This window comes from Symphalangus syndactylus, chromosome 19, assembly GCF_028878055.3.
Source record: "Symphalangus syndactylus isolate Jambi chromosome 19, NHGRI_mSymSyn1-v2.1_pri, whole genome shotgun sequence".
Taxonomy (NCBI): domain Eukaryota; kingdom Metazoa; phylum Chordata; class Mammalia; order Primates; family Hylobatidae; genus Symphalangus; species Symphalangus syndactylus.
In genome coordinates, this window is record NC_072434.2 from 13,668,446 (window position 1) to 14,809,331 (window position 1,140,886).

Sequence of the window (1,140,886 nt, forward strand, 5' to 3'; positions counted from 1 at the left end):
GCTGGTTCTTGACAGATATATTGAAGTTGTTCTGGAAAAAAAGGAAGAAAGAAGCTTCTATAGCAGGGGAAATAAAATTTGCAAAGGCTAGAATGTTCAAGAGGAGGGGACCAGCTGTGCCTGGCTGGAGGAAAGGGAGAGTTGGGGAGGGTGCAGCAGGGTCAGGCTAGAAAGATGGAGCAAAGTTGTAGAAGGTCTTGTGAGACCCTAAAGAGTTTGTCTTGTAGAAATTGGCACTGAAGAGTTGTTGCGGGTTTATAAGAGCATATCCTGGGATAGGAGACAGAGACCAGGCTTTGATTACCTGTAGCATGCAGGCAATTTCTCTGGGATCCTCTCACCCTACCTTATTCCTCCAGTTAAATACCCAGTCGGTAGCTCCGAAAACTGTCCGTGCTGTTGGAGTGCTGAGCCTGAGGTGAGCATGTCCACCACACGCGGTCTTGCTGGGAGTGCTGCTGAACATCTGAATTCACCTCTAAATGCAGAAGGAAGAAAGATCTCCAGCCAGGCTGTTTGACCTCCACTTAGCAGAGCTCAGTTTCTGAAGAGTCTGTATTCCAGAGACTTCAAGGCAGAGACAGCATCCCTGTGGTTGATACCAAGAGCTCGATATGGGTGATTCTACCAACCAGTGTCCCTGGGGAGAAACAAGATAAAAGCAGACATGAGCAAAAACTCACAGGTCTATGGAGTGAGAAAAGTTTCAGATCCCTCACTGTTCTATTTCTCTTTCATCTCCTTTGTATGTTGGGGCATTTCCTGAGGGCTGGCTTTCTGTTTTACGTTAATGATGAGCTATTTTCCAGTTACCCCTTTGAGATTTTAGTGCTGTTATTAACTTGTCAACAGGTTTCCCCTCTATTTTAATTACTCTTGCTCAGCAGCATATGGTGGGACATGGGCCCAACTGATATTTAAATTGTGTTTCCCATTGAGGAGTGGCTGTTTCATCTTTTCTGGTGACTTCTGAGTGAAAGTCACATTGTCGGCATGGCATCTATGTGAGCCCAATACTCTCACTCATCATATACAGAAAACCCACCTTCTGGGGGAGGGAGCTCCTTTTCTTTGTGGCTTCTGGGAGTGTTTGAAGGATTTGTGAAATGTCTGATGCCAAAGCAGGACTGTACTTATGGAGTGAGGAATCCAGGCCCAGACCTTAGTGGAACTTCTCCTTTCTCTCCTCTTAGGAGCTACCCCCCTTGGAAATATGTAAAATGGAGATGATGTTTACTAGATTAGCCCTCTCTTATTGTCCTCAAACTTCAGAGTCCCAGGTGTTCCATGGAGACCCAGGGGCTAGTAGCCCAGCTGAGGCCTCCACTGGACCAAGGCCTCTTCTGACCTTTCCTTGATCATAGGAGACAAGGGAAGTCTGCTCTCTAGAATAATCCTACTGGGAAAGCCACTTACACCTTAGTTAATGGTCACCCATTCAGGCTAATTTTTCCCATTTGAACACAAGTTTTTAGGATGCAATGCTTTAACCTAAAGAGTGGCTTTATGGTAGAGAAGAGCCCATCAGGGCAGATGGCCTTTGGAAGGCTTGTTTTGCATTTCCTGCGTAGGCAGCTGCCTCTGTCTCTGCTGTGTCTGCCTGGTTAGCTTTTTTTTTTTTTTCCTGGTTTTCCTGAGAATTATCAGGAAATTACCTGGGTAGTGGGGAATGATACATATCCCAAGATTGTATGACAAATATGGTTAAAGACAGGAGTGGTTCCTCACTTCCTGAATCCCTTTAGTCAGGACCTTGGAATTAGTATCCGGTTATACAGGGCCTGGTGCTGTCACCTCTTGTTTTGTGTAAGTTATGCTGACTCCCCATCTAAGTCATAAGTTGCTTGAGGTCAGGGACCTGTACTTACGTTTTGTGCATATAATGTTATAATGATAGATAATCTGTGTCCACAGTCATATATTCTTTATTTTTATAGTTATTTTTTAAAATTTAATAGTTTTAAAACGTTATGAAGGTTTTACAGATGAGGAGAAAGAAAGGTTGAAATGCATTGGCTGGCATCCCATAGCTAGTAAGTGACAGAACTGGGATTTGAACCTTTGAATCGGGCTTTGAGTCAGGCTTAACAAGTCGTACCATACAGCATAAGCACCAGGTCTCTTGATTTCCAGTCTTGGCCTCTAGGCTACATGATTACTAAAGTGAGTCCATACCACAAGTTCTTGCTCCTGAACTTGGTAGCTTCATCTGTTTTCTCGTCATTCCTAATGGTGGTGAGGTGGCAGAGGAGAGCATGTGAGGAGAGCTGGCATCTGTGGCTGAGGCTCTGTGTGCAGGAGTCTAGGCTTGCAGTCTGCTGGCTTCAATTTACCTCCCTTAATTGATTTTCATTTTATTTTGATCAAATATATACATGCACACAGTAGCAATCTTTTTCAAAAGGAGTCCCTCATTTGAACCACAAGATCACAGAATGTGTTTTGATTGACATTTTTCCGCATTCTCCCAAGGATGGTGGAAAACTGGTGTCCTTCTAGATATGAGGGAGATTAATTCATTATATATAATGGATACCTTAGGACAATGGTGCTCAAAGTGTGGTGCTTGGAGCCCCAAATGTCTCTAAGACTCTTTTAGGACATCTGTGAGGTCAAACCATTTTTCATACTAATGCTAACACATTTTTCCTTTTCACTGTGTTGACATTTGCACTGATTGTTTATAAATTGTGTTGTGTAAAACTGCTGGCACCTTAGCACGAATCAAGCAATGCACCAAATTGTTCCTGATCATTATATTTTTCATGGCCATATATTTGCTATGAATAAAAAAGCATTGGTTTTCCTTACGAATTCCTTCATTAGGTTCTAAAAAATATTTTATGTGACAAAATAAGAAATATTCATAAAGCACTTCTACTGTATACCACACTACCATTAATGTCCTGAGGAAAAGCAGCTGTGTGATTGTTTGAGTTGTGGGCTGAACTGACAGCCTTTTCCATTGAGCACCATTTTTACTTCAAAGAGTGACTAATAGACAAACTATCATTATTCAGACTTCAGTTTTTGGCAGATATTTTCTAAAAATGGATGAAATGGACAAGTCAGTTCAAGGAAAACAACTGATAATAAAATGAGCTTTCAAATGAAAATTAGAATTTTGGAAAATTTTATCTGCTGCTGTGAGCTTGAAAACTCCCCCATCCTTAAAATATTTTTTTCTGATTAGATGATATTAATGTCTGTGATTTTTTGACATTGTATAATCAAAGGTGTCAATGTTTGGAAGACCTGCAATATGAACTAATATTTTCCAAGTAACCAGTGCATGCTGTTACAAAATCATGCATGGATAAAAGAACCAAAGTACAAGATAGACCAGTATATTTTAGTATAACAGAGTACATAAAGTTCATCGATATGACTTCAGATTCCACATCACAAGTAACCTTTGAAGAAGTATTATTTATTGCCTTTTTTGTGTGGAATCAAAGAATAGCCACAATTATTGGAAAAGACTATTGAAATTCTTCTCATGTTGTGTGGCTGGATTTTCTTCATTTACTTTACCAATAACATATCTGAAAAGATTGAGTAAAGGAGATGTGAAGATAAGTTCAGAAGATGGTTGGCTAGAAGCGCATAGCGCTCATCCTGCTCACAAAGACAGCTAGAACAGTGAAGAAATAATACTATTTTAATAAAAATAACTGAGGGAGAGCCCCAGAGTGTGTCCAAGGGGTAACAGAAACCCTGGAGAGCACAGAAACTCAGGATAGTCACATAGAGAATGAAAGGAAATACCAGGCCTCCACCACCCCATCCCCAACCGGATCAGCTGGGAATCAGGAGAAACTTCTCCCTAAGGCACCGAGATAATGAAGAGGATCCTAGCAACTGCATCAACACTTTCACACCTATAGGCCTCAACATTCTGGTTCACCTGCAGTCCTCAGGGGCACTACACCCATTGGAGGGATCTGTCTGGATTCCATATAGCTGTGCCTCAAAGAGAAGGAGCCAACACTATGCCCCATCTCTTATGATTTGCTACACCTTCTTGGGATTGGAACTATGGCTGGAGTGTGTCTTGCCCTTGGGGTGAGTAGCCCCTTAATTCCTGAGGCTAAGCCACTAACAAACCACTCCAGCCCAGTGGCCCAGCATCCCCAAGCCATGCTGTGAGCAAAGCTGTGACTTCCTTGTGGAGCCAAGCAGAGATGAAGCTGCCCCACCTATCCCTGCCCTCATCCTCTCAGGCCATAGGTGAAGCAGCACCCAGCCTCCAGGAAAAACAGTACCTTGGCCACTCAGAGCAATCATGCCTCCCTGTTGCCTAAGTTGAAGTAGCATACTGCGTCCCAAGAAACAGTACCTTGGCTTTCCAGAGTGGTCATGTACTCAAGCTGAAGTAGCACCCTGCGTCCCCCAGAAATGGTGCCTGGGCTTCCCAGAATAGTCGTGCCCTCACAGACATGAACTGAAGCAGCATATTATCTTCTGGGGAATCAGTACCCTGGCCAAGCTGTGCAGCTGTGCATCCCAGGGCTGAGCTGATGTGGTACCTCACATCCCAGGGAAACAGAGCAGTGATTGAGTTGACACGCCTCACCTTACAAGCCAAACAACTCTAACACCCTGCTTCCCTGGAGCTGGACTAGCCTCCTTGAGGCGAAGCTGCTAAGATACTGCACTCTCTGGGGAGTGCAGTCATCACTGTGCTGTTTCCTTTCCCTGTCATCCTCATCCCAGTGCTCTAATAGTAGCTGAGCTTCACCATCCTGGGGTACTTGTTGCTGCTGCACCTGGCCTCACAGAGTCTAGGATACTGCTGAAACCCACCACCACAGAGTCTAGAATTACCACTACACAGTACCGCATCTTTTGGGACCTGAGTTGCTACTGTGACCTATTAGCTCAAGTTCCTGAATTGCAGCTATACCCTGCTCCCTGGGCCCAAAGCTCCAGAGCACTCCTGCTTCCGGTATTGTACCCTACCCCTCCTGGGGGAGAATCACAGTTACAATCTGGATCTCTGGGTCTGAGCTGCTAGAAGGTGCCTCAGAATCACAGATCCTGGCTTTGTGGGCAACTTACATCCCTGCATTGGAACAAGTACCCCCGGATGGTGCACTGGAAAACCCAGATGCCACAATAGGTTCATGAGACCCTCAGACTAGGACCCCAGTCCCACAGCCACTCTGAAAACCTGCACCTGGAACCCAATGCTGCTGCAGCTGCTGGTAGAACCAGGTCAGACCTGACACTAAAAATGATCCCCTTGGCTAAGTCTTCCCATTGTGGGAAAAATGACAATAAGACAATAAGAGGACTCCAAAAGCCCTTGACACCAAGGATATTAATAACCTACACAATTGCTATGACTGCCATAAACTTCTACAGCCTGAGGCATCCACAATTATTGCTTATGTTGAATGTAGCCGAAGAAGCTGCACAAAGACTACACCACTGAACCTATGCAAAAACAGTCACCACATCTCTTTCAACCAGCACTGTAACATTTAACTGCAGGTGCAAGTCTTTCTCTATAAAAGTGACACTAGAAAGTTTGGAAGAGACAATTGTTCCACCACATGTGCAGATATCAATGCAGAGACAAAAGAAACACAAAAAAGTAAAGAACTGTTATACCACCAAAGGCACATAATAACTCTCTAGTAACAGATCCCAAGGAAAAGAAAATCAGTGAATTGCCAGAAAAAGAACTGAAAATAACCATCATAAGGAACAATGAGATACAAGAAAATACAGATAGACGATGCAATTAAATCAGGAAAAAATTCACAATATGAATGAGAAATTCAACAGAGATAGAAATAATAATAATAAATAGAAACAAATAGAATCCTGAAGCTGAAGAATTCAGTGAATGAAATGAAGAGTACAATAGAGAGTTTCAGTAGCAGGCTTGATCGAGCAGGAGAAAAAATTCTGAACTCAAATATAGGTCATTTGAAGTCACACACTCAAAGAAAGAAAAAGAAAGAAAGAAAATGAATGAAGAAAACTTACAAGACTTGTGGAACACTATTAATTGGACAAATATTTGTATTATGGATATTCTAGAAAAAGAAGAGAAGAAAAATGTAGAAAACCTAGTTAATAAAATAATAGCTGAAAACTTTCCAAGTCTGGGGAGAAATATGGACATCCAGATCCAGGAAGCTCAAAAGTCTCCAAATAGATTCAACCCAAAAAGGGCCTCCATAAGACACATTATATTCAAATTGTCAGAAGTAAAAAACAGAAATAACCGTAAAACTGCAAGAGAAAAGCATCAAATCACATATAGGGGAATCTCCATTACACTAACGACAGATTTCTCTGAAGAAACCTTACAGGTCAGTAGAGAATAGGATTATATATTCAAAGGGCTGAAATAAAAAATTGCCAGCCAAGAATACAAAGCCTAGCAAAGCTATCCTTCAGAAATGAGGAAGAAATAAAGACTTTCTCAAACAAGCAAAAAATGAAGAAATTCATCACTACTAGACAGTATTAGAAGAAATGTTCAATCAAGGTAGTCCTATATCTGGAAACAAAAAGATGATAATCACTATCATGAAAACATATAAAATCATGAACTCATTGATAGAGTAGATACACAATGGAGAATAAGAAATATGACCCAACTATATGCTGCCTTAAATAAACTCACTTCACCTGTAGACACATATAGACTGAAAGTGAAGAGATGGAAAAAGATATTTCATGCAGATGGAAATCAGAAGTGAGCAGGAATAGCTGCTATACTTACATTACATAAAATAGACATTAAGTCAAAAACTAAAAAGATACAAAGAAAGTAATTATATAATAATAAAAGAGCGAATTCAGCAAGAGTATATAACAGTTGTAAATATATATACACCTTAAGACGGGAACACTCAGATATATAAACCAAATATGATTAGACCTAAATGGAGAAATAGACTCCAATTTAGTTTGGGGACTTCAATACTCCACCCACAGCAATGGAAAGATCATGTACACAGAAAATCAACAAAGAAACATTGAATTTAAACTGAACCTTAGATCAAATGGACCAAATAGACATTTTCAGAACTTTTAATCCAACAGCTACAGAATACTCATATTTTTTCATCAGCACAGGGAATATTCTCTGGGATAGAGTACATGTTAGGCCACAAAACAAGCCTCAAAAGAGGTAAAATAATTGAAATTATATCAAATATCTTTTCTGATCACATGGAATAAAACTAAAAGTTAATACCAAGAACAACTTTGGAACCATATAAATAAACGAAAATTAAACAATATGCTCCTAAATGACAAATGGATCAATTAATAAATTAAGAAGGAAATTAAATAATTTCTTGAAACAAATGAAATAGATACACACTATACCAAAACTTATAGGATACAGCAAAAGTAGTCTTAAAAAGAAAATTTAATTGGCTCTATTATAAAAGTAGACAGATTGCAAATAAACAACCTAGTAAGGCATTTCAAGGTCCTAGACAACCAAGAAAAACCAAAATTCAAAATTAAAGGAGGAAGGAAATAATAAAGATAGGAGCAGAAATCAACAATGTAGAGTCTAAAAAATTTTAAAAGATCAAAGAAACAGTTGCTTTTTTGAAAAGATAAACAAAATCGACAAACCATTGATAGATTAACCAAGAAAAAAAAAGATGAAAGATCCAAAGAATAAAGTCAAAAACTAAAAAGGAGACATTACAATTAACGTTGCACAAATACAAAGAATCATAGACTATTATGAACAACTAATTGCCAATTAATTAGAAAACCTAGCAGAAATCGGCCGGGCACAGTGGCTCACGCCTGTAATCCCAGAACTTTGGGAGGCCGAGGCAGGCAGATCACGAGGTCAGGGGATCAAGACCATCCTGGCTAACACAGTGAAACCCTATCTCTACTGAAAAAAATTCAAAAAATCAGCCAGTCGTGGTGGCAGGCGCCTGTGTAGTCCTAGCTACTCCGGAGCTGAGGCAGGAGAATGGTGTGAACCCAGGAGGTGCGGCTTGCAGTGAGCTGAGATCATGCCACTGCACTCCAGCTCCAGCCTGGGCAACAAAGCGAGACTCCATCTTAAAAAAAAAAAAAAAAAAAAAAAAAACCTAGCAGAAATTGCTAAATTCATGGACAATGTATCTTGCAACCTACCAAGATAGAACCAAGAAGAAGTAGAAAATCTGAACAGACAAATTATGAGTAAAGAGATTAAATCTGTAATAAAATGTTGTCCATCAAAGAAAAGCCTAGGATCTAATCACTTCATTGCACAATTCTAGTGAACATTTAAGGAAGAACCAACACCAATTCTCCTCAAATTCTTCCAGAAAATTTCAGGGGAGAGAATTCTTCCAAATTCATTCTATGTAGCCTACATTACCCTGATTCCAAATCCCTGATGAGCATAGAGGCAAAAATCCTCAACAAAATAATAGCAAATTCAGCAGCCCATAAAATGATCATTCACCATGATCAAGCGGGAATTATCCAAGGATGCAAAGATGGTTTAACATATGCATATTAATAAATGTGATACATCACATTAACAAAATGATAGACAAGAATTGTATAGATGCAGAAACATCGTATGATAAAATTCACCATCCCCTCATGATAAAAAACTTTCAATAAGTTAGTATACAAGGAACATACCTCAACACAATAAAGCCTATCTATAACAAACCCACAGCCAACACTACAATGAATGGGGAAAAGTTGAAAGCTTTTCCTCTAAGATTTGGAACAAGACAAAGATGTTGACTTCCAATACTTTTATTCAAGATAGTACTGGAAATCCTAGCCAGACCAATTAGGCAAGAGAAAGAAATAAGCAGCATACAAATTGGAAAAGAGAAAGTCAAATTGTCCATTTGCAGAAAATATGGTGTCATATATAGAAAATCCAAAAGTTTCACCAGAAATCTCTTAGAAGTGATAAACAAATTTAGTGAAGTTGCAGGATACAAAATAAACTGCCATCGTTTAGTCTGACTCCTCCAAATTGCATGTTGAAATTTGATCCCCAGTGTTGGAGATGAGGCCTCCTGGGAGGTATTTGGGTATGAGGGGAATCCCTCATGAATGGTTTGGTGCTGTCCTTGTGGTAATGAGTTCTCACTCTACTAGTTTCCATGAAAGCTGGTTGTTAAAAAAAGCCTGGCACCTGCTCCCTGCTCTCTTGCCTCCTCTGTCGTCATGTGATCTCTACACATCTGCTCTCCTTCCCCTTTCACCATGAATGGAAGCAGCTTGAGGCCCTCACAGGATGCAGATGCCAGTGCCATGCTTCTCGTACAGCCTGTAGATTCATAATCCAAAGAAACTTCTTTTCTTTATAAATAACTTATCTTCAGGTATTTGTTTATAGCAACACAAGATGGACTAAGACATCACCATACAAAAATCAGTAGCATTTCTATACCCCTCAACAATGAAGTAGCAGAAAAAGAAATCAAGAAAGCGATCTCATTTACAATATCTACAAAAAATATAACTAGGAATAAATTTAACCAAGGAGGTAAAATATCTCTACAAGAAAAACTATAAAGCAGTTCTGGAAGAAATTTAAGAAAACACACAAAAAAGGAACGATTTCCATGTTCTTATCGATTTCCATGTTTCTTATCCCAGTTAGAATGGCTCTTATCATCAAAAAGACAAAAAAAAGTACAGGTGAAGATGCAGAGAAAAGGGAACGCTCATACACTATTGGTGGAAATGTAAATTAGTACAGCTATTATGGACAACAGTATGTAGTTTCCTCAAAAAAACTACAAATAGAACTATCTTATGATCCAGCAGCCCCACTGGTGCATAAATATCCTAAGAAAAGGGAATCAGTATGTCAAAAAGATACCTGCACCCCCATGTTTATTGCAGCACTATTCATAACAGCCAAGATGTAGAATCAACCTAAGTGTTCATTATCAATGGGAGAAAGAAGAAAAGGTGTAGTATATATACATAATAGATTATTATCAACCATAAAAAAAGAATGAGATCCTGTCATTTGTGGCAACATAGATGAGCCTGGAGGACAGTATGTTAAATGAAATAAGCCAGACACAGAAACACAAATATTGCATGTTCTGACTGATATATAAGTGTTAAATAAAATTGATTTAATGGAGGTATGGTGGATACCAGAGATTGGAAAGGGTAGAGTGGAGAGGGAGATGAAAAAAGTTGGTTAATGGGTACAAAATATAATTAGATAAAAGGAATAAAAATTAAATGAAATAAGCCAGACACAGAAACACAAATATTGCATGTTCTGACTGATATATGAGCGTTAAATAAAATTGATTTAATGGAGGTCTGTGCTATGCTTCTGACGCAGAGTGGGGCAGTGGGGGAGAGCTTGAGTAAAGTCACGTGGACTAAGTTTGACTCTTGTTCTGCTTTTTAGTACCTGTATGTGTCTTTTCACCTCTCTAAGCCTCAGTTTCATCACCTATGAAATGGAGTTAATGATACTATCCGTCTTCTCCACAGAATTGATGGAAGGATTATATGAGCCAATGTATTTAGCATAGCACCCAGTGAATAATAAGTGCCCTTAAATGGTGACTATTTTGATTGCAAATGACAGAATCAGAAGTTAATGCCAAGTCCAGATCTGCCTCTAATTAGCCATTTGGGTTTGGGCAAAACATTTAACTTCTTGATGTCTTAATTTCCTTATTTATAACATGAGGGGTTTTGGCGAGTTGGTATTTTCCAAAGTAAAATCCACAGTGCTATTTGCATCAAAATCAAAACCATTTGCTTAGTAAAATAATACAAATTCCCAGGTCCACCCCAGCCTCACAAAGTCAGAATCTCTTAAATGGAACTCAGGAATCTATGTTTCAATCAAGTCCTCATATTATTCCTGTGCACACTGCCTGCTCTGCCATTGTATAAATCTATCTAATGGATTTAAGTACCAGTTAGATTAGGAACTTGCCACCAGGGCCTGAGGGATCCTGGGACAAGAGGTTAAATAGCATGTATAATCTTATTCTGTATGAATTTTCCATCAGGTAGGTAAGATTTAAGACGTTCTTCTTTAGACCACACCAGGATATCTAGATCTGAGGAATTAGTGTACTTCTTCCTTATGCCCACAGGAGGTCAGTGAAACACTAGTCCTAACCTTTTTAAAATTTCAGAACAAAAGAATTTTGAACAGTGCCAAACTAGAAGTAGAATGTTTGTGTATTGCAAAAGATAAGCTTTATTTACTAACAGACTTCCCAGGTGAGTGTTTGAGTTTTTATGCAGACAAAAATCTAGAGGTGCCTTGCTTTTTACAGAGGAAGGTACATTAGCTTCCGGGTTCATAAACTTTAAGTCCATCAATAGGTTTGCTAAAATAATTGTCCTTGGAGCTCTGGGAGTCATTTTAGGGCAGAAAAAATTCTCTGCTTTGAATTTCTCTAGGGCGCCTCGTTAGAAGAGGTCAAAATGTCGGAAATGTGTTGGTTCAGATGTCTACTCGACGGACCTGGAGCAAGCTAGAGTTGGGCTAATAGAGGCTCAGAGAGGCTAGACCACCTGACTGGAGATATATAGTAGTGGAATGGAGATCAGACCCAGATCTACCACCTCATCATCAAGGGCCTTCTTAATAAGATAGAATTAATGTCATAGAGTATTCCAGCCAATGTTCTCTTAGCCAATTTATACCATTCTGTTTATCTTTTATTGAGCTTCTCTCTGGAGCTCAGCAGCTGGTCTTTTCCTTAACTCAGTTTTATTTTATTTTATTTTCTTCGCTTAGAACTGCAGTAACCAGGTGAGAGTAGAAGTAGGATAATTGTAATGGGCACAGGTGTCTGCATCTCCTGCCCAAGCCTTTGTGACTGCCTTGACATAAGCCCTTTAGAGCTGGCCGCATTGACTGCTCACTCAGGTGACCCTCTGAAGCTGCAGGGCTCTGAAGTGTTTTCTACCTCTCATCTGCATGCAGATGGCTTAATGACTGATATATTAAAAGCCAAGAAAGTGCTGGGTCTTAGATCTAGCAAGTGTTAGACACTTGACACAAAGAGAAAGATCATCTTGGTCAACATGAACTAATTAATTAATTAGCTTAGTGGCCAGACAGTGCATGAGAAACTCGTACATGTCAGGCATGTTCCTGGGCTCTAGATTTCAAAGACGAGCAAGGTATGGGCTCTACCATGAAGGAAATTGATCACAAGCTGAGAAGGTGAAAAATAAAATCAATGACCCTAATATACTCTGAAAGTGCTATGATGGGCATATGCCTGGAAGGACATGGAAACTTAAACAGGAGGCCTTCTCCCACCTGGTGGGGATAAGCTGGTAAATGACATTTTTCGTGCATCCTTGGGAATATTTCATATAAAATTTGTGGCAGGTGTGGCGTAAAAGACAAGGAGATATAAAAAAGTATCTCTGTAGACAGGGCCTTGGACTCATTACTTACAGGGTTCCCTATAGGGCTGAGGAATATGGCAGGCCAACCCCACTGGACAAGAAGGTAAATCCTCCAGTTCAGTGTGAAGGGCTCATCCCCTTAGGATTGCTGGATAGGGCAAGCCTTCCAGACTGCAGAAAGGGATCTAATCCTCATGTCACGTACCGTTGCCATTCCAACGGCCCTTGGTCAGCATAGAGGTTCTGAGTGAATCCTCAGTGCAAGTTCCCCTGAATCCACTGACAGGCCCATCTAGCCAGGTTGCAGGGGGACCATGGGCTCTTCTGGTCTAGATTGATCTGTATTGGCTTAGGTCACTTCTGTAAACATGTTCTGGGTGCCGACAATATATTTCACCATGCAAAACTTGCTTCTTCCACTTTACTCTTTTACTGTCTCTCATTGGCTGGCCAATTCATCCTCGTTTATTCAGGGTTGTCCCAGTATTAAACCTGAAAGTCTTGTGTCCCAGGAACCCCCTCAGTGCAAGGCAATCTGGGACGGTTGGGCATTCTACAGTCCCTCTCTCCCTCCACACTTCTTTATATACATTTGTTTCCCTTTCTTTTCTTTTTGCCTGCAAGCTCAGGCTTTGCAGTTATTATAAGGGCAATGTTGCACCCCTGCAGTGGGTCTGTTTTGCAGTGCCTGCGCACATCATATTCCCTTCTGGGGAATTCTGGGGAATATCCCTCTGTTACTCCAAATATCCCTTCTCTGTAGTGGATACCTCCTCCTTCTGGCTGAAGATTTGACTAGGATTGGATTCTGTTTGGCAAATCATGACTAGGGTTGAGCTGGATCTTAATCTGCACTCTTTCTCATTCTTTCTTTCTCTCTCTCTCTCTCTTTTCCTCTCTTTATCTGCATTTATGTGGCTCCACAGCCAGGGAATGGTTGGATTGCTTTGCCTCCCCTCTATGGAAATGCCCCAACTGGACAAAGAGTGACAGGCTGGCTCAGAGGCACCCAGCTGTCTTTGTCTACGTCCATGCCCAACTGATCTGCTGAGTAGCAGGGATGATCTCTCTAGCAAAACCTACTACTGCTTGTGCCATAGCAAATAAATTGACTTCCTAGGGCTGTCATAACAAAGTACCACCAACTGGGTTGCTTAAAACAACAGAAATGTATTTTCTCACAGTTCTGGAGGCTTTAAGTCCAAAATCAGAGTGTCAGTGTGGCCCTGCTTCCTCTGAGACTCTGGATAGACATTTCCCTTCTCTCTTCCTGGCTTCTAGTGGTGGCCAGTGATCTTTGGTGTTACAGCAGCAGCACGCCAATCTCTACCTCTGTCACCAAATGGCATTCTCCCTGTGGGTCTCTGAGACTCTTGTCTTTTAAGGATACCAATCATAATGAATTAAGGGCCCATCTTACTCTGGGATGACCTCATTTTAACTAATTACATCCACAATGACCCTAGTTTAAAAAAAATGTCATATTCTGAGGTGCTATGAGTCAGAGCTTCAACATATCTTATTAGGGGGTATAATTCAGCCTATAATAGCCAGCAAGTGGAAAAGGATGGATAGGGGCCACTTTCTTTAAAAGGTGGCTGTGTATGCAGCAGTTGCTGAGGCTTCATGTAGCCTTCCTTCAGATCACTTAATTGGCCTTTGGGGAAGCTTTCATTCTGTTCTTGTCTTTTCGTTTGTTTGTTTGTCTTCTTGCATCTGGTCCTGTCTTGTTCCCTTTTTCCATTCCCCAAATCTTTTCAAGCCACTGCTCCTAGGTCCCACTATACCTTCCTCTAGGGAAGCTCTTTGCTTCCATAGCTCCAGGACTTACTGCACACTTCATCTCGGCTTGAACCACTTCCTCTGAGTCATTTTTACTCTCAACCCTGGGAATCTACAGAAGGGCTGGGGATGGTGATGACAGGGACAAGCAGACTCCACATAAAGTATTGCCAAATAATGAAGATTTAACCTATCTAGAAATCTGTGTATTCACTTGATCAGTTATTCATATTGTGGATTTCCTGTGTAATATCATTTAGGAAAGGGATTCTGCTCTTTAAAAGGTATGGAAATTATAGCTCTAAGACACACAGTGAGAGGAGGCCTGTGACCATAGAGCTGAAAGTCTGATTTGCATGACAACCTGGAGACTTACTGTAGAACTGGATAAGCATTTAGTGTTAGCACTGGCTTGAGGTCTCAGAAGTCACCCCCTTCAGTTGTTTTCACACTTTCAAAGTGTAGGGAAGAAAGACTTTTCCTTTATCCTTTAGGTTCAATATCTAGGTCTATGAAGTGAACTGATAACAGGCATATTAACAGAAGAATAGGTATACAAATGTATTAATGTTTAATGTTAGATGCATAGGGGCATCCTGAGGGGAAAAGCAAATACCCCCAGAAGTGGTGATATTTAAAAAGCTGTATATCATCTTAATAGGGGAGGGTGAGAGGGATGTAGGCCACCTGAGGGAGAATAAGTCATTTTTAGAAAAGATGAATGGGCTCTTAAAAGAATAAATAGGATATGATAATTTGTGACAAAGTTTGTCTGGGTTTAGTGTCAACTTCTACAGATGCTCTTTGGCTTAAGATGGGGTTACATCCTGATAAATGCATCATAAGTTGAAAATGCGTTTAGTTTGCCTAACCTACTGAAGCTACTGAACCTCATAGCTTAGCCTAGCCTGCATTACATGCGCTGAGCTTACATTAGCCTACAGTTGGGTCAAATCATCTAATACAAAGCCTGTTTTATAATAAAGTGTTGAATATCTCATGTAATTTGTTAAATACCATACTGAAAGTGAAAACACAGAATGGTTGTATGGGTACTCAAAATACTACTGAATGCCTATATCACCTTTCATCACCCTAAAGTCAAGAAATCATAAATCAAACCATCCTAAGTCAAGGATTGTCTGTAGCCTCCTCTCCTGTGATAAGAGTCAACCTTCCCTGGTTGATGAAACTCCCAGCAAAGGGATTTATGCCAGTTGAATTCTTTTAGAAGGATCTGTCTTCAGGCAGATAAGGAGACTTCAGTGAAAGCCTCTCCCTGCATCTGCTATTTTTCAAGTGTTTTTAGCTCAAAATAATCAAAATACTAAAGCGACATAATTTGGGGTGGCATGTCCTGCACCCCTTCAACATCATATTTTGGGGTGGCATATTCTGATCTCTGACATAAAGATGTGCAATCTCACTCCACATTCCCCTCCACCCCCTTAAAGCTAAGCAGTTACCCAACATGGAAAATGAGTACAACTTGGCAGATGTTCTAATGGCCAGGCCCAGAGTCCTGCCTCTTTCCTTTTTTTTTTTTTTTTTTTTTTTTTTTTTGCCATTGCTGAAGTTCTTGAAGGAACTCTACATTTGAAAATCTCCAAGTGCTGGTCCAACCTGTAAGTTTTAGATGAAAATAAGGCCCAGAGGGGAGCAGAGATTTGCCCAAGGCCTCACAGTGATTATTGGCAGAGCCCCAAGTGGCAGAGAGCTTTCCCATGATGAGCCCAGAGCTTGGGCCTCCAGCCAAGAGCAGCACAGGCCTCCTCTTGCTTTAACATCCATCATTCCTATCCCTTGGCCAGCAATTTTATCCTCTTGCTCCTCCACCCACTCCGCTCTTACTCATCCTTCCATGTTAAGCCCAAGCATTGCCTCCTTTGTGGAGTCTTATTAAACTGCTTACGCCAACTTAACTCCTTCCTTGTTCCCACAGCCCCTTTTGTCATCCATGTCAGAGCAGTTCTCATGTTCTACTGTGTGGACTTGTCTCTGGGCCAGTCGCTGCCACTTCTTATTACTGTATAACTTACTTCATTCCAAAAAGATTTCAGACAGATGTTTTTCTTGTTATTCCGAGGGTTCAACAGTGTAACTCCTGCACCTAGCACAGTGTCAGCACCTAATAGGTGCTTATTTTTAGAACAAAAGAATGTGTGCAGTTTGGTAGAAGAAGCTGGGTAGAAATCAGCTTATATTCAAAGCCAATGTGCCCCAAATTTTAATGCACATTAAAGCATCTGGGAATTGTGTTAAAATTTGGATTCTGATTCAGGAGGTGTAGGTTAGGGCCTGTGATTCTGCATTAAACAAGTATCCAGTGGATACAGATGCTGTTGGTACTCAGACCACATTTTTGAGAAACATAAGAGAGAAGATTACAATGTGCCCTGTTAGCCATACTGATAAGAGACAGGAGAGCAGGGATAGGGTGGGGATCATTTTAAAGGGTTCAGGTCATATCCAGAAGGCATGCAGACAGCTGGGATTCAGAATGAGCCATAGAGATATGCCCCTAGCTGGTGATTTCTGTCTGCCTGAAATGGACTTTCAGCTTTGTTTATTTGGTAAACAAAGTCTCTCACCATTCAGCACACTGAGGCCTTCAGAAGGGAAGATAGACTGAGAATCTCTTGGCAATAATTCGATTCTTATGGGGAGAGGTGTAATGTTCCATCATAAAGATGATAAAATTCAGACTCTCACATACAAGGCTTGTCCAGGGTTATTCAAACCACAGGGAATTGATGAAAAGAAAATGGCAATTAGATTTTCATCACATCTATGTAACACCTTCCCTATCCTAACCTCCTTAGTACCTCACTGCAATCGCTTGCTTTAATTATCTTCCAGGAAGATTGGGACCTTGTCTGGGTTGTTTGTTAAAAAACCCTTAGCACCTAGCATGGTGTCTTGCATCTAGAAGGAACTCTAGGGATATTTCTTAAATAAATAAATACAGAATTTGACCATTGCAGGGTTTCCATTTGTACACTCCATCAAGATTTTGTGGTTGTGTTCGGTCTATTACAATATGTCACTAATGAGGTCAAGACTGTAGCTATGGGTCACCTGAATGAGTGGCACAGCTCTGCCCTGTCCCCCACCCATACTTGTCAACATGCTTCACAGCATTGAAGAAAATAGGACCTTCAGAGATTTAGAAGATTGGGTGAGAATACGGCTATGTGTGCTGGGAATGGCACTTGGCAATGGCATCTTCATCCATGAAGATGATGACTCATGTTGTAGGCATCTTGCTTTATCAGCTCTTATCAGTGGTGCCCCAGGTCGATTTCATTCCCTATTATCTTTCAACTGTATACCCATCTGTAGAACACAAAGTCTTACCCACAGGAGGAGTTAAGGAGGGGAAGCAGGGCCTATTTTCAATTCAAAGGAGAGAACTGGACTTTCTTTTTGTATTTGTTCTGCCCTTATACTTCCTTTGGTTGTTTTCTTGTGCCTGATATGTGTTCCTCAGAAGACATTCAAAATTACTTCATAGAAAGGTCTTATTTCACATAAGAGCCAATCAAACTGCAATGGAGGCTTCCTGTGTGCCCAGGAAGAGGAAATGGAATGATGAGCATCTAGCTAGGCTCTGTCAAAATCAGGAATTTTTTCTCAGCCCCACACCATTTCTAGATTATTTCATCTATTCATTAAATAAGAGCTAACTTATTGGGCATTAATATGTGTGAGGCACTGTGCTAATCACCCACATACACTAATTTATCAATCCCTTACAAAACTCTTATAAGGCAGGCAGTGTTTTTATCTCCATTTCACACAGATAAGGAAAATGAGACAACGGGAGATGAATTGAGTGAATTGAATGGCCCCAGGTTGCACAGTTAGAAATTGGCAGAGTCAGGCTAGAATTCAGGTCTATTTGATTCCTAAAGCACTGTACAACACTGTGTTAATTGACTTCTGGCTTCCACCTGATAGGACCAATTCTTTTGCAACCTTCTTCTTGGAAGTTACTCACTTTCTTTGTTTCTCTTTCCATGTACCCTTCCTTCAGCTCCAGCCTGGAGATCAGGTTGAAATTCTCTAGGCATTCATTCCTTCTTTCAACCATTGTTGTTCAACATTGTTCCTTTGCCAGGCTATGACACCCACAGCTTTTTGTCACCTACTGACCTGCTGGCCATGGTCATCTCTCATTGAAGTATTCAGCTTCTGGCTTATGGTCTTCCTCTGCAAACCATTTCTTATCATTGCCTGGGCAACCTCAATGTCCATGTGGATAATATGCTTAATTCCATAGCCTCAAAGTCTCTGCTTGCCACACAGAAGTTCATTCCAGCCCCTCTCAATGGAGACATCTGGATCCTGCTATCACCAGGGACTGTTTTGTCTCTCCATTCTACCTCCTCATCAGTCTCATCATGGACCTTGTAGAACACTGACCTTCTCCACCTTTCTAGGCCTTTGCTCCCTCCTGGTCTCATTCCTCTTCCTATATAACCCATAATCCATAGACAACCATTTCACGAGGCACCAAAGGAGTAAAGTTGGATAGTGTCACAGGTAGAAAGGAATCAGGAAATGGAAGTTAGATGCTGGGAAGAAGAAGTCTTTTCATCATATCACTGAGGAGCAGTTCTGCTCTGGGACCAGAAGGGAGATGTGGGAGTTGTTAGGCTCCTACTTGAAGTAATCCTTCTCTGTCTAGGTAAAGTTGTGCCAGGAAGGGTATCTGGGAATCCTAGCCCTGGGTCTGGTCCAGGTGGTCAAGTTGTTCTCAAGGTATGATCTTGTAGACCACCTTATTAGAATGATCTGGGGTGTCATTGCTAAAGGGTAGATTTTCATTTCCCATCCCAAGCCTCCTGAGTCAGAGTCTTTGGGGTTGGGCCTAGGAATCTGAATTTTAAGCAAAATTCATTGTGATTATTATCTACTTTAGGGTTTAAGGATCATTGATTTAGTCTGGCTAGACTGATAGCTCTCAGGAGGAGCTAAAAATCTCTGTCACATCCCACTAATACCCCTGAGATTCACTCCAAGTTGGACAGAATTCAGACTTGCCAATCAGTTGTGATTTTTCTTTGAAGCCCCTTACAACTAGTTCCACTCCTTTCCCTGAAGCGCCTAGAGTGGGACAAGCATTCTTGGCTCAGGAACAAACAGAAATTCCACCCCAAATCCCCATCTTCTTCCCTTTTACCTCGTCCCCACATTGAGAAAAACTTTCAGTACCTCTCTCTCTGTGCTGGGAAGGGGCTGGGGGGAGGGCATCAGTGTGATCAGGAAAGAGATTAATCTACCAGGGTAGGCATTGAGAGACAAAAATCCAGTCTTTTATAACTTTTTAAAACCTGCCTCAGGGAGAGGACAGTGAACCAGGACTCCATGTACTGGTAGGAGCTTGATAGTTCCTTATCCATGTTGAGATAAATCAGATCAATTAAGTTCTCCTCAGAACACAGCATTTCTTTTTCTGCATGGTGCTTTCCAAACAGCGACTCTGCCTCCAGGGTCCCCACAGCCTCCTCCCAGTGCAGTAAAGCAGGTGCATTGCTACCTGTCTCTGGGACAGGTGGTTTCTATCGTTTGGAACACCACAGGGTTTGAACTCATAAGACTTGATTCAAATCCAAGTTTTACTCTTTACCTGCTACGTGGCCTTCCATAAGTCACCAAACCCTTTTCTCTATTTCCTGATCTCCAGAAAGAAAAGGATCCTAGTCCTCCTTACCCTCTCACAGGGCTTTTGAGGACAAATGATTCTTGTTTTGAAAAGGGTGGAGCTGTGAACTGTTAGGAGCAGGAGTCAACCTGAGCAATACCTGGAAGCCTCCTCCACCAGGAGCTCCACCTGCAGCTGGGCTTCCAGCAATCCACAAATATTGGTGAGCACTAGAATGGTGCCATGCTTGCAAATTCACATTCCCTGGCCCTACTGGGCAATCAGCAGTGCTCCATGTAGTTCTAAAGCAGATGGTCCAGTGGTCCAGGTATCGTATCTAAGCAACCCTTTGAGGAGATGAAGAGGGTTGGATGCTCCATGAGACAGAAGGAGAACTTTGTTTTCCGTGGCCCACCAAGGACTTGAGCTATAGACCGAACTTACAGCTGCCAGTTTCCATCAAGAGATGGGAAGCTACTTAGTCAACTTCCTGCTGGTTTTCAAACACACTAAAGTTTGAGTGGTCAGGCAGGCTTTTAGGGCTACTGGATTTTGGACTCCTGGTTCAATTCGTGATCTACGTTTCTCTTCCTCTGTCCTCGCCTCATCAATACATCACAACCTGGGTCTCCTTACCTCAGGTTCATGAACTAGGAATAACCCGTCAGGCCAACTGCTTCTGTGTGTCAGGGCTGACTGAAGTTCAGTGGGTTCCCATTTCTTCATGTGCTTATTTTTAAAGGACCGTTGTTTTCTTTGCCTGAAGGAAAGCTTACTGGTAAGTATTTCAGGAGCCAGGGAAGGGGCTTAGATAACACCGTAGAGCTGGCTCACTTGGCTATTTGAGAGAATTTATCAGAAACTATTAACCAGGAAAACAGTGACATCTTATCACTCTCACCCAAGCCGTATGGGCCAGTAGCTCTTTTTAAATCATAAAGATGATGTCAGTTTGCCACTTAAAACCTTCCAATGATTTCTTATTCCACTTGGAATAAAATCTCAACTCCTTACTCTGGCCCTTGTCTATTGCTGGGGACTGACCTGACACTCCTCCATCTCCTCACACTGCCCCTCTGCCTGTTTCCTAGATAGAAGCCGGCCACCATCACTTCTACCTTGGGTCCTTTGCAGGGGCCGTTCCTTCTGCTTACATTCTCCTTTACTCCCCTTTTGTCTGAACTGGCTTTTTCTTGCCATTAGATATCTCGTGAAATGCCACTTCCTCATAGTGGCCTTCCCTGACTATTCAATCTAATGTTGCCCCTCTCTATCACATGACCCTGTTTTCATTCTCTGCAGAGTACTCATCACTCTCACACATTTCTCATTTATTACTTTATTTCTGTCTCTTTTCCTTAGAACAGAAGACAGAGATCTCATGTTCACCTCTATAATCCCTGCTTCTAGCACTGTGCCTGACACATAACAGCCTCTCAGAAAATACTTGTTGACTCTGAATAAATTGCCTTTGGAGACAGAGACTAATTGCAGGCCCAAGCCTTAGTAGCTGGGTGATCTGAGCCTCAGTTCCTTCTTTGTTAAATGGAGCTAATAACACTAGGCTTGCAGGGGTGTATTTAATAGAAAAGAATACGTAACAGTGTCTTGAACATGGGAGTTACTCACTAAATAAGTACATACATACATTTTTCTTCTTCTTTTTTTTTTCTCTCCTCTGGCCCTGGCTCTGCCACTTGTGAGCCCTGAGGCCTTGGAGAGTCATTTTTGTTCTCTAGGCTTTATGAGGGGAAGGGACTGTCTGATCATCACAGACGGTGCAGGCTGAGTTTGTTATTTTACAAGGTGGAAGGAAACCAGGCCTCTTTTTCTCCAGCTGCGTGGCCAAAAGGGCTTCCCTAAGCTAGATCAGATATGCTCCGCCCCTGCCTCAGTGGGTATGGTGGGGAACTCCGAAAGGAAGCTAGTGAAGGGGATCACCCTTTGAATACTAAGCAGGATCTTAATTTCTCCTTGAACTGGCAAGCTTTATATTATGGGCCTGCTGTTGGCAGATAGTAGGGAAACCTTGATGGCGGCTGAGTTAAATATGGCCGGGATTTACAATGGAATAAAAGGTGCCAGATTAATAGGGTTTCTTTTCTCTGAACTGTAAATTGGAAGACCTGGTGCCTGATCGGCTACTAAATCTTTAGTCCCATGGGCTTCTAGATAGAGAGCTTTGGGAGCACCAGGCTGGCAGCCGAAGGTTGATGCAAATAATGATTTCACCAGGGGATTTGCTCTGCAAGGGGGCGCTGGTTTGAAGGGCAAAGGGACCCACCATATGTGCGTCGTGACAACAACATCTGAGCTGGCCTCTCAACACTGCTAAGGGGACAGGTCAGCGTTTCCTCACATCATCTCAGGATATGGCCTGGGCAGAGGGCAGCAGATGACAGGCAGGTCTATTTAAGCATCCTCTGGTAGCACTTCCTCCCCTCTCTCCTCTCCCTCCACTTCCTAGATGCATGCTGCTGAGAGATGGAAAATGACCCCTGGCCTGTGACTGCTTAGGGCCACTCCTGCAAGCCCTTAGGGACATTTTCTTTGGTAAAATACCCTCCAGCCTTTTAAGGAGCAGGGTCTTGGCACATTGCAATGATTGAGTTATCACTGGCTTGAAGTCGGGTAGGATGGGGCAGAAAACAGGAGGGAGGCTAGTCTGATTGTTTCTCAAGGCTCTCTCTAGCACTGCTTCCTATGAATTCTGGAAACTAGATTGAGGGCAGGGAAACCGTTTCATTTAATTGTCACAGTAAACTTCGAGGTAGGTAGGACTGGGACTGATTTCATTCTGGGAATGAAGAAACCAAGGTTTAACAAGATTGGATGACTTGCTCACAGTTGGACAGCAACAGCTGAAAAAAAAACAAATTTTCTAGACAACTCAGGCCCCGATGCTTTCTCTCTGGATGCCTTCGATCTCAAGTAGCCATTGTCTATAGAGAGGAGTAAGGGAGCGGTGGGGAGGATGTGAACATGGTGATGATGGTATTTTTTCCTGCTGCTTCCAGCCTTTTTTATGGGCAGGAGACATGCCTGTGGACCATGAGGGTTGGCATGACAGGAGCAGCATAATCTCAGAGCAGCTCTTTAGGAGAGGTTGCTAACCCTTTCAGTGCCCTTATGGGACTTAGAAAAGAAGCTTGTTTGGAATAAATGTAGTCCTGTGGCAGGCCTGGATTTTAGCCTCAACTTACCGTTTTTAGCTAGTACTCTTGCAGAGAATAATGTGCACATCCAGCTGCTCTCCTGATGAGAATTCAAATCTCAGCTTCAAAAGAAGAATCTCCATTGCAAAGGCGTTTCATGTACCTCTCTATTCTTCCCTCTCTTACCTTAAGCTAAGAACACTCAGACAGTTTACCAGCTGCCTATCTGGGGCTTCCAGTAGAACTCCACCAGGCCATTTAATCTAGGAAACCAGAACAAAATGGCAGAGGTTGGGGAAAATGCCCTGAAGTTGACAGTCAAGTGAGGGCCACCCAGGTGCCACCTCTGCTGGTGTCTTCTACCATTCTTCCTGGTGGCTTCTACTGTCTCCCTGACCAGTCTTGGAGTGCTCCCAGCCCTTCTCTGAGCCAGCATCATTAAGCCACTTTGGCTGGAGCCTCCATGGACATGCAGCCGAATATTTATGTCCAATCTATTTTTTTTTTAATGTCAACAATTCAACTTACTTTTTGCCTTTTTCTTTGCTGCATTAGGAGAAGTCAATTTCTCTTATAGACAGGGAGGTGACCTTCCTTAGAATGAAATACATTTTCCCTGCTAGCCATTGTACTTTTGAAGACCAAGCCATCCTTCCCCTAAAGCAAACCTCCTTATTGTGTGTGTGTGTGTGTGTGTCTGTGTGTTTGCCTGTGTATACACACTAATTATTTAGGATAGCATTAAAATTACACTTAAAAGTTTAATGAAAGAAAAGAATAAAACAAAAATTTGGAGTGGGAGGGCAATGTGGATATGTTCTGGAATTGAAGAGAGACTGGAAAAGAAGGAAAAAGGAGGGTTATCTGGAATCAGTATTTCTGCTAAGCCTGAGTAGTTGGAGTGGAACAGCCACCTGGAGTGCCAGCCAACTGGGCAGAGAGGACCACTGGAGGGGTACCATTTGGGTTTCTAGGAAGTGGGCTGGATCAGGGCAATTGCCAGGGGACAATGTGCCTGACATTCCCCACTCATACAAGGGGGAGTACCATATCATGTGCCCCTAATGTCCTGTCCTCATCAGCCAAAAGTCCAGCGGCTTCCCCAGGTTGTAACTCTTTTCTTTACCACCACCTGCATCTCCTGTGAGGATGTCTGTCTGCAGAGGTCCCAGGTCAGCTACAATGGTGAAAAGGAATCCTGATCACACAGCAGGAATAGGGGAAGAGCTGCTACACCAGTTTGCCAGGGTTAAGCTGAGCAAATGCAGGTCCAGGGAGTTAAACATGGGAGCCTTGATTTCTCAAATAGATGACCTCCTCAAAATTGATAGAATTATTTGTTGGTGAGGTCAAATCCAATTGTAAAGGCATAAAGGGAGCTTATAGTTTTGAAGAACTCAACTGCAGATTATTTTATGAAATAACTTTTTGGTCATAAGCTGAGTTGGCCCTCATTATTTAACTTAAGTAAAACACTGTACAAATCCAAACCTTTTGGAAAGTGGATTTTCCTCAACCTAACTGGAAATCCAGACACTTGTAATCTCCTCCCATAGAGGAGAAGCAATAGGCCCCCTTGGACCTGGAGGAGAGAAGCGTGTCCCAGGGATCTTCTCATCTTTTCTCCTCTACCCATATTCAAGCTGGAATGCATTTGTGAGGTTTGCTAGGGCCAGACTTCTCAGAAGTAAGACCCACTGGTTGCTGTAGTTAGAAAGAATGTCAGAAGTCATCTGATCTACCCTGTCATCTGTAGTAGTAGTAACCTGCTCTTGAGGAATGGCCACTTTAGGAAAAGGACCACTGGGCCTCATTTGACTTTGGTTCCCCAGCACCTAGAACATCATTTGACAAGTGATGGGTGCTCAATTAATGCTGACTGAATGACTGACTGACCGATTGACTAAGTGAATGAATATTTCTTGGCAACTACTTGAACACCTTTGGGGACAGGTAGCTTAACTATCTTAGAGAGCAATATATTCTTCCTAGAGATCTCTGATTATTAGGAACTTGTTTAAATTGAATCAAAGGCTGACTTCCTGGCAGATTTTCTCTGTGTATTGGTTTTGTTCTCTGAAGGCAGCAAAGAAGTCAATCTCTTCATTCTCTCACCATAGCTTTGCTGTCCTATTCCACCTGGTACTCTTTCTTCAGCAACCAGTCACCTTTTGCTTTTCTCATATCCATTGAGTGTTAAACCCATGGATGCCTTTCCACAGCAGTGCTCTGTGATTTAGGTCTCTCATTTCCTTTTGGCTCTGATGAATGAACATGTCTTAGGCACCATTCTTTCTCAGCCAGCTGCAATTACAGAAAACTAGCTAAAAGGAGAAACTATCACTAGTGGTGATGTCTATTTTCTTCCTTACATTTTCTTGTTATAACAGAATATGTTTGCAAAGAGAATGCATTATTTTAATAAGGAGGAAAACTATAAAGCTATTTCAATTGTGGAAAAAACCATACTGAGAATCTGGTTTATTACAGAGTGTTGATAAACACTCTATTATGGGCCTAGGGAAACTTTATCAAATATCTGCTAAGTACCAGGCACTGAACTGGATAATACAGAGATGAGCAAAAATAACCCTTTCCTTCAGTTGGCTCTCAGTATACTTGCTCACTTATGCCCTATGTAAAGAAAATGCCCGGGTTGCTATGAGAGCATGGAGGAGGGGCACTGAAGGTCAACTAAGAGAGAAGCAAAGAACTTATATAAATAGGTGTTCAACAGGTAACAAGGAAGAGAGAACTAAACGTGAAGACTCACTGGTATGTAGTATGTGAAAGACGGCAGCCCTTTCGAGGAACATGCCCAGGTTTGATGGGTCTTGAGGTAGGGTGTGAAGCAGAGAGGAGCAGGAGCTAAAAGGAAAGAGGGGATGAGAGCAGGGAGGGCTTGCTGCTAGAAGTTTAGACTTCATTCTGTATGCATGCACACGGGGATGGGAGGGCAGGCTGTAGGCATTTAAACCAGGAGAACTAATAACTGTCTAGACCTTTGGTTTTTTTTTTGTTTTTCTTTTTGAGACAGAGTCTTGCTCTATCACCCAGACTGGAGTGTAGTGGCGTGATCTCAGCTCACTGCAACCTCCGCTTCCCAGGTTCAAGCGATTCTCCTGTCTTAGCCTCCTGAGTAGCTGGGATTAGAGGCATGCACCATCATGCCCAGCTAATTTTTGTATTTTTAGTAGAGACAGGGTTTCACATGTTGGCCAAGCTGGTCTGGAGCTCCTGACCTCAGGTGACCCACCCACCTCAGCCTCCCAAAGTGCTGGGATCACAGGAATGAGCCACCGCACCCAGCCCAGACCTTTAATTTTTTAGTGGTAAAATGTCTGATAACATGGTGGTTAATAGGAAAGATTTTCTGGGTTGGGGATGGATAAGATGGATATTCTTTCATCCTTCAAATAGTGCTGTGCAGGTAACTACTAAGCCCTGTTCATTCTCCTGCTGTGCCATAGGAAATAGGTAAAATAATTGAAATAATTACCAGGGCTTAAGAACGTGTATTCTAGAACCACTTTTTCTAAATTTAAATCTCTGCTTCACTACCTATTAACTGTGTGATCTTGGCTTCTCTGCATCTCAATTTCCTCATTGGTAAATATGCCTACCTCACTGAGTTGTTCGGAAGAATAAATGAATTAGCATATGGATAGCTCTTTGAGCCACGCTTGGCTGTTAAAAAGTTAATATGGGGTTGTTATTACTGTTAGCACCAGTGAATTTATACAGGTCTGCAGCAACCTCAATTCTTGCATCTTCAGAAGGAAGAATTCAACCTAGAGGCATGAGGCAGAGGGAGAGACCAAGGCAAGTTTTAGAGCAGGAGTGAAAGTTTATTAAGAAGTTTTAGAGCAGGAGTGAAAGGAAGTAAAAAGTACACTCGGAAGAGGGCCAAGTGGACAACTTGAGAGATCAACTGTGTGGTTTGACTTTTGACTTGGGGTTTTGTATGTTGGCATGCTTCTGGGGGGATTGCATCCCTTCTCCCCTGATTCTTCCCTTGGGGTAGGCTGTCTGCATGCGCAATGGCCTGCCAGCACTTGGGAGGGGCTGCATGGGTAGTTTGTTTACTGAAGTTGTGTGCACGCTCACTTGAGTGTTTTTCCCTTGCCAGTCAAATGTTCCTGGAAAAATGTCATATGCCAGTTAAACTCCACCATTTTGCCTCTTACTGTGCATGCTTGAGCCCACTCACCCAACTCTTGAGATCTTATCAGGCAGCTGCTGATCACTAGTGTCAGGTGTTTTCTATTTATTGGGAGACTGCCTTTCCCTTGTGCTGGCTGTGACCACTTATTATTTTAGAGAGACAGTTAACAACCACTTGACCATCACCTGATGGTCGGCTGACCTTCCTGGTGGCAGGGAGCACCCTCTTCTGCCCTGCTCATGTCTGCCTAACTACCTACTGTAACATTACAAGGCATGTCTTATCTTCTCATCATTATTCTATCTATGAGGGGAGAAGAAGAGCCTAATGGGATGTGGAGTTAGAAGCAGCATGCCACCATTACTAATTGATTGTGTGACTTGGGCAATTTAACTTCCAAGAGACCTAGTTTTCCTGCTGAATTCCTACTTCACAGGGTCTTGTGGAGATCAAATGAGATAATGGATGCAAAAACACTTTATAAATTGTAAATTGATGAATACTAGCCACTATGTTAATATTCCCTCACTAGTTCTCTCATAAACAGGGCAGGAATGGATCTCCCTATTGCACAGAGAAACTGAGGGCCAAAGGGGTTCAGTAATTTACTGCAATTCTCCTATGAGTTTGGGTTGGGTCTCACCTAGGATGCTGCCTCTGTGCTCAGCAATTTCCCCACATTATCTGGGCCAAGTATGCTCTGTCTGCTATATCCAGACCCAGCATCCATACAAATAAAAGCAAAATCCTGGGCTGGCCTCCTCTTGCCACTTTACTGGATTCTAACTGCCTCTTATTTCAGCAATATAAATAATTAAACCAGGAACTTGATTTTAATAGGCCTTAGGTCAGGCTTAGCATTCTGCATCCTTGGTCAATTTCCCCAGGATTTCTTAGCTAATCTGGGAGAGAGGAAACTGTCCTGGAGTGGTTCATTTGCATCAAAACCACTATAATTTGTAAGTAAATGGCATTGCTTTTAAATGCAAAGGAGCATACTTGAGCAGACAGTCTTTGATTCTTCAAATACTGCAATTCCTAATGTTCTGGAAATAATCTTTCCATCTCTCCAATTACACTCCTCCCAGGAGAAGTCCCCTTAACCCTTCTTCAAAATATAGCCATTAAAGTTTTTTCTAATCAAGGGCAACTCTCCTTGCCTGTAGGGGGACTTATTTGAGGAACAATTCTCAACTCAGGCAGACACACGGAGATGCTACCAAGTGCAAAGCATTGAGCAACAAAGAGGTGTAAGATACTGTCCCAGCCATTAGGAAGTTTAAATCTCCAAAGGGAGATAATGGTGCAACACATGTAAGAGAAAGCAGAATGTGGTATTTTAAGAGTGCTGCAAAGTTTTTCATGACTTAGGGTCTGAACCTGCTTAGGGGATTAGGATAGACAAGGACAGAAGACGGTTACTCGGTGGGACCTCAAAGGCTGATATGATGTCTCCACCAAGACAGCTCTCCACTGTCTCCCACCTTTTACTCACCTCACAATGTCAGTCCAGCTGCTCTCCTCAATGCTTGGTCATCTACCATTTGAAAGTTAAAACATCATTGCCTCCAGGAGTCCACTGGAAAGGGGACTTTGCCATCTAAAGTGAATTAGTGTATCCAATTTACTAGCTCCCTCTTTTCCAGCCTTTGTTCCATACCCTCCATGCTTATTTCTTCCATACTTTGAGCAGTTCTCTGAATGCTAAGGATAGATGGTTCAATGGGAGTCAGAATTAGAAATGGATAGAATCCAGGCTCTGGCCCTGGCCAGTGATGTAACCTTGGGAAGTTTGTTAAATCCTCCAACTTCACACTCCTCTTCTGTAAAATGACAGTGATATGGTCTGAATGTTTGAGTCCCCCAACCCCATTCGTAGGTCGAAAATCTAACCCCTAAGGCAATGGTATTAGGAAGTGAGATCTTTGAGAAGTGATTAGGTCATGAGGGTGGAGACCTCATGAATGGGATTAATACCTTTATAAAAAAGGCTTGAGAGAGACCCCTTATTCCCTTTACCATGTGAGGACAGTGAGAAGGCACCATCTATAATCTATTTCCCGAAAATAGGTTCTCACTGGACACAAAATCTGCCTCGATCTTGGACTTCTCAGCCTCCAGAACTGTGAGAAATATATTTCCATTGTTTATAAGCCACTTGTCAGGCCTCTGAGCTCAAGCTAAGCCATCATAAACCCTGTGACCTGCATGTATACATCCAGATGGCCTGGAGCAACTGAAGAACCACAAAAGAAGTGGAACGGCCAGTTCCTGACTTAACTGATGACATTCCACCTTTGTGATTTGTTCCTGCCCCACCCTAACTAATCAATCAACCTTGTGACATTCCTCCCCTGGACAACGAATCTCATGATCACCCCACCCTGCACCTAGTGACCCCCGCCCCTGCCCACAAGAGATAACCACCTTTAACTGTAATTTTCCAGTGCCTACCCAAATCTTATAAAACTGCCCCACCCCATCAGCCTTTGCAGACTGCTTTTTCGGACTCAGTCCATCTGCACCCAGGTGATTAAAAAGCTTTATTGCTCACACAAAGCCTTTTTGGTTGTCTCTTCACACAGATGCGTGTAACACCATGCATTTGGTGGTATTTTGTTATAGCAGCTTGAAAGACTAAGACAGAAAATTGGTATTGAGAAGTAGGGGTGCTATACTAACAAATACCTAAAATGTGGAAGCAGGTTTGGAACTAGGTAAGTGGGTAGAGCCTGGAAGAGTTTTGAAGTGCATGATTTAGGAAAGCCTACAGTTGCTGTGAATTGGCTAGTGAGGGTGATTCTGGTGAGGGCTCAGGAGAGGAGGAGAGCTATAAAGAAAGCCTCAGTATTCTTACAGGATAGCTTACAGGTTATGAACAGAATGCTAGTAGAAATATGGACAGTAAAGGCCATTTGGATGAGGTCTCAGATGGAAATGAGGAATGTGTTATTGGAAACTGAAGGAAAGGTGACCTGTTATACACACTGGCAAAGAACAACTTGGCTGAATTTTGTCCATCTCCTAGTGTTTTGTGGAAGGTAGAATTTGTAAAGAATGAAATTGGATATTTAGCTGAAGCTATTTTTTTAATTTTTATTTTTGGGATAGGATCTTACTCTGTTGCCCAGGCTGGAGTGCTTTGGTATGATAGCTCACTGCAGTCTCCACGCCTGGGCTCAAGTGATCCTCCTGCCTCAGCCCTCTGAGTAGCTAGGATTACAGGTGTGTGCCACCACGTGTGGCTAATTTTTTTTTAATTTTTTTTGTAGAGACAAGGGTCTCACTTAGCTGAAGCTATTTTTAAGCAGTCTTGAAGGTATGGCCTAGTTTCTCTTGATTGCTTATAGTAAATGTGAGGGGAAAAAAAGGAATGATTTAAAGACTAATCAAAATGACAGCAGAACTTAAAAATCTGAAAAATTCACAGCCTATCTATATTGGAAAAAATGAGAAAGCCTGTTTGAGAAAGAAAATGAAAGATGTGGCCAAAACGGATAAGAAAATTAGTATGAATCAGCCATCTAAATAGAGGCCAGGACTTATTGTCTAAGATAATAGAAGAATGATTCTAAAGGTATCTTGGAGATCATCAGGGCTGTCCCTCCCATCACAGTCCCAGAGTGCAGGCGCCTGCAGAGCAGAATGATTTTAAAGGAAAGGAGAGCACACCTCCTGCTTAGTGCTGCCTCATCATGGGCTCTGCTCTTCACACTCCATTTCTATGCTCCTCAACTGCCCCAAGTGTGGCTCCAGGGGGCCTGGTATGGTTTGTGCTGCACCCTGCAAAGGTGTAGGGGCTTGACTGCCTCCACCCAGATTCCAAAAGGTGCCCCAAAAGCTGAAGGACCCAGGCAAAGAGCTGCTGTGGAGGTAGGGCTACTGCAAAGAACTAGGGCAATGCCCAGCAAATTCATTAAGGTGGATCATGACCCCAGGCTGGTAAAGACATCAGCACTTCATTCTGGCCTAGGAAAGCTGCAGGCACATTATTCCAACCCTTGAGGGGTGCAGTGTGGGTTGCATGCCGCAAAGCCACGGGATCAGGGCTGCTCAAATCCAAAGGGGAAAGACAGCCACCCCAGTAGGTCCAGAAGGCATACCTCCACTCTAGTGGTTTCAGAGGGCAGACCAGCAACTCAACAAAGATTGTTTTAGGGCTGTAAGACTGAATGTTCTTGGCCTTGTTGGATTTTGGACTTGCTTGAGATGTGTCACTTCTTTCTACTTTCCTATTTCTCCCTTGTATAATGGGAATGACTGTCCTATGCCCATTCCACAATTATATATTGTGGGTACAAAACTAGTTTGATTTCACAGGCTTACAGCTAGAGGGGGTGGGGAATTTGCTCAGAATAAATCATACCTTAAGTCTCACCCATATCTCATCTCATCTAAATATCATATTGAGATGACATTTAGATGGGACTTTGGAATTCAGACTCTTGAGTTGATGCTGGAATGAGTTAAGACTTTGGGGGCTATTCGGATGGAAGAAATGTATTTTGCATGCAAGAAGGAAATGAATTTGGGGGGTAAATCAGAATGTCAGAATGTTTGTAGTAAGTGTTTATAATTTTATGTTGCCCCAGCATCTATTTTAAAATACGTTTAACTTTCTTATATTAGAAGCAGGGTTCAGTCATCCTTGACACAGTTCCTAGTACTATATCCCACCCAAATGGCTCCAGCTGGTGGCCAGAGATAAAACTTAGAGGCATCTTTCCTGCCTAACAGGCTGGGCTCAACATTTTCCTGCCATTTCCTTTAAACTGACCATTTAAACAATTTGCCCAAGAACTTAATGTGATCACCTCTCAGTCACAGTGTGGCCTCCTGGAACTAGAGCCCACTTATGTTCAACTGACCCATTAAAACTCCCCTCGGGCAACCTGTTTGGCTAACACCCTGTACCCAATAAAAACACTGGCCCGTGGGTCCCTTCTCTCTCCCTCTGCCTGCATTCCCTGGTATGTGGCCTCCAGGCATGCCATCGAAACACCCAGGGTCTGTAAGTACTAAAAAGTCTTAAACTTTCACATTGTTTTGTGTCATTGGAGTTGCACCTGCGATCAGACTCCTGATGGTGAGGCCTGCCTTGAGAAGATTCATGCAGGTGGATCTCCTCCTGGTGTTATTGGCATCTCTGATGACTGCTGGAAACAACAGCTAAGTTAATGTAGAAGCTCAAAGTAGCTCATTCAAAACAGCCTCTCCTCCCAAATTTATATGTTGAAATCCTAACCCCCAAGATGATAGTATTAAGAGGTGAAGCATTTGAGGAGATGAATAGGACAGGGGGAAGAGCCCTCATGAAAGAGATTTGATTAAAGAGACCTGAGAGAGACCCCTCACTCCATCCAACATGTGAGGATTCAGTAAGAAGATGCTACATGTGAACCAGAAAATGGACCCTCACAAGACACCAGATCTGCCAGTGCCTTTATCTGGACTTCCCAGCCCCCAGAACTGTGAGAGATTTTTGTTGTTTGTAAGACACCTAGTCTATGCTATTTTGTTACAGCCATCCAAACAGACTAAGATAGACAGTAGTAATGACTATCACACTGAGGAAAAGGGGAGGTGTGGTTTGTGTATATAAAGCAATTATATAAAAACTTTTGTATAATTTATATAAAGCAATTTGGATACAACTTGTATTTTCTCTTTTGACTATAAGTCATCAGTTGTATTGGATGTATTAGCTCATGTAGCAGACCAGAATACCCTGCTCCCAAATATGCCACTCTGGCATATGAATTATTTTGAGCTAGAGGCAATTGAGATAAAGCAGATAGAGGATGAGTTTGCTGCTCTCTCCCTATCTGCCTGAAAGTGGAACATAAATTCTTCTTGTGAAGGTATTCCACCCACCCTACTTTTTGTATCAGTTAGGGGAAGACAACATTATCACCAGAGATGAGATGACACTGAAAATAATTTACATAAACAAACCTCGCTAAGTAACCATTATCTATCATTGAGTGTCGCCCATATATTTACTTTCCCACAGTTTACCATCCCTAAAAAGCACAGAAATGCCTTTCCTTTGTCTTATCACTTCTCTACAAATTGATCATTCATTGTCTGAATGGCATAAAAGCCTCCAAGCCTAACTGCTTCTTTGGAGGCTTTTCTCTTCTTTATGAAGCTCTCTTGTGCCATATAAAACTTTCAATTTTAAATAAGCATGTATGTTTTTCTCCTGTTAAATTGCCTTTGTCAGTTTATTTTGCAAGACCAGCCACTAAATATAAGAGGGTAAGGGGATTTTTTTTTCCTTCCCTACATTCATTTATTGGCTTTGTGGAAAGATTTTTTTCCAGTACTCAGTACTTAGTAGATGATAAATAAGTGCCTACTGACTGGATGAATGCTCCTTTCATCCTTATACATTTGTCCTCATTTGGAGCATTGGCACCTTAATCCTTCTCTTCCCTCCAAAATAATCTGGTTAACTACTACAGTTATTTTAAAAGTAGCCCTGAACCCCACTCCCAGCTTAGATAGCTTCAGTTATGGAACAGGGAAAGGATGGGGAGAAAGATGAGATGACTTAGTTTTCCAGAATATTTAAAAATAACCACTGCCTCTCCCTGGAAAAGGTTGTACCTCCCTGCTCCACTGATGGCAGGTTTTACCATGTGACTTGCTTTGCCTAACAGGGTCCTATGCCATTTCCAAGAAGGGGCTGTAAGAGCTACTGTGTGGATCGCCACTCTCTTTGTCTGTTTAGGGCACTATAATGAAAATACCTTATGAACAACTGTTATTCCTCACAGTTTTGGAGGTTAGGAAGTCCAAGATCAAGGTGCTAGCAGATTTGGTGTCTGGTGAGGGCTTATTTCTCTTAGTAACTTCTTGCTGCATCTTCACATGGTAGAAGGGGTGGGGCAGCTCTCTAGGGCTCCTTTTATAAGGACACTAATCCCATTCATGAGGGAGCACTTCACCAAAGTCCCCCATCTTCTAATACCATCCCACTGGGAGTTGGGATTTCAACACATGAATTTGGTGGGGGACACACACATTCAGGTCATAGCAACCAGGCTACCTTTTTCCTCAGTTACCCACCACCAGTCATGCTCTTCCACTTGCCTGGATCCTGGAGAGAAAGCCTGGTGCTATGGTTTGGATGAAGTTTGTCTCCACCAAAACTCTGTTGAAGTTTAATTGCCAGTGCCAATGCATTGGGACATGGGGCCCAGTGGGAGGTGTTTGGGCCATGGGGTGGATCCTTCATGAAAAGATTCATACCATCTCACAGGGGTGTGTTCTTGCTCTCTCAGGAATAGATTAACTCCTGAGAATGTAAGTTGTTATAAATCCAGGATGCCCTTTGCATTTGGCCCCTTCACACCTCTCTCTTACCCCTTTGTCCTTTCAGCTAGTTACATTGCAGCAGGAAAAATTCTTGCCAGGAGCCAGTTCCATTCCCATGAACTTCCCAGCCTGCAGAACTGTGAGCTAGATAAGCCTCTTTTCTTTATAAATTACCCACTCTCAGGTATTCTGTTACAGAAACACAAAATGGACTAAGACACATGGGCAGAGCCCTAGCTGACCCACAATGCACATGTATGACTGAGAAATAGACCTTTAATGTTGTTAGTTCCTGAGACTTTGGGGTCGTTTGTCACTTCAGCTTATCCCAACTGGTACAACATATCTGTGGCTCTTCTTCCTCTGAATTGCTGATCAGCCTTCTTCTTCCACCCTGATGTTTACGTTAACTTCATGTCTTGCATTTTCCAAATCTGTATCTCAAGCCACAGTCCTCACCTTGAGGATAGCCTGCTGGCACCACAAACACAGCATATGTAGAACCAAAGTACTATATTCCTCTCCCAAAACCTGTGTCTTTTACCACTGTTTCTTTCTAATCCACACACCCAGCTAGAGGACTCTGAGACATCACGGAGGCCATTCCCAAACCCATTCTCCCACTAGGAGATGAACTTATCACTTCTACTCCTGAAACGTCTCCATTCTGTTTCTCCTTTGAAGGTTCCTAACCACTAATCTGGCTTTCCTTTTGTCATCTCAGTGCCTGCAAGAACTCTTGAGCTGGTCTCCCTGCCTTTTGTGTCTTTCCTAAGATTGACATGCTCTGGGGTGAGAATGTGAATGGAGATCCTAATGCTAAATGTCTAAATATTTAAAACTCATAAATCAAGCTAAAGAAACTTGCATTTTTGCCTTCTGATTTAAGAAATATACCTTCATAATGACCTGGAAGCTCAGATTCAAATTTAAAGTGTTTAGACTCCTCAGAGTTATATGGTGAAATCTTGTAGCATGGAAGTACCGACTCCTGGACCCTGGCCCATTGTCCACACCCCCTTATTTGCATCCCAACTCCATCCCATAATAGAAGAGGATGTGTAGACAGCTGTGAGAGTTTTGGGCTTGCACATGTGAGATTCATCCACACCTCCTATAAGCAGCCAAGCTTTGGCCACCCCTAGACCTAGGGTGAAAATGTCAATAGCACAGTCTACTCTTAGGGTGAAGAACCAGGAAAGGTAATGATTTGTGCCACGGAAGCAGACCTGGAGTCACATGTGCAGGGAATTTCAAGATCCTGAGTGAACTGAGCTCACTTAGAGGGAAGGACACAGGCATGGATGATCATGTTTTCTTGGCTGATGTACTTTTACCCTGTGAATAGAAACAGAACAGGAGATAGGCCAGAGAGGGTCTTTCTAAAGTGGAGGGTCCAGGGAAGGGGGCTTTTTTCCTGGATCTACAGCAATTACTTAATCCATAATCATGAGCAACACTTATTGAGCACATTGGATTGCCAAGCATCGTTCTAAATTCTTTGCCAGTAAAGAAACTCAGGCACATCTCTTAATTTGCCCAAGTCACACAGTTCATAGAAGGCAAAGCTAAGGATTAAAGCCAGACAATTTGGGCTGAGTGAGGTGGCTCACGCCTGTAATCCCAGCACTTTGGGAGGCTAAGGCAGGTGGATCACCTGAAGTCAGGAGTTCGAGACCAGCCTGGCCAACATGGTGAAACCTCATCTCTACTAAAAATACAAAAATTACCTAAGCATGGTGGCACGTACCTGTAATCCCAGCTACTCGAGAGGCTGAGGTGGGAGAATCTCTTGAACCCGGGAGGCGGAGGATGCAGTGAGCTGAGATCATGCCATTGCACTCTGGCCTGGGTGACAGAGCAAGACTCTGTCTCAAAAAAAAAAAAAAAAAGCTAGACAATTTGATTCCAGAACTGCTACACATATCACGCTACACTGTCCCTAGAATTACCTTTTTTTTTTTTTTGAAATGGTGTCTCGCTCTGTTGCCCAGGCTGGAGTGCAGTGGTGTGATCTCAGCTAACTGCAAGCTCTGCCTCCCAGGTTCACCCTATTCTCCTGCCTCAGCCTCCCGAGTAGCTGGTACTACAGGCGCCCGCCACTACGCCTGGCTAATTTTTTGTATTTTTAGTAGAGACAGGGTTTCACCGTGTTAGCCAGGATGGTCTCTATCTCCTGATCTCGTGATCTGCCCGCCTCGACCTCCCAAAGTGCTGGGATTACAGGTGTGAACCACCACACTTGGCCTAGAATCACCTTCTAAATCACAGATCTAATTGAGCCCATCTCCTATTCACCAAAATGCAGTGTTACCCAGTGAGAGTAGTATAGTGGAAAGAAAACAGGATTTGGAGCCAGAACATTTTGGTTTCAATGCAAGCTCTACCATCTGCTATCTCTGTCTCTTAATCAAGGAACTTTGCCTTTTTATAAAATTGGGAGAATAACAATTTGTCGGCTGGGCGCGGTGGCTCACGCTTGTAGTTCCAGCACTTTGGGAGGCCGAGGCGAGGCGGATCACAAGGTCAGGAGATCGAGACCACAGTGAAACCCCGTCTCTACTAAAAATACAAAAAAATTAGCCGGGCGTGGTGGCGGGCGCCTGTAGTCCCAGCTACTCGGAGAGGCTGAGGCAGGAGAATGGCGTGAACCCGGGAGGCGGAGCTTGCAGTGAGCCGAGATTGTGCCACTGCACTCCAGCCTGGGTGACAGAGCGAGACTCCGTCTCAAAAAAAAAAAAAAAAAAAAAAACAAAACAATTTGTCCCCCACTGGGGACCAAGTGAGTAGTGAATGTGAAAAGCTATAAAGCTCTGTTATTATTAAGCCTGTTATTATTAAGATCATATTCCAGTTACTGTATACTGGATACACAATAAATTACTCTAAAATGTATTGTTATCAAAGAATCATTTACTATGCTCCTGAAGTCCATGGGTCAGGAATTTCAACAGGGCATTTCCTCTGCTCCACCATATCTGGGGTCTCAGGTGGAAGACATGAGGGCTGGAAGCTGGAGTCATGTGAATACTTCCCATTCCACATGCATGGTTGTTGATATTGGCTGTTGGCTGAGACCTTAGCTAGTGCTGAGGGTTAAGACACCCACATGGGGCTTCTGCATGTGGCCTGGGCTTTTTTACATCATAGTGGTTGGGAGATTGAGATAAAGAGAGAGAAAGAGAGTGAGATTGGGGGGATATATGCTTCTTATGACCTAGCCTCAAAGTCCTGGAATATCACTTCTGCTATTCTGTTGGTCTGATCAGTTACAGTCTGCCCAGATTCAGGGAGAAGAGAATGAATTCCATCTCTTAATGGGGAGTGGCAAAGTTCTAGAAGAGCCTGTGAGACTTGAAAATATTACTGTGGCCAATTTTGGAAAATATGATTAGCCACAGGTGATCATAAGCTTAATCATCATCTATATGTAGACTAAATCCTGATGCCCTTACACAGCACCTAAGGCAATCTGCAATCTGGCTTCCTCTTTCCCATTCTCTTACTTTAATATTCCATGCCCATCTTGCTGAGTGATTGTGTCTCAACAGTATAAGGAACTTGCATGTTGACCTTTTGGGTACACATACCGCTACTTCTACTTGGAATACTCCCTTTCCCCACTCACAGTGACTGTGGATATTCTACTCATCCCTTTGGTGACCTCTTTCCTGTTCTCAATTCACAGCACTCTAGGCTAAGTAGAGTTAACCCAGGGATAGACATGATTTCAAATATTTAGCTCCACTGTCAGTTTAGAAACTAGAAGTATCATAACTGCAGTTCTTACCTAAGTGTCTATAGATGGTCAGTTGTGTTGTGATTGTCTCTTTTCACTAAACAGTGAGCTATGGAGTAGCAGAATATGCCACCCCAAAAGATGCCACCTACTCAAAAAGATTATTTTGAACTAAAGACAATTGAGAAGAAGACAATCAAGAAAAACACTTTGCTCTCTCCCTATTTGCCTAAAATCAGGACATGAATTTGTAAAGGTGTTCTTTCTCCTCTCTCTACTAAAAAGGATGAAAGTTAATCATTGGAAACAACTTGAGACCCTATCATCCTGGAGATGGCACCAGAAGAATCTACATAGCAAACTTTACTAACCAGCCCTTATTTTCTGTTATTTATATGTTTTCCTTGCTACAATTTGCCATCCTAGAAAGTCAAAGTCCCTTTTCTTTGTCTTGTCATTTCCTTAAATTTTTATTTTTCTTTTATTAAGATGTTACGTAAGTTCAAATTCTAACCATCACTTTTAGTTAATCATTTTTGGCTACTCCCATGTGTATGCATCAAACAAATGCTAATACATTTGTTTGTTTTTTAGGAAACCAGAATATACCACCTTAAAATATGCCTCTTTGGCATAAGGATTATTTTGAGCTGATTATTCTGAGAAGCTGCAGACACAGGAGAAGTCTTGGAAACAGAGTAGAAGTTGCCCTTTTGTAAGGGAAATGTAAATCTATTAAGGAAATATCCATTTGTAAGGGTGTCTCCTTCTCTGTACCAGGAATAGAAGAATGACTCTAAATCATGAAAGCCTCTTGCTAATGGAGAAGGCACAGATTTAAATCTGCATAATGAACTTAACACTTGCCCATGCTTTTTCTCATCATTATAATAATTATCATCATAATATGCCCTCCCCATACACTTCTTGCTTTGTTTCAGCAAATGATGGTATTTAAGCCTGAATTCCAGGATAGCTGTTTGAGATTTGCTTATTTCTCTGGATATCTCCTGTATGTACATGAACTATACATGTTTTTAAACTTCTGTTTGTTTTTCTCCTGTTAATCTGTCTTTTGTTACAGGAGTCTCTTCCAATTAAGAGTTATGAAGAGTAGAGAGAACATTATTTTTCCTCTCATACATTTTTCTCTTGCTAATCTGTCTTTAGTTGGTTCCATTTACGGGCCACAGCTGGAGAACCTGAGATGGGTAGAGGGAAAAGGTTTTTTCCTTCTCTACAGAGCTTTCTGGGTTTATTTCTCCCTATCACACCCTGCCTCCACTCTTACCCCTTCTCCTTTCTACTTCCAGCTGGGTGCGGTGCCTAACAGATACTCACTAACATTTGTTTGTTCAAGCATCTCTGTCCTCATTAATTCACCTAGGATTTTCTCTTACTGAACAGATTTTCTAGGGAATGGATAGAGCCAAAATTGAATTTGGCAGTTTCAAATTCAATTTTTCAGATGTTTAAGCATTCTTTTTTCTGCTTATTAGAAGCCTTTATCTATACATGGTTACTGAATTGCCTCAGTTTGCTGTCTTTTTTAAAAAATCTCTCTTATTTAAGCAGCTGGTTGTTTAAAGGTACTCTCCAAATACACTGGTTCCTGTTATTTTATAATAATGTGACATTATAGTTTCTGCAAGTTTTGAATAATCACAGATTCTTGTAATATCTAGAGTTGTGTAATTTAAATGCTTTTGGAAGCCACTGGTTTATTTGTGAAATACTTATGTTCTTTTGCATGTGTGTAACTCCCCAGTGGAAAGGTTCTTCTTACCTGTGGCACAGAAAAGCCAGTACCCTGAGACAGTGGTGTTGCAGTAAAGAAAGTGTTTTCTTATTGCAAAGTAGCCAACTGGAAAGGATGAGAGATATTTCTCAACTCTGCCTCCCTGAGAGCTCAGAGACTAGGATTTTTAAGGATAATTTGGCAGGTAGGGGGCTCGGGAATATGTGCTGCTGAGCGATTGGGGATGAAATTATCATGTTTCTAGGTAGAGGTCATAGAACCATTGAGTCAGTTCCTTGGTATAAGTCATGGGTTGGGGTGATGTCAGTTGGTCATCAGAGTGCAAACATCTGAAAAATATCTCAAAGATCAATCTTAGGCTTTACATTAGTGATGTTATCTATAGAAGCAAGTAGGGAAGTTTCAGATCTCATGATCTCTTGCTACATGACTCCTGAGCAGTAAGGAATTATAAGAAAGCAAGCTAGGGGTCAGGCACAGTGGCTCACACTTGTAATCAAATGCTTTGGGAGGCCGAGGTGGGCAGATCATTTTAGGTCGGGAGTTCAAAACCAGCCTGGCCAACATGGTGAAAGCCCGTCTCTACTAAAAATAAAAAAATTAGCTAGGCATGGTGGTGGACATCTGTAATCCCAGCTACTTGGGAGACTGAGGCAGGAGAATCATTGAGCCCAGGAGGTGGAGGTTGCAGTGAGCAGAGATTGTGCTACTGCTGCACTCCAGCCTGGGAAACAGAGCGAGACTCCATCTCAAAAAAAAAAAAAAAAAAGAAAACAAGCTAGGGACAATGGCTGGTTATTGTTTAACTATGCCTACAGCTTAGCAGAATTCAGGTCCCTGCTTTAATCCTAACCTTGTGGCCTTTCATTAATCTTACAAAGGCAGTTTCAGTCCCCAGAAGTGGTCAGTTTTAGGAAAGACTATTATCATCCTTGCTTCAAAGTTAAACTCTAAACTAAAGCAATCCTCCTACCTCAGCCTCCTAGGTAGCTGGGACTACAGGCACGCATTACCATGCCTGGCTAATTTTTGTATTTTTTTGTAGAGATGGAGTTTTGCCATGTTTCCCAGGCTGGTTTTGAACTCCTAGCCTTAAGCAATCTGCCTGAGTTGGCTTCCCAAGGTTTTGGAACTACAGACGTGAGCCACCACACAGGCCTATCTTTCTTAATTCCTTAACTCCCTTTCCTCTCCTAGCTTCTATCATTCCTTTTCAACCCATATCTCTATGGTATAGAGAAGAAAGTTGTTAAAGACCAGAACTGAAAGTGTTAAATTGTCAAAGTACTTGGTGATTACTGGATGGGAGTCCTAGCATGTCAAAATAGGAGAGGCCATTAGAACAACCAAGTCCACTTCCCTCAATTTAATGGATAGTGTTTTAGTCTGGGAAACTATAATAAAAACTATAAACTGGGTGGCTTATAAACAACAGAAATTTATTTCTCACATTTCTGGAGGCTGGAAGTCCAAGATGAAGATGCCAGCATGCTCAGTGTTTGGTGGGGGCCTGCTTTCTGGTTCACGGATGGCACCTTTTTGCTGTGTTGTCACACGGTAGAAAGAAAGGGCTAGCTGTCTAGCGCTCTGAGGTTTCTTTTATAAAGGCACTATTTCCAGTCATGAGGGCTCCACCTTCATGCTCTAATCACTTCCCAAAGGCCCCATCTCATGTCCTAATACCATCACCTTGGAGGTTACATTTCAACACATAAACTTCGAGGGGACACAGACATTGAAACCAAAGCAGATGAGGAAACCGAGACTCGGAGGATTTACTCTGGAGGCGCTTCACAAGTTCCTCTCGGATATAATGTGAATGACAGAAAGAAGGACCAAAAAAGCCAAAACCAAAAACAAAAGCCCCAAACCCAAACCCAAAAATAAAAACAACAAAGGTTCTTGATCTGAAGAGGATCTTCACCGTCAAAGGGGAAAGGTGACAGTGAATACAATGGGGTCTTCAGGCCCCTTACAGCCAAGCAGGACCTTAGCCTGTTCCCTCAGAGCAAGGGGAAATGAATTACTGAGAACCTGGGGTTTAACATGCTATTCTTACTAATAAGCTCTCTTAGCTACAACCCCAAAAATGCCACTAGATGTCGAGAGAAGATTCATAACGACACTTCAGTGTGCAAGGGCTCTCATTTTGAAACTGCAGCCATAGCACATTATCCACGTTATACTGAGCTCATATTTAATTCTGACAAAGGACAAATACGAGGTGGTGAGAACTTGATGTTTTCTCCTCTGTCACTGGAGAGAAGACGTGTTGGGCCATATTGTTTTTGACACAGCACCTCAATTAGGTCTTAAAGAATAGGTAGCACATGCTCAATGAAATAGGAGATGCTACCTGATCTGGGGAGAATTTAACCTCAAAACAGCTTGGTTTGAGGTTTAAGTTTGATGTTCACCCACCAGGGACCCACCAGTCACAATAATTACATTTCTGTCTTCTCATAATATGATTTATTTAGATGTTGCTTTATGAATTAATTCCCTCTAATTGCTGCTCCTCTCACTGTAAATCAAGGTTTCTTGCTTTCTGTAGTACGACGAACATGATCCTACAGTGCAGTAATTAGTCCAGTTAGGAAGCAAGGCAGATGTGGAAAACCAATTAGTTTCAGGAATATGTCTGTGTGTATGTATCCCAAGCACTGTTCAATTGAAATTTAATAGCAACTTAATAAAACATTGTTTTATTCATAAACTATCTCTTCCTTCCAAGCTCCCATTTGTTTGTTTATCTGTTCATTTCTAGAGGAGCCAGTGCCAACGTGCTTCATGCTTGGCGAATCTCTTTCCATGCAGAGATTATTGTTATTTTCTCCCTGTGGTGAAAGTGAAGGGATCCATATTTGCTGACGGAGGCAAAGACTAGTGGTTTGGGAAAAGGGTGAGTTTTTGGCCTCTTCCCCCTCTTTCTCTTAAATATAACCATCACTTGATTCAGGGACGTAAACCAGAAGACAACAACAACGCATTTTGTGCACACACACACAAACACACACTCATACACACATACACATACAGATATATATATACACATATGTATACATATACACATATATGAAGATGCACACATATATGTAGACACACATACACATAATCCCTGTCATGACCCTTGGAGGCAACCCTGGGCTCAAGCTCACCTTGTGTCTATCAATCTCACTGAGGCTTCTGCTGCCTGAGTCTGGGTCTGACTCAAGGGACATCCCATTTCCTGAGGTTTATTCAATTGGGAAATGGGAACAAAATGAATTATTAACCCTACGGTTCCAAAAGATAATAACTTATTTCTCAAAGTTCTGAAGTATTAACTCACAAAACACCAAAAAAAACAAAAGGGTTTAACAATACAAACTGATTGTGCTCCAATTTGAGGGAAAGGACTGGATGTGACAGCACCCTGTTATGTGTGCAAACCATTTAACCCAGTGTAAAAAGAGGAAGAGGCTGATCCCAGCCCTTGATCTAGTTTAGAGTCTGAGGTTGAAGCAGTGTTCATAGTGAGTTAAAACTGATATTTCTCTATTTGGTGAAGGACAAGAGGACATGGGGAACCCCATCGGTGTGTGGGCAGACAACTGGCTGACTCTCGTTGATACCCCAGCCCAGTTCTCTCTGCAAAGTGGAAGGCAGGAAGGAGTCCCTTTCCCTTTGCTGGAACAAAGCAAGTGTGGACAACATACAATCTCAGACAGAAAGAGACCTTTAGAGAGTGCAAAGTTCATTCTCTTTCATAGAAGAATCAGAAGCCCTGAGAAGAGAAATGGCTTCCTTCCCCAAGGTGGCAGAGCTAAAATTAGCTCAAGAGTCTCTTGACATGCCATGCCATGTTCTGCACAGCATTCTGCTGCCTCTCTTTGGGGAACAAATCTCTAGTTCCAGAACATCTACATACAAGAGTTATTAAAAAAATCTATCACCAAACAATCACAGTTACTGAAAATCCCTATTCACTGCTCAGTCTGATAGGTAAATTACCCAACTTCGATTTATGCAACTCATTATCATTGCACAGTTGCTGCAGTGATAAGCTCCATTTGTCTCCTTGATCATTACGTGGTTGGTTTTCTCTGTCCTGAAAGCAAGACCTTAATAATAACCACCAAGGGTAACACAATTAGCAAGATGTGGCATTAACGTGTGCAGTTGGCCCTTTGTGTGTGCATGTGGGCATGCTTGTGTATGTGTTGGGGAGGTGAGGATGTTGAGAATGTTCAACGCAATAGGTAACTAAGCCTATCTTTTGGGAAGAACAACTGCTTTCCCTCCTGACCCAGGAGAGGGATGGGATATTTGAAAGTTCTGTTTACATCCTCAGGCGATTCAATCAGAGAACACTTGGATACAAGCTGGAGCATGTGGGGCAAAGGAAGAGGGAATAATGTCAGTGTGGAAAGAAAGAGAAAGGATTGTGATAAATCTGTGGCAGATTTCAGAAGATGGTTGTCTGGTGACCTGGGGGATAAGGTCATTCATCCCAGCTCACAGAAAGTCATTATTGCTCTTCTGATTGTATCTCTCCCTTGGGGGACATGTGACAGTGTTCAGGCTACAAACGCCCACGACTCTGGAGTGGACGATTCACCAGCCTCAGCTGATTGAGGGGGTTAAAGTGGAAGCGGGAGGAGCAGAAATGCTCTCCTTGCCTTTCCTAGGCTTTCACTGGAAGAGGCACTGTTTTGTGGGGGTGGAGGTGGTTAAAAAGGCAATTATCAATCAAACCAATGTAATTTTTTAAAAGTCTGCTGCAATATCTGAAAATTCAATACAATTCGATTTGACAAATACTTATTAAAGGATACCCAACAGTTAAAAATAAGTGTATACTACACTGGAGCGTATGGGTTATTTAAAGGATTCCTGTCCTCAGAGGAGTTGACAGTCTATACAGGCATAAGTCAGTGGTCCAAGTGTCTGTGAGACAAAGTAATATATGATGAGTGATATAGGAAGCATCCAAGTATGGTGAGGCAGAGAGAATGGTTGAGGCAATTAGGAAGCTTCTTGGGGAACGAATGTGTGAGCTGTATCCTGAAAAACGGGTGGGTTTTGGATAAGCAGAGAAGGGCATTGCAGGCAGGAGGAACAGCACAGAAGTCAAGCGGTGGTGGGAGAGCACAGATGACTTTAGGGAGTAGCAACTCTCCAGGTCATCTAGAACCACAATAGCAGTAAGCTGTGAATGTGGTTTTGTATGGAACATGGGGACCAAGGAACCTGCCCTGAGTTTAGTGGGCCCTGGGCAATGACAGAATCTTCAACCATATTCTTGGGACTTTTTCTAACACAGAAACCGTTTCAGTGATTGATTCCATCTGCTCTGCTAAAATGGTTGTTTCAGAAAATGAAATGCATCAACCCATTGCAAATGACATATTTAATTCTATGCCCCTCGCAGCTCTTGTTAGATGAGTTTTCAAGCACACACCCCTTGCAGCCTTATCTACTATGGTAATATTGAGTTATTCATGAGTCCAAAGACTCGTAAACTATTGCTGTGAGGTGAGCGTTTGCAATAACAGAGCAGCATAATTTTTCTCTGTTACCAATAGGGGAGGGGAGGATAATAAAAATAAGAATTATTTAAGTTTCTTTCAGGGACCCCAAGGAGAATAAAGAGGCCACACTTTCTCTCATGTCTGTTACTTGGAGAGAAATGGGAGCCAGGACAAAGACTCAAAGACTTCACGGCTCTCCCCAGGGCTCCCATTGATTGTGTGGAAGAGCTGCCTTTGGAGCATCTGCTTTCCCAAGCAATCAATGCAACAACACGAGTGAGAAATGAGTAACAGCAACTGCTTAGCATCCATTCTTTCTTGTAATTAATATCACGTGGCTGCACAGACAGCCAGGAGCTGTCTGGTGAGAAATGCTCATTCAGGGAAACCAAGCAACAAACAAACAGACACGAAAACATGTTTCGCACAATTCTTGGAAAATGCAAAAGGGAAGGGGCTTACCTCAAAGCTGTCTGTAACTGAATTATCACTGGAGATTTATGTTTGGTGTTTTTTTTCTTTTCCTCTGACAAATCAGCTCATATATTTTCTTGCAACTGAGACAAGCACTGTTTTAATTGTTCCATTAAAAGAGGTGTTGAAATGTTACTAATTGTCAAATGCAATTAAGTGTAGCAACATGTCACAGGTAAATTAACGAGAAGCCAGGTGCTTGGAGGGTGGTGCTTAGCATTCAAGGGGATGGGAATAATTGTTAGCCTTCCTCGAGGTGACTCCTGCTTGCCTAACCATGGAGCAGTATGCACTGAACTGGCCCCTGATCACAGGTGTTTCTGACTCATCAGTGGCCATTTGCTGTGAGTCGTTTTTAGCTGCTCTGTCTCTCAAAGCTTGATGGTGATGCTGTGAGCAGGGTATTGGTAATTTTAAAAGGAAAAGACAATTGTTTTTCTTGAAAAACCCAGAAAAAGGGAACAGTATTTGCAAAGAATCCAGAGGCTCACATCTGGAACTCTCTACCCATCACCCTTCACATGCCATGACAGAGATAGAGGGCAACCATAGTGCCTGATTGTCCCATGAAGACATGTTGTGAAACCAGATGTCTCCCAAGATAAAAGCCAAAGATGAGCTGGAAAACACAGAGAGCTACAGAGAGCTGCACCCATAAGGTTAGAAGTGCCTTATGGACATGGTGCTGTTGTCTCAGTAGATTAGTTAGGTTTCACATTCCTTCATTTGATTTCCTATTTATTCATTTATTCTTTCCACATGCTATGTGCAGTGGATCACACAGAAGTATAAAACATAACCTTATGCCCTCTGCTTTCATTTTCAACTACAGTCATGCACCACATAATGATATCTCAGTCATTGACAAACCACATATGCAACATTGGTCCCATAAGATTATAAGGGAGCTGAAAAATTCCCGTTGCCTAGTGACATAGCTTTCATAACATCATGGCTCAACACATAACTTTTTCCAAGTTTAGATATGTTTAAATACACAAATACTTACCATTGTGTTACAGTTGTCTGCAGTATTCAGTACAGTAACATGCAGTACAGGTTTGTAGCCTGGGAGTAATAGGCCACACCATATAGCTTAGGTGTGTAGTAGGCTCTACCATCTAGGTTTGTAGATGTATGCTCTATGGTGTTTGCACAATGACAAAATCGCCTAAAGATGCATTTCTCAGAATATGTTCCTGTTGTTAAGTGACACATTGAATGCATCTTATCTAGATTAAGCACACACATTTTCAACTAGCTTGTAAGCTATTGACAGTAGGTACTGGGCCCTATTGTTTGAACCTGAAACACCTAACACAGTGCCTGGCACGTATTAAGAACTCAGTAAGTATTTAATGAATAAATAAAAATAGAAGAGCAAGGCAGGAAAGGAAATTTCTTTGTGGGAAGAGGGTACGCTAAGTTAGGTAGAAATGCCAAAATTTCCGTGGCAGGTGGTGCAAGAAGGAATTGAGTTCAAGGAGGTAAAGAGTTAAATGATAGTTACCAGAGAACGAGAAGGGTGTGTGTGTGTGTGTGTGTGTGGTGTTGGGGAGGGAGTGTGTAGGGATGAAGAGGGGTTGGTTAATGGGTACAAACATTAGCTGGATAGAAGGAATAAGTTCTAGTGTTCCATAGCATAGTGGACTATCATTAATGATGTATTGTGTATTTCAAAATAGCTAGAAGAGATTTGAAATGTCTCCAACACAAATAAATGATAAATGTTCAAGGTAATCCTAAATACTAAATCAGGATACCCTAAATAGCCTGATTTGATCATTACGCATTATATGCATGTATCAAAATATCACATCTACCACATGAATATGTACAAATATTATGTATCAGGAAGGAAGGAAGGAAGGAAGGGGAAAGGAAAGGAATTAGTTCAGTGAGAGAATCACAACATAGATACCTGGAATTCTTGGGCAAGGCTGTATTATCTGTAACAGAGATTTACATACCATTTGAAAAACAGCTCATAAAGTGTTAATGCTCCCCATAGGGCTGGAATGCTTGATCATCAGACATTAAGTTAGCATGCATTTGGGATTGGCCATCATGAGCTAAGTTTGTTCAGAGCCACCAAGTCATAAGGTCAGGAGGGCCTGGCTCTCTGAGGGCCTGGCTTTCTCATGATGGAAGTGATATATCTAGAATTGTACACAGACAGGACCAAAAGGCACAAGCAAGCTGCACTATCAGGTGGCCCAGGTCTCATGACCTCTGCCACAGTTATACCAGAACTTTTTCCCCAGCTCACATATGTGGCTACACATGGTATTCCTTATGACCTGTTGATGAAAGAAGAAAAAAACCTGATTGTGATTCATGGATGGGTTGGCTTAGTTGTGGGTATGTTTGGTAGCTGAACTATAGCTCCACTCAGGGTGAGATTGAAATGGGAGAAAATCTTCACAGTGGAAAGAGCTAAGGAAGCCCACCTAGTCATCCATTTTGTGTGTAAAAACAAGTGTTCCAAGGCTAGAATATATATGGACTCATGAATTACAGGGAGTGGGTAGGCTGGCTAAGTAGGAGTTTGGATATAACAAGATTGGGGCTGGGCGCAATGGCTCACGCCTCTAATCCCAGCACTTTGGGAGGCCGAGGTGGGAGGATCACCTGAGGTCAGGAGTTCCAGACCAGACTGGACAACATGGTGAAACCCCGTCCATACTAAAAATACAAAAATTAGCTGGGCATGGTGGCGGCGCCTGTAATCCCAGTGACTCAGGAAGCTGAGACAGGAGAATCGCTTGAACCCAGGAGGCGGAGTTTGCAGTGAGCTGAGATTGTGCCACTGCACTCCAGCCTGGGTGACAGAGCAAGACTCTGTCTCAAAAAAAAAAAAAAAGATTAGAAGATTGGGACAAGGAGGTATGGACTCGGGGCATGAAGATAGACATATGGAAGCAGGCCTAAAGTGTGAAGATTTTTATATCACAATTTTTATGCCTATTGGAGCACATTCTACCACAGAACAGATATTACGGAACCAAGTATGCTGAAAGGATCTATTATTGGCCACTCCTGTGTTGGCAAAATGGACCAATGAATATGAATTATGCTGGCAGGGTTGGAGGCTGCCCATGGGCACAGCAGCATGAACACCCAAGGCTGATTTATCTACTGTCACTGTCTAATGACCAACCTGCTAGCAACAGAGAACAACAGATTCAACACCATCCTTCAAGGAGAACAACTGGCCACTTGGTGGCAAGTTGACTATATTGGATCTCTTCTACCTTGGAAGAGGCAGCACTTTATTTATTTATTTTTCCTTCAACTTTTATTTTAAGTTCTGGGTTACGTGTGCAGGACGTGCAGGTTCGTTACACAGGTAAATGTGTGCCATGGTGGTTTGCTGCACAGATCATCCCATCACTTAGGTATTAAGTCCAGCATTCATTAGCTATTCTTCCTGATGCTCTCTTACTCCCCACCCACCTCTGACAGACCCCAGTGTGTGTTGTTCCCCACCATGTGTCCCTGTGTTCTCATCATTCAGCTCCCCCTTATAAGTGAGAACATGCAGTGTTTGGTTTTCTGTTCCTGTGTTAGTCTGCCAAGCAAGGATAATGGCTTCCAACTCCATCCATGTCCCTGCAAAGGACATGATCTCGGTCCCTTTTATGACTGCATAGTATTCCATAATGTATATGTACAGCACTTTCTTTAGTTCTATCATTGGTGGGCATTTAGGTTGATTCCATGTCTTTGCTGTTGTGAATAGGGGGCAGCACTTTATTTTGACATGAATATACGCATATTCCAGATATGGATTTGCCTGTCATGCCAACAGCATCACAGCCAGCAGCACTACTGGAGCCTTGTAGAGTATCTAATCCATTGGCATATGATTTCACATAACATGGCATCGGTGCATGGGACATACTTTACTGCCAAAGAGTTGAGCTAGTGAGCACTTGACGGGGAATCCGCTGATCATATCACGTACGACACCACCTAAAAACGCTGGCCTGATAGAGTAATGCAATAACCTACTCAAGGCACAAAGTAGTGGCATCTCAGGGGATGTGGCGCTATCTTTCAGGAAACAGCATATATCTTAAATAAAAAATTTTATACAGTGCTATGCACCTAATACGTAGGATTCATAAGTATGGAAACCAAATGGTAGAAACCAGAGCCCCACTCCTAGTGAGCCGCTTGGGGAACATGGGCTTCTCATCCCCAGAACTCAAGGCACTGCATATATAAAAGTTCCACCTTCTTTTCTTTTCTTTTCTTTTCTTTCTTTTTTTTTTTTTTTTGAGACGGAGTCTCACTGTTTTACCAGGCTGGAGTGCAGTGGTGCAATCTTGGCTCACTGCAACCTCCGCCTCCCAGGTTCAACCAATTCTCCTGCCTCAGCCTCCCGAATAGCTGGGACTACAGGCACATGCCACCATGCTGAGCTAGTTTTGTATTTTTAGTAGAGACAGGGTTTCACCATGTTGGCCGGGATAGTCTCAATATCCTGACCTCGTGATCTGCTGGCCTTGGCCTCCCAAAGTGCTGGGATTACAGACAGGCAGGAGCCATCGTGCCAGGCCTCCATTTTCTAAAGGAAAAAATACTGCTGCCAAGGGACACAGCAGGAGTCCGGCTGAATTATAAACTATTACTGCTTTGGCACTTCAGACTCATTGTGCCCAGGAACCAGCAGGCAAGAAGAGGAGTCACTAGTTGGCTAGAGTGATTTACTATGGTCAGCAGGAAGAGGTAGGGCTGCTAGGAGCAGAGAGAACTAGGTTTGGTACTCAGATGATCCACTTGGGCATCTTTTGAGACTCTCTTGACCAATTTTAGAAGGATGTGCAGCAACCTTGGCCGGAGGAGGGCATGGTAACCAGGAGTTCAGATCCTTTTAGGGTCTAGCTCATGCCACCAATAGGATAGCAAAAGCAGCAGGGGTACTAGCTGAGAGTAAGGGGATCTATAATGGATAACAGAGGATGGTGAGAATGTCAGTTGTAGCTCCAAAGCCAATTGCCATGGTCGGGACTGCAGGTCATCCCACTGACCTTCATCTTCCAAGTTCCCTCCCCAACCAGGGGTTTACAAGAATGCTGGATGAACTGCTCCTAGGACTTTGGTGAAGAAGTGGATCCAAATGGTGTAAAAGGTGCACTGTGCCATGTGCTGTGATATGTTGCTCAGATCCCCTTTTGGGAATGAAGAATTAATTACCCTAGCTGCAGTGGTGGGTGCTGCTGGCAGATGACCCTCAGTTGTCAGTACTTTTGGGGGGGATTGTCTCAACCTGAGAAAACAGCCTCAGTTGAGGTCATGCATTCTTCCAGAGGCCACCCACATGCAATGACTTATCATCATGGGATATAACCGCTCAGCCCATTCACCCCCAATGCAGGATAACTCTGAAGGGACATTTGAGCTCCGGAACTTTCTGTGAATCTGCTGAAGCCGTGATTAGATCCGCATCATATCTCAACTTCTCCCTCTCCCTAAACCTGTTTTCTTCCTCTCTTCTATATGTTTTTAATCATGAGAAATCTTTAAATGACATCTCTGTCTCATATTCTGCTTGCTGGGAAACTCTACTGCAAATACCTATCTTGCAAACTCCACCACTATTATTACCATCATTGGGTTGCCCTTCTCTCCACAGTCCACATTCCTTGCTGCCTAGAACAGTCAATAGCAAATAATTTCCTTCCATGTTATAATTATGATCTAGTTTACCCTGTGGTTTCAGGCCTTGCTCAAAGGACCATCACCAAGGAAGCTTCCTTGACTGATCTTTTTCCATTCTGATCCAACTTTAAAATGTGGGTCCCACATCCCCGTCCTCTGGTGTCCTGTACCCTCTGGCATTGTGTTTGTTGCATTACAGTGCAGTGACTGTTTATGAGTCTGAATTTCTTCCTCCACAGTGAACTCCTAAATGCTGAAGACACGACCATACCATTTTCCTTTTTCCAGCCCTGGTACCTAACACCATGCCTGACTCATTGTGGCCTCTCAATCCGTGTTTGTTGCAGAATGAAATGCATTTGGATTTTACTGCTGGGAAAACAAGGACAGGCAGTCTGAACAGAGTTGTCATCATTGTCTAATTAGTCTTGGGTGTGTACCTGCTTATTCAATTTAAGAGAAAGCTCCTGACATTGCAGAGAAGGTGCTTTTTCATTTGCTAGTAATTTTTCTATCTTCCTATAGAGCATGGTGCTCTCTTTTTCTCTTCTTTTCTCAGTAGGACCTGAGTAAACACTAATAGACTCACTGTAACAGGAGTGTAGAACAGAGCCTGGGTTGGCCCCAGGCAAAGTTGCAAAACAGCATTTATCTTCAGTTCTTTACCATTTCTTTTCTATGTTCTTTCCCCACTTCCAGCAATCCATTATCTCTGCTATTTCATTCTCCTCAGAAAGCTTAGTTCTAGGAAAAGGACTGATTTAGTCATTTATCGCTTGGTGTGACATTAAGTCAGTATGCTGTCTCTTCCTGGAGTACTTGCACTTTTGCCTCACTTTTGATTCAAGAACAAAAGTCTCCATAAAAAGTCTAAAGGGCTCCCTACCTTCCCTTCAGAGTATGTGTTTTTGTTTTAAATTGCATTTTTGAAACATAGTGCCATTATTTGACTCATATTTTCTTCCTCCTTGTGTTGTATCCTCAAGGAGGGTAGGGACCTGTTTCTGTTTTGTTTTTGGCATTGTATCTCAGCACTCAGTATAGTGCTTTGTATACCATGAGTAATTTATAAATAATGACAAATGCACATTTATAAATAATTGTATTCATATAAGTAAATTTATAAATAATGGTTGAATAGTTGGGCAGGTGTTTTAGAAGTAGGCAGAGAAGCTCTGCCCCAGAGATTCCCACTGAGCTTACATCATCTGGCTCTCACCTCCTGTTTGCTCCGGGGCTATGCCCCTCACTGTTTCTTTTGTGAGCCTTCCACATTACCAGAAGCAATGGGTGGGAAGAGTAGAAAAGGCTGAAGCATGAGGAAAATTGTCAGTTCTGAAGCCCCGGAAAGAAGCCCCTGATCGGTGTCCAGGAGGGTGAAGATACTAAAGCATGGCAACTATGGGGTGCTTTACTTGGGAAGGACCCTAGACGTCTTCCAGCTCAAGGGACTGGGACATGCAGAAGTTAGGGGACTTAAACAGGGCCAGTGTGTTCATTTGCTAGAGCTGCCATGACAAATTGCCACAGACTGGGTGACTTAAACAACAGAAATCGATTTTCTCATAGTCCTGGAAGCTACAGGTCTAAGATCAAGGTATTGTCAGGGTTAATAACCTCTGAGGTCTCTCTCTGTGACTTTAAACAACTGTCTTCACATGGGTTCCTCTGTGCGTATCTGAGTCCTAATCTTTTTTCTTTTTCTTTCTTTTTTGTTTTAGAGATGGGGTCTTGCTCTATTGCCCAGGCTGAAGGGCAGTGGCACAATCTCTGCTCATTGCAACCTCTGCCTCTTGGACTCAAGCAATTCTCTTGCTTCAGCCTCCTGAGTAATTGGGATTACAGGCACACACCATCACACCTGGCTAATTTGTGTATTTTTAGTAGAGATGGGGTTTCTCCATGTTGGCCAGGCTGGTCTCAAACTCCTGACCTCAAGTGATCTGCCTGCCTTGGCATCCCAAAGTGCTGGGGTTACAGGCACGAGCCACAAATCTTTTATTCTTATGACACCAGTCACAGTGGATTAGAACCCAGTCATATGACCCAATTTAAGCTTAATTACCTCTTTAAAGGCCCTATCTCCAAACACAGTCACATCAACATATGCGAGGTAGGACATCAACATATGATTTTTGGGGGAAGAGAATTCAGCCCATTATAGGCACCAGGCAAACAGAGGCAGTATAGTCCAAGGGTTAAATGTACTATGTGTAGAGACAGACTAGATTTGGAACTCTGACACTGCCACTTCAAATCACGTGGGCCAATTTTTCAACCTCTTGATACCTTAGTTTCCTCTTCTGTTAAATGAAAATAAAAATAATTATGGCAACGGCCCTGTTAAGTGAGATGATGTATGCAAAGTACAGTGTGTGGATATTGCCAGTACTTAATAACTGCCAGTAGTAGTAGCTATTGAGTTTGTGTTGTTACCGTTGTTATTATTAGTTTCCTTTCCTTTTCTTTTTCTTTTTTTTTTTTTTTTTTTTGAGACAGAGTCTTGCTCTGTCGTAGGCTGGAATGCAGTGGCACAATCTCGGCTCACTGCAATCTCTGACTCCCAGGTTCAGGTGATTCTCCTGCCTCAGCCTCCCAAGTAGCTGGGACTACAGGCACACACTACCATGACTGGGTAATTTTTATATTTTTAGTAGATGTGGAATTTTGCCATGTTGGTCAGGCTGGCTTGAACTCCTGGACTCAAGTGATCCACCAGCCTCAGCCTTCCAAAGTGCTGGGATTACAGGCATGAGCCACTGCTCCCTGACTATTAGTTTCCTTTTCTGTAAAATAGGGCTAATTGAAGTGCCCACCTAGTTCTTAGAGTTGTGAGGATTGCATGAGATAATGCATAGTGAAGAGCTTATATATCCCCTGGCACAGGGCAAGACCTCAAAAAATATTAGTTGTGGTCATTGTCTTCATGAGACAAGAACCAGTTTTCCAAAATCCTGTAGCTCCCTTTCATGCTACTAAACAAGATCTGAAATAGCAAAATTGTCTGTGTATTTCATAAGATGCAAATTTTCTTATTTGATTAGTTTTCAAAAGAAAAGCCACCTATTTCATGCAGGTACTCTTATATCAATTATTAAAACCTGAAATGAAGCAACACAGGAGCACACACAACTTATAGCTAAAATTTTTTTTAGCCATAGGAAGGTGGGATCCGCGTTCTGAATTACATGGTAGAAAAATGTTCCGGTTCAATGTGGGTGATTAACTGTTTGATATCTTGTCAGGCTTTGACAGTTCTCCCTCTGTTTTACACCTCTTACTATGTCTCATGTAATTAAGAAATGGTACTGAGTTCTTGTCATCCACCATTAAGGAGTAGTCACAGATAGTTTCATAACATCTGCTTTTTGCAACCTTCTAATTATCCATAAAAATCTGGCAGAGAAACCTGACAGTTTATCCAGAACACAGAACATGAATGCAAAATAAGATCTTTGCTTCTACATACAGAGTGATGGTATAAAACAGATACTATCTAACCTCTTATTTTGCATGCAGCTATGTTGCCTGTTTAAATCAGTTAGGTGCATGTCTTCTCAGTAAAGACTCAATTTTAAAAAGCATTTTTTCACAAATTGAATGTGGGTCAGGAATACACTAATGATGCTGTGTCAGAATCTGTTGTCCATTGCTGCCTCATTACTCTCCTTAGAATCCATTCAAAAACAATTACTCCCCTCCCCTTATCTGCAAGCTTTGAGCTACCCATGCCCTGATAGGAAGAACTGAGGAACTCTTGACTGGTCCAGATGCTTGCCTCTAGCAAGGTCAACTCTCAGCCTCCTCTTGCTTGTTTCTGGTAGTGGGTACATGTCTTGTCCACCAACCTGCCTGGCTTTCTGATTCATTACCTGACCTTGATTCTGGGAAACACACTTTCTGAACTCTTACACTGTGTGTCTTTAGTCTGTTGAAACACTGTGTTATTTTGACTTTTGGCCATAGCATGTCTTCTTTCTACCTACACCTTCAAAATCCATTTGGACCCATAAATAACTTTTGTTTTCTGCCCTTTGGTTTTAAATCCACAGATGCATATCTGAACATTTTCTTTTTCTTTTCTTTCTTCCTTTCTTTCTTTTTTCTTTTTTTTTTTTTTTGAGACAGTCTCACTCTGTCGCCCAGGCTGGAGTGCAATGGTGTGATCTCAGCTCACTGTAACCTTTGCCTCCCCGATTCAAGTGGTTCTCCCACCTCAGCCCCCCGAGTAGCTGGGACTACAGGCATGCACCACCATGCCCAGGTAATTTTTGTATTTTTAGTAGAGACAGGTTTTGCCATGTTGACCAGGCTGATCTTGAACTCCTGACCTCAGGTGATCTGCCTGCCTTGGCCTCCCAAAGTGCTGGGATTACAGGCATGCGTCACTGTGCTCAGCCTGAACATTTTATTTTAGACCTCTACTTTGTTAAGATCTAGTCCTTCTGTGTCTTGTAATTTCCTTATGGCTATGACCTCACAGCCTTGCTTCAACCCTCCTTGTCCTGCTGTCTTTTCTTTTCTCTGTTTAGTAGGGGGAAAATAATCCTTCCTCTACCCTTTTAGGTTCAGTGGCTGGGCCCCACAAGTCAAACTAATAAATAGCAGATTAACAGAAGAAGAAAGCGGATTTAATTGAGTAGGCATGCACAGAAGTTCATAAAGAAATGTGAAAGAAGGAGATTAGAATTCGGAACTTATATACTATCTTAACAAAGGGTGATAAAGTGTGGAGAAAAAAGTAGACAAGGGAAAAGGAGCTTGGGCTCCTGTGGTGGGGGTAAGTTGTGGGAAGATGTTTAGAAAAATGTATGGTAATTAAGAGTTGTGTAATCAGGTCTGATAAGTCATCTCAGATAATAAGTGTTGCCTCTAGAACAGTTATCTTTCTGGTACAACACAGGGAGGCACCGTTACATCTGGAAATTTATGTTACCTTTACAAACGAAAAATTTATGTTGTTCTTAGGCAGTTAATGGGAGGGAAAAATAACTTTTCCTTTGTCTGCTTCTTCTCACTTGCCTTCAAGTCAAAATAATTCTCTTGCCAAGTTGGTATATTTGAGATGGCATGTTCTGATCCTCTTCAGTATCCTACTACAATTGAGATACATAAAAATAATTATTTTCACATTTATCGTTTATGAAGTACTTTTTGTACGTGAAATGACTTTGAAAGGTGAAAGGTAGGGACTTTGTTTTGCCTTGTAACATTTTACAAACTGAAGCACAGATTTACTGTTTTGCTGAAGGCCACAGACACTGGATTTGAACCTAGATCTATCTTGCTTCAGCTTAAGTTCTTCCCACCCAGTCACTGACTTTCTGATCCAACATCACTGCTTGGCATGTTCATTTATTGATGGAGTTCGTTTCTCCAGTAAACATTGGAAAAGAAAAGTAGCTAAGCATTATAAATAGCCTTTAAAAACATATTTATATTCAGTATTTAATTTTTAAATTTTTTCAGCTCTACAGATTCCATTCCCAAAATAAAAAGATAAAAAAAAAGAATGGAAGCACTGAGTTTCAGAGTGATGATAAATCCACATGGTAAAGTTAATGAGAGAGGAGTAGCTTCTCAGCACAGTAATAAAGTGGCTTGTTAGAAACAACACTAAACTAAGAGGCAGAAGAACTGGGTCAGTTTAAGGCCTGGCCCAGAATCTTGACTTTAGGTAAATTACTTAACTCCTTTCTTCTTAAATCCTGAAAGTTGCCCACTAAGTTTAGGTCTGGATTTTCTGGCGGCCAAAGTGTACTCATGGTTACTTGCTCCAGGTTGGTGGTCACTTGTCAAACTACTTGAAGTTGCTTTATCTTAGTTTCTGGGTCACAAACATTTCATTTCTCAGTAACCTACCTCACATATTAGGTGTTGGGGGCACTTTTAATATTCTAAACCACTGGTGTTTCCTGAATAGCGATCACCCAGGTCATTTTCACATTCAGAAAAGGCCCCATCTTCTTCATCATTTGTCAGAGCCTCTGCTGCTGTGACAAGCCAAGCACACCCTCCTGCGGCCTTCTCTGGGCCTCTCCTGTCTCCCCAGATTGGCTAAGACATCAATGACTTGAAAGAGAAGCCAAAGGAAAAGGAGAGACACCAAGGTGAGACATGAGTCTGGGCCTCCTGCTAAACTGAGAGGAATAGTATAGGAGAACGGAGTTTTGAATCTTGAGCCCCCTAAGCCTTTGCTATTCACAGTGTGATCCAGGAACCACAGTAACATCACTTGGGAGCTGGTGATAAGTGCTGAATCTAAGGCCCTATCCCACATGTGCTGAATCAGAATCTGCATTTTTACAAGATTCTCAGGTAAATTGTATGCGTATTAAAGTTAAAAAAAGCATCATGGATTCACGAATCCATAGCAACTTTCAAAATTAGCTCTGAATGGCAAGAAATGTTGAATAGAGCCCCCGTGGAGAGGGATACGAAAGTTGCTGCCATTGCTGGGAAGGGCTTGACTCAGGAAGGAGGGAGCCTGGATCTAATTTCAGTAGACAAATTGACTCAGCTAAAAGCTAGGCATTCAGGAGGGCAAAGTGGAGTGATGTGGGCTTCTGAGGTGAGGCCATTAACAGTTGGATTATAATGCAATGTGCCATAATGGCGTAGTAATGAAATGTAATTGATATAGTTCTGTTATTAAAAGGGACACTTTCTTTGTTCAAGGCTTTCTTCCTTCTTAGAAGGCAGATGGTCACAGGGTAATGTAATGAGACAAAAGGAACTCATTCCGTAAAATGTCCTAGTTTCTCCTTTGGCCTGCTTTTTGTCTATTTTCAGGTGAGAATCTCCCTCATGTTGGCAACTTTGCCAGGTGAGTGTTCTCCAGCCAAGAACTTCATACTTTAAAATTAGCTGGATACTTAAAAGAGGGAGTGGTAATATGAAGCCAGGTGTCCAAGGGGTCCAGGTGACATAACGGTCCCCAGTCTCATCTCTCAAAGGTCTTGGGGAGTGACCTCCAGTCTGGGGATGACACTCCTGGTGTCAGAGCTGCCTCAACTTCGGAAATTTCTTTGATGGAACCCACAGGTTCATCAAGAAGCTGCTTCTCCGTTGCTAAGCTCAGTGCCCACGCCACAGCAACATGACTGTACCCTCCTCCCTGATCACTGGTTTGCTATTTCTTGCTTGATTTCTATTGATTGTTCTACTTTCTTGTGTGCTCAAAATTATTTTTTTGGCCGGGCACAGTGGCTAACACCTGTAATCCCAGCACTTTGGGAGGCCAAGGCAGGCAGATCACCTGAGATCAGGAGTCTGAGACCAGCCTGGCCAACACGGCCAAACCCCGTCTCTACTAAAAATACAAAAATTAGCCGGGCATGATGGTGTATGCCTGTAGTCCCAGCTACTTGGGAGGCTGAGGCAGGAGAATCACTTGAACCCAGGAGGTGGAGGTTGCCGTGAACCGAGATCATGCCACTGCGCTCCAGCCTGGGTGACAGGGTGAGACTCCATCTCGAAAAAGAAAACAAAAAACAAAAACAAAACAAACAAACACAAAAACCAACTTTTTTTTTCTTTATTAGTGCTTCACCAGCTTCTTTCTCACCAGTACTTTTCACCTGCCTTCAGAAAAATAAAGTAAAAATTTGAAATGGCACTAACCCTGGAAAAATTGTTGTATCTTTCTTATTGATCTCATGACAATTTTAAAAAAGGAAACTCTCAAGGCTTCTACAGTGCGATACATATACTAAATGTAAAGGTAAACAAAGCAATGAAAACTCTCCTAAAAGGAAGGTGATGGGAGGAGGAGATAATTGTGATAAAAGTTAAGGTTGAACTGAAGGTGTGACTAAATTGCACAGTAAGTTTAATGCTGGATTTCTGGCAGCCAAAGGTGTGCCTATGCTTACTTATTCCAGCTGAGTGGGCACTAGACAAGCTTCTCAAATATACTTTTACTTGATACTGAGATTACCATCATCAATAATATTTTTGAGTGCATGAAATTTACTAGGCCTAGGCACTTGCTAACACCTTTGCATGCATTATCTTATTTAATTCTCATGCTATCATTAAGAGATAGGATAGAGTAGTAGCTTCAAGTGTGAACTCCAGAGTCAGGCAGCCCAGGTTGGATCTTAGCTCTGCCACTCGCAGTCTATGTGACCTTGGGCTGGTCCCTTACCCTCTCTCCTCCATAAAACAGAAATATCAGTCATACCTTAAAATGGCTGGAGACATTAAATGATTTAATATACACAAGGCAGGCAGTGTCTGGCTCTTAGTAAGTACTTGCCATTATTATCGTTATTTCTATTTGACAGATAAGGAAATTGGGTCTTAGAGAGGTTAAGTGGCTGGCCCAAAGTCCCACAGCCATATCAAATTGGCACCAGATCTAATCTGACCCCCTCTTAACCACTTCACATGCTGACTCAGAAGCCTTGGGCTGCTCTTGGCAACCTCTTGGGTGCAAATAAGAAATTCCTCAGTATTCGCCTTGAGGAGTCAATGTTCCATTATCTTTGGTGAGAGTTTCTCATCTACGGATTATCTTCAGGGAACTTCTTCCAGCTGTTTGGCTTGGTGAGTCCACTGGGATAGTATCTATTTTCAATGTGACTTTAAGTAAAGTTTAAATAATGTGGGAGTTGCATTAAACATTATAGTGTGTATTTGTTTATCTATGGATTCTATTTGTTTATATTTATTCTGAGCCACCCATCTCTTCCCAAACATAATTGAAAAGAGCAGAAATTTAAGTCAATTGCTACTACATTTAAAGTCCACTTCAATATCACATCCCCTAGAAAGATGCCTTCCTTGTTGTTTCCCATGATCTCAGAATACACAGGTCTCCCTAGACCTGGGTAGTGACGTTGAGGTCCAATGTGGCTGTAATTCCCCCACTGCCCACCAGGTGTCCCACCGGTCCCTGCTATCTGACAGGCAGCAGGAAAAATGGCCATCTTCACCCCTCCAAAGGGGACGGAGGATTTGAAGGCGGATGGTGGAGAGATTGTGGGGAGGAGGGAGGGAGGCTATGACGAGACTCCCAGATGCTGCTTCTTGTCTCCAGACAAAGAGAATTTTTCAAATTATTTTTCTTTGATGTGTAGGTGTCTCTCCAGAAAGCCCAGCCAGTTCCCTGCAATTTAGGAAGCTTTTATTTCCACTAATGAACTGGTGTCTGGCCAGGGCTTTTCATCTCTGAGCTTGAGGTTGGGGCTGCCATCTGCCTCCTGTTCCTTTTGCCTGAGAGACCCTGACAGCCTCCCTTCCCTCCTCAGCCTCTCCTTTTTCTTCTAGGGGCTGAGTGAAAAAGAGACACGAAAGAGACTGCCCCTTCTGCCTTGTAAGTTTCCTCAAATATCCCCTGAATCAAAGGAGTACCAGCGTGTGACTGTGGCACTAACTAGCCCTCTTGCCCACGTTAACCTTATTTGTCCAGATTACTAGTGTTACTATGGTAGAAATATTTCCTCTCTGCTCTTAGGTAAGACTGTCATTTGCTTCTCTTGCAGTGGGGAGTAAGGGAATTTGGATCCACTGACAAAAATTTAGTAAGTGGGGCATTTTAAATTTCAAAGTAAATCTGTCTTCCTTTGCAGGTCGTTGGCTCCTTGCCTGTCATAGTACTTGCCTTTTTTTCTTCCCTCTTTTCTTTCGGAGGATCACATACAAGTTGGGGAGGCTGCTCCAAAGCCACATGGTCTCTCAGATATTGCCAGCTGTACTGGACTCTCTCGAGTCCCTTGTCCATCACCACAGGTCACCCCAGCAGAACCTGGGCGTCTACCATAGACCTGAGGTGTCCAAATTGGGGCAGTGCTCCAAGCGGTCTGCAAACTGGCGCCCTGATTATAGGTTATTCTGTGATTGAAGTTTCACCCAGAGATCGGCTAAGAATGTGAATGGGATGTCTGCATTTAGCATCAGGTTTGGGAGCTTTAATGTGGGCTATTTCCTCCCGAAGGGCCTTGATAACAAAGACCACAGCACAGTCCTGTGGGAGTTTCTAGCTTCTGTAGCCACTGCCTCATTATATGCATGGCTTTTAATATTCGGAGAGCCTTTGCCAATACACATTTTCTTGTGTATTGGGAAACTGGAGCCCGGATGCGATGTATTATTGATAGGATTGTAATTTACTCTTCTTGGGTTGTATCTACAGTGTATACCATTAGCACAAAATATTAAATTACCAGTGGTTGTATATATTTGTCTGTCCAGGTTTGGCTCAATGATATTTGCCTTTTGCCTCAATAAAAGATCGTGAATAATGGAAGCAGGGTAATATTATTTTGTTGTTGTTGTTGTTGCAAGGGCATTTTGATGAAACCATTTTCTCTGTGTTGTGTTTTGGCGAGCCATACTTTGCAATGAAGACATGAGACATAAAAGAGTGGGGGTTGGACACAGAAGATGGATGAGCAGCTCGCTCCAGCTCTGGGCACACACTGGCTTCCCTGGCAAGCTGCTCTGGGCCAGGCTTGGGGCTTTCTTTTTCTGCAAGAGAGAATAAGCAATCTGTGCTGCATTGGTGGGAGGAAGTGGGCAGTTCAGACCTTGGTGCCAGAAATACCAAGCCCTGTGCCTCTCTTGTGAAGATAGCATTTGCATGGGACTGTGGGTGTGGGGGAACCCAACAGCCCGTCAGGTAGAACCTTTTGTAGTCACAGCATTGTGCCCTGGCTAGTGTTTGACAGTCTACCCTCTGGTCACCATTGTTGGCCATTTTGGTTCCTGCCTGCACCTGGGCCAGGTGGCACATAAATACACAAGCACTTATCTCCTTTAAAAAGATTCCAGGTCATAGGGCTCAAACCAAGCTGCAAATAAAAATGCCACATCGTGTCTGCGGTATGCTTTTTGTTCTGATCTCAGGGCTTGTTTCAGAACCTTGAATGGGAGGTGTTTGCTGGTTAACTAGGAGTTTGCTGGGCAAACAGTACCCCACAATTGGATTGGCTACGTAATTTTTATGAGTAAACATGTTTTTAAAAAATGCCTGTGGCTTAGCTTCTTCATCCTTTTGTTGCTTGTGGGTCTTGGAATGAAGGGGTGGGGGTGACAGAAACTAGGTTTTAAATCTGTATTAACTTGACACAGAAACATATTTTGGAGAAAGGTTTATTCCTTTTAGTTCCTGCTGGCAATCTGGGACCCTCAGGGGTCAAAAACCAGGGAAGGGTTGGGGGAAGGTGAAGAGACCTATCCCCCTCAGAGGTCACTGGCTGGGGGGCAGGGCTTGGCCATTCAAGTGATAGGTATCCATCTGCAAAGCTGGAATCTCCTTTAGAGTGAGCTCCGAAGAAAAACACCACTCAGCCAAGGAGAACTGTTGTATTTTGCTGCCTGGGGAACATTCTGGAGGTGAAAACCGGTTTTTCTGAAGACTTGTCAGGGCCAGGCTTTGTTCAGAGTCTGCCAATTTAGCCAGACTGGCTCCTTAAAGGAGACCCCTTTACCTGAGGCAAGGGCCAATTATAAAAAAGGCTTGTGGATGGCATTCCCTTCATAACTGGGTTGCACTTCCTTAAGACTTAGGAACTTTCTCTTGTTCCACACCTTCTCCTTCCTTAAAGGAGAAACTTGGAGTAACACACACACACATGCACACCCAGTCACACTGAATTGTAAAGAGAATGAAATCAGTACTAAATCTATCAAAGCATATCATAGACCCTGACAGCTGAGAGGTATTATTTGCTTTTTTCCTCCCAGATTTCTACCAAGCCTGGTGTTTTAAGCATATGTCTTGGGGAGAAGAGACCCATAGAAAGGCAGTTACAATTGGTGAATGATTAATGTTGGATCTGACATTTTTATGTGTCAAATATGTTTAACTGCATTAACCTTTGCAGAATTTACACCCATACTATGAGATATATTTTGTATAGCATCGGAAATATCTGCAATCTGCCTTCACTTAAATCTTATTTACATTTACTTTATTACAATATAAATGGGTTTAAAAAATCTTTAATAGAGTATTTTTACCCCATTCTGCAGGTTCTGCTTGCTCTGTGGGGAGTCTAAGGGCAGCAGGGTTTCTTGCTGATTGCAAATAGTGTCCCAGCCACCTGCCTGGGGACCCTAAAGGGAGAGGAAGCCAGTGTCAATTCTTCAAGTTCATGTCTCAGTTTTAGCCTAAAGGGGAGGTGGCTTAGAAGGCCGGGAGTTGGCATCCGACGGTATAAAACATAGAGGCAGAGAGGCTTTTCAGTAGACAAGCAACTTTTAATTTTTACAAGTTACAGAAAACGCAAATTTTCATAGCATCAATTTCAGAAAAGAAAGATTAAGTGGTTCCCATCTGTGGTGCTTTTTCCAATCTGCCCATCACCAGTCCCTCTGAAGAAGCACGCACACTCCAGATGTCTCCTTCATTGATCACATTCTCTCTGGCTGTCTCTATTCCTAAGTCAGAGTTACTCTTGCTGCTGCTGCTGCTTCTGCGGCGGTGGCGGTGGCGGCGGTGGCTGTGGCTGCCAAGGCCTCATCGTCGTCAGCTCCATGCCTCCTGAACTTCACTCCACTGAAATCTGGTTGGGTATGAGACAGACTCCGGTGGAATGAAGGACAAGAGAAGCACATGGATTGTCTGAGGATCTTTTTCTCAGAGGGTGGGGACGCATGTCAACCCCAGCCTGTGGACTCTGCATTACCTGGCCAAAGGCCTTTAGCATCCCAGAATCACACACTTGGGAGATGTTGAGGACCTGAGTACTCCTACCCCTCCCAAAGGATCACATCCTCCAAGGAGGCTGCAGAGAGCTAGTTCAACATGTCCTGGCACCTGCTGCACAGATAGACAGTGCTGAGTTGGGGAGATGAGTCTGTGGGGCCAGGGACTCTTGACTGTTTCTCATTTTCAAAGCAGCCACCCAGATAAGTCCATGTGGAACCACCTCCAGCATCCTAGTTGGGATGCTGGTCACCCTCTCCCTTTGTCTAGGTCCCACTGTGTGTGCCATAACTGAGCTCAGTGTGGTTGGTCCTTTCTAGAGGAAACAGAGAAAAAGCAGGTGTTCTGCAATTGCTTTAGAAAAATCCAGCTACTCTGAGCTTGCTTACCAAGGCCATGGGATGCAGGGGCATGGGCATTCCTCTCTACAAGGCACTGTCCAAAGAGCACGAAGAGCACTTTGCAGCCCCGTTTGCCAATGTGAAATCCAGAAGAGATAGGTGAGGAGCTCAGGAAAAACCACAACTCCCGGCTGGAGCCAGGCCCATTCATGGGGGTGGGTGGACAGAGGAGGGGAAGACTGCTTGTTCTCACTCCTACAGACTTATCTAGGAAGGACAGCCTCCAATGGCCCCACATCCTCCCCCAGATGTGCCTGGAAAATGATTCAACTATTTCTTTGTTAGGCATGAGGATGGAGGATTTAGGGAGGAAGAAAGAAAGCTAACCTGGCTTTCATAGACTGAGTCAAATAGGAAGGACGCAAAGTATCTAAGAGTTTTCTGCCCTCTCTTAAAAGAAATGCCCATCAACCCTTTGCGTGCAGTTGCTGCTCTGGCCTCTTCCTTGTTGTGTTCAGACATGCCCATGGCTCAGTGCAAGCCCCATAAAAGGCTGTTCTCAGCACCAACATGCAGGCTGGATAGGTTGGGGCAGATGCACCTTGTTGTTTGAAATACTTTCTTCCTGGGGCTTGTTCTGACCCGAAGCAGGGAGGCAGTTTCTCGTATGTGGCTCCTCCCCACGCATCTAGCCTTCTGGGCATTGGGTCTCTCTGAAAAAGGCCCTTAAGCAAGGGCTTGAGGTTTCTGGCTAGTGCTGAGAAGGAGTCATACTCTCCTTGGTCTGAATGTAAAGACTCTTTGCCAGGGTGAACACGGGGCTTGTTGGGAGGCAGAGATCTGGGTAGTGAGGGGAAGAAGACTGGTTCATCCTCTCCCGCTCTGCCTTCTTGAAAAACACTCACAGTTCTCAATAATGAGGAAAATGCACCCTGCTTGTGAATTATCTGGACCAGATACTCCTCCTGCATTGCCTTTGACCCGTTCCCGGTCAAAGGGAAGAAAGAGGCCGGTCTGTTGGCTGTAATAAATAAATGATAGCCTGGGATGGTAGGAGGAAATGACGCCAGGAAGGCAAGATTCTTTGCTTTCTCTTTAGATTTCTGCTTAACTCCAAGAGCAAAAGGGGCAGTCAATTCTTCTCCCTCCAGACCCCCAGCACCCCGTTCTTCCCCTCCCAACATGTACAGTCCACTAGATTATTAAAGTCCTCACTCTGGAGTGTGCAGAGAGCCTCACCCTCATGTGGGGTCCGTACCCTCCAAGATGTGTACTTGAGAGATGACAGTGTCTGCAAAAAGCAAATGGGAGGTGGCATTAATGTCAGAGAGCCCCAAAAAGGTGAGTTCTTCCCTTATCACTCTCCCCTTGCGTTACAGACCTGTAGCTGCTACAGGCAGAGACAAAAAACCGTGAGTCACAACCTGTATCAGGAGAGTTGACCTGCTCTGGACTCCGTGTTCAAGATTTTTCTGCCCACTATGCCTTTGCCAACTGAATCCCCCAGTGGCCTTCACCATGGTTACATGGGTCTATAGCCAAGCACATGCACGATCAGAGAACAAACCATGCATGGGCTCGCTACAGGGTAAGTTCATCCAGTGACCACTCTCTTCCCCCAGCTGCCCTCAGGATTACGTCTCAAGTGTCTTCCTAACACTAAAACCAACTTGAACATGAGACTCAAAGAATGAAACGAGGTCCTAAATTTTCCAGTACAGCTGCACCCTGCACCTCAGGACTGAAAAACCAGCCAAATCTCTGTTCTTCTAGTTGAGTAAATCTCCACAAAACCAGACAGAGCTACAATCTTGGTGCTTAAACTGCTCAGCACCCACCTTATCACACCAATTCCTATTATCAGCAGGATTTACTGCCTGGGATCCCTGGAAATCCCTGAGAAAACACAAAAGTGGCTGAGGATTGGTTTAAAATGCAGTAGGTTCAGCTATTTTAGCCTTGGAAGAAGTTGATAATTGACTTGCAGTGAATATGACATTTTCCAGTGTCCTCTTCCTGCCCAGTGAGCCCCCTGATCTAGCCACTCATCTTTGTTTTTCTAAAGCTCCCCAAATCCACAGATTTCAGACTCACCTTTAAGTACGAGTACCTGTGACTTGAGATATCAGGACCTAGCTTTGAGTTTGCTTCAAAATAAGAATTTTTTTTTTGTCATAAGATAATGCAGAACAAAGAGATGGCTAGAGCCACATGGATGAGAAGAAGAAAATAAATCTCAAATCTTGGATGTTTCTTTTGCCCCTAAGGCTTGAGGACAGGGAACAAAAAAATGAGAAACACTTACCATATATAAAGCACCCAGTTCAGCAGGCCTGTGTAGAACAGAAATGACTCCTGAAGAAAGGTGGGGGCCGGTCCTGAATAGTTGATTTCTCTCTTTAATGAAAAAGAACATGAGGCCGGATGCGGTGGCTCACGCCTGTAATCCCAAGACTTTGGGAAGCCGAGGCAGGTGGATTGCTTAAGCTGAGGAGTTCAAGACCAGTCTGGGCAACATGGTGAAACCCCGCTTCTACAAAAAAATACAAAAAATTAGTCAGGCGTGGTGGTGTGCGCCTATAGTCCCAGCTACTTGAGGGGCTGAGGCAGGAGAATCGCTTGAACCCGGGAGGTTGAGGCTGCAGGGAGCCCAAGATTGCACTACTGCACTCCTCCTACCTGGGCGACAAAATGAGACCCTTTCAGAAAAAAAAATGAAAGCAGAGGAAATTGGAATTGAAGGAGAGGGAGTAAAAGTAGCTGGAAAGGAGAGAGTTTGGAGTATGGTTGAGAATTGAGCTGAATTTTTAGAATAGAGATTAGTAACACAATAAAAGAGAAACTGGTTTTTCCAAGTCAAGGGTGAGCAAGAGGGACTCAGCCCATTTCAAGGAGGTGGTACTAGTTTCACTCTTTATTTATGCACCTCTCAGCAAAGCTTCAGGTTGCCTGCTCAGCTCAACCAATGGAGAAAGGGCCTGGCAGCTGGTCCCACCTCTCAGAACCCACACCCGTGGGGGGCCGTGAATGGAGAGGTCTTTCTGCAGGCTACCCGTACTTTCTCATTGTTCTGTGAACACCAGAAAAGGGAAGTGAGGTCTTTGTCATCCCAGAGTTGGAAAGACACTGCGGGTTACCTGAGCCTTGCACCTGAAGCCTTTGGCCTCCCAGAGACCTAATCGGGGAGAGGGGAATGCTAAGATTTTATCTTGTCCCAAGGAGGCTGTGTGTGTGTGTGCGTGTGTGTGTGTGTGTGTGTGTGTGTGCGCGCGCGTTTGAGCTTTTAGCCTGACCTGACTTGCTGTCTCTACACAATGCACTTCGGGAATCCAGCAGAGATAGGCCAGTCCATCTAGGCAGCGCTGTAGAAAGAGGCCGGAGGGTCACAGTCTAGGCCCAGCCAGAGGCTTATCCTGGCATTTAGTACAGAGTAAGTCTGCTGCTCCCCTTGTGAGAAGCAAGTGTTTCTTTTATAATCCGAAAGGCTTTGTGACCTGCTTCTCTTTCATGTCTGGGGGTGGGGAAAAGACCACACTGTGAGGGGAAATTAAGGAAAGAGAAGGCAAGCTCATTAGTAACTTTAAAGAGGGCGGTCTATAAACTTGATTATTTTACCCCACCCCCCTTCCATGCGCAACTCGGGCTCCGCCTCCTGCCCCTCCCCTATCTCTCCACCCACCTTGCAGGCTTCCCCCTCCCTCGTTTCCCCTTCCAAATGCACACCTGGAGGGCAAGGGAAGTTGAAGTCTCCTCACATGTGCTACATTTCACCCAGGATCCTGGCCTGCTTTCCATTTGTTCTCCAGGTAAATCTCCTAGTGTGCAGCGAAAGCAGATTCCTCTATTTTCCAGCGGAAGGAGGGGAACTGAAGAATCCAATCTATAGGACCTCTTAGTGCAGTCCTGTCCCACAGCCCTTCATGGAACTGAATCATGCCTGCTCAAAATCTCCCTAGAAATCAGCTAATCTAAACTTCTTACCGCATAGCCTGGGGAACAGAGGTTTTGAAAGGTGAATTTCTGTCTTGAGTTCACACAGCCAGTGCAGAGTCAAGATCCTAATCTACCTGGATCTCCTAAACCCCATTTAAAAGCCCTTTACAACAAACCCTATACGTTGCTTTCCCCGGTTCTGGCGGACCTGACACTTGTCTGAACTATTCTGGATTCTTCCTGGGAGAAGAAAAGCCTCCACTGGTGAAGGAGAAAAACCAATACAGACCAATAGGAGGAGGGCAGGGAGATCTTCCACGTGATAGCTTCCTTAAGCACCGAACTCCTCCCTTAAACCGTGGAGCTCATGGCTTCCCTGCTGACTGGACCCAGTTTGCCTACACTGAGCCTCAGCTCTCCCATTTCCCAAAAAAGTAATGCAGGCAGAGAAGCGAATTGTTCCTGGCCACAGTGATACACCCACACTGTGTGCTGAAGACTCTGGGCTCCCTTCTGACCTTTCCCCACTCCCTCTCTCTCTCTTCCTTCCAGCATAGCATTCATTCATTCACTCACTCACTCACTCACTCACTCACTCACTCACTCTCCCCCTCACGCATCATTCCATGAGCATCGACTCTGTGCCAGGTGAGTGAGAGGTTGCGTTTACCCTCTAGGAGCTCCCTGCCTAGATGGACATCTGCAAGAAGAGGCATAAACATAGGCCAATGCGGAAAAACATGATGAATATCCCCCACAAAGGGAACTGCCGCATTTGTCTGTGAGATTCAGAGAAGGCTCTACAGAGAGAGTGACGTATTGGAACTGAATCTGAAAAAAATGATGGCGGGCTGAGTGTGATGAAGACCCGCGTAAATTCAAGCCTTGAGGAAGGAGCGCTCACACGTTCAGAGCAGCCTAGGGTGCAGGGGACTGGAGAGCGCCGCCATCTTGTGACGGGCCTGTGGATTTCATTCACAGGTCAGGAAGCCCCGGAAGTCTCGAGACAGGGAATGAATGGACCAGAACTGTTTTTCAGAAGCCAGCTAGGACTGGAGGCAGAGCAACTGACTGCTGAGGAATATGACTGGCCCCAAAATATAGGGGAGAGGAGGGTAAGGAGGAGTGCCTAGGGCAGACGATATCAATAGTCCTGTTGGTCATATTCTGTCCCCTCCAGGGCTCATCTTTGACCTCTAAATTTGTTCAGAAAAACGGGGTAAACCTATAGATTTATTGATTCTATATCCATCCAATACAGTAAAGAAAGACGACCTGCCCAAAATTATTATTATATTCTTTTTCTTCCCTTCAACTTCAGTCACCACAGCCCAGAAAGATGCTCTGTGGACTGACTGGACACTGGTTGGTGTGGAAAGTCTAGAGGGTGGGGGAAGCATATCGGGGTGGCTCTGCTGAAGTTTCTTCTCCCAGCCCCTCAGCCTGGCTCTTTGTTCCAGAGTCAGCTTGTGAGGCAAAAGCCTTGATGTCCCCCTTCCCCTAGGTTTCTAGTTCCATGTCTCTGAGAGGCATTCCCCAGAGTCATCCAGGGTGGTGCTGTGCTTGCCTGAGTGTGTCTGGGGTACAGGAGATGGGGAGTGGAGCAGGGTAGTGTGGTTGGAAGGGGAGGATACAGGGCTTCCATCTCCACTGAAGAGTAGCCATGGTAACCGTGGTTTACTCACTTTGGTTGATCTTGGGTCTCACCTTTTGTTTTCATGCACTGTATGCCCCCTTGATCCTCATTTCTCCTCCCCCTCAACTACCGCAGCCAGAGTTCCTCTACTGTTAGAAGTTCTTGGTCCTCACATGCATTTCTGGGTCCTGAAAAGACTCTGCCATTCTCTCTGCTCAAATTTCCAGCCCCATATCTAACTGCAACGTCTTCAGTTTTTGAAGAAAAATGTAAAAGACCTGAAATTCTCCAAAGTGTTTTAACATGTGGTTAGCATTAGAATTAGGTATGGGTCTCCCTGACTAAATTCTGGTTATAAGCTCATCTAACTTTGCAGCTTCCCCTCCATGCCTAGCGCTGTGCCTGATGTCTTCGATAAAGGTCTGTTGAATCAACCACGGTTATTTCTATAGTGGAGGAACACCAAAAGATAAGCTACCTAGGTTCCACTGCACAACATTTGGAGTAGGCTGGACTCTTGGGGGTGAAACAGTAAGGACAGTGTGATGCAGGGAAGCAGTGTGTTCCCAGGAAGCTGCTGCGGACATCAGGGTCCATGACCATAATGGGGATGGCCCTTGGGGTGCCTGTAGACTGGAGTTTCATCACCAGCCTTCTCCTGATCCAGGTTTACAGCTTTGTTCCATGTATTGAGGAGCTGGGAGGACCTCTCTCTGAGACATTTCTTGGTTAGGATCCAGAACTGGGAAGTATGCATGCTGCTCTTTCAGCCACTGGTCAGGGTCTACGCAAATGTAGAGTGGGGGAAGATGTGGTTTGACAGCAGTATAAATAGAAAAAAAAAATGGCCGGGCGAGGTGGTTCACGCCTGTAATCCCAGCACTTTGGGAAGTCGAGGTGGGTGGATCACGAGGTCAGGAGTTCAACACCAGTCTGGCCAAGATAGTGAAACCCTGTCTCTACTTAAAATACAAAAAATTAGCCGGGTGTGGTGGTGGGTGCCTGTAATCCCAGCTATTCAGGAGGCTGAGGCAGAGAATTGCTTGAACCCGGGAGGCGGAGGTTGCAGTGAGCTGAGATTGCACCACTGTACTCCAGCCTGGGTGACAGAGCAAGCCACCACTTCAAAAAAGAAAGAAAAAAACCTTAGGATGTGAGCCGATGGTAGGTTTCGTGGGATTCAGTGGTGTGATATGGCTACCAAAAGGGCACATTCTTTCTTTGGTTGCATCATTAGAAATATGAAACAGAAAATAAAGGAGATGGGAGATAATAGTTTTACTCTACTCTGCACTGATCATATTATACCTGGTTATTACATTCATTTGTGGGCTCCACATTTTAAGAGGGGTCAATACAAACCTGAAGGAGAAAAAAAAAAGTGAGCACAGAGGACACAGGCAGGCAACAACAACAGCAGAAACTGTGGTGACTCTGGAGTCAATACAGTCTGCAAGAGGAAAAATCTCTACCCAAGGAGTAAGTGGAAGGATGAGGCAGCTTATCACCTCCTACCCCCAGACCATACACACGCCCAGGTAGTGCAGAACACCAATCTGAACAAGTGGGGCCAAAGGCCTAAACCCAAGTTCATAAAGCAAACCCAGGCCCCTTCCTCCCACCTTGAATGCACCTCTGCTTCCACTTCATTGCATTTCTTCCGTTGATTCCCTCAGTGTAAGTGTTGTCCAGCCAGAAGTTGAGTTTGGTGTGACCATCATTAGCCAGGTCTCTGCAGATTGGCTGTTTCCTGAAGCCACACCCCGACCCTGCACGTAACATGTGTGATCTATGCATACCTCTATAGCACATCGTATTGTAGTTACTGAGTTTTTGTTTTTCTCTTTCCCTAGACTGTAAGCTTCTTAAAAGAAAAGAAAGCCCGATATTCCTAGTACCTAGCATGTAATAGGTGCTCAAAAACCATTTGTTGGCTGGGTGAAGATGAAGACAGGCCTGACTGGGAGGTATGAGCCTCTGTTGCTGAGGAGACTTGAGGTCTGGGTTTAATACTCTTCCCCTTCACTCTCCTGGTTCCTCTAGACGCCAGTGTGGATCAGTACCTATCCCAGATCTTCAGGAGCTATCCCTTGATGTTTATTTGCTCTAGGGGATCTGATAGATCTGACAGCTCACTGCCTACTGCTGTATTTCTGGGGTGGGGCTGGAGGCCCCTCATTTTCATTTTCTGAGATGGGCTTATTCTCTGGAGAGTGTAGAGAGAGTGACACAAGTTGAAGCCTGCCTTTTACATTCCCCTCCCTCTGGCCCCTTCCACCCCCGCCCCTCCCCCTCACCGAGGCCTAACCTAGTCCTTCAAGTGAGGAAAAAACCCCAGGGCCTACCTTTCTCCTCCCCTTGCTGAAGATAGAAAAGAGAGCCCAGGGGACATTGTAGCACTTGAAAGCAGTCATTTTGTCTTTAGCTCTGCCATTCTGGCCATTCCTTGCATTTATCAGCGCCTACAAAGCACCACAACAATTTCTCCAACTTACCTGCAAGCCTTCTGGGATCAGGGGACTTCTGTCTTCACTGAGAATGCTTGTTTGGGTTCTAATTTTTCTAAATTAACATCCGAGTACCATCTTCGGAAAGCGGAGGGGTTGGTTGGGGGAGAATTCTTAATAGAAGAAGCTTTGATAAGTTGAAACAGTTCATGTTATTAAACACCCAAGAGGGAGATCCAGAAGCACTGAACTGGGGGTAGTTTGCACCTTCAGTCCTTAACTCGTGGCTGTCATGATTTGGGGAATTAGATTAGGAAAATTTGGAAAATTACAGCCTTTGGCAACTGCAGAAGAGAGACAGGTAGCATTTGTTAATTTGCATCTTCACCGAATATTTATTGAGTGCTTATTATGTGCCAGGTATTCTACCAGGTGCTGGAGACAATAGAAAACTAAGTCCCTGCCCCTGAACACAAAGACTTTCCAGATTTTCCAGTGGGTGTGGGGAGGGAGGCAGCTAGGTGACAGGTGCTGCAATAGGAAGGGGCAAGTGCAATAGTCATCCCCCCTGCCCCATGAGAGGCTCTGCAGGAGCCCATAGGGAGGAGCCCTATAGATCAGGACAGCTTCATGGAGGAGGTGACACCTAGTTGAACTATAAAATGTTAGAGGAAATGTGCCAACTGGAGAAAGGAAGGGACTTCTTTGGGATAGTAGGGCTGAGCTGGAATGAGCAGGGTCGACTTCTTCCTAAGTAAAAGTTTTAAAAAATGCAAGCTCCACTCTGGGTCATTGGGCAAATACTGATTTACCACCTGGAGGGCCTGGAGTGAAGGATGGAAAGGGGATTGAAGGAGGCCACACTGCCTCTGAGGAAAAAATCTAAGCCAAACTCTTCATCATCTTTGCATGATGGATCCATGCAGGTAATCACGTTTGGCAATCTCTGTTGGCTGCTTCACTGAGTTTTTTTGTATGTTTCATGAGATACCAGTTAGAGTTTGCTAAATAAAGAGGGAAGATTGGCAGGAGAGGGGCAAGTTTTAAAGGGGAAAAAATGACCACTGAGCTGGTAGAGGCAGGTAGACTCTGAGGCCACCAGGCTGCTTAGCTCAGCACCAGGGAAAGCTGGTGTGTGTGTGTGTGTGTGTGTGTGTGTGTGTTTGCGCATGCACACGTGTGTGCACGCAGCTAGTTTCAAGTTAATTACAATGCCAGAGTATTTCAACCTGGCTTGTCTAATAGTCACACAAGGGAGATTATGTGGGCAAAATTGATGAGGCAGGAAGAAGGGGAGGGTTGGATAGTTGCAAAACTTTTATATGAAAGGTTCCTAACAAACAGTTGGTGAGCTGCTGGAGGGGAAACAAACCAAGTTTGGGCCTCTCTTCTCATACCTGAAACCCTTAGACAAAGCAATTCGAAACCTAGATCTTCAGTTGGAGAATCGTTTTGGGGCTCAGAGTGCAGGTCTCTGCTCTCAGAACATGCTGACAGGTGCCAGCTCATCCATTCTGCTGGAGTCCTGGAGAAGCGAGCTTTGGTGCTGAGTTCAGCAGTTCTGAGCAATACAGCAATAAAGCAGTCACAGAGCCCTGTCGCTGCAGCAGAATGGGATAATCCTACAATTTAATAAGTAGGAACATGCAGCAGGACTTAGGCAAATTGTTTGTAGGTGATGAGATTGCCATCTCCACCTGGGCTGGGAGAGAAACGTGAGGAGTTTGGGATTTGAGAGCTGGGAAAGAAGAGGACCCAGTTTCAGCCTTCATTCTGAGATTTGCATTTGGAGGGATAGGAGGACTTTTGGCCTAAATCTATTTATTGTCATTTGAAACTTAGAATGGGAGGAGCTAGGGAAGAGATTCTCATCGCTTTTACTGAACTGGAATGAAAAGGGTGTTGGGCAGTGGAACTCTTCTGGGGTTGGAGGTGATGGGGGAGAGAGCAGACTTAGAGACAATAGGATTAGGTTTGAGTCCAGACTCCATTAATTGCTAATTATGCAATTTAGTCATCATATGTACTCCAATGCTCTGCTTCCTCCTCTGTCAAAGGGCCATAATTGCAACGCCTGATAACACATGACAGCATCCCCCAAAAGCTATGAAGAGCTTCACAGTCATCATGAGTGTTTATCACAACTGAGATTCCAAAATGGTAAAATGCAGAATTGTAATGCAGGAGCTGCTGGGTGTTCTTGGTTTCCGGGTTCAGTGTTGGGTGCTGAGGACCTGGCTGGCATTCCCCCGATTTTCCTCAACCCAATCCGGATGCTGACTGCAGCTAACTAATACCTGTTTGTGAGAGTCAGTTGTTAAAATTCCAGGAAACAGCTTGTCACCTGGTTGCTGAACATGTTGGTAGCTTGAAATCAGCCATGGTGAGAAAGCTTATACTACGCTACAAAACCAGAGTGTTCCTGAGAGCCAGTTGTTAGGCATTCACCAGCACACCTGACCCACCTTTCCCCCTCCATTGGTTCTCCCTGTTGTGTGAAATGTCCAGGCTTCCCCAGGGCCAGCTTTCCAGCCACTTTGCTCCTCAATAATACAGCATCCTGGGGCAGGGGTTGCTGAGGCACCGGCATGTCTCTGATTCTGGTCCCACAGCCACAACTCCAGTCTCACAGGGCTGCCTTCTGTTCCTCAGAGATGCCATTTAGTGTTTTGTCAATCTATGTTTTGCTCATACTTTTGCCTCCATCCAGAACATTCTTCTGAAATGCTACCTAATAGTAAGCCCCCTGGCCCCCCTTCCTGGTCTCTGCTCACATGGCTCCATGCAGGCCTCCCTGCCCTGGCGCTGCTTTGTGTGGCAGAAAGGTGGGTGCCGCTGTTTCCCTGGCTAGGCTGTGCCTGCCTTCAGAGGTGGGCTGGAGTCCACTAACCATCTCAGCGCTTCTCCTACTATTATTAGGCCAGCACTTTTCTCATATTTTGCTCCTGTAATCCTCACGGCACAGACTTTTTCAAATGAGCAAACAGAGGTTAAATAACTTGTATGAGGTAACATAACCAGTAAGTATTCGAGTCTCCATTTGAAAAAAGAGGTTTTTTGGATTCCCCAGGCTAGGGATTTTACCCCTCCCCTCCCCATTCCATTTTCAGACTCAGCCATTTCTCTCTTTCGTATAGAACCTAGCAAAACAGGCTGCACCACGGCATGGATTTAATACTGCTTAGTGAATTAACTAAAACTTCCCTTCTTTTCAGTCACGTATTTTGTAACAAAAATGAAATGGGGATTAGAGAGGAATTAGAGCATGATATTACTTCTGCAAAATCAACCCTGTTCTCAGTGAAAGCCTGAGAATTTTTAACCTCAGTAGGCACAATGCTAGGTGTTCTCTTCTGAGTGAAAGCTTGAGTTTTTGCAAAGGCAATTGAAAAGGTTTCAGCAGAAGAATAGACATGCCCTTCGACTTTCAGCAAAAAAATATTATTTAACAAAAATTTCAGTTATAACGTTGGACACATCAAGCCTTTTAAGCTTTAGTAGGCTCTTCTGCTTCTTATTCCTATTATAACCAACAGAAACAATTTACCATCTCCCTCAAATTTGAGGGCCATAGGTCCATGTGAGAATGGAAAAATGGATAAGTAAATAGGCTCTTTCGCAATGAATGAGAGATATTTGTGATAGTTTTTCTTGTAATTTCTGATTTAAAGCTTAAAAAATCTAGACGCCCACTTCCCACTCACACTCAAGAAAAAAATATTAAAAGTAGGAAATAGTAAGAATGTAGGAATGATAATTTCCTATTTCTCAACAGACCTAGTGCTTAATCCTGTTTGGACTTGGAAATACGAGCCCACTCATTTTCTGGCCAGGTTTAAACAAAATAAGAGACATCTCCCTACTCCTGTCTTCTTTAAATCCGTAAGTGAACCAACGCCACTAAGCAGTGAAGGAGCTTTCAGTGTGTTGTCCTCTGATCGAAAATCAAGAGCCACGTGTGTCTTCTTTCCCATGAAGGTTCCGCCAGGACAACAGTTGGTGAAATTACAGGGGTACCTTTGGCCAATGTTTGAAGAACTGGGGTGTTCCTCTTCTTTCCCAGCTAAGCTCTGATGTGTGCAGACTCCCTGTAATTATGGTATAATTGGATTTAACTATAGGGGTAGAACTAGTTTTCAACCAAGTCCCCTCAAATAATTTGTTGCTTATTAGAAAAAAAGAGAACTTCTGTTGGCTTTAGTGGAGTGTATGTATGCCCCACCCCACCTCACTCCAGAAGAGAGAAGAGAATTGCTGGTGTGAGCTCTAGCAATTTAGTGGGGTTGGTTTAATCACAGTGCCCTAGCTCTGAATATTTCAGAAAGTTCATTTTCTCTAAAAAGGAAATCCAGAGAGAAGGTGGTACAGAGTCCCAAAGTGAAATGTCTCGGTCTCTCTCATTCCTGTGGTTGGGAGATTATTCTAAGTGTCCAGAGTTTGCAAACTGTGTGCTTGAATCTGGGCATGGGCTTATACTATTTGGCCTGCATGATGTTTAGAGTTTTTGTGACTTAGGTGCCACAGATATGAACTAGGAGATTTCACATAAAAATCTGGATTTCAGCCTCCCTTCAAAAACAAAAAAGGAAAAAAAATCTGGCCATCCAGGGCCTGACTTCCTTCATTACTACACTTGCTGGACTTGAATCTCTGTGATACTTTAGAGGGGGCAACTAATTCACAATTTACTTTCCAGTGCTCATCACTTGTTTACTGAAACTTCTTGACTCTGCTGGCATTTGAATTTGTATCTTTGTCTCTCTCTCTCTCTCAATCCCCACCCTGCCCCCGCTCCACCTCTCAGCCATATGAACTCATTTTTTATTGAAGGCAGGGTGATGTAGCACAAAAAGTTAGTCCTTTTGTGTTGAAGAAACATATTTAAATCCTGGCTCCATTGTCCACCAGCTGTGTGACTTTGGATGAGCAACTTAACATTTTGGATCACTGTCTCCACATCTGGGGCTTACATGATACCATGACATAGGCTGGTGTGAGCCCTGGCATGGTCTGTGGCACATAGTGAATGTCCATTAACAGTTAGTTTCCCATGCTCTTATTCTGCCTTAAATGGAAGCAGACAAATGTCATTAATATCAGTCAGTGTTGTAGACCCCTTACATGGAAAGGCACCTGGGGAGTTTGTTTTATCTACTTTTCTACCTTCAATTTAACTCTCCCACATAGGAGAAATGCAGAGATGTGAATTGACTTGCTCAAGGTCACTCAGTGAATAACAAATAAACCCAGGTGTCCTGGGCTTTCATCCCAGTGCTCATCTCACTCACAACAGCCTGCCAGATCCACGCAGACTGTTCCCAGCAGAGTTGAAGATGGAGTGAGCGTGGGATTTCTGTTGCTTAGGGCTTGACAAAAACGCTGCAGACAATGAGTGGTTTGAATGTCTGAAAAGAAGCATCAGGGAGTGACCTGAATTAATCACACAATTGTTCCAAGATATATCTAAGATGTTAAAAAGCTCTGCCTTGCCATTTCACTCTTTAATGAGGCAGTTTGGACAGGCTTCCCTTCAATATGCCTTGCCTTCCTTTTTGAGGTGACTATACAATATAAGTGTGCCATCTGGGTCAGGGCCATCATCATCTCTGGCTGATGCATTAAAATAAAATGAAATAAAATGAAACAGCTGGTCAAGGCTAATTTCCTTCCTACCACCAAGATCCTTTATAGGCAATGTGGTCATCAGTTGCATGTCTTCACTTGCAAATGTTTCAAGGGATGTGATGAAGTGGAGGCCAGCCAGGGTATTGGACAATAATTCCATCTTCTCATAAGGTGATTCAAACTTCCTGTGGCCTGGGAATTAGGAGACCTGGATTCTAGTCCATGCCTACTACCAAGGATCTGCGTGACCCTGGACAAGTCACTTCACTTCTGTGGATCTTGGTTTCCTTGTTTGTCAAGTGGTGGGGCTGGAGAAGACAGACTCTAAAGCTCCTGTCAGCTCTAACAGTCTCAGATGATTCTGAATGTAGAACTTTAGCTCCTCAAGTGGTTGTAGATAGACTTTGGGAAGGACCCAAGTCAGGTTGCTGAAGGACAGAGGAAAATATATAATCTTGAGGTGGGTCAGGTAGAAGCCAGGGTCAGGGAACAGGCCCCATAACATGTTGTCCACAACCCTTGGGAATTTTAATGACCTTGAAGAATGCCAGGCTGCTAAGTTGATTTGACTTAGAACAGTGTAGGGTCAAATGATGGTTCCAGGGAGGTGAGTGATGGGGTGGTGAGGCAGGAAGTAGAGAGTTTGGCAATTCCATTCTTAGGTTTTAGGCTGAGCAGAGCATCCTTGGGTGGTGGGTTTCACTCAGACTTACCTACCTCAGAGATATAGATGTGGGAAGATTGTGAGTCAGAGATGAAAGTTCAACAAGACTCATTTTTGCTCTTTACTTGGGGTCAAACTAGAGATAGGAATGTGAAGAAGAGATGTGGTGATGGATTTCTCCTTCATAATTGACTGAGTGGTTTCCAACTAAGCATTTATCCTCTCTGAATCTCTGAGGTTGGTGTCTTTCCTGGGGCTGATCTTATTCTATTCTCTGGGTATATTCAAGTTTTTGGATGAAGAAGCTTTAGCCAGAACCAGAAAATGAATAGATATTGATTTTTTGACATTTAGTCTTGACCTTGGCTCATGACCACCATGAAGTGGAGCTCAGTGCTGCTCCTGTTGCTAATATCCTAGCAGGATACTTGGAGTTGCCTGATAGCTCAGGAAATTAGAAGGGCCCTGTGGAAATGCAGAGACAGTTTGGAATTGGGCTGGGCTGGAGTGGATCAGTCATGGTTCTGCCAGGATAGTCTGATCCCCAGCCAGTCATGCTCTCACTTGACTCTTGAAGACTGAATTCACGTTGCACCCTCTAGATGCTAATGACAGCACACTGGTTCCTCCTACCATGTGCACAGCCATCCCTGGCTTATTTCTTTCCTTCTTTCTCTACCCATCCTCTGTGCTGCCGTGTGCCCTTCTTCATGTTTTCTTCCCCAGATGTCTCAGTCAAAGGTGGTCTTTTTTTGCTATGACCTGTGCCTGTTACATTTGAAGCCTTCGGTTTAGCTTTTAATTATATGCTGTTTTGCAGTGTCCACTAATTGTTTCACATATATTAGTAACCTTTTCACAGTCTATCCAGATTGTAGAGTCCTTGGGTCAGGGGACCATGTCTTCTGTTTTCCTTAAATTGCTCTTGGCCCAATCTTGCTGGCCTCACAATCAGAGTGCCTGATCTTTCATGGTCACAGGCTTTGTACTAGATATCCCCTTCACTGGGATTTTCCCCTGCCTCCACACACTTCCCCCAGCTCCTGCTTTGCTCCTGCTAGTGACAAACCCTCCTGTACAGCTGGGGCCCTGCAGCTGCCCCAGCATGCCGGCTGCAAATCAGCTTGAAGTAAACTGTCTGGAAGTGCCCTGATGAGTCAATTGGGCCCCTCCTTGGAGACAAGGAATTCTGAGGTCTTGCAAGCACACACCTGCCCTCTGTGGAATAATTCCACAGCTGGACCCAGTCCTGCCTCTGGGAACATGTCTTACTTTTGCCTTGCTTCAGTAAGCTTATTCCCTCCTCCACTGGCTGCCCTGACTTGTCAAGTGGGGATGGCAGGGCAGTTGTGAAGAGCCAGCCCTTGGTAGGGAGAGGCAGGACATCCGCCTGCTAAGGACTGAGGTGTTGCTGGATTCTGGTGGGTTTACTTTAGTAAGCTTAAGGGAAAGAGGAGAAACCACGGAATCATGACATTTGAAATTTTCCCCCACAGAGAGCTAGAGTAGAGTGGGGAAAAGGGCCCAGAATTCTGACTTGGCTTGGCCACCAATTGGCTGTGTCACCTCATGTGACTCACCTGCCTTCTCTTATTCTTAAGCTCCTCTTCTGGAAAGTGAGGCTGTTATATTAAAGTGGTAGCTTTCAAACTTATAAAAATAAAGGAAGCCATTAATCAAATGAAATTTTATAAGGAATTCCATTTTCTAGAAAGAGAAAACAGCCATTCTGCTTAAAGCAAAGGTGCAGGCGGACCCTTGGTTTCCTCCTTGTCTTTCAAATGATCTCCTGAAATACCTTATCAGAACTTCCCAGGAAAACGCAGTGTGAAAAGCACTGAGAAAGATGATCTCTCTGGTCTTTTCTAGCTTTGACAGTCTCCACCTTCTTGCTACTCAAAGTGTGGTCCTAAGCCAGCAGCAAGCATTTGGGAGCTTGTTAGGAATGCATCCTATCAGACCCTACCTAAGACCTACTAAATCAGAATCAGCCTTTTCACAGTTCATCCAAGTTTGAGAAGTACTGGTCTGTACAGTTCTGTGATCCAGAGAACTAAGTGACAAGAAGACCACGGGAGCATCGTGCCTTTCATCGTAGAATGTGGGCATGGTCAGTTGGCATAGGAAGTGTGGACCACATCTCTTTCTTGCCTTGGTGCACCAGTTGTATCCCTGATGGGGAACCAGTCATGGCAAACAGGTTGGATTGTTCTTGGGCTTAGCCAGAGAGGGAGAAAGAGGGGGAAATCACCTGACCCTGCAGAATGCATGTTAGTAAATGCTGGTGACACAGCATGTGAAAGGGGGATTTGTGTTTCCAGCAGGGAAATGCTCACTACAGATGCCTTATTAGCATGACTCTACTAGGCATTTGTGCTTCTTAATGTATGTCTCCTCCCTCATCTCACAGGATCCCTATTCTCTCTTCAGCACCTGGGGTATGACAGCTGGCTTGGACTTAAAAACCTATATTTTGGTCCTAGCTCTGGAGGTTTCTAACATTGCTCCCTTGGGTTTCTCCACCTCTGCGGGCCTCAGTTTTTCTATGTGTAACACAGCATGGTAAACCCCACAGAGTGGTGGTGAGGATGAATTGAAATATATGGAAGCTCTTTGTAAACTGTAAAGTGATAAAAACTCAAGGATACTTTTATATCAATTCTAATCTGTAAAAAGATCCAGAGTTTAGCTTTAGCTGGGCTTACTAACAGTGCTAACCCCAAGACCTCAAATGCCCCTGTGAGGCTAACAGCTGGTTTCTTGTGTTAGCCTAAGCTTGTCCCCCGGGGTCTGGATTCCTTCAAGGTTGGTGGCCCAGTGGTGGTTCTTAAAGATCCCTCATCAGAACTTGATTATTGTGGGAAATTAGAAGGAAAGGGGAAAAGAAAAGAAGAACATTTTTGCTGCTGTTTTGTCTCTGTACTTAGAAAATGCTAGCAGCCCCTTCCTAGTTTGACTTTTCTATTTGGCCAGAAGTTGGAATGAAATGGGTCTTGAGTCAACTGTGAAGATGAGCTTGCTATTTTTCTCTTTCATTAGTTAATGTTCTAAGTGGCCATTTCTGGGAAAACTCTTTCTGGTAATCTGAAAGCATGTTTGTGCTGTTGGTGGAGATGTTTCGGGAAAATGTGTTCATTTCTGATGCTTTTCTATTGATAGAAGAATTTGAATGTCATTGAAGAATAAGACCTTTAGGGTTCTGATTTCTCATTTCTTCTGTCCTTTTTGAAAACCTGAAATATTCCTCAGCCAAGAACAAATAAATTTTAGCCCCAAAGAGTGGGCTTGATTTGCCATCTAAATGTCTGGGATTGAAGTAGGTTCATATACTTGACAGGCGGCCTCAGCCCCACCCTGTTTGGTTGCACACTGTAACACCCCACCCTTTTTCCTTCTCTTTGCTCAGCCCAGCCCCTGCTATTTTATTCTACCTCCCTTGTTAATAACCTTTTTAAAGAAAGTACCTGCAGAGGATCTAAGCCTTTAGAAAAAAATGTTCCCTTGAGGAACTCAGTGCTGGACTCAGGGAGAAGCACTTTGCTTATGGTGATGCTGCCACATGGACTCTCCATGTGGACTGAGACAGATCTAAAAAGCGTTAGGAAGGCCAGGCGCAGTGGCTCATGCCTGTAATCCCAGCACTTTGGGAGGCTGAGGTGGGGGGATCACTTCAGGTCAGGAGTTTGAGACCAGCCTGGCCAACATGGCGAAACCCTGTCTCTACCAAAAACACAAAAATTAGCCAGGCATGGTAGCTGCTGCCTGTAATCCTGGCTACTTGGGAGGCTGAGGCTGGAGAATCGCTTGAACCTGGGAGGCAGAGGTTGCAGTGAGCTGAGATCACGCCATTGCACTCCAGCCTGGTCAACAAGAGCGGAGCTCCGTCTCAAAAAAAAAAAAAAAGTGTTAGGAAGATATGAATGCTGTTGGAGTAGAACAGGTCAACTTCCCTTGAAAAATAATTTTTAGAAGCATTGAATCTGCTGCTAAATTTCACCCTGTGAAGTCATCGTGGGAAAGGTTTGGCGATGCTGTTCGGGTAAGTCTAGGGAGCTTTTCTTTTTAAGCCTTCTTTACCATGTGCTGGGCAAAGGTCCCTCTTTGAAAGGTCATTCCATCGTTGGCCAGGCCTGGCAGGGTGGAAAGGGTGGCTCTGTGCAACTGGATCTGCACAGGGCTCCACCTGCCTGCTACTGGAAGATACTGGCTCTCTGGGCCAAGCAAAGCTGCCTTTGGTAAATTAACGAGATTTTCCCACTAATTCAGGGTCTTTCTTAGGAATCCATACTAGTGATCAATTCCAAGCACTGTGGGATTTTCATCTGCATCTTGTTCTCCCTTTAGGGGCAGGAAAGATACACATAACTTCGCCAACCCTTCCTTCCTTTCCCATTAACAAACTGCCTGAATTCAGTTCTTCCCAAATTCATATCTTTAGCTCAGATCCTTGTCCTAAGCACAAGATCCATTTATCCAGCTTCCTAGTCCACATCTCCACTTGGATATTTCAAGTGGAGTTCAACCTCAACCTGCCTAAAATGGAATTCATTATATTTCCTCCCAAACTTGCTGTCTCACACCCTCCTGTGTTCATTTCCTCTGCAAATGACATCATCTTTTACTCAGTGGATCAAACCAGAAATTTGGGAGTCAACCCTGGTTTTTCTCTTCCTCCTTACCCTCCATGTTGCTATTTGCCACCCAAATTTGTCAGTTCTACCACCTTAACATGCCTTGAATCTAACCATTTCTGCCCATTCCCATTACTGCTACCTTGGTGTAAACCATGGATATCAATCACCTGGATTAGAATCAAAGACTTTTACTGGTTTCCCTTCTCTTCCTCCAAGTTTCAAGTATAAAAAGTGACACAATAGATGCTGAATAAATGTTTGCTAAATTAAGAAATGAAGAAAGGAAGGAAAGAAGAATGAAGCTGTTAGCAACTCTATTGCCTCCTGAAAGGGTCAGAAAAGACAGAGGAGAGAGATGAGAAACTCTTCAGATATTCAGACTTCTGGAGGAGATGTTTCACAACATCCTTTTGTTGCAGGATGCACTGCCAGGAACTTCATTATCTAACCTGGATCCCAGCAGCTACAGTAGGAACCTGTATTTGTTGGCTCTGTCCTGAAGGAAGAGTAGCTAGTCCCATTTCTTCTGTAAATGGCAAAAGAAGCTATGAAAATTACACAGGCTTTATCCAAAGCCTGGTCCCAACCCAGACTGGAGACCTGGATCCGTTTGCTGGGAAGCAGCTGCCCCAGGGCTGGCTCTCTATGCCAGATAATTAGCAGAAAAACAAAAATGAATTTGAGGTTTGGGCTGAACTTCCAATTGCTTCAAGTAGTTACATAGATTTCAGTTTCTCACATACTCTGCTCCTTCACTTTCTTTCGGTGTAGCCCCCAAATCCTTTGCCGTTTTTTTTTTCTTTTTTTCCAAAGACCAGTGAGAAAGGAAATAAATAGCAATATGAGAGGCCACGCATCTTAAAGCCCCACCCATTGCAGTTTGAATTCTTTCCCTTTTTGTCTCCTCACCAGAGCATGACATAACATGTTTTGCTGATGCTAGATCCTAGAACTGTTGGAAAGGGAAAAGAAGCCTGACAGAACTCATTGTTGTAAAATTATTCCTTCCCCATTTCTCACTCTCCTACCAAGAAAAAAAATAAAGAGGCATCTTCAGTTTCACAACCCTTTTCTGTCTGTCTGGACTTGCTCAGAAAGCCTTGAAAGGGGCCAGATATTTTTGGTGGGAGGTAGGGGGTGGCCTTCTGCTCTGCTAAGAAAACATTTTCTGAGCATGTTGTCTGTAAAGACCCCTGTATTGCATTTGAGTAGTCATGCCCATTTCTGCTGAGGGGAAGCAAGCCAGTCATCATTCTGGCTCTCCTTGGGTGGTGGCAGTGTTGGTGGTGCCAGTGGCAGTTGTGGTGGGGGTGATGGAAGGGGCTGGTGTGTGTGCTACTAGAGTGGATACAGGGAGATGTTGCAAAGGGGAAGGATAAAAAATAAGCCTCCTTGGAAGGCACAATGTTGATGGACTAAATTATTTGCTCTGAGAGAAGGCAAATACACAGTTCTGAGCAGAAAGATAATTCTCTTGGATTTGGGGAAATTCTTTTGATCTGCAGAAGAATTTCAAGTTACGATAGAGAATAAGAAACTGGTTAGGCTTTCACTTTTTTAAAACAAAGGAAAAATACATAGATTTAGCAGCTTGCTTTTCTTTATTGTGATGCTGTAATAAGAATTTGTCAACATTTTAAAATTCATCTAGGCTCTTCGTTAGATTGACTTAAATGATTAATTGCGTACCAGTTTTTCTTAATGTCTAGATTTCTAATTAGTTACTCCTGCTAATTTTGAAAAATTGGATTAAAATGTTGCATGTCTGCTGTAATTGAACAGACCACCTCTATTTCATCCAGAAAATGACTTCCCATAATGTAATACGTTATTGACTAAAACTTAACATAAAGTTATTAATGATTGAAAACTTCAAAGCATCTGTCTGCAAACAAGGATAGATCCAGAAATTCAGAGCTGAAAGGGACATTAGAGATCATACCAGTGGGTCTCAGCGAGGGACATTTGGATATGTATACGTTTGTTTGGGATTTTCACAGTGACAATGACCAACGGGCACAATTGCATTTAATGTCCCAAAATCATGGATGCTAAACAATCTACGGAATGTGATATAGTTCCACACAGCAGAGAACTTCCCTGTCCAAAGTGCCAGTATTGCCTCAGTTAGGAAGATTGAATTCAGTTTTTCATTTGAGATATGAGGATACTGAGCCCTGATATTCCCTGGGTCAATAAAGTGGCAATGAGTGGGGCTGATGTCCATGTCTATTTGTTACAGGAAAGAGGTCCCGATGCAGACCCCAAAAGAGGGTTCTTGGATCTTGTGCAAGAAAGAATTCAGAGCCAGTCCATAGAGTACAGTGAAACAAGTTTATTAGGACAGTAAAGGAATAAAAGAATGGCTACTCTATAGACAGAGCAGCCCCAAGGGCTGCTGGTTGCCCATCTTTATGGTTATTTCTTGATTATACGCTAAACAAGGGGTGGATTATTCATGCCTCCCTCTTTTAGACCATATAGGGTAACTTCCTGATGTTGCCATGGCATTTGTAAATTGTCATGGCACTGGTGGGAGTGTAGCAGTGAGGACAACAGAGGTCACCCTCATGGCCATCTTAGTTTTGGTGGATTTTAGCTGGCTTCTTTACTGCAACCTGTTTTATCAGCAAGGTCTTTATGACCTGTATCTTGTGTGGACCTCCTGTCTCATCCTATGACTCAGAATGCCTTAACCATCTAGGAATGCAGCCCAGTAGGTCTCAGCCTTATTTTGTCCAGCTCTTATTCAAGATGGAGTTGCTCTGATTCACATACCTCTGACATATCTTTGATGTGATTCAGTTTCTTTGGTTCCCTTACGCCAATGTTAACAGTAGTAGCACAACTAGAGTAAAGAGACCTTCTCCATTATATAGTGGAAGAAGCAACCAAAACCTGGTGTCAGTTTTGGTGCCTAGGGATCTGTCATCTTCTTCTTTTCTACTGTGGATCACAAATCTTCTCTCAACCGAAAAATGGCTTAAATGTACAAGGAAAACAATGAAAATGATCAAGAATGGATGGGCCAACTCTTTGAGGAAATTGTCAAGTTAACAAATAAATGAGAGAAGATGAAAGCCCAGTGGGAGTTGAAGTTCAATCTCTTTCAAGAATAGGGAAGCCAGGCATGGTGGCTTACTCCTGTAATCCCAGCACTTTGGGAGGTGAGGTGGGCAGATCACCTGAGGTCAGGAGTTCAAGACCAGCCTGGCCAACATGATGAAACCCTGTCTCTACTAAAAATACAAAAATTAGCCAGGCGTTGTGGCACATGCCTGTAATCCCAGCTACTTGGGAGGCTGAAGCAGGAGAATTGCTTGAGCCCAGGAGGTGGAGGTTGCAGTGAGCTGAGACTGGGCCACTACACTCCAGCCTGGGTGACAGAGTGAGACTCCATCTTAAAAAAAAAAAAAAAGAAAAAAAAGAGAATAAGAAGAAGAATAGGGAAGTCAAATTACAGAGGTTAGAATCTATAAGTTAAGGGTGGGTGGGGAGATATTAATATGTAGTCATTTTGAATCAGATCACAGTCTTCATATCCTGGTGGCTGGATCTCACATAATAAAGACATTTGTAAATGAAATCTCAAAACTCTTGTTTTCCACATCACAAAGAATGAAAAATTTCCCAGAATACTAGAAATAGAAAAATATTTTTCTAATTTTCAAAAAGAGGGAAAAAGGAGTTTTGGAAGCCACCTCTTACAAAACTTGGCCTTGGATCTGATAGAATTCTTCAACAGTACATTAAACTCATGTTAATCTACTGCACTAATGCTCAAAAAAATCAACTGCACAATGACAGAGAATCATGTTAGGTTGGCGAAGGGCTTGGAAAATATGTTACATGAGGAATGATTGAAAGACTAAAAGAACTTGTCATATCTGGGCTAAAGAAGAGATGACTAAAATGTCAAGGTTGTCTTCCAATATTTGAGGTTTCCTGTAAGGAAAATGGAGAAGGTTTGCCTTGCAAGAAGTTAAGGTAGTAGAATGAAGACCAACTGGCAGAAGTTACAAGGAGGCAAATTTTAATTGAGTATAAGGAAAAACTAACTAGCAGTCAAGAAGAAATGGGCTTACATGCATGTTTATAGCAGCATTATTCACAATAGCCAAAAGGTCATAGCAACCCAACCATCCATCCACAAATGGGTGGATGAGCAAAATGTGTTACATACATGCAATGAAATATTTTTAGGCCTTCAAAAGGAAGGAAATTCTGACACATACTACAGTGCAGATGAACCTTGAAAATATTATGCTAAGTAAAATAAGCCAGTCACAAAAGGACAAATATCATAATGATTCCACTTACATGAGTGCTGGAGTAGTCAAATTCATAGAGACAGAAAGGAGAATGGTGGTTGCCAGGGACTTGGGGAGAGGACAGTGGGAAGCTGTTATTTAATGGGTATGGAGTTTCAGGTTGGGAAGATGAAAAGCTCTAGAGATGGACGGTAGCACAGTAATGTGAATGAACTTACTGCCACTGAACTGTACACTTTAAAAATGGCTAAAATGGTAAATTTTATATATATTTTACCACAGTTGAAAAACAAATTAGGGGCTTCATTGCCTATGGAATAAACCTAAACAAAGAAGAAGGAATGGGCTTATGTGCGAGGTATTGAGTTTCCTGTAACTGTAAGTATCAAAATCGGGACCAGACAGTCTCAGGGTGACATGCTCTAGGGAATACTTCAGGGTAAGAAGAAATCCCAATGATTTCAGAACGTCTGTTACTCTCATGAAAACAGAGGCTCACTCTGTGCCTCAGATTGAGTAAGGCTGCATCCTTTCTTGATATGTATTAACATATGCAAGAGTATATTCATATATAATATATCATACAAAAGACCATGTTATATAACAAATATGCATTTTACTATGTACAATTTAATAAATATTTTAAAAATGGATCTCCTTCTAGTCCCCATGCAGGTTTAATACTGAGAATTTACCAATATCTTAGAAGTCCCCAACCCTGTCAGATGCCCTTACCCTATCACTTCTGTTCCCTCCTCTTTGAGATGAGATGACCGCTCTTCAGACTTTTGTGATGACCTGTTTTTTCTTTTCTTTTCTTTTTTTTTTTTTTTACAAAATAGCTTTACTACCTATTATGCATCCCTGAACAGCATAGTATAGTTTTGTCTGTTTTCAATGTCATGTATCTCATATGGTATGTTTTCATTTGTGACTTTCTTCTGTAGCTCATTATGCTTATAAGATTCATCCATGTTGATACATGCATGCAGCTGTAATTAATTTATTTTCAATAGATCATTTGTCAAAAGTTTGTAATAGATGCTGCTGCTAGGAACATTCATATGCATGACTTCTGGTGCTCATGCATCAGGTTGGGAATTCTGGATTGTATGATATACACATCTCTGAATTTCTGAGATAGTGCCAAACTATTTTCCTAATGATTCTATCAATTTTCATTTTTTCCAGCAGTGTAGGAGAGTTCTTATTGCTCTGCCTGTTGTCAGATTCGGACTGCACTCTTCACCTAAGAATTAGAGAAAGTGGTTAGGTTGGTAGCCTGGCTCAAATAGCTCATCATAAAGTGGGAAAATGGACTTGAGCTGCACCAAGAAAAATTTAGGTTCCAAATCAATGTAGGTGCTTCTATTGCGTTAGGTGGCTTGTCAGAGACAGGCTTCCCATTATATCCTAAGCACATGAAGGGCATGAAGTGCCACGTGTCCTTTGGTGAACTGCCCCCAACCTCGCTTTTTCCCTCAGCCTTAGGTTTACAGTGCCTGCTCACCAAACACTGACTACATTGTGTCATCAGTGCAGTGGTTTTGCGAACATTTCAAACAAGAAAAAGAATGAAAGTGAGACATCATTTCCTGAATTATGTTAATTTGGTGAGGCTTAGTGAGTGGAATTAAAATGAACATCCCTTGAGAGGATGTTACGGACCACACATAGAGATCTAGGCTCTGGAGTTGACAATCTGAACTGGAATTCCAGCCAGGCCACTTTTCAGCTATTTCACTGTAAGCAAGTTGTTTGATCTGTCTAACTTTACTTGTCTGACTTGTAAAACGGGCAGAGTAATGGGACCTACTGTGAGTGTGTTTGCTGGGGAGAGGGAATTTTGAAGGTGAGATAATTCATGTAAAGTGCTAAGCTCAGTCCTTGGTGTTTAGTGTTCAAAAAATATTTGACATATTATTAGAATCTCTGTCCCTGAAGAAATACTTTTACAATGGCTTCCAGGATAACATAAGCATGGATTTGCCTAAGGAGATGGGGCAGGACTTGATTTCTTCAGAATTTTGTTCCCGTCATCATTCCCTTCCACACACATGCCTTTGGTAATTTTCAGCAGCAAACATTTAGAATAAGCTCTGGTTTTACCCTTCATCAAACCAGAAGTGACAGCAAAAACAGACATTTTTTTCAGAAAAGAAATTAATCTCCTAAACAGGGTGATTCCACCCTTTTCTTTAAATACTTCTAAACTCAGGAGGGGGGAGCAGAGCACACATTATCCATCAGAATGAGGCATCAGCTAGCACTGCTGAGTTTCATTGACTTTAAGACTGCCCTCTGAGCTGTAGGTTTTTTTTTTCTTCTTTCCCAGAGCACAGTTAGAAGGGATATTTTTCTTTAAATGGCCCCATTTCATTTGCATTTTTAAGCTTTCACTGCAGAGAGTAGAAGCAGTTGTAAATGGTTCCAAGAAGGTAGCTGTGGCTGCTTGCCTGAAGCTTCTGAAATTGAGTGTCAGCTTCCCTCAGAGCAGAAAGATATTACTTCATATTTGTGCATGTGGTTTGCTGCTCTGCTCTTGGTTTGATGGTCTCATTTAGCCACAGGCATTCTCCAGCAATGATTCGTTTTCCCCAATAAAATTAAATATCACCTTTCTCCCCCCCTCCACTACCACTCCACCCTCTTTTTTTTTAATAAGACATTTTCTTGTTTATACTGAAGCGAGACAAGGTAAGAAAGTATGAGTTTTCCAATTCCTTTTATTGCTCCTTTTTGACAAGAGGAGAACAGCAAAAAGGCAAAAGAGGAAGAAAATCTACAATTGGAAATCTGAATGGAAAGCCATATCCAGATCACAGACCTCTTTGAGTTTGTTTAAGATTGTATAGCAAGCTCCTGAGAGGGGAAGGGTATAGAGAGCCTATGGGATGTTTCACTATGTTGTAGAATGAGGGGACTCACTGATCAGCATTATCGCCCTGTTGATTCTTGAGTTCACACCCTTTACCCCAATTAGGGGCTCAGGTCTGCAGTGAAAACCACAGGTGCACCATGTCCACAGGGTCTTGAAATCTCCCAAAGGACTGCAGGAGGAGCCTGGGCTGATTCCAGGGAGGGGTGGGCAGGAAGCTGTTTGTAAGATGAACAAAGACAGTCCCTGATGGGTGGGTAATTATTGTCAGAAGGTGGAAGTCAGGTTGCCTTGACTGATAGTGCTCCTGAACAAAACAAGCTGAAACTTTTATATGCTTTCAGAAATGTGGTTTTAGTATATAGGCAGCCTTCACCCTACTGATGAGCTGGGTGCTGGAGTTTACAAGTTGGGTTTTTAGAACCTGGAACACAATTTACTTCAAAATAGTCCTTTAATAGGGTGATCAGCTTTCTCAGCCTGCACACAACAGTCCATTTAATACATACTAGTTTGTTGGAAATGTATTGCTAAGAGTTTTAGAGTGATGGAGATGGAATCTATGTGGTGAGGGAGGAGAAGGTAGAGAGTTTCTACTCCTTTCTCCTGTATCTTGAGCCAAATTAGGGGGAAATTTTGAAATAGACATAGCATGTTTTTGGCATCTTCCCTTTCTGCTCCTCTCTCCCTTGGTTGTCAGGGAATTGTGTAGCCCCCAAGGCGACTAAATTCATTGTTGTAAGAATGCCATAAAAAGGGCTCTTGCTTGGGATAACCAGTGTCGAATCTGACTGAGATTTCTATATTGATCTTCTGTGACTCTCGGACAGAGCAGAGGAAGAGGATTCGAAATTTAGCCTGACTCACTTCCCAGTGACCTGGTATTAGGGTGATTCTTAGGTATGCCTGAGCTGTCCTGGAAAGGTCTCTGTGCCAAGGCAATTTGGGTGCCCAGAGTCCAGGTCAGTGACTCCAACTCAACCATGAGGTTGCTCCCGAGAGTAATTAGCTTGACATTTTTGAGACTTCTCATTGGACGCTTACATCTGAAATATGTTTCCCCAGGCGATTTCTGATCCTGTGCCATCACCCTGTGTTTCCCCTTGCCTGGCCCAGCTCCTACCAACGGTTTTATGTCTGTCCTTTGGAATGTCCATGGTGAATAAACTCATTCGTAGCCTCAGACTCTTCCTTGACCACTTTGCTCCCTCTACCTTTTCATCTGAACCTGCCTGTCCCTCGAGTGTTCTGTGCTCTCTGTAGCCTTCTCAAGGGGAGACTGCTAATTCTGCTGCATCTCAGCATCAGCGGCTGGTGTTGGCACCATCCCTGCTCCCCACCTTCACTCCCCAAATGATTCACGTGAAAGTCTTGGCCCCTTTTAGGCTCAAGCTCGCTGGCATTCCCAGTGCTCTCCAAAGTATCTCCAGTGAACTGTGACAAGGGCAGGTCTGCCTCTTAAATGAGTGACACAAGCCCGAGGGGGGTCAGTGGTGAGCTGGAGACCCCAGGATGCTCAAAAAGGGCACAGTTGCTCCGCAGTTCACAGTGGAAGGAGATAAGCCCTGTGTTCCCAGATTTTTTTTTTTTTTTTTTTTTTTTTTGAGATGGATTCTTGCTCTGTCGCCCAGGCTGGAATGCAATGGTGCGATCTCGGCTCACTGCAACCTGTGCCTCCCAGGTTCAAGTGATTCTCCTGCCTCAGCTTCCCGAGTAGCTGGGATTACAGGCATGCGTCATCATGCCTGGCTAATTTTTTGTATTTTTAGTAGAGATGGAGTTTCTCCATGTTGGTCAGGCTGGTCTCAAACTCCCAACCTTAGGTGATCCTCCTGCCTTGGCCTCCCAAAGTGCTGGGATTACAGGCATGAGCCACTGTGCCTGGCCTTTTCCCAGATCTTTATAGTTTCTAAGAGCAGCCTTTCAAAGAATCTAGATTTTTATATGAAGTTTCTTGATTTTTAAAAAATGGTAGGTAGTAAACCATCACAAAAAAAATAAGCAAAAAACACCATGATAGCCAAATGAAACCTGGCTATTGGGTCTGAGTTAGTCCACAGGCCTCTGATTAGTGATTTCCACTCTGCACTTCCTTTTCCTCATCTAACACTCTCTTAGTCATTCTCCCCATTCACTAATGACACCAGCATGTGTTACACAGTCTTTCCTTCCATCTGAACCCTGCTGTCATCCTGGGCTTCTTCTGGGCTCATGAGGATGCCCAGCAACACTCGGCCCCCCATTCCTGCATCCTCCCTTCTCAACACGTCCACCCCACCTGGACCTTGTCATTCCCTAGCTCACCTCCCACAACCTTCTATCTTTCTACTGCTTGTACTCAATCATTGACATTATTTCTATTTTAAAACTAGGGACTCCCAGACAACTGATATCTCTCTCTCTCTTTTCAGTCATACCCTCTCATATCATACCCTCTCAGCTTCATTTTACTTCAACCTCTGTCTTGCTAATATTGTTGCCCGGTTGGCTTTCTTTTATACTTGGATGGCAAAACCTCAACACTGGAGCTAACAAACTATTAGCCTTCTCTGCCAGTGTTGCTGCATGTCATAGAGAAACCCATACTATCTGTAGACTCATTGTACTACCATCTGCCATTTCCCAGACCCCACTGCTCCCTGCCACTCTCCTGTAATCATTCTGGGCTTCCTTAGTCACCTCTTTCTCTAGTTCTCTAGACTAGATTTTCAATGCCTTCTTCACTCTTCTCCCCTCCTCAAATATTTGGCCTTCACAAGTTAAGCACTTGATGTTGCTTCCTGCTTCACAGAAAGTGTAGAACCCAGAGATGGAAACATCCCACCTCTTAACTCAGTGCCATCAAACCTACACCTTACCTACATCTGCCACCATGCCTCTTTTCTTCACTTCTGATTTTATGGAAGAGGAGCCTCTCTCTGTCTGAGCTTATCCCCTTTCTTGTCCTCTGGAGTTTTTCTCTCCTACCTCCTTAGCAGCCTGGCTTGATCACTTTTCCCCTTCTCTTCCCTGTCCCTTCACCCTGTCCCTCTCTCTTTTTCCCTCTCTCTATCAGGACCTAAACATATTTAAGCCTTCCATCTTGTATATTCAATTCCTTGCTGGCCCCATGGTACTTTTCAGTCACCGCTTTCTCTTTAAAAAGGCATCTGTATCTGTCACTCAGCTTCTTTACTTCCCATTCTGTATTCTACCCACTGCAAGCTGGCTTCTGCCCTTATTGTTCTGCTGAAACTGCTCTCAGCAAGGTTGTAGATGACTACTTTATTGCTGAATCCAAAGGCAACTTTTAAGTCATTATGTTCCTCGACCTCTCTGCAGTGGCTGTCACTGTTGGTCCTTTCCTGCATATTGAAAAACTCTTTTCCTGGGTTTCCATGACCACGTGCAGCAGCTGGATTTCCCCACCTCTTCAGACTCCTTCGTGGGCTTCTCTTTCTCTGCTCACTTTTAAATACTAGTGTTGGTTCTGTCCTACTGGTCTTATTTGTCCATGCTCAGGCCTTGTTCGTGTGCACCCCTGAGGTTATCTCAGTATTCTATAACTTGTGTGGGGAGACTGAGATAGACCAGGAGGGGTAGGATGCAGATTTTATGATGGGGAACAGTGGAAATGAGATTGGCCAGGCATAATGGTACCAGATGATGAAGAGACTGAGGAGTCAGCAAGGGAGAGTTTAATTTGCTGAAGTTGACAACAGGGGGACAAGCCTTGGGTCTAGTTTGTTAGTATCTAAGATGCTGAAGCCTTCCCTCCTTTTGTATAATGAAGCATTTGTCTGGCCTTTGTCCTGCGTTCCTGGGATGGAACTTCTAAACAAACCCTCTAACTTTCCCAGGTGATAAGACTTTCTGTTATTCATAGTGAGCCCTTGGGACCATGCCTGAGTTTATGTTAGTGAGGTGACTCACAGTGAGCCCCTACATAATTTCAGGATGGGGGCTGGTCATGCTGTAAAGGCCAACCGTGTGATTAGAGAGTTGGTGCTTTGAGCCATGTGATATTGGTCCAACCTCCGGGAGGGATTGGGAGATGGAGATCAACCACTTGGCCAATGATTCAATCAGTGATGCCTACATCATGAAACCCCAGTGAAAACGCTGGACTCCAAAGTGCAAATGATTGGTGAACACATCAGTGTGATGGGAGGGTGAACCAACCCGAGTCCATGGGGGGAAGGCATGGAAGCTCCACATTCTGGACCCTCCCAGACCTTGCCCTGGGTATTTTTTTCCACTTGACTGGCTCTGATTTGTACCTTTTATGGTAAAACTTTTATCCTAAGCATAGCACTTTACTGAGTTCTGTGAGTCATTCTAGTGAATTATTGAATTTGAGGGGGCTGTGGAAACCCCCAAAGTTGCAGCCAGAAGTGTAGGTGGTCTGAAGACCCCTGAACTTGTGGCTGGTGACTGAAGTGAGGCAGTCTTTTGGAGGCTGTGCCTTTCATCTGTGAAGTCTGCACTGACTCTGGGTGATTAGTGTCAGAATCACATTGCAGTACTGTGCCTCCCCAGGGGAAAGCATGTGGACTCAGTCAGGGAGCAAGTGCCGTAGACGAGACCTGATTATAGAAGGTAGAAAACCGAGAGTCACAGGAGATTGGAGACATAGCTGATTGTATTACTTAGAAATAGTTTTTCTTGGTTTTTGGGTAGCATGGCAGCAAGGAGTTTTTGTTTGTTTAAGGCAGAAATAGTGCTCACTTTATGTCTGGTCATACTTTCCTTTCACAGTTTTTGTGCTTCTGGGTTCTTGAGTTTGTCCCTTGAAAATTCTAGAACACACACACATATATATATAGGAACATATAGGAATGCAGGAAATCCCTATATTTCTAGGCTAAAAAATATGACTTTTTCCTTTGTCCCTTAGAAAAGGCAGAGAGCAGCCCTTGGGGATAATAATGACGCCATTTCTGCTGTGGTTGCTTGTAGTTAAAATTGTGTCAGCCATTTTGACCCCTGATGAGATTTATGGTGGCTTAGATCTCTGTTGGAGAAATGAGTTTCAGGCAGCAGACAGGAGGGAAAAGGTCTCAGGCTTAGAGCATATTATTTTAGTGAAATGGGGAGAAAATTCACTTTTGCTTTTTTTTCTTCTTTTTTATTTTTTTAGCTGTAGAATCTGATCCCATTCTAGTATCCTTGTCTGCTCCTAATGTCACTGAGCTCCCTCACAGGGGACATTGGGTGGTTCCACATTTAACACTAGGAGCTCCCGTGAAGTGCTGACCTCCGACTACGTGACAGGTTTCCTAGCCAGCCCCTTCCAGACCCTTGCTTTGTTCCTCCTTCCAACCTTCTCAGATCAAAAGTATCTCTGTTTCACAGATGAGGAAACTGCAGCTTAGACAAACTGAGTCACATTGTCAGTGGCGCCTGCTTAGAATGCCACAGTGATCAGAGCCGAGGCCTGCTCAACTCCCGACAGAGTGCCTCTTAGGGATGGGGTAAGCGTTACATCTGGTGCTGGAGAAAAATAATGAGAAAGACCCTGTTCTTATCCCTCCAAAAATCTTACAGTGAAATCAGAGGGACTGACCTTTATCTTCTGATCAAGGTGCAAGTTTGGAGGAAGCATCAGTAGAATGAAGACTGTAATTAAATACATGGCCTGTTGCTAAGTCAGGCTAAAAAGATCGCCAGAGAGGGTCCCCAGCAACATCTTAGTTTAGAAACAGCTTGCCTCTATCCCTTGAACCTTTTGATCTTTGTATTGCAGCACCTAGCATGATGCTTTCCACATAGTGTGTATTCAATAAATCTTTCTAGAATAAGAGAGTGGATGCCTAAAAGCCTAGCTTTTGCATATTTGAATCCAAGCAAGCCATTTCTTGTCTCTGAGAGCAATACGTACCCATGCGCAGAAGGGCAATTCTCAAGGAAATTTTGTTCTGGAAGGATTCGGCTCCCAAAATTTATTACTTAGTGTTTAGCTCCTCTTTTACAAAATACTTAAAGTTTTTCAAAGTCCAAATCGGCTGTTCATTTGTGTAACTAAGTGACACATCATTTTTTGTTTCAACCTCCTGAAAAACAGTAGTCAAGTAGGCGGGGCTTGCTTGAAAAAGGAATATGTGGACTCAGAGATGACATGCTTTTGTTATGTAAGAATTTGTAAGATTTACCATGGTTTCTGGTAAATGCTGGCACATGTTTGTTTGGCCCCAGGCTCTGTAAAAGCACTAAGCTGCTTCCTGTCTGATGTTGCCATCCTTCTTTTTTTGGCAAGGGAGCAAGACATAGTCAAGTCCTGCAGGTCTGGGGCAGGGCGGAGGCAGGTGAGTGCAGGGGAGGGTACAAGCACCCCACTCTCTTCATCCCATTTCCTTAGGTCATATCTGCACTTAGAAACTCTTTGAAAGCATGTTGAAGTCTCTTGATTGCATGGTGAGTCAAAACTCTGAGGGTAGACCCTTGTGGGCATTCTCCTCTCTTTTCATTGCCAGCCCCACACCCGAGATCACAGGACGGAGCTCAGATACGGGGTGCTGAATTATTGCCACTGAATAACTGCAATGTCTGCCACATGTGCCAGACACTCCATAGGGCAAGTTTGTCACTATAAACTTATTTAACCTCTGCTGGAACACTGTGAGGGAAGTATTGTTATCCCCACGTTATAGACAGCAAAACTGAGACTCAGGGAAGTTGAGTGACAATGTCCAGCTGGTAAGCATCTGGACTGCATAATCATCCCAGTTTCCTGACTTTCTGTTAGGGACTCATTCCACAACTGAGAATGTGACCTGTTTGGGCTGGGGCAAAACAGCGGGACACTGACTGGAAGGGAAAAACAGTGGGACACTGACTCGGAGAGTGTCCCGCAAAACAGCAGGACACTCTCCTTGGAATGGACCCATGAGGCATGAGGGGATGCATTGGTGCAAAGGTTTAAGGGTTTAGAGGTCTCTAGATCGGCTCTGGAGGTGAGGAAAAGCCTGAGCTGACTCTGTGGTGCAAAGAAGTGGCAGCCAGGCCTGCTGGGTGCCGAGATTGCCTCATTCCATTCTGGGAGACTAAGTAGAGAAGCCTGGAGGCTTCTTCCCTTCCATTTGGAGTTTGGAGAAAACTCAGAGTAAACAGGCACATAAAACCTACCTGAACTTGTCATTATAAGCCCATAAAAGGTTAAGAAACAGTTGAAGGATGGGGAAGAGAGAAATCAAGGGACTCTTGGTGTAGTCAGCTTGTTTACCCCTGGCTCCTTATTTATCAGTGTCGTGTCTTCCATTTGTCAGGCTATAACGATAGTAGCTTTTATGAGTAAGCAATTTTTTAATGAACTTGTTCCAAATGTGTATTCCATTCTTGGAACTCTCTGTGCTCTGAAGCAGCTTTATAATTATTGCGTTTGGTGGAATAGCCAGGCTCTATCTGGCTTTTATGTAAGCAATTTCTCTTGGTTTGCCTCTTCCTCTTTCAGCTTCAAATGAGTCAGATGAAGGGGTGGAAATATACAATAATAATAGCTTTTTAAAAGAGTGCTTATTATATGTTAGGCATTGTCCTAGATGTTATGCATTTGTCTTTTTATTTTATCCTGACATTCCCCAGGACTGATGTACTTTACAGCCCCCATTTTACAGATGAGGAAACTGTGGCTCAGAGAAGTTGAATAGTGTCTAAAGTTCCTCAGTTAGTGAGTGGCGGGGAGAGGATCTGAACACAGGTCTGTCTGGCCACACAGCCTGTACTCTGATCCCTCTGCTGTATAGAGAGGACTGGAAGGGCTGTTCGTGCCAATGTATTCCAGGTCAAACTGGGAGTGGGAAGAGGAGCTCAGGACACTCATTAGTGGTGTGGAGTCATTTGCCATGTTGGCCCATGCAAGAGATGCTGTAATTAAATGCTGATGGCTCAGTAATTATAGATAATTTTCTGCTCTTTTGCTTTCATAAAGAGAAATAGAAAAGTTTAGAGAGGTCCCTAAACTTGTTGCTGCTCACAATAATGCTACCTCCTGTCTCAGCCAGTGACTGTACCATTTATCCCAAAGCTCAAAATTTTTTCATATGGTAAATTGGTCTCGTCTTTGCGACATGGACTGTTACCATCCTATTCAAAACCCTGATTCCTTCCCAACTGGATTGAGGCTGCTTATGAGTCTCTGCTTCCAGGACTGTCCCCTTTCTCTCCATCCTGCATGCTGTTCATAAGTACACAGGGCCAACATGCCCTTCTATCAGACCCATCTGCTACTGGAGCAATGCAGGCCACAGTGTGGCTGAGACCAGCTCTGGAGTCAGTTGCAAGCTCAGATTTCCACTTCTGTACTTGCTCACTGTATGACTTTGGGCCAGTTATGTAACCTCTTTGAGCCGCAGTTTCTGCATCAGTAAAATGGGAATAATAATTAGAAGAATGTCTATTAGATAGGTTATTGTGAGGGTTAAATAAAATGGTGCATGTAAAAATGATTGGCTCAATAAATTCTAGCCATTGTTACTCTCTCAGCTCCTACCTGAACTCTTCAGTTAAGAATTGGGAGCCAGTATCAACTGGCTCCTAGTACCTCACCTAATTGTAACTGATGTTCAGGGTGTACCAACAGTTAGGCTGTCTTGAGGACTCTGTCTCTTCATGCATTGTCATTTGCAATGTCTTCTTGTGGAGTAATCGTGTAAATTAGCAAAGTTTGTTTTGGAGAAGGCTCCTCTCTCTCCCATTCCTCGTTCATTTTCCTTGGTGCACTGGCTCTCTTTTTGCACTGGTTGCCCTTCTGCTGACCCCTGGCCCCTCAAAGTTCCCCAAGGAACACCCAGGCGCCCAGGCCCTTACCTCTTAATTAAGACAGAGCCAGGTCCTATACAGAGATGGGGATGTTTGCTTGGTTTTGACCCAGGAGTGGGTTTGTTTTTCTCTAATTAGTTGGAAAATCAAACTTGATCTATGAAGAAGGCAGATTTACAACTTGAGTGAGTACCTCTCTGCCTGAGCTTTGTTGTAATAAAAGGTAAAATCACTCCTGTGGGGGATTGGGTGGGCATCGAGCTGGTTTCTAATGGCTGTGTTCCCTCTCATTTTCAGGTGCTAGTGAAACCATCCAGAATGATCAAATAGTCCCTCCTAGTGAATAAGTTTGGGGAGCTTGAGAGGAAGACGATTGAAGTGTTTGCTTTTTCTTTCTTTTCACTGAGACATGATGATATTTCTATCTACATGGAAACTTGAACTATTTTGGCTAATTTTCAATGAAAGGTCACGTAGATGACATATCCTCAGGACAGATGGCTGCCAATGTGGCCTCCATCCCACCCATGGAGAAAGACTATTTCTCTCCACTTTGTTTTCCAGCTTTCCTTTTGCTGCTGTTGATATACTTTTGTTCTGTTTTGCTGCACCATTCCCTCTGCTTCCCTTCTGCTCTCTGTCTCTTGCTACCTATTTATATATTTTCCTGTGTCTTTTCCTCACTCTTTCTTCCTCTCTTTCTCTTCCCTCCACATCCTCTTTGCCACTGCATCTCTTTCTCTGCCTTATTTGCCTCCCTTTCCCTCGGGATCTTATTTTTGGCACTCCTCTACTTCCTTCTCTCCCTCTGATTCTGGTTCATAATATCTTGAAAGAGCGTTTGATAACATTTGCCTGATCCTGACTGACACTGGGTGAGTGATTCTCCTCGGGCTGCGTTTGCTGTGGTCTGTGTGTGATTGATGAAAGCTGCTCAATTTGCTCTTCAAAGCTCTGTTTATGGAGAGCTTGGATGCATCTCCTGGGGATTTTACTTTTTTTTTTTTCCCCTCCAGAAACAAGTCCAAATTATAGGATAAAACTGGAACACTTCCCATTTGTTCATCATCTTCACAGACCCCTTAAGGCTTGCAATAGAAGGACCAGATTGTACATGTCTACCTTTTAAAAAACTGTTCTTCTTCCTAGAGTCATCGTGTCAGAGATTTTAACCCACAAAAGAAATTATTTGGGTGACCTTTAATTTCAATATGACCACTTTCAGCCCTAAAGAAGACATTTAGATTTGGACTCTGGGTACTAAAATGGAAGAAAATTGCTAATGCTATTAATACTAGAATCTGAGTACCTGTGGTATCCTGGCTACTCAGTACGAGTTCATCATAAAGTGAAAGAAGTAAAATCAAAAGAATTGTCTGTATTTTCTGTTTCTGGAAAGAACAGTGGTTCAAGTTTTTCTTCCAGTATTAACTATACTGGATCCCACATGAGAAGATGAGACATATTTTTCACCTGGCTCAGGTTTCCTGTAGAGCTGTTCCTATTTTTCAACCCAAGAGAGGTCTTATGCACCTGCACTAGATGCTTTACACATTCAACTGCTTGAAAGAGGGACGGACTAAGTAGTCTGCAGAAGTTCTTTCTAGTTCTTAGATTCTCTGATTCTGAGAATCTAATGCTTTAGGTATGATAAATATATTGCAATGGAAGGATTACCGAGTTTCATGCTATAATTCCTGAATTTAAATGCAGATTTGGGCAATTATGATTTAAATGATCTTCAGTAAAGTTTTACAAATAGTTTCAGGTTTTGTTCAATAGCTTTACTGAGGGATAATTTACATATCAAAAAATTCAGTCATTGTAAGGGTATAGTTCAATGATTTTTAGTAAACTTATAGTTGTGCAACTATCACCATAATCCAGTGTTATAACATTTTTCACAAAACTTTTGACCTATTTTTTTCTTCATCTTAAAATTAAACTTATGTGGTGAATTGATTGCAAAAATGGCCGTAATTCTTCAACCTATTGTGGCATGAGCTGGTTGCTCCTTCCGTTGAGAGGTGGAATTGATTTCCCCAGCCCTTGAATCTGGGACTGGCCTTGTGAAGACTTGCTTTAGCCAAAAAAGTGTGGTCCAAGTGACGGTGTGCCAGTTCTAAGCCTTGCATCAAAAGGTCTTGCATGTTTCCATTTGCTCTTTGAAACCCTGCTCTCTTCACCATGAGTGTAAGTATAGCCTGCTGGAAAATTAAAAAAAATCATGTGAGGAGAGGCCCCAATCATTCCAGCTGCTCTATGTTAGGCCATCTTAGATCAACTTCCCCTACCTGCCCTCCGGCTGACCGCAGATGCATGAACACCCCTCATGAAGATTGGCTGAGCCCAATGCAGATCAGCAGAATTGGCCAGCCGACATGTAGACCCACAAGAAAAAATAGAAGGTTATTGTTTTAATCTACTAAACTTTTAAGTGGTTTATAAAATGTCATTATTGAGGCAATCAATAACTGATATAGGATGGCCATAGGGATCAACTTTTTTTAAGCCATGAAAACATCTAACATTCTGCCTACATCACATAGTATGCCCTCACTACATTTAAAAAACATTCACTTTAATAAACATGTATAGAGGCCTTCATATATGAAAAGAACTGTGGAGTTGTGAGGGAAGTGGAATTGAAACAGAAATGATATAAATCCTTAAAGAGTCAATTCCAGTGGGAAAAAATAGATACTTACACAGAGAGCTATAATATAGGACAATCTGTCCATCTATTACAATATTTATGTTGAAGTGGTCCCTCCATTGTCTGCAAATAACCATGTTCTTCTTTTCTTGGTATTTCAGTTTGTTCCAAAATGTGTTCAAGGAATATGGTTTATTGAAAAACTCCCCAAACAGCACATTGACAGAAATTAAGTTTCATTAGTATGTCCAAGTACAGTGTTTGCATTTGTAGGAAATAGTCTTTATGGCAGCTTGGCCATGTGAAATGTTTTATGAGCCAGGGAAACAGAAAAGCAGACATGAATTTAGAGCCAGGATTGGGAGGAGAATAAAAAGAGGAGAAAGAGAGGTGGGTGGGAAAGTCTTAATTTCTAAAACAAGCAGAAATTTTAATTTCAAGAATGCCTAAAGAATAGAACATTGCCTTAGCAGCTTGTTTGTGCTCAGCTCCAAAATACTCTAGAGGTTTAGGTGGCTGGGATTGGGCTGTGGAAGAGGAAGAAAGAGTGAGGGTTTTGGCAAACAGGACCTCAGGCAGCAGAAGTCTTGTGGTTGGTTGATCTCAAGCAGGTTCTCTGAATTCCTTCATCCTGTCCAGTAAGCAGCCCATCTGGGGAGTCTGAGAGCACAATACAGAGCCCCGGTTTGGAAGCCAGGGGCCCTATTTCTAGTCCTAGCTCTGACATTAAAGAACTACTGCTGTGTGACCATGGACAGGTCACTTTTCCTTTCTGAAGGCTGATCTAGGTGATTTCTAAGGTCTCTTCTGATTCAAATAGTCTGTAAGTTCAGGTCCAATTCACCCACCAAGTTAGAGGAGGCAAATAGAATCAGAGTGAACCAAAATAGACGAGAAGGCCTCTGACAACACACGTGGACCTGTAAAAAATGGAGCTGTTCAGAAAACCAAGACACAGGTTAATGGGTAAGCCCCGCAGATGCAGACCCACCCTCCACTTCTCCACTGAATGTATGGAGTCTGACCATGCCTGTCCCAAGGACTCCAGAGGTCCTGGATGCTCCCTACCTGTGACCTGCCCACTGGGCCTATCGAATGCATCCTCCCTCTCCTCCTAGAACGAGGATGTTAAAGGCTTTTCTTAAAATGAACTTGAGTTCTAATGAGTGGCTGTTTAAACAAAGTCAAATATTCTTAGAGGTATGGTGGGAAGGGTAGGGGTGAGAAGGTGGGTCTTTTTTCCAAGCTGTGGAAATAACAGAAAGACAAAGAGTAAATAAAGAGAGCTCTCTGCAGCAAGGAACTCCCTGAAGCTAAATGTAAACCAGCACTCCCAGGCTGACTAGGGTCTCTTTTAAGATGACAATTGTGGTTGATCTCAGGGCAGTTTTTGGGATACCTTTTGGGGAGACACAATCTTTGTCATCACCTAAAAAAACCCCTGGGAGGTGGTGAGGGAACAAGCAAGAAGTGGCAGAAGCCCCTGCCAGGGTCTGAGTCACCAGGAGGTGAGCCCCCCTCCCCTGCTGGGAGGAATGAATTCTTGACTGCAAGTCTTCAAGTCCTGTCCACCAGCATTTCTCCAAGGAGCCTATGTGAAATAGACAGATGTCCCACTATGAAGCTGTTTGGCTTCCAACCACTGGAAGGGCCTCTGAAGAGGAGGAGTCTCCTGTCCACTGTTGATTAGGGTAGCAGTCAAAAGAGGCTGTGTGCGTCCCCAGTGACCACCGCAAGACTGTGCTGCCAGAGGCCAGGCCCAGGGATTCTTCGTGAAATGTGTTTACACGAGGTTCTGTTTTCACCTCAAAAAAGCAAACAGTACAGATGCTCCTCAACTTATGACAGGGTACGTTGAAAATATTATAGTTTGAAAATGCATGTAATATACCTCACCTGCCGAACATCATCTCTTAGCCTAATGTATCTTAAATATACTTGAACAATGTTCGTGCAACAAACAAGGACATAGCCTGCAGTTGGGCAAAATCATCCAACACAAAGCCCATTTTATAATAAAGTGTTGAGTATCTCGTGTAATTTATTGAATACTGAACTGAAAGTGAAGAACAGCATGGTAGGCGGATATTTGAAGTATGGTTTCTACTAAACACATGTTGCTTACATGTCATTATAAAGTCAAAAAATTGTATGTCAAACCATTGTAAGTTGTGGACCGTCTGTATAAATAGCACTGTTCAGAGAATTGTTTGTCTTCCATAGTGGCACGGTCTGGTCTGTGCATTCCTCTCTCTCCTTTTTCTGACACAGATCACTCTCCAACACCCCCAGTCCCCATCATTGGATCAAGGAAGCCCTGCAAGTCACTACAGTTTGCACCTACTTAGGAGCATAAAACATAAACATAATTTTTTTTTTTTTGGCTCACAGATTTCATGGGCTAGGCATTTGAACAGGGCATGGCAGGGGCTGCTTACCTCTTCTCCACAACATCTGAGCCTCAACTAGGAAGACTCAAAGGCTGTGGGGAATTCAAGGCTGTGGGAGAGTGGGATCATGAAAGGTTGATTAATTCACAAGTCAGTCAGGTGATGCTGGCTCTGGGGTGGGACTCAGCTGTGACCTTCAGCACTCTTACACGTGGCTGCTCCAGACACCTGAGATTCCTTTCATTGTGGTTGTGGTTTCAGGGCGGTTGAATTTCTTACACTGTGGCTTGGGGTTCAGAGCTCCAAGTGCAAATGTTCCAGAGAACAAGATGGAGGCTGCGAGGTCTTTTACCATTTGGCTTTGGAAGTCATGGAACATCAATTCTGCCACATTGTTTTGATTACAGTAAGTCAGAAGCTTGCTCAGATACAAGGGGAAATGATGTAGGCCTTCCCTCTCTCTCTGTCTCCCTCTCTCTCTCTCTTTTTTTTTTTTTTTTGAGACCAAGTCTCACTCTGTTGCCCAGGCTGGAGTGCAATGGTGTGATCTCAGCTCATTGCAACTTCCACCTCCTGGGTTCAAGTGATTCTTCTGCCTCAGTGTCCTGAGTAGATGGGATTACAGGCATGTTCCACCACGCCTGGCTAATTTTTCGTATTTTTAATAGAGATGGGGTTTCACCACCTTGGCCAGGCTGGTCTTGAACCTCTGACCTCATGATCCACCCACCTCAGCCTCCCAAAGTGCTGGGATTACAGGCATGAGCCACCGCGCCCAGCTGGGCTTCCTTCTCTCTAAGAGGATTGTCAAATAATTTGCAGACATGTGGTTTTTTTATTTAAATTTTTTTTTTTTTTTTTTTTTTTGAGACGGAGTCTCACTCTGTCGCCCAGGCTGGAGTGCAGTGGCGCAATCTCGGCTCACTGCAAGCTCCGCCTCCCGGGTTTAATATAGTTTAGTTTTTAGGAAAGTTGTAGATTCACAGCTAAATTGAATGGAAAGTATAGAGATTTCCCCTCTACTCCCTGCCTTCGCACATGCATGGCCTCCGCATTATCAACATCCCCCACAGAGGGGCCCATTTGTTACAAATGATAAACCTACACTGACACATCCTTATCACTCAAAGTTCAGAGTTTACACTGGGGTTAATTCTTGGTATTGTACAGTCTATGGGTTTAGACAAAAGTATAATGACAGGTATCTACCATTATAGTATCATAAAAGTAGTTCACTGCCCTAAAAGCCCTCTGTGTTCTGAATATTTATATTTTAAAACCCTCACAGTAGCCCACGTTGCCTAACCCAAACTAGGCCCCACCATCACTCCCTGTTCATTTCCCTGTAAGCAGCTCCCTCTCCTCCACCTCTCAGATCCTAGGAAACTTTGGAGATGAGCATGGGGAAGTTGCTAAAGTGCTTCTTGGTTATTTGGCCAAGGTTGAGTTTAAAAGTAGCGGGTCTTCTGGGGGAAGTCCTCCTTTTCTTTGCTCTTCCGGGTCGTCTGGGGGAAGTCCTCCTTTTCTTTGCACTTCCCCCATCCTTGCCTCTCCACCCCACACTACCACTTGTGATTGCACCCACGCTCTGCTTTGCTTGACTCTTCGGTGGGTTCCCTGGAGTGGTTTCCTATCACCTTGTGTGTCCTTGCAGAATAAATTAAATGCTAAGGATCTGCACACAGGCTCAACACAGATCTCTTCCTTGGTAATACCTCCATGCCAAGCTCTTGACTCACCATGCTTAACTGAAATGGTTTCTCCTTCATGGTGTGACTTGGGGAGAAAGGCTGTCAAATATGTTCTAGAAACATCAGCCTGCCGTGCCTAGGATGGCACCTGGCAGTAGGAACTTGCTTTCTTAATGATTGCTGAATAAATTAACCCTGGGTTAGATGTGCTCTGGATGACTCATGGGCTCTGATTCAACCTGATTCACCAGAGGATTTAGGGTCATTTGACCATGGAGAGCCCTGCATATCTCCAGAGGGAAATGAGCAGTGTGTGTGTGTTAAGGTGGTGGTGGGGGAGTGTGGATGTGTGGTTTTGGGATAGGGGATGGGTGTGGATGGTCCTGTGGTGTGATACGGTGGGTCAGGGCCAGCAGTAGTACTTGCAAACATGCTTATTTCCTGGGCTTCTGGTAATGTGCCTCTGCTTCCACATCTCCAGAATTTGGAAACTTTACCGGACACGGTGAAGAAACCCTTCAAGGGTCAGGCCACTTGTTGAGTTTCCAGGAGGCTCAGATCAGTGCTGCTTCCTTTTTTCCTCCCCAAGGTGTCTGCATAAATCACCAGAAATTATCTGGATAAGCTGACCTCACTTGAAGAGACCTACCTATAAAAGAGAAGGTCTAGGTTTTTAGGGTCAGTGGGAGAAATCATCAGAGTAACCACATTATTAATATTCTGGCTAGAGATGCTGGATTCCCAGGAAAACTTATAGAAATGATTCGCTCATGTGTTTCTCATTTACGAAAAGAGAGAAAAAGAGAAAGGAAGAAAGGAAGGAAGAAAGGAGAAAAAAAAAGGAAAAAAGAAGGAAGGGAAAAAAAGCACTTCCAGGCTTCCTTGCAGCAAGGGACACTGGTTGGGACAATACATCCATGGAGAAAAGGGTCTGCACACTGACAGCAAGAGTCTTCATTGCTCTGAGCTTGCTGCTTTTGTGTTTTTTTCTTCATTTCCTGTGCAAATTCATAGCCCTAGGTGAATTGACTCTCTGTGCCTATGTGTCAGCACTGTGGAAGGCCTTTACATGTCACCTCTTCATATGAACAATATCTCTAAGAGACATGGATTGTTATTTCCAATTAATAGATGAGAAAACTGAGGCTCAGAGAAGTGAATTAAATTGCCCAGAACACACAGCTAATAAGTGGATGAACCAGATTGTTTATTCATACAATAAACATAACAAGGCTATGTAGTAAGCTATGGAGAGGAAAAAAGATGAATAACATGAGTTAGTTCTACAGAAAGTTTACAGCCTAGGTGAGAAAGATGGGTAAATATATAACAATACTGTAAAGTGCACAGGTAGAGCTACGCAGAAGGCCTTGGGGGGAAGTATCAAGACAGGCATCTAATGCAAATGGGGAGGTCAGTGGAGACTTCCTGGAGGAGGTGATGTTTGAGCTGAGTGTTAAGGACAAGTAGCAATTAGCTCAGTGAAGAGAAGCTGTGGACTGGGAGAGGACATTCCAGAAACATTAGGCACATGTTTTTGGAATGGAATGTGATAGGCACCAAGCCTACACATACCAAGAAGATATAGTCCTTTAACTGTCTTCTTTTAGCAAAGAAAATGGTAATTGGCAATACTCACTAAAAAGATAATTAAATAATATTTTAAATGGTAAGGCATGGAATGAAAATATGGCAAGGTATGTGGAACCATAAGCAGTTCTATGTTTTCCTATGGCTAGTCTTACTGGGGTTTATCCGAATTGAAAATGTAAAAGCTCTTCCTACTGTGCTCCTTCTCCTCAACAAACTGATTTTGGAGGGCTTAGCACATGTAGTATTTTATGCAGACCTTGGGTTCCCATTTCTCATTCTTTAAAAGTCTCTTATGGAATTAGCAGAGCCTGGAGAGTTTTACTGGAACTAACTTCTATATTGTAACTTAGGAGAGGCTCAGCCTTCAGAGTTCCCCCTGGGGTTAAAGGGGATCAGGAGGTAGCTGTCCCAAAGGCCCTTGGCTACCTGAGAGAAAGTCAATCTCTTTCACAAGGCTTCATGGCTGCCTAACAGCGTTTTGGAAAAAGTAGGCCAGAGATCACCAGGAAACAATGGCGCCTGGGTTCGCTGCCACAAGCAAGGGGTGATGAGTCAGAATGAAGCAACAGTTACACACACCAACAGGTCTAGTTGGCAACAGGTAAAGATATTACCTCAGTGAAAGTCCAGAGCTGAAAACGGGTAAGGTCTAACTGTGTCAGAGATCTGCTATGCTCCTTTTTTTAATGGCTATGATAGCAGTGGGTGTGGGGAGTGGGGGGTCGGGCGGTATACAATGCATGCATTTAAGTTTCCAGCCACTAAGTAAACAGATCATGTTCCTAAAGGATACTCTTTACATGGGCCGTACTGTTTTGAATTCCTTCCTTTAATAAGTCTTCTGATGGGGTCACTTGGAGAGGACTGGAAGATGGAGAATCTTGGGGTCTGTCAGGAGATAGCTTATCCCACAACCCAGGCCTAATGCAAACGGGTGAAGTTTCTGCCCTGCTGGGAAGGAGAACTGTGACCAGATTAAGGGGGCCCTGAAAAGAAATTCCTTCTTGTATTGGACCTGGAATCATAAAACTAGGAAGTGAAAGTGACTTTAGTCATTTTACAGGTCAGGAAACTGATTAGATGGGGAAGTGATTTGCCCAAGGTGGGAAGTAAATTCAACATAGAACCAGGATAAAACCCATCTCTTGACTCCAAACCCAGTGCCTTGGCCTGCTTTCCTTGTTGCTGTTCTGCCCATTGTCACAAAGTTTAAAATACTATTTATTTAATTATATTTTTAATGAGTATTGACAATTACTTTTTTTTTTTTAACTAAAATAAAACAGTTAAAGGACTATATCTTATTGGTATTTGTAGGCTTGATGCCTATCACATTGTCTAATGCAGAATTGATACTAAAAATGTCCGTATAATATTTCTACCCTTGAATCTGCACATAGAGACCCCATTGGGAGCTGAGCCTTGGTGGATCATTTTGATTTAGGTGGGACCTTATGTCTAACAAATCTTTCTGTCCATTATCTTGCCCAGCCCCTATTCAAATATAGCTATATTTTCAGGGTTATTTTTGCATTCATAATTCTTGACAAAATCCTCCCATCTAATCTTTGCTTGATTTCTTTGTTTTAGGAGATTATTTCGCATGTCTAATAGAGCAACAAGTCATGCCCTGTGGCTCCAGGCCTGGTATTCCATAGCATACCAAAATCAGCCACAAACCTTTGCCTCCAACCTCACCCATGTCAAGGGCAGAGATGAGGCTGCCCCCTAGGGAGGTGGAATTTATAACCAAATGATCATGCTCTTTCTGGGTTCCTGCAGGGTTCCCCAGAGAGGTAGCATTCTTGGGTTATGGGGTACAGAGAACTCTGAGATTAATTTTCAGTGATGCAAAACCAGTGTAGAACTATGAAAAAATTGCTCCCTGAGGGTTACTGGAATATTGGTAAAATATTACTTCTTGGTGAAGGAGCACAGGGAACTTCACCCAAAATATGGCTCCCTGGTATAATGGGTATTTTAAATTAAAGGTCCTTTGAGATCAACAGATGCTGGAGGAGACTTTTCCCCTATCTACGTAAAGACCAGATGGACCCATCAAGGAGAACAATTGTTTTTCCCTCTCTACCCGCTTCTGTCTCTCAATCCTTTACTTCTACCATGGAGAAGGATGAAGCTGTTCTCTGAAATTCCCTTATCTGCCTAAAGTCTATACCTACCAAAGACGAAAACAATTACTTCTGATCCCTTCTCTGAATTTTCATTAACTGAACTCATATCGCAGGAAGAAAAACTGAAGTCTGTCAACAAACATGGGCAGACTTTTATCACAAACTACTCTCTGCCCTGTGGGCCCAACAGACTTTCTCCTAGGCCATTGTATATTCTTCACAGCCATTGAATTGCCCTGGAAATTATTTTCTAATGTCCCTAAAGTCATACACAATGCCCGCTCTCCCTTTTCCTCAAGAAGTAGGTATACAAGCATCTGTATCCCATTGGGATATTGGGAAATCACCCTGTGATTATCGCATGAATGTGAACAAATATCTATGCCTTTTCTCTTATTAATCTGCCTTTCATGAGTTGATTTTTCAGTGAAACTTCCAATGGTGAAGGGAAAACTACATAGCTATTTAATTTATTCACCTAGGATAGAAAAGGCAATCCTAGCAGATGATTTAGGTCAGTGGTATCCAATCCTTTTAGTCAGGAGAGCACATTTTAATCTGAAAACATGTATAGTCCTGTAGATAAAAATACATTTAGGAATGCATTGGTAGAGCAAATGCTTAATAGCAGACAGAGACTACTACCTTTAAAAGAATTTGAGTTCTATTAATCAAATAACCTTATCTATATAATATTCCAAATCTGAGTTATTGCTTTCACTCTGTGTTTCTGCAGCTCTCTCTGCCTGTTTTTACCACTGGACAGGAAGCTCCATGAAGGCAGAGTCAGTTTGACTTATTCCCTGTCTATTATATGCTCAGCACCTACCACAGTTTCTGGCACAAACCAGTACTGGATTTGTAGAATGAATGAATAAAACCATTAGAAGCATTAGAATATATGTGTGTGAATCATGCTATTTGGTCAACCTATAAGCACTGATTCATGCAAATATGGTGCTCCTATGGGATCTCAGGGTCCACAGATTAGAAACCATGCATTTAGATTTATGTCTTTGTGCCCAATATTTTGTTCCATTTTCCTCATAGGGAGCTTACAAGTCAGTAGATCACAAACACTGGTCTCTGGATTTAGAGGCAAACAATGACTAAAGGCAGGAGCTTGAACCAGGCGATCTCCCAAGGTTCTTTCCAAAATGGACAGTCCATGAGGCCAGAGTGCCTACCTTAAAGAAGGCTGAACCTTCCTGACACCCACGGGGACAGGGATGTTGATGACAGGTTCTCTCAAGAGCCAGCTTCTAACATTTGTAGGAGCAATAAGTAAGCTAATATCTGGCAGCCTCTAGGCAGTCTAGTTGCTATTTCAACTCCAAATGGGCCTGCAAAGGTACTTTGCCTGTTTCCTCTGTCAACACATATTTGTGCAGAGTGTTGATAACTGAAGTGACACACAGTAAATACTCTTTGTCTTGTAAGACATTTGCTGGCAGTGGAGATGAGGAGGGAAAGGTAGGAGTTGAAAGAAAGAATGCTTAGATTAAACCGTGTGCATGTATATGTGCCTCTCGGTGTGTGTTCACATTTAAATGCTGACCTCTCTCTTCCCTCTTCACACAACAGCTCCTTCTCTTGATTCTCCCGCGCTCTAATTTCTGCACTCTTCAAACAAAGATAGAATGGCATTCCAGGTGTGAACAAATCAGGGAGGTTTCCTGTTTAAGATTCAGAAATTCATAGCCTTGAGGAAGTGAGTAAAAGAGAGGAGAGAGAAAGAGGGATGAAAACCAGAATCTCCGCCACCTGCTATTTAGTGATTAGCTTCCAGATAAGGAAGGCAAAGAGATGCATTCCAGGAGCTCAGGACTTGTCCAGACAGAACTCAGAGCAGAGGATGACTTGGAGAAAGGTGAAGCCAGAAATTACAGGAGGAGGCTGGGCTACTGAAAGTACCATCTATCAATTTTCTCTCCAAGCTCCTTCATTTCATGGAGCTCTTAAAAATGTCAGTTCCTCACTTCGCCCTCTTATTGATCCTACCTCACCTGGTTTGGTTTATGTAAAAGATTCTTGTAAAGACTGGCTCTTCCACTAGCCGTGTAACCCTGGACAAACCACTTACCTTCTTAGATACAGGCCTAGTGGCTGCTATCTCATGGGTTAAAATAGCTTTATCCAAACCCCTATGAAAAGAAGCCAACGACAACAACACACACACAGACAAAAAAATGCCATAATTCTGGGCAGAAGCCCCGATGTGAGTTTGCAGGTGAGTAGCCTCTGCTCTAGTTCTTACTTGCATATACGCCAGGCCGTTTGACTCACCCACAATGAAAAGCAAGTGCTTATTCATTCACTTATAGAGGAGCAGGCTGCTCAATTGTGGTGTTTTCTCTTCTCAGTAGAATGGAGCGAAAATAATTTCTGCACAGCCTATCCTTCTGTTAAATGCGCTATCGGAAAGGAGTCCCTATCCAGACCCCAAGAGAGGGTTCTTGGATTTCGCGCAAGAAAGAATTTAGGGCAAGTCCGTGGTGCGAAGTGAAAGTAAGTTTATTAAGAAAGTAAAGGAATATAAGAATGGCTACTCCGTAAACAGAGCAGCCGTGAGGGCTATTGTTTGCCCGTTTTTATGGTTATTTCTTGATGATATGCTAAACAAGGGGTGGATTATTAATGTCTCCCCTTTTTAGACCCTGCAGGGTAACTTCTTGACATTGCCATGGCATTTGTGAACTGTCATGGCGCTGGTGGGAGTGCAGCACTGAGCATGACCCGAGATCACTCTCACGGCCGGATTGGTTTTGGTGGTTTTTGGCCGGCTCCTTTACTGCAACCTGCAACCTGTTTTATCAGCAAGGTCTTGACGACCTGTACCTTGTGCCGACCTCCTATCTCATCCTGTGACTTAGAATGCCTTAACGGGTCTGAGAATGCAGCCCAGCAGGTTTCAGCCTTATTTTACCCAGCTCCTGTTCAAGATGGTGTTGCTCTGGTTCACACACCTCTGACACTTCTGCATGTGGCACCTGTGGCTGCAAACATGACCCCAGATTCTGAGCAGAGGGCAGGAGGCTGTGTACTTTTCAGGGTTGTATGGCCTCTTCCCTCATTAGCCTTTCTTGCTCTCTTTGTTCTTATGACTGAGAATGTCTTGTCCTTGACAACCACAATGTGTTCAATTTTTTTCAACAGGATAAGGTCAGCACATTGCCTTCTAGCCTCTAGAGCAGGTAAAAGCCATCAAGCCTTGACAGATACAAGATCAAATTACTAATTCACTCTGATTATCATTTTGCATTGTCTCCTATAAAAAAATCAATGTGGAGCCATGAACAATTATGCTAGGGTAGAAAATAAATACCCTGCTGATTAAAAACTGTAAGTCACTAGCTTTGAAATTTCTCCAAAAATAGAGCCCCAGATGTCATGTAAACTGCAATCAAAATGGGCTGTAAAACTCAAACTGTAGACATTGCCTTGTGAAGCGTTCACAGATGCAGCAGCAGAAGAAATTCTTGCAGCTTAGAAAAGCAAGACTTCTGCTTTTTTTTCTTTCTGTCTCTTTGTTTTTGAGGGGGATGGTAGACAGGATGAACACCAAACTGTTCATTTCAATATGTAATTTGCCTCAAAGAATTCTGACTTAATATATTTTCTCACCAACCTAAATCCAATTCAAAAAAACATTTATTGAAACCCGAACAATCTACTTTTGGTTGACAAGTGCTAATAGGTGCAATGTTACCCCTGTCAACTTATAAGATCACCTACTGAGCTTGGAGTCAAACAGGAAAAAGGAAATTAAACTGGAGTTTGAATTTGTATCTTCTAAATTCTCAGTCATAGCTGAATGTGTATAGTGCTTAATGAGAAACAAATTGCATTGCTGGCTTTTCGTTATTTAAAAAAGAAAAACAACTGAAATTAAAGCTGGAACATGTTCACATCTTAATCTTGGATCTACCTCTAATGCAGATGAGACATATCTGTATGAAAAAACAAATGAGGCTGGGCTCGGTGGCTCAGGCCTATAATCCCGGCACTTCAGGAGACTGAGGCGGGTGAATTACTTGAGGTCAGGAGTTTGAGACCAGTCTGACCAACGTGGAGAAACCCCGCCTCTACTAAAAATACAAAATTAGCTAGGCATGGTTGAATCTCAGCTACTCAGGCGGCTGAGGCAGGAGAATCGTTTGAACCTGGGAGTCAGAGGTTGCAGTGAGCTGAGATTGTGCCATTGCACTCCAGCCTGGGCAACAAGAAAGAAACTCCGTCTCAAAAAAAAAAAAAAAAGAAAAAGAAAAAGAAAAAACAAATGACATCAGAGAATCTTTTTCAACAGCTCCTTGCTAGTTCTTGGATTAACCATGTATTTCCAGTGAAAAATAACAAATAAAATTGGTTTTTGACCCTGTTTTATTTTTCTCCAGAGACCAGCCCTGGCTCTCTTGAGTTCCACAGATAGGTGGATTTCCCTGAGAAACTTAACAACACCATGTCATTTTTAGTTTAAGAGCTTTTGTCGGGAGTACCTAATAGGTAGCAGGCAATAGCAGAGTGCGAGTGAGTGTATATGGGTGTGTACGCTCCCTTATGTGTACGTGTGTATTATCAAAGATGATATACCACTACGGGATCAAAATTCCACACCACCTTTTGGATAAATCAGACAATGTAGTCAAATGGTTAGTCCAACATTATCTCCTTTTCACTGTTGCTTTGTAGTTAACTAGGAGAATGTGGCCATTAATTGTTAACATTCTAGACCTCATTGGCCAGCAGAGTTCATATCAAAGATCATCTCCTTCCTTCCTCTCTGTGCAGACAACTTCTGCTATACCTGTAAGGCACAACCAAAGTTCAATTGCTTTTCAGTTCACTCATTCATTCTCATATACAGTAAGAAATAATGAAGTAGCAACCCTGTACCAGGCAGTCCTCTAGGAGCCAGAGATACTACAGAGAATAAGACAGAGAGGCTCCTAACCTCATGGGGCTTACATTCTGGTGGGAGAAGACAACCAGTAAACAAAATAATCGGAAATAGGTCTTACATCTTAGGTCTCAATAATTATCATGGAGATTGAAAAATCAAAGAGACATGATAATCAGTGGATGTGTATATGTGGGGAGCTCTTTGGGTGGATGTTAGAGAAGCACTCTCAGAGAAGGTGATGTGTGAAGACAGCCAGGCAGTAAGGGTGGGGTGACATGCACACTGTTGCACCCAGAAAAAACAGTAAAGAGCTAGCAGCTCTCAAGGACAAGTTTTGCTTACTCAAGTGAGCTGGTCCCACACTACATTCCTACAGAGGAGATTTTCTTTTCTTGACTCATTTGTAAACCAAGTGGGAAGTTGCACTCTGAAAGGGAGGAATGTGAGGATCTGGGGCACTTTATTAAGGAAAACTGAAGGGTTGCTCTTAGATATGAGGAATTTGCTGGAGAAGTTGAAAAACTTAAGGGCTCTGGTCCCATCTTTGCCAACAGCAGGTTATGTACCATTGGGAAGTCCCTTCTCCTCTCTGACTTCAGTTTCCTCTTGAAGTGAGGATGTTGGATATCTAATTCTCTTCCAGTGCAAAAAATCTCTGAGCTTTCTAAAAACAGAAGCTAGAGCTGCATATTCCTGCTTGAGAAATACTGTTCACATGGACTCACTCACCAGGATGTTCAAAACCATACTGTGCATAAAAACAGCATATGCACTGGAGTGACACTTGATCAACTCCTCCTAGAGTCCAAAGGAGCCATGTTCAGACACTTGATCTCTTTTAACCTCCTCAATTTGGTCTGTTTTATGACCAAACTGGTAGGGAGCCCTTTCAACAGGCAACCAATGGAGATAGTTTCATGGATAGGCCAGATCTCCCAGTGCACACCAAAATGAGGCATCTTGTCTATATGCAACTATGTGAGAAGCGGCAGGTCTGATGGCAGAGATAGATCAGACAGGGGTTCCAGGGTCTCAACCTTCAATAGTGGAAGATCCCTCCTAACAAAAGTCTTTGGTTAAAGACAGCCGTTTACTACGATCCCCTGGCTTCCTGGCATGAAAGCAGCTTTCTTTGAATCCTGCTATAATGGGCAGATAATCTCACAGCTATTTCTCCTCTGTTGGGTCTGCTGCATGATGCTCTGTCAGTACAGGGAGACACTCCAAAGCTCAGAAAAGGTATAGGATGTAGGGCTGTCATTTGTATATATATATTTTGAGCATCTTTGCTAGGTGGAAGAAGGATCTAGAGAGACACAGAGTGAATCAGAAATAGTCCTTGACCTCAAAGACAAACCCCCAGCCTAGATTCATACACAGATACCTACCATTAACACAAGTCAGAGAGAGAGGAGGAGTGGATGCAATGACAAGGGCGATGGTGGTGAATGAATTGACATTTGGAATTGGTCCTCAGGGATGATTGGGACTTCACAGGTCAGAGGCAGAGGATGAACATTCCTGCTAAGGGAACAGAATGAGTAAAAGCCAGGCACAGCATAGAGCTTCCAGGAAGAACATCAGTTTATACAGACTCCAAGAGGAGGGATCCTCAGAGCTTTAAATCTAAACTCCAAGCACATGACACAAAGGAAGCCAGAGTCCTTTGACATGCAGCTACTTTTGTCCCTAGAGTTTCCAGATCTTTTTCCAGGAGAAGCATAGCACCCTCCTCCCCTTCACATCCCCAACCACACATACAAGGAACCTACAAGGAGGGCAGGGCTGAGGCTTTCGGTCACCAAACTTGCATCATTTGTTATCAGGGAAATATATATATATATTTGAGATGGAGTCTCACTCTGTAGCCCAGGCTGGAGTGCAGTGGCACGATCTCAGCTCACTTGTAACCTCTGCCTCCCAGGTTCAGGCGATTCTCCCACCTCAGCCCCCTGAGTAGCTGGGATTTTAGGCATGCACCACTACGCTTGGCTAATTTTTGTATTTTTAGTGGAGATGGGGTTTCAGCATGTTGGCCAGGCTGGTCTCGAACTCCTGGCCTCAAGTGATCTGCCCGCCTCAGACTTCCAAAGTGCTGAGACTACAGGCATGAGCCACTGCACCTGGCAAGCGAAATATTTTAAAATTGTATCAATTTTGGAGTTCTGATCATTTGTTTCAGAGTTGGAAATCAACTTTAGTCTCAGGATTCCTTATTGTTCCTCCGCTGCAATTTCTTTTCTGTTCTTTTTTCCTTTTTGGAGACAGGGTCTCACTCTGTCACCGAAGCTGGAATGCAGTGGTGCTATCATAGCTCATTGTCATCTCGAACTCCTGGGCTCAAGTGATCCTCCCTCCCCATCCTCCCAGGTAGCTGGGATTACAGGCACGTGACACCATGTCCAGCTAGTTTTAAAATTTTTTTTGTAGAGACCGGATCTCACTCTGTTACTTAGGCTGGTCTTGAACTCCTGGCCTCAAGTGATTCTCCCACCTGGGCCTCCTAAGGTGCTGGGATTACAGGCTTGTGCCATGGGGACTGGCCGTTTGCTCTAATTTCTAAATGCCATTTCAACCTTTCTTTCCTCTATCCAGCCATGCTTCTTCATCACAGACACAAGTATTTGGAAACTTCCTTTTTCCTCTCTCATTTTTGTCCCTGGGGCTTCTACAAAGACTGTCAGAGGTCTCACCACTCTTTATCATCCAGATGTCTCCGAGAAACAAAACCACACACTTCCCAACAGCCATCCTGATCTGATCATTTTCACATCAGGAAGGAAGGCTTTGTCCCAACTGAATTCTACCTTGTCATTCCCATCAATATTTTTTTTTCATCTTAGCTCTGTGCCAACCAATTGTTCATATTTACTCTCAATATGTATTTGATGATCACACGGAATTTCACTGCTTAGTTATGTTCTGGTCTACTTAATTTGTCATCTCTATATTCCTTCTCTTGACAGTGGCAGTGTTGCCGGGTAAACAAAGTTCTCTTTTGTTATCACACTTGTGGCCAAATAGTAACAATAATGGTCATAAGAAATAAGTTGTATCAGGTAAGGTGGTTTTTTTTTTGTTTGTTTTTGTTCTTGTTTTTTTTTGAGACAGGGTCTCATTCTGGAGTGCAGTAACATGATCATAGCTCACTGTAGTCTCAAACTCCTAGGCTCAATGATACCCCCACCTCAACCTCCTGAGTAGCTAGGACTACAGGCATGTGCCACCAAACCCAACTATTATTATTATTATAATAATTATATATATAATAATTATATTATAAATATATAGAGAAGGGTCTCTCTCTGCTGCCCAGGCTGACCTCGAACTCCTGGCCTTAAGCTACCCTCCTGTCTTGGCCTCCCAAAGTGCTGGAATTACAGCCATAAGCCATGGTGCCCAGCCTCTTATAGGGCTTTAATAGAGGACCATCACTTCCTTAATACTCAAGCCAACCTGTGAAGCAAATTATCCCATTTTTCAAATGAGAAAACTGAGGCTTAGAGAGATTAAGTGACTTGTTTAAGGTCACTCTAGTAGTAACACATAGACAGGGCTCAAACTCTGGACTACTAGATAGAGTTGGTGGATATGAAGTATGCTTTGAATTCTGTGCTGGTCCCCCTGTGCTTCCCAGAGATGCTCTAAACTGGAGTCTCAAACACCAGTGGATTTTAGAATTACCTAGGGTCCTTTTTAAAATGCAGAATCTTCCTACCCCATACCCAGGACAATCTGATTTTGATGTGATAAGGCCCTAAAGTTTGCATCATTTACCCAGACCCCTGATTTTATTAATGCCGGAGCTTGTGTTGACAAATTGCCAAGCAAAATGGAAAAGCCTAAAAATGCCTTATTTGTATTTACTGTTCATTGTATATAACTGTGAGTTCATTCAGGGAAAGATAGTTTGTATTCTGCTTTAGTTCTTATAAAATATCACTATAATCTTATTTTAAATGGCTGCGTTTCTGGAAGAGACCATTTTATCCCAAAGAGAATTTCATTTCTGATCATTTCAGATAGATCTTTTATTTTAATTCTCCCTTCCCTTCTTTTAATATGACATCATAATCCTCTTCACATCTAGCTTTTGTGTTTTACTGGTGGTTTTTTTTTTATGGAATATTGCCAGGCTTAGCATTAATGATGGAGATTTCATAATTATATTCTAAATGAGAGTAAAATTCAAATAGGGATCCAAATGGAAAATACGTCTATAAGTATATGAAAATACCTCGTTTTTTAAGCAGTTTTTTTTTTCTTTTTTCAGAAGGAAATGCTGGTTTAGGTAGGTATGTTAGGGGGTGCATTTTACTGTTATACATACCATCTTAAGAAATATTCAGATAAATCCTGCTTGACAGAACTCCAAAGAGGTCAGAGCACTGGATAAAAAATGAGACCAGCTTTGATTTCCTTATGTAAATGTTTTCTCTAGATGTATTTATTATGCCAAATGTAATGGTTCTAATAACCACTCCAGACCCATCTAATTCAATTTAATTCCCTATGATCAAAAAATGCAAAACAACTATTTGAAGGACGGAGATTAGCTCTTTTTCTACTACTAAAGGAAATGAGAAAGGTATTAAAGAGATGGAATCTCAGACAGAGCTTCAATATTGATCTCATCTCCCTTAAGTTTGATCTTATGTAAAGTAAGTATACAGAGTGAGGTTTGGTGTAAAATTTGCTTTTGTAAGGCCTAAAGAAACTGGAACAAGCCATCCGTATTCATCCCCTCTTTAGCAAGCATATTCCTTCCTACCACTTTCAAATGTTTGGATCAATGTAAAGATTTAAGATCGATTTTCTTCCAGATTTCAGATCATTGCCTCATAGCCACATTATCTCACAAGCTGTGGTTTGCATTCTTGCACATTGAGCTGTCATATTTCACATAAATACCTTCTTTACATGGGACAAAATATAAACTGTCTCTTTCTACTTAACCCTGTCTTGAAAAAACAAAAGAAGCTGAGTTTTGGAAAATGAATTTCAAGCCCAGTCCGCTGGAAAATGTCCTTTGGTCATCTATACACCTGCACTTACTGATACTCTCTTTTCTTCCCCTGTCTGGCCCTTAAACCACATTGTGTCCCTTTATGGGACACTTTTCATCCACTCCTTTCACTTGTTGGCTCCGTCTTTGGTGAGCTGATATAGGAGCTTGTGTATTTCCATTTCCTTTGGGAGCAGCATTCTTTAAGCAGAGCAGGAAATTCAGTGTCAGTTAATGAATACTCTTGGTGTGCAGAAACTCTGCTGAGCTCTGGGGGCACAGAGAAGAATGAAATGGGTTCTCCCTCTCTTTAAAATGATTGCCTTTAGTTAGAGGCAATGGGCCTAACAATAACAATAGCTCCCGTGCATTGAGCATTTGTTTCGTGCCACCTTCCCAAACGCAATTAATTTTCATCTTCACAATAGTCCTGTGATTTAGATGCCGTTATTCCCATTTTTCAGATGAGGAAATTTGGGCTCCCAGTTGCCCCGGCCCTCAGTGGGTATGTGTCAAAGCCAACATTTGAATCCTGGTCTGTCTAACATCAACACCTCTTCGCTATATGCTATGCTGGTTGAAAATATAAATAATAGTCTATGACTGAGGCACAGAAAAGATCAACAGAAAAAGAAATTCATCTCCTGGGTCAGAAGGATTAAAGTAGAAGCTGGAAGGCTTTACCCATTCCGGTGTGGCAGTGCCTCCTCTTTTAATGACCTCTCCTTGCAGGCAAAATTCTCCGGAAGAATGCTGTTGACATCCTTCAATGCATCATAAATAATGTCCCAGGTGCTCAACTACCAGACTCAGTCACACTCCTCTGGAAGCTTTGCAAAAGTCTTTGAACTTAACCCCCTCTCAGCCAATGTTTCTTCTCATTCCTTGCTCCCCACTATGAGCAGAGTATCATTTGCTCATATTTCATAGTTGCTTTGTAAGTGCTCTTAAATATTTTTTTTTTGTCTTTTTGTTTTTTCATTTTTTTTTTTTTTTTTGAGACGGAGTCTCTCTCTGTTGCCCAGGCTGGAGTTCAGTGACATGATCTCGGCTCACTGCAACCTCTGCCTCCCAGGTTCAAGTGATTCTCCTACCTCAGCCTCCCGAGTAGCTGGGATTACAGGCACCTGCCACCCTGCCTGGCTAAATTTTGTATTTTTAGAAAAGATGGGGTTTCACCATGTTGGCCGGGCTGGTCTCAAATCCCTGACCTCAAGTAATCCGCCCGCTTCACCCTCCCAAAGTGCTGGGATTACAGGCGTGAGCCACTGTGCCCAGCCAAATATTTCTAAAGCAATGATTAGTTCAAATGAGTGCCACCTGCACAGGTTCAGGATCTGCTGCTTCTGGGTTGTTACTGTCTAACAGTTCTGTGAAGCTTTTGTTTGCTTTTTTGTTTTTTGGTGGGAAAGAAAGGTCACCTAAACTTTAGGTTCCTTTAAGACTGGGCTGTGTTTTATTTGTTTCTGTATCCTTGGCCCCTAGGTCAATAGGGCCCAGAACATGTGTTCATAAAGGTTTGATGGACTAAACCAAATGTGGAGCCAATTGTCCTAAGCTCTGTGACAGGGAAATATAGACCCTCAAATCAATTTAGTCAGCAAAGACTGAAGTGTGGGGATCAATTAAGGTAAGTATAGATATAACTATAACAAAATGCAGAACAAGGTAAAACATCATAACAGGGTACCAAATGCCAGGGAAGTTCAGAGGTTGGAGAAATCTTATTCAGTGATCTGGAAGGGGGTATCAGAGGGCTTTAGGTACCGATCAAACTGATAACAAGATCACAGCTATTATAACTTGGTACCTTGGTACCAGTTTATTGTTTTCAATAGTCACAGTGGGAAGTGCGGCATAGAGAAACTTTTTACTTTATACTTTCCAAGTTTGACTGCATTTTTTAAACAATAAAATTCACTCCTTTTGCAACTAAAACAAAAAGGAAAGGACTTCATGGTGAAGGTGGCTTATGACTGGGTTTCAAAAACTCTGTGGATAGGCTAAGGGGGGGGGAGGATTATTTCAGACTGAGGACCCGGCACAACGGAAAGCACAGAGACAGGCAAGCCTTGAAAAGGTTCAGGGAGCTGGAACCAGAAAGGTGGGCTGGAGTGCTGGATGTGGGCAGGGGCAGCAGCAGGGAAGGCCAAGAGGGAAAGTCAGGCCATGTTGTGTGGGTAAGGATGCTGTCACTGAACTCATTTGGATGGGAGACCCTCTGGGTCTTCTGAGCTGAGCAAGGCACAATCATGGCTGGGCTTGAGAGGAGTCCCCCTGGACACTGCTCAGATTTGGATATGCACTGATGTTGTCCTTCTTCCTTCCTGAGCCTGATGGCTTGTAGCTCCTAAATGCCAAGGACTGATTCTACTCCATGTACCAGCCCATCCAGTGCTACAATCCAAAGGAGTGACTCATGCTGGGTTTTCCAAGAAATACGACGGGAGGAGAAGGGAGATGATAGGCACGTTCATAGCACTCCTCAAATCACCTGTAGGGGTTCCCCTCTCTTGCTGGTCATGGAAATGCAAGGTGGACGTTGAAATTCCCTCGGTTTCAAGTGTCATTCTTTGCTTCAGGAAAATAAAGGTTTCTTAAATATTTGTATTCCTGCCTTCCTCTCCCATTCCTCTCTCTTCCATTTAAATATGTCTGAAATATAAACACATATACACTTACATATTCAGCATGCCCACTTACTCATGCTACGCCCTCCTCTGCTACCCTGCTTCTGTTGGGAGCAATAAGGGCAAAAACTCAATTAATTCCTATGAAATTTCCATCTACTGCTTTAGTCAATAACAGACTTTTCATATGTTAGAGCTCTCAATCAGCCACCTCCTGTGGCTTTAATCATTTTCTAACATTTCAGTTTGCTATCCAGTCTGAATGCCCAACTCCACCTCCCCTTGCTTTGGTTTTTATTATTATTATTTTAACTCTGAAAGGAAAATTCATGACCTATGCCTGGAGCCTAACCTCTTTGTTGATGCCCTTTTACATTTCACAGTATTTCTTTGAGTAATCTGTTTGTTTTGTCCACTAAAAGCTTTTTTGATCGAAGAAAATCTGATAGCAACAGAAGGTCCCCAAGTGGGTATGATTCTATTTCTGGATAAGACTCTGAAGATCTTTGTGATAGTTGATCTCATGTGTCAACTGGCTAGGCCATGGGACCCAGATATTTGGTCAAACATGTCTGCACATTGCTGTGAAGATTTTTTTTAAGATGAGATTAACATTAAAATCAATAGACTTTGAGTAAAGCAGATTGCCCTCTGTAATGTGGGTGGGCCTCATTCAATCAGCTGAAAACCTTCAGAAAAAGACAAACTTCCTCCATGGAAGAGAGAACTATCTAGGCAGTGGCAGGGTGCCTTCTACTCAAACTGCAACACGAACTGTCCCCTGAATCTCCAGCCTGCTCTTCTACCTTGCAGATTTGGGATTTGCCAGCCTCCTAATTATATGAGGCAATTCCTTAAAATCAGTATTTTTTTTTTCTCTCTCTCTGTATATACATATATACACACACACACGTATACACATACACACACGTAAGTGTATATATAAACATATATACACACACAACCTATTGATTCTGTCTCTCTGGAGAACCATGACTAATTGACTAATACAATCTTCATGTCTATATTCTGTTACTCCAGAAAGATTGCAGTTTCTTATTTGATTCAGAAAATGCTTATTAGATATCCACTAAGCCATTAAAACAGCTCTACCTTAAATTGACAGTATCCCTTCCACTTCCTCCATTTCCTGATTGAAAACCTAAATACACGCGGACCCTAGTATCATCTAACTCTCACCTTGTTTCACATCTTTTTCTTTTGCCATCTGCAGAAGAAAGCACAGCTTGGCAGCCACCTCTGATAGATCAGACTTTCACAGCTCTGAGGACCCCTGCCTTCTAGTCAAAACCCTGATGGCTTCTTCAAATCTCTGTCCCATTGGTCCTGTTTAGCAAGGCTTTGCACATCTTCATTTATCTCCTTTGAGCACTCTCCAAGTTCACTATTTGACTTTATTGGGATCTTCACTTTGATCTCAGTGATAAATCTGATGGTATTACACTGTGTCCCTGGGATGAAGTCAAGTGTTGGGTATTGCCAAGACTTCTCATGGAAATGTATTCCTGGGTGTGGGGGGAACATCAACCTTAACTATAGCAGTCATTACCATTTACTGAGTGCTACCTACATGCTAGACCCTGAAATAGATGATTTACACCCATTATCTCATTTTGTCTTGTAGATTAGACAGGACAGACTAATTATCCCCCCAATACTCACACATATGTTTTAAGAAGAAATGGAAACATGGAACCTCTGAGTCTTAGCTGGGCCCATGGCCACTGGGAGTACAAGCTAAATCTACCAGCCCCCTACTCCCTTGCATAGAGGTATGGCCATGTGACTAAGTTCTGGCCAGTAGAACATAAGAGGAAGAGTTAAATAGAACTTCTGAGAAGTATTCTTAGAGGGGGATGATGCATGCTCTGCCTTCCTGCTGGTGGGAGTTTGGACAAAATGTCTAGAGCTTGCTGCCATTTTGAGCACACATTGGAGAAAGATAAAATAGCCAGATAAAAGGAACCTAGATCCCTGATGACTTGTTCAGTCCCCATACTAGTCCAGAACTCCTTGCATCCAGATTATTTTTATCCTGTTTAACGTTTTAAGTCACTATGGGTTTTAGGGTTTCTATTACTCATAGCTGAATCTAATACTAATTGACCATTCCCATTTAAAAGAGGAAGAAAGCAAGGCTCAAAGAGGTTAAGTTACTTCCTTCACATTATGTCAGTAAAAAGTTGTAAGTGGTAGAGCCTGGTTCTCTCTGATTCCAAAGCCAAGGGTATGGCCGCTTCCTTCTATACCATACTTCCTGCTAGTGAGAGCCACCCTCTAAAGTGAACTTGTTGTCTTCTTTCCTTGTTTGACGACTCTTCTAAGCAAGTATAGTTTGGCTGAGTTGTTACTTCCTGGAAAAAGGTTTTGAGGCCCTTTCACTGTCTCGAAAGATGTCCCAACCAATGGGACATCTGTGACCATTCAGGGACCTGGATACACTTATTCCCTAGCCACCCAATGCCAATACGTTTGCTAAGTAGCTCCTTCTTAAACTGCAGAGTAGAGTGGGTGTCTTGCACACCTTGTCAGACCACTAAGCCTGCCTGTCCAAACAAACGTACGCTGCTGTGACTGTATTCCTCTGGCGTGTTGGTACATATGCTTCTCCCACTGGCACTTGGGGCCCCAGCATGTCTGAGAAATTGAATGGCAGCAAGTTTTTCTGCCAAGACCAAAGCAAATATCCCTGGGGAAAAAAAAAAAAAAACAAAAAAACCAAGAGCCTCATTGCAAAGCGTCCTGGCTTCTGTGTGGATCTTCCACTAGGGAATTCCAAAAACTTTCTTCAGATGCAGAGACCCTAAAGGTCCTTCAAATGCTGAACATCAGTCTGTGCCACAGTCAAAATTACAATCCCAGCAGAAAAATGTGCCTGCTTTTCACTTGTGTTGAATTACAGGGGTCCCATACACTGGCTTTGATCTAGTTTACTATGTGATCTTGAAGAGAGACATCATGCTGTGTTGAAAGAGCACAGGGTTGAGATTCTGAAAGCCTGGCTACTGGCTACTACACTGACACTGTGTAGTTCAGTCCCGGGCAAGTCACTTAACCTCTCTGAGCCTCTCAGCTGTGAGTATTCATTCATTCACCCTGCCCCCACCCCCATCCATTCATCCATCTATCCATCCAATTCAATATTTATTAAAGGTGCATTTTTTCAGGAGTGGGGCACACAAAAATGAACAAGATATGGCTTCCCCACTGAAAGAGTTCCCCTTCTACCTGATAGGTGGTACCAAATGCAAAATTGTTAATAGATGTGATGGTACTTGAGAAAGCAGAAGCTTGTACATACAGTCAAAGAGTTATTTTTAAGTCACAACTTTGGAAACCTCAATTTCTGCTTCCCTTAGGTGGGACCTCCTAATTGTGCACCAGGGAGTCAATAGAGAAATAGGCATAGAATTCATGAACTGGCTACAGAGGTCCCTAGCAATTTCTGCATCATAGGTGGGGCATTTAATAGTGAATGTGACCCATCCTAGGAAAGCTGTGTACTGAGAAGCACCTTGAAACTCTCTGTCTTCAGAGACCCTACCCAAGCTCAGTATTTAATGGGAGCCACAGGCCACAGAATCCTTATCCTTATGATTGGAAGATGCCTTGGTCAGCCATGAAAGAAATTTCAGTATTTTATTGAAAGCATTTTGCAGTGGGAAATCCTTTCTCTCTCTCTCTCTCTTTTTTTTTTTTTTTTTTTTGCCAGTGCCAGCATAATTTAACTATGATTTAATAGCTTCTTTCATTTACTTATTAAATTATGCCTCTCCATCACCTTCCCTTTGGGTTTTCCTGCCTTTTGGTCCTACAACCTCCCATTATTTATTAATGCTCCATAATACATGATCGAGGTAGGCAGAAAGCAGTCATTTCACAGTGATTTAGGAGATTCCTGGCAGTGAAACAACAGGAACAGGAACATAAGCTCTGAGAGTCTCCCCTGTACTTGCCTTTTTGGAACAGAGTCAGGTAGTTCTTAGCCATATGAGTCCTCCCCTCCCCTTCCCATCCCACCCTCCTGGCCATTTTCCTGCCCTGAGCAAATTCAAAATACTTGGCTCAAAATGACTGGTGAGTCACAGCTCATGTTTTTTTCCAAGTTCCAACTGCTAGGATGAGTCTACTCCTCAAAGTTGTGCTTAATCTAAAGAGACACCAAGAGGTAATTTGGCTTTCCCTCCCAGGCAGGAGCCTTGTGTGAGATTAGATTTCAGATATTTAATAGTTTGAATCTTGAGGGAATCAGTTGCTGAAAGGAAGCCTGAAACAAACTAGGGAGATATTCCTTGCTGTCCTTTTCTTGGGAGAGCTTGGCGTGTTTTGACTCATGGAATGACTTTTATAGGGATGGAGTTAGGATGAGTAGTTCTAGAGTACAGATGGGAAAATAGACATGTTTTGTGACTTACTAAAAAGTATAGATTGGGCCACATCTGCAACTTCATCACAGTTCTGTTTCTCCTAGGCATCAGTGAGGGGCACATTCATTTGCTGCCCCATCTAGGTTTCCTTAACCTTATCCCTTCACTTGTGCTTTGGACTAGACTAGCACCTATTCAGTGACTCAGTGGATGAAGTAGGGAGGCTCTACAGATGTCGGGGCAGAGGGACACCTGGAGAAGTGCAGTGACCAACCCAATATTGTACAGTTGAAAAGTGGCAGAGCCAGAATTAGAGCTAAGCTTCCTTTTTGACTGTAAACTTTTACTGAGTAGGTCATTATTTTTATATATTTAAAGATATTTTTTATATATTTAAAGATATATTTTATATATTTTTATATCTTTTAAAGATAATGTATATTCAAGCCCTTAGCAGAGTGTCTGGCATTTAATGCATGCTTGCCTTCCTTTTACTACAGAACCACCAAAACCGATACAGTGCTTAATAGGAAGGGTAGTGGTGTATATGGCCAGATCCCTGGAATGATACTTGGACCTCATCCTGGTTATCCCCTTACTCATAGGGGAAACTTGGATGGGCTGCTTTGCTTCTCTGAGTCTCAGTCTTCTTATCTGTAAAATCAGAAGATTGAGTTAGATGGCCTCTGAGATATTTTCTTCCTGTAACTTTGTTCCTGAGACTGCTTTAGTCGAGGTTGGGAGTAACTTAGAGCACAGGGCAGGACTCTAGAGTCTGGGGAATGAGTTGCCCAAGTGGAGTAAGGGAGTCATGACAAAGACAAAGTGCTTGGTGGTCTATGATTGTTATATTGAGTGATGGCCAAATCAAACAGGAGAGTTTCTTATGCTTCTTGGGCAGTATAGCCTCTTACTCCTAGACAGCATCTGGCAGATACAGCATCGTGTCCCCACTGGTTCCCTTTCCAGCTTTTGGAGGAGCATGACTGCGCTAAAGGCTGGGCATGCTTGTCATTCCTCCTTCATCCCTGACTACACTCACCTGCTTCATCCCTTCAGATGGTAGCAAGGGCTTTGGAGCCTACGCATTGCCCCCTGGAGACATGTCCTGATGTTCCCTAGGGGCCTGGGCAGCCATTCTCCATCTGGTCATCTAGGCTTAAAGTCCAAGCACAGGAGAGAAAATCCGAGACAAAGCAACAGCTGGAATAGAGAGTCTGGTCTCTCTGTTTCTCTATGACATTACTTCCTACCCCCAGCTGTGCCTTGCAGAGGGTAGCAAATGGAGTAAGTCAGTCCAGAGGCTGGAGCTTTGGGTATCTCTTGTTCACCCACAGTGCTATCTTCTGCAGCAAGCCTGACTTTGTGATGACCTTTGCAATTTCTCCATCTGCATTTCTGCAGTGCCCTGGGTTTGCAATGACATGCTCCATTCCTCCAGAAGTTTTCATTCCTGTGGCACCAAGGCTGGGGAACATCAGAGGGCCAGGCTGTTCTGTAACTAATGTAAATGTGTAATCTGCCTAAGCCTTGACTAATGCATTCCTTGCATTATTAAACACAGATTAAATATATATGGATATTTAAATGTAATGTGTTATTTTCCTAAATCTAGCAATGCTCGATGTTCTTTTGACTTATGCCTTTTCATTGCTCATTATTATCTCAGGGATCATGAATTACAGGCAGAAAGGAGCCGGAGCTTCCTCAGCACCAGACTTTGCTATCCCATTACATTTGCCCAAGAGATGCAGCAGTAGTTCTCCCGCCCGGAAAATTACTGCTGGGGTTCTTCACAGGGGAATGTATTTTTTTTCCCTTCCTAGACAGAGCTTATTTCTCACCAATGATTCAAAGGCTAAGCCAGCCAGAGCCTGGCAGACTTTTCAGTTTGTTTCTATTCTACATGAAGGCTTACGTCTGCGGCAAGTTACTGAATAAGAAATTCAGACAGAGTCTGTGCCTTCTTGCTGGTGGTACATTCACCCACTCTCCATCAGCTGTACAGACAGTCACTTGTCCTCTACAGGTGCTTGGAGAGCCCCAGTGAATTCTGACTGATTTCCTTTTCAATCGTGCAGTTAATTGGCAACATTTCTGCCCAATACCCCAGCCCAATGGCAGGGAAACCAAAACTATCCGTGACAATGGTATGTTTGAAGCAAAGACAATCTAAAGCACTTCACATTTGCATGCCTCAGTTTCCCTTTCTCTAAGAGGCAGAGTGGAGGATTGATTCTGATTCTCTCCAAAGTTTTTGTATGCTTTCCCATGGTTCTTTGTGCTTCTGAGGAACCAGAAGGGGCAATACGGTCAGATACCGTTCACTTAGCATCATTTGCCCTGCTACCATTAAAATACGTTCCTCCTTGAGTCTTGGTTAAAGATTTTTCATCCATGTCAATCAGTCAATTGATCAGGAGGTGCTGCCTTTGTATCCTGTCTTTATGTGTATCAATATACTAGAATTTAAGCCACTGGTGTTCAGGAGCCAGCTCATACCACCTAGGAAGAGCTGACTATACACATATCTTCCCATCTCCTCTCTCAGTGATATCTTCTTGGTATCTAAAAATCAACCATTGTGGGAATATTTACACCATGGAAATTGGCCAAAGCTAGAAAGCAGAACTTTTTTCGCTTGAAAAACTGATCATTAAAATTCACCAGCACATCACTGCCATAAGCTCCCTGCAGGCACTGATCAGTTCCTATAGCTCTCTTTCTGTATTATGAAACACATATTGGGGTGTATGAAAAGCTTTTGTAGATGAATACAGAAGACACGTCAAGTCACAGATCTCTCCCAGTTCAACTGTAAATAAGTTATAATCTCCATTAAGTGCCACAGTCTTTCAAACTTACCTCTTTTCTATAATATTATACTTTTTTTTTTTTTTTTTTTTTTTTTTTTTTTTGGTGAGACGGAGTGTCGCTCTGTCACCAGGCTGGAGTGAAGTAGTGTGATCTCTGCTCACTGCAACCTCCGACTCCCTGGTTCAAGCGATTCTCCTGCCTCAGCCTCCTGGATGGCTGGGATTACAGGCACATGCCACTAGCCTGGCCAAATTTTGTATTTTTGGTAGAGATGGGGTTTCACCATGTTGGCCAGGATGGTCTCCATCTCCTGACCTGTGATACACCTCGACCTCCCAAAGTGCTGGGATTACAGTCATGAGCCACCGTGCCTGGCCTATAGCATTATACTCTTGATGTTATTTTTTTCATACTGTGGGGACATGCTTGACCTTACCATCATCCATCCCTCCGTGAGTAGATTCTCCCTCTCTAGGTATGTTCATCAGAACTTGCTGAATTAGGAATCAAAGGAGTTAAGACAGGAAACTCGTTTTCCATCTTCCCCTGGACCCAGGACAATTATTGATAATCTCCTTCTTCCAACAGGAGAGCAAGGTGACCTAAGGCTTGTACGGGAGGGAAGAAAGGAGCAGATGTTGGGATTTTGGATGAGGAAGAGCAATGCTTGGCTGGACTGACTCGAGCAGGCAGCCCGCTTGTCAGCTGGACTCATGAAAACTCCCCAAAAGGAAGGGAAACAACCACGTTCAATGGTCACAATGCACAACATTTACTGTGTCTGTCGTACAATCAGCAGCATGTGGAATCTCATATATCTTAGGCCTCCTGACTTGGACATTACTCATAATAGCTTGATTTTGGTTGTCTTCTGTAAATGCCTAGTATGGAGCTTGAAGTATTATAGGCCTTCAATAAGCACTTACTGAATTAGTGAATAGTTTTATTTGCCATCTACCGGTCTCAGGGTTTGGAAAATATGTGCAGGTTGTGGTTGGAGAGTGGGGAAGGTGTCGAGGGGGCTTGTTCTTTTCCTGAACCCTGCTTTATTCTTTACGCTGTAGTCAAAGTGGTTATCAGGCCCCTCAAAGGAAAGGAGGTAATTCTTAAGATGTGAAGGTGCAGGCACAGAAGAAAAATTAAGGAAGGAGGGCCACCAGGCCTTTGTGTACTACCAGTTCTCACTTTAAGGAGCCTTTCAACAAAATGTCTCTGCAGCTCAGGTAAGCAGGGAGTTAAGGTCTGAGGAGAGTGGAATTTTCCTTGTGGTCGTACAGACTTGTTTTAACCACAGGAATGAACACAAGATTCAACTTGTCCCCTCAGCTATTGTCTGGAACTCCTTTCCCTCCAGCCATCGGCAGCTGAGGTTTTAATGTGACATTTTTCTAAGTATTAGGATTGCTCTCTGGCCTTCTCTTCATAGCTTTTTTGCTTCCCTCCTCCCAGGCTCTCACCTCCCTATCCTTCAAATGCTTTCCAATAAGCAAGTGCTCTCCTCCTGTCTCCCAGGCAGGGGAAGACATACGGGTTTATTTATTCTTTTAAAAAATATGTGTCTCCTCTCCTTCCTGAACCTTCATCCTGCAACTCCTCCTTGAAACCACAAAGTATTACCCTTATCCATTCCCAAATCCCAAAGCCCGGTGCAAAGATATCTGAAGGACGTTAAGCTAACTTCATACACTGTTGAAGCCATCCTAGCAAGGGTTTCAACAGCCTTATCAACACAACCAAAAATATGGGCATATTTTCTCTCAATTAGTCATTGGGCCCAAGCATAAAAGACCTTTTGAGCCTTAGTCAGAGGTCTTACTTTGTGAATTTTTGCTTTAGATTTTCTAGTATCTGTGTGGTTTTCTCTAAGGTCTCTAACCAATCCCAGCCCATCTTCATCCATTTATCTTTAATGTAGAGGAGCTCAGAAAAAGTTACCCCCAAATTGATTGACAAATTGGGGTGGGAGGAGGTGATGGATTATTTTACGGATCCTCTCCCTTGATTGTCTTGATGTTCCCGCTGCATCTTTGTCACGTTGCTGCCTGGTTTCTGAGTTCTCTCTGTGTCCGAGGATAACAAATGGCGGTAGAAAGTCAGCATGCCTTGGAAACTCAAGCAACCCGAAGGCTCAGTGCTCACTTCTCCCTGCCAATATTGCAATGGAAAAGCCTTCCTGCAGACAATTTTTAAAATTTTCTTTTAAAGCAGCATTAGAGAGATTGAAACAGATTTCTTTCCAAGGCGTTACCCTTTGATGAGGTACAAAAAAGGTTAAACAAAAAGCCAAACTTTGGTTTCAAATGTAAGACACCTTTATTCTAATTATAATCATAATGATCTAATGTGTTTGGGATTTAATTATTTGGAATTAGAATAAAAAAAGACATCCTGTAATTACTATTCAACTTATCTTGAGGCATAAATCTAATAATTAAACACTTTCAGATTGTATTCAGTGAGTAATTAAAACAGAAAAAAAAATACTGTGGATTCCTTTCCACCTCGGTAAGGAAGTTTCTAAAATTATCAGTGGATTTCAGTGGAAATATCTAGAAATTATTGTGTATAAAATATAATTATTAACAAAATTATAATTTCAGTTATTTACAGTCTTTTCCCTTGGCAGTCAGGATGTTTGAGCAGGTGAGAATTGACAGAGTTAGGAGTTGGATCTGAATGAAAAATATTTCCTTCCTGAAAGATAGCTCCCTGAACTCAAGTTTAATTTTCATTGTCAGCAAGGAAAGAGAAGTAGGTACTGTGCAATTTTTATGAGAACTGAGTTCTGTTCTCTGATCAGTTTTTGGCAAAAAATAGCAGCCCATATGCTTTCCCCTTTTGGAAGTGGAACATGGGAGTGAGGTTTGGCAGGAGCAGATGCTGTAGCATTCAAGGGAAAGGTCTTGGGAGACAGCGCGCTACAGGGAATTTAGCTTTGTTCGCGGGACTAGGCCCCAAATGTTAACAAACCTGATTCATCAGCTTCGGGTGGGGAAGGGGAGGAGCTGGCCGGTGTGGGGACAGTGTATGCTCAAGTGGCATATTCTCTTGGAGCTGAGGTGTACCCCTGCTGCTTCTTCCTCACCCCCATAGGGAACAGAAGTCAGAGGATTGGCATTGTTAGGCAGGCAGATCAGAAAGAGGAAAGGAATGAGGGCTTGGGCCAGTCTCATTCATCAGCTGCATGACTTATCTAACCGAGTTTGAGTGGGCCAAGTTGTTTCTCCCCAGGTATGCAAACCCCTTTGACATTCTATCACCATTAAGCCCCGCTGTAAAATGCCGCTTCCCTGGCGATAAGCAGTCCATTCAATTAAAAAAACACCACAGATGAATGCTACCTGAGAAGTCAGATTCACAGACAGAAATTTAGACTAGGTCCATGGTGAGGAGGGAGTTATCAATGGAGGTGGGAGAGTGCCTATCAATAACAGCAATAATAGTAATAGCAAAAGCTCCTAGGCACTTTACTCATACCTTCCTCATTTAACCTTTATACTGATCCTGTGAGTGTTATCTCTGTTCTGAAGAAGAGGTAGCGAAGACCCAGGAGGTTGAGCACTTAGTCCAAAGGCACAAGTGCTGTTAAGGCAGAGGCCAGATTTGCTACTCACCACTGCAGTACATAGCAGGATTCTCATATAGGGTATTTCTGGGATCACACGTAGGGCTTTAAAAAATAAAGATTTTGGCCAGGTACAGTGGCTCATGCCTGTAATCCCAATACTTTGGGAGGGCGAGGTGGGTGGATCACCCGAGGAGTTCAAGACCAGCCTGACCACATGGTGAAACCCCGTCTTTACTAAACATGCACACACAAACACACACACACACAAAATTAGCCAGGCATGGTGTTGGGCGCCTGTAATCCCAGCTACTTGGGAGGCTGAGGCAGGAGAATCGCTTGAACCCAGGAGGGGGAGGTTGCAATGAGCTGAGATCACACCACTGCACTCCAGCCTAGGCAACAGAGCCAGACTCTGTCTCAAAATAATTAAATAAATAAATACAAACAAAGATTTTGCATCTTATCCCAAAGATACTGGGGACTTATTAAAGGCAGTGCGACAAAGAAGTTAGAATTTGATTTTTGGAGCCACACAACCTGGATTGGTTTATTACCTGTTAAACCTTAACTAATCATTAAACCTCCCTGAATCTGAATTCTCATCTGTGGAATGGGTATAATTAATGCACTGGCATCATGTGGTTATGGGAAAGAGATAATATACATAAAATAATTTGGGTGATGCCTGGCACCCAGTACATGCTCAATAAATTCAAACTATGAATAATTACTTTATGTTAGTATTGTGTTATACCTTGAAGAATAATGGTAATGTAAATAAGTAAAGTGAATCTCATAGAATGAAGGAAAAATAGCAGATGAAGGAAAAATATCACAAGCAGATAGGGATGTGATATTGCGTTATCCTGGTCTTGCTTCCCTTTCTTGCTCCCTAAACTGTAGAAATTACTTAAGATTCTGTCACTGGTCTTCTTTTATATTTTGGATGTCTCATCCATCCACATAATTCCCACTGACTAATTTATGTGAATAAACTCCAAAGTTTTATCTTGTGAGCCAACCATTTTCCTAACCTCTACTGCTTCTAATTCCCACTGGATTGTTTCTTCTCCTGGGATCTCCATCCCAGCATGTCAAACAGTGGTTCTCTAAGGGTTTATTTATTTTTCTTTAATGCCCCCACCATACCACCATACTCCAAGTTCTCTTTAATATCTCCATCCATTTCCTCACATCCAGTCAAGTTGTAATTTGGGTAATTTGTTGTAATTTTATTGGCTCCAGAATTAAGTCTGGTTTTGTTTTGTTTTGTTTCGTTTTTTCAATATGGATGATTGTATTTCCTTCTTATCTGGTTAGTGAATACCTCTAAACTTTATTCAATCACTAAGTTGATCTTTCTCAAAATAATTCTAATGATAGCAGTTTATGCTTAGAGATCTTTAGTTTCTGAAGCTTTAAAATTTAAAAACAAAATTCTATTTTGTTAACAGTTCTGCTGAAACCTATTTCCTTTTCTCTGGACACAGTCTGATTTTTCCTTCTTTACTTTTGGCTTACAGAGTTCCCTCAATCAATCCTGTCCTTCCCACAAGCTTTACCTGGTAGACTTTGCCCCTTAAGAGGCTTAACGCTCCCGCTTCCATTAACTTTTCCTGATCACTCCAGCTTGACAAGACCTCTTTTTTCTCTGTACTGCTGAAGCATTTTGTGTCTCTTTTCTGATAGTGTTACTGTTTTGTGCTATGGTTTTAACCAGTTACTATAAGCACATGGAAGCCAGAGACCTTCTCTTACTCATCTCATCCATTATCTCAATTAATTCACAAAGCAACACCCTTCTGTAAGGTAGTGTCTTTTCATCTTCTAGATGTAGAAGCTGAAGCTCAAAGCTGTTAAGTCAATATCCCCCAAATTCTAATTGTACCAAGGATTAGGTGGAATAATCAGTTTAAACCGAAGTTCATTTGGTTCCAAAGCCACTAAACAATACTGGTATAAGTGGGCTTGAGAGGAGGAAGATGAAGAGATGGAAAGGTTGGAGGAATGTTGAGTAAGGCTTTAAGTTAGAGGCAGATGTTGGGTTGGAGCTTGAAAATTATGATCTCATGGAGTGGGTGCATAGGAAGGCATGCTGGGCAGAGGGAACGGCATAAACAAAGGTGTGGAAGCAGGCCTTCGATAACTACCTGTTGGGAAAATGAACTAAAAAGCAGGTCCACTCTCCTACTTAATGAGGGATGTCCTTGGTAATGGGGCTTTGTCCCCAGTGGATTCTTTACTCCCACATTTGCAGACCTAGGCGGGGAGGAAGTTAATTCTGTATGCAATTCTTCTATTCAATGGAAAGTTCTGGGACTCAGACTTTCAGGAAAATAGAAGTACTTTCATTTCTAAATCTAGGTTTTTGCAGTGCAGCAAAACCTGTTTGGTAAGCAGGGTCCCCTCCATGCCAGCCTGGCTTTCCTTCAGCAGCCCAGACTCAGCAGAAAACACATGCTGAATGAGTCCACAGCTACCCCTCCAGGTGGGACAAGAACAAAGAAATGTCTCCCCCCGAGCAGTGGGCAGTAGTCCACAGGTCATTTGCAGTTACTTCTTTAAGTTCTACTTTCCTAAACCCTTCACCTCCCTGATCCCTATTGGCCTTAGCCTAGAGCGGCACAGCCAGAGCCAAGAACTCCATGGGCCTGGACCTCATCTCATAGAATCTCTGCCCACACCTCAGTGATCCAAAGAGCTGGGGAAATAAACGACATGGAATATTTAAATAAACTGTTCCACCATGAAAAGCACAAGCTGGGTCATATTTATCACAATTGAATAGAAAGAGGTGGTAGGTCCTTTCTGTCTGAAGGTTCCTTACTCTGTTTAAAAAGCACAATGAATTAGGACCTCGTTCATAACCCCAATTAAAGACACCGCTGCTAAGGCTTTGCACATAACCACACGATATACTTGTTATTTAGAACCTGTTGTCAACCTCACAGGGAGTTGCATCTTCATGTTTCAAGTGGCTGCTTTCATGGAATCCTTGTAGCAAATGGACCAACATATATTTTGGGCAAAACAATCAAGATGGATGACTAACCCCAGCAGAGATTACAATATTAGAGTGAGTGAGGCTCATGATACCGTGATGCCATGATACTAAGCACGAAACTCAAGGCAGACACTTTAAATAAAAAGATTGACAGACTTAACTAAAAGAAAAATAGAAACCCTGTGCAATAAAAACTAAATAAAAAATTTAAAAATGCCAAAGTGAGAAAATTGTTTGCAGAAAGTATGACGGAGGGTTAACATACAGATTTATTAAAAATGAAGAAAAATATAAGCACTTTAATATAGAGAGGACATAAAGTGGTAAGTAACAAAAGAACTATAAGTAGAAAATAAATATATGAGAAATGCCCAACCTTACTGTCTATCAAAGAAATACAAATTAAAACAAAGATGGAATTTCAATTATCTATCAGTTTGGTAAAGTACTGAACGTCTGATTCTGTCCAGGGTTTTGAGCTCCTGGGGTAGTAGTCCCCAGCTCTGAAGAAGAGTCTGTGAATTGGCTCAAGCTTTCTGCAGGGAACTTTGGCCATTGATATTGAAAGCCTTAAAAGGAGCCACAGCTACTGGCACAGCAAGTACGTTTCTGGAAACTCACTTTCAGAAAATATCAGACAAATGTCCAAATATGCATAAGCAGGGTTGTTGATAACAGCATTATTTGAGTGTACAGGAAACTGTAAACCTACATGTTCAAAAATTATAGTACAATATCATAGTAGAACATTGTACAGTCATTAAAATGCTGATATATAGGGTTATATCTATTGATGTGGAAGGATGAACATATATTATGAAGTGAGAATATTTAGTCGGGTTTTCTTTTTTAACAAACAAAGTGGAGCTATTTTGAAGGTGGTTATTTTCTGTAGTCTGTAATTTTAAACTTTTCACTAATTTTTCTATAGTGAACATGGATTATTTGTTTTAAAAAACAAATGACATATGTAGTAGGCAGACTAACGGCCCCTTCTCCAAAGTGTCCTCACCTTAATTCCTAAAACCTGTGAATATGTGAGGTGGTATGGCAAAAGGAGCTTTGAAAATGTAGTTAAGTTAAAGAGCCTGAGATGGAGAGATGATTCTGGTTTATCTGGGTGGGCCCAGTGTAATCACAGTGGTCCTTATAAGAAGGAGTTAGAAGGGTCAGAGTCATAGAGATTTACACTGCTAGATGTTACACTGCTAATTTTGAAGATGGAGGGAGAGGCCATCAGCCTAGGAATGCAGGGAGCTTTAAGCAGCTAAAAATAGCTAAGAAGCAAATTCTCCCCTAGAGCCTCCAGAATGCAACACAGCCCTGCCGACACCTTGATTTTAGCCCAGTGAGATATCTTCTTCTTTTTTTAAAATACTTTATGTTCTAGGGTACATGGGCAGAATGTGCAGGTTTGTTACATAGGTATAAAAATGCCATGGTGGTTTCCTGCACCCATCAACCCATCATCTACATTACATATTTCTCCTAATGCTATCCCTCCCCTAGCCCCCGACACCTGGGCAGGCGTGGGTGTGTGATGTTCCCCTCCCTGTGTCTGTGTGTTCTTATTGTTCAACAACCACTTATGAGTGAGAACATGCGGTGTTTGGTTTTCTGTTCTTGTGTTAGTTTGCTGAGAATGATGGTTTCCAGCTTCATCTATGTCCCTGCAAAGGACATGAACTCATCCTTTTTATGGCTGTATTGCATTCCATGGTAAAAAGGGAATCCTCCCTAACTCATTTTATGAGGCCAGCATCATCCTCATACCAAAACCTGGCAAAGACACAACAAAAAAAGAAAATTTTAGGCCAATATCCCTGAGGAACATAGACGTGAAAATCCTCAATAAAATACTGGCAAACCAAATCCAGCAGCACATCAAAAACTTATCCACCACGATCAAGTTGGCTTCATCCCTGGGATACAAGGCTGGCTCAACATACACAAATCAATAAATGTAATCCATCACATAAACAGAGCCAATGACAAAAACCACATGATTATATCAATAGATGCAGAAAAGGCCTTCGAGAAAATTCAACAGCCTTTCATGCTAAAAACTCTCAATAAATTAGGTATTGATGGGATGTATCTCAAAGTAATAAGAGCTATTTATGACAAACCCACAGCCAATATCATACTGAATAGGCAAAAACTGGAAGCATTCCCTTAACCGGTACAAGACAAGGATGCCCTCTCTCACCACTCCCAGTGAGACCTCTGACCTAAGAACTGTAAGGGAATAAATTTGTATGAGTAAATTTGTGGCAATTTATTACAGCAGCAGTAGAAAATGAGCACGTTTCTCAGGCCTGTAAAATCACTGCCCTCTATCGGGCTCTGGTGGGTGGAGGAGGAGTAGGACATGGAAGAGCTTTTGGTTTAGGGACAATCTTTCTTAGGCCATAGTTAAAGTTGGGGAATGTACATAATCAGCAGTAGACTAAGAGATCCTCCTTATGAAGAATCACTACTCCTTAAAGTTGGCTTCAAGAATATTTTTAGTTGTTTAATTGTTTCCTTCTCTTTAAACGTGGGAATGCTAGGGATCTGTGCTTACTTTGTGCATTCCTATATCCCTAGCACTTAGCACCAAGCCCAGGAGCTACTCAGCCCACAGTCACTTGCTTTTGAATAGAAGGATCAAATTCCAAGAGCTACAATCTACTCTCTGAAGCTGACCTTCCACCTGATGCAGAAACTCGGGCTAAGTTTCTAATTTTCTTCTCTTCCTTTTGTGCAGATGGTGTAGAGTTTAAAGCAATTGTGTTCTTTCCTTCACACTCAGATGGTTTTTCCTTCTAGATTTCAGATGCCTAGAATTGAGGTTTCAGCACTTGGACACCCACTCACCCACATTTAAAATCACAAAGAACTATGGCTCTGAAGTGATAGTTTAATACTTGGTCTGTGGAGATAATACACACAAGTCTCCGTAGGATCCTGTTTTCAAAAATTTCAAGAGTGCCATTGGCTGGTGTCTACAAAGAAGAGTTGCAGGATCTCAGAGCAGAACTGAGCCCTGACTCAAGTGTAAGAAAGAGGTTGTCCATTGTCTTCTAGGCTCAAGCGTCCCTAGAGTCCTTCGACTACCTCCTTTCACAAAAGTCTGGGATCCTTGGAGGCATTTCGAGAGGATAGAGTGGGGCTGGTTGTTTCAGTGTCTCTCCAAATAATGTTGTCAGTTCCCTGTGGAATCCGCCAAGGCCCAAGGCCGTGTGGGGCTCCCAGTGATGTCAGAAAGGAGTCAAATGCCTACTCCCAAACACAGCATCACTCACTCATCTTGGTTTAAATCTTAAAGGGATAGGAGAAGAAAGAACTTTCTTGCAGATGTGCTTCTTTACCACTGAAAGGAAGCAGCCTTCCTCAGAAAGTGACAACTTCCTTGTTGAAGAAGTAGAACTGAGGCAGGGTCTGAAAGAGGCTTGGGAAGAAGACTCTGGCTCTGGAGGGAGCTGGATTCTGTTCTCTCCCAACTCTGAATCACATGACCCCATAATCCTTAGATATAAGCTGGGTCAAGCAGGCTTGCAGTAAACTGTGATCACAAATAGTTAATGGGGGAAATGGTCTCGGCCAGTGCAGTTGAAGATAAAATTAAAGAGCTTGAAGAACACATAATGGGAGGGAGGAAAAGAAAGACTAGTTGGTAGAGTAAAACCCTGCCCTAAATCTACAGAAATCTTAAATCCACGAAGGTGCAGGATTATAAAACCCATCCATAAGTAGCAAGGTGATCAACATAGATTTCCTTCAGCTGTGTGAGAGAGCAGGCGGCTAGCTACGCCCGCTGTAGCTTCTTCCAGCATGAATTTGCGGGTTCTTTTTCTTCTCCAGTTTATCCTCATTTAAATGAAGCTGGTTATGTTTGCACCTCCTGGTTTTGCCTCTGTGCTCCTACACCAAGGAGTTGCCCGTCCCTGCTAAGCAGAGGCACAATCCAGGCGGGAGAAGCAGGGGATTAACATTTGCATGTTGTGTCTCTTTTCCAAGAGCTGTGCAAGGGGTTTCAGCATTTATGGTCTGATGTAATTAAAAGTCATTCTCCACACCCTCTTCTCTTCATCCCCAGGAGGGATTCAGGGAAGGAAGGGCATGAAACTTGTCATTGGCTCCTTGTCTGTCAGCAGCTCACAGAGCTGTGGGAGGTCAGGGGCCTTTTCTGGGAATTGCATTAGGCAGCACACCTGACCAGGAGTTTCTTGTTTTTGTTATTTTAAAATAAAATCTTGGGGCCGGGCACGGTGGCTCACACCTGTAATCCCAGCACTTTCAGAGGGTGAGGCAGGCAGATCACTTGAGGTCAGGAGTTGGAGAACAGCCTGATCAACATGGCGAAACCCCATCTTTACTAAAAATACAAAAGTTAGCCGGGTGTGGTGGTGGTGCATGCCTGTAATCCCAGCTACTCAGGAAGCTGAAGCAGGAGAATCGCTTGAATCTGGGAGGCGGAGCTTGGAGTGAGCCGAGACTGTGCCACTGCACTCCAGCCTGGGCGACAGAGCGAGACTCCATCTCAAAAAAATAAAAATAAAATAAAATAAAAAACAAAATCTTGGTACTAAGGTGTGATAGATCCTGGCCACAGTTTGCCTGTGACTCTTCTACATAAATTCAGCAGCCCAAGGCTGCTACTTTACATGGACATAACTAAAGACTAGTGCTTGTGGTGGACTGATCCCCAGAGGCAACCAGACGCAAATATCTCCAATGTTTTCTCTTCTATGGCCTTCCTCTGCTTTCCTGTCTACCTACTGTAGCGGCCAGTAAAGGCACCAAGCTTAGGGCCGAGGAGCTTTTCGAATATTTTTCTTAGGAAAATATTAAAAAGCCCTCCTCCCCACAACAACAACAACAAAAACCCCTCACATTGGATCCATAATTCAAAAAGAAAACCAATGTTTAACTACTGTCTACAAAACATGCCAACTAACTCAAAAGCAACTCAACTCTTAGCTACATGTACATTTATTTAGTGTGGGATGTGGGTGCATTTTAGTGTCTTTGAAGTAATGCAGGATGCGACCTCTAAAATAAGCTTGCCTGAGGCCCAGGAAAGCTTTGCAACGTTCTTCTATGTGGCTTCTGGGAAGGCTCCAGCCCCTACAGAAGTAGCTAGGCCTTCAGCGGTTTCTCCTGCACCTGCTTCTGAACACTAGGTGGCAGCACGGAACTTCCTAAGCCTTCTCCAGAGGCTGAGTACAAACCTGAGCAATTCCACCTTAAGAAGGGCCATGCACAGAACCATGCAAAAAGTGCACTAATTCTTGGACGTGGCTAATCGCTATAATTCACCCGATTGCAGATACAAGTGACAGCTGCAATAGGGGTGATGTTCTCTCATTCGCTGTGTCACCGGGATGCTATTTGGAATCTTCCCGAGATTAGAAAAAGGATTACAATTGCCCCCAGGGCCTTGTCGTGTAATTTTTATCAGTCTTGATCTGTGAGTTCCCCTAGGCAGCGCGTGTGCCTGTATGTGTGTGTGTGTGTGCGCTCGTGCGCGCGTGCTCACACGTGTGTGAATAGGTCCTTGGTGAGATATGACGCTCTTGTGGACCACACAGAAGTTGTTTCAGAGGATGAATTTCCAGATTCATCCTCAACTCCAAGACTCTTGCCTTCTCACTTGTTCATTCCTTCAGATTCAGTGCTGCAGCGCCAGCTTCATAGCCATACAATTTGTGCAGTTGTACATTGCCTGGTGTTCAGCAGGTCCCTATCTTCGATTTCATATTCTGCTGTCACTGTCTTGAAATTCTTAATACTTCTTGAACAAGGAGTCCTTCATATTTACTTTGTACCGAGCTCTATATATGTTATATAGCTGGTTCTACCGTGGAAAATTATGGCCAGAGGTAAATTTCTCTCTAAGATGTGACTCTGTTCTTTCTCAGCATCATCTCAATGACGGGCTTGTCTTAGATTTGGGAATGGGAAAAACGTGGGCTTTTGGTCAGACGTACTTGGATGCAGGTTGGGAGCCTGCTACTTACTGCCTATGTGACCTAGAGCACATTTGTTAACCTCTGCAAGACCGCCTCATCCTTTAGAAGAATACAATCATCCTTTCCTCATAAGATGTGGTGAGTACAAAGTGCTAGGATCCATGCAAAATGCCTAGCAATAGTAGGTATTCAACAAACATTCCTTTATTTGCCCCCATCTCTCCTGGAAATCAGTGTCAATTCTTTCTACATTATCTCCCCTGTCCAGAGTACCCAGCCTTAGTTGGAGTTAAAGCTTAGTTTTATTTACAGTGAAGCAGGTTTAGGGCAAATGTTCAGTCTCTAACCCATCTCGCTGTGAGTTGAAAGCAGTTTCTTATTCTATTCAGGCCTCTGTGTTGAGCGAGATGCATGACCAAACTGTGGTTATGGTTTCTGCACCACGGGAAAAACTGGCTTTACAGAGCCACCTACTGTTTGGGGAACCTCTAAAGAGAGCTTCTGATTGAAATGCCATCTTCAAGGAATTTCCCTTGTACTAATTAGCTTAATATGTTGCACTTGTATAATGTGTTTTTCTCCTAGGATCTGTGGATACTTGGCAAACAGCCATTAATCATGTCCTCTTACCTTGATGTCAGATGACTGCAGTTGACACATTCATCTCCCTGCCTGGAGGGCCCTGGGTCCGAGGCTTGCCTCTGCTCACCATTTTTGTGTGGTCTTGAACAACTTTCCTGGACCTCAGTTACTTCATGTGTAAATTGAGGTTAATAAATTATATTTGGAAATTGATTCTATGACTAAATCCTATGAAGATGAGATAGTCTCCAAATAGAACACTCTTTATAAGGTAGAAATAATTCCGCAGTGCAGAGGATGACAATATTACATTTTGACAGTGAAGTTCAGGTTTAAATTCCAGTGCTATATTGAACATTATGCTTTTGTAGGCATTGAAATTTCCTCTTTTGAGGACTGGGATTGGATATCCAAGAGGCAAGTGGAAAATTCCTTTGACCACTAAGATGTTAATTGGCTTTAAGATAATGTTCTGCAAACAGTGCATTTGCCCAACACTAACAAAAAATGAGTACACACCGGAGGCTTGATGAATTCTCACTGGGCCTTTTCAGGACATCCTTAGGTCCAAGTGACTCTGTGTCATCCCACCTATCTATTGATGAAGGTCAGGCAAACTAGGGTCACCACTTGTGACTTGAAGCATCGCCCTGTCTTCTCATCTTGACAGTAAGCTCCTTGAGGAAAAGTCGGGGGTAAAGTAGGTATTTGCCGTTACATACTGAACAGAGTCTCTGCACCAGTAGGCCCTCAACAATGACTGCGGTGTGAAAGGGGATGGCTGAGTTAGTCCACCACTGCCGACTTCAAAGGTTCTCCAAAAAGCTCAGCAGCTATGTAAGAAGAAAACCGTCCGGTAGTGCCTCTGTGGCCTGAGCTAAAGTCTCCCATTCAAGAACAGCTTTCCTGTACCAGGCTGATGCTGACTTAGCCTTTAATCTGCAAGGTTCTTCCTTGATAAATGCAGTTACTGTTGGTGATTTGGTTAGTCTTATGAAGGATTTTTGGTAACTGGTGTGGGAAAGTTTATCAAAATCATACCCCACATCTTTCAAAAAGGCCAAAGTGCTATTATCCTATTAAAAATCCGAAGGCCTTTCAATATGAGATTTGAGAGAATAAGGCTGTAGTTATGAAGTAGCTGGAGCTTCTCGCTATTAAACTGCAGATACGATCTCAGATTGCTTCATCATTTAATTCATTATGCTAAGTGTATCTATATGAATTTCTACTGATATATTCTTGTATGTCTTTATGCTTTTTAACATTTTTGAGCCTATCCCTTTCTACCAGCTTGCACAGTTCTTCCCATAGACATCAGACAGGAGTGAAACTGACATTATATGTTACTGATCATTAAAGATTGATACTATCTCTCATTTAATGAAAGGAGATAGCTATTTACAACATTGATTAAAAGATTAATTTAGTGTATATTGTGTAAGCTATAGGAAGAATGGGGAATAGACCTTAAGCCATCTGTCCCTGACTAATCATTCTGTTATGATAATTAAGGCCGCAGTGTTTTTTTTTTTTTTTTTAACTTGGCCCCTGGAAGGGAAGCAAAGCCTGGAATCTCTTGGAGTTAAATGGCCTCTGAAGCAAAAGGTCAATTTCTTTTAGCCCCAAATCATGAACCCCCTTTGGTATAACACTCACTCCTCATCCTAATTGTCTTTCTTCCTGGCAGGAGGCAGCTGACCTTGACCTGATCCACGGTGCTTTAACTCTGGTAGAGATGGGGCTGACTATGCCATTGAAACCTTTTGCTGGGGAGGGGGAGTCATAAGGAATCTTTATTTTGGGCTGAGGTTTTTCTGAAAACTATGAAGCTAATATCCCTAAAGACAGCTTGACTTCACTCCCAAGCTTTGAATAATCTATTTCTGTTGTCAAAAAAGGAGCCACAGTAAGTCATTTAGTCCATTCCTCTGTCTCTGTGCTGTATTTTGTATAAAAAGTTCCAGAAAGGTGGAGTAATAACAATCCCCATGCTTGATAGCACTTTAGTGTTTACCAAGCATTTTACATACATCATTTCATTTATTGCTTTCCACAAATACTTCAAATTAGTTATTACTATCTCCATTTTACAAAGCAAATTGAAGGTCAGAGAGGTTGCAGCATGCTGAAAGTCAGGCTGCTTGAAAGAGCCAGTGCCTGGGCATGGACCTTATCTAACTTCCTTTCTACAACATGGCTGCACCAGACTATCTGGTGGATTTAGGCTTTTTCCAGGCAAAAAATTTCCACCACTTCCTTTTAGGTCCCCTGCTCCTCAGAGATGCCTAATATCAATTTCTTCTTCTGTACCTAAACCCATAACTTTTGTTCTCTTACCTAATGCAAATAGATTTCCAATCTTTAAATAATAATCTTAGACCTGCCTAAAGTTTAGAGGAGCTGTTTTCCTAGTCCTATCTTCTCAGCACTGACTACTTCAAGCTGCTTTAGCTTTTTCTTCTCCTGCTTTGTAGTCAATCAATTCTGCTACTGGACAAGTCATTTAACTGGCATATATTTTGTCACCTGCAACAGGAAGATGATGCCACCTCTCTTACAGGATTATGACGAGAAAATTAGAAAATGTATGTAAAGTGCACATATGAAATTCACAATAAACCAATATGCTGTACTTACATTTTTTTCCCCATTCCTACCTTTCCTTTACCTTCCTCTCTGGTGTTTTTATTGTCCTTGAAGATACCCAGAGAGAGGACGCACTCCCCATTTAAGTGTGTAAATTGATAGCCTGGCACTTTTCTAGGAAAGGGACTCTATTTGGACAAACTTCCCCAAACAAATCATGGAGAGAATCCTAGAAGTACTTGAGGGGCTCCTCAGAGGTTAGCAGTCTCTCTGCTGACTCAGTGCCTTGTATTCTTGTATCATCCACATGCACCAATTATGGGCCTAAAACAAAGCCAGGAGGCGCCACCTAACAGCATTTGATTTATTAGTTTTATTAAACACAGATGCCTTTAATGTGGAGTTGTTTGTAGCTTGTGCTGGATTTCCAGCTACTTTATCGCATCTATTGGCCAATGTATGAATTATCTTCAAAGGACACGGCTTTTGCTTTTTATCACACTTTCTCTCCAACTACCAAGGAAGAGGTCACTTGGGAGACACATCCTTTCATGGCAAGAAAGTAGCCTCGTAGATCAAACGTCGGTTTGTTCTGGAATGGCAAAGCAGCCAGGCCAGGCCTAGAGGAGGGGCTGGCATCACTCAGAAATGCTCATCAATCACTCACCAAATGGGACCCATGGATAAAGGCTTTGTTGGGAGATGAGTCTCAGGAATCAATTTAGTGGAGGGAGGGAGTGTGGTGCAGTAGGAGGTGCATCTGCTCTGGGGCCAGACCAGGTTTCAATTCTTGTATTTGCAGCATACTAGTTTTGTGTTTTTAAGGCAAATTATTGAAACTCTCTGAGCCTCAGAAACTATCTGTAAACTGGGGTTCATACTGGCTTCCTGCTAGCATCCTTATAAGCACCGATGAGATCATCAACCAGTATGCATTCCTTTCCCCTTCCCTTGATAATTACAGCCTCAGCTGAGGGTCTAATGTTGAGGGCAGGGGTGAGTGAAAGGGATGTTTGTGGGAGGCCCAGGAGTCTTTGCTTCATTGCAGTTTGATGATTGTATTGTGCCTACTCCTTAAAAAGATAAAAAGCCTTTCCTGCAACTTGTATTAATACTCAACACATATTTCATTCTTCCATTTTCCCCTATTATGTTCTAAGTTGCATGAAAACAGTGCCCTGTTTTTATTCATCTTTGACTTTCTTGCAACACCTGCCATACAGGGCAGGTGGTCAGAAAATGTTTTTGAGATAAAGTCAAATGGACTCTTTTTTCCACCTCTGTGATTACGGTATTTTGTTTAGTTTCTGTCTGGCCCAGCAGACTTAGGAGGAAGGTTCTAAGCGTGTTGGCTGCTGCTATTAGCTTTTGAATTCTAAGCAATAGCTTTGTATTGTGAGGGGGAAAAGTCAAAAACCACTGAATGGTGACTAAAGAGACCAAGGGTCCCGCCTCATGTGAGCAGGCATGAGTCCTGGCTTCGCATGAACTGGGGAAGGCTATGTAAGCTCTCTGAACTTCAATTCCTCACCCGTAAAATGGGGATGATAATAATGGTATCTACTTTACAGGCTTGTGGTGCAGATTAAATGAGTTGCTATCTTTACAACCTTAGAATAATGCTTGGCCATAGTGAATGCTTTTTGTGTTTGTTTATGTCACGACTACTATTATTTCTATCTAGTTGCGTGATGGGTAGAGCAAGGTGAGCAGGGCGAAACTCTGCCAGCCATACTATTCTGTGGGCTTTGATGAGCTCAATGGAATAAAAAGGTACAAGAAAGACAAGAAAAGGCAGAACTTGTGTTTGAGTGGCCTGAACCTCAGTCAATCTTCTCTGATGCTGGGCTCTGAACCAGGGTGGAGGTGAGTTCATGATGGATTTGGGGTATCCAAGGGAGAGAATGCAGTAATGGATTCTTAGTTTCTATTTCTGATTGGGCCAGTAAAGCCCCTTCCTCATCCCTCTTTTCCACTTATCACTAGAGGCAGAAACTAAAAGCCGTGGCTTCAGGCTGCTAAGAGCCTAAAACAAAACAAAACAAAACAGAACAACAACAACAAAATAAGATGAGTTGGACAAGCTTGATGACAACATTTGTCCAGGTGGTTGCTTTTTCTTTGGGTTGGATGCTGAACCAAGTAGAATGAGTCCTGTGATCCTCTTAGCAGATAGCTCTTCTGGCTTACAGAAAGCTAATCACGTAAACACTGGGAAGAATTCCAACTCCCCAAAACTGGAAATAAAATTTAAAGATGAGGGTCAAGGTGGGAGCTCCTATCTCAGGAATTTTTAACTCAGAGAGTTAAAAATCTGGAGGCTGAGGCTTAAACTTGTGGCAAGAATTGTTCAGGTTTTGTTATTATTCCAAATAGTTTTTACCTTCGGGGAAAATGGGGCTGCAATAGAAGTGTGAGCTTAGCTGTCATTTTTGGCCTTTAGCACACTCTGTCATCAAATACTTACTACTTTGGTAAATATGACTCGGTGGTATTGGGTGGTGGGGGCAGGTGGGGTTCACAAAGCTTCTTGCTTCGAGCAGCAACTGTCTTCGGGATGGATAAACCCTCAAAGGAATAGCAAAATTTGATACCTACCATAGAGCTATGGAATGCAGCCCCAGGAGAAACACCTACCATAGAGAGCAGCACTTATAACTTTTGTGGGGTGGGCTAAGAGGGTGGGGATAGAAATAAAGTAATTTATTGCTGGCAAAGGAATGTTTTTCCATCAAAAGTAGGATTTATTGTCTGTATAATGTGTGACATATCCAGATTGGAAGAGTCGTATTTTGTTGAAGATGGTTTTGCCTGGTAAATCCACTTAGGACACCAAAATTATTTAAAATATTAAAATAAACATTTTGTCTTCTTTACAATGAATACATGCTATTATAGAAAATTCATGCATGAAAACATAAAGAAAAATTAAAGCTTTTCATCATCTGACCATCCAAGATAACCAATTAGCATTTTGTTACAATTTTAGATGTTTTCTATAATTTTTAAACATGGTTCAAAATGACACATTAACATTTTAATTCTGACTTTTAACTATGAAGCATAAGCATCTTCATGTTGCTAGAAATGTTCATAAAATGATGGTGATGACATTATAATATTCTATTTATTTCTGTGCTTGAATTTACTAAACTATAATAATGCTGGTAAACATTTCATGTCACTTCCTATGTGCCAGATATTGTTCTAAGTGTTTGACATACATTAACTCATTTGATTCCCAAAACCACGCTGTAAGGCTTGTACTGTTAATATTCCCCATATTACAGAGAAATAAATTGAGAGGTTAAGTTATTGCCAGAGGTTACTTGACTGTTGAGTGGATGCGGTCAAGATTTGAGCAAAGGTAGATAGTGCTCTATGGACGATTCATAGCCCCTCTATGCTGTTCAGCCACTGTACTACTGTGGACCCTCAGATTATGGCTAATTTTTTAAGTGAATAAAACTTTTATGAAGGATGTGTTCTCTTTCCCTTACAAGTGACAACTCGGGGCACTAGGCCCAGATTGGCCCTTGGGGTTGGGTGTAGAGATGACAGGGCTGCTGAGCCTGGGAGATAATTTGGGGAACAAATCTCAACACGAAACTCCAACTATGATGGCAGAGTCTGAATTAGGACCTTTATTTTCTGATTCTTTCCTAGCCTGTTTCTTTCAATGAAGAAAGGCAATGTAATCTTTTGAAAGTTCAATGTCTAGAATGAGCTTTTGTGGGCAAAAACTGTGGCTTATTAATTACGGAGTATTTTCTCTCTATTTCCATGTTTATAATCTTACTTAGCAAATATTGAGGTTTTTAAACAGCTTTTTAAGTATTGGGAAGGGATTTCGCATCCTTCTCTTTGCCTTGGACCATGGCAGTAAGACGATTTATCTGACTGGGAGACTGGATGACAGGCAGGGGCACAAGGATGGTTTGACCCCTTGCAGGCCTTCTCAGCCCTCTGTCCCTGCCCTTCTGCAAGAATGTCTAGTTGTCCATCTGTCTCTTGGGCCTTGAGATCTTTAGCTCAGGAAGACATGAGGCAGTCAGCTCTTCAATCCCCACTTCCCCCAACTGAGCCCTATGGATTGATTATGAAAGAAAGCTGTAAGGACCTTTATTTTGACCACAAGTCTAAGATTTTCCAATCTTGTTTCACCAACAAATAAATTTATATTTGGATTTCCTTATACTTCTAGGGCCTATTTCTCAACTGGTTTAGAATCCATAGAGAGAGGCATATGATTAAAAGTCCTTTTTAAACTCGGCCTTGATCTTTATGCATTAGAGACAAAAAGTGTTAGGTTGGTGCAAAAGTAGTAGTTGTGGGTTTTGCCGTTAAAAGTAATTACTTTTGCACCAACCTAATGTTAATGGGAGAGTCACAGTTCCCCTTTACCCCAAACCCCAAACACTTAAGAGAATACAGTCTTGGCATGCTCAGCTTCTCCCACCTCTCATTCTCTAGGAAGGTTTCTACCTTGTGAGATATATTACTGAATCACTCTGAGGCCCAACTCTTGGACTTCTGTGATGCAGAATTCTGGCAGTGAGTGGTGAGAGACTGAAAGGAGAAGCAAGGATAGAGGGGTTGCATAAAAAATGACAGATTTACTCATGGGAGGAATGAAAGAATAGAGACAGAAGAATAGAAGAAGAAGGAGAAAAGTCAAGAGCTCACCCAGACAACCAGAATGTCTTCTTGAGGAAAGGATTCAGATCAGCTAGGGCATGTGGGAGAGAGTTAGAATCAGAGGAATGGAGAAAGAGAATTTTAAATTTTTACTGGGGGCTGTGCATTGGGTTCCTTTGACATTTTTATTGAAAGAGACTCTGATAAACATTAAAATTCTCGAAAAACCTAAAGAGATTGGGTTTCTTTGAACGTGAATCTAGTTGAAGAGTGGGCCATTTACTGGGTAACATACATCTCCCCAAATGTTAAATCTAACTTGATAGATGTGATCAAATGGGAAATGGAAGAAATGCCCCAAAGTATCATGAACCCTGGGATGGGTAGCTGTGGATATATTCAAGCCCTGGGGTCGGTCCCACTTTGAACCTATGCTGTTTTATCCTAAAACTGGGCACCTGGGGAGACACCCTCAATGTCTCCCTGGTATCCATTTGTATGAGATACTGAGGATATGTTGGGAGAGATTATGTCCTAGAGAAAGAAGATCTAGGAGTACAAGCTTGGTCTGGGACAATACCTCAATGAGAAAGAAAGGGAAAATTCTGATACTTGTTCTTCAGGGTCCGGATTCTACAATAAATTCAATACAGAATACAGAATACAGAAGGGGTGTAAGAGAAAGCTCTGCTTCACTGGTTGTCACCAGCACCAGGCAACGTCAGAGAGTCCTGGAGCACTGCAACCAGCTTTGGCAGAGAGATGGTGCGAGATCTGAGGCCCCTTCCTAGGGATCTGCACCTCGGTCTCAGGTGTCTGTGGCCTCAGCAGCTGTCAGAGAGGAGCTCAGAGAATCAACAGACACCACCTGCAGTTAGAGAGATGTTTGTAATCACACGAGGACAGAGGCACAAAAACTGTTCTGTGACTGCCATAGAACAGGCTAATGGAGAGTGAGCAACACAGCTTACTGTTTGTTTGTTTTTGAGATCTCACTCGGTTGCCCAGGCTGGAGTGCAGTGGCATGATCTTGGCTCACTACAACCTCCACCTCCCAGGTTCAAGCGATTCTCATGCCTCAGCCTCCTGAGTAGCTGGGATTACAGGCGCAAGCCACCACGCCCGGCTAATTTTTGTATTTTTGTAGAGATGGGGTTTCACCATGTAGGCCAGGCTGGTCTCAAACTCCTGACCTCAAGTGATCCGCCTATCTCGGCCTCTGAAAGTGCTGGGATTACAGGCATGAGCCACCGCTCCTGGCCTCACAGCTTACTTTTATTTTTGTTTTTCCTCTGCACACAGGTCAGATAAACCTTATATTATCTCTCTGGGATGAAGGAGGGAGAAACTTTCAAATAGGTGTCAGCTGTACAGCAAAAAGTTTTGAAGAAGTTTGGCAGGAACCCCAGTCAGCAGTTCCATCTGAGTTCCTGACATCAGGTTGGCAATATTTGGATTCTAGACCTAGGCAGATGGACCATTTACCACATGTCTGTTTTTCCTGGCTCTTGTTTTCCAACAGCACTTGCAAACTTGGATCAGGCTATTAATGGATCTGACTCCTAGGCACTCGGCACTTTACACAGATAGGCATCCTTACACATGCGGTTTCTGGTTATTGTAAGGACATGGAGGAGTAGAGGAATGAGGTCCTTCTTCTCTAGTCAAGTATGGTACCCTCTGCACACCTAAAGCAGGCTTGGCTTTGCATTGGTGCTACTGGCATAGATCTTCACAAGACTCTCAATGCTGTGTGGACACTTGGCAGCGCATTCTGTGGCAGTGTGGGATGGCAGAAAATAATCAGAGATCTGAGCCCTCACCTTAAGAAGCTGGATTTCAAAGTGGGAAATCCAGTGGGGGAGGGGAGGGTGGTCACTGAAAGATTTTGAGTTCATCTCCAAAACCACAAGGCAACAAATTTAAATACAGATGGTACACACTGGCCGTTAGGCAGACCACACTGGGCAGAAGTGCACTTTGTTCCAAAGAGTTAGCAGCATGGTTTAGAAGAGAAACAAAGACACACATGTACAAGTTAAATCTCCATGAGAACTTCCAGAACAGACAGCACTGACAGCAGGCTCCATGGCTCTCTTTGTTTGTCTTGTGCTGGTATTGGGTCCTAGATTGTTGAGGCCAAATCTGGCTTCACAAGGCCATGCTCTTGTCAGACCATGTGCAGAAGCAATATGTCCCCATTTGGGTTGGGCAATTATGGACGCTATGCTCATATGTCCCTAGGCAAGTACCCAGCTGTCCTAAGCTATCATTTCCATATAAGGAACAACACAAAGTTGAATAAAAATGCAAATCTAGCTGATTTACTGGATTCTTGATGTTACTGCTGGCAACAAGTGCCTGGTGGCCACATTGTTCAGGAGGCAGGGCTCAGCTCTCTCTAGTGTATGCTATTGGAACTTGCTGGAAATCAGTTTATTTGTGCTGTGGTCTTGAGATTCCGTTTTCCTCCGAGGCTCAGATCAGAAGCGGGGTATTAAACTTCATCCCAACTCTTTGCTCACACAGAATAGTTACAAGATATCTATGCTTTTAAACCAGGAATATCAGATCATGGGATAAAGGAGGATTGTGAGAATTTCTTAGCTTAGACTACCTGAAATGTCTGGTGAAGTTTCACATTCTAAAATAGAGAGGAGTTGACACTTCACTTAGGTTCGGTGGAAATGTAGCCTTCTGGGTTTCTGGAAAAAAAGTCTCAGGATCTTACAAGCAGACTTTATATCAACATTTGGAGTTGTGAGAATGAATCAGACAAACACGGACCAAACGTTCCTAGAAAAGCAGAGGGACTGAAAATGCAACTGCAAAGTGTTTTGGCAGTTTGGGATTTTGGAATAATATGAGCACTCTCCCGCCCCAAACACCACCACATAATCGACTGTCTGTATTCGGCTAGTATTTGTTTGTCTCAGAGACAAGTGATTTTGAAGCCTATTATGACACACATTTCCCTTGAAATGCTTCCTTTCCTTTTTTGTTTTCTTAAATTTGTGAAGGGTGTATCAGATGCAGAGTTCAGTCCATTTGCAGGGTGATTCTGGTTTTATATCTTTTCAGACACCTGCCTCCAGATCAGAGCTCCCAAGAAAGGGGCCCATGCTGTAATACACACAAAGCCTCATTTCCTGGCTTTGGTACCTGGGCCCCAGAAGCGAAGGAATCAGGAAATTCAAGAGAGGCTGCCTTCTTAAATCAGATATCCATTCCAAGCTTTCCTGCTCAGATGGGTGGGTTATTGATTTTTCCCCTTGCCAGAAGATGACTTGTAATCTGGGAACCAGAGGAAACTGTATTTACTTTAATATCTGCACTTAATGCAATTTTGAGTCCGAGCCTGATGGGCTTATTGTCTCCTTTATTCTAAGAGGGCCAGTGTCAGGCCAATCTAATGTTGGGTGGAAGTGATCAAGCTGCTCCATTAGCTGGATAAATTGCACAAAGACAGCCTCATTTTAAGTCTCCCAGAGCAGGAGGGAAGACTCGAGAAGGTCTGTGAGGGATGATGTCTGGTTGTATAGAGAACAGACTCTCAGTGGAATCTTGAGGGTTGGGCGTATGCTGCCTTCTTCTACCTCTGCAATGGGACAGTGTCGACTAAATTAGGTTGCCCAGTGGTCTGATGATGCAGCTATCACAGCTAGCATTCCTGAGTCCTGTGGCTGGGCGAAAGGTGGTGGTGGGGGGAGGGCCATAGCAATTTATCTGAGTTTCCTGTTTTATTTTTCTCTCACTTTCTTTTCCACCTTCTCTACTTTTCCGTTAGGAAACTGAGGGCACCGTCTCCAACTTTCTCGGCTCCTTTGCTGTCTCCACCTGCCTTTTTGGACCTGTATAGATTTCTCTTTTCCAGTTGGAAATCACACATTATTGCTATCTACACATTGTCACCAAAACCAATTTGTGCAAACTAACAGGCTTATCATCAGTGCCGCTGAAATGAGATTAAAACTGCTTCCAATGAAACAGATAAAAACCAGATGAATGAAGCCCGCTAATAAGACATTAAAGATAACGACAAGAATGATTAACTAGCATGATGTATTGAGCAGTTATGAGGCTTTGGATGGCCAGGATCAGTAAACTAATAAAAATAATCTACCTTTAATTCCTTTTAGTCGGTGAGATATAATCACATCAACATTATGACTTTTTGGTTATTTGTCTGTGAGAGCAATATCACACCTTTCCACCAAATTATTCAAAGCTTACTAGTGAGAAGAAAACAGAGAGAGAAAGAAAGAGAGAGAGAGAGAGAGACTGAGAGAGATTGCCTTGGGAGGGGGAAGCTCTTCTCATTTCAGCTCTTTAAAAATAAAAAGGAATGCGGGTACCCTGCTTGCATTTATACACTGATTATGCAGACAGTCTCTCATTTACGTTTCATCTCTGAGAGTGGCCTATTCATAGCCAGACTGTTTTGCATTACACAATCAGTCAGTTATCACATGATCAAGTCACATCAAGACAATCTGAAAATTACATTTCTACTGGGCAATATCTCGAGGTTGGCCGGGGCCACCACCACCCTGGAGGCTGGCTCTTCTCGCAGTTGTGGGGATCCCTTCTGGCCATCCTTCAGCTGGGTTGAGGAAGGAGCATGAAAGAAAGCTTCACTTATCATTCACTTAGGATTTCTCAGACCTTACTGTGTGACACGGCCAGGCCTATGCTCCAGGAATACAGGCAAATAGAAACTTGGTTCGGCCCTTGAGGAGTCTACTGTAGTGGTGCAGGGGAAAGTAAGGGAGAAAGGGGAAGACAAGTAAACAAAGGTGATAACAAGTAAGCAAATCCATGTGACAAATGACTCTGTTAATACACGGCACCATGGGTGCCTAGAAGAGGGAGTAACTCTCTGGAGAAGCCACAGAGGGCTTTCCAAAAGAGGAATCCTGGCCGGGCGCGGTGGCTCGCGCCAGTAATCCCAGCACTTTGGGAGGCCGAGGTGGGAGGATCACCCGAGGTCAGGAGTTCGAGACCAGCCTCAACATGGAGAAACCCCATCTCTACTAAAAATACAAAATTAGCCGGGCGTGGTGGTGCATGCCTGTAATCCCAGCTACTCGGGAGGCTGAGGTAGGAGAATTGCTTGAACCTGGGAGACGGAGGTTGCGGTGAGCCGAGATCGCGCCATTGCACTCCAGCCTGGGCAACAAGAGCGAAACTCCGTCTCCAAAAAAAAAAAAAAAACAAAAAAAGAGGAATCCTTTGAAGTAGGTATGAAAGGAAGAGTGGGGTTTTGCTAGAGAGAGAGAGAAAAAGGATAGGGCAGAGATGAAGTATGTGAACAAACAGCCATGAAAAGGACAACTGTGTTGTGGGAAGAAACACTTGGCTGGGAACAGCAGCCTGGGAGGCCCTGGCAAAGGAGTCTGGGGACAGTCAGGAAGGACCCTGCATTTCATGCAGAGGTTTTCACGTTTTATCCTAAAAGCTGAGCTGATCCATTAATACTTTGTGAGGATAGCTACAGGATCAAACCTGTGCTTTGAAAATAGAACTTTGGTGAAGCTGTGGAGAACGGATTAAAGGCAGAAGAGAATCGTATCTGAGAAAACCTGCCAGAGCCATGACGTAGTGAAAAAAACACAGACAGGACCAAGACAGGTCTGCGTGGGTACCTGAACTCAACTGCTAACTAGCCTTGCAGTCTTGAGTAAAATCATCTCCTTAACTGCAGTTTTTCCATCTGTAAATCCAGGATAGTAATACCTACTTCCTGAGGTTACTGGAAAGACTAAAAATAATATAAAACAAGGCCCAGGTGTCTACCATATAAGCACATCACACACAGTAATGATAATTCTCAATTAAGCACTGTGGTGGAAGAGTAGGAAGGGATGGAATCGGGGTCGGTGGTAGCAGGGTGTGTATGTTTGTGTATGCATGTGTGCATCACTGTTAGGAATATTAGTGAATAAAATAATACAAAATTATTATGTTGTGTTGAGAACAAAAGGGAATCTGGAATAACAAAATACATGTTCAGTTATCTGAGCCATTGATGTACTTTGTTGAAGAAAATTGCATGAGTTAGACATGTTTGCAACATGGGAGAGAGTCAGCAAGTTATAAATAACACCCACTTCACCTATCTCACAGGGCAGCTGCAGGGACTCAAAACTGATTGTGAGATTTCTTGATTGCTGAGAATGTCAGCTCCATGAGGATGACAACATGTTTACTATTATATCCCTCATGCCCAGAACTCATGAAAATAAGTATTTATTGAATGAATGAGTGGAAAAACGGTGGAAAGTTTAATTCAACTGTGAGCCAATAGGGTCAAAAATACAGTTTCAGTCTTTCTCTCCATTCCCCTCACCAACTACGATTTTTACTCATGACTTTCAAAACATAACAAAAATTATCGAATCCCTCTAAATATTGCTGGCCTCTATATGCCATGTGTATAGAATGGGGTACTTAGTATATAGTGGTGAATGAATAATACAGACATGGTCTTGCCTTGAGCTTACGGTGAACATGGGCAATTGAGTCTCATGAAGGCTTTCAAACGTGTGTCTTTCCCTCTCTTCCCTGCACATCATTATCATTCCAGGTGAGATCTGAATAAAGAATAGATGTGCAAAGACCCTGGGTAGAAGGCTGTGTGATGGGATGAAGGAGGATGCATCCTGGGGTCGCATACATTTGGGTTTGCCATCTCACTCCATTGCTTACTATATGGGAGACTTCAAGCCAGCTACTCAGCCTCTGTAAGCTGAAATTTCCTCATCTTAAAAATGATTCTTTTCAGTAGAAATTAGTAAAATTAGGTATGCAAATCATTCGATGCATAATAGGCTTTTAATATTATTTTTTCTAGTAGATTTCCTTGTAGACAAGACTCATAGCTAAGGAAAGACAATTGTGTTTGAAAGAACTTAAAGCTTTGCTATCCACAGATTGCTCCTCCTGTCTCTACAGTATGTTAGAAAAGACAATGAACTTATTCAAAGAGTAGAAAATCTACTTTCATATCCTCTACTACCTCTTGAAAATGTTTATCGTTTCTGGTGGTTTATTAATATTGCAATCAAGTCCACATTCAGAAGGGTACATATTTTCAGATAAGGCAGCCCTCTTAAAAATTGACAAATAGGATATGCTCCAATAAAGAGAAACATCTAAAAACAGTATGTCTAAAATCAGTTCTCTGCTTAATAAAACAATCCCGCTGTTTAAGATACCAAATAAAAGGACTTGGAAATGCTAATTCCATAATTTTTACACTGACTGTTAAGTTTTATAAACATGTTCAAAAAGCCATTATTTCTGTATGTAATAGAAATTTTAAATGTATCCTTTTTGGTATTGATTTAAAGTTCCCAATCAAGACTTTCTCCCAGCTTGAGCCAGTCCCACACCTGCCATCTGTCCTGTGCCTTTGCCCTCTGTAGAGAAGGCAGATTCTCATAAATGTGTAATATGCTGATGAATTCCAATTTTTATAACCAATATGTTTGATTGAGAGAACACATTGAGAGATACTTAACATATCTATATTCTATGAATGACTTTATTTAAAAATACATTTATTTTTGCAAAAATCTGCATGGTTACAGAATATACATTTTATAAAGTGGGCACTTACTCCTGCAGTGAAGGCCTAGTGTGTCCATAAAATTACATTTGCTAATGTGATGCCTCTATTGAGAAACTGCTCCCCCTCTAGTTTCCAAGATCTACTGTTTGGAAAAAGAGTTGAGGCTGATTTTTCTGGTGCACTATACTGATCTAAGAGTGGAAGTTGCAGTTGTAGGACAGGTCTAAATCGCATTCTTTCTTTAGTTTCTTTCCAGCTTGGAGTTTATATGTTTCCGCGAGTTAATGTTCTAAAATCTAGGATGAGGCTCCAGCTAGCGTCTGTTCCATTTTCTGGGAAGTCCCTAAATCACGACTGTTTCAGGACAATACAGCCACTAGGGGCAGGAGCTCTGAGATAGAGGCTCTCCTTGTTACATTGAGAGAGAAATTGTCTACCACTTTGTCCGTGAGAAACAAGACTTGCCCATGAGGTAAGTGTAAAGTTGGTAGAGTGGAAGGGAGTACTAAAATAATATAGACGATATAACTTTCAAAATATGCATTTATAAACTTACGAATGGGTTTATGATATGGGAGAATATATGAATTAGTTCTATTCAACAATTACTTCCAAAAAAGGTGAATGTTTTAAAAAAATACAAGGAACAAGTACCATATACTTAAAGTAAGATAAAATATCTTTATGTTGGTTCTGTGAACACAGAAAATAACATAGGTCAGTCATTATTTTTGGTATATCTTTACATACATGAATGAGTGCAAATTTCATTTATTGATTGTGTCAATCTCTAATACTATAAGTATTTTTCTAAAGAAGACTTTTTAATATGGTTTATTATTCAAATTTTTTAAAAAAAAAGTTGACTGCAATCTCCCTCAAAGCTACATTTTATGGTTAATAAATTTAGAGTTGTTGATAACTTCAACTGACTTTTCTTTATAGACAGTACTATTTCTAATTGAGAAAATTCCTCAGGTATTGGGGTAAGTGGTAAACTCAGAGAGTGTCTGCTGATTGGAAGATATTCTTGAAACCATTTAAAAGTATTTAAATATATAAATATTTTATATTAAATGTTTTCACATGTACTATCTTTTTGCATCCATTTCTTCAAAAAATAATTTTACAAAACAAAACTTGTCAACAAATTATCTGCACATTTGAAGGCTACCTCAACATAGTTCTATTCCAGTACAGAATATAAGATTATCCAATAGTAAAAAAGGAAGCCCCATCACAAGATTCTTCCCAGAGGTCAACATATTCCAAAGTGTAATTATAGAATTTCAAAATTAAATGTTTTATGCCTTTCATCTCCTATCACCTAGTTTGTTCAGTTCTTCCTTTGCTTTTGTGGGGTTAAATTTCATCATTTTTCTGGTGTCAACTTTTTCTTTCAATAGTTACAATTTGCTATCCATTTCAAAAGTTGAAATTATTTGGTGTTCCTTTAAATTTTTTTTAATGAAAGCAGTTTTATTTTATTTTATTTTTTAATTTTTATTTTAGGTGTAGGGGTACATATGCAGATTTGTTATATAGGTAAACTCATGTCATAGGGGTTTGTCGTACAGATTATTTCATCACCCAGGTACTAAGCCTAGTACTCAATAGTTATTTTTTCTTCTCCTCTCCCTCTTTCCTCCCCCCACCCACAAGTAGGCCCCAGTGTCTGTTTTTCCCTTCTTTGTGTTCATGAGTTCTCATCATTTAGCTCCCACTTAGAAGTGAGAACATGCAGTATTTGGTTTTCCATTCCTGCATTAGTTTGCTAACGATAATGACCTCTAGCTCCATCCATGTTCCCATAAAAGACATGATCTTCTTCTTTTATATGGCTGCATAGAATTCCATGGTGTATATGTACCACATTTTCTTTATCCAGTCTGTCATTGACAGGCATTTAGGTTGATTTGCCTTTGCTGTTGTGAATAGTATTGGGATGAACATACTGGTGCATGTGTCAAACATTTTGAATAAAAAATTGCAACTTCTTTCAAACAAAATTCAACCTCAATTTGGAGGACTGTTTTACAAAAAGTTTCAATACCACTGTAAGATACTTAGGTTGATCTACAAATTAATTCTTTAAAAATGAAAACATTTTACAAATCTGATGATCAGTGTCTTAGTCTGTTGGAGCTGCCATAAAAAATATACCGTAGACTGGGTGGCTTATAAACTATGGAAATTTATTTCTCACAGTTCTGGAGGCTGAGAAGTCCTAAATCGAAGTGCCAGCAGATTTGGTGTCTGGTGGAGGGCTGTATCCTGGTTCCTAGATGAATGGCCACTTTTTTGCTATGTCCTCACATGGCAGAAGAGGTGAAGGATCTGTCTCTCTGGAGTCCCTTATAAAGAAACTAATCCGATTTATAAGGGTTCTACTATCACAGCCTAATCACCCTCCAAAAGTCCCGCCTTCTAATACCATCACTTTGGGGTTCGAATTTCTATATATAGTTTTTAGTGGGACATAAACATTCAGAATGTCCTTTGTAGTAAAAAGAGAAAACATGCACTGCCATACTGAAACGTAAAAAAAATTAAACACGAATGTTGTCACAAAGATTTATAATTTAGCTGCTTTAAATACTGCTTCTATTTTGATATCTAAGCATGTTGGGACACACTTTATGAATAATAGGTTACTACAACCAATCTTAACTAGAGTTCTGCTCCAGAGGTTTCTTAATTTTATTAGAACATTGATCCAAATGAAAAGTCATGCTTCTCAGAGTTGATTATGAAACTTCTGCAGCTGTATATACTTGTTAAATTGACATCTTTCGAAATAGTCTTCTTAAAATAATCACTAACTTTTGAATTAAATGCTAATGCATCTTCAGAATACGTGTGCCTTCTGGTAGATTTCAGGTAGACGGTAAATGCGCACCAATAATTTGTGCAATTTGCATCTTCAGCATCAACTTTTTTAAGACATGAAAATTCAATATTTAATATTTCTTTAAATGTTACACTTTTTGAGATTATTTCTTTGAAAGGGACAAAATAAAACAAAGCATTACTAAACAGTAAAGTACATACATAATTGTAGATTTAGATCATACATACTATAAATACCACACCCCTGAAAAAAAGTGTTCAGACGATTCTCTCTGTGGTCTATGTTATGACAGTAAGGTCTATATTGCCTGTACATAGTTTACATATTCCAAAAGTATGATTTCTGACAATTCCTACCATCCTACTGAGTGGTGGCTTGATGACTTCCTGCAACTCACAGGCTGTGGCTTTGGGCAATGTCCTGGTCACAGCACAGCTAGCTGCTGATACACCAAGTGGCCAGAAGGGGCAGCAACAGTGAATACTTCTCCCATTGCTGCCTGAGATCAGGGGAGTTAGCGGTCCCTCGCCACCTATTACAAGCCTCCTTTTTTTTATCAGGGAGTGCATGCTGTCCTTGAAAAGAAGGTGTTGGCACCATGTGTCTTGAAAGGGAAAGGAAAAAGAAGTTGAGCTACCACTTATCATCTGTCAGATTAAACCATGTGTTAATCAGAACACTGTCCACTACGTACTATTAGACAAGACCCTCGCAGAAGCTAGACGTACAAAGTGGGAATTACCAAACTCATCTTACTATATTTTCAGGCTTTGCTAAAAAATGAAAATTATAGGATGAATGTTAAGCTGTGCTGGATCTGGGATAATAGATATAAACTAGGAGTATTCAAAGCAAAGTAGGATGCATGGTCACTCTAATAATAGAGATTATTTTCAATTATGGAAGTTTAATAATTACTTAGTGTTGGTGATTAAATACAGAGTTAGAAATCTAAAGATGTATTTTATCTACCCAAATATATTAGCAGAAAAGTGCAAATATTAGACTAGCCATTGTTCTCAGTTTTTTATTGTGCTGAAGATACAGAGTTGAACACTAAAAAAGAGAGCAAAGCAAAGGTTGCTAGCATACAGCACAGTCTCCCAGTGTCTATTCAGTCGCTGTAGCTCCAGCCCTATTCACCTGGTTGTCCTTCAGCACTGGGTTACTTTTGAGCTGAGTTGCTTCTTGTCCTGGCTATGCTTGTGTTTTCTTAAATACCCATGCGACAATGTTCTCACACTTTGCAGTAAATATTTGATATTTCTTCGGTGTCTGCTTGATTATGTGCTATGGGTCTTACCCATTACTCTCCTGCAGTTGATCTTCTGTCTTGCTTCACTTATGCCAAAACTCCTTCTGATGTGCATCATCATAACATCGTGTATACCCATTGTAGCAGTATCTATTTTTATCCATTGATAAAACTTGCTGATATATAGTGAGAAGAACCTGTAATTTAGGCTGAATTGATTAGATCAACCTCAACTCTCATTCCCCTGCCTCCGTAGTCCCATCTGAAGAAAATTTATGTCATGGGCAGGGAACTTACACATATCCAGAGGGAATTTATCCCTTCTCAGATGTCTACTTAGCCTGAAGAGGTAAGGAAAATAGGAGAGGTAAAGCTGGTATTATGATAGGTATCCTAATAAAGACTTTCCTTATTCCTGCTAATTTATCTCAGAATGTGAACACTAAGTTGGCATGCTGTATTATTATAGGTGGCAGCAGTTTTAGGGGAGATCTCCACAGCCTTATCTTTTATTAGTGCTTATACCAAGGTCCTATAGAAGTGAATATGTAAATCATTCATTATAACTCTCGACTTTTTTTTCTGAGTCACACTAAATTTGTATACAACTGAGGGTAAGCAATATATTGTCCTAATTCTGTCACTTCATTCATTCCATTTATTCATCATTCAGCATTCAAGATATATCAATTGTCTACCTAGCCCTTGGCATTCACTCTTTATGCCAGTGCAGTAGACATAAATGTAAATAAAACACAACTCCTGACTTCAGGGAATTTAGATTGGTGATAGATACAAGGAGGAACCCAACACTTTTACAGTGTGCCCATTGCTAAAACCATAGAACATATAAAGAACCAATGGAAGAAAATGCCTAGACCTGTGGGGGAAGATTCCATGAGTTTCTCAAAGAGTGGGTGAGTGCCTGAGTTGAGAATTTTGCCACAGTTGGTGGATTGGGAGTGGTAGATGGGAGGGCATTCCGAGCACAGTCAATATTCATGTGTGAAGTTTTTTGTATGGGCAGGTGGGAGCCACTTCTGAGGCTCTAGCATACTATTTCCCCTATTTGGAACACTCAATCCCACCCCACCCCATGCCTTAATGTGGTTGATTCTATTTTATTTCTCAGATTACTTCCCCCAGTAGTCCTTCCATGACATACAAAGTCTGGTTTCTCTTCTTTTCTTTTTTTTTTAATGTGCTCTCTTAGTGTCCTGAACTTCTAACAGTGTGCAAATAAATTCAAATTTCACATGGTAATTTTACCCATAAATTCTAAATTCCTTGAGGATGGGACTAGAAGACCGTTTTTGTTCACGGTTCTTGCCTTGCTACCTGGCATAGCCTGTGGTAAATAATAAACTTTCAGTATTTATTACAAAAAAAGAATGAATAAATGAATGTATGAAGTCAGTCCCTGTAAATTGAAAGATAATTTCCCCCCAAAGCTGACCAACATCCTTTTAGAATGCTATCAGCCACTGCTTTTTATTTTTCTTAGCCCTCCTTTCTCATAAAACTTGGTGATATTCTCCAAAGGACATTTACCAGTATTTTTCTAATTTTGCAGAGGCTGGCAAATGGAGACTTTCCCCCTCATTGGCCATCATCAAAACGATAGTTGGAAAGTATATAAAACAATGAATACCTGGTGGCAAATATATGGGAGTGGGCAGGTTCATCAGCTGAGAGGTTACAGCACATCAGATAGGATGAATGGCAGCACGTTCACAGAGGTAACAGTGGGGGAAGCGGTCCAGGCTTAAGCATTTGCTGGGTGAGGCTGCAGTGCAGGTAGGATTGGCATGCTGATTAAAACCTGGACGCACTTGCAGCTTGGTGTTGGTAAGGAGGGCAGAAGGGGAAAGAGTAATTGCAAAGAGGTGGGTTAATCTATGATTCATCTGTGGAAGGCTTTGCTGGTTGCATCCACCCTCTCCTGTCCTGTCCTGTTCACAGAATGACCAGCAAACTCCCTAGGAAAACATCTAGATGTTCTTCTCTAAAGATGAATTTCCTGGAGTAACCAAGGCTTCTTAATTGGGAGTGGTGACCCAGAGTAGTCTTTCTTTTCCTGGTCCACGTGGAGCTTGTGGTCTGCGGCTGCTGACTCTCCCATTCTGATTCCAAGTAACCTAGAGTGAAACTGCTAGTGGATAAGACCACCCTTGTACAAAGATGTCAGCTCTCCCGCCAAGAAAGAGGGCTGCTGGGGGTATTAGGCCTACAAGCCCACAGTAGTTGAACTCAATCCATCTACTCAGAATAATCAACCTACATCTCAATTCTTTAATATACATAAACAAGGATCTCCAGAACAAAGGAAACAACAGCATGAATGAGAGTGGCCGAAATCACTGGGAACAAGTATTCAAGATAAAATTGGCTTCAAAACTGCAAAATAAAAATAATTTTAAAAAAGAATGGCCAAAATAACAAAGAATAGCCAATCTTAGACAAAAGTGCCACTCCTGTAATCTCAGCACTTCGGGAGGCCGAGGTGGGCAGACTGCTTAAGGCCCGGAGTTTGAGACCTGCTCGGGCAAAACTCTTTCTTTAACACAAATACAAAAATTACCCAGGCATGGTGGTGTGTGCCTGTGGTTCCAGCTACTTGGGAGGCTGAGGCATGAGAATTGCTTGAACCAGGGAAGCAGAGGTTGCAGTGAGCTGAGATGGCATCACTGCACTCCTGTGCTCTAGCTTGGGTGGTCGAGAGAGACTCTGTCTCAAAAAAAGAAAAAAAAAAAAGAAAAAGATGCAATCACTTATGAACAAAAGAGATAAGTATACTCTAGGCAAGGAACAATCAGAGAACATGACTGAGTTCACAAAAATAAAAAATATATATAATTACTACAGCAAAGACTGCTAATGGTCATCAATTGAACACAAAATTTGTGTTCCTCCTTCCCAAGTATATAGTTATTATGGGGAAGGAGTTGTTAACCAGGAACTACATTTTACAGTGCACCCTACTCCTCCCTATTGCATCTAGTGGGACCAAATGACTATTTTCACCAGTTGGAATGTGAGCAGAAGAGACATGTGACATTTGCTTGTCAAGGCTGTTGAGAATAAGATTTTCGTCATCTTCCTCCCTCTTCTGGCTGAATGCAAGGGGATGTGAGGCCTTGGAGGATGGCAGAGTCAGAAGTCAGATTTGGAAAGAGTCCAAATCTCTGATTCTTCTGATTTACCTGCCTGCTAAACAGGGGACCCTGTGTTCAAACAGTTATGCTAGCATGAAGTTAGTGATTATTATGATAAGACACTGAAATTTGGGGGTTTATTTATTACAGCAGCAGATAGCGTTGCCCTAACTAATGTAAGCATTAATATTTAATTTTTTAAAAATTAGTAGAATGATAGGAAGATGAGTTGAAGAAATTTTCTAGAATCTAGAACAATTAGGGAGATAAACAGAAAACTAGAGAATGTATAGATGACATAAGGAATTGATCTGGAAGCTCCAAACGCTAAAACAGATTTCAGAAAGAGACAGTACAGAAAATTGAGGACAGAAAACTATCAAAGATGTACTAGAAAAAATTCTCCAGGGCTAAAGATTCAATTTTCAGATTGAAAGGGATCAATGAGGTCTGAATAGGGTAAAACAATGATAAATCCCAATTTAGAAAGTCAAAACTGCAGAAGATTAAGGTTAAAAAGAAGATCCTAAAAGTCAGTGCAAGAAAAAACAAGTTATACGTAAGTGAAAAGAATAAAGCTGGCTTTAAATTTCTCAGCAGTATCACTGGATGCCAACAGGCAATGGATAAATGACTTCAATATTTTGAGGAAGAACATTTGTAACCTAGATTTTCAATTTAGACCTAGCCAACTGTTAATCAATTGTGAGAGTAAAACAGGAATATTTGTAGACATTCAAGAACTTAGAAAATTTGCTCCATGTATCCTTCCTAAGTTATCTACTCCAGCAAACTGAAAGAGCAAACTCAAGGAAGAGGCTGATGTGGGATCCAAGAAACAATGTGCGGTGTGAACTAAGAGAATCACAGTGATTCTAAAGATCTGAACCCTGGTCTTCTTACTGGGTGAGTGTATCAATGTCCCTACTGTTGAAATTAATTCAGTCAGAATTTTCTGTCTTACATTTCTCAAAGTATTCAGTTCTATACAGAGGATTTCTTTAAAAATTATAAATCGTTGTACTAGGTTAGATCTGAGCCTCTTCCTACTTCCTTCACTCCTACCTCCTGCGCTGTTTCCTACCTCAGGGGGGCTAGTTTCCAGCCCATTTGGGCCACTCTTTCTGGGATTTGGGGCCAGTTTTTTTTTAACTTTGTCTTATTTGTAAGCCTTAATTTGGTGGCCCTGTTTCCTGGGCTCAAATATCAGTCCCAAAGTACTTAACATGTCTCCCATGAAGCTTAGGAATCTTCATGCAAAATGTCCCAGTGGTCTAAGCCATTTTCCGAGCTTCCTGATGTAGGTATACAGGTTAGGCTTCTAAACTGACCCCCGCTCTGTTTTTTCCAGAACTTGCAAAACACTGGTGCCTCAGTGCTCCAGCAGCATAAAAATGGATCTGTAGATAATGCTTCCCTCCATTCTCTTCACTTGAAAAGTCATATAATGCAGTAGTATATTAAGAGCTCTGAGAACCCTGGCAGAAAACAAACAAACCTAATTAACACTGTTTAACCCAGCATCTCCTAAACATAATTGACCGGAGAACCTCCTCTTCCCCCTTTTATTTTTCTATTGTAGGGGAGAAGTAATATATTTACCTTACCCATTTAGGTTCATGGCTGAGACCGCTATAATAAAAGGCAGATTAACAAGAGAAAAGCATACAAATATATTTAAGTTTTACCTAACATGAGAGCCTTCGGAAATGAAGACCTAAAGGAACAGAAAAGATTGCATTTTTATGCACAGTGGTGCAGAAGTATGATTGGAGGACGAAGGAATATTACTAATGGTAATAATTTGGGGGAAACTTAGCAAGTCCCGTTTGTTCAGATTCTTTTAAAAAAAAAAAAATCCAAATGAGACAGGGTATTGCTTTGTCACCCAGGCTGGTGTGCAGTGGCTCAAACATGGCTCAATGCAGCCTTGACCTCCTGGGCTCAAGAGATCCTTCTGCCTCAGCCTCCCAAATAGCTGTAATCACAGGCATGTGCCACCATGCCTGGTTAGCTTTTTAATTTTTTTGTAAAGATGGAGTCCTTTTTTTTTATTTTTTATTTTTTATTATACTTTAGGGTTTTAGGGTACATGTGCACAATGTGCAGGTTTGTTACATATGTATCCATGTGCCATGTTGATTTCCTGCACCCATTAACTTGTCATTTAGCATTAGGTGTATCTCCTAATGCTGTCCCTCCCCCCTCCCCCCACCCCACAACAGTCCCCGGAGTGTGATGTTCCCCTTCCTGTGTCCATGAGTTCTCATTGTTCAATTCCCACCTATGAGTGAGAACATGCGGTGTTTGGTTTTTTGTCCTTGCGATAGTTTACTGAGAATGATGTTTTCCAGTTTCATTCATGTCCCTACAAAGGACACGAACTCATCATTTTTTATGGCTGCATAGTATTCCATGGTGTATATGTGCCACATTTTCTTAATCCAGTCTATCGTTGTTGGACATTTGGGTTGGTTCCAACTCTTTGCTATTGTGAATAGTGCTGCAATAAACATACGTGTGCATGTGTCTTTATAGCAGCATGATTTATAGTCCTTCGGATATATACCCAGTAATGGGATGGCTGGGTCAAATGGTATTTCTAGTTCGAGATCCCTGAGGAATCGCCACACTGACTTCCACAATGGTTGAACTAGTTTACAGTCCCACCAACAGTGTAAAAGTGTTCCTATTTCTCCACATCCTCTCCAGCACCTGTTGTTTCCTGATTTTTTAATGATGGCCATTCTAACTGGTGTGAGATGGTATCTCACTGTGGTTTTGATTTGCATTTCTCTGATGGCCAGTGATGATGAGCATTTCTTCATGTGTTTTCTGGCTGCATAAATGTCTTCTTTTGAGAAGTGTCTGTTCATGTCCTCTGCCCACTTTTTGATGGGGTTGTTTGTTTTTTTCTTGTAAATTTGTTTGAGTTCGTTGTAGATTCTGGATATTAGCCCTTTGTCAGATGAGTAGGTTGCAAAAATTTTCTCCCATTGTGTAGGTTGCCTGTTCATTCTGATGATAGTTTCTTTTGCTGTGCAGAAGCTCTTTAGATTAATTAGATCCCATTTGTCAATTTTGGCTTTTGTTGCCATTGCTTTTGGTGTTTTAGACATGAAGTCCTTGCCCACGCCTATGTCCTGAATGGTATTGCCTAGGTTTTCTTGTAGGATTTTAATGGTTTTAGGTCTAACATATAAGTCTTTAATCCATCTTGAATTAATTTTTGTATAAGATGGAGTCTTGCCATGTTGCCTAGGCTGATCTTAAACTCCTGAGCTCATGTCATTCTCCCACCTTGGCCTCCCAAAGTACTGAGGTTACAGGTTTGAGCCACTGCACGTGCCCTTGTTCATGTTTTTCTCTGTGTCCCTGTGTCTTCATTCCTTTTCTCGGGGTACAGGGAGGACTTCTCTGGAATGAGGGTCTTATGCCCTACCCTAGAGAAAAGTCAGAGAATTATTTTATGGCCCACTTCAGGGGAGAATGTCAAAGGTCATAGAGACCTTCCTGCTTCTGCTGTTTTCTTAAATGCCAAGGTGCCATGTTTTGGAGTAGCATGTTCTGAACTGCATGACTATAACATCCTTTAATATTCTAAGAAATTAGGTTTTCTTAGAATACATTTTCACAAATGTTATTCTAGCAACAAAACCCATCTACAGAGTGGCATGTGTGCTCATTGCATGTTTTATCTGTGGCATAATTTTAGATTGCAAGCCCTCACCTATATTGGTTAATTCTGCTTCACATGGAAGAGACAGCCATTGGGCCAGCCCAGAACCAAGATCCCTGTCCCCAAGATCCACTGCTTCTGCTGTGGTCAGGCAAAGAGAAGGGTAAAAATCTACTCTGTGAACTCAGAGGGGTCTGGGTCTGGGTATTTTGAACACTGTATGTGAAGAGGTGTAAAGATGATATAAAATTATGTCAAACCACTGGAAACAAATAGAGTGAAATTACATAATGTGCCAAGGGAGCAAGAACAAATGGGGTGGCCAGAACCATATGTATGCAGCAGCTTAGTAAATATTTTTGATGGTGACATGATGATGATTAAACATAGAGTAGCTCAGATACATAGGATCCCAAGAGGGTAGGGTGGGACTCTGACACTGAGATCACCGACTGTGAGCTTGCTCTTGTTGTGGAATTAGCTCTTGCTCCCTGCCTTTTGGCAGCTCTTGCAGCAGCCGTGCTTCCTCTCCCTGTGGTCGCAGAAGGAACAGGAGGGCAATGTGCAGAACATCTGCTTAATGGAAGAAATGGGACACTCTGATTTTGCCCATTATTTTGAAGATGAATTTTAAAAGGGAAGTTAAATTAATTAAATGCAATCAGACTTGCTACTTTCCTTACAGATCAGGTATTTACTTTTGTAAGTCACTGGGCCCTGAATATTTACAGCCTGCCTTTTCTATTCATGTGTTCATGAAAGGCAGTGTGCGTGGTGGTTCGAAGTGATTGTGGAGTCAGAGACTTGTGTTTGCATCCAGCTCTGCCAGCTACTTGCCGTAATTGAACTAGTAATTGAATAGCCGAGTCCCTTTTTTAAGCCTCAGTGTACTTGGTTATAAAATGGAGTTAACATCCTCCTCATAGTACTAATATGAGGATTACATTAAAATACTGCATATAAAGTATTTAGTACACTTCCAGACACATAGTCAGTACTCAATACATAGTAGCTTTCGTTAATAGTTCATATGCTATCTCCCTACTAAACTGTCCCTTGAGGGCGTAGGCTCCATGTGCTTAATCTTTGTAACCTAAGGCATGGAGCCTTGAACACAGTATACAGCAATGAATTATTAATTGGTAACCTAAGATTATGCCACCATAGCTTAAGGGAAAATATGGGCAATTATCCATTTAACCTGGAAAATTCGGCCTCCCAAATGAAATTTTGTTATGGTTTAATTTGGTTATGCTCTAATTAACATCTAAATAATGGCCACATCTGTTATTCCTGAAGACTGGTATTGGCATGTTTGCTCCCTATTGCATACAAACAGATCCGTATATTTGCTTCATAATCTAGAATCTGCTTTCCCATCCTTTGCCTACATGTCTTGCGGGGTGCAGATGAGAATCAAGTCTTCCTCAAGTGGGCAGAGTGTTTCAGGTTGACCGCCATATTTACTGAAGTGCTGGACCACTTGCTCCTCACCTCTCTGTCAATGCTGTGCTGGCTGGAATGCAGCAATGACAAGCTCAAAAGTCAGTTCATCACCCGGACAGTCGCATGCATTCACAAAACAGACAACACATAGGAAAACACATCTAGATGACAGACCGCATTTTTCACTGCCCAGCTGGACTTCTGCATGTCACATAAAGGGGGCCTTGGGGACTTGCAAAATGACAATCTATGCTGTTGCTAATATGCCCAGCCCACCTGGGAGTGGCAGGGGAGGCGAGTGGCAAGAATCAAGCCTTCTTGGGAGTGCCATGGGTTCTTCTGCCTGCCAATCGCAACGGCGATGTGGCAGGAGCCACCCCCACCCAGCAAGGCTTAATGGCCGCATGCTGACTTAAAAACATAGTCCCAGGGAAGGCATTAACATTCTGAGCTCAGCTGTGTCATCTCGGTTGCCATAGCAATGCTGAGAAATATATTTTGTGTCCAATGGTTATTTCTCCACACTAATGAAATGGACATTTTTCTTCAGTGAATTGAATGAAAACTAATTGAGTAGTAATCAGCACAGACTCTGAAGTTCAGGGGAATGTAGTCTGACTAGTCTGACTAGCGCTTTGTGGAAATGCAGAAACCATTAACTATCTTCAAATGAGATGTTTTTAAATTAGTGGAATCTTAGCAACCTATTGCAGGCTGGCATGTGTTATCACACCAAAAATTTGTCATTTGTTTAGTGCTGGGATGGGAAATTTATTTTCAATTAATTCAAGTGCTGATAACTTTCTATGGTTCATTGTGTCCTCTCCTCCAATAAATAGCCCAAACTGATTGATGTGTGCTTCTAGATGGACTTTTAAATATATATATATATATATATATATATATATATATATATATATATACACACACACATGCACACACACACATATATATAATATATATAATTTATAATTTGGATTCTCAGATGTTTTCAGAAAAGAGTGTTTTTTGCTGAGACCAACTGTTCCTGAAGCTCATTGAGCAATGGAGATGAAAAAGTGATTTTTAAAAACTATATCTTATTGCTTAATCTGTTCAATGTCAAATATCACTGTGATGGAAGAAACTACACAGAGATGGCTGGAAGCCATATGGAGTCATCATTTTTGTCCTTGGATATATCTACAAATTCATCTTTGATTAATCTTACAGTTCTTTTTGCTTTCATTTGGATCATGAGTATAAACAAAAATACAAGTACAAACTATTTCCCTAAGTATTAACACTCCCCTTCTGAGAACATAATATTGAGTACTGTTATAAGTAGATCTTCATCTCCTTTGAATATGAGCCTAATTCACAGCAAAGAGACATTTGGTTACATGCAAATATGAGTGAGTTCCTTCACTACACTGGGATAGACTGGAAAGTTTCCCCTGAATCTTTAAGACAGCTGGCTTGTCAGGTGTGGTTCAATAGTGGGTTGGGGGTGGCTAAATGAGTTCCTAATTTCAGATGTCCTGTTTCTCTTGTTTAAGGAGTCCGCTGAGATGCGTCTGAGCTCTCTTTGCCCCCTGACTCTGTTGTGTCACCAGGCCTTGGGAAAGTAAGAGTGTCCATTCTTCTTCCCCTGTGCTCTCCAGCATGGGGCTGGATCTACAGGGTGCAGGTTCCTGAGCCTGGCATGAGCAGCCTCAGTAAGACTGTGTGTGATCTTAGGGGCAAGAGCACAACCAGGTTAAGGCAGGTGGGGTTTGAGAAAACCACACCCTAAAATTTGGCAAATGAATAAACAGATGAATCATTTTCCTAGGACTCAGAGTCTAAAGCTTCCAACCAGCACTAAATTCACATTAAAAATTTATTGTGCCATAATTTTTAAGTACAGCCAGACCTGATGGCGTATGTTGGCATTTCCTTGAGGTGAGATAAAGCTGTGTGGAGTCAGTCTCTCAGCTGATTGGCAGGACAAGGTGGAGAGGAGGAAGCCAACAGGGAGAGGGAGCAGGCACTCCTCTTCTCCGCAGACACCTTCCTTTTTTACAGCCTTTGGGTCTCAATGTGGGAGAAGACACAGTCTTCTGTTGCCATGGCAACATAAGTGCATCACAGTGGGATTAAGGGGTTGAAAGGCAAGAAACACCAAGCTTGGAGGAGTTGGGGCAATTGAGAGAGGATGGACTTTTGCTAGAAATAAACACAATAAGGTGGCAGGGCAATAGAAGAGAGTGGATTTATGGTTTATGACATTCCTAAAATATCTTTATTTAATAATGAAAACTTCATTATCCGGGCCCGGGTTGAAGTGTTGCTGTGGGCCCTCTGAGGATCCCAGCAAAGATCTTTCATCTTGACAGAAGTTCTAAATTACAACATTAGTGTTCTAACCGAGAGGCTGTTATTGCCTATTTGGTCTGTCCAGGGAAATGAGACACACATTGCTGGAGAGTGGGTTATTGAAATCTAGTAGCTTGGAATATTAAAAATGGGGGCTGGGTTGGGGGGAGGTCTCTTTCCCCATGAGCTAGGGATAAATTAAGTGATAAACCTGGGATGTTTACTAAAGTTTCATTATTTTTCAAGATAAAAAACCCCTAATTCATCTTTATTATGGCCAAAGCCATTATTATGTTTCACACCATTAAGAAACAAACGTAAGGAGATCCCTAAAGCTAATTTTCAGACCAACTATATGAACCTATTATGCCTTTATTTTCATCCCAGGTATCTCTGACTCCTTCTCGGTTATGCAGCCTGACCTCCAAAAAAAAAGTATTTGGTCTTCAGATTTTTCAAAGACAATTAGGTCTAACTGGCTCCCGGTGTTTGACTAATGATCAGAACAGATAGCTCTCCAGATCACAGTTCAATTTCTACTCCTTCTGGCAGGGCAAGAAAATGGCCTACCTGTGCTGGTGGAATCAGAAGAGGGCCAAGTGAGCAGAGGGCTTTGCAGTCTTTTCTTCCCTTTGCTCTCTCAATTCTTCCTCCTTATTTTCCCACCTCCCACTAATGCAAACACATCCATTTTCATTTTCTGTTGACTGTCTCTAAGGCCAATCTCACAAAAAGGAAGGCAGTTGCCTAAGTGGTTTAATAACAACAATTAAAAAGTAGGTTTAATATGTGCTAGACACTTTGTTAAATGCTTTCACTGAATTATCTCGTTTAAGCTTTACACCCATTTTATGAGGTCGGTACTACTATTAACCCCACTTTCAGTTGAGGAAGCTGGAGTCAAAGAGATTAAGCAACTGGACCAAGACAACACAGTTAATACATTGCAGCACTGGGTATTGAACTCAAGCCTTTTCATTCAAAAGCCCAGACACACGGCTCTTAATCCCTGTACTATATTGTCTCCCATATATTGTAGTGCTAAAAGTTTCCTCCTGCCCAATTACCCTGTATCCCCACCCTAATCTCAATATCAGCCATTCCTCTGCCTTAAGAAGGAGGTTGGTGGCCCCTGGTAAAATGGAAATGTATTCCCTGGGGATAGAGTAGCAAGTTTGCTGCCTAACATTGGTCAATGATGACACATCACCTGTTGAGTATGGCTAGTATTGCACAACAGTTTAGTTCTGCTAGAAATACCAAATGAGATAGCGTTTAAAATGCCATTTTAAGTTATGGTACCACATATCCTTACATGTAAGTTATCATTATAACTATCTGGAATGATTTTTACCAGTCAATATGTAACTATAGATAACTTTATTAATTAGCAGATAGCAGAGTCCTAAGTGATTACAAAATGGGTCAGTTCAGTGTTCCTGCAGAAAGAGATCATGAAAAGCCCTCAGTCCGGGGTACAGCTTGGGAGAGCAGGCCAGAGAGAAGGACCTCGGAAGACATCCTGGCAAGCAGAGAAATGGGCACCAGAAGTGTGTGTGTGTGTGTGTGTGTGTGTGTGCGTGTGCGCGCCTGCACATGTGTACTCCTGCACAGGATAGGCATAGACTGTGGACGGGAAGGGGATAGAGGGTAAGGAGAAGAAAGGTGGTGGCCTCTGACAGCAGAAAAAGGCAACACTGAGAACAAAACTTTCCTTCTTTATTTAAGGGAGGCCCTAGATATCTGAGCTAGTGGTTTCCAAAACTGGCCAAGGTTCAGAAGGAAGACTTAAGAATCTTCCCGTGTGCTACTCAAGACTGATTTAGTAGATCAAGGTTAGGCCATACACTTGCTACTCTATCCCCAGGGAATGCGTTTCCATTTTACAAGGGGTCTCCAATGCATGGGTAGAACCTAGGCATTTATACGTTTAAAACAGCTTTCTAGGCAACATCCACTGAGTGCTCAGCCCTTGGGCCCATGTAGACACTCTGACTGCACTACTCTTCTATTCCATACACCTTGCTTCCTTCTTCCCTATCAAAGTGCCCCTGCTTAACTCCTACACATCCCACAGCTCTCAGAGCAAACATCCCCTTCCAAAGATGCCTTTCTTGACCTTGTCTAGGTCAAGCTCCTTCATTATGCACTCTAGAGAGACAAGTTCTTTTCCCTTTGAGCACTTGTCTCAATTTATAATTACATAGTTAGAGAGTGAAAATCCATTAATATGAAACAGGGATAATATTTGTTTCCTGAAACTCCAATCTCTTTCCAGCACCTAGAAAAAATCAGAATATGGTTGGTGATTAATAATGTACATAATTTTTATCCTTTGTCTTAACCTGGGTTTTCTGGACATCAGGCTTTCACCATGCCAGTTCTTTGCTCTCTTTTCAAACTATATCAAGTTAAAAAGCCTCTACCCATCAGCCCAAACTCTCCTTCATCAGACCCACACTCCCTATTCAACTTGATTTCGAAGAATTTCCTCCTTAATTAGCTGGCTTCTTTATTGTCCCATGGAGTAAGCTTTTGCTTACTCCAAACTCTATGTCCTTTTTAAATTTAGTTTTTATTTTTTGAGATGGAGTCTTGCTCTGTTGCCCAGGCTGCAGCAGTGGCGCGATCTCGGTTCACTGCCACCTCTGCCTCCCAGGTTCAAGCGATTCTCCTGCCTCAGCCTTCTGAGTAGCTGGAACTATAGGTGCCTGCCACCATGCCCAAATAATTTTTGTATTTTTAGAAGAGACGGGTTTTTGCTCTGTTGGCCAGGCTGGTCTTGAATTTCTGACCTCAAGTGATCTGCCTGCTTCGGCCTCCCAGAGTGCTGGGATTACACGCGTGAGCCACCATGCTCAGCTTCCACGTCCTTTTCATGTGCCATTTTCCTTCCTTAGAATGCAACAGACTTTTTCCTTACCACCTATATAAATCCTTTACATTCTTCAAGATCCAACTCAAGTTCGAAGAGCATCATAAACCCTTCTGTTTTGGGTTGAATTGTGTCCCCCCAAGAGATGTTGAAGTCCTGACCCCCAATACCTATGAACGTGACTATATTTGGAAATAGGGTCTTTGCAGATGATCAAGTTAAGATAAGATCCTTAGGGCAGATGAGCTGAGCTGGCCCAACATTCCCGGTTCCAGACTAGTGCTATTTGTAACAGGCATGCTGGGTTTTAGTCAGCCAAGTGGTACTTGAATTTTAACCCTGAAATTTTCTTGGTTCTAATTCCTGAAAAGATCTTAAGGAAGATTAATAAGCTCCTGGCAGGCTTTCTAAGACCTGACTTCTTAGAGCTGGAGACCTCATAAGTCTACCAAGAGCTTTTGCATCAGGAGACATGGCCAAGGAATATGTCTATATCTGCGGATTGTCTCTTTTCTTAATAGCCATATCAGTAGAGTCAACCAAGAGAGTTGGAAAGTGAAGCAAAGAAAAGCCAATAATATATCTATCTACATATCTTTACATTTCTAAATTATTATTTTAATTAATTAATTTTGAGATAAAGTCTCTCTCTGTCACTCAGGCTGTAGAGCAGTGGCACAATCATAGCTCACTGCAGCCTCCAACTCCTGGGCTCAAGAGATCTTCCTGCCTCAGCCTCCTGAGTAGCTGGGGCTACAGGCATGCACCACCATGCCAGGCTAATTAAAAAAAAAAAAAAACAAACAACAACAACAACAAAAAAACATTTTTAGGGATGGGGTCTTGCTATGTTGCCAAGTCTGGTCTTGAACTCCTGGGCTCAAGTGATCCCCCTGCCTCAGCCTCCGGAGTAGCTGGGATTACAGGTGTGACCCACTGCACCCATCTTCTATAATATATTTTAAGAGTGCATTCTGAAAGTAGTCTTAACTACTCACATACCAGGGACTAGGCTTGTCATGAGAATATACAAGTGATTAGTCAGGGCCTTGCAGCTACTGTTATTTTGCTAACATCTTCCCAGGGCTGGCTCACACGACTGCTTCCTTCTGGTGACAATGTCTGACCTAGTAGCAGGCCTAAAGAACCGGACAAACTGGACCACTATCGCTATTTAATAAGGCCTAAGTGAAATGTATGTTAAGGTCACTCCTAGACCAGCAGTCTCTACAGAGCAGGAGCTGCCTTGGCTCCTTTCAGTTCAGCTCAGGCCCTCCTGTGCACTTCATGTGTGTCTCTCCAATTTGCCACAAGAAAAATTTCTCCTTTTCTTTTTTTTTCAGTTATGTCTCCTGAGTTCTAGTTCTCCGTCCTGAAGACCATGTAATGTGAGTTACAAGCTGTCTACAGAGGTAAGCATTTGACTCTGGCCAGCTCAAGATATTCAGCAAGATGTGATTGTCCAGTCTTGAGGCTGTTTGCTGGGAGAAGCACTACATAGGCTATTGCCAGTGCCAAGGAGAACAATCCTAACAAGACTGACAGCCCTGCCCAAATGACACGGCATTGAAAATGACACCTGACTGAATGAAGCTGACGCTGAGGTAGGTAATGAGCTTCAGAGAGAAGGGAGGGACCAGCCACAGAGGAGGCATGATGCAAACTGCTGGGGTCCTCAGAAATGTATGAGTGACTCCTTCTTGCCCCAAATCTCAAAACCATTTTGATAAAATAAAATATACCAGATTCTTTCCATGACATTGAACCAATAATTTTTTTTTTCTGAGGAATCATGAAAAAGAAGAGAGTAGAAGTGATAGGAAGGGTTTTTCAGGGTTTGGAGAATGACTTATGCTTGAGTTACGATTTTCCAACTACTAGTTAATATCCTGCCTTTGGCACTGTCTTTCCCCAGGAAGAGATACAAATAGAGGTGGGGGGGAACAAGGCTATGAGACCTGAGAGGAGGTCTTCCCCGAGGCCGAAATTGGGAGGATAGTCTTGAGCTAACCCCACCCTCTAGGAGTCTCAGGTTTCCCATAGGTCATTTATTTGCCCGGGTGGGTGCCTTAATTTCTTTCTAGGCTAGGAAGTAGAAGGTTGATTGAGATCTGGAATCTCCACTGTTTCCTGAGCATAAGAACTCTCAATCACTAAGGATGGGTTCCCTGAGCATTTATAATGCTATGCAATGTTGTACATCTTTGCAATCCACCAAGCCCCATGATACCCTGGGCTATATTCTTATTGTTCTCTTTTTGAGGATGAGGGAACCATGTCTTATAAAGTGGAGAAATTGGGATGAGTCATTTTGAGTGACAGGAATAGTAGAGAGACATCTGTTGTTTTCATGGATCCTAGCATAAATGACATTATAAAGCTAAGCATCATCTCCTAAATTCTTTCTGAGTTAAATCTGGGATAACATAAGGGTATACTGAAAAGATGAATTTCTAAGAACAAGTCTGATAACATAGGTTGGCTTTGGAGTTGAATTCTTATCTGTTTTCAAATGGGATACAAATGTGTCAAGCTGTTAATACAGACTGCTGGGATCTGAACACATAGCAGGTGTCCCCCCAAAATTTACACATTGAAACCTAACCCCCAAAGCGATGGTATTAAGAAGTGGGGTCTTTAGGAAGTTTTTGAGTGGTATCATGAGGATGGACTCCTCATGAATGGGATTAGTACCCTCATAAAAGAGGCCTAAGGAAGTTTCCTCAGCCTTTCTGACATGCAAGGACACAGCTAGAAAGTGCCATCAATGAAGAATGGGCCCTAGCCAGACACTGAATCTGCTGGAGCCTTGGTTTTGGACTTTTCAGGCCCCAGAAATGTTAGCAATAAATGTCTGTTGTTTACAAATTACTCACTCTAAGGTATTTTATTATAGCAGCCTGAATGAACTAAGACACTCACCTATCAAGTTTTCCCTGATGGTTGAGTAAAACGAGTGTATGAAAATCAGGGATGATGTACTTGCACAACCCTGGGAGTGAGAACCTCCTTAAATTTTACACCCTCGACACCCCTCCTGCCCAGCCTTGTTGAAAATACCCAGCATGAGGTTTGGTGCATAGTTGATAATAAGTAATTAGATTCCTACCTTCTTTCTTCAATCTCAATTGATTAAATTGATGAGGCTTACTTACACCTTCTCCGTTCTGTACCTTCCCAGACTCTTCAACGTTCCCATTCTACTTCTCTAGATCTCAAAGTCTAATGCACAAACAGGGTCCTAGATAGCACGAGTTCACACAAGGATGGACAGAGTGAGACTTTTGGTCTTTCGGAAGAGCCCAGGGAATTGCAAAGTTTAAGATGAACTCTAAAATGCCATCCATCTTGTTTTTCTGGCAGGATGAGTAGCCAGGCGGCAGATTTTAATTGTGGTCTAAGGGGCAAATGCAGTTTTAAAGAAAACTTTAAGAGTACGATTACATGCTTAAGAACCTTAAGTTGAGAGTACAATTAGAGGTTCTTCAGATGAATACAAAATACAATTTAGGTTCTTAAGAAGCCTTGGGTTAAGGGAGATAGTAATTTTAAGTGTTTCTTCTGGGGTTCCATTTAAAATGAGCTCCCACTCTAAGGTCTCTCAGGAAAGCTAGACTGCTAGAGTTTAAATTTGAGCTTGCCACTCACTATGTGACCTTGAACATGTTGCGTGACCTTTCTATGTCTCAGTTTTCTCATCCATAAGATGGGGGATAATATGGTATCTATTTCACAGAGAATGTAAATAATACAAATAAAATACTAGCAAAGTATACATAGTAAGCTCTCAGTAAATGTTATTAAGTGACAGTATCATTATTTCAGTGACCACAGAGAAGAGGAAGTTCTATAACTCTGCTCTAGAAAGTCTGTTGTACAACAATCTATTGCTTTATGCACACTTGTTATGGGTAACAAGGTGATTTTGTTTCAGAAGAGAATGCAACACATCAGAACTTTAAACAGCATATTCTCTACTACATTTAAATTATGACTCATTTCTCTAATTTAATTTACACCCTTTATTTAGAAACACACCTTCTGTGTACAGCAGCACACACCTGCAACATATACTAACAGCATCCACTGCAGAAACAGGTTGAGAGACAGGAAGAAGCTGAAAGAAGCTAACATTGATAAAGTTCCAACCGTGTGCTAAGGACTTTACTTACATTATGTTGTTAATTCTTTTAAACAGCCATTTAAAAGTCTATTCTTGTGTCCATTTTATAGATGAAGACATCAAAACTAAAAGCACTCAAATTTTCCAAGGTCAAAAAGCTGGTAGGTGGCAGAGCTGTGATTTGCATCAGCTTCTGTCCATGCTCATTTTATTAGATCACAAAACTCTTGGGTAGAAAGAACTTTAATTTCTTTGCCTAATCCTTTCTTGTCTTCCCCTGTGACTCTGCACCCACTAACCAATTCCAGTCTCCATGAACCGTCATCCAATGACCCTCCATGCTTCTCAAAGTAGAAGAATGAGCTTTGTCAGCTCAGGAACTCATTCTTTTGGGGTGTGGGAGAACAGCATGATGAACAATAGAAAGCAGGGACACAGGGCTGTGGTGCTGTTTAATTAAATTAGCTTGAGATAATGGTATATCCTGAAATGGGAACATATCCATTAATGCTGTTATTATTATCAAGGACACGAATGGCCCACTGAGGATTGATGAGAGAATAAACTGTCCATATGCTACGAACCATAAGGGAACAATTGATAGGAAAAACCTCAGCGAGAAACTTTGGATGGGACTGATAATGCATCCTCCAGCATAAAACACATACACACACAGTAAAGGGGATGTGTGCTTGGCATCTGGTAAATCAGTGAACTGTGAAGGCACTGAGGCAATAAAGTGAGCAGGTTTCACATTAATATTATAATATGATATGTTTATAGGATGGGGACATTCAAAAGTGATTCCAGCAGCAATGTATAGGAACTGTTTTAACTGAGTTCATGTTCTGCAACAGAAGTGCAGACTTCATCAGTCACGCAAAGAAAGGAGTCATGAGAAGGGAAGGTTTTGGATTTGTTTTCCCCTGTAAGTGGCCTTTGAATTTTATTGGATGTAACCTACATAATGCATTGTTTATCCATATACTATTTAGCCAGGAGGGGTGTTTAGGAAGACACAAGCCTTGTCTACCTTATACCCAAAGGATGATAAAATAAAATATGCATATCTTGATGCCTTCCTGAAGCCATAAGCTTGTTCTAGTTCACTAGGGATCCATCTCTTCCTGTATGATCTATGGTGTTATGGACAGAGGGTAGCGGAATGCAGCCAATTATAACCATGGAGCAAATCCTGGGAAGAAGAGATGTAATCCAGGCTCAAGGAATGATTTGCTGCTGAGAGGGGTTCTGTTAGCCCCGGAAAGGGTTAGAGGGAAAAGGTTCACAGCAGAAGAGTGCAGATATGTGCCTGAGAATGTCAGGAAGGGCTGCCAAGGGTGAAACAAAGGGAAATTTCCCACCTGGAAAATGTTCCTCCTGACAGCAATCTGTTCCAAGTAAAATCAAATGGTTTGCAAAAATGTGTCGGGAATCACAAATGTTTTGTGTGCTTGGGATGTGAAATTGTTCAATGATCAGGCCTTATGCATAGCCTTTGGATAGCTTATGGGTATTGATATTTGGATCTTCATAGAGCCCACCGGGTTTGTTCTCAGGCCCACACATCAAAACTGAGATATTCTCTCTGAACCTGTTCAAATAAATGAAGCAGGGCCCTCCCACCAATAGCTATTACCCTCTGCTGTCAAGCTCTGACATATCTTGGAAAGTAATCCAGCACCAGACTTCTCTGTTAGTCTCCTGCAGTGACCTCAATAACTAGGTTGAGGGCTGGGGAACTGCCCTGGGTTAGGGGTAGGGGTGGGAGTCAGATGGTGTAGTTCATATTTACTCTACTTCTTATCCACGGGCACGGAGGGGATTTCTTCGCACATTCCAACATGAAGGGAATATTTCTGGTCCTTCTTCCTTTCATTTGTACCTTCTTGCTAAAAGAGGAGTGATTAATCTGATTGATGAGAGTGATGTCCTTCTCCCCTTTCCTTCCACTTCTCTCTTTCCATTTATCCTGACTTCCCTTGAGTGGAACATATTCCCTCTGCCTTGATTCCCAGGAAGTCAACACATACAGCCCTGGGTGTCCCTTGTCATGGAAGCTCACAGTATCCAGTTGGTCTGCAAAGACCTTCCCAGGTGGTGGGAGACCTCACTGAGTCAGACATATCCCTTCTCCACGTCTTCACTCTCTCCCTTTCTAATGGCTTCTCACCCCCAGTTTACTTACATCCTCAATCTGATTGAATCACAAAACAATTCTCCTTGCCTTTTACATTCCCTTCCTTGTTATCTAATTGTTCTCTTCTCTTCACATTGACACTCCTAGAAAATTAAACTTTCTCAAATGCTCTCTCGAATGCCCTCATTTCCCAGCCTCAGCTCAGAAAAGGCCTCTGTGTCCACTGCAGGCAAACTGCTTTTTCAAGGCCATAAATGACCTCTTATTTCTAATCCCATGGAAATCTTACTTCTACCCTTGGCTGAATTTGAACGTGTTGATCACATCTTCCTCCTCCTTCTATAAATTCTGTTCTCCTTCAGTGTCTCTGACATAGGGCTCTTCTGTTCTTCATATTTCTCTAGACGCTTCCTCTTGGCCTCCTTTAATGGACTCTTCTTTCCCACTCATCTCTTCCATGTTTGCTTTCCTCAGGTTTCTGCATCAGCCCTTTCCTTATGCAGGTCTCTCATGAATCCACTATGTATTACTTAAATGCTAATGACATCCCATCATTGTCACCTTCTTGCTGTAGGACTTCATGTCCAGGCCACTGTGGCAGCCTTCTATCTCTCTGTATTTACTCTGTTCCTTCTAATTCCCTTTGGCCCTGTAGCCAGAGACATGGCTCCAAAACATAACCTTGGTTACATTGGTCTAATATTTAAATTTATCCAATAGTTCCCCTTGTTTTTAAGTAATGTCCCTGTTTGCTGTCTAGACCATGCCACCACTAACTGGGTGGTTGTGTGTTCAGATGCCAGCCAGTTTTGGGGTACCTACTCTGTGCCAGGTCCCATACTGAGTTCTGGGAATACAATAATGACTTAGATAGAATCAATCTTCTGCTCACAGAGCTTATTTGTAGTTAGAGATGGTTAAACCAGTAATTACAGTAAAGTGTGATAAGTTCTAAGATCAAAGAAGTACAAGTTACCATGTGATGAGATCACAGAGCCTCTTCACCTGGAGTGCAAAAGTAGAGAAGGCTTCCCCGGCAACCATGTTTAAGCTAGAAAAAAAATTATTTTACAAAATTGCCTATCATCCTTGCAACGGGCAATGCTCCCTTTTGCTCTTTTTTCATACACCCCTTTTCTGTTACTTTCTGTCCTCCAGCGGTGAGGAAAGCTTAGAAGTTCCTGAAAAGACCATGCACATCTTTAGTCTTTCTCAAAGTTAGCTGGTACCCATCCTTTAAAGCTCTTTCATTGAGTGGTTTACAAAGGGCAGTGAGCTTGCTGGTTAGTGCTGCAGTAGAGCAATTCAGGATTCAGTTCAATTGTGCCCCTGAGTTGTGCATCCTTGGGAAAGTTATTTAACTTTACTGAGCCTCCTTTTTTAACTTGTAAAATAGGGATAACAGCGGTACTTCCCATTGGGATTCGAAGGGACCCAGTAAATGGCAGCCCTCTTTCCTATCCAAGTTTTGAACAAATTGAAAAACACAACAAAATAATAAAGCAGTTGAGAAACTGAACATCCCTTTCATTAGTGATTAAGCTGGTACTAAAGAGTATGGCTACTGTATTTTATTGATACTAAAATGTACTTTCCCTTCACATTTAACATCTTTTCACTGAGGGTGCATTTTACAATCAATTGGCATGTTACGGTTGCTGCTGGCCAAGTGGCAGTCGTGACATAGTTGTTAGTGCCTGCACACACATGAACTTGGGTTATTCTTGGTGGCAAACCAGGCCACTGCATCTCTTGATGTTTCCATCAATAAACTACTAAGAACCATTTAGGGAAGAATAAGTAAAAAAGTCCTGGTTGTTGTCTAAAACCTTCCTTTGCTGTCTTCTAAGAGACAGAATGCTAACAGAATGGATGTCTTCTGCTTGGAAGAAAATTCCAGAATAATAAGAAACCAAGGCTGTATCTTGATGGCAAGGAGGAAATATATATATATTTTTGTAAATCATGTAGCTACATAACTCTGAGTCAAAATGTGATTCAAAACAGACTCTAAATGTGAATTTTAAAGGTATGTTTTAGCCAATTTATTTTCCTTTTTATGTACACAAAAGAGTGACATGTCATAAACATGTAATTTTGAAAGAAATAATCTTATTCAATAAGCATTAAAAAATTCAAAGTGATAGAATGGAATGTATTGCTTCATGGTCAGTGTTTTTCTTTTTATGTGATACATAAAATCATGATGCCACTTTCACTGATGGTACCTTCCATGAGGTGAAATAGCATGTATCTGCAGGCAAGCAGGCTTCAAATGCAGAGCCATAGGACTAAGCAGACCTCTCCATGAGGGGTGAGAGCTGGTTGCTTTGCAGCCTGTAGAGGCAGAGCGCAGTTATGCTTCCTGTGGGAAGCTTGTTCCTAAGAAAAGGGGAAAGGAAGGAGTTGGAGTTGGATTTCCACATGTGCAGTTCATGTGTAACCCAACTCACAAATTGGATTAAGTCACTCCTCCCTGAGAAGAGATGGAGAGAGTTCAGGAATGTTACCCATGTGGAGTTCCCTCGACATGGAAGGACACATCAATAGAGTAGCTATCTCACAGGTTTGGCGTGACAGCAAAATTAAGTGGGTAATGTAAAATGTCACTCAGTTGTCTTTTAGCATTCAGTGTTGCTGATGAGCAGTTTGACATTTGACATCAGTCTGATTCTTCTTTGATCAATGGCCTATTTTATTTTGCTTCCTCACCCTTGTGGGAAGACTTCATCTTTGCTTTAGTCTTAGTATTCTGAAATTTCAAAAAGATCTGTCTAGGGGTGGGTCTTTCTTTTTCTTTTATTTTAAGTTCAAGGGTACATGTGAAGGTTGGTTACATAGGTAAACTTGTACCACGGGGTTTTGTTGTGCAGATTATTTTGTTGCCCAGGTGTTAAGCCCAGTACCCATTAGTTATTTTTCCTGATCCTCTCCCTCCTCCCAATCTCCACCCACCGAAAGGTCCCAGTGTGTGTTGTTCCCTTGTATGTGTCCACGTGTTCTCATCATTTAGCTACCACTTATAAGTGAGAACATGTGGTGTTTGGTTTTCTGTTCCTGTGTTAATTTATTAAGGATAATGGCCTCCAGCTCCATCCATGCCCTGCAAAGTATATGTTCTCTTTCTTTTTATGGTTGCATGGTATTTCATAGTGTATATGTATCAGATTTTCTTTATCCAGTCTATCACTGATAGGCATTTATGTTGACTCCATGTCTTTGCTATTGTGAATAGTGCTGCAATGAACATACCTGTGCAGGTGTCTTTCATTTATACTAATTAGAATTTTGTTGGCACTTACATTTTGAATCTAATGTCTACGTTCAATTCTGGGAAATTGTCTCTTGTTATTTTTTTGATAGTCCCCTCTTCTCTGTTTCTCTGCTCTAAATTTCTGGAACTGCTCTTAGTCAATGCTGGATCTCCCGGATTGAATGGCTATGTTTCTTATTTTTTCCAGCTCTTTTTAATTTTTTATTTATACATTTTTTGAGACTGTCCAACCCTTTAATTTCTAACTTCTCAATCCTTTTTTTATAGCATCTTGTTCTTGTTTTGTGGATGCAATATTTTTCTGAATCTCTCTGGAGACTTCTGCGCAGGCCAGAGAAAGTCAAAATGTGAAGCAAAATGGGTTTAGTGCTGGTATGGTGGACGACAAATTCTGTTGAAGTGGTCTTGAATGCTTCCCCTAGTGATGTGATGGTTTCTAGTATCATTGCCTGCTGGGGCAACACATCTTGTGATGGCAACTTAAAAAGTTTACTGCTTTCTGTTGCTTCTCCTCTTCAGAGAAATCTAGGTTAAGAAGTCCCACAGGCTGGGCGTGTTGGCTCATGCCTCTAATCCCAGCACTTTGGGATGCCAAGGTGTGAGGATCACTTGAGGCCAGGAGTTCAAGATTGGCCTGGAAACCACAGCAAGACTCCATCTCTACAGAAAATTTAAAAAGTAGCCAGACGTAGTGATATATGCCTGTAGTCCTAGCTACTTGGGAAACCGAGGTGAGAGGATCTATTTAACCCAGGAGTTTGAGGCAACAGTGAGCTATGATTATGCCACTACACTCCAATCTGGGTGACAGAGCAAAATCCTATCTCAAAAAAAAAAAAAAGAAAGAAAGAAAGAAAGAAAGAAAGAAAAGAAGTTCCATAGACTTCTTGGCACTCTGTGCTTCACAGTATCGGAGCACATATTTACTGAGTACCTACACTATGCTTGAGTCTCTACTTTCTCCCTTGCTTTGATCTAGCAACTGGATCATAGCATGCGTTCAGTAAATGCTTGTTGAATGAATGATTTCACTTAAATACATTTCAATAATTACTCATTAAATACCTCCCAATATATTTCCAGCAGAATACAAAGCATTTTGTATTGTTTAAAACAAAAACAACAATATCAACAACAAAATAGTGCAAGTCACACCCAATGCCATTGTGGAATTTAGAGTTTAGTAGAGTAATTAAATTAACAAATAAAATTCCAAAGTGATACAAGACAGTATTTAGGTATTCAGAAAAGCGTTAGAATGCAGTTTCCAGGCTGGGCGCAATGGCTCATGCCTGTAATCCCAGCACTTTGGGAGGCCGAGGAGGGCTTATTGCCTGAGGTCAGGAGTTTGAGACCAGTCTGGCCAACATGGTGAAACCCCATCTCTACTAAAAACACACAAAAAATTAGCCAAGCATAGTGGCATGCACCTGTAATCCCAGGGCTCGGGAGGCTGAGGCAGGGGAATTGCTTGAACCAGGGAGGTGGAAGTTGCAGTGAGCCGAGATTGTGCCACTGCACTCTAGCAAGTCACTAGATGTCACAGTACTGGAGGACAGGTGACAGAGAAGAAGGCATCTTTGAAGGGATCATTCACATCAGGGGCCCCAGTGGCAGGTCTGCATAGACATGGCAACATGCAGATCTGAGCTTTACCCCCTTGTCATTTACATTATTCATGCCACGTGGTGCTATCTACATCACCTCTTTTCCTTCTAGCCTTCAGAGAAGAGGAGGCAAGTTTCAGGACATTAAGTATGCTTTGCCACTTCCTGCTCAGATCCAATTCTAAAATGAGTGGTTATCATCTGCCCAGCAGTCTTTTGACCTGTGGCAGCGGCGGCTTTGTAGGAATCTGGCCATTCTTTTTTTTTCTCTCCTGCTCTCTGTTCATTTCCCAGGCTGCACATAAGCCCATTGATTGCCGTCCTTTGACTTGTATTCCTATGAAGCCTTGTTATTTTTCCTTCCTTGTGTTCTTTTTCTGCATAATGGCTGGTGGCAGTCACTTGGACAGGGCTCAAACCATTGCTAGTTCTCCTTGTGCATAGATTTCTTATATTATTCCTACCAAAGCTATTAAATGTTGCTGTTGACATTTTCTTTTTGGCCACATGACAATAACAATATCCAGATCTCTAGCCAAACACCTGCTCAGGAAATATGTTACTGAGGAACTTGAAGCCTTCATTCTTATCCCACACCCCTGGGCAATATTGTCTTCTTCCACAGCATGGCTTTGTAGTTTACACCTCTTTGCCTGGCACTCACAGCCTTCCGTGGTCTGATCCATGCCTGCTTTGCCATGGTGTTTGTTCCCTATGAGTCTTCTCACTTTTGAACACTGATGTCTGAAGTTGCAGGACTAGGAAGAGGCTGGGTCAGGATCAGAACCCAGCTCTCTGATTTCTAGAATGAAAGTTCCTGTTTACCAGACAGCCTGCGTTTAGTCTTCCTCTTCAGCCAATGGGGCTATTTCTTCCTGATGACATCCTCTAGCATTGACAATGACTCTCAAGTGACATTTACTCAAGTAGTGCTGTGTATTCTTGCTTAACTTTGTCTAGGGTTGATACTCAGCTGGTATCGTCCTACATGGTTGTATAGGTTGTTAAAATATCAAAATAATTCTTTGGTGGTTAGTAAATATCTGTTACTCTAAATTCCTAATTAAACTGTCCAACCATCATCCAGGCTGTCCTGGCACCTTCTCTGGCACCTCTCTAGTTCTTCTTGTGATCTAACTATTAAGGGTTAACACCTGGTGCTGTAAGGCATCTCCGTTACCCAGCTCTCATCCTATGGCTGGTGTTTCTTCTTACCAGCTGATGCCTATGTCATAGGGGTTTCTTAGAACTTTTGAACATCAGTCATGATGTTGTGTCTGTGTCATCTAAATGCTTGCAGGGCTCATCAGTCTGTTTGGCAAATGAGATGGCACTAATATGGATACCCAGCTTGGGGGCCTGTACCTGCAACGTTACTGGATGCCAGGAATCTCTGCTCAAAGGTCTCTTGTGCCGGTAGAAATTGGAGTCACTTCCTATGCCACTGCCCTCACTTTCTGCCTAGCCATAGCTCCATAAGTCTCTCCACGGCTGCCATGATTGGAGCATTTCCCACTTGCCATCTTCCTCCTTTCTCCAGTCAGCCCAGTGCTAACTACCTGTGCTTCTGTATCAAGCCACAATCGTGTCATTCTTCTTGGGATGCAGCCTATAAAGTGGATGCATTCCACTCTCTGACCACTAATGTTTCCTCTGAGAGCTGCATGCTTTGTTATTCTACTTGGGTTGGCACCATTCACTCACACTACAGCTCTACCCACTGCTGCTCCCCCTGAGCTGCTAACTGATAGTCCTTCTTCTACCAGGTCTCCGGTTGTCACCTCACTTTCTGGAAGGTGAATAACTACTTTTTCTCTGTGTAGTACTTCTTTAGAGGGTCTCCAGAGCAGTGTTGCTTGGGCCTCTAAAATTAAAGATTTGTTAATGCTCATAGACAAGCTTTTGTTTTCTTGGAATAAACGTGTGCTTGCAGGAGGCTGCATTCAGTCGCTCCCTGCTGTAGTGGAACCAGTTCTCTTCCCCACTCCCTGTGCTATGCTGCTAAGCCCACCTCATCATGCCAGGCAGGTTCTTTGTTCTCTCAGAGTAGACTGCTTTCCAGAAGTGGATCTCACACACCTCCATTGTAGTTTGGCCTTCATCAGGATCTTTCTCAAACTTATCCCAGTTTTTCAGAAAACCCTATTTGTCTCTGAATTCCCCATACTGAGAATTGAGGTATTTTTCTGTAGGGAGGTCCCCATTCCCACAGGAATCAGTCAGTGGAAATGAGCTCTGGGGAAAGGGAAGTCACCAGCCCCGACTAAGTCATTCAGCCGGCATTCCCTCTTAGCGCTGTCATACCTCACTGAACTTTCTTGGGGGATGAAAAGTGTCTTTTTTTTCCTTTATATTCTCCCATGTCCTCTAGCATAGGTCTAGGCACTTTGTACAAATTTAATATAACTTTGTGGAATGAATGCATAAATTGATTCATTTCTCTGCTAGGCATTGTTGCTGGAGCTTACATTAGAGGTTTCTTATTTGGCTGTGTGTCATGAGGCTTCAGGGATCTCATGAGTTTTTTTTTGAGACACAGTTTTACGCTGTCGCCCAGGCTGGAGTGCAGTGGCGCAATCTCAGCTCACTGCAACTTCTGCCTCCCCAGCTCAAGCTATTCTCGTGCCTCAGCCTCCTGAGTAGCTGGGATTACAGGTGCACACCACCACACTAATTTTTATATTATTCATAGAAACAGCGTTTCGCCATGTTGGCCAGGCTGGTCTTGAACTCCTGACCTCAAGGGATCCACCCATTTCAGCTTTCCAAAGTGCTGAGATTACAGGCATAGGCCACCACACCTGACCGAGCTTTTTGAAATTATAAATAAAGATTCTGTATATGTGAGATTTTTTTGAAAGGGAGAGTCTATAGGTTCCCTCTTCCCTTGTCCCCACAGATTTTCAAATAAGTCTATGCCCCTCTACCTTTAAGCATGTCTTAAAGGTGGATCTTGAGCATCTTGAAGGACCTTCTTGCTCAGAGGAGGCTTTGTGGTACTTAGTGTCTCTGTATCTAATTGAGTCTGGGCCGGTAGAACATGAAAGTGGGTGACTAGGTAGGAATTTTCTAATGGATGTTTATCCTTTAAGAGTTCTCCAGGGTTGCTCAGTCATAGAAGAAAGGACTGAGAATGCTTTGCCTACACGCTGATCTGATCTAGCACCTTTCTATCTTTGCCCAAGCTTTTTGATGTAGAATCTTCCTGGTGACTGCTCTCCTTTGTCCCTTTGGCAATCCACTGTCTCCTGTCTCTTTCCTGGTCTATCTGTGTCGTTGTGATCAGTGTCTCCATGTGTTTTTCAAATGGGCTGTTTGTGCTTGCTGTTTACATAGATTTTTATAGATTTTTAGGTCATCTACTTTTGGCAACCGATGGAAGGCTCTGTAAGTACGTGCCTGAGTCCTTGCCTTCAGAATTATGCCCAGAGGGGCACTGAGCAAATAAGGTGAGCCATGTTAATGACACCTTGGGTTGAAGACACATTTGAGATTACTCTTTTGCTGTCTTGAAATCCTAAAATCAGGCTACCCTGAATCCATTATGCTTTTCCTAAACTAGAATATTGTAGAAGTTAAATATTCCAAGTGGAAATGGGGATGGAGTCTTGAATTGTGAAGCATTTTATCAAACTGATGTGATTATAGTGTTTTTTACATGAGACATATCCTCTCCAACAAGTGAAATATCATGACCTGGCATTACCCTACCCTTTCAAAATAGCAGGCAGAGAGTTTAGAGCAACTAAAAACAGTGTAAGTGCCCCAAGCACTTCAGGAGCTGAAATAATCACAACTTTCCTCTTGCAACAATGCCTACTGGTTAGACATTCACAAGACTTTTCACTGTCTTTGTACTTCACTGTTTGTGGGAGGGGTAGATGAAAAGAAAAAAAGAAAGGGGAGAGGCAGGAATATAGCCCAAGATCTCAGGAGGAGGGAGCCTTTAGCTGGAGCCTCCCTCTTTTTCTTCCAAGAGGATGATATCAGGATAGTAAATTACCAACCCTGGGGAATCAGCTTGTCCCTTTAAGGCTATTAAAGGGACCAAGCTGAGCTGGATTCCTAAATGAGCTTTGAGGATTACTCTGCCAGGTGGAAGGTGACTGCCCATGGGGGGAAAGAGAAATTGGCTCCCAGTATACCATTTTTGAGCTGTCCAACGGTAATCCTCACACTGATTTAAGCAGGAGGCATTTGAGATAGTAATGGACAATTGCCTCTCGCTTTTTTCTGATAACAGCAGGTGCTCGCAGCAGCTGCAGCTTATCCTAGGTATGGAGAATGTGAAAGGTGGGAGCCTTGGACAGGACATGAGTATAGAGGGGAGATGTGGATTGGCACCTGGAAGGATGCGGGACAGATTTGGAAATAGCAGGTATCATCTCAGTCCCCAAAGGGAGCTGCCTCTCAGACTGAGTTTTGGGAAGAAAGATCAGGACTGCTCTTGTTCAGCAGAGGGACTATAGCTTCAGGGGCAGATGTCATTCTTCAAAGGCAGGAGCTAATTTTCTTGCTGGATTAAGGAAAAGATTCATGAGGTCAATGGTGTGGGCCGTGCAACCCACTCAGTGGCTGTCCTGGAAACATCAATCAAGTCCAGGCGTCCAATCTTGACCACTGGCAAATATCTATTTTAGGTTGACCCCATCCTCACTTGCTGGAGGGAGGAGATGTTATTCAATGTGGCAGGGAACTTATTAAACTACTAGATGGCAATATTTTAAAGTTAACTTTAAAAAAAGTGTCCTTGGCATATGAGCTCTGAGAGGATATTGGGATCGTTTTTTGACAGGTGAAAAGTCCTAACACAGGCCTTTGGGTAGAAGGATGAGTTAGAGGCCTTGTGGGCTTTCACCTGGACGATTGTAATATCCATAATGGTGGTCTCATTCTCTGAAGTCTCCCCACATCAGTCTGCCACCATCCACACTGTTTTCAGTGTGTAATTTCTAAAAAGGCATTAAAACAAAACAAAACAAAACAAAACAAAACAAAACAAAACAAAACATAAAAACCCTTTGCTTAAAAACCTCCAGAGACTCCTGGTTTCTATCATTGATACAGTGTTGGTTCCCCAGCATGCCTATTACCGTATTCATCATCTGATTTCAACATGCTTTTCCAGCCTCATCTCCCATTACTTTTTGCCCCGAATGTCTGCTCCAGCCCCTAGGAACCACATGTTTCCCTGTGGATGTGCTCTCTCTTTTCTACCTGAGCTTGTTGCTGGTCCCTCTCACTGAAATCTGTCTCCTCCACCATGCTCTGGCAGGGGGATGCCCAACAACCAGTTCCAATGTCACCTCACTTAAAAGCCTCCTCTGGTAGCTGCCTCTCTGCACACTTCCCAATTAAGGCAGATTTTACAGTTTCCTCTGCTGTAAAAATTACAAATAATTTTTAGTAAATTTCTGCTAGAACACTTGCCCCTGCTGTACAAATTATATTATAATGTTTTGTTAATATGCCTACCTTCTCCAATGGAACTGGGAGACTATTCTTACTCACTTTTTTCTTCAGTTTCAGCATCTATTACAATACCTAGGAGAGGTGCTCAGTACATACTGGAAGAGAAAATGAATGAAGGCTTGAATGAATGTAGAAAAGAATACAGCACAGAAACAGAGGTCACCAACGTATAGATAGGAAAGGCATATAGAAGGTTATGTGCTCCCCCGCCCCCAGCCGCTCTCCCCCTTCCAACTTACTGTAGGCAATTTGCACCTAAACTGTCCTTTATTTTTCTGTTCCATCGTGTCTTGTTGCCCTCAATTGCTGTAGTCTGATGTTGACCCTGCATGACAAGCAGATCAACTCCTAATCTGCCAGAGCCCTAGTTTTTCTGGGACATTTGCAAGCTCCTGACAGAACCCGAGGAGAGGAAAACTGTCAGCCCTCACTTGTCAGTTCTTGGAGCAGCCAGTCCAAGGCTTAATTTGCACCTTGAAATCCCCTGGGGCCACCATGGCGCTGATTGCTGGTTTAGTTCCCTTCAATAGTTTATCTTAGGGGATAAGTAGGATAGAAGGATGGAGGATGAGGACTATCACCACTTTATTGTGGCATCTCCAAAAAGCTGGGATGGAGCAGGGGTGTGGGGAGAGGGGTGTAGACAGGGAAATAGAAAATGAGGAATGAATAGACTGGTTTTAAGTTTCACACCAAATTAGAGTACTAATGGGGAAATTGAGTTGGGAAACATTAAAAAAACACAAAGATGACTCAGTGTAAACAGCACTGTCTAAAAAGCAGCAGAAGATCCACACAGGGAGAAGCTGCACTTGAGTGATAATAAAGGAGGCAGCTAAAGCAAAGAGATCTCCCCGTCTGCACTAGGTTTCTATCACTTAATCAAAACTGACTCCAGCCACTGCAGCTGCAAAAAAATGTTCCCAACCTTCCATTAATTTCCATACAATAACTCTCTAATGGGGGAGCTGTTCGGGGGAGGAGCGCAATCAATCTGGCCTAATGACACACTGGAGACCTGGGGAAAATGCAAACTTGGAGCAATTTCATGGCAGGTGCAACCTTGGAAAGCATTACCATTTTTCTAAGTTAATTTGTTCCCTTGATATGTTTGAAATCCATATTTGTACTTTAAAGGTCTAAAATGCAAGATGATTAAAAAATATAACCGGATTTTTGTAAACCTTTCAGCAATAGCGGGTGATATATTGGCTGCCTCCCTCCTTCCTCTCCTCTGTGAGCAGGGATCACTTTGCCTTCTTTTATCCTTTGCTGTCATCTGAGGTGGCTGTAGATTCCCTGTTTTGTTTACTATTTTTAGGTTTTCCCTTGGCTCCCGCCTTCTGGAATGCTTTTGCACTCTGGGCAGAGCCAATCTAGGAAATGGCAGCCAGACCTCTGGGTGGGATTTAGACCCTAAAGGAGGAGGAGCAAAGAAATCTCATTACCGGATTGGTTGTGGGCGGAGAGACTGCAATGTCTTCTTCTTGTCTTGGGCTCGTCCTCCGTGCCTAACTTCTCTTCCCAGACAGGTGAAGAAAGGTCCAAGGAAACAAAAACAAAATCTGGCACTTGGCCCTCATTCAAGAAATCGAGAATTCAAGAAATCAAATCCCTTGATTTCTCCGTTTCACTGGCTCTTCCCTGGCCTTGCAGCCTGAAGCTGGCCTCTGGAAGTCATCTAGGCAGAAGCCTAGATGTTCTTGGCAAATCCTTTTCCTCTTAGAACTTGTCCTAGGAAGTAAAAGTATACTCTCTGCCCCACTGAAATACACACACATTCTCTCTCTCTCTCTTTTTCTCTCTCTCCCCTTCAAACATCTACTTGGAATAAAATGATCATGTGCAGATTTCTGCTCCCTGGTTTGCCATCTTGCCAAAGGTCTTACAGACTTGCACTGTTTATGGAACATGCAGGTAACTTCCCTGCCTCTCCTCTACTTTAATCTAGGGAACTTTACGTTGAAAGAACCCTTCCTAGACTCTTGCGGATTATTCTTCCCATGCTTCAAGTGGCTTTTCCCATTCTGAGAGCAAGGCATTTTGGGAGCCCTGGGTATATCTCTCATTGGTAGGGCATTCAAACAACCAGAACCTCATAAGTTCTTCCAGCCTTTGAAATAAGGTATATTTCATTCCATTTAGCCTTAAGGTTTATAAATTAATCCAAAAACTCTCTGAGAAATGCATTTGCCATCATAATTGAGAATCTGATGATAACTTACTCAAGAATCCAGCTCTAAGGCTCATTGATGGTGCTTAGAGTTCAAGGGTTTCATGCTGCTTAACTCTGTTAAGTGCTCTGGGATGAATTGCCACTGGAGAGAAACACAGATCTTTTAGGGCCAGAAGTTAGCAGACAGTCTTTTTTTCTGAACTATCATTAATTAGCTCTTTGGGAGCTTTAATTCCTTGCTCAGAAAGAGGGAATTAACATTCATCCCATACTTAGGAAATATTCTCTTTACTGTCTTGCACTGATGCTATCCCAGCACCTTAGTGTAGTAGCTGTGAGAATGCCCCATGCAAACCTCTGACTCTGGGTGGGGGGCATAGTTAACCAAGAGTCCCAGCTGCTGGGCTCTGAGCTGCATTACTGTGTTTATGCCAAGGCCACACCTCCCGGAGGTGGCTCCCAGACAGTGACTGAGGTTGGCAGGGATACTAAGGCAAACCAAACTCTAGGAAATGCCAGATTCTTTAGATTTCATCTTGATAATTGCCCTATGGCCCTGCTGCACTGTCCTGAGTCTTCATGGTGATCTAAGACAATCCTACCCCATCTTTCTTCCTGTCTTTTTTCTTTGGAAGTCTCAGACTTGCATGGTAGTCTGATGGCTCTTCGAGTCTCCCCAGCTCCCTTCTTATTTTCTCTTACGGGTATATTCGCTATAAAAGTATTTCACCATATTTAATCTCAGCTTGGTGTCTGTTTATCAAAGAACTTGGACTAACACGCATAGTCACAGGCACCGGAGAGACTATGTCTCCTGGAAAATGAGAATTCAATTGGTTATATTCCACTAGGCTTCAGGAGTTCAGATAGCATTATTTATTTTGCATTTAAAGGTAAGGACGGCAGTATAAAATAATGCCCAAAAAACCTGTTGAACTCTTAGATTTTTCTCTTGGTTTTGGAACCTTCCATCTGTGCAGAATTCATTTTATTCTAGAAATGTGTTACCTTTCTACTCCTCACCATGTGATCTGTGTATGGCACTCTAGGTAACAGGAGCTGACATTTATTGTTAAACCTGCTTCTTGAATCACTCTGAGGGAGACCATAAATGTCTCTGATGTGATTCCATATAGAGACTTAAAATGGCAATGTTATCTATATGTGCAATTATGATTCGTCTATTTCTCTCAAAAGATTACAAGTGCTGGAAAGAGGCTGCAACCTTTTTTTTTTTTTTGGTGAAGTGGGGTGAACAGTGGATTTATACAAGCACTGTTGGGTTATGAAAACATTATCTTGGATCAGCTTCTGGGAGTAACTTTATTTATCAGGAACTCTTCTCTAGATCAAGAGTTGAAATAACCTGGACAGATTACAGTAGCTATAGTAGGTCTTCCATCTGGGGCAGTTGGGTATACACAAGCTCTAATGCTATCATTTAATCTTTTTGCAAACCACACATAGCAAAATTTTGATTCATATCCTACTGGAGACACTCAATAATTACTTCTAGCGCCTCAGTCTCTCTTTTAATATTCTGTCATTTATTACCACTTGCATGAAACAGGAGACGCGTAGATGTAGCTGTGGGTTCCAATTTTTGTGTTTTTCTTTTCTCCCTTTCCCTGAAAAAAAAAAAAAGACAGGTTTTGTTGGAATGAGTAGTATTTTATTTTATAGCAGAAGCCAGTATTTAATCAGAATATTTAGTCAGAGAAGTTTTATCCGTTTATGACATCTTCTATCTTCTGGACAAAATGCTTCTAACATAGCTTACTTTTTTATGAGATGGACAAATTTAAAAACAATTTTTCTTTTTTATTATAGAAGTATTCCATGTTTGAGTTCTGCATTCTAAAGTATTAACCGAAAACAACATTGTTGGCTCATTCCAAGTGAAAAACATGGTAACTGCTGTTCCCTAAATTTATTTATCTAGAGGACAAGTCTGAGATCCCATGCACTTATTTGTTCTTTCTTTCACAAATATTTGTTTAAATTTTATTCAAGAAATGTTTATTGAGTTCCTGCCATATGCTAAGTGCTAGGGGTACTTGAATTAACGAAATGGACAAAATTTCTAGCCTCACTAAGCTTATCCCTAGTGGAAGACTCAACAATGAGCAAACAAATATTTTATGGGTAAAACCAACAATATTTCTGATGAATTAACTACGGGGATGTTAGACAAAAAGAAGAGCCAAGGATGAATGCAGTGAACTTAGCTTGAGCTAAATCTACAAAACAGGAGACCATGGAGGAGAAGCAGGTTTGGTGGCAGGCAGACTGGGACTGGGTCAAGAACCCTGTTTTAGACCCTTAAGTGTGAGATGCCTGTGAGATGTCCTGGTGGAGATTTCACGGAGGAAGTTGGATGTATAAGTTAAGTTTATGGTGTAGACTGAAACTGAGAATGTGGGTTTGGGATAGTACTTATAGCTTTGGGGCTAGATGAGAATTTCAGGAGTATGTTGGTAGGGAAGATAAGCATTATAAAAACTAAACTCAGGGGCTCTCTAAATTCAAGAATCAGGCAGAGGAAACATATATTATAGGAGGCATGTACCATGTGCCGGGCATTAAGCTAAGGGCTGAAGATACGAAGAAGAGAAGGCATTAACTAAACTCATTGAGGACAGGGAATGTGTTTTATTCTCTTCAGATTCCCAGACCCTAGCACATTACTAGCCACATAAAACTTTAACAACAACAAAAACATTGAAAGGAGGGACTACAGAGTCTAGTGATAAACCAGAAATTATAATTAATCCAATTCTGTGCATATGAAATCCTATTAGAAAAAAATAAAGCTCATATTCCAGTGATAGAGGCAAAGAAGGCATTACAACACAGCATGAGTGTTTATCAAATATAATTTTGTCCAAAATGTTTTGGGAGTGTAAGGTAGGGACAGCTATGTCTGCCCTGGGTTATCGCCAGAGGAAGTGATGCTTCAGAGGAGAGAATTCTCACCAGGCACACAAAGCTGAGGGAGGGCATTTGTCAGATTATTGAAGTCCAACAATTTTGCTGCACAATTTGATGTCACTGGTTCCTGGGTGGAGTGAACTTCTCCACTATCAACTCTCTGTATTTTCCAACTTTGACTTTATAATTAATCCATTTTCCATGACAAATATGTTTGTCTCTTTAAGAAACTGATTTAAACAAATAAACATCTATTTAATGCCTACCTTACATATTATATTCCTATCTGCCTTCAAGAAGCTTTCAAGTAATAGAGTGAGAAACAGATGTTAAACAAATAAACATCTATTTAATGCCTACCTTACATATTATATTCCTATCTGCCTTCAAGAAGCTTTCAAGTAATGGAGTGAGAAACAGATGTTAGCAGTCAACTACAAGGCAGGCCAAGATAACGTCCTAAACAGAAGTGCGAAGAGGTGTTGTAGGCATGCATCAGAAAGAAGAAATGCTTTTGGCCAAGGATCAAGGAAGGCTACAGAGAGGAAATAACAATGAGCTTATTCATGGGACTATATAAGATAAGGGAGTGGAGTATATTTCAGGTAAAGGAAACAGTATGAGCAGGCATAAATATAAGAAAATGTTCAGTGTGGGAGAAGCAGTGAAATGTGATGTCAATGATTGGGGGGATGTTCCAGGAGACTGGCTAAAATGTTGTTTGCAGAAAAATCAGGAAGGGCTTAGGATACCATGCTGAAGAATTTGGACTTTACTTTGTAGGCAATGGGGATGCTTTTCTGCAAAGGGAAGAGAACTTTTGGGCAACTCCTAAAATATCAGATCAATGGGAGACAACCCTGAGTAAGGTTGAAATGTTTCTCATGACTAAAAAGTAGAGTGAGAATATTATAGCCTACTTCTACTGGGAAGGGTTTGTATAAACCATAATCATATCTTTTAAAGTCCCATTGAGCCTTGCTTCTAGTCCATTAGTTTGGGAATGTTAGGCTGACATTTTTATTCATGTAACCCCATAGTACTCTCAGATATTCCTATATCCAAGAGAGATAAGTAAACCCTTAACCTGACCATAGAACTTCTGAATATATATGGTTAGTTGATGACACATTTCTCTCTCCAGTTACCCAAGGTCTGTGAAACAATCATAAAGGAACAAAAGAACAAAGTCATTGGGGGACTATAACAACAATGAACACATGTAAGTTACATGTTTGTTCACCTATGTTCCCTTAGAATCTGGCAGATTGTAGGTAAACAATTTTTGAATGATTACAAACTCAATTAAAAGAATCAGATAGACTCTTTTGCAAGATGAAGAGCTGTTGAAGGAGTGATAATAGAACATGGCAGATAGGAGTTGGTTACAACCTATGAACTCGAAGAGGAGGTATTATTGATACTGGGAAAGATTAAACTTTTTCTTTCTGTCTTGTTGCCTCCCTAGGGCTAGAGTGTGTAATCCTGTTGCTGTCGTTAATTCTGTTGCAGTTCACTCTTATCCAATTCTGTATACTTCTCAGATCCAGAAACAGGCATGTTATGTCCTTGTGCATCTGCTCTGCCCAGTTAGATGCTGTCATCCCTACCCAAGAAGAATGCATTAGATCTAGTAAAAGCTTCATGTTCAGTCTCAGTTGCAAAGAGTGGAGCATTTCAAAGTAGGGGTCATGAAGCCTGCTCCATGGGCTTTACTGATTGTCTGCAGGAAACCGCTCTCACCTTAACTTCTGTGACCTTGAATCAAAAGACATTTTTGCTGGTCACACAGAACAACGTTTTCTCTAATATTCCTCAAATTTCCCTACCAAATCTTAAAAGTATGATTCTCCTCTGAGAGTTAAAATAGCAAAACCTGTATATGATGCATGTGATTCTTCATTTTTTAGAAGAAACCAGGAAGACATTTTGTAAATGGCAGCTCAGTGATATGGGGCTAGTAATGGAAGGGAGGCTTTGGAAGGGCTGGCCTTGAATGTGATTAACTTAACAGTAAAACCTGATGAAATCAATCAGTTCCTTTCTGAAGAGACCACAGCATGGTGCTGAAGAGCATGATCTCAGGAATACAGATCTGGATTTAAATCCCTGCCTCGGGTGACTTTGTGAACCACGTATCCTCTATGGAAATCAGTTTCTTCATCATTGAAATGGAGATAACTGGTATGTCATTAGAGTTGTGTGCTGATTAATGAGGTAATGTCTGCAGTGGTTAGTATAGTATGTGGCACATTTAACAAGTAGGTCTTCATGAAGCTGAAAAAAGGACAAAATTTGTCATTGTTCATCTCACGCACCCAGAGGACACAGAGTCTGAGTGGGAAGGAAATGAGCGTTCAGGTCCCTGGGGAGTTGAACTCATGTGAGACAGGTGTAGTACATCAGGATTTCCTGCGGCCTCTAGGAGCCACCCTTCAAGGCCACCCACTTCCCACTATGCTCATCAAAGCAACGCTGTGGTGAGGAATTTTGCTTCCAAGTTTTCTGCTGCCTGGGAGAGCTCTAAGTATTGTATTCCAGTATTCTGTTCACTTAGCAAACAGTATTCCCATTCCAAATACATGAATTGCAGTTTGATCTACATTTTAGATTCTCATTTGTTTCATTTACATGAGTCACTATCTAATCTTGATCTTGACTAGGATGAACTCAATAAGTGATAGCTGCTGTGTGGAGTCATAAGTTTTTCCACACTGCCTCCATTTCATGCCTCTCCTTTCCCTTTCCAGGGGTGATCTCCTGTGTCCAAATGACACTGGTTTCTCTCTGTAGATTCTCCCACCACCATTGACCTTGCTCCACTCTGTGGCTACTCGGACCCTCTCTGGTGCCTGAGACCCTGCTCCATACCATGCCTACCATCAATTCCGGGGAAGCAGCTGTTTTCAGGGCTTCACTGGCTACGCAGGAAATAGTGGTTCAGAGACACACTGAGCCCAGATATGTCTGCTGTCTGATTTTACCAGAGTACACACATATTTGGCTGATGCTTCCATATCTTCTTGCCTCAAAGGGCTAATTTCTTCTGGAGCTGAGGTAGTTTTCCTCATTCAGGGGAGGAGATGTAATTCCTGCCTCTGCCCCTTTAAAGGGTCTCTCTCTGAGACTCAGATCCTGCTCCTTAGCTCTAGCAAATTTTCCCCCAAATTTCCATTTTATTTTCTTATGTGAATAAATATGATTCTGTCAGAGGGTCTGATCTTAACTGTAGGAAACAAGAAATCCCACAGCTTGTTGGGATCCCTCAGGGTGTTGGCTATTATCCCCTGTCTCTAGCCAGTTCATTCTTTTAGACCTATTACAACTAATTGTGACTACTAGAATTTTCTTTTTTAATACGTTCATCTCAAAGGAAGTCAGCTTCTTCCATTATCATTCCCCACCTCTCACCTCACCCAGTCTTCTGTTACAAGAACCCAAAATTTTTATTCTTACTGAGTTACTGTCTGGCTAGTCATCGGGGTAGGTAAATATTTGATTTACTTCTGGATTCTTCCAGTTTTCTGCTGCTTTTGAGGTATTACATGCAATAAGATTTATTTATTTTAGGGACAAATTTTGGTGAAGTTTTGTAATCATATACAATTGTATAAACCACCACTACAATCAAGACAAGACAAGTTTTCACTCTAAACAATTTCTTGTCTTCACTGCTCTTTAGAGATGACTAAATCCTTGAAGCACCATTTACCTCAGACTTAAAGATTCTTTATAGTGAAACACTTTAGGGGAAATTTTATTTAAAAGCTTTAATCTGGGTGATATGTTCAAAGTTTTGACTTTGGGGGACTTCCAGGTCTGATGTTCCAGTTGTATCTGAGATTTTTCTCTCAGCTAAAGGCCACATTTGCCATCTACATCTGCTATTGATGTAGAATATGTTCACAGATGGCAGGTATCTTGGGCAAAGACTAATACACTGGCCTCATACCCTCTCCATACTTGCCACCTGCCATTTTAACAATTCTTGGTCAGTCTTACAACCCATCCAGCAGTGGCCAGCCTTTCCTCAGCTAATGAACTGAATGAAGTGTCACAATCAGATCTTAGCAGCTTTAGAAAACTGTGTTGTCCAAAAGGCGTTGCATTCTTTTCTGTTCTTTATAGAATCTCTTCCATTCCATTGAGCATTCCAGGTCTTCATCTAGTAAACAGAAGCGCTCTTTGTTTTTTCCATGCTTCTTTTATTGCACATCATTATCTGTCCACTATGATCACGTGTGACCTTAGTAATTATGGCTCATGGAATCTCCATTTCTATCCATCCATCCATCCATCTATCCATCTACCCATCCACCCATCCACTCTTTAGTCAACAAGCATCCAATATGTAGGAATATGTGATTTACATATGCCAGGCATGAGATAGCATTGAACTTTACAATATTATCTAATTGGATTCTTACGAAAACACTGATTTTACATTTGGAAAAACTAGATGGCTTACCTAAGGAAACTGATGACAATAAATGATAGTGCCCTAACTCAAAAATCTGATTCTGTCTGATTGCCAAGAGTATTCTTTGTCCTGAGTTCTGAGTTGGTTGGGTTGTGTTGTTGTGTTGTGTGTGTGTGTGTGTGTGTGTGTGTTACCTCAGTGGAGAGACTGAGTAGGGATTTGGCTCTGTGAGTCTGAAGTTCATTTGAAAGGTCTGGAACAAAGATAGAAATTCAAGAATTATTGACACATGGATGGTTTTGGAAGCCATGCACATAAATGGGATTGCCAGTTGAGAGTGGAGAGACAAGATCAGAAGAGGTGATCCAACTAGAATCACAGCCCAGATTCTGGTTGAAACATTCTTCACTACCTTAATCTCCACGTTTGCTTGTCTCTGTCAGCTGTTCTTCATGTTACTACAGAAAAGCATATTCACAGCATTGTCTCTTGGTATCCTTCTGTTGCTCTGAGAGACACATGTTAAAAGTGGAAACTGCTTCCACTCACTAAAGTAAAGGAAGAAGATGCTTCTTGAGTACCCATCCTCTATATACCCTGGACATGCCTAGGTCTCAAGTCTGACTTACAAACCCCATAGCTATCCACTCAGTCACTGGGAGTCTGTTGTATGCATTGTCCTTCTCCCAATAACCTATCTCCATTGTGCAAGGAAACTTTTCCTAACCTAAGAAAGCCTTCTTCTCCTCCCTGACTTAACCTAGACAAAATTGGAATTTATCATGGAGTTCAGCTATTATGGGAAGCTCTACACCAAAATGTATGCGTGAATGAAATGCATTCATAAGTCTAGTTTACAACTGCAACATCAGACCTGGAAGTCTCCCAAAGATTTTTAGATTCTAGTTTTATTTATAATCTAGCCAGAAACTTGCTTATCTGTTCTTTCTTACAAAATCCATCCCCAAACCCATGCTTGGTCTTTCTCAACACTGTTTCCTAAGCCCACCACAATTCTATTTCAGGAATTTTGGGATTATTCTATGACCCTCTGGTGGGAGGCCTAGATTTATTCTTTTTTGATTTGGGGTTAATGAGAAGTTTCTAGTTAAAGACCATTTTCACTTTTGTGGATCACACCTCATAGTCCTGTGGCCCACTAAGTAGGCTGTTCATCCCAGCCACACAAACCACATATATCACATATATCAGAGATGGCTGAATGTTTTTCTACCATAATGAGGACCAAGGCCGGGTAGATGCCCAGTCCTAGGGACTATACTGTATACATAATGTTCATCCCAGGAGAGAACTCGGTAAAACAGAGAAGAAGACATAGGTTTGTATGTCTTTAGAAAGTCTTGGGTTAGGCCGGGCACAGTGTCTCACGCCTGTAATCTCAGCACTTTGGGAGGCCGAAGTGGGTGGATCACGAGGTCAGGAGTTCAAGACCAGCCTGGCCAAGATGGTGAAACCCCGTATCTACTAAAAAGAAAAAAATTAGCTGGGGCTGAAGCAGAGAATTGCTTGAACCCAGGAGATGGAAGTTGCAGTGAGCTGAGATCGGGCCACTGCGCTCCAGCCTGGCGACAGTGAGACTCTATCAAAAAAAAGAAAGAAAGAAAGAAAGAAAGAAAGAAAGAAAGCCAGCCTTGGGTTAGATATTTAGGAGAACTTTTTTTGGCCCTGGGGATGAGTGAAACTTTTTAACATGAGAGGACTGCAGCAGTCCTTCTTGTTATTTTTATTTTTAAAAGAAAACAAATCACTCCCCAAAGATAGTTTAAATGCCATCCTGCCTGGAGGAAGGGCAATGGGCTAAATAACTTCTCAAGGTCTTTCTTAACCCAAGGACTTTTATAGCCAGTCATTCAGAAAATGTGTTCCCTGAGTAAAAATCAGCCTAACTGCACTTTTCCAAGTGAAAATTCAAATACCCTGTTTCTGATAGTTGTCCAAGTTTCAATGATATATTGCTATCCTGCATTATGAACCACAACACCTTTTCTCAGATGTCAAAATCTTCTCTTACCAATACAAGCAAATATCTATTTCCCTCAGACATCTGGCTGATTCCCAGGCAAATCTGAGTGAGTCGACAGCTCAGTACTAATTATCTGCCTGGTTTGTGCTGTCTCGTGAGCACCTGGGAGACATAACTGAGACTTTGTTCATCCTGGCTCAGGAGGGAACAATAGGTATTGGTGATTTAAGGGCTCTATATTTGGGATTGAGAGAACTGAATTTTTGGGTTGGCTCAGCCCCCAACTAACTGTGGCACAAATTTCTGTGCCTCTTTGGACCTCAAGGCATAGAGGTTAGGAATGCAGATGCTGGACCAACATGGGTCTACAACTTATTAACTGAATGACAAGCTACTTAAGCCCTTTAAACTCTGTTTACAGTTTAGCCTTCTGTAAAATTCTGATAATAACACCTACTCTAAGAAGAAGCATGGTGAAGATTGAATGGGAGAATTTATGTTATCTTGTGTATTTGATCACTTGGTACAATAGTAGGTGCTCACTACCTGTTAGATGTTGTCATTTGCTTAGATTTTATTTGTAGAATTGAGGTTGGCTAACGATAAAAGATTCCTTTCCACTATGAGAGTCAGTGAGTCAAACACTATTTTTTCTGTAGTGATATCTACTTCCTCTCTTTCCTTGGTCTCCATTTTCATGGGGTCCCCACAATTTCCTACAACCACAAAGCCAATTTGTATGCTGCCTGCTATGCCAAATTTCCTCTTTCCCACAGCACGGGGCTCCTCCCTTGCTACTCACTCCTCCACATGGTGGTCCTGTGTTTGATGAAGGATCCTGTCAGGTCTACAAGTGAACATCCTCCTCCTCCCTGGCCATTAATTCTGTCAAGCACTGAGCAATGTTGTTGCCAAGGCTTCCTCTCCTGTGAGCAATCTGCGAGACTGCCTGACATTTATAATTTCCGGAGCTGTTCTTCCCCCGAAACAAAGTCATCTCCCAACTTTTACATTATAGATCATCCTGGAGCTTTATTTTCACCATCACTGAGCTGGAAAGGGGATGAAGATATCCCATATTTTTCTCCTCCTCAAAACCAGGCATCTTGAATAAAAACCCTTTTGATTCTCATCTTTTTCATTTGCTCTCCTAATGCTCAAATGAAAACGAGACTTTGCCTTTTGATTTTCACTCCTTTGTCAATTTTCCAGTGGCTGCCAACCCAAGAGCAGCATGGACAGGCTTCAGCAGCATCTCATGGGTGAGAATGTGAGGTTGGCAGCTCCATCACCAGGCACCAGGGGCTGCCTGGGTGTTCTATCAGTGCCAGTTTTGCTAATGCCCCAGGACTAGTTTGACTGAATAGCTTTTAGAATAGTAAGGTCTGTGTGACAGCCTGGGAACAAAACTATTCTTAATAGCATGTGTGTGGGGGGTGAGGGACATACATGTGGAAGGCAAGAAGTTCAGAAGCTTGGTTTGAATTTCTAACTCATCTCGGGCTTCCCTGGGCTTTCAGGATAATTTAGCCCTCCAATCACTGTAAGAATGTAAATGTCCTAATTTATGGAACGGTGCTGATAATTTATTGTGTTGACCTTATCAAGGGCATTTGCCATTTGAATGAAGACCACATGAAAAGTGTGTTTAACCTCCAATGTTCTGCTCTAATAATGGAATTTCAGGCAGCCTCTTAGCTGATTGAGGGAAATGTATTTGCTCTGGAGTGTCTCCCTGGTATTTCTCAAATCTCAAATCACACATGTAAGGTAGCCATGTAAGTCTAAGTATATTCCAGGCTGATTTTACATACACACACATGCCTTGGATGGGGTTCTCTTCCTTGCCTGCTGCTGCTTGATGTGTCTGGACTGACACCTCAGTGACCCAGACTGACAAGAGCTTGTTGTTCTATTACTGAATTGTTATTAAGTTTTGTTTTTCCATCTCTTTGAATTTTCGAGATATTGGTTTTTATTCTACTCTGCTCTTCACTGAAGGGAAGGAGAAATTTATTTGGCAGGTGAAGTTCATAGTTTTAAAATTAAACTGACTTTATCCTTTTGTCTTTCTCATTCTGAACCCTCTATTTCCATATATTTCCAATATCTCTATATCTTACTTTACTTTATCTCTTTCATTTCCCCTCTCCTTTCTTCCCTTTCTCTCCTCTTTTTCTCTCTGTCACACACACACGTGTGTGCACACACACAGATACTTCCTTAGTTGTATCACTCTGGTTTTCATACACATAATTCCTTTTTCCCTGCTTTATAAGCTCTGATTCTCAAGTGATGTCATTAGGTGAGCTATTTGATGACCATTACTCAGTGGAGGCTAGAAAGGGCATTCCTGGATCCTGATATTCTTCCGGTTTCCTTTCCTTTGCTTAGACATACAAGGTCCTTTGTGGTTGGCAGTTTCAGTTAAGGGTTTATTGACTCCTACCTTGAGACATACTCTGATGAGAGTAATACTTGTATGCTTGACATAGAAAACTCTGGCTAACCTTATTAAATTACCTAGCTTGGCAATGCTAAAAGGTAGAAGTGTCACAGATTTTGTGGGGCCTGAAGGTAATACAAGACAAATAATATAAAATTACAAATAAAAATTATATTTAGAGCCTTAAAAGGGAGCCATGCAGGTGAAAGGCCCTGAAGATTTAGGTTCACTAATTTAATGATAAATTTAATTCTTTTAGAGTAGGGTCCTCATTGCAAGACCCTGAAATGTTTTGCCTTTCCTAAAGCATTGTTTGTTTTGTCGTAGTTTTTAAAGATGCCCTCAATCTTCTCTGTCACATATTCATTTACACTTAAAACTAAGATACAACTGCCATTTGGCTTCTGAGCCTGTTGTTCAAGCCACCCTCTAGTTGCCACCTGTAACTTCCTATCAAATTTGTTCCTGATGTGTTATTTTGGTTCCAGCCTCTGGCCCCTCGGGTCTTGACCTTCCCTTCTATTTATCCCGAAGTCCTGTCATTTCCAATTCTTCCCTTTCTAGACTGATTAAACCTCCCTATATTTCCTGTAGATCCAGGGAGAGATTCCCTGTTGTATTCTCAGCCTCAAGGAACCCAAATTCCCTCGAAATTCCATTACCTGGGGGCAGTTTTTAGGAAACGACAAAAATATCTTTTAGAATAGTAAAGTCTGTGAGGCAGGTTGGACCCAGTTGTCTGGTTAGAAATTGGAGAAAAGGCTTTGGACAGTTACACAGATTTATTTCCGTCCATAGTGAGTCCAGGTCAATCCCTCAACTGGGCTTTGTCTGTCTCTTCGGTCATGCATCAGCTCCTTCCATCCTAATAGAGAACAATAACCAAACTTTGCAATCTTACATCACACAAGGGAAAAGCATCTCCTGTTATACTATAGCAATATCAGCTTTATACCCAGGGGGGTCTGGAAGCACAGATGCAGGGAACTCAGCCCATCCTAAGGATACACGATGGTTTCTGTGAGGAAGTTACAGAAGACCATGAAGGTCAAGTCAACCAATTTGAACTTTATCTTCAGGAAAATGGAATTCACTGAAAGACGTGAAGCTCCACTGAAGGGTTTTCCTTCCAAACATCTCCTGCTAACAGTTTACAGAATATGGCTTGGAGGAAACCCTACTGGAGCCAGGGAAGATAGTTGGTCAGCCACTATAATCCATCTGAGAGACCAGGACAGGGCTGGCAGGGAGAGAGCAGGGGCAAAGGAGACAGAGAAGAGGTGAAAGCTTCAAAAAATACTTAAAAAAAAAGTGACTAGAACTGAGTAAGTTGGAGCTTGAATTTAAATTTCAGTAATTGGCAGGACTGTACAAGGACCAAATCTTTTCTGACTGTCTCATGTCTACTTCATTCCTTTCCTATCTAGGATAGATATAGAAGATGATGTGTTTCATCTTTTGTAAGGTGAGCTGTGTTCATTTGATAAGTTGTATTACCCAATATAGCCCATGGTAGGTCGGGGTGAGTGAAGGAATCTCCCTTTAGCGGGATCTCAAATCTTAATTAGCTACAGACTTGGGTCCAGCTGCCATCGCTAGTGGGGGATCCGCAGCTGTCTTCTGTGCCCTGTTGTTGTGTCTGTGCTTGCTATCTCTCTCAGGCTACTGACTGTAGAGGGTGGCCTTGTCTTTCCCTGGTGTTTATGATGGGTGAGACAGGGCTTTTGTGGCTGTGAAGCACTGTAATTCACAGAGCTCAGAGCTTCCACTGGGTGAAGCTCAGATATATAAAGCATGGCCTGCAAACCAAGGCCTCCCGGATTCTAATCAGACAGGGCTGATTCCTCTCCTTCCAGTGGCTTTTATGACCCATGCTTGCCTGAGATGACGAAGTTCTTCGTTGTCCAGCAAAAAGTAAAAATCCGTAAGAGTCAATTCAATTTCACAGGTCATAAAGTTATATGTTCACTTCTTGCACTTCTTCTACTTGTTTATTATGGCGGAAAACTTCTGAGTTCACCATCTATATTTTGTCAGTGGATAAAAATTGTTTTATTCTATATGTTTCTCCTGCATCCTGCCACCCTCTGTCCTCACCCTGGCCTTGCTTGTATTTCATTCTATTCCTTACCTAAGAGATCCTTAAATCAAAACTCACCACTTCCTGGCAGATAATACCAATCTGCCTGTTGCTGAGAAATGGAAATACATTCCCTCTAGGTGACAGAATTTTTGGTGGCATGAAGGCCAGAGGAGGTGAGCAAAAGAAGGGGCAGAGACTCCCTTTTCTGAGCAGCAGACTCCCTTTTTAGAGTAACTGTATAGTTTTTCTTTTCCCCTTGGCCCCCAAAGGTTTACATACACAGATACAGTTTTCTCATCCTGAGTGTGGTAGAAATTTAGTTCCTCTGTTTATTTGTTCCCTTATTTCCATTAAACCTGGTATGGAGGCATGTTTCACAGTGTTAGCCTCACACAAAACAAAACAGCATGGTATTGGTTAAAAAAAAATAGACACACAGACCAATGGAACAAATCAGAGAACCCAGAAACAAAGCTGTATATCTACAACCAACCAGTCTTTGACAAAGTCAACAAAAATAAGCTATGGGCAAAGGACAACCTATTTAATAAATGATGCTGGAAAAACTAGCTAGCCATATGCAGAAGAATGAAACTGGACTTCTACCTCTCACCATGTAAAAAATTAGCTCAAGATTACATTTGTAATGTAATCTTTAAATGTAAGTTTTACATTTAAAGATGTAAATGTAAGACTTCAATCTGTAAAAAATATTAGAACAAAACCTAGGAAATACTCTTCTGGCCTAGGCAAAAATTTATAACTAAGACCTCAAAAGCAAATGCAACAAAAACAAAAATGTACAACTGGGACCTAATTAAAGTAAAGGACTTCTGCAGGGCAAAATAAATTATCAATAGAGTAAATGGACAACCTACAGAATGGAAGACAATATTTGCAAACTATGCATTCCACAAAGGAATAATATTCAGAATCTATAAGGAACTTAAATCAACAAGAAAAAAAATCAAATAACTCCATTAAAAAGTGGGCAAAGGACACTAACAGATAATTCTCAAAAGAAGACATACAAATGGCCAAGAAGCATATGAAAAAATGCTCAATATCACTAATCATCAGAGAAATGCAAATTAAAACCACAATGAGTTAGCATCTCACACCAGTCAAAATGGCTCTTATTAAAAAGTAAAAAATAACAGATGTTGTCAAGAGTGGGGAGAAAGGGAATGCTTATACACTGTTGGTGGGAACGTAATTTAGTTCAGCCCCTGTGAAAAGCAGTTTAGAAATTCCTCAAAGAACTAAACAAAAAACTACCATTCCACCCAGCAATCCTATTATTGGATATCTACCCAAAGGAAAAGAAATCATTTGTACCAAAAAGGCACCTGCACTCATATGTTTATCACAGCACGATTCACAAAGGCAAGGACATAGAATCAACCTAGGTGCCCATCAATGGTGGATTGGATAAAGCAAATGTGGTACATATACAGCATGGAATACTATGCAACCATAAAAAACAATGAAATCATGTCCTTTGCAGCAACATGGATGGAGCTGGGGGCCATTATCCTAAGTGAATTAATGCAGAAACAAAAAATCAAATACCACATATTCTCACTTGTAAGTAGGAGCTAAACAATGGGTACATACAGACATAAAGATGTAAACAATAGATTCTTCTGGGGACTCCAAAAGGGAGGAGGATGAGAGGAGGGAAAAACAATTGAAACATAACTTATTTGGTATTATGTTCACTCTTTCGGTGACGGGATCAATAGAAGCCCAAATCCTAGCATTATATACTATATCCATGTAACAATACTGCACATGTAGTTTCTGAATCTAAAGTAAAAAGAATGTTTCCTCTAGAGTTATAAGACTCTTCAATGGTTTCTGTCTTAGAAGTCTAAATGCTGATACCAATAGTTGAACGACAGTACAAGAAATGGTTATTATAGGTCATTATCTCTTATGGACATGGATGCAAAATTTCTAAACAAAATATTAGCAAATAACATCCTGTAATGGATTAAAAAGATGATATGTGATGACCAGATCTTGTGTTAGATCTCTTTAATACAAGATTAATTTAACCTTGGACCATCAAAGCTGGGCGTGGTGGCTCACGCCTGTAATCTCAGCACTTTGGGAGGCCGAGGTGGGTGGATCACAAGGTCAGGAGTTCGAGACCAGCCTGAGCAACATGGTGAAACCCCGTCTCTACTAAAAATACAAAAAATTAGCTGGGCGTGGGGGCAGGCGCCTGTAATCCCAGCTACTCAGGGGGCTGAGGAAGGAGAATCGCTTCAACCTGGGAGGTGGAGGTTGCAGTGAGCCAAGACCGTGCCACTGCACTCCAGCCTGGGCAACAGAGCGAAACTCTGTCTCAAAAAAGAAAATTAGACCATCAATTACTATAATTCAATGCATTAATACATTAAGAAAAAAATCAAAATCATATAGTTATTCGAATAGATGTAGATGAGTGTTTTATGAATTCTACACATTTATATGATTTTCAAAAAACTAGAAAATTAGAAAAAGAATAATTTATTTAACAGTTAAGTGAAAGCCACAAGAAACCTCAAATTAACTGTTAATTAATGGCAAAAAAAATTGACATGTCAAGAGTGTTTATTCTTACCACTTGTATTGAACATTGCACTGAAAGTCCTAGCTAGTACCAAAAGGCAAGAAAACATAATAAAAAGTAGAAGAATTTGAAAAGAGGAAACAAAAGTGTGATTTTTCACAATTATATTATTGTATATGTAAAAAACCTGCAATGATCTAATGTGTTTGAATAAAGAAGAGAGTTAAGCAAGGATGTTGGATATAAAATCAACATACAAACATTAATTGCATTTCTATACCCAGCAAAAAACACTAAGAAAATGTAATTTAATAAAATACATCAATTGTTCTGGCTTCTAGTAACAGTAGAATAACTTGGCTGCATTAGTCTTTCATTAGATAACAATTACAAATATGGGAAAATATTCTTAGAATTATCTAAGTTTCTAGAGAAACAAGAGTATTACCAAATACAGGAAGAAACTAATGAGGAATCAATGGTGTAAAAATTAACTGTGAAGGATATATTTTAGTTTGTGGCACTCTCCAATGCAACAAATCCTAATGTGCAGAAAGCCACAGTCGTATTGGCTTAATGTGTTAAGGAACAGAAATTGAGACTGGTAAAAAAGGTAGAAAATTAGGTGAGAAATCCTAGAAGATAGAGATCCACAGAGGAATGAACCCTAAAATCTGCACATAAAATCCACCCAACTCTTTGGCCGACCATTAACTCTCTTTGCATAGGGAAAATCCCAGAAGGAAGTGTGACAAATAAGAAAAAAGAAAACAACACACAGACATTGCAGGAGAGAAAAAATTTGGAGTTTCAAGTCCAGCATATTTAACAAAAATAATTCTTCAGGGAAAAATAACAAAATTCAGACTCTATACATAATTTTTTATAATGTCCAGTATCAATCAATTATCAATACACATGTGCAAGAAATAGAAAAATGTGACCAATAACAACGATTAAAATAACTCAAAAGACCCCAACTCCAAGATCATGCAGATGTTGCAATTAGAAGACAGAGACTTTAAAGCAGATATTATGAATATGTTTCAGAACTTAGAGGAAGATATATTCATAATGAGCAGATGGGGAATATAATTAGAGAAATAAAACCTATAAAAGAGAGCAAAATGAAAATTTTAGAGCTGAAAAATACTATAACTAAAATGAAAAAGTCACTAAATGGGTTTAATAGCAGATTGAAGGTGGTAGAGGAAAGTCAATAAACATAAAACTGGAATGTTAGAAATTACACGAGCTGAGAAATGGAGAGGAAAATATTGAATAAAAAGAAACAAAGTTTTAGAAACCCATGTAACAATATTAAGCAGTCTAATATATGTGTAATTGGAGACCCAAAAGAAGAGACAATGAATGGGGCAGAAAAAAATGTTTGAAGACATATTGGTTGAAAACTACCAGAACAAAATAGATAATTCAAAATAAACCCACAATGATACAGTCAACTGATTTTTCAAAAAGACACTGAAGTAATTCAATAGAAAAAAGTTTTTCGGCCCTGCACAGTGGCTCATACCTATAATCCCAGCACTTTAGGAGGTCAAGGCAGGTGGATCACTTGAGGTCAGGAGTTCGAGACCAGCCTGGCCAACATGGTGAAACCCCATTTCTACTACAAATACAAAAATTACCTGGGCATGGTGGCATGTGCCTCCACATGCCTGTAATCCCAGCTACTCAGGAGGCTGAGGCGGAAGAATTGATTGAACCCAGGAGGCGGAGGTTGCAGTGAGCCGAGATCATACCACTGCACTCCAGTCTGGGTGACAAAGCGAGACTCCACCTTAACCAAAAAAAAAAAAAAAAAGTATTTTCAACTATTGTGCTCAGTCAACTGAATATCTCCGTGGGGAAAAAAATGAACTCCGAACCCTTACCTCACCATACAAAACAAATAACAAATAGATGTAAATTTAAAAGCTAAAATGTAAAGATTTTTGAAAAAAATAGGAAGATATTTTCTGAATTTAAACAATTTCTAGCCAGGCACGGTGGCTCACGCTTGTAATCCCAGCACTTTGGGAGGCTGAGGCAGATGGATCATGAGGTCAGGAGTTTGAGACCAGCCTGGCCAACACAGTGAATCCCCATCTCTATTAAAAATTTCAAAAATCAGCTAGGCGTGGTTGTGCATGCCTGTAATCCCAGCTACTCAGGAGGCTGAGGCAGGAGAATCGCTTGAACCCTGGAGGTGGAGGTTGCAGTGAGCTGAGATCGCACCACTGCACTCCAGCCTGGGCAACAGAGCTACACTTCATCTCAAAAAAAAAAAAAAAAAATTCTTAAATATTGAAAACAACGATTACAAAAGGAAGTAACTAATAAATCAGATATCAAAATTAAAAACATTTGCTCATCGAATTAACTGTTACATAAATAAAAAGGAAAGAGACAGACTGGGGAGATGTATTATCTCATGCATAGAAAAACCACCCAGTGAAACCAGATTAAAATTAAGAAGTTTGATTTTTCAAAGGGAAATAAAAATTTGTTAAGGATACAACATACAGATTGAGTGAAAGTTCTGTTACACATATAATTGTCAAATAATTAGTATACAAAATCTGTTTAAAAAATGTATCAAGAACTACCCAAACATCCATAAAAATGAATAAACTACAAGAAGATAAAGATAAAGAACAAGAAATGAAGAAAACCATAAAACAAAACATTCAACCTCATTAGTGGGTAAATGCTAATTGAAACCATAAGGAAATAGTTCATATTCAATAGATTGGCAAAAACTTAAAAGTTTGACTACTTCAAGTTTGGCAAGGATGTGACTTCAATCAGAACTCTTATACACAGTATGTAAAAACAAAAATTGGTGCCAATTTTTTTTAACTTAGAATTATCCAGTTTACTTAAGAATACATATAACTTTTGACCTAGCAATTCTATTCCGTGATATACACCTAGAGAAACTCTAGTCCATATCACAAGGAGACATACATAGGAATGTTAATCCTAGCACTCTTTGTGATAAAAAAAAAAAATACTAGAAACAATCCAAATGTCCATCAACAATAGAATAGATAATATATTGCTGAATAAATGGGATACTATATACCAGTAGAAATAAATGAACTATAGCAATATACAGCAACATAGATGAATCTCAGGAATATGAAACTGAACAAACAAACAAAAAAGCAATGCAAAGAAATACATAGTGTAATTCCACTTACATAAAGTTAAAAAACATGCAAGACTAAATAATATACTGTTTAGAAATAAGAATGTATGCCATAAAACAATAAAGAAAAACAGAAGATTGATAAACAGAAAAAACAGGTTCTAAGAGAATAGGGAAGTAGATGAGAGTGGTGATGGGCACACAGAGGAATTCCATGATGGGTAATGGGAATATTCTGTCTTTCAGACTGGCACATGAGTAGGTGGATGTACAAAAGTATACAGAAGTATATGTATATATTCATTTATATTCATTCAGTAGTGAATAAATATGAAAATACATCTCTCTCTCTGTAATGTTTATTGACCTCATGGTGTTCACCACAATTTTGGAAGTGGGAAATATGCCGTCTGAATCCCAGCTCATAGACCAGTTTATGCTTCACTCTTGTTCTCATCTTTGAGTCCTATCTCCTTTTCACAGCCTCCACTCTCCCTTAGCAACATAAAAACAAATCCTATGACCCGTATTTGGGCATGATCAGGAAAAATGATAGGAAAGTACTTACAAATTAACCTTTTCTCTCCATGCGTTTGTTTTGTGGCACGTTTATTTTTGAGGCTCTCATTAGTGGTTTAGTGGATCCTTTCTAGAAACTGGCCAGCCAGCACTTGACCACTCACATTAGGGTGAAGGCTTTCGACTTCTTGGCCCCAGGGTGTACTCCTTAGCACCATAAGGGTCTTCTTTAGCATACAGCCTCAATAGACAAGGTCTACATAGTAAATAGGGCAGTGAGAAAGAATAATTTATATTATTAGGAATGTCCTAAGGGAATGTAGGTTATCCTACAAAGGAAATGTAGGTTATCACTGAAGATCCCTGTTTCATAGATAAGGAAATACAGGGATTAGAAGATATAAAGGTGTTGTCCTGGAAAATGAGTGGGCGGGGAATGTATGTTAAGAGGTACTGACAGCAGATATCTGCTTCTTAAAGAGGGTCAGTATGTACCATCCAATTTTGTCTTCCTAATCATGCCCTCTCCCAGACCCCCCACTGTACGTTTAAACAGGAGAGTCCTCTCTGTCTTCTCTGCACTGGGAGCAGCTCTCCTGCCACAGCCCCTGACCCCCTAAAAATGTATGCCTGTTCCAAGTTCATCTCCACTCCCTCCTTGGTCAAGAGTACCTCACAGCTGCTGAGCCATCCACTATCTGCAGTGGTGTTGAAATGACCGGAGATAATGGCAGATGAGAGTCTCAGCAGCTTGGCAGTCTCACGTCCCCTTACCCCACTTGTCCCTAGCTGCAGCTTCCAAACCAGTGCCGTTTCAAGGGACAAAGACATGGCAGCCAAGTTCATTGGGGCTGGTGCTACCACAGTTGGAGTGGCTGGCTCTGGGGCTGGAATTGGGACTGTGTTTGGGAGCTTCATTATTGGTTATGCCAGGAACGCTTCTCTGAAGCAACAGCTCTTCTCCTATGCCATTCTGGGCTTTGTCCTCTGGGAGGCCTTGGGGCTCTTTTGCCTGATGGTGGCCTGTCTCATCCTTTTCGCCATGTGAAGGAGCTGTCTCCACCTCCCATAGTTCTTTCTTTCATGTCTGGTGGGCGCTGTGTGTTCCTTTTCCTATACCTCCCCAGGCAGCCTGGGGAACATGGTTGGCTCAGGGTTTGACGGAGAAAAGACAAATAAATACTGTATTAATAAGAAAAAAAAAAAAGGAAACAGGAGAATGAGACCAGCATGCACCCCTGCTTGGGTAGTCAACGATATACTGGTACAGATAGTGGTAAAAAGAAAACAGCAGTGGTGCCAGGGGAGTAGTAGAAAGTGGTAGAAATTATTACCAAGAGTGAGAAGGGGATTGTTCACTCACTAATTTTCTTTGGACTTGTAAATCTAGGAGTATGATATTCAAATGAAAAGGAACAGAACAAATATAGCCAAGGAAGAATTAAATCCCAAGAAAGGGATGGAGCATATCAGAGAGAACCTTGATGCCCAAAAGGGTCAAGGTCCCCAGATTCAGTCAGTCACTGGAGTTCTGAAAGGACTTGTGTTGCTGCTTACAAAGCTATTTTCCTGCATCAAGGACCAAAAATATCAACAGCCCATGCCCAATAAGTTGGAGAACTGCTTTACTAGAAGTTCACTCGAAAATATTAGGTGTTTTTAGTTGACTGCAAGCTGAAAACAAATCAGGTATAAGAAGAAGCACTGGAATGACTCATAATCTTACACTGTACTGATGTAAGACAAAGAAAGTTGAGTCCCACTCTGTTTATTTTTGGCATTTTAAGAGAAACATTAATAAGCTTTAGTGTGCTAAAGGAGAAAAAACAGATTGCTGGGAGTACTGCAGACAATGCCACAAGAGGAATAAAAGTGCTGGCTGTGTTTATAACCATGGAAAAAGATAAGCCTTAGCCACAAGGAAGGAGCCCCATAGCTGTCTTCCAGCGTTTCAAGCATTGCAAAGTACAAGAGTGATAAGACTTATTCTGCATAGCTTCAGAGGGCAGAACCAAGAACAATGCTTAGAAGTTAAAGGGGAGAAAATTCCATTCAACATAAGAAATCTGACAATCTTAGATTTACATAATGTTGTATAATCCACAAATACACTCATGTGCATCATCTCACTTTAGGAAGAACTCCCGAACAATTGATGATAGTGTGAGCTGCCGGGCATGTTTAAGCATAGACTAATGAATCCACTAGACTAGACGAACTTAAAGATTGTGTCCAACTCAGGCTGTGAATCAACCTAGAGGTGCTTCCAAGTCAGCTTCTAAACTGAGAGGAAACAGGGAACAAACACGATAACACCTGCATCAATTCATCCTTGTGTGTCTCCGTTTATACTTTTGAAAGAAGAAAAAAGTGAAAGGACAAGTTTGTCTTTACCACATGGGGAACTGGTTGAGTTAGACATCTCATCCTTTAAGATATTCAAGGGGATATTGGCTGCCTGTCTTCCTGGGGAATTCTGCACTGGGTAAGAAGATGGACCACGTGCCCTGAGGTTTCTTCTAACACCAAGATTATGGGGAAAGCTGTATTTTATACTTGGCTCTACTACTTTCTACACTGACTTTGAGAAAGACTTTTTCACTCTCTGGTCCTCAATTATCTTTCCTATTACAGGAGGGTATTGGACTCTGTGACCTTTAAGATTTTTAGAGAACTCACATTCTAAAATTATAAGATTTTATAAAGAATATGTGGAAGCTTCATTCTTCCACATTCTCTAAGAAAAATTGATCCTGAGTTCTGGTCCTAGTGAGATTATGGTGGCAGTGTAGTTTCTTAATCTTTTCAAAACTCCTCCAGAAAACCAAACAGAAAATTAGAAATAGTGTAAAAATATGCATAGATTATATATTTTTAAACACTAGGTGATAGGAAACAGCTCTAAACCCTAGAGTACTGCTGTGGTCAAAACCATATGTAGAAATGGCACCTAAAGGCAATCCGCTGTGGAGTGGTGGCAGCAATTGAGCAGGGTAGAAACACTGGGGTTCAGATGGTGCGAGGTGGTGGAAACAGGAAAAGAGGAGAGTGGTGGGCTCAATGCAAAACATTGACAAGCCCTATAAGCTATAGAACCCAAGATCACCCACGAAGAGTCACCCTTAAAAGAAGGCCTAATCTGGAATAAAAATCTGTGTGCACAAGCCTGAGAATAACTGTGAAACTGCTATTCTGATATGCTCAGAGTTGCAAGTGAAAGCAGGAGCCTGCACACAGCATCACAAGAGACCTGAGAGTGAGGCAGTAGAGCAAACCCTGGATGACCGCCAAAATATCCAATAATGTCCCTTTCCAGAGGGGAAAACCGCCAGAAGCAGACACGTTGAGCCAGGCAGTAACTCTGGACAGTTGAGATGGTAAGTGGTGTGGGGAGAAGGTTGTGGGCACAAAGGAATCAGATCCCGGGAAGTCATGCAACAAAAAAATAACTTGTCTAAAGGGAAGAGCTCTGGGAAACACAGGACTGAAGGCAGGAAACCTTCTTGGCCAGGCGTAGGCCTGAGAGATGGAGGGGATGATGTATTTTGAGTCCTTCTTAATAACAAGGAAAGATGAAGCTGAGAGAGTGACCCTAGTTCATCCTCTGGCCCCCACTGACCAAGAACTGTCCCTTAATAGTCTAGGAAAAGCCACTTCATTTAAACAGGGGACACACAGAAAAAAAATAGTCTAAATAATTCAAAGTTATTATTTAAAAAAAGGTAATAACGAAATAAATAACACCAGAAAAAGTGGACACAAAGCAGATGAAAACTGTAACACTCTGTTTTGGAAAAACACCCAAATCAAATTCTTTCTTTGCCCTCACACCACAGCAATGAACACAAAAGAAGACTTCTACGGCCAAATTCTTTTGGGGGGGGTTCCCCACTGACGAACAGTGGACACCAACTAATTCAATTCTAATTCACCTCAAATTCACCTCTCATTCAATTCCCACTCTAGCTACCTGAAGATAGCATCAGATCCCACAGGCTGAGGGCTCAGAGCCCAAGACTGCCCCCGCCAGCACACCCTTGTGGCAGACACTCCTTGCTGCAAATCTGAACTTCTGACCTACTGGCTTCAAGTTGGGGTTCCCACGACCCCCTCTGGGTTCGATTAATTTGCTGAAGCAGTTCAGGGAAACACTTAAGTTTACCAGTGTATTATAAAGTATATTACAAGTATATCACTAAAGATCCCTGTTTCATAGATAAGGAAATACCGGGTGTTTTTCCTGTTTCATAGAGAAGGAAATACAGATGAAGAGACCCATAAGGCAAAGCACGGGGGAAGGGGTGTGGAGCTTCCACGTCCTCCCCTGACACAGCACCCTCCAGGAACCTCCACGTGTCAGCTGTCGGGAAGCTCTCTCAGCCCTGTCCTTTTGGGTTTTTATGGTGGCTTCATAACATAAGCATGATGGACAGCTATGTAGACATGTGATTGGGCAAAAAGTGCATGATCTAAACTCAGAAGGCCTGTCTGCTCAGATTTTTTTTTTTTTTTTTTTTTTTTTGGCCTCTCTGTGCAGCATCCCTTCCTCTAGGGTGTGGGGCAGGACCCGCTCTGAATGAGAGTCTTTTAACCCATAATCAGGATAGAGTCCTGCCTTGGGCAGGTGAGAGGAGGACAGGAGGTTAAAGAGAGAGATTCTGTTTCTTGAGGCCTGTTTCAGAGACATGAAGCACCCAGATTATAAAAAAACTGTAACCAGAGTTACGGAGTCATGATCCAGGAATGGGGGATGAAAACCTATATACGTATGTTTATATATAAAGTATATAAAATCATAATATCACACATGCAGTAGCAAAGTGAGAGAAAATAAATTAAAAAATCAATAGACACTTTGAAAGAATAGTATAAACCAGAAATAGAAGAAATAGTTAAATAGCCAATGGCTATGAATTGAGAACTTACAGAACTCAGGAAAGTTATTTTAAAAAATACACTAATAAATAAAGACTAATAAGTAGCAATACATGGGAAAAAGATACTATGGAAAAATACAGTGAGAAAAATCAAAAGTAAAAAAGGAAAAATGAAGGAAATCAAACAGAAATAAAGGAAAAGATAAAAATGATTTGAGAGAAAATGAAAGATGAGAAAGCAAGTAAATATAAAGAAATAATGAAAAAAAGGAGCATCCAACAAAACAGTCCCTAAGGAAAGAAAATGAGTATTAAAATTATAAATCAGGAACAGTTTGCTGAAATAGACATTTTAAGATTTACATATTTATTTTAATTGGAGGAATCAACCCATAACAGTTATCACCAACGAAATCCTAATAAAATAACTGAACGTTAAAAGTTAGAAAAAACAAAAACAAAAACAAAAACCTCTTTGGGAATTCAGACAAAGAGACCAAGTCATTTTAAGAGATAGAAAATCAGATTTGAATTAGACCTCTCAGATCATGGCTGTAATCCCAGCGCTTTGGGAGGCTGAAGTGGGAGGACCACTTGAGCCCAGGAGTTCAAGGCTGTAGTGAGCTATGATTGTGCCACTCCTTCATCCTGGGTGACACAGTGAGACTCTGTCTCAAAAACAAACACACATAAAAATCAGAATTAACAACAGCAACAATTTCTGTTAAAAAAATAAGAGAAGGACTGGGTGTGGTGGCTCATGCCTGTAATCCCAGCATTTTGGGAGGCTGAGGCAGGTGGATCACGAGGTCAGGAGATCGAGACCATCCTGGCTAACATGGTGAAACCCCGTCTCTACTAAAAATACAAAAAAAAAATAGCTGGGTGTGGTGGTGGGCGCCTGTAGTCCCAGCTACTCGGGAGGCTGAGGCAGGAGAATGGCAGGAACCTGGGAGGTGGTCGAGCCACTGCACTCCATCCTGGGCAACAGAGCGAGACTCCATCTCAAAAAACAAAACAAAACAACAACAACAACAACAAGAGAAATATTTTAAATGATTTCATGAAAAGAAGATGAGAATCAAAGGTTGTATGAGTTAACAGGAAAAAGTCCAGCATTGTGAACTGCAAGATCTCATGGAATGTTACTCTCATGAGCTGTTCCTGAGAAATTTGCTGGAGAATGAGCTCCAGACAAGCAATAAGTAATTCTAGAAAATTCAGTACAAGTTTTCAGAGATAAGTGTGAATGTATTTAAATGTAGAATAACAACTTGAAATTGGAGATAAGAATTTAAAAAGGGTACTGTTGATGTGTGCTTTGACAGTGTCATATAGTACAAATTAACAAAAATAGGACAAGATAGGGGTGAGTAAATGGAAAGAAGAATAATCTTACAGATTGCCTGATATGTGCTAGGTGGGAGCAAGAGGATATTGCTTGAGGCTGACAGTGGAAGTAGTTGAAGCTTGAGCTGTCTTAAAATTTCTCATTAAGTTAATACTAGAGACAATGCGGATAGTGGGAAGAGAGAAGAAGGGAGAAAAAATGATTATTGGTTGAGATTTTATAGAAGAAATTAGAGTATTAAATAATGATAACCACTAGAATATAAAAAAAAACTTTCTAAATTTCAAAAGAAAAAATGATTATAAAGCAAATCACAAGTAAAGCACTTTGCATGCATATTGTATATGTCTGTGATCATAAAAAGTCATAGACATATGTAAATACGTAAATATTTATGGATACAATTGGCATTTTGTTAGGTCATAAACAACAGGCTATTAGCACTTGCACATGATTCAACAAAGAAATAACATATAAAACAATATGTCAGAACTGAGAAAAAATATTGATTATATCAATAAATGTAAATGGACTTTACTTACCTATAAAAGGAAAAAAAAGTTGATCTTAACAAAGCAAAATGTAACTCCATGGTGTTATATAAAACATACCAAGGAAAAAAAGTGAATCAGAAAGGCTGAGAGGAAAAATATAGATCAAGATATGTCAGTCAAGCAAAATAAAAAGAAGGCAGAGGACATGATCTGAATATCAGAAAAATATAGATTTCATGCCAACAAACAATGAAAGACATGAAGGCCATTTAATGAAACTAAAGAATACAATATACAGTAAAGATGTAATAGTCACTAATATCTTTACAACTTTTACAAACAGAAAATATAGAATATGAAAGACCGAATGGACAGACACAAGTAACAAAAGATTTTTATAACATTTTTTCAAGACAGTGAGATTAAAAAATATTAAGAATATAGAAGGCCTAAAAAAAGGTAGTTCAGATAGCTATATATTGAACTCTGAATCCCGATAGTAAAGAATATACTTTTTTTCCTAGTGCTTTTGGTTATTTGTAGACATTTACCATACATTAAAACTCAAAGAAGAACCTCAGTTAATTGTAGAAAATAGACATAATAATCCAGCTCTTTTCCCTCCAAAATTACAGTTAAACCAGAAATAATCAACAAGTTATCAAAGCTCTTTCTTAAAGACTCGAGCTAAATGGAAAATACAAAGTAAAATTGTAGAATTTCTAGAAATGTATGTAATAATGGAGATATTATATGTTTGAAAAAATCAAGAACTAGTGAAAAAGACTACTATAAACAATGATAGAATTTGGTAAAATTGAATACAAAATCACCTGATAGAAATTAATAACCTCATTAAATATGAACAATAACTAGTTGGAGGTTTTAATGGAGGAGATAAATCTATTTACAATAACAACAAAAAATACTTATGCATAAAATTAACCAAATGTGCAAAACTTATAGAAAGCATTTATAAATTTGTTAAAGATATAAAGTAGATATAAACAAACTGAAAGCTATGCCATCAAAAAAGATGAGAAGGAAGGATAGATATACTAAGTACAGCAAAATCTTGACACTTGGTGAATATGGGTGAACAGTATAGCAAAATTTATTATGTTATCCTTTTTGTGTTTTTGAATTTCGAACATTTTACAATAAACTAATTTAAAATAGTTAATCTCAGTATTACAAATAAAAGTATTTAGGTTCTAGCTCTGTGATATTAAAGCCCACCTAGATATTTAAATAAGTTAATTAAAATGGTATGATTAAATTTCTATGGTCAGACTTAGTTAAGGTAAATCTCTTTGAAATTTCTACTTATTAAAAAATTAATTGTACGTGAATATTTTGGACACTTTAAAGTGATAAATATTTTTCTCTACTCTCTACAACTCTGGCTATGGATCCAAATGAGGAGTCATATTTCTCATTCCCTCAGCTTCTAAGGACTAGATAGGGCAAACTGTGAGGCAGAAAGATAATTATGCAGACTGCTAGAGTTATTGCTGGAAGTGCTTCAAGTTCTCAGCCTGGAAGTTGCCTTCACAGACCATCGTACCCATACTCTGACTTCTAGATGGGGTAATGCGGAAGCCAGGTAAGTGTCTTTAGCCTTTTGTCTTTTCTCCAAAGTGTTACCACTGAGAAAGTAAACCTGCTCAAATAATCTTCAAAGACAAATTTGCACCACATTCCATGCTTAACCTCACTGAAAATTTCAGATAAACAATTTTACTTTTTCTAAGAGTTAATGCTTGCTATTCTTGAAATAATAAGTACTAATGCTTTTATAATCACCTTCAACAAACCAAACCAAAACAAAACAACTGAAAACATGACATGAACTGACTTCTTCATTCCTGCTGTTCCTACTGGACAAAGCTCAGCCTCCTCACCCTGGCATCCTAGCCACACTATCCCCAACCTCCAGGGTATGGTTCCAATATTTTTTTCATTGATATTGTTTAACATAGCTTGGTTGGTTTCCTTTAATCCAAACAAACAACAACAGAAATTGTAAAACCTAATATTTGCTTAATGTTATTTAGTTCACAGAATATAAGTTTTTCAATATATTTCTCATTTAACTCCAACAAAAGCCTTAAGAGCTAGGCATTATCTACCCTCGTTTTTAGAATGGGCAAAGTGGTGCTGGAGGAGTTAGAGCTTTGCTCAACATAATAAAGCTAATAAAATTATGATGAAGCCAATTTTTAAAAATTTTAAATGCTGTGTTTATCCCACAAAAATATGTTACCACTAAATTATACACTCATTCCCATCCTTTCAAACATTCTGAATTGCACCTGGTTTAATGGCACACGGCCAGTGGTTTAATAAATCACACCTACATAATGAAGCTCCAATAAAAACTGTGGATACAGAAGATCTGCTGAGCTTCCTTGATTGGTAATAGTCTGTATTGTCACCCACTGATGTATTGTAAGTGTGATACATCCTGGTCTAATTTTGCTACTGGATTCCTTTCTTCAGGAATCCCATCTTCTTACCCATCCAAGTCTCTCCAAATTCTGTCTGTCCTTCAAGATGTGGTTATGAAATTCTTCTTGATCCCTGGAGGCTTATGTGCTATCTTTCTCTCCTCTGAACCAGCAGAGGGCTTTCTGTGTGTGTTTGGACACTTATTACATTCTGCCTTGAGTTATGTTATTCTATGCACACTTGTCTTACTGGTAAGAGTCTATGTCTTACTCATCTTTCTATACCTTCCAAGTTGCACATTACAAGTTGGCACGTAGTAGGTATTATACTTAAATGTTTCAGGAACTACATGGAATTTTGTTTGTTATGATTGAAAGACTTGCTTTCTCTCTAAAAGAGAGTTCTTTCCTTATAATAGGAACTCATATAGTAAGTAGAAACCACTTTTGTAATAAGTAGACAGATTCATGTGAAGTATGAAAGTGAAATAATATTGCTAATAGTAATAATCAGTGACATAATAATAATGGTAATCTTATAACATTGACTCATGAGGTTATTCCCTTTCAGATTATAATAATTCATATCTTTATAATTTATTTTCCCAATATGCCTGTAAGCCAGTTATCAGTATAGTGTTATGAATGGAAACTTAAGAATCAGAACTTTGGACTCACAGTTGTGGTTGAGTGACAGCTCCTCCAATTACTTGAACAAGTTATTTAACCTCCTGAAATCTCTATCACCTCTCCACTCTTTACAAAATAGAGATCATAAAATGACAAAATTTGCAAGTTTGTGGTGAAGAATAAATGAGATTAAGTAGGCAAAGTGCTCAGCACAGCATCTGGTGCATAGTAAGCACTTGTTAAATGGTATCAGTAATTATTGCTGTAAGTGAAAAGAATAAGATGTAAAACCCAAGATGATTAAGTAACCTGCGTGAGAAGATATAATAAACTCTAACTAGAACTTGAGTTTTTGCTTCCTGGATGACTTCATAATCTCCCACCCAATCTCATTCTTCTGTCCCTGTAAGGATTTGGCTGGGTTTTGTCCCTAGTTTTGGGGAGGTAGCCTCCAAACCCTTGGAATTTCCTAAGTAATAAGAGTGTCTTTGCTATTAATGGTAGGTCATGATAGGTTTTGCTTATGAGGTGACTCAGGATAGGGCTCTAGGTAGTTTATGTTAAGGAAAAGACTCGGGATGGAGGCTGGTCATGACAGAAAGACCAACCATGAGATTGTAGAGGCTTTCAGCTACCTTGATATTGAACCAGTCTTTAGGGAGGAAAAGACTAGAGATTGAGTCACATAGTCAATGGTTTAATCATTTATGCCTGAATACTGAAGCCCCAGTAAAAACCATGAACACCGAGCTCAGCTGTGTATAATACTCTGTATTATCACTTATCAGGAGGGTGATGCACCCTGAATGCATGGGAGAGGTCAAAGGAAGTTTCACATTTGAGATCCTCTCTGACTTTGCTGTACGTGTCACTCCTTTTGGCTGATTCTGATTGATTTGTATTCTTTTCCTGTAACTATAATCATAAGTAGAGTGCTTTTCTGAGTGCTGTAAGTTGTTCTGGCAAATTATGAAACCGGAAGAGATAGTGATAACCCCTGAATTTATAGCCAGTTGGTCAGAAGGGAGGAAGGCCTGGGGAGTCCAGAATTTGCAACTGGTATCTGAAGTGAGAACAGTTTTGTGGAGGGCTTTGCCCACAACCTGTGAAGTTTTGTCTGGCTCTGGATAGTCGATGCCAGAAGTCCCCTTCACCAAAAAACCTCAACAGAAAGATCAGATCCACTTTGTACTCTCAGAGTCAAAAGTGAGATTTGTTTAAAACCTATAACATCTTATTTCTTGTGGTTTGGATGCAGGTGTTGAAATGTGATCACATTGGCTCTATACATCTTATTGTTTAGGTAACATTCATATTGAAGTAAAAAGGATGCGACAATGATCCTGTGCAAAACGATTTCTATTTGGCACTAACCTATTACGTACTCTTTCCTTTCCAAAAATCCTTCTCCAATCTTCAAATTAATTCATCTGCTCAGTGAGAGGAGGAAACCAAGCAGAGTCCTCTGCCATGAGGGATACAAGGGGGAGGTTCACGAGGACAGCTGGAGTGCATATGCTGTGGCTCTCGACACCCTGCTGGGGAGTTCCTCTCTCGCCAACAGTATGGAAATCATAATTAGCACCCTGTAGCGACTCAGGGCTTCAAACCCACCCAAATCTATTTGCAGCGTTCACAACTTACTGAGAACAGCATCTCTCGCATTTAGGTAGCTGCCTCCCGTCTGCTGTCTGCTCTGTTGGCCCTAATGTATTTAGATAGATTCTTCTTCCGTGAGGCAGAGCCCAAGTTCATTAGAATCATGCGTTCTGCTTCAAAACCTCCCTTAATCTCCCTAGGTGCTCTTTGGGCTTTTCCAGTTGTATTCACTAACCTTGGACGTGGGTATTTAGGAATAATGCTAATGTTCTTACATTGCTTTGCAGTTTCCTCTCCTGGATTATTCCGGCAGGCAAAAGAAAGAAATACCAATTAAGCCCCAAGAGCCATTTTGCAAATGCTCTTTCCCTTAAACCAGGGAATGTCTAACTGTGAACCCAAATGGAAAAGATGCAGGATGGTGCTGTGATGTGTTATGCATGTTGACTCTTTTCTTTCAGGGGGATCTAATCTTTTGGAGTGGGCATTAGGTAATGCTTTCAATGTAGTACTCAGGGCCAAAAAAAAAAAAAAAAAAAAGAGAGACACTTATACATTTTCGATAATAACATGTTGGTGTTTTAAAATACTCATCTTAAAAGGGTATTTGTTATTCATTATGTACAGTGCATTTCAGAGTTCTGCTCTCCATTAACCCCTTCTTTGAGCAGACAGCAGATAGTTTGAAAACATTTCTGTTCACTAAGCCAGCCTCAGATTGAATTTTGAAACCTGCTTGGATATTGGGGTGACTTGTGTGCTATAGTAGAGCAGTGGTACATAGTAACATTGGCAGCCTCCAGAAGGGGAACTAAAAGGCTTGGAGACAGGAATAAAAGGTAGATATTTTGTGATCAGTCTTGTGTTTTGTATCATGTGAATATATTGCCAATTCAAAACACACACAAGAAGTATATAATTTTTAAGCTGAGCCTGGTGACATACGCCTGTAATCCCAGCTACTTGGGAGGTTGAGGTGGGACAATCACTTGATTTCAGGAGCTTGAGGCTGCAGTGTCCTATGACCCTGTCTGTGAATAGCCACTGCACTTTAGCTGGGGCAATATAGTGAGACACCATATCTGAGAATTAATGAATGTATAAATAAATAAGACCATTTTAAAAACCTAGAGAAAATATTTTTTAAAAGGTAAGAAAAATGGTGCATCTGATGTGGAAATAATATATTAGTTCCCCTTAAAAATTAAACATATAATTACCATATTAAAAAAACTTATCATATAATCCAGCAATTTCATTACTGGGTATATATGCAAAAGATTTGAAGATAGAGACTCAAACAGATACTCGTATACACCCATGTTCACAGCAGCTTTATTTAAAATAGCCAAAAAGTGAAAGCAACCCAAGTATTCACCAGTAGATAAACAGGAAAACAAAATGTGATGTGTGCATACAATGGAATATTATGCAGCCTTAAAAAGGAAGGAAATTCTGACATATGCTACAGCATGGATGAACCTGGAAGACATTATGCTAAGTGAAAAAAGCATCACAAAAGGACAAATATTGTGATTCCACTTATTTGCAAAACCTAGATTAGTCTGATTTATAGAGATGAAAAGTAGATTGCTGGTTGCCAGGGCTGTGGAGAGGGGGTAATGGGGAATTGGTGTTGAATGGGTACAGAGTTTCAGCTTGGGTAGATGAAAAAAATTCTGGGTATAGATGGTAGTAATAGTTGCAGAACAATGTGAAGGTACTTAATGCCACAGAATTGGACACTTAAAAATGGCTAAAATAATAAATGTTTTTATTTTACCACAATGAAAAAGAAGAAAAAAGTAAGAAAATGTGTGGTCATCCTTATTGATTGCCATACCCACGTTCCCTATTTCTAGCGAATCTGACAGGCAACCTCTGTGGGTCTGTCACTCTTTTCTTCCCGGGACTTCAGCAAGTGCCTTTCATGCCAAGTGGTAATAAGTGCTCTGGTTGAGATTAAAGTTGGGGTGAGGTGATTGCTGGATGGAGGTGTTAGTGGAGGGAGTGGTAATTAGGAATATTATAAGTAGATTGCAAAGAAATTATGCATTTTGGATGTTTGAAGAGTCATCTTGCTGCAGAATGGTCATATGGACTTCATCCCCTGGTGCATTCAGTCCCAAATTCTATGAACTTTGCCTCTTAGCCCAAGTGAATATTCCACCAACTTTCCTATTGCTATAAAAATATAAGGTGACAGCAGTCACTACAGAGCTAAGAGACCACATGTATTATGCCATATGGTCCCTTTTGCAGCCTCCCTACTTGAGAGTGCTGAAGAGGCAGTGCATTCTGACACCAGTTCTCTGATACCAACTGTGTGTCCTACAATTCTGTTCAATCTTGACACCAGCTTCCCAAGTTAACACCATATCCCACAAGTTAAAGGGCAAGGTCCCCAACAAGACCCCAACAAGACTGCCCTTTCCTCAGATGCTAGTTTCAACTGGAGTCCCAGGCTACCCACATTTCTTCCCAGTCAACTACAAATTTGGGGTTTCTCTTATGAGAAACCCCAATTATTCGTCCTGAGGTTGAGTAATTTGCTAGAATGCCTCACAGACCTCAAAAGGCATGATGCTTACAATTCCTGTCTTATTATAAAGGATATAAATAAACAGCCAGGTAAAGAGATACATAAAGCAAGACCTAGAAGGGTCCAAGGACAGGAGCTTCTGTCCCCATGGAGTCAGGGTACATCACCCACTCACTTGATGATCTGTTGATCAGTTTTTATCTGGGGTTTCATTAAGCAGGCATAATTGATTGCATCATTATTTGTGTGATTAAACTCAATATCCAATCTCTCTTCTCTCTCTGGTATTTGGGGATAGGCCCATAAGTTCCACTCTCCAAATCATGTGCTTGGTCTTTCTGGAGTGGCCAGCCCCTCCCTTGGAACGAAGGCCCCCACCATGAGTCATCTTGTTAACATAAACTCAAATATGATCCAAAAGACTCCTTGTGAATAACAAGACACTCCTATCACTTAGGAAATTCCAAGGGTTTTTGAAGTTCTGTGCTAGGAACTGGGGGACAAAGATTAGACGGATTCTTTATTGTATCACATGTAGAAATAACTCTATCTTGATTTCTGCAGTTAATGCCTACCTAACAATCATATAGTTGGCTATATTGTATCAAGAATAGTGAAGAAACCAGTTTTCCCGGCTCTCAGCAAAGAAATGTCAAGAAAGCATGGCTGCTGTTGGTTTAAGATCTATACGGTAGAAATACCATTTGACCCAGCCATCCCATTACTGGGTATATACCCAAAGGATTATAAATCATGCTGCTATAAAGACACATGCACACGTATGTTTATTGTGGCACTATTCACAATAGCAAAGACTTGGAACCAACCCAAATGTCCATCAATGATAGACTGGATTAAGAAAATGTGGCACATATACACCATGGAATACTATGCAGCCATAAAAAATGATGAGTTCATGTCCTTTGTAGGGACATGGATGAAGCTGGAAACCATCATTCTGAGCAAACTATTGCAAGGACAGAAAACCAAACACCGCATGTTCTCATTCATAGGTGGGAATCGAACAATGAGAACACTTGGACACAGGAAGGTGAACATCACACACCAGGGCCTGTCGTGGGATTGGGGGAGGGAGGAGGGATAGCCTTAGGAGATATACCTAATGTAAATGACGAGTTAATGGGTGCAGCACACCAACATGGCACATGTATACATAGGTAACAAACCTGCACATTGCACACATGTACCTTAGAACTTAAAGTATAATTAAAAAAAGAGTACATATATGAAGATATTGCTGAAAAAACAAAACAAAACAAAACAAAACAAAACAAAACAACAACAACAACAAAGATCTATAAGGTAAGATGTGAGGTAAGTCTATCCTTGACTCCCCAGCTAATGACCAGCCAGGGGATATGGATAAGAAGCCGCTCGATTCAGCCCTTTGAGCCAGTGTTTCTGCTGGTGAGCTCTCGGATCACCTTCCCTCTGATAACTCTTTAAGCATCAAGTAGCTGTTTAAAGCAACGTTTTCTTCTGTTCTTTTCCCTTTTTCTTGGTCAGTGGATTAGCCAAGATTGATTTTTCTGCATGGCTGGGGAAGGCCTAAGGTTAAAAGATAAAAAGGTAGATTCCTTTTAAATGTAATTTAGATTTTTTTTTCCCTGGCATTAGTTCTGATATCAACCACAGAATCACGTCAATGTTCCAGAAACACCTGGACCCTAGCTACAGCTGCTGGGGTAGGGCAAACCTACACTTCCAGCATAGCACAGCCGGCGTGGTCTAGGCAGATTTGCCATCAGGTGTCATTCTCTCTCTCTGTTTCTCTCCATCTCCCCCTCCAGCCCCCAGCTCTTTCTGCCACTCTACCAATTTTTTTCTCTCTTCTTTTCTTTCTCCGATTCTGCTTGCAAAATGCAGCTAGAGGACACACATGTTTATTCTACTCCATTGTTCTTTCAAGCCAGTGTGTATTTATCTTTTGCAAACTAAAGAGCTCAAGGGAGAACTGTTTCTGCGTCTACCAGGTGACAAAAAGAGCCAATCGATTGAGTCAGAAAGCCTGTCAATTCAGCGGAACATCTTTGGCATGAGTGGTGTGTGGACAAAACAGGATTCAATTTTCCACTTTTTGCCAGGTTTCTCTTTGGCAGTGAGTAGACCCCATCCAAATGCTATGCCAGGTGCAATAAATAACCCTCTTTATTTCTAGGTGGCTATCTTTCCACTTCCCCTTAAAGTGGATGCCAGTAAGCCTCTGTATGTTAAGTGTAAATGAGTGGTTTTATAAATGATGTCTCCTAAGGACTGGAGACTCCCTGGAGCTTGAGGCAGAGAGTACGGGACAATGGTAGGAGGTGATGTGATGTGACACAGCCAGAGAATTGGAGAAGTTGGGGATGGAGAGAAACTGTTATTCAATGGATGAGGCTAAGCAGGGAAAGAATATTTGAAAAAATAAGAGTGAGAACTTGAGGCATGGCCACTGAAAGCTGGATAATGCTTAAGATGGGAGAATTTGGCCAGGTTCCCACACTGTGCATAGCCCAGTGGCTTAAAAGGTCTTAAGCATTTGTGGCCTCAGGAAACGGCAGTGTGACATCACGACACTGAGTTTACGTGGGATATGGGGGCAAGAGATGGGGGTCTGTGCCCTGCTCTGCCATTCCTCTTCTTCCTTCTTTCCTCCCTTTCGTCTTTCTTCATTTAATTATTGCTAAGACTGTAAGGGACTCTTGAGTAATATTTACATGTGTCTAGCCACATTCAGTGTTAAATTCAAAGAGTTGGCTTCAATCCAGCCAGCCCGTGAAAAAAGCTTCTAAATGCCAGGATACGATTTCAAAAAGCTAGCAGGCTGGTAATTCCCCATCCAGAACCCTCCACCACCATTAAGTCAATAGATGGAGGTGGGGAGAGAGTTTGGACAATCTATCCAACCAAAATGAAGCTACAACAATAAGACAAAATGGAAGCCATTATATGAGTAATAATAGAGACAGACACTCACAGACAAACTGGCCATAAATGCGAGAAGGAAGAACCGGAGAACTGAGAATGAAGGAAAATCTGGATTAGTCAGGATTTTCCTGATTACAAGGGGTAGAAACCTATCTTGACCAAGCTTAAGTGAAAGGGAAGTTTATTGGTTGATCTCATTAAAAAGCCCAGGATTACACTAACTGCAGGCACACTGGAGCCTCCAATGCCACCTGGTGTTCCAATGCCACCTGGAATGATACATCTCTGCTCTTCTCTGTACTAGCTTCAGTTTCAGCACACTTTTGCTCGTGGTGGCAAGAGAGACCCCAGCATTTCCAGACTCAAACTCCGTCTCACTAGTACCAGGAAAAGTTCCGGGTGGGCTCCCATTGGATCAATTTGAGCCATGTTCCTTCTCTGAACTAATTACTGTGGCCAGGGGAATAGGATGTCTTTATGGATCATGCCTTAGCCAGTTGTTCACCCCTGGAGCCTGGAGTGGGGCCAACCACACCCAAAGTACATGGTGTGAGAGTGAGCAAGAAATGATTCTGCCAGGAAAATCAGGAGTCTTCTTTACAGAAGAGCAAAGATGCTGGCAGGCAAAAACAACAGATGTCCTAGATGCCAAAAAGAAGCCAAAGTCATAAAACTGAACCAAGTACAATTATGTACCAGTTTCTGGAATCCACCAGGAAAGGGTCAGATCTATATGAGGACTCAAAGTGTAAATGACAATTGCCCAGACGGCATTCTATATAAGGGTCTCTTTTTTGATAAATGTTTCAGGCCCTCCCTGGCCTGCTCCTTAATGCTTTAGAAAGAAACCTACTCTTTCTAGGCCTGACCCCAGAAACTCTAGTGCAGAAAGGAATCCCTTTATAGAATGCAAGAGTGTCCTCCTGTCTTTCACTTTTTCATTCTCACAAGGTCTGGTGTTAAATCTTCACCCAGGCTAGACGCCTCCCCACCACATACGTCTGTTTCTCTATTGATGCTACAGAGTAATCAGAAAGGGTCATTGGTATGGCTGTCCTGGTGAACATATCCATTGAAACAGATGCGTAGCAGATACCTGGGGCAGGAGTGGGAGTTGAGCAATGTGACCCCAGCATAACTAGCATGAAGAAAAACCAAGGTAGAAGAGAAGAAGTGAGGGGGTAGCTGCTTAACGGGTTATATTTACCAAAATGTTTAAAAGGAAGGAGGAGGAAGCATACTTATTAGAAGAGCTATCTCCATTTAAACAGCTCACAAAATTAGCCATCTCACCCATATGCCAAACGCTGACAAACAAAACACAACAGTCCTAGCACACACACAAAAAAAGAGCAGAGCTGCAGGCTCAGGCTCTGAGAGGGCTCATTATCAAAGCTTTGTCTCCATCCTGTTGATATCAATCCTGGCAGGGCACCGTGGCTACTGCCAGTGGAGAGGAAAAAATTACCCAAGCTGACGCCTCCAAATAATTGATAATTTGCCTAAATGAACAAATCAAGTAAGATTTAATTGTTGGCAGGGACTGCCATCCAGGAACAGCAAAGTATATAATTGCTTAAGCATTACATATGGCTTTCCACGCATCCCCCCTCCATCCCCCTTTCTTTTTATAAACCAAACATAATTGTTTAATGACATTGATGGGGAATAGACTTGTGACATTAAAAATGACACTTATGACAGAACTGTCAGTTGATGACAGCTCACTGACAGCGCCAGTGAGAAATTAATCATTTTAGATGCTTTATGGTTTGCTCATTTAATGTCACAAATAAGATCTTGCTATCTAACCACATACAATCTCTCCCCAACAACAAACTCTGCTCCCTCTCCAGGGACAGTTTGGTTATTATCCTGCCTCTGGTATGGGGGCTGGCTGAGTGGGGCCTGGGGTAAGTTTTCAGGAATAGTTGGTGGTGGGTTACCTGCAGGGAGGGGCTAGAAATTCCCTGGGGAAATTTGCATCTGAGCGGAGTCCACATTTAGTTCTCTCACTTGCCACTTGTTTAAGGAAGGTTTCAAGGGAAAGAGCTAAACTGTTGGGACTGATTCTAATAAAGACAGAAAGCTGAGGAAGTAGAGAGGCTATTTTTAGCTGGTTAATGGGGAGTAAATGGGGCCACCCTGTGATATGCTAAGATATGCCTTGTGCTCATTGCTGCCTGGTACTCCCACACTCTCTGCTGGGCAGACATCTGTTAATTGCTTTCTGTTGGACTTCACTTTGACATTTGGAGAAATGGAAGGAGACTGCCTAACTATTTTTTCCCTAAACGATGTCTCTGTGGAGCTTGGGAGCAAGGGAGGAAGGAAGTGAGGTGAGTTGGAAGCTTGCTCTCTGCTAAAACCTTCAATACAGTGTGCCTAAGGCACTTTGGCCTGGATTTTATTGAAAACCCCTGTGTGGGCTCCAGACAATCCGTCACTGAAGTTTTTTCTTCCATGCTGCATTGGCCTGTGGTCTATTTAACCGGAACACATGCTTATCTCTCTACCCACCTTTCCATACATTTTACTAATCTTGTAAATAGATTCTAAAAAAATTATAAAATAAACTTTCCAATTTATAACAAAAAATGTTCTTCATCTCGTTGTGCATGCATCAGTGCTTTCTTGATGAGGCAGCTCCTGTCACCAAGCAGCAGAAGGCTAAAAATCAAGCTTCCTAGGGTGAAGGTGGTAGTTTCACTGGTGCATAATCTTACCCTGCCTTTTCTTTCATTTAGGCACCTAGGTTGCATTTGTATTTGCATTTAGGTAGGTTTAGCTACGTGGTGTAGTGCAATTAATGGCCACTAGGTGGCAACAAAGGACCTCTTGGCCTGATTATTGGCTGTAGGCAGTGACTGATACAGGTGAAATGGGCCTGCCTTCTGCTATAACAGTACCAGTGAAAACTTATTTGATGCTAACCACCTGGCAGGCACCATCATAAGTGCTTGCTTCTTGTACATTAACACATCGATCTGCAACAATCCTGTGAGTATTACAGAGATTAAGGAACTCATTCACATACCTAGCAATTGGCAGAGCTGAAATTTAGTCTTGGCTCTGACTAATGTCAAAGGCTGTGTTCTTAGACTGCACTTTACTACACCCTTAAAAAATACCCTTCCAGTTTGGGGAAGAAGTTGAATAGCCAAAACAAATGCCTCACCATCACTGAGCTCTGAAGCCTCCTTCACATAAAATAAGAAAAAAAGGACCCAGAAAGAGCAAACTTATCAAGGTACACAGACTCTCAGAGTTGGACAATTCTTGACCCTATAGCCTAGGCTCCCACCCAGTAGAGGGGTCTCCCTGGCACAGGGAGGGAGAAGATCACGTGGTCTCACCAGACGACTTCTGGGACCTGGTTGCCAAATGAAGGTGGCATGAGTTTCTTCTCTGTCTGCTCATGGTGACTTTTCTTTCTAAGAAGAGGAATTCAGAGAGAGGAGACCAAAAAAAAAAAAAAAAAAATCCGAACAAACAAATTCATAGCCCCTATCCTTCAAAGTAGTTCTAGGGAACAATATGGATATGATGGTTAATTTCATGTGTCCACTTGACTGGACTGTGGGGTGTCTAGACACCTGGTCACATATTATTATGAGTGTGTCTGTGAAGGTGTTTCTGAAAGAGATTAACATTTGAATCGGTAGACTGAGTGAAGCAGATTGTCCTCACTAATGTGTGCAAGCCCCATCTGATCTGTTGAAAGCTTGAGTAGAACAAAAAGGCTGACCCTGCCTAGAGTAAGACAGAATTCCTCCTGCCTGCCTGACTGCCCTTGAGCTGGGACATCATTTGTTTCCTGATGTTGGATTCAAACTAATGCATTGGCTATTCCTGGGTCTTGAGGCTGCTGGCATTTGGGTTGGGACTTCACCATTGGCTCTCCTGAGGCAGCTTGCCACTCCAGATCTTGGGACTTAGCCTCCATAGGTGCATGAGCTAATTTCTTATTTTATTTATATGTAATATATATTATACATATGAATATAAAATATATATTATACATATGAATATATAATATATTATACATATGAATATATAATATATTATACATATGGATATATAATATATATAATATATGATATATTATATATATTATACATATGAATATATAATATATATGAATATATGATACATATGAATATATAATATATATGAATATATGATATATAATATACATATGAATATATTATATATGAATATATAATATACATATGAATATATTATATATGAATATATAATATATTATACATATATTATATATAAAATAACAATTAGCTATTTATCATAATAGATAAAACTATAATGCATATTACATATTATATATAATATAATACGTATTTTACACACATGCACATACATATTCTATTGGTCTATTTCTCTGAAGAACACAGACTAATATAAAATGTCAACCAAAAAATCTAAATTATAAAAGAATGCAAGCTGCCTCCTTATTATATGTGGTGCGTGGTTAAGCAGGAGGGACTCTGTTGTCAGACCACCTGGGCTTTAGTGCTGGCTCTGCTCCCTCCTGTTTGTCCTAGGAAGCCTCAGTGACCTCTTTATAAAGGGGATAATCATAAATGAGATGATGCAGATACAATTCTTTGCACAGTGCTTGGCAATTAGTAAGTGTCTGTTGCTTTCCTTAGGTATTTGTTATTTCTTTCAATCAGTTACCAAGCAATCTTGGCAAAATAACTTAACTCTACTTTTTTCACAAAGGAAAAAACCTAGAGGGGAAAATAGGCATAACTCTCCTCTTTTTTCTTCTTGGAAGGGATGCATGAGGTCAAAATGGATTAAAAAAGGGCCAGGCATGGTGGCTCATGCCTGTAATCCCAGCGCTTTGGGAGGCTGAGGCAAGAGGATCATTGCAAGGCTCATGACCACTGCAAAGACTCATCATTTAGTCAGTAACTGCTTCCATAGGAGAGGAGAGAGGCCTTCCTGGAGAGCCCAGCCAGTGCAAACAGCAGTCATTTCTCCGTCACAGCTCTCAGCTTATTCAAACAGGAAAGTGCAGTGGAATGCAGATTGCCAGGGAAAAGCATTCTTTTTATTTTATTTTATTTTTTTTTTGAGAAGGAGTCTCGCTCTTTCACCCAGGCTGGAGTGCAGTGGCGCGATCTCGGCTCACTGCAGGCTCCGCCCCCCGGGGTTCACGCCATTCTCCTGCCTCAGCCTCCCGCGTAGCTGGGACTACAGGCGCCCGCCACAGCGCCCGGCTAATTTTTTGTATTTTTAGTAGAGACGGGGTTTCACCGTGTTAGCCAGGATGGTCTCGATCTCCTGACCTCGTGATCCGCCCGCCTCGGCCTCCCAAAGTGTTGGGATTACAGGCGTGAGCCGCCGCGCCTGGCCAAGCATTCTTACAATATAATGCACATAGCTTTGTGGGCCTCCCTTAGTTTTAAAAATTATTTCTTAAGAAAGAAAGAGGCCTCCCTGGTGTAGATATAAAATTCTTTTAGGTCGGGCACAGTGGCTCACGCCTGTAATCCCAGCACTTTCGGAGGCTGAGGCAGGCAGATCACTTGTGGTCAGGAGTTCAAGACCAGCCTGGCTAACATGGCAAAACTCTGTCTCTACTAAAAATACAAAAATTAGCCAGGTGCAGTGGCGCGCGCCTGAAATCCCAGCTACTCGGGAGGGTGAGGCAGGAGAATCACTTGAACCTGGGAGCCGGAGGTTGCAGTGAGCCAAGATTGTGCCACTGCATTCCAGCCTGGGCGACGGAGCAAGACCTTGTCTCTAAATAAATAAATAAATAAATAAATAAAATTATTTTAGTGGCACCTCTTTACCTAGTAAGTAGCATCTGATGGAGGAGACTCAAATGCCAGTGCTGAACTTCTGAGCAAGCGGGTTCTCCTCCTTCAGTTCTTGACTCTTGTCTTTCCCTCTCCACACTGACCTCACTCACATTGCTGGGGAGTTTGTACACTCTCGTGGCTTCAGCTAATCCCTCTCAGAAGGAAACTAGAAGACCTTCCCCTGCATGCAACTCAACAACTGGACATTTCCACCCAGATGTCCAACTATGGCCTAGAACTCTACATTCTGAGGTACCACTCCCTGTTCCTCCGGGCTCCTGGGCTAGACGGTTTGAGCTGATCTTGACCGCACCCCTCCCCTTCATCAGTTCCTGCCATGGTTTGCTCCCAGCTGTCCTTCAGGTTTACTCTTCTCTCTGCATCCCCACAGCTCAGGTGTTTCATGCTGCATGTCCAGGTGCCTTCGACAGCCTTCGGGAGGCTCCCTGTTTCTCACCTACCTTTTGTCAAATCAATTTTTTAAAATACTCCTTGCGCCTTAACATTCCCTTGCTCCAGACCCCACAGATACTTCCCACTGCCTGCTCCCCAGGTATAAGCTTCTCAGCCTGGATTCTGTATTGTGTTCCTTTTCAGTCTATTCAACCATTACGCTATTTTCCAGCTTCAGCCAGCAGGCCCCTGCCTGCCCTCCAGCTCCGTGATGTTCCTCCATCCCCCTTTGCACGTGCATTCAGCAGGTGCGTAATGAAAGCTGGAGGACTCTGTGCGTGTTCTCTACTTTCCCCTCTCCTTGCTGGCATCTACCACCCCGCATAGCCCTCCAAATCACTCCCACTTTATCTGCATTCTGATCCCATTTCTTCTTTGTAATTTAAATTTTAATTACACAAGTGATATAATGTTCTCTGAAAATAAACTTTATAGAGAAGACTAAAGTCCCCTTTATCAGTTCCTCCAATCTTCCTCGTTCCCCCTTGCCCAGGTAGTATGGCTAAGTGCTTGAGAAGTATACTTCCAGGTATGGGTTTTTTTTTTTTTACATTTTCATATATATTTATATATGTTCATTAAGTATATGTAGAATTTATGTTGTATGTGCCAATTAAAAAATATCAATGGCATCATATATTTACATTTTGTAAACTTGTTGGACATCTATCCATGTTAGCCTACTTGGAGGAGCCTCACACTAGTTATCTCACGTGGACGGTCTGTAGTATGAATAACCACTTATTTAACCATTACCTCTTTTATGGGCATTAGGTTATTCCAGTGTCTAGGTGTGCAAACTCTGCTTCATGAAACAATCCAGGAATCCTTCTTTTTGTCTGTGTGTGGATTGCGTTTGTTGATTCTGTTTTCTTCTCAGGATCATATAGTAAGGTTAGAACTAAGCCAATATTTATTGAACAATTCTTATGTAGCAGGCACTGAGGCATTTTTACAACCTTGAGTTAGAGAGATTCATTTCCCATTCTGTAGATGAGAAAACTGAGGCTTCAAGAGACAAAGTGAGTCAGGTTTTGCAAACACATTAAAGTGGTTGCTCCTAACAGTCACTTGTGCTGGGTTCTTCCCCAGAACTCCCCACTGTGAGTCTCATGACAGTGGAAACCACATGCCATACCTCTTTTTATCCTCTAATATGTCCTGGCTACACAATAAATCTCAATAAAACTTGATTGATTATTTGGGAGACAAATTAGCACTATTGTATTAACTAGCAGGATATTTTATTTAGGTATTTTAGCAACAATAAGAAAACACTAGCATCACGAGTAGCTGGTTAAAATATTATTAGAAGTTAATTCATATTTTAGCAGATAATTCCTAATTAATTTGCTGTAGTTATCTTGTTAAATGTCAATTAAATCTCTCCACATCCCTTACAGGTTTCTGCTATTCATAAAATGTAATTACGCAGCTATTGCTCATGTATTCTTTATTGCTTATACAATCTACCAGTTAAATACAAGTCAAAAAGATTTATCTTCCGGGTTCTTAATAACATCACTAAATGTTCTAATTAATAATCAATAACCTATTTGCATAATTAATTAAAGAAAGAATCCTAATGAGATGGTGCCTTATAGCTAGCCACACTGAGCCTGGAACTTTTATCTCCTATAGCAATCCTAGCTCAGAGTGGAAGAGTTTATTTGAACAACTCGTTCCTTTCGGGCACAGAGAAGTGCTGGGCTTAGCACTAGTAATGGGAACTCAGATGATTCTGCTGGGAAATCCTTATGTACATTGTTTCTTAACAATGTGTAATATAAGTATCTCCATGGAATGTAACCTATTTGTTGGATATGAATTTTCACTAATACAGGTTCAAGTGAACAAAAATAAGTTTCTTCATCTTCTTAAAAGCCAATTATCTGAACCTAAGCCCTCATTCCACCTGATGCAGAAACTTAATCTAGTCACTTTTGAGTAAATTTACTCCTATGTAGTATCTTCTCAGGAAAATGGGGTTAGGATTCAGTTACATTATAGATTTGAAAAAATTCTCCCTTTCGGTTTGTTCCCTCCCCCGCCTCCTCAGCACAGAGTTTGAGCTGGAGAGGAGGTGGTTTTGCAATGGTCCCCCACCATGGTGTCATCTGGACAGGAGCTGCCCATTTCCCAGGGTCCAGCTGTCTTGATCCTGATCTGTTGTCCTCTGCGATGTAACATGGATGTTTGGTCTTTGAAGGATCCCCTTTCAAACTGCCCCACCACAAGGTGTTCAGTCATCCCAATCCTTTAGGAGCCGCATTCTCTGAAGTATTTGTGGTTTTGCTGTAGCTCCACCATCCAGGCTCACAGGGTTACTCTTCATTTTCCTTGTTTGGACTCTCAGGTTCCTGTGCATCCACCAGCCCTTCCTCATCCTTCTTGCGAGCTTGAAGGTCACGTGGTTCTGAGTCTTTCTGTGACCCCGGAAAGACGAAAGGGGCACTCAGGGGTCCTCACTGCCCCAGCATAGACTTGCAATCTTTCTGCTTTGTTGTTCACATGCCCAAAGGCACCAAGGTCCCTAGAAGGAATGTTAAAGACTGAATCTCTCTGCATCTCTCTCTCTCTATGCTGAAGACATAGGTCTCTCTCTGACCCCAGAAAAACAGTGATTCTTGTTGTACTCCCTTCTTTCAAATTATCTGGGTGTAGTGGGGGCAAGACACAAAGAGGAATCCACATCTCTGCTTCCTGGATTCCCCTCTGACTCTTTCCTCTCTCTTTTACGTATGGAGAAAACAGTTGGGGCAGAGATGTTTCTACTTAGATGAATTCCTTTTCTTATATTTTCTGTCTTACACCAGAAATCTCAACACTTTATTTCAGAAGCTGACAATGTGACATCTTTGTTCTCTAGCTCTGGGGTTGAAGGTGGCCCCTTGTCAACAGCTGGAGCAAGGATGGACACAGGGAGGTTAAAAAAAAATTGTGGCTGGGCACAGTGGCTCACGCTTGTAATCCTAACACTTGGAGAAGCTGAGGCAAAAGGATTGTTTGAGCCCAGGAGTTCGAGACCAGCCTGGGCAACGTAGGGAGACCCTGTCTTTACACACATACACACACACACACACACACACGCCAGGCCTGATGTCACACACCTGTGGTCCCAGCTACTCAGGAGGCTGAGGTGGGAGGATCGCTTGATCCCAGGAGGTAAAGGTTGCAGTGAGCCATGATCACACCACTGCACTCCAGCCTGGGCAACAGAGTGAAATCCTGTCTCAAAAAAAAAAAAAACTGTGTGCCAGGTAACATCTCAAAGTGTTACTCTATCACACCATTATCATGTCAGAACCAAGGCTGCTGATGCTGAAATATCTGAAGCCATCCAGTGTTCATTTCAAAGAGGACCAACCCAAATCAATGACACAGAGGCAGAGAGGCAAGCCTGGAACCTGAGGGTTGCACAAAGTGGGATTCATCCAGCTGTGGAGTCAGTTTTTCTTGCCTAAATTCAAGAGGATGGATGAGTTGACCCCTCAAAGAGACTTTCCGTTTCCAGCAAGTTTCTCTTAAAGCAGAGAAAAACTGCTTTTCTGATTTATTCTTTTTTATTCCAACTCTTCTGGTTTTACTTAAAATATAAGTCTATATGCTTGGGGCTGAGAGCTGCACATTCTTACGCATTTTCAAAGAGCAAAAAATAAGAAAATAAAAAAAGGAAAAGGATTTAAAATAAAATTCCATCATTGTTCATTGAACAACAAATTGCAACTAGTGAAAAGAAATAATATTTTGATTTGGAAGAAGAAAACTGCTGAGCACATCCTGAGACTCTTAATGGGGTTGCTTCTGTTCAGACACCAGTGGCAGAACAGCCACACATCAGATCAACCAGACATATTATCACCCCCTGTAAAGGCGATTGCTTGTCATCTTTTATGAAGCATCTGCCCCTTTTGGTTGTCAACAATGAGGAGCCTTACCCCTTCTTTCCTGCTTATTCTTCCTCCTGGATCTTATCACGTGGGAACTGCTTCTCCACAACGACCCTTCTCATAGACAAGAGCTGCTGCCTCTGTCCAGGATAACAGAAATAAGATGAAACAGGATGAGTCTATTTCACAAAGCTCAGAAAGGATTGCCAATCAGCTCAGCACCAGCACACTGGATAGCATCACGGGAAGCTCCCCTGAAGATCATCTTGTCCATCTTCTGTCTTGTGCAAGATTCTCTTCTAGAGATCCCTCCCTCACCTCAAAAGTCTCCAGGGAAGGACACTCCTCAGCTTCCTGCTATTGGCCATGACAATGTCTTATATTTGGAATGCTTTATATCTAATTGAAATCTTTTCTGCCATATTTTACTTTCCTTCTTCCTCACAAAGCTCGCCCCCATAAAACAATTACAAAATAGGTAAAGGTTGGTTTTAGTGCCTTCTCTTCTCTCCCCACCCCCACCCTTTAATACATCCTCTGCTCTTTCCGTTTTCCAAGGCTTTCTGTGTCTTAGTTGTCATAAAGGAAAGTAGATGGGTACGTTTGTGTTTTTGTTGTTTGTTTGTTTGTTTGTTTGTTTTGACATTGGTCCTTTGCAAGATAAGCCCTGCAAGAAGCGAGCAATGCTTAATACAAAATGCTGAATTATTAATGATGACATTTCAGGAAACTCTAAAACGGAGATTGGGGTTAGGGTGAACTTTGCCCACATCCTTCAAGTAATGTAACGTATGTAAGATTAACCATGAATATTGAATCAAGGCAGCCAGCCTAAACTTTGGGAGACCCGTGTCCAGCTGCTCTTAATAGCTGTGCCACTTTCATTATTTATTAAACCTCTTGGAGCCTCATTGGGAGTAAAATGGGAGTAACTGGCAAAATGGGAGTAATTGGCCTACTTCACAGGCTGTTGTGAGGATTACAAGAGATGATGTAGATAATGCACATTCCACAATGCCTACCAGGTATATTGTCCTTAATACAAACTGGCTGTCATTACTATTATTATTGTTGTTATCCACGGTTACTTTTTATGAATGCAATGCAAAGATTTTCAGCCAAGCCAGTGGAATACTAAAAAGTTTGAATGGGGAGCAGTTGCTCTTTCTGCTGATATACTTGATAAATATTACTATATGACTAACAAATATCTTTCTCTCTCGCCAGGATAATATAGGCAGGTAGTGAAGAAAGAGAGGCACAGAAGAGGCTCCCTGGAGCACAGTAGGAGTGGGTAGGCAGTGAGTAGGAGTGAGGATGGCTGTCCTTGTCCTCTGTCTGCCCTAAACATTTCTGTGGTTCCCATTAAACAGTGTGAATGTCAACAAGGGCTGGGATTTGGGTTGGACTTATTCATGCTTCACATCTCCATATTTTATATTTCCCAGGACTGACCCATATGCAGCCTCTTTCATTCGGAGATAGAGGTCTGCTTAGCATACAACCCAGTAGATAGACAAATCGTGATCTGGTGAAACCTAGAAGAATTATGAACTGTAGCAAAAACAGCCAACGAAGGCATAGCTAAGGCATATTTTCCTTTCCCCTTGATATCAGTGGAAATGTGCATCTTCAGGCATCACAGAAATAATCACCCACTCTGTATATTTTCCCCTTTTTATGGTTTTTATTGGTATAGCAACATTATTCAAGCTAGGCTCTTCCATCTCCCAAGCCAATTTCTTTTGCATCTGTGTTTATATTGATGCTATTCAAACAATGATCTTCCACTTCCCCTGTCAGTTTCCATCGTGCATTTCACATATTATGAACTTATTTAAACAAAAATAATCCTCTCAGGGTACATTTCTTTCCCATCTGTTTCTCCCCTGCCCTATACTACCAATTCTCATTTCAAAACAACATTGTAATATCATTTATTGTTATTTTCTCTTGTTTTTAAGCTTCTTCTGTAGCATTCAGAGTGGAGGGGTGGGGGAGAAATATACAGCATTAATGATTTATAGTCAAGAAGGTATTTCTTACTCAAAATGTTTCTAAAAGGATTTCTATCAATTTTAAGAGCAATGAGATCTCAGCAATTATGACATTCTATATTTGTAGGGTGCTTTACAGTTAGATTTTCATGTACTTTCACTAAGTGTCATTTTAGGGAGTTTGGAAAAAGAAAATAAAAAGGAAAAATACAGCTTGTTATCTACATCATTCTAAATATACAGATTTTTGGCAACCTATAATACACTATGTTGAAGTCAAAATAAAATATAAAGGTGGATCTCTAAACTTAACATTGTATTTTTAGAATCACAGAATAGTGATTCGAGACATACCTAGAGACTGGGTGGTCTTTGGTGTGTCTGAAAAGCAAAGAGAAGGTAGAGGGGGTTATTAGAAAGGGAAATGTTATTTATTGTTTTGAAGGAAAGTTTCTTGGCACTGGTAGAGTTTTAGGAGATGGTAAGCTCTGATTGGTGGGTGATGGTGGTAGGTAAAATCTAGTCTTAAGAGTTGTGGCAGGCTGTTTCAGCAGCTATTGGATCTAACTGGTTTTAGAGTTACAGCAGGCAGTTTCGGCAGCTAGGCTTGCAAAACTAAATTCTTTGCACAGTGTTATGTGCCCCAAGTGCTTTCCCACCCTGGCTTCTTGACTCTGATCTAGTTGGGTATGACAAGAGTGACCCAATTCGTATAATCACCCTTCAAACTGGACATGCAACATTCGCCTGTCTCCAATATTCCTGGTATTGTGGAGACACAGCTATTTGCCTACTAGAATCCATGTGAGGTGGTGGGGGTTTGCTTGGAATTGTTCTTAATTTGGAAATGATCTAAACAGACAGAGGTAAGTCTGTCCCTGAATATGAATACATGTTTAGCTTAATGATATTTCTTTATAGTTCCCATTTGTTTAGAGATTGCATTCTGTTTCCTAGGCTCAGAAAGACTTGTTATAAATACTCTAATCCTTTCTAAATCAGGTGTCTGTGCACCTATTTCCATATAGATATCTTAGGAGCATGAGCGATAATTTATTCTCATAATCTGCCTACAAAAGAAGGTTCCTCCTTCGTTTGCCAGCCTTGCCCAGATGAAAGGGCCAGAGCCTTCTGCATGCTTCTGAGGCCAGCTGTGGCAAATCAGCTGAGATTTTTGAAGAGAAATAAGCCTTTTTATTCTTTGAAGAAATATCTGTAGAACCCACACTCTGATAGACAACTTCCAGAGGTCACTTAATTCTGCATGGAGTTTCTAACTCAACATTTATAAGTGGGTCACGTTTCTTCCTTTGGAAAGGCAGATTTGACAAGTTAATATTATCTCACAGAACACATATTCTTCAAATGAGAGGTGCTTTAGTGATTCAGAGTTCTTTCTCAAGGGTTCATGGGCTAGGCTGGAATCTCTCACATGCAGGAAGAACATTGATGAGGCATCCATCCTGTCTGACCTCAATCTTTCCTGAGGACTTGAAGCCCAATATTCCTGAGTTGGACTTTAAAACCTGCCCCAGGTTGGAGATTCTTGCTCCACTTCCTGCAGGCTAAAGAAGCAAGATTCTTCTAATTGTTTTTCATCTGTGATGGTTTTATAAGTGAGGAAGAGCTTATAAGTCTCTTTTACAGTTCATTACAACTGAGAAACCTTATTTAGTCAAAGAAAATTGTCCTTTGGGGAATGATTAGAATTCGCAAGGAGTAAAATCTTTTGGGGGTGGAAAATGCTCTCTGCATGGTACAGAAAACAAAAACCAAATCCCCAAATCTATTCCTCAATACAATTTCTCATTAAGTAAATGAAATGGCCTTTTCCTTTTCTCAGCTCAACCCTATGAGTTTTAATTGATTTAGTTTCTGCTCTCCTGTCCTTGTTTTCTATTTTTCTCCAGTGGATCACTTCTGGTTTCAGTACCATAAAAGAATAGACTTTCTAAAAGTTGGAAGATCCAAAGTTAAAATATATAGCCTTGAATCATAGTTATTGAAAGTTCCTGTGCCATGTCTTAGATGGGTTAGGTCAAGCAAGTCAGACTCAAAAGGGGATTGAACTCTTCTTACCAGCAGAAGTTAGCATCCTGTTGTCTATAAATAGGTCATCCCCATTTATGATGATCAGAAATCGTCATAAGCATGACCTTTGTAGTCATCACTGACATAATCTTTGTTTCCAAAATCTTTTTCTACTCCTGTAGTTCATCCTGGCCTCTTCTGGCTTGAAACAATCTCTTTCAGGAACTTTGAAGTCCATAATCTTGACTTCTTTACCAAGGCAGCCCATGTTGCTTCTTTTTCTGGTCTTGATTACATTCAAATTCCACTGTCCCAACTAAATGCTATCATATAGGTAAAAGTAAAGGTATTTCTAACATTAAGAGGCTCAGAGTTGTAGCCCTGATGTGATGTGCTCAATCACAGGAATAGTAGCAGGGAATGAAGGGATTTTGTAGAGTTTCTCAATACTTCATGGAAAGTTAGAATATCTGCCTGAAGTCTCCACGTGAGGTCTAAGAAATTTTTCTGGTCATTTGGACATGTGCTAAATGATAATTTGAAGCATGTTTGAAAGATATAGTTCTGTGTTTAGGCAGTTTCGACAGTCATTTTATTATAAATACCCTCTTGGTTTATGTCACTCTCCCTAAACTAAGTTTGAGGTGCAAAATCCTGGTTTTGGAATCTGAAAGCTTGCTTTCCAATGCTCTCTCTTGTGCTAACCAATTGTGTGATCTTTGGTAAGTCACACAGTGGCTCTGGGACAATTTCACATTTGGAAAATATGGAAATAGGGCTGGGTAACCAAGAAGGGAGTTAAAGAGCTAGACAAGCACAGTGTTTTACACTGATTGTCCCAGGATAAGTTTACAGACCTTATTGGGCTTCAGTATCATCAGGAGGTTTTAGTAAATGAAGGATTTCTGTGCTCACCCCAACAAGTCCTATTCAGTAGTGTTTGGGGGTTGGTGGGGGAGAAGCAGTCCAGCTGCTTATTTAATCAGTGTGTTAGGTAATTTTGATGCTCAGGGTCCTCACACTGTATCTGGAGAAACTTACCCAGTGAGGTATAATTCAGAGTCCCAGAGAACCTCTCCTCTCCATCCCATCACTAGCACTAGAAGGGTCCTTGAGGGTACAAAGGGAAGACTTCCCATTGGGCTTAAAACCCAAATGTCTGAGATAAAAGCAATTACACTAATGAATAATTAACCAGCATGGGTCCTTTCCAGATCAGGTTTTGAAAAGGCCAATCCAAACCAGCTGTGGCCAGTCAATACTGGCCTAAACTAGTTGGGCCATCACAGCCTAAATTTGAACTGATTGCAATCAGCTGAAACTACTCCAAATTGATCGGGACCATCCATGACTAGTCAGAACCAGCATAGACTGATTGCAGCTGGTCAAAATCAGTTGAAACCAGTTAGGTTCGGCCATAGCCAATGTAAACCAGCTGTGACCCATTACAATTGGTCAAAACAAATTGTAACAGGCAGTAATGCATCAGAACCAGCATAAATCTGTTGTGCCCAGTTCAAACCACTCTAAACTGGTCATGCCTTTTAATAACCATTAGAAACTGGTGTTGTGGGCCACTTAATACTGGCCTAAACCAGCTGCAGCCAGTCAGAACTGGTCTAAACCATTTGTGGCTAGTTATAACCAGTCAAAATGGTAAAAGCCTGCCATGACCAATCAGAACCAGTTTAAACTGGTTGTAACAAGTCACAGTTGAGCCTAGCCGAAACCAGCATCAATATTTTGCAGCTGGTCAAAATTGGTTGAAAGCAGTTGTGGCCAGTTAAAATTGGTTAGAATCATCAATGACTGATTGAAACCCACAAAAACTGGTTGTGGATGGTCTAGGCAGGGTTTAAACCAGTCACAGCCAATCATAGCTGGTTCAGGCAAATTATGGCAGGTCAAAATCAGCCAAAACCAATTGCAGCTGATCAGAGGCAGCCTAAACTGGTTGAAACTAGTCTAAACTGGTCAGAATCAGCCATGACCAGTCAGAAAAGGCATAAACCAATTGCAGTTGGTCAAAATGAGTAATGAGCCAAAACTGAGGCTGGGCACAGGTGTTCTAAAACAGTTGTGGCCAATTAAAATAAGTTGTGTCCAGCTACTTAAATTGTCTGCAGCTTAAATTGTCTGCAGCCAGTCAGAACTGGTTTGAACTCCTTGTGGCCTATTGAAATCAGTCAAAACTGGTTGTAAAAAACCACAACCAGTGAGAAACAGAAACAAACTGTGGCCACTGAAAATTGGCCTAAACCAGTTATACCCTATTAAAACCAGTCTAAACCAGTTGTGGCTGGTCATAATAGGTCCAAACTGGTTTGGGACAGTCAAAACTGGTCTAAACCATTTGTAACAGACCAAGACCAGTCAGAAATGGCCAAAATTAACTGTGGCTGGTATAAACCAGCCTAAACCAGTTGTTCCATGTTCAATCTGTCTAAACATGTCATGGTTGGTCATAACCAATCCAAACTAATTGTGGCCAGAAGAAACCAGCCTAAACAGATTGTAGCCAGTTATAGTCAGTCTAAATCATTTGTGGCCAGTTAAAACTTATCTAAATCAGTTGGAAATAGCCTAGACTAGAAAGAACTGCTATAAACAGGCTGGGGCCAGTCACAGCTGGTTGAAGCCAATCTCGGCCAGTTTAGACTAGCTTTTAGCTAGTTTCTCCTGGTTTTGACTTATTATGTCTGGCTTCAACTGGTTATGATGGGCAGTGTCCAGGGGTAAACAGCAGTGTCCAGAGCTGACTGCTCATGACTGTTCATAGAACAGTAGCAGCACATGATGAACAGCAAATCATAGATTATTGGAGGTCCTTAAATTAAAAATAAACTTCTGTGAATTGTGGTTTTGATTTGCCTATGCCTTGTGAGTAATGATGCTGAACATATTTTCATGTGCTTCTTGGATATTTATAAATTGTTTTCGTAGAACTGGCTACTCAAGTCCTTGCTCTATGTTTAAAGCAGCTGAAACTGGCTTTGTTGTTTCTTCCCTGTGCAGAAGCTTTTTTGCTTGATGTGATTCAAATTTGCTTTTGTTGCCTGTGTTTTTGAGGTCTTACTCCAGAAATCTGTGTCCAGAACAATATTCTGGAGTGTTTCTCCAATGTTTTATTCTAGTAGTTGCATAGTTTTAGGTCTTGAATTTACATCCTTAATCCATTTTGATTTGTTTATATGGCAAGAAATAGGAGTCTAGTTTCATTCTTCTGCATAAGCATATCCAGTTTTCCCAGTACTATTCATCAAAGAGACTAATCTTTTCCCAATGTATGTTATTGATGCCTTTGTTGAAAATGAGTTAACGGTATAATTGTGAATTTATTTCTGGGTTCTCTATGGTTTTTTTTTATCTTTTTTTAGATGCCCATGCATGTTTCATTAATAAAAACCAACAGTGCCAAGTTAAACAAGTCAAACAATTAAAGTCTCTTTATGTTCCATAAAATATTACAGAAAAGTTTGTTTCAATAAAAAGACTCCTTTTAGAACAGGCAGCTAATAGCAACCATGCAGTTAATGGATTTTGTGAATAAATTTTAAATGACTACTGCCTGTCCTTAAATTCCTTTTTCTTTTTATAAAAAAAGAACTATTAAAAACGACAAATTTTGAGTTAAAAATTGTTAAAACATTCCCTATATTTAATTTCAATTTTATAATAGATTACAGGAAGATGCTTATGAAACAAATACAACATTTGTTTCAGTACATGTCTTTAAATGATAGACTTGTAAGTATGTAAACAACTATATAATAAAAGGTTTCCAAACGCTGCCTGTAAGAAATCAGGCAAATTTTACCATAAGCAATAAACCATTCCAAGCCTTCCAGACAGTCTCCACAGCCGCACCAGCATGGCAATAAGCTTTAACCAAACCAAACAAAAACAAACAAAAGCACTTTGCAATTTGTTGCTGCAAAATAGGGAGAGAAAAGAGTGTATAAACTTGATGGACTCACAACAGTCAATATAATTTGAGGGAGAATAAAGTCAGTAAGGTTGATAGTGTTTATTGTTTTGAAAGTCGAATTCTGCTGTTTGCTTGGGGCTCTTGGACACGGTACCACTGAACAAATGGACAACTCCACAGAGTCTCGCTATCAGCCAGCGTGGGTGCTGTCCAAACTCACGACAAATAAACGGCATTCGGTGCTCACCATCCACAACAGGAGGGCGTTTTATTTTCATGTAGGTGGATGAAATACAATTTCTTCAGCAAACTCAGCAAAAACTGTTAAGGGGCAAAAATTAAGTCTGTACTTAAAGAAAAACAGAAAATGAAAACACAAAATCCTAAAAAGTAAATAAACGCTCGGCATCAGCACACTGGTATCAAAACATACATCCACAGCACATCCTACTCCCATCTCCCAATCCTTGCTTATCGGAGGTGCATATCTAAATTCAATGGCTTACCAATATCTTCTTAGGAATAGGCCAAAAGGAAACAGAAAACCCACATTAAAAAAAAAATTTATTTTCCCTAAACGTTTTCCTGAAGCTGAATGTGAAGTGGAGAGGACGTCATTCGTCCTTGTTGTTCTTGTTGAAATCGTCGTCCTCATCATCCTTCCCGACGTAGGATACCGGGGTCTCCACCCCGGAGCCATTGTACTGAGGTTGGAGCTTGTGGCCAGTATCTCATCCGCCCTGTTGGTCGGGTCACTGGCAGAGAGCTTCTTGCCATCAGACATGGAACGTGCCGTCGTGATGAACACGCCTCCAACAGTTCCCTGAGTCATTTCTGTCACGTACGGCTCCAGGGCCTTTGGGACCAGACTTCCGGCCATTTTAAGGTCTTCGGCAGAGCAGCTGCCGGACTCCAGCCCACAAGCCATGCTCATCCGCTTCAGCACTTCTATGTCAGTAGATTTCAGATGTGTTGTCAAAATTAAACAGATACTCGACTTTGTCGTTGGAGATGCTGCAGTCGATGACGGTCTTCTTGCTGGTGTTAACGATGATGAAGGGCAGGTGGATGAGTGAGCTGGGCCTCGTTGGCCGGCTGCCCTGCTGCTCCGCGTGCTGGTTTCTCTCTTCACCAGGTTCTTGAAGGCAATTTGCTGTCGAATAAGTTCCTGAAATTGAAATTTTCTGTTTTATTCTGTCAAGTCTCCTCTGTCTTTCCACCTCTAAGTTCTGACATTCCTGAGCCGAGTTGGTGGGCAGACCAACTCACTCCATCTCCGTCTTCTCCTTGGAGATGTTCATGGACATCAGCACGTTTAAGGCATCGTAGACGCGCCGTCGATGTTCCTCTGATCATAAGCTGACTCGCTTGGTAAGATGTGGTTGTCCGCAGCACTGAACTCCGCGACCAGCTCGTCCGCCACTTCGTGGTATGAAGTGGTCCCTTTCCACTGCACCTTGTCTCAGACCTTCCTGGAGAAATGCCACAGGCCTTGCCTTTCTTCTCTCCTTTCCTGTTGAGCTTCCCGGCAGACCAAGGTGAGGAGTCGGAAGGCTGGTTCCGAGAGGCAAAGTGAGTGCTGGCGGTCTGTGGGCTTCCTACCGCGAGGGTGTTTGACGCTGCTGGTCTCCGAGGCGTACCGGTTACCACTTGCTGGACAATGTTGACATTGGGCTGTCCAAAGATTTTCGCAAGAGCTGCTTCCCCAGCGGGTTGACGATGGAGGGGTGAACGGCCACGAGGGACACCAGCGCCTTTTCCGGGACTAAGGTTCTGGTCTATGAAGACCTTGAGTCCTCCGTTGGCTTCAATTAGACCGGCAACAACTTTTGCCATGTTACCAGATCTGGGAAATCAATGCTATAAATGATCACCCTCCCACAGAAGAAAAATGATTTTTCTGGGAGCAGCCCCTGGGTCACGGAGCAACGTGCAGACTCGTGGGACCACCCCAGACCCTGGCGGCGCCAGCCCAGCTGACCGGTAAGTCTGACAAGTGGGCTTCCGGGGTCCGCGCCGCGCGCCTGTCACTAGGCCTCCGGCCGCCTCTGCGAGCCTCCTGCGCGCGCTGGAACCAGGTACCCGCAGGCCGGGCGGCCTGCCTCTCCTACCCCACCCTCCGCGCTCCGGCCAACCCTGGCCCCGACCTCGGCCCCCCGTCCGGTGCGGGGCACGGGCTCTGCTGTCAGCCGGGAGGGCCCAGCCCGGGACCCCCGCCCCGCAGTCACCTAAGAAGCCCCCACCGGCGCCGAGCGCACGGGGTCCAGGAGGACGCAGGTCTGGGCTGCGCGGCGCCTACACGCAGCAGGGGCGCGGGATGGGGTGTCCGGGGGTCCAGCCCCGCGCCCCGTGCTCCCGTCCGCTCCCTTGGGCCCCACCCACGGCATCCCCTACCCGCCGCACCTGGCTGCCCGGCCCGGTCGCGCGGGCGGGGCTCAGGGCGGCGCGGGGAGGCGCAGGCAGGGGCTGGGCCGAGCCCAGAGGTCCCGGCGGTCCAGGCCGTGGAGGGGTCCGTCTGGACTGAGTGGCGCCGGGACCTCTATGTTTATTTTTTTATGCCACTTCCATGCTGTGTTGGCTACTGTAACTTAATAGTACATTTTGAAGTCTGGTAGTGTGATTCCTCCAACTTTGTTCTTTTTACTTAAGAATGCTTTGGCTATTATGGATCTTTTGTGGCTCCGTATTAGTTTTAGGTTTATTGTTTCTATTTCTGTGAGGAATATTACTGATATTTTGATAGGGATTGCACTGAATCTGTAGAACACTTTGAGTAATATGAACATTTAACAATATTGATTCTTCCCATATGTAAACATGGAGTATCCTTCCCCTTTTTTGTGTGTGTCCCCTTCAATTTCTTTCATTGGTGTATTATAGTTTTCATTCTAGAGATTTTTTACCTCTTTGGTTGATTCCTACTTCTTTTTCGTAGCTATTGTACACTAGGGCACTTTCTTGGTTTTCTTTTTCAGAGTGTTCACTGTTGGCATATAGGAAAGCTATTGATTTTTGTATGTCGATTTTTTATCTTGCAGTTTTACTGAATTTGTTTATCTGTTATGAGAGTTTTTGATGGAGTCTTTAGGTTTGTCCATATATAAAATAATACAATCTTCAATCAAGAATAATTTGACTTTATTATTTCCAGTTTATATGCCCTTTATGTCTTTTTCTTATCCAACTGCTCTGGCTAGGATTTACATACTATGTTGAAAAAAAGTAGAGAAAGTGGACATTCTTGGCTTCTTCCAGTATCTCAGGTTTTCCCAGTTCGGTATGATACTAAACTAATTGCACCTGGTAAGAGAAGTTCTAACGTGGTTGTGGCCAGTTGAAACAGGACTGATTTGGTTGGAACTGGCCATAATCAGTCTGAACTGGTGTAAACCAAGTATAGGCAGACAAAGCTGGACAAAACTGGTTGAGGCCAGCCATAGCCAGTCTAAAGTGGCTGTGGCAGTCATAACTAGTCTAAATCAGTTGTGACCAGGTATAATTGGTCTAAGCCTATCAGAACCAGCCATAACCTGGCAGAACTGGTATGAACTAGTTGAGGCTGGCCCAAACCAGCCAAAACCAATTACAGATGGTCAGAACCAGTCTAAACTGGTTGTAGCCTGTCATAGCTATGCAAAACCAGTTTTGGCCAGTTGAAAACTGGCTTAAACTTACTGCAACTGGTCATGTTCAGTCTAAAGGGCATTCAAATAAAAAATAAGAAAGTCAAATCATCTTTGAAGATGATGTGATCTTCTATATGGGAAAACCTTAAGACTTCATCAGAAAACTCTCATAACAGATAAACAGTTAAGTAAAGTTGCAGGATACAAAATCAACATACAAAATCAATAGCCTTCTTATAGGCCAACAGTGAACAACCTGAAAAAGAAACCCAGAAAGTGTGCTAAATGTACAATAGCTACAAAAAAAATAGGAAAAACAACTGAAGAAGTGAAAGATCTCTGGAATGAAAACTATAAAACACCAATGAATGAAATTGAAGAGGACACACACACAAAAGGAAAAGATGTTCCATATTTGTAGATTGGAAGGATTGAGAGGACACCAAGAATGGGGACATGGTGGAGGAACAAACAAGACAGCCCAAAGGCAAACTTTGCTGGCTGTGCATTTTTGCTACAAGCTGTCTTCAGAGATGTAGACAAGGAGTTGGCAAGAGTTGAGGGAATATAGAAAGAAATTGGTGAGAATGACAGATATAATTCATCTGGAAAATAAATGCCTGGGGTATTTTCTGAAAGGCATGCAGGTGAGAAATATGTGACTAAGAGATGGCTTGTTCCAGCAAGTACCCTGTGGTGTCTGGCTGTGCCCTGAAGTCGTAAGCAGAGTTATTTGATCATGTGACATCTGTGGGGTGATGGTAACTGTTAGCTTTAAGGAGACAGAGAATCTGTGCTGGGACAGGTGTGTTTGTGCATGGAGGGCAGATGAGGATTGAGAGAGAGGAGTCGTGTATAATAAGGCCTAAAGGAGAGAGAATGCAGCTAAACAACTCAATAACTCTGTCCTAGTTTCAGCTCCATCAGTACAAGGGCAAAGCATCGAAATTAGCCTCCAATACAGTTTATTTGTTGCTATCTAAATTCCAATTTTTTTTTTTTTTGTCAAGTTGGTCCATTTGCATGCAAGGTTGCAAGCTCTAATCTACTCTGATAATGACTTGGGTAAGCAGGTTGAAAATGTCTTACTCCTCCCTAGAGGCTCACAATATAGAAAGGAAGGAGAGTAAAGCAACCTTTTCATAATTAAACGAGGAAGAAAATTACATCACGTTTTTATACTTTTCTTTTTTTTTTCACCTCTCACAACTTTGGATGCTGAACTAGGGTTGGCAGGAACATGGACTGGAGAAGATAGGTGACATGTTTCTTGGAATTCAAACTTCTCTTTATCACGAAGCCTTAGTAATGCTGCCCAGCCAATTTCTGCATTAAACAAACACAGATTGAAGGAGAGGAACATGATTTAATCTCCCCATGGCCAACTTCCATTAATAACCTAGATTTTCCTGAACCTAAATCTTTTATACAGCCAATTCATCTTCTTTTTTTAAAATGGATTCTTCTCTAAGATTTATTCTCAAAGATACTTAATTCTTTCAACTAACTGATGAGATCGTGAGGTAGTGACATGGCTGAAATTTTATATTCTCCTTGTGAGAATTGAACACCACATCTTTCAATTTCAATCCATTTCATTTAGTTCTGTTCTCTGCTGTCCCATTTTCCCTCTTGTTTCATTCTGGAAATCTCCAGAGTCAGATCTTGAACTTAATACCCACTTTGAATGCCTCGATCAAGACTGCATTTTGATAGTCTAGGTTAAAACTCTACAAGTGCTTAATTCCTTTAACCATCCCATTATCAACCTCTTCCCCCAACCCTTTCAGACACTAAACATAGAATAAATGGGATGCATTTACTTAAAAGGCCGAGAGCTTTGTGAATGGCTAGCCAGCATTGGGGCATCACCAGAAGGAATTAATAGAAAGGAAAGGCAGCTCAAGGGAAAATTTTAAATAGGTGAAATTTATTTAAATTCACTTAATCTCTCTTTTCCTTAACACCTTTCTTTCTTCATACGGCTCCTTAATTAACTTCCCCCTTTCTCTTTTCTAGCCCCACAGAGTTCTCGTGCTACTTTCTGGCTATCCTAGACTATATATATATCTGCCTTGTATAGCACCACCATGGATGCCTGACCCCTCCTTCTCATCCAGATATAGTCACAAACCTTGCTCTCTAGTGTCCTAAGTAAACACTAGTTAACTGGTAAGCTCAACTGTACTGGAGAATAAAGGGTTAATACGGTGTTTTCTCCTGCGGATTTTGAATTTCAAAAGGAGACTTCAGAAGTGATTTAGCCCAAAGGAATGCATATCTTTTGGTGGAATTCTAGGCACCTTGGTAGAAAATTTTTGAGTTGAGTGGCCCTATTGCTCAGATGCCACCAAGTCTGTCATTTTCTATGTTGTCTCTAATTAAATTCAGTTCTGCCTCTGGGACTGTAATGGAGAAATTTTAGATAGGTAGGCTTTCTAAGTGAATTACTGACTTTATTCATTTATGCAAGCCACACCATTTGTTCATTTAATAGAGATTTACTGAGCATCTACTATATTGCAAGTTGTCAGAGGTGCCTTGGATATACCTGATGAATAAGACAGTATGGCAGGTAGTAAAATCTGAACAACCAGAGTTCACTTCCTGGCTTCCTCTAGGGAAGGAATATTTGCCAAACCTGTCGCATTCATCAAAAAAAAAAAAAAAAAAAAAAAAAAAAAGGATGAAGAAGATATATCACACACTTGAACTTAATCCATGCAGCTCACTTACTGTGGCTCAAGAAGAAAGGGTTTGGAAAAACAAGATAAATACTTCAGTCAGGGCACGCTGGCTGCTGAAGCATATTTAAAAATCAAATTACCATTTTAATGGTATGCATCGTTTCCATATCAAATGATAACATTATTGGCAAAGACTAGAAGGTGACATAATTTTGAGTGCTTAAACTGTCCCAACAATAGATGAAGCTATCTTAAAAGGACTACAAAGCCACTCCACCATCTGGCACCCTCTCTCACCATCCTGGTGGGATTGGGGAAAAAGAGCGCTTCCAAGTGGTGAAATGAAATGAAATTGGCTTGCCCTGAGGATGCACGTTGAGGAGGGCCTGTTCGGCCATCTGACATTCTTCTTATTGTAACTGCATAAAGGGATGGCTTCACAAGCAACAGTCTTATAAACAAACTATTTTTTATTATTACAAGTAGACAGGTTTACTACAGGTTTATTGCAGAAAGCATAGCAGAACACAAAGCAAAAAAATAGAAGTCATTTATAAAACCTGGAAACAGCTAATATTGATATTTCAGTGTATATCCTTCCAGTCTTTAAAATTCCCTGTGTGCATTCGTGTGTGTGTTTATGTGTGTATGTGTGTGTTTTCAAAGCAAAAATGAAATCAAACTGTATTATTTTCCATTTAACTCAGGCTGACTTCATGAGCATGTGGCCTGTGCTTGGTTTAATGCTCTGCTGTTGCCATCATGAAATACTTAATTTTATCTTTGAACCTGTGCGTTGTTAGTGAAGTCCAATGGGAGTGGAGGAGATGCATGCAATATGGGTGGCTCATATTCTTGATGCCTCATTTGCATATAGTGTTCACAGTGCTCCATGAGCACAGAATTCCGATGGGTCCACAACGCAAGGGACTTTGTGAGACTGAAAGCAAGCATGAGGTAAGCATGTTATATTTATAAGTGAATGCTCACTATCCTGAGGGACTGTGCTTTCCACTTGAACCAGAGCTTGCTTCTAATGCAGAGAGAAGACAATGGTGTTTTAAGAAACATGAAGGACCAAGAAAATTTATCATATCCTTTCTTACACAGGTTACCTCCCTGTACTAGCCAAGCACTTGAAATGATGACATAGAAGGAAAAATAAGGCAACCTGTAATTCCTTTCCTCTCAGTTCTTCCTTACTCTTCAGTAAGTCAAAGGTAGAGAGTGCTGGTAGACTGTGGGTACATCAAGAAGTGAAATAAAAACAGTTGAGTTTACTTTGTGAACTCATTTCCATGTTCTGGCAAGAGAGAAATACATATGTATATGAGAACTTCAAAGTAGAAATTGTATAATTTTGGTGATTCTAAAAAACAAATAGTTTTATTTACATTTTAAACTTGCACCACACAATAGAAAGATGAATGGTACAATTCATGCTAATAAATTAAATTTTTAAATTTTACTTACTTAACATTAAATAGCAAATTAAGAATTTTATGTCAAGTCAAATGAGAGACCACAGAAGAAAGGAAAGATACTTTTTTCTGTTTAGGGACCCCTCATTTCCATTTTCCACTGGGCCCTGTGAACTATATAGCCAGCCTTGACTGAATGATAAATATTGTGATCATTTTTTTCAAATCATTAAATATGACTTATTTTTATTTTTTATTATATGTTTTAATAGACTTTATTTTTAGAGAAATTTTAGGTTTACAGCAAAATTGAATGCAAGATACAGACAGTTCCAATGTATGTCTTGTCCTCACACACACACAGCCTCCCCCCTTATTAATATCCCCCGACTAGAGTGGTAAATTTGCTATAATTGGTAAACCTACATTGACACATCATTGCCACTCAATGTCCACAGTTTACGTCAGAGTTCACTGTTGGTGCTGTACATTCTATGGGTTTGAATGAATGTATAATGACACATATCCGCCATTATAGTATCTTACAGAATAGTTTAACTGCCCTAAAAATCTTCTGTGCTGCATAAACATGATTTTAAAAGATTATTACTAACATCTGCATAGTAAATGGCTTCAACTGATGAATTTATTTAACTTATTTTCTATAACTTTTTGGACATTTAGAAGATTTACAATGTGTTTCAATTGGTTGGTTATTATGGTATGAGGAAAATACCTGTATATAAATCTTTATATACATCTATGGCTGTTTCCTTAAGGAAATTCCAATAAGTAGAATTGCTAAGTCAAATGATATGTACATTTATAAGCATTTTGAGATATAGTGACACAGTTCTCCTGGGAAAGTTGGTCACAATGTCCAATTTCTACCTTAATACAGCAACCACATTCAGTACTTCATCTATTCCCTTTTTGTATCCATGCATTCAGTCTTTGGTGTTTTTTCACCCATTTATTCTTTCATCAACAATCCCTACTCTGTGTCAGGTGCTGTATCAGGAAGGTCCTGGGCCAAATGATGAAGACTTGACTTTATGGAACTGACAGTAGAGTGGAAAAGGTCAGACTGAAACAACCCCACAAATACCTGTGTATTTACAAATTGCAATGAGTTCTGTGAAGGGAAAGGCTGGAATGGTTGAGCTGGCATTGAGCTGGCATCTTCACTTGGTTGGAGTGTCAGGACATGTTCCCCTGAAGAGGTCACAGCTAGGTGAAACTTGAAGGAAAAGTTGAAGTTAAGGTGGTAAAGGAACGGAGAAGGAGAATGAAAGCGTGACAGACAGACGACCAGCCTGAGCAAAGGCCTGTGGCAGGAGGGGTGAAATCATGGAAGCAAAAGTCCAGTGTGGTTGGAGCACAGAGGGGAGAGGGGAAAGTTGAGAGAGACAAAGCTGGAGGCATGGATTAGGCCAGAGGTCCACAAACTGTGGTCACCAGGTTAGATCCAGCCTGCTGTCTATTTTTATAAATAAAGTCTCATTGGAAAACAGGCATGCTCATTTATTTCTGTATTGTCTATGGCTGCTTTTGAGTTACAATGGCAGAGGTGAGTAGTTCCAACAGAGGCTGCCTGACCCCAAAAGCCTGCAATATTTACTGTTACGCCCTTTACGGAAAAAGTTTGCCTGCTGCTAGACAAGACCATGCGAGGTCTTAACGTCTGTAGAGAGGTTCCATTCTTTACCCTGGAACAGTGGGAAGTGATTAAAAGGTTGAAAGGTATAGGTAGCATGATATTTGTATTTTGGAATGGATTGCAAGGTGCAGAGGGAAACGCAGGGAGACCAGTGAAGACTGTCACAGTATTCCAGGCGGGAGCCAATGGACCCTTGCAAGAGGGTAGTGGCTTTAGAGACGGAAATTGAAAGACATTTGAGAAACGAAACTAAGAGGATATAACATGATGGGCAAGGGAGAGAGTTATCAAAAACTACCCCTAGGTTTCTGTTTAGTACAATTGCATGAACCATGGTGCTCTTCACAGAAATAGGGAAGACTGGAAAAGGACCAATTGAGAGTGCCCAGGGAGATATTAATGAGTTCAGTGTGAGGTACCTTTGAGATAGCCAAGAGGATTTTGAACAGGCAATTGGATAAAGGTTTCTGTAGCTCAGAAAAGTAGTGAATACTCCCCATTGTAATTTGGCCAAAAACATACTTAGTATCTCATTATATATTTTCTACTGGGTTTATATTTGCCACTGACTTTTCAATGCAAAGAACATTTATTTAGTGTCTATGATGTGCTAAGCACTTGTGAGTTACTGCAAGAGAATACAAATACAAATAAAATAGTCTTTCTATTCTCAAGATTACACAATCTACAATATAAAGCAGTCACTAATGAATGGTACTAGAGTTGAGCCCAAAAATGCTACGGGAGCAAATAGCAAAAAGCAAAAATGAAACCAAAATGATATGGGAAGTGCAATTAATTCTGTCAGGGGTGAGAAATCCACAAAGAAGGTGGTATTGGTGAAAGGATAAGTGGGGTTTTAGATGGTAAAGAGGGGGTGAAGTCAATGCATGCAGGGGCAAAGGGAATGGGGTTTCAGATGGTAAAGAGGGGTGAGGTCAATGTATACAGGGGTAAAAGGAATAGCATGAGCTGGGGAGTGGAGCTGGGAAAGGTTATCAGTTACTGGTGGGCAGTTCTTCTGAAATAAAAGAAATTTGTGGTTTTTCTATTCTTACTAAACCCAGGAGTCCCCACCTGAGCTTAGAACAATATTTGGCACCCTAATTCTGCTTTGGTTGACTCTAATCTTCATTTCCGGTTAGCATATGGTGCTTTGCCACCCATATTGTAGTTATGAGATCTTATCTAACTGGTTCCTTACTCCCATAGTGAAATAATTAATTGCTTTATCCTTTGCACTCTCATATTGCTTTATCTTTTATGCTGAAATTGCTCTTGTCACACACTGTTGGGGTTAAATATAGATGCATTTCTCTATCTACCAGGACATGAACTTATTAAGGGTTGCTGTTCTGTCTTCTACATCTTTGGACCCTCAGTGCCTAGAACAGTGCAAAGTAACAGTGACAACGATGGCGGACATCTGCTGAATCAAATTAAGTGGGAGCCAGAAACTTCTGGCTCCAGTGCTGGTGTTTGAGTGATCTAATGAAAAGTCCTGGGCTACATGCTGGTGAGGACTGGGAGAAAGAGAAGAAATTGAATTTGAATAATTGAATTTTAAGAAGCAGGCATATGCTTCTGCTGTAACCTCCCCACACCAGACAGCATAGCCCAGATGCAAGTCAAAATGCATTATGTATTTAATGTGTCTCATGGGGTTGGCATCTGAGATAATAGGAAGAGAAGGCAGGGATTATAATCAAAGTAGCAACATCTAAAGACATTTAGCTGGTGGTGAAAGATCAGGGCATATCTTTGGATATTTAGCCAATCTTGTGCTGGAGAAGAGTGGAAATGATTGAGGGATGTGTGTGTGTTGGGGGTGTGTGTTTGTGTGTGGGTGTAGATAATTTAGAGACAGAAGAAATGAAGTGGAAAAATCAGGATCTCTGGGGCAGGTGTTTCTTGGAGTTTTGGGAGTTGGATGTCAATTCTGATTGTTGGTACTGATGTATGGGGCTTGAATTTGAGAATAATAAAACTATTTTGCACCCAGGAAACAATGTGCTGTTTCTCACTTTCTCCTGAAGTTAGGGCAAGAGAAAATGAGATTTTGTGGAACCAATAAGAAATTAAGTTATGAGGAAGAGGGAAGATATCTAACACCGGCCATATGCCAAACACTTTGTCTTCTTAAATACATCTCCAACACAGTTATAAGTGAGGTATCAGTATCTATGTTTTGAGTGAGAGAAAATGGAGGACCAGAGAGGTTGAATAACATCCTTAATATCACAAAGCTGAAAAGAGGCAGTGTTGGGGTTCAGACTCACATTTGATTAATTACAGAGCCCCTGATTTCATCACCACCCTCTCTTATCTTCCTAGATTCTGAAATCTGAAAAGTGACCGTGAAGCTTTTATGTGATACCCTCCTACACAGACATGTGAGGGGTGGCAATATAGATGTTGTCATGATAGGGACTCATTGTTATTGAGGGGCAGGCAGATAGATAGCCTTGATGAGCTCTGGGTGCCTCATTTAGATCTACAGTATCCTTATGAGTAAGCCCTAAATTCCCTTGTGATGCTTTTGTACTAGGAAAGTTGTGATTTTCATCTAAAGGTCTTAGAACTGCCTTCTAGATTCCAAACAGAGAGACAGAAAAGAGAGGATAAAAGGAAGTTGAGAATTCCCAGGACCCTAAAGGCTGACAAAACTCTGGTTATTGTACATTACAAACTATCTTCATGATCATTTAATGCAGTGCTTTCACCTTACAGATAAAGACGCTAAAGCCAGGGACTGACTCCAGAAAATTTATTTCAAAATGTCAAATACACCCTTGTGGTCTTGCTACAACCCCTTTCAGCACATCTTCACCTCCCTGGACATTTCCGCTCCCCAAAAGCACATGACCCTTATCACTTTTTATAGAGCCTTTCCCCCAGAGAGTTCCCAAATTCAAGACTTGGTAAGGTCTGAACATATTACCCTTATTGGATTTTCTATATTTAAGAAATCTAAATGTCCCTCATTTAAAAAAATATATATTCTCATAAAAATTTTATAACATAAAATTAATATAGGAAGAATATCATTTTATATTCTTCCATCCAGACACAACCATTCTTAATATTTTAGTAACAGTTTTCTTCCAGTCTTTTTTGCTTTTCAAATGTATCCTTGTTTCCATGTTGCATTAGGAAGCAATTTGAATAGGAGAGTTCAAAACTAATTTTCAGGCATGTGGGACCCATGTTTGGCTCTGTGAATGCACACACACACACACATACACACACTATATATATATATTCAGAATTGTCACTATGTGTGTGTGTGTGTGTGTATATATATAGTGTGTGTATATATATATGTGTGTGTGTATATCTATATCTATCTATCTATCTCTATCTATCTATCTATCTATCTATCTATCTATCTATCTATCTATATATAGTGGCCCCAGAGTGGTGTATGTTGGCACCAATGTTAGTGGGCCCAGGCAGGCCAATATATATATATATATACACACACACACGTATGTGTATATATATGTGTATGTGTGTATATATATAGAGAGAGAGAGTGTGTGTGTATGTGTGTGTATGTATGTGAGTATGTGTGTGTGTGTAGGGGTAGAAAAGGCTGGAAAGTTGGGTTTGGGGGGATGGTAGGACACCCAACCTAGCATCTTTGAAATCCATGGCATGGGTGGCTGCCATAACTCTCTCAGTCCTGGGGCTGAGTGCGTTCCTTGGCAAAGGGGTGCCCAGCAGCCCCAAACACTTAGCATAATTCATGTCCTTTGGGTGTCACTCAAATGGGGACCACAACGTGATCAAATGGTGGCTGGATAACCATGATATCTGCTCCTGCCATCTCTGCTCATGAAAAACTACTCGGAAAAGAAGAAGCAAGGAACAGAATTAAAAAAAAAATCACCCAAGAGGAGTCAGACTTCTTCGGGAACTCATCAATGCCATCTTGTCACTGGTCAAAGGCAGAGCAATTGAGAGATCCGGAGCTGAGTTATCTGTTTTCTCAGTCCAGAAAGAAGAAAACTGGCTCCGTCAGGGCCAGCCGAAAGAACATGCTTCCAGGATCACACAGAGCGCCTCAGCATTTCTCGCTGTCTCCACTGTGTTTTTCCGTTGACAATTCTGAAGCCTTGCCACAGCAACCAGCTGTCTCTGTCAACCCCAGCGTTTTCCTGTCTCTCACGCTTTCCCTCGCTTTCCATCACACAAAAGAGCTCTGTTAACTAGAAGCCTTTGCAGTGTGGCTGTTGAGGTCGTGGTGGTTAGAGCCCCTGTTGCACAAAGCTGCCGGTGGCTGTCTGGGGCTCCAGACATTTTTAAGATCAAAATCAGGAGGAAAAAATATCAAACCACTTTTTGAAGCTGCTGCTCCAGCGTTCTTTGGAGTGCCCAGTCTCCTCCCTACGCACAGCCCCAGGCACTGTCTGACCCAGCCTTTTATGCACTTATACTCCAGAACATTTCCAAATATACACACCCACTTTAACAAAAAGTCATCTGAGCCAGTGTTCCCTTGGCAGAAGGAGGCTCTGTTTATGCTCTAAGTCCTCTTGCTTCCAGGAGACGAAGATGGGAGGGACGTGAAACCCCCAGTTGGGTGGGCAACAGCCTTATGCTTGTTAGTCCTCTCACATCCCCACCAGGTGGAATGGCTTTCTCTGAGTAAAATGGCTCCCTCTGGATAGAATGGCTCCCTCTGGGTAGAACAATTCCCCTTGACTAGAAGGGTTCCCCTTAGGTAGAATAGTTTCCTACCCCCACCCCCAACGCCCCCCACATCCCCCTGCCGAGGTAGAATGGCTGCCCCCCGGGTAGAATGGCTCCCCCCGGGTAGAATGGCTCCCCCCGGGTAGAATGGTTCCCCCTGGGTAGAATGGCTCCCTGGGTAGAATGGTTCCACCTGGGTAGAACGGCTTCCTCTGGGTAGGACAGTTCTCCTTGGGTAGAATGGCTTCCCCTGGGTAAAATGGCTCCCTCTGGCTGAGCTTCTCCTGCCTCAGGACTCCTATAGCCATAGACTGCAAGGAGGAGCCCAAAACCTCTAGGCAACAAGCGGGTAACAATTCTACTGCCTCTACTCACTGGTTGGTGTGACCTTGGACACATCTTAACATTTTTGACCTTTGGTCAGTTTTCTCACCTATAAATTGAGACTAATAATACTTCTCTACTGGATTTATGAGAATTAAGGTAGCAACATATGCTTAAAGCCTAATACAGTGAGCACATGGTCAATTTGTGGATACAATAGCTGGTATTACTATATCTAAGTTATTACTATGTCTTTCCATATCTGGATCTCCCTCCTAGTTAGGGATTCCACATGACTCATCCAACTTTTTACGTAAGGGAATCTATGTACTTAGACACATAAAGAATAGAAACATCCAATAAGGTAAAAATCTGAGCTCTAGGAGTTGCCCTGCCCCACGAGCCAGACACAATACTGCTACTGGGCACAGAAGAAGATGACCCGAGGCTTAGGGCCCTTAGAAGGACTTCATGCCTCCAAAGATTCTTCCTCAGTCTGACTGGCTGATGCCAGAACTCCCACCACAACAGATTCTTTTCTATGATCTCTGTTAAAGAAATAATTCCCCAGAGGGCTTACACATTATCAGACATTTGTCCTTGCTTGTGACTGGGAAGGATGTTGACAGAAAAAAAAAAAAAAAGAAATCTGTGGCTGTTTAAAAGTCAAGGAGTCACGGAGTCATAGTCAGACCTGGGAAGAACTTTCTCTGAGATCATCCTATGCTTTTTTGTTTGTTTTTGTTTTTGTTTTGACAAGGAATAATCTGAAACCCAGAGGCTTTTAAAATTGCTGCAAAGGTGCTGTGCAGTGTGGGAAAAGACACATGAAGCAGAAATCTGGGAGTCTGGAAGACCAAACTTACTGAATTTTAGAGATGCGCCTCCAGGCCATCCATATCCATGTTCTCTCCCCCAGTTTTAGAATGAGTTTTTAGAACAGCTTTAACTCTGTGGAATTGTGAAAAAATTCAAATGTCAACAGTATAAGTGGAGTTTATACTGTATATAGTAAAATGAAATTTAAACCTTATGTTAGGAATGTTCTCAGGTAATTTTAACATAGGTAAGTTTTGATTCCTCAGCTTACTAATGGAGTTCCAGGGCAGAGTGTGTTTCTTTCATATCCAGGCCCCTTGTCCACACCTGGCTGCCCCGGTGTGTCTGGCATGGAACACAGCCAGAGGTGGCCTTGGCTGCAAGTTGTTTGTCAGATTGACAGCCTTTTCTGCTAAATGCTCGCTCCCTCTCATGCATGCTGGCACCAAAAATGCCAGAAAATGAAAATTGCAATAAGTAAAGGACACTTGCCTGTCTGCTTCAGTATCAGATTAGAGTTCTCCAGCACACTCTCCTTTTCTTTACTCTTCCTTCCCCATGGAAAGGGGAAATTGGAGGAAATTTTCTGCGGGAAATTGGAGAGTAAACTGATTAGGTCAGACTAAATGGGAAAGTTTTCTAAATGGTCTTTTGAAGTCAGCTTTCTGCCTGTCCACATTCCCTAACTGCCCCACCTCTAACACATAGAGGAACGAGGCACAGGTACTTGGAAAATTCACTAGGAACTGGCTAAAGGAATTATCAAGAAAGAGAAGTCATGAATTCACCAGTATATATTGAGCACTTGCCATGTGCCTGGAGCTCTGCTAGTTATCAGGTGAGGTGCAAATATGGCTGTTCTGTAGTGTACAGTGATGGTGAGATGGGAGTTAGAGATTTAAAAAGAAGATTATTTGAATATTTGGTCACTTTATGGTGTTCTGTATGTCATCAAGGCTTTGCTCATTCTTTTTAATTCTTTTTTAAAATTTTTGTCTGACTGTGTCCAATGTTAGTTTCAGGGCCTGTGAGGGCCAAGGGGCTCTCTCATGGCTAGGACTGCAGGAGTTCACAGTGGGAATATGGACTACTGAGTGTATCACTTACTCTTTCCCCTTATTAAGGAGTCTCTCTTGGCTCCAAGGCAAACTGGCTGACCAGGTTGCCACACTTCCTTCTCCTTCCTTGCTTTAGGTATTTCCTGTCACTTTTCTGTTGAATTCAGTGTTCTCTTAGATGATCTATTTGACATGTGATTACCTGCTCTATTTTGATTCTTCTTAGTGGAGAAGGCAAGTATGAAATGTCTCTAGTCAGCCATCTTGAAGACCCAGACCCCTAAGCAATCCTCAACAAAATACTAGCAGACAAAATGCAACAGCATATTAAAAAGATGTGATCAAGTAGATTTATACCAAGGAGGCAAGGATGACTTAAAACACACAAATCAATAAACATGATGTGTCACATCAATGGAATGAAGGACAAATACCATATGACCATCTCAATAAGTGTAGAAAAAGTACTTTAGAAAATTCAATATTCTTTCATGATAAAAACTATCAACAAACCATGCATAAAAGGAACATATTTCAAAATAATGAAGGGTGTATATGACAGACCCACAGCTAACATCATACTGAGTTGGGAAAAGCTGAAAGCTTTTCCTTTAAAAACTGGAACAAGACAAGGGTGCCCAAATTCATCACTCCTATTCAATATAATACTGGAGGTCCTAGCCAGAGCAATTAGACAAGTGAAAGAAATAAAAGGCATCAAAATTGGAAAAGAGGAAGTTGAATTTTCACTCTTTGCGGATGGCATAATCTTATATTAGGAAAACCAAAATACTCTACAAAAAATTTCTATAGCTGATAAGCAAACTCAGTAAAGTTGCAGGGTAAAAAGTCAACAAACGAAAATCAGTAGTGTTTCTACATACCAATAAAAGAATAGCTGAAAAAGAAATCAAGAAGGCAATCCCATTTATAATAGCAACAAAAATAAAAAATACCTAGGAATACATTTAACCAAGGAGGTAAAAGATCTTTACAAGAAAAACTACAAAGCACTGATGAAAGAAAATGAAGCAAGCATAAATAAATGGAAAGACATCCCATGCTTATGGATTCGAAGAATTGGTATCATCAAAATGATCATATTGCCCAAAGCAATGTACAGACTGAACGCAATCTCTATCAAATACCAATGGCATTTTTTCACAGAAATATAAAAAGGAATCCTAAAATTCTTGTGGAATCAAAAAAGAGCCTCAATAGCCAAAACAATATGAGCAAAAAGAACAAGTCACACTACCTGTAGCCTTGCAAAATATACTGCAAGGCTCTAGTAACCAAAATAGCTTGGTATTTTTATAAAAATTGACACATAGACCAGTGGAACTGAATAGAGCACCCAGAAGATAAATCCATATATTCATGAACGACTTATTTTCAACAAGCCTCCAAGAAGAAACACTGAAAAACGGACATTCTGTTTAATAAATGACAGTAGGAAAATTGGATATCCATGAGCAGAGGAATGAAATTGGACCCCATCTTTCACTGTATATAAAAATATACTCAAGATAGGTGAAAGACTTAAACGCAAGACCCAAAACTATAAAACTACTAGAAGAAATCATAGGTAAAACACTTCAAGACATTGGTCTAGGCAAAGATTTTATGTCAAAACCTCAAAAACACAAACAACTGAAGCAAACGTAGACAAATGGGACTATATCAAACTCAAAAACTTCTACACAGCAAGGAAACAATCAACAGAATGAAGAGAAAACCTGCTGAATGGAAGAAAATATTTGCAAACTATTCCTCCAACAAGGAACTAATATTGAGCATACATAAGGAACTCAAACAACTCAATCAACAGTGAAAAAAAAAGATCCTCCTACAAAGTGGGCAAAGAACATAAATAGACAACAGGTACCTGAAACAAATCCTCAACATCACTATGCAACAGGGAAATTCAAATCAAAACCACGATGTGATATCATCCTACCCCAAATAGAATGGCTATCATTAAAAAGACAGAAAAGTACCAGATGCTGGCGAGGATGTGCAAAAAAGAGAACTCTTATACATTTTTGTTGTTAATATGAATTAGTTCAATCACTGTGGAAAACAGTATGGAGATGCCTCAAAAAACTAAAAACAGAACTACCATATTACTCAGTAATCCTATTAGTGGAGAGCCATCCAAAGGAAAAGAAATCAATATATCAAAGGGATATATGTACTTGCATGTTTATTGCAGCACTATTCACAATAGCAAGGACATGGAATCAATCTAAGTGTCCATCGGTGGACAAATGGATAAGAAAAATGAAGCATATATACATAATAAAATGCTATTCACCCAGAAAGAGAATGGAATCATGTCATTTGCAGCAACATGGATAGAACTAGAGGTCACTATGTTAAGTAAAATAACCCAGGCACAAAAACTCAAATTGTACATGTTCTCACTCATATGTAGGAGCTAAAAAGCTTGATCACATGGAGAGAGAGAATAGAATGGTAGATACAAGAGGCTGAGAAGGTTGTGAAGATAGGATGAAGAAACAAAGAAGGTTGGTGATTGGGTACAAACTTACAGTGAGATAGAAGAAAAAAAGTTTCAATATTAAACAGTCGATTAGGGTGACTATAGTTAGCAACAACCTATTATGTATTTCAAAGTAGCTAGAACACAATCATTACACATTCTATGCATGTAAAAAACACATATGCCCCCAAAATATGTAAAATATATTAATAAAAGGAAAGACTATATTAAAAGATAAAAAAGTAAAAAGGAGATGAAAAGAGAAAGTAAAATAGCCCCTGGCTTTGGAGAACTTTTACAGCACTAGGGGTGACATTTGAGTAGCCACGTGAGAGATCAATACAAGCAAACCAATGGAAGACAGTGTTGCAGCCAAGCAGGAATGAGCCCCACACAGGCATAGTCAGAGGGCTTCTTATAACAAGTGGAACTGGACTGCACAGCATGGACATTCGTTGAGAGCCTCTTCAGATCAATGAAATCATGGATAGAATTAAGATGGTTGAAGAAAGAGGGAATGAGGGCAAATGTTGGGATGCCTGGATAGAGAGTCTTCTGCCTAAGGTCAGAATCATCCTGGGCCCTGATGGACAGTAATGAGGGATCTGGCATCCTAGATTAGAGGGATCAGCTACAATGCAGTTAGAGAGGAAACTCAAGGGGGCTGAGTGTAAAGTTGCTTGAATTCCAGGTGGGGTAATTTAGACTTGACATGTTAGATAAGGGTGAAATGTGCCTGATTATTCAATAATTATTTATTACATGCTTACTTGGTGCCAGGACTGTTCTGTCCATTGGGATGAAAAAGATTAAGAATGTCAGTGAGCCAGATGGGAGGGTGTACCTCAGAGTGAGGGGCGTTTTATCTAAACGGCAGGCTGGGGAACCTCGAGGGATGTTTCTGAGGGTGAGGATCTGGACCTACCTGGTGACTACAGGAATAAAGAGGAAGAAGAAAAAATAAGAGATTATTTTTCTTCCAAAGAATGAATCAGCAGGTCTTAGTGGTAGACTGCTAAACTTGTTAAAGACCAGGAAGGAGGAATCATGTGAAATATGTCCTTCTCTTTCTCATTTCCCTGAGCTAAGTAGCAATAACAACAACAACAACAGCAACAACAACAACAAACAGCTAAAAGGTAGAGGTTCCAAGCCACTGAACCTGTTATTTTATGCTATGATAACTCCCTGTACAGCAGTATCACCCCACTGCATGACCCTGGGAAGCAGAGAGAAGAACTTGCAGGTGTTCACTTAGTGGTACCCACTGGAACCTGAGAAACCATTTAGAGGCTTGTCATCCCCTGCCCTCACGAAAGCATGTGCTGCTGCAGCCCTGCTTTTGTTTTCTAGAAAAAACAGAGGAAGAGAATGGACAAGAATCCAAGATTAGGTTGTTCTTCATTCATTCAACCAATGTTTATTAAGGGTCAGCTTTGCACAAAGCATCAGCAACTGTATGTACCTAAGAGCTAACGATCAAAGTTTCTAGGTGCTGCAAGATTCTGAAGACATTTGCAAATGCCTTGTGCTGTAGCCATATTTGTATCCCTAGTGCTTGATCCATAGGAACATTTGATCTGGGCTTGATAAATGAACACACAGGTGAAGGAAGAAACAAATGAAGGGCGGCACCTATGAAGGTTGGAGGACTCAGGGACGACTCCTGGATGAGATGAGCTGTAATGAGGACACAAAGGGTAAGCAAAAGTTAGATGGACAGGATAAAAATTCTACAGGTACAATAGAGCCACAGAAACAGAGAGGTCAGGATACATTTAGCCTTTGTAGGGGATAGGCAAAGTTGTCTAATGAATTGTTGCCTGAATTCCTTATGTATACTCTTATTCAGCAAACATGGTCTATGTCTTATCTGGTCTTCCTTACAAGCCCCCATATCCCCTGAGTGGTGACAAAGCCACTAAAGTTTAATCTACCATGGTTTAAAACATGGTTCATTCTGTTAATGTCAACATTCCCTGAAGGTAATGTCCCGAATTTGGGGATGGCACTCAGTCTCTCCTGTGGTTTCCTCTTCTTTTCTGAGATAATGCCTGGGTGTGTGGCAGGGTGGGAGTGAGGGACTCACTTGGCTCTAGCATGGGACAGTGAAGAAGTGTCGATGTTGTCTTTGGATTCTCTGTTGACCTCCAGTGATGAAGCCAGTAGCTAGTGTCACCCCCTGGGTTTGATCAAGGGCAGTAGTCCTTTCTAGCTGACTTTCCTGGCCTGCCTGGGAGACCCCTCTGTTTCTGTCTCTGCCACAGCTTCCATCTTCCCACCTAACCTCTGCTCTGAGTCCCCTTCCCTGGTCATAGTGTGCCCCATGGCAGGCCTTTTGACAGGCAGCTCAGCAGCCTTTCCTGTCTCACTGTTGAGGCTGCAGGTGGGGTGCTATGGGGACATCTGGGTCCCATCTCTGTCACTGAAACTCAAGGAGACCCACCTAAGCTAATCCCTGAAGTGTGTTTACGCTTCACCATGCTGCAATACCAAGTCAGCGTTGCTGTGGCTCTAACCCAGGGGCGGCCTGTGAAACACCTCCTTGGACCAGAGCTCCCTTGTGGTAAGAGAGAGAAACCGGAGGGCTAATGCACATGTACCCCTTTGAGCCAAACCCGACTTCCTTCTTAACTCTGTTCCTCTCTCTGTGCCTTCTTTTTGCCCATCACCCCCAAATGCCCTGCAAAATAACTTCCTTCTTCAGTACAGCAGTGACTCTCACAGCTTAGCTGTTATAGCCCACTGGGTTCCTTTCTCCAGACTCTGAGAAAATTCCATGAACAGAGATATTTAGGCTTAATTCTTGCTAGACTTAAAAAGGACATCTTGAAATTCAGAAAATCACATCTCAAGACAACATCACTTGTTTAGATGCAAATTCAATTATTCTTTCTACCAACAATAGCTGACTTTTAACTCTTTCTTACTTCTGTTAAAAATAAAAAAATCTCATTGTCCCCCAGGGCAAAGGGGCTCCTGGAAAAAATTTTTAAAAAGAAAAAAAGAGAACAGCACATTGAAACACATGACAGATGTTTCACAAGCTTCTATCTTCAAAAGAGCTCTGCATTATTCTGCAGAAGATGAAACCAAGGCACAGAACAGTAAAGAGACTTGCTCAAGGCCACACAGTTCATAGGCCCAGCTTTTCACTTCTAGGTGTCTTGCACCTTCCATAACATCATAGTATATCTAAAGTGAAGACCACAATTGGGAGCTCAGGACAATAGGACCAGATAGGAAGAGCAGGGCTAGAAAATAGGCAGAGAAGTTAAGAATGAATAAGGCAGGAATGGAAGGCTATGGATGATTGATAGGGAAAGGGTTGGGGGTCAGGATAGAATCAGTGTTTAAGGGTAATTCCCCAGAGATCAGCTGCAGGAGGTTTCTTTTCCTTACCCCCTGGGGGAAGGAAGCTGCTTGTTGCAGAACGTCTCAGGGGGAGTGTTTCCGGAGATCTCTCCTCCTGGGCTCCTTCTCTGTGAATCCCCTGCTGATGCGTAGCACAGGCAAACCTGCAGAGTGGGTCTGAAGCCGCCCAGTCCCTTCCTTACTCAGGGCAGGGTGGAGTGGAGCAGTGGAAGGACCCTCTGTCCTGCTCAGGGACCTCGGCTGCTCCTCACCTTTCACAGTGATAACCCATTCTCCCTGGCGCCTTGGCACAGCAGAGGAGGCAAGCACTATATAAATGCTAAACAGATGAGGCCGTGCTCGTCCCAGGAATAAATAGACCATCCGCTCCTGTTGTCAATTCTGTACCTTTCATGAACACAGACACATTTCCCAAGAAGGGGAAAATATTGGTGTCACTTCTCTATTTATTTTTGTGATTTTATCTCAATCATAGCAGCGGAATGTTGTGTTCTATTTTTTGTTGGGTTTTTTTTTTGGGGGTGTTATTTATTTATTTATTTATTTTCAGAAGGACTTTATGGTTTGTTATTTTAATTTCCTGAATTCACATTCAGAAAATGGGATGTTTTCTTCTGATTGCCCTTCCAAAATAACAACAACAATAACCATCACTTGTATATGCCCTCACAGGCATTATCTCATAAAAATTCATTAGACCTGGACTCAGATGAAATGGATTCCTGTCTCAATTTCACCGTCTACTTGCTGTGTGACCTTGAATACATGACTTGGCCTCTCTGAGTCCTAGTTGATTCATTTGTATAATGAGCATCGTGAGAGACCTGTTTTTCCTAGCACAAATGCTTGTGTGAGGAGTAAATAGGATAATTTATATGAAAACTTGAGATAGGTATTGATTTTTAGATGAGAAATTTGAGGCACAGAGAAGCTAAGTGGCTTACTCCAAGTGCTATGGCTTATAAGCAGCCTAGGCTACATATAAACACAGGTCTTCTGATAACAAGTGATTTCTCCATGAACCTGCAGCTTTGAGTGATGACTGAGACTTGGAGATGGACATGGAAGCCAATATTACAAAATAGAATCACAGTTAGCATTTATTAACACTACATGTCGGCCACTCTTCTAAGAATTTTTCTGAATGAATTCATCTAGTCCTTACAATAACCCTATAAAGCTATCTCATGTTCATTTTACAGAGATTAAGTCATTTCCCCAAGATCACAGGACCAGTAAGTGGAGTTATCTAATTTGCACACAGACTGACTGCAGGACCTGTGTCGTTAACCACTACCTTATCCTGCTTCTCTCAGATCACTCCTGTTCCATGCTACTGCAGGTCAGAGCAGATCATTTTCCAAATCAGCTCCAGGGGAGGCTGGGACTCACCTGGCCTCTAGGAACCTTTAAAAGAAGGAAGAGACTGGGGTGCAGGAGTATTGGGTCATTTCCTTCTGGAAACTCACTTCAAGGTCTGTCCTGCGGCTTAACTCTCCAGGTCTGTGATTCTCACACTTGCCCACATCAGAATCCCTTGGAGGGCTTGTTACAAGGCAGATGACTGGGCTCCATCCCTGGAGCTTCCATTATTTCAACCTGGGGTGGGACCTGAGAGTGTGCATTTCTAACAAATTCTTAGGTGACGTGGATGCTGCTACTCAGGGACGGCATTCTGGCAAACGGTACCCAAAATGACAAACCATGGGACGACATCTGGGTCCCAGGTTCAGCCATCTCTGAACTGCCCTGATCCGAATAAGAAAGAACTTGATCTGGACCCTAGAAAAGCCGAAAGCCCACTCGGGAGGTCTCTGTGAAAATGTTTAGCGCTCAAAAGAGCTGGGGGTGCCCTCCCCGGGCCAGAGCTCCTCCGCAAGGGCGCTCACTGGGGCTGGCCGTGAACTGCGGGCTGAGGGCAGTGGGCTCTGTATTATGGATGGATGAGCTCCGAAGCCCCCGCTGCAGATAAAGTAAACACACAGCCGCTGCAGCCGCGGGAAAGCCCCGGACCAAGCCACCCAGCCCTCCCAGACAGAACCTTTCCTTCAGCTGTTGTTGTTTTCCTCTGCTGCTGCCTTCTCATCGCCTTGTACTGACAATAGTCGTAAATAACCGCAGTGCTGTAGAGAAATCATTTTAACAGGAAAGAGTCAAATAAATACATTAGACCTGACAGCTTAACTACGCGGAGTCCATTTGTATGTGGTGGCCGGCAGCTTCCCGAGGCTGGCGGAGAACGCAGAAGCCACAAGAGGGAGCGCCGAGCTCGCTGTGAGCCAGGCCGACGGCGGGCGGCCTACTGAGCCACCCCAAGCCCTGGAGTCGAGGCTTCCGCCTACGCTGAAACAAAGCTTTCAGGCTCCGACTTGCGTGGAAAAATAATGCCAACTCCTGCCTCCATTCCCCACGCCTCGAAAGAATAATGATTTGGGGTTTAACTTGGCTGGGGGTTCAGGGTTACAGCTGAGGTTGAAGTGGTAGGACCTGTCTCCTGGCCCTGTGTCCCACTCCAGGGGTGGCAGAGTCACCAGTCACAGCAGAAGCACCAGATGCTCATGTGTGTGCCACCCACATGTTCCTTTCCTGGCCCTGGTTTTCAGCAATGGTAGTTTCTGCCTAGCTCAGCTGATCTGGCCTATCGTGGAGCTTCTAAGCCCGATTTTCTGATTCCCAGGAGTATTTATCTGCCTTTTTTCCTCCCTGTGGCTGACAGCCAAGGTATCCTGATTCTCAGGCTGCTCACTCTTTCAGGAAGTGCTGAGGCTAGGTCACCAGGAAGGGCATGATAGACGCAGGGTACCAACTGCCTCTGGGCAAGCAAGCATCCATGGAGTGGATCCACAGAGTCTCGTGGGCTGGCTGTGCTAGGCCTGCAGCCCTCTGCTTTCTCCTTGTCAGGGCTCAGCAGCCTGTGAACTAGAGGGCTTCTTTTGTGACTGAACTGCACACCAGAGAGTGGGAGAGGAACTCTCGGTGCAGAGTTGCCTATCTTGGGTTCAAACCTACTGGCACCCAATTAGCTGGAGGTCAGGGATGGGGAGGGCAGTGGGAGATGCGGTCTTTGCATCCTCTGAGTTCTTCTCACAGAGTTGGGTCTTCAGAAGGGGCAGAGAAACATAACCAAATGCTCTGCTACTAGTTGGTGGAGGTTTGATTTGTCTTTGCCGTCTTGCTAGGTCCCAGACTTCAAACTCCTTGTCAGCATGGACTGGATCTTAGTTGCTATTAAAAACCTAGAACCTAGCCGAGTACTCACTACGTGGCAGTCTTTTTGTCAGTGCTTGATTATAGGGGACACATTTTAGAAATACTTACTAGTTGTCTTTGAGTCTGTGGTCATGAGGTGAATATTTCATATTCTCTAAAGGAAGTGTAGATATGACAGTTCAGATACAAAGAAACACTTGCTGACAATAAAATTATTAGATGCTATAATAAATTCCAAAATAGGATTGTTGTCTGTTTCTTGGGGACAGATTGGATCAGACCATGTCATTGTCTCCTTGAAGCCGGTAATATTTCCCTGTGGCTTTGAATGGAGCTCGTGGTGGAGGGGGCTCCTACGGAACTGTCTGCTCAGCCCTATCTTTTTTTTTTTTTTAATTTGAGGATTTGACCATCTGTCTATCCGTAGGCTGCAGAATAGTAGCTGCATGAAGACATCCCTCCCCCAGTGCCCAGTTTTCTTATATTGGTTGAGGACTTGGCATAGGACCCATGCTGGTTTGAACATTGTAATGCCCCATGTCCTTAGCAGATTGTTCCATAGATACCTGACATAACCTAAGTTGATCTAAATTCTTCCGTGGGAATTTTGGCACTGAAATGGGTAAAAAGAAGTCATTTTCTCTTTGCATTCCTTGAATGTAAGACTGAAAGCCAGGTTGTGTTTGCAGCCATGTTTCTCATTTTGTGGACAAGAAAAGTAAATGAGAAAGCGTTTAAACAACACACATACATATCATGCAGAGAAAAAGACAGGCAGAGAGAGAGAGAGAGGAGCAGAAATTTGTGATACCTAGATGACAGGATTACTGACAATATGCAAGTCTCTGCTTCCAGCTGTTTCTTTTTTTTTTGAGATGGAGTCCCGCTCTGTTGCCCAGGCTGGAGTGCAGTGGTGCTACCTCTGCTCACTACAAGCTCTGCCTCCCGGGTTCACGCCATTCTCCTGCCTCAGCCTCCCGAGTAGCTGGGACTACAGGCACCCGCCACCACGCCCAACTAATTTTTATTTATTTATTTATTTTGTATTTTTAGTAGAGATGGGGTTTCACCGTGTTAGCCAGGATGGTCTCGATCTCCTGACCTTGTGATCCACCCTCCTCGGCCTCCCAAAGTGCTGGGATTACAAGCGTGAGCCACCACGCCCGGCCTGCTTCCAGTTGTTTCTGAAGCCTAACTGTATCCTTCTTCTTGAGTCCTCTGAGACATCTTAGCACTTCTGTAATAATTTTTCTTAACAACGAAAACAACTCTCCCTGTCCCAAACCTGAGCTCCAGCCTGGGTATCGTTACTTGCAATTAAAAGGACTTGGCTAACTGTAGCATATAAAGGAATTGACAGTAAGACCCCAACCAACTTTTACAACTCTTATTTTCAATATTCTTCAACAGAATTTATCATCACTCAAAACAGGGTGAGCAATTTTCTGCTTTTGTACTACGTGCATGTCTTTTCTGCTCAGAATTCTACAGAATTTCTTTATCTCCTTCAGCCTTTTATAAGATGTCCCCTGTCCTCTGAAGCTGCCCCAGACACTCAGAACAGATGCATTTGTTCCCTTAGCACTTTGCTCAGTCCTCATAGAACATGTTCTTCTGTACTGGGATGGCAGAATTGTCTTCAGCACACGATTAGGATCTTGTCAAGAGTGGGAGCCATGCTCTTGTCATCCTTGCTTCTATAATGCCTGACACATTCTAAACACAGAGGAGAGTTTGTGCAATGAGTATGATGAGGCTTATGTCCAAAAGCAGGGAAAGGTCCTTGTGGCCAGTAATTCCCAAAGGGTGGGATGGTGATGTGGAGGTAGGGAGGGAGGACCTATCACAGAAACAAAGTGAACACAGCCTAGTCAATATCTGCATCTGTTTTCCTTCTTTTTTAGCCCCATTTAACTTGTATTCCTTTGTTCAACACACACACACACACACACACACTTCTCGCCACTTCCCTCTTGTGGCCCTAGCCCCGACCCAGTATTTAGGAGTGGCTCACACCTCAGTGTCTTCTAAGATATTACACTCAGAGGCTTCGCCAAGCTCTGGTCGCCAGAGGGAACCCTTCAAACTCAAAGGCAAAAGAGAAAATTTAAAAAAAAGGCAGGGAGAGAGAGGAAAGAGGAGGTGAGACAGAAGTAATATCCAATTTCAACATTTCGTACTTTGCCATTTAAACTTCCAGAGGCAACAACGATACAATTTGTGTGTTTTGTATCATGCCTGCTTCCTTGTGGGAGTTTCATAAATTGATGATAACACAGCACATTTCTTTTAAGTCCTTATACATTCAGTCTTTATTGCTTTATAAAGTCTGCTTTAGGCACAGATGAAATGAAACTGGTGAGATTTTGCTCTGTCCATTCTGCAAGTTCCATCACAGAATTTGCACTGCTATGCAACTTGCATTCTGAAATAGCAAGTCATGTTACCAAAGGTACCTAAGGCCAGCACTGAGAGGCCTGGGACAGTGGGTGACCCAGGGAGACTGAACAGGGTCATCTCAGTGGCTGGTTGGAGAGGAAGGGACTTGATTAAAGATCAGTCTAAGGGAACAGCCGTGGCTTTCTGTAGTCTCCACATGCAATGAAGATTTTTGGAAAATTATGCAAAATTCATTTCCCTCCAGCCCTATAATAAAATACATGCAACGTGTAAATAGCAGAGTTTCTAATGTGGAAGTCCTGACACTCACCTGCTCTATTTAATTATTGGAATACAATGTGGTTTTTTTCCACAGCTGAATAGCTGCACTAATAGGAATATTACATTGATGGACAAACTCACTCTCCAAGCCAATACATTTTTTGCTTTTATGCTGATTTTATGAAATACAAATGTGTGTCAATTGTAGTTCAAAACAGAAAACAATGAGCTCTGCAGTGTATCACTATCTGCCTATGCAGAGTCGGCCTCTTAAATTCAGCCTGGGAGAAAAGCCTTCACAATTGTTAATAAAAGGAATCAGACCTTTTCAGACAGAGTTATAAAACTGTGAGACAGATGAAAATAATCTCAGACAAGTGGATTTTCAATTCTCTTACCCTCAATCCCCCCAAATCCGCCCCCCCTGCCACCATGCCACACACACACTCACGTATACAGGATTCATTCCCTTCTTGAATGAATTAATTTATTCCAGAGTGCAAGGGTGACTTAACTCATGCTGGCTATATGCAAATGACAAGATGTAGCTGGTTCTTGTTTGTGAAGAAAGAACAAACCAGACCTCCATGATGTGGCATTACTAGGCCAAATGAGGAGATGCTGTACCCATGGTGCCCAGCCCAAAAGCTTTGGCCTTTCAGCTGCTGACCTCCCCATGGTGGTCCCAGAGACACTGAGCTGAAGTGATGCCTATCACTAGTTGAGTACCTTAAAATACTGCCATTGGTTCCAAGACCTTCTGTAGCAACTGTTTCCATATAAAGTGGATGCAAATGGATCAGCAGGACATTGTGTATGCATTGTTCATCAGTATAATGAAGTTGCGTTATGGCTGGGCTTGGTGTGTATGTACATTCACTTGTCAAATAAGATCCTGCATGCAAAAGAGCTTTACCAACCCTACAGTGCTTTGTAAACTATAAAACGCCATAGACACATGGGTTTGCTATTATCAGAGTTGTGATTATGAATCCCTGAAGGGCAGACATTACAGCAGGCAGACCTGGGGTGCTCTCAGATGGAGCAAGTTGGGCTTGCAATCAGAAATGAGCTTGAGATTTACTGACTTTATTATAGGGAATAAATGCTTGGAGACAGAGGGGGACCGTTTATGACTGTCGTTAATATCTTACTTGGAAAATGCACATCGTGTTGCCTGCCACCTAGTGGCAGGAGAATAAATTTGCAATTCCCTTAAGTGCCTGAGAAAGGACTTACAGATTACTTACAGATCATTTCTGAGAAGGGCTGGCATTGGGAATGAGGAGCTGCAGGTGGAAGCCCACGGTGCAGTGAGTGAGTGAGAGTGACTGTCATTGCTGCCTCTGCCAGCCCAGGGGCCTGACCTCAGGCCCCACCACAATTTTTTTTTTGTGGAAATGAAGTCTTGCTCTGTCGCCCAGGCCGGAGTGCAGTGATGTGATCTCGGCTCACTGCAACCTCCATCTCCCGGGTTCAAGTGATTCTCCTACCTCAGCCTCCTGAGTAGCTGGGATTATAGGTGCATGCCACCACGCCCAGCAAATTTTTGTATTTTTAGTGGAGACAGGGTTTCACCATGTTGGTCAGGCTGGTCTCGAACTCCTGACCTCGTGATCCGCCCACCTCGGCCTCCCAAAGTACTGGGATTACAGGCTTGAGCCACTGTGCCTGGCCAGGCCCCACCACAGTTTTAACTGGCATCTCCACTGTATACATCTTGAAAGCCCTGTGGGCCGTTTAGACATTAAGTAAGAATAACAACAGAAATGATCTGGATGATGATTATAATATTAAGAAACATAAACAGTTATAATCATAATACCAGATTGCTTCCCTGTTCCTTTTTGGGCTCTGATGAGTAAACAGACAAAGGACTGAAGAGGGAGAAGGAGGATGTCCAGGAGGTTGCAAACAGAATATAAAATCCTCCCCTCCCTTAACCCCTCACTCCGGGAGGTTGTGCTGAATGATAATCATACCTTTGGGGCACCTATAGCTTTTGAAGGCAGGGGACCCACCTTCAGTGGTCTCAGTCCATCTGGACAAATATTTCACTTTAGGATGTCCTGTACTGCCGGTCTGGCACTGCCTTCTCTCCTGTATGGTAGGCTCAGCACCTGCAGCACATCTGAGCTTCCCAGGAAGAGTTGGGCAACCACTAATAAGAAATAAATATTTGGTCTTTGTCTCCTGTTCCTGGCAGAGAGCTTCTAAAACCCCTCAGTGATAGGGATAATAGGCACATCTTTTGTAATTCATAACAAGCCTCTTTCAACTATTCCTGAGTTTATGCTAACGAAATGATTATTTGTGGGCACCTAGATAGCTTCAGGATGGGGTGGGTTTCCAGAGGAACCAAGCATGTGATTAGAGATTTGGTTTTCAGCCCCATCCCTCAACCTCTAGGAGTGGAGAGGGGATGGAGATTGAGCTCAATCACCAATAGCCAATAATTTAATCAAGCATACCTACCTCTTGGAACTTCTATGAAAGACCTAAATAATAATATTCTGAGAGCTTTCGAGTTGGTGAATACATCCACATACTGGGAGGGTGATGTGCCCCAACTCCTTGGAGGCAGAGAAACTCTTGTGCTCAGGACCCTCTGGACTTCACCCTATGTATCTCTTTATTTGGCTTTTCATTTGTATCCTTTATTCCTTTATAATAAAGCAGTCAATGTAAGTAAATATTTCCCTCACTTTGTGAGCCATTCCAGCAAATTATCAAACTCTGGGTAGTTACTGTCTGACTTGAGTTGGATTGAAGGGCAACCAGTTGATGTCCAGATGGTTAGAGAATTGGATTGTGTCAGAAAAAAACAAAAAAACAAAACCTCACAAATTTAGTGTCAGAAGCGTAAGTAACAGCAGTTCACCATTGAAAGGCAAAAACAATAACTGCAGATCTACCATTTATTTAAATTTTAAAAAATCTTTTTGACTTGGTAATTTAAGGACAGTCAGCCCTCCATATCCGCAAGTTCTGCATCCACGGATTCAACCAATCTTGGATCAAAAATATTCGTTTTAAACCCAATAAAATGATAATACAACAATTAAAAATAATACAAATTTAAAAATACAGTGTAACAGCTATTTACATAGCATTTATATTGCATTAAGTATTATGAGTAAGCTAGAAGTGATTTAAAGAATATGGGAGGTTGTGTGCAGATGCACCATTTTATTGGTTAGTTTATTTAAAGACAGGGTCTCACTCTGTTGCCCAGGCTGGAGTGCAGTGGTGTGATCATAGCTCACTGCAGCCTCAAACTCCTGGGCTCAAGCGATCCTCCCACCTCAGCCTTCTGAGTACCTAGGACCACAGGTGTGTGCCACCACACCTGGCTAATTTTTAAGTTTTTGGTTGAGACTGGAGTCTTGCTATGTTGCCCAGGCTAGTCTCGAACTCCTGGAATCAAGTGATTCCCCCTCCCTCCACCTCCCAGAGTGCTAAGATTACAGGCATGAGCTACTGCACCTGTCTTACTGTGCTATTTTATACCAGGGACTTGAGTGCAGAATCAGAATGTTGAAGTCACTGATAAGAGCTAGCATTTATTGAATATTTACTATGTACTGGGCCCTCTACATCCTATCTCAGGTAACTTTCATAATGGTCATATGAGGTAATGGCAGTTACTACTCCCATTTTACAGATGGAGAAATGGAGGATTCAAGAAGTTAACAAGTTTGGTGAAGGTCACATAGCAAGTGATGGAAACAAAATCCAAATACAACTTGCACACACCTCACTCTTTGCACCTTATGGACTTCATTTTGCTTGTACGCAATACCAGATATCGGAATCTTGGTGTAGAAAAGAGCTTTTAAACTAGCCTAATTCAATTGCTCATCTCAAGACAGAAATTTTCTAAGGCAGTGGTTCCCAGACTCTGGCCCTTTGTAACTGGTTGCATTAAAATCCATTAAAAAACAAACAAAATCAAGCCAAACCAAAGCAAACCAACTAACCAGTCAAACAACAGCAACAGCAACAACAACAACAACAACAACAACAAAGCAAGTTTGTGAGACACCTGCCCCTTCCCCTCCTGCCGTGACATTGTGATGCAGTGACTTTCCACTCAGGCCTGCAGATTCATACTAAAAAGCTTCCCCAGTGATTCCCAAGCCCAGCCAGGTGGGGAGCCTGTGCTCCGCAGCGCCTCTATAGCACTACAGAGGGGGCGAAGTAATACAAGGCTGGGGCAAGCAAGAGAGGGAGGAGTTGGGCTTGAATTATCTAGCAGTACGAAGGAGGAAAGATAAAAGAGAGCACAAGGTTAGGTTGTACAAGAGGCTGCCTTCAGAGACTGTCAGGTCCTTTTTTTTTTTTTAAAGGGAGTGTGAAACAGTAACATTCTTTTTTTGTTTGTTTGTTTTTTGAAATGAAACATCAAGCAGAGATACACAAGGAGCTAGTGCCTTGCTTCTCTCCCACATACTGCCTAAGCAAATAAGGCTCATTGTTTAGGCCAAAGTTTAGTAAAGCCTTAACTGATCTGATTTTTGTGCGTCCATTTTTAATTGGTGGTGGAGAGCAGTGCAGCGGCATCGGCTTGCTGTAGTGCCCTTTACTCACTTGCTAATCTCATGGGCACAGTGAACTACTGCTGCTTCTCGGTGGCTAGGTGGAGTGATAAAGCCATACAGGCAGCTTCGGGAAATGCCCATGTGGGGTAGGGCTCTCTGAGATATGAATGGGAAATCACATGCTTACTATCCTAGAAATGCGCTACCGGGAATGGGATGTCTTACAGCTGAGGGATCACTAATACAGCGTTGAAGAGGGAAAGCTTTGCCTTTGCTTTATTAATTAATGTGCATGAGCAAGGGGGAATTACAGGATAATGATTCCCCAATAACCCAATGAGGTCCAGATACTTATGTACACTTCTTCATAGGGGAAGGGGAGATGGAGGTTGTAAAAGTACATCATTTTCATGGGAAAGGAATGACCCAAAGAACAAAGGCCTAGGACAGAGTTCCTCTGTGCTGTGGGGGAGATGGCAGGAAGGTGAGGGGTGGAACTTCACTGTGAACAAAAGTTTTGTTGTTATGCAGATAAAGCCTCCCAAGTAATCTCTTAGAACTGCCCTCAGAAGAATAGACAAAAAATCTGCCTGGGCATGGCGATGACTCCTAGTGTCTTCTCTTCTCTAGGGATTAATATTTCCTGGTTATTTGATGAGATTCCTGTGAAGGGGGTCTTAAGACAATTGCATTTCTCCAGAGAAAATCCCTCCTGGTGCTTCAGGAAAGAAAGAGGATCAGAGACACAGGAGAGCAGGAAAGGATCAGAGAGAGATCTTGGTTCTAAGGATTATTTCTGAGGCCTTTCCATTGTTTAAAATTCAAAGCACTTGGCATGCCAAAGCACTGTATTTTGGGGCATCATTTTCTTGCCCTAACACTAACTGCCATGAAATGCAGTCCTCATATCATACCTCTTTGTGGTTGGTAAATGATGCTGGCTCCCTGCTTGGCCTCTAGAAAGAGGTGAACTTTTGATTACTTGAGGACTTCAGTGTCTGTATGTAGCTAGTGTCTTTGCTTCCTATTAAAGTGAAAACACTTATCTGTCCAAATGAAGCCACCCTAGACTATTCTAAAAGCAAATGTCCTTTAGCTATTTTGTGTCTGATGTTTGTCTTCCTGTGAATTCTCTCTTATCTGAGGACTTTGTGGATTTCTTAAAAATCAATATAAGAGGCTGAAAGTTAGCACATTACCCATAAGAGCTACATTAATAAGAGAAAGAGAAAGAAAGAAGTAAATGGAAAACAGTCCATCAGTTAGTGAAAATCTATGTGCCTTGCCCTGTGTTAGGTATTATGAGAATACAAAAAATAAAGACAGGCTCAACTTTCATGAAACTTACAGGTATTTGAGAATGCAATTCAGCAAGGAGGCTAAAAACATCAAGTGTAACCCAAAGGATCTGGGTTTAAATCTTGGCTCTGCCACTTAATGCATGACTAGTTACTTATACACTCAGAACTTCATTTATCTTATCTACAAACTGAAGATAAGAGAGACATCTTATTCATGAGAGTAAGGTGAACTTATATTGGATTTATTAGTACATCCAACACGACAACTCAAGTAAAAAATAGAGCAAAATGGTTATGTGTGGACTCTTAATTTAATGTGTGAAAATGAAAATTTGTGCATATAATAAATTATGACAAAAAGTAAAAAGTAACAATAATCTGATAGGCTATTCTTAGTTCACATCACAAAAGCTTGTTTCCCAAGTATGTAAAGTGTTCTTACAACTTAATAATAAAGTCGTAAGTTAAGTCATAATTTATATGAAGAGAGAATTCACATACACACATAAAAGAAATACAAATGACTCCCTTGAACATAGAAAAAGATACCCAGTTATATTCATAATAAGATATATCTAAGTGAAAACTAAATTGATGTTTGTTTTAAATGTTTGTTCGAAAGTTTGAAGACTGTATGACTAAGAGTGTGGTAAACAGCTCTATCATAAGTGATGGTAAGTGATTTGGCAAAAATATATCAAAATTATAAACATATGTCTTTGACTCTGCAATTCTAGGAATTTATTCTACAGCTGTAGTCACAGAAATGATACATCTATATGGCAACATTGTTCATAATCAAAAGATTGTTAACGATCTGAATTTCCTCTAGTGGATGACTTTTTAAGTAAACTGTAGTGCATCTGGAAAGTGTAATATAATATATTCATAAGTATTTTCTAAGATCTTATTAAAGATCTTAGAACTTTTTCTCTAAGATATCTTAAGTAGAAAACATTAAGGGGTGTGTGTGTGTGTGTGTGTGTGTGTGTGTGTATGTGTGTATGTATTGTAAGGGCAGAAAAAGGGTGAAAACTCAAAGAAAGGCCAGATAGTTGATGCTTAAATATCATCTTCACTGGGGAGATGTAAAGGGGGAAGCTGTAAATTAATGGGCCCAAAGATCAGGCAATGGTTCGTCAACAATTGAAGGACAAACAATTGTTTGTGGACAAGTTACAGGAAGGTGAAAGACAGAACAAATACTGTCTTATTATGCAGATACAATCTCCCAGGTAATCTCCCAGAGCTTCTTTCAGAAGAATAGATGGAAAAGTCTACTTGTGCGTAATGACAACTCCCAGTCTCCTCTCTTAATCTTTCCTGTTTCCTTGAGGAAATTCCTAGAGGGAGGGTTTTAAGATAATTGTATTTCTTTTGGAAAGAAGTTTTCCTATTCAGATAAGAAAATTCCAAAGAAAGTCTCTTGTGGTACCTCAGAAAAGAAGAGGATCAGAGAGAGGAGTCAGGGGGTCAGAAATAGAGTTTGTGGCTGCTGCTTTAAGCCAGCATGTCAAAGCAACATATTTTAGGGCATTGTTTTCTGAGCCCCAACGATACTATATATACACATATGTATATATCATGTATGTTTTGCCATATGTTATATTTTGTGTGAAAATAGAAAAAAATTGCTTGTTTTTGCATAGAATATCTCAAATGTACTTAAGAAACTGGTAACATTGGTTGTCTTCAAGGAGAGTTGTGGGATGGTTAGCAGAAAGGGTTGGGAAAAAACAGTCATTGTATACTTTTGGGATTTTGTGAGAGTTAAGTTTCTAAAGTCAAATGACACAATGGTCAATGCATATTGTATTTTCCTTTTGGAAAGATTTTTATGAGTGTCATAGCATATGTACTCATTAATTTGGGGATAAATATGTATGGAGTGCTACTCTGTGCCAGACATTATTCTGTAATAGCTTATGCATGTATGACACTTTTGTTACAGACCAAAAGAAACCAGAGGGTTCTTATGGCCTGTTGCACAGAAGAAGCCAATACACTGAGACTGCAGGTGTTGCAGTAGGGAAAGAGTTTAATATTTGTGGGGCACAGAGTGAGGAAGATGAGAAATATTTCTCAAATCCACCTTCCTGAGAACTCAGAGGCTAGGTTTTTAAGGATAATTTGGTGAGCAGGGGGCTAGGGAATGGGTGCTGCTGATTGACTGGGTATGAACTCATAGGAATGTCGAAACTGTCTTCATGTGCTGAATCAGTTTCTGGCTGGGAGGTCACAGGACCAATTAAGTCAGTTCCTTGGTATGAGTGGGTCCAGATGGTGTCAGTTGGACCACTAGAATGCAAAAGTCTAAAAAGTATCTCAAAGATCGTGTTGAGTTTTACAACAGTGATGTTATCTATAGGAGCAAATGGGGACGTTACAAATCTTGTGACCTTCAGCAACGTGACTCCTGAGCAGTAAGCAATTATCAAAAAGCAAGCTAGGGAACAATGGCTGGTTATTGTTTAATTATGCCTATGTCTTAGCAGAATTCAGACCCCTGTTATAATCCTAAATTTGTGGCCTTTTACAAAGTCTTACAAAGGCAGATTTGGTCCCTTGAGGGACTCAGTTTTGCAAAGTGCCTATTATTCTTATTTCAAAATTAAACTATAGGCCAAGTGTGGTGGCTCACATCTATAATCCCAGCACTTTTGGAGGCTGAGATGGGAGGATAGCTTGAGGTCAGGAGTTCAAGACCAGCCAGAGCAATACAGTGAGACCCTGTCTCTATGAAAAATTTAAAAATTAGCTGGAAGTGGAAGCACATGCCTGTAGTCCCAGCTACTCAGGAGGCTGAGGAAGGAGAATAGCGTGAATCAGGGAGGCAGAGCTTGCAGTGAGCCGAGATCCCACCACTGCACTCCAGCCTGGGTGACAGAGCTCAAAATAATAAAAAAGTAAATGAGGAACAGATAAGCAAGAAAATAGTAACAACAATCTCCCAAGCAAGCCAGAGTCACAAGTTGTTTTGGCTCCTTATAGAAACTAAAAGATAACTTCTTAGCATATGTTCTTGAGTTGTTTTACAGAAACTCCCACCAGCTGGAAAATGCCCACTGCTATCACATAGACCTTAGATAAGGGGGAATTGAAAACTAAATTCTGACTGTGGTTCTTGTTTTAAATTTCTTCCTTAAGGGCCTGGAGAGAGTCATACCTCTCTCCAGTCATACATGTACCACTGTTTTCTGAAATGCAAGTCAATGTTATACTTGATACCATCTTAAGAACTAAAGGATTCACTTTCAAAATAATAGGTTCCATTAAACAACAAATGTAACTATTAAGGAAAGAGTACAATCTTTGCATCTAAAACTAGTGCTTTGTCTTATTTTGTGTGTATGTGTTGGGGTGGGGAGCAGAAATATAGGCAAGTGTTTATAGAATGTTAAATTCATTCACTGTTAAAAGGATACACATAGACACTGTGCCCAGGGATCTTTAGGTTGTAGAGATAGTGACATTTTAAAGACATTTTTCTTAAATTTTGCCTTAGAGTAAAATCTCTTCACAGCCCTTTGCTTCTCAACAAAAAGGTGAACTTTAGGCTTTTCTTACTGCATTTAAATCAACTTTTTGACTGAAATGATGATTTTTCTCAACTGTATTTCGTGATTTTTCATGTTTGTATTGACCAACTCAAGCAACTGTTTTGGATTCACGTGAATACAGGGTCAAAATGCTGATGCAGCTGAAGAACTGTAGAAATTAATTCTGAAAATGGTGGCAAAAAGAGTAAGAGTCTAAGCCGGAATTCGTGCTTGGTAGGCTAAAACTGATCAATTTCCTGGTCCCTAATTAAAACAAGCCACCAAACACAACAGCAGCAGAAAATCCAGGGCTTTTTCTGGTGATGAATGCAACCAGCCTGCAAATTTCTTCTTGCTGGGAACAGAGATTTCATGTGCACAGCAGTTAAACAGAAAGCGTACAAAGCAATTTATGTTTGGTAATATGTATCTACTCACTGCTCAGACCCTGCCCCTACCTACCTTCATCCCAAGCCTAGGCCCCCAGTGAAATTAAACCAATGAAACTAAAGAGGAAGTTTTCTTCTTTCACATGTGCATCTTTGAAGGAGCTCATTCCTGCCTATTGAAAGCGTAAACAAATATGGCAGGATATCTAATCTTTTATATTACTTGAGTTGTGAAAATCTGTGTATGAACCATCTGCTTTTAAATTGAATCCTAGCATTCCATCAATTAGCACTAAAATTTCAGACGTAATGTAGGTTAACTCCTGATTGATCTTCAATTAACACTAGTTCTTAACCATTTGCTTTATTTTAAATTCATTTTTCCCCTCCCAGATAGACAGGGAAGTTGCAGAATGACTTTCTTGCTTTTGAAATGCTGATAGTTCTTTAGGATGAAAGAATTCACATTCTTCCCACCCTCCCTTTATACTTGAGTTAGTGAAAACTCAGGTAATGCAAAATCAGTATTATTTTGTATTCCAAAAGCACATCAAGGAAATTGCTAGGAAGACCTCATCATATGCATTTGTGCTTTTCTTTTTCTTTTTTTTTTTTTTTTTGCGACAGAGTCTCACTCTTTCGCCCAGGCCGGACTGCGGTGGTGCCATCTCTGCTCACTGCAAGCTCCGCCTCCCGGGTTCACGCCATTCTCCTGCCTCAGCCTCCCGAGTAGCTGGGACTACAGGCACCCGCCACAGCGCCCGGCTAATTTTTTGTATTTTTAGTAGAGATGGGGTTTCACTGTGTTAGCCAAGATGGTCTTGATCTCCTGACCTCGTTATCCACCTGCCTCGGCCTCCCAAAGTGCTGGGATTACAGGCGTGAGCCACAGCGCCCGGCCGCATTTGTGCTTTTCTTAATTAGAATTTCGAATTGGGAGTTTTTTTTACAAAATAAGTAAAAAATTGCTCCAAGAATTCCAAATATGGCCTCACATTAAGCCTCATAAAATTTATGGAATTTGGAGATTATTTGGCTCCTTTGCTAAGGCGTAAACACTCAGGGTTAAAAGAGGTCTCAGAGTTCCATCCCATACCCACCAAAGGCAGGCATGCCCACCAGAGTATCCCTGCCAGATGGTCAGGGAACTTTTCCTCCTTGCCATCATTGGACAAAAGAACAGAGCCTACCTCGATGAGGTTCTGACAATGAAATTCTGGCAGCCGAGTAATGCTCACCAATTGACATAATGCAGATACTTCCTTTGAAGTCTAGAATGATATATAATATTGATAATTTCTATATCGTATATAATAATACCTAATTGTGATAAATTATTCTGCTCTCCTTTTCTAATTTTGATTTATAAAATATTTATTATATCTTTAAACATGTAATTTTACCACATAAAAGGCTGTTTTTTCTTCAGAAAAAATATAACTGGTTTTATAATGGTTTTCATTACTGAAATAGATTCACTTGACAATCATTTCTTGTATGGTCAGTTTACTGGAAGCTTTTTGTATCATTAAACAAGGGATAGTTTTTAAATGAAAAATACACAACTTTTCCTCCTTATTATCTTCTTTTTAAAAATTATTATATGCATCACTGCTTTTTTTTATTAGCATGCTGTTTTGAAAGTAGAACCACAGGGTCAATGTACTAGTTAGACCAAGTAATGCTTGCTGATATAATGAACAGACTCAAAATCTTAGTGGCTTAATACAATAAAAGTTTATTTCTCACTCATGTCACAGACCAAAGTCCATGTTTTTCCCTGGATGGTGTCCCATATTATAGCCCACTGTCTTCCAGGAACTTGAAATCTTTTTCATTCAGCTAGCACATGAGGAAAAAAAAAAAAAAAGGAGGATGAAGTGTGGGAGTTTTTATGAGCCTAAACAAATTCATTGTTTCTTTATATATGGATTTTTACACATGGATTAGAATTCAATTACTGGTCATAGCTAACTGCAAGGCTGGCTGGGATGTACAGTCTAGACATAGGCTTAGGGGGAAAAAACAGGGCTGTGAGCCTCAACTTGGCTCTGCCGTAGTTGTTGTTAGTATCTATTTAGCCTCTGCGCCCTGGAGACCTATCTGTCCAGAATAGTTTCTAAAATTGCTATTGTATGTGTGCTGTTGAACTTCACTGGAAAATGAACGAAGAGGAATGCAAGACTTTTAAGGGACCCGAATTCCTGGGTATACACACGGATACACAGGATACCCAGGGCTTCCCTCTGCCATGACCCCTGAGGGCGCTCTCTATGAACCAAGGAGTCCAGAAAGGAAAATCGCTGGAGGTGAGGCTTTGAGTAGCGCTAAGCCTTGTTCCCTTTCTCACAAAGAACTGCACAAGACCGTTGACGACACTAGAGGGCGCAGCAGGCGCCGTGCAGGAGATCACCCCGTCCAAGCATGGTGACAGCAGCAGTTAGCAGTGTTGTGAGTGGCGCCAAAGACCGTAGGTTCCTGGCAAGCTTGCCATTCCTGGCGAGACCAGCCTCCCTGAAAAGAGGGATTAAAAGCCTTCTTAAAAGAAGACTTGAAGACCCATAAACTTGGGCTGGCGTCCTTACTCAACCTCACCCATACAGAGTGAAAAATGTGGCCAAAGAAATTGGGCCTCTCAGTAAGGGGTTGCCTTAATTGAGTAGATTTCTAATAGCATTTTACGGGCAGAATCTATTTTGGCATCTTGGCTACCCTGCTAAACTACAGAGACACATTCTTTCCTGTTTGTTAGTTTTCCATCCCAGCATACATAAGGGGCTGTACATATTTGCATACCAGCTGATACTCTCTGAAATTAGATGTGATTCATAGGCTAGTTTTCCTCTCCTCAAGTCAACTTTCTAACCCATGGACTTACTACCTATTTTGTCCTACCATTTGGTGGGTAGATGTATTACGATGTCCTATCTTCTGGGCTAAAGATGGGGTGGTGCTTATTTTTGTTTATTTTTTATTTGCAACTTTATTGTTTTATTGTGGCAAGATAGACATATCTGTCATTGTAACCACTTGTAAGTGTACAATTCACTGGCATTAAATACATTCAGAATGCTGTGTAACCATCAGTACTATCTATGCAGATGAGTGATTCTTGCACAATTCTTACAACATGGAGCTAGCAAGTTAGTTACAGTGAAGTCATTTCCATGTTTACTATGGAGCTGTGCATGAGTTGCCAGTTATGGTAAATGTCACTGTGACCTGTGCTATGGAGACCCTATGGAAAACCTGCTTCCCCAGGACCAGAGAATCTTAGCATCTGGTCTCTACTACTCCACTACCCCGCTGAGCAATTTCAACCATTAGCAAACCGAGTGAGAATAATACACTCACTTTTGATTACTGATATATAACCTGTGGATGATCTTATATTTTAATTTCTTGGATAAATTCTAGTCATTATCAAGAATATTCTAGGCTATGAAAACTTTACCCAACTTTCCCTGCAACCCAGTCAGCATTCTCTCACTGGGGCTATAAATTAGTAAAATAGACCCAGAAGGAAAACATTCTGCCAAATAAGATATAATACTGCATTCCTTCACTTATTTGGATGTGTATTGATAAGGGTTCTCAGGGAAGTTTGTTTTTGGTGAAACTTAGGCCTTGAAATTACTTTTTCCAATTTCCAAATTCTACTCTAAGTTAAAGCTTGTAGATTTTAACTTATAACAACAACAACAACAATAATACTAGACAACATTTAATGAGTTTTTACTATATGCCAAGCACTATTCTAATCTCATTTAATCATCATAATAACATTTTTATCTATCTATCTATCTATCTATCATCTATCTATCATCTATCTCTATCTATCTATCTATCATCTATCTATCTATCTATCTATCTATCTATCTATCTATCTATCTATCTATCATCTATCTATATTTTTGAGACAGAGTCTTGCTCTGCTGTCCAGGCTGGAATGCAGTGGCGCAATCTTGACTCACTGCAACCTCCACCTCCCAGGTTCAAGTGATTCTCATGCCTCAGCCTTCCAAGTAGGGGGGATTACAGGCACCTGCCACCACGCCTGGCTAATTTTTTTAAGTAGAGATGGGGTTTCACCATGTTGGCTAGGCTGGTCTCAAACTCCTGACCTCAAGTGAGCCACCCACCTCAGCTTCCCAAAGTGCTGGGATTACAGGCATGAGCCGCCACACCTGGCCTCTTTTCAGTATTTTAAGTGAAAAAACTAAGGCACAAAATGATTCATTCAACTGTATGAAAGAGTTGTATTTGAATTTAGGTGCAAATGTTATGTTAGATTTGGAAAGATGTGACTGGTTTTAGGGATGTAATTTGAAAGAAGCAGTGCATTCTCGGCATGATGTCCAGCATTTGAATACCTAGCCACACCTCCTAAGGGCCATGCTTACTTCCAAGTGGCCACCTCTCTCTGGGGGATCCTAGCACACTTGTCCATGCTAAAACCAGCCACAGGATTGATGACCCTTCTGACCAAAATAAGACTTGGCACTGTTTCATAAAACACATGCTGCTAGGACGATGTCTGTTCATCTGTATTCTTGCATGGTCCTCACATTGTTTAGCACTATGAGAGCTATCACTCTGGACCAGGGATGCTGCCCTTTCCTCCCTTTGGGTGCTGGCAGATTAGGGGTGGCGTGGAGGCTTACTCTTGTTTTACTGATGTCTGGTGAATCTATGTAAGCCTCCTGTGAAATGGCTTATTTGGTGAAAGGAAAATCTCTGCCCATAGTTCTTCCCTTAATGTTTAGGTAAGAGCCTTTAACAGGACCAAAGCAAAGCATTGCTTACTCAATAAGCCAAACTCAATGAAATGTAGCCAAGAATAAGGAAGCAAGTACAAGAGACCCTCAATATGAAAAGAGATGTTCTTAACTGAATTCAACAGGTAGGAAGGAGAGATTAACTGAGCAAAACACCAAGCCCTACAGAGAAGGCCCTGGAGTCTCAAGAATGTGTATGGCCCCTTTTCCTTGGCATGGGCAGTTGAGCATTGGCTCTGCTTGCTTCTGTAGGATGACAAGATGAAGGAGGCAAGAAGAGAGATATGGCTACTGTATTAAAACCATGTTGGCTTTACATGTTCATGTAGCAAAACCAGTGCCTTTAACACTGTTTAACACGGTCTAATTGTCCTTCAGATCCTCTGCTTTAGAGGTCAATATTAGAGAAACCTGTAGTACTTGCTCTTCCTTCAACAAATTACTCAATTATGAGAACTAAAAATAAAATTTTAAGCCCCCCAGCCAACTGAATGGACCCCCTCTTGGCCAAGGGGACCTCAGAGAAACCTTGGAAGCTGAGTTCCTGGCCATGACAGGATGGGGGATCTGACATGCCTTGTCATACCTCCTCCCTCGCTAACTGCCATTAGGCTTTCTTCCCAAAGGGTTCAACAGAAACCAGCTCTTTCAAAAGACTCCACCCCTGATATCCACCAGTCACCCGACACTGCCCCTGTCTTTTGTGGTTTCAATACAACTAACCAGCACTCCTTCCTGACAAGAGACTACTGACCATGGAGTGCTTCTGGCAAGTCTGTGGAGGATGTGCAGTGAGGGTTTTCTTGTCCTCTGCTTCATCTTTGGATATTACAGGCCCAAAATTCCACCGTTGGATCTTGCTTGCCACCGTTTTTTTGAACATGGGATCCATGAATGAGCATGAAGTTCATGCATATTTCTCCTTTCATAAATATTCATGACTTCTCCTATAACTTATATAATATTAAGCAGAATGGCTTTATATATACTTATATATATTTATATAATATATATTTGTATACATATAATATATATACACACACACATATCTATAAATAAAATATATAAAACCATTCTGCTTTATATATTATAAATTTGTATTCCATTTACACTTCCCTCAAAGTGTCTGTTTCTGGCTTCTGTCCAAAGGCTATGCTTTCCAGCTTATCAGATTGGCCACCCTGCAGACTAACCATTTATGAGAAATGAAGCTCTCCTTCCTAAATTTATGAACCCATCATTCTTCAGTTGACAGTTATAAGACTAAATCTGTTTCTCTTTTGTCACCCATGAATGGAGACCTCCACCTTCCCCTTTTTTTGTCTGGTCAATACATTTTTTCCTCTTACAGGTGAGTATCTGTATGTTCAGTTCTCAGTTTGACTTGAAACACTTTCCCCAATTCCTTTTTTCCCAAGAGTTAGCCAAAAGTTGAGTAAGAAACGAATTCACTGGAGATTAGTCTTGCAATTTGCAGGAAGTTGGGTTAAGAACTCCAGATTTAAATATTTCCTAATGAGTGGCTTTAAAGTAAATAATTACCTCTGACAGAGTGTCTGTTACCCGGAGGACATCACGAGCAAATCAGATGGGGTTGCTCCTGGGTGCCTTGGGAAGGATTTGGCCTTTCCAACGAAAGTGCCTGCCTTTGATCTCTAATATATAATAGGAATGTGAGATAGAGAAGGCTGAGGGGTAATTCATCTCCCACTGTGTCTATCACAGTGCCTTAACCACACTGGACACTTAATTTATGAATTTTTGAGTGAGCTGATGAAAGCTTGCCTGCAGGTGTGGGAATAGAAGAAAAAGAAAATTACCTAGGAGGAGTGGAATACAGAAAGGGTGGTTTTTCTATTTTAAGACACTGAAATGCTTGAGATGGGCCTGGGTTAGTGCATTTTGATTTCTGGGGAGATGAAACACCCTGTGCTGGACAAGAGAGGAGGGACCCCAGGAAAGCACAGTTAACCTCTGAGTCTGTAAAGGACGTTGCAAGAATGTGTAGAGGTAAGAAGTGCAGAAGTTGTGTCTTCCTCAAATCCCATTAGTGGAGAATGAGAGCATTTTCAGAGCCATATTTTTTAAAAAGTGAATGGCAAGGAACAGGATTTTTCTTTCCCTCCCCCGAGGGGGCTGAGTGAGAGGCCCTAAGCCAGCACATCCAGAATAATGGTGCAAGAGCAATTATGAGACCTTTCACTAAGGACTGATTTGTCTGCAGAAAGGGGGAAATCGTCAGGCATCCATTGTGAGAAGACTCGCCTCTTCTTAACAATGGCTCTGATGAAACTGCTAGAAGGTTCTTATCAGAAAAAAAAGCCTCCCAGCAGCAGGAGAAGGGAAGAGGGAGGAGAAATAATAGGCTACAAAACCCCAAATCATCCTCAAGGCTCAGCGCAGGGGAGGCAGTGAGGGGGGAGACATGTTTCCTGAATGCCAAGTGATGTTGGCTGGTCAGTCAAAATGAGCCTCTAAAGAGACATATTAAAAGAGAGGAGAGAGAGAGGGCCAGCTCTCCTCAGGCAGCTTTTAGCAGGGAGTGCTAGACTGGCTGGAATTCTAAGTTTCTCAGGCTCAAGTAAATAGCTAGAGGTCACAAAAACTTATCCTCTGGCCTCCACCTGGGGATTTTCTAGACCCAGGTCACAGAGTGACCCCTTTAGCTGGATTCTGGGAGGAAAAATGAAATTCACAGCCAGCAGAGTCTTGATAGGATTCTAGGCCCATTTTTGCAGATCACAGCTTCAGAAACAATGAGTGCAATAGAAGGGAGAAGAGGAAATTAATTTTGCACCTACTAAATTTAGATACTTCACTGCTTTGGACTCATTTAATTTTTATCATTTCCCAAGATGTGAGTATCATTTACCACATGATTAATAGACTCTGATGAAAATGCCAATCATATTGCCCCGTGTTCAAAATGTCTCATTGGCTCTTTCAAATTGAGTTAATCTCCATCCCCAACATTTAGAGCATCCACACTATGGCCACAACCCACCCCTGCTGCTTTTTCTCCCACTACTTAAATACATGTATGTCTTGCTTTAGTGCAATTGAAGTTCCCTCCTTGATGTTCTCCAAACAAGACTTCATTTCTCCATCTCCATCCTTGGTTAATGTTATTCCCTCCACCTGACAGATTGTCTTGACATACCCTCTTGCTCTGCTCCCTCCACTTGTTGAAATTCCACCCATCTTTTAAAGTCATGTGAATTCTCCTTAGTGAAGTCTTATTTTTTAAATTTATTTTTCATTTCAATAGGTTTTCAGAGAACAGGTTGGTACTTGGTTACATGAATAAGTTCTTTAGGGGTGATATCTGAGATTTTGGTGCACCCATCACCCAAGCAGTGTACACTATATTCGATGTGTAATCTTTTATCCCTCACCCCCCTTCCACCCTTGCCCCTAAGTCATCACCAAATTCCATTGTATCATTCTTATGCCTTTGTGTCCTCATAGCTTAGCTCCCACTTATGAGTAAGATCATACCGTGTTTGATTTTCCATTCCTGAGTTACTTCACTTAGAATAATAGTCTCCAATTCCATTCAGGTTGCTGCAAATGCCATTATTTTGCTCCTTTTTGTGGCTGAGTAGTATTCCATAGTATAGCTATAGATATAGATATTGATATAGGTATCACATTTTCTTTATCCACTTGTTGAGGGATGGGCATTTGGGCTGGTTCAATATTTTTGTAATTGCAAATTGTGCTGCTTTGGACTCATTTAATTTTTATCACTTCCCAAGGTGTGAGTATCATTTACTATGTGATTAATGAACTCTGATAAAAACTCCACTCATATTGCCCCCTGTTCAAAATGTCTCATTGGCTCTTTCAAATTGAGTTAATCTCCATCCCCAGCATTTAAAGCATCCACAATATGGCCACAACCCACCCCTGCTTCTTTTCCTCTGGGTAGATACCTAATAGCAGGATTGCTGGATCAAATGGTAGATACACTTTTAGTTCTCTAAGGAATCTCCACACTGTTTTCTATAGTGCTTGTACTAGTTTACATTCCCACCAACAGTGTAAAAGTGTTCCCTTTTTACCACATCCACACCAACTGTATTAGTCCATTTTCATGCTGCTAAAAGGAACTGCCCAAGACTGGATAATTTAAAAAGGAAAGAGGTATAATTGACTCACATTTGCACAGGGCTCAGGAAACTTACAATCTTGGCAGAAGGGGAAGCAAACATGTCCTTCACAAGGAAGCAAGGAGGAGAAGTGCAGAGCGAAGCAGGGAAAAGCACCTTATAAAACCATCAGATCTTGTAAGAACTCACTCACTATCACAAGATCAGCATGAGGGCACCACCCCCATGATCCAGTCACCTCTCACAAGGTTCCTACCCCAACACATGGGGAATACAATTTGGATTACAATTCAAGATAAGATTTGGGTGGGGACACGTGAGCCAGACTATATCATTCTGCTCCTGGCCCTTCCAAAATCTCATCTTTCTAACATTTCAAAACACAATTACGCCTTCCCAACAGTTCCCCAGTCTTAACTCATTTCAGCATTAACCCAAAAGTCCAAGTCTATAGTCTTATCTGAGACAAGGCAAGTCCCTTCTGCCTATGAGCCTGTAAAATCAAAGGCAAGTTAGTTACTTCCTAGATACAATGGAGGTACAGGCATTGGGTAAATACAGCTGTTCCAGATGGGAGAAAGTGCCAAAACAAAGGGGCTACAGGCCTCACGCAAGTCCAAAATCCAGCAAGGCAATCATTAAATCTTAAAGCTCCAAAATAATCTCCTTTGTTTCCATGTCTCATATCCAGGGCATGCCGATACAAGGGGTGGGTTCCCACGGCCTTGGGCAGCTCCACTCCTGTGGTTTTGCAGAATATAGCCCCCTCTGGCTGCTTTCATGGCTGGTATTGAGTGTCTACAGCTTTTCCAGGCACACGATGCAAAATGTTGGTGGATCTACCATTCTGGTTTCTGGAGGATGGTGGCTCTCTTCTCACATTTCCACTAGACAGTGCCCCAGTGGGGACTCTGTGTTGCAGCTTGGACCCCACATTTCACTTCTGCACTGTTGTTCTCCATGAGGGCTGCACCCATGCCGCAGACTTCTGTCTGGACATCCAGGCATTTCCATACATCCCCTGAAATCTAGGCAGAAGTTCCCAAATCTCAATTCTTATCTTCTGCATACCTGCAGGACTGACACCACATGGAAGCTGTCAAGACTTGGGGCTTGCACCCTCTGAAACAATGGCCTGAGCTGTACCTTGGCCCCTTTTAGCCAAGCCTGGAGCAGCTGGAATGCAGGGCAACAAGTCCCAAGGCTGCACACAGCAGGGGGGCCCTGGACCCTGCCCAGGAAACCATTTTTTCTCTGCTAGGTCTCTGGGCCTGTGATGGGAAGAGCTGCCATGAAGGTCTCTGACATGCCCTCAAGACATTTTCCACATTGTCTTGGCAGTTAGCATTTAGCTCTTCATTACTTATGCAAATTTCTGCAGCTAGTTTGAATTTCTCCCCAGAAAATGGACTTTTCTTTTCTTTTGCATTGTCAGGCTGCAAACTTTCCAAACTTTTATGCTCTGTCACCTCTTGAATGCTTTGCTGCTTAGAAATTTATTCTGCCACATACCCTAAGTCGTCTCTCTCAAGTCCGAAGTTCCACAGATCTCTAGGACAGGGGCAAAAAGCCACCACTGTCTTTGGTAAAGCATAGCAAGAGTCATCTTTATTCCACTTCCCAACAAGTTCCTTATCTGCATCTGAGACCACCTCAGCCTGGGCTTCATTGTCCATATCCCTATAAGCATTTTGGTCAAAGCCATTCAGTAAGTCTCTAGGAAGTTCCAAAGTTTCCCACATTTTCCTGTCTTCTTCAGAGCCCTCCAAACAGTTCCAACCTCTTCCTTTGGAACTTACCCAGTTCCAAAGTTGCTTCCACATTTTTGGGTATCCTTATAGCAGTGCCCTGCCCCTTCAGTACCAATTTACTGTATTGTTCCATTGTTACACTGCTATAAGGAACTTCCCACGACCAGGTAATTTATAAAGGAAAGAGGTTTAATTGACTCACAGTTCCACAGGGTTGGGGATGCCTCAGGAAACTGACAATCATGGCAGAAGGGGAAGCAAACACATCCTTCTTCACAAGGTGGCAGGAAGGAGAAGTGTAGAGTGAAGAGGGGAAAAGACCCTTATAAAATCATCAGATCTTGTGAGAAATCACTTACTCTCATGAGAACAGCATGGGGAGACCACCTCCATGATCCAATCACCTCCCACAAGGTCTCTCCCCAACATGTGGTGATTACAATTCAGACTACAATTCAAAATGAGATTTGGGTGGGGATACAGAGCCAAACTGTATCACCAACATCTATTAGTTTCTTTATTATGGCTATTCTTGCAGGAGTGAGGTGGTATCACATTGTGGTTTTGATTTGCATTGCCCTGATCATTAGGGATGTTGAACATTTTTCCATATGATTGTTGGCCATTAGTATATCTTCTTTTGACAATTGTCTACTCATGTCCTTGGCCCACTTTTTGATAGGGTTGTTTGTTTTTTTCTTGCTGATTTGTCTGAGTTCTTTGTAGATTCTGGATATTAGTCCTTTGTGGAATGTATAGATTGTGAAGATTTTTCTCCCACTCTGTGGGTTGTCTGTTAATTCCACTGATTATTTCTTTTGCTGTGCAGGTTTTTAGTTTAATTAATTTCCATCTATTTATCTTTGTTTTTGTTGCAATTGCTTTTGGGTTCTTGGCCATGAAGGCTTTGCCTAACCCAATGTTTAGTAGGGTTTTTCTGATGTTATCTTCTAGAGTTCTTATGGTTTCAGTCTTAGATTTAAGTCTTTGATCCACCTTGAGTTGATTTTTGTATAAGGTGAGAGATGAGGATCCAGTTTCATTCTTCTATATGTGGCTTGCCAATTATCCCAGCAGCATTTGTTGAATAGGGTGTCCTTTCCCCACTTTATGTTTTTGCTTGCTTTCTCAAATATCAGTTGGTTGTAAGTATTTGGCTTTATTTCTGGATTCTCTATTCTGTTCCATTGGTCTATGTGCCTATTTTTATACCAGTATCATGCCGTTTTGGTGACTGTGGCCTTATATATAGTGTGGTTTAAAGTCAGGTACTGTCATGCCTCCATATTTGTTGTTTTTGTTTAGTCTGGTTTTAACTATGCAGGCTCTTTTTTGGTTCTACATGAATTTTATAATTGTTTTCTTTAGTTCTATCAGGAATGATGTGGTATTTTGAGGGAAATTACATTAAGTTTGTATATTCCTTTTGGTAGTATGGTCATTTTCACAGTATTGATTCTACCCATTTTTGAGCATGGGATGTGCTTCCAGTTGTTTGCATTGTCTATGATTTCTTTCAGCAGTGTTTTGTAGTTTTTCTTGTAGAGATCTTTCACCTGGTTGGTTAGGTATATTCTGAAATTTTAAAATTTTTATTGCAGCTATTGTAAAAGGGGTTGAGTTTTTTATTTGATTCTCAGCTTGGTTGCTGTTGGTATATAGCAGAGCTATTGATTTGTGTACATTAATTTTGTATCCTGAAACTTTACTGAATTTATTTACCAATTCTACGAGCTTTTTGGATGAGTCTTTTGGGTTTTCAAGGTATATGATCCTGTCATCAGCAAACAGTGACAGTCTGACTTCCTCTTTACCAAGTTGGATGCCCTTGATTTCTTTCTCTTGTCTGATTGCTCTGGCTAGGACTTCCAGTAGTATGTTGAATAGATGTGGTGAAAGTCTGCATTTTTGTCTTGTTCCAGTTCTCAGAGGGGATGATTTCAACTTTTTCTCATTCAGTATAATATTGGCTATGGGTTTGTCATAGATGGATTTTATTACCTTAAGGTATATCCCTTCTATGTTGATTTCCCTGAGGGTTTTAATCATTAAGGGATGCTGGATTTTGTCACATGTTTTTTCTGCATCTATTCAGATGATTATGTGATTTTTGTTCTTAATTCTGTTTATGTGGTGTATCACATTTATTCACTTGCGGATGTTAAACCATCCCTGCTCTCTGGTATAAAACCCACTTGATCATGGTGTATTATCTTTTTGATATGCTGTTGGATTTGTTTAGCTAGTATTTTATTGAGGATTTTTTGCATCTATGTTCATCAGGGATATTGGTCTGTAGTTTTCTTTTTTTATGTCTTTCCCTGGCTTTGGTATTAGGTGGTACTGGCTTCATAGAATAATTTCGGGAGGATTCTCTCTTTCTCTTTCTTGTGGAATAGTGTCAATAGGATTGGTACCAATTCTTCAAACATCTGATAGAATTCAGCTGTGACTCCATCTGGTCCTGGACTTTTTTTTATTAGCAACTTTTTTATTACCATTTAATCTTGCTTCTTATTGGTCTATTCAGAGATTCTATATCTTTGTGGTTTAATCTAGGAGGGTTGTATATTTCTGGGAATTTATCTATCTCCTCTAGGTTTTCTAGTTTATGAATGTAAAGTTTTTCATAGTAGCCTTGAATAATCTTTCATATATCTGTGGTATCAGTAGTAATATCTCCCATTTCACTTCTAATTGAACTTATTTGGATCTTCTCTCTTCCTTTCTTGGTTAATGTCACTAACAGTCCATCAATTTTATTTATCTTTTCAAAGAAGCGGTTTTTTTGTTTCATTTTTCTTTTGTATCATATTTTTTTGTTTCAATTTCATTTAATTCTGCTCTGATCTTTGCTATTTCTTTTCTTCTGCTGGGCCTTCGTTTGGATGTTCTGGTTTCTTCAGTTCTATGAGGTATTACCTTAGATTGTTTATTTGTGCTCTTTCAGACTTTTTGATGTAGGCATTTAATGTTATGAACTTTCCTCTTAGCACCACTTTTGCCAAATCCCAAAGGTTTTGATAGGTTGTGTCACTATTATCATTCGGTTCAAAATTTTTTTAAATTTCCATATTGATTTCATTGTTGACCCACCAATCATTCAGGAGCAGGTTATTTAATTTCCATTTATTTGGATGGTTTTGAGGAATCCTATTGGCATTGATTTCCAATTTTATTCCATTGTGGACTGAGAAAATACTTCATATAATTTCAGTTTTCTTAAATTTACAGAGACTTGTTTTGTGGTCTATCATGTGATCTATCTTAGAGAATGTTCCATGTGCTGATGAATAGAATGTATATTCTGCAGTTGTTGGGTAGAATGTTCTGTAAGTATCAGTTAAGTCCATTTGTTGTAGGGTATAGTTTAACTCCATTGTTTCTTTGTTGAGTTTCTGTCTTGATGACCTGTCTAGTGCTGTCAGTGGAGTATTAAAGTCACCCATGATTATTGTGTTGCTATCTATCTCATTTCTTAGGTCTAGCCTACTAGTAATTGCTTTATACGTTTGGGAGCTCCAGTGTTAGGTACATATATATTTAGGAATGTGATAGTCTCCTATTGGACTAGTCCTTTTATCATCATATAATATCCCTCTTTGTCTTTTTTAACTGTTGTTGACTTAAAATTTGTTTTGTCTGATATAAGAATAGCTACTCCTGCTCACCTTGGTGTCCATTTGCATTTAATATCTTTTTCTACTCACTTACCTTAAGTTTATGTGAGTCCTTATGTGTTAGGTGAGTCTCCTGAAGACAACAGAAACTTGGTTGGTGAATTCTTATTTATTCTGCCAATCTGTATCTTTTAAGTGGCACATTTAGGCCATTTATATTCAATGTTAGTATTGAAATATGAGCTACTATTCTATTCATCATGCCATTTGTTGCCTAAATACCCTTTTTAAAATTGTGTTATTGTTTTATAGGTCCTGTGAGATTTATGCTTTAAGGAGGTTCTATTTTGGTGTATTTTGAGGATTTGTTTCAAGACCTAGAGCTCCTTTTAGCAGTTCATATAGTGCTAGCTTGGTAGTGGTGAATTCTCTAAGCATTTGTTTTTCTGGGAAAAAATGTATCTTTTCTTTGTTTATGAAGCTTAGTTTCACTGGATACACAGTTCTTAGCTGATATTTGTTTTGCTTAAGGAGGCTAAAATGAAGACCCCAATCTCTTCTAGCTTGTAGGTATTCTCCTGAGAAATCTGCTGATACTCTTATAGGTTTTCCTTTATATGTTACCCGATGGTTTTGCCTCTTAGCTCTTAAGATTCTTTTCTTCCTCTTGACTTTAGATAACTTAATGACTATGTGCCTAGGCAATGATGTTTTTGCAATGAATTTCCCAGTTGTTCTTTCAGCTTCTTGTATTTGGATATCTAGATCTCTAGCAAGGCCAGGGAACTTTTCCTTGATTATTCCCTCAAATATATTTTCCAAACTTTTAGATTTCTCTTCTTCCTCAGAAACACCAACTTTTCTTAGGTTTGGATGCTTAACATAGTCCTAAACTACTTGGACCCTTTGTTCATTTTTTAAAATTCTTTTTTCTTTGTCTTTGATGGATTAGTTTAATTTGAAAGCCTGGTCTTTGAGGTCTCAAGTTCTTTCTTCTGCTGTTCGATTCTATTGCTGAGACTTTCCAGTGCATTTTGCATTTTTCTAAGTCTGTCTTTGATTTCTAGAAGTGTGTTTATTTTTTATTTATGTTATCTATTTCTCTGAAGATTTTTCCTTTCATATCCTATATCATGTTTTCAATTTCTTTAAGTTGGACTGCATCTTTCTCTGGTGCCTCCTTGATTAGCTTAATAATCGACCTTCTGAATTCTTTTTCTGCCAATTCTGAGATTTCATCTTGGTTTGGATCCATTGCTGGTGAGCTGGTGTAATTTTGGGGGGTATTAAATAAACTTATTTTGCCATATTACCAGAATTGTTTTGCTGGTTCCTTCTCATTTGGGTAGACTATGTCAGAGGTAAGATCTGGGACTCAAGGGCAGTTCAGATTCTTTTGTCTGTGGGGTGCTTCCTTGATGTCCTGTTCCTAGGGGGACTTCCCTAGGAACGGTGCTTCCTGAGATCCTAACTGTAGTGATTGTTTTTGCTCTTCTGGGTCTAGCCACCCAGGAGAGCTACCAGGCTCTGGGCTGGTACCAGGGAGTGTCTGCAAAGAGTCCTATGATACGAACTGTCTTCAGGTCTTTCAGCTGTGGATGCCAGCACCTGCTCTGGTGGAGGTAGCAGGTGAGTGAAGTGGACCTTTTGAGTGTCCTTGGCTGTATTTTTGTTTAGTGTGCTGGTTTTGTGTTGGTTGGCCTCCAACCAGGAGGTGGCACTTTCAAGAGTGCATTAGCTGTGGTACTATAGGGAGGAAGGAATCTTGGCTAGGGTCACCTAGTTAAGTATTTAGGTTTCTCAGGCAGTGGGCAGGGCCACAGGCTCCCAAGAGATTATGTCCTTTTTCTTTGGCAACCAGGGTGGGTAGAGAAAGACCAGAAGGTGGGGAAAGGGATAGGTGTGTCTGAGCTAAGCCTTTCCTCGGGCGGGGCTTGATGTGGCTGCTGTGGGGGTTGGGGGTGCAGTTCCCAGGCCAATGGAGTTATGTTCCCAGGGGGATTATGGCTGCCTCTGTTGAGTCACACAGGTCGCCAGGGAAGTGGGGGAAAGCTGGCAGTCACAGGCCTCACCCCTCTCCCACACAGCCCGCAGTCCTAAAGGCCGATCTCACCCCAATCCTGCCATGCAACAGCACAGAGTCTATTTCAAGACAGCCAGTGACCAGGGCTGAGAACTTGCCCCAGACCACCAGCCTCCCCACTGAGAAAGCAAGCAGACTAACAGTTTTTTGGAATCTCAGGGAGCCTGCAGCGGCAATCCAGTTCCTTCAAAGGGTCTGTGGATTCTCTCAGTTTTCCTGGTATGTTCCTGTGGTATTTCTTGGAGCAAAAGCTCACAGTGTGAGCCTCCACATGCTGCTCTGTCTGGCTGAATAGAAGCTGAAAGCTACTTCTGCCTCCTGTCTGCCATTTTAATCCTCCTTCATGAAATCTTAATCAAAGTGGAAGTACCTTTTTCTTCCCTGGAACTCTTAAAATACCTTTCTTCTCTCTTGTGCAGCTTCTCTTATTGCACCTTATATATACAGGCATACCCTGGAGATACTGCAGGTTCAGTTCTAGACCACCACAATAAAGGGAGTCACACAGATTTTTTGTTTTCCCAGTGCATATAAAGTTATGTTTACACTATAATGAAACATATTAAGTATGCCGTAGCATTATGTTTAAAATAAATAATGTTCATACCTTAATTTTAAAATAAATTATTGCTTAAAAATGTTAATAATCATTTCAGCCTTCAGCCATTTGTAATCTCTGTTGGTGGAGGGTTTTGCCTATATGTTGATGGCTGCTGACTGATCAGGGTGGTGGTTGCTGAAGGTTGACGTGGCTGTGGCAATTTCTTAAAATAAGACAACAATGAAGTTTGTTGCATCAGTGAACTCTTCCTTTCACTAAAACTTTCTCTGTAGCATGAGATACTGTTTTATAGCATTTTACCTACAGTAGAACTTCTTTCAAATTTGGAGTTAATACTCTCAAACCCTGCCACTGCTTTATCAACTTAGTTTATATAATATTCTAAATCCTTTGTCATCATTTTAACAATGTTAACAGTGTCATCAGGAGCAGATTCCATTTCAAGAAACCACTTTCTTTGCTCATCTATAAGAAACAATTCCTCATCCATTCACATTTTATCATGAGATTGCACTAATCTGGGCACCTTTTCAGGCCCCACTTCAAGTTCTAGTTCTCTTGTTACTTCTTTCATATCTGCAGTTGCTTTCTCCATTAAAGTCTCGAACTCCTCAAAGCCATTCACGAGGGTTGGAATCAACTCTCGCAAACTCCTGTTAATGTTAATATTTTGGCCTCCTCTCATGAATCATGAATGTTATTAAAAGCATCTAGAATGGGTAATACTTTCCAGAAGATTTTCAATTCGCTTTGCCCAGATCCATCAGAAGAATCACTATTTATAGCAGCTATAGCCTTACAAAATGTATTTGTTACATGGTAAAAGTTGGAAGTTGAAATTACCCCTTAATCCATAGGCTGCAGAATGGATGTTGTGTTAGCAGATACAAAAACAACATTAATTTCTATGTATGTCGCTATCAGAGCTCTTGTGTGAACAGATGTATTGTCAATGAGTAGTAATATTTTGAAAGAAATAGTTTTTTCTAAGCAGTAGTTCTCAACGGTGGGCTTAAAATATTCAGTAAATCATGCTGTAAACAGATGTCTTGTTGTCCACGCTTTGTTGTTACGTTTATAAAGCATAGGCAGAGTAGATTTAACATATTGTTTAGGAGCCCTGGGATTTTCAGAATGGCAAATCAGCACTAGCTTCAACTTAAAGTTACCAGCTGCATTAGCCTTGAACAAGAGAGGCAGACTGTCCTTTCAAGCTTTGCAGCCAGGCACTGACTTTTCTTCTCTAGCTGCGATAGTCCTAAATGGCATCTTCTCCCAATATAAGGTGGTTTTATCTATATTATCTATATTGTTTAGAGTAACCACTTTCGTCAATTATTTTAGTTAGGTCTTCTGGATAACTTGCTGCTTCTTCTCCATCAGCACTTGCTGCTTCACCTTGTACTTTTAGATTATGGAGATGGCTTCATTCCTTAAACTTCATGAACCAATCTCTGCTAGCTTCAAACTTTTCTTCTTACCTTCCTCACCTCTCTCAGCCTTCATAGAATTGAAGACAGCTGGGACCTTGCCCTGGATTAGGCTTTGGCATAAGGGAATGTTGTGGCTGGCTTGATCTTCTATCCAGACCATTAAAACTTTCTTTACATCAGCAACAAGGCTGTCTCTTTCTTCTTCATGTGTTCATTGCAGTGGCACTTTTTTTTTTTTTTTGGAAAGAAAATTGGATTTCTGATGGACATCAGAAATGGTTTTACTGTTTCCTTTTGAATACACAGGAGCAGTGAGATTTGCCAGCACTCAGGGCTCCAAAGGTCTTGGGCCAGCTCTGGATGGAGGGAGAGCCCCACATGCCCAGAGCAAGGCCCCCCATTAAGGGGCTGCAGCCACCTCCAGGGGCTCCTCCCTCCACCCACCTGCTACCAAATGCCAGAGGGAGCCTCTTCACCCTCCCTCCCTGCCCACCATCCCCTCAACCATCAGCCTGGCATTCAAAGCCTTTCCAAGTCCCACCTCACTTTTCCCATTCCCAAAGGTGCCCAGGCTCTGGACAGGCCCTGCTCGTATCCCTGATGGTGGCACATTCTCTGGAGGACCCTCCCGTTCTCGGGTAGGGGCAGTGCCCCACCTAGGTAGCTGTCCCATGTGGGATCCTGTAGGATCTCTAAAACCCAGCTCTGGCTCCAACTTTCTGTCTGCCCTGGAGGTTTCTCAGCCTCCTGAGAGCTCTCCTGGGCCCTGGTCTGGGCAGAACCTGGGCCTAAACAAACAAGAGCCAGGGCAGCCAGGGTCTCTGTGTGGCTGGGCCCAGGGCTTGCCCTCAGAGCTCACCTGTCCAACAGGAGAGGAGTGTGCCTCCACCTTCCCTACTGCCCGCTCCTTTTTCAGGGTCTCAGGGCCTCTAGCCCTGTGGTGGGGTGGGGGGTGCTGGGTGCCCCAGGTGGAGCTGAAGTCATGGGGCTGTTGAGGAGTTGGTGTCCACCTGGAGTCTGTCCAGTGAATTTAGATCAACAGGTGTGCAGTCTGTTCTTCCAGGCTGAGCCACCTCCCAACAGCCCAAACAACTCCAGGGGCCTTTTGAGGGAGGGGCGGGCAGGCCCAGTGGGTGGTCAGCCCAAGGTGAACCCACCCACCATGGCCAGGTTTCCTCAGGTTGAGCCTTTAGTGGGGGAAACCTGGGAGTCCTCAACCTTCCTGGCAGATGGGGCCATTGACAAGAGGAGGTGGGTGGGGTCTCCACAGACTCTGCCCTGTGGTGTCACACAGCTGGCAGCCAATGGGAAGCAACCAGCCAGGAAGCCCCAGAGCTACCCTTGCTGGGTACCCTTGCTGGGAAACCTGGGCCATCCCAGTTTGTGCGAAGTGTCCGGAGGCAGTTAGGACCCCATGTTCAGTCCAAGGCGGTCCACTGAGCCCCGTGTGACTCTGACCGGGCTGGGGGTGTCCACGTCCTCTCTGAAACTCAGTTCCTGTAAAATGGCCCATTGGCCAGATCGGCCGCCGGGCTGCTCACAGGTGCACGGGCTGCACGTAACCCCATGGGAAGAAGCCAACGCGCCCGCAGGACCGGCCCCGCCACCAGTGGGGGGTCTGGGCGCTCCAGGACCTCAATGATTTCGCCACGGCGGAAGCTGAGCTGCGAGGGGTCCTGCCTGGGCTGAGAAGTCAAACTGGGCCTGGGCAAAGCAGGCCCCAGGTGACTTGAGCAAGGGCTCCTCGTCGCGCAGGAAGATCTGCTGCTTCTTGGCGATGGTGGTGGTGCGGTAGAAGTCGACCAGCTCGTTGAGGGAGTTGAACTTCTCCTCCCACAGGAAGTACTTCCCCGAGGCCTCGCGCAGCACCTTGAAGTGCTGCACCTGGTCTCCACAGCTAGGGGAAAGGACCCGGGGCGACCTCAGATGGTGGCCGTCCCAGCCTGGCATGGTCCCAGGGGCTCCTGTCTCACTACCACCTGGAACCAGCCTGTCTCAGGGTGGGACCTGGAGTCAGATAAGGTGCAAGTGGGAGAGGCCCCAGTGACCCAGCTCCACATGGGGTCTGGGGAGTCCCATGTGGCAGTGGAACATGGGGTTAAGGGTGTGGGCTCTGAACCGGGCCACTTTCTCACTGTGTGACCTCATGCAAGTCTCTCAACTTCTCTGAACCTCAGTTTCCTCATAATGATAACATCTCCATTATGGATAAGTGCCCAGCGACTGGCATGTTAGCAACGTGAAATGGCTGCCTCCGAGTGTGTCGTGATCAGAGAGCATCTCCTTCACATCTCTTTGCCGTTCCCCTCAGCTTGGACCTTCTCCCTGCTCCCCTGCTCCTCCCAGTCCCCACAGTCCCTTGGAGAGCAAGTCCTAGATTCCTCCTGACTCAGAACAAAGCCTACTGCTATGAGAGGAGCTCAGACCTGTTGGATATCTCACGTCCTCCCCCTCCCATGAACCTTCTGTGGCTTCTGCCTTGGCCTCAGGGTAAACTCTTAACACCTCAGACTCAAGATCTGGCTCTGCAGTGTCACTTTTAATTCCCCTCAAGAACTTTTCCTTTGCATTCACAATTGGGATAACTGTTTGGCAAAAGAGCCCCAGCTTTCAGCCTATCTTAGCTTTTGACATGGCTTCCTCACTAAACTTAATCATTTCTAGCTTTCAATTTAACATAAAAAATGTGAGACTTGTTTTCACTTCAATACTTAGAGACCATTGTAGATTTATTAATTGGCCTAATTTTAATATTATTGTTTCAGGGATTGGGGGGCTCAAGAAGAGAGAAGGAGGGAGATGGGAGAATGATCAGGTGGCAGAGTAGTCAGAACACCCAACATTTATTGATTAAATTTACCATCTTACATGGGCACAGTTCATGGTTCCCCAAAGGAAGAATGACAATAGTAACATCAAGGATTGCTGATCACAGATCACTGTAACAGATATAATAAAAATGAAAAAATTTTAAATATTTTGTGAATTACCAAAATGTGACACAGAGACACAAAGTGAGCATATGCTATTGGAAAAATGGCACCAATAGACCATGGCACCAATAGACTTGCTCAATGCAGAGTTGCCACAACCCTTCAATTTGTAAAAAAAAAAAAATGCAGTATCTACGAAGTACAATAAATGAAACACAATAAAACAAGGCATGCCTGTTGTCATTTATGATCTTATCTAATTCTCTCTAATGAAACACATGTTCCTCAAAGGCAGGGACTATGTGCTGCTTATTTTTCTTTTTTAATCTTCCAGTGACTGTCATAGTAGGTAATCATTACACAGTAGGTGAATTGGATTTTCATTAGCATCTGGATTTCTAATTTTGTAGGAGCATGATCTTTCTTTTGCCAATTTTGAGTTGATTTGAAAAACAAATGTATGCGAAACATCTGGATCCATAACAGCAACATTCGAGTACAAATGGAAGGTCACATGGGAAGAGCAGCCCCTGACCAGAATGCTGGCCAGGGACAGACTGTTTAAATGGACTTGGATTCTGGCTCCTTTGACTTCTTTTCCTTTCCTCTGAAGAGGGGTGAGCTAGAGTACTGTGAGATGTGACTTATTGAACATTACCCTGTGCCTAGCACCTCATTAGCTATTTTACATCATTAGCTTGTTTAATCTTTGTAATCTTTTCATTTAATCTTTGAAGGATACATTATTCCCATTGCATAGTAAACAAAGACATAGCAAAGTCAAATAACTTGTTTAAAATCATATAGTGAACAAAGATTTTGACTCAGATACTGGCTCCAAACTCATGTGCTTGCCCGTTCTACTATGTTGACTCCCAGACTCAAGCTAGAGAATTCTCTCAGCAAGGAATAGCCAAGGAAAACATGCAAGATGCAGCACTGTGCTAAAGATGGAATTTTTTAAAGTCTCTTAAGAATAGAATAGATGGATAGCAAGATGTAGCAATGGGTATTATGTCTGTTGATTCTCACAGCATTTGAGGCAATTTTGATTATCACCAGATCTGGAAGCCACTGCTCTGGTAGACAGAGTGTGAATATGGTAGTTGGAAAACTATGGTTCAAAGCCCATCTCAGCTACTGACCAGTTAAGTGAAGTTTAAGCTAGTTATGCAAATTTTGTCAACTCAGTATTCTCATCTGTAGAATGGAGAACATAATTCCCTCTGGGGTGTTTATTTTAAGAATAGAAAGTAGGAATTAAATGTGATGAAGTGACCATAAAAGAGGAAAAATTTATACCATGATGTTTGAGACACAAGCAATTAGAGCACCCTTTAAACATATTTTTAAGATATCTTCTGTTTTATTTCCTAAAAGTAACCAACTCCAGATGATAAAAGATGTTATTTTAATGCATGTCTAGGGCTGGGCATGGTGGCTCATACCTATAATCCTAGCCCTTTGGGAGGCTGAAGTGGGAGAATTGCTTGAGTTCAGGAGTTTGAGACCAGCCTGGGCAACATATTGAGACCTCATCTCTACAAATAATTGAAAAAATTAGCCAGGCACGGTGGCACACACCTATAGTCCCAGCTTCTCGAGGGGCTGAGCTAGGAGGATTGTTTGGGCCCAGAAGATTGAGACTGCAATGAGCCATGATCATGCCATTGCACTCCAGCCTGGGCAACAGAGTGAGACCCTGGCTTAAATAAATAATAATAATAATAGTAATTCATGTCTATCTTTGTGGAAGAAGCTTTCCTGACCCAACCCTAGGCTTAGTGACTGCCCTTTCCTGGTGTTTCTGGAGCACCCTATGCACACATTCGTCTTTGTTCTGCCTCACCCTATAGTAATAGTATATAAAAGTTTCGTCAAGATGGCCCTGAGGCAGAGCAGGAGGGGTGGCAGTATTCCATTTTTAAAAATAGCAAAGATAAGGCCAGGAGTGGTTGGTTGTTCATGCCTGTAATCCCAGGACTTTGGGAGGCCCGGGCAGGCAGATCACCTGAGGCCAGGAGTTCAGGACCAGCCTGGCCAACATGGTGAAACCCTATCTCTATTCTTGTAAGAATACTCCATCTCTGTTCTTGTAAGAATACAAAAATTAGCTGGGCGTGGTGGTATGCACCTGTAATCTCAGCTACTTGGGAGGCTGAGACAGAAGAATCATTTGAACTCAGGAGGCGGAGGTTGCAGTGAGCCAAGATTGTGCCACTGCACTGTAGCCTGGGCAACAGAGTGAGATTGTGTCTCAAAAAAAAAAAAAAAAAGTAGCAAAAATACTTAATAATTTGCTTGAGACCATGATGTGATTAGTTAGTGGCAGAACTCAGGATCAGATATCAGAGCTAATGCAGCTACACCAGGGAACAGCAACTTAGAAACTTGTCCTGTCCCAAGGAAGAGGTAACAGTCCAGAGGTAGATGAGACTGGGTTTTCTTCTCTTCTCTCTAATGTCCTTTGATTTCTTTACCCTGGTTACATGTTAATGGCTTGGCAGAAACTTCAGAATTGAACTTGTGAGAGACATCACTGTTATTAACCTCTAGGCCATTACAGTAGCTGTCAAAGGTTTTCAAGCCAACATGCAACCTGACCCTTTCTAAATGACTTAGAAGTGACATTTTAATGAGAAAAGAAAGCAGAAGAGGTGGTTTTTTCTAAACAGGAAATTTTTATGGAGAAACTGACACTGAATTTTACTGTCTATCCATAGAGTATGTGTGAGCCCAAGGCTGTTAGCTTCTGTTTGTTACTTCTGCTCCCCTAGTCCCTCATCCACTGGAGCCTCTCCTGAGAAGTCACTTAGAGGCATGCTAAGGAATTATTCCCCTAGCAAGACTTTGCTCATGAGTGCATTTGGGGTAACTAAATTACCAGCTCCAGTCAATCCCCCTTTTCTTTTTTATCTCTGGGCCTGGTCAAAGGAAATCTGTGGGGCACAAATACTAAGCTTTTTAAAAAAGATGTAATTCGCCGGGCGCGGTGGCTCACGCTTGTAATCCCAGCACTTTGGGAGGCTGAGGCGGGCGGATCATGAGGTCAGGAGATCGAGACCACGGTGAAACCCCGTCTCTACTAAAAATACAAAAAAATGAGCCGGGCGTGGTGGCGGGCGCCTGTACTCCCAGCTACTCGGAGAGGCTGAGGCAGGAGAATGGCGTGAACCCGGGAGGCGGAGCTTGCAGCGAGCTGAGATCGCACCACTGCACTCCAGCCTGAGTGAGAGAACAAGACTCCGTCTCAGAAAAAAAAAAAAAAAAAAAAAGATGTAATTCACGTATCGCAAAATTCACTCCTTTAAAGTGTACAATTTAGTAGGCTTTAGTGTACTAACACAGTTGTGGAACCATCACCACTATCTAATTCCAGAACATTTTCCTAACTCCTGAAAGAAACCCATATCCTTTAGCAATCACTCCCCATTTCCTTCTTTCTCAGCCCCTGGCAATCACTAAGCTACTTTCTTTTTCTGCGTATTTGCCTATTTTGAACATTTCCTTAAAATGTATTAAAATGCATAACCTTTGTATCTAGCTTCTTTCACTTACCATAATGTTTTCAAAGTTCAGAAGTTAGAGGAACAGTCTGTAAGACCACTCTTTCTTCTGATACTAATTGCAAGTTTGGGGATTCCCAAGACCATCAAGATAAAACCCCACAAAACTCACTGCAAGCTATTATGCTCATGATTATGGTTTATTACAGCTAAAGGATACAGATTAGAATCAGCCAGAGGAAGGGGTGCATAGAACAGAGTTCAAAAAAGTACCAAAAGCAAAACTGCCAGTTGTTCTTTCCTCATGAGTCATGGACAACATTGGCAAGAATGCTTCATATTCTTGCCAATGCCATTACTTTCCTGGTATCAATATGTGACAGTACCCATGGAATATTGCCAACTAGGGAAGTGCACCAGAGCCTTGGTGTCCAGCTCTTTATTGAAGCTTGATCACGTAAACCTGGCTGGCTGCTCACACAGCTGACTTCAGTCTTCAGACTTTCTGGAAGTCAACTGATACCACATGCCCCAAAGCCCTCACCCTAAATTAGATTGTTAGTATCTGGCTGGCCCAAGGATCCCAGGCAAACAAAGATATTTTATCAGGCAGGACTTTCCAGGTGCCTGGAGATTACCTCCCAGGAGTCAAGGGCAGATGTCAGACCATCCTTTGAGTGAAGTTAAATGGTTTACTACATAAAAGTTCATTCATGTTATATCCTGTATCAGTATTTCTTTCCCTTTTGTGGCTGATTAATATTTCATTGTAGGGATTTACCACATTTTGTTTATCCATTTGTCAGTTGATGAACATTTGGGTTGTTTCAACTTTTTGGCTATGATGAATAATGCTACTGTGAACATTTGTGTACAAGTTTATCTGTAGACATATGTTTTCAATTCTTTTGGATAAATGCTGGATCATATGGTAACTCTTTGTTTAAGGAAGTACCAAACTGTTTCCAAAGTGGTTGTACCATTCTACATTTTCACTAGTAATGTATGAGTGTTTCAGTTCTTCATATTCTTGCCAATGCTGGTTGCTTTAAAAAATTATTATTATTGGCCGGGTGCGGTGGCTCACACCTGTAATCCCAGCACTTTAGGAGGGCAAGACGGGCAGATCATGAGGTCAGGAGATCGAGACCATCCTGGCTAACATGGTGAAAAGCTGTCTCTACTAAAAATACAAAAAATTAGCTGGGCGTGGTGGTGGGCGCCTGTAGTCCCAGCTACTTGGGAGGCTGAGGCAGGAGAATGGCATGAACCCGGAAGGTGGAGCTTGCAGTGAGCTGAGATCATGCCACTGTACTCCAGCCTGGGTGACAGAGCGAGACTCTGTCTCAAAAAAAAAAAAGTATAATTATTATTATTATTATAGCCATCCTAGTGGGAGTGACGTGGTATCTCATTGTAGTTTTGATTTTATTTCCCTAATGAATAGTGATGTTGAACAAAGTTTTACTGCTTATTGTCCATCTGTGCATTTTTGGAGAAATGTCTGTTCAGATACTTTCCCCATTTGAAAATTGGGTCATTTATTTTTTATTGTTGAGTTGTAAGAGTTTGTTATACAGTCTGCAAAGAAGTCCCTTATAAGATATATGATTTGTAAATATTTTCTCTCATTCTATGGGTTGTCTTTTCACATTTTAATAGTGTACTTTAAAATGCAAAAGTTTTAAATTTTGATGAAGTTGAATTTGTCCGTTTTTGTTGTTGTCGTTGTTGCTCGTTTTTCGGTGTCATATTGAAGAAATGCTTTCTTAATCCAAAGTCGTAAAGGTTAATGTTTATGTTTTCCTCTAAGAGTTTCAGAATTTTGACTTTTACATTTAGATGTTTGCTCCAATTTAGTTTTGTATATGGTGTGAGGTAGGGGTCCTACTTTATTCTTTTGCATACAGATAAACATTTGTGTCAGCACCATTTGTTGAAAAGATGGCTCTTTTTCCATTGAATTGCCTTGGCACTCTTGTAAAATAATATTAGTTTACTATAAATTTGAGGTTTTATTTCAAAACTCTCAATTTTATTTCATTGATCTACATGTCTTTCCTTATGTCAGTATCACATTGTCCTAATGATTATAGCTCTCTTTTGTTCTATAATTCTTTTTTTAAATAGTTTTGAAATTAGGGAGTATGAGACCTCAAACTTTGTTTTGTTTTCAAAATTGCTTTGCTTATTCTAGATCTCTTGCAAATTATAGAATTCATTTGTCAATTTCTGCAAAAAAGCCAGCTGGAATTATGGTAGAGATTGCATTAAATCTGTAGATCAGTTAGGGGAATGTTGCCATGTTAACAATACTAGGTCTTTAGTATGTGAACATGGCCTATTTTTCCATTTATTTTGGTCTTCTTTTATTTCTTTTGATTATGTTTTGTAGTTTTTAGTTTATAAATCTTGCACTTCTTCTGTTAATTTATTTGTATTCTCTTCTTTTTGATGTTTTTGTAAATAAAATTGTTTTCCTAATTTTATAGGCAGATTGTTCACTGTGAGTGTGTAGACTATACAATTGACTTTGTGTGTATATCTTGTGTCCTGTAACCTTGCTGTGGTTGTTTATAAGTACTAATAATTTGAGTGTGTTCATGTGTGTGTGTGCATGCATATATATTTCTTAATAGTTTCCACATATAAGAGATAGTTTTATTTTTTTTCAGTCTGGATAACTTTTATTCCTTTTTATTGCCTACTTTCCCTGGCTAGACTCTTCAGTACAGTATTGAATAGAGGTAGCAAGAGTAGACATCCTTGTCATCTTTCCAATATTAGAAGGAAAGCATTCAGTCTTTATTAAGTATAATATTACTTGTGAGTTTTCCTTAGATGACCATCATGAGGTTGAGGAAATACCCCTCTACTCTTAGTTTGCTGTTTGTTTTTATTTCATAAAAGATTGTTGGATTTTGTCAAATATTTTCTCTGCATTGATTATAGTAATCATGTGGTTTTAAATTTTTTATTAATATAGCATATTGCATGGATTGATTTTTATATGTTGAGCTAACTTGGCATTTTTGGGATTTTTCCCATTTGGTCATGGTGTATACTTCCTGAGATACTTGTGAGGTCTTCTGAAATCATAGGCTCCAAGCTCAGTTGGACCAGAAACTCTCCTCAGGACCGCTGAAACTGTCAGTTTTACCGTGCTGTTAAGTATGACAATGGTCTGACTTTACTGCCAGATTGTGTTCAAATTAAAATACCTCCAGCTGAGCTCCTTGAACACAGTTACTATGTACTTTCATCTCTGGGCCCAAATACTGAGTGCAGTATGGCACAAAGTTGACATGCCACCAATGATTTCCAATGAGTTAATTTATACATACATGAATGAGTTTCAAAATAAATTTCACCTCTTTGGAGGGCATCTTCTGTAGTTCTGAGCTGTGGGAAGTTGTGAGGTGTGGTTCTGAAGAAGAAAATGTACTACATGTACAAGTTCTTCACTAAGCATTAATGATAAAATTCTACCTTATGATCATTCGGATTGATTTGAGAGGTAAAAAAAAGCAACTGAATTCAGAAGTTAGCCTTTTTTTGTTTTTAGGATTCTTCATTTTATGGCCATTTTGTATATATCTGATTATGGGATAAAATTTAACCACTATTCTTCCTTTACATAGCTTTTGGTATATTCTCTCAGCTCTGTGTTTGTGAAAATGATGCCAACCTTGACCACATTTCTCCTCAATGACTTGCACTACCCATGGAACACATAAGTGTAATGAGTATTTGTCAAATAAATAAATATACTATAAATACAGGTGAATCAAAACTGAATGGTAAAAAAAAAAAAAAATTGAATCAGTACAGCAGGCTCTTCCTTAGAGGATCTTAATAGTCTGCTACATTTTATGTTTAAGTCAATGACATCTCCTATTTTCATTTCTTCCAGGAAATTATTTAGAAATGATCTCATCTTCCCTTTCTTTCATTCCAAGTTCTGCCCTCACCCTATAGATTCTTTCTCTTTGATGTATAGACCAGGTATCAGTGGCATAGGCATCACCTCAGAGCAGAATCTCAGGCTCCTCCACAGACCTAGTAAATCAAAATCTGTATTTTAGCAAGATTCCCAGGTGATTCTCATGTATAGTAATGTTTGAGAAAAGATGATCTAACATGTTGCCATATGCTTGCTCTACATGCTTGTTTCACTATCAAATAAATCTTGGTATCTATAGGTACAGTTTAATTTGAGATAGCAGAAATCATAGTAGAAAGTTTCATCTCCTATTTAAAAAAATTAAATAAGCAAATAATTATGGAAAACCTATTGGATGGGGGGTAGGTGTTTCTTTATGTGCTGCAAAGAAATGTGTCAACATAGTTGCTCCTTCTAAAAATGTGTTAGGCTGTTTTCACATTGCTATAAAGAAATACCTGTGACTGGGTAATTTATAAGAAAAGGAGTTTAGTTAGCACATGGCTCTGTAGGCTGTACAGGAAGCATGGTGCCAGAATCTGCTTCTGGGGAGGCCTCAGGAAACTTACAATCATGGTGGAAGGTGGAAACAGGAGCAGGTGTTTCATAGCAGAAGCAGGTGCAAAAGAAGGTAGTGGAGGGAGGTGTTACACACTTAAACAATCAGATCTCATGTGTACTCATTCACTAGTGCAAGGACAGCACCAAGCCATGAGGAATCCACCCCCATGACCAAAACACTTTCTATCAGGCTCCACCTCAAACACTGGGGATTATAATTCAACATGAGATTTAGCAGGGACATATATTCAAACTTTATATAAAAAATACCTCAACAGTGGCCCACAAGGGCCCAAAATTCTGTTACAATCATTCTTTTGGATTCTCATTCATTTGTTACATCAGGTGAGACAATGAGATAAACTGCTGTTACATGAATTAGTTTACCATAATTAAGAAAAATTGACATTAAATAGAAGAAAGTCCAATTTTGATGGGGGAAGAAGCAGTAAAAACGTCCTAGAGGGCAGAGACAGCAAAAATGGTGGGGTTGGTTATAGGAACCTGTGGGAACAGTGCAAGGAACTGGGTGTATTAGTTATAGTTCTTCAGAGAAACAGAACCAATAGGATCAACAGAAATGTTTGCGAGAGGATTTATTATGGAAATTGGCTCACACAAATATGGAGGCTGAGAAGTCCCGCCATATGCTATCTGCAAGCTGGAGAACAAAGGAAGCTGATAGCATTGCTCAGTCCAAGTTCAAAGGCCCAAGAACTTGGGGAGCCAATGGTGCGAGTCTTAGAGTCCAAAGGCCAAAGAACCTGGATGTCCAAGAGTAAGAGAAGATGAGTGTCCCCAGCTCCAGAAGACAGGAAAATTCATCTTTCCTCTGACCTTATTGTTTCCTCTGACCTTATCCAGACACTGAACCAATTGTTTGGTGCCTGCCCACACTGGGTGAGGGTTGATCCTCCTTACTCAGGCCACTGATCCTAGTGTCTCTTTTCTGTAAACGCCCTCATAGACATACCCAGAAAGAACGCTTTACCAACTATCTGGGTATCTTTTAATCCTGTCAAGTTGACAGCTAAAATTAACCATCACACTGGGGTTGCTAGAGCAAGAAGGAGCGCTCTGCAGGAGGTGAGAAAAAATCCAGGATATACCCTGCGTATATCACAGTGCTATATCTGTCTAGTCTTGCCTACTGAAAACAATGCAATTATGGCTTTCTAACTCAGGCTTGATTTTTCCTTATTGAGAGCCACCCCAAGGATTCTTGTTATGGAACACTGGCAACAATGCAATAAGACATCCTTTCTTATCCAATTCCTTTGGAGAGAGAGAGATTGATGGAAAACAATGCAAGCATCTTCCTGGCACAGATGGACAAGGCATTTTGCTTGGGGCAGCCGAGGCTTAGCACATTGAAGACAGTTCCAAGAACCACATCAGAAATGTTTAGGGAATGAAAGACTTGGCCGGGAAATAGCAATAGGAGCTAAATATGGACTGGCTGACTAATCATCTCTGAAAGGGGAACCAAGCAATGTGGTGACGATCTTATGGGCAAAATGCTGTGGAGAATTTGCCTGGGCTGTAAGGGACAACATGAAGCAAATGTAAGGTGAAGGACCATCCAGGAAGAATACCTCACATCAATGGATTTGCAGGGGACTGACTCCCTCTTTCTTCTTCCCTTTCCCTAGATGTTATACATTCCTCATTTTTGCTGTGTATGCACTTCTAGCATAAGGCATCCAAGGAGACAACTTGAAAATTGCCTAAAGAAAGACCACATGGTGTGTGCTAACTTAAGCAGATGATGTGAATAGCAACACCTAGGCCTCCTTCAACTTTATGCACTTGATAGACAAATCCCATTTGGAGATCTTTTTCATAAAATTTTGGGGTCTGTAGGGAATAGACATGCCTTTTTCCTCATTTTGCTTTTGCTTGCCAAGGTAAGAACAGTAAAAAAAAAATATATGAGTCTTCAGTTTGATTTTTCAAGTCCGTGAAACAGTTCAGTGGGTTAAAGAGGCTTCAGTGACTCTTTTAGCTAGATAAGAAATTATTATCATGATGATACTTTTACGTTAATTGTTTTTCATATTTTTTAATGGATTTGAGTTGACAAGGGATAATGTATTTAAAAAAGAAAACACAAACTTTATTTGTGATTGTTTTAGTTTAGGCTGTTATGACAAAGTACCACAGACTATGTCAACTTTCAATAATGAGATTCAGAAAATATGATTAAGTGTAGAGTTTATTTGACCCCAAAACTTGAGGATGGCCACCCAGAAACATAGATTCAAGTTGCTGTGAATATACACTCTGATTGGCAGCAGTTACAAGTGGATTTTCAAGGAAAAAAGAAGAGGCAGTTCCTCCACTATTTACTAATAATTTACATAGAAATAACCTAAGCTATTGATTGGCTCTGCATTGTACTGTATATCACAGATTCCAGGAACATGAAGATAATGGGAGAGGCAGCCAGTCGGGGGCAAAGATGCTGTTAAACAGTCAGCCCTGGGCATGGATGTGCCCCCTCCTACTGAAGTCCTATATTCATGTCTTTCTGGGCCTGGTAAGTTTTGCATACTTCACAGGGCCCAGACTGCCTTATTTTTTTTTTTTTTCTTAACTGGGTGGCTTACAAACAACAGAAATTCATGTATTACAGTTCTGCAAGCTAGAAGTCCAAGATCAGGCTGCTAGCATGGTCAGGTTCTGGTGAAGGCTGTCTTTCAGGTTGCAGACTACCACTTTCTTGCTGTGTCCTCACGTGGCTGAAAGAAAGCAAGCTAGCTCTCTGGCCTCTTCTTATAATTTCATTTATGAGGACTTCACCCTCATGACCTAATCACCTCCCAAAGGCCCCACCTCCAAATATCGTCACACTGGAGATTAGATTTTAACATATCAGGCAGTTTGGGGTGGCTCATATCTGTAATCCTAGCACTTAGGGAAGCCAATTCAGGAGCATCACTTGAGTCCAGGAGTTCAAGGCTGCAGTGAACAATGATCGTGCCACTGCACTCCAACCTGGCGAGCAGAGTGAGACCCTGTCACTAAAAAAAATTTTTTTTAAGATTTTAGGCCAGGCACAGTGGCTCATGCCTGTAATTTCAGCACTGTGGGAGGCCGAGGCAGGTGGATCACGAGGTCAGGAGTTTGAGACCAGCCTGACCAACATGGTGAAACCCCATCTCTACTAAACATACAAAAATTAGCCAGGCATGGTGGTGTGTGCCTGTAATTCCCAGCTACCCAGGAGGCTGAGACAGAAGAATCGCTTGAACCTGGGAGGTGGAGGTTGTAGTGAGCCAAGATCGTGCCATTGCACTCCAGCCTGGGCGACAGAGCCAGACTTTATCTCAAAAAAAAAAAAAAAAAAAAAAAGATTTTAATGTATGAAATTTGAGGGGACATAAACATTCAGTACACACGAGTGATCCCACACACAGATTCTCTGAGACATTTTGGGGACCACTTGTAGAATACTGTGACCTTAACAGTTCCATTGCCTGAGCTGTGGCAAGTCAGTACACTGACACCAAGGGTTGTAGCAGAGAGAGTTTCAACACCATAGGGCAGCAAAATGAAGAGATGGTAGGAAACCTCAAATCCTCCTCCCCAGAGAGTTTGGGGCTAGGGATTTTAAGGGGTTTGCAATGGGTTGAGGTGCGGGGATTGTTGATTGATGAAAGAATGTAGGGTGCAGTCACGGGACAGGGAAGTGATGAAACTGTATTTTATACCGATTTGATTTTTCTGTGGAGGTCTTTAAACTGGTTGGTGTCAGCTGCTTCACTGGAATTCCAAGTCTGATAAACATCTTAAGCATTTTTAAACAAGTCTTTCATTCCAGCATCAGTGGTCTTATCTTTAAGGATGATAGAGTAGATAGTTAGGCAAACAAGAGCCGGGCAAGAGCAGAGCAATTCACCAGAAATGTCAGGCGACCATCAAGTGATGGTCAGGCAGTTGTTAAATTGTTTCTCTAAAATAATAATTGGTTGTAGCTGGTGTCAAGGAAAGGCAGTCTCCCAATAGACAGAAAACACCTGAAGCTGGTGATCAGCAGCATCCCAGTACAATCTCAGGAGTTGGGTGAATGGGCTGAAGCATGTGCAGTAAGAGGCAAAATGGCAGAGTTTAACCAGTATAGGACCTTCCCCTAGGAAGACTCGACCGATAAAGGAAAAACGCCTCAAGTGAGCATGTGCACAACTTCAGTAAATACACTGCATGTGGCCCCTCCCAAGTGCTGGCAGCCACTGTGCATGTGGACAGCCCACCCCAAGGAAAAATTAAGGAAGAAGAAATGCAAACCCCAGAACCATGCCCAGGGCAAGGGTCAGACGGCACCCTTGGATTTCTCAAGTGGCCTACTTGGCCCTCTTCCAAGTGCACTTTACTTCCTTTTGTTTTTGCTCTAATATTTTTTAATAAACTTTCACTTCTGCTCAAAAACTTGCCTTGGTCTCTGACTCTGCATTATGCCCCTCAGCCGAATTCTTTCCCCTCGAGAAGTCAAGAATTGAGTTGCTGCAGACCCAGATGGATTCTCCACTGCTAACGGGAACAATGGGGATGTAAATCAATTCTTAAACTAAAGCCTTATGATTTTAGCATCAGAAAGCCCATCTATACAATGGGAAGGTAAATTGTCAGTATCTAGTGTTACATGATTTTCAGTTATAAGGAAGTAGGCCAGAGTGCAGTTTGATTGATGTTTAATGATAATTATATTTTTTTCCGGAAGCTGGCATGTAATTCTCGTTAACTCTGTGAGCAGAGTTTCAATACTGCCCTGGCCAGTGGGCAAAGATGATTCCCAGATCTGTTGCAAATATCCAGAAATTAACTTTTGCTTTACACAGTTTTTTTATTTAAGTTTCATATAACTGGTTCTGAGTAACAGTGCTGTCTTCATTTATTTGGCTTTTACAAAGCAAGGCTATGACAATTAGGCTTGTGACTTAGGCTTTACTGGATGGGGAACAACTGTCTTAGATTTTTAGCTCTGGGGCAAAAGAGAGTTTAGGGCCCAAGGGAAAACCTTTGGCCTCTGAAGTTTTGCCGAGAATCTAGTGACAAAAGGCAGATTAATGGGAGAAAAGATATACAAATTTATTAACATGCACAGGAATCTCACAAAATATAAGATCTCAATGAAATGACCAGATGGTTGATGCTTTTATACCACCTTGAAGTTACAAAAAGAATGGGGGCTTGGAGTAGGGCCAAAAACATGTTATGGTTGGTAAATCAGTTGATACTGGCAAGACAGTTCATCAGAGGGAGAAGAGGGGGCCTGGCTAGCAAAGAGGGCCTTGTTATACAGGTGAAAACCTCTAACAGGTAGCAATCTCTACAGGTAGCAATCCTCTAAGAGAATAGATGGTAAATGTTTCTTTCAGACCTTTAAAGGTGTCAGACTTTTATTTAATCTTGCCTAGATCTGGACAAGGAAGGGTCTCTGAAGAAGCCTGGCTGAATCAATGTGGATTCACTCTGCCGATGCAAATCTCCCCCGAAAAGACAGCTTTTCAGTTATTCTTGTATTTCCAGCCCTTCTGAATAGCCATCTTAAAATATATCAAAGAAGTATATTTTGGGGTGAAATATTTTGGTTTCCTTCAAAAGAATGGGAAGTGAGATCCAAAATGAAGTAGAGAAAAACATAGAGCTAGGAGCAGAACGGAGCCATAAACCTTCCTGGCAGTGGCCCTGAAGCTGGAGGACTGCTGGGCTTTCGAAAGGGAAGGGGAAACTTGTGTTGGTTATTTATGGGGAGCACCCCTGGAGCCTGGTCCTGAAGAAACAGCCTCATCCCATTACTCCCTGGAAGTGGTTGTAAACATTTACGGATCCTGAGCACTTTGAGCGCACGCGGGCAGGGTTTTCAGAAGCAGATTGTTCACTTGCCAGCACACCGCAGGTCACTCATAAACACTGTCTCCTTGGAAAACGTGCTGACTTCTATTTCATATCCCTCCTACCTCCCTTTGACTTTAGGAACTAGAGTTTCAACGATTGCCAACCCCTCCTTCCAGGGGTGATACATATCAAAAGGTCAGAGGGCTGCCCTGGTGTGATAGGCTTTTCCAAAAGCTGCTCCCCTTTGAAGAAAAGGGTCTCCATCTTGTGTGCAGGGAAGTATTCCTGGCCCTGTGAAAGTGAACTCATTCATCACGAGGTAACCAAACTCCTGTGGAGTAGAAAATACGAAGCTGAATGACACGCATCCAGCCACAGATGTACTAATTCAATTTCATGCCCCTACATCAGCTGCTCCTCTCCACTTAAAAGGAACATTTGCATCCATCTGTCATCATCTCTCCCTTTCATTTTAAAATCTCTTTGCTCTCTTTTCTTTCCCTTCACTCCTCCCCCCTCCACCACAACTTGATGAAATAATGGGGCACATTTAAAATCCAAACTCAGGCAATTCAAATTCTGAACCAATGTGATTTTGTTCCATTCTAAGTCAACCTCGAAGGGTGTCTAGGGAGTAGAAATCAAGGGGCCAAACAAAAAAGCAAGTGAAGGAGAGAAGATTTTGAATGCAAATCAACCTCCTCAACCCATTTGAAACAACCTGCTGTGAACTGGGCTAGAAGGTATGGACCATTAGCACCTTGTTAGGCTGTCAGAGCCTGAGCAGCTGCACAGGGCGATAATGGGGAGGAAATGGCTGAGACCTTTCTGAGCCCAGCCCCAGCTCTTTGGCATTCTACCCTCCTCATTTCTGGGACCTGACGGGCAGGGTCAGTAAAACAGTTGCTCAAGAGAAAAAGCAAGTAAAAGAGAACAACTTAATTAAATTTGCTAATTTTTTTTAAAGCATCTTTCTAGTAAAAAGGAAGACAGAGGTTAATTTAAGTTTTCCATGGTGGGGGGGGCAATTGATTTTTTTTTTACATTTTGTTGGGGATCCCTTTGTGCTTGCTCTCTCTTGCTTTATTCTATATTAGTTTGAGGTTTAGTAAAAACATTACAGGGATGTTGAAGACTGCATGGTAAAATCTTAGTGATTAAGTCTTAATCCCCGTGAGGCAAATCCTCAAATTAAAAAAAACTCTGGTTAACACGCCTATCTGTAGACATCCATTTGCAAATGTGTTTAAGAATGCAATACTTACTTGCTTAGGATTAGGAGAGGAAAAGCTTACTAGAACATGCTGGATCCCCTTCTTTCTCCAATGCTTTGGTCGAGAGCCCAGTCAGTGACATTGTCTGTAACACCACGATATGTAGATTGCAGAGAGCTCACAGCTTTGGCTGATGGCAATATTTACTTCTTGATATTAAAGACATTAGATATTCCACTATTAGGCAATTGAAGTATTTTTTCTTTCTATCATAAAAATGCACAATTTAAAGGCCAGGTGCCGTGGCTCACACCTGTAATCCCAGCACTTTGGGAGGCTGAGGTGGGCGGATCACAAGGTCAGGAGTTCGAGACCAGCCTGGCCAACATGGTGAAACCCCCATCTCACTAAAAATACAAAAACATTAGCATGGATTACAGGCATGGTGGTGCATGCATGTAATCCCAGCTACTCGAGAGACTGAGGCAGGAGAATTGCTTGAACCCGGGAGGCAGAGGTTGCAGTGAGCCGAGATCCCACCACTGCCCTCCAGCCTGGGTGACAGAGTGAGACTCCATCTCAAAAAAAAGAAAAAAAAAAAAAAAAAGCACGATTTAGTATTAAATAAGCCAGAAAAGACTTGCTGACTTTAATGACCCATTAGAGACGGTCATGGAGGGAAAAATAAAAAAGTCTGTTACCAAGTTTTTGAGAAGAGATTCAACTGTGCTGGTAGTGCCTTTAAGGTCAGGCTTAATGAGCTTGGACCAACTTAGGGTCAATGACCTTACAAACAGGATTTGTGCACAGAGGAAAAACAATAACAACAACAATAACCACAGGAATTAGTGTGGACTTTGGGAAAAGGCAGTTGCTAGAGAACCCGCGGTTTCCCAAATGACTGACATTTTCAAGTGAAAGTTCTTTGAAAATACATTTAATTGATTGTATTGTCAGAGAAATTTTAAGTGATTTTGTTTGGAGTAAGAGGATAGATTTCATGACCTCTTAAGGTCACCAGAATGTTTCCGTGCTGTCTTGTATGTTTAAGTACCAGTAAGAGATAGATAATCCAAGGGTGTTTATTTTGGTTTTCATTTCAGCCTGGAAGCAGAGATGAGAGTTTACAATACTAGGACAATTCTTTTGTCTGTCCAGATTTTTTTCACAAAGAATAATAAATAACCATATTATACTTAATTTTGTAAAAGTGCAAAGTAAGTGCAAAATTTTGCAAGTTTTAAAATAGCGCAACATAAGTGCTAAACGCTAATAGTCTTGCTTTCATTCCTCAGGGAGATTTCTCCCCCTTTTTTTCTATAGGGTGGATCCCTGAACGCTAACTGACATCCTGGTTTTCTTAAGGGATATGGAAATTTCCCTGGGACAGCTGTGCTCTGCTGGCTAAGGAGCCCACAAGGTTAATGAACACCCACAAAGACTGAGGAAGATAGACAGCATTCTTCACTGGATGATTAGCATGCCAGCATTCTTTCCTCTGTGGTAATGATGGTCAAGAAGGTGCCTGGTGATAGAGGCGAGAAAGAAGGGTTGCTGCTTCTTCTGCCTCAAACACTTATTAAAATTCATTTCCATTCAAATAGCCATCCTCTGATTTTCATCATCAAATAAGCACACACTGTACATACTTAAAAGGCAGGTGACCTGTGCGGAGTTCATGTCTTTTTGAAGCAAAAGCCTGTTCTCTTAATCAGTGTCCATGCTTATCTCTGTATGTAAATTTCTCCCCTCTCCTCTTACCCACTCCACTTTCCTGCTACCCCAGTTCTGGGATCTTTGATGGGCAGCCTAGATGCCTATTATAATGATAATTCATTTGGAATGAAATGGAATCTCCTCTTCCAGTCTAGCTCATTATAAAGGTGAAGCCCTTGAGAGGGCAGGCTGGGAATGAACAGGTTTACAGAGTTCTATTTTTCTCTAAAGGGCAAAGGCAGGATGGGAGTGGTTTCCTTAGTTCTCCGGGCTTTGGGTTTACTCTCCTTTTGGAACTGGCCTCCATTCCCATGCTTGGTGATTGTCTTCTGGCTCCTGGGGACCACCATCAGCTGGAAGGCATTTCAGCTTAGGCAGTTCTACACCGAACAGCTGCTGGGAACAGCTGGGCCTGCTCTACTGTTGTCAGTGAGAAACCAAGTGGCAAATGTGAGTGTATTGGGCTTCTTTAATGGGTTTTTGTGCTCCGATAATTCAGAACAACACGAAGATATTGTCCTCACTTGTGGTGTACCAGGTAGACCCCAGTAAGGCTTATCTTAATTTTTTTAAACATAAGAGACATAAAAAATGTCTTTGAGGACTTTGAAAATCCCAGAAGACATGATCAAGAAGCATATCAATAATGTAAATGTATAAGCGGTGAGAGTTCTTTTCTGTTTTTGAGACAGATTCTTGCTCTGTTGCCAGGCTGGAGTGCAGTGGCACAATCTCGGCTCACTGCAACCTCTGCCTCCCAGGTTCAAGTGATTCCCCTGCCTCAGCCGCCGGAGTAGCTGGGACTACAGGTGTGCACCACCATGCCAGGCTAATTTTTTTTTTTTTGTATTTTAGTAGAGATGGAGTTTCACCATGTTGGCCATCGATCTCCTGACCTCATGATCCACCCTCCTCGGCCTCCCAAAGTGCTGGGATTACAGGTGTGAGCCACCGCACCTGGCCAAGAGTTCCATTAAACTCATCGCATGATTGCATTTTCTAGCATGATTTACATTTGTAAATTATCTCAGTGTACTTAAAGAGCAGTCAGGGCAGGTTAACAAATAGCTTTTAAAAAATTTCTTTTTGTTTTGCTCTTACTTGCCTTTAATAATAATAATTTTAGAAAACCCTTTCAGGTCTAAAATAACCTAATTCAGTCTCGTGGGGGTTGAAAAATCATCACTACATCTGCAAAGAGTCCTTATGGAGAGTGTGAGAGGATAAATTAATTTTGCAAAGCATATGCTTAAACGAAATATAAAATAAGTGAGACTTGGGGTAAAGCAAATAAAACATTTCTTGCTTAGGGTCTGATTCTTGTGATTTCTCTCTTATGTTGAAGCATATTGTGTCTCCTAATTTTAGAAATGATTACTCATAGGAAGTTCATTCTGACGAAGCAGTTTCCCTGTTTTTCAACAAAAAAAATGGACAACTTCAGAAAGTTTGTCTCATCTCGTCTCGTCTGTCTGGAGGAAAGAGATGCCCCCAGGATTTTGCCACAGTTGCTATGAACTCATTTTTAACTCTCAGGAGCCCACATAATAATTTAGACCCCAAATGACCTGACAATATCTGATTCCTTATTGCTCTGGTTACGTTGTTTTTTTTTTTTTTTTTTTTTTTATGTAGGGTATGGCATTCATTCCCACTGAACAATAAGAATAAAGTTGCACAGATGTAGAATTATTAGAGTGGTTGTTTCCGTTTCATCAATATCAAGGTTGGCAAACATTCCCCTTTCTTATCTGTAACAGAAACCAGCCAAGGCAATGTGAAGGATTCCAAGAGAGGCAATATGGATGAAACCATGTATTAGATTTATAAGAGCTGAAGGAAAGTGGTAAAGCTGTCCATCTTCTATACTTCATTGAGAACAGGACCGATGACTCCGACTATCAGGACAGTATCTCCAAGACAGAATTGAAATCCTAAAGTAAGCGGAGAATAAGTACATACATTTTAGGAGAAGAGGGATCAAAGGCAGAAGGAAGAAATGCACGTAAGCCTCCAAATACACTGAATACAAATCTGTCTGCAACAGTTATGCAGCTACATAACTTTATAAATAAAGACTTCATTTCAGAAGGCTTTAAAGATTTTTTCCTTAGTCCTTTCCTCTATTGGAAATCACGGCTCTAAAAGCCAGTGATAGCAGGCAAAATTAGTATTTGGGTCATGTGAGATGCATATGTATATGTGAATAAATAAAACTAAGGGTGATGTAAAGAACAAATAATACCATTTCATTGAGAAATGGCACAAAGCAGCTACCCTCTTTTGTCATGATGAAATTATCGGCATCAGTCAAATTGGCTGAATAAAATCTTTTCTGTGTTTAAAAATATTCTGAGCACATACGAGTTTTGAAAGTAGGTAAATCTAAAAACATTTGCTTTAGAACTTTAAAACTTTGATAATTCAAGATTCTAACATGTTCCTCTAAGGATTTCATGGGTTTTATTTCTTTTAGTTTAGACATCAATTTCAAAATCCCTTTTTTGACCTGCATTTCATCAAACAGAGCTGATTTCAGATCCCACTTTGCTATATTACAAGCTATGTGAAGTTTTGTGTATCTTTTATTTAGCTCAATTTTTTTTCAGTTATAAAATGGAATAATAATCGTCCATAGTGCAAAAATAAAATGATAATGAAGTTAAAGGAGTCAGATCAGTGCTTAATAATGAATGTTGGCTATTATTATTATTATTATTTAGAAAAGGGGGTGATGGAGGGCAGAGGCTGCAGTGAGCCAAGGTTGTGCCATTGCACTCCAGCCTGGGTGACAGAGCAAGACTTCATCTAAGAAAAAAAACAAAAGTGGGTGACAGAGCCCTGGCCCATTCTGGAAGACAGCTATCATAAAGCAAGAAGAGGGCTGTGGGCAAGGAATTCTCTGGGATATCTGGTCAGCACAGAGAGTTGAAGCTAAAATTTTAATTCCATTAAAAATGCATTTACTGAGCACCTACTAGGTTCAAGTTGCACACTTCTTTTTTTTTCTTTGAGATGGAGTTTTGCTCTTGTTGCCCAGGCTGGGGTGGAATGGCACGATGTCGGCTCACCGCAACCTCCGCCTCCGGGGTTCAAGCGATTCTCCTGTCTCAGCCTCCCTAGCAGCTGGGATTACAGGCATGTGCCACCGTGCCCGGCTAATTTTGTATTTTTAGTAGAGCCAGGGTTTCTCCATATTGGTCAGGCTGGTCTCAAACTCCTGACCTCAGGTGATCTGCCTGCCTCAGCCTCCCAAAGTGCTGGGATTACAGGCGTGAGCCACCATGCCCGGTCTCAGGTTGCACACTTACTACTCTCCTGTAGACTGTATTCAAGTAATGGAAATAAAATACCTACATAACTTTCTTTGCTCCAAGTCAGAATAATGTAAGTGCCACAAGGAAGGCCACACAAGCACTATGGGAATTTAAAGGAGAGACATGCCGTTGCTGGGTTTCAGAAAATGATACCCTAACATGAAGACTCCAGCAGTCTCTCTCTTACCTTCTCCTGACCTCTTGTCTCTCATGCATTATTCTCCCCTGAGGCTAGCCACAGAAACTAGAATTCCTCTTCCTCAAGGCAGTTCATATGGTTCTATGAAACCAGGACCCCTTTTCCCTAAAGAAAGCCATAAAGCTTAAAAATATTACTCTAACTTTCCCCCACCTTTCTGTGGAACAGCTAGCTGTAAAAAAAATTACCCTCATTCCAGAGGAATCCTACTCCATCCCTAGGGGGAAGAAATGCTGCAGCAGGGAGATCAAGAAGAATCTAAACAGACAGGCCTTGCTGAGGTTTCCCCGCTCAGTCTGTTACTACTAGAGCTTACCCTTTTTATCTCATCACATTTCTACATGGTTGTTCCAGCTTCGTCAAACCTAAGCATATAATCAGATAACTTCAACTGTATCTTCGAGTCTTCATTCTGAAGACTCCCATGTCATATAAAACTGTTATTGAACACATCTGTTATGCTTTTCTCTTGTTAACCTGTCTTTGTTATAGGGGTGTCAGCCGTGACCCTCGAAGGAAAGGGATCCCCCTCTTTCTGACCCTATACCACCTTCAGCAGGGATGAAGGCAGTTAGAGAAAACTTAGTTAAAAAGTAAGTGAAGATGCTTTATTTAAGGATTAATATAACTTTAAAAGGCAGAAGTCAGAAATGTTCATTTATTTAAGAAATATGTATTGAGTATTTGCCAGATACTCATTTATGTAGTAGAGATTCAGCAGTGAGCAAAGCAAATGAATTGCTTTACTTGCTGGAATCAGGAACATTTGAATAAATGTTCTTTGATTTTTAGAAAAAAATCTAAACTTTATGATAAAAAGTAAGAGTGATCTATTAATAAATATCTTAAAGTCACAATGCCTCACTTACCTCTGTCCAACAAGCATAAAATTGTAATCCATTCCTCAAAATTGGAAAATTAGAGACAAAATTTTATAGATACACATAAAGTGATAAAATCTTAAAAAGTGTACTCTTCATTCTGTTTCCTTGACTCATCTTCATATTCATTAAGTTTTTCTATTTGACATAAAGATAATAATTTTCTCTATATATTTATATCTTTCTCTCCATCTCTTGATATAAATTTCCTCAAGAACAGTGTATCCAAGCTAATTTCTTTCATAAATAACAGTCTACATTTTATCTTCTAACATGTCCGCTTGGCACATGTCAGATTCTGCCCTTTTATTTCTACTTTGAGTTTACAGCATGGCACTCCTGAACATTCTCTTCACAGTTCTCAGAACAGTTTATGTGAAGGAAATGCATACAGTTATAAAATAGGGCCCAGTGATGCTGGTGGGTGCTCTATCAATCTCCCTGAAGGAACAAGGAAGAAACCTAATGTTCATGGATCCTGTCACTCTGCCCCTAAAACGCAAAATTATTGAATTAAGGAAAACATAATTATTAGCAAATATGGTGACACAGTGATTTTTAATAGTACTGTATTTTGTTTACTAGAGAGGCACATTTGTCCTTGGTCAGCCTGAAGGCATCAAGTGTCCTAGGCAATATCCATCTTCATTGAGTTTTGAAATCCCAGCGGTATGAACAAACCAGATGGTCCCCCAAAATGAAAATGAATGCATATAACTGTCATTCAAAACTCAATAGTCCATGTTGCCATATGAGATGAGGAGTTTGCTGCTTGTGCAAGAGGGGTAGTAGTGTGTTTCTCTCCATGGTCCTGAAAAGCTTGCCTTGACTTCAGATGTGGGAAAGCCATTACTGAAGACAGTAGTAAATATTAGAAAAGCACATTTAAAAGTAGATTTCTGACTTAGCACTGTTTCTCAGAGACACATGTGCTTCAATTATAACTATTTTTTCGCAGTACTGATTTACTAATAGTCTTTTTAAAAACAATCAGTCTCCCTTTCTCTCTCTCTCTCTCTCTCTTTCTCAACCTTGGGTCATAGGAAGAAAATATCAGGGTTTGTAGGGAAGAAAGGAGCATGTATTTATTAAAGGCAGATGGTTGAACTGAAACTAGAGTTTGTCGCTTCCCATTATAAAATTATATTTCAAAGGTTTTACAACTCAACCATAAAAAAATTATACTGTTGGATAAAACTTAGGAAAGAAATGACTCTTTGCAGGCTAACTAATTAAGGGAAAGTTCTGTAACCTACAAGTTATACTCATGGAAAATAAAGCAGTACTGAACTGTAAGTGCCTAAGAATCTACCACCCATTGTGTGAATTATAATTTGAAAATCGATAACTAAGTAGTGTATTTAAGACTTCTACCCCCAGAGTTGTACAACGCTAACCAATTAGGTTTTGTATTCAGGGAAAAACATTGATAGTACTGCCAAGAAATGGCTGAGATGTTGAAGTTCATGAGCCAGCTGTTACGCATCTGTTCTACTTTTTACCAATATCATTATGAGGAAGAGGTTTAGTGAGTTGGCAAGAAAATCTAATGCCTGATGCTTTTGAAATCATTAAATAAGATGACATTACTTAATCTTACATCAGGGCCACCTGAGCCCTTTCAGAATAGATACAGGAATTTCTCTAAATAATGACATTTAAAAGTAGGGAGTAGGGCATATTCAGATTCAAGACATCTAATCTTTTACCATAAAGTGATTCATGTATCTCTAGCTTAACAGAAAAATAGGGAAATAAGAACTCTGAACTCTTTTTCCTGGAGTAGTAAAAAAAAATAAAGCCTAGAATTCTAATGTGAAACATGTTTGAAACTTGCATTTCAGATATCAATAACCATGAATATATTTGTCCTAAAAATTACTGGTATTTAATTGTATGGTAAATTCTTTCAGCTGTGACCATTCAGATAAAAGAAAGCAACATAGAAATGATGACTATATGAGAGTGCTTCAGTAATTCTTGTGAATGAGTTAATTTATTTAATGTTATACCTTGAGCCACTGCACTGCAGCCTGGGTGACAGAGCGAGACCCTATCTAAAACAGACAAAGTTATACATTGAGCACTTTGAACAATGAATGGCACATAGCAAGCCCTTCTACTACAAATGTGTTTTGTTGTTGCTGATGTTGTTTACTTTATTGTTGTCATTATAAGAGATGGGGTGAAAAGCTTATCTTCTAGGTAAGGAAACCAATTTATCAGTTAAATACAAGCACCAGTGGTGCTTGGATGATCCTTTTCCTTTTTCTTCCTTCTCTTCATATCCATCCCATTATCTTACCTCAGTATGTGGTTTCTTGTCCTGATAATCTTGGGTTAAATTACTATAGGTGAAATAAAAGCTAATTGTGAAAAGGCACAAAGATCTCCTTGGATGATCTAATAGTGATGAAAATGTTTTTGATGCAAATAATAAAAATATATTAAAAGGATAGTCAGGCTTTTATTCTAGAATCCAAAGGATAAAATAACAGCCTCAGTTTACTCATATAAAAATGGAAACCATAAGGGCTGGGCGCAGTGGCTCAAGCCTGTAATCCAAGCACTTTGGGAGGCCTAGGAGGGTGGATCACGAGGTCAGGAGATCGAGACCATCCTGGCTAGCACAGTGAAACCCCGTCTCTACTAAAAATACAAAAAATTAGCCGGGTGTGGTGGCACATGCCTGTAGTCCTAGCTAGTCAGGAGGCTGAGGCAGGAGAATGGCATGAACCCGGGAGGTGGAGCTTGCAGTGAGCTGAGATCGCACCACTGGACTCCAGCCTGGGCGACAGAGTGAGACTCTGTCTCAAAAAAAAAAAAAAAACAAAAAAAAAGAATACCCCATCTCTATTCTTGCAAGAATACAAAATAATAATAATTAATAATAAAAATAAAAAAAGAGACCATGAGACATCTCATAGAATATAAGGAAGATTAAGTTAAATATTTTCAAAGTAATTAGGGCAATGCTTGGCACGGGTGTCTAGGTGTTTTAAAAAAAATTACTTACTTTGAACTTTGGTTCTCATTGGAGTTCCTGTTTTTCTCAGTTGAACCAGAGTGGGCATGGAGATCTTAGAGAGTCTTAAATTGTTCCAGAAGCAGAGAGTAAAGCACTGCTTCAGAAAATTCTGAGGTGATAAAATTAACTCAGTGTTCAAGATCCAGGGAGCTCTCATGCCAGGTGACAGAGTGAAACTCTGTCTCAAAAAAAAAAAAAAGAAATCATCTTATATTCTTCTGAACATTCTCCAGAACTTGCTTGTGGAGAGAAGAGGATGCAAATCCTATTTATTTTAGTGTTTCAAAAATTCACTTGTATTGCTAAGTTGTTTGAATAGTCAACTGTTGAATCTTTGGCTACCCTTGTATGTAGAGTAAGAAGATAATTGCTCTGATCCCAGGGTGAACCATCTGCTAGTACAAATTGCTCTGCTATCTGCTTCATTGAGACACTTGTGTTCGTTATATTATGTTGAAATGTTCATGAAACGTGGTTTATACTAAGCTGTGTTCCTGGAAAATTTGATTCTATAAATGGGCAGAACACTCTTCATTGCAAAGACTCTTTTCTCTCCTTAGATTTCTAAACTGCTTTGCTGATTTGATCTGGGGCCCTGGAGTGCCAACATCCTGTGATAGTAGCTGATTGTTGATGCCTGGGAGGATACAGCAGTGACGATCCAAATTTACAAGGCTCAACATGGTTTTCAAAACCTCCTTTTAAAAAGGATGTTCCTGAGTTCTGGAATCTGAACAAAATATGTCTGGTTATTACATAATTCTAATGGTCCTTGTGGATGCTACTATTAGAGTTCAGTTAGTGTCTCATCTATCAGTGTAATATTTGTATTGTAACACTAATCGTGGCAAAGTATGATTTGATAAATGCTCATTCTCAAATCTTTTATTTTAGTGTGTTCATGTCAGATTAATGACCATGATGACTTGAGATAGAATTTTTTGATTTGTTGCTTTCTTTGTGTCTTCCAATATCACACATATTTGCAAAGATATCTGTGGCACAAGGGGAGAAAATAATAACTTAACTAGAGGATAGGAGTAAGGCCTTCTATTAACAAGACACTGTTGACATTTCTGGGTAGATTTCAGAATTCTCCAGGCACGCCTGGTAGAAATTTTAGAAATAAAAGCCAGGAAAGAAAGGCAGAAAGACTTTGTTGGGACATTAGCAATTTCTTCCTGCCACAATATTTCTTTATTCACTGTAAGTAAATCTAATGCTAATTTATTTATCTGTCTATCCTTTGAATTACAATTTAAAATGTCATAAAACAGGCCGGGCGCAGTGGCTCACGCTTGTAATCCCAGCACTTTGGGAGGCCGAGGCGGGCGGATCACGAGGTCAGGAGATCGAGACCACGGTGAAACCCCGTCTCTACTAAAAATACAAAAAATTAGCCGGGCGTGGTGGCAGGTGCCTGTAGTCCAAGCTACTCGGAGAGGCTGAGGCAGGAGAATGGCGGGAACCCGGGAGGCGGAGCTTGCAGTGAGCCGAGATCGCGCCACTGCACTCCAGCCTGGGTGACAGAGCAAGACTCCATCTCAAAAAAAAAAAAAAAAAAGTCATAAAACAAAGATTCAGATAAGATGGCTGATTTGCTCAGATTGAACATCACATTGATTTTCACCATCTGAGGCCCATTGACATAGTATGGATATTACAGAACCTGGAATCACCAAGATGGGGTTCTCCCACTGTTGTCTTCATGATCCATGATCATTTGTACACAGTAAATATGTATTTGAGTACAATGACTTTACAAATGGTACATGCAGATTCTGTATACAAGGCTGAGAGTGAGTAGACCCAATTTCAAACAAAAGGTTATCTATGTGCCCAATGAGAGTTTTCTATCATTCTCTAGGAGGCTAGACTAGGCAGAATGCAACTTAAGCCCCTGTGTGGTAAGGTGAGTTTTTGAATTCCTCCTTTATTTTCTCACTTGTTTTGGACAGCCAGGAACCAAAACAGAGCGATTTATTTGAAACCTCTCTCCTCTCTCTCTTCTTCATCTTTCATCAATTGGATTCCCTTTTTATTATCATTATTTATGTTTTGTATAACTAGAAAAATAATTTGTCATGGATTACATCTTATTTGCAAGAGGCTCTAGTAAGATGGCAACAAGGCATGCACAATATATCATAATTTAGCAGCTTCTCTTGTAACTACACTAAACTAATGGTGGAAAAAAATACATATAAACAACTCCGACGACAGATTTCGAATGATCTAGTAACTTTGATTTATATTTGGTATTTGATGGAACTGTATTAGCAGTTAAAGCCAATGGCTAAATGATTCCCAGCACAAAATGAGCCAGAAGTACAAAAGAAGCTTCACAATGCACAATAGAGAGCTCTGAGCCTCCCAGCTTAAATTTTCTAATTGCAGTGTAAATTGTAGGACTGCTTGTCACTTTTAACTAACAATTCTACCCAGTAGGGTCTAGCTAGGTAATTCATCCATTACTCCTTTATGAAACAGTAAACACCAGCTAAATTCCATTGGCTTTTCTGAATAAAATTGCCTCATCTCTCATATCCACTGCAGAGGAGGAGTGAATCAACCTCTGACGACAGTAAGTCCCACTCAACAAACAACATGTGAAACCTGGAATTTGTTAAAAATGCTTTCCATATTTGTTAATAGCATTGGGTGCCAGTCATCTTGAGATGATCTCAACCTTCCCAAGTTCTCTTGGTGGAAGGACTCTCACATTCTTCTATTTCCCCTCCTTACCCTATATTTTCTCTCATCCCCAAATAACTATTTTCTCTTCACTTGTTTCCTCTATGGCTTTCCCTGTCACAGAGAAGAAATGAATGAAAGCTTTGGAAGTCAAAATCTAGCACTCCAATTGCCAACATTAGCAGGAAGAGAAGAATGTTTCAAATACCAAAAAGAATCTCAAATCTAACCAAGCAAAATATGCAATTATGTAGGAAGATGCTGGCTCGTCAGCCACTGATATAGACTGATTTCTACCACTTCATTAATTTGACTTTCTTACTCTGGGCAATTTGATCATACCCATACAGCATATTTCTTAGCCAGAAATAGATTTGATTGTTCTAGGCCAGGTGGGAAAGCCAACAGATTTGCATAAATGCTTCACAGGGCACCTGTATTATAGCAGGGATGTGGGAAGTTTTATTCTAGAGTTTGGAAGTAGACTGCTGAATTCTCTTCCTTTAACCTAATCATGTCATTCATGTGTGGAGCATAGTCAATCTTTACATGTACCTATTGGTCTTTATTGTTCAATTTTTTTTTTTTTTTTTTTTGAGATGGAGTCTTGCTCTGTCACCCAGGCTGGAGCGCAGTGGCGTGATCTCGGCTCACTGCAACTTCCACCCACCAGATTCAAGTGATTCTCATGCCTTATCTTCTTGAGTAGTTGAGATTACAGGTGCATACCGTCACACCTGGCTAATTTTCGTATTTTTAGTAGGACGGGGTTTTGCCATGTTGGCCATGCTGGTCTGAAACTCCTGAACTCAAGTGATCCACCTGACTCAGCCTCCCAAAGTGTTGGGATTGCAGGCGTGAGCCACTGCAAAAAGCTTATTGCTCTATTTTGAATCAAAGGATACAATCTCTAATACTATCTTTCATTTAAAAAGAATTTTTGTAATCATCTTTTATTCACTTAGTAAATATTATCAAATATTTACTGAGCTTCTACTTTTGCTAAGCATTATAATGGGAATTAGAGATGTAAAAATGAACACTGCTTGGTCACTGTCTTTGCAGAACTCAAGGCCTGATGGGAAAGATAGACATGTAGATAGACTATTAGAATCACAATAATTACAATAATATGTACAAACAATAGACATAAGAACCAAGCAGTCTAGGAGCATTAAAGAGAGAGCAACTAACTGGGAGAGTTTGAAAGGGTTACAAGAACAAGTGTTACTTGAACATATTTCTAAAAGAGGCCTAGGAATTTGCAACTTTTAGTAGGGAGTTTCTGTGGTGGTGAGGGTCTGTGTGACCACTACTCAATCAGGGAAATTTTATTGCTCGATAATAGTGTTATCAGCATTGTGCTAGGTAAATTCATTATGCTAACACAACTGCGTTATTTACCACCTGATCTTCTAGCCAGATATCTCCTCCAGCATGGAAAAGCAGGCATAGAGTTGTGGGCAGGGAAGAGAAAGCTTTGAGGTTCATTACCTAAAGGTCATTTGGAGAACAAGATAAATGTGACGCTGCTCCTCTTTGGGAGTGCATCTACTAAGGTGCCAAAATGCTGCCATTTAAGAAGACACAAGTAGAGTTTTACTCTTTAATTTCTCTGCTCATTAAGCCTTCACTTCTGAGGTGTGAAAATGACTTCAGGCTGGTAATAAACTGCTGGAGAAGTCATTATTTTAAAAACGATCTTGCTCCCAAAGGGGATGAAGTGGTACAAAGCACAATTGCTCCAAGATCAGCTCCTCTGTAGGACAATGATTGTTCAAATGTTTCAGTTATCATAAGAATAAAAAAGGGCTGTCTGTTACAGCAAGAAAAGATGAAGCACGAAGTACCCAGACCCACTCAATAATCACATAGGTCTATTTTTTTGGAGAGAGGAGATGTTATATTTCAATGGGGGAAAATTATAGTACACTGTATTGTTAGCCTGTGTATTATAATGCAAAGAAAACGGAAGAGGTACAGAAATGATCAAAGAAGACAGAAGTGATTTTCAGGGAGTTTTGTGATGCTAAAGAAGAGACCTGGAATAAGTTGGAATAACAATCATGTCATTAATAATAATAACAAAGTCCTCCTGAAGCAGTAAATGGTACTTAACATTACTCTTGTGAGAACTTAGTCCTGTGTAGACAGAACCTCTTCAGTTTTGCTCATTTTGCCTCCAAATTATCTATGGGGAAGAAAAGCTTCTCTTGACCAATAGTTTCCTAAGGCAGTGAGTCCCAGGCCTTGAACACGTTAACTCTCTGTATTTTCTGTCCCTCTCTCCTTTCCTTTCTTTTTCCTTTCCTTTTCTTTCTTCCTTTTTTTTTCTTCCAGTTGTTTGGATTAAGGCAACTGATTCTGAGAAATTTTTGAGCATGCTGTAGAACTTAGCAAGACAATCAGAGAGCCCCTGTGTTGTTGCCTAAATGGAGATGGTGGGAGGTATAGAGTGAAAACTGATTGATTGGATGTGGAAAAAATGTTATTGTAAGGATTCTGCTTTTCATCCACCATTTTTAAAGCCTTTGAGCAATCAGCCCCCTCTGCTTTTACCAACTAAGGGGCATGATTAAAGGGAAATTGAAGTTGCTGTTTGATGATGCAGGAATATCATTTCTCTTCAGGAGGCAATCTTTTCTCTGAGGGCAGGAATTCACTCAGTTACCACACCTCTGACACAGAGCCAATGGGCTTCTGAGGGGGAGAAGGCTTTTCTCCTAAGGTTGCTAAATATTTTCCTCCACAACAATTTGGTCATCATGTCCTCAGTGAAGAATCACTTTACCTCCCAAGACCTATTCTCAGGTTTCCTTCAACCACAAGGTATATTGAGTTTTTTGAACATATAGCAGATGTTTCTCAAGGCATAAAATGAGTAATTGCTCTTTGAGTATCTGCTCAGGGATTCTGTGGTCCATGAAACAATGACAAATAGTATTTTGTAGCTCATATCTTCTAAGACTCTTTATATTATATGGACAATTTCTGGGTGATAAGTTGTTCTTCAGCCCTTTGATAGTCAATACAGTCCCACCTGGAAACTAGTAAGGAGACTGAACATCGTGGATCTAAACACAAAGCCTCCTGCACAGTGAAGAAAACAATCAACAGAGTGAAAAGGCAATCTAAGAAATGGGAGAAAAGATTTGCAAACTATGTATCTAAAAAGGGGTTAACATCCAAAATATATAAAGAACTTCTACATCTCAATAGCAAACAAACAAAAAAAATTTAGGCCAGGCATGGTGGCTCATGCCTGTAATCCCAGCACTTTGGGAGGCGGAGGTGGGCGGATCACAAGGTCAGGAGACCAAGACCATCCTGCCCAACATGGTGAAACCCCATCTCTACTAAAATACAAGAAATTAGCTGGCCGTGGTAGTGCATGCATGTAGTGCCAGCTACTCTGGAGGCTGAGGCAGGGGAATCACTTGAACCCGGAAGACAGAGATTGCAGTGAGCCAAGATCACGCCACTGCACTCCAGCCTGGCAACAGAGCAAGACTCTGTCTCAAAAAAAAAAAAAAAATTTAATGGGCAAAGGACTTGAGTATATATTCCTCCAAAGAAGACATCCAAATGGTCAACAGGTATATAAAAAGATACTCAGTATCATTAATCATCAGAAAAATACAAATCAAAATCACAATGAGATATCATCTCGTGTTAGGATCGCTATTAATAAAAAACAAAAATAAACAGAATAACACGTGTTGGCAAGCATGTGAAAAAATTGGAACCCTTGTACATTGTTGGTAAGAATGTAAAATGGTGCAACCTTTATGAAAAACAGCATTAAGTTTCCTCAAAAAATTAAAAATATAACTATAATATCCAATAATCCTACTTCTGGGTATTTATCTCAACTAATTGAAATCAGGATCTTAAAGAGATATTGGCATTCCCATGTTCACTGCAGCATTATTCACAATAGCCAAAACGTGGAAGCAACCTAAATGTCCATCAACACATGAATGGATAAAGAAAATGTAATATACACATACACTAGAATATTACTCAGCCATAAAAATAAAGAAATCTTTTGATATGTAGCAACATGAATGAATTTTGAGGACAATATGGTAAGTGAAATAAACTAGTCACAGAAGAACAAATACTTCATGATTCTGCTTATATGAGATATTTAAAGTTGTTAAACTCATAGAAACAAAGTAGAATGGTGGCTCATAGGGGTAGAGAAAGAGGGCAATGGGGAGCTGCTGTGCAGCATGTATAAAGTTTCAGTTATGCAACATGAAAATAGTCTACAAATCTGTTATACACGGCATTGTGCTTGTAGTTGACAATAACGTACTGTACACATAAAAAAGTGTTAAGAAGGTAGATCTCCTGAGTGTGTGTGTGTGTTTACTACAATTAAAAAATGCATTAAAAATAGAACACAAAGAAGAAGGAAGAAAACATGGTGACTTTAAGTAGATTGAGATAGAGTGTTCCCATATTTTTTAGCCCATATTGATAAGTAAGTCTTTTCTATTGCCTAGGATGTTTGGCTAATAGAAACTGTATAGCTTGATGGAGGAGCTCCAAGAGCTGGTATTATCCCGATTCCAATCCCTACCAAACCAACACTTCCCCTTCTACTTCCACCTCTACCACCATCACCACCTCTACTACTATCACCTCCACCTTCACCAATGCCACCTCCACCTCCATTGCCTTCACCTCCCACCTGCACCACATCCACCAACACCACTTCTACCTCCACATCCAACTCCACCACCACCACCTTCACTTCTACTACCACCACCTCCACCACCACTGCTATATTACTACTTCCATCTCTATCTCCACAAGCACAACTACTTTATTAAGATCAGTAAATGAGCAGGCAATGAAATTTGCCATTACTACCTCCATCCCAATCTCCACAAGCACAACTACTTTATTAATTTAAGGCCATTATATGAGTAGGCAATGATTTATTCCAATGAGGCATTTATGAGTCTGCCTACCCTCTAGTACCTTTTATGTTGTGTACCTCATCTGATCATTTATTTTTAATTTAAAATTAGTGCTTAATTTATAAAAGAATGTGACTTTCATCTTGTTTAAGATTCAGAAAATAGTGTATAAGCTGTAAAAATTCTCTCCCATACCTGCCCTCTAATCACCTTCAACACCCCAATCTTCCTCACTGAAAGCAACTTAAGACCGTCTCCTCAGTCTTCTTATATATTTTTAAATTAAATTTCAGCTCTTACTTATATTAACGATTTCCTTCTATGTTATTTGGGTTTATTTTGGCGGTTTTTTTTTTTTTTTTTAGACGGAGTCTTTTTCTGTCCCCAGGCTGGAGTGCAGTGGCATGATCTCAGCTTCACTGCAACCTCCGACTCCCATGTTCAAGCGATTCTCCTGCCTCAGCCTCCCGAGTAGCTGGGATTACAGGCATGCACCACCATGCCCAGCTAATTTGTGTATTCTTAGTAGAGACGGGGTTTCACCATGTTGGCCAGGATGGTCTCGATCTCCTGACCTCATGATCCACCCTCCTCGGCCTCCCAAAGTGCTGGGATTACAGGTGTGAGCCACAGCACGCAGCAAGTTTTATTTTTGTTATTGATTTTTAGATTAATTACATTGTTGTCAGAGAACATATTGTATAAAGTTTATTTCTTTAAGACTAATTAATATTTTTTATGTTCCAGTAAACAATTATTTTTTAAATGTTCTATATATTCTGTAGCTATTGGTTAGAGTCTTGTACATGTATCTATAACCTTAATTTTGTTAATTTTGTTGTTCAAATGTTCTATTTCTTTACTATTTTTTTCCTGTTTTATTGATTTCTTGTTATTGTAAAGTTTTGCTTTATATATTTGAAGGCCATGTTATTAGGTGCATGTAAATGTGAAATTGTTATTTTTTCCTGCTTAAGTTTAGCTTTTATTAAATTATTCCTCCTTATCTCAATTCTTTTATCTAAAAGTCCATTTTCACAGATATCTAACATAGCTACATGAGCTTTCTTTTGTTCAAAGTTCCTAATAATTTTTAAAAACTACTCTGTATTTTTAAGATTTAGATGTTTCTTTTAAATAATGTATAGCACTATACTTTTTGAAAATAGTCTTTTATTAAAATATTCTGTCCACTTATACCTAATATAATTACTGGAACATTTGGGTTTAAATCCAGCATCTTATTTTCTTCTTTGTGCTTTGTGTTGGCTCTAGCTATTCTGTGTTCACTTTTTTCCTTTCTTGCTAAGTTTTAGATTGATAAACTTTGATCATTGCATTTTTTTTCTACAAGTTTAGATGTTAAAAACATAGTTTCTATTTTTTTAGTAGGGACCTTAGAATTTACAACATACATATTAGTTAAGTCTAAAATTAATTAAGGACAGGCACCATGGCTCACGCCTGTAATCCCAACATTTTGGGAGGCTGAGGCAGGTGGATCATGTGAGGCCAGGAGTTCGTGACCAGCCTGGCAAACATGGTGAAACCCCATCTCTACTAAAAATACAAAATTAGCTAGGCATGGTGGCGCGTGCCTGTAATCCCAGCTACTTGGGAGGCTGAGGCAGGAGAATTGCTTGAATCTAGGAGGCGGAGGTTGCAGTGAGCTGAGATTGTGCCATTGCACTCCAGCCTGGGCAACAAGAGCAAAACTCCGTCACAAAATAAATAAATAAATATAAAAATTAGTATGTTGCTGTCAAGTATTTTAATACTGTCGTAAAACACTCCACTAGACAATATTTTTACTGTTTTATGTTTTATACATCATTTTCAAGTGTATTTATCCACATATTTACCAGTTTATTTTTCTTCCTTTTTACATCTCAGATTTCTTTTGTTTTGTTTTGTTTTTTGGAGACAGAGTCTCACTTTGTGGCCCAGACTGGAGTGCAGTGGCACTATCTCAGCTCACTGCACCCTCTGCCTCTCAGGTTCAAGCAATTCTCCTGCCTCAGCCTCCCAAGCAGCTGGGATTACAGGCGCGTGCCACCCGCGACACCCGGCTAATTTTTGTATTTTTAGTAGAGATGGGGTTTCTCCATGCTGGCCAGGCTGGTTTTGAACTCCTGACTTCAGGTGATCCACCTGCCTTGGCCTCCCAAAGTGCTGGGATTACAGGCATGAGTCACTGCGCCTGGCCACATCTCAGATTTCTATATAGTATCCCTTTTTATATCTTCCCTACGTGCTATGTGGGATCATTTTCCTTTAGGGAGTTTGCAATTTATATTTTCTGGAACATGTATTTATTTTTCTCTCATTCTTAGAAGATATTTTTGCTAGGTGGAGAATTTTAGGCTGGTAGTTACTTAATATGGCACATGGAAGAATTCATTCCACAGATTTCTACCTTTCATTGTTGCTGTTGAGAATTTTACTTCTTGGTCTTACTGTCAACTTCTTTGAAGGCATGTTGTGAAAGATTACCATTTTTCTTTTTAAAGTTGCCATTTTCTCTTTTTAAAAGTTTTATCATAAAAACTTTTAATAGATATGAAAGTAGGAAGGTCATATAATAAACTATGTACTATCAGCCATGTACCATGAGCCGAACATCCGTCTTTGATAATTACTAACTCATGTCAGTCATGTTTCATCTACAGCCTTACCACAGATTCCTCTGCTTTTTATCTTGCAATTTATTTGTTGAAGAAATGAGTGTTTGTCCTACGAAGTTGTGAACATTCTGGATCTTGCTGGTTTGGTTGTTTATATAGTTTACTATGTACATTTAATATATCTCTTTTGTATTTCTTGGAAATTGGTCTGACTGCTTTTAATATTTTCTCTTTTACTGTGGCTTTCTGCAGTTTCACAATTATATGTGCCATATAGCTTTTTAAAAATGTATCTTGCAAAGAATTTGTAGGGCATTTTAATTATGTGGATTGGTGTTTTCCTCAATTCTAGATGATTCTCAAATATTTTAGTTTTAAAAAACTTTTTTTTAGTGGCTGCCCTTGAGTTTGCAGTATATACTTACAATTATTTCAAGTCCTCTTTCAAATATTATTATACTACTTCACAAGTAGTGCAAGTACTATATAACAGAGTACTCCCAATTCTTCTCTCTCATCCTTTCTAACATTGCTGTCATTCATTTCACTAATCTATCTATAAGCTATAGTCACCGAAAACATTGTTGCTATTATTATTTTGAACAAACTATTCTCTTTTAATAAATTAAAAATAAGAATAAAATATTTCATTTTACCTTTATTTCTTCTCTAACGTTCTTTATGTAAATCCAAATTTTTGACCTATATCATTTTATCATTTTCCTTCTGTCTGTAGAATTTATTGTAACATTTCTTGCAGTTAAGTCTGCTGGTGACAAATTCCCTTAATTTCTGTTTGTATTAGAAAATATTTATTCCGACTGGGCACAGTGCCTCATGCCTGTAACCCCAGCACTTTGGGAGGCTGAGGCAGGTGGATCACCTGAGGTCGGGAGTCCGAGACCAACCCAGCCAATATGGTGAAAACCTGTCTCCACTAAAAATACAAAATTAGCTGGGTGTGGTGGTGTGCGCCTGTAATCCCAGCTACTCCAGAGGCTGAGGCAGGGGAATCGCTTGAACCTGGGAGGCAGAGGTTGCAGTAAGCCGAGATCATGCGACTGCACTCCAGCCTGGGCGACAGAGCAAGACTGTCTCAAAAAATGAGAGGAGAGGAAAGGAGGGGAGAGGAGAGGAGGGGAGGGGAGGGAAAGGGAGGGGAGGGGAGGGGAACGGAGGGGAGGGGAGGGGAGGAGAGAGGAGGGGATTTATTCTCCCATATTGAAGAAAAAATTTGCTCTATTCAGGATTCTATGTTGGTGTTGGTTTTTTTCTTTCAATGCTTTAAATAGTCTAAATATTTCTCTCCATTTTCTTTTTGCTTACATGGTTTCCAACAAGCCTCTTCTATAGATAAGGTTGTTTTTTCCCTCATCCTTCCCCTATGGATTCTTTCAAGATTTTTATCTGTCCTTGACTTTCTATAGTTTGAATATGATATGCCTAGGTATAATGAATATGATATGCCTAGGTATAATGAATATGATATGCCTAGGTATATCATGTTTGGTGTGCTCTAAACTTCCTGGATCAGTGGTTTGTTGTCTATTATAAATTTTGGGAAATTCTTATTTATTATTATCTAAAATATTTATTCTGTTTCTTTTCTTTCTGGAACTCACATACTATATGTATTTATATTTTTTGTAATTGTTCTACAGTTCTTGGATGCTTTGTGATTTTTATTTTATTTTATTTTTTTTTTGCATTTCAGTTTTGATGTTTCTATTGAAATTTCTTCAAGCCAGCTGATTCTTTCCTCCACTCTGTCCTATTGATGAGCTTTTTGAAGGCATTCTTGTTTCTGCTACAATGTTTTTTATTTCTAGCATTTCCTTTGATTCTATCTTGGAGTTCTCATCTCTCTGCTTGCATTATTTATCTGTTCTTGCAAATTGTTCCCTTTTTTCATTACAGTCCTTAGCATTTTAATATTTATTTTAAATCCCCCTTCTAATAATTTCAACATCTCTGCCATATCTAGTCTGGTTCTGATATTTGCTCTGTTTCTTCAATGTTTGGGGTTTTTTGTGGGTTTTTTTTTTTTTGTCTTTTAGTGTGACTTGTAATATTTTATTGAAAGCCAAATATGAGCCTTTAGCGAGACGGGCATAAGACAAGGTGGTCACAGGAGGATAGAAAATTCTAAGCAGCAGTTTCACATGAGTAGCAAAAGGAAACTTAAAACAGCTGCATGAGATAGGACCTGATAAGACTGAAAACGAGGATGTGGACCAAGCTGGCTAAGACTGACTGGACTCAACATGGTGCTGGATTTGACCTAGGTTTCACCTAGGACCTAATTATATGCCATTAACATACTAAATCATATACCCACCAGCGCCAAGACAGTTCCAGGAGCATCCATATTTGGATGTTAAAATGGGTAACATCACAGTTCCGAGAAATCTTCACCTCTTTCCGGGAATCTTCAGGATGTTTCACACCTTGGTTAAAGAAGCCCATAAAGTTATAAACCCCAAACCCCACTGGGAGTGACTCTTTCATGAGTATGCCCACATTCTCTTTTCTTGAATGTGTCCTTTTCGCTTCGCAGTAAGTCTCTGTACTTTCACTCTTTTCCAACTCATCCTTAAATTCCTTCTCACAACAGTGTCAAGAGCCTGGACACCGGCCAGGCCAACGTCCCATCTGCATTCGGGGACCTCCCCCAGCCCACCAGTATCACTAGGTAGAAAGAAACTGAGGTAAGGAGGCCTTTAGTAAGGTTTTACGTTTATCTTGCTAAGGCTTAGGCTGTGTTTATTGTTTGTTGTAACTGTCGATGTCAGAGTCTAAAATTTACTTCAGTATCCTTGTTTTTTGTCTCCCCTCTGATCTTTTGGTTTCTCTATAGAGACTTATTAAATAAGGTCTGAGACATGCAGTTCTTTCAGTTGTATTTTCCCATTATTACACTGGAGCCCCAGTGAAGTGGTGGTAAAAGGTTGGGGGAGTGGAGGCCAGTGTTCTACAGCCCTGAGATCAGGTTTCAGTCTCTTAGTGGGCCTGTGCCCCTGGGCTGTGCCCTTATCAAGTGCTTCTCAGTTTTGTTTTGCCTTGTTTGTTTCCCCTCTTAGGTGAGACAGGAGGGCCAGAGGGGACTGGCTTTGGGTATTTCCCTTCTTCAGGTCGGTTAGACTCTGATGAAAATCCAACAGGTTAGGTAGGCTCTGGTAAAATACTGTCTCTTGCAGGCGGGCCTTGTTAAGAAGAGCAGAACGCTCTGACATCCTTCAAAATGGCGACTTTTTCCATCCCCGAGAAACAGAAGGGAATTTTTCTCTGATGTCCACTGTGAGAACCTGGTAGAGTTTTACCTCCTAGTGGTAAAACTCACAAAATTGTGGGTGCATAGACCTAAAACTGAGCCCCCTTGGAGTTTTAAATTCTCAAACATGTTCATCCTGAGCCTCCAGCAATTCATTAGTTATACTTTTAGGTTTTCTTATTCCAGTACTGGTTCCTGGGGAGGTGTTCATTCTTGGGCGTTTGCTCCAGTATATTGTGATTTCTTGTATCTGCCTTTCTGTCTCTCCAATTCCAGGGGCATCAGTTTGCACTGTGGTCCCCATTCTCTGATGGATCTAAGAAGAGTTGTTGATTTTTAGTTTGTTCACCTTTTATCTTGTGAGAACAAAAACGACAACTTCCAGGCATCTTATATACCAGATTTGAAACCATTTTCCTCAAATGCTGTCATTTTAAAAAGCAGATATTTTATTTCCTTCAAATAGTAAGTAGCTTTAAGTTTTAATTTCTAATTGCTTCAGCATCTGAAGTCTTTGGGGATCAGTTTCTAGTCTCTGTTCCTTGTTATTGATACAGAACGCCTGGGCCCCTGGCTGAACCCAACCCTTAAGCCTGGAACTGCAGCCCTAAGTGAAAACAGCTGACCCCATTTTTCTGCCCAAATGTTGCCTTTTTGGCCCGCCCCGCCCCTATCCTGTGCCCATAAAAATACTTCAGCTGGCAGAGTAACACAAGCGGCTGAGAGGCTGGGATACAAGTGGTTGAGTAGCAAGCAGAGAAGCAGAAACTGAGTGTCGGAGACCACAGATAGACACAGCTAACTTCATACGGTGCAGCTTTGGGGAAAGATCACCTTCTTCCCACACCATCCCTTTTCCAATTCTCCATCCCGCTGAAAACCGCTTTTATTACCCAATAAAATCCTCTGCACACATTACCCTTCAACCCATTCATGGGACCTCATTCTTCCCAGATGCGAGACAAGAACTCAGGTGCTGAGAGGGCAGGGGCTCGGCTGCTGCTGCGAGGCCCACACAGAGCCTGTTCCCCCAAGAGAGAAGTGACCCCCGGTTCCAGTATTCACTCCCTCCAGTTCCCACACTCACTTGCTTGTGTAGCAGGACAAGCCGCAGACAAAACTCCTCAGACACTGAGTTAAAGAAGGAAGGGCTTTATTCGGCCGGGATGTTCAGCAAGACTCATGTCTCCAACAACTGAGCTCCCCGAGTGAGCAACTCCTGTCCCTTTTAATGGCTCACAACTCTAAGGGGATCCACGTGAGAGGGTCGTGATCGATTGAGCAAGCAGTGGGTACATGACTGGGGGCTACATGCAAGGGTAATCAGAACGAAACAGAACAGGACAGGGATTTTTACAATGCTTTTCCATACAATGTCTGGAATCTATAGATAACGTAACCAGTTAGGTCAGGGGTGGATCTTTAACTAGGCTCAGGGCAGCACCAGGCTGTCTACCTGTGGATTTCATTTCTGCCTTTTAGTTTTTACTTCTTCTTTCTTTGGAGGCAGAAATTGGGCATAAGACAATATGAGGGGTGGTCTCCTCTCTTGCTTGCATGCTCCGTCTCTCAAGAAGTGGCCAGTGGCAGGCTGAGTGAAATGAGCCATTCTAGTTCTCTTCCCCGAAGGGGGTCAAGGTCAAGGGAACATTCCCGTCTCATCATTTCTATTGGTTGTCATTTCTTTTCTTTCCTTTCTTTCTTTTTTTTTTTTTTTTTGAGACAGGATCTTCCTCTGTCATCAGGCTGGAATGCAGTGGTATGACATTGCACTGCAACCTCTGCCTCCCAGGCTAAAGTGATGCTCCCAGCTAGTCCCAAGTAGCTGGGACTACAGGCACACACCACCATGCTCCACTAATTAAAAATTTTTTTTGTAGAGATAAGGTCTCACTATGTTGCCCAGGCTGGTCTTGAGCTCCTGGGCTCAAACAATCATCCCATCTTGGCCTCCCAAAGTGCTGTAATTATAAACATTAGCTACCATGTCTGGCCTTAGTTCTCATTTTTGGTAACTTGTTTCTTTCTGTAATCAAAAATCTTTCTGTGCCCCCCGTGGCCCTTAAAAATTATTTGTGTATATTCTCAAAGGCCTATGTCAACAAAAAAGAGTCAAACTCTGTAAAATATGTAAAGAGGTTTATTATGAGCCAGTCATGAGTGATCAAGGTGCAAGGCATAGTTTTAAGAGGTTCTGAGAACATGTACCCAAGGTGGATGGGTTGCAGCTTGGTTTTATACTTTTAAGGGAGACATAAGACATCAATCAATACATGTGAGGTATACATTGGTTTGGTCTGGGAGGGTGGGACACTTGAAGTAGGTGATTCTAGGTCACAGGTGGGTTCAAAAATTTTCTGATTCACAATTGGTTGAAAGAATTAAGTTATTATCTAAAGGCCTGGAGTCAATAAAAAGGAGTGTCTGGGTTAAGATAAGGGATTGCAGAGACCAAGGTTTTTATTATGTAGATGAAGTCTCATAGGTGGCTGCTCTTAGAGGCAATAGATGGCAAATGTTTCCTATTCTGATCTTCAAAAGGTGCCAGACTCTCAGCTAATCTCTTCAGGATCAGGAAAAGATCTACAGAATGTAAATTTCCCCCATAAGAGATAGCCTGGCAGGGCCATTTCAAAATATCACAAATATATTTCAGGGTAAAATGATTTCTTTCGGGGCCTGTTATCAGTCATGTGATGCTATACTATAGTCAGGTCTCAATTTGGTATCTTATTGCTACAAAGAGTCTGTTTTGTCAGTCTTAAGATCTCTGTTTTAATGTTAATGCTGCTCAGTTGTTCCTGAATTCCAAAGGGAGGAGAGTATAATGAGGCATGTCCGACCCCCACCTTCCTGTCATAGTGTGAACAAGTTTTCCAGGTTTACTTGGGAATCCCATTGGCTTAGAGGAGGTGTCCATTCAGTTGGTTGTGGGGCTTAGGATTTTATTTTTGGTTTACATTAGGATAAAGATACCTCCCTCCAGAGTTGACTTGAGTTTACTTTTTCAGGTACCTGCAGAAAGTACAATCAGACTTGACATTTTTGGACCACCCCAATTATGCAAATTTGAGCAATTTCCACTGGACTGTCAGAACTTGTTTTATAGCTGCTTTTTCTGTCTCCCTCACCACCATTCTATCCTCTTTTCCATTTGTCTTTTTATCTTTGATTTCTTTATCTCTCTCTCATCACCATTCTATCCTCTCTCCCATTTTTCCCATCAGGATGTGGGAGATTTATTTCTAAGGAGTCACTATCCTGAGTTCCCTGAGTGGGGATAATTCTTTGACATCCTGGCTTAGTGTGTATGTGTGTGTGCATGTGCGTGTGTGTGTGTGTGAAAGGAAAAGGGGGTTGCTCTATATGACTCTCCACCTTGGTTAGGACTTCAGTTCCTGGTTTTCAGTAGGATAAAGATACCTCCTACGTAGAGAATCATTCGAACTAGTTTTTTTTTTATGTGGAGAATCCACCAACACTTCAGATCAGTTTTGCAGCCATTTCTTCTCCTTCCCCTTCTCCTTCTTCTTCTTCTTCTTTTTTTTTTTTTTGTCTTTTTTTTGTTGAGGTGGAATATCACTCTGTCACCCAAGCTGGAGTGCAGTGGCGTGATCTTGGCTCACTGCAACTCTGCCTCCCTGGTTTAAGTGATTCTCCTGCCTCAGCCTCCCGAGTAGATGGGATTACAGGCACTCACTACCATGCACAGCTAACTTTTGTATTTTTAATGGTGATGGGGTTTCACCTAAAATGGAGACCCCTGACCTCAAGCGATCTGCCCTCCTTGGCCTCCCAAAGTGTTGGGATTAGAGGTGTGAGCCACCGCACTCAGCCAGCCATTTCTTCTTGATTGTCAAATGCACTTAGAGTAACAGCAGTATGGAGTGTCAGCTCAGTCCTCAAGTGCTCAACTCTTCCTCTATTTTAAACCTAGTAGTCACTTTGTATCCTTTTGTGCCTTTGCTATTTAGTATTTAACGAATATTTTACCTAGAATTTTCTTTCTTTCTTTTTTTTGAGACAGAGCCTTGCTCTGTCACCCAGGCTAGAATGTGGTGGCGCGATCTCAGCTCACTGCATCCCCTATCTCCCGGGCTCAAGTGATTCTTCCACCTCAGCCTCCCAAGTAGCTGAGATTACAGTCGCCCGTGACCACACCTGGCTAATTTTTATACTTTTGGTAGAGACGCTGTTTTACCATTTGGCGTTTTACCATTTTGGCCAGGCTGGTCTCGAACTCTTGACCTCAAGTGATCCGCCCGCCTCTTCTTCTCAAAATGCTGGGATTACAGATGTAAGCAACCATGCCCAGCCTAGAATTTTATTTTTTTTCTGCCAAAAAATTAGTTCAAATGACCGTGTCAGAACCAGACATCTCTTATCTTCTATACATGTTTTCAAATTGTGACTTGATGACCTTTTTGGACTTTGTTCAAAGGTCTGTCAGCACAGCTTTTATACCAATCCTAAACATCCATTTTCAAAATCACTTGAAATTGGAACTCTTTAGAGCAGAGTCTAAGCCAGTTTATTCTCTATCGATATTTATTCTTATCCACTGGACTGGTTCTGGTCCTGGGTAGAGGATAGGGGAGGGGTGGCTAGTCCTGCTTAGGTGCATAGTCATGTAGGCATGGGATTTCAAACTGTTCATTTATACACATATTACATCCTCTCTTCCCTCAGGTTTTACTCCACTGGGAATTTTTTAATTTGGGGGTCATGATTGACCTTCTAGTTTTCTTCCTCTCCCTCACATTGACATTATCTCTTGTGTGTTAATTCTTTATAGTTTTCAGGCTATTTACTTATTTACTATTTTATCTCTCTGCACGACATTGGGAATCTAGAGTGCCTAGAACCAAAATATAGCTGTTCCACTTTCTAAGCCAACTCCCCTTGTCAAGCCATAAACAATGACATTCATTGAGTGCTTATTGTGTGTGCTAAGTGTTTTACTCATTATCTTGCTGAACCTTTATTTTTCTCTTATGTATAATTATTTTGGTTATTTTTAACATTAGTATTATGTATGGAAAAAAAACTGTGTCTTAGTCAGCTTGGGCTGCCATAATAAAATATGATAGACTGATGGTTTAAACAGCAGAAATTTATTTCCTCACAGTTCTAGAGGCTGGGAGTCCAAACTCAAGGTGCCAGCATGGTTGATTTCTGGTGAGGGCTCTCTTCCTGGCTTGCAAATGGCCACCTTGTAGTGGTCATATGTGTTCACAAGGCCTTTCCTTGGTGCCTGTGTGTTCAGAGACAGAGACAGAGAGCAAGTTATCTAGTGTTTCTTCTTGTAAGGGTACTAATTTCATCGTGAGTGCCCACCCTCATGACCTTACCTAAACCTAATTATCTCCCAAAGGCCCCATCTCCAAATACCATCACACTGAAGGTTAGGGTTTCAATGTGTGAATTTATACGGGAAACAGGAGGGAAAGACACAATTTAGTCCACTGCAAACAATCTAACAGATTTTGCACATTTTAATTATTATCATTTTATTGTCCTTTTTTTTTCTCTCTCTCTCTCCTTTCAAATGTACCTTCTCTCTTTAAACCAGTTTGAATCTTGAGAAGTCATTTAATCCAAAAATATTCTTTTCACAGATGAAGAAACTGAGACTCAAAGAGGTTAATTAAAATTTTCAAAATCATATAGGTAACTTGTGGAAGAGTTAATTTAGACTTACGGGGAGTCACAAAAACAGTGCAGAGTTCTTGTAACTCAGATTCCCCTAATGTTAACATTTCATATAGCAATGGTATGTGATCAAAACTAAGGTATTAACCCTGTTACAATACTGTTAATTAAGCTGTAGATTTTCTTCAGATTTCACCAGTTTTTCCATGGATTTCCTTTTTCTATTTCAGAATTCAACCCGGTATTCCACATTGCATTTAGTTGTTATATGTCCTTAGTCTCCTCCAATTTCTGATAATTCCTTAGTTTTCTTTTGTCTTTCATGCCCACGTGACTTTTGGAAAACTCTGGTTAAGCTATTTTTTATAGTATGTCCTTACTTTTTGTTTCTCTGATATTTTTTCATGATTAGATAGAGATGATTCATTATTAGGGACAAATACCACAGACATGATATGCCCTTTTAGAAAATCATATTGGGGAATGCTTGATGCTGATATGTTCTACAGCTGTTGAGGTTGACATTTATCACTTGGATAAGGTGGCATCTTTCAGGTTTCTCCACGGTAAAGGTGCTATTTTCCTTTTTTGATTAATACATATTTGGTGGGAGATACTTTGAGATACTCCAATTATTTATGGAGGATGGTGTATCCATTAAGAGATGAATGTGCTTAATGGTCATTGTTCTTGCTTTGTGTTGAGCACATCCATTTTTTCCTTCTCTTTTTGTTTCTCTCTAATCTCAGAGAAGGACTTTGATAAGGGTCATGAACAAAATGACCCAAAGGAGACAACACAGACCAACTCTTCCCTTCACTTCCTTCACTGGATAGGGAATGCTTTGATGGGAAAAGTAAAGAGATTGTTGTGGTGTTTCTCTGGGTTCTTTTTTCCTCTCCTCTGTTAGAATAGAACTTGGGGCAGACTCTGTTAACTGAGGAAGTTCCCTGTCAGGTTTAAGAGAGTTATAGAGGGACCAGAAGAAAGGAAGTGGAGCAAAATGAAATAAGGAGATAGGGAAAGGAGGAATACAAATCTGCTCAGTCCAGAACTTTTGGAAAAAAGAATGGTGGGGAAGCCCAGGAAGAAGGGTATGTGTTTGGCTGCGGTTTCCCTGTGGAATATTTTTCAGGATTCCAAGCAATGGAGGAGGGGGTAAATGGCCAGTCAAGGTGAAGTTAACACCCTATGGACTGGGAATTCCTCAATGATCTCTGCTCTTTACATTTCTGTTGATAATGCCAATCCCATCGCTTTAAGTTTGACAGTGGAAAGCAGACCTTCTTTAGGAGGAGTACCCACTTCTCAGAATCTTTCATTTTTTCCATACTGCTCCTAAGTTTGAAAAATTAACTTCTCCTGAGATGGATAATATAGCCAGTCTAAAGCACCTTAAAATCTACCAGCTTATCAAAGAGTTGTTTTTGAATCAATCACTTAGGACTCTGTATTAGTTTTCTATTAATGCTTTAACAAATTGCCACAAACTTAGTTGCTTCAATTAACACAAATGTACACAAATGTACTTATTTATTATTTGTTTATTTTTTGGAGACAGTCTCACTTTGTTGCCCAGGCTTGAATGCTGTGGTATGATCATGGCTCACTACAGCCTTGAACTCCTCAGCTCCAGTGATCCTCTCTACTTCAGTCTCCTGAGTAATTAGGACTATAGGTACACACCACTATATCTGGCCTTTTTTTTTTTTTTGGATGGGGTCTTGCTGTATTGCCCAGTCTGGTTTTGAATTCCTGGCCTCAAACAATCCTCTTACCTCAGCCTGCCAAAGTGCTGGGATTACAAGCATGAGCCACTTTGCCCAGACTCACAAATGTATTATCTTACAGTTTCTTTAGCTCAGATATCTGAAGTGGTTCTCACAGGGCTAAAATCAAGATGCCTGTGTTCTTCACTGGAGACTGTGGGAAAGGATCTGCTTCCAGGCTCATTCAGGTTGTTGGCAGCTTCCTGTGGTTTTGAGGCTGAAGTCCCTGTTTCTTGTTGGTTGTTGGCTGGGGGTCATTCTCAGCTCTTAAAGTCCAACCACATTCATCAAAACCAGCAATGGTGGGTCAAGTCCTTCTCACTGTTCATATCTCTCTATCCTTTACTTCTGCCTCATTCTTCCTGATTCCCTTTGTCACCTCTATCTCATTGATTTCTGATGAAGAAGTTTCTGAGCTTTTAAGGGCTCATGTGATTGCACTGGGCCTGCCTGGATAATCCAGGGTCATTTCTCTGCCTTAAGGTCACTTTTTCCATGTAATGTAACATATTCACAGGTTCCAGTATTTAAGGCATGGATATCATTGGGAGGGCTATTATTTGACTATCATAGGCTCAAACAACACAAAAGGGAGGTTTTAAAAGGAGATGGGGGAAGAGACATGGGAACAGGCCACATCCTGGGAGGATAGTGATGGGTATAGGCAACTGAGAGGAGCAAGAAGGTGTTGGTCCTCTGAGTGGTTGAGAGATGAGGCTTTAAAACTAGAGAGTTCCAACTGGAAGCAGAGGTGGTGGAGGACAATGTTGCCTTCTTCAATGAGCCTAAGCTGCTTTTGTGAGGAAGTCAATGGGGTATGGAGTGGGGTTGATCTCTGGAGCACTCAACTTGCCTGAAGATTGTGTAGATCTCTATCCAGCCTCAGGTAGGCCAACTGTCAAAGACAAAGCAAGATTTGGGGAATACTGGAGTGACTGACCCGCTGGTTCTAAGGCACAGGTTTCTGGCCATCGGTTTGCTTTGCTGGGAGTCCTAGTCGTCTGGCCCTGCCTGTCCACAGCACTGGTTTTGATGGTGCTGGTTTTTAGAAGCTCCTGCACACCCCATGTCAATGCTGACTCCCCTCCCTGCATCCACTTTCTCCGAAGGGAGCTCTGGTGTGGTCCTGTCATTGGAGGCTGGGATGCTGGGCTTAGACACATGTGGTACACTGGACTCTTCATTGCATTGTCTCCCATTTGCTCAGCCCCCTTATTAGCCCAGTTACTGCTAGGGCAGCCAGCTTCACACAGGTGCAACCTGACATCTTCTTACTTGCTTTCTGCCTCAGGATCATCCAACACTGTGGTGGAGATACTCAGAAATTAACTGGCATCTACATGTACAATTTAGAAGTGAAAGGGAGTTATAACCCATGGAATAATCTTGGGCAAATGAGAAATGGGAACTTGAGATAATGCTCCCCTGAGGGGATGTTTCTCTTCCCTGAGGGGGATGTTTCTGAAGTGCATTCTATATTGATTCCTTAGAGGGTCCTGATGAAATTAATGTCCAATTTTCCACAGAAGTGACCAGCTCTTTGTACTGGCTTTTTACCTTTCCCAGTTTTATCCTGCTACCTGACTTCTGTTTCCTGGAACCACTTCCCAAAATAAATTACCTGCATGCAAGCCCTATCTCAGCTTCTGCTAAGGCATGTGCCAACTGATTAGTTGGTGAAGTGAAGGAAAACCCAAGTCAGGATAAAAATATTTTAATAAGACAAAGCTCAGTCTTTCTTTACAATACTCACCTATGAGTTGGAAGCCAGGCCTGGGAAAAAATAGCCAGAGGCATCTCTTACCACAACACCTGGCTTTTGGGGAGATCCATAGCTCTGTAATGCCTTTTAAATAGCAGGCCAAGTTGTAGATGACTTGCTTGTGTAAATAAAAGAGGCAGAGAGGCATAGAGGCGGCATAGTACTAGTGTTGTAAACAGCTTCTATGGATATCTTGAGGAAACAAAGTAGAGAGCCTATGATATATCAATTAGTAAAATGAATTGATTGTTGTATTTTAAGCATGCTCCTTGGAAGAAATTGGGAGGAGGCAGAATAGAGGCAGAATCTTCATACATCTTTTATCTTTAAAAATGTGCAATAGGAGCTTGGGAGTGAAAAATCTTTAGGGATGCTTAAAATGCCAGGCAGCATAAGACTAGAATGAAAACAAACACAGTAGAAAAGAGGAATACTAGGAGGACTAGGCCATGATTAAAATATATAATTTTAAAGTACTGGCTCTGCTTCTTTTCCACCTGTGAGACCTTGTTTCTAGTAGCTTAATGTAACTGAACTGCGATTTTCTTATCTGGAATTTGGGGATAGATAGTAATAATTTTGTCCTGATAGATATGTTGTAAGAATCAAACTATATGTGTGTGTGTGTGTGTGTGTGTGTGTGTGGGTGTGTGTGTATATATATGTATATACAAAAATAAAAATAAGCGTACATTTAGTGAGAACCTACTATATATCAGGACTTCCCTGGGCACTAGGGAATAAAGAGATGAGTGTGACATTCCCTTTGAGGACCTGCCAAGTTATGAAGAAGACAGAGACAGGTGCAGGTATATAGAAGGCAATGCCATTAATGGAGGAAAGAAAAATCTGAGAAACCTAGAAGAGAATCAATCAATCTTTCTGGGTGTAGAAAATTAGCAGTTGACATCTAAGCTAGAAATTGGTAGGTTTCTTTAGGCATAGCAAGAAGTGAAATAGGAGGGAAATGGCAAGGGCATTCCAAGAAGATAGAAGAGCAGAACTAAAGGCATATAATGTGCAAGTTAGAGAATGAAGAAGTTAGTAAGCTTGTTTGGAACTTGCTAAATTCAAAGTTTCCATAGTGCCCCCAGAGTGTAATTGTTCAGTGAGTAGTTGGAATCTAAAGTCAGAGACTCAAGTGAAGGGATGAAGCTGGACATAAGGACTGCTCAGAGAAAGTGAGTGTGTTGAGTGAAGCAATGATTGGATCAAGAAATTCAAATATTTAGTAGATAGGGAAAGGAAGATGAAATAGGATGTCAAATTAGGTGTTTTGACTGAGACATTAAAATACAACAGGTATAAAGAAAATTACAAATGAGATATCAGATCACCAGGTAGAAATGTAAACTAGGTGTTTGAGGATGTTTTGCTAGTTCTCTCACCAACAAGCAAAATATGAAAAGATCTAGAGAGATTGATAGAATTTCTAATGAGGATTTCTTTGAGAAAAATTGGTTCTGTGATTCCAAGTATTTTTCATCAAGTCTTGGGAAGGGACTTCAAAGGAGATCACTTGGAGAGCTTGATATGTAAACCTTGTATTAAGAGTGGGAGAACTATTGATTGATATCTAATCTATGCCTCGGGAATCATACAGTGAGAGAGAGGCCACCTGGTCTAGCCTCTGGTAGCAGGACAGTGGGAGATTATTCTTCCTTCTGAAGGTGTGTTTAAGATGCATGACTCTGGAGAAGGGATGTGGAACTCATGGTAAGAATATTAGTACAATGCCATTTAAAAATTATCTTGACCAAGAAAATTTATGTCAGTGTTCTATTTGGAGGCTTCAGTAGGAGAGCCTCCAAAAAAAATCTTCTAATTTGCTCATGAGAGGAAGAGTCAGCTTTTAATTTCTGCCAGACTCTGAGATAACAGAACCACCTTAAGACAGGACCAGTCAGGGTAGAACTTTGGCATTCTTTTCCTCTCCTCCCATGGCAAGTTTAAAAACAGTGATTAGGAGGAGGTAAGAAAAAGAGCAAAAGTGAATCAAACCTCCTTTCTTGAATGTAGTTAATCTCCTTTCAATCATGCCCTATTTGGGGCATAAGGAGGGGAATAAGGGCTTATGCTTTTGAAGAGTTACAACTTTGAATGAAGATTTAAGTACCAATTAATATATTGAACTAGAAATTTCTAATGTCCAAACTGAGACTTCGTGACTTAAATCATTCTTCGGCTTTATTTATTTCCTCAGAGTGACTGCCCAGCTTTTTATTCAGGAACACGAAAAGTCTATCTCCCAATAAAAAAGTATAAATGGACAATGAAATACCAAAAAGAAATTGCATCTCACAAGTTGTGTGGTATCAAGCCTTTATATGAAGAAGATTCAGACAAAGAGAGCCTAAAAAGCCAGAGAAGTCAGTGAGATTAGAGTTGTAAAAACCAAGAAAATGAAAAGTATCAAGCATAGTACTAGTACAGGAGACAGATGTTTTCATCCTGACAATGAGCACAAGCTAGATAAACTGTAAAATCTTAATATTCTTTTTTTAAAAAAACCATCATCAGAGATCAGTGTATTCTAGATTAAGTAAATTTGGAAAGAGATGAGCCCTTTCTAAGAGAGAAGAATCTCGTAGCTGCTTTGATTGCCAGGGGTATGGTGGAAAAAGGAGTGAACCTACCATGAAAGAAGTAATGACAAGCCAGTCTATTTATTAATGAACTTTTCAAGGCTGCATGTGGACTGTCATGACAGGCCAGAATTTGGAAGCCCTGGTTAGTCATAGGAGAGTCTGTACGCACCTACTAACTCTTCCCATGGATCTGCACCGAGTGTACCTGGGCACTGTCCTAAAAAGGTGCGGCTGGGGCAGAAGAACTGAGAGAGATTTCCCCCTTGGCATAAGGGGTCTTTTCTAAGAGCAAAGCAGGGCACAGCTGGGCACAGAGCAGAAGAGGTGAAAGAAATGTTTATAAATTTCAGGCAGGGCACTGTGGCTCATGCCTAGAATCCCAGCATTTTGGGAGGCTGAGGTGGGGGGATCATCTGAGGTGGCCAGGAATTCAAGACCACCCTGGCCAACATGGTGAAACCCCGTCTCTACTAAAAATACAAAAATTAGCCAGGCATGATGGTGGGCGCCTGTAATCCCAGCTACTGGGGAGGCTGAGGTAGGAGAATCGCTTGAACCTGGGAGGCAGAGTTTGCAGTGAGCCAAGATCAAGCCACTGCACTCCAGCCTGGGTGACAGAGTGAGACTCTGTCTCAAAAAAAAAAAAAAAAAATTTCGGTGGGCGTTTTCCAAGTACAGTATGGTGGTCCAGTGAAGGCTGGGAACAGGCCTGCAGAAGAGATAGTTCTTCTAAGATGTGGTGAGCCAACATTAGAGCTTGAGAGCAAAGAAAATTCTTTAGTGACTGAAAAAGTTGTCAACACGGCTGGGAAGGAGAGAGACAGCCCATAATTTGGAAGAATAATGCCTAAAGAGATCTAGATTATCACAAGTACACAAATTCTGAGCACTGCTGGAGGGAAAGGCCTAATCCCTACTTTCAATCATGCCCTATTTGGGGTATGACGAGGGGAATAAGGGCTTATGTTTTTCAGGGGTTGTAACTTTGAAAGAAGATGTAAATAGCAGTTAACATATTGAACTAGAAATTTCTAATGTCCCCTGAAATAATTGAAATCATTAGTAAGCTAAATATAACCCAGTTGCTAAAAATCCCAAATCTTGCTCAAGTGCAGATTAGATTCACTTTGCTCCCAAAGTCTTATCAGCCTGGGATGGGAAGAGGTATACTTTTTTTTCTGGTAAGAAATATCATTTATTTCAGTGTTTATTGTCCTTTTACACATGGTGTCTTATATACAATAAAAATTATAAAACATAGAAAGAAGGTAGACAATGTAAGCCATAATAAAAAAAAAAAGTCAGTTGGAGACCCACAAATGGTTCCGATATTGGAATTAGCAGACAAGGACTTTAAATAATCCATTATAACTGCATTAAATATTTCAACAGAAAAATAAAAAGTATAAAAAGAACCACCTGGAAATATTAGAAATAAGAAATACAACATCAGAAGAATTCATTCAATGACCTGAACAGCAGTCTGGAAACATGAAAAGACATTATCAATAGAAATATAGAAAACTGTCCAAAGTGAAAATCAAAGAGAAAAAATAATGGAAACAGAACCAAACAGAATGTCTGAGACCTATGGGACAATATCAAAAGGTTAAGAACACATATAGTTAGAATTTCAGAAGGAGAAGAGGACAAGATAGTAGTGCAGAAGAAATATTTAAATAGATAATAGTCTAGAATTCTTTAAAATTGATTAAAAACCTCAACTCATAGATCCTAAAAGTTTATCAAACTCCAAAGAGAAAATTCAAATAAATGATATAAATATGTCATTAATCAAACTGATGAATACCAAATATGAATGGAACAACATAAGAATGTTGGCTGATTATGCCAAGTGCACTTATTAGAAATAATGAAGGTAGAAGGCAATGAAATAACATTTTCAAAGTGCTGAAAGGAAAAAAAAAAAGCCTGTCAACCTAGAATTCTATATTTATTAAAATTTTCAGTCAGATAAGAGCAGAGATAATTCCTTGAAAGCAGACCTGAACTACAAAAATAACAGGATATTTATATGATATCAGATGGCAGCTGGTTTTTCAAAAAGGAATGAAGAGCTCTACAAAGAGTAAAACTGTGGGTAAATGTAAAAGATCTTTCTTTTTAAATTGTTGTAAAAAACTAATGACTATTAATACAAAAATTTGTAACAATATAGGGTGAGTGTGAAGAACTGACCAGCTCTGTGGTATGTCTTGTGGGATTAGGACCAAGAATTCAACTGGGGTGGTAGAGTCTAGTAGGTGGGGCCAAGGAGGCAAATCTGGGTGATTAGGACCAGTGTGGCTGTAGCCAAGAGAGGATCTGAGACTGGTTAAGTGAAGAGAGATTGGGCACATAAGTAAATATTTTGAGTACAGTGGCATCCAGTTTTTTACTATTAAAGGAGAAAGTTATAAATATGGCTGGGCATGGTGGTGCATGCCTGTAATCCCAGCACTTTGGAAGGCTGAGGTGGGAGGACTGCTTGAGCCCAGGAGTTCTAAACTAGCCTGGGCCACATAGTGAGACCCCATCTCTAAAAAAACATTAAAAAATTAGTTGGGCATAGTGGTATGTACCTGTAGTCCAAGCTAGTCAGGAAGCTGAGGTGGGAGGGTTGCTGGAGCCCAGGAGGTCAAGGCTGCATGGGCCATGATGACACCACCGCACTTTACCCTGGGCAATGGAACAAGACCCCGTCTAAAAACCAAAACAAACAGGGAAAGAGGTGAGGCCACAATAAACTCTAGAGTGTTGGGTTGGAATTTATGTATTGGTGTGAGCTCATGGTTTTACATCTATCTGTCTATTTATTTGCCTACTTATATATCTAAAAAATATACATATAGACACAAAACAGAGATGAATAGAAATAAATGTAGATGTAGTGGTGTGTGTGTTTGAGTATTTACGAGGTTTGCCCATTGACTGGACCTAGAATCAATGACACTCAGGAACAGTAAACACACTTAGATTTTGCTTTCTAAATACCATTATCCACTAAAAGAAACCAGGACTTCGTAAAGACAATCATTGTGTTTTTTGTTTGCGTGTTTGTTTTCGTTTCTTTTTTTTTTTAGACTTGGTGTCTCCCTCTATTGCCCAGGCTGGAGTGCAGTGGCATAATCAGATTATGTCTCCTGGGCTCAAGTGACCTTCCTGCTTCAGTCTCCCAACTGGCTGAGACTACGGGTGCATGCCGCTATGCTTGGCTAATTTTTTTATTTTTTTAGGGATGGGGTCTTTCTGCATTGCCCAGGCTGGTCTCCAACTCCAGGTCTGAAGTGACCCTCTCACCTCCACCTGGAGATAATGATGCTTGAGCTGAGTCATGGAAAGTACAAGATGTGTCTGCAACATTTTCTTGTGTTGGAAAGTAAGAAAGTGCTCAGAGTGATGGGGATATGACAGAAGGATATAAGAATCTGTTCCTTTGAACTTCTACTGGCCAAATTTGGAACAATTTGAACATAAAAATAAATAATGGGTTATGACTTACTCAGTAAAATAGAAATCCATAACCCCATACTAATATAAACAATTGAATGGATGGATGAGAAGAGATAGTTCTACCTTGGAGTAAAATGCCAACTACTAAGTGTTGAAGTAACATAGACATTAGAAAAATCACCATTTTTCAATCACCGTAATATTAAATGACTCAGACAAGAATCACCAATGGATGTTAAAATTTGTGGGTAAAAGTTAGAATAAGAGAAATATATTTTTGTACTGCCAAAGCATTTCTCCACAAATTACTTATTAACCAATAATTGCAAAATATGAATTAACTTTATAGTGAAGCTAGCTGGTAAACTCCATTTTAATCAAGTTAATATCATCAGTAATTGGACAAATAGACATTATGTGCTTCCTGGTATGTTTCATCATGATGAATACAGCATATATTTTGTGATATTCATGCAAAAATATATAAGCTGAATAAAATTATAAGAAAATATTGAACAGATCCAAATTGGCTATTTTACAAGGCAACTGGCTGCATGTGACTATAATTTTTCTTTCTTTTTTAAAATAGAAGCGGTCAGATGAGCTGCCAGCTTCCATTCCAGTAAAATATATAAATGGGATGCTTTCAATAGGACAAGATGAAAGGGAAAAGAGTTAGCCAGCATAGGCAAGGTTTAGTAAAGACCCCTCTTCTCTCTACACATCCATAACATCAGAGACTTACTTTCTAGGTAACTTCTTTTTTAAGACAAAATCCCTTATGAAAGCTAAACCTTATATTCTCACCTTAGTATAAATTTCTCTAATCAGATAATTAAATTGCTTTCTTTTGAATACTTAGAATCACAAACAGATTTTTTTTTTTCATTTTAATTAATTTTTTTTGGGTGGTAGTAGTGACTTGGAGCACGTAACACTTAGGAGAGAAAATTCAATGAGAGAGTGGGGAAGCTTTGGGAAGCTGAAGGGTAGCTGAAAAACACTGCTCCCTGAAAAAGTGAGAAGGGTAAGGGAAAAGCTGAAGATTGGAAGGAGAGAAGGCCCAACCAAAATTTTTCCTTCGTTCAATTGTGTGTGTGTGTGTGTGTGGACTCAACTCTTTGTCTTCACGCCCTGAAAAATCACCCAAATGACCATTGTCCTAGGAGATGAAGGTAATTACCAATTCCTTGAACAGAACTAATAGCCAGTCAAGATAGTTTCCCAGTAAATAAATGGCGAGGTTGCAGCCGTCACTCATCCAATCAGAGTACTAAAAAAAAAGCCATTCTCATCTGGGAGGAGTTGTTGCCCTGTTAGATATATGTGGCTGGAAATGTTATCTGGGTTGCAGGAAGATTTTATCAAAAAAAACCCTGCTTTTGTTTGTTCTAATGCCTCAGAAATCTGTCCCCCATGCTATCTGATAATCCTGTGGCCAATCCCTAAAAGGAAAACTGTTCCAGAATGTGATATGGGCCACTGAAATCTCAGATAAGTAAAAAACAATATATACAGTCACTAAATAATGCTTCCAGTAAGTAGGCCATAAGAGAGAAGAGGTAGCTCTTATCAAACAAAGGCTAAGAGAGAGAAAAAAAAATTTAGAATGTTTTGCCATGTCCATGTAGCTTTTAATTATATTGTCTTTTCAGATTCTAATATGGCAGAGAGGACCCATGTTGGAATGGCTGTGGCCAGTTGTCTACAGAGCCACCCTCTATATTGTTCAGTGGGACCTCACATGGCAGAATAAAGACGTGTAGTTATAGGTGACAGTTCCAGCAATGCAATTTACTAAATGAGAATGTCATAAATGCCCTAGTCCTAAAGAGATTCTTGTTAGGATGCTGAAGGTTGGAGAATAAATTTAAGTGTCATTTGGGGGTAGGCTTGGTGACCAACTAATCTGTTTGCCCAGGGCTCTCCGGTTCCATATTGTGAACAGCCCCTCAGTTCCAGGCAAACCTGGACAATTGATCACCCACCCAGCAGACCAGGCTTGGTGATTTATAAGGCTTTTTTCAAACCCTAAAATCCCTTTATTCTGATGCATGTATATATAAGTCCAGTGTTGCTTTCATGAACTCTATAATAGAAAACAATAATGGTGTCACCCACTCGGTCTAGAGGGCAGAGTGATAGACTGGGAAGTGGTGGTTCTACCAGTAAACCACTGTGTGATCTTGGGAGAAATCTTTCCTCTGTGAGTCTTTCTTTTCCTCAAAGAGAAAAAAATTCACAGGAATCTTTTATAAGATTCTTTCCAACTCTACCATTCTATGGCTTTTTCCTATGCATTTGAAGTGTTTCATGCTAGTCTTGAGAAGATGCTCTTGCATACCAATTCTCCATTTACCTGTGTGTTTGAGGACAGGGAGGGTGCAGTGAAGGAGGTGAGGAATGCAAGTGTGTAGAAATAAAAATAAGGTGTAAAAAGGACAGCAAAAAAAAAACAAAAAAAAAAAACAAAAAAAAAAAAACAAAACATTCAGAGCTTTTATTCCAAGGAATCAGAGGATATATTATACATCTATTCATTTTCTATCACTGAATTCCTTTTGGGGGCATAACAAACAAAACCTCTCCTTCCCCCATTTTAGCTACAGAGAGAAAAAGAAGTTTCTCCAAGGCTACACAGTAAATTAATGACAAAGGTAAGACATAGAGTTTATGTCTCCAGGACTGCACTATTTACCTGCCAGGCTGTGCTGCCTATGAAGTGTCCCTAATTAAAGTACCTGCTCCCTTCTCTTTTCATTTTTGAACCAAAAAGGGAAGCATTATGTCTGATAACAGAAAACATAGTAGATATGGAGTAATTTTTAGGCTCCTGCTCTTCTCCCAACTCATTGTCCAACCCTTGGCATTGTTGACAATTTCAGATACGGGTTAAATACAGCAAGGGGAAGTCAATGCTACACCTTAAAAATTAATTGTTCAAGTACTAGGACATTTCAGAGTAATGCACCGTGAAATTATGTTATTCTCCAGAAGAATTTCCATAAAGTTTAACATGCCATGACACATTCTTTTTCCATTGGAGTTAGTTTTTTAAAAAGTACATAAAAAGAGTCTTTGGAGTCCAGAGGTGTGTGTAAACCTTGCTGCAGACAAGGCAGAATGTGTTAGGCAGGGCTTTCAGAGAAGCAGATGCCGCGGGATCGCTGCTAAAGGAGACTCCATTACCCAAGCATTGCCTATAAAAGCACAGCCTGGGCTGGTATCTGTGGAGGCAAGCACGGAAGAAGTCATTAGTCTTGGTGCTTTTTTACTGTTATTCACACTGGGATAATGAGATTATTGGAATATTTTTTTTCCTAATGAGAATGAGACAGAATACCTTGGTCTCTAAATGATTTAGTCACAGAGGGAACACATTACTCTTCCCTTGATTGCTGTCAAATGCTGGAAAATTGGAATATTATACTGATATTTATCGTGATGGGCAATATTTTTCCTGCCTTCTAGGTGTCAAATGAGATGGGAAAAATATTTGTCTGAAAAGCAGACTCCTTTACAAGGTTTATGGAAAGGAAGACAAATGAAGATGCAGGATAAGGATCTGGGGGCAGAGATTAGAAGGATAAGATAACTGGAGGATGGCTTTTCGCTATTTTTTTTTTTTTTCCAACAGTAAAACTATCCCCTTCTTATAATTTCCTACATTCTTCTCTTCCAGTTAGCTCACCAGTGTTTGGGGCTAATTAGACACTGTTTAGATTCAGAATAGAAGGTTAATTTCAAGGGGAAATGGGTTTGTGTTGGTCTGGAGGTCATTAGTGGCAGCTAGTTAATTTGTGTTTCTTGGGAAGGAATAACATTCTGGGGCTGGATAATTTTTTGTAGAGGGAGGTAAGAAGGATTTTTCAGTCTTATTCTCAAGAACCTTTCACTTGATACTTGTCAGCCCAAAGTTTATGGGGCCAATACACACTAATTGGTTGGCCTGGTGCAATGAGATTCAACACTGGTCATATATGGGTGGCTTCGCAGCCAAGGTGAACAAAGAAATCCCGAGTTCTAACTTCTGCTCCTGCCCCACCACCAAACTTCTTCTCCACGAAGGTCTAAAACATCTGAAAAACAGACAAACAAAAACTTAACAAGTAAAATATTTCATGCTGTCATTATGTGCTGGCTTTCAGAAGGCCATCACCCTGTTTCTACATCACAATAAGAAATGTTAGTGTTCTTGATGTAACAGGTGGAAGAATCTTACAGCATGAGCATTAGTCCTCTGATTTGCAGATACCACTCTTTATTAGATTCATTCAGAGATCTTATAAATATAGAAATTTCGGCTCACCCTCTGTGGGCTTATTCATCTGTATTTTACTGTTTCCCAGAAAATTTTGTTGCAGATGTCCTGAGTATTTGGGAATGAATGAAATCCAACAGACATGTTATTATAGAAGAGGGCAGGGCTTCTTAGGAAGTAAATTGACTTGTCTAAGACAACACAACTAACAAATGACAGAGCTGGGACTTGGTCTCAGAGCTAAGGGTGGTGGCATTTGCTTGATCCATGCTGGATCCTTGTTCTCTTAATGCCTCAGTGGCCTGGTCTCTTCCTTCCTCCCTTTCCTCATTTAGCAGTGTGGCATGTGAATTGTCAGTAATTAATAATTCTGTGGCGTTTGTTGACATCTTCCTTTGTGCCTTCCTGTGAGGCTCTGAGACATATCCTTACTCTTAAGGAACAATTAGATTTGCAGAAACAAAACACATAGCCATAAACATAAACTATGATGGCTTTTATAGGGAGAGGAGATGCTCTAAATGCTTAGGATAGTTGAGGAGGGGGCCAGATATAGGCATAGAAGACAATGTGGAAGTGAGTGAGATGCATGATGGTAGCTGCATCATGTGGTCAAACTTAACACCTAGAAGCATCTGGAAGCAGTTTTACATTTCATTATCAACTTATCTGTCATTTTGTATCACAACGTTTTCTGAGATCGAGGATTATATCTTCTTGCCACGAATCCCCAGAAAGGTAAAATTCCTTAGTTCCTGGAAAGAGGGCATTCATTTAGCATAGATAAAATTGTCAAAATCCAGCTCCTCCATAAAATTTCCCACCCCTGGCTAAGAACCTCTCCTTTGAAATTCTAAAACCTACCTCTATGGTGAATGTAGTAAAATCTAACTTATAGTATTGGTATTTGTGTCTATAATTTAGCGCCAACTGACCTGTGTACAATTTGAAAGCAGAAACCATACAACTTGTTCATTTCTGTATCCCACTGCTGAAGATTACTAGTGGATCTTGCCTGTAATTGGTGCCTGATCTCTTTGTATTGAATTAATAAAGCAGGTAAAAAGTGCCATGGAAGGGAATCCCCTAATGCAGTGAATGGTTCTCTACTGCACCCTGACATATACCTCCTGTCTCAGTCTGTTTGTGCAGCTATAAAACAGGATACCACAAAATAGGTGATTTATAAAGAATGGACATTTATTTCCTCAGTTTTGGAAGCTGGGAAGTTTAAGATGAGAGGCTGGCATCTGGTTGGTGTCTTCCTACTGCATTGTCTCACGGTGGAAGGCAGAAGGGTGAGAGAGAGCAAGAGGGGCCAAACTCACTCCCAGTGTAATAAAATCCCTCCCAACATAATGCATAAATCCATCCATGAGGGCAGAATTAAATTTCAACATGAGTTTTGCAGGGGACAAACATTTAAAACATTGCACCTCTTTTGTCACTTGCCACTTCTTTCTTTTTCTACTTTGATGTCTTCCCAAGAGTCATTGCAGGTTCTCAGATAATGTCTTACTTGTCTCTTTTACCTCCTTCTTTGCCTTATTCATTTTCCTTGCTCAGAGTCACCAACAGGAACATTACTTAGTCCATTAGTGGGTCTATAAGACATAGGAAAAAAAAAAACACAGTGTTTTTCTCTACTCTCGTACAGTCACTATAACACAGAATACTTTGCCTCTGGTCACCAAAACACATGGGAGTTTTTCCCCACACACCAACCAAGCAATTCCATAGCATTAGTTGGATACTAGCTGGGTGTCCTCCACAATGCAATTCAATTGTGACACTATCTACCTGGAGATAGTGTCAGATTCCACAGGTTGAAGGCTGAGTCCCACAAGACTACCCCTAATTTCAGATGCTAGTTGCAAGTAGCAGATTGACATTTTATACTTTTGACCCACTTGTTATAAATCAGGGATTCCCATGACCCTTTCTTGTTCAATTAATTTGCTAGAATGGCTCACAGAACTTAGGGAAAAAGTTTACTTACTTTAACTTATTTAATATAAAAGATATTACAAAGGATAAAATAAATAGCCAGTGGAAGAAATGTTAGGGCAATATGTGAATGAAGGGGCTTGGAGCTTCCATGCGTTTCCCGGGGACACCAGCCTGCAGAAGCCCCCACATGTTCAGCTAGCCAGACGATAGCCAAACCAGGTCCTTTGGGGTTTTTATGAAGTACTGTTATGCAGACATGATTGATTAAATTATTGGCCATTAGTAATCAACTTAGTCTTCTGCCTCTCTTTCCTGCCAGGAGGTTGGGTGGTGGGGCTAAAAACTTAACCATCTAATCATGCCTTGGTATTTTGGAAGCTATATAGGGGTTGTCAGCCACCAGTCATCTCATTAGCATACAAAAAATCACTTTTCCTATTCCAGAGATTTCAAGGGTTTTAGGAGGTGTGGGCCAGGAAATGTGGAGAAAGAGGTCCAAATATATATTTCACAATAACATAGTAGGTCAGTGGTCCTTACTGCAGCTGAGGATCATGATTAGCAATCTAGCATCAGTTTGTATCAGAATGCAAATGACTTCCTGGGACGTGAGAGATAGTGTATTCTAGTCATGCTTAGTTAGCTTCAAGATAGCTTGCATCTCATCCCAGTAAAACCACTTATTTATAACATATCAATGTATTGACAAGGTTGAAGGGCAAGATTGTCCTGAGGTGAGATGCAAATTTCAAAGAGGTGAGCGCTAATTGTTCCAGTGATTGTTTATTTATTGGCTAGGACATAATTACTCTCTTTGAGGTTACACATCTGCCTCCAGGTTCCTGTGTGCTTGTGCCCATGGGATCAGGCCAGGGCAGATTGTGGTCACTGAGATTCAAACTCTCAGAGGAATCAGCAAGAGCTTCCTGGAGACCAAGGCCAGGCCTGATCCCTGAGGGATGCATGAGAAGGCTTGGAATCTCATTCTGCTATGGTGGCTCTCTCTTGATCTTCTTGGAGTAGCAAAAACAGCAATGTGGGCTCAATGGTGTGGCCTAGATGATCACAAAGGTAAATGGGTAAAGGGCTCAGCAGATGAGTAAGGAGCCTTGTTCTGAGAAATTAGCACTGGGCTCTGCATTCAGAAACATGTGATAAGCATTGCCCATTGCACATTGCTTGAAATTGCGTTCCATTCTGAGTAGCATGATGAAACCTTGTGCCATCCCACTCTGTCCTGCTAGGGACATGAATCATCCCTTTGTCCAGTGTATTCATACTGTAGATGCTACCTGTCCATTACTGTATGGGAAAAGATATAGAATATATAGGGTTCAATACTCTTTGCAGTTTCTGGTATCCACTGGGGGTCTTGGGATGTATTCCCTGTGGGTAAGGGGGGACTATGATACAAAGGTATTACATACATGGGGGCATCACATGAAGGAAAAGAGAATACCCCAAATCCCAGTGAGATCTAGAAGAGTATACACCTTCTTTGTAGGAGAGAAGGTAGAGGGGATGTAGGCAACTTAGCCTAGGTTAAGTGATTTTTGGAAAAGGTGAATGGAGCCAGGCATAATGGCTCACACTTATAATCCTAGTACTTTGGGAGGTTGAGGTAGGAGGATCGCTTGAGGCCAGGAGTTTGAGACCAGCCTGAGCAACATAGTGAGACCTTGTTTCTACAAAAACGTTAAACAATCAGCCAGGCATGGTGGTGTGCACCTGTAGTCCCAGCTTCTTGGGAGGCTGAGGTGGGAGAATTCTTTGAGCCCAGGAGATTACGGTTGCAGTGAGTTAGGATTGCACCACCACACCGTAGCCTGGACGAAAGAGAGAGACCTTGCCTCTAAAAAAATAATAAATAAATAAATAATTAAAGATTAATAGCCCTCCAGAGAAGTAGGTGACAGCCTGTGACAAAGTCTGTCTGGTCCTGGCATCAACCTCCAGGCTCCTCTGCTGTAATTTGAGTTTAATCTTCCCTGGTTGATGAGATTCCCTGGGAGGACATTCATGACAGTTGTGCTCCTTCTGGAGGATCTGTCTTTAGGTACATTAAGGAAGTTCAGAGGAAGCCCCTTTCTGCATTTACTATTCCCAAGTGCCTTCAGTTTTAAGTCTAAAACAATACATTTTGGGGCGGCATTTTCTGAATTCCTTCAAGATCAATTTTTTTAGATTCTGCATATGAGTGAGACCATGCAGTATTTGTCTTTCTGTGCCTGGCTTATTTTGAGAGAAGAGAGACAGACACTCTCAGATTGTTTTATCCTCAGAAAAGGCAAGAGAAGCAAAACTAAAGGCAGGTAGGCTGGCGCCTAGGAACCAGACCCGAAACCAAGGAACCAGACCCGAAACCAGGCCTGGGCCTGCCTGACCTAAGCCTGGTAGTTAAAATTTGACCCCTGACCTAGCAACTGATGTTATTTATAGATTATAGAAAGACATTGTAAAACTTCCCAGTCTGTTCTGTTTCACTCTGACCACCGGTGCACGCGGCCCCTGTCACGTACCCCCTGCTTGCTCAATCAATCACGACCCTCTCACGCGGACCCCCTTAGAGTTGTGAGCCCTTAAAAAGGGACAGGAATTGCTCACTTGGGGAGTTCGGCTCTTGAGACAGGAGTCCTGCCGATGCTGCCGGCCGAATAAACCTCTTCCTTCTTTAACTCGGTGTCTGAGGAGTTTTGTCTGCGGCTTGTTGTGCTACAATTTCACATGACAAAATATGTTATAGCAGACTCGTTTGACCTCCATAGATCCAGCTGCAGAGAATAGACCCCAGGTTCTGTTCCTGGGTGGTAAGCAATCATTCCCGGGCAGTATGGCTGGGATCACTTTGGACTCCTCCAGAAACCACCGCCGTCCTCAGGATCAGGAAAGATGAGATTCGGGCCCTGTCCACCCTGTACAGCCTGAACCCGGGGGGTCTTCAACATGGAGATGGATAGATAGGTCTGATTTTTCCAGCTGAAGCACACTTGCAAAGGTCAGCACAAAGCCAGAAACCCAGTAGGTTCTGCCAGCCACAGCAGACAGTGCCCTGCAGGAAACTTGGTTTTGGGCCTGGGGTGACTTTTGTTTACACTGTTGTCTTACTTGGCTGGGAGCTCTCCCTGGGAGAGTGAAGAGCTGATGCAGAGAAACGGCTGAGTGCGGGAGAAATGGGTTTCCACCAAAGCGATTTGCTCAATTTTCTTTTTCTGTATATCCTTATACATTTTTAAGGCAGATTTATTGCTAGTAAAAGTGCTGTCTGGACAAAGCTCTCTCATGCTGTGCACTTGCTTTTTCCTCTCCTGAATGTTTTTAAACCTCTCTAGGTGTTTTGTCTTTTTGACATAGACTGGCAGAGAAACGTAGGCATCCTGGATTCCCGGTTCACTGCTGTAGGGGCTTTGCTGGCTTGCTGGCTGCCCAGCCTGGCCAACTCCAGCCCTGCAGGGCCCACTCAGTGGGCGTACAGCACCAGATGGAGAGAGGGAAGGCAGACCCAGCAAGAATCCTCACGAAGAGGAGCTAGCATCCCGGGGAAGAGAAAGATCGTGCAGGACCAGTTGGACAAGAGCCCAGCTCTGAGTAACTCCCTGCATTCAGGGAGAATAAAATCACAAATGAGAACAGCAGGGGGCCAAGGACCAGCTGGAGACAAAGGGGTGTTAGCTTCAGGGTGGGGGCTGTGAGACAAGCAAGGCTCTAGTGAGATGTTCCAAAGTCTGGCCTGCCATGGACAGCTGCCATCCGAGCTGCAGGCCTGGAATGTTGTCACAAGCTCAGCGAGCCATGCTGTCTGCCTCAGCCCAGGACCCGGAAAGACTGATGAGACAAGAAAGGCCTTGGGCTTCCTCTCACCTCCCGCATCTTTTAGCCTTCCCTGAACAGCCCTGGCAACTTAGCAGGTAAGGCCAAGATCCCTTCCCTTAGGCAACTGACAGCAAAAGGAGGAAAAAGAGGAGAGGAAAGACAAGGAGGAAAGAAGAGAAGGAGGAAGATAAGATCCTGAAGTTTCCAGACCACATAAGTTTCAGAGCAAAGGCTTCTCCTCACCACCCTCACTCCTGAAACACTAACTCCCCACCAGCAGCTGAAACGGTCTTTCTGGAGGGTTATGGGCTTTCCACATTTCAGAACAGTGAATAGAAATATAAATCAGTAGGAAGGGGGTGGCCTCAGCCTGGCTGTACCTGTCTTGTTGGGCATGCCACTTGCTCTGCCTCATTCTTGATTAGCAAATCATCCCTGCCTGCATTCAGACAGAACTTTTCATCCTGGAAGATCACAGGGCATGTGCCAAGTCAGAGAGCATCTCTCTGCTGCCTAATAAGGCACAACTCAGAAGATTAAAGACTTTTTCCTCCTCCACCCTGCCCAGAAACAAGAGGAACATGAGTGCCATTTAGTTATTTCTGTGCATTAACTGGTGATCAATGCTTGATCTGACTGAAGGCTTTTGAGGCATTTTCCCCCTGGATAAAGATAGGGCTTGAAAAAAAGAAGCCCCAGTGTGTGGAGGGGGTTAGGCTTTCTTCAGCATATAATGCAATATGCATGCACATTCATATTCATTGTGTGTGCACACAAATATATACATACACATATCTATGTCTGTATCTATGTATAAATGTTTATACATTTCAAATATTTGTATAATGCATTATATTAAAAAGTAAAAGTATATTCATATCTTTTATCACATTTGTTGTGATTCACATGCCAACTTTGCAAGATAATAGATATATATACCATTAGAACCCTCATTTTTTAGATGAAATTAATGTTCAGAGAGGTTGTTTTTTGTTTTTTGTTTTTTTTGCCTTTTTCTGTCTTAAAAATAAAATAAAGTACTAACTTTCTTCCCTAACACTCTCCCTCTTCTAATATATACAGACACTACCCTTTTTGGCCTTTCATACTGTTTTCTTCCTCTGATGCATGTGGCATCTTAATCATTCTAACATGGGATGGAGAAATGGAAAAGGAAACAGCATGACAAAATACTTCTAGGCCATTTTGGAATTAGTGATATTTTTCAGGGGTGATCAATTACCTTACTTAACGGGAGAGCTCACATTATAAAGAGAAATATAATTAGTGGCAAATGTGCTGAGATATATAAAGATAGATAGGCCACCCAAGGAATGGGAGCTCATCAATTTTTCCAGGTTCCATCAGAAGGGCAGTTGTTTGACTGCAAGACTCCATCCAAGTGATTGCAGAGCAAAAACCAAGCATGCTCTGAGCGTTGCCAATGCTTGAAGGAAAGAGCATCTGCTGACAATCAGCAGGTATGTGTCTGGTCTACCCTTGATTACCAGGCACTTCACTGATCCTGCTTGTGTCTCAGTTTCCTCTTCTGTAAAATGGGGCTAAGAATGTCTATTTATCCTGCTTTTCTTGGGGATCGTATGAAGCTTAAATAAACTCCATAGATGTGAACTTGCTTTGAAAATTAAAAACCTTATATACATGCAAAGGAAGATTAGGAATATTACCATCATTGAGCTGGATCTTCCAGAATGGATAGGATTTGACTCTCTGGAAATATGTGTGGGAATATCAGCTAAAGGGTGCAGCATGAGTAAGGCATTGACCATATACATTCGTTCAGCTATAACATAGGATATTTAATCAGAAAAGGAAAATATCATATCCAAAATGTAGGCTGAAGCAAGAACATACATGGAAACTTGGGAGTTTCAGCTTTTTTCCACAGCAAACACTGACTAGTCCAAGCAGGGAATAGGATGATCCAGGCAGTTTTGCAGGAAGGCAAAGCTGGAGGTATAAGGTAGAAGGCATTTGTCAGGGGGGATTAGTTAGGAAGCTAATGTAAGAAACAAGGGACACCTACCCAGGGGCATCAGACGTGAAGAAAAGAAGCATTGTGGGAGAAATGCTGGGCAGAACTAGCAGGAGCTGGAGATAAGGGGAGAAGAGAGGAATCAAAGATTACTTCAATAATAGGAGTCTGGGCACCTGGGAGGATGGCCAGGTCATTGACAAGAGTGCAGCTTGAGGGGCATGTTGGGGTGCAAATAGGGAGCATAATAAATGTGATACTGATTTGAAGGTGCTGATAGAACCAACCACTGAAACTGCTGCAAATACAGTCAAAATTGCCAGGATAGAGCTCAGAAGATGGATCAAGGCATTTTGAAATCATTAAGAAACAGGAAAAGCTGGGAGGGAATGAGAAGAGACAGGAGAATTGAGGGAAGATTTTCAGGAAGTTTATCTGAAGGTGAGGCGGATGCCTGGACTTAACTTGCTTGCTGAATTTTCTGCTTTCCTTCAAAACTTTTTACCTTTCTCCCAAGATAAGAAGGAGTAAAGGAGGATAAGGGGGGAAATGTTATTATCTCCTTCTGTGAGGAAGCAACTTACTGTGCACAGAAGTTCCCAGAATGTTTACTCATCCTGGTCCAATTCCTCCTTGGTACATGGCACAGGGGGCTGGGGGTCCGGGCTAGTGGTTCTGTCCAGCCCACTAATGCCACAGTCAGGCACTCTGGCCTTGGGGAAATCTAGGAGATTACTCTGTAGCTAATTAGGAATTGCTCTTGAAGATCAATACGATAGTTTTGATTTCCTGTGACCAGAGCCAGAAAATTAGCTCTTCTCTGAGAGTATGGATGGTCTGTGTGGCTGCTTTGCTAATAGAAAGCTACATTTTTCTTGACTAGAGTGTTTTTCAAATCAGCAGCTCCTAGATATGGAGGAGCCATCAGCTTGCACCTGTGTTCCCTGAAACACAGTCACAGGCTCGACACTGTCATAGGAGGAAGGAAAGTAATTGAACCAACAGATGGGAAACTATAGACACACGGCTTTTCATTTCGTGGCTAAAAACTCCACCCCTGATTTACAATGCCAAAAATGGCATCTTGGCTTCGGTATTTCCCAGTGCCTGGGTCTTATTTTTATTGTGTTGTTTATGTCTGTGCATGTGCATGAGTGTTTATTTTTGAAATCTCAGACACGTTTTACAGAAAGAGTATCGGTATTTCAGAAGTCATTGATGTTTTGGGTTATTGTATACTAGGGATGTGGGTCATTGCTGAACAACCTGACATAAACATCATCAAGCTTGCAAACCTGTTTTCAAGTGTGATATTCTAAAGCAATATTTATAGCAAAATTATGACCTCAAGGCATCTAAATGTGATCCATTTTTAAATCTCATTTTTCCCTCTGAATCCTTCAATCTAATTAGGCTTACATCAGTATATTATTACGGAGAGTAATCATTCCTTTCTTCTAATAACATTCATGGATAATTTTATTTCTCATTTCCAGCCTCCTACTCCTGTGGTGTAATTAGTGTCGTTGGCACCTCGTGATGCTCAGAATGAGTTGCAGCTGCTAATTGCTAATTGAAAAATTAGAAACTCAGTTAGAAAAAGGATCTAATTAAAATGAAATTAGATAAAATCCCTTCAAACCAGCTCTCCTCTCTCTCACTTTTCTTTGTTTTTCTTTTCCCCTTCTGCCTTCTTTTTTTTTTCCTGCAGAACGATTAGCACTTGCAAAATATGTGTAATTGCTGAAAGCAAAATACCTTTCCCTAGTGGGCTATACAATGGCCTTTAAGAGGGAGTTAGGGAGGGGTTTATAAAAATTGAATTAAACTTCAGAATGTGTGCTTTCTTTCTACTCCTGATCTATCCAAAAGTATGAATTTGACCTTATCAATAAGATCTCCAGGCTGTCTAGGAAGGACAAATGTATGGTCAGCCCAGTGTGTTTTTTCTGTGTGTTTGGAAGAGTTGTTGCCAGCCTCACAATTGTGAGGGGTAGGGATCCACTCACTTTCTTGCTGCAAATCCATTCCCATCCTCTTCGCTATTGCATCATCTCAGCTGACAAATAATTATCTAGTAAATGCTCAGCCCTCTAGGAGATACAAGTATAAACCAAGGCTGCTTCTGCCTCCAACGTACTTATAACCTATTGAGAAGTCTAGACAGATAAGCATAAGAACAGACTAAGAGAATATATAATCAAATGCAAAATAGCATTTCAGATATGTGTGATATTTAGGTCTTCTAATGTTTTTGAGCCCCTCCTTAATGTATGCCAAGCACTGTACTAGAGCCTGGCAATAAAAAATACACACTACAGGCCGGGTGTGGTGGCTCAAGCCTATAATCCCAGTGCTTTGGGAGGCTTAGGTGGGCAGATCACCTGAGGTCAGGAGTTCGAGACCAGCCTGGCCAACATAGCAAAACCCCGTCTCTACTAAAAAAAAAAAAAAAAAAAAAAAACAAAAAAAAACACAAAAATTAGCCAGGTGTGGTAGCAGGTGCCTGTAATCCCAGCTACTCAGGAGGCTGAGGTAGGGAAAATTGCTTGAACCTGGGAGGCGGAGGTTGTAGTGACCTGAGATCATACCACTGCACTCCAGCCTGGGCAACAGAGGGAAACTCCATCTCAAAAAGCAAAACAAAACCAAAAAGTCACAGCAAAAACATACTACATTGCTCCTACTCTCAAAGAGTTTATATCTGGATATATGTGAATAAGTGATTTATAATATTATATGATGAAGGAAATGACAACAAATGCAGAAGCTGCCAAATTAATGCAGAAATATGGGTAATGAGTTTTGGTAGGCCAGAGAGGGAGGACTTTAGGGGACGCTTTATGTAGAGGAGGTGACACCACTTATAAGAAGTTCAGGATGAGTAGGAGTTCACCAGTCGACACGTATTTTAGACGAAGAAACCTGTTCCAAAATCACACACAAAAAGCAGTATGGTAACTTCTGGCACTGTAAGTGATTTGGCATTTCTGATGCCTAAATTGGAAGATGTGGCAGGAGATGAGCCTAGGGAAGTGAATGAAGGCTGGATTACAAAGAATCTTGTGTGCTTTTGAAGTTTAAAAGGGTGACAGGTGGGTGAGACTCTTCGAGGGAAAGTTTCTTAGACAATATGGAATTTAGATGATAGTAGGAGGGGATTTGGTGGGGTGAGAGAAATATTCTAGATAAAGCAACAAAAAAGTACCACATTGAGTGGCCCAGCTTGACTACAACAGAGGGAGGAATTTAGTAATACATAGAGAAACATAAAATGAGTTCAGATTATGATTAAAATCAGGCGAGGACATTTATTTTAAAAAAACTATATAAATAGTCACTTTCATTGCACACCTTTTTTTGTAGATATAAATGGACTCTTTTTAAGATGTGGAAACCGAGGCTCAGGAAGCTTCAATAATTTATTCAAGGTCACAGAGCTAACTTGTGATTTAGAGGGATTTCAACACAAGTCTGTCTGGCTCCCAAAGCTCTTCCCTCCACACTCCACCAACATGCCGCCTCAGGCCCCCAACTTTTTTGTGTTCATTGCCCCATCACCTGCTCTCTGCACATTCTAAAGGAGGCAACTTATGCTCCGCACAGTTGGCAAATGTACTCTTCCTTGGTCCATGGCAGACAGAGGAAATAGAGCCTGCATTCTTTTGGCTTGCCAGTTCTTCTCGGTTCAGCAATAGAGGCAGCCGCTACCAATTGATCTGTGAACTGGCAGTTAGGGGAAGCCATTCTATTTGTTAAGAATTCTCAGTCAACCAAAAGCACAGAGATGAATGAGAAAAAGTGACAGACTAATGGGCTAAGGGAGTACTTCCCTGCGTGTGCTGTGAAGGGACAGAGCCGGAAACACTAATACCAGAAATTCATTCACCAATAATCTAGTGTGTCTGCAAAGTGCCAGCAATTGATTTTCTGCTTTAGGAGTGACTACCCAAACAGCTCTGAAAACATATGTATTAATGTTGTTTCTCATGACTTATACCGATCCAAAAGGATAATGGAATGGCAATTTTAAATATTCTTTGCCTTCAAGAAGTTCTTCTTTATTGCTAACCTACATTTTTCATGCTGCAATTCAGTTTACTTTCTTCTAGTTTATTACCACAAAACCCAATGCTTTAAACGAACCTACATCTTCCAGGATAATTAAACTGCTCCCTTTTTCTCATGACTCAACATGCTACATAGAGCTAAGGTGAACTGGTGAGATGGTAAAATATGTGAGCGTTGAATCAAACTACCTGGATTCAAACCCTGACTCTTCCAAGTAATTGTGCAAGTGTGTAAACCTCTTAATGATAATGATGATGATGATGAAAATGATAGCATTTATTGGATTTGGGTACATTAAATGAAGTAGTATGTGGGGTGCTCAGCACACATTTAACATGAATTGTGTTCAGTAAGTGATAGCTATTATTACTGTTATTGGGAAAAAAGAGTAAGAAGAAAACTAAGGTGGAGAGATAGGGAGGAAAGAGATGGCCTCCCCTATTTACAGGCTGTGCCTGGCAGAGATGAAGCCTTTTATGTTTATGGCTTGGGCATCAAGTGGACACCTGAATGGCACCAATTCTTCACCTGATTTGCCGCATGCCAGTTTCAGCCCTCTAAGCTACATGAGGCCTATGCTATTTTGGTGAAGTGAGATGTCTTAAAGCATACTGAGATAGGAAAGGACACACTGGCACTCTCGTGTTTGCTACTTCTGGAACAAGACTGAAGAGTAAGGAAAAAGGATTGGGAACTGGTCAAGAGAATCGGCTTAAATTCAGTTTTTGGAATCAGTAGCAGCTCTTCGGTGGCAGGGGCTGGTCCTCTCAAGCTTCTCCATCCTGGTCGATCTCCTGGTTCTCCTTTACCATGGGCCTCTCCTGTGAAGTTCTCTGGAAGCTTTTTCCTCCTCCTAGAGCCTGATAACTGGTTAATATGTAAGTAAAAACTATGGGAAATTTAAGTGAAATTACTGCCTACTGGGAAGGAAAGTTAAGGGCAAATTTTCTACTTACGCCAATTTACTCTGAGAGGCTTATTTTAAAAACAGGCCCCTAAGGCTAGTCAAGGGGAGCATTTGTGGATTACAAGCAATAACACCCTTGAAATTCAGTAGCCATCATCCCAGGTCTCAGGAAATAGATTGGGTAACTTGCCCCTTTGTTAAGCCATTGCCCTGTTCAGCACACATTTCTCTTTTCCTCTTACACAAAGCACCACTGCATACCAACAAAAAATATTTCAGCATAATATACTGGTGGAGAAGCATTTTTCTCACTTTGTCCTAAACTCTCTACCCACTTAAATATATATCAGGAAAACTCCCTAGTTGCTCAGGCTCTATACTCTAAAGGAGAAAATGAGTAATTGCCCTTGAAGAAAGACAGTATGTGAGGCACATCCATATTCAAGGCGTGATCCTGTTGGACAGGTCAGCTCTTCTGGGTTTCAACTCACTTCCAACCCAACATACCCTAAGAACTGCAGCCAAGACAGCCAAGCTATTGTTATTCTGTGTCATAGTGAAGGGATTTTCAAAAAAAGGTGACTTTGAAGGATTCAAGGTGAAAGTCACTATCAGTTGGCAGAGCTGGTTGTTTGCAGAGAATGAATTCACTAGGGGATATATAAGGACTGGGGACTTTAAGTCCTTGATATGGCTAAGCTCCCCATCTCAGAGAAACAGGTCGTCCTGCTAATTATCTGTCATGTCACCCTGGCTCTCCATAGAGACAGATAATTTTCTTCACCGAGTTTTCAAATCCATTTATAGTTGTGGAAAACTCTTCCCACCCTGTCTTTCCGAGAGTCTAGGTGGAAACATGAGTAAAGGTGGTGACCACTGAAACATTTTTCTTCAAGGACTTTTGAGTTTGTTAATATCATTGCAGGAAGGCAAATGCTGTCAGTCCCAGCAGCACCTTATAGTGAATAGAGGCTGTGTTATGGTTTCTAATCTCCTGGGCAGGGGGCCAGGGATGGCAAGGATGAAAATAGTGTTAAGGGAAAACTTACATAAGGAGAATAATACAGTTTATTATGAGATTTGGAAATATGTTATCCATAGGACTTGGACAGTCTGGCCTAAAAGGTTATGGTACCAACATCAAATATTCTACTGAAGCCAGATTTTGTCATGTGCAAACATTTTGAATCATAATGCATAGTGTAGAAGTTGTCACGGAGGAATCATAATAAAAGGAAATACAGAGGAATGTCTCCAAGAGAGGCCTGGCTTCTAAAAGGCTTAATAAGACTGCTGAATTCATTAAGGTTTGGAGACCATCCCTCAGCTTTACAGGTTCAGAGACTCAATTTTATCTGTATCCTAGAGTTTGCCACGGAGACTGATACTCACCATCAATAATAACATCAAAGTGTTCAATACAGCTGCACCTACTGCATGTTCTTTATATTAGAGGATAGCAGCCTCCAGTGTTTGGAAGAGAGTGAGCCCTTGGGGAAATGAACTGTGTACAATTTATCTTTGGAGCTTCAGTGTCCAGCCCATTCCCTGGTCCCTAAAACATTTTACTGGATGGTAAATGACTGCTAAATTTACTTGGATGGTTAGCTGGCTAGCTAGGCTGGGTAGATGAGTGAGTAGACAGGTGGAGGGTACATGGGTGGAAAGATAAGAAGCAGGCAGAAGAGAAAAAGAGAAAGGGAAAAGAATACAGTGACAGTACTAGCTGACATTTATTGGACAATACTATGTGCCCAGCACTGTGCTAAATACATACTTTAATCACTTAGCTCTCACAGCAAACCCAGGAGAATGGTGAAGTTGTATTTTCCGTTGTATAGATGAGGAATCTGAGATTTAGAGGAAAGTAACATGTTCAAGGACACCCAGCTAGTAAATGGTAAAGTCAGAATAAATTTACAAGAGACTAATATTTTTATTAACACACAATGTTTTAATTTTTTTTTTTTTTTTTTTTTTGTGAGATGCAGTCTCGCTCGGTCACCCAGGCTGGAGTGCAGTGGCGCAATCTCTGCTCACTGCAACCTCTGACGCCCAGGCTTAAACAATTCTCCTTCCTCAGCCTCCTTAGTGGCTGGGATTATAGGCGTGTGCCACCACGCATGGCTAATTTTTGTATTTTTAGTAGAGAGGGGGGTTCCACCATATTGGCCACGCTGGTCTTGAACTCCTGACCTTAGGTGATCTGCCCGCCTTGACCTCCCAAAGTGCTGGAATTACAGGTGTGAGCCACCGTGCCCGGCCTAGCTCACAATTTCAGCTAGAACTTCCAAGGTGACACTACACTTGTATTTTCTGGCCAACATAATTTCCTCCTCTAGATAAGCTACATGAGAAGCCAACTAGTAATTAGAAGGGTTCTTGTGGAGCTTAGCCTCAGGAGGAAGTGTCTGTGGGGCTTCCAGGTTTAATATTGCCCAGCGCCTCCCTACATAGGGGTCCACCTGCCAGGTGCCTCAAACCCCCATTAACCCTTCAGAGCGCTTTCTCCGCTGAACAGTACTCAGATGGACGGCTCTGTTTCCCTGTGTTCTATGTTTCCATTGCTCATCTTTTAAATGGACACTATCCAGGAAATTTAGACTCCCTTTCAGACCATTTTAAAAATTTCTACTCTGATACACTTTCGTGAAATTAATCATTTTCAACAGCTATTTTTGTTTCCCTCATTTTTCAATTCCTGGGGCATGCCTCAGTGTCATCTAAAGTTAGCCCTAGGTAGGTGGCAAGGGTGGGGAAGGCAAGTGACCTACTCAGCTGGATGGGGACAAGTCTCCTGATCCCTGCCTGGTGCTTTCCCACTGTATTACACTCAGTGGCTGAGTGGATTAATAGCATTCGCAAATTCTTATATCCATCAAATTAAAGTCGATTTTAATGAGATGTGTCATGGTTTTTAAATGCCCTATGAGGCCGGTAGAACACAGGATCTTGCAGCACTTAAAGGCTTTCTGCCTGTTCTCCCTGATCTAGACCAGCCAGGGACCTGCTGCCAGACTGTGGGCTACTGGCACTGGTCTGCCCAGTCTGAGTGGGTCTCTGATTAATGGCTTAAGTATTTTGGAAACACACTATAGATCATAAAAATGACTCCTCATGTGAAATAAGCAGACACCGTATGGACATGTCTTTTAAATCCACATACCTGCTTCCGGTAAGTTTATTTTGACATCAAAATGTCAAGATTCTGGGTGTTCTGGACGCCCGTCAACGCCACAGTTAATCATAAAATCTCTCTGCTATAGCAAGACTTCCACACTTTCTTCTTAACCCTGCAGGACTCTGAAGGCAAATTGATGACACCAGAAGTTCTAGGGAGGCTGAGAATGTCTTGTGACATATTTTGTTTCCCAATGAGGGAGCTAGATGAAAATATGACCACCACCTGATGGGCCAGGTTACTTTCTGCAAAAAACAAGGAGCTGTTTGCAGGGACGTTTCCCCCTGTGCCCCTTTTCATCGTTACACACGCCTGAGTGTGCGTGCGCAAACACACACACACACACACACACACACACAACCCTTTCTCTCTCTCCGGTGGAAAGCCTGAGAACTAATCAAAGCCGGCCCTACAAAGCTGAATAGGTATTGCTTTTATTTTTTTTACCTATGTATTTTTTCTATTTCTGGTAAATGTTGTATCCTATAAATTCTCCAAGTACTTCATTATCTGCTTGTGTTCTGTTTGATTTATTTGCCCCCTTTCCTGGCTAGCAATTTAACTGGTACAGCTCAAAATTACTTTGAATGTTTTTTTTTTTTTTTTGAACTCATTTGAAAACTCCTCCCTTCCCCAATCTTTTCATGCTCGACTTGGCTTTCTCCTAAACTAATCTCTGTGGTAGAAAATTAAGGTCAATATACATTAAATATACCACCAATCAGAGTTTATAATGAGAATCCTTCCACTTATTAGTTTTGTTTTAAATTAAGTGGAATGATAAATAGAAGGTACTCAGAGCATTGAGAATCATGGTCTAAATTCTTGCATTCAAGAACAGGAAGGGAGTCAATGGCACAGAGATGGTGCACTTCAGACATTTCTATGTAAGCCCAGGCTGAGGTACATTGCCTATAGCAAGTAAACACCCTCAACCTGTCTACGGGTTCTGAACAGGTCTGCTCCTAGTGGTTACAGAACCCCAAGGCAAAAGTACCAAATGGAGGCTCATATTCCGTATGTCTACCTATTTGAACATTTTAAATCAAACCAACTAACTGTTAAATAAGTTATGTTCTAAATGTCTACATTGACATTTATACCTAAGTAACAGCCTTACTCCCCACTGTGCATACAGAACTCTTAGACTCCTCAGAATTCTGTTGCTGAACATGGTAGCATGGGGACATGGGGACACCTGGTCCCTGACCTATGACCCTTCTTTTTCTTCCCACTGCTGTCTGTGAGTTGCAGCACAAAGGCCTCAGTGAGCATGCATGTGAAGGCCACAGTTTGTATAATCAACATGTGTCCAATCTTCATCACCAAACCTCTTTCTTCCCCTCAATCTGAGGCATGGGAAAACAGAAAGACCTGGGAGGAAGCCTACCTAGCTGCTGGCAGTGAACTCCAAGCTGATTGGGCAGGGGATTGTGGGGGTCTAGGTACTCTGAGTGTGGTCTAGATAGATGAGGTGGGAGGGAGACCACAGCCACTGGGTAGGCACGTCCTTTCTGCCCGTGGACTTTTCATTCCATGGGGTGGGGAGCAGTTGGAAGAGTGGGACAGAGAGGAGCCTGCTAAATTGTGGGGCTCAGAGTAGACCCCTCTGCTGGAGTCAAATGGTAGCACTAGTGTTAGAAACTCTGAGTTTTGGCCAGAGAAGTTAACGTGAGAAGAATCAGAGCTGACATCAAATTATTACTTTAAGGATATTTCCATCTTATTTTTATTAAGTAGTTTCCATTATTATAAGCAATGACCATTTTTATTAAATTAATAAGCATTATATACTCTGAAGAATTCCCATAAATCATTCAGACTTCTTCTGTTTTAACTAGATGAAATAATCTGTCAGCTCTGTAGCATCCACCTCTCTCTCGTTCAATCCACATTATTAACAACACATGTATGCATGCACACACCAATACACACTGAATATCTGAGGCAGCATTGTATAGTAAACTTTTAGAGCTGGAAATACCATGAAAAATCCTTGTTATCCACCCATCTCCCTTTGTTTAGGGTAAGAACTGAAGTCAAGAGAAGGGAGATAATTTGCCAGTGTTTTGTTTGCTGACCTTTATTTCATCAGAGCCAGGATATTCATATCTGGGATACTCAGAGCTGTGGCCATGAAAATAGGAATACTGGGGCCACTAACAGGGTCAATTCTGGGGAAAGAAAAGTAGTAAAGTGTTCCTTGACTAGGGCTAACTGGGGGGATCCACTAAGAAACCACCTTTGTCCCCCTCTATATTAGAAAACTCTCTACTCTTGGGGGAGGTTAACTAATTAGAAGGAATTGACATGTTTTTACTCACGTTTAGAAGCAAGAGATAGGTTAGAATGTTTCTAAGAACTGAACCATTTTTTATCCTAAAAGGAGGGTAAATATATATGTTTTAAATCAGGATTATAGAGATAAAATTTACATACAATAAATCTCACCAACTTCAAGAGTACAAGTTGATGAGGTTTGACAAATGTTTGCAATCATAATTACCAACACAATCATGACATAGACCATTTTCACATACCCAAAAGTTCTCACCTACATCACGATTTGTTATACATTCACCAGTTGATGAACATTTGGACTGTTTTCAGTTTTTGACTGAGAGGAAAAAAGAAAAATGTTATCCTCTGACACTTGAAAGCTGGCCTGAGGCTCACAGCTAGGTTGAATTATTTTCCTGTTGGATGCAAACAATCTCACAAAATCCAAACTCAGATATGGTTACTCTGAGACCACGATAAAACAAAGCAAAAACAAACCCACTTCATAAGCCCACCTCATAATTTTGTCTAAGCATAAACAGAAACAATGTCATCATGCCATCCACAAAATACTAAACATCCCCTCTTGGCTAAAATGAATAACTCCTACGTCTTTACTAATTGCAGCTGCATGCTCCCTTAGATAAGATTTATTGAATTACCCAATCATAGAATTTCCTTCTCTTTCTGAGATCCCCAATCTAGAGTCAACTCCTACTTCTTTAGGCTGCCCAACAAATCATCGAAGCAAACTCCAAATCCTGCAATAGCTTCTTTCTAATGCCTCTTACTGAGACACCCAAGGTTCCCCAAGGTATCTGCTCTCCCTCACTGCAATGAGTAATAAACTCAGCTTGTTCAACTCTAGGTATGTTACTGGGGACTTTTGGCTGAAGTGCTGTTGCTTAAAACATTCATGAGAAGTTTTTGTGTGTACATACACGTTTTCCTTTCTTTTGGGTGAATCTCAAAGTGTAATGGTTTTGTTGTGTTAAAAAGCATATGCTTAAATTTATAGGAAACTACCAAATTATTTCCCCAAGTGACAGCAACATTTTGTGTTCCTATCAGCAATGTATGAGTGTTTCAGTTGCTCCACACCCTCACCAGCACTCTGTGTTTTCAGTCTTTTAAATTTGGCCCCTCTAGTGGGAATATTCTGATAGCTCATTGTGGTTTTAATTTTCATTTTCCTCTTCACTAGTTATGTTGAACAACTTATAATATGCTTATATGTACTCTATACCTTATTTGGTTAAATGATTTCAAATATTTTGCCCATTTTAAAACTGGGTTGTTGGCTGGGCACGGTGGCTCACGCCTGTAATCCCAGCACTTTGGGAGGCCGAGGCGGGTGGATCACAAGGTCAGGAGGTCAAACCATCCTGGCTAACACAGTGAAACCCCGTCCGTACTAAAAAAAAAAAATTAGCCGGGCGTGGTGGTGGGCACCTGTAGTCCCAGCTACACGGGAAGCTGAGGCAGGAGAATGGTGTAAACCCGGGAGGCGGAGCTTGCAGTCAGCCGAGATGGCACCACTGCACTCCAGCCTGGGTGACAGAGCGAGACTCCGTCTAAAAAAAAAAAAAAAAAAAAACCAACAACAACAACAACAAAAACTGGGTTTCTTCTGTTATCTTCCAATAACCATTAAAAATTTTAAAATATATTTTAGATTCACCTCTTTTATCAATTTTTTTTGGAAATATTCCTGCTTCTCTGCAGTTTACCTTTATATTTTCTTAAAATTTTCTTTTGAAGAGCAAAAGCTTGAAGAGTAAACTTTTAAAATTTGGATATCTAATTTATCATTTTTAAAATTTTGTGGTTTGGCCTTTTTTGTGTCCTAGGATACCTTTCTTACCCTAAGGAGACAGAGATTTTCTCCTATATTTTTTTCTAGAAATTTTCAAAATGCTGTATGTACTTCATACCTACAGCATATTTTACTTTATTCTAACTACAACTCAATGGCTTCATGTGGCAAGGCCAGTGGCTACCATATTTGACAGTTCAATACCTGAGGCATATTAATTATACTGATCTTTTCAAAGGGTCCGCTTATGATTCTTGAATTTTTCTCTGCTGAGGTTCTGTTTTCCACCTAACTTATTTCTGTTCTCATCTTTTTTCTGATATTTTGGCTTTAATGTTTTCTTCTTTGTCTGGTTTCTTAAGACAGAAATTTAGACAATAGATTTGAGACTTCTTTCTTTTCTATAAAGTTCTACCCACAAATACATTGTGATCTATTTCACTTTCATTTTCATACATTCAAAGATATATTCTGATTTTTTCTTTAATTTCTTCTTTTACTCATGTGTTATTTAGAACTGTATTTTTTGTTTTAAAATATTTTGGCTCTTTCTAGCTAGCTCTTTGCTGTTCGTTTCCATTTTTATTCTGCTATAGTCAGAGACCGCAAGCTTTTAATTTTCTTAAATTATTTGATAAATGTTTCAAAATATGGTCTATCTGGTGAATGTTTTTACATGTCCGCATAAAAAATGGGTACCATACTGCTGTCGGGTAGAGTATTCTATAGATGTTAATTGGTCATGTTTGTGGATGTTACTGTTCAACTATTCTATATGCTTAACTTTGTGTGTATGTGTGTAACTAGATAGCTTATTAATTACTGAGAGAAGAGTGTTGAAGTCTCTAACAATAATTGTGGATTTCTGTAGTTCTTCTTTTAGTTCTATCAGTTTTTGCATGCTGTGTTTTGAAGTTCTGTTGTTATGTGCATACATTTAGAAAAATTATGTCCTTATGATAAGTTGACCCTCTTATAACTATAACCTATTCTTCTACTTTCCTGGTTAAAATTCTAGTTCTAAAGTCTGTATGTCTGTACTAATGTAGCAATTTAAACTTTCTTTTCATTAGTGTTTGTATAGGATGTCTTTCACCCTTTAACTTTTGACCTACAAAAGTTTCTATATACAGGATGGGTTTCTTATAGATAGCATATAATTGGGTCCTGCTTTTTTTTTTTTGTTTTTTTTTTTTTTGAGACGGAGTCTCTCTCTGTCGCCCAGGCTGGAGTGCAGTGGCGCAATCTCGGCTCACTGCAAGCTTCGCCTCCCGGGTTCACACCATTCTCCTGCCTCAGCCTCCGAGTAGCTGGGACCACAGGCGCCCGCCACCACGCCCGGCTAATTTTTTGTATTTTTAGTAGAGAAGGGGTTTCACTGTAGTCTCGATCTCCTGACCTTGTGATCCGCCCGCCTCGGCCTCCCAAAGTGCTGGGATTACAAGCGTGAGCCACTGTGCCCGGCCTGCTTTTTTATACATTCTCACGAGTTCTTCCTTTTGATTAAAATGGTTGACTCATTTACATTTAATGTAATTATCAGTATGGTTGGGTTAAATCTACCACTTTGCTATTTTCTATTTGTCATATCTGTTCTTTGTTCTTATTTCTCTCTTTTTCTGTCTTCTTTTGGGTAAATTAAATTTTAAAAATAGTTTCATTCTATGTCCACTATGAGTTTATTACTCACAGTTTTTGTTTTATAATTTTAGTGATTGCTCTAGAGTTGCAATATACAGTTTTAACTCATCACATTATACTTTTAAGTAAATAACTTTATGTGTAGTGTAAGAACCTAATAGTGTTATAGTTCCCTCACCTCTCCTGTCTTCTCTGCAATTTTTGTCATTTATTTTCCTTTTACTTATGATACAACCATACATTATGTTGTTACTATATTTGCTTTAACTTGTCAACTATTTAAAAGATTATAAAATGAAATAAAATGTTATTTATATTTAATTCTATATTTACCACATACTGGTGCTATTCATTCCTTTCAGTAGATTAAATCTAATATAATTTTCTTTCTTCTTGAAAACACTCTTTCAGCATTTCTTATAGTTCAGGTAGCTGGCAATAAATTATGTCATCTTTTGTTTGTCTGTTTTGTTTATTTCATCTTCATTCATTACTTATCATTACTTACATTTTTCCTGGATATAGAATTCTAGGTGGATTGTTTGTTTCTTTCAATACTTAAACCATGATATTCTGTTATCTTCTACATGTATGGTTTCTGATGGTGAGTCTACTGTAACTCTTACCTTTGTTACTTTGTATGCAGTGCATCTTTTTTCCTCTCCAGCTTCTTTTAAGGTTTTCTTTTTTTATCCTTTTTTTGTTTTTTGAGACAGAGTCTTGCTCTGTCGCCCAGGCTGGAGTGCAGTGGCGTGATCTCGGCTCACTGCAAGCTCCGCCTCCTGGGTTCACACCATTCTCCTGCCTCAACCTCCCACGTAGCTGGGACTACAGGCACCCACCAGCACGCCCGGCTAATTTTTTTGTATTTTTAGTAGAGACAGTTTCACCGTGTTAGCTAGGATGGTCTCGATCTCCTGACATCCTGATCCGCCCGCCTCGGCCTCCCAAAGTGCTGGGATTACAGGTGTGAGCCACCGCGCCTAGCCCTTTTAAGGTTTTCTTATCACTGTTTCTCTGAAACTTCATCATGATGCATCTTGATGTGCTTTTCTTTACATTTTTCTGCTTGAGTTTCTTTGAGCTTTTTATGTTTATGTGTTGATATTTTTCTTCAAATTTGGAAAATTTTTGACCATTATTTCTTTAAGCATTTTGTCCATCCCTCTCCTTATTCATGTGGGACTGCTATTATACACACCGACATTGTTCTACAAACAGATGCTCTGTTCACTTCTTTAAGTTCTACAAACAGATGCTTTGCTCACTTCTTTTAAAGTTTTTTCCTCTTCTCCTTCATTTGGATAGATTATATTGCTATATCTTCAAATTTACTAATCTTTTCTTCTCCTCTGTTTGATCTGCTGTGAACTCCACCCAATGTCTTTTTCATTGCAGATATTGTATTTTTCATCTCTATAAAATTAAGTGCTACTCAACAATTTAAAAAATAAACTTTTATTATGTACAATAATTTGTATAAATATCGCAAGCATTATGCTGAGTGGAAGAAACCAGACACAAAACTTGGTATACTGTTTGATTCCATTTATATGAAATCCTAGAAAACACAAAGTAATACAGGCAGAGAGTTGATCACTTGATGGACACTTGGAGTAGATGCCAGTATTGACTGCAAAAGGGCATGAGGGAATTTTGGGTGTATAAAAATTGTCTATGTCATGATTGTGATAGTAGTAATGACTGTAATATTTGTCAAACCTGATTAAGTTGTATTCTTAAAGTTGGAGTAAGAACAGTTCAGTTCTTTGAAATTCTCTAGTTTATCTCCTTTCTCTAGAGTTAAGTAAAAACATTTTCTTTCCTTCCTTCTTCTATTCTTTACTTTTTTGGATTAGTTAACATACCCCAAGTAGACAAAATTTTCTAACTTCTACATATGCATCTCCAGAAGTTCAGTTTGGACACACACATACACATACACACATACACACACACACACACACACACACAGAAAGTTTGTTTCTCTTCTTATTATGCTTATGTCTTTTTTTTTTTTTTTTTTACTTTTTGAGCTTATGAAGCATTTTTTATGATAACTATCTTAACATCTTTATTGGCTAATTCTATCACCTGTCGTTTCTGGGTCTGCTTTAATTAATTAGGTTTTCTCCTGGTTGCAGTTCATATTTTTCTACTTCATTGCACATTTTTGATTGAATGCAGATATTATGAATTTTTTATGTTGGATTGTTGGATTTTGTTATATTATTTTAAAGAGCATCACACTTTATTTTGGCTTGTACTTCAGTTACTTCAGATTAGCTTGATTTTGATAAGGTTTGTTCTTTAACTTTCTAGGCCAGGTTTAGAGCAGACTTTTGTATAGCGCTAATTTAGTTCCACTAAGGCAATTTTACTCAAGGAATTTATACAGCATCTCACATATTAGAAGTCTTTCCATTCTGACTGAGCAAGAATAAATTGTTCTCACCCCATTTGATCTCCAGATAGTGTTCTGCCTTCTATTTTCTGGTGATTCTTTTTCCAGCTTCAGGTTATTTTCTTACATGCATACTCATAGCGGGTCTCAGCCAAAGGCTTCAGGGACCCTTTCTTCAGAGCTCTGCAGCTCTGTGAATATCCCTCTACTATCTCCTTCCTCCAACTTCTAGCTACCTTGGTATCCTTTAATTTCAGTCTCCGTCTCTTCAACTAAGCAAGAACATCAAACCCTTGTTGGTTTCACTTTCCCTGAAAAGCAGCCTAGAAATTGCTTTCAGATTGTAATATTCTACAATTATAGGGGTCACTTCATTTATTTATTGTTTTCTCTGAGAACTCACAGTCCTGTGGAACCTGTGCTCAATGATTGAAAATCTTCTTTTTTTTTTCTTTTTTTTTGAGATGGAGTTTCGCTCTTGTTGCCCACGCTGGAGTGCAATGGTGTGATCTCGGCTCACTGCAACCTCCGCCTCCCAGGTTCAAGCGATTCTCTTACCTCAGCCTCCCGAGTAGCTGGGATTACAGGCATGTGCCACCACGCCCGGCTAATTTTGTATTTTTAGTAGAGATGGGGTTTCTCCATGTTGGTCAAGCTGGTCTCAAACTCCTGACCTCAGGTGATCGGCCCGCCTCGGCCTCCCAAAGTGCTGGGATTACAGTCATGAGCCACCGCTCCTGGCCTGAAAATCGTGTGTGTGTGTGTGTGTGTGTGTGTGTGTGTGTGTATTTAGTCTGGTTTTGTTGTTGTTATTATTGTTGTTTAAGGCAGGAAGACAAATCTGATTTTGATTTTTCCATTATAGTCAGAAGCAAAAGTCCTTGGTAAACATTTTTTTCCTTTTTCACATCAGGAGGGTCTTCTTGTTTCTATGCCATCAGTGGTATGGAGGGGCACTAAGTTGAGTAAAATAATCATACTAAATGGTTAGTAATTTACGTTGCCCTCTTCATAAGATTTTTATTTTTGAAAGAAGAGTTTGTTAACCCCAAAGAGTTGAACTTAAATGTATATGCCTTTAGCAAATATGGGTTGAGTAAGGATCATCTGTTCCATGAATAATCAGGGTTAGGAAAATGCAATGGGAAATATTCTGGCTTATTTGGCTTTCTCAATTCAAGTACTGAATAAATTTAATCAATAGTGTAAGATCAGATTTAATTTCTACAACTCCTAGAAATCCAGACCACATTTATTCATTGTCTTTGTTGAGAACAATCAACAGTTAAATACTTAGAAGACATTTATGACATCTAAGTTTACACTATTATAGTGAGAAATATTTTCCTGTTTTGCAGAGGGGCAAATGAAAGCCTGAAAATTCTTAGTCCAAATAATTGATAATACAAAAAGAAAATCAGGACCCTTATTCCTGGACTGCTTTTGTTGGCCCCGGAGCCCCTCCGTGTTGATGCTATCAGCTGTGCGGTGAACACTCCCTCTCCTTTGGATGAGAAAGCAGGCATTGGTGGAGCTGAGTTGCAAAATGCAGCCAGTCCCTGGAGCATTTACAACTTCTCAGAATGTAGTCACCTTGTCTTCCTCGCTTGAGATGAATAAACCACAAGCAAACTTCTGCTCAGCCCTCCTATGTAGCTGCTTGCTTTTGGGACGTCTTGCTCACTAGTTTTTTTAGCAATGTTTCAGCAGGCTGTGCAGCCAAGCAGAAATACCACACTCTTTGTGAAAACCTGAGGTCAGCACAATTTCTTCCCAGGGAAATTGTAACCTTTTGTGCTGAGATTGGGGTGTCTGGGTTAGAGAAAGGGAGTGAAAAACCAGTTTGAGGGGTCCCCAAAGCCCTTATCACTTCCCAGAGTACCAGAGCTAAGATCACAAGTTCATTCTTGGCACAAGGGCAGCCTCCCATGTCTCAAGGCTGCTAAGAGAATGTGGGGCTTTTTGCAAGTTACGAGAACACTTACATCTAAGTGACATGTGAGTTTGGGTTCCCTGATGTCTTGCACTTGCCTCTGTGCTTTTTTATGTGCTCATCGTTATGTGGCATGGCCTGCCTTCTTTGGACTAATTATCCTCCATCTTCAAAGACTCAACTCTTAAAAGAGGCCTTTCATCAACTTTACATTTTACATGCACTTCTTCTTCCCCAGCAACTCTAGGTAGTGGAACTTCCTTGCTCTCAAATCCTCTTTGCATACATCCAACCTGGAAAGCGAGAAACACAGGACCTGTATTATAGTCTTCTGTTTACATATCTGTATCTCGCATTGGTCCACAAGAGCAAGGACCATATTTTTATTAATCAATATGTCTTGAGGTCTTAGGGTTTCGTTTAAAAACTTTTGAGTCTGAGACACCTGGATTCATTTCCATTCCATGTCTTACTATGCTCGTAAACTTCATTTCCTCATCTATAAAATAAAGATAGATGATGGCTCATGCTTATAATCCCAGCACTCTGGGACACCAAGTCTGGAGGGTTGCTTGAGCCCAGGAATTGGAGAGCAGCCTGGGCAACACAGAGAGACCCCATCTCCAAAAAATTTAAAACATTAGCTAGGTATGGTGGAATATGCCTGTAATCCTAGCTACTTAGAAAGCTGAGGTGGAAGGATCACCCGAGCCCAGGAGATCAAGGATGCAGTGAGCCATGATCGCACCACTGTACTCTAGCCTGAGCGACAGAGTGAGACCCTGTCTCTTAAAAAAAAAAGATAACAATGCATTGAAGATTAATGTAATTTTAAAAATATGCGTAAGTTCCTTGGAAAAAAATGATTTTACAAAAGAGCTTTACATAGGTTGAGGTGATTGTAAGGCAGAGAAAGATGTGGACAGTAAAGCAGCCAATCTTTTGGTGACATGGGCACAGGTGTTGGTGGAATGTTACTGGCTGATTCTAAGTATGTAGGTTTGCTAGGTCTAATGCAGTGCAAGCTAGCTGTGCAGCAAACTTCTTGTCAGTCTGAGGCCACTTCTCCCATATGATCTCCAAACCTACACCCTTCAGTGCATGACCCTGAGTATTAACCTGGTATTACCAGGTTTTGTGGACAGACATGATGTCAAAATAACGATCTAGGGAAATGGTCTTTTTGTTTTTTTAAATATTGAGGTCAAATATTAGTCCACATTAGCTGGACCCTGTCTGTTATTTATTTATTTAGACAGAGTCTCGCTCTGTTGCCCAGGCTGGAGTGCAGTGGTGTGATCTCGGCTCATTGCAACATCCACCTCCTGGGTTCAAGCAATTCTTCTGCCTCAGCCTCCTGAGTAGCCAGGACCACAGGTGCACGCCACCATGTCTGGCTAATTTTTTTGTATTTTTAGTGAAGACAGGTTTCACCATATTGGCCAGGCTGGTCTCGACCTCTTGACCTTGTGATCCGCCCGCCTCGGCCTCCCAAAGTGCTGAGATTGTAGGCATGAGCCACAACACTTGGCCTGGACCCTGTCTCTTTCTTTTAAAGACTTAGAATGATTCTATTAGTTCAAATGGATTTCCATTTGTGTGGAAACATGCTAATCATATAGATATATTTCTTGTCTTACCTTCCTGAAGAAAAACAATGTTAAGGTTTCGTCGGTTCATGATCACACCCAGGAAAGTATGAATTTAGATGGCAAGAATTCTGGGGCAGGAGATGAAGTAGTGGCTCTCAATGTTCTGATTCTTTAGATATTCATTGAACAAGGATTCCTTGAACATTTCTGACATACCAGCCAATTTTTTTTTATGTGCACTATTTCTCTTACTCTTCATAACATATGAATGTAGCTTCACAACATGTGAGAGAGCTATTATTATTGCTATTTTGTAGATGAAGAAATAGAGTCAGTGAGGTAAGATGACCCATTCAAAAGACAAAGGGAGCAAGCGGAAGACCTAGGATTTGAACCTGAGTCTCTTAGCTTCTTCCCCTTAACTTCGGTAGTTTCCTCACTTTGCCTTGCAGAAGTACAAATGCTGAGATCTAGTGTGCTATGGTTTGAATATTTGTCCCCTCCAAAATTCATGTAGAAATTAATCCCCAATGGGGCAACATTAAGAGGTGAGGGATGTGTGTGTGTGTGTGTGTGTGTGTGTGTGTGTTTTGTTTGTTTTGAGACAGAGTCTTGTTCTTTTTGCCGAGGCTAGAGTGCAGTGTCATGATCTTGGCTCACTACAACCTCTGCCTCCCAGGTTCAAGTGATTCTCTGCCTTAGCCTCCTGAGTAGCTGGGTTACAGGCACCCACCACCATGCCCAGCTAATTTTTTTTTTTGCTTTTTTAGTAGAGACGGGGTTTCACCATGGTAGCCAGGCTGTTCTCGAACTTCTGACCTCAGGTGATCCACCTGCCTTGGCCTCCCAAAGTGCTGGGATTACAGGCGTGAGCCATTGCTCTGGCCAGGAAGTAAGGTTTTTAAGAGGTGATTGGGTCATGAAGGCAGAGTCTTAATGGAATAGATTAATCCATTTATGGCTTAATGGATTAATGGGCATATGGATTAGTGAGTTATCATGGGAATGGACTTAGTGGCTTTATAAGAGGGGACAGACCTGACCTACTATGCTCAGTTTCCTTACCATGTGATACCCCATGTTCCCCTGAGACTCTACAGAGAGTTGCCACCAGCAAGAAGGCCCTCACCAGGTGCAGCTCCTCAACCTTGAACTTTCCAGCCTCTAAACTGTAAGCAGTAAATTTCTTTTTCTCTATAAAGCACCCAGTTTCAGGTATTCAGTTATAAGCAACAGAAAATGGACTAAGACATAGTAAAACCCTCCATTTCATAAATTTTGTGAACCCTAGTTTCACTTGTAAATTTGGCAGAAACTATAGTTCTTCCTAGTAGAAAAAATGAATGTATGTATCAAATATCAAATTTTACATCTAATTTCTAGGACTTAACAAAATCCTGAGTCCCATCCACTGGCCTCATGTTAAATCTCCTCAGGTTAAACCTCGAGTCCCATCTCTGGGCCTCCTGGTGTGGCCAGTCAATTTACTTATGGAGAAGACAACACCAAGAGAAAGGAGAAGGGGATATTTGGTCAGTTACCTAGGACTAAAACCCAGGTCTTTCATATCTTACTTTACTTTTCTTTTATTACACAATAGGACCTTTCACATTCATCTGTGCACTATAAATAAAACCACATTCAGGAAAAGAATTTAAGTCAAGGTGATGGAAAGAAAACGCTTTAATTATATAAACACTGATTTCTAGGCCCAAATTACTGCTAGCTGTGAAGGCATTGGCCTATAGAGTGAAGGCAGGGCATGCTGGTGACTTTTACTCCTTTAGGTGTTTATTAGTCTAAGAAGCCTGAATTCCCAAGGCACCTCATTTACTAAGGAGCAGCTTATACATAGAGAGAATCTGTGACATCAATATTCTAGCCTTCCCTCACGCCCTATAGATCAATGGCTTGTTCTGATCTGACAGCATCCACTGACATATTTCCCTGGGATCGAAGAAGGAAGGGAAGAAATTGCAGGGAGGATTTGCAGCTGGCTGGCATATTGTGTTTTTATTGAAAGGCTTTACTGTCCCACATTGCCTGGATCTCCAAAATCCATGCAGTCAAGAGTCTCAGCATGCATGGGAAAGTAATAGAAGGGCCCTGTCAGCAAACTTCCACTATTCTACCTTAGTTGGCTCCTTACCATATTGGAATATCATCTTCAAGGGCCCTGACTCTTATCCTGGCAATTCCCTATTTTTATTAGAGAATAAGCAGAGGAAATCTATGCCATGTATAAATGTAGATCCATACACACACTTGTTTAGGGTACTTCTTAAGATGAACTACATGCATTGTTAGATGAGATTTAGGATTTATAGAGGGGAAAAATGTATGAAGTTACGCTCTAATTTTGATTAGTTGAACAAAAGCTCCCCTCAAGTAAAATCAGTTTTACAAACCCTTATTGAGTATGTGCCTGGGACTGTGCTAGGTAATGGGGATGTAAGATGAATAAGAGTTAAGGCATTCATTCATTCACGCAACTATTCAACCACCTATTCTTTCAGGAATAAAAAAATGGTCTAGTGTTTCTACAGGACCACAGGAGAAGTAAATGTAAATCAAATTAAAGGATCAGGTAGAACAACCTGGAGGAATTGGCCATTAAGCTGAATTTTAACACTGGTTAGGGGCACTCTGGATATACTGGATGAAGATTGGGCCGGGATAAGTAGGGCATTCATTGCATGCATGGAAGACAGCATGTATACTCACATGCAAGCATTAATTAGCATGATGGGCACTCTAATTTGAGTGTGTCCCTTCCAAATTCAGGTGTTGAAACTTAATGGTCAATGTAATGCTATCGAGAGTTGGGACCTTTAAGAGGTAATTAGGCCATGAAGGCTCTTCCCTTGTGAAAGCAATTAAGGCCTCAAACAGCACTTGGTCTTGCTTGCTCTTCCATCTTTATCCATGTAAGGACATAGAATTTGTCCCCTCCAGAGGATGCAGCATGAAGACACCATCTTAAAAGTGGAGAGTGGCCCTTACCAGACACCTAATCTGCCAGCACCTTGATCATGGATATCTCAGCCTCCATAACTGTGAGAAGTAAGTTTCTGTTCTTGATAAATTAGCCAGTCTCAGGTATTCTGCTTTACCACAAAAACGGACTAAGGCAATGGGTTTAGGGAATTGCATGTACTTCAGTATTGCTGGAGTAAGGGATGTGTAAGGTAGAATAGTGGCGCAGGGAGGAAGGAAGCTGGAGTATTATTCAGGGGAGAGAACACAAACAGCTTTATGTGCTAAGCTAAGGAGTTTGAACTTTATCTTGAAAACTAAAGGGAGCTATTGAAGGATTTTAACAGGGGAAAGTGGCGGGATTAGATTTATATTTTGGACAGATTACTCCATCAGGGAGGAGAATGTGTTGGAAAGAGGCCAGACTGGAGGTTGAGAGATGGGTAAGGAGGCTAGTGCAGCAATCCAGATGGGATCAAGAATAAAGTAACAGTTGCTAAAGACAGGAAAGCAGATGTATTAAAAAGACATTAAGAGGTAGGATATAAACAGCTTGAACTGTTTGTATGTAGAATAAAGAGGAGGGAGGAATCAAGGATTTTGCTTTGGGAAATAAGATTGTGAATATAATCAGAGAAACACATGCAACAGCAGCAACTAAGGCAAAATAATTCTTTAGGTGATATTTTGAAGGTAAGGCTAGAAGAATGCTCAAATATATACCAGTATAGCTGTTGGCTATAAGGGTGTCAGGGAAGCAATTGGAGCTGAATACATGGATTTTGGATTTATCATTCCTAGATGGTTATGAGTGAGATTACCTAATGACAGTGTAAAGGCTGAGAAGAACAAAGGACAAGGATGAAGTCCAGGAAGGAAACCAAAGTGTGGCCAGCAGGGTAGAAGGAAAACTGGAAAAGAGTTATCTCAACAGTTGTCAAAAGAGGAGAAAATTTCCATAAGAATTCTACAGTGTTAAGTCTCTAAAAGACAGAGTTTAGTCAAATGGTGGGCTTTGGTGTCCAAAGGAAGATCAACATTTGGAGAGAGTGATCGTTGGAAGGTGAATGTGAGAAATTAGAACTTATAAGGTATTAGAAACAGCTGATGTAGTTCATACTTTCAAGGAGGGAATAAAGGGAAGGAGGGGAGGTGGGGAGGTAGGAAGGTTGAGCAAAAAGGTATTGTTTTGATTCGTGTTGTTTGAGCTTTTGTTTTAATGGGAGAGATTCGAGGGTATTTGTTTGCTGAATAAGAACCATTATAAAGGGAGAAGTTGAATAAACAAGAGGGATAATTGGTGGAGCAACGTCCATGAGGTGGTAAAATGGGATGCGATCTAAAACGTTAATAGAGAAACTATGCATGGACAGCAAACCAGAAGGAAGAAGGAAAAAGCACAGTGGAGATCTGTGTAAGGAGGCGGAGGAGAGAGCTGAGAAGTTGCCTGGAGGCTTGTATTTTCGCCATAATGATATAAGCAAAGGCACATCTGAGAATGACTGGGGTGGCACCCCCAAGGGGATAACTGGATCAGGAACTAGCTAGAGACCATTGCAGGATTACTGGGTAGCGCTGAGGGCCCAGCTGGGATAGCAGGCCTTGAGGTTGTAGTGGCACCAACCTGTGCTGCAGAGTAACCAACTGCAGAATAGCCTGAGTGCTGCCCACACACCAGTCAGTTGTCTGTAACACAATCCTTTCCATCCACGCGACATCAGGGGAGCCTCTGGGGTGCAGCAGGCAACACACTGAGCCGGGTGGCTGAAAATCCAGGTCTTCATCTGACCAGACCTGGTCCTAGTTGTGTGACCTTTGGCTAGTAACGTTACTCTCTAAACCTCATTTTTCTTATCTGTAAATGGGCTAGAGTTGTGTATCTCAGGAGGTAGTTACTATGTATGAGAATTAGCCCTGTTAATTATTTAATAACATAAAAAATGATGGATGTTTTCCTGAATATGAAAAATGAACGCACAGCCTTTGAAGATCTTACTGTCTCACATAGAATAAAAATACTATAAATGTAAATTGAAAAGATGCTGAGCAGAAAGCACCTTTGAGATTAAAGATGAAGAAGTCAGAAAGTTTCTTTTTTTGGAAGCAAAAATTTAAAAGTTACAAGATAAGTTGCAGTGACCAAGGTGCAAAAATATCTTCACTCTGAGAATCCCATCTGGCAATGAAAACTAAAGGAACCCTTGCTGGTTGACTATCTTGGAAACAAATATGAAAAATAAGGAGGGAAAATGGAGGAGGATGTTGGGACGGAACTCTAAGAGGCTGTTCCAAGAGACATGCAGATGCAATACCTTTAAGGTCCCTTTTGTTAATAAAGGAGGAAGGGGCTTGTCATTTTGCTAGAAAAACTTTGGACATTTTCTGAGGCAACTGAGGATAGACTCCCCCTTCTCTTTCTCAACCAAGTTACCTTGTACGGCCCTGACTTGACTAGGCACCAGAGCATCATATCAGATGATGAGTGATTGAGTGAGTGTGTGTGTGTGTGTGTGTGTACACATAAAGGACTGCCACAACCAACCTTTTATGTATGAAATCAATTTACTTTCCAGAAAACACTGTTCTGAAATGCCATTTTGTGCAACACAATTTCAGGAGGAAACAACTGGTAATGATTATAGAACAGTAGAAGGTGGCATGTAACCTGGAATGAAATTGTGAGTTACAAATTATAAGAATTACAGAATTCCATAGGAAGGGATTGGGCATTAGGGACTGGAAGATCTGAGTTGAAAAACATCAAAATTGGAAGAATCCTGGAAAGAACACAGTTTAAGTTTCGCCCCTTTCCAAACACATCTCCATTTTACAGATGAGAAGACTGAGGCTCAGAAAGGTGAAGTCACTTGCCTGGGGTCAAAGAGTGAGTGGTAGAGCTATACCAGAATAAGTAACAACTGGCAGAAGCAGCCCAGAAGTGGTTGGTCAAAGTCAAGAAGGATGTGGTAACAGCAACTATTATTACAAAAACAATTTCCACTGATGGGATGCTTTGCACCAGTCACTGTGTTAGTCATTAGGTATGCATTGTTCTTTTCCTTTTTTTTTTTTCTTTTTTCAGATGGAGTCTTGCTCTGTCACCCAAGCTGGAGTGCAGTGGCATGATCTTGGCTCACTGCAACCTCCACTTCCCGGGTTCAAGCAATTCTCCTGTCTCAGCTTCCCGAGTAGCTGGGATTACAGGTGTGCACCACCAGGCCCAGCTAGTTTTTGTATTTTTAGTGGAGACAGGGTTTCACCATGTTGGCCAGGCTGGTCTTGAACCCTGATCTCAGATGATCCACCAGCTTTGGCCTCCCAAAGTGCTGGGACTACAGGCGTGAGCCACCACACCTGGTCACATTGTTCTTTTACTATGTGACAGCTCTGTGAGATAAGTTGTAGACAAAGGTAATAAACATTTGTGTTTTTTTTTTTTTTTTAAATTTGGCTATTCAGAATCTAAATCCTCTTTTTATGTTTGAAGAATCTGTTGCTTTTTGAAGTGGTCAGTGACCACCTCTGTCAATGTTGAAAATGCCAGATGAAGAACAGAAAGGAGTATTCCCAATGATGGCAGGGTCTGGAGCTGGATAATTTAGGGTTTAATCCCAGCTCTGCACATATTGCTGCATACCTTGGTTAAGTTACATGGCTCTTCTGTGCCTCTGTTTCCTCATCAGTGAAAATGTGGGTGACATACTGATTTCACAGAGGTCTTGTGGGGATTAAGTGAATTAATATATGGAAATACAACAAAAGGGCCCACGATGACTTGGGTTCCACCAATGAGACATTCACTTTACATACTGACAAGAAAAAGGAGGAGCTACCAAAAAAATCTTTTCTAGTTAGTATGTGGCTGCAACAGCAGTAACTATAACTAGTTCTAGAGACTTCAGTGGCAGCCTTTGGATTGCTGGTGCTTCCAGTAAACTATACAATATCCTTTAACACATTCCTTTAACACATTTCTGTTCTTGAATTATTAGTGAGTGCCAATTGCTTTTATCTAAGAACGTTGATGCATTAAAGCAGCATTATTGGCCAGGCACGGTGGCTCACGCCTGTAATCCCAGCACTTTGGGAGGCTGAGGAGGGTGGATCACGAGGTCAGCAGATCAAGACCATCCTGGCTAACACAGTGAAACCCTGTCTCTACTAAAAATACAAAAAAATAGCTGGGTGTGGTGGTGCGCCCCTGTAGTCCCAGCTACTAGGGAGGTTGAGGCAGGAGAATGGTGTGAACCCAGGAGGCAGAGCTTGCAGTGAGCCAAGATCACACCACTGCACTCCAACCTGGGCGACAGAGCGAGACTCCATCTCAACAACAACAACAAAGCATTATTATTTTCAGCTCTTGGCAATTAAGACATGTTTTCAAGTTCAGGTAGTTAGCGTGTAGTGAAACCAGAATTCCGAACCAGATTTTTCTCATTCCAAATCCTTGCTGTTAAGCACAATGCTGTTCTGTCACAGAGACTCATGGACTCCTATGTTTATGAAGATTAGGAAGGCATCTAGTCCACCCTTCAGTGCAGGAATCTCTCATACAATACCCTAGCTGGTAGTCATCCTACCTCTGTTTGAACCCTATTCATAACAGGGTAATTGTTACCCTGTACTTGTTACTCTGTGCATGTGTATCTACAAAAAGAAGAGCAGCCAAAACGGTGTCTGATAATTGACAATTATCAGATACCTTTTCGGCTGCTCTTCTTTTTGTAGATACACATGCACAGAGTGGATGGTGGATTAAAAAACACAGTTTTTGGTAAACACCATTGTATTAGTTTTCTAGGACTGCTGTACTGACTTACCACAAACTGAGTGGCTTACGACAATGGAAATTTATTATACTACTGTTTAGGAGGCCTGAAGTCCAAAATCAGGGTGGCAGCAGGGTTGCTTCCTTCTGGAGGCCTGAGGGAGAATCTGTTTCATGCCTCTCTCCTAGCTTCTAGTGCCCCCTGGAGTTCCTTGTCTAGCAGCTGCAGCACTTCAATCGTTGCCTTCCTCATCACGTGGTCATCTTCTATCGGTGTGTCTTTTCTGTGTCTTTGTGTCAAAATATCCCTCTCCTTTCTCTTGTAGAGCCTACCCCAATTCAGCATGACCTCATCTTAACTTGATTACAATGGCAAAAACCTATTTTCAAATAAGGTCATATTCACAGGTATGAGCATTAGGACTTGAACATATATTTTGGGTGACATAATTCAACTCACAACAACTGATAAGCAAAATTAAAAGACACACTGACCAATGTGAGAAAGAGGTATATAGGAAAATGAAAGGGCAAGGGACCGGCAGGCAGATCTGTCTGCTGGAGATGGGTCCTGTTCCTCCCTGATAAACTACAGTAGATCTTGGAAAAGGTTCCAGTATTGACATACATATAGATTAAAACATTAACAATTACCTCCCTGGAACCCCGCCTTTCCAAGAAGTAACTACTACTATGGGAATTTTTTCAGGCCTGCTTAAAAAATGATTTTCTCTATTAATGCATACATGTTTTTTAAGAATATGAGTTCATGCTGTGTTATAATTCTTATTTGTATTGTTTTCCATCTGGCTATTTTCCCTTAGATTTGTGTCTTACATCAGCAAATACGTCTACCTTATTCTTAGTTGTTCCACCTTTGGTCTGCAGTTAGTGTTCCTAGTTTTTAACCATCACAAGTAAACATAAGTTAACAAACTTATGCAAAAAGAAATCTTTGTACATCTATGCAAGCATTTTAGATTTGATCCCAACAAGCACTGTTATTATGTCAAAGGGTATGTATTTAAAAATTTTCTTAGATATTACTGTCTTCTAGAAATTAGTTTGTTAACTCATTCTCTCACAAATCGTACATGATTGCCTATTTTTGTGTATTCTTGCCCATGATGATTTTTTTTGCTAATATAGAAAAAAATACAAATATATATAGAAAGAGAGAGAGAGAAAAAAGCGTATACATTTTTCACCTCTTTCTTATTATTTATTTATTTATTTATTTTTTGAGATGGAGTCTCACTCTGTCACCCAGGCTGATGTGCAGTGGTGCGATCTCGGCTGACTGCAACCTCCGTCTCCCGGGTCCAAGCAATTCTCCTTCTTCAGTCTTCTAAGTAGCTGGGACTACAGACACGTGCCACCATGCCCAACTCATTTTTGTATTTTTAGCAGAGACGGGGTTTCACCATGTTGGCCAGTTGGTCTCGAACTCCTGACCTCAGGTGATCCATCCACCTTGGCCTCCCAAAGTGCTGGGCTTACAGATGTGAGCCACTATGCCCGGCCACCCTCTTTCTTATTCCTAGTGAGGCTGAGCAACTTAATCTTCATTGGCTATTTGATTTCTTCTGTGAATTTCCTGTTTGTATTTTTAAAAATTTAGTCTATATATTTTTAAATTAATTTGTAGGTGTGATTTATATATTCTGGATATTAATCTTTTGTTTCATACAATCATTGCAAATATTTTCTCCCAGTCTTTCCTGGTGTTTTATAATTACTTTCAGTCTTTTGAGTATAGAAGCTTTAAAGTTTTATGTTATCACATCTGTTAATTTTTTTCATGTTTCCATGTCTTCTATTTTTTTCTGATACTTTTATAGTTTTCATTTTCACATTTAGATGCTTGCATTTAAATGGATTTTATTTTTGTGCATAGTGGGAGAGTTCAGACTTTTTTCCAAAAAGCTAATTTCAACACTATTTATTGACTAGTCTACACAAGAAGTTGGCAAACTGTGGTGCAAAGGCCACATTTTGCTCAGTACCTGTTTTTGTACATAAAGTTTTGTTGGAACACAACTATTTGTTTAGTATTGCCTATGGCTGTTTTCACACTACAGTGGCAGAGTTGAGTAGTTGCAATGGAGACTTTGTCCCACAAAGTCTAAAATATTTTTAATATTGTCTTATAAAGAAAAGGTTTTCTGATCCCTGATTCCCCACTGATCTGAAATACCTTCTTATATACACTAAATGTCTGTTTGTATAATGACTGAGTGCTAGTTTGCTCTACTTATTTATGAATCTATTCCTGGGTCAATACCATGCCGTACAATTATAGGTTTATAGTATGTTTTGATACCTGTATGACAAACACTCATTTGTTTTTCTTTTCCAAAAATTTATTTGCTCTTTTACATAAATCATTTTATGTATAAACTTTAGAAATGTCAAATTTTAAAACACATGAACAAATAAAAACTCTTGTAATTCTGACAGAAAATTTTAGTGAACTTGTAGATCTGGAGAGGATTGACATATTCACTATATTGATGCTTCTGCTTCAGAAACATGGTATGCCTTGACATTAATATTAGACTCTTCTCCTTCATTGAGGAAAGTTTTATAGTTTTCTTCTATAGGTCTTGCATAATTTCTTTTCAGATTTGTGCAAGTATATTTAGCAGATTTTGATTGCTAGTGCACACTGGACATTTGCAATTTTGCTATTTTGCCATCCATACTCCTTTTCTATGTTGGGAGAATCTCAAGGCATGGGAAAGGAGGGCCTCTGTTTCCTACTTATCTCTCACTACAGAAGATAAGGTAGTGGGGACATTTTATCTTCCTACCCTGGGTAGCTAGAGAATGGACATATAATTTAAGCTTGGTTAATGAAATGCCACTGTCAGGTTGTAAACCCTAAGAGAATAAGGCAAAGGGTTAGTTAGAGACTTTTTTTGGCATAGCAGGTGACTGGAGACCAGAGTTCTGTTCAGTGGCATGGTGGTGCAATTGCTGGGATGCAGCAGTCCAGCAGCATGGTAGTGGGCATCCAATGGTGGCGTCAGTGGTGGTGTGCTATGCCAGTTGCCTTTGGCATGATCTTGGCTGAACATTGTTTGCCTTGGTTCTTCCTGAACCCCCGTTCCCAGTCAATGCAGTGGACTACCTAATACCCTACCAATAAGCTTTGTTTCTGCCTAAGATAGCCAGAATCAGTTTCTGTTGTTTTTAACCAAGAACCCTGACAAGAGTCCATCTTGCATTACAATTTACAATTGGTTATTTTTGATGCATGTAGAAGCCATCAATATTTGCAGTAGTCTTAGAAGTCAAAGATAAAATTGATTATTTTACCTTCAGGTCATTCATGGTTAGAGAATTTTGAAGCTGAAATAATCCCAAGAGCTCCTGGCTACCGAACACCTACTATGTGGCAGAAACATATATTCTGTATTGCTTTCAATCACCTTAATTATCTTAGAGAACTGGCATTTATTATTTCTACTTTTACAAATAAGGAAATGGAGTTTTGGAGAGATTAAGAAACATGTCATGGTTATGTAATTCGTGAGGAGTGGAGCCCGATTTTGAATTTGTGTTTGTTCTATTACTAAGTCTCTGATGTTTTGAGTTCCTCAAACTGACTTTCTAAATAAATGTTGTCTTTTAAATATTTACTTCCCAGAGCCGGGCGCGGTGGCTCACGCCTGTAATCCCAGCACTTTGGGAGGCTGAGGTGAGTGGATCATGAGGTCAAGAGATCAAGACCGTCCTGGCTAACGTGGTGAAACCCCATCTCAAAAAATTAGCTGGGCATGGTGGCAGGTGCCTGTAGTCCCAGCTACTCAGGAGGCTGAGGCAGGAGAATGGCATGAACCCGGGAGGTGGAGCTTGTGGTGAGCTGAGATGGTGCCACTGCACTCCAGCCTGGGTGACAGAGCGAGACTCCACATAAAAAAAAAAAAAAAATTTACTTCCCAGATACGCATATGCAATATTCATCACTTTTTTCTCTAAGAACATTGACCGTGATCCCAGTTTCAATTCAGACCTTCAAGTTTTGTTCTTGTCATCTTCTTTGCCTTTCACTGCCTCTGCACCTGAAACTAGACAATTTTTGCAGAAATCCATCATTATTTCCCTCCCTTTCTCCATTTTATGTATTTGAATTCTTCATGAAGCCTCTGTGAGTCCTATGGCTCATGATGTTCTCTTCTTTTCTGAACTTCTGCAGCATATCTCCATTCCGCTCACTTGACACTTAAACTTATACAGCTTTGCACTTTTATTGGCTTTTTAGGCATGTCTACCTTATTACTCACACAAAACTGTTCTGATTCTAGAGAAAAAAATGTACCCTGTTAATCCTTGTGGTCCCTGTAGCATCCACGTTAAATGGCATGCCCATGGTAACTATAGAAACATCAACAATCTCTAAAGCTCTGAGGTCTGAAAAAACAATTGACTTTTGCATGAAACAGTTCAACCTGTGGGTGCTCTCTATCTGGAGAGCATATATCTCTGTGGAGGTAGCTTTCTCATTGTGTCTTTAAATTACTTCAGATTTGGCAAGTTTTATTACAAATGCCTGAAGCATGGATTGCGACCAGTTGACAATCTCCACCACCATGAGACATGGGCGGGAGGCCATGGGCAGACCTGGAGCACACGGTAGCACACAGACATGGGGTATGGTGGCTCTGCAGTCCAGTCTGCACTTTGCTCCCAAGCCTGCTTCCCTGAAAGAGGGCTGTGCCACCTGGAGGTTAAGGCACTTTTTCTAATTTGCAAAAAAATTATCTAGGCTCACAGAGGCCCTGGCTATGGGTTTTGCCTAAAGCAGGAAATACTGGTGGTAGACAACACAAGGCATTTTCTTAGTCAGAAGTCAAGACATTGATACTGGTGGTTTTTCCTGCTGTAGAAATTTTAATGTCAAAAATGACCGTAGTCTCAGAGAACCTTAGTTTTATATTTACCTGAAGACAAGGAGTATAAATGTATCCACGGATTGCTAATTTTGGTAAATCACTTAAATTGTAAAGGGTTTTAAGATTCATTGCTCAGAGGAGTTGTAGGAGAACAGGGGTGGGGGCTGATGTACCAAGTGTGCCTCAGACTGAAACTGGAAGGGATCATCATCCCCAATGTCCTTGCCCCTTTTCCATGTGTACGCCCATCCTGTGTCCCTCTGTCACCTCTCCTTGGGATGGATACTAAATCATGGTGTGTTCACATTTCTGATCTGTCTTAGATTTTGTTAGTGAAATTCTACATTAATAATGGAGCCTTAGGTCTCTCTCCCAATACCTGCATCTAAGGCCAATTCCTTGCCCAGCATTTCAGGTCATTCTGTCTTGTCAGGGGGAGGCTCTTGGAGGTAAGGGGGTACCCACATGCAGGCACTGAGGCCACTCTCCCTCAGAGTTTCTCTGCCCCATCGGCCGAAGAAGAGAGTCCTACCCTATTTGGTTTCACAAATGCCTCTCAGGGCCGCAGAAACTCTCATACTGGCTTTAGAGTCATTATTTTCCTCCTTCTAGAGGTCTGGTGACTTCAGTTTATAAACTCTAATTTTGCCCCTGAGGAAAGATTGATTTTTCTAAAACATATTCATCAATACTACTCAGGCTGATTCTAGCCCCCTAAACTAATATGCTGATCCAGTGTCCTAAGGATTTAGTGGCCACGTTTTCCAAATGCAAATTTGGAATACATGGTCTGACAAGGTGATAGAATATTTGAAATCAGGACTGACCTAGAAAATTCAGGACATTCAGCTGTCATACATAATGGCAACACGGCCTAGATAACACACACCATTTTCCCTGAAGCCTGTCTGCATCATGACAGCTTCATTTGATGATCCGAGATAGCCTGTCTCTTTCTGTTTTGGGTCACCCAGTTAGTATATCCTCATTTCCTCTTGGAGGGATGAATCCTGCGTTCAGCTTATTTACAACACAGGGATGACTGACAAGCTGTGTGCCCAACTCCACCCACTCTGACAGGTCAACTTGACTATATGTGAAGGAAGCATCCTCCAGGACCTCTGGTAACAGAAGGAACCAGCCTAACCACACTGAACATCAGACTGTGAGGGGGTCTGGAAAGCTCTCCTTCAGCCTGTGTACGTGAGTTAATATTCGTGGAGTGTGGATACGGTCTCTATTTGGGAGATAAAGCAAAGGAAAGAATTTTGTACATGAACACCTGGGGAAACATGGGGAAAGTGAAAGGGAAGCTTGCTTTTCCTGTGCTAGACTGAGAGAAAGAGCTGGAATTGGTCTTCATGATAGAGAGAGCTGCAGGATAGTTTTCTTGGGAAGCTTTATGAAATTCCAAGCATGAATATTGTTGCTCAGGATCTAGTAGGTAAAGGAGAGAACTGAATTTAGAAGAGGGGCTTTCTTCCTATTTCTGGAGTTCAGGTACCTATAGGATTTATGGTGTAGGGAGGACTAGAAGAGAATATTTGTTACCTAGTGAATTGTGTCTCCCCCTAATTTGCAGGTTGAAGCCTTAAGCCCTCCATGTGACTGAATTGGAGACAAGGCCTTTCAGGAAGTGATCAAGGTTAAGTCAGGTCATGAGGTGGGGCCCTCATCTGATGGAGCTGGTATCTTCATGAAAGGAAGATATCTCGTAGATCTTGTTCTCTCTGCCATGTGAGGGCACAGGGAGAAGGCAGCTGTCTGCAAACCAGGAGGAGGGCCCTCACTAGAAAGCAAATCCTATCAGAACCTTGATCTTGAACTTCCTATCCTCCAAAACTGTGAGAAAATAAATTTCAGTTTAAGGCACCCAGGCAATGGTATTTTGTTACGATAGCAGACCAAGACAGCACCCTTATCATAGACATTATTTTTTTTTTAGAGTATATTGGTGACCTAGGTGTGGGAGGATGGAGAATATAGAGACCCAGCAGGGAGTTCTAGAGCTGGACTGAGTGGATTTGTATCCTGCGCTGCCTCTCACTAGCTCCTCAACCTTCAGTAAGTTACTTGACATCTCTGTGCCTTGATTTCCTCATCTGAAAAATGGGTCTAATATTTAAAGATTAAATTAACAAATATATGTAAAGGGCTTAAAGTAGTGACTAGTATGTGGAAAGGTCTCAGAAAGCGTTTGCTGTTATTGATGTTATTTTTGTTGTTGCTATAAGGAAGTCAGAATAGAACAGCATTAATGGAATTATTTTTGAGCTCATTAAATACCTTGCTGGAGCTCCCACAAACAACCTGCATAGGCTTTTACAGGGGGCATTGAGGGTCTATGGTTAATCAGTTGATATACATGTCTTTGCAAATTTGCACATAAATATTAATGTAATCTCATTTATATCCATGGGTTGATGAGGCCAGAGAGCATCAGTGCAACATATAATTACAGTTTTATGATGCTCCATGCAGCAGAAACTGCTAGCTTCTCACTGAAGTCTATGCTTTCTACTTCCTAGGCAGAAAGACTGTGGGTCTTGCCTCTCTTGTTGATAGGTGCATTTATGTGATAGAAGTCCAGCCAGTGGAAGGTGACACAGCAATGATGTATGCCACTCCCAGGCTTGCCTCTGAAAATTCCCATGCATGTCTTCTTCATTGTGTCTTCAAGGTGGCAGAAATGAGAATATATAAAGAATAACACCCACATCTTGAAAATGGCATAGCCTCCATTAGTCTGGGTCCTTGAATAATTGCCAACTGTTCATCCAACCAGCAAGAAATAATTTCGTGTGTGCATTTGTATTGTACATTTTGAAGGGTTCTTTGCTGTAGTGGCCTAATATACTTCAAATATCGTGAGCCTATCAAAAGCACAAAATGTCTCTTATTTCTTCAAAAGGGTTATTTACTCACAGCATTATAGATGTTGCTGTAACTATGAATAGTCAGGCCTCATGGGATTTGATCATAAAGCACTTTTATATTTATTTTCTACTGTTCTTTTACACTTGCTCAGTGGTAGTGGCCCTGCCTTTCCATGGATACAAACTAGGATAAACAGCTTGACTTTTCTGGTCAGTTTCAGGAAAGAAAAAATCTATGTTTACTTAAAATTGCAAACACAGACTCAGTTTGGAAATTAAAAATGTCCATTCCTGTATATTAATAATAACAAAAGACTTCAGCTTCATCAAAAGGTCACATTTTACTTTTTCACTTTCTGTTCTGCTAGTGGCATGTTGCAGATGAGATTCCTGCCTTAGGGAAAGATGATGGGGTTGGTTTCTTTTCTTTTTCTATCTGACCCTCCCAGGTTAAACTGGACTATGGAATATGGGAGGTGGTACGGATGTAAGGAGACATAAGGGGAGTGGAGAAGCTTTTAGCTTACAGGTGCTGTTGAGATGAGAGATGTTGGCCTGAGAGATGTTTACATCTGTCCGTCTCTATCATGAGACTCTTTTGTATGCTCTTGGAAAACTTCTCATCATAGATAATCTCTCATCTGGAATTTTCTTAATCTGGATATATGCTTCTCTATCTGACTTTGTTCTTCTTCAGTCCTTAAAAATCAACAGTCTATTTCCAGATTCTCTTTGTTAAGGTCTTAGTGCCCTTTAGGTGAACTATTTTAAAAAGCATTTTAAATCCCCTAATTCTGACTCTCTTTGGTATCCTTTGATCCATCAAACTTTGAGCATGTCAACATAGAAGAAACCCTTCTTTGTTTTACCACCAACGCAGCTGCCAGCTTATCTTTTGTTTTCTAGATTTCCAGAATGGCAATAAGACATCAGCCCACTGCAGTTACCCTAACCCCATTTAACTGTAGGGACACATACGAGGCCCATTGATTATTTCCATGTGACTCTTCTCTTGAAGTTAGGTGGACAAGAGGGAGTGCTCATAACACCACTATCTCCAAAGAGATTCTTATCACAAATATTCTCCCCATCTTGGTTCTCTCAACCTTTGTATCCTTAATGTGGACAGAAAGACGGGAGCTATCTAAAAATTATAACACTGGTTCTTATCATTTCCTCTGAAAGTTGGCATCTTGATTGTGTACCTGAACTTGGTGTCCATTATAACTGGAACTTAGATAAAACTTCTAGTTTAATATCCTGCTACAAAGATGTTAATTAAACTAATATGTCAAAAACTAGGGCAAGAGGTTCAGAGTTATAGCAAGTAGGCAGCTATTGAATGAACAGAAATTAGGACGTGTTAAGTCATTCAACATTGATTCTTTAATATATAACAGCTTCAGAAAAAGGCATCAGAGGTAGAGAGAAGTAGAAAACGCACACAGGCACTGCCTTCAGGGAGTTTATAGTCTAAATACAGAGAGCAATATTAACTAAATAATCAAATAAAATAATACAGTTGACCCTTGAACAAGACAGGTTTGAACTTTGCAGTTCCACTTATATGTGGATTTTCTTTCATCTCTGCCACCCCCGAGACAACAAGACCAACCCCTCACCTTGCTTCTCCTCCTCAGCCTTCTCAACATGAAGACAATGAAGACCTTTATTTATCTACTTTTATTCAATGAATGAAGTAAATACATTTTCTCTTCCTTATGATTTCTTAACATTTTCCATAGCTTTCTTTATGGTAAGAATACAGTGTATAGGTTGGGTTCAGTGGCTCATGCCTGTAATCTCAGTACTTTGGGAGGCTGAGTCAAGCAGATCGCTTGAGGCCAGGAGTTTAAGACCAGCCTGGCCAACAAGGCAAAACCCTGTCTCTACCAAAAATATAAAAAATTAGTCGGATGTGGTGGCAAGCACCTGTAATCCCAGCTACTCGGGAGGCTGAGGCACAAGAATTGCTTGAACCTGGGAGGCAGGGATTGCAGTGGGCCAAGATCGTACCATTGCACTCCAGCCTAGGCGACAGAGCAATACTCCATCTCAAAAAAAAAAATACAGTATATAATGCATATAACATACAAAATATGTGTTAATCGACTGTTTTATGTTACTGATAAGTCTTCTGGTCAACAGTAGGCTGTTACCAGTTAAATTTTGGGAGAATTAAATGTTATATACAGATTTTTGACTATGTGTGGGGGGTTGGTGTCCCAACCTGCATGTTGTTTGAAGGTCAACTGTGTATAATTTAAAATAGCAATGATTGTATGAAGAAACATTATAAGGTGTTATGGGGGAGAATGAGAGAACACTTGATTTAGATGGAAGATTTGTAATGAAAAGTCAGTAGGAGGTGAAGGTGGCCAGGTGAAAATTTGTGAGTATTTCAAGGAGAGGGAAGGCCATCTTTCAAATCTGCAAGGCTATAAGTGGCACAGACAATTTGCAGAATTGGAAGAAGACCAGAGGCCAGTGTTCCCAAAGGAATCCACTGATCATGCAACACCTTGGAAGTCACATAGAAGGCTCTGGACTTTAACCTGTAGCAATGGAAGCCCAATAAAGGAATGTAAACAGGACAGTGAGGGGGGCAGATTTGTATTTAGAAATGATCACATAAATTACTGTAAAAAGAATGAATTAAGACCATGAGTAATCCTAGAAGCAGGGACACCTTCATGGTGACCTGGAAGAAATGTGACATGGACTGGGCATGATTATGGAGATAGATGGAAAGTACATGATTTATTTTGGATAGATTTAGAAAGTATAAACCATTGAATTGGATGAAGGAAAGGGAGTTGTTAAGGATGACTCTTAGGTTACTGTCATGGGCTAACGAGGGAATCGAGATGCCATTTACTTGAACTCTCTAGGAAGAAGCCAATTTTAGGTGGGGGAAAGATAAGGAGTTTAGTTCAGTGCACAGTGAATTTGAGGAGTCTGTAGGACATCTAAACAGAGATGCTAAATTGATATTGTATGTATGGATCTGGAACTCAGAAGTATGACCTGCAGATATCAGCGTGGAAATTGGCAGATAGTTATTATTTAGAGGTTGCATAAATGAGAAGTAGCCAGTGAGATTGAGAAAAATCCAGGAGCTTATGACATTATCAAAGCAAATATATCAAGAAAGAAGGGTGGCTAGCTGTATTGGTTTCTGTTGAGATATCAAGTAAGAGAAGAGACTAAAACGAGTGCATTGGATTTTGCAACATACAAGCCATTAGTGACCTTAGTGAGTATATGTAATGGATTTCCAGTTATTAATGGAGTTCCAGTTAGTGTCAGAAACCAGAGGAAAAAGAGCTTGGAAGAAAAGTTATTGAGTAGGTTACAATCATTCCAAGATCAAATACCAAAATTACAGAATTTGCAGTAACATAATCAGAAAGATTCAGAAAGAAGGGCATGCACATAAGTCAGGAGTCGGGCATCCAAAATGAAGCCAGGATAAAATATTACATCAAAGTAACAAAGAACAATTTAGGATAAAATGATCCTCAGTGATTATTTAATCAAAATATAACTCTATGGATAAGTAAACTGATGCTGAGAAATGACTTTGTCAGGGTTACACAGTGAAAGAATGGCTGAGCCAGGATTAGAAAGCTGTTCAGAATCTACATCTGTTGCTTGTTCTGTTTGTGTTGCCTCTCGTGGCCTGCTTATTCTAGGCAAAGACACAGGAAGAGGAATATGGCTCAGTTGTCAGGCAGCACCTGAGATCAATCCCCACTAGAAGAAACTCATTGGAGCAGACTTAACTGACCTATAACTCACAACAGGCAAGCCGGGGTCAGAAATAATCAAGCCTCAGCCTGGTAATTTATCAGCACCTGAAAGTCCGCTTCTGTGGTTGCCTGTCTCTTCCAGTTGCTCAGGCATGGGGCACACAGCTCTCAGTCCTCCAGTGGCAGGAGGACTTCATAAATGACATTTGATTATGCTCAACACGGCAGCCAGGGGCTGTACACCAACTTCAATAAAGACGGCAAACACTAGCCATCTCCATAAAGCACAGAAGCCCCCGGAGGAACGGAATCGAAATCTTCATGTCGAGGTCCACGGCCACTAAGGCAAATGACAGCAAAATGCGAACAAATTGCAAAACCAATAATAATAAAATTCCTGCTTGTGCTGCCTGTAAGGCATCAGCTCTCCAATATCACCCCCAGGGAGCAAAGTCAGCTCTCCATGGGGTCAGTGGAGGCTATTAGAAGCCTGCTTGCTGGGCGTCTCAGCTGGAACCCAGGGCTGCTGAAATAGCTTTGCATTCAATTGTGTTCCAACCCTCTAATCCTGCCCTTCTGCCTGAGGGGAATTGTAGGCAAATTTAGCCTTATTCCCAAGCCAGAAATATTTTTTGAGACATGTAAATCTTGATGTTTTTGATTTCTCAATTATGACTGAGTCTTGAATGAAATTTTAGAATTTTAATGCTAGAAGTCTTAGAGATCATTTATCTCCCCACAACTCCACCCCAGACTAAGACCTAAAGAAATGGGAGCATTTGTCCCAAGTCATACAGCTTGTGACAGCACTGGAATTGGAATCTGGAGCTCTGAACACACAGTCACAGCTCTCAGGCAGATTCAGTGAAAGGGAACTTACTATTAAATAAGGAACTAAATATAGATGCGTTTTTTTTTTTTTTTTTTTTCCTGTTCTAGGGGAGTCACAGCATTTACCTGACCTCACGGGAAAATGTATTCTTTTGTTTAGGAACACATTTTAATGGGGTTTTTTTTGGGGTCATAAAAGCCATAGCCTTGGGTCTCATCTAAAATCGGGAAGTTAAGTGTCTGTGTAAAACCACACAGTCATGTAAAAGCATATTCATATTCTCTCTGGGGCCAGAGAGACTGTTCTGATGTGTCTGCTCTGATGCTAGTGGTGAGGAAGATTTCCCCCGGAGTGGAGTTCTGGTGGGTTCCTTGCTGTGAATAGAAGGGAGAATGGACTAGATTGAGAACTGGCTGTGGGCTTTGCAGATCCAAACTATAGCAATGTGCACCTTGCAGCGCTGGTAGCTCTAGACCTGTACTGTGCAGAATATCTGACATTGCCCTGACGTTATCCATGTGAGCCTTCAGTAAAATGGTTTCCTAGCACAAGCCTTTGTGCTAATGATGTTAATAACGTTGGGTGGAATGCAAGCCAAGCACTGTGTAGGCCTCTATCAGTGAAGAGGAGAGTTGCTTCCCTAACACCCCCCTCCTCCAGGACTTTGAGGCCTGCAAGTGGTAGTAGCAGCATAGAAAGAGAGGGCTGCATCGCAGGACTCTGGGAGCTGACAGGCAAGTGGAGGCCTCAGGGAGAGTGGGCAGGGATGACCAAGAGCCAGCGGCTGCAGAGGAGCAGGCAGCAGTGGGAGCTGGGTGGGGCAGGCTTGCCACAAAACCAAATCTACTGAGAGAAGGCAACCCCTGAAGGGATCTTGAGTGTGGGGTGAAAAGTGGGAGGAACTAGACTATGCTTTATGGAACTAGAAACCGCAAGCAGTAATCAGAGGTGACCCTGGCTTTGGGTGCTTGCGTTTGTCACTGTTAAACGTCACTGTCCTCACGTTAAAATAGGTTCGGTTATGTTTATCAGTTATTGCTCTGGTTTAATTCAAATTAAAGTGCCATGGAAAATAAATCAATGTTTCTGGGGCATGGCAGTCTTCACTCCAAAGCCCATCTCCAGCAGGATGAGCGTCATAACTCCTTCACCTGTGTGCGCGACTGCCCGTATCTATTTCAGCTCCAACATCGTTCCAAAGGGTGAATGAACAAAGGGTTGTATTGTAGAGGGGGTTCCAGGCCCACTATGCCTTGAAAAGGTGGGACTGCTGTCTTTTAATCTCCCTTCTTATTTGGGGTTTCTGAATGAAAGAACCAGGAGCTGAAATTTCCCCTCTTCTGCATTTTGAGGTTAAGATCCCAGAAATGTTCAGTGTGTTTTTTTTTGTTTTTTATGATGACAAAGAGTAAAGTTGTCTTAATCACCAGATACTTGCAGATGATGGAAATTGGTGGGGAGGGCTAGAGAGATGGAGAGGAGAAACAAGAGTCAGAGAGCATCCACACCTGTTATTGGGAGTTTTCTGGAGCTTGTGGGAAAACACCAATATGTATTTTGAGCTGTGTACATCTCATTTCACTGTTTAAAGGAAAATAGCAGGCCTAGGCCACAAGGGGCCCAAACAGAGAGAGGAGGCCTTGGAGTATACATACACTCAATACTGTGACCTTCTCAAATATAAACATTCCAGAGATGAATAGTTTATGACTTCTGCTGGTGCCTGAGATAGCTTCATAAATGAATGAATTAGGTTTGGCCACAGTAAACACCAACTGTAAGAAATATGAAAGGCCAGCAGAAGAAAAACAAGGGAGGAAGATTTCTAGTTGGCATTATAAGAAATGTGATTATTTCTCATTTGTAGCCTACGGAACATATGTTAATTTTCATGCTGTAGTTTGTGTCTAAAGAAAGAAAAGGATTCTTGCTGTTTGTGGCTGACACTGTAGCTTGCCTGCCTGACAACCCTCCTCTCTGTTTTCTGTATTATAACCCTGACTTTGTTTTGGGTGACAGAGAGTCTAGTTATTTCCCAGTCCCTCTTTGCAAGTAGAGGTGGCTGAATAAAACAGTTCCAGCCAGTGAGATATCAGAAGTCACTGGATGAAACTTCTGGAAAGGCTCTGGGGAGGGGTATAGGTTCATCTGGCTCTTGCATTTTCTCCTTGCTCTCTGCCCTTCCACCCTCTTCTAAGAGCTGAAGCTGGGAGGTGTAGAGGTTCCCTGTGACCATGCGGATGACAGATGACCACTGAGGGGGCAGTGCAGGAGCACAGGGTGGGGTGGTCCCTGCACCAGAGGGCAGCCTCCCTCTGGACTTCTTATGCAGGAGAAAAATTAGCCCCTTAATGTCTTTGTGAATGTGACTGTTGAAGCCGAAAGCAGTTCTGAGTGGTCTTTTTTAACTTCAAGGTACACATGGAGAAAAACGCAAGTTGGAATTAGAGGCAAGTCCACTGCAGATCTGATGACGTGGTCTGTAAAACACAGGAGATAGTCCAAGCTCATAAATATGGGCTCAAATGTGTCTCTATGTACAGGAAATTCCAGAAAGAAAGGATGGCAGCTTTATAAACGTAGCTTCTGGTGGAAGCTTTATAAGTGTTGTAGGTGTTTTCATGCTCAGTATGTAGCAAGCGCTACACAAAGTGGAATGGAATGCAGAAGTCTGTAGAATTGTCCAGATACGTTGCCAAATCTTGGAGATGTGTATATATATCATCCACCTCTCACCCACCTCTTTGTCTCATGCCTCTCTCGCACCTCCATCACCCCCCCACTCCCTATCACCTCCCTTCTCACCCCTCTTTTTGTTACCGCCTTTCTCTCACATCTCACTTCTTACCCCTGTTTTCTGTCACCCCCTTCACTTCTCTTTATCTCTCACCTCTCTTTTCATGTCTCTTGTATCTGTCTCTTACATATCTCTCATGTCTCTCATATATATCTCATCTCTATTATATACTGTATGTGTATATATGCATATATACATATATTCCAGGAGAGATCTGAAGTAAAGGTCCAGGGGTTGGTGGCCTTTCCCTCGTGGTCCAGCTGCCTTGGTCTGAGGGTGCTCGGCTCCAGTAAGAGTCCTCACGGGCCGTGTACTTCACGCATGCAGCTCAGAGGCAGCCACAGTGCACACAGTGAACATACACGGTGAACTTACTTGCGTTTTTCTCCATGTGTATATATATATATATATACGCATACATTATATATATATATATTTGAGACCAGGATGCTGAAGGCTCAGGATACCCAATATGATCAAATGGATATGTCACCTATGTTGACATTAATTGTTCTTCCACAGGCAAAGCCTGCTGTTAGATTCGTGAAATCTATATGTTATCTCTACCTTGTTAGAGGAAAAGGTGACTGTGTTTAATTTTGTAAGTCGAGTCAGATTTGAAAGGGCACAAAGGAAGCCTTCCACAGACATGGAAGAATATTTTGTAAAGTGAATCAAGCCACTGTCCCACTTCATTTAATGTCTACTCTCCCCAGATCAGGCTACATATCTGCTTTGTACATTTTTACTGACTATAGCTCAGGTTTCCTGAAAAGGGGCGTGTTATTGGCAATTATTTGTTGCCATCATTAACAAGCAGGGCAGCCCCATAGAGCACCGAAGAAAACACTGGCAGCTCAGTAGTAAAGGGAGGCATTTGCTGGTAAAGGAAGCAAAAGCAGTTGTGGACAGCTTTTACGAGCTTTTAAGAAACAGGCTGAAAAGTGATGCTCTCCTTCTGACTGCTAAGCTCAGCCTGAATGACGAGGAGGAGGTAAATACACTAACAAATTGTTCTCCAAAAGTGGCTGCAAGGTGACTTTTTTCAAAGGAAGCATATTGGAGATAAAATGAGGTGACCTTTTAATGTGCTGCTCCCAGCCAAGTGATTATGAGTTGCTTTATAACAAACACCACCAGGACTTGCATCCCAAGCGACTTCTTTAACGTTGCCCCCAGAAATTTAATTTGGAGATCTGATGGAGACCCAGTAGAAAGGGCAGCCGCCACCTGAACAACCCCCATTCTCGAAGACCTTCACACATACACACTTACACAAGGAATTAAAATTGATTTTCAATGTTTTGGCAGTCGCAGGAGACTCTAGTCCCTCCCGCAGCATTTCCCAAAGAAGACATTACTTATCAGAGCTGGTCAGCATCAGCAGTCTCTCAGATAAATAATTTATATGGGGAACTAATAAAATAATGGAGTACTTTAGGGGCTGGTAATAAGCGTGCAGATAAGAGCCTCCTGGGCACACTCCACAAGAGGCAGAATCCACAGCCTGGGTGCACTGCCTGTCTTTACTTTAACTGCCTATACTGCTCCAACTCCCACGTCTCATCCATAGAATGCCATCCCCTGGCTGTACTTTCTTGTACTTTAAACTTGTATAAATCCTCTCCATCCTTTAATGACCAGCTCCACACTCTTTTTGATGTAGCCATTCTTGCCATTCCAAACCTAATCTCTCTCCTGCTCCAATCTCCACAGTGCTTATGTTTATATGACTTGTCTCATCCCTTTTGAAATAGCCATGTGCTACTCCTCGCATTGCTATTTTATTTATTTAATTTGTACAGTCATCAGATTATAAGTGTTTTAGAGATAGAGGCATGTTGAATATCCCCTAAATCCCCAACAGTGTATGTAGCGCATTGCTGCATATCTGCCAGTTGCATGCATTTGCTGACTCGCCTGCAGGGCAAGAATCCTCTCAAAGAATCATTTCTTCTATTGTTTGTGTCTAACAGGTGATGGAGGGTCTAGATATATTGAATTTTGGTGGCAATTTTAGAGGCTAGCATTCTTTTGTTTTTGAGGAAATATACAACCTATGCCCAAGAAATAAAAATACCAGATTATTCTGGAAGAATAGGGGAGACTCTAATTAGCATTTAATTTTTAAAAATTGTCCTTTCTGGAAGGTAATCTTTTGTCTTAGCTTGCCTTTGGGCCAACGGGATGGCATCAAAGAGAAGGGGCCTTAAAGGCAGGAAGGAGATAATGAGACCCAAGTGGGGCTCTGCCTTTGCCCACAAGGAGGGCTGGCTTCTTTGTCTGATGTCTGCAATGGCTAAATCCTCCCCTTTTACTTAGGGGTCATCTTTGCACAGCAGGGACCTTTCATGGAATCTTCAGCTCCAAGAAACAGTTATAAATCTCTCTCTTTTACAGCCTTGAGTTGGCTTCCCTCCTATGTTCTCCCATTTTTGCCTGTTCAAGAAAGCCCCTAGGTATTGGGTAGAAGCAGATACTCTGACACCTCAGGAGCTCTTGCTTTCTCCCTCCTAGTACAGCTCTCTAGATTCACACAGGAAGCCAGAGTTCTGCAGCTGCCTATTGAGAAGGCTTTGTATTCTTTTGGATATTAGCAGTTCATATAATTTTATATGTAGGCATGTTGGTTGCTAGCACCAGAACAACATCCAAAAATGCACACTGAATTGGAAGAAATGTTGCAGATTTCTACTTCAGATCTTAAAGTATTTGGGGAAGAGACAATCTCTGACAATGAAGGGAATAAAATATTAAGGTATTTTACAGCTTCTCTAGAACTTTAAAAAGAAGTGTTAATAGCTTTTGGTCTAGAACAACTCAAAGGAAATCTTTCTTGAAGGAAAAATATACAATTGGCAAAGCTCACAATTTCTCTTCTTTCTCTTCCTTCTTAGCTGGGTAAAGAGAAATATTATTTTTGGACAGTGGGTGGCTGGTTCATTTCTTTGATCTGTTACCACAAGACAGCAGCCCAAACTTCTCACCGTGTTTCCAGTATGGTACAGAGGGTGGTAAGAAAGTCCTGTGTGGCTCTTTCACAAGCTGGGTCCAAGGAAGAAAATCTATTATTTAAAGGTTCTGTTTATTGGGATTTCTTTTTCAAATCTTTGTGTCATTCTACATAACTCACAAGGTAATCCCAAAGCAGGCATTGCAGGAAAAATAATGGATGCAGGCTGGGAATGATCATTTAAACCAATGAGCTGGTGTTTTCATAGTTGGCATTTTCTGGGCAGAGCCTCTTAGTCTTTGCAGCTGCCTTAGGAAAAGTACATCCTTAATTTATTATTATTATTATTTTTGATATGGAGTTTCGCTCTGTCACCCAGGTTGGAGTGCAGTACACGATCATGACTCAGGTGATTCTCCCACCTCAGCCTTCTGAGTAGATGGAACTACAGGCATGCATCACTATGCCCAGCTAATTTTTGTATTTTTTCATAGAGACCGGGTCTTGCCACGTTGCCTAGGCCGGTCTCGAACTTCTGGGCTCAGGTGATCTGCCCGCCTTGGCCTCCTAAAGTGCTGGGATTACGGGCATGAGCCACCGTACCTGGCCTAAGTGCATCCTTAATGACAAATAGGCCAGGGCAAGAACATGGTCAAGTAGCCCCAACTGTGACCCTGCCTTAGGTCTGCAGTATTATTTTCTTAGGAATGAAATGGTTCAGATACACTTCAGTTTGCATTTAATTCCTAAGGGTTAAGATGTAAACAACAAGCATTCTTCAACTTTCCTCATCATTGCTAGAAGAGTCTTTCACATTTGTAATATTTTAGAGTTTTATTTACTAATTCAGCAACTTTTTAAACTTTTAAGTTCAGGGGTACATGTGCAGGTTTGTTACATAGGCAAACTTGTGTCATGGGGGTTTGTTGTAGATTATTTCATCACCCAGATATTAAACCTAGTATCTATTAGTTACTCTTTCTGATCTTCTCTGTCCACCCACCTTCCACCCTCAGATAGGCCCCAGTGTGTGTTGTTCCCCTTTATGTTTCCATGTGTTCTCATCATTTAGCTTCCCACTTATAAGTGAGAACATGCGGTGTTTGGCTTTCTGTTTCTGCATAAGTTTGCTAAGAATAATGGCCTCCAGCTCCATCCATGTCCCTGCAAAACACATGATTTCATTATTTTTTTTAATGGCTGCATAGTATTCCATGGTATATATGTACCACATTTTCTTTATCCAGTCTATCATTGATGGCCATTTAGGTTGATTCCATATCTTTGGTATTGTGAATAGTGCTGCAATGAACATACATGTGGGTGTGTCTTTATAATAGAACTTACAGAAGTTATATTTCTTTGGGTATATACACAGTAATGGGATTGCTGAGTTCAATGGTATTTCTGTCTTTAGGTCTTTGAGAAATCACCATACTGTCTTCCACAATGGTTGGACTAATTTACACTTTACAGACAGTATATAGACGTTCCTTTCCCTCCACAAAACTTCCCAGCATCTGTTATTTTTTGACTTTTTAACAATAGCCATTCTGACTGGTGTGAAATGGTATCTCATTGTGGTTTTGATTTGAATTTCTAATGATCACTGATGTTGAGCTTTTTTTTTCATATGATCTCTTGTGCATGAATGTCTTCTTTTGAGAAGTGTCCGTTCATGTCTTTTGTCCACTTTATTTACGGGAATGCTTAGTTTTTTCTTGTAAATTTGTGTAAGTTCCTTATAGATGCTGGATATCAGACCTTCGTTGGATATATAGTTTACAAAACTTTCTCCCATTCTGTAGGTTGTCTGTTTATTCTGTTGATAATTTATTTTACTGTGTAGAAGCCCCTAAGTTTAATTAGATTCTATTTGTCAATTTTTGCTTCTGTTGCAATTGCTTTTGGCACCTTCAACAAGAAATGTTTTCCTCTGCCTATGTCCTGAGTGGTATTGCCTAGTTTGTCTTCCAGGGTTTTTATAGTTTTGGATTTTACACTTGTAAGTTTTTAATCTATCTTGAGGTGATCTTTCATATGGTGTAAGAAAGGGGTCTAGTTTTAATATTCTGCATATAGCTAGCCAGTTATCCCGGAACCATTTATTGTACAGGGAATACTTTCCCCATTGCTTGTTTTAGTTAGGTTTGTGGAAGATTAGATAGTTGTAGGTGTGTGACCTGATTTCTGGGTTCTCTATTCTGTTCCATTGGTCTATGTGTCTATTTTCATAACAGTACGATGCTAATTTGGTTACTATGGCTCTGTAGTATAGTTTGAAGTTGGGTAGCATGATGCCTCCAGCTTTGTTCTTTTTGCTTAGGATTGCCTTGGCTATTCAGGTTCTTTTTTGGTTCCATATGAATTCAAAACAGTTTTTCTAGTCCTGTGAAAAATGTTGTTGGTAGTTTTGGTAGAAATAGCAATAAGTCTGTAAATTGCTTTGGGCAGTATGACCATTTAAATAATATTGATTATTCCTATTCATGAGCCGAGGATGTTCTTCATTTGTTTGTGTCTTCTCTGATTTCTTTGAGCAGTGTTTTGTAATTCTCATTTTAGAGACTTGTCAACTACCTGGATAGCTGTGTTCCTAGGTATTTTATTCTTTTTGTAGCAGTTGTGAATGGGATTGCCTTCCCGATTTGATTCTCAGTGTGGCTGTTGTTGGTATATAGGAATGCTAGTGATTTTTATACATTGATTTTTGTGCCCTGAAATTTGCTGAAGTTGTTTATTGGCTGAAGGAGATTTTGGGCCAAGACTATGGGGTTTTCTAGACACAAAATTATGTCATCTTTAAACAGGGATAATTTGACTTCCTCTCTTCCTATTTGGATGCCATTTATTTTTTTCCCTTGACTGATTGCTTTGGCTGGGACTTCCAATATTACATTGAATAGGAGTGGTGAGAGAAGGCATCCTTGTTATGTACAGGTTTTCAAGGGGAATGCTTCCAGCTTTTGCATATTCAGTATGATGTTGGCTATGGGTTTGTCATATATGGCTTATCATTTTGAGATGTGTTCCTTCAATATCTAGTTTATTGAGAGTTTTTTTTTAACATGAATGCATGCTAAATTTTATCAGAAGCCTTTTTTGCATCTATTGAGATAATCATGTGGTTTTTGTCTTTAGTTCTGTTTATATGATGAATCACATTTATTGATTTGTGTATGTTGAACCTACCTTGCATCCCAGGGATAAAGCCTACTTGATTGTGGTGAATAAACTTTTTGATGTGCTGCTGGATTTGGTTTGCCAGTATTGTGTTGAGGATTTTTGCATAGATGTTCATCAAGGATATTGGCCTGAAGTTTTCTTTTTTTGTTGTTGTATCTCTGTCAGATTTTGGTGCCAGGATGATGCTAGCTCATAGAATGAGTTGCAGAGAGTCCCTATTCCTCAATTTTTTTTTTTTTTTGGAATAATTTCAGTAAGAATGGTATCAGTTTTTATTTGTACATCTGGTAGAATTCACCTGTGAATCCATCTGGTCCTGGGCTTTTTTGGTTGATAGGCCATTTATTACTGCCTCAATTTCAGAGCTCATTATTGGTCTGTTCAGGGATTCAATTTATTTCTCATTCAGTCTTGAGAGGGTGTATGTGTCTAGGGATTTCTTCTAGATTGTCTAGTTTATATGCATAGAGATGTTCATAATATTCTCTGATGGCTGTTTGTATTTATGTGGGATCAGTGGTAATATCTCTCTTGTTGTTTCTGATTGTGTTTATTTGAATCTTCTCTCTTTTCCTCATTAGTCCAGCTAGTGGTCTATCTACTTCCTTTTTTTTTTTGATGGAGTCTAGCTCTGTCGCCCAGGCTGGAGTGTAGTGGCATGATCTCGGCTCACTGCAACCTCCACCTCCTGGGTTCAAGCGATTCTCCTGCCTCAGTCTCCCAAGTAGCTGGGATTATAGGTGAATGCCACCATGCCCAGCTAATTTTTGTATTTTTAGTAGAGACGGGGGTTTCACTGTGTTGGTCAGGCTGGTCTTGAACTCCTGACCTCATGATCTGCCTGCCTTGGCATCCCAAACTGCTGGGATTACAAGTGTGAGCCACCGCGCCCAGCCATCTACTTCATTTTTTTTTTTAAACTAGCTTCTGGATTTGTTGCTCTTTTGAATGGTTTTTCATGTCTCCATCTCCTTCAGTTCAGCTGTAATTTTGGTTATTTCTTCTGCTACCTTTGAGATTTGTTCTTGGTTCTCTAGTTCTTTCAGTTGTGATGTTAGGCTGTTAACTTGAGATCTTTCTAACTTTTTGATGTGGGCATTTAGTGCTATATTTTTTTCTGTTAACACGACCTTAGCTGTGTCGCAGAGATTCTGCTATGTTGTATCTTTGTTCTCATTAGTTTCAAAAGCTTCTTGATTTCTGCCTTAATTTCATTATTTACTCAAACGTCATTCAGGAGCAGGTTATTCAATTTCCATGTAATTTTATGATTTTGAGTGAATATCTTAGTCTTGATTTCTAATTTGTGCTGTGATCTGAGAGACTGTTAAAATTTCAGTTCTTTTGCATTTGCTGAGGAGTGTTTTACTTCCAATTATGTGATCAATTTTAGAGTATGTGCCATGTAGTGATGAGAAGAATGTATATTCTGTTGTTTTTGGGTAGGGTTCTATAGATATCTATCAGGTCCATTTGATCCAGTGCTGAGTTCAAGTTCTGAATATCTTTGTTAATTTTCTGTCTTAACGATCTGTCTAATATTGTCAATGGGTGTTAAAGTCTCCCACTATTATTGTGTGGCAGTCTATGTCTCTGTGAAGGTCTCTAAGCCTTGCTTTATGAATCTGGGTGCTCATGTGTTGGGTGCATATACATTTAGGATAGTTAGAACTTGTTCAATTCAACCCTTTCCCTTATGTAAATGCCCTTGTCTTTTTTTGATCTTTGTTGGTTGAATGTCTATTTCGTCAGAAGCTAGTATTGTAACGCCAGGTTGTTTGTGTTTTCCATTTGCTTGGTAGATTTTCCCTTATCCCTTTATTTTGAGCCTAAGTGTGTCATTGCATGTTGAGATGGGTCTCTTGAAGATAGCATACCAATGGGGGCCTGGGTTCTTCATCCAGCTTGTCACTCTGTGCCTTTTCATTGGAGCATTTAGTCCATTTACATTTAAGGTTAACATTGATACAAGTAGATTTGACTCTGTCATCATGATGTTAGCTGGTTATTTTGCAGACTTGTTTATGTGGTTGCTTTATAGTGTTACTGGTCTGTGTACTTCAGTGTGTTTTTGTAGTGGCTAGTAACAGTTTTTCCTTTCCATATTCAGTACTTTCTTCAGGAATTCTTGTGAGGCAGGTCTGGTGGTAACAAATTCCCTCAGGATTTGCTTGTCTAAAAAGGATCTTGGGCCAGATGCGGTGGCTCATGCTTGTAATCTCAGCACTTTGGGAGGCTGAGGTGGGTGGATCACCTGAGGTCAGGAGTTTGAGACTAGCCTGGCCAATAAGGTGAAGCCCCATCTCTACTACAAATACAAAAATTAGCTGAGTGTGGTGGCACATGCCTGTAATCCCAGCTATTCAGGAAGAAGAGGCAGGAAAATCGCTTGAACCCAGGAGGTGGAGGTTGCAGTGAGCCAAGATCATGCCATTGCACTCCAGCCTGGGTGACAGAGTGAGACTTGGTCCAAACCAAAAAAAAAAAAAAAAAAAAAAGACCTTGTTTCTCCTTTGCTTATGAAGCTTAGTTTGGCCAGATATGAAATTCTGGGTTGGAATTTCCTTAGTAAAGTTGAATATTGGCCTCCAATCTCTTCTGGCTTGTAAGATTTCAGCTGAGAAGTTCGCTACTATTCTGATGGGTTTCCCTTTGTCAGTGACCTGGACTTTCTCTATAGCTGCCTTTAACATTTTTTCTTTCATTTTGACCTTGGAGAATTTGATGATTATATGTCTTGGGGATGATCTTGTAGAGTATCTTACTAGAGTTCTCTGCATTTCCTGAATTTGAATGTAGGCCTCTCTAGCTAGGTTGGGGAAGTTCTAATGGATGATATTCTGAAATATGTTTTCCAAGTTGGTTCCATTCCCCCCATTTCTTTCGGGTACACCAATCAGTTGTAGATTTAGTTTCTTTACATAATGCCATATTTCTTGGAGGTTTCATTCATTCATTTTCATCCTTTTTTCTCTATTCTCGTGTGCCTGGCTTATTTCAGAAAGCCAGTCTTCAAGCTCTGAGATTCTTTCCTTTGCTTGATCTATTCTGCTATTAATACTTGTGATTGCATTAGGAAATTCTTTTAGTGTGTTTTTCAGCTCTATCAGGTTGGTTACGTTCTCTGTACCGGCAACTTTGTCTGTCAGCTCCTGCAATGTTTTATCGTGATTTTTAGCTTCCTTGCATTGAATAACAATGTACTCCAATAACTCAATGAACTTCATTCTCATCCATATTCTAAGTTCTACTTCTGTCATTTTAGCCATCTCAGCCTCAGCCTAGTTCTGAACACTTGCTGGGGAGGTGATGTGGTGAAACAAAGGCACTCTGGATTTTTGAGCTTTTAGTGTTCTTATGCTGATTCTTTTTCATCTTTGTGCACTTATCTACCTTCAATCTTTGAGTTTGTTGACCTTTGAATTTTTTTTTCTTTTATCCCATTTGATGACCTTGAGGGTTTGATTGTGGAATAAGGTGGATTCAGCCTAATGGATTCATTTCTGGGAGACTTTAGGGGGCCAGTGCTCAGCTCTCAATACCAGGACTGCATGTTCTAACTGTAGGAGAATTGTATTGGGCCCTGACTTTGTTCTCTGGCTCCTCAAGGCTTGGAGTCCACTGCGATGGGGGGACCAAAGTGCGGCAGCTGCAGCAGAGTGTTAGCAGATGCCAGGGTGCCTGCCTTCCTGTGGGCATTCACCACAGTGGCAGAGGAAAGGAAGCTGGGGAGGGGGGAAAGCGGGGGTGTGGAGGGGCCTGCTGAAGACTCTGTGTGCTGTTGCATTGGAGGTAGTGGGTAGTGGTGGCTTGGGGCGGAGTGCTGGCCAGTGCAAGTCTAGGTGCCTTCTCTTTGCCCCACAAACAGGAGTGATCACTGAAGGTGTGGAAAGATTACCTGTTCTCTGTGCAGTGTTATTGCAGAGGTGGAGTGCTGGCAGGGGTGAGCTTGCTGGCTCTAAGCCTGCCAAGGTTCTATCTGCAATGGCAGTCAGTGGGGGTAGGAGGCCATACTGCATTCTTGTGTGCTGCTAGGGCAAGTAAAGCAAAACCTGGTTGTGCAGACATGCACCAGCAAAGTGATGTGGGGAGTTGCCATGGGCTCAGGAAAGGAATGTGTGGTCTGGTATGTGGCCATAGGGGCCACCTCACTGGAGCTCTCCACTGGTCAGGCATGGTCCACCAGTGCAGAAGCTATGGTATGGGTCCCCAGGGAACCCAAGACTGCCCTGTAAGCAGGCGTGGCAAGGCTAGGGCCCAAGGAGAGGCCAGCAGACCAAAGAATGCTCAGGTTGAACCAACCCTGTCTGATATGCAAGACTGTCCTGCAGAGATCAGGCCCAATAGCTCCCCTATGGCTAAAGTCTCTTATGGGAGTGAGTTGAGCCTAGGGGGATGGCCATCCCTGGCCATGCTCCACTACAGATGCCCCCACACCAAGCCCTGTGGGCTCCACATCAGCTGGCTTGCTGCCCTATCACTCTGCTTGTTGCCTAAGGGCCCCACCCCAGAGAGATGCAGGTGAGCAATTGCTCAGTACAATTAACCCAGGATGAAGGGTCTGTGCTGTGGGCCCAAGCCAGGGGTTCCCTGTCTAGTGATGAGCAGTGGAAGGTGTGTGGGACCCGTGGGAGATAGACTAGCCTCCTCTCCTTGGGTAGACTACAGCTTATTGGAGGTGCGGATAAAGCACTTAGGGTCTTTGTTCCTTTGTTAGTCCAAGGGTGGCAAGGAAAGTTCCATCATAGAGGCAGTAGCAGAGAGGCTTTCAGTTGCCCCTGGAGGCTCTGTCCAGGGAGTTGCCGAGTTGCTACTCCTTTGTTAGGTGGGAGGTGGCTAGAGGCCCAGGCCTGGAGGACCTGTGAAGGAGATAGGGGAACGAGCACCCATGTAACAGTCTGGCCACTTTTCTATCGGGCTGTTTCAGTATGCTGGGGGTTCGCTCCAGTCCCTAGTCACTTTGGATTTTCCAGGACCTTGAGGTATCACCAGTGAAGGCTACAAAACAGCAGAGACAGCAGCCTGCCTCTCCTTCTGGGATCTTGGTCCCAGGGAAGTATGGAGCTGTTGCTGGCCTGAATGCATCTTTGGAGGTGGCTGGAGACCCTGGTTGGGAGATCTTGCTCAGTGAGGAGGAATGGGATTGGGGGTCTGCTTATAAAAGTAGTCTGGCCACATTTTCATAGAGCAGATGTGCTGTTCTGGGGGTTCACTTCAGTCCCTGGTCACCTCAGACACTCCAAAACCCAAAGGCTGGAACAGTTAAGTTGCCCAAACAGTAAAGATGGCAGCCCACCTTTCCCCCTGGGAGCTCCATATCAGGGAGGCCCAATGCTGCTACCATGGCTGGCTGGAATTCCAAGCAAGTGGATCTTATCCTGGGAGGCACCATGGAAGTGGGGCCTGTGGACCATCGCTTCTTGGCCCTCTGGATTCATCCTCTTCCCAGGGATATGTACGGGGAATCTAACCTCCTGCTTTGCCAGAGTCGCAGCTACTTTTGCCAGGAAGCCTGAAGAGCCTGAGTATCTAAAGCTCCTAGGCATCTGTGAATGCCTGAGCAGCTGTTCTGCTGAGACTCGATGGAACTGTGTGTGTCAGACTGAAGGCCCTGGTGGAATGGGTTTCCTGACCTGAAAGTTGCAAAGATTTGTGAGAGAAGTGTAGATTCCCAGGGTCACACATTTACTCATTGCTTCCCTGGGTTGGGGGAGGTTCCCTTGGCTCCCTGTCTCTCCTGGGTGGGCCGTCGTCCTGCCTCCTTTTCCCTCGTTCTCTGTGGGTTGAGTTGTTTCCTTGATTAGTCCTAATGTGTGTTCCTGGATGTTTCATTTGAAGGTGCTGTATTTACTCGCCCCTTCTGTTCCCCTCCATAAGAGCCACGCACACTAGCTCCTTCTAGTCAGCCATCTCAGCCACCTAATTTAGCAAATATTAAGTGACCTCTGTATACCAGGCATTACACCATGCATGGAGATATAACGAGGAGCAAGACAAATATGCTCTCTTCCCTTACTGAGCTCACATCCATGAAGGGGAGAAAGCCTTTAAAAATAATGAGAAAACAGACAAACAAAGAAACAACCCAATTCTATCTTGTATCAAGTGTTATGAAACCAGTATGTTAAGGATATGTGATAGTGGGAAACTGGGAAGGGGCTTCTTTGAGCAGGTGATCATGGATGGATTCTCCAGGAAGCTGGCATATAAACTGAAGCTTCATGGGCAAGAATTACCACCCAGGCAAAGAGCAGCAGACTTGCTGGAAAGTTAGATACCACTACTCAGCCTCCCTTCCCATGACCACTGCTTAACACAGTTTGTATATGTGGGTCAGGAAGCATTGTCCCCTGTTCAAGATGGTTAGAGCTTCCAGGTTAGAGCCAAGAAGCACCCTAGGTAGCCTATTATTACCAATAATGAGTGGTGATTGGAAAGGATTTTACAGGGATAGGGGATTCTTGAGGAAAAAGGTATTCAATAGTACTGAAACAATGTCAAAGAAGACCAAATGAATGTGGGGAATGGAAAAATATGCGGGGAATGCAAAAATATGTGGGGAATGCAAAAACAGCCACAGTAGTTTAGCCAAGATTTCCAAGTGTTCAGGCAGAAGTCTCACTCCATCCTCGCTCGGTGCAGTGGACACATGTATTTGCCCATTCGCTGCTGTGTCTACAATGACTGTGACAAAGTCAGTGCCCACAGGAGGGATGGTGGGTAATATATGAGTAAAGGGGATGGAGGATTGGAACATGCATGGTTGATTTAAAGGGAATGCCACTGCTGAGCTACAGGAGATTCAGGAATACTGTCTAGTGTTGTCATATGTAATAATTTTTTTAAGACAAGCTAAATATCTGGATTTCCATGTGAAGCTTCCTCATTTCTAAATGTTAACAACTAATTACAAAAACACTTTGTAGATGAAGAAAAATATTCTTTTGTGAACTGTGTGCCACTGGTTGCAGTATCAGCTCAGGACTGAAAACAATGTGAAGAGGCTTATTTCTGCCACTGTGATCTCCCCAGCCTTACATGGGGCTTGGCACCTAGATGTCTCTAATGTGCCCAGCTAAGTCGATACCTGTGCACCCCTTCCTCTGACCACTGTCACAGCCAGCTTGCCCAGACATAGTCTTCTATTGTCTGAAGTCTTCTAAAACATAAGTTTAACAAGAGTCAGTATAATTATTTTTTTCCTTTTTTGGAGGAAGAAATTCTAGTATCTGATTTCTCTCCAATTCAATCTATACCCCCAATACTTGCAGGCCTCTCTGAGTCGGACTGAGCTTTCTAATGGAGTCCAGCCTTTTCTTTCAAACAGCCATCATGAAGCAGTTATTTTTTTCCCCTCAGCCTGGCATCTCAGAGTGTTTTTACCAAATGTCTAATTAATTAACCCTAATTAATTGAAATTTAAAATTGCTTTCCAAATCCACAGTAATGTAAAGCTGTCTTCTCTCTCTTGTCGGAAGATTCAGTAGAAAGTCCTGCGTTACCATTAAGAACATAATATTCTCAAAGCATGCCTCTCATGAAGACTATGAAATTGTTCAAAGGAAAAATCAGGAGAAATTGTCTCTATCAAGTGGCACAAAGCTATTTAGATAGAATTACTTTGTCAAGCCAGCTTCGAGCTAAGTTATTCTTTTGTAAGATTTTGGTTTTGCTTTGAGCAGCTTTTTACCCCCCTCACCAACGATTCTTGTAAAAAAAAAAAATCAATATTTTCTGGAAGCACAGAGATGAGAGCCTTTGGAGAACTCTGCCTCCTGTTTGCTACAAAAACATTAATAAATGTCACCAGCAAAGTTGGGTACCAGGGGAAACTGGACGACCTCATGAATATATTTTCTAAAAAGCTTAAAATGTCCATCTTGTATATTATTAGTCTCTTATAGAGTCTAAGAGCTATTGATCCCTTCAACTGCCGCAAAAAGCAATTTAAATGTACCCAAAGCTCTAAGTATATGTGTATGGACAGAGCAGGCCTGTTTAAGATGGCTTCTAAATGTCCCCTTTTTCAAAGTGAAGAGCCAGGCTGCAGTAAACAGTACCCCATGGGTAGGGGTAGATGGTATCAATGAGTCTATTATAGAAAAATTAAAGGAAATCAGTGATGTCTTTGCTTAAAATGGTATCATTTTACAGCCCTGTTAAGATTCATCTGCTGATAAAAAATTGATTTTTTAAAATTCACTGAGCATCATTGCCAGGCTATCCCCTGGTCTTCCAAAGGTGCAATCATCTGAAACCATGAGCCATTGTCCTCCATCCACATGTACTCAATCATAGGTCCAGTGCTGCAGAGCAGCACAGAGCAGGAAGAGGGAATAGGTGAGGCACTGTGGACAGGGATCCAGGTGTTTCAGGGTGTTAAGTGACACATTCATATCTCTGTCAAAGACCTTCTAGGGGATGCTGGACCACCCGCTTCACCTGCTTTCTGCAGCTTCCCCCTGGAAAAAATGTTCTTTCCTTGTTTGCTGGGGATAGTAGGAGAGGGACTAATAAACATTATCTGTGATTAGTGATGTACTTTGTCAAAGTGAGGCAACTGTAGATCTGAGCCCACAATTTCCATGACAAAGAATACTTCTGTCCTTCAGAAATTTTAAAACACTTTGAAGCAATTGGTGCCAGTGATTGTTGCTGCCACCTGGAACCGTCAAAAGCCTTCCAGCAGCTCTCAGGCCCAGGAACGGAAGCCCCTTCTATTACCATTTTCTTATTCATCCTAAGACATCTTAACAATGATGCATGTCTAGGCCTGTCTTCTTGAGTGCCCAGGAGCATGAAAAATCAGAGTTACCTCATACCACAGTATGAGATGCAGCAGACGAAAGAGTACAAAGGACTCAGAAGATCTGTTCCTCAGTTCCAGCCTACTGCTAACTAGTTGTGCTAATTTGGCTGGGCCATTGACTTCATGGAGTTTCAGGTTTCTTTATCTGTAAAAATGGAGATTATAATGGTAAAATTACATAAACCGTTAAAAGCATTTTGTAAGCTATAAACAGAAAAATAAATCTGTCAGATAGGTTAACAACAAGCAAATATTTTACCTTTGGGAAGAGTTTTCTCCTTGTTCCAACTGGATCTCTCATGCCTTTCATGATCCATCATTGATACTAGCTCAGCTTTCTATTCTAAATTTTCCTCATAAACCCTCTCACTTCTCTGACCCCACTTTGAATATGAAAACTTTTAAATGCTAATCTCTTTTTTTTAAGCAGGATGAAAATCCTTTGGTTTTTCTCCAGCTTCTATCTTAACCAAGCAACTGTTCTAACCATTGCTGAAAACACTTGCAGAAACAGGCTGGGCACGGTGGCTCAGTGCTTTTGGAAGCCAAGGGAGGAGGATCACTTGAGGCCAGGAGTTTGAGGTCAGCCTGGGCAACATAGTGAGACCCTATCTTTACAAAAAAACAAATTAAAAAATTATCTGGGTGTGGTGGTGTATGCCTGTAGTTTCAGCTTTTTGAGAGGCTAGGCAGGAGGATTGCTTGAACACAGGAGTTTGAGACTGCAGTGAGCTATGATTGCACGATTGCACTCCAGCCTGGGTGACAGAGTAAGCTCCTATCTCAAAAAAAAAAAAAAAAAAAAAAAATTCCAGAAACAGACTTGGGATCTATTGCAGAGGCATGGAGGTATTCTACATTTTTTTTTTTTTTTAAAGTCCTAGCTTAGTAGCCAGGTGGTTTTACTTTGTACCCTTATACCAGCTTCTTTGTCATATGATAGATTCTTCCTTACTGATTGTTACTCTGCTGCCTTTGTATTCGCTGCAGCTTTGATGGGGTTTGAACAGCAGCAGCACAGCCATTTGAAATCTCACAGGTGATACCGTAGGGCTGGGCAAAGTCCACTCAGGTTCCCAAAAGTTCATTGCTGGAACAGGGCAGTACTTCCTTTTTGTAAGAGGGCTTCTAGTTTTCTAATACCCTCATGGACACACTCAGCGTAAGCAGGCTTTATTCTAGATGATCAAGTGATGTGGAAAGCTGCACACTCCGAATTGCTCAGGTCCTGACTGGTGCTTGGCAAGGATAAAGCCATTTGTTATTCTGCCCTAGCATTCTAGTGTTGTTGGCCTCAAAAAGAGTTGGGGTCTCCCATGAATTCTTCTAATTTTCTATTATTTATTAATTCATGAAAACATTTTTGAACATAGATATTTTCTAGGCTGCATTACTCCCATAGGATAACAACTGTTGAGCTACATTTCTGAAATGCCAATCTGATCGTGTTATTCCACTCCTTAAAAACTCAAAGGACTCAGCCACTCATAAACCTCTTGGTGTTGCTTTCAAAGGCTCTTCTCACCTGGGATGGAGCCCAACTTGCTAATTCCCATTTAGTCCCTCACATATCTCTTAATAGACCACCTGTTTTCATATCCCCATATATTTTTAATGCTCTTTTTCTGTATCTGAAATATTATTTTCCACTTTGCCTGATGACATAATTGTACTCATTCTTCAAATCCCAGATCAAATGTCACTTCCACCATGAAGTCCAGTGATACTTTTCTCTCATTATGACATGCTTCAAATAATGCAGTCATGCCTAGTTTTCTGTAGTTTTCTCTCTTTGATTAAATTTCCCATCAAGGGCAGAACCACATCTTATTTATCTAGGTATTCTGGGAGCCGAGTTGAATGCTTGGCACATAGTAGGTGCTCAATAACTCTTCAGGAGAATGAAATAATGAAAAATAAAATATTGACAAACACTGACTTACTGGTTTCAATTTTATATTTTTAAGATTCAGTAGGTCATGCTTCACATGTATACACTGTACAGTTGATAGATACTTTATATGACACCATTTTTAAAACTCTAGTATTTAACGGATTCAAAACACACCCTCTCTCAACATTTTTTTTCTTTCCAGGTGGTTCTAATCTTCCTGATTCATTTTCATATATTGCATCCTGTTGATAATTTTTGTTGTTTTCTCTGGAGCTTTGCAGTGTTACTTCGTTGTTTATAAAATGAGGACAGGTTAGGCAGCCCCAGCTGAATCCAGGATTCCAACAGTGAAAGATTTATGGCTTGTACAAGGGTGCAGCAATGTTTTCTGTCTGATTTCAGTATCTTCTTGCCCCTAAAGGTCATAGGCTTTCTTCAGAGAATGATTACAATGTCTCCTAAATCCTCTTATCAAGTCCTCATAATCACTAAGAGCTTTGTGTCCTTTGAGTGTAGGTAGATTTTTTTTTTCTCTTAAGTCATTGCTTTATTCTTGTTCATGTCAAAATAGACCTCCACCTCTTTACCTCCACTTGGTTTCTCCTGATGTTTTTCGGAAGTACGTCGCAGGAGTTTTCTCTTCCCATATAGATAAATTCTCTGTTATCTGCAAACTTGAAGATTTAACTGGATATACCCTCTTGTTCTTCACTGGCCAAAACTTTAAATATCAGTGATCAAGAATCTAATATCTTGGTGATCCTACTCTTAGCATTGTGTCATAGCATGCCCATTTATTTTAATCCTTTCATTCCTGGATCGATGCCAGTTCACTAGCTATAAAGAAAAAATATCTCTTTAATTCTGTGTGGTTAGGGAAAAAAAATCACTTAGTATATAATTTAGTCAAAGGCTTTTTGAAAGTAGAAATAATTGCATCCTTTAATTCTCTTTTCCCAAGTTCTAATTTATTTGTTCAGAAACACCACAAGAATGAGATAGCTGGGCCAAGCTGGATAAAGAGTGGATCCAGCTGCCAGTATGGCCAGAAATGCATTGATCAGTAGAAAGGTCAGGAAAAAGGAGGCCAAGGAGAGGAAAAGGTAAAGCAGTGAGGCCTAGAGTTTGTAGAGAATAGAGAAAGTAAGTGAGGTTGACCAGGAGACAAACAAGGTAGACCAGTGTCTGGTCTGAGGAAGACAGTGCCCATGGGAGCAAGCCCGATAGAAGCTGACAAACAGCTCAAAGATAGGGGGTAGATACAAGCAGTGGGAAGGAAGGAACTCGGACAGTGGCTATTTTCTGCCTCAGCTGCATGGATCTCTAAGGTTGACTTCTGAAGGTACAGAATTCGTAAGTAAGGCTTTTCTTTTGCTGAAACTGTGCTGCCGTATTTTAACTTTACTTCATTCCCTGTTGAATGATTCTACCCTTTATTATATAGCCAGTAGATGCTTAGTAGATATCTATGATTCATAGATCATTGCATAAAGCAAAAGAGATGCAGAGAATGAAGTTCTCCTCTGCCCTTAAGGATCTCACAGTCTAGCAGGGAGGATAAGACAAATCGTTACAAAAGTTGAATATAAAATACACCAGAATAAATGCCACAAGAAAGGCAAAATCAAAACATCTCATATGCTGGCATTTCTCTTCAGAAAGTCCTTTCTACCATTACCATCTCTGATTGTCAAAATGTGGCTTCTCTTTCTAAATTAGCTCAAATTCCACTCGTCCTCTGAAATCTTCTCTGATTACCTCCCTCCATAGCCTTTTGTTTATATCTTTTGTTTATATGGTATGTGCTGGGGAAGTACAAGGATTCCAGTTTCCTGTATGAACACGATGGCCATTCATCCTGGATATTTTTGGACAGTTTGAATTTTATGTAAATATATATTTTAATATAATGAATTGAATATTTATATGATTTAATATTTAAACCTCGATACTTGTTAAACTACATGTTCTGACCCTGATCTTTGGTTTGGACAATGTGGTCATTGTGGCGAGAGGCAGATCTCACGTTCACCTAATATGACTACTCTACCAGTATTTACAGTTGGGATCCATTCTTATTCATTGGGCAAAATCTATTCTGACAGGACAGAGCCCATGTCATATAAGTTAACTATTTTGAATATCACTCTAGGCATATGACAGTCATGAAGTATAGATTGGGTTCAAAAAAGTAGAAACTTATACACTAGGTTAGAGAATAGAGGCTGTGAAGGGTTTCGTAGTGCCATCGATGGTTTTGTACATGTCTGCTTAGATAAAATGATTCAGTCGTCTGTACTCTCAAAAAGCCCTTAGCAATCTAGCCTTTCGTTTACATTTATGTATGTTCATTTGTTCTGTTCTTCAACAAGTACTTATTGAATTCCTATGTGAGAAATACTGCTGTTTACCAAAATCAACTTCCTCCTCCTGGGCACAGCTGTATGTTTTTCCACCTTCTCTGCAATTAGGTGTAGTCATGTGACTAGACTGTAAAATGATGTAACTGAAATGGGGAAGCCCACTGAGTGACCTTGAAAACCGTTTAATAGGGCAAAGTGGCCATCCTCCCGGATCATGAGTAACTATAGACCGGTGTGCCCTCCACTCCCACCTACCAACTGGAACATTAGTGAGCAGAAATTAAACTTCTATTTTACTAAGCAATTAAGTGCTTGGATCTATTTATTATTGTAGCCTAGCTATATCAATTAGGATAAGCTAGGTTATAATGTGGTTTCTTAAAAACCCAGCGGTTTAAACCACAAATGTTTCTTACTCGTATAACTTGATCACTGAAGGTTGTCTGAGGAATCTTCTCCAATATTGTACCCACTTTGTTACCCTCTCTCTGGGACCCAGACTAATGGAGCAGCCACTGTCTGCATTATTACTGGTCAGCCTGATACAGAGAAAAGAGTGCTGGAGAGTCTTACATCAGCCATTGCACAATCAGCCTGAGGGTCACACACGTCATTCCTCACCCACAACTCATTGGACAGATTTAGTTGTATGACCCCAATCAAGGACAGAAAGTACAATCTTACTGTGCATTCAGAGTATCATTAAAGACCACCACACCAGCCTAACTGGTCTAAAATAGCCTATTATGTGCTAGACTCTATGCTAGATGTTGGCATTTAAAGATGAATAATATGTCATGGCCCCAAATTTATAATTTTACAATACATTGTTTTTTTTCTTTTTTCTTTTTTTTAAATTATACTTTAAGTTCTAGGGTACATGTGCACAATGTGCAGGTTTATTACATATGTATACATGTGCCATGTTGGTGTGCTGCACCCATTAACTCGTCATTTACATTAGGTATATCTCCTAATGCTTTCCCTCCCCCCACACCCCACCCCATGACAGGCCCCGGTGTGTGATGTTCCCCTTCCTGTGTCCAAGTGTTCTTGTTGTTTAATTCCCACCTATGAGTGAGAACATGCGGTGTTTGGTTTTTTTGTCCTTGCGATAGTTTGCTGAGAATGTTTTTTTTTTTCTAACCTTGTGGATGGATACCATCCAAATTTGTTGATTTTTCTATAATATTTTTGAAACAGAGTACGTGTATTATTAATTAACTCATTTATCCCATCAATAATACATATTATCTCCATTTACTACATATATCTCTCTAGAAACAATTATACAGTCGGCATGGATCCTTCCCTCAAAGAACTCAGAGTGTAGGAAATGGTTTGTTCTCATACCTCCAACCTATCTCTATTAAATGTCTCCTGGGCCATTTTCTCAATAAAACCAAGGCAGACTTCATTTTGTTGCTTTGCTCTTACCACGTGGGAGTTGAGGATTAAGCTGGCAGAATGGGGCCTCTCCTGCCCATGGCACAGAGACAACTTTCCTGCTGAGCCTCTACCATTTGGTTCTTAGGCTCTTGGCTTGTCTTGAGATCCTGTGAACCAGTTCACACATGACATGGGCCTCCACCAATACACCAGAGAAACAAAAGGCAGGGCAAGGGCTGAGAACCATGTATTTTGCTCAAACTCATCCTTCTTCAGGTGCTAAGGTTCTATTTATTTTGGAGAACTTTGTTCACTTGCAAATTTCTTTGAAAGATAATAAAGCAATGGTTTTAAAATTGTGTTCTACAGTGCCAAAGGATTAAGAGGAAGGTGTTCCAGAGACAGCTCAAGCAAGAAGCTCCACACTTTCTGCCTCAGTTTTGGCCAAAGCAGCTTTATTACTGATTGATTTATGTATTGGAATTGTACATATGATTCTATTGTTAGAAAGGTTTCATTACTTTAAAAGATTAGATGATCTAATGAATTGCTATTTCAAAACATTGCTGGGAGCCCAAGAGAATTAACAGTCACCTCCCTCACAGATCCCAGACCATGAAATCTGGAAGGGATTCCGAATCATACAGCCTCTTTGGAGTGAGTAATTCACTAGGACATTAGGAAAGTGCACAAAATCTCATAGACTGTACCCCATCCCCTCAAGGCCCTGAGTTCCCTAAAGGAAGCTTTTAACCCTGTTCTTTGCACACAGTCAAAGATATGAGTGACTGTAGAATGAGCAAAGGAATGACTCAGGATTAACCTTTTGTATAATGCATATAAAAATCAAAGCTCAGAGTGGTGAAGGTTTTGGCCCAAGGTCATAAAGGAAAAACAATGGCAAAGTTAGGAGAAAACTCTGGGATTTTTTACACTGGATTGTGCCCCATTGACTCTTCAACAGCAATAAAAATGTCCAAAGTCAGCTGGGCACGGTGGCTCATGCCTGTAATCCCAGCACTTTGGGAGGCCGAGGCGGGTGCATCACGAGGTCAGGAGATGGAGACCATCCTGGCTAACACGGTGAAACCCCATCTCTACTAAAAATACAAAAAAAAAAAAAAATAGCCGGGCGTGGTGGTGGGCGCCTGTAGTCCCAGCTACTTGGGAGGCTGAAGCAGGAGAATAGCGTGAACCTGGGAGGTGGAGCTTGCAGTGAGCCGAGATCATGCCACTGCACTCCAGCCTGGGCGACAGAGTGAGACTCCATCTCAAAAAAAAAAAAAAAAAAAGTCCGAAGTCAACTTCTCACTTCTTAACCTTTGCTCTGTCTCCAAACTCATCCTAATGATGTAACACAGAGACAGTGCAAGTTCCAATTCAAATGATCAATGGTTTTTTCTTTCTATTTCCATTAGTACAAGATTTGAAAGAAGCCCCTCTTTTTTGTCTTCCCTTCATCCCTTTAGCTCCCACAAGGGCAGGGGTAGAAGCTGTCCAGCAGCAGTGATCTGTGGGTGTTGCTGAGCTGAGGACAGAGGAGACAGTTTAAGGAAGACGAGCCTTGCTAGGGTTAGGCTCTTCCAGTTTCTCCTTCCTTTGTGCCTTGCCTTTTTTTGCATCACTGATGTTATTTATGGAAACCCAGCATGTTTCTTTTTTTAATTAAAAAGAGGAAATATCGAGTCTCGTATAAGAACAAGAGTGATGACTCAATAGGGTTGCTCAGTGCCAAATGACTTCCTGTAATTGCAGGTGTAACAGTGTTTCTTACAGAAGCAGGCTTTGGGGCTCCTGGTGAGATTGCACCTGGGCTGCCCACCTGCCCAAGTGACTCATTCCTAACAGCCCAGGATGTCTCACACGTTTAGTCATAAACTCTGGCCTGGTGAAACCAAGCTTACCCAATCTTGCCGATCTATAAGCAGGGAAGGAGGATAAGCTAGCAGAGATAATACAATTTTTGGTTGAGTCTTCTTTCAGATAAAATATTAGGTTTTTCATGCATTGTAACATATCAGAGGATTATTATTTTTAATAATATAAATCACCTTGAAACATATCTATTTTAATTTCTTCCTGTTACTGGGAAGGAAACTAAGACCTAAGTCAATTTGGAGAGTATTTGACCATCTACTATGTAGAAAGGATTGTGCTCGGCCTCTGTGGGCCAAATGACCTTTCAAGGTCCACAACATATGGGTGACAAACAGCATTAATTGCTAAATATCCTCATTCCCATACAAATCTTCCTTCCACCATATGAATCTAAAGATTCGGTTATTGTCAGAACTATATTGCTAGTCTAGAAATTCTAGACTGATATGTGAATGAGTATGTGTGTGTGAATGTGTCTGTGTGTGTGTGTGTGTGTGTGTGTGTGTTAGCTATGTGCCTGTAGCTAGGAGAGGCATATTGCAATCCAGACTGGAAACAGTAGACATAGAAGGCAGCAGGTCAGAACTAGAAGACATGCCCTTTGGATTTATAGAAACCTAGTTGTCAATTTTGGTCCTTCCAACTACCATGTAACCATGGCTCAGTTTCAAATCATGTTGAGCCTTAATTTTGTCCTATAAAAATATACAGTAAAATAGGTTTGATGTTTACCTAAAAAAAGTATATGCAAAGTATATTAATCTTCCTTTTTGTTTTCTTATGCTTTGACATCTTGGGGACTTGCTGGTCCTGGAGGGACTGCTCCCTAACCCATGACTTTAATCCAGTCACCTCTATTCTATTAGGCTCTCACATTCCTGGCTACTATTTCTGTTCTAATCACCCTGGGGCCAGATACCAGACTAACAGGAACAGTCCTCCTTCCTCCTTCCAGAACCTATTAAAATTATTCAGACGGGCCAATCCTAAGCATCCTTATCCTGCCTCACATATTTCTTCCCACAGAAACCACAATGAAGGATTTTGCCCACGTTTTCCCTTCATTCCCTCTGCCTCCTGAGCTACCTTGGTGCCTTCCTGTATGTCTCCTTCCCCACCTGTCCTTACCCCTTAATGTGGCATGCGCCTTCTTTGGGATCTGTGAGTAGCAAACTCTTTCCACCGGTAGTCACCTCCCTATCTGTTGATGTCACCATACCTGAATGATAATATAACCTATATTCAAAAGTGGAGTACTGACAAAGCACTTCATACTTAAAGGTTCTCAAGTTCTTCCACGTAATATAATGAATTAATGACTGCCTATGTGTGAAGTTTTTGAGTATACAGATATGAATAATACCTACTTTCTTCTTTCAAGGGAGTACTGAAAATAGCATCCTATCAGAAGTGTGGGTGGGGTATGGAAATGTTTCTATGACAGATCGAGGACATCAAATGACCTGCTTCAGGACACACACCAATTCAGAGTTTTCTGACCAGCAGCCCAGGATTTGGCTTTCAGTGGGATCTATGGCTTCTTTGATTAAGACTTTGGATTTTGACCTTGGCCTGTCTGCAGCCAAAAGCATGCTTGGTTGCCCCAGAAACAGTCCATGTCAGCCTCCACCTTCTACTCTGGGGGTTTGTTCAAGTGGTACTTAGACAAAATATTCATTTCTTCTTTGGCCTCCATTCTACATTCCATATTCATCTATTTTCAATAAACAGTTTCAGATTCCTCATTTTTCCCCCTAAAGCTTACAAATAAATTTTTCTGTCTTGCCTTTCTTGCTGCATTTACATAAAAGCCACGCTGAAAAATTTATAGCAGTAATGGAAATCTTGGGGAAAACAAAATGCTCTGAGAACAAATGGCTACTTTAACCTTTTGCTAAAGAGCAGTGAGTGCCAGGCTTGCAGTGCCACAGGGCAGAAAATTGCATGGGGAAGAAACACACCTGAAGATACCCAGCTTACCTATAAAATGCCAATAATGGAATCGATTGGAGGAGGGATCGTTTTTACTTTATTCATCAAATTCTTTAAGTCTATATTCTCTTATTATAGAAATAAAGTGAATTTAATTGCTAAGTTTTGAAGTAGTTGTGTAAATTCTATGAAAGTTTACTGTTTGAAAATACTGGCAGGGTAGATTACAGCTTAAAGTAAAATATGACTTCATGGAAAGTCTGAATAACAATATTTTATAAGGATTACAACTTAACCACTTGAAAATATATTGCATACAAAAGACAAGACAATAATTCCTCCTATCATCCAATAAACATTTAATGATTATCTACTATGTGTCTGTATTTTGGGATAGAGAGAATCCAGTGCACTCTTTGCCTCCGAGGAATTTCCAGCTTGGTGTTCATTAATAGAAAATTGCTACTAATAAGCCAAATAAGTTAGTAAAAATAGGTTTTTATCATATAATGTAGCATAAACATGAAAATACTTGAGCACATGAGAATTAATTTCTAAATGCCTGTAAGTAAAATTTTTAATTTATGGCCTGTTTAGTTTACAATGGTTTCATATTTTAGGTTTAATCCTCATTCATTGAGAGACATGATTCAAACCTTTGTAGTCAATCCAATCACACACATGTAAACTACCATGACGGAATTGCCGCAAGTCCACGTTAGGAAAGATGGACTCATTTAGGCTTTGCTGACAGCCTTGGCATTGTTACATCCAGGCCCTAAGAAGGAACATAAGCAGTCTGTGTCATTTAGTCACTTAAAGCATTCTTTTCTTTGGGCAAATGGAATGGGTAGATGTGAAGATTTTTAAACTCTGAAAGAGATATGAAATAAAGGCTTCTAGCTCCTCGTCCAAAAATTTTTAGATTGTTAAAAAAAAAATATTGCTGATGTTTAGGACTTTCCAGCTTAGTTGCCTCAATCTTCCATCTTTTCCTCTGCACTTCCCCACTCAATACCCCAACTTTTAACTCTGTGTTCGATATAATCTGACGAATTATCTGCCCTCACTGGAGATAGTTGCTGGCACCTAATGTGCTGTGTGTATAGGGTGGGGCAGGATTTGAGTGCTGTCCTTCCTTTTCCACTGTTTAGATGAATTCAGACTTTACCTGGAGGCCTAGGTTGGGGATCAACTTCAGCATGTACTAAGGGGCAGGCCAGCTAGGCAGCTACCCAGGCAACAAGTGTATCAGGCACACTGTCACACTCCTAGAAATGTTACCAGATGCATAAATGGCATTTAACAGAATACTTGTCTGGGATAGTATCAAATGTGGTTGGAAGAAAGATGACAAGACGCCTGGAATGAGCGTAGACACAAACAATAGACAGTTGACACACAGCCTCTAAGAAGAAGGGATGCATGTGACAACAGAAATTTTCTTTTGCTTGGTGGATTTCTCAAGTTTGCAACCAGGGCTGAATTGTCCTGGACAATAGGAAAACACATTGAGTGATGTCTTTGGTTTAACTTCTCCACACTCTCCAGTCCAGCATGCAGATTTTCCTCTGTGTAAATGCTGAACAAATATTTTAAAATATTAGCCCCCGTGTTTTAATCTACCCCAACCATAAAATTAAACACTTGGAAGCCAGATACTATTTTAGTGTCCTCAAATCACATGGATTTGGCCTTATAACAACCGCAGCAGCAGCCAAATTATGACTATTATTTGTTGACCTCTTCCTTGGTCCCATACAAAGCAATTTGGGGCATAGATTCTGGACTCGAAATGCCTGAGCTCAGCTCTGTTGTTTACTGATTGAATAAACTTGATCAAATTACTTAATCTCTACGTACCTCAGTTTTCTTATCTTTAAAGGGGAGTAATAGTACACTACCTCATAAAGTTGTTACAAGTATTAATTGAATCAGTACATGTAGAGTGTTCAGAATGTTCCTGGCATGCAATATGACTGCTTACTTTTATTTGCTGTTACTATTTTATATATTCCACACAATAACCCTGAAAGGGAAGTACTATCCCCATTACATGGTTTAAAACCTAAAGGCTGTGAAAGTTAAACAATTGGTTCAAGATCCAATTGCTGATAAGTGACAGAGCCAGGATTTCATGGGCCATGCCCAGGGCTCCCACTGCCCTGCACAGGCTCAGGACACTGCTCCCTGCATCCCAGCCACTACAGCTCCAGCTGTGGCTCAAAGGGACCCAGGTACAGCTCAGGCTGCTGCTTCAGAAGGTGCAAGTCATAAGCCTTGGTGGCTTCATGTGGTGTTAAGCCTGCAGTTGTACACAGTGCAAGTGTTGAGGCTTGGGAGTCTCCACCTGGATTTCAGAGGAGGTATGGAAAAACCTGCTGCAGAGGCAGAGACCTAATAGAGAACCTCTACTAGGGCAGTGCAGAGGGGAAATGTGGGGTTGGAGCCCTTACATAGAGTCCCCTCTGGGGCACTGCCTAGTAGAGCTGTGAGAAGAGGGCCACCAGACCAAGAGCTCCCCAACAGTCTCCCAACTGTATCCTCCTTTTTGGTGGAGGCTCTTAGGACATGCTGAATCTGCACCTGGAAAAGCTGTAGGCACTCAATGGCAGTCCATGAGAGTAGCCACAGGGGCTGAACTCTGCAAAGCCACAGGAGCAAAGCTGTCCAAGGCCTTGAGAGCCCTCCTCTTGCACCAGTGTGCCCTGGATGTGAGACATGGAGCCAAAGGGGATTGTTTTGTAGCTTTAAGATTTAATGACTGCCGTGCTGGGTTTTGGATTTACATGGGGCCTGTGTCCCCTTCCTTTTGGCTGATTTCTCCCCTTTGGAATGGGAGTGTTTATCCAATGCCATTCCCTCCATTGTATCTTGGAAGTAACTAACTTATTTTTTATTTATAGGCTCATAGGTGGATGGGACTTACCTTCTCTCAGATGAAACTTTGAACTTGGACATTTGAGTTAATGCTAGAATGAGTTAAGACTTTGGGGGGCTGTTGGAAAGGCATGATTTTATTGTGCAGTGGGAGAAGGACATGAGATTTGTAGGGGGCCAGGGTGAAATGATATGGTTTGGATCTGTGTCTCCAGCAAATCTATGTAATTGTAATTACCAGTGTCGGAGGTGGGGCCTAGTGGAAAGTGATTGGATCATGGAGGTGGATTTTCCTGAATGGTTTATACCATCCCCTTGGTGCTATTCTTGTGATAGTGAGTGAGTTATCACAAGATCTTATCTTTTGGCTGGGCGAGGTGGCTCATGCCTGTAATCCCAGCACTATGGGAGGCCAAGGCGGGCGGATCATGAGGTCAGGAGATTGAGACCATCCTGGATAACATGGTGAAACCCCGTCTCTACTAAAAAAAAATACAAAAAATTAGCCGGGCGTGGCGGCGGGCACCTGTAGTCCCAGTTACTCGGGAGGCTGAGGCAGGAGAATGGCTTGAACCTGGGAGGCGGAGCTTGCAGTAAGCTGAGATGTGCCTCTCACTCCAGCCTGGGTGAAAGAGCGAGACTCCATCTCAAAAAAAAAAAAAAAGATCTTATCTTTTAAAGGTTCTCTCTCTCTCTTTCTCCTGCTCTCTCTCCCTGCTCTGTCCATGTGAAGTTCTCGCTCCTTCTTTGCCTTCTGCCACGATTATAAGTTTCCTGAAGCCTTCCCAGTAGCCGAGCAGATGCTGGTACCATGCTTCCTGTATAGCTTGCAGAAGCATGAGCCAATTAAACCTCTTTTATTAAGAATTACCCAGTCTCAGGTATTTGTTTATAGCAGCATGATAATGAACTAATACATGAGTCCACAATGACCTCATTTCTCAGTGCCCACAAACTGCTGGGATATAAGCTGTGTCAATCTTCAACTGTCCCAGCCTCAGTCTGGTGCTTTTCAACAAATCTGTCCTTGAAGCCTCAGTCCCACTTGGTTCTGGGCCATACATTGAGAAGCCATGCCCATGGGAATAGCCTTCAGAAACAACTGGTATGTTTAGGTCCATTTTTCTATTGTTTCAGGGTGGATTTAGTTTTCTAGTCTAGTAGCAATTGCAACATCTCCTTTATCTATCTAACTTATTCTTATTTCAATGACCTTTGGCTTTGGTCTCTGTCCCACCCGTCAGTTCCTACAGTGGCTTCTGATCAGGCTGGGCCCCTGTTCATCTCTCTCCCTGAGGCATGGGTATACTTTTCTGGCCTCCACTCTCCTTTGCAGTGACCTGCACTCAGCCCCTTTCCCTGACTTGTCTGCTTACTCCTCTTGTACCTGAGCCCTTCCTGACTTCACCTGCCTCATTCCCTCTTTGCCCAAGCCATGGCATATGTTCCCTTGAAAGCACCATTTTGTTTCATCACTATCCCTTTGCATATTTCATTACCCTGGAATGTACTTTCCACCTTGTCTACCTGATTACTCCTAATTGTCCTTGAAATTATCATCAAGGAAGTCTTCCTGTAGAAAGTCTTCTCATATTGGGGTGGATGTTCCTCCCCTCTGCCTCCACCATAGTTTTATATTAGATCATGCTTGTTTTTTTAGCATGCCTATCTTCCCTAGCAAGCTGTGAGCTTCTTCAGGTTGAGACAGTATCCTTTCATACCATTGGTCTTTAGCACAGTGCCTCAAGATATTAAGCACTCAAAGAAGGACTACTGAATGGCCCTTATGATAAGAACCATCATCTCTTTAAAGCCTTGAATTAGACCCTCTTTAACAGACAACAGGCCCCAGTTGGACTTTACCAGCACTAATTGAGGTTGCTTTAGAGATCCAGGATCCTCTCAAAGACCACCTCTGCCACTGTAGTCAATTGTTCTCTTATTTTGAGCAAAATCCCAACAGGCTCCCAACTCTACCCTCCTCCTTGGTGGAGGCTCTTAGGATATGCTGAAATGGGTTTGTGATACATTTGACAAATCGAGACATTTAGGAAATGAAACTCCTTGATCTAGCTGAATGGACTCAGCTAGCAATAAACTAATTCACTGTACTCTTCTAAACCCAGAGATGAGTCTTATTTTTATTGTTAGTATTAGCAATAACAGTGCTTCATAGTTTCAAAAAGTACTTTCTCATCTATTATGTCAATTAAGCATCACATTAACCCTGGCAGGGGATTATTAGTATTATTCTATTCTCTCTCTCTTTTTTACCAGGAGAGTACCAGGGTGAAAGATCACAGTACCACAATTAGAAGGGCTTAGGTTTGGAGCTCACCTCTGTAAATTACTAGCTGTATGTCTTTGGGCAAGTCAGTTAACTTCCTTGAGACACAGAATTCTCACGTAGCAGGATATTTAAACCACACCAAATTGAAATGCTATTTGACTCCCTCATTTAAACTTTAGGGATATTGCAAATCTTGCCATAAAATTGAAATGGAAAAGAAATAATGCTAATGAAAATGGGAAAAATTACAAATGATTAAATTGTGCAATATGGAACATTGATTAAGGAATTAAATTGGCTTGATGGAGTTCACTGTAAAAAATACTTTCTCCACAAAAATTTATTGATGTTAGCATAATTCTGATTAAAATATTTGTATTTGAAGTATACTTGGGGGTCAACATGGGGTTGAAATGGTGAGCACAAATAGCCTGGTCCCTGTTGATCATAACAGTAACTACAATAACTCTTATTGAGCACTGTTTCAAAAGCTTTGCATGCAGTATCATTTAATCGTCAAAAAGGCCAGGGGGTATGGCTCTCATATGGCCCCATTTTACAGAGATGGAGCCAGATCTGGCAGATACTGAATATTACATTCACCATGATCACCACCCTCATCCTTATTTTAATGCCTCCATGCTATGACATTTAATGGTTTCTCAACTCTGTCAGAATAAAATCCAAACTCTTTACCAGGGTCTACAAGGCTCTTCTGTTCCCTTGCTTCTTTATTATTTTTTTCTCACACTTCCTTATGTTCATCCACACTCATAGCTTGTGGCTCCTGTACACAAGCGTATATCTGCCTTATGCCCCTTTTAGTTCTACCTATGGAATGTTCTTTTTCTAGATAAGTGCATAGTTAGTTCTACCTTCAGTTCATTACTCAAGTGCCCCCTCCCAGGGAGGGGTCTTTTGACAACCATTTCTTAAGTAACTGCCCCCACCTTGTCATTCTATATTTACTTATGCTGCTTTTTCCCTCTTCTGGAGACAAAAGTAAAATTATGTTTTTATATTTATTTATTGTCTGTCTTCTCTACTGGACTATAATCACCACAAGGAAGGGAATGATCTTCATTTTATTCATTGTTTTATCTCTAATATCTAGGACAGTGCCACATAGTAGGTGCTCAATAAATACTTAAAGGAGTAAAGAGATAAATAAATGTGAGGTCTTTGTACACAAACACATTTCTAAGTGCTTAAGTTCTCTGCTTCCCATTTCAGTGACTTGCCCAAGAGCCTCAGCCAAGAGGTCCCTGAGGGGCAGGTACCAAAAAGCAAGTGTTCCTGTCCACTCAGCTTTCTCTCTTCATGGCACTTCCCAGGCTCTCTGCTATCCATAAAGAGGCTCTTGACCCAAATCCTGTCCTCATGCCAGTCAGTACACTTCCCTGTAGCTCAAATCCTGCCATCCTGGAAGTGACACAGTATAATGTCTATGGACAAAACACCCAGTCACTCCTGTGAAAGTCCTTTCCAGTGTCATTGTGTTTTATTAACAGATTTTTATGTTTAGATTATGGGCAATTTCTGAGGGTTTGAAGAATATGTAAACAGCCTACACCTCTAGGGGGAAGACTGGGAAAGCAGCAAGTGAAGGCTGGCTCCCAATGGGCCTGTGCGTGCCCTCGGTCCACGTGCTGGCTGTTTGCTGCTTTACAGATTGCCCATCTCACTCCTATTGACAGACGTGCAGCCTCATGAATGTAGTATGTTCAGTCTCCCAGGCAGAAATTGATCTCAGTTGAATAATCAGGAAGTTGGATTTACATTACTGGCAAAAGCAGGCACCTTTTCTCTTCAGATTAAACAAAAAAATAAAGGAGACAACAAACAGGATATGTCAATGTGCCAGGAGGGGCATGAGAGCAAGAGACAAGGAAAAAAACAATCAAATCTCTATTAAAATCAAAGAAAAATGCCGAAAATGGTCAAAGAGCCTTTATTCTTCTGAGCAGGGTAAAACACAAGAATTTTTAGGAAATGAATAGCCTGGAGTTGAAGGGGGAAAAGGCATGGTGGAATTGAAATGTAGCCTAGTGATCTTTATTTTAGATTTTGCGATATTTATTTTTACAAGTGAAATTCTAAAGGAGATTATGGAGGAGAGGATCTAAACAAAGATCCCCTAAATCAACACAAGACATGGGATCCAGGCTGTGCATGGGATTTTGACTTTTAAGTTCATAGCCTCAGTCAGTATCTTTAACAGGTCCCTTTGGACTTGGCTCAGAAGCCGTATTTTAAACTTGGATTGGTTTCAGATTGACCATCTTCACATCTATTGGAACAATTTTCAGTTTCTCAGGCATCCACCAATACTTTGTATCACAAACCAGCCACTGGGTGGGGTAAAGCGCAGAAAAACTGAAATGAAAGGAAAAGAGGAATAGTCTAAGGCAGTCCAGGAAGCAAGAATGGATCTGAGGGAGTGACACCAGAGTTAACCAAAAGGGTATTAGGAATGGGGGAACTAAAAATGCACTGGGCAGCAGTGTATTTAGGGACATGCATGAAGATCAAGGAAGGGAATCCTGCATGAGATAACGAGGTGACAGGAAGGAAAGACTTAAGGAGGAGTATTAGGTGGTCCATCTGAGTTGAATATGTATGGTCCTGCACATCTAGATTTCTTTTGGTACTTTGAAACTTTTGAAAATAAACAATGGTATACATATAATCAGTTGTTTTTTTCAGAGCTTCTTTTAAGAGGTTTTAAGAATATCATGCATATCTTCTATACATGATACAGTTCATTTTTTAAAACCTGATTCAATATGAGACACTTATCTCACTATTTCATGTATTATTTAATCATTTATTTTGTATATCTCCCTTTTAAATTACAATATAAACGCCAATGGGGGTGACTATTGTACATTTCTTATATGTGGCTTCACATGTACAGAGTTTTGTTCTTTTATCTTTTTCTTTCTTTCTTTCTTTCTTTCTTTCTTTCTTTCTTTCTTTCTTTCTTTCTTTTCTTTCTTTTTTTTTTTTTTTTTAGACGGGGTGGCTCTGTTACCCAGGCTGGAGTGCAGTGGTGTGATCATGGCTCACTGCAACTTTGACCTTTCTGGCTCAGGTGATCCTCCCACCTCAGCCTCGTAGGTAGCTGGGACTATAGACGCACGCCGCTATGCCCAGCTAATTTTTTGTGTTTTTAGTAGAGATAGTATTTTGACATGTTGTCCGGGCTGGTCTTGAACTCCTGGGCTCAAGAAATCTGCCTGCCTTGGCCTCCCAAAGTGCTGGGATTACAGACATAAGCCACCGCGTCTGAGATATTTTATTTATTTTTTAAAAAAACATTTAAATAAATTATTTATTTTTAAAGTTATCTTGAGCCTAGATTTACCTGTTTTTTTTTTAAACTATTCCATGTACCTAATAAATATCTAATATCTGCAGTCTGTGTCATATTTGTTGGGATATAAGATCTAGAACATTTCCTATCATGGTTAATGGTTCAGAGAAAATAATCCCCATGTGCCTCCATGAGGTTCTTACACCTGTTAACAGGCAGACCTTAATGGAAAGAAAATCACAAAACACAGTATTTGTATTAGTCTGTCCTCACGCTGTTGATAAAGACATACCTGAGACTGGGTGGTTTACAAAGAAAAAGAGGTTTAATAGACTCATGGTTACACGTGGCTGGGGAGGCCTCATAATCATTGCGGAAGGCAAAAGGTGCGTCTTGCATAGCGGCAGGCAAAGAGAGAATGACAACCTAGCGAAAGGGGTTTCCCCTTATAAAACTATCAGATCTCGTGAGACTTATTCACTACCACGAGAACAGTGTTGGGGGAAACTGTCTCCATGATTCAATTATCTCCCACCCGGTCTCTCCCACAACACTTGGGAATTATGGGAGCTGCAATTCAAGGTAAGATTTGGGTGGGGACACAGCTAAACCACAGCAGTATTCAACTTGGGTTCTGTGTGGCTGTGTGAATGTGTGGCAGGAAAGGTAATACTCTTTTGAGGTTTGCATTGGACATGTCAACATTGTTTCTGCCCTTGATGTGAAACAAGCCATTAGGCTTTATTTAGGTCATGAAACAAGCACTCTTCCTGCTATCCCAGAGCATAGCTGCTTTGACCTCAGGTAGTCTCTGACTCAAGGGTACCCAATATCCATGATAGTCCAAGATCTATGGCATTTCTTCCCTAAGAGAGTGTTGCTGGGCCAATCAGATTTATTTCTTCCAGATTTTTGAATTGGGAAATACTAGAGGATCCAACAGATTTGATTATTATAAGGATCAGGTGGAGCCTATACTATTAGGAAACAAACAATATATATGGATAAGCCATGAGGTGAGAAAAAGTACAAAGAGTTACATAAAAGAATAAGCAAGTGTCAGCCAGGCACAGTGGCTCTTGCCTGTTAACCCAGCACTTTGGGAAACTGAAGCAGGTGGATCACTTGAGGTCAGGAGTTTGGGACCAGCCTGGCCAACATGATGAAAACTTGTCTCTACGAAAAATTCAGAAAATTCGCCAGGCATGCTGGCAGGTGCCTGGAATCCCAGCTACTGGGGAGGCTGAGGTAGGAGAATCGCTTGAACCTGGGAGGCAGAGGTTGCAGTGAGCTGATATCGTGCCACTGCACTTCAGCCTGGGAGACAGAGGGAGGCTCCATCTCAAAAAAAAAAAAAAAAAAAAAAAAAGCCAGTGTCAATAGGAGGAGATGGAGTAAATGCTCTTCATGAGAGTGCTCATGTGGCCCTTGAGGAAAAAGGAACAATCAATTTCTAGAACTGCATTGCTTCTGATAGAGTGACAGAACCAGTTCCAGTTCCAGTCCATACATATAAAAATAATGAGCACAATCCCTTTTTATTATATTAGTAATAATAAATAATAAAAAATCTTCTTTACTGTCAATAATTTCAGTGAATTTCAGTTCCTTGCAACTACCCCCCACCTTCCCCTTCAAAAAAGCAAATGCTAAATAAAACAGAGATGATATGGGCAGAAGTTATTCATTGTTACCTCCTGCAAAGCAGTAAATTTACATCTCAAATTTTAGGCATGCTTTGTGATAGATAAACTGTGATTTTCAGGGCAGTGGATCCCTGGTTATGACTCATAGAATTATGATTAGCTTAAAATTGTGTTGGTTAGCATCCATGCAGGAAAGCAGAAACCAGTATAGATATTTCAAACAGAGGAAATTTAATTTAGAGATGTGGTTACAAAATTATGGGAAGGATTGAAGAAACAAAAAGGGTAAAAAAGAAATATGTGTAACTGTAGGGAGCTATTATTATACCTTCAGCTGGAGGAATGTAATGAAAGATGGTGCTACATAGAGCCCAGGTTTGCTGGTCGTTGAGGCTGCTGGAGCACGTTCTGCTAGTGCAGCTGTTAGAAATTCTGGCATCATGTTTTAGAGCTTGCAAAGCATGACCATTGCCCCAACTTGTATAAAGTTAAGAATCTATCTGTATGTTGAACTGTAAGCCAGCTGGGAAAGAGGTCTGGGAAACGTAGTTTACAGGCTTACTTCCCACTATTGTGTTGCCAAGGAACTCCAAGAAGGGGGACAAATGGAGCTGGGAGGCAAGAGACAATTGACTCAAGAGATATACCAAAAAAATTAGTTTTTAATTAGAAGATATTGAGGCCCAATGTGGTGGCTCATGCCGTAATCCCAGCACTTTGGGAGGCCAAGGCGAGAGGATCACTTGAGGTCAGGAGTTCAAGACAAGCCTGGCCAACATGGTGAAACCCCGTCTCTACTAAAAATACAAAAATTAGCTGCGCATGGTGGCTCATGCTTGTAGTAATCTCAGCTTCTTGGGAGGCTGAGGCGGGAGAATTGCTTGAACCTGGGAGGTGGAGGTTGCAGTGAGTGGAGATTGTGCCACTGTGCTCCAGCCTGGGTGACAGAGCGAGACTCTGCTTCAAAAAAAAAAGACATTGAACTTTGAATATTTAGCTTTTTGTCATAACAGTCTACTACATAATGTTTGTTGCCTACCTTTTGCTTAAAACTCCAATCTTGCATCAGTTACCCAATCATCCACTGCTATGCATTGTATATATGGGTCCCTCCAAAATTCATATGTTGAGACTTAATACCCATTGTGGTGGTACTAAGAGGTGAAGCCTTTGTAAAGTGATTAAGTCATGAGGGCTCCATCCTTGTGAATGGTATTAATCCCCTTATGAAAGAGGCTTCAGAGAGTTGTCTGGCCCTTTCATCTCTTTGCCATGTGCAGACACAGTGTTCTTCCCCTCTGGAAGATACCGCAACAAGGTACCATTTTAGAAGCAGAGAGAGAGCCCTCACCAGAGACTAAATCTGTTGGTACTTTGATCTTGGACTTCCCAGCCTCCAGAACTGTAATAAATAAATGTTTATTACTTACTATATCATATCGTATAACATATTATCATATTACTTACTTAATCTAAAGTATTTTTTATAGCAGCCCAAATGGACTCAGATACCCATCCTCATAGGAATCAGGGCAAAACCCTGTCTCCAGGTCTGGGGATGTTGGGGTGGACTCTGATGGGTCTTAGCTTGGTTGTTGGATCAGTTTCACCACTGATGTTTGTGAATAGGTATGTGACCCAATTCTGATTAATGATACTACTTGAAAAATTTGCTGAAGAAAGTTTTTCCTAGTTCTTTGAGATAGCAAAGAGAAGCCAGTCTTTCCCTCCTGTCAGACATTTAAAGAAAGCAAATAGCCATCTTGCCACTGGCAGCTCTTCTATAAGCATGAAAGGAATCAGAATTAAAGTTAACGGCAGAGATGGCCAAGCAGAGATGTGGCAAGAACCAGATCCTTTATGACATTATTGCACCACCAAATTAACCAATACTGAAATCCCACTCCACTCCTACATTTCTTATTATGCAAGCTTATACATTTAAACATTTTTAAAACTGATTTGAGTTGGATTTTTTTATTTGTAGCTAAGATCACTATGATAAACATTCAAGGTTTTAATAATGCTACATTTTTCCCTTTCCAATAAACGTCTCTGGTGGGAGATAAAGAGGTCAAGTTGTGTCTAGGAGATCAGAAAGTATATGTAACACCAGGAACCTCTATGTGATCACAATTCATTATGTCCACTGTAGTGGTTTTTAAAAAAAGGTAAGTGTTATTCTAACAAATTAGGAAAGGATGCAAAACCATTCTCAGCTGAGAAAATGTTCAGCTGAGTGCTGAACAGATTTATGGAATAAATTATTTTGAGCTTTATTTGAAATACGGGAGAAAGATTCTACATTGTTTTAGAGGATGTAGCTAGGATGAAACTGGAAAAACTTACATTAAAAAGTTTCAGTGCTTTAAAAAATAAAATTATAGTTTCAGAGGTGTCTAAAAATGGATGGGGCTTCTTGGAGACTAGGAAGTGAATTCTTTATTATTGGGGATATTTAAGCAGAGATCGAATGACCACTCTGGGAGTGTTAGAGAGGAGAGTCATGTTGTGGAAGGAAGATGACATCTGAGGGCTTTCTAACTCTAAGATTGTGGTTATATTTCGGTTATAATGTGGTTATATTGACTTCAGTTATATTTACCATAGCATCTATGGAAGGGCACACCTAGTCAGTCTCTTGGAAGGTGAATTGCCAATGAACAGCTCAAATGTTTTAGATCTCAAGTTTAGAGCTGCCAATATATTGTTGTATTAATCCATTCTTACTCTGCTAATAAAGATATACTCAAGACTGGGCAATTTATAAAAGACAGAGGTTTAATTGACTCACAGTTCAGCCTGGCTGGGGAGACCTCAGGAAACTTACAATTACAGCAGAAGAGGAAGCAAACACTTCCTTCTTTACATGGCAGCAGCAAGGAGAAATGCCAAGCAAAACGGAGAAAACCCCGTTATAAAACCATCAGATCTCTTAGAACTCACTATCATGAGAACAGCATGGAGGTAACCACCCCTATAATTCAATTACCTCCCACCAGGTTCCTTCCAAAACACATGGGGATTATGGGAACTACAGTTTAAGGTGAGATTTGGGTGGGGACATGGCCAAACCATATCAATTGTGTACTTCAGAAATGATTACTTCCCTTAGGGTGAAAGTTGAACCCATCAACTAAGATGAGATTTTTAGATTTTCCATGTGCTATCCTTATACTCACCATCCCTGACTTACATCCCAGGAGTGACCGAAAGTAGCCACAAACTACACCACAAATATGAGAGAATATATGCAAAGCCCAGACAAATTAGTGTCCATGCAGTTCACCCCACGAAACATGCCTGGAAGTCAGCACAAGAGCAACAACTAAAATATCACAAGATGAGCTGTAGACCCCAGTAGGTAGAGCTCCTTTGTTTAATGACCTTTCTCCTAGTGTGATGGCAAATACAATAGGCTGGCCTCATAAATCATACCTCCAGAAAACATCCACAGGGCAGACTTTGACACTGTTTGCATATTCAAATGTCATCCTGTTCATAAGAGGAAAAACTAAACACTTTTTTTCCTCTCAAAAATGTCAGCATGGCTGGATTAGAAAAGATAATTCGGAAGTACTTCTAGACAATAATTACCTCTGGAACCTATCTGCAGTTACTTAATGAATGGGAAGAGAGTTTTTTTTAATTTTTAAAAATTATGATTATTGCAGTAATTAATCAGCTGCTCAGTGACAGCTTATCTTGAGGGGGAAAAAGTGCCTCAAAGGCCATCTTGCTTCTGTAGGGCACCTTGTTGATTTCACATCACATATGCAAAACATATCCTATTATTATTAGCAACAAAAATGCTGTGGAAGTAGAATTAGCCTCAATTTCTTAATAGTCAGGAAACTCTCACATTTCACAAGTGAGAGAAAGAAAAAAAGAAGCCAAACCACCCCTAATCCCAAATGCTATTTGGAAAAAAAAGTTTCAGACTTGCTCAGCTGTGATTGTTAAAACAATCTCTTACTCTTAATTACATGCAAAAGTTCCTGGTTCTAATTATGGACCTTGGGGAAATAGCCCATCTCCCCAAACCAATAACGCCTCATGTTAACTCTAGTTCTTTTGTGTTTAATATCTTACTGCTGGATTTCAGCTTCCCTAGATGATCTGTAAATTTGGCTTTTTCTACTTTATTTTTCACAGTGCTGCTCGGAACAGGGGCTAGGAGACTTCACTTTTCCCAGTGATTCTTTTTATCACATTTCTTGCTACTTGAGTACAAAATCCTCTAACCTGAGATACCCACATCAGAGGCAACTTCTTTCCTCCACTGTGTTCCTACCGGTTTTTCTGCAGCTCAAGGCTCTCAGTTACTGCATCAAAGGTCCTTGGAGTGATGTAAGTGCAGCATACTCATGAGGACTCACTGGCAAATATGGAGGTGAGGGTGTTTGTAGAGGTCAACTGGCCCAGGTGCCTTCCCAGCATTGGGCCCCGTACCTCTGAACATTCTGATGACTGAACAGAGCAGAATGCAGCACGAGCTGGCTGGGAGCTTAGAAACAGAGATGATTACCACTCAAGGGGCATTAGAGAATATCTGGTCCAAACCCCTCATTTTTCAGAAGAGACTGAGTTCTAGAAAAGGAAAGGAATTTGTTCATATCACAGAGGTAGTTAAAGATCAACCCAGCATCGTGCTTGGTCTACTATCCATACACACCAGGGCTGGTGCTTGGGAATTGTCTAGATTCTATCTATTCTGTCTAGCCTCACCCTAGTTTCAAAGTCACTTCAGTCAAGAAAAGGTGGGCTGGCATGAGTTACTTCAGCACTGTGGCCCTGGGTCCTCCTCTGACCCTTCTGTTAAAGACATTTTTGACTTCATGAACATCAGTTCTTTTACCAGTGAAACAGGGGTTATACTACTCACTGTTTAATAATATTGTTAAGGGGGGGAAAAAAAAGAAAAAGGGGACATGGACAAATTTGAGAAGGTCTCTTAAAGACTAAAACATTTAAAACATTCTGTAGGTTTTGCAAATATACAAGACAAAATCACCTGTAACATTTTAGAGGCTATGCTTGGATAAATCTCATTTTATATATTTCAGCAAACTATACTTTGAAAACATTAAAATAATGAGGAAATCTTGCAAAACATGTCTGTGTGTGTGTACTTTCTAAAGAGGTCAGGAGTTGTAACATTTTTGTACTTTACATGTAGCCAGTGTTTACTATTTTGCACATAATAGGTATTCAGTTCAATACAATTTGGTGAAATGAGTGAATGATGCTCTTCCCACCTACTTTCCTTTTTCACTACCCATCTAAATCCTACCATTTCTCAAGGCTTAGCTCAAGATTCAGTGCATGACCAGCCCTCAGTGATTTCTCTCTTTTTTGAAATAATGACTATTGTACTAGAGCCAGCATTCTGGATTCTAGATGCAAGCTCTTGATTATAGACAATTTTCTGTTGTAATCTACTTCTCTCATGTGTGTTTACTTTAGCTTTTTAGGAAGATTGTGAGTTCCATAAGGGCAGGGGCTGTATGTTGTAATTCTCTGATAGGACCCACAGTACCTGGCACAGAGCTTATTTTTAAGCAGGAAACTAGTCATGCTGAAATTCAGTGATTATTGCTGACACTATGGTCTTTTGTAAAACATGTGCTTATATACATATATATGGAATCTGTTGACTATAATCAGTGTTAAGCGTTTGTTTTGCTAACTCTTAGGTAGGTAGTAGGTGGCAGTTAACTGCTAAGGGATTTCTGTTCTTCCAGGAGACAGAATGTTTTGGAGTCACAAATAACGTAACATATTAAACAGAGCCAAGAAATCTATTTAAGCAGAAATTCAAGGTTAGTTAGCAAATGAGAAATGGTTGGGTGAAAGTTAGCAACCTAATAAACCTGCTCAGAGACTACCCAGGATAATTCTAATTTGTTTTTGTTTGAGTAGGAAAGGGATTTCAAGAACTAAATACAGGTTATTACTTCCTTGGATGATTAAACATGTTTACTGTGAGAATTTAGCTTGGATTGGGAAAAAGGGCATAATTTAAGTCAATAAATATGTAATGAGTGAATAAAATGTCAGAGGTAACAAAAGGAAGGTGCATTAGTCCATTTTCATGCTGCTGATAAAGACATACATGAGACTAGGCAATTTACCAAATAAAGAGGTTTAATGGACTTGCAGTTCCACATGGCCAGGGAAGCCTCACAATCATGGTGGAAGGCAAGGAGGAGCAAGTCACATCTTACCATGGATGGCTGCAGGCAAAAAGTGAGAGGTTGTCCAGGGAAACTCTTGTTTTTAAACCCATCAGATCTTGTGAGATTCACTTACTATCACAAGAACAGCGCAGGAAAGGCCCACCCCCATAATTCAATCACCTCCCACTAGGTCCCTCCCATGACACGTGGGAATTGTGGGAGTTACAATTCAAGATGAGATTTGGGTGGGGACACAGCCAAACCATGTCATTCTGTCCCTGGCCCCTCCCAAATCTCATGTCCTCACATTTCAAAACCAAAGCTTCCCCCAAAGTTTTAACTAATTTCAGCATTAACTCAAAAGTCCACAGTCCAAAATCTCATCTGAGACAAGGCAAGTCTTTTCTGCCTATAAGCCTGTAAAATCAAAAGCAAATTAGTTACTTCCCAGATATAATGGGGGTACAGGCATTGGGTAAATACAGCCATTCCAAATGGGAGAAATAGGTCAAAACAAAGGGGCTACAGGCCCCATGTAAGTCCAAAATCTTAAAGTTCCAAAATGATCTCCTTTAACTCCATATCTCACATGCAGAATACACTGATGCAACAGGTGGGCTCCCACAATCTTGGGCAACTCCACCCCTGTGGCTTTGCAGGTTATAGCCCTCTCCTGGCAGCTTTCACTGGCTGGTGTTAAGTGTCTGTGGCTTTTCCAGGTACACAGTGGAAGCTGTCGGTTAATCTACCATTCTGGGGTCTGGAGAATGGTGGCCCTCTTCTCACAGTTCCACTAGATGGTGCCCCAGTAAGGACTCTGTGTGGAGTTTCTGACCCCACACTTCCCTTCTACACTGCCCTAGCAGAGGCTCTCCATGAGGGCCCCGTCCCCACAGCAAACTTCTGCCTGGGTGTTCAGGTATTTCCATACATCCTTTGAAATCTAGGAGGAGGTTCTGAAACCTCAATTCTTGACTTCTGGGCACTCGCAGGCTTAACAGCACATGGAAGCTGCCAAGATTTGGGCCTTTCACCCTCTGAAGCAACAGCCCTAGCTGTACCTTAGCCCCTTTTAGTCATGGCTGGAGCTGCTGGGATGCAGGGCACCAAGTCCCTAGACTGCACACAACAGAAAGACCCTGGGTCTAACCCACAAAACCATTATTTCCTCCTAAACCTCCATGCTTGTGATGGGAGGGGCTGCTGCAAAGGTCTCTGACATGACCTGGAGACATTTTCCTCATTGTCTTGGTGATTAACATTCAGCTTCTCATCACTTATGCAAATTTGTGTAGCCAACTTGGATTTCTCCTCAGAAAATGGGATTTTCTCTTCCATAGCATTGTCAGGCTGCAAATTTTCTGAACTTTTATGTTCTGTTTCCATTTTAAAATTGAATGCCTTTAACAGCACCCAAGTCACCTCTTGAATACTTCACTGCTTAGAAGTTTCTTCCACCAGATACCCTAAAGCATCTCTTTCAAGTTCAAAGTTCCACAAATCTCTAGGATGGGGGCAAAATGCTGCCAGTCTCTTTGCTGAAACATAACAAAAGTCACCTTGTTCCATTCCCAACAAGTTCCTTATCTCCATCTGAGACCACCTCAGCCCGGATTTCATTGTTCATATCATTATCAGCATTTTGGTCAAAGCCATTCAACAAGACTCTAGGGAGTTCCAAAATTTCCCACATTTTCCTGTCTTCTTCTGAGCCCCCCAAACTGCTCCAACCTCTGCTGGTTACCCATTTCCAAAGGTGCTTCCACACTTTTGGGTATCTTTTCAGCAGCACCCCACTCTACTGGTACCAATTGATTGGATTAGTCCATTTTCACACTGTTGATAAAGACATACCCAAGATTGGGCAATTTACACAAGAAAGAGGTTTAATGGACTTACAATACCTCATGGCTGGGGAGGCCTCACAATCATGGCAGAAGGCAAGGAGGAGCAAGTCACATCTCACGTGGAAGGCGGCAGGCAAAAAGAGAGAGCTTGTGTAGGGAAATTCCCATTTTTAAAACCATCAGATCTCATGAGATTCATTTCACTATCACAAGAACAGTGCAGGAAAGGCCTTCCCCCATAATTCAATCACCTCTCACTGGATTCCTCCCATGGCATGTGGGAATTGTGGGAGTTACAATTCAAGATGAGATTTCAGTGGGGACACAGCCAAACCATATCAGAAGGAATAGTAAATCTGACTACCTAAAATTAAAAAAAAGTTTCATCATGAAAAATACCACAATTAAACTGACAGCTTGGGCAAAAATATTCACAACATATATATACCACAGGCAAAGAGTTAATATCTCCAGTAAAATGAAGAAATTTTAAAATTGAGGACAAAAGGACCCAAAATGTGATAGTTTATAAATATAAAATTTAAATGTAAAAAGGACATAAACAATTCATAAAAATGTCCTCAAATAATCAAAAAGTGTTCAAGATTGCTTATAATGAGTGATATACTAATTAAAATGCTATTTTGCACCTATCAAATTAAAAAACATTTAAAAATATGGCAACACAATGTGCTAGTGTAAGGAAACAAGCACTCTGGAGTATAATTCGTCAATACCTAATAGAACTATGTATGTACTTACTTTTTGACCCATACCCCACAGCTAGGAATCTGTTCTGAATATTTACATCTAATAATATAAAAATTCATATGTACAATGTTATTCATTGTAGCTTGTTTGTAATTGCAAAATATTGAAAATGACCCAAGTACTCTCTGAAATTTTATTCACTCATTTATACCGATTGTATAAACTATGCTACATTCACACAATGGAGTCCTACACAGCCATTAAGAAAAACAATGAGAAAAATATCTATGAACTGATATAAAGTGATTTCCAGAATATGCTGTTAATGAAAAAGCAAAGAGCAAAATAGTATCTGTGGTATACTATCCTTCTTGTAAGAAAGACTGTAAGAAAATGCACATATATCTTCTCATTTGTACAAAAATGAATAAAAGATAAACCACAAATTAACGAAATTGGTTATTTCTGGAGTGGGAGGTCTGTGGGAAAGGAGTGAAATGAAGGTGAGAGTCGGAGTGCTTTGCAGGAATGACGAAGGAGGTTCCTTCTCTGAGTACAGCTTCTGGCTCTTGAAATCACAATAAGGTTTCACACGCCCTTTGAATCCCATCAAAATAAAGAAACCAATCAGGATTTGGAGACCCAACACAGAATAGAAAAAGTAACAAATGAACTTAACTCTATAGCAGATGAATAACATAACCAGACTGAAGGGGAGACAGAAGAAAAGAACCAATGAAGTAACTTTGGAAAACATCTTGATTGGATACTTCAATAAGGCTGCAGGCAGAAAGAATTGAACATGAGCTGAATCTAGTCATTTAATTTGTTTTTCACAGGAGTGTGTTATATACTTTTTATGTATACCAGTATCAATCAAATATGTAAATATGTTGTACAAATTAAGGCTAGCTTTCTTGCCATCAGAGTGAAACTACAAATAAAGAATAGGGGAGGACTAAAATGAATTCTGTGGAGTCAGATTGAACTGAGAGGTATCAGTATAAACCTATGGTTTATGTACATACACACACAATACATATATATGTGTGTGTGTGCGTGTGTAGCATCTTATGTTGTCACAAAGTAAGGAAGTGTTAAAAAAAAAAAAACAAAGGATCTAAAATATCTCCTAATAGCTAAGATTGGAAAGATTAATATTTGACCCTAAAAATAATGACAGTCTGGATTCTAACCTACATAATAAATATCCGTGAGTCATATGGATATAAATAGTTGAATAAATAAATAAATGAGGGAAAAGGACAGCTTTTTTTTTTTTTTTTTTTTTTTTTTTTGAGATGGAGTCTCACTCTGTTGCCCAGGCTGGAGTGCAGTGGCGCAATCTCCACTCACTGCAAGCTTCACCTCCCTGCTTCATGCCATTCTCCTGCCTCAGCCTCCCGGGTAGTTGGGACTACAGGCACCCACCACCACACCCGGCTAATCTTTTGTATTTTTAGTAGAGATGGGGTTTCACCGTGTTAGCCAGGATGGTCTCAATCTCCTGACCTCATGATCCACCCACCTCGGCCTCTCAGCTCTTTCTTACAGAAAGAATCCAATGATAAAAGTAGAGGGAAAGAGGAAAATAGAAAAAAAGCACCATCAGGCAAACACCAAAGTAATGATTTTTGCAAGCAAGATCCACTGATGGATGTTGAAAATTGTAGGAGAAAATTTGAGAAGAAACAGGATATTTGCATAGCCTCAAAGTGTGTCCACAGATATTTATTAATTACAAGGGAAAAATGTAACATTACAGAGGACAAACCTATAGACACCACAGTAACCAAGTGATCAAGGTTAACATCATCAGTTACAAGATATATCAAGGTAATGGGGCCCTTGAGAAATACACATCTTTCTGTGGTATTCCTGCAAAAAAAGCATAATCTTATTCAAATCATGACAAACCATCAGATAAATCCACACTGAGATAGAGTGTATAAAATACCTGAGCAGTACTGTTCAAAAGTGTCAAGTTCATGAAAAACAAGGAAAGACTGAGGAAGTGTCATAGATTAGAGGAGACTAGGGAAGCACAACTAAAAAAAAATTGAATCTTGCAACAGAAAGAAGATAATGGAAAAACTGGTAAAATTTTTACAAAGCCTAAAGTTTAGTGAATAGTTTTATTTCAAGGTTAACTTTATGGAATTGATAATTATCCCATAATTATGTAAGTGGTTAACATGAGAAGCTTCATGAGGAATACATAGAGACAATCTGTATTATTTGGTAAATACTTTGTAAGTATAAATTTAGTTCAAAATAAAAATTTCAAATAATATGTAATGAGGGCATACTTTTAGACAATCAACCTATTCCACCTTGTCCTCCAGCCTCGTGTTTCACCAAATTAGCTCCTTATCACCTCCTGTTCATAGTCCTGTTTGCTTGGCTTCCATGATACAACACTCTCCTGGTTTTTCCTTCTCTATCTCCTTGGAAAATTCATTCTCTAACCAGATATTAAGTGTTAGAATTCCTTAACTATTCATCCTTTTTTCTTATCTTACTCTCTTACATTGTACTTAAGTAATCTTATTGATGCTCAGATCCTCCATTACCACGTAAATCTACAAGACTTGCAATCTTCTGTCTCAAGACCCAGTTTCTTAACTGGGCTCCATATGAATGTATACTTGAGATTGCATTTCTTAATGGACCCTCAACCTTAGCAAGTAAAAAACTAAGCTCATGATCTGGCATCCCCATCCGACAGTGGTTTAAACCATATCCACAGTTTAATCGACCTGCCTTTCAAAAGGTGGGGCCTAATTCCATCCTGGGTGTGGGTTGGACTTAGTAACCCACTTCTAATGAATAGAATAAAAGCAGAAATGACAGTGTATGAATTCGGGGACTAGGTCATGAGAAGCATTTCATTTCTTGCGGCTTCTCTCTTGGATCACTCACTCTGGGGAAGCCAGATGCCGTGTTCCCTTAAGAAGCCCATGTGATAAGGAAGGAAGGCCAACAGCCAACAGCCACATGAGAAAGTTTGGAACCAGATTCTCTAGTCCCAGTCAAGCCTTCAGGTGAATGCAACTCTGACCAACATCTTGATTACAACCTAATGGGACACCCTGAGCCAGAGCCACACAACCTGCTACTCAGAAATTGTGATACAGATATTTGTTATTTTACACCATTAAGTGTGGGACAAACTTATACAATAAAAGATAGTTGATATTCTTTTCTCCCCCATAAACAACCAGATCATATTTTAGTTTTGCTGTTTTTAGTGAATTACTCAGTATCCCATTTATTACACAGCCAGGAAAAGAGGCATCACTCTCTTTTTTTTCTTTTCTCACTTTCATTTTATTACTAGATTCAGGGGGTACATGTGCAGGTTTGTTACAAAGGTATATTGTGTGGTGCTGAGGTTTAGAGTACAAATGAATCCATCACCCACGTAGTACGCAGAGTACCCAACAGATAGTTTTTTTCAAACTTTCTCCCCCTTTCTCCCTCTGCCCTCTTGTATTCCCCAGTGTCTATTGCTCCCATGTTTATGACCATAGGTACCAATATTTACTTCCCACTTCTAAGTGAGAACAGAGTCATCACTCTTGACAATTACCTCTCTTACTGATTTCCCAACTGAAATCCATTATTAAGACCTATTGATTTAGGCTCCCGATTATCTCTCAAATCTGTTCACTTATCTCTCATCTTCCTTGCCTCCATACTGGTCCACGCTACCATTATTTCTTGCCTATGTAGCCTTGTATTAGGCTCCCGACTCTGGTACCTCTCTGATACACTCTTCACATGGTTGTCAGGATAATCTTTTCAAAAACACTTACTAATCACCGATTCTAAGCTAGATATACTGCCATGGGTCCCCGGGCAGCCAGAACGCTCCCAAGGGAAGAAAAAACAGGGAAAACGCACTAGCAGAAAAGTGTCAAGGCCGGGCGCGGTGGCTCAGGCCTGTAATCCCAGCACTTTGGGAGAACGAGGTGAGCGGATCACGAGGCCAGGAGATTGAGACCATCCTGGCTAACACGGTGAAACCCCGTCTCTACTAGAAATAAAAAAAAAAATAGCTGGGCTTGGTAGGGGTGCCTGTAGTCCCAGCTACTCGGGAGGCTGAGGAAGGAGAATGGCGTGAACCCGGGAGGCGGAGCTTGCAGTGAGCCGAGATCGCGCCACTGCACTCCAGCCTGGGGGACAGAGCGAGACTCTGTCTCAAAAAAAGAAAAAAAAAAAAAGAAAGAAAAGTGTCTTCCCCAGGCTATTCATTGCCTCTGCCCTAAACATTCTTAAAGGCCACCATCTGGGGATGGATGAATGGTCCTTGATCAACTTGCTGATTTGGAGGTTTTTTAAATTACTTTTCATACTTTCACATTACTTTTTAATGTAATATGTGCTCATGTTTTAAAAATTTGGAAAATGCGTATATTTTAAAAAGAGCAAGAAAAAGCATTTCTAATTCCATCATCCAGAAATTTTGGCTTATTTCTTTCAAACGTTTGCCTCATGCTTTTAAAACCTTATTAAGATCATGCTGTATATTAATGCGATTTTCTATTCCGCTTTTTGTGCTTAAGGTTATAAGATTTTTTTCCATATCATTAAAAACTCTATGTAAATATCATTTTAATAGCTGCTTAACATTCTATGATATTAGAAATTTCATTTTGAAATTTGTCTTTTGCCTAGTATCAAAACGAATAATTTTACTTTTGAGGGAGGTAGGTGGTGGCAGTGGGAGGCCTATCTCCATGGCTTGATGACACTCAAAGGTTGCTGTTTAAATAGGGAACAAAATTACATCTCTCTCTTTAGCTACGGCCTCAGTCCAAAAGGTAGCACCCAATCTGCTTGCTGATTCCAGCACTTTCTAACAATATTTACTCCTTGAGGCTTCTAAAGCTAAGGCACATTTGGTTTTCTAGTGGATAAGCCAATAAAGCCTCTGGGATGTCATTTGGGTCAGACACCCCCAGAGAGGGGAAGAGAGGAAAGCAAGAAGCCCCAGAGGAGCTGTGCTAAGTATGCAAACATGCATTTGGCCCTTAAAATACCCACACCTAGCTGAATATTTTTTCCTTACAATGTACAGCGATTAGTAATCCATAATTTATGGCTCTAATTAATTCTTCTCTTTATCATCGAGAGAGACTCACCCAAGCGTGCCACTCTGACAAAGCTCCAATACCGTGTTCCACTCAAGCCCTGGATTTCCTTGCTGGGAACTCTTTTGGCAAAACCCATTAAGCTGGCAAAAGATCCAGAGCATTAGAAAGGGAAGCACCCCCATCCCTCCACCCACCATCACCCCATTCTACTTTATCCCAGGAAGAAACAGACTAACAGAAAACAAAGCTGACTGTGCCATTTAACTGAGGCCACACCTCCTTCAGGGGAACCAGCTTGGGCCTGATAGTAAATAAAGTGTAATTGCAGCCAGGGCAAGATCACCAAAGACTTCTAGGTTCCCAACACGAAGAGGGAAGAGTGTGAAAATCAAATCACTTGCATGTAACACACCTCTCTGGCTCTCTTTAAACCTGCTGACCTGATTCAAGTGGATCCAAGTGTTTTAGAACTTTAAGGAAGGCTCTTGTTTATAATCTGGCTGGATCCATGTGTAACCAAAGACTGAACATTGTTCTGTGATTAGACAATGGGCCAAGGAGCCTGCTAGTCTGTACTCTGCCTTTTTTGGTGAAGTATACTAGTTCATGTTTATTGAAGACTTATTATGTACCAGGGGTTTATTAATTTATTTAATGCTCACAGCAACTCACAGAGGCAGGTACTATTGTCAACTAGAGCAGACATTCCTGACAGCAGGGCCTTGGTTTGGTTCCCTGCTGTATCCCCATATCCTAAAACTGGTCTGGTGTAGAGTAGTAATCAATATTTGTTCAATGGGTGAATACTCATTTGACAGAGAAAACTGAGGCAGAGAACAAGTAAGTGGCAAAGTGAAATTCAATCCAGAGCTCATGCTTTTTTTTTTTTGGAGACAGAGTCTTGCTCTGTCTCCCAGGCTGCAGTGCAGTGGCGTGATCTCGGCTCACTGCAAGCTTTGCCTCCCGGGTTCATGCCATTCTCCTGCCTCAGCCTCCTGAGTAGCTGGGATTACAGACGCCCACCACCACGCCCGGCTAATTTTTTGTATTTTTAGTAGAGACGGGGTTTCACCGTGTTAACCAGGATGGTCTCGATCTCCTGACCTCATGATCCACCCGCCTCGGCCTCCCAAAGTGCTGGGATTACAGGCGTGAGCCACCGCGCCTGGCAGAGCTCATGCTTTTAAGCATCACTCAATATTGTGTCCCTGACCTCTGCAGAAGTTTGATTTCATTTCCTTGTTTGCTGAAGGATAAATGCAACAAATGTCCTCAAGATGTATTTTTTATTTTTTATTTTTTTTGAGATGGAGTTTCACTCTTGTTGCCTATGCTGGAATGCAGTGGTGCGATCTCAGTTCACTGCAACCTCTGCCCCCTGGGTTCAAGCAATTCTCCTGCCTCAGCCTCCCAAGTAGCTGGAATTACAGGCGCCTGCCACCATGCCCGGCTAATATTTTGTATTTTTAGTACAGATGGGGTATCACCATGTTGGCCAGGCTGGTCTCAAACTCCAGACCTCAGGTGATCCACTGGCCTCGGCCTCCCAAAGTGCTGGGATTATAGGTGTGAGCCACCGCCCCCGGCCCTCAAGATGTATTTTTGAGTTCAAGGTGTAATGTAGACACCAGGTGTTAATTATCACTGGCACAGAGCGGGGCATTAGACAGGTGTAGCAGGTGATTGATAAAGGCATTGCCACTATTATATTGAAATGATCATGGCCTGCCTGTGGAGGAGACATTTATTTATTTTTCTACCCTGAGCAACCCTGAATGTTCTAAGTCCCCTTTCTTATGGCAGGCTTTGTCAGCCCTCAGACACTTTCACTCACAGGCCAGAGAAAATGACCCAACTCTACAACCACAAGAACATATGCCCTTTATTACCACCTCACCTTTGTTCCTTTGCCCTCTCAGCTTTGATGTAATTTGATTTCTTTCTGATCTGCAGATTGATGAAATCTCTTCTCTTTTCCAAGCCTGCTTGAGCCCCAGACTGTAGCCTGGTGGGCCACGTGAGAGCAGCGCCCGCAACCACAGCTGAGAGAGGTGTTATTTACATATTTATTAGAAATTCTGTCCTGCTGGCAAGAGACGCTCACTTCTGACTTTAATTCCCATAAGTAAACAACCCCATTGGCAAGAAAGAGGGGGGAAAACAAACCAGAGTAGTTTGCAGAAGATAATACAGTAAAGCAGAAAAATATCCGTAATGCAAAACCATTTGCAGTGCAAAGCAAAAGAGAGAGAAAAAAATTCCATCTCCAAAGCCTAGCTTAGGTTAAATACTCTAAAAGAAATAATTACAAAGTAATTCAATTATATTTGGTATCAGTTGCCTCACAGGCCAGTGGAATGACAATTAATCCCAGGGTGTCTTTTTTTTTTTTTATTTTAATACTTTGTGGTTTGTTCAGAATTACCCTCCAGCAGTTAACTGCACTCAGCAATCCTCTGGCTGATTGTGTCTCTCTTCTCATCCTCATCCATTCTGGCCTGATAACGCCCCACACCAGGGAGCCATTCTGCCAAGTTCAACCTTCTCTGACCCCTCTCTCAAACTGTCCATCATCCTAACATTTTGCTTAGGTGCACATCTGCTTCCCCTTAATTCTATTGCATTGTGAGAATTGCAACAGGGGGAGAGTTTAGCATCCTACAGCTTTCTCCTAACATCCAAAATTGAGCCAACATCATCATCCCTGTGACAACACAATGAATTAAATCCTTTTCAGCATCACATGTCTAGCTATCCTCAGAGAAAAATTACATTTTAGGAACATTAAAATGGACTGACTTTAATCCACAATAGCAAAAGAAGCAAGAGATAGAGCTTAAATCCTGCCTGATGTTCTGACCTGAACTTATTCTGCAGATAAAATCACACTGAATTCTTTGCATTTCTATAGCTTCTTTCAGTCGGGGATTGCAAGGTACTTTACACACAGTAATAAGCTTCACAACCTTTCTCTGATGCTGCTTTCCAGCTCCTGGAAGGGTTCATGCATCAGAAAACTGGAAAATGATGGATGGAAAGGGACTGGCCCAGGCAACCTCCCCAGTTGACCATGGTGGAGAAAAGAGAACTCAAACAGTTGGCTGCAACACTCAACACCAATGATCAAGAAAATAATTGTACTTCTAAACCGCAAACATGCTTACAAAAATTCAAAATAAGAAATTGTGATACAAGCATTGTGCTTTGCTCTTCAGTGATTCGGTTGATCAAAGGGCATGTGAACCCAATAACTTACAGTGAAAATTATTTCTGTTATTAGACACACATCTATTCCATCACAGTGACCCTTATGTTCATGAAAGAGACATGTCCTCAGCAATGGGATGTTACCACAATCTTATCACTGGATATAGAAATAAGAAAGAGGTATGTTATAAACCAGCTAAGTTGGCTCATAGGATAAAAAAATGCTAACTAAATATAGTAGCTGCAGGTAATTCAGTGCCTATTATGGGACAGATGTTGTGCTAAACTCTTTCTGTGCATTAACTAATACTCCCAGTAGCATGATACAACTGTTGATTTCATTTTCCAGACAGGGACAGAGAGTTTGAACAACTTTCCCAAGTTTGCACAACCAGTATCGGAGCTAGGATTCTAATCTAGCTGGTTTGACCCCAGAATCCATACTGAGTATTCTCTAACATAATAGAGAACATGAAATATACATCTGGAAGTACTTACGGTAGGAGAGGAAACACATGGCAGTGGCTGGGAAATCTTAATCTTAGACACAGAAGTGGCTCCAGTTCTTGGAAGAAATGTTTGCTGGACCTTCAACCTCCTTCACTTCCAGTAGGAGGAGGAGGAGAGCCAGTGTCATGCATGTAGTGCATGAAAGTGGAGGAGACATTTATTTATTTTTCTACCCTGAGCAACCCTGTATGTTCTAAGTCCCCTTTCTTATGGCAGGCCTTGTCAGCCCTCAGTCCAGCACTAAGCTGGACTGCTCGAGTCTGAACTCCTGGTCTACCACTTTCTCCTTGTGTCACCTTAGCTCCCATGTGTCTCAAAGGGTTGTGGTGAGGGTTGAGTTGATGCATGTAACCCACTTAGAACAGTGCTTAGTGCTTGGTATATGAATATTAATATGATTTATAATTGTTTTACAAAGGCCTCTCAGGGAGGTTCATCTAGTCAACATGTCTTCTTTTGTGTTCCCAGAATCAGAAGCAAGAGCCTTGAAGTGACGGTGGGGCATGACAGGCACAGTTTTTAAGGGTTCATTCCTTTCTGATTACCCTGGTTTAATTGGTTTTACCTTCAGACAATACCCTCTTGTCTTTAAATACTCTCCTGCCAGCTCACTTACATGCTAACTCCTATAATGGAGAACGCAAGCCTTTCATCATACAACTGGAGAATATATTCAAGAGATAAACTCCTGTGACCGAAAGTTATCCAATCACTCATGAGTGCTGGTGAGCAAAAACAGGCCACCTTCTTCTCTCATGAAGTGTGCTGTCTAGTAGTAGGCAGATGAATACATGATCACACAAATAAGGGGGAAATTACAACTGTGGCAAATTTAACAACATGAAATTATAGTAGTGAAGGAAATGTCATTCCTGGTGAAAAGAGCAGCCTTGTAAAATGGTGGAGAAAAGATGGTAAGAAATAGAAAATGCCCAGGTGGGTGAAGTACAGACAGAAAGAGAAGAAGGGATAGAGACTGTTTGGAAAAGATGAGAGGCTATAGCTGTAGACAGCAGCGAGGCCAAAATATTTCAATCCTTTTTCATCCCCTGAGAACAATGGGAAACACCGGAAGAGTTTAAGCAAAAATGATGCATCAGATTTTCTCATTTAGACATCATTTTGCCTCTTTTAATCCAGTGTTCATCACACCTATAGTCACCCATTTAAATGCACAGCTGCAGTATCTCCAAATGTCTGAAGTTCTTTTTCAAGTTCCTTTGTGTATGCATTCATTCTTTCATAAGCTATTATTATGAATAGTTATTATTGGCTATTGAGCACCTGCACTGTGTATGAATACTTTTCTAGACTCACAGCACATGAATACAATTAATAAGCACATGGTCCAGCAGGGAACACAGGATAAAAAGGTAAATTATGATAGTGTGATCAGTGCTGGGAGAGAGGGAAGTTCAAAACAGAACTGAAAAGAGCCATTTAAATCTTGCCTTGGAAGGCAAGCCTAGGGTGAAGTAATATTTGGGTTAGTCTTTTTTTTTTTCTGGGATGAGTCTTTCACTTGTTGCCCAGGCTAGGGTGCAGTGGTGCAATCTCAGCTCGCTGCAACCTCCGTCTCTTGGGTTCAACCGATTCCCCCACCTCAGCCTCCCAAGTAGCTGGAATTACAGGCACCCGCCATTATGCCTGGCTAATTTTTGTATTTTTGTAGAGACAGGGTTTCACCATGTTGGCCAAGCTGGTCTTGAACTCCTGACCTCAGGTGATCCACCCACCTTGGCCTCCCAAAGTGCTGGGATTACAGGCGTGAGCCACTGCACCTGGCCGAGTTAGTCTTAAAATAATTCATATGAGTTTACCAGGGGGAGAAAGTGGAGTATATTTATTGTGGAAAAACTCTGAAAATGCAGAAGGAAGTATAAGAGGAACATCAAATCATACACAGTTCTTCAACTTAGACCCTATGAAGATTATGAAAATATTGATAAAATATTTTAAAAGAGTATCCTTTAAATATAGAAAATCCTCAACTTACAAATATATTGTGTTTCAATGCTTCAACAGCTTTTAAGGAAAAAGTTTAGAATTCAGAGTGTGCTCTTGCACAAGAACAACATAACTGGAGTTAAGATTCTCAGGCCAACCTGTAATAGTTTATTTAAATATATATATAACATTGAAACATATGCACATATAAAAGGCCATAAGAGTCACAGATTATCATATTAGTTTCTATTGCTACGTAACAGATTACTCCAAACCTTAGTGTCTTAAAACTAGCACTTCTTATTTCACAGGTTTTGTGAGTCAGGAATCTGGGCCACAGCCTAGTTCAGGATCTCTTGAAAGTTCATACTACCCTAAATCAGCTTCAGTTCCATCCTTAACATCTTCCTAGAGTTCTTGAGGCTCCAGAATTACTTTGCTTTTCCTGTTCTGTGCTACCTCACTCCCATTTTTAACCTAGCCTCTAAATAGTATTCCCATTTCTTGAGTGCAAAGGAATCACTGGTACAGGATGGGGAAGAGGATCCATCTGAACAAAGTTACATCAAGAGAGGGATCCCTGGTTGAGTGGCACCATATAGGTCTGATAAATAGATGTATAATTTATGGAATTGCAGTCAGTCAAACTAATGGAAATAAGAGTTTTCAAATTATTGAGATAAATGTTTAGTGGATTTAGTACCACATGTGAGGTTTGTCATAGGATCATTTTTCGTAAGTTGATATTATTGGCACTTTACTTCTGAACCTGGAAATTATCTAAGATATCAGGTCTTCACCCCACTCCTATGCCTCAAATTTTCAGGTGAGCAATATCAGGAACTTCAGCTATTGTATCAAGAACAAACAATGACGGCTTCCTAGTCCCTATTTCTCACTCCTTGGAATGTCAGATGTGAGGAAAAAATACTCTAGCACTTTCTTCTACTAACCACAGAAAACCACAGATCAAGGAACATAAAAAAGTCATTTTGAAACTTTTACTGGGCAGTTTCCAGGAGACAGAGATTTGGATGGCTTGAAAAAAGTGCACTCATAGGGTTTTTTTCTTTGTTCCTCAAGACCTGGGGGTGAACTTTAGAAGCAGAAAATAAATAACTTATACATAAATGGGGGTTGTTGGGTGGCAGCTGTGGGTCAAGATTGTTCAAGGGGCAGGTGGCACTATTTTGGTTAACACAACTTAAAACATAATTCTCTGTTTAGGCAAGGATCTCTGGAAATTATGTTGTATTTAGGGGAATAATATCCAGATAAACAGAAGAAACGTTTCCTGTGAACAGTTGATATTCGTAGAGTTCATCTAGATTGAGGAATTGTATTGTTAAGAATGACCTTCACCAAGAGATAATGAAATGGATCCTTGGATCAGATTAATTCCTGTGGGGTTGACCTTAGAAGAATGGTGGGGATTTGCACTGTGAATATTTGAAGGAGGAGGCATTTTTGAAAGGAGGGCAGATTTGAGGACAAGGGAAGCAAGGCTGCGAATGGGGATGGAACCTGCCTAGACCTTCTATCAAATGCTTTTGTGTTTTTACTTGGACTATGGAAACAGATATTTTCTTCTCACTCTCTTATCTTGCAATTCACTTTACTTACTTCTTAAGTCTTTTTCTGTAGTCGGATCCAATATCATAGCCTTATATACGTTATGGCGAGGAAAAGGAAAACACCCAGAAGTGTGACCTATCCCACATCTACCTCTCTGGTGGGAGCTGTTTGGGACAGGAACATTATTTTGAGAGAGACCTGAGCATGAAAGTTATAGACAGTGCTCCGTAGAGCACTTCCCAGTGGAATCAAGTGAGTAGGAAGGAAAGGGTGATGTAGAAAAGCACCTGTCAGATGGACCACCCAGGAGCAGCTCTATTTTTACCTGTTGTATCAGCAAGAGTTCTATCAAAAAAGCAGAACCAGTAGAACAATATATGTATAGTTTTTCCACTAATATCTTTTCTGTATCCAAGGATGCAATCCTTGCATATATACAATTTAAATATATGTGCATAAAATAGGCCCTATAATTTACAGGTTATTGTATTAGTGATTCTGCAATCCCGGATAGCGCTTTGCATTTAGGTCTTCCTCGTCTCCTCCAAGTTGTGACAGTCCCTTTGGCTTTCCTTATCTTTCATAGTCTTAACACTTTTGAAGAGCACTCGTGTTATTTTGTAGAAAGGCTCTCAGTTGGGTTTTGTTTGTTATTTTCTTCTGATAAATTGAAGTTATGCGTTCTTGGGAAGGGTATCACAGAGATGATGCATCATTCTTATTTTTATTTATTTTTATTTTTTTTTGTGAGACGGAATCTCACTCTGTCACTCAGACTGGAGTGCAGTGACGCCATCTCGGCTTACTGCAAACTCTGCCTCCCGGGTTCAGGCCATTCTCCTGCCTCAGTCTCCTGAGCAGCTGGGACTACAGGCGCCTGCCACCAGGCCCGGCTAATTTTTTGTATTTTTAGTAGAGACGGGTTTTCACCGTGTTAGCCAGGATGATCTCGATCTCCTGACCTCGTGATCCGCCCACCTGAGCCTCCCAAAGTGCTGAGATTACAGGCGTGAGCCACTGCACCCGGCTGCATCATTCTTAATATGTCATTACCTCAGGAGTACCTGATGTCGTTTCTCTTGTTACTTCTGATGTTAACCTTTATCACCTGGTTAAGGTGGTGTCTGCCAGAATTTTTCACTGTAAAGGCACTATTTTTCCCTTAGTAATATACTAAGTATTTATCAGATGATAATTTAACACCATGCAAATATCTTGTTGCCTCTTAAACTTTTTCCTGTTAATTCTAGCAATTATTACTTTTGTGTTCTACTGACGATTTTTTTTCTTTTTTTTTCTCTTTAGATGGAGTCTGGCTCTGTCGCCCAGGCTGGAGTGCAGTGGCACGATCTTGGCTCACTGCAAGCTCTGCCTCCCAGGCTCACGCCATTCTCCTGCCTCAGCCTCCCGAGTAGGTGGGACTACGGGTACCCGCCACCACGCCTGGCTAATTTTTTGTATTTTTTTAGTAGAGACAGGGTTTCACTGTGTTAGCCAGGATGGTCTCGATCGCCTGACCTTGTGATCCGCCTGCCTTGGCCTCCCAAAGTGCTGGGATTACAGGCGTGAGCCACCACGCCCGGCCTCTACTGGTGATTTTATATACCCCCTTAGTTTTTTTATTTAAGCAATTACTTACTTTGTGATACCACAGGAATGGTACAGGTTTATCGTGAATTATCTCTGTCCCAAACCTGGAGTCAGTCAGTTCTCCATGGAGCGCTGGTTCTTTTTATTAGAAAACGGTATTCAGAAACTAAGATCTAAGTTCTAGGTATGCTCCTTGCTGAGTATCACTTCTTCTAGTCTAGTAGATGGAGCTAGGAAATATATGTCTGAATACTAACTAATGCATATGTACTTCTATTTCTGTTTTTCTATTATCTTTCTCTCCTATGTAATTTTTAAAATGCATGAGCTTACGTTTGTATCTTGATTCCAGTTCAGGACCCCAAGTTCATTCTAGCCTTCCACCTTTCCTTATTGGTAACTTATTTCTTTGATGTTGAGAAATCTAGCTCTCACTAGCTAAAATATATTTACTCATTTGTTAAAACCTAGTTTACTAATAAAGTATTTTCACAGCTCTTAACTCATACACCTCTAAAAAATAAATTTACCAAGTAGACTATAATGTTTCTGCAGAGTTCTTATGTCTTCAACCTTTAAGTATGTAGTCAAAACACAAAGCACTGTTTTCCAAAGTTACGTAGGTCACTTCCTTTCCTCTCCATCTCTTCAGTGAGGTCATGTGTTATGTGATTCTTTTGTCATAAATTAAATTCTGTCACAGTCAGGAATCCACCTGCCCTCCCCATTGTCTTGATGGATTTTCTGAAAAACAAAGAAACAAACATGGTAAAATTTATTCTTTTTGGTGAACAGCTCTGTGGGTTTTGACAAATGCATGGATCCATGTGTCTGTCACCACAGTTGCATGTGGGATAGCTCCATCAGCCCTGAAATCCACTGGTGCTGCCTCTTTATAGGCAACTGTTCCTTCTACTATGGAATGCCTGGAAACCACTGTTCTATTTTTCTTCCTTAGGGTTTTCCTATTCCCAGAGTATCATATAAATTGAATCATATAACATGTATCATTTTGAGTCTAGCTCCTTTCACTTAACAAAATGCATTTAAGATTCATCCACGTAGGCCGGGCTCATGCCTGTAATCCCAGCACTTTGGGAGGCCAAAGTGGGCAGATCACTTGAGGTCAGGAATTCAAGACCAGCTTGGCCAACATGGTGAAACCCTGTCTCTACTAAAAATACAAAAATTAGTTGGGTGTGGTGGCGTGCACCTGTAATCCCAGCTACTCAGGAGGCTGAGGCAGGAGAATTGCTTGGACTTGGGAGGCAGAGGTTGCAGTGAGCCAAGATCATGCCACTGCACTCCAGCCTGGGTGATAGAATGAGACTCTGTGTCAAAAAAAACTAAAATTAAAATTAAAAAAAAGATCATCCATGTTGTTTGTGAATCAATAGTCTCTTCCTATTCATTGCTGTATAGTATTATTCCCTTACACAAATCTACCACAGCTTGTCTATTGATTCTCTGGCCGAAGGACATCTGGAACGTTTCCAACTTTTGAAGAATATAAATAAAGCTCCTATAAATGTTCATACAAAGTACATGTTTTTGTAGGAATGTAAGTTTTTATTTCTTTTAGTTTGATAGCTAGAAATGGGATTAATGGATCATAGCATAGGTATATGTTTACCTTTGTAAGAATTGTTGAAGTGTTTCTCAAAGAGACTGTAATATTTTGCATTTCCACTAGCTATGTATGAGTTCTAGTTGGTTTATACCTTTGTCGACGCTTGGTATTGCTATTTTTTTTTTTAATTAACCATTCTAATAGGTATGTAGTGATACATCATGGTAGATTTAATTTGCATTTTCCTATCATTGATGTTGTTGGGCATCCTTTTGTAGGCTTATTTTCCATACACGTTTTCTTTGGTTAAATGGTTTAGATCTTTTAACTACTTTTCTTTTGTTTTGTTTTTTTTGAGACAAGATCTTGCTCTGTCCCCCAGGCTGGAGTGCAGTGGTGCAGTCATAGCTCACTGCAGCCTTGCCCCACCCTGGTCTTAGTGATCTTCCCACCTCACCCTTCTGAGTAACTGGGACCACAGGTGTGTGCCACCATGCCTGGCTAATTTTCTGATTTTTTGTAGAGACAAGGTTTTCACTATGTTGCCCAGTCTGCTTGAATTCCTGGGCTCAAGTGACACTCTCGCCTTGTCCTCCCAAAGTGCTAGGATTACAAGAATGAGCCACGGAGACTGGCCACTTTTTTTTCTTTTTTGAAGTGATCTTTATATAGATTTCTCGCAATTTTATTCTAAATATACAGAACAAAAAATGGTGTCAGTTAAACTGTGAGACAAAACCAGATTTTCTTTATACTGTCTCAAAATTTAAAGATCAGTTTACCCAGAAGATGTGCAATGCATCATAAAATGGTTTCATTTTTTCAGGGTGGGAGAAGAAGGTTTGGGAAAGATGCATATTAAATTGTACCATGACAGATGTTCAAGACTGTTATTCAATCTAGATAATTTATATACATTTTGATGACTTAGAAAAACAAACTGGGACTTCTCCAGTTGTACCATGTGGGCCTTTTGAAAGTAACGAATAAAAGGCCAATTTCTGTTAAGTTTTCTGATGAACAACATGTTACACCCTTAAATGCAGCATGGATTGAGTTGAAGGCTGCTACCTTAATACACAAAGAAAAGCATTTTAAGTGCAAATATGAGCTAAACTGCCTTCAGGGAAAAAAAAATTCTTTAAAATTGGAAAAGGGACATTTCCTTCCTGTGTTGGAATCCTCCCAATTTAAAGCAGACTCCATCTATTCTAATTTCTGCCGCTAAAAACTTACTCTGCTTATTTAGTTTTCACCTCTGAGTTTAACTGCTGCTGGATTACTTTGGCATCACTTTGTGCCATGGAATTGATGATAGGATGAAGTCACACACCATCACAACAACGAACTTCTTCGACATCCAGGACAACCAGATTTCTCCCACCTGGACTTAAAAAGCAAGGATTAGATAGGAAGAAGAACGTAATACAATAGTCAGAGAGCTCTTGAAATCCTGTGAACTCTTTTTAGTGGATAAAAACTCTTCTTCTAAAAATCCCTTAGAAGAGCAAAATCTCTCCCACTAACATGTCTGGGATAAACAAGGAGCTGTAAGTCAGGAGCTGCTTCTAGCAGAAGTGTTAGTCTTCAGAGTGAGGCCAGTTCAGCAGATAATGCAGACTGGTGTGGTACAAAGAATAAAATCTAACCACTTTTTAGTTGGGTTGATTTCCTATTGCTGGATTTTGAGAGTTTTTATATATCCTGGACAGAAGTGCTTTGCCAGAAATGTGATTTGCAAGTATTTTCTCTAGTCTGTGACTGTGTCTTTTGAAGAGCAAACATTTTTCATTTTAATTAAGTACAATTTATTAAGCTTTTGCACTTATGGATCATGCTTTTGGTGATGTAAGTAAAACTCTTTAACTAATCTAAGTTGGCATAGATTTTCTGTTTTTTTTTTTTCTAAAAGTGTTATAGCTTTATTTTTTATATCTATAATCTATTTAGGGCTAATCTTTGTAGAAACTGTGAGATATAGGCTGAGATTATTATCTTTTTTTTGCATAGAGATTTCCAATTGTTGCAGCACTATTTGTTGAAGACACTGTACTTTCTCCACTGAATTGCATTTGCACCTTTATAAAAAATCAATTGACTATATTTTATTGGTGTGGATCTATTTGCTATTTTTTGCTATCTGATCCATTGATTTATGCATTTATCCTTTCACCAATATCACACAGTCTTGATTACTGTAACTTTAAGTCTTGAAATAAAGAAAGGAAGTCCCCTTGATGTTATTCTCTTTGAAAACTGTTCTGGCTATTCTAGTTTGTCTTTTCACATATATTTTAGAATCACCTCATCAATATTTACAAAAGAGCCTTCTGGGATTTGGTTTCATCTCTAGACTGAATTGGGGAGAATTGATATCTTAGCAATATTGAGTCTTACAATCTATTAACATTATATGTCTCTAAATTTATTTAGGACTTTAATTTCTTTCATCAGTATTTTACAGTTGTTAGCATACAGATCCTACATGTAATTTTGAAGATTTATATACCTCAGTATTTTTTTGGCATTATAGTAAGTAGTTTTTTTTATTAATTTTGAATCCCGATTGTTAACTTTGTATTCTGTGACCTTGCTAAGCCCTTTTATTAGTTCCAGAAGTGCTGTTGTAGACTTCTTTTGGGATTTTCTACATAGATACTTATGTCGTTCATAAATAAATAGTTTTTTCTCTTCTTTTTTCTTAATTTTCTTGTTTTATTGCACTGGCTAGGACTTCTATAATGATATTGAGAGAGAGAGAGGACATCCTTACCTTATTCTTCACTATAGGATGAAACAATTCAGTCTTTCATCATTTAATGTTCATTGTGCACTTTCTCAGATTAAGGAAGCTCTCTTTTATTTGTAGTTTGCTAAGAGTTTTTACCATAAATGGAAGTTTAATTTTGTCAAATAATTTTTCTGCATTTATTGATGATCATATGTTTTTTCTTCTTTCAAGTTCATTGATTTCTGGTTTTATTTATATTTAATTTTGTCTGCTTGCTTTGGATGTAGTTTGCTCTTCTATTTCTAGTTTTGTAAGGTAAAAACTTATATTGTGGGTTTGAGATCTTCTTATTTCTATTATAACCATTTTATACTATACACTTCCATGTAATCACTGTTTTAGTCATCTCACACTTGCTGAAGTTTTGCAGGTTCATTTTCATTCACTTCAAAATACTTTAAATTTTTTTGAGACTTCCTCTTTGACCTGTGGATTATTTAGAATTGTGCTGTTTAATTTCCAAATATTTGGAGATTTTCTAATTGGCATTGTGTTATTTTTCTCTAGGCTAATTCTGTTATGGTCTGAGAACACACTTTGTATGATTTCTGCTTTTTTTAATTTGCTGAGATTTATTTTGAGCCCGAATAAAGTCTATCCTGGTGAGTGTTCTAATGCGCTAATAAAAGAAAGTGTATTTTGCTGTTGTTCTATGGTGTGCTCCAGAAATGTCAATTAGGTATAATTGGTTAATAATATTGTTAAGGACTTCCATATTCTTGCTGATTTTGTCTCTACATGTTCTATTAGTTACTGAGAGAAAAGTAATAAAGTCTCCAACTACAATTCTGGCTCTGCTTTTATTTCCTTTCAGTTCTAGTTGGTTTTGTCTAATGCATTTTGAAACTCTGATGTTATGTGCATAAACGTTTAGCATTGTTATGTCTTCTTGTAAAATTGATTATTTTGTCATTAAGTCATGTCTCTCTTTATCCTTGATAATGTTCTTTTTTCTGAGGTCTATTTTGTTTCTTATCAAAATAGCTATTTCAGCCTTTTTCGGTTAGTGTTTACATGGTATATTTTTTCGTTTCTTTTAACTTTTACTTTATAAATGTCTTTTATTTAAAATTGATTTATTGAGGAAAGCATATTGTTGGGGCTTGCTTTTCGATCCTATCTGACAGTTTCCCTTTTTTAACTAGTGCATTCAGGCATTCATATTTAATGCGACTGTTGATATGGTTGGATTAACATCTACCATCATGTTAGCTGTTTTGCATTTCTTCCGTATGTTCCTTATTTCTTTTTAACTCTTTTTCTCTCTTCTCTTTGGTTAATTGAGCATTTTTATGATTCCATTTTATTTCCTAATTGACATTATTTATACTATTTAAAAAATGTTTTTAGTGTTTGCCCTAGGGTTTACAATATACAACTGTAATTAGATAAGCTCTCGTTTGTGGAAAGTATCCCAGGCCTAAAACAAACAAGCAAAAAGGATGCAAAATAACTGAGCTTCATTATAGATTGATATAATTAATATTTACTTAATGTCTATCATAGTCCAGATATTATTCTAAACACTTACATGTATTAATTGATTTATTGCTCTTAGCAACACTAAAAAGTGGATCCAATTGTTAACCCCATTTTATGGATACAGAAATTGAAATTGAAGCATAGAAGTTATTTACCATGATAAAGTCATGTTCCCATGATCACAAGAAGACTGGTCAGACTCCAGAGCTAATAGTTAAAAGCATTGTGTTATGCTGCTATGTGCTAGCCTAGAAAACTGCCATTTAGAATTTTAATACCCAGACTTTCAACTTACAAAACATCATTTGAGGGCATTTTTCCCAAATATGCTACAGGAAGTTGACCTCTAGAGGGAGTGGGGGATGGGAGAAGAAATTGATGCTTAGCTTACATTTCTACATACTGAATTTTGTAAATCAAGTATTTTTAAGTCAGTGGTATCATAAAATGATACCTTCTAATCACCTAATTTTAAAACTGAGAGCATACTTGGATATCATCCAATGTTCTCATTTTGCTGATAAGGGGAATGATGCCCCCAAGAAATTACATTTCTTGCCTAATAATTAGCAACAGAGCCAGAACTTGAACCTATTATGGAGCTTCCTCCCCAAAGCTCTGCTATCCCCCTCCTGTGTGCTCTTATACTGTTTTATGCATACTTCTTATCACTGAACATATCATCGCACTGGGGGCTATTTGTTCTTTTACATATTTGCATCCCCTATTAATATTTTTTATTTTATTTATTTATTTATTCTGGTACTTTATTTATTTATTTAAGTGAAAGCAAGTTTATTCAGAAAGTAAAGGAATAAAAGAATGGCTACTCCATAGACAGAGAAGCCCCAAGGGCTGGTTGCCTATTTTCATGGTTATTTTTTTTTTATTATTATTATACTTTAAGTTCTAGGGTACATGTGCACAATGTGCAAGTTTGTTACATATGTATACATGTGCCATGTAGGTGTGCTGCACCCATTAACTTGTCATTTACATTAGGTATATCTCCTAATGCTATCCCTCCCCCCTCCTCCCGCCCCACAACAGGTCCCAGTGTGTGATGTTCCCCACCCTGTGTCCAGGTGTTCTCATTGTTCAATTCCCACCTATGAGTGAGAACATGCAGTGTTTGGTTTTCTGTCCTTGTAATAGTTTGCTCAGACTGATGGTTTCCAGCTTCATCCATGTCCCTACAAAGGACATGAACTCATCCTTTTTTATGGCTGCATAGTATTCCATGGTGTATATCTGCCACATTTTCTTAATCCAGTCTATCATTGATGGACATTTGGGTTTGTTCCAAGTCTTTGCTATTGCGAATAGTGCTGCAATAAACATATGTGTGCATGTGTCTTTATAGCAGCATGAATTATAGTCATTTGGGTATATGTCCAGTAATGGGATGGCTGGGTCAAATGGTATTTCTAGTTCTAGATCCTTAAGGAATCGCCACACTGTCTTCCACAATGGTTGAACTAGTTTACAGTCCCACCAACAGTGTAAAAGTGTTCCTGTATCTCCACATCCTCTCCAGCACCTGTTGTTTTCTGACTTTTTAATGATCTGACTTTTTAATGTTTTCTGACTTTTTAATGATCATTCTGACTTTTTAATGATCGCCATTCTGATCATTTAATGAACGCCATTCTAATGATCGCCATTCTGTGAGATGGTATCTCATGTAGTTTTGATTTGAGTTTCTCTGATGGCCAGTGATGATGAGCATTTTTTCATGTGTCTGTTGGCAGCATAAATGTCTTCTTTTGAGAAGTGTCTGTTCATCTCCTTTGCCCAGTTTTTGATGGGGTTGTTTGATTTTTTCCTGTAAATTTGTTTAAGTTCTTTGTAGATTCTGGATATTAGCCCTTTGTCAGATGGGTAGATTGTAAAGATTTTCTCCCATTCTGTAGGTTGCCTGCTCACTCTAATGGTAATTTCTTTTGCTGTTAAGAAGCTCTTTAGTTTAATTAGATCCCATTTGTCAATTTTGGTTTTTGTTGCCATTGCTTTTGGTGTTTTAGATGTGAAGTCCTTGCCCACGCCTATGTCCTGAATGGTATTGCCTAGGTTTTCTTGTAGGGTTTTTATGGTTTTAGGTCTAACATGTAAGTCTTTAATCCATCTTGAATTAATTTTTGTATAAGGTATAAGGAAGGGATCCAGTTTCAGTTTTCTACATATGGCTACCCAGTTTTCCCAGCACCATTTATTAAATAGGGAATCCTTTCTCCATTTCTTGTTTTTGTCAGGTTTGTCAAAGATCAGATGGTTATAGATGTGTGGTATTATTTCTGAGGGCTCTGATCTGTTCCATTGGTCTATATCTCTGTTTTGGTACCAGTACCATGCTGTTTAGGTTACTGTGGCCTTGTAGTATAGTGTGAAGTCAGGTAGCATGATGCCTCCAGCTTTATTCTTTTGGCTTAGGATTGTCTTGGCAATGCGGGCTCTTTTTTGGTTCCATATGAACTTTAAAGTAGTTTTTTCCAATTCTGTGAAGAAAGCCATTGGTAGCTTGATGGGGATGGCATTGAACCTATAAATTACCTTGGGCAGTGTGGCCATTTTCACGATATTGATTCTTCCTATCCACGAGCATGGAATGTTCTTCCATTTGTTTGTGCCCTCTTTTATTTCGTTGAGCAGTGGTTTGTAGTTCTCCTTGAAGAGGTCCTTCACATCCCTTGTAAGTTGGATTCCTAGGTATTTTATTCTCTTTGAAGCAATTATGAATGGGAGTTCACTCATGATCTGGCTCTCTGTTTTCTGTTATTGGTGTTTAGGAATGCTCATGAGTTTTGCACATTGATTTTGTATCCTGAGATTTTGCTGAAGTTGCTTATCAGCTTAAGGGGATTTTGGGCTGAGACAATGGGGTTTTCTAAATATATGATCATGTCATCTGCAAACAGGGACAATTTGACTTCCTCTTTTCCTAATTGAATACCCTTTATTTCTTTCTCCTGCCTGACTGCCCTGGCCAGAACTTCCAACACTATGTTGAATAGGAGTGGTGAGAGAGGGCATCCCTGTCTTGTGCCAGTTTTCAAAGGGAATGCTTCCAGTTTTTGCCCATTCAGTATGATATTGGCTGTGGGTTTGTCATAAACAGCTCTTGTTATTTTGAGATACATCCCATCAATACCTAGTTTATTGAGAGTTTTCAGCATGATGGGCTGTTGAATTTTGTTGAAGGCCTTTCCTGCATCTATTGAGATAATCATGTGTTTTTTGTCTTTGGTTCTGTTTATATGCTGGATTACGTTTATTGATTTGCATATGTTGAACAAGCCTTGCATCCCAGGGATGAAGCCAACTTGATCGTGGTGGATAAGCTTTTTGATGTGCTGCTGGATTCGGTTTGCCTGTATTTTATTGAGGATTTTTGCATCGATGTTCATCAGGGATATTGGTCTAAAATTCTCTTTTTTTGTGTGTCTCTGCCAGGCTTTGATATCTGGGTGATGCTGGCTTCATAAAATGAGTTAGGGAGGGTTCCCTCTTTTTCTATTGATTGGAATAGTTTCAGAAGGAATGGTACCAGTTCCTCTTTGTACCTCTGGTAGAATTTGGCTGTGAATCTGTCAGGTCCTGGACTGTTTGTGGTTGGTAGGCTATTAAGTATTGCCTCAATTTCAGAGCCTGATATTGGTCTATTCAGGGATTCAACTTCTTCCTGGTTTAGTCTTGGAAGGGTGTATGTGTCCAGGAAATTATCCATTTATTCTAGATTTTCTAGTTTATTTGCATAGAGGTGTTTGTAGTATTCTCTGATAGTAGTTTGTATTTCTGTGAGATCGGTGGTGATATCCCCTTTATCATTTTTTATTGCATCTATTTAATTCTTCTCTCTTTTCTTCTTTATTAGTCTTGCTAGTGGTCTGTCAATTTTGTTGATCTTTTCAAAAAACCAGCTCCTGGATTCATTGATTTTTTGAAGGGTTTTTTGTGTCTCTATTTCCTTCAGTTCTGCTCTGATCTTAGTTATTTCTTGCCTTCTGCTAGCTTTTGAATGTGTTTGCTCTTGCTTCTCTAGTTCTTTTAATTGTGATGTTAGCGTATCAGTTTTAGATGTTTCCTGCTTTCTCTTGTGGGCATTTAGTGCTATAAATTTCCCTCTACACTTTAAATGTGTCCCAGAGATTCTGGTATGTTGTGTCTTTGTTCTCATTGGTTTCAAAGAACATCTTTATTTCTGCCTTCATTTTGTTATGTACCCAGTAGTCATTCAGGAGCAGGTTGTTCAGTTTCCATGTAGTTGAGCACTTTTGACTGAGTTTCTTAATCTTGAGTTCTAGTTTGTTTGCACTGTGGTCTGAGAGACAGTTTGTTATAATTTCTGTTCTTTTACATTTGCTGAGGAGTGCTTTACTCCCAACTGTGTGGTCAGTTTTGGAATAAGTGTGATGTGGTGCTGAGAAGAATGTAAATTCTGTTGATTTGGGGTGGAGAGTTCTGTAGATGTCTATTAGGTCCACTTGGTGCAGAGGTGAGTTCGATTCCTGGATATCTCTGTTAACCTTCTGTCTCATTAATCTGTCTAATGTTGACAGTGGGGTTTTAAACTCTCCCATTATTATTGTGTGGGAGTCTAAGTCTCTTTTTAGGTCTCTAAGGACTTGCTTTATGAATCTGGGTGCTCCTGTATTAGGTGCATATATATTTAGGAGAGTTAGCTCTTCTTGTTGAACTGATCCCTTTACTATTAGGTAATGGCCTTCTTTGTCTCTTTTGATCTTTGTTGGTTTAAAGCCTGTTTTATCAGAGACTAGGATTGCAACCCCTGCTTTTTTTTTGTTTTCCATTTGCTTGGTAGATCTTCCTCCATCCCTTTATTTAAAGCCTATGTGTGTCTCTGCATGTGAGATGGGTCTTCTGGATACAGCACACTGATGGGTCTTGACCCTTTATCCAGTTTGCCAGTCTGTGTCTTTAAATTGGAGCATTTAGCCCATTTACATTTAAGGTTAATATTATTATGTGTGAATTTGATCCTGTCATTATGATGTTAGCTGGTTATTTTGCTCGTTAGTTGATGCAGTTTCTTCGTAGCATTGATGGTCTTTACAATTTGGCATGATTTTGCAGTGGCTAGTATCGGTTGTTCCTTTCCATGTTTAGTGCTTCCTTCAGGAGCTCTCGTAAGGCAGGCCTGGTGGTGACAAAATCTCTCAGCATTTCCTTGTCTGTAAAGGATTTTATTTCTCCTTCACTTATGAAGCTTAGGTTGGCTGGATATGAAATTCTGGGGTGAAAATTCTTTTCTTTAAGAACGTTGAATATTGGCCCCCACTCTCTTCCGGCTTGTAGAGTTTCTGCTGAGAGATCCGCTGTTAGTCTGATGGGCTTCCCTTTGTGGGTAACCTGACCTTTCTCTCTGGCTGCCCTTAATATTTTTTCCTTCATTTCAACTTCGGTGAATCTGACAATTATGTGTCTTGGAATTGCTCTCTTCAAGGAGTATCTTTGTGGCGTTCTCTGTATTTCCTGAATTGGAATGTCGGCCTGCCTTGCTAGGATGGGGAAGTTCTCCTGGATGATATCCTGAAGAGTGTTTTCCACCTTGGGTCCATTCTGCCCGTCACTTTCAGGTACACCAGTCAGACGTAGATTTGGTCTTTTCACATTGTCCCATATTTCTTGGAGGCTTTGTTCATTTATTTTTACTCTTTTTTCTCTAAACTTCCCTTCTCGCTTCATTTCATTCATTTGATCTTCAATCACTGATACCCTTTCTTCCACTTGATCAAATTGGCTACTGAAACTTGTGCACGCGTCACACAGTTCTTGTGCCACGGTTTTCAGCTCCATCAGGTCATTTAAGGTCTTCTCTATGCTTTTTATTCTAGTTAGCCATTCATCTAATCTTTTTTCAAGGTTTTTAGCTTCTTTGCAATGGGTTCGAACATTCTTCTTTAGCTAGGAGAAGTTTGTTATTACCGATCATCTGAAGCCTTCTTCTCTCAACTCGTCAAAGTCATTCTCCATCCAGCTTTGTTCCATTGCTGGCGAGGAGCTGCTTTCCTTTGGAGGAGAAGAGGTGCTCTGGTTTTTATAATTTTCAGCTTTTCTGCTCTGATTTCTCCCCATCTTTGTGGTTTCATCTACCTTTGGTCTTTGATGATTTTGACATACAGATGGGGTTTTGGTGTGGAGTCCTTTCTGTTTGTTAGTTTTTCTTCTAACAGTCAGGACCCTCAGCTGCAGGTCTGTTGGAGTTTGCTAGAAGTCCACTCCAGACCCTGTTTGCCTGGGTATCACCAGCAGAGGCTGCAGAACAGCAAATATTGCAGAACGGCAAATGTTGCTGCCTGATCCTTACTCTGGAAGCTTCATCTCAGAGGGGCACCCGGCTGTATGAAGTGTCAGTTGGCCCCTACTGGGAGGTGTCTCCCAGTTAGGCTACTCGGGAGTCAGAGACCCACTTGAAGAGGCAGTCTGTCCATTCTCAGATCTCAAACTCCGTGCTGGGAGAACCATTACTCTCTTCAAAGCTGTCAGACAGAGACTTTAAGTCTGCAGAAGTTTCTGCTGCCTTTTATTCAGCTATGCCCTACCCCCAGAGGTGGAGTCTACAGAGGCAGGCAGGCCTCCTTGAGCTGCAGTGGGCTCCACCCAGTTCGAGCTTCCCGGCCGCTTTGTTTACCTACTCAAGCCTCAGCAATGGTGGATACCCCTCCCCCAGCCTTGATGCCACCTTGCAGTTCGATCTCAGACTGCTGTGCTAGCCGTGAGTGAGGCTCTGTGGGTGTTGGACCCTCTGAGCCAGGCACAGGATATATTCTCCTGGTGTGCTGTTTGCTAAGACCATTGGAAAAGCGCAGTATTAGGGTAGGAGTGTCCTGATTTTCCAGGTACCATCTGTCATGGCTTCCCTTGGCTAGGAAAGGAAATTCCCCGACCCCTTGCACTTCCCAGGTGAGGCGATGCCCCACCCTGCTTCGGCTCACGCTCCGTGGGCTGCCCGCACTGTCCAACTAGCCCAGTGAGATGAACCCGGTACCACAGTTGGAAATGCAGAAATCACCCGTCTTCTTCATTGCTCACGCTGGGAGCTGTAGAATGGAGCCCTTCCTATTTGGCCATCTTGGAACCTCCTTCCTAATGTTTTTTTAAGAGACATGATCTTGCCATATTGCCCAGGCTGCATTCAACCCCTGGGCTCAAGTGATCCTCCAGTTTCAGCCTCTCAAGTCGCTATAACCTTCATGAGTGGTAGCTTCCATTCTTATTTGACTTGGTATCCTTAGGAACTGTCATAGAGCATGACACACTATAACCATGTTTTTAAAAAAGTTTGTTGAGGGAAAAGTCCCCAATTTTTGTTCCAGTCCAGAACTCTGTTCTTCAGATCATTTAATGCCCATGAAATACAAGCGACCATTAGTAGTCTCCCAGCCTCTAGAAGCATGATACACAATCTCAGGGTTAGAACTTAAACTTCTCTTCCACGGAAATCAGAGCTATTCCAGGAATAATAGAAGCATGTCAGGACTTAATTGCATTCACTTCTGAATTGTCTATAGCTCTTTCTTCTATAGGATGCAAATCAGGGTGACTCTTACATCTTGATTATATTCAGACTCCCAGAGGACCATCATGGCATGCCAGGCTCTTTCTTGTGTTGCTCTTGTCTACCCCTTCATCCAAATCTCCAGCCTTATGACAATAAACTCATTGTGGTTACCAGAATTATCTCTACTGGTTTTTGATCTTTGTCTTTGTGCATTCAGCCTCTTCTACCAGAAATACTTTGACAACTTTTGCCTGGTTAATTTTTTCTCCTTCTGTGACTCAGTGGTTGGTTTTTATGTGAACTCCTTGCCAGAAATCATGGTGTATTACTTACTAATTGTGGTTACTGGCACTGAAATGGTGCTTAACCTAACAAAATATTTGTTGGATATTCAGAAAGTAGCACAACGTGGTGGTTACAGATCCAGGCTATGGGGCTTAAATTCCAGCTTCACTACATACTATCTGTGGCTTTTGGCAAGGTAATTTACTTCCCTAAGCCTCATTTTTCCTATCTGTAAAAAGGTGAAATTAACAGAAATGACCTCATAATGTTGTTAGTGTGAACATAGATAAAGCATGGGAAGCATCTAGCAAGTGCCTGCCACACACACAATAACTGTAGCCATTATTATCCTATTGCTATTATATGATGATTGTCATCATGATTTATTCATTTATTTATTTTTTCTTCTTGTATTTTTCTTTCAGATTTGGGGGTACATGTGTAGGTTTGTTACATGGGTGTATTGGATGATCCTGAGGTTTCAGGTACAATTGAACCTATCACCCAGGTAGTGAGCACGGTACCCAATAGGTAGTTTTCCAACGCTTCCCCCCACCCCGTTTCCCCTCTTGTAGTCCCCGGTGTCTGTTGTTCTCATCTTTACGTCCATCTGTACCCAAAGTTTAGCTCCCTCGTATAAATGAGAACATGTGGTATTTGGTTTGCTGTTTCTGTGTTAGTTTGCTTAAGATCATGACTTCCGGCCAGGTGCAGTGGCTCATGCCTGTAATCCTGGCACTTTGGGAGACTGAGGCGGGGGATCACAAGGTGGAGAGATTGAAACCATCCTGGCCAACATGGTGAAACCCCGTCTCTACTAAAAACACAAAAATTAGCTGGGCATGGTGGTGTGCACAGGTAATCCCAGTTACCTGGGAGGCTAAGGCAGGAGAATCGCTTGAACCCGGGAGGCGGAGGTTGCAGTGAGCTGAGATTGTGCCACTGCACTCCAGCTGGGCAACAGATCGAGACTCCATCTCAAAAAAAAAAAAAAAAAAAAAAAGATAATGACTTCTAGCTGCATCCATGTTGCTGCAAAGGACATTATTTCATTATTTTATATGGCTGCATAGTATTCCATGGTGTATATGTACCATATTTTCTTTATCCAATACACCTTTGACATCATGATATAATTATTAATCACAATATCAAATTAAAGTCTGCAAGGAGAGTTACAATGACATTTCATTTCATAATTTTAAATGTATAGGCTTTTTTTCAAACAACGTAGCACAAGGGAGTAATTAACTTGGTAAATTTAAAGTTCATTTTGCCACCTGGGCTGGGACCACTCAAAAAGAAAAACTTCTCTTTTTGAGCCAAAGACCAGAAAGAAAATAAGATGGGTTTTTACACCTTGGGCATGACAAAGGAACAGTTTAGCTGCAAATCTATGTTTGATACAAGAAAAAAAAACTTTGTGGAGTAAGTGGAGATGTGTTTGTAGCTCATGACCCAAGAGGGCCCAATTACTGGGTGTCTGTGAAGGAGACAGGAAGTGTCAGAGGGCTGATGACAAACAAGCTCTCAAAGGCTGCTTCTAAAACCTGCTCCCACAGAGCAGTATTCTAACAAGAAGCAGATGATATTCACCACCTGGGACCTGTCAGGAAGCTCCAGAGAGCCGGAGGGCCATCTCTGGGAGGCTGATGGAGGTCAAGTGCTTCTGGAGGGAAGGTGTGGTGAGAGGAAAACTTGGGAGACTGACTCTCCTTGTTTTTCTATTGCTTTGCTGCACCTCCCAGGGAGGCTTAGAAATTGCTCAAAACACATTGATTTCCTGCATGTTCTTACTCTGTGGTGGAAGGCTTCTGGGAGGGAGAGACAAACACTGTGAACGATGAGAAATAGAAAATGAAAGTAAAATAGCACCCGAGCTGACTTCATGCCAGATCAAGCAGAGATCCCTGAAGAGTATATGGGTGCATCAGAGGGTAGGAGAGAGGGGAGAGTGGGTGAAAAGTGAGGTGAGGTCTCTTGGCTAAAATGAATTTTAAATTTATTGGTAAATTTCAATTACACAGGCTTTCCCTGAGGTGGGTTACTGGGATCAAAACTCTACTGTCATTCCTAATAGAGTGGAAATTCTTACACAGTCCACTTCATTTTAGGAGTGCATTAGTCCCTAGGAATGTTTAACTAAAAGAGATAATTATAACAGCACCCAAAGAAAAACACACCCTCTCATCATCTTTTCAACCACAGAATAAACATTTTCCAGACAAACTGAAGTGAATTTTCCTAACTCCAGGGCTTAGCACCCGCCATCAGGAGATGCTCGCTAAATAATTATTGAATGAATGAATGGCATGGATCATCCTCTATGTGCCAGAGAACTTTCGAGAACTGAAAAAAAGCAAAGATTAATAAGAGGAAACTTCTGATCAATGTGGTGGCCCAAGCAGAAGTAATCAACCTTTCATCCTGCTCCAAATATATAGAAATGCTGACTTAGAGGCCGGGCGTGGTGGCTCACGCCTGTAATCCCAGCACTTTGGGAGGCCGAGGTAGGTGGATCACAAGGTCAGGAGATCGAGACCATCCTGGCTAACACGGTGAAACTCCGTCTCTACTAAAAATATAAAAAATTAGCCAGGTATGGTGGTGGGTGCCCGTAGTCCCAGCTACTTGGGAGGCTGAGGCAGGAGAATGATGTGAACCCGGGAGGTGGAGCTTGCAGTGAGCTGAGATCACGCCACTGCACTCCAGCCTGGGTGACAGAGTGAGACTCCATCTGAAAAAAAAAGAAAAAAAAATGCTGACTTAGATAGAACACAACCTTTTCTTAAACTATATAGCTGAAATTGAAAGCAGGAAGAAGGAAATATCACAAAGTCCCAGAAATGAACAAGAAACTCAAAACCACAGTGGTAGAATGATGAATGTTTGTGGGCATATACGAATCACATGTGTACCTAAGGGTGGGGACATGCAGTCCTAAGCAGAATCAAACTATGACACAATATCATGGATGATAGCGAGAAATTGACTTTAATTACTCTATATTCATCTAATTCAGTCGTATAAGAGAGATATTGATTAGTCGTAGATTTAGTTAACTTTGTGCATTAGCATTATAAAGGCAAATACCAAAAAAGGGAGGAAGGAATACAATGTTTAATTCCTAAACCAGTACAAAGGGGAGAAAAAGGAAATAAAGGAAATGTGGGCTGGGCACGGTGGCTCATGCCTGTAATCCCAGCACTTTGGGAGGCGGAGGCAGCAGATCACCTGAGGTCAGGAGTTCAAGACCAGCCTGACCAATATGGTGAAACCCCATCTCTACTAAAAATGCAAAAATTAGCCAGGCATGGTGGTGTGTGCCTATAATCCCAGCTACTCAGGAGGCTGAGGCAGGAGAATTGCTTGAAATCAGGAGGCGGAGGTTGCCGTGAGCCGAGATTGTGCCACTGCACTCCAGCCTAGGTGACAAGGCAAGACTCCGTCTCAAAAAAAAAAAAAAAAAAAAAAAAAAAAAAGAGTGCACATGCATGAAAGAGAGGGTGTGGGAAGAGGTATGGGAATGAACTCATCCTTTAATCGGAATCTACTCCCACAATAACAAACCCAATCCTACAATAACAGCCTTAATCCATCTTGAGGGAAGAGTCCTCAGGACCTGTTCACCTCTTAAAGGTCCTACCTCTCAACACTGGAATTGGGAATTAAGTTTCCAACATATGAACTTTGGGGAACACATTCAAACCACAACAACAGCTAACAGTAGTGCTATTCTATCTGTAAAATCAAACATCAAATTCAAGGATAATAATGACAAGGCTGAGAGCCATCATTCAAATAAAAATTACAATTCCCTGTCCAATATCCAGTTTTTATACCCAGAACCCATTGACTTGAGAAGAGACCCTTTTAGAGGAACCCTGCAAAATCATGGCAAATGTATGTGGTATTGGCTACTTCAGACTTTTCTGAAAGGGACCTACTACCTTCTGTTGGGTAATTGTATCCTAGGGACAGTGGAATATCCAAACACTTTAAAGACTGTTGGAAAGAGAATCCAAGTTGATATTGAGGTCAGAGTGTCATCATGATTTTTCTGTATGAGTGGGGACCTGGGATAGCCAATTCCAGCCCACAGTGTGTTTACCGTATCTGTGAACTCATCCAGTGGTCATTTCTGCAGACCCCAATTAATAATTGTAATAGACATACTTGGTAGTTGGCACAACCTCCACATTGAATCTTCAGCTTACAGGATAGGGGAAAAGTTAAGAAGAAGCCTGTGAAAACAGCTCATCTCCCATACTTGTTTGAAGATAGTTACTTAAAAAAAATATTGTCCAATATGAATGGTTGAAATTAGTGCCACCTTTACAGTTTGTTAAAGGATACAGGAATGATGGTCCCCTTCAGTCTCTGTTTAATTCACCAATCTGATTTCTGCAAAAACAAGACATATTATTACAGGGGATACTGCAAACATAGCCAGGTATCGGACCCAGTGGCAGATGTGGTATCTTTGCTAGAGTGGATTAACATGTCATCAGATATATGGTATGCAGCCATATTTCCATTGCTCTGGAAAATATATTTTTTTCATCATTAGGAAGAGAAAATGAAAAGAATTTCGTTTAAAGTGGACAACTGAATCAGTTACATGTTTGTTTCATGGCTATGTTAACTCCTCTGCCCTTTGTTTAAATACAGTATGAAGAGGTACAGACCATTTAGACATCCATACAGAATGTCAAATTTGTTCACTATATTGACAACATGCTAATGGAATCAGATGTGCAAAATATAGATGCTAGTTGGAGGATTTGCTAAGAAGCATATTCTCTAGAGAGCTGGAGTTAAACCCTATGAATATTCAGGGCCTGGCACATTAGTAAAATTATGGATGTATGGTGTTTATGGCATGATAAGAATCACCCATCCTCCCCAAATAAAATACAAATTATCAAAATTTGTATTCTCAGCAAGAAGAAGGAAGCAAAATGCCTAGTAGGTTTCTTTGGGTTACAAAGGCAGCATATTCCACAGTATGGGAACCATATCTGGGAATACTAATGTGACCTAAACACCAGATGATATGAAAGGCTGCCAGATTTTAATAGGGCCCAGCTATGGCTCCTGTCTAGCACTTTGGGCAACTCATGCCAAAGGGTCAGCAGGTAAGGAAATGAATCACTATCTTGGCAGGAGTAAGTCAGGATGCTGTTACACAATGAGAACATTAGGAATATATTTAGCAGCCAGATAATACACTTCAGTATCTTTTAGTGATTCTATATCAAGTTTTGACAATAATTGCACAAATACAGTAACTCTGGTCTGAAAAGGTAATGGTAATGAGGAAGGGAATTAGACCGCACATGGTTGAAGATCTAGTTCACATCACCAGGCGAGTCTCCAAGACCACCAGAGGTGCTAGCCGAGGGTAAGGGGAATTTATAATAAGTGGTAGAGAAAGGAGATAACAAAGATCATTTATGGACTTGAGATAAGCAAAAGTGATGGGGACTGTAGTTTATCATCACATTTTTTTTTTCTTTTCTAAGTTTTTCCACTGGATTGTTAGAAGAGTCACTCCGGCTGGGCGCGGTGGCTCACGCTTGTAATCCCAGCACTTTGGGAGGTCGAGGCGGGAGGATCACCAGGTCAGGAGATTGAGACCACGATGAAACCCCGTCTCTACTAAAAATACAAAAAGTTAGCCGGGCGTGGTGGCAGGCGCCTGTAGTCCCAGCTACTCGGAGAGGCTGAGGCAGGTGAATGGTGTGAACCTGGGAGGCGGAGCTTGCAGTGAGCCGAGATTGCACCACTGCACTCCAGCCTGGGCAACAGAGCTAGACTCTGTCTCAAAAAAAAAAAAAAAAAAAGAAGAGTCACTCCCAGAACCTATATGAGGAAGTGAATCCAGTACTATAATATGCTTCCAGATTCCTCTTTACTAATTAAGGACATACCCCCCCAGCTTCTAGAAGTGCTGATGAAAGACAGTCCTCAGCTGTAAACTTCTCCTGAGAGATTGCCTTTACTAAAAATACTGTCTCACCCCAAATCACACTTCTTTCAGAGAAGTCCACATCTAGTGACTGATCATCCAGAGGGTGTAAAGTCCTGGAACCCTTGCCTTAACTGGGCAAACTCTGAAGGACCATCCCAGCTCCAGAGCTCTTCATGGGGTCATCATAGATCTCTGTTGAGACTGCATCACAGCTCAACTTCTCCCTCTGCCCAATCGTGTTTTTTTTTTTTTTTTTTCCTTTTCTTCTACAGGTTTTGATCCCAGGAGTCCTACCTAATAAACATCTTACATGTTAATCACCATCTTCGTGGTTGCCTCTCAGAGAACTTAAGCTGTATCAAACATGATATACTGATACTATAACTGAAACTATAACTATCATGAATTTATATACATATATTGCCTTACTCTTCTCACGCTGCTAATAAAGACATACCCTGGACTGGGTAATTTATAAAGGAAAGGTTTAATGGACTCACACAGTTCTACATGGCTGGGGAGGCCTCACAATCATGGCAGAAGGTGATGGAGGAGCAAAGTCATGTCTTACATGGCAGCAGTCAAGAGAACTTGCGCAAGGGAACTCCCATTTATAAAACCATCAGATCTGTCAGACTTATTCACTACCATGAGAACAGTATGGGGGAATCTCCCCCAGTGGTTCAATTATCTCTCCCTGGCCCCGCCCTTGACATGTGGAGATTATTACAATTCAAGGTGAGATTTGGGTGGGGACACAGCCAAACCATATCATACATTTATAAATTTATAAAATAAGTGCTGATAGAATTACATGAAGACATTTGTAAATACATAATACTTGTATAAAGATTTTAACACCTATTTTAGAAACTGATAGATCAAGAAGTCAATGTTAGTAAAGATGCTAAAGATTTGAATAAAATAGCTATTTTCTCTAAGGTAATATAATGTAACATACCATAATACAACATAACTATATTCTTATGTAAGGAGTAAGGAGCACATATGGTTTTTAAATATGCATGTATCATTTTTAAAAAAAGTTGGTCACGTATTAGTTTATAAAAGGTCTCAAAAATATCCAAATAATTGATATCATATGGAACATTTCATCTTACCAAAGTATAAGACACCGTAAAATACAATTAATACAGTTGGGCCTTCACAAACCTATATTAGAAAAATAATAATCTATAACAAAAATTAATTAGTAATCAAAAATTCTCCCTAAAAAGGCACCAAGCCCACATAATTTTATAGAGAAGTTTTTACCACAAATCAGAAGCTCATAATTCCTTTCTGATACAATCTCTTTCAGCAAATGAATAAAGAGAGTAAACTACCTATTATTTGATATCAAAATTAGGCATAGGAAGTATAAGAAATGAGATATATTGTCCAATCTCACTATAGCATGGATGAACAAACTATAACATGTTAGCAAACCCAGAATTGGATTTATAGTACATCAGGATAAAACAGATTATCCCAAGTATACAAAGATATGTCAACATTTAAAAGATCTATAAATCTTCATTCAACACATTAACAAAAAAAGACAAAAACATGTGACCATCTCAATGAATGTAAAAAAATATTTCATAAGGTCAATATTCATTCATCAATTAAGGAAAAGACCAGTACACTAGTAATGGGGAAAAAAACTTCCTTAACCTTATAAAGAGCATCTGCCCCAAACCCACAGAAAATGCCATACTTTATGGTCAGATTTTTGGAAGCATTCACATTAAACTCAAGACAATAAATTATTCACTAAAACCACTTCTATGTAGCAATTACTGGAAGTTTTAATCAATTCAAAAGTGCAATAAAAAGAAATAAGTGATATAATTATTTGAAAAAAAGAAGCACAATTGTTATTTGCAGATGGTATCATTGTTTGCATACAAAATGCAAAAAGAATTCACAGACTAACTATTTAGAATTTAAAAAGTTCAGGAAGATTGCCAGAAATAAGATCAACATACAAAAATAATTAGTGAGATTTTATTTAACAATAATTGGAAAATAGAAAATGTTATTTTTTTAAAGACCTCATTCACAATTGCATTCAAATTTACACAGTGCCTAGGGCAAAAATAATCTAACAAATAGTATTTAATACTTTTATGAAGAAAATTACACAACTATACAAAGTCAAAAAGGAGCTTGGTTATGGACATGCAAGTTCAACATCATGAATATATGCTATAAATTATTTCCCATATTGATCTATAAATTCAATGTAATTCCAATAAAAATCCCAATGAAATTATCTTCCATGGATTTGATGGACTTTTTTATTTATTTATTTATTTATTTATTTATTTATTTATTTATTTATTTAGATACAGAGTCTCTATCACCCAGGCTAGAGTGCAGGGGCATGATCTCAGCTCACTGCAACCTCTGCCTCCTAGGCTCAAGTAATTCTTGTGCCTCAGCCACCCAAGTAGATGGGATTACAGGTGTGCACCACCATGCTCAGCTATTTTTTCTATTTATAGTAGATATGGGGTTTCACCACATTGGCCAGGCTGGCCTCAAGCTCCTGGTCTCAAGTGATCCTCCCACCTCCGCCTCCCGAAGTGCTGGGATTACAGGCGTGAGCCACCATTCCCAGCCATGATGGACTTATTTTAATATTCCCATTTATGAGTAAACGTTCAAGAATAGGCAGGACAGTAAAGAACAAGAACTAAGAGGAGTTATTCTCCTGAATTTTAAGAACTGGTTTAAAGCTGTAATAATTAAAACGGTGTGGTATTTTACAAGGTTAAAAATATGTTAATTAGATAGACTCAAGGGCTCAGGAATAGACCCTGGGGTATATGGAACTTGATTTATGAGAACAAGTGGCTTCACAAATCAAAATTTATTTAAATAGTTATCTGTATGAGACCGGGTGTGGTGGATCACACCTGTAATCCCAGCACTTTGGGAAGCTGATGTGGACAGATCACTTGAGGTCAGGAGTTCAAGATCAGCCTGGCTAATGTGGTGAAACCTCATCTCTACTAAAAATTGAAAAATTATCTGGATATGGTGGCTCTATCCTATAGTCCTAGCTGCTTGGAAGGCTGAGACAGGAGAATAACTTGAACCTGGGAGGCAGAGGTTGCAGTGAGCCAAGACTGCACCACTACACTCCAGCCTGAGTGACTGAGTGAGACTCCATCTCAAAAAAACAAAAAACAAACAAAAAACCCCAAAAATCCAAAAAAGTTATCTATATGAAAAGAAAATTAGAGAATTACCTCTATATAAAAACAAATTAAAGGTAGATAAAGGTTTAAATTAAAAAAAAGGTTGTAGAAGTTAAAGTAGGAGCGCAACTTTATGATCCTGTGAAGAAAAATATGTTTACGTAGAAAAAAAGAACAAATTATAAAGAAAATTGATAAATTTACACTAAAATTTCAAATACATGCATGACAAAAATGTACAAAGCTAAAAGGCAAAGCAGATTTTTTGTAACATACTTAAAAGACAAAGAATCAGTCTGGAATACATGAAGAACACTTTTCCTCCTTGAAGATGATAATAATAGCTAACATTTAGTAAGCAGTTACTATATGCCAGGATCTCTTCTAACAGGTTAATATGTATTAACTCTCTTAACTGCCTCAATAATCCTATGACATACTACTTTTTTTTTCCATTTTAGAGCTGAAGAAAGTGAGCCACAGTGAGGTTAAGTCACATCCCCAAGTACACATAGCTATTAAGTGACACATTTATAATGAGAACTCATGATGATTGGCTCCAGAGTGTTAGCTCCAAAAAAAAAAGAGAGAGAAAAGGAAAAGACAGAGCATCCAATTGAACAGAAGGCAAAAGATTTCAGCAGGTTATTCATGGAAGAGAACGCCAGAACTGCCAATAAAGATGAAAATATGCCCAACCTCACTAATCAGGGAAATGCAATTTGAAACCTCAGTGAGGTTTCTCAACCATAGATGGGCAAAATTTTTAAAAGTCTAAGAAATACCAAATGTTGACCAGATTTGGCAAAAAAGGGGGATTCATATATCCTGCTGAAGGGAGTATAAATTGGTACACACACTTTGGAAGCAAGTTGGCTGTATCTAGTAAAATTGGCACAGCATATACCTGATGACTCAGCAATTTCACCTTCCAGGTATGGTCACATGCAAAGGAAACATGTATAAGGATATTCAATGTGATTTTGAACTATAAATAGAGAACCAGAAAGAGTTTAGGGAACAAGAAAAATAATTGCAATGTATTAGTAGGATATAATGCTCTTTAGCAATTAAAATTAATGAGTTAAATTTGTATGCATCAAATTGGATGGATCTCTAAGATTGTACTATTGAATGAAAGAAGTACTATGTAGTCCCTATACATATGTGGAATATTACACCATTTATGTAAGTTATTAGAACATAAAAAATACTATGTGTTGTTTATGGTTCTCAAAGTAGAAATACGTGAGTCTAAGGCATAAACTTACTAATAATGGTTGCTTCTGGAGAGGGAGGGAGGTGAATAAGACTTCAGAGACATACCAGGATTTAGTCACATATTTAATATTTATTATATAAAGAGAATGCACATATGACAATATATTCTGGTGGGAGGTACATGGGTTGATTATTGTCTGTATATTTTACTATATTTTTAATAATAAAAATAGAATAAAGGAACAAGAAGGATGATTAAGACATAGTCTATACTTACAAAGATCTCATCTCTATTCCTTCTGACACAAAGCTCTGTAAGTAAACAGTACACTTTAAATAGTAAAGACACACACAAGAGTAACGCTTCCTGCCTACCAAGCTTGTATTCTATCCTCTTGGGTATCTGCTTTTGCCTGCAGCTGGGAGAAAAATCAGAGCTGAGGTGGGACTCAAAGATCATCTATGGCCCTCATGGAAGAGATGAGGAAACTGATCTACAATGGGAGAACTGGCCTAGGATCAAGGATTATATAAAGCCAATGAGTCACAGAACTTAGACCAGAACCTAGACCTCAAGACTTAAAAAATAGAAAGTACAAATTGAAGGCCAGAGGGTCAAATTAGGTCCACAGACTGGTTTTGTCTGACTTCTATGTAGTTTCTTTTCTTTTTTTTTAAAGAAATGTGAGCATTGTTATATACTGTGTATAGTTAGCCACAACCTCTTGAACTCCCTATTTTCTCATGTGAACACTTTACTCATTGATGTTACCCTTAAGTATATTTAAATATATTTGTGTTTATGACCTTCATCATGGAATCTTTGACATGGAAGAAACCTTAGGGAAAAAAGGTGACATGTTCTCAATGTAGTAATTGCCTCGACGACATCCCTGACAGTTGGAACATGCCTCTGCTTGAACACTTCAGCTATAGGATGCTTACCAACTTTCAACATAGCCCAGAAAATTTTTGGACAGCTCTGACTGTTAGAAAGTTCTGCCTTTTATGGAGTCAAAGTACGTCTGACTTCCTTCTCACTCATTATTCTTAGTCCAGCGCTCTAAAGGTGCCTGAAATAAATCTAATTGCTCTTCCGAAAATATTTGAAGGCAGCTAACATTATTGAGCTAAATCATTTCTTCTTCAGGATAAACGTTTTGCTGCTTCTCACTCTTCTAGAGTTACTGGTTTTCAAACTCTTAGCGATGCGTTCCAACTCCTTGCTACCTGAAGGTGAGGGAGAAAGATTCTTTATGGATGCATTAGTCTGTTTTCACACTGCTATAAAGGGCTTCCCTAAGACTGGCTTGTTTATAAAGGAAAGAAGTTTGACTCACAGTTCGGCATGGCTGGGAAGGCCTCAGGAAACTTACAGTCATGGCAGGAGGGGAAGCAGGCACCTGCTTCACAAGGCAGCAGGAAAGAATAAAGGAGAAACTTCCAAACACTTATAAAATTGTGCGAATTCACTGACTATCATGAGAACAGCATGGGGGAATCTGCCCCTATGATCCAGTCACCTCCCTCCCTCAACATATGGGGATTACTGGTCCCTCCCTCGACACACAGGAATTACCATTTGAGATGAGATTTGGTTGGGAACACAGAGCCAAACCGTATCAATGGGTATCACAGTCAACACTCTTTATCCACTGCTTTACTGTTGATCTATTTACATTCAGAAGAATGTATGGCTTCCTTCCTCCCTACTTCTCCAGCCCTTTTTCCCACTTACTTCACTTCATTTTCTTTTCTCCTTTCTTCTCTTTGCCTTCAATCTGTGCCATATTCACATGTTGTTTTCACTCCAGCAATGATGAACAATATTTGAAGTTCTCTGAACAAAGCATGCTATATAAAATAGTATCACTATGTCACTTTATATCCTGCTTTCTCCACATGAAATATCTCACTGATGATTTCCCCCTGGAAACTTCCATTTATTCTTCAAAACCCAGCTTCAATGTCATTGTCGACTGAGGCATTCCTATGCCTTCAGCCATCTCCTTCTCCTCTTTTACATTCCAGTCAAAGTTAATCCCTTCCTCCTGCATGCTGACTTCTGTGTTATGCAAATTTCTATTCTTGCACATCTCCCACTGGGTTACAATTATTTGTTTGCATTTCTATTTCCCTTTTTTGTTTTATAATCTATTTGAGGGAAGGGCTTTTGTTAATCCTTTTTGTAATTCCAACATTAAGCCCAGTACCGGCACATAATAGGTGCTTAATAAAATGCTTCCTGAGTTAACTGCAATTCTGATATCACTGGATAAATTGCACAGATACAATTTGCCTTAAGGCCAGCTTGAGTGTTCTCCATTCTCCAATTAGAATTGAGGTGCCTAAGAACAGGAATCATGTTTTGTTTTCCTTGCTTTCCTAGTGCTGCGTACAACTCCCATCATCACTTAGATGATTGTTAAAGGAACAAAGATGATTCACAGGCATATGGTGTGTTGCAAGCATAAGAAATGCAGATTGTTTTAGCTCTCCATTGTGAAGAAGATTAAAAATGTAGATACACATAAAGATTAAATTTGTATGCATATGCATATATGTACACAAATATTTGTATACAGCTATCGCTATATATGTGTGTAAATAGTGTTGCCTTTGCACATTGCAGCATATATACATCTTCTGAATTGCAAAGTGCACTCCAGTTTATTTGAAGTCCTGCACGATATGTCTAACCTCCTAGGCAAAGTTTCTTGTTAATTTCCTTTGCATTCATGAATGTATGATTTATTTAATGAAACTGTCATGCAGCAAATAAAACCTTTGTTCTACCTAGCAGACTAGTTCCCCAACATCACAGAATTCATAGCCCCAGTTACAGAAGTTTACATAGGAGCAGTGGTCCAACTCAGAATCCCAAGTACAAAAGTCTCCTAGCCCATTCTCACTAGATATAGTCCAGTGTCTAATTAGTCCAGGGTAAAGGGAATGAGAAAAAAATTTAAACAAAACAAAACAAAACTGTAGTCCTAACAATGCTTGTGGTGGTTGTGTTTTTTTCCATTTTTGTTTCTCTCCTTTGTCCTCAATTCCCATTGCTTCACAGGGATGTGTTCAGAATCTAATGTAATTAACTGGATATCTTTCTTTCTTCTCTTCATTTATCCCTCTCACCCCTTAAAAGAAAATTTATATATATATATATTTTTGAGACGGAGCCTCGCTCTGTTGCCCAGGCTGGAGTGCAGTGGCGCAATCTCGGCTCACTGCAAGCTCCGCCTCCCGGGTTCACGCCATTCTCCTGCCTCAGCCTCTCCGAGTAGCTGGGACTACAGGCGCCCGCCACCACGCCCGGCTAATTTTTTTTTTTTGTATTTTTAGTAGAGACGGGGTTTCACCATGGTCTCAATCTCCTGACCTCATGATCCGCCCACCTCAGCCTCCCAAAGTGCTGGGATTACAAGCATGAGCCACCTCGCCCGGCCAGAAAACTTATATTTTTATTGTTCAATCAGTGAATACCAAAGAGTTAGCCATTTGTTTCAAAATTGTTTTTATAGAAAAAGACCTTGAGTCATTTCAGTCTGAACCTCTGGGAATGTATCCAAGAGAGATGAGAAATGTATCATACCTGATTTTCACTCTGCTCCTTTACAATCCCAACCCAAATTAAAGAAACCATAAGATAAACTGCAAAATGAGGAACCTATAAATTATTAAATATCAACAAAGAACATTCTTTTGAAGCTGCAAATATGTATCACCCTAAAGCAAGGCCTATTTCTGACCAGCAGCAGGCAGATTTGTTTGATAAGTTCTAATAATATTTTAGCTTTTATTCCCAGTTCCCCTAAGGCTTAACATTGTAGAAGATGTTCTTTGTTGTGAGGTTTACTCTTAGCACATGTAACATCTGGGTTCATGATTGCAGGTGCTTTTTTGTTTGTTTAACAGTATGCATTCATTCATACAGTCAACCTTTATTGAACCCTTACTTTAAGAATACAAACATAAATGGTATAGTTTCTATCTTGGTAGTATTCTAGTTAACTATTTCTTTATAATGAACCTCCTTAAAGTGCCATGCTTTATAAATTTTGCTCACAGATTCTGTGGATCAGGAATTCAGAGAGGGTATGGTGAGGATAGTGTGGCTCTCCTTTACAATGTCTGTGGCCTCAGCTGACAAAACTCAAGGCTGGGGGTGACCAGATGGCTGAGAGCTAACACCATGTGAAGGTATAATTGGCAGTCATATTTCTGGCAGTAGATTAACTCGGTGGGCTGGGACATCAGCTGGGGCTGTTTGTCAGCGTTCATGTGGCCTCTTATGTGCTTGGGCTTCCTTGCTGCATGGTGGCCTTGCAGTAGTTGAACTTCCTACGTGATTCCAAAGGAGGATGTCCTAGCTGTAAGAAAGTTGTATGATCTTTCCTGACTTTTTCTTAGAAGTCAGACAGAATTACTCCACTGCGTTGTATTGGTTATATGCAAGTCACAAGCCCAGTTAGAGTCCAAGGAACAGGACATAGATCCTATCTCTTAATGGAAGGTATGTCAGGTCACACTGTAGAATAATAGGAGATACTTTCATGGCCATCGTTGGAAAATGCAACCAGCCACAAGTAGCTTATAGTTTAGTAGGAAAGTTACACATGTAAATGGATCAATTCAAGAAAGGGTTATAGTGCTATTAAAAAAAAAAAAGGACTTGTTGAATACAGCAAAATACCTGGTCAATCATATCGGGAGAAAATGAGGTCAGAAAAAGGTTAAAAGAGGAAGCACCTCAAAGTTGGTAAGTGATAGTGGTACACCTCTTGGTGGAAGTTGTTGAATATTGGGATTTTAAGGAGTAACTTACATAAAACACCCTTCTATCAGTAACACATATACAGTACTTAAAACATGTCTTATGTTAAAGAAAAAGAATAACACCCAAAACCCAGAAAGCCACTGTATTTTCCAATGCCTTTCAAAATCCCTTTGCTACTTGGGGAATGAGCTTGAGATAAGGTGAGAACACCTGAAAAATGGTGACCTCCCTGGGGCTGGAATGAGCAAAGGGCAGGATTAGAAATTACATTGTAATTTTTGCCAGGCCACACCACCACAACAACCCTTGACCTGCATAGGAGCTCCTGAAGCTGTGATGGGCCCACAGGAGAATGCTGCTCAGACAGGACCTACCTGTCCTCTCTCAGGCACATCTCTAGTCTCACAGAGCAGATGGATCCCAAGGATCACCCAACCCAAGTTGCTATAAGCTTGATGTGTTGTCTGTTCTCCCCAGGTCTTGGGACTTGATGAAATGATGGATTTGTTGAGGCTTTAGGGGTTGTTTCACCAGGGATTCAAGCATTTTCTGACTTTATTTAAGACTAAGGTCAATCTTTGCAGCTTTGAAGTAGCACAAAGGCAATAAGAAAGTGTCCAATGTTCCTAGAGAGGAGAGAGGCAGAGAATGAGTGCATGAACGTCCCCCAAAGCAAACTGGAAAACCTTTTCCGTGTTTTATTTGTTTTGTGTTATTAAAGGAGCATCACTGTGTCATCCGTGCTGAACCAGAGCTTCTAATTCAGTGGAAATGAAATTCCAACCCAGTGTGTGCTTAACTTCCCCAGCACAGTAAATCCATTTCTCTTTTTGTCTCTGTCTCATCTCCCCGTTTGTAGTGAAGAGATGTGCAGTACAGCGATGAAGTCTGTCAGTGGGAAACCACTCTGGCAATTTCGGAGTGATGTCTGAAGAAGTGAATTGAGCAGGCTTTCCTGGGGTGGAGACACAAGAAAGACCATGCTTTTATAGTCACTGCTGGGTTTGCGATTTGTCGTGTGCTGCCTATCTACGCAGATTCTTTTCTATTCCAACACATGAAGAAAAACATGCCCAGTCAGACACTCCCGGCTTATCACTCCATATCAACCCAGAAGCAACACAGGTTTTCAATTTCTCCATTTGCAAGTGCAGTTGAAAATTGGCAGAGGTTGCTATGTAGGGATAAAATGAACAGTGGTGCAGTTTGGCCTCTACAGATAGAGATAGCATCCATGAGGTTGTGGGGCGGGAGTGGGTTAAAGGATCTGGGAATCATCTCACCCATATTTGATTGCTGGAAGCTCTGGCAAGCCGTATTATGCTATTCCTTTCTGCACTTAGGCTAGCTCTCTTTTGCTTCTGAGCATTTGCCCACGTTATCTGCCTCTACTTAGAACTCTCTCTAGTCCCCCCATTATATCCCGTCTTCTTCCATTCTGCTGTTTCATCTTTCTTTCTTATTTTTTTAGAGATAGGGTATCATCCTGTCATCCAGTCTGAGTGCTGTGGCATGATCATGGCTCACTGAAGCCTCAAACTCCTGGACTCAAGCCTTCCACCTCAGTCTCCCTAGTAGCTGGGACTACAGGCATGTGCTACCACACCTGGCTAGTTTTATTTATTATATTGTATGTATGTATGTATATATGTTTTTAGAGATGGAGTCTTGCTATGTTGCTCAGGCTGGTCTCAAACTCCTGAGCTCAAGGGTTTCTCTCACCTCAGCCTCCTGAGTAGGTAAAATTACAAGTATAAGCCACCACACCCTGCTTTCCTCTTCATCTTTCCAACTTCAGCTTGCCCAGTTTCCATTTTGATGTCACCTCTAACTGAATGCCTTCCTTTCCCTGTTAATATTTCATTTGGCCCCGCCCTCATTGTGCTTCCTTAGTCCCTGAACTTATTTTCAACACAAACTTCTCATGTGGTATTATAATTTCCTTTTTTTCTTATTTGATTCCCTCACTATATTATAAGGTATGTGAGAGCAGGAAACCTATTTTTCTCTGCTGTTCAGTTTCTATGCACCTAATACAATACCTACCACATTGCAGATGCTCAAAAATTATGAATTAATAAGATAAGAAAATATAAGTTAGATCCTTTGTCCCACTCCTGCTCCCCCACCTCACAGATACTATCTCTCTCCATAATGGCCAGTCTGTACCACTGTTCATTTTATCCCCACGGAGGCCTCTGTCAACTTTCAATTGCACTTACAGATAGAAACATTGAAACGTTATATGTATATTGAAGTAATAGGTAAATATATGATTAGAGTTCAAATGGATCAGTCAAATAATGAAAAGGGAATAAGGTTTTATACCAACCAGATTTGAAAACAGAAAATATAATGTGTATTAGCTCAGGCTGCTGTAACAAAATGCCATAGACCAGGTGGCTTAACAACAGATATTTGTTTATCACAGTTCTGAAGTCTTGGAAGTCCAAGATCGTGGTGGCAGCAGATTCTGTTTCTGGTGAGGGATCTCTTGCTGGCTTGCAGATGGCTGTCTGCTCATTGTATCTTCACATGTTGGAGACAGAGAAGCAAGCTGTTTGGTGTCTTTTTTTTTTTTTTTAGAAGTAAGGGCACTAATCCCACTCTAGGGACCCAATCCTCATGACCTCATCTAAACCTAATTACCTCTCAAAGGCCTCATTTCCAAATACTATCACATTGGGGTTTAGGACTTCCAAATAGGAATTTTGCACAGTGACAGTAATAGTGAGGTCTTGGTGAAAGTTTTACATACACTCAGAAGACAGCAATATCATAATAGTAGGATATTTTTAGGAAGAAATACATCAATTGGAATAAAAAACTCTATAATATACCAAATTGACTCTATAATCATACTTCTGGCAATATAACCGAAGAAAATAGTCTTAAAGAAGGAAAAAGCTGTGTATATGAAGAGTCTTCATTTTAGCATTGTTTTCAATACTGAGAAATTGGAAACAATTTGAACAGTATAGGAATGGTTAAATAGATGACAATATCATGCACTATAATACTATATTATGCAGCCATTAAAATGATAGATTTGAGGCTTATTTTGTAACATAGAAAATATTTATTGTGTAATTTTAGGTTAAACAATCAAATTGTACCTATACTATGGTTTAAATTATATAAAATTATGTTTTTGAATGCACAAGTTCCGAATAGGAATAAATGGAGATAGCTGTACTTACTGGCGTGGTTGGATTTAGCGCAATTTTAGCATTCTTTTAGCTTTTTAGAGCTATAATGCAAGACTTTAAAATGATATTTTAAAAGAAAGATCCTGAAGAAGCTACTGAGAACTGAGTCATAAGGCTGATGGATTCTTCTTTCAAAACATCTTCCTGGGATTTGTTTCAGACAATCTTGGCTAATGGGTACAGAAATCTCCTTTCACTCCTCTCAACATGGAAACCTCAAGATTAAATGAGAAAGATCTAGTATATGGGTGTTTGAATGATTTTTTTCTTCAATTTTTACCTTCTGGTGAGGCCACCTACATGTTGGGAGTGTATCTTCCCGTTGTCAAACAATTGTTTGTCCAAATACAAGAATCTGTGAATTCACAAAGGCGATTATTACATCGCCAACCATGGATTGGCTACAGAGCCCCATTTTATTGCTTCCTATTTGTTTACAAAGGTATTTTTGAGCACAAACCTGCACTTTCTGCACTTTTTCTAAACCCTTACTCAAGAAAAGAATATATCAGAGACATTTTTATCTACATTCATTTGAATGTAGGATGATCTGTCTGACCAGGAGCATGTGAGGCAACTTGGGATGGTGGAAAGATGGAGTCTTTGTGGTAGACAACCTAAGTTTATTTATAGGACCATGGCCAAGTTAGGCAATCTTCCTAGGTCTTGATCTCATCTGAAAAATCTGGAGGCAAATCACTACCTTATGTGATTCTTATAAATGAGATAATCTGTGTAACACACTCAGTTTAATATCTGCCATACAGAATCCTCTTCTTCAGTTTAACAGACCTTGAACGCCTACCATATTCAGGCTAATTGGGACATGTAGCCAATCGAGCCAGCTTACCCCTTCACACAGACTGCTTTGTACTCATGAAAAAGGATCACTTTTATGGCTAAATTGCAGTCACACGGTTTGTGAATACAATACTGAGAGACTGGGACCCCTTAGGGGACTATTGCCTACAGTGGGTGACTGTATGACCTATCAGAGATTAGAGATTCAGATACTGTCTTCCTTAACCCAGTGAGAAATTCACAGGAGAGAGTGCTGCACCCTGTAAGTGAGGCAACAGCAGCATTTACAGAGGCAAAATGTGCAGTTAACAAAATATAGACAATTAAACCCATGTCTCATTGACCTAGCTTTGTCTGCATTCTGGGACTGTTCTCTTTGTAGCAGTGACTTTAGTTCTGGTCAGAAGTACTTTCATCATTAAACTACCAAACGAATAGTTTTTTTCTCTCTTTTCTCACTGTTGGCATAATAAAGTATTTTTTTGATCGGCAAGTGATCTTATGAAAGAATGGAATAGGAGATCAAGGAAGTCTAATTTTAGTCTCTCTCCCCCGGAGACTCTGTGTGATTTGGGGACATATAGCTGAAGTTCTCTGTTTTCCAATCTTCGTGTTTTAAACTGTTTTAATAATTCCACAAGATTCCTATCCACAAATAATTCCACAAGGAAGAAAGGAGAACACCGCAGGAAGCCTGGTGAGCTCGGAGGAAGAAGAATGCTATGGAATCTGTAGTCCCATAGATCTGCGCACCAGGCTGGTCTGCATATTTTTGCTGATCTCTCACCTGGACTACATCCACACACTCTAAACATATTTACCTCATTAAACAAACTTTGGTTTTTGGCCGTCACTTCAAAATCAGCACAGTCATTTTCCAGGCCTCTACCCTCGCCAAAAAAAAAATCACAATCAGTTCCTTCTCCAGCATCCTGTCTACTGAGGACACTTAAACCCACAAAATCATTGTCTACTCATTTTGCTTTCTGATCGCTACCTTCCTACAGCATCTGACATCATTTTCTGAAATGTATGTGGCCTGTTTTCCCCTTCCACCATTTTTACCCTCCTGGAGGTCATATCGGTTCTCCCCAGGAATTCTGTCAGAGACCCTATCATCTGCATTTTCCTCTCTTCAACCCACAGCAGCATACACTTCCTTAATGCTTATTTTGTCCTGGTTGTCTTCTGATAGTAAACACTCTGCTCACTTTTCACTTTGTGTGTGTGTGTGTGTATGTGACGGAGTTTTGCTCTTGTCACCCAGGCTGGAATGCAGTGGCACGATCTTGGCTCACTGCAACCTCTGCCTCCTGGGTTCAAGCGATTTTCCTGCCTCAGCCTCCCGAGTAGCTGGGATTACAGGTGTCCGCCACCACGCTCAGTTAATTTTTGTATTTTTAGTAGAGACAAGGTTTCGCCATGTTGGCCAGGCTGGTCTTTAACTCAGGTTATCTGCCCTCTTCAGCCTCCCAAAGTGTTGGGATTACAGGTGTGAGCCACCGCGCCTGGCCACTTTCTATTTCCTCTTGCATCAAGTCTCATTTTCTCACCTTGACTCCTAAGAACCTCTGCAGCTCCTTCACCCCAGGCTTTTCCCAATCCAGCCACACCCTGCTCCCCAGCTACTGCAGTACCACTTCTCTTTTCTGAACAATTTTCCACCTCTCTCCCTCATAACTTTTTGGTCTGGTCCAATACAGTGTCCCAGAACTACCTCTCAGGCCTGAGCTGCTTTCTTTGCCACCATTTTCCTTTCACGCTGCTGGTTCTAGGGACTCAGGTGGCGTTTTTTTCATCCTTTAAGAGCAACACCCTCTCTCTGGGAAGTAAAAAGTTAGACAGTGTTTTCAGAGGCTTGCTCTCTGATCCGTCACTTCCCTGTCTGTGATTATTTCTTTGTTATGATTTCTGAAAGCGCTTCGTGCAAACCTCCCTCCTTGGTTGTGCAGATGGAGTCATAAAATCAACTCTCATGACAACTTGGAAAAATTAATCTTCTTTATTTCATCTATAACTCCTGCAATTTTCCTCTCTAGCCTCCAACTTGCAGAATAGGAAGAGAAAAATTAATTCTTTTCAGTATAAGTGGTCTAGAAAAGCAACAGCACCAGGACTACAGCTCCTTGACCAAGCTTCCCACCCTGTTAGTATGGCTGGGACGCTGATTGTTGCAGGGGTAATTTAAGGAAAACAGGGACTAGAGGCAGAGGGTCCTGCTGCTCCATGTATATGCCCCATCCTCATGATCTGATGTGTCTGTGCATTCCAAGCCTAAGTTCAGAGAGTGGAAACACAAAGACGCCCACGGTCACCCTGCCTACCCTCTCCTTCCCCCTTCTCTTTGCTATCCCTTTGCCATTCAGTGGCCTCATGTGGGAAACTTTCCCCCTTTTTTGGACACTTACACCTTTTATGGATGTTCGGCATCTTTGAACAGCATTGCTTCTTTGTTTCCCTGCTCACCCCCCTCTACATTTCCCACCTTCTGTCCTCGAAAGTAGAAGCCAGAACTTGGTTTTGTAGTCTCCCTTATGGCCTGTGACCTAGACTCAGTTATTAGAGGCACCATCAGTGTGAAACCTGGATTTAGAAGACAGGTGTGGAGACGGAGATGCTGTCTGCCATGGTTTCCCGGTGAATATGGGCGACAGAGCAGAGAGCTACTGAGTCACAGAGGTCCTGGTGTACTTGCTGGCTCTTCTGCTCCATGGCAGCAGAATCACTCTTAATGCGCATTCTGGTGGTATGATTTACAAGTTGTTCATGGAGATGCTGCTTCTGAGCCTGATTCTCTGGCTTGTTGGACAATTTCATAAACTATCTAATATTCTTTAATACTTCTGCTTCAAGTGGCCGGAGCATTTTCACTCTAAATACGAATATAATACCCTTTCATCCTCACACACGCACTGACTTTTTTGCCTGGACCACTGTTATATAAAACATACAGGCCTATCTTGATCCTTGATATATGCTAACTGGAAGTTTACAAATATCTGTTTTTCAAGTTTAGTCTTGCCAGGGAGTTCGGCTCCCATTATGCTATGTAAATGTATATCATTACTCCAGAGAGGTTTGGAGATAGAAGGTTGCAAGGGAAAAGTATTTGAGAATAATATTAAAATGCATCAATTTAATATTTAAAAGCACATGACCCCACTAAATATGCTTTCTGGGAAGATTATGCTTATCTTTTTCCCCAGGGAGACCCCATTTCTCTGGGAATTTTCTGAAAAATTCAGTGGCATGGGAAATTCACATCCCAGAGTCCAAGGATCATTTGCACGTTTGAGGAATGCCAGACTGGGTGAAAGCCCTTCTTCCTTTGGAACATTTCATTGCAAGTGCATCCCTAATCTATGTTCTTCCTTGTTGCTGCACTTTTGCTTCTCCTGGTCCTCTCCCTAGGAAATCCTAGCCACACCCAGGATGATGCTTCCCAAACCACTCGCCATTCACAGTGCAGTTTCTCTTGATGACTCTGATTCCCAAAGAATTCCCTCCCCTGTACACTGCTTTAGCATTTAGAATAAGTGTCACACAGTTTAGCACTTAATCATTGTGATATGTATCACACTTTGGCAGAAATAAACCTTAAGAGAGAGTATTCTAAGAAATGTAGTTTCTCCAGTTTCCCCCAACTAGAATTCAGAATCTTGATTATTATAGATAAAAAGAGTCAGTTCAGCCTAGTGTCATATATTATAATAAAATAGCATAAGGGAGTTTGTTTCTTCTTAGAACTCTAGATTTGTGTATTTCCTTTGGGATGTCTAATAGGCACCTTGACACAATATGTCCAAAACTGAAATACTTTTTCCCCCAAACCTGCTCATTATGTGATCTTCCCATCTCCATAAATGGCAACATAGGCCTTCTTAGTAGCTCTGGCTAAAAGCCTTGGACTTGGCCAGGTGTGGTGGCTCATGTCTGTAATCCAAGCATTTTGGGAGGTTGGAGCAGGTGGATTACTTGAACTCAGGAATTTGACGTTGCAGTGAGCTATAATTGCACCACTGCACTCCAGCTTGGGTGACAGAGTAAGACTCTGTCTCAAAATAAATAAATAAAAGCCTTGGACTTATCCTTTCTTCCTCTCTTTCTCTCCCAAACATATTTAATCCACTTGTAAATTCCATAGGCTCAACCTTTAACTGTATCTAAAGTACAGTTAGTCACTTCTTGCCAGCTTCAGAGATACCATCATCTCTCTTCCAGATTATTGCAGTTGCCTCCTATGAGAATAATCCTGGCACATCTGGCACTCCCAATTCTGTTCCTGCCCTCTGCCTTAAGCCTCAGCACATTCTCCACACATTCTCTCCTCGAAATAAAACTTTCAGACTTTATGCCATGTCATGAAACTCCTCTCTTCAAAAGCGTCTATTGGTTTCCCATGTCACTCAGAGTGAAAACAAAAGTTCCTTCAATAGCTGAGAAGATCTTGTACGATGAAGCTCATGGCTACCTTCCTGACCTCATCTCTCACTCTCCCCCAGCTCAGTGTTCCAACCATGTCAGCATCTCTGCTGCTCCTCAGCTAAAGAAAACCTGATGATACTTCAGAGTGTTTATCTTTGCTTGTTCTTTTATCTGGAATGCTTCCTATCCACATTTCCAAATAACCACTTCTTTCCTTCCTTTGGGTTTTGCTCTAACGTTACTATTTTAGTGAGACCTTCTCAAACTACCTATTTAACCAGAAGCCTATTTACCTTTCACCGGTCTTCTGTCTTCTAATTTTCTCCATAGCACTTCTTACTGTCTGCCGTACTATAGAAATGCTAGGTTATTTGTTTTGTCTGTCTCCTCCCATTAGAATGTAAGCTCCGTGACAGCAGAGATGAAAATAGAGCCTGGGGAACAATCGGAACTGACTTAATAGTTCTTAAATGAATGAATCCATAAATAAATGAACGGATAGGGCCAAGTATTATTTGAGAATAGATTAACCTGTATGTTTCTATAAGAAGGAAATTATGGAATTTTCTACATAGTTAACTTTGACATAAATTTTTAAGGAATCTATAGCTAAAGTGTGTAATTTTAATAACAACTTCTAGTCTCTCTGCAGTAAGCATCTTAACGTAAGAATCTTTCTTTATTTTTGTTTTGTTTTGAGATGGAATGCTTTGTCACCCAAGCTGGAATGCAATGGTGTGATCTCGGCTCACTGCAACCTCCACCTCTCGGGTTCAAGCAATTCTCCTGCCTCAGCCTCCTGAGTAGCTGGGATTATAAGCACCCGCCATCATGCCCAGCTAATTTTTGTATTTTTGTAGAGATGGGATTTCACCACGTTGGCCAGGCTGGTCTTGAACTCCTGACCTCAGGTGATCCACCCACCTTGGCCTCCCAAAGTGCTGGGATTACAGGCATGAGCCACTGCACCCAGCCTAACTTAAGAATCTTTCACTCTTGTGGCCAAGAGAAAAGTCTTGGATTTGGATAAATTGGATGCTTCTTTTTTCCTGTCTTGGGTATGCATGTCTATTTTTAAAAAATCTTTCTCTCTGTGTGTCCCAGTGAGAATAGTCCTGGTATATCTGGGATTGTGATGACTGATGCCTTCTTTGAGGACCTGATTACAAAGTTTTGTTATGTTGGTTTACATAGTTGGCTTATATAAATTTTTATGGAAGCTTTATATTTCCTCAGCAACTTTGCATAGCACTTGCTGCCTGTTTCATATATTCCCTTTGGAATGTGTCCCCTCTCTCACTCTCCATGTCTGTGTCTCTCCCTCTGTCATCTGCTTACATTTTTATCTACACACTGTGGCTCCTGCCAGACCTTCAGTATTCTCTCCCTACTGCATTCTCTGCATTTTCTCTGATACTTTACAAGGAAGGTAAAAGTTTTACTTTGCTTCCTTTAGTGAAAAGAGTCATTTGCTTGTTAATATCCAAGGTGAAAGATTCTCCTATGTAGCCTCATCAAACATCTTCCTGTCTGCCAAAGATGTAGGCTATCGCTGTGATCTAAGCTTGACCCCAGTCCTGTGGGCTAAAAGATATTAGTACATAGTTTGATGGTAATCTTGTTAACCCAACTAATTATAGGTTCCTTAAGGACTTGGGAGCAAATATCTGTTCTCATAGCACTTAGTATAGTTGGGTACATCATTGGTTCCTAATAAGTACTTGTTTAACTTATTCTTTCTTTTGGTCAGGTCTTTTTTCATTTAACAAGTATGTGTGGGCCCACCATAAGCCAGGCATTCTTCTATTACTGGGGATATAGCACTTAAAAAACAGAGTTGAATCTCTGCTGTCAGAGTCTTTTACTCCAGCGGAGGGAGGCAGACAATGAACAAATAAGTGAATATGCAGTACATCAAATAGTGATCAGTGCTAGGAAGAAAACTGAATTGAGTCACAGAAATAGGGAGTGCTTGGAAAGGGAGAATTGAAAGGCCATATATGGCAAACCCACAGCTAACATCATAGTGATGTTAGCTGTGGGTTTGCCTTTCCTGTAAGAAAGTCTTTCCTGTAAGAACTAGAACAAGACAAGAATACCCACACTCACTTTCCTGTTAGTCTTTCCTGTAAGAACTAGAACAAGACAAGAATACCCACACTCACCACTCTTATTCAACATAGTACTGGAAGTCCCAACCAGAGCATTTAGGCAAGAGAAAGAAATAAAAGGCACCAGAATTGGAAAAGAGGAAGTAAAATTGTCCTTCCTTTCAGACAGCCTTATCTTATATAGAGAAAAACTTAAAGAATCCACCAACAAACTCTCAAAACTGATAAGCAAATTCAGTAAAGTTGCAAAACACAAAATCAACATATAAAAATCAGTACTGTTTCTATACACCAATAACAAACTAGCTGAGATGAAAATCAGGAAAACAATCCCATTTACAATAGCTACAAAAAGAATTAAAATGCTTAGGAATAAATTTAATCAAAAAGGTTACACCAACAACTACAAAAAATTGATTAAAGAGGCCGGGCACGGTGCCTCACACCTGTGATCCCAGCACTTTGGGAGGCCAAGGCGGGTGGATCATGAGGTCAGGAGATCAAGACCATCCTGGCTAACACAGTGAAACTCCGTCTCTACTAAAAAATACAAAGAAATTAGCCGGGCATGGTGGCAAGTGCCTGTAGTCCCAGCTACTCAGGAGGCTGAGGCAGGAGAATGGTATGAACCCGGGAGGCAGAGCTTGCAGTGAGCCGAGATCACCCCACTGTACTCTAGCTTGGGTGACGGAGCGAGACTCCATCTCAAAAAAAAAAAAAAAAAAAAAAAATTGATTAAAGAAATTAAAGAGAGGGCCAGGTGCAGTGGCTCGTGCCTGTAATCCCAGCACTTTGGGAGGCTGAGATGGGCAGATCACGAAGTCAGGAGATCAAGACCATCTGGCTAACATGGTGAAAACCCACCTCTACTAAAAATACAAAAAAAAAAAAAAAAATTAGCGGGGCATGGTGGCACATGCCTGTTGTCCCAGCTACTCAGGAGGCTGAAGCAGAATTGCTTGAACCTGGGAGGCGGAGGTTTCAGTGAGCTAAGATCATGCCACTGCATTCCAGCCTGGGTGGAGTCTCACTCTGTCTCAAAAAAAAAAAAAAAAAAAAGGAAAGAAAGAAATTTAAGAGGACACAAGCAAATGAAAAGACATCCCATGCTCATGGATTGAAAGGATTAATATCATTAAAATGACCATACAATCCACAGACAATCCATAGTTCAATGCAATCCCTATCACAATACCAATGACATTCTTTACAGACATAGCAAAAACAATCCTAAAATTTATATGTAACCACAAAAGACCATGAATAGCCAAAGCAATACTGAACAAAAACAAAGCTGGAGGCTTTACACTACCTGACTTTAAAATATACTACAAAGTGATAGTAGGCCAGGCATGGTGGCTCATGCCTATAATCCTGGCATTTTGGGAGCCCAAGGCAGGAAGATCACTTGATACCAGTTGGACAACATAGCAAGACCCATCTCTACAAAAAAATAAAAAATTAGCTGGGTGTCATGATGTGTTCCTATAGTCTCAGCTACTGAGGAGTCTGAGGCTGGAGGATTACTTGAGGCCAGGAGTTTGAGGCTGCAGTGCATTATGCTTGTGTTATTCACTCTAGCCTGGATGACACAGTGAGACCCTGTCTCCAAAACCAAATGAACAAACAAACAAAAAGCTTCCCAAAGCAATAGTAATCAAAATAGGGTGGTATTGAGACACATAGACCAATAGAACAGAATAGAGAACCCAGAAATAAATCAATGTATTTATAGCCAACTGATCTTTGACAAAGGAGCCAAAAACATATTTTGGTAAAAAGACACCCTCTTCAAGAAACAGTGCTGGAAAAACTGGATATCTACATGCAGAAGAATAAAACTAGACCCCTAATCTGACCATATACAAAAATAAACTCAAAATGGATTAAAGACAAATGTAAGATCTGAAACTATAAAATTACTAGATGGAAACAGGGGGAATGCTTCAGGAAATGGGTCTAGGCAAAGATTTTATGGCTAAGACTTTAAAAGCAAGGCAACAAAACCAAAAATGGACAAATCGGACCATATTAAACCAAAAAAAGCTTCTGTACAGCAAAGAAAACAATCATTAAAGGGAAGAGAAAAGCTGGAGAATGGAAGAAAATATTTGCAAACTATTAATCTGACAAGGAACTAATATCCGGAATATACATGGAACTCATACAACTCAATAGTGGAAAAGCCAAATAATCTCATTAAAAGTAGGCAAACAATCTGAACAGACATTTCCCAAAAGAAGACATAAAAATGGCCAACAGATATGTGAAAAAATGCTCAACATCACTAATCATCAGGGAAATGCAAATCAAAGCCACAATGAGATACCATCTTATCCTAGTTAAAATGGCTAATGTCAAAAAGACAAAAGTTAACAAATGCTGGCAAGGATGCAGAGTAGAAGTAACTTGTACACTGTTGGTGGAAATGTAAATTAGTATAGTCACTATGGAAAACAGTATGGCGATTTCTCAAAAACTAAAAATAGAACTACCATACAATTCAGCAATCCTACTTCTGGGTATTTATCCACAGGAAAGGAAATCAGTATATCAAAGGGATATCTGCTCCCCCATGTTTATTGCAGCACTTTTCACCATAGCCGAGACATAGAATCAGCCTAATTGTTCATCAACAAATGAATGGAAATATGGTATAGATACATAACAGATTTAGCCACGAAAAAGATTGAAGAATAGACTCTTGTCATTTGCAGCAACATGGATGGTACTGGAAGTCATTATGTTAAGTGACAGGATCCAGGCACAGAAAGACAAATATCACATGCTCTCACTCATATGTTAGTGCTAAAAAAGTGGATCTCATACTGATAGAAAGTAGAATGGTAGTTACCAGAGCCTGGAAACAGGGATAGGGGGAAAAAGAGAGGTTGGTTAATGGGCACAATCATATGGTTAGATAGAAGCAATAAGATCTAGTGTTTGATAGCACAGTATGGTGATTATAGTTAACAATAATATATAGCATATTTTGAAATAGCTAGAAAAGATTTAAATTGTTCCAACACAAAGAAATGATAACTGTTTGAAGTGGTGGATATCCTAAATACCCTGATTTAATCATTATACATTGTATGCAAGTATCAAAATATCACATGTATCCCATAAATTTACAATTATTATGTATCAATAAAAACAAATCATTTATTTTGGCTGGGCACGGTGGCTCAAACCTGTAATCCCAGCACTTTGGGAGGCTGAGTCAGGCAGATCACAAGGTCAAGAGTTCAAGAACAGCCTGGCCAACATAGTGAAACCCCATCTCTACTAAAAATACAAAAATTAGCCAGGCGTGGTGGTGCGTGCCTGTAATCCCAGCTACTTGGGAGGCTGAGACAGGAGAATTGGTTGAACCTGGGAGGCGGATGTTGCAGTGAGCTGAGATTGCGCCATTGCACTCTAGCTCTGGGCAACAGAGCAAGACTCTATCTCTGAGAAAAAAAATCAATTTTTAAAAAATCTCACTGACAACATGTAAGGAGTGATCTGAGGAAGTATAGGTGAAAGCAATTAGGATATCTGAGGGAAAGCGTGTTCCAGGGAGATGGAGAAACAAATGCAAGGGTCTTTAGGTGGAGATGTGTTTCTTGAGTCCAAGGAAAATCCAGGAAGCTACTATGGCCAGAATGGAGTGAGCAAGGTGGAGGGTATTAGAGATAAAATCATCAAGGTACGGGGGGAAAGAGATTTGAAGATATTAAAGAAACTTTGTAAGTTCTAGACAGGGGAGTGACTTTACTAACTTACATTTTAAAAGAATCATTCTCAATGATTTGTTGGAAATAAATGAGAAAGCATAAGGGAAGAAACAGGAAAACTAGTTAATAAACTATTGTAATAATCCCAGCAAGAGATGGCATAGCTTGGACAAGAGTGGTGGTACCTGGGGAGGTGGTAAAAAGTTGTTGGATTCTGAACATATGTTGAAAATAGAACTTACTATATTTGTCAGTTGATCAGAGGAGGGGTACAAGAAAAGGAGCAGAGTCAAAATGACTCCCAAGTTTTTCAACCTGAGCTAAAAATGATTGCCAATTATAGCATGATTGTACAATTGTAGGAATCATCAGTCATGAGAGAAAAATTGATGACGTGAGAGGGAGATGGAGAATTGCTGCAGTAGATGAAAGGAGTGGAAAAGCTTAGCAAGCACAGACTATTCATCCATGAAAACAGAAAGATAGGGCAACCCCATTCAGTGACAGCTGTGGGTAGGTGGTTGGGAATGCATTTCTGGTTACCCTGTTATCTTAGTCAAATGGGAAGCAAGGCCATTACTCCAAGGTGATAACTGGGGAGGAGATAATAGAAGTTTGAAGAGAGCAGAAAAGGTGTGAAGTGGTCAACTACAAGTGAGAGGATGAAAGGATTTGGGAAATATTGCCTTACAAAACCAATGGCTTACTGGCTTGCTTAAGATCACAAATGTATTCAGCAAAATTGTGTAATTTTCTCTAGACACATTTACTTATTATTTTTATTTGAATATATTCATGGGGCACAACTGTACTTTTGCTATATTGATATATTGCATTGTGGTAAGGTAAGGGCCTTTAGTGCATCTGGAGCAACCCACATTAAACCCAACAAGCAGCTTCCCATCATCCACCTCCCTTGCACTCCCCCACACACCTCCAAGTTTCTATTGTCCATCATTCTATGCTCTGTTTCCATGTTTACACATTATTTAACTCCCACTTATAAGTGAGAACATGTGGTATTTGTCTTTCTGTGTCTGAGTTGTTTCATTTAAGAGAATGACCTCCAATTCTAACCATGTTGCTGCAAATGACAGGATTTCATTCTTTTTATGGTGGAATAGTATTCCATTGTGTATATACACCATATTTTCTTTATCCAGTACTCCACTGATGGACACTGAGGTTGATTACATATGTTGACTATTGTGAATAATGCTTTGATAAGCATATGAATGCAAGTATCTTTTTGATACACTGATGTATCTTCGTTTGGGTAGATATTCAGTAGTGAGATTGCTGGATCATATGGTAGTTCTATATTTAGTTCTTTGAGAAATCGCCATATTTTTTTCCATAGAGGTTGTACTAATTTCATTCCACCAACAGTGTATAAGTGTTCCTTTTTCTCTGCATCCTCTACAACATTTTTCTTTGTCTTTTTAGTAATAGCTATTCTGATTAGTGTGAGATAATATCTCATTCTGGCTTTAATTTGCATTTCTCTGATGATTAATAATGTTGAACATTTTAAAATATGCTTGTTGGCCATTCGTTTTTTTGAAAAATGTCTATTCATGTCCTTAACCCCGTTTTTAAAGATTATTTTGAGTTTTGTTGTTGCTGTTGAGTTGCTTGAGTTCCTCATAAATTTTGGATATTAGTCTGCTGTCAGATGTATAGTTTGGAAATATTTTCTTCCATTCCACAGGTTGCCTATTCACTCTGCTGATTGTGCAGAAGCTGTTTCTTTTTCTGTGCAGAAGCTGTTTAGTTTAATATAGTCCCATTTGTCTCTTTTTGTTTTTTGTTACTTGTGCTTTTGAGGTCTTAGTCGTGAATTCTTTGCAAAGACCAATGTCTAGAAAACCTTCCTCTAGGTTTTCTTCCAGTATTATTATAATTTCAAGACTTACATTCAAGTCTTTAATCCATCTTGAGTTGATTTTTGTGTATAATGGCATAGGAGTCCAGTTTCATTCTCATGCTTATGACAATCCATTTTTTCCAGCACCATTTATTGAAAAGAGTGTTATTTTCTCAGTGTATATTCTTGTTGATTTTTCAAAAATCAGTTAGCTGTAAGTATGTGGCTTCATTTCTGGGTTTTCATCTGTTCCATTGATCAATGTGTCTATTCTTAATACTAGTACCATGCTGTTTTGGTTATTATAGCCTTGTAGTATAATTTGAAGTTAGGGAATATGATGCCTACAGCTTTGTTCTTTTTTGCTTATAATTGCATTGGCTATTCAGGCTCATTTTTGATGCCACATGAACATTAGAATTGTTTTTTTCTAATTCTGTGAAAAATGACATTGGTATTTGGGTAGGGATGGCATTGAACCTCTAGATTCCATACTTTGGGCAGTATGGCCGCTTTAATGATATTAATTCTTTCAATCCATGAGCATGTTTATTAGACTGTTCTTACACTGATATAAAGAAATACCTGAGACTGGGTGGACACCCAGGCTTTCTTATGCATCCTCTGAAAACTAGGCAGAGGCTGCCAAGAATTTACCACTCTTGCAGTCAGTGTACCTGCAGGCTTAACACCATGTAGAAGCTCCCAAGGCTTACAGCTTGCATTCTCCAGAGCAGCAGCCCAAGCTGCATCTGGGCCCCCTTTAGCTCCCCTGGGCTGGAGCTAGAGTGGCCATGATGTGGGGGGCAGTGTCCCAAGGCTGTGCAGGACAGTGGGGGCCTGTGCCTGGTCCATGAAACCATTCTTCCCTCCTAGGCCTCTGGGCCTGTGATGGGAGGGACTGCCACAAGGTCTATAAAATGCCTTTGAGGCCTTTTCTCCATTGTCTTTAATAGTAGCACTTGGCTCCCTTTTAGTTATGCAAATATCTCTAGCTAGCAGCTGCTCCACAGCCTGCTTGAATTCCTCTCCCAAAAAAGCTTTTTCTTCCTCTGCCACATGACCAGGCTGAAAATTTTCCAAACTTTTATGCTCTGCTTCCTGTTTAAATGTAAATTTCAACGTTAAGTCATTTATTTCCTCCTACATCTGAGGCTGTTAAAAGCAGCTAGGCCACATCTTGAATGCTTTGCTTCTTAGATACTTATTTTCCCAGATACCCTAAATCATCAACATGAAATTCAAACTTCCAACACAGCCAAGTTTTTTGCTAAGGAATAACACGCATTACCATTGCTCCAGTTCTCAGTAAGTTCCACATCTCCATCTGGGACCTTGTCAGCCTATACTTTACTGTCCATATCACTATCAGCATTTTGGTCACAACTACTCAACCAGTCTCTAAGAAGTTCCAAACTTTTCCTCATCTTTCTATCTTCTTCTGAGCCCTCCAAACTCTTCCAACATTTGCCCATTACCCAGTTTCAAAGCCATTTCCACATTTTCAGGTGTCTTTATATCAATGCCCTTTCCTTGGTATCAATTTTCTCTTTTAGGCTGTTCTTACATTACTATAAAGTAATACCTGACACTGGGTAATTTTTAAAAGAAAGAGGCTTAATTGACTCATGGTTCTACAGGGTTTATAGGGAGCCTGGTGCTGGCATCTTCTTGGCTTCTAGGGAGGCATCAGGAAGCTTAAAATCATGGTGGAAATTGAAGGGGAAGCAGACACATCACATAGCCAGAACAAAATCAACAGAGAGAGTGGGGTGGGATATGCCATACGCTTTTAAAAGAACAGATCTCATGAGAACTCATTATCACAAAGATAGCACCAAGCCATGAGGGATTCTGTCCCATGATCCAAACACCTTCCACCAGGCCCCACCTCCAGCATTGGGGATTACAATTCAACATGAGATTTAGTTTGGGACAAATATCCAAACTATATTAGCATGGGATGTTTTTCCATTTCTGTCATGTATAATTTGTTTTATCAGTATTTTGTACTTTTCCTTGTAGAGCTCTTTCACCTCCTTGGTTAAATTTACTCCTAGGTATTTTGGTTAAACACACTCCTAGGGAAATGGGATTGCCTTCTTGGTATATTCCTCAACTATATCATTATTGGTATATGAAAATGCTACTGATTTTTGCATGTTGATTTTGCATCTTGAAGTTTTACTTAATTCATTTATCAAATCTAAGAGTTTTTTGGTGGAGTTGTTAGGATTTTCTGGATATAAGATCATATCATCAGAAAACAGGGATAATTTGACTTTGTCTTTTCCAATTTCGACGTTTTTCTTTTTTTCTCTTGCCTGATTGCTCTGGCAAGAACTTCCAGTACTGTGGTAAATAGGAGTGGTAAAAGTGGGCATCCTTGTCTTGTTCCAGTTCTTAGAGGGAATGCTTTCAATTTTTTCCCCAATGAATATGATGTTTGTGGGGGATTTGTCATGTATGGCCTTTATTATGTTGAGGTATGTTCCTTCTATGTTGAGGATTTTTATCATGAAGAGATCCTGAATTTTATCAAAGGGTTTTTCTGCATCTATTGAGATGATCATATGTTTTTTGTCTTTAATTATGTTTATGTGATGTACCACATTTATTGATTTGCATATGGTGAACCATCCTTGCATCCCTGTGATAAATCCCAATTGATTTTAGGATTACATCTTTTTGATGTGCTGTTGGATTCAATTTGGTAGGATTTTGTTGAGGAATTTTGCATCTGTGTTCATCAGGGATATTTGTCTGTAGTTTTCTTTTTATGTTGTGCCCTTGTCTGGTTTTTATTTCAGGGTATACTGGTCTCAGAGAATGAGTTAGGGCGTATTCTCTCCTCCCCTATTTTTGAAATAGTTTCAGAAGAATAGGTATGTATGTTTGGTAGAATTTGGCTGTAAATCCATCTGGTCCTGGGCTCTTTTTTGTTGGGAGATTTTTTAAAAATTACTGATTCAATCTTGCTACTCATTGTTCATCTGTTCAGGACTTCCATTTCTTCCTGGTTCAATTTTGGGAGGTTATATGTCCAGAAATTTATTCATCTCTTCTAGGTTTTTCTAGACACATTTAAATGCTTACGTGGGAATTTTGCTGGGTGATTTTGTTGAAGAGAAAAAAGATGAGAGAAAGTCAACGGTGTCAAAATTGTGCACAAAGGAATGATTATAGTTATTCATCATGGCATGTATGCTCATGTAAAGGAAATGATGTCATGGAGGGAGTGAGAGATATTGAAAAGCTTGTGTGATGGATAGAGTTTTAGATATAGTTTGGCAAGTTTGCACAAAAGAAATACAGGAGATGAGGCACTTGAGTCGGAAAGACAAGAGATGCTGGCAAGATTAGAGAATGCTTAAAATTGATATTAAGGTGATGTTATTGGTAATGACAAGATCTAGGGAATGACCAGGGGATTGGGAAGAATTACTGGAGATGAGGCACTTAGAATAAGTTGGAAAGACAAGAGATGCTGGTAAGATAAAGAGGATGTTTAAAATTGATATGAGTGCATTGTTATTGTTAATGGCAAGGTCTAGGGAATGACCGTGGGATTGGTTGGCTGAAAAAATGGAAGAGATTAAGTCATGGAACTGAGAGTCCAGTATTGAAAGGAACATCTTCAGGCATACTAAAATCAGGAAGAATTGTGACAGGAGTTGTTTAGAGAGAGTATCAGTAAGCCAGGGGCTAAAACCAACAAAGAATAAAGAAGCTTAATCCATCCTGAGATCTCTAGATGAAAAGGAGGAGGGAGTGATAATATAATTTGATGGTGTTGCCATCAAAGCTGGAGAGGAGAAAGAGGGAGTTATGTAGGTATAAGGGCTAAAGGTCTGGAAGTGGCAATAGGAAACGTGGACTTCAGATGGCCTGCCTATAGACAGTGTTATCAATGGTATGGTGGCCTTGAGTTTTCTAGAATTTTCTAAGTTAAATCACTTGAAAGGGCTGTAGGAAAGGCAGTATCTTTTGGAAAGAGTCAGGTGTCAGTGAAAGCAAAAAATTTCAAAGAAGAGATTATGTATATAGAGGTTTCTGATGACCTCAGAAGCATTTCAGAATATATTTTGTGCCTCAGAATTTTTGTTTACATTTTGATGATCATGATACTGTAGATACGCTTAAATGGCATTTAATAGAGAACTCTGAACAGCCAAGTTTACTATGTTATTATTTTGACAGTTCTGTGTCCTTATCACATAAATAACATTATAAACATAAGACATCTCTGTGCACATGACAGTGGGAATGGTCTTTGACAATTCTAGAAGTATGTTCAGACATTTCCCCCAGAGCATCAACATGCTGGGAACCATGTGTCTTTTCCCCTGGACTAGGGCCTCAAACCAAGAAGAAGAACAATTTTCAATTTTCTGTGCTTGTTTGCTTTCTGCCCTGAATACACAAAAAAGACATTTGAGCAAACTTTTGGGTTAAGTTTTCAGGGCATCCTTCCATTTCTCACTACAAAGGATTTAAGAGCCAATTGCTCCTGGGCCCCAGGAGTTTGTTCTTATTATTTAAATGTGGGTGTCTTCACAGCAAAACAACCTCAAAAATTCAACCCAAGCCCCTCAACCCACCACCATTTGCTTAATGAGGCAAAACACCATAATAGACTTAATGATGTGGGTTTATCTCTTAACTGTTGTTTTGAGATCACAACAAATCATTAAAATCATTAACTCTTCTAGTTAAATTAGGAAACAGATTTTCTAGAGTGCATAGCCTATGTGTTTTTTTCTGTAACATCCTCACCCCTGTTCCTTTATTACTTATGCTTCTCAGATTTCTTCCATGTAGAATAAACTAGCTTAATATATTCCAAGTCACACTTTAAAATAGCTTTGTTACCTCCCTCCATGCTTATTCCTCCCCTGTTCCCCAGAGCCACTTCCCTAAGAAATGTAGGCAGCAGAGAGCTAAGCTAAGGGGTTTGAATCAATGCTGACTTTAGGAGCCTACAACAAACTATAAACAGCCAGTGGAGTTTTGGCTCTCCCAGGGCTCCTGTGTAAGCAGAAGCCCTCATCACTACATCTGGAAAAGGAGAAGGATATGTCTGCAGATGCCACTCTCGGAATGAAGACAAAGTAGAGTTTAGATTCAGATTCACTCTGTTTCTTTTCTTAGGTTTGTCACTTACTGCCTCCCCAGCCCATTCAGTCCTACAAAAGTGGAAGTAAGAAAGTATGTCTTCTATTTCTGGCCCCAACAGTGTGGAGGGCAGTAAGAAAGTGGATCATGTTGACCCAGGTTATCCCCAAAACTGGAGCTTAGTCCAGGAGGGTTCTTGGCTTTCCTCAGGAAAGAATTCAAGAGTGGGCTGGCAGTGAAAGAAAGCAAGATTATTTGAGCAGCAATATGTAGCAAAATGACTTCTCAATAGACAGAGCAGGGCTATCCCACAGGTAAAGTAGCACTTGTGGATTGTTGGCTAACTACATTTATACCTGCTTCGAATTACATGCTAAGGGGTGGGTTACTTATAAATTTTCTAGAAAAGGGTCAGGGAGTTCCCAGAACCATATAAGATAACTTCCAGGTTATTGCTATGGCATTTGTAAACCATCATGGTGCTGGTGGGAGTGTCTTAAGCAAATGTATTATAATTCCAAGTCTTGACTCTTTTTGATTGGTTTCTTTGCTATATCCTGTTTTGATTATCAGAGTCTTGACTGGTGTGCAGAAAACAAGTCCTGATGATCTCTTACCTCAATGTGGGCATTGAAGAAGTGGATGGAGCCTCTCAGACCAATATATATAGGAGAAATTCATACTCATTCTTTTAGAAGATTCTTATGGAAATAGAACAATGTGGTACTCAAATAACTTGGAGATGACCGTTTATTCATCTTTCCTCTAGGTAGGAAGAAAGGAGGCCTATGTACCATGCAGTAAAGAGCTGGTTTAATACATCCAGTGCTTGATAAAGATGGATAATTAAAAGGGGTTTAGGTAAACTGGTTAAACTGAACTAGATGAGATGATTCAACCTTGTATCACACTAACTGCTGAACTAAGTTACTGTTAATCAGTAACATATCTCAGTGTTGCTCAGGTACCAGGAAATGCCCAATTAATGTTGGTTGAATTAAAGACTATAGATAACAACCACCTTTGGGAGTCTAGAGTTTTCTAACTTAAACTTACTTTACAAGGAAGTTAATTTTTTTTTTTTTTTTTTTTTTTTTTGGTCACCAGCATGCCGCTGTGTAGTTGAAGCCTGTAGGGCTCTTACAAAGCTGGCTGGTGCAACTTTCTCATAATTCAGTAGTTTGAATCCAAATGCCAAACATATGTTGGAAATCTAAGTTTTGTGACTTAATCTCAGTCATGTATATTTAGAAGATTAGTTAATTGCTTTTGATAGGGAGGCCCTGCTTGGGGTGTCTGGCCATTCTTGATGTACCTGGGGAGCCCAACTCTGAATTCCTGGATCCCTTTCAGGATAATTAGTTTTTTCAACCTATGCTCGATATGGATTGTGAATTAAAAGGGGTGGTTAAAAAGAAAAAAAGAAAGTGGCCCACTGGAGTAGAAACCCTCAACCTGCTTCTGTGGTTGGAAGTTCTACCTATTTCTTCTCCATTAGATTTCCAGAAGAGCTGGAGTGGCTGTGAAAGCTTTCTTATGTTTTAATTATATTCTGTAAGTCCAAGTGTGTGTGTAAAAGTCTACTTATCTTCAAATAGAAGAACTTGCTCTAGGCTCTACCTTTGGTACTAGAAAATTAGTCTTTCATCAGTCTGATTCAAGAGCTAAATGAAGAACTATAGAACATAAAATCAATCACCTTTTCTAGATAGGCAAACTCAGGAGGATGAAAGGCTGTGAGCTGGGCAAAAGGAATACATATCTGCTCTAAGTTGCTCCTTATAGGAGAGAAAAAGGTAAGGTGGATGGAAAGAAAAGAGATTTCCCACACTATGGCAGTTCTATGCTTAGGCTCAGAGAGTGATGTCTGGGTTCAGTACACACTTACGAGTTCATTTCTCTGGGCGACCTGGGAGCTCTTGCTTCAGTCTCATCCCCACTGTGGGCAAGTATTATACAACGTGTCCCTGCAACCTCACTCCCAGACCTCAGACTGCCTTGTCTATGCTTTTTTCAGTCCAGTGTCTTGTGGGAAAAGGAATGGAGGGATCAAGCAGCCATTGCCAAGGGTCTGAGCTAAGAATGGCTGTTCTATGTGGCTGCTCCAAGCCTGCTTCCCCACCCACAATCCTATTCCAATCCTTGGTCATTTTCTTAGTAAATCTGGGCTGTCTCTGTAGCCTTCACCTCTGCTGACTCTGAAGGAGCCATGAGTGGCAGCTGGTGGGCTCTGTTTTATGGCCCAGTTGTTTACACAGGAGGCTCTCACACAGTCCAAGTGTGTTGCTTTCTGGGAGCCAGAGCAGGGATCCTGCAGCAGCTGCTGATGAACTGTGATAAAGCAAAACATCAGAGCAAGGGTAAGGGTTGTATATATGATGCATTGACAAAATAGTCCTTGCTTCCTTTTCCTGCCAATTCTGTGAACTATTATGACCTACATTTTATGATTCAGGAAGATAAAGTAAAAGTAGTCTAAATGACTTGTAGAAGGTCATAGAGCTAGTAAAATGCGGGGTGAAATTTAACCCCAAACTTCCCTAATTCCAACTGTAGGACTTCGCTGCCGCAAGATATGGCCTGGGTAAGCCTGTTAAAGTAAAGATCATACTATACAGAACGCTTGTCTAAAGACAAGCTGGACAAATCATCATACCAATTCCTCCGGACACACACACACATACACCCTGTTCTGATTTTATTTCTGTCTTTCCTTCCTGAAGAAATGACCTAACCACCCAGGCTCACCTTTACATATTCATTGCCATTCTGTGGCTCTTCTGCCTTTAGGAAGTGTGGGGCACCGGGGACTCCTGTAATGACATGGACCTGACCTAGGACTTGTGCAGCTGCCAGTTATTACTTTGGCTATTACACTTTTCCCTGCCTTTGTTGTTTCTTTGTTTGTTGGGGCAACGAAAACAAGACAGGCAATCAGACATGGCTCAGATTCTCAAATGTGGATTCTTGTCACACCTGGGGTCTTTTCTGCCTCCATTCTAAGTCCATCTTGCATTGAGGCAACATGTTTATGCTTAGCATAGTGCTTGGCATGTTGTGAGAGCTTATTAAATGCTTCTATCAGAGGAGTCATTTTCAAAATGTCACTTTTACTATATTACTCTCTTGATAAACTTTTAATGGCTCCCTGTGTCCTGCTCCGAGGTCATGCACATGGCTCCCACTCTATTCCTTCACAAACCCATGCCAGATGTGACACCTTCACTGCTACCCCTCATCTTTTTCTATGAGAGTCCTCTGGCTGGAATCCCTCCTGCTCCTCCCTCAAGACTAGAAGTTAAAGTTCCAACTCCCCCTGGCAGCCTTCCCTCATCATTCTAACCCTCTGGGCTTTTGCCCTGAGCTAAACTCCTAGACACTTACTGTCTGAACAACTCTAGGTACTTAACCACATGCTATCTTATTTTGCTACTTAATATTAATAGTTTCATGAATAATGTCTTAAAAATAGTGAAACCGTCAAGAACCAGAACATAGCGTAAATGCTTTCTGTAGTACTTAGACTGCTAGCCCAGTGTTAGAACTATAATAAGAATTTTTAAATATTTGAATTAATTTAAATTAAAATTCTATTCTAGTCAGAGCTTACACAGTATATTATTTATCAATCTTGAACGCATGTACCCCCTTTAGAGAAAAAATATTTCTCATAAACACTGTTTATTTTTATTATGTCACTTAAGCATATAAACATAAAACTAAGTATAATTTCCTAATAAAAGCTTCAGGTCCTTAAACCACTATAAATCGCAAATGAATTTATAAAATTAAACGTAAAAATAGTATAAACGCTGTAAAATTGGAATTAATCGTTTACATTTATTGTGATGTATGGTGTTTGCCAAAGCAAACCACATCACAGATATGGGAGTGCTGTGATCCCAGTTCTTTTGAGATTCTGAGCTTGGCACGATTCATTTCTTACACCACTTTCTTCTGTTCAGTATACAACACAGCAAAACCTTCATACCTTCAATGTGGTATTAGGCCAGTGGAATCCTATTTGGCAAAATGACATCATTATAATTAAGACTGTTCTTTTCTTACCCTGAGACAGTCACGATGTGCTGCAATCACTTGGCAGTGTTTGTGTGTATGTGTAGCATCCAGAATATCCAGATATGCTCATGGTAATTTTTTAGAATTAAACTAATCTAAATTAAAATATTCTTTAAGAAAACTTTTGGACCATCAAAAATCTATCTGTAGATCCCTGGAAATCTCTTGAGTAACACTGTCAACACACTAATGGGAGAATTATTTAAAGAAGAAAAAAATAGACATTGTTCTCCTACTTTTTATGAGGCTATCTGTGGGAGAAGCATCATCTTATTTTTTTCTATTATTAAATCTATGCTTTTAAAATTATTACTAAAATCTGTTTTTGTTCTTACAAGAAAGCAACAAACTTATTGTAAAAAGTTTGTTAGCCAAGGAAAGAAACTAAGGTCCCCAGAATTCCATCTTCCAGAGATAACCATTGATGGCCCATATAATGGTACTTCATCTCTTTCTATTGCTGCTAATAAGAACATCAGCAACTGACAGATCGTGATTACCATATGCCAGGAAATGTTCAAAGCATTTAATGTATATTAATTCATTTACTCTACACAACAACCTTATGGTGTAGGTACTATTAGTATTCCTATTTTACACATAATGAAAGCTAAAAATTGAAGCCTTAAGTAACTTTCAAACACACAGTCAGTAGGTTATAGAGTAGGATTCTAATTGAAGTAAAATATAGCAAAAATACATAAATAAAACAAAGGATATTGAATATGGGATCACACTGAATGCAGAGTTTGGAGTTCTGCTTATTTCTCTTAAAAATATGGTAAACATATTTTTTGTTTTGGTAACCAATAATGTTTGTAAGTATCAGATGGGTATATTCCATTATAAAAATACATCACATTATTCAACCAATACTCCATTGACTGTCTTTTAAGTAGTTTTCAATCTTTAACTGTTATAAACAGTGCAGGACGATTATTCTTGGACCTAAATCTTTGAGAACATCCTTACTTATGTACACATTTTTATTTCTTACCAGTTACTAAACAATCTGAGAAGAAAAGTACACAGAAATCACAGCATGTTCAGTCTAACATTGTTGAAACTGTTGATTTTATTCACTGGATAAGTACTTAGTTTCACACAATGTTCAATTATATGTATTTGTTTAGTGTTCAATCAAATTTTGAGCTTTCCTCAATGCTAATAGACATTTTTCAACTGTAAGTACACATGAGAATGAGCTAGTATAAAACATACAGTAACATTTTAAAATCTGTGTCCTAAATTTTAGAAATTAAAAGAGCCTCAATTCAGTTCTAAACCAGAAATTGTTGTTCCCCATGGGTAGATAGCACTTTATTAGGTACTCCATTAAACCATATTTTAGCTGTTTATTTGGAGCGGGAAGGAATGGGGAATTTTTAGACTAACCACATATCTTCATGCTTATATAAACCTAACTCTGCATCTTAGTCTTTGGTCATTTTAATTTATCAAAACATAGATATAATTAAAAGGTTTTTTGAGGGCTGGTGTCTCCTCACCATCCATCCTGTTCTGCTTTCCAGAGGCAACAACTTCTAACCTGTCTTTTTTGTTGTTTTTTTTTTTAGGGTTTTCTTTTTATTTTCTTCTCCTCCATTTCCTCTTTCTTTTCCCCACCCCCTCTCCTCTTCTCTCTTCTCTCCTTCCTGGTTTTAGGGTAGAGAGAATATAGCACTCTTAGAACACCTCCTATTCTTCCATCTTACCAGTACAGTCATATCACAGTGACTAATTACCTGATTTTTTCCCCTTCATTTGCTTGCTTTTCCTTGAAATTTTGACTATGTCTTGGAATAACCTCTACTAGCCTCTGAATACAATTTTCTGCCACTAAATGTATGAGATGATCCATAAGTTCCTTTACTCTTGTTTGTTTCCTTCTGGGTGGAAATATCCCTTCTGGGTGTCTCTGGACTCCTGCTGTAATCTGGATTATTTAGTCGCCAAGGCTGCTTTACACCAGCCATCCTGGAAATGCTGCTCATTTTCTTCCTGGGAATTTCCTTCACCTCTACTCTGCGAAAGTCTCTATTTTCTAGCTTCCGTGTATCCTTCTTTCCCAGTTTCCTTTCCTGCTTTCAAAGAGCCCATTTTCTCGAATGTTCCTGAGAGAAAGGATGCATGAGAAACACATTTTTAAGACCTTGCATGTTTGCAAATGTCTTTATTCTACCTTCACACTTGATTTCTCATTTAGCTACATTGAGTGTTTTGAGTGGAGAGTCATTATCCCTCCGAATTTTGAAAATACTGCTCAGTATCTTCTGACTTCTGTTAAAATTCAGAAGTCCGATGTCATTCGGATCCTGAATCTTTTGAATATAATTTTTTTCTCCATTGCTTCAAGTTTATAGGGTCTTTTTTTCAGTAATGTTGTAAAATGTCATGATGCTACTGTGACTCTGATATCCTTTTTCATTCATTGGTCTTAATATATTTTTCAATATAAATAAAAACTGCTTGAATTCTGGAATAAATTATGTTGTTTATTTATTCTCTCTGATTTCCTTTGTTTTCTAGAGTTCCCTATTTACTTACCTCATTTAAAAAATTTTATCACTCCTATAGACAATATTTTTTTCTTTTTGTCCTAGTTTCTTCTTCTTCTTTTTTTTTTTTTTTTGAGACGGGGTCTCTTGCTCTGTCGTCAGGCTGGAGTGCAGTGGCGCGATCTTGGCTCACTGCAACTTCTGTCCACGGGTTCAAGCGATTCTCCTGCCTCAGCCTCCCAAGTAGCTGGGATTACAGGCATAAGCCACCATGCCCAGCTAATTTTTGTATTTTTGGTAGAGACGGGGTTTCACCATGTTGGCCAGGATGGTCTCGATCTCTTGACCTTATGATCTGCCCGCCTCCCAAAGTGCTGGGATTACAGGCGTGAGCCACCACACCTGGCTTGTCCTACTTTCTTACATGTTGTCTGAACTCTATCCTCTGATCCTTCTATTTAAGTGTTTTTATTTTAAATTAACTATTGTGTTGTTAATATCCAGGAGACTTTCTCGTTCTAGTATTCTTCTCTTTCCTATTCTTTTTCTTCCTCTTCCTCCTTCTTTTTCTCCCTCCCCACCCTCCTTCCTTCTTTTTCTTTACTATTGCATCTGTTCCAGTGTCATGGAAGCAATATCTTCCTTTATCTCTCTAGGAATATTAATCATAACTTATTTTAACATTTTCTTCTGTTTCCTGATTTCTCTCTCTTTCTACTGAGTTCCTTATTTCCTGCTTATTTGGTCATGCCTTTCATGATAGATGACACTTAGCCATATTTTCCTACTTATGACTGAAGCATTAAAAAGCTTATTTAAAAATGATTGGTTTAGGCCAGGCGCGGTGGCTCACGCTTGTAATCCCAGCACTTTGGGAGGCCGAGGCGGGCAGATCACGAGGTCAGGAGATCGAGACCACGATGAAACCCCGTCTCTACTAAAAATACAAAAAAAAAAATTAGCCGGGCGTGGTGGCGGGCGCCTGTAGTCCCAGCTACTCGGAGAGGCTGAGGCAGGAGAATGGCGTGAACCCGGGAGGCGGAGCTTGCGGTGAGCCGAGATTGCGCCACTGCACTCCAGCCTGGGTGACAGAGCGAGACTCCGTCTCAAAAAAAAAAAAAAGAAAAAGATAGGTTTCAAAGTAACTGTCAAAAAACTTCATGCACACTAGTGATAGGCTCGATTATAGGGTATCCTATGTTAAGGAACCTCAAATATTAGCATCTAGAGGTCTTTATTCCAAGTCTGCAGACTTACTTAAAAGAAAGGTCTTCTGATTGTCGTGGATGAAGAAGAAATCATTGATTGGCTGGGTAGGGTCAGGATGGGGACCTGGCATGCAAACAGAATTTCAGTGAATTTCCCTGATTTATATCCCACACCTTATTCTAGTTCATTTTATCTGTTGTTTACCATTCTGCATTTTTCTGGGTTTCTGTTGGGTGAGGTGGCTTGCCTCTTATTGGTACCCCTGTCTCCTCTGTGTAATTGAGTTTCAAATTTATTACTACTTTCATTTACTTTTCTTTTTCACATATTCTGGTTGTAAATTGCAGATGTCCTGCATTTACTGAATGCAGAATTTATGTGTCTACTTCTTGTTTTTTTGTTGTGTGTGTGCATGTTGACATCTGACATCTTTATCCATTTAAATCTAAAATGTGCCCCTACTTTTTAAGTCTTTTTGCAAAGGGAAGAAAGAAATCTACTAAGAAGACATTTCTGAGTCAGGCGTGGTGGTCCATAACACTAGAACTTAGAAAGAATCTAGGCAGAGAATAGAGTGATTAATGACTTCATGTGATAAGTTTTTTTTATCTCTGTGCCTTTGCTCTGTACCCCATCATTATGTATATGACTTTTACCTGTATTTCAAATCCCTGATAAAATGCCATCTCCTCCATGAAGCCAACCCTGATAATTATAACTTATAATAATCTCTCCATTCTCCTATTAATAGATGGCATTTGATCTATCATTTTCTTATGGTGGTTATTCGTTTTATATCCAGGCTTGTCATTCTGTGTGCATGTCTCCAACAGGAACATTTTCTCACTAAATTATTAGTCTCTCTCTCTTGAGGATTTGATTAACATCTTACTCATCTTTGAATAGCTCCTAACTCCTAGTATATGCTGGAAAAGAGCGTGTACTCAAAAATGTTGAACAAATACGTGAATAGATAGATATAGGCTATAACAATTCTTGCCCCTGGAAAAAATAGAAAGCCCATTTTAAGGTCCCCTATTTTACTGTATCACAAATATCCTCTGAAGTTCTGATCTGGAGTTGTTGCCTTCTTAGGAATAATTACATCAAGGAGCTGGACAGCTTCTGCAAAGGTGCTGTAGGCGAAATGTGCCTTTATTGTCTTCTTGCTTGACTCTCTTCCTCCATTATTCTCAGTGATCAAGTACCTAGAACCCCACTGGGAGGTCCAGCTGAATAATGAGAATAAGTACCATACGTAAGTTGTGCAGACCTAGGTTTGAATGTTGCCTCCATAACTTTTGGGCTGGACAATGTTGCTGAATTAGCAAATCTTTCTTCACCTAAACATCCTCTTGTGTAAAATGGAGAAAATGTTCTCCACAAGGATGTCATGAAGGTAAATTAAAAAGCATATGGAACGTCCTTAGAAAAGACACAGAATGTATTGTCTTTGTATTTCCTCTTTCTTAAAACAGTCATTGCATTTTTCCAGGAACATGGGCATTTAAAAAATACATACAGGAAAAGAGCAATGCTTACCTCAAAAGGAAACTACCCTGGTGAGAGGAGTTTAATAATTTTTCATCACGTTTGTGTCAAGGACTTTTGGAAGCTTTGTAAAACATTCCATGTTAAAGCACCCAAAACTATAGAACCATTTTCCATGACTGCAATCCTCAAGGGAGAAAATATTTAGGGAAATATTGTTCAGAGAGTTGAAGTAAGGCAAAACAATAAAAGACAAGCCATATAATCAGAAAAAAAAATGTCCTTTCTTTCTTGGAATTCTTTCAAGAATGTTTGGCATGAACAGGAAAACTTTTGCTTCCTACCTTTGTTCCACTTTCAAAGTTTCTCCTATCATATAATATAAAAATGTGTGTTTTAGGGGCATCTATTCAAAGGGCAGCTCTTCTCTGTTTGTTTTTTTTTTGAAGTTAGTGAGTCTCCAAATGATGGAGGAGGAAAGGAAAACTTTGTATCAATCAGAACATGGGAGTGTGGGTGTTGGAGTCCTGGAGACCTGCTATTTCAAACACTTCACAGAGTGCTGGAGTGTTTGGGAATGTAGTGTTTGACAAGATACTTCTGGCTTCCAATTATTTCTGCCAGGAGGTTTCCCTCCTGTCCTCCAAAATGTTTTCATACAGTTGCCAGTCATGTGTTCTGGTATATATGTTTTTCCCTGCACGAAGGTAAAATTGATTCTTCTTCTTTTTTTTTTTTTTTTTTTGAGATGGAGTCTCGCTCTATCACCCAGGCTGGAGTGCAGTGGTGCGATCTCAGCTTACTGCAAGCTCCACCTCCCGGGTTCACGCCATTCTCCTGCCTCAGCCTCCCGAGTAGCTAGGACTACAGGCATGTGCCACCACGCTTGGCTAATTTTTTGTATTTTTAGTAGAGATGGGGTTTCACTGTGTTAGCCAGGATGGTCTCGATCTCCTGACCTCGTGATCTTCCTGCCTTGGCCTCCCAAAGTGCTGGGATTACAGGCATGAGCCACCGCACCCAGCCTGATTCTTCTCTTTTCATAAAACTCTTTGTCCGTCTCAGGAAAATCTATCTTGTCAGATCTCTAGCAGTTAATGCTAATTACTAATAGATTTATCCACCTTTTTGTCTCAAAGTCAAGACAATTACACATTTAGATGTGGCAGAAATGAAATGTTACTTCGTAGCAAAGTCCATCAAAATTGAGGGAGAAGCCAGAGATTCTTCATTCTAATAATTTACTAGGATGAAAATGTACAAAGGGAAGGATGAAATGTCTTTTGATTCCAGATGCCGCAGAAGAGAAGCAATGTTTATAAATACCTACTGTGTGCAAGGTGCAGAGCAGAAACTATTTGATGTAACCTCCCCACTGGTCTTCAGAGATAAATGTTCATACTTTCATTTCCAAAATAAAAAAAAAATAGGTCAGCAAGGTGGAAATTTACATAAGGTAATAGAACTCATTAGGGATCAATACAGAAACTCAGACTGTTCTTTTCTGACTATGCTATGTTTTCTTTTAGAGTGAGTTGGCCCAGGAGATCCACAGAGAATACCCCAAACAAATGTTTCTAGTTAGGTGTGAACCCAAGCTTCCCATTATCCCTGCAGCTGACTGGCTCCTGCTGTCCCTGAGAATGGGTTCACCTCACCACCCTCTTTCTCCTCTTTCTCAAGAGCTGAGTTGCACCCACAGTTTACTAACAATGTGGGAGGAGTTTTTCCATTTCTTCTTTCTCTCCTCTACCTTCACATGAGAAAAACATATTTTCTCCTGGAGAGAAGAGGTAGCTTTGTCACTCTGGTCCTATTCCAGAGCCACCAGATTGCAGACATGAAAAGCGTGAGCTCCCAAAGATCCCATTTGCTGTGATGCGTAGCTCTTATCCCCGCAGCCTCAGAGTGACTGGGAGAGAAAGCCACTGCTCAGGAGGAATCCAGGCAGCTGGAGCCTCTTACTGACTTGATTTAGCAACATGCTGAGGCCTTCTCTCTCTGGGGCAACCCCCACATGGAGCCACTCCTCTTGCCCTTCTTTATCAGCAGAAATATCAAGGATGAACAGAAGGCATTCTCCACGCTGTTCTGCTGGTGGCAAGGTTAGAATTTCTCTTTCTCAACTTTTAGAAAACATCAAACCCTGATCCCATCTGCCAAGCTGGCAGATGTGGTTCTTCCTGGTCCAAGCTGGGCTTCAGTAATGGATGCAGAACATCAACTTATCTTTTCTGGATACCTTGAGCCAGGCGTTGGCACAAGGCAGCATCACCAACAAATAGGCATTTTGGTGCCATTTGTGAAAATTAACTTCCCTAATTAACTTACTCATACAAATGCATTCAGGATGAAGACAGTAGGATGATTACCTAGAAAATTACTACCTTGGTAGGGTCCCCTGTGCCCCCTTTTGCCTCTGAAATGTGCCAAGAACAAAATTGCTCTGACGACATTGTCAGATCTCTGAGAGCAAATAACTGATGAATGAAAGAATGATGCCATGTGTTGGCAACTCTAATCCTAATTTTAGCTCATGGACTTTGCTTAGCATGGAGTGGCCAAGAAATGATTTTCTCCATCCAGAAGGGAGCACTGGTGAGCATCAAAATTACTTCTTGGTGCTAATTCAAGCACCTTCTCAAGCACCAGGCTACACAGCAATTATGGCTTAATGAGTTTTACATCAATTAGGACAGCTAGAAGGGTACTCTGGGGGGGACCAGTAGGAGGCCTATATCTCAGAAACAAGAGGTTCTAAAATTCCACTTGTTTACCCAGCCTACAAGTGCAACTTTATTATTTTTTTTATGAGCCTGAATGTGTCCATGGAGAGCCTTAGTAGTATGAAACATTTTCAGCCCTAGGGAATTTTACTTCCTCTCTTTGAAATTCCCTATGCATAAGTGTTAGTCATTGTTATCAGGTCAGAAATTTCTGGAAAATTTTCATTTTTCTGTGGTTTTATTTCATTTTATTATATCATAGGAGTGAGTTACTCTTGAAATAAAATGCATACATTTTCTAAATGTTGTTCTATGTTCTTTGTCTAGTCAGGCATGAAGAGAAGTCAGAAAATTCAGGGTAGGGTTCAAGGTTATGGGTACGTGAGGGTAATGGTGCGTGCTTCCTCCAAAAACTGAAGGGAAATTAAAGTATTCCGAGAGTTTAAATGAATGATTTCCAACCCTGCTACACGTTAGATTCATCTAACAAGGTTTTTTTTTTTTTTTTTCTTCTGATGCCTGAGTCCCACTTCAGACGAGTTAAGTTGGTATCTCTCGGAGATGGGGTTAAGATATCTCCAAATTTTCCCAGACGATTTTAATGTCAGTCAGAGTTGAGAATAATCCATTGATTTTCATAAATATATACTCATCATTTATTATATGCTAGACATTCTTCTAGAAGCTGGAAATGTAGCAGTGAACAAATCAGACAAAAATCCCTGCCTTCACAGAGCAAATATGCTAGTGGATTTTGACTGACAATGCAAGATTAATAAATAAATAGCATTCATTGAAAGGGGCTGGGTGGAGACCAAACTACACCCGTCGTGGTCAAGATATCTTTATTGGAGGTATCAAGCGGCGCCACGCAAGGAGAAGGAAGAGAAGAGAGAGAGGGCTGCTTGTGTGCTGGGTTTTATATCCCTTGGGCCTACGTAGATTGGGCTAGGGGCGGGCTCAAGGGAAGGCGGGAGATGCTTCTTTCTGATTGGCCCTCCTTTGGTGGGTTCAGACAGTGCCCGGTCAAGGAGGGGAGAAGAACCTGGAACTGGCCCCATCTTAAGGTACAGCACCATTTTAAGGTACCCCATGTTACCTAAATTCCTCCCTTTTTGTTTTCTTAAATGGGGGAAAATGGGCATCGTGGTTCATCTGGCTGCTTCCTGCTGAGTGGGGGCGCTGTGGGGAGGGGGCACAGGGAGAACTGTCAGGGTCGTGCATGGGGTAATGTTCCTTGTGGGTATAGATCCTCCAGTGCCGTGAGCCAGTTGAGGGGCAGGGATGGGTTGGCGATGAGCCAGCTGTTGGCGCAGAGATCATTGAGAAATTTGTGGAATCAGTTGGCGGTTTTCATGACTGGCTTGAATTAGCAGATTGTGAGCCTGTCTGTGGAATCTGTCCTGTCCTCACTGGTGGCTAAAAGTTGGTAGTTTCTGAGGAGAAGCTGGTTAAATGTTTGGTTAGATATGGAAGAGAAACTTAATGAGGCAGGGGAGTAGTGTGCAGAAAGCGAGGATACCCACTGGGGGCCTAAAACGGGAAGGAGCCAAGCTAAGAGGGGGCTTTTGAGGGTTTCCCAAAGGGAGGTAGTAGTGCTAGCATTCATTAGTTTACGTTTTATCTGATGTAGGTTTTTAATTCTAGTTTCGATTACTTGGGACTCATTAATGTAATAACAACAGTTCTCCTGTAAGAAGATGCAAGTACCGCCTTTTCCGGCTGTGAGTAGGTCGATGGCATGGCAGTTTTGAAGGGTGACACCAGCTAGAGATGTGATTTGTCATTGGAGGGCGGCTAGAGACTGAGCCGTTTCCTCAATGGCCGTCTGCATCTGGGTTTGGAAATCTGAAGATTGGGATACACTGTATCCTAAAGAGGTAGCTCCTAGTCCTGTACCTATGAGAGAGGTTGTTAGAGAGATTCCAAGCATGATAGGTAGGAAGATTGCTCTTTTTTTCTGATGGTCCTCAGGAGAGTTGGGTTTAGAGTGATCAAACTGATAGGCTTGAAGGCCTTCAGAGAAGGAGAGCAATGTGAGTTGAGGGACTAGTGTGGTGGGTATGCAGGGGCCAGGGATAGAGGAATTAATGGCCGTTAAAAGGCCGTCTGGAGCTGGAAATTTGGGGGGGGGGGTGACAGTTTGTTTGCATGTTACATTGTGGGGCAATGGGTGGTGGTAGCTGGTGTTGTAACAGGTAGGAATAGGGTTGCCGAGGTTGGCAAGGAGGGGGACATGGGAGATTACAAAGCCAGTGGTCGGGGGGAGGAGTTGCTTGTGTTTACGGAGCTAGATAGTGGAACTGCAGCAAGAGGGGGTTTGTCGATGTTTGCGAAGAAACAATCGGAAGTAGGGACCTGAGTAATCTGGGTTGGTGATGTGAATTGCTCGAGATGAGGCACTGTTTTGGTGACATCTGGTTTTTTTGGTGATTTAATTCATAACACAGCTGGTCCAGGGACAACCATAGTTTTGGGGCCATTCAGTTTTACAGGCGCTGTGGGATTGTTGGTGTGGAAAGCAAATGGCAAAGTGGAACATGTGGAAATAAGGGTCCTAACCGCTATTTATTATGGTGAGTTTAGGGAGGGGAAGGTTTACTGAGGATGCGTTGATGGAGCACCGGATGTAACTGATGACATTGGTGTGTGACCTCCGGTTAGTGTTGTAGGTTTCTTTGAGGGTGAACAGGTAGTAGGGTTGTGAAGGGGGCCTGTTGGCAGAGGAGGGTCCGTAGAAGAAGATGTAAGAGGCGGAGAGCCAGAAGAGTGGGCTCGGAGCAGGCATGAGGGCGGCAGCTTAAGCCTTAGGAATAGTAGGAAGGGAGGGCATTTTAGAAATGCGAACTTTGAGAGGATTGTAGGGTACGGGCGTGCCTGGCTTTAGAGGGTTTGTGGGTTCGTGTTTAAGGAGAGACAGGCAGGAGGATGGCGGGATTGAGGGGTGCACATGTTTGGAAAGTTACAGCGGAATCGTGCAGGAAGAAAACTAGGAGAGACAGTAAGCAGCAAGGGGGAAGGGTTTGTAGACTTTTGCAGGTCAGGAGTTCCTTGAGTTGATGGGGGGGGTAATGACAACAGCTGCTCTGAAAGTTAATTTCTTTGACTCTTGAAGTAGTAGGTAGGCTGCAGTCAGGGCCCGAAGGCAGGGGGCCCACCGTCACACGGTGGGGTCTAGTAGGCTGGCAGGGATGCAGAGCCTCCCATGGTGAGAGAGGAAGGGGTATATGTATGTGGCAGCTGGCTGAGCAGGGCGTCCCCTATTAGCCAATGGCTGTGTTGCGAGTCAGAACCTTCGAGCCAGTCATCACCAAAATGAAAGAACTGATGGGCCTCTGTAAGGCCGAGGGCCATGGGTTACCTGGTACCAGGATTTTTTGAGCGAGAGAAGGGAGGAAACCCAGGCCGGATGAGTGAGGAGGGAAAGGAGAAAACTCAGTTCCCTGCAGGCCAAGTTCGCTTTCAGAATTGTTTGGATAGGTATGCAACTGCCACAAAGGTGGGTCCGTGCATCTGACCTAGGACTCCAAGAGCCAAGCCATTGTGCTCATGTACATATAGAATGAAAGGTTGTTGTAAGTCTGAAAGATGTAGGCCTGGGGCTTTGAGTAGTGCCTGTTGGAGTGACAGGAAGGCCTGCTTGACTGTGGCCTCTACAGGCTCAGATGGGGAACCTCAGGAGAGATCATATAGGCCTAAGAAGGAGAGTATCTCTTGTTTGGTTTTTGGGATGGGAAGACTTCTAATGAAGCACTTTCGGTCTAGGGTGATGGCCTTTGAGTCATGGGCAAAGAGGACTCGTAGATAGGTGACTTGAGTGAGGGACCTTTTGGGGGGATACTCGGTAGCCTCGGTCAGCAAGGAAGTTGAGAAGAGAGGTGGTGTCAGTTTGTGAGACAGTTAGAGAGGGACTGCATAGGAGGAGGTCATTAACACATTGTAGGAGGGTGGACTGGGGAAAGTGTAATTTTTGTAGGTCTGAGGCAAGAGTTTGACCAAAGATACGGGGGCTATCTCTGAACCCTTGGGGAAGCACTGTCCACATGAGCTGTTGTGACTGTTTAGTGTCTGGGTCAGTCCAAGTGAAGGCGAACAGGTCTTGTGACTGAGGGGAGAGGGGAATGGTGAAAAAGGCATCTTTAAGATCTATGACTGAGAAATGTGTGGCACTAGGAGGAATAGAGGATAAGAGCTGAGGTCTTGGAAGAGGCAGAACGTACCATTGGGTTTTTTTACTGCTAGAATAGGGGTGTTAAATGGAGAATGGGTTGGCCTGAGGAACCCTTTTCTTAAGAAGTCTAAAATAATTGGTTGTAATCCTTTCAGGCTGGAGACGGGAAGAGGATATTGGGGTTGGCTGGGGAAGTGGTGTGGGTTTTTAAGGATGCTGGCTGGGAGTGAATCTATGGAACTTGCCACCAAGGCAACGAGTGAGGTGGATTGTGGGAGGGTGATTGTGTTGAAGGTGATGGAGGTAAAGGTGATGGGATGCTCATCCACTGTTAAAGAGACCCTGGGCTCCTGTGTGGTGATGATTTGTGTTGGGAAGGAAGTCCCAAGGCCCCATCAGTCTTGCCTAGAAGATCGGGAGTTGGGACGGTGGCTGGCCTGGCCCCCCTTCGGGAGTCGGGGCAGTCTATGCCCCAATGGCCAGATTGGTGGCATTTAGAACATGGCCGGTTGAGGGGCCTGGGATTTGGGCATTCTCAGACCCAGTGCCCTTCCTTTCTGCATTTGAAACAGGGGCCTGGGGGCTGACGTTGGGATGGATGGGCAGATGACAACTTATGGCCGTGTGATTGAGGGGAGGCTTGAAGGGCTTGTGCCAGTAACTGGTACTTTTGCCTCTTTGCCTTCTCATCTCGATTGTGATACACCTTAAATGCCATCGCTAAGATCTCAGTTTGAGGGGTGAGGGGGTCTTTGTCCAGTTTTTTTAGTTTACCTTTGATATCAGGAAAACTCTGAGCAAAAAAATGGGACATGAGGAGTTGCCTACCGTCTGGGGTTTCGGAATCTATGTTGGTGTATTGTTGGAGTGCCTGTGTAAGGCGGTCTAGAAAAGCAGACGGGTTTTCATTTTTATCCTGTATGACTTCATGAAGTTTTTCAAAGTTAACTGCCTTTTGAGCTGCCCTCTGTAGACTGGCTATGATGCAAGTAGCGAAATGGTCTCGGGCTGATACTCCATTTTGGGTGTTATAATCCCAATTGGGCTCATGCTCAGGTACTGCCTGTGCTCCTAGCGGTAGGGCTGGGGTTGTTTGATGAACCTCATCTGCATAAGTTTGAGCTTGTTCCTAGACTCGCCTACGCTCCTCGGGGAGGAGAGTGTTAGAGAGAATCATATAGATGTCATGGAAGGTAAGGCTATAAGCTTGGATGAGATATTGGAATTCTTTGATATATAAAGCAGAATTGGAAGTGCAGGAGCCTAGGTGTTTTTTTATTTGTGATAAGTCAGCCATAGAAAAGGGGACGTGGACTCAGACAATACCTTCAGCTCCTGCCACCTCTCTAAGCGGGGCAAGGGGGGGTGTGACTTTGAGCGAGTGGTGGGGGTGCTGAAGGCTGGGCCTGACGGGATAGGCAGTTGAGGGCATGGGGGGGGAGGCAGCAGGAGGCTGGGTGACTTCTGGTTGGGTGGCGGCCAGAGGGTGCGGTGGAGGGTGGTGGTATGGGGGGTGTTCGTCGACTGGGTCGAAGTCAGGGGCAGAGGGAGAGGTTGGTGGTTTAAGAGTGGCAAGGAGCTGCTGCGGTTTGCAAGGGAGACAAAGGTTAGGTCTATCCCATAGGAGAAAGAAGCCATGGATATATTGGATCTCTACCCATTTTCCTGTTTGCTCGCAATAATTGTAGAGATCCTGGAGAATGTTAGGATTGAGAGACCCATAAGTGGGCCATTTGCTTTGGTTGTCTAGGGGATATGTGGGCCAGTTTGCTATTTGGGTTCTACCGTGGCCTTAGGGGCTTGAGGCGAGGTGCTTCGTGGGGTCTCTTGCCTGCCTAGAGAGGTAGACCCCGGAGGGGAAGACTTACCGAGACAAGGCCGGTGTTGGGCGAACAGCTTGGCGAACAGGAGAATGAGCGAAGACTGGCCGGGGTCTGGACTGAGCCCGAAAGGGATCGGGGTCCCACCGAGGGGGGTGGGGAGTCCCGATCCTAGTCACGGCACCAATGAAAGGGGCCGGGCGGAGATGAAACTACACCGGTCGCGGTCAAGAGATCTTTATTGGAGGTATCGAGCGGCACCATGTAAGGAGAAGGAAGAGAAGAGAGAGAGGGCCGCTTGTGTGCTGGGTTTTATATCCCTTGGGCCTACGTGGATTGGGCTAGGGGCGGGCCCAAGGGAAGGCGAGAGATGCTTCTTTCTGATTGGCCCTCCTTTGGCGGGTTCAGACAGTGCCTGGTCAAGGAGGGGAGAAGAACCTGGAACTGGCCCCATCTTAAGGTACGGCGCCATTTTAAGGTACCCCATGTTACCTAACATTCATGGTATAAAAATTAATGATTACTGCTAAGGAGAAAAATAAAGGAGGATATCACTTTTATGATGGGGGAGGTATGGCAATATTGCAAGGCATCAGGGGAGGACTCATGAGAAGGTGATGTTTGCATGAAGATCTGAAAGAGGTGGGGAAAATGTCTCCAGGCAGAGGGAACAGCAAATGCTAGGTCTTGAGGTAGGAGCATATTGATCCCAAGAAAAGCCAGGGGGCTAACGTAGAGTATATATACACAGTTGGTCTAAACTACCAAAATCTGTACTCTGGGTGGAAGATGAACTATTTGTAGAAATAAACCAAAAGACTGTGTGTAAATGTGTGACTAAAGAATTTGAGAATACTTTGAACCAAACCCAGCATAATCTGCTGCAATGTTAAGGATGCAGGCATGGACATGATAGTAATTTGGTAAACATATAGAATAAATTCAAGTTTGGCCTGTTTGATGAAAGGAGGTAGGAAGAGAAGGTAGATCAATCTAGGGTACAAAATAAGTAAGGCAGGGGAAGCAAGAGTGAGAGCAGTCCTCTGTGTGTGGATAGGAGCTGAAGTAGGGTGGAGGGATGTCCATGGGTTGTGGCAGGTCACGACAGGCACGCATTAAACCCTGGAATACATAACTGACAATCATCCTTCTCATTCAGTGTTCTCCAAGCTAACTAAAAAAGAAAAGCCTTCTAACATGTCTAGCTTACAGGGAATGGCAGTGTTGATCAGCCAAGGTGAATGTGTAGCCCACCTGTATCTTATTTCTTATGATAAGACATTACAATTGGAATTCTAGATATTGGTCTAAGTGACCTTTGTATAGCCAGTATCCCTGAGTCAGATCATTCCAGAGTTAAATACTGAGAGGGTAAGGCCTCTGAACCTGTGAATTTTGGACAGTAAAGTTTGGGCAATGCAAATGTCCCTTTGTGTGGCCTCTTAAGCTCTTGGCCTATTTCTCTAAGAGCTGACATTGCATTGCCATGTGACATTCACCTTTTACATCCAACAACACTCCATTCAGTCCCTATCTTGTTTGGCAGCTGTTTTTTCACAGTACAAATGATAACAATACGTAATAGCTTATCTGTCTCTTACAGGTAATGTGAAAATCAGATTTGATAATATATGTGAAGGTTATTTTAAATGCTAAAATGGTGTGTTAAATATAGCATTTTTTTATTAATAATGATAAGACTATAGGTAAATGGAGAGTCAGAAATCTGTTAAAGCCATGTTGTCTTTACCATATACAGATGGAGTCAATGTTTCTTGTAGGTAAGCATAATTTTATTTTAAAACTATGTGTGTAGATACTAGACACATATTTAAAAAGTCTGGAAAGTTAATATGTCAAAAGAAAGCTATTGGTTGTAGTTTGATGATAAGATTTTATTCTTTTCTTTATTTACATAAATGCAGTTATTTTTATTGTTCTTTTCTTGCAAGATGTAGATACTAATATCTGTTTATTCTAAATATTCAGTAGCACATATTATGAACATAAAACAATGAAAGTTACTTTTCAAAGAAGGTCATCTGAGGCTTTGTATGTAATTGTTGAATAAATGGAGTGTTTCAGCTGACATTACTGGTAGTGAGCTGGGGGATCAGGGTTGTAAATCAGAGTTTTCAGATGTCGGTCACGAAAAGCCACATACAAGAATCCTGAAGAGTCAGGCCCATGTGGACTGGCCTGGCCTGTCCTTCTGAATGCACTCTTGAACTGAGTAAACCATGGGGCCATTTCAGAGGCTAAGCTTCTGTCTGTCAGAACTCTGAGGTTTCAAAGAGACCTTTTGTGTTTTTTTTCTTTTTTTTTTTTTTTTGCAAATATCAACCCATCTTCCTAATATAAAAAAAAGATGGAATTAAAAATGAGATAGGTAATGTGTCCTCAGACTAGAAAATTAGTCAGGTGGTGAAGTCTTCTTGGCTTTAGCTAAGGAATAATTGACAGAAGAACTTGGCTGAGCCAAATAAAACTGGGCACGGGAACTTCTCTTGATATGACAAAGACCAGATGCAAAGGCAGACTGAGATAATGAGAGAAAAGGAAGACAATTGATTGAGGCCATTCATCTGTCTCCAAGAACAGCCCCTAAGTCAGTTACTAGAGCCGTCAGTGTTAAAGTCCACCAGCCAGTGAGCACCAGGAACACTCCTGCAGTCAAAGTTCAATTTGACTGTAGAAAGGTAGAACACACACTGTTGGGAAACTGTGGAGAATCTCAAAAGGAAGAAGTTAGGGAAACATTCCTACAGATTTTCAAGAGACTAGAGTTAATCGTATCATGGTCTTGGCAGGGATTAGTTAGAATTCATAAATTATGGAGTTGTTGCTAAGTGGTCTAATCTTTAGAACATCTGAGTATGTGCAGGGTTACTGTAAGGTCAGCTTTTCTGTAGTCATATACAAAGTCTGGGTCACAATAGGCTGATGTTAAAAAACAGAGTTTGAGTTTATATAGTTTTCTTCCATATTTATGATTTGGTGCAGTTGATCTGTTTTATGAATTATAGTATAGTTCTGCAAATTGTTGCTTCTGTTTCAATTCTGTTGGGTGAACATATTTCATGGAAAAAACAGGAGTTAGGTACTGGAACATCCAGTATTTGCTAAGGGATAATACTTGTAAGTATTGTACATACCCTTCTCTTCGTGCATTTTACTCTTCTTAAAATGGTCTTTATTAAACAAAGTGTTTTCCTTGAGGAGCAATCAATAAGCTCTAGAAAATGTTTCCAGGTGTTAAAGTAGGGCTCTCTTCTCATTTATTTGTTTTTTTTTTTTGAGACGGAGTCTTGCTCTGTCGCCCAGGCTGGAGTGCAGTGGCGCAATCTCGGCTCACTGCAAGCTCTGCCTCCCAGGTTCACACCATTCTCCTGCCTCAGCCTCCCGAGTAGCTGGGACTACAGGCGCCTGCCACCACGCCCGGCTAATTTTTTGTATTTTTAGTGGAGACGGGGTTTCACCGTGTTAGCCAGGATGGTCTTGATCTCCTGACCTCGTGATCCGCCTGCCTCGGCCTCCTAAAGTGCTGGGATTACGGGCATGAGCCACCGCGCCGGCCTTATTTGTTTTTTATGGAAGTCAGATGCTGAACAAACCTCCCCACTTTTTGTCATCCACACAACCAGTACATACTAATTGGACTTTGTCCCTGTTTCCCATAGACGCTAAGAAGCATAATATAGCCAGCCATCTTGCAGATGCCTGGTGGAGACTCTTTACCAAATGGTCCTAAGATTTCCTGGTCTGAGTCCATTTTTACTTCCAGGAGGCATGCTCTTCATGAATAAATCACTGTATCTTTTATCATCAGCAGCATGCCATTCTTCTATTAAATATTTTACCCCTTAGATGAGAAAGCATGACCCATGAAATTGACCCTGTGTATATTTTTGCTTGCCTTTTCCAGAGTTGGCATGGGATGTGTCAGGGTTTGAGCTATGCCATATTCCTCCAGGCTGTCCATTTCATGCAAAACGTGAAGACACAATTGATATTTCTGCAGCTGTCTATTAGATCTTGCTTTAGCCTAAGAAACACCCCAGGGACATAAAGGGTAATGTAAAAACCCATTTTGATCTGGGTAAATAGATAAAAAAATACGAACTTGCCCTAAGGCTCAGACTGGAACCAAAATTAGGGGCTAGAACACATACTGACTCTCTGATTCCCATTTTCTTTTTAGGCCTCTCAATTTGGGTGTCATACTCTTCCTCTTCCTTTTCTCTCTTCAATACAATCAATGAGAATCATCCTACAGTAAGAAATCATTACAGAGCCACAAGTAGTTACGCTTTTTGCAAATCCTAGTAAGTCACCCACAAATGGGAACTGAGGATGAGATGTAGGAGGAGGGAGAAAGCCTAAACATGGCTATGGCCATTGGCCGTTTGGGTAAGGTATCTTTCCTGACGTCAGCAGACTTTTCTTGAGTTATATATCCCTTGCAACATATTCACTCACTATGGAAAGATGGCAAGTTGCAAGTGGAAATGTATTCCTCATTAGACTTCTTCTCCTTTCTTTTCGTAATTCTTTCTGGGGAAAAATAATTCCCTTCAAGTCCCTTTCATGTTGGTGGTTGTTTAAGCGTAGAAAATACAATTAGGAGAAATGAAAGAAAACACTCCAGCAGCAACCCATATTCTTGATTGTGAACATGCTCAGAGCAGGCCAAAGTGCCCAGAGAAATCACAGTGCCATCAGACTGCTGGGCTAAGAGCGCAAGGGTTGGTTAGTGTAGCATGGGTGATTCTGAAAATAAGTTTGAACTCAAAACAAACAGCAGCTCCCCAGAGTCACACTACATTGGACATGAATGGAAGGAACCTATATCTTGTACAAGTAGAACAGGTTGATGCTAAAACATCATCCTGGCATTTAAGAATTGGCTCTTTTAGAATAGGATTTCTCCCATGGTTCTGATACAATTTACAAGACTACACCGTGACTTCCTCTGATACTAGCAGCAACCTGGTGTGCAGAGCAATTGAGGGGGGTCTCTGGAGAAAGGAAATCAAACTGCCAGGCAAACAAGTCATGGACTTGGCTCACCAAAGCCAATCACAGATACCAGCTTCATCGGATCAGGTGAAATACTGTTTCTCAGTTCAAGTAAGAGGTGGTGATTTGTGCCTTTTTACCTCCTAGGTGGATTTATTGAAGACAATTTTGAACATGACATGAATTTAGGGCACTCTCAGTGCTTAGACATGTTGCTCCTGCCTGGAATGCCGCTTTTCCCATATCTGTTAAACGAATTCCTCCTGCTCAAACATCACTTTCTCTGTCAAGCACATTAAGCCCTCCTCAAAGGTCTGCCTCTCTTTGGCTAAATGGACTGTGTGCTTCTTCAGAGATGTTGTTTTAGGCCTCTTTATAACATAGTCCTAACACAATGCCTGGCTCATAGGTGCTTTACAAGATTGACTGCATCTCTGTTCCTCTTTGAAATATTTCCAGTTTGCCTTCTGAAAAGTAATCCTGCGAAAGAGATTTCATATAAAGCCCATTCTGCCCTGACTCTTAAGCAACAACTAGGAAGTCTTTTCCTTCATAGAAGTTCAAGTTTGGAAATTTCACCTTGCACTTTACCCTTCTAAAGCTACTTGTTGGAGAAGGGACTACTTCAAGTCATTCTTTAAAGAAAAGATGCGGGGCTGGGCTCGATGATCTTTCATTGACCTCTTCACCCTCAGCATGCCCAGCTCTTAAAAGGAAACTGTGATGTAGGTAAGAGGATACTTGAGTTGGAAGCCTGAGGCCTGAAGTCCTCTGCCCAGATTTGCCATTAATTAGCTGAGTTATTTGGATAAGTTGCTCCTTCTCTGGGGCTGGGGTTCATCATCTATGCCTGAGAGGCTTGAGTTCAGTGATGTCCAAATAGTACTTCCAACTCCAACAATAGTCTTACAATGTTAGGAGTCTCCATGTCTATGAAACACCAGAGTTAACAATCCAATTAATGCCTGTTCTTAGCAGACGAATTCCCCACCCCCTATTGTTTAGGAATTTTTCATCATTAAAGTAATTGAGTGGGAGTGGGAGGTTGTTTATATTCTTTTGACCTTTCTGCTCTCCTCTGCTATAATGAAACTCTGCACTGCCATTTGGTGACTAGACTTCTGAGGAGTTCTCTCATGTGCAGTTGTAACACAGACGTAGAGTGGAAAGGGCACTGGAATAGAAGTCAGGCATTCTAAGGCCGTGCCCAGCTCTTGACACTAACTAGTTCTGTGGCCTTGGGCCTGTCATGTCCCCACTTGGGGTCTCCATTTTCTCACCTGTTAATTGGGGTGTCTGAACCAGATGATCTTTATAGTTCTTCAACTCTTCTTGCATTCTATGAATTCAAACAATGACATCTCTCCCTAGAGAGTGAGGGCTGAATGGAGACCTTGTGTCACACTACTCCAAATGCCACACAATTAGTTATGGAATTCCAGCAATCAACTCCCTCCCCCCACTCTCTACCCCCTGCCTGCCTGCATTAATGGCATTTTCAGAGACTTCTGTCTAGAAGAAAACGTCGGTTCCAGACTAATTGGCATCTTTCCATCAATGTCAAAGGGAGCCCAAAGGGTCTCTTTGCTTAGAACTCTCTTAATTCTCCCGTGTGAGGTGGGGATGGGATGTGCCTTCAGCTTCTGACCCTCCTCTGATATCTGTCAGTCTATCCTGACTGTATTCTCTGTGGTTTCTGTGTCATCAGGATGTGTGCTCATTTGAGAAATCTCATAGAAGAGAATGGCTTTCTATGCTGTGTGATATTTGTGAATGTACTAGGCCAGCTTGAAACCATCTGCTAAGAAAGATTAAAATTCAAGAAGGAAAACAAAAGAAGGTACTCTTTCTTATTTGTTCCCATATTATGTATGGTTTAAGAACACACATTCTGGAGGACAACTGCCTTGCTTTGAATCTTTGTTTGCCACTGAGTCAACCACATGGCAGATAGAAATCTGCTTTCTCTGGCTCTGTTTCCTTATCTGTAAAATAGGGCTCGTAAATAAGGGTACCAACCTCATTTAATTTTCATTTAAGATTAAATGGAATGATGCATGTTAATCGGTGCAGTGTTTAACACATGATAGTCTTTAACCTCAAAATTATGGTATTTAACATTATTTTTGGCCATCCAACATTTGCAATATCTCCTTTCAACTGGTCAACTAGTCATTTTTATTTTTTATTTTTTGAGATGGAGTCTCACTCTGTAGCCCAGGCTGGAGTGCAGTGGTATGATCTTGGCTCACTGCAACTTCCGCCTCCTGGTCCTAGTTCAAGCAATTCTCCTGCCTCAGCCTCCCAAGTAGTTGGGATTACAGGCATGTGCCACCATGTCCAGCTAATTTTTGTATTTTTTGTAGAGACAGGGTTTCACCATGTTGGCCAGGCTGGCCTTGAACTCCTGACCTTGTGATCTGCCTGCCTCGGCCTGCCAAAGTGCTGGGATTACAGGCGTGAACCACCGATCCCAGCCCAACCCAGTCATTTTTTAGCAGCTCGGCAGCAGTTCATTTCTACCCCACCCACTTTGTCATGACTTCTATAAGATCCTACTGTTCTTGAATGATTATTTAGCAAAGTGCTTTTCTATTGGGGAAACCTTCTTCTCAACACTTCCTCACCATTCTGGAATGCCCTAACTCCTGACCTGAGCAACCGAGGAGCTCAGAGCTACCTTTGCAACAGAAAAGACACTTAACTTCTGAAGAGTACTGCTTTAATCATTACTTCTGATGTGCCCTCAGAAAGCATGAGGTCCATAATCTATCTATCCATAATCAAGGGATCTTTTTCTCTCGAAAGATGGAGAAACGTCCCTCATTTTTACAGCTTGCTGAATAGAGGTCTGGTCTCGTGATAATCGCTCAGTTACAAATTCTGTTTTCTTCACTCCTTGTTCCCTTCCTTTAACACCGACAGCTGGGACTATACGGCATCAGAAAAAAGAATTAAAACTTTCTCATGGGGAGGAGAAAGTAGAAGCAATTCGCTTAATGTGTATTATCGATTGTACGGCACATTTACTCCATGGGTTCAAGACACTACGTATCCGTTCTCTTGAAGGCAAGTCCAAATCACTTATGGCATCTTTATGGAAATTCAAAATTGAATGGAAATATGACTATGAGGCCATCAGCTAAAAAGCATTGGCTCCTCATGAGGGATTCTGCTTTGTTTCCCTCTCTTTCTCTCATCTGTATCATCTTTCATGGCAGTGTCCTTGAAGACGTCTCCCTTGGGCCTTCTCTACAACAGCTCTTGGAAGGCCAGCTTTGGTAAGAGGCAGTAAAAATGTCCAGATTGTAGAACTAAATTTAACAAGATACCTGATATTGGGAATGCATAACCATGAATAAGCAAGCAGTCATTTATAAAACCAATTGTACTGCATATAAAAGTTGCCTGTATTTGTAAAAATCAAAACATGTGTTTAACAGTACTCAAATTATGTGAACAGTCTGTGTCTGGTTCCCATTAAAGGTACAGAATGAGCATCAGGGAAGCAACTTGAAGGCCAAGCTGAACAATTCTGCCGGTTATCTGTGAATGGTATCTGGAGGAAAAATGCAAATTATAGTCAAGGTGTGGAGAGCCAAGTTGTATCTAGAAATTTGGAACCGGGCATGATTTCTGAGGACACATATGAAGCCAGAAATCAGAAGGATGGGAATGGGATGGGATGTGGCTGGAGCAAGTGGCTCAAACCTGAGGTTGTACACCACAGTGGGATGACAAAGGTGCACTCTCATGCAATTCTGTTACATGCGTGCCCTGGGAGTACCTCTAACATGAACTCTACACTCTCTTATTCCAGAAAAGAATACTCATGAGTGTATTAATGGTGACTATAGACACTTTTAGGAATTAATTTTTTGGGAGCCAAGAATGGACCTAGAGGGACTAGAATAAGAGGGGGAGGGGCAGATGATGGAGGTCTTGAGAGATTATCACTTGGTAAAAACTAATTCTGTTTTCCTGCCTATTCCTAATACTATGCCGTAAGACTAGCAGCTGGGCCCGTGCTGCATGCAGCTGAGAAGTTAAGACTTTCTCATAGGAGGAAGAAAACTAAAAGCAATTCATTTAATGCATTTTATTGATTATATGGCTCATATACTTCTTGAGTTCAAGATAGCACATGTCTATTCTCCTGACGGCAAGTTCGAATCATCCTTGGCATCTTTATAGTATCTTTCTCTTCTGCAGCAGAGAGTAAAGGAAAGGATGGGGAGATAGGGAATATATGTGCATGTGTGCATGAGTGTGTGTGTAAGGGGAGAGTGGGAAAGCTAGAGAAAGAGAAAGACAGACAGTGAAGGAAGGAAGAAGTCTAGGAGAAAAAATACGTAGGAACGGAAAAGAATTAGTACTTTAAGGGAAATGTTAGATCTTGAAAAGTAGAGATTACCAGTATAATGCAGTCTTTAGGAAAGAGGTTCTGGAGATTTCAGGAATTTCAGGATATAGCATAAGGAAGAATAATCCTTTGAAAAGTTTTGGATATCTTGGTGCCTGAGAGCAAAAAAGCAGCTTCTGAAGGGTCTTATTTCAAACACACAAAAAAAGAATGCTGTGAAAAGAGGTTGTGGCTAGCTTATGGGTGACCAGCAGCCCAAAGAAGACAAAACTAGACTTTTCAGGCTGGAAAGGAACTGAATGCTTTACATGCAGCACAGACTTGAAACCTGCTGAATTTAGCAAAGCTTGGACTCCAGACTCTTCATGCTGTAGAAGAGAAACTCCTTGTCCTACACAGGAAGGATTTAGAGGGGGATTTGCATTCCCTTCAGTGGGGGAGGGGAACACTGAAAAGAATTAAAAGGAGAGGGGATGGGCTCCTTGGAGTGTTGGTAGGCTTGGTCTGCACAGAAGGCAAAGATTGTTTTGCTCCTAGGGGACCCTGGATTTGAGACTCCGAGTCTCCCTCAAAGGCAGAAGCTGGTTTCGCTGGCCAATGTGCAGAGCTTAATTTTCTATTCTCTCTACTTCAACTATTGGTAATTTACAGGGGCAACAACTTAGATCCTCCTTGCCCAGAAATCTCTGGGTACCTAAAACCAATTACAACTCTTCACTCCTGTTATAGATTTAAAAATGTATCTGGGATAATGTCAAACAGCATCGAGAAAAGGCTTTGGGGCTCAAATAAAGTGGCAGTGACCTCTTTACCCTCAATTTTCCCCGGATGTCGGGACACCCTTCACAGGGTGAAGGAGTATATAAATTTAATCTGGTTGTTCACAGCAAGGCCAAATGGAGGAACCCATCGCTTGTCACTCTGGGCAGTGACAGGCTCACAGCCCTCTCAGTGATGGGCGATGAAGCACAAACCGCCATTAGATACATCCATGTCACCTGAGGAAGAAGAAAAGGGGATGGAGGAACCCTCACAGAACTACCTTTGTCAGGATGGTTTGCACAGGCCTTGTGAAGGAATGAGCTCTTTCTGAGTCGGTAAAGAAAATCTGCTCCTGAGGCGGTTGATGGATTCCTATCCAATCACCTTTTTAGGAATGTTGGAAACTGGTAGCTCTGATTCTACTGTGTCTCTCTCTCTCTCTGTAGATCTCACAACACATGTTTGCCTGTAGAGAGGCTGTCGTGTTTTCTTTTCATCCAAAGCACAGTCCGCAAATCAGCAGCCTCCATATCACCTGGGGGCTTGTTAGAAATGCAGAATATCAGGCCCTACCTTGGACCTCGAGAATCACAGTCCATATTTTCACAAGATTTTCAGATTATTTGTATGCCCATTAGTCACCGTTGTATATAATTCTCTAAATATGCAGTTTTACAGGAGAAAAAAATCCATAGATGTTGCTGCTATCACTTACAAAAACAGCAGCAACTTTGCTTTATATATTTTCAAATATAAACTTTTTCAGTCAATTCAGCTGAACGGTATTACCTAAGAGAAGAACATCAACTCCCTCCACCTCCCAGTTGTAGTTTCCCAGGGAAACCAAACATAAATCGAATAGAAAGGAAATGCAAGGAACATTCAATTTCTTTTACACTTGATACCTGATTCCTTCCAGATTCAGGGTCAGAGTTATTTCCATGGCTCAATTGAATTCTTTGAGCATAAGAATGTGTATGCATGTGTGTATGTGCTGCCCACATAAACCTAAGCATTCTACCCAGTATTTGGTGATTTTTTGATATGGTAACATGCTTCATCTCTCTGTAGCATGCCCTTCCTTTCAGTTCTTGAAAAAATTATAGTGCTCTTTGCCACAGGCACATGCTCTGTGAAAAGACAGAGCAAATTCTAATGAGTTAGAAGAAATGTGCCGGGCGCGGTGGCTCAAGCCTGTAATTCCAGCACTTTGGGAGGCCGAGGCGGGCGGATCACGAGGTCAGGAGATAGAGACCACGGTGAAACCCCGTCTCTACTAAAAATACAAAAAATTAGCCGGACGTGTTGGCGGGCGCCTTTAGTCCCAGCTACTCGGTAGGCTGAGGCAGGAGAATGGCGTGAACCCGGGAGGCAGAGCTTGCAGTGAGCCGAGATTGCGCCACTGCACTCCAGCCTGGGCGACAGAGCAAGACTCCGTCTCAAAAAGAGGAAAAGAGCCAAACTGTATAGTTAAAGTTGCCTTAACCCTTCTGTGCTCATTACCACCTGTTTCTGCCTATTCTCACCAACCCTTCTGCAGCCATCCCTGCCCTACTCCCTGTCTGACCGCCTACTCCAAGGGAGGATTCTGAAATGCCAAGAGGCAGAGACAAGCGCATTGCCCTATCCTCTTTCTTTGTCCACAAGAAGCTGGTGCAGCAGGGAGCAGGGTCTATGGGCAGATCTGGTAAAAAGGCATTGCAGAATGCAGAGGCTCACAAGCACTGGAGAAAAACACAGAGCTGAGGAGCTCATCTGGAGTTAAACGTGTGTGCTCCTTTCCCTTTTTTCTGCCTTGCTGATCTCCTACCTGCTTAGCAATCAAGATCCCACGTGTGGAATAGTCGCTTCATTTCTTCCTCTAGTCACATTCTACCCATGATCAAAGCCCTGTCTGAGATTCATTGCATGTATTCATTCAAATATCAACTGAGCTCCAGTGGGGTGCTAGCTGCTGTCTTAGTTCTTCCAAATACAGAGACAAATAAGACAGAATCCTGACCATTTGCATCTCACTGTAGAATAATGAAATGAGTGTGGGCTTTATGACCGAAGTGGGCTGGATGTGAATTCCAACTTTGACGTTTTCTGGTGGTTTTGAAGATACACAGGCACGTTTCTCGAACTCTACAAGCCTCCTTGTTTCTGGGCAATAATCCTTCTCTTAAAACAGATTATAAACACCTTTAATGTAATGACCAGGACACAGGCTTCTTATGTCTTACATCTAATCAGGAGTTAAATGTAAATATTGCTACTTTATAAATACCGACTAAACTTAATTGAATTTTGAATATAATTTAAAAATCAATATCATATAGAAAAGTGTGAGTCCTAGTTGTTTTACCAAGTACCTGCAAGTCCTTGGAGAAATCACTTAACTTCGAAACTTTTTTTACACATAAGAAGGAGAAATTGGGAAATTTAAAAGATGCCTTCTGGAAGCGTAACATGATTTTCCTGTAGGATTCCAAACTTCTGCAAAATGCTATGCTACTGTTCTACAACAAGTGCTGTATTCATAACTTACAAAGATGTGCTTAGATATGTGTATGTCTACATACATATATGTATACATGTGTCAATAATTGATGTATTATTTTCAGTTATTTTCTGTATGAAGTTGTAAGTTCCTAAAATATTTCAGTAAATTAAAGACACAATATGTCTTAGAGTGAAAAAGCCTTTCAATCTATTTACTGCAGAATTTTCCAAGCTTATTTTATCCCCTCCCTTTTTATAGATAATGTCTATTAACATCTCCAACTGATATCTCCTTGACTAGTGCCTATTCCTTGTTTGACTCTGGGGATGGCTCCTATTTGATGATTATGGAGATTCACAGAAAGAAAACACTGTTTTCTCAGCATATTGAAATTATAGTTGTAGTAAACCTTTGGCTTTCTATTTTTTTTTTTTTTTTTTTTGAGACGGAGTCTCGCTCTTTCACTCAGGCTGGAGTGCAGTGGCGCGATCTCGGCTCACTGCAGGCTCCACCCCCCGAGGTTCACACCATTCTCCTGCCTCAGCCTCCTGCGTAGCTGGGACTACAGGCGCCCGCCACCTCTCCTGGCTATTTTTTTGTATTTTTTAGTAGAGACGGGGTTTCACCGTGTCGGCCAGGATGGTCTCGATCTCCTGACCTTGTGATCTGCCCGCCTCGGCCTCCCAAAGTGCTGGGATTACAGGCGTGAGCCACCGCGCCCGGCCGGCTTTCTATAGTTTTAAATCTCAGTTTTGACTACTTGTAAATGATCTCCAAATTCCATGTTGTGTAGTAATTTTTAATTTTGGCTCAACCCCCATTGTGTACCATGTAAAATGATTAATGAGCAGGATAGAGTCACTACAGCTAATGGCCAAGCCCAGCTGACTCATGTGGATCATTTAGATGTGCTGTTTTCCACTCACTGTCACAACCAACATCTCCCAATATTGGCATATTTGCTACATTGTGGATTCACGATGATCTTCTGCCACCATCCTCAAGAACATCAGGAGTTAAATTACATATTGCTGCCTTTGGATGCAGGCTCCTATTTTAGGCCACTGTTTCCCACACTAAAGGTAGATCATCACTCTTCTCCTCGAGTCATTGGTACATTGTTAAGAGAAATCTGGCAGATAATCGACAGACCCTTGCAATCTCATTGATAAGATTCCAACTCTCCTAAAATGCGAGACTTACCGTGAAATATGCAGTGGTTTTTGAAATCCTGACATTGGTCAGCAAAGTCTAACACTTTTCCTTTTGGAAATGACCTAGCCATAGGAAGCTGTGCCACCTGTATTTCTAATGCCAAAACTCATACTGGCATCTCTCTCAAGGTAAGTGTCTTACAGTGCAATGGAATTGTTTCCCAAGGGCTACTGATCTCAGGCCTGAATTTTGAGGAAAAAAAAATTAAAGGCAGTTTTTGGAAGCAAAGCCTGTTTCAGAGACTGGAATGAGACTATTGGTTTACATGTCCAACCGATATCTCCTCAACTAGACCTTGTTCTCCGTTTGACTCTGGGGATGGTTCCTAGTTGATGATTATGGAGATTCACCAAAAGAAAACACTGTTTCTCAATTTAAATGATGTGAGCCTGGTTGGGGGCAAAGACTGTTTACTGGCCTCCACTGTTCAGCAACTAATGAAATTAATTTTTTAAGAATAGTTACAAATGAAATACTGCATTTAGTCTGCAGTGTCCTGGCGCACTAGGATATTCAATGAGCCAGACTTAGAGCTATGGAATTTCCCCAAGAGATTGTTCTTGGGGAAGCCAGAGCAGATGATACAAAGATTAAGGACTTCTCAGCAGAAACACTGCAATATCATGTCTAGAGTGGTTTCATTGTCTGTGTATTATAGACAGGAAACATGTGGCTGGCAGTCTGCAACAAGTCCTCTTATTTTCAGCACAGGAAATTATAATTTTTGAACTTGAATGCCATGTAAAATTAAGACTGAAAGACAGAATTCATGGCAAGTCAATTATTGATATTTAACTGAAGAAAGAAAGTCATGGCCATCAGGGCTCAATAAGTCTTACAAGCTATCATCCAGCCCTTGCAGCTTCTTTGGTCACCAGAAAAATGACAGAGGGCTGACTAATAGTGACTTCAGTCTGCAGAGATTGTTTCATCCATCATAGTGGTGATTCTAGTTTCTCTTTATAATATTATTGATGATCAGTTCGTGGTATTACTCATGATGGATGAAGCCCAAAAGGGCTAGCAGAGAATTCTGTGAGCCCAGGTAACATAGAAATGAGAAGTTAGGTAGATAGAAAAGTTCCAAAATCATTAGATTTTCAACCCTTTTGGATAAAAACAGAACTGAGATAGAACTAGTTGAAGCTGGACACAGATATGGCTGCTTTATTGGTAATAATTTTTTTCCTTAGTGGCAATGAGACTGTAGGCAACAACAACAACAACAAAAGAAAAATCTGAAAAAAAAAAAAAAAAAAAAAAAAAAAAAAAAAAAAAAAAAAAAAAAAAAAAGAGGATCGGTGCGGTGGCTCACACCTGTAATCCTAGCACTTTGGGTGGCCGAGGCGGGTGAATCACAAGGTCAAGAGTTCAAGACCAGCCTGGCCAAGATTGTAAAACCCCGTCTCTACTGAAAATACAAAAAAATTAGCCAGGCATGGTGGCGGGTGCCTGTAATCCCAGCTACTCAGGAGGCTGAGACGGAGAATTGCTTGAACCTGGGAGGCAGAGGTTGCAGTGAGCCAACATGGCGCCACTGTACTCCAGCCTGGGTGGCAGAGTGAGACCAGTCTCAAAAAAAAAAAAAAAAAACAAAAGTCTTGCTTCATGAGAGGAGGACCATGGCACTTGGCTTTGCATTCTGTTGGTCATAGTCAAAGAACCATCCTGATTCAGTGAGAGAGGGGACTACATATGGGTTTGGATGTCAGGGGTGTGGTTCATTGGGCATCTTTAGAGAAGAGCTATCACAATGATCTTGATCACCTGTTCAGAGATATGCTGATTACTACTTTAAAAAGAGTGGGAAAGAGAAAAACTTTCTTTTTCTATATAGATTTGAGACTGTACTGGACTATAAATTTCAAGATACTATCGAGGCTAATTGTTCAATTTTGAAAAGTGAAAAGGATCAGAGCCTGTCTTATAATTATACTACTTTTTTTTTTTTTTTTTGAGAGGGAGTCTCACTCTGTCACCCAGGCTGGAGTGCAGTGGTGTGATCTCAGCTCACTGCAAGCTCCACCTCCCGGGTTCACGCCGTTCTCCTGCCTCAGCATCCCGAGTAGCTGGGAATACAGGCACCCACCACCACGCCCGGCTAATTTTTGTATTTTTAGTAGAGACGGGGTTTCACCGTTTTAGCCAGGCTGGTCTCGATCTCCTGGCTTCGTGATCCACTCGCCTCAGCCTCCCAAAGTGCTGATTACAGGAGTGAGCCACTGCACCCAGCTGAGAAATGCACTTCTATTGAAACATTGTGTTCTTCAGCAAGCAGAAAGTCTCATTACTGCGGATGGAAATTACAATTTCTGCTAGGGGAGAATAGACCGTTATTTTAGGACAAAGGCAATCCTATTAGTCGAGGAAGAAGTAAGCTCTCTGCTAGTTGGGGGCATCCAGGAAATTGGGCAACCTGTAACAATATTATGGGGTGGGCTCCGATAGCCTTCAGGTCTAGTAGCCTGTAGTCAAGAAGTAAGTAAGTCACTCTTTAGAGTGCAGTAATTTCCTTCCATCACCTCTCAAATCTTTGGGAATCTCATTAGAAGTGTAGTTGGACCTCTGCTTTGCTGTGGGAATTAGGGGAACTATCTGTGCTCTCGTAAGGGAGCACAGTACTTCCACCCTCGTCCGCAAGGACAATGTGATCATGTAAGTCACATCACAAGCTAGAGTAGTGTCTTGATATTGAAGGACTCAACTGACCAACACAGAGGCAGTAACAGACACTGATGCAGCGGTGAGCTGAGCCACCTCTGCCTGGTCAATTTTCTCAGAAATACCAGAGGAAAAAGAGTCACCAAAGATGACAGGTTTGGCTAAGTCATCATAATTTGGTTAGTAGCAAATGTAACTTAACTTTATACTCAAATATGGTAAGGCTTGTACATGCCACTTATGCATGGCTGCAGTTACCATGGAAAAACACTGAGGGGGTGAAGTCAGGTTGGAGATCGTGCCAGAGAACATTAGACAATAGACAGAGTAAAACAGGAATAGTTTTCTCAAGCAAGAGTGGACCAGAGGCTCCATAGTATTTATGTACATGATTATGATTTCAAAATGCCACTGTGTGTGTGTGTACCTGTGTGTGTGTGTGTGTGTGTGTATTGTGTGCACAGTTTATGGACAACTTTAACAAAATCTCTTGCCTTACTGAGCAAAGAAGGCAGAAAACAACTTAAACTTTTTTGATGAGAGAGGGTTATGAACACACACACCAGTTAAATGTGCTGTGCCTTAGTGTAGAAATTTCTTAGAATTATTTCAGTGGTAGAGGGCATAGCTCACCTTCTTCGTTAATTTCCCCCAAACTCATTTGTATATCCAGTAACTCTTGGTTATTCTTTCAGTGTTTCCCTTACTCTTTTCAGATGTCGTTTCATAATGCATTGGCTTCTAGGAGCCTACCACTCTCCAAACTTCACTACTTTACATCTGTTGTAGATGATAGCTTAAAAGAAATCAAATATTGTTGGAGCAAATCAGATTTCAAATACTTATTATATGACTTTTAAGTCAGTCCTCCTGAAGGTAGCCCAATGTCTCTCCCATAAAGTTCATAAATTTTGTAACTCTTTTTGTGTATGTTTTCCGCTATGTCTAGGTTAACAGCTATATTCTGGCTAATTTTGGTTGCTAGAAAGCTGACCACTGAGGGGCAGTCATGGTGGCTCACACCTGTAATCCCAGTACTTTGGCAGGCTGAGGCAGGCAGATCACCTGAGATCAGGAGTTCAAGACCACCCTGGCCAACATGGTGAAACCCTGTGTCTACTAAAAGTACAGAAATTAGCCGGGTGTGGTGGTGGATGACTGTAATCCCAGCTATTCGGGAGGCTGAGGTAGGAAAATTGCTTGAATCCAGGAGGCAGAGGTTGCAGTGAGCCATGATTGTGCCATTGCACTCCAGCCTAGGCGACAAGAGTGAAACTCCATCAAGAAAGAAAGAAAGAAAGAAGAAAGAAAGAAAGAAAGAAAGAAAGAAAGAAAGAAGGAAGGAAAGAAAGAAAAAAAAAGCTGACCATTGGGTATAGGGCATGATTACACTTCATGAATAAGCCTTGGTTATAAAACAATCACATGGCAAACAGAACAACTAAGCGTAATGTTAGGGGCTGCCATAGCAGGTTGTCTATTTCATACATTGATATATTCAGTTTATTCCCAGAGCCCCTTTGAGAGACATACTGAACTTTAGTGCAAACCAGTGTTTCCTGAATCATGGGTATGAACTCATGTGTTGAACTACTCTTGCTCCTGACCTCCTGCACATGTCAGCAGAGAAACAGAAATATGAGCCGACACGGCAATCAGGAAAACACACACCCTGACAAAACTTCTGCCAGTGGAGGCTGACCCCCATTTTCACACCTCTTCTGGCACATGCTGCCGGGACCTGTTAATAGCTTGTATAACAAGAATCCCCAGAGCTGCATCCAAGTTTAGACTCTTCAGAAGGAGAAACATGATTTAAAAACATAGAGGAGGGTGCTGGGCAGCCTGGTGCATTGCTACAACCTGGAGGTTGGTGAGTTAGGAGAGAGGTGGATAAATGGGGGAAGACTTCAATAAACTGTGGATCCAGGGTTGGCATTCCAGGCAGACTGTGTGAGATTTCCTTTGATTTGCTTCCATTTTTTACTTCATTCCCTTTCTACCCATTTCAGTTATCTCTGGCCAACACACTTCTCTCCAGGGTTCCCAGACTGTTGCCCTAAGGCTCTGTCCTCACCACTCCAGTGACAGTGCCCTGTGGTATAACCCCCTAAGGTAGGATGCCTCCAGTGGCAGTGCCATTTTTACAAGAGCTCCTTAAACATGAAAAAGATTTCTGTATTTAAATCATTTACTTTAATGGTTAATTTTCTGGCCAGAACCCACATAGAAGTCCCCCTCCCATCCCACTTTATGTAATTACCTACTTCTCACTCCCAGAGCCAAGTGCAGCCTGTTATATCCTGCTGGTTGAGTAATGGAGTTGAGTTTCTCTAACCTCAAACGAAAACATGACTAAGGTGAATTATAGTTTGGGGCAAAGGTGGCAGGAGAGGTAGGTGGGCATTTGGATTTAATTGGAGTTGAGGCCACCAGCTCTGTAGATAAATGTTTTTTATTCTGAAGCGATTCAATGATTACAGCCAACATTCACATGAAGAAAAGTGCACCTGAGTTCAGGAAGGGAAGTGCTAGGATTATTTTTCAACTCAGTTGGTCTAAATTCTTGCCTCACTCTTCTTGGTTTCTGCAAGCAGATGCTGAGCATGCTTTGAACAAAGGGCTAGGGGTTTCCTGCCAAGCAGCTCCAGAGAGGCATCTACAAACCACAGCATTGAAGACATTTCCCAGAAGGCTTTAGAAGTACAAATCTCTTTAATTAAAATGGGAAAAGCCATAGTGAGCGAGGTGTGAGGGGATTGGCTGAGAGTGGAAGGGGGATGGGAATGAAGGGAAGAAAAGGAAGGAGAAAAAGCAATAAATATTTTACAAGTGTTTTCAAACACTGGCCATCTAACACCCAGAGGAAAATGCCACTTGATGGATTATATTTTGGGTTAGAAAGTGAGGCTAATTCAATGTAATGAGAGGTGAATGGGACTTAAGGCCCTTATCCAACCACAAGAGACCCCTTACAAAAGAGTCTGCTCTTTCAGTCATTAATTTTTTAAGAAGTTTAATAGGCCTGAGCCTAGAGACCTTCTGTGGTGTTGATTAGCTTCATATTTCTCTCATTAATGTAGAATCTGATTAGCTCTTATAAAAAGCATTTCATCTCAAGCGTGTGGCAACCACATTGTTCTGATATTAGGAATTGCAAGTTGAATTCACCTGAGAAAAGAAACATCCCCAGGGACAAAGGCCCTGACCTCTTGCTGCCACAAAATGAGAGGCCTGGGCAGACCAGCTGGCTCTCACATCTCATTGGCTGCTGTAAGAAACTCTCAGCATTTGAACTGGGACAATCTTATTGGAGGCCAGCAGAGCTGGTTCACTGCAAAGAGAGCTGACTCCACGGAGTAGGCAGCAGCCACCATATGAATCAGGCTTTGATCGCAGAAGCAAAAATGCTGTGAGTGATATAGAAAAGGGGGTCATTACAGGGACTAGATTCTATGCTGTCATAGGAGCTGGCTGAGCAGCCTGCTGCTGTGTCTGGTGTGGGGCCTGAAGTTGCTCCAGGTCAGCCAGACCAGCAGTCAAAAAGGAAAGTGGGATGTGGACACACTGGAATCCCTCTCCGTTTTTCACTACCTCCAGCCTTGATGTCATGGCTGACCAGTGGAGATGCTCATGCCCTTCACCATGGAAACATGTATACAGTTGGCCCAAGACTCAGCGAAACTGAAGAAGGAGATCCAGGTGCTTTTCCAGGAGCTGCCCCATGCTAAGCAGGTGAACCAACTGACCAGCAGCAACGTGGAAGCCGCCACAGTGCCTGACACCCTGCACTACACTTCAGAGGGTAAAAATGGTCACTCCATCTCTGTCTTCCAAATCTCATGATTCTTTATGGCCAACACTAACCAAGAACCATACAGGGAAGGGAACTCTGGGAACTGTTCTGATGTAGCTGATTTGACACGGCACAGAGTCGCCACAGCCAGTCCTAAGCAATATACACCAAAGAGAATGACTTTGTACCAGTGGTAATCTCTGATATACAGAGAACAGAAAAGTATCACTCAGTGACGACCCAATTCTTAAGAGATGCTGGGAAAATTTAGGCTGAAAGACTTATGCTCTCAGTAAATATTGTAAGGTGCCCATGACTACCCATGCCCAGTGAACTTTACTAAAATAGAAAAAAAATTTATTTTAGAAGCCATACAGGATTTCCCTAGCCCATGAACCCTTTCACTTTACCATACAGTGTTTTCCTAGCCCACGAACTCTTTCACTTGCTTTGATGCCTATTTCACTTATTCTTCCCTCTATCTCCTCCCCACCCTCAGCTAAGGACTGATTCCTGCTTCACTGAGGAAACTGAAGTATTCTGAACATCCCAGACTCCCACTACCATGACTGGTTTCCTAAGCACATCTGCACCCATCTACTGCCTTTCATTTGTATATTCATTCTTATTGTGAAACCAGCATCACCTCCTGATTCTCTCTCTTGCATACATAAGGCTCCAGCAATTTTTCCCATCTCACTTGCATCATTAGTTCTTCTCCCTCTCTATTTGATCATTGTCATCAGCTTGTAAACAGGCTATTACTACCTCTTCTTGATAAAATAAGACTTTCTTTGCCACACAATATATCCACCGAATCATTCAGGGCATTTCACTTAGGGTTTTCCACAGTCTGGATTTTATTACAGTATATATATGGCGAAGTTCAACATTTTCTTTGTTCTCTTTTCCTGCAAATTGGCAGCTAGATCTATTGGCTTGATTAGACTTATGTCTGATCCCTTCAACAAGGCTCTAGGAGGTGGTATATTCTTTCATCAGGAGGTACATAATGTCTACTTTGTATCTTTTTGGTGAAGTGAGCACCTACTGATGTTTAAAATCCGGATGTATGAATTCATAGATACAGAGAGGGAGGAAAACCTATAAATTAGAAGACACAAGACACAGCTTTTTTTTTTTTTTTTTTTTTTTTTTTTTTTGCAATGAAGTCTCCCTCTGTCACTGAGGCTGGAGTACAGTAGCAGTACAGTAGCATGATCTTGGCTCACCACAACCTCTGCCTCCTGGGTTCAAGTGATTCTCCTGCCTCACCCTCCTGAGTAGCTGGGATTACAGGTGTGCACCACCACGCCCAGCTAATTTTTGTATTTTTAGTAGATATGGGGTTTCCCCATGTTGGCCAGGCTGGTCTCGAACTCCTGACCTCAGGTGATCCAACCACCTCGGCCTCCCAAAGTGCTGGGATTACAGGCGTGAGCCACCGTGCCCAGCCAAAAGGGGCGTTAAGTGAGCCAGACTGAACTACGGTGTCTGGGAATGCGCATTTGACTGATACAACCATAAAGAAACACAAGGAGGTGATTACTACAAGATCAGGAAATTGGGTGGGGTTGGGGATTGAAATAAGGATATGACACATGGAGTGCCTTCTGGACTGGCTGGCATAGTTCTATTTCTTGTTCTGGGTTGTGACTAAAAGAATGTTCACCTTATAAGAACTCATTAAGTCATATATGTATTTTGTGGGATTTCTTTATCCCTCTTTTATTTTACAGTAAAATTTACTGTTCTTTCTGTCTCTAGTTCCACAATGCCCATTCTCTATTAAACTAAATCAAATCAGCTTAAGCCTCCACCACTTCCACGAAATTGCTCTTGTATAAGTCATCTATTGCTTCCAATTGCTAAATTCATGGCCAAGTCTCAAGCCTCATTTTACCTGCCCAGTTTGTGACATAGGTGCCCAATCCCTCTTGCTTAAAATACTTTCTTCACTGGGCTCCTGTAGCACCATATTTGCTAGTTGTTTTAGTCTCCTTTTCTGATTCATTTTCTTCTCCATCACTTTACAAAGTTAAAATACCTAAAGCTTCAGTGTTTGGCTCCTTCTCTTCTCTTCTGACATGCAATCCCTTGGAAATCTTATCCAAGATTATCAAAATTACCATCTCAATGACTTTATTTATTTGTTTTATTTTATTTTATTATTATACTTTAAGTTTTAGGGTACATGTGCACAACGTGCAGGTTTGTTACATATGTATACATGTGCCATGTTGGTGTGCTGCACCCATTAACTCATCATTTAACATTAGGTATCTCTCCTAATGCTATCCCTCCCCTCTCCCCCCACCCCACAACCGTCCCCGGAGTGTGATGTTCCCCTTCCTGTGTCCATGTGTTCTCATTGTTCAATTCCCACCTATGAGTGAGAACATGCGGTGTTTGGTTTTTTGTCCTTGTGATAGTTTACTGAGAATGATGATTTCCAGTTTCATCCATGTCCCTACAAAGGATATGAACTCATCATTTTTTATGGCTGCATAGTATTCCATGGTGTATATGTGCCACATTTTCTTAATCCAGTCTGTCGTTGTTGGACATTTGGGTTGGTTCCAAGTCTTTGCTATTGTGAATAGTGCCGCAATAAACATACGTGTGCATGTGTCTTTATAGCAGCATGATTTATAGTCCTTTGGGTATATACCCAGTAATGGGATGGCTGGGTCAAATGGTATTTCTAGTTCTAGATCCCTGAGGAATCACCACACTGACTTCCACAATGGTTGAACTAGTTTACAGTCCCACCAACAGTGTAAAAGTGTTCCTATTTCTCCACATCCTCTCCAGCACCTGTTGTTTCCTGACTTTTTAATGATCACCATTCTAACTGGTGTGAGATGGTATCTCATTGTAGTTTTGATTTGCATTTCTCTGATGGCCAGTGATGATGAGCATTTTTTCACGTGTTTTTTGGCTGCATAAATGTCTTCTTTTGAGAAGTGCCTGTTCATATCCTTCGCCCACATTTTGATGGGGTTGTTTGTTTTTTTCTTCTAAATTTGTTTGAGTTCATTGAGGTTCTGGATATTAGCCCTTTGTCAGATGAGTAGGTTGTGAAAATTTTCTCCCATTTTGTAGATGGCCTGTTCACTCTGGTGGTAGTTTCTTTTGCTGTGCAGAAGCATTTTAGTTTAATTAGATCCCATTTGTCAATTTTGGCTTTTGTTGCCATTGCTTTTGGTGTTTTAGACATGAAGTCCTTGCCCATGCCTATGTCCTGACTGGTTTGTCAAAGATCAGATAGTTGTAGATATGCGGCATTATTTCTGAGGGCTTTGTTCTGTTCCATTGATCTATATCTCTGTTTTGGTACCAGTACCATGCTGTTTTGGTTACTGTAGCCTTGTAGTATAGTTTGAAGTCAGGTAGCATGATGCCTCTAGCTTTGTTCTTTTGGCTTAGGATTGACTTGGTGATGCGGGCTCTTTGTTGGTTGCATATGAACTTTAAAGTAGTTTTTTCCAATTCTGTGAAGAAAGTCATTGGTAGCTTGATGGGGATGGCATTGAATCTATAAACTACCTCGGGCAGTATGGCCATTTTCACGATATTGATTCTTCCAACCCATGAGCATGGAATGTTCTTCCATTTGTTTGTATCCTCTTTTATTTCATTGAGCAGTGGTTTGTAGTTCTCCTTGAAGAGGTCCTTCACATCCCTTGTAAGTTGGATTCCTAGGTATTTTATTCTCTTTGAAGCAATTGTGAATGGGAGTTCACTCATGATTTGGCTCTCTGTCTGTTATTGGTGTATAAGAATTCTTGGTGATTTTTGTACATTGATTTTGTATCCTGAGACTTTGCTGAAGTTGCTTATCAGCTTAAGGAGATTTGGGGCTGAGACAATGGGGTTTTCTAGATATACAATCATGTCATCTGCAAACAGGGACAATTTGACTTCCTCTTTTCCTAATTGAATACCCTTTATTTCCTTCTCCTGCCTAATTGCCCTGGCCAGAACTTCCAACACTATGTTGAATAGGAGTGGTGAGAGAGGGTATCTCTGTGTTGTGCCAGTTTTCATAGGGAATGCTTCCAGTTTTTGCCCATTCAGTAGATATTGGCTGTGGTTTTGTCATAGATAGCTCTTATTATTTTGAGATACGTCCCATCAATACCTAATTTATTGAGAGTTTTTAGCATGAAGGGATGTTGAATTTTGTCAAAGGCCTTTTCTGCATCTATTGAGATAATCATGTGGTTTTTGTCTTTGGTTCTGTTTATATGCTGGATTACATTTATTGATTTGCATATGTTGAACAAGCCTTGCATCCCAGGGATGAAGCCCACTTGAATGGTGGATAAGCCTTTTTTTTTTTTTTTTTTTGAGAAGGAGTCTCGCTCTTTCACCCAGGCTGCAGTGCAGTGGCGTGATCTCGGCTCACTGCAGGCTCCACCCCCCGGGGTTCACGCCATTCTCCTGCCTCAGCCTCCTGTGTAGCTGGGACTACAGGCGCCCGCCACCTCGCCCAGCTAATTTTTTGTATTTTTAGTGGAGATGGCGTTTCACCATGTTAGCTAGGATGGTCTCAGTCTCCTGACCTTGTGATCCGCCCGCCTCGGCCTCCCAAAGTGCTGGGATTACAGGTGTGAGCCACCGCGCCCGGCTGGATAAGCTTTTTGATGTGCTGCTGGATTTGGTCTGCCAGTATTTTATGGAGGATTTTTGCATCAATCTTCATCAAGGATATTGGTCTAAAATTCTCTTTTTTGGTTGTGTCTCTGCCCAGCTTTGGTATCAGGATGATGCTGGCCTCATAAAATGAGTTAGGGAGGATTCCCTCTTTTTCTATTGATTGGAATAGTTTCAGAAGGAATGGTACCAGCTCCTCCTTGTACCTCTGGTAGAATTCGGCTGTGAATCCATCTGGTCCTGGACTCTTTTTAGTTGGTAAGCTATTGATTATTGCCACAATTTCAGAGCCTGTTATTGGTCTATTCAGAGATTCAACTTCTTCCTGGTTTAGTCTTGGGAGGGTGTATGTGTCGAGGAATTTATCCATTTCTTCTAGATTTTCTAGTTTATTTGCGTAGATGTGTTTGGAGTATTCTCTGATGGTAGTTTGTATTTCTGTGGGATCGGTGTTGATATCCTCTTTATCATTTTTTATTGCGTCTATTTGATTCTTCTCTCTTTTCTTCTTTATTAGTCTTGCTAGTGGTCTATCAATTTTGTTGATCTTTTCAAAAAACCAGCTCCTGGATTCATTAATTTTTTGAAGGGTTTTTTGTGTCTCTATTTCCTTCAGTTCTGCTCTGATTTTAGTTATTTCTTGCCTTCTGCTAGCTTTTGAATGTGTTGCCTCTTGCTTTTCTAGTTCTTGTAACTGTGATGTTAGGGTGTCAATTTTGGATCTTTCCTGCTTTCTCTTGTGGGCATTTAGTGCTATAAATTTCCCTCTACACACTGCTTTGAATGTGTCCCAGAGATTCTGGTATGTTGTGTTTTTGTTCTCATTGGTTTCAAAGAACATCTTTATTTCTGCCTTCATTTTGTTATGTACCCAGTAGTCATTCAGGAGCAGGTTGTTCAGTTTCCATGTAGTTGAGTGGTTTTGAGTGAGTTTCTTAATCCTGAGTTCTACTTTGATTGCACTGTGGTCTTAGAGACAGTTTGTTATAATTTCTGTTCTTTTACATTTGCTGAGGAGAGCTTTACTTCCAACTATGTGGTCAAGTTGGGAATAGGTGTGGTGTGGTGCTGAAAAAAATGTATATTCTGTTGATTAGGGGTGGAGAGTTCTGTAGATGTCTATTAGGTCTGCTTGGTGCAGAGCTGAGTTCAGTTCCTGGGTATCCTTGTTAACTTTCTGTCTCGTTGATCTGTCTAATGTTGACAGTGGGGTGTTAAAGTCTCCCATTATTATTGTGTGGGAGTCTAAGTCTCTTTGTAGGTCACTCAGGACTTGCTTTATGAATCTGGGTGCTCATGTATTGGGTGCATATATATTTAGGATAGTTAGCTCTTCTTGTTGAATTGATCCCTTTAGCATTATGTAATGGCCTTCTTTGTCTCTTTTGATCTTTGTTGTTTTAAAGTCTGTTTTATCAGAGACTAGGATTGCAACCCCTGCCTTTTTTTGTTTTCCACTTGCTTGGTAGATCTTCCTCCATCCCTTTATTTTGAGCCTATGTGTGTCTCTGCACGTGAGATGGGTTTCCTGAATACAGCACACTGATGGGTCTTGACTTTTTATCCAATTTGCCAGTCTGTGTCTTTTAATTGGAGCATTTAGCCCATTTACATTTAAAGTTAATATTGTTATGTGTGAATTTGATCCTGTCATTAAGATGTTAGCTGGTTATTTTGCTCGTTAGTTGATGCAGTTTCTCCCTAGCCTTGATAGTCTTTACAATTTGGCATGTTTTTGCAGTGGCTGGTACCGGTTGTTCCTTTCCATGTTTAGTGCTTCCTTCAGGAGCTCTTTTAGGGCAGGCCTGGTGGCGACAAAATCTCTCAGCATTTGCTTGTCTGTAAAGTATTTTATTTCTCCTTCACTTATGAAGCTTATTTTGGCTGGACATGAAATTCTGGGTTGAAAATTCTTTCCTTTAAGAATGTTGAATATTAGCCCCCACTCTCTTCTGGCTTGTAGAGTTCCTGCTGAGAGATCCACTGTTAGTCTGATGGGCTTCCCTTTGTGGGTAACCCGAACTTTCTCTCTGGCTGCCCTTAACATTTTTTCCTTCATTTCAACTTTAGTGAATCTGACAATTATGTGTCTTGGAGTTGCTCTTCTCGAGGAGTATCTTTGTGGCATTCTCTGTATTTCCTGAATCCGAATGTTGGCCTGCCTTGCTAGATTGGGGAAGTTCTCCTGGATGATATCCTGCAGAGTGATTTCCAACTTGGTTCCATTCTACCCATCACTTTCAGGTACACCAATCAGACGTAGATTTGGTCTTTTCACATAGTCCCATAATTCTTGGAGGCTTTGTTCATTTCTTTTTATTCTTTTTTCTCTAAACCTCCCTTCTCACTTCATTTCATTCATTTCATCTTCCATCACTGATACCCTTTCTTCCAGTTGATCGCATCAGCTCCTGAGGCTTCTGCATTCTTCACGTAGTTCTCAAGCCTTGGCTTTCAGCTCCATCAGCTCCTTTAAGCACTTCTCTGCATTGGTTATTCTAGTTATACATTCGTCTAATTTTTTTTTCAAAGTTTTTAACTTCTTTGCCTTTGGTTTGAATTTCCTCCTGTAGCTCAGAATAGTTTGATCATCTGAAACCTTCTTCTCTCAACTCGTCAAAGTCATTCTCCATCCAGCTTTGTTCCGTTGCTGGTGAGGAACTGCATTCCTTTGGAGGAGGAGAGGCGCTCTGCTTTTTAGAGTTTCCAGTTTTTCTGCTCTGTTTTTTCCCCATCTTTGTGGTTTTATCTACTTTCGATCTTTGATAATGGTGACGTACAGATGGGTTTTTGGTGTGGATGTCCTTTCTGTTTGTTAGTTTTCCTTCCAACAGACAGGACCCTCAGCTGCAGGTCTGTTGGAGTTTGCTAGAGGTCCACTCCAGACCCTGTTTGCCTGGGTATCAGCAGTGGTGGCTGCAGAACAGCGGATTTTTGTGAAACTCAAATGCTGCTGCCTGATCGTTCCTCTGGAAGTTTTGTCTCAGAGGAGTATCCGGCCGTATGAGGAGTCAGTCTGCCCCTACTGGGGGGTGCCTCCCAGTTAGGCTGCTCGGGGGGTCAGGGACCCTCTTGAGGAGGCAGTCTGCCCATTCTCAGATCTCCAGCTGCATGCTGGGAGAACCACTACTCTCTTCAAAGCTGTCAAACAGGGACATTTAAGTTTGCAGAGGTAACTGCTGTCTTTTTGTTTGTCTGTGCCCTGCCCCCAGAGGTGGAGCCTACAGAGGCAGGCAGGCCTCCTTGAGCTGTGGTGGGCTCCACCCAGTTGGAGCTTCCTGGCTGCTTTGTTTACATAAGCAAGCCTGGGCAATGGCAGGCGCCCCTCCTCCAGCCTTGCTGCCACCTTGCAGTTTGATCTCAGACTGCTGTGCTAACAATCACTGAGACTCCGTGGGCATAGGACCCTCCGAGCCAGGTGTGGAATATAATCTCCTGGTGTGCCATTTTTTAAGCCCATCGGAAAAGTGCAGTATTAGGGTGGGAGTGACCCGATTTTCCAGGTGCCATCTGTCACCCCTTTCTTTGACTAGGAAATGGAACTCCCTGATCCCTTGTGCTTCCTGAGTGAGGCAATGCCTCACCCTGCTTCAGCTTGTGCACGGTGCGCTGCACCCACTGTCCTGCACCCACTGTCTGGCACTCCATAGTGAGATGAACCCGGCACCTCAGATGGAAATGCAGAAATCACCTGTCTTCTGCGTCGCTCATGCTGGGAGCTGTAGACTGGAGCTGTTCCTATTGGGCCATCTTGGCTCCTCGCCCCGCCCCCCAGTGACTTTAAATAATATCTACATACTGACAGTTCCCAAATGTATGTATCTTCATCCTAGAACTTCAGACTGGAATACCCAATACCCTACCCAACCTCTTTACATGGGTGCCTAATAGAGTTTTGGGTTTACCGGGTACCCAAGCAAACTTCTTATTTTCCTCTCCAAGACAGTTGCATCTCCAGTCTTTTTCATGGCTCAGTTAATGACATCCCCATGCTTCTAGTTACTTAAGAAAAAACAATTACTCCGGGAGTGGTGGCTCACGCCTGTAATCCCAGCACTTTGGGAGGCCGAGGCAGGCGGATCATGAGGTCAGGAGATCCAGACCATCCTGGCTAACACGGTGAAATCCCGTCTCTACTAAAAATACAAAACAATTGTGGCTGGGTGTGGTGGCCGGCACCTGTGGTCCCAGCTACTCGGGAGGCTGAGGCAGGAGAATGGTGTGAACCCGGGAGGCGGAGCTTGCAGTGAGCCGAGATCGCGCCACTGCACTCCAGCCTGGGTGACAAAGCAAGACTCCGTCTCAAAAAAAAGAAAAAAAAAAAAGACTAAACAATCAGAGTCATCATCGACTTCTCTCTTTTTCTATTATTGGTCATTCAGTCTCTAAGCAAGTCCTGTTAGTACCATCTTCAGAAAGGGTCTATCATCCAACTACTTCTTTCCTCTCTTACAGCTACTGCCTGGATTCAAACCACAGTAATCTCTCTCCTGCCATGCTCTCCAGAGTAGTCGCTTTACTTTTCTTCTTGCCTCCTCATATTCTTCATACAGGTTACACTGAGGACAGCTGCCAGAGTAAGTCTTTAAAAATGAAAATATCCGTGCATTTTACTCCTTTGTTCAATGTTTATCAAAGTCTTCCCATTTCACTTAGAGTAAAAGGCAAGTTCTTACAATGGTGTAAATGGATCCATGTGATCTGACTCTCCTTGTTACCTCTCAACTTCAGGTCCTACTGCAAATCTTTCCCTCCTTCCCTTATCTTAGCCTGCTTGGCAGTTGGTGAATAGGCCAGACATACTCCTACCTCAGGATATTTCTTACTGGCTGTTTCCTCTGCCAGAAATACCCTTCATCCAGACATCCACATAGCCCACCTCCTCCCTTCATTCAAGCTTTTTAATCAAATGCCATCATATGAATGATTTTCTTCTCCATAACTATTTATTTATACCTCCCAGTACTTCCAGGCCCCCTTACCCGGCTCTCTTCCTTCCATGAGATTTGCCATCTTCTAATACACTGTATATTTTCTTAATTTATTATGTTTAAGGTTTGATGTCTGTCTCTTCACAATAGAAAAATTCCACAAGTGCAGGGATTGTTGTTTGTTTTGTACACAATGTATCCCTAGCATGTTGTTCACTGCCTGACTCATAATAGGGATTCACGACATATTTGTTAAATGAATAATTGCAAGGAAGCATCCTGCTCACTCCAAATTTCTACCTTCTTTTTTTCTTCTGATTGAAAACTTTTCTAAGCAATAAATAAAATAGACTTTATAATCAGATTTCTAAAAAACTGAAGAAAAAATAGATTTTAGTACCTTATATAGATGTTTTCACTAACCAATGCTTTGGGTTCTGTAATGATTTGGTCTATGATCTCTAAGCTCACTCTTTCTGCAAGGCAAGCACACATTTAATGAGTATAGTGCCCATGTGCATTACCCATGAAAATGTGTCTAAAAAAGATAAATTGGACACTATGATTGGATAGTGAACTTTTTTCAAGAAGTTGTACTATCATACTATTAGTGAACAATATTATTAGCTAACTTTAATTGCTAGTTATCTTTATTTTTATATGACTTTTTTTTTCCAATTTGAACACCAACTGCCTACATTTTAGTGTATCATTTGATATCCTTTTACCAAGCCCATAGTAGTTGTTGTACATAATGGACTATGAATCAATATAAAAATATATTCACTGACTTGTGACAAGGATGCTGAATTTTGTGTCAGAACAGGACAGATAAAACCATATCCCCAGAAAATGAAAGACATATATAGAAGGAATTGAGTATACTGCCTGGCCTCGCTACTACTCATCCTAATAACTACCATGCCGATGTTTGGAATCTTCCAGATATGTTTTCATCATCCCCCCACTTGTTGTTAATGTCTGAGTTTAATCTTTAATCCACCTCTTTGGGTTCTGCTTTCAGTTTAGACGAAGTAATTTTAACCGAAAGGCTACCTATACCCCACACTCCTCTCCTGCCCCAATAGTGACTCAGGTCCCTACCTATAATCCGTGGTTAATGAGGGAAAGCTGAGAATGGGGAGATTTAATTTCAAGTCTAAGGACTTATTTTTTTTTTCTTCATGGATTTGTTAAACCAGATATTTAAAAGCCTGAATAAAATTGGGGAAAGGGTAATCACCTCCAATTTCTTGAAGTGAAAGCTCACATACTCACTGATTTAAGAAGAGGAAACCACAAGGTTTTTCTGTTCATTTTTCATCCTTTAGCTCTAAGGAAAAGAAAGGGCTGAGGTTCTGAGCCAGGCTTCTGATGCATGGCTATTTAATCTATACCTGATTCTGCATTTACTTTGCTCTGTCTAGAAAGGATGCAGAATTTGCCATAATGAATGACCCAAGCAATTTCAGCTAATGGCCAGAATTGAAAACTTTGATAATCCCAGGTGAATAATGTTGTCTCAACAGACTGAAAGAGTCTTTTACCTGTCTGACACAATGATAGATGTAATTAGTTAACAGGGATAGTCAGAGGTTTTAGTGGAGGCATTAGCAGAGATTGCTCAGGTCATTCTTAATTATGCAAATTCCATCTTCTTCAGACAGAATACAAAAAAATAAGAGTAAACACAGCTGGAAGTAAAGATTCCAGGGAAACAGCTGAAGCTAGGAAACTCCTCAGAGAAGTGATTTTGTACCCCTCAGGCTAGGTAGGTGAAGAGGAAATAGCCACAGACAAAAGTCTTAACTGTGGGCAGCTCCCAGCTTTAGCCAAGCCAAAAAAGCTTGGATGCCTACTAAGTATGCTTATCCAAAGCCTTACGTCACCTTGAGCAGACATGACTAAAGGGAGAAATATTGCAGGTGGTTTCAAGCTCTTTCTAAGCAGCAGGCTTTCTCTCTAGGGAAGATAGACAAATAAGTGACTTAAAGCATTCAGAAGCAGGAGACAGAATGATGAGATGGGTTCCAAAGGGTTGAATGAGAAAAGGAAGATGAGGGGCACTGAAAGAGCCTTCTTCCTCAGGTCTAAATTTGCAGTCCCCTTTGAATTCACCATGCTTTGACCTTCTTTGCCATTACAATTTGAGACCCTACATACCTCCACTCTGCCTTCTAGCAAATAGTCACAGCCAATGTCAGATCTATGCGAAGGTGCATAATTCAACATGGCATCAAAAACAAAGGACTCTTTGCATCAGACGTGTTTATTTTTCTTGTAAGGCTTTGACACGTCAATGGTTGTCACCCATGGTTGAGTGAAATCTTGGCATGAAATCAATTTGATGTCCAACGTCAAGCAGCTTTCTTTAATGTCTCTGGATAAGGCAAGAAGGGCCTTGCATCCTTGAGGAGAGGCAAATGAATGACTGGGGGTCAATCACTGGGGCTTGATGAGGATCCAGCTGGTCCTCAAAGGCAGTCAAGAGAAGTGAGTATTTAGGCAGTGGCTCTTGCTGGTTGGTTTGCAAAAGCTTCAGAGGACAACACTGGGAATCACTGATTATCCACGCTTTTTGCCTGGCACATGGGGTGGCCAATTTTAGGACCCAACTTTTTAGCCTCTCTCCTATGGTTTTCTTTTCTTTCTGTAGCTTGAAGGAGGCAAACCAATAAAACATTTTATTATTTCAGAGAACTCACAACCAAAAATTATTACAGCATGAAAATATAAATAAGTTTAAAAGGGAAAAATGTATGCTTGATAGATTACTGTAGGTGCAGTGAGGAGTGTGGGAAAGTGGAGAGCATTTCTATTGAAGTTATATTGCCTTGGGTTTAAGTCCTGTCTCTATCCCTCTTTGCTAGCTGTGTGGCCTCACGTAAGTCACTTAAATCCTCCGAGACTAGGCACCCTCATCTGTAAAATGGAGATTATAATGCCTATATGATGCTTAAATGAGTTAGAGTTTTGTACACATAGATCTTAAAGAGGCATATTTTTATGGTGAGAAAAATTTTGGGTTTACATCAGAGAAAAGACAAATCTTTCATATCCCTTGTTGGCTTTTTAAGAGCTAGAACACAATGCACAATATATTTTATATTGAAACCAACATATCAGTGATTAATTTGTATGTATCCAGATAACATTCTTAAGTTCCACTTTTAAGTCTTAAATTGAGATTAGCCTAATTGAGAATTTGTTTATGTAGTTAACAAAACAGAAATATCCAAGAAAAGAGGGTAATTTGGAAGGTCGCCCCATTTTCATAAGTATCCACCTCCCAAATAGGCATCCTTATGGGAAAATTATCCAAACTGGACCCAGTAGATTTACTTAACAAACCCTTATGTGGTTTACTGTGTCAGACATCTGTTCAAAGTGCTTTACAAATATTAAGCTATTTAATTCTCATAATAAAACTAAACTGTACGTAGGTAGATAATTACCTATCATTCCCATTTTGCAGATAAGAGAACTGAAGAGCTAAGAGGTTATATAAATTGAACAAGATCACACAGCAAATAAGTGGCAGAGCCAGGTTTTATACCTGGGGAGTCTGGCTCCAGAGGCCATAACTTTAACCCGTGGGCTGTGTTGTATCTTTTGCATTAACACTACTGCTCTGTGGTAAAGGATTTGTATCACAGTCTACTAGAGTTTAAGTCTACAAGAGTCTAAATGTGCCATGTTTCTATAATACCTTTCTAGGTATTGATCTGTACATAAGCCACAGAAGTAGACCTGTTATATTAGGAGTTCAATTCAGCAGGGTCCACATAAAGAGCATTAGTTATATTTTTATCCTGTACAAAGTAGTGGGGTCACTAATTGCCTAAAAGTGATGTTAAGAAGACAATACCCAAACAATTCATGAGACAAATACATGGTATGTGTCGATTGTCTACAATTCTGTAGCGTAAGTATGACCTTAAAGTCAGTCTCTTTATTGATTTATTCACTAGAGAATCTGAGGATCAGGAAGGACCTTAGAAAGTAAAGTTTTCCATTATATTTCCTTACTTCAACATCTATTTCAAGGAATCTCCAATTAGGGTTAGGCCACTCCAGTAACTGCAAGTTTACTGGAAATGCCTGTCCATCATTAGTCCCAAGGTGGCTCATGCATTCCTTTATAAAAAAAGATTAGTAATGGCTTTATTAAGACATAATTCATATATTCTTTTAAAGTATACAATTCAGTGATCTCTAGTATATTCACAGAGTTATGCAACTGAGATTCAGTAGACGCTACCCCAAAATATGGCACCTTGGCATACTGAATATTTTAAGCTGAAAGAAATTGAGCTACAGAAACAGGAAAGAACTCTGGCTTTCTTCTGAACCCCCTTCCCCTAAAGTAGGTCATAGAAACTAGAATTTTCCTTGCCCTTCTTCTCTGAAGCAGATCATAAAACCTAGGAAGGTCACTCTGAGCTCCCTTCCTTCTTCCCTGTAGACCTTCATGTAACAGGTGTCCTGCCCTATACCAGAGGGAAAGAATGTCACCCAGGGACACTAGAAAGAATCTGAACCAACAGGCCTCAGTAAGATCCCCCCCATTTATTGCTGTTAGACCACACCCTTTCATTCTTTAATCATACGTCTCCATGACTGTCCACTCTTCATCAAACCCATGCATAAAAATACACAGCTGCTGGGCGTGGTGGCTCACGCCTGTAATCTCTGCACTCTGGGAGGCCCAGGTGGGTAGATCACTTGAGATCAGGAGTTTGAGACCAGCCTGGCCAACATGATGAAACCCTGTCTACTAAAAATACAAAAAAATTAGCCAGCGTGGTGGCACATGCCTGTAATCCCAGCTACTTGGGAGGCCGAGGCAGGAGAATTGCTTGAACCCAGGAGGTGGAGGTTGCAGGGAATCGAGATCGCACCACTGCACTCCAACCTGGGTGACAGAGAGAGACTCCATCTCAAAAAACAAAAACCCCCTATCTTTCCCCATCTCGTTAGGTCTTCTTTCTGAAGTCTCCATGTCATCTAAAACTTAGTAAATAAATTTATATGCTTTTCTCTTGCTGATCTTTCTTTTCTTATTGCGGTCTCTGCCATGAACCTAACAATAAGTGAGGAAATAAATCTTTTCTCTCCTATATAACCTTCACTACTATCTAACTTCAGTTTCATAACTCTAAAAGAAACCCATTAACAATTAGTCCCTGTCCTTCACTCCCTCCAGCCCCTGACAAACACCAATCTGCTTTCTGTCTCTGTAAATTTGCCTATTCTGGACGTTTCATATAAATGGACTCACTCAATATTTGGCCTTTCATAACTGTCTTCTTTCACTGAGTATAATGTTTTCATGGTTCATTGGTTTTGCAGCATATGTTGAAATTTCATTTTTTTAATTTCAAATTTCATTTTATTTTTATTTATTATTATTATTATTATTTTTGAGACAAGGTCTCACTCTGTTACCCAGGCTGAAGTGCAGTGGTGCGGTCTCGGCTCACTGCAACCTCTGCCTCCTGGGTTCAAGAAATTCTCATGCCTCAGCCTTCCGAGTAGCTAGGGTTACAGGTGTGTGCCATCACATATGGCTAATTTTTGTATTTTTAGTAGACACAGGGTTTCACCGTGTTGGCCAGGCTGGTCTCAAACTCCTTACCTCAAGTAATCTGCCTGCCTCGGCCTTCCAAAGTGCTGGGATTACAGGTGTGAGCCACCATGCCTGACCCCAAATTTCATTTTAGATTCAGGGGCATTATATAATATAAAAAAATGCAAGTTTGGGCCAGGTGTGGTGGCTCACGCCTGTAATCCCAGCATTTTGGGAGGCCAAGGCAGGTGGATCACGAGGTCAGGAGATTGAGACCGTCCTGGCTAACACAGTGAAACTCCATCTCTACCAAAAATACAAAAAATTAGCCAGGTGTGGTGGCAGGCACCTGTAGTCCCAGATACTTGGGAGGCTGAGATAGGAGAATGGCATGAACCCGGGAGGTGGAGGTTACAGTGAGCCGAGATCACACCACTGCACTCCAGCCTGGGCAACAGAGTGAGACTCTCTCAAAAAAAAAAAAAAGAAGTGCAAGTTTGTTATATGGTATATTGCATGATGCTGAGATTTGGGGTATGGATCCCATAACACATTTTTTTAAATAATTTCAAATTTAATTTTAGATTCAGGGGCATTATATAAAGATAAATATAAAAAATGCAAGCTTGTTACATGGGTATATTGCATATTGCTGACCTTTGGGGTATGGATCTGTGGTGGTGAGCATAGCAGCCAATAGTTACTTCTTTAACCTACAGCCCTCTTTTACCTACCCACTCAAGTTGTCTACAGTATCTATTGTTCCGATCTTTATGTCCATGTGTACCCAATGTTTAGCTTCCACTTATAAGTGAGAACATGCAGTATTTGGTTTTCTGTTCCTGTGAAATTTGTTTAGGATTATGGCTTCCAGATGCATCCGTGTTGCTGTAATCCATGTTGATTTCATTTTTTTATGCTGGATAGTATTCCATGTTGTATATGTGGCATATTTTCTTTATCCAATCCACCATTGATGGGCACCTAGGTTGATTTTACATCTTAGCTATTACAAATAGCACTTCAATGAACATATGAATGCAGATATCTCTTTGGTAGAATGATTTATTTGGTAATGATTTATTTTAGTAGAATAATTTATATTCCTTTGGTTATATATGCAGTAAAAATGCTTATCAGCACTAATTGTCAGAGAAATGCAAATCAAAACCACAATGAGATCTCATACTAGTCAGCATGACTAATATTAAAAAGTCAAAATATAACAAGTGCTGGAGAGGCTGCAGAGAAAAGGGAATGCTTATACAGTGTTGGTGGGAAGGTAAATTAGTTCAGCCAGTGTGGAAAGCAGTTTGGAGATTTTATCAAAGAACTTAAAACAAAGATACATTTGCCCCATTACTCAGTATATACTCAAAGTATCTCATTTCTTTTTAAGTCTGAATAATATTTCATTATATAGATATATCACCTTTTGTTTATCCATTCATCAGTTGACAGACATTTGGGTGTTTGTTCCTCTTCTGCTTTTGGAAGCATTTGTGAAGGGTTGGTGTTCATTCTTTAAACACATGGAAGAATTGACCATGAAATCAGGCTCTTTCATGCTGTAGACCACTAATAACTTTAAGAGTGATGTGTGGAGCAGCAGCATCTGCCCTCCCTGGGAGATGGTTAGAAACGCAAATCCTCAAGCCACACCCCAAATATATTAAGTGAGAATCTCAGGGAGTGGGTGAGGCTATGTTTTAACAACCCCTTTAGATGATTGTAATGCATTCTAAACTTTGAGACACACACTTTAGAAAACTTCCAGTGTTCTACTTCCTACCAGACTATAGTAGCTTTGGTAGCTTCTCCTTCCCTAATTCTTTTGGGTCAAGTCCCTTTGTGATTTGTTTAACTTTCACGTGTTTGAAAACAACTATGCTAATATACCTAACACTGTCTTCTTGATAAGCATTACCAGTTCCTTAGGCAAAGCATAGGGAGGAGTAGTATGGCAAAGAACAGGGCAGAAATCTTGTCTGTTTTTTCCATGATGCATTTCAAACTCCTAGAATGGTACCTGGCTTATTGTATGTGTCCAATAAATATTTATTCAATGACTGAAAAAATTAGATTACTATGGCCCATTGTATTAGTAACAATTTTGGTTGGGAATGGCAGAAACTCACTGAACCAGCTTAAGAAAAAGACATTTATTGTATGGATACACAGATGTCTTACAGAACCAAGGAACTTCATTCAGGAAATAAAGTGTGAGCGGAGACGATTAAGTCTCTCTGTGCCTCTCATTTCCTTCTTTTTCTTGCATTTGTGAATCTGTCTTCTCTAATTCCCACAGAAGTGACCAGTTACCATATCTCCAGAGCATAAAAATGCTCTCAATAACATCAAGAATGCTTGTTATTAAAACTCACCATTGGAGAGTTAAGTCGGGTTAACTATACTAGCTTAGTCTCAACTCCAAATGCCCAAAGGCAAGCCAAGATTCTGGTTTGTGCAGCTTGGACTAGTGCCTTCCCCCAAATCATCTTTGGATTTGGTTAAGGATCTGGGCTCTCAGTGTTTGAACATGGCTGCCCCGACTCATTGTAACCATGTGGATAAGGGAAGGTGGCACTGAGCTAGAAGTTATTGAGAGGTATTAAACACACAAAATAATAGATGTCTTATATCTTGATTAATTAAACATTTTTGAGAAACCTACTTTGTGCAATGGTCTGAGGTACAAGCTTCAGGTAATACAAAGAAATGGGATTAAGCTTTGCTCTAAGGAGAAACAGTTTAGTTAAAGCCAGGACCTGAGCACAGGAAACTGAATCTACAATCCAAGTAGTGCATGGCCAGTGTCAGTAAGTAGAATGAATGCTAGGTATTATGTAACTCGTATCATCAACCTTAAAAGCAGCAGCCATAAGACATTCACTATAATATCCTCTCTGCCTCCACAATGGAGATGTCAGGAGTAAAGACCTTATCTACTGTTTTACAAGAGGAACTCACTCCCTTTAGTAGAAACTTTGGCATACTTTCGTTACAGGTCTTTTTATTAGAAACCACTATGCAACTCCTGGGCTATGATTGTTTGTATTTTATGAATATTGTGTTCTCAATTCAACTAAACAACCAAATTTTGAGAACACCTTTAACAATTGTGCAGGACCTTCTGGTTTGTAGTACACGTGCCAACTGTATTCCTCATTTCATTTTATTTCCCTATACTTGTTTACTACTTCACTGAATTTCCACAGTTATTCAGTTTTTTATACTGTAGTACTGGTATGTATATTTCCATATATTGTAAAATATTTTTCTATAAGTTTTCTCAAGTCTGTTTTTGAACCAGGATATAATCAAGTGACAAATAACAACAACAAAAAACTTTGTATTGTAGAGTTCATAAGAGGCAGGGCCAGAAGAGTTCTTACAACCACATTTTGCCTGGGTCCCCTCTGGATTTTCACCATCTGTATTTGGACAGTATGGGTGAGGACAAATTTATTGGGATTAAGTTACTAGAAACCACTCTGTGAACATAATTTCATTTTTCCAACTGATAAAAATTCCTTATTCAAAATAACTTTTTGTGGTATGCTATCCAATGTAAATGTTATTTAGTAATCTGGGTAGTTACCCAAATATTTGGGTTCTTTTGTTGACATAGACATGACTGTGGTTTTTGAGGGCAGCCATTCAGCAAAAGGTGTTTAAGAAGGTTGCTGGTAAATAATAGATTATGAAAGCTGTGGGGAATGCTTTTCTGTTTTGGCATTTTCCATAGAGAGTTAGCTCAGCTGTCCAGAGCATCTGTGTCTGGTTAGCTCAGTTAATTAGAGCATGATACTGATGACATCAAGGTCACAGGCTTAATCCCCTAGTGGACTCCTTGAATTTGTTTCTGTGCCTTGACTGAGGACTGTACTCTTTGACATCTGCCTCAAACATGTGGGTTGTGCCATGTATGGGAGCCATTGGAGAGACTCTGTAAGAGCTAGTGCTGAATAGCATCTCTGAGCCGGTCTTCCAAAGAATAATCTTTGAAGGGCACAAGATGCCAATTGTTCACTTGTGCCAGTTCACTTCTCTCTCTCCTTCTCTCTCTTTCTCTCTGAAAAACGCAGTACCTTGTTTCTCAAGATACACAACATTGGCCTCAGGAAGAGTTAGGTGACACTGAATAAATCTGTGTAGTCCTATCTCCCTGCTGGAGAAATAACTCAAAGCACAGACCATCTTTGTGATGGGTCAGTTAAACCAACTTGCTTTCTTTGCATGCAGAGAGGAAAGTGCTTTCATTAAAGCAAAGCACCCACAATGTGGCTGGTTCCTGAGTTGGATACATGCACCCTGGGATCATCAATCAATTCTCATTTGATTCCACAAAGCCCCTCTACTGAAAAACATCCAGGCCTCTCGCACCAATATGACTCATGGGACACTTCTGATTAATACCAATCAGGTTAATGGCTTAGCTATAGTTAATGGTACCTGCTCTGTAGCAGCAACAACAGGAATTAATAACAAATCCCCCACTCGTTTTTGCAAATCAGAGGAAAGATGCTAAGGGCCTGACAAGCTCTAATCTTTATGATTTAATGGAATCGTGTTAGAGCACAGAGACTGTAAAGATTGGGAAACTGAAAAAATTCTCTGTCACATCCCTGGTTTTAAAGATCTGAGCTCTTTCTAATACTCTGTCAACAGCTCACTGTCACTGGGGCTTTACAGGACAGGACAGCCCTGGTGACAAACCATCTAGAAAAAAGATACAAGAGCAAGTGGTTCATTAGCGCTGCTAACACACATGAGGCTTAATCTTTTTGCAGGGGGACACAAAATTTAACAGGCATCTTATAATAATGAGCTGGAAAGTGTGTCATAAAGGCAAGGGAGATGATTCATTTTATTTCTGATAGTGACGTTTACTGATTCAATGTCACAGACACTCCAAATGCTGAGGTATTTGACATTGGTCAGTCTCTGGGATAAGGAATTGGGGCTTTTTTTCTTTTTTTTTTGAGACGGAGTCTCGCTCTGTCACCCAGGCTGGAGTGCAGTGTTGCGATCTCGGCTCACTGCAAGCTCCGCCTCCCGGGTTCACGCCATTCTCCTGCCTCAGCCTCCCGAGTAGCTGGGACTACAGGCGCCCGCCACCGCGCCCAGCTAATTTTTTGTATTTTTAGTAGAGACGGGGTTTCACCGTGGTCTCGATCTCCTGACCTCATGATCCACCCGCCTCGGCCTCCTAAAGTGCTGAGATTACATGCGTGAGCCACCGCGCCAGGCAGGAATTGGGGCTTTTTTTTTTTTTTTTTTTTAGCTAACTATAATGTGGGCCAAACCACCAAACATCAGGCATTAGCACAACTTGAAAATGGCTCCCAAGAATCCCTGAAATACTTAGCACCAGGGGTTTATCATCAGTCAAGCAGATTTGCTGCAGGGAAGGTTAGGATCAGGGTAGTCAGTGTTGGTGGGAGGAAGAGGAAGCCCTGCATGAAGAAGGAGCCAATTCCAAGCTACAGCATGTTGTGTTTGGGCAATAATGGGGTGAAGGGAAGTAGAGGAGGGGGCTTGTAAAGCCAGGCTTGATTTTAGCTGGTGCCACAGTCTACATTCTAGGGAGTCCATATTGGACTCACAGCTTGTGGACCACGGTGAGAGTGGCCAGGATGTGGGGAAACTTTAAGTCAAATGCATGGGAACAGGATGGCTCGAGTTGGAGAAAATTCTCAGCTTTCAGCTGGGAGAAAAAGAAACAGTTCAGTCTATCAGGGGAGGAGATGAATGAAAACTAAGCAGATGTACAGGCTCACCAAAAAATTTGGAATTCTTCTAGGAAACTAGAATACTGAAATCTGTTTAACAAAAGAGTTTAATACAAGTAGAGTTGGGAGAACAGTGGCATAGAGAACTGTTTGTAGAGCAGGCACCAAGCACATTAACTGCAGGATCTGTGGCAATAAGACTCATTATAGACCCAACCTGTAGGTGGAATAGAGCTTGCCCTGCTCAGTGGTGGTTTGGGCAGAAACAGTGAAGACAGAATATAAGAATGAAGAATGTCAACGTGGTTCTAAAGAAGGCAGCTGTGGTAGCGTTTGCAAAAGCTGCCTTGCATGCTGTCTGTGTTTATTTATTTTTATTTGACTAAAAGTAGATGTCTAGTTCTTTAATGTAGAATATAACCTTAACTTATTTTAGTATATCCCACAGGATAATTAACATCACTCTGAGAACAAAGTGCATATTCAATTAAATCTCTTTGTCTTTACAAACTTACTTTAATTCTGAACCACTTTGTTCTTGAAAATGTTTCTGGAAATAATAGGCTCAGTCTCAAATGGTTGTTGGTGTGTTTCAAAAGCACATAAAAAGAAGATTTTGAAGGATTAGCTCTGTGCGAGGAATCCTCTTAGAAAGGAGGCAGAAGGTTAAGGATCAGCAGCAGGTTTATGGATCATTTTTACTGCCACTTCAGCAGGAATTTCTTCTGTGTCTGCTTCTCAAATGACAACTGGCAGACACAATCTGAACAGCCATCCTAAAAACAGAAGCTGATATACCATGTCCGAATGAAACCTAGTCAGCATCCTTGACAGGCAGTTATAAATGGAGGTTTGCTTGGTGTGTTATTCATTTGGCTGGATTTGGATACATTGAATGTCTTCCTACTCTCTCCGCAATCCAGTTGCATAACATCAACAGCTTTGGTAACTCTGTTAATGCCAGAAAAGAGAGTATATAGATTAAAGTCATCTTCTGTTAGCTATTCCAGCACTCACAAATCTGTATCTCCAATAACAACAAATTAGAACTGGGCTGTCCAATATTATTGTCTCTAGCTACATGTGGCTATGTAAATTTAAACTAAGTTAAATTAAGTGACATTAAGAATTCAGTTCATCAGTCACACTGGCCACATTTCAAATGCTCAATAGCCACATGGCCAGTAATTACCATACTGGAAGGTGCAGGGAATCACATTTCCGTTATCATAGAACATACTACTGGATAGCACTGAATTAGACTGAGTGTCATTCATGTTTGTACTCCAGTACCCAGCACCTAAGGACAATTTGTTGACTGCGTACTACTATACATCTGCTCAGCTGGAACAAGAATTCTGAGCTCAAATGTTTTCTACCTGCCTCTTTCTCCATCACTAGGTGACCTGTAACTCAGGCTTCCTTCCCAGCTGCTGCTACACAAACTAAAGGAATGCCTCCGAGTGCAGAGTTGAAAATGACTTTTCCTTCTGAAACCATATTTGCAAAAATTATAACAGTGAAAGAATTCTGACCTAACCAACTCTATCCCGCCTTTAACCTCCAAACTGCCCTAGTCCTTCCTGGGTGTGGGCCAGGCTAAATTGGAAAGAAATTTAGGTTATAGTTTAAATGATAACAGCCCTTCCCAAAATTAAATTGCCTTGGTAAAACCGATGAAAGTCCACCAAGTTAGGAGGATAAGAGGAGCCTGAATTCTGCTAAGATGTAGATGTAGTTAAGCAATAACTAGCCTTTGTTCTGGAAGTCACAAGATTTGTAAATTTCCCCAGTTACTCCTGTAAATGACATCACTATTGTATTAATATAACCTAACATTGGTCTTTTGAGATGGTTCTTCAGGCGTTTGCATTTCTAATGACTGGATGGCTCCATCCAAACCAGTGACTGCTCTGTGTCCCCATCCACAGGCGGACTCAGCAATGAACAACAACTTTCCACACTCCTATGATGGCATCCCCAGCTGATCAGCAGTACCCATTCCCTAGACTCCTGCCCACCAAACTATCCTTGAAAAGTCCTAACCTCTGAATTTTCAGAGAAACTGATTTGAGTAATAATAAAATTCCAGTCTCTGAGCATTTAATGGGCTGTATATGTATTAAAATCTTTCCCCATTACAATTCCTCTGTCTCAGTAAATCAGCTCTATCTGAGCAGCAGGCACGATGACCTCATTGGGTGGTTACTTTCTTTCCACCTCCCTCTCACTGTCTCCCTTCCTTCCCTCTCTCTGTCTCTTTCTTTTTCATTCTTTCTCTTTCTCTCTTTCTAGGCTTACTTAGCCTAGGACAGGGTGCTTTGAACTGTTACTGAGCTCTAAGAGAGGGCTAGAGAATGTGATTGTTCTACTTGGTGACAATAAAATCAGAGGGCTATGGTGGTGGAATAGCTGTGAACATTTACTTTGGATGTCTGATTCTGTCATCTAGGAGGAAAAGAAAGGAAAATGGAGAGACATTGGGATAATTGAACAAAGATTCACTCATTTGGCTCTCCTTAAACAGGGAAGAGAACTATAAAGAAAACCAACATGGATGAAGCCCCTCAATGGTCCAGGTATCTCACAGCAATCAGATGAGGTAGATTATTTTATTTTATTTTATTTTATTTTATTTTATTTTATTTTATTTTATTTATTTATTTATTTTTTAAAGACAGAGTTTCATTCTTGTTGCCCAGGCTGGAGTGCAATTTATTTATTTATTTATTTATTTATTTATTTATTTATTTTAAGACAGAGTTTCATTCTTGTTGCCCAGGCTGCAGTGCAATGGCACTGTCTCGGCTCACTGAAACCTCTGCCTCCTGGGTTCAAGCAATTCTCCAGCCTCAGCCTCCCAAGTATCTGGGATTACAGGCACGTGCCAACATGCCCAGCTAATTTTTGTATTTTTGTAGAGACAGGGTTTCATCCTGTTGGCCAGGCTGCTCTCAAACTCCTGACCTCAGGTGATCCACCTGTCTCAGCCTCCCAAAGTGCTGGGATTACAGGGGTGAGCCACCATGCCCAGCCCTATTTTCCACATTTTACAGAAAATTAGGAATTAAGATTCAGAAAGGTAAGGTGATTTGTGCAAGGTGACAAATCTGCTAGTAAGAAGCAGAGCTGATATTTTATAAGTAGTCCTGTTCCCCTTCAAGCACATAAACTGTTAGTGCAGAGGACTTTGCAAAAATTGGGTGGGCTGGAGATTTAAGCTCTATATAGAAAGGACGATCCTCAGCAGGGAGTCAGAATGACTCCATTTCTATGCCCTGTGACAAAGAAACTGAGTACTTGCACAAGCTTGAAGGGCATTCTCAGGCATAGGGCTACTTCTTCTGCTAGCCCCTTGGCTACTCAGGCAAGTGTCATTCAGGAAAAAAGAGGGAGGAGATTATCTTTACCTGTTGTAAAATATAGTTTGCTGATTTTGTAAAATGCTTTTTGTGTTACTTTGTTGTTAACTACACTGCAGACTAATCCAGGACATGGTCTTGGGGGCCTGTCTGGTACTGAATTCTTTCCAGCACAGGATGCAACCTTCTTTCCTATTAGTTTATCTTTAAGTTAGGGCATGGACGTTGGTATAATAAGTTCTTTGATGGAATTAGTCTTCTAGGTTTCTGATTGTGGGATATACCCACAATATGAAAACCAAGGTTTCTTCATATCACAGACATTTCTGACACTACCCTTATATTTGTAGGCAGTTCAGTAGTTTTCAGTTTTCTACATGCATTTCGTATGGTTCTCACTAATGTCTTGTGAGTGGATATAATCATTCCCTTTTTTTTTTTTTTAGAGATGGAGTTTCACTCTTGTTGCCCAGGCTGGAGTGCAATGGTGCAATCTCGGCTCACTGCAACCTCTGTCTCCCAGGTTCTCCTGCCTCAGCCTCCCAAGTAGCTGGGACTACAGGCATGTGCCACCATGCCTGGCTAATTTTGTATTTTTAGTAGAGACAGGGTTTCTCCATGTTGGTCAGGCTGGTCTCGAACTCCCGACCTCTGGTGATCCTCCTGCCTCAGCCTCCCAAAGTGCTGGGATTACAGGCGTGAGCCACCATGCCTGGCCAATCATTCCCTTTAAACAGATGAACAAAACAAGATACAGGGTAGTTAAGGGGACTATGTAAAATTACAAAGAAAGTCAAGCAAGGCTTCTAGTTTCTGAAACTTTTAATATTTTTTTCCCAAGAATAATAGGAAATAAAGAAAAAGATAAACTCAAAATCAAGATCTGTGTCCATCAAATTTGTCCTCTTTTTCTTCTTTCCTATTTCTTATTCTTGGTTTGGATGTCTCTAGCTTTCAAGCTGTGAAAGTTATTGGTTGAGGATTGAAAGTCTTGTGACGAGAAATACACTTCAGAGTCACAAATGTCACAGAAGACATAGAACATGGAAACCAGTGTTCTGCCCCCAAGCATTAACATTCCTTCAGGAAATTGTTAGATAAGTGAAACAAGCTGATCAGTCAACTCAATAATTCATCTATAGAGAGGCAAACCAATGGTTTCCCCAATTGATTTTTCTCCCCAAATTCAAAGGCCATTGTGGTATCAGGTTTCTACTGTTCAACTTAAGAAAAGAGAAAAGGTGCAACATTGTCTGGTAAATCAAAAAAAAAAATATTTTACAATAAACCATCCAGTAAAATCCAGATTCTCTTCCACAGCTAAGTGAACTAAGGCACATTTGGGGAATGAAATTGATCTTCTTACTCCTGTATCTTAACTTGCCAAGCCAACAGATGAGAGCACGTATAAAACTTAAATGCAAGCCAGAACTATTAAGAACTACTGATAATAATTAGTATTTTGAATAAAAGATTTATCCATCCAGCAAATATTTAATGAATTTCTATTATGCGCTTTCTATCCTCTGCATGGTTACCTTATTGACTGATTCACAAAGACAAAGCCACGTAGAATAATCTAAACCAAGACTTGAACATGTCCTTTTTCCTCAGTGTGGATTATCCAGATAATTACTTCACTTCACTCCATGGCACCCTGCTGATAAAGCTTTAATTATATTCCAAGACCACAGGTGTAAGAAAATGCAAACTAAAGCTATACTCTCCCTAGATGTTCCCCAAGAGGGAAACCCCCCACAAACTAGAAAGAAATGAAGAATTATCTTACATTAAGAATTTTGCCTTCAGAGGAGCAGGACTAGTGAGAAACCCCTTTACAAAATTTCCCAGGATGGCACTAGATCCATTAATTACCTAATCCTCACATGCCTTATTAGTCCTCTTACAACCCTTCATATGCCTCTATTTCCCATATCCTAAAGGCCTTAGATTTGGGGCTAAAATCTTTTGATCCCAATGAGATCCACATGTGGCATATTGTGCTGCAAATCTCTGCAGCGTATTTACACTCATTATGAACATTAATTACAGGGGAGACCTGGGAGCTTAATGCCCATTCCAAAGTCATGAGTGAAGCTAAGCAGAATTTACAATCTAGGAAGCACAGCAAGGCAAATCCAGATTCCATGGAGTCAAGAAGGAGAGAGACAGACATAGAAACAAGCAGAGGGGCAAGGATGACTAAGAAAGGAGGAGGCCTGAGCACAAGGAAAAAGGCAGATGCCCAAGTCAGTTTGCATATGTGGGGCACAACGTTAGAGCTACACATTAGCCAGCAGCCGCTGAAGTCTTCTCTAAGGTCAGAATTGGTCTCGAGACTGGCATGAGGCTGTCTGCTGGTGGGGTTTGAACAACCTTAGCTGAAGGGACAAAAGAGTTTAGAGCTGGAATCAAGAAAGAGCTATACTAGGAAATAATTAACCTATAAAGATATTTTAAAATAATAATCATTCATTCATTCATTCATGAATGCACATAGTGTGCCAAGTTCTATACTGAGTAACTGTTGCTAACAATTATTATGTATTTGTAACATGTCAGATACTGTTCTAAACACTTTACATGTATTTATACTTTGATTTTCATAACACATAAGAAATATTATCCCCATTTTATGGATGAGGAAAGTGCAGCATAGAAAATCTAATATATAGTTTGGTCAGGAATGCAGCTAGCAAGTGTCCAAGTATCCAAGTGTCTTTGGAACTCAGGTTCCAAATCCAGACGGCCTACACTAATTAGTAGACACTAATGAACACCATTTTATTGTGCCTCAACTCAATATTAAAAAGTAAATGGAGGCTGGGTGCAGTGGCTCACCCCTGTAATCCCAACACTTTGGGAGGCTGAGGTGGGCAGATTGCCTGAGTTCAGGAGTTTGAGACCAGCCTGGGCAACATGGTGAAACCCCACTTCTACAAAAAATAGAAAAATTAGCTAGGCAAGGTGGCACACGCTTGTAGTCCCAGCTACTTGGGGGGCTAAGGTAGGAGGATCGCTTGAGCCTGGGAGGTTGGGTCTGTAGTGAGCCAAGATTGCACCACTGCATTCTAGCCTGAGTGACAGAGCGAGACCCTGTCTCAAAAAAGAAAAAAAAAAAAGAGAGAGAGGGAGAAATAAAAAATAAATAAATGGAGCGTAATCTCAGCCATAAAGGATTCTTGATCTAGAAGATATAGTTATCAATAATTATACAACATGAGCGTAGCACAGAGGCATGAATGATGCTATATCCTGTTGTTTATGGCTAAGGGGTGTTGCTCTTTCTTTACCTTCATGATCAGGTTTTCTTTCTCTACCAGTATTCTTACTGGCATAAAACTATACAATAAAATCTCCCAATTTAAAATAAAATCTTTTAATCTTCTGTTTGCTTATAGTTGCTGACCATGTTTTTCTGCTTCCCCTTATAAAAACAAAACAAGGCCAGGCACGGTGGCTCATTCCTGTAATCCCAGCACTTTGGGAGGCTGAGGCAGGTGGATCACCTGAGGTCAGGAGTTCAAAACCAGCCTGGCCAAAATGGTGAAACCCTGTTTGTACTAAAAATAGGAAAAGTAGCTAAGCATGGTGGCACACACCTGTAGTCCCAGTTACTCGGGAGGCTGAGGCACGAGAATCACTTGAACTCGGGAGGCTGAGATTGCAGTGAGCCAAGATTGCACCCCTGCACTCCAGCCTGGGTGACAGAGTGAGACTCCATCTCAAACAAATAAACAAACAAAACAAAACAAAACAAAACAAAAGAAACAAAAAAGTAAAAACAAACAACAGCCTGGGAAAGGTTGCCTTTATTCTCTCATTTCCTATTCCCTTTTAAATGCATTTTAATCAACTTACTCGCTCTACCATGCTTAAGAAACAGCACTTGTTCAGGTCACCAAAGAGTACCATGCTTCCAATTCCAGTGGTCAATTTTTAGTCCTCCTCTGTAGCATTTGACATAGCAGATCATTCTTTCCTTCTCAAAATACTTTCTTTCTTGTCTTGGTAGAAACTACACTTCACTAATTTCCCTCCTACCTCATTGGATACTCTGTTTTAGTCTTCTCTGCTAAAACATCCCAGAATTCAGACCTCAGACCTCTTCTCTACTCTTTTGACACTTTTACTGTGTCTTCTTAATGTTTCTCATGGTGGAAGTACTTGCCACATTTCATCAACCTCAGACACAAATGGTTTCACCTTTTTACATCTCTGAATCCGGATGCGTCCAAAAATAGTTGTCATCCACGCAGTGGTCTTGATTTAGTTTTCTTTGAATGCATTGCGAGAACTTGGGCATTGTTGTTAATATTACCTTAACTTCAATAGAAATTTATGGATAAGTGGTACTATACATGTTGGTTTTAATGGTGTTTAAAATAAATTTAAAAACGAATAGTGTGATTTGGCATTTAAAGATTATTATTGTGTGGCCAGGCGCGGTGGCTCACGCCTATAATCCCAGCACTTTGGGAGGCTGAGACAGGCAGATCTTGAGGTCAGGTGTTCGAGACCAGCCTGGCCAATATGGTGAAACCCCGTCTCTACTAAAATACAAAAATTATCTGGGCATGGTGGTGCATGCCTCTAGTCCCAGATACTCGGGAGGCTGAGACAGGAGAATTGCTTGAACCCGGGAAGCAGAGGTTGCAATGAGCCGAGATCATGCCACTGTACTCCAGCCTGGGTGACAGAGTGAGACTCCATCCCCCCGCAAAAAAAATTATTATTATGTATGCGGAAAACATGGAAACAGGAAATATGAAGGAATATGGAATGATGAAATTTCATTTTTTTCTTCCAAAACAACAATCAAGTGCTTTAAGCATCCAAGGAAAAAAAGACATCGTCAAAAGAGGCTTTTTTATATTTTGTTACTAAGATATATGCAAAACAATTACCTACCACATGCTTATTGATGTAAAAAGAGGCAGGAGAATTTGTCAAATATGGTAGAAAAAATAACCAAATCAATGTATAGATATGACCAATTAATGTACCATGAAAAACCATTAAGGCACAATTAAACCATACTTTAATTGGTAGTTTTTTTTTCCTTAAGGCTATATCTTAGAATCAATGGTGACCTTGATTTGATGAAACATGACACATACTGATGAGTCCTGTATTTAAAATCTCAAAAATTAACCTTCTCCTGTGCTTTAGTTGTATACATTTAGCTCTCTTCTCAGTATATTCACTTGGATGTCTGCTAAACATCTTTTTATGATATTTATTGTATTTATTTATTTATTTATTTATTTATTTATTTCATTTTTGAGTCAGAGTCTCACTCTGTCGCCCAGGCTGGAGTGCAATGGCACGACCTTGGCTCACTGCAACCTCCGCTGCCTGGGTTCAAGTGATTCTCCTGCCTTAGCCTCCTCAGTAGCTGAGATTACAGGTGCATGCCACCACGCTCAGCTAATTTTTGTATTTTTAGTAGAGATGGGGTTTCACCATATCAGGCTGGTCTCGAACTCCTGACCTCATGATCTGCCCACCTCGGCCTCCCAAAGTGCTGGGATTACAGGCTTGAGCCACTGTGCCTGGCCTGGTAAACATCTTAAAATTAAGCTGTCCATAGAGTATACTGGATTCCTAGTTTTCAATCCACCCACTTCCTCTCAATATTAAAAAAATTACATCACCACTCATGAGTTTCTCAGGCCAAGCATCTAGATGTTATTATCCTTGATTCCTCCCTTCCTGTTATACTACATTTTCAATCCATCAAAAATGCTGTCATTTATCTTAAACTCTACCACTTAATACCATCTCTACTGCTACCACCCAGGTCCGAACTGTCACCATTTCTTGTTTCTATTTTTGTTTCACACTGTAGTACCCAGAGTGATCTTCTGAATACATAATTAAGGTCATGGTGCTTGCTGTCTTGCTCAGCACCCTGAGAAATAAAATAGCCAAAATAATAATAATAAAAACAACTCAATAGATGGACTCAATAGCAGAATTGAGAGGACAGAGGAAAAAAAATGAACTTGAAGATAAAATAGTAGAAATTATCATTATCCTATCTGAATATCAGAGAAAATAGACTGAAAGAAAATAGTGAATAAATTTTCAGGGAACTGTGGGACTATAACAAATGCGCTAACTTTGGTATCAGAATCCTGAAAAGAGAAGAGAAACTTAGCAGAGCTGAAAAATTACTAGGAGACTAGAAGAAATAATGACTGAATGCTTCACAAATTTGGCAAAACAACAACAGATTCCAGAAGCAGAGTGAACTCCAAACAAGATAAACTGAAATGTAGTCTAACCCAGAATATGATGGTCAAACTTCTGTAAATCAAAGAAATAAAATATTGGAAGTGGCAAGAGAGAAGTGACACTACCTCCAAGGGAAAAACAATTTGGATAATAGTGGATCTCTCATCAGAAACCGTGGAGATCAGAAAGAATTTGCACAATTTTCAAGTGCTAAAAGAAAAAAAAAACCTGTGAAGTCAGAATTCTATATTCAGCAAAGATATCTTTCCAGAAGAAACGGAAAATCAAAATATTCTCAGATGAAGGAAAACTAAGAGAAATTTTCACCAGTTGGCCTACCCTAAGAGAATGATAAAGGAAGTTTTCTAAACAGAAATAAAATGATAAAAGAAGGAATCTTAAAACATTAGGAAGAAAAAAAGAATAACAGAAAGAATAAAAACATGGGCAAATACATTTTTCTTCCATTTAGTTTTCTAAATATTATTTAACAATTCAAGCAACAATTTAACAGTCTGAGGTAATTTTAAATATGTATAGAGGAGCTATTTAAGACAATTATAATTGGGGGAAGATAAAAAAACATGAAGGGAAATAAGATTTGTACACCTTACTTGCATTGGTAAAATGTCAGCACCAGTAAATTGGGATAAGTTATTTGTATATAATACAGTACCTGGAACAGCCACTAAAAAAGCTAAAAATTAGGCAAACTAAAAGACACTATAGAGAAATCCAAATTTAATTCTAAAAAATGTTCATGTAACACAGAGAAAGGCAGAAAAAGAAAAAGAGGCAAAAGGCATACATATTAGAAAGGAAGAAATAAAACTGTCCCTATTTGCAGATAACATGATATCTACATCCCAATGAATCTATTTTTAAAATCCTAGAACTAATAATGAGGTCATAGAATACAAGATAAACATAATAAAAATACAAATGTATAAATAAAACATATACAGGACTCATGCTGTAAATTATTACTACTGATGAAAGACATCAAAGATTTAAATACATGGCAAGACATACCATGTTCATGGGTTGGAAGATACAAGATAGTAAAGATGTCAATTTTCCCCAAACTTATATACAGGTTTAACATAATTCCTATCAAAATTCTAGAAGAATGCTTTATATATATAGACAAGGTTATTCTAAAGTGTAAATGGAAAGATAAAAACAGACACAAAGAAGAAAAACAGAAAAAGAAACTAAAAAATTTTGTAAATGAAAACTAAGGCAAGATGATACTGACTTCAAGTTAAAGTAATGAAGAGAGTATGACAGAGGTATAGGTGCATAAATCAATGGAACAGAATAGAAAACTCCAAAATAGACAAATGTAACCAACAAACTTTTGACAAAGTGCAAAAGCAATTTAATGGTAGAAGATAGTCCTTTCAACAAATAGTGCTGCGAAATTGGATATACACAAAAAATGACCTTGACCTGAACCTCACACCTTTTACAAAAATTAGCTCAATATATCACAGACTTAAAAGTAGTTATAAGACTCTAAAACTTTTAGAAATAAATATAGGAGAAAATATTTGAGATCTAGATCTAGGCAAAAAGATTTTAGACTTAACACCAAACCACAGTTTACAAAAGAAAAAAAAACTATACTTCTTCAAAATTACAAACTTTTGCTCTGCAGAAGATACTGTTAAGAGGATGTAAAGAGGAGGTATAGATGGGAAGAAAAGCATATAGCCATCAAAAGGCTAATACCTAGTGTGTAGAAAATACTCTCATAACTCGACAGTAAAAAAAAAAAAAAAGAACCCCAAATAATCCAGTTAGAAAATGGGTAAAAGACATGAAGACATTTCACTGAAAAGAACGTATGGGTGGCAAATAAGCACATAAAAAGATGTTCATTATCACTATGCATTAGGGAAATGCAAATTAAAACCACAATGAGATATTGCAACACAAAACTCAAAATGGCAAGATTAAAAAATAGTAACAGTGAGGAGATAGAGACTGGATCACTCACACATTGTTGGTGGGAGTGTAAAATGGCACAGCCACTCTGAAAAAAAGTTTGTCAGTTTCTTTAAAAATTAAACATGTAATTTCCATATATCCTAGCAATTAGTCGACTTATTTCATAGAAATGAAAACATATATTCACATAAAAACCTGTACATGGATTTTATAGTAGCTTCATTCATAAGATCACAAGACTGGAAACAATCCAGATGTCTCTTGACAAATGAATAATTAACCAACTGTGGTACATCCATTCATACCATAGACTACTACTCAGCAATAAAAAGGAACAAATTACAAAATATTGTATATGGAGCAAATTGAATAAGTCTCCAAAGAATTATACTTAGTGGAGAAAACCAATTTCAGAAGATTGTTTATTTTATGGTTTCACTTACATAACAACCTTGAAATAACAAATTATGGAAATGGAGAACACATTAGTGGTTGCCAGAATAAAAGACGAGGAATTAGGGAGGAGGGAAGACAAGGGAGGTGAGAGAAAAGCAGGAGTAGGTATAAAAAGGCAACGTGAGGGATCATTGTAATGATGAAAATGTTGTCTCTTGATCCTATCGATATCATCACTGTGATATTGTACTATAGTTTCACAAGAGGTTACCATTGGAGGAAGCTGAGTAAAGGATACATAGGATGTCTCTTTATTATTTCTTAAAAATGCAAGTGAATCTTCAATTATCTAAAAAAATTAAAAAGATAATTGTCTTTTTGGAAAAGGAACATTAGTGGAAAATTTAATAATTTGAATAAGATCTATATTTAGTTAAGAGTAGTGTATCAATGTTAGTTTTGACAAATGTACTATAATTGTGTGAGATGCTAACATCAGGAGAAATTGGGTAAAGTATATGTGAGAAATCTGTTTCATTGCAACTTTCTTGTGAATCTAAAATTATTCCAAAATAAAAAGTTTATTTTTTAAAAAAGATAAGTTACTATTTAAAGCAAAAACACCAATAATGTATTGTAGAGTTTATAGCATATATAAAAGTAAAATATATGACAACTATACAGCAAAGCATAGAAGGAAGAAATGATGCATTCATTTGTAAGGTTCATATATTATGCAAGAAGCAGTATAATATTTTTTGAAGGTCGACTATAGTATATAAAAAGTAAACACTGTAAACCCTAGAGCAACCACTGAAACAAAAGGTTTTAGCTAATAAGCCAATAATAATAAAGATAAAGATGAAAAAAACAAAAAAAGAAACTAACAAACAATTTTGTAAATGAAGATCTAAAAGAAGATAGAAAACAACAAAAAATGGATAGGGCTCAACTAGGAAACGAATCATAAGATAGTAGATTTAATGGTTAACCATATGAATAATTACATTAAATGTAAATTGTCCAAGGTTAAATTGAAAGGCAGAAATTGTTAACACATAATGAAGTGCTGTGTGTAAGAGCCTCATTTTAAACAGAAAAATATAAAAAAATAAAGTAAAATAATAGAAAAATAAACTATACCTTGAAGACATTCAATATTCAAAAATTAAAAGATAAGTATTTGTCACATACATAAAAATTAGTGACCAGAATATATAAAACACTCCTTTAAAGAGTAAGATAAAGACAACTGAAGAAAAAGATAGAGCATATATTTAAATAGACTCATAAGAGCAGAAACATGAATGTCTCGTAAACACATGAGAAGTTTAAGTTCAATTTCATTTGGAATAAAGGAAATACAAATTAGAACCAGAAGGTGTAAATTAAAACCAGAATATGAAGAATGTAAATTATCATTCAGTGATGGTGACTGTAAAGTTGGCACCGTGGAAGGCAGTCTGGCATTATCAGCATAATCAAGGATAGGAATGCTTTATAACCCAGTGACTCCACTTCTAGACAATTTCCTGCATTATGTACTCATGTAGATACGTACACAAATGCTTATTCCAGCATTGTTTTCAACAGAAAAATTGAAAACAGCTTAAATATTATCAAGAAAAAGGGGATAAGCTATAGTTTAGTCATACAATGGAATACCAGGCAGATAATAAATTTGATGTGTCTATAGCAATAGGAATTAACTTAAAAATATGTTAAATGAAAAAAGCAAGTTGTTTACAAATACATTTTATATGTAAACTGTATTTACAAATGCAATTTATATGCATTTAAATTATACAAAGCAATATCTATCGATTAGAGATATATCAATATGTAGTAAAAATATGAAAGCATGCTAATGAGATGTCACCAAATCCAGAATGGCAATCACTCATGATGAGAGGGAAGATAAGTGAGAATGAAGAGGAAGAGAAGGAGGGTGGGAAGACTTTAGTTACACTGTAGCTTTAAATTTCTTTGAAAATAAGAAATGTGAAATGACTAGGTTAGCGTTTGACAAATTTTGATATTGTGTTTATTGAGTTTATTTTATTATTTTTGTATTCTTTGTTCATTCCAAATGTTTTATTTCTTTCTTCTCCTCTTTTTTTTTTTTTTTTTTTTGAGACAAAGTCTCACTCTGTCTCCAGGCTGGAGTGCAGTGGCACGATCTCGGCTCACTGCAACCTCCACCTCCCGGGTTCAAGCAATTCCCCCACTTCAGCCTCCCAAGTAGCTGGGACTACAGGTGTGTGCCACCACGCCTGGCTAATGTTTTGCATTTTAGTAGGGACGGGGTTTCACCATGTTGACCAAGATGGTCTCAATCTCCTAGATCTCATGATTTGCCCACCTTGGCCTTGCAAAGTGCTGGGATTACAGGCATGAGCCACCACACCCGGCCCCAATTTTTTTCTTAATTAAATAAACAAAATTCCAAACTGAGGAAGTCCTTTAAATATCTACCCAGCCTGGTTTGGCTGAAGTTTTGGTTAAAGGTTATGGAAGTGCTCTATGGCTTTCAGTGAGTTGAGGGTTGGACCTTTGTCCTAGAATTCGGTGTTGGAGGTAACGGCTGCTGTTGCTTGTTTCTGGGTTCCTTAAGCCCGCACTAGGCTTCCTTAGCCATACCCACACCTCTGTAAACAATCTCTACATTAAATTCCCTTTGGCTGAACCATCTGAGTGAAATTTGATTTCTTGCCATGACTCCACCTGCTCTCTCAGTGAGGGTGTTAACAAAGAGGCCTTAATATTTTCATATATTTTACAGAACATAGGGGAGAATCACTAGAAAATTCTGCCCCTAGGAAAGCCAGACTCAGAAAAGAGCTTCTCTTCCCACATTGTACACCTGACTTTGCAGAGAGTCATTGTTTCACACCTCAAAAAGCCAGAAAAGAGTAGCAAATCAGAGCTGACTTCTCAGCCAGCTTCCAGGAATAGAATCCCAACCCTGCCATTTATGAATTGAAATGTTGGGGGAAATTACCTAACCTCCCTTTTCCTCAGTTTCCTCATCTAGAAAATGGGGCTGTAACACTGACCTTAGTGTGAAGATTAAAGCACACATTCCATGTGCAAAGTGCTCTCTGAATAGCCCGACTTCCAAGCAGTTGCTAGCCCCAGATCAATCCTGTGGCTCGTAGTCTCTCTTCTCTTTCTTCTCTTACTGGCTGCTTTGTCTCTGATCAGCCTGATTATCTGCTTCCTTTATACAGAATCTCCTAAAGGAGCCAGCGTTGTAATAACAACAAACAAGTTAGGAAGAATTGCCCTCCCATCTCTCTTGTAAATGTCGACAGGTTCCATCGTTATATTACAATCCCAATTAAAGGGAAATTCCCCACCAAGCCATAAACCTAAAATGAAAAAAACCCTATAGGGATGAATAAGCCTCTTCCGTGAACAAACCTGCTATTTATCCTTTTTTTTTGTCACTTCTTATGTGTGCTCAAATCCCCGCTGAACAAACCTGCAAGCTGATGAAGAAGCAAAGCTAAGGGCATCCATCGGTGAGTCTGTCAAGACTTTACTTGTAATGAGTCTCCCATGGATTCGATTATTATTGGGTATTAATTATTAATGGTATTTCCTGCAGGAGGCCTGTGTGGGCTTCTTTTCCCCCAACCTCTATTTTGAACTGGAATTAAAAAATAACCAGAAATCTCCCCCAGTGGAGCAGGGAGAGGAAAAAGAGAAAGGAATCGAGGGAATCCCTCTGCTAGTCTTTCACCACTGGCACCACTTGAAATTCTGGGGCTGTTCTCATAATTAAGAGTAGGAAGCAGCTCTGTGCTTAGCCTCCTCCCGTCCTCCAGCTGTAACCCCTCTTTCAAAACCACAAAGGAGAAACAAAGCGCCCTTCTGCCTGCTTCCTCTCCCCAGTCCTCACTCTCCAGTTCTAACCTTGCCTTCTTTGGCAATTAATTTCCTCTGATGGTTATGTTAATTGTTATGGCTTCCTAATGATTAGAAATACTTGGCAGATTAACATCATTTAACTTTCCTCTCCCTGGGGGCGGGGAAGAGACAGGGATGTAGCTAAATGGTGAGAAACAGCTGGAAAAACCAAGGGTGAAAATCAGAATTCTGTGCCAAACATTTTGATGGGATAGTGAAAGATGGACACCCAGGAAAGCCTGGAGAACTTAAAGCCAGATTAAGAAATAATAATAAGGCTGAAAGATCAAAAACATAGCCCTGCCCCCACCCTGTGTGTGTTTATCCTTTATACACTGTTGACAGTCCATATGTTGCTTCCTAGCAATGTTTTAAAGACGGCTACACCTGTCAGGGTGTCTGGGAGGTAAAGACAGAGCAGATGTTGAGATTTGTGCCACGGAAGAGAAAAATTCATTGTGTCTAGCAAAAAGTGGCATGCTCCTGTGGGTCCTGAAGAGGTCCCTCCACCATTGCCACTCTCCCCTTTTCCATAAAGCAATGGGCCCCGCATGGTGCTGCAGATGGAAAGATGGAATTTAATTTTACTGGCGTTCAATCAAAACAGAATAATGTGTTTAATATCCCTGCAGTGTAAGTGAAAGGGAGAGATTTATGAACTCCGGGGAGGCAAGAGATTCCAAGCAGTGCTTTGATATCTCCTCGTATGTATAAACATAGAATTGCAGTGGAAAATATGGATAAATCCAGGTTAAGATCTCCACCCCCTCCCCCATGTTGCTACTTTAAGTTCAAGCCTTTCTGACAAAGGGGTGGCACTCTCACCAAGAGAACAGCTGAGTTAATACAAAGGTAGTCAGGCACCCCGAGCTTAATCTCAGACTTAATCCAGAGGGTGATTTGGCCACAAGTGTCAAGAGAAGAGATAGATGCTTCTGATTGGCAGATGTATTCAATAGGGAAGAGCTTCACAAAGGAAGTTACTAGAAACTCCACCTCAAGTTTCATTTGAAATCTAGTAGATGGTGGCCAGGCGCAGTGGCTCAGGCCTGTAATCCCAGCACTTTGGGAGGCCGAGGTGGGTGGATTGCCTGAGCTCAGGAGTTTGAGACCAGCCTGGGCAACATGGGTGAAACCCCGTCACTACTAAAATACAAAAAATTAGCTGGGAGTGGTGGCGGGCGCCTGTAGTCCCAGGTACTTGGGAGGGTGAGGCAGGAGAGTTGCTAGAACCCAGGAGGCAGAGGTGGCAGTGAGCCAAGATCACACTACTGCATTCCAGCCTGGTGACAGAGCAAGACTACATCTCTAAAAAAAAAAAAAAAAAAAAAAATCTGGTTTATAAAATAGCAACAAATCACATACATATGGAAAACAAAAATCTGTAATTAAGTATCTCAAAATGCTATAAGAAATTGAGTTAGGATAGTAAAATTATAGGTAATCATTATCTTTTATGACTTTTCTCTAAATTTTTTTCTAATGCAATGATATTATTTTTGTAATGGTGAATATATGTGCATTGTCTGTGTATTTGTGTACAAGATTTTCTATATTTTGGTGTGCATTAGAATCTCCTAGGGAGTTCTTTAAAAATGTGGATGCTTGAGCCCCACTTTAGACCTCCTGAAATAAGTAAACTAATCAACACAATACAATACGATATAAAACCCAATCCTCCCCTAACCTAACCTAGTTCTCCCAGATTTGCTTACCTGGTGTGGAGCTGTCAGGCAAGCTGTCTCATCTGGTCTGCATTATATTCATATTGGTCACTCAAAGCTTATTCCAAAAGAATACTCTGCTTTCTGTATAATTTTCCCAGAAAACATTTTACAGTCATGTCTATATCTGATTCTTTCTCATAAAAATATCTTTAGGCCTGGCGCGGTGGCTCACGCTTGTAATTCCAGCACTTTGGGAGGCCGAGGCGGGCGGATCACGAGGTCAGGAGATCGAGACCATGGTGAAACCCCGTCTCTACTAAAAAATACAAAAAATTAGCTGGGCGTGGTGGCGGGCGCCTGTAGTCCCAGCTACTTGGAGAGGCTGAGGCAGGAGAATGGCGTGAACCCGGGAGGCGGAGCTTGCAGCGAGCCGAGATTGCGCCACTGCACTCCAGCCTGGGTGACAGAGCGAGACTCCGTCTCAAAAAAAAAAAAAAAAAAAAAAAAAAAAATCTCTAAACTCTGTACTTTTCTCTTTGGGATATGATTTTCAATATCCAAATAACAAAGCCCAGTGTCTGCCAGAATACCAACTTAATCCTGTCCCTTTCTCACAGATACATACACATGTCCATGCCCACACCAGCAAGGAGGAGACTACATGTACATGGTTCCACTACTGTTAGGTAAATTCAGTTAATTTAATGAAAAATCAAAAGTTAATCAAATTTGGGATTGATTGAATGAACCATTTGGGAAGATTTAAAAAACTCTTTATGTGGTATGTATCATTAATATTAGTCAAGAGAGTTGAATCAGGTAATACTAAGGATGCCAGTGTGAAGCTGCAGAGGCATCCTTCTTATTTGAGCTCTCTAGTGACAGAGTCATAATATGGTTTTCTCATGTTAATTTTTTAGGTCCAGTTAACAGTAATTGTGTCAAATTAAAACAAAATCATTTTGGTTACAGTGTTACCTCAGGTATGGTTGATTGTACACACACACACTGACACACACATAGAATACACATCAATTAGGACTTTGGAAAGACTGTCACCACATTTGCATAACGACGTAGTCATCCATAATAGTGTGTTTTTTAAAGATGTTGTCAATGGGATTGAATATGGCCTCCCAGCTAACTGCACAGCACTGCAAGAAAAATGCAAAGGTACTTTATTTTGTTTTTGTTTAACCAGGAGCTATTGATGCAAAGGAGCGTTTCATTTCCTCCACTTTCTGTCTGTGCCACTAAATGACTGATGTTACCTTGAGTCAGCTGGCTCTTCTGCCAGGGCTGGCAACTGTCCACTTTAGACCTGGATCGGCTCCCAGAGCTAGGGAATAGGATTCCACAACTAATGAGATGCCAGCTTCTTCAAGGAGGGACCACCATTTGTTTGGTTGTGTGCAAAACAAACTCTTCGAACTTACGTGTTGACCATTTTTCACAGCCCAAGACTTTTCAGATAGACAGCTCTTATTAATAATAACACCTTACTTGACTAGCCCTTTTCACTTCCTGAGCACTTTGCACATCCACTATCTCACTTCATCTATAATTTTTTTTTATTTTTTTATTATTTTTGAGACTTAGTCTCGCTCTGTCACCCAGGCTGGAGTGCAGTGGTGCAATCTGAGCTCACTGCAACCTCTGCTTCCTGGGTTCAAGTGATTTTCTTGCCTCAGCCTCTTGAGTAGCTGGGATTACAGGTTTACGCCACCACGCCCAGCTAATTTTTTGTATTTTTAGTGGAGACGGGGTTTCACCATGTTGTCAGGCTGGTCTCAAACTCCTGACTTCATAATCCGCCTGCCTCGGCTTCCCAAAGTGCTGGGATTACAGGTGTGAGCCACCATGCCTGGCCACTTCATCTATTATTGTGGGTTGTAATGAACAATAGTCTTTGCAACTTACATGTAATTCTGTGACATGCTGGTGATCTGGCCTTGGGGACTAGTAACTTCTCATAGACCTTGCAGGGTAGGAAAATATTTCCTTGGTTTTCTTAGGGTTTTTGGCTGGGTCTGAAAGGAAAGCTACAAAGACAAATTAACAGGGGAAAAACATATATATTTATTTAATATAAGTTTTACACCACACAGGAGGCTTCATAATGAAGCATTGAAGAAATGATTAAATTGTGTATTTTTATGCTAGATTTGATGGAGAGTAGAGTCATGGGAAAATATAATTGACAGAGTATGATCTAATGGTAATAAACTGGGGAAACTTTGCCAGGCCTGTTGGTTCAGATGCTTCTCTGTGACACTTTACCTTCAAGGATAAGGGTGTCACCTTCCTCCCGGTATAGGGAGGGCACCTCTCACAATGGGTTCTATGACCTGCTCGAGGAGAGAAGAGTGAGAAAAGATTAGAGAGAACTTCCTGCTTCTGCAGTTTTCTTAATTTCCTGTAGCTTAAAATACTCAATGTATTGGGCTGGGCGCAGTGGCTCATGCTTGTAATCCTGGCAGTTTTGGTGACCCAGGCGGGTGCATCACTTGAGGTCAGGAGTTTGAGACCAGCCGGGCCAACATGGTGAAGCCCCATCTCTACTAAAAATACAAAAATTAGCCGGGTGTGGTGATGCATGCCTGCAATCCCAGCTACCTGGGAGGCTGAGGCAGGAGAATCTCTTGAACCTGGGAGGCAGAGGTTGCAGTGAGCTGAGATTGCACCACTGCACTCCAGCCTGGGCAACACAGCAAGACTCTATCTCAAAAAAAAACAACAGAAAACCTCAATGTATCAAGGTGCCACATTTGGGGGTAGTATGTTTTGAGCTCCGTCACCACCAACCCAAGGCCCTCGTGACAGAAAATAATCTTTTTTTATTTTTCTGACATTCAGCTGAAATAACTTGCCCTTGAGTCTATCCTAAAAGTACGTCAGCCCATTGTTTCTTCAATGGTTTGTGTAACACCCTGACCCTGTGATTCTTCAATCTTCAGAGCAGGACACACTTAGCTCTACTTGTAGTTTCAGCCTTATAGAAAATTCAGAAAAATCTTGCCCCAAGTAACGTTGAATATCAACTTTATGCATTCATTTGCCTTTACTGAGTGCTTACAATGTGCCTGGTGCTTAACTTATATTATTTCATTTAATGTGTACAGCATCCCTTGAGTGGACGTAGCCCTCTTCACTTTAGAGGAATGGGAACTGAGGTCCAAGGCTACATAACTACAAGCAAAGAAACCAGGATTCAAATCTAGTTTTCTGTGAATCTGAAACCATTGTTCTTTTTCTTAAATTGCTTGCTGCCTTTTCCTACTAGGAGCTGCCTATGAGAGCAGCATTACCTGTCCTTCTAAGATCAAGCGGAGAGCTCCTTTAGTCCTTTGGCTAATGGTAACCATATCTTACTTGTCATTCTGCCAAGCCCACAAATCATGTGTTGTCATACAGGGTGTGTGTCTCTGCCCTCTACTACATCGTGTACTTTTTGTGGACAGCTGCAATATCTCACTTATCCTTGGAGCTCCAGAACCCAGCAATGTCCCTGGAACATAGTAACTACTCAATAAGTGCTAATTGAATGGATGAACGAATGAGTAATTACACCCACGGTAGGCCTGTGAAGGATGAAGTTTTGAAATGTTTCCTTGAAAAGTAGATGTTCACTTGTATACAGCCATCTGGATCCTAAATTCTCTTAGTTTGATACCCCTCAACCTCGTTAACCATACCTTTCCAGCTTCCCTAGTCCAGCGATAAACTTAGCACTCCATACAGAGACCCACACCTGGGACTCTCTGAAAATGATGGAAAGTTGTTCCCTGTTTTCTCCTTCATGTGGCCTCAGAAGCATGCTTCCTCTGGGAGCACATTTAGCAAACCTCTGACAGCCGCTTCCAAGATCCCTAAGTTTCTAAAGCATGTGACAACTTCCTCTGACCCACTGAAGCTGTCTTGTGATAAATCCTCAATGTTCCTTAAACTATCTCTGGTGAAAAAGAAAAGAGTTTTTCTCTCAATTTGTCATAAACTGATACTTATGGAAAATAAAGCATCACACACTTGGATGTCATGACAATGTCAAACTGATATAACAAGTTTCTAGATCCTTTCTCTCAATTTCTTTACTTAACTCGTTTTTGATTAGTAATGGTATGTGGATTGATACTGGTCCATAGGCCACACTTGAAGGAACACCAGCATAAATCACCAAATTCTGATTTTTCTCTCTAGAGTAGTGTCTAATAGAAATGGAATGCAAGTCACATATAAGATTTTAAATATTCTAGTAGCTGCATTAATAAAGGTAAGAAGAAACTGGAGATATTAATTCAAATACTATATTTAGCCCAATATGTCCAAAATATTATTTCAATGTGCAATCAATATAAAAATAATAAGGTATTTTACAATTATTTTATTTTGTAGTAAGTCTTTGAAATCTGGTTTGCATTGCTACCTAAAGCACAGCTCCATTTGGATAAGTCACAACAGCACATATTGCTAGTGACTACCATATTGAGCAATGCAGCTCTAGAGTTGTCACTGCTACCATATTTACTGGCTCAAATCCCTTTGAGGTTTCACCATTGCTCTATAGAAAGTTCCTTAGTTACTTCTAAGCTTCAGAAACATTGACTCACCAAGACTTCTGCATTCAGTTTCAAGCAGTCTTCTATAATTAAACACTTTAGTTCTAGTAAAGACAGAAACATTAAAGGCAACAATTGGTAAAAAGAAACATAATCTTACCCACAAGAACTCAGATATATAATTCAGCAAACCATTTTGAGCCTCTACAAGGTGTCAGGCATGGGTGCTAGGTGGATGATCAGCCAGTATCTGTATATTGTCTTTATTTTGTACAGTTGGAACCATCCTATTCTTAAATTCTAAAGACCCTAGGGATTCCTTCTAGAAGAAGAAAAGAAAAAAATCCATAGCTGTATAGGCTACCCTCGGTTCAGCCCTGAGCCAGTATTGCTCCTGGCCTTACTTTGAATTCCCAGATCTGCATTGACTGGATTTCTCTTCTTCCGCAATGATATAATCTCTGCCTGGAGAATGGATTATTGCTCTAGGAGCTGTCTTCTTTTGGTGCTTACTACCAAACCATCTAGATGTTGGTCTTTTTTCTTTATGGGACCTCTATGTTTTACTGTAATTGTTCCTCTTTAAGAATCATCCTGAATATTGCACTTAGTTGTGAACTTGGCTCAGGACATTTGTGACCTATCCACTTCCTTACCTGAAGAATAGCTCCCAAGTTTCATTCAAACTATTTGGACTTAAAATGGCATCTACTCCTTCGTAAAATCTTCATATTCCCTTGTGGCTTTGCCTTATATGTGCTATATGTACATAGGTTGACCCACCTTCCTATTCCTCAGTCCCCAGTTCTGTTATTGTCATTAAGAAATATCTAAAGTCATAGAAAGCTAACATAAGTAGAATGACTTATGGTTTAGTACTGATATTTAGATTCAGAAACCATGTTATTAAAGAAATCAATTAGCTGTAGAAAGATAACTTTGCTCCAAGTTCCTTTCCCATTTGCAGCACAGAAGCAGTGGCTGGTTAGCATCTGGGTGTCCTCGAGACATACTGAACATTTCATTCATCATACATGACATTTGCATATTGCAAATATCATACTTTATGCACATGCCTTCCAGGCTAGTCTAGGGACCATGATTGCTGCCTAATCCTCACATAAATCAATGCACCAGGGAATGCCACTTCTAAACATGAGGAAAATCAAGGATAGCTCTGCCTTTAGACTCTTCCTGGGACCATCTCATTCTCTTCACATCCCAGGTAGATTCAGTGCCTTCATTTTCTCTTCTTTCTTGTAGCTATTAAAATTCTATTAGCCATTTGTGGATATTATTTTATGCCGTCTGCATTTTCTGTAAGTTGTGATAGTGACTCCTGCAATCATTTGTATGCATTTTCTGTGCAGGATTTTGTGTGTGTGGAGGAACAAAACCTTTCCTTTGTATGACCATGTATACAAATAGAAAGATGGTTTGTTTGTAAATCTATTTCTCTTCCAAACATTAGTTTATTTGCTGAGAAGACAGGAAGAGAAGATGTTGAAAGAGGAAAGGCAAAAACATTTGATCTCAAATAACAAAGTGTATGTTTGCTTTTTCTCAGCTCTTCGTTTGCTGCCTCTCAATCAAAGTTGACCTTATAAGTACTGTTAGACTGTGTTTCCTGTTTTTAATCTGAAGGCCTTCAGGGTATTTTCCTCATTCCACTACCACTCTAAAATATTTCTCCTTCCCCCATGTCTCAGTTAGCAGAAAAATTCATGTAGCCAGGCTCCTCCCTTCTTTCCTGCACAAGAATGAATCTGGTTCTTCTTTAAGGAAAGTGTAAGCTCGCGGGGAAGGCCAGTGAAACAAGTCTACAGTTTATCACACTGGAAAGTCACCTGCTTGTTAAAGCCACCTTCTAGGGTGGGCATGACGACAAGGAAGCAGAACATGCCCCTTTTTGAGTATCACCTTACACAGCATACAAGAATTAAATACATGAAGACTCCAATCAGGATTAATCTGACCTACTTGTGAAAACTTTAAGTGTTCCAAGGAAGTTGAGTCAGAGGATTTTTAGCGGCAACTTGATTCAGCTAACCAGTTCGCTCATGCCACACAAGGAACCAGGTCCCTCCAGGCCACGCTTCTGGGAGGCACCCCACATGGATAAACCCTTTTCTCTAACTGCCAACCCTTCCCAGTCCTACTTGCTTTCTTCTAATAAACACTTCTAGAAGCTTTTGCTAATATCCACTGACTATAGTCTTCACCCTGATGTTAATGGTAGGAGGTGGGACTGTTTTCTTCCTGGGGTTTTTCTGGTCTCAAAAAGGAAGGATGTGAGTGAGTTTTTTTTTCTGATGGGACATATGAGAAAGATAGTGTTTCTTTCAACCTAAGCTCGGTCCTCCACCAGAAATTGCTCTTGCTAGATTTCTTCAGAATAAGGCAACACTCTCACCACATGAATATAAATTTTCTTCTAAAGACTCACAGCCTAGTCTCACATAGATGCATCCATTCCTTCTATTGAAATAATTTTGCTGTATGTAAAATTATAATCCCATTTATATTTTTCTGAAGTAGCATATTGCTTCTTTCTTAGATTTATTATCCTTATATGATCTCTATTATAGCTCAGAATGCCTCTGTCTAAGCCATCTTTGATGGTTGGTACTATCCCAAATAGTTGCTCTCTGCCTCAAATTTCTTCTCTGACTTGGGATGCAGGTGGATGATATGCTATCAGTTAATCCTGCTGCCTCTTTATTGGTAGTAATTGTAAAAAACAGAAGTGGAGGTTGGGAAAAGAGAAGGGAAATACAACGAAGATTTTTTTTAAATGAAAGAAGTAATAATTTTACAGTGCCTTGAGGCAGATAAAGAAAATCGAGTCAAGTCATATCAGAAACTGGAGCCTGTACCCTTGTCTGGTAAAAAGCAAGAGGCTGTCTATAATTGAAGGGATGTTGCAGCCAGGTTATAGGGCTTTGATGGGTACTAATACATTCTGACATAGAGTTATCTTCTGAGGAGTTAAAGCCATATATATTCCTGTGCACTGGAAAGAGAATGAGAGTAAAGGATACATTCAGCATGCATAGAGGTTCTCCTAGCTTCACGAAGCTAAATTAGATCACATAAGTCATCTGAAGCTTTTCCTACAGAAATAGCCCAAACAGTCAATCACTCCTTGTCTATGACTACATTTGGGAGTTAGAAACTAACAACCATTAGTGTGTCATCCTTTGGCTCAGGTAAAAAGATAGCAAACTTCCATGTGAAACCAACCCCAAAATCTCATAGACTGGTCTTTTTGATAAACATAGAAATTGACCCGTCTGGTCTTAAAGCTTGAAACTCATATTTGTTTTTTCTGAGTTCCTTCCTCAGGAAAGGACCTTTGGGCTTCTCAAAGAAAGAATCAAAGAACTAAAACTCACCAGATCACCATATACTGACAATGAGATGGGGACCCCTCATTCATCATGATTGCTTCCTTGCCCTCCCTAGTTCCTGTTTTCTTACATGTTGTTACGTTTCTTCCCTGCTATATAAAGCCCTAGTTTTAGTCAGTCGGGGAGATGGATTTGAGACTGAACTCCCATCTCCTTGTCTGCATCACCTGAGAAAAGCCTTCTTCCTTGGCGATAACTTGTCATCACTGATTGTCTTCCTGTGCTGCAAGCGGCAGGACCTAGACTGAACCCCTAGTGTTTCAGTAACACATGCAAGGCTGGGGCTAGGGTGAGACAAGGGAGATGCTTAGGTTGCATAACTGAAGGAGATCCTGTAACAGTGAGTGAGTGAAAAGGAGTATCTTCCTACTTTTTGCTTCCTAGGTATCTCACTTGCCTCACTTTAGTCTCAATTCTGCTTTTAAATATGGAAAAGAAATTTGCCCCATGGGCCAGGGAGGCCCGTTAGCATCAATATAACCAAATGGATATAACCTGTAAGTTTTATTTAGTTAACCCCTGGATTTGCCACTTAAGCTTCAGTTCCCTTTTTTAAAATATGGAATTGCTAATTTTGTATGTTGGCATTAATTATGTAACACTTGAAGGTAGCAAGGCTTATATGTACTTTCGTCTGTGTAAAGGGACAATCAAACCTTGAGAAGAGGGACAGTGGAGGAAATGAATATTGAGCATCTACTAAGCGAGGCACCGTTATTAGTTGACTGGTCTAGCTATTATTGCCTATCCGTTTGTCCTTTGACAACTACAAAGGCTAAAAAAAAATCAAATAGTTTTCCAACCTCCTTTGCAGACAAAGGTTATAGTGTAAGAAGCAATCTGCTAGGATCTCCTGGTACATGGCTACCAGATTTAGCAGAAAAAACAGAACACCCTGTTAAATTTGAATTTCAGATAAGCCATGAATATTTAGTATAATTGTTTCCCAAATATTGCTTGCGAAATATGTATTCTAAAAATGCCTTCATTGTTTATCTGAAATTCCAATTTAACTGAATGCCCTGTCTTTTATCTGGCAATCCTATTCATGAATATATGTTTGCATAGCATGTAGCTCACAGCATCCCCTCTTCTTTCTTTTTTTTTTTTGAGACGGAGTCTCCCTCTGTCGCCAGGCTGGAGTGCAGTGCCACGATCTCGGCTCACTGCAACCTCCGCCTCCTGGGTTCAAGCGATTCTCCTGCCTCAGCCTCCCAAGAAGCTGGGACTACAGGTGCGTACCACCACGTCTACCTAATTTTTGTATTTCTAGTAGAGACAGGGTTTCACCATGTTGGCCAGGAAGGTCTCGATCTCTTGACCTTGTGATCCACCCGCCTTGGCCTCCCAAAGTGCTGGGTTTACAGGTGTGAGCCACTGTGCTCAGCCTCTGTCTTATACAAGGATTATGAGAGTCAAAGTGATCTCAGAGGTGCTGACTGTGCACTCACAGGTCATGAAGCCTCTGACTAAATATAAACATCATCCAAACTCTGGAGTACTTGCTTTGTGAAAAAAATAAACCCTTTATAAGTTTAAGGTATTGTTAATAGTGTTTTCTACTACTGGGATACAAAAGCATTCTTAACTGACACCCTTATTCTGTCTTATTTTGTGCCAAACATGTACTTTCTTTTTTTTTTTTTTTGTCTCACTCTGTTGCCCAAGCTGGAGTACAGTGGCTTGATCTCGGCTCACTGCAAACTCCGCCTTCCAGGTTCACGCCATTCTCCTGCCTCAGCCTCCCGAGTAGCTGGGACTACAGGTGCCTGCCACCACCACACCTGGCTAATTTCTTTCTTTCTTCTTTTTTTTTTTTTTTTTTTTTTTCAATAGAGATGGGGTTTCACCGTGTTAGCCAGGATGGTCTTGATCGCCTGACCTCGTAATCCACCTGCCTTGGCCTCCCAAAGTACTGGGATTACAGGCGTGAGCCACCACACCCGGCCCAAACATGTACTTTCCTATACCTTACCTCATTTAAATATTTTAGTCACTTTATGACATGGATGTTATTGTGCCTGTTTTCAGATAAGGAGAATGGAAATTCAGAGAAACTAAGTACCTTTCTCAATGCCTTGTAAAACTAATGGTTAATGTTTACTGTGTACTTAGTAGGTTCTGACACAGGTCAATGTGTTTACATGTGTGCAATCACCTAATCCTCCTAACAGCTGTTGAGGAAAGTACTACAATATTTGACAATTCTAAAGATGAAGAAACAAGAGATTATTAAATTTACTCATTTCAATGGAGCTGGGCTTCAACTCACATACTGGGGTTTAGCACCCTGCACTCCTGACTACAGTGCATACTGGCTAGAGAAAGAGGTGTCATTCACACTAAGGCATAGGATGCTAATGCCAGGGCTCCTTCCACTGTGTCTGCCTGGTTCCTGACCTGGATAAATGAGGAAGCACTGTATTTCCCTTCTAGATTTCCAAAAACCTTATCTCTTTAACCCTGATTGCTAAGTCTCCCTTTACTAATTTTTTCCTGTAGGTTCTAGGTTGCCCTATAATCTGGCACAAATTCTGGCTTTAGGAAGGTGGCGTGAGGCACCTTTCCTCAGTTGCTCATGGAGTTGGCACCAGGTGGCTTCCGATGTGCCAAGAACCTAGTCATTGGGTTCTCCTTGTTCTCAAAAACATAGGTCCATGTGCCAAACCACCAAATCATCTGGGGAGCTTGGTTCCCCAGAGGCAGTTTCTTGCCCTTCCCTCTATCTTCTTACTTTACCCAGTGCAGATTTCCAGCCTACTGAGAACATTGTGATTTCCTTCCCTCTTTCTTGCTAAGAGAAATACTCTGGTGTTTCCTCCCTACTTATGTTTTCTTTCTGTGGCTCAAATTAATTACCTCTTTGGGGAGCCTACTTTCTAGACTCCCATCTCTGCCTAACTTGCCAAAGATAACAGATTAGTGGCTGCACTCCCATGTGTTGCCTCTGGCTTAAGCCTGACCTCTGGGTCTACTTGTATTCCCACATTACTTCTGTCAGCCTATCCTGCCTGTAGTCAAATTCCTTTTATGACAAATGAACACTTACCTCCTAGACTGCTTAGAGCTTGTTTTACCCTGAAACAGAGCTTAGGGTTTGCCGTACTGCCCTTGGACAGCCTAAGAGCAAACATTTTATGTCAGGGGTATAGAGATAGGTTGTTTTATTCCTAAAACAATCCCCAAGGTCAAGGATGGGTAAGTTTGGGCATTCTGCATTCTAAATGAGAGAATTGTTTATTCAACCTTGTTTCTTGGGTCACCATTTATTGAAATAACAATGACCTCAATGTTTTGAAATAGAAAAAATTACTGCTTTGCACAAACAGTATTTAATTTTTCATTTCTAAGAGAAGAATGTTCAGAGTGGTGAGGAATTAAGTTCCTTAATCTCATCTTTTAAAATCATATCAAAGCATTTACATATCCAGGCTCTTTTCAATTTCCGTCTGAGATAATCTCTGCTTATCATTTTCTGTGCTCCCTATAGATAGAAGTTTATGGTCTTCCTTTTCATAATCAGGTGTGTGGCGCTCAAGTATGGACAGAGGAGTCTAAGGTGGGAAACCATTATCTCCTTTGTTCTTTAACTACTCTCTATGTGTGCCCCTGTTTGTAAATATAGAGAACCACTCAACACACAAGTCAAATTGAAGGCCTTTAGAAAATGCTTTCTTGATTTTATCTCATTTCCTAGCAAAGCAATTGGTAATACCATTTTAGAAGTAAGTAAGGTTTGATTGTAGATGGAACATCTTTACCCAGGCACTATTTTCCCTTCCTAGAATATGTAAACGTTGACTTCCCTGGTTGTTACTGAACCCCTTCATCTAATCACAAAGTTTTTTTATGCAATGTGCTAGCCCTGTGGATTTAAGCCTAAGCACTGAGGGAACTCAAGATGGGTATAGACTTTCTGAAATACATTTTCACAGAGAACTATAATCCATCTTCCAGAAGAGCTAGAGATTCCAAATTTCCTCCTTTATTATAAAGTCTCCAGATAAGACTTTTATTCTAAAGAAAATCATAGTACTTTGTATATTGTTACCAATAAAGGGGTAAAGCTTACTAATTTTTAATTTCCTTAGCACTTTCTCTCTAAATGAGGAGCAGATTGTGGGAGGAAAATTTTGATAATCATAGTTGGTTGCTAGCTGCTTTGTTAGCACAATCTTTTCCTGAGATTTTATGAGATCTGGCTTATGAAGCACTGGTTGATAAATGATTCAATATTTAACCATGATTTACCTGTACCATGTGGAGGAAAATTATGCTGATGGAGCTGAAATCACCGGAACAGAGATTTTTACATCCCATAGAATGTGTCAACATAGTGTTGAGTGTGAATCGCTCACTTGGGACATAAAGTGCTCCTCTTTTTAGGATCCAGGATTACATCTCAATATAAATGGCTGATGGAAGTAAACAAAATGAGCCCAGCGCGCTGCCTGGTGACATGTGGTAATAAAGATCAGCAATGAGGGATGGAAGGGCTCCCTTGCCATCTCTAGATGTCAAAGAAGTAGATTTTAAACTCTGTGGTTGGTATCAGTCTGGAAAATAGAGGAACATTCAAGCCATATGGAAATCAATACAGCTTCATGAAAGGAAAGATGAAAACCAGTTTTGCCTCTTTAAAGGAATGACTACGGAGGGAGCATGGTACCTGGACTCCTCCCTGGGGCCTCATTTACCTGTATATTTATTTGAACCTTTTCTTCATCTAAATCAATGAGATCCAATCTGTTACAATCTAGGAGATTTCAGTCTGAGACTTCCTGGAAAGGCAATACCAATGCAGAGTTGATTAAAATTAGTACAGAGAGTAAGCAGACTAACACAATATTTACAATATTCTATCTAGTATTCTGAAGAAAGCACATGAGCACAACCAAAGATGGTAAAAGTTTTATATTGAGAATGGGGAGGGTGGTAGATCATCAGTTCCTCTTCTGGCAAATCAGGATTTTTTTTTTAATTTTGCTGGAAAATAAGCTCTATGTAGGCAGGATCACTAGCATACCTCTGTCCCTTCCACCACTCCTGACCCAAAGTAGGTTTTAAATATATATGTTTAAATAGAAAGATAGATGATAGATGGATAGATTAATAGATAGATAGATTTGATCTGGCTTCTTAGGAAATTTCAGAAGCAGTATAAAATTTGGAAGAAAAATATCTTAAGGGGAAAAACAAGGTGAAATGGGAAATGGTAGCAATCTTACTATAGGATAAGCTCGGAAAAAAAGGTCCAGGGGTCTGATTTCCATTCCCATTATAGGAATCCTCAATCCCTGACTGTGCCTGGGCCACTACTCTGACTTAAGACAAAGCTACTATCTTGTGTCTCATTAACCTGATGCATCTATGGCCAAAAGCAAAATCTGGCATTGCTTTATTCATTTTTTATACATTCCCATCAACTTAACCAGATTTGTAGTCACAGCCAATAAATACACCATACACTGGCCTTTCTCAAGGCCCAAGGCATTTTACTTGGTGTCCAGGCCAATAATTGAAATCAAATGTCAAGCCCCTTAAACGAATTCTGAGTCTTGCAGTTAGGCTAACAAATAACATTATTCTTGTAGAATCCAGCAAGTGCCAAGGTCCTTATCCTAAAAATCTGATGATTTTGGATTTAGATAAAGATCTGAGTTTCCTAAAGGTGATATAAGCCATATCATACAAGATGTTTTGCTGCTATTGTCTCCAGCTTATTTGAGACTATTTTTCTTAAACTTTACGAGATGGTAGACAGCTTGAAAATCATAGTATTCTTTGCATAACACTATGAAATATGGATGTATTTAATTCCAGCATTTGAACTAGGAACAATTTTACTAGCAGAAAATGACTATATTATAGGTATGCAACATGAAATCACAACACATGTGCATGCAAAAACAAGCTCTTGAGAGAAGCACGATCTGTTGTTTCTGAGTTTTACCATTAATATTCATTGGCTGCTTGTTCATTTGTTTTGTTGTCTGCCTCACAGACAAGCAGCAGAAATCACCAAAGGTTTTAAAAAATTTATGGGAGAAAAATTTAAAATTGAAAACATTCTATCCATTAAGTTATTATTTTCTCTAAATTGGCAAGACTGCCATTATTCAATTTCAGCAATGAAAATCCTTGGATCAGCATGTGGCACATCAATGGTCTTTGGGAAAGTAGTTTGGGAATTAAAGATAGGAATTAGGATAATGTAGGTTAAAAATTTGAAACTCTGGGTTGAACTCACCTTACTTCAGTCCTGGCTGTATCCATTACTAGCTGCATGTATGCACGTCATTTAACCGTTCTTTGCTGTACCTTTCTCCTCTGAGAAATGGTTATAATGGTAACATCTTAGAATTGTGTTAGTGTTAAGTGAGATTGTATATCATTGTGGACTTTGTGATTTTGAGCAAAAAAATAAAAAATAAATTTGAGCTAAATTAAGCAAAAATTAATTTGCTGGAAAGACATTAAGGCTCTACACAATACAGGAGATACCCAAGAATCAGGCATGGAAATGGGACTGAAGCAAAGCAGTTCTGCAGGCCTAGAAGCACAAACGTTTCCAATAGCTCTGTAACGAAACTCTAGTGTGATCATGCTCGATCAAATGGAATAGAACTCTACCACTGTTAGCCTCTTTGACTCTCTGATCGTGTTTGAAGTATCAGAGAGGGAACATCCAATTAGCCTAGATTAATTCATGAGGTCACTTCTTTATTAGGAGTAAGGGGCATGTCTGATTACAGTATCCCCATAAGACTATATTCAGTGAGGAAGAGGTATTCACATGAATAAAAATGGGTATTATTGGAAAGGAGAAATGAAAACCAAATATTCCAAAACATGCATGTCTTTTACAGATAAAGTATGTAGACTGCTTGATACCTAGTAGGTAGTCAGTATACTTTATTTAATTAATTTATTTATTTGACAGGGTCTTGCTCTGCCACCCAGTATGGAGTGCAGTGGCAGGATCATGGCTCACTGCAGCTGCAACTTCCTGAGCTCAAGCAATCCTCCCACCTCGGCCTTCAGAGCAGCTGGGCCACAGGCACATGCCACTATACCCGGCTAATTTTTTGTATTTTTAGTAGAGATGGGGTTTCGCCATATTGCCCAGGCTGGTTTCAAATTCCTGGGTTCAAGTGATCCACCAACTTCAGCATCCCAAAGGGCTAGGATTACGGGTGTGAACCACCATGCTGGTACTCAGTATATTTAATCTCACCTTCTGACCTCATTTAAGGCAATCAGATGTTTCACACTAGGTGGAGCTGACTTTGAGTTCTAGGCATTAACTTGTAATGTTTTGATATTAGCCCAGTAATTTTTAAGAGTCTCAGAAGTCCAGATCGCAGCCGTTTTTCATTTCTTTGGAATGAGAACACATTATTCGCTCACAAAGGAACTTTGGATAGCAACTCCTTCAACAAGGATGCAAGGGCTTCCAAAGATACAGTTTCTTAAAACCGGGGCCCATAGAGGTAGCTGAGATAAAGTATCTCAGCCCAATTAACTTTTTTGGTGGCATCCAAGGACCTATGGCTAGATACATCATTGTTTCCAAAATATTCTTGATGATCTACATTTGGGACCTTTTTAAAAGAAAATTAGTTATATGGCCACATTTTTCTTCACTAAATTATGCATCCTAGGAGAGATCTTTTCAGAATAAGCATGGCCAAAAAAAAAACTTGTACCCTCTTTTATCTCTGCTGACTATAGACTAAATCTACAAATATCCGAAAGAGTTTGGCAAATTCAAACAATCATGATAATTTCACTGTCTCTCCTGGAGTGGCTGGGAAAACTCATTTTGTGGGCATATTTTCATTGCTGACTGGACTCTAATAGTCTACTTTTATCCTCTGTTGCTTCTTGCTAAGCCTGGTTATTTTGTTTGGTAAACCATAGTTGAACTTTATTCTTATATATACGTACACCTTCAAAGGGAACTTCCTAACTGGACCCCTGTGAAACTCCAACAACCTGTATTCTGTTGTCAACACTTTAAAATAGCTTAATCCCTCATTTTCTCCCACTTGTAATTCAGGTAACACCATGGGAGGAATCCTTCTTGTAGTGAACTATACCTTTTTCATATTTCACCTTTGTGACCAAATTCACCACATCACCTCTGGAGTTCTTCGTTAAATTATCTGAACTCTACTGCATTTAGAATTGATTTGATGGGGGGCTTGGAGGCCATTAGAGCCACAGGATCCATATCACCACTTTTCTTTTTCTTTTTTTCTCCTTAAATCAAAAAATGACTTTGGTTTGTCATGGCCTGACCCATCTATTCAGAAGTTCGTCCCATTAACTCTTTTAATAGTCCCTTCTTCAGGGCTCTGATGAGATTAAAGTCATTTTCCCCTTAGAGGCTGGAGGACTCCTGCCATTCCCCATAATTCACTGGCTCCAGCTAATGGGTGGGGGAGGAGGGGTGGAGGTTATTGCAAGGCTAGAGCCATGCTTTGCAGTGACTGTGGGGTTATTAAAGAGGTGAAATAGTGGGTGTTCTTCCCTTCCTCTTAGATCTTTCTTAAAATGCTGTAATATTTGTTGCTTCTTTCCCAGTCTAGCCTGATTTAGGAAGCATATAGGAGTAACCCATATTGTGCTCTATGTAAGGAGTGCTGGGAAGGACCTCGTCTTTCTATATTTCTTTTCCATACCCTTGGCTGAGACCTAAGTTCTCACAATTAGTAATTATTTTTTCAATGTAAGGTTTCGGATTTTCTAAAATTTTTAGTAGAATAGCATATTGAGTTTTACGAGCCATTTGCATCTCATAGGAAATTTATTTCATGCTTACCAGATAACAGAATTTGAGCCAAAAAGATGAGACGAGTCCAAGTATACCAGGTCTTTGAATTCATAAGAAAAGATGTGCCATAAAAATCTCAGAAGTTGATAGCATCAGTGATCAGTTTTTCCCGAACTTTATGATATTTAATACAAAGCTGGTAACCTGTATTCCCCATACCCAAATATTTTCTGTATTTCTCTAAGTCATGGATATCTATTACCTATATCTCGGAATTAAGTATTTACCAATCACTTTCATCAAAGTATGTCTTATCTCTTTTCTTTTTGACGTATCTGTTCACTCCATGTAATCTCCTTCTCTGTCACAATTGGGGGAGGCAATTACAAAGATTTCCATAAAAGAAGCATTAGGTACTGCCAGACCACAGATACCATCAGAAAGGAGGACTAAACACTAAGTCAGATGACTCTGTTGTCAGCCATGATGTAGTTACTAGTACTGGGCTTCCCTCCCTGGCATTAAAAAAGAAAACAAAACAAAACAACAAAAAAAAACCAAAGAAACAAAAACAAAACAAAGCAAAAATTCTAGAAAACTTGATAAAATATATGAAACAGCTGTTTTCAAGCATTAGATGAAAAGCGATACAGAACTATGATCCCTGAGGGAAGGGAAACAAATTAGTTGAGCCCTACAACTGTACTGGCTTTCTGCATAAAGGTAATTATTGGAGCACAGTGCAGAAATTGGAATACAAGAGGAGCACAGTATTCCTGCTGAGTTGAAGATAGAGTGGAGTTTAGTGAGGATGAGGAGTCTCACATTTCTTGGAGAGAGCTGCACAAAGGATTTTAGAAACCAGCACGGGAGCTCGTTTGAGTTGGTTGCTGCATACTAAGTTGTGCACATACTGGGTAAGACTTCACAAGGGTGAACCAAGAGCAATCATGAAGAACAACTAATGCGGAGCTATAAGCTGAACAATTCCCAGAGATAAGACTAAGATGCATTCAGGTTCCAATCAGTCAGATTAGAGAGAACTGAGAAAGGTCACACTTTAACAGTAAGATAAAATAAATATAGAGTGAAAGCTACTCTAAACACACCTTAACAAAGCTGAAAGTCTTGTTTAATGAGATTAAGATTATCCCATATATTTTAATTACTTGCCAAAACAAAACTTAACAGTATTTAAAGGAAGGCAACAAAATCTAGCATTCAAAAATATAATATTTATGATGTCAAACATCTAATAAAAATTGCCAGACATGCAAAAAAGGCAGAAAATATGACCAATAATAAAGAGAAAAATCAATTTACAAAAGAAGATCCATAAAGACAAAAAGATAAAAAAAAGCTGTTATAAGCATAAAACAGCTATTATAAATATACTCAAGGATATAAAGAAAAAAATTACTGCAAACCAATAATGAAGGAAAAGCTAAAAAGCACCTAAGGGAAAAAAGAAACAATAGGTACAGAAAAATAAACAAATAATGAACAGAAGCCTTCCTATCAGAAATAATGGAAGCCAAAAGAGAGTCCATAAATATCTTTAAAGTTCTGGAAAAAAACAAAAAACAAAACCCCAGAAGTTAACTGCTTAAACTAGAAGTCTAAAATCAGTAAATACATCCTTCAAAAAATGATAATGGCAACCTAGATCGACACAAAGGAATGAGCAGTGCCAAAAATAGTAAATACAGGAGTAATTATATATGTGTTTGTGTGCATGCATATTTATATGAATATGTGTGTATATATACACACATATACATTTATTTATTTTTAACTTTCTTAAAAGATAATTGCCTATTTAAAGCAAAATTAATAACAATGCATGTGGAGCTCATAACAGACACATGAGTAAAACCTATGACAATAATAGCACAAAGGAAAAATAAGGACAGAGAGTTACTCTTTAGTAATTTTTTAAATTTTATGCAGAAGCTGATATATTACTCAAATGTAACATAGATTGTGATAAGATAGTGATGTGTATTATAAATCCTATGGCAACCACTATTTCAAGAGGTTATCAATTAATAAAGAAGATAATAGGAAATACTAAAATACATTTTTAGAACTGTAAAAGACAAGAAAATAAGAAATAAGAATAGAAAGGGTAGAATAAATAGAAAACAAATATAAATCTGGCAAACTTAAATCAATAAATAACATTAAATACTCTATGGGAAACACAGAAATTGATAGATTGTACGGAAAAGCAAAACATAATCTCACCTATAGAAAACTCCCTTTAAATATAAAAGACTCCCTTTAAATATAAAAGTACAGACAGGGTAAAAAGAAAAAATGGAGAATGTACACCATGCAAACTAGAATCGTAGGAAACTGCTGGGGCTATGTGAATGAAGGCAAAGTAGATGTGAGAGCAAGAAATGTTATTGAAGACAAAAGGAAATATTTTACAATGATAAAAGAGTCAAAGAGAAAAGTCGTATACTTCTAAATGTGGTTGGAAAACTTGACACTTGCATAATTATAATTGAAAATTTCTAAACCCCTCACTTGGCAATGGATAGACCAAGTAAAAGGAACATCTGTAATCCTATAAAAGATCTGAACACCATTATCGACTACCTTAACATAATTGAATCTTCTAGCATACTATACACAAAATGAATGCATATATTTTCTTTTAAAGTACAGATAAACATTAAGATAGGGCATAATACAAGACAATAATAATAGTCTTAATACATTTAAATAAATTGGAATAATTAGGAGTATATTCTCTGACCACAACATAGTTAAATTAAAAATAAATTTTGAAAAATTCTGGAAAATCCCCTAATATTTGGAAAGTAAAAATCTCAAAAGAACAAAGGCAACCTCAAAAAACCCATGTGTCAAAGAAGAAATCAGGGAAGCAATTAGAAAATATTTTTAACTTAATAATAATACAATCATAATATATTACAATTTATGGGAAAGACTTAAACCACTGCTTCAAAAAACATATAAATGTTTATATTAGACAAGAAATGTCGAATATCAATGATCTGCTGTGAAGCTAAAAAAAAAGAACTAATTTCAAAGTCAGTATAAGGACAAAAATAAGAGTTGAAATAAGTAAAACAGGAATAAAATAACAGAAAACAATCAGTAGTGGCTCATGCCTGTAATCCCAACACTTTGGAAGACTAAGGCAGACGGGTCACCAGGTCAAGAGATCGAGACCATTTGGCTAACATGGTGAAACCCTGTCTCTACTAAAAATACAAAAAAATTAGTCAGGCGTGGTAGCAGGCACCCGTAGTCCCAGCTGCTCGGGAGGCTGAGGCAGGAGAATGGTGTGAGCCTCGGAGGCGGAGCTTGCAGTGAGCTGAGATTGTGCCACTGGACTCCAGCCTGGGCGACAGAGCGAGACTCCATCTCAAAAAAAAAAAGAAAGAAAGAGAAAGAAAACAATCAGTAAAGCTAAAAGCTGATTCTTTTAAAAGATAATAAAATTATTAAATGTCTTGCTAGAATAGCCATGAAAAAACATGAGAAAAGGCAAATCACCAATATTAAAAATGAATGAGCATGTATAATCACTAGAGACTCTCCAAACATTAAAAAGACAATCAAGTGCATTGTTTTTTTCACTTAATAAATCCTAAGCATTTCCCTTTGAAAAAAAAATCTAAAATATTAGAACAACCTTATTTCAATAAATTAAACAACTCAGTTGAAATGAAAAAACACCCTGGAAGACTCATATTATGAGAACTGATACAAGAAGTAATAGAACACCTGAAAAGCCCTACATCTACTTAAGAAATTGAATTCATAGTCAAAAATATGTTTACAAAGAACACATCAGGTCTAAATTGGTTAAATTTTATCAACTATATATAGTAGAAATAATACCAATCCAACACAAACAGTTCAGAAGACTTTCCTCCTCATATATGAAGCCGATATTACTACTAAACCAAAGCCAGACAAAGAGATTGCAAAAGAAAACACACTCCTTCCTAAATACAGCTGCAAATATTCTTAACAAAATGTAGCAAACTGATTCTACAAGATATAAAGAAGATTATAAACCACAAAATGAAATTTATACTGGAAATGCAAGGTTGCTTTAACGTTTGAGGATTAATGTAATTTAACATATTAACAGAATGAAAGGTAACAATCATGTGAATATCTCAATAGATTCAGAAAAAGTCAACACCAATTCATGACATATTGAAAAAATAAAAGCTTCTCAGCAAACTTATGAGGAAACTAACTTAATCTGATAAATATATCTATGAAAGCTGGAATCATACTTAATGGCATAATGTTGATCAATTTTTCCTTAAGATCAAGAATATCTGCTCTAACCATTTTTATCCAACATCACAGTGGAAATAATAAACAAAGCAATAAAGGAATACAGATTGGAAAAAAGAAGTGAAGTTGTCTTAATCCACAAATGACATGATTATGAACAAAGAACTCTTAGGTATTTGTAAAAACATTACTAGAATTAATAAATAAGCTTGCCAAGGTTTCAAGATTCAAAATCAATGTAGAAAAATCAATGTTATTTCTAAATACTAGCAATGAATAATGAAAAAAATAGAAAAAGTGATATTATTAACAATAGCATGAAAAATATAAAATATTCAAAGATATATTTAACAAAATAAGTGCAAGAACTCTACCCTGAAAAACATAAAACATTGCTGAGAAAAATTATAAAGAATCTAAAAATGAAGAGACGTTTATGAACTAGAAAACTCAAGATTGTTCAGATGTTAGTTCTCCCTATATTGATCTAAAAATTCAACTGTACTTTATTCAAAATTTCCACTAAGATTTTTAAGTAACAATTTACAAGCTGATTCTAATATTTATATGGATGTAAAAAACTCCAGAATATTCAAACCATTTTTAAAAAGAATAAAGTTTTAGGACTGAAAGTACCTGACTTTAAGACTCACTATAAAGTAATCAAGACAGGGTGATAGAGATATAAGTATAGAGGCATTGACCAATGAAATAGAACAGAATCTAGAAATATAACTAAAGATAAAGGGCCAATTTTTTTTTTTTTTTTTGAGATGGAGTCTGACTCTGTCACCCAGGCTGGAGCACAGTGGCGTGATCTCAGCTCACTGCAATCTCTGCTTCCCAGGTTCAAGCGATTCTCCTGCCTTAGCCTCCCAAGTAGCTGGGACTACAGGTGTGCACCACCACGCCCAGCTAATTTTTGTATTTTTAGTAGAGATGGGGTTTCACCATGTTGGCCAGGATGGTCTTGATCTCTTGACCTCATGATCCACCCGCCCTGGCCTCCCAAAGTGCTGGGATTACAGATGTGAGCCACCACACCCGGCCAGGTCAACTTATTTTTAACCAGACTGCCAAGGCAAATCAATTTTAAAAAGGATGTTTTCAATAAACGGTGCTGGAGCAACTTGATATCCCTAGGGAAAAAACAAACAAAAAATAAATTGCAACCTCTACCTCACACCATACATAAAAACTAATTCAGGCCGGGTGCAGTGGCTCACACCTGTGATCCCAGCACTTTGGGAGGGTGAGGCAGGCAGATCACAAGTTCAGGAGATTGAGACCATCCTGGCTAACATGGTGAAACCCTTTAGCTGGGCATGGTGGTGGGCACCTGTAGTCCCAGCTACTCAGGAGGCTGAGGCAGGAGAATGGTGTGAACCCGGGAGGTGGAGCTTGCAGTGAGCTGAGATTGTGCCAGTGCACTCCAGCCTGGGCAACAGAGAGAGACTCCGTCTCAAAAAAAAAAAAAAAAAAACCAATTCAAAATAGATTGTAGACTTAAATATAAATACTAAAATTATAAAACTTACAGGAAAGAAAGTGTAAAGGAAAATATTTGTAACCCTGATGTAGGCAATTTTTTTAGACAAGGCACAAAAATTCTGAAACATAAAAAAATCATATTTTGGATTTCATCAATCTTTGAGTGTGGTATGAGTCAAAGATCAGGCATTTCAAATATTCCTGCCAGGAAGCTATCATCAGACTTCCCTCTCCTCATTCTCAAAATAAGGGAGAGAAGTAGAGGTAGAAGAAATAAGCCTCATTTAGCCCTTTGTACAAGTGAAGCTTAAAATATCAAACTAGAGGAAGAGGCAAGATTTCAGGGAAAAAATAGGTAAAATATGTTTAGAGAAAGAGGCTATTGCAGTTTTATGTGACGGGCAATGAGTAGACATTCCTCTTGATGAGATCGGCACCTAAAACTGTGTGGGTGCTAAAGCCACTAAATCGAGGGTTAAAATTTTAGGAAATCTCAGTTCAAGTAGAAGAATAAGTCTTCTTCTTCCTTCCAATTCTTGTATCTTCCCTCATCTGTTCCCCCCTCCCTCCCTCCCTTCCACTTTCCCTTCCTCCTTTCCTTCTTTTCTTCCTTCTTCCCTTTCTTTCTTCTTTCTGTCCTTCCAAGTATGTACTAAACCTCTATTAGGCACAAGTCTTTGTAACTGAGCAAAGCAGTGCAGCCCATGGTACATGTTCTTCAAGGAACTTATAAACCAGTTGATGAGACATGACAGAAGCATGAAAAAATAAAACAACCAAGACATATTATGATGCAGTATAAGAATGGCTATAAGTTCTCAGGAGAGTGAAATCAATGTGAGTTAGCATAGTTAAAAAAACACATGATGTTCAAGTTGTCAATAAATTGAATGGAGCAATTTGAGTAAGAATTAGGGAGTTGGGGCAAAAGATATTTCTAGGAGGAAACGGCATCAGCAAAGATGTGACGATGGGAATATATGTGGCAGGTTTTAGGGAAGCACATTAGATCAGTCCAGTTATAGATGAACATTCAAATAAAGAAAAGGGCTTAGCTTTTAAAGTTAGAGATAAAAATAAGTTTTGATAGCTAGGATGGCAACAGATAATAGGAAATGTGGCCCTATATTTAGTATACAATCACTAATAAAACCTCTGGTAGCACTTGAGAGTTTACAAAGTTTGTTCCCATACGTCATCTAAGATGATCTTTGTGAACTTTGGAGGATAATTTGTAAATGGGGGAAAAACAAGCCTCAAAGAAGAAAATAACTTGCATAGATTTATAGATCTAGATACTGTGGAATCTGGACTCAGGCCCGGGTCTATTGGCTTTAGGAATTAAATTCTCATTGTTAAATATAACCTACTCTATAAAGTATTCCCTGATTACTCTCACTGATTCCAATTTTATCTTTTATAGGGCACTTCACCTATGTGCTTATCTTGTTTCCACCTCTGGTTTACAACTCTCCTAAGGGTTGGAATTGTATCTCCCACTTCTTTTCTATCTTCTATAGGGCATAGAAGAGTGCTAGACTCATAGAGGATACTCAATAAATTAGTTGTGAATGAGTGAATGAATGAATGGATGAATGAATGAATGCAGCAAGTATTGAGCTGAGATATGAAAAGGGACTAGAACAAACTTCACATTTTAACTATCTAGTGAAATATTTAAACATACCAATGCCCAGGATCCACACAAAAGATTTTCACTTAATTATTCTGAGACAGCTCAGGCAGTTTTTTCCTATTTGCTTTGGGTTCTTCTAAACATGGCAAAGTTTAGCATCCTTAGACTTCCCTCATCCAAAGGTGAATCCCCATACAAGTGTGTTTGAGAAGGGTCTGGAGAGCCTGCTTTAAATGAAGGTATGGTCAACTCATTCTTTCAGGACAGAAGGAGAGCATATATAATTGGAGTAAATGAAAGAAAATTGCACAGGTGTTATTTCTATAGCTAACGGTCTCAGGTCTTGAGATGTGCAGGCTTGTGACACGTCCAGAAAATACAAGAAGGATGACGTTTTTCCTTTAGTCTTTGTAATATTTCCAGTAATGATGCCATTAAACTTCTGAGATAACATTAAACATTATTTAACAGAGAGCACTAATGAACAATGAAATGAGAGGCTTCTGTCTGGACTGTCTGCATGGTGTGCATACCAAACAGGCGCAGCGGTGCTCATTCTGGAATCTCTGCCTGGTACCCATGGGAGAGAAACCAACAGAGCAACAGACTGAGAGAGAAGGAAAAGGGAGGCTGTGAATTTCTATATAATAATGCTGGTGAGCTATTTTTCCTTAAGCCCTTGCAACTATATTCTCAGAATATTCTTGCTCTTGTGTGGTTCTTATGGTTTGGAAGCCAAGTGCAAAGGCCTGACAGTAACAGCTGTTAAAGACTCCCTGCAGATGAAAATGAAAGTCAAACTAGCATGCACATGTGAAGGGGATTATCAACCAAATGTGTTGATTTCATCCCTCGATCTTTACAGCCAGAAAATAAAAAGTATGTTTCCTGAATAATAATGATCTCTTCTGTTTCTATCATGTTTTTCTGTCCAAAACTCCAAGATATTCTATTTTGTCATTTGTCCATTTATTGGAAGGGACAAGGAAAAGAGCATAAATATTTCCACATGAGATGGACCATCTCAGTTTGCCTGGTTTTAGCACTGAAAATCTAGTAGCATTCCAGGGAACCCCTCAGCTTAAGGGCAAACTGGGACAAATGGTTACCATTATTTCTCCTTATATTATACGTGAGATTACTGAGTTCCAAGCTCACACAGTGTAGGGCCTTCCCCAGACTGGGGGTAAAAAACTCTGTTATTGCTTTTTAAACTTGTATTACACAAATAATACATACTTGCTAAATAATTTTCTTAAAAAACACATATACGTGTGTGTGTGTGTGTGTGTGTGTGTGTGTATATATATAGAGAGAGAGATGTACACATGACATGAATGTCTTTTAATGACTATGCTGTATCTATAGCTATAATCATTGTGAAAAACTACATTGGGTTTCATTAAAACCATTCTATGCTGTATTTAGCCAATCTGCAATGGTAATATAATAGAAGTTTGCTCCCCCCACCACCAATATACACCAAAACAAGATTTTTACTTCTAAAACATAGAGCTGTGAATAATACCATCTTCATATATAATTGAGAATTGTCTGATTATTCGTTGGCAATTTCAACATCCAGAAGACTTGTCCTTCCAAAATTTCAACTATCTTAAGTTGGGTTTTCTGGCTAGGCGAGGTGGCTCACGCCTGTAATCCCAGCACTTTGGGAGGCTGAGGCGGGTGCGTCAGCTGAGGTCGGGAGTTTGAGACCAGCCTGGCCAACATGGCAAAACCCCATCTCTACTAAAAATACAAAAATTAGCTGGGCGTAGTGGTGCATGCCTGTAATCCCAGCTACTTGGGAGGCTGAGGCAGGAGAATCACTTGAACTCAGGAGGCAGAGGTTGCAGTGAGCTAGGATCATGCCACTGCACCCCAGCCTGGGTGACAAGAGTGAAACTCCGTCTCAAAAAAAAAAAAATTAAATTAAAAAAAGAAATAGGCCCGACACAGTGGCTCACGCCTGTAATCCCAGCACTTTGGAAGGCCGAGGCAGGCGGATCATCTGAGTTCAGGAGTTTGAGACCAGCCTAACCAAAATGGAGAAACCCCATCTCTACTAAAAAAACAAAATAATTAGTGGGCATGGTGGTGGGCGCCTGTAGTCCCAGCTACTGTACTCGGGAGGCTGAGGCAGAAGAATGGTGTGAACCCGGGAGGCAGAGCTTGAGGTGAGCCTAGATCGTGCCACTGCACTCCAGCCTGGGCGACAGAGCGAGACTCCATCTCAAAAAATAAATAAATAAATAAATTGGGTTTTCCTAAACCATACCTGAGACAAATATTTGGTGTAGGTGATTCATTTGGTAAGTCCAGTTAAGAAAGCAAGACAAAGAAAGAAAAGCCAGAAACAGATGGATTAATGAATGAGTTTCTGGTGTGAGAACTGAGGCTGAATCTCACTAGCACCTTCTAAGAGATTGTAGAACATACTGCAGAACTCCATGCCGGAGGAGCAAGACAGTGGGGTATTTATTTATTTTCCTAATTGCTTAAGGTTCTCTCCTGGAGCATGAATCCTCCACATACTGTAAACCAAGGAAATGCCTGTGGCCAAAAAATACCCTCCAGGCAGAGAGATATAGGAAGCCATCAGCATTTATGGGAACTGTCTAGTGTGACCTCCAGAGTGGACCAAGGAGATCTAGGAGGACACCCACAGCATCTGCTTCGCCGTCTGCTCACTTCCTTGCCTCTCTCTTCTCTGATGATCTTGGGTTCCACCTGTTACAGCACCTGTTGTTACCAATATCTCCATTGCCTCCATAATATCCCCCTCTCCAATTTCCTCCTGTCTTTTTTACTGCCTCTGTTACCCCAGCACAACAATTCTTTACCACATTAGAACCTGCAATACATTGCTACAACTACATTTTTTTTTGTCACTCATCCCCTTCAAGTCATCATTTCCATCCTTAGCCACGTCGTAATCACCCCCTTGCATATTTCCTCAATTCCATTGCCTGTCTCTCTTCAAACTGAACTAATCTGGGCAAAACCCTATTCATTAGTTAAATCCAAATTTCTGTCAACTCTGGACAACGTACCTGTGCTGTCTTCTGGACAACTATTTCATACTATCTTCTCTCTTTTAAATCTCCAGTAATCATCCCCACGCTCATACTCTGCTGATTACCTTACTTCCAATTTTTTTTAATAAACGGAATCACTCGGAAGAGAACTTTACCAACCTCCCATCATAACAACCATCTCTCACCTGTATCTGTGCCCTCCTGTTACAGTTATTCTGGATACACAGTTCAGGATTCTATCTCAAGGGCTGAGCTGTGTGCTAGATCCCATCCTTTCTTGCCCACTTGAGAATATACTTGATCAATTCTTTGCTTTCCCCTATATCATCAGTTTTTTTCTTCTCTCACAGAGCATTTTCATCAGAATGCAGACATAGTATTTCTCCCATCTGAAAAATATTTTCTCGAGACCACATGCCTCTGTAACTTCTGTCTCATTTTTTGCTCCCCTTTATAGCAAAACACTTCAAAATAGTCACCTACATTTACTGCCTGCAATTTTTTCTTCTTATATTGTCTTTTAAATCATGGTCAATCAAGCTTCTATTTCAACTATTCCATCAACACTCCTCTTTTAAGTGCCAACAATGACATCCATGTTACTAAATATAATAGCTAATTTTCCCTCTGTGTCTTGTGACTATTAGCTGCATTTGAGCCAGTTGATCACTTTCTTTTCCTTGATGTATATTCCTCACTTGGCTTTGGGGACACTGATTTTTCTGGTTATCCTCTTATTTCATTGTTGGCTCCTTCTCAGTCTCCCTTCTTATCTCCACAAACTCTAAGGTTGGAAACACACTAGGCTCAATTCTGCACCATCATTAGTCTCTATTTACACTCGATTCTAACAACCTACCCTATATTTACACTCTTGCCTTTAATCAGGCTCATAGCCCGAAGCACCATATATCTGCTGGCAAGCCCAAATTTGTATCTTTAGTCTAAACCTCTGCTTGATATCTGGAGTCATATGTCTGACTCCTACTCAATGGCTTTATTTGGATAGCAAAAAGATATGTCATATCTATGATGTACAAACCCAGATGCCTGAACTTCTTCTTTGTATTTAATTCTAATTTAAAATTTTTTATTTCAGTAATTTTGGGGATACAGGTTGGTTTTGGTTACATGGATAAGGTCTTTTGTGGTGATTAATGAGAATTTAGTGCACCTGTAACCCAAGGAGTGTATACTGTACCCATCCCTATTGCCCCCATCCCAACCTTCTTCCCCGAACCCCCAAAGTCCACTATATCATTTCTTATGCCTTTGCATCCTCATAGCTTAGCTCTCGCTTCTAAGTGAGAACATATGATACTTGATTTTCCATTCCTGTGTTGATTCACTTAGAATAATGGGATATATATATATTTTTTTTCTGATTTGTTCGAGTTCATTGTAGATTCTGGATACTAGCCCTTTGTCAGATGCATAGTTTGCAAATATTTTCTCCCACTCTGTGTGTTGTCTATTTACTCTGCTGATTATTTCTTTTACTGTGCAGAAGCATTTTACTTTAATTAGGTCCCATTTACTTACTTTTGTTTTTGTTGCATTTGTTTTGAGGATCTTAGTCATGAATTTTTTCCCTAAACCAATGTTCAGAAGAGTTTTTCTCATGTTATCTTTTAGAATTTTTATGGTTTCAGGTCTTAGATTTTTGTCTTTGATTCATCTTGAGTTGATTTTTGCATAACGTGAGAGATGGGGATCCAGTTTTATTCTCCGATATGTGGCTTGCTAGTTTCCCCAGCACCATTTATTGAATTAGGGTGTCGTTTCTCCAATTTATGTTTTTGTATGCTTTGTCAAAGATCAGATGGCTGTGAGTTTTGGCTTTATTTCTGGGTTCTCATTCTGTTCCATTGGTCCATGTGCCTAGTTTTATACCAGTACCATGTTGTTTTGGTAACTATAGCCATGTATTATAATTTGAAGTCAGTTAATGTGATGCCTTCAGATTTATTCTTTTTGTTTGGCTATGCAGGCTATTTTTTAGTTCCATTTGAATTTTAGGATTGCTTTTTTCTGGTTCTGTGAAGAATGATGATGGTATTTTGGTCAGAATTGCATTGAATCTGTAAATTGCTTTGGACAGTATGGGCATTTTCACAATATTGATTCTTCTCATCCATGAGCATGGGCATGTGTTTTCCTTTGTTTGTGCCATCTATGATTTCTTTCAGCAGTGTTTTGTAGTTCTTATTGTAGAAATCTTTCACCTCCTTGGTTAAGTAGATTCCTAAGTTATTTTATTTTATTTTATTTTATTTTTATTTTATTTTATTTTTGCAGCTGTTGTAAAAGGGATTGAGTTCCTTGTTTGATTCTCAGCTTGGCCATTGTTGGTGTATAGCAGTGTTACTGATTTATGTACATTGATTTTGTATCCTGAGACTTTATTGAATTTGTTTATCAGATCTAGGAGCTTTTTGGACCAGTCTTTAGGGTTTTCTAGGTGTATGATTGTATCATCAGCAAATAGTGACAGTTTGACTTCCTCTTTTCCAATTTGGATGCCATTTATTTCTTTCTACTGTCTAATTGCTCTGGCTAGGACTTCAAGTACTATGTTGAAGAGAAGTGATGAAAGTGGATATCCTTGTCTTGTTCCAGTTCTCAGGGGGAATGCTTTCAACTTTTCCCCATTCTGTAGATGTTGGCTATGGGTTTGTCATATATGGCTTTTATTACTTTGAGATAAGTCCCTTCTATTCCTATTTTGTTGAGGGTTTTTATCAGAAAGGGATGCTGGATGTTATCAAATGCTTCTTCTGCATCTATTGAGACAATCATATGGTTTTTTTGAAAAACAATTCTGTTTATGTGATGTATCACATTTATTGGCTTGCATATGTTAAATAATCCCTGCATTTTTGGGACGAAACCCATGTGATCATAATGTATTATCTTTTTGTTGTGCTGTTGAATTCACTTAGTACAGTATTTTGTTGAGGATTTTTGCATCTATGTTCATCAGAGATATTGGTCTGTCGTTTGTTGTTGTTGTTGTTATGTCCTTTTGTGGTTTTGGTGTTAGGTTGATACTGGCTTCATAGAATGATTTAGGGAGAATTCCCTCTTTGTCTATATTTTGGAATAGTTTCAGTAGGATTGGTACCAATTCTTCTTTGAATGTATGGTAGAATTCAGCTATGAATACATCTGGTCCTAGACAGTTTTTTGTTGGCAATATTTTTTTAAATTACTGAATCAGTCTTGCTGCTTGTTATTGGTCTGTTCAGGCTTTCTATTTCTTCCTGATTTAATCTAGGAGGGTTGTATATTTCCATAAATCTATCCATTTCCTCTAGATTTTCTAGTTTGTGTGCATAAAGGTCCTCATAGTAGCTTTGAATGATCATTTGTATTTCTGTGGCATCTGTTGTAATATCTTCAGTTTCATTTCTGATTGAGCTTATGTGGATCTTCTGTCTTCTTTTCCTGGTTAATCTCATTAATCATCTATCAATTTTATCTTTTCAAAGAACCAGCTTTTCATTTCATTTATTTTTTGTATTGTATTTTTTTTTGTTTCAATTTCATTTAGTTCTGCTCTGACCTTTGTTATTTGCTTTCATCTGGTGGGTTTGAGTTTAGTTTGTTCTTGCTTCTCTAGTTCCTTGAGGTGTGACATTAGGTTGTCTATTTGTGTTCTTTCAGACTTTTTGGTGTAGGCATTTAACATTATGAACTTTCCTCTTAGCACCACTTTTGCTGTATCCCAGTGGTTTTGATAAGTTGTGTCACTATTATTATTCATTTCAAACAATTTATAAATTTCCTTCTTAATTCATTGTTAATGCATCAAACATTCAAGAGCAGATTTTAATTTCTATGTATTTGTATAGTTTTAGGGTTCCCTTTGGAATTAATTTCCAGTTTTATTTCACTGTGGCCTGAGAAAATTCTTGATATAATTTTGGTTTTCTTAAATTTATTGAGACTTGTTTTGTGGCCTATCATATGGTCTATTTAGGAGAATATTCCATATACTGATGAGAAAAATGTATTTTCTGCAGTTGTTGGGAAGAATGTTTTGTAAATACCTGTTAAGAGCATTTGTTCTAGGGTATAGTTAAGTCCATTGTCTCTTTGTTGACTTACTGTCTTGATGGCCTGTCTAGTGCTGTCTATGGAGTATTGAAGTCCCCTACTATTGTTGTGTTGCTATTTCATTTCTTAGATCTAGCAATAATTTTTTATGATCTGAGAGCTTCAGGATACACCTGAACTTCTTACTCAAACCTGTTCTTTCCTCAGTCTTTACTTTTCAGTAAACAGCAACCCCGTTGTTCCAGTTGATCAACCTCAAAATCTTGGAGCCATCTTTGTGTCTTTTTCTCACATACTCTTAACAGATCCACCAACAAATCTTAAAAACTCCAGCACTCCAACTATGTACAAAGTCAACAACCAGGTGGTTCAGGTTGCTGTAATTTCTTACCTGGATTAGTGTTGCAGCCTCTTAACTGATCTTTTGTTTCTGGCCTTTTCTCTTATGAAGTTTAATCTCAACAGCAGATCTAAAGTAATTCTTTCCAGGCTGGGCGCAGTGGCTCACGCCTGTAATCCTAAAACACTGGGAGGCCGAGGCGGGCAGATTGCCTGAGCTCAGGAGTTCAAGATGAGCCTGGTCAACATAGTGAAACTCTGTCTCTACTAAAAATACAAAAATTAGCCGGGTGTGGTAGTAGGTGCCTGTAATCCCAGCTACTTGGGGGCTGAGACAGGAGAATCGCTTGAACCCAGGAGGCGGAGGTTGCAGTGAGTCGAGATGGCGCCACTGCACTCCAGCCTGGGCGACAGAGCAAGACTCTGTCTCAAAAAAAAAAATAATTAAAACAAACAAATAATAAATAAATAAATAAATAAAGTGATTCTTTCAAGATTTGAGCCAGGTCATTTGTTATTTGTTGAAAGCTAGGAATATTTTTTTTTTTTTTTTTTTTTTTTTTTGAGGCAGAGTCTTGCTCTGTCGCTCAGGCTGGAGTGCAATTTCCACCCACGAGGTTCAAGCAATTCTCCTACCTCAGCCTCCCGTGTAGCTGGGATTACAGGCGCCTGCCACCATGCCCAGCTAATTTTTGTATTTTTAGTAGAGACAGGGTTTCACCACATTGGCCAGGCTGGTCTTGAACTCCTGACCTCAGGTGATCCATACGCCTCGGCCCCCCGAAGTGTTGAGATTACAGGCGTCAGCCACTGCGCCTGGCCATCTTTTTCTTTTTGTGAGGGGGGAAAAAAAGAAAACCTGGGAGTATCTTTAGAACTCACTCAGTTAAAGCTTACAAGACTTGGCATGGTCTGAGCTCACATAATCTCTATGACCTCATCATCTCCTCCTCTTTGCCCTGTTTCCCACTTTACTCCAACCACACTGACCTCATTATTCCTCAGCTGGGACCCACAGGTTCCCACCTCAGCATTTTTGCCATTGCTGGTTGTCTACATAGTTCACTCTCTTATCTAGTTAAGGAAGTTACTCAAATTTCACTGTCTCAGGTCTCCCCTGACCACCTTATTTAATACTGTAACCTCCACTCACCCATATCCTCCCACCCCATTCTCTTCTGAACTTTATTTTTCACCATAGCACTTATTAACACAATATTATGTTTTAAACATTATGATATTTAAAAATGCATGTGTTTATTTTATGTCTCTTTGTCCTAAAATGAAGGCTTTATAAGAGGAAAGATTTTGTCTGTTTCTCAGTGCCAAGAAAAGTACTTGGCATATAGTTGGTTTTCAATAAATATTTTTTGAGGAGATGATTGAATGAGGGACTCATTTGGTATTATGAATAGGTTTGTTATTTAATAGCTGTGTGATCTTGGAAAAGTCTCTTGAACATTCTAGCTCAATTTTCTTGTCTATATAACCAGTATAGCAAAACCAAATTTATGGTACTGTTGTGAGGACTAATGTATGCAAAACAAACACCCTGCTGCAACACTTGGCATAGAGTAAATGTTCAATAAATACTCACTGGATCAATTTTCCCCAGAGGTTACTAAAATTTCTTTAAAATTACAAATTTTATTTCTTCCATATTTCCCATTCTCTGCTTGCCCTCAGATATTTCCACCTCTGTGTCCTATTTTTCATGAATTTTGCTATGCCAAAAACAATCATTTACCCTGGGCTGCTCAATTGATCAACATGAATGGATTGTTTCCCAGTGTCAAACAACCAGTTCCTTCTTCCTTTCTTGCCTTTATTGTCCACCTAATTGACCGTATGTAGGTAATGCAAAAGACTTCACAGAATTCAAATAAACTTTCCCAAGAGCTTAAATTTTAATTGTGAAGCTAAAATGTGGCAAGGCGTGGTGGCTCACACCTGTAATCACAGCACTTTGGGAGGCTGAGGTGGGCAGATCACCCGAGGTCAGGAGTTCGAGACCAGATGCCAACATGTTGAAACCCTGTCTCTACTAATAATACAAAAATTAGCTGGGCATGGTGGTGCACCCCTGTAATCCTAGCTGCTTCGGAGGCTGAGGCAGGATAATCACTTGAATCAGGGAAATGGAGGTGGCAGTGAGCCGAGATCGTGCCATTGCACTCCAGCCTGGGTGACAACAGTGAAACTCTGTCTCAAAAAACAAACAAACAAACAAACAAACAAAAAACTGAAATGTACAGTCAGATATGAAGCAAGAATGACTCAGATCAGATCTAGTGTCAAGTATGTGCAAGAATGAATATTTTAATGATTGGGGAAAGATCTCTTGGGAGTGGTAATACTTGATCTTAACCCTGAAGGATAGACAGATATATTGTTCGAGTAATTAATATTAACTGCAGCAACAAACAAACCCCTAATAATATGAACTTAACAAAATAATTGTTTATTTGTTGCTTGTGTCACAGTTTGATGGGAATTGAGGGGCTGTTTCTGGTCAGTACTCACTCAAGTAATACTTTACGTGATCTTCTAAGTATGCAATCTATAATACCTGGCCTCCAAGATCACCAAGGGGAAGAGAGGGCTGGAAGATTCTATGGGATGATTTTATGTCTAGGCCTGGAAGTAGTAGTCATGACTTCTACCTTCAGCTAGTTGGTCAGATTTGGACACCAGGCCTCACACATATGCATGGGGCCTAGATGTTTGTTGTGCAGAAGCAGTCTCTGTGAAAGGTGTATTCAGGTGGATGGAGAGACTACTCCAGGCAAGAAGATTAGCAGGAGCCAAGGTGAAAAGCCAGAAGACAGCAGATGGTGTTTGGTAAAAAGGAACTAATGAAGAAGTGAGCCTGGTGGGAGAAGACTGGGAGCTGTGAAAGGATTATAGCTGATTAAAAATAGTATTTCTATTAAAGTAATACATGTTTAATGTAAAAAATCTGGAAATACTAAAAAAGGGTAAATTATATAAGTAAAATTACTCATTCACTGCAAAGAGAAAAAGTATTATATTTGACATGTTTGTCTAGTCGTTTTTCTAAGATAGGTATTTATGCATATGCACATTTTAAATTTGTAATTACAGTCTACATATAAATTTTTATCTGATTTTTTTTTTTTTTTTCTGAGATGGAGTCTCGCTCTGTCGCCCAGGCTGGAATGCAGTGGCGCGATCTCGGCTCACTGTAAGCTTCGCCTCCCGGGTTCACGTCATTCTCCTGCCTCAGACTCCCGAGTAGAGTAGCTGGGACTACAGGCGCCTGCCACCACGCCTGGCTAATTTTTTTGTATTTTTAGTAGAGACGGGGTTTCACCGTGTTAGCCAGGATGGAAACGATTATCTGATATTTATCCATTAGATATTATATCCTAACATTTATTCATACTAGTTAATATTTCTGAAGCCCTGATTACTAATGGTTGCATTTGTTTACTTATTTGTTCTTTCAATAAATACTTATCAAACATCTGCTAGTGCCAGGTACTATAATTAGCTCTTGGTACACAGTGAACAAATAGACACATTCTTTGTCGTCGTAGAACTTATATTTTGGTTGGAAAAATACACCATAAATAAATAAACATGCAAATAGATATACAATCTCAGCTTCAGATAAATGTGAGAGAGTATAAATGAAGAAGGAGTGCTTAATCAGGAAAGCTGTACAAAGGAGGCAAATTTTATTATTTATTTATTTTTGAAATGGAGTCTTGCTGCCCAGGCTGGAGTGCAGTGGCATGATCTCGGCCCACTGCAACCTCTGAGGATGCAAACTTTAAACTAAGTTCTAAAGGATAAATGTTAGTTGGGTGAAGAGTGGAAGGAAGAACCTTTCAGTCAGATGGAACGGCATATGTGAGGGTCCAGAAGGGACCTATGGGTTACTGGCCTGAATGAGAAGCCACTAACAATTTGTAAGCAAGTAAGTGACATCATCCAGGTTACGTTTTTAAGATCACTTAAGCTGCTGAGTGGAGAACTGATCAGAATTAGGAAAAACTGAATTCGGGGACACCTGTTAGAAAGATATTGCCATCTTCCTGAGAAAGATAATGTTGACGGTCACTTAAATTGGGTTGAAACAGTGGAAACATTTGTCTTGGAAACAATGGGTATATGGTTAGCTTTACTAGATTTAATAATCTCAGAAGTAAAAAAAAATTCTCTACACATTCTTTATTTGTGCTAGTCCTAGAATAAAGCAGCTTATAGGGTTAATGCAGAATCTTGACTCAGTGTGACCTCTCTCAGGGAGTCTTACTCGTATTGTTGGACACTCGGGGTCTGCCATGAATGGTTGTGTGTTTTAAAAACATTTGACAGCAACAGAGCATGACTTTTCAGTTCCCCAGAGAGGGTCTTGTGGGTTTCAGGGTGTGGAACTGAAGAACAATGATGAGCCATTCTCAATCTTATTATTGTCATACAAGCCAGAAGATTCCTGACACTGGCATAGAAATGTATGGGTCTGTTGAGGAGACAGAAACATCTATAAATCAGATAAACAGGTGTGCTTGGGATTACAAGTTCATTAATGAAGCAATGGACCTTTGAGAGACAGAGATTGCTTTTCAGCAATTGTCATAAACAGGTTTGTTTACGATGAGGACTGTCACCTTGTCGGCTGACATAATGGCACACTGCACCTTGTGAGAAGATTATGGTGAGTGCAATTATGGCTGTAATGGGCTTCAGGCAAAGACTCTGAACTAACCAGCAAGTTCCCACATTCTCTCTCAGAAGGATATGTGCAGGAGATATGTTGGAGCTAGCTCACAAGTAAGGCATTGCTTAAAAGAATTTCAGCAATGAAAACAGAACAGAAGTGAAATTTTCAGAGAAGCGACTTACATGTAGAAGGGAACTGCGTATCTTCAAATAAAAGCATTAGCTGCCTTCCCTCTATGTGTCTCTTTAACTTTCCCTATTCCCACTTTTGTCTTCTTCTCTGATTTTGTTTCTTTTCCCCTGTATTTTTGGCTGTTCTATCCATGTGTCTGTCTCCAGCCCTGCCTTATATCTCTGACCTGGCTTATACTCTGTTCCAGTGGCCATATAATCCTCCACATTTTAATGAAATAATAATTTAGTGCCTATTTTGTAAGACATTATGCCAGACCACAGAAAAAGAAACCCAAACCTAAGCCCTTCATTCCATAGTCTCTGTTACTGGTGGAGGGTATCCAGGTTCCTGGCATCTTGAACAAAGAATTGGACAAAATGCACAAAGCAAGGAAAGAATGAAGTAACAGAAGCAGAGGTTTATTGAAAATGAAAGTACACTCCACAGTGTGGGAGCGGGCCAGAGCATAGGGGCTCAAGGACCCTGTTACAGAATACTCTCTAGAGTTTAAACATCCTCTAGGGGATTCCATTGATCGCTTGGTGTACGCCCTATGTAAATGAAGAGGATGAAGTAAAGTTAAAAAGTCATTTACTCGGCATACGCTCTACGGAGAGGGCTTAGTATAAACTAACTTCGTCAAAGTCCCACAGTCTGTAAGGGACAAAACCATGATTCAAATATAAGCTGCTGACTCCAAAGTCCATGTGACTACATGGCTACTGTGAGCAGGTGCTTTGCACATATTCACCTTATTTAGTCTCTAAGCAGTTATGCATAGTAGTCATTATTATCTCAATTTTTTCAGTCAGGAAATTGAGGTTGAGAAGTTAAATTTTAGGGCTGGATGCAGTAGCTCACACCTGTAATCCCAGCACTTTGGGAGGCTGAGGCAGACAGATCACCTGAGGTCAGGAGTTCAAGAGCAGCCTGACCAACGTGGAGAAACCCATCTCTACTAAAAATACAAAATTAGCCGGGCGTGGTGGCACATACCTGTAATCCCAGCTACTCAGGAGGCTGAGGCAGGAGAATTGCCTGAACCTGGGAAGCAGAGGTTGCGGTGAGCCGAGATCACGCCATTGCACTCCAGCCTGGGCAACAAGAGCAAAACTCCTTCTCAATAAAACAAAACAAAACAACAACAAAAAAAAAAAAAGAAGAAGAAGTTAAATTTTAGGCCAGGCACAGTGGCTCACGCCTGTAATCTCAGCTCTTTGGGAGGCTGATGCAGATGGATCATTTGAGGCCAGGAGTTTGAGACCAGCCTGGGCAATATGGCAAAACCACCATGTCTCTACGAAAAATACAAAAATTAGCCAGGCACAGTGATGCGTGCCTATAGTCCAAGCTACTCTGGGAGGCTGAGGTGGGAGAATCGCTTGAACCTGGGAGGCAGAGGTTTCAGTGAGCCGTGATCATGCCACTGCACTCCAGCCTGAACACAGAGTGAGACCCTGTCTCAAAAAAAAAAAAGTTAAATTTTATTTTGACTAAGATAATGCAGCTGAAAACTGGTAATTTTGTATGTATGCTCAGGTTTATAAAGTACCGAAATACTCCACTCCTCAGGGTACTCTCTTTCTCCTTCGTCATACTGCCTCCTGGACCCTTTCCAATCAGTTTTATGTTCTTCCGTCTAACTTAGATTCCCTGACAGCAGAGGTGATCTTATTTTTCCTAGTATCAATTACCAAATAAAAAATCCTATTTATTGTGATTTTTTAGTATCTACTATGTGTAAAGTCTAGTGCTCAGAACTGAAAGAGATAGAAAGAATAATAGGAACTGGTCCCTGCCCTCAAGGAGTAATGGTCTTAATTGGGAATAAGACAGAGAAGCTCATGATAAACTTCAACTTGATAAAGTTAAATGGCTTTTCAAAGCAACAATAGAAGACATGTCATGAAACGGGAGATGATGAATGGCTGAAAGAATGCTACAGACAATATGTGCTGTAGGATTTCAGATGAAGGAGAAATGAGGAGCAGATGGTCATTTCTCTGCAAAATATGCCTTCATTTATTTAAAGCTCATCATTAAGCCCTTCAGGAATTCCTTGTTTAGGATAAACCTTTTAATCTTTCCTTGGGAATATTACTCCCCAATCCTTTCAGCATTTCCTTGCCTCTTCTTCCCCTTTTCCACGTTTCTTAGAAATGTTGGCGTCTGAAAATTCAACAGTATGGGTTAAGAAAGTCTGTCCTAGGCCAGGCACAGTGGCTCACACCTGTTATCCCAGCACTTTGGGAGGCTGAGGCGGGCAGATCACGAGGTCAAGAGATAGAGACTATCCTGGCCAACATGGTGAAACCCTGTCTCTACTAAAAATACAAAAATTAGCTGGGTGTGGTGGTGTGTGCCTGTAATCCCGGCTACTCGGGAGGCTGAGGCAGGAGAATCGCTTGAACACGGGAGGCGGAGGTTGCAGTGAGCCAAGGTCGTGCCACTGCAATCCAGCCTGGTGATAGAGCAAGATTCCGTCTCAAAATAAATAAATAAATAAATAAATCAGAAAGTCTGTCCTTTCAGGTCATGTGTGAGCTGAGCCTTTCCCTTAGACCATGAAACAACTCATAGGCAATAACAAAAAACCGCTGTGTTGTCCCAGCATAGTTTTGGTTCTGGAATATCTGAGGAGAGGGAATATATCCACAGATGTTTTCATGTAGCTCTTGGAATTGGAGGGCATAACCAGCTTACACCTAAGCCTGTGTTAGACTTGGGCATAAGGTGCAGGGTAGGAGGCATGGGGAAACTCCCCCAGCACCTTCTTAGCACCCAGATTCATCCTTCCCATCTAGGGGAAGTTCACCTTTGCAGATACAGTCTTAGGCAACCTCTGGCTCCCACATTATACAATCTCCTAACCTACTTGTAAAGACCTAAGAATGTGTTTATGGGTCAGGATGAGGGAGCAAGGGTGGGAGATCATGAGATTATTACCAGTGGGCTGAGAAAAGGAATTGGGAAAGAAATGCAAGAAACCTGAAAAGCAAAATCAGCAAAATGCAGATGAAGCGCCCTGAAGCAAATTTTACCTACTTCGCCATCCTGCCAGGGACTAAACCTGGTGAAAAGTTCATGGCTGTGGAAAAATATGCATACCTTTCAGTCAAATGTCATACGCAAATCCTAGGAGACCAAAAGGTTAGTCCATCATGAATGCGCTCTGTCTCGAATCAAATGTGATAGAGAGAAGAAAAACAGACATGATAATCTTGAGAAATTGTATCTCCTAGACAGCTTTCAGAATATGTGTTTCATGGTGAGCTATTCGGAGTCACTTTCGTGTCCCTTCTCAATGTCACCTGATAAGTTCAAGACATCTAGTTGCCAGAAGACAATTTCCTATGAAGAAACTGCAAACAACCTTTGATTCATGTTCTCTGTTAGAGGACATTAGAAACTTTCTCAGGCGCCTTTAGTTCCCTTCTCTAGGTGCATGCTATTTTGTGAGAGGGAACATAGTTCCCAGCCGCCCAGGCTGCTCCCTAGGGACCCTTGGCCAGCCAAGCATGTGGCTCATCCAGTTGAAGAGTTTAGGAGGCTTTTGCAAAGGACAAACAGGCAGCAGGCAAGACCTACAGTCACACCAAAGTGGAAAGAGGACTCCAGTGCTGAAGCATGAGAAGCAGAGCATCAGAAGGGGATTTGCTATTGTTGTTTAAGCTCATTCACTTTCAGACACATTATCTATAAATGGTGCTAGTAACATCGTGGCATATACCCACAAGTGTGTTGGGACATTTAAGGTATTCTACTTCTGAGCATATCAGGAAAATAGCATTTTTTAAGGAATAGTGGTTAAATTTATGTCTCCCATTTTTCAAGGAGGAAGGTATTTGTAGGGAGGGATCGGGCCAGGGAATATAGAGAACTGAGTGATAGCTTCAGGACAGCTACTCAGACCCTGAGCAATAGTCTCTTTATTTTGGCAGCCCAGAGTATTAAATTTGATCTTTCATGAGATGCATCGTTCCAAGCTCAACTTTATATGATCTGTGCTATGCGTGTAACAGTTGCTCACTAAAGGTTACGTGGAAGATAAATGGATGGATGAATGACTGACTTGCTTAAGGAGCCACTAGATATTTTCCCCAAAGTGATAGCCTGCTCAACCATAACAGGTTATGTCTCAGAGACGATGGAGCTGACCTCTTCCAAGCATGACAGTAGCAAACTGCCTGGAAGGACATCATCCTGGAAATCATTTCCAATTGAAACTCCTCAAAGGGCGTCGGATTCTCACATTGGCTGTGCTGGCTGTGCCCTTCATAGTCTGCATCCTTTCCTATGTCTGCGCAAGTCCATCTGCATGCTGGTTCAGTATGTAATCTTGCAGGCTGTAGGATTACTGATGACTGACAGCCATTCCCTGAGAACATCGGGTCTGCCTGTAGCCTGGCTGTGCATGGATGCTTCACAGTGACAGGATTAAGCACTGAAGCTTCTCCAGGGACAGCCCATGTTCAGGATGTGTGTCTGAGATACTGTCAGACATGGCAGCCAGGGGACTGGCTACCAGGCACGGATGCCTCCTGTGCATGAAGAGAATTACAGAAACAAAGCACCAAGGTCCATTTGCAGGCCAGCTTCCATGGGCTCCCTACTGCTACAGAGTGGTTCCTCCCTTCTGTCTGTCTGGCCAAGAAGATGTTGGTGGGAGGTAAAGAACTCCATCTGTCCCACCTCCTTTATTGTGAGTGGTGTTTATCCAGTAATTAAATATGTTATATCCCAAAAACCCAGCTGGATACCTTGTAGACCTATAACGCCTCTCATCTAGGTCTGGGGATTACACTTCCTGAACCAAATGGTCGACTGAAAATTTGAGGAACAAGGAATCAGAATGGTACCTGAATGTATGCAGCTTTTGGAACTATCAAAACACTACGGGGTTTGGCCACTGACAGGGAAGAATCAGCCCACTGGCTTCTTAAGTGAGATTAATACATAGTTTCTTACCACTCAACAAGTTCGATTCAGATGAATGTTTTATTCTCAGGAACTCTTGACTTGCATTTGTAAGGCTTAGTTAATAATAAATATTAAGGCTTCCAAGAAAAATACAGGTTGCAATTTGATTTTCCCTGCTTATAACTAAAAGAAAGATTTTCCCGTTCCTCCATTATGATAAAGTCACAAATGGAGCTAGGTTGGAGATAAAGGACTTTCAGATCTTTTGTGGATCTCATTATTTTTTTTTTTTTTTTTTTTTGAGGCAGGGTCTTGCTCTGTTACCCAGGCTGGAGTGCAGTGGTACCATCACGGTTCACTGCAGCTTCAATCCCCCAGGCTCAAGCGATCCACCCAACTCAGCCTCCTAAACATCTAAGCATCTGGGACTACAGACACGTGCCACCACACTCAGGTCTTTTCTTTTTTTAAAATAGCGATGGTGTCTCGCTATGTTGCCCAAGCTGGTCTTGAACTCCTGGGCTCAAGCGATCCTCCAACCTTAGCCTCCCAAATTGCTGGAACTGCAGGCATGAGCCACTGCACCCAGCCAATCTCATTAATTTTTAAAACAACACAGTAAACTGGAGTTAGAAGTATTCTACAGGTCTGGGATGAAAAGAGGTCTTCTTTCTCTTATCAATATCCCCCTTTCCAATTCTACTACCTCCTCCCATGGCCTTGCAGTCACCAAATAAGTATTCCTTTTCCATCTGCCAACTGGGCTCACATTCTTCAGGAGGACAAGAAATGGTGCTATCTAAGAAAAATTCTGATCACTATTATTAAAGCTAATAATAGGAAATGACAGTCTTGGGGAATTGGAGTAATTGGTCCGGTTCAGATGTACCTTGATCACCATAATTTAGGCCTTTTGTGAATCCTGTTCCCATGTGCTCTATCACCTTGCTGGGCAGGCAGAAGGTGACATCCTTGCTTTTTTTGGGCAAAGACATGGATCACTCTGAGAGAGGCTGAGCTATGAAACCAGCACACGCTTTCTCTCTTCTCTCTTCCTGCCGTCTGACTACCCAGCACTGCCCTGCCTGCTGTTGGTTATTAATGATCCTCTCCTCATTTTGGCCAGTTTCCTGAAATCTTTAGCCACCACAGGAGCTATGTCTCTTCCAGAAATCCTTGTGTTAGTACAGGACTGTTGCCAATGACTCCTGGGGATATAAAGTCATTAAAAATCATACAATGATAGAGATCATTCGACATTTTTACTTTAATAGAACAGGACACAGAGGTAATCTAATGGATTACCCAAGTTCGAACAGATAATTGTGGCCAAACAGGAATGAGAATCTAGCTATTCTGACTCTCAGATTACTGATTGTCCTGGTCATTTTCCTACCAGTCCTTTCTATGCTTCTATTCCAAACTCCATGATTAAACTTCTCCTGCCTTCCTATGTTCACTTGCTTGAGTATCTTCCAACTTATTTTTTATCCATATTGTTTTCTACAATTTCTGTGCCTTATTCTACTAAATTTTCTTCTCTCCACTCCCCCATGATAGGACTCTATGCTGTTCAGTCATCTTCGAGAAGACCCATAGAACTGTGTGAATAGAAAATAAATTCTACTTTCTTTGCCAAAGTGGCCAGAGGGAATTCATTAAGAAGCAGCTTTTCCTGGAGATATTTCTAATATGACTGCTATAATTATAGTTGAAATTTCAATATCAAAGGTTAAAGCATCATGGTTTTCTTTTTTTTTTTTTTTTGAGACAGCATCTTGCTCTTTCACCCAGGCTGGAGTGCAGTAGCACGATACTGGCTCACTGCAACCTCTGCCTCCTGGGTTCAAGCGGTTCTCCACCTCAGCCTCCCAAGTAGCTGGGACTACAGGTGCCCACCACCACTCCTGACAATTTTTTTTTTTTAAAGTAGAAATGAGGTTTCACCATGTTGGCCAGGCTGGTCTCAAACTCCTGACCTCAGGTGATCTGCTTGCCTCAGCCTCCCAAAGTGCTGGGGTTACAGGCATGAGCCACTGTTCCGAACCAGCATAATGGTTTTCTTTACACTTTCTTTTATTTGCAATTATCCTTGGGAAGATAATATATTCATGCAGGAATGCTCAGTGCAGTACTTCCTAACCTAGATTGCACTGCAGAATGGTGAGCCATCTAAATATACTATTTTGGACTCTAGAAGTCCGTAAAGAGATGGAGATGGGCAGATGGACAGGGGTAAACAGAAAAGAGCCCAGAGGAGAAACAACTGGGAGGGCTAAATAATCTGTGGATGGAGTGAGTGGATCACACGTCTTAGAGGGAAGGACATTTTCACTTTCATTCAGTGTTCTAGTATAGATACGAGAGAATGAAGGCAAGGAAGTTTGAGTTCAAGAAAAAGAACAGAAATGGTCTAGAGACGTGTGGTAGGTAATAAGCGCCCTAGGAACCAGGGTAAATACAGGAGCTCTAAATGCTGTCTGTGGTGGTGATTTCAAAAGTTATAGAGAGACAAAAAGCAAAAGGGCATAGAACAACGCAGAACTGGGCAATAGGGGGCTAGCTTTTACTTTCAAATTACTTACTTGATTTTGAATATGTGACTTCTCTTCTCCTGGCCTCAGTCTCCTTAACTGTGAACTAAAGTGGTTACACTTGATTATCTCAAGGTCCTGACATCTTCAAACTCTTCTGAAGCCAAAATTCTCACATTCCAGTTCCCGTTTGAACAATTCATCCAGGTATAACGTTCTCTTGGCATCATCATAAGGTAGCTAAGTCATGTGCTTTCTCTTCTCTCGTATGCCTCTCCTCCAAAAGCAAGCTGTTTTTGAGCCTTTTTCTATCAAACAAATCCAAGCATCTTTTTGAAGCCTCGCTTTACTGGAGGCACAAAGCTCTGGAGGCCTCAACCCCTGATGGAATCCTTCCCCTCACTGCCCATTCATTTCTTCTTTCCAAACTCATCCCCTATACTAGCAGGTTGAACTCATTTAACACGTAAATGATAGCAAATCAGTAACCTCCTGCTGCTTATAATGATAACACTTCCTATAATTTGCATGATAAAATTCAAGTGATTTCAGATGGCATTTCCCAGGACAGGGAGGTGACACCATGGCTCTATGAGGGGAATAAATTTCCACCTCAAGTTCTATGCCACAGCAGTGATGGATCCAGATTGGCTGACATTCAGCCCCAAACAAAAGCGCAAAGCCTTGTCTAATGGAGCAATGAAAAAGGATATCTAGGAAATATTAACAAGTTTCACATGGTAATTTATGCAAATACACGCCATAACTCATCTGAAGAGGTTCAGCCTACACCTATAGAAGGGAGCTGCACTAGCCAAGGATTTTATGGAACTGATAACACCTCATTACACCTCAGAGGTTGTGGGTTTCCATACCAATTAGCACTGGACAGGCCTAGGGTGGCAATTAGTCTTCAGACCACCTGTATCAAAATCATTGCAGGGTAGAATTAAATTCAGTTTCCAAGGATTCTAATACAGACCCATTACATCAGAAGCCCTTAAAGCAGGGCCTAAGAATCTGCATTATCAACAGATTTATGTTATGGATTTTTTTTTTTTGGAGATGGAGTCTCACTCTGTCACCTAGGCTGGAGTGTAGTGGCACGATCCCCACTCACTGCAACCTCCACCTCCCGGGCTCAAGCGATTCTCCTGCCTCAGCCTCCTGAGTAGCTGAGATTACGGGCACATGCCACTATACCCAGCTAATTTTTGGATTTTTAGTAGAGACTGGGTTTCACCATTGGCCAGGCTGGACTTGACCTCCTGACCTCAGGTAATCCACACACCTTGGCCTCCCAAAGTGTTGCGATTACAGGCACGAGCCACTGTGCCCGGCCTTTATTTTCTGGATGGTTTTTAGGCACAGAGTTAGACCATCTTTCTGAGCCTGGCTTTCATGGTCAGCACAGTCAACGTCTACACACACAATGACCACTATCTTACTCTGTGAATTGGGTAAGTCACTTCACTTTTGTCAGCCTTGAGTTCCGCATTGATAAAATAAGAGGAGGACTCAATTACTCCTTAAATGTTTCAGGCCATGATTCTTTTTTGAAGCATAGACCAACCCTGAAGTCCAAACAAAACATAGATGCAGGTGGCCAGTTGGCAAACTGTCCCGGATGAACCACACAGCTGTGTACCTCTGGAGTTCTGCTGACTCCCAGGAACAAGGAAGACAGCACAGACTCCCCAAGCATCTCTGTCTTCTCAGTTTCTTGCCTTCACAGTCTCTTTTTAGCCTGGAAGCCATGCTTACCCTACTGTTTCTACCAGGGCATTGTGTCTAGACCCAAATGCTTTATCTATCTACTTGTCTGTCTGTCTATCTATCTATCTATCTATCTGTCATCTATCTATCTATCTATCTCAATAGCTTTAAGGGTACAAGTGGTCTTACACAGACGAATTGTTCAGGGGTGAAGTCTAAAGTTGTAGTACACCCGTCACTCGAGTACTATACCTTGTACCCAGTATGTAGTTTTTTTATCCCTCACCCCACTGCCACACTTCCTGCTTCTGAGTCTCCGATGTCCATTTCAAATCCTTTATCTTAACAGTGGCTTAGGCTTTTGAAAACAAAAGCCATGATGCTTTTTGTTTGTTTATTTTTCTCTTGAAGGCTGGTTGTATTTCCCACTCTTTAGTGTCTCTCCTCTGAGGCAATAATGTGTGTTTATATATAATACACTACAACATTCCCAACATCTCGAATGGCACCTGCCATGGAGTAGACTCTCAATAAATATTCACTGAATGAAGAAACTCAAGGACAATTACCTGTGGGAATATGGAATGGGAATGAGGAAACAGAAGGTGGCAGGGACATATTTTCATAGCTCAATATATTAGCACATAAAACTAACATTTATTTACAACTGAATATGCTTAAGGTTTTCTATAGGTTATCATGTTTATTACTCACCATCTATGAGGCTGGTATTCATATATATATATATATTTATTTATATATAAATATATATAAATAAATATATAAATATAAATATATATTTTACTTGAGGCAATCAGGCTCAGGTAAGTGAAAATACATATCCACTGCTTTACATCAGTAAGTTGCCCGGGATAGGTTTAGCACCAGGTTTGTGTGACAATATAATCCATAATATATCCATCCCAGCACTGTATCTCTCAAGGTAGAGTCCAAGCAATAAATTGTTAATTAACTATTTCATCTACGTTTTCTCCTCCTTCCTTTCTTTCTTTCTTTCTTTCTTTCTTTCTTTCTTTCTTTCTTTCTTCCTTCCTTCCTTCCTTCCTTCCTTCCTTCCTTCCTTCCTTTCTCTCTCTCTCTTTCTTTCTTTCTTTCTTTCTTTCTTTCTTTCTTTCTTTCTTTCTTCTCTCTGTCTCTTTCTTTTTTTTTTTTTTTTTTTGACAGAGTCTTGTTCTGTCGCCCAGGCTGGAGTGGAGTGGCACAATCTCAGCTCACTGCAGTCTCAGCTAATTTTTGTGTTTTTAATAGAGACAGGGTTTCACCATGTTGGTCAGGCTGGTCTCAAACTCCTGACCTCAAGGGATCTACCTGCCTTGGCCACTCCCAGGTTCTGGGATTACAGGCATGAGCCACTATACCTGGCCTGTTATTTCTTTCTTATCTGAAACTGGATCAACCACTTTCTTAAAAGATTTAAAACAAGACAGAAGCTTGTTTCGATTGGAGCTCAGCTATTTCTGCAACTGTAGTGGCCACCCAGTGGCTAGGACATGGCCTTGGGAGAAGGTATGTCAAGGCAAATACTTCTCTGGCATAGCTGGGATGAAGTGCCACCATGCAGGGACTGAAACAGTTTTTTAGGCTGCTGTCTTCAGGTTAGGCATTGCCTTCTCTTTATCCTCCCAAACCTTTCTTGGCTGGTTTGCAGACACATTTCCCAGACAATATTCCGTGAGTATTCTCTAGGTGTTCCCTCCTGCAGCCCTCATAATTTCTCAAGTTACATGTGCTTTGGGAATGATTGAAATTGGCTAGGCAAATGAGGAAAACATGTCCCAGAAGAGGAATCAGCCTGGGTACAGGCCCTAAGTAGCTCTAATAGTCCAACAGAAGCCTGGTGATTTGATGGAGAAGTTGTACATCCTACGTTATGGTTTCCCTATTGAAGTTGTACATCCTACGTTATGGTTTCCCTATTAGAGTTACTCGAAGTCCCTTTTCCTTATTCTTTTTATTCCTCTTTTTCTTTGTCTCTGTATTGCTCACATACAAACTCCCTGAGACAGAGTCTCACTCTTCAATTGGCCTTATCATTCCTAGTGAGTGAAGCACTTCGGGCAGGACATCTGACAGGCTGCTGGCCAGGTAGGAAACTAGTTGCCCATTGGCTGGGTCAGTTTTACTCAGGAGGGTTGTGTGCATGGCAGGTCTTTTTTTTTCTTTTTTTTGAGACAGAGTCTCGCTCTGTTGCCAGGCTGGAGTGCCGTGGCATGATCTCGGCTCACTGCAACCTTCACCTCGCTTCCCGAGTTCAAGCGATTCTCCTGCCTCAGCCTCCCAAGTAGCTGGGATTACAGGCATGCACCACCACGCCCAGCTAATTTTTGTATTTTCAGTAGAGACAGGGTTTCACCATGTTGGCCAGGATTGTCTCAATCTCTTGACCTCATGATCCACCCGCCTTGGCCTCCCAAAATGCTGGGCTTACAGGTGTGAGCCATCACACTTAGCCACATGGCAGGTCTTCAGTGCTTAGGAGTTTCCTCTGCAATACTCTCTTCTCCCACTCTGCTGAACTGTTGGCCATTGCAGCACCTACAAGTAACAGTCACATCTGGGCAAAAAAGTACCCAGGAAGACAGAGATGTGAGTGTGGATGGGGTTGGTGGTGCAGCAGTAGTGGGGAGATGAGAGAGATCAATGTAGTAGGCAAAGTGCAAATATAATAAAACAGCTCACTCTTGGTCAACTGCTGCCTCCCTGGGTTTATAATTGTGCAAAGGAACTTCCTTTATGATCTCAGCCCCTGAAACCCCAAATCCAGCCACTATTCCCTTAAACCTTGCTCTCCTTTTGATTGTAAGGCATCAGACCATCATAAACTGTTAGCCAATCATCTGGCCTGCAACCACACTCACGATTCCTGTTAGGGAAGAAGGTGCCTATTAATGGTAGAAAGCACTACTAGGACATGTGCAAACTTGGAGGTGGCCCAACAGTTTTTCCTCAGTCTAACACCATCTATGTGGTTCTCTGCTTGTTCCCCGTCCAGACTCCGCGTCATCTGTCTCTGTTTTGGTCTTCAGCTTGTCTTCCTCTGGTTGCAGGGAAGCCTCGTTTCATCACTTTCCCCCTCCGCTATTGTCTATAACTATTCTCTTTGCTCCCCATAGACCCACCACATGGGATATCTTTGTTCTTCTCACAAAGGGAGTTGTCAGTATTGAAGGCTCTTTTCAGGAAGGCAGAGAAAAGGCTCTTATTTTTCTAAGTCATAATCAGATGCATTATTTGTACTACTATCCTCCTTCAGGTATGCAGCATAAACATAACTGCATACAAGGGATCACAGTTTCATGGGTTTATGATAGCATGAATACGTGTGTGCTGGGGAGGTGGTGCAATTCATCACAGGAGAAAAAAAGACAAAAACAAAGAATGATGAAGCAGAGAAAGAGATAGAGAGAGTAGAAGAAAAAGAGGGTTGGAGCTTGGGCCAGGGAGACCCATTGGCATTGGTGCCAGTGGCCCCAAGGCTTTAATATCCTACCCTTAAGTTTGTGTTTCTAATGTCAGATGCTTTCAAGGTCTTTTCAGCTCTGAGGTTCAGTTTGTCCAATGTGACATCTAGAGTGACATCCATCAAGAGCCCCTTTGGGCTTCTCTTTGGGCTGATGAAATTAGAGTTGTCAGTGTGGAGATGAGCAGCATAGCAGTGGCGGTGACCAGGGAGGCCAGCTAGAGGAAGTAAAGCCATAGCTCATGGTCTCTTCTCAGCAGCCTCACTGGGTGCCAGGCCTGGCACCCCAAGGGCAGTGATTTAGCCTTCACTTTTTATTTGTCACCCCTGCTTTATTTCTGTCCTCCCTAAAGGTGGTCCAGTGACAGAGGAACAAGATGGCCACCCCACTGCAGGCTGGACGTCAAGTTCACACATCACCATCAGGCCCCCTCTTTGGCTTAGTCAGCTTTTCACACCCCTGTGCAACTCTGCAGAGCACCCTTTCACGAGTTGATTCTGATTGATGCAAGCTGTGCTCAGGGACTGGCATTTAGTCTGCACGATCTGGCTCCATGACCATACTAGCAAGTGCTGCTAATGGGGAGGTCAATTAAATAATGCCAGACGTGGCTTTCCTTCCCCACAGTGCTCGACACTGCCAGCGGAAGGTGCTTTGCAGATTATTAACAACAGCAATTAATGGGGGAGTAATCGACTGTGAAAGGAGGCCAGTTGCGATGGCAGGGACAATCCAACCTTACATTCCTGGGGCCAGGGCATCCCAAGGGAGTAGACGCTATCCTAGGCTAGCAATCAGTGAGCTGAGGAGAAGACACATCTTGGCTTCTATGGGGCAAAAGTTTAGGAAATGCTGGCCTGATTGCTGGAGTGTACAAGTCCCCAAATTGCATTGCCTGGCAAATTCTCCCTGTTGGATTTAGCTCATGATCCTAAAGGGAGAGTCATTTCCTTAATCTGCAAAGCTGTGAGTGCATGGGCCAGACATTAGAGATGGAAATGACATTCATTGTGTGATTTTGGGCAACTCCTATAATCCCTTCAAAGATAATTTACCTGAATTCAGTGATCATATCTAGTAATTTATTGTTGGAGATCTAGTATTTAAGATATTAATTCCTGCTAGAATTCAAAGACCATATGGAAAGGATAGCTTACTATGCATAATAAATTATTGTGATCAGAATAATAGTAATATCAAAGCCCAATATTTATCATATTATCCTCATTACCATCACCATCACTGCCACCACCACTACCATCACTATCATCACCAACATGTCACCATAGTTAATGTGTATTGAGAAATTTGTCCCAGGCACTGCTTAAAGCACTTTACATGCATGCCTTGTTTAATCTTCATTACAAAGCTATGAAGTAGGTACTGCTATTACTCCCTTCTTACAGATGAGAAAACTGCAGCTTAGTATGTAAGTATGTTTGCTGAGACTACCAGCTAGCAAGTGTAGGTCCAGAATCCTAAACTAGCAGGCTTTTCTAAACTCTTCAGGTTCTGAGTCATTAACCACCAAGTTTCTGGGGTAGACCAATCAGACGGGTCTTAATTCAGTCCTGTGGCCACATGACTTTGGGTCTCTTTATGGCAGATTCCATATTTAAGGCATGGAAATACAAGTACAAGTAGGGCCAAGAAGGGCAAGTGCAGTGAGGCAGAGGAGATGGCTAGATGCAATTTAAGGTGATGCCCACGCTTAGGGTTGTACAGTAGTATTCACTGCTGTTACAACCCTGGGATCTCTTTTGCTTTGTACCCTGAACAGTAGGTGCCTTCCTAGCCTCATCCTAGTCTTGGCCCTAATAGCAAAAGTTAAATGAGATCCTTTATTTAAGTGCCTGTCGTATAGCAGTCTCTGAAATACAAATTTCATTATTTTTCTTGAGACTAACACCAGATCTTTCCTGTGGAGCAACAAGAGAGGGAAGAGACCACAAAGATCCTTTGGATTGGGGTGTGAGGGAGGCGTGAGGAAATTAGGAGGCTCTGACGACAAATGTCACCATTTGCTTAGACCCTCCTTTGCCCCACTCACTTCACCTCTAGCCCCTACTCTGGAACTCGATTTCTCCTCCTCACACAGTGTAGGTCTTGCTTCATTGGAGTGGAGAATAATTGCGTCAGCTGTCCCAGTGAGGCTCATTTCCTGGGCCTCTCAGATACTAATTCTTTGGGACATCTTCATGGTGTTTGTATTCTCCCAGCCCTTCTCCAGTTGCATCTGCCTTTCACAGGGCAACTACGTGTACCCTGTCTGCAAAGAGGTTCCTTACTAGGGGGAACATTTTAAATAAGCAAATACCCTTTACAATAGCAGAATATTGTGGCTTGAGGGGACCTTGTAGACGACTTTGTCAAACCCTCTCATTTCAAAGATGTTGCACATAAGGCCCAGGAAGAGGAAAACTAATCTGCTTTCTATGGGTTAGTGTAGCTTGTAAATAGATCTCGTCTTTTGAATCCATTGCTACTCAGTGCTGTGGGTCTGGTTTTATGTAGCATTCTGGACTGTGCATGACACATGCCACCAACAAAGCTAGAAATGGATGTTGCAAGGGCAAGAGTCTTCCTCTGTACAACATGGTCTTTCTCTTTCTAGAGAAAACTGCTTGGAGAATACTCAGGGATGATCTGCCCTACTTTGTCCAGGAATTCCATTTAGTAACCCTCCTGAAAGAAGACACTCTCTGTATTACACTCCCCTTTTGCTGGGCTGGGGATGGAATAAGTAAACTCTGTGTGTGTGTGTGTGTGTGTCTGTGTGTGTGTAAATGAGGGGCTTCTTGGTGCTAGTGGATAACAAAACACTTTCTCTTTTTCTTTCCTTTAACAAAGCAAATTGCAACAGTTTCCGTCTCAGGGACCTGCACAGTGCTTGGTGCAAACTTACTGTTTCTGAGAATCTCCTTGTCTTCTCCTGCCGTCTTGTATTCCCAGCACTGCAGCCCTAGAGAGAAAGCTGAGCTCATCTCCACCATATGGGTGCTGCCAACAAGCATGATAATTATGCTTTAAGGGACTATTGCTTTATGCATCTTTCCCCGCCTTCCCCATCTTCCTAATGATGACACAGTTACATGGCTAGTACTGTTCTCTTTTCCCTGGGGTCATACAGTGGCTCTTTCTAGGAGTCTCATTTCTTACTAATTGCAGATGAAGCCTGATCTGATGGAGCCCCCTCGCCTTGAGAATGCTCTGATTCTCTGAGACCTGGAGCTGGATGTTTAGGATACTGTCTTCCTTGGAGCCTCACCCTTTGGGAAGGTAACAGTCAGTATTGACCCCAATCCCCAAGTGCTTCTGAGAGAAATGCTTGCCAAATACTATTCTCCTTCTCAGATGACTTCTTGGTTGCAATGATTCAGATAATCCATGTAGAGATAATTTGGAGAAGATTTGGAATAGCTAAGTAATTAGGCTACCTTTTGGTAGCCCTGAATCATCTCAAAAACTAGGGAAATTGTTTCCATTCATCATTTACCCAGAATATCTCTACATGTGTTGCAGGGGTGAGAGGTGGGAAGAGATGTAGAGTAAAAATTTAGATGTATTTGGCTTTGATAAAACAAAAATAATTTCATCAATGATGTTTTGTTTAAACATTGCAGTAACCCTGTGAGGTTATTTCTGTTATCTCCATTTTTCATTAAAACATGACTTGTCCGGCTGGGCCGCAGTGGCTCACACCTGTAATCCTAACACTTTAGGAGGCCAAAGTGGGTAGTTCCCTTCAGCTCAGGAGTTTGAGAACAGTCTGGGAAACATGGTAAAACCTCATCTCTACTAAAAATACAATTAGCTGGGTGTGTTGGCACGTGTCTATAGTTCCAGCTGCTGAGGAAGCTGAGGCAGGAGAATCACTTGAGCCCAGGAGATCAAGGCTACAGTGAGCCATGGTCATGCCACTGCACTCCAGCCTGAATGACAGAGGGAGACCTTGTCTGTAAAAAAAAAAAAAAAAGATGTGTCTAAGGTCATATAGCTAATAAGAAGCAGACTTGGCATGTAAAACCTGGTGTAACCTTGGCACCAGAACTACTTTCAGAAATATTGCCAACATATATTGGTGTCTTGCCACTCAAAAGTGTGGTCCACAGGCCAGCAGCAGGGTATCACCTGGGAGCTTGCTAGAAATGCGGAATTTCAGCTCTCACCCCAGACCCACTGAATCAGAATCTGCACTTTAACAGATTCCCAGATTCCCATACATATTGGAATTGGAGCAGTAATGCTCCAGAGCACTGTCCAATCACAATATAGTATTTAGGTTGGTGCAAAACAATTGCAATTTTTGCCATCGATCACAATGGCAAAAACCACAATAACTTTTGCGCCAACCTAATACATAGTACTTCTGTAACTTTAAGTTTTCTTATAGCCACATTAAAAAGGTAAAAAGAAACAAGGGACAATTTTAACTGTACATTTTAACCCCAAATATCAAAAATATTATCATGTCAACATGTCAACATAAAAATGATTAATGAGAACTTTTACATTTTTTTTGTACTGTGTCTTTGCAACCTGATGTGTGTCTTATGCTTGTGCATCTCAGTTCAGATTAGACACATTTCAAGGACTCAATAACCACGTGTGGTGAGTGACTGCCCTAGAGGACAGTGTGGCTCCACAGCAGTGGTGCTTAAACATTAGCATGGATCAAATGACGTGGAGGGCTTTTCAAACACAGGTGCAGGTGGCTGAGTGTCCACCTCCAAGGTTACTGATTCAGTAGATCTGGAGTTGAGATCCAAATATTTACGTTTCCAACAAGTTCCCACATGATTCTGAGGGAGTTGGTCCTAGGACAATACCTTGATGAGTACTGCTCCAGAGGCTCCTCTGCCCCATCTGAGACATCATAAGATTCCGGATTCAGAGGAGAGAAGCAAAGAGCACTCAGACATGAAGGAGGGAAATAAAATCACAACAGAAGAAATAACATAGGCACCTTGAGCTACCAAATGGAGTGGGGTAGGCTGGTCTCTGGGGGCTACTACATGCAGTTGTCCACAGGCAGATCTGCGCACGTGTTTACATTGTTTATGAAGAATGTGTGCCCAGGTCTAGACTCATTGACTGCAATGCCATTGTTATACTAATGATTATCTTCAGGGGGTGTAGCCAGATATCTGGGGGCCTACTGGATGCTTCCTCAAATAATCACTTACCTCGTCCTGCGTCTTCTTCTTTGAAAACTACCTTGAATCTCCTCCTGTCTTTCTGTCTCCATCCCACCTCCCTCCTGTCCCACTGAGGAGGTCTCGTAGGTCTCCCTGTTTCCAGGCTTGTCCCACCCTCAATTCATTCTGCACACTGCAGCCAGAAAGATCCTTTTAAAATGTAAATTTGTTCATGTCTCCCCTCTGATTTAAGTTATCCATAATAAACTATTTCTTACCTTCAGAATAAAACCCAACCTGATTTGCTGACCTTGAAGACACTTCATGACACTCCCTGCCCAATCTCTGGTCACGCAGGGGACTGATCTCCCCTCAGAAGCTTGCTCCAGAGACATTGGCCTCTTTCTCTCTCTCTCTTTTTTTTTTTTTTTTTTGAGACGGAGTTTTGCTCTGTTGCCCAGGCTGGAGTGCAGTGGCGCGATCTCAGCTCACTGCAAGCTCTGCCTCCCAGGTTCACGCCATTCTCCTGCCTCAGCCTCCCGAGTAGCTGGGACTACAGGCGCCCACCACCACGCCTGGCTAATTTGTTTTTGTATTTTTAGTAGAGACGGGGTTTCAGCGTGTTAGCCAGGATGGTTCCGATCTCCTGACCTCGTGATCCACCTGCCTCGGCCTCCCAAAGTGCTGGATTACCCACCTGCCTCTTTCTCCTTTTTGAACAAAAAAGTTGATAAGCTTTTTTCTGACTGACCTTCACACCAGCGGACCCCTGCTTAGAGTTCTCTTCCTCCTCTAATTACTCTGGCTGGCTGCTTCTTCCTTCAGGTCTCAGTTTAAATGTCACTTCCTCCAAGGCAATTAATTGGACCTCCCTAAGGAAAGTAGCCTTCATAACCCACAATCTTCTTTATAGCACCAGGATCATTTTCTTCATGCTACTTAACACAATTTGTCATGACACGGTCACTTGTGTGTGCACGGCTTCATATTGGCCTGCCTCAGTAGTCTATCAGTAACAAGAGGAAGAGGACCACATATTTGGTTCGTTTTGGTATTCACCCTAACCCTGCATAGTGCCCAGCACAGCAATAGACCTTCATATAGCTATTAGTCATCTGGATAATTCTGTCATGTTAATAACACTGTGAGCATATAAACCATAGAAAAAAATGACCTTGAATATGTTTTCAATTGCTCAAGACCATTGGATGAGGGCAGCAGAAGGGAGTTACTGTTTTGTCCAATAGTATTAACATTAATATAACCATATTACCGTGTTTAGAAATGGTCCAAGAAACCAGAAAAAATGGACCAGGCCAGACTGGCTGAGCTACAAGGATCATTGTCAAGAGGAAAATGTGTTAGTTATTCCCTGCAAACTGCTCGTCAGGAGGGGCAGCTGGTGGCATGGAGGATTATTTTTATTTTCTTTATTAGGGCAACAGGTAGAGCCTGGTGGCTTTTTTGCCATTTTAAATTAAATCGAATTCAACGTGATTGCTTACTGGATAATTTTATTTTTAGGTTTTAGCCACAATCTCTGGGATGTATCCTGTTTTCTTTTATAGCCAGACCATAGCTATTGATCCCAGTATCTTTGTTCCTTCCCTGCCTAGGTGCAGACAATATATAATCTCAGGCAAAAGTGATTACCTCTCACCCAGAGGAGCATTGCCTGAGAAATCCCAGGGGCAGCTCAGTGTGGTCTCCCTTTTCAGTGTTGCTCACCCAGGCCAAGCTGCAGAGCCATAGTTGGGGGCTTCACTGCTTGAGGCAGAGATTCTAATAAATCAGCCAGAATCCTGCAGAGAGGCCCCACCAATTCAGGCATTTATACGAGAGCCAACAAGAACCAGAGCTAACTCATTCTTCATCCTTCCTGGTGTTTCCTTTCTCCTGGAGGTGCCGTTTATTGTGCCCTAAAAGGGAGTCCAGGAGCCTGTGCTATTGTGAGCCTCTGAGCTCGCTGTGTGTGTGGGGAGAGGCGGGGGGAGCATACACACTCATATGCCTTTTCTCCCTCCTTTCTTCTTTTTATTATCATTAATAATGAAATATTGAGACCAGGCTGCTAATGAGCCTAAACTCCCTCCTGTTAGTTTATTTTTCACGTTCAGACTGTCACTTCAGAGTAAATTACTTTTCTCTGCATCTTGTTCCAGTAATATTACACCAGCATGACCGTCCCCCTCCCACCCTCCTTCTAATTTCAGGGTTATTCAGTTTCTCTCACTGCAGTTTACTAAGCAAGGGAGGTCGTCCCATCTATCATACTTAAACCTGTACAACGTGTCCCCTCCTGCAATTGAGACATCATTCTTTTTGCACTGGGTCAAGTCAGGTTTTAAATACTTATACAATACGCACAGATATAACCTATAAATAAGTGAATAAATGATACATGCCCACATCTGTATGTTATTTCTAAGTTCTATGGAAAACAACTCAGAGACAGCAAGGCAGAGTGAGACCTATTTTGAAGGGAGCAGGACGAATAAGCAGACAGGCGGCAATCCCCGCCATCACCCGGCAGCCGCGTCTGCTCAGCTCTGGCTCCTGTTCATTTCATGGCATGCTAAGCATTTCCTTGTCAATTGGGAGATGTCAGGATGTGAAAACAACCAACATTAAGTAGATATTTTGTGCCAGCATGACAGCAAGTGCCTCAAATATGCTTTTGTCTCCTGTTCAAGGATGCTAAAGTGGTCTTCATCAAACAGCCAGCATTTCTTCATGTTTCCTTTGCTATTGGCAAATACAAAGGACTCTCTACTGCTTTCTCTCCCTTTCATTTCCTCCCTGGCTTTTTTCTCTCTTTCTTGTCTTCATACTGCTTAAAAACAAGGACTCTCAAGCCTTGGTTTGTATCCCAGCTCTGCCACTTACTATGTGAACTTGGACAACTAATTTAACCTCTCTGTGTCTATGTCCTTGTTGATAGAGTGCTGATGATGGTATTTTATCCATAGTGTTTTGAGGACCAAATGAATTAATCCATGGAATGTACTTAATGCAATACCTCACACTGTAAGTACTCAGTAGATTTTCTTCCTCTTCCCTTTCTTCTTCTGTCTTTTTTTCTCTCTCTCTTCTCTTTCTTTTTTACACTAGGAATTCTGACCTCAGAGAATGAGCTTTTACTAATCACCCACCTGTCTATTCTATATGCAACTGAACTTATTTCCACTGTTGTTGTTGACTGTCACCAACAGTGCTGTGTAAAACCTTTGGAGCCCAAAGCAAGAGGAAAACTCAGTGATACTGATCCTGTGTTTATTTAAAATTTTGGTATTTTGCTCATCGTGAATTTTTTTGCATGATTGTCACTTTTCAAAAACGGTTGCATTAAAATGTTATTTATGTTGATTATTGAGTTTTTTTGGCAACACTTTAGTTTTGTGTCTGAGGAAAGTGCATTGTGGGCTTTGCTTGCCTTACCTTAGCCCCAGCCCAGGCTGTCACAGAAATCAATCTTGTTCTAGTCCTCCCATCTAGTCCTCTTAGGCTGTGTGTGGACCCTTGTAACAGTATATACCGTCTTGATAAAGGGCCACCCTCCTGGTATTGGTCATTGCAGGGGAAGGGAAGGGAGAGTCCATTTCACCCAGAAGAGAGAATCTCTCTGGGCTGAGCATGAAACAAAAAGCAGGCAAGGAAACACATTTGAGATTGATGTGACCTACAGGTTAGGCCTTCAAATCTCCCCCGGCTGACCCATGAAATCTCGTCTTGCCTCCCTTGATAGGATGTGAATAGGGGCCAGCCTAGAGGTGGGTTTATTTATGAACCTGACCCTCTGGGTACAACACGGTACCATAGAAGGGTCAGACAGCAGAACACAAATGGTATAGCTTTCCCTTTTTCACTGCCATCCAAGTGGGTAAGACTCTGCTCCTGGGATTAAGCATTTTTATGGGGTTCTGCTGTGCCCCATGATAAAGCAGGGGCTGCATAGTATTTGTCCCTTACAGTTCTTTTGGCTTGAGAACAAAAGGGCAGCTGTTGGTTAAAGAAGAGGCTGACTGTGTGCCTTCCTAGGCTCTCTTGCTAAAAGGACCATCTAACACAGCGCTATATCCACTTCTTCTGAGCACTCAGTAACTGCTGGAAAAGTATGCAAAACTTTCCAAGCTTTGAGGTTCTGTGGGGTCTCAGCTCCTTTAAATATGCACTAGAAAAACAACAGAAAACTACTTTCTATTTAATGTTGAGACTATTCTATCTCTTCCCACCCCACACAAATCCTCTACCTGCCCTAATGATCAAAAACAGGCAATGTACAGGCTTGGGATCATTCAAGGCACTAAGCAAACCTAATGCTCATTAACCTGATGCAAGTCTTGTTTCTTCCCAAGTTGATTCTGTCTTGAAGCAAAGTGTCAGAAATGCCTTTGTTCCAGTGTATTCTTCCAATATTTACATATATGCCTGAAGAATATATCAAAATGTCAAAGTTTGAAGCATTGGGCCAAATGCAAACGTGTTTTAAGGTCTGTCCTGGTGCGAAAGTCTCTAGAACAATGTTCCTCAAACTTTAGCATGCCTCAGAACCACCAGACAGGCTTATTAAAATTGCTGGACCCCACCCTCAGAGGTTCTGATTCAGTAGGTCTGGAGTGGGATCCAAGAAATTTCTTTTTTTTTTTTGAAACAGAGTCTTGTGCTCTGTCACCCAGGCTGGAGTGCAGTGGCACGATCTCGGCTCACTGCAAGCTCCGCCTCCTGGATTCATGCCATTCTCCTGCCTCAGCCTCCAGAGTAGCTGGGACTACAGGTGCCCGCCACCACGCCCAGCTAATTTTTTGTATTTTTAGTAGAGATGGGGTTTCACTGCATTATCCAGGATGGTCTCGATCTCCTGACCTCGTGATCTTCCCACCTCGGCCTCCCAAAGTGCTGGGATTACAGGCATGAGCCACCATACTGGGCCCAAAATTGCATTTCCAACATGTTCCCAGGTAATGTTGATGCTGCTCACTTGGAGACCATGCTTGGAAGACTACTAATGTCGACTCTAGAGGGTCATTAGGTCACAGCTTTAAGTCAGTGATTTCACTGGTCGATGGAATTGCTCTATAAATTCAGCTTAGAAAGACAATGTCTTTCTCTTTGTATCTATTAATGTAAGCTATATTCTTACTCATATAAATTCCTGTTTAATATCCTACCATATATCGACCCTGTCTCTTCTATCTCCTTGAAGTCTTTTCTGTTCAGTTGGTTGATGAGGGGCAGAGAATAGGGGGAAAGCATGCTCCCACTTCTTAACTACTTCTTTGCGGGAACAGCTCATGTCACTGAAAGGAGAATGGAGAACGTAGTTTAGCAGGTGGCCTAAGAGAAAATACAAGTGGGTTGGGGTTAATGTAGAGCCCTCTCTGCTACACCCCTCCAGAGTATTTGGGAATTCCATTTTGTTTTGTGAAAGTCGTTCAGTTAAGTCTCAATTTTTCACTTTATATCAACCATATCAAACACTGGTAATTGTGCCCTCTGTTTCTCCTGTAATTATCTGTCAACTTGCCATGACCCATCACTTCTTCCTAGAGAGAAAGTGCTTCCTCTTTGTGTAGTGAGGGCTTGAGGAAGGATGTCAACAGGTAGGAGGAAATGCTGACTCTTATACAGAGAGCCGGGTGTTCCTTCTATAATAACTTCTGAGATAATAAACAACAATTTGACAATCTCTCTTCTACTTTCGATGTCTTCTATTTCTCATACTTTTTCGTTATTGGAGGAAAAGAGGAGTGGATAGGGAATAGAAGAGAAGAATAACGATAACACCTTTGATGCTTATTTTTATTCACTATCTCTTCTATATTTCAATTACACATGGTCTGTATGGGATCATGAGAATGAACATGTGACTGGAGGTCAATTTTTGTTGCAATAAGATTCTGACAAATGAAAGGATGTCTAACTATGTATGTAAGCAGAGATACTTAAAATAGCCTAGAAACCATCACCTGCACACAGACATATTATTACATATGATGAAATAATGTCATCATGTGTCCAGTAAGGTTAAAAGGGAGACACTCACATTAAAATCAATTTTCTTCCCATACCTTCCTGGAGTTTACAGGGAGAGAATGAACTGTCATGAAATCCGTTCTGGCTGCTGGTAACTCTGCCCATATATGTATTTATATACTTCTCCCAGTCCCTTCCAGGGATGTCTAATTTTCCATATAGAAAGTCTAAATCATTGAAAGCAGCTGCTCTATAAAGCTTTTGTACCCCTGAGAAACCCTTAGGACAAGCAGCTGGTATACTAAAATTATTTTAGTATAACAATAAACTATTAAATGTACATGACTACTTATGCTTTCCACAATACATTTGCATACTGTTTTTTTCCTTTGGTGCTACTTTTAATCTTGCAAAAAACATATAGGGTGGATACTATTTGTCCCCTATTTACAAACAGAAAAAAAGTCATGCAAAGGGAGAGAGTGACTTGCCTAAGGTCACTAAATAAACTTGGAGATGGAAGCAGGACTTGGAATGATACATCTGTGCTGAATAGAATGTTGGGCCCAATCACATGTGAATATAAACCCCAATGTTAAGGGACCCTTTCCACTTTCTTCATACAAACCACCCCAGAAGAGTGGTTTGTGAAGTTGTTCCCTATGTGACTGCAATAAAATTTAGGCTGAGTAAATCCTTTTGATGATATACATTATCAGAATGCTCAGGTATTAGCTCCAGAGAATTCTAACATTAATACATACACACTTCAGACATCCGATTACTTATCTGCAATGAAAAATGATGATGTCAAAATATCACAGACATAGCTTAAATAAGCAAATGATCAAAACACTTGCTACCAGCTTCTTTGCCTTCTGAAGAGAATGAAATACAGCTCCAAACACTCATGTTTTTTTTTTTCTTTCTTCTCCTCATCCAACTTGCTTTTCAGGAAACAAGCATCCACTATTGTTCCTCCACAGAGGACTCAATATTATCAAATGTCTAGAGATATCTCTAAATGTGATGTCATTGTGGAAACTGAGTATATATTCTACAAAAAGTACTTACTGATATATCTTAGTGACTTATGAGATGAAGGACATGTAAAGTGACATGAAACAAAGCAAAACAAAAGCAAGAACAAAGCATTTCCTTATTCTCTTCCCTTTTCCCAGAATGTGCTCCTTTTCCATCTGTTTATGCAAAACTCTCCCTCAAATTGTTTTTCTATTATAACCAAATGGTGGACGATCTGAGGCGTCGGGGAACATGTTGTGGCATTTCCTGTGAACTGCCCTGTCCCCAGCTTGGGTTTAAATGCCCTCGTGGCGCTGACTAACAAGTTGGGCTTCATCCAGAGCACTGAGCCTTGCTGGCATTATGATTACATTTTTTTTGCATAGTCGACGTTGCCACATTAAACTCCAGATGCTTTCTCGCAAGTCACTAAATTAACAACACACACGTTTTGGCCCATTAACATTACACTAAGATCGCAGCAGGATTATCAACCAGAAAGGTGATTGTGTGTGTATCTTCTGTTCTCATCATCCCTTCAGTTTTTACCTCTATAAAATTAGGTCAGGGAAAATGAGGAGAGAAGCATAAAGCAGACCCAGTAGTTTGTTAGGAAACTATGTTCCTATCAGGAGAAAAAAATTGCTATCCTCTGTCAGCAGGTTGATATGTTTTATGAAGTACAAGTGGCATCTTTTAATGTAAGTACTAACAAAATTACTGTTGGAGGGCTTTTTTAGAAAACTAATATACTTTATGACATGAAATATATTAAAATGTCAGTGTTTTAACCAATGTTTATAAAAATATATTATAGTCATTTATTGAGTTTATAAAGCATGTTATAGACTAACAAGATAAAAGATGCTTTGCAAATAAAGTTGCTATTATTTAGAAGGTGCCCCTGATGCCTGAGCTTACTGAGCTTAGATAGGTGGCACATTTGACCTCTTTTAAACAGAAAAGCACTTCATTTTAGAAGATCAATATACTGGTCTCAACACTAGTCAGCCCTCATTTAAGCAAACTAATTTGTACTTCTATGCAAGTACTTTCATGCAAAGTCTTGTACACCTTGAAATATTTTGGTATCTATCTGAGAAATTGCTTCACAAATCCAGCACTGTAATTGTCTGTTGTCCTGTAATTGCCTGTGTACTTAACTGTAGCCCTCATTAGACTCTCAACTCATGAATCAGGCTGAGTGCATTGTTTTTTGTTGTGTGTTAAATGCCTGGCTCAGGGTAGGACACATAGTAAACGATCAATAATGCTTAGTAAATATGGAAATGAAATAATGAATGAGAGAAGCATAACTGAAATCTGTTGACCTATACTCATCACAAATGTGAATAAGTTGGTGTCTTAGTCTGTTTTGTGCCATTATAACAGAATACCTGAGACTGGGTAATTTATAAAAAGCCAAAAAAAAAAAAAAACCAGAAGTTTCTTTCCTCACAGTTGTGAAGGATGGGAAGTCCAAGATCAAGGGGTTGGCATTTGGCAAGGGCCTTCTTGCTGTGTCAGACCATAGTGGAAGGCAGAAGAGCAAGAGAGGAAGAAGGGGACAAACTCACTCCTTTATAATGGTACCAATTCCCTCATGACCTAATCACCTCTTAAAGCTCCCACCTTGTAATATGTTACAATGGCAATTAAATTTCAACATGAATTTTGGAGGGGACATTAAAACTATAGCAGTTGTGTAGGGATAGTGTATTTATTATAATGAATGGCTTTTTCAGTTGTGCTAGCCTTAAAGAATCAGATATTTTTAAGTAACCATTATTAACTGGAGAGCTGCAGTTTCAGGCATTCAAGCTTATTAGCAAAGGACACCTTTGCTGAGAGGAGAGCCCTGAATTCAAGCTGTGACCCCAGGTTCTCTTCTCAGGGAGAAAAGATTGTTGAGTGAGAGGACCTTTGTGTTGTACAACTTGGGGTGGAGATCCACAAGACTAATTGGTCTTCAAATGCCAATAGTGTTTCTTCTAAATTCTCAATATCCCTTTATGCAAAACTGTCACGAGGCAGGGGAGGGAAACCCTGGGTGAAATATGTGTCTTGCATTTTAAATGTACATACAACCAGGCTACAGTCCCTTTCCCTGCCTTGTCTGCTTCTTCAAACTCTAGAAACTACAAGACCCTTCCCAGAGCCCTGATGTCCCCAGTTCTAAGAGGATTAAGACGTGATTTAGGCATAGAAGATGATTTACTTTTCTGAGCACATTCAAATCGGAGAGAGATTGGAAATGACTTTTAAGGAGCCAAAGTAACAACCTGCCATATGTGAGTTGCTAAAACTAAACTCAGGCTTAATGGGACTGTAGTTTTTATATGATTCAAAATGAGGCTTATTTGAAAATGCAATAACATTTAGAAAATTTGAAAATTAGAGAAAATTATAACGAGAGAAAATGTTCCACATCATAATCCCACCCCCCCCAGATGTAGCCACTGTTTATATTTTGTATTTCTTTCCATTTTATATATCTGAATGCATGCGCGCACACACACACATGCAGATATATGTAAATGTATTTTATAGAAAATATGGCCATACTACTGCCATTTTTTCTTCTACTTTTTACACCTGGATTAATTGATAACGGAAGTCTGCATGAAGTTAAAACAAATTTATCCAGTAACAGAGATGCTGCCATTGCCAGCTTAGACTGAGATATTCCTAAAATTCAAGAGTAGCCTGGAAATCATTTATTTAAACCCCACTTCTCTTTCTGCCTCCACAGATTAGGAAAACAAACTATTTGCTAACATCACATGTCCTTCTTCCTGTGGGCATGGTGCTCCTTTGCACACAACACAATGTAAGTGTAAGCAGTGAAGGAAAGTACAGGTTCTGGAATCAGATGCCTATTCAAATTCGGAGTCTGACACTTACTAGTTTTGCGATACTCAGCAACATACTCAAGTCCTATATGTTACTGTTTCCTCATTAATAAAAACAGAGATAACAGTGCTCGTATCTCAGATTAGTGTTGTAGAAAATAAATGAATAAATACTAAAATGCACTTTGAACAGAAACTGGTAGTGAACATGTGCTCAGTCAGTGTTAGCTATAATCATTATAAATACATATACTGTCCGTACATAGAAGAAAATACATTTACAAGTTCATGGTCATGTTGAATTCCATTCACAGACCCCCTCAAAAGACTGAATGTATGTGTCAACAAAGTGATTTTTCTTTCTTTTTTTTTTTTTTTTTTGAGACGGAGTCTCGCTCTGTCCCAGGCTGGAGTGCAGTGGCACAATGTCGGCTCACTGCAACGTCCGCCTCCCAGGTTTAAGCGATTCTTCTGCCTCAGCCTACCGAGTAGCTGGGACTACAGACGCGCGCCACCATGCCTGGCTATTTTTGTATTTTTAGTGGAGACGGAGGTTTCATCACATTGGCCAGGACGGTTTTGATCTCTTGACCTCGTGATCCGCCCGCCCCGGCCTCCCAAAGTGCTGGGATTACAGGCGTGAGCCACTGTGCCTGGCCCACAAAGTGATTTTCCAATCAATCAAAGTACAACCCATTTTTTTTTCTTTTTGACACTGAGTTTCACTCTTGTTGCCCAGGATGGTGTGCAATTGTGCAATCTCAGCTCACTGCAACCTCCACCTCCCGGATTCAAGCGATTCTCCTGCCTCAGCCTCCCAAGTAGCTGGGATTACAGGCATGTGCCACCACGCCTGGCTAATTTTGTATTTTTAGTAGAGAGAGGGTTTCTCCATGTTGGTTATGCTGGTCTCGAACTCCTGACCTCAGGTGATCCATCCGCCTCAGCCTCCCAAAGTGCTAGGATTACAGGCGTGAGCCACTGCGCCCAGCCAGTATAACCAAATTTATCAATGAACCAGGCCTTGTGGGGTTATAAAGGAAATTTATAATATGGCTTATAAATTTTACTGTAGAAACAAAACTTACTAATGAAGTAGTCCTGATAAATGTTCTAACCATGTATCTAACCATGTGTACCTAACTATGTGAAAAAATTGCATATTATTCATTTTGATTACGGCCCTTAAAGAACATTTATTCTGATATTCCCCACCCCATTTTGAAGCAGCAGAAACAGACCTGAAGAAGTTACATGACTTGCTTAAGGAGCCTGAGCTTGTCGTTACAGAAGGACTAGAACCAGAGACTTCTGATTCCCAGCCTGATGCAATTTCCACTGCACAATGGCTATATTTTACTTGACAGGGGTTCAGAGAAAAAGGGAAAAGATAAAGATTGAATGATTCAGGAAGAATTTCATGGAAAAGTGGGATTTCAGTTGGGCTTTAGGGGAAAGATTTGGAAATGAAGCCAGGCAGGAGGAGAGCCATCCGGATACAGAAAAAGGAAGAGCAGAGAGGGGCTTCAGTGGAGGAATGGAGAGGGTTGGTTCAGAGGATGATAAGGAGGGCAGGGACACTTGACATGCTTAACTTTCTGTGACCTACTTTTCCTATGCATCTAGTTTTTGCACTGATGTCCTTGGCATAGACCAGGAGATTTTGTCCCACAGTAAAATGAAAGGCAGTAGTATCTACTGTGCTCAGCGCTGGCAGTGGGCAGTACAAGATTGTGTAATACTATTCTTTCCTCAATTGCAGATACAGGGACTTGAGAGTTCTAGCAAACAGTGGATAGTGGCAGCATGTTTGAGTTTCAACTCTGCCATTTGATACGAGTACGACTTTCAGTAACTCTTTCAAGCCTTCATTTGTCCAGTAATCATTACAATGCTATCTCACTCATGGGTTGCCATCCAAACAAATAACAAAGTACATGGGCTAAAATTTTGGCTAAAAATATTTCCTCAGCTTTTCCCTTCATCATCAGTGACCAGCAAACCAAGCTAATCCTTTAACAGCTCAACCCACCTCTCCTAATATCACTAATGCAACTGGGGTGAACCATGGAACAGCTGTACCAAGTAATAGAGAACATTTCTTAGAAACCTCAGCACAGTTCACAGGCTGTGCATGCATTGCAGTGACTTATTTAAAAAGACAAGATGAAATATTGCAGCTATCAATAATTCCTGCACATGGCTGACTTCCAATGAAAGGATAAAGTTTCCGAGGGAGAGAGAAGAAATGAAGAAAAGGATTTTTATCAATTTCAAAGGAACACTTTGATATAATCCTGAAATTTTTTCTTGGTGAAATATTTTCTTTTATTACCCTCCATCACACAGTGTTTGTTTAATTTCCCCTTTTTAGCAGGTGTATATTTCAGTTTTTAATTTTAAAAAACACCGTTGTTCCTCATTGGTTTCTCTACATCATTTCATTTCCCATTTTCTAGTTTCTTCTTGGAATTGTTGTTGTTGTTGTCAGTAATGAGGAATTTCTTCTGAGACTTTATTCTCTAAAATACTTGTCTGCAAAGGAGAATATGACCACAGGCGATTTAATTTCCCTAGACTTCAATTTCCATATCTGCCAAAAAATGTGTAATTTCTGCTCCTTCCCCCAACACTTAGAAGTATAATAGTACTTCCATCAATACGATTCTCTGAAATGTTTCAGTAAAAATATTATTAAAAATAAAACATCTGTAATGTAATGAGTGGATGTCCAAATGTGAAATTGCTCTAGCTGAAATCTCTCAGCTAAAATCTCTCTAGCTGAAATCTCTCTAGCTTCATGGTGGATTTGGCAATACAAGAATCCCTCAATGCAGTGACTTGCAACATCTTTCTGTCTCTTCTTTATATTTCCTTTCTGGCTTTTCCTTTGTCTTCCTATGCTAGTCTCCTTCCTCATCCTTTTCCCATGTAACCAAGGTTTGGCTAGTCCTTCCATGTTCCCTGGGCCTTGGGTAGGAAAAAAACAGTAAAGAGTATGTAGTATACCACTTTTCTTTACTTTTATTTTATTTTATTTTATTACTTACTTACCTACTTACTTGAGACAGGGTCTTGCTTTGTTACCCAGGCTGGCATGCAGTGGTACAGTCTTTGCTTACTGCAGCCTTGACCTCTGAGGCTCAGGCGATACTCCCACCTAAGCCTCCCGAGTAGCTGGGACCACAGGCACACACCACCACACCTGGCTAATTTCTGTATCTTTTTGTAGAGACGAGGTTTCACTGTGTAGCCCAGGCTGGTCTCAAACTCCTGGTCTCAGGTGATTCACCCACGTTGGCCTCCCAAAGTGCTGAGATTATAAGCATGAGCCACCATGCATGGCCTACTAGACCATTTTATATAAGGGACTTGAGCATCTGCAAATTTGGGTGTCCACTGGAGGTCCTAGAACTGATTTCCATGGATATGAAAAGCCAACTATATTTTTTCTTTCTAGCTCTACTCCTACCAGGTTCATATAGGCATGGGAACCTCACTTGCAGGGGTCATCTCCACTATGAGTCTGAGACATGACCTTCCTCCCCAGTCCTCAAATTAACATTTCATGAATAGGTTTTGTTAGTCTGGCTCAGTTCTAGACATCCACAAAGGTAGGGGTACCTGGGAATGAGCCATGCTTTGAGGTGAAGGGCCCAGTCCTCCAGACTGACAAGTCTGCCCAAGATTTCCGACCCTGCAAGTTCAGGAGTTGTCCCAAACTACCCTCAAGCTAAATAATCCACTAGAAAGAGTCACTTCAAGATACACTGGCCTCCATCATCTTCAAGATACACTGGCCCACTGGGCATTGATGTGTGACAATATGCACAGAGTATTGCTCACCCATGAAGCTCACACAAGCTTTGAATCCATAGTGTTTATTGAGGTCTCATGACGTGGGTTGAACTTAGTCTCCAGGTCTACTGATACTTCCTTACCAAAAGCCTCCACCCTCGAATCATACAGTCAGCCTTTCTGGCATTGCCAATGTCCTACCCGCTCTCTCAAAGACTATCAGGTGTGGCCAGCCTCACCCTAAGTCATCTTGTTAAATCAACTCTTAGGTGTGGTCTCAGTGGCCCACCATGAAAAACACTTATATTTTATATATATTTTTAAAGCTTGCAAAATTCCAAGGGTTTCAAGGTTATCTCCCCATAAACCAAGGGCACAGGCCAAACCTCTATTTAGATGTAGCCAGATTCATTACTTCTCAAGGGGTTAATAAAAGTGAAAAATCCACAAGAGCCACCATCATGGTCACCTGCTCTGTGGAGTAAGTCCCAACCCTTCGAATCACTGCTTGTACTTTGTAAAGGATCAAGTTTTTTCTAAATAGGGGAGTGATACAGAACTGTTGCCCTTACCCAATAGGTGTTTACTTAAAACGATATTAAAATCGTTTTGAAGTTCCCTATCTCCTGTTTTCTGGAACATTAGATTTTGTGGTAGCTAGTATTTCATGGTGTTTTTCATCTAATGAGTCCTCTGTTTAATATTCTCAGTAGAATTTAAATTTTTCTATAAAAATTTTCTACATTTGAGGATCGTATTTGCAACCACAAAGTGAGTCACTGGAAGATCTGTTTGTTGACAAGATACGGCTGTTCTAAATCCAACACAGGTGTTTTCTAAACGAAACATTTTCATGAATAATATTTTTTTTCTAAACCATTCCATATAACTAAGAAACAGAAAGAATTGCTATAAGTTTTGGAACTGTAACATTTTATTTGGTCTTGTCTTAACAGTGCTTTCCACATCTTAAGAGTAGGCTGAAAGAGTTTTAAAACATTTCTACCCATTAAGGGCAATGGTAGGGGACTCCTTTGTAAGTAGAAACGCTAGTCCAAATGTTTTGTTTGTAACACAGCACTTGTTGTCTTGAAAGTGTTTTCTCTGTTAAAAGGAGGTTGTAATATGCATCCACGTGTAACCATCTGCATCTTCACAACACCTCAATTGCTTGTATATTCACAGGTGGTGATTGACAGATTCGTGCATGTCCGTGCAATTTGGTGCATTCAGCTGCGTGCTTGCGGATGTGGATGTATTTCACAGAAGCAGGTTGGGCAATAAATTTTGAAACTTTATCCTCGTCTTTGGATAGAGTAATAAAAGTTTGTAGGCTTAAGAAAGCAATATTCCCTGGAACTGCAATATATGGGAATGATGAAACTGTACTAAAGTGTACAGTAATCTCTAAGGCCTACCCAAGCTAGAGAGGTGCAAAGTGAGAGCTATAAACCAAAATTTAACACCCGCCACACTAAAAGTCATTTTTGGCCTCTGACCAATTTCACACGGAATTGGGAAATATGACTAATATCAAGGCCTGATTCCCTGGGGGGTGGAGGGGGTTAAAAAAGAGTATGTCAGGGAGAAAAGCAATGGCCTATTGTTAGTTGAACCAGTGACAGGTCAGCACGGGCTTAACACAATGTTCCATGTCTCTCCAGCAGCAGCCTGCCTTCCCTTCCCTGGATTCCATCTGCTGTGCAAGACAAGATCTGTAGTCATTCCCAGGTACGTGGGACTTCTCTAGGCTAGAAGGTCTGTACGGCACAGACCAAAGAACTTCCTTTCTAGGAAGTTTAGTTTAGAATACAGGAGAGTCAACTCTTTCCCATGTTGTGACACTTACCATGTACAATTTACTGTCAGACAAGTTAACCAGACCTGCATAAAGAATATGCAAAAAATCTGATCAACATAGTCAGCTAATCTATAGCACTCAGATCCATAGTTCTTCCAACCTCTACAGCCAAAGACTGGAAATTTTTATCCCATTTTGTTCTTTTTCTGATTTTATTGGATAATAATATTGAATTCTAGGACTTGGGTCGCTTTCCTTGTTTTCTGGTTAAATTTTGTTTATAATTTTCTTTTTATTAATATTATCCAGATACGGAACTATATATTGCAAACCTGTTTTGTGTCTAGCCTGACCATCTCTTTCTGTCTCTGCACCATTGATTAGGCCCACTTTTGATGATGGTAGACACAGCCACACATGACTATCAGCTCTGGTTAATGTCCCTGGCTTATTTCAGGATCATTGCCATGACAGAAACATGTCAGCAAATGGGTGATTTCCACTGAACAATGACTTGTGGACTGTGGCCATGCAAGCAGAGCAAAGAGAAAAGATCAGCAATTATCCAGTGGATGTGATCCATGCTGACAGACAATCTGGATAATTCAAATAGAAACAACTTCTTTTGCCTCACTGACAGGTTTGGGGCTTGATTTAGTGAGATCATTGTTTAACTTTCTTTGCCTGTGGAAATGTAGTACATGTGTTTGCTGGTTAAGTGAGGGTTTGGGGGTTATAACCACAGCATCTATTCATTTGCCATTCAAGTTTCACTCTGGTTTGGAAGCCCTTGTGCCTACCATTTAAAAGCAGCAATACACACCTAACTCCCAGCTGTCCGGGAACTCAGACTGCATATGCTTCTTGGTTTTCTAATCTGCCCAGAGAAATAAAACCATCACCTGAGCCAAAGAGTAGTTTGCCTAATTGGATTTAAAACAAAAAAATTTAGAGATACACACAGTGTGTTCTAATGTCGCAGTTGTCTGAGCGACATTGCTAGCTGAGCCAGACTACTTACCTAGACTTGAAGATTTACATTTTGATGATGTTTTTCAAGTGCTGTTTTATCCAGAGGAAAAAAAAGCAATAATTTAAGCAGCTGCAGAATTCCTCACACATCTGCAGGAAGTCCCTCCTTCTGCCTTGGGCAGCACAGCATAATGGATAGAGCACAAACTTTAGAGTTGATTTGACCTGGTTCAAATCCCAGCTCCAAAACTCATTAGCAATATTATCTTGAGCAAGATACTTAATCTTTTCCGGCATCACTTGCCTTATTTACAAAATGTGGATGACAACCATTTTGATAACTTCAAGGCTGACTTGAGGATTAAAGTTTATGTATTCAATGCACATCTGTTGATTGCCTACCATGGATCAGGCACTGTTCTGGGCACTGGAGAAATGGCAGTGAACTGAGCAAACAGAAATAGTGCCTTTGGGGAGTTGATAATTTATCGGGGAGATAAACAAAAACAAGATTATTAAGGAGAATAAATAGTAGGTGAGATGGTGGTATGAGCCAGGGAAGAAACATAAAACATAGGAGAGGGGCAGAGAATGACGGTGCAGGGAGAGGTGGAATAGTGATGGGGTGTTGTGGAAGGCTTCACTGAAAAGGTGATCAATAAAGAGGTGAGAGAGTAGGTTGTGGGGATATTTGGGAGAAGAGTGGCTTGGGTTGAACTGTGTCTCCTCAAAACGATAGGTGAAAGTTCCAAAGACCAGTAATTCCGAGTGTAACCTTGTTGGGAAACAGGGTCTTTACAGAGGTCATCGAGTTTAACATGGTCATGAGGGTGGGCCCTAATGGAATATGCTGGTGACCTTATAAAAAGTAGAAATTTAGACACAGAAACAGGTGCAGAGGGAAGATGATGTGAAGACACAAAGAATGCCTGCGGTGTGCCTGGAATGATGTGACTACAAGCCAGGGAACGCCAAGGATTGCTGGCAAATACCAGGAGCCAGGACAGGCGAGGAAGGATCCTCTCCTAGAGCCTTCAGAGGAAGGATGCCCCTTCAGACTGGACTTCAGACTTCCGGCCTCCAGAATCATAAAGCAATAAATTTCTGTGATCTTACACATCCGCTTTTGGTACTTTATTATGGCAACTCTAACAAACGAATACAAGGAATGTTTGGCCGAGGGAACAGCAAGTAGGAAGGCCGTGAGCCAGGTGTGTACCAGAACATTCGAGAATCAGCAGAGACCAGTGTGTTTGGAGAGGAGCAAGCAGGGGGAGCAAGTAATGGAAGATGAGGTGCGGGAGACAAGCCGTTACAGACTCCGCATGGCCTTTGAGACCACCTTCAGGTCTGTGCCTTTAGTCTGCGTGATGAGAAAAGCCACTGGCAGTCAGGAGGCACATGCTCTGACTTACATTATAAAATTATGTATGTAAAGTGCCTCCTGATTGGCAATTATTATTTTTTCTCCTTCAACCTACTTCACTTCTGATAAATATGGGTTTGGGGGTGAAGAAGGCAGTGTTTTTAGTGTTTATTATTTCTGCAGCTGTTCTTGTGCTATGTGCTGTTGAGAACTTGTACTTACACTGATTGCCATCCTTAGACGTCTCCAGTGACAGATAACTGCCCTATACCCGCACCACATAAATGTCATTTATCCAGGTCTAAAGCAGAAAAGGATGATTCATTTAGATGTATATGTTTATTCAGTTTTAATTCTGCCTTGCATACGCATTTATTTTGCTTTTCTTTAGAAAGATAATGAACCTCAGTTGGTTTCCACAGGGCTGATTGACCATTTCTGGAGAAATAAGTAAGTTTTGGAAAATAAGATAAAAATGTAGTCTTTGAGTGGAGTATCCTTGGTTGCTAGAGATGCCTGGGTTATTGTTGAGCGAGTGATATAAAGGAGAAGTGCTAGCAGAAAGGAGATGTAGCTCTTAAGACAGAAAATGGCATTGAAGTGTTAACTGCAGTGGGTTGGGCAAGATAATGAATGCTAGGACATTACTTCATTCATTTGACTTGTATTTATTGAGCATGCACTAAATGGCAGACACTAGGTTAAACACCAGATACTAAAAAGGTAACACATCTGGTCTTATCCACACATAATTCCCAATATGTATGAACAAAAAGGAAAAAACACAGAAGAGGGAGATCCTTCACTCTCCTCTGGTATTGGAGAAACCATGAGGCAGGAGGAGCGTGGTACCTGGAGAATGTATTATGGGCAGCCCAGGTAGTAAGTTGTTCAGGCCAGCAGCCAGAATGAGGGCTTCCAGAAAGATGGAAGTTGAAATACAGTATGTGACTTGAAAACACAGCATGGCAGAGAAGATTCTAGGAAGTGCTGGGTGATCCAGAGAAACAAGAGGGACATCTGGAAAATGTCTTAACAATAGCTGGGCCCCAAGTCACTGATATGCAGGGGAATGACTCCACTCCATGAAGATGGTGTGGAGGGAGGTGATGGAGGCGCATGGTCGGTAAGGGAACAGTAAGAACAAGCCGCGAATATTCTAAGTGTGATGTATATTCTGCTGGTTACTAGACCAGGATATTGACACAGGGAAAGAGCGTGGAGAGTCAGTTTAGAAACTTGAACATAGATGGGTTCAGGTTTTGGAGACAAAGCAACCCCCATTTGTAATGTAGGAAAAAGGTCAGCCAAACTCAGAGTGAGAGATTGAAGGCTAAGGCTGGATTTATCTCACAGCCTGGGGTGGGGGTGTTTGCCCCCAAGACTCTGTTGGTTAGCTGTGGGGAGAAGGAGACTTGAGGCAATCTCATAGGACAACCCAGGAACTGCAGGACTGCAGGCTAAAACACATGATCCACATAAAGTCGACATGAAAGCCCTGCCTATGCAATCACGGGCCTCGACCACTGCCCTTCACCATTATTTCTGCCACCAAAGGCCATCTAAGTTGGCAGAAAATTGGCTGCTTTATGCAAAGTGCATTTCTATCCTCCTGGTGAAACCAGAGAGAAAAGGCATTACAAAGTCTGGGATAGGTGATGAGCCCTTAGCCCCAAATTAGTCCTGCAGTTTCATTTTTACAGGCGAGGGATCTGAGATCCAGAGGTGTTACTTGGTTTAAAAAAATTTCAAGAGAGACAGAAAAAAAAAAAAAAAGACAGCTGCACTTCTTTCTGGTTTGTGTCTTGATTTAGATTTTCTCTTTTTCTCAAATGGCTGGAGAGGAGAAAGAGAGTCTTTCAGACAATCACTACAATTTAAACAACTTCTTGGTTTTCTTTTGGTCTAAAAAGCAATTCTAGAAAATAGAGTCTCATGTTTGTGGGCTGATAGTAACGTGAAAAACATCTCCAGAGGCCGGGAGCGGTGGCTCATACCTGTAATCCCAGCACTTTGGGAGGCCAAGGTGGGCGGATCACGAGGTCGGGAGATCGAGACCATCCTGGATAACGCGGTGAAACCCCATCTCTACTACAAACACAAAAAATTAGCCGGTTGTGTGGCGGACGCCTATAGTCCCAGCTACTCGGGAGGCTGAGGCAAGAGAATGGCGTGAACCCGGGAGGCGGAGCTTGCAGTGAGCCGAGATTGCGCCACTGCACTCCAGCCTGGGGGACAGAGCCAGACTCCGTCTCAAAAAAAAAAAGAAAAAAATCTCCAGAGACAGAATTAGAAATTTCTCTCTATCTCTCTCTCTCTCTCTCTCTCTCTCTCTCTCTCTCTCTCCCCCCTCCCTCTCTCTCTCTCAGAGGCCACCAGAAATACCTGTACTATTACTTTTATAAATATCCCAACCTGCACAACCTTGGGCAAGTCACTGAAGTCATCTAGGAATCATTTGTAAAAATGAATGGCTTGAAGAAACTAATCTCTAAAACCTTTTTTGATGCTCAGTTTCTAAAGTTCTGTCCTACAATGTTGCCATAAAAGTAAAATCAATAGTTACATTTTCACATTGACTGCAACATTTCTGGAAAACCATGCTTTTGGGGGTTTAAAGATGAATGTTACTGATAATTGGAAAACTTTCTCATTTTCATGAATGATCTTCTCCATTTGCTCCTTATTGCTCGTAAATTGAAAAAGTTGTCTTGAACTTCAGTTTTATAAAATGCGAGCATTAGCGAAAAAGATGCAGATATTAAGGATGAACACCATTAGTGCTCCTTTTGCCTTTTCTAGTTTCATTGTGTGAGTGTTTACAGTCTGCTGGTGAGGAGAATCCATTTCACTCTGACCCTGACCTTTGCGTAATATTTATTGGATTAGAAAAAACAATCCACAGAGTAATAAAGATATCTGTGCATGCATTTATTATACACAAAACTGTGCTCCGTTTTGGAAAATCTGTCCCAAACCTAGTCAGGCGAATCAGCCATAACAAGGTCACTGCAGACTTAGCAGAATGCCCTACAGATGTCTTTTTTGTTTTAGCTCGGATTGCAGCCATGGGATAAGGAAAAGGAGAAGCAGGGAGAATTGTCCAGAGGGAGAGACACTCCACCAGCACTGTGCGGATCAAATAAAAATATTCAAGGTGACCTTGGGACAAGTGGTCTGTTACATCAAGGTTTAATAGAGATCCACCTTGATTCCCAGAGGCAGGGCTCCTACTCACTCTCCTTCTTCCCTTTTGCCTTTCTGCCTCCTTGGTTGCTTGCTCCTTTGTCTCTCATGCCTTGAAAAAACCCACAGATTCAAACCTTCTTTGCAGTTCCTGGAGATATCACTCCAGACCAGGATCTCTCCACTTCATACCTTGATGCCTGCAACCATCTCTGAGTGCCTCTCCTTGCTCCACCTTGCTCACAAATCTTTCCCACATAAAGCTTCCAATAATATTTATTTTACATACTGCGTTCATTTGACTGCTTCTTATATTATGAATCTCAGAGATTTGCTCTTACTTATTGGTTCAGATCAATAGTTTTCATTCTACTGCTTTCAGTCTTCTATCCATTAGCCTTCCACATTTCTAACTAATTTATTTCAGGGAGTTCCGCAATCTGGTTTCTCCCCTTCAGTAAGATTCATCTCTCACCATGCCCCAAATACAGCCATCCCTCCTCATCCTCAGGAAATATGTTCCAAGACCCTCAGTTGATGCCTGAAATCGAGAATAGTATGGCACCCTATATATGTATGCTGTTTGTTTCTTGATCTCATAACCTAGAGGGCTACTTAGTGACTAAATGGGCAAGTAGTATATACAGCATGAATATGCTGAATCAAGGAATGATTTGCATGGGATAGAGCAGGAAGGCATGAGAGTTCACCACAGTGTGCAATTTAAAATTTATAAATTGTTTATTTCTGGAATTTTCCAGTTAATATTTTCAGACAGTGCAACTGCGGGCAACTGGAACTGCAGAAAATGAAACTTTACGTAAGGGGGACTGCTGTATGTGATTTCTCCCAACCCCCACCATTTCCCAGCTACGTGCACTTAATACGTGTTTTCTTTTCCTTTGAATAACATCCCACTTTCCATCTTCAATCCATGTAAGTCAATTTCTTTAAATTAAGCTGAAGAAGAATTTTCTCTACGAATTCTTTTATGTTTACCTTAATCAATAATTTTTTATTTGTTTAATTAATTTAGCTTTTAATGTTTGGAAGAATTCACTTGTTAAGACAATTTCTCATATAAATATAGAATGTTTCAGATTTTTTATGTCTTTTTGTGTTGCCTTTCCTGTTATTTTTCCACAAATCTGTTCATCTTATTTACACTATATTTACATCAAGTAATTGTTCCTAATATCATCTATTGGATCGGTAGTGATATCCCCTTTCTCTTTCTTGTTATTAATAATGTGTACCTTGTAAAAATTTTAATCAATTCTTATTGGAAACAAATGTTATTGGTCTTCTCAAAAACACTTTTGGTTTTTTTTATTTTCTTTATTATATGTTTGTTTTATTAGTCTTATGTTTATTATTTCCATCTATCTCCTTTCAGTTTACTAAAGTTTTATGTAACTTCCTGAGAAATTACTCAAGTACCTAGAAGATTAATTTTTAGAATATTTTCTGTTCTAGTATATGCATTTAAAGCAACAAATTTCCCTTTAAGATGACTTTGGCTGCATTTTATAAATTTTGATAACGTTTGTTTTTATAAAAAATGTAATCTATTTTATCTCTGTCTCTCTCTCTCTCTCTCTCTGTGTATGTATGTTTGTGCATGTGTGTTTCTTCTCTTTTTAAACTATTTATTGGATTAATAAAAACTACATGTATTATTACATTGTATCCTTCTATTAGCCTGTTAGTAATATATTATTTCACTCTTCATTTAGGGATTACTCTTCAGTTTAAAACATGCATATTTGACTTATTAGAGTATGATATAAATTAATACCTTTACCTTATCCCAAACAATTCTAGAAGCTGAGAACCTTTAGTTGAGCCTATTACTCCTTAATTTTATGCTATATTTGTTAGGTATTTTAATGCATATATATTTTAATCTCCTAAAGACATTATTATTGTTGTTTTACTCTTTCAGTATTTATTTAGATTTACCTTTTTATTTATTTTTTCTGATACTCTTCCTAAAACCAACACAATAGTCCCATAGATAGTTTTTTTGGGTAAACATAGAAATTGACCCTTCTGGTCTTAAAGCTTGAAACTTACATTTGTTTTAACTGAGTTTCTTCCTTAGGAATGGACCCCCAGGTCTCTCAAAAAGTATCAAAGAACTAAAACCCACAAGATTATCTCATCTACAAAATGAGAGACCAAGCCCCTCCTTCATCATAATTGCTTCCTTACCCCTATATAGTCCCTATTTTCCCATACATAGTTACATTTCTTCCCTGCTATATAAACCGCTAATTTTAGTCAGTCAGGGAGGTGGATTTCAGACTGATCTCCTATCTCCTCAGCTGCAGCATCCGATTAAAGCCTTCTTCCTTGGTAGTAATTGTTGTCTTGGTGACTGGCTATCTGTGCAGTCGGCAGCAAGACCTAGACCAAACCCCTGGTGTTTTAGTAAAATTTATTTTAATAAACATTGTTATGCTTCCTATTAGGATTATTTTCCTTTGGTTGAGTAAGTACTACTTTTTTTTTAAGTAAATATAGAATACTTGGGATTCCCCAGTTTGCATCAGGATCCATTTATAATGACTTTTCCAGTGTGTCTGCACTCTGCCTAAAGGTACCAGGATTTTACAATGGCAGAAGCTGTGCTCCATGCTTCTGCTCTCCCTACAAGTGAATCCTTCCCCAACCCCAGGTGGGCATCTCTCTCTGACTGATTTCCCATCTGCTTACCAATTGTTTCTCATGTCAACTACTTCTAGACACCAGACCCTTGTGTCAGAACGCTCCACTTTACTGGACTTCCTGATATTGATAACAATAATAATAGCAATGATGATAATAGTAATAACAATAAACATTTGTCATGTATTTATTATGTATAATGCTCTGAGCCGACATTTCGTAGATATATTATTTAATCCATACAGCAATATTCTTGTCCTCATTCTATGCATGTGAGAACCAAAATTCAGAAAGGTTAAATAATTCATCGAATGTCATACATTTGGTAACAGGAGCTGCTTAAACTAAAGCCCAGTGTGTCTAGTTGAAAGCTGCGTACAATTAATGCTATTCTGTCTCTCTGTGTTCACTTCCTGGTGCGGCTGTGTCCACACACCCTAGGCCATGTTTCACTTGCGTGACTATTTACTCCCTAGTATGCCCCTAACTCAGGCCTTGGAGTATCATCCCCCCTCAGAGCCTGTGTCCAGTCTATAAGTCCAGTCTGTCCATATTTTGCCTATGCCACTGTCTCCTCACTTCTAAGCTCATAATCTGCCAACAGTGAGCTTATCCATCTAGGCCAACGGTTCTTACCAGGAGTTATTTTGCTTCTCAGGACACCTTTGGCAGTGTCTAGGGACACTTTTGGTTGTCACAACTGCGAAATGGGGAGCTATTGCTTTCTAGTGGGTAGAGGACACAGGGATGCTGCTAAATATCCTACAGTGCACAGGACAGCCACCACAACAAGGATTATCCAGCCCAGAATGTCAGTAGTGTTGAGGCTGTGAAACACTGATCTGGGCAACAAGTATTTACTGAGTATTTACTATGTGTCACCCACTGTGCTAGGTATGGGGAATAAAAAGTAGACATCCACCAGGCACGGTGGCTCATGCCTGTAATCCCAGCACTTTGGTAGTCCAAGACAGGCAGATCTTGAGGTTAAGAGATCGAGACCATCCTGGCTGAGACAGGCAGATGATGAGGTCAAGAGATCGAGACCATCCTGGCCAACGTGGTGAAATCCCATCTCTACTAAAAGTACAAAAATTAGCTAGGTGTGGTGGCACATGCCTGTAGTCCCAGCTACTCAGGGGGCTGAGGCAGGAGAATCGCTTGAACCCAGGAGACAGAGGTTGCAGTGAGCCGAGATCACACCACTGCACTCCAGCCTGGCGACAGAGTGAGACTTTATCTCAAAAAAGAAAAAAAAAAAATGTAGACATAATGCCTGCTAATGGGGAATAGAGATGCATAAACAGGTAATTACCAAGCGGTCTGGAAGGAGCTTTTTCACCTTTGAGGCTACTCAGGAGACCACAGTAGTACCAAGAAATGGGACTGACTCAGACTTAAAGAATCAAGAAAGGCTTCCCTGAGTAAATGACTTGTGAGCAGAGATCTGCAGGATGACTGGTAAAATGTGGGTGATGAATGTGGTGAGGAGAAGATGAATACAGGAAGGGAAGAATTAGAGACAAACACACCCGAAAGTTTCCTGAAATGACAGAGAATGTGGTATGTTTTAAGAACTGAAGGCATTTCAGTATGATTAGAACAAAAATGTGGTAGGGGCAGGGGGAGTTGTAGCAAGATTTGAGGCCTAGATAACAAGCTGGTACCATATCACAATGGGCCTGATAAGCCCTTGTAAGGATGATGGACTGTTGCCTAAAGGCGATGTTAAAACATCGCCAGCTTTTAAGCAAGAGGGTGGTGTAATCATAGTTACAATTTCAAAGGCCATTGTGTCTTCAGTGTGGAGGATGTATTGGAGAAGAGAGACAGGCAGGGCAGGGAGAACTGTTAGACATCCTATTAACTCTTGCCGCCTCGGAGATATTGCTCCACCAATATCTAGTATTTAGAGGCACTTACATTCATCCAGGCAAGAGATGGCAGTCGGTTAGACGGAGATTGAAAGTGTAGGTGGTTCAGATGATGTCAAAGGGGAAAGCTGGCCAGCCTTGATGATTTCCTGGATATGGGAAGAGGTGGAGAAGGCGAGAGAGGAATCCAAGACCAGGGCCAGGATCACAGCTTCTTTGTTCACTGCTTATTTCTTGCATATAGAACAGTGCCTGGCAGGTGGGAGGCACTCCATAAGTATTTGTTGGTGTTATCGTCTGCAAATTATGTTATTGGAGAAACTAGGTACAAGGAGGACCCCTGAGAAAGCAATACACAGGACTAGGAACAGATTGGGAGATAGGGAAAGGGAGGAGGATTTGGGGCACGCACACATTGACTTTAAAGTGTCCATGGAGACACTTTGGATATTAGAGACTAGAGCTCAAGAGAAGAAGATCTAAGCTGCAAATAAAGATCAGAGAGTCATCAGCAAAGATGAAACCCTGTAAGTAGATGAATAACTCGGGAAGAGAGTTGCATGAGTAGAGGAAGGCCCAGAGAAGACAACTGAGGAACAACCAGATGTAAGGAGTAGGAAAAGGAAGACGGATCTCAAAGCCATGAAAAAAGAGTGCCTAGAAAGGTGCTGTGCATCTTACTGGGGTAGAAAATTGAGTAGGGTGAAGAAAGGAAATGCAGCATATTTCAATACTAAATTTACAGGCAAGATGGAAAGGAAGTATTACGGGGGTGTCTGAAGGATGGAGGGCTGAAGAAAGACTCATTTTAAGACATTAAAATCTTGAGTATTTGTTAATGGAAATGGATAAGAGCCACAGAACACTAGATACTAGATACTGGTGGAGCAACATCGCTGAGGAGGTGAGTCAATAGGAAGCCCAACATAGCAGGAGGTAAGAACACTGAGCACGTGAAGAGGCACCTCATTATCTGCAACCAACCAAAAGAAAGGCAGAGAAAACAGGCAGAAACTCACATAGATAGGTCTGCTGGCAGGAAGCTGAGGGGTTTCTGGTGTTTTGTGCATTACACAATTGCTTATATAATTCCTGTGATATTGTAAAGGGAGAACAAAAGTATTCCACGTTGAACTCCTGGTCCACTTTCAGGAACCGCACTAGTTTCTGAGAGCATCATCTCCACTTCCATAAAGATCGATACCACAGTGATTCAGCAACAATGATCATTGAAATCTAGAAGGCTTACAGATTTCTTTTTGCTTTAGTTATTTTTCACATCCCTGAATAGAAAGGTTACAAGCAGAGGCTGTGAAAGCTGAACAGCTGGTTAAAGACTGCATGATAAGGAGCAGTGGTTCTCAAATTGTGGTCCCTGAACCAGCAGGATCAGCATTACCTGGGGACTTGTCAGGCATACAAAAGTTTAGGTCCCATCCAATACTTGCTGACTCAGAAACTCTGGAGGTGGAGCTTTGTATTAATCTCCCAGATTTTCGGTAGCTGATTGCCACAAACACAGTGGCTTAAAACAACAGAAATGTATTGTCTCACAGTTCTAGAGGCTGGAAATCTGAGATCAAGGTGTCAGCAGGCCATGTTTCCTCTGAAAACATCAGGGGGCATCCTTGCTTGCCTCTTCCAGCTTCTGTTGGTTCCAGATGTTGCTTGGTTTATGACAGCATAATGTCAATATCTGCCTCCATCTCCACCTGGCCTTCTCCTCTGTGTCTCTTCGTCTCAAATCTCCCTTGGCTTTTCTTTTACAAAAATACTTGTCATTGGAGTAAGGGCTCATCCTAAATTCACTATGGTTTCAACTTAAGATCCTTAATTATATCTACAAAGACTCTTTTCCCAATAAGGTCAAATTTACAATTTCTAGGAGTTAGGACTTGTACATATATTTTTAGGGGCCATTATTCAACCCACTATGGTTGTAGTACTCTGGGTATTTTTTGTTTTGTTTTCTGAGGTGACATTTTGCTATGTTGCCCAGGCTGGAGTGCAGTGGTTCTCAACCCTGGCTGCACAGTGGAATCACCTGGAGGGATCTTTTTAAATTCTTAAAAAGTTAAACACAAATTTTTTAGCATGGAACCCAAAATTCCCCAAGTGATCCCAATGTCAGTCAAGTTTGAGAACCACCGGTATAGAGGAAAGAATATTAACTGAGGAGTTAGACAAGCCTCAGTTCCAAAGCTGCCTCTTTGTCTTATCAGCAGAGCCTGCTCTTCTGTAAAATAGAGATAAGCATATCTACCTCATATGATTATGTTACTTTTTGTGAAGATTAAACAAAATCCTCCATGTTAAGCACTGGGATTTTTAGCCATGTTATATGCTGTATGTCTTCAGGGCTTCATTCACCCATTAGCCTGGTGATTGAAGCATTCAAAATGACTTTCTGCTGAGAATCTTGGTCCTGCCTGTGGCATTCTCTCAGCTCACCTGATGACACGTGGAATGGCTTCCTTTTAGGTATTCTGCTTGCAGGCCCCTCAGCTTTCAGAAAGGAAGTTATTCCTGCCTGCCTCAGCTCAATGTCCTCTTATGTCATAAGAATTTCTATTTAATTGGCCACACAGAATATCTGGGTTTTAGTTATTTTCCAGGAAGAATCATTTTGAACTCATACTCACTCACTATTTATTAAACATTCTGTCGAGCAAAATGCTTTCCGGGAAGATGGCTTAAAATATTGAAGACATTCTAACTTCCAGATAATTTAAGCTTTTTCATTTAAAAAAGGAAAAGAAAAAAATAAGAAAATAGAATTGCTTATCTAGCATCTAAATATCAGGGACTAGAGATATTGTGATAGTTTCAGTTGTCATGTAGCTTGGAGTCTAGTCGGGAAGACAAAAAAAAAAATCAAGTCATACCACAAACACATGAGAAATCGCAACCTTGGCAAATGCCGTGAAGGAGGCTTACATGATGCTATGAACCTCTAACAAGTTCAGACAGGGTCAGGGAGGTTAAGGTGGCTCTCCCACAGATGAGGATTAAGCTGAGATGTCGAGAATGACTAGGAATTAACCATGGGAGGTAGAGAGGGGGAGCATTGCAGACAAAAGGAATTGCAAGCTCAAAAAAGCTCTGTGGCAGGAGTGTATTCTTTTTGCTCCAATGTTCTTTGCTTCTTGCCTTTCCTTCCTTTTCCTTGTGACTTCATGGTATCAAAATGGCTATCATAGCTCCAGACATGGAGTCCACATTCACGTCAGAAGAAAGGGAAAGGAGAGCAACACTAGCTCTATCTGTCCCTTTTATCGGAAGTCAAAATCTTTTCTAGAAGTCCCGCAGCAGGCTTCCCTTTTATATCACGGGACAGAAAGAGGGCAAATGCTCATACTTAAGTCAATCCTTGGCAAAGAAGAATAGATCAACATGATTGATCTAAATCAAGAGATCTCTTCCTTTTATTCCAAGGTGAAATATGACTTTTCTAAGCAAAGATGCTGTTGCTGCAGGGATGCTATTGTAGGCTCTTAAAAGTGTCTACCACTGTGGCTATGGCAGTAGTCCGAATGCAAGATGGGGTGATATTTAGGAAGTTACAACAGCAGAGCTCATGATTAATTTACCATGAGGATAAGAAAGCAGAATCATCCTATGCAGCAAGTCACCACATGAGCAAAGGTAAGGAGTATGGCTCTGCCGAAAGCAGTTTCTGAACTTAGGCTTAGTGATATTTTAGACTGGATAATTCTTTGCTGTGGGTGGCTATCAAGTGCACTGTAGGATGTTCAACAGTCTCCCTGACCTCTACCCACTCAATGCCAGTAGCACCTGCCCAGCAGTGACCAAGTCTCCAGTCTTTGTCAAATGTTCCCTGGAAGAAAAGTCATCCCCTATTGTAAACCACAGCCTTAGAGAATTCCTCCTACTGAATATGGCTATGAGTAATATAATGACAGGGCAAGGCTTGTGGGAGGCAAGGGAGGTACCCAGGGCACAGAATTTCAGGAGGCACTTGCACAACCTTGACAGTGGATGTCTCCTTAAATTTTGTGCCTTCGGAGCCTCACTGGGCTCTCCCAATATCTGATGGTGTAGTAGCAGCCCATATTTCAACAAAAATAAACATTCTACTTGTAGTTGTTTCTTGTTCAAGGATGTGTTAAAGATATTGCTCTTTATGAAACACAGAGTTCTGTTTATGAGAAAACCCAGGAGAGCTCCTGCCCATTTTTTGTCCAGAGAATAGACATGTTTTTCATAAGCCACTAATTTGCTTTTATCTGATGAATGTTGTAAATGGTGTAATCTTTTGTTTTCCTTTTTGCATTGATTGTTATTAAGTTGTTTCCCCCTTTTTTGTGGCATTGGCTCCTGTAGAACTTGAAAACCAAATTTGTGGCTTACCACAAGTTTGTAGAATATTATTTCTAGCCTTATTCCTGATTATATTTTAAGTTCCTGCCTTTGTTTTTCATTCCATTTTGTCTCAGTTTTTATTGGTGTTATTTTACATTTTATGTATTCTTATAAAATACCTTAAGTATGTTTGAAACTAATATCATCAAGTACCCAGCATGGGGCCTGGCACGCAGAAGACATTTGATACACAGAAGTTTCCTTTCTTCATGTTGAGATAGAAAAGTGAGGCACTGCATGGGACAGCTGTTTGTGATGGCCAAGTGCTCTGGAAATGTGAGAGTAAAGGCTTCCAATAAAATCCAACACCCTTTTATTTTAGAAAGTCTAGTAAACTAGATATTGAAGGAACATACCTAAAAATAATGAGGTTTGTATGACAAACCCACAGCTAACATCATACTGAATGAGCAAAATCTGGAAGCATTTCACTTGAAAACCAGCACATGGAAAGGATGCCCTCTCTTACCACTCCTATTCAACATAGTATTGGAAGTCCTGACCAGAGCAATCAGGCAAGAGAAAGAAATAAAGGGACTGGGCCTGGTGGCTTATGCCTGTAATCCCAGTACTTTGGGAGACTGAGGCGGGCAGATAACATGCGATCATGAGTTCGAGACTAGCCTGGCCAACATGGTGAAACCCCGTCTTTAACAAAAATACAAAAAAATTAGCCAGATGTGGTGGCATACACCTGTAATCCCAGCCACTTGGGAGGCTGAGGCAGGAGAATCGCTTGAACCCAGGAGGCGGAGGTTGCAGTGAGCTGAGATCATGCCACTGCACTTGAGCCTGAGAAACAGAGAGTCCTTCTCAAAAAAAAAAAAAAAAAAAAAAAAGAAAAAAGGAAAAAGAAAAAGAAATAAAGGGCATCCAAATAGGAAGAGAGAAAGTCAAACTGTCCCTGTTTGCAGATGACATGATTCTATATCTAGAAAACCCCATAGCCTCGGCTCAAAAGCTCCTTCAGCTGATAAACAACTTCAGCAAATTTCAGCATACAAAATTAATGTACAAGAATCGCTAGCATTCCTATACACCAACAGCCAAGCCAAGATCCAAATCAGGAAGGCAATCCCATTCACAATTTCTGCAAAAATAATAAAGTATCTAGAAATATAGCTAACCATTGAAATCCTTACAATGAGAATTACAAAACACTGCTTAAAGAAATCAGAGAAGACACAAACAAATGGAAAAACATCCCATGCTCATGAATAGGAAGAATCAATGTCATTGTAATGGCCATACTGCCCAAAGCAATTTACAGATTCAATGCTATTTCTATCAAACTACCAAAGACATTCTTCACAGAAATAGAGAAAAATGATTTTAAATTCCTATGGAACCAAAAAAGAGCCTGCATAGCCAAGGCAATCCTAAGCAAAAAGAATAAAGCTGGAGGCATCACATTACTTTACTTCAAACTATACTACAGGGTTACAGTAACCAAAACAGCATGGTACTGGTACAAAAACAGACATATAGACCAATGGAACAGAATAGAGAACCCAGAAATAAGGCTACACACCTACAATTATCTGATCTTTGACAAAGGTGACCAAAAAAAGCAATGGAGAAAGGATCCCCTATTCAATAAATGGTGCTGGGGATAACTGGCTAGCCATATACAGAAGATTGAAGCTGGACCCCTTCCTTACACCATATATGAAAGTCAACTCAAGATGGATTAAAGACTTAAATGGAAAACCCAAAACTATAAAAACCCTGGAAGACAACCTAGGCAATATCTTCTTGGACATAGTTACTGACAAAGATTTCATGACACAGACACCAAAAGCAATTGCAACAAAAGCAAATATTGACAAATGGGATCTAATTAAACTTAAGAGCTTCTGCACCACACACACGCAAAAAACTATCAACAGAGGAAACAGACAACCTACAGAATGGGGAAAATTTTTGCAATCTCTTCATCTGACAAAGGTCTAGTATCCAGAGTCTACAAAGAACTTAAACACATTTACAAGAGAAAAACAAACCCATTAAAAAGTGGGCAAAGGACATGTACAAACATTTTTCAAAAGAAGACATACATACAGCCAATAAACCTATGAAAAAAAGCTCAGTATCACTGATCACTAGAGAAATGCAAATCAAAACCACAATGAGATACAACCTCACACCAGTCAGAATGGCTATTATTAAAAAGTCAAAAATAATAGACGCTGGCAAGATTGTGGAGAAAAGGGACCACTTATACACTGTTGGTGGGAGTATAAGTTAGTTCATCCATTGTGGAAAGCAGTGTGGCAATTCCTCAAAGCGCTAAAAGCAGAGCTACCATTCAACTCACCAATCCCATTACTGGGTATATACCCAGAGGAATAGAAATCCATTCTACCATAAAGACACATGCACGAGAATGTTCATCACAGCACTATTCACAATAGCAAAGACATAGAATCAACCTAAATGCCCATCAATGACCAGTTGGATAAAGAAAATGAGGCCAGGTGCAGTGGCTCACGCTTGTAATCCCAGCACTTTAGGAGGCCGAGGCGGGCGGATCACGAGGTCAGGAGGTCAAGACCATGGTGAAACCCCGTCTCTACTAAAAATACAAAAAATTAGCCAGGCGTGGTGGCGGGCACCTGTAGTCCCAGCTACTCAGAGAGGCTGAGGCAGGAGAATGGCGTGAACCCGGGAGGTGGAGCTTGCAATGAGCCAAGATTGCACCACTGCACTCCAGCCTGGGCGACAGAGCAAGACTCCGTCTCAAAAAAAAAAAAAAGAAAATGAGGTACATATACATCATGGAATACCATGTAGCCATATAAAGGAATGAGATCCTGGCCGGGTATGGTGGCTTACGCCTGTAATCCCAGCACTTTGGGAGGCAGATGCAGGTGGATCCTGAGGTCAGGAGATCGAGACCATCCTGGCTAATGAGGTGAAACTCTTGTCTGTACTGAAAATACAAAAAATTAGCCAGGTGTGGTGGAGGGTGCCTGTAGTCCCAGCTACTTCAGAGGTTCAGGCAGGAGAATGGCCTGAACCCTGGAGACAGAGCTTGCAGTGAGCCAAGATCGCACCACTGCACTCCAGCCTGGGTGACAGAGCAAGGCTCCATCCCCTCCCCAAAAAAACAAAGGAATGAGATCCTGTCTTTTAGGGAACATGGGTGGAGCTGGAGGCTATTATCCTTAGCAAAGTAACACAGGAATAGAAAATCAAATACCACATGTTCTTACTTACAAGTGGGGTAAAATGATGAAAACTCATGAACACAAAGAAGGGAACTACAGACACTGGTGTCTACTTGAGAGTGGTGGGTGGGAGGAAGGAGAGGAGCAGAAATGATAACCGTTGGGTACTGGGTTCACCACCTGGGTGATGAAATAATATGTACAACAAACCCCCATGACACATGTTTACCTCTGTAACAAACCTTCACATGTACCCCCAAACCTAAAATAAATGTGTTTAAAAAAAATCCAGTAATATTTTTTCTGAGAGTAGTTGCTACAAGCAAATTGTAGCAAAGATTTTAAAAGTGCATCCACTTCTCCAGGAAAATAACATCTAGTGGTAGATTTTTGACCTGTGTCCTTGTTGATCTAAGTTCTCAGGGGGTTAGAGAACTTTCATAAAGCCTACCGCCTACACCCAGCCCTGAAAGCACTTATTAGCCTGTGTTCAAGTGCCTTAAGTGTCATCCTCCTTCACAAGGGGCACATGTTATGACTGTGGGTTGTGTTCCATTTTCCAAAGATAACATTCAAGCAGAATGACAAAGAAGGATAAGTTAAGAAGCACTTCGAAATCTGAAAGCTGTTGTTATATTAAGTGAGAGAACAATGAGCCTTGATCAGTAAAGACAGAGCGAGGTGGGGTGGGGGGTACTCTAAATAGCCTCTGCCTCTTGCAATGAGACTATTGCATTTTCATCATAATTATTACATCTTGGCAAGAAGCTCAGCAGCCTGTTACCCACATCCCTGATGTCAGGCTGTTCTCCCACTCTACAATTTTGAAACCTGGTTGGCAATCGCACCCTGAAGAGCAGTTCTAACAACGCTGCAGCAAACTTTCCCCCACTTGAAATCTTCAATTATATATGCATAGACTAATGGCAATCAACATCCTACCATTTTCTCCCTCTGTCTTTTTTCTTATCGCCATATCATTAACTTCAACAAAATTAAGTTAGCGACATTTAGTCCTCAGAGAAGCCAGGGGAATAATAACAGATGGATTAGAGTAAAGGGGATAAGGCAGAGAGAGGACAGCTTGACTTCTTTTTAGAAAAGTTTGAGCTACATAAAGACATACACATGCACTCACACACACACAGACACATACACACACACACAGCATTAAACTGTGCAGAGAAAATTTCAGCCCACGGTGAGCTGAGCTACTAGAAACCCCTATGATATTAAATAGCCACTTATTCTTGGAGAAAATGTGTGGGGCAAGATGAAGTTATGTTTTGTACAGTGTGAAGCATTGAATTATTTTTCCCCTAACATTTGAAGGACTTTGCAGAAACATGGCATCTCGGCTTTGTTGGTGCCCAATGCCAACAAAGTCAGGCACCCTTCAAAGGGTTTATTTGGCTTTATTCATTCCGTTGTTAGAATTAGCCTCAAAAATCTGGTCCGATTGCACTGAATTAGGGAAAGTGACTTGAATAGTAGGTATTTAATATGTGTTTACTGAATTGAATTACAGTTTAGTGTGCCTGTGTTTCAAAAGCAAAACAGATAAATAAGAGAGGATGTCATTTGAAAGTAGTTCTCCAAAATAAAGATCTTCTAACATTTCACAAATGTATATTCCTAGATGGGTATCAAGAGACCAGAGTTTTAAAGTATGGATATAGCTTTCCAGAGTTTATAAAGCAACTTTCTTTTACCTAACTTGTATAAATTTTACAACATTCCTATAAGAAAAGTTTTGTTATCCAAGCAAGGTAGATATTACTGCTGCCCTTCTAGGTCATGGAAGACCTCCTTGCAGTTGGATCAGGCTAGGAGATGAGTTCTGGACAATAGGCTGCTAAAAGAGGAGGCATGGGGCTGGGTGCGGTGGTTCACGTCTGTAATCCCAGCACTTTGGGAGGCCGAGGCAGGCCGATCACCTGAGGTCAGGAATTCAAGACCAGCCTGGCCAACATGGTGAAACCCATCTCTATTAAAACTACAAAAATTAGCCAGGCCTGGTGGCAGGCGCCTGTAATCCCAGCTACTAGGGAGGCTGAGGTAGGAGAATCGCTTGAACCTGGGAGGCGGACATTGCAGTGAGCCAAGGTCGTGCCACTGCACTCCAGCCTGGACAACACAGTGAGATCCTGTCTCAAAAAAAAAAAAAAAAAAAAAGAAGCATCGGCTATTTTTTGGCAATAAGACCATAGGCGATTTTCTAGACTCTCTTTGCATTCATTAATCAAGGAGTCTATGTGTTCCACATGATGGAGATTTAGCATGAAGCATTTATCAGCCTGGACTTTTAAGCTGTCAAATGGAAGAAAGTTGCCCTAAAAAGTCATCCAGACCCGCATGGGTATTTGTGCATAGAAATAAACCTTTGTCATGTTAAGCTACTTAGATCTTAGCTTGCTGTAGAGCACTGTAAGCCTCACTTTTAGTAATACACTTCATTTTAGAAATGAAAAAACTAAGCCTCAGATAATTATTTTAAATTGCTACACATCACATTGCAGGTAAGAGGTAAACTGGTGTATGAACCCAGACCTTGCTGGAAGTACATCAGTACAAAAATAATCACCTGACCCACCGTAGGATGGGAGAGAAAATCATATTTGATGTTTTTTAGTTATAGAGGCTGGCAGTGGGATCTACTTTGGGCAGTGGGATCAAACAAACACTTGTGAATAGAGATGGCATTCATATGCTGCAGCACAGACTAGCCTCTACCAGAGAAGCAGGGGAAATAGTTACCCATGTGCCTTTTTGCTTTGCCTGGAATGCTGTTCCCACACTGCATTATTAAGTAAACTCTGTTTTCATTGTCAAAGAACAAAATTTTAACAAATCAAATTTCAAAGATCTAACTGCCTGTTGTTAGCATTTTACGAATCAGGCAGCATCCCATCTACAAAATGTAAAGGTGCTTCAATGAGCTGAGCAGAGAGGTGGGCTTTATAGGCAAACAAAGTCTGAAGAAAGGAAAAACATGGAACCAAAAGCAGACCGATCATTTTCAGTTACAGCCTGATTTTTTGCTGGTGAGGTTTGAGGACCCAGTAGTTGCTTTTAGTTTCACACAGCCAGTGATTTTCTAGTCTAAACTCATATCTTTGCTATAATACATTACAATACCATAACCTAAATAACAATAAATGGAATAACCTTAACATTTTAGGAAGCTTCTGATCTATTTCTTTCCAGTCAGTTCCTTGTGCCTGAAATGTAATCCAAGCTTACTACTTACTTTCTAGACAAAGTTCTTAATCTGTTTTTCTTTCTTTTTTTTTTTTTTTTTTTTGCTTTCTTGCCTCATGCTCTCTTTCTTAATATCAGTTTACTTTGAGACCCTTGAAATATATATAGGAATGTACGGTTTTCTCTTATATCATTTCATTATCTTTTTAAGAGATAGATCTTGCTCTGTCACCCAGGCTGGAGCACAGTGGACATGGCTCACCACAGCCTTGACCTCCTGGGCTGGAGCAATTCTCCTGCCTCAGCCCCCAAAGTACCTGGAACTACAGGTGCACACCACCACCTTGGGGCTAATTTTTGTAGTTTTTGTAGAGATGGGGCTTTGCCGTGTTGGCCAGGCTGGTCTTTAACTCCTGACCTCAGGTAACCCACCTACCTAGGCCTTCCTCATATTATTTCTTAATTTCATCTCTGCTGCAAGGATCAGTCACATTGTTCGACTGACTCATTTTATGAAGCCTTTGTCACTAAGTTTCTTTTTTAATTATTAGGTTGGTGCAAACGTAATTGCAGTTTTTGCCATTTAAAAGTAATGGCAAATTAAAATTAAAAGTGTAGGGCTTTCTCCTTAGTTCAGCTAAAAGCCAGGTTCTTGTCACATGGCTATGAAAGATTAGGCTCACAGACACTTTGAAGGGTGAGAAGGTAGGGTTTATTTGGTGAAAAGGAAAAAAAGGGAAAGAGGGACTCTCGGCAAAGCAACAGTCCTGCTAGTAGGCTTCCTGCCTCACAGATTGAATGCCCTGCTTCCACCCCAGAACAGGAGAGGCCAGGCTCCTTCCTCCTGCAAACAACATGAACTTTGTGAAGCTCTACTCTGCTAGTACGTACTCTCCACAGTGCACAGGCCGGAACAGGTTCTCCAAGGACCTATTTATACTTGGCTGTCTCAGAAGTAATATATCTTCTCAATATTTGGGGTCTACAGGCAGTAGGCTTTTCCTAGTTTTGAGGCTCCAAACTCCTGACATCGATTTCTTTTCATTCTGATTAAAAATCAGCCAACTGTGTCCTGAGATTATCTCTTTCTTATAATAACTTTCCAATGACAAACAATTATAACCATTTCTTTTTGATCCTTTCAACCATCTTCCTTAGGATCACTGGCTCGGCATGCACGTCATGTTACTTCCATGTTTTATCAAATGTTTTGCTAAATGTTTGGCTTTGAAAGGCCATGTCCACTTGCCCTGCCTCCAGTATCAGTCTCTTTGACACCTTCTCCCAAATTGCCAAGTCAGTGCCACATATTTTAGGTTTCTCATCCAATCGTACCCCAATTCTGACAACAATTTCTCCATTCGTTAAGTAAATTTAGCTTCTATAATAGATAAACCTGAAATCTCAGTAATTTAATGGATGTTTATTTCTCTTTCTCTTTTTTTCATAACTTCCAAGTGATAGTGACATGGGGGGGCTCTAGTCCACAGTCATTCAGGATATCAAGATAAAAGAGTTTTTGCCATCTTGCTCATCACATTGCCATGGTCATGTGTATCCAGCTGGCAGATGGAAAGGAGGAGTGAATAAGGATTTTTTGGAGAATTTTACAAGCCAGGCTTAAAAGTGGCATGCCTCATTTCTGACCGCTTTTGCCTGGGGCTAATGTTGTTCTGAGTGGGTGCGGCAGAAGAACAGGCTCACAAGGGCAAGGGTTACAGTGACAGTGTGGTTACAGTAATAGGGGTGTGCCTTGGTGGCAAAGGGACTGAAGTCAGGAGGGTGAGATGGATGGGGAAATGGCAGGGTTAAGGGACTGTTGGTCCTAATGAGATCTAAGAGCAGGAGTAAAGTAATAAAATGATATCAATGGAAATATAGGAAGTTATGACCAAGGAGTAAGATATTGGAGTTTATGATTTCACAGGTGTTATAGACCAGATGATAGCAAAATTCAAGTTTTGGTCAGAGAAGTGGGTTGCTGAAGCTTGGCTCGGATGCCTTTGTTCTGATGTTTCCGTTCTTATGACTCCAGCTGCATGGCAGTATTACGGTGCAGAGGTTATGCCACTGAGTTCTAAAGCTAGGAGACCTCAGTTTGAATCTCAGCCCCATCACTTGCTAGCTGTTTCACCCTTGGCATACTAATCTCTCTCAATCTCACTATGCATCTGTAAAATGACAATAAGAATATTTTCTCACTGATAGGGCTGTTTTGATAATCGGAGATAACATGTAGACAGTGCTGAAAACACTCTAGCCCGTAGTAAAGGGCATTTCATTTATACTTTATATCTGTCTCTGTCATTCCTGTCTAGTTGTTCTGTTCTCAACATTCCCAGCCTTCACCTCTACCCCTTTCCTACCTGAACCCTATGGAGCAAAACAGTATGCACAAAGTTCTTTTCAAATGATATGCTAGAACTTCAATCTCCCCTCCAAATTCATCACACCACCTTTAGATGGGAATTTCTTTTTTTTTTAATATATATTTCTCTGGCCAATTTATTTATTTATTTATTTTTATTTATTTATTTAATTTTATTTTATTATTATTATACTTTAAGTTTTAGGGTACATGTGCACAATGTGCAGGTTTGTTACATATGTATACATGTGCCATGTTGGTGTGCTGCACCCATTAACTCGTCATTTAGCATTAGGTATATCTCCTAATGCCATCCCTCCCCCAAAGTATCCAATTTCAGAGATGGTTACTTAGTCTAAAGTGGTTCTATTTCACTAAATTTCTCTTGAGAATAAGTACCTCCAGAGAGATTTTTAAATAGAAAGTTTTGTCTACTTTCATGATGATCCACCTTAGATGATCCACCTGCATTGCCATCACAGCTGCATAGGGCCTCCATTTCTAATGGTGTCCTCATGCCTCTCTTCTCACCTGGCCAGATGTCTCCAATAGACTCTATAGCCTTACTATTCAAAATGTGGTCCAGTAGGTGTAGTGGCTCACACCTGTAATCCCAGCACTTTGGGAGGCCGAGGCAGGTGGATCACCTGAGGTCAGGAGTTCGAGACCAGCCTTGCCAACATGATGAAATTCTGTCTCTATTAAAAATACAAAATTAGCTGGGCATGGTGGTGTGCACTTGTAATCCCAGCCACTCAGTAGGCTGAAGCAGGAGAATCACTTGAACCCAGGAGGCAGAGATTGCAGTGAGCCGAGATCATGCCACTGCACTCCAGCCTGGGCAACAGAGTGAGACTCCATCTCAAAAAAAAAAAAAAAAAAAATATGGTCCACAGACTAGCAGATCAACATCTTCTGGAATGTTTGAAATGTAGAATTGCAAGCCCCATCCAGATCTACTGCATCTGAATCTGCATTTTAACAAGATACTAGGAGATTCTAATGAATGACAGAGATTGCAAAGCACTGGCTGACAGCAAAGAGACTAACATTTCCTTTGTCTGAAGGAAGGGTTGCACCTTAAAATAAGGTGTTCTGCCAGATATTAGGCAGAGCCCACTAAAGATTCAACCTTCCTATCTAGAGATGTAGAACTTAAAGTCTATGCTTATCTAATGCTCTGAACTTGAGATTCAGAAATGAAGAATGATAGAATATGTGGTAGCTGGTTTCACAAAAGAATTTCTGGCTCCACACAACAAAATTTGGAGAGTGGTTTTAAGATCTTTTTCTTTGTAGGTTGCCTAAGGAAATTTGCTAATTTCCCTGATGTAAGCTTCCCACTACCCTAGAAAAGTATACAAAAAAAAAAAAAAAAAATACAGAAAGAAAATACCATAGGATTTGTGTGTGTGTATATATATATATATATAAATTTCAAAGGTCTGTTCCATCTGAGATAAGTCTCATAAAATAAATCAGTGAGACTGGGAAAGCAGTAGTCCTTTATATATAGATATACTGGGGCTAAGAAAGAATTGGTCAGAAAGAAACAGGTAGTTGTCCCATGTGTTAAATCAAATTTAGCCTAAAGCTGCCTCCTTACATATTTTAAGTTCAGCCTAAAGGTTTCTCTGCACATCGTGAACTATAACAAGTGGAGGTGTAAATAGACCATAGCTTAGACTTGTGCCAATCAAATGTAGCCAACTGTTCAAACTGCGTTCAAGTAAGGCAAACGCTGAGCTGTAAGCAATCCAGCTGCTTCTGTACCTCACTTCCATTTTCTGTACATCACTTTCCTTTTTCTGTTCATAAATCTTCTTCCACCACATAGGTTCACTGGAGTCTCTGAGCCTACTCTGGCTCAAGAGGCTGCCTGATTCATGAATTGTTCATTGCTCAATTAAACTCCTTTACATTTAATTTGGCTGAAGTTTCTTTTATCACATGGAACTTGTCTTGAAACTATGTTAGTATAGCAAGCACAGCATTTGTAATTAGAGATATGCTTATTTGATGTGGAAGTCATGGATTGATGGACTATGGTGAAGGCTAAAGAACACCCCTCATCACCAGGTTTGGAAAGCAAATTGCCTACTTAAGTGGGGTCTTATTATCAAACACCTATTACTCTACAGAGATGAAGTTTGATTTCAGATTGGAAGAGTCTAACCCCAAAAAGTTAAAAAAAAATCACAGTTTAGTGGAATTTCCCATTGTCATCTATAAATAATCTGGAACATTATTAGACCAGAAGCAAAAACTGTAAGTAGCTTATATGACGTCTTAATCTTTTTGACTGCTCCAAGTTTGTCTGAATTTCCCCTTATCTGTCTACCCTGCTGATTAGAAAAACAAATTACAATTTAAATCTCTGGCAAATGCAACTTTAAGCAGATGACCAAGATTCCCATCACCATCAGTAACATACATCGACATCACGCACCGTCTGATAAGATGCAGTGAGAAGGGCACAACGTCGCTTTTGTAGTATTCTCACCAAAAATGTATGAACTTCTTTCTATTTAAGGTTTTTATGAAAAAACATTGAGCAAACCCAAATGGGAAACATTCTACAAAATATTGGTGCTATTTGAAAGTATGAAGGTTATGAAAGACAGGGACTCACTGAGGAAATAGCTCAGATTGAAGGAGACAACTAAAAGCAATGTGGGATATTGGACTAGCTCTGATGATACAAAATGCACAGTAGCGAAGAACGTGGTGAAATTTTACCATCTGTAGTGTGGTTACTAATAGTGTATAGATGTTGATTTCCTGGTTTTAATCATTGCACTATGGTTATGTTAACATTGGGGAAAGCTGAGTGGAGAATACAGGAGTGCTTTCTGTACTATTTTTTTTTAACTTTTCTGTGGGTCTAAAATTATTTCAAAATCAGAAGTGTTTTAAACAAAAACTTAAGAATCTTTTATGTTTGTTTTTGGTGGAAGCCACAGAAACTGAGTCCCAGTCTACTGTATCAGTCTTGGGTTGAAAGCCTTGAAAATGATAGAAAATTAGATTGAGATCCTGGGACCTGTGGCAAGGAGAATAGAGAAAGAAGCCTCAAGAACATATACATGAGATGAACGGATGGATAGATAGATAGATAGATAGATAGATAGATAGATAGATAGATGATAGACAGACAATAGATAGGAGATAGGTAGGTAGGTAGATAGATAGATAGATAGATAGATAGATAGATAGATAGACAGACAGACAGATAGATGATAGGAGAGAGAGAGAAGATACATAGATAGATTATAGATAAATAGGAAATATATAGATAGATGATAGATAGGAGATATATTAGCTAGCTAGCTAGCCAGCCAGCTAGATAGATAGACAGATAGATAGCTATTGCTATGGGCTGAATTGTGTCCTGCCCCCCCGCCCGTTTCATATGTTGAAGCCCTAATCCCCAGTACCTTAGGATGTGACTGCATTTGGAATAGGGCATCTAAAAAGATCACTAACTTAAAACGAGGCTGTCAGGGTGAGCTCCCATTCAATTTGACTTATGTCGTTATAAAAAGAGAAGATATGGACACACAAAGAGATGACAGGGATACATGTGCACAGGGGAAAGGCCATGTGAGGACCTGGCAAGAAGGCAGCCATCTGTAAGCCAAGGAGAGAGGTCTCAGGAGAAACCTAACCGGCACACACCTTAATCTTGAACTTCCAGAACTGAGAAAATAAATCACTGTTGTTAAGCCATCCAGTCTGTGGCATTTCATTATGACAGCATTAGAAAATTAATATAATCATATACTAACAAATCTATGTTTAAATGGTCTCTTCAGCCTTCTCTAAACATGTCACTTTTTTTTTTTTTGCCTTCATGGATGAACATGCTTCTTTCCTAGATGTGAGACTCTTGGTATTCACTTTTGATACCCTTTAAGGCCTATCTTAAGTCTTTCATTTATCTAAAGGATGGTGTACTCATTCAGGTGAATATTAGATATGTATGAGATAATACTTAGAATGCTTTCTTTAATTTGGGGTATTGTGTTTTAAAAAGGACTTTGACCAACAACAGTACGTCTAAAGAAAGCTAACCTGAATTAGGAGCAGTCTATGAATTTTGTCCTATTCGGAGTAAGTGTAGAATCTCAGTTTGTTGAAGATAAAAAAGAGTCAGGAAGGATATGATAGATCCCTTTAAATGTTTGTAGGGCTACCAATGGAAGAGATTAGATTTATTTTTTAGAGAGCAAATTTCAACCAGTTGAATTTTAGTCAGAAGGAACATATTTTGTATCAACATAAGAACATATTTTTTAATAATTGGCACCATCCAGTAATAGTCTGCATGAAATGGTCTCGCTTGAGAGGTAGTGAGTTCTCAGCCACCAAAGGCACACAGTCATCTAGTGATGGCCAGCTGTCAAGAATTCTATAGATCAGCTTCCTTCACTGGGTGGAGGGCGAGATGGGTTGAACTTTTAGAGTTTTCCAGCTCTCAAAGTCTTAAATAATCCTAATGGTAACCTGAAGAATGAAAGCATTCAGGATTTGGGGGGAAATGCCCTGAAAGGAACTGTCAAAGATATTAGCAAGGCCATGTCCTGTGGGATAAGAGATTATTCCAAAGTCATGCATCTGCCCTGCCCTACAGGGAGTTGGTTTAACTGGGCTGAGCTAGGATCCAGATATGGATATTTTTAAGTCTTCCCAGGTAATTCTAGAGTGCATGGAGGGTTAAGATCTGTGATACAGATGAAGTATTTAGCAACACTGTATAATATCCTCTCCCGGCTCCTTGGAATTTCCAGCAATTCTCAAAATTCTGAGCTTTACATTAGACTTCCTGACAAAGTGGATGACAAAAATTTTTGTGACGAATGCTAACGCCAAGCCACTAGAGAGTTATGGACCCATCACAGACTTTTCCACTGTCTACACTTGTCAGACAGCAATCATCACACCCCAAATTAATGCAAAATATGTGAAGGGGAACATTGCACTAAATATAAAAGTTTTCTCCAATTTCCACATTGCATGATTAATTGGAAGCAGGTGGGTAGCTATTCCAGATACTGCCTGATGTTTACTATACATCTGTCATACTTCACAGGCAGCTGGTGCCTAGAAGGGGAGTCACCTTTGTCTGCAGGGAGTGTGGAAGGATCCTACAGGAGTTAAAAAATAATAAAAAACACATACATATTTTATCCTAAGTTTCAGCAGCTACTGCAATGCAGAAAAAGTTTTCCCCTCTTTGAGAGATTAGAATAATATAAAAATACAAATAACAGCTCATATATGTTGAGCACATGCTCTACGCCTAACGGCATTTTAAATAAGTACAGTATGTTCATTGACCCATTTAATCATCCAAGCAATCCTATAAAGTAGGTGGTGTTCCCCTCTAGATACACATGGTTATATATATAAGGGAACTGAGGCATAGAAAGGCAGAATAAATTTCAACAGGTTCTAGAACTAACATGTGGCCATGATCTCAGCCATGAACTCAGGATATCATAGCTCAGAACCCATGCATGCTCTTACTGCTGGCCTCAGCCCACCTCGTGTAGCCATCTAATTTGGTGTCATCAAAAGACAGTGAAACACATTTGATGCTGTCTAGTCCAGCTCTCCATATTGTAGATACCCACAACATCTGACTGACAGATCTGTCAAACAGATGTTTATGAGGACCTAGCCACCAATGCAGCAAAGCAGATCGGGTAACCCGTAGCATGTCTTTCTCTGTAATCTGAACATTGATGCTTTAGTCAGGTTCTAGATTATGCATCATCCATGTCACCGCTTTAACTTCATGCAGGTAGCTCATTTCTTGTATGTAAATGGATTAAATTTAGTTAACAATGGCAAAACAAAACAAAACAAAAAAACCTTATAATTGGGACAGACCATTCAGTCACTCTGTGATTTGATTTTTTGTCTAATGCTGCTAAGGCCTTTTTACCGAAGTATCGCTATCCTGGTTCTACATTGCTGCAAACTTAACTTTTACTAGCTGCCAATCCCCACCAACTGCTTTCCTTTTATACCTCCTAACCCATGCTTAAAACCAAACAAAACTAGCCCTGGGTATGATATACTGTGATAAACACATTTGATCATCTGATGGTAGTTGAACATTTCTCCACTGAGAGCTGATCCATGTTTATGTATAAAAAGATCTAATATTGTCCATCCTTCTCAAGTTAATTTATAAAATGAATACAGTTCAATCAAAAGTGTACTTTTTGTCTAGGTAAAATAATTCTAATGTTATCCTAGAAGAGCCAATAGAAATGAAGCTAAGTAATTTTTTTGTTTTTATTTATTTATTTTTTTTAGATGGAGTCTCGCACTTTCGCCCAGGCTAGAGTGCAGTGGCGCCATCTCGGCTCACTGCGAGCTCTGCCTCCTGGGTTCACGCCATTCTCCTGCTTCAGCCTTCTGAGTAGCTGGGACTACAGGTGCCCACCACCACACCCGGCTAAATTTTTGTATTTTTAGTAGAGACGGGGTTTCACTGTGTTAGCCAGGATGGTCTTGATCTCCTGACCTCGTGATCCGCCCGCCTTGGCCTCCCAGAAGCTAAGTTATTTTTGAAGATGAGTAAAGGCGGTTTACACTATTTGATATCCAAATATATTATAAAATTTAATACGTAAGCAGGATGATAGTGGCATGGGAATAGAAAGATCAATGGAAGATTATTTTAGACTTTGATATCTTTGGATTTTCATTTGCAAGGGAATCTAACTCCTTGGAAATTTGAAAATTGGAGAAAGTTTACAATTAAATTTGGGCCATCTCAATGTTGTTGGTATTTTATTATTGAAGCCTTTTATTTGTCTTACTATCAGAGTATCTTTTATGTTGTATTTAATCTCATGGCAGAATCTCTGATTGTATGTTGGACAATGTAAGTAGACATAATTTAGGATGGGAAACAGAATAAGGAGTTTTCAACTCCAGTAGGAGAGCCTTGAAATTTATTTGATTAATGTGCTGTTTTGATCCATCTTAGAGTCTTCTGGAAGCAAACTCCCAACTCCCCTCAGAAAGGATACCCAAAAGAGCAGCAACCAGTGTTGGGGAAAGGAGCCTTAAGAAGGCAAACGCAGAGCGCTCCTGATAGATTGCAGTTCTCCCCTGGGGAGATAGACACACCCATTACTCTTAATGATCAAACCTAATGGACTTAGAGAAATAAACCTGAGCAATGTGAGAGAGGAATGTCTTTTTCCCATTCCTGGGATTCTTTATGGACAGATTGTCTGTAACCACTCTTGGCCTCTCATTCATTCAACCAAGGGAGGAGGGAGTAATTGGGCTGATTAGCACATTTGGAAAGAATAAACCAAGCTTGCTAGACTCAGCACACTCCTTTTTTTTCTCTTGAGTATTAAATATGGAAGCCAGAGATTCCCTCTGAGTGTCCAGTCTGTAAGTCTTACCTGAGAGGGCAGCCCTGGAGAGAGAAATTGCCTGGGACTGAGTAGCTACATTTAATTTAGGGGTTCAGTTCACAGAGTCTACTTGGTTCTCCCATTAAACTACATTTTCTAACTCCTATTAACAATAACAAACGTAATATTTTGACCCATCTGCCCTACTGATTTTTATTTCTCAATTTATTCAGAACCCAAGTAGGCTGGAGGATACTATATCCATATTGAACCTTTTCAGACACGCCTACAAAAATGTTTGCTAAACTTTTTTTTTTTTTATCTTTCCAATTAGATACTCACTGGCTAGTCTACAGAATATTAGGAGTTTTATTTTTTATGCTAACAGATGCTGTTTGTAAAAGAACTACATGGTTAAATCGTAATTCTAGGTAAAGCAAATAAAAGATATTTTATTTTATCTCTATTAAAGATAAAATAGGTATCTGTACAGCAGGACTTCTTGAAACCTTAAAATGGAACTATGCTCTGTGAATCTTAATGAGGAACTAGATTATCCAGCATTTCTCAAACATATGTATATCTGCCAGAACTTTTTTATTTTTCAGAATCCTGAAGCAGTAGTGTACCATGGAACACATTTAGGGAAATGCTGAATAATTCCATAAACATATTAGATCAGTTGGCAGTTTGCAAAGAAAAAACAAAATAGCTACCTATGCAGTATATAAAACTAAATTATAAATGAATTTATAAAAGTAAAAAATGAAAATAGAAAATACTGGTGAATATAAAAATCTCAGAAGGGGGAATTTTTTTCAAACATTCTAGTAAAAAAGAACCATAACAGAATAACTGATTCAACTTACCTAACATTAACATTTTATATAAATAACAACAACAACAACAACAAAATGCATAATTGGGGAAAAAAAGCAAGTACCAAGCTAGGAACAAGATATATTTTTAAATACATGTGACAATGGTTTCATATATATCATATATTTGATATATGACAACTCTCACAAATGAACCAAAAAAAAAAGGTGATTCTTCCTTTTCTGGAACCCAGGTAAAATAAAAAAAATAATAATAAAAATAAAAGGCGAATATCCCAGGAGCAAAATGAGAGAAATACATGATTTGACAATGTGCAAAAAGAAATATAACTTATAAGAGATAATATCTGATTTCACTGGTAGTCAAAATTACAAATAAAAATAATGATATAATTTTTTTACTTTATTTTTAGAGATTATACTTATTTATTGTTCTTGCTTTAGTAAAAAAAGAACACTATCCTATATTGTTAGTTATGGGAATATAAACTGATAGATTATAACTTCTGGAGAGAAACTTGACAACATGTTTAAATGTCTTAAAAATGTACATAATCTCTGACTCAGCAATTTCACCTCTAGAAATTTATTCAAAGGAGATGATCAAGGATGCTTGAAAAGATTTATATTCAAGCATGACTACTTCATCACTGCTTATAATACCAAAAATGGGAATATTTATAATGTTCTATAATAAATACGACAAATTCATGAGCCAGAATACTATGCAGTCATTAACAATTATGTTGCACAAGAATATTTAATGATCTGGGGAGGTCATAATGATATAGTAAGTAAAACAGCTGTTGTAAAACCAGAAATACAGTATAATCCCATTTTATTAGAAAATACGCATAGTGTGGCTGGGCATAGTGGCTCATGCCTGTAATCTTAGCACTTTGGGGCCAAGGCAGACGGATCTCTTGAGCTCAGGAGATCGAGGCCAGCCTCAACATGGTGAAACCCTGCCTCTACAAAAAATGCAAAAAATTAGCCAGGTGTGGTGGTGCATGCCTGTAGTCCCAGCTACCCAGGAGGCTGAGGTGGGAGGATCACCTGAGCCCAGGAGATTGAGGCTGCAGTGAGCCATGATGGTGCCACTGTATTCCAGCCTGGGCAACACGGTGATACCCTCTCTCTCTCTCTCTCTCTCTCTCAAAAAAAAAAAAAAAAAAGGGCCGGGCGCAGTTCACGCTTGTAATCCCAGCACTTTGGGAGGCCGAGGCGGGCGGATCACGAGGTCAGGAGATCGAGACCACGGTGAAACCCCGTCTCTACTAAAAATACAAAAAAATTAGCCGGGCGTGGTGGCGGGCGCCTGTAGTCCCAGCTACTCGGAGAGGCTGAGGCAGGAGAATGGCGTGAACCTGGGAGGCGGAGCTTGCAGTGAGCTGGGATTGCGCCACTGCACTCCAGCCTGGGCAACAGAGCCAGACTCGGACTCAAAAAAAAAAAAAAAAAGGAAATTTACATAGTAAAAAAGGCTATGCATTAAAATATAAATAGTGATTATATCTGAGTAAGTGGAATTATGTACTACTTTTTTTCTTCTTTGTGTTTTACAGTATTTTTCAGTTTTTTCCAATTAAAGTTCATTGCTTTTTGCAATCAAGAAAAAAGATAAATTGCAAAAGGGATATATCAGTAAAGATTGCATTCTACAAAGAACAAATCTGTGTGCATACTGTATTAAAATCTCATAATTAGTGAAACATTAGCCTACTAAGGTTTTAAATGGAATAGGTCATGGCCTTGCTGCATTGTGTAGAGCCCAAAACAATACAGACATTTAAATCAACGTAATTTTTAGTGCTTAACAATCACCTTTAGATTTGCATGATCTGAATGAGTGGCCCTTTGGGTGATATACGGACTGTGACAGTTACCCAGCTTCAGGTTACAAGCATGCAATACCATAAGTCAAACCATTTCCTGATGTAAACAGTTCTCGCAAATTTAGACTTCTCAAATAATCCATGAAGTCCAAATTTAACAGCCGTTTCAACTAGAACAACCATCAGCAACCCCCCTAAAACTGCATTTAAACTATCCACATTATCTGAACATCTCTACAACCATCAGGTGTTTACTCAGAACCTAGGGATAAAGGGTTAGTGGAAAGGAAAAGAAAATTGTCCCACTTGGATATCTCACATAATATAACAAAGAGGGCAAGACCCTCGATTCTGCAGATAGCCTGAAAAAGATTGTCTCAGATCCAAAGTGGAAACACTCTGTTTATCTGGTTCAGATTCCTATTCTTCTATTATGCTCAGTGAGCCCATGTCATTTAAAGCTATTTCTTTCTACCACTGTGTCTTTTAAAGCACATCTGCAGAATTAAATTCCATGCACTGACAGGGATGCTTTCAAAAGCTCAGAATCAATTCTTCAATCATTCCACTTTCTTAGCTGTGATTAAAAACATGTGTCCCCTAATTACGCTAATGACAAACTTAATTGGCACAAAGCCCCCTCCTGTGCACACTTGTTAATGTCACCCTCACTTTGACAGGAGAAAGGATCAAAATCAAGGGCAGAGAGTTCTTAAGTGACTTCAATATTGGACTTAAGGACAGGAGCTTTATTTGGGATGCTAAGGTTGTCAGTTGTACGACTTGCATGGAGGAATCAGGAATGTCATTTTGCTGCTAATTTTATAAGGAAGCAGAAGGAAGGGATGCAAATAGGACAACAGTTGATATGTTGATTTCTTTTTTCTTCCTCACAGAAATGATGGCATTCAATTCTCTTATTTGCTTTCTATGCAAGAATGAATCTACATGATAAGCCACAACAGAGCAGGAAAGCATCCCTCTCTGAAGGAACACTAGGAAGGAGCCCTCCTTGTAGACCCATCTAGTTTCCTCTTGGTCTCTAATGAGCAATATCATTATTTCATCTTCCCCTGCACCCAAGGCTCCTTGTGGATAGGAGAGGTATGCTTTGCCAGAGGAAGCACGTGCTTTGATAAAATTATTTTTAAAATTTTTCTACAATTTCCATTTTGGAAAAACTAGAATTCTTTACTTGCCTAGTTTGTCCCTAACTTTTCTTATGTAACTTTGCATACCAGCAATGATTCATTCCTAAAGCCTTAGAGTCTTCTGGAGATGAAAAAATGTCCTGCAAGGGGGAGGCTGGACCAGAGCTTATGGAGGACTGTCAAGAGAGCTGTTATCAAGACAGCAGGCCACAAATGAGGACCAGAGACCATGAACTTGTCTTGGTTCAGAGCAGCTCATTCCAGGAAATGCAGCTCTCTGCCTTAAGTAGCCCTGGGTCGATTCTTGAGGAAAGAGACAAGCCTGGAGGCCAGGGTAACTCAGGTTATTAACCAAAGCTCTGAAAACCACAGGTGAGCGAGATCTGTTTCTAACATCTGAAAGTCCATTGCTTTATGACCCATCGGTGAGGTATAGGGGTGAGGAGCTTGTGTTCATCTGGAGCCCCCTCTTTTTCAGTCACCTAACCGAACCAACTGCTTAGCAGACCCGTCGATCATCTGAGAGAGGAAAGAACACTCTGCAGTTTGAAGGGTGTGAGCCACTGCTGGAACCTCTGTGAATGACTGGCAGCAAGCTGTCACCCTGATGGGTTTATGGGGCTGGCAGCTCCTCAGGCAGCTGTTTCTATGAGTGATTTGATGAGAAAGGAGGAGGCCAGTAAGAAGAAAGCTGTTTTAGAACCAGAGGTTGGAGTTAAGGGACACGGGCAATCTAGTAGTGTTAGGTAGTGTTTTTCCTCCACCCAGTCCCATGCACTATGCTTCAGTTCAGAGAGATGATTTAATAGGGGCTCTGAGAATCTTGGGAAGGACAAGAAGCACTCAGCATCTTCAGCTAAGAAAGAATGTCAGTAAATGGGAGGCAGACTCCTGACTCCTGCAGACCTCAACCTCCCTCTGGGGAGACAGGCTCTGGCACAGATGCTGGTGTTCCACCATGTATGCCTGCACCTCACAGAGAAGCAGCCTTCCTAGTTGATTTCTGCGCTGAGGACCTTAACGAGGGTCACTGGTGCAGGAAATGTGGAGCGCTGAGGCTACTGTGTGGTGGCTGGAGCTGTCAGGAAGCCTGCGTCTGCCTGATAAACCTGGAGCAGACCTTAGGAAAGCAGATGCCACATCGGTGCCTACAAGCTGGGGGTCCTGGGGAGATTTGAGTCACTTCCTCCTGTTAGGTGTGGCAGTGAGTGGGGAGGGTTATAGGAAGTCTTGGTGTGGGGCAAGAAAGAAGGAGGGGGCAGGAATTAGAGAGACCATCTTGGGATTGTAGACTAAAAGTCTGAAAGGCCTTTAAGATCCCATCAAATTGTGCTACATGCACCTGAGGTTGTATTAGCTCAAACTACCCATATTTTTCCTTTCTTATAATCTCACCTGGGGAACTATAAGCACAAAATTCAATCAGAAGAACCCTTCATTAGCTTCTATCTGATGCATAAAAGGGAAAAATAAGAATATACCAGTACGGGCTCAGTATCAACTAAGAGTTCACATGGAGGGGAAAAGAAGGCAAGTTGAGTTTTCAGGAGAGAACAGGCTGTACTTGTCACACTCTCTTCCCACCTCCTACCCCCAGGAATCCGCTATTTAACAGAAGAGTTCTATGGTCAGAAGGCTGGGATGAATCAGCCAGGTGCGGTGGCTCATGCCTGTAATCCTGGCACTTTGGGAGGCCAAGAAGGTGGGTCACCTGAGGTCAGGAGTTAGAGACCAGCCCGGCCAACATGGCAAAACCCTGTCTCTACTAAAAATACAAAAAAACAAGCTGGGTGTGGTGGCAGGTGTCTGTAATCCCAGCTACTCAGGAGGCTAAGGCAGGAGTTTCGCTTGAACCTGAGGGGTGGAAGTTGCAGTGAGCCGAGATCACACTACTGCACTTCAGCCTGGGCGACCGAGCAAGACTGTCTCAAAAAAAAAAAAAAAAGGTAGGGATGAATGTTTTATTACCTAGTTTTGTACATCAGTGAATGTGTATATTTGAGCTAAAAACCAAACCATGACAGAGTGGGATTAGGACCAGCTAAGTCATGTTTTGATGCTTTGAGACTGATCTGAAGTAATGCCCCCCCTCTTTTTTTTCACCCCATTGCTTCCTGCAGGGACAGGGACAAGATGAGATGATGTATATGAGAGTATTTTGTAAACTCTAAAGTACTCAGTGAATAGGCTGAAATCTGCTGAGAGTAGCAGAATAGTCCATTTTTAAAGTAAGAAGGATAAGAAATGATTTGCATAGTTTACAAATTCTGTTGGCTCCAGTCTCCAAATGCATTCATTCTAACTCATAACTCATATCCACTACAAACAGGGCTGGTGCCCATGGCTTTGGTGTCCATGAGTATGTCTGGCCTGGCAGGGAGGCAGAGCTGATAGTAAGAAACGAGCTGGTTATGCTCCAAATATAACAAATTTGTCTATTTACCTTTAAAAAATAAAAAAGGATATTGAGATAGATTCTGGCTGAGTAGATTTACAGACACTTACTTTTGCCTATTTTTTAAAGTAATGAAAATTCTATATCTCCCCTTGAATCTTTCCTGAACTTAACCAAGAGTTGTCTATTCCTGTCTGAAGACTCTCAGTTGCTTTAACAGGTCCTGAACCCCCACTCTCCAAAAGAGAGGGATGCAGAGACCTCTAAAACCCAGGGTCTAGGTTTCTGCCTTCACTCCCTTCGAAACCTGCTTGCTGTTTCTTGCTACGGGATTTCTTTTACCCAGTTGTCACCTCCAGACCATTTACATCTGGAGCTTCTCTTTGGTTGCCATACCTAGACATGGACACTGTTTTTGAGATAACTCTCAGTTTTAAACCCTGCCCTGAAGGGTCAGTTCCATATCACTCCTGTGTCTACTGTGGACTTCTGGAAGTCAGGCTGGATCAGAAACTGAGGTCTTGTGTTGACATGGAAAGAGAGTGGACAATTCCACACTTTGATTCCAATTCTAAGAATAGCAGAGAGAAGCCAGTGTATTGTCCTAATCCAGGGCAGGTGCAGGGTGTGGACTTCCCTACTGCACCCTCCTTGCTAGAACTATGATGACTATTATTGGGCTTAAATGGAAGAATAAGGATGGGATTCATTTTAACTAGGCCACCTGAGTGTTAAGGGAAGGAAGCCAGGGCAGGGTAATTAATACAAAGTCCTTGACTCCTGAGCTCTTCCACTTCAGCCACTGGGAATTTGTGCCATGAAATCTCCTTCTGAGGAACTTCACAGATATCCTATAGCAACTAATTCCACCCTCATTGCACTTGGCGTGGCCTACTCTAAGGACCAGTATGATGACAAGAATAGCAGTAAAGATAAGAGCTGAGAAGGCAGAGTGGCAGTGCTGTTTCTTTATGTTTGGATGCCTTTTGTTCCAGAATGAGGCCACGTGGTTAAGGGGGAGGTGAGGGGGGTTCTTTCTAACCACTGAGAGCTGCCCTCTCACTAAGCATCAATGACTGTGCTGTGGTTGATAGTTTTATATATGAATAAATATATATTATATATAATATATATATATATTCTCCTTTCAACTTAGAGACCAGTTTTTCAGTGTCTAGGCCTGTGGTTGACTGGCATTCCTGACTTTGCTCTCCAAATCTATCCTGCTCTGATGATTACACACCCACATCCCTGGAGGAGTTGTGTCCTGTGGCCCACTGGGAAGTTGCACCCCTGTACAGTAGACACACCTGACAGCAATAATTTAAGCATAGCCTATATAGCAGACACACCTGAATTCGTGTTCCAAGCTAGGGAATTTGGGCGTGGCCAACCTGGAGATTCATTCCTTGTCAATGAGGAACATCTGAGCCCCATCCCTACGCACACACCCCAGCCCATCCTGTGGAACATGGGCTGTATAGAGGATTGAAGCCTTGAGTTTTGGGTTGGATGAACATCGCCAGGTGGAGGTTGTTAAGGGCAAGGTATTAAGTGAAATGCTATATAAACTGCAGCTCTTTGCAAGTGGTTGGGGTTTTCCTGCCTAGTCCACCACTACTGGGCTTTGTTGACTGTAGGTAAGGCGGTAAGGCAGGTATTTTGTCCAGCTGCTGCCACTGATCTGTCTCTGTATGTAAGGCAAATCTTTTGTCCAACTCACCACCACTGGAATCTCTCCTCTCTATGTAATCCATTAATAAAATCTCATGTCTTGCTTGCTGTTCCTGGGTCTTGTCTTTGGCCTCTTGACCCTAGCACCTTCCCTGTTGAGGTTAATAGGGGTTTGGCACAACAGCTCTAATGCTGACACAGCCTTTATCCCCAATTTTAAAGAATTTTGGCCTCAGAATGAGCATAATGCTCATTCTTTCAACAAATATTTATTGAACACCTATTACGTACCAGGCAGTGTTTTAGACACTGAGGATGCAGGCATGAAAGAAACAAAACTCCTGCCCTCATGGAACATACAGGTTGGCAGATATAGAATGAGTAAGATATATAGTGTATGGGACCAAGGTAAGTGCTATAGAGAAACATAAAGTAGGGAATGTGGATAGTGAAGGCAGTGGGGGTCATTGCAAGTTTAAACAGGATAATCAAGAAAACAAGGAGGCCGGGTGTGGTGGCTCATACCTGTAATCCCAGCACTTCGGGAGATCGAGACGGGTGGATCACCTGAAGTCAGGAGTTTGAGACCAGCCTGGCCAACATGGTAGAACCCTGTCTCTACTAACATACAAAAATTAGCCAGGCATGGTGGCAGGTGCCTGTAATCCTAGCTACTCGGGAGGCTGAGGCACAATAATCTCTTGAATCCGAGAGGTGGAGGTTGCAGTGAGCTGAGATCACACCACTGCACTCCAGCCTGGGTGACAGAGCAAGACTTAGTATCAAAAAAAAAAAAAAAAAAAAGGAAAGGAAATTGCTGATTACTGAGAAGGGTACATTTGAGAAATCTAAGAGAAATGAGATATCTGGAAAGTGTTCTAGGCATAGGGATGGCTAAGGACAAATGCACTGAGGTGAGTACTGTCCTGCCATTTTCAAGGGAAAGCGCCAAGAAGCCACAGTAGCTGAAGCACAGTAAATGAGCTGGTGCATGCAGGATGTGAGTGCGTGGAGTGGGGGGCCTCTCCCACTACCTTAGGCTGTCTTATGCAGAACAAGTGGGGACAAAGGTGGGAACAAGGAGACCAGGTAGAAGTTATTGTAGTAATATAGGTGACAGATGAGGGCAGTTTGGACCATATACAAGGTGATAACAGGAGATGCCAAAAATGGATTGAATGTATCTTGAAAGTAGAACCAACAGGATTTGCAGGTGGATTCAATGTGGGATGTCAGAGAGAAAACATCTTCTTTCCTTGCTCTCCCAAGGGGTCTTAAGGCCTCCGGGTGTCCAGTCGGTTCAGAACATGTCCTGGGCTTGTAGATGAGGCTCCTTTTCACCCTTCAGCCCTCACTGTGCACACAGAGTAAAAGAGGACTCTTGGGACCCCAGGCAAAGCCCAGGGATTAGATGATAAATCACTAGATATAAACAAGTTAAATGCGGAGTCATAAAGGATTATCTTCCTCCCAAGGCTTGAAAAAGTATGCCTTCCTTTACATGGCGTCAGCCGGATTTTCAGAAGGCATCCTCGTGACCACCTTATGTATGACTCCATAGAACAGGAGCCCTTAGTGTAACGATTTATTGCTCTTCCCTCCCCTACCCACTCCTTTCTTCCGGATATCCTGGGAAATGTAAGTTTTTTGCTTTTGTTTTTTTTTTTTTTTTTTTTTTTTTTCAACATAGGAGCGTTTATGGATCTTCCTTGCACAGGGTAGAAAAGAGTTCGTTTTTATTAAAGTACTCATAAAAGAAGCTAAGTTAATAAAAGAGAGAGTTGGGGGAGACAAGGGAGGCACAGGCTTCCAGAGTAGCATGTTTTAAATGTTTTTGCAGCTCAGTTCCCCCCACTCTCTTCCCCAACCAGCTATTACTGCAGTATTTTTGCTCGCATCAGCGACTTTCCACCTCATCTTTCTTTCTCACAGGTAGTTTTGAAACCTAATTTCAACCTGTTTGGATGAGATGCCAGCACTTGACTGGAGCCCGGCCTCTGCCAGCAATTTGGTGCTCTGTCCTGGCCAGTTCAGCTTTGAACTGCTGAGTGATAGATAACTGGGGCTTGGGCGAGGCAAGTGAAACAGGTGTTTCCTCAAGCTGTCTGTCACTCCTGCACACATTCTTTGCTGGGGGAGATTCCATGTCGTCAGCCCCACCCGAGAGAGACAGGGAAGTTGCCTTTAAGCATCCAGGTAAAATGACACCTCTTGGGAGTTATATGATGCATTGAAATTAGCTGCTGTCCCTTCTATTGTAAAATGTGAAGATGCTTGTCTCACTGCCTAGAAGACAGTGCAGTTGTAAGCAAGCTCCTCTTCAGAAGCTTGACTTTCCATAATGTTCCATCATGGCCAGCACCAGCATCCTTTTCTTCCTCCACCCCTCCCCCTTTCACTTCTATTCAGTGGGGTGGAATATGTAAGGACTTTGAAAGGATAACCACCACCACTCCACTATAATGCATCCCCACAATTGAATGGGGACAGGCAGGGCAGAAGCAGCTAAGAGACACGGCCTTTTTCTCTGCCTAGCAAAGATTTCACAAAGCATTTAGGAGGGGGAGCAGGAAGGGGAGGCTGATCAGATTTCTGAAGTATTTGAGCAGCTGTAAGCTTATGCATATGAATAGAGACTGCATGTATAAAGCCACCAACCGCTGAGCCAAAGGCCATTTGACTACACCAAAGGGAAGAAGGAAACTAGAGGTGGGGGGAGGACGTTGAGGAAAATAATAAAGGTTGTATTAAAATGGTGAATAATGGAATTCAGAGGTTATCACCAGAGTTGAAATGGAATATGAGGTTCTCACTTTCATTCTGTCTCAAGCCTGGTGCACTGTGGTTTATTAAACAGCTGTCACAATCCAGGCCCCTGAGACAGATGCATTCAACGGGGTGTTAAGAAGAAATTCCAGTAGAGGCAGATACAGCAACTGGTTTCACCACAGGCTCCCCATCCTCAAGTCCTTTCCCATCCTGGTGCTCCCCCTGTTAGAGAGAAATTGAAAATGAAAGAAAAGAAAAAGAAATAGGAAAATAAGCAAAAGATCAGAAAAAGTGAATAACAGGGAAAGAATATTATTGGAAGAAATGCTAGTTCTTTTCTTTTCACAATTGGTTTAGAAGTTTCTGATTAGCACTTCACATAGGCCACAGTGAGCCATGCATGTGTTGTGAAGTACACAGGATGTCATGCTTGCCCTTTTGAGACTTAGAATCCAGAGTGACATTTGAGTTAAAGGATGAATGGGTGTCACCAGGATAAATCATGGAAGAAGGCAGAGAGAGTAGAGATTGTGTGTGTTACTATCTGAATGTTTGTGAACCTCTGAACGTCAGGTTGAAACAATCTCCAATGCAGTAGTTATTAAGAGGTGAGCCTTTGGGAGATGATTGGGTCATGAGGACTCTTCCCTTGTGAATGGGATTTAGGCCTTTATAAAAGAGGCTTCACACAGCGTTCAGCCCCTCTGCAGGATTCCTCTGAAAGGCGCCATCCTGGAAGCAGAGAACAGCCCTCCGCAGATAACTGAACCTGCGGGCGCCGTGCTCTTGGACATCCTAGCCTCCAGGACAGTGAGAAATAGATTTCTATGGCTTATACATTACCCAGTCTCAGGTATTTTGTTATAGTGACACAAACAGACTAAAACAGTGGGAGGCCAGAATATGCCACCTGAAAACATGAAGGATTGTTGAGCTGAAGGCAATTTGGAAGAGGCAGATGCAGGAAAGCTCTCTACCTTCCCTCTACTTGCCTAAAAAGCAGGACCTAGACTGACAGAGACAAAAGGTTCCCTGCTCCTCCTCCTACCAGGGAGAGAACAAAGGTTAAGCACTGAAGACCACTTTGGGTGCTTCTTGGCCTAGAGATGGTACTAGAGGAATCTACATTAATAAGCTTTACTAACAGCCTTTATTTGCCATTTATTTGTCTTGTCTTCCCACAAATTGCTGTCCCCAGAAACTCAGTCCTTTTCCTTTGTCTTGTCACTTCTCTAAAATTTTACCTCTCTCTGTTGAAGATGCTACATAAGCTGGGATTCAAAGCCCCCTCTTAGAGAACTACTTATTCCCTGGATGTCTGCCATGTATATATGAAATATACATGTTAATAAACTTATTTTTTCCTCGCTTTTCTCTTGTTCATCTGTCTTTTGTAACAGGACTTTGTTCCAACAAAGAACTTACGAAGGTTGAAAGAAAAATTGTTTTTCTTCCCCTACAAGAAGCATAAATATCTTTTCCATTCATGAGGCTTGAGCACAAGATATTAAGTGATGCATAGCAGGAGGGTACCTGGAAAGACAGGTTTGGGAAGGATGGAGAAGGTCCTTGAATGCTATCCATTGACATTTGGATGTGATCCTAAAGGAATGGTGAATTCTTGAAGGATCGTAAGGAAGAGACAATCAAATTCTCATTTCAGAAGGACCTCTAGCTGCTGTAGGGTAGACTGATTGAAAGGAGACAGTGGCTGGGCATGGTGGCTCATGCCTGTAATTCCAGCACTTTGGGAGGCTGAGGAGGGTGAATCACTTGAAGTCAGGAGTTTGAGACCAGCCTGGCCAACATGGTGAAACCCTGACTCTACTAAAAATACAAAAAAAAAAAAATTAACTGGGTGTGGTGGTGGGTGCCTGTAATCCCAGCTACTAGGGAGGCTGAGGCAAGAGAATCTCTTGAATTCAGAGGGCAGAGGCTGCAGTGAGCCGAGATCATGCCACTGCACTCCAGCCTGGGTGACAGAGTGAGACTCCGTCTCAAAAAAGAAAAGAAAAAGGAAAAAAAAAGGAGACAGGGCTGGAAACAGGGGAACCAACAGGAGACTCAACAGTCTAGATGATGGTTGGTACGCGACTTCTCTGAAGGAGAAATGCAGTCCATTCCTCCCCAGCTCAGTTGGCACCCTCTGGTCTGTAGTCAGAGCAGTGGCTGAAGAAACTGTGTGGCCAGCAGACATTGTGTCCTGGGGAAGGCAGCTGGAGGAGCAGTTCACTGGGAGTAAAAATAACGCTCTAGAAGCAAATGCCCCTGCAGTTGTAACTGGCTCCATCCAAAACCTTAGGGGTCCCACCATCAGAGCAACTTTTTAAAAGTACCCAACAAGAGTAGCATGCATATTGGAAGAATTTGATTTCCACTCTCAAACTACGTGATAATTATCTCATTTTAAAATTCCTTAAAATGGTATGGCTTTTACCTCTATTCACAAGTAGATTTAACAATTTCATATGATGTTATGCTATTTGATTGTTAATTACATCATTATTTTATTATCCAGAAATGAGAAATACTTAGTATGCTTTAACATTTTTGAATTTCAGAAGGAAAAGAAACTAGATTGTTAACTTTTTTAAATAATTAAAAAAAACTTAAATCAGCCTATTCTTTGTCTTTTTTTCAGCAAGTGCTGAATGACGAAGTAATTGTGTAATTAGGAATAAATGGCTTATAAGAGCAATACCTTATTTTCTAAAAAGGTTTAAGTGTTATGTATTCCTTTTTAAAATGTGCTCCCATTAGAGCTAAAAAAGAAGTGAAAAATATAATTTTGAAATAATTGCTCTAAATATATATTTGTTGACCAAGATTTTCCCATTGGCATGGTCCTTGCATTTCCCCAAACAAACTTGAACGTGTGTCAAAAGCTGCACAAGTGGGACAAACCATCTCCCTCAAGTCTGGGTTTGGTTATCCTGGCCCGTTCAGTGGTTGTCATTTATCTTCTTCCTCTGAGCAGATCATGGGCAGACTGGAGAAAACAGCTGATGACCAAAGATGAATGATTTTTTTCTCCTTATGATTGCATCATCTTATAAACCCGAGATTTTTATTGTTTTGTTCTTGTTTTAATGGCAGTTTAACTGCAATAGCACATGAATACCTTTCGTACATTTGCTTAGTGAATTAGCATTCCTGTTCTGGTTGACTCATTTGGTCGAAACGTTGAGTTTACATGCCAAGGGGAGGAGAAAAGAGGGATGGGGCGCTAAGCTTAAGGAGAGGTAAAAAAAGGCAATTATAATTTATGGGGTAAGAGTGCCAGAATTTCATTTTTTATTCTAAAGCAAGGACTGGTTCATCAGAGGAGGCTCATCAGATGGGTAAGCTTTTTTATCTTTTCTAAGGACACCAACTTACATATTGGATCCTAATAAGGTTCCGGTGTGTAAGAGGGGCAATGATTATGCCCACTTGCCAGAAGGGATTATTGAAAGCATTTTTCAGTCCTCCTTGCAGTTTTTTCCATCTAAATAAAAGGAGCATTATCTCTGATGGATCCATCATTCCTAAGGGTATTGGAAGGAGAAAATGACAGAACAGATGCAAATGCACTTAGAAAGTAAAAGCAATATATAAATGCAAGAGATTCTTAGTTTTATTACAGAGATTTATCTAGTCCTGCCACATTATGACGGCATAAGCCCTATTAGCTACATGCATTATAATAATCTATCATTGGCAGAATCAGCCTTGGGTGGTAGCAGCTGGCTTTGACTATTAAGATAGAAATCTGTTGGAGATATGATAGATGAAGACAGTTGTAAATAAATGAGACTGGTTAGTTTGTGTTACCTGTGGAAACTAGTCTTGGTTCTGTCTGGGCCCTGCAAACTCCTCCAAAAGAACGGATATCTAGATGAAGCTTGCTGAGCCGGACTGGACAGAATATTAGGCTTGATAGCCAGTGTCCTGGTTTCTAGATCCAGCTCAGCCACTTACTAATTGGGCAAGACATTTCCGTTAAAGTATTACCTGACATGGTTCTTCTAGTAGGACTAATTATATTATAAGTGAGTTGTTGACTTATGTTGGCAGATGTTAACTCTTTAAACTGCTGATAATAGTTTTATTTTAAAGAGGAAAATAAACAGAAATTTAGATCCCAATGGTATATGGACTCTTTCTCTCCCACTTATTCATTTATCAAATGTAAATACTAAATTTTTAGTGTATATCAGGCCCCAGCTGTAGGATTGAGGATAGAATAAAGAACAAAAGAGAGAAAAGGTCTTTTTCCTCTAGGGGATTATATTTCACTAAAGGAGAGTGTATTAGTATGCCATGGTGGCTATAACAAATTACAACAAATTAGTGGTTTAAAACAACAATTTGTTCTCTCACAGTTCTGGTGGCAAGAAGTCTGAAGTCAAGATGTTAGCCAGGTCACACTCTCTTCCTCCAGAGGTTCTAGGGAAGAACCCATTCCTTGCTTCTTCTAGTTTCTGGTGGCTGTGGGCATTCCTTAGCTTGTGGCCATATCATGCCAATCTTCAAGGCCAATATCTTCACATCTCTCTGTACAGTCTTTACCTGGCTTTCTATTTTATGTGTGTTAAGTCTCCCTCTACCTCTCTTCTATACATGTGACTGCATTTAGGGTCTATCCTGATAACCTAGAATAAGCTCTCCAACTCAAAGTTCTTAGCTTAATCACACCTCCAAAAACACTTTCTCCATATAAAGTGGACAGATTTGGGGGAGCTATCTTCCCACCTACTAGAGGGTGACACTTAATGGATAGGCAAATTGGGCCGGGCGCGGTGGCTCACGCTTCTAATCCCAGCACTTTGGGAGGCCGAGGCGGGTGGATCAGGAGGTCAGGAGATCGAGACCACAGTGAAACCCCGTCTCTACTAAAAAAAAAAAAAATACAAAAAATTAGCCGGGTGTGGTGGTGGGCGCCTGTAGTCCCAGCTACTCCGAGAAGCTGAGGCAGGAGAATGGCGTGAACCCGGGAGGCGGAGCTTGCAGCGAGCCGAGATCGCGCCATTGCACTCCAGCCTGGGTGAGAGCGCCAGACTTCGTCTCAAAAAAAAAAAAAAAAAAAAAAAAAAAAAAAAAAAAAAGGATAGGCAAATTGATCTATAATAAATAAGTCAGATGGTGTTCAGTGCTGGAGAGGTGTAAGGGGGATTGTTATGTTGGTGTGGGTTGGAGTTACTTTTTCAGATACGGCATCAGGAAAGGCCTCACTGAAACGCTAATTGAAACAGGAATCTGAGGAAAGGAGAGAGCAAGCACCACGGATGGCTGCAGCAAGGCCACTACATTACTAGAGGCACATTGTGCGCCTCCCTTGGAAACTTCTGGTCATCTTTGTCTAATATATACTGGCCTGTTGTTCAGCCTCTGGTCTTGATTTCTCAATTAGACCATATTCCTCAATCTGGATGAATTCAGAACATCCAGTGTTACAGATGTCATGTCTTAGAGGAACCGTATGAGAATGATCTTGGAATCCTGAGTGCTCTGGTGTCTCAGCCAATTTCTGAAGTAGGGAAGCTTAAAATTTGACAGACATAGGTCCACATGCTTTCTTTCTTTACTTCTAGAAAAGAATTCCCAAGTATGTTTGTTCTCTTTCTCCTCTTTCTCTCCCTTCTTCAATTCTCTCTTATCATTAAGAAATCAGAAAGATTTGATTTTTTGGGGTACAGATTTTAAAGGAATCTTCTAAAAATATTTCTAGTTTATATCAAAGGTAATTACATTGTCCCCCTTTGGTCATATTGATCTTCCTTAGGGACTTGAATTAATTTCAGTGTTTCTGAAGGCAGCTGTCTTAATCTTTCATAACTCGAGAGCTAATCATCTGAGAGATAGTGTCTCCTGTTTACGTGACCTACATGTGGGCTACACACTGCACATTTATCAGAGCATCATTCACAGAGAGGTTAACGATGGCCTTAAAGTTTCTTGTGCAATGGCTGTATGACCTCATTTGAAGGAGGTATGAGAAGACCTTCCATATGCAATACAAATGTCTCCAGTCCCTCCACCCCAGTCAGTGCTTGAGATTCTTTCCAGTTGAGTTTTGCAATTTACTCTGAAATACAAATATCCTAAAGAAAGCATGCACATGGATATTCTAATCCCGTATCAGTCATTAACATCACAAAGTTTATTAGTTGATTCTCACCAAATAAGAGTAAGTTCTTTAATTGGAAAAGAAGGAGATTCAGGGGCAGAACTAATGGACAATATGGAAAGTGTCCCCAGCCACAGCCTGAAGACAAACAGTAAGTTTGGAGGTCAACATATAAAGATGGGGAAAGTAGGAGACACAAAAGTCTCTGGTTCATTACAGCAGTGGTGCTACTACTAGGCATTTCAGCTTTCTGGGCCTCCTTTTACTAATTCCTTATTAAATAAAGAGGTTTATATGAGATAAAAAGGTCCCAATTAGTTGTACAGCTTGTGATTTAATTTAATAACAATTTATTGAGTGTTTACTCTATGCCAGACACTTATTAAGCCTTTTAACTGCATTATTTTATATAATCCTTCCAGTGACTCCCATGAGATACTTAGCATTATTATCTCCCTTTTAGAGATGAGGAAACTGAGGCTTAGAAGGATTTAGTAAATTGCCTGCAGTCTCATAGCTCATAAGTGACTAAACCAGGATTAAACTCCATGTCAATTGATTGTAAAGCCCTTACCCTTATCCACGACACTCGGAGCAGAGGAAGGCACATCATATTTTCAAAATGTCAAATGGGAGACCCATACCCCTTCTCCACAAGCCTTGCACCCAACAAAGGATTTCCTAAGTTTTTCAGAGCCCCATCTGAAATTTCTGGCAATATTTTAAAATCACTGGCGAATGTATATATACCTAGTGATAAGTTGCTGGGCTTGCTGGTTTAACATACAGTCACCATCCTAATCCACACACAGAGCTTGTGTTTAGTCGCTCTGAACCAGCTCTTCTGGCCAACATGATTAGGGCTTTGCTACAGACAAGTCTACTAAGGCTGGGTGACACTCATAGATAAGCTGCTCATCAAAGGGCTTCTGCTATTAGAAACCACATCGTATTCTTAGTCCTGAGCTCAGAGATTTAGCTGTGGGTCTTCCCACCTGTGAATCCTCCTCCAAACAGATACCAAAGTTCAGAGGCAGGGAATACTTGACAAGGCAAAGCATCAGGACATCTGTCCAGGAAACCTGCTGGAGTCCCCTTGGTTGGAACAAATGTGTCTCTGGGCATGGCCCGTCATTTTGATACTTTTTTGACAATTTCTAAATGTGTATAGAAACAACCTGCCTCCCTTTATATTTATGTATTCTAGCACATAACGTCTGATTTTCTACATAGCGGGAGTCAACCAAGCTCCCACTCTCCATTCCCCAGTTCACCATTTTAATGCATTTCATGATCTTCTTGCTTCGGTGTGCATTTCAAAATGATACATTTGATCAGTTCTTTAGGTAATATTGATGTTTTGCCCTTTTAAATGTGTCATTTGATTTTCTGATGTTATTCTCCGTCTGCTTTGGTAACACTTTCATTTAGTTGTAGCTTTTTATTGGGTCCCCAAAGGTTTATATTAAGGAATCTGACTTAAGAATATTTTATTTTATTTAAAAAATGTTTTTCTCCATATTTTGCTCTTGTATGCCCCCAACTCCACTTTTGCCAACAAATTTCTTCTTCTCCTTCCTTCCCCCTTTCTTACAACCTCACCTCCTTATCCACCTTTAAGAACACTGAGTAAATTCTTCACTGCAATAGCCTCAGACCCTGGCCTTTCCTCAATCATATTTAAGTATTTCATTCTGTAAGGCCCATTGCCTTGCTTCTGCCATTCCCTGTGGAGTCAATCAAACAGCAATTTTTAAAAGCAGGTATAGGGAGCAGGCTGATGTTTTACATTTCTGACATGTTTTTATTGCCTTTGTTGAAGACATTTCCAAGTAATAATTCCAAATTTTTGAAAGCAGCAAAAAGTCCCAGTACAGTCTGTTCTTTTCTTGGTGTTTGACTTTGTTTTTTCACTTTTTAACCAGCTCTGATTGTATTTACCTTAAGTTCTTAAGGTAAATACAAAATTCTAAAAGATTAATTTCCACATTTCTGATCTTTTAAGCTCTTCTTCAAGTACAGTAAATGCAGACGTTAGAGACACACAACGGGGTTGAGAGACTGATTAAAAGAAAGTGTGTGACAATTTTTTCCTATGAAATATCTGAAGAGATGTGAAGGATGGAGTCAAATAAATAATAGAAAGTACCTTAGTTTTATATTTACGGTTGGGAACACAGATTTTCTCACAGGTTAGATCCCGTACAGAGGAGCCATGCAATTTGCAAGAGTCCATATTTTTAAGTTTAAAAACATTCCCGGCCGGGCGCGGTGGCTCACGCTTGTAATCCCAGCACTTTGGGAGGCCGAGGCGGGCAGATCACGAGGTCAGGAGATCGAGACCATGGTGAAACACCGTCTCTACTAAAGAAATACAAAAAATTAGCCGGGCGTGGTGGCGGGCGCCTGTAGTCCCAGCTACTCGGAGAGGCTGAGGCAGGAGAATGGCGTGAACCCGGGAGGTGGAGCTTGCAGTGAGCCGAGATTGCGCCACTGCACTCCAGCCTGGGTGACAGAGTGAGACTCCGTCTCAAAAAAAAAAAAAAACAACATTCCCCTCATAAAATATATTAGCTAAAATGTTTTTCATAAGAAAAAAACATTGTATTATAAATAAAAGCCATGAAGTAAGTTGATATCAAGTACTTTTTTTTTTGTCTCATCAGAAAGAGTAAGAATCCACTGATGTGTGGGAATGAGCAAAAATTCCTAGGACTGTGAAAGTCGTTGGGCCCTCTATGATAGGAAAGTGGAAATGAAGTAAACAAGTTCACATAGCCCTAGCCTTTGGCATAATGTACATCAGCCAAGTTTGTATTTAGGATCATTCTACTCTCCCCACTTCCTTTCTGCATGATTTGTGCATCCACTGCCCCTCAAAGTGGCTGATGAAGAAGTACAGTGCAATGGAAAGAGAGTGAACTTTGACATTAAATGACTAAGATTTCAGTATAGGTTCTTCAACCATCAGATTGCAAAGCTAAACTTCATGACTTATTCTACATCTAAGAAAAGTGCTACTAATATCATCTACTTCCCAGGGGGAGGCAGATGTTATTTCCTGGTATGATGGAACATGCCAAAAATGGCATTCAAGGTCACGCTACATTAGCAGTGGGAGTTTGCCCAGCAGCAGAGACAGTTTTATCCACTTGAGGAACAGTGTGATGGGGTAGATGTGTTATGAGCTTAGCTGGGCCTTCCATGTGAACAGATAACAAGAGCATTCCACAGAAAAGAGGCAATTTGCAAGTTCAAATGGGTAAAATCAAGTCTGTTACTGAAGGGAGGTGGCTAAGTGTAGTGACAACAGCAGGAGAGACAGGAGTTTGATAGCTCACACATTTTTTTAGGACATTACTGGTCCACTGCTCCTGTCTTTAGACCTGGCCACCTTCTTTATGTATAGACTTGTTGGCTGGGTGTGGTGGCTCACACCTGTAATCCCAGCACTTTGGGAGGCCGAGGCAGGCAGATCACCTGAGGTCAGGATTTCGAGACCAGCCTGACCAACATGGCAAAACCCAGTATCTACTAAAAATACAAAAAAATAGACGAGTGTGTTGGTGGGCACTTGTAATCCCAGCTACTCTGGAGGCTGAGGCAGGAGAATTGCTTGAATCTGGAAGGCGGAGGCTCCAGTGAGCAGAGATTGCCTCATTGCACTCCAGCCTGGGCAACGAGCGAATCTCCATCTTAAAAAAAAAAAAATATGGACTTGTTTCTATCCATCTAGATTTCCAAGTCTTCCTTGTTTTTCTTAAAAGAAGACTAACTGAAACCAGTAAATTTTCATTCCATACTCCACCCCCCCCAAAACACACAATGTCAGTACTCCTCTAGTCCAGCTTTATTGTTCTTTATAGCATTTATTTCCATCTATCTGTCTCTCTACTGGAACATAAGATCCATAAACACAGTGATTTTTGCTCTGTTTCTTCATTGCCATACTCCCAGCACTTAGAATAGAGGCTATTTCAGAGTTGTCACTCAGAGACTATTTGTTGAATGAATAGAATCAATTATTAGAGATTGCTAAGAAATATATATAAATGAGGTCATATCTTAAAGGAAAAGGATTTGATACCTTCAGTGATAGCTTCTAGACTACATTAATCACATGTCCCACATTTTTTGTGCACTGATTTTGTGCCAGGCACTGTGCTATGCTCTTGGAAACTCACCAGCAAATAGGACCAGGTTGTGGCGCTGAACAATCTTAGCTTCTGGCAGGGATACAAGTAAACCTTTTGTTGTATAACAGTATAATGAGGACCACCATATAAGTATGAACAAATTATTTCTTTTAAGTAAGTGCCTTATAATACGTTTTCTGTAATTCCTCTACCTATGATAAAATTCATTGTATAAAAAAATCTGAGAACACATTCATAATTGTTGGCTTTGGGGGAAAAAGTTTTCTGTGACCGCAATTATATTCTACTGTTCCAAAGAAGAGAGAAACACTGGTGTTCATTGTGGCATCTTCTTGGACTCTTAAGAGACATCTGTTTCTGATGATGTCTCCACAGAATTTAGAGCTGTACCAGCCCTTTCTACCATGCCCCTCCTAGTAGAAAATAAAGTTCCTCATCCAACAAGAAGGAAACTTGGCTAATTTCTCTCTACAAAGAACCTTTGAAGTTCAAAAGCATTTGAATTTGCTTTCCAATGAATGGTGATATAAACTCTTTCTCCCAGCCTTTTACCATCCGGAATTCTTTTAACTGGTACATCAATACTACACCACCACAAGATAGTCACCCTGACGATTTTTTTTTTTAATGCATATCACAAAAAGCCCTACATGAGGCCTAGGATAAGAAGAGTCATCCAGAGAAAAAAATGAAATGCAATTTAGTATAGGAATTTTAAAATTATGTGGTGATTCTTTGGTAATTTTTGTCAAAAAAGATCATTGCATCTTTACAGTGATATTGGTGTCAAAATAACTGAATGAATGACATTCTTTAGCTATGAGAGAAGAATTTTTGTTGTTTTGATTTACATTTTTTAAATTATGAGTAAAGTGACATTTTCCTATTTGATTATTTGTTATTTGTATTTTTTCCTATGAAATTATTTTGCCATTTTATTTTAGGTTGTTTATATATTGTAAACTGATGGACTGATGGCTTTTCTCTTTAACGTGAGCATTTTCCTAATGAAAGACAAAGGGATTATCAACTACAAATTTCATAATTGGAGCATTTGACTCGTTTGCTATTTTTAAGCACTAAAGATTTTGTTTGGAGCTCAGACTGTGTATAACTCCGCCAATGATTTCTTACAATCTTGTGAACTAGAGGGACATAGATTATAAGTGTTTCCATTCTTTTAATGGAGAAATTGAGTCACAGTCTTAGTTTTTTTGTCCAGAGTGATAGAAATGTTGGTTTACAGTTCATCGTAGCCTTCCCTGGAGCATTCATCTGAAAAATTCTTATAAAGCAAGAGGATGGTAAAAAATAAGTGTGCAGTAGTATTTCCAAACATGGGCAAATCTTTCTTTTGTTAGAGATCAGGTGCCTTTGTACTGCAGGTGCATTGGCATTATTCTTTGATTAATCAATGCTAGACAGGGCTTCTGGCTAATCTCATTAGCTAATAGTGCTTCTGGGTAATTAGCTTGATGTGTGCAATTATCCTCAGATTTTAGGGCTTTTTTTTCCACCTTGATAGCATTGGTATGCATTTAATGCTTTGGAGTGCTGTGGCCCTTTGAGAGACTGAGCAAAATTCCCAAGTCTTTTCATATCAAGAGAGCATGACATCCTACCTGGCAATGGAATTATCTGAAGCCTGTCTACTAAGAACCCTGTTACTGCCAGAAATTTCTCAAGCATGCATGCACTTGTATGCTCACAGATACTACACACACACACATCACACACCTCACACGTACAGACACAATCCAACTGATGAAATCTGCAAGTACTTCCAGAACTTTTTATTTTTGCTAAAGTCATGAAACTCCAGATTTCATGATAAAAATTCTAACTAGGATTTAGCCAAATACAACAAATCAGAAAAGAAAATTCCATATGAGAAATATTTCTGATATAATAGATGTAATATTAAACATTTGGTCCTTTAAGGATCTATTTTCTTTTGGCAAAGAACCCAAGAGATCTGAGCTTCAATTTCAAGTAATTTCATCCTGCCATTAACTAGCCCTGTGACTTTGGGCAAGCCATTTAACCTATTTGGTATTCAATATATATATGTATTTGTAAAATGAGAAAGCCCAGTCATATTAAAATACGTTTTAAGCTCCTATTGTGAGTCAAGCCTGTGCTTACCAGGAGCTACCATGAGCCCACAGGAAGGATTTGGCCTACCAAGCTGGTTGTCTAACCATGTTGGATTCAATGATTTCTAAGATCCTTTCAAACAAGGAAGTTTTATGACTCTACCATGAACCAATCTTCCCTTTTTATTTTTTTCCTTCCAAAATCCCTCAGGAAGAAAGGAGGAAAAAGTAAGTCTATTGAGAATGTAGGTGCTGTCCAGATGTTTCAATCCAGGTGGAAGTTCTTCAGTAGAAGAATAGGAATGCTAGGACGTTTCATTGTGCTTTCCCTTTTTCAGCCTTCCCATTGTCACTCTTAACCCCATCCATCATGAGCCCCCAAAAAGGAATCAAGGAAGGCCGTTTATGTCTCTTAAACAGACCGAAGCCTTCAGTCTTCACCTGTGTCTACAGGCCAGGTCATTTCATTCCTCCACTGACAGAGCACCCAGCTGAATTTAGACCCAAAACATATATCTCAGCTTGCAGAGTAATGCCCCTCAGCTGCTGTATCTAAGCCATTTTATTTCAGGGCATTTTTAGCAACCTTGCCTAAACCAATGGTGTCAACTAAATAACCCCTATGGACACTAATGGAACCTTCAAAATGAATTATCCTATTATGAAACTTATCATTCTTTTGTTATTGCCTAAACAACCTGGAGTTTGATTTTTTTTCCCCTTGGGTCTGGTTGCAAAAAATAGCAGAAAGCACCTTAGTTATGTTCAAACTCTTGCCTTGATATGATTTTATATAGCCCTTTCAGAGAAAAAAACCATCAGCCATGACTCATAGGAAATTTGCTGCTAAAATGCATTATTGTCCCGCCACTGATGGCCTATCACCCAAGTACTAGAGGTCAGAAAAAAGAGTGTTTACTGTCTCATCTGAGCCAAAGCTGGTTTATATTAATGGTCAATGCAACAGCAAATATATTGAATTTTATTCTCCCCTTTAACCCTGCTTCCGTAATAATCTTAATAATGGGACAAGAATGGCTGGGTGCACTGGCTCATGCCTGTAATCCCAGCACTTTGGGAGGCCTAGGCTGGTGGATCACCTGAGAGCAGGAGTTCGAGGCCAGCCTGGCCAGCATGGTGAAACCCAATCTGTACTAATTATACAAAAAATTAGCTGGGCATGGTGGTGGGCACCTGTAATCCCAACTACTTGGGAGGCTGAGGCAGGAAAATCTCTTGGAACCGGGAGTCAAGGTTGCAGTAAGCAGAGATCGCGCCACTGCCCTCCAGCCTGGGCAACAAGAGTGAAACTCTGTCTCAAAAAAAAAAAAAAAAAAAAAAAAGGAAAGAAGCTCTCATCATCTTTCTCAGCAGCCCTGTGTTCCTCCCTCTTTCAGGCAACTTTTTTCCCCTGAGAGCTTGAGGGAGTCAGATATACATAACTCAGTGATTTTCTTTCTCTTATATATTTAAAAGAAAAGAAGTATTTGAGTGACTACAAAGTATAGGAAGTGACAAGTCAAGTAGCGTTTTTCCATTCTTTAGAGAGGAATTCTTTTCTTTCTAAAGTTAGTAAATGAGAGACGTTGGATGGGTCTCTAAATAGCTAAGCATTGGAGCATTTATATTGTTGTTATTATTTTTATGCATGCTATTTTCCCTTAGCAGTAGAAAAGAAAATAAATAGTCTTTTCATTGCCAGTTCTATTTTGGTTCAGGGCTTAACTAGAAGATATATCTAATCATAATGAGCAGAGTATAAAGAATATTAAGATTAAGAGAACTTATATTTTCCTTTATCCTCTCAACAATCTCCAGATGGATTTCCTAGGGGTTGCCTTCTAAATCTTCTTGCACAGTGAGCTGTAAATCTCAGACCCAGCAAGCTTCTGGTTTGGCTGAACACAGCCTTTTATGTACAATATGTACAGCCTGAATAATGGCAGAAAATTATTCAGAGGATAATTACAGCAATTGATCTCGAGATGTTTTGTAGCGTCCTTCATAGATCATTCTTCAAAGCCTTTTGGAGAGATAGTGTCTTTGGAGTCCACCAGAGGCAACAAGCTTCTAGGGTCTAATGTAAAATAAATAGCCTGCAAGTGTGGTAGCCACCTGAAAAAGAAGGGAGGACAACCCCCAGAAAAACTCGGGGCAGTGGTTGGAGACAGTTCAAAGAACCATATGATTTGATGGATGGTCTCTTATGAATATTGCCATGATCATCTTCTCCAGCCATATCCTCTACCTCAAGTATTCTAATGCTATAAAGCCTATAATTGTACATTGCTCTATTGTTTCCAAATAACTCTCCAGGAAGTCCTGCCACATGACTCTGAACACCTTTCTATGAAGTAGAAGGAGTGGCGAGCCATTAACCTATTTTACAGATGATGAGAAAAATGGTAATGAAGGGTCAGCTTTTTTTTTTTTTTTTTTGTCAGGGTTATGGCACTGGCAAATGGAGGCACTTGAGGAGCACCAGGTCCCTTGACCATGAGTCCAGTAGACTCTGCAGTGCTCTGTGCTCCCTGAAAACCTCTAAACAGGAAGTGAAGTTCCCACTTAACTTTGGGGGAAATACCACGGGCCATGCTGTAGATGAGTGTCTTTCCTACAGAGAAGAATGATTTGAACCCCTACTTCTCCCCTTGACACCACTTCTATATACACACCTCCATGTACACATCTCCAGACAAACACACACACACACACACACACACACACACACACACGTATTCTCTTTCCTTTATTTTTCTCAATGGTCCTGCCTAAAGTAGGAAACAGATGGGCAGCTGAGCAAGCATACCTGTATTGGACAGAGAAATCAATAGAGCCAGTTATTTCATAAACGGCTCCACTAGACACGAGGAAATTCATGGCTTAGAGAGAGCGGGTGGTTGGGGGAGGAGGGGTTGCGGAGGAGGGAAGTGCATCCTTTCTTGATGGCAGCTTATTTTCAGAGGTGCCTGGAATGCTCACAAGCCAGTCTGTAGCTGAGCAGACCCAGCTCAGACCTTTAGATGGTGACATTTTAATTTTTGAATCCCTGGCACCTATTATGATGTGTGGCATAGACCATCTTACATATAATTATATACACATTAAATGTATATTGTGAATGTCATATTTTTATAATGTACATTTATGTAGTTATATAAATATTTTATACTATATAATAATTTTTTAATTTTTTTCCAACTGAGCTGAATTGAACTCAATGTGTAATTTCTGATGAACTTGAATGAGGCCTGAGTAACTGGTAATTATAGCCCGAAAGAAAAGACTTGTGTTTGAAAAAAAGAAAGTATGGAAATCAAATGATGCCTGACTTAATCTGGTCAATTAATGGAAAACAGAGATGGCCAGATTTACATCCCCAACTCATTAGCTGGTAATTAACATTCTCCTACCTCTACTTTTTACCAGAGCATTTTTTTTTCACCCTAGAGAATCCCCATGAAGAATAATACAATTGTCTATTTGTTTTATAACGTGTGCATCAGCAACCTTAAACTATCAAAATTTAAATAATTATTTCCCTGTGTCTTTGCAGATGGGATTGAGGTTTCTTTAAATGATATTGAACAAGGTGTGTGTGTTTGTGTGTGCATATGGTTAAGCTTTTAGGCAAGTTGTTACTTAGAATAATAATCAAAGGTTGAGCTTTTATGCAGCTTTTTTTGTTTGTTTGTTTTTTGAGACAGAGTCTCACTCTGTCACCCAGGCTGGAGTGCAGTGGTGTGATCTCCGCTTACTGCACCCTCTGCCTCTTGGGTTCAAGCGATTCTCCTGCCTCAGCCTCCCGAGTAGCTGGGATCACAGGTGCACACCACCACACCTGGGCAATTTTTGTATTTTTAGTAGAGATGGGGTTTCGCAATGTTGGCCAGGCTGGTCTTGAACTCCTGACATCAGGTGATCTGCCCGCCTCGGACTCTCAAAGTGCTGGGATTACAGGTGTGAACCACTGCACCCAGGGTTTCATGCAGCTTTGTCTAAAACTTAAAATCTGTAATTACCGTTCTTTTCTTCCTTATCAAAGCAAAGACAACGCTCTCCACTGAGAAGAGGGCCAGGGTGTGTGGCACTCATGTGTGTGCATGTGTATATGTGTTACAAATATAGTGATATAGGAACAAAGGAATTGCTGTAATGAAACAGATTCCTAACCAACTGCTGGAGTAGTTCATCATCCACTTTTACCCTAAGAGATGTGCTATGGGAGTACGATATTATTAGCACTGATTTCAATCCAGAAAAAAAGGCATTCATTTATTTTGCTTACAGCTTGATATGATTTTATCAGTGATTAATTTGTCTAGGTTCTTCAACCCATTACCAAGTCAGGAACATATATGATATTTTATGAACTTACATATTCAAATGGACATTATCCATTTCAGAGCAGTCACTCTGAAAAGCTATGTACTTTTTTTTCCAAGATGCTCTTAATTCATGGTGTAGCTAGAAGAACACTGGATTAGGAGGTAGAAAATCGGGCTCCTATGTGTGAGTCCACTACTAATGATCAGTGTGTCTTTTATCAAAGCATGTCCCCTTCCCTCCTCTCAGTTTTCCCATTTGTAGTGGGGAAGAGCTGATGATCTCTGCTAGCTCTAAAATCATATGAGTCCATAGCTTCCATGTGTCAAACCTTGGGGGACTTTTGGAAATTTCCTCTGTCCCTTATGTTATTTTGAATTTCTTCAGTGGTTGCAATTTTTTTCCATTGAAAGTAAATTTGATTTGAAACAGCTAAAGATTAAAGGGCTTGATCAAGCTGGTTATGAGCGTTTGAGGTCAAAAATGAACTGTGACTATAACTTAATAAGATTGGTTTTCTCAATGTGTCATGAAAATTGACTTTGAGTGCCTATCCCAAAGAAGAGTTCTAAAAACAATTCAAGTACTGACAGTTTAAGAAGACTGTTTTGAAGAAAAAAATATTCTTTATTTGGCCAAACATGCTGTCATATATTGGGCCAAAAGCAAAATGGTCTTATTACTTTTTAAGACTTTTAAGCTGCATTTTGAATGTATCAAGCCAGAAACGCTTCTTATGACACTAAAGTTAAAAAGCTGTTACTGTGTAAAGTAGAACCGTATCTCTTTACCATAATACTCTGATTTTAAAGAGGATATTGTTGTCTGTTGTTCAATTTATTATTATTATTATTATTATTATTTATTTATTTATTTTTTGAGATAGAGCCTCGCTCTGTCACCAGGCTGGAATGCAGTGGTGTGATCTCGGCTCACTGCAACCTCCGCCTCCTGGGTTCAAGCGATTCTCCTGCCTCAGCCTCCCACATAGCTGGGACTACAGGTATGTGCCACCACACCAGGCTAATTTTTGTATTTTTAGTAGAGATGGGATTTCACCATGTTGGCCAGGATGGTCTCAACCTCTTGACCTCGTGATCTGCCCACCTCAGCCTCCCACAGTGCTGGGATTACAGGCGTGAGTATATATTATTATATTAATAGTAATTAACATGTATTGACTGCCTTATGTAGGCTAAGTACATTAGATACCATATCTCATCTTTTCCCAATTCTGGGAGACAGGAAGTAGATGAAGAAACTGAGTCTCAGAATGGTTAAGTAATTTGTCCAAGATCGCAAAACTGTTGGTGGCTCAACAATGTTGGAAAGTTTTTCTGACCATGAAGTATACCATAGTGTATTGTTGTTATAAATTTAGAAATCCAAGTATTGGTGAAAAATGATGGTTTCTCCTTAATTGCACTCTATTTCTGTGTTAGTTTGGGTTTCTCCAAAGAGCAGAGCCTGAAATAAAAACCTGGCTGCAGGCTATTCATTTGTGGGTTAATATCCAAGGAGGCAGTAGAGAGAGGGAGGCAGGGAAGAACTATTCAGGTTGCTGCTGTAGGCAAGGTGGGCCCAATTCTGCCTTCACTCCAGAAAGCACACAGAATGCCTCCTGCAGATATCCGCCCGATGGAGGATGCCTGGGCAGTTGCCACTGGCACATATTTTCTGTTGGCTGACAGTTACCCCTGGAAGCTCTCTGAACTTCTGGTATCCATTTTTGTATAGACTGAGCAGGGTTCTCATTGGAGAAGCCCTTGGATAGAATGCAGAAGACGTGACTGAACTCATCCTAGAGGTGGCATTACCTGCTCCTGGGGCATCTTCTCCAATCATCACAGTATTTGTGCTGTTGGAATTCTCTTCACCCTTGAATGGCCTGCTTCTCTTTTCTCTAGAAATTATATTCACCCTTTAAGGTACTAATCAGGTGTCATGTTATCTGTGAAGCTGCACTTGACCCTGCCTCTTCCTCCCTCTAACCTCCTACTACAGGTCAGTCATAAGACCATTATATGTTTTTTTACAAATTTTTATTTTTATTATTTTTTGAGATGGAGTCTTGTTCTGTTGCCCAGGCTGGAGTGCATTGGCATGATCTCAGCTCACTGCAACCTCTGCCTCCTGGGTTTAGGCGATTCTCCTGCCTCAGCCTCCCGAGTAGCTAGGATTAAAGGCACACACCACCATGCTCAACTGATTTTTATATTTTTAGAACAGACAGATTTCTCCGTGTTGGACAGGCTGGTCTCAAACTCCCGACCTCAAGTGATCTGCCTTCCTCAGCCTCCCAAAGTGCTGGGATTACAGGCATGAGCCACCACGCCCAGCCAGACCATTATATATTCTATTGATGACTTATAAATACACTACTTGCTTACAGGCTTGTTTCTCTCAGTAAATCTGAATTTCTTGAGTGCAGTGGTTGTATTTGCTCATTTCTATAACCATATACCAGAACCAAGATATTTTCATATTTTAATTAATGAAACAAGCAAAGGAATGAATGCATATCTACTTTTCATGATTTCACAGATTCATTCCTGAGCTCTTTCTGCCTTCCCCTTCCCAGACCAAGACAGAAGAGCACTAACATTTCCTATCATTTTAGGTGCCCTTCCCTGGACCTTCTCCAGATCTCTTTGATCTTGAGATGTGGCATCCAGAACTTCCTAGAGTGCTCCAGGTGACACTGCACCACAGTTGTGCATATCAAGGTGATCCTGGCATCTGTTTCTCTGCTTCTCAACCCAGCGGCAGCAACTTATACGTTGTTGCTGGCAATCATTTTTGTTTCCTGCATTACAGTGATTCATGGAGAGGCGCCTCTTCCCTAATGGGCTGCAGACTCCTGAGGGGAAGAGAATTGTCTTATTCATCTTGCTATTCCCACGAGAGAGAAGGTGACATACTGAATGGTCAAGGACAGCCACCTTCTCATACAATGGTGATAAAAATGATAGTTCACAATGATTAAGCATTTACCATGTCCCTGTCTCCCCGAATGCACCATATGCACTATATAAGTTATCTCACATCATTTTCTAACCTTTGAGATGGTATTGTTATTATCCCCATTTCACAGACAAGGAAACTGCAACTTAGATTGAGTAGGTGACTTGTCTAAGATTATGCATCTAGCAAGTGACAGAGCCAGGATTGAGTTCAGGCCTCTCTGACCCTAGCCAGAGTCCATGCAATTCCAATAGCATGGCCTGCTAGGGGCTTTTCCAAAAGATGGAAGACAGCGCAGAGATCATCAAAAACAATGAGGGAAGATGTGTTGCTTGTTTGTTTGTTTGTTTATTTATTTATTTATTTATTTAGATCAATGGTGCTCAACCAGGGGCAATTTTCTCAGGGAAATATGTCTTCACACATTGCCACATGTCCCCCTGGGGGTCAAAACCACAGCTGGGGTGGGGTACTACTCGCATCTAGTGGGTTGAGGCCAGAAATACTGCTAAAATCCTACAATGTGCAACAAATACTTATCTACCTCAGATTGACAATAGTGCTGAGGTTGAGGGAATGAAGAAACTGAGAAAGAAAAGGAAGAAGGAAATAGGTCTAACACAGTGACAAGGCTGGGATAGGGCTGAGCCTTCTGCCTCTTTATCTCGTTGCATTTCCAACTCTACCTTGCCCTTAAGTTGTACTGGCTCATCCTGATGGGTGGTAGTTGGTGCACGTGGAAATGCTTTGTAAACCATAATGTTGCACAAAGGTTAGGTTCTGGTCACTAGCCACATCTCCCTGCTTGGTCCCACTTTAACTGACTTCTCAGGACTGCCCCCTGCTTGTCTGGATCTATTCACTCTTTCAGCCTTCTCTTCTGTAGCTGAACTCCGATTTCTCTCTCTCCTCCATCGTCCCTACCCAGGATCACAGAGAATGTTTTTTATCTTGTACTTCTGTAACTTCCTTAATGATTCTTAACATGGAGTGTGCTTTGTCACTGAAGTTATACTGCGGGCTAATATACTCAGGGATGTTCTTGTCCTTCTAGACCTACCACATGGTTCAGTTTCATTAAAAGTTTTGGACTTAAAAAGTTGGGCCATATTCATGATTCATTCTGGGAAAGTATTTATTTCTGAACATCCTGTTTTGGGCTCCTTTAAATGATCCTGGTGTCTGACAAGTCCTTCCATCTCTAGGACTCCACCAGACCCTTCCCAATTTACCTGCTCTGATTTGGTACTTGATGTTTACACCTTCCATAGTTCTGACCCCTACTGGACTTTGCATCTTGATCCCAAGTCTCATTGCAAACACTGATGGTCCTGATGGCTAATTGTGGGCTTTAGGTGGAACTCTATTCTCTTTGAGACCCAATTCCCTTGCCAAGTTCCTTACCCTTTTAACCTGCTCACCAGGATAGGGAGATTGGACGTATCTCTCATAGCAGGGTTGGGGAAGGGCCTTAGTGCCTAGTTTGTAACTGGCTTTAGAGGACCTCCACCAAATATTCTGAGTCCTTTTGGTAGTTTATAATATGTGTTTCATTCATAAATTTCATTTTAAAATTTCTAACTATGATAGCCTGTAATGGATTACAAATAAGTAAGAAATCAAGCAATCAATATTCTAAATAAGTAAATACATAAGAATTCCTCCACAATTTACTGCCCATTATGTCAACAAGTAATGCCAAAGTCAATGTTGGAAGTTTCCAAAGTTCCAACAGGCTGGGCATGGTGGATCATGCTTGTAATTCTAGCACTTTGGGAGGCCAAGGCAGGCAGATTGCCTGAGCTCCGGAGTTCGAGACCAGCCTGAGCAACATGGCAAAACTCCGTTTCTACTAAAAATACAAAAAAAATTAGCTGGGTGTGGTGGTGCATACCTGTAACCCCAACTACTTGGGAGGATGAGGCAGGAGAATTGCTTGAACCTGGGAGACAGAGGTTGCAGTGAGCTGAGATCGTGCCACTACACTCCAGCCTGGGCAACAGAGCGAGACTCTGTCTCAAAAAATAATAATAATAATAAAAAACAAGTTCCAACAAATTGGAACATCTCCAACTAGTGCTCTGTTCTCACTTAAAGATACATAGAGAATGAATCTGTGTATATCTGTGTATACTGTATATGTGTGTGTATATGTGTATATACTCAGTAGGACCATTGTGTGTAATAAGGGGACAGAGGGTAGAATGTACGCATTACACATTTCATTTCTTCCCTTTCTCTTTTCCTTTCTCCCCCATTTCTCCCAGTTGAAGATATTTAAATACAATGATAGCACTGGATAGAATATTCTGGCTTAGAGAAATCAAACTGGCTTAGAGAAAGTTGAGGTTTTCAGCCTTCCGTACTATACTTGATATAATCATGCAAACCACATAATTGATTTTTTTTTTTTTTTTGAGTAGCAACAACCACTGCTGCAAGATCACAGACAAACTGCAAAGTACACAGTTTATTTGGCTGGTCCTTCCACCTCTTTGGATTTCTATCCTCTTTGTGTTTTTCTGTCTGTCCAATAGCATAGAAAGAAGTTTTGAGTGCCACTGGTGGCCTAACTCTGGTACAGTGCTACCATACCCAACAGAAAATCTCTGACTTGTCCTTGGCTGCAAAGACCTGAGGTCTTCTCTTTCTAAGGCTCCTAGAAAGTATCTTTTTGCAGCATCTTGGCCAATTCTCACTAGAGTTCTATTTGGAACGAGTACTAAAATGCAAGCCAGAGTCAACAGAAGAGTATCTTTATATTGAAGCAATATTCAAGCTTTGATGCCAGCTAAATTCACTGTCTTTCATATTCTTGTCATCATGAGATACTATCAAAAAATTCAAGACCCACTGGTCATTCACTTTTCCACTTCAGGCTTCTTATCATGAATTGTTCTGTATTTTTTTATTCCCAATTTGCCCTACCTCTGCTTTCATCCAAATACCACCCAGAACCTAAATTCAAAAGTAAACAAACTCCTGTAGAGCTGCAATTCCTCCACAGCCCAATTCCTCTCTCCCTGGCTTTGAGTGGATCCTGGCAATCCCTCAAGAACACTGCAGGCCTAGGGTGGGTGTTAAGAGCTCAGGCTCTGTGTTCAGATCTTCTGGGTTTATATCCCAGCTCTGTCACTCACTAAGTATGTCACTAAGTAAGTTTGGGCAAGTTACCAAAAATTTTTTAGCCTCAGTTTCTACATCTGAAAATAAGAGAAAAAACTCCCTCGTGATTATTGTGAAGATTAAATGAGTATACGTAGGAAGCACGACAATGCTTAACACATTGGGAGACTTCAATAGACAATAGTATTTAGTAGGTCCTACAAAGACTGCTTGCATTCCCTGCACTTCAGTATTTGTTCGGTTAGAGGTTTTCAACATCCTCTCAATGAAGCATTTCCTTCTCTAAGCCACTACTCCTTCACTCCCACATAAAAACCACCTCTTGCTGTGAGACTCACCCTTGCAAGATTTTCATTCTTTACCCTCCTCAGCCATGCCATAGCCTCACATTCATCCAGAACTTCTGCGTTGTCTCACAGTAAGTTCGATTTCAAGCACTACCATTGGACTATATGGCACCCATGATGGGATGACTTGTTCATCCTTCTGCAAAACCACCCCTGTGTATGGGTTTATTTCCTCAGCATCAACACCTCAGCTTCCTCAGCTCCTGAACAGTACTGGAGGTAAGGAAACACCCTTGCTGCTACCCATTTGCCATGAATCCATATTAAATGCTACATCTTGCAACTGAGGAGACAAGTCTCAGTCAAGTTGCCTCAGACCTTTGTTCAAGGGCATACAGGTAATGAATAATTAAAACCAGAACTCCTGACTTCAAGTCCAGATGTTTTGTGCCACACCAGAGCTGCTTTGCAAGGTTTTCTGAAGTTTATGCCCATTTGTTTGGCATTTTGGGAACAAGAAGAAGCATTTAATGTTATGTGTAAGCTTGGAGATGCTATTCTTCCTCTCTCCTATAGAGATTATTTACATAAGTATTTGTCTTTCATTGTCAGATATGTACTTTTTCCCATGCAAATTTTGTAACTCTCCTCTCCTAGCCTATGAGGATATATTTATGGTCCCATTTACCTGGGCAAAGGGGTTCATTTTACCTTGGCAGCAGGAAAGGGGAAAAGAAAACTCTCCTATTTCCTGAGCCAGCAGGGTTCCCACCCTTTGGGGTTTAATGGCAGGCCAATGGTCTGTCATCCAAGGCATCCATTAGCTGAGGGAAACATGGGGATAGGGAATGAAAGACCCACTAGTAATGAGCTTGGGGCTAGCGGTGTGTTGTGGGTTGGTTGGTATTTATTTATTTTCTCTTGGAAGGGGAATGGTGATAGCAGAAAATTGTCCTAGTCTCACTGGACAGGAAATATCTTCCAAGAAAGAATTGATGATGTTTCCTCAGGCATAGGAAGCAGAGGGATGATTTGGTGCTTGGAACAGGGTGGCTGCCTTATGAATAAACATTCATTAAAGATGACCTCATGGGTGGGTATATTTCATGCATTCCCTTTTATTTTTCCTTAACCTCACATGTGGGAAACAGGCTAGAGGGCAGAAGTATTTATTTTGAGAAAACAGGAAACTCTGGAAGTGAGGTATTAAGAGGAATACCTTTCTACCCCATGAAATGGATTGATTTAATTACAATTAATTATTTATTGAAGTTCTACTATGTACATGTACTGAGAAATACTGACATTAGCCAAAAAACCCATACAAACCATCTCCTACTCTTAAGGAGTTTACTCTCTAGTTTTAGTCAGAGGGAAACTAAGCAGCAAACAACAATAGTAGTTTTCATTCCTTTCAGTGGGGTCAGGGGATGCCCATGTGTGATAAAATTTAAATCAGCCTCCTATGGACCATTTAAGTTTTATGAATTTTCACTTCACAGATGAGTCCTTCAAGGGTAGATATATTTATTCTCCTTTATGGAAGATGAGCAACACTGTTCTAGGTGACTCCTGAAGTATACATCAGACTCTTTTTCAAAACTCCTGTTGTGAGAAAGGAAAATATAGATGAATTGATAAAAAATTATAACAGTGAGCACTTTTTATAATTATTTTTATGTATTATGTAAAAAATTGGGACACATAGAAGAATCAGATAAATACTTGGGACAATTGAGAAAGTTTCCATTTGAAGTTTGTATATTTAGATTAACAGAGGCAAATGGTAGAGAGGCAGACTTATTCAGTATTCAGAAGACTTTAGTGCATCCAAAATTGGAGTTGACTACCACTGGACACAGTGAATGGCTCAACACTGAAAGAATTCAAGGAGGAGCTGGAAAAATGCCTTCAGAGATGATGGCAATGAAGGTCTCTTTTTGGATAAGAGTGTTGTTGTTGTTGTTGTTTTGTCCTGTAAGCTCCTTTCTACATGTTACAATCTCTCTCTGATTGCAGTTAAGTGTCCCCAAAGAGCAGTTCTTACTTGAATTCCCAGAAGATGACATCCACCCCTTCTCTCCTGTCCAATCACAGCTCTGAAAGCCTTTGAGAGGTTTCCATACAGGAGCAGATGCAGAGTGGAAAGGAAAGAAATATTATTTTGCAGCAACTGGTGCTCCATCAAAACAGAGGCCTTGTGAAATGACGGCAGACATCAGTAATCGCCATAGCACTGGCCTTATTTATAGGTTGGGGAGAAAGATAAATACTGTACATGCACATTCTAATTAAGGCCAACACTTCCCAGCATGCACAGCTCTGCATCTCATTCTCCCTGCCACTGCTGCCCGGGTCTCATATTTTCTGTGCTGTTCTTGTTGTTAGTAATGCTGTACTGCCTAAAATGGATGGAGTCCCAAGTTGGCTGCAGGGCACAGGGATTTAATCCATTGGAGCCTGGACTCGGAAACACCACAGCTCATTTGCCCTCATCTTCAGTGACTGACTAGGGCACTTAGACCGTGGATAGTAATGTGGCTTTTAGGGTGACCTGTGAAGGGACCCCAGGTCCACTCTGTACAGCACTCGATAGGAATGCTCCCTCCTCAATGCAATTCATGCCAACTAAGCATCTGTTGCATGTGGAGGAGAGATATAATCTGTTTCCATCAGATATATTTCTAAGATAGATTTTTGAATGGCATAAAGCTAATGCTCTTTTTACATTCTCCCCTGCCTATTATATAATGAAAAAAAATACAGTATGTGCTATGCACATATGACTAATGGCCCTTACAGAAAGCGCATCCTAGCTTTGATTTTTTGGGAGATGAGGACATCATAATCTAATATAGCTAATCATGTCAAAGGCACAATCAATAAGAATACACTGATCTCATGGTATAATGAAGTCTGCATAAGTTCATTTCTAAACCAAATCAATCAAGAGTGGTCAATCTAACCAGGAATTCACAAGTATCATTAATGAAAAAAATAAAGAAAAAAAATCAAGATTTATTTTTCAAAATATTAGCATCTTGCTATTTAAAAATTTCTACCTATTCTTAGTTCCTTAGAATGTCCTTATATAAATACACTGAAATAAAACTTGGAGTCTTTTCTTGAAAAGAATATGACCTTTCATCACTGCGAAAATAACTTAGTAAAAGTATTTCCTTCAGTTTCTTTCCAGAAACGCCATCATTTCATTCTGGAGAGATCTTCAGATCATCCTCAGAACATGTATACACAGTGGGCAAGGACTGGGTAAAGATCTGGGTTTTAGTTGTAGATTCCTTTTAATCAAGATCATGAGTCAAAGAAGGAAAATAGAAACGGGAAAACTCCAGGCTAACCTAGGGATGGAGTAGTATTTTCTTTTCTGTTTTCTCCTCAGGAGTTTTGACTCAAATCCCAGTGAAAAGCTGTTGGAATTATTAGCTGATTTTTATTCCTAAATTTTTGTTACTATACCAACCTGGACCAGGTGTCTGTGTGTATTTATGCATGTATGTATGTATGCATGTATGTATGCATGCGTGTGTTGGTTTATGCATGTGCATGTAGGCTGCCTATCCATATGACTAAGAGACTTAGTGGCCGGGTGCGGTGGCTCACGCCTGTAATCCCTGTACTTTGGGAGGCCGAGGCGGGCAGATCATGAGGTCAGGAGATCAAGACCATCCTGGCTAACACAGTGAAACCCCGTCTCTACTAAAAAATACAAAAAATTAGCTGGGCGTGGTGGCAGGAGCCTATAGTCCCAGCTACTGGGGAGGCTGAGGCAGGAGAATGGCATGAACCCGTGAGGCAGAGCTTGCAGTGAGCCAGGATCACGCCACTGCACTCCAGCCTGGGGGACAGAGCGATAGTCCACCTCAAAAAAAAAAAAAAAAAAAAAAAAAAAAAAAAAGAGAGACTTAGTAATTGAGGAGCACATTTGTTCTCAATGTATACAGCTAATCCAACAGTGTAAATCCCAACCTAACAGAGTGTGTGAGAATTTGTAGTGCATGTTTTTCACCCTCCAAAATTCATTTGGATAATTGCAAAAGCTTAGCACCACATCTTGGGAGGCAGCAGCATGGAGTCGGGTGGAGGGGGGAAATTAATATTCACCCAGTAACTACTATGTAAGTGACAAAGACCTAGATACTTCACATATTTGGTGTAATTTATTTTTACAATGTGGATAATGATACCTATCTTCCAGCATAGCAATTTTGTATTTATATTTTATAGACAAGGTCAAGAAATTAAACAATTTCTCCAATATTTCATGACTAACATGCCGTAATTGGGGGGTCCATTTAAGCCTCTGGAAAGCAGATATGGGGGTGTACGTTTGTCATAGAGGATTCATGGATAGCTTCGTAAGGTCAGAGGTGCAAGGGGCCATGGCCAGTTTTTAGCACAGGGTCTCATATGCATAGTAGGCAGTCAAAAAATACTGTTAAATGAATGACTTCGGAATCCAGGGCAATCGGTTGTGATAGAATAATAGAACAGTGTAAGCCCAAGGCTTAATCTAGAAGGAGTGCTTAGAAGTTCAACCCATCTGTGTCACACTGGTCAAATAATAATAATCTGATTCTGCAGACCCAGTCAGAAGGCACAGGAAATCAGTCAAGCGAGGAGTAAGCAAATAACTGGGCTATGAATATTTAGGATTCAATTTAGAGTCAAGTGATATTTGTTGAGTAGCTGCTTTGTGCTACATTCTTACTTTTCTAGGTAGTTTTCACTTTATCTTATTTCACCTTTGCAACAGTCATTTTTCCCAGCTGAGGAGGGTGAGTTTCCTTAACTTTTCCAAGGCGATATGCAAATCTGTGGTGAAGTCAGTGTTTGTATCCAGGTCCCTTGACTCACTCCAGTGCTCTTAACATAATGAGCATAGTCCATATTCAGCAGGCTTCTTACTTGACCTGTCAACAACATCCAGCATCACTTGACTTCCAGCACCCTCCTGTCATTCTGAGGACAGCATCCCCTCTTCTTGTTTTCTTTTCAAATTGTTGGCAACTCTTTCTCAGTTACTTCTCTCAGTTCCTTCTTATCTGCTGACTTCTGAACATTGGAGTGTTCCTAGTTCAGTCTTTATACTTCTTCTCTTTTCTGTCTACACACATTTCCTTGGTGTGATTATCTAGTCTAATGGCTTTCAATGCCATCATCATGACCCCAAAATGTAGATCTCCATCCCAGAACACTCTCCTTAGCTATCTGCAGCTCTGCTTCAATATCCAAAAAGCTTCCCAAACTCCATCTCTTCAACGCTGTACTCCTGATATTCCCCAGAACTTGGCTGCACTTACTGTATTCTCCATCTTAGTTTATAGCAACTCCAACCTTCCAATTGCTCAAGTCCAAAACCACAGATTCATCTTTAATGCTCTCTCTCTCACAGTCCACTTCCAATCTGTTGGCAAATCCTGTTGGCTAGCTCTTCAGAAACATCTGGAATCTGACTGCATCTTACCACTCCAGTTGCTGTCTTTTGGCCCAGTTCACTGTCAGCCCTTACCTGGATTATTGCAAGAGTCTTTCTTGATGTGAATTTGCTCACCTTCAGCCTATTGTGCATATAGTAGCCACGGTAACCCTCTAAAAGGTGAGTCAAATCATGTCATTCATCAGCTTACAATCATTTCATTCAGAGTAGAAGGCAACATCCTTCTAATCATATACAAGGTTTTACAGATCTGGCCTCATTAAGCACAAGCTTCCACCTCAAGGCCTTGGCCCTTGCTATTCCCTCTGCACAAAACACACTTCCCCAGACATCTGCAGTGCTTGATCCTTCACCTCTTTGAGGTCATTTCTAGCTACACCGTCTAAATTGCCCACCATCCCCACACATACAACTAACCTTTTTCTCTACTTTATTTTCTTCCACAGCATTTATCACTCTCCAGCATAGTCTATATTTAACTTAGCTGTCTTTTTAATTGTCTCCTGTCTTTCTGCTAGAATGTGAGCACCAAGAAGGCAAGGATTTTTGCTATGTTGCTCGTTATTGCATCCCCAGCAAAGAGAATGGCACGTAAAAGAAATGCCTGGCACATAGGAGAAACCAAAAAAGAATGTTTAAATAATGAATGAATGGAAAGGACTGGGCCATAAGAATTCAGCACAAATCAAAAGGGGCACGGAACTCAATATAACCCCTGATATATAGGCAACCTAAGCAGGTTCAGTGAGGTTCTGTGGAGTGTGTGCACTAGTTCACAGCCCAGCATGTTCATTCATCAGAGAATTCCCCCCAGTATCCCAATGTGGTGTTCCTATGCCCCAGGAGAAAATGCATTAACTTTCAGAAACTTGATAGATCATGAACCATGAAAGTACTTGTAATCAGCTGTGTAAATACAGAACATAAGTCCTGATTCCATTAGCTTTGTGATGGCACACAATTGCAAAATAAAAATCGAAAATGAAAAGGAAAAGAATAATTTGACTGTCTTTTCGTAGAAGCATCCCTTACTGCCCTGTTATTGTATCTCACCTGTGCCACACAGTCCTTCCTCATTATGTCACTCCCCAGTTTTGGAAGACATTATAGCCTACCAAAAAGAGCATGGACCCTAGAATCAGAGAGACTTGGCTTTACATTGTGGTCACACTATTTGCTAGCCACAAAATCTTGGTCGATTTATTTCACCCTTCTTCTCTACAATGCTTATCTGTAGTATAGGCAGAATAAAACATACTTCATAATATGTAGTATGTACTTCACAGTATGAAGAAGTACCCTACTTCATAGAGTAATTATGAAGATCAAATTATATATTTTTTATAATTATATATACATAATTGGCATTTAATGCATGCTCCTTAAAAGATTTTAGATTGTGAAACAAGAGCAGATATAGACAGAAAAGCAGAGATGTGTAGCTTAGTGTTTCATCAGAAATTAAGGGCCACAGCTTCTGGACTAGTCACTTCCCATATGTCTTTAACTAACTGGGGTCTATGTTTTGAAAAGACACAGGTGCATCAATAGGCGCTGTTGCAGAGCATGCTGATAGGCCTAATGCCTCCTCCTAAAGTATATATTGCAGATATTTGTTCATTGTCATCCAGGTTCTGTTTTGCATTTGAAGCTGGACTAGGATTCAGACAATATCTATGGTAGCTAAAATAAACTGGAATCAAGAACTCCACCATGAGCTGGGCAGGTATATTCACCTTGACAAGTGGTTCTGACACACATCCTAGTGTGATAATCATAGTCTGGTTGTACAATTAGGCCTTGAAACTCTGAACACAGAAGTCCTTTAAAGAGGAAATATATAGGAAGTGTCTTTTCTCAGCTTTTATTTCTGAATTCAGCAGTATTACCGCCTCTGGGATCTATGTGGTTTTAGAGCATTTCAGTGGGGACGAAGTTAAGTGTGGCCAACACAGTCTGAAGAAATTTTACTAAAGTCATCGCTTCTCGGCCTTTTGGCTAAGATCAGGTGTAGAAATTTTACTAAAGTCATGATATGCATAGGTACCATGGATGTAAGCAATGTGATATTGAAGCCTAACGCAAAGGAATAAAATTGGAAACTTGTTTATATAAATACTGACTTTTTAATATTATATTCTATTTTAACTTTTTTCTAATTTAATCCTTCCCAGCAACACAACAGCCATCTCTTAGCAAGCAGTGGGTAGAAATGATGTTCTTATTCACATACATTATCTGCTCTATATTCTTCCCAATTAAGACCCTTCACTTTGTTATAACAAGGAAAACAACAAAAAAGTGGTAAAGGTTTATGAAGGAAGAAGAAACAATGGCCCTCTAGGAAGATAACATAATTTAAATAGGCTTGTACTCTGGCAGGTGTTTGGTGTTTGGGTTCTCATCTAGCTTTCTGACAAGCCAGTGATTGCCAAACTTGGCTGCACATTGGAATCACCTGAGAAGCTTCAACAACTACTGACACTTGAGTGATGATGATGTGATTGGCCTGGGGTATATTCTGAACATTGGAAGATTTAAAAGATCACCAGGTGATTTTAATGTGCAGATAAGTTTGGGAATCACTTCTACAGTCCGTGATATGAAACAGCTATTTATCAATTGAGAATCCATCTGAATCAAAGTATTTCTAATTTCATGAAGCCGGAGATATTGCTTAGGACATAGGTATCATCTCCAATGTCTGATGTCAATAAATAAGGCCAAAATTGCTAATTTTGAAAGGCAAAAGATTATATTTACCTAGCAGCACTCCAATAACCAAAGCTTTTAAGTTAAAAACGGAAATACAAGTTATCTGTGGGCAGCAACTTTATCATTACAAGGGTGCTATCTGAAGGGAAATAAAAGAAAACAGAAAGCAGGGATATTAGTTCACTCTCAGACTGCTATAAAGAACTGCCGGCGACTGGGTAATTTATGAAGAAAACAGGTTTAATTGACTCAGAGTTCCACAGGCTGTTCAGAAGCATGGCTGGGAGGCCTCAGGAAACTTACAATTATAGCAGAGGTGAAGGGGAAGCAAACATGTCTTACCATGGTGAAGCAGGAGAGAGGGTACATGGGGGGGAAGTGCCACACTTCTAAACCATCAGATCTCATGAGAACTCACTCTCATGAGAACATCATGGGGGAAATCCGCCCCCACGTTCCAGTCACCTCCCATCAGGTCCCTTCTCTAACATGTGGGGATCACAATTTGACATGAGATTTGGATGGGGACACAGCCAAACCACAGTAGTAGGCTTCAGTCGATGGAAGAGCTGTGTTCCCTAAGCTGAGTATCCATATAACCTATGTTTGAATACATGCTTTTTAAAGCTCTTCATAAAAATCAGAAATGGAAAAATTAGGAAAATCTAGACATGGATATGAAGAAATTAATAATTCTATGTCTAAATTCTCTTTAATTTGGGATATTCTCACTGGAAACTTGAATTTCAATCCACTCACTATCTTCTGAACTTTTTCAGAGAGATGACCACTTTGCACAGCCCTGGGATGCAGAACAGGACACTTTTCCTTGTTTTTTTTTTTTTTTTTTTTTTTTTTTTTTTAAGGAAGATGAGGTCAGACAGCCAATAGGAATGGAGCAGAGTAGCCTACTCAGAATTAACTTGGATCGTTACAGGAGGGTTTGAGAGTCTGAGCACTCATTGCTTTCTTTCTGAGCCCATAGTCAAGATGGAAAGTTGTGCAGAACAGTGTCCAATAGAAAGATAATGCAAGCCACATACATACATTAAAATTTTCTGGTAGCCACATTAAAAAAGAGGTGAAATTAATGCTAATATATGTTATTTTACTCAATATTTATTATAATTTCAATATGTAATCAATATAAAAAAGTATTTTTGAGCTACTTTAAATTCTTGTTTTTCTAGTAGGTCTTTGAAATCTGTCATTGTCTATTCACTTATAGCACATCTCCAACATGGATTAATCCATCTAAGCCAACATGGATTAGTCCAAACGGATTAGCCATATTCAAGGGTTCAACAGTCACATGTGGCTGCTGGCTACTGCTTTGGCTAGCACATGTGCAGAGGAAAGATAACTGGCCCTGAGCACAAAAGACCCGAGTTCTAATCTGCCTTTAAATGGTGGATTGTCTTAGAGGGCCTCTACAGCCATTTTTAGCCCTTATGTTCTCTGATTCAAAGGCGAGTCAAGGACGCGGGTGTATTGCAAAATTGGTTAAGAATGGCCAAGTCTCCACAGCTGGACATTCCCTAAGGCAAGGCCTATTATTTCTATCTAAGCTTAGGGAGATTTAAAAAGCATCTTCATCTCTCACCAAAACAGCAGGTTCTGAGCAGAGGGTAAGTTCTTTGTCCCATAAAGCAAAAGGATTCTCTCGGATAGGATTCTGGGGAAAACCTCACTACAGATTGCCTAACCGGGAATTAAACTCTGCTATTGACCTGAGTGGTCAGGCAATGAGCAGTGTGCCGTAAATCAAACCCTTGACCCATAAACAGAAAGCAAAGCCCTTTTGATTAGTTTTGAGCAGCTATGTTAAAAAGACCACTGCACACTTCCATGGTCTCTTTCATCCCAAGACTGGTAGAGTTATGAAGAGCCATTCCCCAGCCCCATTGCCGCTGACTTTCAGAGCAATAATATGCCCAAGCACAGCATAGCTCTGTCTTCCCTCCTAGCCTGGGGTGGCCCTGGAGCTATTAAAAGTCTTTATTCATTGCCCCACTTTCAGATAAATTAGTTCAAATGGTTGTCTATTTACATCTCGGTCACGAAATTTCTGTTTTTGCTGGCGTGATACGGAAATCGCAATGGTGAACTAAAAATCGAACTAAAATGAGAGAACTTGATGCACATCCCATTTGTTCTCCTGAAGCTCTGTGTGACCCCAGTCTTCCCATGTCTAGACTTCAGTTCTTTCCTGTGTGAAACAAAGAAAGCTCTTTCCACTTTGACAGTGAGGATAATGTTTGTAGAATCCTGGAGCATTTCACCAGAAGGTTAAAATAAATGCAAGATACAAAAATGAATCATTTCCTCAGACCCCAGAGGAGGAGCAGGATGGTAAATAACTGTCAAATCTTGGTAAGCAGTTCAGACAGAAGAGGACTAGGGACACCAGGATGGGAAGGTCAAGGACAGAAAGGGGAGGGCTGCAAGGGAGAAGGAAGGTGAAGAGGGCTGGAGAATGCTTCCTGCCGGGTCACCAATCGCTAAGGATGGCAAAGTTCGGAAACCTTGCCTTTGTTCCAAGAGGACTTGATGAGAAAAACTGATTAGCTGTAGAATATAATTTAAATCTTTCCTTAATCCAAGTCTTTAATCATCATCTCCCAAAACACCAAACGGCTCCAGACACACACACCAGCTTCACTGAGAAACTTGTCAAGACCGAAACAGTAATTCACAAATTCACTAAAATTCCCTGCTCCACCGAGCAGTATGACAGCTCCAGCGACCGCGGTAACATTTCTATTCAAACTGGCTTTGGAGCCGAAGCTATAAATATCCTTGCAATATTTCCTGCTCCAGAACATAAAGACAGCTTTACAGCACTGATAAAATAGAAATTACTTTCTCTCTGAGGTCTTGCTGGAATTTTAATGTCTGTTTTGCAATAAAGCAGCTCCTACACAATTTGATTTGAGGGAAAGAAAACAAACGGTCTAATTTAGTTACAATAATGACTCTTCTTGTATTGTTTGCCCTACTTGCTTCTCTGGCTGCTGGGCTGTTAAAGTCTGTAGCAGCCAACAGAGGGGATGATGTTTATGAGAATATTAAAATTGTTTCTTTATTTTTTAAAGATACATTGTCCCCATCCCTTCTCAACTCAGAGCAACTTAAGAAATTTTTAAAGGAGAATTAGAAGAAAATAAAGTTTACGGCCTTTAATAGTGCTTTGTGAAAATTGCTTGTTAGAACTGTAAAGCTGTTGACCAAAGATGACATGAATGTAAAAGGCTTTCGGAGCATACAAGATCATAGCAGCTTTAATTATTCCATAAATGTTACCCAAGTTCTAATTAGTGCCTGCAAAGCTGAACAAAGCATTCTTTTTTTTTTAATCCATGCATGCTCATCTCCTTTGTAAATTATATGATGTGGAAAGAAAAATAAAAGAGAAATTTGTCTTTGCACATGGACTGTGTGCTGAGGGCATAGGAACATGGAGTTGAGAACAGAAGCTAAGGATGAAACAGGCTGTCTGAAGACAGGAATTAAATTGTTTGAGGTAAGTAGGGTTTTCTCAGGTGCTCAGTAATGTTTCTGTAAACTAACAAGGAAAAAGAAATTAAGAAAGCAATTCCATTTACAATAGCTGCAATAAAATAAAAGATTTAGGAACAGATTTAACCAAAGAGGTGAAAGATCTGTACATTGAAAACTATAAAACATTGATGAAAGAACTGGAAGAAGACACAAGTAAAGGAAAAAATATCCATGTTCATGGATTGGAAGAATTCATATTTTTAAAACAGCTATACTACCTGAAGGGATCTGTGGGTTCAGTGCAATTCCTATAAAAATTCCAAAGACCCTGTCACAGAAATAGAAAAAAAAAATCCTAAGATTTGTATGGATCCACAAAAGACCCTGAATAGCCAAAGGAATTTTGAACAAAAAGAGCAAAACTGGAGACATTACACTACCTGATTAAAAATATACTACAAAGCTATAGTAATCAAAATAGCATGGTATTGACATAGAAACAGACACACAGACCAATGGAAAAGAATAGAGAGCCTAGAAATAAATCTATATATTTATGCTCAATAGAGTTATAGCAGAGATGCCAAGAACACACAAATTAAAATGGGCAAAGAACCGGAATAGACATTTTTCAAAAGAAGACACACAAATGGCCAACAGGTATATTAAAATATTATCAACATCACTAATCATCAGGGAAATGCAAATTAAAACCACAATGGTATATCACCTCACACCTGATAGAATGACTTATCAAAAAGAGGAAAGATAACAAGTGTTGGTGAGGATGAGGAGGAAAGGGATCCTTTGCACACTATTGATGGGAATGTAAATGAATGATAGTTAATATGGAAAACAGAATGGAGGTTTCCCAAAAAAATTAAAAATAGAATTACCATATAATCCAGCAATCCCACTACTTGGTACATATCCAAAGGAAATGAAATTAATATGTTAAAAAGGTATCTGCAAACCCATGTTCATTGTAGCACTATTCACAATAGCCAAGATATGGAATTAAGCTGTGTCCATTGGAATGAATACAGAAAATGTGGTATATATACACAATGAAATACTATTCACCCTTTAAAAAGAAGGAAATTCTGTCATAACTTACAATATGATGAATTTGGAGGACACTATGTTACGTGAAGTAAGCCAGGCACAGAAAGATAAATACTATGTGGTCACTGTTTTATGTGGACTCCTAAAAAGTCAAACTCACAGAAGTGGAGAGTAGAAGGGTGGTTACCAGAGGCTGGGGGTAGAGATGATTAGGGAGATATTAGCCAAAGGATACAAAACTTCAATTAGGAGAAATAAGTTCGAGAGATCTGTTGTACATTAGGTGACTATAGTTAATAACAAAATATTGGATACTTGAAAATAGCTAGGAAAGTAGATTTCAAGTGTTTGCAACACAAAAAGTGATGCATGTGAGGTAATGCTCACATGCAAATTTGTATGTTAATTAGCTTGATTTAGCTAGTCCACAATGTATACATATGTCAGAATATGTTATGTACCATAAATATTTAAAACTTTTATTTGTCAGTTAAAAAATAACAAGTGATTCTGATGCATTTGCCAAGGGAATATTTTAAAAATAGATAGTATAGGTTAGCAGTTCTCAAAGTGTAGTCTAAGGAACTCTCTGGAGTCTCTGAGACACTTTTAGACGGTTTATAAGGTCAAAATTGTTTTATAAGGCTTTTTTAAAGAGCCATTTTTGGTCCACAGCAAGATTGTGAGGAAGTGACTGAGATATTTCATATACTCCCTGCCCCCACACATGCATCATCTCCATCGTTATTAATATTCCCAACTAGAATGGTTAATTAGTTATAACTGACGAACCTTCATTGACATACCACCCAGAGTCCACAGTTTACATGAGGGTTCACTCTTGGTGTTGTACATTCTGTGGGTTTAGACAAATGTATAATGACATGTATCTGCCATTATAATAGTATACAGAATGGTTTCACTGCTCTAATCATTCTCCGTGCTCCACCTGTTCATCTCTGCCTTCTTACTACTTTCTGGCAACCCCTGATCTTTTTACTGTCTTCATAGTTTTGCCTTTTCCAGAGTGTTGTGTAGTTGGAATTGTACAATATGTAGTTTTTCAGATTGGCTTATTATACTTAGTGATATGCATTTAAATTTCCTCAATGTCTTTTGTTTTCTGGGTAGTTCATATCCTTTTAGCTCTGAATAATAACCATTGTCCAGATGTACTATAGTTTATCCATTTACCTGATTAAGAACATCTTGGTTGCTTCCAAGTTTTGACAATCATGAATAAAGCTGCTATAAACATCTGCATGTAGATTTTTGTATGGACATAAATTTTCAACTCCTTTGGGTAAATACCAAGAAGTGTGATTGCTGGATTATGTGATAGAATATGTTTAGTTTTGTGAAAAACTGCCAGACTGTCTTTCAAAGTGGCAGTACTATTTTGCATTCCTACCAGCAATGAATGAGAGCTCCTGTTGCTCTATGTCCTCACCAGCATTTGATGTTGTCAGTGTTCTAGATTTTGGCCATTCTGAGAGATGTGTAGTGTTATCTCATTGTCATTTTAATTTTCATTTCCCTAATGATATATGATGCAAAGTGTTGTATCATATATGCTTATTTGCCAGCTGTATGTTGTCTTTGGTGAGGTACTTGTTAAGGTCTTTGGCCATGTTTTTTTTTTTTGTTTGTTTATTGATTTTAATTTAATTTTATTATTATTATACTTTAAGTTTTAGGGTAAATGTGCAGGTTTGTTACATGTGTATACATGTGCCATGTTGGTGTGCTGCACCCATTAACTCGTCATTTAGCATTAGGTATATCTCCTAATGCTATCCTTCCCCTCTCCCCCCACCCCACAACAGTCCCGAGTGTGATGTTTCCCTTCCTGTGTCCATGTGTTCTCATTGTTCAATTCCTACCTATGAGTGAGAACATGTGGTGTTTGGTTTTTTGTCCTTGCGATAGTTTGCTGAGAATGGTGGTTTCCAGTTTCATCCATGTCCCTACAAAGGACATGAACTCATCATTTTTTATGGCTGCATAGTATTCCATGGTGTATATGTGCCACATTTTCTTAATCCAGTCTATCATTGTTGGACATTTAGGTTGGTTCCAAGCCTTTGCTATTGTGAATAGTGCTGCTATAAGCATATGTGTGCATGTGTCTTTATAGCAGCACGATTTATAATCCTTTGGGTATATACCCAGTAATGGGATGGCTGGGTCAAATGGTATTTCTAGTTCTAGATCCCTGAGGAATCGCCACACTGACTTCCACAATGGTTGAACTAGTTTACAGTCCCACCAACAGTGTAAAAGTGTTCCTGTTTCTCCACATCCTTTCCAGCACCTGTTGTTTCCTGACTTTTTAACGATGGCCATTCTAACTGGTGTGAGATGGTATCTCACTGTGGTTTTGATTTGCATTGCTCTAATGGCCAGTGATGATGAGCATTTTTTCATGTGTGTTTTGGCTGCATAAATGTCTTCTTTTGAGAAGTGTCTGTTCATATCCTTTGCCCACTTTTTGATGGGGTTGTTTGTTTTTTTCTTGTAAATTTGTTTGAGTTCATTGTAGATTCTGGATATTAGCCCTTTGTCAGATGAGTAAGTTGCAAAAATTTTCTCCCATTTTGTAGGTTGCCTGTTCATTGCTGTGCAGAAGGTCTTTAGTTTAATTAGATCCCATTTGTCAATTTTGGCTTTTGTTGCCATTGCTTTTGGTGTTTTAGACATGAAGTCCTTGCCCATGCCTATGTCCTGAATGGTATTGCCTAGGTTTTCTTCTAGGGTTTTTATGGTTTTAGGTCTAACATGTAAGTCTTTAATCCATCTTGAATTAATTTTTGTATAAGGTATACGGAAGGGATCCAGTTTCAGCTTTCTACATATGGCTAGCCAGTTTTCCCAGCACCATTTATTAAATAGGGAATCCTTTCCCCATTGCTTGTTTTTGTCAGGTTTGTCAAAGATCAGATGGTTGTAGATATGCAGCCTTATTTCTGAGGGCTCTGTTCTGTTCCACTGATCTATATCTCTGTTTTGGTACCAGTACCATGCTGTTTTGGTTACTGTAGCCTTGTAGTATAGTTTGAAGTCAGGTAGTGTGATGCCTCCAGCTTTGTTCTTTTGGCTTAGGATTGACTTGGCGATGCGGGCTCTTTGTTGGTTGCATATGAACTTTGAAGTAGTTTTTTCCAATTCTGTGAAGAAAGTCATTGGTAGCTTGATGGGGACGGCATTGAATCCATAAATTACCTTGGGCAATATGGCCATTTTCATGATACTGATTCTTCCTATCCATGAGCATAGAATGTTATTCCATTTGTTTGTATCCTCTTTTATTTCATTCAGCAGTGGTTTGTAGTTCTCCTTGAAGAGGTCCTTCACATCCCTTGTAAGTTGGATTCGTAGGTATTTTATTCTCTTTGAAGCAATTGTGAATGGGAGTTCACTCATGATCTGGCTCTCTGTTTTCTGTTATTGGTGTTTAGGAATGCTCATGATTTTCGTACATTGATTTTGTATCCTGAGACTTTGCTGAAGTTGCTTATCAGCTTAAGGAGATTTGGGGCTGAGACACTGGCGTTTTCTAGATATACAATCATGTCATCTGCAAACAGGGACAATTTGACTTCCTCTTTTCCTTCTTGAATACCCTTTATTTCCTTCTCCTGCCTAATTGCCCTGGCCAGAACTTCCAACACTATGTTGAACAGGAGTGGTGAGAGAGGGCATCCCTGTCTTGTGCCAGTTTTCAAAGGGAATGCTTCCAGTTTTTGCCCATTCAGTATGACATTGGCTGTGGGTTTGTCATAGATAGCTCTTATTATTTTGAGATACGTCCTATCTATACCTAATTTATTGAGAGTTTTTAGCATGAAGGGATGTTGAATTTTGTCAAAGGCCTTTTCTGCATCTATTGAGATAATCATGTGGTTTTTGTCTTTGGTTCTGTTTATATGCTGGATTACATTTATTGATTTGCTTATGTTGAACCAGCCTTGCATCCCAGGGATGAAGCCCACTTGATCATGGTGAATAAGCTTTTTGATGTGCTGCTGTATTCGTTTTGCCAGTATTTTATTAAGGATTTTTGCATCAATGTTCATCAAGGATATTGGTCTAAAATTCTCTTTTTTGTTTGTGTCTCTGCCAGGCTTTGGTATCAGGATGATGCTGGCCTCATAAAATGAGTTAGGGAGGATTCCCTCTTTTCTATTGACTGGAATAGTTTCAGAAGGAATGGTCCCACCTCCTCCTTATACCTCTGGTAGAATTCAGCTGTGAATCCATCTGGTCCTGGACTTTTTTTGGTTGGTAAGCTATTGATTATTGCCACAATTTCAGAGCCTGTTATTGGTCTATTCAGAGATTCAACTTCTTCCTGGTTTAGTCTTTGGAGGGTTTATGTGTCGAGGAATTTATCCATTTCTTCTAGATTTTCTAGTTTATTTGCGTAGAGGTGTTTGTAGTATTCTCTGATGGTAGTTTCTATTTCTGTGGGATTGGTGGTGATATCCCCTTTATCATTTTTTATTGCGTCTATTTGATTCTTCTCTCTTTTCTTCTTTATTAGTCTTGCTGGCAGTGTATCGATTTTGTTGATCTTTTCAAAAAACAAGCTCCTGGATTCATTAATTTTTTGAAGGGTTTTTTGTGTCTCTATTTCCTTCAGTTCTGCTCTGATTTTAGTTATTTCTTGCCTTCTGCTAGCTTTTGAATGTGTTTGCTCTTGCTTTTCTAGTTCTTCTAATTGTGATGTTAGGGTGTCAGTTTTGGATCTTTCCTGCTTTCTCTTGTGGGCATTTCGTGCTATAAATTTCCCTCTACACACTGCTTTGAATGTGTCCCAGAGATTCTGGTATGTTGTGTCTTTGTTCTCATTGGTTTCAAAGAACATCTTTATTTCTGCCTTCATTTCGTTAAGTACCCAGTAGTCATTCAGGAGCAGGTTGTTCAGTTTCCATGTAGTTGAGTGGTTTTGAGTGAGTTTCTTAATCCTGAGTTCTAGTTTGATTGCACTGTGGTCTGAGAGACAGTTTGTTATAATTTCTGTTCTTTTACATTTGCTGAGGAGTGCTTTACTTCCAACTATGTGGTCAATTTTGGAATAGGTGTCGTGTGGTGCTGAAAAAAATGTATATTCCCTTGATTTGGGGTGGAGAGTTCTGTAGATGTCTATTAGGTCCACTTGGTGCAGAACTGAGTTCAATTCCTGGGTATCCTTGTCAACTTTCTGTCTTGTTGATCTGTCTAATGTTGACAGTGGGGTGTTAAAATCTCCCATTATTATTGTGTGGGAGTCTAAGTCTCTTTGTAGGTCACTCAAGACTTGCTTTATGAATCTGGGTGCTCCTGTATTGGGTGCATATATATTTAGGATAGTTAGCTCTTCTTGTTGAATTGATCCCTTTACCATTATGTAATGGCCTTCTTTGTCTCTTTTGATCTTTGTTGGTTTAAAGTCTATTTTATCAGAGACTAGGATTGCAACCCCTGCCTTTTTTTGTTTTCCATTTGCTTGGGATATCTTCCTCCATCCCTTTATTTTGTGTCTATGTGTGTCTCTGCACGTGAGATGCGTTTCCTGAACACAGCACACTGATGGGTCTTGACTTTTTATCCAATTTGCCAGTCTGTGTCTTTTAATTGGAGCATTTAGCCCATTTACATTTAAAGTTAATATTGTTATGTGTGAATTTTGTCCTGTCATTATGATATTAGCTGGTTATTTTGGTGATTAGTTGATACAGTTTCTTCCTAGCATTGATGGTCTTTATATTTTGGCATGTTTTTGCAGTGGCTGGTACCAGTTGTTCCTTTCCATGTTTAGTGCTTCCTTCAGGAGCTCTTTTAGGGCAGGCCTGGTGGTGACAAAATCACTCAGCATTTGCTTGTCTGTAAAGCATTTTATTTCTCCTTCACTTATGAAGCTGAGTTTGGTTGGATATGAAATTCTGGGTTGAAAATTCTTTTCCTTAAGAATGTTGAATATTGGCCCCCACTCTTCTGGCTTGTAGAGTTCCTGCTGAGAGATCCGCTGTTAGTCTGATGGGCTTCCCTTTGTGGGTAACCCGACCTTTCTCTCTTGCTGCCCTTAACATTTTTTCCTTCATTTTAACTTTGGTGAATCTGACAATTATGTGTCTTGGAGCTGCTCTTCTCAAGGAGTATCTTTGTGGCATTCTCTGTATATCCTGAATCTGAATGTTGGCCTGCCTTGCTAGATTGGGGAAGTTCTCCTGGATGATATCCTGCAGAGTGTTTTCCAGCTTGGTTCCATTCTCCCCATCACTTTCAGGTACACCAATCAGATGTAGATTTGGTCTTTTCACATAGTCCCATATTTCTTGGAGGCTTTGTTCCTGTCTTTTTATTCTTTTTTCTCTAAACTTCCCTTCTCGCTTCATTTCATTCATTTTGTCTTCCATCACTGATACTCTTTCTTCCAGTTGATTGCCTCAGCTCCTCAGGCTCCTGCATTCTTCACTTAGTTGTCAAGCCTTGGCTTTCAGCTCCATCAGCTCCTTTAAGGACTTCTCAGTGTTGCTTATGCTAGTTATCCATTCAGCTAATTTTTTTTCAAACAAGTTAAAAACTTCTTTGCCGTTGGTTTGAATTTCCTCCTGTAGCATGGAGTAGTTTGATCGTCTGAAGCTTTCTTCTCTCAACTCGTCAAAGTCATTCTCTGTCCAGCTTTGTTCCATTGCTGGTGAGGAGCTGCGTTCTTTTGGAGGAGGAGAGGCACTCTGCTTTTCAGAGTTTCCAGTTTTTCTGCTCTGTTTTTTCCCCATCTTTGTGGTTTTATCTAGTTTTGGTCTTTGATGATGGTAACATACAGAAGAGTTTTTGGTGTGGATGTCCTTTCTGTTTGTTAGTTTTCCTTCTAACAGACAGGACCCTCAGCTGCAGGTCTGTTGGAGTTTGCTAGAGGTCCACTCCAGACCCTGTTTGCCTGGGTATCAGCAGTGGTGGCTGCAGAACAGCAGTGGCTGTAGAACAGCGTATCTTGGTGAACCGCATATGCTGCTGCCTGATCGTTCCTCTGAAGTTTTGTCTCAGAGAAGTCCCCGGCTGTGTGAGGTGTCAGTCTGCCCCTACTGGGGGGTGCCTACCAGTTAGGCTGCTCGGGGATCAGGGACCCACTTGAGGAGTCAGTCTGCCCATTCTCAGATCTCCAGCTGTGTGCTGGGAGAACCACTACTCTCTTCAAAGCTGTCAGACAGCGACATTTATGTCTGCAGAGGTTACTGCTGTCTTTTTGTTTGTCTGTGCCCTGCCCCCAGAGGTGGAGCCTACAGAGGCAGGCAGGCCTCCTTGAGCTGTGGTGGGCTCCACACAGTTCGAGCTTCCTGGCTGCTTTGTTTACCTAAGCAAGCCTGAGCAATGGCGGGCACCCCTCCCCCAGCCTCGCTGTCGCCTTGCAGTTTGATCTCAGACTGCTGTGCTAGCAATCAGCGAGACTCTGTGGGCGTAGGACCCTCCTCTGAACCAGGTGCAGGATATAATCTCCTGGTGTGCCATTTTTTAAGCCCGTCGGAAAAGCTCAGTACTAGGGTGGGACTGACCTGATTTTCCAGGTGCCGTCTGTCACCCCTTTTGACTAGGAAAGGGAACTCCCTGACCCCTTGCGCTTCCGGAGTGAGGCAATGCCTCGCCCTGCTTTGGCTCGCGCACGGTGCCCTGCACCCACTGTCCTGCACCCACTGTCTGGCACTCCCTAGTGAGATGAACCCGGTACCTCAGATGGAAATGCAGAAATCACCTGTCTTCTGTGTCACTCTTGCTGGGAGCTGTAGACCAGAGCTGTTCCTGTTCGGCCATCTTAGCTCCACCCCCCTTTTTTTTTTTTTTTGATGGAGTCTCACTCTGTCTCCCAGGCTGGAGTGCAGTGGCACAATCTTGGCTCACTGCAACCTCTGCCTCCTGGGTTCAGTTGATTCTCTTACCTCAGCCTCCAGCATAGCTGGGATTACGGGCACCCACCATCACACCCAGATAACTTTTTGTATTTTAGTAGAGATGGGGTTTCGCCATGTTGGCCAGGCTGGTTTCAAACTCCTAACCTCAGGTGATCTGCCCACCTCAGCCTCCCAAAGTACTGGGATTACAGGTGTGAGCCACAGCGCCTGACCTGGTCTAGTTTTTAATTGAGTTTTTCACTTTCTTATTTTTGGATTTTAATAGTTCTTTGTATATTTTGAATAACAGTCTTTTGTCAGGTATGTATTTTGCAAATATTTTTGCCCAGTCTATAGTGTATCCTTTTTATTCTCTCGACAGTCTTTCACAGAGCAGAATTTTTAAAATTTTAGTCAGCTTATTAAATCTCATTTTCATGGATCATGCCTTGTCATATCTAAAAAGGCCATCTAGTTTTTTTCTATGCCACCTTCTTGGAGTTTTATAGTTTTGCATTCTACACTTAAGTCTGTTATTTGTATTGAGACAATTTTTGTGAAGGGTATAAGGTTTGTGTCTAGATTCATTTTTTTACATGTGGTTGTTCACTTGTTCCAGTACAATTTGTTGAAATGATGATCTTTCCCCATTTTATTGTCAAAACTATTTTCATAATGATAAAAAGCATTATATTTCACTGTCTTGACATTTGCAATGATGTTGCAGAGAAATTGTGGGTCAATTGTTGGTGCCTTACATCAAGGCAATGCCTCCAAGCTGCACTGGCAGTCATTGTATTCTTTCTCACTTCCCACTCACAGAAGATGGGAAGAAAGAAGGGAGGGAGAAAGGTATAAAAGAAGAAGAAAAGGAAGGAGTGAAAGAAGGATGGAGGAAATGCAGAAAGTGGAATCCTGTTTAATATTAAAATGTTCTTGATGAAGAAGCAAAATTTCTAATTTTACTAAATCTTGAGCCTAGAGTTAATATATTTTTAATAGTCAGTTTGACAACATGGAAAGTACATATGAAACACATAAATGCATAGCAAAGTATGATGACTGTCTCAGGCCAAGCAATTGTGCAGTTGTATAAATTGTGAGCTGAGTTACTTGCTCTTTTCATGTGCCATTATTTATACTAGAATGAGCTACTGACCAACAAGCAATGATAATTGATACTTGGATATTTGGCAGACATTTCTTTGAGAATGAAGTAAGCCTGTTACTTCAAAGAAAACAACTAACAGTATTTCTCCCCCACCAATGCTAATATTTGTGCTCTCTATTTTTTTGGGGTGGTGGGGGGCAGAGTTTCACTCTTGTCTCCCAGGCTGGAGTGCAATGGCATGATCTTGGCTCACTGCTAACTCCACCTCCCGGGTTCAAGAGATTCTCCTGCCTCAGCCTCCTGAGTAGCTGGGACTACAGGCGCCCACCACCACACCAGCTAATTTTTGTACTTTTAGTAGAGAAGGGGTCTCTCCATGTTGTTCAGGCTGGTCTCAAACTCCTGACCTCAGGTGATCCACCCACCTCGGCCTCCCAAAATGCTGGGATTACAGGCTTGATCCACCGCGCCTGGTCAATATTTATGCTTTCAAGCAAAAATTAGAATTCTGGAAAACTGTATCTGGTGCCATAAACTTGACAGTTTCCCAACAGTTAAGGACACTTTTTGGATGAGATTGGTAATGACATTAATAAATGAGATGTTTTCAATATTGGACAATGAAATATGTCAACACTTGGAAGATCTAAACAATTCAAGGAACGAATATTTTCCGTATCAGCAATACATGATGCTACAAATCATATGTGAGTCATGTGAGTAAAAGGTCCATTTGATGTACAAAATAGACCAAAGGATTTTGATGTAGCAAAGTGTAAAAAATTAATACAGTTTCAGATTCCACACTGCAATAAATCTTCAAGAAATTATTTGTTTAGTTTTGGCCTGGCACAGTGGCTCATGTCTGTAATCCCCATATTTTGGGAGGCTGAGGCAAAAGGATTGCTTGAGGTCAGGAGTTTGAAATCAGCCTGGTCAATATAGCGAGGCCTTGTCTCTACAAAAGAAAAATTTAAAAATTAGCTGGGCATGGTGGCATGCATCTGTAGTCCCAGCTACTGAGGAGGCTGAGGTAGGAGGATCGCTTGAGCCCGGGAGATTGAGGCTACAGTGAGCCCTGATCATGCCACTGTACCTGGGTGACAGAGCGAGACCCTATCTCAAAACAAAACAAAAAACACAAATAAACAAACACAAAAAAGACAAACTATTTGTTCAGTTTTGGTGTAATGTCAAAGATGAATATATACAATTATATTAAAAAAGCTATTAAAATATTCCCTTTTCCAACTACATATCTGGATAAGCCTGGATTTTCTTCATATACTTCAACCAGAACAATGTATCACAATAGATTGATTGCAGAAGAATATTTGATAACATAGCTGTTTTTTATTAAGCCATAAGTAAAAAAGATTTGCCAAAAACAATGTAACTTTTCTCATTCATTTTTTTTGTTTGGAGCTAACAAAGGGGCCTTGAGACTAAGAGGTTTGAGAACTACTGCTGTAGGTGATTCAGAAGACTTTCAATGGGTCCCTCAAATTTTACTGACTATGGTGACAGATTATTTCATGTTTTCTACTAATTTTTCTCAGGACTAGCTCTGTCCAATTATTTAGTCCTTTATTTATATTCCTTCACCAAAGCTTAAGCCATGGAGTAAACAAATACTATTAGACAGAGGACTCTGAACTGTGGAGGCTTCTGAATCCTGGGACCTGCCCATCTCTTCTTTTCCTTCTCTTGTCACCAGGCTCCATCCTGTTTTCTTGTATAAAGTTACCTAGTGTTCTGGATGCATTTGCAAATCCCATACAAGTCCACTAGTGCTCTTTCTATTAATGTGTCCACAGAGACATGGCCCTAAGAGGGAAATTTTAGCCAAATATGGAGGAGCAACCCTTCTTGGAAACTTTTCTTCTAGAAGAAATAAAACACAACCCAGAGACCTCAATATAGGCAAGAAATGCTTCTTCGAATTAAAAACAAATTATTTCACTGATCATTTTGAAAGGCTTTCTTTGCAGGAGTGGCAAGAAAGGGCAGACATAATGGCTAGACTCCATGATGTGACTTCTATGTCACAATCCAAAGCTTCTCCTTGGTTAAATCATTTCAGGGGACATAATGTGTGTTATTGTGGATAAAACACTAGGCTGGATGTTAGAAGATAGTGGTTTTGGTCCTGGTTTTGTCATTCAAAAATGTTGAGATTATTAAATGTACCACCCACAGAAGATGGTAGATTTCTATTTGCTGGGTAGTAAATAAATGAACACTGGCCTGGGAATATTGAAGAAAAATGCCTCAAGTGTCTGGCAATGCTCTATTGGCAGAATATTAGTATGTAATTTTGCATTGCTATTAGTATGTGATATTGATGTGGGAGGGGGGCAGGGAAATATTGGGTAGAGAAGGGCTGGACCCTGGCTAGGACTCCAACCCCAGGCCTGTGTCCACGGACCTAGGTGAGAACAGGCATTTCTGTTTTTGTGCCTAAATGTTGCATTTTCCAAGACCACCCTGGCCCACCACACCCCCATCCTGTGCCTATAAAAACCCCTGAGACCCTTGCAAGCAGAGACACAAGCAGCTGAACGTTGAGGGGAACACACTGACAAATGAGCAGCTGGACATGTAGAGGAGCTGAAGAGCACACCAACAGGCACCAGCAGGCCATCGTTCGGCAGAATGACATGGATGCTGAGGGGAATCTGGCCAGGGCAGGCAGAGGACAGTCTGGCCGCTGAGCCGCCTGACTCCAGGGGAAAATCACCCTCCCACTCCATCTTCCTTCTGGCTCCCCGTCCATCTGCTGAGAGGAACTTCCACCATTCAATAAAACCTTGCACCCATTCTCCAAGCCCATGTGTGATCCCATTTTTTCTGGTACACCAAGGCAAGAACCTGAGATACAGGAAGCCTTCTGTCCTTGCGATAAGGCAGAGGGTCTAATTGAGCTGATTAACACAAGCCACCTATAGATGTCAAAACTAAAAGTACATACTGTAACACATGCCCACCGGGCTTCTGCTGTAAACATTCACTCCTAGACACTGCTGTGTGGTCAGAGCCCCACCACCTGCCCATCTGCATGCTCCCCCTAGAGGTTTGAGCAGTGGGGCACTGAAGAAGCGAGCCACTCCCCCGTCACACACCCTGTGAGTGGGACAAGGGAACCCATTTCAACATGTGATGCTGGGAAAATTGATAATTGCCTTGAGGGAATTTCCTCATTTCTAAAATGGAAATTTCTGTGCCTTCCTGGTGCATACCCTAAAGCTATAAGGTGCAGTGGAAAAAAGATAAAATTGGGAAGCCAGAGTGCTTAGATTTCAGCTTTGGCAAAAGCCACTATCAACCAACTGACCTTGGGGAAGTCATTTCCCGGGTCAGCCCCTTTGTTTTCTCAACTTTAAAACAAAACGAGCGGGCCAAATAATCTAATATCTTAGGTTCTATCTAGCACTAACATTCTCTAGTCTAGAATCACCTATGATACCAGAAGTGCTAAAACTCTTTCCCAGATTACATATCATATTCAGGGCAGAGCAGGGCCTAGAACTGAGGTCTTCTAGTGTCTGAGTTTATAAGGATATTGTTCTGTCTAATGAGGTGTTCCCAGATAACCTGAACTCCTGAAAAATTCCACCTCAATGAATCAACCTTAATGATCAAACACTGAAACCATGAGGTCCCTGTATGAGTAAAAAAAAAATACTTTTTTAATTTTTTTTATTTTTTTTATTTTTTTATTTTTTATTTTTATTTTTTTATTATACTTTAGGGTTTTAGGGTACATGTGCACAATGTGCAGGTTTGTTACATATGTATCCGTGTGCCATGTTGATTTCCTGCACCCATTAACTCGTCATTTAGCATTAGGTGTATCTCCTAATGCTGTCCCTCCCCCCTCCCCCCACCCCACAACAGTCCCCGGTGTGTGATGTTCCCCTTCCTGTGTCCATGAGTTCTCATTGTTCAGTTCCCACCTATGAGTGAGAACATGCGGTGTTTGGTTTTTTGTCCTTGTGATAGTTTACTGAGAATGATGTTTTCCAGTTTCATCCATGTCCCTACAAAGGACACGAACTCATCATTTTTTATGGCTGCATAGTATTCCATGGTGTATATGTGCCACATTTTCTTAATCCAGTCTATCGTTGTTGGACATTTGGGTTGGTTCCAACTCTTTGCTATTGTGAATAGTGCCACAATAAACATACGTGTGCATGTGTCTTTATAGCAGCATGATTTATAGTCCTTTGGGTATATACCCAGTAATGGGATGGCTGGGTCAAATGGTATTTCTAGTTCTAGATCCCTGAGGAATCGCCACACTGACTTCCACAATGGTTGAACTAGTTTACAGTCCCACCAACAGTGTAAAAGTGTTCCTATTTCTCCACATCCTCTCCAGCACCTGTTGTTTCCTGATTTTTTAATGATGGCCATTCTAACTGGTGTGAGATGGTATCACACTGTGGTTTTGATTTGCATTTCTCTGATGGCCAGTGATGAGGAGCATTTCTTCATGTGATTTTTGGCTGCATAAATGTCTTCTTTTGAGAAGTGTCTGTTCATGTCCTCTGCCCACTTTTTGATGGGGTTGTTTGTTTTTTTCTTGTAAATTTGTTTGAGTTCATTGTAGATTCTGGATATTAGCCCTTTGTCAGATGAGTAGGTTGCAAAAATTTTCTCCCATTGTGTAGGTTGCCTGTTCACTCTGATGATAGTTTCTTTTGCTGTGCAGAAGCTCTTTAATGAGATCCCATTTGTCGATTTTGGCTTTTGTTGCCATTGCTTTTGGTGTTTTAGACATGAAGTCCTTGCCCACGCCTATGTCCTGAATGGTATTGCCTAGGTTTTCTTGTAGGATTTTAATGGTTTTAGGTCTAACATATAAGTCTTTAATCCATCTTGAATTAATTTTTGTATAAGGTGTAAGGAAGGGATCCAGTTGCAGCTTTCTACATATGGCTAGCCAGTTTTCCCAGCACCATTTATTAAATAGGGAATCCTTTCCCCATTTCTTGTTTTTGTCAGGTTTGTCAAAGATCAGATAGTTGTAGCTATGCGGCATCATTTCTGAGGGCTCTGTTCTGTTCCATTGATCTATGTCTCTGTTGTGGTACCAGTACCATGCTGTTTTGGTTACTGTAGCCTTGTAGTATAATTTAAAGTCAGGTAGCGTGATGCCCAAGGTAATTTATAGATTCAATGCCATCCCCATCAAGCTACCAATGACTTTCTTCACAGAATTGGAAAAAACCACTTTAAAGTTCATATGGAACCAAAAAAGAGCCCGCATCGCCAAGTCAATCCTAAGCCAAAAGAAAAAATACTTTTTGAGTTAAATCTGGAAGGGAGATGCTATCTCCCAAGAACCAGCTGTCAAGCAAGATTTCAAATATTTACTAATTCTAATGGGTTGGAAACACCCCAACAACATTTGTCCTGGTGTCATTTTCTTAGTTCCAGTCCCAACAGCAGTCAAGATATGCAGGGGAGTGTGGCAACAATGAAAATAAGGAATTAATCTATCTTTCTCCAACTTTCTTAGTGGGGGAGCAGTACGATCAAGGATGCGGCAGAAGAAAGACCTGAGATATATGTGCTATATTTTATGCCCATTTTATTAAAACAGTAATGCAAATCGAGTTATTTAAAAAAATAAAAACATACATTTCCTTTGAGCTTAGATAGCTTTTATTTTTCATCCAAATCACTTGAAACAAAATCCATGTCTACATTCATCTTACATATGAACAATACATCAATTGCTTTTTATTGACTGTTCCTCCCTACTTTGCCATGGTAATGGCTAGTTTCTGCACAGTCGATCAGATCAGCCAGGCTATTGATTTGATTTGGTCTTTGAAATGGTCCCTGAATTAGGTAACTTTATGTTTTTTGTCTTTTGAATGAAAATTATACTTACCTAGTGTTTCTTTAAAATGTGTTCTGTATACTACCTGCCTCAAAATAATCAGTAGTGGTGGTTATAAATGGAGATCCTAAGGCCTTCTTCCTACTCCTTCTAAATCAGCATCCCTAAAGGTGGAGATTCACAAATTCTATCAACAAGTTCCCCAGATAATTCTCCTGAAGGTCACCTGTGGAGGTCACCAACGTCCTAAGTACCAAACTAATACCATCTTTGCAGTCTTCATCTTACTCAAACTTACTGCAGTATTTGACCCTATGGATTACTTTATTCTTGAAACTTTCTTCCTGATTTCAGGAAGATGCTAAAGTCTCCTTCTCCCTCCAACTCACTTCTTATTTGTTTTCCGTTATCATTACTTTCTTCTGCTGGTCCAAAATGTAGGATACATTGGTTGACCATTCCACTGAGACAGCACGTGAAAGAGAAAGGTGGCTCCCAAAGTAAAACCAGGGCACTGTTGAGAATGAAAAGGAGAATAGATGTTTCATAGGTAACAACAAAACTTGTTCACTACAAGTCTATGCATTTTGATATCCTTAAAGTCAAGAACCACTTCTCATTTATACCTGAGTCCTCAACCCTTAGCGTAGTGACTAATACATAGGAGGCTTTCATTCAATCCCTGGTGAATTAATGAATGAATAAATTAAATAAATAAATTCCACAACACTAATTTTGGGATTACTAAGCACTAACTTTGCCATTTAAATAGCTTCTTAGTCTCAATTCTTTCTAAACCATCTTCAAAAAACTAGATACTAATCAGTTTTGATCTTTTGGTTAGAATTGTTAAATGGATTCAGATATAAATGTGTGCCCTTGAAATTCAAGTACCTCTTTTATGTGTTCCCAGCCTATTTTTTTTCAGCACCAGCCTCTAATTCTGTCACAATACCTTATACTACAGGCAAATCATGCCATTCTTCCTTCTAGAAATACTTTACACGTCCTTGCATCTAAACATTTTTCTATGTAAATCCCTTAAACATAAGTGATTTTCTCAAATTCATCTTTGACAGAAAAACAATGTTACTCATCTCTCAAATTTTATTTTAGATGCTATATTTTATGATCAACAGTTATTTATCAAGTTCCTTCTAAGAAGCAGTCACTGAGTTTGGTATTGCAAATAAAAAAAAGACTTGTCTGTTGCCTTCATGGCCCTGGACTTTAGAAATCACTTTATTAGGCAATCCTTCTCCCCCAGGTTTTCATGTCAGCATGTAGTACCTCTGGGTGATGTTTAATACATCCTAATCCGTATTAATGCAGCAATTAGAATGTATCCTCTTCCTATGAAAAGGGTGTAAGCTTTTTAATGGCGCAGGCCAAGTGTCATATAGTTTTCTAGCTCTCAGTATTTTCATAGTAGTTGCTCAATAAAACCTTGATGCATTGGATTTGACTTAATCTATTCTAATCCCTTTATCTGAGAGATGAAGAAAGTGAAGTCCAGAGAGCTTAAAGAAACTACTCAAGGTCAATTAGCTAGTTAGTAGCAGAGACAGAGCTAATGCTTTTATTTCCTTGAAATGCTCTCATTCGAGTTGAAAAATTAGTGTGTGAGAGGAAACCTACTTCTATATTTCAATATTTGTCCCTTTCACATTGCATGTTTTTTGCTGAGTCCCTGTCACCTTCATGTTTATAGACAAACTGTTATTTTAGGTTAGTCCAAGCTAATTCCTTTTCTTTATTTCCATGATTTCTCTGGAATTTCTTCAGCACTGTCACACAATATCTCTTGCAGTATGCATTGAGATTACAGGGAGCATTCCAGCTTCAGCCACATCATGATTTTGTATACAGAATGATAATAATGTCTTACATTCCCAGCCTCCTTTCTGATCATGTCCAGGTAATTGCTGGTCTTTTGGCCGCAATATCAGCATGTGGAGCACATATTGCAGAGAATGAATGCAAGGGTCCCAACAACCCTATTACAAATTGTAACTAATAGTGAACCCGTCATCATATAGGTATCATGTGCATTTATTTTTCTTTCTTTGAATGCATTTCCTGTACAAGCTCACATGGAAATTCACAGGCTAGATATCTGCTCAGTCTCACAGCCTGTAATTTACTCACATCAGCTTGGTGTATTACTACGTGGAATGGTTTAGCTCCACCTGCCTTCATTGTATGCCATTTTCAAAATAATCTCTTAAAAATGATATTAGATACATTCCCAAATTAATATCCTGGAGGTTTCTCTGTTATTGATGTAACATACAGGAAAAGCATTTTTTTAAAATCTACTTTTTGTTTCTTGTATAAGGTACATTATATGTCTTATATGAGTATATATAAGGTATAAGTGTAAGGTACTGGCTTAAAGACAATATTAATGAAGCTGTTTTCCCTTGTTCATTCTATGCTTAATATGCTCTAAAACATCTTCTAGAAAATTGGCTAAAGTGTCAAAGATTTTTACAAAAGTATACCCATTGGCTTTCCATGTTCATATATTTACCAAGTTCGTCAAACAGCTCCAGGAGATAAATGAGAGATGATTTTCTTTTCCAGAACCACAATAGGTAATGTTTACTTTTGCCTTCAGTGGGCGTTTCCCATGCTATAGAATCTTCTAGCTACTTAAAATAGGCATTACACAAGGTGTCTTGGAGTCCCCTAAAAAGTGTCTGGAACAGTGCCTGGGACATTGTAGTCTTTTCCTTCTGCTCTGAAACTCAAGTTACTTATGACAGGTGCCTTTGGTGCCAGGAGGGACAGAAGACCCAAGGGTTGGGGTCTGGTTCTGATTCTGCCACTTGTTGGACTGACATGTCACTTCTCTTTTCTCCATTTGCTCAGCTGTAAACTCAAATATTTGCTATCAGTTGTCTCAAAGACTTTCTCTAGCTCTATTTCAAATCAAGGATTCTAAAAATCTATTTTGGTTCACAGCTTCACATTCACTATACGTCTTTCAAAACATTTGGTAGTCTGAGGTCTTTACATTGTCTGGCTCATCAGTTAATGCTGCAACATCCAATATATTTATTAAGATTTCATTGTGTGCCTTTTATGTCTCTACAAAAAAAAAGAGAAAGAAATGAATTGGCGTGTGACTGCCTTTTTGAGCAAAAATCAAGGTGAACAAATCTCTCTTAATGTCTGAATGCATTTTTAATGCTCTGTTTTCTTTTTTATTCTTTTCTGTTTCTATTTTTTGTTTCAATTTTTGTTTTATTCTTTGCTCTCTCCTGTCTTCTCATTCTTTCTTTTTTTGTGATAGGAACTATAAATGGTCTTGAATAGCCTCTCCATTGTTTCGTGCTATTTAGATTTATACTCACAGAATTTCAGAATTAGAAAACATTTTGGAGAGACACTATGTTACAATAGAAAGAACATCAAACTTTTTATTAATAAGTCTTAATTATGTGATCTTAGGAAAACCACTTAACTTCTCTTATTCTCCATCTGTAAAACAAAGATTATAATAAAAATATTAAACACTTTTCTGAAGACTAAACAAGAGATACTATAAAGCACACTGCAAACTTTTCTACCTAAATGTTATTTATTATTATTATATAATCCCCTAAGCTTTTCATTGGCTTACCTCTCCCTTGCAAGCTGGTGCTTGAATTCAGTTTTGAATTCTAGTTTGCACCCGACACATTGCATTTTTAAAAGGATAGCCAGAGCAAGCCTTCCTACTTCCACGTGGGCTATCTTTCCCTTTTTAAAACACAATGCCTATGCTCTGACAAAGACCTTTTTCCTATGATAGCCATTTGGCAGGGGTTTTGTCTGAGTGCCTGTTCAAGCAGAACGTGTGATTTACTGTTGGTTGCGAAGGTGAAAGAGATTTTGACAAGTGGAGAAATGGAGAGTCTGAGCTTTGTTCATTAACATGCAATCTACTTTGTATGTGTGTAGGGGGCGGGAGACAAAGTAGGGAGGCTTAGACATATGAGTTATAAACCTGAAGCCTAATTTGGTTATGGAAACAGATCTGTGTCTGGCAGAAACACATGGCACCCTAGTCCTCAGGCCATCAGTGTTTGGGAAGCTTGATTCATTTAATTGGTAAATCATCTGTCTTGCATTGTTCTCCACCAGCATTATCTGTGAGGCAGCTGCCCACCTTGGCTAATTTAAATATGATTTAGCAGGATAGCCTCCTGTCCCTCCTGCCAGGACATTCAGAGCACGAAATTAATGTTGATTGGCATTTCCCACCCAGGATTGGTGATTCATAGATAAGATTTTGTTACTGATCTACGGCAGGAAGAGTTAGACAGGATATCTTTATTGCTCCCTTTTCGTTGAAGAGGGTTTGGCCCATTCCCCATTTGCTAATTTTCTTTATTTGTCTGCAAGATCCATTGTGTGAGCAGCTGTCATGCAGGTGGGGACTCCTCAAAGCATTCCGGGAAAATGTTCACCATTCCAGGCCGTTCTCCTGGTTGTCTTTCTCTTTTTCAAGAAGGGCAACTAATCCTCTAAGTGACTGGGGAAATTATCTTTTCACCTTTTGGGAAACCTGATGAGAAGGTGATTTATTTGATTCAGTCAACATACTTCTAGATATCACCTTTTATGTGTAAAACATTGTGCTAGATGCTGTGGCTGACAGACAGATATGTGAATCACAAACTATGCATTTAGGAAATCAGTTTAAATATGTCTGCAGATAACCAACTACTCTTGGAAATAATCAAGAACTCGAGGAAAATTTTAGTGATATTTGTGCCTAAATCTTTATCTAGTTTTCTTATATAGATTCCAATCCTTAAGCCACTTCTCTTTTCTGTAATTTTCCCTAGAAGCTATTTTAATTTTCTTCCCTCTTTCCCTTTTTCTTTTTTTTTATTAATTTTTTTTGCATACAAAAACAATAAACATTTTCTAAAAATACATACAAACAAAAAGATGCGTATCAAACATATTAGGAAGGTTGCACATGGGAAGTCGGGGAATAGAAATGGGGGGTGGGAGTTAAAATAAATGAGAGAGGGACTTTATATGGATCAGTGATAATAACTCAATCCTCTATTTGACAAAGAAGAGGGAGAAGGAAGAGGAAGAAAAAGAAAGTGGGATAAAGGATCAGAAAGGGAGGAAAATAGAAAAAATTAGAGTATGACTCCAGGGTAGACCTGTTTTGTTGTCACTGAGTTGGTTGGTTGGTTTGTCTGTTGTATTCTTCATGTTTCGCCAAGTTGGCCAGACTGGTCTTGAACTCTTAGCCCGAAGTGATCAACCCGCCTCGCCCCCCAGAGTGCCGGGACCACAGGCGTGAGCCACCACGTCCAGCTCCCACATTGCTTCTGGCCTCCGTGGTAGACCTCCCAGACGGAGCGGCCAGGCAGAGGAGCTCCTCACTTCTACCCAGACACGGGGCGGCCGGGTAGAGGAGCTCCTCACTTCCCAGACGGGGCGGCCAGGCAGAGACGCTCCTCACTTCTTCCCAGACGATAGGTGGCCGGGCAGAGGCGCTCCTCACTTCCCAGACGATGCGTGGCCGGGCAGAGGCGCTCCTCACTTCTTCCCGGACGGGGTGGCCGGGCAGAGGCGCTCCTCACTTCCCAGACGGGGCGGCCGGGCAGAGGTGCTCCTCACTTCCCAGACGATGGGTGGCCGGGCAGAGGGACTCCTCACTTCCCAGATGGGGCAGCCGGGCAGAGACGCTCCTCACTTTCCAGACGATGGGTGGCCGGGCAGAGGCGCTCCTCACCTCCCAGATGATGGGTGGCCGGGCAGAGGCGCTCCTCACTTCCCAGATGGGGCGGCCGGGCAGAGGCGCTCCTCACTTCCCAGACAGTGGGTGGCTGGGCAGAGGCACTCCTCACTTCCCAGACAGTGGGTGGCCGGGCAGAGGCGCTCCTCACCTCCCAGATGGGGCGGCCGGGCAGAGGCGCTCCTCACTTATTCCCGGATGGGGCGCCCGGGCAGAGGCGCTCCTCATTTCTTCCCGGACGGGGCGGCCGGGCAGAGGCGCTCCTCACTTCCCAGACGGGGCGGCCGGGCAGAGGCGCTCCTCACTTCTTCCCGGACGGGGCGGCCGGGCAGAGGCGCTCCTCACTTCTTCCCGGACGGGGCGGCCGGGCAGAGGCGCTCCTCACTTCTTCCCGGACGGGGCGCCCGGGCAGAGGCGCTCCTCACTTCTTCCCGGACGGGGCGCCCGGGCAGAGGCGCTCCTCACTTCTTCCCGGACGGGGTGGCCGGGCAGAGGCGCTGCTCACTTCCCAGACGGGGCGGCCGGGCAGAGGCGCTCCTCACTTCGCAGACGGGGCGGCCGGGCAGAGGCGCTCCTCACCTCCCAGATGATGGGAGGCCGGGCAGAGGCGCTCCTCACTTCCCAGACGATGGGTGGCCGGGCAGAGGCGCTCCTCACTTCCCAGACGATGGGTGGCCGGGCAGAGGCGCTCCTCACTTCCCAGACGGGGCGGCCGGGCAGAGGCGCTCCCCACCTCCCAGATGGGGCGGCGGCCGGGCAGGGGCTGCAATCCCAGCACCCTGGTAGGCCAAGGCAGGCGGCTGGGGGGCAGAGGCTGCCGCGAGGCCAGACCACGCCACCGCACTCCAGCCCGGGCAACACCGAGCACTGGGTGAGCGAGACTCCGTCTGTAGTCCCAGTACCTCGGGAGGCTGAGGCGGGCAGAGCACTCGGCATCAGGAGCTGGCGACCAGCGTGGCCAAGATGGCGAATGCGTGCCTGCAGCGAAAGGAGAAAAGGCAGGCAGCGGTCGCGCGCGCCGGCAGTCCCAGGCAGTCCGCGGCGTGGGCAGCAGCAAGCGGAGTAGATTGTAGCCTGGGCCAGAGAGGGAAAGAGAAAGAAAGAAGGAAAGAAAGAAAGAAGGAAGGAAGGAAGGAAGGAAGGAAGGAAGGAAGGAAGGAAGGAAGGAAAGAAAGAAAGGAGGGAGGGCCTCTTTCCCTTTTTCTTCCTAGCTTTTAAAGTTATTGTTTTAAAAAGTTAAATATAAAAAATTGCATGTGATACAATAACACTTAGGTGCTTACCACTAAAATATTTTTCACATTTGATTAAGAAATTTATTTTTAAAAGAATATGTCACCACTAAAATTAAAGTCTTCTCAGTTCTCCTTGTCTTCCAATGTCCTTCCTTTCCTTATAGAAGTTAACACTATCATGAACATGACAGTGAATGTGATAGTGATATGTATGTATCAAATCCATATTTTTAACCTTAACTGCATGTGAATCTATTTATAAAAAATATACGGCATCATACTGAATTTTTAATTTATAAAATTTATATCATACAGTAAACATCATACTGAAATTTGCTTTTTCTGTCAATATTATGTTGAGCAGATCTGTGTCATTTTATATAGAGACATAGGTATAATCTACCTTATCTCTTTTAATTACTGTTTAATATGTCCCATACCACTTTATCCTTTCTTTGCCTAATGGATATATTTTTTTCTACTTTTTGTTTTGTTCTTTTTTATGCTACAACCAACAATGCTTCAATGACTATCTTTGAAGATAGCTTCTTTTGCATATGAGGGAGAATTTCTCTGGGGTATATACTTAAAAGTAGAATTTCCAGGTCATAGGTTATACAAATATACAATTTTACTAGATATTTCCGAATTGTACTTCAAAACAGTTGTGCCAATTTATACTTTTACCAGCAGTGTTTGAGAGTTATCATTTTTCCTTTTCCCTGCCAAAGCTTGGTAGCTTTGACATAAATATCTTTGCCAACCTGGGGGCTAAAGAGTATCTTGTTAGTATTTTAATTCTGATTAAAGGTAGGTGGGACTTTTTAAATATTTATCTTCTCTTTGGGCTTCATCTTCTATGAATTGCCTTTTGTATCTTTCATTCATTTTCCTATTTGTCTTTTTCTAAATTGATTTGTAAAGTTATTATATTTTGAATATTAATGTTTTGCCTGCTATATATGCTGTAAATGTTTTATCTTAGGTTGTGATATAACTTAATTTTGTTTATGGTGTCTTTTGTTCCACAGAAATTTTACATTTTGAAGATTTCTATTTTATTATTGTAGTTAAGAATGCTTTCTTATTTCAAGCTTTTGCTATTTATTCTTATATTGTATTCTAATACTTTAAAAGATTTTTTCACATTTAATTCATATAGACATTTGGAGTTTGTTTTTGAGTTTGGTTGAAATGAAAATCTAATTTGATTTTATTTTTTATATGAAAAGACAAGTGTTTCAGCATCATTTCGATCCCAACAGATTTTATATATCTTCTCTAATCATATATCAAGTTCTCACATATGCTTAGATCTCTTTCTAAACTCCTAATTGTAGTGCATTGACTTTTTTTTTCCTTCACTACACCTATACATATTATCTGAATTTCTAGATCTTTAACAAAATATTTGATATCTTTTAGGATAAATTTAAAATAGCAATTTTGCCTTTATGAGTGTTCCACTATTCTTTTTATTTTACCTTAAAAATTTTTATGACAATTTTCACTGTCAAGTCTTTGCTTTTGCAAATGCTAAGGAGTTGTAGTACCTCTGCTTCAGAATCGTTGAACTCAAACAAGTCGCATACCTTTGACTCTTCTTTATGTTGATAGAAATCCTCTGCATTCTTGCTCTTACCTTTTATGTCAGCCAAAATAGCTTATGTAATCTTTCCACCAGAGCCTGAATCTTTGTGTCTTGGATTCTAACCACCAACTCAAAAAATCCTTTTCCTATTTTTCCCAAGACATATGGAGACAACCATGGGTTGGCAATAATTCCCGGATTTTCAGAACAAACATATTCTCTGAGTTCTCAAAGTGTGACTTGTTGCAATGATGTTGCCTAATACAAAACCAAAACAAAATCAAGCTTACAAACAGTACGAGTACTAAGAGAAGCTGATATAGAGATGAAAATGAGAAGTAAAGATCTATGAGAGCTTGCAGGAAGGTGAAATTACATTTGGCTGGAGCAGTTGAAGGAATCTTCAGACATATAATGACATTTTAGTTGAAACTTTGAAAATAGGCAAGATTTTCAGACAAAGAAGTGGAAAACAGCATTGCTGATATAGGGAAATCAAGAGTAAAGCCGTGTTAATAGGATATAAAAATGGGACTCTGTCAAGTATGGCTCAAGAGCAAAGAAAAGTTCTAGACCACATATGTGGGGTTTGCATAGAAGAATCAGTTTCACGGAAAAAATAACATATTTTTATTACCTATACATTCAGTCTATAAAAGAGATTGGAGAGGCCAAAAGAAATTGAAAAGGACTTTTATAGAGAGATAATTTGTTAAAATGCTGTGAGCTTCTCTCCCCCACCATCACCCTTACTCACATGCACATAATGGAATAGATGTGGGAGAGTACTTACCCCTCATCTAAAGCCAAGTGAGAAGGACTTCAAAGTTGTGTTAATCATGGAGTTTTAATTTTTTGCATTTTTATCTTTGACATCTTGGGGTCTTGCTAACTCTGGAGGGACTGTCTTTCCCAGGGCTAGCTAATTCCTAGAGGTAGCAAACAATTTAATTAGGACCATGCCTTGCATATGCAAACCCACCAATCTAGAGCTCATGCCCTCAAGTGCCTTCTTTATCAGGCTCTCATCTTCTGGGGCACTACTCCCCTGCCCTAATCATGCCTGGGCCAGACAGCTACAGCGTCTCCACACCAGCCTGCTGAAATCATTTAAACTAGTTAATCCTAAATCTGCTTACCCTTCCTGATGGCTCTTTCCTGCAGAAACCACAATAAAGACTCTTGGCCACTTCTCGACTTCATTCCCTCTGCCTCTGACAAACCCTAGTGTTTCCCTGTGGCCCTGCATGGCCTACTGTGCCTCCTGTGTCTGCGATCTATGAGTATAACGAACTTCTTCCTCCATGATGGTCATTTCCATGTCTGCATGTCTTACCATACCATTGAAAACACATCCTGGGTGCTCTTAAGACAGAAGATTATTTGTAGAGTTTGGTATGGAGAATGGGTCCATAATGGATTGAATTCTAAAAGAATTCAGTAGGGCCTGTGAATTCTAAAGGATAAGTAGAATTTCTGTTGGGAAGTAACTGTGGCATTAGTCTTCCAAGAAGCAGATGCCAAGATGGGCTCAAATGTGCAAGATATTTATGGAAGAACCACCTATGAAGGACAAAGGAACAGAGAACAAGAGCCTTCCCCCACATCTAATACCTGTGAAAGGAGAGGGAGATGGAAGAATTCAGTAGGAAGAGGCTGAGGCTGCTGTTTAGTTTTGAGAAAGCCTCAGCGAGGCTGATGGAGAGCCCTTGAGCTGAGGTTGCCTATTTGACAAATCCTGCATCAGGTAGTACTGGTTGTTTTCTAGTAACCCGGCCGTGCTCAGTCTTTGTGCAGGAGTAGCCCAGGAGAGCGTGGCCTGGGATAAATTCCTCGATGAACACAAAATTGCAGCAGCTCAGCTATGCTAGTCACAGCAGTTTCTTTTAAGGGAAATCTGAGTAGAACACCTCCATGGCTATCACAGCCAACCCAGATTGTGCATTTGCTCATGAACTAGATATGGCCACATGAACAATAGGTGATATTTCCCAGGAGACTCCTGGAGGTGCAATGAGATCTCTGCAGTAAGAGGTTGAATGTGTACCTCTGGATGTTCACGGATGAGGGAAGGAATCATAATTGGCTAACAACAGTAGATACATTTGACTATGTTAAGAGAACTGGAGGTAAGAGATCCTCAGTGTTGTGATGGGGAGGAGGTATGTTTGAAAATTCCACAGAGCATCCCATGGAAGAAGGAATCAGTATTATATATAGATATACATGTATCTCTCTCTCTCTATTATCTATCTATCTATCTATCTATCTATCTATCTATCTATCTATCTATCTATCCATCCATCCATCCATCTATCCGTCTTTCCATCCATCTATCTCTCCTATCTGTCTGTCTGTCTGTCTGTCCGTCTATCTATCCATCCATCTTTACATCCGTCTATCTATCTATCTATCTATCTATCTATCTATCTATCTATCTATCTATCTATTTATCTATTCATCCATCCATCCATCCATCCTATCTATCTGCCAAGCTCAGAGAGCACTAATGTCATCTTAGTATAGTACTAGTCCAGTAAGACTTTTCTTGCTCCCTTATCTTTTTTTCGCTGTACCAGCCCTGGCCCTGTAGAGTTCTTAAACCGTAATTAGCATCTCAGGAAGAGATCAAAAGACAAAGGAGAGACACAGGAAATAAGCAGAAATGGATGGTATCCCTTTCACCCTTCAGACTTCTCACTCGCAGAGGTTCAAAACGCACTTAGGATTCTCCCTGAAAAGAACCTAAAATTTAAAATTTTTGTCTATCTAGTGTATTTCCAGTGGCATTTAAGTCATCAGTGATGTGCTAACCTTTGTGATAGATCAATGCCTTATGCGTTCCTTTAGCTGGCCCTCCTCTTAAACCTTCCATGTTGTCTGATCTCAGGTCTTGAATCCTGGACCTCACTATTTCCTTCCTATCATTTAGCCCCATTTTGTATTTTTTTAGCTACTTATTCAGTTTGATTCCGTTGTTCGTCTCTTCCTCCTGTCTTTTGATCCATGAGTTTAGCTTCCCACTAGCAACATATTGCATATGTACTTTTGAGTATCATGAAGAAAATCATGCAATGATACAGATGCCACTATAAATTTATGTTCTGCATCACCAGGGGGACCCTCAGGACTGCCTAGCAATCCTTCTGTTTCCCTAGTTAGAATTTGTTCCCTACTATTCTCAAATCTTTGAACACCACCTCTCCTTTCATCTCATTCTCAGATATTCTCTTTCCAATTCATGCAGAAAATAAAAGCCATAATCTTTTATGCCACAAAATTTCCCACTTGCATCTGGGTTATTTCAATAGCCTCCTAACTACTTCTAGTTTTGTCACATTCCAATCCATTTCCCACATTGCAGCTAATCTGACCATTTCACTACCCTGCTTAAAACCTTTCAGACTCATAGGATGGAACACAGACTGCCTAACAGGATATGTACTCTCTTATTAGACCAACTCCTGCCTATCTCCATCAGTCTCATTTCTTCCCAGCCCTATACTCAAACGCGATGCTCCCAACATATTGAACCTCAGTTTTTAAGCTGCTGCTTGACTCTCTCTGCCCTTCAGACCCTTCTTCACAGTTTAATACCCACCTAAAATAGTTTTCTACTCTCTCTTTGCCTAACCAATTATTATCTACCCTTTATGTCTCAGCTTATATGTAGATCCTCCTTGAAACCTTTTCTGACCACCCCCAAACCTGTGTCTGATGCCCCTTCTAGAATCTTTCTAGTGCTCTGCACATCCATATCATACTATGTAACACAGCATGTTGCCATTTTCTTGTCTGTCTTTCCTCCTCTATGAGGGCTAAAACTGTGTCTCTGTTGTTAATAAATTTATTCCCAGATCTAAACAGAGTTCCTAGAAACAGAAATCACTCAGTAAATGCCTGCTGAATGAATAAATGTGAATAGTCACTCTAAAATGCTATTGTCACTTAGAAGGAAAACAAAAACAAGGAACTTTATGGAACAGCTTATAATTAGGGAATCTTGGCTATGGATCCCTCATACTTAGAAACATACAGGCATAATCTGAACACTGTATGGGTATTTATACATGTGATGAAAATCTTGAACTCAGACCAAAGCTGCTGTGTTTGTAAGCAGCCACCAAATCAGCAGATAATTTTGCACCTTATACCATAAGGAAACCTACTACTGTAGTTGGCTGACATTCATAATTAATATCTTGTAATAACCCAAATGCCTTTATTTCTATCTGAATCTTTATGATAAATTTGCTAATAAACCTCTTTCTCAACATGAATAACAATTACATTTCCTCTGGTAAAAGATACGCAAGTGCATTTCCCTTCATAAATGAGAGTTACAGTCAATGAATGCAACAACTCTTTTTATCTCCACAACTCTGCTGCAGTAAAATGGTCATATAGAATTCTAGCAAAATGCCATACATTATCCTCCTTAAAAATTAGCATCTTTAGTGCCACAATGAATACTGATTTATAGACTTCTTAAATATCCTCTTATAACATTTTTTTTAGCATAAGATAGCTAACATCTCTGAGTTAGAATGTATTAGAATAACATTACCCAAAGCAACCGCTGTAACTCAGTAGCTTCCCAGCTGAAAGATGCCTTTTCCTGCTGGGCTGAAAGTCAATGCAGTGTTAGGAATGCCCTTGCTTTCAACTTTTATTAGGTGGTAACTACAACCTAACAGGGCTAATTGAGTAGGGGAACTGTTAACACAAATCATTTTAATCCTGAGCATCTTCACTGCTTCTTGCTTGGTTTAAAGATTTTAGCTTTTAAGTTAATTACAAATTGTGTTTGTTTGTGATATCAGGCTTAATGGTCAGGGAGGAAAATAGCCCACCCAAGAATGAGTTACGCTTCATGAAGTTGGGGAGCGGACCCCTATAGTCACTGTCCACTGTGCCCCTGGGGAGAAAAAAACTCCTGTAGCATTGGTGTGTGAACTGGAGGCTGTGGGCTGGGAACAGGGAAATAGAAGAAGGCAGGTTCTCTTTTAGGTACCGGGACTCTTATCTCCTCTTGAATTCTGATATTAGAAGAGACAAAGAAAAGCCTGAATCCATGTCCTGACCCTAAGCTGGGTTATACACCAGTGAGACCCTGCTTTCTATTTCAAAAACAGCAACAACAATTCACACGGAAAACTCTTTCATTTAAATAGCACTGAACTAGTATATGAGTACAAAAATACAGTGAGATAGTATGAATAAAATCTAGTATTTTATAACACAACAGTGTGATTAAAATCAACACTAATTTATTATACATTTGAAAATAACTAAAAGAATATAATTTGAATGTTTGTAACACAGAGAAATGATAAATGCTTGAGGTGATGGATACCTCATTTACCCTGATGTGATTATTACACACTGTATGCCTATAGCAAAATATCTTACATACCTCATAATGTGCCACTATATACCTGTAAAAATTAAATTTTTAAAAAATATGTCACTGAACTGTTTTCCAAGCACTGCTGGGACATTATTTTGGTCTCTGAAACCACCTTGGGCATGATGTAGATCCTTCTCTTCCCATCACATATTTTACAGGAAAGCAAACGCAGCTATTACTTTTCCTGTTTTATGGATTGGAAACAGGCTTAGAGGGGTGTAGTGATTGGTCCAACAATTAATAATGATGAAGTTAATGCTGGAACTCAAATATGTGACTCCTGGTTCAATTCTGATTGAAACACTTTTTATCTGTATTGTCCTACATTGTTCATATATTACAAAGTCTCACAGCTTTGATAGTACATTCTTTCTGTTGCTCAACCACAATCCTTAAAAAGTAAAAGACTTCCTCATTCTTATGCTGTCTCAGTGGAAAAAAAGAGAACCAATACACATAGCATACAAGCTATATTAGCTTATCTCTCTCTAGAATAAATGGTCATATTTAGTAAATGTTTTCTGGCATAGGTTAGGCTAAAGTGATAGCAAATAACAGTATAAGATTTATACTAGATAAACTGAAAGAGAATGAAAATATCTGAATCAAAATCTGGAAGTGCAGAAAAATATTGAGATGTGCTTCAGAGAATACCAGACCTATTTGTAGTAGTGAAAGGAACAATTAGACATCAGTTATATGCATTTACTTCTACAGAGTGTTTGAAGTTATAAAGGCCCATCAGAGTATTAACTTTTTCCCTCATAAGGGCTGAACTCTCTCCTAGCCAGGCAGCAGTGCAGGCCTATTCACCCTTAGTTTTCCTTGAACATGGTGTTAGGGTGAAGTAGGAGTTGGGTTTAGTAGAAGGGCACTGATGCTGGAAAGCTGTTGCAAGCAAGAAACATTGATATAGGAAGTCAAATCTTCATTTATGTGCAAACATTATTATTTCTTGGGTCCACTGCATAGTAGGACCTGGCTTTGGATCACGGGCAAAAGTATGATACAGATATTTACATAGTTTTGAAGTATCTCTCCACATGATACTCATAACTACAAATGGAAAAATAATAAATGTAGAGAAACCTGGCAATCACCCCTTTACATGTATGTGTATTAGTTTGCTAGGACTACCATAACAAAGCCCACAAACTGGATGACTTAAACAACATAATTTTTTTTCTAAGAATCCTAGAAGCTAGAACCAAGATCTAGGTATCAGCAAGGTTGGTTTCTTCTGAGGACTCTCCTTGGCTTGTAGCTGTCTGTCTTTTTCCTGTCCCTTCACATGTTTTTTTCTCTGTTGTCTGTGTCCTAATTTCCTCTTCTCATAAGGATGCCAGTCATATTGAATTAGGGTTCACCCGAATGACTTCATTTTAGCCTAATTGCCTTTCTGAAGACTCTACCTCCAACTGCAGTCACATTCTGAGCTACTGGGGTTTAGGATCTCCACATATGAATTCTTGGGTGAGAACATAATTCTGCCTGTAATACCAAATAATCAAAGTTAGTGTCATCAGTAATAAAGCATGTTTTAAAAATTGAGGTAAAAGTGACATGTAATAAACTTAACATCTCTCAGTGTATAACTCTTCACTTTTATAATTTCTAACATTATTCATTCCTTTGTGTAGATTTAATTTTTTGTCTGGTATGACATTCCTTCTGCCTAAAGAAATTCGTTTAACATTTCTTATTGTACATTTTAGTTGGTAACTTCTTTTTCAATTTTTGATTGCCTGAACAATCCTTATTTTACTTTCATTTTTGAAAGATGTTTTCACCTTTATAAAGTCCTGTGTTGACAGTTTAAAAAAAATTTTTTTTTTTCCCAGCATTTTAAAGATGTCACTTGACTTGTGTAATTTCTGATGAAAAAAATCTGATGTATTCTTATATTTGTCCCCTGTATGTTATATGCCTTTTTTCCCCTTCTGGATGCCTTCCAGATTCTCTCTTTAGTTTGACTATAAGACATTTAGGCTTTTTGTTTGTTTTTGATAATGTTAATATTCTCTGAACTTGAATCTGTGGTATGACGTATGTTATTAATTTTGAAAAATTGTAAGCCATTGTCTTTTAAATTTTTCTTCTATTTTCAGTGGTCTCTCTCCTTTCTTTCTGGAAGCCCAATTGCATGCATATCGGACAATTGGATACTTTCTCACAGCTCCTGAATGTTCTGTCTCTCACACATTCTTTTTTTTTTAATCTTTATGTTTTAGTTTAGGTAATTCCTATTAAGCTATTTGATTTTTTCCTCCAGCCTAGAGTACTGATAGGCATGCTGGAGAAAAAAATCAAATGGCCTGTAAGTACTGACAAGTATAGAAGGCATTCTTTATTCTTACCGTTTTTATTAATATTATTTTAGTGTTTTTATTTGATTCCTTGTTATATTTTCATCTTGCTGCTGAAATTTTTCCATCTGTTTATGCACGTTGTCCTCCTTTTCTACTATTTGCTTTAACATATTAATTAGAATTATTTTAAATTATTTCTCTAATAGTTCCATTATATGAATCATATATCTCTGTGTGTGATTCTGTTGATTGCTGTGCCTCTTGACAGTGTTTTTGTTGTTGTTGTTTTGCTTTGTTTTGTTTTACTCTTTGTGTTGTAAATCTGGGTCAAAAGCCAGACATTGAGTACAGAACACTTGAGACTGAGTCAAATGATATTTGTGCCTGGAAATGGAACACTTCTGCTAGACTTTTAGTGTGCAGAGTTAAGTCAATTTAGTCATCTGTTGAACTAGTCAAGATTTCAGTTTCATGGTAAAAGTTACCCTCAGTATAACACTGGCTTCAAATTCCTCTAATATTTCCTTGTACTTAGTGTGAGGTCTGGGCTGCTGGTGGATTTTTTTCAATATTCCTGTATGGCCTTCAGCTTTAGGTTTTCTCTATGAATCTATACCTCGAAGAGGGTCTTTTTCTATGATCTCGTCCCTTCACACAGTAAATTGTTGTTACTTGTTCTTATTTGATGCTTGATAGCCTAGGTGTGGTGGGGGCTGGAAGGGTATTCTCTATCACCTCTGTTCAGCCTCAGTTTGGGGCAAGCCCAGCATTCCTGGCTTCCAGGGGTGGACTTTCTCAGTGATCCCTCTCCTCCCCTAGTGGTAGATCTCCAGTGATCTGGGCCCAGGATGGTTTCCTGTCTTTCCTCTAAGGGTAGGCATTTTTTCTATTTTCTTCTAGCTTCACTTCAGAATGATAGTATTTGCCAGCCATCCCCTAGTGACATAAGCTTATTTTTCCCTGGGGGAGAAGGACCTGGGCAGAGTTCTGTTGTCTTTCCTCTTTCCTGCAGCAATGGCTGCTCCCCTTCCCCAAGCCTGCAATACAATAGTTTTTTTTGAGATAGGATGCCCTGCTCCCAGTCTTTCTAATGAACCCCCCATGAGGTTAACAAAGAGACTTCATGTAATCCCAGCACTTTGGGAGGCCAAAGCTGGCGGATCACAAGGTCAGGAGTTCAAGACCAGCCTGACCAACATGGTGAAACCCTGTCTCTACTAAAAATACAAAAATTAGCCGGGCATGGTGACGCACGCCTGTAATCCCAACTACCTGGAAGGCTGAGGCAGCAGAATTGCTTGAACCTAGGAGGTGCAGGTCGCAGTGAGCTGAGATCACACCACCAACTCCAGCCTGGGTGACAGGATGAAACTCCATCTCAAAAAAATAAAATAAAAACAAAGAAACTTCAAATAGTTAGAAACTCCCTCATATCTATGGCTCTATGCTCTCACACTAGCTCACACTCTGATTTTAGCCATTTGTTAAAATTTTAGCTGAAATCTTATTTGTTTTCATGGCTGTACCACACATTCTTTCAGTCCTCTGTCCTCTGCCCCAAATAAGCCAGGTCTTGTATCCTGTATCTGCCAAAAGGTGCCTGTTTTTCTTTAGACTTCAGACTAACTGGTTTCCCTGCCATGTGAACTCTCTGATGGGTTCAAGAAAAGTTGTGATTTTGTAGATCGTCCACTTTTTCTTCTTGTTAGGTTGGAAGCAACTTTCTTTACAACGTTCTACATTCTTAGTGGATATTCTGATTTATTCTTCTTAACAAAATTGTGTTTATACTCAAAGCTTCTCAAGCCATAAATGCTGGGAATCATGGCAGGTATAGAAATGAGGCAAGATATGTCCTTTGAGTTTCAGAAGATCATCAATGGGTGTGATTTTACTTGGATATGGGTTACAGAGGCTGACAAGAGAAAATAAATGCTGAAATAACATTTGGTATAAGTCCCTTTCAATTTATTGGCATTCTTTTTAAAGTAGTGTATGGCCAATTTTTGTAAATTTTTGTAAAACACTTGGAAAGGAGTACTAATTTGTGATTAGTGATTAAGTTAAAGTGATTAATTTTATAGACTAAAGTCTGATTGATAGCAATTAAAGTCCTTATTAATTTTTTATTCATTATATTATTTAAAATTTGTGTCCATTTTTATATTCTTGAATTGTCAAACATGTTTTTATCACTTTGTTCTCATAATTCTAATAGTTTTGATAAAAGCTAGCCCATATTAATGTAAAGTAAGGAATTTAGTACAATTTTACTTCTTTCTGCTCACCATTACACAATCTTTATAACATAATATAAAGTTATAAAACTAGATATTATTTTTATTGTATATCACTTTCCAGATTATTTTTACTTTAGTACTTTTTTAAAACAATAATTAAATATTTCAACATAACTATGCATGTGAACTGATAGAATTGTACTTGCAATCCTTTTCTACTCCAACTTCATCTTTCTTGAGTTCCCACACTTGCTTCACAGTATCTGTCAGCTAGATTGTACCTTAGAATAACCTTTTCAGGAAGAATACACGGGTGGCATAGTTTTTGAGCTTTTACCTATGTAAAAATATATTTCACTGCCACAATTCATAAGCCCCTCTTTCAGCTATAGTAGTTTTATATTGCTGAAAGTTAGAAGTTGGAAATAAAATAATTACTGATGAGAGGAGCTTCAATGGAAGTAGTATCTTTACGTGTCTCAAAAATCCATTCTTGGCCAGGTGCGGTGGCTCACGCCTGTAATCCCAGCACTTTGGGAGGCCGAGGCAGGCGAATCAAGAGGTCAGGAGATCGAGACCATCCCGGCTAACATGGTGAAACCCCATCTCTACTAAAAAATACAAAAAACTAGCCGGGTATGGTGGCAGGCACCTGTAGTCCCAGCTACTTGGGAGGCTGAGGCAGGAGAATGGCGTGAACCCGGGAGGCGGAGCTTGCAGTGAGCCGAGATCGAGATCGTGCTGCTCCAGCCTGGGCGACAGAGCGAAACTCCGTCTCAAAAAAAAAAAAAAAAAAAACCAATCCATTCTCTTATAGCAGGAGGAAGAATGATCAAGCTATCTAGTTGTAGCCTTGGCTCCATATCCCAAGTGTAGGTGTAATGTAGTTGTTTCGTTTCATGTGTCTGAACGATTTTTCTATCTTGTTCAGACACTCTCCCTCCCAGAATATTTCCTTCATGAAACTCACTTTAGTTTTAATGCTATCATTGAATGATTTCATTAGTTTCTGGTGTCGTTCAGACTGTGTTTTCTGCCTTTTCATGGCTATTTCAATAGGAGACTGAAAAGGAATAAATCAGGTATGAACAGCTGACCCCTTTTACAACCTTTAGTGTTATTCCTTCATTAAAGAAATATTTATGCAGTACATGTTTAAAAGCTACATTATATTTCAAAAAGTTTACTTAACCATGCTCAAAAGTTTAATCATGTTTAGACACTTGCATTATTTTAGATTATGTGTTAGTAAAATAGTTATTTATTAAGAAACAATGTATTAAGGTGCAGTCTTAAATGTAGAAGTCTTAGGCCAAAGGTTGTCATAATTTTAATAAAACTTCATATATAATCCCGAATTCCTTTCCCAAAAGGTCATCACCTTTCAACTTCTACCAGCAAATGGTAATGAGTGAAGGTTTAGCTTTTTGCTATCAGAGATTACTCTAACCAACATATGCCTGACTATGATTATCAAAGAAATGGCTGAGCACAGAAGCCCCTTGCCCTATGGGCAACGTGATAGAGTTGCATGGAGAGGTTGGAACTTAGTCCCTGGCTAGAAGGTGAGAAAGAAATTCAAAGAGAGTCAAGCCAGAGATGAAACTAGAATGAACAAGAGAAGCAAAGAAGAGGAAATGAATAGGTTAAATTGCTGGGAAATAAGAGCAGATGGGCTAAAGAAGGAATGGGAGATGGAGAGTCCAGACCAGATGCTGAAATCATAAGGACAGGGCATAGATAATACCAGGACAATTTTCTCTTGTGAACAAAAACATGTCAGCATAGCCAGAGAAGCAGAGGCCTGAGGCCATAACTTCCTAAAAGGGACTCCAGAGAAATCCAACCAGGACCTTCAATGAATCCTCCCTACTCTTAAAGATCCCTTATTACTTCTCACTATGAAAGCCATGGCACCTTCTTGGGTGTCTCCACTAATGCAACAATACAGTGCTGGGGTCATAGTGATTCTTAGTAAGTGCTTGCTGTAGGCTCATTGAGCCCAATTCCTGTATTTGATAACTAGATTTTTCCCAATTCAGTTCATAGGGGGGACTCTCACTAAAATCCGAACCAGCTAAACCCACCACCTTTCACCTACTAGGCTGTAAGTGCCAAAGGAAAGGAAGAAGTTTCAAAACCAGACATGGACAAAGGTCCAGTAGCTCCGGGGTGGCTATGTAAGTCCTTGAAGAATATAAAGAACAGCTCCCAGGCTGGGTTGAAAGCTCCAATTTTATTTTAAAATGTGATTAGGAGCTGGGGAAGCTGATGCTTTTTGCAACACTCTTGACTCCAGCATCTGTAGCAGCTCTGAATTATTTGGTGGCTTAAATTGCAGCAGGCAAGTTGAACAGTGAGCATTTTTCAGTAGCAGTGGCTGAACTAACATTTCCCCGCGCCCACCCCCCCCGCCAATTTTTTAAAGCCCACAGAATGCTAACTGAATAGTTCATTATTTCCTTTGAAAAGGCTGGACTCTGCAGGTTGTCTCCACCTTTGCTGTTCCCTCTGTGGTGCTGGCTTTAAATAGTTCAGCCCTAAGTGCTCAGGTTGCTTTGGAAGTCAAAAATCTCTGACTTTGATCTCTCCATTCGTACCTGAAAAGCACCAAACGCTGATCCAAACTACTCCCGGGGTTTCTAGAGCAAGCTAATATCTCAGTAATAACAGTACCTTAAAATCATATTCTACTATCCCATTTTCAAAGAATTTTGCATACAAAATCTTATTTTAAAATGTAAAATTAATATCTCACTCTGTGTGATGGTTAATTTTACGTGTCAACTTAATGGGGGCATAGGATCCCCTGATAGTTGGTTGAACATTATTTCTGGGTGTGTCTGTGAGGGTGTCTGGGAAAAAACTGGCACTTGACATTTGAATTGGTGGACTGAGTTAAGCAGATGCCCACCCCCCACCATCCCTGCTTCAATGTTGGTAGGTATCATCCAATCTATTGACGGCCAGAATAGAACAAAAGGGAGGCAGAGGGAAGGTTGAACTTGGACTTTACTTGACTACTTGAGCTGGGACTCTTATCTACTGCCCCAGCATTCCTGGTCTCAGGTCCTCAGACTTGGCCTTGAATCTATCCCTCCAGCCTCTAGCTCTCAGGCCTTCAGCCCACACCACTGGATTTCCTGCATCTCCAGCTTGCAGATGACAGACTGTGGGACTTTACAGTCTTCATCATCTTGTGAGCCAAGAAAAATATACCTCTTTATATACATATACATTTATTTATAACATAAATACCAATAGGATATTGTATATGTTCAATAGGTATATAATCTCTTCTCTGGAGAACTCTGACTGATGCACTCCTTGAGAAAGGCAGTCCCATTTAACAGAGGAAGCCACTAGACACAGAGAGGTAGGTGACACCTCTTTAAGACAATAAGCTAACTAGGGAAAAAAAAACAAAAACAAAATGAAATGGGTCCTAGGAAAGCATCACTGACCAAGTGTTTCCTCTATAATCTCACACATTTTATTCACTGAGGTTGGGAATACATTTGATAAAAATATGCAGGCACTGGAGGGGAGGCTTGCACAATAGGGCTGCATTTCTAAAACCTTCCCATCTCTTTCAGGGCAGGCATGTCCCAGGTCCCAAAAACCTTTCTGTAGGAAGCTTCTTCACCAAGCATTCTCTCCATGAAGGATTCTGTTGTGGAAAGCCAACCCCTCCTCGGTCTGTTCAGGTGTGCCTGTGAATTATCCTCAGATGATTTTGACATTAGCCTGCTGGCAGAAATGTTTTGTGAGAGTCTATTTCTAGTGGCAAGATTAGAGTCCCTAAAGCTAGAAATTGTATATAGCATGTGGTACAAAATAAACTTCCACATTCAGGACCTTGCACAGTCTCACTTTAGCTTGGGAGCCTGGGTAAAAGCTGGCACCCACTTCACATAAACAGGGTTGGGACCATATGAGAGAGGTCACAGGGGAACGACAAAGATGGGAATTATTCAGAGAGTATGAAAACCAACCTCCTCATGTAACAGATGCATAAACTGAGGCCTTGAATTAGTAGTTGGTTCACAAGTAGAAACTAAACCTCCTGATTGCTAATTTAATATTTCCCTTAACCCATTCAACCACCAAAATCATTCTGCTGATCCAGGTAGGAAGAGGCACTTATGAGATCTGATCTCTTGGATGCTGTCTACATAATTGGTGTCTGGAAGTTTGCTTAGCCCTTCTTGGAATGATTGTTTTCATGCCTACTGCCTCTATTCTGACTGGGGCCAACTTTTGTGCTCAAGAATCATGCCACAGTACTAGTGCCAAGGGATGCCTATTCATGTCCAATGGTGATGGGAGTACTAACACTGAAGTTATCATTATGAAAATGTAGAAAAGACAGCCTTATTGACCTGGTCTGTCAAATGGGAAGTTGGCTCTTTTAGGGAGCTTTGGAGGATGGAGAAAACCAGTTCTCTCTGTATTTTATCCTGTCTATCATCCTGATATCCAAGCTTGCATTACATTTCAAAGCATGATAAGTCCATTTCCTCATCCCTTGGCAGAGGCCAGAATAACATTAACCAGATTGATTTTTATTCTTTCCTCTCTGTGTAGCCATTAGACATGTGTTCTGCTGGAGTCAGCCCAGTGTGGACTTAATTAATGCCCACCAGTTATTGTCTCTTGCTTACCTTCTTACTGATACTTAGTTCTTCAAAAACTGACCATGGGCAGGGAGAAGAATGCAGATGCATGCCAATGAGTCTTGATGGTGTGGAGCAAGTCATGCTGAAGGCATGGAGCCACATCCCCATCTGGTCTTTATCCATACGGACACAGCTCATTTTTCCCTCCTACACTAGCAAAGGCATGTGTTCAAATGCCCATATCTGTGGTAAAAGAGTTGTGATTCATTGAACCATCTCATTTAACATCCCAAGCCTCAACGGTCTGATTGATTCAGAGATTTGCCTGGGTCTAACTTCTTGCTTCTGTAAGGAGATCCAGGGAAATGATACAAAGACCAAAATCAGAGGCATAATATGTACAAATAAAAAGAAATTCAAAGTAAAGAAGCTCAGTTCAGCCCAGGCAACCTGAGTATTAAAAGACGAACAATTTTATCAAATATATACGTATATATGTTAAATACATTTGATAAATATATCTTTCACTTAGCTCATCAATTCATATGCAACTCTATTTTTCAAGGATAATCTTAATACATCATTTCTATAAGGAAAATAAATTGACTTTTGTGGCAGATTGTAATTATCAAAAATGGCACATAGCTGGGAGTGGTGGCACATACCTTTAGTCCCAGCTACTCAAGAGGCTGAAGCTGAAGGATTGCTTCACCCCAGGAGTTCAAGGCTGTAGTGAGCTATATCATGCTACTGTACACCAGCCTGAGCAACAGAGCAAGACCCTGTCTCAAAAAAAAAAAAGGCATAGTGATATTTCCTTACAATATAATCTCCCTGAACCTCACCACTCTCCATCAAGAGATAAAGGTTATTTCCCTTCCTTTTACCCTGGTCAGGCTTGTGACTGTGTCACATGGATAATGTGGTGGAAGTGATGTCACGTGACTTCTGAAGCTATCTTAGAACAGATGAGTGAGCTTCTTCCTAGTGTACTCTCTATCTCTCTTGCTCATGTGCTTGCCCTTGGAACCAAGTCATCCTGTTGCAAGAAAGCCCAAGCCATGTGGAGAGGTCCCTGTATCTGCTCTGGTTGAAAGTCCTATTTAAGGTTTCAGCTGAGAATCAACATCGGCTCCAATTATGTGAGTGAACAAGCCTTCGGGTAACTTTGATTCTCACTCGGCAAGCTGTTAACAGATGCTATGGGGTGCAGGTGAGCTATTCCTGCTGAGCCTCACTCAGCAGATTCCTGAGTACAATAAACGCTGTCATGGTTTTAAGCTACTAAAATTTAGAGTGACTTGTTGTACAGCCATGATAAGTAGAACAGGTTTTATTGTGTGAAGTAGAAAACTATCATAACAAAAACCTAAATATGTGGAAGTGGCTTTGGGACCAAGGAGAGTGCAGAAGTGCACGGCCCCTGAAGAGGCTGTTAGCTGAGGCCCGATTGCCCTGAGGAAGTTGTCTGTGAGGGCTTAAAAAAGTGAGGAAAATGTTATTGGGAGCTTGAGGAAAGGGGACCTTTAATATAAAGTGACAGAAAGTTTAGCAACACTGTCACCTATAATGACATAGGAAATAGAAAGTTTACCTAATGAACTGGATCTAGCTGAGGAGATTTCCAGGCAGTGTGTTCAAGATGTCATCTAGCTTCTAGCTGTTCACAGTAAAATGCAAGAGGAAAGCTATAACTGAAAAAGGGATAGTTAAATATAAAGGAACGAGGATGTACTGGGTTCAAAAATTACAACTCCATTTTATTGCCAGCTTCTCCATATAGCAAATAACGCTAAAATTAAGAAACGGCAGCCAGGTGTGGTGGCTCACACCTGTAATCCCAGCACTTGGAAGGCCGATGCAGGTGGATCACCTGATGTCAGGAGTTCGAGACCAGCCTGGCCAAAGTGGCGAAACCCCGTCTCTACTAAAAATACAAAGAAAATTAGCCAGGCGTGGTGGTATGCTCCTGTAATCCCAGGTATTCAGGAGGCTGAGGCAGGAGAATCACTTGAATGTGGGAGGCAGAGGTTGCAGTGAGCCGAGATCACGCCACTGCACTCCAGCCTAGGTGACAGAGCAAGACTCTGTCTGACCAAAAAAAAAAAAAAGGAAATGGCTTCGAGGCAAAGGTCAAATTAAGAGCTGTTATTGGGAAGGTCAAATATAGAGCTTTACCTACAGAGGAAGACAAGACTGTGACCAGAAAACCCTATGTTGAGACATCAGAAACATTTAAGACCATATCTCCAGCTAAAAAAAAAAAAAAAAAAAAAAAAAAATCTTGCTCCAATTATCTTAAGGTTAATTCTCATGGATAAATCCTATTTTCTTTTTTAAAAAGAGCTTCTAAGAATCTTAAGGGTGTTGTCTCACAATAGCCCTGCGGGAAGCCCAAGACGGAGGAGGCCTTACCTCAGAGGAATTTCAATGGCTATGGCTTTTGTCTGATGGACTAGACTTTAATAAAATTTAACTAGAAGAAAAAGAAATGATATAAAATGGAAAGAGCTCCACAAATTAGGAATAGAAGGGAAGCTCCAACTTGCAAAGGGCATCTACAGAATTTCACAGCTTTGTCATATTTAAGGGTGAAAAACTGGATGCTTTCCTCCCTAAAATCAGGAATCAATCAAGTAGTCCATTCTCATTTCTACTCAACAGTATACTGACATCTCTAGCCAAGGAAAGTAGGAAAGAAAAAGAAAGTAAAGACATCGATATTGAAAATGAATAAATAAAGCTATCTCTGTTTTCAGATGCGCCATACATAGAAGATACTAATGAATAGACATACTCACCCTCTTAGAACTAATGAATAAATTCAAAATATAAGATCAATGTATAAAAATTCATTGTATTTCTAGATACTAGCAACAAATAATCTGAAAATGAGATTAAGTCTAAAATTCCATTAAAATTGCGTCTGGGGAATAACATACTTAGAAATAAATGTAACAGAAAAAGTTTAAAAGTTATACTCTTAAAACTACAAAACATCATTGATTAATTCAGAAGATCTAAATGAATAGAAATACATCATATGTTCATGGATTTGAAGTCTTAATATTGTAAAGATGGTGATATGCTCTAACTGATCTATAGATTCAATACAATTCCTATCAAAATCATAGCTGTCTTATAGTACTTGACAATATATTTCTGAAATGTATATGGAAATCAATGGACCAATAATAGTCAACATAATCTTGAAAAATAAGAATAAATTTGGAAGATTAACACTTTCCAATTTTGTGCTTACCACAAAGATACAGTAATCAAGACAATGTTGTACTAGCATAAGGATAAACATATAGATCAATGGAATAGCAGTGATAGTCCAGAAACAAGGCCTTTACATTTATGATCAATTGATTTGTGACAATTCAATGGGAAAAGAATAGTCTTTTTAAGAAATGGTGTTGGAGCAACTGGATATTCATATGCAAAAATACACCATACACAAAATTATCACATAATGGATTGTGGACTTAAATTTAAGGATTGAAAGTAGAAAACTCTTGGAAGAAAACATAGAAGTAAATCTTTGTGATCTTGGTTTAGGTAATGGTTTCTTAGATATGACACCAAAGGCAAAAGTAACAAACTAAAAAATTGATAAATTGGATTTTATCAAAATTGAATACTTTTATACTATAAACCATGTCATCAAGAAAGGGGAAAGAAACCCCAAAGAATTAGAGAAAGTATTTGCAAGTCATATATCTGTTAAGGGAATTGTATCCAGAATATATAAATAACTTTTAGTACTCAACAATAAAAAGATAACCCAATTTAAAAATGGGCAAAGGATTTGAATAGACAGTTCTCCAAAAAAGATTCACAAATGGCCAATAAGGACATTAAAATATGCTCAACATCATTTGCCATTAGGAAATGCAAATCTAAACCACAATGAGATGCCATATCACACCCATCAGGATAGCTGCAATCAAAAAGACAGATAATAAGTGTAGGAAAGAATGTGCAGAAATTGCAACCTTCATACATTGCTGATGGCATGTAAAATGGTGCAGCTGCTTTGAAGGACAGTTTGGCAGCCCCTCAAAATGTTAAACATAAAGTTACCATACGACCCAGCAATTCTACTCCTTGGCATATACTCCTCCAAAACAGAAACATACTTCCACCAGAAAAAAATGTCTACAAAAATGTTCATAGCATTATTCATGATAGCCAAGAGGTGGAAACAACCTAAAAGTCTATCAACTGACAGATAAGTGAAATGTGGCGTCCTGGTCCAACAGAATTTTATTTAGTAATAGAAAAGAAGGAACAGTAGTTCATTCAGTAGATATCTGCTACAACATGTATAAACTATGAAAACAATACACTGAGTGAAAGAAGCTAGACACAAAAGATCACATATTTTATAATTTTATTTATACTAAATGTCCAGAAAAACCAAGTCCCAAGAGTTAGAAAGTAGTTAGTAGTTGCCTACACTGGGAGGTTTTTAGGGCAGAGAAATGAGCAGTGAATACAAATGGGTATGAGGCTTCTTTTTGGGGTGATTAAAATGTTTTAAAATCAGATTGTGCAAAGATTGCAAAGCCCTTTGAAACTATTTAAAAAATCATTTCATTGTGCACTTTAGTGGGTAAATCGTATGATATGCAAATTATACCTCAATAAAACTTTATTTTAAATTTTAAAAAGTGTCAAGATTGTGAAAGGCTGAAAAACTGTCACAGATTGAAGGAGACTAAAGTGATGTCTAAACGCAATGAGGTATCCTGAATCGGATCCAGAAATTTTAGGGCATTCATGGAAAATTAAAGGAAAAACTTGGAAAATATGGACAAAGTTTGTAGTTTTATGTTAAAAAAAAAAAAAAAAGAAAGAAAAAGAAAGAGGCCTTTGGACTCTAGAATGACTACAGGCAAGAACCAGCCAAACAGAGGGCACAAGGAGGAGCCCAGAGAACAGATCCCAGAGAACGGAGCCAAGGGGAATAGTGAATCATTCACTCCCAGAAAGTAGAACAGAGCCCTAAGCAAGGATTGGCAAGTATTTCACATTTGCTATGAACCAGTAGTTACTGGATGCTTCCAGTTTTCCCACTTTACTAACGAGACATCCGTTATGATTATCTCATGCTTGTCACACAATTTAGGTTATTAGGTGTGTAGGGTACAGATAACTCATCTCTTTAGTTCCCAGTTCTTCATACTTGGAATTCTTGAGGATCAGACTCAAGGAGCCTTCCCTATCCCTGTATCTGACTTAGATGATAAGATTCTGAATCTTCTCTACATTTGAAATACAATGCTGAAGTGGGATGTCTTTTTAAAAAAGTATATCTATACATCTTTTGGTGGCAGGATGAGTTTTGGAAGATTCTAGGAAGAGCCTTGAGTATTTTCTATGTAAGAGGGAGGGTTATGATGCCAGATGACAGTCTGTGGCAGAATGTATTTTTCAGAATAGTTGCAACAATATTTCCGGTCTCATATATTCTTCTAGCACTTTGGCATTCCCCATGAAGAGTTGAAGTCTATTTCCCCATCTCTTAAACCTGGGCAGGCTTGTGGCTGCTCTGACAAATGGAATGAACGAGGAGGGAAGCAGTGTGACTTCCCCGGCTAGATTAGAAAAGATGATACAGCTTCCGTCTGGCTTTTCTTCTCTTGGATATTCACTCTTAGAACCTGGGCTTAGGTTTGTAAGAAATATAAATTAAGAGGTCACATGTAAGCCCCAGTATCCACCATCAGATATTTGAGTGAGTGAGAGATGATTCTAATGTCCAGCCTTGGAACTGATGTAGCTAATATAAGCGGAGCAGAGATGAGCTATCCCTGCCAAGCCCTGCACAACATAAATGATATTTCATTTGATAATGACAATAAATATTTTGCCCTTGAGCAAAATAAATGATGTCATTGCTTTAAGCCATTAAATCTGGGGGTTGTTTGTTATACTGAGATATTCTGGCATGTTACAGTATTGGCCTGAAGACAATTCCAGTGGCAAGTCTTTCTTTTTACCTAGCATGTGCCACTTACCACTTTTTAAAAAACTGAAATGCAACTGACATAAAAAATGCACAGATTTCAAATTTCTAATAAATATGATGACTTTTGACAATTTTATATACCCGTATAACCACATCCCAGAAGAAGAATTAGAATGTTTCTATTACCAAAGAATGTTTCTTCATCTCCTCCCAGTGGCATACTGGAGCAAGCTCTCCGGGGCTGTGGGAGTCAACTGCTCACATGCATTCCTAACTCCTAGCTCAGTCATATCACACTGGCAGCTAGAAATCTTGAGATTGGAAGTATTCACAGCATAAAAACCAACAAATGCTACAAATCAGAACTTTCACCCACCCACCACCCCAGCTAGTTCTAATCATTTAACAGATACTACTGATCCTTCCCCTTTTCTATCAATTCCTCCACCCTCCAGAGATAAATCTTTTTTATTGCTCTCATTGTAGTGAGTTTTGCCTATTCTTGGATTTCTTATAATGGGATTATCCAGTCTGTATCCTTCTGGATCTGCTTTCTTTCACTTAAAATAATATTTGGAAATTGATCCATGTTGTTGTGTATGTCAGTATTCACTCCTTTTTAATTGATGAATAGCACTCATTGTCTAAACATACAACAATGCCATTGTCTTTTTTCTTGTTGATGGACATTTGAGCTGCTTCCAATATTGAATTATTATGAATAACGCCTTTATGATAGTATTGTGCTTGTCTTTCAGTAGACATATGTTTTCAATTCTTTTGAGTAATATAGGAGTGGGTTGCTGGGACATAGAATAGATCTATGCTTAACATTATCAGAAAAAAAGAAATAGTTAACCAAAGTGCTTTTAACATTTTACTATGCCATAAGCAATGTATAAAAGTTTTCATCATTCCACATGTTTGCCAAGATTTAGTATTATTGACATTTTTTAAGTTTTATTTTAGACACGTTGTGGGCACATAATGGTGTTTCATTTTGGTTTCAATTTGTGTGTTCCTGACAACTAATGATGCTAAGCCTCTTTCCAGGTGATCAATCTTGTGATCAACAATGGTAAAGGGTTTTTTTTAGTACTTTGTCTACCTTTCTATTGGGTTGTTTTTTTTCTTGTTATTCATGTGTAACAAATTGAAAATATCCATATGTCCTTTATGCAAGTCCTTTGTCCTAGCTGTTTATCTATCTATCCACCTATCTATCTATCTATCTATCGATTGATCTATCGATCTACCTACCTACCTATCAATATTTTTTCTAGTCTGTGGCTTGCCTATTTTTTTTCTGGTTAGTGGTTAAAAAACAAAATTATTCAACTATCTGTAGGTTACAAAGATATTCTCTTTTGTTTTCTTTTACAAGTTTGGAGTTCTAGCTAATGTTGGAATTTATAATCCATCTTAAAATTAGTATTAGTCACTGGAGTCAGATACGGAGTGACAATTATTTTTTTTTTTTTGCCTGTTTTTGAGATGGAGTCTCGCTCTGTTGCCCAGGCTAGAGTGCAGTGGTGTGATCTTGGCTCACTGTAACCTCTGCCTCTGGGTTCAAGCAATTCTCATGCCTCAGCCTCCTGAGTAGCTGAGATTACAGGCATGCGCCACCACGCCTGGCTACTTTTTGTGTTTTTAGTACAGATGGGGTTTCACCATGTTAGCCAGGCTGGTCTCGAACTCTTGACTTCAAGTGATTTGGCTGCCTCGGCCTCCTGAAGTGTTGGGATTACAGGCATAAGCCACCATGCCCAGCCTGTTTTGTTTTTTATTGCTGATTTTTGCAAGGGGTTTACCAATTTTTTAATTTTTCAAAAGAATAAACTTTTGAATATTTTGATTTTTCTCTATTTGACTTTTATAGAGTTTCATATAAAGGGAATTATATGTACTCTTGTCTGTATCTTAATAATAAGACAGAGCACAATTAATATAATAATTAATGATAAGATAGAGTATAATTATTATGAGATGCATCCATGTTGTCATTAGTATTCATTGTTGGTTCCTTTTTATTGCTTAGTAGTATTCCATTGTGTGGATATACTACAGTGGAAGGACATTTGGGTTGTTTCTAGTTTTGGGCTATTATGAATATAGCCACTGTGAATATTTGAGTAGAAATTTTTGTGTAGATACGTGTTTATATTTTTCTTGAGTATATATCTAAGATTGCTGAGTTGTATGGTATTTATATATGTGATCATTTTAGAAATTCACGGTTTATTTTTTAAGTGATTTTACCACTTTACAATCCCATCAATAATGCATGTGAATTCTTGTTGCTCCACAACCTCATCAACAATTAGATTTGCCAGTCTTTTAAAATTGTAGCCATTCTAACGTGCATACAATAGTGTACTATTGTGAGGGGTTTTTATGGTGTGTGTGTGTGTGTGTGAGAGAGACAGGGTCTTACTCCATCACCCAGGCTGGAGTGCAGTGTCATGATCTTGGCTCACTGCAACCTCCACCTCAGATTCAAGCAATTCTTGTGCCTCAGCCTCCTGAGTAGCAGAGACCACACATATACACCACCACACCTGGATAACTTTTGCATTTTTAGTAGAGATGGGGTTTCCCCCTGTTGGCCAGGATGGTCTCGAACTCCTGACCTCAAGTGATCTGCCCACCTTGGCCTCCCAAAGTGCTGGGATTATAGGTGTTAGCCACTGCACCCAGCCCATGGTTGTGGTTTTAACTTATGTTTTTCAGGTGATGAATGATGCTGAGCGTATTTTCATTTGTTTATAGACCATTTCTTAATGGTGTCTTTGGAAGAGCAGTTAATGATTTTAATGAATTACAATTTATCCAACTTTTATGTTTTATACTTTTTGAATAACATGTCACAAAACTTTTTCTCTAATTAGTTTTCTTCTGGAATTTCTAAAATTTTACTTTTACTTCTAGGTCTATCCTTTATTTTGAATTAGTTTTTGGTTACAAGGAGAGGCTAAGGTTGAAATTCTTGTGTTTTCTTAGGAAGGACCCGTTGTTCCAGAATTATTTGTAGATAAAGTTCTTATTTCTCAATTAAATTACCATGTCCTTTCTTTAAAAATCATTTTCAGTTTCATGTTCCCTAATGATTAATGATGTTGAGCATTTTTGCCATTTTTACCTCATTTGCCATTTGAATATCTTTTTTTGAAAGGTATCTATTCAAATCTTTCCCAATTTTTAAAATTTTAAATTTTTTTGTCTTCTAATTTTTGAGTTGTAACAGTTCTTAATACATTCTCGATATAAGTTATTTCTCAGATACATATTTTGGAACTATTTTCTCCCAGGCTGTGGCTATTAACAGTGCCTTCAAAAGCAATGTTTAACATTTTTATGAATTCCAATTTATTGAAATTTTCTTTTTGTGCTTTTTGATTCTTACTTAAGAAATATTTGCTAAACATAAGATCATTAAGACTTTATCCTGATTACTTCTAGAATATTTACATTTTTAGCTCCCACATTTGTTTTCTCATTTATTCTGTGTTTCTTGTTGAGGTAGATAGATAAAGATTGAAGTTCATTTGTAGATGGCTCTCCAGTTGTTCCAGCAATGTATCTTGAAGAGATTGCTTTTCCTCTACTGAATTGCCGTGGCAGCTTTGTTGAACATCAATTGACCACATATATGCGTGTCTATTACTTGATTTTCTATCCTGTTTCATTGCTGAATAGATCTTGTTTTTCCAAACCATGCAGAATCAATTATTCTAGCCTTACAATAAGTATTAAAATTTTAAATTGGGTTTTCCTTGTTATTTTTAAAGCTGTTTCAGTTCTTTTAGAAAGTTGATTTGCTAATGTAGTCCCACTACATTTTCATAAAACTTACAGAAACTATTTTTTTTAATTTGTATGGGAAAAAAAGCCTGCTGTTCATTTTGATTGGGATTGTATTGAACCTATAAATTAATTTGGGAGAGAATTTGTTATAGGACCAACAGGTTCATATACCTATCCCACAGTAACAGACCAATTACACTGAGACAGTAGGGTTTGCAGAAAAGAAAGAGTCTAATGATCACAGGGCAATGAGTGAGGACATGGGAAAAGACTCTTAAATCATCAGCTCCCTGAGGATTTCTGGGCTGGAGTTTTTAAAAGGATCATGGAGGGCAAGGGACTAGAAAATTTGGGTCATTGATTGGTTGGGGTAAGGGAGATGAAATACTCTGGATGTGGAAACTGTATTATTTTGTGAGTCAGCTCCTGTGGGGTCCTTCAGACCAGCTGACATCATTAGTTTCATGGTATGCAGGACCTGAAAGAATGTCTCAAATGGAAAATGTAATGTTTTATAATGTTCAAGATATTATCTATAGAGTAGATAAGGGGAACGATAATCTTGTAATAGGATCTCGATGATTTTGAGGCAACAGGCACCAAACAACTGTGAGGAAGCAGGTCAGAGAGCACCTTACTTAGTGATTAATGCTAAATGTGCTGAAACTTGTAATAAATCTTACATATTTCCTGTTATATTTACCCTAAGTATTTTTTATATGGACTTGGTATTCTACAACATGGTATATCAATTTATTTCAATCTAAAGTCATTTATTAGTTCTAATAGCATTTTTGTTGAATCCATAGGATTTTCTACGTAGGCAAATGTTGGCTGAGGATAATGTTAGTCTCTTCATTTTTAATTTGGATAAATTTTATTTCTTTTTTTCATCTTATTGCACTGATTAGAACTTTAGTACAATGTTGAAAAATATTGATGAATATGGATATCTTTGTCTTTTTCCTGATATTAAAAGGAAGAATTAAGTCTTTCATAATTATGTGATGTTAGCTGTGGGTTTCTTTCAGGGATGTCTTCTACCAGGTTAGGCAAGTTTTTTTATTATCCAAATTTTCCAAGAGCTCTTTTGTTTTTTGTTTTCAGAAATAAATGATGGATTATGTCAAATGGTGGTATGGTTTGAATGCTTCCTCTAAAATGCATGTTGAAATTTAATCCCAATGCAGTAGTATTGAGAGTTATGGCCTTTAAGAGGTGGTTCAGCTCTTCGGTGCATGCCTCCAAGATGACAAAGAAAAGAAGGAACAATGGTCGTGCCAAAAAGGGCCACGGCCACGTGCAGCCTATTTGCTGCACTGTGCTCGATGTGTGCCCAAGGACAAGGCCATTAAGAAATTTGTCATTTGAAATATAGTGGAGGCCGCAGCAGTCAGGGGCATTTCTGAAGCGAGTGTCTTTGAGGCCTATGTGCTTCCCAAGCTGTATGTGAAGCTACATTACTGTGTGAGTTGTGCAATTCACAGCAAAGTAGTCAGGAATCGATCTCGTGAAGCCCAAAGGACGGAACACCCCCACCCTGATTTAGACCTGCAGGTGCTGCCCCACGTCCCCCACCAAAGCCCATATAAGGAGCTGAGTTCTTAAAGACTGAAGATAGACTATTCCCTGGAGAAAAATAAAATGGAAATTGTACTTAAAAAAAAAAGAGGTGGTTCAATTATGAGAGCTCTGTCCTCATGAATGGATTAATTTATTTGTGGATTAATGGATTAAAGGGTTTATGGATTAGTGGGTTATCATGAGAGTGAAACTAAAGAATTTATAAGAAGAGAAAGAGAAATCTGAGTATAATACATTAGAATGCTCAGCCCCCTTGCCATGTGATGCCCTGCATCAACCTGGGACACTACAGAACGTTTAACTACAGGAGCAACAAGACCCTCACCAGATGCAGTGCCTTACCTTTTGTCATTTCAACCTCTATACCTGTAAGAAACAAATTTCCTTTTTAAAACAAATTACCCAGTTTTAGGTATTCTGTTATAAGCAAAGTAAGACAATTAGTCTCTTCAACTGTAGAGATGATCATTTGTTTCTACTTTGTTAATATGGTGAGTAATATTAATCACATTTTAAAAATTCAACCAATATTTCCTAATAAGATAAAAAGATAGGCCCCACTTGGCAATAGTTTATATTTTAAAATATTGTTAGATTCTATTAGCTAAAACTTGTTAATAATTTTCACATTTATTGTTATTGTTAACACTGGTCTTTTGTTTTCTTTTAAAATAATACTTACATTTTCTGATTTTTATGTCAGAGAAGTGCTAGCCTTATTCACTGCATAGGGAGGTTTTATTTTTCTTCAGTTTTCTGGAAGAATTTGTATGGAATTTATATTACTCTCTTCTTAAATGTTTGATATAATTTACTAGTGAATTTATCTGGGCCTGAAGTTTTCTTGGTGGTAAGATTTTTAGCTACAAATTCAATGTCTTTAATATGGAGTCATTTTTTTCACCTAATTTATCTTTAGATAGCTTTGGTAGTTTGTGTTTTTCAAGTAATTTTTTCATTTCAGCTAGATTGCCAAATTTGTTGCCATGAAGTTCTTCATAATATTTCCCTGGTGTCTTCTTAACTGTAGGATCTGCAGTGATGTTCTCTCTCTTCTGGATAATTTGTGTCTTTTTTCCAAATTAGTCTGGCTAAAGGTTTACCAATATTTTTGATCTCAAAGTAATGGGCCTTGGATTTTTTTCTGTTTTTAATTTCATAGATTTCTGTTCTTTATTATTTTATTTTCTTTGCTTGCTTTTGTTTCATTTTGCTCTGCTTTTTTATTTTCTAGAAGTGAGAGCTTAGATTATTAATTTGAGACATTTTTTCCTAAAAGCTAACTGTAAGCATTTAGTGGCATAAATCTTACCCTCAGCACTGCTTTAGCAGCACCCTAAAACTTGTTTAAAAATTGCATATAATGAAAGTTTTGCTAACAACTACTTCTTTCAGACTTTTTGGCTAAAAAATGTATTTTACCTTCACATTTGTAAAATATTTATTCTGGGCAGAGATTTCTAGGTTGACAAATTTTTCTTTTAGTATTTTAAAGCTTCTGTTCACTATTTTCTGGCTTGGTTTTTACTGACAGGATATGTTATTTTATCCTTACTATAATTAATTCTTCTGATCATGTGTGTCTTTTTCCAACCTGCTTTTAAGATTTTCTCTTTATTGCTGGTTTTAAGTGATGTGATTGCCTTGTTCCTTGGTGTAGTTTTCTTCATAATTATTGTGCTACTTTTGTCCAGCTTCTAATGTTGACAGTGATTGAGAGTCCTTGGTTCTTGTTTTCTTAGTTTAAACTAATTTAAATAAGAGACACACTGCAGTAGAAAAATAGTAGAAAGCAGTTTATTGCAAAAGAGAAAGAACACTGAAGCTAAGTGAAGATACACTTGAAAAGATAGAGAGGGCTGCTCAAGAGGTAAGTTAGCAAAGACTGGCTCTGAGGACACTCCATTTTTGGGGGTCTTAAATGGTTATTCATAAGGAGGAGAGAGGAGGTGTTACTAGTAAGTATGTTTGGGGTGGTCCTCTGGGTGCATACGCTCAGTTGCTGTACATGCTTGTTCATACATCACGTCTTATTAGCATTTTAAATCTGTACCCGGTGGGTATGTTTTTTACTATTGTAATCAGCAAAGGATCAGTCTGAGGACAAGTCCTACTTGGATGAGCTTGACTACAATGTGAGTGCTGGGACTCTTTGTGTTGATAACGTGGTTGCCACTTTTGCCTTGTCCCAAGGAAATGATTACTTGCTTGACTACCTATCCTGCCTCATTTAGATCTGTGGGTTTATAGTTTTTGTCAAATGGAAAAATATTGACCATTGTTTCTTCAAATATTCTTCTGTACGTCCCTTACTCCCCTTAGATGATTCCAATTATACATAAATTAGGCCACTTGAGGTTGTCTCCCAGCTCCCTCATGCTCTGTTCCCCTTTTCAGGCTCTTTTCTTTGTGTTTCATTTTGTATAATTTCTATTGCTACATCTTCAAGTTTACTAATCTTTTCTTCTGCAATTTCTAATTTGCTATTAATCCCATCTAGTGTATTTTTAATTTCAGACTTTAAAAGAATCTTTTGAAACTTGATTTGTTCCTTCTTATATCTTTCTTATCTCTCCTAACATGTTTAAATATTTTTATATCTTTTTAAACATATAGGTAATAGTTATAACTTTTAATGCCTTTGCCTACTGATTTTATCATCCATATCATTTCTGTCTGTTTCTATTGATTGCATTCTCTCCTCATTATGAATCACATTTTCCCATTCCTTTGTATGGCTGCACTTTTTTTTTTTTTTTTTTTTGAGATGGAGTCTCGCTCTGTCGCCCAGGCTGGAGTGCAGTGGCATGATCTCGGCTCACTGCAAGCTCCACCTCATGGGTTCACGCCATTCTCCTGCCTCAGCCTCCTGAGTAGCTGGGACTACAGGTGCCCGCCACCATGCCCAGCTAATTTTTTTGTATTTTTAGTAGAGATGGAGTTTCACTGTGTTAGCCAGGATGGTCTCGATCTCCTGACCTTGTGATCCACAGGCCTCAGCCTCCCAAAGTGCTGGGATTACAGTTGTGAGCCACCATGCCCAGCCGTATGGCTGGACTTTTTTAATTGGAATTTTAATTGTAACATTTTACCTTTTGAATATCTTATTGAATTCTTATAAATATTCTTAAATTTTTCTCTAGGGTACAGTTAAGTTTCTTGTAAACTGATTATTTCAAGACTTATTTATAAGTTTGATAGTTGAGATCACAGAGCTCTTTAGGCTTAATTTTGCCCTACTATGGCAGTAATACCCTTCTGAGTATTCTACTGGAGTGACACAACTTGTGAAGATTTTTTCTTCTCTGGGTAATAAGAGCATAATCTTGTGTTGGCTCTGTGGAAGTTCCAGAGATTGATAGCTTTGCCTCTTTCAGATGACCTCAGCCTGTTTCTCTGGGGAACCTTGACAAATACACTTAGGTAACTTTCTCACATACATGTGCTGATTATTACTTAGCTGAACACTAGAGAGGAAGACTCCGTAGACCCATGTCTCTTTTCATGGTCTCTATCTCTCTGGTGAAATTCTCCATCTTTTAGAGTATATGTCCAACTTCACTCCTAGATTCATTAAAATATTTGTCTATGTATATCTATCTTAAAGTCCCTTTCTGTGATTTCAATATCTAAGTACTCGCTGGGTCTACTTCTGTTCTTTGTTTCTCTCTTGACTAGGGAATTTCATTTTCCTGCCTCTGTGCGCATTTTTAAATGGTGTGCATGAATTATATGTAAAAGAACAGTAGAGACTGAAGTACATATTATCTCCCCAACTGGACATTCTATTTTTCTGGTAGACTGCAGTTTGTGATGATTAAGCTAATTTAATCTCTAGTTGGTCTGGGTTTGGCCTTTGCTGCAACTTAGATTCAGTTTACCACTAACTTCAAATGTTTTGAGAGTAGAATCAGGACTACAATTCTGGCAAACTTAGTATCTGAGCTCTTAAGAAACTGTATTTCATTGCCAGCTTTCTGAACCTTGAGAAAATTTCCTTTTCAGGAAAGCTGCCAGCTTTTTTGGGTGACTACGGTGTTGTCTTTGGTCTCCAGTCTTACCCTCAGATCACTGTACCTTGGAAGATCTATTTCCACTCAGCTATCCTCACACTAGCCTTTGAAGAGAAGCTGTCTTACATACTGTATAGGGTCAGATGCCTTGGAGGCATTTTTAACAGGTCACTTTTTCTGTCCACATTGTTCTGAAGGTTGCTGCAGTATTCCTGAAGATGGTCTTGCATGCCTAAAATGAAGGACCACTCTCAGCTTTCCTGCCTTGCCCTAATCTTTTAGAATATTTCCCCTCATATGTAATGAAGGCTCAAGAGAAAGTTAAACATTTGCTAAAAGTTTGACTTGTTTCTTTGTATCTCCATATCTTGTGGATTCTTCCTCATCCTGCTGCTCTACTAGAAATGAAATCGGTTCCTTCTCTCTTAAAAAGAGCTTGCCACCTTCTGAAATTTTGTGGGTTTTTTTTTTTCCTTTTTTGTATTTTTTGCATTCTTGTCTCTCTAATGTACTGGAGAAAACCCACGAATTTTGTGGCTCATCTGGCTTGTTCTCATTATTAAGATGAGAGGAAGATGATAATGACTGACTATCATTCCACCAGGCATGAGAGCCATTGTGGGACCCCTTTGTCATCACTTTCAGGAGGTTTCTTTGCATTCTCAGCACTTCAATGTGTTTAACCACAGCCCTCCCACACACAAACATACACAAGCTATGTGTCTGTAGCATATGTACCTTGTTCTCCTTGTTAATGTAGGAGTGATAGTCCTTTGTGACTTTTTACATACTAGCCAGAAACAGGACCATTTGCATTGCATATACCCAAATGTATGTTTTTCTTACCCCCAAATACACGATTAGCCCCTTGAGGATAAGCAATGTAATTTTTAGTCCTTTAAATTTCCCATAATGCCTAGTAGTTACTTGATACATATCTATACATATCTAAAATGAATACTTCATATGTTATCAACTTATTGGTGCCCCAGGAAACCTAGAACTGAAAGATAAATCTCTCTCTTATTTACAGAGATTACTAGGAGAGCTATAATCAAGGTGTAGATATTCTGGCTCTCAATAATTTTTCTCTTGTATTGTATTTGATTTGTAATCATGATATTCTATGTGGTATGTAGCTCCAAGCTGTTATATCATCATAAACAACATAATTGTCCTCATCTTGTTGGTTATACCTTTTCAATAATTGGTCATGTGGTCAAGAACTCCAATAAAAATGTCCGATGGCACTAGAGTCATTGAGAGAATAAAGTATGTAAATGCATACATACACACAATTTTAGCTATAGACGATATAGAAATGTATGTATGTACATCAGCTTGTATAAAATAGAGTTAAATGGTTTAAATAGCTTTAATATGCATAATTTAAATTCTTGCCTGCCTTTTTATAGCAATTTCATTTTTAATGTTTTATATTCCATTTTCCTTCTTTTAATCTTGCTTTTCTGATATGCAATCCTATCTCAAACAAGAAGGCTATTACTGAGCAGGCAAGTAGTTCTTTAATTGAAACACTTATGGGGCACACTAGAAAACTATAAAGACTTTCAAGAAATAGCAGAACTTTAATAGGTTCTTGTGTATTCGTGTTGTAACCTAATTCAGTGCTCTTTCAGTATGCCAGAGGATGTTGCTAATTTATGGCTGTGATGAGCAATAAAGCAATAATAGTAATCGAAAGGTGCAATATTCCTTGTTTAGGGGGCATTTATGGTTATGTATTAAAACTATAAATACTTCAAGAGGCTGTGAAACTGATCTATAGAAAATGAAAGATAAGATCTCACTGCCTTCTAAAAGTGCTTTTCTAGCAGAAATCTGAGCTTGACTTTATGGTTTATAAATATAAACACAGCAGAAGTGAAATGTTCAACGTGTCTACCCATCCAAAGGGACCACTTAAATAACCACTAGCACTCAAACCTAATAAGGGCTGGAAAGTTCCTTTCTTTCCTGTTTTATTTTTAAACTTTCTTCCCCTTACACCTTTATAAATTTGTTTTTCCTCTCTCCTTCATATCTTTAACACCCTTAATCCTCTTTCTCTATTTCTGGCTTCTCTTTTCTCCCATCTTTCCTCACATTACTTGTATCTATACACATTCTATATCCATATTGGATGAAAGAAGCAAACTGTATTGAGGTGGAAATACGATCCAGAATGCAGCTCTCCTGGCTGAGGGCCCCAGGACAATAGGTAAGTATAGCCATAGGTAGGCTGAGTCTTTTCTGAGCCTTCTCCTCTTAGTTGGACCAGCCCCAATCTCCAGTCTACCTGTCAAAGCAATCCTTAACATTAGTGCCTGTTCTGCAAAACTATTCAATATCTTTGCCTCTTTTGTTCTTACCTTCACCACTCTGTGTTGTTCTTGTGCCCATCAATCGAGATTTCTGGACTTTTACTTTGTATTTAATATTTACTTCTGGCACTTATGTTTGGTGGCCCATCACGTGCCTTTTAAAAAATCTTTCTGGATTTCTGTTATCTAAATACATAGTTTTGGCTTCCTCATCCCTCTGGTCCCTACCTCACTTGTCTCTGTGCCCCGAATTCCTCAAAGAAGGGGGTTAATGCACATAGGTCGATTGATTTCTAACCTAACCCAGAGCCTACTTATTCTTTAAAGTTGGGGTCAGGTGATTCCTCTCGTTAGGAACCATTCTCTGTACTCCCGCTATTTTCTACATACACCTCTGCATTGCACTTTTCAGATTATATCTGAGCATGTGTCTGTATAGTAGCTCCTCAGATCTGTGGCCCTCTATCTTTAGTCCTGAGGAGTCCCTGTTTGATGGTGATTCCAGAAGGATTATCTTTATACAAGACAGAGATATGACCAGAGGAGGTTGGGTAAGAAATCTGTCTGTTCCAGCTTTTCCAACACTTCTTTATCATTCGAACCACCAGGTTATGAGCTCTGTTTTATTTCTCAGGGCCTGACTACCGTGATCAGTCCATAAATGTAAGGGAAATGATTAATACAATGATCAGCTTTATTTACCTAACAAATATTTATTGGTACCAGGCAGTATTTTCAGGTTCTGGAAATCTAACAGTAAACAAGACAAGTAAAGTCCCTGCCATCATCAGACTTATATTTCAGTGGGGCATCTATATACTAGATAAACAAATTCATATAAAATAAAATGTTGTGAAGTGATAAGTGCTATAAAGAAGAAATCAGGATAATGGATTGAGAATGACAGGGTGCTAGATAATCAAATTCTAAGCATGATGAAACCTATTGGCACTCTACCAGTCCGACTCCCTGACAGAAAATAAGGGAGCCCTTGTTTTCTAACTTGGGGCTTTTAATTCCATTTTCTATACCTCTGGCTCTTCCAATGATGAAGTATTGGGAAAGCTGGAACAGACATATTCCCTACTCAAACTCTTCCAGTCATCTCTCTCTCTTCTATAAGATCCTCATTGTGTCTACATCAGTCAACAGGCGGGCCCATGGATATTTCAGAACATACATACTGGGCTGTGTTATGATGAGAAAAACTGGGGGCCAAATTCTGATAATCAAGACTTTTTAACAATTTTTCTCCACCCAGAGTGGAAAAACTAGTCTTCCCCTAGGAAAATGGAGGCTTGACTGTATCTCTCTCTAGTGACAGGTTGAGAAAAAACACCAATGGCCTTATCTCCCAAGAAATCATTCTTAGATGCTCCAACTCTTTCCAGACCATCCAAACTATGATGGCATCACCTTACCTCTTCAGCATTAACTCTGGACTCCTCAACACACATTCTTTGTATTTCTTGGTGGTTCACTTCACTGTCAAGCAACACTGCATGTTCCTTCTTGTCCCTGGGAAGATAGTAGGGCTCAGTAAGAAGAATGTGAGCCTTAGGGTCAAAGACATTTGTTTTCCTACCTACTATCAGCATTTACTGTGTGGCTTTGGTAAATATCTTAACCTCTGTGAAACTATAACAAAGATAATAATACATCTTCTTCCAGTTCTTATGAGTACTAAATGAGGCATTGTATACATGTAAATCACTGAGCGCCATGTCTAGCACATAGTCTTTTCTTGTCTTACTGGGACCCAGTGTGCCCCCTTCCTTCATCTTTTAAGACCCAATTCTAGGCTCAATTCCTATAACTTCCTTAATATAGGTTAATATGTAACTTATATTATATATAGGTTAATATGTAACATATATTACATATAGGTAATAGTTATAACTTTTAATGTCTTTGTCTATTGATTTTATCATCTGTATCATTTCTGTCTCTTTCTATTGATCACATTCTCTCATTACGAATCACATTTTGTTATTTCTTTGTATGGCTGGACTTTTTAAATTGGAATTTTAATTGTAACATTTTACCGTTTGAATATCTTATTAATTAGGTAAAGACTGATCTTCTGGACTCTAGTTCCCTCCTCCTTTAAATATCTGCAGCACATGTGGTTTGTGCCAACAAACATACCACTTAATAATTTCCTAGCTTGAGTCTTTTACAAATTGTTTCTCTAAGAACAGGAACACCTTACTCTTCTATGTCATGGTAGTCCCTAGCACAGATCTTGAGCACAAGATCATTGATTAAAATAGGATACAAATCATGTCAGTTTTTTTTCTCAAGGGTGTCTAGGTTTATTTTGCCTCAAGCGAAATGAAGTATTCCTTTGAAACTGTCTAGATAATATAAACCATTGAACCCCAGAGACTTGCTTTCTAAAATAATTAAGGCAAAATGAAACCTCCTGTTTTTTTCTGGCACATACATTGATTCATCTAAGGAACACAACATTATCTTTCTTAGCTTTACCAAGTATATCTATTTTCTGATTGATAGAGACTCTGAGGGTAAGTAACCAGGCCAAGATTATACAATGAATTGGGTAAAGAGAGGCCACGTTGTATAAGAAGAGTCAAAGCTAGCAACTCTGATCCCAGACCACAAACCATGCCTTTTCCTTTATGCAGCTCTTCCTCTCTCTCAATTTATTAACTTCTTATAGTTAGACATTATCACTGTTTTCTCCCCATACCCAAATCTCCATACTCCAAACGCCTAACGTGTCAGCATTAAAGATATGGCACATTTAATGCTGCCTATTGTTTCAGAGTCTTTTTAGGTTCATTCTTGGCTTTCCCAGTAGAAGCAAGTACAAAACAAAACAAAAAAAGAAAAACAACCCATGTTTCCTTATACTAGAGGCCATTTGCGTGGTGTTTCTGGACTTCCCGTTCCTGAGAATTCTCCAGGTAGTCATTACTTACTCTCTCCTTCTCTGTCTATCAAGAGAAGGGAAACTAGCAGAATGACAATATTTTTCTGTTTTGAAAGTTCAAAGCCACTGGTTTTCTGTTTGCTTTCCCACTCTCTTAGATATATCCCTAGATACTGACGGGAGAAGGACTGTCAGAGGTTTAGAATTAAAGAGAAAGAGGAAGAAAGAGAGCAGTGCAAAACAGTGGTTTGAAGGACGACACAAGCCTAGGCTTATTTCAAAAGACACAGCCACAATGTGCTAGCACTTATGGTGACAACAGAGCTGACAGGATGTGGACTTTCTTTTATCTTTTTTGTGTTTTCTTCATCTGCAAGGCATGGTGTTCTGGAAATGTCTCCCAAATGCTGGGGAATAAACTGAAGTTGTATCAGTTAGATATTGCCAAGTAATACCTACGCACAGAATTCAGCAGCTTAAAAATTAAGCATTTATTATTTCTCATAGGTCTACATGTCAGCTGGATGGTCTTGCTGATCTGCTCTAGTCTTTGATCAGCTGGGCTTGCTTATGTATCTGCAGTTACCTGGTGGAGAAACTCTGGACTAGCTTCTCACATGTATGGCTGTCAGTGAGTGTGATGAGTGTCTGGGCCATGTGTCTCTCATCATCCAGCATTCCAGTCGGGCTTGTTCTCATGGGTTAAGCAGGAGTCCCTAGAGAGAAAGGAAGTTGTCAAGGCCTCTTGAGGTCTAGCCTCAGAAATGGCACACCATCACATTTTTTCATTCTATTGACTATAGCAAGTCAAAGACCAGCCAAGATTCAAGGTATGGGAAAATAGGCTCCACCTATTGATTGAAATGGATACAAGGTCACACTGCAAAGAATATGATTTCAGGGAAGAACGATGACTTGCAGCCAGTTTTGTAGTCTACCATAGTCTTTCTTCTAGTCACAAGTATTTCTCTCAAGTTTCAGTCCTTTTCAGGACGTCCACTAAGATCTTGTGATTGACATCATGTCTGGATGCAGCTGCTTATAATCCACAGGCTGAGAATATAAAGACAGGTTATGTCCCCGAAACACAAAAGATACAATGATGAAGAGGAATAAAATGACTACAACAAACACTTCCACTCAAAAAAGGGAAATAACAGAAGGTAAACAGCCAGGAATTGGTTCATAGCAACTCTGAAATCATCCTGAGTAAATGTTTCTAGGCCTTTCACTCTAGACATGGGGAGAGTTCCTTGATTAGACCTCACTTCTGCTCCCTGGAAGTGGCTCCTCATTTCATTGCTCTCCATGGCTGTTGGCTTTTCCCTTGGTGGCAGGAGGGAGAGGTCTTTCTATTTCTGTAGCATTCCTTTTGAATTTGAACAACTTTCTCAACTTGCTTACAGGCTACCATAGAAAAGATTGTGATAGACTGATTACAAAAATGTATGCCATTAAAAATTAAGGTCAATTTTTATACCACTTAAACATGGGCTTGGTCTCGTGTGATTTGCTTTGGACAATACAAGGCAGCAGAAATGATGGGTGTGTCAATTATGATGCTAAGCTTCAAGAGGGCTTCTCCTGGACAATTGTGAACACCCTCAGGCTAGCCTGCTAGTGGAGCATCAGCGACCACATGGAGGAGGGTTCTCTACATCAGGCCATCCTAGACCAGCCAGCCCACAACTGACATGCCAGTTGACTGTATACATATGACTAAGGCAAGCCAAAATTAGCCAGACCTAGTTCATCACACAGGAATATCCATCAGACCCATAGCTGCATAAATTAAAATAAATGTTTGTCATTGTGCACCCAGGGGTTTTGAGGTGATTGTTATACAATATTACTATGGCAATAAATACAAGAGGGAGTTTTCTTAAATCAACTACTGGCCTCCAAGCTCAGCTTGTTTCTTGGTCTGAGTAGCTGATATCTGCCCATGACTGGTGCAACCTGAATCTTGTGTTGTCATCTTTTCTATTTTATCTCTTCCCACTTTTTGTATTAAAGATGTGAATTTTATTCATAGCTGTTACTTCCATCTTTTCTAATAACAACCAGCCAAGTGAGGAATACAGAATAGGCATTCATTTCACTGATGGAAAAATTTCTGCTCAGAAAGGTTAAGTGATTTGTCTGCTCACACAGTTAGTAGCCAAATAGAGTATATATTATTCTATGCTAATAATGTTTAATTTTTTGTTTTTTAGAAATGGGGTCACACTGTGTTGCCCAGACTGGTCTCAAACTCCTGGACTTGAATGATTTTCCCACCTGAGCCTCCCAGAGTGCTGGGATTATAGGCATGAGCCACTATGCCCAGCCAATCTTTCTTTAATTTTTTAAAAAATTATACTATATCATCTCATCTTACCTCTCCTGCCTCACCTCCTGTCTTTTCTCCTTAAATCAAAAGAAGAACTGTAGTTTGGATAACTGAGCTTCCATCTAGAAATCAAACCTAAATTCTAACAAGCCTGGCTGGGCATAGTGCTTCATGCCTGTAATCCCAGCACTTTTAGAGGCTGAGGTGGGAGGATCACTTGAGCCTAGGAATTGGAGACCATCATGGGCAACAGAGCGAGACTCCATCTCTCCAAAAAAAAAAAAGTTGCTTTTTATGCAAATTAATTATGTCTTAGAAATCTGTCATCAACCCTATCTGCTATTCAATGATATTACAAGGTTGAGTGGAGAACAAAAATAAAAACCTCCCTTTAACTGTGATTGTAGAGGGCAGAACCATGGATACAAGCACAAAGAGAAAGATTCCAGGTTAATTTAAGATAGAGATTTGTAACCTGTCATTGTGAGGGTTCTAATATTTGGTGGGTAGGTAAGCTGGATGACCTTTGAGGACCGTGTCAACTCTAGGAATTAATGACTATAATACACCAATTGTTTAAAAAAAAAGACAAAGATATCTATCCATCATCTTATCAGGGCAGCTTAGCTACTGTTTAAAAGAAAGATTCAGTCAGTCACTATTGAAATGCTCCCTTACTGAAATGTTCTCATAGTCTTTTGTGATGCCACTCTGGTTTTCCTGATACTTTTCTGACTATTTCTTCTCATCCTCTCTCTGTGACTTTATTTCCCCCACGCAAAGTACCTTAAATATAGACACTTTCCTAGGACTCTGATTTAGCTTCCTTCTTTTTAATCTCTATGTAGCTTTATGGGATTATCCACTGCCACAGCCTTTCTGCCACCTACATGCTGATCATACCTAGGTCTTTATTTCTGGTCCTGTGATAGTCATTACTGCTATTTGCCAAATATTTCCAGCTCTCCTTCCTTGCAGGAGGAATGCACTCCTGGCTTCCTGAAACTAGGTGTGGTCACTGACTAGTTCTTTGCAGAAATGTCATATGTCACTGTCTGGTCAAACATTTAATCACCAAGACAAGACCTTCCAGACCTCTCTTTTCCCTCTGGCCCAATAGCCAATGACTTTCAAAATGGTGACTGCTCTTTCAGCTTGCGAGTGGCTGCAGTGAGCAAAACACTCTTGCTGACCTACAGTAGATAGTAGAGTAAGGAAGAAATTAACTTTGGTTATTTTAAGCTGCTGTGATTTTTATTTTTACTACATCATAACCTAGCTTACCTAACTGATAAAAGTCATGGCTTCTGTCTCTTGAGTTCCAAATCTCTATGTGACATCACCACCTAACACTTCCATTTGCATGTCAAATGTGTACTTCTAACAGTGAATCCCAAACCAATATCACCAATGCACGATGAATCAATAATCTTTCCCCAAGCTCTGCTTCTTCACTTTTCTTCAATTATACAGTGTTGTTACTATTATTTACCCAACCAATCAAAGGACAAAAAATTATTTTGTAACCAATCAGTTACTGTGTTTGCGTTTATCTCTGTAAATCTTTCACACCCAGGCTGGTGTGTGACAACTATTGCTGTTATAGGTCAGGCTGGTGTCTGACAACTATTGCTGTTACAGTTCAGGTCCTCAATACCTCTGAGTGAACGATTGTATCTGTCTCCGAATGTGCTCCAGCCTCACATTCTAGCTCATTCCCTTAAAAAACCAAAGTGAACTTTCTTAAAATCAGATACGACCATAACTATTCTGCTTATTCATACTTCATATTTCCTCAGGCCCTTCAGATAAGGTTCAAATTGTCCAACATGGTCTACAAAGCTCTCTACTGTTTCAGGAGCACTCAAGGGATAACGACAGGAAATCCAGGTAGAAATTATACCATGGGAAAAGAGCAGAAACAAACAAAAAATGATGATGCTTCATAAGGAAACTGCAAGCAGATGGGCATGACATTAGCAAGGGACCAATGGTGGGTGGAGAGAGAGAGAGGGAACTAGAGACGTCCTGTTTCTTAGTTCATGCTTCATTCTCTATCTAAATCATACTTGCTCCCCCCACCCAGTCCTTACATCCTCACAGGAAATACCCATTGACTTTTCAAACTTTTATCTTGAATTTCCATCACTATGAGGCCTTTTCTGCTCACAATAACACTTTATAAAGCTTATTTTTTTTTTCAGTATTCATCTCCTTCACCAAGCTGGGAGACTCCTGAGGGTAAAAACAATTCATTTCTGCTGTGAATTCATTCCCCGGGAGCCAGCATAATAGCTGCCACACACCAGTTACTCAATATGGTTGTTGAATGAATAAAGGAATGAATGAATGGGTACCCATCTTTAGCCTCTCTTGGCTACCCCATTCACTATTCAGAATGGGTTGCTTAAAGTTCCAGCTACAGATGGATAAGAAAGAGGGGCTATTTTTGCTTTCCAGTCTTCCGTCTCCATGTTATCAACCCACCCTCCCCACAGTGCCAATCTCTGCCTATAATCCTGTCAGCAGCCAGCTGCTTGGCACCAACACGGCCAACTCAGCAGTTCTCCCCACACATCCCTGGGGGAAGCCATTCACCTTATCACCAAAGACAGACAGAAAACGCCCATCTGTTACAGCTCTGAGTTGGAAGTCTCATAATAGTATCAGCACACAGGCTGCATATCAGATTTCCTTGTTTTTAGGGAGCACTTAGAAAGATTTTTCTCTCCTTTTATTGTCATTTTCTTCCCAGCAAGTGACCATATTTCATCTCCACTGAGACACGATGAAAGAAATTTCCAAGCAAATTTGTTGCCTAATGATTCCAGAGAAGGTACTCAGAACCATAAATGTCTTCTTGAGAATCTGTAGAGGAGCCCAGCTCTGTAAACTTTTTAAAATTAGCACATAGTAAATGCACAATTCTTGTGCTGGGTCAATACCCGAAATGAAGGTGATAATGGCATCAGGGCTCCCAGAATAAGCATCATTCCAGCACAAAAGGTATCAGCCTTGGAAAATTGACTGGAAGGTTTCCAAAGACATAAGCAAGGGCAAGCTTGAAATTACATGGCAATTTCTCAAACATGAACCCGTGGGACTTCTAAGTGTCTCAGGAAATACTAAGCTGGAAAAACATGCTTGGACTTTTAATCAAACTCTTCCTGGTGACTTGTACAGTCATTGTTGGGCCTATTTCTCCATTTGTAACATAGAAAAGAAATCATCCTGGTCCCAGACATTTTTTTGTTCTCCCAAGGAAGGAAGATGACTGAATTTCATAAAAATATTTGAACATTTAGAACTAAACAAGTTGTTCATGCAATTAACATGCAGCTGTTGAGCACCTACTGTTTGCCAGAAGTATGTGATAACCAAACATGACTGACTCCTGCTCTTAAGGCACTAAGTCTAGTAGGGAAGACAGCTATTAAATTAATACTTGCACAATAAGCATTTAATTTTGAATTAGTTAAGTGCTCTGAAGGGAGAGTGTAGAATACTATGGGAGGTATAAGAAGTGATCTAATTTGAATTGGAGGATTGGGAAGCAGAAAGTGAGGAAGAGGACTTTGAAGGGAAGGAAACAGCAGTGCAAAGGCCCTGAATTGACAAGCTGAAAAACACAGAAATAAAGTGAGCTGAAGCGAGCACAATGTGAGAAAACACTGGATTGACAGGTGGCTCCCATATGTGGACCTTGGATGCCATGCCAAGAAGTTTAGCTTCTAACTTAAGTACAATAAGAATGCAATGCAGCATTTTAAGCAAGGAAGTGGCATATCCTTTTAGAACCTTAGTTAGGGTTCATAGTGAAGGAGTAAGAACAGTAACTAACTGAAAATGTTGAAAGGTCACGGTGGTTGAGACCATGGGCTGGCAAATTACAATCATGGGTCAAAAGCCTATCACCCATTTTTGTAAATAGAACTCTATTGGGATGCAGTCATGTCCATTCATTTCTGTATTATCTATGGCTGCTGTTGCTCTACACAGCAGAGTAGAGTAGTTGCTGTAGAGACTTTATGGCCCACGGAGATTAAAATATTTACTATCTTTAACTTTTTAGAGATAGCTTGCTGATCCTTGGTTTAGACTGAAGGGTTATTGATGTCCCTGCAAAAAAAAAAAAATGGACTGATTCAAGATATATCTTAAAGTTGGACCGTAAGACCACAAACTTGAACTCCCACCTTATTCTGAAAGCTCAGAAGATATAGTCTAGAGTTGTAAATGAGTTTCTGAGGCTGTCATTTTGACTGTGGTAGAGATTTGTACGAGTTTATTCACCTTATACTTGTTCACTCCAGTCTTACTAAACTGATTTCACGTTATTTTCAAATTAGAGGAGAATAACAGTTATTAACTACCATTGCATTTTCATTTAGTCACAAGCACTTACTGTTTGAATTAGAAATTGCTCCAATAAAGACAGTGACTGCAGGTTTATCTCTGTTTTTATTTTTGTTTGTTTTCTTTAAGGTGCTGATCAGAAACCCACAAATATCTGCCAGGCGGGCAACGGACCCTAAAGAGAGGTATGGAATATATGTGTCAGCTGCCTAATGCCCACGGCAGTCTGAAAGCATACCAGACACTCAGGACCTTGGTGGCAGGCTTGCTTTTCTTATTTTTCTCATTTTTTAATGAGCAAATGGAGGCACAGAATGTTCCTGGGTCATTATGCCAGGTCACATTGCTCCAAGGAGGGCCCATTGCAAAGCTTTATGATTAAGCACTCACATTCAGGAACCAGGCTGCTGGATTTCATCCTGGTTCTGCCACTGAATAGATGGAAGAAGGATCATTTTGCTAATACAATAAGGTATTCGACACAGCCCATGGCACATAAAAAGACTCCAAAAGCCTAAGCTATCTTGTTTTCTCCTGTTTTGTAAGAAAATCTTCTTAGAGTTGAACAATTTCCATGTGTCCAAAACTTTATAAATATCATTTCCTCCTCTCAAGGAGCCTGGGAGGTAGGCAATATTATCGCTATGTTACTGAAGATACCACTGAGGCATATCTCAAGCTACTTATGCCAGCTCTTATTGCCTGTGAGGACCAAGCCAAAATCAAACGCAGGTTTGCTTGATTCCAGAGCTTGGGTTTACAACAGCTATGCAGCCCATTTTCTTGATGCTCCCTCATCCTGGGGAGCTTGCCCAGGCCTTCAAAGGGTGAGGGACACATGGGGACCAAAAGGAGCTGTGGAGCAATGTGTCAGCTTCCTGAAGTCCACACAGGAATGCAGGAAGAAGCTGGTCCTCTGCTGAATGTACTAATCTTCTTTCAACTTCATGGACAAAGCTAATTTCCTTGGTTGAAAGTCATAACCCCTCATTTTGAGGAAGGAAGCAGGGAGGAGACCCATAAAGCCATAATTCTAACCACCTCTTGAGTGAGTTAATAGGAGCCTAATTGGATGAAAATTTTAAATTTTTATGGAATGGCTCCAACACTTTTAGACACCATGCAAGGGGCTTAATAAGTTTGGTGCTTAAGAGGTTTGTCATCTTACACAAAGTAGTACAACGATACCAACATAGAACTGTTCTGAGCCACCTAATTTCTTGTTCTTTAAAAATGCAATCTCCCTAATGTCAGTATACCTCTCAGAAGCCCTCACTATTTTAGATTTCCTTGGGGACAAAAAGGCTATAATTGCACAAATACTCCTGGAGTAACTATAGAAAGAACATAGAATATTTTATATATTTTCTGCTAATACTAGCCAAGAAAATTAAATTCTACTCCGTTTACACCCATAAAAACGAAGCACTTAAAGAGCAAATGGCTATTATCCATATATTTTGTGATTAATCTAATTCTAGTTTCTTAGTGTAGCCACCTTCATTTGATATTCCATTTATAAATAATGCACAATGCACCACTTCAACAATGATATGAAATTAGAGGTGAAAAACATGTGACTAAGGGGAGGAACAAAGGAGGTTGGAATTCAATTTATTTGTTGTTGTTTTTTTAAAAAATAGTTATTTGGGTAAATTTGCAGCAGTCAATAAAGCATTCCTGTAGGGCTCCTTCATCCCTGGGTAACCTTTAACTTAATTTGCATATTGGAAATTCAGCACTTTTTCTTGCTCTAATCAAGCTTGCCAAAAAAGCAAGCTAGCTTGCTATAGCAAAGATATTTTAGACACTAGTGGAGTATTGGAAAAAACAAAAGAATGTTGCAGGTACATCTGTCTCCCCTGTTTGTTGCGGCCTTCTAGAGATGAGAGGTCACAGGCAGAGATGCTAAGAAGAGGCACAACAGGCACGGGAGTCAGAAGACTAGGGCTCTCCATTTGCTTTGCTACTAACTAGCTACTAGTCTTGGACCTGCCCTGGTTACTTTTGGTCTCAGCTTCCCCCCACTTTTTTTTTTTTTTTCTTGAGATGGAGTCTTGCTTTGTCGCCCAGGCTGGAGTGCAGTGGCGCCATCTTGGCTCACTGCAAGCTCCGCCTCCCGGGTTCACGCCATTCTCCTGCCTCAGCCTCCCGAGTAGCTGGGACTACAGGCGCCCGCCACCACGCCCAGCTAATTTTTTGTATTTTTAGTAGAGACGGGGTTTCTCCGTGTTCGCCAGGATGGTCTCCATCTCCTGACCTGTGATCCGCCCGCCTCGGCCTCCCAAAGTGCTGGGATTACAGGCGTGAGCCACCGCGCCCGGCCAGCTTCCCCCTTTTTAAAGAGGGTGTTGGCCTATAGCTCCTCACATGCCATTCTTTGGTATGGCTGTGTGTGTGTGTGTGCGTGTGTGTGTGTGTGTGTGTGTGTGTGTGTTTCCGTGTTTCCCCATATTCTTTCCTCTTGTAGATATGCCCTCCCACTGTTCTTCATGGTGCAGTCTTTCTCTTTGTAGGACCCAGCTCAGCTATCACCTTGATGGCTACTGGGAGCTCGATGTACTGTTTACGTTCTGATAGCTCCTTATGTGCATTGCTATCCTATTTTAGGAAACCTGTGAAAATCTCAGAAGAGGATATGGGAAGCAAATGGTATGAACACGTTATCTATTTGGGGAGCATTTCCAAAAACATAAGTCCTGTGTCTGTACTGAAAGAGGGAAAAATTAATGTTTAATAAATTCCTATTTAAAGGGTTTTGGTGTGAAATCCTAATAGTTTTGTTCTTCTGTATCTGTTTCTATGTATACACTGGAATCCTTGTTCTGTATTTCCAAGTAAGGCAAAAATTAACTGTGATTGAACACCCACCACCAAGAACACTCGGTTCTGCCAAAAGAGCCAGAATGCCCTCTTTCCTGCCTCATTTCCTTATTGCAGCAGTCACCCCACTGTCCTGGAAGACACTTGGCTGTGGGCTTTAGGGAATCAAATGAATCCAGGGATCCAGATTTGTTAACACTATTGAAAAGAACCATCAGTAATAGACAGTTTCTATATATTTCTTGCTATTGTATTTGGTGGGCAATACAATAAGAGTTCAGCTGTTTGTTTGAATGCTTTTTGTCTCTTCGTAATCAAAAGATTAAGAATATAATCTGTTCTTAATCTTTTAATAAAAGAAAATATGGCCCTAAATTTAAATGTTTTGCCTCCTGAAATTATCGTTTTTTCCTACCTCTCAAAGTTCTTCGAAACAAGAACTTGTCTTATGTTCATGTGTCTCACAACCTTTAATCATATCTGGCATATAATATGTATACAGTGAAATTGGTAAAGTGAAGCAGTGTAGAGCCTCAGAAAGAGCAATTGACTAGTTCTGTAACCTTGGGTAAGTAACAGTTCTTCCCTGGAGTTCTGCTATCTGCTCCATAAAATAAGGAGATTGGGATAGTTTTTCAGTTCCTTTAGCATTCTAAAGTTCTCGATTTATTCTATGGTTTTTTACTCCATAGAAGCTGAAAAGCTCTTAGCAGTTCCCAAGAAGAGGACATGTAGGGCTGGAAATCTGTTCTGCCGTTAGTGGAGGAGGCTTCCACAGTACTCTGAAACTAGCATTGCTCTGATGAAGTTTTTTTCTAGGGTGTTGTTGCTTTATGCCAGTCTCCGTGAACCATCTTTGACTCTAACTTGCTGAAGGGAATGGAAATTGACTCTTGTAGAGTCAGGACCGAGGGAACAGGAATTGAGATGTAGCTTCCTACATCTCAGTAGTCAGATCTTAGAAGAGGCAAAGATCCACATATTATGATCAGAGAATATTAATCAGATGATCATCCTGTGTAGTCCCTCCTTTTTTCCTCACCTCTCCATATGTACTCAGCTGGCAGGTTATACTAAGATGGATTCACCTGGAATAAGATAAGTGTGAGTTCACTGGCCAGAGCTGGAGGGATGCCTCACTCTGTTTCAGAACATTTTCTCCTGAGAGTACTTCAGAGGAAACGTATCAGAGGACCTAAACCCTTGAGAAAATCTTCACACTCTCAAATACAGCCCATGTCATTCAGCTGAGCTTCCTGGAAAAGGTTGAGTATGGATCACTAGTTAGTTAGAAGGATGGGTAGCTCCAAGGGCATGTGAAGCTCCCACTCTCTGCATGTGCCCTTGGATACCTGGTACAGGATCAGACCTCTAGAAAGCTGAGAAGTTGTAACTAGACACTGACAGCCATTGGGTGCCACTTCATTTTACTTATTCCTCCTGGATTCTATGCAAGTGTAATATATGCTCCAGAAGGCAGACTCCTGTAATGAATGAAGCACTGTTTTCCCTGAGGCTATGGATGGGTTAAATCATCTCTCAAGCTCACTTCCAAATTTTACTCCAGGCTGACTACAATTTTGCTAAACTCTAGATTGTGTTTGTGTGTGATAACATTTTTTTAAAAAATAAGAATGTCCAGATAATATAATCTGACATATTTAATCGAGTATTTGCAGAGGTCTCAATATCCAATAACTTTAGAGGTCAAGTAAAGAAAGTGTGTGGATAAAGCAGCTAGGCAAAACAATAGAGTGTAGGAAGAACTGCAGAGCGCACACCCTGCTTAACAAATGCTATTCTGCCCAAAGAACATATTGACAGGCCGTGTTTGTACCGGTGTGCAATTCCTGGTTTAAGGTAATTGTTCAATATCATTTATAGCATATATTCATTAGTTCAACACCTAAATATATATTGAAGGGTCAATGTGTCAAGTGCCGGGCTAGACACCAAATAGACAATAATGAAGTATACAGGTCTGGAGTGAAACTATTTATGCATATTTACCAGTTACTTCATTCAAAGCAATATAAATGTTTTTTGTTGTTGTTGTTGTTATTTTTTGTTTTTGGTTTTTTTGAGACAGAGTCTCACTCTTGTCCCCTAGGCTGGAGTGCGATGGCGTGATCTCAGCTCACTGCAACCTCCCCATCCTGGGTTCAAGTGATTCTCCTGCCTCAGCCTCCCAAGTAGCTGGGATTACAGGTGCCCACCACCACGCCTGGCTAATTTTTGTATTTTTAGTAGAGACAGGGTTTCACCATGTTGGCCAGGCTGGTCTCGATCTCCTGACCCCATGTGATTCACTTGCCTTGGCCTCCCAAAGTGCTGGGATTACAGGCGTGAGCCACTGTGCCCGGCTCAATGTTTGTTTTTTGTTTTTTAATTTAATGTAAAATAAATTAAATAATGTCATATTTATTGTGTAAGATATTCGAACATTTCCAGTTTAAAGATGTAACACAAATGAGCATTTTCTCCTTTTCCTTTCAGAGATTATCAAAAACAGCTGAGGAGCAAGCTAAATTCCTACAGGGAAGAGTGGGACCAGAGCTCATAGGCTGGCACTAATAGTACTGTCTGGTCCCAAGGAGAAGCAGCAAGGCCATGCAGGGAATCACATAAACAGGTCAGATTTGTTTGAAGCAGTTTGACAGAGGAACAGACTATAAATTGTGGAAACCTGCCCACCTTTGTTTATTCTTTGGCTGTGGAGGAACCAAGGATAAATAACTTGTATACAAGCTCCTGGGAATAAGGAAAATTCTAGCTAGCCTGAGACATGGTCCTGACTTCTCCCAGCAGAAACTTCCAGCAATTGCTGGTTTAGGTAAAAAACAAAAACAAACAAACAAAAAAACAAAACAAAAACCTCCTTAAAGATGAGTGTCCCAAAAGGAACTTATAGAGGATCTAAAAATTATGATAAAGTATTCTGCCCAAATAATAATAAAAAAACTTAAAGCAATCTTCTTGGTGAAAGAACACAAAAAAATAGTACAAGAACTCAAGGTGACAGGAGGATCTGAGACATGATCTATAGAACACAACAAAAAACTAAATGGCAGAGAAAATCCATCACAGCAAGGAAGTTGAAACTGAAAGGAAGGCAAATACATTCAAAAGCTGATTTTAAAATAAAATAAAATGTTTAAACAGTTTTAAAAGGAAGCACGAATGCACAAAGTAAGAAATGATTGATAAGAAGTAGCACCAAAGGCATAGAAGAAATTTAAATAAATTACCTAGCTCAGTTTTATATAAACTTGGAAACATAGATGAAATGGAAAGTATACTAGACAATATACTAGAAATATTAAACAGACCAGTTCCTATAAATGAAATAAGAAAGCTATTAATATCTTCCCTCTCCCACACACCGAAGGCATAAAATCCAGTTTCAGAAATTCTACTACACCTTTACAGAACAGAATTAAACTCATTTAAACTCTTCCAGAGTGTGGGCGGAGTGGTGACGGTGGAACGAAAGAAAACTACCAAACTCTTGGGATAATCTTTATATGAAACTGTACATCAAAACCTGATAAAGATTGCACAGAAGCATAAAACTACAGATGAATTCCATGTACTAATATGATGCAAAAGTCCTAAATAAATTAAAACTATAAACCATTCTGACAAAGTGGGGATTATTCCAGGAATAAAAAGATGATCCTTAGGAAACATACTACCATATTTCACTATATTTAAGGAGGAAAGAAGACTATCATCAGATAGGTTTCTCCATAGGTACTGAAGAAAGGCACTTTACATTTTAGATTTGATTTTTTAAGAAAGGAAAAAAAGAAGAGCCCATAAAATAGAAATAAATTAAATTTCCTTAATATAATGTATTGCAACTGCAAAGCCAGCATTATGCTTATTAAGAAAACACTAGAAGCATTAATAGTCAGAAAGTGTTAAAATTAGGAATAGAGCAAGAATGACCTACATCACTGGTGCTATTCAACATCATCTGGAAGTACTAGTAAATGGGATCATACGAAAGGCAGGAATTAGAGGCATGTAACTTAGAAGTTGTAGTTACCTATTTGCATATCATATAACTAAAAACTGTTACAAACTAAACTCAGTGAGGTAAAAGGGAAAGGAAGAAAATAGCTTTCTTATGTAAAAACAATAAACAGTTAAAGCTCTACTAGAAGGAAACACACCATTTACAGTTGATTTTTAAAATATAAAATATCATCACTTCTCAGGCTTTTGGCTAAGATCAAGTGTAAAATATAAAATTTCTAGTAATAAACTTAATAAGAAGTTATGTGCATGTGCACGCACTCATAAAATACACTACTGAGGAAATGTAACAACCTACACAAATCGCTAGACGTACCATATGGTGAGATAAAAGGACTCAACAACATAAGACTATATCAATTATTCCTGAGCTGAACTTTTATATTTAACATGATTCCAATACAAATGTCAATAAGATTTGTTTCTGGAAGCGTACAAGCTTATTCTGAAATTCAAATGGAAAAACAAAAGGAACAAAATTTAAAAATATGTAAAATGGAGTGAGAAATTCATTATCAGATATTAAAATATCATGCTGCAATAATAAAATTTTGGTTCTGGTACATGAATAAACTGGCAGCCAATGGGACAGAACTGAAAGTCTAGAAATAGGCCAAAAGACTTATGTGACTTTAGTATATGATAAATTTTCATTTCATATTAGTGAGAAAAGATGGATTATTCAATAAATTTTGTTGGAAAACTGGGTCACCATCTGGAAAAAAATTTAAGTTGAATTCATACTTTAAGTCTTATACCAGGATAAATTAAAACTGGATCAAAGAATTAGGGGTAAAAAGTGAAACCATAGAGTTACCAGAAGAAACCAAGAGAACAAATTATAATCTCATAGTGTAGAAAGAAGGCCTTTTTAACCATTTCACAAATCTTAGGGTTAAAAGAAAATATTAATACACCAAACTACAGTAAATTAAATTGGAAAACATACATTTAAGGCAAAATAATTATAATCAATCAAAAGCTTGTGATAAACTCTGAAAAAATACTTTAAAATCTTATCATGGACAGAAGACCAATTTCTGTAATATACAAAGAATTCACATAAGCCTTTAACAAAAAGACAAATATCCCAAAAGAAAAAAAAAAGGATGAAAGACGTGAACATACAGTTCACAGAAAAATAAATACAATTGGCTACTAATCATGTAAAAAGGTCCTTGACTTCATTCACATTAAGAGAAACAAAAATCAAACTACAAGGAAAGATACTATTTTTCACCTCTCTTTGTCAAAGACACAAAAGTTTGTTATAAAAAAGACATGGGGGAATAGGCTCTCCTAGGGAGAATATAAATTGGAGCTACATCGAAGGAGGGCATTTTGTCGGTACTGAACATACATTTACACTGATCAAATTCACTGCTAGAAATGTGTTCTAAAGATATATTGCACATCAATAAAATGGTGAATACACAAGATCATTTAGCAAAGACTGTTTGCAATAGCAAATGAGTGGTAACACCCTAAATGTCTGTCAGCAGGAATCTATCTAAATGTCTATCAGCAGGTATGTAAGCAGAGTATCCATACCATAGAATACAATGCTGCCATGCATAAGATCAGGATACTCTCTACAAGCTGATATGGAGAAATCTCAAAATTTATTAAGTGAAGAAAGTAAAAAGTGAATAAAAATTTGTATGGCATGCTATCATTTGTATAGTCAAGACACACACACACAAAAGTACACACAAACACGTATGTAAATATTTGTGTGTGCATAAAAGCTCTAGAAGTATACACAAAAAACTGATAAACAATTGACTTTGAGAAAGGGAGCTGAGCAGATGAGTGACCAAATGGGAAAACTTTGGGCAGAACCTTCTTTTGTACCTTTTAAGTGTTAGAACCACATTGAATATATCATGTATTAAAAATACAATACAAAATATCAATTAAAACAAAGTAATTAATCAAAAAGAATTTTCCATGAATTTAATCTTCATTTATTTTAAAGGTTCTTGCTTTTATAATATGATGGTGATAGTTCATAGTAGATATTGCTTTTTGTTTTTGTTTAATGTATTTAGTTTTGAAAATGGAAAAACAATCCATTAAAAAGATATTACATTCTGATTTATGAGTCTGGGACACCTACCTACACATGATCTTGATATTTTAAAGCATTGGAATAAATAATCAAAGAATACACATTACAAATAGAAAAATTTGAATAAGGAACGAAAGTGACTTCTCACATCTTCATATCATAGATAGTATTTAAAAGCATCAATGTATTCCTTGGTGATGAAGATGGGGACATCCAATTATTGCAAAAAAACAAAAAGCATAAAATATGAGGAAATCTCAAATACCTCGGAAGAACTATGGAAACAGCTGTTGCTGAATAGTCAAGGAATGTAAAATCCTGAAAGTTAATTATATGCTTTTTATAGCAATTTGAAATGGACCCAGTGATCTGATTCCACCGTTTTAAAAACATTGACATATTCTTTTTTTTCCAGCTCTTCTGGGTTGGGCCGTTAGCATTTGACAGGGGCTGTGGTAAAATTAGCTTGTAACTCTCTCACACATTTCACTTTACAGTTTACAAATCACCTTCATTTACATGATTTTATTTGATGCTTCATTCCAATATAAAAGTTATTCAATGCAACGATTTTTATTTCATTTTTACAGATCAGAAACTGAAGTTTGGCTTGCTGATGTGACTTGCTCAAGGTCACATAGCTACGAATTGTAGACCTAGAACTAAAAACATCCTGGCTCCTTGTCTAGTTTTTATTGCTCTATCCTAGGTTGTCTAGCTTAACTATCTCTTGCTTCATGGAGCTTGTAGGAAAGGATGCCCTGCAAATGCAGGACGTCAGCATCTGGGGGAATACATCCAATCATTCTTGCATTAAACCGCAATAGATTTCTCAAACGCAATCTTCCTCTAATCGTGTCATCTATGTGAGTAGTCATTTCTTTGGTGTGTAAGTGTGTGTGTGTGTGTGTGTGTGCGTGTGTAATGATGTTATCTATATGCCACTGGGGCACCTGCACATTTGCATATGGGGAAAGAACTGAATAAAACATGAAGTGTTTTATTCCAATGGGATGCAAGATCCTCAAAGGATATTTACAAATGTACTCAAGTGCCTCAGAATCAATCAATCTCTGAATCAACAAATGTTCTTTGATTCCTTGGTATGTGTCTAGCACAATGATAAATGCTGTAGGGGAAACAATGAAGCAAAGAAAGAGGCACCCCCACCACCACCTTGGAAACCTCAATTTAGATAAGAGAAAATAATTAATTAGATTCATGGTGGTCTCTAGCCGGTGCCTACAGAGCACAACATTCCCTAAGTTCCCTCCAAAGGGCTCCGGTTGGACAGAGAGGAGGGACAGGAAAAGCTGCTGAAGTTCAGTGAACTGCATCCTAGTGACCACTCATCAGGAGGTTATTTGAAGGGGAGTTTTGGACTTCCCTGATATTGGCTGAAATCTGGAACACTACCAGCAGGGAGAGCTACTCACAGGGCTTTTTCTATGCAGAACCCTTAAGGCTATTGCCTGTTCTGCTCCTGCCTCTTTGTACGCTATTCTCTACCCAGCAGATAGAATGTTTTTAAAAGTAAATGACTGTGTCTTTCTTTTGCTTATAATCCTATATGATTTCCTCTTGCCCTTAGAATAAAATTCAAATTCCACCATGAAAGACGTTTATCGGGCCCCTGTTTCTTTCAGACCTCTGCGCCACCCTCTCTTCTCACTCATGATGCTTCCAAACATCCTTCTGATTTTCCTCCTGTCTTTAGCTGCTGTTTATGCAGGCCTTTGTGCTTGCTGTGCCTTCTCCGTGGAGTATCTGACCCCCAGATCTTTCCATTTCTGGCTACTTCTCACTATTCAGTTTCACTTCAGATATTGACATTAAGAAAGACCTTCCTTACCCGACCAGTCTAAAGTAGCTGCCCCACCTCTTCCCTATGCTCTGTAGATCATCAATGTGTTTTCTTAGTTAGCACTATATGTAATTCATTACCTTATACATTTGTTTTCTTGTTCATTGTTTGTCTCCCTGAACTAGAGTATAAACGCTTTATGAAAGCAGCAGCCTTGTCTGCCTTGTTTATTGCTGTTTATGCAGCTCCTAAGATAGCACGTAGTCAGTGTTTAACAAATATTTATTGAATGAATGAATGAGAAGCCTCAGAAATTGAGCGATTATGGCTCTCACTATCAACTGCATCCCTTTATTGCTTGATGACTATTCTGAGATATTACCCAAGAATCTCCCCACCTTCTGTGCCTTCCTCACCTCCACAAGTTATCCTGCCATCCTTTTCCTATTAAATCAGAGGCACCCTTTGCCCCAAGGGAGATTAAGATTATTAGAGCAGTAATGTAAAGGGAGAGAAAACCCAGTAAGTTCTGGGCTTTTTGAGTTTCTAAATAGATTTTTTAAAATTATTGCTTCTGATTTGTAAGAGCCAGGCCCTTTTCAGTATCAGAGGTAAAGCCCTGAAGGAATCATGGCATAAAGTACATGACATAAGCAAGTGATTTAAAAAAGAATGGAAGAGCCATTTTGTTTAGCCCTGGAGACAAGACAAAAATGGAGCTGGTGTCAGGGGGAGGGAGAGGAGAAGTATGTAGGCAAGGATCAAAGGGGACATGACGAGACACCAGATGATAGCTGACAAGGGGCCCAGTGTCCTGCCAGCTACCAAGTGGGGCAGGTCCTGAAGGAACAAGGGGTCTCAGATTAGAGAAGATGTAGGCTTCACTGTGCTGGTAAAACCTGGAGTCATGAGAGAATTCCTGCATGCCAGCATGGAGCAGCAGTACTGAAATAGTAAAGTGGCACTGTGTGTCTAGCAAAGTTGAATTGAAACAGCCTCCTAGGTTTCTTTAGGAGTAGCAAAGGGAAGCATACAGAATTTTCTGAGCTTCCAGGAGACAAGTGGAAATGGTTGAGGGATACCTTGTAGATTTAAAGGGGCCTGATAGCATTAGCACACAGAGATAGCCATGAGTTCTGGTACTGAGAGGTAACCGCAGGACCATGGACAAGGGCAGTACATGCCCTAGGGAATCAAAGCTAGTGGCCAAAGAGTAAACAGCATCCTAGGCCAACAAAGGGTGAGGGCAGGGAGTGGCAAATGCAATGTCTCTCACCATTTTTCCCTCGTCACCCTTTGGTTGCTTGTAAGACCCTCCTCCAAACATTAGATGACACCTGGCCAGAAAGAAGACAAGGAATGAACTCTTAATATGTCTGAGTTTATGCCAAAAAAGTTTCATTTCAATTTTTTGAGACTATATGAAAATATGCAGATTTTTTTGACATCAGGTGGAAATGGTATTTTTTTCACACTTGAGTTTGTGATATAAAATTATTACACATCACACTTATTTGAAAGATGTCCAAGAAGCATCAGAGATAATACACAGTCAGTGGTTGGCCACTGTATGGTGTAGCAATAAAAGGTACAGTTAACTCACAGGGCACCTGTCTTGTACCTGACTTGAGCTGAGAGCTCTGAGGGAAGTAGCAACCCTATCTGAAGCACAAGCTTCAGATCTGGAGTCAGATAGACCTGGGTTCAAATCTCTGCCTCTAGTTTTTGCAAGGTGGATATTTGAGACAAGGCATTTAAACTTTTAGGGCTTCAGGTACCTCATCTAGAAAACTAAAACAATCTTCAAAAAACTATTTTGGCAAGATGGCCGAATAGGAACAGCTCCAGTCTACAGCTCCCAGCGTGAGCGACGCAGAAGACGAGCGATTTCTGCATTTCCATCTGAGGTACCAGGTTCATCTCACTAGGGAGTGCCAGACAGTGGGGGCAGGACAGTGGGTGCAGCGCACCATGCGCAAGCCAAAGCAGGGCGAAGCATTACCTCACTCGGGAAGCACAAGGGGTCAGGGAGTTCCCTTTCCTAGTCAAAGAAAGGGGTGACAGACGGCACCTGGAAAATCAGGTCACTCCCACCCTAATTCTGCGCTTTTCCAACAGGCTTAAAAAATGGCACACCAGATTATATCCTGCACTGGGCTTGCAGGGTCCTATGCCCACGGAGTCTCGCTCATTGCTAGCACAGCAGTATGAGATCAAACTGCAAGATGGCAGTGAGGCTGGGGGAGGGGCGCCTGCCATTGCCCAGTCTTGCTTAGGTTAACAAAGCAGCCGAGAAGCTCGAACTAGGTGGAGCCCACCACAGCTCAAGAAGGCCGGCCTGCCTCTGTAGGCTCCACCTCTGGGGGCTGGGCACAGACAAACAAAAAGACAGCAGTAACCTCTGCAGACTTAAATGTCCCTGTCTGACAGCTTGAGGAGAGTAGTGGTTCTCCCAGCATGCAGCTGGAGATCTGAGAACGGGTAGAGTGCCTCCTCAAGTGGGTCCCTGACCCCCAAGCAGCCTAACTGGGAGGCACCCCCCAGTAGGCGCAGACTGACACCTCACACAGCTGGGTACTCCTCTGAGACAAAACTTCCAGAGGAACGATCAGGCAGCAGCATTTGCGGCTCACAAAAATCCACTGTTCTGCAGCCACCACTGCTGATACCCAGGCAAACAAGGTCTGGAGTGGACCTCTAGCAAACTCTAACAAACCTGCAGCTGAGGGTCCTGTCTGTTAGAAGGAAAACTAACAAACAGAAAGGACATCCACACCAAAAACCCATCTGTACGTCACCATCATCAAAGACCAAAAGTAGATAAAACCACAAAGATGGGGAAAAAACAGAGCAGAAAAACTGGAAACTCTAAAAAGCAGAGTGCCTCTCCTCCTCCAAAGGAACGGAGTTCCTCACCAGCAATGGAACAAAGCTGGATGGAGAATGACTTTGACGAGTTGAGAGAAGAAGGCTTCAGATGATCAAACTACTCTGAGCTACGGGAAGAAATTCAAACCAATGGCAAAGAAGTTAAAAACTTTGAAAAAAAAATTAGACGAATGTATAACTAGAATAACCAATGCAGAGAAGTGCTTAAAGGAGCTGATGGAGCTGAAAGCCAAGGCTCGAGAACTACGTGAAGAATGCAGAAGACTCAGGAGATGATGTGATCAACTGGAAGAAAGGGTATCAGTGATGGAAGATGAAATGAATGAAATGAAGCGAGAAGGGAAGATTAGAGAAAAAAGAATAAAAAGAAATGAACAAAGCCTACAAGACATATGGGACTATGTGAAAAGACCAAATCTACATCTGATTGGTGTACCTGAAAGTGACGAGGAGAATGGAACCAAGTTGGAAATCACTCTGCAGGATATTATATCAAGGAGAACTTCCCCAATCTAGCAAGGCAGGCCAACATTCAGATTCAGGAAATACAGAGAATGCCACAAAGATACTCCTTGAGAAGAGCAACTCCAAGACACATAATTGTCAGATTCACCAAAGTTGAAATGAAGGAAAAAATGTTAAGGGCAGCCAGAGAGAAAGGTCGGGTTACCCACAAAGGGAAGCCCATCAGACTAACAGTGGTTCTCTTGGTGGAAACTCTACAAGCCAGAAGATAATGGGGGCCAATATTTGACATTCTTAAAGAAAAGAATTTTCAACCCAGAATTTCATATCCAGCCAAACTAAGCTTCATAAGTGAAGGAGAAATAAAATACTTTACAGACAAGCAAATGCTGAGAGATTTTGTCACCACCAGGCCTGCCCTAAAAGAACTCTTGAAGGAAGCACTAAACATGGAAAGGAACAACTGGTACCTGCCACTGCAAAAGCATGCCAAATTGGAAAGACCATTGAGGCTAGGAAGAAACTGCATCAACTAACGAACAAAATAACCAGCTAACATTATAATGACAGGATCAAATTCACACATACAATATTAACTTTAAATGTAAATGGGCTAAATGCTCCAATTAAAAGACACAGACTGGCAAATTGGATAAAGAGTCAAGACCCATCAGTGTGCTGTGTTCAGGAAACCCAGCTCACGTGCAGAGACACACATAGGCTAAAAATAAAGGGATGGAGGAAGATCTACCAAGCAAATGGAAAACAAAAAAAGCAGGGGTTACAATCCTAGTCTCTGATAAAACAGACTTTAAACCAACAAAGATCAAAAGAGACAAAGAAGGCCATTACATAATAGTAAAGGGATCAATTCAACAAGAAGAGCTAACTATCCTAAATATATATGCACCCAATACAGGTGCACCCAGATTCATAAAGCAAGTCCTTAGTGACCTACAAAGAGACTTAGACTCCTACACAATAATAATGGGAGACTTTAACACCCCACTCTCCACATTAGATCAATGAGACAGAAAGTTAACAAGGATACCCAGGAATTGAACTCAGCTCTGCACCAAGTGGACCTAAAAGACATCTACAGAACTCTCCACCCCAAATCAAGGGAATATACATTTTTTTCAGCACCACACCTATTCCAAAATTGACCACATAGTTGGAAGTAAAGCTCTCCTCAGCAAATGTAAAAGAACAGAAATTATAACAAACTGTCTCTAAGACCACAGTGCAATCAAAGTAGAACTCAGGATTAAGAAACTCACTCAAAACCGCTCAACTACATGGAAACTGAACAACCTGCTCCTGAATGACTACTGGGTACATAACAAAATGAAGGCAGAAATAAAGATGTTCTTTGAAACCAATGAGAACAAAGACACAACATACCAGAATCTCTGGGACACATTCAAAGCAGTGTGTAGAGGGAAATTTATAGCACGAAATGCCCACAAGAGAAAGCAGGAAAGATCCAAAACTGACACCCTAACATCACAATTAGAAGAACTAGAAAAGCAAGAGCAAACACATTCAAAAGCTAGCAGAAGGCAAGAAATAACTAAAATCAGAGCAGAACTGAAGGAAATAGAGACACAAAAAATCCTTCAAAAAATTAATGAATCCAGGAGCTGGTTTTTTGAAAAGATCAACAAAATTGATAGACCGCTAGCAAGACTAATAAAGAAAAGAGAGAAGAATGAAATAGACGCAATAAAAAATGATCAAGGGGATATCACCACCGATCCCACAGAAATACAAACTACCATCAGAGAATACTTCAAACACCTCTATGCAAATAAACTAGAAAATCTAGAAGAAATGGATAAATTCCTCGACAAATACACCCCCCCAAGACTAAACCAGGAAGAAGTTGAATCTCTGAATAGACCAATAACAGGCTCTGAAATTGTGGCAATAATCAATAGCTTACCAACCAAAAAAGAGTCCAGGACCAGATGGATTCACAGCCAAATTCTACCAGAGGTACAAGGAGGAACTGGTACCATTCCTTCTGAAACTATTCCAATCAATAGAAAAAGAAGGAATCCTCCCTAACTCATTTTATGAGGCCAGCATCATCCTGATACCAAAGCCTGGCAGAGACACAACCAAAAAGGAGAATTTTAGACCGATATCCTTGATGAAGATTGATGCAAAAATCCTCAATAAAATACTGGCAAACCAAATCCAGCAGCACATCAAAAAGCTTATCCACCATGATCAAGTGGGCTTCATCCCTGGGATGCAAGGCTGGTTCAACATACGCAAATCAATAAATGTAATCCAGCATATAAACAGAACCAAAGACAAAAACCACATGATTATCTCAATAGATGCAGAAAAGGCCTTTGACAAAATTCAACAACGCTTCATGCTAAAAACTCTCAATAAATTAGGTATTGATGGGATGTATCTCAAAATAATAAGAGCTATCTATGACAAACCCACAGCCAATATCATACTGAATGGGCAAAAACTGGAAGCATTCCCTTTGAAAACTGGCACAAGACAGGGATGCCCTCTCTCACCACTCCTATTCAACATAGTGTTGGAAGTTCTGGCCAGGGCAATTAGGCAGGAGAAGGAAATAAAGAGTATTCAATTAGGAAAAGAGGAAGTCAAATTGTCCCTGTTTGCAGATGACATGAATGTATATCTAGAAAACGCCATTGTCTCAGCCCAAAATCCCCTTAAGCTGTTAAGCAACTTCAGCAAAGTCTCAGGATACAAAATAAATGTACAAAAATCACAAGCATTCTTATACACCAATAACAGACAAGCAGAGAGCCAAATCATGAGTGAACTCCCATTCACAATTGCTTAAAGAGAATAAAATACCTAGGAATCCAACTTACAAGGGACATGAAGGACCTCTTCAAGGAGAACTACAAACCACTGCTCAATGAAATAAAAGAGGATACAAACAAATGGAAGAACATTCCATGCTCTTGGGTTGGAAGAATCAATATCATGAAAATGGCCATACTGCCCAAGGTAATTTATAGATTCAATGCCATCCCCATCAAGCTACCAATGACTTTCTTCACATAATTGGAAAAAACTACTTTAAAGTTCATATGGAACCAAAAAAGACCCCACATCACCAAGTCAATCCTAAGCCAGAAGAACAAAGCTGGAGGCATCACACTACCTGACTTCAAACTATACTTCAAGGCTACAGTAACCTAAACAGCATGGTACTGGGACCAAAACAGACATATAGATCAATGGAACAGAACAGAGCCCTCAGAAATAATGCCACATATCTACAACTATCTGATCTTTGACAAACCTGATAAAAACAAGCAATGGGGAAAGGATTCCCTATTTAATAAATGGTGCTGGGAAAATTGGCTAGCCATATGTAGAAAGCTGAAACTGGATCCCTGCCTTACACCTTATACAAAAATTAATTCAAGATGAGTTAAAGACTTACATGTTAGACTTAAAACCATAAAAACCCTAGAAGAAAACCTAGGCAATGCCATTCAGGACATAGGAATGGGCAAGGGCTTCATGTCTAAAACACCAAAAGCAATGGCAACAAAAGCCAAAATTGACAAATGGGATCTAATTAAACTAAAGAGCTTCTGCACAGTAAAAGAAACTACTATCAGAGTGAACAGGCAACCTACAAAATGGGAGAAAATTTTCGCAACCTACTCATCTGACAAAGGGCTAATACCCAGAATCTACAATGAACTCAAACAAATTTTCAAGAAAAAAAACAAACAACTCCATCAAAAAGTGGGCAAAGGACATGAACAGACACTTCTCAAAAGAAGACATTTATGCAGCCAAAAAAAACACATGAAAAAATGCTCATCATCACTGGCCATCAGAGAAATGCAAATCAAAACCACGATGACATACCATCTCACACCAGTTAGAATGGCCATCATTAAAAAGTCAGGAAACAATAGATGCTGGAGAGGATGTGGAGAAATAGGAACACTTTTACACTGTTGATGGGACTGTAAACTAGTTCAACCATTGTGGAAGTCAGTGTGGCGATTCCTCAGGGATCTAGAACTAGAAATACCATTTGACCCAGCCATCCCATTACTGGGTATATACCCAAAGGACTATAAATCATGCTGCTATGAAGACACATGCACACGTATGTTTATTGCGGCACTATTCACAATAGCAAAGATTTGGAACCAACCCAAATGTCCAACAACGATAGACTGGATTAAGAAAATGTGGCACATATACACCATGGAATACTATGCAGCCATAAAAAATGATGAGTTCATGTCCTTTGTAGGGACATGGATGAAACTGGAAATCATCATTCTTAGTAAACTATCGCAAGGACAAAAAACCAAACACCGCATGTTCTCACTCATAGGTGGGAATTGAACAATGAGAACTCATGGACACAGGAAGGAGAACATCACACTCCGAGACTGTTGTGGGGTGGGGGGAGGGGGGAGGGATAGCATTAGGAGATATATCTAATGGTAAATGACGAGTTAATGGGTGCAGCACACCAACATGGCACATGTATACATATGTAACAAACCTGCACATTGTGCACATGTATCCTAAAACTTAAAGTATAATAATCATAAAATTAAAAAAAAACTGGGGAATTAAATGAGGTAATATATGTAATGGTTTAGAACATTTATTAATTGTTAATAGGAGCTTAAAGTGGAAATTACTATTGTTCTCATAACTGGGAATAATTTTTATTTTGACCAAATTTGATGTGTTCTTTTAATCACAATCATTTTATATTTTGTTTATGAATTTCCTATTGCACAAAGCAATATTTCTATTAAGTATAGCAACCCACTGAGGAGGAAATTAACAACCAATGTGGTAAATACATTGGTTTTATACTTTGAGTTAGCAAAATACACACCAATTATCAGCTATAAATTATAACATTTGTATTCTCACATTTAATTTAATCTTATCCATGAGGAAGAGAAAACAATAATAAACAGCAAAAATTCCCTGTCTAGTTCAGTTCTCCTTAGTAACCAGCAGCATCCATTTACAAGAGGTTTTCCTAGAAATTCATGCCATACATTGCAGACACTAATTTCTAGAATTTGAAGAGATTTTGAAGAGGACTTAGAAATTATCTGCTTTAGCTCTTGCTTTTTACAGAGGAGAAAACTGAGGCCTTGGGCAGAAATGACTTGATTAGTGTTAACTAGTTATTGACAGGGTTAAGATAAAGCTTATATTAGTCAGTCTTTGCTGTGTAACAAACCACCCCAAAAGTCAGTAGCTTCTAACAAGTATTTATTTTTTGCTCACATGCCTGCATGTCAATTGTGGCAGTTGTGGGCTGTGCTTCTTGGCTCCAGGCTTCTGCTTGGGTCTAGGTCTGCTCCACAAGTCCCTTACCCTCTTGGGTCAGCCACTGCCAGGGGCATGTTTGTGTTATAGTGGAGCTTAGGTGTGAAGGAGGACAGGCAGAAAAATAAGATGCCTCTTGAGACCTTAGCTCAGAACTGGAACATTCTCACTTCCATCTACATTCCATTGGCTAAATAAAGTTAGATGAGCTAAATCAAAGAAGCAGCGGGACAGGAAAACAAAATTGCATTCATTCTAGTGGAAGTACTTCTAAGTCACTTGGGCCAAAGATACAGATATATAATTCTAATGAAGGGAGGGCATAAGCAACTGTGGTGACTCAATGTACCATAAGATCTCATTCTTCAGATTTCCAGGTAAGCTTTTTCTCCCCCTCCACCTTGCTCTAAGCAGGGCTCTAACCTAGCAAGCTAACTAATCGGCTAAAACTTTTTGGCATTGAGCCACATAGGATTAGCCTAGGCAGTAAGTTATCAACATTGCATTTAGAGAAAACAACTGGAAAATCTCAGATCAGTTACACAGAGATGAAGAATAAAAGAATAATAATAATAGTTTATCAGCTAAGAATGGTTTCCACCTCCCTTCTGCAAAACTGAAACTCTTAGAAAGTTTTCTCTTTAGCAAAAGGGGATTTACAATTTCAGTCCTATCAATTGTTTTTAAATTAAAAATGTATTGAGGTCCCCACAATGGGAGCATATAAATCAGACATACCAATGCTTGGCACAGGCAGCCCAGTGTGTGTGTATAAATTATATCCATGGTGACTTGGGTCTGGCTGAGACATACTGCAGTAACTCTGAGTTATACTCTCTCTGAGTTAGAACTATTAAAACAGACCTTCTTAGAATATTTAAAACATTGATCATAGGCCTGCAAATGGATGACTTCTCCACCTCATCAGGGCTTCTTCTGCCTTCAGCAGTTTCAGATGATGATCTTATCTGCATAAATTGTGTTTGCTTCCATCAGCCCAGCAGGCCCCAAGCTGGTCCAAGAAGAGATGACCCAGATGCCCTTCAGTGGCTTGTACTAAAACCCAAATTAGCAGCCAAACTCTGGCTATAAATGCCTTCATTGCCTTTGGTGACATTAAAGACATCAAGGATAAGACCTGATACTGGGCTTCTAAGATATACAGGTGCAGCCCAGTGACTTGTAATTGTCTATTTATCTCTTCACTGACATCAACATGGACTGGGAGCTTGTGACGGACAACAATTGTGAAGGAGCTGAAACTTGAGCCCAGCTATGAGGTTCATCTCCTAGCAAGAAGAGAGAGTGGGCAGCCAAGGAAGACAGCTAGGGTGAATCTGAGGAGTATGGCAGTCTATCTTCAAAGACCATGGAGAAATTATGTCAAATTTCTTTTGTTCCTATTTGAAAAAGCTGATGAGAAAGGAGTAAGTATTTACCATTTGCCTGTGCCTAAGTGTGAGACTGATATTGATGAATCTTGGTATACAAATTTTGCGGTTTGTTGTCTAAATGTTAACGATTGTCAGTAGGTAAAGAGGGGTTGCCTTTCTGGCTTCTCCAAAAGAGTGCTGGAGGTTGTTGACTTCAATAAAAAACAGGTTATAAGGCCATCCTGAATGTGAGAAAGAAGAAGCTCCAGGATCGCAGAACAAGAAATGAGCTCATATAGTGAAAAATATCCTATACTGGAAGTCACAGCTCTGTGACCTTAGGCAACTTTCTTCCCTTCTCTGGGCATCTGTTTCCCAATCTGCAAAATGAGGGGGCTGGGTCTGATGAACTCTAAGTTGTCTTCCAAATGTAATAATCTCTGGATCTAAATTTTTTCTCAATAGCCTCCCTACAGAATGGTCCTTACGACATCAACTTATGCCATGCTATGTAGTATGCAGAAAGAGCACATAATTTGGAGATAAAGCCTTTAAATTTGAAACAAAGTTTATGGCAAATTTGAAGCAAACTTGGGCAAATCAAATCAGAGCATCTCTGAAGTCCACTTGGAGTCAGAGGACATAGATTTAAAAGAAGGGAGCTGAAGATAACTTCTGTTGGATCAACTCATGAGTACTCAAGAACTGATGAAATAAGAGCCAACTAGCTCAAAACTGTCATGCATTTTTTGGACACTTGATTTCATGGTTATCTTTTAGAATAGCATGGTTAATCACTTGAAGCAGGAAAATGAACCAAATGCCTTTCGGACATGGTACTTGGCCCTGTTTGGGATCTTAAGTGTCCCTTTCTTCATCCCCAGCAAGAGTTTCAGCAGTAAGGAATAGATACAGGGAGCTGTAATGGAAACAGCAAGGATTTGGCTATTAAGTCCACATGGTTTCCAATCTCAGCTTCTCCATTACCAGGGAATGTGATTTGGCTAAGTCCTTTTCTTCTTTTCTTCCTTCCTTTCTCTTTCTTTCCCTCTTTTTCTTCCATTCTCTCTCTCTCTTTTTTTCTTTCTTTCCACAATTATTTACTGAGTGGCTGCTGTGCTCCAGGTGCTGCTAACCAGACACTGGAGTGGCAGTGGCAAATAAAAACAGAGTTTCTATCTTCTGGTGATTATCACTGACCAGGAGAGGCAGGTGGGTTTACACTTATGTTACAATGTGATCAGTGCTAATTTTGAAGTTAGCACAAGATACTGTGGCCTAATAGAGTGGTGTCTCTTTCTTTCAAAATTTAAAAAAATACCTAAAAATGAAAACAAGCAAACAGAAAACCCCCAAGAATCCCTTTCTTATAATGTTAGAAAGCCACTCCGCAAATAACATTTTTTGAATGCCTATTGTGCCTAGTAAGTTACGTACAATATCACTAATCCTCACAAGTTTTTAAAAAATCATTGCCGCATTTTTATGCATGCAGTAACTGAGGTACAGATAGATTATATAGTTTTCTCCAGGTTACACAGCCATAGTGGAAGAACTGGGATATGAAGCCAGTTCTATGTGACTATAACCCCCATACTTGCTCTTCATAAAATGTCACAATGCCTTCTCTTCTAAATATGGGCCCTCCTCTTTGTTACCCAGCATACATGACACAGAGGTCACCAAAAGGCAGTTGAGATAATGTGATCAAACCATGTGAAAAGCCAGTTTCTTGGGTTGCCTTCTTTTCCTGGGAGTTCGCTCAGATTAGGGGTGAGAGGCATCTGTAGGGAAAGAAGGTGAGGAGACTTGGCTGCAATTTAATGTAGGTTTTGATGGCTGGGTTTCCTACTCCAGGAGACCCCCGATCACATTTCTCAGTGTTCTCCAGTTTGCAAGAAGTGCTTCTCCATGTTGTGTGTCCAGTGCACTCACAGTGCCTGAGCTTCTGTGTTTTATCCCTTTCCTGATGCACAAACTCTAACAAAATGAAAGAGTATGTAGAGAAAGCCAAGAACAAAGCATAACTCAGAAATGGTAATGTAACAGGGCCCACCACGGCTGCTGACTAGTCGCATTCATAATGATTTTCTCCAAATAATGCAAACACTATTTTTTCCTGAGAAAATGAAATATGCGAGCGCCACGTTCCACATATGATGGGGGAGAACTCATAAAAGATTTTAATCTTCCCTTGTCAAGCTTCAGAAATGCAAACGGCCTCGTCCTCATCTTCTTTATGCCCTGGACTTCTAATTGAGGAAGCTAGCATCAATTATGCATGTGGGCATGGCTGGGGAGGGAACCAGAATAAATATTTGGGGGGTATCGTTAGCCAGAATGTCACTTCATCTTTTTGTCACCATAATTTCCCATGTAGTAGTGCTTTAGATTAGAACATATGGCAATAAGGTAGGTAATGAGAACAACAATTTTCTGAAACAACGTTATAACTTTTCCCTCTTTATGGTCACATTTAGTTACAGTACATGCTGCCATTTAGGTATAGAGCTTTATAAAAGCAAATCGCAGAGAGAAGGGAACTCAGGAACTAGGGCCTAGGAAGTCTCAACCCCTGGGACAAGAGCAGACCCTGCAGATGAGAATTCAAGGTTGTGGGCTAGTGAACTTTTGCTGCAGTAACAATCTCAATTTCGAAGGGGCTTATGCCAACAGTGTTTCTTGCATTTTCATGTTCTATGAGGATGGTGAGTAACATGAGCTGGCTGAGCTCTTATTCGGAAGCCAAGCTAGAGGAGTGGCCACAGTTTGAGATATACTTGTCGTCTATGAAAGAGTTTGAGACCAATCACCCAAATGCATTTACTACTTCTGTTTGAGAGTGCACATTTCATATTCACCCCCGATCCACTATCCAAAGCAAGTCACGGGAAAAGCCTGTAAATAAAACAGGAAGGCTTTGCAAAGATGGAGATGTATATTATGCACTTATGGGGGGAAGTTGACAGTGTGAACAATATAATCAACCACAGGGTGATTCCATAGCTTCAACCCATCATCACTGGGGAAACTGCGTTGGGGAAATTCAGTAAATCAGCAAGTGAGCAAAGAAAATCATCACCAGTGGTGCTGAGGTGGATTTAGAGTTCATATAAATACAAATTTACAAGTATCTTTAAAATACCAGACTAAATGCCAGGCACTGTACAATGCATTTAGGGGAAATAATGCTAAATACGATGACCTCTGCCATTCAGGAACTCTCTTTGAAGGGATAATAGTTAAGCCAAGAGTTAAGCAAAAGAGTGTGAAGAGTTGAAAAATACTATAGAGGAATAAAAAACGGGGAGGATGGAGAGCATAAATGCACTGTTAGGTGTGTTGGACATATTATCTCATTTCATCAGCATAACAACTTGAATGAGACAAGAATTGTGCAAAGGAACTAACCCGAGTATCAGAGAAATTTAATGATGTGCCCACGTACAAGCTAGTAAGAAGTGAATCTGGGTGTCAAATAAAACAGCACGAATGGGAATGGAATGGGAAAGACAATCCATTCTGCCTGAGAGAGATCAGGAAAGGAACCATGCCACAAAGGTGGCATTTCAGATGGGCTTGATGAACGAACAGCATTTCAGTAGACAGAAGAAGACAGGCAGACAGAACATGCAGCCTTAGGGAACAGCATGAGCAAAGCCCAGGAAGCATGAAAGAGCCAAGATTCCGGGGAATGGACAGAACATTGATCTTATGTGGTTGTTGCATGAGGTAAAATGAAGAATCAGATTGTGCAGGGGTGTGCAGTGTATGTCATGTTAAAGTATTTTGGACTTTACTCTGCAGACAGTGGAACCATTAAAAATGTCTAAGCAAGGATATGATCTCACCTGGATCTCTTAAAAGTTCATTCAGCACTTTGAGAGACCAAGTGGGAGGATCGCTTGAGCCCAGGAGTTTGAGACTATAGTGAGCTGTGATGGCACCACTGCACTCCAGCTTAGGCAACAGAGTGAGAACCTGCTTTAAAAAAATCATTCAGTAAAAAGTTCTCAGGGCACACTTCTAGGACAGGCTGCCTGAACCCCCATAGGATATTAGATAACCCCTAAAGCTGCCAGACTCTCTGTGAAGTCTTTACCCCTTCAAGGCTTCAAGGAAGAGGAAGAGACTTATTGCATATGTGTTTGTTGGGCTGTGGCCGGTGAGGGGGGGTGGGGGTATGTGCACACACTTCTGAATTTATGGCTATATTTGATATGATTTTAATCAGATATTTAAATTGTTAATATCTGAGGTGATACTGTCCACATACGTGAGTTTAAGCTCCACCACCCAAATTTCTTAAAGTTGCATTGCCTGGGTTTTCATTCTTGTTTTATTAATGATTTTCACTTTCCAGACCCAGATTAGCTGCTAAGAAGCAGGGCCCATTAAGAAGCAGGGCCCATAAAGAAGTAGGGTCCATAAAATAAAGCACAAACATAGGCATTTCCCCAACCACCCTGCAAAATGCACATGCATGTGTGCACACACACACACATTCATCACAGGGATACAATACAAGAGAGAAAAACTAGTGGCAAGAACTTCCATGTGAAAAGAGGCAGGATTCTAGGGGTTCCTCTGTGGGGAGCCAAATTCACATTCCCATGCATTGGCAAGGCCTGCAGACAGGGAAGTAGGTGGCATGGCAAGGACCCCACCGAAGATCCTGTTATGGGTACCTTCCTGTTCTTACCAGATCAGTGAAGCGCTGTGAATGGCTTTTCATAGTTAATAGTTAGCATAGGACAGACTGCGGAGGCCGCACCAAAAGAAGACAAAAATAGTTATTGTGTAAACTTTTGACCCCTGGCATGTATAAAAACACTGAATAAACCAGAGCTGTTGGCGTTTCCCTATCAGGGAACCGTCCCTCCTAATCCCGCTTTTCTGTGTCTTTCTTTCACCATTCTTCTCACTACTTCTCGGTGCATCCCTGAATAACCCCTGCGGCCGGACCGCAAGATTCCTCATTCTGGCTCAGGCAACTGTCTTTATGCCAGGCACTCAGGGATCTTGCATTTATCATCAACACCCAGTCCAAAGGTAGGCAAAGCCTTTTCCCTTAACTCCCTTTACTGGGAAGATGAAGCTGGCATTTGAAAGGTAACTTCATTTTACATTAAGGAAGAAAAGAATTGGGTGACAAGAGGGAAGCAAAACCGCTTTTCTGATTCTGAGAATCCCATAGGATTCTGACCAGCTTTCCTCTGTCCAATGCCTCTTATGCTAAGAAAACCACTAAAACTCTTGATGATTGAATCTGATCTTCCCTGGTTCCTCCTCTCTCAGTTTTCTTCTCATGATGGTGGGAGCCACATTCTTCACACCATGGTCAACTTCAACATTTTTCCTCTGCCAGGACAAATCTCAGGAGCTCCAGTTCAAATCTCTAAATGAGCTAGACTCTGCCTGCCTAGTTCCAATTTTCAGAGAGGAAGTATTCTACTTATCTAGTGACCTAGAGACCATAACATGGAAACAACAATGGTTTACATGTAATGTTGACATGTTCTATTTGAATATAGCATCTGCCAGTCACCATTTTCTTGCTCAGCCCAAAGAAATGATACTTCCATATGGAAGTTGCAAAAAAGAAAGCCATAAACTATGCTAATAGAAGTCTAAATTCTGCTTTAATGACTGCTATATCTGCAACATTAAGTACAGAATGGCAAAGAAGGGTGGCTCTGTTTTAGAGAGCGGGGATTGGAGCTTGTTTACTATTGAATAAATCCTAGATGAGCTCTATACATTGAAGACTTGTGAGCTGGGATTCAGCATCGAGAAGGGTAGTCAATGGCCGCAACACCAAAGGTAGCCTGGGGAAGTTGTGCAGAGCCATGACATAAAGAGCTGTGGGTGGTTTGGAGGCTGAAGTTTCAAGACCTTAGCTTTGGAGATGGAAGAGGCTAAGGTAGATATGTTAGCATTAAAATTCAACCACATACAAAAAATACATAAAAATCCAAGTGATTGTGAGTGCAGCATATGACTGAGAGGAAAAGTTTTAACTACTTCTCATCTTCTCATTTAGGATAGAATTTCTGGAGTAAAGACTTTAAAGAAAGAGGATTATACCTAATTCATAGCATTTTGTAAAAGTTAATAAGATAATGCATTAACGGTGCTCACCAAAATTCCTGATGCATAGTAGCCTCTCAATAAATGTAATTATTGGTTACTATCATCCTGAAAACCATTTCTGTTATAACTAATCAATGGTCAGCTGGGCACAGTGGCTCACACCTGTAATCCCAGCATTTTGGGAGGCCAAGGTGGACAGATCACGAGGTCAAGAGATTGAGACCATCCTGGCCAATATGGTGAAACTCTTGCCTCTACTAAAAATACACACAAAAAAATAGCTGGGCATGGTGGCACGTGCCTGTAGTCCCAGCTACTTGGGAGGCTGAGGCAGGAAAATCGCTTGAACCTGGGAGGTGGAGGTTGCAGTCAGCTGAGATTGCGCCACTGCACTCCAGCCTGGTGACAGAGCGATACTCTGTCTCAAAAAACAAAAGCAAAAACAAAAACTAATCAACGGTCATACACCCCCACCCACAAGATTGCAAATTTCACAAAGTCAGGGACCAGATCTATATTACTACAGTGCCCTGTGCATAGCAGAAGTGTGATAAATATTTGTTGAAGGTAGAAAGGGAGGGCTAAATAGGAAATAAGAGATTTGAGTAAGGCTTCTACCATGGAGAACAAAAAGGAAAGAATTGGGAAATATGGGCAACTAAGAATACAAATGGGACAGAATATCTCCTTTGACTGTGGGCCTTAAGTAGCATCCTTTTTGACTATTCCCTATTGCTGCATCCTTCTGTTTCCCCCTCCATCACCCATCCTGAAATGCCAAGTTGAGACCTCGCGTCTTCCAGTCACTGGCAATGGGTTTACCCTGAGGTCTCCTGAAGCTCTATCTAGGCCACTATTTGCCCAAATAGCACCTTTGTACAAATTAGAAAAAGATGCCCATTTTTTCCAGGTGGATATAGCCACAGGCTAAGAGGCTCAGTCTGGTCCATGGAGTGGGGGCTGGATTTCAGCTTCCCCCAACCCCTTCCTCCTGTTGGTCCTCAGTCAGGTGCAAGGCATAACCTGTACAACTATAGCTGCTGGGCCGGGACTCCCTTGAACTTCAGCCACAGCTGCACACATTATGAAGAGTGTGTTTACAATGTATGGGCCCTGGGGCTATAGTGGTATGTAAAATGGGTCTCCCATCTTCATGGAAATTATTCTCCAACAAAGGAAGAGACAGTAGCTTCTTCAGGTGGTTTAATTAGTCAAATATTTGATTAAAAGTCCTAGAAGTTAGACATACCTGGTTTGAACAAGGTAGGATGCTTGCCAGCTATGCTACCTTGAGTAAGTCATTTTACCTTTCAAAGCCTCCATTTTCTCATCTTGAAAATGAGGGTAATGACATTACCTTCCTCAGAGGCCTGTTATGTGCCTTAAATGAGACACAGGTATAGGTTTCATACATTTTGCTATAATAATTGTCATTCTATAATCAACGTAATGTAATCACGAAGAAAATGGAGACATCATTCTGGACTAGCACATTCAGAGAAAAAAAAAAAAAAATCACCAAGCCAAGCGTGGTAGCATATGCCTGCAGTCCCAGCTCCCCCGGGGGCTGAGGAGGAGGATGACTTGAACCCAGGAATTCAAGAGCACCCTGAGCAACATAGTGAGGCCCTGTGTTTAAGAGAAAAGTAAAAAGATCCCCAAACCGTAGTAACTTGAGCAGGAGTGGCAACATGAATTACCTTGGGGATAAGGCAGAAGCAAAGGTTACTGAAACAGGCCAGTTGTGATGTAACAAGGGATAGTGTGGAATGTGGCAAAACAGAGCATGTGTACCCCATCTATCTAAAAGCATTCAGCTTCCAGCATTTGAGATCAACCGATATAGTCTGCAAGCAAAATTTTGCCTTTGCAGGATGGGCAAAAACAGGCAAAACACTGGATAAGAAAATTCCCAGTTTTCTTGGAAGGCTTGTCCTTCCTAATAACAGATGTCACTGTTTCTTCCTATTTCTCTAGGGGTCTTTGGGAGAGATCCTGGACCTTTGAAATTCCTTCTATCAATTCTTCCCTGATGATGGCATAGACCCAAAGCCACAGAAAACAAAGCCACTCTATTTTCAGACTCTTGAACGGTACCCCACGACAAACTCTTAGAAATGCCAGGCCTTTCCTCTTTCTTCTCCCTTCCCTCCCACCAACTAAATCTGAGATGAATTGAGTGCAGAGACTTCTCACTCACAGTACATTGTTTGAAAGTTTGTGTCATAAATGCATCGATCCTGCCTCATGCTCCCAAACAGAATCTCGATGTTGAAGCACTACTTTAATCAAAAGTAAATTATGTACAGGCCACGTAGGCCAGCTCAGCTAGCCTCACAAAAAAGGCAATCCATCATTTATTCGTAAATGTCAGTGAAATCTGGGGATCAATATGTGCGCCAATGTGGATTACGTTTATTATTTTTCTGTAAATATCAATGCCGAGAAATAGTTCGAGGGAGCATGCAGGTGCCTTGGGAAATCAGAACCTAACCTAGGGCATATGGTTGCATGGTGGAATCTTTCCAAGTATATTTGATCTGTCTTTTTGGCACTTCTTTGCATGTGAGAGCTGGGTCATCTCTAGTCTCATGAGAAATAGAAAAGAGAACAATTCTTAGGGCAACGAAGGAGTCTGAGAAAATTCCAGAGTTGATCTACCCTACAGTGAGGTGGAGATGGCTTCTCTTGATATATTCTGACGAGTGAGTATGGGCATAGAAAATAAAATAACTCCAAAAGATCTGTTTCATCCACAGGATCCCTGGAGCCAGAGGCAAGGAAATCTACAGCACTGCCCGTCCCTCCTTTCAGCGCATCCTGATTGGTGCAACCTCTCAGGTGATATCAGAGTCCAGGCAGTCAGGGGAGCAGCAAGCAGATGTTTTTGAAAGGAAGGATCTTGTTTCAGGCTTCCTATTACTTTCTTCCTTTAATTATATAGGCAAAAGAAAGCCTTGGAAGTTTCTCTGTGAATGAAGAACATGATCAAAGTGGTACTTAGAAAAGACAACAATAAATATTTGAATATACAATATTGGAAGCATGAGAGATTAAAGGCAGAGGGGCCAATTATGAGTCCCAGCCTAGATGGGTAGACATCTCTTTGTGGTCCATAGATCACAAGCTGTGAAATCGGGCTGCCAGGGCTCAGAGTTAAAACCTCATTCTGTTAATTGCCAAATGCATAAATGGAGCAACTTATAAGACCTTTCTGACCCTCAGTGTCCTGCTTTGTAAAATGGGGTTAATAAGAACAGCTGAATTAGTCAGGATAGGCTGGAATAGAATATACTGCAGGAACAATCCCCTAGATCTCTGTGGCTTCTAAAAGGTTACTTTTCCTTTCCTGTTTCAAGCCTATCCTTGTCAAAGGGGTAGGATGCTCTGTGAACCATGTGCTTGGTCTTCTCTAATCAGTCGTGCTTTACTTCAAGGGATTCAGGGAAGTACAATCTTGTATTTGTTCAGAAGGAGAAGACCTGGATAGACTTGGCAAAGAGCACTCGCAGCTCACACTGAACTCATAGGGCTTGGGGGCAAATTAGAGGCAACTTGCTGACATGAAGCCTGTGTCTGATACCTGACAGGAAGGTATTTGACAATGGATGCTTACTCTGAGCCAGCCCTTTGATGTCAGACTCTGAAGGCTGTATTTGATTTGAGAGATGACATAGTATCATTGTGGGTGTGAAGAAGGAGAATGGCTAGCTGGTGGGCTTTGAAAATTAACTTCGTCCAAGTATGGAGAGAGAGGTGGGAAGCTTTGAGACACTCCTGGAGGTGGTGCTAACGGCCTAGACATGTGTTGATGGGGAGAGTAAATACCTACTGACACATTTGAGGTCTTGTGGTCCTGCTGGGTAAAAGTGGAGAGCCCTGGGAACAGATGTCCTGGGCATACTCAATGCCTATTTTAATGGAAGAATCAATTTAAGCTGTGGCAAATCATACAGTTAATATCCAGCATGCTTGAGGACATCCACATTGCTTTCTCCCCCTGAAGTTTCTTCCTGTCTTTGTGCCTCCACTGGGAGCCTTGCAATTGTGTCATTCTGGATTAGGTAACATGAGACCTGAGATCCAGGCCTATTACTCAAACTGTCTCTGTGACCTTCATAAGGTAGTCATGTTCCCTCTCCAGGCTTCAGTAGACCCGGTTGTAAAATAGAAGAGTTAAAATCCATCATCTCTAAGGTCTCTTTCAATACCAGGTTTACAGTTTCTTGAAGAGTGTTGGCAGTGAGTACAGGATTACTCTCCTCATGCCAGTTAACACTGATAAAATAATCTTAGAATATCTGATTTAGTTTATGCATTCTTGTGCTTCACAGGGTCCATTTCCCCCAGCCTTGGGAAGACTAGAAAAAAAATGTAGAATAAAATCAGGATGTACATAACTTTTGGGAGTTATGGGGAAAGAGGTGGAATGAAATCAGGATGTATGTATTTATGGAAGTTTAATATATTGGAAATAATTAAGAAAAAATAACTCAACTCTTATGATTTTCATTTTCAGGTTTGGGAAGATCTCTGCAAAGCCTTCCGTAGGTTCCCCTGAACCTTGATTAGCAGGACTAAGGGAGAAATATGAGTTTACTTAGGATCCATGGTGTGCCAGGAGCACATAAGCTCCATAATATGGGCAGGGATGTTTGTCTTGTTCACTACTGTATCCCCAGCACTGAGAAAAATAATGACATAAATGGGTGTTCAACAGATATCTATAGAACAAGCACATGAATTATAGAGAGAAAACGAATCATGCCTGGGTTCTTCCATCATGGCAATTTCCAATCCTCTTCTTATAAGTCAAAGTTCTTTTTCTTATGAATGCCTCCAGGGTTTCCCTATTCATCCCTCCACCAACACACACAAAGCACTTAATCCATGCTTAATCCTAGTACAGGTCCTTAGTGACACATACGCTAATCTGCTTTTCGCCACCTAGTGCCAGATTTGTAAATTGACTCCTGCTGAACCTTCCTTTCCAGAGAAATGGAAGGTTTCCCCTCTTCACTCTGTGAAGTTAGGGACCTGGGAAAACATCTTTCCCTATCCTCTTCGTTTGAGGGAAAACAATTATTAATGCATCACAAAAGAAAAGTATATATTCTCGCCTCGGATATGTTATCAAAGGAAATGATAAGTTGTTTTCATAGAGTTGAGCTTTATATATAAGGTAGATTTGGGGACCAGAGAAGCTGGTATGAATCCCACTGCTGCCCATGGTAGGTATGAGAATTGGCAGATTACTTTTATATTCTTAGTTTCCATTCTTTCCCCCCTAATATGGATGAAAATAATAGTAATGCCTCTCAAGGCTATGTGTAAAACAAACCCATGGTAAATATTCATTCATTTATTTATTTAACAAATACTTAGCGAGTGCCTTAGATGTCCCAAGCATTATTGTTATAGCCTCTTGGATACAACAATTAACAAGGCAGATGACAAATCTGTCCTTATTTTGCTTATCAATTAGTGTTAAATAAATATTAGCCATCATTATTATTGATATGTTATACTAAACATGAATACTCCAGAACTTTTATCTAGACTAAGTCTTTTCTTCCCCTGTAATTGATGTCAGTGAGTCATTTGTACTTACCGCACAACAACAGAGTACAGAGCCTTGGATTGAGTCTATATGGAGGGGGAGAAGGAAGGAGGATAGACTGAAGACGTGGCCTCTGCCTTCAGGAGTTTATATTGCACACGCAAAGACTAGCAAGGATGAAAGGACTTTTGAATTTAAGAAACATGCATAAATTAAACATACCGCTCTTTTTTGCTTGTCCTTAGTTAGCTCTGAGTAATAAGAACATGAGTGGATTTTCATCACTGTCTGTTGTAATCTTTCCAGAAAAACCATTGAACCACTCTGAAGGGTTCAGGAAGAGAAAACTGATGGCTTTATCTGAACTCCTTGGGAAAGAATGGAGTTTAATAAGCAAATGGATGTATGTTTCTTAAACTGTCAAGAATCCTCATCAAGTGTCCTGACAAGGCAACAAGCAGATGAATGTCAATGTTATGTATCTGACACATTACCCACCCATGTAACTCTGTGATTTTATAGATTTTTAGCCTCTGAAGGAGATTTCAATTATCCTCCTACTCAAATCTTTACCTTTACAGAGAAGGAAATACATGCAGAGGGGAAAAGTGATTTCACCCGAGGTCGTGCAGCTAGCGTGTGGACTGCCTGGACCAAAGCCTCAGTATCCCCATTGCCAGCACAGTGTTTTTTCTAGAACCTCTTGAAGCCTAAAGCCTCAGTATCCCCATTCTCAGTCCAGTGTTCTTTCTAGAACCTCTTGAAGCCTCATTCTGTCTCACTTGGAGTGAAAACCCTTAGAGCTCAACGGCCTTTTTAACCAAATTGCTTGCCCTGAGCTCAGGCTAGTGGCATGTTGTGGGGGAATCTGAGCAGGAGCTTCTTTTTTTTTTTTTTTTTTTTTTTTTTTTGAGACGGAGTCTTGCTCTGTCGCCCAGGCTGGAGTGCAGTGGCGCGATCCGGCTCACTGCCAGCTCCGCCTCCCGGGTTCACGCCATTCTCCTGCCTCAGCCTCTCCGAGTGGCTGGGACTACAGGAGCCCGCCACCACGCCCGGCTAATTTTTTTGTATTTTTAGTAGAGACGGGGTTTCACCGTGGTCTCGATCTCCTGACCTCGTAATCCACCCGCCTCGGCCTCCCAAAGTGCTGGGATTACAAGCGTGAGCCACCGCGCCCGGCCCGGAGCTTCTTGATAAAGAGGTCCTGGCAGTGAGATTAGACACATTTCTAGTTATGGAAAAAGAAAGGGGGCTTTGCAGGTGCTTTTCCTCATACTGTTCTCTTCTCAAGGAGTTCAGATAAAGCTGAGAGTTTTCTTCTCCCAGACCCCTCAAAATGGTTCCACAGTTTTCTTCTGGACAGACTTGAATGAACAGTGTAATCTCATTAGTATTCTTACTCCTGAGAGAGAGCTGAGAACAAGCAAGAAAGCGTGGTGTGTTGAATGCATCCATGTTTCTTAAATTCAAGAGTCCTTTTGATCTTTATAAAAGACCTCTGTCACTGTGGAGGAGGCAGCACTCCAAGTTCCCCCAGTCTTGACCAAATCCCGGTCTTCGATGCCTTTTGCTTCTGAAAGGATCCAGATTCTCTTGGGAAAAGGGGAACGATTTTAAAAGGAGGTGACACCTAGTGGTCACTGTGACAAACAGCAGCCTACGGCGAAGAAGGCCGGTTGCTAAGGGTAGCAGCTGCAGCCATTTATCTCCACTCTGACTAAATGGCCGGAAGAATCATGGGATGTTTATACTGGGAGCAACCTCCAGAGATTTTCTGTCAAGACATCTGCCTCCAGCCAGCACGAGTAATATGTCTTATGCTTATAGTGTTGTATAAAACACTTTCACAAATATTATCACGTTTAATTCTCACATCAGCCCTGTGAATTTTGTAACATCATTATCTCTTTTTTAAAAGACTAGGAGACGATCAGTCATAATTTAGGCTTCCTGAGCAAAATCACTCAGCTAGAGAGCCATGAAGTAGCAGCTAGGAGTCAGGCCCTCAGCCCTTACCTTCCCACTTGCGATCAACTGTTTACTGACTCTAGGAAAAGACATGGAAATGTTGAGTGAAACCCTGTCTCTACTAAAAAACACAAAAAAATTAGCCGGGCGTGGTGGCGGGCGCCCGTAGTCCCAGCTACTCGGGAGGCTGAGGCGGGAGAATGGCGTGGATGCGGGAGGCAGAGCTTGCAGTGAGCCGAGATCGTGCCACTGCGCTCCAGCCTGGGCGACAGAACGAGACTCCGTCTCAAAAAAAAAGAAAAGAAAAAAGAAAAAGGAGACTGGTTTGTCACCAGGCTCAGACCCCAGCCCTTGCACAAAGATTGGCTTAGTGTTTGGAGCCAATTTTACATAAATATTTTTGAGTCAGGAGACAGTTTCTTCCACCTGCAAATTCATCTCTAAATTCCCTCTCCATACATGAGAATAACAAATCTTCTCGGTGGGAAGAAATGAAGTCGGCTTGATATGGACTGGCTGCAGGGAGGAGGGGATTGCTGGGTCCCTGTGGCAGGGAACTACGGGGCCATCCAGGAATACGGAAGAGGCCGCTGGTTGTGTCAGAAGAGTCCTTGTAAGAGGAAATTAAGCCGGATATAAGCTGATATGAAATCTCTGGGTACATCTCAGGTCCCTGGCTTAAATATTCAATAGTCTTCAGGGAGAAAATGAATTAATGAATAGGGTCATCTGACAGTAGAATTTTTAAAAAAGTGTTTGAAAAGTAAAAACGCATTCTACCCCATCCACTCACTCAGCCACTCCCTCTCTACAGAGGCTCCAATTTCTCACAGAATTTCTCAGGTATAACCTCACCTACTCCTACCCTAGCCCAAGCTGCCTGTCATCCCTCCCTGCTACATCTCTTGGTACTTGGACGTTCAAGTACGGCAGCCTTTAGCCACTTGTACAATCGCAGGACATCCTCTGAAAGAGAAGCAATCTTACGTGGTTTGGTTGTTTTAGAGAGAAGGCATTGTTGATGGAGGTCTTGACTTGTGGGCTGACATAGCAAGCGACGGATGGGTTTGCTTTTTCTGCATGTTACTTGTTTAAAAAAATATATTTATAAAGCAAGCCCTCTCTATGTTCCTAAGGGATAGGGCTGGACAGGAAGTTTTCAGAGATTCAAGCCAGATGGGGGTGCAAACCTCTCAGGACAAACACAGCATCTTTTCTGAGCTCTCTGCTGTGGATGTGCTGAGGTCCTCCACATGAAGGTCAGGAAGGGATATTTCTCCTTTCAGCAAGAGGCTGCTGGTTGTGCCAGATGAGTCCTTAGGAGGAAATCAAGCCAGATGTAACCTCCGCAAGGTATTTTCTCTTATCATTCCCTAACAAGAGAAAAGAAATCCAAGAGGCAGAACTAGACTGTGTGGTAGTTTCTGTCAGTATTGAGGTTACGAGGTACACCAACTACAACATGCAGTATATTCTCAACCTCATTTTCCTATGCCCCAGCCTGCTTATAACACCATGGAGCAGGCAGACAACCACTATGATGCCCAACCCTAACCCAGAGCCTATGTGCAAAGGCTCACGTAGGATGCCTGGTGCCTTTCTCATGGGGGAATTTCAATCAATTCCCTGCACTCCTCAATTCCCAGTTACTTCCTTTTTTTCTTAGAATTCAGGAAGTATAAGTCTCCACTGGCACAAGTCTCCACTGCCTAATTAGACAGACTGATGTGAGAGATCGAATGGGTTAATGGAAGGCCAACATGTATCTTAATATCTTTATTTGTGCTGGCCTTACCTGTTCATTAGTCTTAAGTACCCCAGAGTAATTACAGAGTCCACTCATCTGCCAGATCTCTCCACGTAGGCAAGAAGTGTTCAGAGCTGGTTCACAGACAGTGATGTTGGTAGGCTGACTAGTCCCTTAGATTTTGAGACTCCCAGCTCAGGTGTCTGATGCTTTACTAATAATAACATCCAGGGAACCTCCAAGGTTACTGACAGTAATAATAATGTCACATACTCATTCAACTGAAGACTTTTTAAAAGAATGCACCCAGACAACATTCTAGGTACTTGGGATTCATCAGTGAACAAAAAGTTTAACATATCTGCACACTTGCAGCTTTCATTATAGCTCACAAAAGCTTTTGCCTAAACTTACCTTATTGAAGCCTTGCAAGAATCCTAAGAGTGCTGAGGTCTAAACTTTCTGTTTTTTACAGAAGGATAAACTTATTTATCCTGCTCGTCATATCATCAAGCACTCCTCCTCATCTCCAAGTCAAACTTCTGACCAACACAATCATAATGTTTTTCTTGATTTTCTCTACCAACTGTTTATGTCTATACATTGATTTTATTTCTACTGTTGGCAGCTTGGTGTCATGGAAAGAAAGAAGAATCCAGAATGAACCTGAGCTCAAATTCATTCTCCACCACTCACTAGATAGTAAACTTTAGTCAAGTCTCTTTATTCCAATTTTCTCATAAGTAAAATGTTATAATAAGGGTAAAATAAGAACTCTCTGAGACCACACTTAGAGAGTGCTGTGTTATTGGTTTCGTGCTTTACACACATGTGACATAGAGATCCCATGAGCTTAGCAGCAAAAGCTATCCAGTGGAATTCTTTCTAGGGTACAAACATATAAGAATAATACATTCTAAGCTCAGTTATTGAATATAGTTTGTATTAGTCTGTTCTCATGCTGCTGGTAAAGACATACCTGAGACAAAGTAATTTATTTAAAAAAAAAAAAAGAGGCTTAATGGACTCACAGTTCCACATAACTGGGGAGGCCTCACAATCATGGCAGAAGGTGAAAGTCATGTCTTACATGGCAGCAGACAAGAGGGAATGAGAGTCAAGTGAAAGGGGAAACCTCTTATAAAACCATCAGATCTTGTCAGACTTATTCACTACCACAAGAACAATATTGGGAAAAAGGCCCCTACAATTCAATTATCTCCCATGTTTCAATTATCTCCCACTGGGTCCCTCCCACAACATGTGGGAACGAGGGGAGCTACAATTCAAGAAGAGATTTGGGTGGGGACACAGTGAAACCATATCAAGTATGTTTTCTCCTCTGACTGGAAAGAAGATGGGAATGGAAGCCAATTCTCTAGTAGACAAGTGAAAATAGAAAGGTCAGTTTGATAAATAGGAACAGCTATTCCTTTTCACAGTAAGGAAAGTCTTAGTAGGGAAAAAAAAAGTTTAGTGTCAGAGAAGTGATATCAGAATTTCCCTAGAGCCCCAAGCCTGCATCTGGGAGGGAATTTGCATGGCCATTTAATTCATTCCTCCTCCTCAAGGTAGGATTACCATGTGGATATTGGATGGTGCCTGGGAAGTCACCCCTGTGATAATTGGCATCGCTGTTGCATTCCTCAGAGCAAAAGGCAAAGAACATACTAGAAGCTTGGGTTTGATTTCTTCATTTCTTCAGTCAATGCCCTAGAATAAATGAAGATCAAATATGACAGCTAATAGGCAACCTGCTCTTGGGAAGGATATACCTAATCCAGACCCTGGGGTTCCCTCATCGCAGAAATATCCTGAGCTTGGGATTCCTTCTCAAGGAAGCCTGTTACACACAACCAACGTCTGCCTTCCCACAAAGCTGTGCCTGCCAAGGCGGAAGGGTAGAGTGCAGACATCTCTTCCATAGAAGAGAGAAAAATGATACGAGAGCAGCTTGGATGGGAACAATATTTCAGGCATGGCTAGCTGTTAAAAATGAGCTAATTCAGAAGAGGCACATTTAAATAAATATAATGCAAAGGCATAATGGCACAAGATAATAGTTTTGAATGGGAAATTCTAATGACTTCAAGTGCATTTCACAGGGCAATTAATACACATGGCAATGCTGCAGCATTCAGCAAAAGAGAGGAAGAAACAGGGTCGGGAGCAAAAAAAGGGGAGATGGAGGCAACTGATAAAAATAGGACTTGATTTTCTTTGCAGAAGGAGTAGTGCTTACAAATATAATAAAAGAGAAAAATATGTGTGTCAGGTTTTATAATTCAGCTTGTAAAATTCAGAATGATTAGTTTTTGAAGAGGGCAATTACTTCTCTTTTGCATATTCATGAAGATTTAATGAAATAGGGTTGGGCTTTTTCCATTCTTCTCTGGTTACCCCCTTCAGTCCCCTTCCCCCACCACAAACTAAAAATATATCTGATTCCCATCAAACTGAAGCTTCATTCCATTCAATTCATGGAGGAGCTGCCGATTGGTAGGTACAAATGCCTAGGATTCTCTAAGAAATTACATATCTTTATTGACATTGCCTGTAAGTTAACAGATGAGATGTGTGAATCTTCAGGGGCTGAGGAAGAGGTTTTTGATGACAGCAAAGAGGAAAATTACACAGGGCAAGAGGCTGGCTCCCTGGGACAGATGGAGGTTGTCTTATTTGCCTGTTTCTTCTTTTTATTGTTGCTAGGGTGTGTGTGTGTGTGTGTGTGTGTGTGTGTGTGTGTGTGTGTGTGTGTAGGGAGAGGGAGAGAGAAAAGAAAGAAAGAAAAAAGAAAGAAAGAAGGAAAGAAAAAGAACCAAGAAAGGAAGGCTGGCAGGCAAGTAGACAATGCGAAAGAAAGAAAGAAAGAAAGAAAGAAAGAAAGAAAGAAAGAAGAAAGAAGAAAGAGAGAGAGAGAAGGAAGGAAGGAAGGAAGGAAGGAAGGAAGGAAGGAAGGAAGGAAGGAAGGAAGGGAAGGAAGGAAGGGAAGGAAGGAAGGGAAGGAAGGAAGGGAAGGAAGGAAGGGAAGGAAGGAATGAAGAGAAGGAGGGAGGGAAGGGGGAAGAAAGGAAGGAAGGAAGGAAAGAAAGGAAGGAAAGAAAGAAGGAAGGAAGGAAAAGAAAGAAAGGAGGGAGAAAGAGGGAGGGGGAAGAGGAAGGGAGAGGGGAGGGAGGGAAGGAAAAAACAAAAGAGAGAAAGAAAGAAAAGAAAAGAAAGAAGGAAAGGAAAGAAAGAGAAAGAAAGAAAGAAAAAGAAAAAAGGAAAGAAAGAGGCAGGTTGGGTGCATTGGCTCACACCTGTAATCCCAGCACTTTGGGAGGCCAAGGTGGGTGGATCACATGAGGCCAGGAGTTTGAGATCAGCCTGGCCAACATGGTGAAAACCCGCCTCTACTAAAAATACAAAAATTAGCAAGGTGTGGTGGCATGCACCTGTAATCCCAGCTACTTGGGAGGCTGAGGCACAAGAATTACTTGAACCTGGGAGGCAGAGGTTGCAGTGAGCCGAGATCATGCCACTGCACTCCAGCCTCAGACTCTGTCAAAAAAAAAAAAAAAAAAGAAGAAAGAGAAGGAAAGAAGAGAGAAACAAAGAAAGAAAGAAAAAGAGAGAGAATGAGAAAGAAGGAAAGAAAAGAAAGAAGAAGAAAGAAAGAGAGAAAGAAACAAGAAAGAAAGAAAAGAAAGAAAGAAAGAAAGAAAGAAAGAAAGAAAGAAAGAAAGAAAGAAAGAAAGAAAAAGAGAGAAAGAGAGAGAAAGGAAGGAAGGGAGGGAGAGAGGAGGGGAGGGAAGGGAAGGAGAGAAAATAAAGAAACGAAGGGGAAGACGGAAGGGAAGAAGGAAGGAAGGGAGGGACAGAGGGAGGGGAGGGGAGAGAAAGAAAGAAAAAAAAGAAGAAAGAGAAAGAAAAAAGAAGAAAGAAAGAAAGAAAGAAAAGAAAAGAAAAGAAAAAGAAAAGAAAAGAAAAGAAAAGAAAAGAAAAGAAAAGAAAAGAAAAAGAAAGAGAGAGAGAAAGGAAGGAAGGGAGGGAGGGACTGGAGAGAGGAAAAATGAGGGAGGAAGGCGGGGAAAAGAAAGTAAAGAAAGAGTCTGAAGAATTCCGTGCTGCCCAGTTTCATGGGAGCCTGGAGGATAATTTTTAAGGTAGCCAACAAGTATAGAGATTTTTTCTCTTTTTATTTATATGCTTTGCAAGTGTTGCCTAGAGCAAAGAAAACTACAAACCAATGAACAAACAACTCCAAAACCCATGCATGGTCAAAATCCACCTCAGCACAAAAGGGAGAGACCCTGATGCCCTATCTAGTTTGTTACTATCTTCTTTCTTGGTGCACTGATTTCGGTTGTGTTTTGTTTTTGTTTTTGTGGTGTGTGTGTGTGTGTGTGTGTGTGTACTCAACTTATTTTCCTAAACTTTTGTTCTAAGAATTTCTTTGGTCAGCTCCCAAAGCCCTAGATCTAGATTTCTCCTCATGCCCAGATCCTGTTAAAGGTTTCAGTTTTTCCTGACAATGCATTGACTATTAACACCAGTCTTCCCCCTTTATGAGGATGTCTATTTAATTCTGGGGTTCAATCTTGGAAAGCCTAAGTCACACTTTCCAATAAATATATTAACAAATACTAAAGCTGGCATTGTGGTCTCCATTTACATGCCTCTAATCTGTCCTTGAATTGCTTTAAAATCAGGTGAAAACAAAGAAGTATTATCTATGATACCCCTTCAAATGTCAATGCTAATCTTTACTGAAATCTCCTTTTGATCCAGTCATGGTGCTAGACTTTCATATTTGCTAAATTCATCTTGGAATAGTTCATCTAGTGACTATGGAGAAAAAAAAGTGCTCACTTTGTCGTTAAATTACCTGTGGATATTTAAAACACTCATGGGGGTGACCCAGGATCTGAACCTGGAATTTTCAAATCCTGAGATTGGGGTATAGGCAATTGGGTATGGGCCCCAATATTGCAATTATATTTTGTGTGAATATGAATATATTTATTTTTCTAGGAAAGGTCCATAGCTTGAATCAGATATTCAAAGGATTTCTGATCCCCTAAAAGTAAACTCTTAGATTGGAGAGTCATAGTGACTGACATCAGTTGGAAATAAAAACTTTCTATGTCTGACAATCACAGCTAGAATGGGAAATTTAAGAAGAACAAATTAGCTGTAAATTACTGTTGAGAGTTTTTTACGTCTTAAGCGGCAGAAGATAGGGAGGGTCAGTTCCTAGGCCTTGGAACCCTGCTCTGTCCTCTCCTCTCTGGATTTCCTGCCCATTGCCCATGACTCTGCTGTTTTCCTCTCAACATGAATACACACCTGCCCTGAAATGAAGCTTCATTTCCCTTCTCTTGACTCTTTGGAGATCCATTAAGCAAACCCCTGCAGAGAACTTGCATTCTCCAAAGATGGCCCCCATGCTGTCCTTGAGAGGAAACTAGACTTCATAGTGCCTAGCTGTTTAATTCATAAATAAATATTACATGTGCTACCAGATGGTTCATTAGCCAGTTGTTATGGCAATCAGCATTTCAGCCAATTAAAAACCTTTCTCAAGACTTTAAAATATGTTGATTGTAGAAACATGAAGTGCCTGAAGACCATGTAAATACACTGGAATGCATCATTGCTTTGGGATAAGAAGGAGCTGCTGGGGGAGGGAGGGAGGAAAAGAGGCAGGAGTGAGTCAATGATATTCAGACACCAGAATGAAAAAAAAAAAAAGATGTTAGAGGAGGAAGACATTTTCATGAATATCTACCCTGTATGTAAAGGACGCTTCCTTTACAGTCAGAAACTAAAGGGGCTATTTGGCCCATTGTTTAATAGATTCCTTGAAGGCAGTGATTGCACCTTGTTGACTTTTGTGTTTCATTGCCTTGCATATAGCCTGGCAAATAGTAAGTGGCAATTTATAGTAATAAAAAATAGTTTAACCAGTATTATCATAATTTATATGTCATAATAAATAGTAGAAAAAATAAAGAACTCTTCTTCTGTTATGCAAACCAAGGGTAAATCCTGTTACTGGTTTAAACAGAAACCAAATGAAGGAGACTGCTGCTATGGTTCTGGGAAAGCTGGCTGGGGCAGGAGACCCTGGGCGATTCTGCTGTCATCTGTGACTAGGAGAGAGTGGCCAGGAACAAACCTGTGACTGCGAGTACAGGAATGAGCCCTGCATTAGACTTCCGGCATGTGCTGTCCGGTCAGTTTCAACGATCTATGCAAACATGGGCATTCTGTCTCCCCAGCTGAATGTAATACTTTCTAGGGCTGCTACTCAAGGGCTACCCTCAATGGGACTGGGGCTGGGGCTGGCCTGGTTGGGCTCTAGCCAAGAGCAGATGTCAGAGACTGGATTTGGAACAGTAAAATCTAAACCAAAGCATTTCTACCCAAGGGCAAGAAAATGATGTGGGCCAGAGGTGTGAGTCAAGACAAAGCCTGCAGGAAATTACTTGGATCCAAAAAAAGGGTGTGAAGATGGCAATGCGGGCCTGTTAGCAGAGAAAGTATTCTGAATTAATGGAGACAGATGAGCAAGAATATAGTCTGAGATACAAAAGGAGATAGGCCCTGTGTTCCACTCATCTCTGTGTCCCTATCATCTTGGACACTGCCTGTCTCATAGCAAGTGCTCAGCAAGAGTTGAGTAAATGGACAGTCATTCCCTTTACCATCTCAGCGTGTGCTAAACTAGATCACGTATGGGTGACTGAGAGAATGGAAGCTCTGAATTCTATTTTGGGATGCTTCATTTCCTCCTCAGAGAACCCTTTTTGAATTATGCTAACCAGAACCAAAATTTCCCTTTATTTTTACTCTCTAATCAAAGGAATTTCCCAGTGAGGTGGAATCCCTCAATACCAGGAATCCAATGCTTGTCAGGGATCCAGTCCAGGGGACAGTGGAGGGTCTGGGATTCCCACCTCACTGGCTGCCAAGAGGTCTGGCTGTGCTCCCAGCAATTCCTGAGCCCCTCCTATCCTCCCCCATCTCTCCTCAGAGCTGACTGGACCCCTCCACACAGAAATCTGCTGCCTGTGAAATTGTACAGTGAAGGGAAAGGAAGTGCAAAAAATAACTCCCTAGACAATCAGAGCAGATTATTTTAATGAGGGCTTGGAAATGGGACACAAATGGCACCAAATTAGCCTCACTTCCATTCATCAACTATGTTGGTGCAAGCGCTAAGCCTTCGCCTGAGTCAGCAGTGAAGCTGAGGTGGCTGCCTTTGGTTTCAGGGAGCTCCTCGCAGGAGCCCGACACATCTTTCACAGAGCTCAGTAGTCTCCATTCAATTGTTACAAGGCTGCTGGGGCTCAGCGCTGCTAACCCTTGTCTGCTTTAAATTTCCTCTGGATAGAAGTATGGAGAGCTGAAGGAAAAGAGGGTCCCAGAGCCCACCTGTGGCTCAGGGAAAGGTAAATGACAGAACCAAGCTACTCACGTTTCCCAGACTCTGTCCCCAGACCAGGGAACTTAATTGTGGGTGAACCACGTTATAACATAGAACATAAGCAGTTTGTCTGTATTTTCCTCTCGGGCACACACCTCTCCTTCATACCGACCAGTTTTGTCTCCTGGCTGGCCCTGGTTATTGTGAGAGGTCGTCGGCTAGGCTGAGGTGGACTGTTGCACCACAATTCACAATGTAGACTTATAGTAATAATAATGTTCCCACGTGCAGCTGGAGAGGAGAGGCTGAGCTCCTCTGAAACTGGGCCTCCTCGGGTCAGAGTGGCGAACAGAAAAAGACTACAATAGATTATTACATTAAGCAAAATGAAATTGTTTCCCCACTGGAAAGAAGGAAAGTCATTAACTCAGAGGGTCCAGTTATCAGGGAAAATGATATCACATCTGCAGTGTGTTTTGGATTGCAATTTAACAGGAGAAATTGGAAGAGAATTTGATGTGGAGTGAAAGGTGTTGGATTGACAGCTCAGGGAATTGGAATATGCTGTTTTCAGTCCACCTCTTGTTCTCTGTCTGTCTCTTGGTCTCTGGGTCTCGTCTCACCTACTCTGACATTCATTTCTACCTCTTCACAAGAGACAGTTTGGGACAGATACTGATGCGAATTCAATCCTTTTCTATTTCTAAAGCCTTGGAGGTTCTTGGTTTTCAAATTCATACCGATAATCTAGTTTGGCTTTTAGCTTGCCGGGAAGTCCCAGGGTTTCCTGAACTACTGGGTGCCTGCTTCTGCTACTTTTAGGGTTATGCCAGAATAGTTTGGCTAGAAGAGGGGTGAGGTTAGCACAGGAAACAAGGAAGTGTTCATGACAGAGGAAAATAACTTTCAGTTAATCATTCAGTCGGAAATTTTTTGCTGAGCACTTACCATGTGCAGAATATTGGGTTTCATGTCATAGAGGACATAAATATGACTTAAACATCCTCTCAGGAAACTTATAACCTAGATGAGCACATAGAATGCACACATAACGCAATCCACAAATGCCAGACAGACACTCGTCACAATCACTGAAGAAACTGTCCTCTTTTTGCTATCTTTTCACATCCTCAGCCCAATCCTAGTCCTTCTATATCCATCCAGGGAATGAGTCATCAGTAAGATTAATCCGTTTTCACCATATGTTTAGAGTTATAAGAACTTACTGTGGAGAGGTCTGCTAATCTAAAGATCTACCAATCACACCCCTTTAGAATAACTATGTTGTCCAGTTTGACAGATAAATTGGAACTGAGTGTACTGACTTAGTACCACATTCTCAGTCTTTCGTGGCCCAGGGAGTTTTGTTACCTGGCTCCTGACAAGGGCACTTTTTTTTCTAGTTCTACCACACTGCTTTAGCTATGTAATAGGCTAACCTGCTCTAACCTTAAATACATGAGATTAAATAAGGCAGAAACTAAGTGGGAGGCACAGGGTGGACAGGCAGCTCTGCTCCACAGAGTCATACAGGGTGGACAGGCAGCTCTGCTCCACAGAGTCACGCAGGGACCAAGGCTGGTTGCTCCAGTGCTTCCATCGTCAACATGAGGCTTCTATGTTAGGGTCAAGGTGGCTACTCCAGATGCCACCACACTCAGTAGTGGAACAGAGAGAAGGAAAGGCAGAGTAGAGGGAAACTTGTTACATTGTAAAGATTCAGGTGATGCATGCTTCACTTCTACTCACATATATTGTCCAAAACTTAAGAACATAGGCATATCTAACTCAAAGGAGACTGGAAAATATGGGATATCATAAAAATTTGTGTTCTCAAGTAAAGGTTTGAGATTCTATTACTAAAAAGAAGAAAGAAAGAAGGAATACTGGGAGATAATTAGCTCTGTCTTTCATTCCTTTCTCTACCATACTTCTACTAACCAAATCTTCTATCTCTATTACCCTAAGGAATCAATCATATTCTTTTTTCTAATTTTCCATTCTCTTTAGTACTTAACCAAGTAGAACGTCCCCTGACTCCTAATGTGTTTGTCTTTGAACCTTAAAACTGTACGGGAGCCCCCAAAACCCTAAGCTTTCATCCTTTAATCAAGTACATTTTCTTTTCATTTTCTGAGTTTACACTGGGATTTATGGAGTGTCCTGTCGTGTGCTGACACGAAAAGAAACAAAGAAATCTGGTCTCTGCCTTCAGGGTCTTCTGTCTCTCATTATCTTAGTTCAGGCTGCTATAACAGAGTGCCATAGACTGGGTGGCTTAAATAATGAACTTTTTTTTCTCATAGTTCTGGAGGTTGGAAGTTCAACACTAGGGTTCCAGTATGGTTGGGTTCTTGTTGAAGTCCTTTTTTCTGGTTTTTACAGATGGCTGTCTTCTTGTATCCTTACATGGTGGGGAGGGGCGGGGAGGGGGAAGGGGAGAGAGAGAGAAGAGGAAGCTCTCTAGTATTTCTTCCTATAAGGCACTGATGTCATTCAGGAGAGCTCGATCCTCACACCCTAATCACATCCCAGTGGCCCCACCTCCTAACGCCATCACATTGAGGTGTGAGATTTTAACACATGAATTTTGGGGAGACACATTCAGTCCATAGCACGTGAATACACTTGCTGCCTGCTAACTCCTTTGTTGTTACCCAGCCCCTATCTCAGTCTTTACTTGGCTTTTCTTGTTGACTCATTCATTTCCCACAAAACAATCTGCAACTGATCTGGTGTTGACTTTGTACCCTGTTCTGTTTCTACCCAAAGGATCATTTTCCCATCACACACAATCACCTGATTTACACATTTGCCCAATTGTTCACTTATCAAAAATCAAGACCCTGGGCCTACCCTGTGCCAACACTGCTCTGGACACCTAGTCCATGGTGGCAAACTGCATGGCCTCTGCTGTCACAGAGCTTACTGCATTGGTGGAGACAGGTGGCCAACAAACAAAGGTATACTTATAATTACAAATTACACAAAGTGCTTTAAAAAAAAAAAGCAAGCTGCTATATGAGAGAATAACAAAGAAGATGAAATTCAGTTTGGAGCCAGTCTAGGACATGACACCAATTCTAGAACTTAAAACAGGACCAGGGCTATCCAGGCAAAGGAGGGAGAGGAGTCTTTTTGGCAGAGCCCCACCTATGGGAAGCCCAGAGATAGAAAAGAAGTTGGAGTGTTTTAGGGATTGAAAGAAAGGCAATGTGACAGAGACACCAAGAAAATAGCAATAAGCGATGAACATAGGGACTGGAAGGGGAGGGGAGGTGATGGCAGAATATCCAAAGCTTTCTGAAAAGGAAACCTACTGAAGGGTTTTAACATGGGAGGGACGTGTTCTGACTTACGTTTTAAAGTTCATTTTGCTGTGGGAAGAAAGGATTAGAGGCTGATAAGAATGGAAGCAGAAGGAGACTAATTAGAAAACTACTGTTACGTTCCCAAGGAATAAAGGTAGCTTGGACCAGGGTGAAGATATGTGATGGAGAAGATCATAAAGTCTCTGTAGAGCCAGGCTCATGTAAAATGCACCCTTTGCCTGTTTTTGTGAAGTTTGATTGCTACACAACCACTCTTGTTCATGTCCATATGGTCTATGGCCACTTTCTCTCTGGAATGGGAGAGACAAATACTTACCACAGGGACCATATGGCCCACTAAGCCTAATTATTTACTTTCTGACCCCTTATAGGAAATATTCTGCAGAGCTATGAGCTAAACAATAGCCTCAAAAGTTATACAATGTATTGTGGAAGTTAGTCAGCCTATCTGCTCTGTGATTTGCATAGTTGTTTTTTTAAACTTTTCTTTGATATACAGTGGAAATCTCTCTTTTGATCAGCTTCAGGCCAAATAAGGAGGACTTAAGAAGAACCACGGAAAAATTGAATGAATGGGGAAAAAAGCAAAGCTGAATTGCTACTGGAGTTAAAAGGAGCTACTGATGGTGGAAAGAAGTCAGGCCCGCTGGTGTTTTTCCATAACAAATATCTGAAGTAATCTCCATACCTTCAGATCTCCTTGTGGCTGCAATAGCTCTGCACATGGAACTAGCCATTTACCAAATTATTTCCTTTCTCAACAAACATCACTCACAGCCCTATTATGACTGGAAGGCTTTTTAATAAAACTGTCTGTGAAGACTGCAAAATAAACCTATGGAGCAGCCTCCTCACTACTTCCTTCTGTTTTTCCACAAATTTCTCTCCCTTTTCCACAGAGTAGCTTTGTATTTCCAAGAAGGTGCATCTTCAGGAGTTCTAATAAAGAACAGCTGAATGCAGCAATCTTTGCCCTCAGTACAGCCAACCTTTAAGGAATCACTTCTCACAAATGATCTGACGTGGAGGCACTCCTTTCTCAGAATGCATCTTTCTATTCAGGGCACTAGGTATTTTTTAATTCAAGTTAAAAGTCAGGACTCATCTTACACTTTCTACTTGAGTCTTTCCTGCAGGCTGTATCCTCTATATTAAGAGTATGCGTAGCTTATCTGTCTTTTAGGCAAATAGCCATCTTGTTCCCACCCAAGGTGAGAGTCCATTTTAGTTCAGGAAAAAATCACTTTAAATTGATCGAGAGGGAGATTGTTGTGAGAAGAGGGGCAGAATTCCTTAGCTAGAGGAGAGATTCACAATCCTATGAATTGAATAGACACAGAAGGCCTGGTCCTGGCTAAATGGAATGCTGGGAGCTCATGCCAGGGAGGGGTGGTGAACAGAGGGACTGGGTTGGAATCTAGGTGGCTGAATTCATGGGAGTGTGGCAATATCAGGTCCTCTCGGGCTCAATTTCTAAAACCTACATGACTCCTAGGGGGTCTTCTCAAAATACGGATTCTGATTCAAGGGATCTGGGGTGGGTCCTGAGCTTCTGCACTTCTCACAATCTCCCAGATGATGTCCGTGTTGCTAGTCCACAGACAACACTTTGAATAGCAAGGGCATAAGGAATCTAACTCTAGAGTTCAAATGTATGTGGGGTGAAAGTTTTGAGTACAATGTATGCTATGTATATTCATTTGGAGTCTAAATCATTCATTGGTGCTCATGGGGGATGACGATGTATGGGATTTATAGAGTCCAGACTCAGTAAAGGAGCTACAAAGACTTGGGAAAACGGTCAAGTTCCATAGTGGATGTGCTGGGCTCAGCTGAGAGAAACTTGATAGAAGATATTGGCTCCACCTACCCAGGAATAAGAGTGGGTTAGCCAGCCCTGAGTCAGGGGAAGAGGAGCACCAGAGAACTAAGCCTCATACAGTGGAGGGGCTGAGAGCATGAACTCGGCTACCAGGGAAACTGGACAGGAATCTTGGCTCCATCATTCTAAGCCTCTTTTTTTTCTTCTGTATAAACTTACATTTTGGGCTTGTTGAAAGCACTAAATAAGATAGTCCATGTGTTTTGGGTTCTGGTCCCTGAAAAACAGACTCTGAGATGATGATCTTTATGGAAGTGGTTTATTACACATTGCCCCCTGGCAAAATCCATAGGGGAGAAGGGAAGTGGGACATAGAAAGGCAAGGAAGCCAAGCAAGAATGCAATATGAAGCAAAGTTCTGTGAGTGTAAAGTTCTGTTAGCTCAGTCGTGCAAGGAAACACTGGAGAGTAAATCACAAAACTAGGGTTATCCCAAACTAGAAGCAGGGTAGCTGGATTATTTACACCTTCACACGCATCAGTCATTAAGGGATACTCCCTGAGGGATGTAAATTCCTAAGCTCTTGCAGCTGTCTGCATACACAAGAAAAGCTAAAGTTCTGGATCCTGAGGGAAGTCCTCGGACAGAGTTGGGGACTGACTGTCCCGAAAAGAAGCACATCTGAAACTGTATGCATGAATGGTAACCAGCAAAGGATTGAGGGCATGTGAGAGGTGCTCTGAGAGTATCTGCTAAATTATGGAAAGAGTTTTAGCATGATCTGTGCCAATCCTAACCCACTGGTAAAATCTCCCTTTATTATATACAGTGTATACATAAACATTATCTAAGAAGACAAAAAAGGACAAGAAGAGCAGGTATCTATCTCATGGCACACTGGACCGTGGGACTAGAAGAAGCAGATTATTCTGGGGTCGACTTTGCAAATACAACACATTATTAGGGAAACTGGGATCCAGTTACTGAGTGGCCTAAATGATCAGAAATCCCAAAGACCCACCTATTACTGTTGACAGAGAAGAAAAGTCATGAAAGTTCCCTTCAGTCCTGTGATTGCTGGGCACTGATTCTGCATTGAAGATGTGTTTCTAGATGTGAATGGCCATACTTTATTGCTTGTGGCTTATGGAATGGATAACCTCCGTGGGCTCCATTTCCTCATCTTTAAGGTAAGAGGTCCTCTAGCTCTAAAATTTTACGAATTGACAAACCACTAACTACAAGATGAACACTCCATAAATACTAAGCCACATTCTCCACAGTCACACATCCCCAAAGTAAGGTAAATTTCTTTTTCCATAAAAAGGTGCCAGAGATAGTGTATCTTTGTTTCCTGCATCTGTCCTGTGCAGGTGTACATGGTTCTCACCCATCTGGCTTCTAGTAATCCTTGTAGTTGCCTCTTGTATCCATGTGTCATATGCCTCCTGTGACTGATTAATCTCTATCTCTCTCTTTCTCTGTCTCACACACTCTATAAATACACAAAAAGACATATATATGTACACATATGTACATGTATATAATTTTTTGTGCATAAAAAGCAGCCGAAGTATCCTCTTACTCTGATTTTAGAGATTATAACTTTTAGGCTGATTGGGATGGGATGGGAGGCAAAAAAATTGCTCAGGCAGGATTCTGATGCTACTAATTTCTCCCCAAAATATGGGTAAGACCATTTTTGTAAGCAACGAATTGGCTCATTTAAAATTCCTTTGTTTTCATTTTTAGAAGAAAGAAAGAGGAAGAAGGAAAAAAGTCAAAAGGATGAAAGACCAAAGGCGCTCCCCATAGAAAGACAGACTCTTTTGCCAGCACATTTAAGAATCTAAATGAGGCCAAGTGCCAAGCAGATAGAGGGACTCTACTTGCTGCATAGTAAATAAAACAGAGGCGGGAGGAAGCCTGCATCAAACAATACTTTCTGAGGGGACGACAACAAGATTTAAGAGAATCCAGACCCTGACTTTCCTGCCTTACCAGGTAACCTGGCACAGAAGGATATCTAAGAGGGTAAAATAGACTGGAATCAGACCTAGAACAGACTATCCCCGCCAACACAGTGGGGATGGACTAGGCATTGTGGAGACAGACCCTGTTGCAGCCAGGTGGATGGCTCCTTGTGGCCAGAGGGCTGATATGAGGAAGCAGGTGGGAGTCCAGGCCATCTGATGGTGCCAGTGAAGGTAGCAAGAAGGCTGTGACTACTTGTTTCAGACCATAACAGGGAAAGACTCAGGGCAGGCACTAGAAGAGACCCAGACAGACAGCTGTTTGTCAGCAGGGAAGGCAGATGGGGAGGGTAAGAGTAGGAGGGCCTTCGTCACATTGCTGGAGCAATGTGACATCAGGTGGACCCGGGAACCAGCACCTCAGTCCTGGATGGCAGCAGAGAGTAGAGAGGAACTGATCGCAGGCAGGTTGTTGAGTAGGAAACTAGCAATTTCTTAAGACTGCCATAACGAAGTACCACAAACTGGGTCACTTACAATTACAGAAATGTATCCTCTCACTGTTCTGGAGATTAGAAGTCTGAAATCAAGATACCAGCAAAGTTGGTTCCTTCTGGGGACTCCAAGGGAGAATCTGCTCCATGCTTCTCTGCTGGGTGCTGGTGGTTGCTGACAGTCCTTGGTGTCCCTGGGCTTGCAGGTGTATCACCCTAATCTCTGCCTCTGTCATCATGTGATGTTTTCTCTAAGAGCCTCTGCCTGTTTTCTTATAAAGACATCAGTCATGGGAACAGGGCCCACCCTAATGCAGTATGACCTTATCTTAGATTAATAAATTACATCTCTAAAGCCCCTGTATTAGTCAGGGTTCTCTAGAGAAACGGAGCCAATAGGAGATTGCGTGCACACACACACACAGGCACACACACACAATTTATTATAAGGAACTGGCTCACACAATTATGAAGGCTGAGAGGTCCCAAGATCTGCAGTTGGCAAGCTAGAAACCCGGGGGTGCTGATGTGCAGTTCAGTTTGAGTCTGAAGGCCTGAAATCCAAGAAAGCCAGTGCTATAAGTTTCAGTCCAAAAGCCAGCAGCCTTGAAACCCAAAAAGAGCAGATGTTTCAGTTTGAGTCCAAACGCCAGGAAAGATCAATGTCCCAGCTCAAAGCAGCCAGGCAGGAGGAGTTCCCTCTTACTTGCAGTAGGGTTTGCCTTTTTGTTCTATCCAGGCCTTCAACTGATTAGATTAAGGTCACCCACATTACAGAGGGCAATCTGCTTTATTTATAAATATATATACGAGGAGATTTATCATAAGAATTAGCGCATGTGATTTTGGAGGCTGAGAAGCCTGAGCTGGAGATCCAGGAAAGCCAGTGATATAATTCTTTTCAAGTTTAATGGCCTGAGAACCAGAGAAGATGATGGTGTAAGTCCCATTCTGGGTCTGAAGGCCCAAGAACCAGAAGCACAGATGTCTGAGGGCAGGAGAAGAAAGACATTTCAGCTCTAGAAGATAGAGCAAATTTATCCTTCCTCTGCCTTTGTGTTCTATCTGGGCCCTCAATCTATTAGATGCTGCCCACCTGCATTAGTGAGAGTGCTCTTTTTCACTCAGTCTACCAATTGAAATACTAATCTCTTCCATAAACACACTCACAAACACACCCTGAAATAATGTTTGACCAGATATCTGTTCTATCCCTTAAACCAGTAAAGTTAACACATAAAATTCATCATCACTGTCTCTATTTCCAAATAAGGTCTGAAGTTCTGGGTGAACATTAATATGAAGGAGGCATACTAGGTAGCCTGGTACAGTTCCCAAAAGAGATTGCAGCTCCATGGAACAATATAAAAATGTCTGAATAGAGCTAGGGCATGAGTTTGTGCTCTGGTCCTGGGAGGAGCCTGAACAAGTCAAATTATAATCATATGATACCTACGGAAAAATTGTGGTTCTAGAGCTGATGATGAAAGCCAAGGACTGGTGACACTAGTCTCATGTTTCAAGATGTAACCCCAATGGTCAATTCATGTGTTTAGCCTTAACCACATTCCAGCTCCCACTGGAGAGTCCTATTTAAATTAGCATACCAGAAGCTTCCTCCTCAAGCTTCTGGTCCAACTGAAGAAAGGTATTTCCCCTTACCACCCCTCCCATCTTCACAAGAATCACTTCTGTACTGAGCTATCTCTTCTAATCTGAGAATGCCAGATTGTAGAAGAATGTGAGAGCCACTGTTTTAACGTAGTCTCACCTATTGTATCTGAAGAGACTGGGGTTGGGCATATGGGTACCATTGGAAATGCTGATATATGCTTTCATACCAGACTTGGTTGGAGTTCCGTATTATTTTATAAATAATAGGACACGCCTGAGATTCTGAGAAAGTTTGTGCCTTAGGAAAGACATAAATAAAGACTTTGAATCTGTCAAGGAAAGGAATACAAAAACTTATCTACTCAACAGCTCTGACAAGGCTATTTGTGTCAACACAAACCAATAAAGTCGGGAGCAATCGGGGAGAAGGATTGACTTATTAGTCTAGGGGTGTGGATGTGGAGATGAAAAGTTGAGATGATGTTCTGGGGAGAAGCAGATATAGGCACCAGGAGCAAAGACCTCTGAGAAACCAAACTCACATTGTTCAGACAAATTCAGAAACTCAGATGGCTAAGTTCATTTGTCAAGTGAACACCAATAAATCCAGAGGTCATAGGAGGGACTCAAGAATCTCTGAGAGGCAGGCCACCTCCCATGCAGGGACAGGCGGATCATTGGCCAGCAGACTACCCAGGCGTCATCCAGGGAGTCTTCTTTTTGTCTACTAGATGTGGACTTTCTGGTTAATTCATATCCATCCTGAGCACCTCCTACTGTACAAAAATCACAATTAAATGATTATTCCTTTGTGATTTAATTTTTCTCTAGCCAGCTGGGTGGGCTAATGTTACATAAAACAAAATAGAATGAGGAGAAAAGAAAAAAACAAGGGCTTATTTTTAAGATGGCATGTGTAAACTAATTTTAAAAATAAAAATATATAGCCAGGCATGGTGGCTCATGCCTGTAATCCCAGCACTTTGGGAGGCCGAGGCAGGCAGATCACCTGAGGTCAGGAATTCGAGACCAGCCTGATCAACATGGTGAAACCCTGTCTCTACTGAAAATACAAAATTAGCCTGGTGTGGTGGCTCATGCCTGTAATCCTAGCCACCCAGGAGGCTGAGGCAGGAGAGTCACTTGAACCTGGGAGGCAGAGGTTGCAGTGAGCCAAGATCACACCATTGCACTCCAGCCTGATCAACAAGAGTGAAACGCCATCTCAAAAAAATAAATAAATGAAAATAAAACATATATGTATGTAAACGTAAAGACTTCACGAAAATATTACCAATTGTCTGGACGCAGTGGTGCACACCTGTAATCCCAGCACTTTGGGAGGCTCAGGCAGGCAGATCACTTGAGACCAGGAGTCTGAGACCAGCCTGGCCAACATGGCAAAAAACCCATCTCTACTAAAAATACAGAAATTAGCCGGGGATGGTGGCGCACACCTGTAGGCCCAGAATTGCTTGAACCTGGGAGGCAGAGGTTGCGGTGAGACGAGATCCCATCACTGCACTCCAGCCTGAGTGACAGAGTGAGACTCTGTCTCAAAAAAAAAAAAAAAAAAAAAGAAATATATATGAATTCACTCCCTTCCATTTGGACCTCTTTCATTTTCTCATCAGCTTTAGTCTGCCTTTCTTTGAATGTTTTCAGTCCAGTTAGGAGTAGTTACAATGTCAATGTCATAATAATACCTATTAGTTTATAAAACACATATTTATGTTACTTGATCCTTTCAATGGCCCTGTGATGTAAGAATTACTGTTAACCCACTTTACAGAGGAGAAATCAAGTTGTAGCAAGAAGGAAGTCCAGCCAGGACTGGTATCTGAGACTACTGGATTGCAAATTCAGTGCTATTTCCACACACCACATGCCACCGCAGTGGAGGAGAAGGACCTCGAAAAAGAACTTCTGTCAGCTTTAGAGTTGGTGGTGATTATTTTTCATTCTGCCTCAAGGCAGAGCTCAGATAAACCCCTGATGGCAAAGTTGTTAGGACCAGAAGGGCTCGAACTCAGACTTGCCTCTGCTTCTGAAGGCACCAGGGCAACTGAACTCAGGAAGAGCTCTGTTGCCTTCATCACTTAATTAACTGAGCGTCACACTCCATTTACTGTTGTCTCCAAGACACTGGCAATTGTGTGGCTTTCTTGGCTTTTCATTCCATGAAAGGCTCTTTCATCCCAGCTCCTCCAGCCCCTGGGGAGCTGGATGGGAAGGGAAGAAAGAGGTGTAATGGGACTCTGTGAACACGGCTCTGTATTGTGCTCCACTGTGATATCCTGCTTTCTATCACTTTCTATTTCTGGCAAAGTCCCTGGACAGCTACCTGAATGAAATATATGGAATGTTTTTTAATCCTATCATTACTCACTGAGGTATGGAAGTCACAACTCTGGCACCTCATTGCCTCACTCATTTAAAATGCCTTTTGCTATATTTTTTTTTAAGTGAGAGAAGAAAAGAAAAGAGTAGAAAGAGAGAGAATAAACTCAGTCAATGAAGAAACAAAAGTGAGTCCCTGGGGCTAGTGAGAGACATTGCCAACTCTTCGGAGACTTCCAGACACTGACAAAAATGTGGAAGCAACACAACATGCGTCACATACAGGCGCCGAGGAGCACACAGGAGCCAAAGCTATAAAAAACTAGCTCTAAAATTTCAGAGAAGCGAAATTCTCTTCTCAAAGGTGTTGAGAACTGGCCCCGGCTGCCTCCCAAGCTTTAGTAAAAGAAGCATGAAATGGCTGTCAGATATGAAATGCCTATAAAAATTTGTTAAACTGCAAAGACAGGAACTATATCTTTTTAGCTTTTACTCCATAGCATTGAACACAAAAATACTTCTGGGACCTTGAGCAGGGTAGCATGGGAGTGAATTTGATCCAGGCTACACAAGGATTTTGCTGGCTTTCTAAGCTATTGGGTAAAGAAAGCAGGTGAGTCTCAGTGTCTTGTGGCACAAACCTATGTGGAACCATGATGACAATGCACCCCACTCTTGGGGGGAAGTTCCCATGACACCAAGCTTGCGTGCCCACACTTCTTCTCTGACTCCCCCTCCCATCTGCTCTTCTCTCTTCACTCACTCTGGCTGCGTGGAAAACACAAGAGCAGAAGTAGTACTCCCAGCCTTTACTTCAAACACCCGTTATGATTCATCTCAAGATTGCAGACGCTTGGACCATCTTCTGATGTGGATGAGAAGACAGGGGAAATGGGGCTGAGAGGAAGGAATAGAATTGAAACCTAGTTAATGTCCGGCCCCTGGCTTATTTTTTATTCAATTCCAACTGCCATAAGGAAGAAAATGAGTAGACTTTACTCCTTTTATTTTTTTCTTTCCCTTTCGGCCTGTATACCTCCTGTCCCTCAGTCCTCCATACTCCAGGAGTGATACTTGTATTTACACCTGCTGACAGTGGAGTCTTTTGGTACAAAACGTCCTTTTGAAAGTGGATATGCAACACCTTAGCAAGAGTTCAAAACTAAGGACTTCAAAAGAACTGATGACTGTTTTCTAAGGGTCTGAGAATGTTTATGTGTCCTTGATGCTGGTAGAGGGAGTCATCTCCTTTCAGTTGGCCAAGAGTAATAACCAGTCTGCTTAAAGGTTCATGAATAAGAAATTGTATGTAATCTCTGTGCTATGAATTATGCACAGACTGTGGACAGAAAAGAGGTTGGCTACTTCCTACTTGACTAACCTTTACTGAGTTCACCTTTGCTTCCAACATCCCTGGGTGGCAGCACCCATCACTTCCACTTCCGTCTATTGACAAGGAGTTGATCAAGAAAAGAAGTCTGCTAAGAACAGATATCCTTGACTTTGGTGAACTCATATAATTCCCTTTTCTTTTTTTCTTTTGAGACAGAGTCTCACTCTGTCACCCAGGCTGGAGTGCAAAGCTGCAATCACAGCTCACTGCAGCCTCAATCTCCTAGGCTCAAGCAATCCTCCCACCTCAGCTTCCTGAGTAGCTGGGACTACAGGCACACACCACCAACCTTGGCTAATGTTTGTATTTTTGTAGAGACAAGGCTTTGCCATGTTGCTCAAGCTGGTCTCAAACTCACGAGCTCAAACGATCTGCCTGCCCTAGCCTCTCAAGGTTCTGGGATTACAGGCATGAGCCATCTCTTCTGGCCTCATATAATTCTTAAAATTTATTTCCTTTGATAACAATTTCTAATCACCTTAACGAATTTCTACTTCACAACTCCTGACAGAGACTTCAAATGGCAACTCTCAGTTGTTAGCCAAGGGAAAAATAAGGAAAGTGGAAAAGCAGCCAGTTAAGAATGAAATGGGCAGATAAAAAGAGAGAAATGAAATATCTTATATGATGACCAGTAAATAACTTTGATAAGCATCTGGAATTGGAGTAACATTCAGCCGCCACCTCAAAAAGTAGTGTTTCTAAATCCTTTGAATAAACATGAGTGGCCATATCTTACTCCTCTGTGAGCCACATTGTCCACAAAAATATAGTAGTCTGACCCCCTCCCATTTCAGCTCTGATAATAAGCTGAGTGTCTCAGCAGCAGCGGGAAGCTGTATACATAGTTCTCTGATGCCCAGATGCCCAAGACTGATCAGCTGGTTCAGGCTACGTCACTAGCACAAGCACTCTGAACAACATTCATTCATAGTCTCAGGACCCTCAGGAAACCAGGGCCATAGGTCATCACCTATTGGATCAAGTTTGTCATACATTCTCCAGCAGATACAACTCTTTCTTCTACTACTGCTTTTCTCTCTAGACAACATCAGAGTGGAGACAGACAAATGATGCCTGTTAAATTATCATATCCTTGGAACATTTTGGCACTATATATAATTCCAGGAATCATTTTATCCTCCCTTGCCTCTAGGTAGAACTTTCCCTATGTGGTCTCAAAAAAAACAAGACCTGTTTATAGTTTTAAACATAAGATAAAGGAGGGAAGAGATTACTACTTGGGGGCATCTAATATGTGCCAAATACTATATTGAACTTTCTCTGTGGTCGTTGAGACAGGAATGAGTTTAGAACTGTGGAAACTAAATTCTGAGTGCCAAATTATTTGCCCTGATCCCATAGCTAAAATATTTCAGTGTTTGGAACTTCACTGGTATTGTGTCAAAGTTCACGAACGTTACAAAATGCTATGGTCTTTGCCCCTAGGGAGTTCTCAATCTTGCTTGGCAGTCTATGCTGGTGTGTGTTTTACCATCTAAAACTAAAAAGTATCTCACCTGTGTCCTCTCCATTAGCGAGTGAATGCTTCCCACTTCTCGCTCTCCTCTGATTTATCTCCAATACATCTTTTAAAATTAAATTATATTTCAACCTTTAGGGGAAATGCCATCTAATCCCTTCGGGACTATTGCTCCTATTAGCTTATCATTCCAGGCATTGATGAGGATTGCATTAGGGTTAGGACACTGAAGCATAATGACAAGGGTAAAAGGAGGAAGAGTTCTGCCTCATTGCCAAAAGCAGAATGTTCCCCCGCTGAAAATATCTTTTTATAAATTCAGGTCCAATAAGCTATATTATCTATACCCCACACTGTAATCCACTCCTGTCTCCCAAGAGCTCCCCATTACATTTTGAATATTTGAGTGGGGGTTGCTTTAAAGCCTTTCATTATCAAATAGTGTTAGGGGAGCAGTGTGTAATGAGGAAATTGGCATGCATCCCAGAGTGATCTGAGGGGCTGGGATTCAGCATGCTAAGCCACCATTCAAAATGTAAGTAATTAAAATTAATTAAAAATCATTAAACAAACCTTCACTTTTGCAATTTCAAGGTACAACCCAAGTCACCAGAGCTCATAAAAGATGTGTGTGCTGTCGCATCTATGTGAAGTATTTCCGTGACCCCAGCTTGACTACAGGACTGTGCTGGAGGAAACTGGATCAAGGTACCAAGGTGAGTCAAAAGCCCTTTATATAAAACATGAATAGAAATATAAGTACATGCCAATGTGTATGAATCCCAGACTCACATGGCAACAATTGACCCACTCATTCTCTAATCATCCATCAACAGTATTTATTCTGTTACTCTCCAGTGCCCAGCATTCCCTAAGGGCTCTGCCATTTCAGCAGCATACAGAGCATCAGACCTCACCTCAAGTTGCTTATCATCCAATTTAGATGGGTAGGGAGAGGGAAGATAGATAAGAAGCCAAGAATAACAGCATAGAAAGATGCATCATTCAGTCATTCAACACACATTATAGAGCACCTAGTAAAAGGCAAGCATTGTGCATGTGGATACAGAGTCCTTGCCTTCAATGACTGCAACCTGCTAAATACAATCAGTACTAGTTGAGGGATAAAGTGTGCTGCACTCATGGATTTAAGAATGAGCATGGTGTCTGTCTAGGGTAGGCTGACAGTGGAAATGATTACTCCCTAGCAACTCTGTGACAGTAAAATGACATACAAAGATCAAATAAAGGAAAACTTTCAGAACCAGGAAATTAGTCTTCATGATCACTTCTGAGAGCATTGGAATTCAGTATCATAAATTTTTTGGCTGGTCAATGTGGCTCACGCCTATAATCCCAGCACTTTGAGAGGCCAAGGCGGGCAGACTGCCTGAGTTACCAGCCTGGCCAAGATGGCGAAACCCTGTCTCTACTAAAAATACAAAAACTAACTGGGCATGATGGCATGCACCTGCAATTCCAGCTACTTGGGAGGCTGAGGCATGAAAATCGCTTAAGCCTAGAAAGTGGAAGTTGCAGTGAGCCAAGATCATGCCGCTGCACTCCAGCCTGGGTGGCAGAGTAAGACTCTGCCTCCAAAAAAAAAATTAAATTAAAAAAAAAAAAATATATATATATATATATATATATATATATATATATATATATATATATATATTCAGGCAAACTTGACTTCTGCAGGTTATGCCCTCCATCTCAGGACCACAAGTAAATGAGAAAATTAATTATATGATTTCTGGACTGTCTTCACGTTCAAGTATTATCACTCTCTCTTCCTCATTCCGTCATACACAGATACAGGAGGGTCTCCAGAAACCCTAGAGATGAATGGAACCCTGTCTGGAAAACATACACTGGAAACTAGCCCTAGGATTATCCAAAGGGTGGTTGAAATCAAGGGTTAAAGTTTGGATCAAGACAAGGAAGATTCTTCTAATAATTAAAACTGACCATCCAAAAGGAAATGGGATGCTCTATGGTATAGTTAGTAATTTGTCTTTGAAATAATCAAGTGGTAGCTAGAAGACCACTGTCAGGAATGCAATAAAAGTATTTCCTGCACTAAGAAAGAAAAAAAAAGATGACATTACCTCAAGTTGCTTTACAACTCTCACGTTCTTTGAGTCTTTGACAGGCTCAAAATTACATTTTGAGAGAGCTTGGCCTATCTCCTGGAACATTCTGCTTCAACTTGAGCATCTTTCTCTCTCTTTTTCCCTGTTCAATTTCTTTATACTTCTGTGTTAATATTTTTGTTTGCTAGGGGTTTCTATCAAAAAGAAAAACTAATATGTAAGAACCATTTGTCTCCTTAAGTAATAGCTCTTCAATTGTTTGAAAGCAGTCATTATTTCCATTCCCCAAACCTTTATTCTTTTCTTCAGAATAAATCTCCCTGGCTTTTTCAACTGAGACTGTAGTTTGATTTCTAGATTTTCCAGATTCTCCAACCTGTATAAAGAACATACTCATCTGGGCCACATGTCCTCAGTATAATAAATGTGATAACACTTGAACATGAGGCAGATTCAAGAACTGAACCTTAGTTTTGGCCTCTAGATTCTGGAAAATTTGAGGACAAGACTGAATTAAGTGTCAAGAAAAGTTTTGAATGCAGGACTCTCCCCAGAAGCAAAGGGACAAATGCCTGTGCCTCTCACTTTATAATATGTGTTGGGGAGATCTTGCTGTTGTCAGAGTCTTCCTACAAGGCCCTGCAGGGGAGCTGGTGCCTGTGAGCCTCTCCTGCCTTGTGAGGAGGGGACCTAGAAGACAGGATACATGCTTCTTGATGCAAACCTCAAAGGCATATATATATATATATATTTGTTTTTTTTTTTGGAGATAGAGTCTCACTCTATCACTCAGGCTGGAGTGCAGTGGCATGATTTCTGCTCACCACAACTTCCATCTCCCAGGTTCAAGCCTTTCTCCTGCCTCAGCCTCCTGAGTACTGGGATTACAGGTGCGTGCCACCACACCCAGCTATTTTTTGTATTTTGAGTAGAGACGGGGTTTCACCATGTTGGCCAGGCTGATCTTGAACTCCTTACCTCGTGATCCACCTGCCTCGGCCTCCCAGAGTGCTGGGATTACAGGCGTGAGCCACCGCGACCAGCCCTCAAAAGCATTTTTAAGGTGTGTTTGCCTTTTCGTGCTCTGTGATTCCCATGCCCTTGGACCACTTCTTCTTCTCCTAAAAGGGAATTCAACTTATTTTAATACCGGTATGAGCTGAATTTATGACAGTCACTTTATGAGTGAACTTTATGTGTCACTGAAAAAAGGATATGTTGAGGTCCTAAGCCCCAGTAACTCAAAATGTGACCTCATTTGGAAATAGGGTTATTGCAGGTGTAACTAGTTAAGATGAGATCCTAGTGGAGTCAGGTGGGCCCCTAATTCAATATGACTGTTATCCTCTATGAAGACAGCCAGATGCAGACAGAGACACTGGGAGAATGCCGTGTGAAGATGGAGCATCAGAATAATACATCTACAAGGTGAGGAATGCCAAACATTGCAGGCAACACCAGCAGCTAGAAAGCAGCAAGAAAAAAGTCCCCTACAGTTTTCTGAGGGAACATTGCCCTTTGAACACCTTGATTTGGAACTACCAGGCTCCAGAACCGTAAGACAACAAATTTCTGGTTTTTTAAGCCACTTAGTTTGTGGTATTTTGTTATGGTAGTACTGGGAAACTAATACAGTAAACCTTCCTGTGATGGCATTCTTTACATAGAAACAGAATTTCCTCTTTCTTCCAAGGTCCTGTCAGAGGGCTGAGGGTGAACAAGACATTGGCAGGTGGTGTATCCTGCTTTGGGTCTTATCTCCTGTGTTACTGCAACAGCATTCTCCCAAATCTTGAGAATATTGGCAGAGAAGAGAGCAGGAATGAGTGTCAGGGGAAGTTGGTAACGTATTAAGCTGGTCTTAATTTGACGAACATAGCCACCTTAATGTTTTGGATTTGAGTCTAGCTATCTGTAAAATTGAGACAATATTCTTGTTCTACTTTCTACCCTTCTTGCAATTACTTCTTATTGGTAACATGAGGGAATTAAAAAAAGACAAAAACTCTGAGCTGCTCAGACAAGAGTACAAGGGAATCTAACCCAGTCTGGCAGAAACAGCAGCAGCAGCAGCAGCAGCAAAATGGGACTTCTCTCAGAAAAGGCCAGGAACCAGAGCCAGGCCAGAAGAATGGCCCTGGAACACCAGGGAAAGCAGAAAGTGCCCATGGGTACCATGAATCCAGGGAAGGAAGCCAAGTCCAGACTTCAGCATGTGAGGCCAGCCATGAGAGAGCAGGCATGGTGTGCGCTCCACGTTAGTAAGTCCAGGTTAGCAGATAGCTATACAGCTAGGCATGGGGCCTGGTCAAAAGCAAAGACAGGCTACACGAGCAGAACAAATGGAACAAAGTAGAGGGTTTGGAGACAAGCCAACTCCAAGACAGCAACTGGGGTTCTATGAGAGAAAACTGGGTTGAACCACTGCTCCTCAGGCAGAATTGTTTGCCTTCCACTCATGTTTGTTTTTTAATTTCAATTTTTGTGGGTACATAGTAGGTGCATATATTTATGGGGTATAGGAGATGTTTTGATACAGGCATGCAATGTGAAATAAGCATATCATGGAGGATGGGGTATCCATCCCCTCAAGCATTTATCCTTCAAGTTGCAAACAATTCAATTACACTTTAAGCTATTTTAAAGGTACAACTAAGTGATTATTGACTATTGTCAACCTGTTGTGCTATCAAATAGTAGGTCTTATTCATTCTTTCCAGCTATTATTTTGTACCCATTAGCCATCTTCGCCTCCCTCTGCCACCCTCCTAATACCCTTCCCAGCCTCTGGTAACCATCCTTCTACTCTCTATGTCTATGAGTTCAATTGTTTTGATTTTTAGATACCATAATAGGTGAGAACATGCAATTTTGTCTTTCTGTGCTTGGCTTATTTCTCTTAACATAATGATCTCCAGTTCCATCCATATTGTTGCAAATGACTGGTTCTTATTTTTTATGGCAGAATAGTACTCCATTTTGTATACATACCACATTTTATTTATCCATTCTTCCATTGATGGTCACTTATGTTGCTTCCAAATCTTAGCTATTGTAAATAGTGCTGCAACAAACACAGAAGTGCAGATAACTCTTTCGTATGCTGATTTCCTTTCTTAGGGGTATATACCAAGAAGTGGGATTGCTGGATCATATGGTAGCTCAATTTTTACTTTTTTGAGGAATGTTCAGACTGTTCGCCATAGTAGTTGTAAAAATCTACATTCCCACCAACAGTATACAAGAGTTAGCTTTTCTCCACAGCTTTACCAGCATTCGTTATTGCCCGTCTTTTGATATAAGCCATTTTAACTGGGACGAGATAATGTCTCGTTGTAGTTTTGATTTGCATTTCTCTAATGACCAGTGATAGTGACCATCTTTTCATATGCCTGTTTGCCATTTGTGTGTCTTCTTTTCAGAAATGTCTATTCAAATATTCTGCTCATTTTTTGATAAAATTTTGTTTTTTTAATCAATCAAAACCTTTAATGCTCAGTTTTCACAAACACAAATCAAATTTCCAGATTTACAGCAAAATGTGCCCCCTAAAAAAGTGTACATTCTTCAGTTTCTCCTACACTTTTTTTTTTTTTTTTGCCTATCTTTCAAAACTGAGCACTGGGTATTTTTAATATAAGCCATGTCATATGTACAGTTTAACTATGTTTCAGGAATAAACAAAATCCATGATATTTTAGTAACTCATAGTGTATTTATAGAATGAAAAGTTCTCTTCAAAATACACTTTTCACTGGGAAAAATAAATAAAATAGACAAATGGATCTACACAAAGTAAACATTAACTTTGGTAGATTTCAGTGTAGTTCGTAACAAGCATATTTGCCCTTATTCCCCCAGAGCTGCTCAACTACCGAGAATTTTTAAAATATTTTTAACTGAGATTTTATTATGTTGACATTTGTTTCTCATTCCACAACATCTTCAGCCAAGCTCTGAGCACTTACAATTTTCTAATTGTTGGGAGCTTCGTCAGAAGCATCTGGAACACTGGTGGTGGAAGAGTTTGCTGTAAGGCCTGCAGTAACTGCTGTGGCTGTCCACACACAGCAGTTGCATTTGTCAGATGGTCTACACCCTTCTCATATTCGCCTTGAGCTAGTAACTCTTCACCAAGCTGTATTTCTTCAAGGAAGAACTTCTGAACAGCTTCAGCATCTTTAAGGTCAGGTAACTTGGAAAGCCCAGCTCTCTCTTTGGCAAGCTTCTGTTTCTTTCTTCGTTCTCGAAGCCTATTCTTGAAGTTGGGGTCACTTCATCTTTTGCGGTCGAAGTAGATGCAGTGCCCAATGAAAAGGGACCTGCATACACTGGCGGCGATGGCGCTGTTACGACCCACCATCTTCTCTACAACGCTGAGCGTGGACAGTGGCGGCAGGGACTGCAAAGGAGCAGTGGGCCACGAACCCTCAGCGCGGTCGGCGTAGCTCACACCCTAAGGCTGCGGGCCAGGAACACGGAAAAAGCTAGATTTTTTTTTCCTATAGAGTTGTTTGAGCTTCTTATATGTTCTGGTTATTAATATATTTTCTCTCATTCTGTGGATTGTCTCTTTACTTTGTTGATTGTATCTTTTGCTGTGCAAAAGCTTTTTAACTTGAAGTGACCCCTTTTGTCTATTTTTGCTTTGGTTTCTTGTGCTTGTGGGGTATTGGTCGAGAAATTTTTGCCCAAATCAATGTCCCAGAGATTTTCCCCAATGTTTTCTTGTAGTAGTTTCATAGTTTGAGGCCTTAGATTTTAGTCTGTAATCCATTTGTATTTGATTTTTGTATATGGTGAGAGATGGAGGTCTAGTTTCATTCTTCTGCATATGAATATCCAGTTATCCCAGCACCATTTATTGAAGAGACTCTTTTACCCAGTTTATATTATTGGCATCTTTGTCAAAAATGAGTTCAGTGTAGCTGTGTGGATTTGTTTCTGGGTTCTCTATTCTGTTCCATTTCTTTATGGATCTGTTTTTATGCCAGTACCAAGCTGTTGTGATTACTATAGCTCTGTAGTATAATTAGAAGTCAGGTAACATGATTCCTCTTCTTTTATTCTTTTTGCTTAGGATAGCTTAGGAAATTCTCGGTCTTTTGTGGTTCCATATGAATTTTATAATTTTTCTTTTATTTCTGTGAAGAATGCCATTGGTATTTTGATAGGGATTGCATTGAATCTGTAGATTTCTTCGGGTAGTATGAACATTTTAACAATATTGATTCTTCCAATCCATGAACATGGAATATTTTCCATTTTTTGGTGTCCTCTTCAATTTCTTTCATCAGTGTTCTGTAGTTTTCATTATCAAGATCTTTCACTTCTTTGGTTAAGTTAATCCCTATGTATTTAACTTCATGTGTGACTATTGTAGATGGGATTACTTTTTAAATTTCTTTTTCACATTGTTCACTGTTAACATGTAAATATGCTACTGATTTTTGTATGTTGATTTTGTATTCTGCAACTTTACTGAATTTTTTTATCAGTTCAATAGTTTTTATGAGGAGTCTTTTAGTTTTTCAAAATATAAGATCATATCATCTGCAAACAAGGATAATTTGACTTCTTTCTCTCTAATTTGGATGCCTTTTATATCTTTCTCTTGCCTGATTGCCTTAGCTAGAACTTCCAGTACTATTTTGAATAACAGTGGTGATAGTGGGAATGCATGCTGTGTTCCAGATCTTGGAGAAAAGGCTTTCATTTTTTTCCTATCAGTATGATACTAACTGTGGGTCTGTCATACATGGCTGTTAATATGTTTGGGTATGCTCCTCCTACACCCAGTTTTTTGAGGGTTTTTATTATGAAGGATGTTAAATTTTATCAAATACTTTTTCAGCATCAGTTGAAATGATCAGTTTTTATCCTTCATGTTGTTGATGTGATGTAGCACATTGATTGATTCACATGTGTTGAACCATCCTTGTATTCCAGAGAAAATCACGATTGGTCATAATGAATGATCTTTCTAATGTATTGTTGAATTCAGTTTGCTAGTTTCTTTTGTTGTTTGTTTGTTTTTTTTTTAGATTGGAGTCTTGCTTTGTCACCCAGGCTGGAGTGCAGTGGCACGATCTCAGCTTACTGCAAGCTCCACCTCCTGGGTTCATGCCATTCTCCTGCCTCAGTCTCTTGAGTAGCTGGGACTACAGGCACTCGCCACCATGCCCAGCTAATATTTTGTATTTTTAGTACAGAAGGGATTTCAAGGTGTTAGCCAGGATGGTCTCGATCTCCTGGCCTCGTGATCCACCTGCCTCGGCTTCCCAAAGTGAGTTTGCTAGTATTTTGTTGAGATTTTTGCATTGATATTCATCAGAGATATTGGTCTGTGGTTTTCTTTTTTTGATGTGTGTTTGTCTGATTTTGGTATTAGGATAATACTGGCTTTGCAAAATGAGTTTAGAAGTAGTGTCCCCCTATTCTATTCTTCAGAATAGCTTGAGTAGGATTGGTATTAGTTCTTTAAATGTTTGTAAGAATTCAGCATTGAAGCTATCAGGTCCTGGCTATTCTCTATTGGGAGACTTTATTACAGCTTCAATCTTGTTACATGTTATTGATCTGTTCAAGTTTTGGATTTTTTTCCTGGTTTAATCTTGGTAGGTTATATATATCTAGGAATTTGTCTATTTCTTCCAGATTTTCCAACTTATTGGCATATAGTTGCTCATAGTAGCCATTAATGATCCTCTGAATTTCTGCAGCATCAATTGTAATGCCTCCTTTTTCATTTCTGATTTTATTTATTTGGATCTTCTTTTTTTTTTCTTAGTCTGGCTAAAGATTTGTCAATTTTGTTTAACTTTTCAAAAAAACCAACTTTTTGTTTCATTGATATTTTGTATTTTTTCTCATTTCAATGTAATTTATTTCTGCTCTGATCTTTATTATTTATTTTATTCTACTACTTTTGGGTTAGGTTTGCTTTTGCTTTTCTAGTTCTTTAAGATATATTGTTATATTGTTCATTTGAAGTGTTTCCTTTTTGTTGATGTAGGTGCTTATAGCTATAAACTTCCCTCTTAGTTTGCTGTATCCCATTGGTTTTGGTATGTTGTGTTTCCATTATAATTTGTTTCAAGAAATTTTTCAATTTTCTTCCTAACTTCTTCATTGACTCACTGGTTATTTAGGAACATATTGTTTAATTTTAATGTATTTTTATAGTTTCCAGAACTCCTCTCGTTACTAATTTCTACTTTTATTCCATGTGGTCAGAGAAGATGCCCTAATCATCTGAATGTTTTAAAACTTGTTTTGTGACCTAATATATGGCTTATCTTTGATAATGATTCATATGCTGAGGAAAAGTATATGTATTCTGCAGCTGTTGGATGGAATGTTCTGTAAGTATCTGTCAGATACATTTGGTTTATAGTGCAGAATAAGTCTGATATTTCTTGTTGATTTTCTGTCTGGAAGATCTGTTCAATGCAGAAAGTGGAGTGTTGAAACCTTCAGCTATTATTGTATTTGGGCCTAGCTCTCTCTTTAGCTCTAATAATATTTCCTTTATATATCTGGGTGATCCACTGTTGGGTGCATATATATTTAAAATTGTTATATCTTCTTGCTGAATTTACCCCTTTATCATTATATAGCGACCTTCTTTGTCTCTTCTTATAGTTTTTTCCTTGAGATCTATTTTGTCTGATATATATAGTGACTTCTGCTCTTTTTTGGTTTCCATTGGCATGGGGTTTCTCTTTCTATCTCTATTTTAAGGCTTTGTGTGTATTTGTAGGCTGTGTTTCTTGTAGGCAACATATCAATGGGTCTTGTTTTTTTTAAATCTACTCAGCCAGTCTATGTCTTTTGATGGGAGAGTTTAGTCTATTTACATTCAGTGTTATTACTGGTAAGTAGGGACTTACTCCTGCCATTTTGTTATTTGATTTCTGGTTGTTTTGTGGTCTTCTCTTTCTTCTTTCTTTCCTTTCTATCTTCCTCTAGTGGATGTGATTTTCTCTGGTCATATAGTTTCCAGCTTTTTATTTTTTGTGAGTCCATTGTATGATTTTTGGTCTGAAGTTACCATGAGGCTTGCAAATGCTATCTTATAAATAACCTATTATTTTACCGAATAACAACCTAATATTATTTGCATAAACAAACAAACAAGCAAAAAGAAAACTAATAAAACTCTATGCTTTAACTTTGTCTCCTCACTTTTTAACTTTTGGTTGTTTCCATTTATATCTTATTGTACTGATTATGTCTTGAAAAGTTATTTTAGTTTTTATTTTTATTGGTTTATTTTTGAGTCTTTTTACTTAGGATAAGAGTAGTTTACACACCACGGTTACAGTGTTATAATATTCTTTGTTTTTCCATTTAGTTACTATTACCAGTGAGTTTTGTACCTTCAGGTGATTATTTATTGCTCATTAATGTCTTTTTCTTTCTGATGGAAGTACTCCCTCTAGCACATCTGGTAGGAAAGGTCTGGTATTCATGAAATCCCTCAGTTCTTGTTTGTCTGAGAAAATACTTATTTCTCCTCCATGTTTGAAGGCTATTTATGCCTGATATACTATTCTAGGGTGAAATATTTTTGTTTTTGTTTTTGTTTTCCTTCAGCACTTTAAATATGTCATTGCACTGTCTCCTGGTTTGTAAAGTTTCCCCTGAAGTTTGCTGCCAGACTTATTGGAGCTCCATTTTATGTTATTTGTTTCTTTTCTCTTGCTGCTTTTAGGATCCTTTATTTATCCTTGACTTTTGGGAGTTTGATTATTAAATGCCTTGAGGTAGTCTTTTTTGGGTTAAATCTGCTTGGTGTTCTATAACCTTCTTGTACTAGGATATTGATATCTTTCTCTAGGTTTGGGAAGTTCTTTGGTATTGTTTCTTTGAAAAAACATTCTACCCATATCTCTTTCTCAACCTCTTCTAAGACCAATAAATCTTATATTTGCCCTTGAGATTATTTTCTCGATCCTGTAGGCATGCTGCATTGTTTTTTAGTTTTTTAATTTTGTCTCTTCTTACTCTGTATTTTCAAATAGCCTGTTTTCAAGCTCTCTAATTATTTCTTCTGCTTGATAAATTCTGCTATTAAAGGAAAATCTGATGAATTCTTCAGTATGCCAATTGAATTTTTCAGTTCCAGAATTTCTGCTTGATTCTTTAATTATTTCAATCTCTTTGTTAAATTTATGTGATAGAATTCTGAACTCCTTCTCTGTGTGATCTTGAGTTTCTTTGAGTTACCTCAATGCAGCTATTTTGAATTCTCTGTTTGAAAGGTCACATATCTCTGTTTCTTCAGTATTGGTCTCTGGTGCCTTATTTAGTTCATTTGGTAAGGTCATGTTTTCCTGGACGGTGTTGAAGCTAGTAGATGTTCTTTGGTGTCTGGGCACTGAAGAGTTAGGTGTTTATTGTAGTCTTCACTGTCTGGGCTTATTTGTAGCCATCCTTATTGGGAAGGCTTTCCAGATATTTGAAGACTTGGGTGTTGTGATCTAAGCTGTATCTGCCTTAGGAGACACCCCAGGCTCAATAATCCTGTGATTCTTGCAGACTCATAGAGGTACAGACTTGATGGTCTTGGACAAGATCTGGGAGAATTCTCTGGATTACCAGGCAGAGACTCTTGTTCTCTTCCCTTACTTTCTCCCAAACAAATGAAATCACTCTCTCTGTTCTGAGACACATAAAGCTGGGGGTGGAGTGACACAAGCACCACCAGCAGTACAACTTGGCTGGGTCAGACCTGAATCTAACACAGCTCTGGGGCTCGCCCAAGGCCTGCTGTAACCATTCCCTGGCTACTCCCTATGTTCTCTGAAGGCCCTGGGGCTTTGTGATCATCAGATGGCAAAGCCAACCAGGCCTGTATTCTTCTGTTTAGGATAGTGAGGTCGCCCAGGCCCCAGGTGGGTCCAGAGGTGATATCCAAGAGTCAGGGACTAGAGTCAAAGACCTTAGAGGTCTATCTGGTGTTACTGTATTACAGCTGCGCTGGCACTCAAACCATAAGACACAATCCTTTCCACTCTCCCCTCCCCTTTCTAAGGGCAAAGGAGCCTCTCCCTGTAACCACCGCCACCCCAGGCCACAAGGAGTACTGCTGGACTACCACCCATGTTTCCTTAAGGTCCAGGGGCACTTCAGTCAGCTCGTGGTGAATGCTGCCTGGCCTGGAACTCACTCTCTAGGACAGTGGGCTCCCTGCTGGCTTCAGTCAGGTCCAGAAATGCTGTCCAAGAGTCAAGTCTTAGAATCAGGAATCCCAAGAGCCTGTTTGATGCTCTGCCCTTCTGTGGCTGTGCTGGTATCTAAGGTGCAGGACAAAGTCCCCTTTACTTCTGCCTCTGCTTTTCTCAAGCAGGAGGAGTTTTATCCCATAGTCATTACAGCTGGGAATGGGCTGAGTCTCACTTGAAGCCAGCAAGTCTCAGAGGCTGACCCAAGGCCCTTGATGTAGTACCCGGGAATTGCTGCTCATCATTTAGGGCCCTAGGGCTCTTCAGTTAGCAGGCGATGAATGCTCCCAGAACTTGGTCCTTTCTTTCAAGGGAGTGGGTTCCCTTCTGGCCCAGGGTGTGTTTAGAAATATTGTCCAGGAGCTAGGGCCTGGAATGGGGGCCTCACAGCTCTGACTGGTGTTCAATCCTGTTGTGGATGAGCTGGTATCCAAGAAGCAAGACAAAGTCCTATCCACTTTTCCTTCTCCTCTTCTCAAGTGGAAGAAGGGGGTCTCTTTTGGAGCCATGAGCTGTGGAGCCTGGGGTTAGGGGAGGGGTGATGCCAGCACTCCCTTTGCTGCCCCAGCTGGTGTCTTAGTAGGTTGCATCCATGCCACCTCCCCCCTACCCCCCACCCCAGTCCACTGCTTCTGGTCCTAATTCAACACTAGGACTAGTCTAGTAATTGCAGTCCTTATGGCTTAGACTGCCTTTCAAGTTTACTTGGAGTCACAGAGCACTGTAGCTCTCTGTGGTGAGATTTGCAGGCACAAGTTCTGACTGCTGGGATCCATGACTGGCTTCTGTTTAGGGCTGGTTTAAATGCTCCCTCTGTGGGCAGACATCAGCTGAGTTTGACCCAGTTCTCCTTTCTGCTCTAACAGGACAACACTGAGTTCAATGCCTCAGAATTGCTGGGTTCTCCCTGCCGCAGCACCCAAAGAGGCTCTCTGCACCAGGCCACTGCTGCCGGGGTGGGAGAGGGGTGGCGTCAGCGACTCAGGACTGTTTCTTTCTATCTCTTCAGTGCCTTTTTCAGCAATAGAAGTTAAAATTAGGTACTATGAGTGCTCGCCTGTTTATTGGTTCTTATGAAGGTGTTTTTTTCTGTGTAGACAGCTGTTAACTTGGTGTCCTTGTCTGGGGGGATGATCAGTGAAGCCTTCTCTAACACCATCTTGCTTCACCTCCTATTCTTCCCAGGTTTTAACGAGCCTCCTTGCTGTGGGTTGATGAGGGCCAGAATATCATGCAGATTTTAATTCTAAGAGATTAAGATGTTAAACCCTTATATTCAGCTAGAGCACAATAAAGAGTAGTTTTTGCAATAGTAATTAGTCTTCCAAGTAAGGCAGGTGCTATGGGTCTGGTGGTTGGCACCTGCTTTCCAGCTCCTATAAGAAACTGTATTGTCTTAGAGTAATAAACAAAAACTGCTTTTACAACTTGAAAAAAAAAACTCAACAAAATCCACTGCAGCTTGAGAACAACCTGAAATTCATTGTCTTTCTATGTTATTTCCTCATTAGAGCTTTGACCTACTCATTTCTAACCCATGAGCTTCAGGTTTTTTAATCTAAAAAATAGACCATTGTGATAAATACCAGTCCAACAAGACCTGAGGTTAACACATCTCAGAAGAAGTAAACACCCGCCATGAGCTGCTTCTGTGTGCCATTGGTATTGCTGAGGGAAGGACTTAATGACCCAGAGTGAGTACAACATATCTGGAAGTGGGGCATGATATTCCCCAGATAGTTCAATAGGAAGCAACAAGCAAGCCAGAGAGAAACCGTAGTATTATACAGTCAGTTGGTAGGAATGTTGTTCATTTCATCAAAAGAGGCAATGAAAGAGATTTTCAGAAATGGAGACAAACCTCTGTAGGAGCACAGAGAAGCTGAATGCCCTCCCTCTCTAGGGTGTACACATCTTCTTTCATTTATAGCTCACTTGTCAACATTTTAGATGAAGCAAATTATTTTTCCTCTTTGTTGGTAAAAATCCCATAAATGCTAGCCAAGGTAATTGTTTTAGCAGTCACTGCTGCAACCCAGCTATGCTTAGGGAAATCTACCAATGATACCATTTATTGAGTACCACTGTATGATAAGCCCGCTCCATGTGTTATCTTATATGATTATCCTAATAACCCTCTGGTATAGGGGTTAGCAACTCTATTTTATATATTAGGTATTTAGCACCTATGTGGTTAAGTCACATACACAAGACCATATGCTTAATAAACAGCACAACTGGCATTGGAAACCAGGATTGTCCTAATTAAAAGAGAATCAGGGGCCAGGGGCAGTGGCTCATGCCTGTAATCCCATCTATTTGGGAGGCTGAGGTGGGAGGATCGCTTGAGGCCAGGAGTTCGAGACCAGCCTGGGCAACAAAGTAAGCATCCATCTCTACTCTCTCCTTTTCCCTCTCCTCAAGTGGAGAATAAAGTGGAAATAAATAAATAAATAAATATCAGAATTTAAAAAATTAGCTCAGCCCAGTGGGCATGCACCTTTAGTCCCAGATACTTGAGAGGCTGAGTTGAGAGGATTACTTGAGCCCAAGAGTTCAAGGCTAGGGTTGTGCCACTACATTCCAACCTGGGAGACAGAATAAGGCCCTGTCTCTTAAGAGACAGAAGAAATCAATAGTGGTGGATTTGAACCTAGTTATGAAAGAATTGGGAAGTAATTTCAGACAAAAAGTATTTCCTATTGAGAACAAATCAGTTAAGTGAAAGATAGAAGTAAGAAAAATGAACCAACATGTATTGAGTGTTCCCTCTTAACCTGCCTTTCATTCCCACAACATATCAGGCTCGTCTAGCACTCAACATTAGCACTTTCTCTGCTACATTACATTGCCTCTCAGCAAGAAATGTGTTCTCACTTGTATTATTTTTATTCCTACCCTTTCATCTCCCTCTCCCTCCCTTCATGTCCAGTGAACTTTCCAGAAAGTTGGGCATAACAGTTATAGCAGATAATAATTCTATGTAACATTTATTGATCACTTTCCAGGTACCAGTTTCTGTGTTGAGCTCTTTATGTGGATCTTACAATTTAATCATCAAAACACCCATAAAGAAGATGATATTTTATCCCCATCTTCTGGATGAGAATATTGCACCATATTTTTTCTTCTCTCCTCCTTACTTCCCAATTGCATTAAAATATTTTTCTTTGGATTCAGGGATCATGGCCTGGGGAAAAACACAGCTTTTTGTAGAAGTAAAAATGTGAACACAGATACAATTCTTCATTTTCCCTAACACATCATGCAATGCAAAGATGCTACCTTTTGTCTGCGATGATTCTACCTATTGTTAATTCACTGCATCCTCAGAGTCAGCGCACAGGCAGGAGAGACTGAGATTATTTAGATTCCCATGGTACAGCAGATAACGAGGAAGACAGGCTAGGATGCCATGGGTGCCACATTAGTGCCTTCTTTAAGGTTCTGATATGCAAGCATCCCTGCCCCAGTTGGTTTGTGTTTAAAAGAAGATCATTTATTAAGGTGCTGATATACAAACTCTGTCCCACCCGAGTTGGCTTGTGTTTAAAAGAGGATCCTGACAAGTCTACCTAAAGAAGATGAAAGAGGTATTGGGGGCAGGGGACAATGGACTGGCTAATGTGCAGAAATAAACTTTACAGCTCTAGGCCAGGGCCACCATAAACCTCTTCCACACTGTGCAGCACACATTATGATGGAAACAACATGGCTTGGCTGGTGGCTTTGCTCCGTGCTCCTCAAGAGAGCTCTGGGTTGCAAACTTGCCTGCTCCCTGGCTGTCTCATCTTTTCCAGTGAGGACCACAATTCCTGACCTTTGCAGTGGCTGTACACTTTGAGACAGGGAGGCAGGATCTGCAGCTTCCCAGGGGCCTCAGAGGACTCTAGTGGCTCATGCAGCTCTATGGGCTTGGAACTCGAGCTCACTGAGGATGTCACCTACAGATAAACAAGTGACACATCTTGAACACATTGCAAACAGCTTCTAAAGGTCATCTTATCCATGCCTCTGTCTCTTCTTTGGAAGACTTCAAAATTATTTCAGACTGAAAACGTATCCTGTTTTCAAAAATTGCCAAATATAAATTATATGAATGAGTTTGTTTAAACAACTTAGAGGACCAAAATAAAAAATTTTCTGAAGTCTAATCACTCATGCTTCAGGAACATAGGATGTTCCTCTTGTTCTGCCTTTTGGAATGGTGAAGGGTATTTCACTGACATCTTGAATCATTTAGAGGGACTTAGGATTCAATTTAATACAATAAATATTTACTGAGCTTCTATGTATCTGATACTGAAATGGGGCTGAGAGGGTCACAAAGTTGATGATCTGGGCTTCTTTCTCATCTCAAGAAGCATAATTCCCACATCACTCATGATGCAGAGTGTGGTAAATGCCACACAGTAAGGCCACAAGGAGAGGGTTTGGAGCCATTGATGTTACCTAGAATCAAATAATTCTATGGTGGAGACAAAGATACTCAGGAAAGCACCTGCATCTCATCTGGACCAAAAGGGATGAACACAACTGTCTGGATGAGCTGTGGCACAGGCATTCTGCCAAGAAGAGGAAGCTGGCAGAAGAGGCCTTGGTAAGTCTGAATTCTTGCCTCAGTTCTGATACTGAGTTCTCCCTGCACATTACGTTCCTACTGTGAACCATTCACTCCTCCCTTCCTCCATTAATTTATCTAATTGATATCTATTAAACAAATGCCTACCATGTTCTTGACCCTGAGCCACATGTGAGAGATTCATCAGGGAACAAGACAGATGGGAGGAGCCCCACTGCTATGCTCAAATGTTTGTGTCTTCCCAAAATTCATACGTTGAAACCTAACTCCCAAAATGCTGGTGTTAGAAAGTGGGACCACTGAGAGATGATTAGGTCATGAGGGATTAACATCATTATAAAAGAGACCCCAGAATATTAGCCGGCCCTTTTACCACGTGAAGACACAGCTAGAAGGTGCCACCTATTAACCAGAAAGTGGGTGTCAGCAGACACCAAATCTGTTGGCACTTTGATCATGGACTCCCCAGGCTCCAGTACTGTGAGAAATAAATGTCTGTTGTTTATAAGCCACCTAGTTTACGGTGTTTTGTTATAGCAAGCCAAATGGACTAAGACACCCCACCCTTGTGAAGGGGACAGAGGACTAGAAATAATTAACAAATCTGCACCGAGCATAATCCACGGTGCATAGTACTGCAGACCAGTGCTCTTGAGGGCCTCAGGGGAGGTGCAGGTAATAAATGTGACAGTCTGAGATCATCTTAAAATGTTGCTCCATCCCTGCTTCATCCCTTCACTATCTGTCATCTTGTACTATTCAGGGTTTTTTCATAGTAATTATATATATTTAACATTTTATTACATTGTTTATTGCCTGTCTCTGTCATGTGAATAGAAATTCTATAATGGCAGAATTTTTGTCTCATTCAGCACCCTATTCTTATTGCCTTAAAATCATGTCTGGCACATGATAGGAACTCAAATTCCCATCTATCTATCTATCTATCTGTCTATCTATCTATCTATCTATCTATCTACATATCTATCCAACCATCCACCTACCTACCTACCTTCCTACCTTTTAATAATCTATTTAATTCTTTATTTACTTGTGATAGCCTAGAGAAGCTAATGAATTCTTAGAGACAATTAATTATCTTAAGAGTTCAGAGAAGAAAGAAGTAAACATATGAAAAGATGCTTAATTAACATCATTAGTCATTACAAAACTGCAAATTAAAAGCACAATGAGAAACCACTATACACCTATTAGAATGGCTAAAATTAAAGACTGGCCATACCAAATACTGCAACAAGTGGAACTCTCAAACATTGCTAGTGGAAGTGTAAAATGATACAACCACTTTAATGATACAACCACTTTAGAAAATGTAGTTGTATCATTTTGGTAGTTACTTAAAAAGTTAATCATATACTTACCATAAGATCCAACTATTTAACTTCTAGGCATTTACCCAAGAGAAATGAAAGCATATGTCCACATGCTATGGTGTAAATGTATTCCCCTAAATTCATGTGTTAGAGATGGAGGTGAGAGGATCACTTGAGGCCAGGAGTTCAAGACCAGCCTGGGCAGCAAGGCAGGACCTTACTTCTACAAAAAAATTTTAAAAGTAGCTGGGCATGATGACAAATGCTTGTGGTCCCAGCTACTCAGGAGGATAAGGTGGAAGGATCGCTTGAGCACCAGAGTTGGAGGCTGCAGTGAGCTATGAATGTGCCACTGCACCCAAGCTTGGGTGACAGAGTAAGACACTGTCTCTAAAAAGAAGAAACACAGAAACTTAATTTACAATGCAACAGTGTTGGGAGGTGGAGTCTTTTGGGAGGTGTTTAGCTCATGAGTGGTCTGCCTCATGAATAGGTTAATGCCCTTACAAAAGGACTTGACAGAGGGAAGTTAGCCTCTTTTTACTCTTCCTCCTTCTTCCACATGAGGACACAGTATTCCTCCCTTCCTGAAGACACAGCATTCAAGGTTCCAGCTTCGAAACAGCAGCCTTCACCAGATGCTGGTGTCTTTATCTTGGACTTCTCAGCCTCGAGAACTGTGAGAAATAAATTTCTGTTGTTTATAAATTACACATTCTCAGGTGTTCTGTAACAGCAGAATAGACTAAGACACGACACTAAGATTTATACATGGATGTTCATAGCAGTCTTGTTTGTAATAATAAAAAACTAGAAACAACCCAAATGTCCATCAGCAGTTCTAAACAAACTGTAGTGCATCCATGCAATGGAACACTGCTCAGCAATTAAAAGGAATGCACGAGTGTGTGAACGAAACTAGAACAATAAAAACTGTGCAAACTGTATGACTTCATTTACATAAAATTCTAGGACATGGAAACCAATCTAGAGTGACAGAAAGATCAGTGGTTGCCTAGGGGCTAGTGTCAGGGCTGCAGAGAGGGACAGAGAAGTGCCACAAAAGAACATGAGGAAACTTTTGGAGACAGTGAACGTGTTCATCATCTCAGTCATGGTGATGGTTTCACAGTTATATATTTATACAAAAAATTGAATTGTAAATGTTGAATACATGCAGTTTATATGTGTTATTTATACATCAATTAAAAATGAAAAAAATAAAAGCTACACTTTTGGCAATTTGAAAATTTCAAGGTTGCTCTGTGAATATGCAAGTCCGGCACGACATTTATGTGTCTTATGGATTAGACTATAACGATAAGACATCTACTTCCACCTGGAAGAAGTTTTAAGAAGAATACTAGTTAATGTGTATTGAGAATTTGTTATGTGTCTACAAGCAGGCTATGTACATACACTATGAGAGTTAGGCCCCACAACAATTGTGAGGTGGTTCCTATTATCATATCCATTTTCAGTTAATAAAATTGAGGCTCAGGAAATTTAATAACTTGCCAAAGACCTCAGGACTGCTAATTGGTATAATAAAAATTTGAAAACAGGCTCATTTGACAGTTGAATTGAGCCTCTTAATTTCTATGCTATTGGTAATAGGTACTTAGTTTTTAGAGAAATTTAGAATGGTTTGGAGGGGTGTTGGAAGGAGACAGTTGAGTCAAGTGCTTAGTATTTACTACGTATCAGCAAAATACTTAGTTCAAATATCAATTTTGCAAATCTAAAGTATAAAGTAATGTGTTGTGATTCTATACTTAGAAATCCTTAAAACTGTCCTCTTATCTATTTCAAATTTGACCTCTTTCTTCCATCTCTACCTCTGTACAAAAGATAAACACCGTCATAACCAGTGCCACCATAACTTCTTGCCTGGACAATTGCTCAGCCTCTGGCTGGTGTTCCTTGCTTATATGTTCCACATAGCAGCCAGGATGATCATCTGAAACCTGAAATAATATCTTGTCACTTTCTTTCTGAAAGCCATCTAGTGTGTTTTTTTTTAGGACATTTAAAATAAAATCAAAACTTCTAATCCTAATTTTACTCCTATGTACTTCTTTTAAAAACCCCAAATGACAGAGTCTCGCTATGTTGCCCAGGTTGGAGTGCAGTGGCTATTCACAGATGCAGTTAAAGAGCACTGCAGCCTTGAACTCCTGGCCTCAAGGGATCCTCCCACCTCAGCCTCCCATGAACTGGGACTGTAGGCACACAATACCATGGTGGGCTTCCTACATACCCTTCTCTGATCTTGTCTTCTGCCATGCTCTCTCAGACTCTCTACTCTTAGTCTTACTAACCTTCTTTCTGTTTCCCAAACACATAAAATGAGTTCTGCTATGGTTTGAATGTGTCCTCTCCAAAATCTTGTGTTGCCAATGTAATAATATTAAGAAATGTAACCTTTAAGAGGTGATTAGGCAATGAGGGCTCCTTCCTCATGAATGGGATTAGGTGCTCTTCTAAAAACAGCTTGAGAGAGGGAGTGAAGTCTGTACCATTTTCCCTTCTTCCTTGAGCCATGTAAGGACACAGCATCCCCCGCCCCACCACAGAGACTGCAACATTCACGGTGCCATCTTGGAAACAGAGGCCAGACCCTCACCAACGAACCTGCTGGTGTCTGACCTTAGAGTTCCCAGCCTCCAGAACTGGGAGAAACACATTTCTATTCATTATATATTAACCAGTCTGTAGTATTCTGTTATGGCAGCAAAAAATGGACTAAGACAGGTTCCCATCTCAGGCCCTTTGTACCTGACGTCTTCTCTTCCTGAAATGTTGATCCTGTAGGTTTCTGTAGGGTTCACTCTTTCTCATTCTGGGTTCATCCCAATGTCAGATATTGCATAACTACCCCAAGTAAAGCAGTCCCACCACTGGCCCTGTAGCTCTGTTTTCTATTACATTACTAAATTTTGTTAATTTTCATAGCACTTACTACTATCTGAAATAGTCTTATATATTTATTTGATTATATCTATCTGTCTCATCTCAATATGTTTTCTGTTCATAGGACAAAAAATGTGTCAGTCTTTCTTTACCATTGTAACCCCAGAGCTTAGAAGAATGCTGGACACACAATAAGTGCTTAATAACTATTGAGGGACTATACTGACTGCACGAATAAGTGGTCTGTGATGAGATGTAATCCCAAACTTTGCCAGTAGGTGTTATAGTCCAGCATCTAACAGTTGCAGACATTAATATGCCAACCTGGATGGTTGCTACCACCCATGTGTCAGATTCTATGTTAATAATTTATTTCTTAATTTTTAAATTTAAAATTCCATATAGTGAATGGCACCACAGGGACAAGCCTTGTAAATATGATGTGACATCCAAATCACAGAATTCCCTCTGATTCAGTAGGCCCAAACTCACCATCTGAACTGCTTTATTTTTAGGGTTGCATGAACTCAGCCTGGCCTCAGGTCTGGGGTAAATATTATCTAGCAACACCTTTCCTTATTTCCCTACACTCTCTGTCTTTAAACATTTCCTCTGTAACAATTTGGGAAATACCTCAGCCTAAACTCTGGTTGAATATTCACAATCGCTTCTGAGCATCACAAATCATTTGCTTCCTTGGTGCTATTCTGAGGATGGAGCTTCACAGTGCCACTCTTTGGATTACTGAACCTGCCAACTTTCCCTTCTGGTTGCCAAGAATTAGCAGTATCAATACATACTCAGAAAAGTCTGCCATAAATAAGCCAAGTTCCTACCCATTATAATCAATAAATAAATTATGGTGGTGCCAGGCAGTAGCCCATCTTGTTAGGAGGTCTGTCTATAGTTTTTTTTTTTAGAGCCCAGGTTTTAGGTGGCTCTTCCTGGTGGTGGGCAAGAAGCACTGGGAAGAAACCTAGATCAGAAGGTTGATGGGGTCAGAAATAAATGGACTGACCTCTCTCTGAATGATGAAGCATTTCTTTGAAAATCTTTCTTTGTGAGGGCTGTTTCCAAGCTGCACAGAAACAGGAAACAAAAGAATTTTCCTTTTCATTTTCTTAACAAACAAACTATTCCTTGGCTGTCTCTTTGTAGATGGGTGCCGTTGACAACACAGAGAGAAGAGAGAACCTAAACAATGAAACAAGCCCCCTGCCCACGTGCTGTCAGACACTGGGGAAAAGAACAAAACCAAAGAAAAGCCACTGAGCAAACACAATGGCCTTGTCTTCTACATTTCTTGTGGCACAATGCAGGACTGGACAGTGCTGTCCTCCCCGCCCCCACCTCCCTCCCTCCACTCCCACCCCCCTCCACCAGCCTTCCTGCTCCCAAGGCACGTTACTGACTAGCAGCTTGCCGGTCCAGATTGCAGTTTTAATCCACCAACTAGTATTGCAGCTCATAGAACGGCTTTGGATTTATGAAACAGGCTGAGGGGAAATAAAGTACCCTTGTTTATAGATAATAAAAGCTAAGAGTGCTGCATCCAGGGATAGAGGTGGGGTGCCAGGGGTTCTTAGGAAGGTAGTGGTACCACCTACTGCCAGAGTCTCTTTTGAATTGACTTTATACAGGAGTCCCGAAAGCCCTTTAAACTACTTCATGGTAGCCTTTGACAGAGAACTCTTTGGCAGTGACTTGGAGAGGGTTTATGAAGACAGTGCCCAGGCTTCGGTCATGACACAGGCAGATTGGGGATGGAGTGGTACATGTTTGATTGCAGTGTGTGTTGAGGGGCAAGGGGACAGGTCTTGGTACAGTGACAACTAGCACGAGACCCTGAACTCAACATGGATTTTAAAAGTGTTTGTTTAATGCATGAATAAAAGAATGTTCATGATATTTTGTGGGCTATAGTGACCAATCATAGTAGATGTCTTAGAATCACCAAGCTCTAAGGAATACTAAAACCCAGTCTAATAAACTCAGTAAAACCAAGAGTGGACTCTAATATAAACTATGGACTTTTGGATGTACCTCTCTGGTGGGGAATGTTGAGAATGGAGGAGGCTAGGCTTGTGTGGGGGTGGCAAACACATGGAAAATCTCCGTATCTTTTGCTTATTTTTCTGTGAACCTAAAACTATAAAAACTATAAAAAATTCATAGCCACATAAATTAGCAGTCAGATCTGGTGATTCAGCTGAACCTTTATCTAAGTATATAGAAAAGAACACATTTTCTGATGTTTGAAAAAATTGCTGTTTTACCTTGAAACTAATAAAACAAAATTGGCAGAACTTATTTTTTAAATGCAGTAAAAATACTTAGTCTGTCCTACAGCCTATATTCATCTACTGTGGACATCATTTCCTCACCATGAAATTTCCGTGGAATCTACAGGAGGCAAACCTGGGATTAAAGCCTGAATTTGCCATTTAATAATGAGAAAACCTTGAAAAAGTAAGTTAAACTTTTGTGGCCTGTTTTCTCACCCACACAATGGAGATAGTCTACATATTCTCAAAGGGCAGGGTAATGCCTCCGAGAGACAGCCTGTGGGAAAGTGGTTTGCAAATTACACAGTGATACACAGACACTAGTTGTTATTTTGTTCCATTTGCTCTTTTTGGCTTTTGGACAAATGTTGCCTTTGAGTATAATGAATTTAGTGTTCAGATAAGCTTTCTCCCCTCCCGCGCAGGGTGGCAGGGGTTACATGTGGGTTTCTGGGCTCAACGGAACATTGGAGGGACGGGAGATGGCTGTCCCAGGGCCCCTTCCAGAGCACATTGTAGAGCTGGATCAGCAGGCATGGTTCAGGAGAAGGGCAAGTTTAGGTTTTAGTTGTGACTTTACATCGGTACTTAAAACAAGCGTAGTATCAGTTGCTTGATGTTCGTGTCTGTGTGTGTGCTTCCTATACAACTCAAACAAAATACAGTCATAAAATGGCACTGGTTCACAAACCCAGAACATTATGAAATCAGACAGCAGATCTAATGAGAACTAGAGTGAATCAAATGAGCAGCATTCCTTTAAGATTGATTTCCATAAAACTTGGTAGGATGAGGGTTTCAGGAAAAGACAGGCAGGGTGAGCTGGGAATGGGAAGGAAAAGGAGTTTGGTGGGACCAGAGCAGTGACCATAGCACGTCCAGAGGCATCCTCTAGACATAGTTATAATGGGCAAAGGCAGTAGATTGGAAGAGGCATTTAGAGGAGAAAGGGCCAGTTTTCTAAAAAAGGCAAAAATAAAAATAAAACAAAACACCTTGCAACTTAAGAATCACGAAATATGTTGATATATGACTCACACTTGACTCATGTGTTTTCCACATGGCTACAGGAAATCAGCACACAGTCAGCTTCATTCAGCAACCCTGAGTTTTGTGTACACTTATTAAACACAACTTTTCTCTTTATAAAAAATCCATACTGCCCCTGAACTCAGCCTGGGTCCAGGGCCAGCTGAGCCCATCTTTGTGGCCCAGAATTCCAGGGCCTATGAGCTCTCCAGGTGTCATCTGCAGGACCCAGGCTTCCTGGAGGAAACACGCCCAGCTCTAACGGTTCTAGTGTTGCCTGTTCTCTTTTTTGCTTCACAAGCTTAGAAATGCACAGTAAATAAGCATAGAAAAACAGAGTGAAATGTCTGGAAGGGATTTTAGGGATTATTCAGTCCATTGCCTTTGGAGACGAAAAAAAAGAAGGCTAGAAAGGAGAAGCAGCATGCTCTGGATAGGGCCACAGTTAGACTTGAACTTGACTCTCAACTTCTAGTCCCGTGAGCTTCAGACAATGGGGAGGGCTGTCACTCTAGTTCTTTCTCAGAGAGCACAAAGTGATTAATTTTCATCTGACTCATTTAACTCAGCAAGCATTTCCTGTGTTCTTCCATCAGGTCTGTCTATCTGGATGACCGTCAGTCCAGCAGAAACATAGAAATGTGCCATAAATAACCGAATGCATCACAAAAACAGAACAGGAGCTATGAGTGTTACTGAAGGCTTGATTTGAGTTCTCACCTGAGAAATGGACACCCCCTAGCCCACTCCCACAGTTCACACTGGTTCTTCTACCTACAAGCCGAGTCTTCACTTTCTTAAAAGGGGATGTGGACATGAATTGACTAAGCCACACATTTATCAATTTGAAGCCATTACTTTGCTTCACAGATGTAGAAGCTCCATTTCTTGACAAAGAAGGGGAAAGAAAGAGGAAAAATGAAGGAATAAATGATAGAAGTAAAGAAGAATGTAAATAAACTTTCTGGTCTACACAGAATAACAGGATCCGGTCTAGCCAGCTAGACAAAATTTAGTTTCTCAATATTAACTTGCCTGGTGCCACTCTTGTGTTTCCAGCCCTGAAATAAGAAGCTTCACTTTTTCATTTCTTCACCCAAAATAAAACTTGAACTTCTCACTTCCTCACCTTTTCATTTCCAGATCTCAAAAGCAGCGTGTTCCACATCTACCACTGGGGCATGTCTGGCCCACTCCTCGATGGCCTTGAATGTTACAAGAAGTTCTTAAATGTGTTCAGTCGCAAATATATTTTACCACTTTCTTTGCAGCTCTCACACATTCTTGGATCTCAAAAGCCACTTTAGCATCAACTAGGGGCTGTTCTGAGGTCTGGACAGCTGTTGCAAGGTGGTATCATAGATTCTCAAGCCCTGGCTAAGAGTAACTTAACAGCAAGTGATCATTCCACGATGCTGAATCTCATCTGTTAGGTACATGCCACACTGCCGTCCCTGACTTCAGAGTCTGGCTCTCTCTCCTGCATTATTAAGGTAGAAAGACATTATTTGAGATGAACCATAAATGTATATATATAAATTTATCTCTGAGCTTGTTATTTTTTAGCTTCTGAGTTTCTTATCCTCAGCTGTCAACTCCTAACCAACATGGTACTGTCAGCCCCAACCTGAGATGCCAAGCAATATGGCTTTTCCAACTTGGCGATTCCTCATGCCCTGACATCAGTGGTTCTCAGGCCATATACTTTCTCTGCCTAGCTGGGTCTCCATTCACTAGATCTCACCTTCTCCTTTGTTTGCATCTCACTTCTCCCCAGATCCCCATTCCATTGCATCCATTCATTCATCCATTCATCACTTAGTATCTACTGAGGTCAGACACTGTGAAAGCACTGCAGGGTTTGTACAGAAGCATAAGACACTGTGCCTAGGGTCAAAGAGCTTCGAGTTCAGTAGGAGGAATCACATAAGCACAGAAGTAATTATGATACTAGGGAAAATGTGACCATTGCCTTCCAAAATGGGCATAAAGTCATATGGGAAGGAGAAGCATGTCGGTTTGGATGAAGGGAGGGGACATTTGAGGTAGTTCTCATACAGTATGTAGGACTATAGGTAGAGCTGTTAGGAAGATATCTATGCTTGCAGAATGTACAGGAACATAGCCAGTGAAGCAGAAGTGTGGAGTATATGTAGGGATTTCTCAAGCATGCTTCTTCAGGTAGGCTGCTATAGGCTGCAAGTAACAGAAAAACCCAATTAACAGATATTTACTTATTGCCAGGCGTGTTCCTGGCAGTAAGTTCCTGTAGAAGGAACAGACAGTTCCCTCTACCTGGGATACCATATCGACACATTCACTTTCCCACCAGGAGTTCCCAGGGTGTTCCGTGTATCCCAGCCACATGGAATCATTGCACTTATTTTATTGTTTGCCTCCTCGACTTAACTATGCTCATGTGGACAGCAGGGGCTATTCTACTTCTTCCCTATTGTGTACACCTAGCACAGAGCCTGGCCTACATTAGATGCCCAATATATATTTGTTGAACTGAATAAATATTTGGTGAGTGAATGAATGGATGAGTAGGGGAAAATGAGGCTAGGGGCTTTAGGTGGAGGAAGTGCCATTTAGATGAGTCCCATAAGGTGCATAGGTAGCTTTGTACCTCTTCTTTCCCTTGCTTCTGTGATCTGAACATTGAGAAAACTCCACACTAGATTATGGGGTAGCTGATGCCAGGCAGCTCAGCATTACCTTTAGTAAGTTCATGCAGCAGGGACAGGCAAGCCATTTCCAGGATGTAATTTGATAGGATGTGAATGAGGAGTGAGGAAAGGCTAGAATAGAAAGAGAGGGAAAGAGAAATCCCCTTGGAAAAATTGATGAAATATTCTTGGCTACTTATTGGAATCTCTGATATGCTATTCTATATCTTTATCCTCACCCTCACCTTGATAATTCAGAGTTTTTAATTCTAGATGAAAACTCATAGTGAATTGATCATAGCCATGGACTCAGTGAGGCTGAATATCTTTATGTTGGTGAAATCTTCTTTCTCTTGATGAGCCATCATCAAGAATGTACAGCCAATAAAGTCACTTTGAAATGCTTATTAAACTCACATTTCCATCTTAACTAAATAGACTGCAGCCAGTGGGGCTATAATTATAACACACCGAGGAAAAATGAGGGCCCCAGCTCCTTGAGAAGGGAACATCAGTACCTTCATTTTGAACTGTGTGGTGTGCTGTTATCCCCATGTTCAATCCCAATTACTTACATCACTAAGTCCGGGGAAAGCAATGACATAAGAATCTCAAAAGAACAGCTTCCCTTCTCTCCTCTTCTGGGTTAGCCACTTTCAGTATCCAGGGAGGTGAGGAATGCTATGCATATGTAGAGCCAAGATTGTGTCCAGAGCAACCTAGCATTGTGTGATGGATAAGAACCCAGGCTCTGTAGCCAGACTGAGCCTGAGTTTAAATCCTGACTCTGCAACTTATGAACTTGTGATGTGGGGCAAATGACTTTCAAAATCTCTTTGAGTCTGCATTTCTTTCTCTGTAATATGAGAATAACATTAGCACTTACTTCATGGGACTATTGTGAGAAGTAAAAGCCGTCATGGGTATAGAGCCAAATGAAGGTGCCTGTTACAGAGTTAGCATTCAATAAATATTGTCTTTTATTATTATTATTGGTCTCACTGTCCAGCCCTTCCTCTTTGGAAACAAGAGGGGGTGAAAAAAGAGGCTTCTTGGAGAAAATGAATGCTTTTATTCCACACAGAGCTACAAGTATTCAGTCCTCAAAAAATGTCCTCCCAGAAAAAAAAAAGGGACAAACAAAGCCACCACCAGAGAGTGAAGCTGATTTGTTTTAAAAAGAATCTTAGGATTGGAGAAGAAAACCAAATCTGCTGCATGAAATTGAGCTACAGATAATAAAAGTGTCAACGGGGGACAGTGGTCAGAATACTGACTCTGTTGAAAAAAATTCATCATGGTTCAGAAAAATATATATTCAGGCACCTTGTCAGTGTGCATCTCGTCCCTCGGTGTCACCCCGGCAGCGGATCTGCTTCATTTACTGATAACAAAAAGAGTATAGAAAAGAACAAAGTTTTTATTATCTCCAAGCTGAAGGCCGCAGGGCCAATATAGCTGTCCATGGAAGGCTGCCCCAGCACTTCGTTCCCAGCCTCATGCATCATCAGCTGAATCGACAGCTGAGTGCAAACTTCATTGTTCCTTCCAGCCCCTGCAATGAGTTGCAGAGAGAGGAAAGAGGACTCTCTTCGTTCAACAGAAGGGCCAAACACTTCCTCCAAAGCTTCCCTCCTTCCTGCAATTATGAATGTTCTTGCAGACCCAGCCACAGGGAATCTGGCAGCCCAGGCAAAGGGGCAAGGTGGTGGCACAGATATAGAGAAGTCCAGAGAACCTGTCCAGGTGAGTGCAGGTTGAGGAGCATGACCATGCCCTTTTGTGAGTCACAGCATCTTGGGCAACCCATCAGAGCACTGGTCACCCTGCATGGGAAGAATGACCTCCTGAGGCACGTATATCTCCTACTCCTGCCTCCCTGTCTAACCTGCTTTGATACTCATGCAGCCTAGTGCAGTGTCTGGCACATAGCAGGCTCTCCAGGCAGAGTTAATGAACCAACTGAACAGAACTGAAGGACAATAGGTGAGTATAAGGAAAGATAGAGCAGGGGTGTGTTTCCTCTGAATCTTTTTGAGGTGGAAATGCTGTGAGGAAGAAGACAAAGGCAGCTTTTAGTCTTTGGTGTGTATCAGGATCACCTGGGGTGCTTTTGAAAATGCAAATAACTAGTCTCCATCCCATCCCAGGCCCACAGATCACATTCTCCTGAATATGAGGTCTAGGCATTGGATTTATATTTATTTAATTGCTTACAAGCCACCCCCACGTAAAAGTGTTGCATTGAGAACCTGAGGAGTCAGGCATAGATCCACACTCAGCTGCCAAAAGCTGTTTCCTCTGGAGTGTCCGATCAGCAGAGAGGTTAGATTTGGAATTAAGCAGAGATAGGACAGATAACAAGATACCTACAGAAGGACTAAACTATTTTCCTCGTGCATTTTGTTTCACTTATAAGAGCCCAATGCCCCTGAATGTTTCAGTTATCAGGAGTAAACTGATCAACAGCAGAGTCCCAGAATCCTCCATCCAGACCAGCCACATTGCCGTTGGCTCCTTTGACAACCTGACCTAACAGAGGTCTGATGCAACCACAGCCCCATGAATAGAAGACTCTGACTTCCTGATTTGTGTGTGTGTGTGTGTGTGTGTGCCTGTGCATTTGTGTATGGTGAAAAATTGCATAGTGTCATGTGCGTATGAACACTGCACTTCCAAAATCTCCACGCAAAAATATCTATGCTCATCTCAATCCGGAGCCCTCAACACGAGTCTCCTTTTGAATTCTTATCTCTAGTGCATTGCCTTCCCTGGACAGGCCTAGCCTAGAAAACAATTCTGGCTGAGTTCTTCCTCAGTGACTGGAAGCTCAGTTAAGAAGCTCAGGATTTAGGGAACTTTTCTCTGTAAAAGGCCAGAGAGCAAATAATTAGGGCTGTATTGGCCATACCATCTCTGTGCAATTACTCCACTCTATCCATGAAATCTGAATTTCATATAATTTGTATGTGTCTTCTTCTTTTGATTTGTATTCAACCACTTAAAAAACGATTCTTATCTTGCTGGCCATATCATAACAGGCACAGCTCAAGAAGGCACTGAAGAGGGTTTGGGGGGACTCCCAGAATCTGGAACCCAGGATAAGACTTGTATTCCTGCAGAAGAAAAGAACCATGCAGATGGGTGGGGGTGGATGAGGATGAACAAACAGTTTTAAATGTTTCACGGATGCTTGCAAGTATGGTGTCTGTTAAAAGCATCTGGCAAACCCCAGAAAAGACTCTTGATTGTGCTGGCTGGAACCTATTCACATGGTAATGCTTTTTTAGGATATTAAAGAAGAGGCAGTATTCAGGAAGGAAAAATACTTAGGAAGAAGAAAACAATTAGTTTCTATTCAGGCAATAGGATTATCATTTGAGAGAGACAGAGAGGGAGAGAGAAAAACGGAGACACAGGGAAAAGAAAGTACTTTTTCTTCCCATGTAAGTGTAGATATATGCGGGTCTAGTATTACTTTCAAATCATCCCCAACAGATTTTTTTTTCTTGCACTATGGTCATTGTCAGGTTCAGAAATTCCTCTCAATTGTTCAACTCACGTGGAAATAATTTTTCTTCCCATGTATTCCTCCCAAATCCCTTTAAAGTCCATTGTGGCTGGGAACCAAGACATCAAAAAGCACACAACCACAAAGAAAGGAAGAATGTGAGGCACCTGGGGTGTGCACCATTATCTGTGTGTGAAGTGCAAGAGTGAGTCCTGACTCCATCTGCAGCAAAAACATTGGGGATGTTACAGCCGTCTTTCCGAATATACTACATTGGGGCTGTGGGGAAGACTGAGGCACCAACTCACAGGGAAAGATGAGTGGTGCTGATCAGAACATATATCTGGGAAGCAGACACCATTTCCTTCCCTTTGCACCAGTTCCTGGCCTGCTGCTTCAGATCTGCTTTGGTCCAAAAGTCCCGTGTTCCTATTTCACCAATATTTGTTTAGCTGAGCCCGGAGCTAGCAAAAATCCTATAGAATCTGCTAAGAAAGTTCTACAAAAGTAAAGGGCTCTTCCTCCTCCACACAGTCCGGTGCCTTGAGATATCTCACTGCTCCCTTGCTTCACAAGTTGTCACCAGGGCCACTACTGATGGTTATGCAGATTTTTGACCTGTCGCAATGCATCTTGCTGAGGCGGGGAGGGATGGCTGAAGTCCAGTCTGCATTCTGTTTATCAAGCTGTGAACCATAAGGGCTGTGTCTGATTCCCCCTCCTCCATCTCTTTTCCCAGAAAGGGCCACTCTTTTCTTGGCATCAATATTTTATCTTGCCACTTAGTGCGGCTTAGTGACTATGACTGCCCAGAGGGACGCCCTTTTTCTGATTCACCCGAAGACACTGTGCAGGTTCACATTGGCCCCGGGAATCCACTTTGGGACCATTACCCCAGGGCGTTCATCATCCCCGTTATTTATCTATCCTTATGCATCTCAGGATATTGAGGGCAAGTTATAGATCTTTGCAGAAACAGGAGAGGTATACTGGATGGTCTGAATCCACCCAGAAGACAAATGCAGGCAGGTGGTCACCACCAGCCAGAGGTCCCTAACGTCTCAAGAGAGCAACAGATTAAAACCACTTGTAGGCTGAACAACATGCTCCACTTCTCTTTCTGGCTCTGGAAGTCTGTAGTATCTGAAGCAAGTCCACTGCAGACCCTATCCTAGCAGTTTGCCTTGTGATAATTAAGCCACATAGCTGGCTTGCTCAGTCCAGGCATCAAAGGCACACAAAGCTCTCTCACACCTGGAGCAACACAGTTGGCAGAGTCTGGAGCCCCTAGAGAGTATGGTTTCTGCTCAGCTTTCTTTCCCCTGAGGTCTTGGGTTGCCTTCATTTTAATCCAATTAAAGAAAAGAAAAATCAGTAAGTTTTTAGCACTAGTGGAAAAGGGCTCTATTGACAGCAGCTTAATCATTGTGCTAAGAGAGGTTAATTTCCACCCTTGGTCTTTAACAGGCCTGGTACTGGATATGAATTTTTCAGTTGATGCAACACTCAGGTCACCTGGCTGCCCATTTTAATCAGAAGGCTTCCCCAGCTCTAATTTTTATGTTTCTAACTGCTCACCCAGCCTTCTTCTCTGGAGGCCGAAGTCATATGAACTGCAAGACAGATTATTCCTATGCAGAGTTATCATGAGGGAATTCATCCTGCTCTCGGCCTTCTCCTCCTATCCCAACTCTAAACACACATATACAGTACTTAATTGTACTGCTCACTTAATTACAGGGATATGTTCTGAGAAATGCATTGTTAGGTGATTTCATTGTTATGCGAACATCATAGAGCGTATGCCCACAAACCTAGATGGTAGAGCCTACTACACACATAGGCTGTGTGGCATAGCCTATGCTCCTAGGCTATAAACCTATACAGCATGTTACTCTACTGGATACTGTAGGCAACTGTAAGACAATGGTAAGTATTCATGTATCTAATTGTATATAAACGTAGAAAAGGTACAGTAGGCTGGGTGTGGTGGCTCACACCTGTTATCCCAGCACTTTGGGAGACCGAGGTGGGCAGATCATGAGGTCAGGAGTTTGAGATCAGCCTGGCCAACATGGTGAAAACCCGTCTCTACTAAAAATACAAAAATCAGCCAGGCGTGGTCGTGCATGCCTGTAGTCCCAGCTACTCAGGAGGCTGAGGCAGGAGAATTGCTTGAACCCAGGAGGCGGAGGTTGCAGTGAGCCGAGATCACACCAGCCTGGGCAATGGAGCAAGACTCCATCTCGGGGGAGAAAAAAATAGTGTACAGTAAAAATATGGTAGTATTTTATGGGACCACTGTCTTATATGCAGTCTGTCATTGACTGAAATACTGGTGGCACATGACTGTATTTTCCTCTTCCTAGCCTGTGCTATTCAATTGCGGAAAATTGTGTTTGATTGTGAAGGTATGGGCATGCATCCTTCCTTCCTGCAGATCACCTAGGAGCAGGGCATCACTGCAGCATCCTCTAACCTGAAGATGCTGGAAAAATTGAAGAAGCAGGACTGAGACTGATACAAATTAAAAGAAAATTAAAAACCATACCGAAGGCCAAAGCACATAGATAAAAAATCCATTAACTGCTGATTTATGGTTTGATAACCCATGATTGTTTGCTGCAAGAAGGAAGCTAGAAGTATGAAAACTGTTAATTTCTAGGTGTAATTGGACAAAGCTACACAGCTCTTAAAAGTATCTCTCATTTAGGTTAAATTAAGTAAAATCCCTCTGAATGGCTTTTCTGGATTATAGAATAATCCACAGGATTTTTGCAAGACAGGTAGCACCATTAAGGGTACAGCGAATATGGCCTGGTACCTTGAAACCATCAAGAGCTGCTCCCAGGTAACATCTCTGGGCATGGCAGAAACGTGAACCATATGTCAGGCCGACATTTACTCTAGCAGATTCCAAGGGCAGGAGTAAAGAACCAGGACTCCATTGAAGCTAAGAATTCAGCACCATGATGAGTCAGACAGACAACTTTTTAACCTCTTTGGGCTCACTGCCTGCTGATAGCTGTCATTGCCAGAAATTCCTGGATTGGTTCAAACTAGAGGCCATAGTTACTAAAGTCAGATTTTCAGCGCAGGCTCAGGGAAAAACATGAAGACTAGGGTGGAAGAAATATTTATCCTTGCTCCAAGTAGATGAGTAGGGACAATAATCTGGCCCAGGAGCCAAAAAGAACTTTCTGCTCTTCTGCTTCCAAGATCTTCTTCCTTTTAGTTATTTCAAAGTGGAAGAAAGTCTGGATCCCACCTAATCCACAGGTTGGCAGACAGGTATACCAAATATTAGCCCTGCCTTATCTCTACCATGTGGGCAGCCATCTCCTAAACTCTGCCTCAGGCTTCTCATCTGAACCAAAGGAGAGATTATTCTTAATAGTGAGGGTGTCAGAGCAAAGGAGGCCATGTCTGGAGACCCCCAGAGGCATCTAGGGTATAGCCATCTAGTCGGCTTCTTCATGGCCTAGAGGACAGCTATAGGCTGCCTTCCACCAACTCGAACTTTCCCCAAACCCTCCTAACTGGCCCCTCATCTGCACTGTTCCTTGGGTTCCCCTTTTGCTCAGAGGCCACCTCCTCCTCCCTATTACCACTGTCAGAATGGATATATTCCTTCCTCTTCTCAGCTTATGTTTTTATTTGCACTTCTGGTTCTTGTTTATGTCATCCATTCTTTAGTGACAGCATTTTTTTGGTAAACAGAGTTCTTCCTAAAAGCTCCATGAAGTGAAGAACTGAGAGATCCTTATACTTTTATAGAGCCTAGTCCATGGCCTGATCGTAAGAGGAGTCAATATAATAAGTTTCAAATAATTAAAATTAATAAATAAAATTGACTCCAATTAACTCTCTCCAAGCACCTTTATGGTAGTAGATACTATGATTGTGTTCAATCAAGCAACAGGTGTTTATTAAGCCCTTCCCAGCTAGACCTGGGGGAGTTATAAAGAAGGACCCCACTAAAATAGTCTCTCTGGTGCTTTGGCTATTTGTGTATTTGTCATTTTTTATAAACTACTTGGTGATAACTTCCTGAAGGGCAGGGAATTATTTTTTCAAAGTGCCCACCAGATCCTTATTACAGGAACTATTATATATGTCATCTAGCTAATCTCACCACAATTCTACAAGATTAATGTGTTTAACCCATTTTATAGGTGTAAAGGTCGAGGTCGTGTTGTGTTTTTCTTTTTTAAGGTCATACAGCTAGTTAGTAGCAGAGCTGGGATTCAAGCCTAGTTGTTTCTGGCTGAGAGCTGAACCCTTCTCATTATACAATGCTGTCTCACAGTGACCCTACCTTATTTATCTTTGTGTACCAAGACCCTAGCACACTGCCTTGCACAGGTAGGTACAAACTAAATGATTGATGAATAAATAAAAATGCAGTCCCTCAACTCAAAGAACTTATTTACAACCTAGCAGCAGAGTCAATACATAAAGGGCTAAAAAAATAAATAGCAATTCAAAAGATATATAACAGTCCAGTACAACAATACATAAACTGTCATAAGGCTGTCTAAGATTAATTGCCAAATGAATGATACAGATAACAAGTGCCGTAGGGCTGGAATGATCTAGCAAAGCTTCATGGAGAAAGAGGGATGTTTTTAAATACAACTTTAATATTTATGAAGTGCCCACTCTGGACAAAGCCTTATATGCAAAGATCGACAAAACTCAATCCAAATTCTCCAAGTGCTTGAGTGTAGATGGGGAAACACAAGTAGAGAGGAAAATACAAAATGAGGCTTTAAAAGCAGAGAGAACTATAAATAGAGAAGGGAGAAGGGGAGATGGTTGTCTGATCACCTTGCCTTGCTTTTCTTTGCCTGTGGACTCCCAAAACACTCTAGTAGAGCTTTGCTAATCAAAGTGTGGTCCCAGGACCAACATCAGCTTCATTTGGAAGCTTGCTGAAAATACAAAATCTTGGGGCCCACCCCAACCTACTGAATTAATATATGCATTTTATTCAAGATCCAGAGGCAATTCGGGTGCACATTAAATTTTGATAAATGCAGATCTAGAATTCAGAGTATTTAAGCAGCCGGGACATGTCAACCTCCCCATCTGTGCCACTTGTCCCACTCCGAAGCTATTACAACCCTCTTGGAGTTGCTTTAGTGCAACATTTAAGGAAATAGTTTCAGGAGTCTTGTTCTTTATCCTTCCATCATTGTTAGCAAATAATTTCTTCTTCTTCACCTGCTCTATATTCCCTCTCCCAAACCCCTGACTCATTTTTACCTCCACAGATCACTTGTTGCTCCCAATCCCTTCTGTTTCTATAGCCAGATAAATGCAAATTACTCTTGCAACTCAGTCCCCCCAAATGTCAAATTCTCTCTGGAGCTGCTGTCAAGGAGGAATTATCTTTGTGGTTAAATATAGACTCTGACCCTCTTTCCTCCACTCCTGCCCCCATCCCCTTGAGCCAGAATCAGCAGCAAGGGAAACAGAAGAGAGAGAATGTTTTGCTTCTTCAGATGGGAAAGTATTGATCAGGCAGAAAAGAGAAACAAAACAAAACAGAACAAAAAAAAAAAACAAAAAACAGGGGAGAAAGCAAAAGCATTCAAGTCTCAGATGCATCCTGGCCTGGATACAAAAGGGCTGTTTTACTAGGCATGGATTTCACCCCAGGTACAGAATATGAGAGAGAAGATCTGAAAAACTGAAGCAAGTGCAGAATACTTGGCATTTGCAACAGGGAATGTATTAGCTGTGATGATTGAAAATCGACCTAATGGTTTTCCAGGACAATTTTAATACAAGGGGAAAATGGTCTGGCCAAACTGAAAGTTAGAGCTGCTCACCATGGATGGTCTGCTGAAGAAATGAGGCTGCCAAATGAAGGGAAGGGGGAGTGCATGGGAAAAGGTGACAGCTCCCTCCTCAGTGGCTCAGAAAGCTGATTACATATCCTGCAGATGCTTTCCACAGATTATTTTATTTCACCTTCACACTAGCACTATAAGGAAGTATTACGAATCCTATTTTATAGTTAGGTAAATTGAGGCTTCAAGAGATTAGAGAACTTGCCCAATATCAATATATACACATACATGTATGATTGATCTACATTATTTATGGGTTTTTTTGGTATTCATGAATTCATCTACTAGCTAAAATGTATTTGTACAACTCAATCCATTCTCTTGATCCTTTTTCAGTCATTCACAGACATGTGCAGAATGAGGAACTATTTGTCACCCAGCATGTGTGGTTTCAGCAAAGGTTCAATGAACTGGTGCTCTGCCTTGTTTTTCTGCTCTCATACTGTAAACGAGTGTCCTTTTAGCAGTCTATTTAGTCTCACATGTTTTTACATTTTTTTGCATTTTTTTGGTGATTTTGCTGTTTAAAATGACCCCCCAAATACAATGCTGAAGGGCTGGCTACTGTTCCTAAGCACAAGAACACTGTTCTGAGCCTTACAGAGAAAATACCTGGGTTAGATAAGCTTCATCCAGGCATAAGTTATAGCACTGTTGGCCGAGAATTCAATGTTAATGAGTCAACAATATATAGTAAATAAGGTGTCTTTAAACAGAGACACACATAAAACAAGGCTATGTATTGATCAGTTGATGACAACATCATGACCAGAAGTTTCAAGGAAACTAGTCCTGTCCTTCCCTTAGGATCAATGGTTCAGTAGTCATTAATTCAAAGTTCCTGGTAATTTTATAGAACGCAGTTACTATGAATAAAGAGAATCAACTGTATTTTTTAAACTTCTGTACAACTATACACATAGACATTTATATACTAGTATGTACACACACATATATACATATTTAACCTCAGGGAGACTATTGGAACAGGAGACTTTAAAAAAATCTCTGGAGATGGGAGGTGAGACCTCTAAGGAACCTGCTAAACTGCTTTCTAAGACAGGACAGTTTGGGCAAATGTCAGCCTTTGTTTGGATGGATGAGTGCCAAGTGTGGGGCCAGATTTGAACTGTGGGCTCTAGAGGTCATTTTTCCTTCCCTTGGTCAGCTTCTCCTTTAAGTATGGTTGAACAAGTGCTTTCAAAACATTAGACTGAAGAGGGGCTGAATCATGAGTCTACTGGTGGTGCCCATATGTCTTCTGGATCCTGTTTCCCTGGCCATGGTTGGGAATTCAGGTCCGCATGCTCCAATGTCACACTCTTTCCTCTACATCTCCACCCACCTGCAGTGTCCAGGGATATTCTATTTCTTCAGTTCCAGAACTTTGGGGAATAAGAAAAAAGACTATTATCCTTCTGTTTAGCACAATTCACTCTTTTACTCTTCTCCCACTTTCATCAATTTTTATCTTTTCCCCAGGTCATCCTAAAACAAAAACTAAAACACTCAGGAATCCCAATTTAAGAGCTGAAAAGTATCCTACAAGTTGAATAGCATATGACTTCCTTAGCTGCTTTTATATATCTGATAGTAAAGTATACAGTTGGCTCTCGGTACCCCTGGATTCAACCGTCTGAGATTGAAAATATTCGGGACAAAATAGCAATACAACAATAAAAAGTAATACAAATATAAAAGCCAATACAGTAGAACAACTATTTGCATAACATTTACATTGCATCAGGTATTAGAAGTAATCTAGAGATGATTTAAAATATGAGAAAGGATATGTGTAGGTTATAAGCAAATACTATTCTATTTTATATAAGGAACTTGAGCATCATGGATTTTGGTGTCCTGAAGGTAGGGGGTTAGGGGGTGGTGTGGCTCTTGGGACAAATCCCTTCTAGAACTTTGGGAAATAATAAGAAAGACCCTATCATCCTTGCAGATACCAAGGGGCAGCTGTATTTTTTGTGCTATCATTTCCCCTTTCCTAATTTCACCAGACTCATCTCAGCTCTGGCTATTTCTCTGTGTCTTTTTCTTCTTTGCAATCTATTTCTATTTACTTTCTATTCACTCCTCAATTTAACATGTTATTCCACCCTGATCATCTCATTCAAAATGGCAAGAATCAGTGGGCACCTTTTATTCTCATTTTATCCTATATCTGTTTACCCTTTGACACCATTGATTCTGTCCTCATTTTTGAGGCATTGTGGAATAATTAAATGAAAATTAAGATCATAGACTGTTAGGGCAGAAAGACCCCAGAGAAAATCAGACCAGACTATTCAGTTTGGAGGGCATAAGAAGAGGAAGAGTGACTTGCCAAAAATCACAGCTCCAGCTGATGGAGCAGTTTCAGTGCTGGCTCCCCTATAGCATCTGGTGTCTCAGTCTACAGTGCCTGGTATTCCAAACTGGTCTCCCATCCCCAAATTATACAGGTCTGACCCGGGCCAACTCTGTGATTGGCTGAGCTGGAGTACATTCAAGGTGACAGATCTGTCTCTTCTGTCACGTCACTCTCCTCTACCTCCCAAGGGCTTCCACCCCTCAGGCTGGCCTTTTGCTGATCATGACACCAGAGAATCAATACCAAGAGGAGAAGATTGAAAGTGCCAGGCAGAGTCCTTGAAAATGCCATGCTGTGATGATAAAGGTAAACTGATCAGAACTTTACTGCCCAGAGTTAAGGACCTTTGGATGTGATAGAGTAAAACAGTTGCTAAGCTGTAAAGGGAGTTGCATGTTGGGGTATCTTCTACTTAATTCTGTACAATATCATTTGTGCAGATTCCCTAGTCAATTTCCTATGTCTGCTTCTAATATATATCATGGATCTTTGCATTTGGGAAGGCCCATTCTTTACACAGTGCAGGTACAAAGGAAAGACTTTTGGAAGAAAACAGGGAGGAACAGAGTGCCCAGGTGGATGTAAATAATCCCAAACATGGCTGCCTCTGTAGGGGCGGGGCATTCAATCCAAGGAAACCTCCGTCTTTCTATAACCAATAATCAAGGAGTTCTGTACTCCAGCTTCTACTTGCTGAGACTCCTTTTTGTCCTTGAGCTCTAGGGAGGATTCCTCAGACTGATGAAAAACTAAGGTGGAATCCATCATGTCGTGTACATTGCACCATAAGTTCTAATCCAGCATGATGAGTAGCCCAAAATTCTGATAGAGCACAGATACAAAGAACTTAAAAGATGTGCCTTTGTTTTTGCAAATTTGCAAAGTGGCCTCTAGATTTGGAAGGAGCAACCAAGTGAAAGGGTTATCCTTCTTTTTCTATCTCACCGATCTTTTACTAATAGACTTTAAATATTATAACAGCCTCATCCCTGTTGTCCTTAAGCTTTTTCTTTTTTAAAATGTAATTCTCATCGGGAAACCAAGAACTAGATTATCTTTATTAAATTGAAGAAGATAATGCATTTGGAAAATGCTCTGCAAATTGTAAAATGCTATAGGAATGTTACTCATTATTATTGTCATTTATTAACCAATGCTGATTCTCATTAGGAAGCATTTGGTAAGCCTATTTCCTACTTAGCCACCCTCAGCATCACGTACTGTTATTTTATGATGTGGAGGAAGTCGGGAAGAGAAAGAAAGCAATAAACTTTCCATATGCCATATGCTGCTGGCAAAAAGAACCTCTATTTAAAGATATATTCATTCATTCAGCAAATATTTATTGAATAACTATTATTATAAGGACAATACAGTGGCGAACTAAATAGCACCTGCCCTCAAAGACCTTAGCATTATGTAGGAAGAAAGGCTTTTTTAAAAAAATTAAAATTATCATGACAAATTTTGTTCAATACTGTGAATAAAAAGAATAGAGTGCAAAGCAAGAAAATAATAGGAGGCTTTAATTAGACTGGAAGAGGGCTCAAAACCAATTCCAGTGCCTACCATTAGTGTATATGCTAGATATCTATTTATCAGATAAATGCACAAGTTGTAAATGAATTAATTAATGGGCTGTCTGCATAAGTGACATTTGAGCTGAGAACTGAAAGACAAATAGGAATTAGCCAAGGAAAGCATGGGACATTTTAAGAACTGAAAAAGGTCAGGTGTTTTTTTTTAAAGGTTAAAAGTCCTCAAAAAATGTGGTAAGGGAGGTGATATGATGACATGATGGACAGAGGCAGGCATGTGGTTGCTCTGCAGAGCATTGCAGGTCACAGGAAGGAGTTTGCTCTAGCTGGGATCGCTAGCCTGTGACGCTTTAGCCCAGGAGTAACCCGATCTCATTTAATCTCTAAAAGGGTCACTCTTCATGCTTCTCGAAGAATGAAGCAGTAGGGACCCAGGATGGAAGTGGGAGACCACTCTGCTACAAGCTATTGTAGAGGTCCAGGTTAGTGCAAATAGTGCCTAGGCTCGGGTGGAGGCAGTGTGGATGGAAGTAAACAGACACATTCAAGAGATATCTTGGGCTAGAATTAAGCAGTTTTTGATGGTTTATTGGGAAGAGATGGAGATGTCAAAGAGGACCTCGAGGTTTCTGGGTTGAGAACCTGGGTGGATGAGCTTAGGAATGCTAAAAGAGTTTGGGGTGTATGGTGACAGTGATTTCAATTTGAGAAGAAAAAATATATTGTGGTGAGATAAGAACAGTGTATCAGGTCTGGGAAAGGTAAGACACAGCACTACAATACCAAACTCGTTTTTCTCTGTGATTGGTATTTATTAACACCATCTTTCCAAAGCATCTTGCATGCAGCATGGTTTTGTCAACTGCAAATAGACAATACCGCATGACATGGAGCTCTTCTCCAGGATCAAGGAGGTTGGAAGGGAAGAAGCACCCTTTTCATTCACAGGGGTATAATTTCAAGATTTTCTAATAGTCCAGCATCATCATATTAACTAAGCTATGATCAGTTTGCTTACTTTCCATACCATCCCTGCAAGGAAGTTCTCTTTTCCTGACTCTTACTTTTTTCCAATAATGTTTTGGAGACCACCCTAATTATGTGATAACAATAATTTTTAAGGTTGTGGTAAAACACACATAACATACACTTTGCCCTCTTAATCATTTTCAATTGTACTCTTCAGTGGCATTAAGCACATTCACATTATTGTACAACCCTCACCACCATCCATCTCCATAACTTTTTTCATCTCCCCAAACTGAAACTCCATGCCCATTAAAAAAAAACACCCCCTTTCCCCCGTCCACTATACTAGTCTTTTCCACTTACATTTAATTGCCTTATAAAGAAAGATCTTTGGCCGAGTGTGGTGGCTCACGCCTGTAACTCCAGCACGTTGGGAGGCCGAGGTGGGTGGATCATCTGAGGTTAGGAGTTCGAGACCAGCCTGGCCAGTATGGTGAAACGCCATCTCTACTAATAACACAAAAATTAGCTGAGTGTGATGGCACATGCCTATAATCCCAGCTACTTAGGAGGCTGAGGCAGGAGAATCACTTGAACCCAGGAGATGGAAGTTGCAGTGAGTCAAGATGGCGCCATTGCATTCCAGCCTGGGAAACAAGAGCAAAACTCCATCTCCAAAAAAAAAAAAAAAAAGAAGAAGAAAGAAAGAAAGAAAGATCTCCTGCCTTGGGCTGAGGCAAATTAGGCAGCAGGCAGAGGAGAGAAGAGCTAGCCAGACTCTGTCCTGAGGAGAGAGCACCAGCTTTCCCTGGGGACCTGTCATTGTGAAGCAAGTGGAACTGAGAGAGGCAGAACCCCACATGAACACTGAAACCTGGAGCGTCAGAGACCAGCTTCTTGTACAGTTTTCTCTCACCACCAAGAGGCTCTTAATTGTGACTTCCTGGCCAAAACCTTAATATTTCTAAGTGCTTTGTTTTAACAGCTTTATTGAGATATAATTCACACAAAATACAATCACCAATTTAAATTGCACGATTCAATGGTTTTTGGTATAGCTACAGAATTTGCAGCTATAACCCCAATCAATTTTAGAACACTTTCATCGCCCTCAAAAAAACCCTGTACCCATTAGCAGTGCACTCCTCCATCCTCTCTTCCACCAGAGCCACTCCCCAACCAGACTGAGGCAACCATTAATCTACTTTCTTTATGGATCTGCCTATTCTGGACAATTCGTATAAAAAGAATCACACCACATGTTGTCTTCTACGACAAAATGTTTTGATTTAACAGAGGAATGCATAGCCTTTTGCCAGGATGTTCCTTATTAAGCAGTGAAAAACAACAGCACTGACCCCAAATCACAGCCAGGTAAGCAGGGAGAATTGCAGTGTTAGAGGGGCTGCTAGAAATCTCCCCTGGCCTCAGGCTCCCCCAGGCAGGGGGATCAGGGTTTCAGAGCTCCCTGTGGCATCACTTTCTAAAAGCATAAAGGCCTTTCTTTCTGCCCCTGGGGCATTCCCTATGGCTCAGTGCCCCAGGTGATGGGAAAGCCTGGGGCCTACAAGCATGTTAGGTCACAATTCCCTGCCCTTGATAATAGAGAGAGGTGGGGAAGGACTCAGGTTTAAACCAAGAAACAGGGTTTGAAGCAGGCCAGGGGACTAGGCAGCCTCACAGAGGTCTTATGTTTTTAGGGAAGTATTTCCCCTAAAAACACTCCCCTGCTGGCAAGATAGCTGTTCTTCCAGATAGCAATTCCTTCCTTTGGGCAAATCATAAACTCTCTCTCCATGTGTTTAGTGCTTTAGTTTACCAAGCACCTCGGCACATATTGCCTTTGCAATATCTTTCATTCTATTAGTTTTGATAGAATACTATCCATCTGTTTCTTTGTAACGAGGTTGCTGAAGACCAGGCGCTTTGCCTCATTGGTGCTCCCAGACCACTTTATACTTACCTCTACTATAGCACTTATGGACTTTTATTATCACTATTTGTTTATACAATCTATTTTTCCCTTTAGACTATAAGCTGCTACAGAGCAGAGGCCTCTGGACCCAGCACACTACAGGACACATAGTGGGCAGGCAGTAGAGGATTCCAGTGCTCACAGCAACCCCATTTTACAGGAATAAGACAGGATGTATTAGTCCATTCTCACACTTTTAATAAAGACACACCCAAGACTGGCTAATTTATAAAGGAAAGTGGTTTAATTGACTCACAGTTCAGCATGGCTGAGGAAGCCTCAGGAAACTTACAATCATGGTGGAAGGGGAAGCAAACATGTCCTTCTTCCCATGGCAGCAGCAAGAAGAAGTGCCAAGCAAAAGGGGGAAAAGTTCCTTACAAAACCATCGGATCCCGTGAGAACTCACTCACTATCATGAGAACAGCATGGAGGTAACTGACCCCATGATTCAATTATCTTTCACCAGGTCCTTCCCATGACACGTGGGGGTTATGGGAACTACAGTTCTAGATGAAATTTGGGTGGGGATACAGTCAAACCATATCACAGGGCACAAAGATATAAAGCCATTTTCCCAGTGGATATTATTCAATGAGGAACTCGAATCCAAGCCTGGTAACTCCAGACTCAGGGCTCTTTTTTTACTTTGTACTGGTGTTTATTGACATCTGTATAAGTTGTTTGCAATTTCCAAAGGGAAAGTTCACAGTGGCCTTGTAAGGTAGGACAATATTTTTGAACATAACAAATAAGGAATGGCCTCAGAGATGTCAGGCTACTTAAAAGGGAAACCGGCCTAAAACAAGGGTTTTGCAGAGTTGTATTTCAATGCTAGCTTCGTCCCTTCTGGCTACTTGTTTAACTGTCTGAGCCTCAGTTACTTCATCTTTAAAATGGTAGTTGTAAACCCTGCCTTGTGGATGTTTCTCAGGTTTATAGATAATGTAAAACACATTGCTTAGCTCATAGGAAACACTGAATGAAAGGTAACTATTATTATTGCCAATTTGAAGTTGGAAGCCAAAAGTCACATCTACATGTTCTAATAAGGTGAATCTCTCTGCTCTGGTAGTACTCTTCTTTACAGTATAAATACCATGAGAGGAATAACACTTTAAGATGGAACATCAGAGGAGGAGGTCTTAGAGAAAAGTACTGGGGAGATACTAAGAGACAGGAGAACAGTACTGAAACTTGGGGCTGGAGGTGGCAAAGAGAAACTTTTATGTACTTAACTATTCTTTCTCAATGGGTGGTCTTAGAGGGTGCAGGGAGTGGGAAGTAGGGCAGATGCTTTACTGTGCAACCCATCCACCCCTTTTAAATTCTCTAGTAGAGTAAAGCAGAAACAGGGGACGGGGAGCTCATGGTTCCTGCTGCTCATGTAGTGCTCATGTAGTATCTTGCATTCCCTCTGTCCCTCTCATTCATTCTCTTCCTTGGGAAAGAACATTTTGTGAGCTCACATCCTTCCTTGAAGCTGGGTAAGTGGGTTTCCAGATTAGTTATAAATCAGAGAAGCATGTGCATTTGTTTGTCTTTGATGTGTGAACACTTGTCTGCATATGTCTCCTTTTTGCAATGTTTGGAAAACGAGGGCCTGGAAGATGAAGTGTTACCTCTTGCCTTGGCCACACTTGGAATGAATAGCCTAGTCGCTCTGTATTCATTTGGTGTTTATGGGAATATCATACGTAGTTCTGTCGACATTCCCTAACCATTATAATGCAGTTACCGTAGATAATGCTCTCCTAGTGCAATATGTTATCACCATTTTAACAACCTGTCATATGATCGGCTCATATTATCACTTAAATGAATCCATTAAGCAGCTAGAGGCTTCCAGGAGTCAGACGCTAGAGCATCAAATAGGCAAGTCCGTGCCACTTCCAAGGGGGCCCACCTCCTCAGCTAGAGGGAAGGCTCAGTTCTACCTGAGGGTCATCCAGCCAGCTCACCCAGGCACTTGTGAAACTGTTCTCTTCAGGGACTAAGCTAGATCCCAGTCCCTGAACAAAGAGAGAAATTCTCACCTTATTACACCGTTCTTTAATACAGGAAAGAAATGTTGGTGCCTGTGAGCAAAGAAATGAGATGTAATCAAATTCACAATTTTGGCTACAGAGCTAAGTAGTTTAGGTCTGATGGATGCAGCGAACCATATTGAGGCCTAAGACTGCACCTGAAATTACCAGTTGCTTGTGTGGTTTGATTTGAGGGATAATAAGAGCATCAACTAACATTTGTAAAATGCATGTGATTTACAAACTCTTACCACATATACTATTTTATTTGATCCTTAAAAGTACCTGTTAAGGTAAACAGTATTTTTACTCCCATTTTGGAGATAAAGAAAGGAAGATGTTTATCAAGTCAGCCTTATAGGATTGATAGGAGGAGTAAACAAAATAATGCATGTGAAATGCTTGTCATTCAGTTAGCCCTCTCTCTATATATGACTTTCCATTACATTAAGATGTCCCTCCACGGGAAGGGGTGTCTGTCCCAAATTATCTCTCTTTCTACCTGGAACTTAATCTGTAAATCCCACCATCAACTCAGCAGATTGATTCCTATTAGATCGATGAAATGGGTGCTTGTGGAAGTCTGGCCCTCTGAGTTCATGTTTATAAATTGGTTAGAGATAGGAGGAACTAATCAGTTGGGTGTAAAAATAACTAGATCTAACTAAATAATTAAGTTTTATGATTAGTAGCATTTCACTTACAACACACACTAGCCAATGAATTTCAGAAGAAATTTCACACCAGAAGACAGTGGGAAGTACCAGCAGTCTGGGAGGTTTGGCTCAGGGGAGATTTTGAATTTTTAAATTAAACAATGGAAAGTTTGTCCTCAGCTGGGACAGTGTGGACTTTTAGAATCAGCTTCCCGGAGCCAGGAGATAAGACAGAGAGTGAGAATCTCACGGCTAAGAGGGAAAGAGACACCTGAGGATAGAGAGGTGGCTTAGAGTGGGTCACCCTGAGAGGGAACCACAGAACACAGAGGACACAGCGACTCCTGTGGGAGCAGAAACTTGCTCCCTGTAAGTGGCAAAGTCATTCCAATACTAGCTGGGGCTTCAGTCCTCTTCAGAGCTTTGGATAATTTCACCCTGAATCCTCCAGGTCAGAGGTTGAATTCCTCATGGCTCTCTCTGTGTTCTGGGATGTTATTTTGAACGTTATCTCTTGCTTGCAGCTCAATATCACCTTCATTTTTTTTTTCCTTGCTTTCAATGAAGATCTGTGGGACCATCCTGGGGGCAGGCTGGGGTCATAGTTCATAGTGGCTCCTCTGCTACTTCCTCTACCTCCACTCTTTCCCGCACTGTTGGCCCCCGCCTGCTCTTTGCCCTACCCTCTTCAGAAACCCTTAGAGTCAATATGTCCCTGCAGTGACACGGGGTCCAGTCTGCTTCCCTCCTGGGAGCAGCTCTGTCAGGTCACTCTGCCTGTTGTATTCCCCAAACCGTTCCCAACCTTTGCCACCCCTGTCTTGGGAATTCCTGTGGATTTACTTCCTCCATCTTATTTCAACCATTCTTATGTGCATTTTAATTTTCCTTCTGTATATCCATATTTCCTATGAGGCCAGAGGGGAGACAAGAGGACAACCAAAGGAAGTTAAAGGGCACTGTAGCAAACTATATCTACTTTACAATTGTGCCTTGACACTAATAAGCTGCAAATGGCATTTGCCTGCTGGCAAATAACTTGGAAGAGCTAAAGTAGAGATGAGAAGCCATTGACTTAACTTCTAGCAGGACCGATATGCAAAATATATAGGAACCTGCATGGCAGAAAGCACTTTACCAGCCACAGAATCCTGGAGGTTGTGGGGTGCCAGCTTCTCTCTCCAAATGCTTCCATCCTGTGTTCTTTGGTAGTTTGTCTGAACAAAGAGGTACAAAGGACCATGGCCCAGGGAAAACAAACTCAGTGCTTAGCCCTGTACTTGGTGGAGAGGGGAGGCACTTTGGAGAGTCCCAGACAAAGAGTGACCTTCCATGAAAGGGAATCATCCCTTGCCCACTGGAGCAGGTTTGTCATAAAAAGCCTGACACGGATTTTACCCCCTCTGTGGTTAATGGGGTAAAAAAGGGCACTTCCTCAGTTCTGCAGCCTGCACCATCACATAAATTGAAACAGACAGAATTACCATTGATACAAATTAAAAACAAATAAAAAGGGTACACAGAGCTGATTCTGAGAGTTCAAACTCCATTACCAGCTGATTTACTGAGCAGTGACCTGTGATTGTTGGGGGAGAAGGGAGGAGTGAGGAGTCTCGGTGAATCCCATCCACCCCATTGCCGTGTGGCACACGAGTCAATAAGCTATTTAATTTAATGGGAAACTATATTGACGAGCCAGAGAATGCAACTCACAAAAGCTGCAGCTGCAAGGAGCAGATAAGGTCTTCAACCCAGTCTCACTCTCCGGGTATCTACCCCTCAGCATCTCCTCTGTCAGAATCAGGGAAGGGATCCATGGGATTTGGGGGGCCTTGAGGTCCCAATGGGACAGTGCTTAGGAAGGATTACCATCACCAAAAAAATGGAGTCAGCAAAAGGTGGCTGGAGGGGAGATTGGCAAGAAAATGGGAAACAGATTTTCTAAGCCAAGGACAATGCTATAAATAACCTTTCAGAGTGAAGGTGGCCAGAAAGGGGAGGCCAATAATCCCAGAAGGAATCCCATCAGCTGCATCCCCAGCAGAGACATGAGCTCATCTGTTTGTTTTACTCCTTTTTATGGGGTCAGATCAGGACTGCAATGCTCCTAGGACCTGAAGCACTCTTTGCCCACCACAGAATTGAAGCTGAGAAAGTTGAGGTCATCTGCTGAACCACTGGAGCTGCAGTGGGGAAGGCAGGGGGTACTTTCAGAAATGAATCAGATGTGTAGAAAATCAGACTTGGAAAGGGCCTAGGAAATAATCTAGTTCAATGTCTTTCCCACCCCCAAACATGTTGAGAAAGTGAGGACTAGAGAGAAACAATTAATATGAAGTCACAACGCAAGTATGAGAGAGCCAGATAATTGCACTCCACATCCAACATGGTTCCCACTGCTGGTAAGAGTGTAACAGATACAAATGAACATATAAGATCTGGACCATTCCTCACTTCAGCACACTCAGTGAGATCTGGGCCCTAAACATGAAGATCTGAGTTTGAGAGAATAAACATAAAAAAGCTAGTCAGTAAAGTTGTCTCATAAACTATTAATTATTTACTTAACAAGCATGTACAGAGTATTTGTGTATTAGATATTGCTTCTAAGTGTTTTATAAACATCAGTTCCTTTAATCTTCAAAACATCCCTGTAAGATAGTACTATTTTTATCCTCATTTTTACAGATGAGGAAATTGAGGTATGGAGAAGAAAAGTACCTGTTCCAAGGCTCACCCAGCTAGGAAATGGAAGAGCAGGGATTTGAAGGCAGGCAGTCTGACTCTAGAGTCCATATAATACATCATTAACCTCCAAAAAGAGTTAATACTAGCCACCACTCATTGAGAGCCTACCAAGTGCCAGGTATGGTGGGAAGTGTGTATTTTGTTAAAGTCAAAACGATTCCTGAGATAGATGTTATTTCTACTTGACAAATGAGGAAACTGAGGGTCCAAAAGGTGAAAGACTTTACCTAAGTCTCACAGCTTATGAAGTGTCAGAGCCAACATTTGAACCCAGGCCTGTTTGACTCCAAAGCCCATGCTCTAAACTACTTTTTGAGAATGCCCTCTGCACTCTTAACAGAAGAACCAGGTTCTAACCTCAGATTTCACAGTGATCTATCGTACAACTCAATGTCAACTTCTCATTACTGAGTATATTATTATTACAGAGTAAATTAGCGTCTAGGTGACTCAATGTCTTCATCTGTTAAATTGAAGTGACCTCCATTGTTGTGAGGATGAAATGGTATAAATTCATTCATTTGTCAGTAAATATTTATTAAGCAACTACTATGTTCTAGGTACTATTCTAGGCATTGGGGATATAGCAGCAGAGCTGGCTTCATGCATAAATGCTTCATAGGTTTATGACCTGCGCAGTTGCACAGGGCCGTGCATTCTAAAAGGCTTCACATGGGAGTTTAATGCTCTGAGATTGCCGTCTTGAAACTCTCAATGACTGTAGCTTTGAATTTGAATTTTTAAGTGAAGTCCGATAGAGCAGTGGAACAGGCCTGGGTGCTTAGAGCTTCAGCCTACATGTGGCCTTGCCTCCCTTAAATAGGTGGTATCTCTCTGGCCTTCCCCTCTCTGCTCCCAAATGTAACCAGCGCCACCTTCTGCCTCCAACAGGAGTCTAGGTACAGGCATGGAGTGGGTCAGGTGCACATGCCCTACAGCATCTTGGGACAGGGCATGGCAGTGGCCATTCCTGCGCTGCCCTGGCAGTGCCACAGCCCATTTGACAGATGACTTGGCAAGCAGCCTCTTGCTCACTCCAATCCAGGTAACTAGTTCATCCTGGCACAAAGGGTTACAGTACACTTGGAAGGTGCCTGTCTGCCATGGCTCTGACCCCTTGGAAGAAATAGCACATCAGTCTTGCAGCTGGAACTTGGCAGCCCATGGGGCTTGAGTGCTCTGAGACACATGGGGTGCACCCAGTACCTGAGAAGGCCTGCCCTGGCCTGGAAAGTATGCCTTAATGTGCCTGATGGAGTCAACATTAAACAGCAAATAAAACCACTATGACAGGCCAAGAGAGAGAAACTGGAAAAACAGAAAAAGCTTTATCTATTAGTATCTTGAATGGAACTGTTTTCAAGCTTTTTGAGTAAGAGCCCTGTGTTTTCATTTTGCACTGGGCCCCTGTATTAACTTGCTAGGGCTACCATAACAAAATGGTACTGGCTTCAATGACAGAAATGTACTGATCACAGTTCTGGAGGCTGGAAGTCCAAGATGAAGGTGTCAGCAGGATTGTCTCTCTGAGGCCTCCCTCCTTGGCTTGCAGGCGGCCACCTTCTCTCTGTGTCCTCACGTGGTGTTTTCTCTGTGCAGGTGCTCAACCCTGCTGTGTCCTTTCGTGTCCAAATTCCTCCACTTATAAGGACATCAGTCATATTGGACTAGGTCCCACCCTCATGGCCTCAAATGTAATAACATCTTTGGAAACTGTTTTCAAATACAGTCACATTCTGAGGTACTTAGGGATTAAGATTTCAACACATGAATTGGGGGCACACAATTCGGCCCACTTGTGCCCCTCAAATTGTGTAGTTGGCATTGTACGGAGATAGGAAATGGGAAACGATTCTTTTTTTTTTTTTTTTTTTTTTTTGAGATGGAGTCTCACTCTGTTGCCAGGCTGGAGTGTGATGGCACGATATCTCAGCTCATTGCAACCTCTGCCTCCTGGGTTCAAGCGATTCTCCTGCCTCAGTCTCCTGAGTAGCTGGGATTACAGGCATGCACCACCACACCTGGCTAATTTTTGCATTTTCAGTAGAGATGGGGTTTCACCATATTGGTCAGGCTAGTCTTGAACTCATGACCTCATGATCCACCCACCTCGACCTCCCAAAGTGCTGGGATTACAGGTGTGAGCCCCCGGGCCTGGCCATGATTCTATTTTTAAAGAGCTAATTTTTCTGAGTGAGGAGGTAGGTAACTAAAAAGCAAATAACACCGAGTAAAAGGAATGGTGGGGGAGTGACAGGGATGCATTTGCTGGGTTACATAAGATGATCAGGCGAAGTGTCTCTGAGAAGCAACACTAAATCAGAGACCCAAAGAAAATCAGGAAACGAGCCAGAGGTATATCTGCATGGGAAAAAGATAAAGGTATTAGACTAGTGCCTGGAACATAGTGAGTCTTATAGATCCGTTTGCCAGCAGCATCAACAGCAGCATCATTTTTCCTCTGACTTTCCTATGCCTGTTCTGCTGCAAGTCATGGAGATCTACCTGTGCTCTTCAGGTCTTGAGCAGTTCTGACCAAGACCAACCAAGTTCAAGGATTCTCTGTGCTGCCAGCAAGTAAAGTCTGGAATTAATCCCTTTGCTGTGAGTTCAGTATACAGTAGGCTGAGAGTGACTATGCCCTCGGTACCAGCTGTGCCATAGGCAGCAGATCCCCTTACTGAATCCATTCTATATATGTGATGAAGCTGCAAGAACCCCAGGTTCCACCCTGCCATTCCATTTCCCGAGCATGATTGGAGTTCAGCTCTCTATCCTGAGCTCTTTGCCTAGGGCCTAGCTCTGGTCAGTCCTTCCAATACCCCTGAAGTTCTTTTCTCTAGAGCAATGGTTCTCAACCTGGGAGTAATTTCCTCCTCCTCCCTCTGCAACCCAGGATACATTTGGCAGTGTCTGGAGACATTTTTTGGTTATTATCACTGGAGGGAGGTGCTTCTGGCATCTAGTGGGTAGAGGCCAAGTATGCTGAATCTTACAATGCAGAGGAGAGCTCCCCAACTAAGAACAAACCAGCCCAAAATGACAATAGTGCTGAGGCTGAGAAAACCTGCCCTAGAGGGCAAGTGATTCAGAATGAAGATAATGCACCAAATGCCAAACACAAGCAGAATGAGGGAAACAGTAAGGAATGTGCAACATTTGGCAAAGTGTCTCCTTAGTGCAGGATCTGTCGGCTTATCTTATCACCCCAATTCCTTTCACCATGACCCTGGACAGTGCCTGGAGGGCTCCTGCTAACCCAGACCTGGGGTATTGCTAAATGCCTGCAATCCTACTGTCCTGCAGACCTGTTTCACTGGAAAGATCATCATGACTCCAAATAGGCTTGAATTCATAGACCCCTTTGGAGACTGAATTTTTGCAGAACACACTTTTTCCCATGGAAGCAGACTGATAACTGGCAATGGTTATGTGAGATCAGGCTCAGCCCTAGCTCCCTATGTCTCCCTGGATGGTTTACTGCTGAGTCCCCACTAGGGATGACATGGCATTATTACCAAGAGAGTCAGCCATGTCTTTCCACACCACAGTCATATTGGAGTTTCATCTCAGAAAAAGGGTAAGGCCTGACTTAATATAGCAATTGTTATGATTCTGTGGCAAAGAATCTACACTCACAACAATGTCTGTTACATAAACTTCCCTTCCACTCCCCCAAATGCTGGAGAATCTTCCCATGAGGACCTTAGGCTATACTTTAAGTTAAATCAACTTTCCTTCTTCCACAGGAAGCATCTGTCCCTACCCAGCCTTTGAACAGTGGCCCTATGTGAGTTGGGGGTTGAGGACAGGGTGGTGGAACATTTCCCAATTCATAGATCAAGAAGTAAAGGCACAGGGACTAACCTGCCTCATTAGTATCTGAGAACTTCTGTGATTCCCCCAAGGCGTGTTCCAGGGACCTGAAGACTCCCTTCAGGCAAGTTTCTATGGCAACACATAGAGTCCCAGGATGAAAGTTGTGTTCTGAATGTTACTATCAGGAAGCAATCACGTAGGGTCTTAAAGATGTGGGGCAGGAGAGGACACTGGAATAGGGGAATGTGTGGTGAGTCTGAAGCCAAGTTACGTATAGAGCCTATGGAGTTCCTCCCAAAAGGATAGAGGTAAACGAGAAGGAGAGAGCACACCAACTGCTAAATATAAAGCTAGAAGAGGGAGAGAGGAGGAGGCGGCAGCAGGAGATGTTTTGGTGTTTTGGGTGTGGGATGCTCCTCACTCTCTTCTGCATTTTTCTTCTCACCCTCATCCGGAAATGGATTATTGCCTCTCAGAAAAGGTAAAGAATTCGCTTGAATTTAATCATGATAGCAAAGAAAGAGGGAAGGAAAGATTATATAACATTCTTCCAATTTTGAAAAGCCTGGTGCCATGGGACAAAACACTGGACTTATTATAGAATCAAGAGGTGCAGATCCAAGCTCCATCGCTGTGGTTTTTGGCCACCTGATCCTGGTCAATGAGGAGACCCTGTAAACTGCGTTTTTTTCCATAATAAAAACGTATTAACCACTCCACTTCCACCAGAGCCCATTTTAAGAATCAAATGAGATAATAACTGTGAATATCTTTTGTAAATGATAAAACATTAAACTAGCATTTTCCATAATGTTCTCTGCAGAACATTAATTCCATGGGATATTAGTAAGATCCTCAAGTCAAAAAAACAACAATAAAGTTAAAAGGTTGTTGTTGTTGTTTTAATTGTAGGATTTGTGAATATCTTTCCAGTACTAAATGGACTGTAGAGTCTTTTATTGCAGAGTATCTTGCATGACTAAAATTTTCAGAGCGCACTTTGGGAAAGATTTCCCTATAGAAATATAAGAAATTACTCACACTATTCTTAGCTGTTGCATGAATGGTAGTAATGCGCAGAAGAGAAAAGCGTCAAGGGAATGGGGACCTAGAACACAGTGCTCCTCAGGTGAGTCTAACGCATATCAAATTTGAGAATCCTCACTTTTTAGAAAGTGGACAGAATTGTGCCTGCCCCCCTCCAAAAGATATGTTGAAGCCCTAACTCCCCATTCCTCAGAATTGACTTAATTTGGAAATAGGGGTATTTACAGAGGTAATCAAGTTAAAATGAGGTCATTAGGGTGGACCCTAATTCAATATAACTGGTATTTTTCTAAAAAGGGGAAATTTCATCATAGAGAGAGGAAAACACCATGTGAAGATGAAGGCAGAGATTCCGGTGATGCATAAGCCAAGAAACGCCAAAGACTGCCAGCAACCACCAGGAGCCAGGAGAGAGCCTGGAACAGATTCTCCCTCACAGCACCCAGAAGGGAGCAATCCTGCCGACACCTTGATTTTGGACTTCCAGCCTCCAGAACTGTAAGACAATGGATTTCAGTGTTAAAGCCACCCAGGCTGTGGTACTTCGTTACATCAGGAAGCCATGGGAAACTAATATACCACACCTCCTGTAAAGAAGCAGGCAGCATCAGGTTTTTCAAGGGCCTGGCATGTAGCTGAAACTGAGCGCACAGCTGATGCCAGAGCTGGGCTCTATTTCATAAGGTCATAACACAGGTTGCTGAGATTCCTGATGCTTTTATTTTTCCTCCCAAGCTCAAAGTAAACCATGTTTGAAAAACTGAGTAACTCTAGAGATGAGCTGACTTCCCTGGGGAAATCCTTTTTCTTATTCAGAGAAGGACAAAGGGATGGCATACATTTGCAATAGCTGAGATGCTCAGTTCTCTTCAACAAATATACACAGCCAAGCCATGGTAGAGATATGGGACAGGTATGTCATCTGCAGGAACACTATTGGGTCTAGGCTTAAAATGTGATTATGGTGTCCAGCACCTGGCACAGAAGAGGTGTCTGACTGGGAAAAGGACAACACAGAGGTTGGATCTGGGTGGTTATTCATAGGGTTCCAGATCCAACTCCATTTAATTTTAACCAATCATCTTCCAAGAATTATAAGAGTCATCCTAAGTGCTGTTTGATGCAGCATTTTAAAGAAAATGCTTTTAAGATAACCAACTCTAAGAAATATTTAAATAACATATTGATATCTTTCTTTATGACTTCTGACAGGGTCAATATTCATCCTCTAATGGGCCATGTTTTCAGTGCCCAGCAGTGTGGATTCAGCATCCTGAAGTTGCATTTCCTGACTTTTTATTTCAGAGAGTATCATTAGCACTCTGTTATTTTCTCCCAAATTCTGATACATTATGATGAGCAAACTCACTTTTTTTTTTTTCATAAACTCTGACAAATGGAAAAATATTGTAGACAGAATAAAAGCTTCTGTTTTGCCCTGACTTCCAGGAAGCTCCAAGCTAAATTAAATGTTCGATCTCAATAATTATTAGAATTTTTGCTTCTTCTACTTTTTGTTTGAATTTGGTTTTCTATTTCTATTTTTAAAAACTTACTTTATCGGCCGGGCGCGGTGGCTCACGCTTGTAATCCCAGCACTTTGGGAGGCCGAGGCGGGCGGATCACGAGGTCAGGAGATCGAGACCACGGTGAAACCCCGTCTCTACTAAAAATACAAAAAATTAGCCGGGCGCGGTGGCGGGCGCCTGTAGTCCCAGCTACTCGGAGAGGCTGAGGCAGGAGAATGGCGTGAACCCGGGAGGCGGAGCTTGCAGTGAGCCGAGATCGCGCCACTGCACTCTAGCCTGGGCGACAGAGCAAGACTCCGTCTCAAAAAAAAAAAAAAAAAAAAAAAAAAACAACAACAAAAAAAAAACTTACTTTATCATTAGTTTTCTGAAGTATATTTTGGATCTATTTCCTCTAGAGCCAAAATATTCAGCTGTCTACCATGTATCTCTGCCTGGATATCCCATAAGAACTCAAGCTCAGGACTACATCAAAATTATGCTTTTACTTTTCTTTTTAAGCAGACACATCATCCTGCATCTCTGTCTGCATGAACATCGCCACCACTCACTCAGTGTCCCAAGCCGCATATTTGGGAGAACTTTAGACATTTCCTTCTCTTTCACCAGCCACACTCAATCCACTACCATTCAGTTGAACTTGACTTTACTATTTCTCAAGTCAGTTTCCCACTGTCCATGTGCAGGTCTTGCTGGATTACTGCAACTTCTCCTAATAAGTTCCTTTTCTCCAAACTATGTTTATTAATTAACCCAATAATGTCATTCACTATTTAAAATCTTTTACAGGCTTGTTCTGATGGTGAGGATGGGCCCCCTTAGGTTTATTTTTCAGTTTGCTTTAGATTATAATTTATATTCGAGACATTTTGAATCACCTTCCATTTCACAATGGGAATCGATCTTAAATATATACAATCTCTGAGCCCCCTTCTTCTGGGTCAGTAGTCCTACTGTTAAATTTCTCAACCACTCTGACTCAACCAGAAATAACCATTGTCTTCTCAAAATAGAGTGCCAGAGGAATAATACAATGCAGGCCTTTAAATTTGCTATTTTCTTTTCCTTGAATGGCATTTTTAAACCAAATTGACCTGTATCCTTCCTCATGATTCTTTGAGACTCCGCTCAAACATCACTGCTTCCTCTGGTATCGTTCTGTTTCTTATCTCTCCTTAAGACTTGTGTAACTGCCTTGCATGTGAGCTTCCAGTGTATCTTACACATAGTTCTACCAAATCTTATCACTCCATATTGTAATTGTATGTTACCTTGTCTGTATCCATCATGACAATCATTGCTAAATATTAAATTTCTTAAAAGTAAGAACTGTTTTGATCCATTTCATCATCAGAATCTAGAACAGTGACTATAACACAAGTGAACTCAATAGAAAGTTTGTCTGGGAATGAACAAATGAGAGCCTTCCTGAAAATCTGAGTTATAATAGGTGACTAAAAAATAACCGCCTTTAAAATATAAGGCCATACCAATTACAGCAGGTCACCGTTACTACTAACATAATCTTTTGTAGAGTAGTTTGTGTCTATGAACTGGCATGCAATTGATGTTATGATGTTCCTTCTGTGAATCACATGCAATTAACTGAAATTTGCTTTTTGATGTACCATATAGCAAAGCCTTAGAGGTATTCAATTGTGGGCTATGAAGATGTGGTCTTGCCTCAGAAGGTTATACTGTATCTGGATACAAGAGAAGACTCTATTTTACAGATAGGAAAACACAGAGAATAAGTAACTTTCAGCAGGTCACTCAGGGAATAAGTGATAGGGTCGAGATTCAAATTTGAGCCCTCTGGTTCCAGATTCACCCTACATTTCATTTCAACCAACTGTGAGATATTAAAGGGAAATCTCAAAATAACATCCACTTTAGCTCAACATTTTATTATATGAAAGCAATAGGAGGTTAGAGAAGTAGATGGAAAAGATATCATGAGAGAGCTAGGATTGGAGTTAGCCTGAAAGAACTGGCTGTGCATAAATAAAAAGGCATTCCAGCAGAAGAAAAGAGCATAAACTAAGATTCATACTTAGACAAGTCATGGGAAAACATAAAAAGGTAGGAGGAAGAAAAATATTAATTATTCAGAGATGATAATTGTTAAAATAGTCTTCATCTATTTTCTCCAAAGTTTTTTTCTTCTAGATGCATAGATTATTTGTTTTTCAAAATTGAGATCATGTTGTATGTGCAGTTTTGAGTACTACTTTTTTAAAAAACTTGTGTGCTAACATAAGCATTTTCTTCTTAATATAAACTATTTGTAAACATTATTTTTAATGGTCCCATGATCATTAAACAGATGCATGCTAGTTTAATTAAACATTTCCCTATTGTCAAACACTTGAAGTTGTATACACTTTTTTTGGATTAGAAATAATGCTGTAAGAACTTCTTTGTCCATAAAACTTTTTTTTCTATTTATTCTTAATTCCTTCAGATAAAATTACAAAAGCACAATTTCTAGTTCTAAAGAGATTAATTTACTTTTACTTTTTTCCTCCAGATAATTAAACTAATACTCCTTGGAACTAGGACATAAGTGGTCAGTTAAAGACCCTGGCCTCAGGAGTTTACTTTCTATTGTAAATATAAATAAATAAGCATAGATAAATAAACAAAGTGCAACAGGGAAAATGCTTTCAGTGAAAGTCGTATAAACAGCATCTGTGGGACCACAACAAAGAAAATGGCTGCCTCTGCGAGAGGTAAGGAAATGCCACAGAGGATGTGACTTCTGAAATATGTTTCTGTTAGTTTAATTTTTCTCTGACACTATATTCTGAAGAGACAGCTGTTATTTCTGATTGTGTCAGAGCTGTTGACATATTTAAAGGTAGTGCTACCAACCCAGAAGAAAGAGATTAGAGATGATATATTTTAAAGATGCATTTGCCTGCACTATTGGCTAAATTGGATAATCATTAATTCAAATTAATAAATACAAAGGAATGAGTTACCTAACCCCAGTTTGAGGAAGCTTAGTTATTTGCTGACATTTTTCAACTTTGTACCACTTTGAAGCCATTTTTTTCTATTTTGAAAGATTCCAGCAGCAGCAACTTGTCATAAACCATGACGAAAAGAATGGGAAAACCCCCAGGCTTCCAAAGATTCTCTCCTTCATATCCATCAGTATTAGTTTAATTAGGGAGTATTAGTTTAATTAGGGAGTATTAGTTTAATACTAATTAAAGGCCAGAGGTTTCCAGACTTTCTCAGTTTATGGCACCTTAGTGTCTCCATAATTGATTTCACGGTGTCTCTAAGCCAATGGAAATACCTAATTGTTCCATTTATCAAGTAGTTAGGGTAAATACATAAGTATTTATATCCTAACAGCATAGTAGCCACTTAAAAACTCATGTATATTAGTTGAAAGAAAAAAATTGTATTTTATTCTCAAATAACCATAATTATGTAGGAATGGGATGTGTGTGACTGTACAGAGCTTTTCGAACCTTGGAATCTGATTGAACACTGTCATCCTTATTTCCTGTTCCACACTGATATCCATGCAATACTTGCTTTTTGTTGTAGTAACTACCAAAAGCACTGCTTTACAGAGATGTGAGGGTGCGTTTCTGGTGGGAATGTAAAATGGTGCAGCTGCTGTGGAAAACAATATGGCAATCAAAATAATTAAACATAGAATTACCATATGATCCAGCAATGTCACTTCTGGATATATACCCAAAAGAATTGAAAGCAAGACAAATATTTGTACATTCATGTTCATAGCAGCATTATTCACAATAGCCAAAGGGTGGAAGCATTCCACATATCCATCAACAGCTGAATGAAATGGTTGGGCACAGTGGCTCATGCCTGTAATCCCAGCACTATAGGAGGCCAAGGTGGGTGGATCACCTGAGGTCAGGAGTTTGAGACCAGCCTGACCAACATGGTGAAACCCCGTCTCTACTAAAAATAGAAAAATTAGCCAGGCCTGGTGGCAGGCACCTGTAATCCCAGCTACTTGGGAGGCTGAGACAGGAGAATCACTTGAATCTGGGAGGCTGAGGTTGCAGTGAGCCAAGATAGCGCCATTGCACTCCAGCCTGAGTGATAAGAGTGAAACTCCATCTAAAAAAAAAATAGCTGAATGAATAAACAAAATGTGGTATGTCCATATAATGGCATATTATTCTGCCACAAAAAGGAATAAAGTACTAATACGTGCTGCAACATGGATGAACCTTGAAAATGCTATGCTAAGTAAATAAGTCAGATGCATAAGGGCAAATATTATATAATTTCACTTATATAAGGTACCTAAAATAGTCAAATTCATAGAGACAGAAAGTAGAATAATGGTTACCAGGGGCTAGGGGAAGGGAGAATGGGGAGTTATTATTTAATAGGTACAGAGTTTCAATTTGGAATGATGAAAAAGTTCTCCAGATGGGTGGAGGGGATAGCTGCGCAAAAAAATATGAATACGCTTAATGACACTGACCTGAATACTTAAAAATGATTAAAAGGAAAAGAAGTCATTATATGAAAAATACACTTGCTCACGTTTATAGCAGCACAATTCGCAATTGCAAAAATATGGAACCAACCCAAATGCCCATCAATCAATGAGTGGATAAAGAAACTGTGGTCTATATATACAATGGAATACTACTCAGCCATTAAAAGGAATGAATTAATGGCATTCACAGCAACCTGGATGTGATTGGAGACTATTATGCTAAGTGAAGCAACTCAGGAATAGAAAAACAAACATTTTATGTTCTTACTCATAAGTGGGAGCTAAGCTATGAGGATGCAAAGGCATAAGAATGACACAATGGACTCTGGGGACTCAGGGGGAAAAGGTAGGAAGAGGGTGAGGGATAAAAGGCTACAAATTGGATTCAGTGTATGCTTCCCAGGTGATGAACACACCAAAATCTCACAAATCACCACTAAAGAACTTACTCGTGCAATCAAATGCCACCTGTTTCCCCCAAACCTACGAAATTTTTAAAAATGATTAAAAGGTAAATTTTATGTATATTTTACCCCAAAGGAAAGAAAATATGATGACATCAAAGGGCACCTGATGCAGTCTGTAGTTGAAGAGCAAGCTGCCTTGAGCTAGCAGTTTGCATGGGGTCTGACAGATGTCGAGTATCACTATATTTCCCTCAGTAATTTACAATATCCAGTGGCACACCTGTGAGTTTGCTGCAGCGCCTTGGAGTACTTTAGCACACTTTTTGGGAGCCAGAGCTCAACGCCATGCCCTCTACCTTAGAGCTTCTTCCTTACCCCGCTAAATCATTACAGACAAAAGTGCTTGGAAGGAGCCTGTACCGCTTAGTCATGCTGCTGACTTAACTCTGTGACCTGGGAAACTAACCTGGCCTCTCCCCAGCTCAGCAATCTCTTACAATGAAGATAATATATCCTACACTTCTTTACAAATTCTGAAGTACCAAAGTAAAGCTACTGTTATGTTCTATGTGTCACTCAGAGGACTAAGAAGAAGCGGAGGTTTTCCACTGCTCTTAGGTGAAAATCCTCAAAATGGCAAGTTAGATCCCACCTCCCTCCCCAGCCTCTGTGCGTCATCCACGTCACGTCACCCTCATCTGCTCACTCCAGCCCCTCCAATCATCTTTCACTTCCCTCTGCTTCCAGTCCTTCCCGTCTTCCCCACACAGGGCCTTTCCCCACGCTATACATTCTACCTAGAAAACTTTTCCCCACCCCACCCTCTTTACCTAAGGAATTCCTGCTTCTCCTTCAATCCCCGTTAAATGTTACTGCACCCAACTGTGAAACCTTCTCTGATGTTCCAGACTAACCCACTGGGTAGTTCCCTTTTTTTTGCAGCCATTGTTTCATTTGTCTTCCTTTCTAGGCTATAAGCTCTTTGAGGGCAGGCACTACATGTCCTTTCCACCATGCATCCCATCCCCAGTGCCTGACACAGCTCCTGGAACATAAGAGCTGCTCAGAAAATATTAGGTGATCCTCATTCACAGGAAATGTCAGAATTTGCACAGGAGAAGCTGACATAAAGAAAAGAGCCAGATGGAGTGCACTGCGATGAGCTAATTTCTCCCTCATTCCTCTCAATGCTTTGTCTTATCTTTTCTTTCTTCTTTCTGAATTCTTAATATCTCCTCCTGTCTCCTTGTGGTACTTACCACTCTCATACTAGGGACTGATAAGAAAGTGTAGTTCTTTTCTGATTATCCTGAAGAGGCAGAAGAGGCTTCTTCCATATTTTCTTAGGGACAAAAGGATGAGAATTTATATGTTTGAAAAGTGTCTTTGGACACAAAAAAATTCAGCCCTGTCTCTGCTCTTTCTCCAAAGTATGAAAAAGCTTTTGGCTTTTCTCTGTATTAATCTCCATATAAAATCTTTGGCAGCAGTGCTGGGTTCTCCTTCTCTTAAGCTCCACTGATATCAGGAACTACCTAGGCAAAATTCTTCCCTTATTATTGAGAGCCTACTATGTGCAAGGATTGGGCAAATCACTTTACTCACATGAAGACTACCTCTTCATAAGAGCGCTGCAACAGACGTATCATTATCCCTATTTTACTCATCGAGAAATTGACTCTCAGGAGTAGTTAAATGATGTTCCTAAAGCTACATGGCAAATTTAATCCTCAGTGTAGCAGGACATCCTTTTATCTCTCCCTTCCTCCTTGCCCCCACTTCATGCTTATCCCATTTCAGCATTTAGAAAAAGAAACCACACACATGTACACATTGCAAGTATTTTCCCTAAGGAACCCAACTCATTTTCTTGGGCACTGGGCTTATGTAGAGCTGAATGCCTATGATTTTGTCTGCCACTTAACTGAGATTAGCTGGAAGCAATCTGCTTAAAGTTTAAGCATCAACTTATCACTTTCTTAACTGTGCATTCGTTTTCAAGGGGATGGTTAACTTTAATGGGAATGGGGGATTGAATCATGTGGCAACAGGTTCTGTGACATGTGGGAGCCAGAAGGGAAGTGAGAGACCTTCCCCATCAGATGTTGTATGAAGGGGGATCTGTTGTAAAAGTCTGGATTAATTTTCTGCCTGCAATTTCCTTCAGGGTACAGGTAGGAAGACACCGACTCTGTCACCCTGTAATTGGCATCAAACATTCACTCTATTCACGAGGCAGGACAGTGCCTGAAAACAATGAAGTAAGGGAGGAAACAAAGTCAAAATTTCTCAAAGCCAACAGAGACACAGATGGTGCACAGGCTCTCAGAATTTGCTTGCTGGAAGGAATCTTTACAGTCATTCGGTCCCCTCACTTCACTCTACAGAAGAGAAAATGGAGGTTGGGCACAGTGGCTCATGCCTGTAATCCCAGGACTTTGGGAGGCCAAGGCAGGTAGATCACCTGAGGTCAGGAGTTTGAGAGCAGCCTGGCCAATATGGCGAAACCCCATCTCCACTAAAAATACAAAAATTAGCCAGGTGTGGTGGCGAACGCCTGTAATCCAAGCTCCTTGGGAGACTGAAGCAGGAGAATCACTTGAACCTGGGAGGCAAAAGTTGCAGTGAGCTGAGACCATGCCACTGCACACCAGCCTGGGCAATAGAGTGAGACTCCATCTCAAAAAAAAAAAAAAAAAAAAGAGAAAACTGAGGCCCAGAGAGGGATGGTAACCTGTCCTACAACATGCAGCAAGTCAGAGCTGGACTAGAATAGAGAAGATTCGTTTCACCATTTTTGACCTTCCAAGAGTCTCTTGACTTCCTAGGGGCAACAAAGTGCAGCTTGCTTAATACCATTAACTGAAAGCCAGCCTTCTGGACCTTTAAAAAAACATTCTTTGCTTTCATGAACATGTGGTTTTACATTTTCTCCAAGAAAAAGCAAAACTTTTCTCTGAGAAAGTTAATAGGGTCACAACTTCTTGAATTACCGTGATTTTTTTTCTCCCCATAATTGTTACTCACTATAGTATAACATCTCTTTTTTTGTCACATGTCCTTAGTAGGTAGGGAAGACCTAGGAACTTTAACTTAGTTGATGGATGGAGCAAACAGAAGTTAAAAGACTGCTATGAGAAATCCTATAAATTCAGAAAAGTCAGCCTGGCTGAGAATCTGGTAGCTTCAGTCTTCATTCTATTAGCTGAATTAAGAATTTTTTTTGCTTGGCATTTTAGAGGTGCCAAACTCTGGCTCACAGCCAACCTTCTCTTACAGGGAGTCCATTCTAGGCAAGGCAAGGTTTCTTTCCTGGCACCTCCAATTTATTATGCCCATTCATAAAATAAATGTTGAGCATCTACTATGCATGTGACATTGCCCAATATTCTGGTAATATAAAGATAATTCCCAGTGGCTAGCTCGCAAAGTCTAGTATAAAGTAGGATCTTTTAGTCCACAGGTAGTGATCCATTTGTAGGTCATGAAATAAGTTTAGTAGATCATAGTCAGCATTTTCTTTTAATGAAATTGTGGTAGGTTGTTGCAGTCATGATCATCGATTAGTTCCTGCCTCCATGATTAGTTCCTTCCTCCTCACTGGCTAGTAGAAAAATCATAAGTGTGACAGAAGCAGATATTTGAAAAATGCTTCAGCACTGGAACTTGTCCTCTCTTGCTGCTCTTGAGAACTCTGAGACCATTGCCATGCAAATAAACATGAGCCAGTCTGCAGAAGAAAGACACACAGCCCACCCAGTCATTTGTACCAGAAACTGCAAATCTATCACCCAATATGTGAGTGAAGCCCATACAGGACAAGCTAACCTGCCCCAACCCCACCAGCCAAGCCATCAAATGACCACAGATGTGTGAACATGAACGAGCCCAGCTGATGAGCTGAGACTAGCTCATTCTTGTACAGGGTTTTTCAGCATTCCTGGCCTCTACCCACTGAAACCAATAGTTTCCACCACCCCAGCTGTGAAAACCAAAATATCTTCAGACATGATCAAATGTCTCTGAAGTTACAAATTACCCCCAGCTGAGAATCACTGGTTTAGGGAATCCATCCAACAAAATCATGAGAAAAATAAATGATTGTTTTTTCAGCCACTAAATTTTAGGAGTAGTCTGTTACATAACAAAGAATATCTGATACAGGAATAGAATAGAATAGAATAGAATAGAATAGAATAGAATAGAATAGAATAGAGTACAGTAGAGTAGAGTAGAGTAGAGTAGGGTAGGGTAGGGTAGGGTAGGGTAGGGTAGGGTAGGGTAGGGTAGGGTAGGGTAGAATAGAATAGAATAGAATAGTTCAGGAAGCATGACACTTGATAATGATAAGTACTATTTTATAAAACAATATTATGTGTGTACTGAGTTATGATGTAAAATATATTTCTCACTCTGGGTTATAGTCAGAAAAATTTGAAAGCCTTCTGGATTTTAAAGGGAAAGGCATGGAGCTGGATTCTTGCCCCAGTTCTGATACCTACTAACAGTAATAGTGGATTTTTTTTTCTAACATCTCTAAGCCTTACATTTCTTCTCTAAGCAAACCAGGCTACCTGAAAGTTAGCTGTGAGGTATAAATACATACAAATGTGTTTTAAAGTTAGAGCTACAAAAATATTCATGAAAGCCATCATTATTTGGCTCTGTTTGTTTTCTTATATGTCCTCCCTTTCCCTGAAATGCTCTCTACTCCCCTCCTTCTAGTCAAACTTCATCCATGATTCAAGGTGCTCTGCTCAGGATCCATTATGCTCATGAATCTGGTTGGTATTTATTAAGTGTGCTCAATGTCCACTTCTCAGATGTCACTTTGGAACTTAAAATATTTCAGTTTAGCACTCAGTTCCATTCTATTTTGTTTACATATGGTAAATGTTTTAGCTTCTCTCCCTACATAGACTGCAAGTTCCCTGGAGGCAGGGGCCATGTTACAGCCTGTTTGCACATTGAGCAGCACATTTTCTTGGACACCTAATAGGTCCTCAGAAGGACTTATTCACTTACTGATTCTCATTCAAACAGCACAATGCTCACATTCTTTCCGTTTTATGGATTTTACCTTCAGCAGACCACAGTCTCCTCTGTAAATTAGTCTGCTCCTTATAGGAATCCTGAAAGTCCCTTCTGGGGTTTAAGCCATCACCCAGCTCCACCTGTGTGATTAGTATTGAAGAACAGGAGCCGAATAACAGCACCATGCTGACTGTTTGGGGTATTACCAGGTAAGCCACCTCCTAAGAGGAATGTCACCTACCGGGAAAGCAGCAGCTACCTGTGATAACTGTGCTTTTCAACTAAAGAAGACCTGGGACACCTGACCTCCTCCTTGGCCACAAGCCCCTGAGTCAGGCAATTACAGTGCAATGGCTTCACACCCAGCAGAGGTGGTATGCAGCCCCCGCACCTCACCTGTTTAATTCCTGCACTTCCCACAAGAAGCATCCCATGCTGGAAGGATATCTTCAGCAGGAGGCATCCTTGTTGCTGTTGGTTCTGTAAGGCTGTGCCTGGATTTCCTCTCTGGCACACTATTTTCTGCCTCCCCAAGTCTCTCCAGGTGACTCACCCTGCTGGGGCAGATGGCAGGTCTAGGCAGAGAGGAGTATTTACCGTTTGTTGTTAGACTATTAGCAAGCACAGCCTGTTAATGCTCCCTGATTGATTTCTGAATGTTTTTCCTTCTGTTGAAACTTAGCTACAGAGGATGGTGTGAAGAGACAAAATGTTTACTTGGTTCCTTATCCCAAAGGCTGCCAGGAAAAGCCATAGGAATTTATTAAATAAGTGCCCTGGTAGGGAAATGTAAAGCCGACTCTACCTTCCCTGGAAATCACATTCTCAGGAAGAGGTAGCATATTTCAAAAGAAGGCACCCTTGGTTTGGGGCCTGAATATCTGAGCTTGAAGCCTACTTATTTCCAGTAACTGGTTCTGTTTCCAGCTGCCAAGGTTCTATGACTTTGAACAACTCACTGAAGCCCTCAGTGTCTGTTTTCTCCCCAGTAAATAAGGATAATAATCTCTCTCTCTCAAGGCCGTTGAGAGGTTTACATAAAATGCTCTGTGGAAATTTCTGAGTAAATGGAATCATTTGGTAATATCAATGCAATGAAATAGACCTTTTCCATGATTAGTAATTCTGGAAATGTTTGGGAAAACATGGCTCCCCTCTCCCTCCCTCTGTACTAAAGGGCTTGGCACCAAATATGCCAACTCTCAGAGGAAAATGGAACTTGACTTTGTTTTCTTTGAAGAAGGCAACTAAAAACCACTCTTGGTTTCCTTCAAGAAATTAAAAAGAAAAAAAAACTAATTATACTGAAAGATTTTAAGTTAAAGGAGAATACTTTTCAACATGGAGGTCTTAAAAATAGAAACTAATACTCAATAATAATAGACATATATGGCACTTTACAGTTTACAATGGTAGGTTCTCTGGAGGCTTCTTAGAGTTGGTGGTGACAGCTCCAGAATTCACTCACTCAAAAAAAGTTTACTGAGTATGCACCATGTGAAAATCATAGTTCAGACCCTCAGGATACAGTGTGGAAGAGGGCAAGCAAACCCTGTCCTTATGGAACTTACATACTGCTAGGAGACAGGCCAACAAGAACTGAGAAACATGACCATGGAATAGAATGCCAAGTGCTGATAAGTGCTGTGGGACAAATAAAATGAGATAATTGTATAGATACTGTATTATAGAGAATCAAGGTGGGGTGCCCCTTCAGAAAGGATTAGGGAAGAACTTTCTGAGGCACTGATGTTGGACCACGGACTTTAACGAAAGAAGGGAGAAATACACACACACACACACACACACACACACACACGTGTGTATATATCCCATATATAGTGTGTGTTCATATCCCATATATATGTATATATGAATATATGTATATTATATATATGGTTTGGCTGTGTGAGTGTGGGTGTATACATGTACATACACACACACACTCACACACACACACATATATATGGGATATATACTCACACAGCCATATTTATGGTCTGGCTGTGTCCTCACCCAAATCTCATCTTGAATTGTAGTTCTCATAATCCCCAGGTGTCATGGGAGGGACCCTGTGGGAAGTAATTGAATAAGGGAAGTGGTTTCCCCCATGCTGTTCTCATGACAATGAGTGAGTCTTACCAGATCTGATAGTTGTTTAAGTGTCTGGCATTTCCCCTGCTGGCACTCACTCTTTCTCCTACTGCCCTGTGAAGAGGTGCCTGCCATCATGATTGTAAGTTTCCTGAGGCCTCCCCAGCCATGCAGGACTGTGAGTCAATTAAACCTCTTTCCTTTATAAATTACCCAGTCTCAGGTATTTCTTCTCTTCAGAGCAGCATGAGAACGGACTAATACAATATATATATATATATATATATTTATATATATTTGAATTTCTGGGAAGAATGTTCCCAAATGAAAGTATATGCAAAGATCCTGAGGAAAGAATATGCTTGGAATGTCTGAGGAATAAGGCAATTCCGACTCACTCTTGTTCAGATTAAATGCTTTCTCAAGAGCCTTTCCAGCATTGTTTATGTCTCCCTAAAAGAGATTTTAATCTCTTAATTTTAGTATTTTAATTATTATTTATTCATTCCTTATGGGTAGTATAACAGCAACATAAACTTTGCATTCAAGTGGAATGGCATTTCCAGTCAAAGCTAGCTGAGTTCAGCATCTCAGCTGTTTCAAATAAGGTCTAGGAACCCTGAAAGAGCATTTGGAACTGTTTATCCCAATCAGACCTCCTGAGGCCTCAATGCCCCCTATTTATCTTCAGAGCTAAGTGAGAAGAAGTGGCTGGTCCTGTAAAAGCTGTGGTGAAAGGAGTCACAGAAGGCCTTCTCAACACACTGCAGGACTCCTGAAACATTACCAGCAGAGAAAGAGTTGGCTACAGAACTGAGAGAGTTGGAAGGGAACAAAATGGATAGGGTTTGCTGGATGTGGGGAATGCACATGTACTTGCTTTGTAGTTGTTTTCATATGCAGACCCTGATCCAAACCAGATAATGGAAATCCACTTGCACAGCTTACTCCTCTCTGCATACGGAGCTGAGCGTCTCATCAATAGCCTGCTTTGCTTCCCAGAGCAAATGCTCATGAAGCTTACACTGGCCTTGCTTTCCTGTGCCACCTGAGTCACCTGCTCTGTGCCACTTGGTACCAGAGGAGTGAAAACAGTCAGTATCCCTTGACTGTTTCAAAGTTAAACCAGTTAATGGGACTCTCCTATTGTCTTCACGTCCCATTTTAGAGGGAAACCTATCATGAATGAGATTCCATTTAGCTTTCCTTTTGGGAACCCAGAGGACAACTATCCTGTGCCTACTCAGCACCATGCGGTTTGTCATGATCCCAAGTGGTGGCAGGAAGGAAAAACACAAACAAGAGAGAGAAAAGGAGTTAGAATCTCTTGCCTCTTGCTCAGCTTCTGTTGAATTGCTCTTGTTCTCCACTCCTATCCTCTCAATCCAATAACTGAGATTTCCACATAGGAATATTTGAAAAGCAGAACATTTTATCATTTTCTTCTCCTTAGATTTGCCCATTGTCAAATTTCTGCCAATTACAGCTAGGTGCTATGTATAAGATGCCTCTCCTGCTTCCTAGGCCATGCCTCTTTCTTGCCAACCCTTCTTTATGCTGCCATGCAGCTGCCTCCTTCCTCCAGAGAATCTGTCTAGAGGTCAGAGGCAGGGATAGGCTAGGCACACTCCTAAAACAGACTGAATGAATTCCTAGAGCCAGGCCACATGGGAAAGCTCTGAATGTCTTTTCTCCCCACTAGCCAATGTGAAAGATACAGATTTCCCTACAAGCCTAATGACTGGATGAACTTTCCCATAGAAGGTCTCTTCATCCCCAGTCATCATTCTGCTACGAGTGGTCAACCATCCATCATCTGCTAGATGTAATATCTGTTCTGGGAAAGAGGAAAATACGAGTTCTAAGCCTGGCTCTCTGTAGAAGAGCCATGTCTTCATCTGGGGTCTCAGCTGCCTCATTTGTAAAAGAAGCATATTTACAGACACCCAATACTGATTGGAGTAAATCAGAGGTTTTCAAATCATGTTTCTCAGAGGCACAAGACTCTCCTGGTGCTTTCTGCCCTCACTTCAACCAGAGCAAAGCCGTCTATCAGTCCTATATCTTGGGCTTCCACATGGGATTTCATTTGTAAGAAATTTCATTAAAAGAGTTTGAAAACCACTGGATAGATGAGCTCTAAGCTGCAAAAATAGAGGATGCCTAGCACCAGAGAACACTCTGAGGATGCACTGGTTCCATGGCCAGTTATCTTTGCATGGCTGTGGATAATGATACTTTTCTCAAAGTGTGGTCCCCAGACCAGCATATTCAGCATCACCTGGGAACTTGTTGGAAATACAGATTCACAAACCTCACTCCATATCTCCTAAATCAGAAACCCAAGGGGTGGGGTACATCTATCTGTGTTTTCACAAGTCCTCCAAATGATTCTGATAGATGCTAAAGTTTGAGCACAACTGCCTCAGAGCAGTAAACTCAACCCGGTTTTGCCAGTTCCCTTACAACTCTCCTTCCTTTCACTTTGTCCTTGTGTTTTCAAGGCCACAGAAGACACTCATTTCCAGTTCCTGGAAGCATGCCAACTCTGCTTCCAAAGGTGAAAAGCTAGCATCCTAAAAGCTGACCTACAAGGATACTAAGGCTGTGGGAAGGAGGCAGGGAGGGAACTTTGTAATTGCCTCCAACCAAAAGGCTGGTTCCTTTCTGCAGCTGCCTCCAGGACATGAGAGCTCTCCCGAAGGAGGTGCCTCACTTATTAACATCATAACTCAAGTAAGTTGCTTGGAGTCACCGCACATGGAAAATTGCATTCTGCAAAGTGTTGAAGCTGCAAAGTCACCAGCTGAGTCGATAGACTTTTATTTTAACGATGTTTGTGATCAATATTTAAGCAGGATTGACCGAGGCTGCTGCTAGTGCACCTCTCTTCTTCCAGCTGCTTGTGAAAGATAAGATATTTACTTGGGGAGGGCAGGGATGTTGCAATGGTTTGAGGCCAAGGGGGGAGTTTCAGGGTAGTATAGAGCAAGAGCGCCACAGGATGCATTAGCATCAAGCTCTTATGGGCCTGGAATCTCTCAGGGCCAAAGCAGCTTTTGTTTAGACATTCTGGGCAGGTTACGAGAGAATGAGAAGAGAATTTATGGAAAGATTTGGTCACTAGTAGTATAAACATTCGAGTATTAAGAAATTTTCTTGAAAATAGTCATGGTGTATTTAATCGTGCTTTTACTGAAACCTAACTACAATTACTAGCTAAGCGCTTAGCTCTGATTCAGACAGCTAAAGTGTAACCCTACCTACTGTGTTTCCATGGACATGTTATTAATACCCCTGAGTGTCACTTTTCTCATCCGTAAAATGGTTCCTCATGAAGTTGTAAAGAATAAATAAGACGCAATATAAAACAGTTGAAATATTGGCTCTCCATGGTATGTGCTCAATGACTGTTAGGAAATTATTGGTAGAGCTCAAAATCCAGGTCTACTTGTCTCTTAACACCATAATTTTGAAGACCTATATGATCAACGCACAAAATTAGGTAACATTTTGGAACATGGTATGATTAGGTCCTGGGGTGCATGATGCAGTCTCTATTTAAGGAAGTCTGAAAGAAGAGAAACCAGAAATGGCTTGAGAAATCAGGTAAAACTATATGGAGAAGATCTAGCTGAAGTTATACCTAAAAAGGCCAAAAGGACAATTGAGAAAGACAATGGGAGAATAGCTTATGTGGATATATAATGTATAGATGTGACCCTGTGAGCAACCTGTTGAGCCTGAGGCACATTTGCACACATCAGTACATAGGAAAAGTTAAAAACCCAATGAATAAGATACCCTGGAAAAAGTGTGATCTAAGGAGAGGAAGATGGCACCCTGCTTTCAAAGTATGGGCAATGGAAAGGAACCCATACTGGGGGCTGGGCAGAGATTAGTAAGGTGAGACAGGGTGACCTGCCCATTCCACTTCGTCTGGAAGCTTCCCATCTTAGCACTAAAAATCCTGAGCACCAGAAATCCCTCAGTTTTAGACACCCCTAAATTCTGGGCAAGCCAGGATGGTTGGTCACTCTATGATAAAGAAGCAGGGAAAGACATTCTTTCCTAAAGTCAAAGGAGGCAAATTTCCATGGAGGAGAGAATGATCAACAGCATCCAAGGCAAGACAGATCTAACCTGAGAAGAGTCAGTTGGATAGGAGGTCACTGGGGGCAGGATAAGGAATGCTGTGATGCCACAGGGTAGTCTCTAGGCTGGACTTTGTATGCCATGAGATGTCTCTTTAGCAGAAGAGTGGATGACCGTCATCTCTTAAGAACATGATTTGTCTTATAACTTTTTTAGAGCACAAGAAAAATGGCCTAGTCCAAAACCAAGCACACACACCCCTGAGGTGCAGTTTGTGGAGCCTGTTTGTTCAGCATTCCCTATCTCTGGTGCAAACGGTTGAGTAGCTCAGTACACCAGTCACTGGTGTTTGGTTCATAATGATTCTGATGTTACATGGATGGTCAAATGACTGACTTTGCCATTGATCGTGGGAGCCTGAGATGTGGATGATAGATTGGGCCACTTGAGCAGCTGCCTGTGGGAAGTCTGATTTTGTTCAGATGAGCTGCTCCAGACAACTTCTCCTCCCCCTTCCTCTCTAACCCTCTGTTTCCGGCTCTCACTCTCTGTGTCCCTCACGGAATCCCTCACTTCTGGACTTTTTTCCTTCCTTCCTTCTACCGTTCTTCCCTTCCTCCCTTTTTGCTTTATTTTCTTTTTTCCATTACTTTGTTCTCTCTTCCTTTCTCTTTTCCTCCCTTTTCCCACTTATCTCTTTTTCTTCTTCCGGCTTATTTCTTAAGGCCCATTTTCATTTAATTGGGACTTGGCAGGAGGAGGGCACAAAAAGCATTAAAATACTTTCTTTCAAAGCAAGGGCTAGAATCCAAAAGTCCTCTTAGCACATCCTGGGGCTCAGAACCATATCTACTCTGGTTGTGGCCTAGGGAATTGCCTGTATCACAGGAAGAGAATGTCTCCCTCTTACCTGTATTCCTGAGACGGGACTTCTGGGATAGGCCACACTGAAGGTGACAGGGAACTCAATCACTTTCTAACTGAATAATTCTTTCCAAGGTTCAGGAAATGGTATCTGATAGCTTTAGCCTCACAGACCCTTCTATTACAGGAGACTGAAGGACTCTGTTTCAAGGATGCAAAACAGATGCATATAGAAGATGAGCTGACTTTAGTTACTATTTGAAGAGTTGAACTGAAGCCAGCATGGATTATTTTAAAAGCACAGATATATTTTTAAAGTCAAATCAGTCTGGATCTTATTAAACGTGACTCTCTCCATGTGTGTATGAGTAGGCAGTGGATGTGGATGTGTGTCTAGATGTTTTTATCCTTCTAAAATTCTGTGAAGTCATCTCTCCACCAGTATATAGGATCAACTTCTATGCTTTAGATCTCCCTCATCAGAAACCACAGGCTAACTTTGAGGGCCCAAGCTCAGATGAACTCTGCTTTTCCTTAGAAGTCTCAGTGGATGTCTTGGGGAATGTTTGAGTGGGGATTGCAGGTTTTTCAGTGTGTCTCTTGTGAGATCAGAGATAAGAAAACTGAAACAAAAATTTGATTTGATTTGCAACACACATTGTGCTGCCAATGGCAACAAGCCACACATGCTGTCACGGATGCAGAGTAATTCTGTCCTGTCTGGATTGCTTTTACAGCATCACTTTACCTCCATTCCCCACACAGACAATCCAGACACCCTCCTAGTGCATTTGGGTCTGTATCTATACATGTCTAGAAACTATAAAATTATGCATATAATATAAGCTCATTGGGGAAAATGTATTTTAAGAGCAGTGTTCTTTACAATAAAATTGATTTAGGATTCCTTTTTTTGCCCATGCAAATTCTTTATTGCATACACGTGTGGCCCTTCCCCCCCAAAAAAAAACCAAACACATTTTCACTGTGAATTAATCCCATCTCACATGTTTTACTCACCCCCTTCCCTTCGCTTGTATAACTGCCTTTCATGAGTAATACACCTTAGTCTCTTCTACCTTGACAAAACCTTTGGGGCAACTTTTAGAAATACGGATGGTTCCTGACTTATGATGTTTCAACTTAGGATTTTTTTATTTTACAATGGTGTGAAGTGACGTGCATTCACTGTGCTCCTTGACTTATGATGGAGTGATGTCAGGATGTCAGGATGTAATGCCGTTGTGACTCCATCCGAACATAACCTCATCATAAGTTGAAGGGCATCTGTACTGCAATATCTAATCCTCCTTCACTGAGACTTAAAGCTGGTCACCATTTCCTCTTTCTTTTTCTCAGTCCTGCCTGTGTCTACCCCCTTAGGATGTGAGATTCAATCTGGATCCTTCTTGACTATAATCGTTTCCTTAGAGAAGCTTCACTTCTGAGGATGTTGACCAAAGACACCATAAAAATTGTTCCCATTTCTCCGTTGTAACCTTCCACATTTCCAGCTACATACAGGATTTTTAAACTAAATTATTATGTCCCCAAAGTACTGTTTAAAATCAAGCCTAATGTGTTTTCTCCTTTCAAATGGATTATTTATTCTTTATTTCTCAAATCTCAAATTTATTAAACCATGACACAGCCATTTCATTCCTCTATTCCCCTGTGTCTCCTCAGTCGCTGAAGACTGCCAGTGTCTTGCTCCAAAGACTCACATTTTTACTTGCTCTCCAATTCCTCAGCCAATGCATCCTCATCAATTTATTCCTAGATTTGTGCAAAAAATTCTTGGTCATTTCCTCTGCTCAGTTGTCTCTGGTTGTCCACTCCCGTCTCTAACATTACTGACAAAAGACGCTGCCAAATTTCATTTCAGCATCTGAGTCTTGCTTAAGGGCCCAGAGCCTTGTCATCACTAACTGGGTCAGATCCACATTTAAAACCCACTCTTATCTGGACCCAACTCTGTCCTTTATCTCTTTAGTCATATTCATCTTCATGCAATATGTTAGTCACTTACACCTTTTCACTCCTGAGGTCTCCATCAGTGCAATTTCTCTCACTTAAATGATCTCGTATTCTCTACCAGTCCAAATTCCATATATCCTTAGAGTTTAATTCAAACCTCATAACCCAAATGAAGCAAATTCCCAGATCACTTTACCCTTTAGTGTTCTTTGAGTTGTAGTTTTCTCAGCACATTTATTGGGACACTTACGCATATGTTTATGCATATGGTTTTTTCCATATATATTCCAGTTGTTTCATTTCTTATTTCCCTCAATGCATATTAATCAACCTAATAAACCAGACCTTGTTAAAATTTCCAAATAGTCAGGTGTAATACCTTGAAAATAAGAGATACAAAAATGACTGCTTGTTGAATGGATCAATCGTATTTTGGAAAAGGCTGCTGTATTAATATCTGTAAGTGACAGAAGCTCAACTCAAACTGACTTAGGTAAAGAGGAAATTTACTGGCTCACATCTTAGGAAGCTTCAGAGGGGAGGCTAGCCATCAGAACTAGGTTCCACACTCTCAGCCTTGGCTCTGCTCTCCTTCACGGTGGCTTCAAGTAGAGCCTCTCTGTGAATGGCCCCATCAGCTCAGGCTTATGACTTTCCAGCTCCAAGCCTATCAGAAAGATACAGTTTCTTTCAGATGATTATCCTGGGGTTAGTTTGTATTGAACTGATGTGATTATGTCCCAATCCTTAAACAGCTCATCATGGCCTACAAAATGAGGACTGCACTGACTAGCTGCGTCTGGTTCACATATTTACTCCAGAGTTCATAAATAGGGTGAGGGCATTTGATGTTCTGCTTGGCCATCCAGTCCTGCATCATTTGCCTCCTTCTAAAGCCACCCACCGAAATGACAGGAACTAATGATGGGGAAGGGTTTTTTCCTGAGTAAATCGTGGTTTTGTGGGTTTTTTTGTTTGTTTTTGTTTTTGAGACGGAGCCTCGCTCTGTCGCCAGGCTGGAGTGCAGTAGCGTGATCTTGGCTCACTGCAACTTCCGCCTCCTGAGTTCAAGTGATTCTCCTGCCTCAGCCACCCAAGTAGCTGGGATTATAGGCACGTGCCACCATGCCTGGCTAGTTTTTGTATCTTTTAGTAGAGATGGAGTTTCACCATGTTGGTCAGGCTGGTCTCAAACGCCTGACCTCAGGTGATCCACCTGCCTCGGTCTCCCAAAGTGCTGGGATTACAGGAGGGAGCCACCGTGCCCGGCCCTGTGGTTTTGTTTTAACAAGAGAGGGAAATGGATGCTAGATAGGTAAAAGCAACAAGTGCCGGTCGCAGGAGATAATTCTTCATTTATCATGTTAGGATATATCGCTGGGCACTCGGGAAAGAGGAAAGTGGGTCCAAGGGTTGACAATTGAAGATAAAACATTAGTTAGTAAGTGGTTTTTACCTACTCTCACATAATAAAAGGAGATGCTGGCTCTGGGCAGAATTCCATTCTCTGCATGTGCTTTGCTTTCCTGTCAGACCTGCCTTCATTCATTCTCCATGGTGAAGAGAAACCAACTCTGTTCAGTATTAAAATGTTGTCAAATTTTATTGTAACCTCAGAACTAGAAACAAAACACAAAATAGATTGAAAGCCAATCATTCTACAAGGCTTCTTATAAAAGAAAAATGGGCCTTTCTTTGCAGATTTGAAAAAGATTCAGGTGAGTCAGATCTGTAAAATGAAACAAGACTAGCCCTAATATGTAATTAATATTTATTAAGTTTTTAATACAACAGATATCGTGGAGGTGAAAGGCTGATTATTGGTTCAAATTTCCTTGCATAAAACTTGACCTTTCCCTGCTGGGAGACTTTCCAGCTCTCTGAACAAAGATAGTGCTATGCAATTCCCATGCCTATGAGGTGGAGAAATTGGTTTTGAGAGAAAGAAATCCAAACTATGCCTTTTTCTTTTTCCCCTTAATAGAACAAACAAATGCATTGATCTATTCTTCTTGCTCTGTTTCTGTATCATACAAATTCAAGACAGCTTGGCAGGAGGCAAAATGTCTGGGTTCCCAATTGGGTCACCAAATTGGCCCATTAACCACATTTCAGTTTTCCTTTCTCCAGTTGTTGGTGGCCTTCGCTCTCTAAGTGAAAACTAATACCGTTCCTTCACATGGGGCTCCTTAATGACACTGGGAAGCAGAGTGGCGACTTCTCATATTAGAGCAATTTGTTCAAAGCCCGAAGGAGCTCTGCAGCAACTTCATCAAGCCATTTTCTTCTTCCCCAGCCAAATAGTGCAGGCAATGAGATTTGGACTAGCTGCCCAAGTTAGCCATGTAGTTAGCCTATCTTCAAAACACTAGCTATTAAAAAATCATAAGAAAATAATTTTCTAAGGAGCCTAGTGGGAAGGAAAGCATTGATGAAGACAAAATGAGAGAATGGTTTATCCCTGATTTTGGCAACATATCCCTAAAATAAAATAGAAGAGCCTGCAGCCATGTAGCAGTAGTTCTCTAGTAAAGAGAAGAGGAATTATTTCTCCAGCCTGAGCAATGATCCCAGCTGAGCAGGTTTCCCCACCCTTCTTGCCCTGACAACCACCAAGCTTGAGAAAAATGCACCCCTTTGATATGTTTTGTTTTTTTCCCCCTGAGCTAACTAGAGATTTAAACAACCCCAGAATCATCTTCTCAACTAGGGGTCAAATCACTTTACTCCATCACCTGACTTTTGTTAATATCATTCTGCATAGTGGTTAGATGACTCAGCATCCTCCATCACGGCCTACTTCTCAGTGTTTCAGCCTTACAGTGTCCTGCTCAATACTGGGCTTCACTCACTGCTTTACTGGCCTATCCTAGACTGAAAGTCCACTGCGTGGATGGGGTCTTGGACTCTTGGCCCATGCCTTCCGAATGTGACCCTTCTATTCTTATTCTGTCTTTGATTTGCTTGGGGGCTTTCACTCTTGGGTACTGTCCTCAGTTCCTCCACAACTTCAGCCCTCACCTCTTCTTCCCTTTTGCCTATTTCCTGCCATCTCACCTGTGATTAGAGCCATGGGCCCCATCTGGACCCAAGAGACAATTTGAACAGACATGAGCTCTGGGGCCCCTATGCCATATAATGGCATATTCCCAGAATATTCCCAGAATATTAACATGTCCTTATCTGTAAACCCTCTACCTATAGGACTGACATGAGATTAAATGAATAAATATATGTAAACTGTGAAGGCCAGGGAACAGCAAATCATGAACACCAAATATAAATCTTAGATGGCTTTTATTGTTGTCACCATCATTACCCCAGCCTGAGCTCTCCTGGATGCTCTCATTAGCTATTAGAAACAAACTAAGTAAACTAATTCTGCTTTTCAAAAGAATTTAAAAGACAAACTTCAATACTTTAGAAAAAAGCACCACAACAGTCCAACTGGCAAACAGACTTAGTGGATTTTTCTCAGCCAAAAAAAAAGTCTCTATCAAATTCAGCTGTGACTGGAGACATAGGTTGTTTTTTTCAACAAAAATCAGGTTTATTCTTATCCCTAAGGTATATCCACAATCTTTCTTTCTTCTCCCTTCCAATAATTCAATCTCAACCAACACAGAGAAGAAAACATTCTATTTGGCAAGTGTCTTTCTGGAGCAACCCTTGAGAAAAGGAAGCAGAAGGAAGGGGCGTCCATCTTTTAATTAGCAATGTGCACACAGTCCAGCTTCTGGTCTTTGTAGGAAGGGGTGGAAGAGCAACAGCCATCTCTTTCTCCACCGTTTTTGATTTTTCTCTCAATTACCCCTCCCTCTACCCCATCCTACAGCCTAACACCCAACAAAATGTGATTATTTGCATGAAACCAATACCATGATTCACACACAAAAGCCGAGAAAAACCCGCCATGCAATAGTAATTTTTCATGAACCAGACTCCTAAGTGCTTGCCAACAAGCTAAATTATCCTCTTGTTAAGTGTTATATATTTTTTCTTCCCTCTTTCTTCTTTTCCATGTACTTCTTAATATTGATAAGCTTCTCTTAGTTGAAGGGAACATTTGCATTTTCTTCAGTTTTCTGTGTAGCAAGCACATCAAAGGACCTAACTCCCCTGCCTTTCTCTTTCTCTTTCTCAGTAACTGAACTGCCTTTGCTCAGACGCTCACTGAAAAGACCGTGCCATTTTAGAGGGGAGAGGGGAAAGTTGATGTTAAGGATCCGGATTTTGGATCTAATACCTAAAGTCACATGAAGACTAGATTTAATCTCTTATAACTCAATCAATTAATCAATTAACCAACAGTACTTAGGGGATCCCACCTGGGTTTCTTGCCCTATATAAATACTTTGGTAACTATGAAACTAAAATGATTTAAGTTAATGGTACAGATAAAATGAAAGTGATTTGTGAATACGAATATAAACTAAGTATAAGATGTTGTGATGTGGGACAGCAGGGCTGCTGATAAGGGTGGGGAAGGGGGTCATGAGGGTTAAATAAATTAAGAACAGGTTCATATAAGAGGACTGAGGAGATATAGAGCTAGAAATTGGGTAGAAATTTGGATGACTGTAGGCAAGGCAAATCATTCCAAGCAAGGAGAAGCTGCATTGTGTATAAATAATGACTGTGATACTTAAACAACGAAGACTTCATTTCAAATGGCCTGGCTCTCTCCTGCATGAGCTGCCTGCCTTGTGAACCTCTCATCTAGAAACTTCACACCCTCCCAGGCTCCACGTCAGGCAGGCCCAGCAGCTGGGGCAGTTGACATGCTGCAGAGGGACAGACAGAGGGACTGGGACTGGATTTTCTCTCAGCTAAGTAGGAGAGGCTGCAGCAGACAATGAAATTTTTAAAAGTGGCATTTCTTGGGCTCTATGGTGGTAATACAAAAGCATACCAACCACACACTCAAACATGCACACACATAAGAATAATTGAAATCAAAATGTACATACAGTTTTCTAGTTTTATTCCCTTAATAAATCATGAGCTTTTTTTACTATGCTGATAATTAGATATTATTTTAATATATCATCTAATGGCTGAATGATCTATCATATTGCTTTGGCACAATATATTTGAACATGCTTCTATTATTGCCTGTTTATGTGATTTCCAATTTTTCTCCATTATAAATACTACTGTGATCAATATCCTTTAATATTAATATTTGATAACATTTCTAATGATTTTAAAGACATATTTCTAGAAGTAGGATTATTGAATCTCAAAATATGAAAATTTTAAGACTATAAATAGTTCTAAATTCCTTTCAGAAACCTGTTCCCATTCTTATTCCCAGAAGCAGTGCAAAAAAATTTAATAAGTATTGGTTTCACTAAAAGCATCTCCAACATGGAATACTGCACACACCTTTTTTTCTATTTAAAATTTTTAACTACTTATACATAACAAAGAAATATATTGTTCTCCCCAGGTATCAAATATACATACACTTGTAAAATAATTTATGAAAATTTTAAAGCAGGAAGAAACATGAAAACCTGCCATGCAGGTTAAGAAAGAAAATATAATTCAAAGTGTTGAAGTTCCCTATGCGCTTCTTTCATAGCCTTCCTGCCTTTAAGAAGTAAACACAACATAGAATTTTTTTTGTTAGCTGTTCCCCTTATAGCTTTGCTATGTATTATATCCTCTAAATAATCTGCAATTTAATTTAGCTTGTTTTTGAACTTTATGACATCATACTGTATATATTTTTCAGCAACTTGGTTGTTTAAAATTCATTTATTTCACTGCTATATAGTATTTCATTGTATAAATGCATCATGGCTTATCCTCTCTCCTGTTGATGGATATTTGGGCTGTCTCTAGTCTGGGCCTATTTATGGAAAATGCAGCTGTGAAGATTCTTCTCTGTCTCCCAGAATCCCTGGGTGAGAGTTTCTCCCAGGCAACAATTTACAACCTGGAGTATGTGTGGTCCTGGGGAGACATGAAGTGTTCCAGAGGCTTTCAGGGAACAGACATCGTTCAAGAATCGGTTTAAAAGTCATCAATTTCTGTACATATATTCTCTTGAAACCAATTCTTTCTAACCTCCCTTATTTTAATAGCTATTCTCCCACTGTATAGAAGAAAAGCACACCTTTCATTCAGGCAGATCCTTACCATATTGTATCAAAATGGAATATAAAAATCTCCAGGATGACAAATGGGTATTTCAAAATTTTATGATGATGTTGAGAAAGCAAATGACTTTAACAAGTGGATAACAAATCATTTTGCAAGTCAGATGCATTCCAATTATGTGTTTTCCACAAAGCCAAATTTTCAGCTGCTAGATTATTAAAAATAATTTCTGGTGATAAAATCATCAATCATAAATCACTAGGTGATACCTGGCATATGACTGGAAATGAATTCAAAGAATTGAGTGACATGGCTAAACAAAAGTTCTTCCACTCTTCTCTCTTCTATTTATTTATAAGAACAAGGATTTGCAGCACTTACATCTATAAAAACCATAAACAGGAATAAAATTGATGCTGTATTGTTTCTCATTTTAGCCATAAATAACATTTATTCATCAGCCAATTGGGAAACACCTCTATCCATTTCAATAAGATATCTATTTACAATAAAAAACTTAGTTTTCATAATTAGAAATTATCTAACAAAAATCATATAACTTTTTTATGTTGTTTTGATCAATTGTGTATTCATAATAACTACAATGAGAACACAACCCAGAAGAAATTTTCAGTGCTTAGAATCTTGTGATCATACAGAAATTCTTTGAAAAATTCAGTTCATCCACATATTTTTGCTCTAAAGATGTATTATTATTAGTTAAGGACTTTCAAGCATAAAACTGTATTAAATTTGGACAGAATTATTTAGGGACTCATGGAATTAAAATACAGGTTTATGGAGGAAAAAATGATTAAAATCTTAAACACTTAAAGAAGAGCTTGATCATGTTGTTTTTCTAATTCAAAGACAATACACAGGAACTTACATTCCTTGACTACATTAAAACCTCCAGTGAAAAATTAAGATGACAATTTAAAATTGTGCAAGCAGTGTATCATTTTTCAGAATTCTTTTGGGGGATGTGCAGGTGAAAGCATTTGGCAACCACTACGCAACGGTGTATACCCAGGTGCGAAATTGTTGTGTAAAGAGGTGTGCACATCTTCATTATTTCTAGATAACATTAAATTGTTTTTCAAGTTGTCCAACCTTATCAGAACCACAACGTTCTAATAGCTCCACATCCTTCCAAACACTGTGGATTGCTGGAGTTTTCCATTTTTGCCAAGCTAGTGGGTGTAAAATGGCATTTCATTGTGGTTTGAATTTGCATTTTCCTGATTTAATGAGGTTGAGTATATTTTCATATGTTTATTGGCATTTGTGTTACTATTATTTATTTTTAAGCTTTGCTAATTTGATTTCCAAAAAGTGATGCCTCATTTGCATTTCTTTGATAACTAACAGGGTTAATACTTTTTCATATGCTTATTAGCCATTTTTATTTTTTATGTGAATTGTCCATTCATATCCTGCCCATTTTTTTTCTATTGGGATTTCAGGGGCTTTCTTATGAATTCAAATGAGTCCTATTAAGGCCTAAGCCCCTTACTTGTTATATTTATTGTGCTGCAATCTTGGATGAACTGTACTTCGTTATATGATAGCATAGTTCTTTTAATATACATATGAATGTGATTTGCCAATCTTTTGTTTTGGATTTCTACATCAATATTTATAACTCATATTGTCCTGATAATGTTCTGCTCTGTTTTGTTTTGTTCTGTTTTGTGGGGGTGGCACTCTGTCAAGTTTTAGTATCATGGAAATACTTGCTTCTTAAAATGAACTCAGATTTTTTTTCTCCTTAGGGAGACTAATTAATTACACACTATTCGTTATTTGAAAAATTGACAGAAGACAGCTGTAATCCAGAACTGAGTTTGGAGTGGAGAGTAATTCTTAAGACAGGTTATTAGATTTTTAGTGTACATACTTTCTCCAGCAAATTGTCAATTTCGTTAAGAATTTTAAATATATTACCATAGATACGTACAGTTTGGCTTCTGGGTTTTAAAATGTCCTTTACACTAATCTTATCTCCCTCTTCTCATCACAAATTTTGTATACTTGCACTTTTTATTTCTCAGACTGATATTCCAAAAGATTCTTCAATTTTTTCAAAAAAACTCTCTCCTGAATATGTTTATAAATTTACTGTTTATTTATTTATGATGTATTAATTTCTCCTTTTATCTTTCTTCCCTCCTTTTAATTAGGTTTGTTTCTAATCTATTGAGTTGACTACTTACTTTGTTTATTCTTTATTGTTGACTTTCTATTTAAGGTTATTTCTTGATTTTATTAACTGTTTAATCAGGGGGCAGTTTCAATAGTCAACTAGTTACTATCTGTGTCTTCCTCCTGTGATTAATCCTCCAAAGATACAACTCTCATTCTTCTCCTTCTTAAAATACCTTAAATGGTTCCCCACTGGGTACTGAAATAAGTTTCAAGTTCTTACTTTCTATTCAAGGTTCCCTATACTCTGGCCATAGTATACATTTCTAAAGTCAACCCCTAGTACTTTCTATGTATATATCCTATTCTAGAGAAAAACTGAACACCAATTTTTATCCATGTTCTAACCACTATACATTTGCCTATGCTTTTTCTTCTACTGGGAATGTCCTCCAGCCCACCCCTCATCCTCTGGAAGCATTACTATCTTTTGAAATTGTACTCAGTCCTGCAGATGGATGTGGCTTCCTGGGTCGCTGGAGGCCTGCAGAGTTGGAGCCATCAGGTTAGCTTCTATTGGCCCTTTGGCTTCACCACCAAGGAGTAAGCCATTAGTGCTGCTCACAGGCAACGCAGGCTTGTGTACTCAACACTACCCTTTCTTGCTGATGTACAAGCCTTCCTAGGTATACCTCATATCCACAGCAGCAGCTCTATCAAGGGTAACCATATATCATCCACAACTGAACACTTGTTTAGTGAAGGGAGTCACTAGGACAACAGGTGTATCCTAGGGCATCTAGTCATTCCCCTAACTAAATCTCATGAACTACACCCAAATATACTTAGTATGTCTTCAATTTTCTTATTTCTGTGTAGGGTGGGAAGGGAAGGAGATATAAGAGTACATGGCATAAAAGTATAGAAACAAAGGGTATGTTAAAACAGATGTCCCCACCTAGGATTTTTCAATGTGCCTCCTATTTCGGCTTTGTGGATAATGTCCACAGAGTTTAACTATAGCCAGTATCAGGTATCAGGATCCGTTGCCCTGTATGTGGTCTCTTAGGAGCCAGGCTAACTAAAAAAAGGCACAGACCCATCTGGTTCAAATAATCCTAGGATATTATATTGACCTCATAACGTCTGAGACATGTCATGAGAGACAGCAATGGATGTCCCAAGCTCATCATGAAGATACACTCTGCCGCAAAGATTTTATAGCTCCCAGTGTTACAATATTTTCTCAAGTCTTCTCCCAATTCCACTTGCTCTACCATCACCATGACAACCCACATTTCATTAATAATGGAGACCTGAGGGAAAGCTTCTGGTGTGAGTCACCTCTCAGGACTCACCTCCTGCTTTGGCATCCCACGAAACTATTCTGATTCCAGACATTATGCCTTGAACATTTCAAGATATCTCAACTTTGTATATCAGAGAGGAGGCTGGTTATATAAGATAGATGGTGAAAATGTGGGATTTAGCCAAGATTTTCTAAAGCAATTAGCTGGTACAACAAATGGAACAAAAGAAAAGTAATTATAAAAATGCTAAGCCATTTAGATTTGGAGATCAATGTTTGATCCCTGGTTCTGACACAGAGAAGAGGAGAGACAGATTCAAGAATTTTCAGACTATTTTCATAGGGCCTCTCAATGCCAGGACTTATGAATAGGATGGAAAAGAGCAGCACTTATGAGATGAGTGGGTCTCAGCTGTTTAGCTTAGTTAACAACATCCTGGGGGGCCCTGGGATGTTTTCCTATACAAACCTGGACAACTTTAAAAGCCCCTGTGATACAACGAAAAAAAAAAAAAAAAAAAAGCACAGACTCAGTGATCAGACTCTTGAATCCCAGCTCCAACTGTTAATCAGTGGTGTGACCTTAGTTGCTGTATAATGACTCTGAATCATTATTTCCTTTCAATAATATGGAGAGAGTAATATTTATATGGAGGACAAAAATGAGTGCATATACAAGCATTGGATGTAAAGTATACCCAATAATAGGAAAAGCAATACTAAAATTATCGTATCATCATCATGAACATCATAGATGGGCTTTGGAAGGAACATGTTTGAGGCCTCCATTTGGAAGTGCTGTATTCACATCGATCCTGGTTCAGAAGCACCAGACACATTATCTAGCAATGGGAGACATCAGAAGTAAGTCCAAGACCCAGTAGACCAGAATAATTTAAGATCAGGAACATAAACTGTTAGAATAAACAAACAAAAAACATTGATTCCAACTTTCTGTCTTAGGAAGAGCAAACAGGCAGGTCAGAATAAGAATGCGTATGCCTGAGGATTTTAAATATTTGGCTGTCCCTGTGAGAGTTTCTTTCACCAGCACCGAACATCAGCTTGTACAACCATTCCATTTTCTCCTCTACAGGCTCATGGTACCTGTGAGATGTAGGGGATTCCAAGTATCAGGAAAGAGAGGCAAAGGGATGTGTGTCTTCTTGACTCCTCCAACCAAAAGGGCCCTGTCCCATAGCTCAAGCCAACTGAGCCGATTTTAAGTTTTCTTTCTTTCACTTCCTGTTACCAAATCTGTCCTTTACACATTGAGCCTTCTCTTCTGCTAAAATGTTTCCCTTGCTTTCTCTTTCCATTCTAGTCCTACTGCCATCATTCTACATCCAGTTCGTATCAGCTCACGCCTGATTTAATTCAGCACCTTCTATTCAGATGTCCCTGTCCCCAGAGTCTGCCAACTCCAATACATCCAGCACAATTGCCAGGAAAATCTTCTTCAGGCAATATTTTCATCACATCGTCCTCCCTCTCAAGGGCCTCAGTGTCTCCCACCTCCCCACCCCACTCCTCCTTATTCCTCCCAGCCGCCCTTCACCGCAGCCAAGCTTAGTGGCTTCTCAAGCCCTGCATGTGAGTTTCTTTTATAAACTTTGTTGTTCCCCTGATCTGAAATGTTCTCCTCTTCCTTTCTGTTAATTCATGCCTCTGATTGCCCTTTAAAGTTTAGCTTTAAATTATACGTTTCTGTACATGTACCCCAGAGCAGTAACTTACACCTTAGCTTGGACTGGACTTGGATATCTGTGGGATAAACAATGATCTTCTAATCCCTCCTAGGTGCCTAAGAGTTAGCCACTAAGTTTGATCTTGATCCTTTCCCAGGTGCTGGCTTTATAATATGGCTCTGCTGCACAGTAATTCTCACTTGATGATATGTTAGTTTATAAATGTTGTGACTTCATTTCAATCTCTCCCTCAGACTGGATGAGAATTCCCCAAAGGCAGTGACTCTGCATTCCATTTGCACCCCCTCTGATCACATATGCATAACTCTGTGTATGGAAAGGCTCAGGAAATGTGCATGGTTGCCTGAGGGGGAACTCTCAGATGGCCCCAGGAAAACTGACTTTATATAAGAAAAATAAATTGGAAATAACCTCAATACTCAACCCTATAAATATATTATAGGTGATTCTTATGATGTAATATTATTTATGCCTTAAAAACATTTTTGAAGAATTTTTTAATGATGTGAGAATATTTCACTACAAAACTTGCTTTATATCTATAATTTTATGTAAATATAATATGAATTTCACAATAGAAAATAGAAAGATAACAGGAAAAGGAAGACAGAAAGAAGAGAAGGGAGGAAGGAAGAAAAAATGAAGGAAGAAACATATGGACTAATGGAAGAAAAATGCAGGTAAGTAGTGGTGACCTCTGAGCAGTTCTGGGTAATTGTTTTTCCTTTTTCTTTAGGATTTTGTATGCCATCAAATTTTCTAAAGGAATCCTGCATTGCTTATAAATAGAATCAGAAAACACAAACTGTATTAAAACTAAAATTGCTTATCAAAATGTCGTATTTGCAAGCAGTATTTTCAAAAATATAACATCTTAGAGGGAAAGAGTAGGTAAGTGATAGGGTGGAGAAACTGGTTGATAACTGGGAAAATAAAATTTTTTTATTCAGGAAATCCCCTGCTAATATAGAAGTGATAGCTATTTTTTAATGGGTAATATCCCATTCCTCCGACCAGGTAGAAGAAAATTTTGGGTGTCCACTTTGAACATGTTGCCACTCCTGTTCCTTGAATGACAACGTTGCCATATCCACCTCCTCTACCGCACTATCTCCACCATCACCACTAGCTTCACCACCACCTCCAACGCCTCTACCTTCACCACCGTCATCATCACCTCCTCCACCTCCACCACCACCTCCAACACCTCCACCTCCACTCCCGTCTTCTCACCTCCTCCACCTCCACCACCACCTCCAACACCTCCACCTCCACTTCCATCTCTGCCTCTACCACTACCTCTATCACAACCTCCATCTCCTACCACCTCCACCACCATCTACCGAAAATAGTAGATAAGCCATCTATAGAAAATTGGGTAGGGATGGGGGAAATAAAGAAATTTAGGAAATTAGAACACATTCCCCAATGTATTATACTATAAATATTACAAATAAGCAGAACTTTCCTGCAGAGTCTCCACATGCCTGGCTCGGCATAGATGAGGTTTGGAAGTAACTAGCTAACAGGATGGGGAGGAAGCTTTCTCAGCACCTGAGCTAAACAGGGATATTGACCCTAGGGTATCCTGCCCTAGGTAGTCAGGTGTTCACGTAAACTGTTTATATTTATAAGCAATGCAGAGACTACTTTAGAAAATGTGTAGTGGAGGTGATGTGACAAAAGTCACTTTTGTCCAGCATCATGAAGGGTTTCAAATTAACCTTGTCTCTAAAGGAAAACATATGTGCATGACACAGCAAGATGGGAAGTGGTTTCTATCTATGGCCCATGTTATGATTCTACCAAATCTATTGAAAGGCACTGTGGGTCTTTAGGTGCACAGGTGGGCAGAGAAGGGGAGGAAGTCGTTAGGGCAGGGTCTGGAGAAGGATTCAATGAGTGCCTGAGGGGCTGGCTGCTGTCCATATCCAAAGCAGGATGTGGCGTGATACAAGTTATTCATTGATTCATGCAACAAACATTTATTGAGCACTTACTATGTACCAGATGTTGCTCTAGGCATTGGCAATAGAGCTATGAACAAGATAGACAAAGTCCTTTCCTTTATGGATTTTATATTCTAAAAAGGGATATAGATAATAAGCAGATGAGTTACAAACAACATAATGTCAGGAAAGGTAAGTGGTATGGGAGATCTCAGTAAGGAGATAAAGTGTCACCACAGTATTAGGGGTGCTATTTTAGATGGGCTGGTCAGGGAAGGCCTCTCTGAGGAGGTGACAGTTGAACAGAGCTATGAATGAAGGGAAGGGAAAGCCATACAGACATCAAGGGAAAGGATATTCTAGGCAGAGGCAGTAGAAAGTGCAAAGGCCCTGAGGCCAAAACAGGCTCAGGGTGTTTTTCACTTTAGAGTGAAAGGCAGCCTGTGGTCCAACCTGCAAGGTATAAATGGAGAGGAAAGAGCCAAAGTTAGAAATGAAGTCTGCAAGGTAACTCAGGTCCAGATCATATAGAGACTTGGAGGCCATGGTCAAGGACTTTAAATTTTTTTCTAACTTGATGAAAAGCCATGGGAGAGTTTTGAGTAAGAAAGTATTTATTATATATCTGTGGAAACTTAACCTTTTAATATATTTCTTCATGAGAACTACAGCTCTGCAAGATAGAAATGTGTACAGAGGCATCTCTAGGCTCTGTCTCTTGCTCCAGCCACTTCTGCAGAACCCGCCTGCAAAGGCCTCCACCAGCTTTGCTCAGGCACAGCCTGACAGCACCTCCTCCATTCTCACCACGCACCTCTCATTTCCTGACCTAGAGTTTCTCTGATTTGCAGCTTGGCACGCACACAAGTGCAACCTGCAAGTGCCAGTGGTTAATGCCAAGTGGGGATCACCCTTGACTAATGGGTGACAGAAGCTAATGGATAAATGCTTCTCCTTTTGTTCCCTGGACAGCTCATTCTGATTTGGATTTCATAATGCTGCTTTGAAATTCCAATGGAATTGAGCACCAGTCACTTGTGCAGTATCCAAATCCCTAACTCCTCCTTGCATTGCCTGCCCTCCTACACTGATTCACTCCTTCCCTAGCTTGGGTTCCTTCTTCTGGGATCACATGCCTAAGTAAGCTCGTAGGTGTGTTTAGCAGGCCCTGCATTTAGAAGAATACAGGATAAGGTGGTATGATTGTCCTTGCTTTAAAGATTAGGAAGTAACAGTTTAAATAAATTGTCCAGGTCACACTGGAGTCAGAAATGGGACCCTATTCAGTTGATTCCAACAACCATGACCTTAACCACTCTTCTATGCTGCCTCACACTCAGAATTTTCCACGTAGCAGTGTTTCAAGTGTGGATGGCCCTTCCTGTTGGAAACAGAGACATCCACATGCCAGCAAGGAAGATACAGCAGATTGCCAGGATGAGGAAGGTTTCAAGGACAGCCCATCTTACTGGGACTCAGGGAAGGGTCCTAGCACTGAAGAGAGGCTCATCACTAACCAGGGACTGAAGAAGTCTGAATTTGTGGCTTGGGAAATGGTGTGGGTTACTGGCAGGCTGTGCTCAGGGAGCAGGTGGTGGTGCCAGGTCCTCACTTGGCTATCCTGGATGCCAGTCCTGTGGCAGCAGAATGAATTTCAGAGCGCCCCCTGCAGGAGGCAAGTGAACAGTCTCACTTGGTAAGAACATAGGTATGTGTGAGGTAATTAAAATCAGGGTTATTTTAAATATAGATGTAGTCAGATTGATAAGAAGCAAAGCATCATAATAGCTAAAAAATAATAACTGCTTTATCCAGCACTAATTTGTCCCAGGCACTGTGCTACGCACTTTGCATCTATTATCTTTTCAGCAGCATGATGATGTAGACACAATAATTACCTACATTTTAACAATCAGGATTAGAGTGGTTAATTCAGCAAATGTCACACTGCTAAGTAATAGAACTGGGGCTCAAACTAAGTCTGTTTGACACCAAAGCCTTTTCTTCTCAATCAGTTTTCTAGAATGCCTGAATGAAGACTCTTTTTAGGAGGCCATGAACAGCTGTTGCAGATGTTGAGCCAGGACAGTGTGGGTAAAATTATTCTAATGCCAATATATACATTAAAATAAGTCTAAGAAGAAACCATTAGGAGGATATTTAAACGGTCCAGAAGAAGGTGACACGAAATGATATTAAGGGGGTGGCCTGTGAGTAGGAAAGACGAGATCTGACTTAAGTGAAGCTGTGAAAAAAGAATCTTTGGGGCCTGAGTACCAATTAAAATAGAGCATACGGGAAAGGATGGAGTCAGGAAAACTGCTGAAACTGATTCTGATTAAGTAATGAAGCTGCCATTAATAGAAATAGGGACACCAGCAGGAGCTAGAGGGCAACGGTCAGGTCTGTTTAGTTGACAAAGCTCTTTTGTGGAAAACATATCCCAAAGGCTGATTGAATTTTGGTTCTTGGGCTCAGAAACATGACTAGATCTGGAGATACAGATTTAGCAACCATCCATTAGTCCCACTGGAATCCTTCAGTGAGGCCAGCTAGATAAACGTGTCCCGGCAGCCCAGCCCACTCATGCAGGGGAGCCTGGATCCCCTCACTTCTCTTGCCCACCTGCTCTTTGCTTACTCAGTCCAGAGGTCTATGTGGTTTTCACTCTGCTCTGTCATTTTCAACAAGAGATTCACACATGACCTACCTTGCCCAGTTTGGATTCCAAGCTATTTGACAGTAGGGACTACATCTTAAACTTCTTTTTCTTTTAATGCCAAATGGTATTCTGGTAGGTTGTTAGCACAATACCCTATTGGGCTTTTCATTTTTATAAGAACAAATTCTGAAATGCAACGCAGATCATCTTTCTATTTCCGTTTGGGGCCATTCGAAGCAGCAATGTATAAATTCAAAGCAATCACCTAAAGTGCCTTCATCTGCATCATTTTAACCTCAGTCTTCATGGGTCTTCCTCCACCCTCAACCCTCAAGACTTATTAATAATCAACATTCGAGTCTCCCATTCTTCTCTCTCCAATTTCTACCCTCAGGCAGTTGAGACATAGGAGCTTTGCAATTAAATTCTCCCCTCCAGCCAAACTGACCCCAAACCATACTTATGAAATTGCTCGTTTATCGATTGTGTTGTTTTTGTTTCTCCATTTTATGTGGGCACACAGGGCCCTGCTCACAGGTAGGGTTGCTGTGCTCGGAAAGGTGATCTCCTTAGGGCACTAAAGCCACGTTGGCCAGAGAGGAGCTTAGCCTTTCCTCCTGTCAGATCTGCAGGCAGCTTTGACCACCACAGCCAGTTTATGACTGCCTGTGGGCAGTTTCAGCCCTCAGCTAATGTGTGGAACAGGCAAGGCAAATCTGCGAAATCCTCCCACCCACTCGTCCTGTCAGCACCATTCCTGCTGACCAGTGCCTTCCTTGCTGTGGCTGAACCCTCAGGACGGTGCCCCACCAAGTCTGTCTTTGTCAACCGCTCGGTACAATGTGGATGTGGAGGGGCTACTTATGAGTTAGGCCCTGGGTGAATTGTGCAGTATTCCACAAGGAACACAGCACAGTTCTCTCTTCTCAAGAAGAACCGGGTTTAATAGGGAGAGGCAAATACACAAACAGGAAACTACAGTACAGTGTGGCAAGTGCAATATTAAAGAGAAGTTAATGAGAACAACAGACAATGGGTGCGTAACCTGCGCAAACAGGAAACTACGGTACAGTGTGGCAAGAGCAATATTAAAGAGAAGTTAATGAGAACAACAGTCAATGGGTGTGTAACCTGCGGGGAAGGCAGAAAGGCCTCTCAGGTGCAGAGCTGACATCCGTTAGGCACGGTAGGCACAGAGCCTATGGTCCACACAAATGCTTTAATTTTAATTTCTTTTAAAATAAGAATAGATGATTATAATAATAATGGCTAGTATCAATGAATTCAGCCTACATTATATGCATCTTCATGCCAGTGCTGTTATAAAATAGAATTTTACATTTTTTTTTTTTTTTTGGAAGAAGGGCCCACAAAGGCCAAATTGCTTAGGACCAACAAAAGTGGTACTGTGACCCTGCCTCATGCAGTAACTAGGGCAGAGTAGAAGATACACAGGCAAAGTAGGAGAGGTCTAGGGGAGGGACAAGCGTAAGTGTGTGTCAAGAATATCAGCACGATGCTAGGGAACAAGCCGGATATGGGGAGTCATGAGAAACTAGGTAAAGATGTAGGCAGAGATTTGCTATATTAAGAACCCGGAATTAGACCTACAAGCCTGTTCCCTTCCATACTCCCACATACCCCACAACACGAAATCAAAGTTTGCTAATCCTGTGCCCCATTCTCTCCCAGCTAATATTTTCCTTAGAAAATAAGCTGGGTAACTGCAATGTGCCAAATATCACTGCCCACAAGCAGCTTTCTATGCCACCTCCCATCTACTGACAGCAATGTCTTCAATAAGGCAATATGTTTCCAATGGCAGGTGAGGAAGGGATTTAGGAGCAGGAATGCTCTGGGCTTTCCACTGGACTCCTCTGCCTGCATCAGGGCATCTGAGACGCTGGGACCTCTCAGAAAGGCTGGGGGCAGGCCATCAGCGGTCTTTCTCTTTCTGGTTACAAAGTGCCCAGAGGTCTGCTCACTCAACAACTATTTTTGAAGCATGAAGTGAAAACAGGATGAAAGAACAGGAAAAAGTGTTCATTATGCAAGAAGAGAAGAGCCTCTCCCCAACCTCCTAATGTGTATGTCATTTAAATACCCTTGTGAGAGGTGTTCATTATTTCCCCCCATTATTTAGAAATGTGCTTCAAAGACCCCTCCAACAGCGTCGTGCCATCAGTTGTTTAAACACATGATTTGTTAAATCACTACCCTCGGAGCCCTGGAGCTTAGGGGTTATATTGTCTCAGAGCAGACACAACTCGGGGGTCACCCTGCTGCTGCTGAGGATTGTCTCAGCAACTCCCCACCGCATCCTGATGGTTAATAAGGATCAGCTTTTGAAAGGCAAGGTCAAAAGGAGGACTAAGTGACTCCTGGTGCTGGCTGAGGGTGCATGGGTTCATTGTTCCCAGGCTGGTCAGTGCCCAGTGAGGAGAGAGTCCATTGTTGTCAAGGAGCCTGAGAGACAAAGCCCAGAGCAGCCATCAACCTATGCTGGGGGCTAGACGGGGGTTTCCAGAAGGAGCCAGTCCTTGACTTTAGAAATAATTCTCTTTAGGATGACTTGTTTTCATGAAAATGGGAAGCTACAAAAAGATGCATTAAGTGTTGATCATGTACATTATCAAAGAACACCTTTAAGCATCTGTTCCCCTCAGTACACGAAAGTGTTTGTTTACAGGTCTTTAAACTGTAGGATAGAAATGCTCATAGCAAGCCACTGATTATAGAAAATCAAACTGAGATGCATTCATTGATTTGAGAGGAAAATAAGAATAATGGGGAGAAAGGTTTCAAACTTTAAAAAAAATCAATTTATGTAAATTGATCAAAGAAGATCTCTGCTGCATAAAGAGAAGTATGTCTCCCCTTTCTCCTGTTTTTGGCATAGCAACTGTCAGCTCTTATCTGCTCACTGCCTTTTGTGTCCACACACACCAGTCTACAGATCTTGTCTCTGCATGGCTACTTTACTGAAAATGCAAAATTCCCCTGGGAACCAAAGGTGAACCCACAGAAAAGTAGATAAATACCTTGAGGCAGCAAGTTACTTAATACCTCCCTTCATGCACTTGTGGAAGGGCTTGGCAATCTATAGGTGGTAGCTATTGTGTTGTTGGGAGGAGAATTTCTACCACCACTGAGTGCGGAGGCAGACCTCAAATGATTCCCCTTCTCAAAATTTCTTTATGCAGTTAATGGCACTGCAGATCCACAGAAAGCAGGCTCAAACTCTTTGAGATAATATCAATTACTCCCTTTCCTTAATCCCTTAGATGCTGTTTGCCACCAAATCCCACCTATTCTTCCCTGGTAATCGCCTCTCACATTCAGTTCTGCCCATCCCAGGCCTTCCTCACCTAAGTCCTGAAAATCTGCAACAGACTTTTATCTCCTTTTCATGATACCCTTCATTCTCAGCATTTCTTAAAGTTTAGTCTGTTCAATTTCCTGTCATGCTACAGTGGGCAAACCACAGACCAGTCCGGGCTGAACTCTGGTTCCTAATGATTCCTAATCATTTCCTTTTGATGGTCCTTTCTCTGGCATGGGGTGAAGATTATGCCTGCAGCTCTTTCCTGTTGTCTCACAAGCCTGAGCTCTCCATCTCCTATAAGCATCACTTCAAACAAGCACACAGACATTTACAGAACAAGCAATGATTTGTGGGCATAGTTCAGTCTAAACTCATCCTTAGAAAACAAGCATCTCTTCAGAGGAAGGAGCGTGAGGAGTCACAGCTCTGCTTACCACATAGACAATTTTGTTTCGTTTTGTTTTTTGATACAGAGTCTTGCTCTGTTGCCCAGGCTGGATTGCAGTGGCACGATCTTGGCTGACTGCAACCTCTGCCTCCCGGGTTTAAGCGATTCTCCTGACTCAGCCTCCCGAATAGCTTGGATTACATGCCCCTGCCACCATACCTGGCTAATTTTTGTATTTTTAGTAGAGATGGGGTTTCACCATGTTGGCCAGGTTGGTCTCGAACTCCTGAACTCAGGTGATCTGCCCACCTCAGCCTCCCAAAGTCTTGGGATTACAGGCGTGAGCCAGTGCGCCCAGCCAACAACTTTCTACCAGGTCACAGCCTAGCTCCTCAGAGCAAATGCTTCTTAATAATCTCCACGACAGATTAGTACTTGGGTCTCAAATTTCCAGAGCCATATGGTGGATTTCCTAGAACAGAGGAAGAGGCTGTATTGAGGGTGTGCATACAGCTCCACTTCTCATGGGATAAGTAGAGAAAAATCCAGATCTTGGGCCAGCTTTCAAGAGAGAGTTTTCAGCTTTACTATTTCTATGCAGGTTTCAAAAGCCTAAGGTCTAAGTTTCATGCAGAAATGAAGCTCAAGGAAAACTTGTTTTTATCTCTCTTGAGACCATTCAAAGAGGGCCAAAGTGAACTTTTTTTAACTAAAAGTATTAGATTGCCCAGAAGATAACTGATATCCTTCTTCCTATGAGATTTTTAAACCACCATAGGCATAAAGGAAAATTCTGGGCTCTCATATAAAATTTTGCAAATAAGCCACTCTCCATTCCTTACTTCTAGAAAAGAAAATCCCTCACAATACAATCTGAGGTCACTGTACTTTCTTGAAAAATCATTGAATTAGACCCGAGTTCAATTCCCAGTTTTATTACTAGTAAGTCATTGACGAGTTATTTCTCTGCTCTGGCCAATGTTTGTGCTCCTCTGACAAATAAGAGAAGCTGAAATATAAGATCCCTTTGAACTTTGATTCTTCCAGTGCCATGACCTTGTAGAATCTGCTAGAATATTCATTACCAAGTATGTTCTGTGGCTGTCACAGAGCTCTGCAACTAGACAAAGAAACAGTCTCCAGAAGGTTCCTGCGTGAACCAACTGCAATGGCACCCAAGTTAGGCTAGCAAATTTTTGACTTCTGATTTTAGTTTTTACAAGGTAATTAGAGAAACACAATATTTTCTCCCCTAATAAAAGAAGAAAGGTTTTGTTCCCTAACTCATTGTCAATCCTAGCATGTTTTATATAAATGCCCCTAGAAAGCTCACACTTTCACTCCTTGCCAAAACTGGCTGAGCTCCTGGCTCAGGCTGGGGAACAGAGGAAGAATTACGAGTGTGGTTGAGCACACTGGCATGCATGAGGCTGAAGCCGCTCCGTGTATCAGTAACATGTAATGACAGCCTCCCATCTGTTCTCTGGAACTCTTCATCTGAGCCTTCGTCAAGCTGGAAATCTGGAAGGAGATGAATGCAAAGGGGCTGTGCGAAAGCTGCACGTGAGCTCAGAAGTACCTGCAAAAAGGGATCCACTGTGGATTGGCAGTGGACAGGCTGGCCAGCTGCAGAGCTTAGGAAAGCAGGGCAGGAGCCTGGGAGGTAAAAGAGAAGGTCAGGAATGGGAAGGGCGTACTGCAGCCCCATCTTAAAACCCTCTGTGCTTTAGAAGAGAGTCTTGAGCATTTCTTGCAATGAAGTGTTGGCCCAGGAAAAAGCACCTGTTCCCCAAACCCCATCACTATAACCAGACACTGGATTTTCCTGTCTGTTGCAATACAAATTCGTTCGCCATAACTGGAACTGAAAGCCTGACAAACAGGCAGAATGTCCAATATGCCTGCAGATATTCCCACCTCTGCTCTTAGGGAAAGCAGAGTTGGGCAGCAGGGAAGGGAGAAGATCAGAGGTAACCTATCCCCCCAAACGGGTAGTATTTGAGAATAAAATAAAGTCTGGATCACATTCGAGGGTTCAGAGCTAGATCTACCTAAGCCCCCAGGGGTCCTGGAGAAACACTGCCCAGGGAAAGCAAGCAAACAGAATGCAATTTGCCTGTTGCCTCCTGAGCACTGACTGTGCTGTGAGCAGCCTGGTTGCCAGCATCTATCACTGCAGGATCTGGGAGCCCAGGGCTGCTGGTGTTTGCCTCAGGCAACCGGTTAGCCAGCAAGAAAACTTATTAGCTCCCCAATTTCCCCCTAGTGAAGGTTCCCCCTGAGGAGATGGGGGTGGGGGGATAATTTCATGGATCTGATCAATGCTATTGGGAAACTAAGATCACAGGCTTGGAATAAAACAGGAATGTCAGCAGGAGATCATGGAATTCGTGGAGGCTGACAAATGACCTATGAGAAGCCAAGGGCAGAGCAAGCTGCTGGGCTCTGGGCTGGGCTGAGGAGCTCTCCTGGCTGCAGGTTTCAGACTTTTCATCCTCCTAACTGAGTGAATTCACAAGGCTTCCTAGCTGCTCCCTATGCCCCACGGAGTTTCTGCAGCCAGCCCGTTTCACCCACTTTCCCCAAAATTTAGGCCACTGGGAAAGACCGCTGAAAAAAGAAGTGGATTAAAAATGTTTACCTAAAACTGGAAGCTGTTGTTCAGCATCCCTCTGAGAACCTCTCGATAGAAACGCAAGTTTTTAAAGAGGTCTTGTTTCATTCATTATTTCATTTATTTCATATTTTAGTTTATCCTAGATACCAAGCAATGTCTTAGGCCTAAGGATAGAAGAACAAGGAGCTCATATCGTGTAGTCAGACAGGGGGAGCATAAGCATATGAGGCCAGTTACAGAACAACCCTGAGACCATTTTAAGCAAGGACAGATGGCGAGCAGTCAAATGCAGTGTTGCTGTGGAGAGAGATGCTTGGGGGCTTAACCTGGTCAGTAAGTGCTTGGAGGAAGAGAGTCTCAGGGAAACCTTGCAGGGCATTGAAGCTTTGACTGGAGCCAAAGGACAGGGCAGCCTAGAAAATAGGCAGGGCAAAAGCAGGATGCCCTTGGCCCTGGTTTCCTTCAGATCTAATCCCTACCCTTCCTCCCACCCTCCCAGAATTAGCAGCACGGGTAGGGTATATAGCACCAAGCAAGACCTCTGCAAACCACAACCACTGACCTCCCACAAAAAAGACCCAGAAACCCATAGATAACATACACCTAGGAGATCTGGTAAATGTGATCCCCATCTGTGGCACCAACTGCACCTGAGAACTTGCTAAATATGCAGAAGCTGAGGCCCCTCTCCAGACCACTGAATCAGAATCTGCCTTTAACAAAGCCAGGAGATTCATATGCATACTACAGTTTGCATATCAAATGGGTTTCCAGATGGATTCCCTTTCTCAGATTTCAGGCTGTCTTCTCCTCTGCCCTCTCAGCAGGGTGGAGAGAGCTTGAACAGGAGTTCTCTGTGCCCACCAGCAAATTTCAGCACACAGAGCTCCTGGGCTGGCATCACCCCAGCTGGCACCTGCCTGAACCACCCCTTCTCCCTCATCTCACTAGCTTGAGCAGTGCAGTTCCACTCTGGAAGTGGAGCCTCTGGGGCTGCACCTTAACTTCAGCAGAACCTGCTTCTCCCCACACAACTGCCCTCTTAGATACGGGACTATGTCAGAAGACATGAGCCAGCCCGTGGAAAGGAATTAGCCCTGAACTTGAAACAGAAGACTGAGGTTTGGATTTATTATTCTGCCATTACTTCGCTGCTGTGTGACCTTGGACAAGTCATCATTTCTTGGAGCCCTTCTTTTCCTAAGTACAAAAATACCCCAAAATTCACATGTTCTGATGTGAATGTTATAATGCCCTACAGGCACAGTGGCAGTAAAACACAGTGGTTAAGAGTACAGGAGGCAAAGCCAGGTCCCTGGAATGGAATCCCAGTTCCACTACTTATTTGCTAAGTGACACTGAGCAAGTTTCTTAAACCTCTCTGCCCCTCAGTTTATGTGTAAAAATGAAAATAACAGCAGCAACTACCTCAAGCGATTAAATCATGAGAATTGATTTAATGTTTGAAATGTACTTAGAGCAATTTCTAGCATATTATAAATGCTACCTAAGTGTTTGCTAAATAAATAAAACACCTAGCAGAGTGACTGGCCTAAAGCAAGTGCCCAGTAAATGTTTGTTGTTTTTGAATTTGAAAGTCAATAAGATAAACACAGGGGGAGAGACCAGAGACAGAAAGAGAGGTAGAGAAAGAGAGAATGCATGAGCCACAGGGAAAAGGCACACATCTGCATTTACCTCTACTTCAGTGGCCCAAGAGCCAGGTGAACGATAGCAGGTTGGGTGAGCTGGGCTGCAGCCCGATGAAAGGAGGTGTAAGGAGTAAGAAAGGGGTGGGCACTAGAGTGGCATGGCAGGGCATGACAAGACAGGCAGACATGCCTGCCCTTTAGTCCCTGTCAATCACTCACCGAGCTGATGATGAGCTGATGTCTGTGAGATCAGAGACAGCGACAATCTGTGCTGGATCTTAATGCATCAGCCCCCGGGGAGGTGGGGCTCTCACCATGTCAGAGTCATGGAAGAGAAGCCACACTTTCCAGACCCCACGTAGCCAGATGCAGCTGCAGCATAATCGCCTGGCTATCTGGAAGCGGGGAGGTGATTCCTTCCTGGCCCTTGCCCCCTTCCTTCCTTCACTTTGGAAAATATCCAGCTTTGGCTGGATTCTGGACCCTCTGCCTGTAGCATATACTTATGCCTTTGTAAATCTTGATTCATTCCCCACGCAATCCATCCTGCCGCTCCTTCCGGATGCACCTTATCAACAACTGCTTTCACAATGGGCTACCCTAGTTGAGACTTTTCAGTAGCCTTTGATTTCTTCCTGCTTCAAGCTGAAGTCACTCCACTGTGCTTGCAGCACTTGGCACTGGCCCAAGCAGCCACCTCCTATTCAGTGCATACTCTAGGGCAGGCTCTTTGCTAAGGACTTGGTATACCTTAGCTCACTTTATACTGCATCATCACAACAATCAAATGGGGTGGCACAAGAATGTTAAGTGATATAACTGCTTTCCTCACCTAATAAGTCACTCAGTTGGAAACAGCTGATAGGAGCTTAAATCCCGAGACTTTGGCTCCTATGTCTATGTTTCCCAGTGCACGGGTCATAGAATACTAAGTTCCAAGGTTTGGTAATAGATATTATATTGGTGTTTTATATATATATGTGTGTGTGTGTGTGTATATATATATATACACATATATATACATATATATATATACATATATATACATATATACACATATATACACATATATATACATATATACATATATATACATATACACACATATATATATACATATATACATATATATACATATATACATATATATACATATACACACATATATATATACATATATACATATATATATATACACACACACACACATATATATATATAAAAGGGGGTTCCACATTTAAATAAGCTGTATTTCTCTTTCCAAGATTCACCATTCCTGTCCTATCTGCATTTTTAGGGCTCTGAGAAATCATATTCTAAGGAAACCCCTGAACTTCATTTAATTTTGAATTTTTTAAACATCTCTCTCTCTCTCTCACTCCTCTCTGTCTCTCTATATATATGTATACACACACATACATATATGTGTATATATTATATACACACACATACATATATGTGTATATATTATATACACATACATATATGTATATACACATATGTGTGTATATATAATATATATGTGTATACACACATATGTGTGTATATGTGTGTATATATATTATATATACACACATATATGTGTATATACACATATATATTATATATACACACATATATGTGTATATACACATATATATTATATATACACACATATATGTGTATATACACATATATATTATATATACACACATATATGTGTATATACACATATATATTATATATACACACATATGTGTGTATATACACATATGTGTGTGTATATATATGTGTGTGTATACATACATATATATATAGAGAGAGAGAGAGAGGAGTGAGAGAGAGAGAGAGAGATGCTTTAAAAATTCAAAATTAAATGAAGTTCAGGGGTTTCCCTAGAATATGACTTCTCAGAGCCCTAAAAATGCAGATAGGACAGGAATGGTGAATCTTGGAAAGAGAAATACAGCCTATTTAAATGTGGAACCCCCTTTTCCCTTCACAATGCAAGTTGCCAGGCTGGGGTTCTCGGGATGCACTTAGGAAACAATTTTTTACACCTTATTATCTCTTAACAATTTTTTTCCTAAGAGATGCAATCCCTGACCACCCCCACCCTCTTCAGACCTCCTGATCTCCTTCCTGCATTATGAATTCTTCTTGTCATTCATGCCTCAATGCCTTGGCACATGTCGTTCCTTTCCATGTTGGTATTTTCTCGCCTTTCTAAATTCTGTCTACCCTGTAAGGCCCAAGTCAAGCCCCACCCCCTTTGTGAAGACTTTATTGTGTATTCCAGCCTTACCAATCATCTGCTCCTCTCTGGTTCTATCACATTTGTGACCTTAGGTATTCCTTGGTATATTGACATTATTTTTCTATCACGTTTGTAATCTTATTTAGATATTCCTTGGTATATTGACATTATTTTTCTATCACGTTTGTAATCTTATTTAGATATTCCTTGGTGTATTGACATTATTTTTCTATCACGTTTGTAATCTTCTTTAGATATTCCTTGGTATACTGATATTACCTTTCATTGTTTCATGGATGGTCGCCTTGCATCCTCTACCAGCCAGAAAATTCCCTTAGGGTAAGAATCATACCTCGTACCTCCCTATTGCCTACTGGGTTCTTACACAGAATACGAAATAATTAATCAGAACATGTTGATGGAATATGGATATTTAAAACAGAAATCGGGGTCTCCCTTCTGTGTGCCAGCTGGCTACAACACAAGCTGGGTGAAAAGCAATCCTGCTTCCACCCTACTCTGTTCCCATCTTGAGCAGCATTGCTGCTTTGGGTCCTGGGGGAGCCCACGCTGGAGCACGGCCCCCCATTCATACCAGCCTTCAGGAGCCTTTTGCACAGCTCCAGAGAATACTGGATTAAAAAATAATAATACTAAAAAACAAGGCAAGCCATGCCAGGGGATATAGGTCCAGCTACAACCAGCCATGCTCCCTGCCCCATCCTCCAGTGAGCTGGGGAAAGGCAGAGGTATGCTAAACGACAAACTCCTTATAACAAGTCAGAAAAGGTGGTTGGGGGCAGGGAGAGGGGGGAGATTGGCTTGCAGCCTCTGGGATAGTTGCCCATCTGTAATCTTTTTCTCTTCCTGAACTCCAACTCTCCTTCTGTGTCTCATTGTGTCTGTCTCTGCCTGTCTGTCAGTTTGCCTCCTTTTTCAAAAAAATCTGAATAAAACAGCGCAAACTGTCTTCCTTTCCTATCTGAGAGCAGAGAATAAAGCAGTCACATGTCAAGGGCACATTTTCAGGTTTTATTTTCGTCAGCAATATTCTCCCCCCATAATTGCTATAGAAACACCAAATCCCCTTCCATCCTTTTGTGTGTGCTGACAGAATCCACTTTAACTTACCCTCAGATGAACCTCACTCATGCTCGATGCCGGCTGCAGCACACGCCAGCACTCAAGGATATGCAAGAGTAGGTTGAAAGACACCTGTTCTTTAGATGCTGAATGTGTTCTCCTTCCCCAAATCTGACTCCTTCTCATCTAACTTAAGATGTGGCACCAGGGTGCTGCCTGCATGGCAGCGTTGACAACAGAGGCGGTTCTTGGGAAAGAGAGCAGCTCAGCCAGGAAAGGAGGGGGCGCTCGCTGGCAGGCTTCTGGATGTGCAACATGCCTGTGCACCCACAGAATGTTGCGAGTCTGATGCAGAGGTCCTGGAGCTCTGCACAGCCAAAAGGAGAAAGGAAGGGTTTATATCATCGAAGCTAGAAGCCAATCTCCTCATGTACTTGCCTATCTGGCTGCATGAGTGTTGTTTGAGGGCTACGTGAAACAGTAACAAGTCCCTGTAGGTCCAGCTGCACCGTTTCTGGCATAAATGTCTTCAGCGCCTGGAAGGAAGCAAGGCCAAAGGAAGCTGCGCATGTCTTGGATGAGCTAAGGGCCTGCTGCTAATCCTTGTCAGGGTCTCTGGCACCCAGGAAAGAGCTTTGGGAGAATATGGGAATAGGGACAGGTTGGTTGTTGCACCCACAGTGAGATAACACAGAGGCTCTTAATGCAGAGAGGCCAAAGCCTTTCCTAAATGTCTTTGCAGAGGGATTTGATCAGAGTCTAGCTGGAGATGTAATAACCCTGACCCTCTACACCCCTGGAAGGATTTTGTTCCAGGCAATGTAGGCTGCCCAGACACACAGAGCATGAGTTATGCATTCTACAAAATTAGTTCATAAATCCTGAAATGGGCTTTTGAAAAAAAAGAAAAACAATGCAAATCAAGATGAATAAATATTAATGAATCACCTCCTCTCTGTGGCAAGAGGAACATGAGGCAGAGCTAATAACTGTCAACAAATAACATCTACATTGAATATTTCATGGAGCTGTGGGGGTGGACCTCAGAGATGGGGTCAGTCACCCACATGTGCAGTGGGCAGCACTTACAGACCTTCACCAGCTGCAGAAGATAAACACTTTTTGAACAGAAGGCTGGATTTTCCAGCAAACTTTCTGGAGTGAGTTGGCATATGGTACATACAACAACAGCACCACATTTATTGAGCAGTGACTCTGGCAGATGCTTTATATACATAATCTCTACCAAGTTGCTAAGACTATGCCCACCTCCTCACGGAGGAGACTGAGGCTTAAAGATAACAGTGTGCCCCATACCACATGCCTGGTAATTGGCAAAGCCGGGATTCAAACCCAGGACTCTCTTGACTCCGAAGTCCAGCACCACGCTACATTGCTACTCAACACATTTCTCCCTCTTTTTTCCTTCCTGCATTATTTTCTAAGCTTTGCACCACATCTTTATAGCTTACCGTAGACCCTCCATTGACAGCACAGGGTCTAGCTTCTCACATATAGTAGGTGCTCAATAAATCAATATATGTTTGTTGAATTGAATTGAATTTCCTTCCAGGGGAAGAAAATAAATTTGCCCTCCTCTCATAGATAGGTGGAAATCCATGAAATACATTCTTTCCCCAGGGACAGATAACCCATGGAGCCTGACCTCCTCAGAGGCAGACACAAGTGACATCATCCTCCCCGTCATTATTGTTATCATTCTATATGGCTGCCAAGGGCTTGAACAGGTGACACAGAAATGAAAGACCTGGCAGACAATAAGTGGTTCTTAAGCGACAGCCCCCATTTCAGCACCATCTATTTCAAGGCCCCCCTCCCCCAGGGGCTGCCAATCACACCTCTTTCCCCAAGCACAAAATTCACTTAAAACATTTTTTTAAAGAATTAACAAATTGAAGAACAGGAGCAGACTTTCTCCTGGCTCTCTGTCACATCCCCACCCAGACAGCTAAAACGTTTCACTTGTCAGTCATCAGTAAATACCAGGTTTAAGCTTTGTACTGTACATCCCCAGAATAGACATCACTAATGGCCTTGATGACAGTCCTTGATTTCTGAAGCGTATGTGAGAAAGCAAGAGAAAGGGAGAGGCCGGGGGAGGGGGGCGGAAGGCAGGAGAAGGCCGCAGGCAGAAAGGTGGGTGGTGTTGTGAATCTTTCTTTTTGGTAGCCTCATTCTCCCTCTAATTTTGTTTTCACTTTTTTGCCATTTTCCCCTGAAAGCTTTTTCAAGTGCCCACAGTGCTCTGAGTGCTGAGCAGTTCTAGCCCTGATGGCCAAGAGAAAAAGGGCAGAGAGAGAAAAACAGCCCTGCCTTCTACTGACAGCTTGACTTGTATTGGGGAGGGCTGTCTGAAGCCCCTCCCATGGACCCCAAGAAAGGCCTCAGGGCTGGGAGACATCCTCACTCTCCCCTCCAATGCAAGCAGTTGCCATCCAGTCTAAACAAGAGCCTGCTTTCCTGGGGCTGGCGTGTCCATGCTTAGGGGCTGCAGGGGATGAGGGCTAGGCCTGTAAGAATGTGCCTGTCAGTGATGCTTAGACAGGCTATTTCTCTAAACAACTGATGGTCATTTGTCAGGCAACAGCTGTGGCTTGCTCCTTCTTCCAAGAAAAAGGGAAGAGGAATAAAGCCAGGAAGAGATAGAAAGCTACAGAGTTTCTTTTGTAGAACCAAAAGTTATTAATATGTTGTGTATCAGTTGCTGATTAGATGAATAAGACCCAGCCCTTGTCCTAAGGAGCGACATTCTCTCTAACTGCCCTCACCAGGCCCACTGACCACTAACCACTGACTGTCAATGAGCAGATATTGTCGGAGGGGCTTGAGTGTTGGTGTGAATTCCATGACCCTGAAAAAGAGGCACAAATGGAAAAATAGGCAAAAGTCTCCCCACTCTAACCCTGCTCTGCCCTGATCTTTGATTCCTATTTCCTAAGCACCCTCCCCCAAACTCAAATCTACTTTCTGTAAAATGATTCTCTGCTCACGTACACCGACTACCCTACTCCACCTCCTCACAAAAATACATCACCCCACGCACCACCGCCTTCCTCTAGTCCCTATCCCCAAATAGTCCACAGCCTTCCTTTTAGACCATTCTATTTAAACTACTTAGCATTTAGTAAGGTTTACTGTGTGCCACTTGCTATTCTAAGTGTTTTACAGGGATTCACTATGACATAGGCACTACAAATATCCCATTTTACAGATGAGAAAACAGGCCTATCATTGTTACCTTATCCCTGTTTATCAAAAAACCCAGGCAGCCTGACTGCAGGGTCCACTTGCTTGCTTTTCTGCCCCATTGACCCTGCCTTGGTTCTCATCCTAACTTCTCTCAGTGACAAACCTTTGCCCTCTTATTTCCATGAGGGAAAATAATATCAGCTACCTGGCTCCTGCATGCTACAGAGCATAGACTGAAGATTACAGGTGTGAGAAACTTAGCCTCCTTCTTTCAGGTCTTGCAGATAACTGCAACTGGATTGTTTCTGAAACACTCAGCCTGATAGAGGAGACCACAACACACATGGGATAATTTGTACCATTTCTCTGGCACTGTTGATTCATCTACACGAGGTTTTCCTTGACCTCCAACATGAGCATAGTACTAGTGACTTCACACAGCTTATGGGAGGATGACAGGTGTACCAACTTTCCTGTAACTCATGATGCAGTAGATCTGCAGACAAATTGACATTCCAAAGGAAGGCAACTCATGGAAGGTTTATTTCTAAGGTAATAACAAGAATCATTGTTTTCAAGGCCTTCATCCCTAGCCCTGATTTGACTTCATATTCTCCAGAACATCAGCTTTAATTTAAAGACCCATCAGAGATCTTTGAAGGCCTAAATCTTTCCCTTCCAGCTGGTCAGAGATATTGGCATATTAATCTATTTAGTAATTATGCGAACAAGCTCTGACCATGTGTTATTGAAAATTAAACTATCAAAATGTGTCCAATCACATTGCTCAATTTTTCAATCCCATCGTGTCATTAGATTCAACACCAAGATTAATTATGAAGCAATGGGCCAGGTTCGCCAGATGTTCTGCTGACTCCAGTCAAGGTACATCTGTTTCCCCACCTACTATCACTGCACACTCAGCTGCTCATTCCACAGTTGTTGGTCTGGTTCAGGGTTACGTTAGCCTAGGCATGCCTGATATTGACTTAGTTGCATGCTATTGTGTCTGCAGCTCCTTGCAGCTGCAATCCAAGGCCATTGTCAGCGGATGATTTGTCCCAAGAGAGTCACAAGAGAGTGAGAACTGCCCACCAGCTTTGAGATTAAGAAAAAAAGAGGCTATTTCTTTGGAGGTAAATAAAATGACAGGGACTAAGAAGCCACAGACCTAGGTTCTGGCCCAGAATCTCTGACCTCTTCCCTCACGGCAGGATTTCTTAGTAAACTGCTTTCCCTTCTGGCAAAGCAGTGTTAGTACCTGTTATGTAAACAGCACCCAGCCAGAGTGTCCAGGGTACTGTGGAAAGAGCAGAGCCTCAGGAGGTACACAGGATTGGTCTTATTCTGGCACCCTGACACTTATTGGATGTGTGACCAACAGCAAATCAGTGTTACCGTCTCTGAGCTTTCTCAGTTGTGCAATGACAAGGTAAAAGTACTTACCTTTGAGGGTTGTGAGAATTGTGAAGAGTGTACAGAAAGTGCTTGGCATTTTTGTGTTAGTGATTAAGCACTGAGCTTGAGTCAGACTAGCCAGGGTTCAACTCCTGCTCCGTACTCTACTAATGACTATCTGGATGACTGAGTGATTAACCTAATCTTTCAAAGCCTCAATTTCATCATCTATAAAATGGAGATGATAATAGAATCTATCCCATAAGTAATATTAAATTACATAATTCATATTAATGCATAGTAGACTGCCTGGCAATTAACAAACATTAAATAAATATTTAGAAGTGTTATTATTATTACCATGGAATATATAGTAGCCATTCAATAAATATTGATTTTCTTTTCAACTTTCTTTTTTCCTTTCCCACCTCTATGTTTTTATATGGTTCCCAAGGTTGATGGGATCTTAAGAGTCATATAATCTAATCTGTTTTGTAATACAGGCATTGATTTATTTTATATTATAACAAGAAAAATTTTGCAATTATAAACCCAGTTGCTTCCTTAAGAAGATAGATCCTGTTGCATGGAAGATACTTTGTTTTACTGAATTCCTTAGCATGCAAGTGTGGGAACATAAACTAAAAGGTGATCTGCATCTTCAGAGTGAGTCTGGTGGGAGAGGGTGAAGAACAGAGAGAAGAGAAAAGAAGAAGGGAAAAAAAAAAGATGATGGAGTGACAAGGTTTTATAAAATGACCTTCTTCCAAATGATCTCTTAAAATATTAGTGAATTTCCACTAAAAGTTTGATGCAAGTTGATTTCTTATAGAAGCCAGTAAGAGAATTGATGTTTGTTGATGCAAGGTAGAGGAGAAACCAGATTCATGGATAAAGGAGTTAGAGGCATAGGGAACCAAAATATATAAACCTCCAGTGGGTCAGTCAGAATATTCTAGGTAATTCTGTGTCTTAAAAAAATGTAGCGGCTTAAAATGACAAAGATGGACTTCAAAGTCTATGTGAGATATAGAAAATGACAATAAAGTGTTGGCCCTACTCGAACAATAAGAACAAGATGGTTTGCCTACAAAATTACAATTTTTAATCCAATCAAGGAGCCAGCCTCCCAAAAAACATAATGAACCAGAATTCAAAAAAATCACATGGCCCTCCTAGGAGAGAAGAGACACATGGTGATTTTTATCACTATAGGATGGACTCTCTCTTGGTTCTCATTTCTTCAGACACAAACTGGAACTACATATGGGCTCTCCTGAGTCTCCAGTTTGCTGGCTGCAAATCTTGGGACTTCTCAGACTCCATGATTGCATGAGTCAGTTAATTGACTCACACATATATATGAATCTGTTTGCATGATTATATGATTATATATATATTCTATTGGTTCTGTTTGCATGGTTATGTGAGTTATTTATGTATTTTTTAATAAATATTATTTATATATTATATATATTTATATATTATTTAAATATATAAGTATTTAAATATTAAACATATATATAATGTGTGTATATATATAAAATCATGCAAATGGAACTCATAGAATATATATATATTGTATATAGTCAGGAGAATCATGGCTACTGCAGATTTTGGTACCAAGGGCTTCTACTGTATTTTTATCAGCAATGTCTGACATTCAATCAAAAGTCATGATACGAAATGGCAAGGCCATGAAAGACAAGTAAAGACTTGGGAACTTTCACAGATTGGAGGAGACTAAGGAGACATTACAACTAAAGGAAATACAATATTTTTTATTGGATCATAGCAAAGAAAAACTAGGGAAATCTGAGTAAAGACTATAGTTTAATGAATAGTATTATACCAATATTAATTTCTTAGCTTTGATCACTGTACCATGGTTATATAAGGGCTTAACATCAGAGGAATCTGGGCAAAAGATATACTGGAACTCTTTATACTATTTTTGCAACTTTTCTGTAAGTTTTAAATTATTTCGAAATTAAAAGCAAGATAACTATGAGATCCACAGAAAGCAAGAAGATGTGGCCCACTCCATGTCCCCTGAGGAAAGAGTCAACAGAAGCAGTCACGGAGATGTTCTAGATGTTGGAATTATGAGAGAAAGACTTTAAGATAACTAAGTTATTGTTACATGTTATATGATCAATATGTTATACAATTGTCTATAAAAGATAAGCAACATGAGAGTATGGATGAGGAAAGTTGGCAGAGACAGTTTATACTTTCTATGAAAAAAGAAAAACCAGATGGAAATGCTAAGAAAAAAAAAAATGCCATGGAAGAAATGAAGAATCTTTCAATGAGTCATCAGCTGACAAGATTAGAGAAAATAATTAGTGAATTTGATAACGAGTCAATATAAATTATTCAAAATGAAACATATAAAGGAAAACGTTTTAAAAAAAGAACAGACCGGTTGAGCTGTATGGCACATTATTAAATGAACTATCATTTGTGTAATTAAAACTCCAGAGTGAAAAAAGAGACAAAAAAAGGGCAGAGGAAATGTTTGAAGAGGCTAAGAAATTTCCAAAATGAATAAAAAACAAGAATCCATAATAAGCAGCATATTGAATAAATACAAACAAAACTACATTTAAACACATCTGAAAACAGACAGGAAATAAAAAACCACATTACATGCAGAGAAAAAAAATAAGAATGACAGTTGCCCTCTCATCAGAAATAATACAGACCAGAAGACAATGGAAAGACACTTTTAGAGCGCTGTAAGAAAAACATTTAAAAAACAAAAATTATCAACCTAAAATTCCATACCCAGAGAAAATATCTCTCAAAAATATAGGCAAAATAAAGACAAGTTCAAGCAGACAAAAGGTTAGATTCTCTGGCTTCAGCAGATGTGCATGATAAGAAATGCAAAAGAAGCTCTTCCCGCTGAAGGGAAATGACACCAGGTAAAAACCTAGTTCTGCAGGAATGAAAAACACGAGGAATGGTAAATATGTCCATAAATCAGACCGCTGACTGTTTAAAGTAAACATTATAACAATGTATTGAGGGGTTTTAATCTATGCAAAAGTGAAATAGATGATAAAAGAAACACAAAAGGCAGGAGAATGGCGATTGGAAGTATATTGTTCTAAGGCTTTTACATTGTTTAAAAAGTAGTATAATTTTTTTAAAAGACAGAGTCTGATAAGATAAAAAGACATATTAAAACTTCTTACCCAAACATATGTACATACACACAAATAACGCACAAAAAAATACAAAAAGGTAACGGAGGAGATAAAGTAGAAAACTAAAAACTGCTATTATTCACCAAAACAATGGTAGGAAATGGGGAGTTGGGTAACAAAAAGCCGATAGAACAAAATTTTTAAAACATGCAAGATGATGACAAATACAAACATATCAATAATTAAGTTAAATTCAAATGAACCAACGCTCCAATTAAAAGGTAGATATTTCCAGACTTGATAACAAAGGAAGAGTGAGTCATATGCTGTTTATGAGTAGCACACTTTAAACATAAAGACACAGGTTGAAAGTCGAAGTGCAGAGAAATGTGTACCATATGGGATGGGCATATTCAAAAGTGGCCTCCACAATTCCTGACGCCCCATGTTCATACCATTGTGTAATCCCTGCCCCTTGAGTGTGGACAAGACCAATGACTTGCTTCTAATTAATAGAATATGGCAAAGTTGAGATGTCACTTACAGTATTATGCATTGTAATCATGGAACACTTACCTTGCTAGGAGACTCTCTTTCTGGCTTTGACGAAGCAAGCAGGCATGCTGGGGAGGCCCATATGGCAAAGAGCTGAGGGTAACCTCCTGCCAGCAATCAGCTAGGAATTGAGAGTGACTAACACATGGAGTAAATATTATTTACTTCAGCTTATACCTTCTCCTCTCTTTAGAAAATGCTTCTCTCTGTCTCTAGTCATTCTCTTTAACATGAAACCTACTTTGTCTAATGTTAATATAGCCACATCAGCTTTCATGCTTAGTGTTTGCATGGTGCATTAGTTATCTATGGCTGCATAACAATACTACCACACACTTAGTGGCTTAAAGCACATTGAATATTCAGTTTCTGTGGGTCAGGAGTCTGGTCATGGCTTAGATGAGTTGTCGGCAAGACTGCAATTATTATTGGCCATGGCTGGGTTCTCATCTCCGGGTTTGACAGGAAGGATCCACATCCAAGCTTAAGTGGTTATTGGCAAAGTTCAGTTACTTACATCCTGTTGGACTGAGGGACTCTGTCCTACAGTCAACTGCCAGCAAAACACCTGGTCAATAATCATGATTGTAACCTTGCAGAGGACTAATTTAAGCTATGACCAGACTCTTGATCCACAGAAACTGTGAAAAATCAATTTGCTTTAAGTCACTAAGTGTGTGGTAATATTGTTATACAGCAATAGATAACTAATACACCCTGCAAATACAAAGCGTATGAGAGCCGATGTGGCTATATTAATATCAGACAAAGTAGGTTTCAAGTTGATGATAATTACCAGAGACAGAGAAAAATATTTCCTAGAGATAAAGGGGTCAACTTACCACAAGACATAGCAATCTAGGAGCAAATCATACAAATATGTGAAGCAGAAAATTGACAGAATACAGTAAAAATGGACAAATCCACAATTTTAGCTAGGAATTTTACTGTCACTCTCTCAGTAGTTAATTGGATAAGTAGACAAAATAATCAGAGAGGAATTCTACCGACAAAAATATCTTTTGAAAACACATGCAAAATAGGTTTTTTGAGGCCACCAAAAGCAGAGACAATGCATTGAAAGTAGAACTGCACTACAAGAAATATAAGTCCTTCCACAGATAGATCATGATATCAAACAGAAAATTTAGACCTACATAAAGAAACAAAAATGGCTAGAAATGGTGAAAATAAAGATAATCATAAAAGTCTTTATTTTTCTTATTTCATTCACTTTAAAAGGAAATTGGCTGTCTAAAGCAAAAGTAGTATAGTTAGTGGGTTATAACATGTGCAGAAATAAAGTGTATGAAAACAATAGGACAAAGGATTGAAGACAGAATAATGGAAGATGACACTGGAAAGGTTCTTAAGCTTACATGGAGTGGTATATTATATTAAGACAGACTGTGATAAGTTTGAGGTACATTGTAAACCATAAAGCAACCACCAACAAAAATTCAGAAACAGGTATAACTAAAAAGCCAAGAATGAAAATAAGATGGAATTACAATAAAGTACTCAATTCAAAATTTGGCAGAAAAAGAAAGAAACAAGTAACAAATAACAGATTGGAAAATAGAAAACAACTAGCAAAACTTCACATTTAAATGTGACCGTACCAATATTTACACTGAACATGAAAGGTCTAAACATCACAACTGAAAAGCAAAGATTGTCAGATTTAATAAAAAGGAAAGACCAAATACATGCTATCTTCAAAAACCCCACATCAAATATAAAGATCTAAACAGTTAACAGCAAAGGATGGTAACCAATACACAATGAAAACACTAATCAAAAAGAAGTTGATTCAGATTTCATAGCATAGTAAGTACTCAATAAATGTTAGCTGCTAGTTTTTAGCAGTAGTAATAGTTATAATAGGATTAGTGGTCATGTCATGTAACTAGGAAAATTGTTCACAGTTGGTATAAGGCAAGGAGGAAAGCCCAACAGCAGGGAGGACTCTAGGCATCTCAGCAAGTGCCCATGAGTGTAGGAAGTGGTATCATTTGTCGGCAAATCCCCAATAACCCACTAAGTTACTTAGGCAGCAGTAACATTCCTTGCTCATTGCTAACCTGACTTTTGCTGCTGAACCTGTATTAAAGTTTTGCTTTCTCACATTCTTACACAGGTGTATATTAGTTTTTTTGTGTTTTTCTATAATTAGAATTCTCAAGGACCAAAAAGCAATTTGGAAAAGTAAAAAGAATGTGAAGTCTGTTCAAATGTCAGTTCTATTATTATTGAACTATGTCATCTTGAACAAGTTATAATACTTAACTCTCCCCAAACCCATTTGTTTCTCTGTAAAATGAGATAATTATTTTACAATCCTTGTTGAGAGGATTAAATGAGCTAATATGTATAATATCCGTCATAGAGCATGGGCTCAGTATGGCCCCTGTCCCCCCAGTTTCCTATGAGTCTTGAGGGTATGAAAATCCAATCTGTCCAGAGTGGTGTGGGGAGTTCATACACTATGGATCTCTTTATATAATTGGGAGCAATGTGGCCTGGATGGCTGGAATAATGGGTAAGAGCACCTTCCCCAACACAGGATTGGCAGCAGGAAAGTAAAAACCCTGATGAGCTTTCATCTTTGTCCCCTCTAAGGCAAACAAAATGGAAAACTCATGGCCTGTGTATTTCATATTCTCAACCTGATACATCAACCATAGTTATAGATATTAGTTATAGCAATAACCCTGATGGTTCCACAGAATTAAGAAAGTCAGCCAAAAATTTCTGCAGTTCCTTAAGGGAGGCAAGGTAGAATTTGCCTTAGCAGAAAAACTAAATCAGACCTGCAAATAAAAGTAAAATCTGTAAGACCACATTTTAAAAAACATTTTGTTTATTCATTCAATCATTCATTTATTTACCCATTGATATGGTTTGGCTGTGCCCCCACCCAAATCTCATCTTGAATTTTACACCCATAATTCCCATGTGTTGTAGGAGGGACCTGGTGGGAGATAATTTGAATCCTGGGGGTGATTTCCCACATACTGTTCTTGTGGTAGTGAATAAGTCTCACAAGATCTGATGGTTTTATCAGGGATTTCCCCTTTGCATCTTCCTCATTTTCTCTTGCCACCACCATGTAAGAAGTGCCTTTCACTTCCTGCCATGATTCTGAGGCCTCCCCAGCCATGTGGAACTGTATGTCCAATTAAACCTATTTTTCTTCCCAGTCTCAGGTATGTCTTTATCAGCAGCATGAAAATGAACTAATACAGATTGGTACCAGTAGAGTGGGGTGTTGCTGAAAAAATACCTGAAAATGTGGAAGTGAATTTGGAACTGGGTAACAGACAGAGATTGGAACAGTTTGGAGGGCTCAGAAGAAGATAGGAAAATGTGGGAAAGTTTGGAGCTTCCTAGAGACTTGTTGAATGGCTTTGACCAAAAGCCTGATAGCTATATGGACAATAAGGTCCAGGCTGAGATGGTCTCAGATGGAGATAAGGAACTTGTTGGGAACTGGAGCAAAGTTGACTCTTGTTATGTTTTAACAAAGAGACTGGCAGCATTTTGCCCCTGCCCTAGAGATCTGTGGAACTTTGAACTTGAGAGATGATTTAGGGTATCTGGTGGAAGAAATTTCTAAGCAGCAAAGCATTCAAGAGGTGACTTGGGTGCTGTTAAAGGCATTCAGTTTTATAAGGGAAGCAGAGCATAAAAGTTCAGAAAATTTGTAACCTGAAAATGTGATAGAAAATAAAAACTCATTTTCTGAGGAGAAATTCAAGCAGGCTGCAGAAATTTGCATAAGTAACAAGGATCCAAATGTTAATCCTCAAGACAATGGGGAAAATGTTTCCAGGGCATGTCAGAGGTCTTCACAGCAGTCTCTCCAGTGACAGGCCCAGAAACCTAGGAGAAAATAGTTTTGTGGGCCAGGCCCAGGGTGCTGTGTGCAGCCTAAGGACTTGGTGCCCTGCATCCCAGCCACTGCAACCATGGCTAAAAGAGGCCAATGTAGAGCTCAGGCTGTGACGTCAGATGGTGGAAGCCCCAAGCCTTAGCAGCTTCCACGTGGTGTTATGCCTTTGAGTGTGCAGAAGTCAAGAATTGCAGAACCTCCACCTAGATTTCAGAAGATGTATGGATATGCCTGGATGCCCAGGCAGAAGTTTGCTGCAGGGGTGGGGCACTCATAGAGAACCTCTGCTAGGGCAGTGCAGAAGGGAAATGTAGAGTCAGAGCCCTCACACACAGAGTCCCTACTAGGGCATGACCTAGTGGAGCTGTGAGAAGAGGGCCACCATCCTCCAGACCCCAGAATGGTAGACCAACAGCTTGCACCATTTGCATGGATAAGCCACAGACCCTCAATGCCAGCCTGCGAAAGCAGCTGGGAGGGAGGCTGCACCCTGCAAAGCCATAGGGGTGGAGCTGCCCAAGACCATGGGAACCCGCCTCTTGCATCAGCATGACCTGGATGTGAGACCTGGAGTCAAAGGAGATCATTTTGGAGCTTTATAATTTGACTGCCTTGCTGGATTCTGCAAGGACTTGCATGGGCCCTGTAACCCCCTTGTTTTGGCCAATTTCTTCCATTTGGAATGATGGTATTTACCCAATACCTGTACCCCCATTGTATCTAGGAAGTAATTAGCTTGCTTTTGATTTTACAGGCTCATAGGCAGAAGTGACTTGCCTTGTGTCAGAAAAGACTTTGGACTGTGGACTTTTGGGTTAATGCTGAAATGAGTTAAGACTTTGGGGGACTGTTGGAAAGGCATGATTGGTTTTGAAATGTAAGGACATGAGATTTGGAGGGGCCACAGGTGGAATAATATGGTTTGGCTGGGTCCCCACCCAAATCTCATCTTGAATTACACTCCTATAATTCCCATGTGTTATGGGAGGGAACTGGTTGGAGATCATTTGATTCATGGGGGTAGTTTCCCCAATACTGTTCTTGTGGTGGTGAATAAGTCTCACAAGATCTGGTGGTTTTATTGGGTGTTTCCACTTTTGCATCTTCCTCATTTTCTCTTGCTGCTGCCATGTAAGAAGTGCCTTGATTCTGAGGCCTCCCCAGCCACGTGCAACTGTAAGTCTAATTAAACCTCTTTTTCTTCCCAGTCTGGGTATGTCTTTATCAGCAGTGTGAAAATGGACTAATACATCCATCTTCTCTGTCCATATATACAAGCCTTATCAAGGATCAACTAAGTGTCAGGTATTGTAATACAAAATCAATGAAATGAACACGCATTTCTATTTCCTGGCAACAAATTATTACAGATGGTGTCAGAGGCATTTGAACAAGGTGACTTCATCTTGAATAGGGGCTGGGTAAAATGAGGCTGAGAACTGCTTAGCTGTATTCCCAAGAGGTGAGGCAATTTTAGTCACAGGATGAGATGGAAGGTGGACACAAGATACAAGTCACAAAGATCCCGCTGATAAAACAGCCTGCAGTAAAGATGACAGCCAAAATCCACCAAAACCAAGATGGGAACAAAAGTGACCTCTGGTTGTCCTCACTGCTCATTATAGGCTAATTATAATACATTAGCATGCTAAAAGACACCCCCACCAGAGCCATGACAGTTTACAAATACCACGGCAATAGCCAGAAGTTACCCTATATGGTCCTAATGGGGGAAAAACTCTCAGTTCCAGGAATTCCCCACCCCTTTCCCAGAAAACTCATAAATAATCCACCCCTTATGTAGCATATGATAAAATAAAACCATACAAATAGCCAACCAGCAGCCCTTGGAGCTGCTCTGCCTATTCTGTGGACTTGTCCCAAAATCTTTCATGCTTGAGATCCAAGAACCCTCTCTTGGGGTCTGGATTGCAACCCCTGGAATTAACAATGGCAGCAAGTGTATAAGACGTTCTTTATAGGTGGTCAATCAAATTTCTAGTTTTCGCTCCTCCATAATGTAAGTACGTACTTTATTTCTGATCAAGACTAGCCACAGAATGAGTAAGCGTTGGTTGGGGCTGGAGCCAAGACCCAGGTTAAACCCCTTGCCTTTAGAAGATAGAACACAGCTGAGGAATGAATTAGTATTGAAAATGTTTTCAGCAGGTGATTGGCTTGACTCATTAGGGGAACTATCTGGTTCATTAGCCAATATACCTGGTTCAATGAATAATACATTTGATTAAACAGATGAAGCCTTTTTTGTTTTAAAAGATAGAAGTCTATCTCCCACCCTCACCCCTCTGCAGTAGCGGGAGATGTAACTGCTCACAGCAACTTTTGTCTACTTCTGTATTCATCTTTCCTTGCTTAATGCACGTCAGTCTGTTCTGAGGGACCATATGCAGGTGTGTGATGAGCACTGTGCTGATATAGGCAGAATTCAGGATTTGGTTATTTCAGTAAATCACTGTCATCCAGAATGTTTCTGAATTTTGTTTTTTAAAAAAGGCCTCAATTTGCTATCTAGACAGAATGGGGCTGTTTTTAGCCTGCTGAGATTCACAGCTATATAATCTTTGTTTGCAAATCAGGCCTCTTTTCAACAATGTTGGACATGGGGACAAAAACAGCCATTCTACAGTCACTTCTCACCCTCAGTATCCTCCTTTTCATGGGGTGAAAGAAAGAGGAGCAGGAGATGAGATCTGTGGAGGAGGAACAGTTGTTCCCTCGCTAATACTCATGTCATAACCAGGAACACACAATTTCTGGAGGCATCCAAGCTCAGGCTCATGAAATCCACACAAACCTAAATTTTGGATGCCCTTAGCATTAGGAAGGAAAAACTAGAAGATAGCAGAATCCCCTGGAGGGCTTATTAAAACATGGATTTCTGGGCAAATGAAATACTGGTAAATTTTTAACAATTGGCTTTCTTAGGAAGAAAAGATCTAATTTGCATTCGCCAATTTCTGTGGTGCAAATATTCTCACAACAGCCAGGCTCAAACTACCAATATGACCTCACTGACCATGGAATTGGAAAGGAATGCACATCATCTGTTTTCATGGGTTTATACGAGGCAGCTCCAGCATCACTGGCTGGGTCCCTCCACCCCAGAGTTTCTCACGTGGCAAATCTAGGTTAGGGCCCGAAAATTTGTATTTCCAACAAGTTCCCAGATGGTACAAATGCTGCAATACCAAAATTATTAGGTACCAGCTATCGTGGGACTTGCCTCTGGCTTTGGAGGCCTTGCCTCCTTCCAAATATCCTCTCTGAAGACCTCTCCTTTTTCCTCTTATATCCTGAAGGTGTCCAATGCAGGCCATTGGAAAGAATTCTTAACCATGGGCATTTGGCTTTGGGCTCTAACCTTTGGGAAAACTAAGTATACTAATTTTTGTTTGCATCTCTCCCTTTTATAAGCCTGATTGTAAGGAACCAGGTCTTATTCATCTTTTTGTTCTTTGCCTAGCACACTGCCAGTAAAAATTCACTGAACTGAAATGAGCATTGTATACTGGCTTGCATCCCTGAAACACAGATCTTTTAGTTTCTACTACTTCATTCGATGTTTCAACCACCCACCTGTCCCCGCATTTATTAGTTCATTCATTGGTGCAACAGATATTTGAATCTGTATTATGTGCCAGTCACTGGGTACTAGGGATATAGTTGTTAATGAAATAGGCACAATATTTGACCCGTGGAACTTGAAGTAGAGGAGACAAATATTAAATTTCAATTAGATTTGTGATGAGTGCTTTACAGAAAATGTCCAGGATGCTATGTGGGCATACAACAGGTTGGGGACCTATCTCAGTGTGAGGGAATGGGAAAGAAGGGTTCTCTGAGAAAAGGGGATTTAAACTGAGACCTGAATGATCGATAGGGGTACTTGTTCCTTGCCATGCACCTGTCCCTTTCCCCCATCACCTCTCTTTGGAAAGGTGAGGTGATGGAGGTGCTTTTGGAAAAAAGAGGTGATGGAGGAAAGGGACAGGTAAGGGACAGGTGCATGGCAAGGAACAAGTACCCCAGACAAGGGAAACTGTAAGAACACAGAGAAGGGCAGTATGGCACGAGATGAGGCTGGACAGGGAGGTGGGCTCTGGGCTTCATCCTATGAGCAGGGGTGACCATGGAAGGATTATAAGCAGAGGAGACCTAAATCCTATCCAGCCTAAGGAAACATCACCTTTGAATGTGGTGCAGTCAGTGTTGTTTCTGAATCACAAACACAGACATATGCCCGATTATGAAAGGTCCTTAATGGCTGCACTTGTTCTTCGCTCTCTTTGGGTCAGCCAGACCACTCTATTATCCTCTGGTTGCATTACTTCTATCATCCAACTAAATTATAAACTACTCAAGGGCAAGGATGCTGCTTCCCATTCCTTCTGTTGCCCCATCGTGCCTATGGTGGGGCTGAGTCATTGGTAAACAGCCATGGGGTACTGAAAAGAGCACTTGACTTAACGCAAGGAGACTGGTCCACACCCCACCACTTACCAGCTGTGAGACCAGACCTCTGAGGTGAGGCATTTATCCTCTCAGAACTTCAATTTCCTTGTCTATAAAATAGGGAAATCTTATACATTTTATGAAGTGGTTGTGAAAGGATCAAAGAAGATACTACAGGCAAAAATCCTAAACTAATTGCACATATGAGATGAGGTAATTAATGATGGACAGAGTGGGTAGGAACCACGGGCCTCACTTACCTTCTTGAGCAGAAGAACCACTCAACCACCAAGCTGCCCTGGTAGCCTCACTGCACATGTTATAGCCTTCCGAGGGTGACAGTCTGAGACAATGGCCAGGATCTGGGCCAGAAGGACACACATTCTCTGATGTTCCTCTCTCAACCTACATTTGGTGGCCTCTGAACTACAAGGTGTCCTCTTTTCAACACCTTCCTCACATGGGTAAGTCACGTTATGGTTTCTAGAGTGGAAGTGGGGCAATATGGCTTAGGGAAATACAGTTGACGCTTGAACAACATGAGTGTGAATTACATAGGTCCATGTATATAGGGATATTTTTCTCAACCAAAGGTGGATCAAAAATAAAGTATCTCAGGATGCAAAACTCACACATATGGAGAGCTGACTTTTTGTGTACATGGGTTCCACTGAGCAGATTGTGGGACTTGCGTATGTGCATATCTGGATACACTGGAACCAATACCTCACATATACGTAGGGACAATTGTATTTTTTAAACTGGACTTCATGAATCACTCACATCAGAATGACCCACGCACTTATTAAATTGCAAATGTATGGGCCCCACCCCAGATCGACTACATCAGAATCTTAGGAACACTTAAGCCTTCCAACTATGCCGTGGTGCTCAGAGAGATGAGCACATGAGTTCCACCAACATGACCTCAGCCCCCTCATCTCTACTTTTGATTATACATTATGTTAATCTCTACCTCAGATAGGGCCTGTGAGGGTTAAATGAGATAAAGTACATGCAGTGCTTGAAACTGCACATGGCACTTAGAAAGCATTTGATAAATGGTCACATTTATTATGTTACCCTGGCCTCTCAGCAGCCCTGTGTGTGGGCAGATGGGGAGCTGATGTCTGAAAAAGCAAAATGAGTTAACAGAGGTCACACAGCTAATTAGCAGCTGAGCAGGACTAATGCCCCTCAATGCCTAACTCCTAAACCAAAACTATTTCTGCCACACCAGGCTGCCTCTTTTAAGCTCTGAACTTTGTAAATACGTCTCTTCCATATACCAGTCTCTAGGTGTCTGAACAGAGTTCTACATAGCTCTCTTTCATTAGCAATTTATCTGGATATTGCTTTGTATCTTGCAAATAGATAACCAGGCTGAGCTCTGCTGACCTCTAGAATCCCTACAGATATAATTGAGTTTGCACTATCTGACAGGTAGCCCATCTCCTAACATTTAGGTAAACTGCAGCACCTCCACACCTGACCTTGACAATCTGCCCCAGGGCTCTGAATCCTTTGCCTTTCTTGCCACAAGCCCCCACCACCCTCCACCCCAACCCACCTCCCCTTTTCAAACAGCCACAGACACTCCTGTACGGCCATGTACTACTGATGCAGATGCTGACTTAATGCTAGGCACGCAAGAATACAAAACCCAAACCACTCCCCTTGCAGATCCCAGCCCTGCCTCTTTGAAACAAGGGAGATTTAATTTAGATAGAGGTGATTTCTTGTGATATGAATGTCCCAGCCTACCCTTGAGGAACAAACAAACAAGGCAAGAGCCTCTTGGAGCCAGACACTGGAACACAGCAGCATAGTCCTCACGTGTCAGAATCCTGCTTCTGCCTTTCTTTCTCTTATGAAGAATTCAGGATTGTCTGTGTTAAGGTATCCTTAAAGCCGCCTCAGGTTACTCTTGATCTACTGCCCACCCACTCTACTGACGGGGGAAGACACAGCAGGTGTGTCATTTTCGTGAATCGATGTCACCTTCTCTTATTGATTCAGCCCTGTTTGCTTTCTCAGGGATTGTACCTCTCCACTACTGCCCCCTCCACACACATTGGCCTTTCCCTTCTCCCTCCTCTTGCAACCCAGACAAAGAAAAAATAGGATTGGGCAAGGCATCTCAAGGAATCCGGTTGCTAGCCTGAGAGTGCTAACCAGGATGATTTTAAAGGCCTTTTGCATTTTTAACATTCTGTGGTCGTCTAGCTTACTCATACTTAGCTGTTTCCAGGCCTTGGGCTGGGGACAGCTATCAGCCAATGTGCATTACAATGTGTACGATGTGAAAGCATCTTCAGGGTACTTTCTAGCAGAGGTTCTCAAACCTTTTTCATTCATGGCACCCTTAATGTTTTAGGAAAGTCTTTTCACAGTCCCATAGGCCAAAAGAAATACCTAACAGTTCTATTTATTAAGTAGTGAGGTCCAAAAAACTCCGTGGGTATTTATGTCTTAACAACCCTGTAGCCATTTAAAAATAATAATAATACACATAAATTGAAACAGAAATAGCATTTAGTTTCCTTGAATAACAACAATTACTTGCTAATGGGATAGATGTGCTATTGGGCACTGCACGATGTCTCCAACTGTGGAATTAGATAAACACTATCTCTCACATTTCCTGTTTCACCTTGATTTTTGCACAGTGCTTGTCTTTTTATCACAACAACCAATAATCTAGCTTTGCAAAACCATGATCTCACTGCAAGAAATGCTGAGTGATCTAATGTTAGAATTGTGGACTACTTCTAGCTATCATTTTGCACAGTGTCTGATAGATGTCAGATATCACTGATTTCCTTAGAAACTTAAAAATATCCTGAGACACCTCTGTGAGTTTACTGTGGCACCCCAGGGCACCCTGGCACAGAGTTTGGGGCCTGGGGCTCTATGGTCTCATTTCCTAAACTCATATCTAAACCCCTGCTCCCTGCAGCTTCTAAGAGAATCTCAGTAGGCACTTCATGGTATTACTTGCCACCCTGACCTCCTAGCAGATGTAGAGAAGCTAGCCACTTTTGCATTTGAACAAGTTTCTTGGGACAGTCTAGCTTAAGGAACTAGAAGAGCTTTGCACATTTTATTTCATTGTCTAAGCCCAGAAACATCAAACTGGAAGATAGTTTATACTTAGGCAATTCAGACTAACTGCCGGGTTGTGTTTGCTAAATGTGTATGCAGGTGGGTTAAGCCCTAACCATGTTAGTGACAGGGAAAAAGAAAACAAATGGAAGCTATGGTGTTAGTCAATCAGGTTGACTGCATATCTGATTTGGATTGCCTGGGTAATTGTTTAGACTTTTGTTTAATGTTCCTGGATCTACACAGTCAAGATCAGATTGGCAATAAAAAATACTTTAGATAGCTGTTAAGCATAGCCATGTGCCAGGTACTGTGCTAAGATATGTATACTTACAGGTTCTACCCATGCAACAGCTCTGTAATGTAGATACTATTGCACCCACAACAATTAATGAAGAAACCAGGGCTTGGAGCAGTCATACAGCACATAAGCAGCCAGGACTTGAAGTCACATCTTCCTGACTCTAGAGACCCAGCTTGTTGCCACTCATATACTGCCTCTTTAAAAATGTGATTTTCCTGAGCCCAGGAAGTTGAGGCTGCAGGGAGCTCTAATTACACACACCACTTGCACTCCAACCGGGGCAAAAGAGTGAGACATCATCTCAAAAATAAACAAACAAACAAACAAATAAATAATAAATATATAGTTTTTCTTCCCAAGGATGCCAAATGGCCCAGTTGGAAGCTTTTGGTTTGCCACCCATCGCATCCCTGTTTCCTTGAGCCTGTACCCTTCCCAGCAGATGCAAAGATGCTTCCCGCATCTTGTTCATCTCACCCATCAGCAATACTGAGAATTATCTTCTTTCTTGTTTCCCTCAGCCCTCCACCCAACTCACATCGCAACTGGGGAGGAAAGAATACCAAGTGTCCTTTAAACAGAAAAGTCAAAAGCTATAAAATAAAAGGAAATGGCATTTGCCTGGCATAGAGGATGGATAATTTAGAGGTCATTGCTCTAAGTTATAGAGAATCTATCAGACCAGCTTCATGGACATTTATTTCTCCCTCTTGCCAATGTAGGTCCTAGAAACCCCAGTTTTATCTATAAAAGCAAATATCAGGGAACCTGTAGCTCTCCCCTCCATGACCAGACATTAATGCAGGTGGTGCAGCACTAATGCCTTGAGTTATTTGTTGCTCCTGTCTGCATTTTCTCAAAAGTTCCCTTTATCGACAACTTATGTGTATTAACACTTTGGGGGTGAGACAAAAGAAAATCATGGTGAGGTTTGAGGCGTCTGTCTCATACTTGGTGGAAATGCTGGCTCAGCCACCACCCAGATTGCTAACAGATCTAACCTGCAATAACGGTCTCCTTCTGCTCAAGAGAGCTCTACTTGATCTCATGCTGCTACTTCAGTGGCTGTCACTGCCCCTCCTCCTTCTCCTCCTCCTCATGTTATTGGGATATAATTCACTTTTTGTGTACCATTCTATAATTTGACAAATGTATACATCCATGTATACCCACCACCACAATCAAGATATAGAAAATTTCCATAACAACCAAAAATCCCCCCATGCTCCTTCATCATCCACCCCCACCCCCTCGCCTCAGTCCTATCCACCACTGATCAGTTTTCTGTAGTTTTGCCTTTTCCAGAATGTCAAAAAAAATAGCATTACACTGTATTTAGTTTTTCAATTTTGGCTTTCTCTTAGCATGATGCATTTCAGATTAATCCATGTTGTTGCGTGTATCAGTAGCGTGTTCCTTTTTATTGCTAAACCACAGTTTTTTTTTTATTCATCAGTGAATGATATTTATGTTGTTTCAAGTTTGGGGTAATTATGAATAAAGCTGCTTTAAAAATCTGCATACAAGTTTTTGTGTGAACCTAAGATTTTATTTTTCTATGTAAATACCCAATAGTGGGATTGCAGGGTTTATTTTTAATTGACACATAATAATTGTATGTATTTATGGAGGACATAATGATATTTCAATACATACAATGTATAGTGATCAGATCATTAGCATGTCCCTCATCTCAACATTTATCATCTCTTTGTGTTGGGAGCATTCAATATCCTCTCTTCTAGCTATTTGAAAATATATATTAGTGTTAACTAGAGTCATCCTTCAGTGCTATAGAACACCAAAACTCATGCCTCCTACCTAGCTGTAATTCTGTATTCGCTGACAAATCTCTATCCTCCTTTTCCTCCTACCCTTCCCAGCCTCTAGTAAACTCTATTCTACTCTTCACTTCTATGAGATTAACTTTTCTAGTTTCTGCTTCTGAGTGAGAATATGCAGTGTTTTTAACTGTTTCTGGCTTATTTTACTTAACCTAATGTCCTCCATGCTCATCCATGTTGCTACAAATGACAGAATTTCATTCTTTTTATGGTCAGATAGCATTCCATTATGTATATATACCACATTTTCATTATCCATTCATCTGTTGTTAGACACCTAGTTTTATTCCGTGTCTTGGCTATTGTGAATAATGCTACGGTAAACCTGAGTGGTGGGGCAAGGGGGAGGTACAGATATCTCTTTGACATGATTTCCTTTGCTTTAAATAAATACCCAGTAGTGGGATTCCTGGATCATATGGTAGTTCCATTTTTAGTTTTTTGAGGAACCTTCCTACTGTTCTCCCTACTTACCATACTAATTTATTCCTACCAACAGTGTATGAGAGTTCCCTTTTCTCTGCATCCTCATGTTTTGCTTTTTAACTGGGATGAGATGATATCTCACTGCAGTTCCGATTTGCATTTCCCTGATGATTAGTGACTTGAACACTTTATAAGTTCAAATCTGTTTTCCCCAACAGCTGTACCAATGGGGATTCCCACCAGCAATGCATGAGAGTTCCAGTTGCTCTACATCCTCGTTAGCACTTGGAATTGTTGTTTTTTTTTTAATTCCTTTTTAACTTTTAATTATTTTGGGAGTTGTATAGTGATATTTCAACCATAGTTTTAACTTGCATTTTCTTAATGTCATTCTCTAATATCCTTTTTTTAAAAAAAAATGGTCATTTTTAAAATTGGGTAGTTTGTTTTCTTATTATTGAGTTTAGAGAGTGTTTATATATTCTGGATACATATCTTTTGTGTTTTACAAATATTTTCTCCTATTCTGTGACTTATCTTTTCATTCTTTTAACAGTGTCCCTTGAAGAACAGAGGTTTTCAATTTTTTGAACGTCCAATTTGTCAATGTTTTCTTTTATCGATCATGCTTTTGATGTCATATCTAAGGAATCTTTGTTTAACCCAAGGTCACAAACATTTTCTCCTACATTTGCTCCAGAAGTTTTATAGCTTTAAGTTAAATATTTGAGTCTATGATCTATTTTTAGTTTCATGTGTCTTTTTAAGTTGGTTGTCTTTTGAGGACATAGAGGAAGAGGAAAGAAGAGAAATTTGACTTAAAGTCTGTAAGGAGTTTGTCTAACGACAGTCAGCTCATCACTACACAGGAGGCCATATGATGTAGTGGTTAAACCTTAGGTTCTGACATCAAGTGCCTATGAATCTGCCATCCATATCGTAAGTTGTAACATAGAATGAATACATATACTTAAGGACCCTCAAGAAAATGAGTTGTTAAAAGAACTTGAAAATGAGTTGTTAAAAGAAAAGTTAAGATTAGAACCAGGAATGTGGTATTGGGCTTTAGAACAAAGGCCCAGTGGTTTCAGCTGGTTCTGGGTGAGGACAAGAAGAACTCTCAGCTGGGGAATTCCCTAAGAATGTTTGCCAAAGTGGTTTCTTGCTCAGTACTAGAATAACTGATGAGGTTATATGATTGGGCCACTTGTATTCCCCATACTGCATATGGCTGCCTTTGCAGCCTGGTTCTACCTGTGTTCCCTGGATCTGAGCTAACAGGGAGCACTGGCTTCCTTGCTGCTGCTTCTCACTGCTCCAGGCCACTCAACTACTTAGATGTGTCATCGCTTTACCTGTGCTCCCCGCTCCCAAACTCTCCATCTTTCAGCCCTTTGTTTGGAAGGAGCACCTATCAGCTTTTGTTTGGACTATTTCTTCCACAAAGGCACCTACTCCACACTCAAGAAGGGAAGACTTACAAATTCACAGCTAGCTGGGCACAGTGGCTCACGCCCATAATCCCAGCACATTGGGAGACCAACGTGGGTGAATCACTTGTGGTCAGGCATTCGAGACCAGCCTGGCCAACATGGTGAAACCCTGTCTCTACCAAAAATACAAAAATTAGCCAGGTGTGTTGGCATGTGCCTGTAGTCCCAGCTACTTGGGAGGCTAAGCCAGGAGAATCCCTTGAACCCGGGGGGTGGAGGTTGCAGTGAGCCGAGATTGTGCCACTGCACTCCAGCCTGGGTGACAGAGCGAGACTCTGTCTCAAAAAACAAACAAAAACTGAAGAAACCCAAAAAAACAAATTCACAGCTAGATAGGATCAAAGATGTTTTTCTTCTGTGTTCGCAGCCTCGAGGCAGGCCTACCCTAAAATCTTCTGGGAAACAGACATCCAACTAGTTAAATGAGAGGCAACGTGGCATGGAGAACAGCAGGTGGGGATGGGAACACAGTGGTTTTGTTCTAAAACTTGAGTTCACATCACAATTCTGGCACTTATTTAAATGCCACTTTGGGCAAAGCACTTACCTGCTTAGCCTCAGTTGCCCAATCTCAGGGTGAAGAATTTTGAAATCTTTATTTGGTTTCATGAGCATTAGATGATATAATAACTGCTTGTGAATTATCTGGTACGTTGTGGCAACTTTCGTAATTATGATGATAAAGTGTGCTCAGCCTTCCTCGACCCTCATTTCCAGAATTCACAACTCTCTTTCAGAGGAACTTCTTTTTTTCTGTCTAATCAAAATGCCCCCTGCTGCTGGCACAGCTCACTTCTAGGATCACATCTAGTCAATGGCCCTCAGACTATCAAATGGAAGTTGAGAACATCCTAATGGCTTTTGAATTTTTTGAAAAGTACATGTGTATGTATAGTGCAATCCACTTGTGAAGAAATTGTAGCAGATCAATTACTGTAAATGCCCTAAACAGCCTCAATTGATTGCCATGTGTGATTTGAAGTTCTGATTAATACAGGCTTTGTTCAAAGGGGAAAGCTTTTCTGAAAGAGAAGGAAAAAAAATCGGTGTCCACTCTTGCCAATATCCTGAATTATGAGGCCGCAAAATAGTCTCCATTAGCAACTCCCTGCGTCCAGCTACCGGCTACTTCCAGAGAAAGTCTTGCTTGAGTGGGCACATCTCTTACTTGTTGGGAGGCTTGGAGAAGCATCTGGGATGATCTTGCTCCAGAACAAATTTTTCCCAGGTTGCCTGGGCTGAAAGTGCTGTTTTTTATTCCTGGGTGAGGGGCTATCTTGCGTATCTTAATCCTGTGCAGCCTTGGTGACTCACCACAGCTCTTTGGGGCTTAGCTTTGAATCCCCTTGACTTTGAAGTTACAAACATCAATCCTTCCACGTTACTTTACCTTCATTTCTGGAGCACTCATGTGCATATCTAACCCCTGCATGCACATGAGTATTCATTTGTCTGGAAGTCTTAAAAATGCTAATGTAAAATTGGGCTAGAATTCTACAGGCCAGACTCTGACCTCAAATATTAATGATGCCCGGGTAGCTGAAGGGAGCCATGGCCATTGTAAAGAGAAGGCATAAGCTCCCCCTGAAGCACAGCAAGGCAAAGTAATCGAAATCAAACCCCCATTTTAAACCATTTCACTCATCAGCAGGCTGTTCATTTTTCTCAGGTGTACATCTTGTTTTTGATCAGACAGAAGCAGTGATCTGATCAACTTTTCAATTGAACAAGAAACAAAACAAGACATGGCCAATTCACATCATGTTTCTCGAGTGGTTTTTGATAGAAATTTACTTTTTTGAATTCTGTTCTTGTTTATTCAAACATGATCCAAAAAATGCTTTTCCTGTCTCCCTCTTCTCCACCTCTACCTTCCTTCCCCCCCAACTCCCCTCCTTGCTCCCAGAACACTTTCTTACATGCTGAAGAGTTAAAGATGGGACCTGAAGTTCAACACTCTGGAGGGATCCCTTGTTAACTCTAGACCGTCCCCACCCAGAGGTCTTCGAGGGGGTCTCTGGAGTGCACCTGCTCTGTCAGGGCATGCCACGTGGGTGCCCAGGGCTGGGCCAGCATTAGTTAGCCCTGACTTGGGAGCAACAGTTGCAGTGTGGTCACCCTGCCCAGCTCCCCAGTGCCTTGACAACTTGGCTCTTGTCTATTTATTAAGCTCCTTCATTATGTCAAGGCCTGGGCTAGGTACTTTCATTTGTGATAGTGTATTTGATCTCAGTTAGTTCTTACAACAATCATGTGACTTAAGTGATATCACCATCTTCATTTTAGGCATAAAGATAATCGAGCTAATAAAAGTTAGAGTTGAAATTCGAACCCAGCTTTTATGACTCCAAAGCTTGTCTTTTTTTCCTCTGTATCTCACTGCCTCTAAATTACCATGCAGGTTCCTTCCAAGAAAATAAGACTTATACATAGGAAAAGATTTTCTTTACTGGAGACAGAGATGACCTTACAGACCAATTGGTGTAAAATTTTAAATAATCAAATGTTTTTTTTTTTTTTTTTTTTTTTTAAAAAGGAAAAGAAACTAAAGTTGAGAGGCTATGTGACTTACCCAAGGTCACACAGCTATTGACTTGGATTTGTTTGCACTAATATCTGTACTGCATCATTCAGGATACTCTGCCCAGTCAAGGGGATGAAGGGACTATGCTTCAAAGTAAAAGGGATAAAGCCAAAGCCATATTACTCCTCCCTGGAGGGCAGTTACAAAGATTGCCAGATCCTACTATGTTTCATGCCCATAATATGGTCTTTCTACCCCTTCTTCAATTCTCTATGGCTTATAATTTTGTTTTCTTACTGCCTAATTTGAGATTCTTTCCATGAATATGAAGAATAAAACAAAACAACAAAGTACCCACAAGTGCCCTGCAATATTTGAACAACTCTGAGCCTTTCTTTAGGTTTTCTTAGATTTCTATTAAACATGCCTCTAGCAATTTGTGAAAAAAGAACAATCTTTCTTGTTTTATCTGGAGTGACCTGGTCTAGTTGTTTGTCTCAAAACGAGAATGAGGTGACCTCTAAACAGAGTATTACAGGCTGTAGCCATGTCCAGTGTTACTTGAGGGTAAGAAAGACATAAAAAAGAACTCTACTAGAGAGAGAGATTTCCATCCCTTCAGCAATTTTTTGCAAAAACAGAGTACCTATTAATGCAATGAAATACAGATCAGCAAATGGGTAAGGTATTTGGTTTGGGACTTTCTCATTGGTGTCTCCATCTAATGATTTGTCTCTTCACAGAATCTATCCTCCCAGGGCATCTACACGTCAGGAGACCTAAAGGAAAAAGAAGTATTTCTTGGGATTAAGCCACATTTTAACCCTGGAGAAATATCTCCAGAAAGGAGAACGAGCAACATACGTGTGTTGGCCTAGTCCCCAGACCTGTCTCTATCCAATTCCCACCTTAGTTTGTAAGGAAATGGGCCAAATCCTTACCACAAATACATTGAATTAGATTGACAATGATTTTGTCAATTGTCAGCTCTGACCCTTGATCCATGAGTAGGTCAGCCTCCATCCCAACTGAGCTATGTCAGTGCAATGTTTGTTCATTAATTCACTTAATAAATGCCAATCACCATTTTGCTGGGTGTTGGGGACATAGTAAACAAAATGGATAAAGATTTCTGCTCACTTTGTCAGATAAATAGAGAGATGAAAATGAAAGGCCAGGCAATGATAAGCACAAGCATAGAAGTGGTAAAGGAAGGTTCATAATGATAGTCAATAGACGAAGATGCTATCCAACCACTGGCACCTGGGCCAGCTTCTGTCTACCTGTTTCCCCTCCTCCTCACTGGCTGCTGTCTTCTCCACAATCCTCTTTGCCTTGGTCAACTGCGTCTCGGCCCAGAGATGCTCATCTTAAGAGAACTTCACTGAAATCATTTGTGTTCATTCTTCTGGACTGAGGTGTCCAATAGCTCCCAGCTTTTGTGTGGCGTCCATTTCCTTCCTCTTCCTTCTAGAATCTCTCACTGTGCTCCAACCTTTGAGCTCTCCTACATGGGCTTATATGTGTGTCTTTCTGATTCCCAACTCTCCTGGCTTTCTCTTCTATTTCCTGTCACAAACCTTCCTTGTACTCGATGGTCCCTAATCTCTTCAGGGAAGAGTTTCCCTTTACTGTGTTTTTTTCCACACCTGGTTTTTGGAACCCCAGCAGTAGTCTGTAACTGGTACTTCCGCAAACCTTGCTCTGGCATCTGTCTCCAGTCCTACATGAAAAGCCAAAGATGATTTCCAAATATCTAAAGCACAGAAATAGCCATTTGTTAAGCATACATATACAGGTGCATCCACATATAGGCGGTGCTTTTATGAAGTCCTCATCCGAAAGAGCACAAGCCTGCCTGGGGCATAGTCCCCACAAAGCTTTGTTGTCCCACAAATTAAAATTCACTCACAGAACAATACTCCCAGGGAGATGGGGCTGCCCCATGTATTCAGCCATAAGCCTAATGGGCTCTGAGTTTCCGTTAGTCCTTCCCCTCAACAATATCTTATGGCAGCCAGGGTCCTCGGGTTAATTATACCTTCCTACATTTAAAATAATTTCCTTTCTTAATCCACTTAAAATATGTGTCCTTCAGAATCAGAATGCTGCTCTCCCCATCTGGAGATGTCATATAACTAGATGCCTAAATGGATTTTCAGATGCACTAATTACTTTACAGCTTTCTCTGCCAGAGCTGCTGCAGTCACTGGCTCATCAGAGCCGTGGCTGTTGTTGCTCGCTGGCACTGCTGTCCCGATGGCCCGGCTATGCTTGTTCCTTTTGGCTGTGGAACGGCTCTTCTCAGACAAGCCATTTATCTAACTCCTGGTATCCACAGACTTTAAGTCATCAGCTTTGGATCATTTCCAATGAACTACCGATATCCATCCTACCCTCCAGGAGAAAAAAAAATCTACCCTGTGACGGTTATTATTAAAAATTAGTAATAGATGTGTAATCTTTAAATGAGCACATTTGTTCCTTGTCTTTCAACAAACATTATATTTTACATGAAAGTTGAATTGGAGTACTCCCAGTTATGTAGTCAACCCTGAATACACATGGATTCAGCTACCTGCCTTCATTTCATTTCTTTCTTTCTTTCTTTTTGAGGTGGGCTCTCACTCCATGACCCAGGCTGGAGTGCAATAGGGTGATCTCTGCCATTGCAACCTATACCTCTCGGGTTCAAGTGATTCTCCTGCTTCAGCCTCCCGAGTAGCTGGAATCACAGGCGCCCACTACCATGCCTGGCTGATTTTTATATTTTTAGTAGAGATGGGGTTTCACCATGTTGGCCAGGCTGGTCTCAAACTCCTGACCTTAAGATATCCATCTGCCTTGGCCTCCCAAAGTGCTGGGATTACAGGCATGAGCCACCGCACCTGGCTGCTGCCTTCACTTCGAGAGTAAGTTTATAATGGCCTGAATGTTTGGGCTTCTGCTCAAACCTTATCTGCAATCCCTGTGGCACCACGTCTTCCTGTGTTTAAACAGTAGATTTGAAATAAACAAGGATGGCAGTATGACCGAAAAAGCAAAGAAAGAGAATTTGAGTCATTTCAGATTTGTCATTCTATGTGACCACTTGAAGTATTTATTTGTGTTTGATATTTAAAACAGTGAGTCAGAGTATAAACTGGGAGGTCTAATATTTTTGTTTGATAAGTGCCAATTTTAGTTCATGCATAAAATGCCGTGATGAATCTGAACGATATCTTTAAAATTGAAATTTATTCATCTTGTTTTAAAACTAAAGTATGAATTAAGAAAAAAATTGGTTTTATTAAAATTTATTAGTTATTAGGCAATGATGTACATTAAACATTATATCTGATTTTTATCAAATGATCCAAATTCAAACTATTAGGTATATATAAAACTGTAGAATAAATAGTTGCGATTTTTTTCTCGTTCTAGTAGGAACATGGAGGAACTTGAAATCATGGCTGTATTGGCTCATAATTATTATTAATTTTGTAAAGAGATTTGAAGTGGGGACGTGACATAATGACATTGACTCAGTGAAGTTCAACAAAGATAATTATGAAACAAAACAAAACCAGAGGCAGTGACGCAACATCTAGATCTATTTTGAACTATGTAGTGCCTTCAGAATCGCATATAGCTTCATTTCATAATTGTTACTGAAAATAATTTTGTTGTATAGAGGAGGGAGGTTTTAAAAAATTATGTGTTCTAACTGTCAAATATGCTAGAGATTTCGCCAAATTACTGTTGCTCTAGAATTTCCCTGCTTACTGGGAAAATGAGTGTCTTTTATGTTTATTAAACATTCATGTTTCTTATTTTACAAAATGTTTGCTAAATCCTGTGCCTATTTTTCTATTGGGATTTATGATCAATCTGTACAAGTTCTTTATATATTCTTAGTATTAACCCTTTTATCCTCAAACATGAGTCTGTTCTTTATGTCCCCAAATTACCCTATCATATATCAATATTTTGTGAGGTTCTATAAGGCTATCTTTTTGTTCATAATTTTAAAATTTATCGTATTGCGGTTAAAGAACTTGGATTCTATGAGAGAAACTCCTTGAGATTCTGGATTTCATATTTCTTGTTAAATAGCTTCTTTAGTTTTTATGCAATGCCCTTAGTTATTCTTAATAATATTTTTATTCCAGCCTATTTTGTCTTTTACTAATATTGTTAACACCAGGACTTCTGCTTCCCACCCAGATGGGGTAGCAATGACTGGATTTACCTTCCTTCCTAAAAACAAACAAGCAAACAAAAAAGCAAATAATTTTCAAGTCACTAGATAGCAGATTATGAAGAATAATTCTGAGGGATGGGAAACAAATGCAGTGAGCAACTGGTCTAACTTAGGTCTTAATAGAGGTTCCAGGATGTGGTGCATGGAGGAAGAACTCAGGTAGAGTCTGGCAGACTCCCTGAGTAAACAGAGCTCAAAGTCAGCTGAAAACAGAGCTCAAAGTTAGCGGAGAACCGGGTGGCTAGGATGCACAGGAAAGAATACTGAAAAGAAGGGAACTATAGAAAAGAACTCTGGGCCAGGCGCGGTGGCTCACGCTTGTAATCCCAGCACTTTGAGAGGCCGAGGCGGGCGGATCACAAGGTCAGGAGATCGAGACCACGGTGAAACCCCGTCTCTACTAAAAATACAAAAAATTAGTCAGGCGTGGTGGCGGGCGCCTGTAGTCCCAGCTACTCGGAGAGGCTGAGGCAGGAGAATGGCGTGAACCCGGGAGGCGGAGCTTGCAGTGAGCCGAGATCGCGCCACTGCACTCCAGCCTGGGCGACAGAGCGAGACTCCGTCTCAAAAAAAAAAAAAAAAAAAAAAAAAAAAAGAACTCTGGCAATCTCAGAGGGTGCTGCTCGAGTATTCAGCTGAAGACTAAGTGCATGCCTGTGAGAAAAACACCTGAGGCTGAAGAAAGAGCCACTCAGAAAGGATTAGAAGGAACAGTAACCAGTGCTCACATAGGTCAAAGAATAGTTCCTTTCCCACCAGCCAAACTGGAAGGTTTTATGATTCATGGGTCTTTGGGTAAACTATTCCGAGGAATCTTTCCTCAGCGGTGGAGAATCCTTAGTGCCGCTCCACATACCACTCTGGTCCCTTCTAACAAAGATCAGAAGCAAAACCCAAGAGAGCCGTACTGTTTCAAAGTAACTTAGCTGTATTCAAGAACAAAGCTCAAGACAATTTAAAAGAGTACAACATATCTAAGAACCAACAAAGTAAATGTGTAGCACCTGACATCAGAAAAAAAAAAAAAGAAAAAATTGTTTTGTTTCATTTTTTTTCCAAGATGGCATTAGAGGCTTTTAACATGCCTCAGCCACTTGGAAAAAGCAAGATAGTGCATGAAAATTGACTTCGTGAGCTTTATTTCAAAATGGAAATGGGACACCCCAGATCCTGGGGAAGAGAACACCAGCAAAAAGCCCCCGTGAAGACATTCAGCTGATAAGAGTGAGTGCAGCCCCAGATCACGGCAGAGGCAGAGAGCTACCCTCCATGACTCACCTTTCAACTGGGGATCCAAGCCACCCAAGCCAGGGAGAACACTTCGTTTCTCCCGAGACCTAGAGCTAACTTGGGGACAGGCTTGGAGATCCTCAGAGGAAAAGACACTAGGAAAAGCTGCAGACATTTTCCCAGACTGGGAGCAGGAGCAGTTTTAATCTGGGCACACACAAAGTCATCATTTGGTAACCCAGCAGTGAGGCCATATAGACATTTTCATCTCAAGCCAGAGATTGGGAACATGTGCTTTGGAGCAGAGTAGAAGCCTCCATAGACATAGCTATGGAAAGCACCTCAGCAGTAGGTACTGGAATTGTGCCCCCGCACTCCATGTCACAAACCTGGGCCCAGTTTCTCCTGGGAAACGAGACTTGCAGCCAGGGCCAGCTTGGTGACCTGGAATCTGTCTGCATGTGTTCCTGCAGGGTGCTGAGGGAGAATACCTTCAGCAGTCACCGAGAACCCAGAGGTGTGCCTACATGTGGAGCTGGGAGGCCTCTTTGGCTCCAAGATCTTGGACCGCTGCCCTGAGATCTTGGTGCGACGAGGCCCTATCTGCTCCACACTCAGGCAGATCTCCAGGCATTTGGGGCACCTACTCGCCTGGATCAGCAACCTGAGCTGCCCCACCCTTCCTATACAGAGATCCTGGTGCAGGGGGGCTCTTTCCACTCCAGCTCACTTGGATTAGCAGCCTGAAACACCTCACCCATCCTGTGCAGAAACCTTGGTACAGCAGGGCCTTCCCCACTTTATGCCCTGGCAAATCTCTAGGTCTCTGAAGCACCCAGTCTCCTGAATTAGCAGTTTAGGCCACACCCTCTCCCCATGCAGAGTACTTAGGGACAAGGAAGTTTCCCAGCTCCACATCTAGACACACGTCTGGGTGTTCGGTGGCTGTTCATTATATTCTCCCTCAGCACTGGTGCTTGTGCCTGCCATTGGGGAACATACCTGGTCTCTCCCCTTGCATTTTGCCTCCCCTGTACCCCTCTTCCCCCTCCAGAGCTGAGCAGGGAACTCAGACCACTGTGCACTTCACAGATCAGCTCATTGCCTGAGGCAGCAGAGAGTTTCTCCCAGTAAACGTGAATCAAGTATATACCCAGCCATATCCGCCACAGCTGCCTCTTACCTATAAGCACCATCTACTGGCTTGTAGGTTAGCCCAATGTAAAACCTGCTGACAGAAGTGCATACAGCTATAAAAGCAAAACCAAAAGACCCTACCCAGCATTCTCTAAAGCCACACCCCCTGGTGGGGAGAAGGAAAAGGGAAATTTTAAAATAATAATAATATTACAGGGAAAAAAATGAAAAAGAAAAAATCTTATCCACATAAAAATTGTTATAAAAGTTAGAAATGCCAGCATCTCCAAATGAGAAGAAACCAGCACAAAGATTCTGGCACTATGAAAAATCTGAATGTAGTAACACCACCAAAAGATCACACTAGTTCTCCAGCAATAGTCCCTAACAAAATGGAAACTCGGAAATGACAGATAAAGAATTCAAAGCGTGGATTGCAAGGAAGCTCAATAAAATCCAGGACAAGGCTGAAAATCAACACAAAAAAAGAAACTTCTAAAGCAATCCAGGAAATGAAGGAAGAGATAAACATCTTTAAAAAAATAAATCAGAGCTTCTGGAATTGAAAAACTTACTTAAGCAATTTCAAAACACAATTGACAGCTGTATCAATAGACTATACCAAGCAGAAGAAATAATTTCAAAGCTTGAAAAGCAGCCTTTTAAACTAACCAAGTCAGACAAGAATTTTTTTTTAAAGAAATTTAAAAAGCACACAAAGTCTTTGAGAAATATGGGATTATCTTTGAGACATATGGGATTATGGAAAATGACTAAACCAATGAATTATTGGCATTCCTGAGAGGAGAAAAAGTAAACAAACTAGAAAATATATTTGAGGGAATAATTCAAGAAAAGTTCTCTAATCTTGATAGAGAGGTAGACATCCAGATACAAGAAATCCAGAGAACACCTGGATTATATAGGTGTCCTGGAGATACTATACAAAATGAACACCCCAAAAGCATATAGTCACCAGACTGTCCAACGTCAATGTTAAAGAAGAAATCTTAAAGGCAGCTAGAGAAAAAGGTCAGATCACCTACAAAGGGAACCCCATCAGGCTAACAGTAGACTTCTCAGCAGAAACCTTACAAGCCAGGAGAGATTGGGGGCCTATTTTCAGCATTCTCAAAGAAAAGAAATTCCAACCATGAATTTCATTTCCCACCAAACTAAGCTTCATAAGCTAAGGAAAAATAAAATATTTTCTAGATAATCAAGTGCTAAGGGAATTCATTACCACTAGACAAGACTTACAAGAGATCCTTAATGGAGTTCCAAACATGGAAATAAAAACACAATGCCTGATACCACAAAAACACATTAAAGTACATGGCCCACAGACCCTATGCTGCAACCACACACTAGAAACTACAAAGAAACCAGCTAACAAGTTAACAATATGATCAAACCCTCACATCTCAATATTAACCTTAAATGTAAATTGTCTAAATGCCCCACTTGAAAGGAATAAAATGGCAACTTGGCTAGGAAAAAAAAAAAAAGACAAGACCCATCTATCTTTCTTGAAGAGACCCATCTCACTCACAATGACACCCATAGGCTCAAAGTAAAGCCTTTGATTTGTTGGAGAAAGATCTATCAACAAACAGAAAATTAAAAAGAGTGAGGTAATTATTCTTATATTAGATAAAACAGACTTTAAACTAACAACAGTAAAAAAGGACAAAGGGGAACATTACATAATGATGTTCAGTTCAACAAGAAGCCTTAATTATTCTAAATATAAACACATCCAACATTAGAATACCCAGATTAATAATAAAACAAGTACTTCTAGGCCTACAAACGACTTCAACAGTTACACAATAATAGTGGGTGATTTTAATGCCCTACTGACAGCATTAGACAAATTATTAACATAGAAAATTAACAAAGACATTCTGGACTTAAATTCAACACATGCGCAATTGGACCTAATAGATATCTACAGGATACTCCACCCATCAACCAAAGAATATACATTCTTATCTGCACAGAGAACATAGTCTAAGATAGAGCACATGTGTGGCCATAAAGCAAGTTTCAATAAGTTCAAAAAAATTGAAATCATACCAACTATACTCTCAAACCACAGTGGAATACACATAGAAATAAATATCAAGAAGATCTCTCAAAACAACACAATTAGATGGAAATTAAATAAATTAAATTAAGGCAGAAACAAAAAAATTACTTGAAATATTAAAAACAGATATACAACATATACAACGTACCAAAATCTCTGAGATGCAGCAGAAGCAGTGTTAAGAGGAAAGTTCATAACGTTGAATGCCTATATCAGAAAGTCAGAAAGATTTCAAATTAATGGTCTAATGTCACACCTAGAGATGACAAGAAGCTAGAGAAGCTAGAAAAACAATACCAAACTAACCTCAAAGTTAGCAGAAGAAAAGAAATAATTTAAATTGAAGCAGAACTGAAAAAAATTCAGACCCAAAATGCCATATGAAGAATTGCTGAAACCAGAAGTTGGTTATTTGAAAAGATAAACAAATTCAGTAGACTGCTAGCTACATTAAAAACAAAAAAAAGAATATGCAAATAAGCAGAACCAGAAATGGCAAAGGTGGCATTACAACCAACCCCACAGAAATATAAATGATCCTCAGAGACTATGATGAACACCTCTAGGCACACATACTAGAAAATCTAGAGGAAATGGATAAACTCCTGGAAACACACATCCCAAGATTGACGCAGGAAGAAATCAAAATCCTGAACACACCAATATTGAGTTCTAAAATTGAATCAGTAATAATAATAATAATAACCTATCAAACAAGCCACAGATGGATTCACAGCTGAATTGTACCACTACAGGCCAATATCCCTGATAAATATAGACACAAAAATCCTTAGCAAATTACTAGCAAAATGAATCCAGCAGTACATCAAAAAGTTAATTCACCACAATCAAGTAGGCTTCATTTCTAGGACACAAGGTTGGTTCAACATAGGCAAATCAATAAGTGTGATTCACCACATAAGCAGCATGTAAAACAAATGTGTATGATCATTTCAATAGACGTGGAGAAAGCTTTTGATAAAATCCAATGTCCCTTTATGATAGAAATCTTCAAAAAAACTAAGCATTGAAGGAACATACCTCAACATAATAAGGCTCATTTATGACAAACCCACAGCCAACATCATACTGAGCTGGCAAAAGCTGAAAACATTTTCCTTAAGAACAAGAACAAGACAAGGATGCCTACTCTCACCACTCCTATTCAGCAGAGTACTGGAAGTCCTTGCTACAGCTATCAGGCAAGAGAAAGAAATAAAAGGCATCCAAATGGGAAAAAGGAGGCAAATTATCTCTCTTTGGTGATGACATGATTCTATACCAAAAATCCCTAAAGACTCTACCAAAAATCTCCTAGAACTGATAAATGACTTCAGTAAAGTTTCAGGACATAAAATCAATATACAGAAATCAGTAGCATTTCTATACACCAGTAACATTCAAACTGAGGGCCAAACCAATAACACAATCCCATTTACAGTAGCTGCAGAAAAAATGAAGTATCTAGGAATGCATCTAACCAAGAAGGTGAAAGATCTCTATAAGGAGAACTATAAAACATGACTAAAAAAAAAATCATAGATGATACAAACAAATGAAAAAAATATTCCATGCTCATAGTTTAGAAGAATTAATATCATTAAAATGGCCATACTGCCCAAAGCAATCTATAGATTCATTGTTATTTCTACCAAAGTACCAATGTCATTTTTCACAGAATTAGGGAAAAATATTATAAAATGTATATGGAGTAAAAAAAAAAAAGCCAGAATAGCCAAAACAATTCCAAGCAAAAAGTACAAAGCTAGAGGCATCTCATTACCTGACTTCAACTAATACTATAAGGCTATGGTAACCAAAACAGCATGGTACTAGTACAAAAACATAGACACATAGACACATAGATCCATGGAACAGAATAGAGATCCTAGAAATAAAGCCACACTTCTATAGTCATCTGATTTTCGACAAAGTCAACAGAAATGAGCAATGAGGAAAGGATTCCCTATTCAATAAATAGTACTGAGATACCTGTTGAATCATATCCAGAAGAATGAAGGTGCCTACTTTGAACCATATGCAAAAATTAACTCAACATGTTTAAAAGGTTAAAATACAACAGATACTGGTGAGGCTGAGGAGAAAAGGAAATTATTTTACACTGTTGTAGGAATGTAGATTCGTTCAACCACTGTGGAAAGCAGTTTGGAGATTTCTCAAAGAACTTTTAAGAGCTACCATTCAACCCAGCAATCACATTACTTGGTATATAAATATAGGAAAATAAATTGTTCTACCAAAAAGACAAATGCACCCATATGTACATTGTGGCGCTATTCACAATAGCAAAGACATGGAATCAAGCTAGGTGCCCACTTCTTTTCTTTATCTAATCCCATGGTAGATTAGATAAAGAATCCACCATGGGATTAGATAAAGAAAAGAAGTTCATATATGCCATAGAATTCTACACAGCCATAAAAAAGAATGAAATAATTTCCTTTGCAGTAACATGGATGAAGCTGGAGGCCATTATCCTAAGCGAATTAACACAGGAACAGAAAACCGAATACCACATGTTCTCACTTATAAGTGGGAGCTAAGAATTGGGCAAACGTATACATAAAGATGGGAACAATAGGCATGGGGAACTGATACAGGCAGAAGGGAGAGAGTGGACAGGGCCCAAAAACTACTTATTGGGTACTATGCTCACTACCTGGATGATGGGATCATTTGAATTCCAAACCTCAGCATCGTACAATATACTCATGGTGCATGCTGTAAGTAACCTGAACAGGTACCCCTTGAAACTTAAAAAAAAGTTGAAATTATTTTTTAAAATAACAAAATTCAAGGCATGACAAGAAGTAGGAAAATGCAATTCAAAATGAGGATACAAATTGGTCAATAAAAACAAACTGAGAATAGCACACAAGTGTTAGAATTAGCAGAAAAGTCATTAAAACAATTATGATAACCATTTTATATTTTCACAAAGTTAAGTTAATGGATAGAATGTACATTATTCAGGTGATGGTATCCTGGAAGCTCTGACTTCACCACTATCTATCTTTGCATATAACAAAATTGTGCAACTACCTCATAAAGTTATACAAAAAATAAATAAATAAACTATACCTAACAAAAAGTTAAGTAGAGTCATGGAAGATGAAGAAGATACACATTGAACTTCTATAAATGAAAACTACCATGTGTGAAATAAAGAATACACTGCATGTAATTAATGACAGACTAGAATTGCAGAAAATAATAGTGAAATTTTAAAACATAGCAACAGAAACTATCCAAAACAAAATACAAAGAGAAAAAGAAACAACGAACAAAGCATCAAATAACTAATTTGACCATTATATGCCTAATATATGTAATTGGAGTTTCTAAGGAAGAAGAGAGATGAGAGAACATATTTTTCAAATATTCTTTGAAGAAATAATAGCAAAAAAGTTCCAAATCTGAAAAAAAAACTATGAACCCACAGATCTAAGAAGCTCAGCAAACCCCAAGCACAAAATACATGAAGAAAATTACACCAAAGCACCATTATAATTAAAGTGTTTTAAAACCAATGTTAAAGAGAACAATCTTAAAAGTATCCACAGGGGAAAAAATTATATACCGGGAAGGAAAGAAAGACTACAGCAAATGTCTTATCATTCACAAGGCAAGCAAGAGAGTGGAGCAACATCTTTAACATACAAAAATTAAAAAACAAACAAACCACCAGTCCATGATTCTATGTCCAGAAAAAAAATCTTTCAAAAATGAAGGTGAAATAGAGATTTTCACAGACATAACAACATGGACAGAATTCATTACCAGCAAACTCATTAGAAATGCTACAGGATATTAGTCAGACAAAAATAAAATGATATCTGACCAAAATATTAATCTACACAATGGAATGGATAAGTAAATGGATAAATATGTAAGATTTTCTTTAAGAAACTTCTTTAAAAGATAATTGACTATATTAAAATTGACTATAAGTAAATGGATAAATATGTAAGATTTTCTTCCTTTAAGAAACCTCTTTAAAAGATAATTGACTTCTAGAAGAAAACATAGAGAAAAATTTTGAATTATGCAAAGATTTATTATATATGACACCAAAAGTATGATCCTCAAAATAAAAAAAAACGGATAAATTTGTCTTTATTAAAGGTTTAAAAATCTGCCCTAAAAATGCCACTAAGAGAATGAAAAGACAAGTCACAGACTAGGAAAAAATATTTGCAAAACATGAAGGACTTGTATGCAGAATATAAAAACTCAAGACAGTTGTTTGGGTGGCCTTGGACTGACCTAGTTTTCCCTTCTTTCTTTCTTGTGGTTCTCAAGAATAACTGTTGAATGTTTTGGGAATGTAGTATCCTTAGAGAGGGGAGAACTGCCTGAAGCAGCCTAGGTTTTGTTCCTATTCATAATCTTTGGATATGTAATGTCTTAACTTAGGGAGGAACTCTCTGGGACAGCCTGGGCTTTGTTCCTTCTTCCTCTAGAACTAGGATGTCCTTCAAAGCTTCACTTAATAAGTCACATGGTTCCTGAAGTATATAATCAGGGGTGTGCTGCCTTTTGGGGGTCCCACCCACAGTCAAGACCTCATCCACTTTGGGCAGCTTTCTTGAGCCTTTGGGGACCAGTTCACAATGGACAAGACTTCTTTTGTCCCTTGCTGTTTATCTTTAAGTAATAAACCCCTTTACATAACTCGTTGCATGTGAGTGTATTCTGTCTCACCAAACTCAGACAAATAAGTCACCCATGAATGGTAGACATTAGCAGTAGCCCATGATGCCATGGACATAAGTATAGGGACATCCGTTTCTGGTAGTTGGCATAATGATGATCTTTGCTATGCTCCATGAAATGGGAATCTTCTTTTGGTATTGGTAATTATCAAAACTGTTTTACAATAAGAACTCTCAAAACTCTACAATAAAACAAATAACTAAATAAAGAGCAAAAGATTTGAACAGACACTTTACCAAAGAATATATATATAGATGGCAAACACACACACACACACACACACACACACGAAAATATGTTCAAGATCATTTGTTCTTAGGGACACAATAAGACACCACTATACACATATTAGAATGACTAAAATTAACTGACCATACCAAGTGATGACAAGAAAATGAAGGAACTTTTCATACACTGCTACCTGAAATGTAAAATGGTATAAGTATTTTGAAATACAGTCTTGCATTTTATTAAAAAGTTAAACATTTACCTACCTATGTTTTAGCCATTCCATTTCTAGGCATTTGGCCCCTAAAATTGAAAGTATATATCCTTACAAAGTTTATACATAAATATTCTTAGCAGCTTTATTTGTAATAGCCCCAAACTGGAAACAACCCACATGCTCATTCACAGGTGAATGGCTAAAGAAATTGTGCTATATCCTACAGTGGAATATTATGCAGCAATGAATGAATAATTCTAATAATAGTGGATCAATCTTAAAAATAATTATGCTCAGTGAAAGAAGCCAGAAAAAAAAGAGACTGTATACAAGATTCTTACATTTTCTAGAAAATTCTAGAAAAATACAGACAAATCTATAGTGACAAAAATAGATTGATGTTTGCCGGACAATGAGGGGTTGAAGGGAGACATTACAGTGACATTCAAGGAAACTTTTGAAGGTAATGGGTATGTTCACTATTTTGATGATGGTCATGATTTTACTGGTGTATATGTATGTCAAAGCTCACCAAATTACACACTTGAAATGTGTGCAGTTTATTGTGTATCAACTACATCTCAATAAAGCTTTTTAAATATTAAGTGTTGAGATATATTGCACAGTAGGGTGACTTTAGTCAACAATAATGTATCATATATTTAAAATAACTTAGAGAGTCAATTTGAATGTCCCACTACAAAAAATGATAAACAAGTGAGGTGATGGCTGTTAATTAGCTTGATTTAATCATTCCACATTGTATACATATATCAGAACATCACCTTGTACCCTGTAAATGTACAAAATTATGGTTTGTCAACTTAAAATAATATTAATTAGAAAATTATTACTACCACCTTTCTTTGGTAAGCATTCTGTCTAATATCTTTCTTTGTTTCTCTTTTACTTTCAATTATTTTATCTCATGTGTTTTAGGTATTATCTCTTGCAAACAGCAAATAACTGGATTTTTTTCTCTTTCTGAAAAATGTCTCTTTAACGGAGCATTTAAATCATTTATATGTGTTATTCTTACTTATTGACATACTTCTATCATTGTATCTTGGGCTTTCAAATTACCATCTTTTTAAAAAATTTGTTCTTTTATGCTTTTCTTCTGTCCTTTATAGTGTTCTTTAGACCCTTTCATTTTTTAAAATAGTTATTAATTTTGTTTCTCTTCATGTAATTATTACCCTTATTAGAAAAAAATAAATAAATAAAGCCCAGTGCAGAGAAATGAGCTAATAGTACATCTTGGTTTTATGGCATACTATTTCTATTAATCCATTAAAGGCTGCTATATTATTTTATGCATTTATGTAATGTCTGTATCCATTATTATTATTTCTCACTCTCATTTCCCACTTCCACTGTCATTTGTTTTTTGTGTATTATTTAATTCTTATGTGTTGCTGTAAAACAGGAACTGTAGAAAGTTGACTCATCTGTGTATCGTCACAGGGTACCTGGTAAATCTGGAAAATGCTTTATGGGAAATTGAGAATCACTTGAAAGACCAACACAAGTAAGAGAGCTTTAAGTAAAACAAATGTCAAGTTTCCTCTGATTTGTGACAAGTAGGACACAAATGACCCCATTAAAATGTTCTTGTGAAACAATTTAGCCATGAGAATTTGTACACTTGCTTTACAATTCCATCTAAAAAATCTCTCTGAGAAAGGAATTTGGATGTTTAATTTAATTTTTTAAAATCTCAACACAGATTCAACAGATCTCATGGCTTTTCCAGGCCCTAAGTGATTTATACTTTTAGTCCAGGTCCATCTGATCAAAATCCCACAAACTGGCCAATAGACATGACCTGCAGCCTGTTCCTCTTTATGAAATTACTCTAGGCCCCAAAATAACGCATGTCGAAGAGAACACCGGGTAAAAAGAACTAGGATGAGGATGAGCATCTGGAGAAAATTATGTTCTTCTCCCCATATGATAGAGAAATGGGGAAAGATAGGTCATTTTGCAAGCTTTTTATCAGTAACAAGTTACGAAAAATCAGTTTTATGCAGACTTTGTATATATTTATTGAAGAAAAAATTTTGAAAAACAAAGTCTTTAGGAAATCTGGGTAAAATCCTGGTATCCAAAAATAAAATAAACATAAAAACTATTCACAAGGATTCCAAACAATCCTACCATTCATAAAATGATGGAAATTCAATCCACACTTATTAAAAATACAAAATTAAGTTAGTAATACTTTTTGGACAATTGCTTAAAATTACCTAAAAAACTACTAAATGTGGCAGAAATGTTTTTATAAAATAAGATCTTTTAAAATGATGTAAAGAGGGTTTTTATAAGAGTTGAATTTTAGGCAAACTACAATATTGATTATCAAGATAATTTGCTTTAGCCAAATTGCTTTTAGGCAAACTGATAATCAACTCACTTCAACAAGAAGGTAAAATTTTCTTACACTATAAATATTGAGTATTAATTGTTTAAATGTGTGCTGAAGATCAATACACGATGAATGTGTGTAGACTATAGGAGAATATTATAAAGAATGCTAAACTAGTCCAGAGAAGGGAGTTCCTTCAACTGAGCCAGATAAGGGAAGAATTGGGAATATTTAACAATTTTCACTGATCAAACTGAGGATATAGGAGAAGAAAGTCAAGTTTCAGACAAAGTGTAAAAGAATTCAGGGTGAATCTCTAATAGCATAACAGGAGAGTTAACAGAATCTATGATAGGAAATCCAAAATGCAGAGGAAGAGTCCATAAAAGATATTCTAGATCAGAGGTAAGAGACAAAGGAAGGAAAAGAGACATTCTTGATAAGAGATGCAAAGAACACATGCTAGAGAGCAGAGGCAGTGCAAGCAGAGAGATACTAGAGCTAAAACCAGCTGCCCTTTGCTCTTTTGGTAGAAAATGTAGCTGCAAATTTAGAGTGGCTTTGACCAGAAGTAAAAAACAGTGGTCCATAGCCAAACAGAAAACATTCTCTTCTCTCCCTCAGCACTGAAACAGGTATCATGAGTGCGATGATCAGATGATGGTAATGATGTGATGGGTAGGCTGGCTCAGAGTGGGCAGATCAGACACCCTGAAATCCTGAGTCTCAGAAGATGTTGGAACTAGTGGGTAGTGGCAAAGAAGAGCACTTGGAGAAAACTGTAATAATCCTTTAATTGGTAAAGCAGAGTTCTGTGTGGCGGGGCAAAGTGGAAGGAGAAGTTTGTACTGAAAAGCACAGGCTGAGATGGATAAAGCTCCTGATTTGAACTTTTGTGTAATGTCTCATAGAAATTCTAAAAGCAAGCCCCTAAATGCTGTGGTATAGCTACTATGGAATTCATGCTCCTCACAGGAGATGTTCCTGTCTCTAGCCCCTTCTCTCTCCCCTTCCCCACCCTCACTCCATTCTGACTTCATCTGAGCACCCATAGCAGCTGCCCTTACTTGGTTTGTAGCACAATATATGATGTGAACATTTGTTTACTTCTTTTTCTTCTTTACTAGACCATGAGTTTCTGGAGAACAGGGACTCTTGTCTTTCATCTTTGCAACCCCAATACCTAGCCCAGTGCCCAGCTCACAGCAGATAATGATAAGTGAATGGAGAGATACAAACAGCTGGATGGATAAATGAATGGTAAGGTGTGCAGCTGATACATGTGTATGCACACATATGTCCAAACACCTATGCTCATAGACTCCCTCTGTGCTCCTCTGATGCTCATCCCTGGGCCAGACCTTTCTGTGCCGTATAACGTAATCCTGGGAGAGGTGGCCTTCTGCTTCCATTTCCTGTCTTCAGCTGTCAACAGTTCTGGCTCATCATCTCTCAAACTGTCATAGTCAATATAAGCTATGTGAATTTGGAGCATGCTCTGAGATCCCATCCCCATCTCTGGCATTGGTCTCCATCCTTCCAGCGTCTCCTCTTTGGTCATTGCTCAGCATTTTCTGTCTGTTCAGAGAAGGGCAGCAGCAATTTGCTTTCTTGCCATGTTTACTTTATGTCTTTGTCCAATATCTATTTGTTATTTTTATTGTATTTCTCTCTCTCTCTCTCTCTCTCTGAATTCATCTTTGGATGAGGCCTTGTCCTTAACTTTTGCTTTCAGAAAAGAGAACAGAATGCCTGGTGGAACCAGGAATTTATGTCACTGGTTTTGAACTCAGCTACATAGGAAATGGAACATTCATATACCCATTGGGGACTGTAGAAACTTAAAACTATACAGTGAGTTTACATTCTTCAAAGTACTTTCAAAAGCATTATTTCTTTTGAGGCCCACAAGGGTAATGTAGGGCAGGTATAATTACCCTTTAGCAATACATCAGGATTTTGAAAAGAGCACTGGAAATCTCATTTGTGTTTGAGCCCTTCCTATCTGCTAGTGTGACTTTGGGCAAGTCACTTATTACTTATAGTGACAAATAACTTATAGTGACAAATAACTACCTTTCAGGTTAGAACAAATATATGTAAAAATATATGCCTAACCATCTGACATGGTTATAAGCCTCACATAAAATAGTTTAGATAAAAGTTTTGAAGTCATGAAGCATTATAAAATTAAAAGAAATTGGGATTGTTATTATCAGAGTATTACTATTATATATAATATATTGCCAAATTCCAGGGAGGGAAACAATTCTTGATGATCGGAACTCAACTCCCTTACCTCCCATTCCAGGACTGTTTTTCTCCCCATCATGCTACCTATACTAGAACTGAGAGAGGACCATAAGTCACCTCTTTACCCCTGAGGAGAAGGAGTAAAAATGTAATCACACACACACACACACACACACACACACACTCTCAAAGTCTCCCTGCTTCTGGGCAGAGGAGCAGGGCTTCCTCCACTAAAGAGGGCAGCAAGCTAAGTTTCTCTCCATCCCAGTGACTCATAGAATAGGTAGTCAGTTTGAGCCAGAGATGAAAGCACAAGATCTCTTTAAGCATGTGAGTCATACCCACCCAGTTGCTGTATAGCCAGCCTTGAGATCTGTTAGAGGGGACAATGAAAAAAAAAATCACATCTGCTTCTTTTGTTTGATTCTTGGATTTCCATGGTCTCTCATTCATGGCTCCCAGACCTAGGCAATTTTCTGATTCACTGAATGATTCGACTCTCTGAAAAGCACTCCAGCTTACAAACAGATTTTCTTTCTGGCAGATACCTCAGTGGTTACCATCTGAGGGCTTTCTCTTACACTGTATTGGTAAGTTTGTCACTGGGGCTAACTGCTTTTTAAATGCATTTACATATTAGGTCGCCATTGGTCTGAAATCCACAGTGGGAAGCAAGCTGTGGCCATGTAAATGGATTGCAAGAGAGTGACCTCGGAGAGGAGCACTGAGGTTAAAGACAATTTTGCACAAATAAGATGAGTTATATTTTCTCAATTCAAAGGTAACTTGATGGAAACAACTTAGCCTCAAATCCGATTGCTTTCACCAGGATAGTGATGAAACTGGCTCCGTTGATAAAAGCCAGCACATTTCCCTCCCTAATTGCATCAGCTTGACCCTTTCTTCTGATTAAATGCTTGTAATTTTTCTCCCAGCATGTAATTTTTTAATTATAATATGTTTGAAGAACATCAAAATTATTTGGCTGTTTGCAGGGTGATTGTTGAAAGCAGAGTCGATTCGTTTCTTCTCTGATGTGCCAGGCACCCAGTGGGTGCCTGAGAAATAATAATTGACAATAGTGGCAGACAGGTCCCTGTGGATGGGCTGATGTACTCACGGGCAGTGACAGTGGGGAGAAGGCGGCTCTGGATTTACTAGTGCTGAATTCCTGCCTCCCCATGCACTTGGGATGGTAGAGGAGAGAGGAAAAAGAAAGTGAATTTCATACTGAATGTCTTATGTATCATAAAGGAATTTCTGCTCAAAGGCCTCCAACTAATTGAGTTGGTTTTCCCTGGGATTAGGAATGGGATAGAGAGAGATTTTGTTTAGGAAATATTTACTTGTCATAGTTAAAATAATCTTAAACCAAATAAAATATTTTCTGGACAGAAAAACGATAAAAAAATAAATTTCTGGAAAGACAGGATGAGAGGCATAAAAGACAAAAGATAGATTTAGGGAAAGTGTCTCTACAAGGGATGCAGAGGGGTTCAGGCTTCCATCTTTGAATTTCGGTGTGACGTGGAAAAACGGTTGGCCTCAAAAGAACTATTCTCAGATTCTGCTCTACCACTTACCAGCTGGGTAACCTTGGGTGATACGCTCATCCTCTCTAATCCTTGCTTTCCTCATGAATGGTAATGACAATAATGTACCTGCTTCAAACATGGCGATGCTTAAATGAAGTGATACGTGTAATAGAGCACAGTACAATACTACACATGTCGAAAGTGCTTGGCAATGGTTAGCAATAGTATTATATCAGGAAATTTCTGAATCAGCATCAAGGACAGCCCTCTTCCTCTGCAAACTGTTAACACAGTTTAAATTTCCAGTTGTCTAGACTTCTCTGAGCCTGTCCTTTCTGGGAGCAGACAGTTAGACAAGATGGCCTCTGAGGGACTCCTTGTGCTATTGGTCTGCACCTGTGAAGTCGTGGCCCTTTGGCTCCATTTCCTGCCTGTCTGATCTGTGTGTTTTTTGTTTGTGTTTCTCTGTTGTTGTTGATGTTTTTCTTGGAGTCAGCCGCATGACCCTCAGACCTGAATAGGATACTGAATTGCCAATTCAATTTACCTAAAACTGGTGGAGCCTGAAAGCCTGGCCTACAATGACATACAGCTAATCTAATACAAATTGATTTTGGTTTTAAATCCCAGCAAGTCAAGAAATTGTTGTGGATTTTTCCAAAACACAAAGAACGCTGCTTTGTTGTAACGGCAAAGCATCTGACCTAGGCTTCCTGGGTCCCAGTCTTCGCAGCCTTATTGATGCTTTCTATAACTGTGGCTACTAACCACACTCTCTCCCCACCCCACAGACACTGAACTTAGTAGAGATTTAAGGAGCTCCAGCCCCTTATTCTGAAACTCCCCATTCAGTTGTCCTTGGGGCCAGCTTGGATCTGTCCTGGAGCCTAAAGTCTGATCACACTGTCTTTGACTTATTTCTAAAGCTCCATCATTGTGCACTGCTGTTCTGATAACTATATCCCTGGATGTGAGCTCTTATCCATGTGACTAACTCTGAAACTGGGAAGCTGCACTATTTTGGCAGCCATTGCATCAACAGGACTGAGTTCCTGAGTTCTGGTGCAAGGCTCAGAGCCCTACAACTCAGGACCCTTCCCTATTGCCAATAGCCTGTCTGCTGTTCTTCGTACTTAGATTTCCTGGACATTCTGACTTAGGATTCCTTATTAGTCCATAATCAATTTCAAATTTCACAGATGCCAACTTCTTGCCTGGACCAGCTCTGGTTATCTATCTATGAAGAATTCCCAGTAGCATTTTTATTGAGCTGCCCAGGAAACAACCTTAAGCTGGATTTGTGGATCTGAAGGGATGGACAGGACTCAGATGTGACCATCTGGAAGGACACGGCAAGAAAGATCACAATGTTACATGCTTGAAGGAAATTAACAGTCATACTCTAACTCTTTTGAGCATATGTGCAAATGTAACAAAATCATAATATCTGTTAGGGGTTGTAATGATTAAATGAGACGATGGTACATAATAATTGCTTACACATGTTGACTGCAGTGTTGTGCTTTTTAAAAGACCCTAATTGGCAGGATGGGAAATGAACCAATTGAACAGGGTCAGAACCTAGGAAAACCACCTAATGGAGGTGGAGTCAGCCCCTGGGAGAAAGACACATCCAGCTACACGTCTCAGTAAGAAGTCCAGTCCAGCAGACGGCACTCTTTATCTGGAAACTATGGCAACAGACAGCATCAGTCTCCACACGGAGATTGAAACAAGCAGACAGGTAGATACGCAGTCAGCTACGGGACGATTAAAAGGTCTTGGGTCTGAGACAGGAATAAGAATTTCAGCCCTTATTTGTGTGGGACAATAGTTGTTTAGTGTGTATAAGAATTACATTGAGTCCTAATTAAAAATGGAGAGTCTCAGTCATCAACTACAGAGTTTTTTAATCATTAAGTATAGTACAGAACTTTAATAAGTTCTTCGACGATTCTGATGTGGATGGCTTTAGGATCATGCTTGGGGAAACTTAAGTGTAGAGAAACAGGCAATGGCAAGGCAGACCCCAACACTAGAGAAACTGAGTTACTTGGAAAATTAATCGGAGGAAGACTCAGGCCCTATGATTCAGTTAGCACAACTGCAATGCTAGGATTCTGAGCCTCAGAAAACAAGACAAAATCCCCCAATCCTCTGGACTATTAGAGAAATTAAGCCATTCTGCAGGGGATAGTTCAGGCTTCAAAAAGAAATGAATCAAATGTACATAAAAAAAGATACGTTTTCCTAAGCGCAACAAAAATACTGATTATTTTGACCAAGAGTTTGGTGCCCTTTGACCCTCTCTCTCATCTATTCATTCGGGTAGGCAATCACGTATTCATTTATGTATTGACTCCACCATGACTCCTGCTTCTATTGCCCCAACTATGGTCTCACTCCTGAATCCAAGAACTACATGTAAAAATCCTCTTAAGAACTTGATATATACAAAGTCTAATTCAGTATCTTTCTTTTCGTCTCCAAATTAACTTTATCTCCTAAATTCCTATTATCTAAAGGATCAAGAAAGACAATGAGAATCATGTTTTATATCTGCATGTCATGGACTAGAATACCAAGAAGTTTACCTATATTTTCTATGATAACTGGTAGAGGAGCAAGAGATTTCTGGCCATTTTACTCATCTTGAAACAAAGACTTGAAGATGATGTGTAATTCACAAAGAGAAAGAGACAGGAGCCCTGCAGTCATTATTCCCAGCTTAGAGCTCTTGTATTTGGCCTCCCATTGGTGAACTGTCTCTGGTGTGGTTTTGAAATGGGAAGTGCAGAGTTACCTACCAGGGTCCAAACTGTTTAGTGGACAATTTAATTCAAGAAGCATAAGGAAAGACTCCATCGCTCAAAGTCATCTCCAACAATAGTTTAGTGTAGTGCCCCAAATTCTTCTACATGCAGTTCATTCTTTAGAAACCTTTTTAAATATAAATAAATGCCATTGCCAAAGTAAATACACAATTACATCAACAGCTTTCAAACCAAATTTCCAGGACCCTTAGCAGTTCCCTGAAAATTTTCTCAGAGGTGCACCAGAAAGGGCAGGACACACCAGCCCCTGAGCCCACCAATACCACCAGCACCACCAGCTTCAATAACAGAAGTTAGTTTTCCCCCTGAGAAGTTTAAGGAGCTTCAATGAAAAAGCATTTACAGAAAATGTACTTTACCATCAGAATGTTAAAAATCATTTGTAAGAGTGGAAAAAAACGGGAAACAGCCTAAATGCCTATCATCCTAAATTATAGTACATCCACACAACGAAATGACAAGGAAGCTGTTAAAAAAGGAGAGATAGACCTATATATTCTGATGTGGAAAGGAATCTGGACACATCATTAAATGGAAAAGTCAAGTAGCAGGAGAGTATCTATGGTGTGGTTCTAAATGTGTTTAAAATATACATTTATATGCCTGTGTATACATAAACTAGTTTGGGAAAGATACATAATTTCTGGCCTAGAAATTGTGACTTGGAGTTTGGGGTGTGCATTTAACATTTTACTGTATTCTCTTTTGTACTATTTCTGTTTTTAAATCAAGATCATATATTGATTTTTAAATAAAAATATCTTTTAAAAAATGTATGAAAGTTATCAAGTTAAGGTATCATTGGTCATTATAAACATTTTGGCAGATATTAGGTATCTTTTTCACATTAACAATGATCTCAGAGGAGAGAAACCCTTGAACAGGTAAACTTTGATATGAACGATGTGAAAACGAAAAGGCCCATATACAGAGTGTTGCCTAACAGAGAGTTAGGAAGATGGGGAGAGCTCCTGATTTATTTGAGGCCCCGATATTTGACAGGAAAATACCACCTGGCTGGGAGAAAGAAAAACAGAACAACTAAGAGAAAATACTCTCTTTTCCCATGTTTTTACTTGGTCCTCTTATTATGAATATAATCTAAACGATTTCCAGCAGGGAAACTAGGTTCAGAGGGCAGAGGAGTAAGAGTCAGCTATTAAAGAAAAATAATTGTCTTTGAGGGATTGGAAGGCTGTTATTTGGGTCGGACAATGATCCTGATGAAATCAACCAGATTGTTGCTCAGCTCTCCACTTCCTGAGTCCGGGCAGGAGGTACAGGACTTAGATTCTAAAGCCTCTGGAGTCAGAAAGACTGGATTTGTGTTCTGGCTCTGCCAGTTAACAACTTGTGACCTCTGCACAGTGGAGGAATCAGACTAAATGTTGTGTAAGTTCTCTTTAAACTCCAAGCTCTGTTACATCACAGGCATAAAAACCCCTGAGGGCTTCCCACTCTCTACTTCCAGTTTCTGTCTCTGTCATAGACTCCAAGAGTGAAATACTTGCACCGCCCCCCCCCCCCCCCCGCCTTTTCTGTGTACCTTCTCTTTGCCAGGTCGCGAAGGCAGGTGCCTGTGCACCTGGTTTGAGTCCATGACCCCGTGCTTCCTCGTGAAAGATGAATCTTTAGCTCCTGCACCGCAGCCCTGCCAAGCTATGTTCTCAGAGCAGTCCATCATGTTCACTCAGATGGGGAGCAATCTGAACATCACAGTTAATTAATCTGCATTCTCAAGCGGACTCCCAGTTTCCATTTGGGAATTCAATTTAGGTGGCCCTAGTCAGGCTGTCTCTTGACCTACAAATCACTCTTACTTTCTGTTTCCCCTGCAGATGAGGCACCCCCACTCCCTCCACCTCCTCCTCATGCCTGATCTGAGCGGAAAGGTCAATAATGACCAGGAGATGATGTCAGAATGGAGCTGGAACAAGGTCAAATGTAGGCAGTATCTTCGATCAAGCCCAGGGCAAAGCTAAACTATAAACACTCTCTTGCCTGGAGACTTCTGCATCCTGTTAACACAGCATCCCATTGCTTTCTGAGCTCTCCCCTGGGTGGTCTTGCTGAAACCCATGGTTTGGAGAGTGTCAAAGAGCTCTTAAGTATAAACACAGTGTTCCAGCCAGCAGAGGCAGTGCACACAAGAGAGAGGGGCCTGGAATTCCTGGCTCATATTCTTTTTCCCTTGCTTACTCAGGCAAGTCTTTTATCCATGGATAGGACAGTTTGTTTTTCATAACTTCAGTCATGGGAGCCCTAACTTCTATAGTGTCTGAGAGTGATCTTGACTTCTCCTCTCCTTCACCTCCCATCCAATCAGCCACTGAGTCTTGTTAGCTTAATTTCTTAACGTTTCTTCGAATTTGTCCACTTCTCTCCATCCTTTCTGCCTCTTAGCCCTCAGCACTGCTTTCTGAAGGATTGGTGAAGCCTTTCCAACTGGCTTTTCTGTGCAAATCTTGCTCTCGAAAACCCATTCTTGGCTTTGCAGCCTGAGTATCTAAATAAGCAAATGCAGTTATGAAACCCACCAAACACAATTATGAAACACAGAAAAACTATTCAATGACCCTCACTTGTCTATACGCACACACACACACAGCCAATCTTACAAGGCCTTTGGTAAACTGGTGCCAAGTCTGCCCCCAAACAACAACAACAATAAAAACAACTGCTGGGTATTAAGTAATGAGTATGTCCAGATAACAAAGTGAGCATTCTGCATGAGCAAAAATATGCTCTTGAACACATCCTTCTCCTTTAAACCTCATCCCTTCAGTATATGCCATTTCTTCTCCAGAAAGGGCACTTCTCCCCTCTCCTCTTGGCAATCCTATCTCCTTTCATTCAAGATCCAGCTTGTGACGTCCTCCTCTGAGTCATAGCTCCCCTGCGCATGGCTAATTACTCTCTCCTCTGAGTCCCCATGGAATCTTGTAATATCATGGCATTTATTGCACTGCATTGCGACTGTTTAACATGCCTGTTTTCCTCATTTGGTTGAAGTTCTTCAGGAGGCAGAGGCTATTTTTCATTTATCCCTGTCATGGCTTCCACTGTGCTTGGGGCTTACACAACTCAGTTTTCAACAAATGAATGAGAGAGGAGCACTATGTGATTGAAAGGCAGGAGTTCAAGTAGCAAAACATGGACCTGAGAGGGCAGGTTAGGAAGCTCTACTGGGATCTCAGGTTAACCCACAAGAAGAGAGCGTTCCTTCCCTCCTCATCTCCTAAATACACAGTGGGGAGCAGAAGCCAAGGGCCTCTGAGAATGGGGATGGTGCTGAAAATAAACTTTACTCTAAAAGGGCTGAGGGATTTTACCATCTTAAGACACACCTTTGCAGTTATGAGTTTATCTTCTCTCAGCTCGTAGAGGCTGGTTCAGTATAAAGCAGGCTCAATACGGCAGGATGCAAAAACTGTTTTTATTACAATATTACAATGGGGTGAAAACCCAGGCATTTCCTTTACTCTAGGGGATGAGTTTAAGGCAAAGAGCCTTTATTTAATAAAAGCTTGTTGTACCTCAACATTTTTCAGAATCTTTCACTCTTCTCTAATTGTCTTTCCCTCCCCCACCTTTGTGTCTACTCCCACTCCAGTTTGCAAATGAACAGCCCTGACTGGTCCTTTCTAGTGACATATCACATTGCAGTTCCAAATAAAAATTAGTATCTCCACAGATCACTGAATCCTAATTAAAGAGTTTTTTTTATCCTTCCCCTTCTTTTCTATTCACCACCCCCATCCCAGATTTTCACTCAGGGAATCTTAGCTGTATGCACTCAGCAAAGGCCTAGCCACGCTGAGCCACAGTCTCGTTGTCTGCACAGTGTCTGCACAGGGTAGTAGTATTACCTAACTCAGGGCATCATTATGAGGATTACAAAAGGTAAACAAAAACTTAATGCAGATAAATATTAAATAATAGTAGCAAGAAACTTCATCAATGGGGCAAGGATGCCTTAGATGCTTTTGAAATTTTTGTCATTTAGATTTGTCTCTCTTTCTAACAGATACAACCAGCTTCTCTGAGTTGCTCCCCTCAGGAGCAACTATTTCCTTCTAGTCCCCTTCCTCCGTACCTTTACCTGGAGGCTTCTGTTGTTGGGCCTGTTTGTAAGCAGGCTTCCCTTTCCTCTTTATGCCACACTCGCCTCCTGGAAGAGGCGCAGAGAAGTCCTGCAATTCTGGGTCTCTGTCCTTTCTGTGTATGTCCTAAATGCACAGATAAGCCCATAATATCTTCCCCAACTGTCTTGGAAAAACAGATGGTAAGAATTCTGCAGTAAGTGAAATGGGAATATTTACCCCAGAGGGTCATTTGAATTTTTCTTTCAACTGAAGCAGGAAAATTCTCCACAAGCATCACCAAGGAAGCCCAATATCCCAAAGCAAAGACTGAGGAAAAAACCAAACTCCATGTGATCAAGTTGTCCGTGGAGGACAGCTGTGCCTGTTCAAGGAAGGGGAGGCGTCTAGGAGCAGTCCCTACCTCCTGTCTACACATTGCCTGATTGAGAGTCTCAGTGCTCCAGCACCTGAGGGGCTTAGGGAGAAACAGAGCCTGAGAAATCCAGGGAGATTTTGTGAAATTGTTTGGTTTTTGTTTGTCTGTTTTTTGAAACAGGGTCTTGCTCTGGTGCCCAGGCTGGAGTACAGTAGCACAATCACAGCTCACTGCAGCTTTGACCTTTGAAATGTACTCCTTACTCCTGTGTGTTTGTGTGGCTGCAGGGGCCTCATCCCGCCTGCTGTCCTCCTCCCTCTCCCCACTCTGCTATGCCCCAGGACAAGGACGATGATGCTGCCTTTACTGTGGCATCCCTCTGCTTCTCCCATTGCCAGTGGAACCGTGCCTCTCCAGGCCTGGCACTCAGACCTCCGCCAAAGATTTTCCTGTGATTATTATCAACAGTGCAGCTTCTCAGCTGCCCAGATTCCTTGACTAAATGAAATTTCTGAGTGTGGGCTCTGGGGCTCTCCACTTCTGGAAAGCACTGCTAGTGGTTCTTGCATAAGGTAAAGTAGGAAAACATTTCCTACAAAAGAAGGGTCAGCATCCGTAGCCTGTTCAGGACCCTTCATGAAAAATCTGTCTCCAATTCCTCGTCTCCAAGTTGATTTCCCAACTCCTCCACGACCCGCACCTCCAGCCATGCCAGCATGCATACTCATCTCTCCCCAAACATGACACACAGGTTCTACATCAAGATCCTGCTCATGCTGTTCCCCCTTCCTGGAACACTCTGTCTCCACTTGAGTCCTATTCTTCCCTCAAAGCTCACTTCAGTTAAAACTTTCTGCACATGAATTATTGAGACAGGTGTTGAAAGGCTGTGTGTCTTCAGTCTACTGCAAGGGACAACGTGTGGTTCCTGCCCTCGGGGAGCTTTAACGTTGAGTAAGGAGATAAGACATTGTACATCAGCAACCATAATAAGAGGTAGAATATAAAAGAAACAAAAGTGTTAGAGAAGGGAGGGGGCGTGAGGCAACTGGAGGTGTTATCCGAATTGGCATTTTCTGCAAAGCCTGACAGTGTGGATAGGACTGCAGATGTGGGGAAGTGAAGGCCAGGCCAAGGGAAGAGTTTGAGCAATGGCACAGAAGTAGGAATGGGAAGAGAATATAGAGAAAATGAGAAGTAGCACAGTTTGGCTTAGCTCAGAGGGAGACTTCATGCAGAAATGTGAGAGACTTGGCCAAAATACAGATCAGGTGGCCTTAGCTCTCCTCTTCCTCTGAACTCCTTTAATTTCTATGATCTGAACCTAGACCACTTAGCATATATGGCCATGTATTTTTTTTTAATAGCTCTACGTATGTTTTTGAAAGCAACATTTTTCTCTTTATAAAACATTTTCATTTGAGAAAATTTGGAAAATACAGAAAGGAAGCAAAATTTGGGTTACCCATAAATCTACCCATGTGGAAATAACCAGTTAGCATTTTGGTTAATCCCTAAATTCTTTTCCCCCATCCACTTTTTTTCACTATAAAACTGAAATTAAAACTTTAAAACTGTGTTTTTTTTTGTTTTTGTTTTTGGTTTGTGTGTGTGTGTGTGTGTGTGTGTGATCGAGTCTCACTCTGTTGCCCAGGCTGGAGTGCAGTAGTGCGATCTCAGCTCACTGCAACCTCCACTTCCCATGTTCAAGTGATTTCCCTGCCTCAGCCTCCTGAGTAGCTGGAATTATAGGCATATGCCACCATGCCCTGCTAATTTTTGTATTTTTAGCAGAGAGGGGATTTCACCATGTTGGCCAAGCTGGTCTTGAACTCCTGACTTCAGGTGGTCCATCCACCTCGGCCTCCCAAAATGCTAGGATTATAGGCATGAGCCACTGCACCCAGCCACCTGTGTATAACTTTCTATCCTATTTTTGTCACTTAGCAGAGTATGATGAACACAATCCCACATCTTTGAATATTTCTTGAAAACTTGGTTGTTAATGGCTGCATAATATTCCAACATACAAATATTCAAGTCTCTGTGTAACTCAGTATTTTCCAACCGTAATTTTTTGGGATGCTAATAAAAGACACATTAACAGGTTAAACCAAGTTAACATATTTCTTTCTATTCTGGATTCTTTAAGTCTTCAAAGAGTCCCATGTGGATTTTGATTCTTCAAAATGAGGGTATACCAGGTAGTATTCACTCTGGACTGTTTTTTAAACAAGTATCTCTTGGAGCTCATTTTCTACAAAAGTTTGAGAAACCTTTCTCCCATTGAAGGATATTTGGATTGTTCCTAGTTTTTCACTATTATAAATATTTGATAAAGATTTTGTACATAAAACTCAGGCTGAAATTCTCATTATTTCTTTAAAATATATTTTTGGGAGTAGAATTGTGACATTTAAAAAGTCAAAATGTATGACTTTTTAAATTAAAAAAAATTTTAAACATAATACTTCCCACCCCCCTCCCCACTTGGTCACTAGCCTCTCTAGTTCCATGATTATATTATATATTTTTGCATCTTCTTAGTGCAGAGTCTTGTGCCTTTTATTTAGAAAGCACTTAGCAAATGTTTGATGATGGTGATAACAATAAGGTAAAAGAAGTATAAGATAAAAGGGTAGGTTGTGAGGAGGAAAGAATTGCATCTTACAGTTGAAAGTGGCAGATAAAATAGTCATTAAATGCAGGTTATTTTACGTCAGACAACCTGAGTTCATAGTACTGCACTTGCCCTCTTTTTGACCTTGGTCAAATTACAGTGCTAATAATTCCTAACTCAGAGGTTTGCAGAAAGCACTAAATGAGAAAAGATGTATAAAGCTTATAGCACATGCCTGCCACATATAAGCATTGAATAGACATGGCTGTTACTATTATTACTATTATTAGCTGATTTCTGGAGTCCAAGGGAAAGGTGACCATTTCTTTAAGATGTTTGAAGTGTATGAGAGTTATACAGGATCAGGGCAAATAGCAGCCGATTGGAGCAAAGCTTGCAGCGGAGGAGACATTCAGGAGCAATGGCTAGGGAATGGATAGGCTCTGCTAGAAATGGCCACCAAGGCAGCAAATGTGACCAATGGAGAAGGGTGGAAGTCAGCCAAGGCAACCAGGGACTATATTAAAAATAAAAATCAAATCTGTTTCGGCATGGTAAAGACCAACATTTTCATTCTGAACTCCTCTCCCATTGGAAAACTCCATTCTGATCCCATTTTCCATCACAGAGATAATCAACCATCTCCCCCTGGCACAATGTGGTGGCCATCAGCCTGGCTCTTACCTGTTCATTTCCTGTCACTGTCTAATTGACAGCAGGCCCTCCAAGCTGGCAGCTTCTGTGGAGACACTGACAAGAGCAATCCTGAAGCTTGGCATCTCCCTGAGCCCTTTTATTTATTGCTCTATTTCAAAGAGGGATTTATCTGTGTGTGGTTGAGGCCATTACTACCTTTTTCTAGATTTCCTGGGTGCACCCAACCCAGAACCAAAAACTTGGCCATTTGGCTGCATCTCTGACACCTGAAGAGAGCTGCAACTTAACCCTCTGAAGCGAACCCCGCACAGTGGAGGCTAATGGTGCCAGGTAGGCCCCAGTCCTCCTCCACTGCCCCCTTCTCTCCTCCCCATTATTTCCCATCACTCCCAGAGCTGCTGAGATTTAACAAGTGTTAAAATTCCTTACATCTATTTACAGGGAAGGCCAATTTACTGTGATTAAACGCAAGGTAGCGTTCAATTAGCGGAAGATAAACACAACATATCAACCCACTACGATAATTTTTAAATCAAAAGTTAGAACACACATAGGCTGCTGCGATAATAATTTACTAATTTAATGATAATGGAGCTTTTTAAGATCCATTCTCTTAGACTGTGTATGAAAGACACCCCTAATGTTAATTAGAGCTCGCTTCATTAACAACTTAACCAAAAGACCACACTTTGTGAAATTATTTGGGAGCCTATGAGGAATGAGAGTTGATGGAAGGAAATTACCATGAGTATCTTTCCCATTGGTTAATGGAGAGTATGATGTATAAATCATCAGCAAAGGCCATATGGTGACAGTCGGTAAAAGAAAGGAGAATTTGGAGCTTGTGTATGAGAGCAAGGCAGATGGCTGTGAATAATGTGTAAAAGCACATGCCTCTTCATATATATGGTAGTCATGGTAGTAAAGACATGATCTGCCCTGCAAACTCCAGGGCAGTTTTGTTTGGCACACAGCTGCTGCTTACACCTCTGGGCTTTGCCTGATGGAGTCAGAGCCACCTTCAGCAGAGTGTTAAAGCTTTAACAGAGAGTAAGTGCTTGGGAACTTACGATGAATTCATGGGCCTGCACTCCAATTGGAGGGATGCCTCTTAGATTCAGCACAGCTCTTTCTGTCCCCAGCAGCCAGCTGTTTTGAAGATATATGCACTGGTCCACAACTATCCAAAATGACTTGGGATTCTAGAAGTCAGGGGTCCCCGAGAGCCTAGGACAGCAGTTTGCTAAAGTTGCCATTGATTGGAATCAATTGGGGATCTTTTAAAAATACACATTTCTGGCTCTCATCCCCAGAGATTTCATCTGTGTGGGGTATCATCTGAGTATTAGGATTTTATTTTATTTTTTTTTTTTGGGACGGAGTCTCACTCTGTTGCCCAGGCCTGAGTGCAGTGGCACAATCTCGGCTCACTGCAAGCTCCGCCTCCCGGGTTCACGCCATTCTCCTGCCTCAGCCTCTCCGAGTAGCTGGGACTACAGGCGCCCGCCACCACGCCCGGCTAATTTTTTGTATTTTTAGTAGAGACGGAGTTTCATCGTGGTCTCGATCTCCTGACCTCGTGATCCGCCCGCCTCGGCCTCCCAAAGTGCTGGGATTACAAGCGTGAGCCACCGCGCCCGGCCCGTATTAGGATTTTTTAAAAGTTTCCTCTATCCAGGTGATTCTAATGTGCAGCAAAATTGGAAAATCACTACTCTACTACCCACGTCCCGGGCTTAAGGTAAACAAAAATCTCTGAGCCCCATGGCAGATGCTGGAATCTGAGCAGAGCCTGTTCCTGGCAAAGCTGTTGATCACTGAGAGAGGAAGGGTAGAGGGAGCAACGTGCTTAACATTAACAGGCCTGGTTTCGAATCTCAGCACTTCCGCTTACTTTGAGTAAGCAAAGGAAAACTCCTTTCTGAGTTTTCCACTCTGTTAAATTGAGGAAATTATGCTTCCCTCAGAAGTTGTGAGAGCATTAAATAAAATAATATGTAAAGAGCTTAGCCTGTGATATGATAAGTGGAAAAATGGTTTATCTAACCAATGATTATTAACTAGTTAAAGAGGAAAATAAATCATAAGCCAATTAGTATCTAGTACTTGTTCAAAGTTGCTAAAGGAACTGTGAGCATTTTATGCCAGTGCCTTAATAAATCGAGAAAGCTGCTGGTAATAATAGTGCTTTATTGCATGTCTACTATTAGCCAGGCACTGTTCTATGCACTTTATAAACATTTTTTAGGTTGCTGGCTAGTAGATATGTCAATAAGGATTTTCTGACAAGGGATGGAATAGAGAGTAGCCGGCTGTTCATAAGAAATTCCATGAATCCAAAGCACGTGCTCCTCTGGCCCATGGCTGCAGGCCATGGGTGTTGAGAGGATACCTGCTTATTTTAGAAGTGGGCAAGACACACTCTGATAGAGAAAAGACTGGACCCAGCAAAGACCTGGTTACAAATCTCACGTCTTCCACTCCCAAGCTGACCGACTGTGGGTATGTTTCTTAACCATTCTGAATCTGTTTCCTCATTACATAAGATATGGATAAAGACAGTTGCCTCACTGAGTGTAAAGAATGAAATGAGATAATGTATGTAAGAGTGCAGATCATGGTGCCAGGTACACGGCAGGAACCCAATAAACAGTTCGCTGAATTATACATTCTAAATAGCAGAAGAAGGGCACATGGTTTGGGAGCTTTCCAGGTGACAGCCTGGGAGCCAGAGCTCCTGGATCCTAAGACAGCATGGGAACTCCCATGAAATGCATTCTCCTATTTCCCAGCAACACTGAGTCTAATGAGCTCTTGAAATTGTCCTCTTCCTGCTCCCAGACATATTCATATACCTGTGGGCACTTTGTTCCAAGCAAACCCCTCAGCTGGAGCCACGAAAAACCAAAAAGGGCCCGTCAGCAGCCTGTGCCACCCCACAGGCGTAAGGGCTCAGAGCCTCAATTCGAGTGTGGCTGAGAAAAGCAGGGCCCGAACCCCCTCTCGGCACCAATCCTTTCCGCAGAAACAACCAACCCCCCTAACTATGAAAATCAATGGATTTTTCTCCCCTCCAATATCTAAATAGCTATTTGAATGTGTTCTGTAACAGGAGGAGCTGTTGAACAAAAGGTCGGGGCTGATTTGAAGTTGGTCTTTTTATCAGCAATTGCTTTTAAAGACACAATTCTCCCAACTCTGAGCCCCTGAAGATAAAAAAAATCATATAAATGTACAAATGACTTTATGACTTTGATTATACAACTTCTAAGGAAATATCCATATGAACCGTTAAGAAAGACTAAAGTTACGGTGATAAAGAGGACTCTTTGAAATTCTGCTTTTAAAAAAAATCTATGTCATGAGATATGAATGTAGCCAAAGCCTTGATAAAAGTCGTGTCATCCTTTTGCCACAGAAGCCGCTGAGGCATGAAAGGGACCATGGGCCTGGAGATCTTTGCTGCCTTTAAAGTCTGGCTTATTAACATGCATTAGAGTCTTCCTGAAGATGGGTCTGGCCAAAGGTTATCAACAGAAACTTAATTTAATGAGCCCAGAACACGAGAAGAGGAGCCCTGCAAAGCCAACACTGAGAGAAATTTGGGGCAAGGGCATTTCATTTTCTGAAGAGGAGAAACAAAGATAAACTCATTAAAGCAGAAGGCACCACATTGTTGGTTTTTATCCTCAGAACACCACTCTCCCAGTATGGGGGCCCCGCTCAGTTTCACTGTGGAGACTAAAACTCCACTCCACCCAGAATAAAACCTGACAATAATAAAGGCTTTAGAGGGTAGAGAACAGCTACAGGGAAGGCTGGTTTACAGACCAACAGCAGCGCTGAGATGTCACAGTTGACACAGGCTGGAGTCCACCAGGCTTCTCAGGGGAAAGGAGGTACTTTTTGACATTTGGTTCACAGTAGATCTAGGTCAGTTACTCCCATCATGGTTGTGTGGAGGCAAATAAAAATTCTGGAATCCTGAGGACAGAGAGAGCTGCTTAAAGAAATGTTGCAAATGCTCCCCAGTCATAAGAATAAATTTTTCCAAGGCCAAAATGGTGGGAACATCTTTTTGAGGTAAATGACACAGGGGTCACATATTGACACGCCTACAGGAGACAGGCAAATAACACAAATTAGTGAACGAGGGTAGGACTGAGATAATAGGGCATGTTGGGACAAGGTTGTAGCCTTTTCTTAAGGAACAGCAGATCCTAAGCTTGAATGAACAGTTGCCTCACTGGAAGGGTGATATGTTGCCAGAACCGATTGATCAAGTGAAGCTGGAAGTTGGAATTTAATATAAAATCTCCTCATTTTAAAGGAATGGAAACTACGGTTTTTGTTCTGTTTTGTTTTTAACATTTTGTGGACCAAGCAGAACTTTTGTGTGAGGGTAGATATAGCCTGTTAATTTGGGGCATCTGACTAGAACATTAGCATGTGGTAGTACTAGAAGTCAGAGAGGAAAGTACCATTTAGAAGGCTAAATGAGTTATATAGCATGTGCATTTATTTCTGAACAGAAAGTATTCTCCAAGTAGGGTTCTCATGAAGGACCATGTGTGCTGTGCATTGCACACCTCTGGGGGGCACCCTTTGTAACAAAAGGCTGTATTAATACCCCCTCTTGGAGTTGCAGTATATGAACCTGAACAACCATACCCAGCAGCCCTGTTGGTGACACATACCCAGTTTTCCATCTCAGTGGGTTCCTGAGTGACAGAGAACAAACCCATTCAAATCCTAAATCATTGATTCAGATGGACCAGCACACTCATTCTTGGCTGTCAAATGGACTTTCATCAAAATCAATTATAAAGGTCTTCTTGGCATTATAAACAACACCCAGGAACGATTAAATTTTTGTTCTTCCCTTGTGGGCCACAAATCAGGATGACCCTCAAGGTTTAATCAGCATGGACCCAGTGCACTGGACTTTGGAAGTGACTCAGCCTACGTAGATTCAAGTATATGAATAATTTTTTAAAAAAGGAAATGGAAATTATACATTCTATTAGTTCTAGTTACTTTGTGGTAGGTTTGTGAACGTTGCCATGTAGGATTGACCATGGGGCTATATATTCTGTACTAGACTAATATAATAATGAAATGCTATTTGTGCCAGCACTGGCTATGGAGTTATATCTCAAATGTCCCAGGGGCTTCAAAGGCAATGACGACACTGGCTGCTCTCTGGAGCAATAAGTCACCTGGACAACTTACCTCATGGCAAAGGAATGAAAGGAAACACCAGAAATGGGCAGAAGAAAGCTTTCTTAGCATTTTGTATAAAAAAATAATTATTTTCCCTGGAAGCTCAAAATTGACAGAAATATGTGGCTGCAGTTAAGTATCTTCAATGAAGAAAAATATAGGAATATGTTAGTGAATGTGATCAGCTGTATTTCAATGGCTCAGAAAATATGTTAGCAGTAATTCCCATAAATAAGCCAGACAGATAAAGACAAAAGGGGATAGAAACACATTTATAACACAGAATAAAAAAATGTATCATAAACATTTGTTGACTAAAACAATATTTCAATTTGCATAATCCCCCAAAGACAGTGTTTCATTTCTGATGAAAAACAGTGGCGTTACCTAAAGGAGGGGGTGAAAAAGAATGTTGGTTCTTTCGGGCTGACCCTGCTGAGCTGGTCTTAGTGGCAGTGGTAGAACATGACATCTCTCTGGTCCACTGGGTTACTAATGTGGACCTTACTATTCATTCACACACATAGGCTGTCCTAAAATGGGCTAATCTGTGGTTAGTTTCTAGAATATGAGGCAAAAAATCTATGTGACACCCATCTTCTTGGTTAAGACTGGGTCAGCCTACCAAAAAAAAAAAATTGAGTGTTCAAAGTAAGAATGGCTATTGCAGACTTGTTCAATGCTTTACATGGGGGAAAAAAATGAGCTGCCACAAACAAAGAAGCATTAGATCAGAAGAGTGCAAGAGCCTAATAAACATCTTCATGAAAAGTCAAAACAGCTGCTTCATTTGTCTGCAGCATGAGGCAGGCAGCACTGAGGGTGCTTCTAACTTCCTTTCCAAATCAGGGGCAATTTACTGGCTTCAAGATAAGGAAGGAAAAGAGAAGAGGCTTGTCTGGTCAATGATTTATTCATGGAGCCAAGAAAATGCTTCTCCTCTAAAATGATATTTTTCCTGGGTTCTAGCCCTTCAATCTTCCTCCAGTCTGGGAATATATGCTTCTCTCCTCCATGTATTTTTCAGTGGTTTCCATTATTACGTGACACACTGTTCACCTCGATCTACAGCGCTGAGACCTCCGTGGGGTTGCCCTTGCTTAGAGAATTTTGCAGTGCCAAAACTCAGAACTGATACTTTGTCTTGCCTGAGGAGCTGAGCAGTTTCTCTTCTAGAGTGGGGCCTTCCTCCCTACCCCAAGAAGAGATGCAACAAGGGGAGGTAGTGGCATCTGCAGTTGGTAATGTCCACAGTTTGTACACAAATGACTTTCTAAAAGCAAACAGATGAGTGGATGGGCTAGTGCCCAAGAAATAGTCTGTTTGGGGGCAGAGATAAAAGTCTTAGATTGTGTCTCTGGCTAATCTGGCTCCAAATTAACTCAGACTTTAGAATTATTATCCACAAGCACGTGCGGATTTGCGAAATCAGGATATATAAGAAACTCCAAGCTGGGATCTCTGGGTATGGTTTAACTCAAGTGTCAGAGAACTCTGTATGAACCAGATATTGATCCCTTAATCAAAAAAGTAAATAAATAAACAGTAAGGTGTGAATGAGTTTTCAGCGCTATACAAATAACATAATGAGATATCTAGCCTGAACTGGAGTGAAACACCAGTTTGGAATTGAAAAATGTATCCATCCACTCACTTCTCTGGTGATTCTGAAGGAGAAACAGATTTAATGGAGTAGCGTTTATCTGCAGAATCATTACTTTAGGCAGATGCTCCATTGTCTCTCATTTCCTACCCACAGATCAGCTTGGGAAACTGGTCTTGTACCAGAATTCCACTCAGATATCATCTCCCTGAAGAAATCTTTTCTCTCGGTATCCTGTACTTCATTTGTGCAGTTGCATTTGTCACCCTGCTTTGTAACTCTGTGGCGTGGCTGCTTCTCCTTAATAGGAGTCCTTGAAGGCAGGTCCAAGGTTTACTCAGCTCTGTATCATGAGCACCTAGCACAGTACTGATACATAGCACGTAAGCAAGAAATATTTGCTAATTCTGTTTGTTAAGTGGGATTTCATTCTGATTTCCATTTTCCCTCCCTGGTTCACCATCACAATCTGGGCATCACCTTAACTTTGGAGATCATTGCTTCTGGTCCTCTGCCTCTTCCTTTTTCAGGCACTTCTCTCTATTCCTTTTCATTTGTCACTTTATCTTCCTGTCCCTCTTTCCCGCTTTTCCAGCCTTGTCCTTGGGTCTGCCAGTGGCTCCCATTGGTATTTCCTAACAAAAAGTCCCTTTCATGAAGATAGGCTATTTTCAGTTATTTGCCGTCCCTTGGAATCACCAGAAAGAAGGGCATAGAGCAGTGAAACTTCTCAACGGGATAGGATGAAGGAGAAGAGGAGTGCTGTTTGTCCTCCCTGGTAGGATAGGGACCTGCACAGGGAATGGAGGACCTTATGGTAACAATCAGCTTTGAGCTTCACCAAACAATACTCCAGCATCCCTAAAGATATTCATGCCCACCAGTTGGGACTCTCACCTAGCACAACAGGTAGATACAGGGGGCCAGCCCTACTTTGGTGGATTTATCTTTTTCCTTACTCGTTAGGGCCCAACCAAAAAACATACATTTTTATATTATTAGAAAAGGATACTCTCACTAAGTCCAGAAGTCAGGAAATGAATAGAATCATCCAATGGCAGACTCCATTAGTAACATCTTAATGCCCTCTAAACATAGTCCTCCTAGAGATGCCAGATTCAGCAATTCTGAGATGTGCTCAGGGAGCCTGTGATATTAATCAAATTCATGAGGAAGACTGAGTCCAGAATGCTCAAGGCCAATACATCCTAACATGCTCTTCCCCCATTACAGGGAGAAAGCAAGCCCCAGTGTAACGTGACATCATCAATCTAAGTAGGCAAGTGGAATAGATTTCCCGATTACCAGGTTAAGCGATGCATCAAGCAGGAGCAAGCCTGGTCATTGCTAATCATTTAAATTTAAGAAGACTGAGCTCAGTGACATTATCAGGCCCACATTAAAGAGCAACTTCTCTCTGCTATCAGGAATGTATTGGTGTTCCCTCCAGGATTTATTACTCTGGGAAGCAGCAGGATGGGCTGATGCTGCAACTATCTATGGCACCAGCTCCCCATCCATCATCCCCACCACCCCTGTTCTGGTCAGCCTAAGAGCCTGAGGCCTCTGATCTCTCCCCTTTGCTGGGGTCTTCAGTGGCCAAGTCCACAAGCAGACTGAAAAGCAAGCGTCTAGAAATGAGCTGAGTTAAGACATTCTTTTTCACATTATCATTAAATCCCCAACTGGCTTATTTTCTCTCTGGTTTTCATCTTGGGGAAACACAATGTTTTATCACACTCTGGACTGTATCTGAACCTGAAGATAGTTTTTGCCTAGGATATACATGATCCAAACTCACCCCCAGAGAGTCTATTTCACTGTTTTACAGTGGGAATCAGGCATATAAATTTAGAATAAAATCCTCAAGTGATCCTGAATCATACATATCATTAATAATCATTGATTTGCAAGGTTTCCCTCTGAGGAAAACTAGGAAGTAGAGCAGATCTGTGAGGACTACCCACCAAGACTACTAATTAATAAATTGCAAACTAGATCTGAAAACCAGGGTAAAGACATGGGGCATGATCAAGGCCTTGAGCATTATCATCTATAACACTGGTGCTTCGTGAACTTTAGTGCCATGTGAATCACCTGCGCAGATGTTAGTCTGCAGATTATGACTCAGTAGGTCCCAGGTAGAGCCTGAGGTTCTGCATCTCTTACAGGCTCCCAAGTGAGGGCAGTGCTGCTAGTCCATGGACCACACTTGGGAGTAGCAAGTATCTAGAAGAATGGTTCTCAAAATTGATCTCTCATTAGAATCACCTAGCAAGGGAATTTTGAAAACCCCAATGCCAGGCTCCCCCCTGGACCTATCAAATTAGAATCTCTAGGGATGGGGGGGGTCTCAGCCATGGTATTTAAAAAATCTCCTTAGTTGGTGCCATTGTAAGGCCAAGTTTGAGAATCAGGATCTATACTGATGAACAGCTCTGCCGCCGGTGACCAAATTCAGTAATTACATTATCTTCTCTGTCAAGCATTCTAGTGGACATTTACTGTAGAGATCCACCTTCTACCCAAACATGCAGGCCTAGTGCTCCCAGGGAAGCTGACCCCACTCCTGGCTCCAAGTATGAATCTGAGCAGTCCAAAGATTACTTGACCCCCCAACAACCAGGCCCTTTCCACTGGTCATTGAGGAATAGGCATGTGATCTAATATGGGCCAAGTGATGCCAGCAGAGTCTCTGAAACCAGTCTTGCCTTTAGATATATGTTAGCCAATAAAGTTCTTATTGCTTAAGTCAATTTGACTTGGATGAGGATATTTTAACCCATATTCTCACTTGGCTTATGTAGAATGAGCCACTGGATAATATGGTAAATCCCTCCTCATGGGATTAGATCTATAAAATTTTACCAAAATCTATCCCACCTCCCTTAACTTTCTCTGACCTTTATTTCTTCTGACACCCTCCTCTCTGTGGACAAGGCAGAGTAGAAGGTAAAGGAAATACCTTCAGGGCTATAATCCTGTTTCTACCCTCTCATAAGAAGAGTGACCTTGGAAAAGTCCCCGGCTTTATCTGAGTCATACTTTGCTGATATTAATCAGAATAAAAGTAATATCTGTGCCCCAAGGCATTTGTGAACATCAAATGAGAAAATGGATGGGCAAGCATCCTGTAAATGTCAGCTGTGGTTTTTTGTGGTTGTTGCTGCTGTTAGAAAAAACGAGCAGTGATCTCAAAGGTGGAAGTTTCCCCATAGTGATAGTAATTGTGTGTCCATTCACTGTCCCATGGGAGAATCTGAGCAAGGCTGAGAGTACTGCTGGTGCTGGCATAACTCCCATCAGTGAAGATGTCCCTGTGCTATCAAGAGCAATCAGGGTGGAGGGAAAGACATAAATCATACTGTTTCTTGCAGGCAGAGAGGGGAATTGGGGCAGGGGGAGGGAAAAGGAGGTTGCACTCTAAATGATTTTTAATTATTTTCTGATTCACTACATCATTAGGAAGACAGGAAAACTCTTAAGACTTAAGACACAGTGATCTAATGTCATTGATTTTCACATATATTTTATGAGTTATGAAATATGATGAAGTTGGGAGAGAAAAGCTTTTCAAATACAATAAGACTAGAGAATATCCAACCCATTTATAAAAAGGATCAAATTGTGGGCTCAGGGTTTGCAAAAGTCAAGTTTCAAGATACCCACAGGTGGGTTTGGTCTTAAAGCTTCCTACCCCAGACCTACTATGAGGGTGTTCTAATCCCCCTACTATCACCACTACCAGTAGCCCTCACTCGCAATTATAAATGTAAAACTGATTTAATCTGCCTAATAAAATGTAAGCTTCTCTATATTATCTCCATCATATACTCAGTTTCTAGCATAGGGTACAGCACATAATAGGTACTCAATATATTTCAAATGAATGAAATCCAACTGCCTAGCACTGTATGGGTCCTTCAGTGAAAATGGAGAATGAGACTTGTACTACCTTCACTGAAGTTATAATTGTTTGGAAACCTAGATGAAAAAATAATTTAACAACAAACAGACAATGGCACAAAATAATCCAATCAAGTATCAAAGAGCCGCAACAAGCAATGAGGTATTAGCAGTAACTGAATAAGGGGAAAGTGAGTGTTGGCTAATGTTACATAGGATGATATTCCAAGTGGAGTAGAATGTTTGTTAATACCCCAGAGTCTAGGATGTTGCCTTGAGCAATTACAAAGTCTTTAAACATTCAATCAAGTGGCTTTATTTCTAATCAATAAGCTTTTCATTTTTTCCAAAGGTTAAAGTAAGCAAATTTCAATCAACCCATCTAATGTATGAGTTATTAGTAATGGCATGCAAGAGTGTATGCTGTGTTCCAGCTTTGGACTTAGAATAAACTAGGCATAGATGTAAAGGTACTGGAATAAGAGAGGTCAAATATCCTCATGAGATGCATATGGTGGAAGGAATAGCAACACTGTCTATTAGAATTGGTGTTGGAAGGCTCCCTCTCTAGAGTCGGTTCAGACATAGGCTTGATGCAAGCACAAAGAGGGGATGCTAGAAAGAAAGAACAACTTCAGGCATCACAGGTTTCATGTCATTTACATTCTTTGGCTATTCTTGTCCTTCCCAACCATACCATTATCAAAGACCTAGGAATCTTTTAATAACATTAATGTCTTAATAAAAAAAATCTTTCAAATAATAATAATGCCAACAACAAAACTGTCATTTATTTGAGCACCTTTTATTCCCCAAAATCAACGAGTGATTTATTTTTATTTCTTATATTCTGACAACAACTCTAAGAGACAGGTATTCTGCTCTTATTTTACTGACAGAGAATCTGAGGAATACAAAGCTTAAGTAACTTGCCCAGTGTCACTTAGTAAGTAGTAAAACCAGAATTGGAACCAGCTCTGTTTGACCCCAGAGATAATGCTGTTAACCAGGATACTACACCATTTCCCCCTGCTACTATGTTATTAAATCAGAATTTTTGTAAAAAACAGAGGACAAGGCACTGCTGTTTTAAGACCTACCTAGAAACAGAATGCAGTCAGGAGGTAGGAGAGGATGGGGGGATATAAGTCATTTCCTCTTCTTTTTCATGGCCAAGAGACTCTCTCCTGTGATTGGGAGTCTGTGATCCAGGAGCCTGTGATCCACATGGCAATCATAGGTGAAATGGATGTCAAAAGTTCACTAGAGACTCGATGAACAGTGAATTAAACTTTAAGCCCTGGAGTCCTTCATATAGCAATGGAAGGGCCAAAAAGAAAAAAAGAAAGGACTCTCACTTTCTCACTTTTTTTTTTTTTTTTTTTTTTTTTTTTGAGACGCAGTCTCGCTCTGTCACCCAGGCTGGAGTGCAGTGGCGCGATCTCGGCTCACTGCAAGCTCCACCTCCCGGGTTCACGCCATTCTCCTGCCTCAGCCTCTCCAAGTAGCTGGGACTACAGGCGCCCGCCACCACGCCCGGCTAATTTTTTTTGTATTTTTAGTAGAGACAGGGTTTCACCGTGGTCTCGATCTCCTGACCTCGTGATCCGCCCGCCTCGGCCTCCCAGAGTGCTGGGATTACAAGCGTGAGCCACCGCGCCCGGCCTCACTTTCTCACTTAAGAAGATGATTCAACAAGGCCAAGAGAATGATTGGCCACCTCAAAGGAAAGAAAAAGGATTCAGAGAGTTCCATAAGTCTATGCCGTGGGGATAACTAGAGAATCATGAGTCCTTCCTAGTTCCAGGGATTTCACAAGCAATCCTCAACTGTGGTTGGAGAGACAGAATGTGTGCATGACCTCCAGGTAATAAAGGTTAGAACTCAATAAAGTGTTGTGAAAATACGAATGATCAGTTGAAAACACTATTTTAGGAAAATGAATCTATTAGTGAAGAGCAGGATAAACTAAGGAAGGAGGAGGCTGGAGTCAATGCCTCAGGGACTCAGCAAACTTTTGCTAAAGTAACAATTCATTAAAAGGTTATTATAATGCAATAATTGTTGATTATTTGGAGTGATCATTGAAATTTTTGAAGTAGATAGGAGAGTGGTATGAAAAGAAGGCTTACTATGATGTGTATAGCCTACATACAGAAGACTGGTATGGCTAATAAAAAATGGAAAAATAAAGACACGTATCCAGTTAGAAGAAAAATTAACAATAGTAGCCACCAATTATTGAAAAATCACTATGTGCCAATCACTGTGTCAATCATTCTATAAACCCTATCTGCTTTAGCACAAAAATTTTGTTCCCTAGGCAATATTTTTTATTCCCTTTTCAATCAAGGAAACTAAGCTTAGGTTAAATTGTTTGCCAAAATCACATAGGTCGTATGTTATGGTGCCAGAATAACGAACTCAGTTTTAAACATGTTGAGATGGAACATCTCAAAACAAACATGGAAGACAATTTGGAAAATGAGGTAAAAAGAAACTCAACTGGAGGTGTCACCACAGTGACCTGGGAGCCTGGAAGCCACACAGCTAACAAAGATCTGACCAAGTATTGCTCCCTAACAGGACACCAAGGTGAGGTTACCAGAGTAAGTAGGAAAAATAGGGAGAATTTTTCATGGACCTAAACCAAAAAAAGTTATTTATCTAAGAAGGTAAGTGTCAAAAATGATGGAACAGAAGGCCATGTGAAAGGATTTTGTGAATTCCCACAAATTAAAGAGTAGTTGGCCCTTAGGATGACTATTATATAATACACACACACACACACACACACACACACACAGAGAGAGAGAGAGAGAAGACAACAAGTGTTGGAGAGAGTGTAGAAAAATTGAAACCCTGGTATAGCCACTGTGACAAACAGTATGGCAGTTCTTCAAAACATTAAACAGAATTACCATATGATACAGCAATCCCAGTTCTGGATATATACCCAAAACAATTGAAAGCAGGGACTCTAAGAGATACTTACACACCATCCCTCATAGCAGCATTATTCCCAAAAGCCAAAATGTAGAAACAACCCAAATGTCCATCAACAGCTGAGTAGATAAACAAAATGTAGTAGATACGTACAATGGAGTATTATTCAACATTGAAAAGGAATGAAATTCTGATGCATGCTACAACATGGATGAACCTTAGAAAAATTATGTTAAATAAGCCAGACATAAAAGAACAAATATTCAAGAAACAACAGATGCTGGCGAGGCTGTGAAGAAATAGGAACACTTCTACACTATTGGTGGGAATGTAAATTATTTCAACCAATGCGGGAGACAGCGTGGCACTTGACCATTTGACCCAGCAATCTTATTGCTGGGGATATACCAAAGTAATATAAATCATTCTATTATAAAGATACATGCACATATATGTTCATGCAGCACTATTCACAATAGAAAAGACATGGAATCAACCCAAATGCCCATCAATGATAGACTGGATAAAGAAAATGTGGTACATATACAATATGGAATACTATGCAGCCACAAAAAGGAACAAGATCATGTCCTTTGCAGGGACATGGATGGAGCTGGAAGCCATTATCCTCAGCAAACTAACACAGGAACAGAAAACCAAACACCACATGTTCTCACTTACAAGTGGGAGTTGAAATATGAGAAAGCATGGACACAGGGAGGGGAACAACCAAAAAACACTGGGACCTTTTGGGAGTAGGGGTGCAGGAGGAGGGAGAGCATCAGGAAAAATAGCTAATGCATGCTGGGCTTAATACCTAGGTGATGGGTTGATAAGTGCAGCAAACAACTACGGAACACCTTTCTATGTAACAAACCTACACATCCTGCACATGTACCCTGGAACTTAACATTTAAAAAAGGACAAATATTGCATGAGTACACTTATATTAGGTACCTAGAGTAATCACATCCATTGAGACAGAAAATAATATGGTGGCTGCCAGGACCTAGAGTAAAGGGGCAATTGGGACATTATCATTTACTGAGTACAGCATTTCAATTTGGGATGATGAAAAAGTCCTGAAGTGGTAATGATTGCACAATAATGTAAATGTACTTAGGACCAATGAACTGTATGCTTAAAAATGGTTAAAATGATAAATTTTATGTTATGTATATTTTAACACAAAAAGAAAGAGTAGTTGGCCAAGCATAAAATTAGAAGTTGAATACAGGTTCTCTGAGTGTTGTGAGGAAGTGGGAGCGACCCACCTTTTTTCACTCAAAGGATAATCCAACTAATCATTTTAAAAAGACCAGCATTAGGAAAACAAGCTATAGGTATGTGGTTGCAGATTTTTATGCAATGACCCACTTTATTAAAACAGAAGCTGGGACTAACAAAATGATTTTAAGAATTTAGTAGCAGATTCATTAATTTATCCCCTAAGAAATGTCACCTTCCAAATGGCACATAACCAGCTCTGGTCCCAGCATGACTTCAGAGTAAAGGGCACTGTATAATTGGGATTAGGAAATTGAATAGCAAGACTAAATATACGGACAACTTCCTTCACAGTGAGAGTCCTTTGACTCTGGCACTGGGTACCTCAGGGAGCATGCAATATTGTTTTCTATTGTTTTCTGGAAGTACTCAGGCACAGAGTAGCATCAAATCTTCTAGGTCAAAATAAAAACAAGAAATGGACACCACGACTCCACAGCCTCCTTCCTGCCTGGTGAGCTTGTGACTCATCCAGCTAGTTGTTTTCTGCTAAGTGTCTCATACAGACTTGAAGATTTCTCAAGACTTCTTAGCTTGATCAAACAGACAACACAACTCCAAGGCTACGCAAACACTTAGATGGGGGCTGAGGGAGAGGAGTTGACATTTAGTGGAGATAATTCTCACAAACATTTCTCATCTCAGAGATGTTACAACTCTTGACAGCTTCAATCTTTCATTTTAGAGATTTCTATTGATTGGGTAAGAATCACACATATTTTGTCCACAGCACAGAGATAGCAAAGCAAACTTTTCCCCTAGTGCCATTTCCGCAGGGATGGGAATGATTGATTTTTATTGGTTCAGCTTCTAGGATACTCACATCTCAATTCAGCCAATTTTCTTTGGAGAGAGCACACTCCAGTCCACTTAATTGTCTTTTCTTTTCTTTTCTTTTTTTGACAGAATTTCGCTCTTATTGCCCAGGCTGGAGTGCAACAGCATGATCTTGGCTCACTGCAACCTCCACCTGCTGGGTTCAAGCGATTATCCTGCCTTAGCCTCCCGAGTAGCTGGGATTACAGGCACCCGCCACCACACCCAGCTAACTTTTGTATTTTTAGTAGAGATGGGATTTCACCGTGTTGGCCAGGCTGGTCTCGAACTCCTGACCTCAGATGATCCACCCACCTCAGCCTCCCAAAGTGCTGGGATTACAGGCATGAGCCACCACACCCGGCCATATAGTTAATTGTATTTTCTAACCAAAGAGTTGAGAGAGATTTGTCATCTTTACAGTCCAGAGGAGATGAATCTCCAGCCTCCTCTTCCAATTGTGTAAGCTTGTATCTGAAGTTGGTAATCGAAGGAAGAGAGCCAGGGCTTAGGGGAAAAAATCCAGTAAAAGCATAAAGCAGAAAATACATAGACTACAATGCAGGCAAAAAATAAAAAACAAAACACTCATCAGTGCACAAAGAAATTGAAAGGTCTGAGGAGAAGCAATTTGCTCCAACAGTTACTTTAAGTGAGTCTTTCATTTGGATCTGAACAAGGAAGTCTCACATACTTACTACAAAAGTCATCCTCACAATTCTCTGATTATATTTTCCTTTCTGTTTGCTGTGTCTCACAGTTCACTCTGCTCCTGTGAACTTCTCATCATCCCACCCCTGCTTATTTTAATCTCACAACAAATTCCCTGTGCCTTATCTGCCCCTATAATAGCCTGTTCTGAAGTGTGGACAGTTTCTACAGAAAATTAGGAATTCTGTTTTATTTGGGTACTCTGGAGAAATTAATGCCCATGGTAAAAGGAAGCCCTCCTCCACTCTTTTGGCAAACAGAAAAGGTGCCCAATGCTGTCTCTTCTGCATGTCGCTACTGTCCAGCTCCCCAATCTTGTGCTAGTTCATGTTAAATATACACCAGCCCTGAAAATTTATTTACACTGAACCTCTCCAAACCTATATATCCTATAGTATTTTACGTATTTCTATTTGGTGCATGGATTTATTTTTATCCTCACAACTAGACTGTAATATTCCCAATTAGACTGAAATATTCCTGCAGATCCAGTAATACTATTTATTTTGCATCTTTCATAGCGCCTAGCAAACAGTGTTGGGTAAGACTTTGGAAATGTAAGATAGTACTATACAGTGGCAATATGACTTATTTTATTTTTTTAAAAAAGGCAAGCAGAAATTGTACAACCAAAGTACTACTAAAACTTAAAAGGTATCACTGTAGAGCTGCAGCATTTTTTCCAGCAATGCTGCTGTTTTACTTTTTTGTAACTTTTGCAGCCAGTTTGCAAGGCCCAAAAGAGACGTTGTCTTAGTTGGTAGTAAATCTTAATTTTTGATACATTGTTGTGACTTTATTCTTTACTGATATTTTTATATTACCTAACTTGTCTGCTACTTTACTTACCCCACTAGGTCAAATTATTATTCTGGGGACTTAAAAAATTACTACTGGTGATTCCCTTAAAGCAAAAAATATATATATACACACTCAAGTAAAAACAATGTAACACTGGGTCTGCAAGCCATCCTCAAATAGGAACATAAAATATTTTCAGCACGGATAATATCTTAGAGTCTGTGTATGGCTACTTAAGGTGGCTTCTTTGCAGAAGATATTGGGAAACAGCTCTCCATGAATGTGTTCACTTTTCTGCATGGTCTAGGCTTTCTTGCAAACCCAGGTTAAAGAGAGGATTCAATGGTAAACAGTGGTAAACATTCAATTAGAGACAGTGAATACATCCAGAGATATTTAAAAGACTCATTTCCTCCAGAGCTATTTCGCTATTTTCTTATATTCTAAGAGTGGTAAGTAGAGTTCCTTCTCTCCACCCCAGAGAGGATCTCCCTCTCTTTCTCTTTCTTTCTCTCTATCTCTCTGGAATTAGATCAGTGCAGATGTGCCAGACATACTGTAGAAGTTTCAAGCCTCATGAATTTGGGGCTCCTCCTCTGTGGTGTGACCCCACTGCTTGCACAGATAGTATCAGGCCCTTGGCACACCATTCTGTGCTTGACTAGGGCACAGGGAACCAGCACTAAGATGTTCTAGGAGTAAATGGTCTGTTCTCTAATGCAGAGGTCTGGTGTTTCTGTTAGTGTGTGTGTGTGTGTGTACACACACGTACCTGGCACAGAAAGGTTAGCTTGCAAGTCAAGTAACATCTCAAACCCATTTTAATTTTGGACTTAACAGAAGATAATCATTATAACAATCTTTACATTAATCAAACAAACTACACAAATAAGTGCTTGATGATGGCATAATTAGTGGAGAGTCCTCTTTGAGGGATGTAAAAAACTCTGCCCGTAGCCCTATATTCTTGCCTTCAAGTGGTTGCCTGATACGCGCAAGACAGGGTCATTGTCTTTGGGAGCCACAACAATAATTCAACACATTCCCAGTCCTTAAGGAGCTTATAATCTACAGAAAATGCTAAGGTATTTACCTAAATACCTTTAAAACAAAATAGAAACTGCTTTTGTGAGAGAAACATGTTTGGGATGAGAAGCAAGGAAAGGAAGAAGTCGTCGTTATTTTTAGCTGTATATGTTGTAAATAGGGAGAAGCTAACTGAAGAGTTCTTGTGAAGGAAAATGTTCAACATTTGTATTTATCATTTAGGTAAAACCACAGAATCCATGCTTCTTGAATTTGTGGATCACACAAAGCAGAAAGTGATGGCCAGTAAACTGGTTGGCAAAATCAAGATTCTCTACAAACTGGAACGTCAAGAAAAGCTAACAAATGAAACTTTACAGTTATAAGTGTGGCAAAATAAGTGGGCTAGTTGCAATATTTATAGAGGAAAAATAACCAGGTTTGTAGCAGACTACATAAGCTCAGTATCAGTACAATTGAACCCAAACTCTCATTTTTGTGCTATAACAAATCCCTTCATATATCGTTCAGCTTTGAAGCTCACCCAAATCCTTTGATGGCTTCATCATGTAAGTTTTATTGCTCCCATTGAATAGAAGGGGGATTTGGTCTCAAAGCATGAGTGATTTGACCAAGGTTGGTAGCAATCAAAGAGGTGAGAGCCATCTTTGATCACACTGATAGAAGAACATCACAATCTAAGAAGGCCCAGCAATGACCAGAATTCTGTACTCAGCTTCAAGAATACCATTATATGAAAGATATTGCCAATGTGGGTACAATCCATTTATGAGGACAAAGGGTCTGGACATTGTGGCATATAAGGAATGTTTGGAGGAACTTGGCCAGGAACAGAAAAGACCTTAGAAGAACTGCTGTCTGCAAATACGTGAGGAGCTGTCATGAGGAAAGGAATTATGCTTGTTCTGGGAAGGTTCATGGAGCAGAACCAACACAGCTATATGAAAGCTAAGAGAAAGAAAATTTCAGTTAAGTTTAAGGAGAGCATTCTGTTGTCTAGAACGAGGAGAGATGAGCTTGCAAGAGTGAATCTACCATTAAAGGACCCATGATAGCACAGGTTGTAGTCTGCCACAAATTGCAGCTGTTATAGGAGGAATGCCTGGCTAAAAATAAAAAGTCCATGGCTCCCAAGATCTCTTCCAACTCTAAGATTCCGTCACTTAAATAACAATCCACAACATGAGTAAATTCATGTCCCAATAATAGATCTTGAAAATATGCTTAGACATTAATGACCATGCTGACACCATGAGTTAACACTGTATTCATCTGGGTTATAAAGACATCATAAATAATCATAAGGCCAAACATGTATCATGACTTTTGCATTTTGCTGGTCTTCATATCCCTCCATGAATGAGAACAGGGGCTGAATTATTTTCTCAGAAAAGATAAGTGATAATTTTAAGGTGATATGGCAAGCTAGTGGTAAAATCAGAGCCAAAAAAAAAAAAAAAACAAAAACACACACACACACACCGGTATCCTCTTACATTCCATGAGATCTCAGCAGTAATATTAACAACATCATGACTAATAGTTACACAAATAGCACCTACTATGTGACATCCATGGTTTTAAGCACTTTACATCTACGATCTCATTTAATTATCACAAAAACCCTGTGAAGTGGGAACTGTTTATATCCCTATTTTGTAGGTTAGGAAACTGAAGATGCAGAGAGCTTAGGTAACTTGCCTAAGATAGCAGATGTTATGTCGACAGGATTAAATTTCAAGCCTTAGCAATATGACTCAAAAAACAGCACTCTCAACCACTGTGCCATGTTGTCCCTCTAGACCCATTTTATATGTGAGAGAGAAAGAGATCATTCTCCTATTTGCACATCACAGCTTCTGTAGAATACGTTGCCAAAGGAACCAAATAATCGAGTGTGACAAGCTAGAGAGATAGAACAGGCTCCACGTCAGGAGATGTCTCCCTGCCTGGCTCTGCTCGGCCCCTGCAAACAAGCAGCGTGCAGGAGCTTCATCTCACCAATAGGATGGCGGAAATTACCCAAGCAAGTCGCAAACTTGAGACTCAGTGGTTCTGATCACCAGACTGGGCTGAAATGTGACCCAGATTCAGCCAAACCCAATGGAGGAGGGGCACTCAATAGAAGGGTACATGGCAGAATCCACATTTGACCTTTAACTGGAGTGCGAGGAAGACAAAACTGAAATAATGGGTACCAGAGATAACTGTTTATTCCTTTCCAGCACAACAAGCAAATAAACTGCCACTGGTGCCTCAAAACTTCATACAGAGTAATATTCCTTTAATGGAATGCTTTTAGAGAAGAGTCATAAAAATAAATTGAAAAGTGTTTTCTGCTGGCTACAGCTGGCATAAGCAGCATCTGAGCAAACAGGATAACACAAGGCTTAACTTAGCATCGCCATTTTTATTACTCACCCAAGACAGGTCTTATAATAGTATAAATTCACTTAAAAAACGGACTCTTCCTCCCATCGTCGCCCCTCCCTCTCTCCACCACCAACTACCCAAAAGTCTTCTGTGTTAATTCTGAACAGCGTAATTACAGGTCTTTTTATGATTTAGGTTTGAGACCAATTAGCTGATACTGCAAGCCTTTCAAATGCCAGCTTCCCTCTCGGCACTCCCTATGCTGCTGGGGATTTATCTGCGTGCTTGTAAAAAGCAAATGTTTTGTGAGGAGCAGAGAAATCGGGTTTGTTTATGGGTTGGTTCCCTCCTCCCCTCTCCCTTTCTCATCTGCTTGTGCATCTTTGGTGCACCTGGTCTCTAAAATTGTCGTGGTGTGAAAGACACACTGAATATTTATGCTGGGACCTCAGGCAGCCTCTGATAACAGGTAGTTGTTGCATAGAGCTGCCAGTTGCGCCCACTCTGTGATTGCCTTCCCTACAGGTGGAGCTGCAGACCCATACTGGGCCATGAGCTGCCGCTATTTTAGAACCTGTTGGCTGCCAGCAGGAGGCGCAAGAGTTCAGAAACTCAGAAAGCAGGTGCTCAACAGCCCTACCTCCTCCACTCCATCTGCCCCTAACACCCCCCACCCCACACTAATCATGTACAAGTTGACAACATTGTCCTTGAAGTCAGATATTCAGCAAAGATCTACATAATCAACTAACAAGCATGAATCGTATAAAGCCCTCTGTACCACTGGGGGATTCAGGGGCAAATAAAATAAGATTCCTGCCCTCGATGTGCTTTTAATTGGATGTAAGAAGACAACTTTCTTTGTCGTGGAGTCCCCAGTAATCAGACCGTCCAGGCATCTACTGTGTAGCAAGCACTTTATAAATGTTGTTGTTAATACTTACACAACCCTTCAAGATACATATAATTATAGACATTCTCCAGATGAATAAATTTAGCTCACAAGATGAAATAATGTGCCCAGTGTCACAGGATCCCCAAACTAGTAAATAATAAAAATGGGAAACCTGATTCTGACCTGACAGCAAAGACTTAACCACCACCTGTGTTTCCTCCATATAGGCCAGTACAGATGAAGTTGAACGGGCATTCTGCTGGTGGTTGTGTGGGTGGTTGCAGGGAGAAGTTTAGGAATATTTGGGAAAGGAAAGGCAGACTAATTTGAACAGTGCAGAGGAATTAAAGAAGTCCATAAAATACTCAAATATTGGGCCAGCAATGGATATACAGAGCTAATACCAGATATATTATTAAATTAACAATTCTACAATATACTCGGATATTATGCAGCCATTAAAATAACTGTGAGGACCATGTAGAAATGTGGAAGATGCTAATTGTACAATGTTAAATAATAAAATAATAACAAACTAAAACAGAATACTAAGTACTCTCTCGTACTTTGATAGTGTTTTCACATAAAACTTTTAGTTAAAATTGTTTAAAAGGAAAAAATAAGTCCATCCCCTGGGCATAAGCATGACTATATTTACACTGTTCCAGGCAGATGGTTTTCTCTCCTCTTCTAACAGATTTCCACAGAGGGAACTCTAATGCCCTCCCTCTGTTATTTTAGTGCCTTGCAACCCTATTTTTCTCAAGTCTACCCTTATGTCCCTACTGATGCAATTTCACCCCACAGTTGGCTTCTGTCTCTGTGAGCAAACTGCTGGTTTAACATTTTTAACATGCTTTGGGATCCAGGGATCGAGAAAGTAAGATTGTCATTCTTCCCACCTTCTTGCATTCTGCATACCTGCTTTTGATACTTTTGATATGACTGAGGGGGTGGAAGGAGGGAAGGTAATGACAGGGAAAAATACTAAGTGCCATAATTCACCAAACCTATTATTTTCCAATTTTATGCTTCTCTTTCACACTACTCCCAATAATTTCACATAATCTCCCAATATTATTCATATGTAGCAATTGTTAAAAGCTCCCATACCTTAGCATCTCCACCTCTCCTCTACAGTTTGTCATGGTAATGTCACATACCTCTCCTTTCAGAAGTAATTACTATTATCTCCTCACCTTCCCCTACTACCTAATCCCATCCTGAATAACATGTCTCTTGATGAGGTTGTAGAAACCACATCTGTTTTTCTCTTATAAGTAGATCTCAACAGCCCTTATTAAGACAGGCCTTTGCCCATCCTATCTGATTCTCTCTTTCCAGGATGGTACCTAGCGCTGGCATATATGGTCACTGCTTAGCTGGGCAAAGGCCTGAAATGCCAGTGGAGAAGATGAAAGCAGGGCCTTAACTGAAATAGGATATAAAAGAGGCCACGGTTAGATCAGTAGAGCTTAAAAAAAAATAAAATGAACAAAAGAAGGTGGTGTTGTCTAAACAGAAACAGATGCCATGAAGCAAGGTCAAGAACAAGCCCATTGGTTAGTCCCCAGACCTGTAGCCACTGAGTAGGAAAGGCAGCATGAGGACAGACATCTGAGCTTGGAATGGGCTGTAATTTCAAAAGAAGAGAAAGTCAGAATCTTCTGCTGATGTCCCTTTGGAAGGTCCACCATCTCCCCCTTCCCTTGTCTTTTTGGGAGGCACTCTGAACCTGATATCTGATATTCACATAGGGGGAGCTCTGATACTGCCAGCCTCTAATTTCCCTTTCCAGCCAGGCCTTTGCCCTCTCTCCTCTGCCCTCACTCTCGCCTTCCGTCCGGTTCCACAACCCAGCTGGCCATTCCTCCACACTCAGAGCTGCTTATGCCTGAATGCAGTCCTCACCTTCCCTATCTGAAGTACTCCCAGTCATTTGCAAGGCTCACTTTTTGATACACTGTCCCTGGTACCCCTGGGAAATTTCTAACTTCATCTTCTGGACTGCCATGGCATTTTGCAGAGGTCCCTGTCAGAGAATGTATCAACATGTTATAACTGCTTGTCTGCATGTCTCTCTCTCCCACTATACATGAAGATGCTTAAAGACTGACTACTTTCTTACTCACCCTTGTGTTCCTGTGCCTGGCACATTGATTGGCACTTCATAGGTGCTTAATGTGTTTTCCTTAAATGCCAAAACCAAATATTACTTATTGTATTTTCACCTAGTTTTTTCATTCTCCTCTAAAATCTTACAAATCAAGAGAACCAATGTCCCAAGACAAACAGTATGACACCTAATAGATGTGTCTATTAACAGCCAGCCAATGTCCTCAGTCAATAATAATAATAATAATTAGCATGCCCAGATACTGTGTTTCTGTTTAGCCCTTTATTCCCAGGGCTATTTGTCTAGGGAAGGACTCTGTCTCCGTCAGAGCTGGGGGCATATGCAAATCTATTTTCTGAGACTAGCTCTGTGGAGTACAGAGTGAGATTGTGAAATTCAAAACACACCTGGGAAATTCAGACAAGATCTCAATAATAAGGGCTGTAATCAAGGAAGAAACCCTTACTTAAGCAAATAATTTGCCTTGGGAGTAAAAGGCTGAACACGATGTTCTTCACACACAGGGACTTTAGCTGGCATTTCATCTTCAGACTGTATAGTCCTTGCTGAACAAACCTCAAAATGAACTATTTACATTATGCCTACCACCAGTAGAAATGGTCTTCCAATTAGAGAAGCAAGCTGTGGGAGGTGAATGAAATGTCTTGAATTCAAAGATACAAAAAAAAAAAAAAGAGAGAGAGAGAAAGAGAGAGAAAGGACAAGTTTACAATTAAAGAAAAGTGTTATCCAAGGGTAAAGAAATTTGACCTGAGTTCTCCCCAAGTGAGGGTAACATGAATGGTAATGAGTCCTGTCTTATCTCTGCAGTTACAGGGATAATTTGCAGACATCAGATCTTGTGATGTTACAGACATGGTTCCCAACTTGGAAAAGCAAGAAAAAAAGTGGATGCAAAATAATATACTTGCATTGGATAAACAATAGCCAGACAACTGTATATCACAGTGAGATATAATGTCAGGTTTAGAATCAGATAAATTGCAAATAACAATGGAGAAACAACTGAACCTTGAGAACGCTCAGCAGATAAACCAGATGAAGTGGATAAAGACTCGCTGTGTGGAGAAGGCAGGGCAGCCCACGCAGAAAGGTGGGAGGCAAGTAGACAGAGGAGGTGGTGGAGCGGGGATGGAGTGTGAGCATCTAGATAAAAGGCTGCAGTCAGCTTCCCAAAAGTCAGGGAAAATAATAGCCGGAAATAATAAAGTAGAATGGTAGCAGTGTCAACTGTGATAAGCAGATAATTTGTTACTCTGGACAGCCTGGGGCCCCTTTCCAGAGACAGTCAGAAGTCCAAGTTCCTAGACTATCAGCCTGTGCAATCGAGAAGGAAAGAAGTAATGCAAAGGGCAGCAAGAATCACAGAGAGGGGGATTTCAGGATCATGGCAGATGGGAGGGAGGACAAAATTGCAGCTTGGAACAGAGCAGCATGCAGAGGCTTGCACTGTGAATTTTAGCTCCGGATCGACAGCAAGAACAAACTAGCAATCCTGAGAGGACCCACAGACCCTCTGAAGGAAGCATACTGCTACTGCAGGACCCCGGAGACACCTCAAATATACTCTGGGAGGCGGAAAGCATTGGCAAGTTTTCAAGCCCGTCTGGCCCTCTGCCTGGAAACAGACTTGGGGCTGTTGTGGCAGGGCACGGTGGGAGGTAAGATCAGCCCTTTGGTTTGTGTAGGAGCTGGGTGAGGCCTGTGACTGCCACTTCCCTGACTGCCCTTCCCTCACAACCTGCATGACTCAGCAGGACAGCCATAATCCTCCTAGGTACACAACTCCAGTGACCTGGGAATCTTACCCCCATCCGCCACAGCAGCTGCAGCAAAACCAGCCCAAGGAGAGTCTGAACTCAGACACACCTAGCCTCGCCCCCACCTGATGGTCCTTCTCTACTCACCCAGGTAGTGGAAGACAAAGGGCATATAATCTTGGGAGTTCTAGGGCCCCACCCATTGCCAGTCCCTCTCCACATTGCTACAGCTAATGCTTTCTGGAAAGTGACACCTCCTGTCAGGAGGCGGACCAGCACAAAAATGGAGCATTATTTTTTGCACAGAGTCCAATGCACTCTCTGCCACCTCCACCAGAACAGGTGCTGGTATCCAAGGCTGAGAGACCCATAGATGGTTCACATCACAGGACTCTGTGCAGACAACCCCTGGTACCAGCCTGGAACTGGGTAGACTCGCTGGGTGGCTAGACCCAGAAGGGAGACAACAATCACTTCAGTTCAGCTCACAGGAAGCCACATCCACAGGAAAAGGGGGAGAGTACTAAATCAAGGGAACACTCTGTTAAGGGAGGAGACCACCCCCATATTGTGTTATGCCCAATTTCTGCCTCCAAAGAAAGAAGAAGTAAAAACTAAAAGGCAGAAATGAAGTCCACAGGCAGACAGCCCAGTGCCACGCCCCAGACGTGGTAGTTAAAGATCGACCCCTGACCTAATCAGTTATGTGATCTATAGATTACAGACATTGTGTGGAAAAGCATTGTGAAAATCCCTGTCCTGTTCTGTTCCATTCTAATTACCAGTGCATGCAGCCCCCAGTCATGTACCCCCTGCTTCCTCAATCGATCACAACCCTCTCACGCAGACCCCCTTAGAGTTGTAAGTCCTTAAAAGGGACAGGAATTGCTCACTTGGGGAGCTCAGTTTTTGGAGTCCTGAGTCTTGCCGAAGCTCCTGGCCGAATAAAGCCCTTCCTTCTTTAACTCCAGGTCTGAGGTGTTTTGTCTGTGGATTGTCCTGCTACACTGTGGGACAAAAGAATCTGAACAACAGCCTTCAGCCCTAGCCCTTCCCTCTGACAGAGCCTACCCAAATGAGAAGGAACCAGAAAACCAACCCTGACAATATGACAAAACAAGGCGCCCCCCCCCCAAAAAAAATTACACTAGTTCACCAGCAATGGCTCCAAACCAATAAGAAGTACCTGATTTACCTGAAAAATAATTCAAGAGGTTAGTTATTAAGCTAATCAGGGAGGGACCAGAGAAAGGTGAAATCCAATGCAAGGAAATCCAAAAAATGATATAAGAAGTGAAGGGAGAAATAGTCAAGGAAATAGATAGCTTAAAGAAAAAAAATTAAAAATTCAGGAAACTTTAGATACACTTTTAGAAATGCAAAATGCTCTGGAAAGTCTCAGCAATAGAATTGAACAAGTAGAAGATTGAAATTCAGAGCTCGAAGACAAGGTCTTCAAATTAACCCAATCCAACAAAGACAAAAAAAAAAGAATCAGAAAATATTAACAAAGCCTCCAAGAAGTCTGGGATTATGTTAAATGACATAAGAATAATCGGTGTTCCTGAGGAAGAAAAAATTCTAAAAGCTTGGAAAACATATTTGGAGGAATAATCAAGGAAAACTTCCCCAGCCTTGCTAGAGACCCCGACATGCAAATACAAGAAGCACAAAGAACACCTGGGAAATTCATCACAAAAAGATCTTGGCCTAGGCACATTATCATCAAGTTATCTAAAGTTAAGACAAAGGAAACAATCTTAAGAGCTGTGAGACAGAAGCACCAGGTAAACTATAAAGGAAAACCTATCAGATTAACAATAGATTTCTCAGCAGAAACCCTACAAGCTGGAAGGGGTTGCAGCCCTATCTTCAGCCTCCTCAAACAAAACAATTAGCAGCCAAGAATTTTGTATCCAGTGAAACTAAGCATCATATGTGAAGGAAAGATACAGTTGCTTTCAGACAAACAAATGCTGAGAGAATTCACCATTACCAAGCCACCACTACAAGAACTGCTAAAAGGAGCTCTAAATCTTGAAACAAATCCTAGAAACACATCAAAACAGAACCTCTTTAAAGCATAAATCACACAAGACCTATAAAACAAAAATACAAGTTAAAAAGCAAAAACAAAAAACTAAGTATGCAGGCAACAAAGAGCATGATGAATGCAACAGTACTTCACATTTCAATACTAACATTGAATGTAAATGGCCCAAATGCTCCACTTAAAAGACACAGAACTGCAGAATGGATAAGAACTCATCAACCAACTATCTTTTGCCTTCAGGAGACTCACCTAACACATAAGGACTCACATAAACTTAAAGTAAAGGGGTGGAAAAAGGCATTTCATGCAAATGGACACCAAAAGTAAGCAGGGGTAGCTATTCTTATATCAGACAAAACAAACTTTAAAACAAGAGCAGTTAAAAAAGACAAAGAGGGATATTATATAATGGTAAAAGGCCTTGTCCAACAGGAAAATATCACAATCCTAAACATATGTGCACCTAACACTGGAGCTCCCAAATTTATAAAACAATTACTAATAGACCTAAGAAATGAGATAGACAGCAACACAATAACAGTGGGAGACTCCAATACTCCACTGACAGTGCTAGAAAGGTGATCAAGGCAGAAAGTCAACCAAGAAACAATGGATTTAAACTATACCTTGGAACGAATGGACTTAACAGTTATATACAGAACAGTTCATCCAACAAATGCAGAATACATATTGTATTCAACAGCACATGGAACTTTCTCCAAGAGAGACCATATGATAGGCCATAAAATGAGCCTCAATAAATTTAAGAAAATTGAAATTGTATCAAGAACTCTCTCAGACCACAGTGGAATAAAGCTGGAAATCAACTCCAAAAGGAACTTTGAAAACCATGCAAATATGTGGAAATTAAATAACCTGCTCCTGAATGAGCAATGGGTCAAAAATGAAATCAGGATGGAAATTTAAAAATTCTTTGAAGTAAATGACAATAATGACACAACCTATCAAAACCTCTGGGATGCAGCAAAGGTGGTGCTAAGATGAAAGTTCATAGCCCTAAATGCCTACATCAAAAAGTCTGAAAGAGCACAGTCAATCTATAGTCATACCTCAAGGAACTAGAGAAACAAGAACAAACCAAACCCAAACCCAGCAGAAGAAAGGAAATAACCAAAATCAAAGCAGAACTAAATGAAACTGAAACAAAAAAAATACAAAAGATAAATGAAACAAAAAGCTGGTTCTTTGAAAAGATAAATAAAATTGATAGACCCGTAGCAAAATTAACCAAGAAAAGAAGAGAGAAAATCCAAATAACTTCACTAGGAAAAGAAACATGAGATGTTACAACTGACACCACTGAAATACAAAAGATCATTCAAGGCTACTATGAACACCTTTGCACAGAAAGCTAGAAAACCTGGAAGAGATGAATAAATTCCTGTAAAAATACAACCCTCCTAGCTTAAATCAGGAAGAATTAGACACCCTGAACAGAACAATAATAAGCAGCAAGATTGAAATGGTAATTTTAAAAGTACCAACAAAAAAAGTCCAGGACCAGATGGATTCACAATAGAATTCTACCATTCAAGGAAGAATTAGTACCAATCATTTTGACACTATTCCACAAGATAGAAAGATTAGGAATCCTCTCTAATTAATTTTATGAAGCCAGCATCACTGTAATACCAAAACCAGGAAAGGACACAACCAAAAAAGAAAACTACAGACCAATATTCTTGATGAACACAGATGCTAAAATCCTTAACAAAATATTAGCTAAATGAATCCAACAATGTATCAAAAAGATAATCCAGCATGATCAAGTGGGTTTCATACCAGGGATGCAGGGATGGTTTAACATACACAAGTCAATACAAGTGATACACCACATAAACAGAATTTTTTTAAAAATCACATGATCATCTCAATAGATGCAGAAAAAGCATTCAACAAAATCCAGCATCACTTTATGATTAAACCCTCAGCAAAATTGGCATACAAAGGACATAGCCTAATGTAATAAAAGCCATCTGTGACAAACCCACAGCCAACATAATACTGAATGGGGAAAAGTTGAAAGCATTCCCTCTGAGAATGGCAACAAGACAAGGATGCTCACTCTCACCACCCCTCTTCAACGTAGTACTGGAACTCCTAGCCAGAGCAATCAGAAAAGAGAAATAAATAAAGGGCACCCAAACTGGTAAAGAGGAAGTCAAACTGTCCCTGTTTGTTGATTGTTTACCTTGAAAACCCTAAGGACTCCCCCAGAAAACTCCTAGAACTGATAAAAGAATTCAGCAAAGTTTCCAGATAAAAGATTAATGTACACAAATCAGTAGCTCTTCTATACACCAACAGCGATCAAGCAGAGAATCAAATCAAGAACTCAACCCCTTTTACAATAGCTGCAAAAAAAAAAAAAAAGGATTTAGTAATATACCTAACAAAGGAGTCAAGAGACCTCTACAAGGAAAACTACAAAACACTGCTGAAAGAAATTATAAATGACACAAACTAATGGAAACACATCCCATGCTCATGGATGAGTAGAATCAATATTGTGAAAATGACCATACTGCCAAAAGCAATCTACTAATTCAATCCAATCCCCATCAAAATAGCACTATCATTCTTCACAGAGTTAGAAAAAACAATTCTAAAATTCATATGGAACCAAAAAAGAGCCTGCATGGCCAAAGCAAGACTAAGCTAAAAGAACAAATCTGGAGGCATCACACTACCTGATTTCAAACTATACTATAAGGCCATAGCCACCAAAACAGTGTGGTACTGGTATTAAAATAGGCACATAGACCAATGGAATGGAATAGAGAGCCCAGAAATAAACCCAAATACTTAAAGCCAACTGATCTTCAACAAAGCAAACAAAAACATAAAGTGGGGAAAGGAGACCATTTTCAACAAACGGTAATGGGATAATTGGCTAGCCCATGTAGGAGAATGAAACTGGATCCTCATCTCTCATCTTACATAAAAATCAACTCGAGATGGATTAAGGACTTAAACCTAAGACTTGAAACTATAAAAATTCTATAATATAACATTGGAAAAACCCTTTTAGACATCGGCTTTGGCAAGGATTTCACGACCAAGAACCCAAAAGTAAATGCAATAAAAACAAAGATAAATAGCTGGAACCTAATTAAACTAAAGAGCTTTTGCACGGCAAAAGGAACAGTCAGCAGAGTAAACAGACGACCCACAGAGTGGGAGAAAATTTTCACAATCTCTACATCTGAGAAAGGACTAATATCCAAAATCTACAACAAACTCAAACAAATCAATAAGAAAAAAAAATCCCATCAAAAAGTGGGCTAAGGACATGAATAGACAATTCCCAAAGAAGATATACAAATGGCCCACAAACATATGAAAAAATACTCAACATCACTAATGATGAGGGAAATGCAAATCAAAACCACAATGCAATACCACCTCACTCCTGCAAGAATGGCCATAATAAAAAAATTAAAAAACAGTAGATGTTGGTGGGGATGTGGTGATCAGGGAACACTTCTACACTTCTGGTGGGAATGTAAACTAGTACAACCACTATGGAAAACAGTCTGGAGAGCGCTTAAAGAACTAAAAGAAGAACTACCATTTGATCCAGCAATCCCACTAATGGGCATCTATCAAGAGGAAAAGAAGTCATTATTCAAAAATGATACTTGCACATGCAGGTTTATAGCAGCACAGTTCACAATTGCAAAATTGTGGAACCAACCGAAATGCCCATCAATCAATGAATGGGTAAAGAAACTGTGATATATATATGATATATATAAACTGATATATATCATATATATATCACATATATATGATGGGATACTACTCAGCCATAAAAAGGAATGAATTAACACCATTGCAATGACCTGGATGAGATTAGAGACTATTATTCTAAGTGAAGTAACTCAGGAATGGAAAACCAAACATTGCATGTTCTCACTGATCTGTGGGAGCTAAGCTATGAGGATACAAAGGCATAAGAATGATACAATGGACTTTGGGGACTTGGGGGAAAAAGTGGGAGGGGGTAGAGGGGTAAAAGACTGCAAATATGGTGCAGTGTATGCTGCTTGGGTGATGGGTGCACCAAAATCTCACAAATTACCACTAAAGAATTTACTCATGTAAGTAGAAATACCACCTGTACCCCAATAACTGATGGAAAAATAAAATAAAATAATAAAATTGTTAAAAAGATTTGCTAAAAAACAGTAATACACTAATGTAAAGGTGAAATTTTGCTTTTTCTCTTGAACAAGATTTTCGTGTAATTTTTTATCAAAGATTTGTGTTTGCTTTTTAAATAAACTGTAGGAAAAATAAGAGAAATAAAAGAGGGAAACAAAAAAGAATCACAGACAGCTTGCACTGCAAGGGACCTTAGGAATTATTTAGAATAACTTCCCTTTCCATGACACCGCGCTCCATTGGCTTTCCACCCACCTCACTAGTCATTCCTTCCCAATCCCTTTTCTGGTTTCTCTTTCTAAATATTGCAATCACAGCCTTGGGTCCTCTTTTCTATCAACATCCATTCCCTAAGTGATCCTATCTAGTCCCTTGGATTTAAATATCAAAATGCCGATCATTGCCATATTTGTGTTCCAAGGCCTTGACTGCGCTCCCAACTGAGCTGCAAACTTGTATACCCAAGCATATACTTGTATCATTTGAATGGCTTAAAGGCATCTCAAATGTAGTACGCCCAGGGCAGAGTTCTTGATTCTGCTTTTTCCACCCAAATCTATTGCTCCCCCGTCCCTCCCCCAACCCCTACATCTAAGCAAAGATTACCGCCATTTATCCATTTTCTAAGCCAAAAATACAGAAACCCTCTTTGGATTATTTTTTCTTCTTACAAACTATATTCCATCTATTGGCAAGCCATGCCAACTTATTTATTAGTAGCAAATATATGTCTCTATTCTATTTCCACTGCCACCACCCTAACTGAAGTCATCACCCTGAGTTCATCTAGATCTTTCAAAGACATTTCTTACATAATAGAAGTTGGATAAATATTTGTTAAATAATGAATGAGACAGAAAAAGTAGGTGGGCAGAACTTTCCTGGAATGATTATTGTGAGTAAACATAACTTCACTCCAGCTAAATCTTCCAATCACATAATTGCCCACTGAGCACCCAGTATTTCCGGCAGCCCTGCCATGTTTCCTAACACCACACCATCTCTTAGGAGCTACCTGGACTGTACCTCTCCTTGCCCAATTACAAAAACAAACAAACAAACAAACACTCTTTCCATTGTTCTCTTCTCCCTCACTCCAGAAACATTGTTTCTAAATTGTGATATAGATCTTACCAAAAATCTGGACCATCAGAAATATGTGGATGGTTAGGAATGTTGCATACTTTTCTTTTGAATACTGAATAATGCATAGTCATAGCTACAGAGTCTCTTGGCTTAATAGAAAGCAGAAGCAATTCAGGATTTGGGAGCCTGTCTCATTCCCATTAATACCACTTCTCAACTGGAGCACATAGGTCAGTGGTCATGTCCATAGTTGCATTAAAGCCATTAAGCTGGGGATGAGGAGGGGTGAGATGGAGAGTTGTGTGTTTGCTTGCTTATGAAAAGTGCTAGAATAAGGGCTCTGAAGTGCCCCCAAGGACTCTGGATTCTGAATAATATAATGATGTGCACTTTACAAAGTATCATCACATTCATTATGTCATTATTCAGTCCCATAATGCTATGGCTATAGGTTTTAACATCTCTATTTTATAAAAGAGGAAACTGAGGCTCAAAGGGTAAAGTAACATGCCAAACATTACAAAGCCATGTTATTTTATGAAAAATCCTGAGAGCACTTTAAAACGAGTGGATGGTGAAAACATCTCACATCTTCCTGCTGAATGAGCAGATAGCAAAAGGCATTCCAGCAGGGTTACATGTTATTTATGGGAAGCCAAGAAAAGCTCTTCCCTGTCAATAAGCCCTTTGGCTGGCACTCTTTCCCACAGCTACCATAAGCACCAAATGGGGTCCAGGTTACCCTATTATTCAAGATGTTCAATTTCTGGTGCAAGATTTCCCAGTGGACCTGCAGACTGTCTTTTCGCCTCCTCACCTCACTGTTTCTGTGGTTCTGTCAACTAGGTGTCCTTGCTGCAGGGACAACCTCACATTCACGCTCTGTGACCCATCTGGGGGAATGACTACTGATTAGACTATGGGCTGTTCCCATTCACAATCCAATCTGAGGCCTGAGGCGTTGTCAGACGGCCCCTTCGTCATCTTGGGCTCTCTCTGCTGTGTCTTACTATGCAGACAGAGGAAAGTGACAGTTTTCATCATTTCCTGCTAAATGATTCAGTGCTGATTCAGCCAGTTTCAACTCCACAGCAATGCAATAAAAAAAAAAAAGACCCAGAATAGAAGAGCAAATGCTTATCAACCATTCTGAGGTATTGTTACAGGTAGGCCCTCTCTTTTCTTTCACTCAGGAAAGTCCTTGTGCTTCTCCAAGGACATGCAGCTGTACTGGATATCAGTCTCCTGGGGTCTGTCCCTTCACTAACCCTTCATATTTCCATTTTAGAGGGGGCAGGTGTTTCTTAGGAAAACAACAACAACAACAACATTATTTCTCAGGCCCCAGCAGTGGAAACCGCATGCCAAAATAAGAACCATCCGATCAGGAGTGTAGTGGCACTGCTTCCAAGTGGAGCTGCAACCTTAGGTAAGTCATTTCCCATTTCTGAATCTCAACTCCTCTCTACTGAACAAAGATGACCAAACCCTCTTCAGATATATGTGAAATACTTTGCAAGCTATACAGTATAGGAAGAAAGCAAAAATGAATGGAGGTTTTTTTTTCCCTTCTAAAATCCCAAATTAACTTGTACCACAGGCTCTCCCTGCACAAAAGCATGAGGGCAGGTTGGCCAAACTAAGGGTTTTTGTGCCTGAGAGACACTCAGGACTGAGTTATGGTCTGGACAACACTTCAAGTGAAGAAAGTTTATCTTCTTACCAGCTGAGGGCATGAAAGAAGGTTTCTCACCTCTCTTTGTGCATTCTTTTTGCCTTGATATCTCTAAATACCCCCTACCATGCCCCAGAAAGCTCATGCTATTCCCATCTAACCTATCCCCCAAAACTCCACTGCTTTATTCAACCAGACCCTGCCTGTAAGAGATAATCCCCATTTTTTAATCCCTACCAGATCACTTTAATCTGGATCAAAAGGCATGTATTATTTCTCTGCCCTCCCCTACCTCAACTTTTAATTTAATATAACCAATTAAGCTGTGAAAATAAGTCCATAAGTTCCTCCCTGACTACCACATTTTGTTTTGTTCGGACATTAAAGCTAAAGGGTAATTCCACAGTTTGGACTTGCCCTTTGTTTCCTCCGTGTTTTCATTCACTCTGTTCTCCTTGCATAAAGGTATCCTTTTCTCTCTCTTTGTCCCTCAACATTTCCTCTTCCAGGAAGTCCATCTTCATCCTATCAGACAATATATCCAAATACCTGTGATTCCATAGCACCTGCACTTCTTCATAACAACCAGCAGGAGGCAGTAGGTGCCATGAGAGCCGGGTTTATGTCTGTATGTTCACCCTCATGTCCTCAGTGACTAGCACTTTGGCTGGGACATAGTAGAGGCTTAATAAATAAGTGCTGAATGAATGAATCATGGTGATGAGGAAGATATTTTTATGCCAGTTAGAACTGGCAGGACCTCAGAGGTCATCCCCAAAAGTGTCCCACCCAAGCCTGGCATCCCCTACACAGTATCCCCAGGAAACAGTCAACTGGCTTCCATGTGAACAGGAGCAGATACGGAGAAATTACTTCTTTACAAGACCATCAGTTCTCTTCTTTGACAGCTCTCACTATGAGCAAGTCCCTCACCCAAACTGGGGAGGCACGCTGACTGCTTCCTTCCTACCTATAGGTGAGGCTACAGGTGTTCTGTAACATGCCCTGCCAATGTATCCATCAGATGAGAATCTTCGCATGTGGCGTCTCCTGATTCCCTTCTGAAGTCACCTGCTGGGTCCCACTGCCTGCTGTTGATCCCACTACACACTGCCTGTCTTTCAAATCTCATTTGACTCCATCCTCCTCATTCCATACCCAGGCACGAGTCCTGAACTTCTTATGGAATCCAGCACCCTGGATACCCTCCTCTCTGCAAGGTGAATTAGGACATTATTCAAATGGAATAAAAATATTCTCCCTTATGAAAATAGACTTTGGTCCCAGTATGCCCTCTGGAGCCACTTGCCCCTCTCTATGTGAGACTCACTGCTAACTCCTACAATGACCTTCTTCTACACCTTCTCTCTTCCCTAAGGTTATCTTTCTTCTCCAAGTCACACAGCCTCAGATCCTTCTGTTCTTCTTCTCACGTGGCATTGTATGCTAGTCCTCTACAGCTTTGACCATCCTCTGCAGGTTGATTATTAACTGGGGACTTTGGATAGCCCCAGAAAATCACAAATCTCCAGTCTAGACCCTAGCCATACCCAACCAAGTCCCTGGAGTAACAAATAAGACAATGAACACCACTGGACAGGTTTCAGGTTTTCATTTATATGCATAGAACACTAAGAAGGGTCTCGTCACTATCAGATAATTATTCTTTCTCACAGTGGAATATGTTACATTCAGCAAGGCAGAAGTTGCCCTGGGGAAGGACTAGGATATATACAATCTGCTCTATATTTAAAAAATGAAAAAGAAAATGGAAAAAAAAAATTCCACAACTTCTCCCTTTCTGTGCTGTTAAGATAAACATCCTTTCCCCCAGTTACACAGCTCAAGCTGATGCTGAATACTTTTCTCCCCGCAGAAATCACTTCTGAAAAGCAGATATTTAACATTTCCAATCTGTCTCTGAAGCCAAGATTAAATTACATTCTGTTTTGAAGGAATTGAAAACACACTTGTTAATATAATAAATGTCTTCCGTTAGTTCTAGAATTTGTCTTTGTTAGGCACATAATTCAAGAATTATCTATTATGGTAAAAAAAAAATTGAGCCATCTGGGTCTGTGCTAATATCTGTAAGCAATAAGTCTTTGATTTCCTTCATACTTCATTACAGGCGATACACAGAGAGCAATCATTCCTAAATCAGAGCTTGTTTTCTGTTGTTGGACTATTGTTCATCGGGATTTATGAAGCAACAAAAAGGCATTTTCTTGATTTTCATAAGTTAAGCTAACAGTCCGGTGATGACAACCCCATTAAAACTCAGCAAGTTAGAGGTTTAAGCTATGGAGTTTTAGACCGTATCTATCATTTTTACAAAGTGGCTTTCTGTCCTCCTTCAACTTTCTGTAGAATCTTTCATCGATAGAAAGAAGAAGAAAAATGCTTATTTACCATATATTTGTCAAGCCACATACATTTGCAATGTATCTTACCTGACAATGTGTAAAGGACATAGAGCATTATGAAACTGACCAATTTTGATGATGTGCAGAAAAGAAATATTAGGCAAAGAGCATTCTCTTTCAAATCAACCCTGCCTGCTCTGGCTTTTGCTAATGCATTTCTCCCTGGGGCTGGAGGTTGACGGAGATGAGGAAGGGACAGCTGACTTGTAGCTGGGGGAGGCAGCACACTTTCCTCTAAAGATAGCGGCCCTGTCCAAACTGCAGCCTGTATATTGTTAAGAGCCTTCTTGTGATTTAGGCTGCTGGACACAATCAGCACCAGCTGAGACTTTGGGAATGAATGTGGGAAAGGAATCCCCGGTTGGCAAGAAAAAGAGATTTCTTGGCTTTTAAGTCTTGCATTTATGAATCTCCCATTTGCGATAAGGAAATCCTGTTAGGTATGAAGATGGAGTTTATTCTCTGTGACCCATTTCTTCCTTAGGTCTGTCTGTTGGATTTACCAGCATAAGCGCTATCCAAGGTAGAAAGTCTTTTCTCCTCTTTTTTTCTTTTCTTTTCTTTTTCCTTTTTTTTTTTTTTTTTTTTTTTTTTAAGAAGGGAGCTCTTGTCTTCTGAGAACCAAAAGGCTTTCAGGTCCATTCCATGTTGAATCAGCCTACAGCTTGCTGATGGCCATGGCCTTAGTCACAAGGGCCTTAGAGACACATGTGGATGGTGCTAGAAACAGAAGGGAGCTTGAAAACATTTTATTCTCAAAAGAGGTGAGTTTCCCAAGCCATGTGCATTAATTGTAAACCTCTATGGAGTTAGGAAGATGGACCGAGTTCCCAGAGAGCCCAAGAAAGTCTTGTCTCCATCTGATGATGGAAGTCGCATCTTCTATCATCTTGCTATTCTAGAGACACAGTGGGACAGGGAGAGGAAAACAGGGGCTGACATTTGTTGTGCTCTCGTATTCTATACACTGTGATGGGCATGTTTATATATGTAAGCTGTGGTTTTCAAAAATGCCTGGTCTGCTGGTTTTCCCAACATAGCCTCTTATGAACCCAATGCTACAAATTCCAGCTGTGATGGTGAGACATGGAAAAATATGTGCCAATTGTGCTTGATGTCCTGCCCCCAGGAGGTGACTGATGTGGAGCCAGCAAACTCACAGTCCCTTTGATAGATAACTGGCTCCTCCTCCAGGCTCTGTTTCTAAGAAACTCAACATCTTCCTGTGGGATCGCCCAAGATTCCAGAAAGCCTGGGTTTTGTTTCTTTCTGCCTTCATTGTGGCTGAGGTCACATGCCATCTTCTGTGTGACTAACTCACTTTCCTGAAATGAAAACCCGTAGAAACAGCTACCAAATACATGTGGCACGGGCTGATTGGAAGTTGAATTTCCCCATCTACCAATTTGTGCCTCTTGCTCTCTCAGCCTGGTAGATTAATACCATAAAGCTAATTCCCATTAGTTCTTTTATTGCCCTTTATCTGGCTTCCCTTGGGGCACGCAGTGGAATATTGGAACATGACTCTATTTTCTATAAAACTTCCCTGTAATAAAATCATTTTTAAATGATAGATTAGATCTTAAAATATATGAACAGCTTATGTTATCGCTTGCTTGAGAGACTTAACCCCTCCTGTATGTTTCTGATTCCTTTTCTGATTAAAGAAAAAAAAAATTGCTGCTGTGAGCGTTTGGCTTCTGATTTTCCATAATTCTTATTTGTAAGCACTTTCGTGCTGGTACCTCCTTATAATTTACTAAGTGCTTTGCTCTTAAAGAGCACTTAACAGAAAGAGGTGCAGAGAAATTACATCTGGCAATTATGCCAGTAAATTTAACTCCAGGACCCAGGCAAAATAGGTCATTCCTTGCTTCAGGTTTCCTATCCCTGTCATCAGCAACAGGTTGCCTGTGGGCTGCTCCTGACCATGTTGAAGGAAGCATGGGGTAACTGCCTGCTGTTAAGCTGTCATTTAGGGCCCTGATGGCCCTTAGAATACATTAGCAAGACTCATTCAAGAGCCAGAACAAAGATAGTACAGCCAAGACAAAGCTCAAGAAGCCTGGATTACAAGAAGTCATGTGGCCTTAGTTTCTTGTGGCGCCAACTAGCTCAGTCCTCAAAAAAATGAATTTGGCCCCAGATTTTTTTTTCTGTCTTGAAGACTGTGCCAGTAACCTTGCCCATGACCTGCGCCCCTCCCTTGCCCAACCATTTCCCATGCCTATGCATAGAACAACTATGCAATTTATCTCCAAACTCAGGCATTTTGAGAGTGAAATGGGGAGCTCCTAATAGTCACACACAGAAGACGTGTGTAAAGGAAGATCCTTCTGGACAAACTGGGGATGAATGGACACTGTCTATATCCTAAGCCACCCACTTCCAGAATGGAGAAGAAGATGGGCATATAAAACGAGTTCGAAGAAAGTGTGGTTTGAGTCATCAGCTCTAAGTCCATTTCTCCAGGCTGCCTTTTCCAAAGAGCCTGAGGTTTGAGCTTCTTGCTGCCAATAAGAAAGAAGATATTTGATATCACGTGTACTTTGTCTTCTGGGGAGTTAGCATGGTGAGGCATCAAAGTGTGTGGGCTCTGAAGCCAGACTGTCTGGGTTTATATTCTAGCTCCCCACTAACTGCGTGACTAACATACTAGCAAGCTACTTTTTTGTGCTTCAGTTACTGAGTGAGCGGAGAAGAGAGAAGCTGGGAGGGTTACATCAACGGAAATTCATCCACCTGAAAACAAGAGGCAAGAAAAAAAGAAGGTGGCCTCCTAGTGGAGATGACCATTTATTAAACCCTCACTCATGTCAGGCTCTACATGACAACATCTTAACAACAACTCTTCAAAGTACACATTCTCATCACCCTCATAATCATCATCACCATTGATATGCCTGTTTCACAGATGTGGAAATGGAAGCTCTGAGACAGTTATCTTTTGCAAGGCCATGCAGCTAGCAATAATTAGAAGCTATCTCTGACCCTAAAGTCCATGTCATTTCTAGTATGCAAAGTATCTCAACTGGTGTATGTGAGTAGGACAGGGGTATTCTGCTTCAGTGAGACCTCTCCAGTTAAACTTATCTCAATTTACCACCAGCACATGCTTTCTAGAGACATTTAGCCCTAACCTGGATGGTCTTCTTGCTAAAGTATTCTTCTCCTCCTTGGGACTTCAGTGACTTAGCTGTGTGACCTAGGCTAATTAGCCTTTTCTTGCTTCAGTTTCCTCTTCTATAAAATAGAATGTATATTCACACCTATGACATGGGAGTTTTGTAAGCATTCAATGAACTAATACATGTGAAGCCCTCAGAATGGTGCCCAACACATGATAAGGATTCAATAACTATTAGATGTCAATGTCTTGCTCCAAGTTGGCAGGAGGAAGTCAAAAAAACTGGAGAGATAGTAATTCATCACTGGGTAGGGGCAATATGGGGAAAATTCAAGATTCCTCTGCCACATAAGAAAAATGAGGGCGGACAAAAAGATTTCCCTTTCCCGCACTCATGAAGAACCTTCTCAAGGACAAAGCTCAAAAGCAGCATCCTCATCTTCATTTATATAGTAGCAAACAATTTGTCCATATCTAACATCATTGAAACCCAAGTCTGCAATTTCTGCCTGTGTTTACTGACATTCCCCTACTTCCATGTTGTCCACATTAGCAGACATGCTAACAACTCCTATATTAGTCCATTCTCACACTGCTATAAAGATACCACCCAAGACTGGGTAATTTATAAAACAAAGAGGTTTAATTGACTCACAGTTCCACATGGCTGGGGAGGCCTCAGGAAACTTACAATCATGGCAGAAGGCGAAAGGGAAGCCAGAAACTTCTTCACATGGCAGCAGGAGACAGAAGTGCAAGCAGCAGAAATGCCAGATGCTTATAAAGCCATCAGCTTTTATGAGAACTCACTCATTATCATGAGAACAGCATGGGAGAAACCACCCCCATAATCCAATCACCTCCCACAGGGTCTCTCCCTGGACACATGGGGATTACAATTCAGGAGGGGATTTGGGTGGAGACACAGCCAAACCGTATCAACTCCATAGCCTTCCTGTTCTGGATCTACCTGGAGAGAGCAAGCCAGAGCAAAGCAGCCAAGCCTGCAAGGCACATACACCTAACGAGAGGTTCCTCATCTGTAAAATGAGGAGGTTGGACTTACCTGATGATCTCTAAGGCCCTCTCTAGCACTAACATTCTATGGGTCTGTGATTCACAGGCACCCCAGGATTACCAGGGCACCAGAAGTTGAGCCAGTTGCATTTCTCATGCATAATGGGCTGGAGAGAAACAACTGGCGGGAATTAAAGTCTCAAGTCCCAAGCACTGCAATTTGTCCTTGCTGCTTATTGGGGAGCCGAAGGTCATGCTTTGCCAGAGTCTTAAATATCAATCTCATCCATAAACCTCATTCAGGCTGCCTGGAGAGTCAAAGTCTCTTATTTAAGAAGCGAACACAGTAGGGGAGAGGACACAGGACAATGGAATATTTTAATGCAGGCAAATAGCTTTCGCAGCCCTATAGCCTTGTTCAGCTTTACTCTGCAACCGTGCTATTTGATCCCTTTGCCACTGGGTTGAAAATTGTAAAAATATTTCACTTGCAAAAATTCACTGTGTATGTGGATTTTTCGATCCACCAGCTTTCAGGAAGCATTAAATGTATTGCAACAGTAAAATAACCAGAGTTCATGGGCTGAAATCATCAAGGGCAAAAGACCCTGGAAACGGAGGTGCAGGTCACAGGCTTAGTCCTGTCCAGCCTATAAAGTGCACATTTGAGGATAAGTGGGAGCCTGTGTAAGGCAAAGTAACAGTTCCCTGGGTGACACATTCAGCATGGAACTGGGCTAAAAGAGAAAGAGGTTTCTCCTAGTCCCTTAAGACTGAACTCAATTCTGACTGCTGTTGGGATTCCACCTACCCTTGAGCAAGTTGTTTCTCTACAGTCTTGCAGTGGCATATTCAACAGTCTAATGAGACCTTTGCAATGGGTCCTCCTGCCCGCTGATTGGGGAATCACTTGATTTCATCTGGTCCCGATTTCTGATTCATATCACATGTCTTGGCTCTAAAAAGACCAGTGAGGTTCATGTGTGATTTGGGGAGGTTGTGCTCTGAATACATGTGACCACAGCCCTGAGAAGCAGTGTCACAGGTAGCTAAGCATGGAGATCTACAGCCGGACTGGTGACTTCAAGCCTCAAATCTGTCATGCCAATTGTGTCACCTACACACATTACTTCATTTTTTTCACCCCAGTCTCACCATTTTAAAAATGAGAAATCAAATATAGTATACTTAGGAGGTTGTGGGAAGGATAATATGAGTTTTAAAATAAAACACCTCCCACTTTGTTCATCCTCATCAAGCGAGGGCATATTGTATCAGGGGCTACTGAGGAGACACTTACAGCCAACTGAAACTCACCTGAGGGATTTATTTAATTCCTGTCTTTGTGGCTACAGAGGAGAAATGGTACAGCGATCTCACTATCTCGGCGAGATCAAATCTTGGCTAGGTTTGGTAGGAAGAGGAAAGAAAGTAAGAAGGTACTAAGTGCTCTGAAACACAGGGTGAGAAAATGGAAGGAAGAAGAGAAGGGAGCCAAAATAGGCTTGCTTTGAGAGCTGCAAAAAACCTCGTTGGTTTTACACATTTGCTTCTCTGGGCCCACTGATTGTGCACTTCTCCCATCTGTCATCAGAAACTGCCATATCCACTCTTGCCTTACGCCCTCTCCTCCTACAGCCTGCCTCACCCTAGCCTGTTCCCTAGAGGCAACTCAGGGCTGAGAAAAAGAAGGAGGTGGGATGAGATGAGATTTCATGTGACGTACTGGCCACCATGAATAGCACCAAGCCCTGCTGGTGATTCCTAGATATTCAGGAATAAGCCTACGGACACATTCAAATAGTGCTCAGATTGACCCTGGACCTGCATCCTGACATCAGGGCTTAGTGCAGAGGCACAGAGGAGAAAATCCACCAGCCAGAAGCTAAAGGAGGGGCCTCCATCTCCACTGGAAAAGAGGGTGTCCCCTCTTCCCATGCCAAAATCTGATTTCTTCTTTGTAGTTCAAAGGCATTGAGAGTTACGTCAATTGCTTATTTTACTGACTAGGAACTGACACTTTCTCTGAAAAGATTCAGAGGCCCAGCTTGGCAGACACTGGACCCCTCATAGTGGATCCTCTGGGTAGAATTCCTTCTCCTCTTCCTCTACCTCTTGTTTCTCTTCTCCCTCTTAAGAAAAAGGCCACTGGTTGTATAAGAACTTGGATTTCCAGAAGGATAATATATTTATAAAGTAGTATGTGCTCACCAGGGAAAAAAAATAAATAGATAATTTGTGAAGCAAAAAGCAAAGCCATTCCCATAATGACCCAACAAGTCCCCTCCTCAGGGGCAGTCTTGATAAACAGCCTTTAGATATGCTTCCAGGAGCTTTTCTAGCTACAAATAAGCACAGCATAGTTTTCTAGCTACACATATTGTTAAAATGGCAGCATTTTAACAAAATAAATTTGAATTATAGTTATTGGTCTACAACTTGATATTTTGCTTCATAATAGATCATGGGTGTATTAGTGTGCTAGGATCACCATAACGAAGTGCCAAAATCTGGGTGGCTTAAACAACACGAATTTATTCTCTCACAGCAATGAAGGCTAGGAGTCAGAAATCAAGATGGCAGCAGGGCCATGCTCTCTCTGACAGCTCTAGGGATGACTGCTTCCTTGCCTCTTCTAACTTCTTTTGTTCCCTGGCTTGTAGACACATCACTCCAGTTACATGACCAGCTTCTCTCTGTGCATCTTCCCATAATCTTCCTTCTATGCCCATCTCTTTGTTTAAATTTTCCTTTTTTTTTTTTTTTTTTTGAGATGGAATCTTGCTCTGTCACCCAAGCTGGAGTATAGAGGCGTGATCTTGGCTCACTGCAAACTCTGCCTCCTGGGTTCAAGCAATCCTCTGCCTCAGCCTCACAAGTAGCTGGGATTACAGGTACCTGCCACCACGCTGGGCTAATTTTTGTATTTTTAGTAGAGATGGGGTTTCACCATCTTGGCCAGGTTGGTTGTGAACTCCTGACCTTGTGATCCACCCACCTCAGCCTCCCAAAGTGCTAGGATTACAGGCGTGAGCCACCATGCCCAGCCAATTTCCCCTTTTTGTAGGAACAGTCCTTGCATTGGATTAGGGCCCACACTAATGACCTCATTTTCATTTAATTGCCTCTGTGAAGATCTTATTTCCAAATAAGACCACATTCTGCAGTACTGGGGATTAAGACTTCAACATTATCTTTTTAGAGGGATCCAATTCAACCCATAACAATGGGCATCCTACTGAACCTACTTAATAGCTACCTAATATTCTATAGTTTTATTATGCTATAATTTATCATTCCCTAAAACTTGAACATTCAGTCTTCTTCAATTTTCTGATATGCTAACCAGTACTGTAATAAGAATTCTTATACATATTATTGTACACTTACCTTTGCAATTTTTTTAAGGATACTGCTATAGTCTGGAAGATAGTGTTCCCCCAAATTGATATTTTGGAACAAATGTCCAATGTTAGGGTATTGAGAAGTGGGGTCTTATGGAAAGTGATTAAGTCATGAGGACTCTGCCCTCATGAATGGGATTAGTGTCCTTATAAGAGAGGCTGAAGGGAGTCCCCTAGTCCCTTCCCCCCCTTTCGCCATTGGAGGACACAGAGTTTGTCCCTTCTACCATGTGAGGACACAGAAACAAGAGTGTTCATCCCTTCCTGCATGTGAGGACACAGCAACAAGGCACCATTTACGAAGCAGAGAGCAAACCCTCACCAGACGCCATATCTGTTGGTACCTGGATCTTGGATTTCTCAGCATCCAGAATTGTAAGCAATACATTTCTATTGTTTATAAATGACCCAGTTTAAAGTATTTTATTATGGCAGCCCAAACAGACTAAGACAGATGGGTTCCTTGAAGTAGAATGTATGGGTCAAAGGATGTGTACATCTTAAATTTTGATGAATATTGTAAAATTATCCAGCATTAAGTCCTATCAGTTTTTACACCCACCAACAGTGTATAGCAGCGCTGTTTCCCCCTACACCTTTGTTAACCAGAAATCATCAATCCTTTATATTTCTACCAATCTTGAGGGGTAGAGAGAAAATTGTATCTTGCTTAATAGCTATTCCTCTGATCCCTAGTGAAATTGAAGATAATATCTTTATACCCCATTTGCTTCAGTGAATTTTTAAATGCTTTGCCCATTATTCTGTGGGGTTGTTTATTCATCCAACAAGCATTTCTAAAACATCCACGATGTGCCAGTCAGAGTGCTAGGTTGCTTATATGGTATTTTAAAAATAGATTGGTAAATTTTTAGAAGCTATCTTTATATTGAAGCAATACCTAAATTCTTTCCTTAGGTTTCCATTTGTTTGTGTTATATTTTGCCCTATACAAATTATTAAAATTTAATTTAATTAGTCCTATATATGTTTTATTTATTCTGAATCTCTGTTTAGAAGGCTTTTCATAGTCCAAGATTATAAAGAGTATTCTGATATTTTCTTCTAGTACTTTTGTAACATTGTAATTTTTTTCTTTAATCCACAGAGAATATCTGTGAGCTTGATATAAATGTAGTTTTTTCATCTATGAAAATGAAAAGCAGAATGGTCTGCTGATACTTAAATACCACTTACCAATTGTTCTGTCATTTTTCCTACTAATTGGCAGTAAAGATATGAGCTAACATTTTATTATATACTTTCTGTTATAGCCTGCATTCTCTGAAAGCAGAACCTGGGATAAAAGCTTGAATGTATTTGGAAATGTGAGCCCAAGAAACAGGCATTCTTAAGTGGTGAGTGACACCTGGGAGGGGAGAAAGTCAATATATAAATATGCTTTCAAGTCAACCACTCCTATGGGCAACTTTTGCAGAATTACTCTGGATCTTCTGAGAAGCCTTACTAAATATTCTGGGAATATTACTAAATACACTGGAATAATAGGGGCAAAGCATTTACCCCTTGACCCCCATCCCTCATTGCTCAAGAGTGGCCTTACAGACACTAACACCCTACAATTCCAGGTTGGGCATGTATGAGTGCAGAATATATTCTCACCTGCATTCCACACAATGTCCTGCAGAAAAGGTGAGTAATGGGGGCCAGAGGCAAGTGCTGTCTGATTGTATCTGCATGAAGCCAGCCAAAATTTACAACTTATTGAAATGGCTGCTGCAGAAAGCTCTCGAACAACACTGTGAACACTTTCTATGAAAACAGAAATGGTCTAGATCTGAGCTGTCCTGTGTGGTAGTTGCTAGCCACATATACCTGTTAAGCTATCAAAATGCAGCTAGCAAAACTAAGAAACTGAATTTTTTATTTTTGGTTAATTTTAATTAATTTAAATTTAAACACACGTAGCCACATGTGACTAGTGGCTACCTATGAGAGAGCCTGAGTCCATAATAAGAGATAGTTAAAGAGAATTTTGAAGTGACTCCTACATGGTGCCAATATACCTTCTATGATGTACTAAGTACCAAAAAATTCAGCACGTTTTTGATTTGCTAAAATCCTCACATAATTTACTTTATCCCCACAACCAGCCTCTATGATAGATATTATTATTCACGTTTTAGAGATGAGGAAACTAAAACTTAGAAAATTTAAATGACTATTTTATGATTGTACAGCTAATAATCAGCTAGGGCCAGGATTTAAAACTAGACAGTATAATTTTAGAGGATGCATTTTTAATCATCTTGCCATGAGGTCACTGTGTCACTAAATTCCTATATATACATGGATCCATACCTGGATTTTGTATTTACCTATCCATCAGTACCACACTGTTTAAATACTATAGCTCTAAAGTATGTTTTGATACCTAGTACATTTTTAGCACTTTATCACGTGACATTTTAAAATATTTTGACCACTAACTATTTCCCTATCTAAATAAGAAGTAATTAAGAAAGGTAGAGGCCAGTTCAGATCCTTCAAGCTTTAAGTTATAGAAAAGTCAGCTAATAAAAGGTGTTTGTTATCCCAAATAATAAGGCTATAGCCAGGCATTTCTAGAATTTGTTAATATGGCTGCTCAGAGACTTAAGCTTTCACATTCATTTCTTTTTTAATTTCCAGAATATTAGCATTTGCCCTAAGGTTTTTTGGTCCATGGTCCAAGATGACTAAAGCACTTTCAGCATCATCTCCTCACACAGCCATGACCAGAAGATACGGATTTGGGAGTAGTCACCTGATAGTGTGCTATAATGACAAAGAAAATTATGATTCAATTCAGAGACTATGTAGATTTAATATTCAATAGAACTAAAAATATTCAAGTTTGATTTCTATTTAAACATAATCTCTTAGTTGAAACCAAAGTAAGGGTTGGTTCAGGGAATCAAAGCAGTTCCATTTAAGATCTTGATTCTTCTATGAGCAAAAGGAATTCTTGTCTGAGTTCAAAGACTCACTGTAGCTATTTCTTTCTGGGGAGAATTCAATTTTGCCACAACATCTTCTTCATGCTTAGAGAAGCTGAATTTCAACCCTCTGAGCAGCAGCTCTCCATGTAGATTTAAACCATAGCATCCTAAAACTTTAGATGTGGGGAAACCTGAAAAATCATGTGGCCCAGAATCTTCACATCACAAAAACAACAAAGAAATTACAATTATTCAGTATCTACCATCCAGTGATAATAAATGTTAATATCATAGCTTATGTCTTTCTTTGCATACTTTTGTAGTGCATATTATGAGACTTTTAAAATGAAAGTTACTTTTCTGAAGCCCGTTTTTAAAAGAAAATTTGCAAATAGATGAGAAACACTTTTCAATATCAATAAATAAAAATAAAGCATAATTCGATTTTTAAAGAGTGGAAGTATCATATCATGTAGATAAACCACAATTAATGTAATTAACTCTCTATAATTCAGTGTGCAAGTTTGTTACTAATATTTTAATATTTTAGACACACATATTTGTGCATTTCCAAACATAAAAATATTAAGTCAAACGATGTGCACCTTCTTAAGGTCATTAACACATTTTGCCAAATTGCCCTCCAGAATGCTTATTCCAATTTATATAGCCCAAAGCTGCCTGTGAGATTCCCTATTTTCCTACTCCATTGCCCACATAAGGGGTTAGCATTCATCGTCATTTCAGCCAAGGGGAGCTTTTGCAAAAGCCAAGCTTACCTTTGTGACTGTGATTTTTATTTCTCCCCGTTTGCAGCTCCCATGAATTCTTGTCTTGACCAAGGCCATCTGAGGGGTTTCTGCCCTCACTTGGCTGCACTGACATTGATTCAGCAGTTTTGCCAAAAGGACAAAGATAACGGATGTATTCACTTGGGAGACCTGTTAGCAGTGGACCATGAAGACGGTTTGAGGGAAAACAGCAGCTTCTCCAGAAAAGCCTCTGACATTCTGGAGAGAGGCAAGCCCTTCTTTAATTGGTTTCACCTTCCTCTCTTGCAGGTTATTTCCCTCTTGGCCTCAGACTTCCCTAGGTAGGGACTCATCTGCATTTCCATTTGCACTTCTTGCTAGTGGACACACAAAGGTGAATCCAGGAGCAAATTTAACAAACCAGCAGGAGAAACTATTCCAGATTTTTCTGGATAAGCTTGGTATTAGCAAGGTATTTCATTTGTTACTAAATCAATGCAAACAACAGGATGCTTTATTTCTTTCCATGCAAGCTTTAATAACCCAGCCCAATCATAATGAATTCTGGGGCAGAATTAATGTAAAAGAGTAATGGTGATTAGGTAATTATCAAGTAAAGAGAGCATTTAACCTTCCCAGTGACTAAACTGCCTAAGACTACCTAATATAATATATACTCTCTGAAAATAATTAATAACTTAAAAATTATCTAATCTCTACTATTAATCAAGAAGTAAGGATGCAAGAGCAATGCCAATCAAGTTGAGTTTGCTTCCACTCAATGTCTGTCAATGCACTACTTCTCTCTAGTGTCTTTGTATGTGTCAGCCTTTTTGATTTTCATTTCAGGCTAGCTAGACGTAAGCTGTTGCAAGTCTCTCAGAATATCTCTACAAGATGAGACACATCACCCTCTAAAATTATCTACCCTGAGTGAAATGCCAGGGAGTAACCTTTGGCCTCTGTCTTTTTTAATTGCAACTCAAGCCATTTTTAAGCCATGGGCTGTGACAGCCCCATGCTCTGCTCTCCTTCACCCACTCTTCACTCCCCCTACTCCTTGTGGGCCGTGGATTCTGCAGAGGATTGTGTGTGTGTGTGTGTGTGTGTGTGTGTGTGTGTGTGATGCACCGTATTGTCTTGTTAAAAAACCAGATGTATCTTCCCCTAGACATATAGTCTTCATTCCACAACAAAGGCAGCCACACATAGATAGGCCTTACCAAACACATACATGCATGAAGGCACATGTGCACCCATACATATACACACACACACACACACACACACATATAACTCAGAGAGTGGAAAAATTCATCATGCTAAATGACAATGCATGTATTTCAGGAAGATTCGGAGTAGAATAACTAGAAAATGCTTTAAAGATTATTTTCTCCAAGCTCCCTACAGAAGATAACCCTGGGGCACTGAGAAAAGCAATGACTTTTCCAGGACCATACAATGAATTAAAAAGAGAAAAATAATTAAAATACAGTTTTCTGACTCCTGAACCCCAGAACTCTTTCCCCAAAATGCAATAAAGCCCAAGACCAAAGGTGCCAGATAGCAGTTTAGGGAGTACAGTTTCTCAAATATTTGCTTCTTTAGATGTTGTTTCCTCCTCCTAGACAGCAATCCAGCTCCCTTCTTTGACTGGCGGACCCCTTAAGAAGCAGATCAAGTAGCACCTCCTCCAGGAGGCCTTCTCTGATGCACCCAGAGTTAAGTTAAGGCCCATTCTGTGAGCTCCCATAGCATTCTGTGCTGAATCCTAAACTAGTACTTTTTGTCATTTATCCTATGCTGGCTCTTTGGTCTTTTATTCCTCCCCAGATGCTAAGCCAAGAAGGATGTATATTGTTCACGGTTGTATCCCAAACCCCTAGCCCACTGCACAGTGCTCAGACAGAGCTCATTAAACTATGCAAAATCTCATGGATCCAGGAAGCCAGCACAAGGTCAAGGGGGCGTGTGTGCAGCAGACCCCGAGCCAGGTAATTTATCAACAAGCTGAGACAGGCACACAAACAGGAGAGTGAAGGGAGGTAAGTCATTACTAAAACGTGTTCCTAAAAGGCAAGCACAGCACAACTTCAGACCATCTTACTCTTTCATGAAGCAGAGATTCTTATGAGGGTGAAGTCTGCTATATGTGAAAGGAGGACAAGAAAGTGACTCCACTTGTATAGAGAAGCAGAAAGGAAGCAGGATGCAGCAGGGAAGCAGAAGCTGGAAACATCCTACAATGGATGGCAGTCTGGTTACCTACTTGGGATCTACAGCCTGTTTCTCAGAGGAGCAGTATTTTGGGGGTTCTCAATTTCTGTCTGTTGAATCCATTGACCATCTGCTTATAGCAGACCCAGGCTTTATGTGTCTAGTTTGGGGAAGCAGATGGGGGTGGGGTGATGCGAGTCTATGAAATATGCTCAGCCCCTAACCCACTACTGGGCTCTCAGAAAACGCAGATGACTTCTCGGGTGCTTTCCATGTGTAGCTCTCTCCCTCATTAGGCTACACCTGGGTCATTAATCCTGCATCTTGGACGTCCTTACTCTTTGCAAACGTTTGCTGAGGACTATCATGGAACTGGAACTGGACAATCAGTTATATAGATCAGTGTGATCATAAGAATCATGGAAGTACACATTTTGTAAAATTACAGATTATTGGGCAACCATTCTACATCTACTAATTTAAACTCTAGAAAACAGGCTTAAGAATATGTATTTTGTCCAAGCACCCCAAGCAATTCATACCCTCAGACAAGTCTAGGAAACACTGGCAGAAATACATAATAGCAATAATATTTATCATATAAATAAATTAATTAAATAAAGATAATGATTCCTGCCTTCAAAGAGCACACAATCAGGTGAAAGAGCATTCTTTAAAATAATCATTCCCGACTCAAAGATACTCAACTTGCTTTCTAAAATAACGCATATAAATAACTACAGTTTCATTTTTAGCTTTATGATATTCACTTGTGTGATTTCTGTGCAAGCATTTCTTATGAGATTTGACTTGGAAATCCCCAAATGGAGACAAGTAACCAAAGAGAGAGCTCCAGAGTGCTACTGAGAGCATGGGCCCTTTCAGGGGACCCTCTGCAGAGCTGGGCTCAGGAAAGAAAAATGTAAACTTTTAAAAGAGTTTCTTTGGGTTTTGAGGAATATTTGCACGCAGTTTGGAAAATGAATAAGAGTAAAAATCAGCCACCCCCAGCAGAAGTTTATGATAAATGAGGCATATGGAAACAAAAAACAAATCCCCCAATTCAGCCAATAAGTAATACAGAACTTGGAGTAGCTGGGCAAATAGTTCTCAGAAATTACTGGACAATCAAAATCCTATTTGGCTGTAAATTGTGCATTGCCACCGTACCAGCTGCCCAATCTCCCTCACCACTCTGCATCGGTACCTCTGCCTCTTTAGCCACCATTACCCCTCCCCTGGAGAACCCTTCCCTTCCTCACCCACTGGGCTTGGCTCCCTTTCAAATGTTCTCACCCTACTCTGGGGAGCTTATCATCAGACCATGAGGCATTAATGCATGTTCTGATGGTAGAGACACAATGAAGTTCTTTCTACATGGTGCCAAGATAATCAGAAGCCTTGTTAGAAGGGAAAAATCAGTCTGATTGACAGTCAGTAGATACAAAGACTAAATGATGGACTGCATTTATCACTTTTCAGCTAGTATATTTTGATGTTAAATATTATTGAATTTGGGGGATTACAAGTTTCAGAGTTTTTGTTTCAAATTTGTTTGTTTGCTTGTTTGTTTTGTCTTGTGTAGCAGTGGGGTTTATTTTTCCAATGAGCTGTTATGCAGAAGCCTAATACACAATATATGCAAGTAGAGCTGCTCTGGAAAGAGTAGGGAAGAGATCAGATTCCTGCTTCTCCTTGCCCTTCTTTTTCTTCAGTGGCTCCTATCACCTCCACAGATGCTGAAGACCCAGAAAAAAAAAAAAAAAAACCTGATTAAAAACCACTTTTCCCTCCAAGCCCCTTGTTTTACAAGCAATGAAACTGAGACTCAGAGAATGGAATTGCCTGCCTGATTTCTTGCAATGGCAGCAGAACTGGAAGCAGAACTCAAGTCCCTGAAATTCCATTCATTGCCTTTGTCTCCACACCAAAGGGCCAGAAGCTCTCCACTTCATGGGTTCTCACCACCCCAGGACAGTAGGGAAGGTGGCAAGAGGAGGCAGCAGCTGTTTCTTAGGCAGGCCATCTAATGCACCCTGCACCTACCCACTGCTTTCTTTGTACATACGTTCTCATTTTGTTGAGGTTCTGAGTTGGATTAACATCAAACCCAGTGATTTAACCCTTTCTAAACCAGAAAGATATCCTGAAAGAAGACAAAATGGAAAGTTACAGTTTTCTTCTTCAGTCCACTATCAATTTCTGCCTACTCTAACCAGAGCTGCCTATCAAGGAAGCAAGTGCTCACAAACCTCTGTGCGATACTTTCTTCATCCCTCTACCTCCTTCTCAATCACAGATCCAGTCCACATCTCCACATTTGCATTTGTCACTCTTCTGCTCTCCATCAAATATTCTTAGCTTCTGTCCAGATTCTGTACCCTGCCCTGGAAGGCCTCTCCTTTTATTATTGGCCAATAAGGTATTAATATATTAGTTGCTTCAAAGTGCACTTTTTAATGAGGGTCGTGGATGTTCATTTAGTGGAATTTGATAGTGACAATACATTGACATTGGTAAGGTTAATGACTCAATGCTTTATTTCATTGAACAAGTTGAACAACACTTAGCACATTGATCCACAATGTCGTACAATCCATCTTTGCTATTACTTTAATGGTGCCATGGCATCGATGCCCTTTAAGTAATTGTCAGTGTGAAAAGATGGACTTGGCCTTGTCATGTCAGATTAGAGCTATGCTGAATTGTGAAAAAATTTTGTCTTTTTAAAAATTCTTTCTTTCCCCTCATTGTATGTCCTTCTGATTGAATAGGGAAGCTTGGGCTTGTAGATGCCAGGAGGGACAGTCTGGCTACATAGTGAAGAGATAGATTTGGCATGCAGACACACAATGATCTACATTTTCTAAGCCCTGATTTTCATCCTGCATCAGACCTGCATGACCTTGGACAGGCTTCTTAGCTTCCTTAGATCTCTGTGCTTTCATTTTTAAAAATGGAGATAGTTAATGAAATCTACTTGTCCTACCTACTTCACAAATGATGAGTCTTAGCTTTAAGGCATGATGCTCTGTCCCTGGCTGCAAGGAGATGACAGAAGAGAGAGAAAAGAATGGGCTGGAATCTCACCTGGGCCCTGCCCACCGGGACAGGTAGATAAAAGTTGGGGACACTATACCAGGGGCCAACTCTGGGTGACAGCTTGGATTGCTACAGTGTCTAAGGTCTTGACAAGCCCATGGGTCTTCCAGGGGAGGGTATTGAGAGCCTGACCAGCTAGGCAGAACACATTTGTAGAGAATAATGGTGACACCAAACAGGTAGTCATTACTCTGAAATATGTCCTTGGGACATAGTTGTCCGGGAGGGCTGAACTCAGGGCAGGCCTCCTGACTTGAAGGTGAGCATTGGATGGTTGAAAACCTTGAAAGGGAGACCTCAGCAGACAGGAGGACGAGCTATGGCTTGGGGACTACACAGAGTCCAGTGGTTTCCCTGAGTAGAGATATCTCATGATGTTTTGGCAGGAGCGATTCTAATGGTAGTTGGGTGACTGAACATAGTTAAGTCTTAAGCCTACAAACTCACTAGATTAAGAATTAAGTCTATCCAAAGTCCTGCCTTGGTCAGGACTAGCTAAGAATTTGGGCGAGGGGGGTGGAGCCAAGATGGCCGAATAGGAACAGCTCCAGTCTACAGCTCCCAGCCTGAGCAACACAGAAGACGGGTGATTTCTGCATTTCTGTTTGAGGTACCGGCTTCATCTCACTAGGGAGTGCCAAACAGTGGGTTCAGGACAGTCAGTGAAGCGCACTGTAATCGAGCCGAAGCAGGGCGAGGCATTGCCTCACTCGGGAAGCGCAAGGGGTCAGGGAGTTCCCTTTCCTAGTCAAAGAAAGGGGTAACAGACGGCACCTGGAAAATCGGGTCAGTCCCACCCTAATACTGCGCTTTTCCAACGGGCCTGGAAAACGGCACACTAGGAGATTGTGTCCCGCACCTGGCTCGGAGGGTCCTATGCCCACGGAGTCTCGCTGATTGCTAGCACAGCAGTCTGAGATCAAGCTGCAAGGCAGCAGCGAGGCTGGGGGAGGGGCACCCACCATTGCCCAGGCTTGCTTAGCTAAACAAAGCAGCCAGGAAGCTCGAACTGGGTGGAGCCCACCACAGCTCAAGGAGGCCTGCCTTCCTGCCTCTGTAGGCTCCACCTCTGGGGGCAGGGCACAGACAAACAAAAAGTCAGCAGGAACCTCTGCAGACTTAAACGTCCCTGTCTGGCTGACAGCTTTGAAGAGAGTAGTGGTTCTCCCAGCACGCAGCTGGAGACCTGAGAATGGACAGACTGCCTCCTAAAGTGGGTCCCTCACCCCTGAGCAGCCTAACTGGGAGGCACCCCACAGTAGGGACAGACTGACACCTCACTCGGCCGGGTACTCCTCTGAGACAAAACTTCCAGAGGAACTATCAGACAGCTGAATTTGTGGTCTCACGAAAATCTGCTGTTCTGCAGCCACCGCTGCTGACACCCAGCCAAACAGGGTCTGGAGTGGACCTCTAGTAAACTCCAACAGACCTGCAGCTGAGGGTCCTTTCTGGTAGAAGGAAAACTAACAAACAGAAAGGACATCCACACCAAAAACCCATCTGTACGTCACCATCATCAAAGACCAAAAGTAGATAAAACCACAAAGATGGGGAAAAAACAGAGCAGAAAAACTGGAAACTCTAAAAAGCAGAGCACCTCTCTTCCTCCAAAGGAACGCAGTTCCTCACCAGCAATGGAACAAAGCTGGACAGAGGATGACTTTGACGAGTTGAGAGAAGAAGGCTTCAGACGATCAAACTACTCTGAGCTATGGGAGGAAATTCAAAACAATAGCAAAGAAGTTAAAAACTTTGAAAAAAAATTAGAAGAATGGATAACTAGAATAACCAATGGAGAGAAGGGCTTAAAGGAGCTGATGGAGCTGAAAGCCAAGTATCGAGAACTACGCGAAGATTGCAGAAGCCTCGGTAGCAGATGCAATCAACTGGAAGAAAGGGTATCAGTGATGGAAGATGAAATGAATGAAATGCAGCAAGAAGGGAAGTTTAGAGAAAAAAGAATAAAAAGACATGAACAAATCTCCAACAAATTTGGGACTATGTGAAAAGACCAAACCTATGTCTGATTGGTGTACCTGAAAATGACGGGGAGAATGGAACCAAGTTGGAAAACACTCTGCAGGAGTTATCCAGGAGAAATTCCCCAATCTAGCAAGGCAGGCCAACATTCAGATTCAGGAAATACAGAGAATGCCACAAAGATACTCCTCGAGAAGAGCAACTCCAAGACACATAATTGTCAGATTCACCAAAGTTGAAATGAAGGAAAAAATGTTAAGGGCAGCCAGAGAGAAAGGTCGGGTTACCCACAAAGGGAAGCGCATCAGACTAACAGCTGATCTCTCGGCAGACACTCTACAAGCCAGAAGAGAGTGGGGGCCAATATTCAACATTCTTAAAGAAAAGAATTTTCAACCCAGAATTTCATATCCAGCCAAACTAAGCTTCATAAGTGAAGGAGAAATAAAATACTTTACAGACAAGCAAACGCTGAGTGATTTTGTTACCACCAGGCCTGCCCTAAAAGAGCTCCTGAAGGAAGCACTAAACATGGAAAGGAACAACTGGTACCAGCCCCTGCAAAAACATGTCAAATTGTAAAGACCATCGAGGCTAGGAAGAAACTGCATCAACTAACGAGCAAAATAACCAACTAAAATCATAATGACAGGACCAGATTCACACATAACAATATTAACTTTAAATGTAAATGGGCTAAATGCTCCAATTAAAAGACACAGACTGGCAAACTGGATAAGGAGTCAGGACCCATCAGTGTGCTGTATTCAGGAAACCCATCTCACGTGCAGAGACACACATAGGCTAAAAATAAAGGGATGGAGGAAGATCTCCCAAGCAAATGGAAAACAAAAAAAGGCAGGGGTTGCAATCCTAGTCTCTGATAAAACAGACTTTAAAACAACAAAGATCAAAAGAGACAAAGAAGGCCATTACATAATGGTAAAGGGATCAATTCAACAAGAAGAGCTAACAATCCTACATATATATGCACCCAACACAGGAGCACCCAGATTCATAAAGCAAGTCCTGAGTGACCTACAAAGGGACTTAAACTCCCACACAATAATAATGGGAGATTTTAACACCCCACTGTCAACATTAGACAGATCAATGAGACAGAAAGTTAACAAGGATATCCAGGAATTGAACTCAGCTCTGCACAAAGTGGACCTAATAGACATCTACAGAACTCTCCACCCCAAATCAACAGAATATACATTTTTTTCACCACCACACCACACCTATTCCAAAATTGACCACAGAGTTGGAAGTAAAGCTCTCCTCAGCAAATGTAAAAGAACAGAAATTATAACAAACTGTCTCTCAGACCACAGTGCAATCAAACTAGAACTCAGGATTAAGAAACTCCCCCAAAACCGCTCAACTTCATGGAAACTGAACAACCTGCTCCTGAATGACTACTGGGTACATAACGAAATGAAGGCAGAAATAAAGATGTTCTTTGAAACCAACGAGAACAAAGACACAACATACCAGAATCTCCGGGACACATTCAAAGCAGTGTGTAGAGGGAAATTTATAGCACTAAATGCCCACAAGAGAAAGCAGGAAAGATCCAAAATTGACACCCTAACATCACAATTAAAAGAACTAGAAAAGCAAGAGCAAACACATTCAAAAGCTAGCAGAAGGCTAGAAATAACTAAAATCAGAGCAGAACTGAAGGAAATGGAGACACAAAAAACCCTTCAAAAAATTAATGAATCCAGGAGCTGGTTTTTTGAAAAGATCAACAAAACTGATAGACCGCTAGCAAGACTAATAAAGAAGAAAAGAGAGAAGAATCAAATAGATACAATAAAAAATGAAAAAGGGGATATCACCACCAATCCCACAGAAATAAAATCGACCATCAGAGAATACTACAAACACCTCTATGCAAATAAACTAGAAAATCTAGAAGAAACGGATAAATTCCTCGACAAATACACCCTCCCAAGACTCAACCAGGAAGAAGTTGAATCTCTGAATAGACCAATAACAGGTTCTGAAATTGTGGCAATAATCAATAGTTTACCCACCAAAAAGAGTCCAGGACCTGATGGATTCACAGCCGAATTCTACCAGAGGTACAAAGAGGAACTGGTACCATTCCTTCTGAAACTATTCCAATCGATAGAAAAAGAGGGAATCCTCCCTAACACATTTTATGAAGCCAGCATCGTCCTGATACCAAAGCCTGGCAGAGACATAACCAAAAAAGAGAATTTCAGGCCAATATCCTTGATGAACATTGATGCAAAAATCCTCAATAAAATACTGGCAAACGGAATCCAGCAGCACCTCAAAAAGCTTATCCACCATGATCAAGTGGGCTTCATCCCTGGGATGCAAGGCTGGTTCAACATACGCAAATCGGCCGGGCGCAGTGGCTCACGCTTGTAATCCCAGCACTTTGGGAGGCCGAGGTGGGCAGATCACGAGGTCAGGAGATCGAGACCACGGTGAAACCCCGTCTCTACTAAAAATACAAAAAATGAGCCGGGCGTGGTGGCGGGCGCCTGTAGTCCCAGCTACTTGGAGAGGCTGGGGCAGGAGAATGGCATGAACCTGGGAGGTGGAGCTTGCAGTGAGCCGAGATTGCACCACTGCACTCCAGCCTGGGCGACAGAGCGAGACTCCGTCTCAAAAAAAAAAAAAAAAAAAAAAACATACGCAAATCAATAAATGTAATCCAGCATACAAACAGAACCAAAGACAAAAACCATATGATTATCTCAATAGATGCAGAAAAGGCCTTTGACAAAATTCAACAACCCTTCATGCTAAAAACTCTCAATAAATTATGTATTGATGGGACGTATCTCAAAATAATAAGAGCTATCTATGACAAGCCCACAGCCAATATCATACTGAATGGGCAAAAACTGGAAGCATTCCCTTTGAAAACTGGCACAAGACAGGGATGCCTTCTCTCACCACTCCTATTCAACATAGTGCTGGAAGTTCTGGCCAGAGCAATCAGACAGGAGAAGGAAATAAAGGGTATTCAATTAGGAAAAGAGGAAGTCAAATTGTCCCTGTTTGCAGATGACATGATTGTATATCTAGAAAACCCCATTGTCTCAGCCCAAAATCTCCTTAAGCTGATTAGCAACTTCAGCAAAGTCTCAGGATACAAAATCAATGTACAAAAATCACAAGCATTCTTGTACACCAATCACAGAAAAACAGAGAGCCAAATCATGAGTGAACTCCCATTCACAATTGCTTCAAAGAGAATAAAATACCTAGGAATCCAACTTACAAGGGATGTGAAGGACCTCTTCAAGGAGAACTACAAACCACTGCTCAATGAAATAAAAGAGGATACAAACAAATGGAAGAACATTCCATGCTCATGGGTTGGAAGAATCAATATCATGAAAATGGCCATACTGCCCAAGGTAATTTATAGATTCAATGCCATCCCCATCAAGCTACCAATGACTTTCTTCACAGAATTGGAAAAAACTACTTTAAAGTTCATATGGAACCAAAAAAGAGCCTGCATCACCAAGTCAATCCTAAGCCAAATGAACAAAGCTGGAGACATCACGCTACCTGACTTCAAACTATACTACAAGGCTACAGTAACCAAAACAGCATGGTACTGGTACCACAACAGAGGCATAGATCAATGGAACAGAACAGAGCCCTCAGAAATAATGCCACATATCTACAACTATCTGATCTTTGACAAACCTGACAAAAACAAGAAATAGGGAAAGGATTCCCTATTTAATAAATGGTGTTGGGAAAACTGGGTAGCCATATGTAGAAAGCTGAAACTGGATCCCTTCCTTACACCTTATACAAGAATTAATTCAAGATGGATTAAAGACTTAAATGTTAGACCTAAAACCATTAAAATCCTACAAGAAAACCTAGGCAATACCATTCAGGACATAGGCATGGGCAAGGACTTCATGTCTAAAACACCAAAAACACAGGCAACAAAAGCCAAAATTGACAAATGGGATCTAATTAAACTAAAGAGCTTCTGCACAGCAAAAGAAACTACCATCAGAGTGAACAGGCAACCTACAGAATGGGAGAAAATTTTTGCAACCTACTCATCTGACAAAGGGCTAATATCCAGAATCTACAATGAACTTAAACAAATTTACAAGAAAAAAACAAACAACCCCATCAAAAAGTGGGCGAAGGACATGAACAGACACTTCACAAAAGAAGACATCTATGCAGCCAAAACACACGTGAAAAAATGCTCATCATCACTGGCCATCAGAGAAATGCAAATCAAAACCACAGTGAGATACCATCTCACACCAGTTAGAATGGCCATCATTAAAAAGTCAGGAAACAACAGGTGCTGGAGAGGATGTGGAGAAATGGGAACACTTTTACACTGTTGGTGGGACTGTAAACTAGTTCAACCATTGTGGAAGTCAGTGTGGCGATTCCTCAGGGATCTAGAACTAGAAATACCATTTGACCCAGCCATCCCATTACTGGGTATATACCCAAAGGACTATAAATCATGCTGCTATAAAGACACATGCACACATATGTTTATTGTGGCACTATTCACAATAGCAAAGACTTGGAACCAACCGAAATGTCCAACAACAATAGACTGGATTAAGAAAATGTGGCACATATACACCATGGAATACTATGCGCCATAAAAAATGAAGAGTTCATGTCCTTTGTAGGGACATGGATGAAACTGGAAAACATCATTCTCAGTAAACTATCGCAAGGACAAAAAACCAAACACCGCATGTTCTCACTCATAGGTGGGAATTGAACAATGAAAACACATGAACACAGGAAGGGGAACATCACACTCCAGGGACTGTTGTGGGGTGGGGGGAGCGGGGAGGGACAGCATTAGGAGATATACCCAATGCTAAATGATGAGTTAATGGGTGCAGCAAATCAACATGGCACATGGATACATATGTAACAAACCTGCACATTGTGCACATGTACCCTAAAACCTAAAGTATAATAATAAAAAATAAAATAAAAAAGAATTTGGGCAAGGTTGCAGAAAGAGGAGAGCTGTAAGCTAGTGAGCAAGAAGCCCCACAGCACCCTATGTGAAGGCTCGGGAGGTGGCATATTGAACATGGCTTTAGCCATTGCTTGCTGGCTGACTTTGACAACTGAGCAGGTAACTAAGCAGCTTCAAGTTTCGTTTTTCTCTTTAGCAAAAGGGGAAGCAAACTACCTCACAGGGGCTTTGGGAGATTAGTTGGTACATGTATAGGGTGGGGTGGGGCTTGGCTGGGGAGGCATCAAATTTTTGTTTGAAAGGAATGAAATGAGGCAGAAGAACGAGGTATGAAGTATGTTTAACATCATCCATTTAACAGACCTGCTATGTACCAGACACTAAACTAGAAGTTGAGAAAACAAGGATAGACCATATGCTATCCCTGCCCCCAAGTCGTCCACAATCTAAGAGAGGAGACAGACTGTGTATTTTGATGTCAACTCCGAAATATTTAGTCCTAGAGAAAGGAAAATGTTAGCAATCTCCAGGAAGGAAAAACTGTGGGGCCTCTTTCTTTCCATCATCTCACTCACTCCCCACAGCACGTTTCTAATTCTGCCTGTGGCTGGATGGGTGAGTTTCACTCTGGAGGAAATTATTAGGGAGCCACACTTGGCTGCAGAACTAAGCCATGTTCTGTAATAAATTTTACCAATAAACTTGGTATTTTTATTTCCATCTGTTTGACAACTGTGTCTTATTTCTCAATTGATTCTGAATTCAATAGGGGAAAAAAGGGGGTGTTATTTATTGGTTTCCACAAAATCCAACATGATACAGGTTATTGTACAGCAGAAGAATGTGCAAGGCATAGAAATTGTATGCAGCATGGACGGATTTATTCTATATGGGATGTGCGTGTGTGTGTGTGTGCAGAGTTGGGGGAAGATTTAGAGAAGTGAAGGATGAGTTGCTACAGAAAGAATGATTAGGAAAATGGAAAGAAGAAAAGAAGAACACCCCACACACATCCACAAAACAGCAAGTACAGGGCCTGGAAGGTGAGAAAGAGCACATGGAAAAAAATTCAGAAAGGATCAGATGTCGTGTAAATGTTCAGTAGGAGTGTAAGTATCATTTGGTCAATATTGTACCAAAGAACCCATATCTTCCAAGAGAACATTCCTCAGATTTCTCCATGTTGGAATTAACAATGCCATAGTAAACCCAAGGAAATACCCCCACCAGAATTGGCCCAGTGCAAAGTGGAATGACACTAAAGTATATTTTGGGGCATTGTTTTACCTCAACAACACGGAATCTTGGGTTTGGGTCTCATCATGCCATTATCAGTGCAAACTTTTTGGGGCCTCAGTTTACCACGTGTAAAAGGACAGTATTACATAATCTCTAAGTGTTCTTCCAGCTCTGACATTCCATGGACTTCTTGTCCTTTCACAATTTTTTTTCCCCAATCAGTCCTTTCCTGCTGAACTCTGAACAGAGAACCCTAGTCTCAAGATCTGTATAGATTCGTTATCAATATTTCAGATCTAACTTTGCCAACACTTGGGAACACGGTCCTGTAAGGCATCACTTGGCACTTATTTCAGCACTTTCTTATGCTCCACACAGGAGGGTATGGTCAATTTTTTAAAGAGGCAACAAATATTGAGCTGAACCATTATCTGATTTTGGAATCAAATGTCATTCATGTAATTTTTGAAGTCCTTCTTTTTCTCTTAAGAACTCCATAATCCAATAGTCATATTTATAGACCCATTAAAAAGGGTAATGCCAAGGGTGTCTCCATGCTGAAAATAGGGCAAGTATAGAATGTTTATTCCTTGAGGGTTAGTCTCTCAATGCTGGCATTACTGATATTTTGGGCTGGATAATTGTTGTGGCGGCTGTCCTGTGCCTTGTAGGATGCACAGAAGCGTCTCTAGCCTTTATTCCCTGATGCCACAGAGCCCCTCCCCATTGATGACAACCAATGGCGTTTCCCCACGCATTTCCCAGTGTGCCCTGGGGATCAAAATTGAGAATCATTGTCTTAGGAGGTTCCAATTCCCTCTACCTAAAGTGAGTAAATTGATTCTAAGCACACATGCCTATCCTCAGAGAGGAGCTAAAGAATATATTTCTCTTTGATACTATTCATTCCTTTGTTAATTCAACTAATGGAGTTCTTACTGGATGTTGGCTACATTTCTTGGTTATTTAAATTCTCATTTCGGAATCTTTAACTCTATCCATTTTTAAGCCTGACAACGCTGGCTTTTTCCTACGTCTCCTTAGCTGTTTCTCACACCACCACCACGACAGCCATTACTGTTGCTCATGATCCTAAAGCTCACTCATTCCCGTCTCTGAGCTTCCACACCTGCCACTCACCCACAGGAAATCATATGCACCAGTGAAAACTCTGAGGGCCTAAAGGGAAGGCCTTGAATTCCAGTTTTGGTTCTGTCCCTTACTAGCTGTGTGACCTTAAAAATGTGTGTGCCTCTCTGAGTGTCATAATCTTACCTGTAAAATGAGAATGATAGTGGCACATCCCTGCCTACCCATCCTGGTTGTTTTGAAGGAAAAATAAGAAAATGGCAGAGGAAGTGCTTTGAAAACTATGAAACACTGTACAAAAGAGATTGTTATTATCATGATCATTATCTGTAGAACAAAAGATTTGGAAAGGAAGAGTATTAGCACAAACTGCTTATCCAGCGGAGAGAAAGGCAGATGAAGGAGCAAAACAATAATCACTCAGATTGGGCACAGGATAAGAAATTGGAGAAGAAAAGCACAGTCCCTTTGCTGTTTTGAGGGCAAGTACACTCCCTTCCTCCAGGAGTGGGAGCTAAAGATAAGACACCCCAGCGTGACTGTGAGAAGGGACTTTATTGGGCCCCTATGCAGGTTTGCTTGATGAGGCCTGGGGGCTGCTTTCAAGGACAACTGCAAAAAGCGTAGCTTTTTCATGCAGAGGGAACCTCAAGGAGATAATCTGTTAATGTACCTTAGATACTTACAATGTGCCAGCCACTGTGCTTGGGGTGATTCCTGAGGATGCTTTCATCAGCAATGCATCCAGAAAGGATGGGAAAGTCTACGCTCCCCACCCAGCCGAGGCTGTCTCATCTATGCTACAGGACCTGTCTCTGCCTCACAGTGTCGCAGTGTAAGATCTCTATATTCCATAAGGAAAACATGGGTAATCTTTGGAAATGTGCTAGAGCATGAAACACGGAGTCTGTGAAATCACTTTTGTAAATTGTGAAGCATGTGTCATGGTTCTATTTTTTATATTATAAAAATGATGATGATGGTAGTGGGCATGTATATATAATGCTTAGTACTTGCCAAGACTACTCTAAATACTTTAACGTTCATTCATCAATTAACAGAAACTGAAAGTGAAGATAAATATGACTAGTATTGCATAGAGGGGCCTACCAAGCCCCCCCTCCTTTTTTTTCTTTTTCTTACTATTTCCATGGTTCTATGTTTTTGGATTTTCAATGAAAGGGGAAAAAAAATATGTCTAAAGTAGGCAAGAGTCCAGATAGTACCTAATAAGAGTACTACCAGCAGCGGCGAAAATGAACACATCGTATTAATTAAGTAAACAAGAGGACAAGGGATAGTGGCTGAGGCTGGGAGGTTCACACTGCAGATTCTATGGCCTCCAAGAACAGAGCCAGTCGGTAACTATGAAACAAGGGGAAACTTATCTGCAAATGTGGAGTTAGAAGCACTAGAGGAAGTTGGAGAAGATACCAGTTACAAGACACCATAGGGAATTTCCCTTTTGTACTCAGGTAGAGATTTTAGGGGACTGAATCTTCCCATTATTCTTCAAATGGTAAGAGAACGATTAAATAACTGTTGTTTTCCTATGTACAAAGATACATGACCTACTGATAGGACCATCGGGGTCCTGTAAAGAGACATTTTCTTTGGCACTGAAGGAAAATGTTCTACTTCCCAACAAGGGCAACATGGTATCGCAGTGATATTCAATTTTTTATTTCCCCTATCCGACTAAAGAAACCATTGTACCCAGAGATCTCCACTTTTCTTTTTTTGTGTGAGATAACCACCTTTGAGGATAGTTTGTGAACACAAGTCATTTTGATACCTGGAAGTTGTGCTTTTTTATTTTGCTTAAGGTCAAGTCCTTCTTTCTGAGCCAGCAAACAATTCATGTTCGCTAAAACAAGAAGGAAAGAGAGGCAGCACTCACTGTTGTCCTGGCTGTAGGCCATGGGAGCCCAGGGCTGACAGTGGGCTGCAGTTTAAATCTGAAAGGATGTCCCGTTCAGTGTGGGCATGGTCTTCGTTTCAATCATTTAGCACCCAGACTTGACCCTCAGGCTTCTGTAGTCCAAGGAAACATCTTTGGCAGCTAAAGATTCCTTTTCTCAGCCAAATACAATGCCTCTTATATTTAAAACCTCCAAGGCTGGGCATAGTGGTTCATGCTGGTAATCCCAGCACTTTGAAACACTGAAGTGGCAGGATGGCTTAAGCCTAGGAGTTTGAGACCAGCCTGGGCAACATAGCAAGACCTCCTATTTAAAATAAAAAATATTTTAAAATACATAAAATCACCTAAAAATTTATCTTTGTGTGTGTTAGTGTACTCCCCTGTTTAGCACTTAAATGGCATTCCACTTAGTCCTTAAAACAACCTTGAAAAGGCACGAATTATTATCATTGCCCTATTTTACAGCTGATAAAATGAGGCTGTGAGTGAGTAAACAACATTTCCAAGATCACCCAAGATCAGAAAAGGATGGAGTAGAATCTCAGCCCGAGTGACATTTAGAGTTCAGAGACTTCGAAGACTGAGATCTTCACATTTCACCCCACTGCATTCATTTATTGGCTATGGGTTTGGTAACCTCTCTTTGAAGGCCTAGTCTGCCTCACTCTCTAACAATCTGAACACTCTGATGGCACTGGCTGGGTTCTGAGGCATCTAGGGGCCCATAACTCCCATTTCTTACGGCTGCTTCTTTTATAACTGTACACCAAGCCATCAGAAGGGTTCCCATCGCTTTTGATGCAGTTGCTTGGAACACAAAGAGCCCCGAGGAGCCTCAGAAAGAGTACAGCAGTGGCACAAAACCTCCTGACACTGGGTGTGGGATCTGTCCTTTTATCACTATCTCCTTTCCTTCTAAATTACTTTTGATTATACAGCATCTGCTTTCTTCTGACATGCATATGCTTCTCCCCCTAAATCTGAATGCCTGTCGAGTAGCCCATACAGAGAGCTGCATACAAACACACAGCTGAAAGTTGTCTTTAGAAGCCCTCCATAAATCAGATCTACAAGCTCAGCTAGCAGATCTCTGGGAGGTGGCAGATAGCAGCACAGGCAAAGACAGAAAATGCCAGACTCCTCCAATTATCTGATAGCTCAGAATCTTCCCATTCCTCTGGGTGCAGGCAGAGAGCAGGCAATCAGCAGGGAGAGACGTTCCTGCCTTCCACTGGGTGATATGTGGTCTCACAGGCAGTGCAAGAAAAAGAGGGCATCTGGGATGTTAGGATGAGCCCACAAAGCTCACAGAGGAAGACGCAGACGGTGCTCTGGTGTTGGTAAAGCCCTGTGTTGGTGCATCTGCAACTCCCCATATTCCAATCTCATTCTGCCCCCTGGATGCCGTCACTAGTGTTCCCACTTTAGCCCCTAAATCCTGCTCCACTGTGGTGTCCTTGTAGACATCACCACTTTCTCACTCATCTTTGTTTATCTTCCTGTAGACTTACCATGTTTCTTACATAAACTTGTATTGAAAAAATATTGGTACAGTTGATTTGATTGAGACGGTTTGATCTGTGTTGGTTGGCTATATGGAAATTTACAACAAAATAATACTGAAATAATTATGAAAGCCAAGACCCCAAGAAGGCCTAGTGTGAGTAAAGAAATATGACAGACTAAGTAAGCCAGCTCTTCTTGGAGGGGATAAAGAAGCCATTGATGTCTTCCTTTCCCTAACAAAAGTTTTTTGGGAAGGGACTGGGCAGAACTGAGGGCAAGTCAGTCCTGTGTCCCAGGGGCCTGTCCAAGCCAGGGTGGGAGACTTCTTCCTATAATTTCAGTGTGTGAAGCCAGGGAGCAATGAGAGAAAACAGGCTCTTACTGCAAGCCAGGCACTTTAAATGGATTATCTTTAACAGCTTTATGGAGGTATAATTGACATACAATAAACCACACATATTTAAAATACACAATTTGATGAAGTTTGACATCTATACACCAATAACATTTTCACCACGATCAATATAGTGAACATATTTATCAGCCTCCAAAATTTCCTTGTAATCTCCCTCCTGTACCTCCTCACACTCCTCCCCAGACAACTATTGATCTGCTTTCTGTTGCTGTGGATTTATTTGCATTTTCTAATGTCTTAAAATAAATGGATTCATACAGTTTGTACTCAGCAGGTCACTCCATTATAGTGCTGAGTAGTATATACCACAATTTGTTTATTTATTCACCTGTTGATAGGCATTTGGATTATTTTCAGCTTTGCACAATCACAAATAAAACTGCTATGAACATTTGTATACAAGTCTTTATATGAACATGTGTTTTTAATTCTGTTGGGTAAATACCTAAGAGTGGAATGTCTAGATCACGTGTTAGATGCCTGCTGAATGTTTAAGAAACTGTCAACCGTTCTGCAGAGTGGTTATGCCACGTTACATTACCACCACCAGAGCATGAGCATTCCAAATCCAATATATCTTTGCCCACACTTAGTCATTTTAATTTTAGCTATTCTAACAGGTAGTGGTATATCATTGTGGTTTTAATTTGCACTTTTCTAATGACTAATGATGTTGCGTATCATTTCATGTGCTTATTTGCCATCTGTGGTGAGTTTCAAATCTTTCACCCATTTTTAATTTATTTTTGCCTTATTACTGAGGCTTTTAAAAATCAACTTTATTGAGAATTAATTTACATACATCTCAATGAGTTTTGACAAATGTATTCACTTTGGTAACTACCAGCACAGTCAAGATACAGAAGATTTCCGTCACTTCAAAAAGTCCTGCCTTCTTTTAGAGGGCCAATTCTTTTATGTGTATGTGTATGTATGTGCATGTGTGTGTGTGTATTTAATAAGAGTTTTATTGAGATAATTTAGATATCACAAAATTTACCCATTTAAAGTATACAAGTCAGTACTTTTAGCACATTAAGATTTTAAATCATCACCATAATCAATTTTAGAACATTCCATCTCCTTATACACATTAGCAGTCACTCCCCATTCCCCATCCATCACCTAACAAGCACTACACAACCACTAATCTGTTTTCTGTCTCTAGAGATCTGCTTATTCTGGACATTTCATATAAATGTAATCATACAATAAGTAATCTTTTGTGGCTGTCTTCCTTCATGTAGCATAATGATTTCAAGGTTCATTCGTGTTATAGTATATATTAGTGCTTCATTTATTTGTATTGACAAATAATATTTCATTGTATGACTAGAGCACACACATTTTATTTATCCATTCATCAGTTGATGGACATTTGTGTTGTTTCCATTTTTTGGCTTTTATGAATAATGCTGCTACGAACATTTGTGTATAAGTGTTTGTACAGATATATGCTTTCATTTATTTTGAGTGTATACCTAGGAGTAGAATTGCTAGGTCACATGGTACTTCTAGACTTAATCTTTCAAGACATGGATGTGTTATTTTCCAGAGGTGTACCATTTCATATTCCCACCGGCACTGTATAAGGGCTCTGATGTCTCCACATTCCTTCAGATATTTGTCATGGTCTGTCTTTTTTATTATAGCCATCCTAGTGAGTATGATGTGGTAATACATTGTAGTTTTGATTTGGATTTCTCTGATGGCTAATGATGTTGAACACCTTTTCATGGGTTTATTGGCCATTTTTATACCTTCTTTGGAGAAACGCCTATTCAGATTCTTTGCCCATTTTAAAATTGGTTTACTTGTCTTATTATTGAGTTGTTAAATGTTTTTTATATATTCTAGATACAAGTCTCTTATCAAATATGTGATTTGCAAAAATTCTATTTCATTTCGTGGGTTATCTTTTCATTTTCTTGTTGATATCCTTTAAAGCTCAAAGTTTTAATTTTGTTGATGTCTTTTTATTGGTGAGTTTTAAGAGTTCTATGCATATTCTAGATGCAAGTCTTTTATTAAATATGTGCTCTGAAAATATTTTCTCCTAGTCTGATTTGTCCTTTCATTCTCTCAACAGTAGCTTTTGAAAAGCAGAAGTTTTTAATTTTCATGAAGTTTAATTTAACAATACTTTCCTTAGATTACGCTTTTGGTATAAAATTATCTCAGAAACTTTTACCTAATCCAAGATCATAAATATTTTATCCTATATTTTCTTCTAAAAGTATTTTACATTTGAAACTATAATCAATGTGAGTTAATTTTGCAAAATTATGCAAATTGAACTTTCTTTCGCTTTGTTTTGTTGGCATAAGAACATCCAATTGTTTAGCACCATTTGTTGAAAACACCATCCTTTCTCCATTGAATTGCTTTTACATCTTTGTCAAAAACCTGTTTTCTGTGTATCTGCAGGTCTCTGGACTCTACTATTTTCCACTGATACTTTTGTCTGTCTTTGTATCAATACCACACTGTCTTGACTCCTGTACCTTTTATTAGTCTTGAAATCAGGTAGTGTTTACTCTCAGCTTTGTTCCTTTTTTTAAGTTGTTTTGGCTATTCTAGATTTTTTTTTTTTTTTTGCATTTCCAGTGAATTTTAGAATTAGCTTGTCAATTTCTACAAGAAAGCCTGCTGCAATTTTGATTGTGATTACATTAATTTTATAAATTAATTTAGGGACAGCTGACATCTTACAAATATTAACTCTCCCAGCCCATGATACGGTATATCTATTTCAGTCTTGTTTAATGTTTCTCAACAATATCTTATAGTTTTCAGTGTATAGTTCTTAACATCTTTTGTTACATTTGTCATACTTTTGAAGCTATTGTAAATGGTACTGCTATTTAATTTCCATATCCATTTGTTCATTGCTAGTATATAAAAATACAATTGATTTCTGTATATTGATCTTGTATCATATCTTGGTAAACTCACTTATTAGTTTTAGTATTATAGCTTTTTTGTAGATTCCATCAGATTTTCTGTTATCAGAAGTTATCAACTGGAAGTGGTTTTTACCCCTCTGGGGAAACATAAAACAATGTTTGGATACATTTTTGGTTGTCACTTCTTGGAGGGCGGAGGGGCAGTGCTATGGGCATCTAGTGGGCAGAGGCCAGAGATTCTGCTAAACATCTTACAATACACAGGACAGCCCCCCACAACAAAGAATTATCAGGACCAAAATGTCCAGCAGAGGTTGAAAAAGACCATTCTACATAGACAGTCATGTACTGTACAAATAAAGACAATTTTACTTCCTCCTTTCCAATTTTTTTTTTTTTTTTACTTCTTTTTCTTGCCTGGTTGCACTAATCAGAATTTCTAATGTTGAATAGAAGAGGGGAAAGCAGACATATGTCCCTTATTCTTGATATTAGGGGAAAAGAATTCAGTCTTTCACTATGAAGCATGATATTAGTTGTAGATACTTTTGTAGATACCCTTTATCAGGTTAAAAATGTCCTTTCTAGTCCTAGTTTGCTAAGAGTTTTTTCAGGAATGGATGTTACATTTTGTCACATGCTTTTTCTGTCTCTATTGAGATGATCATACAGTTTTTCTTTTTTATTTTACTAATATGATAAATTCAATAGATTCATTTTAAATATTAAACATGTGCTTTTTTATGATAAATCCCCCTGGCTCAAGATGTATTTTGATTTTTATGTAAGATTGGATTGGATTGGATAAATTTTTTTGAAATTTTTTGCATCTATGTTCACAAGATGGTCTGTGGTTTTCTTTATTTCTAATGTCATCTGGTTTTTCTGATTTTGATAATGCCAGCCCCAAAGGATGAGATGAAAATTATTTCTTCATCTTCAATTTTCTGGATCAGTTTATATAGAATTAACTTTTTTTTTCTTTTAGATGGAATCTCATTCTGTTGCCCAGGCTGGAGTGCGGTGGTGCAATCTCGGCTCACTGCAACCTCTGCCTCCCAGGTTCAAGCGATTCTTCAGCCTCAGCCTCCTTAGTAGCTGGGACTACAGGCATGTGCTACCACGCCCAGCTAATTTTTGTATTTTTAGTAGAGACGGGGTTTCGCGATATTGGCCAGGCTGGTCTCAGACTCCTGACCTTGTGATCTGTCCCCCTTGGCCTCCCCGGGTGCTGGGATTGCAGGAGTGAACCACCGTGCCCGGCCAACTCTTTTTTAAATATTTGGGAGAATTCACCAGTGAGGGTATCTGAGCCTAAAGTTTTCTTTGTAGATGTTTTAACTACAAATTCAAGGTCTTTATGTGCTGTAGGACTATTCAGGTTATTTATATCTTCTTGAGTAAGCATCACTAGTGTATGCCTTTCAAGAAACTTGTCAGTTTCTTCTGAGATGTGAAATTTATAAAGTTGCTCACAGTATTTCCTCTTTGTCTTTTTAATATTAGTGGATCAGTAGTGATGTCACTTCTCATTCCTGATATTGGTAGCTTGTTTCTTCTCTCTTCGATTCCTGATCAGTGTTGTTTGTTCTTGGAGATAAATAAAATTGACAAACCTCTAGCCATACTGTTTTCTATTTTGTAGATTTTTGCTTTAATAGTTACTATTTTCTTTTTACTTTAGGTTTAGGGGCCCTTACTTTCCTAGTTTATTAACATAAAAGGTGACATCACTGATTTGAGATTATTTTTTATTAATAAATATGTTTAGTGCTATAATTTTTCCCCTAAATACTGCCATAGCAGCATCCCATAAAGTCTAATATGTTATACTTTTTTTTCAATTCAAAATACTTTTGATTTTTTTTCCTTGACCTGATGGATTATTCAGAAGTGTATTTTAGTTTGTAAATGCTTGGTTATTTTCTAGATATCTGTATGTTATTGATTTCTAATTTAATTTCATTGTAGCCAGAGAACACATTTTCTAGTATTAGAATGCTTTTAAATTTATTGACTTGTTTTACTGCCCAGGATATGATCTATCTTGCTCATGGAACCATCTGGCAATGCGCAATAAAAAGCAGGTTCCCAGCCACAGGACAGCCATTCAAAGGCAGGCTTCTATCCCTGACAAAAACTTAATGTTCCATGTGCACTTAAAAAGGTACACATTTCGCTGTTATTGGGTGAGGTTGTTCTATAAATGTCATCAGGCCAAGTTAGTTGATAGTGTTATTCAAGTCTACTGTATCCTTGAGGATTTTCTGTCTGGAGACTACGGCTTTATAGTTTTTTTTCAACTTTAGAAAAAAATTTTGTCCATTGTACCTTCAAATATTTTTTTCTGATTCCTCTCCACCCTTTTTTCAGAAACTTCAATCACATATGTATACCAGGCTGCTTGAAGCTGTCACATGGCTGTTCCCATTGTTTTTTAATTCTTGTTTCTTCCTCTGTGTATTTCATTTTGGGGAGTTTCTATTGCTATATCTTACAATTTACTAATCTTTTCCTGTGCAATGTCTGTCTACTCTGCCATTAGTCCTATCCAGTGCATTTTTTATATCAGACATTATTCGATTGTTTTTTCTCTCTAGAAGTCAGTTTGGGTGTTTTGTATATCTTCCATGGCTCTATTTAATTTTTTGAACATGCAAATACAGTTATAATAACTGTTTAGTGTCTTTGTCTAATTCCAACATCTGCATCTTTTCTTGATCATTTTCGATTATTTTCCTCATATTTTTCTGTTTCTTTGTGTTCTCATAATCATTATTGCATTCCAGACATTATGAATTTTACCTTATTGGGCGCTGGATATTTTTGTAGTCCCAGAAATATTCTTAAGCTTTGTTCTTGGACATAGTTAAGTTACTTGGAAACAGTGTGATCCTTTTGAGTCTTGCTTTTAGATGTGTTAGGTGGGACTAGAGCAGTGTTCAGACTAGGGCCAAGTGTTCTCCACTACTGGGGCCAGACCTTCCTGAGTATGCCACCCTGTGCCTCACTTATTATTGGTTTCTCCAGTCTTGGTGGTGGAACAGGTGGTATTTGTAGCACTGTCATAGCCAATAAAACTCTTCTCTATAATCCTTCTAGATGACTATTTCTCAGGCCTCGATTATTTTTCTAACATTCAGGTGGTTGATGAGTACTCTGCCAAATACTTGAGACAGACCCTTTGCAGCTCCTGAGGTTCTCTCTGTGTAGCTCTCCTTCATAGTATTTGATCTCTGGTCTCACAAACTCCAGCCACATTGGACTCCTCGCACCCTCCCCTCTGTCTCCTCAAGTCATGAAATTTGCCAAGCTCTGCCTGAGTTTCCTCTGCTTACATCTCAGACTAAAAACCCCTCAGTGGAGTAAGGTGGGCTCCCCTCATTTTTTTTCTCTCTCTCAGGGATCACAGCCCTTTGTTGCTTGATGCCCAATCTCTTGAAACTATTGTTTTATATATTTTGTCTGTTTATCCTTTCTTTGCATCAAACAGGATGGTAAATCCAGACCCTCTTACTCCTTCTTGTCCAGAGGTAAAAGCCTCTAACTACATCATCTTTCAAATTTCACAACCACTCTGTAAGCACTAAATTCATATTAGAATTATGCTTACTTTCTGGAAAGATAATTTGAAGGACAGAGAGATTAAGTGAGCTGTCCAGGATTCACACCTAGGTCTGTGTGAGTCCAGAGTCCGTGCTCAGAGTTATCATCAGACTTGCCTCTCTAGGTTTGTGACACCCTCCTAACACTTACAGGTAGGCTTACCTAGCCCATGACCAACCCCAAGTCATCCTCGCTTGAGGTCCACTTCCGACCACCCTTAGGCACTCAGTTACTTCCTCAATCCTGGTCCTTTCAGTAGTGAGCATGGGTGGTGAGAAAACAGGATGTGAATAAGCAGCTCCAGATCCCAGTGAGGAAGTTAAAGTTGGAAATGAGGATCTAGCAAGTGATACCTGGTGGTCCCATGTAGTGATCTTCAATAGAAAGCCAGGCTGCAAGCCACAGGACAGCCATCCAAGGGCAGGTTTTCCATCACTGGGAAAAACTTGGCAAGATTTAAAGGCAGAATAAAAACTTGGACAGGGATCAAAATAGAATTATAGTTTTCTATCAGGGAACCTGCCCCCGATAGTCACATAGTTTCTTTTCTATTTTCCCTAAGCGTCGGCCGGGTTGAGAAATAAAGGGACAGAGTACAAAAGAGAGAAATTTTAAAGCTGGGCGTCCAGGGGAGATATCACATGTTGGTAGGTTCCGTGATGCCCCCCAAGCTGTGAAACCGGCAAGTTTTTATTAGTGATTTTCAAAAGGGAAGGGAGTGTACGAATAGGGTGTGGGTCATAGAGATCACATACTTCACAAGGTAATAGAATATCACAAGGTAAATGGAGGCAGGGCGAGATCACAGGACCACAGGACCACAGGACCAGGGCGAAATTAAAATTGCTAATGAAGTTTCGGGCACCATTGTCATTGATAACATCTTATCAGGAGACAGGGTTTGAGAGCAGACAACTGGTCTGACCAAAATTTATTAGGTGGGAATTTCCTCATCCTAATAATCCTGGGAGCGCTATGGGAGACTGGGGCTTATTTCATCCCTACAGTTTTGACCATAGAAGATGGCCACACCAAAGGGGGGCATTTCAGAGGCCTACCCTCAGGGGCACATTCTCTCTCAGGGATATTCCTTGCTGAGAAAAAGAATTCAGCAATATTTCTCCCGTTTGCTTTTGAAAGAAGAGAAATATGGCTCTCTTCTGCCTGGCTCACTGGCAGTCAGAGTTTAAGGTTCTCTCTCTTGTTTCCTGAACATTGCTATTATCCTGTTCCTTTTTCAAGGTGCCCAGATTTCATATTGTTCAAACACACATGCCCTACAAACAATTTGTGCAGTTGACACAATCATCACACAGGGTCCTCAGGTGACATATATCCTCCTCAGCTTATGAGATGACAGGATTAAGAGATTAAAGTAAAGACAGGCATAGGTAATCACAAGGGTATTGATTGGGGAAGTGATAAGTGTCCATGAAATCTTCACAATTTATGTTCAGAGACTGCAGTAAAGGCAGGCATAAGAAATTATAAAAGTATTAATTTAGGGAACTAATCAATGTCCATGAAATATTCACAATTTATGTTCTTCTGCCATGGCTTCAGCCGGTCCCTCCATTCAGGGTCCCTGACTTCCCGCAACAGTTTTCTAATATAAGTTTCTAGTACAAGTATAGTTTTTCTAATATAAGTTGTAATTTGGGGATAAGATGAAGGTAAGAGCCTGCTTCTAAAACAGGTGTGCCATTGGTAAGGAGATGGTGGATGAAAGAGAAAAATGAAGTCCAAGTGTGAGTACTGGGCAGCATACCCCCAGCCAGAATAACAGGGACAATGACTCAATGCTAAGCCCACAATATGACAGTCTGGGGTGGCTTAAGATCAGGATCTCAGAGCCTGGGCAGGCCTGGAATAACAGCAACAGAGATAGTAGACCAGCTGTGGAAAAGTAGAAATGAAGATCTTAAGGACTTCTTTGCCCCACATGCCCTGTCAAAGTCACTTTACAAACCTCAGTGGAGACACTTGCATTAGTTACAGATAATCAGGCATTGAGAATGGCTCAGTCCATAGGGTGGTGATCATAAGTTCAAACCTAAGCTCACAAGGCTATGAGCATCTGAGGAGACAATTGTTTTGTATGGAAGATATGTTCAACTGAAAAAGGACTGAAAAGTCTATGTTGCTACTGGGTTTTTCTGACTCGGGCCTAGGACATGAAGGTTGTGGATGAGAAAGGACCTTTAGAGCTGCTACATCCACAGAGACCAGCAGTGATAGATCATAAGTCAGGTCAGCTCCCAGGACACACTCCTTCCAGGAAATGGTATGGAGGCCTGCAGGAGAGGCCCACCCTAAGGGTGGTCAGTAGGAAGCATACACCATGGGAGATGTGCCCTACACTCCTCAAATAAGACATTCAGGTGTCAGGCATGGTGGCTCGTGCCTGGAATCCCAGCACTTTGGGAGGCCAAGGCTGGCAGATCAGGTCAGGAGTTCAAGACCAGCCTGGCCAGCATGGTGAAACCCCATCTCCACTAAAAATACAAAAATTAGCCAGGAATGGTGGCGCATACCTATAATCCCAGCTCCTGGGGAGGCTGAGGCAGGAGAATTACTTGAACCTGGGAGGTGGAGGTTGCAATGAGCCAAGATCGTGCCTGCCACTGCACTCCAGCTTGGGTGACAGACCGAGACTCCATCTTGATAAAAAGAAATGAAAAGAAAAGAAAAGAAGAGAAAAGAAATTCAAATGTCCTTATAGGTTTGACGGTGTGTCACAAATGATAGCAACATTTCTTCAAGGTTACTTCACAGCTGAATCATTCTCATCCTTCAGGTCTCAGCTCTAATATCTTCCTCTGAGAGGCCCTTCCTCACTATCTCTTCTCAAATGGGTTTTCTAGTTTCTCTCTGACTCATCTCATGTCTAGAACTTAACAGATGAGACCATGAATCCTGAGGTCAAATCGTCTGGATTTAAGTCCAGATTCAGTCACAAACATGCTCTGAGAATTTTGGCAATTTATTAATATTTATCTGTCCACTTTCCATTGATTAAGTGGTCATTATAGGACCTATCTCTAGGATTGTTGTGGAGACTTACTAGCTAAACATTAGGTTGAACCTATGAAATTGCCATTTTGGGGAGTCAAAATGGTCATTTATCAACAATTTCATATGGATAAGCCTGAAATATATGTGAGGTCTTAGAACTGGCTAGTAAGCAGTACATAGAGATGTTAGGTATTATAAATCAATCTGTAATTATTATTTTTAAAAATTTTTTAGAGATGGGGGTCTCACTCTGTTGCCTAGGCTAAAACACAGTGGTACAACTAACTGACTGCATCCTCAAATTCCTAGCCTCAAGTGATCTGCTTGCCTTGGCCTCCCAAAGTGCTGGGATTACAGGCATGAGCCACCATTTCCAGCCTACTTATTTTGTTTATTCATTCATTGTTTATACCCCACAGTGGAACGGAAGCCCCTAGATGGACCTTGGCCATCTTCTTTGTCACTCTGTGCAGGGCACCTGGTACGGTCCCTGGAAGACAGTCATTGTTCAATAAATATTTACAAAAATTTAAATATTTCAAACTTAAGTATTTACATTTAAATTAAATATTTAAGATTTACAAAGATTTAAATATTTATTGAACAAACGAATGGGACATTTGTTCTGACCCCTTTAATAAAGACTGGACACAAAGCTCCTGGTAGGAGGCATATACCTGTGACCACCTCATTCTTACGTCTCAATGGAGAAGTAAGGATAAAAACAAGGCTGCAGGGTTCTGGTGCTAACCCACCTCACCGCCTGGCTTGCACTCAACCCCTGCTGGCATGGGTAGGGCTTGAAAGAGCTGACTGGTGTGTTCCCTGTGGGATTCGGCAGAGTCATGTGCTCCTGAGCTGAAGACAGCAGCACTCACTTTCCCAAAACAAGCAGGATTGCGAAATGAATAAATAAGAAATACACCCCTGTGTCTGTGTGTTTGTTTGATGATTTGGGTTTGTATATTTCATTGCCATAATGACAGGGGTGAGCTAGGCTTTGGAGCCAAGTTCCCCTCTTCATCTGGATGTCCTGGGAGCCAGTCTGGAGGGACAATTAGTGGGCAGAACCGCAGTGGGAATGAGTGCCTCTTATTGGATACACAGCTCAGGATCTAGGGGCTCACATTTTCCTGACATAAAAACTGACTTATTTCAGGCTTATCTGTGCCAGCAGGTAGCTTGGCATTTTAGTAAAGTGTTTTCCTACATTGCCTCCTCAAGTCCTGGCCACAGACTTTGCCAGGGGGGTAGACTCTGAGCTCCTAGCAAAGCCTCTGACTGCAGAGCCGAATTTGCCCACCCCATGCACTGAGTCCCAGTCTTTGCTTTGAAGAGTACAGTTTAAAGAAATAACCAAAAAACCCACTGCTTTGTCTACCCATAGATGCCTACTAGAGGCAAGACATGGGCTGGGTTTGTCCCTCTATGGAAGGCTTTGTGGTGTCATTACCCTGGCATCTGTGCTGAGTCCCGGCGGCCCAGTAACCATGAGGCTTAGCCACTGCTCCAAGGCCCAGAAAAGCAGTTAAGGGAAGTCAGGCTGCACGTATCTATTAGACCTTGTAATGGTTCTTTTGAGAATTTTGCTCCTCTTCCTGCTGGTGTCTGTATCTGTGCATTTCCCATATATGTTTTCTCTTTTCTTGTTGGATTGTAATTCCCCAAACCCTTCCTTTCTCCTTTCAGCTCTTTAGAGTCTCTCCTCCTTTGCCATCACTGCACTTCAGCATCTGGACCCACCAGCCCAACAGAGGCCCAGGTTGAATTTTTTTTTTTTTTTTTTTTTTTTTTTTAGATGAGTCTTGCTCTGTCGCCCAGGCTGGAGTACAGTGGCGCAATCTCGGCTCACTGCAAGCTCGCCTCCCGGGTTCACGCCATTCTCCGGCCTCAACCTCCCGAGTAGCTGGGACTACAGGCACCCACCACCATACCCAGCTAATTTTTTTCTATTTTTAGTAGAGACGGGGTTTCACCGTGTTAGCGAGGATGGTCTTGATCTCCTGACCTCGTGATCCGCCCGCCTCAGCCTCCCAAAGTGCTGGGATTACAGGCGTGAGCCACCGCGCCCGGCTAGGTTGAATTTTTTGCCACTCACTCCTTTCCTCCCTGCACTGGGCCCCTCAGTCTAGCTAAGCATTTATTCCTTTTCCAAGCACTCCATGCTCTTTTTAATGTCTTAGTTCCTTTCTTCATCCTGCTTCCTCTGCCTGAAAATTCTTTCTTAACCTTATATACCTGTCAAACTCCACATACCTTTTAAGCTGAGCTCAAAAGGTCACTTTCCTGACTCCTTAACACATTATCTCTTCCTGATTCAGCACTTTAGTATTATAGTGTAATTTCTTAGGATTTTTCTGCTAGACTGAATGCTTCTTCAAGTTAGGGACCGTGCTTCATTTATTTCTATAGCCCTTGTTCCAAATATAGCACCTACATATTAGTAGGTACTCATTTAATATAAAAGTAAGTGAATAAGTAAATGAATGAATGAATGGATGAAGGTCTGCTGAGTATCAGATGCTTTCCTCTAAAAGCTCAGCACTCCTAGGATTCTTAGCAATGCCCTTCCCTCACCTAATGTATCATCTTAAAGAAAAACATCTTACATATAGACATCCTTGGGCTTTTATCTTTTCCCTTTATTACAGTCTTGTGTGTAGAATACAAATCAGAAGTAAATATATAGGGGTATCCCTCAGATGGAATCCCCCTATCCATTACTGACAGTTGTGCACCAGAAATGTTTTTCTACCCTTAGCCCTTCAACTTTAAACATGCCAGTACTGGACTACTTCTGTTTAACATGAATTGCCTATTTCTGACAGGTGTCAAGTGTGGGGAAGATTGCCTTTTATTTTATTTCATTTTATTTTACTTTATTTGAGACACAGTCTTGCTCTGTTGCCCAGGTTGGAGTGCAGTTGTGTGATCACAGCTCCTTACAGCCTCGACATTTTGGGCTCAAGCGATCCTCCCACCTCAGCCTCCCACGTAGCTAGAACAACAGGTGAGCACCACCACACCCAGGTATTTTTATATTTTTTTGTAGAGACATGGTCTCTTTGTGTTGCCCAGGCTAGTCTCGAACTCCTGGGCTCAGTGATCCTCCCACCTTAGGCTTCCAAAGTGCTGTGATTACAGGTGTGAGCCACCACGCCTGGTAGAACTTTGCCTTTTAGATAGATAAAGAGATTTCCAAGGGGAAGGGAGACATTGCTGGCCTTCAAAAGGAGTAAACAACTTACTGCCCTAGATTACTCCAGGTCCGCATGCCCCATCTCCCCAAGCAGGATTCTTGTTAGCTCTTATTTGCTTACCAGTCTCTATCAACCATACAAGACCTTAGTTCTCACACCTGCTCCATTCTGTTCTTGCATTTTTCATTATATTATTCCAGCATGTAACCTTGGCCATGTTCCTGACTTCATTCCAATGGAAAGACCCATTTTTAGTATGTGGCTATTCCTCTCCTGGCATTTTGACACCTAGCCCATCCCCAGACTCACTATTCATCCCAGATTGCCTAGGACAGTCCCAATTTACACATTGTCCCAGAGTAATTATTAATAGCACCCCCTTTTATTCTTATAAGTGTTCCAATGTGGATGATAAACTATATGATCACCCCACCCATCTCTGGGTTTTCATCCTTCTGTCTCGGAACTGACAGCTCACTTACTTGTCATACCCACCTTATAATATGCTGAGATAGGACAATTCCCATCCTGACCTACTTCTGTCTATTCCACAGCATTTGGATTGCTGGGCAGAGTCAGTAAATATGTTAGAATGAAATTTCTGCCTCCTGTCCATGTTCCATAGACAAATATGTCCATGGTCAGCATGTGCATGTGTGCACACACACACGCACACACACATACACACACATGCACATGTACATGAACACAATGGAAACAACATTGGCATCCTTGTTTTTCACAAAGAGATCTCCACGTGGTATAAAGTAGGGGAGGAAATGGTCTGGCAGGATTGTAATGATAGATGTCAAACAGTGACACAGAAAAGAATTATAAAGGACCAAAAAGCTAGGGCCAGACAGTGATCAAACTATTTTCTTCCAATGGGATGCAATCCATTTTCCTTTCAAACCTCATACCATAAAGGGAACAGACATTTTTTGCACAGACATGGGCACAAATAATGCTCACAAGGTCTTCCCAGCAGATGCTCATTACCCAAGCCAGCCACCAAAGAGTTTTCCCTTAAGTTAAACCCTGTGAGTTTCTCACCTCGTGGCAAAAGAGAACATTTGCCTGTTAGTGGTGTTTCATCAGTGTGGCTTTCCATTCTGCCTCCTCTGAAACCTGCAGAAGCCTAGAGGTATTTGATCTGTTAAGCATTTTATGCTGAAAATATCCCTTATTTAAAATGGCTTCATTATGCCTCTAGAATGTCTTTAAATAGCACTCCAGGGTTACAAGCTTCTCTAACTTGGTATGGGTATTCATTCCTACTCCCTAAACACTGCTAAAAATCTGACTCTTCCAAGAAGGCTTCCCTGATCAAGTGGGGTCCAAGTGAGGTGACTTTTTCCTTTTAATAATCTTTTCAACCAACATCTCTCCAAGTATTCAAATCAGCAGAGGTAAATACAGACATAATTCTTCCCCCAAATTCTACCAGCTTGAAAGAGAAATGTATGCCCAGCTCAGCTCAGTGCTCTTCTCTGAAAGCCAGGGCTTCCCACCTATGCATCACAAGGTTGCTGGTGTGCCAAGGCACTGATCTCCAATTCCTTAGTTGGCCAGGCTTGGGACCTAAGGCAGCCAGAACTTGTGAGTTCTTGTCTCTGGGACTGAGCAGTCTCGGTGGTCTTACTCCAATATACTGTCCAATATCAACATATTCTGTGTTTGCCATGGCATAAAAACATTAGGAAACAGTGCCATGGATCAACACAAACATATGGCCCTGGAACCAAATACGAGCCTTGAGTTGAATTAGAAAGAAAAAAAAAAACTGTCATTAATGTTATGATTAACAAGTCAAAAAGAATAATATCAGGTAGAGAAATGGATGAATAATGTAAAACCATATCAGCTCTAAACACAGCATAAATACCTTGGGTGTTAATACTGAAAATAATTCATATGCTGTCTACTTTGTCATTGATTCTCATAGCCTTTCACTTTTGTTGTTGGTCAGACATTACCTTCTGATGCCATCCAAGGGAAATAACAACGACAACTCAATTTAGGGAAAAGAGCACTGGCGTGGGAATCAACTGTCTCTGCTGATAATGGGGAGATTGTGGACAACTCACAAACTCTCCAGGTCTCAGTTTTTTCATCCTTTCAATTAAAGATTGATTTAGTTCTTTCAGTACTGAAAACCTGTGACTCTGTGACCATTTGTGAACATCACTGAACCTGGAAACAAAAAGAAATGATAAATATATTGGGCTTATTTAAATTCAAAGAGCCACTACTATTCCATTCAGATCTACTTTGAGAAGCCAACCTGTAGTAGAGAATTCATACAACAGAAGTAGAAACATCCAGGGCTCGCCTCTAACCCAGCCTCCTCTGCCTCCAGGCACACATGGATTGTGCTCCCTTGGCTCCTTGCAGTTAGGACCATGTGACTGGTTCTGGCCAACACACTGAGAATGGAAAGGATGTGCTTCACTTCTGAGTCAAAGAATTGCATTGTGCAGTGGGAGACCCTGCAGCATTCTCTCCTGCCAGAACTATCCGGAAGTCCACGTGTTCCAGATGGCGCAGTGATGAAGTAGCACTCCATCAGCATGGGTCCCTGAGTGGCCTGTGAAGCAGAGTCCTCCACTGACTGCTATGGGGAATATGCTTTTGATTTGGGAGATTTAGGGGCTGTTCATCTGAGCAGCATAACCTAACTTGTATTGACTAATATGTTAATTTCACTCAATTATCCACTACATTTATTTTGTGGTTGTGTTGTTGGTATCTTTAGAGAATATGCCCTTGGGTAGAGGAAGAAAGGAAAGGCATGTTGTGTCCTTTTATTATTAATTTGTTTTGACTATGTTGAGTTGTGCATGGATTACGAAGTGAAATCGAGGCTACCAGTCTTGATAAGAGTTGATGATTCTCATATCACAATGGGAAACTCACTACTTTAGCCAGGCTTACCAGAGGCAAAAAATATAAAAGTTGTGGGGGGGGGGGCAACTGTATATTTTTATTATTGCAAACATACTCATATTTAGCCCCCATCACCAAGTGCCATACTTTTTGACCTCTTTTTTAGTGGACACCTGGAGTGGCCCTGATACATTTGTCTTTTGCTTCCCTGCACTTCCATTATGATGTGAAATTCGAATGCCAGAGCCCCCATCAGCACCTCTGCTCAGTGGTTCGAAGTGGGTTGAATTGTAGCCGGCAGCAGGGGGTGATAAATGTAGCGTGAGCTGACTTTCCCCCAGAAAACTGCAAATTGCCTGAGCAGTACAACCCACAAAAGGTTCCCGTAGAGTGAATTTATCTTGCATTGTCGAGTGGAGAGGAAAAGAGGAGAGACCAGGCATTCTATTTTTGCAAAGTCGCATTCGATCTTTTTCAACGTGCAGTCCACACATCTTTTAAAGGGGGCTCCAATGGAAAAAGAGTACCAGCCCAGGAACGTAGAGCAGATAAAAAGATTTATTTTTAACGCTGTTGGAGTTCACGACCATGCAAGCATTTCAATTTCAAGTCACTCACTCCCGAATAATAATCATGTGTTCTGCTGGAGTGCAAGTTATGTCACCCAATAATTCAAGATGGAGGAGATCATGTCATGGACCAGAGGATACAACCTACCATCAAAGGGAAAACTCATCTTTCCATGATATTGCCTATTCATTTAGAAAGGGACCTGTGTTCCTATCAGTGCCCCAAATTCTCCTCGATCCTTGCTAAGCAGTTATGCCTATGCCAGATTATTCCCTTCTAGACACAATTTCATCAATGCCTCATGAGTTGTCAAAGTAGCTGCCATTTTGGAATCCTCCCAAGGATTAGAAAGCAAAAAGAACCTTAGAATACAACTAGCTTCATTACTCTAGGCTTTAGAATGAGGTCTTTGGGGAAGTCTTTCAGAGACAGGTCTTTCCCTGTTTCCTGGAATAACAGATAGTAATAACAGTCCTTCTGGAGAAAGCAAGGATTGTCATAGGACTCCATTACATCACTCTAGCCATAGGTCAGAAGATTTTCTACTACATGACTCTTGTCTTTTTTATGTTTTCAGGAAGGTCCAGGGACTTTATTTAGCTTTCCTTACTATCTGGAAAGCATTCTCTATCCTAGAGTCAGGCCCAAACCCTCTCCCAGTTTTCTAGGTCCACCTACTCCATAATGACTTCCCCTGGCAACTCCAGCCCACAGATACTTCCCTTTTTCCAAACACTAAGTACTCATGATCCGAACCACTACTCTCTTAACCCTCATTGTAAACATGTGCTATGCTTCTTGTACCTCTTACAGCACTTTACACATAGTAAGTGATCAAAACCTAAACTCTCTCAGCTAGGGCAACAGTTACTGTAGCAGTGGTTAATAGCTTGGGCTCAGAAATCACACAAAATCCAGTTCAACCCCAACCCTTTTAATTACTAGCTTGAGCACATCAGTGTTCCTCTCCATATTTCAATTTTCTCATTGCAAAGTGGAAATAATGATCATAATATGTACTTCATAGGGTCACTGAGAAGTCACTGAGATAATGCATATCAAGGGTTTAGCACAATGTTCAAAAATATGTGTAACACTCAGTAAGTGTTGCTATTATCATGCTTGATGGTAATTTATGGACACTCCCTTTGTTGCTTTGCAGCCTGCCACCCACACTCCTTTTACCTTGATGGAGCTTTCTGGGGCACATGAGTGACTCCATTCAGGAAATTATTGTACCTAGGGCTGGATTTATGGAAAATAAAAGTAGAAGTTTCCTGTTACCATATTGTGATACAGTTGGCCAGAAGAATGTCTCTGGAAAATTTGAGCAAAATTATGATATATGGAAACCCTCCAAGACACAGCAGTCAGGCACATGCCTGACCAGAGTAGAAATTATCCAGTGTTTCTGTTCAGGACAGGGCTCCTGAATTCAAGTTGTTGCCCCAGTGACTAGAAAGCCATCACATGGATTATAAGACCCACTGTCACTGATATTGGAACTGTGTTAAGCATTGAGACAATTCACCAACCCACCCAGCTGCTCACAGTTAGACATCTTCAGGGGAAGCCTGAAGCAGGGCCTGCTACAGATGCCTTTCCCTCTGTTTAGGTGAAACAGATTAACCTTTTCATAATTCATTGTAACATTTGGGGAGAGAGGGGAAGAAAAATTCATCACTCCATGGTGTTTGGTTATTATCTATATCTATTTTTATAGATAATGTGTACATAATCTATAGATGCAGATTTTTTTTGCCAGACACTAAAGCCTGGGAGGAAAACTCCTCTTATAAGCTTAGAAAATAACATGATTCAAAACAATTCTGCTTTTCACCTTCAAGTCAGAAGCTGTTCCATGGAAACCATTCAAACCCCAAGCAGAGTGTTGCACTGCCCATACCTAATGAGGAGAAAGCCTCTTTATCAATTACTCAGAATCAGCTAAAACTCCTGCTCTAAACACCAATTGGTCTAGCAGAGCTCTCTTTACTCTTGAACACAGCAGATCTTTCTTTCTTGCTTTCTTTCTTTCCTCTGGCCTTTTCAAACCACAAACCTGATTTCCCATCCCAGCAGACAACATCTTGCCATCTGCTCCAACATCATCCAATCTCACCTGCAGGGCTTAGTCTCTAGGCAGTTTGCCTCTAATGCCATGTGGTCATTTTTAATTAAAGATTTCCAAAGCAGGAAACATTAACTTTAAAAACCGTACAAAAAAGAATGCCGAATGACAGTAAAAATACATTGTCCCTTGGGTATGTCAAATACCACACAGAGATGATAGCCCATTTGCAACATTTCAAAAATAATATTTCAACTGCCTTTATAATTAACAAAGTGAAAAAATAAGAAATGAAGAATAACAATTCAGTTGAGTTTAAATAGAGACTATTTTATTATTTTGGTGTTTGAAGTCACTGATTTCCAACTCCATAAAATGCATTACTAAATTAATTTTGTTTTTAAGTCATGAATTATGCTTCCTCTACCCATACTAAAGTTCCATTTGTCATTCTGCAGATGGACTAGCCCATCTATAATGATCCTTGCCCCAATCAAAAATGACTTCTATTGCTCACCTCTGCCTTCAGTTGTTTTTATCTTGGCCCAGATGGAGTTACAGGGGGGTCAGACTTTCACCTCTGTAATACTTTCCCCTTTGGGACCAATAGATGGTGAGGGTGTAGACTTGTAGCCCTGAAGCACAGATTGAGGGAAATTGGGACATACCAGACCAGAACCAAATCTATAATCTTAATGATAGTGATATTGTCCAAGCATTGGGGTTAAACACCCATAAGGAGTGAACAAAAAGAGAGCTAGATTGGGTACGATTTCATAGTGAGGGTGCTTGTTAGACACACCAGCATGAAACAAGAGCTAATATTTGTCAGTAACTCTCTTTCATGGGCAAAATCATCCTGCACAGTTCACAGCACATAAACAAATTTAAACATCTGTTATATTTGGGGATTTGGCTTTAATATTTGTGGGGATGGGCACAGGACATGAAACACTAGAAAATATTATTCATTAAAGATAGAACAAACATGTCACAAGAAGATAAAGGAAAATCTGGATAGCTAAGAGGTATATGAAGTTATGCTCTACCTCTCTAACAATTAAAATGGATACGTTAAAACAAAAAAAAAAAATGCTACCTTCTGTCCATGGTACATGGTAAACATTTGAAAATAAAATAACAGAATAGCAATAATAACACCTACTATGGGCCAGACTATGTTCTGAGTAAAACATACATTGACTCATTTACTCCTCAACAGGACATTATGAAGAAGATGCTAGTATCGTGCCATTTTACAGTTGAGAAAACTGAGGGGAAGTGATGTTAAGGATCTTAACCCAAGGTCACATAGCAGGAAAGTGGCAGAGCCAAGGTTTAATACCAAGCACTCACGAGGATGTGGGGAAATGAAACATACGTGCACTGCTATTAGGAGATCAAACTGGTACAACCATTCAAGGTGGAAATCTGAAAATGCTTAGTGGAATTAGATATGCTTCACCCTACTACCTATAGCAATCCCACTCCTCTGAGATGTATATCCCAGAGAAACAACACACAAGTGCATAAGGATATATAGACACATATATTTACTGCAGCTCTGTTTGCAGGTATTCACAGATAGGAAAATGGATAAATTAAATGAAATATATTTAATATATGTATTTGATCCATTAAATATACATATATGACAGGATGCTACATATTTGTCAAAAATAATGAACAGGATAAATTTTAAAATATATAAGTAAGGGAAAGCAAAAAATAATGAGAGCACAAAACTGTTTCTGTAATTTTTTAGTACAAACAACACAAAGTTTAAGGCTACTTTTGTAAATAAGCAAATAAAATAGGCAAATGAAAGTTGAGTCATTATGCTACACCAAATTATAGCCTCCATGAAGATTCCACACCCTAATCCCCAGAACTGTAACTATGTTAATTTATATGACTTAATTGTAGATGTAATCAAGGTCACTAACCATTTGACCTTAAAATAAGAAGGTTATCCTGTATTGTTGGGATTGGTAAATGGCCCCTTAAAAGCAGAGAGGAAGGCAGAAGCAGAAGCTGGGGAGATTAAGCACAAGAAGGATCTAGCACACCACCGCAAGCTCTGAAGGTAGAGGGGGTACAAGCCAAGAGATACATTAGCTTCTAGATGCTGAGAATGACTCTCACAAACAGCCAGCAAGGAATCGTATGCAACCAACAACTCGAATAAGCTGGAAAATAGACTCTCCCCACAACCTCCAGAAAACAGCCAAGGCTAGCCAACACCTTGATTTCAACCTTGGGAGGCCCTTAGCAGAGAACCCAGTCAAGTCCGCTGGGCTTCTGTCCTACAGACTGTGAGATAATAGATGTTCGTTGTTTAAAGCTGCTATGCTTGTGGTAACTCATTAAGGCAGCCATAGAAAACCAATCCAGTCATCCAGGATATACATGAAACAGTCAAGTGGTGGTGCAGATAGATGGAGGGATAGAGAATGAAGAGAGGAAACAGCAGCAAAAATAACAGAATAAAAGAGAATTATTGCATGGATTGATGTTAATATTGTATCATACATTGAGGACTGTGATCAATTCAATTCTGTGAATCTGAGGTCACGAATTACTATAGAGGCTGGGGGTAGTGGCTCACACCTGTAAAATCCCAGCATTCTGGGAGGCTGAGGCAGGTGGATCACCTGAGTTCAGGAGTTCAAGACCAGCCTGGCCAACAAGGTGAAACCCCGTCTCTACTAAAAATACAAAAATTAGCTAGGCGTGGTGGCGGGCACCTGTAATCCCAGTTACTCGGGAGGCTGAGGCAGGAGAATCACTTGAACACGGGAGGCGGAGGTTGCAGTGAGCCAAGATCGTGCCATTGCACTCCAGCCTGCGCAACAAGAGCGAAACTCCATCTCAAAAAATAAAAAAATGACTATGGATACAAAAAAAATAGAAAGAATGAATAAGACCTACTAATTGATAGCACAACAGGGTGATTATAGTCAATAACTTAATTGTATGTTTTAAAATAATTAAAAGAGGCCAGGCATGGTGGTTCATGCCTGTAATCCCAGCACTTTGGGAGACCAAGGCAGGCAGATCACTTGAGCCCAGTAGCTGGAGACCAACCTGGACAACATGGGGAAACCCCATCTCTACAAAAAAATACAAAAATTAAACGGCCGTGTTGGCGCACCTGCAGTCCCAGCTACTCCAGAGGCTGAGGTGGGAGGTTAGCTTGAACTTGGGAGGCAGAGGTTAGAGTGAGCCAAGATCATGCCACTGCACTCCAGCCTGGGTGACAGAGCCAGGCCCTGTCTAAAATTAAATTAAATTAAAATTAAAACTAAAAGAGTATAACTGGATTGTTTGTAACATAAAGGATAAATGCTTGAGGGAATGAATAACCCATTCTCCATAATGTGATTATCATGCATTGCTTGCCTATATTAAAGCAGCTCATGTACCCCGTAAATATATACATCTACAATGTCCTCACAAAAATTAAAAATACAAAAGTTTAAAAAATTACTACGCAGGTTAAAAAAAAACTTGGTAACTTTTTGCAATTTTCAAGAACACTCTCTGGTCTAAGCAAGGTTCAATTTTTCATGGAAAAATAAAGTTGAACTCGTTTCTGAACAATTCCAACTTCCTTAGCCTATAGATTTGGAGAGTTTGCTTTGATAGAAGTTGTCTTTCCCTACAGTGGTAGTGGAGTAGCTCAGCAGGGTGATCTGAGGTCTCTGGCCCACTGAGAGTTCTCCTCATTGGCCCCTGTCCATCTTCTCTCCTTCCCCAGCTGGTCCCTTCCCTCTACACTGCAATACTCCACTTCAGCCCACCCCTAAATTCTATGGCAGATTTAATTCCTCTTTCTAACGTTACCCTCAACCACTGGCAATTTGAGAAACCCCATTCTTGGCCTTCCAAACAAGCAGCATATCTCTGCTCACAATAAATGTGGATAATTAGAGTGGTAGTGGAGGTTTCTGTATGTCATGGATTATAAAACTTAATTCACCAGAAGCTTCTAGCCAGATATGAATTACTGGCCTTAGAGTATGAGAAGGGTTTCATGTTTCCACTGAGCACACACATCACATGTGACCCACACATGCGTCACATGCACACACACGCACATAGCACTCAGACCCACGTGGCTCTTCCCAAGCCCAAGGGCAGGGAAAAACGTTTTCTGAGTTTTCAGTCCTCAGGAGAAATCTCCATCCCTGTCACTCAGGAGGTGATTTTCCTTTGTCACATCCAGGAAAACCCCACAAGCTCTGAGCCCTCAGTTGATTTGCGCCCTAGTCCCAGATGGAGAAAGCAACCCGGAGCACCTGTCTGATCGTATTTGTGACAGTAATTATCCAGGCATTGGACACCAAGTCATTACCAGTGAATGAATTATTACTAGAAACAGTTAGTGTCCAATAATGAAGTTAATGGGAGATAATATGACAGTCATTAGACTGACACGGCTTTCTTCATTGTTGAAGAAAGAGGAACAGTCATCAAAAGCTGGCAACAGGCAGGCAGGATTAATCTATGTCAGGCAGTGTTTACGATAACGTCTCCTGGACTGTCTTCTTGTGGTGGGGCCATGATTAGAGGGTTAGTGTTTCCTATTGGAAGTCAGCATCAGCTGGTCAGAAAACAGCCCACTGTGCTGCAGTAAAACTGCCAGTCTTACAGTTCCCTTACCATAGGATGCCCTTGCACATGGCTGTGTTTTCGCACACTCTGTTCCCTCTGTCTGAAATGTCCCTTTTCTTTCACCTATAAAATTCCTACATTTCCTTCCATCCCTAACTCAAGTGTTACTTCCAGGGTAAAATCTTCTACAAATAGTCTAGGAGAATTTAGCCTCCCCTAACATGGGATGTCGTGCATTGGCTCGTTCAAAGCTCTACTGTTATTTCTCAGTATTATGTTCTACTTATGTGTTTACATGTCTGTATTTCCTGTTTCACTGAGACTGTCTCAGAGGCAGAAGCTCTGTCTTCCTCATTTCTATATCACCAGCACCTACGAAATTACCTCTAGGTTCCTTACAAATATCTAATGAAGGAGGAAAGAAAGGAAGACAGAAAGATGGGAAGAAGGGATGGAGAGAAGGAGAGAGGAACCAAGTTTCCAATCCAGACTCCGCATCACGACTGACAGCAAATCACTTAATCCACCTTACCCTAAATTTCTTCATGTTCCAAGAGAAGGATCATGCCTTCTACTTTTGACTTCATGAACTGGGAGGTAGATGAAGGAGCTAGAATAGATACAGGATAGCACTTTGGGCTAAGATGAAATAATTTGTAGTACAAAGAGTTTTTATCTTTGTATTGCACTGCATAGAGACCACATCTTTTTGACACTGTATAAAAATATCCTTCAGTGTGATTCCACACCTCCCTGTGCATTTCTATGTATATGCATAGATGAGACTAGAACAAACAAATCCAGCTTGACTCACCAGAAAGAGCCAGAGCTCTGTGGGTAGCTCACGATACCCCTGTGCCTGGAGAGTTGCCTTTTCCTTTAGCTTCATTCACCGCAGTTGGTGCAAAGTGAAAATCTTTAAGGAAAAATTTCTAATGGCAAATCCTTTTGATAAGACACAAGAAGAGAATAGGTGAAGGGTAATAATTCCTTCCCTTTAATGGCACTGGTCTATACTGTGTGTATCTGATAGCAATTCCCTGCAACACCGCAAAATAAGACCTCATTTTCCAGATGACCCACTGCACCCTGAAATTGAAGCCACAGAGTTCTCGTAGAAGGAGACTGAGACAGGGATGCACCAAAAGCTTAGGGGTGATCTGAAGTGGTTGAAAGCCAGGAATGGGGAACTTTATGTCCTCTTAACCTTCAATCCATCTTCCTACAGCAGGAGCTCTCAGCCTGCCAGGCTAGGCAGAAGATAAAAAGAAGCATGACCTGAGCTTTTCAAAGGTGAGAATACACTGCATCATGGAATTTGAAAAGTAGAGACTAATGGATTCTTCCTGAATGTCAACTGGTCTTATGGATAAGTCAGGATTCTCCAGTGATATGGTTTGGCTCTGTTTCCCCTCCCAAATATCCTGCTTAATCATAATTCCCAATCTTTGGGGAGGAACCTGGTGGGAGGTGACTAGATTATGGGGGTGAATTTCCCACCTTGCTCTTCTTGTGATAGTGAGTTCTCAAGAGTTCTGATGGTTTAAAAGTGTGTGGCACTTCCCCCTTAGCTCGCTTGCTCTCCCATTCCACCAAGTGAAGAAGATGCATGCTTCCCCTTCACTTTCTGCCATGAATGTAAGTTTCCTGATGCCTCCCCACCCATGCTTTCTGTATAGCCTGTAGAACTGTGAGCCAATTAAAACCTATTTATTTATAAATTACCCAGTTTTGGGTAGTTCTTTATAGCAATGTGAGAATGAACTAATACATTCAGATAAAGAGAACAGGATATAAACCACATAAGTAAAATACAATATACACATTTATTATAAGAAATTGGCTTACGCAACTATGAAGGCTGGGAAGTCCCAAAATCTGTAGTCAGCAAATCTAAAGACCCAGGAAAGCTCATGTTTAGGTCCAGTCTGAGTCTGGAGGCCTGAGACCCACAAGAGCCAAAAGTGTAAGTTCCAGTATAAAAGAAAGCAAGCTCAAGACCTAAGAAAAGCCAAAGTCCAAGTCCAAAGGTTGGAAAACATCAATGTCCCAGGTCAAGAAGTCAGGCAGGAGGAGTTTCCTCTTACTCAGCCTTTTTATTCTATTCAAGTCTTCAGTTGATTGGATGAGACCCACCCACATTAGGGAGGGTAATCTGTGTTACTCAGTCTACCGATTCAAATGTGAATGTCATTCAGAAATGCCTTCAGTGACATATCCAGAATTATGTTTAGCCAAATATCTGGGTACCCCATGGCCCAGTCAAGTTTACACATAAAATTAATCATCCTAACTTAGAACTCCTTTCCACCAGCTCTCCTACTGTGGCAGCACCAACTACCATGAGTAGGAATCCCATGAGGATCTCCCAGCTAAAATGCACCTAGCATCTCTTCTAGAACATCACCCAGAATGCAAATCTACTGCTTCAGCAAACTGTTGCTGCTGACATGGTGCTATATGGAAGCTCATTTTGACATTAAGCTCCTTGAAGGAAGGGGCCATATCCGTTTTATTATTATATTGTCTAATTTCTCTTTATGTCATTCACAGTACCAAGATAGGGCCTAGCACACAATAGATTTTTTTTTTTCTAGAACTAGTTTCTATTTCTCCTTTTTATGTACCAGCACTATAGCCACCTTAAACACTACCTATTCCTTGGACATCTCTATTGCTTTCCTACTTCCCTTGCTTTTGCCCAAGTTGTCCTCTGGGCCTGGAATGTCCTCCTCACTTCTACATGCCCTGCTCCTTCCTATCTTTCACAGCCCAGCTTAGACATCACTTGGTGGCTATAATGGTTTCTATACTATTTGTAAGTTCATCCAATCAGTGGTGGTACAACATCATCTCATCTCAGCTGTCAGTATTAAGCATTGAGTGTGCCCTGGGCCAGACTCAGTTTTTCACACTGGGTTGTGAGCAGTAGGTTGCAACCCTGAAATCTTCGTATTCCTCCTTGCCTGGTGAGTCCATTTTTCTGAGGTTCTAAGTATATGAATACTCACAGGGCTTAAAGCCTACCAACCTATGAAGGTATAGGCCAGATGAGACCAGGATGGCCATGAGGAAGGAATAACCAACTCCTCTAACACTGACACAAAGCCTCTTAAAGAAAGAAAGCACTCTGTTTCTCATCCAGTGCAGCCGCAGGCAGGAAGCTCTGGAAAGGTAGCACTGAAAGCTTCTACAAAGTTAGTTAAATCAAGACCAGAGATGGCCCTGCAGCCTCAACTTTCACAGGGATAAGAAAATTCTACAAAGTCATTGCATGGACCTGGTCCAGCCTTGGCAACAGATACCCTTTACGTAGTTGGCAACAGATACCCTTTACGTACTTGGGTGAGTGGGCGATTATGTTAACTTTCCAGAGGCCACAAGTACTCCAAGACATGGTATATGAGCTGCTGCCGTGAAACTGTATATTCTTGGAACAGTGTTAAAGGCCCTAGGTGCATGATATTTTTCTAAGTCCTCAACTATACCAAACTGCAAAAGGCACCTTAATTAATTGTCATTTATGCCAAACCATTTACCAGCATGACTTTATTAGCAGCAACAGACACGACTCTGAGAAACTGAGAAAAAGAGCTCCTTCCTCTCAGGTGACTGTGGTACCTGTGACTCCACTCTGACTGTACTGCCTACGCGGGCCATTGAATAGGGAATTGGAGTTGGCCTGAGACAGCTCATTTGTAATGACTACAGCATTAATTATAAGTAATTTGGAAAATGTCTTGGTGACTGTGTGTGCATTGAGTGGAACCAATTAAACTGGTGAAGTCAGGCACTTAGGAGGCCAGGCAGCTGCTTCATGGATAGCTCAGGTAAAAAAGGAGCCGTGAGGTGTCTACCCAGGGCCTGGTAGTCCTGTGTTAGCAAGAAGTATCCTCTCAGAGAGGCTGCCTCCAGCTGAGCTGGTGATGTTAGGCAAAAGGGAATGAAGCATAGAACGGGGGCTGAAAGGACAAGAAAGCCCCCATTATTTTTGCAAAATTAAACACACTTCTAAGAGTACTAAGGCTATTACCAGCCATTATCTGACATTAATATACAGAAGCTGATAATGAAAAGGGGTTGATGATCTCTTAGACTAAATCAGCACATACTTAAGCAATACACTTAAAATAAAGGCAAGGCAATTAGCCAATCAGGTCAAATATAGATGTATTCAAGCTAACTCATGATGGAATTTTTGAGTCTCTCTTGTGATTCACTGGGTTCCCTCCTGGCGAAAGCAGGTATTCAATAGATAAACTCTTCTTCCAATGTTGTTGCCTACAGAACAAACTTATGACCTTCATTCCTCACATTCATAAATCTCCAAACTTCTAAGACGTCATATTTCAACTAAATTTCTATTTTGTTTTCCTTTTGTGGTATTTCTTTGGTATAAATAATTTGTGTCCTATTTTGATGTCTTTTAGTTTTAAATCTATTTTAGCCCCACACCTCATATGCCTTTGGTTTTCCTTCCTAGCTGTTTTTCCAGTATTTGTCTCCCATAACAGAGGTCAAAAAGCATTTTCTTAAAAGGTCTAGTTAGTAAACACTTTAGACTTTGCGTACACTATGGTCTCTGTCAAAGCTACTCAATTCTGCCTTTGTAACACAAAAGCAGCCAGAGACAATATACACACGAATAAGCATGGCTGTGTTACAATCAACCTCTATTTACAAAAACAGACGAGGGCAGATTTGACTTGTGGGCAGTAGTTTGCCAACCCCTGTCCTATAGGAACTGAAAGAAGAGGGCAGAGTCACCTGACAATTAAGCCTGCCAGCCTCTACAGATTTGCCTATGAAAGCACACGTTCGTGCCCCGTACCGATTCAAGCAGAGGTAGATGGGCCACTGTAGCACTAACCCGAGGGGTAATGCTGGCCCAGAGCTGCTCTGTTACAACAAAGGTGGATCAGATCACTGATCTGCTCAAAGGCCCCAACAGCTTCCCATCTTACGAAGAGTGAAAGGCAAAGGCTCAACCTCATCTGCAACCCCAGTCCCATTGCTCTGTGATCTTATCTCCTTCCACTCTCTCCACTTACAGGTCTGGCCACTGACTTCCTCATATTCCTCCAGGACGCCAGCAAGGCTTCTGCTCCAGATCCTTGCCCTTAGAATTTCCTCCTCCTGGAATGTTCTTTCTCCAAAAATCTGCATGGCTCACTGTCTCACTTCCTTCAGATCTTTACTCAGAAACCACCTTCTTGAGGCTTTTTTTTTTTTTTTTTTGAGACAGAGTTTTACTCTTGTTGCCCAGCCTGGAGTGCAATGGCGTGATCTTGGCTCACCACAACCTCCTCCTACCACGTTCAAGCAATTCTCCTACCTCAGCCTCCCAAGTAGCTGGGATTACAGGAATGGGCCACCACACCCGGCTAATTTTGTATTTTTAGTAGAGACAGGGTTTCTTCATGCTGATCAGGCTGGTCTTGAACTCCTGACCTCAGGTGATCCACCCATCTAGGCCTCCCAAAGTGCTGGGATTACAGGTGTGAGCTACCACACCCAGCCTCTTGAGGCCTTTTCTGTTCACCCTATCTAGCATTCCACCTGGCATTTCATATCCCCCTTTCTGCTTCATTTTCTTTCCTTCGCCCTTAACAATATTTAGTAATATGTCTCTATACTTATTACTCTGTGATTATGTCTAGGTCCCTCTACTCCACTAGAACCCAACCTTCTTAAGGGCAAGGATTTTTATCTGCCTTGTTGACTGCAGTATCTACGTTACCTAGAACGGTGTTCAGAAAGTACTCAGTCGATATTTGTTAAATGAATGCATCCTGGCCTATATTCCTAAAAGGATCCCCCTTAAATGGAAGCATGCTTAAATTAATGTCGTTTCTCTTCTGCCTAAGTACACATTCCTTTCCCCTCTACCCTATGCATGTGCCTACCTGGGAAAGATTAGAAATTATCATAGAATTAATGTAAAGAAGAGAAAATGAGATGATATTCAATTATGGAAGTCAAAATGTAGATTGTCAAAGCTCTACCATTGCTGGCAAGCCAGGCAATTATCCTGAGAAAGGATTACCCAAATCTTTTTATCTTCTTTAACACATCAACACCTGATCTCAGTCAGCACCAGGACTCAATCACAAGTGTTTATTCTCTGGTGCAAAGGCCGGCTCTGCGAGGTAGAGGCTGTGGCTGAGGGACGTGGAAGAAAATCCCACCCTTTGTTGAATCCTGGGTCTCATGGAAAGGAAGGGGATGAGGCACAGAGAACAGCAGTTCTTCCCCTTCCTCTTTGTGGACATACGCTCAGAAACAGAAGGTAAATTAGATAACTTACTAGGAGCACTCATGGGAGGACCATGAATCCTATTTCTCTTGGAGACTCTGGAAAGACTCCTGCTAACAAGCAGCCTCCCAGCAGCCTGGATCTTAGCCAGAGGTCATCTCTGGGGTGTGGTTGAAGGGAAGCCTGTGTTTAGGTTGACTAAACCACTGCCACTTCCTGGATGATATGGCTGCTGAGCTGAGAGCCACTGATGCCCCCCTAGAAACTTCCATGGCAGAGCAAAATGACCCCACAGGAGGGCCTGAGAGTGGACTTTCTGGCCAGCAGACTGACAGGAGACATGGTGTGAGGCCCAGTAGTAAGATGCCTGTGCCAGCCAAGGTGAGGCCAAGTCAGGCAGGGAGCTCCCCTGGCAGTGTTGGCTGAGACAAGAGAAATGAGCCTGAGTGCACCAGCCACCCACTTCAGTGTCAGAAACAGAGGACCAGGCAGACAAGGGACACTTCCAGCCAGCCCTCGAAGGAGGAAATAGCAGGAGGGCAGGGGAGCGATTCCTCACTGTAGCCGACCATGGCCAGATCCCACCAATCTGGTTTCCTCTCCTTGAGCTCATGGAGAAACTACATTTACTAGCCTCTCTTGCGGTGAGGTTGGGGCCTTGCGACCAGGTTCTGTTCAGTGGAATCTGAGCAGTGTTGATGGCCACCACTTCAGGCCTGGTCATCATCAACCGCATACCCAATTCCTTATCATTCTCTTTCTTCTGCCACAGCAAACACTCAGGTCATGTACTGAGGGAAGAGGGACAGAGAGGGAGATAGACATTTTGATAGAGATTAAAACAAAAGAGATGAAAAGAGAACACGAACGATTGTCACCACTTTAAGAAAAGCTACCCTTTCTACATCAAACTGTGACGTGGATGAGAAATAAGCCTTTGCGTTAAGCCACGGAGATTTTTGGAGAGTTGTTTGTTACAGAAGCTAGCATTATCGTTATCATTGTTGTTGTTGCTTGTAGAGATGGAGCCTCGCTTTGTTCCCCAGGGTGGTCTCAAACTCCTGGCCTCAAGCTAACCTCCTGCCTAGGCCTCCCAAAGTGCTGGGATTACAGACATAAGCCATTATGTCCAGCCCTGAAGTTGGCATTATATATCCTAACTTACATGTCTACATCATTCCAAGTGACATGCACCCCTCTCCCATATGCCCAAATGCTAGAGGCTTTTTTTATTTTCTCTCTCTAGGGAGAGATTGATCACTACCTGAAAGGATTATTTAACTTTCTAACTTATAAAATTGGACTAAGGTTTTATCAGACTGTACATGTCCTTAATTTATTTTCCCACTAAGCAGAAGTTCAGGAGAAAAAACAAATTAATCATAGGCAAAAGTGAAATTTCAGATTTAATTCTTTTGCACATCTGTGTTAGGTAGGAACTTAAATTTGTGATTCCATTACACACGATTTGGGAGAAGGGTTTTCATGATAATTCTAAGATTTTGATTCTAGCTTCTAAGAGTCTAATAAGAGAAAGTAAATGTTAGGCTCAAGAAAGTATAGAAATAAGGAAATTTGCATAGGGGCTTGAGTAGAAAGAACAAAGTCAGTTTCTCCTACTGTACTCTTACTCAACAGTCAATACAGAAGACTTCTGTAACCTGTAGTTACCCAGAAGGGTGTGGGGATCTTCCCCCCAGCAACCACTAATCTATCAATTCTGCAGCAAATTATTTAGTGGCCCCCAGCTGGGTGTCCTCTAATTCAATTCTAACACTGTTTACCTGGAGATAGTGTCAGATCACACAGGTTGAGGGTTCAGTCCCACAAGGCTCCACCGACTTCTGATGCGAACCACAAGTCCCAGGTTGTCTTACCCATGCTTCCCATTGACCGGCTATAAATCAGGGTTCCCACAACCCCCTCCTTGATTCTATTAGTTTGCTAGGGTGGCTCCCGAATCAAGGAATCATGTCTACTGGTTTATTATAAATGATATTAAAATGGATACAGATGCAGAGATGCACAGGGTGAGTATAGGGGAGGGGGCGTGGAGCTTCCATGCCCTCCCTGGGCGTGCCACCCTCCAGGAACCTCCCCGTGTTCAGCTATCTTGGAAATGCTCCCAACCCTGTCCTTTGAGGTTTTTATAGACACTACTTGTATTGCAAGGATTAGGTGTTACACTGTATAAAAATCACGGAACCCAGTGCCTGGCATAACATACATGTGCAATGATTACCAGTTAAAACAATAATACAAATTGACAAAAAGGGACACTGAGAGAATTCCAGAAGTATAAAGTTGAAAGAAAACTTTTGTACTCTAGGTCCTACTTCCTAAAAGGATGCCATATTTTCAACACTGAAGGAGAAATTTCTCCCTCTTCTAGTCTATATCTGTCTGTCTGTGTGCTTGTCTCTTTCTTTCTCTCTCACATACACACACACACTCCCCATATAACTACTTTATTTGTATTCAAATATGCCATTGCAGTCTTCTGCAAACATAATCAGATCCTAACTCAGAACCTCACAAACTTCCAATACATCACAACCTTGCAAATGGCCATTTGGGACAAGCTGTAACACTCCATTGGGATCCCACCTCCAATAAAACAAACAACAGGTGTCTCTTCTTCTGAGTGGATTGTGAACCCACTTCACCCTAAAGGGACCGATGTCACTAAAGATGTATCAGCAGAGAATGGATGACCACTCATGTAGGATGCTGAGAGAGGGAAAATCATACATTTTTTTCTGACTGGCTTTGACCTTCCAAGCTGTAAGGAACGATCTATTCCTACAGACCCAGCACCATTAGTTTCTGAAATAAAGGGCCCTCTCCCCATATAAATTGGAACCCACTCCCCAAATAAATTGTGTCAATTGTGTCTAGAAAAAAACTTCACTGCCAGGTACCCCCTTGGCACTGGGCTGCAACCCCCTTACTGTCCCCAGCTATGCATGGGCAGCATCTCTGTGTCCTTCTAGTCTGGTCCTTGCTTCTTCATTGCATTTCCAACATCTGCTTGGAAGCTCTAACCCTAGCCCAACTGACCAGAAACTTCCCCTTAGTTTACCCTTGCCAGCCCTTTCCCTGGAGCTAGACTTGGCTTTATAGCCTCAACACAAACTTGAACAGATCTTCTTGAAAACAACCTACATATCTGCAAATACAAGAATCATTGCCTCTATAAGAAGGCCCTCTACAGTGCCATGTTCTCATGGCCTTGGATTTTACTCCAGTCTAGATCCACCCAGAGTTCTGATTCTTTTTCTTCCTGGCCTGCAGCCTTGGGTGATGCCCCTTCCCTGACAAGAGGCACCAGCATGTTCCACCACTTTGAGGAAAAGGACAGAAATGATCACTGAGCAGCTGAGCGTGTCAGACCCTGGGCCACACACTTTTATCAGTTACTTGGGGCTTCTCTTTCTTTTAGAGTATGTGATGCCTTTTTAAATCTCAAAAATATTTCTTACTTCTACATCTATGATACTTTTAGTATTTGCTAATTATGAAACATATAATGACAAGCAGCTACTATGAATTTAGTTATGCCTTTAAATGACTTTTTAATTGTATTAACCCCAATGGTATACACACACACACAACACATACACAGGCACACACACACATATTTGGAAATAAGTTGTACAAATAAGAACAAGGCACTTTTTTACTCTTGCAAACAGTGCTTAGCACACTGTGTATCAATTAATCTTCAGCCCTCCCAGGTGACTATAGCTCATAGGTACGTTCTTTACCACTAAGATAGGGAATCAGGTGAGTGCTGAGGGCCTCGATTTGTTTTTCCACCACCTTACACTTGACATCTGACATTTCCTTGCATATACCTATAGGTTGTGCACAGTTCCCTCCTCACCAACGAACTTTACCCTTTCCTCAGTCCTCAAGAAACAATGTGAAAAATGCAAGCAACCGTGACCTTAATGCAGAGAAAAACATTATTATACTTTAACCTATAAAAAATAAGGGATTTATCATTTACAAATGTTGATTTTTTATTATTACTTAGATGGAATTAAAAACTTCCTAAGTGATAGTGGCACACTACCATTTATTATGGTAATAAACTGAAAACCCTTGAATAGATGATCTTCATAACGATAAAACACCACGTATCAGTTGTTACTTTTGGCCAGGCAGTTTATGTTCAGTAGCTCACTTAATCTTCAATAAATTCCTATGAGGAATTTACCGGAGAGGAAACTAAGACTCAGCTCCAAATCCTAGGGTTAGTAAGTGGCTTCAACCCCAGTTCTTTCTGTACAAAAACCAACACAGTTAATCATTATTCTTGATGACTTGTTTTTCTAGAGTAGTCCTAAAAGGAAGGAAGCTTTAACCACTGCTAAATTATTTTGAGTTTTGGCCATTGCTCCCATTATTGATATAAAAGGCTCAGGGAGGTCAGCTATCAAGATTCTGCCACTGATTAAAGCAAGAAAACAAACAAAGCACATCTGGGGTCCAACTGGGCTATTCAATAGGTCCATGTGTTTCTCTGCCCACTTATTTCAATAACTTGAATGCTGAATACAGTATGTGTAGTAATTAGGATCTCAGACTCTGGAGCCAGACTGCCTGATTTCAAGCCCTGACTCCACCCTTAACTAAGAAAACCTAGACAAGTTGTCACCGGACCTCTTCGTGACTAAGTTTTTCCTCATCTGTGTGATGAGAGGAATAATCTCATAATTATATGAATTAATATATTTAAGTATTTGGCACATTGCCTTACACATGGTAGGAACTATGTATTTGCCATTATTTCTTGATGGGAAGAAATACCTTGCATTGAATATATTTCACTTGCTACCTTGAAATAAAAGAGAGCCAATAAAAATAGATGGGGGGTGGGGGGCCGGGCGCAGTGGCTCATGCCTGTAATCCCAGCACTTTGGGAAGGCGAAATGGGTGGATGACAAGGTCAGGAGTTCGAGACCAGCCTGGCCAATGTAGTGAAACCCCATCTCTACTAAAAATACAAAAATTAGCCAGGCATGGTGGTGTGCACCTGTAGTCCCAGCTCCTCAGGAGGCTGAGGCAGGAAAATTGCTTGAGCCTGGGAGGCAGAGGTTGCAGTAAGCTGAGATTGGACCATTGTACACCAGCTTGGGTGACAGAGCGAGACTTCATCTCAAAAAAAAAATAGGGGGATAAAGGAGTTAACATCCAATGGCCACCATCCATCTGACAGGACTCATACATCCTTTAAACACTCAGTGAGATGAGCCTTACTATCCCTAGCGACGGAGTCACCTGAATCCACGTGCACATCAAGCATTAGCTGTACCCAGAGCTGCATGAGAAGCAGATGGTGGAGAATGGAAACCCAGTTATCGGACTCTAAGGTTTGACTTCTACCCACAAAAACATGATATAATCTTCTGTAATTTTAACCAAACTCAGTGACATTTGGGATTAGAACTGAAGAGAAAAATCTCATGAGGAAAAACATGGTTCTTCGCCATTTAAAAATACCAAAATGAGCACATCACCGTTAGCATTTGCAATGAATTTAAACTCTTCCTTTATACTGGATATTGTGTGACATGAATCACAAATGAGGATTTTACAAAATGCTGTGCTCAGGTTTGGCTGTGGGATGAGTGTGAATGACCTCCATCTCCAGTAACTTATAGTTTAGTATAAGAGATGACACATAATAATTAATTCATTTTGGGTTTAACACTGATTAGGATGAATATGAGAAGGATTATCCCAGATGGAGAGGAAACTTCGAGCAAAAACATTGAGGAGGAAAGAAAAAAGCAGGGTGAATTTGGAGGGTAGTATGTGGTTCTCTTCACAAGGTTGGACTGACAGCTAGCATTTCTTAAGTTCAGGTAGGAACTCAGGTGGGCAAGTAGAAGTTGGGAAGATGTGGGTTTGTATCTGGCCACAGACACCAATACACAGAAAGGTCAGGCAATTTGCTGAATATTTCAATAAATTAGCACCTCCGAGACCTGCAGGTTCTTCACATCAGAGGCTCTGGGACCTCAGTCATTCCTCCATCAGCATCATCCAGGGTACCCTGGAGTCGGGGTCTCCACTCGCCCAGGGGTCAGCCCATTTGTCATCTACAGCAATTAGAAGGCAGTGGTACCAGTTCCCTAGGGCTGCTGTAACAAAGTACCACAATCTGATGACTTAAAACAAAAGAAATCGATTCTTCCACAATTCTGGAGGCCAGGAATCTTAGGTTTCTCCAGAGCCATGCTCTGGAGGTGACCCCTTTCCTTGCCTCTTTCAGCTTCTCATAGCTCCAGGTGTTTCCTGGCTATGGTAGCATCACTCCAGTCTCTACCTCCATCTTCACATGGCACTCTTCTTTCTGTCTCCCTGGGTATTCTCCTCTTCCTATAAGGGCACCAGTCATTGAATTTAGGGACCACCTGAAATCCAATATGATTGCATCTCAAGATCCTTAACGAAGACCTCTGCAAAGACTATTTGCAGATAAGGCCACATTCCCAGGTTGCAGGTGAACATGAAAATTTGGGAGACACTTTACAACTTATTTTAGCAGCCATGAGACCGCACATGCAGGAGCCAAACATCAGGCTCTGAGGAGCCAGCTTCGTGGCCACCTCTGCTGCCACTGCCAAGCTGTGAAGCATAATCAATGGCAGCCCTCAGTTGCCTACTTTTGGCCCCACAGGACCTGAGAGTTCACCCACATTTCCGTTCTGCCTGCCTTAGCTATCTCCATGGATCAGGTGGGCATATGGCAAAGTTCACATTTTGAAGTGAGAATAACATTTATTTTGAACCCACGCTCCACTGAACAGGAGTCTGAGGAGGCAGCATGTACGTCCTGCTTCCCAGAGGGCTGTCCTCGACTCGTGGAAAAACACTCAGAGGAAAATGCCAAGCTAGAGAACCATGACCTCCTATTAGATGTGCTGGCTGGAAAACATGACACACAGAGATAAGGAGTAGGAAGGCCACAGGGGAGCAGGCCTCGGGGGCACCATGCTCCATCTCACATCAGCTCAAATGACATAGACCGCAGGCCCAAGGAAGCAGATCTTTCTTACTGGTGACTGAGGGGTGGCATTGACCCAGAAACAGGTGGGTAGGCAGCTCAAGAACACAGGTCTCCAGAGGGACAATGGGCTCAGGAGAGCTGATTCTGCACTCAACACCACACATCTCAGCATTTTGTCTTTCTCTAATTGTTTAAAACGGGACTTTTGAAACTGAGCCTGTGGTTAGACTTCCAGCAGGGCAAGAATCCCCTGATAACGAATGACAATTGTTTCCTATCTTCACCCAGGCATTTTTCTGAGTATGTGGTCGATAGTGTTTGTCAGTATTCAAAGGGGTCTCTCATTCCAAAATGGTTAAGAAACATGGGATTTCCCGTCTTCTCTTTGTGTATTTAAAATTCCATCGGGGAGCTCTTGTTCTCGTGTCCCAGATGCAACACTAGAGGTTAGGGGGTTAGGGAAGAGGTGTCAAATAGACTCTTAACTTGTTGATTGATTTAGATTTAAGACCAGGCAGTCAAAGATCTTCAGTCCCCTTCCCTATTTTATCACAGATCTTTTGGGGGGAAGCTCTTATGTAAGTTATTGAGACCAGAATGATGAAGTTAAGATATTGGCTCCCTACAGAATGTGCCATTCTATAAAAAGGGACTATTCACAGAGCAGACATTGACATTTTGGGCCTGGCTGGTCAGCATTTAATGGAACTCTTGTAGGCTGCTGCAAAGGAGGCTGTGACTCTCAGTCTGTTTACTGTGGAATCTGGCTGATCTTCTCTAATAAGAATTACTGAAACATTCGTTGATTCCTTGTATTGTTTCAATGTTCTAATAGAAAAACTGTCCTGACTTGGTAAGCTCAGGGAGAAAAAGGCTAACTCTATGAAGCACAAAGCCACTTGCCCTACCCATGACTTGTTTTTGTATGGCCCACAAATGAAAAATGATTGTTACATTTTTAAAAGATTGTAGAAAGCAAAACAAAATTAAAATACCCCTCCTCTCCACCACACACAAGAAAAGAATATGCAATAGCAAAGAATAAAATATTTACCTTCTGCCCATTTACAGAAAAACTTTGCCAATCCCTGGCCTACATTATAATAAAATAAAACCTGGTTCCCAACCACAGCTTCAAAAATTGAGATAGTGTAGAATAGGGGTAAATCACACTTCATCACCGTGGATGTGACTGTGTCTGAAACCTGGCTCCAACACCCACTGGCTGATGACCCTAGACCTCAGCCTCTTTAACTGCAAAATGGGGATAATGAAAATACCTCCTCAGTGGATTACTGATAGAATAACACAACAATTACACATTTATGTATTTATTTATTTTGAGACAAGTTCTTGCTTTGTCACTCAAGCTGGAGTGTAGTGGCACCATCTTGGCTCACTACACCCTCTACCTCCCAGGCTCAAGTGATCCTCCCTCCTCAATCCCTCAAGCAGCTGGGAGTACAGTCATGCATCATCATGTTCAGCTAGTTTTTGTATTTTTTGTAGAGATGGGGTTTCATCATGTTTCTCAGGATGTTCTCAAACTCCTGAGCTCAAGTGATTTGCCTGCCTCAGCCTCCCACAGTGCTGGGATTACAGGCATGAGCCACCATACCCCACCCAATTACATTTTTAAGCACTTAATATATAAGTATTTAATACAACTAATAAACTCAGTAAGTTCCAGTAGTATTTAAAATGCATTTTAAAAAAACATTTTTAGGCAAGGAGAGGAATCCAGACTAATAAATCCTATTCATCTAAAAGTGTTCTAAATGTTAGAGAGACCTCAAAATACTGTCTAGCTCATCTCTCAGCCTCGAAGCTGATATACTGTAATTCAAATTTTATCGGTGAGAAAACTGACTTCAGAGAGGTCCATTGACTTACCAAAAGTTACAGTTTTCTACATCCTACATTATAATGCCTATTGTGAAAGGGAGACATTTTGCACTCTCTACTCATTCAAGATATATTCATTCATTCAACAAACAGTTAAACATCAGCTGCCACATGCCCAGTACAGCATGTGGCATTAGAGATGAGAGAGAAAGAGAGACCCTGCCCTCAGAGAGTGAGCAGAACTAAAGATTTGGCAAACAAATAAGTGAAGAATATAGAATTCTACAGATGCTAAAATAGAAGCCTATATAAAAAAAAAAAGGGGAGAAGACCAAGATTCTAGGTTGAGGAGATGCTCCCAAGGCAGAGGGGGCAAGCAGGATAGGCAAAGGCCCAGGTACATAAAATAATCCAGCATGTTCTAAGAACTGCAGGGAGTTTTGCACACAGTGAAGGGCCCATGATGAGGGCAAGTAGGGACCAGAGTGTAACAGGCCATATATGGTATGCTGAGAAGGTTGAAACTCATTCTGCAGCAACTATTTTGGAATTTTAAGCAAGGGAAAGATCAACATGGTTTGCACTTCAGAAGAATCACCCTAGAAGCAGTCCAACGTGTGATGGATGCCAGGGGAACACACTGGAGGCAGGGAGATCAATTAGGGGTTGATATGGTTTGGCTGTGTCCCCACCCACATCTCTTGAATTGTAGCTCCCACAATTCCCATGTGTTGTGGGAGGGACCCAGTGGGAGGTAACTACTGAATCATGGGGGAATATCTCTCCCATGCTATTCTTGTGACAGTGAATAAGTCTCACCAGATCTGATGGTTTTATAAAGGGGAGTTCGCTGCACAAGCTCTCTTCCCTTGTCTGCCGCCATGTGAGATGTGCCTTTTGCCTTCCACCACGATTATGAGGCCTCCCCAGTCACATGGAACTGTGAGTCCATTAAACCTCTTTTTCCTTATAAATTACCCAGTCTCAGGTATGTCTTTATCAGCAATGTGAAAACGGACCAATATAGGGGTCTATCACAAAAGACCAGATAAGAGAAGAACAGCCTGAGCTGGGACAAGAATGACTTAGAATGTCAGGAGAGAAGAGGGAGAGAAAAAAGTGAGGCTGGAGGCAGGGTCTACAGAATTCCATTGCCACTTAGATGGTCACATGGTAAAGCAGAAGAAAGAGCAAGGATGGGTCTTGGATTTCTAGCTGAATGCGCAGATTGTGGGGTCATTTATTCAAAAGAGATAAAAAAGAAATGATCCTGTTTTGAGGAAAGATCACCACTGATTGTGTTTGGGACATGATGGAGTTGAGCAACCTGTGAGGCATCCAGGTATCTCGTATCTGGGATAGAAGACTGGGGGCTCAGGCTGAAGATCCAGGCTGGAGACACAGACACATGAGGAACCAGGACATAGGAAATAGGTAGAAACCTGAACACAGATACAATTCTCAGATCAAGTGAGAACCAAAGAAACACAAGTGTCTAAGGAGTAGAAAAAGGAGGAGAACATGAAAGACCATCACACAATTGCAGTTGAGAAGAAAATGTCAAGATGATGAAAAACCCAATGAAACTGTCATCTCCAAAGCCAAGGGAGGACAGGGGTTCAGAAAGAAAGAAGTAGACGACTCAAAGGTTATCTGCTGCACTAAGAACTGAAGAGTCCTTTGGATTTGTAAACAAGGAAGTCATTAGTGAGATTTATGAGAGCACTTTTCTCAGAGCAAGATAGCATAGGACCGTGACTGCAGGAAGCTGAGGGATGAACAGGAGGCTGGGCAGGTGAAAGCAACCAGAGGAGATGCCCTTCCTGGGGCTCGGTGATGAGGGTTGCCTGGAAAGGAGGGGGTGGAGAGAAATGCAGGACAGAGCTGCTATTGTTTCTGCCTTTTTCATTGTTGTTTTGCCTTTTTTAATTGTTTGTTTAAGAGACACACGAAAATTTTCTCAGGGTTTGGGAACTGTATCAGAAGTGAGAGAAATTTTGGAAATCTATAAGCAAGAGGAAAAAAACAGTGGATAAGGCTTATTTAAAAAGGGAGAGAGGATAGGTCAAGAGTGCAGGTAAGTCAGGCATGGTGGCACATGCCTGTAGTCCTAGCTACTTGGGAGGCTGAGGCAAGAGGATCCCTTGAGCATAGGAGTTGGAGGCTGTAGTGTGTTATAAACACACCTGTGAATAGCCACTGCACTTTAGCCTAGGCAACACAGCAAGTCATCATCCCCTACTACTTCGTACAGACAGAGGAGGGGCTAGGAAAACTGATTGAGGCAGGTGCAAATCACCAGAAGTAAGAGTCATGGTAATAATAATAATAATAAGCCCTCTAATACACCAGGCACACTTCACATACATTCAAAAATACTACACACTCAATATATGTTTACATATATTAACTTATTTCATCTTCTCAAGAATTCATAAAGCAATACCTTTTTTAATTCCCTATTTATAAATGAGGAAACTGAGACACAACGAGGCTAAACAACATGCCCCCGATCACGGGTTAGTAAGTGGTGGTTGTGGGATTCCCATGCCCGTATGTTTGTAAAGTCAAGGCACGATGCCTCACAGCCTCACAGCCTCAGTTATTTCTGTGATGTACAAGCAAGACTACCAGCCAAGAATAATGTGGGGTACGTGTGCGCCCTCCTGGTGGGCTGGTTGGTGACAGCAGTGATGAGGTGGGTGACTTGAGGCCAGTGAGGATGTGCTGACCTCTGCTTATGGGAGGGGGCTTCCCTGAGGCTCAGCTTCAGTTAGAGGCCAAGGTTAAGAGATGCCCCTCAGCAGCAGTCAGTAGTCAGGACCAGATTAAAAAGTGCACGGCAGATGAAAATACCCACATTTCATGGTGAAACATTTCCAGGGATCTACATAGCTCTCAGGATGAAAACCAGAGCCCTTGCCCATGGCCCACAAGGGCTGTGGGATGGCACCTGTCTGCTTAGCCTCGCAGGCTCACCCTGCCCCATCCCCACCCCCTACTCAGGGCCTTGCAACTGAACTTGCCTCTGCCACTTGTGCTTTGTTTCCACTCTCCTATCATCTCCTTTCATCCATTCTAATGTCAACAAAACATTACTCCCTAGGTCAATACTCTCCATATTCATTTCTAACAGTGCTTTAATATTCCAGGCTCCACAGCCACACTTCTTGACGTTCAATCCTGGCTCTGTCACCTACTGCTTATAAGGCTTTGAACAAGTTACTTCACCTGTCTGTGCTATTAAATGGGGGTAAGAACAGAGCCTGCCTCAAAGGGTTATTAAGAAAATTAAATAAGTTAAAGTATGTAAGATGCATTGCACAGTCCAAGTATTCCATAGGTACTAAATGAATTGAAACTGTATCTGTTTTATAACACTTGTTTCCCCACAGTAGCATCTATCACTATTTTAATTGACTAAATAATTGCTTAATTAATTCTTTAATTCCTGACAGCTCCAATCCAATGGCATAGAAGATCTCTGAAAGCTTGGGGTAGTCTATCGCCTTCTTCATCATATTCCAAGGGACTGGCAGAAACTAAGCCACCAAAAAGTATTTGTAGAGAAAATTGAATTTATTTGACCAAGAATACTGAGGGGGATAGAGGATGGTTGATATGATGTGAGAAGGGGACAGGGCTAAAGAGGAAGTGAAGTTTGAAGGGGACAAGGTCACTTTGGAGAGCACTTAGTGAAAGCAAAAGAGGAAGCAAGTTCACATAATAAGAGAATTTTATCAGGGATTGAGAAGTATTTGAAGTTTATCACCCTATTCAAAAAAAAAAAAGAAAAAAGTAAGTAATTTGTACTAACGATATGATGTAGGTTGTTGAAGTGAATTAGAGCAGGCATCTTCTCATTCATGTGCCCATCTGGAATGGTAAGAAGCATAAAGTCTCTAAAGTCAGGCAGAACGGGGTTTATAGTCCCTGCTCCTCCCTACCTCTGTAAGTCCAGCTTCAGTTCTAAAATGGGGAAGAAAATACCACCTTGCCAAGTTTTGATGGATGAACGAAAATGTGTAAATAAAGTTTGAGGGACATAGTAGATATTCAGTAAATGATAGCTGCTCTAACTGTAACAGTGATTATTCATGCAGAGATGTATTCCTGGTTGATTGTATGCAAATCAGTTGATGCTTGAAATGCATGGCTGTGTTTGCCGGATAAAAGAATCTTGTGTTGAAGCCTTTCATAAGACACAAAATCATCTTGTGAAGTAGTGACCCTCCCATTATTTAATTTGTGTAGTTCTTTTACGAATGCTGGAGTATGATAATGCATAATAATGTGACTATACGGTTAGCACCCATGGACAAAACTGTCTACCTGTTGCAAAGACCCAGATAGCTCATAGGGCAATTACCAAGACAAAAGTCCCATTACTTAGTCCAGAGGCTGAAGGACAATAGAACAGTCTTTTCTCAGGTTTGACCTTGAATTGTTACAGCATTTAAGAGGGTAGTCTTGGGTCATGCATTATAAAACCTGGGTTCAAATCTTGACTCCATCATTTACCAGTTTTTGTGGTCTTGAGCCACATAATTAATTAATCTGAGCTTTTGTTTTTTTATCTGTAAAACGGGATTAATAGTACTCACTGCACAGGATTGTTGGAAAGAGGAAATAAAATAATGCAAGTAAACCACTTTGCAGCATGTCTGTAACATATTAGAAGCTAATAGAGGGCAGTCTTTTTTTCCTCATTCATTAGTGAGCCCCCATGCCCACACGGATATAGACTGAAACATAAGAAGTAAGAATCCCAGTCAAAAGGCCATCTGAGTTTGCAAGACCTTTGGTAAAAGAAGATATAACCTTTAGCCTTTGGGGCAGGCAGGATGTGGTAGCATCAGGAACCCACACAAGAAGTGAGCCAGGATATTTAATATATGTCTCATATTTCTTGGGCTTCTTTCACTCTTGCTTTCTCTTATTATTCAGTTCAGTAAAGTCTTTCAAAAAGATCCATTTTGCTTGGGTCCAGACAGGGCCTCCAAGGAAGGCATTTAGGCTTAGATTGGGCCAAGGAAGAAAGGCAGAGCAAGTCAGCCACGTGGGTTGTTATCCCGGGAGATCCCAGAGCCAAAGAACCCCAGGCATTGGCCACATGGGCAGCACTTGGACTGGGGTCTCTCCTGCATGGAGATTCCCCCTCCAGAGCTCATCTTCAGAGCTTTGGGTTTGAATTCATAAGGGTGATTTTTCCACTTACACCTCTCCAGTTACCTTCTAAGTAAACTTAACCATTTCACAGAGATGGCTTACTAAGACACACTGGAGTTTGCCCAGGGCTTCTGGTCTCATCACCTAATCATCAGATGAATAAAGTGAGGAAAAAGAAGCATCAGGTCCATTAGCTACAGAAGGCCAGAATGGGTGATAAAAGTCTCCCTGAAGCTCCCTCAGCTCTTCCCCTCCCCCTGTTACAATAGGTTCAGCAGCTAAGCTTCAAAATGCAGCCCACATCTCCAGCCCCAGCGGTGCTGGGGAGGCGGCGAGGGAGGGTGCTCTTTCTCGGTGCACATTAGCCAGCCTTTTCTTGGGGCTGCCTCTCCGAAGGCCCCTTTGGCCAGAGCAGTCTCTCAGAAGCTGGAAGACAGCCCAGCCAGGGCCGCGGGCAACACATTCATGCTCTGGCCCCAACCACCCCTGCCCTACTCCCCAGGTTTAATTTCATTTTAATCAGAAGTATAGAGAAGGACATTTTCAGCAGATCAAAAGGACATAGTAAGCATAAAAGAAACACTGTCACAGGGCAGGAGCAGAAGACAGGATACCCACTGAGAAAGACAAGCTGCTTTCTGGGATGCCTTGGGGGCTGGGAAACGGTGGTCTGAAGTTATCTCTCAGAGATGCAGAACTCTGCAAACAGACTCTGCAGTTTGGAACTGGGGGCAATATTGCCCTGAGTGAGTTGGTTCTGCAGAAAAGAGCCAATGCTGGGAACACTGAGCTCATCAACTCCATAACCCTCCCACCATCCTTGTCTCCTTTTTCTAACCATTATGCAGCTCGCTTTCCAGACATAGGAGAAGACTAAGGCATTGTTGCATTGTCTGTGTACTTCAGGGATATACAGTATATTTGCAAAGATAAGACTATTAAAATTCGTGAATAATATTAACTCATTCAGAAGTGCAACCATCCAGAAGAACTCTGAATCATAATATGTGTCTGCCCTAAACCAGGGAGGATTCTGGGCTACTGGTAATTATCTGTGTCTTGATGTAAGTGATGATTACATGGGTATTTACTTTGTAAAAGTTCATGGAGCTTTGCACCTATGATTTGTCCATTTGACTCTGTATTATACATCGTTTCTTTAAAAAGTTTGCAGAAAAGCTCCTGCCCTAAACTACAATTATAGGAAACCCCCGACATGTCCTCCTTCAGAGCCTATTTACTCTTGCTTTAGATAAAATTTAAGCAAAGTGAGTTATGTAATCTCTCGGCCATCAACAGTTGTCAATGGAAGTTACTGGAGGTAAAGAGGGGGCAGTGGTAGATTCTATTAGTCTCATGTACACTGACAACGTGAAAAGTCTGGCATAAAAAAGAGGGTAGACAGAATAGAAAGAAAAAAACATAAAAATCAGACATAAGATGACACAAAACAGAACCACATCAGGCTTCTCAGCATAGAAGCAAATGGTTCTATAAAACATCAAAGTCCTAAGACAGCATTAAAATCCAACCTCCTCAGGAAGTCAAGGCTGCAGTGAGCCGTGATCACACCACTGCACTCCAACCTGGCCAAAAGAGCAAGATCCTATCTTTAAAAAAAAAAAAAAAAATCTAGTCTCCCTGCCTAGCCACATGGCTCTGGGTAAGTCACTTAACCTCTCTGATCAAGAAATGAGAATTCTCATTTCTGAAATTGAATTAATAATAATGTCTATCTTGTCAGGTTGTTTTGAAAATTAAATAAGTGTTTGTGTGCCATAGACACAGTTTACTAATTCTAGTAGTATCTCAATATTTGGACACATTCTAATAGTGGAATAAAAATTCAACCAACTATCCTAAATGCTATGCCATGGTTGATTCTTTAGGAGACATTAAGAACAAAACACGTCCCTTGCTTTCAAGCAGCTTACAATCAAATGGCAACAGCACATAAAAACAAGTAGCTCAAATTCAACTCAGAATATGACAAACATTTTGAAAAGGGTACTCCACGGAAGGAAAAAGATGCATATAGCGCTTACTATACACCAAACATTGCATTAAGTATTTCACATATATTAATCTTTGTGACAACACAATGAAGCAGATAGTATTGTTATCCCCACATTTAGCAGCTGAGAAAACTGGGGGATAGGGAAGTTAAACAATTTCCCCAAAATCATTAAGTTACAGAGCCCTCAATCCAGGCAGTCTGGCTTAAGAGTTGCTGCCATTAGCAATATATTCCATCTGGGCTAGGAAATTATGTAATATATTTTAAAATTTATCTAAAATAAAGCAAGTAGTGTCTGAGTGAGGGCCTGAAAAGTCTTCTTATAGGTAAGTACCAGAAATCAAAAATAATATTCTTTTACTTATTAATCAGTTTTATTGTGGTATAATTTACATATAACAAAATGTACCGATTTTAAGTGTGCAGTTCAGTTAGCTTTGACAAATGTATACTCTGGTATATTTACAACCCTCAAAAAAGATATAAAAGAATTCCATCAGTCCCAAAACTTCCCTCATGTGCCATTGAAAGGTAGTCCCTGCCACTCCCAGACCCAGGTAACCACTGATCAGTTTTCTCTCAGGATATATTAGTTTCGACAGCTCTAGCATTTCATATACATAAAATCATACCATATGTGTCTTTTGTGTCTCTTTTTGTTAACATATTTTAAGATTCATCAGTGAGGCTGGGTGAGGTGGCTCATGCCTGTGGCAGGTCACCTGAGGTCAGGAGTTCGAGACCAGCCTGGCCAACATGGTGAAACCCCCGTCTCTACTAAAAATACAAAAATCAGCCAGGCATGGTGGTCCCCGCCTGTAATCCCAGCTACTTGGGAGGCTGAAGCAAGAGAATCACCTGAACCTGGGAGGCGGAGGTTGCAGTGAGCCAAGATTGT

General features: G+C 40.8%; 1 protein-coding gene, 6 long non-coding RNA genes and 3 pseudogenes across 7 annotated transcripts; 2 read left to right on the forward strand and 8 right to left on the reverse strand.

Annotated features, from left to right (window-relative positions):
• Positions 1-63,779: 63,779 nt before the first annotated feature.
• On the reverse strand, positions 63,780-67,481 carry LOC129458845 (uncharacterized). The gene is made up of 4 exons (XR_008649749.1): positions 67,215-67,481; positions 66,895-67,122; positions 65,829-65,880; positions 63,780-64,105 (listed from the first exon to the last, which is right to left on the reverse strand). It is a non-coding gene; the product is annotated as an uncharacterized lncRNA (long non-coding RNA).
• On the forward strand, positions 65,969-821,581 carry LOC129458502 (uncharacterized). Its single transcript, XR_010114565.1, has 8 exons — positions 65,969-66,177; positions 176,468-176,728; positions 608,868-608,988; positions 668,875-668,961; positions 669,354-669,420; positions 811,943-811,998; positions 817,133-817,268; positions 821,339-821,581. It is a non-coding gene; the product is annotated as an uncharacterized lncRNA (long non-coding RNA).
• On the reverse strand, positions 116,033-123,770 carry LOC129458418 (uncharacterized). The gene is made up of 3 exons (XR_008649620.1): positions 123,611-123,770; positions 122,275-122,435; positions 116,033-116,296 (listed from the first exon to the last, which is right to left on the reverse strand). It is a non-coding gene; the product is annotated as an uncharacterized lncRNA (long non-coding RNA).
• On the reverse strand, positions 161,389-163,460 carry LOC129458366 (uncharacterized). Its single transcript, XR_008649600.1, has 2 exons — positions 163,284-163,460; positions 161,389-161,973 (listed from the first exon to the last, which is right to left on the reverse strand). It is a non-coding gene; the product is annotated as an uncharacterized lncRNA (long non-coding RNA).
• LOC134731883 (uncharacterized) lies at positions 168,798-171,959 on the reverse strand. Its single transcript, XR_010114568.1, has 3 exons — positions 171,807-171,959; positions 169,858-169,982; positions 168,798-169,039 (listed from the first exon to the last, which is right to left on the reverse strand). It is a non-coding gene; the product is annotated as an uncharacterized lncRNA (long non-coding RNA).
• LOC129458530 (ATP synthase F(0) complex subunit C2, mitochondrial-like) lies at positions 214,570-215,225 on the forward strand. Its single transcript, XM_055234445.2, has one exon. The coding sequence runs from the start codon at positions 214,741-214,743 to the stop codon at positions 215,059-215,061; it is 321 nt and encodes a 106-aa protein (XP_055090420.1). The 5' UTR covers positions 214,570-214,740; the 3' UTR covers positions 215,062-215,225.
• LOC129458441 (transcription factor Dp-1-like) lies at positions 248,806-250,993 on the reverse strand (annotated as a pseudogene).
• LOC129458812 (GRB2-related adapter protein-like) lies at positions 306,384-307,118 on the reverse strand (annotated as a pseudogene).
• On the reverse strand, positions 764,751-771,406 carry LOC129458503 (uncharacterized). The gene is made up of 4 exons (XR_008649643.2): positions 771,283-771,406; positions 770,740-770,875; positions 769,948-770,204; positions 764,751-764,854 (listed from the first exon to the last, which is right to left on the reverse strand). It is a non-coding gene; the product is annotated as an uncharacterized lncRNA (long non-coding RNA).
• A 53,766-nt stretch (positions 821,582-875,347) lies between the features above and the next one.
• On the reverse strand, positions 875,348-876,392 carry LOC129458501 (mitochondrial import receptor subunit TOM20 homolog; annotated as a pseudogene).
• Positions 876,393-1,140,886: the final 264,494 nt, after the last annotated feature.

Excerpts from the sequence above, each read along its gene's own strand:
- LOC129458530 (XM_055234445.2), top strand. The coding sequence starts at position 214,741 with ATGGCAGATGAGAGTCTCAGCAGCTTGGCAGTCTCACGTCCCCTTACC.